Here is a 1,076,506-nt window from a genome sequence, read left to right as displayed (position 1 = left end):
ACCCAAACAACGGAGACCTACAGCGGAATTTATATGCGCAAATAAATTACTTGATTCATTTTTAATTATATTAACAAAATTAGCTTTTTGAATGCACCAGAAAAAGTTGCGCATTCAGATGAAAAAACAAAGAAGGGTAAGCATACATTTGTTGCACCAGCCTGCTAAGAACAGTATAGCGAACTTTACATGCTTCTCTTCACTGATTAACACTTTTTACGGAAAAGTGCAGCCTTGTTAGGACATAAAAACGCATAACTGCTGGTGTGAAATCATCAGCATGTAATTTGCAGCATATATGGCATAGCCAAATTTAAAGCTTTCACTAGAATCATGACATCAACTATGCTGTCGCTGCAAAGCTCCTCTTTGCGGAAGAAGGTTGTAAATATATTCCCTCAAGTTTCTTTATAGTGCTTCGAAAAGCAACTTGGATGGATACAGCAATCCTCCCCTGTCACAAATTTCGTGAATTTTGAGACTGCTACTGACACTAGAGTTCTGCAAAAGAAGAGAGCGGCAGTCCTCACATTTCTTGCGAGCGAAAAATTTCTGCGCGACATACCCTGCCATATAAACGGATGAGGCGGTCACCGCTCTTTTCCTCCACATAAGCCCGGTGCTCTGCCGGAGTATTAACGCGATAGCGTTAAGGATCTCGTGTCGCAGAAAAGCCGGTGTCGTCGGCGTCGGTGTCGGCGTTTGCGCCCGGCGTTGACCATGAGCGATAAATCATGGCAGGCACTCCATAAATAAAAAGCAACTTCCAAGATGGGCTGGGTGGGAATCGAACCAGGGTCTCCGGAGTGTGAGACGGAGGCGCTACCACTGAGCCACGGGTTCTTTTTTTTTTTCTTTATTTCCTTGTCACAGAAATGCCATGCGAATACATTGTTAAAAGAGAATCAGCTTAGCTTATGCTGACTCTCTGAAATTAATATTGCTTGAATTTCGCCAACTCATCGAACAGCGGCAACCAATCGGGCGGTTCTTTCTGGGCTTTGTACACTTCACGCATGTAGACGACACTTTCAATAAAGTTTTCTCGTACAGAATGGGCATTCACATCAGCATGACATACCGACATTCTTGTGGACCATATACTATGGAGGCTCAGCAGCATAATAAGGTCATATGGAATATCGTTATTGCCTGTGTCTAAGTATCTGATACCACGTGGGGTTATTGGTAATGCTTTCTTTAATGTTCGTTGTAAGATGTCCCAATGAAAAAAGGGATCCCAACAATCAATGAAGACGTGATCGACAGTCTCTGGTTTTTTACACTTTATACAATCGGTGGTCCACGGCACATATATTCCCTTGTCGGCCAGCCAAGTCTTTACAGGCAAGGTATTTGTGTGGAGTTTGAAGAAGAATGATTTTACCGATGGTTTCACAGGCATTCTTTTGACCCTTTTGAGGACATCATCGCCTGAACCTCCATAGTATGCTAGCCTATACATTGGAACTGGCATTAATGAGTCTATCATATCATGGTACAATTTCTTTCTTTTGACGGAACTTAAATATTCTAGCGAGAATCGAACACTAAGCATACGGAAAGATAGCACTACTTCCTGAAGGAAACCTTTCACTGGAGGGGAGTGAACAGTCGAACACGAAACAAGGAAGTCAGGTAACAGATTACCTAATCGCACTTGTGTCATGGTGCGCAAAAATGGATCACTGTGGTTCCGCAAGAACATAAACCGCGATACAATCTGGCGTACAAATAGGTGTGATAGTCCAAGACCACCGCTGCGAACTGATCTGAACAGATTAGAGCGGCTGCAGCGTTCCCAGGTTGAGTTCCAAATGAACACAGCAAACACTCGATGCAGTTTTTGTACATTCACTCGCGACATGAATAGCACTTGTAGTATGTACCATATTTTTGCAACCAGAAAAATGTTGCACACAGTGGAGCGCGCGAACATTGAGAGATTGCGGCCTTGCCATGCCAGCGCTTGTTCCTTCGCCGTCTGTGTTTCCTGTTCCCAGAACTGCTTACTGTCTTTGTAATGCTCAAGCGGCACGCCAAGATATCTCACAGGCGTGGTCACCCACTGTATCTTTGCGAAACTGCGTGGTTTGCTTTGCCACGCGCCATGCCAAAACCCGATGCACTTATCCCAGTTTATGGCACTACCTGTTTTTTCACAATAAGTTTTCGCCAGAGTTACCACTTCGCTGACACTGTCATAGTCATCGCAAAACACTGCTAGATCGTCTGCATAGGAAAGCACTTTCACCTCACTTTGCTGTAATTTGAAACCTCTTATTTTCTCGTTCTCTTTAATGGCTAAGCAAAAAGGCTCCAGGTATATTGCGAAAAGCAATGACGAAATTGGGCACCCCTGTTTCAGAGATGAGCAGACATTGACGCTTCTCGTGAGACTCTTGTTAATAATTAGCCGTGTGCTGCAATCTGTGTACACCATTTTTAAGCCATCAATAATCACTGATCCTATGTTCGTGTATTCTAAAATCTCGAAGAGAATATCATGAGCCACACGGTCAAATGCCTTCTCCAGGTCTAGCTGCAAAGAGCCACGGGTTCCATGCTTCAAAGCGGTACAAACGCGCCTCTAGTGAATGCGGTGTTGCCTTGGAGGCGTGCGTCGCTTGCTCAGGCGCACATTTCGTTGCCGCGCCGAACGCTGCGTTGCTCGACGCTCACCGCGTCCGATGCGGGGCGCGTAGTCGCTGCGCCGAAGCCCACTGTCTTACATCCCTTGGCGGGTCGACGGGAACGCTGTCGCGTTCCACTCTTGAAGGCGAAACTTAAGCGTCCTCCAGTTTTTGTTTAGCCTTTGCTCTACCAGCGTAAGATTTGCAGCTTCAACTAACTCGTCAATTGTGACGCAACGTCCCCTTCCTTGTCAGAATTATCAGGTGAGTGAAGTAGCGATACCAAATGTCTACTGACCTCTGTGTTCCCTGTTTACATTGCCTTCGCCAAGATATAAAAAGGCAATTCCGAACAATAAAAAATTGAGGCGGCGTTGGGTGATCGTTGGATCCGCACGACTACCTCACAAGAAGTTCTCCAACTTTTATTGGCTTAGTCTAGATATCAATAGGTATTTAAAACACTCTCCTTCCAAGTATTCTAGCAGAGCCAAAGTGCTGCACAATGTCACACGGAGCCTATCTGCCGTCGACTGGCTCAAGCCGCAAAGTCCTTTTGCAATGGAAAGCATATTTAGCGCCAGCGAACAGGGACAGAAGGGAGACGACACCACAATGCGCTAACTTCAACAACTTGATTTTCAGGAAACAGCCACCAATTTAACCCATGCACAGTTAAATAGGCGGCTGTTTCCTGACAATCAAGTTAAAGTTAGCGCATTGTGGTGTCGTCTTCCTTCTGTCCTTCTTCGCTGGCGCTAAATATGTTTTCCAAGTCAGTCTACCAACACGCCCACCAAATGGCAATCTTTTTGCATGTGACTCCCAACGAGACAGAAACTCGAGAAATTCCTTCAGAGCCCTTCAGAGCAAGCACATATATGGCAAGCACGCTGCAACTGGCCGCAACACCACAGAACGCAACACACGGAGAACGCGTCCGTACAGCCCGTGCGACTGCAGCGCCGCCGCATACATCCGGGACTTGTCTACGCTCCCGGCTTCAAAGCCGTGCATGGCGTGCTGCGCCGTCTGAACACACTGCCCCTATCTAGTACACTGTAGTATTACAGTGTACTAGAATATTGGGTAGTGTGCTCTCTGCCCTATGCGGCGCACGCTTCCTGCTGAAGCCGCGCATGTCGCCGGAGCCGGAGGCCGCCAGTGTTACAAGAAGGCTCAAGAGATGGCGCCACCATCCCGCACGTGCTAGCCGCATGCCCCTTCTGAAACCTCCGCTCCCACCGTCGCGGCAGCCCTCCTCCTCTATGAACTCTGAGCAGACGACATATCAAGTTGCGTCTGGCTCTCCCGCTCCTTTCCTGCTGGGCGGCCGCCGCCCCGTCTCAAGACACTCTACTCTCTGTACCTCCATGTAACCACACCCATTCCTGTGTACTCCTGCTCAATAAACCCAGTTAACCTCCGTTAACAAAAGTCCAGTGTTCTATCGTCCTCTATACGAGACATAACGAAACATGGTGTCAGAAGTGAACTAGTTCCAACGTCAGCCCATCAGCAATGGAGAAGATTCCTGCACCTGCGAAATTCGACTCCAGAGGAAACGCTGCGGAACAATGGCGAGCCTTCAAGCAGAGCTTCACGCTGTACCTCAAAGCAACTAACACAGCGAGAGCACCATCTGACCGGCAAGTAGCACTTCTTTTGACCGTCGGTGGTTCTTCACTGCTTGATATCTACAACACTTTGGACTTCGGGGGATCGACTGAGGAAAGACCAAACCCAGAATTTAACTACGCACATGTCATCAGCCTCCTCGACGCGCATTTCTTACCGAAGCACAACGAGCTGTACTCGCGATACGTCTTCCGAACTCGCATGCAACGGGAGGAAGAGCAGTTCGACAGCTTCGTAACAGATTTGAAGCTCAAGGCGCGCGATTGTGGATTCGGAAACGAAAGAGAAAAAATGATCCGCGACCAGATCGTCTGTGGTATCTATGACGAAAAGGCCCGTGCAGACATTCTCAAGTTAGAAGATCCGACCCTAGAGAAGGTTGAAAAGGTGTGTCGAGCACACGAAGCCACGAAAATTCAAATGAAGGCATATAAAGAGGGTACTCCATCAAACAGCGAGACAGTACACGCAGTTAAGAAATTCGTCCATCGCAACAACGCCAACTCGAAAAGCGTAAAAGGAAAACCACAAAAAGCTAACGTACCAAAATGCAGGTATTGCGGTGGTAGCCACGAGCGCAAAAGAGAAATATGCCCGGCTTGGAAACAAACATGCAGCAAGTGCAAAAAACGAAATCACTTCGCGGCAGTTTGCAAAAGCAGCAAGGTAATTGCTGGCCTGGCAGTAGATGGCGAGGATGAAGACATACTGGCAGTTCAAAGCCACAAACCAAGCTCAGTTCACACGTCTCTGCGAGTGAACGGAACTCAAGTAAAGTTTCAAGTGGACAGCGGTGCAGCTGTTGACGTCATCCCGGCTAGACACGTCACGCAACAGCAAATACAACCGTTCACAACAACACTGCGAATGTGGAATGGCAGCAAAGTTCACTGTTCAGGCAAGGCGCAGCTAGATGTTACAACCGCAAACGGACAGAGACATTCTGTGGAATTTATAGTGGTTAAAGATGACTTCACTCCTCTCATCGGAAGATCTACAGCTGAGAAAATGGGTCTGATAACCATTGACTATAACCTTGTGGCTGGAATCAACGAAATTCCAGAACAAAATTTCACGCATCACATAGTGGAAAAATACCCAGATGTTTTTGGTGACACTCTAGGAACACTCCCGGGGAAAGTACACTTGGTGACCAAGCCAGATATGCTTCCGAAAGCGATAACCAGTTGCAGAGTGCCTGTCAGCATTAAACCGCAATTAGAACAAACATTGGCAAGTCTGGAAAAAAGAGGTGTCATTAAAAGTGTAACAGAGCCAACGCAGTGGGTGAGCAGATTGGTTGTCGCAACCAAAAAAAATGGCGAAATGCGAATATGCATTGACCCACAAGCACTGAACGAGGCTCTCGAACGAGAACGTCATACATTGCCCATCCTCGATGATGTGCTACCCGATCTTGCCAAAGCAAAAATCTTCTCAAAACTAGACTTGCGGGAAGGCTACTGGCAATGTTCTCTCGATAATGAGTCAAGCTTTATGACCACATTTCAAACACCAAAAGGTCGTTATCGATGGCTCCGCCTGCCATTTGGACTTGCGGTAAGCAGCGAAATTTTTCAGAAAAGACTTCAAGTGGCACTTGAAGGACTTAGCGGGGTTCTCTGCGTTGCAGACGACATTCTTGTCTATGGAGTGGGCGAAACTGAAAAGGATGCTGTCAAAGATCATGACAAGAACTTAGAGAGTCTACTCCAGAGATGCCGACAAATCGGAATTCGTCTCAACAAAGAAAAAACTCAGCTCAGAGCCTCATCAACTGTCTTCCTGGGACACCTGCTGACAAAAGAAGGACTAAAAGTTGATCCAAATAAAGTCAAGGCAATTGACCAAATGCCAAAGCCAGTCGACGTCCAAGGAATACAACGCTTCTGCGGAATGATCAACTATCTCTCCAGATTCTTGCCGAAAATTTCGCGTGTATTAGAGCCATTGAGAAAGCTCACTGTCAAGGATACACCATGGCACTGGGGAAAACCGCAAGAAGAAGCATTTCAAAAGGCAAAAGACGCTGTGACAAGAACTCCAATTCTGGCCTACTTCGACTCACGAAAGCAGTTAGAAATTCAGTGTGATGCAAGCGATCTTGGACTCGGAGCAGCTCTTCTTCAAGACGGGCAGCCAATCTCGTTCGCCAGCAGAGCACTTACACCGACAGAAAGCCGCTATGCACAAATTGAAAAGGAAATGTTGGCTATCGTTTTCGCACTAAACAAGTTCCACCAGTACACATTCGGAAGAGAAACAACGATCATCAGCGATCACAAGCCACTACAAGCGATCCTGAAGAAACGATTGGATCAAGTTCCAAGACGACTACAAGGCATGATTCTTCAGACGCAAAGATACAACATTGTCATCGAGCACAGACCAGGCAAAGAATTACTTTTGGCTGATACGATGTCACGTGCGTTCCTTCCCAACGAAAGCAATGAACAAGAACTGGAAAACATCAACGTCTTGCACTACCTTCCTGTGAGAAAAGAAACCCTGGAAAAGATTCGGTCTGCGACTGAGAGAGATGAATCACTGCAAAGGTTGAAAGCAATCATCTTGTCAGGTTGGCCACAAGATAAGCGTCAACTACCCCAAGACACGCGCACGTACTTCACATACAGAGATGAGCTTACAGTTGAAGACAACCTCATTTTCAAGGGATTACGTCTAATCGTACCAGTTTCTCTGAGAGGTGAGATCAAAGCAACGCTTCACTCATCACATCTTGGGATTGAGGGCTGTCTAAGACGCGCTCGTGAATGTGTCTTTTGGCCTGGAATGAATGCAGAATTAAAAGACCTCATCGCAGGGTGCGAAGTGTGTCAAAAGCACGCACACTCCCAGCAACGTGAAACTCTCTGTCCTCACCCTGAACCAAGCTATCCATGGGAGCGAGTTGGATGCGACATTTTCGAATTGAACGGAAATAACTTCTTGATCACAGTGGATTACTACAGCAACTTTTGGGAAGTGGACCAACTGAAATCAATGAGCTCCACTCAAGTAATACTCAAACTGAAGTCTCACTTTGCAAGACACGGAATACCAAGAATCCTGATAAGCGACAACGGACCTCAATTCACCAGCGAGGAATTCGACAACTTTTCGAAAAGCTGGAACTTTGAACATAAAACGTCAAGCCCAGGATACCCGCGTTCCAATGGAATGGCTGAATCAGCCGTAAAGACGGCAAAAATGCTGCTGAAGAAAGCAGAAGACAGCCACTCAGACCCACAAATGGCGTTTCTTGATTACAGAAACACTCCGCTGCAAGGACTCAACGCTAGTCCAGTGCAATTACTCATGAGTCGCCGCACTAGAACGACTTTGCCAACACCATCGGAGCTACTGCAACCTAAAGCAGTCGACGTGAGCGAAAAAAGAAAGGCGAAAAGGCGAAAAGCAACGCTGTACTACAACAGACAAGCCAAGGATTTGCCGAGCCTAAGCGAAGGTGAAAGTGTCACAGTTCGACCACTGAAAGGCGGGACATGGGTCAAAGGAACAATAACTAGAAGAATTGACGAAAGGTCGTATGAAGTTCAAGTTGGTGAAAGCGTACTGCGAAGGAACCGAGTATTTATCAGACCAAGACCTTCCGCGACTGCCGACAAAAGCCAACAAGAACAGCCCGACACTACGCCACCACCAGAAGAGGATACCAGCGCGACAAATCAGGCAAACCGCACCACCACCAGACCTCAAAGAAACACAAGACTTCCCAAGCGGTTCGAAGATTTTGTCGTCGGTTGAAAGGTTATCACCAAAAAAGGAAGGATGTTACAAGAAGGCTCAAGAGATGGCGCCACCATCCCGCACGTGCTAGCCGCATGCCCCTTCTGAAACCTCCGCTCCCACCGTCGCGGCAGCCCTCCTCCTCTATGAACTCTGAGCAGACGACATATCAAGTTGCGTCTGGCTCTCCCGCTCCTTTCCTGCTGGGCGGCCGCCGCCCCGTCTCAAGACACTCTACTCTCTGTACCTCCATGTAACCACACCCATTCCTGTGTACTCCTGCTCAATAAACCCAGTTAACCTCCGTTAACAAAAGTCCAGTGTTCTATCGTCCTCTATACGAGACATAACGAAACAGCCAGGGGCGCTGGAGCTAGTTCCACCTGAAGACCCGTGCCAGCGCGTGCGCTCGTCATTGCCATTCACTTGCTGCAGCCTGCACACGAGGATGCAAATCGATTTGATTTTCATTGTTTTTGTAAAGTGCAACGTTCGTAGACTTGTCTCAGCAACATCCTCGGACATCCTTTGTGCTCGTTCTGCGGTGCGCTGAGCAACTATGCCTAGTCGCCGGCGCAAACTGTTCTGCACCAGAGTGCCAGACATGCTATAGTCGAGTGAAAGACTCGCTGAAGGCGTCTCTTTTCAGCGACCCACAAGACGAAGAAAGGAGGCATCAGTGGGAAAGAAACTTACACCGTGAAGACAAGAAGCTTGACTAAACATGTGCAGTGTGCGAATTGCGAAATGCTTGAAAACCTGTTTACAGAATGTTTTAGTAAGCAAGAACTGCATGCCTAAAGTACTATGGATATACACACCCTCGTGATGGCAAGGTGCATGAGCAACATTCGTTGCAATGAGCACGCAGCTGAAGTTACAAGAAAAGTTATCAGCTTCTATTTAACTACACGGCTCCATTTTTTTCGTGAAAGGCATCAACACAGAGCAACGAAGCAGAAGGGAAGCAGCTGAGCATAGGAAAATAAGTAAAACTGTATGAGAAAGCTGTGCAGTACATGTTCAAAACGTTTGCTCCATTAAAAAAAATCAATTAATGTTGTGTTTGTTTTGAATGAAGAGGGGGCAGGCAGATCTAAAAACTAAATTATATGTCAACGTGAATGAAGCCCATATGTCGCGGTGTTGCACCATATGAAAAAGGGCATGAAAGGACCAACACCGTTCTTGAACTCTTGAGGAGTCTGGTTCACTATGACCTTAATGGGAATTTTGTATACACACACACACACACACACACACACACACACACACACACACACACACACACACACAAACACACACACACACATATATATATATATATATATATATATATATATATATATATATATATATATATATATATATATATCATTTCTTCTTACTCCATATTCTTAGACATGCTCTTAGAAAAAAAATCGTTTGTTTTATTTTGTAAACATTGTTATTGCGAAAAGAAATATTTCCTGCACGCACTAACAGTGAGATTTGTAATATTTTTGGTATCTGTGCCGTTCTTTGAGTATTTTTCGGTAGGGCTGATTTTGCTTATTTTTCACTCCTGCAACAATATTGTACACCGTTTTTGTTTCAATGCTGTTCCTAATAAAATGTACGCAATTGAAAGTGCATTCAGATGCGCTCAGAGAACAATTAATTGTCGCCTGCTCGTTGAAATCTTTGCTGGAATTATTGTGTACAATTAGAAATAAGCTTCTTTGATATTTTGCAGAAAATAATTTTTTGTAAGTATATACACCGTATATTTCTTTCCGGCGATGTGTAGCCACACGTCGCATTTATGGCGCAAGAAAACTGTCCGCAACTTGACCAAGTGCGGTCAGCTTGTGCAACGGTCCACTGCTAAAAAGAGCGGCGCACGCTCGACGCTGGCCTTAGCGGACCGCAGTGGACGATTACACGGTGTTTAGTGGTACTAGATATAGATAAAACGAATCATCGCGCTAACATTATCGTTACAGTAACTGCTACAAACAACCGCAAGCTGCCCACTATGGTGGCGAACCAGCACCCAAATTTATGTACTCGCGAGGTCATCGACTCCCGAGCCGTCGCAGTAACAATGGTAAAGCATATATATATATATATATATATATATATATATATATATATATATATATATATATATATATATATATATATATATATAGCACGAAATGCGAATTGACGCCTGTCCGGTAATACAGCTAGCAACAACTTACGCTATGCGGTGAAATAACCCGCATAGCGTCGGCGCAGGATTGCAAAACGTTTCAGGTGAAAATGTTTGTAGCGCCATCTCTCGGAGGCGACATCAAGAGCCTCAAGCGGAGCCGTCATCTGAGCCCACTACCCCTATTCTAGCACACTGTAGTAGTATATATCTGCGAGGCTCGTGTTGGCTGGTGTTGTAAGAAGCTTCGTCTAAAACGTGGATATGGCTACACAAATAACGCGTTCTCAAAGTAAAATCTTCATAACATGTTTCCATTCACGCATATTACATCTTTACTCACCTACAATGGATGACCAAGCGAAGAAAAGCAAGAACAGACGACCAACTGTTTCAAAGCGAGCGCGAACCTTTCGTCTGTCCTCCAACTTTAGCGACCCGCTGATCCTTTTTACGTAACATGTAGTCGTACGCACAATAACAAGTTCTCATAGTTAAACAAAGCATGTTTTTGCGTGATAGTAAAGCTAAAACAGCTTTTCACGTGCTGTTCTAGTAGAAAATGAATCATTGTGACAGACGGAACGGTACTTGCCAAGCGCGTCTTCAAGGTGGGTTGTGTCTACGTTCACCCGGTCGACGGAACGCAGGCGTTAGGTTCACCCAAACGTCACATCCGGGATGTCGCATTCATTCTTTGTTTTTCGCGTCCCTGATGTCACATCCGTCCTTGGTTTTGGCGGCAGAATGGCAAGCTCAAAGGTGAGCTACGCTCAAACAACTGGACAAAGATGTGGATCGTTTATTTTTTGGGGCTTGTGCTAGCGTAAGCTATCGTAAGTACTTCACTTTTCCATTCGATGTGCCTCTACTATGCAAACCTACGCTTTCGGCTGCCTGATACTTCATTTCCAGGTTCCTTACCAGCTTATTTTCCTTGTGACGCATCCCGCGGACCGCCGCACCGATCAGCCAGTGCTGCAGTGTGCTGGTAAGAGCCTTTTTCACAACCACTTGAACGTAACAGTACCTGGTTACGGTGCTGCTACACGGCAGAATGTGTAAATGGCAGATGACCCAAGTGCGGCATGTGCGCGCACTTGTTTAGAGAAAATAAAAAAGTATTCATCATTTATCTCGCAATGTAAACGCACATTCCTGACTGCACACATGGTTCAGGTCTGCCGTCCGCCGACTAAGGGCGGTAGTGAATGAAGTCGCTAAATGAGTGCTTTGCGGCGTCATTGCACGCGCGGGAAACAGCGTTCGTTTACATAGTAATATGAGCCTTTACATAGCAATACCGCTGCGCTGTCAACAGCCATTCTCTGGTAACCTTTCTCCGCAGCGTAGCGCTCGAGTGCTCTGTGCAGATGTGACAAAGGTTGTGTGTGCCGACATTCTGATTGCCAGTTCGGCTCATAGAAGTGGTATATTTAATTTCGTCGATGCATTGGTTTTGCCTTTTCTCTACAAGTTGGTCGCTTTCCAGTGTGTTTATTTCGCTTTTATTTGTTAACACGAACCTGCTTTAGCAGCACGTATACACTTTCATCAAAAATAAAACGCGCATTGGCTTTGGTCCGAAGCAAGTTTCTGGTGTGAAATATAACTTCGGCCGCACTCTTTCGATGCGGTGCGAGCAAAGTCTGGATTTTGAAACATTCTGTGCCTATTACATTGCTCTTCACATTTCGTGTGTGGTCAGAGCTGCACTTATCAAGGGGCTTTTGTTATCATTTATCAGTCGGCCTTGAGAGAGGGATAATAACCCAGATGAAAATGTTTTTACTTCCAGCTGGATTATGGAACCGGAAATTTCACCCAGCTGGATACTTTTCTAGCTGGGAAGGCAGCTGGAAAAAATCCAGCTGGGTGAAATTTCCGGTTCCATAATCCAGCTGGAATATGTTCCAACTGGAAGGTCTTCCAGCTGGATCCAGCTGCAAGAAATGCCAGCTGTAATTCAGCTGGAAGAGGTTCCAGCTAGAATCTCCAGCCCGGACTGTGGGTATACAGACCCACTGACCGGGCTGGCACACAGCACCGGTCGTCATGGTGTTGAGCCTTGGCGACAACACCATGGTGTTGAGCCATGCTTAGGTGAAATCCCAGGATGTAAGCTCGCATCAAGCAGGATACAAACTGGCCAGAACTCGCATGGATCTTAGCTTGCTGTCGCAAGTCACAGTTAGTTCCTAATGTAATTGGCCGGAAGACCAACTGGTCCGGTGAAAATACATGCAGCAAAAACGGCACGGTGCTGAAACTTGCAACCATTTATTTGAACACTTGCAGCAAGGATTGCGGAAGCATATCTTGCATCTCCCTCAAGATGTGGAATACACTTGCACTTCTCCTTGTACCCCACCTGAAAAAAATATTTAGACATAGTGAGTGAACTTTAAAACAATCATCACTTTAATCCACTCAGTTCTAGTAAACAGTGACCTTTACCAAAATCACGTGGATTGTATCAACAGCCTTTGGACAGTACCACAGTTTACCTTCATCACAGACCCTTCTACAGTTTATTTGGCGCAAGGCCTCAACCTGAGCTCTCAAGAGGCTCTCAACTTGAGCTGCAGACGCTATGCAATGATTGTTAAATTGTTTAGCGCCATTGACTGTGGCTATAGTGCAAATAGAATTCAAATGAGCTCATTTGTATTTTGAACTAGGCGTGTGATGTAACTCAACAGCCTCCCAAGAAGCATTTCTCTGCTGAATAACACAGAAGCTTGAGGGCCAATCTTTTTATGTTATTGTTGTTTTGCACCAATTCAAATGCCTGCCATTCGACGCAACGTGTTTGCGAGCACGCACTTGCAGTGAAAGCACGCCATAAATGTGCTTCTATTGCGTTGGGCAGATTGACATATACCCACTGGTATTTAATAGACGTACGTATGTGCAACATTGGGCACAAACACTGCACGGCAATATATTCAAGTGGGCTATTGGAGACAAAAGGGGCTTACGCAAACTGGCAAGCACTTCACATATGCTGCGTGATAATTTTAAGTTTTATGCAATTTTTAACAAATCGCCTGTTGAAGATACCGTAATTCTAGTCCTTGAACTGGATCCTTCAGAGGAGGAGATTATTGCACGAAAAATCGGAACACATATTGAACTAATTTTAAAAAATTCAATAATGAACTTCCTAATTTATTACATTACGGCACATATCGCAATCTACGAATTGTAGCCATTGAGATTGCCAGGCGTATCCACTTGGACTTACTTTCCAGAATGACACCAGTTAGAAATATGTCATCAAACTCGTCGTAAAAGTGCACTGTTGGTCTACTTAATTACTTTTTTAACAAAACGCTCTTTTATGTATTGGAGCACAAAAGTAACTGGAACGCCCACTTATTCGTCTCACACTTTAGAATATAATATATCGAAACTGATGTAATTCTGGAAATTCATTTAAGGTGGATCCATCTTGCAAACTCACAGGCTACAATTCGTACATTGCAATATGTGCAGCAAGGTAATAAGTTAATTTGTCAATTTTTGCTAATTACTTGAAGATGTCTTTCGATTTCGCATGCTAATAATGACCACCTTTTCGAATAATTCCGCTCAGCGACAAGAATTATATCTGCCACAGGCCATTTCTACCAAATTCCGCAAAACATAAAAATGATCAACCTGTATACGAACATCACGTACAGCAGGGGCCTATGATATCATGCTCAAGCGTGCCAACATACCGGATAAAAATAAACATTAACTTACGCTCAAAACATAAGCAAGTGAAATAATTACCTCCAAATTGTAGAATCAGGGCTGGAGAAAACGGTGCTCTTCGATCCGCACTGGTGAATCACAACACCACTAAGTACAGCAATAACAACCGTTGATAGCCGCTTGCCTGTACTTGTAACACCGTCCAGAGAAGGAACTGTCCAAAAATAATTACTTCATGCGCAAGATCATGCAGGTTCCTCACAAAAACTTGATCACACGCACACCCGAGAGACTCTCGTTGTCTCGCAAAATTGCCTCGCCGTGACAGTTTCCGCCATGTGCTGTACGAAACTAGGGCCCCGTGGCGTCGTGACATTTTTTATATTCGGCCTGCCTTTGTAATGCTGCTGTTTGCTGTGAATAAAAACCCGAGCTTTTCTGAGAAATACTGATATTGCAATAACACGCTATTATCTTATTATTAGTGCCAAAAGAGCAGATCAAGACAAGATACGAGACTAAAGCTCCCAAGTATTCAACAAATATGGCGGCGATTGTAGCGGCGTCGTGCAGACAGGAAAAAATAGGAGCAGCGGTCATTGCAGCCTGAACTGCTGAAGGTGCCACGTGTTAAGGCTCTTTTTTGTTAGAGAAGGAATTGCTATGCTGTAAACACTAGCCGTTTGCGCAACGGCTCATCATGACCAATCGGGCGAGCTCCTCGCTAGACGACGTCGACAATGTAGCAAGATAACACAGTGTCGACCAAGAGCGCGTCGCTTTTGTTTACTACAAGCAAGGTTCAATAAAAGTGGCAGTTTTTCCTGGAGATATATTTTTTTGGCAACTCGATCACACAGGAGACTTTAGATTGCTATCGGTCCCGATCGCGATCAAAGGTACCCGGAGTGACGAGCATTTCCATGCAGTTCATGCAATTACGATTGTTGTCACAACACAAACGAAAAAAAATATATTTTTTTTTTTGCTGCTGCAAGAGTAAAAGCTCTTCGTTCTTATACAAACACCACCTTGGGCTAAATATGGGCATGTTGCAGATACAAAAAATGTCTTAATGCAAGTGGGAAGCTCCACTTTCCAGTCGATAGATTCTACTTCCGGCTGGAAAATGCTCCATGCAGTTGTTTCCAGTTGGAAGCGCTGTTTCCAGCTAAAAAATGCTGTATCCAGTTGTTTCCAGCTGAAGCTGGAAAACTTCCAGCTGGCAGTGCTGCTTCCAGCTGAAAAACCAGCTGAGGTGGATCCCACTTCAAGCTGGAAAGTGCCATTTCCAGCTGGCTCTGGAAAATTTCTAGCTGGAAGGGCTGATTCCAGTTGGAAACCTGGCTGGAAAGACCATTTCTAGCTAGAAATTCAGAGCCCATTTTCATGTGGGTAAGTGTGACGCAGAGAGAAAGGAGTAGCTGCGAAGCTGTGAAACCTGCTGTTGGGGCTCCTTCTGTACCATTATCAAGGTGGTGCGCTGTCTATTCGGGTTTGCGATAGGCAATGCAGTTACTTTCAATCAGCTTATTTGAGGGCACTGCTTTATGATGCGGGTGAGAGTTCACTCGCATGGTATTTTTCATAGTTCGTGAGGTTATTTTCCAGTCGGTAAAATTGTACGCAATTAGTATGTCGCTGAAAACACTGCAGTTAGATGTCATTTTGGGATGCCAACAAATGCCTCATTGACACATTAAAAATTATTAGAGTACTTCTCGAGTTAGATCATTGTAATTACCAAATTAAATCTCAGTAACGAAAGAATTCCTGGCTACTACTCCACTTTACTGGAAACAATATGCACTAGGTTTTCTTCGAGTAACGGAACTGTTTGTTTTTTAAATCTTTGTGCATGATAGCTGTGGAACACTCTCTCTCTTCATCATTATACCCCTTTCCCCAGTGCAGGGTAGAAAAACGGACATGCGTCTGGTTAACCTCTCTGCCTTTCCTCTCTTCTATTTCTCTCTCTCTATAATTCACTCAGTAACCGTAATGAGGCCAAGCCAGATTCACTCGAAATCAGAATCAACAGCAGTCATGTGCGGCAGCACTTATGCTCGGACTAGCAGAAAAAAAAGAGAGAGGCTGCAGTTTTGCAGAAAGGCGAAGCAGTGTTAGTGATAGCCAAGTATGCGACAATTACACGAAGGAAGATTACACCAGCAAGGGGACTCAGGCTGTGAAATCGAACTGTCTCCTACTATGAGGTCTTGTATATACTTAGCGCCGTCACTTCAGTGCTCAAGTCTTCGAGGTCAAGCGAAGTTTCTTGAAGTGCAAGAAATATATATATATGTATCGTAAGGAACCGCTTTATTCCAGCCAAGCTCGGACTACTACCTCGAGGATTAAACTGTGCTGCTGGTGATGATATATCCCAAGTAACCACGGATATCCGGGCGACGTCCGACGGACGTCCTTTCTGGATATTCGGGATGTCCGTGGGATATCCATGAATGTCCGACGTACGTCCGAGGGACGTCCCTGGGAAATCCAAAGGTAATCGCTTTGGCATCCGTAGTACGTCCGACGCGGACATCCAGCATGGACATTCAGCGGACGTTCAGGACATATATATATATATATATATATATATATATATATATATATATATATATATATATATATATATATATATATATATATATATATATATGTGTGTGTGTGTGTGTGTGTGTGTGTGTGTGTGTGTGTGTGTGTGCGTGTGTGTGTGTGTCTTCCCGGGGATATTCCAGATATACACATGCCTTGAAGCGACAATAGTGGCCGGGACACATTCAAGCACCGGACCATTATATATATTACATTGGTCTAATGCTTGAATGCATTTTTGTTTTAAATAAACGAGAAATGAACGTACACCAACTTCCACATACAATTAAACGTTTATTGTCACCTTATACATATACATAAAAAGACCAATAAGCAGATATGTGCGTACTGTTCAAAGAACAAATAAATACACGGATAAAGAAGAAAACTTGCAATTTCAATAGCACAACACAAGGTAGAGAACAGCAGAACAAAAATACTTATTGCCCACCCTGCTTTGACATTTGAGTTTGCAGCATGGAATAAAAAGAAAGAGCAAAAATACATCAATTAGCATTATTAAGCAGCGAAAGCAACAGAAATGACAAGAAGGAATTAATCTTGACTACATCACTTCACTAGCACTCTGCGACACGGGCACAACAAACGACATTAACTCGCTAATGCCTTAAACTTTAATGTCATTCGCGGGGTGCCACACGGACATGCTTAATGGTATTGCAGCTTAAATGTTATTCGCGACGTAGTGCGTTCTCGTAAGTCAACTTGCCGTCAAATGCGTACTCTCGTTCCCAATGTCTCCACATTCTGACGTGGCTAAACGAACTATTAGTGAAGAACAATCAATATATTCTTCACTTTCTTTAAACAATAGCTCTTTCTCGTGGCGTAGTGCATTCTTACAATTATTAAAACTCACTTGGCCATCGAATGCGTACTCTCGTTTACAATGTCCCCGCCGTGGCCGTAGTGACCATATTCTCACGATATTAAACAAACTTGTAGATAAAAACAACTAATATATTCTTCAATTTTTTAAAAGGAGCTTTTTATTTTCGCAGAGATCAGCAGGCGATCTTGCCCCTACTGACGGCTACAGCTCTGATCATGAGCGCATTAGCCAGGAGAAGCTTTTTGCCAGGAGAATCAAAGGGCGCCGATGAAGAGTCCGCGGTAGCTAAAGCAAATGTAGACTCCGGGGTCCTGCTTACCAGAAAACCCGCATTGACTTGTGCGTACACCTCTCCTAAGGGATCCTGTTCCGTTCTCACAGCGAAGTGAACCATCCGAAGCGTCATGTAGAGTATATCCATCAGGGAAGCAAGGCACATTGTCCTTAGTGCGCGTAGTCTCACAACCACCGTCCTGAACTTCCGATGTCGCCTCGGTGCAGCGACCAGCATCACAAGGCGTACAAATGTTTGCAGGGACAGCCCGACCGCACATGTTAATGCATGCGTGCGGGGTATACGCGCCACTGCACAGCTCTAGACTTGCGAATTCTCGAGCTGTTGACTGCTGGCTGCCGGTGCGAGATCCGAAGTCCTCGAATATCGTCTTTGTTTCCAGCGACGCTCGTTTTCGCGCGTGCGGCTTCTCCCGCAGTCTAGGCATCCTGGCACCTGTGAAGAAAACACATTTCAATACCCAAACGAATTAAAAAAGAAATCGATGTAGCTGTCATACATTGGTAGCTGAGTAGGAGACTTCAGCAGGCACGGAAGGTGACAAACGCTGCTCCGCTGCCCTTACAACGATCGCAGAATGAAAAATGGCGTGGCGACGATGGCTAGAGCTTGGATTGGATTGGATGACTGCAGCGTTCTGCTTTGCCAAGGTTCTAACACTTCCACGTGCATCTACGCAAACATAAATAGGTTTTTAAAATATTCTATTATTACACAGTGAAATATTTACTTATTCTGGGAATATTCGGTATCTGATTTTCGAGTTTTTAGTTTCTGCTAAGCTGTCGGCGCCAGAAAAACATAGCCTTTGAGATTACTGTCAATGCATGGCGGCTCTGACGCATTATAGCTTTTGTAATCGCTTTCAACGCACGCAGCCACCAAAAGCGTAGCCTTTGAGATTTGTTTTTGTTACCTATAATGATATTATTGTATGCACAATTGAACACTGCAGACAACTTCCTGTTTTAAGAAACCAGTCAAAAACAGGCGCACACAGGAAACATACGAGAAGACAGAAAAGAGGCTGGAAGAGGCCTGTCTTGTGTATGTTTCCTGTGTCCGTCTTTTTTTTTTGCTGGTTTTTTCCTAATACAATGCACCAACTAGCCCAACAACGTGTTTTACTTCCTGTTTCAATGATAAACCTGAACCTACATAGCCTAAGTCCAAGTTACATGTTCGGAGGTCAGGACCAAAACTCTATGATCAGGAACTTTTCATAATGAGGGGTAACTTGAGTGCTTGGCTCTAGGTCGAATAAGTGGCTTCAAATGGGCGCTTATATATTCTGCTAGTCATCCACAAGCATTTTTTTAGAGCAAACTACAAATTGTTTGTATGACCCATCGATAGAAAAAAAAAATCGTATTTTAATACTGCGATGTTAAAGTGGGCAGAATTTATATCAAGTTGGAAATATATTTATTTTGCTTTGAAAAAAGAATGAACTGTGTCCGATAGAGAACAAAAATAAACAAATATAATATGAAAAAACTAAAATTTCCGGCAATATATTTATGCTAGTTTATATATAACTCACTAGTGTATATCCTGGGCATGCCTATTTATGGACAGCCAGCGGACGTTCAAAACGGGATGTCCCATGGACATCCCGGTGGGATGTCCTTCGGACATCCAAACAGGATATGGACTTCTCCTGTACGTCCCACGGACGTCCATGTTGGATATCCGGATGGATGGACGTTGGGACTTATGGTGGACGTCCCACGGATATCCGTGGTTACTTGGGATGCAGATGGAAAAGATGTGCAGATGACGAAGTTGAAAGTCAGGCATGTGTTGTGCCCATGCTAATTCTCTCTCGCTGTGGAAGCGGCTGCCTGGCAGCGCGTAAGTACTATAAAATGCGTCAAGTATTTGGTTTTAAGCGGGAGACATGCACTATCTCTGTGCCACAGCAACGGGAATCGGGTGGCGTTCTAACAAGCGAGACATGGTAATTGACAGGTGTCTGCTCAATGACCGTGGAAAGTCGAATAGAACACGAGAAATTTTTTGCATAAGCCAGGAATCCAGGACACAGGAGTCCAAAGAACTTCGTCGCCAGGAGAAAAAGTCACAGCACGGTGGGTCGAGTCGTAACGAAACTTGCGAGCGTCCTGGGAGACGTCGGTGTTAAGCGGGGCGAGGCGTCTGCACTCTGCGAGGCGAGACACAAATTGTTCCAAGAAAGGAACTGATGGGGGTACAGGAGTCGAAAGGAATGATACGTCAAGAATGAAACTTGGTGAACAGCCATAGATGAAGAAAAAATGTTAAAATCCAGTAGTACGTTGCGTAGCCATGTTATAGGCGAATGTCATGAACGACAGGATTGCATCCCTGTTCGTGTGGCCAGGGTAGATGTACAGTCGCATGCAATATGACTTGCAACACTCTTTTTCGTGGTTGAAGGGGCTCCACGGCTGCGCAGCAGCTCTGACGTTCGAAATAGCAGTTTAATAGACAGCACTAATTGAAGCTGTGTTTCGGTCTGGAACTTACCATGTGTCTGCACAGCCGTACAGCCTTGGAGCCCCTTCGACCACGGGCACCGGTGTTGCAATTCATATTGCACGTGACTGTACATCGCAATCATCAAGCTGTTGGTCTGCGGATGGTAACTGGAAGTCGTCTTGCGAATTGTGTTAGAGGCGCACAGAACTTCGGTAAGGATAGAAGAGAGGAAGACTGCTGCGGTCACTGAGGAGAACGCGCGGAGCGCTGCGGTGTAAGATAATGTTGTGTAGAAAGAAATCGGCAACTTCAGCAGCAGTCCCTGGATGGTACAGATGCTGTCTCCGCATAGCGTGTTGGATGGTCTATGGCCGTCGCAATCCAACGATTTCCATGTAAGGTCATGGGAAGAGGACCGTACAAGTCTATTCCAACTACTTCAAAAGGCGAAGCGGGACAAGGCAGAGGTTGTAAAGAGCCAGAAGGAGCTGTTGGGTTTGCTTTGACAATGAACGCAGGGTGCAACATACTTCGCAACGGCTGAATATTGGCCAGTCCAGGAGCAGCAACTTCATATTCTGTTGTAAGTCTTGTGGTAGCCTAGATGACCAGTCGTTGCGTGATCGTGAAAGGCTTCAAGCACCTCACATTGCAGAGAACATGGTATGACCGGGACCCATTTCTTGCCATCGATGTGATAAATGTTGCGAGATAAAACCCCATTGTGCAGCTTGAATTGATTAAGTTGTCGACGACGTCAGGCGTTTGGAGGTGACGAAGAATCTTCCATGCGTTGGAGAATAGTTCAGCAGTATGGGTCGATGCGTTAGTGGGACACAAGGACAGATTGGCTGTTGTGTCTTAGCCATTCGAGGGTTACATTGGGTAAAGCCAATGAAGAGGACTCAGGACGTACACAATCACGGAGAGGTTATGGTGAATCGTCATGATTCGGCAGAGGGTAGCAAGAGAGAGCATTGGTGTCTTGATGCTTCTTTGCAGCCCTGTAGGTGACATTGAAATCGTACTCGTGTAGGTGAAGCACACAGCAACCCAGGTGACCTGATAAATTCTTTAGCGATGAAAGCCAGTACAGTGTGTTATGGTCGGTAACGACTGTGAAATGGCGACCATGAAGACATGGGTGAAATTTTTGCACTGCCCAACAGCAAATCACTCCTGCTTGGTTATGGTGTAGTAATTTTCTGCACTGGTTAGTGCACGACTATAAGCAATTACTCGTTCGCGGAATGTGTTGTCGCATTGTAGTAGAATGGCACCGAGACTGACTGCTAGCGTCGGTGTGAAAGATGGTGGGCGCGGTTGGATCAAAGTGGCACAGTACTGGGTCTGACGTCAGAGCATGTTGCAAAAGCAGGAAAGCATGTTCACATTCGTCGGACGAAACAAAGGGCGCATTACTGGGGAGGAGTTGATAGAGCGGGGACGTAAGTGTAGCGAAGTTGCATATGAAGTGCCGGAAGAAGAAAGTCCAAGAAAACTGTGCATGTCTTTTTGACGCAGTGGACACAACATTCGAGGATGGCAGTAAGCTTCTCGGGGTCCGGTCGAATACCTTCCTTGCAGACTATGTGCCCCAGAACTTTGATGGCCTTGCTGGCCAAACTGCATTTGTGTGTGTGTGTGTGTGTGTGTGTGTGCACGCGCATGTGCATGTGTTGAGCTGCAAACCAGCATTTGCAAGACAGACAAGGACTTCATCAAGATGTTGCAAATGTTGTGAGAACATGGTTGAAAACGCAATGTCGTCGAGATAGCACAGACAGGTTTTCCATTTCAAGCCACACAAGACTTATCGATCATGTGTTCGAATGTGGCAGGCACATTGCAGAGTCCAAAAGGCATCGCACTGAACTCGTAGAGCCCATCAGGGGTAGCAAATGTCGTTTTTGCTTTGTCGGATTTGGACATCGGTATTTGCTAGTAGCCTGGTCTAAAGTCAAGGCTAGAAAAATATTCGGCACCGTGGAGTGAATCTAGTGCATCATCCATCCGTGACACGGGGTGAACATCTTTGCGCACGATTTTGTTCAGCGCACGGTAATAGACGCAAGAACACACTGAGCTGTCTTCGTAACAATTGCAACGACAGGAGTGTCAACAGCTCAAGTGACAGTTGATCCACGAGGTAACAGTTGGGGTTCGATTTGGTTTATTGCAGTAAGCAATGCAGACCCCTCAGAGAAGCAAATAAGGCCAGGGTTAATCAGAATTGCTCAAGATAGGGTATGGTCATAGGGCAGAATGAATACGCCGCCATCCACAATGTTACGGGAGTTGACACCTATAATCTCTTCTCTAGGTGGCCAAAGAACGTAATTGAAAGAGGTGACGAGACGAATGCATTCTTCGTGGTTAGGAAGAGAATTGCCAGTGGCATCCAGTTGTGTGAGGCGCTGACGACAAGAGATAGAAGCGAACGCCAAAGATAAGAAGTCCCACCCCAAGATGAGTTTATGGGTCACTCAGGAAATACCGCAAGAACAATGTGGTAAAGAATTTAGTCTATGGACACACGAACAGTACACGGTGCGATTGGACTAATAATAACGTTGGCCGCTGCACAAAGAGAAAGGCCAGAGTAAGGCAATTCTTGTGTTTTATAGAGTCCCGAACAGTCACACGGCAATAATCGCCAAGCGTCTTGTAACATGGAGCCACCTCAGAATTGCACCAAACAAAGATGATGGATGCAGCCGGTCTTGCCAGATAACTACATTTTGACTATTCTGTGCTGTTTGCATTTTTTGTGCAAAGGGAATTGTCGCAGAGAGTTTTATCTTCAGTGGCCTTCAGTTGACGTCATCTGCTACAACTAGCACATAAGTTTACTCCATAGCACCACTAGGACGGAGACATTGTGTCGTGGGATGCTTCCTTAAAAGTGGACAAGAAGATTCTAAAGGAAAAGTGTGAGATGGTCACAGTAATAACCAAGGCATTTGGCATGGGAATGACCCAGCTATGAAAGTATTATCAGATGTAGACAAGCATATAATACTAAATGGCACCTTGCACGAGTCCCAAGTGTCAAATGTAATGAGTATTGTGCATTGAAAGGGCCAAAAATGTTTTGTACATGCAAGGGAACACTATGGGCATTTGATAACACTTGCTTAGATGTACTACATTAACAGGAACCAAACGAACTCCCTTAGACATAAGCATGCAGCAAATTCAAGGACTAGATGAAGCTTCAAAGAAGTAACTGCATTTCATGTAGGATAGGTGTGAATGACCTTTGTGCATGGGATCAGTGACAAAAACACTAAATGAATGCAGTACAGTGTCTGTATCATATCTTGTGCAGACCAAACTAGCCTGGAGTTTCAGCGTTCCTTGTCAGTTCATTTAAATAGGCACTACATTGTTCAAAGTGCAATATTGTTCTACAAAACATAATATGCAAGATGTAGCATGCTAACCCTCGTGGCTCAACAACTACTGAACCGAAACCTCAATGAGCAGTGAAGCTTCCTTGTAATTTTCATCGTAACCATACTTTTGCTCTTGAAAGTGAACCTCTTTAGTGAATTTGCTTGTGTAATAATTTTTCTTTAGGCAAGCATTTTTTATACATGTTAATGTCTCAATCCTGCTTTTTCTTTCCGGGGCTAAAACAAAATGCCTCTTATTTCACTTTGATCTTTTGACCTAGGAAGCCATCATCTGGTGCTGTGTACAGCAAGCACATGCTTCGGGCAAGGAGGGAGCCAGCACCATATCTACATCAGCAAGAACCTCGGTGCTCAAAATAAACATTTTCTGTGCAAATACCTGTCTTTTTATACTTCCAGCATGAATTAATAAGTTTCTTTTGCCTTCACATGCAGGAAGGTTTATAGGAATAAATAGTGACTGTTGAATGCCCAGGAAAAGCCTTGAAGCCATTCTACTTGTACAGTGATAAAGTACATGTGTACTTGAACTTGATAGTACAGAAACGAAAGGCAAAGTAACAGGCAAAATGCTCGGGGCAGCAGTCGTGTAAATGGTAGATGAACACAGCTAATTGTGCTGTCCAGTTTCATTCAGTTTGACGAAATGTTGCAAGAATTGCCTTCAATATGAATCATTCAGTTTAGCCAGCTAAAGTCGAACTCGTACAAACTTTGGAATGTCTGCTGAGGATTTTAGCATAAATGGTATGTGTGCATCCTTCAGCAGCACTACAAGCCTAATAAGGTTTTTGCGTTACTGTCCCCCCTCCCTTGGGGTTATTGCAGTGTCTACTTCAAGTGCTTGAGGGTGTAATGGAGAATGACTCCATTCTCCAATGAGAAGGCTATATAAATATGCAGGACAAGAGCTGGTAGGCATGGTTATAAGCATGAATTAGATATGTATAGACCAAAGGCAATATGAATACAATATTAAATTGCATCCATATGTGTGAACTGTCCACATGAAAGGAAAGAAAGTGCAATACTTGCAACCTACCAACACAAACATCAGTCTAGGGAAGGATTCTGTAAGGATCCACTAAGTGGACTGTTTCAGCACACACTGATTAGGTAGAGCTAGGGGTGTGCGAATATTGAAATTTTTGAATACGAATCGAATGCGAATAAGGCAAAAAACTATCTTCGAATATCGAATCGAATATCGAATATGTGTGTAGTATTAAAATGTTGAAAAACGAGGTAACAATAGCTTTATTACCCTTTTAAAAATTATATTGCATTTTACAAGGCTGCTTCAGATTAAAGATGCGCTCATTATAGGTAATGCACTCAGGTAATGTCAGGTAATGCTCTCAGTCAGGTAATGCGCTTGTTACAGATTATCGTGAAGGAAAATTAATTGCTGTCAACATGTTCAGGAAGTAAGCACTCTCTATGCACTGTGACAACATTTCCACCGGTAGAAGAGGCTCACTAGGAACTGAGGTGGCAGGGATGGCCAAGTAATTCTGGGCGAGTGCACTTAAAAGCAAGTACTTGAAGCGGCCAATGGTCTGCCACCACTCACAAGGATCCTTGCCCCTTTCAAGAAGACGCTTTTCGGCATAGTCTGTAACTTCCCTCTCAGGGGCAGATGCCAAATGTGTCTTCTCCTTGTTCATCACTAGATCGTCAAAAGCATTCCATACACTGGATAACACCAGTGGACACAAAGTCGACGCGGGCACGGCGGTGTCCCCGTTGGGTTCCACGTCAGCTGCCTGCAGCTCCCTTGTCACAAGGTCTTTCAGCCAGATCATCTCACCAGATGCCTGAGGAACTGTGGCCTTATAGCGGGGATCAAGAAACATAGTCAGGCTGGCCACTTCGTCCAATTCGCACTCCGCAAGGCGAGTCTTGATACATTTTGCAAGATTGTTAGCAAACCCTGAGTTGCCTTTGCAACCTTCTAGGCAATGCAGCATTCCAAAAATAATTGGAATTTGACACGACAAGGAGGGGTACTTTTCAGCACTTAAAATTACACTTGCGACAAACAAGGGCTTCAGTGCCTCCACAAACTCCACTGCATATATTCACTCTGCAGAGTTAAAGGTACATATATGCTCGTGTCCGAAGTGGTGAGCTCAAGTGTGAGGTACTCTTTGAGTTCAAGGAGCCTTGAGAGCACGAGGTACTGACTGTTCCATCTTGTATCAACATCCTGCGCGAGATGGAGCACGTCTTCGTTCAACTGCCTCAGCAAATCGTTCAGTCATTTTTGCGCACTAGGGCTGTGCTTGTAGTGCCCTGCAATCGTTTTCGCCTTCTTGCAGAGTCTGTTGTGTTGATTTCCAGAGTACACGACATTGCATCGCTGATCGCCAGCTGCCGAGTGTGCGCAAAGCAGGACCGCTATAGCCACGGCAGTCTCCTGGCAGCCGCTCGGATATTGCGGCCGTTGTCCGTCACGATGTACTTCCCACAGCCGATCGGTATCTCCCAGTCGGTGCGTAGCAGCTCCAATGAGGCAGTTATGTTCACAGTCATGTGATTTTCCGGCATATGTAGCGTGCTTAAAGTGAACTTTTTCATCTCAAACTTCACCTAAAGAAAATGACGCGTGAGGCTTATAAAGTCCTCGTTGGCACATGACGTCCAGATATCGCTCGTAAAAGCGAGAGTGCTTGTTCCGTGTTCAAGTGCTTTTCGCAGCTCGTGTGGCACCTTTGCTCTTGTTTCGTCGTGCAGGCGTAGGACGAGCACACGCGACAGTTTTTTTCGAGATGGCAGGCTGTAGTACGATGCAGCTGCTTTCCTCAGTGTTTTGAACCCCCTGTTTTCTACAAAGCTATAAGGGGGAAGATCTAAGGCGACCATTTCTGCCCCTTTCTGGTTAAGTGCATTTTCTTTCTTCTCAGACAATGGCTGCTGTCTCTGCTGTAGTATATGATCCAGTGTTGGTTGATTCTTCAACGGCGCGTTTGCAGCGGCGTCTTTTTTGTGCTCTTCCGTCAACAAAGGGTGCTGTTTCGTGTGTTTTTGAAGAGTAGCAGTCGTTCCTGTCGGCGTTTGAAGAACACTTTTGCACTACTTGCACCGAGCTGTCGACGGCGAGAGGCTTGTGTAGTACCCCCGAAGAAGACTTCTCCCGGCTTCCTTTTCTTGCTTGCGCGGTGGTTCATCATCCGCAGTTGATGCCATTCTTGGAGAACACGCTTGAGCGAGGGCTGTATCAGCACTGAGATAGTTGCAAATAGCGCAGCGGTGAAGTAAGCGTGGTTTGCGTTTGCCTCAAAGAGCAGCAGCGCTTAACGTAGCAAAGAGCCGGCGACCACTTCAGAAAAGCGGGAACACAAGGCGGTAGTTGTCGGTTTCAATACCACGTTTTCCTCGGACCTATATTTTTTTCTTTTTAATTTTCAAACATCTATAAATTGTCCAGGTAGCATTTTAGAGATGCATATTTTATCGCGGATGCTTACAAAACACGAAAGTACATCATATATCGTTATGGAAGAGCCCTCTAATAAAGCTTGCTAAAAAAGAAACCGAAACTGATCATGTCTCACGGGCGTGATGCAGATAGACTGAAACAGAGCATACAGATAATGAGCGGATCATGCGAAGTTGTAAGTGAATAAACATGTTCTTAGTAGAGTGGGGAGCAAGCATGTAATTCATTAATTGCTTAGTTAGTCGCAGTCTGTCTGAATATTCGCCATTTCTACCGTTATTCGGCCGTCCTCGAATATTCGGGAATTTTCGAATATGCATTTGTCGAATCGAATACGCTTCGCATATGGAAAATATTCGATTCGTATTCGAAATTTCGAATATTCGCACACCCCTAGGTAGAGCTCTAAGCTTGTAGAGCAAGCGGCAATCATCACCGAGGGCTCTCGTGCTCTATTCATTCAGCGTGTACTGGAATGGTCAGTCCACTTAGTCAACACTTACAGACTAGCCCCCTAGGGCTGTGGAAGCACGCAGTATATTAAGCTTAAGTCTGGAGTGCTACCTCCTGCTTATGTGGCAAGTCCTCCTGTTTACCTGTTCCTTTCAACTGAGAGTTGAGCACTGCCTAGGTTAAGTCAGAAAAAGCAACCAGCGTCCATAGAATTCAAACTATTACTATTTACCCTATATAAGGGGACAGTGAAGCCTGAAATGACACTTGACTTGGGCCATATTTTTCGCGATATGCCCGAGAATATTGGGATTTCCCATCAATCTTACCCTTCCTACATCACATAGTGAACAACCTGAAAACTTAACACTGTTGCGCAGAGCGATGAAGGGTCGGGATTTGAGCGAGAAAACAACACATGACACCTGAGCGCAAACTATGAACTGGTTTATTTTTCTGCAAGTGAAGCGTACATAAAGCCTACACACATGCACAGGAGTCCTCTTCCCGGTCTACCTACACCCTCTATTGTCAGCGATTATGCTAATCTCTTTATTGCTGAGTGCAATAGACGGCGGGCTGACACATGAGCCCCGTGGGTCCACCCTGAGGTTGTATGCTTCCACGACTTGTCTTTTCCTTTGGTTCCTACTTTTCAGCAGAATCATTGTCTTGTGATAATCACTAGTTGATAGTTTGTGCTCAGGTGTCTGTTGTTTTGTCGCTCAAGTCCTGTCCCTTCGTCACTCCGCACAACAGTGTTAAGTATGTTGAACCAACTAGCACACTGCACAATTTTCCTGACCTTGAAAACAATTGTGAACTAAAGTCCGTGAGAAACGAAGTGTTCTGTCATGACATACAGATTTATGCATGATCACTTTGCTATATAAAAATACAATTTTAGCCAATGTTAACGAAGAGCTTCACTTTTGGCGTTCACTTAAATAATGTCTGTGATGCATTGTGACAGTACGAGGTCCTGGAGATGCTACGGTGGAGATATGTCAACATTGAGCCTATTCCTGTTTAATCTATGGATAGATGCCTTCACGAAGAGTTGGAGAAACTGCACAATACAATGTTTTATATCACATGTAATAATTATGCTGTGATAAAGTGTACACGCTGAGCTTAATGTTTTAGAAAAGCTCAAGAAAAGGCTCCAGAATAGGTATGATGGATAGGCAACCTTTTATTTGGCTCTCTTCATAGTGAAGTCTAGACGCATCACCTCAGCCACACTTAGTAAAATCTGTGGGCTCGTACTGCCCATGCCTTTACTGCACAAGTTGCCTTGGTGCTCCCTGTCTTGACAGGTAACACTTAAGCACTCTCTCATGCACATGTTTGTTCCAAAGCTACAGTTGCTAACTAGAGTAACTCCCACATGCGATTCTGTAACTCTAGACCTAACTGCAAAAACACATGCAGTACTACGAGTTTGGCATGGAGTCCACATGACATGTGCACAACTTCAAATTTCGTATAGGCAACGGATAACTGGTAACCTGTTAGAGTAACAAAATGGATGCCAAGGAAAATTCACCCAAAGCTTTAGGCAGGAAAATGAGGTGTTGTGATGAGATAAATAGCAATCACATTTGATCGACTGACTAAAAGCTGGCAGGGGTATTGCATTTGACATGATTTAAATGAGCTGCAGCATGGCATGGTAACTGTGGCAGCCTTTACAATGCCGCGCTCTCTGAATTACACTTATGTGCATCCATATGCTGCAGCGACCAACTATTTTTATTCAAGAAAGCCAGGTTTGTGGTTCAGCACACATCATACGCTGGCAAACTCACTGATTAGTCCACTCTCTCAGATCATCCCATGAGTCTGAGTGATCCCAGCTGAGCAGTATTTTGGCGAGTTTGAGCCCGAGTGAGCTCGGCTGAGCAGTATATTCTTATGAGTTCAAGTGAGCAGCTAAGTATAATTTTGGCGAGTCTAAATAGCGAGTTCCGATTATTTCGCCAACATATATATGGTCCGTGTGCTTTCGAAATTCAAGTACGACACTTGCGCATAGGTTGGAAATTAAGCTTCTCGCCAAGTGACTACTGCAGAAATGATCATAGAGCTAGAGAAGAACGATACGCCTTAATGATGCAGCGTGCCGCGCGGTATCTATGTGTGCAGCGTGCCAGTGGATGGGTGCGTGTTTGGGAAATTAGGGGGTTTCGACCCATCCACATATAATTTACATAATACCTTTCTCCATAGTGTATTATTGCGATAGCAATTTTTGGACACCTTAAGCGAATTTTCGCCATCGCCCTGATGTTTGGTTTAAAGTCCAAGTGTGACGAAAATTATATAGTGCCCCGTTGCATCCCACATGCTGGGGTTAATTGCGAATGAAAGGGTGCGAAGGTGAGCCGAGAAGGATGGCAGCTTTATGCGCGCTGTCCACGTCCCGTGATCAAGCGCGCGCTAGGGTAGGAGAGCGCGCGACGCCTCTTGCCCGGCCGTGCCCGTGCATATGGCTGTCCGCGCGCAGCAGAGTGCATATACACGGCCCGCGCGTGCCACATTTTTAAAAAGTAATTTGCGGCCGGTGTAAAGGCGGCAAGCCGACGTGGCTGCTGGTTTCACGAGTGTTGGAAGTAGCGATATCTAAGTTTCGGACGAAACTTAGAGAACAGTGACTTAAAACAGTGACTTCCTTAGAGGGGCCAAAATTTTGGGGCGCATGAGCGGCACGTATAGTAGAATGCAGTGTTCCATTGTAAAAAAAAATTGATGTAACAAAATAGAGTGCTGAGTGTTACGTCTTTGTTACATCAAGGTTCAACAAAAATTAAGCGCTGGAAATCAGCGCTGGACGCATATGCAACTCCTTACTCCACACTGAAAACATTTGAGAAAACATTTTTTTAAAATACTCTGTACATTTGTATAAATCCCTATAGCTGCAGATATTCCTCTGGTTTAGCCTAATTATGTGCTGCCTACATAACTTACTCACGCAGCACACATATCTTTGCGAAATTTATATTTTTTTGCTTTTAGCAAAAGCATTGAGTTACTGAATTTTGCGAACAGAAAAAAAATTGCAACTTCCAATATAGCGCGCTTCCTAGGCTACTAAATAGCTACAATGTTCAAGGAACGTACTGTTTCCATGAGTGGTTTACTCATGCTGTAAGATGTACTCCTCCTACACCTAGTAATAAAAAGCATATGCATCGACACATAGCAGCTGATATTCTTGCTTATTTTCTCATCACAGAGGTAGATGGGGCACATGAACCTATATGTTCACACAAATCAACGTGACCAACTACTGCGGAGACATGGCAACGAATTCTTTGTTTACCTTGTACACCACAAGTGCGAGGTTTACGCATTCATTTGACTTCATGAAACCCTATTTATACTACAGGCTTTACGGCAATGCTTGCATGCAGTGCGGTGAAGCGCTCAACAAACTGCACATATTATATGGTTTGTTTGATATTAACTCGAGATGCAAACGTTTGTGCAGGCAGGTAAGCAATGTTTCCATTCACGCAGCGCACCAAAAGAGCGTGGTATATGCATTGATCTGGTTTCATGACATCGTACTTTTGCCACTAGCTTTACGGCAGTGCTTGTGTATAGTGCTGCGAAGCACGACGGAACTGCACGTTATTATACGGTGTGCTTGAAATCCACTCGAGATGCAAACGTTTGTGCAGGCAGGAAACGAATGATTTAATTCACGTAGCACAACACGAGAGCGCGCTCTATGCAGTCCTTTGTTATTATTATTCAAAAGACTAGCGCAAAAAGCAGGGACAAAGACAGACAGGACGAGCGCTAACGACAGGACGAGCGATTAGCGCTCGTCCTGCCGTCCTCTCTGTCTTTGTCCCGGCTTTTTGCGCTAGTCTTTTGAATAATGATGACACACCAACTAGCCCAGCCTTCTGCCTTGATCGCAGTCCTTTGATTTAATAAAACTGTATTTCTGCCACAGGCTTCACAGCAATGCTTGTGCAGAGGGCTGTGAAGCTCGACGCAGCTGTAACAACATCCCGTGGTACACCCGATTTTTACCGAGTTTGTTTTCAAGGACCCCTCACAGGCTACATAATAAATTTTGGTTATACGCTGAAAGTTGTTACGTGCCTTCTAAGAAGTGTTCTACCGCAAGCATTTTTCAAATTGGTTCATTAACAGCAGATAGAGAATGATTGAAGTGCCGCGGACACATGATTTCAGGAGGCGAGCGTCGCCGCCTATATAAACACTCTCTCGACATTCCCCGTTCCGCCTGTGTAAGCAAATTTCCTTTACTGCGTTCTCCCATACCGGAGCCGAGGGGTCGCGCGGCGGGTTTACCCTGCCGTCTTCTTCTTTTTTTCACTGTCACCGGCACACTTCCGGTGACGGTGTTGCGCGAGCTGTTGCGCTTGTCTCGTTTCCTGTAGTGGACGATAATGCGCGCTCTACACGAGAATACGTGATTAGCGGTATAAGTCAGTGCCCCAGCACTGAGGCAAACGCGAGCTGATAAAAGAGCATGCATGATCGCAATGCTGGAACACAGTAGACAATGACGTATAGTTTCGTTCTCTGCGCGCGTGCAAACGTCGGAAAAAGGAGACGAAACGGAAATTCATCCCTCTTGCTACAGTGCGAAGTAAAACAAAAGCACCCAGACATTCGGGTTGTATTTTTCATTATTTCTGTAAACTTTAATTAGTCCACTGAAGCAACAGATTCAACAAATAACTGATGCTGCCTTGAATCTAAGTCACGTGTCACTCTGAGTGCTATCACAGCACAGCCTGTGCTTCTATGCAGCAGCAAAGTTACGGGCATTCATCTGCTTGCTGCTGCGATAACATTATGACACTTGAACTCAGAGGTACGATTTTTGTTGTGTGAGGTTATAGATAGCCAGTAGACTACTTGTCTGATGTTAAATGCTATGACGCACTGGCAATCCACGATGCACTCAATGAAAACGTTTTTATGCTGTGTGTGGCGTGACTCACCAGTGACCCACACGCAAGAATTCTCGCTCTTGTGTTGCCATCTGAGGTTTGAAATTGCAACTAATATATCTTTTTATTGCATTGGACATGGGATGGCATGTTTGTTCCGGAGAGTGGAGTGGCGGCGCATTTCTCAGTTGGGTTTCTTGCAAACTTTTCGCCGCAGTTCTTGAAATACGTGCCGTTGGAATAAGTACCTGCATTTTTCTTGCTACTCCCAAACTTTTCAGCGTGTCTAACAGACAGATCCTCATGCCCCTTACGGATGCAAAAAAAAGCACAATGCAGAGGAAACAAATAAACTTAGTCTTGGGCCAGAAGAATGCACCAGCAACTTCGCGATCACCAGCGGATGAGTCAAGTGCTTCAGTGTCAGATGTTCAGCAGTGGACAGTGAAATCAGGGACAACGATAGTGTTTACGAACCATCACAGACCTCAGCCAGCATGTCGAATGGAGAGTCAGACCTGACTGATGATTCTGAGGTGAATGATTCAGGATACAATGCTCTCATTTCTCTCAGCCCATCTCTAGAGAAATGGACACCGCCAACAACCACTTCGCCTAGTGTGACGCCACACTCTAGGCCGCCCACTATCATTCAGTTGCCATCTAGCCGTTATGCCCCATCTTTATGTTCAGTTCAGTTCAGTTCAGTTTTATTCCTTAAAGGCCCCCATTTCAGGGGGTGTTACATAAGGGGTGGGATTACATTTGTAGTGAGAAAAAACAAACAGCGATGGTGATTTAACATTGAAGGTGATCTGTTACGCGCTCTTGAAAAGCAGGTGTTGAAGCGATGGCGACGATGTCATGGGGTAGGCCGTTCCAGTCCGTGGCTGCTCGAAGAAATAATGAAGCTGAAAACGTAGTAGTACGTGATAGTGGGCGGGCAACTTGAAGGGGATGACTGGTGCGGTGAGATATGCGTGATGCGGCGGCGATATACGGTTCTTGATTGAGAGGAGAATAAAAGGATTTGTGATAAAGGGTGAGGCTAGCAATGCGACGACGAAAAGAGAGGGGTGGCAGTCCGGATGTAGCTTTCAAGGATGAAACACTGACGTCATATGAGTATGAGGAATGAATGAATCGGGCAGCACGATTCTGCACAGCTTCCAATGCGGTGATTAGATATGCTTGATGTGGGCTCCAGATGGGGGATGCATATTCTAATTTGGGTCTTATAAGTGATTTATACGCGAGCAATTTAACATGTGATGGGGCAAGACGAAGGTGGCGTTTTAGAAAACCGAGTGTTTTGTTTGATGCTGAAATGATGTTACCGACGTGAACCTGCCATGATAGATTAGAAGAGAGGGTGACTCCTAGATATTTATATGATTGTACTTGCTCAATCTGTGTGTTAGAAATTAAATATTGAAAGAGATATGGATTGGGACGACGAGTGAAGGACATGAGTTTACATTTACTAGGATTGGGACATTAGCCAGTTATTACACCAATTTAGTACGCTGTTAAGCTCTGTCTGAAGAGTGTATTGATCGTGACAGTTATTAATGGTGCGGTAAATAACACAATCATCTGCGAAAATTCGAATACTACAGGAAACATGCAGGGGCAAGTCGTTAATATATATTAGGAATAGGAGGGGACCGAGAACAGAACCTTGTGGGACGCCTGAAGTAACCGGGAGAGATGTAGAGAGATGGCCGTTAAGATAGACAGACTGAGAACGGTTAGTTAGGAATTCTTCAATCCATTTGAGAATATTAGGGGGTAGGTTCAGCTTTGAGAGTTTTAGTAATAGCCGGCGGTGGGGAACCTTGTCAAAAGCTTTAGCGAAATCAAGAAAGATGGTGTCGGTCTGCATATTACGGTCTAGATTAGTGTGCAAGTCGTGAAGGAAAAGCGCTAGTTGGGTTTCGCAAGAGAGGCCCTTACGAAACCCATGTTGTGAAGGGTGAAAAAAATGGTTTCGGTCCACGAAGTTTATGATTTGTGAGTAAATGACATGTTCCATGATTTTACAGGGCACACTAGTCAATGAAATGGGGCGGTAATTCAACGGCGAGTCTCTGTTACCTGATTTGTAGACTGGAACGACCTTCCCCGTTTTCCAATCAAGAGGCAAAATTCCTGAGGAGAGTGACTGTGAGAAAATGAGACATAAATATGATGCGCAAATTGATTCCACATTTTTCAATAGTTTTGAATTAATCAGGTCCATACCAGCTGATGATGAAAGTTTCATATTATGAATTATGGATGAGATGCCTTCTTCGACGAACGTGACTGCCGGCATGGGGGTATCTAAGTTAAAGGGTGGTAATTGTGAAGGTGCGTCGAGTTCGGTAGTGAACACAGATGTGAATGCATGGTTAAATATTTCTGCGCAGTCGTGGTCAGTCACCGCTTCATGTGAATAATTCGTTTGTTTAATATCAGGAGGATGTGTTGGGTTTAAAACTTGCCAGAATTGCTTGGGGTTTCTTATAAGTAAGTTAGGTAAGTCATTATGATAAAATGAGTACTTGGCGTTACGAACAGAAAGTAGGTATGATTTTTCGGCCTCGAAGTATTTTCCCCATGCGGCAGGCGTGTCGTTTCGTTTGGCGGTACGAAACAATCGTTTCTTTTTGTTTTCGAGTCGTTTTAAGTGCTGGGTAAACCATGGTTTATTGCGATTAGTATGAAAGGTAATCCTTGGTACGAACATATTAGTGAGATGATTTAATTTGTTCTTGAATATCAGCCAGTTTTCATGAATTGAGCGAGTGTGAAATGCGGATACGTATTCAGGAAAAAAGGTGTTAAGTTCTTCAGTTATTGCATTATAGTTACCCTTATCGTAGAGTTGTATCGTTTTATCGGATGTCTGTTTTTGAGTCGAGGTAAATGAGAATAAAGCATGCATGACTTTGTGATCGCTGATTTCAGGAAGGTAACTGATGGATGATACATTCTCGGGGCTGCTTGTTAGTATCAGGTCAAGCGTGTTTGCTGATTCTCGTGAGACACGGGTTGGTTGGGAAATTAATTGAGTGAGGTTAAAATTTAAACAGACATCGATGAAGTTCTTCTCCTCTGCATGACACGTTATTGTGGAACTAGCTATGTTCTGCCAATCAATATCCGGGTAATTAAAATCACCAAAAAGAAGAATACGGGCATTTGGATATGTGCGGACAAGTTTATGAAGGATGTTGTTCAGATGACGTGGGAAGTCTGGATTAGTCTGGGGGGGCCTGTAGCAAACGCCAAGCAGAACTGTTACGGGGGGAGCGCAGCAGATGAGCCATATGGCTTCACTGTCGGATGTGACGTCAACAACAGAGCATGATATGCCTCGATGAATGGCAATGAGAACACCGCCCCCCCGTTTGCCTTTTCGATCGTTTCGATACACGTCGAAATTGGGTAAATCGGCCAAAATTTCCGTATCCGTTACATCACTATTTAGCCAAGTTTCTGTTAGTATTAGTATGTTGCTCCCGGATGACGACATGATGTTTGATATGAGTTCGCGCTTTGGAAGAAGACTACGGATGTTAGTGAATATTATCGAAAACGAGAGAACATTGCGCGGTGGAGCGGGTCGACGATTTGTTAAAGTTTTGTGACGGGGCAATTGCTATGCTATTTCCTTAACGGTTTGGGATGATGCGTCAAATACATAGCGTTTTGGGCCGATGTGCAGGGTTTTGAAGCGCAAGGAGTACTTGTTAGAATTGGCTTTGGCAAACACTAACAACTGTTTACGCGCATGGCGAACGGTGCGGGAGAAGTCCTCTCCAATACTGTAGCTTGTGCCTTTCAATTTACGGCCATTTGATAGCAGTGCGTCTTTGGTTTTATGAGATAGGAATTTTACGATTACGGGACGAATTCGATTGGCTGAATGATTTCCGAGGCGATGCGCTCTTTCAATGTCGTTAGGTTCCAAGGTTATATCAAGATTTTTCCGGCAAACATCGATGACTAGTTTTTCTGACTCGGCCCACGTTTCAGCGCTAGCAGGGTCGGGGATACCATAGAAAATAAGGTTATTCCGACGCGATTGGTTTTCCGCGTCATCCAGGCGTGTTTCTAGTTCGTTAATCTTTTTAGCTTGGTCGATTGTGGTTGACTGTATTATTTCAATATCGTTTCTGAGGTGAAGAAGTGTGTGGTAATGCGTTTCGAGATCGGCCATTCGTTTGTCAAGGCTTGCTATGGTTTGGTCTGTTGTGTTCAGCTGTGTTTTGAGGCCCTGTATTTCCGTAATCAACAGGGTCTGTCCCGCGCTTAGCTTCTGTAGTTCGGCGAGTACAGCAGCGTTGCCCTGAGGGCCAGGGTTAGTCTCAACATCACCTGATAGCATGAGCAAGGAATGAATTACGTGAGCACACTCAACGGCAATGGCAACACAGCAGTGCGGGCTCGGAAACTGCACCAATATATAATTACTGGATTTTTTAGCGAAGAGGGCATACGATGAACTGACCTGCATCGCAAAGGTAAGCGGATTAGGTGGCTGCGCTGTGGTGCAGTCACCGAGCCCACGAAGCGGCGTCAGCGGATGAAGCTCTTTTATGCATGTTGGCACTGTCGCTGATGTCGATGCGGCCATCCATGGTACTGTGATTTCCGGTGTGTGCAGCTCCTCTGGCGGCATATCCAGTAGGGACGAGCATCCGTCGGGAGGTGGATGGCAGGAGCCAGGGTCATCCCCAGTGTACGGCAGTGCGCACACCGATGACGCCCCCGTAGACAGGCCTGCCAGGGACGGCAGCAGTAGGCTGGCAAATGCGAGGACGGTCGTCTGCGTCGCAAAGGTAAGCGGATTAGGTGGCTGCGCTGTGGTGCAGTCACCGAGCCCACGTTCACTGTTTATTACGGATGACATTTGGCAAATGATGGTCAATGATACAAACAGGTTCACACAACAAGTGTTGAAGTCAACTACTCCTAAATCTAAATCACGCTTGAAAAATTGGACGGAAACCAATGCCAAAGAAATTAAAGCATTTATTCGAATACTGATTTGTATTGGTCTCCTCTGTCTTCCTACTCCGAAATCTAAATCAAAGTTGAAAAATTGGATGGAAACCAATCTCCAACAAACGAAAGCATTTGTTGGAATACCAATTTGTACTAAACTCGTCCATCTTCCTATCTGAGTCACTACTGGGCAAAAAGTAGCCTGTATGGTGTTGAACTCATTCGTCAAAATATGAGCCGTGACCGCCTTTTCCCTACTTTTGAGGTTCCGGCATTTTGCGGACAATTAACTGGTTGCAGAGTTGCAGGATCATGTCTTTAAGATCCATCCTCTGGTAGAGAAATTGAACCAAAATTTTGGCACTGTGCTTGAGCCAGGAAAGGAGGTTGTGATAGATGAAACAATAGTGCCATGGCGTGGCAGACTTTCGTTCTTACAGAGTCAGGCTGTTCAAGGCATGTACCAAAGACGGTTACAGGCTGGGTTATATGCCGGAAAGTGTGACTGAACAGTTGGCATCGGACGTGCCGAAGATGTATGCTTGAAACTCCTGCAAAATTACAAGGAAGTTGTGTGCCCGCTGTACGTAGACAACTTCTACATGAGCTTGCCGCTCACTTTTCGCCTTCTAAAGGAAGACACTTTCATTCGTGGCACAGTTCGCTCAGTGAGGAAACGGCTGCCAAAAGACCTCGCTGAAGTAAAGGTTGCAAATGGCAGTGTTACCGAACTTCAGTCCAAAAATGGAGTGAAGGCACTGAAGTGGATGGACAAGAGGCCTGTTCTGATACTCACATCTGTCGCCAAACATGAAGCAACTTTGGTGGACAGTGGAAAGAAAACAAGGGACGGCGCACCAATCATGAAACATCAGGCCGGTCTCGATTACAATGCAGGAAAAAAGGGCGTCGACTAGACCAAATGACGTTATACCACAACTGCCTTAGAAAAGGACTCAAGTGGTACAGAAAGGTAGCTGTTGAGTTGCTTGTTGGATGTGTCATCATAAATGCGTGGAACATTCGTGGCATGCTTGAAGGAAACTCTACGCCAATTATAAAATTTCAAGATGAACTGGCTCATTCACTGTTCGGCCCTCGTCAAGACAACATCGAAGAAACTCGTGGGAGAAGTGTCCACATGCTAAGAAAAACTGGCACATCGGCACACGACACTCAGTGGCACTGCACTGGCTGCTATGCGGCCAACAGTACCAGCAGTAGCCCAAACACTACGGTGAGAGTGAGAAAATTGACCACTTTCTGTGAATAACGCCCCGGTAAGCCATTCATCTGTTTGTTGTGCTTTAATTCTAAGCACAAGTAACCTGAGAAGCAAGCTAGCTTCAACTGTAAAATGAGTAGGATGAAAACTTCAAGACATGGCTAATGTTCATACTAAATTTTAGCCTTTCTCTAACTAAAAAATATTTCTAACATAGGAACTGACTTCTTGTCTTTTTTAATGGCAAGCACTTTGTAGTTCAACATAGGTTTCTGGCATCTTGAATCCATTGAGGGGCTACAGAATGTATTAAAGAAAGCTAAAAATGCATAATGTTATGCTGAATGTGATCAAGACACATGTACAAGAAACTATAGTCATTAGTTCGATGAGGACAGTAATGTGCTTTAGCAAGTTAGAACTTTGTTGCCAACTTGCCCACATTCACATCTTAACAGATTTAACAATGTTTCCACTACGTGGAGAACCTTGATCTACAGTGCTTTTATCATCCTGAAGAAGGTTGGTGTTCCTATTATAACACGTGTACTTAAGAAGCTCAATCTCTCAGGATTTCATGTTGTTTTACTTGACATAAGCTTACGAGGCTTACAGATTACGTGCTCGTATCTCAACGTAAACACTTACTTCCTTTTCAATGATTTTCATTTCTGTAAAAGCACAGTAAATTTCGTCAGACGAGGAGTGCAATTGCGTTTTTATTCTTTCATACTTGGTGCTTGCTATTATACAACTTACTTATATTACAACTTGCTTGTTTAGAAAACTCATAAAAAACATTCCCCCACCTTTTTTTTTCTTCTTTTACTTTCCATTGACTCTGACTTTCATTATGCTAATAAACTTCAGAAGAGCTTGCTCTCAGGCTAGTTTGTACAGACTGCTAAGAATGAAAAAATGGAGAGAAAACGGGACAAGAAAGAAAGGCCTACAGAATGCTGATTTGCGCGCAGCAGTCTATATCAAGGACGGGGTGCTGGACCAGTGGAGCTAAGAAGCCGCCACAACAAACTATGGGAGCTAGGTGAATGGCTTCGATGTCCACACAGAAACATAAATATAGGAATGTTATAGAATGCTGTGTCATTCAACAACCCCGTGAATGTTGAAAAGTGGGACAGTGATTAGCTGAAAAGAGTTTCAGAGAGCTCCAGGGAGTGGGGAGGATGATACGGTAAGGGGGCTAGGGTGGTGACACGCATTAAGGGCATCAAGAATGAAGTGAAAAATTATGGAACATAGGGGGATTGTCTCATCACTGCTAGATCGCTCAACACCAGATAGCCGTGGCCAGTTGCCTTAGCCGAGATTCACCTACCCTGTCATAGCATGTGCTGTGCTTGCTGCCCTGCAGTCTTTAGAATAGGCAGGTGTCAGGGAAGCATGCCCATAATGCCTGCAATTAAGTAATAGGGGACTTGCAAAATAGTGCCCGCTCTCTTCCATACACAGCCATGGCTGAACCACTCACTAGCAAATCTGGTAAGAAAATAACGCTGACCTTCACTGTTACTTGGGCTGCAACAAGTCTGGGCTGCAAACAAGAAGACACAAGACAGAGCGCTGTCATGTTTTTAGCACAGTTCGCTTTCCTAAGTAATGTAACAAGGTCATAATATACATTATATAAATACATCAATTTGTAAACAAAATGTTATTTTTAATATAGTCATTTTTAAAAACAGCACAAGGATGATAGCATAATTTTAGGCGTAGTCTTAGCAATGAAAAACTTTTGTCAGAAGTTAAGCAAAGTTTTGGCAACGTAAAAATGTGCATCCTCATTGCTAAAGCATTCCTGTCCGGGGAGTGCTAGGAGTTTGTCTTGGTGTGATGTAAAACCCTCCACACATTTATATAGTGCTAGAGAGAGAGGCGATGGGGTAGTAGTAGTGGCCAGTGGAGAATGCTTCCCTGAAATGAATTTCTGGCTACGTCACTGAATGTCTGCAATGCCTTGTAATAGCAATAGGTCTCGGATGGAAACACTATAGATGATACCAGTGAACCTATTGAGCCTATTCCTGTTTAGTGAGGTGATGGATGTTTTCCCAAAGAATTATAGAAACTGTACAATGGAATGTTTTGTACCACCTGTAATAACCATGCTGTAAAAAAACAGAAAGGCTGAGCTTAAATGTTGTAGGAAATCTCTTAAGAGGCTCGAGGATAGGTAAAGATGACTAACTCCTGTATTCTCCACTCAACCCTCCACCTGGATTCAAATGCACAGCAGCCCCACTCCTCGACACAGACGGTTGCTTAGCTTTGATTAAACTTCATGTCAATTACTGTGAAACACAGCGTCGTCTTCAGTCAAGGGGTGGCACTGCGCTCATCTCAGTGGAATGAAGCTTCCAGTCATAGATGGTTTCAGAATACAGGGTAAGTGACCTCACATTTTACTCCCTTCGTCGTGAAATCTAGACACCAAAGCCTCGGTTTGAACAAGTAATGCTTTAAGCGCTCTCTCATGCATATGTTTGCTTTAAGGCAGAGTCAGCTTACTATTTTCTGCTTCTCCCACATGCAAATGACACAAAAATATCTCAATAAAATGATTGTGATTTAAGTGGTACACACTCTCTGCAATGTGATTAAATGTTTGTAATAAAAGAAGCACTACTCATGTGCTGGTCAGCATCTGCAGCAATATGTTCACCGAGATAGCTTTTTTGTCTCATTATATTCGATATTGTTGCAAATTTAAGAGGTTTTGCAGCTAACATGTAGCTGTTAACTTGTGTCTCGAGAACATACAGCTTTAGGTGAGAGGAGCGCTATATTGCATGATACAAAGGAACATTTTTAGACTGCTTGTTGCAAGTAAGCTAATTGTTGCTAATTGCAAAGTAATACAGTAGGTGTTGGCAACGCGAACAAGCCATGCAAAGTGTATGCATTAGAAATTAACTATCCAGATGAGGACCCCCCACCCCACTGATATATGTCAATGCTATAATATCAAATGCTGTGACACTTAACACATATGGTGACTAAAAAGAAAGGATAACTAAAGCAAGAGCAGCATTAATAAAACAACAATATCAACTGCAAAATTTGTACAATTTTTCTCAAAACTTTTATCTTCGCATAAACTGTGGCCTCACACACTGTGGGCACTTTTGCTAACAACCTTCACATTTCACCAGTGCTAATTCTAGCTTCCCTTTAGCTTCTAGCTTGATTCTAGCTTCCAGCTCAACTGCAATGTTTTGAACGTCAGGGCATGTGCAAGTGAAAATTAGTTTGTGATGCATGGCCATGTGGATCTGTTTCTCTGCCTGAATAATAGGGAGAGGAGGGCAATATAATTGCCTTGAGAACTATTAAGCAGAAGCAGCATGGTGGATGAGGAGCAGTGGCCGGGATAAAACATTTCAGGAGTTCAATGTAGTAAGGATACAGGAGTAATATGATTAACTTCGCAAAAATATGATGCCATTATAACACTAAGGGAAACAGACTGGCCCATCACAATGAATTTTCAAATGTTGTAACTGATGTAGAACACCTTGCACGGCTGCTGTAATTAGGAAAGAAAAAATGTAGCATTGTCTTAAAAAGACAGCTTTTTTGTTTGTTTACTCTGCTATGCCACTGTACACATTATTACTATTACTTTTTTTTTCTTTTGGAACAGAAAGTCACCATATGCCTGGAGGTTTTAGATCACCTTCTTGGTGTGCTCCCGATATATGAACAGTTCGAAAACATTAACATTGTTGCTTGGTTTATTGCCCAAGTAGACCGGCACGTAACGACTGACTAAGGAACCAGGCGTGTGAATATGCACACCCTGTATCCAATCAACCCCTATATCAATCAATTTTGTACAATTAGACCTCCATATATTGAACTTTAATGTAACAAACCGTTTTACTTTGCAGAACTTATTTGGTGTGCATATAGAAATCTTCAATTTATTGAATTCTGTTTATCTGCAATTTCAGTTTACTGAAATCATAAATTCTTCTAAAATTTAAATGAGGATATGTGTTGCATTTGAACTGTAAATTCTATGGACGTACAAGCGCTTTTCGGGAATAAAGCTTCACGATTTCCCTCCCAAGTTTATTCGACTTAAGGACAAAATTCTGCAGCAAAGTTATATAAAACGACCACAGGTGACAAGCAGCTGAATGCGAGGTATCTGGTACAGACCGACGGGGGAAAACTTACAAATCACAATAGCACACATTCAGGCGAGTATGTAAACAGGCGAACTAAGCAGGGAACAAAAACAACACAGCACTGCTTTCATAGGTCCCGAATGATCAGAGTTTCGTCAGAGTTGGTGCAAGCACGCATCCGCAGATAAAACGGGCTCCCACCGTGCATTGACCAATACTTCGAGAGCTGACGCCTACACAATAACCGGGGTAGGGTACAGCACTTGTTTCTGCTCTGATCGTATGGTGTTAATGATGTCGCGACAACGCAAGTACTTGCAATAGGGGCGACGACCTTCCACAACTCCAGAACATCACAAAAGACCGTTTGCACATGTACTAACCAGCCAAACAAACTAACCACGGCAGCGAAGACCACTTAAATCGAACATACAACGCAGAAACAACTCGTAAAGGTTTCACCATAGAGAAAGGTTACACCTTTTTTCACAGACGCTCACAAGAAATTCAAGAAATGTCCAAAGCGCACTACCGCCGCCTTTTAAAAATCCAACGGGAGCCAAGCCAAATCAGTAACAAGTTGGCTATTTGGGTGAACGCAACTATAGTGTACTAGAATTCTAGTACACTATAAACGCAGCGCACCCGTTCGAACCACCGGGTACGCGCAACGCCGGCCCTTCAAGGTGTCCTGTCTCTACGAGTACGATGCCAATCCGAACCCACAATATACCGGCATTCCCATGCATACAACAGCGCAGCAGCGCCAGATTTCCCTCTAGGTAATGTAGTGAGAAAGTCTATGATAGAGTTAGTAGAATGCATATAGTTTCTCACTACATTACCTAGATGGCAATCTGGCGCTGCTGCGCTGTGGCAGCAGCGCCAGATTGGATGGGAATGCTCACGGAGGAAGGAAACTAAGGAGAGGCCCTACCCCCCTCCGCGCGCCAGGAGAAAAGTGTGGCGGAAATGACGTATAAGTTCTCATTTTTTTGCTGCTTTTTATTTTATTTTTTGCTGCGTGGCCACGTTTTTTGGGCCACAATGGCGGCGTTGTTCTGATTTTTTTGAGCGCTCACACGTGTTGCTCTGGTAGGTTTCGTGCCGTGGCAAAGGCGCTGTGTGGGCGGGTTTGCGTTAGTCACCGTGTCTTGTTGCGCTGTGTTACCTGCACCGTGCTCTGCCGGATGGTGCGCGAGCGCGCGCGCTCCGCGCGCTAAACCACGCGCAGCGCGGCTTGGTTTCGCGAAAGATGTAAACAAGAGAGGAGGGTGGCCCAAAAAGCGGAGCATTGCCATGAGCAACGCCAACTTCCGGCGTCACTTTTGCTTCACAAAGAGTGACGTCAGGGCCTCTCCGTTGCTCATGGCGATGCTCCGCCTTTTGGGCCACTTTCCTCTCTTGCTTACATCTTTCGCGAAACCACGCCGCGCTGCGCGTGGTTTCGCGCGCGCTCGCCCAACATCCGGCAGAGCACGGTGCAGGTAACACAGCGCAAGAAGACACGGTGACTAACGCAAACCCGCCCGCACAGCGCCTTTGCCACGGCACGAAAGCTACCAGAGCAACACGTGTGAGCGCTCAAAACCATAACAACGCCGCCATTGTGGCCCAAAAGGCGTGGCCATACAGCAAAAAAAATAATAAAAAAGCAGGAAAAGAAATGAGAACCTACTACGTCATTTTCGCCACACTTTTCTCCTAGCGCGCGGAGGGGGTAGGGCCTCTCCTTAGTTTCCTTTCTCCGTGCATATACCATCATTCCCATGACGGCACGGTGCCCCCTAAAGAAACTCCCATAGACGGTGGCGCCAGATTACCCTCTAGGTGTTATAGTGAGAAACTCTATGGTAGAATGCTTCACAAGGAGTGACGTCAGGGCCTCTCCTGAGTTTCCTTCCTCCGTACTTGTCGTGGTTTTTACCACGACCTACTGGAACTCCAGACCTGCACACATATCCGGCTTAAGGAGCAGCTTACGCCCACTTTCGTTCAACCGACGGCCGTAGGTGGCGCTTTTATAACCTGTTCGTCTTTTATATCAACAAGGGACTGAGGCAGGGGTGCCCTTTATCCCCGCTGCTGTTTATGATGTACATGGTGAGGATGGAGAGGGCGCAAGAAACCTCATACAAACAGGCGGGTACAGTAATAGAGCAGCAACTCGCAGGTTTATTTTATGCGGACGACATTGTGTTGCTAGCTAACAAACAAAGTGATTTGCAACATCTGGCTAATATCTGTGGACAGGAAGGCGACAATTCAGGTTTGAAATTTAGTGTTAGAAAATCGGGGTTATGGTATTCAATGAAAACAGTGAACAGACAGTGCAGATACAGGGCCAAAAAATGCCTCGGGTAACGGAATATAAATACCTTGGTATATGGATAAACGAAGGCAATGGATATATGGAAGCACAGGAAAAAACCATAACAGTAAAGGGGAAGAGAAATGCACCCATAATGAAGCACCTAGCGCTGTGGGGATACAATAGGTACGAGGTCCTCCGAGGTATGTGGAAAGGTGTAACGGTTCCAGGACTTACTTTTGAAATGCGGTTGTTTGCTATAAATCAGTGGTACAATCAGGACTCGACGGCAACCAAAGGTCAGTGGGTTGCCTCGCATTGGGCGCTCACGGGAATACTACAAATGAAGCTGTGCAGGGTTCCCTGAAGCTGTGTTCCCTCACTCGAAAACTGGACTAGTTTTGAAGTTAAGGGAGCTCACAGTAAAACTGAGTATGAAGAATGTCTGAAGAATATAAAAGAAAGTAAATGGGCTGGGAGAGTGTTCAGGTATCTGTACAGGAAAGACATTGATTCACAGTGAAGGAAAAGAACTAGGCAACTTACCAGCAAGTATGCGGCCTGTGGGGTGGACAACACAGCAACAAAGAAGGTCAAGCGGAAAGTGAGAGATGCTGAATTAATCTCATGGGTGGTGGCAATGGAAAAGAAACCTGCCATGAGTATCTACTTAAGAGGAAAAAACGAAATCAGGAAAGAAACCATTTATGATAACTCGAAGGGAAGCTCATTACTTTTCGAAGCGAGATCGGGATGCCTTAGAACACGCACCTATAAAGCGAGATATAAGGAGGAAGAAGAAGCATGTGCTTCCTGCGGTAAACCTAGGGAAATTACGGAGCATGTTTTATTAGAATGTGAAGACGTCTACCCAGCGGTCGATTTAGGCACCACTGGCCTCCTTGAAGCCCTTGGGTTCAGAGGGAGCAGTGGTAAAGCAAACATGTCCGCAATAGACATAAGTAAGAGGCGACTGGAGGATTGGTGGAAGAAAAGTAGGGAAACGACAAAAAAAGACGGAGACGTACAAAAGCACAGTTCGCAATAGGGGATCAGAAAATTTGGGCGTGGTTGTTCATAGTGTTTTTTTTCTTTTTTCATTGTTTAACCTAGGTAGGATATTAGGCAGTATAGTAGTAAGGGCTTGGTGGCGCAATCCACCGCCCCGTTCCAAAGGGGACGCTCATAATATCCATCCATCCGTCTGCTACGCGGTGGGCGGCTGTGCGGCGCATAGAGTTTCCTACAAACTCTATGGTGTGGCGTTGTAATACAGTGTGCTAGAATAGGGGTAGTGGGCTCAGATGACGGCTCCGCTTGAGGCTCTTGATGTCGCCACAAACATTTTCACCTGAAACGTTTTGCAATCCTGCGCCGACGCTATGCGGGTTATTTCAGCGCATAGCGTAAGTTGTTGCTATCTGTATTACCGGAAAGGCGTCAATTCGCATTTTGTGCTATATATATATATATATATATATATATATATATATATATATATATATATATATATAAGCTTTACCATTGTTACTGCGACGGCTCGGGAGTCGATGACCTCGCGAGTACATAAATTTTGGTGCTGGTTCGCCACCATAGTGGGCAGCTTGCGGTTGTTTGTAGCAGTGTTACTGTAACGATAATGTTGGCGCGATGATTCGTTTTATCTATATCTAGTACCACTAAACACCGTGTAATCGTCCACTGCGGTCCGCTAAGGCCAGCGTCGAGCGTGCGCCGCTCTTTTTAGCAGTGGACCGTTGCCCAAGCTGACCGCACTTGGTCAAGTTGCGGACAGTTTTCTTGCGCCATAAATGCGACGTGTGGCTACACATCGCCGGAAAGAAATATACGGTTTTTACAAAAAATTATTTTCTGCAAAATATCAAAGAAGCTTATTTCTAATTGTACACAATAATTCCAGCAAAGATTTCAACGAGCAGGCGACATTAATTGTTCTCTGAGCGCATCTGAATGCACTTTCAATTGCGTACATTTCATTAGGAACCGAATTGAAACAAAAACGGTGTACAATATTGTTGCAGGAGTGAAAAATAAGCAAAATCAGCCCTACCGAAGAATACTCAAAGAACGGCACAGATACCAAAAATATTACAAATCTCACTGTTAGTGCATGCAGGAAATATTTCTTTTCACAATAACAATGTTTACAAAATAAAACAAACGATTTTTTTTCTAAGAGCATGTCTAAGAATATGGAGTAAGAAGAAATAAAATATATATGTATATGTATATATATATATATATATATATATATATATATATATATATATATATATATATGTGTGTGTGTGTGTGTGTGTGTGTGTGTGTGTGTGTGTGTGTGTGTGTGTGTGTGTGTGTGTGTGTGTGTGTACAAAATTCCCATTAAGGTCATAGTGAACCAGACTCCTCAAGAGTTCAAGAACGGTGTTGGTCCTTTCATGCCCTTTTTCATATGGTGCTACACCGCGACATATGGGCTTCATTCACGTTGACATATAATTTAGTTTTTTAGATCTGCCTGCCCCCTCTTCATTCAAAACAAACACAACATTAATTGATTTTTTTTAATGGAGCAAACGTTCTGAACATGTACTGCACAGCTTTCTCATACAGTTTTACTTATTTTCCTATGCTCAGCTGCTTCCCTTCTGCTTCGTTGCTCTGTGTTGATGCCTTTCACGAAAAAAATGGAGCCGTGTAGTTAAATAGAAGCTGATAACTTTTCTTGTAACTTCAGCTGCGTGCTCATTGCAACGAATGTTGCTCATGCACCTTGCCATCACGAGGGTGTGTATATCCATAGTACTGTAGGCATGCAGTTCTTGCTTACTAAAACATTCTGTAAACAGGTTTTCAAGCATTTCGCAATTCGCACACTGCACATGTTTGGTCAAGCTTCTTGTCTTCACGGTGTAAGTTTCTTTCCCACTGATGCCTCCTTTCTTCGTCTTGTGGGTCGCTGAAAAGAGACGCCTTCAGCGAGTCTTTCACTCGACTATAGCATGTCCGGCACTCTGGTGCAGAACAGTAATTGCGCCGGCGACTAGGCATAGTTGCTTAGCGCACCGCAGAACGAGCACAAAGGATGTCCGAGGATGTTGCTGAGACAAGTCTACGAACGTTGCACTTTACAAAAACAATGAAAATCAAATCTATTTGCATCCTCGTGTGCAGGCTGCAGCAAGCGAATGGCAATGACGAGCGCACGCGCTGGCACGGGTCTTCAGGTGGAACTAGCTCCAGCGCCCCTGGCGGCCTCCGGCGACATGCGCGGCTTCAGCAGGAAGCGTGCGCCGCATAGGGCAGAGAGCACACTACCCAATATTCTAGTACACTGTAGTTGTAATTAGTACGGCAGCTGTTGTGTTGTGACTTGTTTGGACGAACTGCTTGTCTACTGGATGATTTTTGCTAACACAGTGACAGTGATATGTCACAAGGCTTTGATCGGTCACTAGGCTCCAAAAGTTGACTGCCCGAACCTCCTAAAAAAATGTCGGAGCGTGTAGTCCGCTGCTTTCTAAAAAAGCATTAAATAGCCTTTTTCAAGCAGGTTATTACAAATCACATTGTGTATAGAGTTCGCAACGTACACAACAGTTTCCTTGTACACGTTGTAAAATTCACTTCTGCGCTCTTTAAGAACTTCAAACCAGCGTAACTTACGTTCGCCGACAGAACGATTACCACTCATTTTAACTCTTAAAAGTTGTCCGTGAATGCGTCGTGAGTTCAAAAAAAGTGAATTACGCACACAGCTTCACTGCCTGCGTATCTTAAGATATGCTACCGCCGTACCACGCAGAAAAGCTAGCTTTACAGTTTGAAAAGAGTTCCGTGACACGATTTAAGGCCTGCAGTGCAGCACGTTTTAAAGCACTGGGATCGCTTAATTTTTTGCAAGCGCTCTACTGAGCTAGACATCCAACGACATTAAAAACAAGATATGCTCACCTACCCTCGAAACAGAATCGATCAGCCTATTGCACATATCGGGCGGAGGACTTACTCGTGAATACTTTTACTATACTTTTACCAGATCATGTGCCTTTCACTACGGCACACAGCAGTAATTCCTAATGTTTTCTACAACATTAGGCTATCTGTAATGAACTATAAAAAATTGGAGGACGCTTAAGCTTCGCCTTCAAGAGTGGAACGCGATAGCGTTCCCGTCGACCCGCCAATGAGTGTAAGACAATGGGCTACAGGGCAGCCATCACTTACGAGGCGCCCCGCATCAGACGCGGTGAGCGTCGAGCCATATGGTCGAGCAACGCGGCGTTCGGCGCAGCAATGAAACGTGCGCCTGAGCAAGCGGAGCGAACCAAAGAACTCGGTATCCCGGAGGGGGAAATGATGCACGCCAGCCAAACGCCGTGATCGGCACGGGCAGAGAGATAGAGAGATAGTGATCTAAAGAAAGGAAGCACGCTTGATTCTGCGGAGGGAGCGAGGCGAAGCGTTGTCAGGGGAGAGAGTCCGAACCGCGACAGCTCCAATGCGCGCGTGGCGCGCCATCTGTCGGGGCAGCGCCGTACATGGAGAGGAGGGGCTCTTCTGTGTTTGCCGCAAGATGGCGCTCCGTGTGCGGAAAGCGCAGAAGAAATGCAGCGAAACGCACTTCGCTACTCGTGTAATTGCGACTTCTGTAAGTTACATGTTCATAATTACCTATATACACCACAGTATAACTTTCCACGGCTCGTTTCGAAGGCAACACCGCATTCACTAGAGGCGCGTTTGTACCTTTTGGAAGCATCGAAATCGTGGCTGAGTGGTAGCGTCTCCGTCTCACACTCCGGAGACCCTGGTTCGATTCCCACCCAGACCATCTTGGAAGTTGCTTTTTATTTATGAAGTGCCTGCCGTGATTTATCGCTCACGGTCAACGCCGCGAAACGCTGACGCCGACGCCGACACCGACGCCGACGACACCGGCTTTTCTGCGACACGAGCTCCTTAACGCTATCGCGTTAAAAGCTAGATTATCCTATGAACGTTTTTAAACCATTTCTCCAGTCTGTTATGGAGGCTAGGAAAGGGAAATTTATGCCGTCGATCTAGCATTGCAGCTGCCACCTATGCTCGCTGTTTGAATTTCTGTCACCGCTCCTCCTCTTCTAGTTTCACTATTGAAACGCAAAACATTTGCAAATATGTTTTCTTTTGTATATTTCTGAATTTATTCATTTACCGACAATACAAGCACTTTGTGCCTGCCGAAATGGCAAGACAAGCGCTGAACAGGTCGCAGAAGCAGACGACAGCGAACAGGATATAACTAGCGCCACTCTGCTCGTACGTTCTTTCCCTAGCGGCAAAAGGGGCGAACTAGACCAGGCGTGCTGGAGGAGGGAGATCTGTGCAGGTCTGGAGTTCAGTAGGTCGTGGTTTTTACTTTTTTTGAAAGAGCTACTCTCGAACGTAGATTAGCCATTATTGGGCCTCTTCGATTTTCGGAGTTCTGGCCGCCCGCTGGCAGCCAGATGACAGCCAGCTAGTTCCCGTTCTGACATGAAGTAACGTGGGCTGGGATCCCAAGACAACCCGAAGCTACCCGAAGTTTGCAAAATCGAACGGCGGTACAGCTGGCCAAATGTAAACATGCTACCAGCATGGCAGCGGCCGGCGAGGCCGGCGCGCACTCGGCGTAGTCGGCCCATTTATGCGTTACCAGCCTGAAAATATACAATTGCATTCAGAGATACGATCACTTTCGCGCGACTCGGCGCAGGGCACGTGCACGGCCAACCTCGCCTTGCGCAGCGCAACAGATGGCCTCAGACGCGGCGGATGACAAGACGCGAAATCGTGATTGTATACTCGAAAGCGATGCCTGGAGGATCCCTGCTCGCAGCGATCACGTCGACCACCGGCGGCATTGATGAGTTAGCGTTGTGTCATCACAAGACATGAAAAAGCAGGTTATCGGGTACGTCTCATACACATAAAATTTCGCGCCGACATGCTTGGGCTTTGATTTCAGAAAGTTTGTTGCGGCTGATGGTGCTTCTCATTTAGGGAGCTGGGGACGCGGCTGGCGCGTGAAAATGCACGTCGCCTGTGACCAGCGAAACGTTCCACACGAAAAACAACATTGGTCGCAATCACGAGAGCAATAAGCCATGCAATGTACGTGTGTCTAAATGTACCGAGTGCAATCAGTGTATTCTTAGATCAACGGCCTGTAGTTCAAACACATATCGGTTTCGAGCTGCCACCTAAGCATACGACGGAGAGATGGAGCGAACACGGGTTCGCTAACTGCAAAGACAGGAGAGATATACATACGCGAGACATGTCAAAAGGAACGCCACCAGAGAAATACGAACCCAAAATGTACCGCAATGTGTGAATGAGCGTCTGCTGCATGCGTGGAACACGATGCAGATAACATGCACGCATGAGAGCGCGGCGCGCTGTTCACCGCCGCGAAGACATGCGTCTCCCCGCAGGCCGGCTGAGGCCGGTGAACAATAGAAGGCAGCATCCACGCGACCCTGCGTTCCCGGATGTTGGTTCCCTAAGTTGGTTTCCAACTGTCTCTCTGGGGCCACTGAATACCTAGTGTGTCACGTGATTGGGGAGGTTTCTTCCCTGTATTACTGCCGGAATAATCAACAATCCTAGCGCGTGCAATGACGCAGAAACCACGTGCTTCTAAACGCCGCCTCTCCGCTTCGGAATGGCGCACGTCTGTGATCGAGCTGCCATCGGCGATGACGATCGTCGCTGCGAATTTTGCAGCAAACTATTCATACAGAGGAAGAACATGCTGCAACACATCAGGAAAGTTCACAGAATTGCCGTGGATGTCAAGAAATTGATGAAATGCGACGTATGTGGCACTTCTCTGCCTACAATGGAGAAGTATTCGGTGCACCAGATCGCTGCGCACAACTTCGAGGCTGACTACGTGCACCTGTGTTCCGGGACAATAAGGGTGAGGAACAGTTTTATTAAGTTTATTCTCAGTCATCGTGAGGAAATGAAGTTTAAACGCAATATTATATGTCGGACTTTTTAAATTTCTTGTTGCGTAGTGTGCCTCTAAAAGCAGTTGTTTATACCTTGCGGGCCTTTGTTTTTTATTTCTCCATCTGTTTCGCGAAGAGCAGCTTTTGCACGGGTGCCTAATTTATTTCCTTGGGGTATGTTGAAGTTTGTATCCTCGTTAAATATAATTTGTTTGTTTATCCATCTATATATAGTATATTCATGTGTGCGCGCTCCCAGCGATGCGCTACATGACATACGTTTGGCATGGTCTGCTTTCTTGCACAGCAAGTGGAGTGAAATTTGACGTTTGTACATCTTTTTTCTTTTTTTTAAGCGACAGGAGTAAGCTGTTCTGCGTTCTGACGTTGCTCTGTGCCACATGCGTGCGTGGCCTAGTCTTCGCCTCAATGCCCGTTGCAATGCGGCAGAGACGCAGAACTGGGACCATACTTGAATTTGCGGATGTCGCCGGGATGGTTTCCCAGCGTATTGTTGGCAAACTCTTTAGTAGTACATTTCATAGAATAGAGCGATATGTGACGCTCGCGCACCCCCCCCCCCCTCTTCTTTTTTTTTTCTTAAACGAGAGGAGGGATTTGCGTTGCGTTCTGACGTTGCTCTACGCTACTTGCGTGCGTGGTGCAGTCTTCGCCTCAGTGCAGGCCGCAATACGTCCGAATGCAGACGAAGTATGTCCAGGACCACACTTGCAATTGCGGCTGTCAGCGGCTTGGTCTTCCGGCGTACTTTGGGAAAATTCTTTAGTAGTACCACAGTCCTTCAATTGAAGGACTCTGGTTGTAGATTTCATGAAATAGAGCCAAATTTGACGCACGCGCAATCCTTTTTCCTTTAAGAAGAGTGTGTTAGGAGGCTACTTGGTAAGACATCTTTTTGTGAACTTAAACTGCGCTTGGGAAAAGACACTAACGTAGAAGAAGACAGGACGAATGCAGACTAGCAACTGGTTTATTGAAATCACACATAATGCTGCCTCTTCGAACCAGGCGCATGCCCAAGCCAGATCATAACCGCGTGACGATGGAACACTCCCTCGCCAAGCCCCTATCTACAGTAAAAAATCAAGCTCTTCTTGAAAGGAAGGAGCTTTTCAAGAAGAAACTGAGGGAAGGGATTCACACTGTTCTGGGGCGTAGCTTGCACCACATGCTCTCAGTTCGTCTTTGTCTTATCGTAACAGCATTGCTGTGAATGTACAGTCTGATTCAATATTGAGGAAGGAGTGAGCATAGATCATGCTTAAGTTTCATATTTGTTTCTTATTAAAACAAAACTAATATGATAAATTTTTTGAATTTATGGCGCATTGCATATTTGAAATTCAATTTTAACAGAAGTTTGAGCAATATCAAGGGTGACCTCATGACACAGTCGAGTTGAAGGTGAGGGAGTAAAATAAATGCTACATTAGCCCGTGTCCAAAGCCTTCAAAGTGATTATTTTTGTTTGCATCTCTCTCCCCAAAGTACTTGTCACTATATAATGCTGTTTTGTGCTTTTATTACAGAATTTCATGAATGGAAAGCCGAAGAGGGTAGCCAAAACTGCTGGTTCATTTTGCCCAGGGACCCCAAAAAGCTGGCCAGTGGAGAGACAAGGATCCACTGTTACTGTAATAGATCAGGTGAGGGAAGGAAAAAGGAAGGTCATAGTGACCGTCGGGAGAAAAGTCAGGGGAGCTGTAGGTCTGGTAAGATATGTCTTTCATTTATTACCGTCACAATGGACAACACTCAGAGTACGACACCTGAAAGCACCACCATAAAAGTCAGGTATTAAAGAAACCATTATGGTCATAAACCAGAAATTCAGCGCTTGGGAATGAGTGACAAGGAAAATGCCAGTGTAGCAGAGAACCTAGAAAGGGGTGTGCCCATAAAAACCATTCTAAAGCGAATACTAACATCTGTGGCATCCAAGCTGAGGGCAGTGCACTTGGCAGGGTTCTCACCCCTGCATAACATCAAACGGCAGTTTAACATTGCTGCTCCTGAATGTTGTCACGCTAATGACGCTGTCAGTGTAGACACGTGGGTGCTTGTGATGAAAGAAAAAGGTGAAACACTTGTCCGCCTGTACAAGGTGCAGTGGACCCAAGTGGTACATTTTCTTCAGCAGACTTTGCTCTTGTTCTGATGACAGAGCCTCAGAAGGAGCTACTAGAAAAATTGGGCCCTGCAGGGACTGTATGTCTTGACTCCACACATGGAACTACAGAGTACCAATCTGAGCTGACCACTCTTCTGGTGCTAGATAAAGTAGGATCAGGTGTAGCTATAGCTTATTCCATCTGCAAACATATGAACGAGCAAACTTTGACAGCACTCTTAAAATATCTGGAGTCGGCCATCGCCAAAAAAGTGGCCGCTAAGACATTGATAACTGATGATGCCTCGCAATTCTACAAAGCATGGTCCAGGGTCATGGGTGCCGCAAAACACAAACTTCTCTGTGCCTGGCATGTGGATAACAATTGGCGTAAGAAGACACTCGAGTGTGTGGAGAGACAGCTAAGGCCACATGTTTACCATAGTGTGTGGCTACTCTTAGAGTTCCTCGCGGAAAAGGCATTTGAAGATTCTTTTAAGCAATTCCTTTCTAGTGAGGAAGAAAAACTGAGGGACTTCCTGAAGTACTTCAAAGACCACTATGCAGTTAGGCCGCAAGAGTGGGCCTATCGCTTTAGTACTAGAGCAGCTGTCAACACTAACATGCACCTTGAGAGCAAGCACAGGACGTTAAAGCATACTATGCTGGAGAGAAAACATAATAAGCATGGTTACAAACTAATTTCTGCCCTCATGGACTTGACAAATCATTTTTTAATGAAAAGGGCTGTCCATATGATGAAAGGGGCAAAGGGTAAGAAGCTGAGAACAATTCAAAAGAACCACAGGTGTGGCAGTGAAATGGCAGCTTGTGCCAAATTAAATGAAGATGGCATATGGACTGTGCCATCTCAGTCTAATAAAGGGCTCTCATATAAAGTGTCAAAAGTGAGAGATGGTGCTTGCTGTCCTTTGAGGTGCAAGGAATGCGCAGTGTGTGTGCAAGCACATTCACTGTGTGGTCATTGCTAATCCAACTAGCAGCAACAAGGCCCATGAGAGCTCACCCAAAGAAGCATGTGAGGCAAGTCGGACATTGCACATTGTACAGAGTATAACAAAGCTGGAAGCAGCCAAAGCAGTGTCAAGCTCAACACTCTTAAGAGCAAAAATGGATTCAGTCAGACAGGCAATATCAGATAGTGAAGTCTCTGAGGGTGTGGCTGAGAAGGCAAACAATTTGTTTGAGCCAGTTTTCATGCTTGTGGAAAGTGAAAGTGACCCAAAAAGAAAGATGCCAGACCATTCAAATGAGCCAGCCAACAAAAAAGTTGTGCACCTGTTAAGATTTCACTCTACAAAAAACCCTAGATTGTCGCAGCCATCATCTAGCCTTTCAAGACCCACTGAAGCTCAAAAGGAAGTCCTTAAATAACAGCTTAGGTACAGTAACATAGAAACTGAAGAGATAACCACGTCAGCAGGGCACGATTACTGGTAACAAGCCTCCAGTGCAGTTAAGAAGAGAGAAGTGGTGCAGTAGTGCTGTGTTGTCATGCCTTATTGAAGCAGGTTGAGGGCGCGCATGTTAACAAATCATGACATGTGGTCTCTGATGATTAGCCCGTCTGTTTTTGTCGGTGGTGTGCAGCCATATGTCACAGCTGGATGGTATGTGTGTTAGAGCACGAGAGATGCCTCCATGCTTGTTGTATGAGCTGCTGGTAAGTGTTCTGTGAAAATAGTTACAGACCCAGTGGTCATCTCTGGTATGTGGCAGCTGTTGGATGGTAGTGTGTTAGAGCACGCCTCCATGCTTGTCATATGAGCCGCTGGTAAGTATGTCTGTACATAGGAAGCGCATTGGATGGTGTGTAGTGTTTCAGTGTGCAAAAGCCTCCAATGTGTTTTGCTACTTATAAATTTGTGTAAACACTCAGTAGCGCAGTAGTTATGATGTTGCACTGCTGAGCTCAAGCCTGCGGGTTCAATCCCAGCAAAGGTGGCTGCATTTCTGTGGTGGTGAAATGAAAAAAAAAGCATGTAGTTGAATTCAAGTGCACATCACAGAACCCAAGGTGGTCAAAATAATACTGAGTCCCGCACTGTGGCATGCCTCATAATTCGATCTAGATGTTGTGTTCCATGTGATGTTCTTTATTGCCCATTTGAATAAACTTTTATTTTTCAGATTACCAAAATAGAGGGTATATGCAGTGGTGTTGTGTGCAGTCTGGATAGTTGCTCTGGTCATGAGCACTCAATGAAAACTTCTGCATATTTGGCTGTAGCAGACAGTGTCATAATGATAGTAAACACTATGCAGAAAGCTTTAGGCCACTCTACATATCAGATCAGTTTTATATTGCATCCCTTATGGTGCATCTCTTACTTGAGTAGGCATAATAACAATTGGCAATGCTTCCTTACATATTTAATATTTTTCTTTTTTTCTTTTGGAAGAGCAACATTGGAAGAATAATCTACAACAGTGCTCCTACCTTCTCTTTCACTGTCTCCCCATTTATTTTCTACACTTCAACTTCATTCTACGCACTATCTTATTCTCCTCTTGACGGTGTGGGAAAGTGAGCTAAGCGTGCATAAAGATTGCTGTGCAGAACTTAATTTTTGTCTTTGTCATCTTTGTCAAAAGGTTGATTACAGCTACATTCCCCCTCCAAACACTGTTTATCACTTCAAGCCTTCATATTCCTGTGAGCTTTTGTCTTGTTTAACAGTTGTAACAGTCATACTATTTATTACTATCTATAGCCAGCATACATTTAGCACTGCAAAGTGCTGTTTAGAAGACGTGCGAGTTTCTACTTCCCTTATGATAAATATTCCAGACATTCTGTCTCTATTTTATGAAAATCTCTCAAACATTGCCAGTGATGACCACCATATCGGTTAATGTCGGCATGGGACTGAGGCTTTCCCGCAAAAAGAACAGTTATGTTTTGCTCATATCATGTGACTGACAGTTTCTGCTGTAATTTTTGCACTTGTCAACTGCACTGTGAAGAGTTCGTTTCTGTGAATATGTGCTGGCCTGATTCTTCTTGTTCACACATTTCAGATCTTGTGCTATGAGATGAGGAGGTGTAAAATAAAGACACCGTGTAGATTTCACAATGCCTTTAAGAAACCACGCAAAGCTTGGAGATGAAGCATTACATGCAACTTGAACCAAGTGTCTGGACACAGCAAGTGAAAGTTGTTTTGTCATGAGTGAGGGTGTCGGTGTTACTTGTAACTACCTTTAAATAAAAGTTTGTTTCAAAACAGTGGCTCAACTCTGTGTTACCCTGGTAAAAAACAAAACCATTGGGATTAGCAATTCGCTTTTTAAACATAATTGACCAATATGAATTTTAAGAACTTGATGAATCAAGATATAAGCTTGCCATACCATGGAAACACTTGAAACTCCTTTTGAGAAGCTTACTCATACACGAACACACTATAGGAATTATTATCAATCGTATACCCACAATTTGCCGCGTCACCATGTCAAGTTTCAAGGCAGATTTTTTTTAGACTCCAGGAAGCTGTATGCTTAATTCTATCCATTGTTTACTGCATTGCATGTGATTTTCTATAACAAATAAAATCGAATTCTCCATTGATTGCGCCGACGCTCACGTTATAATTATGTGCTATTATTATTGACTAGTCTTTTATATATATGCTTGGGGGGGTGGGGGCTGCACTGGAGGCGTTCTACGAATTTACGCCGCGAGTTTGTGCGGGTAAGCTTAAACGCAGAATTTTTTTTTTGCGCGTTATGAAAACAATGCACTGCAGGTATTTTAATTAATGCAACGAGGTGTATGAAATATCAGTCAAGGGGTTGGAAACGTCGCTATAGAGAATCCCGACTATTTTCTTTTGCGTGTGTGTATTTGGAGTTCATGCACAGTTTTCTTTATTTACTTATTTTGGCTACATTGCGCCAATTGCGCTTCCGTAGAATAAAGAAACGCGCTTCCGCGCGCTTGCCGACTCGATCGCAAGGGGACAGCCTGATCAACATCAATATCAGCAGCAATGGCGGATTAGCGCTTGCCGTGGCGCTTGCAAAGTTTTCAATAGTTTTCGCCTTTTAAGTGATGCTTTTGCTATTTTAACGTGTGGAGTTTCATTGTACGTCTGTTTTTTCAAGTTTGGCACGTGTTTTAACACATGTGAAGGTGTAGTCTTTTCTTCTTCAGCGGATATTTGTACAAGACTCCGTTCACCGTCTGTCAGGTAAGATGTGTGCGTATGCTCAACGCCTCCTCTAGAAAGATGCCTGCGGCGTCGCTCGCTTACCCATTGTAGCCGTCGCGCCTTGAGTTGCGGTCAGTTGTCAAGAGATGGCGCCACTTACGTCCCTATCTCCGCCAAGGGGACTGGGGCGGTGTGGTGTCGCGGCGGTAGCGGCGGCCGCGCCGGCCACGCTGCCATGCGGTGATGTGCGCATGCGCGCATGTGTTGCAAGCGACCACCGCAACGATCGCTAGCTACCGCCTCGAGTAAAAAGGAGGAAAAGGGTAAAGGTAAGGGCAGCAGGTTTTCGGCGCACGCGGCAGGCATCTTTTTAAAGGAGGCGTTGGTATGCTACACGCAAGCGTAGTGCTTCACTAAGCCACAGTGCACTACAAAGTTAAGCATGAACGGTACACAAAATTCACAAGTTCTAAGTATTGCCAAGAACAACCATTGATTGGCGAAGTCCTCGCAGGCGTTGTAGAAGTTGTTGGGCGCGGCAGTGCTGAACGTAGCGTTAGCGGCTTAAATCGTGTTTTTTTACTAGTAACAACATGTCACTATTTCATATTATTGGCGGCGTCTCCAGGACACCAAATCGGTAACGGGGACACCAGAGCTAGAATCCGGACTGGTCCATGGGTTGGGGCTCGCCGAGGCCTGCGCGTGCTAGTAGTATATCTATGATGCCCGTAGGCTGTGTGTAAGTCGTACTTTCCGAATTTTCTGACGCATTTTAAGATCAGCTGTCCGATTTCGCGGACAAAGCTGGAATCAGGGTGGTCCGTGGGTTGGGGCAACATAACGTGCTTCCAGTTTGGGACCACCCTGCTTCCAGTTTTGATCCCTCCGCTGCCCCTTGGGTACCCTACCGCCTCCTTGATTATAATCTAATGCTCTCCTGAGGCCTCTGTTTGCCGGTTACATGTGCCCTCCTGGAGCAGTACTTGTAAATGAATCCGATCTATCGTCGCAACGAAAAAAGCGCCCCGCGACTTCTACAACACCAGTCAGAACCTTGCCCATTGGCTTACCTATGGGTGGCCGCAAATATCTGAAACATAATGCCAGTTCAACAGGTTTGTTGGCAAGGGTGTCAGGTCGTTGCTTTTTGTTGAATCGGCCTTTTCTCAATTCTTAAGAACTTAATTGGAATGCACCTGACCAGTGTTGCTCTTTGGTGCTTGCCACCAGTCCCTTGGACAGGGAAGACATATCAGAATCTCTGTGCATACACTTTATACGCAGTGGTGCGACCGCTTCCTTTGAGAAACTACCACGTTAGCGATATTGTGAGCGCAATGTGACTTTCCTTCAGCTTCCTCATCCGTACGAAGTGTGTGTCGCTTCTTCCTCGCCGTAGCTCTAGCTCGGCAAGAATAAAGCGGTTCCTTAGAAGCGGTGGAGGTGCTAGGGTTTTGCATACCAAGGACGTATAAGGTAACAGTGTTTGCGCCTTTAATATTGTCACGTGGTAGTGACGGTGAAGAAAGAAACAGTACGGTGGAATACAAAACTAGTTTTTATTGGGCGAACCTGTGCCCACAAAACAGGCTACACTTATAGCACAAAGAAAGCTGCGAACACAGTCGGCGATCGTCGAAAATCTGATCAGCGGGTCAAGCGCGTCGGCTTTTATACAGCAATCATCGAATGTTCCAGATTAAACGTTGGGACCCGCATGCCTTCTAAAATGTTCTACACCATTCGTGTCAAGCGATGAAATCAGATAACACAATGTTCGGCGACAACAGACAGCGGATAGAAGCATCGATAACTTTCCAGAAACTTCGGATACATACAGGCGCGTCCCGCGCTGTGCGATAACATTTGTTAGGCGACAATACTTGTCGCCCGATAAAGACAAGTACACGTGTCAATACCCCCCTCTTAAAAAGCATCGACCCGATGCTGCAAACAAACGAAAGTAATAAGTAAGCACTCATAGCAAAGAAAAAAAAATAAGGAAAGTTCGTTAGCGTCCGTAAAATGGTTTAAGACGCACCACGTGCACCACTTCAGGTCGTGCGCGACGTCGCTGTGAATGCGAAATGCCGTCTGGCACGACCTCATAGTCCGGAGCACCAATACGTCGGATGACCTTGTAGGGTCCGAAATAGCGTCGGAGTAGTTTCTCACTGAGTCCTCGTCGGCGTATCGGTGTCCAAACCCAAACACGGTCGCCGGGCTGGTACTCAACAAAGCGTCGTCGGAGGTTGTAGTGTCGGCTGTCGGTCCTCTGTTGGTTTTTGATCCGTAGGCGGGCGAGCTGTCGGGCTTCTTCGGCGCGCTGGAGATAGCTAGCGACGTCAACATTCTCTTCGTCAGTGACGTGGGGCAGCATGGCGTCGAGCGTCGTCGTCGGGTTCCTGCCGTAAACCAGCTTAAACGGCGTGATCTGTGTTGTTTCTTGCACCGCCGTGTTGTAAGCGAATGTTACGTACGGCAGGACGGCATCCCAGGTCTTGTGTTCGACGTCGACGTACATCGCTAGCATGTCGGCGAGGGTCTTATTCAGCCGCTCCGTAAGACCATTCGTCTGCGGGTGGTAGGCCGTGGTCCTCCTGTGCCTTGTCTGGCTGTATTTCAGAATGGCTTGGGTGAGCTCTGCTGTAAAGGCCGTTCCTCTGTCGGTGACGAGGACTTCTGGGGCGCCGTGTCGAAGCAGGATGTTTTCGACAAAGAATTTCGCCACTTCGGCTGCGCTACCTTTCGGCAGTGCTTTAGTTTCAGCGAAGCGGGTAAGGTAGTCTGTCGCCACGACGATCCACTTATTTCCGGTTGTTGACGTCGGAAAGGGTCCCAGCAAGTCCATCCCGATCTGCTGGAATGGTCGGCAAGGAGGCTCGATTGGCTGTAGTAATCCGGCTGGCCTTGTCGGCGGTGTCTTGCGTCGCTGACAGTCTCGGCATGTTTTGACATAACGGGCGACGTCGGCGGTCAGGCGCGGCCAATAATACTTTTCTTGTATCCTCGATAGTGTCCGAGAAAAACCGAGGTGTCCAGCGGTCGGATCGTCATGTAGGGCGTGCAATACTTCTGGACGAAGTCCTGACGGGACAACAAGAAGGTAGTTGGCGCGGACTGGTGAAAAGTTCTTCTTCACGAGGAGATTGTTTTGAAGCGTGAAGGAAGATAATCCGCGCTTAAATGCCCTGGGGACAACGTCGGTGTGTCCTTCCAAATATTCCACCAGGCCTTTTAGCTCAGGGTCTGCCCGTTGCTGTTCAGCGAAGTCTTCCGCGCTTATCATGCCAAGGAAGGCGTCATCATCTTCGTCATCTTGCGGCGGCGGGTCAATGGGGGCGCGTGATAGGCAATCGGCATCGGAGTGTTTTCGTCCGGACTTGTAGGTTACAGTGATGTCGTATTCTTGTAGTCTGAGGCTCCACCGCGCCAGTCGTCCTGAAGGATCCTTTATACTCGCTAGCCAACACAACGCGTGATGGTCACTGACGACTTTGAATGGCCTGCCATAAAGATAAGGGCGAAATTTAGCTGTAGCCCAAACGATGGCGAGGCATTCCTTTTCGGTCGTAGAATAGTTGCCTTCCGCTTTTGACAGCGACCGGCTAGCGTAAGATATCACCTGTTCAACTCCGTTTTTCCTCTGGACTAGAACGGCACCGAGGCCTAGGCTACTGGCGTCAGTATGGATTTCTGTATCGGCGTACTCGTAGAAGTGCGCAAGTACAGGCGGCGACTGCATGCGTCGTTTGAGTTCTTCAAATGCGTCGGCCTGCGGCGTTTCCCACTTGAACTCAACATCACATTTAGTTAGACGTGTCAACGGCTCGGCGATGCGTGAAAAGTCCTTGACAAAGCGCCTGTAGTAGGCACACATGCCAAGGAATCTACGCACTGCCTTCTTGTCGGTGGGCTGCGGGAACTTTGCGATGGCAGCTGTTTTCTGGGGGTCGGGGCGTACTCCGGATTTACTGATGACGTGGCCTAGGAACAGAAGCTCGTCGTAAGCGAAGCGGCATTTTTCTGGCTTCAGAGTGAGCCCTGATGACTTGATGGCCTCTAGTACTGTAGTAAGCCGCCTAAGGTGATCGTCGAAATTTTCGGCGAAGACGACGACGTCATCCAAGTAAACAAGGCAGGTCTGCCACTTCAATCCTGCTAACACCGTGTCCATGACGCGCTGGAAAGTTGCAGGCGCCGAGCAGAGTCCGAATGGCATGACCTTGAACTCGTAGAGGCCGTCTGGCGTGATGAAGGCGGTCTTTTCGCGATCTCTCTCGTCGACTTCTATTTGCCAGTAGCCAGACTTGAGATCCATCGACGAGAAGTACTTAGTGTTGCAGAGCCGATCCAATGCGTCGTCTATCCGTGGAAGGGGGTATACGTCCTTCTTCGTGATCTTGTTCAGACGACGATAATCGACGCAAAAACGTAGGGTTCCGTCCTTTTTCTTCACCAGGACAACAGGGGATGCCCACGGGCTTTTCGACGGCTGGATGATGTCGTCGCGCAGCATTTCGTCGACTTGTTCTCTTATAGCTTCGCGTTCTCGCAGCGAAACTCGGTAAGGGCTTTGGCGGAGTGGTCGAGCGTACTCCTCGGTGATTATGCGATGCTTGGCGACTGGTGTTTGTCGAATCCTCGATGTCGTCGAAAAGCAGCCTTTGTATCGTCGGAGCAGACTTCTGAGCTGCTGTTGCTTAATCACTGGGAGACTTGGATTAATGTCGTAGTCTGGTTCGGGAACCATGGTCGTCGGGGTAGATGCGGCGGAATCCGAGAGGGCAAACGCATTACCGGTTTCCACAATTTCCTCGATGTACGCGATCGTCGTGCCCTTGTTGATGTGCTTGAACTCCTGGCTGAAGTTTGTCAGCAACACTTCAGTTTTCCCTCCATGCAGTCGAGCGATCCCTCTTGCGACGCAAATTTTACGGTCTAGCAGGAGACGTTGGTCGCCTTCGATGACACCTTCTACGTCAGCGGGTATTTCGGTGCCGACCGAAATAACAATGCTGGAGCGGGGCGGGATGCTCACTTGGTCTTCGAGCACACTCAAGGCGTGGTGACTACGAGGGCTCTCCGGCGGTATCGCTTTATCTTCCGACAGCGTTATTGACTTCGACTTCAGGTCGATGACTGCGCCGTGTTGGTTCAGGAAGTCCATACCGAGAATGACGTCTCGTGAACACTGCTGGAGGATAACGAAGGTGGCAGGGTAAGTCCGGTCATGAACGGTTATTCTTGCCGTGCAGATTCCAGTCGGCGTAATGAGGTGTCCTCCAGCGGTCCGAATTTTGGGGCCCTCCCATGCAGTCTTAACCTTCTTCAACTGGGCGGCGATGTGTCCACTCATTACGGAGTAATCGGCCCCTGTGTCGACTAAGGCAGTGACTGCGTGGCCGTCGAGAAGTACGTCGAGGTCGGTGGTTCTTTGTCTGGCGTTGCAGTTGGGTCTTGGCGTCGGATCACGGCTGCGTCGTGTGGAACTGAAGTTGGAACGTCGCGTCGTCAAGTCGTCGTTCGTCGGTGTAGTCTTGCCTTCCTGACTTCGTCGGGACGGCGGCGTGTCGTTGTTATGTCGTCGAGATCGTTTCGTCGTCGTCTTCGTCGGCGGCGGAGGATCTTCGTCAGTTCGACGAACAGCAACCGCACCTCCATCGGTTGCTGCTTTTAGTTTTCCGGATATGGGCTCGCTGACCGGCCCCGGGCTGGGCCAGTGTATGGTCGGCGCTGCGGCGACAGGTAGCGGCCTGGTGATGGCGAACGGGACGGCCGTCGAGGGCTCCACTGAGTAGCGGCGAGGTAATCGGCGATGTCACGTGGTCGCTCGCCAAGCTGTGGACGCGGCGCGTTGACGGCGAAACCTCGCAGTCCCATCTCCCGGTACGGACATCGTCGGTAGACGTGACCCGCTTCTCCGCAGTGGTAGCAGAGCGGGCGGTGGTCAGGAGCACGCCAAATGTCCGTCTTCCTCGCGTAGGTGCGCTGGGCGACGGGTGGTCGTGCTGGCGGCGGTGGCGGCGGACGACGAAACTGCGGCGTGACAGGGCCCTGGCGTGGTCGCGGAGGGGGTCCTTGACGGCGTTCGACGGCAGCGTAGGTCATCGCTTGCGGCTCAGGCTGCGGCGATTCAGGGGCTACTCCAAGTTGTTGTTGGAGCTCCTCACGCACGGCGTCGGCAATCGAAGTCACTTGAGGCTGTGATGATGGGAAGAGTTTTTGTAGCTCCTCCCGCACGACAGCTCGGATAGTCTCGCGTAGGTCGTCGGCGGCCAGTGACTGAACTCTGGCGTAGTTTGTCGAGGTCGTGCGGCGGTCGAATTGCCGGTTTCGCATCTCGAGTGTCTTCTCGATGCTGGTGGCCTCGCGAAGAAACTCGTCGACGGTCTTCGGTGGGCTCCGTACCATTCCGGCAAAAAGTTCCTCTTTCACACCACGCATCAGCAGGCGGACTTTCTTGTCCTCGGGCATTTCAGGGTCGGCGTGGCGGAAGAGACGGCTCATTTCTTCCATGTAGATCGTGGTCGTCTCATTAGGTAGCTGCACCCGGGTTTCTAATAGCGCTTGGGCTCGTTCTCGGCGTACGCGCTTGCGAATGTCGGCAGGAAGCCGCTTCGGAAAAGTTCCCAGGTCGTTAAGGTGGCTTCTCGGTTCTCGAACCACGTCCTGGCCGCGTCTTCCAATGCGAAGAAGACATATCGCAGTTTGTCGTCGCTGTTCCAGTTGTTGAACGTAGCGACTCTCTCGTACGTCTCAAGCCAGCTTTCCGGGTCCTCGAAAGTTGAACCACGGAACGTCGGAGGCTCCCTGGGCTGCTGCAGCACGATGGGCGATGCCGGGGCTGCCATTGGGATGGACTTGGTGGCGATCTTCCTGGTCGTCTCAGGCAAAAGTCCGTGCTCCGGGGGCAGTTGTTGAAGACGGCGGCTTGCTCGATGGTCCGGGACTGCGTTGGTGTTGTCTTTGCGTTCCGGGCTTGGATCACGGCTTGTCGGGGGCGTCCGGTACATGGACCAAATGCACCTCCACCAGATGTCACGTGGTAGTGACGGTGAAGAAAGAAACAGTACGGTGGAATACAAAACTAGCTTTTACTGGGCGAACCTGTGCCCACAAAACAGGCTACACTTATAGCACAAAGAAAGCTGCGAACACAGTCGGCGATCGTCGAAAATCTGATCAGCGGGTCAAGCGCGTCGGCTTTTATACAGCAATCATCGAATGTTCCAGATTAAACGTTGGGACCCGCATGCCTTCTAAAATGTTCTACACCATTCGTGTCAAGCGATGAAATCAGATAACACAATGTTCGGCGACAACAGACAGCGGATAGAAGCATCGATAACTTTCCAGAAACTTCGGATACATACAGGCGCGTCCCGCGCTGTGCGATAACATTTGTTAGGCGACAATACTTGTCGCCCGATAAAGACAAGTACACGTGTCAATATGTCGCATTCGATCATTTTGAGACGTGGTGGTGTTCGTGCGTTGGCACAGTGCAAGGACACCCACAATGTAAGAGGTACATGATTCTCTAATTGTATACTCACTCCGGGCCTTTCTCACAACCTCAGCACAAGTAGTGGGAGCATCAAAAAACTGACAAAGCTGGTGTATGAATGTTGCCCAGTCAGAAAGATCTGGCTCTTGGATCAAAGCCAATTTATTTTTTACATTGTAGAGGCAGACGGGAATGCTGTGAAGTTTCTAAGAACTGTCCCACCATTGCTGACTCTGTTGTACATTCATCAAACCACTTGATTCTCACCAAGCTCAAGCTATGGTGACAAAGACGTGCCACATGCTTTACAGTCACATGCTGCACTGGCTGCTGCACATGCTGCATCTGTTATGCCAGTTTGCCGAAATGAGCATGCACAGTAGTGACGAATTCACTATGCGTGCACAGGGATTTGCCTTTCCTGTCCTATGGGCTGTTGGCAAGCATAACAATGCTACACTCGTCAGGTACACCTCAGCTTTCAGTATGTTTACATTCGGTTGCATGAACATGGAGGGAGTGTGTTCGCTGTTATCAGTACCACACATTTTGCTAATGTAGGCTTTAGTGGCTTTCCCATGCCTCCACTAAATAGTCGGAATACTTCCATGTATGATAGAATGATCAGCATTTAACCTCCAGACATGCAGCAGTCTATACACCACTGCAAGGCAGAAGGAGCCTTCTCACCATGTTCACGCTCAAATAAATCCCATTATTAAGGCATTTTATGGGCCTCCCAAACCGCCTGCACCACCTGAATGATGTCACTTGTTGTTGCACCTGGCTGTTCATTTCATTTGGCATCCTCTGTTTGCACATATTTGTTTCCAATAATTCAAGAAAATTGCAGGGCTGGTTCGCAATCTTTCCTGTTTTCTGTTTTCTTTATGTTTTTTATGGCCTTGTAAAACTGAGAAACGATAATGAAAAAAAGAAACAAAGGCTACTTTCCTGTTCACCAGTGAAAGCATTGTTGCTTAGGAAGAGGCGCAGAAAAAGATGTATATGCATGTCGGACAGCCTGCACAAGGTTTTATATTTGTCTCTTCAAACATCGCGTACCTGCGTCAGTGGACTCGCTGTTCTGTAGCATTACCCCTGGCAGCGGAAGCAATGTCCCAGAGCTCTAAAGAGTCATCGGAAGCACAGTGCTAAACCTTCGTCCTTGAAATGTGAAGAACGTCACTGGACGGGACGAGAGATGACAAGGTGAGACTGATTGGGGCAATGTTGTGGTGATGGGTGCCACCTGGTTGAGCGCACAGTATGGTCCCCTGTCCTGAGAAAAGCTTTTCTGGGAGCCCTACACAGTGGAAAAGGGACCAGAGGAGTACAAGCGCACCAGGGGAGAAATGAAAGTCGCATTGTGAAGCATAGTACTGTCATTTCTGGTTGCTTCATGACGCATTAATGATAGTCGCAGCACAATATTTTCAATTTATTCTGGCAACTCACGATATGCAAGTGAATGCTGCTCACTCTGATCATGTGGCTGCGTTTCAGTGCTTGGATATCTAAGGCCACGTTGCAATATGCACAAGAGATTTATAATCGACTTCGTATACACAGAAAATACAAGAACAGTTCTAATAGGACTGAAAAGACAGAGCTTTCATGGTGTCGTTCAAGCTCAGTGTCTTTGAGTGTGCACAAGAACTAGTCTAACTGATGTTATGACTGGCCTGTGTGGTCAACGATTTGTGTCGCGCCACCAAAGCAACAGCGAAAGGCTGGACCCTTTAAATACGCCGAGCCGCCTGCAACCGTTGGAAAACGCCTAGGAGGCCCCAATAGCAATGAGACCTTATCATTTGTGCAGGAATTTTCGCCTTCTTACCCACGGCTTGCACAACACCCTGATGTCTGCTTAGTCTCCACAGTGATGTCTCCCTTCAGCAAGTGGGACTATTAAGCTTCGTGTGTGCATTCGTTCTTTCTCTTCGTCCACGGCAGGGAAGATGCCAGCGTTGTGTGCGTGTGTGTGTGTGTGTGTATGCGCATGTCAGTGCCTTTCCTTCTGTTGAGCCAGTGGGGGTTAGAAAATTCGTTGAACACTTCCATGTATCGAGCGGCAGCCGCCAGCGTGGAGAGTGTTTTCTCTCTCCTTCTCTTGAGCGAGGATATTCCAAACACTATAAAGGATGTCTTCGCTAATGGACTTCAGCCTTCAGTTTTTGAGCCTAAACTAGCATGTCTGTCGCTCACCATCGGGAAACGTGCAGAGTTGACCACTCCGTACAATGTGAAGTAAACATTAATTGCTACTCGTTGCATTGTTGTCGTATCTCCTGCCTGGCCCCCTCAGGACTCATCAGCCGCTGCAAAATGCAGTCAGCGGCACGATCCGACAACCAATGGTAAGCTCCAGACCACCAAGCCTACGCTACTTCCACAGTCTTGGGTTCCCATCTTTAATACGGAGCATCAGCAAAAAAAAAGAATTGACATCTGTGAATAAGGTATGCGGATGTGGGCTGCTTCTCTTGAACATAGGAGGCAAATGCCTTCAGGAAGTTCAGTTGCACTTTGTTATATGAAAAGGCGTCTCCCCAAGATTGGAAGTTGCAAACCGACAAGTGCAATGCATAGATCACACACTAACAATCCTGTCTCCAAATTATCAAAATGATGCACAGTGGGAAAACAGCTGAAATTTTCGACAAAAGCCATCATGGTCTCAACGAAGCCCTGCTTCAGCCAGAGACAAGGTTACATGCACAAATGTCTATGCAAAACGTGCTGCCTGCAATATCGCCATCCGTGGCACGTGACTTTCGTAAGCCAACCAAAGTTAAATGCCATCCCTGGATGTGTGCCCCACAGCAAAAAAGGAAGAGAAGAAAAAAAGGAAAGAAAAGACAGGGCTCGTCATGCGAGTGTGACGTGAATCCTTGGCTCCGTCATGGGGGAAGATGAAGAAAGAAGGTCACTTGGAGGCAAAGGGGTTGAGTGCCGTCGCTTTTAGCACTCGCCTCTTGGCAGCGTGAAAATGCAACATTTCAATTTCGTCCATTTCCTTTAATAATGAACTAATTAGAAATATTCGTTTGAGAAAATGCTCCCTTGACGGCATCTTACAACTTCCAATGTACGTATAACTAAAATTTGCCATGGTGCTTAATGAGAGGGGCTTTTTCAGCCCAAATTAGATCCTGCAGACTGTAGTGCTGTATGGAAAATATGGTACATGGAACTGTAAAATTTAATTTTCCACAGCAATTTCTACCTGTGCAGTTGCAGTTGGCTTTGTCGTAGCATAGATATGAGGACCGTGAAACAACCTTTATTCCCTAAAGATCCTGTCCTGTAGTATATTTGAGCATTTACATAAAGGCATGGATACTCTCAGTGTGTTGCAATCTAAGTGGCAGCATATAGGTGGTGTCAGCTGCCTGTAGGGATGCCACTGTAAGCCATTTATGTGTTGGCGGACTTCTGAGTTGTGGATGGGAGAAGTCTCATGGCTGTTCTGCCTTTGCACCAAGCACTGCAGAGCACAGTGCTGCAATTTTCTGTTTGCGCAGTTTGAAGAAAATTATGCCTGCAGTGGCAGTGACTACACAGAAAATGCACCCTACGAGAGTGGACAGAGTTTCAATGTGACTGTGGTTTGAAATGGTCCAGCCCCTGTGTATACAAGCACCAATTTTCCCAGACAAGTGTGACAGTGCCTGGCTTTGAATGCAGTGTGCTGCTTCATAAATATCGCAGTTGCCCAGCGCTAAGCTGCCTGGATTATGTGGTTGCCATAATGACTTCTCTGTACCCGTGGGACAAATATTTGCACTCGAAATAGCGACAGCAGCCATGCATTTCCTGCTGACATAGAATTAGGTTCCACAATGTCATCTGATGTATGCACATGCTGTGATGTGGTTGGTGTGGCCATGCTCTTTTTTCCTCCCTTCAAGTATGCTGGTGAACTGCCACTAGTTACAGATGTCTGCAAGGAGTGCACACTGTGAGTGCTGCACATGAATTGAAATTACGATCTACACAGTGGTGATAAAGAACACATTGAAAGGTAATCTGACAACACTTATCAAGACTGTCTACAAGTTTTCTGTGAGAGATTTCCTCAGGGTTGACAAAAACCGTCTTAGGGACCATTTATTGGGGTGTTACCGCCCACATTATGATATGAAAGAAAAGGAAGCCATTAGGATTTCTTTGGTGGTGCAAGGTGCTCAAATAGATGGCTTTGAATTGCAGTAGACATAAATATTATCATTCTTTCTGTCTGGGCACATCACTTCTTTGCCAACGTCTCTGTCATCTCTGTAGCACATTAATCTGGGATAGTAACTCCACTCTGACGCAGGAGATGAAAGTGCGTGCCAGACATGCTGACCACACTGACCTCGAGAGTGCCACTTTCTTAAATGTGGCAAAAGTCTGTGTTTTGGGCGAAATAAGAGCTCATAGGCAATTTTCATCTGTGATAAACCTAAATAAGTGCTGCCAGTGGTCAGACGTCATTTAGGTCGAGCTTCTCAAGCAAGTGGATGCCATCGAGAACACCAAAGAAGCCAGTGATAGCCATTGTGCGCAGCAGCTTCAGATGGTAAATTCCAGCCGGGGTTTCTCTGCACAAGGTCACCAAGTGGCATTCCTAAGTAATGGATATTTTTTACCCTAAACTGCTACCCTAGAGTGGCCGGAACATGCACCGTTCGTTCCAAGCATGCAGCTGTTATCAAAGCTTAGTTTAGTCAATTATTGAGGCTTAAGATGGTTTTAATGAATGTACATTAGAAAACAATTGTAAAAGAATGTAAAAAAATTGGAACTGTGTTGACTCTTCGGTGGCATACTGTTGCTATTCCTGAAGTTACGTCCTCAAATGACTTATGCTCCAGGTATTTGAGTAAAAACTATGGGTGTGGAAATATCAATTTTTCAATTTCAAAGCTAATTCGAATAATGAAACCTAAGTGTGAAGCGAATATTTTTTGAATATGAATACTATTAGTATTGCAAAAATCCATTTTTTTCACCAACCAGAGGTGCAAAATAGTTATACTACATAGACTGCATCGCAAATAATGTACAGGGATATTATGCTTCGTGGTTAACAAAATTCTCTAATACAACACTTTTGTTTGACAATGTCATAATTGTAGTTACTTAATGTTTCATGAAGCAAGGACAACAGCTCGGAATGTTCGAAGAGCAGTGACACCTAGTGCATGTCACCATCGATTCAGACATCGAAAAGAGCTGCTTAAGTGTCTGTTATCAGCAGGTTGCTCTTCGCAAGCCGAGCCAACAGTAGGCACCACGCTTACACCATCGCTCAAACGGATCTTCTTTTTGGACCAAAATGTCATCATGCAAATATCTTTGAACCTGCGATTGTGGCAGTGAAAATTTCTGCCACGAGTGAAAATATCTGCTGGTTGATAAGCTCATCACAGTCTTTCCGCAGTGCTGATGTGGAAGTGGCCCCTTCAGAAGCTTTTGTTGTTTAACGCATACTTCGGTTCCTTGGTGTTGAAATTACCCTTCCTTTCTCTAAATCCAAGGGCGAGATCTCGCATTCTGAATGTTTGCTTGCGCTCTCATTATTCGCCTTCACCGTGCTTTCGTCAGCGGTCGTCTGCTTGGTGAAGCGGTAGCGCCAATTGAACACTGCCTACTCACTGATGTAGGAGGTTAAGCAAACATTCAGAAAGTTAGAAGCTGGCGCAATCTCATCCCAGGTTTTTAATCCAGTTTGACATTGAAGCATCCTGGTAGTATTAAAGTACTTTAGAATGAGGTTCCAGATGCATTGCCAAGTTTGCCACTTGGTGAAATTTGTAGTTTGGAACAATTTAGGCGCTTGGCGAGATTAGCAGTGAACACAGAGGTTTTCACATGGTGATTCGTGTTGTCGAAATGCATGAAGAGGTCACAGTATAGGTACTTAAGCTAGTGTCGGGTAACCATAAGCACCAGCAGGGGCCCAGGGACAGTGTTTCCTTTACCTGCAGATATGCTTCACTGCATGGTGCTAAATATGCTTAGCCGCATGACACGACTCTGTTGCAGCAAAGGGGACTTAAACCGACAACAGCCGAGAAAGTGCAAATAGCACTGCGCTGCCTGGTTCTTGCTGTTGGCCTTATTTTTCTTCTTTTCACAGTGTCCTTACTGTAAGTGCACTCCAGAGTTACAATGCAGGAATATGCATGTGTGCACAAGCTTTCATTCAAGAGTAACTCACGATCATAAGTTACGTCATCATGGTTTCGTACTATGTCACGGCATCATAAGCGAGACATAATAAAAAGGGCCTCAAAGGCTGCGGCAGAGACTAATCTTTTGTGCGAGATTGTGCTATCCTTGCTGCACGCTGTGCGATATTATATGACTCTCATGTCTATGGTGGCATTGTCGATTATGAATGTTTCCTTACTGTGTTAAAAAAATGTGTAGTGCATCTTTCAGATAATAATGCCATTATAGCTTCAGAGTTGTTCCAAGTTTTGGGGACTTGTTCACTAATAGTACATTATTAGAAAAGCGTTAGAATGTCTAGGTCATAATTGCAGTTGAAGAACTGTGAGTCTTCCTACACATAGCAATTGGTAGCTTACTGTGCGATATTGAAGGTGGTTTTTATTCATAGGCCCTACGCAGAGAGCAGCAACACAATGCCTGGCATGTGACCAGGGTTCGTAACAGTGTTTGCATTTCCAGTGCTCCTAACTGATTCCAGTCTTAATGCATAAATTTGCTTTATGAATTCTTTGTAGACAGAAGGTGCTTGAATATTGGTTGCATGAAATGCTCCAATGCACACTGTATACGTTTTTATTATTTTTTATATTTTTTTACCAGTCTTTTATTACCATACAGATTTTCTTGTTTTCAAGTTACGAGCGCGGAAAATGTGGCATTCTTGCAGAGGAATTCCTCTCTTTTGGAACTCCACAAATTTGGAGGCAGTCACATTTTAATGCGCTCTCATTTCTTACAAATCTTGAAAGTTGCACCCAATTCAAGATATGTATCATTGAATTTTACTGGTAAATCGAGGCAATATTGGAACCGAGTGTGCTGGGAGTGCAGAAAAGAAGGTCCCACTATCTCATCAGATGGAAACATCTTGGCCAGTCATTGTAGCTGCTGATACGACACACTTCGCCTGGCAAGCATGTGCGTCAGTGTGCCATGTCGGGCTATCATTTAAGCTTTGTCCCACACTTCTTGACAGGGCAGTGCCGCCTGATGTGGAGGATGATGCACCAAGTTTTGATTGTACTCAATTGAGCGCGATAATGAATATTTCAAAATAAGTGCAATTTTCGAGATTTAGAAAAAGAAAGGGTGTGCGTTCACATGCGACTGCCTCCAAATATGCCATTTAGAAGGCTGCCGCAAAGTTGCTAATAAAACAGTGACTGAATTTTTCAAAATTAATTTTCTGAAACTCGCATTATTGGCAGCCAAGTGTGTCCACCTCACCTAGAAACTCCTTTGCAAAAACGCCGGGCTCTCCGTGCTCAAAACTTTTTGCTAAATATCTGCATGGTTAAAAAAAAGATATGCATAATTGTTAATGTATGAAAGTCGTACACTATCACTTTTAAAAATTTTTGCCCTTCTATGCGACACCAGAAAAATTGGAAATATAAGCTTCAGGTGACCTATCTGATCTGCAAGTTGCATGGCCATATTATTGTTTTAATTTTTTGCTATTACCTTTTACTGTGATGTCGCCACTGCAGCAGCTCGATGGCTTTGGCTTTTCATTCCAGGTCACAAAGCTGCACCCAGGTAGAGGCAGAATCCAAAAATGCTTGTGTACTCAAGTATAGCTGCACATTACAGAATCCGAGGCCCTCAAGATTCATCCGTAGCCCTCTTTTAGACCACGAGTTCCTTATTTTTTATTGGGATTGAAGAGCAACGTTTGTGCTATATCCCTCTATGTCAGACTAAATAATGTGCATGCAAAATTATATCTTCATTACTTTACACCATAGTACCAATATCTGTCGTGCGTTGAATTTTTGATGTCTTTGCATTTGCTATAGCAAGGATTTTTAAACATCAGCCACAAAAGAAAAAATAAGTGGTCAAAGAACCAAGAAATGGTGTGTAGCAGCTCCCTTTTTTTATTCGGTGGCAAGTTTTGCACTCGTTGTGTACTTAAAAAGAAGTGTTACCTTCCTGCTTTGGAACGTTGTGGTTTTGTTCTGTCAGCTGCTTGACCAAAACAAGCAAATCGTACTTCGGATATTCCACAAATTCATTCTGTATGCATTTGGTACAATAAGATTTGTTTCAAGAATGGACAAAGGCAGTGATGGTTGCATTGAAAACTGCAACATGCCCATTTTAGTTTCATGCTTCATTAATTTTCTCAGAGCCCCAAAGAAAGCATGCGAGGTTTGAAAATATATCATGCGACGAAGTGTTGGCCTGGCGTGACATTAGTGCAGTCAGTCTAGAGAACTGATTAATGCTGCACTTACATTGAACATGGTGGCCATGACCATCCCTCATGAATTGGAATCCCCTGCCTAAACCACCTCACCAACACAGCCTGTTAACAGCAAAAAAGCTGACGGTGCTTCCAAGAATTTCTATGCACTATTTATTAGTATCACCCTGCTGAAATTGCTCCATTTCTTTGCTGACAATTGTCTTGACAAAAGTGGAAGCCGAATCGGTTGTGTTCGATCAGTTTTATTTACATACAACCTATTATAATGTGGACCTTTCTTCGCCTCTTCAACTGTTCCACAGCTGCTGCTGCCATCTTGCATGCCAGATCGAGGAGGAGGGGCAATGTACATGGCAGGTGCATGGGAGGATTTTCCAAGGAACTCTGGAAAGCTGTAATGAAATTGTGGGCAAAGTTTAAAAAGTCCTAAATACAAAAGGGTGAAGAGTATTGTAACCTTGTACATGTTGATCACACCACATGTTTCAGCTGCAGCTGTAAGTGCCTTGTCTCAACCGAGCTACAGTTCTTGCAATGTTCCACTTTGTGATACTCAGTATGAATTGATAAGACTAGCTGCTATTCTAGTGGTTGTGCAGGCCACAAGAGAACAATGCCTGGCCTTCGTGCTCGTATGTGTCAATTTCTCTCTCTCGGTCTCGCCCAAGCCACACCAAAATGTTATCCACAAGTGTCGTGCCAAAAAGGCCTGGCAACATCTCGTATTAAGCCGTTTGACCCATTTATTGCACTGATGCACATGGTGCAATCAAATGAAGAAAATGACATCGCCTAGGTGATTAGTAAATTACCCTTCTAAAATACCACAAAAGCAATTTTGCTGTGGCAAGAGCCTTAGCAAAAACATAAGAGACAGAAAAGTGAAGGAAAAGTGACACCGTCAAGTTCCCGCACCAACTCACCGTGACGAGCACAGATTTTGACAGTTTCTGCTTTAGCTTAGTTATTTGGAGATGCATGAAGTTGAATGCTTTTACGAGCATTGAGATGGCCCACTATGCTAGCTTGCCTTTTATTGCTACAGAAAGTTGTATACTGCCACAAGTCTGCCTATTCCGATTAGAATCTATATTGAAGCTGCTTTGAGCAACAGGTGGTATTCTATTTCAGCTCTAATGATACATTGAGAGTAGTGTGCCTGGAAGGAATAGACCAAAGCATTGCAGAAGCTGCAGCATTTTGTGCTCGCTGAATGATCACACGAGAAGGTAAAGATGCCGTCAGAAAGCATCCTTCGTATGGAATCTCGTTAAAAGAAAAACACTACAACTAGACATGGTGACAGTTGTGGGCAAAATAAAGATATAATGATAGTTAAAGGTGTGGTATGGCATGTTTATGCTATTTCTGAAAAAATAAACACGGCAAGTGTGTCCATGCCAACAATTGACACAGGATGTGCAGATGCAAAGCTGGAATACAGCACCACGGCATCAAAACGACAGTATGCAAGTGGTGGTCCAGCATCAAAACTTCTATGTCCCTACACTGCAACACTGGGAGCCATGCTGCGTGACAGAAGCCTGTGTGGCCAGCAGGCGCTGCTCTGTCGGGCACAGAACGTGGCAGCAACTATTTCTCCTAATGATTCAATAAACAGATTTCTCTACCTCACCCGCCATGCGATGCGCCGTGTGAGGGAATGACAGTGCCACTACTCTCACAGGATATGGATGGTGCACAAAAGCACCTTGTGCATCGGAGCGCACGTCTGCCTGTGAGCTCTGTGTACTACAAACACAAGTGGTGCACGCAAGTTAACATTTAACATATCACTGCCAAATGCCATCAATGAACAGAAGCAGCAAAGAAAGCTGCTTACATAATTTTCACAGTGTGTCGGATCTGCATATTTTTTACATCCTGTCTGCATGTCGCATTGTTCATTTGTTCGTCACTGCTGAGAAGTGCATAGTAGCATGGTACTTTTTTCGATTTTGTGCACTTTCTTCTGTCCTGAAAAACTAACCACAGCAGCTATCTTCATAAAAATGAAGCAGATGTTTCTCAATGAGCCGTAACTATTAAAGTTGCTCAAAAGGCTAGTTTACTGAATTGATTGCATTTGAGTACTACATGCCTAGTTTCTTTCGGTCTTTCTCTTTTAAAGCCTCGGCACAAGTTAGCTGAAACACCCTGTATACTGGACGGCTTGCCTGGCTGCCCACACCGCCGAGGCGGAGCATCTAACATTGTTGTGGCGCACTTATCGCCGTCTCGTGGCACCGGTCGACCATTATCGCGCACACGCCAGCGTCGTCTGGTGTTCTGATTGGCTGCAGCAAAGCGGACAGCTCTGGCAGGCGGGAAAAAAAGTGGTCTGCGAGCGATCGGGCTCGCCGCCTCGTTTAACGCCTGCTTTTATCCGCCTGGCCAAGAGCTTTGCCCGGTTTAACCGCTCCGTCTTCGGTGTGAACGTGCCGCAAAAAATCAACAGCTTACACTTCTACATTTTTGCTTGGTAGCTACATTCAATTTGCTTGCTCCTTGTCTTTTAGATGTCTAGGCTCCCCACATTTTAACGTGGCTGAATAGTGCACAAATCAGAAACGCGACTCTCTGTGGTCTAGCCCTCTCACACTTGCAAGGATACCATCCAAAATTGACCCATTTTTCTTATGGGGTGCCCACTGATTATGAGGATGCTGACATCGAAGGATCTCAAGTGGTTTTCAAGAATTTTGGTGGCAAACGGAATACAGTAAATGCGGAGCTACAACTGACTTGATATCTGTCAGCACCAATGAACGCAGTAGTTAGTATTCTCAATAAATTGAGAGTCCAGCCCAACAGCAGATGGACACCAGTGGTTTGAATCCCCCGTGTTGGCAAATTTAACTGGCTGAAATCAAGCACTTAAAAGACACGCACTTAGTTCCATCCCTTCAATCTGTGAGCATAATGAAGATCAAAGGTCAGGTTATGTGGTTGCAGCACTTTTTGTTCATGCAGCATACCTTCACTTTCCTTTACCAAGACACTTAGCATGCACATGCCTTGTGTGAAAGCCACATCTATTTACAACAGAAACAGCGCTTTCCACCCGTGAGCAAATGTTTGGAGGTAAAATATGGTAGAATTTTTTATCCAGCCAACGCATGCACGCTGAAATCCAAGTGGTACAGCCAATATGTGCCTGTTTAATCACTGCAATGCATTGAGACACTTCCGACAACGCACGGCTGTACCAGGAAAGGTTTTCATTTTTTTATGAACTTTTATGAATGTGCCTTCAGCTTTCGCAGGCCTTGGAGTAGCTCGAACGTAAAGTGGCCTGTGTGTTATTGCTATTCAGCTGGAGTGCAATAGGAGCCAGTCAAATGAGCAAAACATGAAGTCAATGTGCACACAAAGACTACATGTACCCTTGCATGACTTCGTGCCACAGCTAGCTAACAGCTTCCAATTCACAGTTCTTGTGATATGCTTGTGGCAGCCATTTACAGTGATGTGTATGTTGGCTGAAAACAAGAAAATATGCTAGAAAATATATTAACACCGATGGATGCAATATATCCTTTCCGGTAGAGTTTTGCACAGAAAAGTTAGCAGATTCCATGCATATGTGAAAATCGGTTATAAGTGAAGCCTTTGTAATGTTCAGTAATATGTAACCACTCGTTCACTTCTATAGCTCTACATACAATGCATGTCCTGGTCTCGTTTAGTTCATTTTTGTCCATATATATATATATATATATATATATATATATATATATATATATATATATATATATATATATATATATATATATATTGAAATATTACGGTTGAGACGACGCTTTATTCCAAGAAGGAAAAATGGCGCCGACGCAAAAACGAACACGAACACGAGCCGATGATAGATGATGACTTTGTACAGATGAAGATGAAGTCCGCATAAATGCTTACACTAATTTCCCCCGTGGACGGAAGCGGCCAGCCTGGCCGCACATTAGACAGTGGAACGGATATGAAAGGGCTTCAGGCGAGAAACGTGCACGATCTCTGTTCCGCGGCAGCGTCGGTCGGTTGGGGACTCAACAGGTGTAACGCGATAGTTCACCGGCGAGGTCTGCTCGATGACTTTGTAGGGGCCAAGATATCGAGACTCGAGCTTCTCACATAAACCGGGTGTTCGCGCAGGGGTCCATAGGAGCACATCGTCACCAGGGCGGTAGGAAACGGCGCGATGAGAGGCATCGTACCGATGTTTGCGATCGTCTTGGCTGGCTGCAGTGTTCATACGGGCGCGACGACGACATTGGGCAAGACGAGACACAAACTGGTCGCAAATGAATGGTGAAGCATTGACGGGGGCAGAGAAGAAAGAAACGTCGAGTGATGAGGTTGGGTGGCGGCCGTATACTAAGAAAAACGGAGAGTATCCGGTGGTCCGTTGAACAGACGTGTTGTACGCAAATGTTACAAATGGGAGAATCGCATCCCAGTTACGATGATCAGGTTGAATATACATGGATAGCATGTCACACAGCGTGCGATGAAATCGCTCTGTTAGGCCGTTGGTTTGAGGGTGGTAGCTAGACGTTGTCTTGTGCACGGTGTTGGACGCTTGCAGAACTTGATTAAGAGTGCTTGAAAGGAATGCCTTGCCTCGGTCGCTCAAAAGAACGTGAGGCGCCCCGTGACGTAAGTAGACAGCCTGCAAGAAGAAGGCCGCTACTTCTGAGGCAGCTCCTGAGCGTATTGAGGCTGTTTCAGCGTACCGGGTCAAATGGTCAACAGCAGTGACGATCCATCGGTTGCCGTCTGGAGTAGGTGGGAGTGGCCCGAAAAGGTCAATGCCGACGACAGAGAAGGGTTGTGCTGGACAAGGAAGTGGTTGTAGGGTCCCGACCGGAGCAGTAGTAGGTCGCTTACGGTGTTGGCAAAGCGTGCACGAGGCAACATATTTAGCTATGCTCGTGGAAAGGCCTGGCCAATAGAATCGGCTGCGTATGCGCTCGTGTGTTTTGTTGTAACCCAAGTGGCCTGACGTCGGGTCATCGTGCGAGGCCTGCAGAACTGCAGCGCGAAGAGAGCGCGGTAGAACGGGAACCCATCGATGGCCTTCTGGGTGAAAAATGTACCGGTAGAGCACGTCGTCTTCAAACTTGAACAGTTTGAGTTGTTTCCGTAGCCTGGCATTGGGAGGAGACGAAACACCGCTAAGGCGATTGATGATACTATGGCAATAGGAATCGGCGCGCTGGTGAGTGGAAAGCACTGAAAGGCGGTTTGGTGAAGTCAAGGAAGAAATCGGTGTAAGAGACGAAGCGTCCTCCGTGCGGCCAATTTGACAAGGTGATGTGATGTGCCCCGATGATGGTGGTAATGGGCATCGTGAAAGAGCATCGGCATCTTGGTGCTTCCGTCCGGACTTATATATGACATTGAAATCATATGCTTGCAATCGGAGTATCCAGCGGCCAAGGCGCCCGGACAAGTTTTTGATCGTCGACAACCAACATAGGGCATGGTGGTCGGTCACAACCGTGAAATGTCGACCGTGGAGGTATGGACGAAATTTCTGAATGGACCAGACAACAGCCAAACACTCTTGTTCGGTTATCGAGTACTTCTTTTCAGCGGAAGTGAGAGTACGGCTTGCATATGCAACAACCTTTTCGCAAAATTCGTGGTCGCGCTGCAGCAGTACGGCACCAATTCCGTGACCGCTGGCGTCAGTATGCACTAATGTGGGCGCCTTGTCATCAAAATGACAAAGAACAGGTGGTGATGTTAGTGCGCGCTTGAGTTCTTGGAACGCGTCTTCACACTGATCGTTCCAATCGAAGGAACTGGAACTAGAAAGGAGCTTGTGGAGGGGCGAGGCAATGCTGGCAAAGTTCCGGATAAAACGTCGAAAGTATGAGGCGAGTCCAATGAAGCTGCGCAGTTCTTTTGCACGAAGTGGACGTGGAAAGTTGAGCACCGCGGAAATTTTATCCGGATCGGGCTGGATGCCGGCTTTGCTAACGAGATGACCCAGGACTTTAATCGTTGTGCTAGCGAAACGGCACTTCCTCGTGTTTAGTTGAAGTCCGGCATTAGAAAGGCATGTGAGCACTTCATCTAAGCGTTGCAGATGGTCAGTGAAAGTCGAGGAAAACACGACGATGTCGTCGAGGTAACATAGACAAGTTTTCCACTTGAGGCCGCGAAGAACCGTGTCGATCATTCTTTCAAATGTGGCGGGAGCATTGCATAGACCGAAAGGCATTACATTAAACTCATAAAGACCATCCGGAGTAGAAAAGGCGGTCTTTTCTTTGTCCGCTTCGTGCATTGGGATTTGCCAATATCCGGAGCGAAGATCAAGGCTGGAGAAATATTGCGCGCCTTGCAACGAATCAAGGGCGTCATCGATACGGGGCATCGGATATACATCCTTACGGGTGATCTTGTTTAGCGCACGGTAGTCAACACAAAATCGTACCGATCCATCCTTCTTCTGCACCAAAACGACGGGTGATGACCAAGCACTGGCGGAGGGACGTATGACGTTTCTTTTCAGCATATCGGCGACGTTCTCCTCGATGATTTTGCGTTCGGCCAAAGAGACTCGGTAGGGACGACGGCGTACAATAGTCTGGCCATCGGTGTCGATACGATGGAAGGCAACGGAAGTCTGTCCGAGGGACGAAGTATCCATATCGAAGGAGGCCTGGTGCTTCGTAAGCAATTTTAGCAACGCTTCATGTTGAGCAGCAGTAAGGTCAGGGCTTATCACGGAAGTAAGGGCAGATGAAGCAGATTTGTCCTGTTGAGGAAGAGCTGGCGAGGCGGCAAGAGGAAGCAGGGAGACTGGTTGGGTATCCACATAACAGGTCACTGCGGAGCCTTGAGGTAGGAGGATTGTCTCAGAGGTCGCATTTAAAGCGATGATTAAGGCAGAGCTTTCTTTGAACCGCACCATGCAGGAAGCGAAGACAATCCCACGGGCAAGACAGCGACCGTAAGGAGTGATGAACACGTCGCCATTGGTGATGTCCGTAGAAGAGAGACTTATGACTTGCTCGTGGCCGGGAGGCAGCACAGAATCGGCAGCAGTGAGAAAGCGCAGTCGTGGCTCATCGGTACTCCCGCCGCAATGAACTGTCTCGCTCATATGGACGACACGTTGACGGCAAGAGATTAAAGCGGACGCTGACGAGAGAAAGTCCCAACCCAAAATTAGTTCATGAGCGCACGGGAATAAAATCGCGAACTTAATGTGATGACAGATACCATCAATGAAGACGCGTGCTGTACATTGGGCTGATGGTCGAATTATTGCTCCATTAGCCCCAATCAGGGATGATCCAGTATAAGGCGTCTTCACTTTCCGCAGACGAGAGCACAGGTCGGCACGCATAACAGATATAGTAGCTCCCGTGTCAATCAGAGCTAACAAAGGCACACCCTCCACAGACACCAATAACATGTTCGAAGGACGTTCAGGAGGACTTGGAGCACTTCGCGGTGATGCAGTTTTCCCTCCAAAAACTGCACTGGTTAGTTTTCCGGTCGCTGGACATGGAATTGGGAGACAGGGCGAAGTGGCGAAACAGAACGTCGGAGCGGCGATGCGTCCCGAACGTAGCTCCAGGAGAGATCTTGAAGTGGAATGAGGTCGAAGGGATCTTAAAGCACCTCCACCACTTGAAATATTACGGTTGAGACGACGCTTTATTCCAAGAAGGAAAAATGGCGCCGACGCAAAAACGAACACGAACACGAGCCGATGATTGATGATGACTTTGTACAGATGAAGATGAAGTCCGCATAAATGCTTACAATATATATATTGTCACGTGGTGGTGACGTTGAATAACACAGTAGCAATACTGTGAACGAAAAAAACTAACTTTTATTGAGCGAACCTGTGCCCACAAAACAGGCTGCACTTATAGCACAACGATAGCGGCGAACACGGTCGGCGATCGTCGAAAATCTGATCAGCGGGTCAAGCGCGTCGGCTTTTATAGATCAGTCGTCGAATGTTCCAGATTACCTGATGGGACCCGCGTGTCTTCCACAAAGTTCTACACCATTCGTGTCACGCGATGAAATCTGATAACACAACGTTCGGCGACAACAGACACGCGGGTAGAAGCATCGGTAACTTTCCAGAAACTTCGGATACATGCAAGCGCGTCCCGCGCTGCGCGATAAGATTTGTTAGGCGGTGAAACCTGGTCGCCCGATAAATATAAATACACGTGTCAATACCCCCCTCTTAAAAAGCATCGTCCCGATGCTACAAAGAGAGCGAAACACAAAGGGACACTTATTAAACATAAGTAACAAAACAACGAAAAGAAATAAAGTCCAAAGGTCAGTTACGCGAAGTACGAAAGTCCGTCAACGCTGGTGGTACGGCTTGAGCCGCACAACGTGGACAATTTCAGGTCGTGAGCGGCGCCGCTGTGACAGCGAAATGCCGTCTGGCACGACCTCGTAGTCCAGTGCACCAATACGTCGGATGATCTTGTACGGTCCAAAATAGCGACGCAAAAGCTTCTCGCTCAGTCCTCGTCGGCGTATAGGGGTCCATACCCAAACACGGTCGCCGGGCTGGTACTCGACGAAGCGTCGTCGGAGATTGTAGTGTCGGCTGTCGGTCCTCTGCTGGTTTTTGATTCGCAGGCGGGCGAGCTGTCGGGCTTCTTCGGCGCGCTGGAGATAGGTAGCGACGTCAAGATTCTCTTCGTCCGTTACGTGCGGCAGCATGGCGTCGAGCGTCGTCGTCGGGTTCCTGCCGTAAACCAACTTGAACGGCGTGATCTGTGTTGTTTCTTGCACCGCCGTGTTATAAGCGAATGTTACGTACGGCAGGACGGCATCCCAGGTCTTGTGTTCGACGTCGACGTACATCGCTAGCATGTCGGCGAGGGTCTTATTCAGCCGCTCCGTAAGACCATTCGTCTGCGGGTGGTAAGCCGTTGTCCTCCTGTGCCTTGTCTGACTGTATTTCAGAATGGCTTGGGTGAGCTCCGCTGTAAAGGCCGTTCCTCGGTCGGTGATGAGGACTTCTGGGGCGCCATGTCGCAGCAGGATGTTTTCGATAAAGAATTTCGCCACTTCGGCTGCGCTACCTTTCGGCAGTGCTTTTGTTTCAGCGAAGCGGGTGAGGTAGTCCGTCGCCACGACGATCCACTTATTTCCGGTTATTGACGTCGGAAAGGGTCCCAGCAAGTCCATCCCGATCTGCTGGAATGGTCGGCAAGGGGGCTCGATTGGCTGTAGTAATCCGGCTGGCCTTGTCGGCGGTGTCTTGCGTCGCTGACAGTCTCGGCATGTTCTGACATAACGGGCGACGTCGGTGGTCAGGCGCGGCCAATAATACTTTTCTTGTATCCTTGATAGTGTCCGGGAAAATCCGAGGTGTCCAGCGGTCGGATCGTCATGTAGGGCATGCAATACTTCTGGACGAAGTCCTGACGGGACAACAAGAAGGTAATTGGCGCGGACTGGCGAGAAGTTCTTCTTCACGAGTAGACTGTCTTGAAGCGTGAAGGAAGATAATCCGCGCTTAAATGCCCTGGGGACAACGTCGGTGTGCCCTTCCAAATAATCGACGAGGCCTTTAAGTTCCGGGTCCGCTCGTTGTTGTTCGGCGAAGTCTTCCGCGCTTATTATTCCAAGGAAGGCGTCGTCATCCTCGTCATCTTGCGGCGGCGGGTCAATGGGGGCGCGGGATAGGCAATCGGCGTCTGAGTGTTTTCGTCCGGACTTGTATGTTACGGTGATGTCGTATTCTTGTAGTCTGAGGCTCCACCGTGCCAGCCGTCCTGAGGGATCCTTTAAATTCGCTAGCCAACACAAGGCGTGATGGTCGCTGACGACTTTGAATGGCCTGCCATATAGGTAAGGGCGAAATTTCGCTGTAGCCCAAACGATGGCGAGGCATTCCTTTTCGGTTGTAGAATAATTGCCTTCCGCTTTTGACAACGACCGGCTAGCGTAAGCTATCACGTGTTCATGTCCATCTTTTCTCTGGACCAGGACGGCGCCGAGGCCTAGGCTACTGGCGTCAGTGTGGATTTCGGTATCGGCGTGATCGTCGAAGTGCGCAAGTACGGGCGGCGACTGCATGCGTCGTTCAATAACTAACTTTTATTGAGCGAACCTGTGCCCACAAAACAGGCTACACTTATAGCACAACGATAGCGGCGAACACGGTCGGCGATCGTCGAAAATCTGATCAGCGGGTCAAGCGCGTCGGCTTTTATAGATCAGTCGTCGAATGTTCCAGATTACCTGATGGGACCCGCGTGTCTTCCACAAAGTTCTACACCATTCGTGTCACGCGATGAAATCTGATAACACAACGTTCGGCGACAACAGACACGCGGGTAGAAGCATCGGTAACTTTCCAGAAACTTCGGATACATGCAAGCGCGTCCCGCGCTGCGCGATAAGATTTGTTAGGCGGTGAAACCTGGTCGCCCGATAAATATAAATACACGTGTCAATATATATATATATATATATATACTCAGTTGCTTTTGATGCTGGCTTTCCGACTTCTCTGTGGCTGACGTCTTAAATTTCCTGTTGTATACTTAATTTCTTGCCTCTTGTTCTACTTGTCTACCCAGTAGTACATGTTGAGCCGCACTTGACCGGTAATCCAAGTTACTATTTGGACACATGCCAAGCAGCACATATCCAGTGCCATACACAGTGACCAATATTGGCAGGACTGCAGCAGCCACCACCCACTGAGCAAGGAAGCGGCAAAGAGGATTTCGTTCTAAAAACTATGTACATGGTTTTACCTTTGAATAGTGTGTGCATCTTAACCCTTTCATAGACGCAAGCAAGGAACAGACCGATTTGTGTCCGAGACATTACAAGTGCTTTTTTTATGAAGTATTTTTCACATAACGTAAAATCTCAAACCTTACTACGATTCTGTAATAGCAAAAAGTGGTAATATTACATCCCACTATACAGCCTCAAGGCCCGTTTCTACCTACTCGTGGTCACCTGTAATGTGATTAGAGACAGCCAGAGTACCCAGTACATCATACATTGTTTGTGCACATTTTCATTATACATACTGAGCATGCTTTGTATGAGAATCCTCAATCAGGGCTTTCCAATATCATAAGGGTTCTTAGAAAAAAGATGCTTCTTCAAAATCCATGAGGGCTCATATGTAGCAGCTTGCATATGTAGAATGCGATTTGTTCGCGATGCTAATAATTTGATCACCTGTTTTGGTAGCTGTGGGCACGAGAAATTTAGACACCTAACCGCACCACAATTCAGATATTATGAAAACGCGGAATTTCGATGAAAAGAGTCCATTTGCCGCTGTGGTGGATTGAAGGAAGGTGACAGAATAAACTAAACATTGTAGAAAGGGAAGTAAACAATCTGCGCAATCGCTCTATCGCGTTGTTTGACAAAGAAATGGACGAAAAAATGTGCTTAATGTGATTCACAAACGTATCTACAAAGGAATGTTCAATAGTAGAAATTACACTTCACCGCTACAGAGTAGCGAAGTTGCCCTGAAAAGTGGGACCAATATTTTCCAATCACCCAACAAAGGGTGAAGTGCGCACTGTATGTACGGCAACACTTGCTTTGTTCACCGCAGTAATGCCACCCTGTGTCTGTGTATCTGTTTCTTTCTTCGTCCTCGTCCAAGTCGCGCTTGTACACTCTACCATGGATTCTAACCAACTAGCCCGCCAGCGTGTGTTAACCTGTAATAGAGACACAACTACGACAAACGGTCCGCATTACTTCCGCTGCGAAAAAAAAGTGAAACATTTTTTACCGAGTCAGAAATAAGCCAAGCGTGTTCCTTACGGTACGTAACGGCATGCCGCTGGAAAAAGAGGGTCCATACCAGGCACGTACCCAGGGGGGGGCCCGGGGGGGCCCGGGCCCCCCCCCCGAAATCAAGTGGCATACCCCCCCCCCCTCCCCACCCACGCCACCACTCCTCACACATTTCTAAAGCGCCGCCAGATCAATGTTGAGACTACGCAGCTGTTCATCGGTCAGCATTAGGCTGCCTTTTTCACTCCTTTTAGATGGCGGTAGTTATCGGCATCTCTTGTAACGTGAAGGACAGTTTTCTCATAGATTCCACTCCCGCGCGATTAACTCGAGATGCGTTCAGTTGTCACCATCTATTCAACCGTTACGCGCATAGCTGTTGCTTTTGTTAGTTCAACCTTCTTTGTTTAGGCTGATCCTGGGACCAGGAGAGGGATGCAGCTGTTACTCAGCTGGTCTGTACTCTCATGGAACGAGTTGCGGCCGGAGAAAACGCCAATTGCGTTTAACTTATCTCTTTGCTTCATTGTTTCCTTGAGTTACGGCTCGCCGCGACGCTGGCAGATGCCCGGAACCATATACACGTGATATGGGTTAGATAAGGTGGGAAATAAAATGATGTAAAAGAGCTTCCATCATGAAGCTCTGCAATAACCCTTAAACCCATAAGCAAAATGACTGTCGGCCGTTACCTCGTCTGTTTTTCCCTAACTGTATAGCACTTTTCGAGCAAAATTGGCAACTGGAAACCAAAATAGCAAGGAGTTGAGAAATTAAGCGATCTACTAAGGGAGAGAGCCAAGGCAACAACCAAACTGCAAGCAAAAGCGAATAATAAAAAAGTTAACCGTTGTTTATGAGAATATTTATGGATCAACATCTTTTTATTTAAAAAGGAAGTAGAGAAAACGCCACCGGAAGTGGAGAACAATTACTTGTTTTGGATGACGCTTGTACAGTTATCGGTCGAACCGCCTCACGTAGCTACTTCTCTGCTGTGCTTATGTGGGTGTTTTTCTAACCTTTCGCAGCGAGCGCAGTACGTCTAGAATCTCAGAGTCCTGCGCTCTACGCGGTTGTATGGGATTGGCGGCCGCATAGCGTTCCGCACTTCGCGGAACTGTCAAAACTGATCAACAGGCGAAAATAACTCATATTCGAAACTATAACATGAGAAAGACTGAAGAAGCCGTAAAAAATGAACGCAGCCTGAAATCAGTAAAAAAGAAACCTGGCATAGGACAAACCATGATGTATGCACTAAAAGATAAGAAGGATATCATCAGCAATCTCGAAGATATAGTAAAAGCAGCGGAAAAAGTCTAAGCTGACCTGTATACAGTACCCAGAGGAGCCACGATAGTTCACTTAGAAACAGTAATGAACAGAATACAGAAACTCTCCTATAACCAGCGATGAGGTCAGAAGGGCCCTGCAAGACATGAAACGATGAAGAGCGGGAGGATAAGGTGGAATAACAGTCGATTTAATCAAAGATGGAGGAGACATAATGCTTGGAAAACTGGCGGCTCTTTATACGAAGTGTCTATCCACTGCAAGGGTCCCAGAAAACTGGAAGAATGCAGACATTATACTAATCCACAAAAAAAGGAGAAGTTAAAGAATTGAACAATTATGGGACCATTAGCTTGCTCCCAGTATTATATAAATATTTACCAAAATAATCTCCAACAGAATAAGGTTAACACTGGATTTTGTCAACCAATGGTACAGGCTGGTTTGAGGAAGATGTACTTTACAGTGGATCACATCCATGCCATCAATCAGGTTATCGCAAAATCTGCAGAGTACAATAAGCCTCTCTATGTGGCTTATATAGATTACGAAAAGGCATTTGATTCAGTAGAGATACCAGCAATCGTAGAGGCACTACGTAATCAAGGAGTACAGAACGCTTACGTAAAAAGCTTGGAAAAAATTGCTACATGCGTGAGGTATTTGTTTGTTTGAACGAGGCGCGTAGGCGCCATCACTCCAGAAAATAGGAGGAAGAACGAACTGGGCTCACGCTGTGAATATAACCGGTCAGCGCTGCAACCGTTGTTGTAAATGTAATCTGTAAATAGTTTCTCGTCTTACTGACTCATCCTTCGCGTAAGAATATCTACAAAGGTTCTACAGCTACCTTAATTCTACACAAGAAAAGCAGGGAGATACCTATAGAGAAAGGGGTCAGACAGGGAGACACAATTTCTTCAAAGCTATTTTCTGCATGCTTAGAAGAATTCAAGCTATTAAACTGGGAAGGCTTAGGAGTAAAGATCGACGGCAAATATCTCAGCAACCTTCGGTTTGCCGATGACATTGTTCTATTCAACAACAATGCAGACGAGTTACAACAAATGATTGGGGACCTTAACAGAGAGAGTGTAAGAGTGGGCTTGAATATTATTATGCAGAAGATGAAGATAATGATAACTAGCCGGGCAAAGGAACAAGAGATCAGGATCGCCAGTCGGCCACTAGAGACTGGGAAGGAGTACGTTTACCTAGGTCAATTAATCACAGGGAACCCTGATCATGAGAAGGAAATTCACAGAAGAATAAAGATAGGTTGGATCGCATACGGCAGACATTGCCAGCTCCTGACTGGAAGCTTACCATTATTATTGAAAAGTAAGGTGTGCAATCAGTGCATTTTAACGCGATAGCGTTAAGGAGCTCGTGTCGCAGAAAAGCCGGTGTCGTCGGCGTCGGGTGTCGGCGTCGGCGGCGTTGACCGTGAGCGATAAATCACGGCAGGCGCTTCATAAATAAAAAGCAACTTCCAAGATTGGCCCGGTGGGAATCGAACCCAGGTCTCCGGAGTGTGAGACGGAGACGCTACCACTCAGCCACGAGTTCGATGCTTCCAAGCGGTGCAAACGCGCCTCTAGTGAATGCGGTGTTGCCTTCGAAACGAGCCGTGGAAAGTTATACTGCGGTGTATATCGGTAATTATGAACATGTAACGTACAGAAGTCACAATTACACGAGTTGCGAAGTGCGTTTCCGCTGCATTTCTTCTGCGCTTTCCGCACACGCAGAGCCATCTTGCGGCAAACACAGAAGACCCCCTCCTCTCAATGTACGGCGCTGCCCCGACAGGAGGCGCGCCGCGCGCGCATTGGGACCGCTGCCAGGCGCGTCGCGGGACTCCCTCTCCCCTGACGACGCTTCGCCGTGCTTCCGGTTTAGATTACTATCTATCTCTCTGCCCGTGCCGATCACGACGTTTGGCTGGCGTAGATCGTTTCCCCTCCGAGACACCGAGTTCTTTGGTTCGTTTCGTTCGCTCAGGCGCACGTTTCGTTGCCGCGCCCAACGCTGCGTTGCTCGACGCTCACCGCGTGATAGGTGGGCGCTAAGTCCAATGCGGGGCGCATCGTAAGTGATTGCTGTGCCGTAGCGCATTGTCTTATACCCCTTGGCGGGTCGACGGGAACGCTGTCGCGTCCCACTCTTGAAGGCGAAGCTTAAGCGTCCTCCAATTTTTGTCACTGCAATATGTCCAATGCCAATGCATTTGCCAGTGCATTTCCCAGTGCATTTTGCCAGTGCATATGGGGCAGAGACTTGAGAGCAAGTTAAGGACCACGCAGAGAGCGATTGAACGAAGATTGCTAGGCATAACGTAAGAGGGAAAGAGAGTGGTTTGGATCAGAGAGCGAACGGGTATAGACGACATTCTAATTGACATGAAGAGGAAAAAATGTAGCTGGGCAGGTCATGTAATGCGCCGGTTAGATAACCGTTGGACTATTAGGGTTACAGAATGGGTACCAAGAGAAGGGAAGCGCAATCGAGGACGACAAAACACTAGGTGGAGCGATGAAATTAGGAAATTCCCGGGTGCTAGTTGGAATCGGTTGGCGCAGGACAGGGGTAATTGGAGATCGCAGGGAGAGGCCTTCGTCCTGCAGTGGACATAAAACAGGCTGATGATGATGATGATGATGGTGGTGGTGGTGGTGGGGTGATGATGATGATGATGGAGGCGGTGGGCCCCCCCCCCGAAAAAAAATCCTGGGTACGTGCCTGGTCCATACCTCGGGGTTCAAATTCCGCAGACACGGCATGCGCTTCAGCGTAGCCGTCAATTTGCGGTTGAGCAAGCGACGTTTTTGCATTTTCTGTTCCGCATCAGCATCTTCTAGGCAGCGAGAGAGCACCTTGAAAACCAGCACGACGGGGGCCGTCTCGCTGAACAATCAAGGCCCAAAATTTAAAAGAAAACGCAACTATTAGCGCATTTTGTTTCAAATTTTGTGATTTCAGTAGGCTTACCTTGATGTTGTTGCATATTTCTTGTAGATCAATGTTGCTTTCAAGGTCATTTCCGCTAACATAAAGAACGGCGAAATCGACACGCTCGAAGCGCATCGTGGAGACAGCCCACGCCAGCCGCACTGCATTGTAGCCAGCAAAACTGAAAGTGCAGTCTTTAATAGACTCAATTAGGCGCAGGCGCGACCTATTAAAGAATTTAACCTGACTCGCCGACAATGACTCCGCGCAAGGACGGCATGACTGAACACGATCCAGCGAGGCGTAACAAGACCACGCGATCGAACCTACGTGAGCCGGCAGAAACTAGGGATTTAGCAGCAGCACCTAGCAGCGTCTCTCCCTAGGCGCACAAGTACCTATCTGGGGGCAGGAAGTACGGCACTGGCTCACGTCACATCCGGTTTGCCTCCAAACCGGGTACACCCGGCCTGCGGGGAGACGCTTCTGTCTAGATAGGGGAGGTGTGATGACCGGCCAGGAAAACCTGACCCCCGTTGACGTGAATGCCGCGGGGCGGCGCTGTTGTCAGGGGCGCCGTCAGCACGCGCGGTCGTCCGCTGCGTGTTTAGAGGGAATGCTGTAGTGGAAACGCATTTGAGTGAGTTTTAGAAATTTTAGGTAATACTGCAGTCCCTTAGACATCGCAAAGACGGTATTGCGCTACGGTTATCATGCGGTTTTCGAATACGGGGTAACACAACCGAGTTTTCTGCTGGCAGAAAGCGAGCACGCATTTTAGAAATTCCATATTAAAGCCACTAAATCAGCGGGGAGCTTATCTATCGTAGAATGCTCTTTGCACGATTTATATGCAATCGTATTCTTTCTTCTCCGAGGTCAACGTGATAACTGCTAGGATCCCCCGGAATGTTCATTCTCGCCACCCGTTTTTTTTTAGTTGTGGGCGTTATTACGTATGAAAGCGTTTAAGTTGGTTTACGCCTGCCAAATCAGCATTAAACCATGACATACCTTGTAGTGCAACGTCCTGGGGTCATTTCATTCTCACTGCAATTCAAAAACCAGATAAACAAAAGCAACATGTTTCTGGACGTGCAAACTTTATTGCATACAGAAGAATGTACTTCCAATTCTGCTGCTTGTTTCACATCACGCAAGGCTTCGTTCTGTTGCCTTTTTTCTCATCCATTTCCTGGTTGAGGCTCTTCAAATGAAAGTGGATTCCGGTAAGGCAGAAAAACCTGACCACCGATTCTGTAAGTGCCAGGCAATGCTCCACACAACCAATTTGTAGCACATTTGTACTCGCTTTCTTGAGTATGCTGAAGGCAGCTTTAGAATGCAGACGCGTTCTGCTAAATTCATGTGTTAGCCTGCTTTCAAGAGCTTGAATCAGACGATACAATGAAGCCGACGGGTAGAGAAGCCCACCCAAGTCCCACTCTTTGGAGGCATCAGCTGGGAGTTCTTTTGGGACACAGTCCCTCGGCACAAGGCAGGCATCCCTGCATGCTGCACAGCTAGTTGAGAGCACACGCTTCCTGGCCACGTAGCCTGCAATGTAGTATACCAAGCGAGCATCGCTTCGTTTTTCAACATAGTCCACATGGTCCACGGCCACTTCAACAACCTCCATGGGTAATACTTCATCTTGTTTCTCATTTTCCAGGAGTGCCTCTTCCGCAGAAAGAAGGGTGTCCAGAAGTCCTGGCGACACGCTTCCACCTCTAGGGCTCTTTGCAAGACTGTAAAAGCTCAAGCACCTGCAAATGTTGAAATTACAGGAAGCAGTTCAGCAAAATTATTTTTACAGCCAAAGATATACAAGTACCTGATGATAAGGATGAACTGAGCCGGGGTGGGGTGATCATTTGCACCGCTTGCCTGCCGTACTATCCCAAACGGGCGCTCAAGGCAGTCTTGGCTCAGGTGCGACGTCATCAGGTATCTGAAGCCGACCTTTTCGGTTAAGTACTTCAGGAGGGCCTTTGTGGAATATATTGAAACACGTAGACCCACCGATGTACTTCTGCTGAGGAAGCCAAGGCCCTTTGCATAGGCCTCCCATTTGTCCAGGAACTCAAGCATTGCATCTAGCGCAGCTTCTTTTGGACTGCTCGGCCTGTAACAGTACAAAATGTACACTTGAATTCATTTTCCGTGATAAAGTACATAGGGAACAACTGCGCTGTACATACCTTAATGCCTTTGCTGGAAATCTTGACGTCATTGCCTCAGTGAGGTCTGCCCTCATATTAATAAAATTCCTCGTAGGCTCCAGATTGGGGTACTAATCTTCAATCTTCTTCTTGTAGAAGTCCATGGCATGCAGTACAGGAGTGCTGAAGACATGAAATGCTAAATGCACCCACATTTTCTCAAAACCATTCGGGTATATATGTGACCGCGTTAGTTTTGGTGCGACTCTCAGGGCAACGGTGATACTGTCAATTTTCCAGGTGGTTGCAACATGATCCCAGTGGACCTACAACATGAAAAATATTTTAGGTGAACTTGACACCACCAGCGTCCAAGAAAAAAATATGTTCATTCATACCCGGCCTACGTTCGTGTTGAAGCCACTTTTCATCATGGCATTCCGCACACACTTGGCGAGATGCGGGAAGTCTGCAAGAAAGTGCAAAAATCTGCCCTTGTCACACGGGTGCACCACCTTACACCGCACACCTTACAGCTTCCGTGAATGCCCATGTTGTGCCACATTACACGATTCCAAGCCGCGCCATCACAGCAGATGTAGTCTACGTAAAGTCCAGCCTGCTCGCAAAGAATTGTAGCCTCCAAGATGATCTTGGTCAGCACTGCAGCCTTCACATTCTCTCTCGGTGCAAAGACACCTGTAGTAAGCGCGACAAAAGCCACAAATTTAATAAAACAAATTACAAATATGATGAGTGATACTTACCTATAATCTGTGTCCATTATCCCACAAATGGTTGAAACATTACAACCAGGCCGTGATGGGCCTTTGTGTGCTTGTCCTGCTTCTCAGTAAATAGCCCCAAATCGACAAAGCCTTCTATGTCCATCGATGACTTCAGGTGAAGATGACTAGAAAGTTTTATCTCGTTCACCACTAAGCCGCCATGCCATTGCGTGTTGTTTAGATCTTTCACCTTTTCTTTTACACAGTCAAGGAGCTTGCGGTTGAAACCATATGAGGCTTTGAATGCCTGTAAACGTAAAAAAGAACTTTAGTAGCTTCTGCATTAAATTGAAACGCAATGACACAAACCTTTATACATTTCTGTAGGCAAGCACGACTGGGGAGTGCTAGGATTTGGTGGCACCTCAAATGCTCATATAAACGAGGGCTCTTCATTCTGAGAATAATGCACTCTAAAAGCCACTCTTTACAGTATTTGTACCCATGGAGGGACCGTCGTTTGGAGGCTTCAAAGCAGGTTCGCACAGCATTCTGCTGTTTTTTGGGGAGCTGATAGATCTAGAAAAGCAACAAATTTTATTTAGAAAGAGTGTTGGGTATAGATAACCAAAACAGAATGAACAGGCGCTACCTTTTTTTCAAGGACAGTCGCCTCTGTTGGAGAACTTTCTTCTTGGAGCCTTTCAAGGTTACTACGCAGAACCCGTACCTTCTTGTTTCGGCGTCTCAAGGTACGCACAGCATATCTGAGTCTTTTTCTTGCAGTGTGCAGAAGTGGCCGACGTGCTTAATTCTTTAGTCGTAGCATGCGCATCAATGCAACTTTTCTTACTCTCTTGCAAGCAGAGCACTGTTGGGCAGAATGAATGGATACACCTGAAAAAATATTAGCCCACATAAGAACGTCATTGCAATTACTCATTGCATTAGAGTGCCTGTAACATGAACATTTAATTGAATACAGAGAACAGCATACCCTGTGAAACAGATCCATCGCAGGAACTGGCATGCAGACTTAGACCTATTGATTTCGTGACATCGGACAGGTTCACTTGCTGGAACTCTTGCATCTTCCCGACACCACAACTTACTCGGAGATTCGCTGTACAGAAGAGTACTTCCTGCGCTTCTTCTTTCGACTGAATGTCACGTCGACAATGCAAGAAGCCTGAGAGGAAAATGCTGCACTTAACAGGCGCTTTTTCTTCCTGCAGTTCGAACAAAACAATTTTCTGAAAAATAACAGGTGCAATCTCGCTGCTCACATATTCTGCTGTTTGGTAGGACACTGCATTTTTGCTCCTGAATGTTTGGATACACCAGTGTTCTGATGGGTGTCGCAAGTTATAAATAAAGTGCTCAGTAGGTGCATCTCCGGCCGCTTCCTCCACATCTGCTGTCCCATTATCCTGCGAGCATGCTGATGCTTCTAGTTCTGTGCGCGTCTTCTTCGGAGGTACAGAATTTCGTGAACCACTTCCCCGCCTCTTTCTTTCCTTTGGCAACGTTTTTGAAATGTACTTCGGCAGATTCGGAAACAGGGTCGGCACTGCATCGTCTCCTAAAACCGGAACGTCGCGCGGTATTACGACCTCAATGCCGTTCACAGTGTGTCGGAACGCTCTTTGGATGTACCTGCCAAGAGAGATGAAAGATGGTATGAATCAGCGCTTGGAAGGACTCCAGTCATCAGAATGCGAATAAAAACGAAATATGTGCAACACGCCATAAGCTCGTACTTCAGCTGTAGGGTATTGTTTGTGCTTGTACCACGTGTTTTAAAAGCGGTAAGGTATAGCCGCCCAAATCTTTAACTAGCTGCGCGAGCGGTGACTTGCTGTGCGCCAGCACCTAACAAATGACTGTACTATCTTCGCGAGCTTTGTGAGCACGAGTTACCATAGACCGTTCCGCAAGTTCGTTCCATCGGAATGCGCTGGAAAGCGTAAAAAAACAACAGCATTTAGGTGAGCTAGCTAAAGATTTGGCCGGCTATACATACGCTAAAATCCTAGAACTACATACCTTGTGTCAAAGTGCTTTGCACAAACAGCTGAATTCGCCTGCAGCGGTTTGTCGGCCCTTGGAATGGCACGCGCCCATTTCAAAAACAGTTCTTGGCAAGTCGGCGCACGGAAAAGGGACACTTTTGCCGAACAAGATTTATAACCGGAATCACACCCTGGCACGAAGCACCACCTCTGAGTTTTTTTCTTTGAAGTTGAAGGCATCTTCGTCAGCCCACAGCAGTTATAAATAAGCAGCACACGCAACAATCTGCAGCAAAACACACCGTGAACATCCGGCGCCCTGGCTAGGGTGTCCATAGCGTTGGTGTATTCTGCGGTTTGTTGTTGACGGCGAATTTCACCAATGTCACCCGCGAAAGTAGCCTTCGCCGAGTTTGTTAAGAATATCAGCAGACGATGCTTACGTGCTGCGTATCTGGCTGCATAGGCGGCTATAGGAACTATGTCGACGGTTCGGCGCGCCACTTTTTCTGTGCTCCCAGCAAAGCGACGCTTCGCTCGGCGTCAGTGGCGTAGCCAGAAATTTCGTTCGGGGGGAGGGGGGCTCACATTGCACCTCGGCCTCCTCCTTAAGAAGCTTTAGCTCGGGTACTCATCTAAATACACGTAAATCCATTTTTCTCGGCAACCACTACACCAAATTTGACGAGGTTTGTTGCATTTAAAATAAAAACATAAATTCTACTGACTTTTAGTTTCGATTTTTTCATTTAGGTTGTCAGTTCTTTATGAAAACTTACAAAATATCACAAATTTTCAGAAAACGAAACTATCAAGTTCGACATTCTGTAACTCAACAATGAAAAATAACATCGCCATTCTGTGAATTGCATCTAATAGTACATCTACAGCGGACAAAATTGATATGTTATGCATGAATATCAAAAATGTAATATTATGGAAATACGGCTTTTGCAGAACCCTTGGACACAACGCAACCAATTGATCTAAGATGCGAATTGACATCCCAAATTTGTCCGCTTTGACTGTTCTAATAGATGCCGTTTACAGAACCACGATATCTGTTCTTGATGCAGAGCTATTAGCTTGTAAACGTCGTTCTTCTATTTTTTCGCACTTTCAAATTTTTCAAGATATTTAATCAAAATTCAGACCCTAAATCATAATTCCACTTCCAACAGACACTAGAATTTAACTTCGGCTCTCAAGCGCAACAAATTTCAAGAAAAGCACGAATAATAAGAAAATACATAAATAATAACTGCATTGACATTGCCTAAGATGCTGCAAACGAATTCTTGAACGCTACACACTGTCAAAGTAAGTAAAATATGTATTTTTTTCATAAAGGATATACTCGAATATACTCACAAAAATTGTGCCTAGAATACCTGATGTCAACGCTTTCATGTGTTTTGCCTATCTAATAAGTAAAGAAAATCAGGGAAAACACGGGGTATACGGGAGATGGAAATTCGAGACGATGAGCAAAACGTGAACAAGGTGTAAGGAGGAGCCAACGTTTCGACAAGTGGCCTTGGCTTCTTCAACACCTCGAAGACAAGTCCACTTGTAGAACGTTGGCTCCTGCTTTCACCTTGTTCACGTTTTGCTCAAGTAAAGAAAATATCACACGAGCTTTAGAACTATATCAGTTCGAAACTCGCAAAGCAGTGCATGCCGTTGATTTGAAAAAATGTAAAGGCCATGAAATGTACAAGTCGATGACAAATGTGTTAATGATACTTTGTCATTCAATAACCTTGTCTACATTTCTGTATAAATGCAAAGGCCAGGGAAAAATCTTAATGACGCTGTCCATCGTTCCAATGTATTACGCAAGAGCAGCTGTCACCGGTCGTGTATTATGAGTAATTGCGCCGAAATCATAGTCGCAACAGAGTGCACGGAGAAAAAGCGGGAGTTGTGAAAAATATACGAGGGCGAGTCAACTAAAAATGAGCCAGTGGGAATACATGACAAACAGGGTACTTTATTTAAAAGTAGTCTTCATGAGCATTTAAACATTTCTTCCATTGACTACGCAGTCGCGTGATTCCCGTCTCATAAAGCTCCTTGGGTTGCTGCTTCAAAAAGCCTGCAACTGACTCTTTCACGTCGTCATCATCATCATCATCGTCATCATCATCATCCTAGTTACGCCCACTGCAGGGCAAAGGCCTCTCCAATACTTCTCCAACAACCCCGGTCTTGTACTAATTGTGGCCATGCCGTCCCTGCAAACTTCTTAACCTCATCCGCCCACCTAACTTTCTGCCACCCCCTGCTACGCTTCCCTTCCCTTGGAATCCAGTCCGTAACGCTTAATGACCATCGGTTATCTTCCCTCCTCATTACATGTCCTGCCCATGCCCATTTCTTTTTCTTGATTTCAACTAAGATGTCATTAACTCGCGTTTGTTCCCTCACCCAATCTGCTCTTTTCTTAATGTTACACCTATCATTCTTCTTTCCATAGCTCGTTGCGTCGTCCTCAATTTAAGTAGAACCCTTTCCGTAAGCCTCCAGGTTTCTGCCCCGTAGGTGAGTACTGGTAAGACACAGCTATTATATACTTTTCTCTTGAGGGATAATGGCAACCTGCTGTTCATGATCTGAGAATGCCTGCCAAACGCAACCCAGCCCATTCTTATTCTTCTGATTATTTCCGTCTCATGATCCGGATCCGACGTCACTACCTGCCCTAAGTAGATGTATTCCCTTACCACTTCCAGTGCCTCGCTACCTATTGTAAATTGCTGTTCTCTTCCGAGACTGTTAAAATTACTTTAGTTTTCTGCAGATTAATTTTTAGACCCACTCTTCTACTTTGCCTCTCCAGGTCAGTGAGCATGCATTGCAATTGGTCCCCTGAGCTACTAAGCAAGGCAATATCATCAGCGAATCGCAAGTTACTAAGGTATTCTCCATTAACTTTTATCCCCAATTCTTCCCAATCCAGGTCTCTCAATACCTCCTGTAAACAGGCTGTGAATAGCATTGGAGAGATCGTATCTCCCTGTCTGACGCCTTTCTTCATTGGGATTTTGTTGCTTTCTTTATTGAGGACTACGGTGGCTGTGGAGCCGCTATCTCCACGTGATCATAGTACCTTGCTGGTGAAGCAGCGCACAAACACGGACACAGTGAAGACAAGCAGGAATAGACGACACTCGCTGCACTCGCAACTATTTTATTTCAGAACACATACTTCATGTTTATATACCTGCGCACCCTCAAGCGTCAAAGCAAATCAAGGCAAGATTAGAGGCTTTTTTTTATATATATATCGTTTGCCCGCGCATACTCGGGCGTCAAAGACATGGCACTTATCTAACATGGTGTGCAATCCTATCGTAATTTGTTGCAACCCTAACAACCATTTTATTACACATTTTCTTTTCTCTTCTTTTTTGTGTACTTCCAAAAACGCAACTTCACCATGGCTTAGATGTACAGATGGCTGACTAATACAACCCTCTCCCCTCTTGTGAATATGAAAGGCTTCGATTATTTCCCTGGTTAGTTGATCCTTATGGTGTGATAAAACTGTGGTATCATTGTAAAGCGGCCAGCACCCATGTTGTGAGCAGTGCCCCTTAATATGGGAATGAATGATTCCCCCCAGTGACCTTTTGTGCTCCAAAAGTCTCGTGTTTACACAACGACCCGTTTGGCCGATGTATACTTTCCCACACGATATGGGCAAACAGTAGACTACAGAAGACCTGCACTCGACAAGTTTTTCTTTGTGCTTGACTGTGCACTTACGTCCATTTTCTTTTACTTTTGTTGAAACTCTACGATCCAGTCCGGCACATATTTTTCCGAGTTTGTTAGGCGCTGAAAAAACTACTCGTAGACCGTATCTGCCACCTACGTTCCCGAGAACTACAAAAGGATTCTTGGACTCGGTCCGAAGTTCTCCTTCGAGCCGGCCTTCACTCCACCAGAAAAAGTAGCACTGACCAAGACCATGGCGCGTCGTGTGGCCGAAGAAGAACGTCCACGTTTCATTACAGAGTGTATGGATGTGCTTTCCAGGACAATGACCGCCGACAGAAAAGAGCAACACGTAAGGAATCTAGTGAACTTTGGCGTGAAGAACGATTTTCGGTTTCTGACTTCTGATAAGGAAGGTTGTTTTGTAGTTGTGCCTGAAGGTCTCTTCCAAGAGAAGGCGATGACAGCGGTCAGAAAGAATTTCGTACGTGTCGACGTGAAAGCTAAAAAGGTGAGGGATAAAGCAGTCACATTACTCGCAAGCAACAATTTTGAGCGACTTGCTTCTGCAGTTAAGCGCTCGTGCAACCTACATCTCGAATTGTTTTTCGTGGCAAAAACACATAAGGTTGACGTTCCGTTCAGAGCCATAGTATCAGAAAGGGACTCGTGGCAGTTGGTTGTATCTTCATTCCTTCAAAACCACCTTAACGGCTTGATAGTTACCGATCCGTTCGGTTTACCAAACTCTGAAACGTTAGTAACGTACTTAAGCACGTCTAACCCTGGACGATGTGAATTCTTCAGCATAGATGTACAGGATTTGTATTACAATATTCCGCATGGTCCCTTATTATCGAGTGTTAGGCACTGTATAACGGAAGACAACGACGAGATGGAATTTGTCAGCAAATGTGGCGTATCAGTTAATACATTTCTTGAACTATTAACATTTTACCTTGAGTCCACCTTTGTAATGTGGAATAATGTTATGTACAGACAAAAGTCCGGAATATGTATAGGCTCAAAAGTAGCTCCGGTACTTAGCACAATTTTTCTAGGTAGTATAGACAAAGCGATAGTTGCAAACCTAAAAGACCTAGCGGTAAAAGTGTTCCGCTTTGTGGACGATTTTTCGGTTATAGTCGAACGTGGTGTTTTGGACGTAAGAATGAATGAAGTCTTAAAAGTGTTCAAGGACAACAGCCAAGGACTGGCTTTCACTGTTGAGTTGCCGAAGAATGGCAAGCTACAATTTTTAGATTTGGCGTTAACTTCCACACCGGACCACGTTTGCTGGTCATACAATCCACGATCAAAAAAACCTTTGCTTAGTTATAACTCGGGACACTCTAAAATTGTAAAAAGTGGCATAGCTTTCTCGTGCCTGAGGGCTGCCTTAACTAAGTCTTGTCCGGAAAAAATAAAAGAAACATTCAGCCAACAGGTTATCAGACTAAAGAATGCAGGGTATGAAAAACATGTACTCTGTACATCAGCGTATAAGCTGATCCGTTATGTGCGCAATGGCTATCAGAAAGAGCGCAACAGACGAGAGATTGACAGCAAAAAAATTGTGTCACTACCATATGCACACAAAATTGCGCATAACTTAAAAAACGTAGGTGGCAGATACGGTCTACGAGTAGTTTTTTCAGCGCCTAACAAACTCGGAAAAATATGTGCCGGACTGGATCGTAGAGTTTCAACAAAAGTAAAAGAAAATGGACGTAAGTGCACAGTCAAGCACAAAGAAAAACTTGTCGAGTGCAGGTCTTCTGTAGTCTACTGTTTGCCCATATCGTGTGGGAAAGTATACATCGGCCAAACGGGTCGTTGTGTAAACACGAGACTTTTGGAGCACAAAAGGTCACTGGGGGGAATCATTCATTCCCATATTAAGGGGCACTGCTCACAACATGGGTGCTGGCCGCTTTACAATGATACCACAGTTTTATCACACCATAAGGATCAACTAACCAGGGAAATAATCGAAGCCTTTCATATTCACAAGAGGGGAGAGGGTTGTATTAGTCAGCCATCTGTACATCTAAGCCATGGTGAAGTTGCGTTTTTGGAAGTACACAAAAAAGAAGAGAAAAGAAAATGTGTAATAAAATGGTTGTTAGGGTTGCAACAAATTACGATAGGATTGCACACCATGTTAGATAAGTGCCATGTCTTTGACGCCCGAGTATGCGCGGGCAAACGATATATATATAAAAAAAGCCTCTAATCTTGCCTTGATTTGCTTTGACGCTTGAGGGTGCGCAGGTATATAAACATGAAGTATGTGTTCTGAAATAAAATAGTTGCGAGTGCAGCGAGTGTTGTCTATTCCTGCTTGTCTTCACTGTGTCCGTGTTTGTGCGCTGCTTCACCAGCAAGGTACTATGATCACTCACAAACTAGCCCAACTTTCCACGTTACTGAACTCCACGTGATAGTTCGACACATATCTGGTTCTCTTGAGCTGTTTTTTCAGCTGCCCCAACATGTGGAATTCGCAAGGCGACAGGTCTGAGCTGTGTGGCGGATGTTGCAGCGTTTTCCAGTTGAACTTTGCCAGTTTTGTAATAAACACAACAGCGACGTGGGGACGGGCATTGTCGTAGAACAAGGTGACCCCATTCGTCAATTTTCCACGTCATTTGTTCTTGATTGAGACTCGCAGCCGATCCGTCATTTCACAATATCTGAAATAATAGTCCCTCAAGATTTAGCAAATTCTGTCAGTAATGGCTCTTGATGACCAAGAAAAAAAAAACTCAACAACACCTTTCCGGCGGTAATGACGGCCTTTGCGTTCTCTGGGGGGGGGGGGAGGTAAATTAGGATGTTTCCACTGCAAGCTTTGCACTCGTGTTTCAGGATCGTAGTAGTGGCATCATGGTTTGTCCCCGATCACAGTTGCAGACAAGAAGTCGTCACCCTCATTATGATACCGGATCAGATGAGTCACGGCAGCGCCGAACTTCTCCGTCTTGTGGCGGTGGTTCAAAATCTTGGGCATCCATTGCGGACACAAGAGCCGATAACAAAGAGAGAGAGAGAAACTTTTATTGACAAACGATTTACGTGCAGTGGTCGGAGACCCTTTAGTCCAAGGCAACCGAGAAGTGCAGGAATTATGGCATGAACCGAACCGTGACTGATTTCCACACGCTCTACCAATTCATTGATGCTTATCCTCCGTTCCTGTCTCGTAAGATCATCAACCTTTGGAATTTTTTGTTGGGGGTTATTGCACGATGGCTTTGGCCCGGTCGTGGATCGTCGTTGCAACTTTCACGTGCTTCTTTGAACCGTTTGCTCCAACGCTTCACAGTGGCCAATGAAATGAAATGTTCAACGAACACGGTAGCCATACGGCGACTAATTTCTTTTATGCGAAGCATATTACGAGAGCTCAACCCAGCTCCTCAGGCGCGGCGGTGTCGCCATGAAATCACGTGACACCGTGACGTCACGACAGAGGAGAAGTGGCTTTGGCTCAACTCTTGCAAGACGGGCTGGGTGGGAATCGAACCAGGGTCTCCGGAGTGTGGGACGGAGACGCTACCACTGAGCCACGAGTACGATGCTTCACAGCGGTACAAAAGCGCCTCTAGTGAATGCGGTGTTGCCTTAGAAACGAGCTGTTTCTAAGGCGTGCGTCTCTTGCTCAGGCGCACATTTCGTTGCCGCGCCGAACGCTGCTTTGCTCGACGCTCACCGCGTCCAATGCGGGGCGCGTAGTCGCTGCCCTGTAGCCCATGGTCTTACACCCCTTGGCGGGTCGACGGGAACGCTGTCGCGTTCCACTCTTGAAGGCGAAGAAGTAATGCATGCGTTGTTTCTTCGTCTAACCGAACCAAATATAGCCAAGCAACAGCAGTTCACCAGGCTAAACAGTGGTTCAACAACTAAAATAAAGGCTAGTATGCTTCGCATCCTGGGCTTAACCTTACCTAAGCCACAGCCATTTTTTTTAGGAAACACCTTCAGCTGTCAAAAACCTCACGGCACCACACTGCTCAACTTCTGGAGCATCCATTACGTCACGCAAACATGTTCAATCCAGTGTATGGGAGCATTAAAGAACATTTATCCTCACACCTGCGTGTCACTTTTGTAAATGAGATATGTCTGTGTGCTACGCGCATGCGTTGCAGATAATGAACCGAACCATTATAGAGTGGGTAGGCTAATTTTCACTCGCCCTCGTACATTATGAATGCGAAGATACAATTGAATATATATGCAAATGCGAAGATACAGCTTGATGAAGGGCAATGTAGTGTCACTGGAAACAACGTTCACTGCACGTATACCCAAAACCTGGCAACAAGATATTTAAGTATACGCATAAGTATCCAATAAATCTCCCTATCTAAGAAAAAGTCACTGTATGTAATGCATCAAACAAGGCGAATAAACATGTTGCGCAATCACAGATTCACAGAATCTTAGATCCCGCCCCCATCCCATCTACTCTCCCCGATGTATCGGGCGCGACGGAAGGCGGCGTGCTTGCTCCCCGCTTTTCTCTTTTGCGCACACAAGACTTAGCCACCATCGTCGGCTCACAAATTCCACCCCCCCCCCCTCAAAGTCAAAGTGGAAAAAATAAATAGGGACGTAGTTACCTTGGCTGTCTTTAGTGTCTTGACATGGATGCTTGGCGTAGGTGAAAAAAAATGTTGATATTTTTTATGTGACATGACGGCACGAATGAACCACCACAACGCTTTGTCTCATCAGACCTCGCTGCGTGCTTTGTCAACTTGATTGATTGGTTTACTGATTGATTCTTCATTGCTTTATCTTGCCTGATAGTGTGTTGATTAGGCTTGTCTCGTTGTATGTTCCGATGTAAGACTTTAGCAAAGTCAATGCATCTTTGACGTCAAATGTTTATAACTACATTAAACCCACAAAGTTCCGCAATAGAAAATCTGAAGCACAACTTTGGAAATGTCAATGCACCTTTCGCATCAAAAGTTTAGGAGAACTTTATGCCCATAAAGTTTCGGAATTGACATCCATGCGCTCCGTTGATTCCGTGGCCTCCACGACATGCCACGGTGTGCACGTTCGCCATCAAAACGCCCTTGAAATTTGGTGCTCGGATGGGGCTCCTTGCGTTATGTGACTCCCGGTGCATAGGCGTTGCCGCGAAATCCAGCCAGAGTTTGGAATGTTCGCGGTGAAATGGCTTTTCGAGCGTGAAAAGGACCTTCTAGACAAAATCCAGAATGATTTTCGGCGCCGAAGGTTGCTTTGGTCGGCCGTGCATGGACAGCTCGAAAAAATTTAGGGGGGGGGGCTGAAGCCCCATAAGCCCCTCCTCTGGATACGCCCCTGCTCGGCATGGAACAGAGCGATTCGTCGTGCCAACCGGGAACTCTGCCAAATCCACGGCACGCGCTCGTGCCACTGCTGCCGCTTTCGTCGACGTCGTCTTCCACAGGTGTCTGCGTTGCCGTTCATCATTCCATCGTGGAATTTCAATTCTGTCGTCGTAATGGGGTGGCCACGGTTGCGGGGGTATGAGCCATTGCTTAAGGGACTGTGAAGGAAGGAAATAAACTTCATTCAAGGTCCTGCAGGCTACGAGAGCTTTAGGCTCTCCTGGAGTAGGCGTCTCCCACGAGGGAACCGGGAGGTTGAGTTTCCTAGCGGCGTCGTAGATCTGCTGGACGGCCCAGAGTTGGGGAGCGAGTTCTTCGATCGCTCGGCATTTTCTTCAAACTTGCGCTTGTCCGGTTCGGAGTTAATGTGAGCTTGCGAGCACGGCCAGAGTAAATGGTAGACGTTAAGGGATGTATTGCAATTGGTGCACTAAGATTTGTCGTAGAGCTCAGGCATGTAGTGGTGTAGTTTGCTTTGCATGGGGTATGTGTCTGTCTGTGGCATTCTGAGGGTAACCATAGAATAAAGAACCAAATAAGAGAAGGGAAACTGTACCTTTAGCAGTGGTTCTAAAATAAGCAGTGGCAGCGCATGGAACATAGTTAGGTGGACGCCAAATAGTGTTGCTCAATCAGGAAGCGGATTGAGCAACGTCATCTGGCGTTGTAACGTCAGCGGAAACATTGATTCACAGTGGAGGAAAAGAACTGGGAAGCTTACCAGCAAGTATGCGGCCTGTGGGGTGGGCAACACAGCAACAAAGAAGGTCAAGCGGAAAGTCAGAGAGGCTGAATTAATTTCATGGGTGGAGGCAATGGAAAAGAAACCTGCCATGAGTAACTACTTAAGAGGAAAAAACGAAATCAGGAAAGAAACCATTTATGATAACTCAAAGGGAAGCTCATTACTTTTCGAAGCGAGATCGGGATGCCTTAGAACACGCACCTATAAAGCGAGATATAAGAAGGAAGAAGAAGCATGTGCTTGCTGCGCTAAAGCTAGGGAAACGACGGAGCATATTTTATTAGAATCTGAAGACGTCTACCCAGCGGTCGATTTAGGCACCACTGGCCTCCCTGAAGCCCTTGGATTCAGCAGGAGCAGTGGTAAAGCAAACAGGTCCGCAATTGAGGCGATTGGAGGATTGGTGGAAGAAAAGTAGGGAAACGACAAAAGACGGAGACGTACAAAAGCACAGTTCGCAATAGGGGATCAGAAAATTTGGGCGTGGTAGTTCATAGTGTTTTTTTTCTTTCTTTTTTCATTGGTTAACCAAGGTAGGATATTAGGCAGCATAGTAGCAAGAGCTTGGTGGCGCAACCCACCGCCCCGTTCCAAAGAGGACGCTCACAACATCCATTCATCCATCCATCCATCCGGAAGTACACTTTTTTTCGAACAAAATTCAATATGGCCGCTTTTCGCCGATCGCGTACGCTGGTACGCGCCGTGCTTGTCCTGCCGGCTATGCGCCATGCATCAATGCTTTCGCTGTCGCGTAGCTGGTGCGTTCTAATTGACAAGAGCCTCTACTATCGCCCATACAAACAAGCCACAAGTGAGTGAACAGAACCTGCGACTTCATTGGCAGAAGACAAGCAGTGTACATTCTCGTGCAATAGCAGAAATAAAATTTGCATGTCGAGATACGCTTGAATCACTGACGCGAGCTCGTAAACGGCTCACCGTCGTCGTCGTACGTGGCGGTCAGGTTAACGAGCGACAACCAGCAGCGGAAACAGGTTGGACAGTGTGCCACCTGTTTGCAGTGACAGCCGCCGTTAAAAATGCCCAAATTCCATTGCGAAGCAATCCGGTGACGCAGGCATCTGCAGCCGCAGCCTACACAGCGACATGGACTACTCCGCATTTTAGCCGTTCACTCCTTTCCAACCTGCACGTTTCTTTCGGGGGCCGCTAATGTGTGGCTCACACTTGGTGCCTCACATTGTCTCGATATGGACAAGTCGCTTTCGTGGGCATCGCCTTCATCAGATACTTTCGCGGGCCTTTCCAACCTTGTGGCTGTCAACTTCATACGCATCGGACTATGTAAGCACGTATTCTGGTCTCCGTTCATGCCTAATCGCGGCCGAGAAAGGCCAGAGGCACAATTTTCCCATGGCTGCAGCAGGAAAGGGCGAACGGGGAGCACGAATCACTGTGCATTAAAATTGGGAGTCTTATGTCGCTGTGGCAGGCTGCAGGAGCGAATGCTTACTTCGAGAGACTGCTTCCCAATGCAACTGACAGGCCGCCACATTCGAGAAGCATAACACGGCAACCATAACCAAGTGAGATAACATCGAAATTAAACAGCAATCAATCACCCCATGAGGTTCAGACAATACATTATACAATGGCTACGAACCATATGGCAACAGTGAGCATTCACATACACGGGTCTCTTAGGGTACATTCAGCCGCCTACCTATAGGCGTAGTGCCTGCCTTCGTCGCACGTGGTGGTCTAGTAACGAGCGACAACCAGCAGCAGAAACAGGTTGGACAGAGTGTCCCACCTGTTTTCCGCGACAGTCGCTGTTAAATATGAGCAACTTGCAGTGCGAAGCAATCGGGTGACGCAGGCATCTGCTGCCGCAGCCTACACAGCGACATGGACTACCCATAATTTTAGCATTGACTCCTTTCCAACCTGCACGTTTCTTTCAGGGGCCGCTAATGTGTGGTTCACACTTTGTGTCTCACATTGTCTCAATATGGACAAGTTGCTTTCGTAGGCATCACCTTCGTCAGCCACTTTTGTGGACCTTTCCCCCAACTTCATACATGTCCGACCATGTAAGCACGTATGCTGGTCTTCGTTCATGCCTAATCGCGGCCGAGAAAGGCCAGTGGCACAATTTGCCCATGGCTACAGCAGGAAAGCGCGAACGGGGAGCACAAATTACGGTGTGTGTAAATTGGGAGTCTATGTCGCTGTGCAGACTGCAGGAGCAAATGGTTACTTCAAGAGATTGCTTCCCAGTGCAACCGACCAGGCCGCAATATTCGAAAAACATAACACTGCAACCGTAACCAAGTGACATGACACCAAAATTAAACAGCAATCAGTCACCGCATGAGGTTCAGACAATACATTATACATTGGCTACGAACCGTCTTACAGGTATAATGCTTGCCTTTGTCGCTTGTGGTGGTCTGGTAACGTGCGACAAAGCGGTACAAACAGATAGGACAGAGCCTCGCACCTATTTGAACCAACAGTTGCCGTTGAAGATGAGCAACTTCCATTGCGAAGCAATCAGGTGACGCAGGCATCTGCTGCCGCAACCAACACAGCGACATGGACTACCCGGCATTTTAGCGTTAACTCGATATCCTTTCCAACCTGTACATTTATTTTCTTTCGATGGCCACTAATGTGTGGCTCACACATTGTGTCCCACATTGTCTCAATGTGGACAAGCCGCTTTTGTGAGCATCACCTTCGGCAGCCATTTTTGTGGGCCTTTCCACCCATACGGCTATCAACTCCATACACTTCGAACCATGTGAGCAGATATGATGGTCTCCGTTTTGAGCAAATCATGGCTGAGGTAGGCCACAAGCACAATTTGCCCATGGCTGCAGCAGGCAAGACCGAACGGTGAGCACCAGTTACGGTGTGTTGTAGGGGTTGAGGGACGGACTTCGGGATGAAAACCACACTTGGGAGGGTTTATTTTACATTATTTACAAGGAGGTGAGAGTCAATGACAGTCGTACACTCATTACGGGCCGGCAGCAAACTCGGACGCTGCGGCCCGCGGCAAGAAGTTCGAGAGAGGTGAATCAGGGAATCAGGGAATGCTCCAGAATGCTCAGGTCTCTCTGGAAGGCTTCTTATAAACCCTTCGAACACTGGAAGTCGCGTCATGTTCGACCAATGGGAGAGTCCGCTCAGATGACGCCACTTTCAGCCAATGGTTGGCGCCCGTATCGCATTGTCACACCCGGCGGCTCTCTGCGGTCTTGCCTCGCAGTGGTGCAATGCGCTTCTTCAAAAGAGGAGAAGGGAAGGGGCGCTCATGCTCCATTGTACGAGGGCCCACCTGCTCCCGGTGGTACGGCTCCGCAGTGGTGGCAAATGCCTTCTTCAAAGGCGAAGAGGGGTGACGATTGGGCTCTATTGTCCGAAGGCCCCTTCTAATCCCGGCGGCGTACGAACTTGTTTGCAAGTGTCCTGCCTCAGGAATGTGGCACCCCTGCCTCTGCATTCCTCAATGAGCTGTGCTGCGATTCGAAGTGGTTTGGGGAACTCGAAGTAATCGCAGGAAACAGCTCCATATCTAACAGCTCGTCCTCGCCCCGGTTGTTCTGAATGGCCGGTGAACTCAATTCGCTGGCCATGAGGAACGCTGAAAGAAGCTGCAGGGTACTGGGCTCGAGCCTCGTTTGACGACCTTCGGGATCCTGGGCCCTGGAGAACATACGTCAAACAAACCAAACAACACAGCGCTGCACCACGTGTAAGCGCAGGCTCTTCACCCCTGACTCGCCAGGCTATTACTGAGTCAAAATGAACCCTGATCTTTTATTTCCCCAATTTCGACAAAGCAGTTCCAACCACCCTTCCAAACAGCTATCCATTTCTCCTCGAATGCCGACAAGACCAGAGTACTATTGTTGTTGCAAAACAAAAGGGTCGTTGACGATGCAAACAACAAATGAAAACAGCCGAACATACCTTAAGTGGCCTAACTACACGAACAGCATGTTTCCAATCTATCGCCGTGGCGTACTTATCGCACGTATTGGTGCCACTGAACAATCTGGTCAACCTCACAAGCACGTAATCACAAGCGCACTAGCATTGTGGTCACTAAACAAAACGCGTACTTGCGTTGTAGGCAAACTTTTCATTTACGCTTACTCACGTTTCTTCCATGAAAGTCCTACAGAACACGTGACATAAACGAACAATTAAACTTGCGGGACTTACACACTCCGCAGAACCCTTAAAATAATGCGTCTTCTAATAACTAGTTCCAGGCACGCTCACTAAAGAAGTCAGAATACGGCTGCCCTCAACACACACGAGCAACCCAGTACTTTATCAGTCTCTTTTCGTGGGCTACATTCGATACAGCCTTCCGATACTCTCAAACTTGAGCATTTCCTGCTTACGGGCATTAGAGAGCGTCCAAGCGCAGGCACTCAAAATATGCCTCGGGTTGCCACGGCGTGCCTCCAACAAAGGCACAATTGAGGAAGCCCACGTATGCCCATTACCGATATACCTGTCCCACGAACCACTTCGTGTGTATTTACGCTTACTGACACGACACCATTGCCATCCATTGACGTCGCTTCTACATGAGCGACCGGACAGCAGTTTCACAAGTGCACTCCGCTGCCATCTACCCCACATAACAACAGGCTATGCCCTTCCATATCACCCCGTCAAACCACCATGGGTGATGGTTCAACCTTCCGTATGCGTACATGTCCCCGGCATACTAAAGAAATCCTTGGTTCCCGTCAGTGGACTACAACAACTTGCTCTCGCGTACATCTGGTCAGAATACCAGACATATGTTCATGTGTACACAGACGGCTCCGTGTCACCTAAGGCATCGACAGCAGCTGTGGTGATACCAGCACAACAGGTGACTCGAGGTTTCATACTAGACCATAGTTCAACATCAACCTCTGCAGAGCTTGTGGCTATTCGGGAAGCGATTCGCCACAACTGCGGGGAAAGACCTCAAGAGTGGTGCATTTTCACGGACTCAAAACCCGCGCTGCAAATTTTGGGATGCTTCCTGCGCCACACCGCATATCAGGTTCTGGCCCTGCAGATCACCGAGCTGCTTTCATACGCTCAAGAAAAACACCACCGCATAGTGTTCCAATGGATCCCGGGACACTGTGGGCTCAACGGTAGAGATGGCCGATGCTGCAGCAAGGCGCGCCCTCAGCAATGGCCTGCGAACTGTAGTGCCATTCTCCAGACCGGACATCACATGCCTCCTGTCGGAATTAATGAGGAGTGCGACGAGAAGATACTGGGCCCAGCCAGACGCTCGTCACGTCCGCCTTAAAAGCCTGGATCCCGATATGAAATTTCCTATTCTGCGTGGAATTCCACGCCCTCATACATGCCTGATACACAGACTGCGATTAGGCGTCGCCTTCACGCGCAAATATTTGCACATTATTGGACGGACAGACTCCCCGGACTGTTCAGTGTGTGGCGCTGTAGAAACTATAGAACATGTGCTCGTGGTGTGCCCTGAGTATGCGCGAGAAAGACTGACATTGGCAGATACATTGAGACTAGGGGTGTGCGAATATTGAAATTTTCGAATACGAATCGAATACGAATAAGGCGAAAAACTGTCTTCGAATATCGAATCGAATATCGAATATATGTGTATTATTAAAAAATTGCAAAACGAGGCAACAATAGCTTTATTACCCTTATAAAAATAATATTGCATTTTACGAGGCTGCTTCAGGTTACAGAGGCACTCGTTATAGGTAATGCACTCAGGTAATGTCAGGTAATGCTCTGTCAGGTAAACGCTTGTTACAGATTATCGCGAAGGAAAATTGACTGCTCAAAAAGTAAGGGCTCTCTATGCGCTGTGGCAACATTTGTGCAGGTAACATTTTTTAGGTGCATATTTTATTGCGCATACTTACAAAGCCCGAAAGTACATCATATATTGATATGAAAGAGCCCTGGAATAAAGCTTGGTAAAAAAAAATTGAAACTGATCATGTCTCACGGGCCTGATGCAGATAGACTGGAACAGAGCGTATACATTCATAGTAAGGTTCGTTACAGATCACAGTGCTGTAACGCTGTGTCGTCGTTTTGTACCTTCTTTCGTCCCTGTTTTGTGTTGCGCTGTAACGAACCTTACTATGAATCCCAACAAACTGGCCAACTTGCCATCTTGATGCAGAACATACAGATAATGAGCGGATCATGTGAAGCTCTCAGTGAATAAACATGTTTTAGGAGAATGTGGAGCAGGCATATAATTCGTTAATTGCTAAATTATTCACAGTCGGTCCGAATATTCGCCGTTTCGACCATTATTCGGTCGTCCTCAAATATTCGGGAATATACGAATATGCATCTCTCGAATCGAATACGCTTCGAATAAGGAAAATATTCGATTCGTATTCGAAATTTCGAATATTCGCACACCCCTAATTGAGACATTTACACAATGGACCAACGTCGGAGGACCTCTTGCTAGGCGCGTGGCCACAGAGTCGGCAGACGACAGAGACAATGCGTGCACTTTCACGTTTCCTAGGTGACACGGGCCTGGACTCACGCCTGTGATACCAGTTGTGTAATGTGTCATTCACCTCGTTCCTCCCATTATCATCCCCCATTGTGACCCTTTTTCTTCCCCTCTTCCCCTTCCCTTACGTAGAGTAGCAGGCCAGATGCTCCATTATCCGGCCGACCTCTCTACATCTTCCATTCATTAAAATACTTCTTCCTGGGAAGCGATCACGACATAATCCGAGTAGCGCTCTCCACGCCCAACATACGGAGAACAATAGGAAAGACTAAATTAACTGACTGGCCTCGTTATAGAAAACTCCAGAGAGCTCTGGAGGAGTCGGATACAGCCGCGACCAACATGTGAGAATGGACCGAATTCCTTCGACGAGCACACGGGGACACCACTAAAGCCATTGAGCGTACAGCGGAGGTGCCGGTGATAGACTCTCACCTGGTCAGCCTATGGGAAGAGAGGCGGAAACTGGCCAAGAGGTGGAAAAGGCAACGTCTAAACAAACACCTGAGACAACGCATCGGTCTCTTGGCAGAGCAAGCCCAAGGCCGTGCCAACGAGCTCGCTAAAAACGAGTGGGCGACGTTCTGTGGAACCCTGTCAGGAACTCTGGGAACGAGCAGTACGTGGCGAATACTACGAAGCATGCTAGACCCGATGAGCACGCGTACTGAGAACAACAAGAAGCTCCAAATTATTGCAGACAACTTCGAGGGTACAGACCAAGATCTCGTTCACGCGCTTCAGAAAAAGTACATAGGACCCTCACCTGCCACGGGATCGTCGTACGCGAGGAGACAATACGCGGGGGAGGCGAACCCTAAATTAGACGAAGATATAACGTACGCGGAAGTGTATGAGGCGGCACAATCCGCAGTTAAAAACTCGGCACCGGGCCCAGACTCGATCACAAATGCAATGATTCGAAACATGGATTCGGTAGCCCTAGCGAAAATCACAAAGATATTTAATAGCGAGTGCTGGGCCAAGGGAGACTTGCCCCAAGAGTGGAAATTGGCTAAAATAATCATGATCCCCAAACCAAAAAAGAATCCTTCGATTGATACACTACGGCCGGTGTCGCTCACGTCCTGCCTAGGTAAGCTCTATGAAAGGGTTATCCATAGCAGATTGCAGCGATACCTGGAAGAGCGGAGCTGGTTCCCGGACTCCATGATAGGATTTCGCACGGGTTTATCTTGTCAGGACGCGTTCCTCCTACTTAGAGACGAAATTCTAACTAATATACCGTACGGCGACGAGAGACTAGTCCTAGCACTAGACCTTAAAGGAGCCTTCGACAACGTCTCTCACGCCGCAATATTGGAAGAACTCGAACTCGCGGGTTGTGGTGAGCGCACATACAATTACTTAAGAGCGTTTCTTTCCAACCACGAGGCGAGCATCAGTATTGGCCAAATCACTTCGGATTTATTTAAAATGCCTGACAAAGGAACACCTCAAGGAGCTATATTATCTCCTCTTCTCTTCAACATTGCGATGTGTCGACTCGCGCGCGATCTGGATCGGATACCCGACCTAGGTTACACGCTCTACGCAGACGACATCACGCTGTGGACGAGCAGAGGTCTACTAGGGGATAAGGAATATACGCTCCAAAGTGCAGTATTAGCGGTGGAGAAATTTTCTAGATGGAGTGGCCTGAAGTGCGCACCCGAAAAATCTGAGGTTATCCGGATACACGCGAAAGGCTACAAATCCAGAGGATCGATTAACATCGTGGTTGAGGGCCAATCAGTCCGAGAGGTACCCACGATGCGAGTCCTGGGTTTGTGGCTTCAGAGCGACGGGAGAGCACTACAGACACTCAAGACCCTCAAATCCACAGCCAACAACATAGCCCAAATGATACGTCGCGTGACGTATCGAAAAGCGGGAATGCGAGAAGACGATACCCTAAGGCTCGTACAGGCCTTAGTGGTCAGTCGAATAACCTATGGCTTACCGTACCAAATCCTGAACAGGGAGGAGGAAAAGCAGGCTCACACAATAATCCGAACCCGTTTCAAAGCTGCTCTGGGCCTGCCTAAATGTACTTCAACGGAGCGCATGTTAGCTTTGGGAGTGCACAATACTTTCGACGAACTGAGGCAAGCCACCCTGATGCGACAGAGGGAGCGCCTCAGCTTCACAAAAACTGGTAGGGCAATATTGGCTAGACTCAATATCCCAGCATACCCCATTTATCTCACAGAGCAGGCCGTACCTCTCCCTCCTTCGATGAGATCCAAAATTACAGTACCCCCAATTCCAAAGAATATGCATCCAGAGTACAACAAAGAAAGGCGCAAAGGCGTGCACAACACATTCAATCAGCCTACTCTAACAACCATAGGTACAACACGTACTACACGGACGCAGCTCTGTATGCAGAGACGACCGGGCAGCGCTACCAAAGGAGGTACGCCCTGGCAGTCGTGAACGCTGTCAGCCAACAGCAAATTACCGCGTCGGCCACGGCGGGATCCCCAACCTCGGCTGAAATATTAGCAGTGGCGATCGCACTCGCTCACGCGGAGCGTTCGCAAAGGGACTCGGTCGTGGTCACGGACTCCCAGGAGACATGTCGCATGTTTCTCAAGGGGCACGTGACTGCGGCTAGCCTCGCGATAATCCCGAAATCCTTCAACCACCATCATCGCCTACTCTGGTGCCCGGGCCACGCGGGGTTACAGGGGAACGAAAAGGCTAACGCGTTAGCTCGAGGGTTCACTAACCGAGCGACGGCGTCCTCTTCTAACCCCAACCACCCGCACTACCCATCACAAAATTTCACCAATTTAAATGCCACAGACATCCTTGCTTATCAGCGTGGAGTCCGAAGAAAATACCCGCCGCCTCACCCACAACTTAACGGGGAAGAGGCCGCCGATTGGCGTAAAATACAGACCGGGGTGTTCCCCCATTTAAAATTGCTAAACGCCATGTATCCCACTCGTTATAGGGCCAACTGTCCTTGGTGCGGTGGCATACCTACCCTAATGCACATAACCTGGGAGTGCACTAAGCACCCTCATAGGCGAAACACCAGTAGGACAATGGAGCAGTGGGAGGCACAGCTCGCCCGCTCCGATCTGGCAGGACAAAAGTCCTTATTTAGCCAGGTCAGGCAGGCGGCAGAGGCCAGTGGGGCCCTGGACTGAGAGGCTCCGACCACCCCTCCTTCAAATCTTTACAATCACAATAAAGTTTCTCTCTCTCTCTCTCATCTACCGAGGCAGGTCCGTTTATCACGCTTGGCAACGTTTGACATTCTCTGCATTAATTTCGCTTGTTCTTTTTAATTTTCTTGTCATAGTGACCCTGTATCACGCAGTAGCAGAGCTGGTGCCACGTCTTAACTGCGTTAGGAAAGTTATTAGCGTGTATGCAGCAGGCACGGCGGCACTGGCTCTTGTTGGGAAACTTCAAGAGACGCTCTTCCGCGCAGCGATGCCATTTGTCTTATAAAAAGAATGCATGTGATGATTTAAATGAGCTGCAGCAAAGCTGTAAAAAAGCTGTAGTAATGCTGTCCTAACACCATCTCGCTCGAGCGAGATGGTCTTAGAAAAAAAGTGCGATGTAACACGATCTGATGGAGCAGCTCGTCATGTCAGTGTTTTCTTACGTCTCGTTCTTTCGCGCATCCTTCCCTGAACTAGACTACTGAATAGTTCTGTGCACGCACTGACGATCCTGACGGAGGCAATTCACATGAGCAGCTCTATTAGCCCCGAGAACGAACAAGAGCGGCGCTGCGAGCGCCGCTCGCGTGACGTCAGGGCACGGACTCGCGCCTGTCTATGGTGTCTAGACACCCTAGCCCCTAGCCTGTCGTCTGCTACAGTTCGGGCGTTGTCCGGGCGCTTTCTGCGGTGTTTTCGTTTGTTCGCCCTCGTTCTCTCTGCTTGTATACTTAAGGTGGTTGTCTCAAATATAGTTTTACGACGTCTTCCTTTGCGAACATTTATTCAAAGAGCTAATTTCTCAGACAACAATGCAGCTCTTGAAGGCAATGCTACAGTGCCAGCCGAAGCGACGCAGACCAGCCCATTGCAGGTTTTTCATGCGCGGATAGACAATCGCAAAAGCATAGCCTATAGGAATCCAGTTATGATACCATACCTGCCGCGGTGCAACAAGTATGTCACAAAGCTGGCTATATATGACTTCTACAGCAGTTACGTTTTTATTCCGCTAAAATAGGTTTGCTCACGACGAGTAGTTCATGGTATAATATCGAATTTTTGCATTTGCTCACAGAAACACTCGGCAGTAGCACGGGGACTTAACTAATACTGGAGCTTAGATTCTACACGCCTCACTTGCTTCTTTAACTGCCTGTCAACATTAGGCGGTTCTTCACGTGTTTATTTTTTTTAAGCGGCGGAAATTTGAAGTAAAGTTAATGAAGGCTTACAGCTATTTACAGAGTACAAATAGGAATGTACCAATATATATTTCCTTTTCCGTGTTACACGTTCAACTCACCTCTTTAGGGCGCGTTTGTTAATGATTAATAATGTAAGTTATGTTCCTCTTTTTTTGTCTATATTACCAAGTGTATATCATTTATTTATTTCAATGCCGCAGTGTGTTTTGCATTGTTATTGTGGAAATGTTTCACTGTCCTTTCATATATTGTATAACTGCAATGTTTTATGGCCACTATATAAATGTAATTTATATGGCGCTTGATGTGTTACCCCATGCAGCCATATTGTACCTAAGGGGGTGAGGTTACCTCAAGCCGCGTCTGTGCGACTTTTTTCCCTCATCCACCTCCACTTACCACTCCTCTGTACATGTGTGTGTGTAAATGGAAATTAATAAATCAAATCAAACTCACTTGAGAAATTTACTGGTGCTTGCTGCTTGAGGAATATACATGACGAATCTGTTTGGCGAACTGACACAGGCTAATCGGCCCAATTTTTTAGTGAAGTATGCCTGCTGGACCGCATAGCTGCAGCCAGAAAGAAGTCGAAGCGTCAATGATTAGTAGTATGGGACATATTGAATATATCGAAATTCCCCCGGTGGAAGGTCAGAAATCAAGTGAAAGTATATGCAAGGCTTGTGGTGCTTTCTTTATGAATGTTTGCGGTTGGATTGGAGCAAACTTAATTTGCCTGCAAGGTTCTCTTTTATGTACCGACGAAGCGAATAGTTATCCGTTTGTATAATTGAATAACGCTGGATCGAGACATGGTGAGACAGAAGGTGCTTGAATTTTAACGCGATAGCGTTAAGGAGCTCGTGTCGCAGAAAAGCCGGTGTCGTCGGCGTCGGTGTCGGCGGCGTTGGCCGTGAGCGATAAATCCCCGCAGGCACTTCATGAATAAAAAACAACTTGCAAGATGGGCTGGGTGGGAATCGAACCAGGGTCTCCGGAGTGTGAGGCGGAGACGTTACCACTGAGCCACGAGTTCGATGCTTCAAAGCGGTACAAAAGCGCCTCTAGTGAACGCGGTGTTGCCTTAGAAACGAGCTGTTTCTAAGGCTCAGGCGTGCTTCGCTTGCTCAGGCGCACATTTCGTTGTCGCGCCGAACGCTGCGTTGCTCGACGCTCACCGCGTCCGATGCGGGGCGCGTAGTCGCTGCGCCCCACCCCTTGGCGGGTCGACGGGAACGCTGTCGCGTTCCACTCTTGAAGGCGAAGCTTAAGCGTCCTCCAATTTTTCCTTTTGTATACAGGAAATCTAAGCTGCGGTGTAGTAGCTCGAGAATATTTTAGCCATTCCAGTTGGCGCTGTAAAAAACATGCCTTATGGTTTTAATTCGAAGTTGTAGTGAACTGATGGGCCTCGCCATACGAACAGTCGATTGCTACCGTTACGTGATCAGGGGTGTGCCATATTGTCGATAAAGGCTACTGAGGGCCACTATGAAACATTTCATCACTTTCAATTGAGTGGCTCTCGATCTTAACAACGAAACTTTTTCTCTCAGGTGATTGCTACTATGGTGTTTGTGAATTAACTATGTAAATACTCTACATGACGCGCCATTGTGTTAGCAGCCATGAGCAATTCGTTTTTTGGAGGCCTGTTTCAGAAGGGGATGAAAGTAGCAGCAAACTTTTTCATAAGAAATGCGCGCCTAACTATTTTTTTACGCATCAATGAATGGCCATATTTGAATAGAACAACACACCAGAGTAATAGGAATCATGATGAGAGCTTCGCTGGGCAGTGTCTTTCTAAAATCAGATAACATGTTGACGCCAATGACCAAATTTTTCTTCCACGTAAAATGAAATGCCTCTCATAGCTAAATACTAAAGGAATGTTAAATGTTTAGCGAAGCATCATACACAACTTCGCGCGTTGAATTTGCAGATATTCTTTTTTTAGTCAAAATTTACCGATAGACACGGCGCATATATGCATTGCAAAACCTAGTAGACCCCTTTAACGCTACTTAGCTTGCGATATCCAAGCCGCAAAGTTTCTCGACTCACACGCTTTTGAAGAAGAAGCTGTGGTTAAGGTGTGGCAGCTGAAAGAAGCCGACGTATTCTTCAATACGTACAGCTCGAGCCACCCATACCCCACGCATACACGAAGGGAACGAGCGCGCGCGGCAGCCGAGTGAGCCGGAGCGAGCGGCGTCCTGGCCGTGACGTCACTCGCGAGAGGGCGCCACTCCTAATTCTCGGGGCTAATATGGGATGCCACGGCCCATTCTACAGGCCGGCTGCAATTTGACGCGGCCAGGAGGCAAAGTATGCGCGCGAGCTATCTAGCGGTAACGCATCGAACAGCTCACAGCCTCAAGCTGTTAGTACACGCTTATAACGGGGAAATATCAATTACTCACGCTCTAAGTGGGCACAGAATACGGACCGCTTCGCAGCGCAACCGGCCCCGTAAGACAAACGCCATGGAAATGAATGGATGTGACATCATGGGTTATAGCGGACGTGACGTCATAGGTGAACGTAGACATTTTGGGCAGCTTTCGTTTGCTGCGCCCCGCTCACACCAGACACGGCCCAAGCGCAATTCAAATTCATTTCTCAGTAACTCCTATTCTTACCACTAGGTGGGGCAGCAGAGCACTCCGCTCTAAAGTCTATAGAGGGACCTTAAGGGTGCCTAAAGCCCCTCAATCTCCCAAAGTAGCGCCATTCACTTCCCTCCTCCTCCGCTCGGCGCGGCCTCGACGGTGGCGCCGCCGGCGGTGGGCCTGCCGTAGCAGACGACGGCTAACACGCTACGGGAGGAAATCCGCGGAAAAGTTCGTTCGAGTCCTGCGGAGCAGTTTTTTCAATCTAGATCTTGCTTTGTCCGTCGGTAACTGGCCTTAAGAATGTCGTGTCGGATTTGCGGAAGAAATAGAGAAAAGCACCATTATTCAAGGCGTATTTGAGGCGTAAAGCGCGCGCACGTTGAAAGTTCGTGTTGCTGAAGAACGACACAAGCACGCGGTGTGCTCAGACACGCGAGTAATTACCAGAGTTTCAGGTTTTGACAGCGCAAAAGTATGTGCACGTGGTTTCGTAGGTTAATTTACGTACCTGCAGGATGCTTTTGTTCGGCCGGCGCGTGAGAGATTCCGACTATCTGCGGTCAGCAATGCCTGGCAGCAGGGCCGTTTCTGTTCCGCGCCTTTTACAAATGTACTTAGCTCATGCACAGGTTGTGGTGGCCATGAGCAACGTTTTCACACATAGGCGGTATAGATAATTTGAACAACGTACCAGCATATGAAATCGTTATTTATTTATTACAGTGCAAATGGTTAGAATTTGATAGAAAAAAAAAAGAAGGAACTTTATGGGACAACTGGAAAGAGGTTCAAAAAATAATTATCCCCCTCCCCTCATTGGCACCAGCAACACTACTGTTGAAGTGCTAATTTTATCTCTGTATATACTACGTGCGTCTGTATTCTTTTGCGTTGTAAGTTTTCACAAGGAAGCAGTGTTGCGTTAACTGGAACAGTCAAGGCACACAAGACAGAAAAAAAGTTGATTCTTGGGTTTTACATCCCAACACCACGATCTCATAAGGCACGCCATAATGGGGGCTCCGGATTAATTTTTTTCCAGCTGGGGTTCTTTAACGCGCCCCCAGTGCACTGGACACGGGCCCGTTTTGACACGGGCGTCAAAAGAAGAGGTTGGAGGAGCCGTGGCACTTACTTCACAAAGCCGCGCGTTCTTTGCCACTTGCTCGAAGTCAGCCCGCCCGATCGTGTGAATCCACACTTTTCTTCGTTTTGCGTTGCGCCCGGCGGATGGTAAAGCAAAAAGCTTTTTGCCGTCACTGGGTCTGTTGTGGCAACCGTAGACGCAGCAGCACGGCATCGCAATTAAGCACTCGGCCCTAACACATTGTATAAAACTACCGCGCTCCTTCAAACCGCCTGCCGTACTTTCGTTGTGTAGGCCCAAGAATGGGGGTCGCAGCGCGCTGGAAAGAAAAGATATACAAAAGCGCGGCGCCTGCTCTGCGCCGGAAAGAAAAAAATATACAAATGCGCGGGGCATCCTTTCACGTGACACAGATTGGCCAATGGGGGAGCGGAGGAGGCTGGGGCGATAGGAGGGGTGGAGGAGGAAGCGAGTGGGTGAGCGGGGTGGCGGAAAGATCTAAGAATGGCGCTACTTTTGGAAAATTGAGGGGCTTTAAGGGTGCCTCGATGCGCGCGCCCTCTCGGCACGGAGGGGAGCGCGCACATCGAGGCACCCTACTCCGCTCGAGCGGCCGAGTGAGCCACCGGGCTAAAACTCGTCACGGCACGCCGCCAACTCTGTCGAGAGAAGCAAAACACACGCTCCTTCCGACCAGGCAACAAATATGTGCGCACGCACTTTTTCGCCGCGTCCTCATCGGGCCGCCCGCGCGCGCTGCCGCGGCCTAGCAGATGCCTCAAATACTTTTCTCCGTGGTTCAAGTACAGAAACTGAAGCACCAACAGAAAAAAAGAAATTGTGTCATCGGCATACATAATTTAAAATCCGGAATGCGGCACAGGCTATTTGCGTAAATGATGAATAACAGTAGACCAAGTATCGTAGAGATCCACAAGTATGCAGATAAATTTAAAAAAATACTTGACAGAGCGTTACCAATGTGTAATTAGGGTGCATCCTCGCGTGCTAACGTTAAAAAAGGTGTGATACTTGTGGGACACCTTTGTTAACCTTAGCACGGGAGCATGGATCTTAATAACACATTGGTAACGCTCTGTCAAGTAATTATGTGGTAACCTATTGGCAACACCAATTTCCTAGAACATTATCATACACGGTATTGAATGCTTTAAGGAAATCTACAAACAGTCTGAGCGTGTGCAGTTTTCCCTCGAAATGATTGTATCTCAATTTTATATCGAGTAAAGCAAGCTCGATTTGTCTTAATGAAAGCCGAATTGGGCCTCACATAATATTCGGACGAGAACCGGCGTATTCAGCATGGTATGGCCGATGGCATGATATTGTACTTACTAAAAAAATGCTATACTCTAATATTATTTGCACTTTCAAACACTTTCGACAGAACCGGATGTACCGATATTGTTATTTTACAACTTTTTGTGCGCAAACAGACAGGGAAAAAGAATATGTTCCAACTAGGCCGAGTCGCAGTTATACCGGTATTGGTCGGTAATTAGCAATTTCTTGGTTATTAGCGCCTTTGAAGACCGAGAAGACATGGGTTATCTTCAATTGATCCGAGAAACGCCAGCAGAGGTTACAATAATAATTTGCGAAAGCGCGGGCGATATCCCATCAGCAATGCATTTTTATTGGCAAAGATTTGGTGTCATGATGTCCTGCCACACAACTGTTTTTAATCTTGGTTCTTATTTTATCAGTTTCACATGAAAAAGAGTGCAGAGCTATGGAGTTAGGTAACACACCGTCATTTAACGAAAATTTTTATTATCATCACATATTTCATAGTGATTACAACTTGTAATGAAGTAATCATTCATTGCAGTTGCAACCTCAATTACGCAACGGCAGCTGCATCAATGTCGGTGGCGATTATGTGGAAAAATAGTGCAAGGTGCCAAGTTCACAATGCCATGGCGTATATTTTTTTTTGCAATGAAGTTTCCATGTGAAAATAAATCACGATACTCACTTTCGGAACGTCCCTCGTAGTATCCGGATATCTGTTTTTCTCTATTTGCACCGAAATTACCTCTTTTTCTCTCTTGTATTCTTATAGTTGTAGTTATTCTTGCAATTGCTCGTGCAAATCCGATACCTGCTCTACTTAACCTTCCTACCTTTGCTTTGACTTTCGGAATTGCTCTGTCCGGATATCGTAACATCCGCCTAACGGATTATTTAAACCAAATATCCTGAACATCCATTTCTTTAAATCCGAATAACCGGTTTCAAGCCGCACACTTGCCCAGCCAGGCGGAACAAGGGTCGCATGCACGACCGAGGCTTGCGAGGGCACGGCGGTGCCCCGGCGCAGCTGGTACGACTGCGCTGAAGGGGCCGACGAGAATCCTCGGCATTCTTTGCCACTGGAAAGGCCATGGGCAGACGTGCACAAGCTAGGAAAAACAAGTAAGCAAAAATCAAGCCACGGCAGGGCCAAACAATGCTTACGCATTAGTAGACAATTCTCGGAATTTCTGTAGGTTTTTTACACGAATGTTATACGCAAGATTTTCAATTCTTCTTTCTGCAATCGGTGTAATTCAGCTTTCTTTAAAAATAAAACAAACATCATTAGAATCGGTCCAGCGGTGGTCTAATAAGAGCATTACTTCTCACATTTAGCCGAGTCGGAAAATATTGGGCTGGCCTCGAACACGCACAAAGCGGTACGAACACAAAAACACGGGAAAAAAGAAGACGCACGATAGAGGTGCTCGTCCGGGGTCGGTGAGAGGAACGCGCACGCTTCGTGAACAAAGCTCCATTGAATTTCCCAAGAGATCAGAGGCATTACCGTCAATGCAGACAATCGCAAAATTGACGAAATAATACTCAAATAATAGGTCGTCTGAATAATATAATGCATTCAGCGACTTTAATAATCAACGTAAACCCATGGTTTATTTGTCTGGCGGCTTCCCGTGACTTCAGCCATCAACAGCAAGGTCCAGTTCTCGTGCTTGCAGGCTCATCACAGCCTAAACTGCGTCACAGCCTGCGAAAAAAAAAAAAAGAACGCGCATCTTGAGTAGAAACGTCAACAGTGAACCCACTTTGCGGGCTAAACTGCTCAAACTGTCCGTGACGCGTCATGCTAGGCCGCTAACCGAGACTCTTGAACACGTACTGCCATCGCGCCTTGTTCACACCGCATAGCCCATCGACAGTGTACATAATCCGAGTTTTCCAAGAATGTGTAACGAAAAAAAAAAACGGTAATATCAACCAGCAGTGAAATTACATGGGCGCTGGTGAGATAAATTTTAATTATAGCTAGGGAGGTTAGCCGAGCAAAAGGTTTGGCTTGCTACTACAGCTCTATAGTGTACAACAAGCGCGATGCATTGAGTGCTTATATGGAAGATGGCGATCCCGATATCGTAGCATTAACTGAGACTTGGTTGCACACAGACATCACTAACGAAGAACTTCTTTCCAACAGTAACAAATACAACATTTACAGGCATGACCGTAGTGGGAAGAGGGGTGGTGGTGTCCTGATTGCTATAAAAACCTGCATTTCGTCCTTTCTCGTAGACACCAATTCCCCAGCTGAAATAGTTTGGGTCGCGTGCGCAACAGCCTCTGCCCACGTCCTAGTGGGCACATGTTATCGGCCGCCCGACGCTGACCACTCGTTTCTCGATGTACTGCGTGAAAGCATTACACGTGCTACTCAACAATGTTCCACGGCTCTTGTTTATCTCCTGGGAGACTTTAATTTTTCACTTATTGATTGGCCAAATCTGTCATCATCATGCCGCGCCTCTGCTGAATTTATTAACTTAACACTAGATTACAACCTAACCCAGACAGTCGATCAACACACCCGTGGTCCCAACATCCTAGATTTAGTATTAACTTCCGCACCTGATACCACCGGGCCTATTGCTTACATTGATGGCTTGAGCGATCACAAAATTCTTCAATTTGACATTAATATTCCACAAACTTTCTATCAGGTCCAGACTAAAAGTATTAGAGATTACAATAGGGCCGACTATAAAAATATTAATGCTGAATTGGCTATCTTTCTTAGTGAAGTGTTTCTGCCATTCTTTAATTCAAGATCGGTAAACGACAGCTGGGAACTTTTTAAGAAAAAATTAACAGATCTTGTAGAAACTTACGTGCCAAAAATCGTTATAGCGAATGACAGATCTAATCCTTGGTTTACAAAGCACCTTCGAACACTAAGAAACAAGAAGAAGCGTCTGTATCGGGCGGCCAGAAGAGACAATCAAGCCTCATCTTGGGCAACATACAGTGATTTTCCAACATTTTACTGCAAAGAGCTATGTGCAGCCAAAGACAAATATTTCTCACGTGACCTGCCATCTCTTTTAATCAACAATCCCAGAAAATTCTGGCAAGTCATATCACCAGCTAACACTGTCCGCAATATTGTGCTACATGATGATGCTGAAAGCCCTCTGTCTGACGTTGATTGTCCGGTAGCGTTTAACAATTTTTTCACATCTGTTTTTACACAGGAAGACTGTTCCACTGTTCCCATAGTTCCCGACTTTGAATATCGTTTTATGGAACCAATAGATATTACAGCAGATGGCATTTCGTCTTTAATAAATAATCTGAAATTATCCACATCTTCCGGTATAGACAATATCAACTCCAAAATACTAAAAAATACCGTTACAATTTCAAGCCAAATTTTGTGTCATATTTTTAGGAAATCCTTAGCAAATGGCGAACTACCCCTGGACTGGAAAATCGCAAAGGTTATCCCTGTATTCAAGGGGGATAACAAGTACTCTCCGCGAAATTACCGTCCCATCTCATTAACATGCATCTGCTGTAAACTACTGGAACATATCATAGCATCGCATATCTACCGCCATTTAGACTCAAATAACTTTTTTTATTTTAACCAGCATGAATTCAGAAAAGGCTTATCTTGTGAAACTCAGTTGCTTGAATTTACAACAGAATTACATTCCAGCATGAATAACAAACAGCAGACTGACTGTGTATTCTTAGATATTTCCAAAGCATTTGATCGTGTCGCTCATTGTCGCCTCATCTCAAAAATATCCGCACTCCGGCTGGATTCATTAACTTTATCTTGGCTCCGAAACTTTCTCTCCTTGCGGCAACAGTTCACTGTTGTTAATAACCATTCATCGCTTACTTCTGACGTTACATCTGGCGTACCGCAAGGCAGTGTCCTTGGTCCTCTTCTTTTCTTAATTTTCATTAATGACCTTCCACAAAACATATCATCGCAGATAAGGCTTTTCGCCGACGATTGCATTTTATACCGTACAATAAAAACATCTGATGACCATTTAGCATTGCAGAACGACCTTAACCTTGTCAGTTTCTGGTGCAGTACGTGGCAGATGACCCTGAACTCAGACAAATGTAAAGTTATGTCCTTCTCGCGTAAACATTCAAACTCTCACTTTTCCTACGTCCTAAATAACACCGCCGTACCTCCGACATTGTCCTACAAGTACCTTGGCATTGAACTCACAACTCATCTTTTCTGGAGTACACATATAACGGCTATCTGCGCAAAAGCTTCGAAAACTCTGGGTTATCTTCGACGGAACTTGCGTAAATCCCCTGCTACAGTTCGTAAATTAGCATATCAGACTTTTGTTCGCCCACAGTTAGAATTTGCGTCATCAGTATGGTCACCACATCAAAATTATTTAGTTGGTATGCTAGAAAAAATTCAGAACAGGGCATCGCGCTTCATCACAAGTAACTACGACAGAACTTTCAGCGTGACCAAGATTAAAGCAGATATTTCGCTCCAGCCACTTGAAACTCGTCGCACGATAAGTCTTCTTTGCCTTTTCCATAGATACGTCCATGGTAATCGAGTTCATGTGTTGCCGCTTGAAGTACCAGCGCGCACGTCACGTCGCCTTAACAATAGCCATAGTTTCATGCGCATATTCGGCAATACACTGTCATTTAACGCATCAGCACTGCCACGTGTCATAACCGTATGGAACAGCCTTCCTGATAACATTGTGAGCATAAGAGATCGTGACGCTTTTCGCGAAGAATTGCTGAATTTCGTGTAGAAACATTGTATAAGGATGTTATTGACCTGCTTTCTTCACTGTTTTTCACACTTGTATTTTTATATTTTTGTGAGCATGAGTATATTACTGTGTTTACGCTCTCTAAAGCTTAGCCTAGACAAACATCTATTGAACTTCGCTTTACTTATCTTGTGAATGCATGTATAGATATTTATATTCTCTACTCCTGTACTGGTTTACTTATCTTGTGAAAGCCTGTATTGATGTTTATATTATTTACTCCTGCTGAAACACTTACTTTGTGTCCCCCCTTACCCAATGCCCTTAAATGGGCCTACCCGCCGCGGTTGCTCAGTGGCTATGGTGTTGGGCTGCTGAGCACGAGGTCGCGGGATCGAATCCCGGCCACGGCGGCCGCATTTCGATGGGGGCGAAATGCGAAAACACCCGTGTGCTTAGATTTAGGTGCACGTTAAAGAACCCCAGGTGGTCAAAATTTCCGGAGTCCTCCACTACGGCGTGCCTCATAATCAGAAAGTGGTTTTGGCACGTAAAACGCCAAAATATTATTATTATTATTAAATGGGCCTGTAAGGTATTTTAAATAAATAAATAAATAAATAAACTATAGATCAAATAACGAGGAAAGAAAGAACGCAGACCCATGTAATCGCACAAAAACTCGTAAGTAAGCATCATCAATGAACACAACCTCATTCACCTCTGCGGCGGAGCCAATAGGGCAAAGATGGATAAGATCCACATGCATTTTACTTCGCCAGAAAATTGGCCATAGTGTCCCCTCTCATCCGGCCGCCATGTAAAATTTGACCTCTGTTGCGTTCATATGTAGTACTCCCACGGTTACGAACGAAATTCTGCGTTGTTCGTAAAACATAATAAAGCTATGGACCACTTGCATTTGTAATTTAATGCAATGGCCGTAATCAGTTCCAACACTCCGAAGTTACACATTGCACTTAAGTTATGGGGTTTTACTTGCCAAAACCACTTTCTGATTATGCGGCACGCCGTAGTGGAGGACTCCGAAAATTTCGACCACCTGAGGTTCTTTAACGTGCACCTAAATCTAAGTACACGGGTGTTTTCGCATTCCCCATCGAAATGCGGCCGCCGTCGCAGGGATTCGAACCCGCGACGTCGTGCTCAGCAGCCCAACACCATAGCCACTGAGCAACCACGGCGGGTGTTACGCATTTCACTTACTATGATCTATATTTCCCCTCAATACAACCATGTTGTAACTCACTCTTTTCTCAGTACAATGGGAAACGTAGCTCATAATGGCTGCGTGACCATTTCAAACACTTGCTTAAAAACTTTTTATGCATTTACTAGCCGTAGTGGCATTGCGCTGCTAAGCTCGAGAACGCAGGACATCTGGGTCGCACTTAGATGGAGGCGAAATTCAAGTTGAACGCACACGTGTGTTGTGCATAGGGCGCACGTAAAAAAAAAAAAAAAACCCTAGGTAGTTAAACTTACTCCGGAGTCCCCCACTACGGCATGCCTCATCATCATATCGTGGCTTGCGCAGATAAAACGCCTGAATTTTCGTTAATCAATACGCATTTACCTCCTTCAAGAACTTGCCATGGCGTTCCTACATGTTCACAAAATTTGACCATGGTGGCCGCTGCAGTGGTCTAAATTCTGCGCCGCTCGTAAGGAACACTAATAACGCGCCAGAGCGCTTGCATACGTAATTTATTGCGAAGCGCACATTAAGCCAGCGACTTTGAGCCTTATATAAACATCCCCATTACCTCCCTTACTCTCACCAAACAAAGAGAAGCTTCCTCCTTTACTTCACGAAGGACAGCTGGGGGAATTAGCCTCATATCAGGCACGAGAAATGGAGCAAAAAAAAAAGCGCAGGTTAAGTAATTATTAGCAAAGCTTCCAATGAGGCCAGGAATCTGAACGTTTTGTGATACATTTCACTTATTATGAGTCCCCTTTCCATGAAATAAAACTTGGTGCAGCCAATATTTATCCAGGGACATTGGGAAGCATAGCCCATAGCGGCCTATCACACTTTGTAACAATTCATTTTTTACGAGACTGTATTTGATCCGCAAGCATTTTATTTCACACAGAGATTTGTCATATCGTTCTACGCAGATTCGCAAAATTTGACTCGGGTGTTATTTGTAGTTATGCCAAGGTAGCTGGCTTATTTTTGCACCGCTCGTAACACACACTCATAACGCTTCGGGACATTTGTATTGGCAACTTCAGAATCCATAACTCACGCCGGCAACACTGTCCGTATCAAGAAAGATAAGACAGCTACGACATCTAAGTTCACGGCGGCTCTTTCGCTTGGCGCTGTGCTCAAATTTCTCGTTTGTGGCGTAGAATTAAGGTGTTTCGCCGAAACCGAAAGTGTCCTTGATGGCAAATTTCTTATTCTGATCGGTCTCGGGTATTTCAGCGACGAGACCACCGAAATTGCTGCGCCGTGCGTGCAAACGTGCCTGGCGGGCAATTTCTTTTTTTAGGACCAATTCAAGCGAGCCGCACTCCGAAAGGTGCAATCACTTGTCCGTAGCGTTGCTCCATGATAGTTGACTGTTTTCGATCTTCATAAGCAACTACTCACTGTGACTCGTGTTGCAGTATATATATATATATATATATATATATATATATATATATATTGCCGCAGAGAGCTCTCCACATGCCAGGTACGAGCACTCTCGTGAGGCACCTTTGCAAGCGTCTCATCGCTAAAGCCCATTACTCGTCGCATCGCCATTAGAAGAGCGCCAGCAACGCCTCGCGCGTGGCGATACAGCACGTGTCTCCCGTGCACGCGCTCACGGCAGCGCCCGAGTCTGCCGTCCAATGAGAAGCCACGGCGTGGCTCTTGGCCTTCGGGGCGCGTGAGAAGTGCGTTCGGCGCAGAGACGCGGTTGACTGTGGAATAGGCTGCTGTTAACTCCTCTTTTAAAAAAGTGTGTGAATGCTTAATATTGAGTTTCTGGGCACAAGTTCGCCCACAATAAACCAGTGTGTTTAGTGTGCTTCATTGAAGAGTGCTACAATATATATATATATATATATATATATATATATATATATATATATATATATATATATATTGTCACGTGGTAGTGACGTTAAAGAACGCAGTAGCAGTACTGTGAAAGACATAACTAGCTTTTATTGGGCGAACCTGTGCCCACAAAACAGGCTACACTTAATGCGCAACGATAGCGGCGAACACAGTCGGCGATCGTGGAAAATCTGATCAGCGGGTCAAGCGCGCCAGCTTTTATACAGCAGTCGTCCAATGTTCCAGTCTAATCGTTCGGACCCGCGTGCCTTCCACAAAGTTCTACACCATTGGCGTTACGCGATGAAATCAGATAACACAAAGTTCGGCGACAACAGACAGCCGGGTAGAAGCATCGATAACTTTCCAGAAACGTCGGATACATGCAGGCGCGTCCCTCGCTGTGCGATTACAGTTGTTAAGCGGCGAAACGTGGTCGCCCGATAAAGATAAGTATACATGTCAATATATATATATATATTGTACTGTAAAATAGGGAGCAGTGGGGCTGTGGCTAGGAGAGAGACAACGACGACGAGAAAGAACAACCTTGTTTCGTGTGCTCGGTCGGCTACACTACCTCTCGCTGCTCAAACGTTCTAGTCGCGAACGCTTACTGATCAAAGTGCTTCGCGACATTTGGTGGAAGGTGCTGGACTTTTTGCAAACCTGGAACTCCGAAGCCGGACGATCCCTGTCACATCTCCCATGCCTGAGGAGACTAGTACTACCGCGCCACCCATGGCACCGCCTCCAGTCGTCTGTCCTGGTGGGCCACGCCAACGGGATCCTCCCATATTCAATGGCACTGACGATCATGACGTAGAGGACTGGCTGTCATCATACAACCGAGTGAGTGCCCAAAACAAATGCTCTGAAGCTGACAAGCTTGGTTACGCACCATTCTACCTTTCCGGTGTCGCCCATTTTTGGTTCCGCAACCATGAGGCTGTCTTTTCCACCTGAACAGCATTCCGAACGGCACTTCAAGAAGTATTCGGTCGCCGAGCTGTGCGCAAACTTCGGGCTGAACAACAGCTTCGCTGTCGTGCCCAACAAAAGGGCGAAACTTTCACGAGCTACATTGAAGATGTAGTTGACATCTGCCGGCGTATCGACCCAGATATGACCGAAGATGACAAGGTCAAGAACATCTTGAAAGGCATAGAAGATGACGCCTTCCAAATGCTCTTGGCAAGGAATCCTCAGACGGTCAACGACCTCATAACGCTTTGCCATAGCTACGAGGAGCTGCGCAAACAACGGCTTTCTACGTGCCAAGCACTCGCTCCGCACATCACGCTTTCAGCTCTGAGTGATGGTGTCACTTCTACTCCTTGCAGTTCAGAAATTTTCGACAGAATCAAGCAATTTGTACGAGAAGTGGCGCGCCAACTCTCTCTTCTGCCAGTCGCTCCACCCTCAGAGCCGCGCTTGTCTCCAGATCTCCGTCACATGATACAAGAACAAATCGCTAACGCAGCACCGCTTGCTCATCAACCGCCTCCGACGCCTGTGCCACTTACGTACGCTGCCGTTGTCGCTAATCCAAGGCCTCCTTCTGCAGGTAATCGATCCAGACTTACCAGCGCCTTTCCCTCACTTCCGCAAGCAGCTGCAACATATTCTCTGCCCCCCCTCCCCCCAAGCAGCTACTGGCCGCCACAGCAGCCCGTGCGCCCACCTCGCCAATATTTCCAACAGTCTCCGCCCGCTGTTCTCAATCCATGGCGCACCCATGACAATCGGCCTATCTGTTGTTCGTGCGGCCTACCTGGGCATGTAGCACGGCTTTGCCGCCGGCGTGGATGGTATCCTTCGGATTCTCCGAGGGCACAAAGTAACGGCAAGTTTCGACTCTCCGTCCCGTTCTGCTACTGCCGCTCAGCCCTTCGAAGCCTGGTCTCCTCTTTCCCGACCCTTCAATACCCGTCGGTCTCCGTCTCCCCGTCGGCGTTTTCTGTCGCCGCTTATCCCTCGTCCTGAAACTATCCGAGAGGAAAACTAAGGACCGCAGTTCCGGAGGCACGAACTCCTATCTCAACGAACTCCTCAAGAAGACCTCATCTATTTCCTGCGAACGTCCTTGAACTTTATGCAGAAGACATTGCCGTTCATGCGCTTGTAGACACGGGAGCAGCAATATCAGCCATTTCATTATGTACAGCAAGCGCTGCGCCGATTGAACCCTTAGGAAAGTGTACCGTACGTGTTGTTATAAGCGGCGCTTTACACCATATGGAGTTCGTTGTTCTGCCTCGCTGCTACCATGCCATGATTTTAAGATGGGACTTTCTGTCCTCTCATCATGTCGTTATAGATTGTGCCCGTGCTGAACTCACGCTGTCGCCATTCGGCACCAACGTTTTTGAAGATACTGATGACACTTCCGGTCGTGTGTTCGTCACCGCCGACACCGAGATTCCTCCATACTCTGCCGCACTTGTACCCGTCTCCTGCGTTGGGTTTTCCGACTCCACAGTTTTTTTCACGCCGCCTAAGCTTGTTGCTCGCCCCCATCCTTTCTTGCTTCCTTTTGCCCTTCTTGATATTCGACAAGGTTCGAGCGCACTTTATGTATCGAACCTGTTTCCTTGCCCTGCTAGGCTGCTCCACAATGAGTGTCTTGGTTATGCCGACAAAATCGAACCAAGCTTCCTTTACGACGTGCCTGGTGACCCGGCTTCTCCTCCGGTTGACGCTCTGGCCTTTCGTTTCTCCTCCCCCGCCACCGTGTGACTCAACATTTTACCAGAGTATTGATCCCAACCTCACTCCAGCGCAGCGCGCCCAGATCGTCCATCTTCTAGACCTCTTTCGCACGTCATTCGACCTACAACAATCTCGCTTAGGCCGTACTTCCACTGTTGTCCATCCCATCGACACCGGCAACCATGCGCCTTTACGCCACAGGCCGTATCGTGTATCCGCCACGGAGCGTAGCGTGATCGCTGAGCAAGTAGCAGACATGCTCCAACGCGGTGTCATACAACCTTCGCACAGTCCCTGAGCTTCTCCTGTAGTGCTGGTAAAAAAGAAAGATGGCACAATTCGCTTTTGCGTGGACTACCGGCGACTTAATAAGATCACACGCAAGGACGTTTATCCGCTACCCCGTATTGACGACGCGCTAGACTGCCTCCAAGGCACCGAATTCTACTCATCCTTAGACTTACGATGCGGGTACTGGCAAGTGCCAGTGGCTGAGTCAGACCGTCCGAAAACAGCCTTCATCACACCTGATGGTTTATTTGAATTCACCGTGATGCCATTTGGCCTGTGTAATGCGCCTGCCACATTTGAAAGAATGATGGACATCTTGCGCGGCCTCAAATGGCAGATATGCCTGTGTTATCCGGACGACGTCGTTATCTTTTCACCGGACTTTCCTTCCCACTTACTTCGACTTGAACGCGTCCTAAAGTGCATCGCCGATGCTAGCCTCCAGCTTAACTTAAAGAAGTGTCACTTCGCTGCCCGGCAGCTGGTCATCCTCGGCCATGTCGTGTCGAAAGAAGGTGTACTCCCTGATCTGGCGAAACTACAAGCTGTTGCCCAGTTTCCCCGACCAACGACTTTGAAAGAATTGCGCAGCTTCATTGGATTAGCGTCATACTTTCACCGTTTCATCCGCAATTTTGCCACTATAATAACACCTTTAAGCAGCTTCTTCATGGTGGCCACAACCTTTCAATTTGGTCACCGAATTGCGATGCCGCCTTCACAAAGCTGCGTCGTCTCTTGACGTCACCACCAATCCTGCGCCATTGCGACCCAAGTGCCCCAACTGAAATACACACGGATGCCAGTGGCGTTGGCCTTGGGGCCGGTCTCGCTCAGAGAAAGGCGGGCTTCGATGAGTACGTCGTTGCCTTCGCCAGTCGTGCACTCACTAAACCTGAATCGAACTATTCTGTCACAGAAAAGGAATGCCTGGCTATAATTTGGGCCATAACCAAATACCGTCCGTATCTTTATGGCCGCCCGTTTGACGTCATAACTGATCACCATTCGCAGTGCTGGCTGTCGTCCTTAAAAAAACCGTCCGGTCGTCTTGCTCGATTGGCCCGTCGACTGCAGGAGTACGACATTCGCGTGCTGTATCGTTCTGGCCGAAAACACTCGGATGCGGATGCCTTGTCTCATTCGCCACTAACAGACGAGGCTAGCTTCCCGAAGGCCTCATTGTCCGAGTCTTCCCTTGCTGCCACGGACATTCTTCTGGAGCAGAAGAAAGACCCATGGATTGTGTCCATGCTGCATTTTTTGTCCAGCCCATCGACACCCACTACCAATCGCGCATTACGTCGCCAAGCACATCACTTTTCCATTCGCGACGGGCTCTTGTACCGTCGCAACTACCTCCCGAACGGCCGCAAATAGCTGCTTGTCGTCCCGCGACACCTGCGTTCGGATATTTGCGCAGCGTTCCACGACGACCCCCGTGCGCGCATGCAGGGATACTGAAGACATACGCGCGTCTACGCCTAACTACTGGCGGGGGATGTATCGATTCATCCATCATTATATCCGCTCCTGTCTGGTTTGCCAACGCCGTAAAGATCCCCCTCGTTGTTCAACCGCCCCATCGCAGCCTTTGCCTTGCCCACTACGTGGTTTTGGTCGAGTAGGCATCGACATTTATGGACATCTGCCAACCACATCAGATGGCAATCACTGGGTAATCGTGGCCATCGACCATCTTACGCGCTATGCGGAAACTTCCCCTTTGTCCAGCGCTTCTGCACGTGACGTCGCCTGGTTTCTCCTTCGCCACATCATCCTTCGCCACGGAGCTCCCAGGGAATTACTCAGTGACAGAGGCCGCGTCTTCCTCTCCGACGTCATCGAGGCTCTCCTCAAAGAATGCCGCATCATTCATCGCACCACTACTGCGTACCATCTGCAGGCTAATGGCATGACTGAGCGCTTTAATCGCACTCTTGGTGACATGCTTTTTTGGGGGGGTTTTACGTGCCAAAACCACTTTCTGATTATGAGGCACGCCGTAGTGGGGGAGTCCGGAAATTTCGACCACCTGGGGTTCTTTAACGTGCACCTAAATCCAAGTACACGGGTGTTTTCGCATTTCGCCCTCATCGGAATGCGGCCGCCGTAGCCGGGATTCGATCCCGCGACCTCGTGCTCAGCAGCCCAACACCATAGCCACTGAGCAACCACGGCGGGTTGGTGACACGCTGGCCATGTACGTTGCATCCGACGAAACCAAATAGGACCATGTTCTACCTTTTCTGACCTACGCTTACAACACCGCCACGCTGACTACCACGGGATTTTCGCCCTTCTTTCTCCTGTACGGTCGCGAACCTTTTTCCACAATGGATATTATCCTTCCGTACCGCCCTGACTCCACGGAAACAACTACCATATCCGAAGCTGCTGCACACGCAGAAGAGTGTCGCAAGCTTTCCCGTATATTTACGTCAGAAGACCAGCAACGCCAGAAGCACCATCGAGAAAGTTCCAATGCTCCTGTATCCTATGCTCCTGAAGAACTTCAGTTTGGCCTAGTTGGTATTTACTGCAAATCATATTGACCGCAAAAAAGACGGGGACATAGGAAGAAAACAGATAAACAGCACAGGCGGTAACTTTCAACTGGTTTATTCATAGCAGCCAGTGGGCTGCTATGAATAATATGCCCACTGGCTGCTATGAATAAACCAGTTGAAAGTTACCGCCTGTGCTGTTTATGTGTTTTCTTCCTATGTCCCCGTCTTTTTTGCGGTCAATATGATTTGCTATGCTCCTGGCTCGCTAGTGTGGCTTTGGGTTCCAGCCTCTACGACTGGACTGTCACCGAAACTCGCGTCGAAGTAAGAAGGCCCATACCGCGTGACCAACCAAACGTCTCCAGTCAACTATATTGTGGAACCCCTCGAGCTACCTTAGGATCATCGCCGTCGTGGACGCGAAATTCTGCATGCCCAGCGTCTCAAACCCTACTATGATCCGCCTGTGTTGTCCTACCCGCAGGTCGCCGGGATGGCTTCGTTTTCCGCGGGGCAGATAACTGTACTGTAAAATAGGGAGCAGTGGGACTGTGGCTAGGAGAGAGACAACGACGTCGAGAAAGAACAACCTTGTTTCTGTGCTCGGTCGGCTACACTACCTCTCGCTGCTCCAACGTTCTAGTCGCGAACGCTCACTGCTCAAAGTGCTTCGCAAGAATATATATATATATATATATATATATATATATATATATATATATATATATGTATTAGGAACTAACTCTGCCGTGCGTTCAGAAGGTAAATACGGATAATGTGCACTGATAGAACCAGGCTAAAAACTCATGTTACCAGGCCAGTGTGTCTTGGGATAGCAACAAATGAGAGTTCTGTTTATGAGTTGGCGTGCGTCTTCCTCTTTCCATTAGCTCATCATTTTAACAAGATCGTCTGCGTCTGATGATTGGCGCTTGTTCTTGCTCCTAGTACGCCGTGTTCGAGGTGGGGTCTAGGCTTGGTAACACAGGAGACGCCCGCCACCTGTAGGAATTCCCAAACTCGGGTGAAACCTGACGAGTAAATAACAACCAATCGGAGGAAGCTCCGTTTCTTCCAATATGCTTCCAAATGTAGCGAGTTTGTTTTTTTCAGCAACGTAACATGCATTAGTGTAAATGCATGGACTTGGAAACTGAACAAGCGTTGTTTGGGGCGTGGAGCTCCCCAGCAAGAAGCGACTGCCCCGCGTTGTTGCTGTGATTCGAAGAGTCCCGACTTTCGCTGTGCCCCAGGCGATACGTCAGCTCGGGCCTACATGCGAAATGTATTCGCAGTTCCTGGCTTAATGGCTGCCTAAGGTCAACAGCATGGTTCCAATATTGCCATTCTTATTGCTGGCCCACGGATGGCCTAATGTTAACAGCGTGGTGAGAATATCGGCTACGCCATTCTTAAGGAGATCCAACACTGGCCCGGATTATACACGCAGTGAACAATATGTATTAGCACTGTCATGCAACAAGGCAAGAATTATTTGTTCGACATTCCTACGGACTCGCCCACGTGGGTTACTAAGTTGGCTTTCTTGGCACAGCATTGCTTGGTAATATAACATTTCGATCGTTTTTACTGCTGCCCTGGTACAGCGTGTTAGATACTTTTTAAAGAAACAACCAATCCACCCTAAATTCTGGAGTTTCTACGTGCCAAAACCCGCTACTTTGACCACCTGGGTTCTTTAAAGCGCACCCAGTGCATTAAAGCGCACCAAGCTCTGGCTAGCCCACCGTTATCAGCAGCACCTAGCCCAATTCCTGTCCTCGTGAACCTCCCTAACCCACCGCCATCCACCTAGCTTCACAGGAGCTTGTTTTTGGCATTTGCTTATAAATAAATTGTTTTAAAATAACCCAGCGTAAACCACTTAGCTACACGAAAGATTCTTGCTTGTATTTTATTTGTAACTGTTATAAAACTTAATATACTTCTGTTATTATTTGCATGGATAGGATTTTTAGTAGTTGAACTAATATACTTTTATCACATTTTCTTAGCTACTAATCGATGTAGACAGCATGGGGACAATTGCGATTAAAAGTGCCACTGGGAAAAGATTCGCGGTAATAATGGCTGCGTGCTGTAGAGACAGCGTATTTACAGTATTCATCAAGCTGAACGCGTTGGCCAAAAGCTGACAGTGGCTGTCCAGCCGGTTTAGGATCTGGAGCAATTTTCGGAGCAGGAAAAATGTCGTTCTGGAGCAGTTTCGGTGCAAAAAAAGGGGGGGGGGGCCTTTCTGGAACACATTGAGTAGTACGGCAGTAATCTAGCCATTTGGTGATGCCTGTTGCTACTGTGCAATCAATAAGTGCTGCTCAACAGTGAAGCAAGAGACAAAGCCAACAGCGACCAATTGAGCTTGCCTTCCCACGGACGGTTACCATGCACGGTATATTGCAAATATTTTTATTTGGGTAGGCAAGAAATTTAATTTTGTGAACAATTAAATATAATTTTGTAGGCCAAAAAGAATAAAGATATGCACCTGGCTGCAAGACAGACATAAAATTACAAATGAGCTATAACAATTTGCGCCGTCAATTTGACACAAGACAATTAATTTGGTGCAAGACAAAAAGTGATGGAAAATGTCTTATGTGCATTTTAAATGACAAAAATGCTTTGATATGATTTACCGCACTAGACGAAAAATGCGCAGTTTCGCCCGAAAGGCGAAGCACCGATTGCGATAGCAAATTAATGGATAGCTGGGAAAGTGAGCATAGTAGATTTAGCGTCCCTATAAAATTGTAAACATTCGCTTACTCGCTAATAACAACGATAGAATGCGTAAGCGTGACTGAACGAGGACGTAGGAAGAAACAGACACACAGAGACAGCGCTGTTTTTGTGTCTGCTACTTCCTACGTCCTCGTTCAGTCGCGCTTACACATTCCATCATGGATCCAAAAGAAACCAGTCCACCGACGTGCTTTAACTAAACTGACAAGCACCGTGTCAGGCGCGCACATGTAAACATGAACACATCTCGCTCGATGAGGGCGGAAACTCGCTGTCAAAATGCTCGTGTGAGGAATTGCGGCAGCAGCGAGCCAATTGTCCTCCGTGCACCTCTCGCTTCAACGCAAACGAAACGTCGAAGGCACAGCGCATACGAAGCTACAGGCACTACGCGCACTCTGCAAACATCCCAGATCGCTTCGAAGATGATGTCCGCGCGGATGCGCACTTTGGCCACGTCGCAGATCGCTTTCAAGACACACGACCGCCGGCAACGCGTCCCTACGACGTGCGCGAAAGGCGTCTACTACGGCGTCCGCCAATCACGTGCCCAACGCCGTAGTAGGCGCCGCGGTTGTCTCCACTCTGTACGGAGCGGTGGGCGGGGAGGACGTCGAGGCACCGCCTCGTGTGCGACAAGTGAGGAGCCTCGCGAGATTGAACCGCTTCGCCGGCTCGTCTTCGCGCGCTTTCACTCGCACATACAGCATGCGGCAATCGACAACGATTTTATCGCCCTCGGACTTGATGCGGAACCTCGGGGCGACGCCGACGACAAAAATGTGTCCTTCCACTCCATCGTCGTCTTGTTCGCGCTGTCCCCATTATGAATGCATACCAATTCTCCCAACTTTCCATTTTTAAGACAGGAATGCGCCTGCAGTGTCCATATATTTGTCATCGCAATGAAAAGTGGATTACACCCACTAATAATGCTAGAAGCTCAAGAGACTATGCGTCTACGAACGGCACCAAGATGTAGCGCCGCCGTACAATGTGTCGCAGAGATGGTGAAGGCGGTGGAGGAACCGTTCGTACCAACCCGTACACTCGCTTTCTTTGCGAGGCGGTTTGTCGACTTTCCGTGCCTCGTATGGCCTCTGCGAATAAATACGAGTCGATTTGGCGTATCTTGTCGCCAAATAACAGTTACAAATAAAATACAAGCAGGAATTTTTCGTGTAGCTAAGTGGTTTATGCTGGGTTATTTGAAAACAATTTATTTATAAGCAAGCGCCAAAAGCAATTTCCTGTGAAGCTAGGTAGATGGCGGTGGGTTAAGCAGGTTCCTGAGGACAGGAGTTGGGCTAGGTGCTGCTCCCAAGGGCTCCAATCACGACAGGCACATCCGAAATAGCTCTGAAGGCCTATCGCTGCTCGCAATGTGACAGGAGACGGCGGGTGCATACGTGTTAAATTAAAAAGTACAATCTGTGTCCCGTGACAATTGCCTCTTCCCACTCTCGGCATGCTTCACCGCCTAACACTTCTTTGTCGAGGCACAGTTAACTTTCAGGAACTAGCGTTACGCAGCGCGCCGTGCTTTCCGAGCTTCGAAACTATCGGGTAGGATTATACATAGGAGGAGTCGGCACCACTGCTAATAGCGGCGAATAGCAAGAAGGCTGGTAGCGAAGGTGGATGCAGCTAGGCCTAGCCGTGATGGTGGCTGCAGCTGCCAAAGGATCTGCGTACAAGTGCGCCTGCTCGAGGCGGCGACATAATCGAAATGGCGGTGGCGGTGCCTTCGATGAACTCTGTTTCGCGCCTGCGGCCATGGCAAAAAGTTCGTAAAATCGAACAGCGAAGGGTTTTTGCGTCCGAAATTTCAGACGTTCTCATACGATGACTCTCTGGGCTACCGTGGAGGTGCCGCGAAGGCGCCCGAATTATCGGGCCTGTCTAAATAATCGGGCGTCCGGAAAGTCGGTCATTGACTGTAGCTGGAAAACCCTACTAAAACCATTGCCTTGCCGTGAAAACGCGAAAATACCGCACTTTCGCGCAGTTCGCGCAAATGGCACTTGAGTGTGCGCAAGCCAGCAGCAGGCAAAATCGCACAAATGCGCAGTTGGACCACCACTGCTGGCAACGGTATTTACACGTGGACTTCTTTATCTTTTACGGGTGAGTGCTTTTCACCGTCTAACAAATATCGCTCAGCGCGGAACGCACCCGCATGTATCGGAAGTTTCGGGTATATTATCGATGGAACTATCGATGGTGCTGTTGTCCCCGACGCTTGTGTAATCTGATTGCATGTGCGACGCCAATTGTGTAGAACTTTCTGGAAGACACGCGGGCACCAACGATTACTCTGGAAACTTAGATGACTCATGTATTCGACAGTTCAGACATTCGACGATCGCCGGCTGTTCGCCGCTGTCATGGTTCTTTGAGTGTAGCCTGTTTATGGGGACACAGATTCACCCGTAAAACGCTGATTTCGTCATTCCCAGTTTTGCTGCTTTCTTCAACGTCACAGCCACGTGACATCTGGTGGAGGTGCTCGTGCGTTCACGTACGGAAAGCCCCCGCAAAGCCGCTATCCAAGCCCGAAACTCCAGGACAACACAAACATCGCCAATGGCGAGAGAGCTAGCCGTAGACACCAAGGACTGCTGTCTGAATACGGCCCTCTTCCAGAGAAGACCAGAGGGAACAAGCCCAAGTTAGAAACCACAATGGCTGCCCCAGCGTCCCCCATTCTGCTGCAACAACCTCGGAACCCACCAACCTTCCATTGATCATCGCCTGGAGACCCAGAAACGTGGCTGGAGAACAACTGGTACACCGACAAGCTGCGGCATGCATACTTCGCCTTAGAAGACGCCGCCAGAACGTGGTTTGAGAACCGGGATTTGATCCTGACGACATGGTACCTGTCCCGTAGCGGCTTCCTGCAGACATTTGCGAGCTTCGCGCGCAAGGGGCGAAGGTATGCTAGAAATCTGAGTACAACTACTCAACGAGATCATCACGATCTTCACCGAGGAGACGACGCGTCTGTTCCGCCACGCCAACCCAGATTTTTATTTATTTATTATATATTAGTTACCTGCATCGGCCCGTGGGGCATTACAGCAGGGAGGTTACAAACTTGAATGAATACATCAACAAATTATTTCAACGCATGGAGAAAAGCATAATTTTCTGTGATGTATACAATGCTCGATGGAAAACTGTTCCAATCTCGAACAGTTCTAACAAAAAAGGAATAATGGAAGGCGTCACCCCTACAAGAAAATTACCTGACCTTCAAACAGTGGTCAAGTCGCTTAGATATATAGTGTGGTGCCTGGATATATTGTTCGCGGTTTATACCTGTTTTAGAATAAACGTCATGGAAAAATTTTAATCTGATATGCCTTCTACGATCCTTCTGCTCTAGCCATTTAAGTTTAAGTTTGCTTTCTGTCATGCTAAGCTGCCGGCTATAGTTACCAAGAAAAATCTAACAGCCCTATTCTGCCTGAGCAGAAGAAAATTAGGTTCCTCATGCGTGGGGTAAAGCAAGACCTCTTCGCCGGATTGATACGCAACCCTCCCAGGACTGTTGCTGAATTTGCTTCCGAAGCCGCAACCATTGAGAATACGCTTGACATGCGGTCAAGGCACTATAACCGCCAAAACCCCACCGATGTTCCAAGCACTCGGCAGTCACTACATGCGAGAGACCATCAGAGCCGTCGTTCTCGAGGAACTGCAGAAGCTCGCAGCCTCAAGTAGGCTAAATCACCGACATAGTCAAAGAAGAGGTTCAGCGATCACTTGGGGTTACCTAGTGTAACCGCCACCACCACAGCCCCATCCGGAAGCGATTACCTACGCCGCCGTCGCCAACCGCCAGATTCCCCCACCACGCCAAGGCCCCATGACGCCGCGATTCCGTTGTCAGACGCCACCGCCGCCACCTCGCCCACCAGTCGGCTAGCGAAACACCCTGAGGAAAACAGACATTGGGCAAGTTCCTGACCATCGCGCGCTCCGCTACCACTGCGTCGGCCATGTGTACCGCCGATGCACATACCGCGACTTGGTACTGTGAGAGTTCGCCGTCAACGCGCCGCGTCCACAGCTTGGAAAGCGCCCTCGTGGCATCGCAGACTACCTCGCCGCCACTCAGTGGAGTTCTCGACGACCGTCCCGTTCGCCGTCACCAGGCCGCTACCTGTCGCCGCAACGCCGACCATACGCTGGCCAAGGCCGGGGCCATTCTGCGAGCCCATACCCGGAAAACTAAACATCAACGAGACGCCGCCATCCCCATGAAGCCTAGAAGCAAAGAATATGCCGACAAAAGAAGACCTGAGGACAAAACGTTCCAGCCACGTGTCAACACGATACAGCAGCGATCCAACGCCGAGACAAAACTGCAACGCAAGGCAAAAAACCACCGACCTCGACGTGCTTCTCAATGGCCATGCAGTGCCTCAGCGGACACAGGAACTGACTAATCCGTGATGAGTCGGTTGAAATCCAGTTGAAATTAAGACTGCATGCGAGGGCCCTCAAATCTGGACAGTTGGAGGACACCTAATAACGCCGACTGGAATCTGCACAGCAAGAATTACGGCTCATGACCGGACCTACCCTGCCACCTTCGTTATCCTCCAACATTGTTCATGAGACGTCATTCTCGACATGGACTTCCTGAACCAACACGGAGCAATCGTCGTTCTGAAGTCGAAGTCGATGACACTGCCGAAAAATCAAGCGATACCGCCGGAGAGCTATCGTAGTCGCCACGCCTTTAGTGTCATCATCATCATCATAATCAGCCTGGTTACGCCCACTGCAGGGCAAAGGCCTCTCCCACGCTTCTCCAACTACCCCGGTCATGTACAAATTGGGTCCATGTTGTCCCTGCAAACTTCTTAATCTCATCCGCCCACCTAACTTTCTGCGGGCCCCTGCTATGCTTCCCTTCCCTTGGAATCCAGTCCGTAACCCTTAATGACCATCGGTTATCATCCTTCCTCATTACATCTCCTGCCCATGCCCATTTCTTGTTCTTGATTTCAACTAAGATGTTATTAACTCGCGTTTGTTCCCTCACCCAATCTGCTCTTTTCTTATCCCCCCCCTCCACCTTAACGTTACACCCATCATTCTTTTTCCATAGCTCGTTGCGTCGTCCTCAATTTAAGTAGAGCCCTTTTCGTAAGCCTCCAGGTTTCTGCCCCGCAAGTGAGTACTGGTAAGCCACAGCTGTTATACACTTTTCTCTTGAGAGATAATGGCAAGCTGCTGTTCATGATCTGAGAATGCCTGCCAAATGCACACCAGCCCATTCTTATTTTTCCAATTATTTCAGTCTCATGATCCGGATCCGGGGTCACTACCTGCCCTAAGTAGATGTAGATTCCCTTACCACTTCCAGTGCCTCGCTACCTATCGTAAACTGCGGTTCTCTACTTGGACTGTTAAACATTACTTTAGTTTTGTGCAGATTAAGTTTTAGACCCACCCTTCTGCTTTGCCTCTCCAGGTCAGTGAGCATGCATTGCAATTGGTCCCCTGAATTACTAAGCAAGGCAATACCATCAGCGAATCACAAGTTACTAAAGTATTCTCCATGAACTCTTATCCCCAATTCTTCCCAATCCGGGTCTACGAATATCTCCTGTAAAAATGCTGTGAATAGCATTGGAGAGATCGTATGTCCCTGCCTGATGCCTTTCTTTATTGGGATTTTGTTGCTTTCTTTATGGAGGACTACGGTGGCTGTGGAGCCGCTATAGATATCTTTCAGTATTTTTACATACGGCTCGTCTACACCTCGATTCCGCAATGCCTCCATGACTGCTGAGGTTTCGACTGAATCAAACGCTTTCTCGTAATCAATAAAAGCTATATATAAGGGTTGGTTATATCCCGCACATTTTTGTATTTATTTATTTGTTTATTTTTTATTTTTTTTTATTTGGTACATACAGCTAGCCTCTACGAAGGCTTTGGCAGGAAAGAGTACATTCATAAAAGGGAAACTACATCATTCACACAGGGTTCAACGATAACCGTTTACAAGAGGCCTTGGCTTTGGTTTAAAAACAAGCTTATTTATACACACGTACAGCGATATAGACAATGCACATTCTTGGCGACAATAGAACATAATGTAAAAACCACATTTTATTACGTAGCAACAAAGATATGGTTAGACAGCTTAGACAAAAAAAGAATCGAGGGTTGTACAATTGACAACCTCCTGTGGTAACATATTCCATTCTCTGATAGCTTGTGGGAAGTATGAATACCTGAAGGTGTCATTCTGAAACCTATACTCAGATAATTGTTCATTGCGTATCGTTCTTGAAATTCTAGCGTTGAAGTGTACTAAAAACTTCTTTTTGTCTATTCTTAGGGCATTGCTCTGGAGAATAAACAGGAATTGTAGTCTGAGGTATCTAGCACGATCGCTAATTGTTGGGAGTCCGGCTAAGCGTAGAAGTTCAGTTGGGGAATCATGACGACGGTATTTATTATAAATGAATCTGGCTGCTTTTACGTTCTCTAACTTCGCTATGGCACATTTAGTGTATGGAAACCAGCATATGGTGCCGTATTCTATAACGGAGCGAATGACGTGTACGCGAGTAGTTTGGTGTTGGGTGAAGCGTATCTGAGGGACCGTTTGAAGGAAAAAAGCGCTGAGAGTGATTTTGTTGCCACGTATAACACCTGTTTGTTCCGTTTTAGATCGGAAGAAATAATGATACCTAAATGCTTGTATTCTTCTACCCTTTGTAGTTCTCTTTGCTGAATTTGGTATGGAACGGTTAGTGGTGCTTTCTTTCTCGTGACTGTCACGCAGACAGTTTTTTCTGCATTTTGACATCATTTTGCTATCTTTTTAAGTGCGGCATTCAAAACAACCTGATCATTCTTGGTCTGTATTGCTTTATAAATAATGCAGTCATCTGCGAACATGCGTAACCCTTGCGTCAATGCCATTTGCTATGTCGTTTATAAAAAGAAGGAAGAGAATGGGAGCTAAAACTGTGCCCTGAGGCACACCGGATAAAACCTCAACGTAGTCTGAGGATTACACTTCGAAATGAACGAATTGTTGACGTCGTGACAAATATGCTTTTCACCATTTTGTAAGAATACCATGTCCCAGAATTCCTTGCAGCTTATGAATTAGTTTTGTATGCGATTACCGATCAAAAGCTTTTGATAGGTCTAGGAAAATTATGTCTACCTGTCCTCGCTTATCGATTGTTAATGCTAGGTCATGAATAGTCTCTATTAATTGAGTTGCTGCAGACAAACCACTCCTAAATCCGTGTTGGTTAGGGTTAATTAGAGAATGACTTTCAACAAAAGTTAGGATGTGTTTTAATGTGTGAATGTGTGTGTGATGTGTGAATTGTCTACCCAATTCTTCTTTCTTTCACCATCATTGTAAGTTTTCTTTCCAGCCAGGACAATGCTGTTGATTTTATGCTGACTACTGTAACCGGATAACAACTCTGCTATATGTATTTTTTTTTTTCCTTTGTTATCTGTATTTCCTGTATTTTCTTTTCTTTTTCGTGTGTGTGAAAAAAGGGAAAAAAAAAGGGAAAGAAAAACAACCACTGTATTGCTGTCAAAGTGGGGGCCCGTGGCCTTGTCAAGCTGTCCAACGGCAGCTTTTACTACGGGTCCCCGCCATCATCTGTACCATGGTGGCAAATAAAATTTGAATTTGAATTTGAATTTGAATTTGAATATTAAATGTTCAAAAATTTTCCCCGCTGTACAAGCGAGTGAAATAGGACGGAAGTTTGAAGGATTTGTAGCATCACCCGATTTATGTATCGGAATAATTTTTGCAATTTTCCATTCTTGAAGAACCTCAGAAGTTTGCAACGATTTTGTAAAAATTAGCAACATGTATTTGAAAACCCATTCAGCGTACCTTCTCAGAAAAGTATTTGGAACGTAGTCTGGGCCGCTGGATGTTTTTATATCAAGATTAAGTAATAAAGAAAGAATTCCCGCTTCCGTTATATTTAGCTCACATGGTACTTCACCTATGTCACTTGTCTGTGCGACCTTGTCTGGGATAGCGTTATTGTCCATTGTGAAAACTGATCGGAAAAATTGATTAAATTGGGTAGCCTTGGTTAAGGCTTCTGTTGGCAATAAGTTGCTCTTCTTCGGAACCCTAGATTTGAGATAGTGCCAAAATTTATGAGGGCATTTTTCAATGAAGTTACATCAGTTGATTGATAATGTGAATATGGTCTATTGTTGAGTAGCCTTTAGGAAATCCTGCCTGGCCCTTTGGTTGACAGAATTCTAAGGTGTTCCTGATTCTATTTGCGATTACCTTAGTAAATACTTTGTAGGCAATGGACAGCAAGCTGATCGGTCTATAACTTTTCAAGTCTTTGGCGTCTCCTTTCTTATAGATCAGGGTGTCTACCAAGTTGACATTTCCGAATTCCCCGATTTTTCCAGGTTTTCCCTGAGCACCTTTGCAAAATTCCTTGAATGAGCCAGAACTTTGTTTTAATATGTCAAGACAGGCTGACACCATGTTGCGCGAATGCTGTCACTCTCTAGTAAGCATGCTGAAACAAAAAAATGACAATCCAATTCGAATAGTAAGAAGTAATATCTATTTTATTTAAAAACAAAACAGAAGGACGGTGTTAGTAAAATGCACAGCGAAAGAAGTGGTAAAACCCATTCCAAATTGAGACGAACATTTTCGAATACGAATGAAAAGGAGATGCATACATGAGTAAATATTTTTGAATATGAGATATATCTATCAACTGATAGCAAGCTCATCGGTATGAGGCCTGAACTTTGTCACAATGAAGATTCTCTCTCTGCAGCTGGGAAGTCAACCTCAACAGTCCTTACATACTCTCAGCCCGTACACAACATCTCCGTGTTGGGTTTCACTGCTTTAAAGAGTTTATTCTGGTTTGGATGAGGGACACTTGCATCTCGGGATCAGCTAACACTGTTTTTTGAGCTCAAGCTCCTTCAAGGAGGCGGCGGCACGCTTCCTTTCCCGTTAATATTCCTTAGTGCGTCGGTCCTTTCGGTTCTCATCCTCCTTCTGCCACCACCCTTTCACCCCATGGATCATTTGAAGCATCCTCTTGGTCAGTTGTACAGTCAACATCCCATTTTCGGACTCGCTAGGGGCCGCAAAAACACCCGAAAAATATGGCTATCCGAAAAAAATGAATGCATGTCTTTAACTGCCCTTAAGGGCTAAAATTGCCACCAGCACGTCCGAAAAAACTAAGGCATTGCATAACAGAGTGGCCAGTTTTTCTAGAACAATCTGCCCACCATCCTTCAGCAAATCTGCTGTTACCTGATCCTCCCCAGCTGCCTTCCTCCTTTGCATAGCTCCCAAGGCTTTCTTTACTTCTTCCGGCGTTACTTGTGGGATTTCAAATCCCTCTTGACTAGTCTCTTTTCCATTATGGTCGTGGGTGCCACTGGTACTGTATAAATCTCTACAGAGCTCTTCAGCCATTTGAACAATCTCATCCATATTAGTAATGATATTGCCGGCTTTGTCTCTTAACGCAGAGATCTGATTCTTGCCTATTCCTACTTTCTTCTTCACTGCTTTTAGGCTTCCTTCGTTCCTGAGAGAATGTTCAATTCTATCCATGTTATACTTCCTTATGTCAGCTGTCTTACGCTTCTTGATTAACTTGTAAAGTTCTGCCAGTTCTATTCTAGTTGTAGGGTTAGAGGCTTTCATCCATTGGCGTTTATTGATCAGATCTTTCGTCTCCTGCGACAGCTTACTGGCATACTGTCTAACGGAGTGACCACCGTCTTCTATTGGACACGCCTTAATGATGCCCGTAAGATTTTCGGTCATATATATCTTCCACACTAGAGTCCTCTTCCGAATACCTGTTCTGTAGCTCCATCAGGAATTCCTCTTTTTTCCCTCTTACTGCTAACTCATCGATCGGCTTCTATATGTACCAGTTTCTTCCGTTTTCTCCTCAAGTCTAGGCTAATTCGTGTTCTTGCCATCCTATGGTCACTGCAGCACACCTTGCCGAGCACGTCCACATCTTGTATGATGCCAGGGTTAGCGCAGAGTATAAAGTCTATTTCATTTCTAGTGTCGCCATTCAGACTCCTCCACGTCCACTCTCGGCTATCCCGCTTCCGGAAGAAGGTATTCATTATCCGTATATTATTCTGTTCTGCAAACTCTACTAATAACTCTTCCCTGCTATTCCTAGAGCCTATGCCATATTGCCCCACTGCCTCGTCTCCAGCCTGCTTCCTGCCTACCCTGGAATTGAAGTCTCCCATCAGTATAGTGTATTTTTTTACTCTACCCATCGCCGACTCCACGTCTTCATAGAAGCTTTCGACTTTCTGGTCCTCATGACTGGATGTAGGGGCGTAGACCTCTACAACCTTCAATTTGTACCTCTTAAGTTTCGCAACAAGACCTGCCACCCTCTCGTTAATGCTATAGAATTCCTGTATGTTACCAGCTATATATCTTTATTAACCAGTTATCCGACTCCTAGTTCTCGTCTCTCCGCTAAGCCCTGGTAGCACAGGACGTGCCCGCTTTTTAGCACTGTATATTTATTTATTTATTTGTACACCCGTGAGCAAAAGTATACAGACCACAGGGTGGCCGAAAAAATGAAACTTATTCCTAAATAACATGCGTAAGCGGAAACTGACGAGCGTAATAGAAAAGTTGTAATGCCAACTTTGGACTGCAGTCTCTAACTTCAAGTTGCATTCACAGACAGAGCAAAAAATGAGTTTTATCGCGCAATCCCTGGTCCGTATACTTTTGCTCACGGGTGTACATACTGCAGTCTATACAGACCAAGCAGGTGGGCGTATTTCCGCACTCATGTAGAACAAGAATAATACATGCTCTTGTGCTAGACATATGGAACAGGAAAATGAAGAGAGCGAAAAGAAAAAATAAGTAACAAGTTGGCATTTTTGTATTGCAAAGGACGATATTCACACTATCAGAAAAATGCACTGGAATAGTCAATATCACATCAAAATAACAAGTTCTTATCAGAACAAAATGCACTTGCATAGGCAATAACATGAATAAAAGAGGGGGAAAATAACATTCCATATCATTGTGCAAAATACATTAGTGTCTGCTCAAAATTATCAGCAGAGAAAATTTCTGAAGGTAGATCATTCCGCTGAACAACAGTACGAGAAAAGAATGAATTTTTAAAGAAGTTGGTGCGTACACGGAAAGGGAGCAAGTTGTGAGCGTGACGGTGTCGAGACGCGCGTGACAGGTAAGGTTGAATTAAATTCATTACCTGTCACGCGCGTCCATTAAATTCAAGCGACATCGTGAAAAGAAATTTAGTCGTGCCACAGTTATTCGTGGTTCTAAGGTAGGGATATCGTTTTCGGTCATTAGTTGTGACGGCGAATCAGTGGACCTAAACTTCTTGAAAATGAACCGTACTGCTCGCCTCTGAACCATTTCAAGCTTATGCTTATCCTTCATGTAATACGGGTCCCATACTATTAAGGCGTATTCTAGTTTTGGCAATATATAAGTTCTGTATGCTAGAAGCTTTAAATTTGAAGGTGCCGTTTTCAGTGTATGACGCAGAAAGCCAAGCTTTCGAGAGGCAGATGTAGAAACGTTCGCAATGTGTTTCGACCACGATAGAGTGTTGGTAATCGTTATGCCTAGATATTTATATTCCGAGACTTCCTTTATTTGTGTACTATTGATGCAATACAGAAATGACATAGGTTGCTTTTTGTTCGCGACACGAAGTAAGACAGTTTTGTCAGCATTTAGGGTCATAGACCAGGTGGTGCACCATTAATTAATTCTGGCTAAGCTAGTGCTTAAGTGAACTTGATCATCACGGCAAGTAATCTCTTTAAAGACAAGACAATCATCTGCAAACAATCTGATGTTAACGTGTGGATGCATTGTGCTAGTTATATCATTAACATAGATTAGGAAAAGGATCGGGCCGAGTACGCTTCCTTGAGGTACTCCGGATGGAACAGGTAATGCAGTGGAAGCATGGCCGTTAACGTCTACGAACTGGCTACGGTAGGCTCTTATCCAATTGATGATAAATGTAGGAAGGCCGAGCTTAGTAAGCTTTTTCAAGAAGTTTACCATGAGGGACGCGATCAAACGCTTTACTTAAATCAAGGAAGATAGATCAACTTATCCGGAAGAATCAAGCGTTAGAAAGCGATTTCGTGAACAATTGTTAAAAGTTGTGTAGATGTCGACAGTTTCTTTCGAAAGCCATGCTGAAATGGAGAGAGCAAGTTGTTACTTTCAAGAAAATTAGTTATATAATAAGCGATGATGTGTTCTAGTGTTTTACAGCACGTGGATGTCAGCGAAATGGGACGATAGTTTTCAATGCTTAGGCGATCACCCTTCTTGTGGACTGCAATGACATGAGCCACACATAAAAATTACATAAAATTGGAATTAAAATAGAATACATGCTTCTTTTGTTCTCCTAACTTCACTGAGCCCTATTATACCCCATTTACTGCCCTCTAATTCCTCCAATAGCACTGCTACACTTGCTTCACCAGATAACGTTCTAGCATTAAACGTTGCCAGGTTCTGATTTCAATGGCGGCCTGTTCGGACGCAGGTATTCTTAGCACCCTCTGCTGCGGCACAGGTCTGATCACCACCATGGTCAGTTGCTTCGCAGCAACTTGAGTGTGCTCGATGATTAAGTAAGCATCCCGCCAAGCTCCAGCATTGTTATTCCCGTTGGCACCGAAACACGCGCAGATGTAGGCGTCATCGAGGGTGATCAACGTCTACTGCTCGATCGTGAAATTTGCGTCGCAAAAGGGATCGCTCGGCAGCATGGAGGAGAAGCGAAAGTGATCCTGACTAACTTCAGCCAGGAGTTCAAGTACGTCAACAAGGGCACGACGATCGCAAACATAGAGGAAATTGAAGAAACCAGCAATGCTTTCGTCCTGTTGGATTCTGCAACACTTATCCCGATGATCGTAGTTCCCGAACCAGACTTCGACATTGATCCAAGCCTCCCCATGAGTAAGCAGCAACAGCTCAAAAATTTTTATCGACTGCTTTTCTATGTTATCGAGGGTTCGATGAACACCAGTTGCAAAGCACCAAATAACCAAAGAGTGCGCTCGACCACTCCGCCAGAGCCCTTACTGAGTTTCGATGCAGGAACGTGAAGCTATAAGGCAACAAGTCGACGAAATGCTGCGCGACGACATCATCCAGCTGTAGAAAAGCCCGTGGGCGTCTCCAGTAGTCTTGATGAAGAAAAAGAATGGAACCCTGCATTTCTGCGTCGGTTATCGTCGACTAAACAAGTTTACAAAGAAAAATGTATACCCCCTCCTACGGATAAACGACGCATTGGACCGGCTCTGCAATGCTAAATACTTCTTATTGATGGATCTCAAGACTGCCTACTGGCAAATAGAAGTTGGCAAAAGGGATCGCGAGAAGACCGCCTTCATCACGCCAGACGACTTCTACGAATTCAAGGTCATGCCATTCGGATTGTGCTCGTTCCAGCGCGTCATGAACACGGTGTTAGCAGGACTGAAGAGGCAGACCTATCTTGGTTTACTTCGATGACGTCGCCGTCTTCGCTGAAAATTACCACAATCACCTTAGGAGGTCTCCAAAGGTCACCAATCACCTTAGGCGGTCTCCAATCACTAGAGGCCATCAAGTCATCAGGGCACACTCTGAAGCCGGAAAAGTGCCGCTTCACTTACGATGAGCTTCTGTTTCTGGGCCACGTCATCGGCAAATCTGGAGTGCACCCTGACCTGCAAAAGGCAGCTGCCAAAGTTCAAGCAGGCCATCGAGAAGAAAGCAGTGCGTAGATTCCTTGGCATGTCTGCCTACTACAAGCGCTCTCTCAAGAACTTTTCATGCATCGCTGAGCCACTGACACATCTAATCAAATGTGATGAGTTCCGAAACGTCACAGGCCAACGCATTTCAAGAAGTTACAGGACGCATGCAGTCGCCACCGGTACTTGCGCACTTCAGCGAGGACGCCGATACAAAAATACACACTGGCGCCAGTAGCGTTGACTTCGGTGCCGTCCTAGTCCAGAGGAAAGACTGACTTGAACGGGTGATAGTTTACGCTAGCCGGTCGCTTTCAAAAGTGGAAGGCAATTCTATGACCGAAAAGGAATGCCTTGCCATCATTTAGGCAACAGAGAAATTCCGCCCTATATGGCAGGCCGTTCAAAGTCGTCAGCGACCATCACGCGGTCTGTTGGCTGGCGAATTTAAATGACCCTTCAGCATGCTTGGAGCTGTGGAGCCTCAGACTGCAAGAATATGACATCACTGCAATCTCCAAGTCCGGAAGAAAACGCTCAGATGCTGATTGCATACCACGCGCCCCCATTGACCCATCCGACGCAAGAAGACGAGGTTGACGACGCCTTTCCTGAAATAATAGGCGTGGAAAACTTCACTGAACAGCAACAAGCAGACCTGGAGCTAAAAAACATCATCGTGTATTTGTAAGGGAGCACTCACGTTGTCCCTGGGGCACTTAAGCGAGAGCTGTCTTCGTTCTCACTTCAAAAGAACTTACTCGTAAAGAAGAACTTCTCAACAGTCCACGCCAACTACATACCTTCTTCTTGTTCCCTCAGCAGTGCATCCAGAAGTATTGCACGCCCTACATAACGATCCGACCGCTGGGCATCTCGGATTCTCCCGGGCGCTATCGAAGATACAGGAAAGGTATATTGACGCGAAACAAGTTTGCATGTGATGACACAGGACCATTAAGGCGAGAACGACGAAGTTCGTGGTTGCGCGCGCGCTCTCCGAGGACCAGCCATCGCTAAAGGCACACGTTTTTTTGCCAATCTGTCGGTGGTAAACTGTTTTAGTCGCAATAGCTGGGTGACATTTCTGGTGGAGGTGCGGGGTACGGTCGATTTTAGGATCTCCAGAGCATACCCCAGACCTAAGCCCGGCGAGTAGTACAGCCGAGCTTACCCCTGTGCACGTACGTGCCAGCCGACGTCTCCAGGGACTCCAGCCGCAGCATGGTCTGCTACCCGAACGAACTAGAAGGACGAACCAACCACCTCCTGCCGCTCCTGCAGCATCGCACGTTGTCGTCAATCACATCCGGACACCGAATCTGTTCCACGGAAGTGCTTCAGAGGATGCCGACGACTGGCTTGACCATTTTGACTGGGTTGCCAACATCAACGACTGGAACCACGAGCGTAAGCTACGCTACGTGTACTTTGCTCTTGAGGATTCCGCGAAAACATGGTTTGAGAACCACGAGGCGACATTGACGTCATGGGAAGAATTTCGTAGGCAGTTCCTCAATGCCTTCGCCAGTGCGGACAGGAAGGAGAGGGCGGAGTTAGCGTTGGAGGCAAGAATTCGAGGCCCGAATGAGCGAGTGACGGCGTACGTAGAACACATGAATCGGCTTTTCAGACATGCGGACCTTTCTATGACTGAAACAAAGAAGGTGCGCCATCTCATGCGCGACGTCAAAGAGGAAGTCTTTGCTGGCCTCATTCGAAATCCGATGACGACACTTGCAGAGTTCCATGACGAAGCCACTACAATGGAAAAGGCCCTTCAACAGCAGGCCAGGCAAAAGAACCGCGACGCCATGATTTCAAGGAAGCTATCTGCCGTTACCCTCGGTAACGACGTTGGCGCCTTGCGAGAACTCATCAGGGCTGTCGTCAAGGAGGAACTGCAGAAGATGCAGACGACCACTGCCCCTGTGGGACAACTTTCTATTGCGGAAATGGTGCGCGCGGAGGTCCGACAGGCCGTCCATATTCCTGGACAGTACGAGGCACCACAGCAGGGACCACACGCCGAAATGGGTTACGCTGAAGCAGTACGCCGTCCGCCACCCTCAAGTGCGTGCAGCATGGTACACCCCACTCAACAAATGGACGTAAACTTCAGGCCACCTCGCAGCCCACCACACATCGCCGAAGCAAGGACTAGGAAGAGCGACGTCTGGCGCACCACAGACTACAACCACCTTTGTTTTCATTGTGGCGAAGCCGGACACATCTACAGAATGTGTCATTATCGTCATGTGGGGCTCCGTGGATTCTCGCCGAATGCACCTGGTCCACGACCTGGTGAGCGGCCGCTGGAAATAGAGTTTCGTCGCGAATCGTCGCAATGTTGATCAGCGATGGCAGAAGCCCCATTCGTCGTCTCCTGCTCGTTACAGGTCACCATCACCAAGCCAAGCCTGTACTCGCGGCGCTCTGAGACACCGCTCGCCTAGCGCGGCGGGTCGGGAAAACTGAGTTCAGCGACCTCCGGAGGTGAGGCCGCTGACGACGACCATACACAAGATCCTCCACTACGACGACAACGACGAAAACAGAACGACGCATACGTACAGACGGAGTCAAACACCTTACGAGAGGTAGTAACGTCAAACATACCCGTCACCATAGACGACGAAGAAATAACGGCGTTAATCGACACTGGAGCGGACACCTCAGTTATGAGCATGGACCTTGCCTGCAAGCTGAAGAAAGTTTCTACCGAGTCGACTGGGCCACAGATTTGCACTGCAGGAGGCCATCTGCTAACCCCAGTGAAAGATGCACAGCGCGAGTGAGCATTCGTGGGTTTACGTACCTCGGAGATTTCGTTATCCTCCCAAGCTGTTCGAGGGACCCAATTCTGGGAATGGACTTTCTGCAGGCTAATGGAGCTGTGATTAACTTACAAAAGTCGCGGGTAACGTTTTCGACGGCGCAGGCCTTAGCAGGGAGCAGCACTGACGACACGTATGTCAACGCCTTGAAGATTGTTGACGAGAACATCACGGTGCCGCCAAGGGGCAGCATAGTGACCCTCGTCACCTGCGACGCATTCGACGGCTATGAGGGTATTGCCGAGGCAAATATCCCGCTGCTGCTCGAAAGACACATCTACATCGCCCGGGGCCTTGTTCGAATACAGCATAAGTGCTCGCAAGTTTTGTTGACAAACTTCAGCCACGAGTATCAGCACCTCCCTCAAGGTACAGCTGTGGCATTCCTGAGCAACATTGCTGACTTCTCCGACATCGGCACGTTACAAGTGACTTCATCGGATGCAACAACTCACGCCAGCCTGAATACCCGCGTCCACATTAATGCTGACTTAGCAGATGTACAGAAGGATCAGTTGCTGGGCCCACTGACAGAATTCTCTGGCTGTTTTCCCACGGAATCCAAAGTCCAGCGCACTTCCGTTATGCAACACCGGATTGTTACAGAGGAGTCGGCGCGGCCTGTTAAGCGTCAAGTTCAAGAAATGCTAAATGATGACGTCATCCAGCCGTCGACAAGTCCGTGGGCATCGCCTGTCGTACTAGTAAAAAAGTAAGACAACACACTCCGCTTCTGCGTTGACTACAGACGGCTTAATCGAGTCACCAAACGCGACGTTTATCCCCTGCCACGGATCGATGACGCTTTGGACTGTCTGCGTCACGCTCAGTTCACCTCATTAGACCTAAAGTAAGGCTACTGGCAAATCGAAGTGGACGAGCGTGACCGTGAAAAAACCGCCCTCGTGACTCCCAATGGGCTGTACGAATTTAAAGTGCTGCCTTTCGGTCTCTGTTCTGCTCCTGCTACGTTCCAACGAATGATGGGCACTGTACTCATTGGACTAAAGTGGCCGACGTGTCTAGTGTACCTAGATGACGTTGTGTTTTCCAGCACGTTCGATGAACATCTCGCCCGGCTTCTAAGTGTCCTTACTGCAATACGCAAGGCCAACCTCACCATCAAGCCTGAAAAATGTTACTTTGGCTTCCAGGAACTCAAGTTTCTAGGCCACGTGGTCAGCTCCCAAGGAGTACGACCAGACCCTGAAAAACTCACTGCCGTTGCCGAGTTTCCCCATCATAAAGCCAAAAAGGCTGTTCAGCGGTTCCTGGGCCTCTGCGCTTACTACCGTCGTTTCGTTGAAGGCTTCTCAAGGATTGCTGAATTGCTCACGATACTGACACGACAAGATGTGCCCTTGCGTGGACGGAAGACCAAGAGCAGGCCTTCACCGAATTGCGTAAACGCCTTCAATCCGCTCCAGTGCTGGTGCATTTTGATAACACCGCGGCAACTGAAATACACACCGACGCCAGCAACGTAGGACTTGGGGCATTCTGGTTCAATGGCAAGATGACGCAGAACGTGTAATTGCGTACGCGAGTCGTAGCCTGACAGAAGCAGAAGCTAATTATTCAACGACCAAAAAAGAATACATAGCAGTCATGTGGGCCATCAGCAAGTTCCGACCCTACTTATACGGCCGGCCATTTCGAGCGATCAGCGATCGCCACTCGCTCTGCTGGCTTGCCAATCTACGAGACCCGTCAGGTCGCCTCGCTCGTTGGAGCCTCCGCCTCCAGCAAATACGACGTAACTGTTGTCTACAGATCCGGCCATAAGCATAGCGACGCTGACTGCTTGCCACGTTCTCCTACTCCCGACATCCTCCGACTTGGAGCTACATTTGCCGTTTCTTGGTGTCGTCGACGTGGTGCGCATGGCTGACTGTCAACGTGCAGACTCTGAGCTGCTTCCAGTTATCCGATATTTTGAGGGAGCTGACACTGTCCCATGCCCACTTTCACGAGGATTGACGTCGTACTGCTTGCGAAACGATGTCCTGTACAAGAAAAATTTCGAGGACAGCCAGGAAACGTTCCTTCTTGTCGTTCCGACAGCAGTGCGCGAGGAAGTTTTACAGGCGTGTCATGACGATCCCTGTGCCGGCCACTTATGCTTCGCGAGGACATTAGCGCGCATACGGCAAAAATGCTATTGGCCACACTTATTTTCGTCGGTTTACCGCTATGTGCGAACGTGCCGTGACTGTCAGAGGAGTAAAGTTCCTCCCGTCAAGCCTGCCGGCCTCCGGCGCCGTTCCAGCAAGTGAGAATGGACCTTCTTGGGCCGTTCCCCACGTCATCCTTGCAAAATAAGTGGATAATTGTGGCGACTGACTATTTACTCGCTATGCGGAGACGAAAGCTGTGCCACGGGGAATTGCTGCTGAAGCCGCCAGCCTCTTCGTCCACAACATCGTGCTTCGCCACGGTGCACCCGCTGTCCTCATTACTGACCGCGGTGCAACGTTTACAGCGGAGTTATTGCAACAAGTCGTCACACTGACGCACACCGACCACCCAAAGACCATAGCCTACCATCCTCAAACTACCGGCTTATCAGAGTGCCTAAACAGAACATTAGCAGACATGCTCGATCTCCATGTACATTGATGTGGAACATAAAACATGGGATGAAATTTTGCCATACGTCACGTTTGCTTACAATACCGCTGTGCAGGAGACCACCGAGTTTACACCATTCGAGCTTGTTTACGGACGTCGCGTTACAACCCCCTTAGACGCCATGCTCCCGGTAGACCACGGAACCACAAGGAATGACACCGCTAAAGATTTCGAAGAGAAAGCCGAGGAAGCTCACCAGCTTGCTCGGAATCGCATCCGCACCCAGCAGAATACCGACGCCTACCGTTACAACCGGACCCGACGGAATGTCCAGTACTTACCAGGCGACCGCGTGTGGGTGTGGACACCTATCCGACACCGCGGGCTCTCAGAGAAAGTTGTTCGCCGCTATTTCGGCGCCTATGAAGTTGTACGCAACCTCAGTGATGTGAACTACGAGGTGGTGCCTCAAAGCTCTGATCCTGGTTCGAACCGACGCCGTCCCCGTGCTGAAGTCGTCCACGTAGTACGGATGAAGCCATACTACGCACGCGAGGGATAAGCAACCCTCACAAACCGCTTCAGCATTGTGTACATTCCAGTATGTTTTTTTGTCTTTTCATGTTGGCACTCTTGCCCATAGTGCGTGCCCGCTGCCCTTGAAGCGACTGGGCCGGTCGCTTTTGAGAAGGGAGCAATGACGCGAAATCAGTTTGCGCGTGATGACACGGGACCCTTAAGGCGAGAACGACGAAGGTCGTGGTTGCGCGCGCGCTCTCCGAGGACCAGCCATCGCTAAAGGCAGACGTTTTTTTTTTTTTTGCCGACCTGTCGGTGGTAAACTCTTTTAGTTGTAATAGCTGGGTGACAATATTATTGGCCGCACCTGACCACCGACCTTGCCCATTACGTCAAGACATGCTGAGACTGTCAGCGACGCAAGACATCCCCAACAAGGACAGCAGGATTACTACCGCTGGGGCCCTACAATGCAAAACTATTCCAATATATTTTTATTCCATTCTCCTGACGTCAAATTTGTATAACCGCCTACGCAAGCATCGGGCGGTAACCTGCAGTGTTGTCTGAACAGACCAATCAAACGCTCTCCTCGTTCATAGGTCACCTTTGTTTGCTTGAAAAACGAATAACATTGCCTACACTGAGCGGCTTCTCGTATCTAATTCGCTGACGAGATCACGGTGAGGAGCACGCTCAAGCGGAGAGGGAATCGATGGTGCCGGCGTCTGCGATTGGTCTGCTTTCTCTTGCACAGCTTCCGGTGGCTGGCCGAAAATCGCGGCGGCATGCAACGGAAGCTTACGAATGACGCTAAAACGGATCCTCAGCAAAGGAGAGTTGACAGAACGAGGGCGTAAACATGCTGAAAGTGCTCGAAAACGTTACACAGCCACGCATGAAGTTTTATAATACGCAAATAAACCCATGGCTCTCCGGCAGGTGCAAGTAGCCAGTGCCTGAGCAATCGGCGGCAGCCATCTTTTATTACTTTCGGAACCGGGCAGCCTGCGGCTATTAAGAAAAAAAATTCTGTTTTGTTCGGCATATTAAAGCATCTTTAACGCGTACAAGTCACTTTGACGTGGTGAGTTTTCGCGGTCTTGTTACGTCGTGTCACAGGCAGGTGAAGTAGCTGCAGCCCTAAAACTTTAAACCAATAGCCGAGGTCTAACGGCGAAAAGGCGACGAATCTGAAATAACTATATTTATTTTGTTCAGTTTAATCACGCATCATCAGTGTGTATGCGTCATATCAGATAGCGGTTTTTGTGACGTCGCATGACAGACAAGCGAAGTGGGGGTGTTCCAAAAAAGTTTTTGACCAATCGTGGAGGCCTGATTGAAGAATTGGAATACAAAAGTTTGGAATAGTTTCACGTTATAGCACCCCTGATCAAGCCTCCTTGTCACGATCACTGTTTCAGCAGGTCGGGATGAATTTGTTGGGACCCTTTCCGACATCCACATCCAGAAATAAGTGGATCGTCATGGCGATGGACTACCTCACCTGCTTCGCTGAAACGAAAGCTCTACAAAAGGTAGTGCTGCCGAAGTAGCGAAATTCTTTGTTGAGAACATCCGGCTGCGACATGGCGCCCCAGAAGTCCTCATCACCGACAAAAAAAAAAAAAACAACCTTTACAGTGGAGCTAACCCAAGCCATTCTGCAAAGCAGAAAAAAAAAGCCACAGGAGGACAACTGCCTACCACCCGCAGATGAATGTTCTTAGGGAACGCCTGAATAAGACACTCGCCTACATGCTAGCAATCTACGTCGACGTCAAACACAAGACCAGGGATGCTGCCCTGACGTACTATCGGCCAAAAAAGTAAACGGACCACGGCACCGGTAGCCGGAGCGGCTGCGGGGCCACACCGGGGCGCTGCTATCTCGCTCCGCGCGCTGACGGCGAGAGTGCCCCGAGTGACGCCAGACTTCACCCTCTCTCTCGCCCGGGGCCTTGTCGCGCTTGATAAATTTCTAGTGCGCCGTTCGGTTGCTCTGCTGCTGACGGTCGCGACGAAGGGGACTGTGCATCGCCGGTAGTTTAGCACATTGGCGCTTTCGAACAGTAGTGGACGGCCGCGGGGCATCAAACCGCGCCACTGAGAAGGAACGAAGACTCGTTCTTAACGTTGTTTTGCTTATATTCACCATACCTCTCATATTAGTGCATTTCGCTATCGTCCACCACTGCTCGATTTTAGGCAACACAACGAAAGCAGCCGCAACGGCGGCTACGGTGACGCGCGCTTGCAGGTGCCAAGCTTTACTGCCGGCGCGGGTTCTCTGTCGATATTACTTTTCCGGCATTGTCTCCAGCAGTGGGTTTATTGACTATAGCAGTGCGCCTCTCCACACTGCTTTAATTCGCTACTGCAATACACAGTCCGTTATGACACTTTCTTTACAAAAGTTCCGTCAGAAAGAGATGATTGGAAAGACTAATCGGAAAAACAAGTCGCTCGTGAAAGTTTATTCACGGAAGAAAATAAAAAATGGGGTTCCATGCGTTGAAAAGGTCCTCAATGGGATGAAAATTCGCCATCGACCGCGATTACTTGGCCTACTCGCCTTGGCATCGAGTCATAGAGAGCGGCCACTAGCTCCGGACGTCCGCGCAGCGCTTCCCACCCTTCCTTCACGGTATGATGCAGCGGATCCGCTGTGCCACAGCAAAGGCGCTAATAGGAGGACACCGGCGTTCAATATTCCTTTTTGTTCTCTGGAACGGTGTCGGCGACGCGCTTTGTAGTGCGCGCTGCTATCCAGATATGGTTGTGTCCAGCCATTGGACACTGGAAGACTAGGAAATGTTTAAAAACGAGAACAGTCGCATTCGTTCCGTCACAAAAATGCCATCTCGGGTGCCGATCGAGGAGAGAAGGCGCATCGTGCGGCTTAGCATAGAATGTGTCCCTCAGCGTGAAATCTGCAGCCGCACCAGGAGGAGCAGAACATCGGTGAGCCGCATTATTCAAGCCTATAGGGATGAATACGGCAGAATTGCTGATGCTCAGCGCAGTGGGCGGCCAAGGCTTACAACGTTGGAAGAGGACCAACAGATAGTTGCTGCCGCTGTTGTTGACCCCTTTCTGAACGCCAGGGAAATTCGCGACGCACTGGACCTCAGTTGCTGCAGCGAGACTATCAGGAGCAGACTGCGAGAGGCAGGTCTCATGAACTGCGTTGCCGCTCAGAAGCCGCACCTGACGGCGAAGCAGAGGGAAGAGCGACTGAATTTTGCCCGAGCGTTCGAGCAATGGACTGCAGAGGAGTGGCGGGAGGTCATCTTCACGGATGAGTCAACGTTCAGCACACGCTGGGACCAACAGCAGTGTCTGTGGCGTCCGTTGAACAGCAGGTACGACCTGTCATCCTTGCAGCTGAGGGAAATTGCGGGTAACGTTTGCGTAGCTAGTCAGTGCTAAAAAATAGGGATTGTTTGCAACGCATACTAGCCTTAAGAATGCTGTACAGCCTCATTTCTCGTCTTACTGCATGACTGCACGTAGGTGCAGAATTGACTAGGAAGTGTTTCTTTTGCGTCATTGCATATCAGCGAGCTGAATGTTAGAAAGGGTATGATTTAAGCCTTCATTATTTTATTTTCTACAGCAGAGTGAGGTGGCTGCGCGTAAAGTTTTGTACCCGACATATGTTAATGACTGCTCTCTCATATGCCCAGATATGACCCCGGCCACATCCACAGCGTGCTCAGCAGCGGCCGCTGCTCGGTTAGTGTTTGGGGCGCCATCAGTAAGGACGGCCTTGGTCCACTCGTGCGGATTGAGGGCTCGTTCACTGGGTCGAAGTACTGCGAACTCCTCGTCAAGCACTTGATTCCATACGTTCTGGACGGGCCATTCCGGGACGGGTGCTACATGTTCCAGCACGACCGCAGCCCTGTGCACAAAGCTCGCGCTGTGAGCGCACTTCTGGAGAGCTACGCTGTGCGTCAGCTTCCGTGGCCGCCTAACGGGGCTGATCTTAACCCCATCGAGAACATTTGGGGAATGTTGAAGAAGACTCTTGCCTCACGGCGCCTGTGTGGTGGCACAGCGGATCAGCTTTGGCGTGCCGTGAAGAGTGGAAAGCACTACGCGGACGTCCGGAGCTAGTGGCCGCGCTCTATGACTCGATGCCAAGGCGAGTAGGCCAAGTCATCGCGGTCGACGGCGAATTTTCATCCCATTGAGGACCTTTTCAACGCATGGAACCCCATTTTTTATTTTCTTCCGTGAATAAACTTTCACGAGCGACTTGTTTTTCCGATTAGACTTTCCAATCATCTCTTTCTGACGGAACTTTTGTAAAGAAAATGTCATAACGGACTGTGTATTGCAGTAGCGAATTAAAGCAGTGTGGAGAGGCGCACTGCTATAGTCAATAAACCCACTGCTGGAGACAATGCCGGAAAAGTAATATCGACAGAGAACCCGCGCCGGCAGTAAAGCTTGGCACCTGCAAGCGCGCGTCACCGTAGCCGCCGTTGCGGCTGCTTTCGTTGTGTTGCCTAAAATCGAGCAGCGGTGGACGATAGCGAAATGCACTAATATGAGAGGTATGGTGAATATAAGCAAAACAACGTTAAGAACGAGTCTTCGTTCCTTCTCAGTGGCGCGGTTTGATGCCCCGCGGCCGTCCACTACTGTTCGAAAGCGCCAATGTGCTAAACTACCGGCGATGCACAGTCCCCTTCGTCGCGACCGTCAGCAGCAGAGCAACCGAACGGCGCACTAGAAATTTATCAAGCGCGACAAGGCCCCGGGCGAGAGAGAGGGTGAAGTCTGACGTCACTCGGGGCACTCTCGCCGTCAGCGCGCGGAGCGAGATAGCAGCGCCCCAGTGTGGCCCTGCAGCCGCTCCGGCCACCGGTGCCGTGGTCCGTTTACTTTTTTGGCCGATAGTACGTAACCTTTGCTTACAACACGACGGCGCAAGAAACAACACAGAAGGTGCCATGCTGCCGCATGTCACCGATGAAAAGTATCTTGACGTCACGACCTATCTCCAGCGCGGTGAAGCCCGACAGCTCATCCGCCTGCGGATCAAGAACCAGCAGAGGACCGACAACCGACACTACAACCTTTGACAACGTTATGTTGTTGTTGCGATGGTTGACGGGTGGAGGCAACACCCCTCCCGTAGTGAACGAGACAGTCGTTCCAGCCGAAGAACGCCGGGTTTATTCACGCTCGGAAATATAAAGAAAAGACAAGGGGAGAGGGAAGGTGTGACAGAAAGAGTGCGCACATGCGCACTGAAGGAAATAGCTTGCTTGTCATGTTCATGGGTTACCGCATTTCTTCACCCTTAGTAACCAAAACGCACGACAGGTTTCTTTTATCGTGTGGAGCGACGTAGCTCCTGAGCTCGGTTGCACTTCTGGTATTTTCTCAGGTGTTTCAGAGGTCCCTGGTTCCTTTATTACCGGGGAAACCGTTGTAGGAAGCCTCGACAGGTCGACGGCTGCTGGGATCTCATCTGTGGTCCGCTTACGAACTTGATCCAAGTGGCGGCGGACAAACCCGTCTGCAGTCTTAACATCCAGGAGGCGAGCGCTGGAAGTAGCTTCCACAGTGCCTGGGGCCCACTTATCGCCGACGCCGTAATTTCGCACGTACACATAGTCTCCCGGTGCAAAGTTTCAGCTCGAGTCATTCACAGCTTTAGCAGGGCAGGCTCTGGGAGGAAAAGACATGTCCAGTCTTGTGCGCAACCGGTAACCTAATAGCATCTCTGAAGGAGAAGGGCCTCCTTGGTGTGGTGCGTTTCGATAACTGCACAACAGCCGGGCCAACGACGTTATGACGAAACTGCCTCCTATCTTCGTCAAGCCTTCTTTGACGGTGCGCACGGCTCGCTCGGCTAGGCTATTACTCTGGGGGTGATAGGGGGGTGCCTGAATATGTACTATTTTATTTCGCTTCATAAACTGCCGAACTCCCATGATGTGAATGGCGTCCCGTTGTCTGACACGACCGTGCGCGATATACCGAAACGGCTAAATATTGTCCTGAGGGCATTAATGGTGCTGTGAGCGTTAGCCTGCGACATGGGAACCGCCTCAACCCACTTTGTGTGTGAGTCGACGACTATCAGAATCATTTTCCCTTTGATTGGTCCCGCATAGTCGATATGCAAGCGTGACCACCTTTCGCGCGTATCGGGCCAACTTACTGGTTCTTTAGCCTGAGGCATCGGTAACGTTTGCACGCAGTTGTGGCTGGTCGCTGCAATGCGCTCGATGTCGTGGTCTAAGCCGGGCCACCAAAATAAAGACCTGGCTTTTGCCTTCATAGCGGACACGCCTTGGTGGGCTGCATGTATAAGCTTTAGCAGTTTCCCTCGCGCATTTGTCGGCACTACAAGACGATGACCCCAGTAGAGCACTTCTTCAGTAACAGACAGCTCATGCCGCTTTTTGTAGAACTCTGCCATCTCTCTCGTTTCCATGTCAAAACTGCGCGGCCAACCTTCCTGTGTGTACTTGCGTACCTGTGAGAGTACCTTATCAGCGACGGCGAGTGCTTTGAGTTCCTTTAACGGCATGGCAGGCTGATCCCACTGGTCCAGGGTCAGTACAATTTGGGCCTCATCCTCCTGGTCCACTTCGTCCTGTAACGGTTGAGGCAGGCGACTCAGAGCATCGGCATTGCACATTAATTTTCCAGGCTTATGTTGCAATCGATATCGGTAGGCCCCGAGTATGATTGCCCATTGCTGAATGCGGGCAGCGGCCATAACCGGGGTTTGCCTGTCCGCTCTTAGGAGACCCAACAATGGCTGGTGGTCAGTTATTAGTGTGAATTGCCTGCCCAGCAGATAATCTCGGAACCTCGTGACACCGTAGACGAGTGCTAATGCCTCACGCTCGATCTGCGAGTAATTCTTCTCTGCGGCAGTGAGCGTCCGAGATCGGAATCCTAGGGGCTGATACTGTCCTGCAATGCGATGGAATAAAGTTGCTCCCACGCCGTAGGGTGACGCATCAGCCTCCAAAAATAGCTCTTTTGCGGAGTCGAAGTGAGTCAGCACCGGAGCGGAACACAAAACAGCTTTAGCCTTCCGGAATGCCTCATCCTCAGGCCCTTCCCAAGGCCATTTCGATTTCTTTTCTAGAAGTCGGTATAAGGGGCTGAGGAGCGTGGACAGATTAGGCAAGAATTTTTTATAAAAAGTGAGCATGCCCAAAAAGGACCGAAGCTCCGTAACGTTTCGAGGAGTCGGAGCCAGCTTAATTGCCTCGATGTTCTTCTCTGACGGGTGCAACCCTGCGGCATCAATTCTCTGTCCTAGATACGTAACGGACGGTTCGCCTAGTCGGCACTTCTCCGCCCGGAGCTTGATGCCGTATTCCCTGAAACGCTGCAGGACTGCTTGCAGATTCGTATTTGGCTTATCCTTCGCATCTGCTATTAAGACATCATCTAAGTACGCTTGCACCCCTGGAAGACCTTGCAGAATGTACTCAGTCGTTCTTTGAAAAATCGCAGGTGCAGACGCGATTCCAAATGGCAGTCGATTATAGCAGAAGTGGCCCTTGTGTGTATTTAAAATAGCTAATTTACGCGAATCTTCGTCTAGAAGAATTTGGTTGAAGGCATCGCGTAAATCCAAGATGCTGAACTGCTGTCCCCCGCGAAGCATAGCGAAAAGGTCGTCTACTACGGGTAGAGGATACCTTTGCATTTCACAAACTGTGCTCAGTGTTACTTTAATATCTCCACAGATGCGAACTGTCCCATCGCTTTTCAATACGGGAACCACCGGTGTGGCCCATTCTGCATAGGAAACAGGCGAGATAATGCCTACGGCCACGAGTCGGTCTAACTCGGCGGAGACCTTGTCTAACAGAGCGAACGGAACGTTTCTTGCCTTGCAGAACCTTGGTGTTGCTCCGTCCTTTATATGCAACCGTGCGGGTGGCCCCTTGATGAGTCCCAAGCCCTCCGTGAAAAGGTCAGCGTACTGCTCCATCACGGGTGCTGCTCCTTGGCTCTCCAGCTTCACTTCGGTTGACTGCGACATGATCTGAAGAAGCGGCGCCCCTTCTATTTCCAGTTTCTGCAGTAAGTCACGGCCACAAAGGCTAGGGCCTTCGCAGTTCAACACTACGAGATTGCAGTCAACTGTCGCAGACTTATAGGAAGCTTGCATTTGCAAGAACGCCCAGCACTGGCAGCTTTCCAAGGTAACATGAAAGGGTTAGCGCAGCCTCACAAAACGGTGGCCACTTATGACGATGAGCTTCGTATATTGCTTTAGGCACCACGCAGACAGGCGAACCGGTGGCGATTATCATTTTCAGCGGAATTCCATTCCACGTGAAGAGTTTCTGTATGGGCGGAACCAGACATTCATTACTTTTTACTGACCATATTTGCAATGCATTGCTACCGCTGTCTTCAATTTCAGCTGAACATTCGGTTATCGCCGAGGTTCGTGGAGCGGGAACTGTTCGCGAGCATACTCTCGCCAAGAGACCTTGTCGCCCGCATTTGTAACACCGGCGCCTTCGCAGCGAGCACGCAATGGCTTGATGCCCTTGTCTGCCACAGCAGCTACATTGTTGCACTGACATACTCGGTTCATTCCTTGATATTGCGGGTTCCCCTTTCCGTTGAAAGTTGAGCCCATCGATGGCGTCACCTTGACTGTTTATCTGTTGCGAACCTAGCTCTGCGCTTTCTGCTGCTAGAGCAAGTGCTTCGGCTTCCGCAAGAGTCAAATCCTTCTTCGTTAGTAGCTGTTTCTGCAAGTTTTTCGACCGCAGTCCGCAAACGATGCGATCCCTCAGCATTCGCTGCAACATCGAAGAGAAATTGCAGTTATGGGCTATTCGACGAATCACTACGATAAACGCCTGCATAGACTCTCCTTCTTGTTGCCTTCGATGAAAGAACTTGAAACTTTCCGATATCTCGTTAGGAGATGGATCATAGTGCTCATTCAAGGTTGAAACGACTTCTTCATAGCTTAGCGAGCTCGGTTTTCTAGGTGCTACTCTACCGCAAAGAATTTCCACGGTCCTAGATCCTAACGCCGCAACCAACAAGGCTCTCTTCTTGGCGTCGTCTGTAACCTTGTTTGCTTCAAAGTAAGCGTCGACTTTTACGAGATTTGCGTTCCACTTATCTGTGTCCTCTATGAAATCCGGAAGATTGAGGGCCATGGTCGTGGCTGGGCTGATGGGCGTCTCCGTGTCGTGCCTGGTGCCCGGTCACTGTTGCGTATCCGTGGGGGTTCTCGTCGCCACTGTTGCGATGGTTGACGGGTGGAGGCAACGCCCCTCCCGTAGTGAACGAGACAGTCGTTCCAGCCGAAGAACGCCGGGTTTATTCACGCTCGGAAATATAAAGAAAAGACAAGGGGAGAGGGAAGGTGTGACAGAAAGAGTGCGCACATGCGCACTGAAGGAAATAGCTTGCTTGTCATGTTCATGGGTTACCGCGGTTGTGTACAACCTCGGCAACCGCGTTTGGGTTTGAACCCGAATACGCCGACGAGGACGTAGTGAGAACCTTTTATGCCGCTATTTCGGGCCCTACAAGTTCATCCTACTCATTGGCGCACTCGACTATGAGGTCGTGCCAAACGACATTTCGCTATCTCAACATCACCACTCACTACCTGAAGTAGCGCGCGGCGCCATGCCCAGAGTGGGCTTGGCGGCATGTCAAAGTTGGTTCATGCTTACCAACCGCTCCGTTTTGCCGTACAGTTCATTGGCCTAGCCTCTATGAGTCCCCTAGATTGTGCCCTTGGAAGCCGTGCTGATTCCATTGCTTTGCTGCCGAACAGCGGTGACTTCACATACTCTCCTGGACACATCCTGTGCTTCGTGCGACGGCCTTCTCTGGTTCACACCACTGTGCCTGCTGTGTGCGCAAATGTATCAAGCCCTGTCATCTGCCATCGGTGACCTTCCTTCCACCATGGTATCTCAATCCGGGTTCCTGTTCCGCTTCTGCTACTACGTCATTTCTGTCAAGACAACATATATTGCCTCCCCAGCACCACCCCGCTTTCAGTGGACTTGACGGCACGTCAACGATGGCTCATGCTTACCAATCGCCCCTTTTTGCCATGCAGTTCCTAGGCCTGGCGTCGATCAGTCCCCTGGATTTTGCTCTCGGAAGCCGTGCTGATTCCATTACTTTGCTGCAGAACAGCGGTCACTTCACGTACGCTCCTCGACCCATCCCGTACTTCGTGTGACGGCCTTCTTTTGTTCCCGCCACTGCGCCTGCCATGTGCACAAACAAGATATGTTGCCTCCCCAGCGCCACCCCGCTTTCAGTGGGCTTGGCGCCATATCAATGATGGTTCACACTTACCTACCGCCCCTTTTTTCCATGCAGTTCCTAGGCCTGGCGTCGATCAGACCCCTGGATTTTGCCCTCGGAAGCCGTGCTGATTCCATTACTTTGCTGCAGAACAGCTGTGACTTTATGTACGCTCCTGGACCCATCCTGTACTTCGTGTGACGGCCTTCTCTTGTTCACACCACTGCACCTGCCGTGTACGCAAATGTATCAATCAAGCCCTGTCATCTGCCGTCGGTGACCTTCCAACATGGTACCTCAACCCATGTTACTGTTCTGCTTCTGCTACTATGTCATCATTTATGTCGAGACAGCGCTTGTCCTGTCTAGTCTTTGTCGATCGTCCTTCCCGCGCTATGCTTCCAGTGTAACTATGTATTACCAACCAGCCCAAGCCTATACTCTTCTGAAGACAACATATGTTGCCTCCCCAGTGCCACTCCGCTTTCAGTGGGCTTGGCGGCACGTCAACGATGGTTCATGCTTACCAACCGTTCCTTTTTACCATGCAGGTAACTAATAGTTACTCCTTTTTTTTCTAAGCGAACTAGTTTTAGAACGTCGCTCATGCTGCCGTGCCCACATTCAATTTGCACCACTGTTTATGAGTGTTCTTGCATTCTGTTTGACTTGTTACTAATGTCTGGTGATGTTGAATCGAACCCGGGTCCCTTTCATGCTGCTGATGCGGCAAACTCTGAACTACTTCCTACTTTATGACAGCTTCAGTCCGGGCAGTCAGCTATTCTAGACCACCTTAAATCAATTTAAGTAACCTTGTCAGACTACGGAAAACGATTTCTTGAATTTAACTCTAGATTGGCCAAAATCGAAACTGAATCCACAGCAGTCGCAGCTACCAAGGCTGAAATTGACACACTACGTTAGACAACTACTGCTCGCTTGGCCCATGTGTCTGTTCTGACTGCCCGCGCTGACAACAGATCTCGTCGTTGTAACCTTGTTCACTGCATCTAGCACATTCATTCTCCTATTCAACCACGTGAAATTGAGCGCGCTCATATGCTCAGAACTCATCACCGTGACAGGTCCAGACCAGTAATTGTTAAATTCGATCACTTCAAAGATAAAGACTACATCCTTTCACTAGCTAAGAAATTCAGAGGAACAACTTTCAGCATTTTCGAAGATTTTTCCCCCGCGGATCACCTAGCTCGTAAGCACCTCATTGAATCTGGAAAGACGAACAATATCTCGTTTAACTTATGTTACGACAAACTTGTTCCCAGTAACAAAACCTACATTTTCGACTAGCAAGCCGATAAGCTAGTTGAACGCAAGGCTTAGCAATTACCGAAGTCGAAGTCTCATTCTACCCCTCCTAGTCCTATTGCTTTTTTGTTCACTAATATCTGCAGTGTCATTCCAAAGCGTGATTCTTTATGTGGCCTCATCAGCTCATCTTCAAGTAATGCTGTTTGTCTAATAGAAACATGGCTTAATTCATCTGTTCTAGATTCCGGGATCCTGCCCCTCCTTCCCGACTTCGACATATTTCGTAAATATCGAGCCGATGATACTCGTGGTGGTGGCATCCTTATCGCCACAAGTCATCATCTACGTTGCATCCCAATGACCATATCCGCATCTCTTGAACTACTTTGGCTTTATTGTATCGCATCCTTCCCGCAAATCCTTCTGGGCATTTGTTATCGCCCTCCTTCTGCTGACTTCATGTTTGCCACCTTTCCATGACGCCTCATGCAAGATAACTACTTCATATCCTAACACGCCTGGGCTACTATTAAGCGATTTTACCTTCCCATTAATCAATTGGTGTAATCTATCTTCCTCAGTATCAAAAAATAACATGGCTGACGAGTTCGCGAACATGTGTCTCACATTTGGATTAACCCAAGTTGTCAGTCATCCCACTCGCACTACAGACCATTCATCTGATATCTTGGATTTGGTACTAACTTCACACGCTGATAACCTTTCCCCTATCTTGTACCAGAACGGCCACAGCGGCCATAAGATACTGCATGCTTCTTTTTCATGCTATATATCCAATCAAACAAAAACTTAAAAAAACACTCATGCTTTACGACAAAGGCAATTATGACAGCATGATCCGATATTTAACAACCTTTTATGATATATTCACAAGTGACTTCTATCTTCGTTCACTTGAGTCTAACTGGTTACTGGTTGAATCTGAATTCTTGCGTCTGGTTAAAGTGTACATTCCTACCATAACAATTAATGAACGGAAACCAACCCCATGGTTTAACAACACACTAAAATGACTGAACAACAAGAAAAAATGTCTCTTCCATTCTGCAAACTCTTCTCAATCTGAACTTAAGTGAGAGAAATATTACCTTGCGGTCAAACAATGTGACACGCAGGTCGCAGAGGCCAAACATGTTTTTTTTTTCAACCCATTGCCCTCTATGTTGCCCAATAACCCAGAACGTTTCTGGCAATGTATTAATCCCCAGTGGTCCAGTGCTGTTTTTCTAAGTGACAATTCTGGCTCCCCAGTCCCTGAAACCGAGGTCGCTGAAGCATTAAACACTGCATTCTGTTTTGCTTTTACTAGTGACTACCCTGAAATTCTTCCCATGTTACCACCTTCGACTTATCCCTCTATGGTAAACATTACTTTTAATGTGAACGGAATTATTAAAATCATAGATTCCTTAAAAAATTCGTCCTCATGTGGTATTGATGGCACTAACTGCAAGGTTTTCAAAACCACTAAGCACATTAGCAGCCTTTTTTTAATGCTAATATTTCAACAGTCTCTCACAACGGGATCAGTCCCCATTGACTGGAAAATTGGTAAAATAATTAGCACCATTTTTAAAAAAGGCGACCGTACAAAGCCAAGCAACTACCGTCCAATTTCCCTCCCCAGTGTTTGCTCGAAACTGATGGAGCACGTTGTACATTCCCACATTGCCACTTTCCTGTCATCTGTCAATTTCTTTAATCTTAATCAGCATGGATTTTGCAAAGCTCATTCTTGCAACACACAACTTGCTCTGTTCTTACATGATTTGAATTCTCATCTCGATCGCAACATCCCCATTGACGCTATCTTTATTAACTTCGAAAAAGCCTTCAATAAAGTGTCACATATTCTTCTTCTGCATCCGCATTTCGATGGGGGCGAAATGCGAAAACACCCGTGTACTTAGATTTAGGTGCACGTTAAAGAACCCCAGGTGGTCAAAATTTCCGGAGTCCTCCACTACGGCGTGCCTCATAATCAGAAAGTGGTTTTAGCACGTAAAACCCCAAATATTATTATTATTCTTCTGCATAAACTATCGCACCATAATCTTCACCCAGACATCTTTAATTGGATCCATGAATTTTTAACCGAGCGCCTTCAGTTTGTTTCCGCTAACTCAATCTCCTCAATCCCATCTCCTGTACTATCTGGTGTGCCCCAAGGCTCTGTTCCTTGGGCCTCTCCTCTTTCTCACATATATTAATGACCTGCCACTTAACTTATCCTCCAACATACACCTTTTCGCGGACGATTTCGTTTTATACCGACATATAAGAAATGCTTTAGACTGCTTGGTTCTTTACGAAGATCTCCTCCAAACACAGGCATGGTGCAGCAAATGGTGCATGTCCCTCAGTATCAGTAAGTGTTCTCACATGTGCTTTCATCGACATCATAATTATGTAGTACCGTCCTACTCCCTAACAACTGCACTTTAACACAGTGTGAAACATTTAAATACCTAGGTGTGCATATATCTAGTGATTTACCTTGGACCCATCATATTGTCACAGTCGGTAATGTGGGAAGAGGACGCTGATGGTGGCCTTGGAGACGACGAAGAAGAGTTTAGTGTTATCGCTGCTCTACGCTTGCTGGCTCATCCATTAAAAGTAATCTGTGAATAGACGCACGCTTCTTCCTTCGCATAACATCATTGGTGGAGGTGCTGGGTAATCACTTGCGCAGGACAGAGCTCGGCAGCGGACGTAACCTGGCCGCCATGTCATCCGAAGGAAAGAGTTCAACCACGGCCCCGCCATCGCCACCGACGGTCATCCTGGCCCAGCCTCGCAGCCCTGGAATGTTTTCCGGGATTCACAACGTTGACGTCGATGACTGGTTGCAGAATTACGAACGGGTCAGCCCACACAACAGGTGGGATAACACGCTTATGTGGGCTAATTTAGTATACTACTTCAAGAAAACCGCACGGGTCTGGTTCGAAACACACGAAGAAGAGATTACAATTTGGGACTAGTGAAAACAGAAGCTTAGAGATTTGTTCGGCAAGCCCGTCGGTCACCAACGCGCTGCAAAAAAGGACCTTGGGACCCGTGCACAGACGTCCACTGAATCTTACGACATATATCCAGGACATCCTCGCTCTTTGCCGCAAAATGGATAACAATATGGCAGAGGCAGACAAGGTCAGCCACGTTTTGAAAGGCGTTGCGGACAAAGCGTTTAACCTGCTTGTTTACAAGAACATAACAACGGTCAATGAGATCATTAACGAATGTCGCCACTTTGAAGAAGCGAAGAGTGGCCGCATAGTTCAACAGTTTACGCGTCTACCTGATACCGCAGCTTCATCGACGTGCGAAGACATTTGTCCACCGTGTGAGCCCAGCTACTCCGAGAACGTTGTACGTATTGTTCGGCGAGAAATTAAAGCAGCATCTCCTGCCACGCCAGTGACGCAGTGCTTTGACGAATCCCGGCCGCTTGTGTCCCTCATTCAGTCGGTCCTTTGCCAAGAACTTGCCAATGTAGGTCTTCCATCCATCTGCTCCGCCAGCCGTCCTGACTTTGCTTCGTCTGCTGCCTCTGCCCCTGCTCCACGTAGCCAATACGGTCCATATCCGAGCTATCGCAACCCGGCCGAGTGGCGCACACATGACGATAGACCCATCTGCTTTTAGTGTGGACGTGTGGGCCACATCTCTCGCCACTGTCGAAGTTCCTGGCCAGCCCACTCTCGACCAAGCTTTCCCGCCTACCGCCACGCCCCACTTAATCCTCGCCCGCCATCACTCTCCATCGAGGTTGAAGACGCACCTGACAACGCTCGAGCCACCACGACTAGCCGCTCGCCATCACCACATACTCGCCGCTCCCGTTCGCCCCAGCTGCGTCGCTCTCCATCCCCAGCTTACCGTCGCCGCTCTCCGACGGGAGACTAGCTGGGGCAGCTCCTGGAGGTGATGCTGCTCTAGAACCCCGACCTGAAATTCCTCTGCTGACCCTGCCTATTGATCGGAACCTTCTGGACATGGACGTGGATGGTTTGCCCGCTACAGCACTCATCTACACTGGAGCCCAAATTTCCATCATGAGTGCGGAGCTTCGAACGCGCTTGAAGAAAGTACATACTCCTGCTCCGACTCGAGTGCTCCAGTTCGCTGATGGTGGAACTTCGGCTGTGCTTGGAATGTGTACTGCTTGTGTCAGTGTCGCCGGTTGCCACACGTCCATTTTGTTTAGTGTGCTCCCACGGTACCGTGACAATGTGATCCTCAGACTCGACTTTTTGGCCGCCCATTCTGCTCTGATTGACTGTTCAGCCGGTGTTGTACAACTTGACCTACCCCTACCTGTTCCCGTTGACCTTCCTGCTCAAGCTCCAACTCAGCTTCGTTCCGTGGATTTTATTCGCCTGCCATCTCTAGCAGCAACCTGCATCCCTGTTTTAGCCTGCCCACCTGCCCTTACTCCTGCGATTTCAGTCCTGCTTTCTCACAATGTTTCCTTCCCACACACACCATCGTTTCTGTTGCGGACAATCAGACATGTTTTTCCATCCTATATTTCGCACAGTGCCCACAAGTACTTCCTCGAGGCATGTCTCTTGCCACGTTGTCACCGTCGCAAGAGTGCAAAATTTCCATTCTATCTGTTTCGCCGTCTTCGACCAATGCCCATTCTGCGCCTTCTGCATTTGCCCCAACCGACCACTTTACAAGGATGAATGCACCGGACCTCTCAACCCAACAAGCCGCTGAGCTCCGTGGCCTCCTCGAGTCCTACTCCGACATTTTTTACCTGAACGATCGCCCTTTGTGCCAAACCTGAGTGGTGAAGCATCGTATAAATACCTGCGATGCAGCACCTGTTCGCCGACGCTCATACCAGGTGTCACCCTCTGAGCGACATGTTATCCAGGGCGAGGTTGGCAAGATGCTTGCCAAAGGGATTATTGAACACTCTTCCAGCCCGTGGGCTTCCCCTGTTGTTCTCGTCAAAAAGGATAACAGTTGGCGATTCTGCGTTGACTATCGTCATCTAAATACGATCACTAAGAAAGATGTATATCCACTTCCCTGCATTGACGATGCTCTGGACTGTCTCCACGGTGCCATTTATTTTTTCATCTATGGACCTTTGCTCTGGATAATGGCAAATTGCCGTGGATGAAATGGACTGTGAACAGACCGCATTCGTCACACCACACGGCCTATATCAGTTCCGGGTAATGCCCTTTGGCTTGTGCAATGCCCCGGCGACCTTCGAATGGATGATGGACATGCTCTTGCGTGGTTTGAAATGGTCCGTTTGTGCTCCTTGGATGACGTCATCGTATTCTCTTTCACTTTTGCAACTCATCTTGAAAGATTTTCATCTGTTCTTTTTGTTTTTCTCACTGTTGGCTTGCAGCTCAACTCGTTCAAGTGCCACTTTGGTCACCGCCAAATAACCATGCTCGGACATTTCGTCGATTCGTCAGGCATTCACCCCGACCCCGCTTAAGTTTATGCTGTGCAGAATTTCCCCCTACCAACTTGTGTGAAAGATGTTCCCAGCTTTATTGGCCTTTGCCCTTACTTCCGCAGGTTTGTGGGAAATTTCGCCCATGTTGCCCATCCCCTGACTGACCTCCTGAAGAAAGACGTTCCTTTCTGTTGGGGCTCTGAACAAGCATCTGCTTTTTCGCAGCTCATCACGCTGATCACCACACCTCCTGTTCTCGCACCTTTTGACGCCTCCACTCTGACAGAAATCCGCACTGACGCCCGTGGCTACGGCATCGGCGCAGTTTTAGCTCAATGCCAATGTGGGCACAACTGCATTATAGCCTACGCCAGCCGCTTCCTCTCTTCCACCGAGCGAAATTACTCGATTACTGAGCGCGAGGGTCTCACCCTCATTTGGGCAATGGGCAAGTTCCGACCCTACACATATAGTCGACTATCTACAGTTACAACCGATCACCACACCCTTTCTTGACTTTCCTCCCTCAAGGATCCCACCGGACGCCTCAGTCGCTGGGTCCTACGGCTGCAGGATGTGGTGTTCTCACATCCACTCTTGGGACAAAGGAGTGACAACACAGTAGTACAAACAATCACAAGGGCATTTATTGCACCTTTCATAGATTAATTCCTGCTAGCCGAGTTGCGATCCACAAAACATGCCAGTGGGCGCGCGACAAATCTAGAAGTCCGACTCACCGCGACTGAATAACGAGCGAATATGTTCGCCCCATGCTGGATCCCAACGCCTGGTCGTTCGCGCGAGACGGTCTCGCAGAAGCATGGATCGGTGTGCGCGCGGGACGTCCGCGCTGTTCGCCGATCCGCTGGGAAAGAGAGATAGCTTTCTCCTTTTCGCTCCCAAGTAACCCCACCGGAGGCGGCGTTAGCAGCGCAACACTCGCGCCATCTCTCGTACTGCGCCTCAACCAGACCGACTGCCGTGAGCATCACGCAGGCCACGCGGCGAAGCTGGATTGCAGGAAAAGGGAGCTATGCGGGAAAAACATATCAGGGGATGCGCGACTGTCGCGCATCCCCACAAGGAATACACATACACTGTGGTCTACAAGTCGGGTCATCTACATCAGGACGCCGACTGCCTGCCTCGTCATCCCGTCAATGTATCGGACGGTTTAGTGGATGACGCACTGATCTGCATTCTTTCGCTCTCTGCCTTGCAAGACATTGGCGCTAAACAACGATGCGATGAATCGTTACGGCCCATTATCGAACGCCTGCTTTCTAATCCGTCTGACCCATCGCTTCACATGTTCGTGCTACAAAATGGCATTCTGTATAGCCGCAAGATGCATCCTGACGAGCCCGAGCTCCTAACCGCCATACCGTCTCATCTTCGACAGATTGTACTGCAGCAACTGCACGACGTTCCCACCGCTGGACAACTTGGCGTCACGTGGACCTATGACCGAATTTGGCAACAGTTTTTCTGGCCCCCTCTCAACTGCTCCGTCCGGCGCTATGCTGCCGCGTGTGAGTCGTGTCAATGCCAGGAAAGACCAGCTGTGCCTCCTGCCGGTCTGCTGCAGCCTTTGGATATACCGACCGACCCCTTTTTTTCGCGTTGGCGTTGATCTTCTCGGACCATTCCCTATATCAAATGACGGAAATTGGTGGATTGCCGTCGCTACGGACTAAACAACTTGCTATGCCATTATTAGAGCCTTACCGACCAGCTGCGCTAGAGACGTCGCTGAGTTCTTGCTGCACGACGTTATCTTAGACCACGGTGCACCTTATCAACTTCTCACCGATCGTGGAAGATACTTTGTTGCCAAAGTCATAGATAACTACTTCGATCCTGTGCTACTAAGCACAAACTTACTACCGCTTACCATCCTCAAACTAACGGTCGTACCGAACGCCTGAACCGCACATTAACTGAAATGCTAGCAATGTATGTTTCCTCCGATCATCGCGACTGGGACATTGCTCTACCATTTGTCACGTTCGCCTAACATTCCTCGTGCCACACCACAGCTGGCTATTCACCCTTCTATCTCCTCTTCGGCCATGAGCCGACTTTGGTTTTCGAGACTCTCCTTTCGACCACACCCAACTCGCCCACAGAGCACACTCGGGATGTTATAGCCACAGCAACCGAAGCACGCCAGATTGCCCGCATTCGTCTTTATGCTTCACAGACACGCCAGAAGTGCTGTTACGACCAGCGCCATCACGACGTGGACTACGAACCAGCTGCTCTTGTGCTAGTTCGGTATCCAACTCAGCGTGTTGGTCTTTCGGAGAAACTCCTCTCGCGATACTATGGCCCTTACCGCACCCTTCGCCAGGTGACCCCTATCACATATGAAGAGCCTCCGCTGGATGCCACGACGCCTTCACCTCTCTCTCTAAAATCATCCATGTCAGCTGTCTTAAAACCTTACCTTTCGCAGACCAATGAGCCGCACCAATAAGGTGCTTTTTCCGATGGGGGTGATGTCACAGTTGGTAATGTGGGAAGAAGAGGACGCTGATGGTGGCCTTTGAGACGACGAAGAAGAGTTTAATGTTATCGCTGCTCTATGCTTGCTGGCTCAGCCATTAAAAGTCATCTGTGTATAGACGCACGCTTCTTGCTTCCTGTAACAATATCAATCAGTTAACTAATTCCTGATACTGATTATTAGGTTATCCACACCGTAAGTTGTCCTCAGAATCTCCTTCAGTCAAACTACTTGCATATAAAATCTTAATCCGCACTAAGCTAGAATATTATTGTACTATTTATGACAGTGATCAGGTTAATATGATTAACACCATTGAATCGGTTGAGAACCGAGCTGCCAGATTCATTCTTTCTGACTACTCCTATAATACAAGTGTTTCAGCCTTAAAATCCAGGTTGTGCCTTCCCTCACCTTCCGCCACAAAAGTGCTCGCCTTCTTTTATTTCTTCAGGTTCTTATATTTACAGTCCACAGGTAACCAAATCATCATTCCAGCCCATCGCTTTTCCCGCCACATGCATCCTAATGCCGTGGATCTACCACGCGCCCATTCCACTACGTATCAACATTCTTTTTTTCTATACACAGCCCGTGAATGGAATACCCTTCCTTCTGACATCGCCCTCATCACTGACCTTTCTCGTTTCAAAGCTGCCATCGAAGGCCATCTTTCAAGTCCCATTACTTAACCTGACAGGCCGTTTTTTTTCAATATGTGCTCACCCTTCATGTATTGTCCCATTTGAGGACCTTTGAGGTATAATAAATAAATCAAATACATAAATAAACAGTCCATGTTGTGCGACTTAAGCCGTTCTACCACCGCTAATGAACTTTGGGACATTGCGTACCTGAACTTCGGACTTTCTTTTTTTTTATTATTACTTTGGACTGTTTCTTTGTTTTGTTACTTTTTGTTTAATAAGCGTCTATTTGTGTTTCGCTCTCCTGTTACGTTTGTAGTATCGGGACGATGCTTCTTGAGAGGGGGGGGGGGCAGTGAAACATGGACTTATATTTTACGGGTGATCGCTTTTCACTGTCTAACAAACATTATCGCTCAGCGCGGGATGCAGCCGCCTGTATCGGAAGTTTTTCTAATGTTATCAATGATTCTGTTCTCACCGAAGCTTGTGTAATCTGACTGCATGTACGACGTGAATTGTGTAGAGCTTTCTGGAAGACAAGCCGGCACCAGCGATATTACTCTGGAAATTTATATGACTCATGTATAAAAACTGACACGCTTGAACGGCAGTTCAGATTTTCGACGACCGCCGACTGCATTCGCCGCTATCTCCGTTCTTTGAGTATAGCCTGTTTTTGAGGGCATATGTTCGCTCAATAAAATGCTAGTTTCGTCATTCGCAGTTCTGCTGCTTTCTTTGTCATCACTACTACGTGACAATATGGCCCAGGGATGGCCCCACGCTAGCAAGGCAATGGTTGCTGCAGTGGCCTAATATTAGCCCAATCTTGGTTCTAACTCTATACCATCGTTGGATTGGGTTTCACTCTGCCCATAGACCACGTTGGTCCAGGGCTGGTACCAATTTCTGCCAGAATCAGGCCATGCTTGTTCCAATGCTGGCATGCTGCCTAAGATACATTTGGGGTGCGCCGCCATCAAGTGATCTGGAGCATGTCTTTTGCACCATCTATATCCCCGCTTTTCAGGAGGATGTAGCAAAGCAAAGCCCACCATAGTGGTTTGCGTAAGAAAACAAACTAAACAAGCACACACCAACAGCCTCGCAATAGAAAGAAAACAGAAACCGCACATATATACTGAACATCTCACAAGTCCAGTCTGCGGGGTGCTTTGACTAATTGTCTGAAGCGGGTGCACTGTCCCTGCGGAGACCCTGAAAACACATGTGTAGCTGGTGGGCCGCCACTGTCGTCACAGTCATGCGACGACTGCAGTCTGTGGTGCTAGACTGTGATTGGTGATTGTTCACCAGAACTCCCAAGGGCACCTCCATGACGTGCGAGTGCAGCGTCCGGGCTGGACTAAGCACAGTAGCCTTTGTCCTCGTAACTTGAACAGATACTTCTTCACATTCTTTGAGGGTGCAATGATCATGAGCAGCATGGCATCTATAGAAATTTTGTGCCTGACGATGCCTTTGCGCAGTGTCCATGTTCTTGTAGTTTGCAACCTGCAGCAGTCCGGAGCAAAATTTGCTGTGGAAACCGGAATGTGGGTTCGAATTGAGCGACCCATGAGAAGTTGAGCTACTCTGAGCTCGCCAGCAAGCAGCGACTGCACCGCGTTGTTACTTTAACTAGAAGAACGCCAACTTTATTTTCGCTGTGCCATATATATATTTGGAGGGCGCCACCATCAAGCGGGGCATGTCTTTTGCGCCCTCTACAGAAATGAATCGAAGCAGTTGTAATGCAATTTGTGTGTGTGTGCACAGTGTCGGAAAGCAAACTAGCTGCGCTGCAGCCAGGCCGGATGCTCCAAATTTAGAACGAGCGCTGTTTGCAGTTGCTTGTAAATTTCTTGCGAGCAGCACATGAACAACTCACCGTACTGAATGAGAGAAAAGCTCCTTCTGTTTACACTGCAAATTAATGCATGCTATCAAAAGATATGTCGCCACACGTGTCTCGATTTATGTCACTTTCCCAGCTATAGTTATTCCTGCTACCGGTACCTGCAGACAAAAGTACATTCTGGAGAATATTCCTACTGCTTAAGGCATTAGTAACACTAATGCTATGGATGATAACTAAACAAAACCAAATGAAGCTTACACATTAATTACTAGTTCATTAAAACGCCTGCCAAAAGAATTAAAGTGCACTACACAATTTGAAATGCCAGCAACATATTTGTAATATATAAAAAGAAAGTCTACTTGCCGGGAAGTGGTCTCGAGTGAAGTGTTTCGAACAAACCACCACAGTGTCAATCACCTTTTCAGTGAGCTTTTTCAAAATGTGCAAGTTCCTTATCCATGTTGCTCTCCATCGCGCGTCTGCTACTTTAGGCCCAGACAACACCAAATGTCGAAAGGACATTCCAAGCAAGTACTAAAGTCCCAAGTGCAAGAAGAAACTCATATGGATGTCCCATGCACTTCAGCGAAGGGATCTCCAATGAACTTCCAAGAATAGTATACGAAAGCACACATGCATGCAATATATATAGCCACATGAATATGTATGCTTATTTAAGCTTTCATTGTGAAATGATGCACGTTTCAAGCGACCATTGTTTAAAACGAACATTTCATATGCCATCCCAGTATACGCACGTGCCCTCATTCATGCTCAAATTAAACTTGCGCAACCCTGCACAAATTACATGCATTATGGAGGCGAGAACACTAAGTGCCACTTATTTGCTGTAATTTTGCATTTAAATTTTCCTACTCTTTGGCAGTTAATTAATTAGCAAGCGCAATACGTTCAACAATCTCATGAGATAGGGTACAATGGTCCTTTATTCCCACATTTATTTATACCTCAATCTTGCGCGCTAAACTGGTTCAACATACTTATACGCTCCGATGGCGAATGAAAAAGTTTACCGTAGATAAACATTATTGGGGATTGAAACCGTTTGTGTGACAGACTTGCATGAATGCTTTCAACATGCCAAGTCCTCGGAGAAGCGGCGAGCAGTTTAGGTTTCAGTTTATCGAACGTATCTTCTAAACAGGCAGAAAAAACAATAAAAGAAAAGCTTTATTGTTATTATTTAAAATACCTAATAGCTTCGTTTTAATTTTGATTTTATTATATGCTCATTGTGTACGGCAAGGCGGCTATAGGCTCCATCCCGTGAACAGATGGCACCACCATAGAGTTTCTCACTATAACACCTAGAGGGTAATCTGGCGCCACCGTCTATGGGAGTTTCTTAAGGGGGCACTGTGCCGTCATGGGAATGACAGTATATGTGTCTGCGAGGCTCGTGTTGGCTGGTGTTGTAAGAGGCTTCGTCTAAAACGTGGATATGGCTACGCAAATAACGTGTTCTCAAAGTAAAATCTTCATAAAATGTTTCTATTCGCGCATATTACATCTTTACTCACCCACGATGCATGACCAAGCGAAGAAAAGCAAGAACAGACGACCAACTGTTTCAAAGCGAGCGCAAACCTTGTCGTCTGTCCTCCAACTTTAGCGGCCCGCTGATCCTTTTTACGTAACATGTAGTAGTACACACAATAACAAGCTCTCGTAGTTAAACAAAACATGTTTTCGCATAATAATAAAGCTAAAACAGCTTTTCACGTGCTGTTCTAGCAGAAAATGAATCATTGTGACAGACGGAACGGTACTTGCCAAGCGCGTCTTCAAGGTGTCCTGTTTCTACGAGAACGATGCCAATCCGAATCCACAATATACCGGCATTCCCATGCATACCACAGTGCAGCAGCGCCACATTTCCCTCTAGGTAATGTAGTGAGAAACTCTATGGGCGCCACTGAGCAGCAGCGGATGGATACTGTGAGCTTTGGAATGGGGTTGCGCCGCTAAGCTCTTGTTATTTTATTGCCTAATGTCCTATCTACTTATATTTATTTATTTATTTATTTATTTATTGATACTGCAATCCCGGTATCGGGATTATAGCAGGGTGGGAAAAAGAATTAAGCCCTTTCACAAAAATGGCAAAACACAAGAAATAAGGGAAATAAGGGTGCAGGTCGAAGCTCTGCAGCCAGCATCATGAATACATTTCAACAAGATATCAAACAGTAAAAAAGAAAATACACAATAGAACAGTAAAGTGATGAAATGCAGTAACACAGACTAGGCAATATGTTGAGCGAATAATGTCAGTGACGGTTGCAACACTTCATTGTTAGTGAGGTTATTCCAATCGGTAATAGTTCGTGGAAGAAATGAGTATTTAAAACAGTTATTACGGATGCGAAAAGGAGTTAAAGTTAGTTGATGTCGTTGTCGGGTCGCATACCCAGACGAAAAATGAACTAAATGGGTGAGTTCGGTTCTGTAGTGTCCTTTAATTAATTGGTACATGAATTTAAGTCTTGCAGAACGATATCGCTCATTCATTGTCGGCAGACCAGCTTTGATTAAAAGTTGTGTTATTGATGTACGTCGGTAATTATTATATATGTACCGAGCAGCCCTCCTTTGAACCCTCTCTACTTTGTTTATGTTAGTCTTAGTGAATGAGTCCCAAATGATAGCAGCATAATCTAAGGTAGGCAAGACAATACATCTGTAAGCAAGTAGGCGGACAGATGGAGTGGATAACAGCAATGCCCGTCTTAAGAAAAACAATTTACGAAAAGCGCTACACGTTATGAAATCAATATGTTTGTTCCAGCTGAGATTGTTAGCGACCCATAGCCCTATATATTTGTATTCTGTTACTTCTGCAAGTGTCACATCATGAATACTGTAATCAAACAGTAAGGCATTCTTTTTGTGAGTAATCCTCATCAATACAGTTTTTTCAAAATTAATGGACATTTGCCATGATTCACACCATGCAGAAACTTTTTGCAACGCGCTATTTAGTAGTATTTGGTCTGAGACACTTCTTACTTTTGTATAGATGACACAATCATCAGCGTAAAGCCTAATTTTCACAGGAATGTTAGACACAATATTGTTACGTAAGAAGACGCAAATGAAAAGCTATATACAAGTATATTTACAACGTAATACGCCGCACTTGGCCAAGAGGCAACAGCCCGCGCTAGCCTCCAATCGTTGTCGTCGTCTTCGTACTGCTCGCCTCTTCGTCAGCGGTAATACTATTCCGTAGCACTACCCCCGGCGGCAAAAGCGCCGTCCCGGAGCGACTAAACGCCGTACTTGGAAACAGTGTAGTAGGCCTTGAGCCTACTGACGTGCATGACATCACTAGGTGCCACAGTAGATGACGAGGTTGAGCTCACAGGGGCAATTTCGTACGTCACAGGCGTCACCTGGCGCAGCACGCGGTAGGGCCCTGTGTATCGTGAAAGGAGCTTCTCTGAAAGTCCGACGTGATGGGAGGGCGACCAGAGGAGCACGAGCGCACCAGGCGAAAACTGTATGTCACGGTGGCGGGCGTTGTACTGACGCTGCTGAGTGGTTTGCGAGTCCGTCAGTCGAGCAAGGGCAAGCTGGCGTGCATGGTCGGCGAGAGCGATGGCGTCGCGCGCATACTCGCTTGTTGAGATCGAAGCAGGAGGAAGTGCCGTGTCAAGGGGCAAGGTCGGTTCGCGACCGTAGAGCAGATAAAAGGGAGAAAATGCGGCGGTGTCGTGCCGGGAAGAATTATAAGCGAATGTGACGTAAGGAAGGGCAATGTCCCAGTCGCGGTGGTCCTTGGAAACGTACTTTGACAGCATATCGGTAAGAGTACGGTTTAACCGCTCTGTCAGGCCATTGGTTTGAGGATGGTATGAGGTAGTCAGCTTGTGTTGAGTGGAGCAGGAACGTACAATGTCGGCGATAACTTTCGAGAGGAAGTTACGACCACGGTCAGTGAGCAGCTGTCGCAGGGCGCCATGAAGTAAGATAATGTCACGCAAGAGAAAGTCCGCGACGTCAGTGGCGCAACTGGTAGGGAGAGCCCGCGTGATAGCGTATCGGGTGGCGTAATAAGTTGCGACGGCTACCCATTTGTTCCCAGAGGATGACGTGGGAAAGGGACCGAGGAGGTCGAATCCAACACGAAAGAACGGTTCCACAGGGACAGTGATCGGCTGGAGATGACCGGCAGGTAGCACCTGAGGTGTTTTCCGACGCTGGCAGGTATCGCAGGCAGCAACATACTGTCGGACGGAGCGAGCGAGACCAGGCCAATAGAAGTGGCGGCGGACGCGGTCGTACGTGCGGGTTACGCCAAGATGTCCTGCAGTAGGTGCGTCATGCATCTCAAAGAGCACAGTCTGTCGTAGATGTTTTGGCACGACAAGAAGAAGATCAGATCCGTCAGGAAGGAAGTTCCTTCGGTACAGAATGCCGCCCTGGAGGACATATCGGCGAACGGATGCGTCGGTAGGTGTAGAGCGCAGACGCTCGATGAGTACTCGCAGCGATAGGTCTCGGTACTGCTCATCGGCGATGTTAGCGAAGGCAGACACAGAGAAAATGCCGTCGGCGGTACTACTGTCGGCGGCGTCAGGCTCGTCTACCGGGTAGCGAGACAGGCAGTCAGCGTCCTTGTGTAGTCGGCCAGATTTGTAGGTGACAGAGAACGAATATTCTTGGAGGCGTAAGGCCCAGCGACCAAGTCTTCCTGAAGGGTCTTTCAATGAGCATAACCAACAAAGCGCGTGATGGTCTGTGATAACGGAAAAGGGTCGGCCATATAAGTATGGGCGGAACTTCGCAACCGCCCAAACTAGGGCCAGACACTCACGCTCAGTGATGGAATAGTTGCGCTCCGCGGGTGAGAGGAATCCTGCTGGCGTAAGCGATAACACGGTCGTTGCCGCGCTGGCGTTGTGCCAGTACTGCGCCAATACCGTGACCGCTGGCATCAGTACGAACTTCGGTAGGCGCAGAAGGATCGAAATGGGCCAGAACAGGAGGCGTTGTGAGAACGTCGATGAGATGCGAGAATGCAGCGGCCTCGTTATCGCCCCACTGGAAAGGGGCGTCTTTTTTCAAAAGCTCGGTTAGTGGTCGTGCGATGGCCGCGAAATTTTTCACGAAACGGCGGAAGTAGGAACAAAGGCCGATGAAGCTGCGCACATCCTTGACACACTTCGGAACAGGAAAGTGCGTAACAGCATGGATCTTGCCTGGGTCCGGTTGCACTCCGTTCGCGTCAACGAGATGCCCAAGGACGGTAATCTGGCGACGGCCGAATTGGCACTTCGATGCGTTCAGTTGCAGACCGGCGTGACGAAAAACGTCCAGGACTGCCGAGAGGTGCTCGAGGTGCGTAGCGAACGTTGGGGAGAATACTATGACGTCGTCCAAGTAGCACAGGCATATGGACCATTTGAAACCGTGAAGAAGGGAGTCTATCATGCGTTCAAAAGTGGCAGGAGCGTTACATAGACCAAACGGCATCACTTGGAATTGATAAAGACCGTCCGGAGTTACAAAAGCAGTCTTCTCGCGGTCGAGATCGTCCACAGCAATCTGCCAGTAGCCGGAGCGGAGGTCAATAGAAGAGAAGTAGCGAGCACCATGGAGGCAGTCAAGGGCGTCATCGATCCGAGGTAGGGGATACACGTCCTTTTTGGTAACCCTGTTAAGGTGCCGATAATCCACGCAAAAGCGCCATGAGCCATCCTTCTTTTTTACCAGTACAACCGGTGACGCCCATGGACTACATGATGGTTCTATGATGTTATTGGCAAGCATTTTGCGAACTTCAGCGTGAATAACTTGACGCTCAACCGGTGACACTCGATACGGGCGGCGATGAATAGGAGGGGCATCGCCGGTATTAATGCGATGTTTAACAGTTGTAGTTTGGGCCAAAGGACGATCGTGAAAGTCAAAAATATCGTTGTAGGAAAACAGAACGCGGTAGAGCTCACGAGCGTGCTCGGACGGCATGTCGGGCGCAATCATTTTCTGTAAGTCGGCGATGGTGCAAGTTGTCGACTGAGATGGTAGAGGAGGATCGGCTGAATGGCTGTCTACCTCAATAGATGCTATTGAGTGATCTTCGAATGAGCAAAGCTGGGCCAGAGACATCCCACGCGGCAGCACTTGTGTCGTCAAGCCAAAATTGACCACGGGCAGGCAGACGCAATTAGCCGTAATAGATAAAACGGTATGAGGTACCGTGATCCCCTGTGTAAGGAGGACGTCTTGTATAGGAGCCGCGATATAGTGACCGTCGGGCACTGGTGGGGATGACACTAGGTCAACGTAAGTCAGTGCCGTAGGTGGCAAGCGAACAAAGTCGACGGAACTGAGGCGACTGGGGTGTGGTTCAGCGGGATCCAGAACAGGCAGGTCAAGGCGGAGAGTACTGGCGGAACAATCAATTAGAGCAGAATGTGCGGAGAGGAAGTCTAAGCCGAGGATGATGTCATGGGGACAGTGGGCGATGACCGTGAATAGCACGACTGTTGAGCGATCGGCGAAGGAGACGCGGGCGGTACACATACCAATTACGGGGGCTGTTCCGCCATCGGTGACACGGACAACAAGCGTCGTGGCGGGCGTGATTATTTTTTTTCAGGCGGGTACGAAAGTCCGCGCTCATTACCGACAAATGCGCCCCAGTGTCTATAAGAGCAGATACAGGAACACCGTCGACTTGCACGTCAAGAAGGTTCAGATGAGTGGGCAACGTCAGTGGAGGATTTGGCGGCGTAGGGAGCAATGCAGCGTCATCTCGAGGCGCTGCATCATTCAGTTTTCCGGCTGGGAGCGGCGTCCGAAAGGAGTCGGTGAAAAGGAGCGACGGGGCTGGGGAGAGCGAGATTGGCGTCCTTGGGGCGAAGGTGAACGAGAATAGGGGCGGTTCGGCGCAGGAGAGTCAGTGGCGGCATTATCGGAGCGTGCGGCATAAGGACGAGAAGGGCCACCCGAGAGGCGAGAATAGGCAGTATAAGAAGACCGGGTAGGGGAAGTCCAGCGACTTCGACAGTGCCGAGAAATGTGCCCGATGCGACGGCAGTGAAAACAAATGGGCTTGTCGTCAGCAGTGCGCCATTCAGCTGGGTTGCGGAAACGCGGTGGGTAAGACGATGCGGGACGGGGCGGAATCGAAGAAGCCGGATGGGTAACAGGGTGATGGGCCGAGCAGATGGTGTGAAGGCCCATGTTTTCGAACTCCTGGCGGACAACTGCCTGGATCAAGGAAACCGTGACTTCCGGTGCGTTGGTGGGGCTGGAGTCGAAGGCAGCCGGATAGGCGGCCTCAATCTCACGCCGAACGATCTTGGTAATATCGCCGGTGTAGTTGGGACGAGGAGCGTCGGCACAGGAAGAAGTCGCTGGGGTGTTGGGCAAACGGGCAAACTGCTGATCGATACGTCTGCTTTTAGCGAGTTCCAGGCGGCGGCACTCTTTGATAACAGCATCCACCGTCGCGACGTTGTTGAACACGAGCAAGTTGAAGGCGTCATCGGCAATGCCTTTGAGGATGTGGGATACCTTGTCTGACTCAGGCATGTGTGCATCAACTTTGCGGCACAGAGCCAGGACGTCCTGAATGTACGTGACATAGGGCTCTGTTGACGTCTGCACACGGCCGGAAAGCGCCTTCTGCGCGGCAAGTTTGTGACCGTAGGGGTTGCCGAACAAGTCTCGGAGCTTTTGCTTGAACGAATCCCAACTGGTGAGCTCCTCTTCGTGCGTCCGAAACCAAACTCGAGGTGTGCCACCGAGGTAAAAGACTACGTTGGCGAGCATGATAGTAGGGTCCCACCGGTTATTGCGGCTGACGTGTTCGTACAGGCTGATCCAGTTGTCGACGTCGTCCCCATCTTTGCCCGAGAATACGCCAGGATCACGAGGAGCAGGGAGAGAGATGTAGGTCGTCGAAGTGGCAGGAGGGGTCGGAGGCGGCTGAGTCGAATTGTCATCGCCGGGAGCCATGAAGCTAGGCTCGACGTACCGTCCACTGCGAAGCTCCGTGACGAGGTACAGGGAACGTCCACCTCCACCAGATATGTTACGTAAGAAGACGCAAATGAAAAGCTATATACAAGTATATTTACAACGTAATACGCCGCACCTGGCCAAGAGGCAACAGCCCGCGCTAGCCTCCAATCGTTGTCGTCGTCTTCGTACTGCTCGCCTCTTCGTCAGCGGTAATACTATTCCGTAGCAATATCATTAATTATATCAAAAAAGAACCCACGATGAATTCCCATAACCAAGGTTTTTGAGCCCCTATTGTGAACTTTGTTTTTGTACGCCTCCGTTGTTTGCTGTTTTCCTACTTTTCTTCCACCAATCGCCTCTTACTAATCTCTATTGCGGACATGTTCACTTTCCTTTCCCTGCTCTCACTGAACCCAAGTGCTTCAAGGAGGCCAGTGATTCCTAGATTGACCACTGGGCAGGTATCTTCGCATTCTAACAAAACATGCTCAATCGTTTCGCTATGTATCTTTACCGCAGCAAGCACATGCTTCTTCTTCCGTCTTATATCTCGCTTTATAGGTGCGTGTTCTAAGGCATCCCGATCTCGCTTCGAAAAGTAATGAGCTTCCCTTTGAGTTATCATAAATGGTTTCTTTCCTGATTTCGTTTTTTCCTCTTAAATAGTTACTCATAGCAGGTTTCTTTTCCATTGCTGCCACCCATGCGATTATCTCAGCCTCCAACTTTCTGCTTGACAATCTTTGTTGCCATGTTGCTCACCATACTAGTTGCATACTCACTGGTAAGCTTCCCAGTTCTCCTCCACTGTGAATCAATGTTTTTCCTGTACCTGAGCACTCTCCCAGCCCATTTACTTTCTTACATATTCCTCAGTCGTTCTTCGTAATCAATTTTACCTCAGTTCAAAATTTGTCCAGCCCTGCATAGCTCAGCAGCAGCAGCAGAAAAAGAAGAAGCCCAAGGGTGGCACGAAGGTGAGCTAGGAGGCAGGTTCTCCCAAAACTTTGTTTCCGCACTTGGGTAATAACCAGAACAAAAGAGAGAAACAGCTAGAGGAAGAAAACAGGGCACTCAGGCGAGAGCTAGAAGTTAGCCGTAGAGCGCGCGAAGAGCAGGACGCAAAAATCAATAGACTAATGCAGGAAGTACAGGACCTCTGGTCAGGTAGCGCTCCCAGGCCGCCATCAACACCCCCGCAAAGTCAACCTACCGAAATGACTCAGGCCAACCTCACCAAGTTTATAGCAGAAATACAGCAAGCTATGCAAAGAATGGAACAGCAGATAACCATGCAGGGAACAGAAATCCGCACCCTACGAAAACAGAAAATTACCGAAGGCATCAAAGACAAGTTCAACCAGAGATGTCCGGCGTTAGAATACTACAGTACTAGAGACGACGACCCCGAAACTTAAGCATGGACAGTACAACCAAAAGAACTAAAAAAGAAGAAAAACTAGAAATATGGCAGTGGAACTGCAGAGGATATAAAAGAAAACAAGCACTACTACAACAGTACATCAACACACAACTAACTCCACCCGACGTAATAGCTCTACAAGAAACAGGGATTACCCCAACACTACAGGGCTACACGTGCTACGAGAATCCGGAGGAAGGGAGAAGAACGGCAATCCTAGTCAACAAAACCCTCATCGCTATAAGCCATGACAGGATAGCCGACACAGACGTAGAGCACATAATAGTCGAGATCATACCAAAAAAGAAAAGGAAGGGAGGAAGCATATTCATCGTAAATATATACAGCCCCCCGAGACAAAGCAGGGCAAAATTCGACGCGCCGTTCAAAGGAGCAGACAAGATGGGTAAAGGAAATACACTAGTCATACTGGGAGATTTCGACGCCAGAGAGGAGAGCTGGGGATACACGAGAACGGATCAAAAGGGAAGAGCGGTAACCGAGGCAGCTGACAATATCGAGTGTGAACTCATCACGGAAGTCAATACCCCTACGAGGATCGGGAACAGCGTGAACAAGGACACCTGCCCTGATCTCACGTTCGTCAAAAGAACAAGGCAAGCGGAGTGGGACAACCTAATGGAAAAACCAGGTAGCGACCACTATATCCTCAAGACGCAAATCACAATAGCAGACAAAATTAGACGACAAATAGGGAAAGCAAACATAACGGACTGGAAAGCGTTCAGAGAAGCATGTGGCTATACAATAAAAAGCATCGAATCTATAACAGACTGGGGGAACATGCTCAAAGAAACACAACGCAAATTCACCAAAGAAATCGAGCGTACACAGCAGACGCCGGACGTGGACTCTAGACTTCTCAGACTATGGGAAGCCAGAAGGGGGCTCACAAAAAGGTAGAAAAGACAGAAATATAACAGAAAGCCTAAGCTAAAGATCACGGAAATCACGAAAAAGGCGGAAGAATACGCGGCGCAGCTAGCGAAGCAAAATTGGCAACAATTTCGTGACTCTCTAAACGGAACCTTGAGCACTGCAAAAACATGGCGCGTACTCAAGGCACTCCTAGATCCGGCAAAATCAAAGACCGAAAACAACAAAGTCATATACCGACTGGTGCACCAGTACGAGGGAACAGACTCGGAACTATTGGACAAAGTACGCAAAAAGTGCTACGGCGACGGCGACCCAGCAGCCTACACAGAGCACTACAACGGAGAAGAAAATGGAAGGCCGGATAGACCCATCACCCGGGAAGAGGTGTACGGGGCGATAAGAAGCGCAACAAAGAACACAGCCGCAGGTGCAGACAAGATCAAAAAGGCGCTCATCCGCAACCTCGGAGACGAGCTAGTCGAAAAGCTAACCGAATACCTCAATGGACACTGGCAAGCGGGAACAGTACCAGAAGAATGGAAACACGCGGAAGTCATCATGATCCCAAAACCAGGCAAGAAACTTTAAGTGGAAAACCTCAGACCAATCTCTCTTACATCATGCCTAAGCAAGATCTATGAGAGAGTGGTTACGAGGAGGCTACAAAATCATATGGAAGAAAACGAGCTGTACCCCCACAGCATGTTTGGTTTCAGAGCCAGGCTCTCGACCCAAGATGTACTGCTGCAAATCAGAGAAGAGGTACTGAGCAATATCCCGCTCAATGGAGAGCACATAATCATGGCACTGAACGTCAACGGCGCCTTTGACAATGTAAGCCACGAAGCCATCCTGACAGGACTAGACAACCTAAATTGCGGCATGAAAATACACAACTACGTCAAGGCATTTTTGTCCAACAGAACAGCAACAATGAGCCTGGGCGAGCTGAGATCCGAAAAGTTCAACACCCCAAACAAAGGCACACCGCAGGGATCGGTCATCTCACCCATCCTATTCAATGTTGCCATGATTGGACTGGCCCAACAATTAGACCAAATCGACGGCGTACGCCACGCCATGTACGCCGACGATATCACTGTATGGGTCACCAAAGGCTCACTCAGGGAAAAGGAAGAAAGATTACAAGAAGCTGCGACATGCGTAGAGGAATATGTCAAGGCAAGAGGTCTGGCCTGCTCAACGGAGAAGTCCGAGCTCCTAAGAGTATGGCGAGGCAAGAAGAATCGCACCGTCCCAGAGGAAGTAAACATGAAGTTGAACATCCACCTCGAGGGACAGCCAATCCTGGAGAAGACGCTCATCAGGATATTAGGAATGTGGATACAATCGAACCAATGATGTACCCACACCCTAACACTACTTAAAACTGCAGTCAACCAAGTGGCCCGCATGATAACGCGGGTCTCGCGTAAAAGACACGGCATGAAGGAAGCAGACACACTCAAACTGGTCAGAAGCCTGGTGGTCAGTAGAGTGACGTACAGCCTCCCGTACTACCACTGTACGAAGCACGAAATGCAACAAGCGGACGCAATCCTGAGGAAAGCCCTCAAGGCGGCACTCCACCTACCACAGTCAACATCGACCGACAAACTCCTGGCCCTGGGGCTACACAACAGTCTCGAGGAGCTCCAAGAAGCGCAGATAATCGCGCAAATGCAAAGACAAAAGCTATCGGCAACGGGCAGAAGACTCCTGAGCAGATACGGCGGTGAAGCTACCATAAAGGAGACACAAAGTACGGAGAAGATACTGGACGAATACAGAAACACCATCAAAGTAGCACCGATACCCAGCAATATGGACCCGAACCTACACATGGCACGAAGACAAGCAAGAGCACAGTATGTACAAAGAACACTGGCAACTAGACACGACACAGTGTACGTAGACGCCGCTACCTACACTCAGGTCAGAAACCACAAGAAAAGCAAAGTCGCAACGGTGATAAACTCGGACCTAAAAGAAATCACCAGCGCATCAATTCGGAACTGTACGGTAGTTGAGGCCGAAGAGGCAGCCGTGGCTCTAGCGGCAGCGGAGGGCTACCGATCCAACAGGTCCTTAACCATACTCACAGATTCACAAGCAGCATGCCGCAACTACCTAAACAGCAGAATCAGCCACAGCGCGCTCCACATCCTCCGCTCAAGTGGCAAAACCGTCAACAACCAGGCCAAACACACGATAGTTTGGGTGCCGGGACATACCGACATTACAGGAAATCAGGAGGCCGATAGGATAGCTCAAGGGCACGCAACAAACCGAGCATCCAAGAACCCGACCCCGCTGAAGAACCCAAGCCGGTAGCCCAAAGCTATTCAGAGATACTAAACTACTACAGAGGCATCAGACGAAAATACCCGTCCCCCCTCAAACAACTAAACAGAGAAGACGCCGTAGCATGGCGACAGCTACAAACAGGAACATTCCCGTGCCTAAACATGCTAAGCAAGATCTACCCCACGCAGTACGAGAGCAAGGGCCCATGGTGTGGAGACAAACCAACCCTATACCATACCACATGGGCTTGCCAGAAAACAGAAGGGCTAGCCATAATAAAAAACCCGAGTGCGGAACAGTGGGAGAGGATGCTATCCAGCGACATCCTGAAAGTCCAACAAGGACTAGTAAGGCGTGCACGCAGGGCAGCTACCCTAAGCGGAGCCCTGGACTAGGGGAACCGACCCTGGAGAGAAGATGGAAGACTCCATCTGATGCCGCAAAAATCACTGCAAAATAGAGCAAATAAAAGTTTTTCATCATCATTATCACTTGTTCAGTTTCATTGAGTGGTGCCGCGTTGCTCAGCACCACCTGTGGTGAGCGGCGCGACACTGGGAAGGTGAGAAGACCGCAAAATTTAAACTTCGCGCACATGCCGCCGCAAGCCGCACGTATATTCATTATTCGCCTTTTTTGTGTACATGAAGGTACAAGCGTGGTCATCGGTGACGTCGCAAATACTTTTTGTGGGTTTAGGCATAATAAAGGAATAGGAGAGTACTTTCGTGCTGCTGTGTTAACCAGCGGAGACAAGCTGTACGCTACTTCACATGCTCTCTCCGCGAATGAAGTGGCCGGGCTGAACGCTCACGCGAAGTGCCATTCCCAGCAGGGAAAAGAACTGTACGAGGTCATTCTGCACGTGAGCAAAGCCTACTGTGACCCTAACATTGAAGTCACTAAACTGGCACCCTGAAAACGTTGTGCCTCTGATAGGTTGACCGATTTTTTAATCAGTGCCTGCCTCGCTGTTGGCGTTGCATGCCTCATTTCACTCCAAAGCGCTGTAAGCCACGGCCTATCATTTGATGCCCATGTCACATAGTTATTTACAACGCCATACAGCTCAATCCGGGCCGGGTACGGCTGCACGGTCACTTTGGATCACGATTTTGCTCAACATGCATTCCGTCAATTGCGATCCGTGCATCGAGTTCGAGCTTCATGATTGTGATCGTAGGCTGTTGTTGTCACCATCATGCCAAGTGAGCTAAACTAACTCGATTCGAACTGTTGAACTGCGTAGCAGTGCTGGATCGAATTGTGAAATTTGATCCGGTCGGGCGCGAGCTTGACTGAAAGTGACTGTGTGACGTTCTCTGTGCTTCATCGTCTGACACAATGCCAAACGAAAGCTTTTGTGGTTTTGAAGCAGTTGTAAGCGGTCCGTCATGGCTCCCTGCTGAACAGAGAAGCGGCACCTACTTGCCGACGTAATCGGCGCAACAAGTTGCTTCGCGCCGCTAGTGAGACAAATGAGCCCTTAGTTACCAGGCGTTTTTATTCGTCAAATTATTCTCGTCAGCTTGCTGCACTTTGTAAACGTCCGGAAAAAGCGTCGGGTTGCTGTCAGGATGACTTTCGATTGTGCTTTTTTCTCCATTGACGAAATTATTACAGCATATATCCTGGCACTTGAGACCCATTCGGAGCTATCCCCAGCTGAAAAATCATATTTATTAACCAGGATATCGGAAGGTCTGATTTCACTTGCGAATTTGTTTGCTTGCTATGCACTTTGCTTTCTGCAAGGCGATTTTGCAAATGCAAAGTCGCAAGAAAAATCGCATTATGTGAAACTGCGGCTCTGGCACCAGCAGCTGAAACGAGTATCGTCTCTTAATCAGCGCTTGTCAGCATAAAATAAGCTTCCTCGGCATAAAATATTGCTCACCACACACGCCAGTGGTGTCTTGATTAAGCCAAATGGTAACGCTACACTAAGCAGTTGTAAAATCAGCACAGTCGTGACAAAAGTCTCTTAAGTGTTGAGGAGCTGACCTGGCCATGACCGCTGGCGTCGCACAAGCTGCAAAATGCGCACGTGTAGCACGATTAACAAAACAAACCCTTCTCCGAAATATGACAGAAGCTGACTTACTTTGCTCTCCTCACATCTGCAATCCATTTCTTTCGCCGTTCTAGTTGCTAAGGCCTGCCAGGAAACATCTACCAATTTATCCCAGGCTGGCCTTCGTGGCTGTGAGTCTAACGCAACAGTATCTCCGGTTTCACTTGTTTGTTTTTGTATCTCCGTAATTTTGATGCTTGTCCATGAAGCGCATGCCACTGCACTGTTGCAAGATGTATCAAAAAAAAATGAGGGGGGAGGGCTAATCATCAAAGCAAAACGGCCACAACCGGGGCCGACACGAAGTGCAGTGTGCGTGAATATGCATCGAGCCGGCTGAGAAGCAGAGCCACCTTTCCAGAACTGTCGCATCCCTGCGGCAGGTGGCACCAGAGTAGCCGCTAACTCGGCTGTACGGAGCCTATGGCTTCTTTGTTCCATGGTTTCGCATCTTCTTCCGTGGACTCCGTTAGCTCCACGGTTTTGCGGTTTCTTACGCTCTCTCAATTAGTGTTTTCAAAGTTGGGCTCGTGGAGCCGGTCTGCGTTTCAATCGAAGGTAAGTGTTGTCGTTTTCTGTTTTTGATCATTCTGGCTTGTGGACGTACGTGTAATGGCCTTGTTTTTCACCTTCTTGAGAGCTTACGCTTGGCAGAAAGCGCGCCATGGAAAGTGAATATGAAAGTAAGTTATCGTCGTATTTTACATGTTTCCATGTTTATAGCATTAGTCTGTGGCTTTTGAAATGCAGTCCAGCGCCATACTCGCAATGTCACTCATGTAAACATCACGCACACATCAATTTTCTTGATATTGAGAATTTGAACAACAAGGAAAACAAGCAGTGCGCTAGTGTCGCGTCAACACAGCTTCCATGTCGAAAGCGACTGCCTACCACACCGTGCACGCCACACCATGCAGGCCGACGTGCGCGCAATATTGGAAGCTGCTGGCGAACATAGTAAAGCAGGGAATCTTCCTGGTATTGGTTCCACCTCCTTTCAGCCAGTGGAAGTTCCCAAACCACCTACGAACCTTTCGCTCGGTCACGTTGCGAGCGGCAGCATTGGTGGCGGTACGTAGGAATTTTGCGATGTGAACCAGACTGGTGACAGCATTCATAGCAATCACGGCAATACCGTGGAACCCGGCAATGTGCTTCACAGGTGCCACAGAAGTCTAATACAGCAGGGCACTGTAAAGGATTTTAGCACAAGCATATTGTTGAAAGAACTGGGCACTCCATCACTGAAAGACCCAAGACGATGGAGCTTAGAATCAAGTGCACCTCACAACGTCGTCACACATCTTTTAAAGGTTTTTCGCTCGTATTCTCCCTTGTGTGAGCTACCAAACAGTGTGCTGTGTGCTGTAGTTACAAGACCGAAATTGATATTGAGGTCTGATTCATGACATGCCGTAGAATTTTTCGTTACCTGTTTAGGACAATTTTAAAGAATATGAGTCAAACTAGAAGCCAGTTAGCATTTCTCTATTAGCAAGACATAATTTATGTTGCAAAACTTCTAATGCTAACTGGATCCCAATTTATCCTTATAGCCGTTTTTTTTTCTTTTCTTTTTACCCGAAAAAGCACATGGCTTTTCAAGGAGGGGACTCAACCAAACAAAAAATGACACTCGTACTACAGTCGCTCCTGAGCTGGAATGTGGCAGTCAGCTTTAGCTGGTTTGGTATGAAGGGAAAAAAAATTATCCAAGCTGCATCTGTGCAAGCTAATCTATGGCGAGTTAGCTATAGCAAGCTTGATATCACTCAATTCTTTTTAACTCTAGTGTCAAGCAGTATACTTACTGTACTTTGGCTGCTTTGGTAGAATGGAGTTCTTATTGCCTGGCTAGATGGATTTTACAACAAATGATGGAGTTACAGCAAATGATTGAGGACCTTAACAGAGAGAGTGTAAGAGTGGGGTTGAAGATTAATATGCAGAAGACAAAGAATGATAAATAACGGGGCAAAGGAACAAGAGTTCAGGATTGCCAGTCGGCCTCTAGAGTCTGTGAAGGAGTGTGTTTGCCTAGGTCAATTAATCACAGGGAACCCCGATCATGAGAGGGAAATTCACAGAATAAAAATAGGTTGGATCACATATGGCAGACATTGCCAGCTCCTGACTGGAATCTTACCATTATCATTGAAAAGGAAGGTGTACAATCAGTGCATTTTATCAGTGCTGACATATGGGGCAGAGACTTGGAGACTGACAAAGAGGCTTGAGAACAAGTTAAGGACAGTGCAAAGAATGATGGAATGAAGAATCCTAAGCATAACGTTAAGGGACAGAAAAGAGCGGTGTGGATCAGAGAGCAAACGAGGATAGCCGATATTGACATTAAGAGAAAGAAATGGAGCTGGACAGGTCATGTAATGTGCAGGTTAGATAACCGTTGGACCATTAGGGTTACAGAATAGGTGCCAAAAGAAGGGAAGCGCAGAGGATGGCAGAAGACTAGGTGGAGCGATGAAATTAGGAAATTCGCAGACACTAGTTGGAATCAGTTGGCACAAGACAAGGGTAATTGGGTCGCAGAGAGAGGCCTTCATCCTGCAGTGGACACAAAACAGGCTGACAATGATGATGATGAGATGGATTTTCTGTAGCAAAATATATATAATGCAGGACGGTGTAACAGCTCATGGTTTATACCCCTATTATTCACACTTTTCTGAGTTTAGTGCTTGCATTTACTTTTTGCCTTTTTAGTAGAGTATGATATGTCCAGGGGGCTGCCGTGAAGTGGTTCTGCCATGCTGCTGAGCAGCTTGCTGCGCAACGCAACTAACATAATTTTGTTTATTTTCACTGTCGAATATGATCATGCTGAAAGTCAGTTTTCTTGTTGCAGATTTTCTGCATTGCCTGCATGAACATTTTGTTTCACCAGTGTTTCATTTTCTTTTTTCTTTTTTTAATTTTACCGTTTGCCAGATTCAGTGCCATCATTTTTTTTATGTGTTGTTTCCTGTGCCTAACTGAAATTTTTAGTTCCCGATACTTAAATTTCTTTACTGGTGCACACAGCCTGCACTGCCTGCTTGATTCTCTTCTAGTAGTGAGGAATTAAGAGTTAAGAGAGCAGAATTAAGAGTAATAACTGCATCATTGGTGCAATCGGGAACACTTTTGTACAATGTTCAAAAAGTGCACAGCTATATACCTTAGCAAGTAAATACAACTTTGAATTCTGCACTACTAGATGAGCTAAGCAGACTGTGCGCACCAGTAAAGAAATTATATTCCAGGAAATCAAAATTTCTGTTAGGCACACGAAACGACAGAGCAAAAAAAAAAAAAGAATTAGACTTTGTATTGTTAGTTCTTGTGAGGAGAATGTGTCCTAATTATGTTTATGTATTCACCTTATATATGGGAAGTGTGCAATAAAAATTACATTTCCTTCCAAAGTTTAACTGTCATGAACTATTGTCTAACCTATAGTGCATTGTTCAATGTAAAATTAGTGTCATACATTTACAACTAAAATCCAAAAATACTAAGAATGGTTTAAAAATACATTTCCCTGTCTAAGGGAAAACACGGGGAAGGCGGGAGATGACAATTCAAGACGGTGAGCAAAACGAGAACAAGGTGAAAGCAGGAGCCAACGTTTCAACAAGTGGACTTTTCTCCTCCAAGGGACTTGCCTTAAAGGAGACAGTCTACTTGTCTAATCGTTGGCTCCTGCTTTCCCCTTGTTCTCGTTTTGCTCATCAATTTCCTGCCTAAACATTTGTAAGCGTTAGCCATTTTCAGAAAACTCCGAGATGCACTGCACTTGTCCCACCACTTTTTTTATTATTCAATTCCTTTTTAGAACTGTTACAGGATGATGGCTTTAGGCAATCTTGTCATTTGCTCCTTTACCTGTTCCTCATCCTGATAGCATCTTCAAGCTCCTTTCAGGGTTGGACACGGAGGGCAAGATCCATTGTTGTCCCATTTTACGATGGGAACTTCCACAAAGTCAGTGTAATGCAGCTGGATGTGTGTGCTTCTGCCCCCACAGCACTGTTTCCGGTGCTTTAAAGATTTTGTAAATATACAAACAAAGAAGGAAACAACCATAAAAGGCCATAAGCCTGCCGTCTTGTGGAAAAAGCAGAAAAACAAGTGAATTACATGTCGGGGTGAGTATCTTGAAGGCAATAAAGGTAAATGTTCGAGAAATGTACAAATTTTAAAAAGACAGTTCTTTGTATTTATCGGTATGTGCCTTTTAAAGGCTGCACGCACTGGTAATTTCTAGTAGCAGTGGAATATGTAACATCCAAATATGGTCCCAGAATGTCCCGGAGAAGACATTTAATAGACATCCTGCGGACATCCAAACATGATCCCAGAATGTCCCGGAGAGACTTAATGCACATCCCATGGATGTCACTTTTTGTCTCATTTGGGAGGATTTGGGAATTGGTATGGGTGGATCCCTGGGACATCCTGCACCTCCTAAGCAGGACATCCCAAGGACATCAGTGTGTTGTCTAGGGGAAACAAAGAAATTATGAATAGCTGTCTTTGCACCATGGTAACACACATAATCACAATGGCACACAGCAAAATTCTTTTCTCATCCTTCTTTCTTTCTTTTTTGGGATTCTAAGCGGCGGCATCACAACAAATTGAGAACTATGAGGCAACACTGCAGCGCATGCTGTGGTTGAACCTACACTGGCTGCTTCTCGGCGTGGCCGCTATGGGGCAAGCATCGAGCTGGACTCGCGTATAGGCAATTAATTGAAATGGCAGTAATTAATCTACACTTACGCATTACCCATTCCCTACGACTTATGTTCACCAAATAGAAGCGCACTGTCTAGTTACGTAACTAACGACACTGCGGCAGGCATTTAAGAGCCTCATATGAAATAAGGCATTATGAAAAATGAACGAGGGTTGGGTAATTAATTTTTAACACTTCTATTAAAGTCAAGTACATGAAAGTATCGCCACACGGAATCATAGGCAAACGCCTATTTCTCCTTGCGCGCAAAGGCCGCAGTTTTTGTGAACATGAATTAGGTGCAAGATATGTGGTGCGACATTGCGCGCAATGCGTCGAAGTCCGGCTTCATGCGTACGACGATTCGAGACACATGGTACAAACGAGCAGCACTGCATAGCTCCACCGAGAACAAGTGCCTATGTGGACGCTCGGAATACTTGGTAAATTCACAAACTGAAAAGAAATTCCAATATTGCAGCCTATGGTCAGTTGAAAACATTATTGGATTCTCTTGCTTTTTATCAGTATGTTTTTCAACAAAGAAGGGGCGTTAATCTTCTTGACTAGTTGTTCTGCAATATGTTCGATTTTGTGTTAAATGCAAATGTTTTTGCTGGTGTAAGTCACCATGATGCTGTTGCTAAATTTATTTATTTGAAAATACTGCCAGCTGCTTTTTAGCAGCCAAAGCAGGAGTGGTACATAGAAAATACAAAGGGATACTGTACAAGCACAGAAAATGTCAAAATAAAATTCGAACACAGCAAGCTCACACACAGTGCTTAACAGATCATACTTGTACGCTACTGCGCAGAACAATATCTCTGAAACTAATGACATGAGTTGAATAAAAATTCGGTATGAAAGGAATTGCGTGCTTCGCTCACAACTGAGAAATAGCCGATAAGAAAGAGTCAACAGTACGTTTGTTCGTTACCTCTTGTGGAAGCCTGTTCCATTCTCTTATCGTTCTAGGAAAAAATGAAAATTGATAAGCGATAGTTCTAGCCTGGGGTACAATAAGGGTAAGTTCGTGCTTTCCGCGGGTACTTCTACACGTGTTAAACTGTAAGTATTCGTCAAAATTCATTTTAGTTTGGCCATTCACTATCGTGTAAAGCATCTTCAGACGGTGTAGCTTACGGCGTTCCTCCAGTGTTGGAAGGCCAGACCTTGAACGGAGATCAGATAGTGATACCTGTCTTCCGTAGGCATTAAAAATAAACCTGAGTGCTTTTTTTTGTACTTTTTCCAGCTTATCTGTATCAGTTTTAGTGTGCGGGTCCCAAACGACATCACCATATTCAAGTAGAGGACGCACCAGTGAAGTATAACCAACTAGTTTCGTCTTGCTTGTGCAATGCTTCAGACTTTGCCGCAGTAACCATAGTCTTTTTGAGGCTGTCGAAACTATCTTTTTAATGTGCGCACTCCACCTTAAATCGCGAGATATTTCAATGCCCAGATATTTAAACGTACCAACAAGAGTAACGCCAACGTCGTTAATTTTGTATGCATGCGATAGTGGACTCTTCTTTTTTGTTACGGTCATTTGGGAGCACTTAGGGATATTTAGGCTCATTTTCCAGGTCTGGCACCAGTTAGCAATTGAGGTTACAGAATTACTTAAGAGTAATTGATCATCTTCAGTTTGAATGGCATGATAAACAACACAGTCATCCGCGAAAAATCGGCATTGTACAGCAGTGTCAAGTGAGAGGGAATCGAATGGGAATCGTAGTTTGGAGCATGCGTTCGGTTGTGACATCAGAGATTGGCCTAGGCCACGCCTACTTATGCAGCTGACGACTCGGCACGGCCTAGGCAAATTGCCTACAGCACAATCGACCACATGTTCACGGCTGACGAAGTCGACACGACCTAGGCCAATTGCGCGGCGCAACCGAACGTGGGCTCCAAACAACAATCCCCAATTACGCCCTTTGTTCATTGATTGATTTGCAGAAGTTTCTGACACATTTTTTACCTAATTTTATATATCGAATTCTGACTATATAGCGGCAGGAGATCTCGTACACTGAACCACAGCAGGCTGCACTGACGCATCGTTGAAACATCGAAAGCCTGTGCTTAACCATCGCGTGTTTCTTTGCAACATTTCCACCGACCGATCCAAGGCTTGCCGTTGCGCTCGAATTGGCCGACCTTGACAAAAACCGTGTGCCTTGCGCGCCTAGTCTTTTGCGCGTGTTGCATGTCTTTTGCGTGCGGGTAGGTATTGATGATTACTGGACAGGTATGGTGATGACCTTGAGGCCGCCCTCAGCGCAGTGTGAACGGGCACAAATTCGGGCAACGAGTGCGTGGACATCCAATGATGTGGCTCCGACAAGTCAGGAACCATCTCCCTGCTACAATCTATGGAAAGCTCAGGTTCTTCCAGGGGTAGTGTCGGCGCCTCCATGCACCCCCGCGATGATGTGTATGGTAGTAGTTTCACTGACTGCTGTGGACCGAAAGTGGCCTCGATCTCTGGAAGCATTGGTACAGTGTCGGAATCCACAGCAGAGTCCAAGACCCGTGGTGGTAAAAATGGCTAGCATTCTGGGTCTACAGTGGGGAAGCTGGCGAGACAATCTGCCAACACCTTCCCGGCTGCACCTGCAGCGGCGAGATGGTGCAGATTCCGAGCTCTGCGGCATTTTCATCGCAGCAGCTCAGCTGGCATAGACTGCTGTGTAGAATGAGCAGTGGTAACTTGCTGCGTGTTTAAAGGTTGTGGCGGGGCCGATGATGTTGGTTTGTGATGCACCGCCCGGTGGTGGGTTGACGCAGGAGCAGTGGTAACCATGCGCTTTCCACCCTCTTTGGTGGAGCCGACGGCGACACCCGGTGAACTGGCGTTTGCGGCCGGGCAGCCCGCAGCTTCCTCTGTTGAGGTGCTGCTGGGCACAACTGCCGCATCACAGTGGTGTACCACGGAGAATCCGGCTGCAGAGCAGTGCTGGTCTAGCTCGTCACAATCATACGTGAGCAGGTGGAAAACAGCCATCAAAGCTGCGCTTCATTCTGCCCAGGACCTGTACTTGTGGCCTTCGTAGTTGTCCCAAGCCTTGGCACCACCTCGAAGTCGCCCCGCTGCAACCAGCCACAGTGTTGTCGGGCCAGGCATGGTGAGCACCGAGCATGTTGGCTGCTTCCACCCACAGAATCGAGCCACTGTGAAATCCGTGGAACTCCGGCAGTTCTGAGCCAGCCAAGCATGGCAAGGAAACTGGAGGTGGCTGAAATGATACAGTTCAACTGCTGCGACAGCGCGAGATGGCTCGCATGACATCCGTCAAGCTGCCAGCTGAGTCGCCTAGTAAGCTAGGGGTGGAACCCGTGCACCATGAGGTGGCGGCAGCGGCCGTAGTGCTCGGCGCAGCCAGACCAGTGGCCAAGGGAGCATGGCCGGCACCCATTGAGCCAGGGCTGGTGGCAGCCGCAGTACTCACGGTAGCCGGAAGCACGGCCAGGGGAGTGCGTACGGCATTTCTTGACGACCCAGAGGTGGATGGGACGTTTAGCTGTTGTGTCAGGACAGACAAGGCCCAGGCAAATTCGGTGGTGCAGTCCTGCTGTGAAGTCACCGCAAAGGCTTGGACGCCGTCCCTGGGCGCTAGTGACTGGGAGCCTGAAAGGACTCGGTCGCTTCGAAGGGTCATGGACCGGGGCATATTAAAACCCAATGGCTCCATGTTTCGCAGAGACGAGATAGACACAATACCAGTTCCTTGGGCAAGCTGTCTATTCCTGCCTCTTCGTCTTCCTGCTGCCCACGCCTGCAGTTCGAGCGTGCGAGCCCAAGTGCGTCTTTCTCTTCATTACAATATATATTGACACGTGTATTTATATTTATCGGGCGACCAGGTTTCACCGCCTAACAAATCTTATCGCGCAGCGCGGGACGCGCTTGCATGTATCCGAAGTTTCTGGAAAGTTACCGATGCTTCTATCCGCGTGTCTGTTGTCGCCGAACCTTGTGTTATCAGATTTCATCGCGTGACACGAATGGTGTAGAACTTTGTGGAAGACACGCGGGTCCCATCAGGTAATCTGGAACATTTGACGACTGATCTATAAAAGCCGACGCGCTTGACCCGCTGATCAGTTTTTCCGACGATCGCCGACCGTGTTCGCCGCTATCGTTGTGCTATAAGTGTAGCCTGTTTTTGTGGGCACAGGTTCGCCCAATAAAAGTTAGTTTTCTCGTTCACAGTATTGCTACTGTGTTATTGCTTCTTTCTTCACCGTCACTACCACGTGACATCTGGTGGAGGTGCTTTTCGTCCATGTACAGGACGCCCCCGACAAGCCGTGATCCCAGCCCAGACCGCGAACAGAACACCAACGTAATCCCGGACCACCGAGCAAGCGGCCGTCTTCAACAGCTGCCCCCGGAGCACGGACTTCTACCTGAGAAGACCAAGAAGATTGTGGCCAAGGCAACCGCAATGGCAGCCCCAGCGTCCCCCATCGTCCTGCAGCAGCCCAGGGAACCACCGACGTTCCGCGGTTCCACATTTGAGGACCCGGAAACCTGGCTGGAAACGTATGAGAGGGTCGCTACGTTTAACAACTGGGCAAGCGAGGACAAGCTACGACATGTCTATTTCGCATTGGAGGACGCCGCCAAGACGTGGTTCGAGAATCGAGAAGCCACCTTGACGACGTGGGACCTCTTCCGAACCGGCTTCCTGAAAACATTTCAAAGCGTCGTGCGAAAAGAGCGAGCCCAAGCTCTACTGGAGACAAGAGCGCAGCTGCCGAATGAGACGATCGCGATTTTCACTGAGGAAATGAGCCGTCTGTTCCGCCACGCCGACCCAGAAATGTCTGAGGAGAAGAAAGTACGTCTACTGATGCGTGGCGTAAAGGAGGAACTTTTCGCCGGTATGGTAAGAAGTCCACCGAAGACCGTCGACGAGTTTCTTCGTGAGGCGACGAGCATCGAGAAGACACTGGAATTGCGGAACCGGCAATTTGACCGACGCACCAAGCCAACAAGCTACTCCGGAATTCAATCACTGGCCACGGACGATTTATGCGAGACCATCAGGGCCATCGTGCGCGAAGAACTGCGCAAGGTCTTGCCATCGTCGCAGCCTCAAGTGGCCTCGATCGCAGATGTCGTGAAAGAAGAGGTGCACCGATCGCTAGGAGTTCCTGAGGTGCAACCACAATTACCGCAGCCCCAGCCAGAAGCGATGACTTACGCCGCCATCGCACGCCGTCAAGCTCCCCCTCCGCGACAACGCCAGGTCCCTGTAACGCCGCAATTCCGTCGTCCACCGCCGCCGCCGCCAGCACGCCCACCCGTCGCCCAGCGCACCTACGCGAGGAAGACGGACATTTGGCGCGCCCCCGACCACCGCCCGCTCTGCTACCACTGCGGCGAAGCCGGGCACGTGTAGCGCCGATGCCCATACCGCGACCTGGGATTGCGAGGCTTCGCCGTGAACGCACAGCGCCCGAGGGAAGGTGAACGCCCTCGTGACATCGCCGATTACCTCGCCGCTACTCAGTGGAGCCCTCGACGACCGTCCCGTTCGCCGTCACCAGGTCGCTACCTGTCGCCGCAGCACCGACCATACACCGGCCCAGCCCGGGGCCGCTCTGCGAGCCCATATCCGGAAAACTAAAAGCAGCAACCGATGGAGGTGCGGTTGCTGTTCGTCGAATTGACGAAGATCCTCCGCCGCCGACGAAGACGACGAAGAAACCGTCTCGACGACCTAATGACGACACGCCGCCGTCCCGACGAAGTCAGGAAGCCAAGATTACACCGACGAAAGACGACCTGACGAAGCGACGTTCCAGCTTCAGTTCAACACGACGCAGCCGTGATCCGACGCCACGACCTAACTGCAACGCCAGACAAAGAACCACCGACCTTGACGTGCTTCTCGACGGCCACGCAGTCACTGCCTTAGTCGACACAGGGGCCGATTACTCCGTAATGAGTGGACGCATCGCCGCCCAGTTGAAGAAGGTTAAGACTGCATGGGAGGGCCCCCAAATTCGGACCGCTGGAGGGCACCTCATTACGCCGACTGGAATCTGCACGGCAAGAATTACCATTCATGACCGGACTTACCCTGCCACCTTCGTTATCCTGCAACAGTGTTCACGAGACGTCATTCTCGGCATGGACTTCCTGAACCAACACGGCGCCATCATCGACCTGAAGTCGCAGTCAATAACGCTGTCGGAAGATCAAGCGATACCATCGGAGCGCCCTTGTAGCCACCACGCCTTGAGTGTGCTCGAAGATCAAGTGAGCATCCCGCCTCGCTCCAGCATCGTTATTTCGGTCGGCACCGAAACACCCGCTGACGTAGAAGGCGTCATCGAAGGCGACCAACGTCTACTACTCGACCGTGAAATTTGCGTCGCAAGAGGGATTGCTCGACTGCACGGAGGAAACACGAGAGTGTTGCTGACAAACTTCAGCCAGGAGTTCAAGCACATCAACAAGGGCACGACGATCGCATTCATCGAGGAAATACAGGAAACCAGCGATGCCTTCGTCCTCTCGGATTCTGTTGCATCTACCCCGACGACCGTAGTTCCCGAGCCAGACTTCAACATAAATCCAAGTCTCCCCGTGATAAAGCAGCAACAGCTCAGAAGTCTGCTTCGACGATACAAAGACTGCTTTTCGACGTCATCAAGGATTCCACAAACACCAGTCGCAAAGCATCGCATAATCACCGAAGAGAGCGCTCGACCACTACGCCAGAGCCCTTACCGAGTTACGACGCGAGAACGCGAAGCTATAAGACAACAAGTCGACGAAATGCTGCGCGACGACATCATCCAGCCGTCGAAAAGCCCGTGGGCGTCTCCAGTTGTTTTAGTGAAGAAAAAGGACGGAACCCTACGTTTCTGCGTCGATTATCGTCGACTGAACAAGATCACAAAGAAGGACGTATACCCCCTCCCACGGATAGACGACGCATTGGATCGGCTCTGCAATGCTAAATACTTCTCATCGATGGACCTCAAGTCTGGCTACTGGCAAATAGAAGTCGACGAAAGGCATCGCGAAAAGACCGCCTTCATCACGCCAGACGGCCTCTATGAATTCAAGGTTATGCCGTTTGGACTGTGCTCGGCGCCTGCAACGTTCCAGCGCGTGATGGACACGGTTTTAGCAGGATTGAAGTGGCAGACCTGTCTTGTTTACTTGGATGACGTCGTCGTCTTCGCCGGAAATTTCGACGATCACCTTAAGCGGCTTGCGACAGTATTAGAGGCCATCAAGTCATCAGGGCTCACCCTGAAGCCGGAAAAGTGTCACTTCGCTTACGATGAGCTTCTATTCCTAGGCCATGTCATCAGCAAATCTGGAGTACGCCCCGACCCGCAGAAGACAGCTGCCATCGCAAAGTTCCCGCAGCCAATCGACAAGAAGGCAGTGCGCAGATTCCTTGGCATGTGTGCCTACTATAGGCGCTTTGTCAAGGACTTTTCACGCATCGCTGAGCCGCTGACGCAGCTAACTAAATGCGACGTCGAGTTCAAGTGGGAAACGCCGCAGGCCGAGGCATTTCAAGAACTCAAACGACGCATGCAGTCGCCGCCCGTACTTGCGCACTTCGACGATCACGCCGATACCGAAATCCACACTGACGCCAGTAGCCTAGGCCTCGGCGCTGTCCTGGTCCAGAGAAAAGATGGACATGAACACGTGATAGCTTACGCTAGCCGGTCGTTGTCAAAAGCGGAAGGCAATTATTCTACAACCGAAAAGGAATGCCTCGCCATCGTTTGGGCTACAGCGAAATTTCGCCCTTACCTATATGGCAGGCCATTCAAAGTCGTCAGCGACCATCAAGCCTTGTGTTGGCTAGCGAATTTAAAGGATCCCTCAGGACGGCTGGCACGGTGGAGCCTCAGACTACAAGAATACGACATCACCGTAACATACAAGTCCGGACGAAAACACTCAGACGCCGATTGCCTATCCCGCGCCCCCATTGACCCGCCGCCGCAAGATGACGAGGATGACGACGCCTTCCTTGGAATAATAAGCGCGGAAGACTTCGCCGAACAACAACGAGCGGACCCGGAACTTAAAGGCCTCGTCGATTATTTGGAAGGGCACACCGACGTTGTCCCCAGGGCATTTAAGCGCGGATTATCTTCCTTCACGCTTCAAGACAGTCTACTCGTGAAGAAGAACTTCTCGCCAGTCCGCGCCAATTACCTTCTTGTTGTCCCGTCAGGACTTCGTCCAGAAGTATTGCATGCCCTACATGACGATCCGACCGCTGGACACCTCGGATTTTCCCGGACACTATCAAGGATACAAGAAAAGTATTATTGGCCGCGCCTGACCACCGACGTCGCCCGTTATGTCAGAACATGCCGAGACTGTCAGCGACGCAAGACACCGCCGACAAGGCCAGCCGGATTACTACAGCCAATCGAGCCCCCTTGCCGACCATTCCAGCAGATCGGGATGGACTTGCTGGGACCCTTTCCGACGTCAATAACCGGAAATAAGTGGATCGTCGTGGCGACGGACTACCTCACCCGCTTCGCTGAAACAAAAGCACTGCCGAAAGGTAGCGCAGCCGAAGTGGCGAAATTCTTTATCGAAAACATCCTGCTGCGACATGGCGCCCCAGAAGTCCTCATCACCGACCGAGGAACGGCCTTTACAGCGGAGCTCACCCAAGCCATTCTGAAATACAGTCAGACAAGGCACAGGAGGACAACGGCTTACCACCCGCAGACGAATGGTCTTACGGAGCGGCTGAATAAGACCCTCGCCGACATGCTAGCGATGTACGTCGACGTCGAACACAAGACCTGGGATGCCGTCCTGCCGTACGTAACATTCGCTTATAACACGGCGGTGCAAGAAACAACACAGATCACGCCGTTCAAGTTGGTTTACGGCAGGAACCCGACGACGACGCTCGACGCCATGCTGCCGCACGTAACGGACGAAGAGAATCTTGACGTCGCTACCTATCTCCAGCGCGCCGAAGAAGCCCGACAGCTCGCCCGCCTGCGAATCAAAAACCAGCAGAGGACCGACAGCCGACACTACAATCTCCGACGACGCTTCGTCGAGTACCAGCCCGGCGACCGTGTTTGGGTATGGACCCCTATACGCCGACGAGGACTGAGCGAGAAGCTTTTGCGTCGCTATTTTGGACCGTACAAGATCATCCGACGTATTGGTGCACTGGACTACGAGGTCGTGCCAGACGGCATTTCGCTGTCACAGCGGCGCCGCTCACGACCTGAAATTGTCCACGTTGTGCGGCTCAAGCCGTACCACCAGCGTTGACGGACTTTCGTACTTCGCGTAACTAACCTTTGGACTTTATTTCTTTTCGTTGTTTTGTTACTTATGTTTAATAAGTGTCCCTTTGTGTTTCGCTCTCTTTGTAGCATCGGGACGATGCTTTTTAAGAGGGGGGTATTGACACGTGTATTTATATTTATCGGGCGACCAGGTTTCACCGCCTAACAAATCTTATCGCGCAGCGCGGGACGCGCTTGCATGTATCCGAAGTTTCTGGAAAGTTACCGATGCTTCTATCCGCGTGTCTGTTGTCGCCGAACCTTGTGTTATCAGATTTCATCGCGTGACACGAATGGTGTAGAACTTTGTGGAAGACACGCGGGTCCCATCAGGTAATCTGGAACATTCGACGACTGATCTATAAAAGCCGACGCGCTTGACCCGCTGATCAGTTTTTCCGACGATCGCCGACCGTGTTCGCCGCTATCGTTGTGCTATAAGTGTAGCCTGTTTTTGTGGGCACAGGTTCGCCCAATAAAAGTTAGTTTTCTCGTTCACAGTATTGCTACTGTGTTATTGCTTCTTTCTTCACCGTCACTACCACGTGACAATATATATGTATACATATAGTGATGTAAAGGAGGGGGAGGAGTGGGAGAACCCCCCCCCCAAACTAAATTTCTGGCTATCCCACTGTAGTCCGAGAATACTGACAGTATTGTGTGTAAGGCCGGAATTTCAACGGAATCTCAAGCACGTGGGAAGTCGCGGTAAAGAGGCTGCATACAAAGTTTACATATGGCCATTAATTGAATACACTTGCCCTGTGTGGAATCCGGCCCATTCTGTGCAAATTAATGCGTGGGAACACATACAGTCCAGCACTGCAAGGTATGTCCTGGGGAGAGACAACCTGTTCAAATGTGCAATGGATATAAAGATAGCTCTATGATGAGCTCCTCTAAGGAAATGCCACAAAAACCTTAGTTTGAAGCTCTTTTACACAATATACAAAATCAAACTGGAATCACGGCCCCATCATCTTGGTGCTCTCCGTATTACTTATCTACCCGAAGAGACCATGTTTAATGTTCAGGAGTATCTCCCAAGGACAAATTTTAAAAAATATTCTTCCTTTCCACGGACCAGATCGGAGTGGAATTTGTCACCAGCTGAGGTTGTGAGCCAAGTTCATCAGTTTTGCAATACGTTATGCCCCTCACAATAATGTCGCTGGTGCTGCGAGATTTGTTTGAATACACAATAAAATTTATTTCCCAGCTGTTGCATTTTACACAAACGATGCCAATAAGAGCACGTCTATGTGAGCAGCAAATTTTTCACAAGGCCACCTGCAGTGTGGGCTCCGCTGACAGGCGCCGATGGCTAGCAGCCAGCAAGCCTAGGTCACTTCGCCTGGAGAACCGAGGCTGGTGACACTTGCAACACGACCGCATGGAGCTCTTAACCCATTTGCTTTCGCGGCATCGACACCTGTTCCCACAAGCTGCATCGTACAACTTTCACCACGATGGACTGCAATATATGGCATCGTAAAGAAACCTAAATAACTCCAGCTATTACCTCCCACGTGAACCACTTTTGTTTTATTTTGTTTGGGAATGTCTTCCAGAAGCACTGCACTCAGAGTGCCTTGCGAGCGTGGAAGGCCTTAAAGCAGACGGGCATGCGAAGTACCACTGCACATTTCTCGCACTCCCACTGGCTCTCGCTCTTCTTCCTCTGGGCTTTACAGATATGACATTGTCTGGATGGATTTTGCTTGATTGTGTTTGGCGGAATCTGGCAAGGGAAGGGATCTCACTCACAGGCCTCAAGCCACATCGGTGATGCACCAACAGGCAATTTGTCTTGTCCCTGGTATCCCAGCAACACAGTCTCTTTGATCAGTTGTTCTGCCAAGTGGACTTTCCAGTCCGTACAGCTCACTCACTTTCCTGTTATCTTGGCTGATAGGATGTAGCTGTTATGAACAGCAATGTCCATGATGTAAAAAATATCTTCTTGCATCCTTTTGCATACCTTCGCATTATAGGAAAAGAAGCAAGCTGTTGATCTTCCCAATCCACACCTCCCATTCCACGGTTGTAGTCCTGCACAACCTGGGGCTTGAAACAGGCAGGTCATTCTGGCGGTTTTTCTTGCCGGTGTCAGTCACATTGGCTGTGCTGAGAGCATGTTGAGAGGCTTCTTGTCCTGCCATGTCAAGGCCATGAATGAAGGTCTTGTACTCAGGGGCGTAGCCAAAGGGGGGGAGGGGGGGGCAAATTTTTTCGTGCTGTCCATGCACAGCTGACCGAAGCAACCATCGGCACCGGAAATCATTCTGGATTTTGTCTAAAATGTCTTTTTCACGCTCGATAAAACATTTCACCGCGAACATTGCGAACTTGGGCTGCATTCCGGGCCATTTCACGGCAACGCCCATGCACCGGGAGTCACACACCGCAAGCAGCTCCATCCGAGCACAAACTTTCAAGGGCGTTTTGGCGAACGGGGTCGGCGCGGCATCTCGCGGAGTCTGCGGAACCTATGGAGCACATGCATGTCAATTCCGAAACATTATGGGTGTAAAGTTCTCATAAACTTTTTATGTGAAAGGTGCATTGGCATTTCCAAAGTTTTAGATTTTCAATTGCGGAACTTTGGGGATTTATTATTGTTATAAACATTTGATGCCAAAGGTGCACTGACTTTTCTAAAGTTGTACATCTGATCATACAATGAGACAAGCCAAATCAACACACTATCAGACAAGTTGCCAAAGCACGCAGCGAGGTCCGATGAGACAAAGCGTTGCGGTGGTTCATTTGTGGCGTCATGTCACACACAAAAATACAGTCGAACCTCAATATATCGAACAGCGCGGTGATAGCAAAATAGTTCGATATAGCCAGAATTCGATATGTAAAATCACGTAGAAAATGCGTCAAAAACTAGCACAAATCAATCAATGAACCAATCGTGACGCAGTAGATACTCACACGAAGCTTCAAACAAAGTATTTATTTAGTTCGCTGAAAGTGCTGAAGCAGCGTAGCCTGCTTCATATTGGCAACCGCGTGCTTGACCACGGCGTCCTCAACATAGTCCAAACGGTCCACAAGAGACAGTCCAGTGCTTTCTATTGCGCCGCAGTAGCGGCGTACAACCACCAAAGCAGCTACAGCCTCAGTTGCAGTCGGGAGCGGGGCAACATCAGCGCTTGCTGGATCAGCCTCGGCAGCGTCTTCGTTTGGCCGCTCAGCAGTCGCTTCTGCCGCGATCTCCACGTCTGTCAACTCCGCCACTGTTCCGGTGCTGTCGTCACCGCCAACGAAGTCCTCAATGCACATGCTGTGTGGCTCAGCACCGACAAAGCGCTCCAACTGGCTCCACGGCCGCCTCCATCACGCACGCACCTATGCGCGCACGGCGGGGCAAGACGCCTCGATCACGCGCGCACGGGTTGCCCCGCCGTGCGCGCATAGGTGCACGCGTGATCGAGGCGGCCGTGCTGGCTCCAAGCCGCCGCGTGTGTACGCCGCTACGTTGAAATGGCGCCTTCGGCGCAACCGATGTGGGCAGCTGTCGTACGCAGCAGTCTGAAACGCCCATCGCGCCGCCGCTATCTTCGAGAGCGTTGCGGGAAAGCTCGCCTCCTGTCAACAGAGCACACTTGGTCTGGGGCGGCGGAGTTCGATATATCCATTTTACATCCGGCCCCGTTCGAAATAAAGAATTAAAAATGCATGCAATTTTCCATGTGATATAGAAAGTGTTTGATATACGCAATAATTCGATATATCCGTGTTCGATATATCGAGGTTTGACTGTACCAACTTTTTTTTTTACCTACGCCAAAGCATCCATGTCAAGACACTAAAGCCAGCAAAGGTAACTACGTTCTTATTTATTTTTCTACTTTGACTTTCATTCGCAAGGGCACATTGAATCGCTTCAATGTTTTTGTTCTCACTACCGTACCCGCGGGCTGCCAGAGCCAACCAGAGCGCATGTGTTTTTCTTGTGTTGCTTCGACCACTGCGCGGCGCACTTTGGTGCGCGTTCGGTTTTCTTTGGCCTAGTGTATTTTCGCCTAGCAGAGTTCTGGACGATTTCTGGCTAGCAGACGAGAAAAAGAAACAATGGTCGCTCGCTGGCATCAGTGTGGGGACTCAGCAGATTGCACCGCATTCGCTGGAGCGCAACCTCTCCGGAAAGTCTTGTATCGCCGGTGCAACATACCGAGCAGTATGCGTAACGTTTTCGGTGGACCAAGCGTCTCATGTTTTTTTTGATGTGTTCATGGAATTATCATGCATCGGATGTACCCGACCAAATTCTCATACCTATGCAGATATTGTGATGTACCAGACACCCTCCAACACATGGTGTTGGTGTGCCCACACCGCGAGAAAACCAGTCAAGATGGTGCCTCAGAACCGCTACAAGCGATCGAAGAAACGCGGGAGGTAATGTTAAAGGCACAGAGCTTGGAAGATCAGCGAAGTCTGGTGGACCTGGCACGGGCTGCGGCATTAGGCGACGTCTTTCTGGACTAAGAGAGCCGCCCACCTAGGGTGAGGAAAGAACACTTTCTCGTTGTTTCTCACAATAAACGTTCATTCCTCCTCATTCCTCCTTCGGTAGCCACATTAGATGCCCAAAGTAGGCATTCAATTTTGGCCAAGATACTTTCGTTCGCGTTTCTTTTATTTCGGTGCCCCCGCCCCTAAAAAGGAAAAAAGAAAGACATTGTTGTGGCGCAGTGAATTGTCGCATGAGGAAAGCTCGATTTTGTTACTTCTTTTGCGGAGTGTAATGGGCCACAGGACACTTCATTTGCCGGATACTCTTATTATATTATTGTGTTCAATTATATGGACACTCCAGGTGCATTCCTGCCGTCGCCCTCTTGCTCTGTATAAAGTCCAAGGGCGATGACATCGTGACCGCGCACCGCATGCTGTATGTGCGAGTGAAAGCGTGGGGGGGCGTGGTTGAGCCGACAATGGTGGCTCAGTCTTGTGTGCGCAAAGGAGAAAAGCAGGGAGGAAGTGCGCTGCCTTCCGTCGCACGTGTACATCGTGGAGAGTGGATCGTATGGGGGCAGGATCTATGACTGTGTGAATCTGTGATTGCGCAACATGTTTATTTGCCTTGTTTGACGCATTATGTACAGTGACTGTTTCTGAGATATGTAGATTTATTGGAGACTTATACGTATATTTAAATATTTTGTTGCGAGGTTTTGTGTATACTTGCAGTGAACTTTGTTTGACACATTTTTGCCTTTTATCAAGCTGTACCTTCACATATGTATATTCCATTGTATCTTCGCATTTCTAATATACGAGGCCGAGTCAAATGAAAGTGAGCCTACCCACCCCGCGCAATAATGGTTCGGTTCATTATCTGCGAGGAATGCACGTAGTGCACAGGCATCTCTAATTTACAAAAGTGACGCACAGGTGTGAGGATAAATGTTCTTTAATGCTCTCATACACTGGGTTGAACATGATTGCGTGACGTACCGTATTTACTCGCATAATGAACGCACTTTCTTTGTCAGAAAAAATGACGCATATTCAGGGGTGCGATCATTACGCGGGTTAAATTTCCCGTGAAAAAAAAAATTTTTTTTCGCCCCGCGTTTGCTTCGGGATGCGAGATGGCGGGTGCGGGACACCAAAACAAAAATGGCGGCCGGCGGAACAAGCCGAGCGCGCCGAACGCGATTTTTTTCTTCTTCTCGTGAGTACATTACGTGTATTGAGACAGTTTCTTCCGTATCAGTGATGAATAATATCGTTAATATCGGCAAGTTTGCAGCAGTAACGTAGCCATGTCCACTTTGAGGGGACAGAAACAGGTGGGCGCGCTTAGCTGCCAGTGACATAGAAATGCATATCCGACGCGCTGCGGAAACTGCGGCATCTGTCTTTACTACTATCCTAAACGGCACGTTGCCGCTAAGGGTGGGCGAATATCTTAGCTGTGTTACAAGCGTCGGCGTATGAATAGGGTACACTTTTAACGTATCAGAGTAAACGTGGCTATTATCATTGCCGCGCGCGGTTTGTTGCGTGCTCACGAGTGCAAAAGCAGATGAAAAGAATCGAAATGCGCCTTTATTGTTTTTGTCGACATCAACCATTATAAAGCCAACCCATAATAAAGGCAAGTTTGGTTGTACCTCATTTTGTCATAGAAGTGCGGAAAGTGATGAAAGTAATGAAATGAGGCATCTACTTAAGAATGTTTGGTGCGTGCAGGCCACTTGGCTTGTCTTGACGTAGCATTCGACAGATGGTAAGCGCGATCATTATTAGCTAGACTTAGCACACAACATATCGCTGCGGCAAGTTCGGGGTGCGATCATTACGCGGGAAAATAAAAAAAAATCGAATTTTGACGACAAAATTCAGGGGTGCGATCATTACGCGAGTGCGATCATTATGCGAGTAAATACGGTAATGCACGCTCCAGAAGTTGAGCAACGTGGTGCAATGACGTTTTTGACAGCTGAAGGTGTTTCCTAAAAAGAAATTAGTCGCCGTGTTGTTGCCGTGTACATTGAACATTGAATTTCATTGGCCACTGTGAAGCGTTGGAGCAAACGGTTCAAAGAAGGACGTGAAAGTCGCAAAGACGATCCAAGACCGGGCCAAAAACCACCGTGCAATCACCCTCCTTTAGCTCCTTGGACATGTTCTTACAGTGCACCCTAACGGTACCCACAGTGTTTGATCCTGCTAGGTTAATGTGAAGGAAAAGGACCATTGGCGAGACGATCACCAACAAGGTTCATGGTGGTGACCTTTCTACACAAAATTCCAATGGTAGCAGTAGTTTGCTCACTTTTTTCTGTATAGACAGAGAAGTTCAGGCAGTAGCCACTAGCAGATTCACACAGCTTATAAAACTTCATGCCAAAACGGGCTTGTTTTTAGGGGTAGAACTGCATGTATGCGAGACGACCACGAAATTTCATCAAGCTCTCGTCCACAGTGAGACTTTCTTCTGGAGAGTAGGCACTACCTATGGACTTGATATAGTTCCGTACAGCTCGTAGCTTCCCCAGCTTGACATCAGTTGCTGTAAGGTTTTGTCACGGAGATGTAGATATCGGGAGAGCGCCCAGAAACGTTGCCTGTGCATCACCATCACAAAAAATGGTGTGCTGATTACACTTGTTTGTGACCAACATGCTGGATGCTTCTCTTTCTTACCTGGCTCATAAATGTACACATAGCACGAAATAAACTTTCATCCCCCCCCCCCCTCGGTATCATTTGGAACCCTGTGTCTCCCTTGCATAAGCGTTAGTGTGCCTTGTAATCATGTCCCAAAAATCGTCTCCGAGGGGAGCGTTGAACAAACCCAAAGCACTGGGACTCTCACCTACTTTCAGCTTGATTGCTTACTTGACTGCAGGACTTCTGCTAAAAGACAGTTTAGTGACATTATCTGAACTGTCTTTTTCCTCCCACTGCCAATAATTTCTTGGCTTCTTTGAAGGTGGCAGGGAGGAGACAGGAGTGCCTTAAGATACACACACATCACTTTCACAATCACTGGCATTAGCACTGTCACTCTCATCGCCACTACTTTCTTGGTCTGAGATAGCTTCTGGGTCCTCACCGGTCACTTTCATCACCACTTTGAAACACCATCTTGAGAATTTCCTCACAAGTCAGAGCTTTCTTTTTTCACGATGCCATGCTTCAGGCACAGCGAATGACTCGGCAAAGAAAGCGGAACTGCGAACTTCCTTATTTTTTCAAACAACAAAGCTCAAAAATAGTAGACAACTATGTCCATTTGGCGTGAAAAAGATGAAACAGCCCAGCAACAATGTAAAGGGAAGCGCCTTCTACCGGGGCCTTTAAAAAAAAAAAGTTTTCCAGAGGCCAGCATACCGCCGGCTTATCGCACTTTGGCTTTGGCGGAAGCAGCGAGCGGATCGCCGTCTTTGGAAGCGAATGGGTTAATAAAGAGTCTATACTGGTCAGCACAATGTGTACACAATTATCGCAATAGATATGATCTTGTTGACGCCGACGATAGCCAAGAGCAAATAAGCGAGCCAGGATGATCGCTTGGAGACAGTCGGTCTAGCTAGCTGGTCGTCAGATCCGAGGCTCGTGATGCTTACGACATGACCGCATGGAGCTTTTAATAAAGCACCTATTATGGTCAGCAGAAACGTGTACATAGTTATCGCAATACATTTGGCTTTTTTAATGCCAACAGTAGCAAAGAGCGAATGAACGAGCCAGGATGATCATAAGGCAGCTCAGGAAATGTTGTGAATGAATTTCGCCACCTTTTTTCTGGCATAGGCTGTATCCAGCAGCCTATTTTTTGCATGGCACTGCGCTGCCACGCTGCATGGTACTGCATGGCAGAGCACTTTCAGTTGCCCAACTGGAGCAACAAGTACCACTGGCCTTGAAGGAACAGCGTCGAAAGTAGCTGGAGTGGGAAAGCATAATCACCAAAGGAACTACAGAATGGGTGGGCCTTCTTGTCAGGGTGCATAAAAAAAGACATTAAACTATGCATGTGCATAGACCCGCATAATATCATCAAACCCATTAAACGGGAACACTTCGCAATGCCAAGGCGATAGGACGTTGAGTCTGAGCTCACTGGTGCTAAAGTGTTCACATGCCTAGGTGCTAATTCAGGGTTCTACCAGATTACGCTGCACAATGAAACTTGGAGACTCTGCCCTTTCGCGACGCCGTTCAGTCGGTGCCATTTTCTGCGACTGCCTTTCGACAGCATCAGAAGTACAGTTGCCAACCGATTTTCTAGACCTCGTGGGGACCGAAATATAGTTCAAGAAATTGAACAGTCCGAAAAATTTGTTCAGCCAAAAAAAAATAATTAATTATGCTTAGAGCGGCTTAAAAGAATATCTGGTAACGTCCTGCCTCATACTACGCTTGGAGGCGATCAGATTTCCTTGGATTTGCGCAAGACTTACGCCGTCTCCATGTACAGTCAACAAGAGCATCACTGCATTGGCGATCTCCGCCAACATGGATTGAAGAAACGAGCAACGTTTCTTCACACCACTTAGCTTTCCTGAAGGCACAGGTGGCACCGTGCACACAAATGCGAAGCCGCATGAACATATGCAAGAAGATGCGGCAACTTTTGCGAAAGACACCCGCTCTGCAGACACACCACTCCCACGTGAAGTGATTATGATGATAGTGCTGACCAAAATAAAAGAGAAAAAAATAAAGTGGCATCCCCTGGAATGTTTTGTCAGCCAAAGAAGAGCGGGCATGGCCTTCAAGATGGAAGCATGGCGAACTTAAAGGCTATCTATCTTAAATCTTAAAGGTTATAGAGCGGGCCACATGGAGTGAAGCCTGGCTAAGGAAGCAGAAAATCCAACATGGCAGCCTTCTAGATCGGGTAGCATGGCTCGGAACGAGCGATATAGTCTGGAAAATCAAACTTCAGGGCCTAAATTCGTCAAAAAAATTCGGTCGCGAAAATGCATTATGAAGTGCATTACGGTGCGTTTGTGAAGTCTGGAATGTCCATAGAGTCCAAATTTTTGGATTCCGAAAAGCCGTCCGCAACTGTATTCCAAAAGGCCCTAAATTACATTTTCGAGACTCTACAAGGAAGGAAAGTATATGTCAATATCATACTAGAGAGGTGCTCATTAAGGCAAGAGCATGACAACAGACTGAGGTTGGTGCCAAAGACTGCAGAAAATGTGGGGCTAACGTTCAACCCAGACAAATGCGCTGTTGGAGTCACCAAACAAACTTTCTAGGGGACATAATTTCTGCAGAAGGCATCAGGCCGAGTCCTTCCTTCGTTCAGTCTATGCTGCATATTCCAGAGCCACGTGACAAACAAGCCACACAGAGAATGCTTGGTGTTGTAAATTATTTCGGCAAGTTTATTCCAACAATGACAGAAAGAATGAAGCTTCTATGCAGCATAATCAGGTATGCAGTGTTTGGATGGACACCAAACCACGCAGAAGAGTGGCATCAAATATGCCACAGTTTGGGTAGTGAACCATTGCTGTCGGTGTTCAATTCAGCAAAAGAAAGTTCTCGTGTGATGCGTCACGCAGTGGCATGGAATAGGTGCCGCACTCTTGCGGAGCTACAAGGGCACATGGAAACCTGTCGCGTACAGATCAAGAACACTTTCAGAAACTGAACAATGTTACACACAAGTATAAAAAGAAACAGTAGCCATTACATTTGGATGCGAAAAATTCGACCATATTGAGTACAACCACAAGGTTGTCATTGAAACCGAACATCGCCCTTTGATTGCTATATGTAAGAAAGTGATCAGTGACATGCCACCAAGGCTACAGCGCTCTTTTATGCGATTGCTTAGATATGACTTCGACCTGCATTTCGTTCCAGGGAAGCAGCTCATGTTCGCGGACATGCTGTCTCGAGTACCCACTAATGGGTGCACTGTTGCTGTTAGCACTGATGATGTAGAAGTGCACACCATAAGTGCAGTATCTTCACTTCTCAGTGACGAAACATGGAAGCATCTGGGTGAATGGGTGATTCAATAAATGGTCCATTGAAACCCTTTTCATCCAAGCTTTCTCATGTTAAAGATGTCCTGTTCAAGGGGTGCAAGATAATAATGCAAAGCAGTATCAGGCAAGATGCTCTGAAGAGGATTCGCGAAGGTCATTTAGGCTCGTCGTCTCGTCTTCTGGCCTCACATGAGCTCGGAAATTGAGGTGTTCGCTTGGAAGTGTCTTGCATGCAAAAAGTATGAATATAACCAGCTGAAGAAGCCACTTGTGATGCATCCCGCTCCAGACCAGCCTTGGTATTGTGTAGGAATCAACATCTTTCACTACAGCGGCAAGTCTTACGTGTGCGTCTATGACGCCTTATCCGACTTCCCAGAAGTAGAATGCCTCCAAGACACTACAGCCAGAACTGCCACTGACGCGACTAGTGCTATCTTCGCTCATTATGGCATACCAATGGAGGTTCTCTTAGACAATGGTCCTTAGTTTTCTAGTAGAGAAGTTGCCTCATTTTCGCGCACTAATGAGTTCGAATACATTACCTGAAGTCCGGGATTTCTACACTCAAATAGGTTATCTGAAAAGGGAGTACAGGTGGTGCTGAGACTGCTAAAGAAAATTACCAAAGCTAAACAAAGATTTCTGGTTGGCATTTTTGGCTTACAGGGCCCCTCCTGTGGAGTGTGGAGGGGCGCCAGCAGAGATCCTCCAGGGTCACCAACTACGGTCACTGCTGCCTGACTACCAATGTAGACCCGCCCACCGAGTCATCCATCATCGTAAGCTTCAAATCACTGCGCGGTCACTAGGAGCACTCCACGAAAGCAATGTCGTGCAAATCCAGACCGGCACGTGGGCCAGGAAAGCACAGGTTATGACACTGTCAACATACCCAAGGCCATGCCATTTCATTGCGCAAGAAGGGGTCCCTTTGGCACAATCACAAACACTTGCTACGGACTGGGGAACCCTTCCAACGTGACTTCATTCCCAATGGCAACAGCGCGGAACCCGAGTGCTCAACATTTGCTCAGCGCATAGATGATGCAGCACCAAATATTAGTGATATAGCAGCCGCGGATGTATGTGACAGTTTGCCACAAACGCCAGCACCGAGGAGGCCACTGAGGCAACCAAGACTACCAAAATGACTCAAGTATGGTCGAAACTTTAAACAGACTTCCTAAGCCCACTGTGTCAGTATTTATATGCTTTACTTTTGTTACAATGTGTAACCTTGGGAGTCATCACTATAACACATCTGTAAATAACTGCACAGTTTATTTTATTTTATTTATCGTAACAAAAAAGGATCTATCGTACGTCTGACATCTGTGCTACGCATGATAAGCTGAGGGGGGTTGCGCGATTTCACTGCACAAAAATGACGGCTCAATAAATCCTGGGTGCTCGTCTCCCTGGATACCCAGAACATGGTGTCATGCCTACCTTGTGTGCCGCCTCGAGGGAGGCAATGAGCCGCCCAACTTCAGCGACGCTCACTTCGATGCACACGGTGTCGTTGCCCATAAACAGGCTCAGGTAGGCCAGCGGCAGCCTGCCCAGGCTCGGCACCGTGTCACTGCCCAACACCAACTGGAAAGACCACAAGTGTATGTGTCATCTACTGAAATGCAAAAGCAGCGGACATGTGGGAACCATGAATTCGGGAACCACGATGCGAAGACCATTGAGAAATGACACTATATCATGCAAAATATGGCAATCAGCAAAACCCGCCAATCGCGGATAAATCAACGGATCTCTTAGGCATGTAGGGCTCTCTGCGCTGTACTTTTTGGCGATAAGGTAGCCTCACCGCCCGCAGGTTTGTCTGACTGAGCTATGTTGAATGCTTGGTTGAGATAGCCGGAACTTCAAATCTTTCTACAATTTTTTATTTTTTTTTTAAATCTGACCATGGCGAGCTTGAATTTGACCTCCTCCAGTACACTACACCTGCAGGCTTGGAGTGATGCCCGACACTGGCAAAAGATGCCGAGAGCGAGTGGGGCTATACTAATCCTGGTACAACCAAATTGTGAAGGCCCACTAAACTTTAACAAAGACATTCCCTCACCAGAAGAGGAATTCGCCTCCCAGGTGCAGTATTCGGCCACTTCCGCCCTCATTGTTCCTACAATTAACCCATGGCCCTCAGTCCCCAGCAGCTGTGGAGCACCTAACCAAGGTGGCGATCGGACCTGTAACGCAGCAGAGGGTGCTAAGAATCTGGACCCGGGCAGGCCACCAATGGAAACTGACCCTGGCAACCTTTAACAGCTGAACTCTGGCCCGTAAGGCTAGCTTAGCAGGACTTTTTGAGGAATTATCAGACATTGTTTGGGATATCATTGGCCTTAGCAAGATTAGAAGAACTGGTGAGGCTTATACAGTGATTACTAATGGCCATGTCCTCTGCTAAAGAGGTCTCCCAGATAAGAAGCAGTACAGGGTAGGATTCCTAATCCATAAGCACATAGCGGGCAACATTGATGAATTCTACAGCATTAATGAGAGGGTAGCAGTAGTCGTTATCAAAATTAATAAGAGGTATAGATTAAAGGTAGTACAAGCCTACGCTCCAACATCCGGTCACAATGATGATGAAGTAGTTCAGTTTTAAGAAGATGTTGAATTAGCGATAAGAAAAGTGCAAAGCAAAAGTGGCAAAAAATCAGGCTGGTGAACATGCAATTGGCAACTACGGCATCGATTCAAAGAATGCTGGAGGAGAGATGCTGGTAGAATTCGCGGAAAGGAATAAGCTGGGAATAATGAACACCTTTTTCAGGAAGCGTAGGAACAGAAAGTGGACCTGCAAAACTGGTGAAACAAGAAATGAAATTGATCTCATACTTTCTACTGATCCCAGCATAGTGCAGGATGTAGAAGTGATAAGTAGGGCAAAGTCCAGTGATCACAGGTTAGTGAGAGCTAGGATTCACCTCAATTTGAAGAGAGAAAGAGCTAACATGGTCAAGAAGAAACAGGCCAACCTAGAGGCAGTAAGGGTAAAAGCAGACAAATTCTGGCTGGTACTTGCAAACAAATATGTAGCTTTAGAACAGAGAGATGAAGATGACATAAAGGTAATGAATGAAACCGTAACTAGGCTGGCTTCTGAGGCAGCAATTGGTGTGGGAGGCAAGGCACCAAGGCAACCAGTAGGCAAGCTCTCCCAAATAACAAAGGACCTAATAAAGAAACGACAAAGAATGAAAGTGTCCAACTCAAGAGATAAGATAGAATTCGCAGAACTGTCAAAACTGATCAACAAGGCGAAAATAAGTGATGTTCGAAATTATAACATGAGAAAGACTGAAGAACCTGTAAAAAACGGACGCAGCCTGAAAGACGCGATAACGAAACTTGGTATAGGGCAAACCAAAATTTATGCACTGAAAGATAAGCAGGGTAATATCATCACCAGTCTCGAAGGTATAGTAAAGGCAGCGGAAGAATTCTATACTGACCTGTACAGTATCAGGAGGAATCCATTAGAAACAGTAATGAACATGATACACAAACTTCTCCTAGAACTAGCGATGAGATGAGAAGGGTTTGACAAGACATGAAACGTGGAAGAGCGAGACGAGAGGACAGAATAACACTTGATTTTATGAAAAATGGAGGAGACATATTGCTTGGAAAACTGGCAAGGGTCCCAGAAAACTGGAGCAATGCAAACAGTATACTAATCCAAAAAATGGGAGATGTTAAAGAATTGAAAGATTAGAGGCCCATAAGCTTATTCCCCGCATTATATAAAATATTCACCAAGATAATTTGCAATAGAATGAGGGCAACACTGAACTTTAGCCAGCTAAGGGAACAGGCTGGCTTCAAAACGGGACACTCTACGATGGATCATGTCCATGTAATTAATCAGGTAATCGAGAAATCCGCAGAGTGCAATAATCCTTTCTATATCGCTTTCATAGATTACGAAAAGGCATTTGATTCAGTAGAGATACCAGCAGTCATAGAGGCATTATTTATTCAAAGAGTACAGACCGCTTACATATTTTGGGTAATATCTACAGAGATTCCACAGCTAGCTTAATTCTACACAAGAAAAGTAAGAAGATACCTATAAAGACAGGGGTCACACAAGGAGACACAACCTCTCCAATGCTATTCACTGCGTGCTTGGAAGAAGTATTCGAGCTATTAAACTGGGAAGGCTTAGGAGTAAGGATCGACGGCGAATATTTCAGCAATCTTCGGTTTGCCGATGACATTGTTCTATTGAGCAACACTGCAGACGAGTTACAACGAATGATTGAGGACCTTAACAGAGAGAGTGTAAGAGCGGGGTTGAAGATTAATATGCAGAAGACAAAGATAATGATGAATAGCTAGGCAAGGGAACAAGAGTTCAGGATGGCCAGTTAGCCTCTAGAGTCTGTGAAGGAGTATGTTTACCTAGGTCTATTAATCACAGGGAACCCGGACCATGAGAAGGAAATTCACAGAAGAATAAAAATGAGATAGATTGCAAACGGCAGACATTGTCATCTCCTGACTGGAAACTCACCATTATCATTGAAAAGGAACGTGTGCAATCAGTGCATTTTACCGGTTCTGACATACGGGGCAGAGACTTGAAGACTGACAAAGAAGCTTGAGAACAAGTAAATGACCGCGCAAAGAGCAATGGAACGAAGAATGCTGGCATAACGTTAAGAGACAGAAAAAGACTGGTTTGGATCAGAGGGCAAACAGGTATAGCCGATATTCTAATTGACATTAGGAAAAAAAATTGGAGCTGGGCAGGTCACGTAATGCGCAGGTTAGATAACTGTTGGACCTAGGGTTACAGAATGGGCACCAAGAGAATGGAAGCGCAGCCGAGGACAGCAGAAGACTAGGTGGGGCAATGAAATTAGGAAATTTGCAGGTGCTAGTTGGAAACGGTTGGTGCAGGACAGGGGTAATTGGAGATCGCAGGGAGAAGCCTTCGTTCTGCAGTGGACATGAGTAGGCTGATGATGATGATGGCAACAAAAACAGGCTACACTTAAATAGTGGCGACAGCGGCGAACACAGTTTGTGGTCATCGAAATCTGATCAGCGGGTCAAGCGCATCGGCTTTTATACATCAGTCATCAAAGGTTCCAGAGAAATCTATGGCGCCTGCCTGTCATCCAGAAAGTTATACACCATGAGCGTCGCACATAAATGAAATCATCTGGTACCTACCAAGATGATATTTCCAAATTCCCTGGGTTTTCCAGGTTTTCCCCGAGTGCCTTTGTGAAATTCCCTGAGTGATGCAAAACTATGTTTTATATCAAGACGGGCTGAAACCACGTCGCCCGATACTGTTACTCTCATGAGCATATATAAAAAAAATACTTAATTCAGTTTCAGTACTAAGAAGTAGTGTTTATGTTATTCAAGAAGAGAATACAAAAGAGGGGTTAGTAAAATTCACAGCAAATAAAATGTCTTCAAAAAAATTTGCACATCGAGTCAAATATCCTCAAATACAAATAAAACAGATGCATACAGAAGGAAATATTTTTGAATATGAGCTATATCTATAAACTGATAGCAAGCTCAATGGAATGAGGCCGCAACTTTGTCACAATTGAGATTCTCTCTCAACAGCTCGTAAGTCAACCACAACTGTCCTGACATACTCTCAGCCTATGGACGACGCCTGAGTGTTGTGTTTCAGTGCTTTAAAGAGTTTATTTTGGTTTGAATGAGGGACACCTACATCTCGGCATCAGCCAACACTTTGTTTTTTGAGCTCAAGCTCCTTGAAAACGGTGGCAGCATGCTTCCTTTCCCGTTCATTCCCCAATGCATATTTCCTTTGTGTTCTTGTACTCCTTCTGCCACTTGTTCACCCCATGAACCATTTGAAGCATCTTCTTGGTCAGTTGCAGAGACCACGTCCGATTTTTCGAACTCCCTAGGGGCTGCAAAAACACCCGAAAAGTCGGCCAGTTGGAAAAAATAAATGCATGTCATTTACTGCCCTTAAGGGCTCAAACCGCCACAAGCACATCAGAAACGCTCTGAAGGGCTGTCGGTACACATAATAAGCATATCGGTGCTCGTACAGTAATAGGAGATACCGGATGCTAGCGTGTATAATTAAGAAATACATACTGTGTCCCGTGGCAATAGCCCCTTCCCACTCTTGTTATGCTTCACTGCAATACTTTTGCGTATGCTACACCAAGTAACATTTTTGTAAAGAGGCGATGCTGACTTTCGGGAACCGGCATTATGTAACGCACTATGCTTTTCTAGCTTCTAAGCCAATCGCGAGGACCACAAAGGTCCAGGTGGTGCCATTGCTGACAGAAGTGAATTCTTCCAATGAAAAACGCGACACCCAACGGCAAGAAGCTTAATAGCGAACGTCGAAGCAGCTAGGTCTAGCATTGCTGCAGTGATGACTATGGCTGCCAGTGAATCTGCGTGCGAGAGCACCAGTTCGAGGCAGCAAGGTAATCAAATCAGCAGTGGTGGTGGCTTTGATTATTGCCGTTTCGGACGTGCGGTCACGGCAAAAAGTCGGGAAAATCGGACGGCGAAGGGTTCTTGCGTCCGAAATTTCAGCCATTCTGATACACTGACTCTATGGGGTACATGGTGGTGCCGTGAAGCCGTTCAAATTATCGGGCATCCGGAAAGTCGGTCGTTGACTACACTGGAAACTCCTCCAGCCGATGACAGGGCGTCAAAGATGATTTATTACGATTCTTGTTTGTTACTCAAGCCAGCATTACCGCGACTTTCGACCCTTTCAACAAAATTACCGCTAATTTTTCCTGATAGAGGCACAAATTCCCCGAGTTTTCCCCGAGTTTTTCCAGACTATTCAAAATCCCTGAGAATTCTTGGTTTTCCCGGTTGGTAGACACCCTGCAGATTACACAAGGTTTGGCGACAACAGACAGAAAAAAGAACCATTGATAACATTAGAGAAACTTTCCATACTTGCGGGCACATCCCACATTGAGTGATAACATTTGTTAGACGGTGAAAAGCGGTCACCCAAAAAAGACAAATCTGTCAATGCTCCCCTCTCAAAAAGCATCGTTCCGATGCTGCAAACCAAACAGGGGAGCTAAAAACTAACAGGGCATTTATTAAACTAAAGTAACGAAGCAACAAAGAAGCAAAGTCCAAAGTAACACAGTCTAAAAAAAAGTTCAAAGTTCAGCTATGTAAAGCCCCAAAGTTCGTTAGTGCTCATAAATGGCTTAATCCGCACAACATGGACTATTTCAGGTCATGAGCGGCGCCGCTGTGATAGCGAAATGCCGTCAGGTACAACTTCATATTCGAGTGGGCCAATGCGCCGGATGATCTTGTAGGGTCCAAAATAGCTGCGTAATAGTTTCTCAGTGAGTCCACATGGGCGAATCGGGTTGCAAACCTAAACATGGTGGACAGGCTGGTACTTGACGTAGTGTCGTCGAAGGTTGTAGTGTAAGCTGTCAGTCCTCTGCTGGTTCTTGATCCGCAGGTGGGCGAACTGTCGGGCTTATTCGGCGTGCTGGAGATCGGTAGCGACGTCAAGGTTCTCTTCGTCAGTGACCTGCGGCAGCCTGGCGTCGAGAGTTGTCGTCGGGTTCCTGCCGTAAACCAGCTTGAACGGCAGAATCTGTGTGGTGTGTTGCACCACCGTGTTATAAACGAAGGTTACGTATGGCAGGATGGCATCCCAGGTCTTGGGTTCGACGTCGACATACATGGCTAGCATGTCAGCGAGGGTCTTATTCAGGCACTTCATAAGACCATTTGTCTGTGTGTGGTAGGCAGTTGTCCTCCTGTGGCTTGTCTGGCTGTGTTGCAGAATGGCTTGGGTGAGCTTCGCTGTGTTCTTACCATCGCTACCCAGCACCTCCACCAGATGTCACGTGGTAGTGACGGTAAAGAACACAGTAGCAATACTGTGAAAGGTGAAAGTAACTTTTATTGGGTGAACCTGTGCCCACAAAAACAAGCTACACTTAAAGAATGCTGACAGCGGCGAACACAGTCAGCGGTTGGCGAAATCTGATCAGCAGGTCAAGCGTGTTGGCTTTTATACATTGGTCATCGAAGGTTCCAGAGGAATCGCTGGTGCCCGCGTGTCGTTCAGAAAGTTCTACACCATTCGCGTCGCACGTACATCAAATAAGATTACACAAGGTTCAGTGACAACAGACAGCCAAAAGAACGATAGATAACATTCGAGAAACTTTCGATATGTCCAGGCACGTCCCACGCTGAGTGCTAACATTTGTTAGATGGTGAAAAGTGGCCACCCGAAAAAGACAAACAAGTACACGCATCAACGTGGTAGCTCGCAAGTAGTTCGAGGAGCATCATAAAGATTACGCTCCAAATAGCCGAGTGTACGTGTGTGTGTGTGAGTGGGCTGGACGGAGCGGCAGCCATGCAGCCGCTTCAAAATCCGTTTTCGTTTCTTGTACAGATTCTGGCGTTCCTCGGAACGTGGCAGCCCTTGCATTCCTTTTACGAAGCTATCGTCTTAACTTTGTCACCCTGTTACGTGAGAGTTCAACACTACAGTGGAAAAACCACGTCATCAACCCTTGACGTGGCGTACATCGTGCCTCGCTTTGGCTGGACATTGCCATTGCCTACGACACCAGTCAGCTGGACGTACTTAAGAGCAACGCCTTCATCAGGCCATTGAAGTGGCCTGGACGGAGCGGCAGCCATGCAGCCGCTTCAAAATCCGTTTTCGTTTCTTGTACAGATTCTGGCGTTCCTCAGCATGTGGCAGCCCTTGGATTCCTTTTACGAAGCTATCGTCGTGACTTTGTCACCGTGTTACCTGAGAGTTCAACACTACAGAGGAAACACCATGTCATCAATCCTTGACGCAGTGTACATTGTGCCTCACTTCGGCTGGGCATTCCCATCGCCTACAACACCAGTCAGCCGGACGTACTTAAGAGCGATGCCTTCATTGGGCCACTTCAGTGGGCTGGATGTTTTCATTTCTTGTACAGGTTGGTAAACGCCCGTCGTTGCACGCTGAGCAATCCAGTAATATCTGTCTGCTGCTCTTCTCAGGCCCACTGGTGATTCTTGGCGATTTCTTTGAGTGAATATATGTTGTTAAATTGCTTATGTTAGCTGGGGATGTGGACCCGAACTCTGGTTCTGAAAAGGTGATTCTAGATGCCATTGCCGCCTTGTCAGCTAAAACTGACGAATGCCATACCAAGGTAACAGGGATCAGAGGTCAGATGTGGTCAGATGTGGTCAGATGGATCAGAGGTGCTATCAGACGTCCGAGCTAATCAGCAAGAACTAGAAGAAAGAGTTTCCAACTTAGCCAGTAGGCTCACAACAGTTGAATCCTTGGTGGAATCATATGAAGCAAATCAGAATGGTGATGATCTTCCGAGAGTACAGTAAAACCTCGTTAAACCGTACCCGCTTAAAGAGTAGTTTCGTTTTAAAAGTAATACAGTCAAATCCCCGACTCAGCGGTCATTGAACATAATGCGTTTTGTATACGCATAAACCGTACCAGCTTATTGAGTATGTATTGGTTAACAAGTAGTGTTTCAACTTTTCGTTGCGCAAACATGGCGGTGCGTCGCCTCCATCGGGCGGCCCAGCAGAACAACAAGCCTCATAGATTGGAACAACAGCCTCTAAGCACCCTGTGCGTTCGCGCGTGAAGCCACATCAATGTCAACATCATTTCGGCAACATGCCAGAGAGCGTTGTGGCGACGTGCATGCGAGAACTCGTGTTGTGCCGAAGCTCAGATAAAAAAAGACGCCGGATGCTCAGCATAGAAGAAAAATTAGACATCGTTCGTGCTATCAAACGTGACATGAAGAAGTTGCCATTGGCATGCAAGAGGAATCTGCTGTTGACTACGGTGTCTGACATTCGGAATGCGAAGAAGTTGCTCGGCAGCGCTGTTGCGACTGCGAAGGGATGTCGGCTACGAGGTTTGACTTTTCGCCATCGTTGTCTCTGTTGTTGCCGAAGTGTCAGCTAGCGACAATGATGAGGACGACATGGAAAGCAACAGTACGGGCGATACAGGCCCGACAGTGGAAGAAGCTGCGCACTACGTCGGCCTCATGAATGCTATCGTCGCGATGAGAACAGCACCCCGCAATTAAAAAGGCGCACCGCGACTTCTGCAGCGCTATCGCGCACGTGCACGGAGAATACGTAACGCCAACAAGTAATCTGCCATGTGAGTGTTTGCCGAGAAGAGGGGGCTGGCTGAAAAGCTGGCTCACAGCTTCAGTAAGTTTGAGGCCACTGTCATCGCTGCTGGGCCGCCGCGGCATCAAATAAAAATAACACTTCTGTCGCACGAAGTGAATAAATACTCCATGTTTTCTTCCCCTTTCATCGCACTCTCTCTGAGTTCCGTTTTTGACAGGTAAGTGGTCGATCTCATACTATTTCGGTTAAACAGTAATACCGTTTAGTACGTACTTTTTCCAAGCTCTGGCTAACTACGGTTTAACGAGGTTTCACTGTGCTTGAGGAAGCTGTGCGAGACCAAACTGCAGCAATAACTTCTCGGTTGGATGAGCTGGAAGACCGCTCTCGCCGGAACAACCTGACATTTTATGCGATTCCTGACGTCCCAGCTGGGAATTGGTCCGAATCTGAAACTAAAATTCGAGACTGCCTTACCAGTTTACTACAGATAACTTCAATAGATAAAGCCATTTCCCGCGCCCACAGGCTGGGTCCCTACACAGTAAATAAACACCGGCCTATAATCATAAAATTCTCGTCCTCAAAGCACAAGCAAAATGTTTTCACTGAGCAAAAAAAATTCAAAGGCTCTGGCATTTCTGTTAGCCAAGACTTCTGCCATGCCACACGCTTGTGACCTAAAAAGCTGATTGAATTTGGAAAGGCTAGCGGACAGAAATATAAGATGCGCCTTAACCGTCTACAAATTGACAAAAACACTTATGTTTACTGTCTGGTAACTGATCGAGTTTGCGAAATCTACATCGACAAACTTCGTTCAACAAATTCTGTCCTAAATACACCTTCTGATGGCCCCAGCAATCCACAAACATAGCAGAGTCATGGTCCGGTGGCCAAAAATATTCATCTTTTGTATTGAAATAAATAAAGCATCTCGCAACAAGCGGGATGCTTTATCTTCTGTCATCAACACATGCAATGCCGATATTGCTATATTTAGATAAACATGGCAGTCTAGCAAAATTGAAGACCGTGAAATTTTGGAATGTGAGGGTGCTTACCGTTTCTATCGACATGACCGTGACGTGCGGTGTCGTGTCTGTGCACTTATCGGTGTTCGTGATTCGATTACCACTGCTGCAATTGAGCTTGCGTCACCATTAGAGCTAGTGTGCACGCACGTAGGCTTCGACCGCAACAATTTCATCATATTCGTCGTTTACAGGCCCCCTTCTTCACATAACACATTTTGTCCAGACCTTCCCGATGCCTTAAATAGTCAGATTTTATGGCTCCCTTCTACGCCATTAATGCTCCTCGGGGACTTTAACTTTACTGGTATTAACTGGCATACTGATCCCCCTTCAACCTACGAATGCTGTTCTGAATATTCCGAATTCATCAGCCTTTGCCTCGATTTTAACCTGCACCAGTTTATTCTGATGGCTACTCGATGTTCTGCACACTCGGCTAATATCCTAGATTTAATCCTCACTAAATCCCCGGAATATGTTTCGCCTCTAACTTACCTACCGGGTATTAGCGACCATTGTATAATCCTGTGTTATTTGCAGTTAACCATCCCGTCTGTTACCTCGTCCAAATTTGTTCATGGTTACAAAATTGCTGATTTTGCCGCCATTAATAACGAACATCATCGACTACATTCCAAGTTCCTACTCCCGATCGGTTGAAGAAAACTGGTCAATATTCAAAGAAAAAGCCAACTCCTTAATTGACCGGTACATCCCACAAAAACATATTTATTCCAATTCTCGCGTACCTTGGTTCAACTGGCGTCTTAAACATTTACTGAACAAAAAGAAAACAGTTTCCAACGAGCAAAAATAACTGGCAGTGATGAACATTGGCATGCTACACAATAGCAGTGAGCGACTACAAGAATGCTGTAGCTGAGTCGGAAGAAAAACATTTTACTCTATTTACTCGCACAATGATCACACTTTTTTGTTAAAAGATTTGACACAAATTGAGGGGTGCGATCATTAGATGGGTTAAATTTCCCACAAAAAGAAACATTTTCTTTTTTCATCCCGCATTTGCTGCGGGATGACAAGCAGGCGGCTGCCGCTGTCAGTGAGGGACACCAAAACAAAAATGGCAGCTGGCAGAGCAAGCCGAACGCGATTATTTTTCTTCTCGTGAGTGCATTATGTGCATTGAAACAGTTTCTTCCGTATCAGTAATGAATAATATCGTTAATATCGGCAAGTTTGCGACAACAACGTAGCCATGTTCACTTTGAGGGGACGGGAACAGATGGGCGCGCTTAGCTGCCAGTTACATAGAAACACATGGCGGGCATGCTGCAGAAACTGCAGCATTTGTGATCACTGCTATCCTAATACGGCATGTTTCCGTTAAGGGTGGGTGAATACCTTAGCTGCGTTACAAGCGTCGACATATGAATGGGTACATTTCGAACATATCAGTGTGAATGTGGCCACTATGGTTACCGTTCGCTATTTGTTGCGTGCCCATGAATGCAGATGAGAAGAATCGAAAGGCGCCTTTATTTTGTAGTTGTTCACCAAAACCATTATGAAGCCTACAAATAATAAACCAGAGGCAAGTTTGGTTGTAGCTTTCTTTTTTTGATAGAAGTGCGGAAAGTGATAAAAGGAATGAAACGAGGCATCTGCTTAAGAATGTTGGGTGTGTGCAGACTGCTTCGTATGTCTTTAAGAGTCATTCGCATAGCATTTGACAGGTGGTAAGCATGATCATCATTAGTTAGACTTGGCACACGACATATCGCTGAGACAAGTTCAGGGTGCGATCATTACACAGGAAAGAAAAAAATTGAATTTTGACAACAAAGTTCAGAGGTGCGATCATTATGCGAGTGCGATCATTATGTGAGTAAATATGGTATGAGCACACGTTGCCTTCTTTCTTGAAAGACAGCCCACAGAAATTTTGAAGTGTGGTCAACGGTAAAAATCTAGTGCCATTGAACTGTACGATCTCAACAACGAACCTGTTGATCGCAGCATCTGTTGTGAAGTGTTGAATGTTCATCTCTGTATTTTCGAATTCTGTGCTGTGCGCAAGTGCTGTTTTTCCTGATGTACATTATTTTCCAATGTTTCCTATTACCACTGACCTTGATGGCATTGTAAAGTTGATACAGACCTCAAAAGTTTCTATATGCACTGGAGTAGATGGTATCAACTCGAAATTTCTTAAGGGAACTATTACTTATTCATCTATAATTCTGCGCGAAATCTTTGCTCAATCACTTCAAACCGCCATCCTTCCGAATGATTGGAAGGCAAGGATGGTGATTCCCATACATAAGTCTGGTAATCATTACTCCCCACTTAATTACAGACCTGTATCCCTAACCAGCGTTCCCTGCAAATTAATGGAGCACTTAATTTACTTACACCTGGTTTTGTTTCTCGAGTCACACTTATTTTTTACACCCTACCAACACGGATTTAGAAAACACTTTTCCTGTGAAACACAACTTTTGCATTCACTACTGATTTATTCCAGGCGATGGATGCTAACGATATTATTGACTGCCTTTTTCTAGACTTCGCCAAAGCTTTCGATACTGTTTCACATGCATTACTCCTAACTAAATTAAGTAACCTCAACATTGATCCTAACGTGCTTGCTTGGATTAAGTGTTTTTGTCTAACCATTCAAATTTGTTTATGCTAACGAATGTTTCTCTTCCACTGGTTGAGTAACCTCCGGTGTACCGCAAGGGTCAGTTCTAGGACCGTTATTATCTTTAATTTATATTAACGACCTCCCAGACCACACTAAATCATCAATCAAGTTATTTGCCGATGGCTGTGTTCTGTATGGTGTCATTTCCAACCCTGGTGACTGCGATACTCTTCAACCAGACATTTGCATAGTAACATCATGGTGTTCTAAATCACAAATGAAGCTCAATTCTAATAAATGTAAGGCGATGCGTTTGTCCTGTGCTGTCAGAAATACCACCCTTCCTACATATAATATTAACAACATACCTGTAGAAAATGTTTCATCATACAAATACCTTGGTATCCACATTACACACATCCACATTACACCTGGAACATTCATATAAATTACTTTTACGGTAACGCTAATCGCATGGTTGAGTTCTTACGGCGTAATTTTTTGTCGGCAACTGCAGCTGTCAAGTTACTTCTGTACAAATCATTAGTGAGGCCTAAACTCGAATATGCATGCTCCATTTTCAACCCTTCTACTCTAAAGCTAAAAAATACCATCGAATCCATTCAAAACCGAGCTGCTCATTCTATTCTTCCTAGTTATTCTCACCATGCAAGTGTCTCGTCAATGAAACTAACCCTTGGTTTGCCTAACCTAGATTTACGTCGTAAATACTTTCGCCTATGCCTTTTTCATAAGGTTTATTACACTAACGAAACACTTAAGGATGAACTAATCTCCCCGCCATCATACATATCGTCACGCACAGATCATTGTTCCCACTTGTCGCACCAACGTTTATTCTGATTCCTTTTTACCACCAACTACGAATGACTGGAACCACCTCCCTGCACCCATCACTGCCATTTCTGATGCCAAAAACTTCAAGAATATTGTCAACGAATTCATTTGTAATAATCACCACTCTTCTCTGTAATGCCCCCAGGCATTGAGAGTATGATAATAAATAAATAAATATGACATGACAATGAAAGAGTTGGTGTAAGATAGACGCCTAGATACTTATATAAGGGTGTGCTGGAAGGAGAACAATTGTTAAGCATATAGTTAAAGGAAGAACTCATACATTTACGACTAAAGGTAATCACCTTACATTTATCTGTATTTAACGTCATTTGCCATGAGGAACACCAATGGGAGATTCGATCAAGGTCTTGTTGAAGAGCAATATGGTTATGATGCGCTTGAATTTCTCAGTATACGACGCAGTCATCCGCATATAACCGAATTGTCAATGAATTACCTGAGGGAAAGGCATTTATGAAAATGAGAAACAAAAGCAAACCCATTGTGCTACCCTGAGGTATACTGCACATAACATTAGACGTATCAGAAGAGTAGTTGTCAATGGCCGCGAACTCTTTACGGAATTACAAGAAGTTTTGAAGTTATGAAGAGGGTAAGGGAGTCGAGTTTAAGGCAAGATAGTTTGGCAAACAGACGTCCGTGAGGAAAACTGTCAAAGGCCTTCGAAAAGTCTATGAATACACAGTCAGTCTGGGAATTACCAACCATGCTTGTGTGAAGGCCATTAATAAATTCAAGTAACTGTGTAACATAGGAAAGACCATTTCTAAATCTATGCTGGTTATTAAAGAAGGAACTAGTTTTTTCTATGTGTTGTGCAATGTTAGTATTTCTCCAGAGACACCTGTCAGAGACGTACAGGCACAGGAAGCAGCAAATCTGAATTATGATCACTGTTGGATGCCCAACACAGCTTCCAACCGGAAGCACCTTCCCAGCCTGTAGGACTAACACTTCCTAGATGTTTCGGCTGATAATGTCATGGCCATATTTCAGCAGTGGATTCAAACAGCTGCTTTGCAAAGAAGCTATCAAACATTGCCTTCAAAGACACAGGGCTCTCATAGAACAACCTCATTTACCTAGTGCAACAACGCTACCCCAATGAGATCCAGTGATTTAAGTCGATACAGAATTTCATAAACAAAAATCAAATTCTGCCTGCAGAGAAAGGACATTCCATCTTGTTGTGTCGGCAGCGGCAGGCAAGTGGGGGCCCGCGCCCAGCAAACGCGCGGCGAGCGCCGACGCAAAGAAGGATGACACGGAGCTAACTGCTCCTGATGAACACCAGACAAGGACTGGGCCGGCTCGCAGCCGTTTATTACTAAAAAGGGCTTCACATGTTAGATGACACCTCCTGATTGGTCCCAGCTCGTCACATGACAGAAGGGGGGTGCGCCATCTAGCTAAACTACTATGAAACATAAATGTATGATAACACAGAGATCTGGCAGGGGGTGACACTATACTACACATCTCAAGTTAAAAAAAGGAGGGGGAAAAGAAATCTGTTGAAATCACCACACCTTGACACTCCAGTCCAGGTCGGTCAAGGCACGAGCTCCAATGTCATCTGTCTTGTGCAGCAGCTGGTGACGAATGTCCTCGCGTCGACTTTGAGTCACCTTGCGCACCACGGCTTGGTGAGTGGCTGGCAGGACATTCAGCAACCCCTGGCAGAGAAATGAGCGCCGTGCATCACCCACTTAACATTTATTTCATCACAGCTCTATTTTGCTCAAATGCCTCATCAGCTTTTAAAGGATGCTGGCCACAAGCCCACTTTTTTTCCCCTCAGATAAACTGAACTGTGGCTGGCTACCAACTAGTCATTCCTCTGCCAGGCTGCTGTGCTTTTTGCATCATCAAGCTGGTTCCCGTCCATAACCATTTCATCTTCAGCATCGCTAGGGAGGGTATCTGCAACGTGCATGTGGTTGAAAAATTCTCCACTGATCCTTAGCACCTCGAATGCAGTACAGCCACACTTCTCTGCTTTCCTTGCGATGGTCTTCAAGATATTCAGTTAAACTACAGAACAGAGGGCTCTAGCACTGTTGCATTACTACATGGCTGTGGCTACATTATTACAATACTACAAAAAGCTTAGCGGGGACAGTTAACTGCTAATACAGAACCAAGGCAGGGCCACAACTCTAATGCTTGCGTGACACCTGTCATCTCTACCGAGTACACCTTTCACTAATTTAATGAAGGCGGCATATTCAAGTTTATTATATATTCTGCAGACATCTCAGTTGCTTGAACAATGGCATAGATGCAATCCATTGTTGAATATCCCTCTTTAACGCCACCATGCTTTCTGGGTTGAATGAAATGAAGTGCTGCCTTCAATAGGCGCAAGAGTTGAAGCTAGGCAAGTTGGTAATGGGGGCATATTGATGATGTTCATGGCACAGGAAGAAAAGAAAAGACAATATAAAAGAGCTCTCAACTAATTTTATTTTCATGAAGACAGGGTGCATAGAAAATAAGGAACTGTCGCATTACAAGCCCACAATAGCCTTGGATTGTTTTCAGTTCTTTGTGAGAATAAAACTATTTGAGTGCTCTCTGAACATCATACAGCTGCCTGGCTAGCAGCCTGACGTCCTGTGGTATGTGCTGTTATATTTGTACTGGGCACAGAGTAGCCATGGAGCAAGGACGGCCGTCTCACACCACACCTCCCTTTTCTGGCCTGTTCACGCCCTGTTTGGTGTATTCGGCAACATTTTTTTGACAAACGCATTTTCGCGGTGTGCCAACGGGATGCAGTCACACTTAGTGACCGTTGAGCATCTTGGCTTTGCCACTTGAAGCACACTTAACACTTTTTCGGAAAACTGCCAGCACTACTTTCTAGGCACAGTGTAGCTAACACCTGCCATAAAAGCCAACTTCACCCGTGTCCTCACCAGTGGACATGTGTTATATTCAGTTCAGTTATATTCATTTCAGTTCTTTATTCCCCAGGGGGTGCTTCTGTTCTTCAATTTATATATTGGTTGTATATGTTAAATAAATGGCTTTTTACTTCGGGACGGCTGGAGTCTGACTTCCACCTACGGTCAACACCACATTAGCAACGAGGATGTTGTGAACATACCCCCAGCCCCACTGCGCCGTCCGTATCCGCCCACCAGGAGCTTCACCGGGCTTGCTCCGCCACCGTTTTTCCTTGTGACACCCGGCCGTCCCTCATTGCCATGGGAGCAGTGGGAGCAGATGTTCAATGTGTACTTGCTGGCATCCGGAGCCGCCGCTATCAAGCTGGAGCAACACAAGGCTATTTTTTTGCATTGTTTGGGGGCCGAGGGCCAGCGTATTTATCAGACGCTACATGCAGGGACCAGCGCCGCAGCACTCACCGATGACAAGTCTGTCGTGGTCCCTCCTGACGAATATGACTCTGCACTCGCCGCATTACGGCACCCGTTTTCGACGTCGCGCAACGTTATCATCGAGCGTCATCGCTTTCGCCGCAGCAGCCAACACACAGGCGAGTCCGTTCATGACTTTTTGCTGCTCTGCGGGAGCTAGCGTCAAATTGTTCGTTTGCCTCGCAAGATGATGCTCTGCGTGAGCAATTCGTTGCCGGCGTAGTTTCCACTCATGTACAGTAAAAGCTCGTTAATTCGAACCACAAGGGGAAGCCGCTTCAGTTCGAATTAACGAAAGTTCGAACTAACAAAAGTGAAGGAGAGCAACAGTACACTGCGATTTGGAAGCAGTAGGGCATGTCAGAAATTTGGCGTTTCAGAAAGTGATGGCGTGTGCCGCGGGCACACGCCACCTTCAAGTCGAAGCTCTGGGTCCGACTGTGCCACACCACCGATGTCCACCGAAACGAACGTTAGCCGAGGCTTAACACCATCACAATGAATCACGATGGCCGATACCTCCTAAGCTGAAAACAGAGGTGCACAACCGATGAAGACTGCCGAGACAAAGACGCTGAACATGTGAAGGTGGCGAAGGCCCTGATTCGTTGGTTCTTGATTGCAAGCGCAGCTGCGACGTACTTGATTAGCTGTGTTTTGGCGCTTCCCGTGCCATCTCCACGCAACATTAGCAGCTGTACAAGATTTTCAAAGCCTCCGAGATTCGCAATGGGAAAGAAGTCTCGGAGGTTACGTAGAACGAGAGGCAGCAGCCGCCGCTGCCTTCTGGCTGACCCCGCGTCGGTTAGATTTTTTTCCGATTTTGCCTTCTGTCGCCATTTTCTCCGTTTCGGAGGCAATACAGCCTTGTGTGTAGGCAGTAAGCGCGTTTCTCTGGCCGTGTGCCAGGCGAGCGTAGTTCTAATTATCCGTGAGGGAACCTTCTCGCGTTCGAATTAACAGACTTTTTTTGTACATAGACTTCTGTGGAGCTTGGCCGGACCAAATCGTACAGTTCGAATTATCCATAAATTCGAATTATTGAAGTTCGAATTAACGAGCTTTCACTGTACGTGAGCGGTTACTGCTCGAGGGTTCCACACTTTCATTCGAGAATTCTGTTCGAATTGCACTTTAGTTTGAGCAGGCGGCTGAAGAGCTAAAGGAGCTTTCTGCTTCGGTCGAAGCAATTTCATTGCATTCCTTGTTGATTCAGGGTCGTCTGTTTCAATCATGTCGGATTAAGAATTCAGTCGATATTTTCAGAGCGTTCCGCTCCTGCCTGCTCCGCATGTTAGTCTGTTTGACTACTCTCAACGGCCGATTCCAGTGCTAGGTTGTTTCCAGGCAGACGTTCGGTTTAAAGGCCGCACAGTGTCGCTACTTTTTTATGTTGTTCACCGGACTTGTCTGATCGGTCTTGACGGCATTAAAGCCTTGGATCTTCGCATTGAGGGTTCTGCTCTCAAGTGCTTATACATGTCCGTTGCTCCGCAGCCGACTGTTGTTGACCCGCTATCCTGTTCTATTTCCACACCGTCAAGCATGCAGCCCCGTAACAAAGCTCTTCCGCCAGCCTTAGCACATGAGTTCAGTTCACTTTTCAGTCCCGAGTTGGGTCTTGCTAAGCGGTTCACGCATCGCATCAAGACACGGCAAGGCGTGCAGCCTGTAACTTCGAAGCTTCGCCGTCTGCCGTATTCTCTCCGGTCACCAGTATCAAACGAGCTTCATAGGTTGCTGAGCCTTGACATCATCGAGCGGATCGATGCTTCTCAATGGTGTGTCCCCTATTGTTGCTGTTAACAAGAAAGATGGTAGCATCAGGATCTGTGTAGACCTTCGCGAGACAAACAAAGCTATTGTTCCAGACAGTTTCCCATTGCCCCTTACAGAGGAGCTGCTTCACACTTTGGTAGGCGCTACACACTTCTCCAAACTTGACTTGGCTTCCGCTTACCATCAGGTTCTCTTGCACCCTGACAGTCGGGATCTTACAGCTTTCATCACTCATGATGGGCTTTTCCGTTTTAAAAGAGTTTGCTTTAGGTTGGTTTCTGCCCCAGCGGCATTTCAGAAGATGATGGTGAAAATCCTTGACCGCTGCCCTGGCGTGTTGTTCTACATTGATGATGTCATCACTTTTGGCAAGACCGCAGAAGAACACCTTTCAAACTTGAAGACCATGCTGCAAAGGACAAAGAACGCAGGTCTGAAACTGAACAACAAATGCCTTTTCGACGTTACAGAACTTGTCTTTCCAGGGCACAAGGTCACTGCACGTGGTATCTCGCCACCTCCAGAGAAAGTAGACTCCATAGTTAACACACCAGTGCCAACTGATGTGGCCACCTTTCGTTCGTTCCTGGGTCTCGTAGAATACTATTCCAAGTTTCTTCTACACTTGGCACAAGTGGTTGTGCCTATGAGAGTCTTACTTCACAAAAATGAGCCATTCATCTGTTCTGCCGAAGCAGACAGCGGTTTCCGGAGGGCCAAGGAAATGCTTTTGTTGAGTACAGTCCTCCAGATGTTCGATCCGTCATTGCCAGTCATTGTGTGGACCGACGCGTCCGACTGTGGGCTGGGAGCAGTCCTGCAGCAACAAAGTGGCCACGAGCTCCGCACAGTCGCTTTCGCATCTCGTACACTGTTGCCTGCACAGAGAAAACATTCAGTCGGTGAACGAGAAGCTCTTGCGTGCATTCGGGCGTGTGAGCGATGGCACACGTACCTGTGGGGTCGCCATTTCACAATTCGAACAGACCACCAGGCACTGGTGTCCTTGCTGTCGTCACAAGGACATGGAAGACGCCCACTCCGAATCGCATGCTGGAGTGCACGACTGCTTTGCTACAATTTCACTGTTAAAAACCGCAAGGGGTCCACAAACACTGTAGCAGATGCACTTTCTCGGCTACCAGCACCTACCTCAGAGGCAGAGATCGCTGAGGAAGAAATTGTCTCGTTCATTGAGCCAGCCTGCGTGACTAAGGAGAAGTTCAGGCAGGCTGCCCTTGACAACAGTTGCCTGGAAACTGTCAAGTCATTTGTGCTGAGTTCCTGGCCGCCAAAGAAGTCCATACCAAAAGAGGCGAAACCATTCTACGCCGTTCGGGAAGAACTTTCTGTTGTCGATAACCTGCTTCTGCATGGAGAGCGCCTCGTTGTTCAGTCTTCCCTCACGGCTCAGATCATCGGCACCGCACACGAGACACATCTGGATATCACGCGCACGAAGGCGCGACTGCATGAGCGGTTCTGGTGGCCACGAATGGATAAGCAAGTGGAAATGGCAGTAAAAAACTGCCATATCTGGAGGCTGATAAGTCCGCCAAAACATCACCAGCACCGTTGCAACCTGTTGAATGGCCTGAGCGACCGTGGCAAAAGCTTGGCCTAGACATTGTTGGTCCTTTGGAGCATGCAGCTTACAACAGCAGATTTGCTGTAACGCTTGTTGACTACCATTCTAAATGGCCAGAGGTGTATTTTTGCAGCGAAGTGTCCACGCGCACCGTGAAAGACTTTTTAACAAACGTTTTTGCCCGTGAAGGCTACCCAGAAGAGATTGTTTGTGACAATGGACCTCAGTTCACTTCGCGTGAGTTTATAACTTTCCTGCAAAACAGAGGCATCAGTCTTTCACATTCTTCGGTATACTACCCCCAAGCCAATGGGCAAATAGAACGTTTTAATCGCACATTGAAGAATTTCATTCAAGTTTCACTCCTCGAAAGACACCCACTCCAGCAAGCTGTCACAGAATACCTTGCCATTTACCGCTGTACTCCGCACGCCACCACCGGGGTCGCCCCAGCAGTCCTGCTGCATGGTAGAATGCCCTGAACCAGGCTGGATGTTGTGGGTTTCTCAGCACCAGCATTTTCTGAAGACCCAACCAAGGAGTTGGTGCGACTTCGTCAAAAGGTTAGGCGTCAGCAGCAAAGCAGCAAGCACTACACGGACAAAAGGAGAGCCGCCAAGAAGACGAAGATAGCCGTAGGCGATTTTGTCCGTGTCAAAACACCGTACGTTCGATTCAAGAAAGACGGCGCCTTTTCTTCACCAACTGAGGTGATCAAGAGGAGGAGACCATCCTCTTTCCGACTTGGAGACGGCTGTACATGGAATGCCTCCAAGCTTTCCAGGGTTCCGGAGAGGGGCACCTGGGAACCAGGCCCACCTGCCATGCCGCAGCTGCGGTCTCCTGATGCGCTGCAGCCCACCACGTCACAGCTTCCTGATGCGCTGCAGCCTGCCACGCCGCAGCCGCGGTCTCCTGAGGTGCTACAGCCTGCCACGCTGCAGCCGCTGTCTCCCAATGTGCTGCAGCCTACCGTGCTACAGCCTCCTTCTCCCAGGACGCAGGCACTGTCTCCTAGCATACCACAGCAGCAGTCAACGAGCCCGTCGCCAGTGCGACGTCTAACGCGGCCGAGCCGAGAGCGCCGGCCACCGGCCTGGCTCCAGGACTATCAGACCAATTAGTTGGCGGTCTGACATTATGTACATAGGTTGTAAATATGTGTAAATAAGTACAGTGTGCATGCTTTGGGGTTTTCCTTACTAATACTTACTAACAACTAACCACTAAAAATAAGGGAGGGAGTATATAATATTCAGTTTCGTAATTCATTTCAGTTCTTTATTCCCCAGGGGCGCTTCTGTTCTTCATTATATATATTGGTTGTATATGTTAAATAAACGGCTTCGGGACGGCTGGAGCCTGACTTCCACCTTCGGTCAACACCACAACATGGAAGCACATGAAAGACGGCGGTCTTACACCTCATCTTCCTATTTGTGCAGGTTGGTTGTAATTCAATGGTGCCTACTCTTACACCTTCTTTTGGCTTACAAACGAGTTCACGACTAGCGCCTCACGGTGCCCAACATTGTATGCTGCTCCATGTTCCCTATATAGGTTGGCGCCTGTTTGCTACATAGGTTACATAGGTTGGCGCCTGTTTGCACATGCGGCGCTTGGGATAACGAATCCCTCCGAGACTAAATCCTATAAGGTGTCGCATCCACAAGGATTTGAGAGAGCCTGCTCTATAAAGGACCTTCAATAACGCTAAAGAAGGCGAAAGAAATTGGAAGAAGCATCCAGCAAGTTCACAAAGAACTTCAAGTCTTCAACAGTTTGCCCATGCATCGCGTCTCGACACAGCGTCAACATGGCATCGCTAACCTTCATTTTCGTCGCCCAAGTGCTCAAGGTGGCAGTCCTCACGAACCTTTTTTTTCTCGACCCAATGGGTTCAAGATGATGCCCAACAACATAGCAGGAAGGCGTGATCTGGAGAAACCGGCCAAGATGGTGCCCAACAAGAATTTCACCAGTCAAGCTGCTACAGTCTATTGCTACCAGTGTGGATCAACTGGGCACATAGCATCCGATCCAGGCTGTCTGGCTAAGCATGTTACCTGCCATGCGTGCAAGAACGTCGGTCATTATGCTACAGTTTTCCATTTGAGGAACCGAATGCATCGACCGTCTACGGCATGAGCTCGGCTCATTCCCTCTTTTGCTGCTGAAGCAAAATAAGCAAGTACAGTCTCATCTGTGCTAACAATTCAAGCCCCAGATACCCATCCGGCAACAATTTGTGCTGAAGTCCTTATTGCAAATACTTCACTCAAGTATCTTGTAGATACTGGAGCTACAGTGTCTCTGATGAAGAGCACTACATATGAAGAACACTTCAAGGATAAAAACAGTGTCCTGTGCTCTTTACACACTCGCCCTGTGTTGCGCTGTTCCTGTTTTCATTCTAAAGATGAACCAACCAGCCCCATTGAACACACTGTTAACACTTCAAGGGTTTCCCATTGTCTGCTTCGAGTCTCCGACTCAAGAACTACTCTCAGTAACAGATAATAAATTCAGGTCAATTCAGGACAATTCTCCTCAGTCGGCATGTACCACAATAAGTCTGCAGCAGTGACATTTCACGTCACAAACTAGGGCACTTCTCTTCTAGGCCTTGACGCCATTCAAGCTCTGGGCATCGAAATTCAAGGATCTTCGCTCACATGTCAGCAAGTGTGAGGAATTCCAGCTGACTCAAGTGTCCAGTCATCACCTTTACCGCACCATGCTCCAGCAGAATTCTCTACATTCTCAGGACAACTGGGACTTGGGAAGGGCTTCATCCATGACGTTCGTCTACAAGCTTCAGTGCAACCAGTCTCAGTGAAACTACATCGTCTACCTCTGGTTCTCTGTGTGCAAGTCTCTGCCGAACTGTATCGCCTGGAGTCAGCTGATATCCTCAAACGTGAATCAGTGTCTAAGTGGATTTCCCCGCACGTCGCGGTTCGGAAGAAAGACAATTCCATTTGACTTTGCGTCGATCTCTGGGAAACCAAGAAATCCATTGCAGTCAATGCTTTTCTGCTACCAAGAATTGATAATTTTTGTATAGACTTGCTGAGGCCAATGTTTTCATTCCTACTGATGCAGGTTTTCCTGCTGCACCCACTACATTACAACCTCATGTTTCACCCCCGTGACCGGGTTCTTGCTCCGCAGAAGAATCTGCAGAGCTTCCAGCTGACATTCTGTCCCAGCCTACAATGTCTGAAGGAACTCGAGACACCACCACACTTTTCCAGCTCATCTACAAGTAACAATTCTTTTAGACCTTCTCCCCAACAACCAGTCTTCCGCAGGTCTACATGAAGTAAATAACCCCCGGCATGGTTTAAGAACTATGTCACTAAATAGCTCCTCTTTTGGTTTGCTTGGAAATGTTCATTTTACTCTTCTCTAAGCCTCCTAAAAAAAAATTGCATCATCCTTACTGCCTTGCTAAAACAGTTCCTTCACTCCTACTTACAAATTTATGCATTACTGGTGACATCGTTCACATTGCTATGATTATCATGTTATCTTAACGTTACTGCTTTCAGCATTTCAGGAACTTGAATCAGACAGGTTTCTATTCCTCCAATGTGAATTCAGCTCTTATGCCAAAAATGTTCCTTGCATACCTGTTAGGTAAAAGACAAGCTTCAAAATGGGAGATTTCTCACAGCGTAAATGTGCAATGCGTACATCCACATTTCACTACGGTAAATGACTGTTATATGAATTTGTTTCTCTGAACCAAAAATGTCTCTCCTATGTCACTATGGTTGTGTAGTATCTCTGAAAAGAAGGGGTATTTCTTTCTTGCCTCTTGCAGCTTAAACTTGCAGTAAGCACACTTACGAAGTCTACTTCGCTCAGTTGGCCATCACACCACTCATGCTCAGAGTAAATGAGCCACCCATCCTTGTATCCGAGGCAGATACATGGGTGTCTTTTTTTTAAGTGCAATATGTATCGTGTGTCAATGTTTATAATTTCTCAAACTAGTAAACCAACTAGCCCTCATCAAGATCTTACTAGTAAAGCAAGCTTCGTTTCTTGGTTGTCCCAAGATGGGTTACAAGTGTCTTATTTAACTTTGCTTTTTTACAGTTTAACAGTGTGATGTGCAATGTTCTTTTTATTATGTTCACTTTTGCATATTGTGCATTAAAAAGGGGGGGGGGGAACCAAAGATATTTTGCGCATTTCATTTGTTGCCTTGAACATGGCGTTCACATGTAGAAGTGCCTGCTGTTAGAAAAGTCTGTGATAGATAATCGTACCTATATTTTTCATTGTATAAAGATGACCAGAGTAGTCTATAAATGTAAGGGTCCTCTCACAACATTATACATTTTGTAACTGTGAAGTCGAGGTTTTGACGGAAGCCCGTCTGGTCAGGAGGCATCATGAAGAAGGGTAAAAAGAAGGACACCGACCACTGAATGAATGCATGAAAAGACATTTCGGCTGCCCTGACGGGAGCCTTGTTCACAATGAAATCAAGGACGTGCGATACAATCTTTATATGGCTTTAAAATATGACGTAAGCAGCACGTGTAAATGGGGGGGAGGGTTCCGTCATTCCGGTTGAGGGTGCTATCTGTCATTTGGATTAGGAGGGATTCCAAGTGGTGTCTTGACGTCAAATTTCTTCCTTGATGACGGAAAGAAATAATGAAGAAAGAAATGAAGAATGCTAGGCATAACGTTAGGATACAGAAAGAGCGCGGTATGGATCAGAGAGCAAACGAATATAGCCGATACTCTAATTGACAGTAACAGGAAAAAAAGATGGAGCTGGACAGGTGATGTAATTCGCCGGTTAGATAACCGTTAGACCATCAGGGTTACAGAATGGTTACCAAGAGAAGGAAACGCAGTCGAGGACGGCAGAAGAGTAGGTGGAGAGATGAAATTAGGCCATTCGCGGGCACTAGTTGGGATTAGTTGGCGCAGGACAGGGGTAATTAGAGATCGCAGGGAGGGGCCTTCGCCCTGCAGTTGAAATAAAATAGGCTGATCATGATGATGATGATCAAGAAGCCTGCTGTTCTAATTGCTCCTTCAGTGAAATATTGGCCTTGGCGCTTGACCTGCTCGTGATAGTGTCATATAAGGAGCAAGGTGACATGGTGTCGTCCAGGCATGATCATGGGCTTGGACTCATCTTGGTTTAGCAGGGCCTTTTCAAGTGATCTGCCGATTCTTAAGACTGTTTGTATGTTTGTTTGCGTCAATCCATGGGTCAAGTTTCCATAACGAACTAAATCTGGGAACATTCTCCCCTTGTTCTTTGCATTTAAGCTCCTCAGAATAGACCGCCCGTTGCACTGAACAGACGATAACTCTTCCAGCTGGAGTGAGCTGATCCACAGAGGCCTGCTTGGGGCAAAATGAACCAGGTTCTGTACTGGTTGATGCCATATGAGAGGCATAGTGGAAGTTTCCAGCTGCCCATGAGAACTGCCATCGCATGCTCCATCATGGCCCAGCTTGAAAAATGCTCAAACTTGCCAGGTGTAAGTCTCCCTGAGCTCACGCTGGTCATGAGGGCGCTCGCTTGGGGCTGTATGTTGCACACCTGCCAACCTGACAATTTGGAAATTTGTAAAACTATCGCGGCTGGGGGGATGGGGGGGGGTGGGGGGGGCACGGCAGCATTCTTTTTTAAGGGATTTACCTTTTGCGACAAGCTTACTCACATTTTCACAACCCAAGTGAAATCCGTGTCTTGGAGAGCAAAGAGTTAAAACTCCACTGGGGCAAAATTTATTTTTGCAATGATTTTGCTGTTGCCGACTTTGCCTGCTTCAGAAACTTCTCCATGTAAGTTTGACCAAAGCAAGTACCACTCTGGTGCCCCTTGACCATCAGCATTTTGAGTGCTTTCTCACACACAGATGAGCTAAACTCTGTTTGATTTTTGTTCACAGTGCTCAATATTCTCTGACATTCAGCATTGCTGTGGGGAATGGAGAGAATACCCAGCATAACCATTGAAATTCTGTGGAACCTGAGCTATCTGTAGACACTTCAAACGCTTTCCAATTGCAACCACTGCACGTTGCACCTTGGCTCATTCAATATGTTGGCTGGAACCTGAAATGCTTGCAAGTTGGCAAACTCGACTTCAAGAGCGTCGATTGCTGCTTCTTTTGATTCGCCACTCTACTGGGGTACGATAGCAGGGAACGCCACAATAAAATGACATACGCTGTTGAATGAAGCAGTTTCCAGAGCTTGTACTTGAGCAACTCCAGCAATCTTGAGATTGACATCTTCTAGCGGGAATTTGTGGCGAATGTAATCGCATGCTGTCGTTAAGTAAAGATGTACAACAGAGAAGAACTGCTCCCTCTCAATGCAGCTCAATGTCTCAACCACAGAGTAGGTTGTGCAGCCAATGACTACGTCTTCATCACTTTTCTGGTTCTCTACAGCTCCACAGTCAACTTCCAGCAATTAATGACATGCCTTGACAACATCTGGGTGCACAAATCTAGTCGGGAGATCCTTGAAAAGGTGGTTCAAGAGGCCTCTCAGTACATGAATCTGAGGAGACTGTGCCTGAAGGAGGCAGTTTGCATTCTCAAAAAGTGGTATAACATTTTGGGGAAAAAGACAGCATGTGCTGTTTAGCTCTGATGACAAAAAATAAAACAGGCGCTCCTCATGGGTCATGTGGCTGGCTTCCCCAGAATCTTTGGTATGAAGTTTCTTTTTTTTTTTTTTTGCTTGTGGTCCAGAATGAGCTCCTTTCCTCTTCAGCGAGAGTTCATCGCCATCTATGCGTTTTTTCCCGAGGCCTGCAGCAGTCTTGTGAAGGTGTGTAGCAGACTTTGGGGTCAGTGCAGGGCTCTTGGGTGCTTGTGAGGAAGTCTTCAGAATTTGGTATGACTCAAAAAGCAAGCTCTGCTTGTTGCACTGCTTTGTGTCAGACAAAAAAAAGCTGAGTAGCGGTTTCCACTGGTCAAGCAGCCTCTTCAAACACTTTTCCAACGACAGCCAACGTGTCGGTGAATGCTTCAAATCGATCTTTCCATTTTGAGCTTTACCTTTACTTTTACAGGAAGACATGAAGCTCCTTTTTCGGAGGCCAAGTTGATGAGATGGCACTATCAAACCTGGTTGGGCATCTCTCAATACAGTAGAAACACTGTTTTTCTTGCCGATCATGACATTGGCATTGTCCAACACATAGCCAACAGGTTTCCAACAGACGAGACTTCACCTCGTCCAAAACCAGATTTGCAATCTTGTGACCCGTCACTTGCCCTTGGATTGTCCCGAGCCAAAGAAGGCGGCTTTCGACTCTACTCGTTTCTTTAACGAAATATGTCGCCAGAATAGGGTAAAGCTGCATATCCCTATTGTTACTGCAATCCACAGCGATCGATAATACTTGCTGTTTTAGGGCATCCAGCAAAGGAGTCTCCACGTTGGCGGCCATTTGCCAAACAATTGACGTCGTATTTGTTTGTCCACAGGATTTAACTTCTTCGCACTTGGGGAACATCTGCTGGAAAAGCGGTCCGGCATGATCGCTGACACTCAACGGGATGTTGTGTTCAACTAAAAACGCCATGAAGAGGCATTCTGCACGAATCACATCGAGATCGTGTCGCTGCATACAAAACTTGTTAGGCTTGGCTCACTGTCCACAGCTCTCACGTATCCCTGATGCTTTTTCGAAGTGATGTGGACCTTGATGTCAGACTTGCCGTCATGCGAGATGTTCACATCACAGGCAAACGTGGTGCACAATCCGAACTTCCTCCCTTTCTTCGACGGCATGAAGCGCAAAATATGGATTTGTGACCCCCCTAGCAGACAACAGAAGTCACTACAACCTTGCAGCTGCTGATGATGATATCACGCATTCGTATTGCCCTTTGGTGGCAGCGCAAGGTACCCAGGGTGTAGTTTTACTACATTCTTAATGTTTTTCTGCAAATAAGATGTTTTCTGTAAAATTTCAAGCAAGACTTGTAAAATCGTAAGACTGCTCGAAATTCGTACATTTTACGGAAATTCGGAAGAGTTGGCAGGTATGATGTCATTGTCAAAACTTGGATAAATAAATTCAAACCTACCCCAAAGGACTTGTGGACACTCTTCTTGACGCTCAAGGGACGCTGGACTGGTGAGCCATGTTCACTGTTGAAGGTGCACTGCAGATATAAATATTGTGCTGTGATCAGCTGGGTTAACATCGGTTGGAACATAGTGCCACTGATCTGGCTATGTTTATCTTCTGATGCATTCCACCCGATTACTGGCGTACACGTCAAAGCTTCTTGCCTCACCTGCCCGTGTGGACGCTCACAGCATCAACTGTTGCGTCCATTTCTCGTTCAGTGAGCTCTGCCAGCTCCATCACTAACACTGCAGCACACAGCACGAGCTTCAGAAAAGTGTGTTTGGGAAGCGGCGCCAGCTTAGATTTTGCCATAATGAACCCTACGTAGTGGGCACTTCTTAGATTGGCAACCTTTAGATATGCTACAGCAGCGACAGCAGTAGTAGATGAGTCTGAGAAAAAGTGAACTTCTTTCCGGTGAGCTGTGGGAACTTGCATGTTCTCAAAGGCCCGTACAAATTCTTTCCATTTGTCCCACTCCTTTCTCCTGTCATCAGAAAGTGGGGTGTCCCAATGGCAGGTGTCCGTAACAAGCTCTCGAAGAAGAGACATTGTGAACAAGGCTCTCGTGTGGGGGCCGAGACATCAGTTAAGTAAAAATTGAATATTCACCTCCAAAGGACGAGGGACAAGTTGAGACAGGTCAAGCGTTTGTCCTGCCTTGACTTGTCCCTCATCCTTACTACGCTATAGCCGTGTTTACATGAATGCGACAGTGTCGCATCGCATCGCATTTCTAGCGCATCGCATACATGTAAACAGCGGTAATGCGCTAGGAAGGCGCATTGCATTAATGTGCCAGGTGAGGGTAGACTTACGGGCGCGAGTCGACTCTCGTGGAGCATGCAAACGCAGCATCGTCGCATTAGGAACTATGGGAAGGAATTAGCTGTGGGACTGCCGTGCCGCGTTGGTGAAGCTGCGAGACAGCAACGCCCGAAGCAGAAGCAAAATGGCATCCCCCATGGCAACTTCGCTCACCACAGCGTGCTCAACGCGAAACTGTTTCTCAGCAATCAGCCACCATTGTGCACTCAGCCCACTGTCCGAAACCAGTTACACCGGAAGTTGGCTGCATTTCCCTTATACGACACCATGTGGCGCTACATTCTCGCGAGAGTTAATACGCTACATGTAAATGGCGACGCATTGCCTTTCCCAAATGCGCTTCGAAATGCGATGCGCCACTGTCGCGTTCATGTAAACAGGGCTTATGTTACTTGTATCATGGTCAATGTTGAAGCCTCCCCTTATATAAGATAAAGAATTCACTGACGATTACAATACTCCCTAATGCAAAATTTGAGCACAGCTCTTTATGTGTTTTCATTTCATGATATATTGAGACAACGAATTTGAGAGAGACAATCGTCGAAAATCTGATCCGTGGGTCAAGCGTGTTGGCTTTTATGCATGACTCATTCAAGGTTCCAGTGTAATCGCTGGTGCCACTTGGCTTTCAAAAAGTACTAAACAATTTGTGTCACGCATGCTATCAGATTACAAAACAATCACAAACCATGACAATCGAAACAAGCGTGAACGAGACCAAACCAAGCAAATGAAACAAGAGCAGCGAGAGCTAACACGAGCAGACAATAGTATGAGACGTGCACTTCGGCTGAGACCATATATGAGTATGCATTGAGTGGTCGAGTGGGTCCGCATGAAACCAGTTTCCTGGGCGCTCATCACTGGGTCTCTTCGATTTTCCACTTCTGGCTACCTGTGGGCTACCAGAGCTAGCCAGAACACCTTCATCTTTCTCGGGTTACCCCGCCCACTATGCCATGCACTACGCCGGCTGTTCCATATACTTGGGCTGGGCAGTTCTGGCTACCCGCAGGCTGCCAGAACCAGCCAGCACGATTTAGATCTGGCTGCTCTCTGGAAGTTCTCTGGCTAGCAGGTGACTAAAGGAGGCGATGAGTGCTCGCCGCCATCCTTGTGGGGAGAGATTGCAATGCAGGCACTTCCGGACTTTGCCTCGCTCAACCAACTAGCTATGGTCATCTTCAGATTTCCTTACTTCTAGCGTTATGCTTTTCGGTTCTAATGCACCATTCTGCACTGCGAGGCGGTGCGACATGAGCGGCAGTGAACCATTTGAAGCTTGTGTCTGTGTGTCCCATGAACGCTTCTTCCCAGTGGTGAACAGCACCCCGCGCTCTCATGCATGCACGTTATCTACATCGTGTTCCGCGCAAGTTGTAGACGCCCAGTCACACACATTGCAGTACATTTCCAGTTCATCTTTCTTTGGTGGTGTTCCTTTTCACATACCTCGCATATGTATGCGGCGATATCTCCTTTTTACTGCAGTTAGCAATGGTGTCGCAGCTAGCCAATGTTCGCTTAGAATGACAGAAAGCTGGGCTAGTTGGTAAGGATTCATTATGCAAAAAAGAATTGAGGCGTGCAGACAGGACACAAGAGTAGAGAAGTGGACAACACAAACGCCGACTAGTCGGCGTTCGTGTTGTCCACTTCTCTACTCTTGTGTCCTGTCTGCACGCCTCAATTCTTTTTTGCATAATTAGCCCATGTTCGCTCTGTCTCTCCATCATATGCTTGGGTGGCAGCTCAACATCGATATGTGTTCGAAGTGCAGGCCATTGACGTTAAGAATGCACTGGTTGAGTAATAGGTACATGTAAATTAGCTTATTGCTATCATGATGGTGACCAATAATGTTTTTCATGAGAAACTTTTCGCTGGTCACAGGCGCCGTGCATTTTCATGTGTCAGTCGCATCCCCAGCTCCTTAGGGTCAGAAGAGAAGCACCGTCAGCCAGAACAAACTTTCTGAAATTGAAGTCCAAGCAGGACAGCACAAAATTTTATGCCTATAAGACATACCCGGTTTAGAACGACAGGAAGCTGAGCTAGTTGGTAAGGATTCATAATGCAAAAAAGAAGTGAAGCGTGTAAACAGTTGATAGTTGCAGACAGTGCAACTATCAACTGTCAACACAGCAGGTTCTAGTTGCAGCTGATAGTCGGCGTTCGTGTTGTCCACTTCTCTACTCTTGTGTCCTGTCTGCACGCCTCACTTCTTTTTTGCATTGTGAAGACATACCCGATATCCTGATCTTTCATGTCTTGTCAAGTTATGACACAAGATCAACTCATCAATGTTGCTACGGTGGGCGATGTGATCCCTGTGAGCACGCATTCTCAAGCAATTGTTTTCGGGGATACAATCACTTAGTGCAATTTTGCGTCACCGCATCGGACGCATTGTAGGCCGTCTGTTGCGCTGTGCAAAGTGAGGTTGGCCCAGTGCACGTCTTGTGTCGACTCGCACGAAATCTCGCAAAAGTGATCATATATCTAAATGCAACTACAGTTCAACTTCGATATAACAAAGTAGGTCAAATCGGCTATTTGCTTCATCAATCGAAATTTTTTTGTACTGAAATTCGACCTTTTGTACCAATAAGTACAGTCACTGATAGATTTTTCTTGCATGGCAAGGGGCCACAGAATTTTCCGAATTATCAGGCAATCGAAAAAAAGCAAATTTAGATGAGAAAACAATTCATTTTGATGAATTTGGGAATCGGCGAGGAATGATACGATTTCATGTCACGTTGACGATATCTTCACATCGACCTGTCATGGTTACTTAGTAGCTATGGTGTTGGGTTGCTAAGCACGAGGTCGCCGAATTAAATCCCAGCCATGGCGGCCACATTTTGATAGGGGCGAAATGCGAAAACACCCATGTATTTAGATTTAGGTGCCTGTTAAAGAACCCCAGGTGGTCCAAACTTCTAGAGTTCAGTACTACATCATGGCTCATAATCAGATTGTGGTTTGGCATGTAAAACCCCATAATTTTAATCTTCACATCGGCGGTACAAATTAGGCAAAGCCAGCCACGCTTTTGCGTGCACTCCGCCCCCCTGGCTGATATTGCACTGAGACGACGCTATCATGAAAAGTAGTGGCAGCAGGAAGCGAATGCTTCATCTGCCTCTTGCTCCAACAAGTCACTGAAACTCTAGATTACGCAACCTCCAATACAGAACATGCGAGAAGACAGCTTACATGACGACATGCCATCTCAGCATGCCCACTCTTCGCACACACAGCAGACTACCTCTAAAAAAGCAGGGCACACAGCTGCATGTGTGCTTTCTGTGCTTACCGCCATGCGCAGCCACGGCCGAGATATGCACTAACCTAACCCCGTCTTCGCGCACGCCTGATAGCGTTACCGCGAGCTCACTCCTCTCCCCCTCTTTCTCTTTGCTTGCGCGGGAAGGTGGAACTCGTGAAGCCATCATCTTTCTTGTCTCACCCTCGCACACTTTCACTCGCACCTAAAGCACCAAGTGTGCCGGGCACAATAAGATTTTATTGCGCTTGGACCTCACACGGAATATGATGCGGCTCCAATGCTGCGGTCGCTCTTGTCGCTCTGCGCGCGATTTGAGAGGTGCGTTTGTGGAAGTTTGCAATTATTGTCTCGGCATTCCTTTGAGGTGGAAGCAAAATTTTGTTAGATTGAAATCGCACACAAACACACTTTGTTACCTAGGTATACTTTGTGGCGCAAAATACATTTCTTGAAAAGGGACAGAAGAAAGGGAGACAGTGAAGCGCCAAATTTTGCGCCACAAAGTATACCTAGGAAATCTAAGCACCAACTTGCCCAAGAAGAAGTCCTTTTGGAACACTTTGTTACATTGAGGTTCTAAATGCATGGTGTTCTATGGACAAGAGGTTATGAAAAGTTAAATACTTCGTTATACTGATAATTCCAGTATATTGAAGCTCGTTATATTCAGGTTTAACTATATACATTTTCAAGCTGGCAACGCCTAAATAGGTGGACTATGCCAGACGGCTGCCGTGCTGGCAGCATGATGACATATATTCCATGGCTCCTGGCGATCGATTTTGCAAACTTCGGGCAGCTTCATGTTGTCTTGGGATCCCCGCCCACGTGACTTTCTATCAGAACCGGAACTGGCTGCCATTTGGCTGGCAACGGGCTGCCAGAACTCTGAACATCGAAGAGGCCGACTGAAGGCGCCGCTCTCATTGGTCTCCGCCGTTCACAGCTCGTGTCTTTCACCAGAAGCTCCGCACTTGCTCTTTACTCTTTCATTGTTGTGCTCATTCGCTCGATTACGTCGCCACTGCCGCTGCTCACCATAGGAACGGGCAAAAGCTGCACTCTAAAAATTCTTAAAAAAGAAGGTGGTTTCTTGTTCAAACTGCTCAAAGAAAGTTGAAAGGCAAGCTGTTCACAACAGAAAAAGAAAAACAACCAGAGTGTACAGTGAGTATTTCGATGACCTCAGGCAATGATCTAATTAAATGAAGAAAGGTAAACTTTCCTTCACCAGCAATGTGATGCGCTTACAACACCTTCTGGCACGATTTAGAACGAAAGTGCCATAACCTGGAAGGTAAATAGCATCAATTTCTGAGCAGTACCCTGTTTTCGATAGCAACGCGGTGTCGAATGAGCAAGCTATGTTTACCAAAAACGTGGTGAGTTGGTCAACCGTATTCATGGCTCACTGCATATTCAGATGCAGTATCTGAAAGTATCATGGTTTTCAGAAAAAGTGGTGTTAAACTGGAAGACTGTGCAAATATCTGTAGCATTCATGACAAAAAATAAGAGAAAAGGCACGAGCACTATCTATGCTACAATTAAGTCATCTTCAAGAGATGGGTTTCAGAGCCAATGCATGAAAGTACATGGATGTCAGTCTTGCACACCAGAATAACACCGTTTTTTGTCCAAACATACTGCCACGAGACGTCCTTCTTTATCGCAATTGCAGGACCAAGTAGCTTCTCTGGTTTTAGTTGCTCATTTACATATATCGATGCTGAGCTGTCAACGTACTTGCTTGTGAGTCACGCCTTTTTAGCCCTCTGCAAGATCTTCTTTTGTGTGAGATTTGAACCTAACTACAATGTTAGCTTTGCTGGAGTTCCGAGTAGGAATGTGGTGGAAGTTCTCAATGTCCATTCCCTCAATAGGCTCACCAACAGTAGCACACAATTTCAAAAGCATGCTCTTTATATTCTCTTCTTCCTGCTTGACTAAGCCTTGAATTTTAATTTTAATGTTTGTGTGGCACGAATACTGTTCCATTTGAACCAGCCGCTTCTCCAAGTCCTGGGCCTTTTCTTCAACCATCAGACATTTCTCTTCCAGCTTTTGGTTCTCTATTTCCAACCCTTTGTTCTTAGCAATTTAATTTGCTAGTTTTTTCTTTGATTCATCAATGTCCTGATGTGAATAGTCAATGCTCGACGTGATTTCTTTTTGCGCATTTCAAATTTCCTTGATCTCTGCTAGCACTCCTCGTTTGAGACCTTATGTGTTGAGTTCTAGGTGCCGTTCCTATTTAAATGAGAAGCTCAGCACAAATATCATTCTTAAATTTTGTGGTATCCTTTGCCATTCATACAAAAATGTTGCAGTTTTGCCCAAGAGGTGAAGCATCGATTGCAATAGCAAATTAGTAGACAGCTACGCAAAGCAAGGGTAGCAGGTTTATCAGCCGTATGAACTTGGAAACATTCGCTTATTAACTGAATAACAAGCATGGTGTCAGCGCGCACAAGCAAGCACGAACACATCACATTCGATGATTTTGACGGCACTTGCCGTCAAAATGCTGGTGTAAGCAAGCACGACAGCGGCAGCAAGCAAAGTGACCTTCGGGCTCTCCATTTGAATGCAACAGTGCCGAGAACACAGCATGCACAAAGGTATGAACCGTCTGCAGATCCTTTTTAAAACATGGCATGTGTGACCGTGCAAAGTACGCACTTGTTGGCGGTGTTGAAGCTGCCCCGCCTTCCTCTCATGCTGCCCCCCTCCGCCCACTTTCCTCCCTATCGCACGAGATTGAGCTGCGATCGTTGGCTTCCCTTGTGTGCTTTCACTCACACGTACAGCATACATGTGGCAATAGTGTTATCACCTTTGAACTTTATGAAAAACATCCCGGTGATGATAAAAATGTGCCTGGAGTGTCCGTATAAGTGATATTACAAAAGAAAAACACAGAATATGTCAACTTGGCAGCAGCGACAGTATGAAAAAATAAGAAAGGAAGTACAGTCGAACCCGGATATATCAAACTCAAAAAATGCTTGTCAGTTCGATATAGGGCATAATTCGATTTAGCCTGCTAAAGAATTGGACATCATAAAAACACATACCATTTATAAAATCCCTTTATTGATGAAACTAGCTTAGTTTCGCATGGAATATTCCTGTATTTCCTTGGGCGATTTCGCTGCCTGTGACACACACACTTCTCCAAATTGTTTAAAGAGTTGGAGCAGCTGAGGCCGCAACCTTCCATATTTGCGCAGAAGCACCGGACTAGTGTGAGTGCACCAAATCACCACGGAGGATGTCAGCAAAGGACCGTCGTTGCTTTCCTCATTGTGCCACTTTCCCTCATGCACAGTACCATGTTGGCAATGCAGTTTTCGTTTACGGGCCCTTCCGTGGTTGTGACACCATCAACTGCGCTCACAAACTCGTTGACCGTTGATTCGTCAACGGCTTCCAGAAATTCTGACAGCTCGCTCCAAACTTCGGCAACACCTACAACAGCTTCGTCGCACTCACCAAAACTTAGTCATCACCAGGGCATGCAGAAGCCAGCACGTCTGAAGCGATTTCGGATGAACCACTTGTACACGGCCGTGCGGACATGTCGGGTGCCATGGGCACCGGGTCGCGAGTTTGTCCGCTTTAGCTCTAATCTCCCCCTTATCCTTTAAGATCACGCTGAGAGTGCTTCTCGGAATTGTGCACACTGCAGGGTCATTCGACTTCTCACCACATTCAAACCAATTTATGATTTCTAGCTTCACGGTGAAAGGCAAATTCTGCTGCTTTGTCATGGCAACACTGCGGGAGAAGGCCCACAAGGCGCAACCACAATGAACCAGATAAGCAGTGAGACAACTGCCATCTTGCACGATGAGGGCACAAGAGCCTCTCTCCCCACAGTGTGCAAGATTCTGAGGAGCACTCTCAGCATGATCTTGAAGAATAAGGGAGAGATTAGGGTTAAAGCGGACAAACTTGCGACCCAGTGCCCATGGTGCCCGATGCATTCGCACGGCCCTGTACAAGTGGTTCATCCATCTGAGCAAGCGCTGCAGGCAGGCGAGGATAATTTTTTTGAAGGGGGGTGTCGACGGCTTGCCTGTGTAGTGCGATCATGGTAGGGAGAGCGGTTGGAGGGTGCCACGCCATTAGGTTTCCCCACCACTACGAGGAAAAGACAACTTCTGGGAGCACTTTTGCGCCACTTGACACTTGATATATCGGGGGCCGCTGCTATTTTTGTTCGGTATAAGCATAAAATTTGCTATATGTACTCATTGTAACTATACCGTGTTTGGAAAATGTTCGATATACAGAATAATTTGATGTAAACAAGTTCGATATAGTTAGGTTGGACTGTATTTACACCTTCCACTAACCTGCAGAAAGGTAGAGGGTGCGTCAGGCATTTTTCGTAGCACATAGTCGCTACTGCCAAGTGACGGGATGAGCACTTCTATAGCCTGGTGGTATCTCCTCGCAGCCGCCACTGCGGACCATGTGCATCGCTGAGTGCCACACCCGCTTTTCGGGGGTACAAAGGATGGAAGGAAATGCTGGCGTGCGCTTTGCTCCGCGATTTCTTAGAGGTGCCCCCTGCAGCAGCGCAGAATGTAATCTGTAGAAAGGCAGAAGAGTGCATCAGGTGTTTTTTGTAGCAAGTCGTCGCTACTGCCAAGCTTGATAATGAAATGACTGCGGCAAGGTTCTAAGAGAAAAGCATGGCCATTCTCAAGCACATTCATTTTGAAGTTGCTGACATAATAAGGTGTGCGCTGGCACCCAATGCAGACATTGCCCACTATCACCCAGCCTAGGTCGAGTCGATGCATTAGCTGGTCCATTTCGCTGCTGGAAAACTTTCAGAATGTCCCTCGCAAGAAGAATATCTGCTTTCGCATCCAAGGAAGGAATGTGTTGCCTTGCCACCTCTGGCATAGGAATTTCATCCCTGTTGTTCAGCAGCGTGTTCCGCTGCATCAAGGTTGGGAGTGTTGCTTCACACACCCGTCAATGCTCTCAGTAGAAAATCCAGAGGCCTTTCTGCATGACGTCTCCACGACTCCAGAGCATGCTTTTAAAGTGTAGGGCAAACAGGCACAATTGAACCCCAAAATATCCAAGAACTGCATTCATATGAGCAACCTATTACATTGGTCATGAAGGATGACATGCATCCTCTTTTTGTTGACGCTGGCTGAAGCGGCTTACATCTACCAAGCAGACCTTCGAGGAGAACTTCCCGATGTAGCTATTTCCATGCAACTCCGTGCATGTCGAGCGCACCTCAGGTGACATTCATTGATGGTTCAGTATGTCACTTCCACCATCATGCGCAGGCTCAGACGATACATGCCCGTGCCACAGGGGTGAGGTTAATGCCATTAAAAGTGGCGTAAAAACAAAGTTTCCTAACGCCATTATATTTCAGCCGCTGCTACACGTGCATACTTAATGACATTAAACGTCACAATGGCAATAGCTGCAGTGGAACGGTTAAGTCTGCTTGCCAATCGTAATATAATAAAAACAGTTACTTAGGAATCAAATATTTAAGAAGTGGCATGAGAAACATTAGTAGGCGTATTTTATGTAGTTTACATCAGGAATGTCATTGTTGCACCCAGCCATAAATTGTTTGATGCCAAAGCTAGCTGAACGGCCAATCCATAGCATAGCCAAAGCATTAAAATCGGAAAAATGGTGCTCACAGCTTTAAAGCTTTCAAGGAGCGATCCTGAAGGAGGCATATTCGCTTCCTCAAGCCAAGCATCGTCGAGAAATTCAAAGGGTTCAGTATGGGGCCAACAAGGCAAGGAGTTGCCGCCGTACAATTGAACAGCTTCTCCTGGCTAACGTGCTCACGATTAGCACTGTGGCTGTGGCAAGATCACCTGCTCATCTCTACGAGAATAGAGAGCTCCTTTTAAAAAAAAGTGAAGAATATATGCATAGAAAAAATTGGGAGCGAAGCCTGCTATCCAGTTGTTTTCACCTGCCATGACAGCAGCTTTGTCCTTCATGAAGGATCATGAAAGGCACACATGTGATGCAAAGTTTGCCAGCGTCAGAAACACTGTGGAGTTCATGCAGTTCATGAGTTGATGCAAATGGTTCGTCCTTATGGATTTCAGCAATTGTCAGCAACATATTCACCAAACCTGGACTCAAACCAGCTTTCTGATCCAGAGGACTCGAGACTTCACTGGCTGAAACTTGTTCTTTAGAATATGTTGAAGACTTGAAATTGGCAAGCGAACCGCAGAACTTCCTTACCAAAGAAACGTACCGTGCCCTGGTATTCACAACAGTGTCTAACATTCAATGTGTCAGGTTTTTATTGGAGAGAGGATACAAGTTTGCACTGACGCATAGACTTTCGAGCAGCCCCATAGAATTAGGACCCTTTGGCGCAGAGCTGGGTGCAATGACCTGCTCGATGTCACTGCACAGAAGCACAGTTCCTGGACTTCGGAAGATGCTGAAATCGGGAGTTTTCACTGCTTCGCACGCCAGCAACGTACAAACTTCAAGTTCATTCTTTTCCTCACATAACATTATTAGGAGCAGCGAGACAGACAGCATGTCAACAAAAAATGCACCCACACCAGTGAAACTAGCACAGCATACACTGCGTGAACTGTGCCTCTCAGCAAAACCTTTTCTTCCAAAGCCAGACATTGCAGTGATTTCCTTTGTTGCAGCATACATACCCCGCATTATGAGCGAGAAGACTGAGCGTGAGCGCTGTGTGTGGCTAATCGCAAGAGCACAAGGGAGCAGTTCCAGTGCAACGGACGGTTTCATCTCACACAGAGGAGGTCTGTGCTACTCCACTCCAGAGCTGGTGCGTGTTCTGCATGGCCCGAAGTTGTTTAAGGACACAATGCTTTCAGACCATGCATTCCTGCAACAGCTCTTGGAGATGTGTTTAATGTACAGTGCTGACGCTATTGTTGCCTTGCCAGCACAGCTTTATGACTGGCTTTGAACTTGTATGTAAGAAATTCATGAAGCCGGTTTTCACAAACTATGCCTTTGACTTCACTAACAAGAAAGCAGTAGCCAGGTTTTATGAAAACAAGCCACTGTCTCGCAAGTATTTAAAGCTTTCATGACTAAACGATAACACACTTGTCACTGTACACCACCTTCGACACGGAACTGATCCCCGTTCATATTTTAGTTTAGCTTTTATTATTTATTATTATTATTAAATTATTATTATTTATTATTATTTTATTATTTTATTTAGTTTACCTTATCTTGCACAAGTCCTTTGTTCCTATATTATTAAATTGCTGTTTTGCTTTCTCACTTACTCCTGTGAATTCAATTTATTCTGAACTCAGGCTCCCGTCATCAGCTGAGCACTTCAGATGCTCTGAGATAAGAAAACAGAAAGATTTTTTAACACTTCTTTGCGCACTATGCTCTCATACGGTAATATGGAGGACTCATAAAAACGGAAGACTATAAAAAAAATAAGATATGATAAATAGAAATGGGCACGATGCAACAGGCACAGAAAAAATAGAGGAGGCGCTGATACAAGAAATTATGTGTACACATTGTTGCCCTGGAGAGAGAGAGAGAAACAACTTTATTTAGTCGCCTGCAGAACGACACCATGACTAAATGGCGCCGCGATGCGGGCCCCGACGTCTTCACGGCGGGTTCTTGTTTTTTTCCAATTCACATGTTGCCGAAAAACGCACAAACGTTTCTTTGCTTCAGCGATGCTAACTCCAGCGCATGCCACTCCCAGGGTCGGTCGCCCTGTCTTTCAAGAGCCGCCGAGACCTGCTGGGCAGCCCAGGTTTGGTTTTCGTAGTTGTAGCATTCCGCCGCAGCCATGAGTCGCGCTAAAATCGTTGTACTTGTCGAGGCTTCGTCAGGGAACTTGGTGCAATCCCATAAAATGTGCGTCAGGATGGCCCTCTCCCGCTGGCAGACGGGGCACACATCACTCACATATACTTTCGGGTACAGATGATTCATTAACACTGGGGTGGGTAAGGAACCAGTTTGTAGTTGTCTGAACGGCACTACCTCCGCTCGGCTCAGCCCCGGGTGCAGGGGTGGGAAAGTCCTTCGAGCCAGGCGGTGGAACCGTGTAAGTTCATTGAACGTCGTCATGCGGTCCTTGGCACTATACCACGTTGGACGGTCGGTTGCAGCAGCGCGGTTGGTTAGAGCTTGCGCCACTGTGTGTGCCATCTCGTTGTAGTTATCGTGCTTCTCCAACGCATCGTTGCCCGCGTGCGCCGGGAACCACTTGATCCTAACATACCTATTCTCTCGTTGCAGGTCAGCCAAGCACTGAACGTGCACAGCCTCACCACAAACTCTGCCCTGGGCATAATTCCTCACTGCACTTCGCAAATCACACAACACCGTTTGGCACCTGGGGTCGGCAATGGCCAGGGCAATGGCCACCTTCTCCACCTAACACGCCTCTCCGACCCGTAAGCTCGCCGCTGCCCTCGTCGCGCCGGACGAAGCCCAACAATTCTCGGAGTACAAGGCTGCCCGATAAGAAACTAAAATGAAACTTGGTATGTGCCCAACAAAGACTAACCACTGTGCTTCAGAATATGTGCGATAAATGCCTTGCAGGCCAGTGAAAGTTGTGCCTTGTTCCTGCTTTTGACAGCAGACGATGCATTTGCGGCACGCCATGCAAAGCAGCCATGTGGAAGGGTGGGAAAGAAGCAGCTGCTGTGAGTGATTGAGAGGGCCTCCCTATCGCAAGCATCGTATCTGTGCACCTGAAGGGCACAGGTGAACAAAGGTTGGCGGTTAGCGGAACAAGGGTGAACAAGGCTTTCTTTTCTAATTATTATTCGTGGATCTTGACGAGAGCAGGAGCGGTACATCGTAAAAATTGTTTACATAAAAGGGCACTAGTAAGCAAAAATAAAGACAGTATATTATAGTGAATGAATTTGTTAAATGTCAAAAGCAGAAAGTTGATGAATAACACAAATGATTTAGAAGCTGAACAGCAAACCCTAAATAGGACCAAAAAGGCAAAACAAGAACAGATAATACTGCACATGTAACGAACCCTGAATAGTACACACAAAAAAGGTGCACACACACCTAAAAATCATTCTAAGTATTTCTTAAATGAAGACAATGAATCTTGGGTAACAACATGATCGGCAAGGCTATTCCATTCAACAATGCTTCTGGGAAGAAAAGAGTACTTAAACAGTTATTTCATGGAACTAAAGGTGTTATTGTAAATGAATGTCATTGTTTGGTAGCATCACCTTCAGAGTAAGTGTTAATATGTGATGTATCTATGTTATAATATGCTTTTACTAGCTCATAGAAGAGCTTTAGTCAACAAATTCGATTTCTATTCATAACTGAAGGTAATCCACTTCGTTTGATGAGTGCAGTAACTAACGTACGCCCGTAAGAATTATACATAAATATACCGCATTACCTTTTTTGTATTCTTTCCAGTTTTTTGTTTTTCTTTGTGTACGGGTCCCAAATGGGTACTGCATACTCAAGCATAGGGCATACAATACACTGATATGCAAGGAGACATTAAGCAGGCGTGGATAATTTTAAATACTGTATCAAGAAAACATTTTGTATAGCGCGTTACTTGTAACCTCGTCTATGTGCTTTGTCCAAGACAGATTATTTGTGATCGATAAGCCCAGATATTTATATTCTAAAAGACATGTTTTTTGCTGCAATTGAACACTCACAAAAGGAAGACACATAAAGACAACACGGCCGGCATGTCTAAAAACATGTCTTTTAGCAAGCGCCAATTAGGCCAACAAGCAGTTCTGTTGCAACATGTTTATATTCTGTTACCTCCGAAAGAGTAATGCCGTTTGTTCCGTAACAAAAAAGGAGTGGCTTCTTCTTATGAGTTATTCACATAAAGACTACTACGGTCGGGTGCTACAGTCGGGTGGATGTCTGATTTTCCCTTTATTAATTACCTCTCTCCACCTTGCGAGTTTCTGCAGAACTATTACGTCAAACTCTTGCCGTTGCTTCGTGTTGTCCACAAATTTGACTTTGCCCTACCATCTGCTAGCCACCTGATTAGCTCAGGTGGTAGAGCGGCTGCCCCGAAAAGGCGGTAGTACCGAGTTCGAGTCCTGGACCAGGACGAATTTTTCTTCAACTGTGAGGCTTTTCTTACGAGGAACCCGTATGGGTTTCCTTTGTAGCAATTGCTACGAACGGGTGGATGTCTGATTTCCCCTTTATTAATTACTTCTCTCCACCTTGCGATTTCTGCAGAATTATTACGTCAAATTGAACTAACTGTTTTATAAATCATGCATTTGTCTGCACATACTTTAATACTAACATTAATATCAGTAATGACGCCATTTATAAAAATAAAAAAAGAAATACATAGACCCAAGCACGGACCTCTGGGGAATGCCAGAATCAATGCCAACGTGATCTAAAGAAGAGCCATTTAGGGAAGCATATTCACAGTGGTTGGAAAGGTAAGCTCGAACCCATGCTAGCAGTTTGTGATTTGTAATTATGAAACCTAATTTATGTAGTTTATTGCAAGAGACTATGTCAAATGCCGTATCAAAATCCACATAGTTCCTTTATTTATTGCGGCTGTGAAATTGTGTGTAATTCCAATTAGTTATGAGTTAGTTGAGCAACCGCGTTTAAAGCTGTGTTGAGCATTTGTTAGCACTTTGTGTTGTTCAATCAACTGTAGGTTTATAAATTATGTGCTCAAAAATTTCACAAGTAGAAGTTCATGAAATGGGTCAATAATTTTTTATATTAGATTTGCCACCCGATTTGTGCAATGGAAACATATCCTGGATATCCTCCACTCGCCAGGCAATACACCATCTTTCAGAGACTTATTCAACAATACAAACAGGTACTTCGCACACCATTCTGCATACCTTTTTAAAGAAGTGTTCAGGTTATCATCTGGGCCAGGAGATTTTTTAACGGTTAGTTCCAGCAAAAGGTTGAAAATGCTGGGGTAAGAAATTTTCACATCCGGCCTAGGTGGTAAAGAGATATTGAACATTGGAAGACAATTATTATCTGTTGTAAAACAAATCTGAAATAGTCACTGAAGGCTGTACAAACAGCAGAGTTATCACCCAGAAAGTGGCGATTAAATGAAGACAAAGTATTAGGGCACGAACTCGGCTTAATTGACCTCCAAAATTTCTCGGAGGACGTCTTAACGAAAGAAGGAAGTGATATATCGTTGTATTTTGCCTTATCATTCTCAGTTTGTTGTTTTAATTGTGTTGATACTTTACAAATGGCTTCTTGTAGCAAAGGGCAACCCGCATGCCTAGCTTTTTTTCTTTCTCAGTCTTCTAAGTTTGCGTTGTAGATGTAGCATTTGTCGAGTAATCCAAGCATTTGTACATGCAGATTTTTTAGTTATAAGAGGCACAAACAGTATTATACATTTCTGAGCAATGCTCTTGAAAGTTAGCCATAGATCATTTATACTACATGTGTTTTCTATAAAATGATTATAGTAAAGGTCCAGCAATTCAATGATTGATTCATCATCCACACGATTAAAGCTTGAGAACTGGCAATTTTCAATGCACTGATCATAACAAACATCAGTTAAGGTTAACAACACAGGTTCGTGGGCAGATATACCAGGTGTGACGTTACACAGGGCATGATTTGTCACAGTGCCACTCGCAAGGAGCAGATTGAAATGGCGTTCTGCATTCTCATGGCTTCGGACACAACCTGTAACAAATCGAAATTAAAAGCAATGTCTAACATTTCAATGTCATTCAAGTATGAAGACTGCATGGAGAAAGTGTTCTAATTTATATTCAGAAAATTAAAATCACCGGGTAAAATTATTCTACCTTCTGGCTTTATATAACAGCACATGTAATTCTCAAGATTTTCCAGAACCAAGACAGACGAGCCTGGGGGCCTATAAATGGCTCCGAGCATTTTGTCGCATTTTGAACGTGCATGGCACAAAAAAAGCTTTCAACGTCTGAAGTGTCGGGCATCCTGATGAACTGTAATGCCGCCTTAAAATAGAATAGAAACCCAGCCACCCCTTGTCTCAATCTTTATGGAAGCACATGTAACTTTTCGAAACAAATTTCCTCCCTGTCTAATATACCCTTGCATAGCCAAGCGCCTGAGCACAGGAATTTCTGGTTCATGAGTAAGAAACAAAGCTTCATGCTGGACTGCTTTATTTACAATGCTACAGCAATTAACGTGTAAAATAGTTTCTGGATACTTGTTTTCGGGGGTCATTTGTTATCTTTAGAGATTCTATACCACTTGCCTCAATTCTCCATGAGACAAGTACGAAGTTACCTGTAAAGAAAGGGGTCAGACAAGGAGACATAATCTCTCCAATGTTATTCACCGCATGCTTGGAAGAAGTATTCAAGCTATTAAACTGGGAAGGCTTAGGAGTAAGGATCAATGGCAAATATCTCAGCAACCTTCGATTTGCAGATGACATTCTCCTGTTCAGCAACACTGGGGATGAACTGCAACAAATGATTGAGGACCTTAACAGAGAGAGTATAAGAGTGTGGTTGAAGATTAATATACAAAAGACAAAGATAATGATCAATAGCCGAGCAAGAGAACAAGAGTTCAGGATCACCAGTCAGCTTCTAGAGTCTGTGAAGGAGTATGTTTACCTAGGTAAATTACTCACAGGGGACCCTGATGATGAGAAGGAAATTTACAGAATAAAAATGGGTTGAAGCGCATTTGGCAGACATTGTCAGCTCTTGACTGGAAGTTTAATATTATCATTAAAAAAGAAACATGTACAATCAGTGCATTCTACAGGTACTAACACATGGGACAGAAACTTGGAGACTGATAAAGAAGTTTGAAAACAAGTGAAGGACCGCGCAAAGAGTGATGGGATGAAAAATCCTAGGCGTAACGTTAAGGGACAGAAAAGAGCGGCGTGGATCAGAGAGCAAACGAGGATAGCCGATATTGACATTAAGAGAAAGAAATGGAGCTGGACAGGTCATGTAATGTGCAGGCTAGATAACCATTGGACCATTAGGGTTACAGAAAAGGTGCCAAAAGAAGGGAAGCGCAGAGGATAGCAGAAGACTAGGTGGCGAGACGAAATTAGGAAATTTCCAGGTCCTAGTTGGAATCGGTTGGCGCAGGATAGGGGTAATTAGGGATTGCAGTGAGAGGCCTTCGTCCTGCAGTGGACATAGAATAGGATGATGACAATGATGATGATGACAATACCTCTTGCTCTTGGTCTCATTTCAATCATGCAAAATGCCATCCACACTGAGCCTATCAAATACAGGCTTTACTTTAGAATCAGTTGTGTTCTCATGTGTTGCAGTTTTCTACAGTCTTTTCTAGTTTCTCTAACACTGGCAGAATAATCCTCCAAAACTGAAGATTTCTTCAGCTTGAAATACACTTTCCATAACTTTTTTCATGAAGGTATAACAACTTTATTATCACAAGACAATTTTTCGTTACTGGTTTACATGGTATTTGACATCTATGCCATTATTAGTTACTCCAAGTTTTTTTAGGAACAAGTCATCTGTGATGGCATTGGGCTCGGCAGCAGCACATCGGACACAATGGTCAACCCATTCTGCTTTGTCGTGCAGGTTCTAGCTTCCTTGCTACAAATACAAGCACTGTGTACCTGCGCAGAAGAAGGAATTGCCATGCAGCGCCTGGTCATCGACGTATCTGCACAAGACATTGATTGCCCCGTAGACAACATCTTCCAGCCACTCACTGTGGCTACTACGCCTGCGCCGGCATCGGTAACGTGGCATCATAGGCTTCCTCCAGCGAGTATAAGAAGCAGCAGCCTGGCGTTCGGAATCAGTGGGCTCGGCAGCAGCACATCGGACACAATGGTCAACCCATTCTGCTTTGTCGTGCAGGTTAGTGCATACTTACATGCGAAATGTTATCGCAGTGATGACCGTTTCCTACTGCTGCTGCCTTGCCCACTTAGTATAAGAAATTTACTTTCGGATGTGTGTTCATTTAGGAAGAGCCTTTTGAACTGCGGCGACATTGAGTCGAATCCAGGTCCTACTGATAAGGAAATGTTGGAGATGATTCTTTCGGGCCAGAGTAATATGACAGCTTCCATCAACAACATTTTGACAAATCAAGGAAAGATTGAAGCAGATATCGCAGGACTGAACGAAAAGATGAAGCTGTTAGAGGTTCAGATGGCGTCCTTGAATGAACTAAAAGAGCGAATTTGCGAGTTAAAATCAACAACGACTGAGTTGGAAGATAAAGTGGCATGCCTGCAAGACAAGGTTGATGAACTAGAAAACAGAAGCCGGAGGAATAACTTGATTATTTTCGGAATAAAAGAAGAGAGCGATGAAACTGCTGAATCTCTTATCACGAACGTGAACCAGACGGTGTTCCAAGAAAAACTAGATGTTACTGTTAAAGGCATAGAGAGATGCCACAGGCTTGGAAGAAAGAACAAAAATGGTCGCCCAGTAATCATTAAATTTTTAGACTACCGCGAAAAGGGTTCCGTCCTAAAAGCTTGCTATAAGCTCAAGGGAACAGAATTTTCGATCACGGAAGACTTTTCTTTCACCGTTCGAAATATTAGAAAGAAGTTATGGCAAAGCTCAGCGGAAGAGAGATCGAACGGAGCTAAGGTGAAGCTTTTTTTTAACAAGCTGTGTGTAGATGGTATGATGTTTGCTTGGGACTCGGCGAACAATGCTCGCTACAAAATTTCTGAAAGAAAGAAATGACCACAAAAGAAAAATAGGAGGACATTAACAATAATTAGTATTAATTGTCGTAGCGTTGTGAACAAGGTCTCCCATCTGGAAGGTATGCTGTTAACGCATGATCCGGACATAGCTGTGCTAACAGAGACATGGTTAGATGAAGAAATATTTGATTCTGAGTTTGTGCCAAGAAACTATAAAGTCTTTCGGAAAGACCGCGACAGAAGAGGTGGCGGAGTGGCTATACTGTTCAAAAGCACATTTCAGATTTTAAAACTGCCTGATGTTGCCACAATTGAAGCTGTCTTTTGTAAAGTATATGCTAACAATTTCCGATATATCCTTGGTGCTATTTATAGGCCTCCCGGTTCCTCTGTCGCTGTCTTAGATGAAGTTAAGAAATACCTTTATTGCTACACGAAACCAGACGATAAGTTAATTTTAGCTGGAGATTTTCACTTACCAAACATAAACTGGGCTACTTTTTCTGTTCAATCTCCGCACGCTGTAGGAGATGCTCTGCTTGATATCATGTTTCATTTCGATCTCTTACAAATTGTGAAGAACCCTACCAGAATCCAACAAGATTCTTCATCAATATTGGATTTATTCTTGGTACGAGGCAATATCAAAGAAAACCTTTCATGTAATGTAGTGGCCGGTATTTCTGATCATCAAGCCGTAATCTTGGTAATAGAAGACATATTATTGGACCGAAGGGGTGATATTCGACACTTTCCGAATTTTGCCCGTGCTGACAATGAATCGATTATTGATATGTTAGATCTTCATTATTATAGTTTTCTGCACAGCACTTGTAGCGTGGATGACCTGTGGCTTGTTTTCAAAAACATTGTTCGTGACTGCATTCATCGTTTTGTACCAGTGATATGCAAGAAGTCCGACAATCACAATCCTTGGATTACGTGAGAAACTTTGCAATTGCAGCGCAAGCTAAAGCGATTAAAGAAAAGAATAAAAAAATCAAGCTCAGCCCTTTTAGAGGCAAAAATTCATGAAGTTTCAGAGAAATTAAAACAATGCATTCTGAAAGATAAAGAAAAATACTACAATAAAGAACTTCCGGATTTTATAAAAACTGCACCTGAAAAGTTTTGGCGGTCAATTGCACCAGTTTCTCGTTCTACCGATGCATTTATTATAAATGGACAACATGTAAGTGACAATGTCTAGGTATCAGCAGCATTTAATAACACCTTTAAGAAAGTTTTCACGAAAGATGACGGGCGTCTCCCACCCTTTAGCATGTCCCTTCCTTCCATGCCTGATATTATAATTTCTGAAGAGGGTGTTTTTAATCTATTATTAAAACTGGATATTAAGAAATCACCTGGACCAGATGATATTCTGGATGCCTTCCTTAAACAGTATGCAGAGTGGTGTTCAAAGTATTTGTGCGTCCTATTCACTCGATCATTGAAAGAAGGTGTTCTACTGTGTGATTGGAAAACTGCTAGAATTAAGCCTTTGCATAAAAGTGGAGAGAAGACGTGTATTGAAAATTATCGCCCTATTTCATTAACTTCGACAACGTGCAAAATATTGGAACACATCATTCATAAGCATCTAACTAATTTCCTCGACGAGCATAATGTACTGGCAGCTGTTCAACACGGGTTCAGACGAGGGTATTCCACATGCACTCAACTGGTCGAAACAATCCATGATTTTGCGACAGCAATCAACGAAGGAAAACAAACTGATGTTATCTTTATGGACTTTCGAAAAGCTTTCGATAAGGTTTCACACAAGAAACTACTTCATAAACTCAGTTTTATTATAAATAATAAACAGATATTAACATGAATACAATCGTACCTATCTGATCGCCGTCAGTGTGTTGAACTGCATAAAACTTGCTCCAATTATGTTCCTGTCGATTCTGGTGTTCCCCAGGGATCCGTCCTCGGCCCCCTACTGTTTTTAATATTTATTAATGATATTGTTAAAAACCTGTCAGTACGTGTTAAGTTATATGCGGACGACTGCGTGCTGTATGATAAAATAATTTCGACTGATGATCAAATTAGGCTAAATAATGATTTTGGAAAAATAGTTTCTTGGTGTGAGAAGTGGCAAATGTCAATTAACTTTGAAAAAACCCTATTTATGAGAATAACACTAAAAAGCTCCCTCTTCTATATTACTGCACTGCTAATAATAATTTTCTTCACGAAGTCACAGAATATAAGTATCTAGGTCTATGGGTCTCTGATAACCTTTCTTGGGCCAGGCATGTCGACTATGTTTCAGCAAACGCTCTCCGAAAGCTTTTTTTCTTACGACGCTCGCTCAAGCTAGCAACCCCTGATACACGCCTCCTTGCCTACAACACTATTATCAGACCAATCTTAGAATATGCAGTAATTATCTGGGACCCTTTTACAAAGGTAAACATAAATAAACTTGAAAGAATCCAAAAGAAAGCAGTAAGGTTTATATATAACACTTACGGGCGAGCATCAGTCAGTGACCTCCTCAAGAAAAGCAGTTTACCCTCTATTCCTAACAGAAATCGCATATGTCGCTTAAAGTTTTTCTATCAATTAATAATAATCTCAAAGTTGACACCTCCAATATCCTTACCTATTCCTCGGGGTACCAAACTACAAATCGCCATTCTCTTTCTGTAACACCATTAAATCCGCGAGTTAATTGTTTTAAATATTCCTTTTTTCCAAGGACCATCACTGATTGGAATAACCTCACGGATGATGTTGTCAGACAGGCATCATTACATTCATTTCAAGAGCATTTGAATTGATTGCTGTTAATTGACCTTGTCGCTGTATTCTCTTGTTGAATCTCTATGTGCAATTTTGTTTTCTTTGTGTCTGTAATTCTGTATCTTCACACAATGTTTCCCACCAGCTATGATCTTGTGTACAAGATCGCAGTATTCATAAATAAAAATAAAAATAAAAAATTGGTAAGGCTTTGAGTAGTTTCAGAGGCCCTTTCTTCAATACCATATACTATTAGATTATTTCTCCTGCTTTGGTTTTCTACTTCATCATTTTATTGCAAGGAAAAAAACTTTTTTTTTTTTCAAGCTGAGCCACTGTTAATTTTAGTTGATTGACTTTCTTTTTTAGGGACAGTAAGGGTAATAGGCCCCGCCCCGACTATGGGTGTCTCCAGGGCCCGAGCCCCCTCCAAAGATTTTTTTTTTTGGGGGGGGGGGGAGGCAGAGCGCCCCCTGGTGATTGCGAGCCTACCCCCCTCCTCCCCCAAAGTGTCATTACCAGAGTTCTATTACCAACATTATTTGAGGTTTATTTTGATTTGCTTCTACCTTTTCACTTAGAAATTTACTGTGGCCAGAAGCTTACTGCATCATTGTCGGTGCTGACATGCACAGCTTTTAATTCATAGCATTATGAAACAGCGCAGTTCCAGTACACAATCGAACACGGATGAGAAGAGATAGACAACACGAACGCCAGACTTCAACTGAATTTTATTCATCGAAAACAGGGCTTTATGTACACAGGGGGAGGGGGGGGGGTGCTGCTAGTGCGCAGGACCACCCAAAAATATTTTCTTGATCTAGGCAACAGTCATCAGAAGTGTCAAACCTAAACAAGAAAGGAATAAAAGCAAAAAGTAATAAAAAAAAGCGAAAAAACCTTTCCCTCTCTTTTCTTCCCCTCTTTTTTAAAAAACATCACTCAGTACAATCTTGCTCATCTCCCGCTCTACCTAGCTGATTCGACACACCCGTTTGCCCTGAGATAATCAAGTTATTTTTTCTCGAGTACAACAGAAGGAGCACTGACACAGCAATCGTTTTCATTGGAGATACAAAATGCTTCAAAAATTTCCCGGTTTTTCTGATTGCTATATTTGTGCAACACACGTGTTCGTTCGAAAAACGCCTTGCATGCTGGCTTGTGCAAGCAATGGTGAATGTGGTCGGCTAAATGACCAGTGCCACTTAGTGAAGTAGCATTCCTGCGATGCTCTAGCAAGCGTTCATTCAGACAGCGCCCAGTTTGGCCAATATAGCATTTCCCACAGGCGAGGGGAATACTATACACAACACCGACGTCGCATTCAACGTGGGCTTTGGTGTGCTTCATTTTGTAGGCTGGCTTCTGGGATTCGTTTACTAGGCGACACATTCGTCCCAGCTTTTCCGGTGCTGAAAACGTAACACGCACCCCGCACCTGCCGCCAACCTTCTTGAGGCAGTGAGAAACCTGGTGCCAATAGGGCACTACGGCAGGGCACTTTAGCAGGCGTGCGTCTTTTTTCAGCCTGCGCCTCCCACCAACCTTTACCTCGCGAATCTGCCTCTCTACCATCGAGGCCACGATTTCTCCGTGGAACCCAGCCTTTTCCAGACGCCTTAGCTGGGCGTGGACGCTGTCACGAACTTGATGTTCGCATGACTTCTCTAGAGCAGAGCGGATGCAGTTTTTTGCTATAGCTCTTTTTACGAGCTTGGAGTGGGCCGATTGATAATTAGGAATTTGTTTTTTTGACCGTGGCTTGTACTGCCAGCAAACACGCGCTCCATGAAAAATAAGACACACGTAGAGGTACTGGATGCGACCATCTTGCGGCAGTTCGTGCGTGAACTTCGTTCCAAAGGCGTTACTAGCAAAAATATTGAGAATGTTGCTGATACTATTGCCTCTATCCTGAGCATCAGTCGTATTCAATACCACGAGGTAATCGTCGACATATCTAAAAGCTTTCTGCACGCCTGCGTTGTAAAGGGACGCTTGAATGCGCTTGTCAATACTTGCTAAGAAAATATCGCTTAAAGGGATACAGAATAAAAATCGAAGAATATAGAGAAAGCCCCACTATTACATTCCTAAGACACAATTGCTATAGTATATAGGCATTATTCGGGTTACATTTGAGCGGATGGCTTTATTTTTTACTCTCTATGAGCGGCCACCGCGTCACTCGCAAAGCGCTCCCGACAACAAGCCGGCGGATCTGACGTCACACCTACCCTCAGCAGCCGCGGAGCGAGCTGGCCGGCTGCGCAGTTTTGTTTTCCTCGCGCTGCGCAGTGCAAAATGCGAAGTTCTAGTGAGAGCGAAAGCATGAGCGGAACTTATGACTCCGACTTGGATGAGCGGCCTACTGAACGACCACGAACGATAAGGGCGTATGCCTACGATCCATCCGCGTCGTCAAGCGAAATCGACGACGACCCTCTGCAGCAGTCCACCTCCGTGGTGCCGAGAGAGTCTGGACCAGCAAAGTGGTGTTTACACTGTGCATTCCATGTACACGCGTTCGCCTCGAGAGATCAGGGGCGGCATCATAGGTGGAAACCGAATATAAACGCGGTTCCTGTGGCTCAGATCGCAAGCTCACACCTGTCACGAATGAGTTAGCGAGACAAGAGGCGTACGCCTCATTGACAGTGTTGCATCCGTGGCGCTGCGCCCAGCGTCATTCGCTCATGCAAACGCTTTGCCATGTTTGGCTTCAACAGAGCGAGGACGCTTATGCCTCAGGATATGCAATGTCAGGCGACGTAAGAAATTTACTCTGCGTTCTGTGCAAAGCGGCTTGCTCCGCCCGCTTGGATGGGTAGCTGCTAGCGCGTAAAACATGAAAGCCACCAATGCACAATACAGGTGCCGCGAGTACACACTGTAAAAAAAAAAAACGTAGAAAACGTTAAAGATATTGACGCGTGTAGACCTCCCTGTACCTACGCCATCGGAGCACGTGTGGCCGGCGGCGTGAGCAGTCGGCTGCCGACTCCCGCGCGGCAGGTCCTTGATGCGCGCAAGTAGCTGTTTTGAGAATAGATGCGATTAAGCAACGGGTAAAGATTGAAGTCAGGCATGTGCAGTGACTGAAATGCGCCTCTGTAAGCAGGGAGCGTCTTGTTATTCAGAGTGAACGAGTACATGCGCAGTGGTTTCAGCGTCCCGTTGTTTCATCGTAGCCGAACACTCCTTCGCTTGGTGCACACGAGATGGTGCCACCAGTCCAATGTCGGCGATTTTTTTTTTTGTGTGTGTCAGCCGTCGTTTCAGACGATGCGGATTTCTATTCATTCTAGCAGAATTGGCCAAACATCTGGCTCAGAACGTCGTGCAAATGACAAATTACGGTCAAACGGCACCTGTGCGCAAAACTACAGCGTGAACAAGTACACGAGAAAAAGACCACCGCTGCCTGCCGTTTTCACATATGCACAGCAGACCCTCGGCATTTTGCGGCGTTGACACGGCTGCTCCACACATCAAACCACAAATCCACGAGATGAAAGACGAGGTTTTTGAACAGCTCACACGAGGAAGCGGTACGAATAGGACGGTCGAACAAAAAAAGCGCGTTGCTGCAAACGTCAACTCACCCCTTCGCACGCTCAGTGTGGACGATCGCTCGCAATGGGCCTCGAGGTGGGTAAGCGTGACAAGATATCCGGTTTTGCCAGAGCTTTCGGAGGAGGCCGGTAGGTGCTGTGATTTGAGAAATATTCACTAAAATAATTACTTTTCGCTCATTTCTCCTCAGAAAGAGTGTTGTTTTGGTCGCTCTCGGTGCGACAGCTATCACTGGAGACAGAAACCTCGGCAACAAATTTTTTATTCACTATCCCTTTAAAAGTGGTGCTAGGCAAGAGCCTAGCACCACTTTTAAGCCTAGAACCGCCTTAAGCCTAGAACCTTTAGCAGGGAAGAAGTTTGGGCGTGTTGGTGGTATGCATTCAGACTGGGATACATAGCGCAAAAAAATTACACAGGGACAAGCAGAACACAGGACGTGCGCTCGTCCTGTGTTCTGCTTGTCCCTGTGTAATTTTTTTTGCGCTATGTATCCCAGCCTAGAACCTTTAAGCCTAGCCTAGAACCGCCTCAAGAAGGTTGGCGACAGGTGCGGGGTGCGTATTGTGTTTTCAGCACCGGAAAAGCTGGGACGAATGTGTCGCCTAGTAAACGAATCCCAGAAGAAGCCAGCCTGCAAAATAAAGCACACCAAAGCCCTCGTTGAATGTGACGTTGGTGTTGTGTATAGTATTCCCCTCACCTGTGGGAAATGCTATATTGGCCAAACTGGGCGCTGTCTGAATGAACACTTGCTAGAGCATCGCAGGAATGCTACTTCACTAAGTGGCACTGGTCATTTAGCCGACCACATTCACCATTGCTTGCACAAGCCAGCATGCAAGGCGCTTTTCGAATGAACACGTGTGTTGCGCAAATATAGCAATCAGAAAAACCGGGAAATTTTTGAAGCATTTTGTATCTCCAATGAAAACGATTACTGTGTCAGTGCTCCTTCTGTCGTACTCGGGAAAAAAGAACTTGATTATCTCGGGGCAAACGGGTGTGTCGAATCAGCTAGGTAGAGCGGGAGATGAGCAAGATTGTACTGAGTGATGTTTTTTAAAAAAGAGGGGAAGAAAAGAGAGGGAAAGGTTTTTTTTTTCACCTTTTTTTCACTTTTTGCTTTTGTTCCTTTCTTCTTTTGGTTTGACACTTCTGATGACTGTTGCCTAGATCAAGGAAATATTTTTGGGTGGTCCTGCGCACTAGCAGCCTCCCCCCCTACCCCTGTGTACATAAAGCCCTGTTTTCCATGAATGAAATACAGTTGAAGTCCGGCCTTCGTGTTGTCTTTCTCTTCTCGTCCATGTTCAATTGTGTGCTGGAACGATGTGTCATAATGCTAATCACAACCAACTAGCCCAGCTGTCCATACTTTAATTCATACTTTTGCCTTATTCCTGCAAATCCTGACCACAAGAGAACCAGCCCATTGAAGCACCAGCAGCTGCCACCTCATTCGTATTTTTTAAGTTTTTTTTTATTTTTGAGGTGAGCACCATGCATAAACACAATATATTTAAATATATACACAGGATAAAGTTTATCATATTTTTTCAGAAGAGGTAGCCAACAATTTTTTATAATGTTATGAATAGCCTAGTGAATGAATATGTTGCTGTATGTTCACCTTGCTTCAAATTGCTTAGCATGCTTTCTCAATCCTGAAAACTGCAGAGTTCAGTGATCCCTTCTGCAGAGTATTTTATTAACAGCGTGTGAAATGTAAGTGAATGATATGTCTCAGTATTGCTTCTCTTTCCAGTTGGCAATGCTAACGACTCACAAAAAAAAAAACATTATCGCGTCTCACATTTACACATTATCAGCACATTATCGCTTCTCACATTTAGTCACCTCGAACATAATTCCTTCCTTTTTCCTGAACAGCACGGCTTCCGAAAAGGATTTTCTTGTGATACTCAACTGCTAGAATTTACAACTGATTTGCATTTTAACATGGGCGCTAACCTACAAACTGACTGCATCTTTTTAGATTTTGCTAAAGCTTTCGACCGCGTTGCACATTCCCGTTTGTTTTCAAAATTATCTGCTATTTGCCTAGATTCTTTTACACTGTCATGGATTCGTAACTTTCTTTTTTTCTGCCAACAGTTTACAAACAGTTAGCAATTTTACTTCATCACTCTGTGACGTAACTTCAGGTGTACCTCAAGGCAGCGTTCTTGGACCTTTATTGTTTTTCATATAGATTAACGACCTGCCCACTAACATATCTTCTCGTCTACGACTCTTTGCTGATGACTGCATCATTTACCGCTCCATTAATTTCATGGATGATCTCGCCCTCCAATGTGACCTTAACCTAATTTACAGTTGGTGTGATCAATGGCAAATGACACTTCACTCGAATAAATGCAAGGTTATCTTTTTCAGCCGAAAGCGTACCAATTCTAACTTCTTGTACCTCATAGATAGCACGGTATTGTCTCAGGCATCATCATATAAGTATTTAGGTATTCACCTCACGCATAATCTTTGATGGGCCATGCATGTCAACACGATTTGTGCGAAAGCTTTAAGGACACTGGGATATCTGCGCACGAACCTGTGGAATTCTCCTAACAATGTTCGAAAACGGGCCTATCTAACATTGTGTGGCCACAGCTAGAATATGCAGCATCCATTTGGTCCCCACATCAAAACTACTTAATAAACTTACTAGAATCCATAAAAATAGAACCACTAGCTTGATTGCACGTAACTACAGTCCCCTTTCGAGCGTAACACAGATAAAACTTGATATCTCTCATGAGCCATTACATATTTGTCGTTCAATCGCTCTTTTATGCTTATTTCATAAATATCGCCACTGCACCAGGCAATCTCCGTTACCTCTAGAAGCGCCGTCACGCATTTCGAGCCGTTTACACAATCAGTACAGCATCAAGTGCATATATGGAAGAACACAAGCCTTCAATTCATCAGCCCTTCCAAGTGCCATCGTTCTCTGGAATGATCTTCCCGATAATATTGCATCCATATGCAACCATCAATCATTCCATAATCAGCTGTGCAAATATTTTCAAGTGACATCGTGACATTAAACCATCTCTTGTATAAAATATAGCACTTTTCGGCTATTGTGTTTTTGTAAACCCCTGCTTTATTATATTTTTTTCTTGAGTCATGTGTCAGAAATTTGTGCTGTATTTGTATACTTCAATTGTTTTGTGTACTTTGCTCTTATGTTTGTTGCTGCTTTTCAGTACTAGCCCTGTGCAATGATTTCCCTTTCCCTTTTTTTTTTGACCTGTATATTTTGCATTTCTTATAGTATCCTTGTTCGTCCCCCTTACTCAATGGCCTCTGGGCCCTGTAAGGTATTGTGAATAAATAAATAAATAAAAAGAACTTTAATAATTTACATTTATTAGGGATGGAAACATCCCAACTTGCATATAGAGGTCATAAATATATATATCTATAATTCACTCAGTAACCGAAATGAGACCAAGCCAGATTGAATCAAAATCACATCCAATAGCAGTCATGCACAGCAGCGCTTATACTCGGACTCACACAAAAAAAGAGAAAGAAAAAACAGGCTGCAGTTGCAACTGAACGGCGAAGCAACATTAGTGGCCATAAAGTAAAGAACAATTACACGAAGGAAAATCTTTCATGTATAAACCCATGCAAGGGCCACAGGCCATACCCCCAACTTGACAGCCAATATTTTAAAAAAAAGATTCCTACCGAGAAGCAATCGCGATTGGTGTGCTGATTCCGATCACGCTCAACATCGAATTTTCGCGTGCAGCGTACTTTCATGCATCACTACTAGATTGCAAGAGGAGGCCATTGTAGTGGTTTACGGCGGATTGCATACATGTAGTTGGAAAAATTAGGTCAAATGGTCCAGTCCAGTGTAAGAGTCATCAAAATCGCGACAAAAAAGCATGGCTCTTACATGAATCTATATGTTACTTTTATCAGTCATATAAACTGTAGTAACCAATCACTTATTAATTAAAAAAAGCATAGTGTAATGCACACACCATGTAAACCTGTAGATATTTCACTAGATGACAACAAGCACTTGCTGTCGCAAAGCTGGCATTATGAAGAACGCCGGCTGTGGGGGCGAACAGTTTGTACAGCCAAGTGATTCACCGCGACTCGACAAATCAGCTTCAACATCATCACCTACCTACCTTTATGTCCACTACAAGACGGTGTCTGTCAGCGATATCTCCAATTACCACTCTCTCTTAGACTGCGCCATCCACAACCGTAGGGGCGTGGAAAAGCAGTCCAGGAAGGAAGACAGCGTGCATGAAGTTTGCAGCCATCCCTGCTCGCCCTTTATTATTGCACCCACAATTGATTACCAACAATTAGATGTAAATGTCAGCTCCACTGTCATTCACAGCTAGGGCAAGGATAGAGAAGAAGACACATGCTCTCCTTCCCAAGTTCGATCACGTGATCTCCAACTAACCCGTATATTGAGCATGCAGGAATACATCCATAAAGTCGCCCTCCTTTTAGGCTCACTGTTACACATGTTTTGTCTCACATACAGGATGTATGGGTGGCTCATACATACGGTTTTTTGGACTTGATACTTAACATCCCGGCAACAACAAGAAATCAAATGAGAAAGAGAAAACATGCGTCGAGTTCGCTTCTAACGTGTCTGCAGACGCCGCAATGGATACCAGTACAAACACAGCCTCGGCACCAAGACAAAGCCAACAGTGGGCTCGTCGATTATCGGTACTTCGTCCGAACCCATCTGACGCTGAGAAGAAAGCGTATTTTCCACCATATAAGCACCAGCAGAAACATAACACAACAAGTGCGGGGAGATGGCACACGCGAAGGGACCAGCGATCGCGAATTGCAAGCTTGCACCAGGCGCAGATTATTACCTGCAAAATACAGGGCACCACCCACCTGCGTACTACTCGGGTGCACAGATAGCCAAGTACAGTCACTAAGAGAAAATGCGCGCCTAACTGATTCGGCTTGACTAGGCCAAGTCTGATGCGGCGTTACTCATCGATTCGGAAAATTGTTCGCTCTCGTTTTAATGGAGGGGTGTGCCTTCATAAGTCTTGATAAAAGAAACGAGTTGGGAGCTACTGCATAGCTCTGAAGCGTTCTGTACCAGTTTTACAGAGTGCTCCTTCTACAGTAACTGGGGTACAAAGGTTATCTAAAAGTGCCTCAGAAAGGCTGGCCAACCTTTCGATAGGAGAGCCTTTATACCACACTGTGCTACTCCATCTGTCAGCCTCATCCTTGATTTTGGATTTCCCGCTACAGTAAGCCATAGATGAGGTATTCTGCTGGCAAAAGTTATCAGGCGCTAATAGGAGGCAGTCAGGGAAGCTTCGAGGACGTGAGCCTCAAGGAAACCACGTGGCTTAGAAGACAATGCAAACACAAAGGAACGACAGTGGGGCACACAACAGTGCAGGCAGGGCGAGGCCTTATCAAAAGACGCTTGGTTGCACTATTTGTAAAACTCTATGCTGCGCATTTTATTTATCCATTTTCATTCATCATATGCTTTATCAGCAATAACGTAACCCATGCTGTTCCTACTTGCTCTCGTGTCCCACTGCGCTTTTGAGATATCAATGCATCTTATTAGTGATTGATTTATTTGTTAATATTGTTGTTTGTGCACCTGATAATTCATTACCCTATAATCCTTTATTCCGCCGCCGGGAAATAAATGAAACCAATGGCATAAGCCATGCTTTGACAATTAATTAGACTATTGTGTTATGGAGTCACGTTGCTTTAGATTGTGCTCAACATCTTGATGATAGAACCCGCCGTGGTTGCACAGTGGCTATGGTGTTGGGCTGCTGAGCACAAGGTCGCGGAATCGAATCCCGGCCACGGCGGCCGCATTTCGATGGGGGCGAAATGCGAAAACACCTGTGTACTTAGATTTAGGTGCACGTTAAAGAACCCCAGGTGGTCGAAATTTCCGGAGTCCTCCACTACGGCGTGCCTCATAATCAGAAAGTGGTTTTGGCATGCAAAACCCCATAATTAAATTTTTTTTTATCTTAATGATACATTTGCAACAATTTTCACTCATGAAAACATTAACGCATTGTCTACATTAAGGGCATTAGTGGTAACCACTATGCATTGAGGTAGTCATCAATGAGCCTCGTGTTTCATCTCTACTAACGAATATTAAAACTTCATCTAGTGCCAATCACCCAGGCTTCAATAATAAAATGTTAAAGAATACATTGCATAGTATTTGTTCCATTCTAACCACTCTATTTTCCAAGTCACTATCAACTGGTTGCATTCCTAATGACTGGCACATAGCTAAAATAATACCCATTTCAAATTATGTCCCATCTTCTTAACAAGCACTATTTGCAAATTACTCGAACATATCAAACACAGTCAAGTCATCAATTTCCACGAAGACCATAACATTATATTCAAGCATCAGCTCGGTTTTCACAAGGGCTGCTCATGCGACACCCAACATGCCGGATTAATTAACAACATACACGGTATTGAGAGAAGCTGGGTTTCACACTGACACATTTTTTTTTTAGATTTTTCTAAGGCATTTGATCATGTTCAACATCATAGGTTGTTACCTAACTTTCACAACTTGACATTCACCCTAATCACATGGGTCACCGATTTTCTCTCATTTAGAGTTCAGTTTACATCAGTTAGCAATTCTAACTCATGTTATGCTCATGCTAATGGTTTAACCAGTTGCGTAACGTCAAAAATCAGACTATTTACAGATGATTGTGTGCTCTATCGATGCATAACAAGTAACACTGATAGTCACATACTACAAACTGACCTAGATGCAATATGTGCATGGTGTTCTTATTGGTTAATGCCATTAAATATTTCCAAAACTAATGAATGTGTGATATTTAGTGGCGCAAAGGCCAGGCATGGCCAAAGACTGTCATGCCAAACTAACGCCAAAACTAAACTCGTGTCTTTCAACAATAGGCCTTGGGTTCCAACAACCTACTCCCTTGATAACGCTGTAGAACTCCCCACAACTTACAAGTACCTTGGTATCAATCCTCAGTCAGACTTATCATGGAATAATCAGATTAGCCTTACCCTTGCCTCCACTAACCGTACTCTCGGACTTCTTAAACGTAACTTAAAAGAAGCCCCAATGCATATTAAAAAACTAGAGAACACCCTTCCACTCCATCTCTTTTTATCCCCCTTAACCCTACTCCTCGTGCAGGGTAGCCAATCGGAACTACTTCTGGTTAACCTCCCTGTCTTTCTATGCGTCCTTTTCTCTCTCTAGTGAACACCACATTATTCCGTCCGAAACTAGAATGTGCATCTGCTATTTGGGATCGAGAAAAAACTTATATGTATCATTAGTAACACCGACGCGTTGCAAAACCGTGCTGCAATATTTATTTTTTCAGATTATTCATGTTACATTGCGTCATCTCTCATTAAACAATGAAGCTGAGTTCGAGAACTTATCACTTTGCCACGTAATTTCCTACCTATCACTTTTCCATAAGCTTTATCACCATTCTTCACTTCATGATGATTTCCTTCAGCCACCACAATCTTGCACGTCGTGAGCATCCATATAAAGTCAAATGCATTAACTGCCACTCATGCCATTATGCATGTTCATTTTTACCACGCACAATATTTGAATGAAACAGGTTATCATCAGACAATGCCACGGAACATAACTTACCTAAGCTTCAAGATCTGATTTGCCCATCACTTGGTACTTATTATTATTATTATTATTATTATTATTATTATTATTATTATTATTATTATTATTATACGAAATGCGGTACAGCTTCTGTCGTCATGGCGACGTTGTTCCAGTACTGATGCGGTGGTGTACGCGGGAGTGCGGTGGTGAATGTAGATGCTCTTATGCAAAGTCAAACATAGGAGCAAAGGAGCTCTTGGAGTGCTTGTTGGTGGGAAGAGGAAAGTGATTTATTAATCATACTCTTAAATTTTGAAGAGTGGGTGCTGAGAGACGAGCTTGCATTCGTGGAAGTAGCAACTGCACGAATGCTCACAACACCATCTTCCTCGAAGCGTGCTACTTTCAGTCCTGCACGCAAAATAACTGATTCGGAGGACCCATTCACCGTCCACCCTGTGAGCACAACCTTCTACAACTTCGATAATTGAACGAAGGACAAGTACATTCTTCTTTAGAGTGTTGATGTATTCGGGTTCAATTAATCCACAGCAAACATCAACACGGGCGCACGACGAGGTCACTGGGATGAACAATGCCGTCTGTGCAGGCACATGTACATCAGTGGACAATGTACAATCGGATGGAACGTTGTCGAGCGTTGGTGGTCTGATATTGCTGCTGAGTGAAATTTCACCGGCCATGCAGTCTAATGTTGCTCCATACTCCCATAAAAAGTCAATACCAAGAATCATGTCAAGCGCGGCCCGTGCGAGTACAGTAAACTCCTTTCCAAATGCCTTTCCACCTACGGTTATGACAACTGAACACAACTCCGCGGAACGTGGTATTTCCATCCCAAGCAAACATCACTTTCCGTCCTAGGTAATTCTTGAAAGAAAGACACATCACAGACATGGAAGCACCAGTATCTACCAAAGCCACAGTACCTACACCATCGACACAAACACACACATTGTTCTTTAAGTATTGTCTTCCGGTCACATCTGGTGTACCTCAGGGCAGCGTGTTAGGCCCGTTGCTCTTTATATTGTATATTAATGATACTGTTGATGTTGTTTGCACTGGTGTAGAAATAACATTGTTTGCTGATGATTGTGTTTTGTTTAAAGAAATTAGTTCCACTAACAATTACAACGATCTCAACACTAGTCTGGACAATATAAATGAATGGTGTATAAAATGGGGAATGACCCTTAACACGAGCAAACGTGTCTCCCTTCCAGTAACTCGCCAAAAAAATCTGCTGTCATATACGTACATATTAGGGTCTTCACCATTACAAGAAGTGAATTGCTATAAATATCTCGGTGTAACGCTTACTTCAAACCTGTCTTCGAATCTTAATATTGATAATGTTTGTTCATCCTTGTTATTGTCTTGTAAATGAAAAATTGTGATCTTTTTTATTTATGTATTTCTTTACCTTTTCCCAAAGAAATAGTGGGAAATATTATTTTTTCAAATTAGTTTTTTTTCTCACGCTAGTAACACAGTAAAATATTCCTGTTCAGTGTTCTCTTCAAGCTGTTCGATATGTAGCATATACGTCGTACTTCTTTTGCTAGCAGCGAGCTAGCACCTCATGTCTGCCGTGACCCGCCCACAAGCGACCTGCGCTATGCGGCCACGATATGTGTAATAAGTTGTGAGCTGCTGAAATAAAGATGTATGTATGTATGTATGTATGTATTGTGGGGTCTGATGTGGGAATTCTCCTCCCGTACTCTTGGGACAAAGGAACGACAACACAGTAGTGCAAACGATCACAAGGGCATTTATTGCACCATTCATACATCAATGCCTGCTAGCCGAGTTGCTATCCACAAGACATGCCGATGGGCGCGCGACAAATCTAGAAGTCCGACTTACCGCGACCGGAAGCGAGCGAATATGTTCGCCCCATGCTGGATCCCAACGCCTGGTCGTTCGCGTGTATAGTCACGCGAATCGTGGCGCGTTCGAAGGCGGCCACGCGAGGCGGTCTCGCAGAAGCATCGGTCGCCGAGCGCGCGCGCGGAATGTCCGCGCTGCTTCGGCGACCCGCCGGGGAAGAGCGTTGCTGCACGTGCAGCCCGTTTGCTGTCTCGAAGCCAAGAGAGCGCGCCTCGTCTCTCCCGCCGAGGGTAACCCCGCAGCCGCGCAACACTAGCGCCATCTCTCGGAGTGCGCTTTAACCACATCGACCGCGCTGACGTCACGCAGGCCACGTTGCGAAGCGGGACCACAGGAGACGCGCTATGCGGGAAAAACATCAGGGGAGGCGCGAGGGTCGCGCATTCCCACAGTATGTATGTGTGTGTGTGTGTGTGTGTGTGTGTGTGTGTGTGTGTGTATGTATGTATGTATGTATCCGCCTTCCGCAAGCTTTGTGTTCTTAAACATAAACTTAAAACTGCTCCCACTAATGTTAAGCTGGTGTGCTATACTGCTCTTGTGCGACCAAGACTGGAATATGCATGCATTATATGGGATCCTCATACTAAGCGTAACATTGATTGTCTTGAACATATTCAGAGAAAGGCCGTAAGGTTTATTTTAAAAAAAAATTTCAGCATTGGATTCACCTTCTGATTTATTACGAGCAAATGGCATTCCCGTATTACCGGCACGAAGGCAAAAATTTAGATTAGAATTTCTTTCCCAACTTTTGGAACACAAACTAGCGCTAGATGCATTAACATATTTGCAACCCTTAACTAGCTGGCCCATCCGACACCACAATGAAAACGCCCTAACCCCATATTTGCCCAAAAACAAGTGGTCAAACTGTGAAATAGCCTTTCCGAGCCTGTGTTATTACTGCTTTTTTCACTGCTGTTTATTTTGCATTTCTTGTATTTGTATCGACCACCCTGCTTGGAGCATGAGTCTGCAGTATTGTATAAATAAAATTAAAATATCATGATAGGTGAAGGCATTTAAAAAAGTGACCGTCCCGCGACCTCACCTCCATCGGTTGCACCAGCTAGTTTCCCAGCTAGGGCAGCGTAGACGAGCGGCGACATGGAGATGGCAATCGACGTGTCCAGGTGGAGTCAAGCTGCGGTCAGATACTGGGGAGTCATTCCTTGGCGTGTGCTCTTGAGGCAGCTGACGAAAAGGGAGAAATGGTTTCCAGGATGCAGCTTCTTGCATGCGCGGTGAATATGCGCGATTTTGCGGAGCACGCTGTGAGCGACGGCTGCAATACCTTGCAATGTGTCCCTGAGCACCACAGCTGTAGCAAACAGGCGGCCTGCAATTTTCATTGAAGTTGGGCACAGACTTCCTAGGCGTGTTGTGGACGGGAAGCACACGTCGCGGCTGTCTGTCATGTCGACATTTAAAACTAGTAGGCAGTGGCTGGACTAGGGTGCTCTCGGCACGGGTGTTCCCATAAACGGGAAGGTCGCTATAGGCAGGTTGTGGCCAGGCTGCTGGTGCTTCGCAGTAGCGCTCTTCAACGGAGCATCATCATCATCATCAAGAGCCTGGTTACGGCCACTGCAGGGCAAAGGCCTTTCCCATACTTCTCCAACAACCCCGGTCATGTACTAATTGTGGCCATGTCGTCCCTGCAAACTTATTAATCTCATCCACCCACCTAACTTTCTGCCGCCCCCTACTACGCTTCCCTTCCCTTGGAATCCAGTCCATAACCCTTAATGACCATCGGTTATCTTCCCTCCTCACTACATGTCCTCAATGCCTCCTCATTAGGTCCTCAATCCGCGTCGTCCTCAATTTAAGTAGAACCTTTTCGTTAGCCTCCAGGTTTCTACCCCGTAGGTGAGTACTGGTAAGACACAGTTATTATACACTTTTCTCTTGAGGGATAATGGCAACCTACTGTTCATGATCTGAGAATGCCGGCCGAACACACCCTAGCCCATTCTTCTTCTGATTATTTCCGTCTCATGATCGGATCCGCCGTCACTAACTGCCCTAAGTACATTTATTCTCTTACCACTTCTAGTGCCTCACTTCCTATTATAAATTTCTGTTCTCTTCCGAGCCTGTTAAATGTTACTTTAGTTTTCTGCAGATTAATTTTTAGACCCACTCTTCTGCTTTGCCTCTCCAGGTCAGTGAGCATGCATTGCAATTGGTCCCCTGAGTTACTAAGCAAGGCAATATCATCAGCGAATCGCAAGTTACTAAGGTATTCTCCATTAACTTTTATCCCCAATACTTCCCAGTCCAGGTCTCTGAATACCTCCTGTAAACACGCTGTGAATAGCATTGGAGAGATTGTATCTCCCTGCCTGACGCATTTCTTTATTGGGATTCTGTTGCTTTCTTTATGGAGGCCTATGGTGGCTGTGGAGCCGCTACAGATAACTTTCAGTATTTTTACATACTGCTCGCCTACACTGCGATTTCGTAATGCCTCCATGACTGCTGAGGTTTCGACAGAATCAAACGCTTTCTCGTAATCAATGAAAGCTATATATAAGGGTTGGTTATATTTCTGCACATTTCTCTATCACCTGATTGATAGTGTGAATATGGTCTATTGTTGAGCAGCCTTTACGGAATCCTGCATGATCCTTTCCTTACAGAAGTCTAAGGTGTTCCCGATTCTATTTGCGATTACCTTAGTAAATAGTTTGTAGGCAACTGACAGTAAGCTGATCAGTCTATAATTTTTCAAGTTTTTGGTGTCCCCCTTCTTATGGATTAGGATTATGTTAGCGTTCTTCCAAGATTCCGGTACACTCGAGGTCATGAGGCATTGCGTATACAGGGTGGCCAAACTATAGAACAACTGCCTACGATCCTTCAACAAATCTGCTGTTACCTGATCCTCCCCAGCTGCCTCTCCCCTTTGCATAGCTCCCAAGGCTTTCTTTACTTCTTCTGGCGTTACCTGTGGGATTTCGAATTCCTCTAAACTATTCTCTCTTCCATTATCGTCGTGGGTGCCACTGGTACTGTATAAATCTCTATAGAACCCCTCAGCCACTTGAACTATCTCATCCATATTAGTAATAATATTGCCAGCTTTGTTTCTTAATGCATACATCTGATTCTTGCCAATTCCTAGTTTCTTCTTCACTGCTTTTAGGCTTCCTCCGTTCCTGAGAGCATGTTCAGTTCTATCCATATTATACTTCCTTATGTCAGCTCTCTTACGCTTGTTGATTAACTTCGAAAGTTCTGCCAGTTCTATTCTAGCTGTAGGGTTAGAGGCCTTCATACCTTGGCGTTTCTTGATCAGATCTTTCGTCTCCTGCGATAGTTTACTGCTATCCTGTCTGATGGAGTTACCACCGACTTCTATTGCACACTCCCTAATTATGCCCACAAGATTGTCATTCATTCCTTTAACACTAAGGTCCTCTTCCTGAGTTAAAGCCGAATGCCTGTTCTGTAGCTTGATCTGGAATTCCTCTATTTTCTCTCTTACCAATAACTCATTGATCGGCTTCTTATGTACCAGTTTCTTCGTTTCCCTCCTCAGGTCTAGGCTAATTCAAGCTCTTACCATCCTATGGTCACTGTAGCGCACCTTGCCGAGCACGTCCACATCTTGTATGATGCCAGGGTTAGCGCAGAGTATGAGGTCTATTTCATTTCTAGTCTCGCCGTTCGGGCTCCTCCACGTTCACGTTCGGCTATCTCGCTTGCGGAAGAAGGTATTCATTATCCTCATATTATTCTGTTCCGCAAACTCTACTAATAACTCTCCCCTGATATTCCTAGTGCCTATGCCATATTCCCCCACGGCCTTGTCTCCAGCCTGCTTCTTGCCTACCTTGGCATTGAAGTCGCCCATCAGTATAGTGTATTTTGTTTTCACTCTACCCATCGCCGATTCCACGTCTTCATGGAAGCTTTCGACTTCCTGGTCGTCATGACTGGATGTAGGTTGTACAGGTCTACACCTGTACAACCTTCATTTTGTTGCTCTTATTAGGTTTCACAACAAGACCTGCCACCCTCTCGTTAATGCTATAGCATTCCTGTATGTTACCAGCTATATTCTTATTAATCAGGAATCCGACTCCTAGTTCTCGTCTCTCCGCTAAGCCCCGGTAGCGCAGGACGTGCCCGCTTTTTAGCACTGTATATGCTTCTTTTGGCCTCCTAACTTCACTGAGCCCTATTAAACCCCATTTACTGCCCTCTAATTCTTCCAATAGCACTGCTAGACTCGCCTCACTAGATAACATTCTAGCGTTAAACATTGCCAGGTTCATATTCCAATGGCGGCCTGTCCGAAGCCAGGGATTCATTCTTAGCACCCTCTGCTGCGTCACAGGTCTGACCGCCGCCGTGGTCAGTTGCTTCACAGCTGCTGGGGACTGAGGACCGGCATTTGATTGTTGTGTTCATATAGGAAGTTGTGGCCAAGTACTACCTCAGGGTGGCCAATTCTGCTCTGGTGAGAGAGTGCGTTACTGGTTCTGATCACCGGGATCAGGCCACACTCCAGGCCTGTTTATGCAATTTTATCAACACACGGATTTTTTTTTTATTCTGGTGGAAAATTGTGCGGCACCGGGATTTGAACCACGGACCTCTTGCACGTGAGGCAGGTGTTCTACCTCTATGCCACCGCTGCACGCTGGCACTGGTGGCATATGCATATGCACTGGTGGCATATGCGGTTAGCATCTGGGCCTTGAAGATGAGCCAGCTGATCTCTGATAACTCGTACTAAAGCCGCAAGGTCATCAGAGGCAGATACGTCCACACTTGCAACATTGGTCATGTCGTCCTGCTGACCAAACTTGGGAAGAATGCGGCATGTTTTAAGAGCCTCAATCGTAGGACAGTGATGCCTTAAGTCGGAAGGGGTAGTGAGGTCATTCTTAGAGATAAAAGAATTATATACATCTTTGGCAATTCCCTTGAATAGGTGTCCAACCTTGCCCTCGTCCGACATACTCTCAGCCACAATTCTGCAAAGCTTCAGGACTTCCTCAGTGTAGGTAGCGCACGTCTCTCCTAGTAACTGCGCTCACCGTGAAAGTGTCGGCTCAGCCCTTTTCTTTTTCAAAAGTGAATCACCAAAGCATTTCATTATCTCTTTGACAAAGCTGTCCCAATTTGTGAGCAAGCCCTCGTTATTGTCGAACCAAATCAGGGCAGTTCCAGCAAGGAAAAAAACAATGTTAAAAAGCTACATAGACGCGCTCCATTCATTGTGGTGGCTCACCCTCTGGTAGTGTCTTAACCAGTCTTCGACATTCTCATTCGCTTTGCCTGAGAATGCGCTTGCTTCTCGATGAGGTGTCCAGTAGCCAGCTTGCCTTGGGCAAATGCTTTCTTCCGTGGTTTCCTCGCAAACATCGTCTTTGCCTGAATCACTCATGTCAGCGTCTCCCGGTGGTAGCACGGCCAACCGTTTGCTGCGTCGAAGGGGTAAAATAGCTCGGTCCTCCAGTGTGATCTACCCAGCACCTCCACCAACATTGCTATGGATGAGATGGGTTTATTTACAAGATGATAGATGGTTAGCTCAGAGCATGAGACAGGACAGTGATGTAAGGCTAACGGGCAGCAGCCAGCTCCTCGTACACACCTATACTTTCTCTTCCTTCGGCTGTGTCGTGCAGCGTGAAAATATCTTATCTTCTCAAATGACCTTTCGTCAGGAAATCATTTCTTGACTGCATCTATGTGTATTAAAGCTTTCAGAAGGTGCTACATGGCGTTTTTCTTTGATGTGTTTTTGTGTGACCTAATACACACAAAACACTTATATCTTCCTAACGTGTTTAACTGAATCCGCTTGTCGTCTGCTACCATGAGGTCTTGTAACTACTCATATAAGGCCGCCGCTTCAGTGAACAATTCTTTGAGGTCACACAAAGTTTCTTCAAGTGCAACTGTTAATAAAGGTCAGGGAATATATATATATTGTCGCAGTTCACTGAGAATCGGAACTTTAATAGCGAGAGGTCGTCCTCTCAGACTCCTTTCGTCTCATTCTTTCGTCTACCTGACGGGCCACATCGGTGTCAATGTCAATTTGGCTTCCTGCTTTAAGTCAGACTGTCATGTGCAGAGAGTGCGGCATAGCCAAAACGTGCATACAAGCACATATAAAGGGAACAAAACAAACAAAAAATCTAGACATCTAACATTATCATTATGCCCCATAACACCAGCTTTTGCAAATATCAACTTAAGAATGTGGTGACTATAACATGATTACCGGCTCCCTTAACCTTTTCTGCTACATGCAGTCTGCAAAAGCACAGCATTTGAGATTCGAGAGAGCTGTTGGTGGGGCATGAATTGATGACGATGGTGATAAGAACATCATGCCACCTGTCACTTATATGGGAAAGTGACCAGCAGCACGAGCCAGGAGCCGGTCAGCACGGTACACAGTTCAAGTTATCCATAGTGGACCTGATTTGCGTGCTGATGAAATGGCTTTTTTTATAAATTGAGTTCTATGGAGCTTGGCTGTACTGTGGCAGTTGGGTTGTATAAACCAAAATTTTGAATTAAGGACACGAGTGTCTACACCATCGTGGAAGGCAAGCGGCTTAAGAGGAAATACCGCAGGACAACTAAAGATGTGAGTGAGCAAGGCCTTACCAGACTGCCTACTCCAACTTACACTATTGCCAATGTGCTTCTCAACGTCTCAAGGAATTTAAATTCTGTATGCCTGCCTTGGTAATCAACGAGAAGAAAAGGGGTTACCCAACCCAAGGGGCCCGATTTTTTATTAGTCATTTCATGAGAACCCAGCAAACACTGACACCAAGGACAATATAGGGGAAATTACTTGTGCTTAATAAATGAAAATAAAGAAACAATAAATTCTTGGAAATTAAAGTGGATGAAAAAACAACTTGCCGCAGGTGGGAACCGAACCCACAACCTTCGCATCACTGTGTTTTTCATCCACTTTAATTTCCAATAATTTATCCTTTCTTTTTTTTAATTTATTAAGCACAAGTAATTTCCCCTATGTTGTCCTTGGTGTCAGTGTTTGCTGGCTTCTCATGATAAGCCTTGCTAATGTGGCTCCTAAAGGAATTAATCAAGTGCTCCCCAACACCAATAAAAACATAGTTACAGTGGAAGCACAAGCTGAATAACTGAAAGCTGTGTGCGTATTAGGACATATAGAGCACAGTGGTTGCACTAGGGAAGGCACCATTTCTGATGTCATTGACATCAGCAATGAAGAATTTCACAGGATTCTGCATTCAACAGCGAGGGTAATCAATTTCGATCCTTTCAGTTGCTTGACAGGCCCCAGGCTTTTGTTCAAGGAGACACACTACCTGATCACGTCGAGGTGGGCTACGCAAGACACCCATTGTGTCCTTATGTGCCCCGACCACTGCAATGTTGCAAGTGTTTAAAGCTGGGCCATAACTCTGGCTTGTGCAGGCAGCCATGACATATCTTTATGCAGAGAAATAAATAAAATGTTCCCACATGAGACGAATTCCAAGGATTATCCTAAACAGAAGGAAATAAACATAGTGAACCAAATGAGCAAGAAGAGGGAAAGACAAGTGTGTCCCACAAAGATGCAGTGGCAGTGCAGCACTAGAGTATGTGATCGCGTCATCGACATGGACAAGTTGTAGGTCCAAACGAGAGCTCCTTCGCCCTGTTTGCACAAGACCAGCAGTAGGCGCTTGAATCAGCATTGATTGATCTTTGTGAGCCATTGCTTCAAGCGAAGCCATACAAGCCCCAAGTCGAAGACATGGCCACAATTGCCACAGCAGACATGGACTTTGGAATGCCCCTGAAGATGCATATGCTGTGAAGTGTGTACGTACGCCTTGGCCAGAAACAACACACTGTGCACCTTGTGTGCACCAGGTAATTTGAGGAAAGCAAGCACCCCCTCTTCCCGTGTGGGGAGCCAGAGGGTTTGTCTTGCAGTGGCACAAGCCTCTCTCACACTGGTTGCAAACGTAACGGTCACGTGGCTGCAGAACCCCATGTGCCCATTGGACGGAGCAAAGAACACAAAGTGGGACGGTCACAATTGGCGCAGCCAGCAAACGCTGGTAAGGGGAGAAGACTGTGAACCACGATGAAGGAAGGACCCCAGGTAAACACCTCATTCCAATCTTTTGCCGTGCCCTCCCATTGTTTGCCTCACGATCGACCTCGGCAAACATCGTCGTCCTAACTAGCCTGCTACCAAGTGAATCCTCTGGAACAATAAACGCTGTTGTACTTGTCATTCTACAGTGTGCTGTCATGTTTTCTGCTTGTCCTAGTACCACTAAAGCCTAGCCGCACAAGGTGAGGAAAGGTGAGTTGGCCGTCAAGCCTATGCCTTACACACAAAGGTGGCTTGAGAGAACTTGAGATTATAGGGATGCGCACGGTGGGGAGCACATACCTTTGCTCAGTCGGACCTGTTCCGTCATTGTTTAAAATGCAGGATTATGGCCATGCAGGTTTTTGACGATAATGGAGGCCGAGGACCCCTGCTGTTGCATTCAAGAACTGATCCCACCTATACCCCCGGAAAGCCGGGGATCAAAGTTAGGCCATTGTGAGGAGAAAGTCATTGTTTCATTTTCATTTTTGCAGTCATTGCGAAGCTTGATTTCTTCAGGACTAAACTAATGCTTCCTGCAAAGGCCAACGTTCAAGAGTGTATCTTCTGAACAGGGAAAACATCAAAATCCATATATTTTACCATCAGAGCCATCAAAAAAGAGGTAGCAAATATAATTTAATTAGTGATCTGCAGTTAGTTAGTGAGATACATAGTTAGATGACGCCACCAATTATTTAGACGTGGAGGCTGACAGTTCGCGGGCTAAGCTCCACTTGTTGAAATTGCAGGTCAGCACGCAGCATATAAAGCTTGGCGACTGTAATGCTTCCCTTGTCAATGTTACACATGAAAGTAAAAACCACTGCTACATAATATTTTATGTGTGTTGCAATTCCAAATAAATGTTTTATAACCATTCCTCATCTTTCCAGTTCATTCTGATCGTAAGGGCCTCAGTGGGGGGGGGTGTCTGTAGGACTCCGGTGAAACTTGGCTCGCCCAAGTGGAGAACCGAGCGTGAGCCTATGCCCAAGGCTACAAGCTCTAATCATCCTCTATACCATCCTCCTATTTCTGTTGTTCCACAGCCGGCACTTCACTCCGGCCAACTTACTAGAGAGTTTTAGAATAGGGACCCCAAACATTTTCGTTTAGAATACGGACCCCAAACGTGTCGTCTTTTCACCGTGTGTTCGTCCTTTATAGCGCTACCATCAGTTTTAAAGAATCTTTATGCGTGGAATGACGAGAAAAGCCAACATTATCTAATAAATAAACAGTCTCATATATGACCAATAACACAACCTTGCCCATCATTACGAATTCTAAACATAAAATGCAGAAGTGTATTAAACAAAACCACTGAACTGGAAGGTAACATACTTTCTCACAATCCCAATATTGCATTACTAAACGAAAAATGATTGAATGATTCTGTCTTCGACAGTGAATTCGTACCGGTGGGCTTCAATGTATTCAGGAAAGAGTGCGGAGCTGGAGGAGGTGGAGTTTGCATTCTTTTTAAACATTCCTTGAACATTATTAAAATGCCTGGTATACCTAACATCGAGTCCCCTTTATGTAGAGCTTATCACGGAAATATTAAGTTTATTAATGGTGTTGTTTACAGGCCACCCCCCTCTGAACTTGCTGATCTTGTTGAATTGAAAAAAATATGTGAGCATTCATGTAAAACAAGGTGACTGGATTATTTTATTCAGCGATTTCAACATACCAAGCACTGACTGGAACACGTTGACAGTTCAGAAGCAATGCAACAGAGCAGGCGAAGCAATTATTGACCTGGTATTTGCCTTCGACCTACTACAGATTGTTGATGACTGGTATTCCTGCTGTTGATTGGTATTGCTGCTTCTAATGCTAAATGCAAAATTTATCCCGGCATCTCTGATCACCAGATGGTACTACTAACAATCTCTGGTGTATCTGTGAACGCAAATTAAACACTCATTTTCCAAACTTTCCACGAGCAGGTGATGTTTCAATAATAGACATGGTGTCCTATCATTTTTATACGTTTTTCAACCAGTGACGCTAATATAAACGATCTCTAGGACCATTTAAAGGATATTACCAAAGTATCATTACATGCGAAGCTAAAGAAACCCTGGTTCGCAAACAAACTGAAGAGATTAGCGAATAGAAAGAACTTCTTGTTCGTTGCAATGAAAGCTCGGGTGAAATACAACAAAGCAGAAAAAGAATATACAAGTGCAATTTGTAACACAAAGTACACTTTTTGAACCGAGATATACCAAGTATGCTAGCAGATCAGCGAAAATTCTGGCAAGTTGTAAACCCTCACTCCGCTTGCACCATCAGCCTTACTAATAAATTAGGGCACGTACTCACAGATAAGCAATGCGCCATTGCCTTTAACACTGCGTTTTCGTGCGTATTCCCCAAAGAATTCAGCGTATCTTCTTTTCCCGCCACCTCACTATTGACATCTAGTATGTGTTCCATTTCTTTTGTACAGGTGGTATTTCGTTTATAATTCAAAATATGAAACTGTCTTTGTCACGTGGCATCGATGAAATTAATTTTAAAGTGTTATAAAACATTCATGATACCATCACCCCATTCTTGTTTGATTTATGCACAGTCACTCTCCACCGGCAACCTACCAGATGACTGGAAAATAAGCAAGATTGTTCCGATCTACAAACAGGTTATAAAAACTATCCACTGAACTAGTGCCCCATTTTCCTAACAAGCGTCCTGTGCAAAATCATGAAACATGTAATTTACTCTCAGATTGTAAGCTTTCAAGATAACTTCTTTCACCCCAGCCAGCATGGCTTTCCGACAGGATTCTCTTGCGAAACACAACTAGTAATCTTCCTACACGACCTTCATGCTAACCTGGACAACAACTTACAAACTGACACCATCTTTCTAGATTATGCAAAGGAATTCGACACAGTCCCCTACCAAAGACTTATGATAAAATTACCCCAGTTAAACTTGGACCCTAACATACTAAAATGGATCGAAGCATTCCTAACTAACGGTTCTCAACTCGTGCATGTCAATAACAAATCTTTCAGCTGTCTCAAAGTAACATCAGGTGTACCTCAAGGTTCAATCCTCAGCCCCCTTCTATATCCCTAATATATATTAACGACTTACCCCTTAGTGTATCTTGCAAAATCCGAATGTGCTGATGGCTGCGTAATCTACGGAACAGTAAATAACACCCACGACCAAGTAACCCGACAGCAAGACCTTAACCACATTCAAAAATGGTGTAAGAAGTGGCTTCTATCACTTAACCTGAAAAAATGTAAGCTCGCTTCCTTTTCCCGCTGTAAAAACCTCTTACTTTTTTCATATAATATCGCTAATGCCCCTGTAGAGTCAGCATCATCATTCAAATATTTAGGTGTCACACTGTCTAGCGATCTCACTTGGAATACGCACATAACTAACGTCATTTCATCCACTAACAAAATACTGGGCTTCCTAAAACATCACCCACGTCATGCACACCACTGCGTAAAATTTCTCGCGCGCCAGTCACTCATCAGATCGAAACTCAAATGTGCCTCTGCCGTATGGAACCCGCCCCAAACATATCTCATAAACGATCTTGAGTCTGTGCAAAATCGCACCACCTGATTCAGTCATTCCTTATACTCATACGATATCACTGTTTGAATAAAGGGAAAATCAGACATCCACCCGTTCGTAGCAATTGCTACAAAGGAAACCCATACGGGTTCCTCGAAAGAAAAGCCTCATACTTGTAGAAAAATTCGTCCTCGTCCGGGACTCGAACCCGGGACCACCGCCTTTCCGGGGCAGCCGCTCTACCATCTGAGCTATCCAGGCGGCTAGCAGATGGCAGGGCGAAGCCGAATTTGTCGACATCAGTGTTTCATCCATAAACGCACAATTCAGGTTATCACCACTCTGTCCACTGTCGTATCGCCACCCTTTGCCTTTTCCATAAAATTTTTCATTTTTCACTCAACTTAGCACCTTACATCGTCCCCCCCGACATACATTTCACACCGCCCCGGCCATCCACATCAAGTGTCCTGTTTTTGCACCGGAACTGTCACTTTTTCCGCCTCTTTTTTCCCCTGTGCAGCCAAAGACTGGAACAATCTTCCCAGCTCTATTGTTTACATCACCTGCTCATCAACTTTCATTGCAAACTTAACAAATCACCTCTGTCGTTAAAACGAATGCATCCAAATGTATTTTTATGTACAAACCACCCCTTACGTATACCCCCTAGTGGGTCTTTAAGGAAATAAAAATGAAATAAAGAGATGAAATGAAATTATTAAAGAATGTATTGATCATATTGTGCCCAGTATTGTAAAGAAAACCAAATATAACTCGATCTACACTACAGCTCAGAAGAAAATTGAAAAGACTAAAAAAAAGAAAAAAAGGCTGTCTAACGAATTTCCAAATACAAGAAATATCCACCTTAACCATTCAACTCCAAGACCAAGTTGCAAAAGATAAACAGAATTACCATGGGGTACTATTGCTGCATTTTATTTCGGCATTCCCAGAAACATTTTGGCATTTGCTTTCTCCTTCATCACACAACTGCAGGGCTTTCGATATCGAGGGCTGCATTACCCAAGACCGCTCAAATATAACAAACGCATCTAATGATCGTTTTCAATCTGTTTGCACTAGAGACAATGATTTCATGCCCAACTTCAGCTCCTTCCTTCCGCCCATACCTGATATGGTCATTAGTGAACAGGGCACATTTAATATGCTAATAAATATTGATATCAAAAATTGCGGGGTCCCGATGACATCCCGAATCAATTTTTAAAGCGGTATGCTCAGTGGGTGGCAAAGTACCTTCAGATATTGTTTTCTAAATTGTTACAGGAGGGAGAGGTTCCAAGAGACTGGAAAATAGCTAACGTGATACCCCTATACAAAAACGGCAGCAAATGCTGTGTAAAAAATTGTTGCCCCATATCATTAATCTCAACCGCTTGCAAATTGATGGAGCACATTATACATAAGCACATTTCAATATTTCTCGAGGGACACAACTTCTTCACCAAAGAGCAACATGGGCTTGACAGGAGCTTTTCTACACTAACTCAATTAATAGAAACTATACATGATATTGCAGTTTCTATAAATATTGGAAATCAAACTGACAATTTTTTTAGACTTTCATAAAGCCTTTGATATGGTTTCTCACAAGGAATTGCTTTACAAGTTAAACTTAGCACTACAAGACTCTAAGCTAACATCCTGGATTTCATCGTACATTACTGACCGCCAACAATTTGTATCTTTTCACCAGCATTGCTCAGGTAAAGCTTCAGTGTCATCCTATGTCCCACAGGGCATAGGACGACACTAGGATCCCTTTTTTCCTCACTTTTACAAACGACATTGCTGACGACATCCCAATTTAAATTAAACTATACGTGCATGACTGTGCTTTATACTCTGAGGTTAAAAGCACATCTGACCAGTTGCTCTAAAATCAAGCATTTCAAGGGGTTGCGTCATGGTGTGAAAATTGGCAACTGTCCCTCAATATTGAAAAAACAGTAGCAAGGAAAATTACAAAAAAAAACTTTTCTTTATTATTATGGCATCAAAAACAATTTTCTTACTGAAGTAACAGAGTATAAATACGTAGGTCTCCCCATAACAAGTGATTTTAGATGGAATAAACACATCGACCAAGTCACAGCAAACACACAATTCAAACTATTTTTCCTTTGCAGGGCTCTGGAAGTATCCACCCCTACAGTCTGTCTTCTTGCATATAAATCTGTTACAAAAACCAATATTAAAAAGACGGAAATGATTCAGAAAAGAGCAGTTCCCTTAATATACAATGGTTGTGACCGCACATCTGTAACATACTTGTTAGCCAGAGCTAACCTAAAATCTTTAGCCACGAGAAACCATCATTCAAGTTTAATACAGTGAAAGCTCGTTAATTCGAACTTCAATAATTCGAATTTATGGATAATTCGAACTGTACGATTTGGTCCGGCCAAGCTCCACAGAAGTCTATGTATAAAAAAGTCCGTTAATTCGAACGCGAGAAGGTTCCCTCATGGATAATTCGAACTATGCTCGCCTCGCACACGGCCAGAGAAACGCGCCTACTGCCTACACACAAGGCTGTATTGCCTCCAAAACGGAGAGAACGGCGAGAGAAGGCAAAGTCGGAAAAGAATCTAACCGACGCGGGGTCAGCCAGAAGGCAGCGGCGGCTGCCGCCTCACCGTTCTACGTAACCCGCGAGACTTCTTGGCCGTTGCGAATCTCGGAGGCTTTGCAAATCTTGTACAGCTGCTAATGTTGTGCGGCGATGGCACGGCAAGCGCTAAAACACAGCGAATCAAGTACGTCGCAGCTGCGCTTGCAATCAAGAACCAGCGAATCAGGGCCTTCGCCACCTTCACATGTTCAGCGTTTTTGTCTCGGCAGTCTTCATTGGTTGTGCACCTCTGTATTCAGCTTAGGAGGTATCGGCCGTCGCGATTCATTGTGATGGTGTTAAGCCTCGGCTAACGTTCGTTTCGGTGGACATCGGTGGTGTGGCACAGTTGGACCCAGAGCTTCGACTTGATCACTTTTTGACACGCCAAATTTCTGACATGCCCTACTGCTTCCAAATCGCACTGTATTGTTGCTCTCCTTCACTTTCGTTAGTTCGAACTTTCGTTAATTCCAACTGAAGCGGCTTCCCCTTGCGGTTCGAATTAACGAGCTTTTACTGTATTCCTATATCAAATACTAAGGAAAACCGGGGGAAGGCGGGAGATGGAAATTCAGGACAATGAGCAAAACGAGAGCAACGTGAAAGCGGGAGCCAACGTTTTGATAAGTGGAAAAAGATAAGTCCACTTGTCAAAACGTTGGCTCCCGCTTTCACCTTGTTCTAATTTATATCAAATACTAGCGGGACAGGCTAAGGTCGATGCATCTACAGTTATTCGAGTCTCCTCAGGTTATAACACAAGACAACGACATGATCAAACATTAACACCGTACCAAATATGTAATAATTGGTTTAAATATTCATTTTTCCCATGAACGATCTGTGATCGGAATTTATTTTTAATTTTAATTTATTAGACGAAGTGTTGGAGCCCTCTCTGGCTAAGTTTCTCTCAAGTTTGTGCACATAAATCAAGTTCTTTATGTATATCTTGTTTTTGTGCTTCGCTAGCCTGCTCTGCATGTTTATTGCTTTATGTAGAGGTCGCCACAGGTCAGACCTATGCAGCGGTTTCAGGACTGATGCAAGCGTCGGAAGACATGCAGGTACGCTCGCTACTGTACTGCATGGGTCCGGAGGCCCGCCCGCTTCTCTAGACCTTTTCGCATGATGCCCAGTCGCTTGCTTCATACCAAGCCGTTGCCAGCCGCTTCACTGAGCATTTCGTGCACCCAGCAAACAAGCTATACCAGTCGTCACGGTTCCACAGATGTGTTCAACTACCCGACGAAAGCGTCGACACGTACTACGCTGAACTGCGCAGGATGGCGACCGTTACAGCGCAGGACACCGCTGTAACTATTCGTCAGCTGCTGTCGAGAAAAGGCTCGTACGCAACCGGTTCGTCGTTGGCCTTCGCGACTCCTGTCCCTCAGACCAGCTGTGCTGGAACGCGAAGTTGACACTCCAGGACGCTTGGACACAAGCCCGTCAATCCAAAGACACCAACAGGGAAAAGGCATTGCCCAGAGTACTTCCGCAGCAGAGTACTTCTAAAAGCAGATGGCAAGAATCCTGGAGGGCCAAGAAGGAGTCGCCAATATGATAGATGGTATTTTGGTTTTTGGACGCAGCCGCCAGGAACATGACGCCAGACTGAGCCAGGTGCTATCTCGCCTTGCAAAAGCAGGTATCACACTGAACCAGGACAAGTGTCGTTTTGGGGTACTCGAGGTCTCCTTCCTCAGAGTCATCGCTTCAGCACAGGGCATCAGGCCAGATCCGGGCAAGGTCGAAGCAGTCAAAGCCATGGAAGTTCCAACGGACATCGCCGGCGTTAGAAGACTGCTCGGAATGGTGAATCATCTTGCCAGCTTGTTGCCACACATCTCGAACGTCACGGCGCCCATCAGAGCCTTACTGAACAAGTCTGCGAGTTGGGTGTGGCAGCACGAGCGAAAGGCAACATTTGAGAAAATCAAGGAACTCTTGACGTCAGACAGGTGCATGGCCAAGTACCACCCGTCGTACGCCACTACGGTGTCTGCAGACGCAAGCTCATTCGGACTCGACGCAGTTTTGCTACAGACGCAACCCTCAGGAGAACGCCGCCCAGTCGCATTCACTTTGAGGTCAATGACCAAGACCAAGCAGCGTTACAGCCAGACTGAAAAAGAAGCTTTGGCAACGACGTGGGCTATCCAAAGGTTCACAAGTTCGTCCGTGGCATTCCCTTCGTCGTCGAGAGTGACCACCTGCCACTCGTTTCACTTCTCGGCAAGATGGAACTGGACATGTTGCCATCTCGTATGCAGAGACTATGGCTGAAGACCATGCGATACCAGTTCCGTATGCTGCACGTGCCAAGAAAGCTGCTAGCCACAGTTGATATGTTGTCGCGCATCACCTACAAGCCACACACTCCTCTAGACACTATTGAACTTTTTGCAGCACAGGTAGTTGGCTGCATGTCGGAAGTGTTGCCACTCAGCCCTAAAGACGTGCGACAGGCACAAGAGTCCAATGGGGAGTGCAAGGCCTTCGCCTCCTACTGTCAGCATGGTTGGCCACAAAAGACCAAGATACCACTGCACCTCCTCTCAAAGTACGCCTCTGTGGCAGACGAGCTCTCTGTCTGCGACGGTGTTCTGCTGAAAGGCGCCCTGATAGTCATCCTATCATCCCTTCGGCCGGCGGTCTCGACGCTGTTGCACGAAGGTCATCAGGGCATCAACAGGACCAAAGCCCTAGCTCGGGAGTCAGTTTGGTGGCCCGGTATCTCAACAGACATCGCCTCTCTCGTCGCCAACTGTGAACAGTGCGCTTCCTCCTGCGTGAACTTCGCCGAGCGCCTGCTCTCCCCGGCCCTACCTGGACATCCCTGGGAATTCCTTGGAATGGACTTGTTCCACCTCAATGGCCAAACGTTCATCTTGGTGGTGGACTATTACGCAAGGTTCCCTGAGGTGGTGACCCTGAGGAGCATGACAGCTCAGGCAGTCATTGACTATCTCAAATCCATCTTTGCCAGCCATGGAATCCTTCAAGAAGTCAGGTCAGACGACGGCCCACCGTTCTCGTCACAAGAGTTTGCGGCATTTGCAGCGTCATACGGCTTTAACCATGGGACCAGCAGTCCACACTAAGCTCAATCGAACAGAGAGGCGGAGAGGATGGTGCGTACAATCAAGGACCTGTTTCGAAAGTCAAAGGATCCTCATCTGGCTCTGCTCAGCTATCAGGATACTCCAGGACTCGATGGCTTTAGTCCAGCCCAGCTGTTGATGGGACATCAACTCAGAACCAGAGTCCCAAAGCAAGACTCCCAGCTATGTCCCAACTGGCTGCCAACAGAAGACCTAGTCGCCAAGGATGTGGCTTACAAGCAGAAGCAGGCCGACAACTACAACAGGCATCGTGGAGCTCGAGACTTACTGCCACTCCAAACAGGTCAGCGTGTCTGGGTGCGACCTGATCAAGTGCAGGCTATGGTCCTCAGTCCGGAGAAAAGACCAAGAAGCTACGTGGTTGAAACGGAGTGAGGTGGCACCCTACAGCGCAACCGGCATACCTAGTGCCTTTAGGGCTTACAACCTCAGGAGAGGAACCACCACCACTGCAGCAAGTTTGCTGTCAGGAACCTCAGCCTGCCAACATCGTGGAATCAACGGTCCCCCTCGGACAGTCTGTGCAACAGTCCCCTGCAGCCAGAGACCGCAGTGACGGTGTGACATGAACACGTTACGGCCGGCCTGTTGTTCCACTGCGCCGTTTCAAATTGTGAAACTTTTGACACGTTCAGCTTCCTGAGTCCCTCCGGTCTAACCTTCGATGCTTCAAGGGGGGAGATGTAGAGGTCGCCACAGTTCAGCCCTGTTTGTTAGGCTACCACCACAGTGTGGCGGCCCCTGTGACCTGTGTGTGTGTCTATATATGTTCGGGCCCAATAAAGGAGGCTCATTCCCTTTTCATATTCCTATCAGGTTCATATTCCAATGGCGGCCTGTCCGGGTGCTAAGAATCACTGGCTCCGGACAGGCCGCCATTGGAATATGAACCTGGCAACGTTTAACGCTAGAACGTTATCTAGTGAGGTGAGTCTAGCAGTGCTATTGGAGGAATTAGAGGGCAGTAAATGGGATGTCATAGGGCTCAGTGAAGTTAGGAGGCCAAAAGAAGCATATACAGTGCTAAAAAGCAGGCACGTCCTGTGCTACCGGGGCTTAGCGGAGAGAAGAGAACTAGGCGTCGGATTCCTGATTAATAAGAATATAGCTGGTAACATACAGGAATTCTATAGCATTAACGAGAGGGTGGCAGGTCTTGTTGTGAAACTTGATAAGAGGTACAAAATGAAGATTGTACAGGCCTACGCCCCTACATCCAGTCATGATGACCAGGAAGTCGAAAGCTTCTATGAAAACGTGGAATCGGCGATGGGTAGAGTGAAAACTAAATACACTATACTAATGGGCGACTTTAATGCCAAGGTAGGCAAGAAGCAGGCTGGAGACAAGGCCGTGGGGGAATATGGCATAGGCACTAGGAATATCAGGGGAGAGTTATTAGTAGAGTTTGCGGAACAGAATAATATGAGGATAATGAATACCTTCTTCCGCAAGCGAGATAGCCGAACGTGAACGTGGAGGAGCCCGAACGGCGAGACTAGAAATGAAATAGACCTCATACTCTGCGCTAACCCTGGCATCATACAAGATGTGGACGTGCTCGGCAAGGTGCACTGCAGTGACCACAGGATGGTAAGAACTCGAATTAGCCTAGACCTGAGAAGGGAACGGAAGAAACTGTTACATAAGAAGCCGATCAATGAGTTAGCGGTAAGAGGGAAAATAGAGGAATTCCAGATCAAGCTACAGAACAGGTATTCGGCTTTAACTCAAGAAGAGGACCGTAGTGTTGAAGCAATGAACGACAATCTTGTGGGCATCATTAAGGAGTGTGCAATGGAAGTCGGTGGTAACTCCGTTAGGCAGGATACCAGTAAACTATCGCAGGAGACGACAGATCTGATCAAGAAACGCCAATGTATGAAAGCCTTTAACCCTACAGCTAGAATAGAACTGGCAGAACTTTCGAAGTTAATCAACAAGCGTAAGACAGCTGACATAAGGAAGTATCATATGGATAGAATTGAACATGCTCTCAGGAACGGAAGAAGCCTAAAAACAGTGAAGAAGAAACTGGGAATTGTCAAGAATCAGATGTATGCGTTAAGAGACAAAGCCAGCAATATCATTACTAATATGGATGAGATAGTTCAAGTGGCTGAGGAGTTCTACAGAGATTTATACAGTACCAGTGGCACCCACGACGATAATGCAAGAGAAAATAGTCTAGACGAATTCGAAATCCCACAGGTAACGCCGGAAGAAGTAAAGAAAGCATTGGGAGATATGCAAAGGGGGAAGGCAGCTGGGGAGGATCAGGTAACAGCAGATTTGTTGAAGGATGGTGGGCAGATTGTTCTACAGAAACTGGCCACCCTGTATACGCAATGCCTCATAACGTCGAGCGTACCGGAATCTTGGAAAAACGCTAACATAATCCTAATCCATAAGAAAGGGGACGCCACAGACTTGAAAAATTATAGACCGATAAGCTTGCTGTCTGTTGCCTACAAAGTATTTACTAAGGTAATCGCAAATAGAATCAGGAACACCTTAGACTTCTGTCAACCAAAGGACCAGGCAGGATTCCGTAAAGGCTACTCAACAATAGACCATATTCACACTATCAATCAGGTTATAGAGAAATGTGCGGAATATAACCAACCCTTATATATAGCTTTCATTGATTACGAGAAAGCATTTGATTCTGTCGAAACCTCAGCAGTCATGCAGGCATTACGGAATCAGGGTGTAGACGAGCCGTATGTAAAAATACTGAAAGATATCTATAGCGGCTCCACAGCCACCGTAGTCCTCCATAAAGAAAGCAACAAAATCCCAATAAAGAAAGGCGTCAGGCAGGGAGATACGATCTCTCCAATGCTATTCACAGCGTGTTTACAGCAGATATTCAGAGACCTGGATTGGGAAGAAATGGGGATAAAAGTCAATGGAGAATACCTTAGTAACTTGCGATTCGCTGATGATATTGCCTTGCTTAGTAACTCAGGGGACCAACTGCAATGCATGCTCACTGACCTCGAGAGGCAAAGCAGAAGAGTGGGTCTAAAAATTAATCTGCAGAAAACTAAAGTTATGTTTAACAGTCTTGGAAGAGAACAGCAATTTACAAAAGGCAGTGAGGCACTGGAAATCGTAAGGGAATACATCTACTTAGGGCAGGTAGTGACTGCGGATCCGGATCATGAGACGGAAATAATCAGAAGAATAAGAATGGGTTGGGTGCGTTTGGCAGGCATTCTCAGATCATGAACAGCAGGTTGCCTTTATCCCTCAAGAGAAAAGTGTATAATAGCTGTGTCTTACCAGTACTCACCTACGGGGCAGAAACCTGGAGGCTTACGAAAAGGGTTCTACTCAAATTGAGGACGACGCAACGAGCTATGGAAAGAAGAATGATAGGTGTAACGTTCAGGGATAAGAAAAGAGCAGATTGGGTGAGGGAACAAATGCGAGTTAATGACATCTTAGTTGAAATCAAGAAAAAGAAATGGGCATGGGCAGGACATGTAATGAGGAGGGAAGATAACCGATGGTCATTAAGGGTTACGGACTGGATTCCAAGGGAAGGGAAGCGTAGCAGGGGGCGGCAGAAAGTTAGGTGGGCGGATGAGATTAAGAAGTTTGCAGGGACGGCATGGCCACAATTAGTACATGACCGGGGTTGTTGGAGAAATATGGGAGAGGCCTTTGCCCTGCAGTGGGCGTGACCAGGCTGATGATGATGATGATGATGATTCCCTTTTCGTCTAAGCAAGTGGCGGTATGTGTCGGTCCGTCCCTGCGTGCCCGTGCCCCGCGGTACTAACCACGTGACACTTTATATGAAACAAGTGCGTGTATACTGTATATGTATGCATGTGCGCTTATAGAACAGAGGCCAAAGAGGTGTGTTGCCACCGCCGGTGAAACCCTAATACGGGCGCAGTTTTTTTTTCGATGCGTAATAATGTTGCATATGTGTAAAATCATCACTGCGACACATCCTCTGTATAGATAACAAGTTTTTTTTTTGTCCTGGAATGAGCTATTGTCTACTTTTTTAACACACAATGCCGTTGTAGGGAGTCTTAAGAGGCCGCATCAATCCCTCAAATTCTTCCGGTGTTTCTGTTAGCGAAATAAATCTGATTTGATGACAGGTCCTATCTTTGCCCATGACTTATCAATGCCGAGTTGTGTGCTCTGCGACTTGCAGCCTCTGATATTGTACGCTCGCAAGAGCTGTTTTGCTGGATGCATCTTACCGGCCAAGTTTAGATTTTTGCATCATGTCTTAAGCGCTTTCTAAGGAGTGAGTTATTGACAACAGCTGCCAATTGCTTTGTGTATTAACAGAAGTACATGAAAGTAAATCATGGTATTTATTTATTTTATTTATTTAAACATACTGCCAATCCAAAGAAGGGATTATTGCAGGGAGGGCAAGTAAGATACTGCTACATCGGGGTTTCAGTTTCGAGACCGAAACTTGCCCTCAGAGGGCGCTGTGACAGCGATGCTGAGCCTATTTAAGGTGCTGCACTTTCAATGAAGTCCCTTTTTCAGCCTCGGTCGCCATCTGTGTGTGCGTCTCTCTTCAGGCTGCCACCCCTGTGTGCCCGGTGTGGCGATCATGGCGGCCACACCAACATAACATTGGCAACAAGGATTAACCTTCCATGCGGGCTGCTATTCAACTGCTGCTATACTGCCCACAAGAATTGCCATTTCTGCCATTCTGCTGCTGCGGACCCTGGATCCGACACCACTAGTGTTGCACCTGAGCAACGCATCCATCACCATTCGTGACATAACATTGGCGAAGATAATCCAGATACATCACGCCTACATGTGAGTTATGGCTTTCAACTTGCTTCTTTACCACATCGTCCACTTCTGCTGCCCTCCTTTTAAGGAACATTTCGACACTTTCTGCTTTTTTTTTTACTCAACTGCTACGTCATCTGCTTAACCTTCAACGCTACTGTGGCGTCTTTCTTACAGCTGTCCACACCTCTCGGTCCTGCCTGCTACTACTTCAACATGAACGCGGCGATTCTCCCCCACCCTTCTTGTCATGTCTCAGCATACCGGCTATTCCTTCGCTCAAATGGTGACGTATTCCGCAGGCATACATTGATGCCGCCGCCAAGACCACTACGCTCAACCACAAGAAAGCGCTCCTTCTTGACACCCTGGTGGTGACCTCATCGAGGGCAAGACGCAGACCGGAGCTGACGAAGGGACAGAGGACTCCAAGGCAATTGACGTATTCGAAGCAGCGCTTCAAGTGCTCGACAAGCACTTTCGTGAAGAAGACAAATTTTGCAGTTGCCGTCCACTTCAAACGCAGAGTACAAAGTCCTGCAGAGCCGACCACGAAATTCATTCAATATGTTCAACGGCTCACCAATCATGCAAGTTTGGCACCACTACCAACCTCATGCTTCAAGACCAGACCCTTTGCGACTTGCAGTCGCATCAGCTTCGCCGCCGCTTCATCCAACTCGGCCAGTGCTTTACCGTCAAGAAAGCAATGGAAATTACTCAGGAAGAGGAGTGCACCGATAAAATAATCTAGCAGCTCAGCGTCCTACAAGTAGATGCCGTTTCACAGCGTCACCAGCCACAAGATGGCGGACGCGACTAGCCACGCCCCTGTGCGTTCCTCCCCCGACCAAGCTGAGATGGCGGACACCGAGAGTGAGGAGGTCGACCTCCCCCTCAGGGAAGGAGGCAACTGGGCCTTCTTCCTTCACTCTGCCTCCGTGCTGTCAGCTCGGCCCAGTGGCTGCTTCCACTGCAGCTCGCCACAGCACTGGACGAATTTTCCGGATTGTCCTGCACGCCACAAATTCTGCCAGATATGTGGAAGAAAGGGGCATTTCTTCCAACTGTGCCGTTTATCGCAAAGTACATATGGACCAGTCACCGAGCTGGAAACACAAGACCATACCACTATAAAGACAGTGACCATTCTACACATTGAAGACGTTGTTAGTGCCCTACTGCTTATGAGCGTTCCCGTATAGGTAAACAATGTGACTCTGCAGTTGATGGTTGACACCGAAGCGGTTGTGCCGCTGATGAATCTTCAGGACTACAAGAGGCACTTGTCACATATCCACCTGCTTCAATCACGTTTATTCATCTAGTGCTACTCGGAGCCAGTGGTAAAGAATTTGGTTTTTTTTTCCACAACCGTCAAGTTTCAAGACAAGTCAGCTTCAGTGAACTTTCACATGACGGAACTCAGTTCGTCACTTCTTGGACTCGATGCTATTAAGGCACTCAAGCTAGTGATCAATGGGGTGACTGCCTTGTGTCCAAGCCACATCTTCACCCCTGGTTTCTGCTGGACAGAATATCATCCCACTTCATCATCATCATCATCAGCAGCAGCAGCAGCAGCCTGGTTACGCCCACTGCAGGGCAAAGGCCTCTCCCATACTTCTCCACCTACCCCGGTCATGTACTAGTTAGTTAATTCAGGTTTAATGGCGCAAAGGCGACTAAGGCCATGCTGCGCCAGTCACAGGACAGTATAAGATCTAATGTTAAGGTAGTTATAGCTGTATTACCTTAAAGTCAATGTAGATAATCGGTTTCACCTAAAAACTGGAACAGGTTAGTGAATGGCACTAGTGGGTCATCGCCCAATATTAAGGCAGGGTGCAGAGGTATATGTAAGTGATACAGATTTTTGAAATGTTTCTGTCTCTGTGTTTCAGTGTGTGGGCATGATATAATGATGTGGGATACTGTGAGCGTTTCGTGACATTTCTCGCATGTTGGTGGACTTTCGTTTCGAAGTAAAACGTTGTGTGTTAGATGCGTGTGTCCAATTCAAAGTCGACATAACATTACCTCATAGAACCGTTCTTGGTGAGTGCATGATTTCCACTCGCGAAGCAGGGGTTTAGTTATATGTAACTTGTTATTTACGAATGAGTTCCAGTCTTGCTGCCATTTTGATGCAAGGGCCTTACGAACCGCTCTGATGCTGTCTTTGTATAAATGTGTTATGTGTGTGATGCTTTTGTGCGCTGCCATGGATGCGCTTCTATCTGCAGCTTCATTCCCTGCTATCCCAACATGGCTTGGGACCCAGCAGAATCGTATGGTTCCTTCGTATTTCTTGTTAAATACTATGTTTAAGATATCGCCAAGCAGGGGTTCAGACGCGGAGTTTAAGTTGAGGGCTCTTAGGGCACTTAACGAGTCAGTATAAATGATAGCATTCTTCTGCTTGTCGGAAGTAATTTTCTTAACTGCCATCCATATCGCATAAACTTCGGCGGTAAAGACTGAAGAAAAATTATTTATGCGAATGTTATTTTCCCAATTTTTTGTTACGATTCCGACACCTACGTATTCTTGTGTTTTAGAGCCGTCAGTGTAAAATTCTGTGTAATTTTTTTATTTTTCTTGGATAGCTCGGAACTCTTGTATTATATGCTCTTGTGGAATGTCTTTCTTCTTTATATGTGTTAACGTCCAGTCACACAGCTGTGTAAAATTGCACCACGGGGGCAATCTTGCTGGCCTTTCGGCAACCTGCAGGGCTTCGGGAGGAGCATCATAGGTCTGAAAATATTGTTTGTGTCTTAAGATGAGTGGCCGAATCATGTTCGGTTTATTTGTGTAGTGTATTCGTGATTGGCACTGTGTTACGATGTTGTAGCATATATGTTGCGGTGATGACTGAATTCTTAGTACATAGCAAAGTGTAAGTTGTGCTCTGCGGTGCTGAAATGAAGGCTCATTAGCGTCAACGCATAAACTTTGTACAGGCGATGTCCTGTAGGCACCGCTCGCCAGTCGTAGGCCAAGATTGTGAACCGGATCAAGTCACTTAATGTAGGACTGCCTAGCTGCTCCATAAACTACACTACCGTAGTCGAGGATGCTACGTACAAGGGACCGGTATATACGTAATAGACATGTTCGGTCAGATCCCCAGTGCTTACGTGATAAAACCTTAAGGATATTTAGCGCTTTATTTGCTTTAATTTTAGTTGCGTTAATGTGGGACAGGAACTTCAGTTTAGTGTCAAACGTTACGCCTAGAAATTTATAGTGTTCTTTGACGGGCAGCGTTGTACCATGTAAAGTGAGACCTGGAGTGCAGTGTAACCCTCGCTTCTGCGAAAAGAGAACTGTAACAGTTTTGTGTGTTGAGAACCGGAAACCATTTTTATCAGCCCATTGTGTAAGATTATTTATTGTTATTTGTAGTTGTCGTTCGCAGGTGGGTAGGTTTGAGGCGCGGCAAGCTATTTGCAAATCGTCGACATGTATTGAGTGCATAACTGATGGTGGGATGACTTTATTTACAGAGTTCATTTTGACTATGAAGAGCGTCGTGCTAAGAATGCAACCTTGTGGAACGCCATTTTCTTGTGTGAATGTACGCGAGAGTATTGTGCCAAGACGTACTTGAAATGTTCGATTTGACATGAAATCGCATAGAGAATTTAGCATCCTTCCGCGAATTCCCATGTCAGCCAGGTCTCTCAGAATTCCATATCGCCATGTGGTATCATACGCCTTTTCAAAATCAAAGAAAACAGCAAGGCAATATTGCTTGTGAAGAAACGCATCACGTATTTCATGCTCTAGTCGCACGAGATGGTCAGTGGTGGAGCAGCCCTTTTTGTATCCGCACTGGTGTTTGTCTATTAGGTTTCTTGTTTCTAGGATGAATGTGAGTCTTATGTTTATAATGCTCTCATAAGATTTGGCTAGACAACTTGTTAGTGCAATGGGTCTATAGCTGCTAGGGGATGTAGCGGGTTTACCAGGTTTTAGAAAAGGAACTACTACCGCTTTTTTCCAATCTGTGGGCATTACCCCAGACTCCCATATTTCATTGAAAAATTTAAGAAGTGCCCCTACCGATGCTTGGGATAGGTGTGCCAGCATCGTGTAGTGCACACGGTCAAGACCTGTTGCCGTTTTTTTACCAGCAGAGAGAACTCTGTTCAATTCATGTATTGTGAAGGGTTTATTGTACATTTCAGCTGAAGCCCCAGTGGTAGGCAGCCTCTCTTTCTCAGCCGATTCTTTATATCTTAAAAATGTACTTGAATAGTTTGCTGAGCTGGATATGTCATGAAAGTGTTCACCTAATAAGTTGGCCTGGTCCTGTACTGTTGTTTGTGTGCCTGGACATGTAAGTAGTGGTATAGTGTATGATGAGTACTCTCCTCTAAATTTCCTCACCAGGTCCCACATTCGTTTTGATGTGACTGTACTATTGATTGAAGATATGTATTTTTGCCATGATAATTTTTCTGCATTTCTTCGAATATATCGCGCTTTGGCTTTGGCCTGTTTGAAATTTAGAAGATTTTTATAAGTGGGGTACCTTCGTAGGATTCCCCAGGCCTTATTTTGTTCTTTTTTGGCTTTAGTACATTCGCTTGTCCACCAAGGATTTAGCTTTTTGCGCACAATACCGGAAGACTGCGGTATCGCCTTTTCTGCCTCTGTGATTATGACTTCAGTGATTTTTTTTTAAGTTCATCAATACTGAGCTCTGGCGAAAAGACATTTTTCAGTTTCACGTTCTGCATAAAAACCTGCCAGTCAGCGAGCTGTAATTTCCATCGGCGTGGTCTAGTTAGTAGGGTTTGTGGTGATGATAGGTGTTTGATGAGTGCGGGTAAGTGGTCGCTACCATATAATGTGTCGAGAGCTTCCCATTTAAAATCAGTGAAAAGAGAGGGTGAACAAAAAGCTAAATCTAAACAACTAAAAGTGCGGGAAGTCGGTGAGAAATAAGTCGGCGCACCTGAGTTTAAAAGACAGATATCGTTTGACAGAATGAAATCTTCAACGAGTTGCCCTCTTTGGTCAGTTTTGACACTGCCCCAAAGAGTACAATGAGCGTTAAAATCTCCTACCAAGACAAATGGCTCCGGTAACTGATCTGTTAGATTTTCTAAGTCTTTGATAGTAAAATGTGTGTGGGGTGGAATATATAGTGAGCAAATGGTGATTGTTTTGTAGGATAGAATGGTGACAGCTACAGCCTCTAAAGATGTATTTAATGAGACATTTCGGGTAGGAGTGCCGCCCTGCATGACTATAGCCACTCCACCTGACAACCGGTGGGAACAATCGCGGTCCTTTCGGACAACGGTGAAGCCTTTAAGGAATTGAGTGTGTTTAGGGCCCAAGTTTGTTTCCTGTAGGCAAAATGCGACTGGCGAAAAGTTATTTATGTCTTTTATGTCACCTAAATTGCGAATCAGTCCTATACAATTCCAATGCACGATAAAAGCCATAGTGGCAGAATTGAGAATGGTAATTTACATATATGTGCTAAGTAACTGTAGGTGACATTTGTTAGTGGGAATGTACTATTGGAAGAACGGTAACCATTCAGGTTACCGGTCCCTTTGTTCGAGTAGTTATTGTGAGCTTGTCTTTCTTAGTGCGCTCCAGAGAGCGCTGATGTTTTGGCGTCGATGACGCCGGAGTTTTGGTGTCGACATCCATAACCTTCTCCGAGGCGCTGGATGATCGAGAACCGGGCACTGAGACGCGCGTCTCAGGCCTGGGAGTTCGATTTAGCCTGGGGACCTGTGGGACCGGGGTATGCAGGCTCGTCTATGATGATGATGATGATGGAGCAGCACTGGCTGCTGCCACCAAGGGGACGGATGGAGTTACTACTGGGCCACTGACTGCGGTCCCTGTAGACTCCTGAGACCACTGCGGTGCTGTCCCCTGCCGCACCGCACTGGCGTAGGTTGTTAGAGGTAGGTGTGCTCATTTCTTTCTTGCTTCATAAAAGGAAATCTTCTCTTTCACTGTGATTGCAATTATTTCTTTCTCTTTCTTCCAGCAGGGGCAAGATCTTGAATATGCTGGATGCTCTCCTTTGCAGTTTGTACAGTGTGGAGCAGCGTTGCAGTTCTCCGATTGATGGTCATTGGCACTACACTTTGCACATGTCGATTTACCTCTGCATGATTGCGATGCATGTCCAAATCTCTGGCACTTGAAACACCGCCTCGGGGTCGGGATGTAGGGTCTTACGTTGATCTTAAGATAGCCTGCATCAAATGTAGTAGGTACAATACTGGTACCAAAGGTAAGTATAACGTGTTTCGTCGGGATTTGTTCGTCGATTCTTCGGAGAGTTATTCTTTGAACCTTGATTACATTTTGTTCTTGGAAACCTCCCAGGAGTTCTTCATCGCTCAGGTTTAGGAAATCTTCTTCTGATATTACGCCTCTGCTTGTGTTAAGCGAACGGTGTTCTGAGATTGTGACTTTGATGTCTCCGACACAGGTGAGATCAGCGAGCTTTTCAACTTGATCTTTGGTTTTGAGTTCAAGGAGGAGTTCCCCACTTGACATCTTTGAAGCTTTGCATTGTTTTTCGATTTTTTCTGTTAGGCATTTTGCTATTAGGAATGGGGATAGTTTTCTCATTGGCAGAGATCCTTCACTGTAGATCACATGGTAGCGTGGGAACGTTTCTGCGTTGGTTTTCAAAGTGAAATCGAAGATTGCTTCGGTGCGCCCTCTTTTGTAAGGACGATCTGCAAGGGGGGGAATGCATTTGCCATGTATTCTTAGAATATTCAGCGGCGATGGTAGCCACCCACCACCGAGCCCAACAAGGGGACGCTACGAGGTTACGAACATACCTGTAGACGTCAGCTATACAACGCCGCTATAACCTAATACAGTCGAACCTCGATATATCGAACAGCGCGGTGATCGCAAAATAGTTCGATATAGCCAGAATTCGATATATAAAATCACGTAGAAAACACGTCAAAAACTAGCACAAATCAATCAATGAACCAATCGTGGCGCGATACTCGCATGAAGCTTCAAACAAAGTATTTATTTCGTTCGCTGAAAGTACTGAAGCAGCGTAGCCTGCTTCATATTGGCAACCGCGTGCTTGACCACGGCGTCCTCAACATAGTCCAAACGGTCCACAAGAGACGATCCAGTGCCTTCTATTGCGCCGCAGTTGCGGCGTACAAGGGCCAAAGCAGCTACAGCCTCAGTTGCAGTCGGGAACAGGGCAACATCAGCGCTTGCTGGATCAGCCTCGGCAGCGTCTTCGTTTGGCCGCTCAGCAGTCACTTCTGCCGCGATCTCCACGTCTGTTGACTCCGCCACTGTTCCGGTGCTGTCGTCACCGCCAACGAAGTCCTCAATGCACATGCTGTGTGGCTCAGCACCGACAAGCTCCAACTGGCTCCACGGCCGCCTCGAACACGCGCGCACGGCGGGGGCGCGGGCACGTGTGATTGAGGCGGCCGGGCTGGCTTACGGCAGGGGAGCGCGCGCTTTAGAGAAGCGCGCGAAGCGCGCGCGAGACCGGCCGTGGCTGGCTCCAAGCCGCCGCGTGTGTACGCTGCTACGTTCAAATGGCGCCCTCGGCGCAACCGATGTGGGAGCTGTCGTACGCAGCAGTCTGGAACGCCCATCGCGCCGCCGCTATCTTCGAGAGTGTTGCGGGAAAGCTCGCCTCCTGTCAACAGAGCGCACTTGGTCTGGGGCGGCGGAGTTCGATATATCCATTTTACATCCGGCCCCATTCGAAATAAAACATTAAAAATGCATGCGATTTTCCACGTGATATAGAAAGTGTTCGATATACGCAATAATTCGATATATCCGTGTTCGATATATCGAGGTTTGACTGTATATGTACCCAAGGCTGGGCAGATACACACAGTTAACCCTTGCTGCCTGGAAAATGAGAAGAAAATTGAAGTGAGTAGAAGACAGGAAAGATTCAAAGTGAGAGAGAAAGACGAAGAGTGGAGAGGGGGACAGGAAAAGGCAACTACCGATTTCCCCCGGGTGAGTCAGTCCGGGGGTGCTGTCTACGTGAAGCCGAGACCAAAGAGGTGTGTTGCCGCCGCCGGGGGGCCGTAAAGGTCCAAACACCCGGCATTGGCTCTACCTCCAGGATCCCCTTTTCCCCGGACACGGCTAAGCCGCGCACGGCTACACACGGGAGGGTCCAACCCTCGTGTACTCGGGTACGTGGTGTCGCAACACACCAAACGCCTGCTGACGCAGACGCCCCTGCGGGGCCGGTCATGTACTAATTGTGGCCATGTTGTCCCTGCAAACTTCTTAATCTCATCCGCCCACCTAATTTTCTGCCGCCCTCTGCTACGCTTCCCTTCTCTTGGAATCCATTCGGTAACTCTTAATGACCATCGGTTATCTTCCCTCCACATTACGTGTCCTGCCCACGCCCATTTTTTTTTCTTGATTTCAACTAAGATATCATTAACTCGCGTTTGTTCTCTCACCCAATCTGCCCTTTTCTTATCCCTTAACGTTACACCTATCATTCTTCGTTCCATAGCTCGTTGCGTTGTCCTCCCACTTCACTGAACTTATATGGTGCAGCAGATTTTGACAGTGCTCCACAGGCCAACACCCGTTCGACTTCACCACCAGCGAGAGTGAACCAGTGTAGAGTGTTGGAACAGCTAAAGACCCAGTTAAAGTGTCGCGACGGTAAGCTCCACAGAAAACCCAGGTTCAACTGTACATCACGGGTCAATTTGCGTGTTAAGTGCATTCCAACCAGATGTTTCTATAGTTGCACGCATGCTAAGGCATATACCGTATTTACTCGCATATAACCCGCACCAAAAATTGAAAAAATGTGTTTAAAAAGTGGGGGTGCGGGTAATACGCGAATATTCCGGAGAAGGGGGGCTCGGCGGGTCGGCTTCACGGCAACGCGCGGCCTGCCGTGCAGAGTCCGCATCCCCATCGACATCAACGTGTGTTGCAGTGCATATTAATATTGCACCAACCTTTTGACCACCGAAGGCCAGTATGGACTGAAAGAAGACCACGTGGAAGCGGAGACCATGGAGCATATCGTTTTGCGGTGCAGAACACTTCGTCCGGACATTGCCGAAGACGCGGCGATAGATATAGAGGGTGCCCTGGGATTTGCAGGGGAGGACGGACGTGTGGATGAGAGAAGGGTAGTGGTGACAAAGAGTAGGTTGGAAGATTGGTGCAAAAGGGGCTAGGGACGAGTGAGTCTATAAAAGAGGGACAAATTACAGTTCACAATACGAACAAAATTACGGGGGAAAAAAAAGGGGGGAATCCTAGGCTAGGGGGCGCAAGCCACCACCGTTACAAAGGGCTAAGCCACTATGATCCATCCATCCAGCCAACAAGAGGCCAACGCAGGTCACAGCCAGATCCACATCCATAGTCTGTTTAGTCCCACGCCAGCCACGCGTTTCGCATGCTTTGCATACGCTTTGTTCAGACGTTGATGGGCCTTGAGTAAGGTGCCGTTTCTTGTACGCCCAGTTTGCACAGTTCACCAGCCTTGTCTAGGCATCATGAGTGTGTCTCGGCGGCAATCATTCACGGCGAAGGAGAAACTCAGGATCGTCGCCACTGCTGAACAAATCGGCAACAGAGCTGCTGCGAGAAAGAACGATGTCGACGAATCTTGCATTCGCGACTGGCGGAAGAAAAAAGACTCTCTCGAAGCTGCGAACAAGGACAGGCGAGCGTTTCGCGGCCCGAAGACTGGCGCGTACCCTCACCTCGAGACGCAGCTTGCAAAATTCATCGAGGAGCAGAGGAGTCGTGGCCACGCTGTGTCTACAGAGATGGCGCAGATGCAAGCCCTGAAGCTGGCCCGGGAAATGCACATTCCACGCGAGTTTCATGCGAGCCGCGGATGGCTGCAGCGCTTTATGGCCAGGCATGGATTTTCGATGCGGCGGCGAACTACCATGTGCCAGCGGCTTCCCGACGCTTACGAGGAGAAGCTGCTCAACTTTCAACGTTACGTCATCGGACTGAGGAAAGAGCGCAACTACTTGCTATCTCAGCTGGGAAATGCTGACCAAACGCCAGTATATTTCGAGATGCCTATGGACACGACCCTGGAAAAAAAGGGCGCAAAATCTGTTAGTGTGCTGACTGGCGGCAACACCAAGCTGCGCTGCACAGTGATGTTGTGTGCTTTGGCCGACGGCACCAAACTGCGCCCGTATGTAATATTCAAGCGCAAGACTCTACCGAGTACACCACTTCCCCCAGGAATTGTTGTGCGAGTGGAAGATAACTCGTGGATGAACAGTGACCTCGTCATTGACTGGATTCAAGCAATCTGGGAAAAAAGACCAGGTGCCTTGTTGGCACGCCGTTCGATGCTGGTGCTGGATTCGTTCCGAGGCCACTGCACTGACGCGGTGAAAGCTCGCCTCGCTGACAACGGCACAGACCTTGTCGTAATACCTGGCGGCATGACTTCCATGCTCCAACCACTCGACGTGTGCATCAATAAGCCTTTCAAGGCTCACGTGAAGCGGCTATATGCCCAGTGGATGGCCGATGGCCTTTACGCCCTTACGCCGACGGGACGCGTGCGAAGGCCAGATATTGCACTGCTGTGCCAGTGGATCGTAGATGCATGGGGGATGATCCCGGCCGACATGGTACGCAAGAGTTTCAAGAAGTGTGCCATAAGCAACAGCCTAGATGGTACCGAAGATGATTACGTCTTTGAGAGCGGCGATGAAGCCTCAGACGGCAGCAGTGAGAGTGGCGACGATTGACAATTGAACGACAGCACTGACAACGTTGCGGCAGTCGTTTTCAAATATATTTGTTTTGAAAACTAAAATGGTGACTGTTTGCTCAGTTGTAACTTCCTAGTCCTCATTTTTTCAGGTAAGTGTGCGGGTTATACGCGAGGATATTTTTTTTTATTTCATGGGGTTCAAAGCTAGGGGTGCGGGTTATATGCAAGGGCGGGTTATACGCGAGTAAATACGGTACCCCTCTTGCAAAATTTTTGTACAACAGCCAGATACAGCAGTTACTTCAGATATCCTTTCAGTGAATTCTGCATTTCAGTGCAGTTCTTCTCATTCACGAGTGCGTTCTTACTCTGTGACAAGTGGGTCAGCCTCTGCATTTTTCGCTTATGCAGTATGACACCAGGTGTCACTACCTGGGCCTGCCTGTTTTAGTATGTTTAGGCCTATATGCGTTGGCGTGGCGTGGTGGCAGTTGTGTAAATGCGAGAGTGGACATGATTTATTGCAGGTTTTTTACACAGCTCGTAAAGTACCTCGAATGAATGTTCAATGTTTGGCCGTAAGGCAAGAAAATCCAGGACGATCACTTTTGCTCACTGACGTGCCCAGTCAAAATGCTCTGCTAGCAGTGTTGACTGCTTAGCATTTCCCAGGATCTGAGGATTCTGTTCAGGTACCAGTTCAACGTCTGGCTATGGTACCCAGCAAAAATGAACTCCTTGCTTTGCCTGATAGGTGCATAACTGAACCCAATGGTTCCATGCAGGCAGCTTCACAACAAATGACTCATGGGCCCAGTCGCCATGCTTCCTCTGAAACACCTAATGCTCATGTCTCTGAGCCTTGGTGCTCACATGCAGTTCTTCATACCGTATTTACACGATTGTAAGTCGACTCGAATGTAAGTCGACCCCCCCATATCGCGTGACCGAAAAAAAAAAAAATAAGAGTGCATACCCGAGGGCGCATTCGATAACGAAAATTTATTAGTAGCTGACATGGTCACTGGACTACTCGTCTTCACTAGTGCTGCCATCGTCATCGTTGCTGCGGTCCCACAGCGCGTCGTGGTCCAGCGAAATTTCAAATTTGGCAAACATCTTGCAGAACAGCAGCCCACGCCAAATGCACCTAACCACACGCAGCCGTCAGGGAGGCTCTTTTGACAGGTCCGGTTAGCGTAATTTCGCAGTCTTCTGCCGCCAGCCACTCGTTGTACTCACAGCGGAGCAGAACCTTAAAATTAAGGCGAAGGTCCGGGCTTGTTTCATGACCACGTCGCACTTCACTGGCAGGGACCGATCACGCATTTCAGCGACGTACGCCGCGAGCTTAGCATACAGCTCCGGAAAGCGTCCAGACTTCGGCACGTGGGAAATTTCTCACTTGCCGTCACAGGTGAAAATTTCGCTTCGCTGCAGTCGCCACTCTCGCACCACCCGTTTAGAAACATCGAAATTGCGGCCCGCTGCGCAGCGATTTGTTTCCGGCGTAAAGGATGGCAGCCCTCTTGAACGCTGCTGTGAACGAGTCCCGAACGATTAGTGGGCCTGGAGCACTCATGACTACTGGGGAAGCATAGAAGTAGCACGTAGCCGGCAGTCAAGTGGAACGCGTCTAGCCTTTTAACAGAAAAGAGAAACCCGCAAGCGCTGTCTGCTCTTCCATGAACTACCGATGCTCCCCGCAAGCGCCGCCGTTCTGAGGGTGCCGCCGCAAATGGGAACAGCGGCGCTTCCATCAACTATCGACACCCCCTCACCCATCATTGTTGCATGCACTGTAAAACTCTCAAAAATGTTGAAAAACCCTTCCGAAAAGCGAACAAACACGCGGGATAGCGAAAAGATACGGGTAGGGCCATAGAGGAACCATAAAATTGTAACTACATTGTAGCTCCCGTTGGTATCGTTTTTTTTGGCGGCGCCATGTTTTGGTTTCGATTGTAAGTCGACCCCTTAACTTCAGACTTTCAAATTTAAAGAAAGGGGTCGACTTACAATCGTGTAAATACGGTAAGTCTTCGCACCCAGTTGTGCCTGAAGAGCACGTCAGTGAATCTTCGGATTCTTTTGGATCCTGTTCTTCACCTTCAGAGTCGCCTGACCAGCATCAGTGTTCTAGGAAGCTCAAACATCAAGTCTTCATCTCTACCCCCAGTCTCGCCTCGTGAGTGCTTACCTGAGCAGCAAAACTCAAAAGCAATTTCGGAAACGCAACCTCATGCACCACGATTGCCTCTGTGATCAAAAAAGCAGCGCCAGAAACTGCACCACCTAAAAGATTTTATTTTATGATTATTGCAAGTGTTCATATTTTCTGTTATTGCATTTGTGTGACATACCGAGGCAGATATCCAGAGAAAAGACGGGGAATGCGGGAGATGGCAATTCAAGACGACGAGCAAAACGCGAACAAGGTGAATGCAGGAGCCAACGTTTCGACAAGTGGACTTGTCTTCTTCAAGGCGACATATGCTTTCCTCGCCACAGTATATATAGGTGGGTTCTTCTAAAGGGGAGGGGGTGTGAGGCGGGTGGCGCGGAAACGAGGGAAAGTGTGTTAGCGTGTCGAATTAGTAAAGGAACGCTGTGGACAAGGTCAAAGCCAGGACCCCCCTCCCCTCACCCGTCTGTCAACACACGCGCGTTAGCCGGCATGTCAAGGGCGTCTGACACGCCGGCTGAAAAAAAAAAAGGGAAGAAAAAGGAAAAGGGGGGGGGATACGCCAAGAAATCAAACTAAGTGTTGTTGCCTATAGCTTGAGGTTTAGCATAGCGAATAGATTTAAAAGCTCCCTTTGAAACGTTTATGCCTATTGGTTGCAATGTCTTGAACTTATGGATAAGGTATGATTCTCTGTATGAAGGCTCCGATAACCCATAACTCCATGTGAAGGCTCCGATAACCCGGATGACGCTTTAGTATCAGTGGGCTTTGTGTACTGCTGTACATGGTCGTGTGCTCAGTGTCGTTGGTGCTAGAGTGCGTCAATTGTGTGTCTCTGTGCCAATCGGACCATTTGCTTTGACAGCCTGCTAAGATGCCGCCTGCAGCCAAAAAGAGGAAATTTATGACACTGCAGGATAAGGCTGCAATTATTGCCCAAGCTGAAAAGGGCAGGAAGAAAATGGATATCGCCGAAGAATTTGGAATTGAGTGCAGTTAGATGTCGACGATTCTGAAAAACAAGGCCTCCATTCTCGGCGCGCTTGGAAATGGTGTGAGTGCGAAAAACAAAACGGTGAGCGCTGCGGCTTTTCCAGACGTTGACAAGGCGGTGTTTGCATGGTTTTGTGAACAGCGTGCCAACAAAGTGGCGCTGTCTGGCAGAGTTCTTCAGCAGAAAGCGCTGGACTTCGCATGCATTCTCGGGCACACTGATTTTAAGGCTAGCCCTGGCTGGTTGAGCCGTTTCAAAGCCCGCCACGGCATAGTGGCCAAAGTCATTTCCGGGGAGGCAGCAGCCGTCAACCCTTTGACAACGTCGTCGTGGCTGCTGACCAACAAAGAAGTATTGGACCAGTACAAGCCCTCGGACATTTACAACGCAGATGAGACGGCCTTATTCTACGAGATGCTGCCATCGAAGACCCTGGACTTAAAAGGCCAGAAATGCTGCGGGGGGAAACACAGCAAGCGGCGTGTAACAATTTTGTTGTGTACCAAATGGACGGCACAGATAAACGGCCACTGCTTGTAATCGGCAGAAGTAAGAAGCCCCGCTGCTTCAAGGGAAATCATCGGCTGCCCGTACAGTACACCACGAACCTGAAGGCATGGATGACCCGGGCCATATTTGGCAGCTGGCTCGAGGCCTTCGATACGGACATGCGGAAGGCAGGCAGATCAGTCTGCCTTTTTTTGGACAATTGCAGTGCCCATCATGTCGATGACGTGGAACTAGGAAATGTGCGCTTGGTTTTTTTTTCCACCGAACTGCACTTCCGTGCTGCAGCCGCTTGATCAAGGCGTCATTCGTAGCGTCAAGTGCACCTACAAGAAGAGGCTGATTCAGCGTCTGCTGCTGAACCTCCAGTTGAAGCGTTCCACCGTAGTGGACATGTTCATGGTGCTTGAGGTGATGGCCGCCGCATGGGTTGCGACGTCGCCAGCCGTGATAGCTAATTGTTTTAATCATGCCGGCTTTATTGCCACTTGGAAAGCATCATGCGCTGATCCAGTGGCAACGCAAGAAGATTCGCCTGAAGGTGCACTAGTTGACAGTGCTGACAGCGCAGTGCCGCCATCGCTGGCCCACGCATGGGATGAACTTTCTGCCGTGACAGATGGTGTTCCGGATGGCCTCAGCATCGATGAGTTCGTTCGTGTGGATGAAGGTGTTGTCGTCCATGAAGAGATGACTGATGAGGTCATCACATAAGTAGCGTTTGCCAAGGTGCAGACGACGCCGTCGACCACCAGGCATCAAATCAAGAGAGGACTGCGAACCCACGGGATGTGTTGAATGCCTTCGATGTAATTCGATCATTTTTCGGTGAGTATGATGACGACGTGGCAATGGACCACTTCTTGCAGTGCGAGTCGAGAGCAGTAAAATTGTTGCAAGGCAAGGCTCGATAAAGTAGGCTGACTAACTTTGGCAATAAATTTTTTTTTTTTTGCAAGCCAATTTCCTTCCCTGTCTTTTCTGCCTCAATTTCGCACTAACGAAATTCCCGCAAAAGCTAAATGTTTTGCTTTCCCCGGCGATATCGTTATTGCTGGTTTCGACTGTATACAGCAGTCATTGAATGTTCTAGACTAATCATTGGGACCCGCGGGCCTTCCACAAAGTTCTACACCATTCGCATCACGCGATGAAATCTGATAACACAAGATTCGGCGACAACAGACAGCAGATAGAAGCATCGATAACTTTCCAGAAACTTCGGATACATGCAGGCACATCCCGCGCTGTGTGATAACATTTGTTAGGCGGCGAAACGTGGTCGCCCGATAAAGATAAGTATATGTGCCAATACCCCCTTCTTAAAAACATAGACCCAATGCTGCAAACAAACGAAAGTAATAAAGAAAAGCACTCGGGCTTAAGGTGCACCATGTGGACCGCTTCAGATCGTGCGCGGCGCCGCTGTGAATGCGAATGCCGCCTGGCACGACCTCATAGTCCCTCGCGCCAATACGTCGGATGACCTTGTAGGGGCCGAAATAGCGTCGCAATAGTTTCTCACTCAGTCCTCGTCGGCGTATCGGGGTCCATACCCAAACACAGTCGCCGGGCTGGTACTCGATGAAGCGTCGTCAGAGGTTGTAGTGTCACCTGTCGGTACACTGTCACCTGTCGGTACACTGCTGGTTCTTTATCCGTAGGCGGGCGAGCTGTCGAGCTTCTTCGGCACGCTGGAGATAGGTAGCAACTTCTAGATTTTCCTCGTCAGTGACGTGCGGCAGCATGGCGTCGAGCGTCGTCGTCGAATTCCGGCCGTAAACCAGCTTAAATGGCATGATCTGTGTTGTTTCTTGCACCATCGTGTTGTAAGCAAATGTTACGTACAGCAGGACCGCATCCCACGTCTTGTGCTCGATGCCGACGTACATTGCTAGAATGTTGGCGAGGGTCTTGTTCAGGCGCTCCGTGAGACCATTTGTCTGAGGATGGTAGGCAGTTCTCCTCCTGTGGCTTGTCTGGCTGTATTGCAGAATGGCTTGGGTCAGCTCTGCTGTAAAAGCCGTTCCTCTATCGGTGATGAGGACTTCTGGAGCACCATGTCGCAGCAGGATGTTCTCGCCGAAAAATTTCGCCACTTTGACTGCACTACTTTCGATAGAGCTTTAATTTCAGCGAAGCGGGTGATATAGTCCGTCGCCACGACGATCCATTTATTTCCGGACGTTGATGTCGGATACGGTCCCAATAAGTCCATCCCGATCTGCTGAAAAGGTCGGTAAGGAGGCTTGATCCCGCTGGCCTTGTAGGTCGTGTCTTGCGTCGCTGACAGTCTCGACATGTCTTGACGTAACAGGCGCCATCGGCAGTTAGGCGCAGCCAGTAATACCATTCTTGTATCCTCGAGAGCGTCTGGGAGAAACAGAGGTGCCCAGCGGTCGGATCGTCTTATAGGGCGTGCGGTACTTCTGGACGCAGCGCTGACGAAACAAGAAGGTAGTTGGCGCGGACTGGTGAGAAGTTTTTCTTCAAGGGTACATTGTTTTGAAGTGCGAAGGAAGATAACCCGCGCTTAAATGCCCTAAGGACAACGTCGGTGTGCCCTTCCAAATATTTGACGAGGCCTTTTAGCTCCAGGCCTGCCCGTTGCTGTTCAGCGAAGTCTCCCGCGCTTATCATTCCAAGGAAGGTGTCGTCATTCTCGTCGTCTTGCAGCGGCGGGTCAATGGGGGCGCGTGATAGGCAATCGGCATCTGAGTGTTTTTGTCTGGACTTGTAGGTTACAGTTATGTCGTATTCTTGTAGTCTGAGGCTCCACCGTGCCAGTCGTCCTGAAGGGCCCTTCAAGTTAACTAGCCAACACAACGCGTGATGGTCGCTAACCACTTTGAATGGCCTCCCATATAGGTAAGGGCGGAATTTTGCTGTAGCCCAAATGATGGCGAGGCATTCCTTTTCAGTCGTAGAATAATTGCCTTCCACTTTTGACAGCGACCAGCTGGCATAAGATATCACCTGTTCATGTCTGTCTTTCCTCTGGACTAGGACGGCACCGAGGCCTAGGCTACTGGCGTCAGTGTGGATTTTGGTATCGGCATTCTTGTCGAAGTGTGCAAGTACCGGCGGCGACTGCATGCATCGTTTGAGTTCTTGAAATGCGTCGGCCTGCGGCGTTTCCCACTTGAACTCGACATCACATTTGGTTAGATGGGTTAGCAGCTCCGCGATGCGTGAAAAGTCCTTGACAAAGCGCCTGTAGTAGGCACACATGCCAAGGAATCTACGCACTGCCTTCTTGTCGGTTGGCTGCGGGAACTTTGCGATGGCAGCTGTCTTCTGCGAGTCGGGGCGGACTCCATATTTGCTGATGACGTGGCCTAGAAACAGAAGCTCGCCGTAAGCGAAGCGGCAACCGTGTCCATCACGCGCTGGAACGTTGCAGGCGCCAAGCACAGTACAAATGGTATAACCTTTAACTGGTAGAGGCCGTCCAGGGTGATCAAGGCGGTCTTTTCGTCGATCTCTTTCGTCGACCACAATAACAGGCTACATTTAAAGAACGGCGACAACGGCGAACACAGTCGGCGATCGTCAAAATCTGATCAGTGGGTCAAGCCCGTTAGCTTTTATACAGCAGTCGCCGAATCATCCAGGCTAATCGTTGGGACCCGTGTGCCTTCCACAAAGGTCTACACCATTCACGTCACACGATGAAATCTGATAACACAAGGTTCGGCAACAACAGGCAGCGGATAGAAGCATCGATAACTTTTCAGAAACTTCGGATACATGCAGGCGCATGCCGCGCTGTGCGATAACATTTGTTAGGCGGCGAAACGTGGTCGCCCGATAAAGATAAGTACATGTGTCAATACCCCCTTCTTAAAAACATAGACCCGATGCTGCAAACAAACAAAAGTAATAAAGAAAAGCACTCGTAGCAAAGAAAACAACAAAATAAGGAGTCGCTTCTCTTTAAACCTGTAGTTGTTTTAGCCAGGAGAACTGCTGTTTCTAACACTGTTTTCTAAAAGTTACACTTGATAAGGTGCCCATCTGCAACATGAAGCTACGTAAGAAAATTTTATTTCTATGGCGTCATTTTTCGCTTGCTTCTTGTTCATGGAATATTGATCAGGGACAATGTTCGATGAAAACAATATTAGAGTGAAATAAATCAGGTTTGTCACTGCAATGCGTGAACAATGACCAATGCACTTCTATTCACAACATATATGCAAGAGAAAATATGCCAAATATTCTAAATGCACTAATTGAAAAAGTGAAAATTGTCGACCGGAATAACTAATAGGAATAACATAAATAGGAGGCTGCTTTTGTAAACCACAAGACACGAGGCTGGCTGCTGCACTCAGCTGCTCACATTTGTGCCGCTTCCCTTTCAGTTTCTGAAGCAATACCTCCGAGACTGACGTCACCACCACACTTTGGTAACTAGCAGCACTGGTAGTGACGTCAGTCTCGGAGGTATTGCGTCAGAAACTGAAAGGGAAGCGGCACAAAAGTAACTGTATTACACAAAAGAAGAGGCCTGAAGTTGTGCTATATTGCCATAGAGTGGCTCACAATCTAAAGAATGTCACCACTAGATACCAAATTCCGGTAGAGTTTTCTACTCCTCAGAAACTGTCAATGTTGTGCAGCCGTATTTCTAAAGCAAGTAAAAAACCAGGTTGTGAAAAGAGCCACGCGAAGTTTGTAGATTGCAGCGTCGGTGTGGTTTATAAGATTGCCTTGTCATGTGGCAAAGTGTATGTAGGGCAGTCAGGCTGCTGTGTTAACGAGCGCCTTAGAGAACATGAGCGATCGATACCTATAGGCACAGGTTCACATTTGGCTCAGCATTGTAAAATATGCCAGTGCAAACCCATGTTTCGTGATACCACGATATTGAAAAAGAGCCGTGACACCACCGCCCGAGAGTTATTGGAAGCATTCTTCATTCCCTCACTGGGGTCACAGTGCATTAGTGTGCCTTCCTTAACCTTGTACAGTGCTATACAGCGAAAGCTCGTTAATTCGAACTTCAATAATTCGAATTTATGGATAATTCGAACTGTACGATTTGGTCCAGCCAAGCTCCACAGAAGTCTATGTATAAAAATTCCGTTTATTCGAACGCGAGAAGGTTCCCTCACGGATAATTCGAACTACGCTCGCCTGGCACACGGCCAGAGAAACGCGCCTACTGCCTACACACAAGGCTGTATTGCCTCCTAAACGGAGAGAACGGCGAGAAAAGGCAAAATCGGAAAAAAATCTAACCGACGCGGGGTCAGCCAGAAGGCAGTGGCGGCTGCCGCCTCTCCGTTCTACGTAACCTCCGAGACTTCTTGCCTGTTGCGATTCTCGGAGGCTTTGCAAATCTTGTACAGCTGCTAATGTTGTGCGGAGATGGCACGGCAAGCGCCAAAACACAGCGAATCAAGTACGTCGCAACTGCGCTTGCAATCAAGAACCAACGAATCAGGGCCTTCGCCACCTTCACATGTTCGGCGTCTTTGTCTCGGCAGTCTTCATCGGTTGTGTACCACTGTTTTCAGCTTAGGAGGTATCGGCCGTCGCGATTCATTGTGATGGTGTTAAGCCTCGGCTAACGTTCGTTTCGGTGGACATCGGTGGTGTGGCACAGTCGGACCCAGAGCTTCGACTTGAAGGTGGCGTGTGCCCGCGGCACACGCCATCACTTTCTGAAACGCCAAATTTCTGACATTCCCTACTGCTTCCAAATCGCAGTGTACTGTTGCTCTCCTTCACTTTCGTTAGTTCGAACTTTCGTTAATTCGAACTGAAGCGGCTTCCCCTTGCGGTTCGAATTAACGAGCTTTTACTGTATAAGGTTTTTTGGATTCTGTCGCATGAGCGCGCTCTTGCAATCGGATGTTGGTGGTTCCACCACATGGTGCTGACTGCGCATGTTCCTCTAGTTTCAGCTGTCTATAAAGGAGTGACGCAATAAAATGATGTCAGTTGAGAGTAGCGCCTTGTCCTGGTTGTCTTTCTTGTATCTGTTGTTTTGCGCTAAACAAAGTATTCATGGATAAAGCTCGGAATGTTGGTAGAAATATAAAGGGATGTTCCTCCAACCATATAGAGTCATTTCAAGCAGGCGAACAGCATATATGCTTTGAAATAAAGCGTTAAGGGCCCCCATAGAAGTGCCAGAAAAGTGAGTGAAAAAGTAGGCCCCCAGAACAGGTGCTGCCCCTTGCCACAGCGAGGGGCAGCACCTGTTCTGGGGGCCTACTTTAAAAAGTCACGCCAGGTGGCTGTGCAGCCATCGGATCACCTCTCCCTTGCAGAAGGATAGAAAGTTGGGTGAGTTGCTATGGTAACATATTCTTGGATTGTAGTGCGAAGTGACTCACAGACCAGAAGAAGACGGGACGAGCGCCAAGAATAGTGCTCGTCCCGTCTTCTAGTCTTCGCGCTACAATCCAAGAATATGTCACCTCTCACTCCTTCCACCGTGGTGTCTACGCAACTAGGTGCACCGCACTTTGCTCTCGTTGCTTAGTTCGTGTTGAAGTGAGAGGCCACACAAAGGTCAATTCGCTCCATGATTAGCTCGCACCTGCTAGCGCTGATAAAGAGTTTCCGCAGTGACTGCACAAGACGTGTTCATGTTTGCTTGCACGCACGTGATACAGTGCTTGTTAATTTAGTTAATAAGCAAATGTTTAAAAGCTTATATGGCCTATAAAACAACCATCCTTACTTTTCATTTGGCTTTCTACGAATTTGCTATTGCAATCGATACTTCGGGCAAAACTGCGACTTTTCTGGTTTATTGCAACTTAAGTGTATTGTGAGTTAATCTTTCTTTTTCCAAATGAGAGAAAGTTGTACTTCTGTATGGAAGAATGAGGTGCACGGTACTGTAAAGAACTTTCTTTTTTAGGTCATGGCAAACGGGTGCACGTTACAATTGAGGATGCTTAGAATAAAGCAAATCAGCATGTGCATGAGGGCCACAAGAAATTGTGTCAGGCAAAATAGCGTGCCCAGGTAGTTTTTGCATCTATCCAAATATTTCTGTGCTTTAGAAGTGCTCGGGAGTGGGATGCAAAACACGCTCAGGATGTCACCAATGGCTGCAGATTGGAAAGGCACGCTCCAACTGTGCAATGAAAATAATCCACAGCACAAAGCTTTGCGTCTTGTCCCTAATTTGCAGCGCTGTGCACAGGTGACTACAGTAACTGAGTTCGAAAGGCAAATGCGAGTTTATCATGCACACATGCAAGCAAGCCAGAAACGGATGCCAGGATGAGTTGAAAGTATTAGATGACGCGTGCAATTGACATATTTCTCTTGGTACAGTAAGTTCGTGGAAACAGAAACTTTTCAACAAGAACATTTATCAAATACAGTAAAGCACGAGAACTCAAGACACAACATTTAGGAATGGACAAAAGCCAAGCAGCGCTATGTCATTACTTTGCAGAGTAAATTCAGAGCCAAAAAGCATCAGTGCTTGTGGGGCCACCAGGAAGAAAACAGAAAAAATTAATGCCGGCAGTTAGTCAGGAGGCATTTAATAACTGCAAGGAGCTCTTGAGGGATTGCAACTGCCACAGTCCCCACGTCAAACCCAATGCCTACCATCACCGGCCTTACCTCATCAGGGTCAAGCCGGCCGAAAAAGTCCCTCCAGGCACTGGTGGACTGCCAGAATTCGGTAAGTGACCACACCTGGGAACAGTGGTGGAACGATGGCCCCCGCTGCTGGCCACACAGGCTGCTCACTATACAGTCCAGGTACTGGCAGAGATACAACAGAGCACTACAGAGGGGTGCAGCCAACCAGGGATGAACTTGAAATGCTGTGCTCATATTCCCATTTTGTCTTCTGCAGCAATGTTTTCTCATTAATTTTGAACTGATAAGTCTGTAAAAGTAGTAAATATATTTGCTTGCAGCATTGTGAACAAGGCTGATGAGTTTTAAGCAATTACATTATCACAGAGTTCTCACATCACCGTAATCTGCATGGAGACATATCTAGCCCTATATCATTACCAGACACTAAAACAGATGTCTCCACTGAGACACAAGAGCCACCGAGAGAATGCTTGCAGAGTGGTATACGCATAGGTGTGCGAAGGGTGCAACAACAGCGGGCACCCCTGTTGAGTAGTGCACCCTTTGAAGTCAATGCCAAAAGTCAACAATTGTGCTAAAGCGCAACTGCTTCTTGAGCCCCCACACAACCTTAAAGCTTAACACACATTTCTGTCGCATAGCTCTGCCATTACAATGGCACCACAGCCAAAATCATGTACGTTGCTGCATGTTGGGCTCTCCGAGTGCCAATGCCTCCGAAGTATGACAGTCAGAAATCTCATCTGTGCTCCGACACAAAGTTCGGCACCAAAATTGTGCAGCATCTTACTCAGTTTCATCACCGACTTATATAAGGTGAAGCATATTTTACGCTTCATATTTTGCAATCCTCTGTCCATACACTGCACTAGCTGGGTATGAAAGTATAGCCTGTGGTGAATTAAATGCACAGGTGACGAAAACTGATGTGTTAATGAAAGAAGGCATAAGCTTTGCTACAAGAAAAATAATTTATTACAAAAACTGTGTTCAAGTGATGACCATGGCAAAGGAGCCACATTTCAAGCCTTTTCCCACTGACACATGATATCAAATACAGTAAAACTAAACCTTACACATTCACATCATAATGCACATCCACCCGATGCAGCCAAGGGTGCTCAGACAAGTGTGAACCTGAGCCTCATACAGCTAGCCTCAGCATATAGTCTTTCTTACTAGCGAATATCAAAGAAATAAAACAATGTCACTCTCTGCCACATCCTGGTTTAAATGAATGAAATGCCCTGCATTTGAAATCAGAGCCATTTTAATCATACATTTCATTTTCATTGTGATTATAGTGCATTGTGCAGAGAATGTATTTTTACACGTGTGTTGTTTATTATTTGGTAGTTTGTTGTCTGCTGGCAAGGCAGCCTGGAACATGGGATTTTGTTTCAGGTGGTTTTGTGGCATGTTTGTAGACACACAATCATCAACATGATATCTGGACAAGAAGGTAGAAGTGGGCTAGTAGGTTAAACATTGACAGATTAAGAAACAGTGCAGTCAAGGAAGACTAAAGGAGCATGACAGCACAGGCTATCAGCTGTGCACAAGAAAAATGTGCACAAGAAAAATGGTGGGCAGCAATGCAGACCGCCAATGCAAAAAAAAATAAAAGAAAGAAAAGCAGTGAATTATCAGGCACCACATGAGGCAAGAGCTGTGACAGACTGGCCAGTATCCCAAACTGCGTCCCCCAAGCTATCTGAAGGCACTTGTCAACAATGCAAAAGAATTAAAATAAAACATAAAGGTGTTTAAAATATATAAAAAGAACTTTGCTGTTTCTATAAATCATTCAGTATTACTTTGTCGTGCTTACATGTCAGCCTAACTTTGCCCTGGAAAGAGCACATTATGGAAGATTGTGCTAAAGCACCCAGAACATTTGGCTATTTGTGTTGAGCCTTGCATCATTCCAAAATGAGCAAGTTATTCTGTATGGCCTTTGTTCGCCCAGACTTTGCTTAACACTCTGGTCCCCTCACCAAGGGTACCTCCGGTTTGGGCATAGAATAAATTCAAAACGAGGTTGCTAGTTTTTTATAATGCAACCATTCCAGTATTAGTAAACTTAAATAGAACTCCAGCCATTGCATATTCCGTCGCTCTTTTGGGCCTATTTATAAAGAGTGCCACGTAGATTCACGCTCCTGCACTCACACAATCGATTGAGCATTAAATGCATTTTTTTAAAGAAGCTTTGTTTTCGTCTGCAATGCCGTATGCCATTGCACTTTGTAGCAGTACCATCCAAATGCCATGATCTCCATCCCTGACCGTGTCATTTCTGTGAGCACGTGCGCAAACATTTTGTTATTGTGCAAGTTATGCATTCTCTTCAATTTGCCGCCCGACAGCATAGGGTGTGTGCACTGAAGCTCGGCTGCAGTGCCTCAGCGCAGGTTGCCCCATTCATAGTCGTTTCTCAGCAGACGTGTTCTGCCGGAGTCGCTGTGCAAAGGTATCTTGCTTGTCATATGTGGTTCTGCCTGGACACGAAAACTACGATTAAATGTTTCAATGCATGTGCTGTGTGAACTTGCCATATAACGAACTGGGTGGCATAGGTGTGAGCTTCGCCTGAATACGTAAATAGATCTCCAAGTATGGGCTTGTGTGACAGGATACATTAGCGGTGCATGGTGTGGTTCCCAAGCTTGTTCTAGCAGGTCAAGAAACCAGCACAACTATGTCAGCATTGGATGTCAGCATTGGATGTCAGAATTCGAGGGCGGTTTTCTATGACATGCTTACATAGCCAAATGTGTGAACAAGCATCTGAATTTATGGGCGAACAGTATATTGAACGCTGTTGGACTTCAACAACAGCCCGTATTCCTGCTGCAACTCTTTCCTAAATGCACAAAGGTACCCTTTACAATGGTAAGATGAACAGCATATCACCACGGTATTCCACAGGCTGATGTAAAAGCACAATCGCATGTCAATGGTTTTCCCAGCATTCATGGCAATGTGCAGGCCTGACTGCGACGATCAAGCTGGGCATGTGGCTTATTGCTATTCGTTCCCTCGTCGATCAGACGATTCTGGACTAGAAAATGGCACTGAAAAATGGCATGCTAGCTAATAAGACTAACTTTTTTACGTTTTCGAACGACGACATTGTCACCATAAAGAAGTTTCACCTTCTGTGATTAGGAATGTGATTGAACTCTCAAAGTTACGTGCTTGAATGGTTGCGATTGCAATATTTTGAATAGACTGCAGCTCAGCATCGCACTCCGTTGACATTTCACGCCCAGCGGACTACATTGATTTCACATTCTTAAAGGGCCATGCACCAGACACAGCTGCTCGCAGACAACTTGATTACAAAAAGGCCACAACAATGCGTCAACACACCGCTCATTTATTCGACTCAGTGGTGAAGCGAGGGCTACTTCCCGCTGACAGCATAAGCTTTGCAAACTCATGGCTGCTTACACAGTAGGGTGCATGAGTTTTGAGTTGGGCTGACTAAAAGCAGAGCTAAAACTCATCTTTCCTCCACTGTAAAAGCTACCCTTCTCCATTTTGGAAGAAGATAATGCAGGCATTCATTCATGCTGAAGCCTGACGGAGTTCAATGTAGGCACACAATACCTGTACGGCTGGAATTGCAGATGCCTGTTCACACATTCAGCTCCGTAAACACATCGTAGGAACCCACCCTTCAATGCTGACATTGTTGTGCTTGTTTCTTGACCTGTTCTATCAAGCGCATGAACCACACCATGCACTGCTAATGCTTCCTGACAAGCAAGCGTATACTCAGAGATCGATTGACATATTTAGGGGAAGCTCACACCTACACCACAAAGCTCACTATATTGTACGTTCACACAGCACAATCAGTGAAGCATTTAATAAGAGTTTTCTTGTAGAGGCAGAACCACATGCAATAAAACAAGATACCTTTGCACACTAACACAGGGCAGAACACGTCTGCTGAGGGGCAACCACAAATGTGGCAACCCTCTGATAGTGAAATGTGGCTGGGCCCTTGGCATCAGGGGGAGGGGGCAAATCGAATATGCCCTAGCCAAGAATTAAACAGGAAAAAACAATTCCACAAACGCACACACAGGCACTGCGGTGCTTTTCCGCCGTTAGCGTATGCGTCGCCACAGTTCCACCACATAAGGTCCGTTCGATTTACCTTGCACTGCGTGAACTAGTTCCTGGCAGTTCAGAAAAAGTGTCACACTCATGCAGCGCCAGTTCAGCAGTGCAGGCATTGCGCGACACTAGCGCCAAACTGAAACGAATGCTGAGGTGCAGGTAGTGCAGGCCTTCTGCTGGTTTTGGCGCTTCGCCAGCTGCACGTCGACTTTTGTTCATGGATTGATCCAGCCTGCCCGCGGTTAGGCTAAAGTGTATTGAAGGGTGTACAGGCTGGTTGATATATGGTGGAAACCGCTATGAATTGCGGCGCATCATCTGCAGCCATCGTTCAAACAGTTATTGAGCTGATGGACTCGGACAGTGAAGACGAGGATTTCGACGATGTTGTCACAATTCTAGCGCTGAAGCTAACTAGGTTGCAACGCAATAGAATCCCTAAGTACTGTGAAGAAGTCGTGAGTCGCTACTTTGATTTTGAATTTAAAAGACTTTTCCACCTATCGCATGGTTCCCAAACACGCCTATCGCCAAACACGGTTCCCATCTTCATTGACGATCGGCGTCAGCTTCGTTGCCACGCCGTCTATTGCAACGCAAATGCTGCCGTCGTCTGCTGCCATGGCTGTAGCGCTTGTGCACGACCGGCACCACCTCTCAACACGGTGCAGGGTCTGCCTGAACTAGCCCTGCACAACGCCTGCACTTGTTTAAAACGAACGCCGTAGTTCAGAGGGCGCCACGTTGCACTCCCAAAACGAATGGCCGAGTGTGGCACTACATGAACTAGTTCAGGTAGTGCAGATAAATCGAACGGACCTATAGTCCTATCACTGTGCCACGCGCCACCACTGTCCAAGCCCCGCTCTGGTGATGCGGACTGTCGTGTGCTTCGCTGCACCAGCCGCCTCACCTCTTTCGTGCTGTCGCGCTGAGCCAATGGGATCCGCAAACTCCAGTGCCTGTATGGTGCCCGCTTGTTGGTGTGGACAGGCACAGTGCACTCGGCACAAGCACTGCCACATTCAAGCTTATGTGCATACACAGTTTCTCACTACATTGCCTGGAGGGAAACCTGGCGCTGCTGCACTGTGGTATGCATGGAAATGATGGCATACCGTGACATCAGATTGGCACCATTTTCAGAGGGCCAAGACGCCTTGAAGATGCATCTGGCTAGCACCATTCTGTCCGTCAGAATGATTCACTTCCTACTGAAATAGCATGCAAAAAGCTCTTTTAGCTTTATTATAACACAAAAACATGCTTTGTTTAATTGAGAGGAGTTGTTATTGGATGTACAATTACAGCAAGTGCCAGCAGGCCGCTGAAGTTGCAGGACAGACAGCAAAATTCACATTCGCTCTGGAACAGTTTTTCGTCTGTTCTTGCTTTTCTTCGCTTGGTTATGCATCGTAGGTGAATAAACTTCATTGGAAGATGTAATATGGGTGAATGAAAACCTTTTATAAGGATTTCACTTTAAGAACCCATTATTTGTGCAGCCATATCCACGTTTTTAGACAAAGCCTCTCACAACATCAGCCAACACAAGCCTCGCAGTCACATATACTGTCATTCCCATTACGGCATAGCGCCACTTAGGAACTCCTATAGACGGTAGCGACAGATTCACCTCAAGCTGTCATAGTGTGAAACTCTATGCATACAACATAGAGTTTCATACAATAATTACTAGACGGAACTCTGGCACTGGGATCGTTCAGCCACAATGGGTTTGTCTGATCTTGGTAGTTGTGGACTGAGACATTCTTGTGGCGTTGTATATTACGCTTTGTCCCTTTTCATTGTCGTAAATTTCCAAGCCATCTACTTGTTTTCTAAGTGCAGAATACTCTGCGAACACTCACAATCGCCACTAATTGCAGCGGCTCAACCTGTTGAGGTGGCCATACAGAAACGCGCCAAGCGTCTGAAGACGCTGGCTTGACCGCGAGAAATTCATACGGGCGTTCTACGCCGCTTGTCGAAGCTTGCGTCCGTGGCGCAATGGTATTGAAAACCGGTGGCTACACAACCCCTCTCATTTCTACGTCTCGTGGCTATTTATTCGGCACTGAATTACATACTCGCGCAAATTAAAGATCACTGCGTCTGCTCGTCATAACGATATGCAAGAGCTCTGATATCAGACAATTTCCCGTCACTGCACAACAATGACAGCCATGATGCGAAGCCCAAGCAGAGCAATACAACACAAGTTGAGTGCCGGGCGACTATGCGCGCGCAAGCTGGGCGACACTGCTTATTTCCAATCGCTTTCAAGTGCAACGGTCACCTTGGATATTTTCTCAATCACACAGAAGCCAACAACCGCCCAGCATCAAAATACTGCCGAGGAGCACGCATTGTGGGGCTCGCGCCCAGTCCACTTCTACTGTTGCACCCTTGTCACAAGATGAACTAACTCTACTGCACAACACACGGCGACTCGCCATCAGCTGGCCTACGACAGCTCCAGCGAAAACGCCTACGGCGCTAGGCTCGTAGACACTCAGTAGTTTATAGTATTCAGTGTAATTTGAGTTCATTCAAGAAGAAACAAGTCAAACTCACTTTTTCAGCTCTTTCAGCAGGGAATTTTGACAGCAAGCTTAACCAAGGAGTATTTGTGGCCGCCGCCATCTTTGCTAATACTAGAGTGTACTATCACTACAGCTAGTACACTGTACTGTCACTATGTATACTAGTGACTTCTACTAACTACTACTATTATAGTACTAGAAATTTAGAATACGGTTGAGTGGGGCTAGCGGTTGAGGCAAAGAACGTTGGCTGGGGCGGCCACAGAGTTTCTCACAATATAACCATAGATAAACATATAACTTGGAGGGAAATCTGGCGCTGTTGCGCTGTGCTATGCATGGGAATGCCGGTATATTGTGACTTCGTGATAATTTTACTGTTTTATTTTCCACAACAAGCATAGAGTTTCACATTAGAATTCATTTTGAAACCCTATGAAAACAAGAAACCAAAAATATTAACTACTAATTTCAAGAAACTGTAGCATGAAAATTATTATTAACTATTAGAATTCATTTAATATCTCAATTTCAGTACAAAAAAATCCTATTTACGTATTTATTCTTTTTTGACCCACTGCCGCCCGATTCATGGCCAATCCCACGTAGTGGGCATGGTGGGCACCATAGAGTTTCTCACTATAACACCTAGAGGGTAATCTGGCGTAAAACTCTACGTCTGGCGCCACCGTTTATGCGAGTTTCTTAAGGGGGATAATGTCCTAGTGGCGCGAGCAAGAGGGAGAGGCAAGTTGAAGCAAACGTCAGTAGCCGGCGCCGGTGGCGCTGCTGCGCCTTTTTCTAGCTGCCGGTGCGCGTTCGGGCTGGCTCAGAGACGCTCTGCGGCTGTTTGCTCCGTGTGTTTTCCGAGCCATGTTACGTTCAACGTAGTCATTCTGGCAAAAAACAGTGGATGTTTTGAAAAAGAAGGCGTCTCTCTGCATGTACTGCACCACAGGAGGCACGACGCCAAAAATAAAGACGGACTCCCATTGCTACGCTCTGGGCTGCCACAGTGGTTATCCGGGAATATTGATGCAGCAGAAGCAGTGATTCTGAAAGCACTGCCAGACCATTCTCCTTGCACTATAGCATCCAGTGACAGCCGCCCAATTTTTTTATATCGCTGGTTATGTGGCGAGAAAGTGTATTTTAAAGACGGGCTGCGAAGCCTGCCTGAACTCGATACTGATCACCAAAGAGGCAGCAGGAATTGAGGCTTGCAGAGTTTACCCATATGAAAGACAACGGTGTTTTGTTATATCCTGCCTCCCCTCTGAACCAGTTTGTGGTCAACTTGAAGAAAGACTTCAGAGCTTGTTTTAGTCTTCTTGAGTTGCACGCAGAGAGTGTTTTAGATCGATATTAAAGCAAGGCGGCAGCATGAACTTGGCTGCCGTGATCACTGCGAATCTATGAAAGCAGAACTCACTACTTTCTACACAACAACCAGGCTACATTTCTTCACAAAGATCGTGAATAAGTAATGAAAGAAGGCGCCAGGCATCAAAATATATTAAGCTCAGTCGATGTACCTAGAACTCCATGCTACAATTAATTGAGGTGCTTCTGTTGTGTTTTAACAGTAATAGTTACTTATACTGGTGATTAGATACTCGGTGTCTAGGGAAGGTGCACTTTAGAGTTCCTTTATAGCTGTGCCATTTTCTTTGTGAATAAACAAAAAAAACTGGCTGTGGCTTAGCTAAGGTTAAGCCCAGGATGCGAAGCATACTAGCCTTTATTTTAACGCGACAGCGTTAAGGAGCTCGTGTCGCAGAAAAGCCGGTGTCGTCGACTCAGGCGTGCGGCGCTTGCTCAGGCGCACATTTCGTTGTCGCGCCGAACGCTGCGTTGCTCAACGCTCACCGCGTCCGATGCGGGGCGCGTGGTCGCTGCGCCGTAGCAAAGCCACCTAGAAACAGTCTCTGTAGCACGCCGCAACCTTCGCTTCTCATTCCAACGAGCAGCTCTGTCTCCAGGAGGCATCTCACCTCGTGAGTGTCTAGCAGAGGCATCTGTAGCATGGCATGACAGCATGGGTGGTGCCAGTGCTCAAGTCCGGAAAGGACCCTGCAAACCTCACCTCATATCGGTCAGTATCGCTCACATCATGCGTATCAAAGTTGATGGAAAGACTAATATCTACGAGGTTAACATGGTATCTTGAGCAAGGAAATAGACTGCCATCATGTATGACCGGATTTCGTCCACGGTTGAGTGCCCAGGACAGTGTCTTGGATCTACTAAGCCATATCGAGCACCATCGTGTAGACGGCCTTTCCACACTCGCCATATTATTTATGGACGTTGCCAAGGCATACGACTGTGTGCTTCACACAGGCATCATCAACGGACTCCGAGCCGTGGGCGTCTCTGGAAATGCTCTTCGATTCGTCCATGAATTTCTCAGTGACCGATGTGTCCAAGTTAAGCTCGGAAGTGTAATGAGTGACAAACGACGAATTTCCCTCGGCGTCCCACAAGGAAGTGTCCTGTCTCCCTTGCTTTTTAACGTTGCCATGGCCAGCCTCCCAGATGCCCTGAAAGTAGGTCGGACGGCAGTTAAAATGTCCATCTACGCAGATGACATCTGCATTTGGATCTCGGGGTACCAACATAAACGTTTGGCCCGGATAGCCCAGGCCGCAATCTCCACTATCGATCGCCACTTATCGACGCTTGGACTGTCTTTATCAGCAGAAAAATCTGCCTTCATGCTTTTCCCGGGAGTGAGACGCAAGTCAACACGTCTGACACTGAATATCAGAGGGCATTCAATTCTTTGTGCAACTCATGTTCGATTTCTGGGCGTCACCATCGACAACAAGCTACTTTGGCATGGTGCGGTCGAAAATGTTGTGGCTGCATCAGTGCAAAGAATCAACGCACTTCGTCGATTGGCAGGTGTACGTTGGGGAAACAATCCTATATCCATGCTTAAACTGAACGCTGCACTGATAACAAGCCGCATTCTCTATCAGCTCCCTCTGATATCACCGTCAGCGAGTCAATTCGAGCACTTGGAGGCAGTGCACAGAAAGGGACTTCGCTTGGCGATGGGAGTTCCAACGGCGGCTTCAAACAAGAAAGTCACTAATGAGGCAGAGTCTCTCCCACTCCGCCTCTTGGCATCTCAGGCCTTGCTGACGCAGCTATTAAGGCTGGGCGAGTCACGCGCAGGCACGGCGCTTCTCCGACGGCTAAGAGCAAGAACTCGCTCACATTTTCATGCGGCGCTGAACACCTTCCGATTTTTAGGATTGCAATGGCCTAAACAAAGCCGCCTTGACCCGCCATGGTCTTTTCCGGACGTTACCTGCAGCCTTAATGTACCCCACCTACCGACGAAACGCACCATTTCAACTGCCGAAACCAAGTTTCTTGTGCTGAACCACTTGAGCACTGTGTTTCAAAGCCACCTACAAGTATACACAGACGGTTCGGTGTGCGCACAAACAGATAGCTGTGCAGCGGCATTCTGCATACCATCCCTTGATGTGTCATGGTCTGGCCGACTGGATCGCGTGGTTTCCTCTACAACAGTAGAAAGCGCCGCAATCACCGCGGCTTTGCGGAAACTACGGGCCTTCTCTGCACGTGATGTCGTGGTGCTGACGGATTCCAAGTCAGCATTACAGAGATTACATCGGGGCCTACCTCCAGAGAAATTTACAAGGCAGTCTCTGGCACTGATTGACGACCTAACGAGCAAAGGATTTAGCATAAGGTTTCAGTGGATTCCATCACACGTAGGAATTGATGGAAACGACGAAGCTGACGCCCTTGCACGCCTAGCGCTTACATGTGTCCCAAAAGTGAAAGCTCCAAAACCTTTTCAAAACTCTAAGGGTGCAATCCGCCTTCACTTTAGAGAGATGCACAAGAATCCACACGAACCCTGTGTGACTCATGGATTTACACGCGAACAAGCGACGCTTTTATACCGCATCAGGACCGACTCCGCGTACACACCAGCTTGGTTATTCAAGACTGGGCTTCGCGCTTCCCCACTCTGTGCTTTCTGTGGTGACATTGGCGATATCGAACATTTCATTTGGCTATGCCCGCAGTTTGACACAGAAAGAAAAGCGATGGTCGACAAGCTACAAAAAAGCGGTCTCACGCACAGGACCGACGTTGTTTTCCCCGGAGGGCCCGCGGCGTTCAGGAAGAGAGCGCAACGACTGCTGATAGCCTTCCTGCGAGACACGGGGCTCATCGACAGCTGGTGACACATCCCTGATCTCAACTCGAAGGAGGATCAGGCGGAACAATTGCCGGCTATGTATGCCAGGCTAACCCCGCCTGCTTCAACATCACCACCACCACCACCACCACCATGGCATGCGTGTCTAGCAGAGGCATGCGTAGCTGCTTATATACCGCCGCGACGCCGCGAACGACGGCGGGAGTTGGAGCCCCGTTTCTCCTCTGTCGTGACGTACGTCACGGTGTCACGTGGTATTGAAGGCGACACCGCCGCGCCTGAGGAGCTGGGTTGAGCTCTACCAGGAGGCGCTGGCTCTACTAATAATATGCTTCGCATAAAAGCACTAACCTGGCTTTCTTCAAGATGGAGTCGCTCTGACAGTATGTACCGAAGATGCGGCGGACGGCGCATTTCTTAGGAGCTCAAATTTCAGGGAACATTTTAAGTTTGCATCTGCGCAATTGTACTGTCAAAAATAAATTACTACCATCTAATTATTAAGCATACAGTAAAGGAGGAGGGGGGGGGCACTTGAGCAATTCTGACCACGTGGGGTTTTATAACCGGCAACACGGATATTTTTCCATTCTGCCACCATGAAAATGCAGCCAACGAGACCGTTAGCAGCACAACGCCGAAGTCGCTACGCACTTTCGTGTCATTCGTGATAAGCACGCGAGTTAAATGGAGTAAATATAGCTGCATAGAAGCAAAGAAGGCTCAGATATACTGGCTTTCAAGCAGTAGATGAGCAAAAATAAGCTCGGTGAATTGCCAGCTGGCACAGCTGCGATGAAACGAGCGTAATCAAAGCGCCGGACTTCGCTAGCAGACGAAGTTGTCAATGCTACAGTATCGATGTGGCCTTGAAAAACTTCCTTTACACAATACTTTGTTAAATACAATCCTTGTCTGTCATAATGAAAGAATCATGTCCGCAAGAAACGCTTAGAAACACGGACCGCCTCAAAAGTAGCGATTATGAGAGCAGCCGATCTGCTAGAAAAGGTCGCAGTGGCGACACCTGGTGGCGTCAACGAAAAGGGGCACGCGCGCTGCTGCCCGGTAGCGTCACTAGGACATTATTCTAGTACACTATAGGCACCGTGCTATGGTGGTTAGAAGGGGGAGGTGACCCCAGCGCCGGCATATCCGCCGAGAAAGCGCGATCCTCTCGTCCATGCGCTGCCGCAAAGGCCGCGGTGGCGCTGCGGCCAGCTTGGCGATGCTGTCACGCAGTTGCGCGCGTTTGCAGCTTCCCGCGGTGTCTGGCCGGCGCGACCAACGTAACTAGATTATTTATCTAGTAGCGATGGGCGCGACAGCGTGCCTGTTTCTTCGCGACTGCCAGAGTGTTCTCTCGTTTATGGCGATATGTGTTTCGCTGCTAACATGCTAATGTGAGTGCCGGACTTCGCAGCACATATGAATTCCAACGCAAAAAACGCGAGGCAGCGTCACTGCTTCGCCCCTGGCTGCACGTCCGACTATATATATGTGTCGTCGAGGCAGCAGGGAGGGTGCTCTAAACTTAGGAGGGTGCTCTAAATTGCATATTTCTTCAAGGTCGAACGTCTTAATGTTTTATTTAGTGGAAAGTGATATCCTTGCCTCCCCATTTCTTAGTGGGTGTTCAATGTTTAATGTTTTTCTTTCAAATTACACAGAAGCCTATGTAAATGTGATATCTTGTATTTTGAATTACCCTGAATGTATGATGTGCAGTGCTTTACTACGATGTGCAGTAAATTTTTGCTATGCTTTGTATTACCTGTTCTGAACCCCATTCACATTTTTTAAGAGTTTTAGTTTCAGTTCATATGACTGAAACTTAAGGATCGAGTGGAAGACACCGGCCAAAGAACAGCCAACCTTTCTTTCTCACATTTGATACCCCTTTTAATTTCCTTTTTACATATTCCTTTATGCCTTGAGGCAATAAACAACGTTATTAAAAAAATGCAGTCGCACGGACCCGAAACATATTTCAATCCTAATTCTTTTGGTATGTGTCTCCTAGTGTCGCCATGCACTATCTTGACCACACGGGTCTCATTCGGGCCCTTAAATTCCTGAAACTGAAAGGATTCGCGAATAACGCTTTAGATACGCTGATGCGTTACGCAGCAGATGTATTGCAGATCGGCAAGCACTCGATTTTATGGTTTTTTTGGGGGGTTTCACGTGCCAAAGTGGCTCAGGCTATGAGAGATGCCGTAGTGGAGGCATGAAGGACTCTGTAAATTTCGACCACCTGGGGTTCTTTGACGTGTACCAACATCGCACAGCAAACGGGCGCCCTGGTTTTCGCCTCCATCGAAAAGCAGCCGCCGCGACCGGGATGCCATCCCTCATCCTTGGGCGCAACAATCGGGCGCCCTACCACCACGGCTTCAAATTGCATTCTGTCAGCCGTAGTCACGTTCGACTAGCGTTTAATGAGCTAACTCATTGCTTGCAACATAACTGAAAGGCCGACGCGTTGTGTGCACGGCAGGCCCGTGTCCTTGCGTATGCTCAAGGCCAGCGGCGCGTACCATGCATCGCATTACGGCCAACAGCGCCACCTACGCCCGGCTTGAAATGGAGGAGCGGCTTCCATCCGCCGTTGGCGTCACCTCTCCCTTCCGTCATGGAAATCATAGAGTTTCCTACAAACTCTATGATGGGAATGACTATAGTGTACTAGAATAATCCTAGTGACACGACCGGGAAGGAGCGCGCGTGCCCCTTTTCGTTGACGCCACCAGGTGTCGCCACTGCGACCTTTTCTAGCAGATCGGCTGCTCTCATAATCGCTATTTTTGAGGCGGTCCGTGTTTCTAAGCGTTTCTTACGGACATGATTCTTTCATTATGACAGACAAGGATTGTATTTAACAAAGTATTGTGTAAAGGAAGTTTTTGAAGGCCACATCGATACTGTAGCATTGACAACTTCGTCTGCTAGCGAAGTCCGGCGCTTTGATTATGCTCGTGGCATCGCCTGTGCCAGCTTATTTTTGCTCATCTACTGCTTGAAAGCCAGTATATCTGAGCCTGCTTTGCTTCTATGCAGCTACATTTACTCCATTTAAGTCGCGTGCTTATCCCGAATGACACGAAAGTGCGTAGCGACTTCGACCTTGCGCTGCTAAGCACGACGGCGTTGAATGAAATACCGGTCTCGTTGGCTGCATTTTCATGGTGGCAAAATGCAAAAATATCTGTGTTGTTCCTGGTTATAAAACCCCACGTGGTCAGAATTATTCAAGTCCCCCCTCCCCCTTTACTGCATGCTTAATAATTAGATGGTAGTGCGCCTTGCGCATTAAACCCCGGAATTTATTGTTGACTACAATTGCGGCAGATACAAACTTAATATGTTCCCCGAAATTTGAGCTCCTAAGAAATGCGCCATCCGCCGCATCTTCGGCACATAGTGTCAGAGCGACTCTTGAAGAAAGCCAGGTAAGTGCTTTCTTGCACAATGAAAATGGCACAGCTATAAAGGAACTCTAAAGTGCACCTTCCCTAGACACCGAGTATCTAATCACAGTATAAGTAACTATTGCTGTTTAAACACAACAAAAACACCTTGTAGCATGGAGTTCTATAGGTACATCGACTGAGCTTAATATATATTTTGATGCTTGGCGCCTTCTTTCATTACACTTATTCACGATCTTTGTGAAGAAATGTAGCCTGGTTGTTATTTAGAAAGCAGTGAGTTCTGCTGTCGTAGATTCGCAGTATTCGCAGTGATCAGGGCAGCCAAGTTGATGCTGCCGCCTTGCTTTCATTAACAACATGTAAAAGTGTGCAACTCAAGAAGACTAAAACAAGTTGTGAAGTCTTTCTCCAAGTTGACCGCAAACTGGTAGAGAGGGGAGGCAGGATATAACAAACCACCGTTGTCTTTCATATGGGTAAACTCTGCAAGCCTCAAATTTCCTGCTGCCATCAGTAGCAAGTTCAGTCAGGCTTCGCAGCCTGTCTTTAAAATACATTTTCTCGCCACATAACCAGCGCTATAGGAAATTGGGCGGCCCTCACTGGGTGCTATAGTGCAAGGAGAGTGGTTTGGCAGTGTTTTCAGAATCACTGCTTCTGCTGCATCAATGTTCCCGCATAACCACTGTGGCAGCAGGGAGCGTAGCAATGGGAGTCCGTCTTCCTGCATCGTGCGCCCTGTGGTGCAGACATGCAGAGAGACGCCTTCTTTTAACGCGATAGCGTTAAGGAGCTCGTGTCGCAGAAAAGCCGGTGTCGTCGGCGTCGGTGTCGGCGTCGGGTGTCGGCGTCGGCGGCGTTGACCGTGAGCGATAAATCACGGCAGGCGCTTCATAAATAAAAAGCAACTTCCAAGATTGGCCCGGTGGGAATCGAACCCGGGTCTCCGGAGTGTGAGACGGAGACGCTACCACTCAGCCACGAGTTCGATGCTTTCAAGCGGTGCAAACGCGCCTCTAGTGAATGCGGTGTTGCCTTCGAAACGAGCCGTGGAAAGTTATACTGCGGTGTATATCGGTAATTATGAACATGTAACGTACAGAAGTCACAATTACACGAGTTGCGAAGTGCGTTTCCGCTGCATTTCTTCTGCGCTTTCCGCACACGCAGAGCCATCTTGCGGCAAACACAGAAGACCCCCTCCTCTCAATGTACGGCGCTGCCCCGACAGGAGGCGCGCCGCGCGCGCATTGGGACCGCTGCCAGGCGCGTCGCGGGACTCCCTCTCCCCTGACGACGCTTCGCCGTGCTCCCGGTTTAGATTACTATCTATCTCTCTGCCCGTGCCGATCACGACGTTTGGCTGGCGTAGATCGTTTCCCCTCCGAGACACCGAGTTCTTTGGTTCGTTTCGTTCGTTCAGGCGCACGTTTCGTTGCCGCGCCGAACGCTGCGTTGCTCGACGCTCACCGCGTGATAGGTGGGCGCTAAGTCCGATGCGGGGCGCATCGTAAGTGATTACTGTGCCGTAGCGCATTGTCTTATACCCCATGGCGGGTCGACGGGAACGCTGTCGCGTCCCACTCTTGAAGGCGAAGCTTAAGCGTCCTCCAATTTTTTTCAAAACATTCACTGTTTTTCGCCAGAATGACCACGTTGAACATAACACGGCTCGGAAAACACACGGAGCAAACAGCCGCAGAGCGTGTCTGAGCCAGCCCAAACGCGCACCGGCAGTAAGGTGTCTAGATAGGCACCATACCAAGGGGGCACCGTGCCGTCATGTGTTGGCTAGTGTTGTAAGGGGCTTCGTCTAAAACGTTGATATGGTTACGCAAATAACGCGTTCTCAAAGTAAAATCTTCATAAAATGTTTCCATTCACGCATGTTACATCTTTACTCACCCGCGATGCATGATCAAGCGAAGAAAAGCCAGAACAGACGACCAACTATTTCAAAGCGAGCGCGAACCTTGTCGCCTGTCCTCCAACTTTAGCGGCCCGCTGATACATTTTACGTAACGTGTAGTCGTACACACAATAACAAGTTTTCATAGTTAAACAAAACAAGTTTTCACGTAATAATAAAGCTAAAGCAGCTTTTTACGTGCTGTTGCAGTAGAAAATGAATCATTGTGACAGACGGAACGGTACTTGCCATAGAGTTACTATACTGACTCTAGAGGACAAGCTACCCATAGGGCCCATGCATAGAGTTACTATACTGACTCTAGAGGACAAGCTACCCATAGGCCCCATGCATTAAAATCGGGAACTGCAAGAGCGCCGCCATGTTGCTACGCGCCGAGGTTGCCAGCTTCTGAGACGCTTGCTAGACTTGGTGACAGTAGTCAGTTTTAATCCGGCAACCGTAGCAGCGTAGCAGCATGGCGTCTCGCTTGTAGTGTCGTGATGTGTGCGTGCAGCCGTGTGTTTGGGCTTTACAAGTCGGTTCCTTATTCTATGTTGCGAAATGGTGTGGGTGTGGTCCATGTTGGCCGTACAGCTGGCAGTTATGCAACCGAGGGATGATCCTGTTCAAGTTTCCGGCGGTATGCGGTTTTCAGCGGTCACGCCTGTTGCAGGAGTGTCGCTCGACGACGTTACGAGCTCGAAGCTGTGGTCAGATTCCTCGTTGGCGTTCCGTAATTCTCTTCGCACGGGCGCGCTATGTTGCAAAAGCCGCTTTCGCGATCTATCGTCGTGACGATAGATCAGGTTTTTTATTATTATAAGTAATGATCCAGCTGTAGGGCACATGTAAGCGACAAACGGAAGTCTCAGGAGAGCACCTGAGATGATAGTAGAGCAGGCGGCGCAGGAACTCCAGGGCACCCGAGGGACAGTGGGGGGATCAAAGCTCGAAGCAGAACGGTACGTAGGTTGAGGCCGCCGAGGCAGGTGTGTGCCAGGGACTGTTCGCACGGACAGCTCCCCTGGCACGCGCAGCCGTGCCTCGCAAGGTCGAGATACTTTAAAGGCACCTGCGCCCATGATCTTTCTTTTGCCTCGGCGCAGTGAGCACGATTAACAAGAATAATGTGGAGGGCATCCGGTGCAGTCGCGAATGCATCATGACAAATGTAGCTCGCGTCGCCTGGCGTCTGTAGTAATATCACAGTTGGTTGTATGAACTTTATGCATAATACGCTTTGTTACGGTACCTTAACGGAATGGGTCTAGAGGACGGTGTTGGTACATTTTTTCGTACCGCCTTAATCCTATACCCCCACTACAAACACACACATACCCCCTTTTTTATGTATACATACATTTCCTTGCCATGACGGATCATAGCCTCCTTTGTTTTTGAAAAATAGAGGAGGCTATGGACCGATTGACCAGTTCAAGTTGTCAACTTGTCAGTAACTGTCGCAGGAATCACTGTAATAAACACAATTTCACGATCGGATTGTTTGCTTTCATTTTTCATTGTAACACTGAGGACTACATAGAACTTTATTTTGTATATGTGAGACAAGTATGTGGATATCATGAGCTTAAGCCAATGTGCGATACACAGACAAAGCAGCTGCTACAACATGAACTGCATTGAGGGCCACACAACACATACGTAATTAAAGGTGCAAAATATAGGGGGAAGCTTCAAAATACGCTCTATAGCAGTGCAAAGTATAACATATATTGTATGTGTACAATAAATGTTCAAAAATACAATGCATCAATGTCCCATTTGCCTTCAAGTTTCTTATGAAGTTCAAGTTTACTGAAGTTTATTATGAGCATATGTACAACAGGTATCTACTAACACACCCGCAGTCAAGGTGGCTGTTCGAGGTGTGCTGGCTGCCTCAGTGTAAGATAAAGAAATTGGGTAAATGTCGACACCAGTGCCACTGCTTCTTGCCTCTGACCTGCACGTGCCTCTGCGGCATCTTTGTGCACAAGTGCGCTGGCGTGGCGAGGCGTAGGAGTCATCCGAGAGAAAGAGTATTGTTTACATGGAGAAGTGGCTGTTCACATTGCCTGTCACTTTCCCTCAAATGTTTCCTTGGCGACTAGGGTGACACACCCGCAGTCAAGGTGGCTGTTCGAGGTGTGCTGGCTGCCTAAACGAAAATAAAAAGAAATTAGATGAATGTCGATACCAGTGCTATTGCTCATTGCCTCTTACCTGCATTTGCCTCCACGGCCTCTTGGCTTGCGGAGTCTGTATGAGGGAGCTGCTGTGGCTAGGCGTAGGCATTGTCTAAGCAAAAAGAAAAGGCCATTTAAATGGGGAATTATGGAAATAAATGCAGTTGTTATGTCTGCTTCTTGCACTCTTCTTGCCTAAAAGTTTTCAAACATAGTGTCCAGAACACACCAGCACTTTGACTGCTTCTTCTTTTCACCTGCAGGTGTTGCTGCGTGATCCTTGGTATGGCTGCGTGCAGCATTGTAACACTTGGTGGAGGCATTTGAAGTGCATATCATATTGACCGCAAATAAGACTGGGACAGAGGGAGAAAACACATAAACAGCACGGGCGGTGAAGTTAAAGTGAAGTTCTTCTGAACCATCTTATTTGCGGTCAGTATGATATGCAGTAAATACCAACTAGGCCAAAGTGAAGTTCTTCTGAAGCATTTGAAGTGGTAGCCAAAAATATGAAGAATCATCCTTGTCTGCACGAATGCTTTCAATTTCTAAATGCAGTGGTAACTATCACTATTGGTGCAAGGCCCCCCCCACATCTATGCGGCAAGTGCCATAGCTCGAAACTGAATTGTTCCTTTACTGTTTCACAAGGCATCTGATATGTCCACATTAGATGTGATGTGTTAGTTTTTATTTATCCCAGTGTGGAGAGAGCATCATTAAATGGCTGAACTACTATAGCGCCAAACAGACGACACAAGAAGAGACACGGACAATCGCTTATGTGCGTGTCTCTTCTTCTTGTGTCGTCTGTTTGGCGCTATAGTACTTCAGTAATATGCACAACTAGCCCAACAAAAAGTTCTGCTGGAATATCATTAAATGGTTTTTTTATTTTTGCGTGTCTTGTTTTTTGGTTTATTTCTGAATTTATCATGATGCTGAAGTGACTTATGTAATGGCAATCAGCTTTTGTTTTGCAGAGAAACAATGCATTTCCTGACCCATTGTTTGACATCCCCTCACTCGCATAATTTTGCAGAGTATTCTACCTATATTGACTTGCTTGACCTCCACTAAAGAGTCTTGCATTTTCAAATACGACTCTTTCCTTAAAATCATTCGACACTTCTCATAATTTCTGTACCTTGGGCTTCGGATACTCTGCAGTCACCATTTTTGCTTGTTTCTGACTAGAAATATCTTCTTTAATTTAGAGCTTAAATTTTACTTTTGGAACACATGGAAGGGCTTGCCATTGCATATCTGCATAAAAGGGAAACATGTTTCATTAAACATTTGCAAAATCCAATTGAAGATTGATGAATGCAGCTTGCAGTGTGATATGACTGAATGAGCCATAAAAGTAACTCATCTCACTTGGTAAATTAAAGCACATATTAGTGTGATGCACAAGATACGTTACACTAACGTGGTGGGTTCTCTTGCTTATACAGCAAAATAATCGGTGCGCCAGAAAAAAATTATTTTTGCATACCTCTTGTACACACTGATTTAAGGAAAATGAGTTGGAGCTGTCCACATGATCTACTTATTCTACCTGCGAGTATGGTCAACAAAAATGTGTCCCAGCTGCTTAGTGGTATTTGAGATTATGTCAGTATTGCATATGTGCCTGTTGTCTAAAATAATTGAATTTTGAAAATGCTCGCAAGGATCTGATGTGCATACCTGTAGTTTATGGATACATGTAAAAGACTCAGCATCAAGTGCAAGTGAACGGTCCCACAGGCCCGGAGTCGATCATGCAAATAGATTCGCTGCACAAATTTGGGACCAGAAAAGATATTCCACATGAAATGGCATGCAAGGAAGTGTTGAAAATATTGTACAGTTAATAAAACGCCTAAGCTATTAATATGTGGGTTGATGCACTCGTTATGCAAAACGCAGGTGAGGCGTGCAGACAGGACCCAAGAGTAGAGTATTTACAAGCAAACAACACGAGCGCCGCCCACTTCTCTACTCTTGTGTCCTGTCTGCAAGCCTCACCTGTCTTGCGTAATGAATTCTTACCAACTAGCTCAGCTTTCTGTCGTTCTAAGTCTCGATGCACTCGATTTCGTCCGCATTAGGCACTCGCCTCTTGATTACTTCGTGGCACGGAAATACTCGGCATCAGGCTGTTTTTCGGCTGTGGCCTTTGTAGAAGCATGATTGTTCAAAGTGCAACAATTAAACATATTCTTTGAGTTGCTTGTGGCTTCGCCAGTACAATTCCGGTGCGCTGGTCCGCCTGTCCAGCAATTTCCTACTGAAGGGAAACCTGCAAATAAAAACACCGCTGCGCATGCAGAAAAATGCTCTAGTGTGACGCTTCTCAAACGATTGTGATGTACCACAAGAGCTGCCTACTCGCGTGATATTCTCAACAAGGAGATACATTCGTTTACTTACATGTGAAGGTATATGCCAGACTACTTCGGGGCTTCGGTGGCATGTCAAACCTAAACGAAACTACTACGCATCCAAAAAACAGATTTGAAACCGAAATTCGCGTCATCCTTTATTGCACGAATGCATACATCGTGATTTCCATAAGTCACGGACTTAGCGATCGCTTTCTGTAAACTTAATATTAACGTACCACCTTCATAAAGCCATCAGGTATGCGTTTTTAGATGACAAAGCATAAGGTGACCTGTACTTGTTCTCAGCTCTTTCAATAGTAATTGCGCTGGTCACATTGACCAGTAGCAACAGGGCGGCGCCCTAGAGGTTCCCACTTTTCCGGCCCAGCTTTTCCTCTAGAGTTGTTCTACTAACTCTATGGGCCCATGCATTGAAATCGGTAACTGCTAGAGCGCGGCCATGTTGCTACGCGCCGAGGTTGCCAGCTCCTGAGACGCTTGCTAAACTTGGTGACAGTAGTCAGTTTTAATCCGGCAACCGTAGCAGCATGGCGTCTCGCTTGTGGTGTTGTGATGTGTGCGTGCCGCCGTGTGTTTGGGCTTTATAAGTTGGTTCTTTATTCTGTGTTGCGGGAAGGTGTGGGTGTGGTCCATGTTGGCCGTACAGGTGGCAGTTATGCAACCGAGGGATGATCCTGTTGAAGTTCCCGGCGGTATGCGGTTTTCAGCGGTCACGCCTGTTGCAGGAGTGTCACTCGACGAGGTTACGAGCTCGAAGCTTTGGTCAGGTTCCTCGTTGGCGTTCCGTAATCCTCTTCGCACGGGCGCGGTATGTTGCAAAACCCGCTTTCGCGATCTATCGTCGCGATGATAGATCGGGTTTTTTTGTTATTATAAGTACTGATCCAGCTGTAGGGCACATGTAACCGACAAACGGAAGTCTCAGGAGAGCACCTGAGATTATAATGAAGCAGGCGGCGCAGGAACTCCAGGGCACTCAAAGGACAGTGGGGGGGGGGGGGATCAAAGCTCGAAGCAGAACGGTATGTAGGTTGGGGCCGCCGAGGCAGGTGTGTGCCAGGGAGTGTTCGCACGGACAGCTCCCCTGGCACGCGCAGCAGTGCCTCGCAATGTTTAAAGGCACTTCAATACTTCAAAGGCAGCTGCGGCCATGATCTTTCTTTTGCCTCGGTGCAGTGAGCACGATTAACGAGAATAATATGGAGGGCATCCGGTGCAGTCGCGAATGCGTCATGGCAAATGTAGCTCGCGTCGCCTGGCGTGTGTAGTAATATCAGGGTTGGTTGTATGAACTTAATGCATAATACGCTTTGTTACGGTACCTTAACGGAATAGGTCTGGAGGACGGTGTTGGTACATTTTTTTGTACCGCCCTAATCCTATACCCCCCACTACAAACACACACATATACCCCCCCCCCCCCCTTTTTTTATTTATACATACAATTCCTTGCCATGACGGATCATAGCCTCCTTTATTTTTGAAAAATAGAGAAGGCTATGGACGACTTGACCAGTTCAAGTCGTCAACGTGTCAGTGGCTGTCATAGGAATCACTGTAATTAACACAATTCCACGATCGGATTGTTTACTTTCATTTTTTGTTGTAACACCGAGGACTACATAGAACTTTATTTTGTATATGTGAGAGAAGTATTTGGATATCACGAGCTTAAGCCACTGTGCGATACACAGACAAAGCAGCTGCTACAACATGAACTGCATTGAGGGCCATACAACACATACGTAATTAAAGGTGCAAAAATATAGGGGGAAGCTTCAAAATACGCTCTGTAGCACTGCAAAGTATAAAATATATTGTATGTGTGCAATAAATGTTCAAAAAAAGCAATGCATCAATGCCCCATTTGCCTTCAAGTTTATTACCAAGTTCAAGTTTACTGAAGTTTATTATGAGCATATGTACAACAGGAATCTACTGACACACCCGCAGTCAAGGTGGCTGTTCGAGGTGTGCTGGCTGCTTCAGTGTAAGAAAAAGAAATTGGGTGAATGTCGACACCAGTGCCACTGCTTCTTGCCTCTGACCTGCACGTGCCTCCGCGGCATCTTTGTGCACAAGTGTGCTGGCGTGGCGAGGCGTAGGAGTCATCCGAGAGAAATAGTATCGTTTACATGGAGAAGTGGCTGTTCACATTGCCTGTCGCTTTCCCTCAAATGTTTCCTTGGTGACTAGGGTGACACACCCGCAGTCAAGGTGGCTGTTCGAGGTGTGCTGGCTGCCTAAACGAAAGATAAAAAAAAGAAATTAGATGAATGTCGATACCAGTGCTATTGCTTCTTGCCTCTTGTCTGCATTTGCCTCCACGGCCTCTTGGCTTGCGGGGTCTGTATGAGGGAGCTGCTGTGGCTAGGCGTAGGCATTGTCTAAGCAAAAAGAAAAGGCCATTCAAATGGGGAATTATGGAAATAAATGCAGTTGTTATGTCTGCTTCTTGCAGTCTTCTTGCCTAAACGTTTTCAAACATAGTGTCCAGTACACACCAGCACTTTGACTGCTTCTGCTTTTTACCTGCAGGTGTTGCTGCGAGATCCTTAGTATGGCTGCGTGCAGCATTGTAACACTTGGTGGAGGCATTTGAAGTGGTAGCCAAAAATGTAAAGAATCATCCTTGTCTGCATGAATGCTTTCGATTTCTAAATGCAGTGGTAACTGTCACTATTAGTGCAAGGCCCCCACATCTATGCGGCAAGTGCCATAGCTCGAAACTGAATTTTTCCTTTAGTGTTTCACAAGGCGTCTGATATGTCCACATTAGATGTGATGTTTTTTTATTTAACCCAGTGTGGAGAGAGCATCATTAAATTGTTTTTATTTTTGCGTGTCTTGTTTTTTGGTTTATTTCTGAATTTATCAAGCAGCAGTCTCACGATGCTAAAGTGACTTATGTAATGACAATCAGCTTTTGTTTTGCAGAAAAACACCGCATTTCCTGACCCATTGTTTGATATCCCCTCACTCGCATAATTTTGCAGAGTATTCTACCTATATTGACTTGTTTGACCTCCACTAAAGAGTCTTGCATTTTCAAATACGACTCTTTCCTTAAAATCATTCGACACTTCTCATAATTTTTGTACCTTGGGCTTCCGATACTCTGCATTCACCATTTTTGCTTGTTTCTGACGAGAAATGTCTTCTTTTATTTAGAGCTTAAATTTTACCTTTGGAACACACGGAAGGGCTTGCCATTGCATATCTGCATAAAAGGGAAACATGTTTCATTAAACATTTGCAAAATTCAATTGAAGATTGATGAATGCAGCTTGCAGTGTGATTTGACTGAATGAGTCATAAAAGTAACTCATCTCACATGGTAAACTAAAGCCCATATTAGTGTGATGTACAAGATATGTTACACTAACGTGGTGGGTTTTCTTGCTTATACAGCAAAATAATCGGTGCGCCAGAAAAAAATTATTTTTGCATACCTCTTGTACGCACTGATTTAAGGAAAATGAGTTGGAGCTGTCCACATGATCTACTTATTCTACCTGCGAGTATGGTCAACAAAAATGTGTCCCAGCTGCTTAGTGGTATTTGAGATTATGTCAGTATTGCATATGTGCCTGTTGTCTAAAATAATTGAATTTTGAAAATGCTCGCAAGGATCTGATGTGCATACCTGTAGTTTATGGATACATGTAAAAGACTCAGCATCAAGTGCAAGTGAACGGTCCCACAGGCCCGGAGTCGATCATGCAAATAGATTCGCTGCACAAATTTGGGACCAGAAAAGATATTCCACATGAAATGGCATGCAAGGAAGGGTTGAAAATATTGCACAGTTAATAAAACGCCTACGCTATTAATATGTGGGTTGATGCACTAGTTATGCACAACGGAGGCGTGCGGACAGGACACAAGAGTAGAGTATTTACAAGCAAAGAACACGAGCTCCGCCCACTTCTCTACTCTTGTGTCCTGTCTGCACGCCTAACCTCTGTTTTGCATAATGAATCCTTACCAACTAGCTCAGCTTTCTGTCGTTCCAAGTCTCGATGCACTCGATTTCGTCCGCATTAGGCACTCGCCTCTTGATTACTTCGTGGCACAGAAATACTCGGCATCAGCCCGTTTTTCTGCTGTGGCCTTTGTAGAAGCATGATTGTTCAAAGTGCAACACTTAAACAGATTCTTTGAGTTGCTTGTGGCTTCGCCTGTACAATTCCGGTGCGCTGGTCCGCCTGTCCAGCAATTTCCTACTGAAGGGAAACGTGCACATAAAAACACCGCTCCGCATGCAGAAAAATGCACTACTGTGACGCTTCTCAAACGATTGTGATGCACCACAAGAGCTGCCTACTCGCGTGATATTCTCAACAAGGAGATACATTCGTTTACTTACATGTGAAGGTATATGCCAGAGCACTTCGGGGCTTCGGTGGCACATAAGGCACGAGTGTGCCATAGCGTCCGATGTCGACGCGCGATCGCATTTCGAACCTAAACTGTACGAAACTACTACGCTTCCAAAAAACAGATTCGAAACCGAAATTCGCGTCATCCTTTATTGCATGAATGCGTACTACATCGTGATTTACATAAGTCAAGGACTTAGCGATCGGTTTTTGTAAACTTAATATTAACGTACCACCTTCATAAAGCTATCGGGTATGCGTTTTTAGATGACAAAGCATAAGGTGACTTGTACTTGTTTTCAGCGCTTTCAATAGTAATTGCGCTGGCCACATTGACCAGTAGCAACAGGGCGGCGCCCTAGAGGTTCCCACTTTTCCGGCCCAGCTTTTCCTCTAGAGTTGTTCTCTAACTCTATGGTTCTCATAGTTAAACAAAACATGTTTTCGCCTAATAATAAAGCTATAACAGCTTTTGACGCGCTGTTTTAGTAGAAAATGAATCATTGTGACAGACAGAACGGTACTTGCCAAGCGCGTCTTCAAGGTGTCCTGTCTCTGAAAGTGTCTGCGTTCACCCGGTCGACGGAACGCAGGCGTTAGGTTCACTCAAACGTCACGTCCGGGATGTCGCATTCATTCTTTGTTTCTCGCGTCCGTGATGTCACATCCGTCTTTGGTTTTGGCGGCAGAATGGCAAGCTCAAAGAGGAGCTACGCTCAAGCAACTGGACAAAGATGTGGAGCATTTATTTTTTGGGGCTTGTGCTAGCGTAAGCTATCGTAAGTACTTCACTTTTCCATTCGATGTGCCTCTACTATGCAAACTTACGCTTTCGGCTGCCTGATACTTCATTTCCAGGTTCCTTACGAGCTTATTTTCCTTGTGACGCATCCCGCGCGCCGCCGCACCGATCAGCCAGTGCCACAGTGTACTAGCGCCGAGAACGCATATTAGACGACACTGTTTATCTTAGGTTGCTTCAAACTTGTAAGAGCCTTTTTCACAATCACTTAAACGTAACATTACCTGGTTACGGTGCTGCTACACGGCAGAATGTGTAAATGGCAGATGACCCAAGTGCGGCATGTGCGCGCACCTGTTTAGAGAGAATAAAGAGTATCCATAATTTATCTCGCAATGTAAACGCACATTCCTGACACATGGTACAGGTCTGCCGTCCGCCGACTAAGGGCGGTAGTGAATGAAATCGCTAAATGAGTGCTTTGCGGCGTCATTGCACGCGCGGGAAACAGCGTTCGTTTATATGGTATTATGTGCCTTTGCATAGCAATATCGCTGCGCTGTCAACAGCCATTTTCTGGTAACCTTTCTCCGCAGCGTAACGCTCGAGTGCTCTGTGCAGATGTGACAGAGGTTGTGTGTGCGGTCGGTATTTGTGATTTTATAGAAAGAAGCTTCATTACAAAGTGCATGATCAGGCTGGGTGGTCGTCCATTCTACTAGAGCGGGACAATCAATAAACGATACAAGCATGGACATACACATGCTGTTGCCAAATAACCCTTAGGGTGGGTCCATTTAATGCTGGTGATTTAATCGTGGATGAAGACTGGGATGTTCTCTTTATGTGCTTGCTTCAAAGTAGGATAAATCGAAACTTGGCTAACAAATTTTACTAGTGTTATAAGGTTTTGTAAGAAAGCGTGTTGTGTATTGCTTTGTAACGAGTGACTTTTAAGAGGGTGACATTGTCTCCCATCGCACGTGTATATCCCGGCTGGAAGGCTGGAAGTTATGTTCATGTGCTCAACAGTGCTTCAGGAACCCTCCGAGTGCTTACCCGTTGATATTACAGCCACTTTTGAATTCTGGTCCTAATGTAAGCATTAAGGGGTTTTAGCACTCATTTTAGTGATAACCATAGACGTTAATTTTATAGTGTATATTTTTAACTGACAAGATGGGTCTGGTAAGTTTTACATCTTGACACTAAGAACCTGTGGCATGATGAGTTTGCGCAAAAGAACAGTGCAGGTGCCATCATATATACATTCATTGTCATTCACGCACACTATTGGAGGGACTCTAATCTACATTAAGTACAGCACAATCGGCGCCAGTACCAGTGGTCGCTCAATATGTGGTTTGGAATTTACGCCAGTGCAATAATGAGTACCATTTTCAATCACGCACTGACTGGATAGCGTTATGTGAACGAAATCCTTGAAGGAGTGGTGGATGAGTTTCTCAGCAAAGTCCCGCTGTCACATCTTCCACTTCTGCTGTATCAGCAAGATGGGCCACCTTCATGCAGCAGCAGCCGAGCACGAAACTGGGTGGGTGCTACTTTTCATGCGCAATAGAGTGGAAGGCACGAGCCTGTAAATTGGCTGGCTAGGTCACCTGACCTCTCTCCGTTCAGTTTCTTTCTTTGGGGTTATGTGAAAGATTGTGCCGGACGTCAGATTAGACGGACATCAGATTAATTCAAGGTAAGGATAACGGATGCCTGCCGTAGAATTCCGGCATCGGTCATCAAAAAGCCACTAAAGGTGTGATAAAATAGACAGTACTGCGTAGCTGCAAAAGTGTTTCGTTCTCGTGTGCAACGAACAGACTGGACAGCTGGGTTGTCAAGAAGCAAAATCACCATTTATTTATTCCGCCTTTATTCTGCATCGTTATTTATAGACGAAGCGGGAAAGGGTTAGTAATAGTGAGGGGCGGGTATATGCACGTGGCAATCGTGCATGTAGATAGCACATGCGCTTTCATCAGATATGATACATCCTCTTTCCAAACAGTAATAATTAATACCGCTGGCTCGTCTGCTGGAACTGCTGGTCATAACCCAGACGCTCTGGCTGCCGCGTCTGTCGTTGACTGCGTCGCAATGGCTGAGGCGACGGCTGTTGAGCTACCACGGGCGAGGCTGCAGTAGTAGTTGACGCCACACCTTGAAATGGGGTCTGGTTGTCGGTCATATCTTCGTCGTTTGTTGAGCCAACCTCATACGATTCCTTCGTCGCCAGAAGATGCCGACGGTTGCGTCTCAGCACAGTATTGTTCTCTGTGCGCACATAGAAGGATCGTGGGCCGGCCGACCCGACCACCTTGGCTTTCCTGGCCCACGATGTTCCATTCAAGCGTACCGCGTCATTGTTACTGAGGTCTGGTAAGGTGCGCCTATGATGACTTCTCTGCCGGTGTTTCTTGACGACAGTCGCCGACATCGGATTGAATTCCGGCAATGGTGTGCGTAGCCGCCTTCCTTGCAGCAGTTCCACAGGAGACCGGCCATCTTCAACAGGACTCGCCCTGTAATTTAACAAGCCCAACCAAAAACACTCTCCTGCAGCTTTTGTTTTCTTTAGAATACGTTTCACCACCTGTACACCCTTCTCAGCGAGCCCGTTTGATTGAGGATACTGCGGGCTTGATGTCACATGTTTGAAGTCTTAACGCTTTGCAAAAAATAATAAACTCTTGGCTGCTAAACTGTGGGCCGTTGTCTGTACAAACCTGGACTGGGATGCCGTACCTTGAAAATATTTCACTCAGCCTATCGATAACGGCACTGGCTGTTGTCTCGGGCAGTAGCGCTACCTCAGGGAAATTGGACATCGAGTCGTATGCACACAAATAATCCCTTCCCGACTACTGAAAAAGATCGACGCCGATACGGTACCATGGCTGCGTAGGCGTAGGTTGCATGATTAAAGGCTCCGATGGCTGCTTATAAGCAAATGTCTTGCAGGTTGGACATCTTTCAATCAGGGACTGAATGTCAGAGTTTATGTTCGGCCAATAGACCATTTGCCTTGCTCTAGCTTTGCACTTAACCTGGCCCAGGTGGCCTGCGTGGATCCGTTTCAATATGTCGCCGCGCATGCTTGTCGGTATGACTACTTTCGTTCCTCTCAATAATATGCCATTTACTACGGATAGCTCTGCGGCCACAGGTTTCAGGGGGCCGTCGACAGGTTGTCCCTTCGCAAGCTTTCTTAACACAGTGCCAAGATGTGGATCGAGAGCCGTTTCCTGTGCAAGTTTCCTAGCTGTCGTTTCACTTACGAGTGCTGATACGACCGTGACGGCATGGATCTCGACGTCACTCGTGTCTGGAGCTGCCTTGAGTCCTGGAACAAGTGATCGGGACAGCATATCAGCAAGGGCCATTTGTTTGCCAGGAATATATGTTAGCGTGTAGTCATATTTCATCAATCTCAAGAAAAATCGTTGCACTCTGGGTGGCATATCACTTATGCCTTTCTTTGATATGTTTATCAGTGGACTGTGGTCGCTCTCGAGGATGAGGGGCCGGCCATAAAGGAAAGGATTGAACTTTTCGCAACCGAAAGCTAAAGCCAACGCCTCTTTTTCAATCTGCGAATATCTTTGCTCCGATTCTGTCAAAGCTCTTGACGCGTAGGCGACCGGCTGCCAGCAGTCCCCATGACGTTGCAGAAGCGCCGCACCAACACCACTCTGAGAGGCATCTGCAGTAACTTTTGTCTCCAGACTCGGATCAAATATAGCAAGCAATGGTGCATTGCTTAAGTCCCGACATATAGTCTGCCATTCCTTTTCGTGGGTTGGTGTCCAATCAAAGATGACACCTTGTTTGACGAGGGATCGTAAAGTAGACGTGCGCTGCGAGAGTGACGGTAGGTACTTGCTGAAGTAGTTAACGACTCCCAGCAGTCTTTGTACCGCCAATTTGTCCTGAGGTTTTGGCATTTTTAAAAGACCGTCAACGAGATCTGGATTTGGCCTAATGCCCTTGTCGCTAATGATGTCACCCAGGAAGAGTACTTCTTGCAGGCCAAAGCGACACTTGGATGCATTGAAGGTAAGACCTGCCTTTTCAGCTGCTTCTAATACTCTGCGCAGCCTCTCATCGTGTTCAGCCCTGGTCCCTCCCCAGATTAGCACATCGTCTACGTACACGCGTACACCTGGCAGGCCATCAAAAACCTCGTTAAGGGCTTTTTGAAACACTTCGCTAGCCGAAGCTATACCGAACGGTAGCCGAAGAAAGCGATAGCGGCCGAAGGGAGTCGCGAATGTGCATATCTTCGATGACTGTTCGTCTAATGCGATTTGATGAAATCCCGCATTTGCGTCGAGACGCGAAAAAAACTTCGCGCCTGCTAAGTCTGCCTCAATATCCTCTCTGCGCGGAGGAGAGTGAACGCCGGCTCGAGGCGATAAGACGCGCGACGGAACGGCTCCGTTGAAATCACCTGAAACACCAGAAATATCAACAGCATTGGTGCCATTTTCGGCACAAAGCAACGCGTAGTGGACCGGCACCTCAGGACGCAATTTGGGGTGAGTTGAATGGTTTTTCGAAGCTCTACGGCTGCTCCTCCGAAGGCGACGTGTAAAGGAGTCGCTAACCCTAACCGCCGGAGCCTCGCCGGCGGCTAGGCACGTCGACGCCTGAAGCGTCATGGACGACGAGGCAGCCATGGAACCACACGATCAAAACGGTGAGGAAGAATTCATTACTATTCCAACCGTGATACGCCACGCCAAGCCCAAGATCGTCATTCTGCGGCTGGGGACTAAAATCAACTTAAGAGAAGCCATGCCCTACCATGTGAGCGCTGCCATCACGGCAGCAGCTGGACTTACCACAACCGAATCTCGGGACGTCACTACCCAAGTTAGACAGCTGCAGAACCTTGTAGTTGCGGAAAGCCGGCGGGAATCTGCGACGCAGAAGCTCGCCGCACTCAAGACGTTGAAGTTCGGAGGGGAACAACACGAAATAACAGCATACGTGGCGCATGAGCCGGACAACGCAAGGGGTGTAGTTAAAGGGCTCCCACTTGACGTCCCGGACGACGAACTGACAAAAGTCATAACTCTTGAAGATCGGGAACTTCTAGCAGCGAGAAGACTGGGCCGATCAACAGCTATACTCATCACTGTCAAGGGACCAGAGCTACCCAAGAGAGCCCTTCTTGGAAGATCAGTCACCAAAATACAACCATTCCGTCCCAAGGCGGTCCAGTGTACAACATGCTTCACCATTGGGCATCGAGCCGACGTCTGCCCCAACGCGCGGAATTTTGTGCGGTGTGAACAATGCGGGCTTCAATTCCCACCGGACCAAAGACCGGACAGAACACTGCACGAGTGCGAAATGAAGTGCGTGAACTGTGGCGGGCCTCATGGGGCAAGAGATCCCGATTGTCCAAAGAAACAACAAGCAGACCGCATGGCCCGATTGGCGGCCGAAAAACGCAAGCAACACACATCAAGGAAAGAAAACACGAGCAATCGACACCCGCAAGCATACCGCAATAAGCCACCACCTAAAAACGACACCAACTACCCACCGCTGAAGACACAGAATCGCTCCGACTGCCTAAGAGAACCATCACCTGAGAACGTCCTGAGGCGTTCCGAAAACTACGGCAGCCTACCTGACCTCAGTAGGCGACAACCACACAAGGGCACTACACCAGCAACGAACAACGCCAAGAACAAGGCAAACAAGAAACCTCAACAAGGCAGTGCAGAAGTCAAAGGAGCATGGAGGTCACGGGCAGAGGTAAGTCCGCCAGCTCCCACTCCTCAGAGCCGTACTGACGACAAAAACAAAACTAATCCTCCCCACAACCCCACTCAGTCACATGCAAGACAAGAATCATGGTCAGGAAAGCTGCCTACAGGAACACAGCGAAACGCAACCCACGAAACAACCAATGACAGCACGCTTGCCTACATTCTCAATGAGATAGCAGAAATTCGAAAAGAACAAGTAGATTTCAAAAAAGAAGATGCAGAACGCGACAGAATAGTAGCGGAAATGCAAAAACAACTCGTTGCTATTACACAACAACTTGCCGCGCTAACGCAAAGCGTGGAAACTTTACAACGAACCTTTAGAAAACGACTTCCCGCCAGGGAGGAAGCGCACCCCTATAAACAAGGTCATTCTAGCAATTATGGCGATTAATGACAGCAAACGTAACTCACTACACGAAATGGCTGTTACTGTATGGCAATGGAATTGTAGAGGAATACGCCGTAAAAAAAACTCTCTAATACAATACCTCACACACACTGCGCATAAGCCGGACGTAATAACTCTTCAGGAGACCAATGCACCGATCTCCCTACCGGGTTACACGGCCTACCACAATCCAAGTATTACACACCGGTCCCGAAGGCGAACCAATGATGATCCGATTAGTTATCCTACAATGACGGTTACACTGGTGGCGAATCAACATACGGCCTTACACGAGGACCTCAGTCATATGAACAACGGGGCAGAGGAAAGCGTATTGGTTAAATGCCGCTTCTTCAAACGATACGACTTAACCATTATTAACACCTACCGTACTCCTAAAGGAGGGGCTTATCGCAAAGCATGGACGAGCTTGCTCAAAGAGCATGGCAAGAAGGACTTGCTATGGGTAGGCGACTTTAACAGCCACCATGAGGCGTGGGGCTACAATCATAGTACGCCAAATGGAAGGCAGCTCCTACGAAATGTAAGTGATGCCCACCTATCGCTTCTGAATGACATAGAAACTCCCACTCGTATGGGAAATTCAGTGGAAAGAGACACAAACCCAGACCTGACCTGGGGCCGGACAGCTAAGGAAGTGGAGTGGAAAAACACCGGGGAAACGTTGGGTAGTGATCACAGCATCATAGAAATAATCATTCCCGTACCACAGAAGCAATGCACGACTAAAGGAAATCGCACTACAGCCACAAATATCACAGACTGGGATGCTTTCAGGAGTCTTCTCCAAGGAGCGCGTTCTGATAACCCGGAAGAATGGGCGAAAACACTACGCACCGTGCACAAGGGCACAACCAAGACAGTACAAAGAACTGAAGACCACCCGCAAATAGACAGACACTTACTCAATCTATGGGACAATAGGCACAAGCTACTTAGAAAATGGCGAAAGAACAAGCTGAACAAGCGCTTAAAATGCCGTATAGATATCATCACCAAGGAGGCGCAAGAATACGCTGACAAACTAGTAACTGACAACTGGATGCAGATATGCGAGCAAGCCGGAAACAACATGCACACAAGCCGAGCCTGGTCGCTCTTTCGGGTGCTTCTTGGGCAACCCAGGAGAAAGAACCACCTGGAGGCAATCCAACTAAGGGAGGAAATCGGAGCGCGCGATCTCGCAGAACAAATAGCCAACCATTTCTTCCCTTCGGCCACCTTACAGAAAGATCAGCGACAACTACCATCCACACAAGATTGCGGCGAGGTACCTGCAGACCAGCCATTTACAATTGGGGAGCTTAAAGCAGCCATCAATGCAAGTAAAAGACACACGACACCTGGAGCGGATGGCATCACAAACAAGATGCTACGCAATATGCCAGACACACAACTGGAACAGCTTCTGGCTATCATAAACCAAGCTTGGGAAAGCGGTGACATACCGGAGACCTGGAAAATGGCTACTGTGATCCCAATACCAAAGCACAATAAGACCCCAAGCGCCATCAGCCACCTGCGCCCCATTTCTTTAACATCATGCCCGGGAAAGATTATGGAACGAATGGCCCTAACACGACTCCTATGGCAGCAGGAAAATTGCACTGCTATCGATCCTCGAGTCATTGGTTTTCGAAAGTACATGTGCACACAGGATGCGATGCTTGCCATACAAGAAATATACAGAGCACAGAGCAGCAGCCAACTCAGAGCCGTAGTGGGGTTGGATATCAAAGGAGCATTTGATAACGTTACCCATGAAGCGGTACTCGAAGGACTGCAAACCATACAACCAGGTCAAAAGCTTTACAACTACGTAAAAGGGTTTCTTACAAACCGCACAGTTACCGTGAAGGTAAACGAAGAAGAGTCCGAAAAAAGGTACCTGACAAGAGGTGTACCCCAAGGGTCGATTCTTTCACCCACACTATTCTCGCTAGCATTAAGCAAGCTGCCAACTCTCTTGAGGCGTGTAGAAGACCTTCACTTTACAATTTATGCGGACGACATTACGCTCTGGGCCAGCAGAGGATCTCCAGCTGAAATTCAAGAGACACTGCAAACAGGTATTAATGTCACGGCGCTATACCTTCAAGAAAGGGGCCTCGCCCTTTCCAGTGCAAAGTGCGAGCACATAGTGGTAACCAACCAAAGAGAACCGCAGGCAGAAGAGGAACGAAAACTAATAACACTACAAGTGAACCAAGATATTGTCCCGAGAAAAACGTATATCAAGGTCCTGGGCTTTTGGCTGCAGGACAATGGTAAGGCCGACGTTTGGGTGCGGCAAACAATTCGGCAGCTCCATGAAGTCAAGAGGCTACTTACAAGAACAACACAAAGGGTGAGAGGTATCAAAGAGCACCAGCTTAGAAGACTCACCATGGTCCTGGCTATACCTCGGATAATGTACCAATACTCATACTTACAAGTCACCAAAACACAACAAAACAAACTTGAAACCATGCTCCGGCAGATAACGAGAGTTATTCTAGGCACCCCTGCATATTCGCCATCCAACCGAGTTGATGAGACGGCAGTGCTGCCTAAACTGGATGAGCTGAAACAACTCCACCAAGAGGCACAATTTAGTCGCCTGAAGCTATCTAGACAGGGACGGGCATTTATGCGTGATCTAGGCTACGATGTCCCACAATGCCCAGACAGGGAACAACAATATCCCCCGTGGGACACGCTAGACCATATTACCGTCGACCCAATACCTCGAAATATGGGGGCAGACACACAACCAGAAAGACGACAAAGTCGAGCACTACACCTCAAGGACGACACCGACGACTGGATCCTATACACGGACGCCTCTCCAAATAATCGAGGCTTCTGCACAGGGGTGGCAACCGACTCTACACCTTTATCATGGGGCCTACACTGCAATATTACGTCACAACATCAAGCGGAACTTACAGCTATCGTGGAAGCCGCGACCATGCCAAATCCACACGAACGAAATCTGCTCATTCGAACAGATAGCCAGGCTGCATGCAGGGCACTCGCCGCCAGAAACGTTTCCGCGGCACTACACTCAGCATTAACAACGCACCTCAACGCACACCCTAACATTAGAGTGCGGATTCAGTGGATTCCGAGTCACACAGGGATCAGAGGGAACGAAGTGGCTCATGCCACATCCCGCGCAAATCTCCCGGGCCCTCCTCTGTGGTGGCCGGACCCACTGAGTCTGAATGAGCAATATGCCTTCGCGCGGGCGGAAAGGCGCGAAAAACTTGATGATTTACTAAACAACTCCATGAAGTATCCACAAGCGGATACACACATGAATCGAAGAGAGGCGGTACTATGGAGGCGTGCACAGACGCACTCTCTCTTGTCCCCACACTTCCAACACTATATATTGTCACGTGGTAGTGACGGTGAAGAAAGAACACAGTAGCAGTACTGTGTAAGACAAAACTAGCTTTTATTGGGCGAACCTGTGCCCACAAAACAGGCTACACTTAAAGCACAACGATAGCGGCGAACACAGTCGGCGATCGTCGAAAATCTGATCAGCGGGTCAAGTGCTTCGGCTTTTATAGAGCAGTCGTCGAATGTTCCAGACTAATCGTTCGGACCCGTGTGCCTTCCACAAAGTTCTACACCATTCGCGTTACGGGATGAAATCAGATAACACAAGGTTCGGCGACAACAGACAGCCAGGTAGAAGCATCGATAACTTTCCAGAAACATCGGATACCTTCAGGCGCGTCCCTCGCTGTGCGATTACAGTTGTTAAGCGGCGAAACGTGGTCGCCCGATAAAGATAAGTACACGTGTCAATACCCCCCTCTTAAAAAGCATCGACCCGATGCTACATACAAGCGAAATAAAAACACCCGTAGCAAAGAAAACAACAAAAAAATAAGGAATTTCGTCAGCGTCCGTAAAAGGGTTTAAGGCGCACCACGTGGACCACTTCAGATCGTGCGCGGCGCCGCTGTGAATGCGAAATGCCGTCTGGCACGACCTCATAGTCCAGAGCGCCAATACGTCGGATGACCTTGTAGGGTCCGAAATAGCGTCGGAGTAGTTTCTCACTGAGTCCTCGTCGGCGTATCGGTGTCCAAACCCAAACACGGTCGCCGGGCTGGTACTCAACAAAGCGTCGTCGGAGGTTGTAGCGTCGGCTGTCGGTCCTCTGTTGGTTCTTGATCCGTAGGCGGGCGAGCTGTCGGGCTTCTTCGGCGCGCTGGAGATAGCTAGCGACGTCAACATTCTCTTCGTCAGTGACGTGGGGCAGCATGGCGTCGAGCGTCGTCGTCGGGTTCCTGCCGTAAACCAGCTTAAACGGCGTGATCTGTGTTGTTTCTTGCACCGCCGTGTTGTAAGCAAATGTTACGTACGGCAGGACGGCATCCCAGGTCTTGTGTTCGACGTCGACGTACATCGCTAGCATGTCGGCGAGGGTCTTATTCAGCCGCTCCGTAAGGCCATTCGTCTGCGGGTGGTAGGCCGTGGTCCTCCTGTGCCTTGTCTGACTGTATTTCAGAATGGCTTGGGTGAGCTCCGCTGTAAAGGCCGTTCCTCTGTCGGTGATGAGGACTTCTGGGGCGCCATGTCGAAGCAGGATGTTTTCGACAAAAAATTTCGCCACTTCGGCTGCGCTACCTTTCGGCAGTGCTTTAGTTTCAGCGAAGCGGGTGAGGTAGTCTGTCGCCACGACGATCCACTTATTTCCGGTTGTTGACGTCGGAAAGGGCCCCAGCAAGTCCATCCCGATCTGCTGGAATGGTCGGCAAGGAGGCTCGATTGGCTGTAGTAATCCGGCTGGCCTTGTCGGCGGTGTCTTACGTCGCTGACAGTCTCGGCATGTTCTGACATAATGGGCGACGTCGGCGGTCAGGCGCGGCCAATAATACTTTTGTTGTATCCTCGAGAGTGTCCGGGAAAAACCGAGGTGTCCAGCGGTCGGATCGTCATGTAGGGCGTGCAATACTTCTGGACGAAGTCCTGACGGGACAACAAGAAGGTAGTTGGCGCGGACTGGTGAAAAGTTCTTCTTCACGAGGAGATTGTTTTGAAGCGTGAAGGAAGATAGTCCGCGCTTAAATGCCCTGGGGACAACGTCGGTGTGCCCTTGCAAATATTCCACCAGGCCTTTTAGCTCCGGGTCTGCCCGTTGCTGCTCAGCGAAGTCTTCTGCGCTTATCATGCCAAGGAAGGCGTCGTCATCTTCGTCATCTTGCGGCGGCGGGTCAATGGGGGCACGTGATAGGCAATCGGCATCGGAGTGTTTTCGTCCGGACTTGTAGGTTACAGTGATGTCGTATTCTTGTAGTCTGAGGCTCCACCGCGCCAGTCGTCCTGAAGGATCCTTTATACTCGCTAGCCAACACAAAGCGTGATGGTCACTGACGACTTTGAATGGCCTGCCATAAAGATAAGGGCGAAATTTAGCTGTAGCCCAAACGATGGCGAGGCATTCCTTTTCGGTCGTAGAATAGTTGCTTTCCGCTTTTGACAGCGACCGGCTAGCGTAAGATATCACCTGTTCGACTCCGTTTTTCCTCTGGACTAGAACGGCACCGAGGCCTAGGCTACTGGCGTCAGTATGGATTTCTGTATCGGCGTACTCGTCGAAGTGCGCAAGTACCGGCGGCGACTGCATGCGTCGTTTGAGTTCTTCAAATGCGTCGGCCTGCGGCGTTTCCCACTTGAACTCAACATCACATTTAGTTAGACGTGTCAACGGCTCGGCGATGCGTGAAAAGTCCTTGACAAAGCGCCTGTAGTAGGCACACATGCCAAGGAATCTACGCACTGCCTTCTTGTCGGTGGGCTGCGGGAACTTTGCGATGGCAGCTGTTTTCTGCGGGTCGGGGCGTACTCCGGATTTACTGATGACGTGGCCCAGGAACAGAAGCTCGTCGTAAGCGAAGCGGCATTTTTCTGGCTTCAGAGTGAGCCCTGATGACTTGATGGCCTCTAGTACTGTGGCAAGCCGCCTAAGGTGATCGTCGAAATTTCCGGCGAATACAACGACGTCATCCAAGTAAACGAGACAGGTCTGCCATTTCAATCCCGCTAAAACCGTGTCCATCACGCGCTGGAACATTGCAGGCGCCGAGCACAGTCCAAATGGCATAACCTTGAACTCGTAGAGGCCGTCTGGGGTGATGAAGGCGGTCTTTTCGCGATCTCTTTCGTCGACTTCTATTTGCCAATAGCCAGACTTGAGGTCCATCGAGGAGAAGTACTTAGCGTTGCTGAGCCGATCCAATGCGTCGTCTATCCGTGGAAGGGGGGATACGTCCTTCTTCGTGATCTTGTTCAGACGACGATATTCGACGCAGAAACGTAGGGTTCCGTCCTTTTTCTTCACCAAGACAACAGGGGATGCCCACGGGCTCTTCGACGGCTGGATGATGTCGTCGCGCAGCATTTCGTCGACTTGTTCTCTTATAGCTTCGCGTTCTCGCGGCGAAACTCGGTAAGGGCTTTGGCGGAGTGGTCGAGCGTACTCCTCGGTGATTATGCGATGCTTGGCGACTGGTGTTTGTCGAATCCTCGATGTCGTCGAAAAGCAGCCTTTGTATCGTCGGAGCAGACTTCTGAGCTGCTGTTGCTTAATCACTGGGAGACTGGGATTAATGTCGTAGTCTGGTTCGGGAACCATGGTCGTCGGGGTAGATGCGGCGGAATCCGAGAGGACAAACGCATTACCGGTTTCCACAATTTCCTCGATGTACGCGATCGTCGTGCCCTTGTTGATGTGCTTGAACTCCTGGCTGAAGTTTGTCAGCAACACTTCAGTTTTCCCTCCATGCAGTCGAGCGATCCCTCTTGCGACGCAAATTTCACGGTCTAGCAGGAGACGTTGGTTGCCTTCGATGACACCTTCTACGTCAGCGGGTATTTCGGTGCCGACCGAAATAACAATGCTGGAGCGGGGCGGGATGCTCACTTGGTCTTCGAGCACACTCAAGGCGTGGTGACTATGAGGGCTCTCCGGCGGTATCGCTTTATCTTCCGACAGTGTTATTGACTTCGACTTCAGGTCGATGACTGCGCCGTGTTGGTTCAGGAAGTCCATACCGAGAATGACGTCTCGCGAACACTGTTGGAGGATAACGAAGGTGGCAGGGTAAGTCCGGGCATGAACGGTTATTCTTGCCGTGCAGATTCCAGTCGGCGTAATGAGGTGTCCTCCAGCGGTCCGAATTTGGGGGCCCTCCCATGCAGTCTTAACCTTCTTCAACTGGGCGGCAATGTGTCCACTCATTACGGAGTAATCGGTCCCTGTGTCGACTAAGGCAGTGACTGCGTGGCCGTCTAGAAGTACATCGAGGTCGGTGGTTCTTTGTCTGGCGTTGCAGTTGGGTCTTGGCGTCGGACCACGGCTGCGTCGTGTTGAACTGAAGCTGGAACGTCGCGTCGTCAAGCCGTCTTTCGTCGGTGTAGTCTTGGCTTCCTGACTTCGTCGGGTCGGCGGCGTGTCATCATTAGGTCGTCGAGATCGTTTCTTTGTCGTCTTCGTCGGCGGCGGAGGATCTTCGTCAGTTCGACGAACAGCAACCGCACCTCCACCGGTTGCTGCTTTTAGTTTTCCGGATATGGGCTCGTAGAGCGGCCCCGGGCTGGGCCGGTGTATGGTCGTCGCTGCGGCGACAGGTAGCGTCCTGGTGACGGCGAACGGGATGGCCGTCGAGGGCTCCACTGAGTAGCGGCGAGGTAATCGGCGATGTCACGTGGGCGCTCTCCAAGCTGTGGACGCGGCGCGTTGACGGCGAAACCTCGCAGTCCCATCTCCCGGTACGGACATCGTCGGTAGACGTGACCCGCTTCTCCGCAGTGGTAGCAGAGCGGGCGGTGGTCAGGAGCACGCCAAATGTCCGTCTTCCTCGCGTAGGTGCGCTGGGCCACGTATTGGCGTGCTGGCTGCGGCGGCGGCGGCGGACGACGGAATTGCGGCGTTGCAGGACCCTGGCGCGGTCGCGCAGGGGGGCCTTGACGGCGGGCGACGGCGGCGGCGTAGGTCATTGCCTCCGGCTGCGGTGATTCTGGTTCCACCTCAGGAACTCCAAGGGATCGGTGCACCTCTTCTTTCACGATGTCGGCGATCGAGGCCACTTGAGGCTGCGACGAAGGCAAGACCTTGCGCAGTTCTTCGCGCACAATGGCCCTGATGGTCTCGCGCAGATCGTCTGTGGCCAGTGATTGAATTCCTGCGTAGTGGGTAGTGCTCGTACGGCGGTTGAATTGCCGGTTCCGCATTTCGAGTGTCTTCTCAATGCTGGTTGCCTCGCGAAGGAACTCTTCTACGGTCTTCGGTGGGCTTCGCACCATTGCGCCGAAAAGTTCTTCCTTCACACCACGCATGAGAAGGCGGACTTTCTTCTCTTCGGGCATATCCGGGTCGGCGTGGCGGAAGAGACGTTTCATTTCTTCCGTGAAGATAGCAACGTTCTCGTTCGGTAGCTGCACTCGGGCGTCCAGCATGGCTTCGGCCCTTTCCTTGCGCACGACGCTCGTAAAGGTGCGCAGGAAGCCGCTACGGAAGAGGTCCCATGTCGTTAAGGTCGACTCCCGGTTCTCAAACCACGTTCTGGCGGCGTCTTCTAAGGCGAAGTAGACATGCCGCAGCTTGTCGTCGGAGTCCCAGTTGTTGAATGTCGCGATTCGCTCGTAGGTCTCCAGCCAGGATTCCGGGTCTTCAGTCGCTGCTCCATGGAAGGTCGGTGGGTCCAGGGGTTGTTGTAAGATAACGGGAGACGCTGGGGCAGCCATTGAGGTTGTCTTGACCACGATCTTCTTTGTCTCCTCAGGCAGAAGTCCGTGCTCTGGGGGCAGTCCTTGCAGTCTGCGGCTAGCACGCTGGTCTTGGGCGGTGTCGGTTTGTCCTCGGGCTTCGGGCTTGGATCGCGGCTTTGCGGGGGCGTTCGGTACATGAACGCACTAGCACCTCCACCAGATGTCACGTGGTAGTGACGGTGAAGAAAGAACACAGTAGCAGTACTGTGTAAGACAAAACTAGCTTTTATTGGGCGAACCTGTGCCCACAAAACAGGCTACACTTAAAGCACAACGATAGCGGCGAACACAGTCGGCGATCGTCGAAAATCTGATCAGCGGGTCAAGTGCTTCGGCTTTTATAGAGCAGTCGTCGAATGTTCCAGACTAATCGTTCGGACCCGTGTGCCTTCCACAAAGTTCTACACCATTCGCGTTACGGGATGAAATCAGATAACACAAGGTTCGGCGACAACAGACAGCCAGGTAGAAGCATCGATAACTTTCCAGAAACATCGGATACCTTCAGGCGCGTCCCTCGCTGTGCGATTACAGTTGTTAAGCGGCGAAACGTGGTCGCCCGATAAAGATAAGTACACGTGTCAATATACATACAAGGTTCGCCTGGTAAACCTGCTTGCATGGCATGTGGCGGCTTCCCGGATAATGCTCACATTCTGTGGGATTGTCCGGGGAGCCGTCTCGCTATTCAGGCTAGCCTTGCCAAACTCTCACCCATCCGTAGACCTACGACGCTTGAGGAGTGGCTGGCGGACTCCTCCCCCGACTACGTACGTGCCATGATCGAGCTCATCACGACGCTCGGCTTGGCAGACAATTAGAACAAAGCGGGCGAACCCGGACCGGGGTTCTTGAATAAAGTTTATTCTCTCTCTCTCTCTCTGCGCGGCATTTGGTAGTGCTCCCTCTTGATGTTTTCGTTGATGCGTCTTGGGTCCATGGATAGGATAGGATAGGAATAAACTTTATTTGTCCAGCAGTTGTTGATGTTGGTGCCGGGGGCTAGGCTGCCAGTGGACCATCGCCCGAGGAAGATCTTTCGAGATCCTCGGCAACGGCCCTGGCCCGCTGGACGGCCCACTCCTGGTCTTCGGGTGCCTCGCTGAGGAGGGCGGCTTGCCATCTCTCAGCGAGGCGCTCCGCTTCAGAGGGTTCCGCTGTTGTATTCCCCCTGCCTCTTTGTCCTTGTTCCACGTGGCGTTGGCATTCCCAAAGCACATGGGCCATATCAGCCCGTTCGTGCTCGCACCACGGGCAGCCGGGCGACGGGTGCAGCGCGGGCCATAGGCGGTGCAGGTGGTAGGGGTTGGTGAAAGTGCCCGTCTGCAACCGTCTCAGGTCGACCGCCTGGGACCTGTCTAGACGCCCGTGGGGTTGTGGATATTTTCTTCTTTCTTTCCGATAGTGACCAATCACCTCTCTGTACGTTGCCGGAAACTCCCTGACATCGCAGTCGGCGTCCGCGTGATCCCCAGCTCCGTCCGCCGCGATTTGTGTTGTATTGGTAACGACAGCGGCCGCGCCAGACGGGGTGGCAGCCGCCGTCGCCGTCACTCCTCCGCTGGGGTCCCGCACAACAACGGCAGCGGCTGCCCTCTGGGTGACCACGTCGCGGCGGGTAAGCTGCCTCGCGACGAGGTGGGCGCGCTCGTTGTGGTTGGGTGGAGTGTCGTGGCGTCTTCGGCCGTTAGCAATGTTGGTGTCATAGTTGCTGTTACTGCCAAGCTCCCCGACGTGCGCGGGGAACCACATGAGGGACTTGTTTGTAATGGTGCCGGATCCGAAGTCCCCGGCCCGGGCGTTGAGCATACGCGCCACATCCGCGGACACCCAACCTTTGATGTAATTCCGAATCGCTGATTTGGAGTCGCTGATAATCAGGCTATCCTCCGCACCTCCGTGGAGTACCGCGAGGGCTATGGCCATCTCTTCAGCTGCTTCGGCCGACGGCAGCCTCGCTGATGCCGTGACTCGGATCGTTCCCTTTGTATCTATGACGGCCATGGAAAAGGCGGGCGCCGCCGCCGTCGGTCGGCCGTGTTGATGTTGCCCTTGTTGCTGCTGCCGTTGTTGTCGTAGTAAGAGTAGGGGTGGTGGTGCTGGTAACTGCGGCTCGCCTCGCACATTCCCTTGAAGCGGCGGTGGTGGTCGACGTTCCTCGTCGCCATCAGAGTCACCGACTGGCCGCGGGTACCTCGCTGCATCGACGAAGAGGACGCCTTCTTGTCTTCCGTGCTTCTCGAGGATTACTACCGCCCTGCGTATACGTATTTGCACGTCATGCACCGGGTGCATATTCTTCGGCATGTTTTCCGTCTGTATGGCGTCCCTGACTTCCGGTAGCAGTGCTTCTTTCACTCCACGCGCCTCGTGATATCGAATCCCGAGCAAGTCCAGGATTCGTCTTCCCGTTACGGTGCTCGACAGCCTCTCCAGCTGCGCGATTCTCTGCGCCTCGGCGATCTCCTCGAGCGTGTTGTGTACGCCCAACTCGAGGAGCCTGTGGGTTGGCGTGTACTGGGGTACTCCCAGGGCGGTCTTGAACGCCCTGCGGATCGCCACGTTCAGCTTGTCGGTTTCGGTCCTGTTCCAGTCGGCGTATGCGGCGACGTACGCTATGTGGCTCAGCGCGTACGCCTGTATCAGCCTCGTAACGTTGTGTTCCCTCATCCCTTTTTTCTTGTTCGCGACCCGCCGCACGAGGTGTGTGGCGGCGGCCATTTTCTTCTGCAGTCGGGCAACCAGCTCGCGGTTGGCACCGTTCTCTTCCAGCCACAGGCCGAGCACTCGCAACTTGGACACCGTCGGTATTCGGGTCCCCTCCCTCGTCGTGACGTGGACGCCCAAACGACGAGCGTCTAGCACGGCCTGCGGAAGGGGTCCTTTCTTGCGCGGCCTGTGGAGCAGGATCTCCGACTTGTCGGGTGAGCAGACGAGTCCCGTGTCTTCGAGGTGCCGCTCCACCTCCCGGACGGCCCGCTGCAGTCGGTCTTGCATTTCGCCGACGCTCGTGTTCTCCGTGGTCCACACCGTCACGTCATCTGCGTATATGGTATGATTGATGCCCTCTATCGCCTCAAGACGCTCCGGCAGGCCGATCATGACGAGGTTGAAAAGCATGGGGGAGAGTACGGAGCCCTGCGGCGTTCCCGCACCACGCATTCGGACCGTTCGTGGTGGGGCCCCGTCGATCTTGACTGTAGCCTCGCGCCCATTCAGGAAGCTGCTAACATATCGGTGGAACCTCGCCCCGAGATCGAGTCGGCTGATCTTGTCCAGTATGGCCATGTGCTTCACAGTGTCGAAGGCGCTCTTGAGGTCTAGCCCGAGTAGGGCGCGCACGTGCGTGCTCGGAGCGTTCACGACCTGTTCCTTGATCTGCAGCATGGCGTCCTGTGTTGAAAGGCCCTTCCGGAAACCGATGATGTGGGTGCCGAAGGCATCCTGTTTCTCGAGCAGCGTCGTCACCCTATTAAGGCAGGCATGCTCCATCACTTTCCCGACACAGGACGTGAGGGAGATCGGCCTCATGTTTCGGACCTCCAGCGGTTTGCCCGGCTTTGGTATTAGTATAACGTCCGCGGTCTTCCACTCTTGCGGAATTCGGCCCTCCTTCCAGCACGCGTTGATGTACTCGCAGAGCTTCTCGATGGCGTCGTCATTCAGGTTCATCAGGATCTTGTTGGTGATCCTGTCAGGACCGGGCGCCGAGTTGGTCTTCAGAAGCTGGAGGACCGTTCTAATTTCCTGCACGGAAAAGTCCGCGTCCAGCTCCTCGTTGGGAGCCCCGCAGTACTCTGGGTGACTCTGCCCTTTAGGGCGTGCGAGGTGCGTCTGCACGATCTCTTCCGCGAAGGCCTCTGGGTCGTCCTTGTACTTGTGTCGCAGCTTGGCCATCTCTGTACGGGTCGCCGTTCTGGTGCTTGCCGGGTCGAGCAGGTGCCTGAGAATCTTCCAGGTGCGTCCAACGCTCATGTTCCCGTTCATCGTGTCGCACAGCTCTTGCCATTCTTGCTCGCACAGGCGGGTGCAATACGTCTGGATCTCCCGGTTTATTTCGGCGATCTTCTTGCGTATCTTCCTGTTGAGTTTTTGCCTACTCGCTCTCCGTTGCATGTATTTCTTGGCCGCAACAAGATGTGCCAGCCGGCTGTCCACTCTGGACGGTTGGGGAGCGCCGTCGCCCACGGCTCCGCGGGATCTGTCTGCCTCTTCTTTGGGTGGTTCTTGTCGCCAGTCCGTCCATTCGATCTCATCGGTGGCTTTCTCTACGCCCGCGAGTAGCACTCTGCACCATTCGCTGATGTCTTCGATCGGGCCCTCCTTCTTGTCTTGCTCTCTATTTTTCCGGAATCTGTCCCAGTCTACGATTCTGGCCTTTCGGCAGACGACCTCCTCGTTTTTATCCTCTCCCATGGTCACGCACAGGATCCTGTGGTCACTCCCCAGGTCCTCGAAGGAGTTCGACCAAGTGACCACGCCCGCGCCTGACCAGACGGAGAGGTCTGGGGACGTGTCGCGGCACACTCCCTGTCCGATCCTGGTGTGCGAAGCAGGTTCGTTGAGTACAGTCAGGCCGAGTTCGTCCATCAGTCCGGCTAGCCTCTTCCCTTTCGGCGAGTCGGCTCCGTATCCCCATTGCGTGTGCGGCGCATTGAAGTCTCCGCATATCAGCAAGGGACTGGAGGCGGCCTTGGCCATCGCTTCGCGAAAGAGGGCGTCGAAAGTGTGAGTGCGGTATCTTTGCGAGGGGGAGCTATATACGTTGAGCACGAAAAGGCCGGTTTTCCTACATCCAATACTCGGCACGACTTCGATCAGTACATGGTCTATGTCCGACTCTTCGTGGAGCACGAGTTCGTGTTCGATGAAGGCCGTCCCGCGCTTAACCAGGGTGCACACCCTGACGTCCCTTCCCATGGATTCGTAGGGGGGACCGCATGTAACATAACCCGGAAGCTGGGCCCGGTCGAAAGGTTCTTGCAAGGCAATCACGACAGGAAGTTTGTTATTGGCAAGCGTTTTCATGTATTGTACCATCGTTGCTTTTTTGTTTTTGAAGCCCCTGCAATTCCACTGCCAGACTATGCGTCTGTTGTCGGACTTGCGGGACGCCGCCATGATTGTTATGCAGAGGTGTTGGGGGGACACAATCGTCCGTGCGTCCCTCCTGCCCCGGTGTGGGTGATGTTGGCGTTGTTGTCGCTGGCGAGGATGGCCGGTGCGTTTACCACTTGTGACGATGGTACCCCGGCCCTTCCAGGCAGATGTTGGTGATGTTGCTGTTGCTTCAGCTGCTTCGTCCCGTGTTCCAGATCTTCAATTCGCTTATTCATGGCCGCGAGTTGGGTGCTGACCACTGCGTACTGCGCGTTCCGTCCCGCGTCGGATTCGTTCAGCCTTGTCAGGAGTATGTCAAACATTCGCTCCGTCTTGTCCGTCAGTTTGTTTACCAGCTCTTCGATCGCGTCTATCTTTCTGGCTCCTGACCTGGGTCTCTTCAGTGCTTGTGCGTGGTCCAAAGCGTCTTCCGTAGGTGGCGTATCGCTTGTGCCCTTGCGCTTGGAGCCCGCCGCCGCTGGCAGTTCTTCTTCGCCACAACACATGTCCATCTGGCCTACTTCGCCTCCTGTCGCGGTCGCATCGCCTCGCTCGGCGGCCTCGCGGGAGGTGAAGGAGGAGATCCTCTCATGAGGGGATTCTCTCATGCCCTTCAAGATTTCGTTGAGCGTCTGTTGTAGCTTGTCGATTTTCCTCGCTGATTGTTCGTTCTGCTTTCTGGCCCTGCCCAGCTCTTCTCGAAGTTCCCTATTCTCTCGCTCCATTTTCTCCATCCTCGAAACCAGGAGGGAGTCGGGGGCTTCCCTCGGGCTGCCAGAAAGTGGGGTGCTCTTTACAGAGTATGTATTTCTTTCCGCGACTATGTCGCACCAGGAGACCTTGCGCGGCCCTGTCTGTATCTCGCCATGTGTGGCCCGCACGCCGTCTGGCATGGGGCGGTTTCGGTTTCGGCATCCGCTCCGACTCCGGCTTCGACTTCTGTTCTTAGATCTGTTACGACTTCGGGTACGTCTTCTTATCGGCGAGAGGGATCCGGATCTCGAGCAACTTCGGCCTTTTCCCTGTGCCATACTGTACCCCGATGTGATATGGTCCGCTGAGGGGCCTTTCCTTCTTCCAATGTGTGTTCCCTTTCTTCTCTGCTTCTCGCCCGCCACCTTCTCTCCTTCACTATGTGTGGCAACTTATATTTTGCCTTGCACATTCGGTCGGCCGTGGGGTGCGCCTCGCCGCAGATCCGGCACTTGGGCGTGCACTCGTGTTCGATGCTCGGGTTCTTCGACCCGCAGGCCGGGCATAGTTTGATCTCCGGTCTAGGGCATACGTCAGGTCGGTGGCCGAGCCTGCCGCACTCTTTACAAAAGTCAATCTGTTTCCGATACAATGATACTCTTATCATGATGTTATTGAAGTAAGCCCATGTGGGGACTCTGTTTCCCTCATACAGCAGTATCACGGTGGTCGTACTGCCGAGCCGCTTGGCGTATGTTAAAGAGGGGTTTCTCGAGTTCACCAGAGCATGCATGAGCTGGTCTTGCGTATACTTCAGGGGAATGTTGCGGATAATCCCTTTTGCCATTTGCTCGGGCGCCGAAACATACGCGTTGGTCTCGTGCCTCTTTCCGTTGATCGTCAAAACGTTGATCTTAGCGATTTTCGTCGCAGTTGTCTCGTCCGGTGTGCTTATCACCACGATGTTTTGCATGGGATTGGGACAGACCGTTATCATCTCGTCGTCGCCCACTACCGCTTCTTTGCGTATCGCCTCGTCGAGACTCGTTCCGCACGTGTTCCTTATATTCAGCCCGTCTTTCGGTCGAACAATTATCTTGATATCATCCCTGGGTAGTCGGGGTATCCTACTTGCTCGGAGAACTTTGTTCACTATGCTTCGGCCCCCTCGGGGCATCGGGCTTCGCGAGCGGGTGTCGTCCTTTCCCGCCATCTGGGTAGCGTTCGTGCGGTGCCGCCTTCTGTGTACAACTTCGATCCAACCGTCCGCGACGCCTTCAGCGTCTTCTCCCGCGGAAACGCGTTTTGTGTCGTTGGGCCAGGCACGTACCCAGGGGGGGGCCCGGGGGGGCCCGGGCCCCCCCCGAAATCAAGTGGCATACCCCCCCCCCCTCCCCACCCATGCCACCACTCCTCACACATTCCTAAAGCGCCGCCAGATCAATGTTGAGGCTTCGCAGCTGTTCATCGGTCAGCATTATGCTGCCTTTTTCACTCCTTTTAGATGATGGTAGTTATCGGCATCTCTTGTAATGTGCAGGACAGTTTTCTCGTAGATTCCTCACCCGCGCGATAAACTCGAGATGCGTTCAGTTTTCACCATCTATTCAACCGTCACGCGCATAGCTGTTGCTTTTGTTAGTTCAACCTTCTTTGTTTAGGCTGATCTTGGGACCATGAGAGGGATGCGGCTGTTACTCAGCTGGTCTGTACTCTCATGGAACGAGTTGCGGCCGGAGAAAACGTCAATTGCATTGAACTTATCCCTTTGCTTCATTGTTCCCTTGAGTTACGGCTCGCCCCGACGCTGGCAGATGCCCGGAACCATATACACGTGATATGGGTTAGATAAGGTGGGAAATAAAATAATGTGAAAGAGCGTGTATAATGAAACCCTGCAATAACCCTTAAACCCATAAGCAAGATGACTGTCGCCAGTTACCTCGTCTGTTTTTCCCTGACTGTATAGTACTTTTCGTGCAAAATTGGCAACTAGAAACAAAAATCGCAAGGAGTTGAGAAATTAAGCTATCTACTAAGGGAGAGCCAAGGCAACAACCAAACTGCAAGCAAAAGCGAATAATAAAAAAGTTAACCGTTGTTTATGAGAATATTTATGGATCAACATCTTTTTATTTAAAAAGGAAGTAGAGAAAAGGCCGCCGGAAGTGGAGAACGATTACTTGTTTTGAATACGCTTCTACAGTTATCGGCCGAACGACCTCACTTAGCCACTTCTCTGCTGTGCTTATGTGGGTGTTTTTCTAACCGTTCGCAGTGAGCGCAGTACGTCTAGAATCGCAGAGTCCTGCGCTCTACGCGGTAGTATGGGACTGGCGGCCGCACAGCGTTACGCAATTCGCGGAACTGTCAAAACTGATCAACAAGGCGAAAATAACTGATATTCGAAACTATAACATGAGAAAGACTGAAGAAGCCGTAAAAAATGAACGCAGCCTGAAATCAGTAAAAAAGAAACCTGGAATAGGACAAACCATGACGTTGGCACTAAAAGATAAGAAGGATAATATCATCAGCAATCTCGAAGATATAGTAAAAGCGGCGGAAAAATTCTAAGCTGACCTGTATACAGTACCCAGAGGAGTCACGATAGTTCACTTAGAAACTGTAATGAACAGGATACAGAAACTCTCCTATAACTAGCGATGAGGTCAGAAGGGCCCTGCAACACATGAAACGATGAAGAGCGGCAGGATAAGGTGGAAGGAAGGAAGGAAGGAAGGAAGGAAAACTTTATTTGGTCCTGCAAGTAGTGATAATTAATCACTAAGCGGGCCGCTCCCACGTCGGGACCGGAAGGCCAAGCCTCACGGCCACATCGTGAGCCTGCTGGACAGCCCAGAATTGTTCATCCATGTCCGGTCTGCGAGGTGTAGCCTCAATAACAGTCGATTTAATCAAAGATGGAGGAGACATAATGCTTGGAAAACTGGCGGCTCTTTATACGAAGTGTCTATCGACTGCAAGGGTCCCAGAAAACTGGAAGAATGCAGACATTATACTAATCCACGAAAAAAGGAGACGTTAAAGAATTGAACAATTATGGGACCATTCCCTTGCTCCCAGTATTATATAAAATATTTACCAAAATAATCTCCAATAGAATAAGGTTAACACTGGATTTTGTCAACCAAGGGAACAGGCTGGCTACAGGAAGAGATACTTTACAATGGATCACATCCATGTCATCAACCAGGTTATCGCGAAATCTGCAGAGTACAATAAGCCTCTCTATGTGGTTATATAGATTACGAAAAGGCATTTGATTCAGTAGAGATACCAGCAATCGTAGAGGCACTACGTAATCAATTAGTACAACGCTTAAGTAAAAAGCTAGGAAAATATTGCTACATGCGTGAGGTATCTGTTTGTTTGAACGAGGCGCGTAGGCGCCATCACTCCAGAAAAGAGAAGGAAGAACGAACTGGGCTTGCGCTGTGAATCTAACCGGTCAGCGCTGCAACCGTTATTGTAAATATAATCTGTAAATAGTTTCTCGTCTTACTGACTCGTCTTTCACGTTAGAATATCTGCGAGGTTCTACAGCTACCTTAATTCTACACAAGAAAAGCAGGGAGATACCTATAGAGAAAGGGGTCAATTTTTCCAAAGCTATTTTCTGCGTGCTTAGAAGAATTCAAGCTATTAAACTGGGAAGGCTTAGGAGTAAGGATCGACGGCAAATATCTGAGCAACCTTCGGTTTGCCGATGACATTGTTCTATTCAACAACAATGCAGACGAGTTACAACAAATGATTGGAGACCTTAACAAAGAGAGTGTAAAAGTGGGGTTGAATATTATTATGCAGAAGATGAAGTAAATGATAAATAGCCGGGCAAAGGAACAAGAGATCAGGATGGCCAGTCGGCCACTAGAGAATGTGAAGGAGTACGTTTACCTAGGTCAATTAATCAGAGGGAACCCTGATCATGAGAAGGAAATTCACAGAAGAATAAAAATAGGTTGGAAAGCATACGGCAGACACTTCCAGCTCCTGACTGGAAGCTTACCATTATTATTGAAAAGTAAGGTGTGCAATCAGTGCATTTTGCCAGTTCAATATGTCCAGTGCCAATGCATTTGCCAGTGCATTTCCCAGTGCATTTTGCCAGTGCATATGGGGCAGAGACTTGAGAGCAACTTAAGGACCACGCAAAGAGCGATCGAACGAAGATTGCTAGGCATAACGTTAAGAGAGAAAGAGAGTGGTTTGGATCAGAGATCGAACGGCTATAGACGATATTCTAATTGACATCAAGAGGAAAAAATGTAGCTGGGCAGGTCATGTAATGCGCTGGTTAGATAAATGTTGGACCATTAGGGTTACGGAATGGGTACCAAGAGAAGGGAAACGCAATCGAGGACGACGAACACAAGGTGGAGGAATGAAATTAGGAAATTCGCGGGCGCTAGTTGGAATCGGTTGACGCAGGACAGGGGTAATTGGAGATAGCAGGGAGAGGTCTTCGTCCTGCAGTGGACATAAAACAGGCTGATGATGATGATGATGATGATGATGACGCTGATGATGATGCTTATGATGATGATGATGATGGAGGTGGTGGGCCCCCCCCGAAAAAAAATCCTGGGTACGTGCCTGCGTTGGGCCCGTTATCCGGTGTGTCTCCAGTTCCTGCCTCGTCTATCTCCATCTCGGTGGTAGTTCGTTCAATCCCCAAGTCCAACGAAGGATGCGCCAGGCGCAACCGTCGTTAGGCCTGGCCGCGCTCACACGGGACTCGTGCGATTATCGTGCCGTAAAAACTCGCAAAGTTCACGCTCACCCAAAAAGTTGGTATCCCTGGGTTCGCGATGACTTGAACTTTCAGATGATATGCCGCTTTCGGGTGTAGGACTCAAAAAAAACGGCGGAAACACTCATAAATCGATGGAGCCGAGAAGCTTCCGCTCCCACTGGCGACTTCTTCTTCTTCCTTCTTCCCTTGGGTCCATGCAGACTCGCAATTTGCCGTCTTTCTTTAGTACAATGACAAGGGGGCTTACCCAATCTGTGGGGCTGCTGACCTTCTGGATGATGCCTTCCTTTTCCATTCTGCCTAGTTCAGTACGGAGAGGCTCTCGCAGGGACAGGGGCACTCTTCTAGCTGGCTGGACGACTGGCACGGCATCCTTGTGCAGCGCAATCTTGTATTCACGTGGAGCGCACCCTGTTCCATGGAAAAGACGTGAGAACTCCTTCACAATTGCTTCGGTGTTGCTCGTCGTCACGCAGTCAACAGCGCGCTGTACGATTCCTAGCTTCTCGCTGGTTTCTAAGCCTAAGATAGCGCTGTGGTCCTTCTTTACCACAAAAAAACTTGCGCACGCCTCGCGGTCGCCAATCTTGATTGGCGCTGAAAACTTCCCAACATGCTTGATCATGTTGCCCCCATAGGATCTCAGAACGGCGCAACTGGGCATCAGACTGGTCATCTTGAACTTGCGAAATATTGAAAGTGGCAATACGTTTGCCTGCGATCCTGTGTCCACCTTAAAGGAGACGTACTTGCCGTCAATGCATGCGTTCACATGCCAGTCTCGTTCTCTGCTTGCGCTGCTGCTGGCGACATTCAGTACTTCGAAGTCGTCGTTTTGATGCTGTACTTCGCATACGCGCTCTTTCTCACTGCAACAACATGCGAAGTGATTTCGCCCATTACACGAGTAACAGACTTTGCCGTAAGCTGGACAGCGTCTAACGGCATGCCTTCGGTTGCAGCGGCTGCATTTTGGGTCGTGCCTGGACCCTCTAGGAGTGCTCTTGCTGGCAGTGACAGCGTTCATATCGAGTTCTTCCTTTGTTTTCTGCCAGAATTCGTTTTGGCATGTTGATGTTTCAGCCGCCTTGCATAGGATGACAACCTTTTCCAAGGTCAGGTTTTTGTCCCTGAGCATCTTTTCTCGAAGCCTTGGCGAGTTTGTTCCAAAGACAATTTGGTCTCGTACCATATCGTCTGCCATAGTCCCAAAGTTGCAGTACTGGGCTTGTTTTTTCAACTCGCGTAGAAACTGCTCAAAAGGCTCCGCCTCACCTTGACTACGAGAGCGGAAAACGTATCGCTCGTGGATTTCATTCTGTTGCTCCGTGCAGTATTCTTCGAACTTGGCAATCACGGTATTGTAGTCTTCCTTGTTCTCTTCTCCGCTGAACACAAAATTGTTGAAAACGTCCAAGGCTTCCTCCCCCGCCACGCTGAGGAGCAGGGCCGTCTTCGCCGCTTCCGACCTTGGATTGGCTTTGCATACCGTCGCTTGTAGAAAAAACTCGAACTGCTGACGAAACCACTTCCAGTTCCTTCCACCATCCGCAGACAAGCGTAGCGGTTCAGGTTGCCTCAGGTGCTCCATGTGGATGCTCCTCACGTTCGCCTATCCCAGGTACCATTCGCTTGAGCTGGTAGCCTTGCATCCCACTTCTGACACCATGTTTCGTTCTCGTGGGCAACGAACAGACTGGACAGCTGGGTTGTCAAGAAGCAAAATCACCTACGCCTTTATTCTGCATCGTTATTTATAGACGAAGGTGGAAAGGGTTAGTAATAGTGAGGGGCGGGTATATGCACGTGGCAATCGTGCATGTAGATAGCACATGCGCTTTCATCAGATATGATACAAAAAGGAGACCTGTTTGAACACGTCCTCTAGGCTGATGTTCAACGGAGCTTACGAGTTAATACGTAATAAGAGCACACAGTTTTTTTTTGTATGTGTGTGTGTGTGTGTGCCAACATTCTGATTGCCAGTTCGGCTCATAGAAGTGGTATATTTAATTTCGTGAACGCATTGGTTTTGCCTTTTCTCTACAAGTTGGTCGCTTTCCAGTGTGTTTATTTTGCTTTTATTTGTTGACTTGAACCTGTTTTTGCAGCACGTATACACTTTCATGAAAAATAAAACGCTTACTTTATATTGGCTTTGGTCCGAAGCAAGTTTCTGGTGCGAAATATAATTTCGCCTGCACTCTTTTGATGCAATGCGGGCAAAGTCTGAATTTTGAAACATTCTGTGCCTATTACATTGCACTTCACATTTCGTGTGTGGTCAGAGCTGCAGTTTGGCTGCGTTCATCATTTATCAGTCGGCCTTGAGAGAGGGATAATAAGTGTGACGTAGAGAGAAAGGAGTAGCTGCGAAGCTGCGAAACCTGCTGTTGGGGCTCCTTCCGTACCATTATCAAGGTGGTGCGCTGTCTCTTCGGGTTTGCGATAGGCAGTGCAGTTACTTTCAATCAGCTTATTTGAGGGCACTGCTTTATGATGCGGGTGAGAGTTCACTCACATAGTATTTTTCATACTTCGTGAGGTTATTTTCCAGTCGGTAAAATTTTACGCAATTAGTATGTCGCTGAAAACACTGCAGTTAGATGTCATTTTGGGATGCCAACAAATGCCTCATTGACACTTTGAAAATTATTAGAGTACTTCTCGAGTTAAATAATTGCAATTACCAAATTAAATCTCCGTAACGAAAGAATTACTGGCTACTACTCCACTTTACTGGAAACAATATGCACTAGGTTTTCTTCGAGTAACGGAACTGTTCTTTTTTTAAATCTTAGTGCATGATAGCTGTGGGACACACTCTCTGTTCATCCCTATACCCCTTTCCCCAGTGCAGGGTAGCAAATCGGACATGCGTCTGGTTAACCTCTCTGCCTTTCCTCTCTTCTATTTCTCTCTCTCTATAATTCACTCAGTAACCGTAATGAGGCCAAGCCAGATTCACTCGAAATCAGAATCAACAGCAGTCATGTGCGGCAGCACTTATGCTCGGACTAGCAGAAAAAAAAGAGAGAGGCTGCAGTTTTGCAGAAAGGCGAAGCAGTGTTAGTGATACCCAAGTATGCGACAATTACACGAAGGAAGATTACACCAGCAAGGGGACTCAGGCTGTGAAATTGAACTGTCTCCTACTATGAGGTCTTGGCTCAAGTCTTCGAGGTCAAACGAAGTTTCTTGAAGTGCAAGAAATATATATATATATATATATATATATATATATATATATATATATATATATGTCGTAAGGAACTGTTTTATTCCAGCCAAGCTCGGGCTACTACCATGAGGATTAAACTGTGCTGCTGGTGATGATATATGCAGATAGAAAAGATGTGCAGATGATGAAGTTGAAAGTCAGGCATGTGTTGTGCCCGCGCTAATTCTCTCTCGCTGTGGAAGCGGCTGCCTGGCTGCGCATAAGTACTATAAAATGCGTCAAGTATTTGGTTTTAAGCGGGAGACATGCACTATCTCTGTGCCACAACAACGGGAATCGGTTTGCGTTCTAACGAGCGAGACATGGTAATTGACAGGCGATGTCTCCTCATTGACCGTGGCAAGTCGAATAAAACACGAGAAATTCTTTGCATAAGCCAGGAACGCACACAGGAGTCCAAAGAAGAACTTCGTCACCAGGAGAAAAAGTCGCAGCACAGTGGGTCGAGTCGTAACGAAACTTGTGAGCGTCCTGGGAGATGCCGGTGTTAAACGGGGCGAGGCGACTGCACTCTGCGAGGCGAGACACAAACTGTTCCAAGAAAGGAACTGATGGGAGTGCAGGAGTCGAAAGGAATGATACATCAAGAATGAAACTTGGTGAACAGCCCTAGATTAAGAAAAAACGTTAAAAGCGAGTAGTACGTTGCGTAGCCATGTTATAGGCGAATGTCACGAACGGCAGGATTGCATCCCAGTTCGTGTGGCCAGGGCGGATGTACATCACAATCATGTCAGACAGGGTACGGTGAAAACACTCCGTCCAGCTGTTGGTCTGCGGATGGTAACTGGAAGTCATCTTGCGAATTGTGTTAGAGGTGCACAGAACTTCGATAAGGATAGAAGAGAGGAAGACTGCTGCGGTCACTGAGGAGAAAGCGCAGAGCGCTGCGGTGTAAGATAATGTTGTGTAGAAAGAAATGGGCGACTTCAGCAGCAGTCCCGGATGGTGGAGATGCTGTCTCCGCATAGCGTGTTGGATGGTCTATGGCCGTTACAGTCCAACGATTGCCATGTAAGGTCGTGGGAAGAGGACCGTACAAGTCTATTCCAACTACTTCAAAAGGCGAATCGGGACAAGGCAGAGGTTGTAAAGAGCCAGAAGAAGCTGTTGGTAGTTTGCGGCTTTGACAACGAACGCAGGGTGCAACATACTTCGCAACGGCTGAAGACGGGCCAGGCCAGTAGCAGCGACTTCATATTCTGTTGTAAGTCTTGTGGTAGCCTAGATGATCAGTCGTCGCATGACCGTGAAAGGCTTCAAGCACCTTACATTGCAGATAACATGGTATGACCGGGACACATTTGTTACCATCGATGTGATAAATGTTGCGATGTAAAACCCCATTGTGCAGCTTGAATTGATTAAGTTGTCGACGAAGTAAGGCGTTTAGAGGTGACGAAGAATCTTCCATGCGTTGGAGAATAGTTCAGCAGTATGGGTCGATGCGTTGGTGAGACACAAGGACAGATGGGCTGTCGTGTCTTAGCCATTCGAGGGTTACAATGGATAAAGCCGATGAAGAGGACTCAGGACGTGCACAGTCGCGGAGAGGTTATGGTGAATTGTCATGATTCGGCAGAGGGTAGCAAGAGAGGGCATTGGTGTCTTGATGCTTCTTTGCAGCCCTGTAGGTGACATTGAAATCGTACTCCTGTAGGTGAAGCACACAGCAACTCAGGTGACCTGATAAATTCTTTAGCGATGAAAGCCAGCACAGTGTCGGTAACAACTTTGCAATGGTGGCCATGAAGATATGGGTGAAATTTTTGCACCGCCCAACAGCAAGGCACTCCTGCTTGGTTAAAGTGTAGTAATTCTTCTCTGCACTGGTTAGTGCACAACTAGCATAAGCAATTACTCGTTCGCGGAATGTGTTGTCACATTGCAGTAGAATGGCACCGAGACTGACTGCTAGCATCGGTGTGAAAAATGGTGGGCGCGGTCGGATCAAAGTGGCACAGTACTGGGTCTGACGTCAGGGCATGTTGCAAAAGCAGGAAAGCATGTTCACATTCGTCAGACGAAACAAAGGGCGCATTACTGGCGAGGAGTTGATGGAGCGGGGACGTAAGCGTAGCGAAATTGCATATGAAGCGGCGGAAGAAGCAAGTCCAAGAAAAGTGTGCATGTCTTTTTGACGCAGTGGACACAAAATTCGAGGATGGCAGCAAGCTTCTCGGGGTCCGGTAGAATACCTTCTTTGCTGACTATGTGCCCCAGAACTTTGATGGCCTTGCTGGCGAAACTGCATTTGTGTGTGTGTTGTGTGTGTGTGTGTGTGTGTGTGTGTGTGTGTGCGTGTTGAGCTGCAAACCAGCATTTGCAAGACAGGCAAGGACTTCATCAAGACGTTGAAAATGTGAGAACATGGTTGAAAACACAATGTCGTCGAGATAGCACAAACAGGTTTTCCATTTCAAGCCACACAAGACTTATCGATCATGCGTTCGAATGTGGCAGGCACATTGCAGAGTCCAAAGGCATCGCACTGAACTCGTAAAGCCCATCAGGGGTAGCAAATGACGTTTTTTCTTTGTCGGATTCGGACATCGGTATTTGCCAGTAGCCTGGTCTAAGGTCAAGGCTAGAAAAATATTCAGCACCGTGGAGTGAATGTAGTGCATCATCCATCCGTGACACGGGGTAAACATCTTTGCGCACGATTTGGTTCAGCGCACGGTAATAGATGCAAGAACACACTGAGTTGTCTTCGTGACAATTGCAACGACATGAGTGTCAACAGCTCAAGTGACAGTTGATCTACGAGGCAACAGTTGGGGTTCGAGAGTTTGCTTTATTGCAGTAAGCAATGCAGACCCCTCAGAGAAGCGAATAAGGCCAGGGGTAATCAGAATTGCTCGAGATAGGGTACGGTCATAGGGTAGAATGAGTACGCCGCCATCCACAATGTTACAGGAGTTGACACCTATAATCTCTTCTCTAGGTGGCCAAAGAACGTAGTCGGAAGAGGTGACGAGACGAATGCGTTCTTCGTGGTTAGGAAGAGAATTGCCAGTGGCATCCAGTTGTGTGAGGCGCTGACGACAAGAGATAGAAGCGGATACCAAAGATAAGAAGTGCCACCCCAAGATGAGTTCATGGATCACTCACGAAATACCGCAAAAACAATGTGGTGACAAATTTAGTCTATGGACACACGAACAGTACATGGTACGATTGGACGAATAATAACGTTGGCCGCTGCACAAAGAGAAAGGCCGGAGTAAGGCAATTCTTCTGTTTTATAGAGTCCGCGAACAGTCACATGGCAATAATCGCCAAGCGTCTTGAATAGAATTCAGAATTGCACCAAACAAAGATGGATGCAGCCAGTCTTGCCAGATAACTACATTTTGACTATTCTGTATTGTTTGCATTTTTTTGTGTGCAAAAGGAATTCTCGCAGAGAGTTTTATCTTCAGTGGCCTTCAGTTGACGTCATCTGCTACAACTAGCACATAAGTTAACTCCATAGCACCACTAGGATGGAGACATTGTGTCGTGGGATGCTTCCTTAAAAGTGGACAAGAAGATTCTAAAGGAAAAGTGTGAGATGGTCACAGTAATAACCAAGGCATTTGGCATGGGAATGACCCAGCTATGAAGGTATTATCAGATGTGGACAAGCATATAATACTAAAAGGCGCCTTGCACGAGTCCCAAGTGTCAAATATAATGAGCATTGTGCATTGAAAGGGCCAAGGATGTTTTGGACATGCAATGGAACACTATGAGCGTTTGATAAGCAGTTGCTTAGATGTCATCATCATCATCAGCCTGGTTACGCCCACTGCAGGGCAAACGCCTCTCCCATATTTCTCCAACAACCCCGGTCATGTGCTAATTGTGGCCATGCCATCCCTGCAAACTTTTTAATCTCATCCGCCCACCTAACTTTCTTCCGTCCCCTGCTACGCTTCCCTTCCCTTGGAATCCAGTCCGTAACCCTTAATGACCATCGCTTATCTTCCTTCCTCATTACATGTCCTGCCCATGCCCATTTCTTTTTCTTGATTTCAACTAAGATGTCATTAACTCGCGTCTGTTCCCTCACCCAATCTGCTCTTTTCTTATCCCTTAACGTTACACCTATCATTCTTCGTTCCATAGCTCGTTGCGTCGTCCTCAATTTAAGTAGAACCCTTTTCGTAAGCCTCCAGGTTTCTGCCCCGTACGTGAGTACTGGTAAGACACAGCTGTTATACACTTTTCTCTTGAGGGATAATGGCAATCTGCTGCAATCTGATGTAGGATAGGTGTGAATGACCTTTGTGCATGAGATCAGTGACAAAAATACTAAATGAATGCAGTACAGTGTCTGTATCATATCTTGTGCAGACCAAACTAGCCTGGAGTTTCAGCGTTCCTTGTCAATTCATTTAAATAGGCACTACATTGTTCAAAGTGCAATATTGTTCTACAAAACATAATATGTAAGATGTAGCATGCTAACCCTCGTGGCTCAACTGCTGAACCGAAACCTCAATGAGCAGTGAAGCTTCCTTGTAATTTGCATCGTAACCATACTTTTCTCTTGAAAGTGAACCTCTTTAGTGAATTTGCTTGCGTATTAATTTTTCTTTAGGCAAGTATCTTTTATACATGTTAATGTCTCAATCCTGCTTTCTCTTTCCGGAGCTAAAACAAAATGCCTCGTATGTCAATTTGATCTTTTGACCTAGGAAGCCATCATCTGGTGCTGTGTACAGCAAGCACATGCTTCAGGCAAGGAGGGAGCCAGCACCATATCTACATCAGCAAGAACCTCGGTACTCAAAATAAACATTTTCTGTGCAAATACCTGTCTTTTTATACTTCCAGCATGAATTAATAAGTTTCTTTTGCCTTCACATGCAGGAGAATTATAGGAATAAATAGTGACTGTTGAATGCCCAGGAAAAGCCTTGAAGCCATTCTACTTGTACAGTGATAAAGTACATGTGTACTTGAACTTGATAGTACAGAAACGAAAGGCAAAGCAACAGGCACAATGCTCGGGGCAACAGTAGTATAAATGGTAGATGAACACAACTAATTGCGCTGTCCAGTTTCATTCAGTTTGACCAAGTGTTGCAAGAATTGCCTTCAAAATGAATCATTCAGTTTAGCCAGCTAAAGTCGAACTCGTACAAACTTTGGAATGTCTGCTGAAAATTTTAGCATAAATGGTATGTGTGCATCCTTCAGCAGCACTACAAGCCCAATAAGGTTTTTGTGTTACTGTACCCCCTCCCTTGGGGTTATTGCAGTGTCTACTTCAAGTGCTTGAGGGTATAATAGAGAATGACTCCAATTTGCTATAAATATGTGCAGTGTTGATGCAGAAATGAGGAGGCTATATAAATATACAGGACAAGAGCTGGTAGGCCTGGTTATAAGCATGAATTAGAAATTTATAGACCAAAGGCAATGTGAATACACTTTGTTAAATGACATCCATGTGTGGGAACTGCCTACATGAAAGGAAAGAAAGTGCAATACTTGCAACCTACCAACACAAACATCAGTCTAGGGAAGGATTTTGTAAGGATCCACTAAGTTGACTATTTCAGCACACACTGATTAGGTAGAGCTCTAAGCTGGTAAAGCAAGCAGCAATCGTCACCGTGGGCTCTCGTGCTCTATTCATTCAGCGTGTACTAGAATGGACAGTCCACTTAGTCAGCACTTACAGACTAGCCCCCTAGGGCTGTGGAAGCACGCAGTATATTAAGCTTAAGTCTGTGTGGAGTGCTACTTCGTGCTTATGTGGCAAGTCGTCCTGTTAACCTGTTCCTTTCAACTGAGAGCTGAGCACCGCCTAGGTTGTCAGAAAAAGCAACCAGCGTCCACAGAATTCAAACTATTACTATTTGCCCTATAAAAGGGGACAGTGAAGCCTAAAATGACACTTGACTTGGGCCATATTTTTTGCAATATGCCCGAGAATATTGGGATTTCCCATCAATTTTACCCTTCCTACATCACATAGTGAACAACCTGAAAACTTAACACTATTGCGCAGAGCGATGAAGGGTCAGGATTTGAGCGAGGAAACAACACACGACACCTGAGCGCAAACTATGAACTGGTTTATTTTTCTGCAAGTGAAGCGTACACAAAGCCTACATGCATACACAGGAGTCCTCTTCCCAGTCTACCTACACCCTCTATTGTCAGCGATTATGCTAATCTCTTTATTGCTGAGTGAAATAGACGGCGGGCTGACACTTGAGCCCTGTGGGTCCATCTTGAGGTTGTATGCTTCGACGACTTCTCTTTTCCTTTGGTTCCTACTTTTCAGCAGAATCATTGTCTTGTGACAATCACCAGTTGATAGTTTGTGCTCAGGTGTCGTGTGTTGTTTTCTCGCTCAAGTCCTGTCTCTTCGTCACTCCGCACAACAGTGTTAAGTATGTGGAACCAACTAGCCCACCGCACAATTTTCCTGAACTTGAAAACAATTGTAAACTAAAGTCCGTGAGAAACGAAGTGTTCTGTCATGGCATACAGATTTATGCATGATCACTTTGCTATATAAAGATACAATTTTAGCCAATGTTAACGGAGAGCTTCACTTTTGGAGTTCACTTAAATAATGTCTGCGATGCATTGTGACAGTAGGAGGTCCTGGAGATGCTACTGTGGAGATATGTCAACATTGAGCCTATCCCTGTTTAATCTATGGATAGATGCCTTCACGAATAGTTGGAGAAACTGCACAATAGAATGTTTTATATCACATGTAATAATTATGCTGTGATAAAGTGTACACGCTGAGCTTAACGTTTTAGAAAAGCTCAAGAAAAGGCTCCAGAATAGGTATGATGGATAGGCAACCTTTTATTTGGCTGTCTTCATAGTGAAGTCTAGACGCATCAGCCACACTTAGTAAAATCTGTGGGCTCGTACTGCCCATGCCTTCACTGCACAAGTTGCCTTGGTGCTCCCAGTCTTGACAGGTAACACTTAAGCACCCTCTCATGCACATGTTTGTTCCAAAGCTACAGTTGCTAACTAAGGTAACTTTCACATGCGATTCTGTAACTCTAGACCTAACTGCAAAAATGCATGCAGTACTACGAGTTTGGCATGGAGTTCACATGATATGTGCACAACTTCAAATTTCGTATAGGCAACAGATAACTGGTAACCTGTTAGGGTAACAAAATGGATGCCAAGGAAAATTCACCCAAAGCCTTAGGCAGGAAAATGGGCTGTTGTGGTGAGATAAATATGAATCACATTTGATCGACTGACTAAAAGCTGGCAGGGCTTTTGCACCTGACATGACGGAAACGAGCGGCAGCATGGCATGGTAACTGTGGCAGCCTTTACAATGCCGCGCTCTCTGAATTACACTTATGTGCATCCATATGCTGCAGCGACCAACTGTTTTATGCGAAGCATATTACTAGAGCTCAAACCAGCTCCTCAGGCGCGGCGGTGTCGCCTTCAATACCACGTGACACCGTGACGTCATGACAGAGGAGAAACGGGGCGCCAACTCGTGCCGTCGCTCGCGGCGTCGCCTTCAAGGCTGACCACGTGACACCGTGACGTCACGACAGAGGAGAAACGGGGCTCCAACTCGCGCCGTCGCTCGCGGCGTCGCGGCGGTATAAAAGCAGCTGCGCTTGCCTCTGCTAGACACTGACGAGGTGAGATGCCTCCTGGAGACAGAGCTGCTCGTTGGAATGAGAAGCGAAGGTTGCGGCGTGCTACAGAGACTGTTTCGGGGTGGCTTTGCTACGGCGCAGCGACTACGCGCCCCGCATCGGACGCGGTGAGCGTCGAGCAACGCAGCGTTCGGCGCGACAACGAAATGTGCGCCTGAGCAAGCGCCGCACGCCCGAGCCGACGCCGACGACACCGGCTTTTCTGCGACACGAGCTCCTTAACGCTGTCGCGTTAAAATAAAGGCTAGTATGCCTCGCAACCTTAGCTAAGCCACAGCCATTTTTTTATTCAAGAAAGCCAGGTTTGTGGTTCAGCACACATCACACGCTGGCAAACTCACTGATGAGTCAACTCCCTCAGATCATCCCATGAGTCTGAGTGAGCCCAGCTGAGCAGTATTTTGGCGAGTTTGAGCCCGAGTGAGCTCGGCTGAGTAGTATATTCTTATGAGTTCAAGTGAGCAGCTAAGTATAATGTTGGCGAGTCTAAATAGTGAGTTCCGATTATTTCGCCAACATATATATGGTCCGTGTGCTTTCGAAATTCAAGTACGACACTTGCGCATAGGTTGGAAATTAAGCTTCTCGCCAAGTGACTACTGCAGAAATGATCATGGAGCTAGAGAAGAACGATACGCCTTAATGATGCAGCGTGCCGCGCGGTATCTATGTGTGCAGCGTGCCAGTGGATGGGTGCGTGTTTGGGAAATTAGGGGGTTTCGACCCATCCACAGATAATTTCCATAATACCTTTCTCCATAGTGTATTATAGCGATAGCAATTTTTGGACACCTTAAGCGAATTTTCGCCATCGCCCTGATGTTTGGTTTAAAGTCCAAGTGTGACGAAAATTATATAGTGCCCCGTTGCATCCCACATGCTGGGGTTAATTGCGAATGAAAGGGTGCGAGGGTGAGCCGAGAAGGATGGCAGCTTTATGCGCGCTGTCCACGTCCCGTGATCAAGCGCGCGCTAGGGTAGGAGAGCGCGCGACGCCTCTTGCCCGGCCGTGCCCGTGCATATGGCTGTCCGCGCGCTGCAGAGTGCATATATTATACACGGCCCGCGCGTGCCACATTTTTTGAAAGTAATTTGCGGCCGGTGTAAAGGCGGCAAGCCGACGTGACTGCTGGTTTCACGAGTGTTGGAAGTGGCGTTATCTAAGTTTCGGACGAAACTTAGAGAACAGTGACTTAAAACAGTGACTTGCTTAGAGGGGCCAAATTTTTGGGGCGCATGAGCGGCACGTATACTAGAATGCAGTGTTCCATTGTAAAAAAATTTTTGATGTAACAAAGTAAAGTGCTGAGTGTTACGTCTTTCTTACATCAAGGTTCAACAAAAATTAAGCGCTGGAAATCAGCGCTGGACGCATATGGAACTCCTTACTCCACACTGAAAACATTTGAGAAAACATTTTTTTAAATACTCTGTACATTTGTATAAATCCCTACCTGTAGATATTCCTCTGCTTTAGCCTAATTATGTGCTGCCTACTTAACGTATTGACGCAGCACACACGTATCATTGCAAAATTTGCTTTTAGAAAAAGCATTGAGTTATTGAATTTTGCGAACAGAAAAAAATTGCAACTTCCAATATAGCGCGCTTCCTAGGCTATTAAATAGCTACAATGTTCAAGGAACGCACTGTTTCCATGAGTGGTTTACTCATGCTGTAAGATGTACTCCTCCTACACCTAGTAATAAAAAGCATATGCATCGACACATAGCAGCTGATATTCTTGCTTATTTTCTCATCACAGAGGTAGATGGGGCACATGAACCTATATGTTCAAACAAATCAACGTGACCAACTACTGCGGAGACATGGCAACGAATTCTTTGTTTACCTTGTACACCACAAGTGCGAGGTTTACGCATTCATTTGAATTCATGAAACCCTATTTATACTACAGGCTTTACGACAATGCTTGCATGCAGTGCGGTGAAGCGCTCGACAAACTGCACATATTATATGGTTTGTTTATATTAACTCGAGATGCAAACGTTTGCGCAGGCAGGCAAGCAATGTTTCCATTCACGCAGCGCACCAAAAGAGCGTGGTATATGCATTGAGCTGGTTTCATGACATCGTACTTTTGCCACTAGCTTTACGGCAGTGCTTGTGTATAGTGCTGCGAAGCACGATGGAACTGCACATTAATTTACGGTGTGCTCGAAATCCACTCGAGATGCAAACTTTTGTGCAGGTAGGAAACGAATGATTTAATTCACGTAGCACAACACGAGAGCGCGCTCTATGCAGTCCTTTGATTTAATAAAACTCTATTTCTGCCACAGGCTTCACAGCAATGCTTGTGTAGAGGGCTGTGAAGCTCAACGCAGCTGTAACAACATCCCACGGTACACCCGATTTTTACCGAGTTTGTTTTAGAGGGCCCCTCACAGGCTACATAACAAATTTCTGTTATACGCTGAAAGTTGTTACGTGCCCTCTAAGAAGTGTTCTATCGCAAGAATTTTTCAAATTGGTTCATTAACAGCAGAGAGAGAATGATTGAAGTACCGCGAACACATGATTTCAGGAGGCGAGCGTCGCCGCCTATATAAAACACTCTCTCGACTGTCGCCGTTTCGCCTGTGTAAGCGAATTTCCTTCACATCCGAGGGGTCGCCCGGCGGGTATACCCTGCCGTCTTCTTTTCTTCACCGTCACCGGCACACTTCCGGTGACGGTGTTGCGCGAGCTGCTGCGCTTGTCTCGTTTCTTGTAGCGGACGATAATGCGCGCTCTACACGAGAACACGTGATTAGCGGTATAAGTCAGTGCCCCAGCACTGAGGCAAACGCAAGAGGATAAAAGAGCATGCATGATCGCAATGCTGGAACACAGTAGACAATGACGTATAGTTTCGTTCTCTGCGCGCGTGCAAACGTCGGAAAAAGGAGACGAAACGTAAATTCATCTCTCTTGCTACAGTGCGAAGTAAAACAAAAGCATCCAGACATTCGCGTTGTATTCTTCATTATTTCTCTAAACTTTAATTAGTCCACTGAAGCAAAAGATTCAACAAATAACTGATGCTGCCTTGAATCTAAGTCACGTACGTGTCACTCTGAATGACATCACAGCACATCCTGTGCTCCTCCTATGCAGCAGCAAAGTTACGGGCATTCATCTGCTGGCTGCTGCGATAACATTATGACACTTGAACTCAGAGGTACGATTTTTGTTGTGTGAGGTTATAGATAGCCAATAGACTACTTGTCTGATGTTAAATGCTATGACCCACTGGCAATCCACGATGCACTCAATGAAAACATTTTTATGCTGTGTGCGGCGTGACTCATCAGTGACCCACACGCAAGAATTCTTGCTCTTGTGTTGCCATCTGAGGTTTGAAATTGCAACTAATATATCTTTTTATTGCATTGGACATGGGATGGCATGTTTGTTCCGGAGAGTGGAGTGGCGGCGCATTTCTCAGTTGGGTTTCTTGCAAACTTTTCGCCGCAGTTCTTGAAATACGTGCCGTTGGAATAAGTACCTGCATTTTTCTTGCTACTCCCAAACTTTTCAGCGTGTCTAACAGACAGATCCTCATGCCCCTTACGGATGCAAAAAAAAGACACAATGCAGAGGAAACAAATAAACTTAGTTTTGGGCCAGAGGAATGCACCAGCAACTTTGCGATCACCAGCTGATGAGTCAAGTGCTTCAGTGTGAGATGTTCAGCAGTGGATAGATAGTGAAATAAGTGACAAAGATAGTGTTTACGAACCATCGCAGACCTCAGCCAGCACGTTGAATGGAGAGTCGGACCTGACTGATGATTCTGAGGCGAATGTTTCAGGATACGATGCTCTCATTCTTCTCAGCCCATCTCTAGAGAAATGGACACCGGCAACAACCACTTCGCCTAGTGTGACACCGCACTCTAGGCCGCCCACTCTCATTCAGTTGCCATCTTGCCATTATGCCCCATCTTTATGTTCACTGTTTATTATGGATGACATTTGGCAAATGATGGTGAATGAAACAAACAGGTTCACACAACAAGTGTTGAAGTCAACTACTCCTAAATCTAAATCACGGTTGAAAAATTGGACGGAAACCAATGCCAAAGAAATTAAAGCATTTATTCGAATACTGAGTTGTATTGGTCTCCTCTGTCTTCCTACTCCGAAATCTAAATCAAAGTTGAAAAATTGGATGGAAACCAATCTCCAACAAACGAAAGCATTTGTTGGAATACCAATTTGTAATTATCTCGTCCATCTTCCTATCTGAGTCGCTACTGGGCAAAAAGTAACCTGTATGGTGTTGAACTCATTCGTCAAAATATGAGCCGTGACCGCCTTTTCCCTACTTTTGAGGTTCCGGCATTTTGCGGACAATTAACTGGTTGCAGAGTTGCAGGATCATGTCTTTAAGATCCATCCTCTGGTACAGAAATTGAACCAAAATTTTTGCGACTGTGCTTGAGCCGGGAAAGGAGGTTGTGATAGATGAAATAATAGTGCCATGGCTTGGCAGACTTTCGTTCTTACAGAGTCAGGCTGTTCAAGGCATGTACCAAAGACGGTTACAGGCTAAAGGTTGATGTATATGCCGGAAAGTGTGACTGAACAGTTGGCATTAGGACACGCCGAAGATGTATACTTGAAACTCCTGCAAAATTGCAAGGAAGTCGTGTGCCCGCTGTACGTAGACAACTTCTACATGACCTTGCCGCTCACTCTTCGCCTTCTAAAGGAAGACACTTTCATTTGTGGCACAGTTCGCTCAGTGAGGAAAGGGCTGCCAAAAGATCTCACTGAAGTAAAGGTTGCAAATGGCAGTGTTACCGGACTTTAGTCCAAAAATGGAGTGAAGGCACTGAAGTGGATGGACAAGAGGCCTGTTCTGATACTCACATCTGTCGCCAAATATGAAGCAACTTTGATGGACAGTGGCAAGAAAACAAGGGACGGCACACCAATCATGAAACATCAAGCCGGTATCGATTACAAAGCAGCAAAAAAGGGCGTGGACTATAGTGACCAAATGATGTTATACCACAACTGCCTTAGAAAAGGACTCAAGTGGTACAGAAAGGTAGCTGTTGAGTTGCTTGTTGGAAGTGCCATCATAAATGCGTGGAACATTCGTGGCATGCTTGAAGGAGACTCTACGCCAATCATAAAATTTCAAAATGAACTGACTCATTCACTGTTCGGCCCTCGTCAAGACAACATCGAAGAAACTCGTGCGAGGAGTGTCCACATGCCAAGAAAAACTGGCACATGGGCACACGACACTCAGTGGCACTGCACTGGCTGCTATGCGGCCAACACACTACGGTGAGAGGGAGAAAAGTGACCACTTTCTGTGGATAACGCCCCGGCAAGCCATTCATCTGTTTGTTGTGCTTTAATCCTGCCAACGTCCACTCCTTGGCAGTGCACGCACCATTCTGCTACGTCGACATACCCAGAGTACTGTCAACCAGTACGCCAGGTGTCGACAGAGTGCAATAGGACTATGAATAGGCTGCACACTCGCTTCGCAATCTCTGGGCACAGCAACGTCGGCAACCTTGTGGAACACTAATCCCTTCATCTACCTTGTGCTGTTCTATGGCCTACTCGGATGGACGACCACGCTCTTCGCGGATGTCATCCCAGGCAACGCATCTGCGCATGACAGGCCTGCATATCACCAACACGCGGATCAAGATATTTACCCGCCAGCGTCCACACGTTGGCAGTACGCGCACCAATCTGCTATGTGGACATGCGCCGAGTACGGTGAACCAGTACGCCAGGTGGCGACACAGTTTAACTGCACTATAATTAGGGCTTATACTCGCTTCGCAGTCACTGGGCACAGCAGCGTCGGAAATCATGCGGAACACTAATCCGTTCATCTACCTTGAGCAGTTCTATGGCCATCTCGGATGAACTACCACGGGCTTTCCGGGTGTCATTGCAGTCAACGCATCTGCGCATGACAGCCATGCATCTCACCGACCCACGGATCAAAACATTTGCATGCAAGTGTCCACGCCTTGGCAGAGCCCGCACCATTCTGCTTGGTCGACATACGCAGAGTACTGTGAACAAGTACGCCAGGCGGCGACAGAGTGATATTGCACTATAAATAGGCTTCACACTTGCTTCCCAGTCACTGGGCAGGGCAGCATCAGAAGCATGCGGAACACTAATCCGTTCATCCACCTCATGCGCTTCTATAACCTTCTCGGATGGACGGCCACGGGCTTTGCGGATGTTGTCGCAGTCAACGTTTCTGCGAATGACAGCCATGCATCTCGCCTACACGTGGATCAAAAGATTTACCTGCCAGCATACACGCCTTGGCAGTGCCCACACCATTCTGCTTAGTCGACAAACGCTGAGTACATCGCCAGTACATCAGGTGGCGACACAGTGCGATTGGACTATAAATAGGCTTCACACTGGGTTCGCAGTCACTGGGCAAGGCAGCATCGGAAGCATGCGGAATACTAATCCGTTCATCTACCTTATGCACTTCTATGTCCTTCTCGGATGGACGGCCACGGGCTTTATGGATGTCGTCGCAGTCAACGTTTCTGCGAATGACAGCAATGCATCTCACCCACACCTGGATCAAAAGGTTTACCTGCCAGCGTCCACACCTTGGCAGTGCCCGCACCATTCTTCTACGCCGACATAGAGTACTGTGCCCCAGTACGCGAGGTGGCGACAGAGTGCGATGGGATTATAAATAGGCTCCACACTCGGTTCGCAGTCACTGCAATGGCAGCATCGGAAGCATGCGGAAGACGAATCCGTTCACCTACCTAGGGCAGTTAGATGTCCTTATCCCATGAACTACCACAGGCTTTCCGGATGTCATCGCAGTCAACGCATTTTCGCATGACAGCCATGCATCTCACCTACACGCGGATCAAGATATTTACCTGCCGGCGTCCACATCTTGGCAGTGCCCGCACCATACTGCTACTTCGTCATACGCAGAGTACTGTGAACCAGTACGTCAGGTGGCGACAGAATGCAACTACACTATAAATAGACTTCACAATCGCTTCGCATTCACTGGACACAGCAGCGTCGGAAACCATGCGGAACACTAATCCGTTCATCGACCTTGTGCAGCTCAATGGCCTTCTCAGATGGACTACCACGGGCTTTCCGGATGACATCGCAGTCAGCGCATCTGCCCATGACAGCCATGCATCTCGACTACACGCGGATCAAGAGATTCACCTGCCAGTGTCCACGCCTTAGTATTGCCCGCACCATTCTGCTTATTCGACATACGCAGAGTACATCGCCAGTACGCGAGGTGCCGACAGAGTGCGCTTAGACTATACATAGGCTTCACACTCGCTTCGCAATGAATGGACACGGCAGCATCGTTGTATGGCCTTCTGGGATGGACTACCAAGCGCTTTCCAGATGTCATCTCAGTCAACGCATCTGCGCATGACAGCCATGCATCCCACCAACCCACGGGTCAAAGCATTTGCATGCAAGCGTCCACGCCTTGGCAGAGCCCGCACCATTCTGCTTAGTCGACATACGCAGAGTACTGTGTGCCAGTACGCCAGGTGGCGACAGAGTGCGATGGGACTATCCATAGGTTTCACACTCGCTTCGCAGTCACTGGGCATGGCAGGATCGCAAACTTGCGGAACACTAATCCGTTCATCTACCTTTTGCAGTTCTATGGCCTTCTCCGATGAACTACCGCGGGCTTTCTGGATGTCATCGTAGTCTGCGCAACTGCGCATGACAGCCATGCATCTCATCGACACGTGGATCAACAGAGTTACTTGGCAGCGTCCACACCTTGTCAGTGCCCGCACCAATCTCCTACGTCGACATACGCAGGGTACTGTGCGTCCGTATGCCAGGTGGCGACAGAGTGCGATTGGAGTAGAAATTGGCTTCACACTCGCTTCGCAGTCACTAGGTACGGCATCATCGAAAGCATGGGGAACACTCATCCGTTTATCTTCCGCGTGCAGTTCTATGGCCTTCTCGGATGGACGACCAAGGGCTTTCCGGATGTCGTTGCAGTCAACGCATCTGCGCATGACAGCCATTCATCTCGCCTACTCGCGGATCAAGAGGTTTCCCTGCCAGCGTCCACACGTTGGCAGGGCCCGCACCGTTCTGCTACGTTGCCATACGTAGAGTACTGTGAACCAATACGTCAGGTGGTGACAGAGTGCAATTGGACTATAAATATCCTTCACACTCTGTTCGCAGTCACTCGGAACGGCAGCATCGGAAGCATTCGGAAAACTTATGCGTTCATCTAACTTGCGCTGTTCTATGGCCTTCTCCGATGGACGACCACGGTCTTTACAGATGTCGTCGCAGTCAACACATGCGCCCATGGCAGGCTTGCGTCTCTTCTCCACGCGGATCAAGATATTTACTTGCCAGAACCCACCCCTTGTCAGTGCCCGCACTATTCTGCTACGTCGACATACCCAGAGTACTGTCAACCAGTACGCCAGGTGGCGACAGACTGCAATTGGACTATAAATAGGCTTCACACTCGCTTCACAGTCGCTGGGAACGGCAGCATCGGAAGCTTGTGCAACACTTATCCGTTCATCAACTCTTGCTGTTCTATGGCCTTCTCGGATGGACTACCATGGGCTTTCGGTATGTCGTCGCCCATGCCCATTTCTTTTTCTTGATTACATCTTAGTTGAAATCAAGAAAAAGAAATGGGCATGGGCAGGACATGTAATGAGGAGGGAAGATAACCGATGGTCATTAAGGGTTACGGACTGGATTCCAAGGGAAGGGAAGCGCAGCAGGGGGCGGCAGAAAGTTAGGTGAGCGGATGAGATTAAGAAGTTTGCAGGGACGGCGTGGCCACAATTAGCACATGACCGGGGTTGTTGGAGAAATGTGGGAGAGGCCTTTGCCCTGCAGGGGGCGTAACCAGGCTGCTGCTGCTGCTGATGATGATGTCCACACCTTGGCATTGCCCGCACCATTCTGCTACGTCGGCGTACGCAGGGTACTGTGCGCCCGCACACCAGGTGGCGAGAGAGTGCGATTGGACTATAAATAGGCTTCACATTCGCTTTGCAGTCATTGGACACGGCAGCATGGGAAACCGTGCGGAACACTAATCCGTTCATCTTCCTCGTGCAGTGCTACGGCCTTCTCCAAAGGACTACCGTGGGCTTTCTTGATGTCATCGCAGTCAACGCATCTGCGCATGTCAGCCATGCATCTCACCTACACGCGTATCAAGATATTCACCTGCCAACGCCCACTCCTTGGCAGTGCCCAACCCATTCTGCTACGTCGATATACGCAGAGTACTAAACCAGGACGTCAGGTGGCGAGAGATTGCAATTGGACTATAAATAGTCTTCACACTCGTTTCGCAGTCACTTGGCACTTCAGCATCAAGAGCACTCAGAACACATCAGTTCATCTACTTTGTGCAGTTCTATGACCTTCTCAGATGGACGATCACGGCCTTTCCGGAAGTCGTCGCAGTCAACACATCTGCGCATGACAGCCATGTGTCTCTCCTACACGTGGATCAAGATATTTACCTTCCATGTGTCCACAGCTTGGCATGCCCGCAACATTCTTCTTCGTTGACATACGCAAAGTACTGCGCGCCGGTACGCCAGGTGGCGACAGAGTTCAATTCGCCTATATATAGGCTTCACGCTCGCTCTGCAGTCACTGGGCACAGCAGTTTCAAGAGCATGTGAAGCACTTGTCCGTTCATCTACCTTGTGCAGTTCCGTGGCCTTCTCCGATGGACGACCACGGGCTTTCCGGCTGTCATCGCGATCAACGCATCTGCGCAGGACCGCCATGTATCTCACCATCACCCGGATCAACAAATTTACCTGCCAGCGTGCACACCTTGGCAGGGCCCAACCAATTCTGCTACGTCGATATACGCAGAGTATTGAACCAGGACGTCAGTTGGCGAGAGAGTGCTATTGGACTATAAATAGGATTTACACTCGCTTCGCAGTTACAGCGCAAGGCAGCAACGGAAACATGCGGAACGCTAATCCGTTCATCTTCCTTGCGCAGTTCTATAGCTCCTTCGACGAACGACCACGCGCTTTCCGGACGCCATTGAGGTGAACGCATCTGCGCACGACAGCCATGCACCTCACTGACACGCTGACCAAGATATTTACCTGCCAGCGTCAACACCTTGGCAGTGCCATCCACATTCTGCTACGTCATCATGCGCACAGTACTGTGCGCAAGTACGCCAGGTGGCGACAGAGTACAGTTGGACTAGGATTAGGCTTGACACTCGCTTCGCAGACACTAAGCATGGAAGCATCAATAGCATGCGCAACACTAGTTAGTTCATCTACCTTGTCCAGTTCCATGGCCTTCTCGGATGGACCACCACGGGCTTTCTGGATGTCGTCGCAGTTAACGCATCTGCATGACAGCCATGGGTCTCACCTACATGTGGATCAAGATATTTTCCTGCCTACGTCCACACCTTGGCAGTGCCTGTAACATTCTGCTACTTTGACATACGCAGAGTACTGTGAACCAGTACGCCAGGTGGTGAGAGAGTGCAACTGGACTAGGAATAGGCTTCACACTCGCTTTGCAGTCACAGTGCACGGCAGCGTCGGTGGCATGCGGTAAACTAATCCGTTTATCTACCTTGTGCAATTCTATGGCCTTCTCTGATGCACTACCACGGGCTTTGCATTTGTCATCGAAGTCAACACATCTGCGCATGACAGCCATGCATCTCACCGACACGCGGATCAAGATACTTACCTGCCAGCGTCCACTCCTTGGCCTTCCCGCACCATTCTTCTACGTCGACATACGCATGGTACTGTTAACTATTACGCCAGGTCGCGACTAAGTGCAATTGGACTGTAAATATGCTTCGCACTTTTTTCGCAGTCACTGGGCACGGCAGCATCGGAAGCATCCGCAACACTAATCAGTTCATTTACCTTGTGGAGTTCTATGGCCTTCTCAGATGGACGACTACGGGCTTTCCGGATGTCGTCGCAGTCAACGCATCTGCGCATGACGGCCATGCATCTCACCTCCAGGCGGATCAAGATTTTGAGTATAAGTTCCATGAATGAGTATGAGGTATATTTGATTTATTGTCTCACCATTCGGGCTCCTCCACTTCCACTTTGGGTTTCCCGCTTCTGGAAAAAGGTATTCATTATCCGAGAATATTCCGTTCTGGAAGCTCTACTAATCACTCCCCTGATATTCCTAGCACCTTTGCGATATAATGCTTTATTTATTTCCAGCCTGCTTCTTGCCTACCGTGGCATTGAGGTCGCCCATCCGTATGTCTATTTTTGTATGACTTTACCCATTGCTGATTCCACGTCTTATAGAAGCTTTAGGCTTCCGGGTCATCATGACTGGATGTAGGCACGTCGACCTATACAACCTTCAATTCGTTCCTCTGGTTAGGCTTCACAGGAGACCTGACACCCTTTCGGTAATACTATAGAATTCCTCTATGTTACCAGCTATATCCTTATAAATAAGGAATTCTACTCCTGGTTCTAGTCTCTTCGCTAAGCCCCGATAGCACATGTCGTGCCCGATTTTTAGCAGTGTATATACTTCGTTTGTCCTCCTAACCTCACTGAGCCCTATTATATCCCATTTAATGCCTGCTAGTTCCTTCAATAGCACTCCTAGACCCGCCTCACTAGATAACGTTAAAGCTTGCCAGGTTCAGATTACAATGGCGGCTTGTCCGGATCCAGAGATCCTTAGCACCCTCTACTGCGTCACAGCTCTCACCTTGCTTCGCAGCCGCTGGAGACTGAGGGCTGGGGTTTGATGATTGTGTTTATATAGCAGGTTGTTACCAAGTACTGCATCATGGGAACCAATCCTGCTCTGGTGAGGGAGTGCGTTACCGATCATGGTCACCGGGATCAGGCCGCACTCCAGGCTTGTTTAATTTTATTAACGAGCGGGTTTTATTTATTCTGGTGGAAAATTGCGCGGCACCGGGATTCGAACCACGGTCCTCTTGCACATGAGGCGGATGTTCTACCTCTACGCCATCGCTGTAGTTCGCGGCCCGGACAGAATGGATAAACTTTATTAAAAGAGTGATCAGAATATTTGCTAATAGCCGGGGCCCCTAGTCCTAGGCTAGGCTGGCTCTTCCCATCTTCTCAGCTCTTTGCATGAGCTTGAGGTGTTTTTCGAGGGCCGAGTTGGCCAGCAGTGCCTGCCATTCGTCCCTCGTGGTGTTCGCGTCGTGGTGTTTTATGTAGTGTAACGCGCACTCCCGTGTAATGTGGTAGAGGTTTGGTGTGGACCCGCGCCAAGGGCATTCGTCTCTGTAGGCTGTGGGGCGTATGCGATGTAATATGCGCAGGCTCGTGTAAGTGCCTGTCTGGAGCATATGCCAGACAGCGGCATCCTTTGATTTCGATGGAGCGTTGGATATCGCAAGCGACTGCCTTTGTGGTAGTTCACGATGGGTGAATACTCGAGGTCGACAACGTCCGGGTCTTCTGCAGCCGGCGTTGTGAGTGCTTAGTTAGTTACAAATCCTCGAGCTGCTCTGTCGGCCTGCAAGTTAGCCGTGTTCCAGAGTGGCCCAGTATCCAGATGATGGCTTGGGTGGTGATGTCCTCAATGTCCTCCTGTAGTATTTGCGCTACGACGTTTGCAGGAGGTCTTCCGTTTTATCCTGTCGGAAGTTGTGGCAGGTCTGCGGGGAATCCTTTACGATCGTCAGTGGTTTGCTCGCGTACGGGCCTTCGCGGATGCTTAATGCGATGGCCAGCTCTTCAGGTTCCGTGATCGTGCAGGGGCGACTCGATGCAGTGGAGGTAACGTGGCCTTGGCGGTCGCATGTCACTGTTACTGCGCCCTTGTTTTTCGTCCCATACATAGCGGCATCCGTAAAACGGGCCGTCGTACGAAACAACAATATTTTACCCATGTACTGGACCCTTGCTGTTCACCTGCCGGAGTGTAGGTGAGCGTTAATGTTGCATGGTATAGGGGCAACGCGATACCTGTCCTGGACGTGGCGGTGTATCGAGCAGGTTTTTTGGGTTCGTGTTCTAGCTTCCAAGCCCAAAGTTTGTAGGACCTGCCGGCCCGTGCGAGTCCGCGCAAGTCTCTGTTTCGAGGCGTAAAGGGCTTCTGTTAGTTTTCTGAAGGTGTTGTGATCCCTTGCGCCAATAATTTTTCAGTCGATGTACTCAACAGGTGGAGAGCGGTCTTGAAAGCCATCCTCAAGAACATGACGGCCTGCTTCGTCTCGGACTGTGTGAAATGCTAGTAGGTCAGCCTATATGTGATTCTGATCACCACAAGGCTTCTGACCAGTCCGAGGGTGTCCCCTTCCTTCATGCCTCTGTTCTTGGATGTTACGTGGGAGATCATGGGGGATATCGCCTTGGCACTGGTTTTTAGACGTTTTAGGGTGTGTGTGGCCCACTGGTTTGGACTGCAGTCACATGCTCATCACCCTGAGCCGTGGATTCTCTGGTATTAGGCCCCCATTGAGGTGTACCTCGAGTGTTCTTGTTGGGTGTGTGGGGACCGTGTGGTTACTCCGGCCTCCCCAGACTCGTAGGAGCTCAGATTTCTCGGGGAAGCATTGTAGTCCCCACAGACGAGGAGTAGTATTTGCGGTCAGTCAGTGCAGCTAGACGATCGAGATTCGTCTAGTCGAAATCCGCCAGCCCCGTGCGCGCGGAGTGTGGAAGGCGCCACAAGAAGTTGCGAAATTGGAACCAAGCTCCCATTTGCGGAGTGGCTACCCAGCAACTAACGCAACGGGCGCAGGACTTGTGACGGTCATTGGTCGCCGGGTCCCACGGAAATTAACTCTTGGAGCCTACTCTGTTGCGATGGCTCCAGGCGCTGCAGGACCATGCGTTTCAGGTCGTCGTATGCTGTGGCCAAATGCGTACCCGCTAGCAAGTCGCCTATGAGATCAGTGATGTCGGAGGGCAGTGCGGCGACGACGTGCAGGTACCTTGCTGTCTTTGAAGCGACCCGCCGGAGTTTAAAACGGGCCTCAACTTGCATAAGCCAAACTCGATGATACTTGGTCCAAAAGCTGGGAGGCTGAAGCTCTGCGGCGATGACAGGAAACGTAACTGTGGCGTCGTTTCTGTCAGCACGAAGAGGAGCAGCACCGCCCACAGCTGGTGTTCGAGAAAAAGATCTAAACTTGAATGTCCTGGGTCATTAGTTGTTGGCAGCTCCGTTCAGCGGAGGCATGTAATGCATATTTTGACGCGCAGACAATGGAGAGTCGACTGGCTTTATTTAGGAGTTAGAATAGGTTGGCCGAGTGGCAGCGACAGTGCCCCTGTCTGACCGCCATTCGGTTCCAGGAGGGGGGAATGACCCCTACGGCTGTGACAACGAAGTGACGGATGGGAGCTTCAAATGTATTTACTGAGTGTTACGTTGCTAATAAATCTCTAGCGGTGTTTTCGTGCCGAATGTTTCAGGTAGATTTCGGCGATATCAAAACAGATAATTTATCAGAATTCATGAATGTATGTTAAGCAATTACGTGTTGATGTATTGAAATGTTATTTTGGGCTCATTGAGATTAAGTACAACAGCTCGATGTTCTGCAGTCTGAGGTGAAACACTAAAACTGAATGTACACAGTAAATAAAATTGCTCTATTGCCGTTGCCAAGCGCGAGCTTAAGAATAAAACAAAGAGGTCTTGGTTGCACTGTAGACGAGCTCTAGGTATATTACCGTCGTGTTCATTTCTTCATGTTGATGTTTTGCTTAGTTCATAGGTCAACAGACGCTATCGTTGCCCGAAAATCGTCGAACTCAAAATTTCGTTTATATAGTTAGAGCAGGGAAAAGTCAGTGACAGGGTTTCTACTTCGCCCAACAAAGTACGCTGATCGGTGGTGATCAGTGAAAAACAATAATCTAGGAGTGACGCCAGAAAGTGGACGTCACTGCTGCGGCTTTCGTTCCTGCTTTCAGTGGCTACAACTTTCCGTAGGCTTTGCTAGAGCTAACATCAACAGTCAATTCGCACTTTAGTCGAAAGTGGGCTAGAGTGAGTGGGATCTGAGCGACATTTTTGTAGTTCAACAATATGAATTGCCTTTTTTCGATTTAACCTCACATCTTTACCACACTCTCCCTCGCGCTTACCTCACAACATCGCTCACAAATCTTCCCGAAGGCGATCCTCAGCTGACCCTCACCTCACCCCGTGATGGTGAGGTCAGATGAGGGTGACGGCCCTCGTAAAGGTGTGTGCCTGTGATACCTTCCTAGCGGCAGGAGTTATCCGCTAGGCCAGACATCCGCTAGACCAGAGTTTGCGGTCAGCATACTCCTTATCGGTGGGGATGCGCGCACTGGGCTGCTGCCGGAGGTGATCAGCGGAAGGCATATCAACAACACTGCTTTCCACGTGCCAGATTGCTCCTATCATCCGTGCTGGAACAACTGCCGACGTGGTTCGACGACCGACGCGCCCTGCTGGACACATGACCGGCATCGAGCGCCATCTATACAACCATCTATATATGGTCCTTCTTCGCTGCCGGGAGCCATTGGGCACGGCAGTACCACAAGAATGCAGACGTCTAACCCGCTGTCCTTCTTCATGCAGTTTGCGGTCAGCATACTCCTTATCGGTGGGGATGCGCGCACTGGGCTGCTGCCGGAGGTGATCAGCGGAAGGCATATCAACAACACTGCTTTCCACGTGCCAGATTGCTCCTATCATCCGTGCTGGAACAACTGCCGACGTGGTTCGACGACCGACGCGCCCTGCTGGACACATGACCGGCATCGAGCGCCATCTATACAACCATCTATATATGGTCCTTCTTCGCTGCCGGGAGCCATTGGGCACGGCAGTACCACAAGAATGCAGACGTCTAACCCGCTGTCCTTCTTCATGCAGTTTGCGGTCAGCATACTCCTTATCGGTGGGGATGCGCGCACTGGGCTGCTGCCGGAGGTGATCAGCGGAAGGCATATCAACAACACTGCTTTCCACGTGCCAGATTGCTCCTATCATCCGTGCTGGAACAACTGCCGACGTGGTTCGACGACCGACGCGCCCTGCTGGACACATGACCGGCATCGAGCGCCATCTATACAACCATCTATATATGGTCCTTCTTCGCTGCCGGGAGCCATTGGGCACGGCAGTACCACAAGAATGCAGACGTCTAACCCGCTGTCCTTCTTCATGCAGGTGAGGAGGCGTCACGAAAAGTGTTTTAGATCTAGTAACCCCTTCTTGTTGGTGCTGCCGTGCCCGCGGCTTGTTGTTGCAGTTGCCGATGTTGTATTGTTTCTGTGGAAACTTCTTTTAGTAGCTGGGGATGTAGAAGAGAATCCAGGCCCCGACTTAAGCCAGATTGCTAAACAACTAAAGGATATCGCAACCGATATAAAAGATATCAAAGAACATCGGCTAACCGAAATTGAAAAGAAAATAGACGCCCTCTCCAAACTTGAAGAAAAAGTCATCTTATACGAAAAGAACATATTGCAGTTGGAAAAAGCATTTAAAAGATTAGAAAGCAGGGTTGATGATTTAGAAAACCATAGCAGAAGATCAAATCTTATTGTTTACGGACTTCCCGAGGATGAGGGCGAAAACAGCTCTACATTGGAACACAGTGTTAATCATACAATCATCAAGGAAATCCTTGGCCTAGAGCCAGTTGCCATCGAACGAATACACCGCTTAGGCAGGCCGAAAAATGGCAAAAACAGACCAGTAATCTTAAAGCTACTTGACTCAAGTAACAAACCAGCGATACTGAAGAAGGGCTATAAATTCAAGAATACTAAGTACTCTATAGGTGAAGACTTCAGTCGTAGAGTGCGAGACAAGAGAAGAAACCTCTGGGAAAGCGCTAAATCAAACCGTGAGAAAGGTGAAAAGATATCCTTATTCTTTGATAAACTGTACATAAACGATAGCATGTTTGTCTGGGATGATGAAAGAAATGTGAGAGTCGCAGTTCAAAAAAACGCCGAAAGAAGTCGACCAGTAACCCGAAGCCACAAACATTCACAGAAATAACACTGCTAAATGTGAACGCGAGAAGTATAGTAAATAAAACTGAAGAATTAGAAAACCTGTTACTCGAGCACAGCCCTGACATTGTTGCTATTACTGAAACATGGCTTTCATCAGAAATATTCAGCCACGAAATAGCACCCCCAAATTACTCAGTTATCCGTAAAGATCGACCAACTAGAGGCGGTGGTGTAGCTCTGCTTATTAAGAAGCACTTACCCTTTGTATTGATGCCCGACGTTCCAGATGTCGAGGCTGTGTTCTGCAAGATTATGTGCGATGATTTTGCTATACTTACTGGTTGCTTCTACAGAAGTCCTCTTTCTGGTCACGAAAGTGTTATTGCTGTACAGGAGTTTATGCAGAGGCATGCTAGCAACCGAGTTATTCTTATGGGAGACCTCAATTTACCTGACATTGACTGGAATACCATGCACCACACTTCACTCTCATCAAATTCGCTCATTGATTTGATGCTAAATTTCGGGCTTCACCAAGTAGTAACCTCTCCTACGCGAACACAAGGAACAAGCGCTAACATCCTAGACTTAATACTGATTAGTGACAACTTCCCCCTTGATCTACTGAACTCGGAGATCATAAATGGTATCTCAGACCACAACATACCAAAATGCCTGCTGCCCCTCGGATGCACTGCAACAGCCAAAACTAGTGAAATCATTGTCCCTAATTTTGAAAAAGCAGATGATTCCGCTATACTAACCTATTTAGCGCATGAATACCAAGAATTTTACGAAACTGCCAACGAAAGTTCTGTCCACGTTAATGATCTCTGGCTTCATTTCAAGCGTATAGTATCGCACTGCATGCATCACTACATCCCGAAAAAAAGTAAAAAATCGAACAAAAAGAATCCTTGGATAACACGCGATATAATTCATGTCAAGCGCAGAATAAAACGTTTGCGGCGTAAGATGAAAATGACCGGTGCAAGTACACAAACGAAATCGCAACTCTCCCGCGCTGCCGACGAGCTCAAGTTAAAGACGAAGCTTGCGAAGCATATATATTTCAATGAAACTTTGCCTAACCTTATCAATCACAACCCTAATCGCTTCTGGAACTTCTTTCGCACACGCCCCGCAACGACACCACATCGTCCACGCGAGGAAAAACTGGCACTCGCTGATAAATTTAACCAACACTTTCAATCAGTCTTTACTAAAGATAACAACGCAATTCCATATTTGCCACCGTCATCATTTCCTACTATTGACACATTAACAATAAATGACTCCGGAATATTTAAGCAGTTACTTGAGTTAGACGTGAAGAAATCAAACGGCCCAGATAACATCCCCAACGAGTTCTTGAAAAGATATGCTGAATATAATAGTAAATATCTTGGCCTTATTTACCGTAAGTCACTTTCGACGTCAGAGCTACCTGAAGACTGGAAAATTGCCAAAATTGTACCCATTCATAAGTCAGGCGATACTAACCTGCCATCTAACTACAGACCAATTTCGCTTACCAGCACATCATGTAAAATTTTGGAACACATTATTCTCAAACACTTAACCGCATATTTCGAAGAACATATTCTAGTAGATGTTCAACACGGTTTTAGAAGAGGCTTATCGACAGTCACTCAGCTAACAGAGGTGGTACACGATCTTGCTTTAAGTATTAATAATCATAATCAAACTGACCTACTTTTACTAGATTTCAGTAAAGCGTTTGATTGTGTGTGCCATACTAAACTAACTGCCAAAATTACAGCTGCGATTGGCAATGGACCTATTACTGCATGGATAAAAAACTTTTTATCTCACCGATCCCAATTTGTCGTCATCGAAAACACCCCATCTGCTCCGGTGCCTGTCACATCAGGGGTACCACAGGGCTCAGTAATAGGTCCGCTCTTATTTTTACTTTTTATCAATGACATTACAAATAACATTGATTGTAAAATCAAACTGTTTGCAGACGACTGCATAATATACAGAGAAATACACAATCACCAAGATCAAGTTCAGCTCAATAACGCACTAGCAAAAATAACCGAATGGTGTGATAACTGGCAAATGACTATTAATACAAACAAAACGGTTTGCATGACAGTAACGAAAAAAAAGCACCCATCGTTTTTCCACTACACACTTAACGGCAGCCTCGTAACTAGAGTTCAACAGCATAAATATCTCGGTTTAACAATAACATCCGACCTTAACTGGACAACACATATTAACAACGTTACTTCTTGTGCATTACGGAAACTCTTCTTTCTCAAAAGGTGCCTGCGGTTGGCACCAACTAACGTCAAACTTCTAACGTACATTACATTTGTGAGACCCGTCCTTGAGTATGCTAATGTCGTATGGTTCCCGCACACTAAAACAAACATATCTAAACTGGAAAGAATCCAGAGAAAGGCAATTAGGTTTATCCACCGAAAATACCGGCGCAGTGATTCCCCTACTCTTCTTCTAAGACAGTCAGGGCTTGCAACTTTGGCTGTACGAGCAAAACGAGCTCGCCTCAAATTTCTGCATCAAATATTACACAGCCGACTCAAAATAAATGCCTCTGCATACGTTACCTTTTCTAAATCCCGCGTACTTCGTCATAATCATGCATATACACTAAACGAGTTCCTTTGTAATAACGATACTTTTCAGTCTTCCTTTTTCCCCCGTGTTGTCCGCGAGTGGAATAACCTAGATCCATCTGTAACTAACACAGTATCGCAGTCTGATTTTGTTAAGTTATTAGAAACCGAAATAATTAATTAGGAAATTATAGAACTTATGCATATATAATTGTCAGAACCCCCATTTTTTTTTAAACTGTAGCTAAACATTTACCCCCTTTGTTTCTTTCTTTGTTTTTATAACACTGTATTAATCCTTACGTGTATGTAACCTGAAGTGCACTATTTCTGTGAGTTTCTCTTGTTATTCATATTATTAGTGTTGTAAAATTTGTGCATTGAACCTGTTTATGTATTTCCATTTACATGTTTTCATGTTCTTACCATTCGGTATATAAACCATGAAATGTATGTAAATCATATGCCCACCTGCTATGGTCTCGATATGAGACTGGCAGTATTGTAAATAAATAAATAAATAAATAAATAAAACCTCACTACCAAGTGGTATGTACATGTGTACTACACGGCAAGCCAATACGTAAGTCACGAAAGCGGCAATAGTGGCCTAAGAGACAACTTGGACCCCTGGGTAAGAGTGGTTTGACACATCATCATCGTCATCATTAGCCTATTCTATGTCCACTACAGTATGAAGGCATCTCCCTGCGATCTCCAGTTACCCCGGTCCAGCGCCAGCCGATTCCAGCAAGCGCCCACGAATTTACCAATTTCATCACGCCACCTAGTTTTCTACCATCCTCGACTGCGCTTCCCTTCTCTTTACACCCATTCTGTAACTCTAATTGTCCACCGGTTATCTAATCTGTCCATTACATGACCTGCCCAGCTTCATGTTTTTTTCTTAGTATCAATCAGGAGAAAATCGGCTATACCCGTTTGTTCTCTGATACAAACCGCTCTTTCTCTTGTAACGTTATGCTTTCTTCGTTCCATCGCCCTTTCCGTGGTACTTGTTCTCGTGCTTAAGTTATACACAAACGTACCGCTAAGTGTAATGTTCCCAAAGAATGGCAATAGCAATTAACTTGCTGTTTCCTTTGTATATTTTTCGATTGAATAACAGCTGTCATCATAAAGTGAATGGAAGAATTGTCATGCATAAACTGTTGCCTTTCGCAAGAAGCCTGCAAATAGTTGACGGGTTGAGCTGCCTATTCAGTGCATGGCTTCCTTTCCTCCAATTTCAGTCGATAGTCCTATTGTTTTTTTTGTCGTTTCCACGTCCCTTATACTTGCTCCATATTTTCACCATATCGTTATGTACCATAAAAATACCTACTTCAAGATTTATGTTTGGAATGTTTGGATTTGCACGAAAAATGCTAGTTTTTACTCACATAGCTTGCCTTCATAAAATGTAAATGCGTTTCTATTATTTCTCGATCGACTTTGATAGCATACCTGAGGCAAGTCAGACCAATCAATAGTACGTCTTTTCCTCTGGTAACTTGTCAAACGCGTGTCTTGCAGACAGTTCTTTTCATGGCCGATGGACAATAGTGTGTTGGGAAAATGTGCAACGCGAAGAACTTGTGCATTTTGCCAAGACAGGACTGATACTCAGTGTGGCCATTCTGTGAGGATGAGAACATGTACCTTGTTTTCTTATATTCTATCGGCAGCTTTCGCATGCAGATAAATACATTTTACAAGTGACACTTAGAGAAATTAGAGTCAATCTGTAAATTCCTAAAATTCTTTCTCTGGGACGATACTTACTTGCACAATGTTACAAGGCTGCTTGGTCAGTCCTTGAAAAATTGATTACTGTTTAAAAATAATTTGCTACGTAATATTCAGGTACTCTGTGTTGTTAATAATTTCTTGAATTTTTCGACAACTATTTCAGTTGTTTTGGAGGTTGTACTAAACGACTTACATTATTTCCATCCAAATCCACCAATCCTCCATAGTGGGTATGAGCCATCAACAGAGCGCAGAAGAAACGGTCGTCGCCTGCTTTGCTACAGCAATCGGTGCACGTCGCTTGCTCCCCCCCCCCCCCCCCCCCTCCTCCCCTTATACAAGTTCAGCGCTTCAAACACGAACCAGGCAAGTGCCCTTTTCAGTTGCATGAAACTGATGCTATCTGCACCACCTGAAACGCAGGCGAGCAGTCGTCGCCACTAGTGAACGAATGTCAGTGTCTTTAAAAACCATAAACATCGCGAATATTATTCTCTGTAGCAATTACAAGCAACAGCTTCGCTTACCACGATAGTATTCTTCCAAATAGACTTGGCCTTTAGAGAGCCCATTCTTTTACTACGTTATTACTTTTTCACCCGCAAACTCCCCACGATTCGTATTGAAACAGGTACCCCTTAAAGCGGCTTCTGTTAAGTACAATAACAATACATTATCTCTGTTAAATTTTTTCGGAAGGCCCATAAGGCTTCTTGTTAGGAGAGTAGGTCCGTAATACTTGAAGAAAGTTGCTGCGGTAATGACAGGCAGGCGACGAGAAGGAAGAACAGTGGTGTCGCCTTCAGTGACAAAATTTTTTTCCTCGGTGCGTAAAGTTTAAACTTTGGTAGCCGGAGCAGACTACTGCAATGAGACCTCGTTTTTCAGGACAAGAACCTTCTGTGTGGAAAAACTAGACGAAAATCACCACATTGCGTGTATATACACGTTGTATGGCAATGTAGCTTCCATTTTATTCGATCAGCATGTCTTCGCGCGAATAAAAAATTCACCGACGAGTACAATACTCCCTAATGCGAAATTCGAGCGCCGCTCTGTACATGTCTTCATTTCGCCATGTATTGGCTAGCGCGGTCAATCTGTCTTGTGTGACACGCTGCAAATGGAGCGAAGTGTGGCGCGACTGCCTCGCTAATAGGAAAACCATGCGAGGCAGCGCGTGGGTGATGCGTGGGCACGATTTACGGCAGCCACCGCAGACAGACCTCCGCTCACGCAGTGCATTGTTTCCATTCAGACGACGCACTCTACTACAGTGCCATCTCGTAGTGATAGTCACCGCAAAGTCCGTCTTGCGCACCACTGCGCTTTTCTTTCCACGCTTTCGCCATGCCAACCTCCGCCTTCCTCCTACTCCGCTTTCATTCTTGCGCTCTCTCTCGCTATCGCCGTATTTCATCTCCCGCGACGCTGCGCGTTGACCATGGGTTGCCTTTCATCCTTCGCTCGGCTACTAGGAGCAACGCCGGCGCTCGCCGCAAGAACGGCCGCCTAAGAGCTGCGCCCTAAAACAGGTTGCAAAACTATGTTTTCTGTGGTACGGTTGCGCCTCAGGCTGTTGTAGTATTGTCCTCGGGCGCATACAACGCCCACATCTGCCGAAACGTCCCCCTGACGAAGAAAGCGCCGTTACGCGATGACGGCTGTGAAGTACACCTTCGGCATCAGCAGCCGTTCATGTGCACTGCTGTTCGCGTTTCATTTCATACCGATAGCACATATGGTTTAGCCGCACTGCACAATAATACTCCGTGTATGCTGCAATATTTGAGCTGCTCTATTCGTTTCCTCGCTCTCAAATAAAATGGAACCAGGACAGACACGAAAATCGTGTGGTATAAGTGGAGCGTTATCGCCCACTGCTGTCAAACCTGATGTGCGCCCGTGTCAACGGTGATGACCTGGCAGGGTGCACCACACCTACTGTTATGCTTCGGCCACGCTCTCCGTAGTTAACGTTTTATTTGCCGCCGATAGTATCGCAATCTGGTGCGTATGGCAAGAAATATTTTTAGCATTTGAACAACCTCATGCTCTCTTATTGGATATTCAGTTCGCATGATATTTCATTAAGGTAGCAATGCGCACTTCTGCCACAGTAGCAACGCTCTTCAAGCATTCGTTGTGAGGAGTGCGGCTTGCCGCTTTCGCCACAGAATAGCAGAACCATGATTTATCGCTGGTACACCGTAATACGTGAAACTTCAATTACTTATATTTTTGCCTACTAAATCCGTGCTTTCGCCGTCGGCACGCATGCAAGCCGTATGCATCTCTGCGCAGAATATTTTGACTGCCATATGAAGTGAATACGCTAGAAGTCTTGTGTGCAGATCTTGCGCGTTTATTCTATTCACCTTGTTATTTCCTTTTCAGTGACTTTATCGGCCATGTATCTCGCTTGCACTTCGTTGAGGTGCGTTGACAGGGAAGTGTGGCGCTGCGATCGCCCAGCTGCCATAAGAATGACGGGTAGTACATAGATTTGTCTGATCTTTGTGCTTCAGAAATGAGACTTTCTTGTGGCCTCATTTATTACACCTAATCTGAGCTGAAATCTGACTAAACTCCAAATCAATTGATCCTTTTTTAAAGCAGAAGGTAATTAGATTCTGCAAGCATGTGTAATCACTGCAAATAACTGCGGCTCCGTTTGTCCATGCGTCACTGGTGCACTGGTTTCAATATCAGGCTGGTTTGCTAGAGGTCCTGTGTTCGAACGCTGCCATCGGACAATTTTAGTAATGTTCCCCAATTACTTATAACACATTATATATCTTAAATATGATAACTTTTAAAACTCACGAAACCATTTAAAGTCAGAAGGATGAAGTTTAGGTTACCCATCATTACCCATGCTGGCTGTAGTGCCCTGATATCATCTCCCGTAGACACCAGCGCCACAGTTTTCTGTAGTAATTATATGGAAGTCTATGTTTAGGAGCACGCGTCAAAGTTCCCACCAGGCTCTGTCGAATGGGACCGGCATTGCGGCACTGAGCAGTAAACCAAGCAGTTAGATTGGGCAACTTAATAGCCGCTTTGGGAATTAAATACCTTATTTTAACCTTAAAATGAAGACTTCAATCGCGATGACAACGCACTGGCTGCGATAAAGACGCAAAGAGTGGTAACGTGACGTCGCTTTCCATATCATAGTAACAGCAGGTGGGATGGCAGTAGTGTAAAACTTGGCAGCAGCGGCCGTGGCAACAAGGACACACCACTAAGCAGTACTTTTTGGTTACGCAGATCGGAGCGCAGTAATCGGCAAGCGTTCATTTCCACCGCCGTTGTGCTGACAAGCATACGGCTATCTTGGCACGTGGACTTCACGCCCACCATCCCCGCCAGTCGATATCACCGTGGCCACCTGGTGACATCTCGCAACGCTACCACTGAACTGGACCGCTCCGTGGCGCCGCCACGCTACAAAAAAGGGATCCGTTTGGTCCTGCGCTTCACGTGGCAGCAGCGGCCGTGGCAACAAGGACACACCACTAAGCAGTACTTTTTGGTTAAGCAGATCGGAGCACAGTAATCGGCAAGCGTTGATTTCCACCGCCGTTGTGCTGACAAGCATACGGCTATCTTGGCACGTGAACTTCACGCCCACCATCCCCGCCAGTCGATATCACCGTGGCCACCTGGTGACATCTCGCAACGCTACCACTGAACTGGACCGCTCCGTGGTGCCGCCACGCTACAAAAAAGGGATCCGTTTGGTCCTGCGCTTCACGTGGCAGCAGCGGCCGTGGCAACAAGGACACACCACTAAGCAGTACTTTTTGGTTAAGCAGATCGGAGCACAGTAATCGGCAAGCGTTGATTTCCACCGCCGTTGTGCTGACAAGCATACGGCTATCTTGGCACGTGGACTTCACGCCCACCATCCCCGCCAGTCGATATCACCATGGCCACCTGGTGACATCTCGCAACGCTACCACTGAACTGGACCGCTCCGTGGTGCCGCCACGCTACAAAAAAGGGATCCGTTTGGTCCTGCGCTTCACGTGGCAGCAGTGGCCGTGGCAACAAGGACACACCACTAAGCAGTACTTTTTGGTTAAGCAGGTTAGTCTTCGCTTTTATACGCCATTTACCATTCTGTTCTTAACTTTTGTCATGCCTGCTGCTGCCAAGGTTACTCCCGTGGTTTTTTAGGAATGCCCAGTAATGCAGAACTTGCTCGCGATGTTGACGCCCTTCGGAAAGAAATCGCAGAAATGCGTGAAAGTTTGCGCATGATGAACCAGCTGTACAAAGAATCGAGGGGAAAATGTGACGCTGTGAATGCAGAGAACAAAACACTCGCAAAGGAAAACGAAAAGCTGGCTAGAAGGGTAGCGGACCTCGAACAGCATTCTCGTACAAGCTATGTCGAGATCCGGGGTGTGCCATCCACACAGGGCGAGAATTGTGTCGCTGTTCTCCAAAAAATCGGCGACAAGATTGGCTGCCCTGTGGCACCATCTGACATGGACATTGTTCAGCACGTCCCTGCGAAGAAGGATGGACATATAATTGCACGCTTCTGTTCCCGCACTAAGAAGGCTGATTTCGTAAATAAGGCCCGAAAAGCACGACTAAACACTACTACTCTCGGCTTCCCTCCGTATGCAGAGGCGAAGGTCTTTATTAACGACCACTTAACACAACACAACAAACGTTTGTTTGCCCAAGCCCTCGAACTCAAAAAGCAGCACAACTGGAAATTTCTATGGACGGACAACTGCCGCATCAAAGCACGAAAGACAGAAGGAGGCCGCGTGTACGTTATTTCTAGCACACGCGACCTTTCGCTAATCGCCTCGTAGCTGTCCAAGCCTTCCGTTTTTATATCTAATCAAATAAATATTCCAAACAATGTATTTTCCTTCAGAAAAACTAAAACGTTCACTAAATAACAGCAGGCTCACCCATAAATCCCTGATACACTTCAACATACGTAGCCTCTCAAAGAACTATGATAACATGATAGATTTCTTTTCTAATCCAAATAACACTTTCACTATCATTTGCCTCTCAGAAGTATGGCTGACAAACGCTGATAGCAAGCTATTTGGTATACCTGGAGACAGAATGGAAGTTTGTGTCCGTAAGGATGTTCGGTATGGTGGTTCAGCAATTCTTGTCCAAGATAACCATCCATATCACCGTCGCCATGATCTATCTTTCTCTTGCCCTAACGTTTAATCTGTATTTTTGGAATTCGATAAATCTTTTCTTTCAGCTAACAGTGGAAACACAATAATTGGATCAGTATGCCGTTCCCAATCATCTTGCTCTGCAAACTTTTGTTCTCAACTAGATGCTGTCTTGAACATCACTGCAAACGAAAATAAAAATGTTGTCATCCTCGGTGACATAAACATAGATATTACTAACCTTAATGATAGTCATTGTTCTAATTATACCAACTGCTATGCGGGATATGGCCTAGATTCATTAATAACCGTACCCAAAAGATGTCCTCCGTCCGGATCTCACTCTTTAATAGATCATGTATTATCAAACACACACCTAGAGCAATGTGCTGGCGTAGTCACTGTTCCCCTAACAGACCACTATCCCATATTCGTTCTAATTAAGTCTATTAACACACCGTACCAAAGAAACATAAAAACGGCGAACTTTCACACCACTAAGTTCATTAGTCAAATTGCTGAAATCGACTGGAACCCGATTCTTTCTATAACAGACCCAATCCTGGCATTGGAACAATTTAACAACAAAGTTAAAAGCGTGTACTCGGAGTGTACTAGCCTAACACAAAATACTCACTGGTTTTCCGCCCCTAGAAACTCATGGATAACGGGATCCCTCTTAAAAATTATTGAAAATGTGATAACCTCCATAAAAAATTAAAACGCCTACCTTTTAATGTAACTTTAAAGCCGCGGTACATAACTTATTCTAACACACTTACCACACTCTTGAAAGAAGCCAAGCGCTCCTACTTTGAGAAAACTATTGTTAAACACGCAAATAACACCCGCAAAACCTGGGATACCATTAGGTCCTTTCTTCATCTGTCTTCACCAAACCACGCACTGAGCCATCTTAATACAGGAATAAGGGTAGTAACGGAAGCCACTGACATCGCAAATGAATTCAATGCTTTTTTCTATCCTACACATGATCATTCGCTAGATAGTATACCACAGCCAGTACTCAGGCAAACCCCTTATTCATTTTACTTGTTCCCTACATCACCCAAAGAAGTATCCGATTCAATCGCTAGTTTACGAACTACAGGTCCTGGCCTTGATAATTTACACCCTTCTAAAATCAAATTAGTATCATCCCATATCGCCGATGTACTCGCGCACATTATTAACTGCATGTTCATAACAGGCGTTTTCCCCGATGAATTAAAACACGGTAAAATAACTCCTATATTAAAAAAGGTAACAAAGAAATAATTTCAAACTACCGTCCTATCTGTATGCTATCTTTTTTTAGCAAAGTCATTGAGAAACTACTTGTAACCCGCTTAACAAACTACTTTCACAAATTTAATCTTCTCTCACCCGAGCAACACGGGTTTTGTAAAGGTTATTCGACTGAAACAGCTATAACATCATTCACTGACAAAATAAAACATGCCCTTGACAACTCCCATATTGTTGGTTCAGTTTTCGTTGACTTCAGTAAAGCATTTGACACCATCTGTCATAACATCCTTTCTTACAAGTTAGAAGCTCTGGGCATTCGTGGCCCGGCTCTTACGCTCATCCGCAGTTATTTGACTAACAGAACCCAAGTTGTAAAATCTCGGAGGTTCACTTTCATGTACTAAATCAGTCACTAAGGGTGTCCCACAAGGCTCGCTTTTAGGCCCTTTACTTTTCCTGGTGTACATTAATGATCTTCCTCGCTGTTTAAGCAGTGCTTCATCTATTCTATATGCTGGCGACACGACTACATTTACTAATAGCAAATGCATAAATACTGCAATAAAACGACTAAATTCTGACCTAAGCAACTTATCTGCGTGGTGCACAAGTAACAAACTTCACATCAACCCTTCGAAAAATCAGTTTATGCTTTTTCATACACATAAACGCGTCATTGCGCCCGTGCCACCACTCGTCTTACAAACTCATGTTCTCTAACCTGTACATGAAGTTGTCTTCCTTGGCGACAAACTTGATCCCCAACTTAAATTTAACTTGCATGCTGACATATTCTAAAAAAAATTGCCTTTGGAATAAGAGTACTAATCCTAACCGCTCGTATTTTCCACATAACGTTAGAACTTCACTTTATTACGCATTTATTCATTGTCACTTGCAATACTGCATCTCAGTTTGGGGAAACACATATTCCTCGCACATAATACATCTACAACATTTACAAAATCAAGCCTTGAGGATCATTAATTTCTCTAGTTACATGTCACATGCAGTACCAATTTTCTGTTCCTTAAAAATACTACCATTATGTTACATGCTCCAGCTCAAATTAGGTTTACTAATATACCGCACATTAAATCATGAAATAATTTTAGATGCATTTAATAACTCTGCTCTTACCAACACTAAAAATACGAGATTTTCCTCTAACAACAATTTTTTACTCCCTCGAATAAACACTAATTATGCAATGTTTACTTCCCTTTTTACGGCCATTAAATGCTGGAACAAACTACCATCGCATATTAAAGCCTGCAGCACAACATTAACATTCAGGAGAGATACGAAAAAATATTTACTAACGACACTACTGGCTACTGATTCATTACTAAAAGTATGTATTGTGTACAAATCTATTTCCCAGTTTTCAAAGATTCTGTACTTACCTATTGTATCGACAGCTTTTATTTATTTGTTATTCTATACCTTCCTCTGTCTTCTTTTTCCTTTCTTAGGCATTTAAAATCTTTTGTCGCATAGTCTATATAACATTTGTACTTTGCGTATTGTAAGCATATATTTGTTTCTAATTATCTGTTACATTAAGCCCGTGTTCTTTGACATGTGTCATTCCTATGCTTCCATAACGTGTCAATTACTACATATTTATTTACTCATACGCTGTATCGGTTTCATTTCCTTGTGTTTTAAACTTCAGTTATTGTAAGCAACTTTTTGTATTTGTTTATTTTTTCGTTAACTTCGTGTTTTCTTATGTCTGTCGCTGCTATGTTGCCATATTGTATTAATTCCTGCAAAGTTAAATTACTAATAGGAGGTCCCCCTGACAGTTCTTGTAACTCCGGGGCCTCCTTCTATACTAATGATGAATGATGAAATAAATAAATAAAAAAACCTCGTGTGATGTCCCAAACCGCGCTGCGTGGCCGGCGCTGGAGTGGCTTAGTCGCTCGCTCACGGGAAATCACGGCGCCAACAATAAGCGTCCCAGAAACATGCTGTGCCTATTTTTTGTGTCCATCGTTCACAAGCCACTTTCATTTTTTTTTCCGCTAGAAGGCTAGCCTAGCAGCTTCTGTATAGTATCGTTTTCGCTCTTGAAAATTTAGCCAGGGAACTTATCATGTCTCGTTATTTGTTATCACGAAACACATGTAGTCTATTATTTATTGTAGAAACCTGGGGCAGAATCTTACAACGGTTCGGAAAGCGAACCACTCACTTCGCCGCTTACGTCACTAAATAGGCCACTCTCAAGCCGAAGGTGGAGAAAGCGAAGGACGCGACCAATAGACAAGATGGTGCCGCCTCTGCCGTGTGCGTCATCATATGACGGACTAATCGAGGAACTGTAGAATGTTTCTCCTTGCTAATAAAATATAAAGTGCATAATAACAATTATCTGGCAAGTTCCAAAGTTCCAAGGACATTAGGTGACCTACGTCGTAATCTGGCTAATTCACCTTCTAACATCCGCAAATGGGCCTGTCAGACATTTGTTCGTCCATAGCTGGAGTATGCATCATCCATTTGGTCCACACATCCTACCTGCTTAATCGACGTGCTTGAATCAGTCCAGAACCGAGCTGCCCGTTTCGTTTCACGTAATTATAGCCACCACTTCAGCGTAACGCAAACGAAACTCGATTATTCCATCCAGCATTTAGTTCTTCGCCGTAATATCGCTCTGTTATCCTTGTTTAACAAATATGTTTATAATGCCACACAATCCACACTGCATATCCAGATCACCTCGAACACGTCTCGCCTATTAATAACCACTTAGGTTTTGCGCGCATATACGGTACGACATATGCTTTTAACTTTTCAGCACTCCCTACGGCCATTCGCTTGTGGAACAATCTGCCTGATCACATTGCTTCCGAGTCAGATTAAGAAAAATTTCGTCATCTGCTACTCGAGCATTTTTCATAAGAGCACTTGCAAATCACTTTATCTTGTTTCTTACACTTGGCAATGTGCTTCGAACTTCGGATATTTTTGTTGTTATTGATGCATTGCTATCTCGCTATTATGAATTGCTATTTTATGCTGTGTCACGTGTTCACTTGTATGCCCTGTATATATTATTGCTTTTTTTGCGTCTTTTCCCCGAAATATCCCTCTAAAAGTTGTACCCCCTGATCTGTTCATTTCGAGTTCCCATGTACCTGCTCATATTTATTGCGGGCCCAAAGTTCTATATGTTTCATTATTGCTGCATTAAACTCGCCCATTATATTCACATTATCTTCGTGGTTGCTTGATTAAGTTTTTACTTCGTTTAGCTATACAATGAGGTATTTTTTTGCATGACTATGGGCATGATTAGCTGTTGAATGGACACCACGTAATTGCTCCCCTCTTCATTAAAGATCATAATTCGCGATTTCTCTGTGCTGAAGTTAAGGCCTCGATTTGTAGCTGCGGTGCCCCACATTCACAATTCTCTGTATATCTCTTGCATTGTCCGCTAGTAGCGCTGTGTCGTCCGCATACATCAGCCCGGGGACCTTCTGCTGTGCGATTTGTCCACTACGCGTGCATGATAAGTCAAGCCTTAGTTAACTGTGTTGTTGTCATTTTCCTGTGCCCTTAACATTAGGTGTGACAAGAAAAATGGACAGAGGACATCCTTGCTTTTGTCGTTGGTGAATTCGTACCACTTCATTACATTTGCGAGATTATCAAACAAGTTTAACTTAATAGTTCTGCGGAAGCCCGCAAAGAGAAGAGAGAAATAACTAATAAAGAGAAAATGAGACATCCACCAGTGCGTAGCAATTACTACAAAGGAAACCTATAAGGGTTTCTCGAAAGAAAAGCCTCATAGTTGAAGGAAAATTTGTCCTAGCTGGGGACTCGAACCCGGGACCACCGCTTTTCCGGGGCAGCCGCTCCACCATCTCAGCTAACCAGGCAGCTTGAAGATGGCAGGGCGAAGTCGAAGTTCTCGACAACACGAAGCAAAGGCAAAAGTTTGACGTAGTAGCTCTGCGGAAATCCGCAAGGTGGAGAGATAAGTAAAAAATAACGAAAACCTTCGCCCTGTTATCTGCTAGCCACCTGGTTAGCTCAGATGGTAGAGCGGCTGCCCCGGTAAGGCGGTGGTCCTGGCTTCGAGCCCCAGACTAGTACGAATTTTTCATCATTTGTGAGGCTTTGCTTTCGAGGAACTCGTATGGGCTTACTTTGTTGCATTGCTACGAACGGGTAGGTGTCTCATTTTACTTATATTAATTATCATACAAGTTGCACTGGGTTGCCTCTATATGTGTCCCTCAGCAGCTCCATGAAATCGCCATCTATGCCTTCCTGTTTGAGAACACCCTATAAGAATTCCCTGTCTACGTTCTAGTAGGCTCCCTTTATATCTATAAATGCTATCCATAAACGTCTGTTCTGAGCTACTGAAATCTCTTGCACTTTGCTGGTACAAGCATAGCATCGTCAAGCATATGCCTGGTTTGAAGCGATTATGTAGTTCCTGCAGTGCATCATTTCTTTCTCCCACTTCGACAGTTCTAATCGTATGGCTTGCATTGCCATGCTATATATCACAGACGTTGCTGTAACTGGACTTTACAAGCTTGTCCGATCTTTATCCTCTTTGCCTTTGTAGATGAGGTTCTTTCTTTCACGCCATCTAAGCGGAATTTTCATGGTTTTAAGGACCTCCTCTGTGGTATTAGCCAGCAGTACCTAGCTGTATGGCCCTAGGTTTTACAGTGAAGCTGTATACCTCTACCGTCGAAGCAAATTTTCATGTGGCCTTGTGGTAAGCAAAAAAGTGTCCATACGTGGGCCGATCCCGGAGATAATGCAATTCGGGGCAGACCTGCGACGGAGGTGAAGCGGGCGTTAAGCAGTGCCCATGCCTAGGCCGATGATGAAGAAAGTGCAATGCCTGGCCTACCCGCGGTGGAGGTGAAGCAGGAGTTAAGCTCTACCCATACGTGGGCCGATCTCGAAGATACTGCAATGCCGGACCGACCCGCAGCGGAGGTGCAGTTCACCATTACGGGGCCCTCATACACAGCTTCACTGCTCATCTTTCTTCACAGAGTGGAAGGACACTGAGAATTTTCGGTTAGCTGTAGCGCGTTCCAACGGATCCTGAAGCAGTGTTCTAAGGGAAATTTCTGCTTGTCAATCTAGCACTTTTGCATACAGCTCCCTTATCTTTTCTGTCTTTCCTAGAACCTCCACACGAACGTGAAAAAGTGCGAACTGCACACTAAAAACTAGGGAGGGTATCGCAGGAGTGAAGTGCCCGGTTCACTCTTCAAAGCGTTGTTTTAACTCTCGCAAAATGTCGTGTGGAGTGAAATGCATTGTTCACTCTGTCACCAAGGAGATAGTGAAATGTGCTTTTCACTATCCCCCTTAAGAGAGGGAGTAGAATGCCCGTTCTACTCCTGCGGCAATAGAGAACAAAACGTAGCGTAATCTTCTGCTTCAACTGTAGGTGGCTCGCCCCGAACATGGCAATGTATCACTCATGCACGCTGAGCAAAAAACACATCTTTTTGCTTCTAAGAGAATATGCCGCCGCAGTTCAAGGGAACGCGTAGCGAGCGCTCTACTTTTTCACTCGGAGTTGCTCCACCGCGCGCGCACGCTCAAGATCGCGGACAAGCACAGCACCGGAAAAAGATATGTCCAGCGAGAAGCAACGAAGGCCACCCAAGGGGGATCGTGGGTCAGCCATCTCGCGTTGCCACGAAAACACGACAGTTGTTCGTCATTCCTTGGATATAACAACAAATCCTCCACGGTAAGCTAATTCTAACTTGGGTGCACATTCTCCGTATGTGACATGCTACCGCCAGGACGTCGTCGCGGCGGTTAGCCGACGCGATTGACAACGGACTAGGCAAGCGCGCTGTCTCTCGATGTCAATCGGAAACGCCAGTCGTCGCGATAGCTGCATGTGATTTGATCACTTTGCCGTTATCCGTAAGGGCTTTGAAAATCACAAACGCTGCCAGAACTATGGTATATTCAATAACACGCTCGGCGAGAGGACGGTTAAAATGGTTTGCTCACCAGCCGATGATTCCGAGCCTATGCGGAGCGTGATTAGCGTGCGTTTTGTGTGTTTGAATTTATTCAGTTTGGCATTCTATTGTGTACGGAACGCTGTTGAAATAAGGAATCACATAATATAAGGCGTCATTTTGCTGGCAGCATGCTTTTGTTATGAATAAGCCGAGCGGTTGACGGTGTCACGCCCAGGGGGAATCTGCGACCACTGAAGTTACGTGCAGCACCAGTGCTAGTTAGAAACTTTGCCGCAGACATTCAGCTGCATGCTGCAAGAGGTCAGTTGGACGCGTTATCTTGAACTTACTGAAAACGCATGAGGAAGCTATGTTTTATGCTGAATAAAGTATAAACCCCATATAAGGGATCGTGCGCGCGACGGCTACAAGCGACGCGATGGAGATGGCTATCGCGTTCGCTCGTCGCCGGCCAGTTGTAGTGCGTGCGAGCGACGATTTTGAGCAACGCCTGCCCGTTGTTGCCGGTATGAGGCCTGCAATCACGCCTTGCGCGTGCTTTCTTAATTTACGTTGATGTATTCTACTATAAAAGTAGCTAAAATATTTCCTGAGGTCTTGCAGTAGGTTCTTGCCCTCGCGCGTATAAAAATTGAATCATTTGCTCGTTCCACGCGACAATCGGTAGTATTTGAGTGATGTATGTACATCCAGTTCCAGCTTCGCGGTATTGGCTAGTCGCTCATAGCACTTCCGGGAGACGAGCGACGATTTCTAGATTTCCAGGACCGAGCCATCTGTTCAAGCAAAGGCCCGTTTTGTCGCTTGTCGCCGTCGCGCACTAAATCGCTCTCACGGTGTTTATCCCTAAGACTGAACTGTTTTTGCTCATGTATTGAAATGGTGTGATTATAGGTCTGGTTTTATGTCTCCTGTTGCGATTTTCGAGCACGGTGTGAAACTGAAAGGACGCTTATGTATACGAACTCGGTGAATTGTCGAGCAGCGAGTTACGCATCGGCATCGAATATAACGGCCGCGGTGTGGAATTACAATTGCAGGGCCCCTTTGCATACGCTTATTGTTTTGGACATGCCTTTGCATTTGCTAATATGAGTTGGCGTGTCAGAGTTATGTCAAATGTACATCTAAATCAGCCTTCCTCTGGGGGTTACAAGCGTAATGGGTGCATTTTGCTACTGCATGGCAGGTCAAAATGTGTTTATTGCTTTAATATTTTTAGAGGAATACAATATCAAAAAAAACGTTGTTTTAATTCCGTGTTACCAGTCGTCGGTCGTACAGAAAACAATAAGTTGGTCTAATAAACTAATAACTGTGGTCTAACTGCAATTTTTACATGCCTTCAAGAATCTAAAATGCTAGATTTCAAACTGCAGCGGAAGTCGAGTCTGTCAAAAATAAACTCCATTGCGCACCTCATATATGAAAATAAGTTCATGCCTTTTAGTAAGCTTAGATGCAGGCTGCAGTGAACTTTCTCGTTAGTATTGAAATGTGGGTAAGCTTGCAATAACAAGCCTTGTTGCCCTTTCTTGTAGGCCCATCCAGTCATATCCATTCAACTGGAGAACAATATTTTCATCCCTACTGAGCATCATGTTTGCAGCTATGATCCTCAAATTATGGCTTCAGCAGTGGCACAACCAGGGATGGTGCGGGGGACACACTGGGCACATGCATAGGATGGGCCATAAGTGGTGTCTGCGATACACAAGACTTATGACAGACCTATGACGTCTGACAATGACCAATATTCTATTTATTAGGAGGAGTATTCTAACATTGGTGACAAACAAGGATGAACTGTTGGTAATTTGTTTTTCGTATAAATCTAAAAATTGAAGTTAGGTTAGCAGTTGACTGTTGCAGTCATTTGGATGTTTTTCATGCATTTCACTAGGAAGACTAAGAGATAAGACTTTCTTTTATTGCCATGACCTTGACTGTTTTGATGTTGTTTTAAACCATGCCCTTGTGTTGGCTTTTGCACTCTATATTCTTCAGGAAGCCGCTTTATATAACGCAAGAAGGCAGCTGCAAGGACACAAGGATGTGAAAGAGCCAGTGCAGCGCAACTTCACGTAGTGCAGAGGAGCGAATGCCGAAAAATCAAAATACATTGGCATGCAATTTGGACAAGAAAACTAGTATGTGGGTATATTGGGTGTGCCATTTGACCAAATGTCAACAAAATCCAGATACAGTATGTGTTGCATAGCCATGGCGCGCTCGCAATAACGCCAGACCAGTGAAGCATCAGCGTAGTCAGTAGAACAAAATGAACGTTTATTCAAAGGTGTAGAGCGTATTTATAAGTAGCTGAGTGGCAGGAAGATAGAAAGGAGCACGTGTTAGTAGTGATAGTCCGAACTCGAAGGATCGCCAGATGAGGCGATAAAAGGTGCGCGCATTTCGACAATGCGTTAAGTTGCAACATTCCTTCCTCCTCAGAAATGAAAGCGTTGCACTGGCTTGCGTTCTCTCGTTGAGCGTCTCAGAGTTTGTTGGGCGACACCTGTATGCAACGGGGCCACTGGAATATCTGGTGCCGCAAAGTCTGGAGAACGGGTGCCATTTGGAATGCGCCGAGCAGTTATGCCTTCATCTGGATTCACCGTTTCTGGATGCTGTAGTTGTGTTGCTTGGTCCGGCTCACTGCGATGCGTGGTGGTTGTAGTTACTGTCGGTTTGTCCCCTGGTACTTCCTGTCGCGGGCGGACCTGGTCCACGTGCCGCTGGACGACTCCGTCTGATGTTTCCACGGTCACCATTCTCGCTCCCGACGTCGCCTTCACATGACCGGGCGTCCACTTGCTCCCCACACCGTAATTGCGGATATACACTTCACTTGCAGGTAGCGGCAGCCAGTCATCTTGGTCCTCTTTTGGTCCTGCAAGTGCTGGAGGAAAGCATGCGTCCAAGCGTGAGCGTATTTGATAGCCCAAAAGTAGCTCTGCTGGGGATTTACCCGATTTTCGCGGAATCCTCCGGTAGTTAAAAAGCAACCGTACTAGGTTCTCTTCCAGTTTTCCTTTCGTCATTTTTCGAAGACCATCTTTTATCGTTCGCACTGCCCTTTCCGCCGCACCATTAGACTGGGGATGGTATGGAGCGCATCGAAGGTGCACAATGTTGTTGCTTGCCACGAACAACGCGAAGTCTTGACTGGCAAATGGGGTCCCGTTGTCAGAAACGATCGTGCGCGGTATTCCAAACCTGCTGAAAATACCACGCAGACAGTCAATGGTGGTCTGCGTTGAGGCGTGTGACAAAGGTATTGCTTCGAGCCATTTGGTGTGTGCGTCGACTACTACGAGTATCATTTTTCCGCAGATCGGACCCGCGTAGTCAATGTGAATACGTGACCACCTTTCGCCTGTTTCAGGCCAGTTAACGACGGGAGCTGCAGTTGGCATCGGCAGATTTTGCACACAGTACTGGCATTGTGCAGACACGTCTTCAATATTTTTGTCGGGGCCTGGCCACCAGAACAAAGAACGAGCGACAGATTTCATTGCTGGTGAACCCTGGTGCGTTTCATGTAGAAGATGCAGCACTCGCTCCCTAGCTTCGGTCGGTATTATGACCCTATTACCCCAGTACATCAGTTTATGTGCTACGGATAATTCGAGCTTGCGGTCAAAAAACGGCAGTACGGCCCGGGCCATTCCGTTTGCGTTTCTGGGCCACCCATGTAATATGTACCGTTTGATCTCGACCAGGACAGGGTCACAAGCCGTTAATGCTTTCAACTCACGCGTTGTTATGGTGCCATTGTTCAGCTTGTTTAGCGACAGCACATATTCGGGCGGCTCACCGTCATCGTCAGATTCCGGAGACCTTTGCGGAAGTCGGCTGAGGGCGTCAGCGTTCAGCATCTGTCGTCCTGGTGCATACTGTAGCCGGTAGCGGTAGGCCCCCAGGTGGAGTGCCCAACGTTGTAGCCGTGCGGTGGCCATTGTGGGCGTCTGCTTGTCCGATTTCAGCAGGCCCAACAATGGCTGGTGGTCAGTCACTAAGGTAAATTCCCGACCTAGAAGGTAGTCACGGAATTTCGTGACGCCGAATATCAGTGCCAGTGCCTCTCGCTCGAGCTGCGAATAGTTGCGCTCCGCCTGCATGCGTTAATGTTCGCGAGCGGAATCCAATGGGCCTGTGAACGTTACCGGTCAACCCGCCGTGGTTGCTCAGTGGCTATGCTGTTGGGCTGCTGAGCACGAGGTCGCGGGATCGAATCCCGGCCATGGCGGCCGCATTTCGATGGGGGCGAGATGCGAAAACACCCATGTGCTTAGATTTAGGTGCACGTTAAAGAACCCCAGGTGGTCAAAATTTCCGGAGTCCTCCACTACGGCGTGCCTCATAATCAGAAAGTGGTTTTGGCACGTAAAACCCCAAATATTATTATTATCATCCATTTTTCCGATCCTCGTGCTACACGGGTGCTGGGTCGTTCTACGAGGGCTGACACATTTTTTAGGAATGGTATGTTTTCTTTATCTGCAAAATGTAATTGGCGTTCAAGACGGTATGCGTAAATCTCTTTGACGTTAATTATTCAGCTTTCTTGAAATAACGGTTTTGTAGGATGTAAATTGTGAACATTGTGAATCCAACGAATAGCTTTCTTTTCGAGCACCAACAGCCTGTTAATGTTACGTGTAGTCCTAGCCCATAATAAGGTGAAATAGTTTACATGCGACCGAAAAAGCGAATGATAAAGCTAGAACATTACACGAGGTGGGAACATATGACGGCATCTAAATAACACAGATAAAGCAGCAGACAATTTTTTTGCAACAAGGTTTATGTGTGAGTTCCACATCATGTGTCTAGAAAATACAACACCCAAAATTTTGTGTTCCTGAACTACATCAAGCGAGTGGGAACCTATGGTTAAATCGACGCATGACACATATCTGTTCTTTGCAGCAAAAATAACGGCCTTTGATTTTTTTTATATTGATTTGTAGGCTGTTACATAAGGACCACTCGAACACTTTGAACAGAACTTTACTGTCGTGTAAAAACAAGTCTGGCTAGTTGTCAGCAGAAACGAAGAGGCTAGTGTCGTCTGCGTATAAGGCAAATTCTGTACGCTTATCAATAGAAGGTAAGTCATTCACATGTGCATTAAATAAAAAGGGACCCAAAATGCTTCCCTGGGTACGCCACTCAGTAATGGGCGAAATGATGACGTAGAACCATCTATAACTGCGCACTGCTGTCGATCGGAGAGATACGACTGCAAAAGTGAGTGAACGACCCCTCGTATGCCATATTCTTCTAGTTTACTTAAAAGTGTGTCATGATAGAGTCAATAAAATTCTTTGCTGTAATCAATGAAGAATCCAAGGGTTAACTTTCCCGCTTCAATGTTTTTGAGAATTATTTCTTTTTGTTCCAGGAGTACAGAATCAGTTGACTTGCCCTTTGTGAAACCGTGCTCGCATTCAGACATAATTTCGTGCTTAAAAAAAAACTATGCATTCGACATAAAATTATCTTATCAAGGCCCTTGGAAAATATAGGCAAAACAGATATTGGTCGGTAGTTTCCGACGTTGTTTCTTCCCCCCCCCCCTTTGAATATAACAGACACTTTGGCTCGTTTCATTTTAGCAGGAAACGTCCCTGAACCAATCGGTAGGTTGAAGATATGGACCAAGAGCGGGCAGATAATGTCGATCACATATTTTACGTGTGTTGTCTGGATATTATCGATATCAGTGGCTTTACAATTTTAAATGCAGTGAAGGTGTTATATACTTCGGAAGAATCTGTGGGTGAAAAAAATGCCGTTTCTCGAACATTTCGTTCCTGTCTGTGGGAGGAGCATGGCTGATTGTTGCTGATGCATAATATTCGCTAAAATGTTCTGACAGAGCCGTCCCTGACAGTGATTTGCTATTAATGACAATTTCTTGTACTTCATTGGTCACTGAACTTGTACCCAGTACGGAATTCATTATTTTCCACAAACGATCAGGTGGGCAATTCGATCCTGTCTGGAAAAGGTTCCCATAATATTTCTTTTTAGCTTTTTTTAGTAAAGCATTTAAACAGTTGCGTAGCTTCTTAAAGGTCGTTAAAGTATTGACGTCACGCATTCTTAAAAAGGAATCATGGAGTTTATGCTTTTCTGTGATCATGCGCTTCAGTTCCGGAATAATCTAAGGCTTTCGTGTGCGTTTTCCCGTCTTAAATGATTTCATCGGAAAACAGCTGCTGTAGTGGCCATTGAAGAGCTTTATGAACGTGTCGTACGCGACATCTACGGTCGTTTCGTTTAAAACAGGCTCCCAGTCCGTACCTTCAATTTTGGATCGAAATATATCCAGTGATGGCTGCGTTATAGCCTGGCAGACAAGCTTTGGGCTGGAAGCAGTTTTCTTTCCTGTTGCAGAAGTAACGAAGGCCATGAATATCGGGCAGTAATCACTTATATCGCTGCTGATTGTACCTGCAGCGATGACGTGTGTATCTATTTTAGTGATTAAAAGGTCCAAAATAGTTGAACTTGTTGGCGATACTCGAGTGGGCGTAGTAATGATAGTAATGAAATGGCACGAAGCTGTGTTATTTAATAGATCTTCAGAGGATTTCTTTTCCGGGGAATTGTTAATATTGAAATCACATCCTATAACGACGCGGCACCTGTTAAACGACGCATATTCCAAAGGTGCATCAAGAAAAGCTAAAAATTTGCGATATTTGCCGATGAAGGGCGATAAATTACACAAAAAAATAACACCATCGCCTTGCAAGCTCATAATCTGATGCTAGTTCGGTGAATTCATTTAACGTCGTACAGCTCTCTGTGTTGCGAACATATATGGCCACTCCACCGCGTCGATCTGTTCTGTAAAGTGAATGTTGTCTGTAGTCATTTAATGTGGGCGCGCTGTTAAGTGCATTGCACCATGTCTCAGGCACCATAATTACGCTACATCTAGTGTGAAAACTATCAAGCAATGACGTGAATTCGTCGTGTTTCCTGTTTAGTGAACGCGCATCTAAGTCCGTATTATATCCGTATGCACGATATAAATACTTAAACGGAGTTACTACACGCGGCACAACCTATATTACTCCCGAATTTAAGTCGACACAATGCAACAACTAGTGTGGATTAATATCTCAAAGTGTCTTCTTAACTCGAAAAGCCAACAGCGCATAGAATAAACTTTGTACTTCGAGCAAATGATATCAAGAAATGACCTAAACTACTTCAGATAAGTAGACAATTACGTTTGTCTTTAACATGGCGCAAGGTCGTCGCCACTCGAGAACATGCTGAGATTTGTACAAATGATCGCGAGATTAACGTGCTGTAACATGTCTAGATAATTTTGCTTTAAAGTACGATGTATATAGCTGAATTGCTATGGTATTTCAACCCCATGCACTACAGGCATTTCACTGTCAAGCAGGAACATCTTTAAAAGGACACTCATTGTAGAAGGCGAACAAGACAAAATTATACAGTCACAATGTGATGTCATGTGCCTTGAGGATTGAGCAGCCTTGTCTACTCACTGGAATGCAAGCTGGCACTTGGCTGCAAACACATTGTGCGCCACCGCAAATTTCTGGCACACACCACATAGGACACATTCACGCTACGGAGACATGCGGTTTTTTCGAGGAAACTTCGTGGGCTGCGCGATAAATACAGAAAGCATGGACGACAGAAGCGCAATCCGCGCACATTCAACGTAGCAACACAAAAGCAATACGGATGACATAGGTGTAACCTGTGCCACCCGAGCGATCAATCCTCGTAGATCCGATGTTTTCTGACAGAATAAGCTACAATGCGCACGCAAACATCGCGCACTACACATGTGTAGCTCCGAGGTCAAGTCAACAATTTATAATGCTACAGTAGCGGCTGGCGACAGCACCAAGTCATTTAAAACGAAGTGACGGCGCAGGTAGCACGGGCAGTAGCACAAGGCATCGTGGATGGGCTTCAAAAGAGCAGAGTGAACCAAAAAAGTAGCCGGCCAACTTTCCGGAAGGGTGCAGTGGGAGACTTCGTTCGCCAGCCTCGACCAGGCATGGCGGACGGCTCAAGGCAGTGGAGTCCTGGACTTGGGGCTCCACCTACTCGCTTTCCACTCCTATTTCTGTTTCTTTTGGAATAAGCGTTCTGATATATATATATATATATATATATATATATATATATATATATATATATATATATATATATATATATATGTGTGTGTGTGTGTGTGTGTGTGTGTGTGTGTGTGTGTGTGTGTGTGTGTGTGTGTGTGTCTCGCCTATGGACGGCTTCCTAAGAATAGTATACAAGGATCTCGAAGGCAATTTTCTTGCAGCCTGCATGCGGCGGAAGCTACTTAAAGTCAAAAATACGTCATAGAGTTTCTTTCTGCGCTAAACTAAAGCGTTTAATATAGAATGTGCGATGGTTGTTCTTGTGTTGCAACATCTGTATGTAGTTGGGCGCAATAAGGCGCCGAGCGAGTGTGCGCGAGGTATTTTAGACATCCCGGAGGCCACAACAACCTCCCGATTCGACAGGTAGCGCCACCCACCACCCCGTTACAGAGGGGTTGTTAATAGCCATCATAGCATCCATTCATCAATCTCGTTTCTTCGTTTACTTGTGCTGTCGGTCGTACGAACTGCTACGATGTGTTTGTTTGATCGTGTTTTTTCGTTTTCTTTAAACAACTGTGACTTAGTTCGCTTGCACAGAAGTGCCAGAAGATAACTTGTGTCTCGCTGCAAACTCACCGTACGCATGGTGCGCCAGGCAAAAGTGGACCAATGATATTCATGCCGTGGAGTGCATTCCCTTTGTCCCTGGTTGTTGTGGAAAGGTCGGTGGACGTTGCAAAGAAATAATGCGTATTATTAGCGTTGCGCAGTTCGTCCTTCTACGCAACGGCATGTATGCGGTATTAACATTGCAGTGCCGGCAACTTGGAGGACGCTTGTCGACCGCATCGTACCATTTAAAAGGTCAGTAATCGTGCTTGCTAACTACACATATATTGTTCGTGCTTTTCGTGTGGGCATAGAGTGCCTTGCGAACGTAGGAAACAGAACTCCCACGACGACAGTGAAATCTGTGCTGATGCTTGCTGGGCACTGGTTGACTTAATTTGGTGGCGCTAATTTATTTGCTTAATGCTAAATTAGAAATATTCAGCGTTTCCTTCCGATGAGAGAGATTAGATTCGGCAACAATTGTGTTCATCATTTGTGTGAGCTGCCGCTTTTCTGCTGAAGTTGCATAATAACGACTCATCTGCCTGTTCGTCGATTCTTACTGCTATGACGCTTTTTCTCTTACGTATGCTTCGAGGTTGTTAATAATCTGTTTACGCGGTTGTCAGTTTGCGAGCAGTTATAAGGGAAAGTATAAACCCCATTCAAGTGATCCTGCTCGTGACAGCGACCCGGTGTAGATGGATGTCGCGTACGCTGCTTCCCTACCACTCGTACCCCATGTGAGCAACGACATTGAGCGGTGTCTCCCCGGTGTTGCCGGTGTTAGGGCGGCAAATACGCGCCGAAAGTGACGTGATGAGTGGTTTGGTAATTTAAGTCGCTATGCTTTACTCTAAGGAGCAGCGTAAAATGTTTCTTGAATGTCTTGCAGTAGGTTCTTAACCTTGCACGTATCGTCTGCTAGTTCCATGCGACAGTCGCTAGTACTTGACTGATGTACATCCATTACCAGCTTCGCGCTATTACATGAATGCGACAGTGTCCCATCGCATCGCATTTCTAGCGCATCGCATTAATGTAAACAGCAGTAATGTGCTAGGACGGCGCATCGCATTAATGTGCCAGACGAGGGTAGATTTACGGGCGCGAGTCGACTCTCGCGGAGCATGTAAACGCGGGATCGTAGCATTAGGAATGATGGGAAGGAATTAGCCATCAACATGGCGGCTGTCCTAGCTGCCCGCTTCGAATTGAATTTGGCGTTGCTTTTGTAAAATGCACTTTGTTCGCAGCAAATGATTCTGTAAACGGCTTTCGCTTAGTCTCAGGCCGCTTCGACGACAGACTATTATGGATACCCTTGTGGTGCTTTCGAGATCGCTTCTCGTTTCGAACGAATCGAAGCCTAACGAAAGAAACATACGAGATGTCAGCGCTACCTATCGCTAGAGTCGGAAAATAGCCGGAACGACGACATATGGCCTCTGAGATTCGAAGATCTCGCTGGCCAACTAAAGCTACAAAATACGTGCGCGGCTTTGCGTCCGCTACATTATAGCGCATAGCGTACGCTATAAGTTGCGTACGCTAAACTAAAGCTGTCTATTTCTGGGCACTCAACCACCAACGGCACTCGGCCTACTACCGGAAACCAGTTACACCGGAAGTCTGTTGCACTTCCCTTATACGACACCATGTAGCGCTACGTTCTCGCGAGAGTTAAGGCGCTACAAGTAAACGGCGTCGCATCGCCTTTCCCAAATGCGCTTGGAAATGCGATGCGCCACTGTCGCATTCATGTAAACGGGGCTGTAGCCCTTCCGGGTAACGAGCGACGAATTCTAGATTTCCAGAACCGAGTGATCGAGCGACAAGTGCGAGGGATATCTTCGCAAGACGGCTCGTTTCATCCCTAAAAGCCGTCGCTCGTCACCGTCGTGCATAAAATCACTCTTAATAGTAAGCAATCACTGCTTGCTACTACTACAGCTTACGTTTAATGACAAGGTGTGTTGACATAACATAGACGTAACATGACAGGTAAAAGTCGCTTTCACCAAGCGATGGAAAAAAAAAGAATTGTTACGTAAACAAACGTTTATTTGTAATATATTGTTGCTGCGTGTCTGTTAAAAATTTTATGGTCACGTAGGGATCCCTATTATCCCATTATTCAGAAGTGACTTCGACCTTCTGCTCCATTCCCACGCGGCCGTGGTGAAAACATTGTTATCGTGACTATTTTTATGGTGCTCCTTGCTTGTGTTCACAATGTGACTTCTTTTAAGTGCCACTGCGGTATGTTAATGGAGAACTTATTTAGTAGTGGCGAGGCCGTGAGCCAGAACAGTGTTCACGTCAGGGAGGAGCTATGGCTGCATCAGCACAGCGTGTGATCGGATGGTCTGATCAGGTATGACTGAAGTGTATGTGATTGCAAAAAATGGATCTCAGTATCATCCGTCGGTAAGTGTATGGACTTATTACTCAGCGCTGCTTACTAGATAGGCTAACTATTTGTTGAACTTATTCATCTTTCTGCTTATTTGTGTTTGCAGATGCGACGTACACAGTACCTTGTTCACTATAAACTAGACTGCACATGTCTTCATGTTTATTTTTTCTTTCATCAATCGCTTGGGTGCAAGTTACATTTTATTTTTGCTTAGTACACAGTATATTTTCAACTTTTTATTTTGTTTTACTTATTCGAAAATTTCCTGTGCTGTACCTTTCATATCCATATATTTTGCTCTTTGTACAATACGCTCGTGCAGTTTCGGCACATTTAAGGATTCAAAGTGTAATTTGCCAAATATGTCCCAGAGCTAAGCATGAAATGGGCTTACCATTGTTTAACATTGATATTTACAATTATTGTGACAGTTGCTTGCACGAACAAGACAAATGGAAAAAAGGTGGGACAAGACAGAGCGCCAGGCTTCAACTTACAAGCCTTATTTGCAAAAATATGCAAAGAGGCCACCATATGCTCAGACAAATGCGCAGGCAGATGCATAAGTGAATGTGCCACGTAGGAGGCAACCAAATGCAGAAAGAAGCCAATATTGCCCACAACAAGCCATTACGAAGCATTCAGGTTCTTTTCGAGGTACAACAAACACTTTATCAGTGAGTTCCAGTGACAAGAGCGTTTACACATTCATCAGCAGCTTTTGAAATGCAAAACTCCTCAAATATTTCCCTACCAAACTGCCTGGCAAACCGCCCGAGCACTTGTGTGTTTTGGAAACAGGTAACATTTACAAGCACTTCTTCGGCAGTTGTCTGCCAGGTGGGCAGTGCCTGCTACAGCGTTTACAGTGTTCTGGTGCTCCCTAAGCCGGTCATTAAGGCACCTCCCTGTTTATCCAATGTAGCAATTTATAGGGGGAAGTGAAATGTGGTATACCACTCCCACATTGCCGTTAAAAAAGTGGGTGACACACTCCTTATTGCACGTACCTTGAATCACAGCGTTGCTTACCAACCTGCACATTCTTGTGAGCTTTAGTGTCACTGAAGAAAACACCTGCACCTCACTTGTTCGCCACATTTTCTTTAGGTGGTGGGACACCCTGTGTACATAAAGTAGGCACAGGGTGCCCATTGGGATGTGCATTATTGCACCTAGTGACTGCCAGATCAGCTTTTACCTGTTTAATGAGTATCTCAGTAACTGACACCAAGGTGTTATCGGGATACGCGGCCCTACATAAACAGCTCAATCATTGCGGAACGCTGCAAGAAACCTTGTGCACAAGATTTAACCAGAAAATCTCTCGTGCAGTCAAGAGTTATGCATATTTTAACTTGAATTGTGCCAAACGGTAGTCAAGCAAACGTTTCTTGCTACTAAGTGAGTACATTCAGGAAAGGAAACTATCACTTAGAATGAAACATCGAAGAATTGCAGCGGACGATCTACTGACAATTCATGTATGAATTTGTGTCCTACTGCACACATTATAAAAACACCCACAACGTTTTTACCAGCAAAGCCACTCCCCTCAGCAAAACAAGAAAGTCATTGACACTACCTGTGCACGCCCACTGGACATGTAATAACGCACGTCGCAGTAGGTGCCTTGTGGTTGTACCATACGTACACGGGGCGTCCCACTGCCAAAAAAAAAGGTGGCGAACAAGCGCGGTGTAAGTGTTCTTTCAGGATCATTAAAGCTAGCAAGAATATGGGGTTTGGTAAACAATGCCGGGAGTCAGGTACATGCACTGAGAAGTTTGTCACCCACTTTGTTAACTGCAATGTAGCGGTGGTATACAAGGTCTTACTTCTCTTTGGAAAGTGCTATGCGAATGCCTGAATGACCGCCTTAGGGAGTGTCAGAACGCTGTAAATGCTCTCACAGGCACTGACCACTTGGCTGACTACTACCAAAGATGTACTCCTAAATTCTCCCCATGTTTTCGTAACATGCAAGTGCTCAGTCAGTTCACAAAGCAGTTAGATAGGGAAATGTTTTAGGTGTTTTGCATTTGAAAAGCTGTTCATGAATGCATAAGCACTCCATCACTGTTACTTGCCGATATAAAAGTGTTGTACCTTGAGACGAACCTGGTGAATGCTTTGTAATAGCTTTTTGTGGGCGCTTATCAGCTTCATTGCGTATGTCGTTGTCCCCTACATGGCACATTCGTTTATGCATCTGTGTGCACATAATCGCTCTGCACATTACCTGAGCATGCGAGGGCCTTTTTGCATGTTTCTTATGAATAAAGCCTGTCCTTCGAAGTGTACCGCTTTGGCTTGTCCCACCTTTTTTTCCGTTAACCTTGTTCGCGCTAGTAATTATGTCACAGGAGCTGCGTCAACACGAACAAGGCCAACTTTCTGCATTCATTTTACACTTATTTCTCTCATGTTCCAAGAACAATGGCCAGGATCTTCAATTTCATTAAATTATTCATGAAGGCCAGTATTCACTGTGCTGTAGTTACTGCAGTAGCGATGAGTTTTCCAGTAAGCTTCCTTTTTTTTTCTCTCAACTTTTTTTATATTCTTCTTAAGCTATCCCCATTCATGCAAGTAGGCATTGTAGGAGAGTGTGTGTCCAGTTGCATCATTTGTCACTTTCTGTCTATACAGCATAGACCACATAGCTGGTACATAGTTCAGTCTATTGATGCTCCATCATTAAAGAAGCATGAAATTTCGTACATCATGTAAGATAGCCTGCTTACTCTTGCTCCCCGCAGGGGCGTCTGCGTGAGCAGGCGTTTCGTGTGTTGCGACACCACGGACTCGAGCACATGAGGGTTGGACCCTCCGGCGTGTAGCCGTGCGCGGCTTAGCTGTGTCTGGGGAAAAATTGGAGGACGCTTAAGCTTCGTCTTCAAGAGTGGAACGCGACAGCGTTCCCGTTGACCCGCCAAGGGGTATAAGACAATGCGCTACGGCACAGCGATCACTTACGAGGCGCCCCGCATCGGACTTAGCGCCCACCTATCACGCGGTGAGCGTCGAACAACGCAGCGTTCGGCGCGGCAACGAAACGTGCGCCTGAGGAAACGGAACGAACCAAAGAACTCGGTGTCTTGGAGGGGAAACAATCTACGCCAGCCAAACGTCGTGATCGGCATGGGCAGACAGATAGATAGATAGTAATCTAAAGAAAGGAACGGCGCTTGATTCTGCAACCGGGAGCACGGCGAAGCGTCGTCAGGGGAGAGGGAGTCGGGACCGCGACGCGCCTGGCACCGGTCCCAATGCGCGCGCGGCGCGCCTCCTGTCGGGGCAGCGCCGTACATTGAGAGGAGGGGGTCTTCTGTGTTAGCCGCAAGATGGCTCTGCGTGTGCGGTAAGCGCAGAAGAAATGTAGCGGAAATGTACTTTGCTACTCGTGTAACTGCGACTTCTGTAAGTTACATGCTCATAATTACCGATATACATCGCAGTATAACTTTCTACGGCACGTTTCTGAGGGAACACCGCATTCACTAGAAGCGCTTTTGTACCGCTTTCAAGCATCGAACTCGTGGGTGAGTGGTAGCGTCTCCGATTCACACTCCGGAGACCCTGGTTCGATTCCCACCGAGCCAATCTTGGAAGTTGCTTGGAAGTCGGCGACGCCGCGGACGCCGACACCCGACACCGGCTTTTCTGCGACACGAGCTCCTTAACGCTATCGCGTTAAAAGGGGATGCTGGCTGTTTGTACCTTTAGGGCCCCCCGGCGGAGGCAACACACCCCTTTGGGCTCTGCTTCACATAGACGGCACCCCCGGACTGGCCCACCCGGGGGAAATCGGCAGTCACCTTTTCCTGTCTCTCCCTCCTTCAATCTTCGTCTTTACCTCTCACTTTTTGACCTTTCCTGTCTCCTTCTCTCTTCTTTTTACTTCTTTTTTCCTGGCGGCAAGGGTTAACCCTGTTAGGCTATCCAACCTTGGGTACACCATATTCGGTTATAGTGACGGCGTAGGACTGGCGTCGTGCAGACTTGCATGCAAGCTCTGCCGCGTCCCCTCGTTGGGCTCCGTGGTGGGCGGTCGGCGCTGTTGCCGGCAATATACATTTTTCATGAAAACGTCTTTCCCCTCAGTTAAGTTTTGATGTTCTTTTCTCCTTGAAGTCGACCAAAGTCTCTTCAAGGTGATTATCGGCGTTGATGAAGCAGGAGGCAGGTTGGAGGTAACAAAACTTGAAGATATATTGCAACGGAAATATTTACACAGTCAAATACAGAGTTAGCAAAAGAACACTGATACAAAACACACAAGTAAACAGCGCCTTACTCTTCTACTTTCTCTTAAGTTAGAGCCTAGGACAACTGCCACTACATACGACCAACCGAGTCTCACTGTTCTACCACTAAGTGGTTACGGCCCAGACTAGCGTTGCATCGTACGGAGTCTTACTGTTCTATCAGGTTTAGTGATTACAGCCTAGACGGAGGAACAAGCACCTCGTCTCGATTGTTATAGGGGAAAGAGACAAAGAAAAAGGGCGGTAGGGTCGTTAGCCCATCCCACGGAAGCAATTGCCAGTGAGAGTTGACAGTTTCTTAAGCCACCACCCAAAGGGCTGGGCTTACTCTCAAAAGTAAATCTATTGGAAAACCACCCTGTTTTCCCTCTTCCCACATCTTCTTCTCCCCCTCCTATTTCCACGTGGTCAGTGACGGCCTCGGCAAACACGCCAGGCATGCACGATTTATTGAGGCCATCTCGCACCTCAGCGGCGTTTCTAGCCAGCAAGGGGGCTCGGGCGCTGGTGTCCCAACACCGCGTGCCGTAGTCCCCCTCAAGGTTTTTCCTGGTAGAAAAATAATGACCGCTGGCGGCATCCGGACTCGGGTGCTCTTAAAACGACGTTCTCCGAACGCGGCCTTCGCATGCGCACCGCGCCCCTCTCTACGGCGCGCACTGCATGTTGCAACACGACACCAAGCGGGCTCTCCCCAGCGCTCAAAACAAGATGCACGTGGCTGCCGCCCGAATGCGTAGGGGCGTGAACCCCCCGCTCCGTACGCGCCAGACGTGGTCAACATTGCTAGCAGCTGCATCTCTAATTAGCAGGGGACTCAAGAGCCGGCGCCACAATGTCGCGTATACAACCGTCCCACTCGAGGTTTGTCCGCGTGGCCCTATTATGACCATCGGCGGAATGTCAACACAGCGCGCGTAAAAGCGTGTTCTCCGAATCCGTTTTCCGCCTCTGCACCGTGCCCCCCGCGGCGGCGCGCGCCTCGGCTCGTCACCCGACACCACGCGGGCCGTCCGACCCCTAAAAAACAGAAACGGTTGCCGCCCGACGCGCTGGGGGTGGACGCTTCCTCATTCACAAAACGCATGGGCAACTCGCGGCACTGCAAAAGTATATACAAAACGATCATGCAGCCCTACGCCGTCCATTCTGCCTGTTCGAGAGATGAGCGGCCTAACACGTTCCCCCTGAAGAGTATACTGGGCAGATTTTCGCTCAGTGATACGATAAATCACTGCCGCGATTACGTAATGAACATTCTAATCACACCCTAGCCTAATTACATCACAACAACAAACACTTTCAAATAACAAAGCAAGAAGAGAGTAAAAAGAAATACACAATAGATGTCATCAAACTATTAAGCACACGATTGCAGTTCCAAACTGTAAGAGCACTCTAGTGTCTCTGTGTCTTGAATCGGCACTCACAGAGTCCGCAATATACAGCGCCAAGTGAGCAGGAACATTCACGCCCATCCAGTTGGCATGACACTATAGTATTACGCTGGCTTCCATGAGCTGTTGTGAAGCCTGGACAAAGCATCCGCGTTACCATTACTGACACCCTTCCGATGTCGCACTGACACGTGATATCGCTGTAAAGCCAGCGCCCATCTTGTCAATTTTGCCCCGTGTGGAGTCGAAGTTGTAAGGTACGACAATGGATTGTGGTCGGAAACCACGTTTATCTCGGCACCAAAAAGCCAGTAGTCAAACTTCTTTAAGGCCCATATAATAGCAAACGTTTCCCTCTCAATTGTCGACCATCGCGTCTGAGTCGGCGTGAAGCGGTGGCTGGCAAAGGCAATAGGCCTCTCCTTTCCCTCAGCTGTCATTTGCGCCAAACAAGCGCCCGCCGCCGTAGCTGATGCGTCTGTGAAAAGCCAGTAGGGCTCAGATGGGTCCGGAGTGCTGAGCGCCACGGCCTCGCACAGGGACTGTTTCAGTGTCTCAAATGCCGTCTGAGCTTCCTCCGGCCAGGGTATGCTATTGGGTACCGCTTTCTTTGTTAAGCGCGTGAGCGGGCTCGCCACCTCTGCATATTCTCTGACGTACTCGCGATAGTAGCCGCACAGTCCTAGCAGGCTGCGTAGCTCCTTTTTAGTGCGTGGTGGCACCAGATTCTTAATCGCAGCTATTTTCTCTGGATCTGGTGCGTGCGTCCCTGAACCGACAATATGCCCGAGGTAATGAATGTGGGATTGTGCAACCTGACACTTTTCCGGACTGGCTTTCAGCCCAGCCTTTTCTAGGACCTGAAGGATAATGTCGAGATGCTTTAAGTGCTCCTTCCACGTGTTAGAGAAAATGGCAATATCATCTAGGTATGCCGTGGCGTATGTCTGATGTTGCGATAAGAGCTTGTTCACCATTCTCTGAAAGGTCGCGGCTGAATTTTTTAGCCCGAACGGCATCACTTTCCAAGCATATTGACCTTCATGCGTTACAAACGCGGTGAAATTCTGACTCTTCTTTTCCATCGGCACCTGTCAGTACCCGCGCCTAAGGTCTATCACCGTAATGAACTGTGCTCTTCCCACTCTGAAAATCAATTCTTGAGGATTCATCATAGGGAACGCATCCACTTTGGTGACGGCATTTAGCGCGCGGTAATCTACACACATGCGGATTGTCCCATCCTTTTTCCCTACGCATACTACCGGATGCGCAAATTCGCTTTCAGTAGGATAGATCAGTTTCCAAGCCAAAAGTTCACCAACTTGCCGGTTGACTTCTTTCTTTAACAGCTCAGGTATCCGATAAGGGAACGTCTTCCTTGGCTGGTGCCCTGGTTCTAATTCTATCCTATGTTGACCCACACTTGCCATACCCGGAATGCCGTCAAAGAGTGCACGATGCCTTTGAAATACAACCTGTATTTCCGTCTGGGAATCAGCATCTAGGTGAGCAACCTTTTCGCTTGTCACCACCAACTCTTCGCGCCTTATAGTTCTAGGTTTCGGAGCATATTCTACGTCCCCAAAGTCATGGTCCTGATCGAAAATGACCCCAATATGGCTGACTCTTGCATAGTATGGTCGAATGTAGTTGGCGTGAATACTTTTCACTTTGCCCTCTACTGTTTCAACCCGATAAGAATGCCGTCGCTCACGTCCAACCACTGTGAACGGGCCCAGCCACTTAGGTGCCATCTTACCATTCCGATCGTTGTCGAATACCAGCACTTTGTCGTCAACCTTAAAAGCTTTGTCTCTGGTGCTGCGATTATACGCACCAACATAGCTGTCCTGACGTGTTGCACTAGTTAGCTCAGCGATATTAGCAGCGGCCTCGAGTTGCTCCCGAAGTAGCTGTAAATACTTAGCGGGGTTCTCTCTTAAAGTTGCAGGTACCGTCAGTTCTCCCGTCCACGTCCGCTGTAGTATTAGAAGCGGTCCCGTGGGGTTTCTTCCATACAACAGACGGAATGGAGCCACTCCGGTAACCTCATGGGGAACTTCCCGGTAAGCCCATAATACAAGCGGGATCAATTTGTCCCAATTCTTCGAGTCTCTTTGAATGACATGGAACAACATGTTTTTCAATACCCTGTTCCATATTTCTACGACTCCATTACTCTCTGGGTGTTCTGGGGTCGAGAACCTTGGTGCGCAACCTAATTTCTCGAGCATCGACTGTGTGAGCCGTGATTTGAAATTAGTGCCCTGGTCGGAACAGATCATTTCCGGAACGCCAGTGCGACTGAAAATTTCAATCAACGCGTCGCAAGTCGCCTTAGCTGTCAAAGAGCGCAGTGGGACAACCTCTGGCCACCTTGTGCAAATGTCCACCAAGCATAGCGCGTACCTATGGCCTCTCGCTGACGGTGTGTCTAAGGGTCCAATGATATCTACGTTGAGAATTTGAAAAGGGTGCTCTGGCCTAGTGAGAGGAGTTATAGGTACTCTGTGCGTGCGACGCCTGTCAGAGCGAATTTGACAATCATGGCATGAGCGACAATGCTCTAATACCTCCTTCTCCATGCCAGGCCAAAAAAAATTATACCTAATGCGCGCTTTAGTTTTCTTCGGGCCTAGGTGCCCTCCGCATAGTGACTCGCGAGCCAAATGCATCACCTCACTGCGCTTGTCTTTCGGAACAACTAGTTGTCTCACTCGGGTGCCTACTATTGAGTCCCAGTGGTATAAGAGTCCATCAGAGACGAACATGCCGGATTTCCCACTCCGAGCATCTTCCCACCCTTTCTTTAGGGTAGCGTCAGCTAGCTGCAATCTGCGGAACTCTTCTCTCTGGCTTATTGACGCATCCCTCTCTTCATCAATTAGCTCAACTTCTCCAGAAACACCTTCCTCCTCCAAAGTAACGTTACAGGCCACTGCCTCGGCTTTCTCATTTGATCGCTCTATCCTCTGTGCAGGCTCGGCCGGTGCTACAATGGATTCCAGAGAGCTGTTGGCCCTCAACAAATGTTCCCAATCTTCCTTGGTCAACAAACAATCTGTGCCCTCGACGAGCTCATTAGTCAACGCGCAGAGTAGGTCAACGTTCTGAGGTTCGACTGCCATTTGCGGGCTATTTAACTTTACCGGCAACGTTGCTAGCTTTGCCTCAATAGTTTTACCGAATGCAGACACCAATCGTATCGTGCCTGAAGGCTCCACAATACATTGCGGAAGCAGACTCTCGCGTATGATAGTTATTTCACTCCCCGTATCTAGAATCGCATCTGTGGATACGTTTCCGCATGAGATCGGGATCAACTGTAGGTTAGTCATGCCTTCACCTTTGTGTTTCAAGGCCTCTACCTTTGCAGTAAGGACTCCATCAGGTATCCCACTTCCCGTCTCGTCGGCTATCACCACCCTTTGTGTCCTCGGCCTTGGCTCGGTAGCCTTCTTTGGCTGGTTTCCCTTGTCACTAGACTTCGGGCAATCCTTAGCGAAATGGCCTGAGCTGTGACATACGTGGCACTTGAGGGCGCTTTTCGCCACTCGCGTCGGCTTTTGCCCCATCTCTGCCGCTGATGGCTTTGAGGCATATCCTTTGCCTTTCGCTTGTTCCAAAGTTTGCAGTACTTTGGCAATCTCAGGTGGCTTAAGCCATTCCTCGCCTTCTCGTAGCCTCACGTACTCAAGACCCTCTATACTAAGGCCCGCTTTTATACGATCCGCAACCATGAGTTCTGCTATCACTTCTACAGTGTCGGCTCCTCTTACTTGAAGATAGTAGGAAAAATACGTTTTCACTCGCGACGCGAACTGTGACCACGTTTCCTCCTTCCGCTTCACTGCTCTCTCGAACCTTTGCAGATACTCTGCCGGAGAAAGCTTCAGTTCCATCAACACTGCCTGTTTAACTGACTCGTAATCTGTACTCTCTTCCTGGTTGAGGTTACGCAGTAGGTAGCGAACGCGCTCAGTTAGAGCTGGCATGACTAAATGCACGCGACTATCATACGGTAGTCCGTAAGTAGCAAAAAGTATTTCTACCTCCTCAGACCATAAGGGTACATCCGCGTCACACGGCAGGCGGAACCCTTTCAGCACTTTTGCGCATTGCTCGACGGAGTCGCAGCCCATTCGCCTCCGATCGCCCCGGTCCGACTCAGCGCTGGACGCCGTGCCATTGAGACGTTCAGCATTCGTCCTTGCCTGCAACAGCCTTTCGTACTCAATCTGAAGTTGTATACAGGTAGTCTGAGCATTGAGCCTTTGAATTTCAAGTTCAAGCGTTCTTGTATCATTCGGAATTTGCAAAGGCTGAGATGCCTGCTGCGACAATTCCTGGCTCTGACTGGGTTCTCTCACTTCATTTGACTTATCGGAGTTTAGCATATCGTCATTTGATAACTCCCGATTCCGATCCATTCCCGCCACAGTCGCACCCTCAACTCCATTAGACTCCATTGTCTCTGCGCCCCTGCGTGTCCTCACCATTTGCTCTACACATCAACTGCCATGCCAACTTGAGAAAGACGCAAGAAATCCTGCTCACCCTTTGCTGAATGCACTGTCGTTTCCGGATCTCCTCCGCGGTGCCGGGCTTGGCTGCTGTGGGATCTTCTCGAAGGTGCAGGAGGTGGTCGTTGGATGACTTGATCTTCTCACCACTGGTCCAGGATTCGATGTTGTAGAGCTCGCTGATCCTGTCGACTGCGCCAGTTAAGTTTTGATGTTCTTTTCTCCTTGAAGTCGACCAAAGACTCTTCAAGGTGATTATCGGCGTTGATGAAGCAGGAGGCAGGTTGGAGGTAACAAAACTTGAAGATATATTGCAACGGAAATATTTACACAGTCAAATACAGTGTTAGCAAAAGAACACTGATACAAAACACACAAGTAAACAGCGCCTTACTCTTCTACTTTCTTTTAAGTTAGAGCCTAGGACAACTGCCACTACATACGACCAACCGAGTCTCACTGTTCTACCACTAAGTGGTTACGGCCCAGACTAGCGTTGCATCGTACGGAGTCTTACTGTTCTATCAGGTTTAGTGATTACAGCCGAGAGTGAGGAACAAGCACCTCATCTCGATTGTTATAGGGGAAAGAGACAAAGAAAAAGGGCGGTAGGGTCGTTAGCCCATCCCACGGAAGCAATTGCCAATGAGAGTTGACAGTTTCTTAAGCCACCACCCAAAGGAATGGGCTTACTCTCAAAAGTGAATCTATTGGAAAACCACCCTGTTTTCCCTCTTCCCACATCTTCTTCTCCCCCTCCTATTTCCACGTGGTCAGTGACGGCCTCGGCAAACACGCCAGGCATGCACGATTTATTGAGGCCATCTCGCACCTCAGTGGCGTTTCTAGCCAGCAAGGGGGCTCGGGCGCTGGTGTCCCAACACCGCGTACCGTAGTCCCCCTCAAGGTTTTTCCTGGTAGAAAAATAATGACCGCTGGCGGCATCCGGACTCGGGTGCTCTTAAAACGACGTTCTCCGAACGCGGCCTTCGCATGCGCACCGCGCCCCTCTCTACGGCGCGCACTGCATGTTGCAACACGACACCAAGCGGGCTCTCCCCAGCGCTCAAAACAAGATGCACGTGGCTGCCGCCCGAATGCGTAGGGGCGTGAACCCCCCGCTCCGTACGCGCCAGACGTGGTCAACATTGCTAGCAGCTGCGTCTCTAATTAGCAGGGGACTCAAGAGCCGGCGCCACAATGTCGCGTATACAACCGTCCCACTCGAGGTTTGTCCGCGTGGCCCTATTATGACCATCGGCGGAATGTCAACACAGCGCGCGTAAAAGCGTGTTCTCCGAATCCGTTTTCCGCCTCTGCACCGTGCCCCCCGCGGCGGCGCGCGCCTCGGCTCGTCACCCGACACCACGCGGGCCGTCCGACCCCTCAAAAACAGAAACGGTTGCCGCCCGACGCGCTGGGGGGTGGACGCTTCCCCATTCACAAAACGCATGGGCAACTCGCGGCACTGCAAAAGTATATACAAAACAATCATGCAGCCCTACGCCGTCCATTCTGCCTGTTCGAGAGATGAGCGGCCTAACACCCTCCCTTGCTGATCGTCCTCAGAAACGAGAGCGCACCGAACATGTCTTCAAGTTTTTTGGCCGCCAAACCTAGAATTTTCCCCGCTTTCACGTTATTCATTCTGAAAAGCCAAACAAAGTAGTCCGAAACATCTCACCATATTTTGTTTCAAAATCCCCTGACTGATGTTTTTGGTCCAGGTTACAAGGTGTCGAGGATGGCAAGCGGCGACCTCCTCTTGGAGCTCCGCGACGTAAAACAATATGAGAAACTACCGCAACTAGTGTCATTCGGGGAGACCCCTATAACAGTAACCCCACACCGTATAATGAACACCACCCGTGGTGTTGTGTCAGGTGATGATTTGCTTGAGCTGACTGAAGCAGAACTCCTGGAGGGTTTCAGCGAACAAAATGTGATCAATGTCTAAAGAATTAAGATGAGGCGGGATGGTAAAGAGATTCAGACGAAGCACCTAATAATTACTTTTGGATCAAGTATCTTGCCCGAGTCAATCGAGGCCGGGTACATCAAGCTCCGTGTTAGGCCGTACGTGCCAAATCCACTCAGATGTTTCAAATGCCAGCGTTTTGGCCACAGTTCGAAGAGCTGCCGAGGCCGCCAAACTTGTGCGAAATGCAGCGCGCATGAACACTCCTCTGAAGCTTGTGAGAATTCTTTCCACTGTGTAAATTGTAATGGCGAGCATGCCGCGTAGTCGCGGTCATGCCCGTCTTGGAAGAAAGAAAAAGAAATAGTAACAATGAAAGTAAAAGAAAACATATCATTCAAAGAGGCACGCAGGCGGGTTGCATACCTTCCTAAGACCAGCTTTGCCGAAGTGGCGCGTCAGGGGCAGCGTCACAACGGCCTCCGGCGGCTGTCCGACCCACAAGCCGTGAGTCGGCAGTTACGCCATCTGCCCCCGCGGTGGTCGCAGCTAGCGCTGCTCCGTCTACCCAGCAGACGGGGCCACCGACCCCGACGGTGAGCGCAGCCGAGGCTGCCCCACCCTCCCCGGCCCCTTCCAGCGCTGGCAACAGCCGGCGCAGCCAAATTCCTCAGAAAGCCCCATCGACCTCCGGGCTGGTGGGCACAGGGGTCTTGCCCTCCAAGGCGTTACTCTCTCTGAAAACTTCTCGCTCGCAAGAGCACGTGTCCGGCGCCTCACAAGAGCCAATGGACACAACACCTATCCTCAAGGCGCACCAAGCGCCTAAGGAGCGGCGTGGCTCTCTCGAACGCTCCGGAAAGGGCAAAACTCCCGTTACAGGGCCTCGAAAGGGCTCTGTAATTTAATCACTGTAATTTCCATAATCACTACTTCTGTTTCTGTACACACAGCACCTATTAACTCCCAATATGGATACACAAATTATTCAATGGAACGTCAGAGGTCTTCTCAGAAACCTTGATGATGTGCAGGAACTTATAGAAAAACACAATCCAAAAGTGCTGTGTTTACAGGAAACCCATTTAAAAAACAAACACACAAACTTTCTTCGACAGTATCTAACTTTTCGCAAAGATCGCGATGATGCCGTCGCATCATCGGGCGGTGTTACCATAGTCACTCATAGAAGTATAGCGTGCCAACCTTTACAGCTACAAACGCCTCTTGAAGCAGTGGCGGTTCGAGCTGTCCTACTAAACAAACTCATCACCATTTGCTCGCTTTACATACCCCCGCATTACCAACTAAACAAACATGAATTTCAGTCCTTGATAGATCAATTGCCAGAACCCTATGTTGTTCTTGGCGATCTCAATGCGCACAGCAGCCTGTGGGGAGACTCTCGTATCGATGCGCGAGGTCGTCTCGTTGAACAGTTCCTTTCTTCGTCCGGTGCATGTCTGCTGAATAAGAAGACATCCACATATTATTCTCTCGCAAACAGAACATTTTCTTCAATTGACCTCAGCCTAGTTTCCCCTTGTATACTGTCTGAACTCGAATGGGAAGTTACCAAAAATCCTTACGGAACCGACCACTTCCCCATACTGCTAAAAACACATAAAGAAAAAGAATGTCTACCACAGGCTCCTAGGTGGAAGATCAATACAGCCGACTGGGAGAAGTTCCGAAACTTAACTAGTATCTCATGGAATGACATGTCTTGTTTAGGAATTGATGCTGCTGTGCAGTATCTCACAGCCTTCATTATAAATATTGTATCTAAATGCATATCAGAAGTAAATGGCTTGACATGTAAATGGCGGGTCCCGTGGTGGAACGAAGATTGCAGGATCGCTCGTAAGAAACAAAACAAAGCGTGGGGGTTGCTACGCGCTTCTCCCACTGCAGAGAATCTAGTCAACTTTAAGCAAGTAAAATCCCAAGGCAGGAGAACCCGCCGACTGGCCAGAAGAGAAAGCTGGCAGAAGTATTTATAGAGCATTAACTCGTTTACAGATGAGGCCAAAGTCTGGAACAGGGTAAGTAGAATTAGAGGGCGACAAACATATTCACTTCCTCTGGTAAATACACAGGGCGATACACTGCAAGATCAGGCAGACTCACTTGCGGAGCACTTTCAGAGCGTGTCAAGTTCAAACAATTATTCGCAATCTTTTCTCATATATAAACAAATAGAAGAACGTAAGTCATTAACAAGAAAAAGTCGAGAGAATGAGCCTTACAACCGTCCTTTCAGTATAGTCGAATTGAGAGCTGCCTTGAGCGCATGCAAGAGCTCCGCACCAGGATCTGATGGAATCATGTACGAAATGCTGAAAAACTTACACAATGACACGCAAGTGGCACTACTTACACTTTTCAACACTATCTGGGACGCAGGGTGCCTTCCGACCGCATGGAAAGAAGCCATTGTGGTCCCCGTTTTAAAACAAGGCAAAGATCCTTCCTCAGTGGCAAGCTACCGCGCGATAGCCCTCACATGTTGCATGTGTAAGGTATTTGAAAAAATGATAAATTGGTGACTGATCCATTTCCTTGAACAGAACAAAATGATTGATCCCTATAAGTGTGGCTTCCGAGAAGGGCGCTCCACAACCGACCATCTTGTACGTATTGAAGGAAATATCCGGAACGCATTTATACATAAACAGTTCTTCCTCTTGATATTTCTCGATATGGAAAAGGCGTATGACACAACGTGGCGATACGGGATCTTGCGAAACTTATCGGAAATGGGCATTCATGGTAATATATGCTCAACGTAATAAAAAGCTACTTGTCCAATCGTACTTTCCGGGTGACAGTCGGCAATGTGCTGTCACGTCCTTTTACACAAGAAACTGGTGTACCCCAGGGAGGCGAGCTCAGTCGTACAGTTTTTATTGTTAAGATGACAACGCTTCGTGCTTCCTTACTACCGGCCATTTTGTATTCCGTCTATGTGGACGACATTCAAATAGGCTTCAAATCCTGTAACCTCGCAGTATGCGAGAGACAGGTACAGCATGGTTTCAAAAAGGTGTCAGGGTGGGCAGAGAAAAATGGTTTTAAAATCAATCCTCAAGAGAGTTCTTGTGTGCTGTTTACAAGGAAGAGAGGCCTTGTTCCGGATCCTTGCTTGGAAATGTGTGGACATCAGATACCTGTAAACAAAGAGCACAAATTTCTAGGTGTTATACTCGACAATAAACCTACTTTCGTCCCACACATTAAACATCTTAAAGAAAAGTGTCTGAAAACAATGAACCTAATGAAACTTCTTTCCCAGACTACGTGGGGTAGTGACAGTAAGTGCCTAATGAATCTCTATAAGAGCCTCATCCGGTCACGATTAGATTATGGCGCCGTGGTATATAACTCTGCCGCCCCGAGCGCGCTAAAGATGCTAGACCGTGTTCACCATCTACGTATCCGCTTAGCCACGGGCGCTTTCAGAACAAGCTCGATTGAAAACTTATATGCCGAATGGAATGAATGATCTCTCCACCTACAGAGATCATACATTAGCTTTAGATATTTCCTTAAAGTACGCTCCAATCCTGAACATCCATGTTTTCATACCGCTACCGATATGACGTGCGCTACACTTTTTGGCAATCGCCCCTCCATAAGACAGCCTTTCTCGCTGCGTGTGAGGGAGCTTAGCGATAAAATGCATGTCCCACTCCTCAAGCATCGCTTAATGCACCTAACCAAGCTCTTACCTCCTTGGGAGTGGCAGGTGATACAATGTGACATATCCTTTATAAAAGTTACAAAGCACGCTCCTGAGGCCAAAATCAATGTATTTCCTAGAACTGCAGTACAAACACTCCTGCGCAGAGTTCTACACAGACGCTTCGAAGTCAAATGCCGGGGTGTCCTATGCAGCCGTCGGCCCATCCTTCTCGGAATCCGATGTACTGCATCCGGAAACAAGCATCTTTACGGCTGAGGCCTACGCATTACTCTTTGCTGTGAAGCATATAAGAAGATAAAAACTTCCAAAAGCAGCGATCTATACAGACTCCCTAGGCGTCGTGAAGGACCTAATTTCACTCTACAAACATAAAAATCCCGTATTCAATGAACTGTATTCGGTATTGTGTAAAGCGTACTCATCTAACCAGAACATCATAATATGCTGGTTCCCTGGCCATAGGGGAATCGAAGGTAACGTTCTCGCGGACGAGATGGCCACGTCAATCACATCGCAAGATGTTAACCTTACCGCTGATGTGCCTGTCACAGATTTGAGGCCTTTCTTACGAAATAAACTGCGACATCACTGGCAGTGCACGTGGGACGCGCAAACAAATAACAAACTGCACGTTATAAAGCCCCAGATAGGTTTTTGGCCCTCCCCAACAAAATCTCGGCGAACAGATGTCCTATTCTGTCGCCTCAAAATAGGACACACGTTTGACACCCATAGTTATCTGCTTACTGAAAGTGAACCTCGAACCTGTGGTAGATGCGGTGAGAGGCTTACCGTCCTCCACGTGCTCCTGGAGTACCGGGAAGCCGAAACGGAGAGAAAGAAACATTTTCCGCTTGCTTACCATTATAACATCCCTCTACACACGGCTATGTTTCTCGGTAAGGAACCGCTTTTTGACACCAAGGCAGCCCTCAACTTTTTAAGTGAGGTTGTGCTATATGTATTAAGACCATTAAACTCGTAGCGCATCCTCTTTCCAGAGGATGCCGCTGTGATAGTTGTTTTATGTAGCACATGCCTCCAGGCCCTTGTGTCGCAAGGGCTCTAACGAGGCCATGGTGCTGTAGTTAATTTTAGAAACTCATGCAATTTTTAATACCGTATCATTATTTTGAAATGCACCTCAATGCTCATAGTACGCGTCATTTGTCATCGCCATAATTTTATTACACATACATTTTACGCATTTACAGCGACTATATTTTAGGCCCCTTTACAGCCACGTCACATCAACTCCACAGAACCGATCACTCCACTGCGAAATCATTAACACTTGCATGGCGCTCTTTGGCCATACCTGGCCCTTGCGCCAAGAAAAACCACACATTCATTCATGCTTACTCTTGCTAGGGCACCTGCTGGTTATTGCTATGTTGCTCATCAAATTAATTTGATTTTATCAGCACCACATAGAACATCCGCTTGGCAGTAATGTAGTTTTAATAGTGATAATCAGTCAACAAGCTCTAATTCTACAGTTGTAAAGAATTAATTCTATTACTTTGGGTCTCTTTCCATGTATTTGGTCAGCACAGTATGCTGTCTTCTATTTATTCTGCTTGGTGCTATTCAGGCGAGAATGTGTTCAACCAGCAAGTCATAATTTTAATGCTGTCAATAGGCCTTCGATTACTGGGCAAATGAATTGAAAGCATTATACGTAATCTTAAAACTATTTTTCACGGAATACTAGTGCAAAGAAGAATCATATGCACTGCAACTCCTATGGTTTCATGTTGGGTATGCAGGTATCGCTAGCTAAGGGTGCTTGTGCATATACTTTCCACATATTAGCTAGTGCTAAAACTACATGAAACAACCTATGTTGTGACTGCTGAACTCAAATTTATGGTTGATAAACCTGCTTGTTTTTGCTGTGCACTTACACATCTGTGGGGCCTTAAGCATTGTAGCCGTGTGACAACTCAAGTATTGCAGCAATGTTGAAGCTAGCTTGCACCCCTATTGCTACATTATGCCGACAGATACCTGTCACCGTATTTGTGCATATTCTGAAAAGCAGCCGTATCCTCTTGGTGAAATTTGTTGTGTCCTTTTGAGTTTGCCATTCAGTTCGTATAACTCTGGAGGACAAAATTTACACAGGGAGGGAAGGGAGACCACACAACATGACCAGCGGTAATGACTGACTATTTTGATGGAACAATTAAAATAATAACAGTGGTTATGTGCTTATATTGTGCACAGGTTCTTTCAGAAGGAAAATGCGACTTGTAATACAAAGGCGTGAAATCACAATAAGCAGCGTTTATGTCAGAAACGGTAGATAGGTTCGGACTAATTTCTATCCCATGTCGTCTAGAAAGGACGCCTTTTTTCATGCATTCATAATGGGCCCTTGCTCACACATGTCTTATTTATGTGGTATGCCTCACTGATTTTTCAGCGTGGGTAGAAACAGATGAGCAGTTTTAATGAGTCCTGAAGCCCTATAGCGGTGAGCCATGGCCATGTCGGATGAGCGTGCTGGTCTTCTCAGTGAAAGATGGGGATTTCTTTGGCACATATTTAGTTCCTGGCCAGTCTGCTCTGCGTACATTTGACCACATGGGATTGGAATGCAGTACACAGCCCCTGACACGCGCTGGGCAAGTTTGGTGGTATCTTTAGCCAAGCAAACGTCGCTTGCTTGCTCGCTTATCTCAGTTCACTTCTGGGCTGTCCTGCAAAATCTGCCTAATTTTTTTTGTGTGGAAATCTATGTGTGTAGCATTCCACAAGGGAATTGAGAAAGATATCCGGGCAAGAGAGGTTTGTATAAAATTACTACTAAATTTGTCATGTGTCCATCATTGGTAGTGTAGTCTATTCTATCCCTCTCATCGTTTGTATATTTGGTCCAATATACAAGGTCGTCCACTCTTAGTACGAACATGGCTCAATGTTTCCATGCCCCGTAATGTGCCAGTGTACACGACGCAGCCATGCATTGAAACTAAGTGGTGCAGGGGACAGGAGGAGCTTCGTGTGATCTGCTGAAGCACCGGAGCGTGCCATGCTTGAGTGGATGACACAGGACACGAAGTCCCACCTCCAAGCCCCTGTGCGCTGCACCGCTTAGCTTCGTTGCACGACCGACCATGTGCGCTGGCACTCTGCGGAGTGCGGCCACTCTGCAACGTGTTCGTATTAAGAATGGACGACCCTGTACATGGGCCAGACTGGCCGGTGCATGAACATGTACCCAGGAAAGCACCATGATTCACTCACAGGGCAAGTGTGCTCGTCCCACTTGATGATGCACTGACATGACAAGGGATACAGGCCATATTTAGATTGTTCGTCTATTTTGTTCATCTAAGGCAAGCGATTGATCAACAAAATCTATGAGGCATAACACTTAAAAAATGGGACATGTGTAAGCCAGCGCTCATTATGATTGCATTACAAACCGGAACACTCTGTAAATGACACGGAATAGCAATCGCTCCATGCTTATTTATTCTATTTTTATGCAAGTACTGTTTACCTTGATTTTGTACATTTGTATTGCAACTTATGCCTTTCGTCTTAAAGAACGCTTGTGCAGTACAAATGCACACACAGTATAAATGTTGAATTGATAGTTTTTGTGCCCTGTTGTATTCCTTCTGTCCCTTGTGTTACACTCAAAAGGTAAACATGAGCGTACACCAACTTGAAATGTTGTTTTGAGACAGAACGTCGATACCATTTGTCTGTTCTGATCAGTATAGTACTACTCCTCTGGCTTTTTATTAAGCGTGCTGTGTACTTCTGATCAATGCAGAAGATAGAGCTAGTTGGTGGTAGCTGAACATGGACATCATGACAAGCGCAAAGGCACACACAGAGAGACACATACTGGACGGGCTCTAGCCATCAACTGAACGGCTTAATGACAAAAACAGCAAAGCATATATGGCGCAGAAATCTACAAAATGATGCAGAAGGTGCAGTTGTCACTCGAGAGAATTCCAGTGCCGCTTGAGATATGCTTTCTTCTTATCATGCAAGGCAAGGGAAAGAGTGATCACACATTTATCAGCTTCATTGTTAAAGCAAAGTAGTTTTAAATGTTTTCTAGCTTGCTTTGCAAAGCTGCACATAACACGAGTGCCCTGAAAGTCAGGCTTGCACGAGCGCCGCCTCCCGTGATGTGCCAAATGTCCACCCCCTGCGTACAACTTAACAGCGGTGCAGTGCTCTCTCAACCTTTCATTGACGCATTGACTGGTCTCGCTCACGTAATATTTTCCACATGAAAGTGGCATTCTGTACACCACACCCGCGCTGAACTTCTCGAAACATGTAGCGTCCTTTGCTGTGCTGTCTGCCGTGGCAGCACTATTCACGATATTGCACATGCGTACAAGCTGACCAGGTGGCAAGAAAACTACCAGGATGCCACATTTCCCAGCCACTTTCTAGAGGTGTTGGCTCACATCATGAATGTATGGCACAACTGCAGGCCATGCCTTTTCGGTTTCAAGCTCATTCTGGCATGTCTGGCTCATTCAATGCATTTCTTTAATCAAACTTCCTGCTATAGAAGCCAACAGTTCTGCAGAAAAGCCAACATTGTGCAGGCGTAGCACTTTGAGCTGAAGGCTGCATGCAACCTGATCGTCACAAAGGCTTTTGAGAGTAGTGTGCATGCAGTTTTGGCAATGCCCCTTTTCACAAGCTTGAAATGAGCTAACTGGTGGCTATGGACTGGCTTTCGGACCAAGATTAGTATCCATACCACACCTGACCATCATGAAAAATGATATTGATATAAACTGAAGGTACCCCTCTTCAGGTAACTCAGACGTGAATTTGAACCTTTTGCCACAAGAATCAAAAGCACCAAGACCTTGGTTCACCAGCTCTTCAGAATGGTGAGGCCACACATCCTTTAGTGTTACTCAGTAGCCATTACCATATCTGAAAATATGTGAAGTCTTAGCTGTGCACGCTGTGTCAAGGCATGTGGAAATATGTTTGTCACAAACTAATAACAGACCACTTAAACAGGAGTAAATCATGATGCAATACAAATCCACTCCTTTCGATGGATGGGGCTGTGATTACAAGGGACAGCTGTAGAACACAGCTAACATGTTAAAAATTGCTGAAAGTTCTGAATGTTCAAACGAGTAGTTTTGAAAGGCAACAGGTCCACAGCCATTGATGGTTTCAAGGGCAGTGCAAAAATGTTGGCTTTGCAGAATAGAATAAAAAAGATCTACCACATGCGTAAAAAAGGTGTAACATCCCACGGAAACCGAATAGCGATTGTTATTCTGACAGGTTTGGTATTCTGAAGTTCATTGTTCTGAAATATTTTTACCTGGAAACTATAAGAAGTCAGCAGGGTATTTCTGAAAAGTTCGTTATTCTGAAAAGTTTGTTAATGTGGTGTTCGCCGTAACGAGGTTTAATTGTGCACTGTTCCCTCTGAGTAGACACACTTCGGCCTCAAGAAGAGTCAGCCTCATGCTTGTTACTTAAAGGATAGTTAAAGCTCAATAATGGTTTAATTTGAACTGTGATAGTGGTTTAGCTTGAAATGTGAAACTAGTCATCAGCACAAAACGGGGCATGTGAAAAGGCACAGACATTGCTGAGAACAAGCACTGAACTTCAAACGTTTTATTTAAGCAGTGGGCAGTTTAACATTAAGAGATAAGATCAGCATGCCGATCTTATATCCTCTTTCTGCATCGGATCTTGCACCCTTGAAGAAGCTTTCACAGGCCCTGGAAAGTCCTTGAATATTCTTTAATTTTTCTTTGAAACCTGCAGAAACCTTGGTATATGTTTTTCAAAATTTTTTTTTGTTCCGACAATGGTGGACGGTTCAGCCGTTATGCAGCACTGAAGCTTCCATTCAGCCCCTTTCTTGGGGAGGAGGATTAGGGGCTGAGAAAGGATGCTTTCTTCTGCCGTGCAGTGCAACCCTTAGATTTAGCTGCACGTTGTAGTGTAGGAAAAGGGTGTAGCGAAGAAGTCAAAAACACTGGAGCACCATATGTAAAAACATTCTAGCAGCTTACATGCGTGTTCACTACAGTTCTCGCTTATAACAATCCCACATATAACAAATTTTTTGCTCAAGTCACATTTCAGTGCAATAATTTACGATATTTAGACTATGCTTGTTGAAAATGCGTTGACATATAATGCACATATTCAATAGCACTGTACTGTTGCAACAAATATTTCGGAATTGGACACGGTAAAAGGAGGGCGCACACAAAGTTCTGAGGCTTGAAGTTGCGACAGGACTTCGCGCATTCTCCGCTGCAGATTAGCCATGATGAAAATATAACTGAAGTAGTAGCTTAGCGCAAATAAAACTACAGACACAAGGAAGACAGACAAGGACAAGCGCTACTCACAAATGTTTAATGGAAGGAAGGATAGTGCATATATATATAGATATATATGCAGAAAAAACGCCGGTACATGCACATCAAAGGCAGTTGCGCAGGAAGTCAAATTCGGCATCCAGTAATGTGATGGAGGGCTCACTCACACATCTATATCTATTCTTCTTGATAAAGAAGGCCGCAAGAGCAAGCCTGGAAGACGCATTTCCGCTCCTGCCACAAATAGTTGTCGCAGAAAATCGAGCGTCGCAACCACACGCGTTAACATGAGCCACGAAATATGCGCCCTTGTCCTCTTTTTTCTTTAGTTTTTGCGCATGTTCCCTTAAACGGTCATTCACACAACGCTCAGTTTGACCAATGTAGAGCTGCTCACAAGGGTGCAAGGGAATCGCATAAACAACCCCTCTGGAGCACTCAATAAAGGGCTTCTCATGCCTCGTGCGGCAGCCCCGCCTGCTCTTACAGCAAACTCGAGAACACAGCTTCGAAAGCTTGTTGGGTGCAGAGAAAACCAGAGGAATACCATGACGGTTAGCAACCTTTTTAAGGTTGTGTGACACCTTGTGTACATAGTGAATAACCTCTGGTCTTACCTACGGTCGTTCGACCTCTGCGCTCGCCCTTCGTGCTCCAAGCTTTACTTTTTGCAGAAGAGATTCTACTATAGCATTGACGACCGTCAAAGGAAAACCAGCTGCCAAAAGGCGTCCAACTTGGTTCGTAAAACTAGACCGCATATGCTGTACGCACGATTTCCGCAAAGCCGATTCCAAGCAAAGACTACCAACTGCTCGCTTCACCACTTTAGAGTGTGTAGAATCGTACGGCAGCAATTGCTTCATGGCTCGCGGTTGATAGGACCAGACGCAATTGTTGACCGTGGTCACATGATTTGCAGCTTTAAAATCTGCAGCTCTCACAACCATGCAACTTCAAAACACTGTTCTCATTATTGAAATTTGTAAGATATGACCTATCAGCACTTTCGACTTACTTTCAGTGATCTCATTTTATGTAAGTATAAGAATGAGGAAAAAACTGTTACACAAAGAAAGCACCTTGTACATTAGTCTTACGTACGCTGTGACCTGGATAGCTGATCTTGTCCTACGCAAATGATCCTAAAATTCTCGTGCCTGTCGTGGTTGCCGAAAAAACCCAAGGTACTGGGCATTATGCGGAGATCCAGCACTTGCCGCCAGCCTAAATTAGAACGGACTATATAGTCTGGCTGTAACTGGCTTTTTCTTCTGCAAAGATTCAATTGTTTTACGAATTAAAGTACTGGTGACTCTTGTACTTGCATCAACAGTCTGCCGCAAATTCAATTTACTACGAACATGTTTTTTTAGAAAGGAACAAGCGTAAAAGTTTGCTCTATATTTTAAGATGCTTGTTTAAGCTATTTTACCTTGAAGACGTAAGTTAGCTTAGCAAAGTAGCAATATGGAGATTGAAAAGTAGAACACAAAAATTGGCGGATCCCTCGTACTGTGGAAATCGATGTAAGTGAAGCTTTCTACGCTGTTTGTTTTGACTGACAACAATTAACGGTGATGCTGGTGGCAAATGTATAATTTCATCAACCGTTAGTCCAATACGAGTGGTGAGTTGATGTACAGCATTACCTTGGGTGCACCACTGCTGTTTGTCTGCATAGTCAACAGAACACTCTCGTTGTTGCGAGTCATTGATCATAATATCGGAGAGGGAATCGAGCATTGTGATTGCCTCACATAGCGCACCGAATCATGGCAGAAGTATTAAACTTTAATTGAATTATGGGGATGTGTATACTTCAAATAATTATAATAATTGTATGTATATTGTAAACATATTCAAGGGGGAGGTGGAATTTGTGCCAGTTGGTCTGGCATGTTTAAAGAGGAAAGGAACTGCCACTTCAGACAGGGTGTAAGATGAAGAAGTGGGAAGGACGAGTGGTAGGCTAGCAACTGAAGTTTATTACCATGAAACACATAGCAGCAAGAAGGTACATCTGTGCGCAGTGTGCTTTAGCATATTGAAGAACAAGTTGAAACACACGTGGCAGAAAACAACTGTTGTTGCTTAACCAAAAATGTGGTTTCGTTTTCTAGCAGAGCCACCGAAGGCTCACTTTATTTATTTATTTATTTATTTATTTATATATTTATACATACTGCAGCGCAATTTGCGCTATAGCAGGAGTGAGTTAAGGAACGGTACAGAAAATGCATTGGAGTATACAGCGGTAAACACAAGTGAACACTTTTAAAGAGCACTGATGAAAGAATACACAAGAAGTTATACAAATGCTGCCGGGCATACCCATGCCTGATTATGCCCATACCCATACCCATGATTATGCATCTAGGATGGCAGTTGCAAAAATTTGGGATGAGCATGAACGAATGGACACAGGTAATGAATTCTAGTCTTCGACTGAGCGGGGAAAAAAGCTGAATTTGAACATGTTAGTACGTGCGTAGTAGGGTATCAAGTTTAGGTCATGATGTCTTCTCGTTGATTATCCCGGCGCGAAGTTAATGTAATTATCATTTGAGAGCCTAATTAAAGAATTGACAATGCAATGCAAGAATTTTAATGATTCGACACGGCGACGAGAAGAGAGCGTGTTTAGGTTCAAGGAAGAAAGTGTTGAAGAGGGCGAAATGTCGCGATCGTAACGGTGACATATAAATCGCACAGCTTTTTTCTGTATAGCCTCTAGTTTATTAATATCTAACTGCTTATGGGGGATCCAAACTACAGATGCATAATCAAGAACAGGGCGGATTAGAGATTTATACATAAGAAACTTTGTGTATTTAGGAGAACGGGTTAGCGTTCGCCTCAAGTAACCTAATTTTTTCAGTGCTTTACTGCATGTGTAACCAATGTGTTTGGACCATGACATGTTATGCGTAAAAATAACACCAAGATACTTATACTCAGAAACCTTATCTACTGTACGGCCATTGAACGAGTAACTGAAAAGGGAGGGGGAAGATGTGTTGCAGAAAGACATCAGAACGGTTTTATTGAAATTGATGTTCATTTGCCAAGTGTTACACTAATCGCAAAACCTAGAAAACTACTCTTGAAGGCGATAATGATCATTAGAAGATTTAATCACTTCATATAGAACGAAGTCATCAGCATAGAGACGGATGTTAGAAGAGCAGGGAAGTGGCAAATTATTTATGTATAATAATAAAAGAAGCGGCCCAATGATGGAGCCTTGGGGCACACCTGATGTCACATCAACAGTAGCGGAGTCAGTCAAACTGTAAGAGACGAACTGGGAGCGAAATGAGAGAAAGCTTAAAATCCAGTTAAGCAAATGAGGATAATTCAGTACAGCATTAAGTGTAGCAATAAGTTTAGAATGTAAAACGGCGTCAAATGCCTTCGAGAAATCTGTAAAAATGGCATCAACCTGGTTGCCTACGTCAAAGTTAAATGAAATGTCATGCGTGAACTCAACTAGCTGCGTTAACGTGCAAAAACCACGCCTAAACCCATGTTGCATCTTAGACAGTGAAATATTTGATTCCAGAACGAGCGTGATGTGCTTATGAATGATGTGTTCCAACATTTTGCATGACTGTGACGTCAGTGAAATTAGTCTGTAGTTCGACAAACACTGCTTATCTCCAGATTTATAAAGAGGGAGCACTTTGGCTAACTTCCATGAAGAAGGTACAGTAGACGATGATAATGACTTTCTGAATATAACTGACAGATATTTTGATGACCACAACGAATAACGAACAAGGAACGCGTTGTGTATTCCATCCGGAGCAGTGCATTTCTTAACATCCAGGTTAAGGTTGAGGATGCCTTCGCAGTTTATCTCAACGTCACTGATTGCTTCAGAAGAAACTATATTGGTAAGTGTCGGGATAAAGTTGTTATCCGAAACAAATACGGATTGGAAATACTTGTTTAATGCATCGGATATCACCGCCGGGTCGTTGGTGACGTCATTATCTATTCTGAAAGAAGTGGATGAAGCATCGCGAGGTAAAATAGAAGATCAAAATTTTCGTGGGTTAGTTCTTAACAAATTGTGCACGCGAACGCGAAAAAAGAAATCCTCGGCATTTTGAACATAAGGCTGAGTTCTTTCTTCGCCTTAACAAATCTATCCAACGCCATGGGATCAGTGGCTCTTCTGGAACGCCTTAACCTTCGAACGCGACGGGACAAATGCAAGATATCGCGAGTCATCCACGGAATGTTGGAATTTTTTCTTAGTTTTAATGGGCACAATACGTTCGATACATGATTTGACAAGACGCTCAAAGTAATTAGCAAGGCAGTTGACGTCCTGGTTATCTGCAAGTGCACTAAACGTATCGAAATGATGAGATAATGCATCAGTAATGAAGTTGTCGTCCGCACGAATGAAATCAGGGAAACTAGTAAACGTGTAGGGAGATTTAGAAATTGGACAGGAGAATGACACTAAAACGCCTTTATGGTCTGAAATACCATCAATTACCTCGCAAGAAAAGTCACGTTCGGCTAGGTTAGCGCTTACAAAACCTAAGTCAAGGACGGAATTTAATCTGGTTGCACTAGGAACAACCTGGGTGAGACTAAAGGACAAGGAAATGTTGATTAGTTCTTTACAAATAGCTGTGCCGCGACCGACTGCAGACAATGATGGCCAGTGGATGCCAGGGGCGTTGAAGTCACCCATACAGGTAAAACTCGATGAAGCAATGTTGATCTCGCTCATGAAATTTGCAACAGCATGAAGAACATCAAGAGTAGAGCCGGGGGTACGATATATAACACTAATCACAATAAACCGATTATGAAGGTAAATTTTACACCACACGGATTCTGTTTCTGGAGGAGGAGGCAAGACTGAGAATCGTAGATCCAGCCGGATAAGCAGTGCCATGCCACCACCAGTGCCGCTAATCCTGTCTAAGCGCACGGCAACAAAACCGGGTGGAGTGAACTCAGATTCGTAAATACCATTGTGCAGCCAAGTCTCTGTGATGCCGATAACATGGGGGGGAATGAATGGATATAAGGGACAATAAATCAGGAAATTTTTTAACAATACTACGAGCGTTTATATTCAAGACAAGAAGGTTCTGAAAACGACCAGGATGAATTCAGGAAGTGGATGGAATGGAAGTCAAATGGCCAGACTCAGAAGGAACACGTTCAGCGGGTGCCATTACTAATGATTTTGAAGTGTCACCCCAGCTATAACGAACCTTCTTAATGAAAGCATGATCATATCTCAACTTTACAACAGAACCGCTGTCCCGAAAAGAGGCTGATGCATCCCAGATTTTTTTCCGAATTAACCGAAGCCTAGAAGAGAAATGTTCTTTAATGACGAAATTTGAGCCCTTGAGTTTTGAACCGTTCCTAAGAACCTCGGTTCTGTCGCTGAAGTTAGAAAGCTTAAGAATGACGGGACGAATGTAACCATTGCGTGCGCTACCGAGCTTGTGGCAATGCTCAATATGAGGGCAGCTAGTCTTCAGGTGCTCATTAAACACAGATGAAACTGCAGTCATCAGGGTGGTAGCATTTTCATCCATTACTTCAGAAATACCCTGTATTATCAGATTGTTTCTACGAGAATGATTTTCAAGACTGTCATTCTTTAAGACCAAGTCCGTTACCTTAGTAGTCAAGGCATTTATTTCAGCACGTAAATCACGCAGTAAACTAGAGTCTTTGGACATAGGAGTGGATTCTAGTGCAAGAACACGCGACTCCAAAATATCAATGCGACGCGCAACTGACTGTTGAAATGACTTAATTTCCGCAACGTCTCGTGCCAACAGAGTCTGCCCCTCCAATAATTTAGAGAACATTTCGGATACCGAAGGGTCGTTTTTGCCATGGCTATGAAAGGAAGGGCGAGCATCATCATTCTCATCGAGAGCGGAACCGGATCCACGCCTAGACTTAGACTGAGAGCCCGGGCCAGGGTTGATTTCCACATCTCCGCCTAAGAGGAGACAACTTGCGCAATACAATGCATGCGAGCAGCAGGATAGAAGACGTTGTGGGCAAGGGAGCAGCAGCAGAAAGCAGTCATCAGATCGGATACACTCGGCATCAGAATAGTAACATACCTGCATGAAGAACAAGCAGCGATTAAACATGGTGCCGGTGCCGCTGCAGCCTAGCCCACTGAAGAGTCGATCCACGCGCTGGACATTTATACCGTCGGCTGCTGATGTCAGAGACCAAGAGTTCATCATCATCATCATCATCATGATTTTTTATTTTCACCACTCGATACAATTCTGCAAGCAGTTTGACCCAGATATTATAGCCTTGCAAGAAACCGAAGCAGAAGATTTCAAGGTCAGTGATTACCTCACTCACGTCGCTGACGGTAAAACGAGGACAGCAATCCTGACCAAGAACGCCATCAACGCTCAACGACACGACATCCAACACCGCATCGAGCACACCCTCGTAGAAATCGTACCCGAGAAAAAACAGCAGCAAAGCCTCTGTTAAACGTGTACAACGTGTTAAACGTGTACAGCCCACCAAAGGACCACCTAAAGGATCTAGACAAGCTTATGAGAGAGGTGAAGAAGCTGAGCAAGCGTAACGGGCTGATAGTCGTTGGAGATTTAATGCTCCCCATGTGACCTGGGGTTATGCGGCCTCAAAGAAAAAAGGAGAAGACGTGCACAACGTAGCCCAACAACACCTTCTCACGCTACTCGACGACCCGCAGACACCCACGCGCATCGGCAACAGTGTATCTACAAACACCAGCCCCGACCTCACATTCGTACACGGACTCAAACAGTATGAGTGGAGCTGCATGGACGAGAATCTTGGTAGCGACCATTATATAGTGCAAACGATCATTCCGCACCACAAAGCAACGATGAAGATAGGAAAAGCCAAGATCATGGACTGGCAGGCCTTTCGCAAAGATGAGAGCGCCATTAATGCGACGATAGACGACATAAACCTATGGATCAGAGGAGTTGTGGAAAGAGCCGAGAAGCATACGATGACAATCCAGCTGTCGCAAATCACCCCCGTGGTCGACCCGCAGTTACGCCACCTGTGGGAGGTGCGGAGGGGTCTCGCCAAACGCTGGAAGCGTAACAAGTGCAACCGGAAACTCAAAATTCGAATCTCTAAGCTGATCAAGGAAACGCAAGAGTACTCTGAACAACTTGAAAGAAAGAACTGGCGCGAAACATGTAACAAGCTTCAAGGAACCTTAAGCAGCAAGCGCACTTGGGCGGCGCTCAAGACTCTCCTATCAACGAAGGAGAACAAGAACGCCGCAAAACAGAAAGTGCAGCGACTCATACACAACCACTCGGGGAAAGAGGAAGACATTATCAAAGAAGTGAAGGAGAAGTTCCTCGGTACGGAGCGAAACATAACTGTAGATTCGCACTTCGACGAGTATCGAGGCAACCCAAATATAGATTTGGATCAGCCCTTCACAGAAGGAGAAATCGAGAGGGCCTTGATCAAGCTCACCCGCAACACGGCGCCGGGGTACGACAGAATAAACAACAAGACACCCGGAACCTTGACGGACCCTCTCTAGACGCGCTCCTAAAATACATGAACGAGTGCTGGCACACGGTTAAGTACCACCGGAATGGAAACATGCCGAGGTAACCATGATACCTAAACCTAACAAGCCCATCAGCGTGCAGAACCTTCGACCTATATCCCTAACCTCGTGTGCTGGAAAACTCTACGAGCACATGGTGCACAACCACATGATCGACTATCTCGAAGACAACAAACACGTCCCAAGCACTATGTTCGGGTTTAGAGCTCACCTGTCCGCGCAAGACGTGTTGCTGCAAGTCAAGGAAAAAGTCATCGACAAGCTGGACACGCACAGCAAAACAGCCATCCTCGCGCTTGACGTGAAAGGGGCTTTCGACAACGTGTCACACGAGGCCATACTGCAGCACCTCAACGTATATAACTGCGGCGAAAAAGTATATAATTACATCAAAGCTTTTCTGAAAGAACGGACAGCCACAGTGGGGATAGGCTACTTACGCTCTGAGAAATTCGACATACCACGAAAGGGAACGCCCCAAGGCTCCGTCATTTCGCCGATGCTATTCAATCTGGCGATGAGCTCACTACCCAAGCAACTGAAGCAAATAGAAGGGATTGGTCACGTAATGTATGCTGACGACCTCACCATCTGGACTACGGGAGGGTCGACAGGTAAACAGCAAGACGCTCTGCAAGAAGCGGTTGACACTACGGAAAAGTACCTGGAAGCATGTGGACTGACGTGCGCACCTGAAAAATCGGAGCTCTTGGTGCTAAGAAAGCGCACAAGAGGCCGACAACCGCAGCAGATGCCAGACCCGGTAGTAAAGGTGGGAGGCATCATGATTCCGCAGGTTACGACGCTACGCATCCTCGGACTCCTGATTCAAAAGGACGGGGCCGGGGGAGCGGAGTTGGAAAAAATTCAGAGAACAGTGCAACATATAACCCACCTTATCAAAAGAGTGACGAGCAAAAGCCAGGGACTCAAGGAAGAAGACTTCACGAAAATGATACAAGCGCTGCTCACGAGCGTCGTCACGTACGAGACTCCATACGTTGACATGAACAGTCAACGAGACAAAGTAAACGCCCTCATCAGAAAATCATACAAAATTGCCTTGGGTCTGCCCCTCCACGTCCACAGCGAAAGTATTCAAAATGGGAGTCCACAACACGTGGGAAGAGCTCATGGAGGCGCACAACGTCAACCAACTGGAGAGACTAAAGCTGACAAAGACGGGAAGAGTCCTGCTGCGAGATCTGGGCTACCAAGTCGAGGTTGAAAGGCACCTACCTCAGCGTATCCCACACGAGGTCAGAGACAAGCTACACATAAGTACCATTCCCAGAAACATGCATCCCGAGTACGACAAGGAAAGGAGACAGGCGAGAATACAGGCGTTCAAGCGCCTACTCGAACGCACCAACAGCAAAGAAGAAAACGTTAGATATACGGATGCCGCTGCGTACAGTACCAACGACCGATTCGCAATCAGCGTGGTCGACGAGAAGGGCGAACAACTTACAGCCACATCTATACGTGCCAAGGACGCGAGCACAGCGGAAGAGGTGGGCACAGCCCTGGCCATCGCAACGTACAAGAAGGCCATGGTTACCGTGGTGACGGACTCGCAAGAAGGATGCAGAAGGTATATGAACGGAAGGATAGGAAAGGCAGCACTTCAGGTCTTGAACAACACCAAAATAGAAGCAGCACAAATCCTCTGGATGCCGGGACACGAATCTTTCACGGGGAACCAGGCGGCGCACGCCGCGGCTCGAGATCATGCACGCCGAGCCATCTCCGACACGCAGAGAACACGTACCAACGACTGTGACGAGGATGATGATATTTAACAGGGATAAGCGGGCTAGTTGGTGGTCGTTATTGGTATGCATCGTGTAACCGCACAAAAACAAGGGACAAAGAAGGAACACACAGGACAGGCGCGGAAGTTCCGCGCCTGTCCTGTGTGTTCCTTCTTTGTCCCTTGTTTTTGTGCGGTTACACGATGCATACCAATAATGAGGATGATGAACGCATATCCAAGAAGTACTCGGATATCTTGGGGCACTACAGGAAGCAGAGGCGTCGCTACCCGCCCGCGCATAAGACGATGAGTAGGGACCAAGCGGTAACCTGGAGAAGACTACAGGCTGGAACCTAGCCACACGGAACACTGCTGCACGCCATGTACCCGGGCATCTACGGGCGAGAGTGCAAGTTCTGCCCGCCGGACACACGCAACACCTTGCGCCATATGGTGCTGGGATGCAGGAATAATCGAGAAGCACCACCATCATCATCACCACCAGGCGATAACATGCAGAAAGAGGCGGATTCAGAAGAAGAATTGGAAGAGCAGTGGGAGGCTATGCTGGTGGCGCAAGACCCTGACAGCCAGCTGTGGTTGGTGAACGGGGCTCGGGCGGCGGCAGCGAGCCATTGCTACCTGGACTGAGGAGGCCACCCACCTTTGGGCTCAAGAACCCTGGTCTCACAATAAAGTTTATTTCTCTCTCTCTCGATACAAGGTGAAAATGGGAGAGCCGAAAAAAAGCCCAAAAGTTGTCATAAAATTGTCGATGATCGGCTGATCAAAGGACAGGACATCGGGGTGATTGGCATGCTGCAGCTTGAAGTGGGATACGCCGAGGTAATCGCATATGGTAGCGATAGAGCAGTTTCTGCACAAGCACTCGATGACGTTCACGTGCTCGACCGCTAAGGAAGCCAAGTCAGACGAAGCAGTTCCGAGCCATGTGACGCCGGAAAGGGGGGTACAGCAAGGAAGCCGAAGAACTGCATGAAGAACACGCAGTGATTAAACATGGTGCTGGTGCCGCTGCAGCCTAGCCCACTTACACACTCGTCTAGGCGAAGTCTGTGCAGCTGTGCCTCTTCCATAATTTCCCGCTCAAGTCTAGAGCCTCTCCATCCTACAGTGATGTCTTGATTGAATTTTGGGCAGCAACATTTGCATTACCTGGTGTGTCTGAGGCGATTTGCCCTGCTATTACCCCTCAAGGAGCGGAAATGCTGCCGCCGTCTTTATCATTATTACATTGGCCAGTTTGGCCAACGCAAACACTGCCTCATTGCAGCGGAAATTGGTTCACTACATTTGTGGCGTTCTTTTCCGCTAAGACACATAAGGACTTGTGCCGTCTAAAAACAATAGTCACAGAAAAAGGCACCTGGCAGGTCATCCTCAGCAGATAACTCATGAAGCACCTCAACAACCTTACGCCCGGAGACCCGTACGAGGTAAGTGCTTGGCAGATGGGAGAGCGGTGCTCCAACAAAGTGACTTAGGTGCGAATTTCATCATTTCGAAAGATATTGCAGGGATATTCTACTCTGTTCTACGTGAACATTTATGCGCGGACAGCGAACTAATCGACTTGTCTGGTGTAGGGTCTCTGAAAAACCATTGTGGCATCAACGGAGTATGTTTGTTGGAAATTTTAAAGTTCTAGCTATGCACAACACTTGTAAAATTTGAAGGGAGCCTGTACACCCGGAAATGGGGCACCTGCGTAGGTATGTGTGTTGTGCCTATCCTGTGCGAAATCTACCTGGCTAGGTTTCACCGCCAGCTTCATGCTCAGCTTGACGCTACCAGCCTTGGTGTTCAAATAGTGTTGAGATATTGTCACGTTGTAGGGTCGTTTGAGTACACAGCAAGAAAACTGTGAATCGCGAAACTAACTTTATTGGGCGAACCTCTGCCCAGAAAAACAGGCAACACTCAACGTCCAAAGAAAACGGCGAACACAGTCGGTGATCGCCGAAAATCTGATCAGCGAGTCAAGCGCGACGACTTTTATAGATCAGTCGTCCAATGTTCCCGCGTAGTTGCTGAGACCCGCGTACCTTCCACAAAGTTCTACGCCATTCGCGTCGCTCGTGCATGCAATCGGAGTACACAAGGTTCGGCGACAACAGACAGCGGGTCGAAGCATCGATAACATTGTAGAAACTTCCGATACATGTAGACGCGTCCTGCGCTGAGCGATAACATTTATTATACGGTAAAAGCACTCACCCGTAAAAGATAAACGAGTTCACGTGTCAATTCCCCCCTCTCAAAAGCTATCGTCCGGATGCTACAAGCATAACGGGAGGTGAAAATAAGGACACCTGTGAAACAAAGTAACACAACAACAAAGAAAAAAGTATAAAATAACACTCCAAAATGAAGTCCAAATTTCAGCTATGCGACTTCTCCAGAGCTCATTAGCCCTGGTGAATGGGCTTAAGTAGCACAATATGAACTACTTCAGGACGTGAGCGGCGCCACTGTGAGAGCGAAATGCCGTCTGGCACGACCTAATAGTCGACTGCGCCAATGCGTCGGATGATCTTGTATGGTAAGGAATAGTGGCGTAAACCCTTCTCGCTCAGTCCTCGTCGGCGTATAGGGGTCCAAACACAAACACGGTCACCGGGCTGGTACCCGACGTAGCGTCGTCGAGCGTTGTAGTGTCGGCTGTGCGTCCTCTGTTGGTTCTTGATCCGCTGGCGGGCAAGCTGTCGGGCTTCTTCGGCGCGCTGGAGATAGGTGGAAACGTCTAGAATCTCTTCGCCGCAGACGCGCGGCAGCTTGGCGTCGACGGTAGTCATAGGATTCCTGCCGTAAACCAGCTTGAACGGCGTGATCTCTGTCGTTTCTTGCACCGCCATGTTGTAAGCGAAGGTTCCGTACGGCAGGACGGCATCCCAGGTTTTGTGTTGGACGTCGACGTAGATTGCTAGCATGTCGGTGAGGGTCTTCTTCAGGCGCTCCGTGAGACGATTCGTCTGAGGGTGGTAGGCAGTTGTCCTCCTGTGGCTAGTCTGGCTATATTGCAGAATGGCTTGGGTGACCTCTGCTGTAAAGGCCATTCCTCTGTCGGCGATGAGGACTTCTGGGGTACCATGTCGCAGCAGGATGTTCTCGACGAAAAATCGCGCCACTTCGGCTGCGCTGAATTTCGGTAGAGCTTTAGTTTCAGCGAAGTGGGCGAGAGAGTCCGTCGCCACGACGATCCACTTATTTCCGGAGGTTGACGTCGGAAACGGTCCCAAGAAATCCATCCCGATCTGCTGAAATGGTCGGCAATGAGGTTTGATCGGCTGTTGTAATCCTGCTTGCCTTGTCGATGGTGACATGCGTGGCTGACAGTCTCGGCATGTTTTGACGTAACGGGTGCTGTCGGCGGTCAGACGCGGCCAGCAATACCTGTCCTGTATCCTCGACAGCGTCCGGGAAAATCCGAGGTGCCCAGCGGTTGGATCGTCATGTAGGGCGTGGAGTACTTCTGGACGCACCGCTGACGGCAGCTGGCGCAGACTAGTGACAAGTTCTTAACGAGCAGGTTGTTTTGTAGCGTGAACGAAGACAACCCGCGCTTAAATGCCCTAGGGACAACGTCAGTGTTCCATTCCAAATACTCGACGAGGCCTTGTAGCACCGGGTTTGCTCGTTGCTGTTTAGAGAAGGCTTCCGTGCTTATTATTCCTAGGAAGGCGTCGTCGTTCTCGTCGTCTTGCGGCGGGGGATCGGTGGGGGCGCGTGATAGGCAGTCGGCGTCAGAGTGTTTTCGTGCGGACTTGTAGATTACCGTGACGTCATATTCTTGCAGTCTGAGGCTCCACCGTCCTTTAAGTTCTGGTTTAAGGTTTAGTGGTTTAAGGTCCTTTAAGTTAGCTAGCCAACACAAGGCGGTAGGTCGCTGGTGACTTTGAATGGCCTGCCATATAAGGGTGGAATTTTGCTGTAGCCCAAATGATGGCGAGGCATTCCTTTTCAGTCGTACAATATTTGCCCTCAGGTTTTGACAGCGACCGGCTAGCATAACATATCACACGTTCAAGTCCATCTTTCCACTGGACAAGGACAGCACCGAGGCCTAGGCTACTGGCGTCAGTGTGGATTTCGATATCGGCGTCTTCGTCGAAGTGTGCAAGTACCGGCGGTGACTACATGCGTCGGTCGAATTCTTGAAATACGTCGGTATGTGGCATTCCCTACTGGAACTAGACATTACATTTGGTTAGCTGTGCTAGCAGCTCAGTGATGTGGAAAAAAGTCCTTGACAAAGCACCTGTAGAAAACGCACATGCCAAAGAATCTACGCACTGCCTTCTTGTAGATGGATTGCGGAAACTTTACGATGGCAGCTGTGTTCTGCGGGTCGGGGCGTATTCCAGATTTGATGATGACGGGGCCTAGAAACTCAAGCTCTTCGTAAGCGAAGCGGCACTTTGTCTACTTCAGAGTGAGCCCTGATAACTTGATGGCCTCTAATACTGTCGCAAGCCGCCTAAGGTGATCGTCGAAATTTCCGGCGAAGAGAACAACGTCATACAGGTAAACAAAACACGTCTGCCACTCCAATCCCGCTAACACCGTGTCCATGGCGCGCTGAAACGATACTGGCGCCATTTATAGTCCGAATGGCATGACCTTGGGCTAGTAGAGGCCGCCTGGTGTGATGAAGGCGGTCTTTTTGCGATCTCTCTCGTCGACTTCTATTTGACAGTAACCAGACTTGAGGTCTATCGACGAAAGGTAGTTTGCGTTGCAGAGCCGATCCAATGCTTCGTCTATCCGTGGAAGGGGAATGCGTCCTTCGTGATCTTGTTCAGTGGACGACAATCGACCCAGAAACGAAAGGTTCCATCCTTTTTCTTCGCCAGGACTGCAGGCGATGCCCGCGGACTTTTCGACGGCTGGATGATGTCGTCGCGCAGCATTCCGCCGGCTTGATGCCTAATAGCTTCACGTTCTCGCGTCCAAACTCGGAAAGGGCTCTGGCAGAGTGGTCGAGCGCACTCTTCGGTAATTATGCGATGCTTTGGAACTCGTGTTTGTCGAATCCTTGGCGACGTCGAAAAGCAGTCTTTGTATTGTCGGAGAAGACTTCTGAGCTGTTGCTGCTTACTTATGGTGAGACCTGGATTTGCGTTGAATTCTGGTTCGGGAACTATGGTCATCGGTGTAGATACGGCCAAACGCATTGCTGGTTTCCAGAAGTTCCTTCATGTACGCAATCGTCGGGCCCTTGTTGATGTGCTTTAACTCCTGGCTGAAGTTTGTCAGCAACACTTTCGCGTTTCCGCCATGCAGTAAAGCGATCCCTTGCGACGCAAATTTCATGGTCTAGCAGTAGGCGTTGGTCACCCTCGATGACGCCCTTCTACGTCCGCAGGGGTTTTGCTGCCGACGAAAATGACAATGCTGGAGCTGGGCGGGATGCTGACTTGACTTTCGAGCACGCTCAAAAAAGGGTGGCTACGAGAACTCTCCAGCGCTATCGCTTGATCTTCCGACAGGGCTATCGACTTCGACTTCAGGTCGATGACTGCGCCGTGTTGGATTAGGAAGTCCATGCCGAGAATGACGTTGCGTGAACATTGTTGGAGGATAACGAAGATGCAGGGTAAGTCCAGTCATGAACGGTAATTCTTGCCTTGGAGATTCCGGTCAGCGTGATGAGGTGTCCTCCAGCTGTTCGAATTTGAGGGCCGTCCCATGCAGTCTTAACTTTCTTCAACTGCGTGGCGATGGGTCCACACATGACGGAGTAATCGGCTCGTTTGTCTACTAAGGCGTTGACTGCGTAGCCGTCGAGAAGCGCGTCAAGGCCGGTGGTTCTTTGTCTGGCGTTACAGTTAGGTCTTGGCGTCGGATCACGGCTGCGTCGCATTGACCTGTGGCTGGTACGTGGCGTCGTCAGGTTGGCTTTCGTTGGCGTATTCTTTGCTTCTGGACTTCGTCAGGACGGCGGCGTGTCGTTGTTATGTCGTCGATGTCGTCTCTTCGGCGTCTTCGTCAGCGGCAGAGGATCTTCGTCAGTTCGACGAACAGCAACCGTACCTTCATCGGTTGCTACTTTTAGTTTTCCGGATTTGGGCTCGCAGAGTGGCCCCGGGCTGGGCCAGTGTATGGTCGGCGCTGCGGCGACAGGTAGGGGCTTGGTGATGCTCATCGAGGGCTCCACAGATTGGCGGCGAGGTAATCGGCGATATCGTGAGGTCGTTCGCCAAGCTGTGGTCGCGGCGCGTTAACGGCAAACCCTCGGAGTCCCATCTACCGTTATGGGCATCGATGGTAGATGTGATCTGCTTCTCCGCAGTGGTAGCACAGCGGACAGTGGTCGGGGGCGCGCCAAACGTCAGTCTTCCGTGGAATGCTGCGTGGGGTGACGGGTTGGCGTGCTGGCGGCGGGGGAGGTGGCGGACAACGGAACTGTGTCGTCACTGGGCCCTGCCATGGGCGCGGAGGGGAAAGGTGACGGCGGGCTACAGTGGCGTATGTCATCGCTTGCGGCTGAGGCTGGGGTGATTCAAGGGCTACTGCGAGTTGTTTTTGGAGCTTCTCACAGACAGCGTCGGCAATTGAAGCCACTTGAGGCTGTGATGAAGAGAACAGGTTCTGTAGCTTCTCCCGCACGATCGCTCTGATAGTCTCGCGCAGATCATCAGTGGCAAGTTACCGAACTCCGGCGTAGTTTGTCGAGTTCCTGCGGCGGTTGATTTGCCGGTTCCGCATTTCCAGTGTATTCTCGATGCTGGTGGCCTCGCGAAGAAATTCGTCGATGGTCTTTGGTGGGCTCCAACCATTCCGGCGAAAAGTTCCTCGTCTACACCGCGCATCAGTAGGTGGGCTTTCTTCTCCTTGGATATTTCCGGGTCAGCGTGGAGGAATAGGCGGCTCATTTCTTCTGTAAAAATCGCGCTGGTCTCATTTTGCAGCTGCACTCAGGTTTCTAGTAGAGCTTGGGCTCGTTCTCGGCCTGCGACGCTTGTGAATGTCTGCAGGAAGCCGCTTCGGAACAGGTCCCACGTCGTTAAGGTGGCATCTCGGTTGTCGAACCACGTCCTGGTGGTGTCTTCCAATGCGAAAAATTATGTCGAAGTTTGTCGTCACTGTTCGTACTGTTAAATGTAGCAACCCTCTCATATGTCTCAAGCCAGGTTTCCGGTACCTCGAATTCTGAACCGCGGAACGTCGGAGGCTCCCTGGGCTGCTACAGCACGATGGGGGACGCAGGGGCTGCCATTGGGGTTGACTGGGCGACGATCCCCCAGGTCGTCTCAGGCAAGTGTCCGTGCTCCAGGGGCAGTCCTTGATGCCTGCGGCTACCTCACTGGTTCTTGACGACGTTGGTATTGTCATCCGCGTTAGGGCTTCGGCCATAGCTTTGTGGGGGCGTCCGGTTCATGAACGCAAAGCACCTCCACCAGATGTCACGTGGTAAAGACGGTTTAGGACACAGTAAGAAAACTGTGAATGTCGAAACTAACTTAACTGAGCGAACCTGTACCCAGAAAACAGGCTACACTCAATGCTCAACGAAAACGGCGAACACAGTCGGCTAACATCGAAAATCTGATCAGCGAGTCAAGCACGTCGGCTTTTATAGTTCAGTCGTCGAATGTTCCAGAGTAATTGCTGAGACCCGCGTGCCTTCCGCAAAGTTCTACGCCATTCACGTCGCGCATGTATGCAATCAGATTACACAAGATTCGGCGACAACCGACAGCGGATAGAAGCATCGATAACATTCTAGAAACTTCCGATACATGTAGACGCGTCCTGCGTTGAGCGATAACATTTCTTAGACGGTAAAAGCGCTCACGCGTAAAAGATAAACAAGTTCACGTGTCAATATCTCGACGATTGCTTAGTCCTGATAAACGTTGACCACAAACGGAGTCATAGCAGTGTTGCCGAGGAAGTATACTAGAAATTTTTAAACATTGTTCCAAATTCCTGAATGTCACACTTGAATAGCAGCAAGAGCAGGGTATTGAGCATTTAGACTTTCACATTTCTATTGAAATGCTTGATCAAGTGTGCTGGGCCTATATGCCGCGTTCTGAGAAGGCCATTTTACGATTCTCTTCTTCACACTCGAAATGGATTAAGAGAGGCGTAGCTATCACCTGTTTGAGGTCAGCGCTTTTGAATTTATGCCAGCAAATGACAGCTGAAAGTTTTCAGACCCAAGTAAATATGTTGAAACAGGCAGGATTTCCTTCAGCCCTTCTTTAGGAAGTGGGTAAATTGTTGTGGAAGCTGCAGCACAAGGCACGTGGGCGGGAGCAGGTGACAACCCCCCCCCCCCCCAACAGAGGCCTCCTAGAAGTCATGCTCTATGTGCACAAATTGCACACAACCCGAAGAATGTGGAGTCTAAACAGGCAAGGCATTTGACTGATGTTCTTAGCCCCCTGCAAGTTATCGCAACTATGTAGGCACGTGGCTGATGATCCGCTCAAGGTCGCCTGTACTACTGAGTACGAATACCAGTACGTGCACTGTGCCACCAATGTGGTGTGCTAGTTTGCGCTGCAGTGCGGCATTGTTTACATTGGCCAAACTGGCCAATGTAGTAATGATAGACTGCGGTAGCTTTTCCGCATCTTGAAGGGTAATAGCAGCGCCAATCCCCCAAGCACACCAGGGAATACAAATTCAATTTAGCCGTCATAGTGGGACGGGGAGAGACTAGACTTGATCGAGAAATTTTGGAAGCGGCACACATGCGTCGACTTGGCTTAGACGAATGTGTAAGTGAGCCGTCGGTGGCTCTCCTAGATAAATACACCCCATTTTAGATTGACCAATGACAGTTGTTTTCTGCCACGTCTGTTTAATCTTGTTTTTCCGTATGTTAAGGCACCCTGCGTGCAGATGCGACCTTTTGCTGCTACGTTTTCCATGTTAACAAACCTCGGTTGCTAGTTACCGCTCCTCCTGTTCACTCCTTCGTCTTACGTCCCATCCGATGTCGCGGTTCTTTTCCTCTTTTAATAAGTTGCATACATACATTCGCATTCTGCAGCACATTTCGCTGTGTAGCGAAGACGCTCCGGTTCTTTGTGACGCTTCTTTCGGGCCTGGGTGTCCTCGACGCCGAGTGCACGCATCGGAGCTATCTTGCTGGCGTGCTTGCGGGCTCCTTCTACATACGTGGCCAGCACACTGCTGAGACTCCAATTCAAAGTGGTTTCTTCAGGCAAAGGACAATTGCAATGTTTCCACTATCACAGCCCAACACCTGCATTCTTGTCGTATAAGAATTAAAACAAGCAAAACACGCGCAATACGCACAAACTGTGAAATGCTGGCCCAGCAGCAGCATCCGGGACCCGTGGAGGTTAGTGACATCTGGTGGTGTTGCAAGCAACCCAGCGCAAGCATGACAAGACCGAAGCAGCAGCAGCGCCCGTAAAGTTAGCAGAAGAGATCAAGAAGCTTCACTTTAAAACATTGGTTGTCATCATTTGCAGCTAAATAAAGCTTGCAAACCAACAGTGACTACAACTTTTACATACAATTGTTTATGCCTATATGGCAAATGATAATGTTAGAACCCATACCTTCACCAACTGCACGAGTAACAAGTGATCGTAGCAAATGATAGAGTGGACAAACCATGCAGTTTGCGCCTTTCAGCTCTCTTGCATGCGTTAAGACATTGTAGCCAAATCGTGACTCTCCTAATTTGACAGGAATTCGGGTGGTCGAAGAGCAGACAATTGATGCAAAAGCGGAAGCCATAGATCTGCCCCATGAGGCTTTGAGTGCAACTGCCATGTGACTAAAGCCAAGCTAACAATGAGAAGAGGCGTCACTTTGCGGTCTACAAAAGTCCCGTGTATATCTGAAAAACAATGCGATGCATGCAATGCGTTCTCACTGCAAATAAGGCTTCTCTGGCTTGTGCACTGGCTATCATAGGTCTGTGTGTAATATTTGCTGCATTTTATTATCTAAAACTTTTGTTGAATCGATCTTTTACTTGAAGTGATTGCAGCAGATCTCCTTCATTCGCTTATTGCTTCAAATCATTGCCAAAACAATTTACTCATTCTATAATTATTGCACTCTTTTTTTAGACTTTCTGAAGAAATACATAGGTGACCATCCGATGGGGCCACCAGCGCCGCCTCCGGAGAACGGCCTTGCTTCTGTGCGTAAGCGCCTTCGGAGCTTTTTTACAGAAGCAGGTCACCAGGGCAAGCGAGTGCGGGACTAAATACAGCAGAAGTCCAGTGAAGTTTTTTTCAATAAAGTGTGATGATGCGCAACTTAGTATGTGGTGCCTATATTGATTATTTATGGCATGAAAATAACCACATACATGGCCACATGTCGAACAGACTGTACAATCCACAAGAGTCAAGATCACTTGAAGATAGCCTGTCATGAGCTTACCAAGTGCAATGGCTACTCCTTCAATACATCGCACAACTTGCCTTTGACATGCTGTGTCCACGATCATATCCAACATACCGCCCAGCACCCACCGTGCCGCGCAGCCTCAACCGTGCCACCCGTCACCCATCGTGCCAATCGTCACCCACCGTGCCCTCCAGCAGCCACTGCGCCGCCCAGCACTCACCGTGCCACCCGTCACCCATCATGTCGCCCAGCACCCACCATTCCACCCAACACCACAATCCATTGATGGTGGGTGATGGATTCCGCAATACCCAGCAACCAACAAATTTTCGATAGGGACTATGTACGGCAGTGCCAACGTCAGTAGAACTGTAGAGTACAAAGTAGAGTGCTCCCAAGCTGCTGATCGGTGGAGCTCTGCCTGGACTGTGCGCCAAATATTTTTGGATGTAGAAGGTGGCAGGGGGGGGGGAATGAACTGGTAAAGCGTTTCTTTTTTTTCCTTTTTTTGAGGAGACTGGAGATGTGTGCGAAGTGTACTAATGTATTCATGGGTTCGCAAATGATTCCTTGCGACCTTATGTCTGTTTCTGCGAGAGCGGCACACATGCGCCTTCTGTACAATGCTAATTATATAAACGATTCTTATTTATTATGACCATTGCTCCCTTGGTTACTGAAGCGCAGCTTCCTATGTATTCAAGTTAATTTACAGGTTTATACAAGTTTCTAATAATGAGGCTAGCACATTAATTTCTCACGCACTAGATTAATAAGGTTCCTTTAGTTATGTAGCGTTACTCAGTTTCATCGTATTCTACATTACAGTGGAGTTCACTTGTTAAACAGACTTCCTTGTTCGAGCATTCTATAACATCTTTCATTTGATTGACTTATATTTTTGTGGTTCTTTCTATTATCTCACAATTATTATATTGATGTATCGTACAGGCATATTGGTTTTCAATTTTGACATGTTCCCGTTGTTTGGTTTTTATAGCAGGATTGATTTTTGATGGCATATGTCGTTATTACTTTTGTGTTCTTTCAACCCTTTGGATTATTGGTAACATTGCTTCTAGGCAGATACCATGCGACTCAATCTTCCATTTTCATTGTGCTTCTTGCAGTTTCTCCGGTGTAAATTTCTAAATAACTATAGTGTGTTTATCTGGTAGCACGTGCTCTTTACTGTGCAAAATAAGAATGTTTAGCAAACTTCGCGTTCTTGCTGTTCGTCATTGTATGTGTGCTTACAGATTTCGTTTATGGATGTTCTAGTCATAGGTGATCAATTTCTAGTTGATTTGGAATATTTTCTGGTAGTTTTAGTGATTCTTGGTTTAATTCGAGTTACATTCCATTTCTCATATCTTTTGCTCAGACCTTGCCTAGGTACTATTTTTGAAATAAAGTGTTGCTTTGTGACGTTCTCATTTCATGCGCTCATGGGACAAAACCCTCGCCTGGCCGATTGTCAAGACGCGCCCATTTCTTAGCGGGATCTGCATCGCCCTTTGGTTGTATCGTTGCCGCGTACCAAAGGCGGCATTACAGATTCATTTTCGTCATGTTCATTTTCAGGCATTTTGGTCGAGGATGCCTCGGCCTGTATAGGCAACAGTACTTGGCACTACGCCAGGAGCTCAATAGCAGTAGACACCGACGCTTCAACTCATTTGCGAACCGCGAAAACAAGCTTCAGATTGTCGTAAACCTTTCAGGACTACTTCTAGACCAGCTTTTCGATAACGCCCTAAAAACGTTGAGCAATCATACATGAAGAGCCCGGGCAAAGGGATTATTTGTGTCTTTCCAAATACTACTTCAAGACCATCTTTTCCAATACGTTTTGAAGAGCTTTTCTAGATTGTCTGGAAAAAGTAATTAAGCCGGACATTAGCAGACATATACGACGTTTCAGTAACGATGTTGTCTTCTTCGTGTTTTTAAACTGCCTTTATCGTCTCGGATGAATGCTATATGAGCGTTATGTATCTCTTTTGTGCTACCTGCTACGTATGGTGAGTGCTTAACGCCTGCTTCAGCTCCGCCTCTGATCGCCCCGGCATTGCACTATCTTCGGGATCGGCCCACGTATGTGGAGGGCCTTACTTCTGCTTCACCTCCGCCGCGGGTCGGCCAGGCATTGCATTATCTTCAAGATTGGCTCGCGTACGGGGAGTGCTTAATGCCTGCTTCACCTCCGCCGCGGGTCAGCGCAGTATTGCGCTATTTTCGGAATCGGCCCACCTAGGGGGTGTGCTTAACGCCTGCTTCACATGCGCCGCGGGTTGGCCCGGCATTGCATTATCACCAGGATTGGCCCACGTACGGGGAGCTTTTTGCTTACCATGCCAACGACACGGAAATTTCCTTGGACGGTAGTGGTATACAGCTTCGCTGTAAAACACCAATGACAAGTATAGCTAAAATGACTGTAAGCTTAAGCGAGTTGCTAATAAGCGCTGGTCTTTTTGGTCTGTCTTTCGCAGGTCTGCTATTCAAAAGCGAACAATGGTGGTTCGTCGCGACCGCAGCTTCTCGTGTAGAAACTTGCCTTAACGTTAGCCAAAGCACGTTGGCACGCTAATTGTTTCGCATGAATATATAACAGTATGTAGCACGAGTGGACGAGAACAGCGAAGAAATTGGCATATACATAGCGTGACATTTAACTGTAGATTTGTTATCCTAGCGCTCACACGATACACAAACATAACAGGGCGAATCAAGGAGAAAAACAAAAATATTAATTCGCGATCCAGGCCTGAGAAAGTGGATGTCCAGCGAAAACCCACTGCAACTGCTGCTGAAGGAGATAGTGCAATACTTTAGAGAAATTTGTTTTGGCAGCACGCCGCCGCTGGTCGCATTGTCGTTTTTTTCTCTTTTTGCCGCTCCACGTATTCAGGCTGTTCCTCGGCAAGTTCTAACTATGCGTCACATGCCCATAACCGTGCTGCAACTACAATGAAATCAGGCGCAAGGTTGGTTCATTTATATATGAGAAGCTAGTGACGTCTCTCCGCGCGTCGCAAGTTCCCGTCGACGTGGCAACTTGTGCAAAAGTAATCTTTAGCAGGAAGCGTATGCGTGGAGCGCTACGCGCTTGGCATTGATATCAGTAGAGCCTTATCAATAATCGTGCGGTTTGGATGCTGGTTTTGTGCTTGTTCTTTATTGAAACGAATGCTGTGCTGTATGTTATACTCGTGATACTAAAGAATATATCAACTTCTCGCTTCAATCGGTGAAGATTTTCGCTTTCTTTTTCGTGCCCCCGACGGACGTGCCCCGACGAATCCCACCAACTAGTACGTAACAGTGTGGCTGTAAAAATTGAAGCAGATTTTGGCCATTGGGCAGAATCGGAGCAACTGGTTGGAATATATAGATAGCGAAACATTGTGTGAGTGCATAAAAAGTCGAAACATGAGGGCACACACACGCAAACGCACACACGTCTTGAACACATCACGGTTTCTGATGCAGCCTGCGCATACGTACGAAGCGCAATTCCAATCCAAAGCGTCGTGGTTTCTGAGGCAGCATGTACATACGTGTGCAATGCTATTTGAAGCGTTTACTTCCATGCAACCACGGATGCGCGAAGGCGAGCGCCATCTGGTGGTGCTGCAAAGAACGCAGCAGCACACGTGCTCCATTGTGATTAGTTAGCCTACTTGGCAAGGTAACAGGCCGACCGCAAGCACGGTCACGAAACCCGGCGGTGCTCGCGGAAAAAAAAAGCTTCCCTTTTAAAATGTGAACAATGATAGGCTCATATCAAGGAACTGAAAACTGTCCAACAACGTAATCACAGCTTGCTAGGCAAATAACCTATAGCGGTAACGAGACTATGTGCATATTTATGTAGTATTTATGCACTTATGTGAACCCCTTTCTGTGCACAAACGTTTTCTCACAATGGTTTGTTATCATGTATTATATTTTGACTGGTATTTCTTAGTAAGTGATCTATGAAGTTACGATAATGCACTTGTTCGCTCTTTGATTTATTCTGTTAAAGTTACCGTGCCCCTCGTTTACCCACAGGCACAGAACCTGTCAAGTCTGATGGCTTTTTGTCGGTGGCCCCCAAGTGTATTCGATACTGAAATAAAACGACTTGACGATTGATTCAATAATTCATTGTAGAAACAACGTCTCTTTTTCTGATAGAGCCGTCGAAGTTCTGGAATTTGTAGTTTAAAGTGGCGCTGTTTGTGCATTCATTTTTCTCGTCCAGTCGCTCTACCAGTGTTATTATAATTTCAGCCTAACCGTAGCTGCGTGAGACAATTATGGTGGTTGCCTCCCTCCAGCACATCGGAATGGACACGACGAGCATGTTGCAGAGGACGCTGATCGTCGAGGCTGCACCGGCCCCACCTGACGGCGGCTGGGGCTGGGTGGCAGTGCTGGCGGGCTTCGTCTGCCACCTGGTCATCGACGGCATAGTCTACTCATCGGGCATCTTTTTCGACGAGTTCCTTGCCTACTTCGGCGAGGGCCATGCTGCCACCTCGTGGATATCCTCTATCACCTTCGGCTGCTATCTCATCTCAAGTAAGCACGCACCTTAAAATGCCTATAAGCAGGAACAAAATGAGAACTGCAGCACGACACCATTCTGCTCTGACAAAATTATTTTGACGTAAATTCCACCTTTCTTACTGCTAGCCAGTTTAAGCGCCGTGGCTTTCTGGACGCTTTGGAGCAGTGCATGAGCTTGATGGAACAAGCGATAAACCAAGATGTTCAGGTATTTATTGCTTGGTACATCGAAGGAATCCAGCTAGCATAGTTACCGAAGCACAGATAGTATGTTTCGTGTCTGTATACTAAACAAGGGGCAGCCTACAGCGCTTCAGCTTAGCGAGTAGATAATAACAGTTTTGTAAAACAACATATTTTGCTATATTTATTCAAAAATGTTAGCTGAGGATGACGCTCTTTATTGTTCTTTAGGTAGCTCGTTGTACTCATGAAATTTACTATACGATTCATTGCAGCAGGCTGGGAAACGCGTAACCTTATACTACCTGTAGTAGTATACGACACAAACATCCGCCGTGACCATTCTTCGACGCATGAATTCGATACGGCAATACGGGGCCTGATTTCGTCAGTGTTTATTTTTCTCTTGTTGTGCAGGGTGGCGTATTTTCAAGCTGAAAGTGACAGTTCAGTCATCGCCTATTCACTCCTTACAATCGCATACTTTCGCCAGTGGTACCTCCCTGAATGTCTCATGTGTAAGATATGAAACTGCCTTCGCAACGGCATTTGCATCCTCGTAAGAGGGAAGATGAGAATTGGCGGCGATAAGGGTGAAGACCTCATGAGGCAAGGGGGGCAAGAACTGAGAAAATCGCGATTCTAGCCGCAAAGATTACATGCGAGCGCCTTGCATTTTGCATCTCAGATTGACAACTGATGGCAGGTCATTAGAACAGCGGAAATTGAAGGTAGTTTGTACGCATTCATCTTAGAAAAACAATAGACGTCTAGACAAAATGACAGAATGGAAACGGGAAACAAAACCTGACCACCAACTAAAAAGGTGGCACGGCGGCGGAAATGGAGCCAGACACAAAACTTCCGTGTGTGTGCTAAAGGATACCATGATCACCTGTCAAGCTTACCTGCGCAAGCAGAAAAGTGGTAGCTCCAACTGCGCATCAGGGACACGCGTGGGACTACGAGAAGAAAAACTCAGCGCCCTTCCACTCTGTGAAGAAGGATGACCAGCGGATCTGTGTATCAGGGCCCCTAAATGGTGAACTGCACCTCCGCCGCGGGTCGACCCGGCATTGCACTATCTTCGAGATCGGCCCACGTACACGGACTGTTCAACGTCTGCTTCACCTCCACCGCGAGTCCGCCTGCCATTGCACTATCTTCGGGATCGGCCCACGTATGGGGAGTGCCTAATGCCTGCTTCCCCTACGCTGTGGGTCGGCCCGGCATTGCACTGTCTTAAGCATCGGCCCACGTATGAGGCATGCTTAACGCGTGCTTAACCTCTGCCGTGGGTCGGCCTGGCATTAAACTGTCTTCGGGATCGGCCCACGTACGGAGAGAGCTTAACACCTGCTTCACCTCCGCTGCTGGTCGGTCCGACATTGCATAACCTACGCGATCGGCTAATCTATGGGGGGTACTAAACGCCTGCTTCATCTCCGCCGCGGTTCAGCCCGGAATGGCATTATCTTCGGGAACGGCCCACGTATGGGGAGTGCTTAACGCCTGCTTCACATCTGCCGTGGGTCCGCCCGGTATTGCACTATATTCGGGATCGGTCCACATATGGGGAGTGCTTAACGTCTGCTTCACCTCCGCCGCGGGTCGGGCCGGGACGTGTGGGGAGTGCTTGAGGGCCTGTTTACGCTCGAGCCGCCCATCGCCGCAAGCCCCACCGCACGCATGCGGTCGCGCGAAAAAATGCACATATCGAGCACTTGCGCACAAATTTCCGTTGACACTGTGTACACAGTGTAAACCGTACACATTGTAAACAGGAATTGGTCCATAAGGGTTCGACATGTGCAATTTTCCGGGCGACCGCACTGCAACTTGCGGCGATAGGCGGCTCGAGCATAAACAGGCCCTGATACCTGCTTTACCTCCGCCGAGGGTCGGGCAAGTATGGCACTACTTTCGGGATCGGCCCACGTATGGGGAGTGCTAAGTCCTGCTTCACCTCCACTGCGGCTCGGCCCGGCATTACACTACCTCGGGATCGGCCCACGTCTGAGGAGTGCTTAACGACTGCTTCACCTCCGCTGCGGGTTGGGCCGGTATTTCACTAACGTTGGTATCGGCCCACGTATGCGGAGTGCTTAACGCCTGCTTCACCTCCGCCGCGGTTTCGCCCGGCATTGCATTATCTTTGGGATCGGCCCGCGTATGGGGAGGGCTTAACGCCTGCTTCGCTTCCACCGCTTGTCGGCCCGGCATTGCATTATCTTCGGGATCGGCCCACGGAGGGGGAGTGCTTAACGTTTGCTTCCCCTGTGCTGCGGGTCGGGCCGGTACTGCACTACATCCGGGATCGGCCCGCGTATGGGGAGTTTTTCACTCCCCACGCCAACGACAAAAAAAAAAAATTCCTTGGACGATAGAGTTGTTCAGCTACAAACTAATAACTGGTAATTCACGTCATCTCTTCATCGTGCGAGATACTCGAAGGCTCACCAACGCGCCCACTTCCACTATTGGGTGTGTTCAGATTAGGACACACTAAGGGGTACCATCAGTATTTTTTTATATTGGGTGGAATTATTTTATGAGGTAGAAAAATCTATGTGTAGAAACAATCGACGTTTGTTTGCGCTTTACTTAGCACTCATTTCTTGAAAAAAAAAAGATGGCTGCGGCTTAGCTCAGCTAACCATACATATGCAAAGTTAAAGCTTGGTTTAGCCTGGTTATACATTTGTTTCACTTCGTTAAGTTCTGATTTACCTTGAATTACTGTACTTGGGTATTGGTGCCAAAAAATATGCACTCGCCAAGAATGAAAGAAAAATAAAGAACATCAAGTTTCGGACCCCGTACCCTTGACCACCATGAAGATATATGCGAAGGCGCGTGGCTGTTCGTGGGTGAGGTGCCGCAGCGTGCGGGTGTATATCTCGGGATGATTACCTCGCGTCCTGTTTATCGCGCGTCTAGTTGAATAAATGTTGTATGATTCTAAACGCAAACGGGCAGATAAGTGTTTCTCTTTTGTAATGATGGCTGCCTAGTCCCAGTCTATGATGTGTCTGGTTAGTTCGCGATGTTCCGCCAGGGCGTTCGTGGATGTGTTGTTGTGACGGAGACGTCTCAACGCTGCCGCCACTGTTGCGAAGGAGGATCCAAGGCGACGGTGATTAAACGAAACATTTATATGCAGTATGTACAAGGGCGTTACATGAACGGCCCAGAGGCCGGGGCATATTGGACTCGCACTAAAGCGTGCGGTGAGAAACGGGAGCACGCCTCTGCTTGCTGTCGTCCTCATTGTCCCGTGGTTCAGGCTTTTATAACCACAGAAGTCGATGCAGTTGCCATCGGCTCGATCCTCCAATGAGGACCCACCATGGGTTGCTGTGCGAATTTCGACGAATGGACGAGAGGCACCTGCATCAGGCGATCTCGGTGAAGTGGTTCAACGGCGCCGCTCCGGCGGCGCCACCGGATGTAACCCGAGCACGACTCGCCGTCGGGCCCGGCGAATTCGTTCGGCACCCAGCTTCAGCCGCATGCCGGCAAAGCAAACCTTTGTTGGGAGCTCTAGCACAACAGCACCCCCGCCGCCAGACCATGCGCCAGGAAGACGAGCTGCTCCCTCGTGGCTCGGATGCCGGGCGCGCTTGTTGGCCAGGCCCATCCAGGTTCCCCTCCGTGTTCCGGGGAATAGGTGGCTCCACGCTCCTTCCCGTGAACAGGCCCCACTCGCCAGACCAGGGTCACTCGTTCACCGGCTTGTCGCCCAAGTGTCTCGACCAGCTTTATTTGGCAGCCCTGACAGGCTTTCTTCTCGGCACCGGTCAGGGTTAGTTCTGCAGCATTCGAGAACCAACCGACAACAGGCAACCCCCAACACGAGCAAGTGCCGTTTTGTCACCCGTCAGAATAGCAGACTCAAACGTATCGAAATGGTTCTAGCTTTGTCTCTGTCCCAATTTATTTCCCTCTTCGACAAGAGATACATGTGGTATACAGAACTCTCAAGCGCAGCACAAACAATGTGTCACTACATGACACATAATGATTACGATACAAAACAAAATTTTGGGTTTCTTGAGATCACTTGGTCAGAAAACACTAAGCTGAGGCTGCAAATGAGGTGTCTAAATTTTGCCCTCAGCTAATAACAACACCATTAGCGTTTCGTGAAGTAACGCAATGCAAGTCACGAGGAGTTCGAAGGCAGCACTGTTTAGAACGCACGGCTCAAGGCGTCTGCATTCACGTTCAACTTTCCTTTCTTATAGCGAACGACAAGATTGTGCTGCTGGGGCGTCATACTCCATCTTAACAACCGGCCGCTTTTAGACGACATATTATTTAACCAAGTCAGTGGGCAGTGGTCGGTCTCCACCACAAACTCGGAACCGGCAACGTAGCAGGCCAATTTCTGCACTGCCCACACGACGCAGGCGCATTCCTTTTCAGAGGTGCTATAAGCCTCTTCTCTGCAAGTTAGTTTACGGCTCAAGTACAAAACTGGCCGTTCATGGCCGTTATCATACTCTTGGCATAGCATCGCTCCCATACCACGGTCGCTCGCATCGCACTGGATCGAAAAACCTTTTTAAAAGTCTGGCGCCAGTAGAACTGGTTTTTCGCTCAAGGCTTGTTTCAGCATTTGAAATGCGTTCTCTTTTGCCGTGTCCCATTGCACCTTCACTGGCTCAGACTTTCTAAGTGCGTCAGTTAAGGACAAGCAAGAGCAGAGTAACCTTTCACGTAATGCTGGTAATATCCAGCCAAGCCTAAGAAGGCCCTTATCTCGGACTTGGTGGTTGGTCGGGGGCAGTTCACGACCGCGGCTACTTTTCTTTCAGACGGTCGTCTTCGGCCGCGCCCCACCACATGCCCCAGATAAGTCACTTCGCCGCAACCAAGGTGACACTTCACAGGTTTTACCGTGAGACCTGCTTCTTTCAGCCTGCTCAGCACGACTCGTAAGTGCGCCAGATGTTCGACCCAAGTGTTTGAAAAGATGGCGACATCGTCGAGGCAAGGGAGTGCGTACTCAGACAGGCCACGAAGCACTTGATCCATTAGACTGGTGAAACAATACGGCGCGTTTTTGAGTCCAAAACTCAACATGACGGGGCGGAACGTTCCTCTCGGGGAAACGAACGCAGCGTAGCAACTGGCCCGCTCTGTGAGGGGGACTTGCCAATAGCCTCGCACAAGGTCTCGTGTGGATATGTAATTCGACTTCGATACCGTCTTCACCCTTTCCTCGAGGTTCGGTATCGGATAGGTCTGATCTCGGGTTATCGCATTGAGGCGTCGATAATCGATGCACGGCCTCGGATCCTTTCCCGGTACTTGGACTAGTATTAGAGGCAAGGTGTAGTCGCTCTCACTCGGCACAATGACTCCTAGGTCACACATGCGCTGAATCTCATCCGCTATAATTCGTTTCTGTACGGGAGAACAACGATACGGCTTACTACGTATCGGCTCTTCGCACATTAGTTCAATGTCGTGCTCAATTAGCGTCGTCTTTCCGGGCCGATCGGAAAAGACCTCTCCAAACTCAGAAACAAATATTTTCAAGTCCTCCTTTTGGGCTTCGCTTAGACGAGGTTCTTACTTTACTTCTTCCAGCAGGACATTCGGACCACTTTCCTTAATGTCCGCAGTGGTCAGGATTTCCGTACCTTCCTCGTCCTGAACACTCAAAACTACGTTCACCACTGCGTGACGCTGAATGTATGGTTTCATCAAATTGCTGTGGTAGATTTTGTTCGGTCGTTTGCCTAATTTCACTTCGTAGTTTGTATCAGAAAGCTTCGATACAACCTTCGCTGGCCTTTCCCAATGAACCTCGAGTTTATTTTTCTTAGAAGGCCGCAGTAACATCACTTGGCTACCCGCTTCAAAAGTGCGCTTTCTTGCTGACCGGTCGTAGTACACCTTTGACAATGCCTGTGCAGCCTTAAGGTAGCTCTCGACAAGGTCTTCAGTTCTTCCGAGCCTCTGAAGCAAGTTAAGAACGTACGCAACTACATTTGGGTCCTCATCGTAGCCTTCCCACGCCTCTCGTAGCATGCGCAGCGGGGTTCTTAAACTCCGACCGTATACAAGCTCCGCTGGGCTGAAGCCCGTACTCTCGTTCTCAAAGCGAACATTGCGGCTGGAACTCATGCTTCCCAATCACGTTTCCGCTCAAAGCAAAGAGCTCTCAATATTCGTTTCGACACTGAATGCATTCGCTCTACTGGATTGGATTGCGGGTGATTGATCGAACTGTGGAACACTTTGATTCCGCACCTTTCCAGGAAAGTAGAGGTTAGGCAGCTAGTGAAGACGCTGCCATTATCACATTGAGTTCCCGAAGGAAATCCGACTCGAGCGAATATAGAAAGGAGCGCGTCAACGACCTGAGGAGAATTGAGCTCTCTGAGTGGCACCGTTTCCGGAAACTTCGTTGCGACACACAGGGCAGTTAAAATGTATCGACATCCGTTCTCGGACTCGGGCAGTGGCCCTACTATGTCGATTACCAGCCGACGGAAAGGCTCAGTTATGACTGGTACCAACTTCATTGGTGCCTTCCATTTGTCAGTACTCTTGCCGACCCTTTGACATGTATCGCAAGAGCGCACAAACTCTTCAAAGTCCTTCCAACAACGAGGCCAGTAGTACTCTTGGGCAAGTCGAGCGTTCGTTTTCTTCAAGCCGAGATGCCCTGACCACGCGTTCTCGTGCGCGAGGTCCAGTAGTTGACGGCGATACTTTAAAGGGATTCAAAGCTGCTCATACTTACGACCCTGCACAGCCGTATAACTGCGGTATCACAAGCCAGATTTCTCATGGAATGAAACATTCTTTCTCGCTGCTCCCAGTTTCACATTATCACGCAAGTCCTTTATGAAGATATCCCCTTACTGTTCTCGAATGCACGTCGCTCGGTCAACGTTCAGTAGCTCATTCCAGCTGTCAGAGACTGGGGTCAACGTCGAGCTCACCTCATCCAACGGCGCCGGTTCGGTTTCTCCGCCGGTGGGGACGATGCAACCCTCTTCCGCAGCAGACGGCCCGACTGCACTATTGCGGGAGTTCTCCAGCCCGGTCGACTGAGTGCTCGGGTTACGCTGCTGGGCCGCTGTTTTTGTCTCGCTCTCTGGGGCAGTATCAAGTTTCTGCGTAAGCTTCTGCGCTTGCGATCGTGTGAGGGCCATGCACGCCAAGCTGGCAAAGAACGATTTTCTTTGTTCTTTTAGGAGCTGCTCCGAGCTGTTAGAGAAAAGATAAGGAAAATGCTCTGGGAGGGCTACAGACACGGCCGCTTCGGTATTAAGCTTACCAAAAGTGCCTTCAATGATCACCGTAGCGATCGGTAAACAAGCACACTGCTCCTCAGCAACCTGCCTTATCCACGCGCATTCCCTTGTGATGTCGTTTGGAGAAACTAGTGAAGAGTGGACCACGTCCATAGTGGCTGCTGAGTCCCGGAGTGCTCGGCATTTTTTTCCGTTAACGCTTATTTCCTGCATATAGGGTTCCAACAACCGCATGTTCTTTTCTGTTTCTCGAATCGTTGCACAAGCAACCTTCTGTTTACAGTTTGCCGCGATGTGCCCTTCCCTTTTGCAGTTGTAGCAGATTAGCGGCTTCCGCGTCTCAAATGTACGTGCGGCATCTGCTCGCTGCTTGGCATCATCGTTTGATTTTTGCGATTCATATAACTCTTTCCTCACAGTCTCTTTAGGAGGAGATGAGTACTTCCGAAAACTGCGGTAGGCGACCGGTTTCCTTTCATCGGGCTTTGTAAAAGCGTCCTTCCTCCACGCTTTTTCCACTCGCACGGCACTATTATGCAAGCTTCGGCGGATATAGTACTCCTCAGCTAGCTCTGCTGCCTTGTTCAGCTTTACTTCGTGAAGCTTATCCTGCAGCCAGAGCCTGACGTCATCTTCGATGCAGTGGTATAATTGCTCCAATGCTACGCACTCTACCACTTTATCTCGGTCGTCATAAAGTTCTTCGCCCTTAAGCCATTGAATCAAATCAGCCTTAAGGCCGAATGCGAAGTCGATGTGCGACTCACTGCCTTTTTTTGCGAACCTGAACCTTTGCCGGAAAGCCTCGGGTGACAATCTATACTTCCTCAATAAAGCCTATTTGACATCATCGTACCTCTCAAATGCATCCTTTGACAGGCACGTTATCACGTTAGATGCCTCCCCAGGAAGCATAGCTAACAGGTTCTGTGCCCAAAGAGACCTCTCCATGTTGTTTCGTTCACAAACGTGCTCGAATTTGACGAGATACTTTGCCATGTCTTCGCCAATTACGAACGGCGGCAGTTGGTCTCGCATTCTTGGACCGCTCGCCTGAACTGTCGTAGAAGCTACCGCCGGTGAGGACTGCCCAAGCTCTAACTCCAACCTCTTTGTCGCGAGCCGCTCTTTTCTATCGGCTTCCTCTTTACGTATACGCTCCTGCTTCTCAGCCTCCTCTTTACGTATACGCCCCAGCCTCTCGGCCTCCTCGAGCTCGCGCTTACGGCGCTCTTTGATGGCAGCCCAGGCCTCATTGGCCTCCTCAGCAGTTACGTTCTCGTTCTTGATGATATCAAGAATGGCTTGCTTTCGTTTCGCACGGCCTACGGTAAGGCCTAGCTCCTCAGAAATTTAGATGAGTTCCTTTACCCGAAAGTTCTCCATTGTTCACAGTGGCCTCTTGCCGTTTGCCCTTGTTAGAATTCCCTTGTCTTTCACTACTATCGAGCTAGTAGCGTGACACGCGCAAGCAATTCTTCACACTGTCTTGTTTATTCCTTCGGCACTAGCTTTGGTTTCAAACTCTCACTAGGTCTGAAACATTCAAAGCTCTCCACAGTGCCTTGCACAGCCCTACTCTAAACTACGATAACCTGTTCTAGAGAAGTCTGGTGAACTGAGGGGAAAACATCAGGCACTCACCGCGCCGGTGTAGCTGACGCTGGTCGATCCCGCAGCTGCCAACCAACTGTTGTGACGGAGACGTCTCAAGGATGCCGCCACTGTTGCGAAGGAGGATCCAAGGCGACGGTGAATAAACGAAACATTTATATGCAGTATGTACAAGGGCGTTACATGAACGGCTCAGAGGCCGGGGCATAATGGACTCGCACTAAAGCGTGCGGTGAGAAACGGGAGCACGCCTCTGCTTGCTGTCGTCCTCATTGTCCCGTGGTTCAGGCTTTTATAACCACAGAAGTCGATGCAGTTGCCATCGGCTCGATCCTCCAATCAGGACCCACCACGGGTTGCTGTGCGAATTTCGACGAATGGACGAGAGGCACCTGCATCAGGCGATCTCGGTGAAGTGGTTCAACGGCGCCGCTCCGGCGGCACCACCGGATGTAACCCGAACACGACCCGCCGTCGGGCCCGGCGAAGTTTCAGCCGCATGCCGGCAAAGCGAACCTTTGTTGGGAGCTCTAGCACAACAGTGTGGCACTTGGCGAAATCATTCAGGTGTTGTTTGAAGCGCTGTTTGAAATTTCTGCTCTCGCTGATATACGACACGTCTCACTCCTTGTTTATTACCTCATGTCCTTTATTGTATTTTATTCTTGATGAGTACACGTTTTTTGGCACCAGTATGTTTCCTCTCCAGACGAGTTTTCGTCGAACACTTGGCTAGGTTAGTCTTTGAGAGCAGCATGTTACTGCTGCCATAACGCAAATCCGTCATTTCGTCAGTTTGAAAACGAGACATGCCTCTTTCCAGCATCAACTACAGTTTAACACGTGCTGTAAGATGCATGTACTCATTCCGATGTCCCTGCGCCTACCGGTCTTTGTCAAGACTGCCGTGGGTAACCGGACTATTGCCAAAGCCGAGGAACCCCTTCTACAGGCCCCGCGTCCTCGAAACAAAGGCAACAATCAAACGTCGGGAGGACGAGATCTTTTTCGCCCAACGTCGACTAGAAAACCAAGTACCAATAGAATTTCACAATGTTCTGCTTACCCGCCGTGGTTGCTCAGTGGCTATGGTGTTGGGCTGCTGAGCACGAGGTCGCGGGATCGAATCCCGGCCACGGCGGCCGCATTTCGATGGGGGCGAAATGCGAAAACACCCGTGTGCTTAGATTTAGGTGCACGTTAAAGAACCCCAGGTGGTCAAAATTTCCGGAGTCCTCCACTACGGCGTGCCTCATAATCAGAAAGTGGTTTTGGCACGTAAAACCCCAAATAATAAAATGTTCTGCTTCACTCCAACACAACTGCCACCGCCACGAGGAAAAAAAAAGGATCAGCGTGCCAGGCTTGCGAATTCTCCCTTCTTTTATGAAGAAATGCCGGTACTTCAGGCACACTACGCTTTCAGAACTTCGTACACTCTCGACCCGGCAGATCATGTACTACTCAGCTGCGGCCTTAGCTACAACATCGGTACACGACCAAATGTCAGCCAGCTGACTTGCGCCGAGGAACAAGCGGTACGACTTGCTGAGTCCAGTCTACGGGAAGAAGCTCACTCGCGTGCAATTGGGGTCATCTCGAAGGTTGCGAGGGAAATCCTACGACGCTGCTGGCAGTAGAAAGAAACGCGTTGAAACTACTAATAGAAAATGAGGACATAGTCATCCTCACCACGGACAGCGTAAATGCTACTTTGGCTTTGGACCATGTGGACTGCGTCAAGAAGATAAATGGGGTGCTCCAGGACACGTTGACCTATGCGAAGCTGGCTAGGGATCTCACGAAGAAGGGGCAAGCGGAGCACCAGAAGCCGCTTACTTCAATTTTCAAGTTCACCCCCCCCCCCGCCCCCACGAAAGAACGAATCTCTACTGCAGGTTACTCTGCCACAACGGTCTGGCTCCCGATCTCTACGGAATGTCGAAAATTCACAAATCCGACGTTCGATACGAAAAATTCTTGACTACACATACTTCCCGCTGTACGAACTGTCCGGCCACCTGCACCGTATTCTCAGGCCGCTTGCAGGACTCACGCCGAATTTCGTCGCTCCGCTCATTTCATTGAGCAAATAAGAGTTGCCTGCATTGCCGACGATGAAGTCATGATCTCCATTGACGTAAAGTTATATTTATATGCGTTCCAATTGACTATGCGCTTTAGTGCTGCCGGAAACTTGTCGAGGCTGACTCTTCTTTGTGCGAACGCACGCCACTCAAAACCCAAAGCGATTGCCGCCTTCCCAAATTTTGCCTTGAGAATACATGCTTCGTATTTAACAAGGAGTATTACAAGCACGTATTCGGCACAGCGATGGGAGCTTCTGTGTCCGTCGTTTGCGCCAACGTTGCTCAGGAGGATCTGGAAAGTACCGCCTTGTCTTCATTTGGGAAGCACACAAAGCTCTTTCTAAGGTACATGGACGACTGCTTCTGTATTATCGGTCGCCGGCACGCAACACATTTCCTCCAGCACCTAAATTCCTCCAAGCCGAGCATATAGTTCACGGCTGAAAAGAAAACGAATGCGTGCATATCCTTCCTGCATGTTCTCGTAGAGAGGAATTCAAGCGTCTTAACAACTAGTGCGCAGATAAAGCCAACTCACACGGGAAAGTACGTGAGCTTTGAGTGGTCGCACCCAACTGGACAAAAGCGATCCGTCGCAGCAGCCCTTTTTTCCCAGGAATTCAGTGTCTGTTCGTAGACAAAAACGTATCGTGAAACGTAGACAAGAGCCGCAGGTTGTGAAAAGGGACCTGTTAAAATATGGTTACCCTGTACAGTTACTAAAAACGCAGAAACGCAAATCAGTGAAGCCTGGCCTTGAAACGGCGAAATAAACAGTGAAGCGCGGCGGTACCATACGCAGTGGGAACAAGCGAAGCCCTTTCAACAATTTGTAAGGGCTACTGTGGGCAACTCGTCCACATGTCTTCCCGAAAACATGGCCAACAGCTGGTTCGTGCAAAAGACATTTTCTAGCACACGAACAATCCGGGAGTGATCTAGCAGATAGCATGCAAGGAGTATGACGTCTGGTACATTGGCGAGAGCGGAAATTTCAAACGCCGCTTGAAACAACACAGGAATGACGTCGCCAAATTCCACACAGGCGCGAACGCTCTGGCGGAGCATTGTGAACTAACTGGACACACTCTTGACTGGCTGGGACTCAGCGGCCGTTATCGCAAAAGAGAAACACTTATCTGCCCATTTGCTTTTACAATCATACTACATTCAATCAACTGGACGCACGATAAACAAGACGCAGGGTATCCGTACCGAGATATACACCCGTACGCTGCGCCACCTCATCCATAAATGGCCGCGCGCCCATGCTTTATATCTTCATTGTGATCAAGGGACCCGTACGGGGCCCGAAAAGTCATGTTCTGTAATTTTCTTTTATTCTTGGCGAGTGCACATTTTTTTTGGCACCAGTATGTTTCCTCACTAGATGAGTTTTCGTCGAACACTTGACTATATACTTAGGAATAAAATTATCGTTAGGCCAGGTATGACGGCTGTGCCTAGGTCAGTGGCTAAACATGACTGTGATTAGGCTTGGGTAGAGATGGATTGTTTGACAGTGCGGCGCCTGTTGTGTCACAGGAAAAGCACAAGTGCTAGACGTGCAAATAGACGCTACGAACATGTGCAGTGTCGAAGCACAAACGGAGAGGGCGCTGATGCCGTCGCCACATTGATCTGGACGGTGCGAATTCTGTGCATTCTGGACCCTCTCTACTGAAGCAGCCCGCCGGGCGATATCCGCAGGATGGTCAGACACCACAGGGCGATGACGGCTCAAAGCCTTCCGCTCCCGCGAAGAGCTCTGACTCGTCGCTCTAATCCATGGCCAAGCTCGCACTGACTAGGTGAGCGCACCGCCCCTCTTAAAGAGGTGCGCGGCGAGTCAGGCGGTCAGGTGGTGAGCCAGCGGCGGAAAGCATACGCCAAGCCGCGGCAGCGCCGGAGCTCGGCGGCGTGCGTCTAAATGTCGTACGAAAATCCCTCACGTGACCTTATCCTAAGTGCTAGGGACAGGGTCATTTAGGGATTTTGGAGAAGGCACGATGGTGGCGCCGAGCAACGCCGTGGCGTGTTCATCTTCGGCGTGATTGTTCTCAGGCCCGCGCGGACCGCGCATTGTTCAACCATGTTCAGCGTTGCTTATGTGATTATGTTTGCGTTGCTTGTGTGTAGGTTGTAGGTTTTGTGTTACTTGGCTTAATGCCGCGAGTAGTGGCGGTGCGGCCATGCATCTTTGGCCTCGGTGAGCTCTGGTAGTACAGAATCTGCGTCGTGTAACCCATACTTCCTTCAGAACTCGGCGGTGGTGACAATGAAAATGTCGAAGAGTCCTAGCGCCTCGGCAGTGAAGTTCTGCGAATCGCGATATGGTATCGCCGTGTCCGACTTTGCTTAACGGACATAGAGGGATGGGCAGCTCCCTACAAATCATATAAATTCGACTGCGTCGACCGCCCACTGCTCAGCGCTGAATCTGTGTTTGTTGTGCTGTGCTTAAAACGAGTGGTGCAGCCGTGTAGCGGGGGTGGTGGAGGAGCAGAATGGCTTAAGGGCTCCATTTGCGCGTTCACAGACATGTGCTCCCAGTTTGGCCTCATTAGCGTCTGCCACGGGATTGTGGTGTGCTCCTTGCCTAGTATGAATTTATGATGCTAACACACAGCATGTTCACCTTTTTCCGTGCTATATGTCATTAGCAGGACGACAGAATGAAAACGAGGCATATGGCTGTGTTCTTTACGTTTGTGCGTAGTACTTTACTTTCTATTGTGGAAGTTCTGGCAGGCTTATTACGCAAGGAGTACGAACTTAAACATATAAACATATTTCTGTGTGTCTGAAATATTGAATTATCCATAATAATTACCCTTCACGAATGGTAACGGCTACACGGCCTCTGTGAATCAGGTACCTTTGGTTGCGACGCTCTTCCGTGTGGTAGACTGATGCATGGTGCGCATTTATTTCTGTAGTGTTGTAAAAACCATTTGTTGATTCACTCAATACAAATGTACTGCTTCGCCGCAGATTTTTTTGTTATGCGGTGAAGCATAATAAAAATGGAAGGGGGCCGCTAATACCCAGCATCATATGTCCAATTAGGCGACCTGAGAGGTGGCAAGTGCGTGAGTGTATAATTGAAGAACTAATATTATGTCAAGTGACAGTTGCCTCTTTCCACGTTTAGTATGCTTCACCGCCGTACATTGGTTAGGCTTCACCGCGATTCATTGCTGTATTGCGAAGAAGGTAATCTAAAAAAAAGCCAAATTTTGCTACGTTTTTTCTTTTGTAGCTTGCTACACCGCAATATGGGGTGGAAATAAACATCGTGCAGTAAATCATACTAAGAGTGGAAAGGGTACATAGCGTTACACTGCGCTCATTATTTCCAATTGTGATATAATTTGCAAGTGCATCTATGCTCGTAGTAAGCTTCATTGACAATTCCTTTTGCATTGCAAATCCATATTGCAGGGAAGCTTACTAAAGCACATTCACCATTATGAAACGCGTTATTCACCTTCAAGCCAGGAGCACAATGTAGATTCATGCCCATGCTGCTGGCTGGACTGCACATGCTCTTTGAGAATCGGTGCTTTACTCTAAACTGGAGGGCTGAAGTTGATACGGAAGCACAATTTTTATTAAGGGAAAAGATTTTACCAAGATAGTTGCAGCACAGCTCTTTCTTTTCCTTCCAGGCACCTTTTCTTCTAGAAGCTTCCACTGCAGTGTTTCGAGCCTATTTGAGCCAGCGCATAGTGTATATAAAAGTCGGACACTGATTAAGAACATCACCTATACTCTCTGCAGTAAGCTGTGCACAGGAGAAGTTCATGCCTATCTATACTAAAAGAATACAGCACGACCAGACAAAATAAAAGGAGGGGCTTGGCTGCATCAATACTAAGTGTTAAAGGGTGCTTTATCCTTTCCTTTGAGTTTTCTGTTTATGTGCTTTCTATAATGGATCCACCACAGTAACCACGCAAGTGCCAAACTTGAGCTTGTTGGTTTCTTGTCTCATGGTTATTACTAACTAACAGAAAAGTATGCTAAACGAACAAAAGCTTGGAGGCACCAGTCACCTTGCTTGTCTCATGGTGTCGCTTCATGAGCACCGCGAGTCTCCAGACCAACTAGCAAGGGAGGTTTCAATGTACACTCAATGAGAACTTCTGAACAGTAGAATGCTTGGACGCAGCAAAGTCTAAGAAGGAAGCATTCAGGGTGTGCAAAGTGGGCCTTTGAAGCTGACAGCATTGCTGAAGGGGTTTCGCCTATCTGCCTTCTTTCATCATCCTCATCATCATTATCATAATCATAATCGTGGTCATCGTCATCATCATCAGCAGCGGCAGCAGCAGCCTGGATACGCCCACTGCACAGCAGGCCACTCCCATACTTCTCCAACAACCCCTGTCGTATACTAACTGTGGTCATGTTGTTCCTGCACACTTCTTAATCTCATCGGCCCACCTAACCTTCTGCCGGCCCCTGCTACGCTTCCCTTCTTTTGGAATCCAGTCCCTAACCTTTAATGACCATCGGTTATCTTCCCTCCTCATTAAATGTCCTACCTGCCCAATTATTTTTCTTGATTTCAACTAAGATGTCATTAACTCGCGTTTGTTCCCTCACCCAATCTGTTCTTATCCCTTAAGGTTACACCCATCATTCATCTTTATATAGTTAGTTGCGTCGTCCTCAATTTAAGTAGGACTTTTTCATAAGCCTCCAGGTTTCTGCCCCGTACGTGAGTATTGGTGAGACACAGCTGTAATACACTTTTCTCTTGAGGGATAATGGGAACCGGCTGTTCATGATCTGAGAATGCCTGCCAAACGCACCCCAGCTCATTCTTGTTCTTCTGATTATTTCATTCTCATGATCCAGATGCCCGGTCACTACCTGTCTTAAGTAGATGTATTCCCTTACTATTTCCACTGCCTCACTACCTATCGTAAACTGCTGTTCTCTTGCGAGACTCTTAAACAGTACTTGAGTTTTCTGTAGAATAATTTTTAGACCCACCCTTCTGCTTTCCCTCTCCAGGTCAGTGAGCATGCATTGGAAATGGTCCTCTGAGTTACAAAGCAAGGCAATATCAGCAGCGAATCGCAAGTTACTAAGGTATTCTCTAATAACTCTTATCCCCAATTCTTCATAATCCATGTTTCTGAATACTTCTTGTAAACATGCTGTCAATAGCATTGGAGAGATCGTGTCTCCCTGTCTGACGCCTTTCTTTATTGGGATTTTGTTGCTTTCTTTATGAAGGACTATGGTAGCTGTGGAGCCGCTGTAGATATCTTTCAGTATTTTCACATACGGCTCGTCTACACCCTGATTCCATAATGCTTCCTTGAATGCTGAGGTATCGACTGAATCAAGCGCTTTCTCGTAATCAATGAAAGCTATATGTAAGGGCCGGTTATCTTCCGCAGATTTCTCTATCACCTGATGGATTATGTGAATATGGTCTATTGTTGAGTATGCTTTACGGAATCATGCCTAATCCTTTGTTTGACAGAAGCGTAATATGTTCCTGATTCTTTTTGCGATTACCTTAGTAAATACTTTGTAGGCAACGAATAGTAAGCTGATCGGACTATAATTTTTTCAAGTCTTTGGCATCGCCTTTCTTATGGATTAGGATTATGTTAGCGTTCTTCTGAGATTCCGGTGCGCTCGAAGTCATGAGGCATTGCGTATACAGCATGGCGAGTTTTTATACAACAATCTGCCCACCACCCTTCAACAAATCTGCCGTTACGTGATCCTCCCCAGCTGTCTTCCCCCTTTGCATAGCTCCCAAGGCTTTCCTTTACTTTTGCCGGCGTTAGTGGTGGGATTTCAAATTCCTCTAGACTATTCTGTCCGATTGTCGTCGAGCGTGCCACTGGTATTGTAAAAATCTCTATAGAACTCTTCAGCCACTTGAATTATCTCATCCATACCAGTGACGATTTATTTATTTATTTATTACAGATACCCTCATGGCCCACAGGGCATTATTGAGGGGAGTGGTACCCACATTTGAAAAAATCCGTTCCGAAAAGACACAACGCAATTATATATATATATATATATATATATATATATATATATATATATATATATATATATATATATATATATATAGATAGATAGATACTTTTACGTAGGAAGACACCGACGAAAAGCTATTTACAAGTGTATTTACAAGGCCATACGCCGCAGTTGGCCAGGAGGCAACAGCCCGCGCTTGCTTTCAATCATCGTCATCGTCTTCCTACTGCTCGGCTCTTCGTCATTGGAAATACTATCCTGTAGCGCTACCCCCGGCGGCAAAAGCGCCGTCACGGAGCGACTAAAGGCCGGACTCGGAAGCAGTGTAGTAGGCCTTGAGCCTACTGACGTGCACGACAACGCTAGGTGCCAGAGTAGATGACGAGGTTGAGCTCACGGGAGCAATTTCGTACGTCACAGGCGTCACCTGGCGCAGCACGCGGTAGGGCCCTGTGTATAGCGAAAGGAGCTTTTCTGAAAGTCCGACGTGACGAAAGGGCGACAACAGGAGCACAAGTGCACCATGCGAAAACTGTACGTCACGGTGGCGGGCGTTGTACTGAAGCTGCTGCGTGGTTTGCGAGTCCGTCAGTCGAGCACGGGCAAGCTGGCGTGCATGGTCGGCGAGGGCGATGGCGTCGCACGCATACTCGGTTATTGAGGCCGCAGCAGGAGGAAGTACCGTGTCAAGGGGCAAGGTCGGTTCGCGACCGTAGAGTAGATAAAATGGAGAAAATCCGGCGGTGTCGTGCCGGGAAGAATTAAAAGCAAATGTGACGTAAGGAAGGGCAACGTCCCAGTCGTGGTGGTCCTTCGAAACGTACTTGGAGAGAATGTCGGTAAGAGTACGGTTTAACCGTTCTGTAAGGCCATTGGTTTGAGGATGGTATGAGGTAGTCAGCTTGTGTTGAATAGAGCTGGAACGCACAATGTCGGCGACAAATTTCGAGAGGAAGTTACGACCACGGTCAGTAAGCAGCTGTCGTGGGGCGCCATGCACTAAGATAATGTCACGCAAGAGAAAGTCCGCGACGTCAGTGGCGCAACTGGAAGGGAGAGCCCGCGTGATAGCGTATCGGGTGGCGTAATCAGTTGCGACGGCTACCCACTTGTTCCCAGAGGATGACGTGGGAAAGGGACCAAGAAGGTCTAATCCAACATGAAAGAACGGTTCCACAGGGACGGTGATCGGCTGCAGATGACCGGAAGGTAGCACCTGAGGTGTTTTTCGACGCTGGCAGGGATCACAGGCAGCAACATAGCGTCGGACGGAGCGAGCGAGACCAGGCCAATGGAAGCGGTGGCGGACGCGGTCGTACGTGCGAGTTACCTCAAGATGTCCTGCAGTGGGTGCGTCATCCATCTCAAAGAGCACCGTCTGCCGTAGATGTTTTGGCACGAGAAGAAGAAGATCAGGGCCATCAGGGAGGAAGTTCCTTCGATACAGAATGCCGCCCTGGAGGTCATATCGGCGAACGGATGAGTCGGCAGGTGTAGAGCGCAGACGCTCGATGAGTATTCGCAGCGATAGGTCTCGGTACTGCGCATCGGCGATGTTAGCGAAGGCAGACACACGAGAAAATGCCGTTGGCGGTACTACTGTCGGCGTCGTCAGGCTCGTCTACCGGGTAGCGAGACAGGCAGTCAGCGTCCTTGTGTAGTCGGCCACATTTGTAAGTGACAGAGAACGAATATTCTTGGAGGCGTAAGTCCCAGCGACCAAGTCGTCATGTAGGGTCTTTCAATGAGCATAAGCAGCAAAGCGTGTGATGGTCTGTGAAAACGGAAAAGGGTCGGCCATATAAGTATGGGCGGAACTTCGCAACCACCCAAACTAGGACCGGACACTCACGCTCCGTGATGGAATAGTTGCGCTCCTCGGGCGAGAGGAGCCTGCTGGCGTAAGGGACAACACGGTCGTGGCCAGGCTGGCGTTGTGCCAGTACTGTGCCAATTCCGTGACCGCTGGCATCAGTACGGACTTCGGTAGGCGCAAAAGAATCGAAATGGGCCAGAACGGGAGGCGTTGTGAGAAGGTCGATTAGAAGCGAGAATGCAGAGGCCTCGTTATCGCCCCACTGGAAAGGGGCGTCTTTTTTCAAAAGCTCGGTTAGTGGTTGTGCTATGGCCGCGAAATTTTTCACGAAACGGCGGAAGTACGAGTAAAGGCTGATGAAGCTGCGCACCTCCTTGACAAACTTTGGAACAGGGAAGTGCGTAACAGCATGGATCTTGCCTGGGTCCGGTTGCACCCCGTTCGCGTCAACGAGATGTCGAAGGACGGTCATCTGGCGACGGCCGAATTGGCACTTCGATGCGTTGAGTTGCAGACCGGCTCGCCGAAAAATGTCCAGGACTCCTGAGAGGTGATCGAGGTGCGTAGCGAATGTTGCGGAGAATACTATAACGTCGTCGAAGTGGCACATGCATGTGGACCATTTGAAACCGTGAAGAAGGGAGTCCATCATGCGTTCAAAAGTGGCAGGAGCGTTACATAGGCCGAACGGCATCACCTTGAATTGATAAAGACCGTCGGGTGTTACAAACGCAGTCTTCGCGCGGTCGAGATCGTCCACGGCAATCTGCCAATAGCCGGAGCGAAGGTCAATAGAGGAGAAATAGCGAGCACCGTGGAGGCAGTCAAGGGCGTCATCAATCCGAGGTAGGGGATACACGTCCTTTTTGGTAACCCTGTTAAGGTGCCGATAATCCATGCAAAAGCGCAATGAGCCATCCTTCTTTTTTAACAGCATGACAGGTGACGCCCATGGACTACATGGCGGTTCAATAATGTTCTCGGCAAGCATTTTGCGAACTTCGGTGTGAATAACTTGACGCTCAGCCGGTGATACTCGATACGGGCAGCGATGAATAGGAGGGGCATCGCCGGTATTAATGCGATGTTCAACAGCTGTTGTTTGGGCCAAAACACGATCGTTAAAGTCAAAAATATCTTGGTAGGAAATCAGAACGTGGTAGAGCGCACGAGCGTGCTCGGACGGCCAGTCGGGTGCAATCATTCTCTGTAAGTTGGCGATGGTATAAGTTGCCGACTGCGATGGTAGAGGAGGATCGGCTGAATTGTCGTCTACTGAAATCGAAGCTACAGAGTGATCCTCAAATGAGCAAAGTTGGGCCAGAGACATCCCGCGTGGCAGTACTTGTGTTGCCAAGCAAAAATTGACCACTGGCAGGCAGACGCAATTCGCCGTAATAGATAAAACTGTATGAGGTACTGTGATCCCGTGTGTAAGGAGGACGTATTGCATAGGAGCCGCGATGTAGTGACCGTCGGGGACTGGTGGGGATGACACGAAGTCAACGTAAATCAGTGCCCAAGGTGGCAAGCGAACGAAGTCGACGGAACTAAGGCGAGTAGGGTGTTGTTCAGCGGGATCCAGAACAGGCAGGTCGAGGCGGATAGTACTGGCAGAGCAATCGATGAGAGCAGAATGTGCGTAGAAGAAGTCTAAGCCGAGGATGATGTCGTGGAGACAGTGAGCGATGACTGTGAATAGCACGGTAGTGGAGCGATCGGCGAAGGAGACGCGGGCGGCACACATACCAAATACAGGGACTGTTCCGCCATCGGCGACACGGACAACAGGCGTCATGGCGGGCTTGATTATTTTCCTCAGCCGGTGACGAAGGTCAGCGCTCATTACCGACAAATGCGCCCCAGTGTCTATGAGAGCAGATACAGAAACACCGTCGACTTGCACGTCAAGAAGGTTCAGATGAGTGCAGTGGCGTAGCCAGAAATTTCGTTCGTGGGGGGCTCACTTTGCAGCTCGGCCTCCTCCTCATAGTCGAGGGATCAATATATATATATATATATATATATATATATATATATATATATATATATATATATATATATATATATATATATATATATATATATATATATATATATATATATATATATATATGTCATTCAACAACCTTGTTTACATTTTCGTACATATGCAACGACCAGGGGAAAATCTCAATGACGCTGTCCTTTGTTAGAATGTATTGCGCAGGAGCAGCTGTGCAACAGAGAGCACATATAAAAAGCAGGAATTCTGCAAGATATACGACGGCGAGTCAAATGAAAGTGAGCCAATGCGAATATATAACAAACAGGGTACTTTGTTTAAAAGTAGTCACCATGAGTATTTAGAGACTTGTCCTACTAACGAGTCGCGTAATTCCCGTCTCATAAAACTTCTTGAGTTGATGCCTAAAAAATTTGTAAATTACTACACGTCATCTTCGGACACGAATCTAGTTCCCTTGAGCAATTTTTTCAAATTTTACAAAATGTGGAAGACGCAAGGTAACAGGTCTGGGCTGCATGACGGATGTTGCAGCGTTTCCCACTTGAACTTTGCCAGTTTTGTATTAACCACATCAGCGACGTGGGGACGGGCAATGTCGTGAAGCAAGATGTTCCCAATGCTCAATTTTCCACGTCATTTGTACTTGAGTGCGACACGCAGCCGATCCGACCTTTCACAATATTTGAAACGATTTAGAGTCTCTCAAGGTTTAGAAAATTCGATCAATAATGGCCCCTGACGACATAAAAAGAAGTCAACACTACCGCAGAAATGGCGGCTTTTGTTTTCCTTGGGAGTGATGAATTCAAATGTTTCCACTCTAAGCTTTGCCGTACTGCTTCAGGCTAGTAGTAGAAGGCACCATGAGTCAGCCCCGATCACAATTGAAGGCAAAAAGTCGTCACCCTCATCGTGATAACAGATTAGATGAGTCAAGGCAGCGCCAAGCACCTGGCGATGGTTCAAAATCTTGGGCATTCATTGCGCACCCAAGAGCCGATAAGCGAAATGTTCATGAATTAGGGTGTTACCCGAGCCGTGAGTTATGTTCACACGCCCTGCCACTTCATCGATGCTTATCCTCCGTTCCTGTCTATTCAGCCTTTGCATTTGTTTAAAAAAATATACATTATGGGGTTTTACGAGCCAAAACCACTTTCTGATTATGAGGCATGCTGTAGTGGAGACTCCGGAAATTTCTACCACCTGGGGTTTTTTGACGTGCACTTAAATCTCAGTACACGGGTGTTTTCGCATTTCGCCTCCATCGAAACGCAGCCGCCGTGATCGGGATTCGATCCCACGGCCTTTTCAATTGTGTTGGGGGTGATTGCATGGTGGCTTTGGCCCGGCCATGGATCGTCTTTGTAACTTTCATGTCCTTCTTTGAACAGTTTGCTATAACGCTTCGCAGTGGCCAATGAAATGAAATGTTCAACGCATACGGCAGCCATACGGCGAATAATTTCTTTTTGAGAAACATCTTCATTTGTCAAAAACCTCACGACACCAAGCTGTTCAACTTTTGGAGTGTCCGTTATGTCACGCAACCATGTTCAACCCAGTGTATCAGAGCATTAAAGAACATTTAACCTCACCTCTGCATGTCCCTTGTAAAGGAGATGCGTATGTGCTACGCGCATGCCTCGAAAATAATGAACCGAACCATATTTTGCGGGGCGGGTTGTTTCACTTTCATTTGAATCGCCTTCGTACATTAGAAATGCGAAGATACAATGGAATATACAAATGTGAAGATAAGCTTGATAAAGGGCAACACATTGTCACTGGAAACAAAGTTCACTGCGCATACACACAAGACCTCGCAACAAGATATTTAAATATACGTATAACTATCCAATAAATCTACGCACCTAAGAAAAAGTCACTATATATAATGCGTCCAACAAGGCAAATAAACATGTTGCGCAACCACAGATTCATAGATCACAGCACCCCCCCCCCCTCCCTCCGCTCCCAAAATGTATCGCGCGCGGCGGAAGGCGGCACGCTTCGTCCCCGCTTTTCTCCCTTGCGCACACAAAACTGAGCCACCATCGTCGGCTCACTCCCTCCCCTCCACGCTTTCATTCGCACATACAGCATGCGGAGCGCGGTCAGGATGTTATCGCCCTTGGCCTTTATTTACACGGAACATGAGGGCAACGGCAGGAATACGCCGGGAGTCTTCATATAGCTGCTATCGCAATATTATAACAGTATCCGGCAACTGAAGCGTCCCATGGCCCATTACTTTCCGCAAACGAAGTAACAAAATCGAACTTTCACCATGAGACAATTCGCTGCGCCGCAACAATGTTTTCTTTTTTTCTTTTGTGGGGCCGGGGACGGCGAAATATAATAACGCAAAGGAAAGCATGTTGGCTACAATCGAATGCCTACTTTGGGCACCTAGTGTGGCTACCGAAGGAATATCGAAGAAAACGTGTGACGCTTGGTCCACAGAAAACCATACGCATACTGCTCGATATCCTACACCGGCGAGACGAAATTTTCCGGAGAGGTTGCGCTCAAGCGAACGCGTTGCAATCCGTCGAGTCCCCGCAGTGCTGGCGGCGAGCGACTATGCATTGTTTATTTTTCTCGCCTGCTAGCCTGAAAGCGTCCAAAACTTTGCCAGGCGAAAATGCAGTCGGCCAGAGAAAAACGAACGCTCATCCAAGTGGACCGCACGGTTGTCGATGCAGCACGAGGAAAACGCATGCGCTTTGGCTGGATCGGCAGCCCGCGGGTTGCGAGAACAAAAAAAAGAAAAAAAAGAGAAAGAGGCTTAATGTATCCTTGCGAATAAAAGTCTAGGTAGAAAAATAAATAAGAACTTAGTTACAATTGTGGCTTTAGTGCGTTGACATGGATGCTTTGGCGCAGGTGAACAAAAAATTTTCATATTCTTTTCTGTGACTTGACGGCACAAATGAACCACCACAACGCTTTGTCTCATCAGACCTCGCTGCGTGCTTTGTCAACTTGTCTGATAGTATGTTGATTTGGTTTGTCTCATTGTATGGCCCGATGTACGACTGTAGAAAAGTCGATGCACCTTTGGCGTTAAATGTTTACAACAGCATCATTAAACCCACAAAGTTCCGGAATTGAAAATCTAAAGCACGAATTGGGAAATGTCAATGCACCTTTCGCATCAAAATGTCATGAGAACTTTATACCCACAAATTTTCAGATTTGAAATCCAAGCGCGCCGTAGATTCCGCGGCCTCCGCGAGATGCCGAGACGAGCCCGCTCGCCATCAAAACGCCCTTGAAATTTTGTGCTCGGTGGGGCTCCTTGCGTTACGATATGTGACCCCCTATGCATGGGCGTTGCCGCGAAATCCAGCCCGATTTCGCAATGTTCGCGCTAAAATGTCTTCGAGCGTGAATTAAGGACATTCTAGACAAAATCGAGCATGATTTCCGGTGCCGGGAGTTGTTTTGGTCGGCGGCGCATGACAGCACGAAAAAATTTCGGGGGGGGGGCTGAAGCCCCATAAGCCCCCCCCCCCCTGGCTACGCCCCTGGATGAGTGGGCAACGTCACGAGAGGATTTGGCGGCGTAGGGAGCAATGCAGCGTCACCCCGAGGCGCTGCATCGTCTAGTTTTCCGGCTGCCAGCGGCGTCCGAAGTGAGTCGGCGAATAGGAGCGACGGGGCTGGGGGGAGCGAGATTGTCGTCTTTGGGGCGAAGGCGAACGAGAATAGCGGCGGTTCGGCGCAGGAGAATCGGTGGCGGCATTATCTGAGCGGCCAGCATAGGGACAAGAAAGGCCACTTTGGGGGCGAAAGTAAGCAGTATGTGTAGACTGATTCGGGTAACACCCGCGACTGCGACAGTGCCGAGAAATGTGCCCAATTAGATGGCAGTGAAAACAAATTGGCTTGTCGTCTGCAGTGCGCCATTCAGAGGGGTTGCGGAAACGTGGTGGGTAAGAAGGTGCGGGACGGGGCGGAATCAAAGAAGCCGGGTGGGTATCAGGGCGATGGGCCGAGCAGATGGTGTTAATACCCATGTTGGCGAGCTCCTGGCGGACAATTGCCTGTATCAGGGAAGCAGTGACTGCAGGTGCATTAAAGGGGCTGGAGTCGAAGGCAGCCGAATAGGCGGCCTCGATCTCACGCCGGACAATCCTGGTAACATCGCCAGTGTTGTTGGGACCAGGAGCGTCAGCACAGGAAGATGTCGCTGAGGTGTTGGGCAGACGGGCAAACTGTTGGTCGATACGTCGGCTTTTAGCGAGTTTCAGGCGGCGGCACACTTTTATAACTGCATCGACCGTCGCCACGTTGTTAAATACGAGCAAGTTGAAGGCGTAATCGGCAATGCCTTTAAGGATGTGGGAGACCTTGTCGGACTCAGTCATGTGTGTGTCAGCTTTGCGGCACAGAGCCAAGACGTCCTGAATGTACGTCACGTAGGGCTCCGTTGACCTCTGCACACGACCGGAAAGCGCCTTCTGCGCGGCAAGTTGGTGACCTTAGGGGTTGTCGAACAAGTCTCGAGCTTTTGCGTAAGCGAATCCCAACTGGTGAGCTCATCTTCGTGGGTCCGATACCAAACTCGAGGTGTGCAACCGAGGTAAAAGACTACGTGGGCGAGCATGATAGCAGGGTCCCACCGGTTATTGCGGCTGACGTGTTCGCACAGGCTGATCCAGTACTCGACGTCTTCCCCATCTTCTCGCGACACTACGCCAGGATCACGAGGAGCGGGGAGATAAGATGCAGGTCGTCGAGGTGGCCAGCAGGTGTCGGAGCCGGCGGAGTCGAGTTGTCGTCGCCGGGAGCCATGAAGGAAGGCTCGACGTACCGTCCACTGCGAAGCTCCGTGACGAGGTACAGGGAACATCCACCTCCACTAGATATGTTACGCAGGAAGACACCGACGAAAAGCTATGACTAGTATATTTACAAGGCAATACGCCGCAGTTGGCCAAGAGGCAACATACCGCGCTAGCTTTCAATCGTTGTCGTCGTCTTCTTACTGCGTGGCTCTTCGTCATTGGAAATACTAGCCCGTAGCAATATATATATATATATATATATTGTAATGAAGCAGACGCGCCCCTGTGTATGTGCCGTCTGAAGAGGAAGACGAAGGGCCGTGCCGTGATCTCGAGCGACCCCGTGCTTCAGACAGCCCTTGCAGTGCCTTGTTTTGCCTAGCGTTCCACAACGTCGTGAACGAGAATAAACCTCATCGCATTTGGTGGAGGTTGCTGAGATCCTTCGCCTCGTCCTGGAGCTCCGCACTCGAACCCTGCCAACAAGATCGCCTTGCACTATGCCTGATCCCGCCACCTCGTTGCCCGCCCCACCGGCTGCCACTGTCATCTGCGCCGGCGTCCCTCGTCAGCGCGACCCACCCATTTTCAGTGGGACCGCCGAACACGACGTGGAAGACTGGCTCTCATCGTACGAACGTGTAAGTGCCCATAACCGATGGGATGACCAGTCTAAGCTGACCAACGTGCCGTTCTACCTCGCCGACGTAGCCAAACTTTGGTTCTTCAACCACGAATCAGACTTTACAAGCTGGTCCGCCTTTAAGACTCTGTTTGCAGAAGTGTTTGATCGCCCAGCTGTGCGTACGCTACGCGCTGAACAGCGTCTACGCCAGCGCGCACAGCAGCCTGGAGAAACATTCCCCAGCTACATCGAGGATGTTCTCGATTTGTGCAAGCGGGTCAATCCCAGCATGTCAGAGGATGACAAGATCAAACACATCCTCAAGGGCATCGAGGACAGCGCATTCCAGATGTTGCTGGCCAAAGGCCCAACTAGCGTATCCGTCCTCATTAACCTCTGCCAGAGCTTTGACGAGCTGCGCCGCCAACGTTCCATCGCCCGCCAGAACATCCAGCACGCCGATTCCGTCTCCAGCATCGCGGTTTCTACCGAATTCACCAACTCGACCCTCTCGCAGCATATCAAAGATTTTATCCGCGAAGAGGTGGCCAGGCAGCTCTCGCTGCTGCCTCACAGTGACGCACCTACGGCAGCTTTGCCTCCAACGCTGCAGGAAGCCATCCGAAATCACATATCTGAAGCGCTTCCTGCAGCTCCTACAACCCCCCCACCCAACCCTATGAGTGTGCCGCTGGCCCATACCAACTTTGCCAACCACCCTACGTCGCTGCCGCTCAGTTATGCAGCCGTGGTTGCACGGCCACCTGCGCAGACCGCTTCCTTTCCATCGCCCATGAATCCGGCTTCATTTCAAGTTGCCCGACCGTCACCACACTTTTTTCGTCCCACCGAGACGTGGCGCACTCAAGACAACCGGCCTATCTGCTTCGCCTGCGGCATTGCTGGCCATGTGGCACGCTTCTGTCGCCGCCGCGCCTCAACTGCGTGTACCAGCTTTGACAGGCCCCGCTACGCACCACAATACGCCGCCACGCCTCCATTATCACCGCGACGTCTCGACACTGATCGCCGGTTGGAAACTCGGCGTTCCCCTTCCCCTCGTCGGCGTTCGATTTCGCCCCTGCGTCGTCGAGTTCCCACTGAAGAGGGAAACTGACTGCTGCAGTTCCTGAGGCAAGAACTGCAAATACGTCGATTTTCTCAAGACCTCAATCTTCGCCGCAAAATGTAATTACCGTTTTTGTAGAGGGAGTACCAGCAGTGGCACTAGTCGATACCGGAGCAGCCGTTTCCGTCATTCACGAGGGCCTTTGCCGCAAGCTACGAAAAGTGACTACAGCTCGCTCTGGCCTGGTGCTCGCCACTGCCAGCGCGCAGCGAATCCACCCTTCAGCTGTATGCACGGCCCGTGTCGTCATCAACGACGTTCTGTACATAATCGAGTGTTTCGTGCTACCATCGTGCTCTCACGACCTCATCATTGGTTGGGATTTCCTGTCACGTCATCATGCTGTCATTGACTGTTCACGTGCAGAAGTGTCGCTTTTACCACTATGTGAATCACTGCCGACCAGCTCTCCTCACTTTGCCGACAAACTCACTGTTGATGCCGACACAACCGTACCTCCTGAGTCGTCGATGGCTGTTGTCTTGTCGTCTGATTCCGCATCTGACGCCACCGTAGTGTTCACGCCGTCCGATGTGTTTGCTCAACGCAAGGGCATTGTTCTTCCGTTTGCCGTGCTTACTGTAACCTCTGGCTCAACTGTGATGCTGGTCACCAACTACTACCAGTACCCGATCAGCCTACTGCGTGGAGAGACGGTAGGATACTTTCAAGCGGTCGACCACGTCGACGACTTCGATGTTCCTGCCGCCTCCCTCCGTCACCTTGACGCCATCGCTTCGGTCTCCGGCTCATCACCTTCAGTGGGTTTTGACAAGGCCATCGACCCTGCACTTTCCCCATCTCATCGCCGCCAACTTCTCGCTCTCCTTCACAAGTTTGTCTCTTCTTTCGACTGTCATCAGACGTCACTGGGCCGTGCCACCGGTGTTTCTCACATCATCGACACTGGTTCCCATTCCCCCTTGCGACAGCGCCCGTATCGTGTCTCTGCCGAAGAGCGCCGAATCATCACGGAGCACGTGGACGACATGCTCCAACGTAAAGTCATCCGTCCCTCTCAAAGTCCTTGGTCTTCACCTGTCGTATTGGTGAGGAAAAAAGATGGCTCCATTCGCTTTTGTGTCGACTACAGACGCCTAAACAAGATAACGAGGAAAGACGTTTATCCTCTGCCTCGAATCGATGACGCTCTCGACTGTTTACAAGGCGCAGAATACTTCAGTTCCTTGGATCTGCGCTCCGGGTACTGGCAAGTTCCCATGGCCAAGCCTGACCGTCCGAAAACCGCATTCGTTACACCCGATGGCCTCTACGAATTTAACGTCATGCCCTTCGGGTTGTGCAACGCGCCTGCTACTTTTGAGCGTATGATCGACACCATCCTTCGTGGCCACAAATGGAAGACCTGTTTATGTTACCTCGACGACATCGTCGTCTTCTCAACCGATTTTCCGACGCACCTCGCTCGCCTGCATGACATTCTGACCTGTCTCGCCTCTGCCGGTCTACAGCTTAACCTCAAAAAGTGCCGCTTTGCTGCAAGCAAGCTAACCATATTGGGTCACGTTATCTCAAAAGACGGCGTCCTCCCGGATCCAGACAAGCTCCGCGCTGTTGCAGAGTTCCCAAGGCCCACGTCTATCAAAACCCTCCGAAGTTTTATTGGCTTATGTTCTTATTTTCGTCGCTTCGTACGCAATTTCGCATCCATCATGGCGCCTTTGACAAGTTTACTTTCCGCCAGTAACGGCATAGCAGCATGGTCACCTGAATGTGATGCAGCATTTCAGCAATTGCGCCACTTGTTGACCTCACCACCGATTCTTCGCCATTACGACCCTGATGCTCCCACGGAAGTCCATACTGACGCCAGCGGAGTTGGCCTTGGCGCGGTCTTAGCGCAACGGAAAGCTGGCTATGATGAATACGTCGTCGCTTATGCGAGCCGTACTCTAAAGAAAGCAGAATTAAATTACTCCGTCACAGAAAAGGAGTGTCTAGCGATCATCTGGGCATTAAGCAAGTTTCGCCCATACCTTTACGGCCGTTCTTTCGCCGTTGTTACTGACCACCATGCCCTTTGTTGGCTTTCTTCCTTGAAAGACCCGTCTGGACGCTTGGGACGTTGGGCGCTTCGCTTGCAAGAGTACGACATCCGCGTCATGTACCGCTCTGGTCGCAAGCACTCCGACGCTGATGCGCTCTCTCGCTCCCCACTGACGCCTGATTTGGCGTCGTTGTCAGCTTCCTCGTCCACCCTGTCACCGTTCACCATCCCTGACATGCTCACAGAGCAGCGCAAGGACCCATCCCTTGCAATGTTACTCGACTACCTTGCTGCTCCGTCTGATGTCCCTTCGACACGAGCACTGCGTCGCCAAGCAACCCACTTCTCAGTGCGGGACAACATTCTATATCGCCGAAACTACATGCCCGACGGACGCAAATGGCTCCTCGCTATACCTCGTCATATGCGCTCTGACGTCTGCGCGTCTTTTCACGCTGACCCCCTAAGCGCTCATGCCGGCGTCCTCAAAACTTACACAAGGTTGCGTCAGCGCTATTATTGGAGAGGCATGTACAACTTTGTGCAAAAGTACATTCAGTCTTGCACTACATGCCAACAAAGCAAAACACCTACACAGCGTTTCACAGGACCGTTGCAGCCGCTGCCATGCCCGTCTCGTCCGTTCGACCGCGTCGGCATCGACCTCTACGGCCCGTTTCCATGCAGCGGGCGTGGAAATCGGTGGATTATTGTCGGCGTAGATCACCTTACTCGCTACGCTGAGACTGCAGCACTGCCAGCAGCGACCGCCCGTGACGTTGGTTTTTTCATCCTTCGCAATTTTGTCCTGTGTCACGGTGCTCCCCGAGAATTACTGAGTGATAGGGGCCGTGTCTTCCTGTCGGAGGGCATCCAAGCCCTCCTCGCTGAGTGCAGGATAATTCATCGCAAATCGAGCGCGTACCATCCCCAAACCAACGGTCTTACCGAGCGCTTCAATCGCACACTTGGCGACATGTTGCGGATGTATATTTCATCCGACCACTCCAACTGGGACACCGTACTCCCCTTTGTTACGTTCGCGTACAACACCGCGACGCAAGCGACCACCGGCTTTTCCCCCTTTTTCCTTGTGTATGGCCGTGAGCCATCATGCCCTTTGGACACCATACTGCCGTACCAACGTGACGCTACAGAGTATACTCCGCTTTCCGAAGTCGCCAAGTATGCTGAAGATTGCCGTCAGCTGGCACGTGCCCTGACTAGTGAGACTCAAGAACGTCAAAAGACAAGACATGACCGTGCTCATCAACCACCGCCCAACTTCGTTCCTGGTTCACTTGTGTGGCTTTGGATACCAGCCAACATTCCTGGCCTTTCTTCCAAACTCCTGGCGCGTTATCACGGTCCATACCGTATAATCGAGGCCACTTCACCGGTCAACTACATCGTCGAGCCGCTCACCGTGTCACCAGACCTGCGTCGTCGTGGGCGAGAGACAGTACATGTCAACCGCCTGAAACCGTACTACGACCCGCTCATCTTCTCCGCGCCCTGAGTCGCCAGGATGGCTACGCTTAGCTCCCGGGGCATTGTAATGAAGCAGACGCGCCCCTGTGTATGTGCCGTCTGAAGAGGAAGACGAAGGGCCGTGCCGTGATCTCGAGCGACCCCGTGCTTCGGACAGCCCTTGCAGTGCCTTGTTTTGCCTAGCGTTCCACAACGTCGTGAACGAGAATAAACCTCATCGCAATATATATATATATATATATATATATATATATATATATATATATATATATATATATATATATATATATATATATATATATATATATATATATATATCGGCTCTTGTCCATAGCCTTTTCAGCAAACAAGTTACTTGAAAGTGTGTGTGCGTACATATATATATATATATATATATATATATGCATGGAAGTACATAATTTACAACCCGGAACCTGAAGTCAGTTGAAAATGGTACAAATACTAAGAAACGCTAAATCACACCAAGAAAAGTGATGCAAAGTGCAAAACGCCACCATTAGTACCAATGTGAACACTGCAAATCTGTAAAAAAATATATGTAAGAATGCGCATGATTTCGAGGAAAAAGGAAATGGATCCAAAGCTATGGCAAGCAATATTGTGTTGGTAATTTCTTCTTAAATTCTTCAAAATCTTGTGAAAGTTCAATATCCCGAGGTAGCTGGTTCCATTGCAATGATGTTTTTGGAATGAATTAGTTCCTGCAGGATATTATAGGGCACTGTGGAACACGAAATGGATGATCTAAGCGGGGTGACACATATTGTCACAAAGATGCGGGCCTCCCGCGCCGCAGAACGGCACACGAAAAGGTCGGTGCCATGAAAGACGAGGAAGTCCGTAAGCTGTACGCTCTTTTTCTGGCCCGCCATTAAAGAAAAACGTCTCTTTTGTAACACTCCGTCTCCAACCTACGTTACATTTTTTCGAGTGGAGGTACTGGGTACATGCTACCCCTCCCAGATCGAACACCGTCTACAAGCCCAGTACGAAGTCCGGTCGGGCTGATTCCTGTGCACGTACGGACAAGCCGCCGTCTTCAAGGACCGCCACCTGAGCCCGAGCTGCTACCCAACCAAGTCAGAAGGATGAGTACGTTGGTTCCATCATCTTCCTCGACCGCGCCCACCGAGGTCGTCCTCAACCAGCCGCGAATCCCTACGTCCTTCCGTGGGAACACCTTCGAGGATGTAGAGGACTGACTCGATCACTTTGAGCGTGTCGCAGAATACAATGGCTGGACTCCAGAGCGCAAGCTATGCAACGCCTACTTTGCCCTCGAGGCCCTATCGATATGCGACGAATTCCGAGGGCAGCTAATCGGCACATGCGCCAGCGAGCTGAATCTGCAATTGATGCGAGAGTACAGCGGCACAACGAAAGCGTCGCTATGTTTGTTGAAGATATGTGCCGACTTTTCCGACGCGCGGATCCATCCATGCCGGAAGAAAAGAAGCTCAGGAGCTTGATGCGCGGTGTCAAGCAAGAGTTATTCGGTGGCCTAATACGCAACCCACCAAAGACCGTTGCAGAGTTTCTCTGGAAGCCTTATCAATGAAAAAGGCACTGCAGCAGCGAACACGGCAGTCGAACCACGACGTGTCGACTCTATCGCGTGACCCTCTCGCTATGCCCTCGCACAATACCGACGCCTTGTGGGAGCTCATTAGACTTGTTCGAGAAGAGCTCCAAAAGCTTCAGGTGGCTCCAGCATCGGCACAGCGCCTCACTCCGGCTGAGGCCGTCCGGGAGGAAATCAGGCAGGCAGTCCAAGCCCCAGAGCGAAACGAGACACCCCAGCACGAGGTACGGCAGCCACAACCTTGCATGTCGTCTGCAGGATCAGCGCGAAGTTCATTGCCCCTGATTTTTCGTGGTGTGAGCGACGCCCCGGACTTTCATGGTGTGCGCGCCGTTGAACAAGCAACTGGCGACTTCAGGCCCCGCCGCACGCCATTCAAGGCTGAAACACGACCACCGCGCAATAGCGACGCATGGCGCATCGCAGACCCGAAGCCCCTGTGTTATCATTGCGGTGAAGCCGATCACCTCTCTGTGTGTGAAGTGATTTTAGAGAGAATGGAAGATTTAAGTGCAGTGCTGTAACTGTCTCTCACAGGAGGACACCATCCACAGCACTGCACGGGGAAAGGGGTGTGGGGAGAAAAAGATGAGAGAGGAAAGGAGGAGGCGGCAAAAAAAAAAACATAAGCGAATGCGGGGCTCAGAGCCGCGCTCTTAGTTGTGTCCAACTGCAAAAGTCAAGTAGTGCCGCAAGCGCACTCTTGACGATAGACCAGTGGGCAACAGGAAAAAGCAGCGCGATGGTCGTGTCGCAGGGCAGTCCCAAACGCCGATACGAAGAACACAAGTCCGTGCGCTCCACACTGAAAGCAGGACAGTGAAGTAAGAGGTGCCCGAACGTCTCGACATCGGCACAGTTGCTGCGCACGGGGCTGCCCTTTCCCTGCAGCCTATGTAGTCTGGCGGCCATCATGTAGCAGCCGACACGCAGGCGAAGGAGGAACGAACGGTCCTCGCGGGAGAGTCCGGCGCGGGGGAAGAGGCGAGGGGGCGTACCTGCCGCAACGCGCGGGTCCGGATGCTGCGCGCGGAGCGTGCGCAGGATCGTCGTCTTGGCCACGTCGAAAGGGGTGACGGAGGGGGCGATGGGGAAGCGATCGGAGTGAGCGTACCGAAGGCGGCATTGTCGCGTAGCGGAAATGTCCGGCGCCGTGCACGCAGCACCGGAGCCATCACTCGACACAGAGCCGTTGGTGTAAAAGAGCAGCTAGTGCCCTAGGCGCTCGTAGAGAAGTGCAGCCGCCTCCTGCTGCATGGCACATACGGCTGTTCGGCGTTTTGACTTGACAGCTGGCGCAGTGGTGGTGACGTCGAGTAGCGCGGAGCCGTGTGGCGAGAGCGGTAGACGGAGAAGTTGCGGCAGATGAGTACGCTGAACTCGGTGGCACGCTGGACCATGCCCGAGCCTTCGAGGGTGTGGAGGCGGTACACGATGTGCTGGCCCTGTGGCGAACGCTGGAGGCGCTCGATGTGGTGCAGCGCTTGCTTCCGCGCGAGTAGTGAGGGCGGCCAGCCTCCCGCTTGGTGAGAGTGGCTCCCACTTGCGAACTGCGAGGAAGCCCGTAGAGTTGGCGGATTACGGTGCGGTGCTCCATGTCGATGGCGTTCCAGGTGGTGGCTCTTGCATTAGTGAGGGGAAGCGCATAGAGTGCTCGCGTTGTTGCGACCGAGTTGTAAATTGTAAGCGCAAGTTGCGGTGTACAACCACGACCACGGGCGAGCAGGGAGCGTGCGGCGCCAGCCACCTTCTTAGAATTGTTGCAGAGCTGGGAGACAGCGGCGCTAAAGTTGAGCCGGCAGTCGATGTCAAGCCCGAGATAGCGCATTTTTCTCTGCCACGGGAGGGGGATTCCGCGCAGCGTGAGACAAGGCATTTCGAAGCGCGCATGAGCATTGGGGTGTACTAACAACGCCTCAGTTTTTGACGCCTAGAGCTGGAGCCTTTTGCTGGCGAGATATTCATCGACGGCGTTGATCGCCGACTGCAGGGATTCTTGCACTTGGAAGCCGAGGTCCGTAGGCCCGCACGCGAACAGTGCAATGTCATCGGCGTAGATCGCCACGCGGACTTCGTGGGCTGTAATCTTGGGGATGTAGTGAGGTAGTATTGCCAGAGCCAAGTTAAAATGAAATGGGCTGATCACGCTGCCCTGGGGAAACCCGGAGGTCACGCTGCGAGGGGCACTGAGCGTGTCGCCAACTCGCACTCTGAGGGTACGGTCACTGAGGAAGGCCGCGATGTAGTCAAAGAGGCGGCCGGTGACACGCAGCTCACGAAGGGCTTGAATGGTGGTAGTGTGAGGAAGACCATCAAATGCGCGTTGCACATCGAGCAGTACGAGATAGCCGGCTTCTTGGCGACTTGCTGCGTGCTCGAGCTTAGCTACGACGTCCGCGAGAGAGTCAGCTGCTGAACGTAGTCGCCGGAGACCACTGTGTTCACAAAAGCGTCGAGGGCAGAGGCAATCCACTCAAGGCGGAGCAAGGCCATGGCCTCCATAGTTTTGCCAGTTGCCGAAGTAAGCGACACTGGACGATAGGAGCTGACGCTCGTGGCAGCTTTGCCGCGCTTGAGAATAGGGACGCGACGATCGCCTCTTTCGAATCAGCAGGAATAATGCCACTGCGCCAGACGCCGTTGAAGGCCTCGAGTAGGGAAGGGAGCTGCGCTGCATTGACGTTCCTGAGGACCTGATGTGTTAGTCCGTCGGCACCAGCTAGCGCTGAGCGTCGTTTACGCGTGTTCAAAACAATGTGCAACTCACTGAGGGTAAACTCTGTCGAGCAAAGCACCTCAACGTGCTCCAAGATTGCACTCGTAGGAAAGTAGTGCAGGGGAGCGAGGAGTTCAGCCTTGTTGTGCGGCGGTATTTCGCAGGGTACACCGACGGGGCGCACAGACTGTGGCGGTGGAGTGAAGGCATCGGCGAAGAGCTCGGCCAGTTGCTCTGTGCTCAAGCCTGTAGCCACCGCGATAGAGAGTGCAGGATGGCGAGTGATCCTGGGACAGAGGACGGAAGTGAGAACGCGCCATGGGCGCGACTTGTCGCGAGTGTCCTCCAACGGCACGCAGAGACTTTGCCAGCTCTGGTTGCAGCGCTGCGTGGCGTGACGGCGGCACGCAGCATCAAGGCGGTTGTATAAAGTCCAATGCTCCACCTTGTCGCTCTTGATGGCACGGCGTTCGGCGCGACGTCGGACAGCGCGCAGATTGAGTAGCTTGATATCGGGGACCGGCGTTCCAGCAGGCACCGAGCACGATTTCGTAGTGGCATCCAAACGCCTCGTAAGATGTGTAAGAAAGTTTGTACTTGCCGGAGGGGGTATGGCACAGAGGGACCGAAACTGGGACCAGTCCGTGACGGGATACGTACACGACGTCGTGCGGTTCCGGCCGAGCGGGTCGAGGGAGATCGGATAGTGATCCGACAACTGCGCCACAGGGCTGCGAACCCACTCGTAGTGGCATCGCTCACTCACGAGCGACAAATCTATCGCACTCCCGTGTACCCTCCGACGCACAAAAGTGGGAGTTCCGGTGTTGATGATTAGCAGGCCCGAAGCATGGATGGAATTGCCATTCGGCTCACTGTGGGTGCTGCCCCACGCCGTGTGGTGAGAGTTAAAATCACCGTACATGACACAGTCACCACCGATGCGCGCGGTGAGGCTCTCGATGAAGGTCGTTTCCCAATGACGTACGGTTTGCACGTACACGCTGGCGACACAAGTGCCGGCCCCCCAACGCACACATTAACAGCCAGGCACTCTAAAGAGGTAGGAACGATGTCGGCCACACAAACGACGGCTTGGGCAAGGTGCGCACGGACGTAAATAGACGGGTGGGAGCGACCGGCTGGATGGAGCGGATCACAGCACGGCACGTTGGCGCAAGTCCGTAACTCGCAGGTGGTCGCACTGTGGTATCCAACGAAATCCGGAAGGTTGCACTCCCCGTCGCGCGTGTATGTCTCTTGCAACGCCAGCACGTCGTACTCGTGCAGGAGTAGGTGTTCAGACAGTTCGGCGTGTTGACGGCGCAGCGAGCGCACGTTCCATTGCCGGATGTGCGGCCGACGTTTTACTGTGCGACTAGCCATGGTGATTGTGTCACTGTTGAAATGCCACTGCCTGCAGGCAGATGGCCCGGGGCGGATGGTCAGTTGGCAGCATGGTGCTGACTGCATGCATGGTGAGCAGCAGGTTTTCTACCAGCTGATCCATAGTAGTTTGGGTGGGTGGAGCAGCAATATCCCGTGTCTGCTGGCGTTGAGAGGCATGAGGGGCTGGTCCTGGATGCCTGGGTGCATGGCTGGGGCTCTTCAGCATGCTCGCATAGGACCGTGCCGGAGATGACGAGGGCTGCTGCGGCTGATTTTCCTCCCGGACTGCTGCCCTGACAGCACGCCTTGACAATGCCGAGATGGAGGAAGCCATGATGGCGGCCTCCTACCGGTTATCCTGCCATTTGGGGCAGGCGGGAGTGTCGGCCCTATGGGGGCCCCCGCAGTTCCTGTAACGGACTTTCTGGCAGGAGGCGCCCTCCGCGTAGCTCTTGCCGTAGGAGAGGCAGTCGGTCGGCCATCTGCAAGACTCCAGCACGTGCCCGAAGCGGCAGCACTGCCGACATTGCACTGGACGGGGCCTGGCAGGCCTCACCCTGAACCCGAGCTTGAAACGGCGCACGTGTTCAGGGGGACCGGTCCCGCGTATCGGATGGTGATGGTGCTCTCCTCCCTCGTTGCCGACAGCGCGGCAACGCTCGACTCGAAGGCTCCCAGCAGGTCTGTGTTCGCGGGTAACCTAACCACCCCGTGCAGGAAACCGCTGCTCTTTCCGCGCTCGGCTGGCAGTCGGGCAGTCACTGGGATTCCGTGCAGCTCAGTGACTGCCAGCAGCTCCTCCAGGCACTCCCGGGTGGTAGTATCGGCGGCCACGATGTGAGAGGCGCGGTGCTCCTCGGAAGGCTCCACCGGGTGCCGAGGGACGGAAGAGCACCCTACCGACGACCGCAGGGTCAACTGGGAGTGCAGCAGTCTCCAGGGCTCATGCACGCCGCCGCCCCTCTTTGACTGCACCAGCGTGAAGTCGTACGTGGTGGACTCGCTGGCGGATGGTGTCGCTCTCTGTACTGCGGCTGTAGGCACGCTGGGGGTGACCTGGGTAGCGGGTGGGTGCCGCGAGTCGTCCGTTGCCGCAGGAGACGGACGGGAAGCATGGGCAGGCTCCTTCCTCTTCTTCTGCTTCTTCTTCCCATTTGGTTTCCCTGCGAAGCAGGCTGGCATGATGCGTCCTTCAGAAAGCGTGCCGCGGTGTGATCAGGGCCCTGATGTGCCGAAACAGCGACTGTTGCGTCCGTCAGTTCCATCGCGTCGGCAGCGCTTTCGTTTGTAGCTGGTTCGCTAGCAGATGCTGCAGGGGTCGCGTCGCCATCAGTAGCAGACGGCGCGCCGAGGATGATGCCGGGCGCGCCCTGGCTCGGAGGGGGCGCGGAGGAGGCGGCTGTGAACTCGGCGGGATGTCGAGAGGTGGCGCTCGCCCTTTTTGGAGGGCCTCCGTCTAGGGCGGCAGGCGTAGAGGAGGTGGCGGCTATTTCGCCCGAGTGTGGGGAAATGGCGCTGCCGTGGTCCGGTTGCTGCACGTGGCAGCTGGCTGCCGTGTGCTGCTCCGGGCTGGGGGGAGAGCTCGACGACTGCTTGTGTCGCCCGTTTGGCTTCTTGTCCTCGCTCTCCGTCTCGCGGACGCGTTTCCGGGAGCTGGACATATCCATGTTCTCGTCGTCAGAGGGGGGGAGAGGTACCGAAGCATGGGGCTCCTGTACTGTGGGGCCGTCCTGGAGTCCTGGAGAGGCTTTGAAGCGGTAGTAGGCAGGGCGAGATCCACAGGGAGATGGTGGTGGCCCGTTGACTGAGCCACTGGCCCAGCATACGAGTGGCACGAAGTTTCAGGTCCTCCCTTGCCAGGATTTCGTCGAGGGATGCAGGGCCGAGTGTCACCAGGCTCAAACTGGCATGCCGATGGTGGAGAACGCGTGGCGGGCACTCTCCGGGCCCTGGAGATTGAAGCATACCTCGCGGATGCCAGGAACTCGTTTGCCCCACGATTCTGTGAACCCCGGTCACCGTCCTCCACCCGAAACAGGTCTTTCAGCCCCATCTTCACGCCGAGAGCAACGAGGCGTCCCTCAATTAGCCCTGCCTCCCAGGAAAACTGAGTGCAGCGACCTGCGGAGGTGAGGTCGCTGACGTGGCGAACGCAGAAGATCCTCCACTGCGACGACCGCGATATGACGTAATTGAGACGCAGAGAAAGCAGCGTAATTCCGTGTCAGTATCCTGCGACATACCAGTTACCATAGATGACCACGAAGCCACGGCGTTAATCGACACGGGTGCGGACACATCTGTTATGAGCCAGAATCTCGCGCGTATACTGAATAAAGTTTCGACGCATTGGACTGGAACTCAGATTCGTATTGCAGGAGGGCATCTCATAACTACAATGGGCCGGTGCACGGCGCGAGTCAAATTCTGGGCTTCACGTACATCGGCGACCTCGTCATTCTTCCTGAGTGTTCAAAGGAACTTATACTCGGCATGAATTCCCTTTAGGCGAACGGTGCCATCATCAATCTGCAAGAGTCTAGAGTGAGCTTCGCTACTACGCAAGCCGTAGCGAACAGTAATGACAACGACCATGACGTCATGCTTCGCGTAGCTGACAATCACGTCACGTTGCCACCCAAGAGCAGCGTGCTTACGCTTGTCCGATTCGACATGGCGGACGACGCCGAAGGAATTGCTGAGGCGAACATTCCCCTGCTTCTTGAGCGTCACATTTGTATAGCCAGAGGGCTTCTTCGGCTGCGAAACAAATGTTCAGTTGTTTTGCTAACAAACTTTAGCAATGAATATCGGCGTGTACCGCGAGGAATGACAATCGCCTTCCTTCGCGAAATCACCGATGTAACTGATATTGCCACATTTGAAACCGCATCGTCTCTGCAATCTGGGTTATCCAGCCTAAAAGAACGTCATTCACGTTAACGCCGCTCTGCCAGACTACAAGAAAGATCGTCTACTGAGTCTCGGGAATGAATTTGCGCACTGTTTTTCAACGTAATCCAAAGGGCGGTGCACGTGCATCAAAAAACACCGCATCATTACGGACGAGTCCGCATGTCCTGTCCGTCAGCATTGCTACAGATTGTCTCCAGTGGGAAGGGAAGCGATCAAGCATCAGGTGAAAGAGATGCTCCAAGATGACGTGACCCAGCCGTCCACCAGCCGGCGCGCCTCCCCTGTAGTGTTAATCAGAAAGAAAGACAACACACTACGCTTCTGTGTAGATTACAGAAAGCTCTACCGTTTCACTAAGCGCGATGTTTATCTATTGCCACGCATCAACGATGCACTGGATCGTGAAAAAACAGCATTTGTGACACCTGACGGGCTTTATGAGTTCAAAGTTCTCCCCTTTGGTCTCTGTTCCGCACCTGCCGCATTTCAGCGGATGATGGATACCGTACTTGCTGAACTCAAATGGCAAACCTGCCTCGTATACTTGGACGACGTCATCGTGTTCTGGAGCACGTTTGACGAACATCTCGCACGGCTCGAGAGTGTCCTCGCTTCGACCCATACTCCCGGCCTCACCATCAAGTCTGAAAATGCTACTTCGGGTTCCAAGAGCTCAAATTTTTTGCCCATGTCGTTGGTTCTGAAGGCATCCGACCAGACCCCGACAAGTTAGCTGCCGTCGCCGAGTTTTCACCACCCACAGACAAGAAGGCTGTCCAACGCTTCCTTGGTTTATGCGCCTATTATTGGCGCTTCGTCGAGGAATTCTCGAGGATTGCTGGGCCTCTGACATGCCTTACATGCGAAGATGTGCCTTTCATTTGGGCGGACGAGCAGCAGCAGTCGTTCAATGAATTGCGGAAGCGTTTGCAAGAGGCCCCAATACTTGATTATTTCGGCGAAGACGCTGATACTGAAATTCATACTGACGCCAGCAATTCTGGTCTCGGCACAGTTCTAGTGCAGTGGCAAGCTGGTGCGGATAGCACCATTGCTTATGGAAGCCGCAGTCTCAACAAGGCTGAGAAAAACTACTCAGACACTGAAAAAGAATGCTAAGCGGTTGTGTGGGCAATTACTCAATTCCGACGTTACCTGTACAAAAGACCCTTTAAGGCAGTCAGTGACCAAACCACGAGCTGTGCTGGCTTGCCAACCTCAACGATCCTTCAGGCAGACTAGCACGTTGGAGTCTGCAACTACAAAAGTGCGACATTACAGTTGTCTACCGAACTGGAAGGAAGCACAGTGACGCTGACTGTCACGCGCAGCACTCCCTACGACGTCATCGGACTCTGACCATGACTTGCCATTTGTCGGCGTTATCCACGCCATAAAAATGGCTGAGCACCAGTGCGTTGACCTTGAGCCGCTGCCGCTGATCGAGCACTTTCAAGTAGTTGAAGGTGTTTTACCCCGCTCGCTCGTGCGTGGTTATCATCATACTACTTGCACAACAACGTCCTTTACCGGAAAAACTGCGGAAGCGGTCCAAATACGCACCTCGTCGTGCCATCGGCACTGCGCCAAGACATTTTGCAAGCGTGCCATAATGAGCCCGGTGGGACTCCTGGGATTCGCAAAACATTAGCAAGGATGCGACAGAAGTATTACTGGCCCCGACTTTATTCTTCTGTACAACGGTACGTCAAGACGGGCCGTGATTATCGGCGCCGCAAGAAACCACCAGTTAAAGCAGCTGGCTTTCTTCACCCTGTGGACCCTCCTCAAGCACCGTTACAACAAATAAGAATGGAGCCACTTGGGCCATTCCCAATGACCTCTTCACGCAACAAATGGATAATCGTCGCTACCGACTACTTAACCCGGTATGCCGAAACCGAAGCTATTCCGCAAGCAAACTCGTATGAAGTGGCAAAGTTCTTTGTACGTCACATCGTCGTACGACATGGTTCACCATTTGTTCTCATCACCCACTGCGCTGCAGTATTTACAGCCTAACTTATGGAGGACGTTCTCGAGCTGACGCATTGCTCTCACCGCAAGAGCACTGCGTATCACCCTCAAACCAATGGATTAACTGAACGTCTGAACAGAACTCCGGGCTGATATGCTCTCCATGTATATCGACGTAGAGCACAAGACGTGGGATGAGATTTTACCCTATGTAACCTTCGCGTGCAACGCTGCTGTACGGGCGACTACACAGTTTACGCCGTTCCAACTTGTATGCGGGCGCCACGTCACGTCAACACTTGACGCCATGCTACCTCTGGCTGCTAATAGCCGGACGAGCGAACACGCGGAAGAGTTTTTACAAAGAGCCGAAGAGGCACGCCAGCTTGTTCGGCATCGTATCCGGAGCCAACAGCGTACCGACAGCCTTCGATACAACCAGGGTCGACGCGACGACCATTACAATACCGGCGTCTGCGTGTGGGTCTGGACGCCGGTCCGTCACCGTGGACTCTCGGAAAAGTTGATTCCCCGGAATTTTGGTCCCTACAAGGTTACGCACCGCCTCATTGACATGGCCTACGAAGTCGTCCGCCGCAGTTCTGACCCCGGTTCGCTCCGTCGTCGTCCTCGCGCTGAACTTGTTCATGTAGTGCGCATGAAACCATACTATGCGCGTACGTGAACGTCGAGATGCACCTGACGAGCTCCATTTCCTATGTCGCTGAAAGAACTTTGTGACGCGACCGAGACGGTCGCTTTTCGCATGGGGGCCATTGACACAAAGATTTGAGGCTGCCGCACAGCAGAACGGTGCGGGCAAAGGTCGGCGCCGTGAAAGACGATGAAGTGCGTAAGCTGCGCGCTCTTCTTCTGTCTCGCAACTAAAGAGAAACGCCTCTTTTGCAACACTCCGTCTCAAACCTACGTTACAATATGTTGGCGGCATGAGTAATGTATTTTTAAGGGAATCATGTGGAAAATCTAAAAAACATACACAGGTATGATATATTCCTGGGCTGATATTGCCGGCATTGTCTCTTAACGCATACATCAGATTCTTGCCTATTACTAGTTTCTGCTTCACTGCTTTTAGGCATCCGCCGTTCCTGAGAGCGTCTTCCATTCTATCCATATTATACGTGCTTATGTCAGCTGTCTTACGCTTGTTAATTAACATGAAAAGTTCTGCGAGTTCTATTCTAGCTGTAGGGTTAGAAGTCTTTAAACATTGACGTTTCTTGATCAGATCTTTCGTCTCCTGCGTTAGCTTACTGACAAAGGAGTTGACAGGAGTCAGGAGTTGACAAGGAGTCTAAAGGAGTTACCACCGACTTCTACTGCACACTCCAAAATGATGTGCATAAGATTGTCGTTCCTATCGTCAACATTAAGGTAATCTTCCTGAGTTATAGCCGAATACCTGTTCTGTAGCTTGATCCGGAATTCCTCTAATTTCCCTCTTACCGCTAATTTATTGACGGCTTCCTATGCAGAACTTTCTTCCGTTCCCTCCTGAAGTCGAGGCTAATTCGAGTTCTTACCATTTTATGGTCACTGCAGCACACCTTGCCGAGCATGTCCACATCTTGTAAGATGCCAGGGTTAGTACAGAGTATAAGGTCTATTTCATTTATAGTCTCGCCATTCGAGCTCATCCACGTCCACGTTCGGCTATCCCGTTTGTGGAAGAAGGTATTTATTATTTGAATATTATTCTGTTTTGAGAGCTCTAGTAATAACTCTGCCCTGCTATTCCAAGAGCCTATGTCATATTCCCCCACTGATTTTTCTCCGTCCTGCTTCGTGCCTACCGTGGCATTGAAATAGCCCATCAGTACAGTGTATGTTGTTTTGACTTTACACATCGCCGATCCCGAGTGTTCATTGAAGCTTTCGACTTCCTGGTCATCATGACTGGATGTAGGAGTCTAGACCTGTACGACCTTCCATTCGTACCTCTTATTAAGTTTCACAACAAGACCTGCCACCCTCTCGTTAATGCTGTAAAATCCCTCTATGTTACCAGCTATATCCTTATTAATCAGGAATCCGAGTCCTACTTCTCTTCTCTCCGCTAAGCCTGGTAGCACAGGACGTGCCCGCGTTTTAGCACTGTGTAAGCTTCTCTTGTCCTCCTACCTTCACTGAGGACTATTATATCCCATATAGTTCCCTCTAATTCCTCCAATAGCACTGCTAGACTCGCCTCAATAGATAACGTTCTAGCGTTAAACGTTGCCAGGTTCAGATTCCAATGGCTGCCTGTACGGAACCAGGGATTTTTAGCACCCTCTGCTGCGTCACTGGTCTGACCGCTGCCGTGGTCAGTTGCTTCGCAGCTGCTGGGGATGGATGGCCAGGGTATGATTGTTGTATTCACATAGGAGGTTGTGGCCAAGTAGTGCACCAGGGTGGCCAATCCTGCTGTGATAAGTGAGTGCATTACCGGTTCTGGTCACTGGGATCAGGCCGTACTCCAGGCCTGTTTATGCAATTTTATCAACACGCGGATTTTTTTTAATCCAGTAGAAAATTGTGCGGCACCGGTATTCGAACCACGGTCCTCTTGCACGCGAAGCGGATGCTCTAGTTCTACTCCACTGCTGCAATTCTGTGCCGCCGCTGCCTTCATTACGGATACACAAAAATTATTTTCCTTGAGAGGGATTGTTTCAGAGGTCGACACATGGCAACAGTGCTGGGTGTTTAGTAGATACACTAGTGGTGCAGGTCGAGGCATCTCTCCTTTGTGCCTCTCTCACTTTCAGTAGCAGAGAAGCTTGCCTTTGCCCAGTGTCAATACTCTGTTACTTCTTCAGTGCCCCTGTGAAGTGCCTACATTTTGGGCGCAATGTGCTCTCCATGCATGCATGCATGCATGTTTAGCTTGTAAAGACGTCTATTACCCCTTTGCCTCAAGCTGGTCCTTGCTGATGTCACCCAAGAAGGCGATGGGGAGTATGGCGATGCATACTTACAAATCACTGTTTATATCAATTCAACCAGATTAATGGAGCTGTTTTTTTCCCACTCCATCCTCGCCAGTTACAATGAGCTGTTCTTTGCACGAACAGAAGGCATATGTAGTTGGTCGTGCATAGTCTGCGCGCTAAGACTTGTTGGCATGTTATGACAGAGGCCTGCCTGAAAACTTTAGCACAGCGTCTATATGTAAGAACCTTCTGATTTGTAGATGACTTCCTTCTCTTTTTCACATTCTGCGTGATGAATCCAGCAACTGGGTCAACCAGATGTTCTACAGGCTTCCCACTAGTTTTCCCAGCGTCTCCTTTACCAAGGTGCTGCTCATAGATATCTGTTATCTTGACCTTGCGCTGCACTTGAACCATGGTTACACCTGCTGAACCTATAGCATGCGATCAAAAAAGTACTATACATCATGTTGCTCCAAACTCATGGCATGTGCTACACAAGGCCTTGAGGTACACGCTCATTCGTTTACGCCCTGATCATATGGTATGAAGGTTCGCATGATAAGTGCGACAATTGACAGCTTCGGGTTCTCAGTAATATTTCTGTCCAGCTTGCTGAAAGCTATCCTGAGTGTTTCAAAAGCAAAAGACTGCTGCCGGACAAGAAGTGTATAAAGCAAGGGTCGCTAAAACCACATATTTCACACAAAATGAAGAAGGGCGCTGGGTGTACTGGTGGTTCACTTCATATCCAACAAACTTGGCTCTCCCTCTCCTAGTGAGTAAACTCAATTTGCCCAGAAGACATGGCCTGTGACAAACTATGTGCCAGATGCTGTGTCCCCAGCAAAGCTGAAGATGTGTACGATATTTTTACACCCCGCAGCGGCTTCTACACTGAGCAAACAGGCTACTATAGAAACAACTACCTTTACTAATAGGCTAATGACGTCAAACAGGCAGAAATTTGGCTATTCGTTGAGCCCAACTGCAGGTGCACGCCACTGTTTCACCCGATGTGTGTTGTTCACAGGAACTGGAGATATACAAATGCAGATAAAAACAATGACATTTGAAAGTAGTACAGATGAACTATATTCTGCACAAGCAGTGCTACAAGCTTATAGCCACAATTCATAGTTGCACCACCATGCAAACGCACTTTTCTTGAATAATTATCTTATATTTATTATATTTATTGTTGCCATTTATTGCAAGTACACATAACCCACATTTTATGCAATACGGTTAAATGATGTCAATTATGACAGCCATTCCTTTTCTGAAATGCAACAATGGAGCAAATATAGGCAACCAGCCCTAATCAAAAAAGAGAAAGACAACCAGTGCACAGGATAAGTGACAGACTTCCTTTCACTGAAAAAATATGTCACATGTGTCATGCCACCAGCAGTGGGTAGCGATATTTCAAGCTTGGGTGACAGAGTCAAAGCTTAGGAAAATGCTACAATCACTCCCAAATGTGAAACAGCCTTGGACACAAAAAAACATCATATTGCACAGAATGAAAGGGCAAGGCTCCATCCAAGAACACTATGGCACAACATGCTTGACGTGGTGTAGAAAATGTTACCATGCCCTACCCATAAAAAAAGGAAAAAAAAAACACCGGAAACATGCCTTAAAATGCAAGCAGAGTCTGAAACCAAGAAACAACAACACAAAAAAGGTTTCGCTAAGTCGTTCAATGTTTAAAACTCACAAACCCTCTCGCCACTTAACGAACCAGCACAGCTGAAAAGGAAGGAAAGAAAGCCCAATAAGAAGGCCACAGGAAATGTCACCAAATAAATATACTTTGCTTATCAAGGATAACTCTGGTTTAGTTGTGGTCTGACTTTGCATAATAATTTTGTATAAGCTTTCCTTGTTTTGAATGGTTTAGCAGATAGGCCAAAAATGACCATAAGAGCACCAGGTGTATTCATAGACTACGCACGAAAAGCCACTGCGTTATTACTTTAAATTTTCTCTCTAGTACTATTTACGAGTATTCAAGTGCCTTAATAGCACTGCTAACATCCTACTGCAAAACACAATATTGGACAAGTTCTTGTATAAAGAATATTGCAGTTTCACTAATAATGGAAAACAATGATGCAGTAGCTGGTGAAATATGCGCAGAAATCTTGCTTCATGCGGTGCCTGCCTTCTCTTTCATATATGGACTTGCCGACTGGTCTCCACCAAAACAACCCTTTAGTTTATTAATGCTGAATTCGTTTCGGTTTTCGCAAATCTATATTTGGGCTACCCATTGCTAAGTCTTGTGCTCTGCTTGAGGAAAACAAGACACAAACAGCCCTATCCAGTAAATATGAGAAACCAAGCTCTAGAAGAAGAATAATGAAGCAGATGCGCCCAATCACTGTCATCACATGTGAGAAGAAAATTTAACACAGGACTGCCTTCACAAGTGGAAAGATGATGTGCCAGAACTTGAAGGCGTGGACGCCAGCTCTCAACACAGTCATCATCATCATCATCATCATCATCATCATCATCATCATCGGCCTGGTTACGCCCACTGCAGGGCAAAGGCCTCTCCCATATTTCTCCAACAACCCCGGTCATGTACTAATAGTGGCCACGCCGTCCCTGCAAACTTCTTAATCTCATCCGCCGACCTAACTTTCTGCCGCACCCTGCTACGCTTCCCTTCCCTTGGAATCCAGTCCGTAACCCTTAATGACCATCGGTTACCTTCCCTCCTCATTACATGTCCTGCCCATGCCCATTTCTTTTTCTTGATTTCAACTAAGATGTCATTAACTCGCGTTTGTTCCCTGACCCAATCTGCTCTTTTCTTATCCCTTAACGTTACACCTATCATTCTTCTTTCCATAGCTCGTTGCGTCGTCCTCAATTTGAGTAGAACTCTTTTCGTAAGCCTCCAGGTTTCTGCCCCATAGGTGAGTACTGGTAAGACACAGCTGTTATATACTTTTCTCTTGAGGGATAATGACAACCTGCTGTTCATGATCTGAGAATGCCTGCCAAACGCAACCCAGCCCATTCTTATTCTCCTAATTATTTCCGTCTCATGATCCGGATCCGCCGTCACTACCTGCCCCAAGTAGGTGTATTCCCTTACGACTTCCAGTGCCTCGCTGCCTATTGTAAATTGCTGTTGTCTTCCGAGACTGTTAAACATTACTTTAGTTTTCTGCAGATTAATTTTTAGACCCACTCTTCTGCTTTGCCTCTCCAGGTCAGTGAGCATGCATTGCAATTGGTCCCTTGAGTTACTAAGCAAGGCAATATCATCAGCGAATCGCAAGTTACTAAGGTACTCTCCATTAACTTTTATCCCCAATTCTTCCCAATCCAGGTCTCTGAATACCTCCTGCAAACACGCTGTGAATAGCATTGGGGAGATCGTATCTCCCTGCCTGACGCCTTTCTTTATTGGGATTTTGTTGCTTGCTTTATGGAGTACTATGGTGGCTGTGGAGCCGCTATAGATATCTCTCAGTATTTTTACATACGGCTCGTCTACACCCTGATTCCGTAATGCCTCCATGACTGCTGAAGTTTCGACAGAATCAAACGCTTTCTCGTAATTAATGAAAGCTATATATAAGGGTTGGTTATATTCGGCACATTTCTCTATTACCTGATTGATAGTGTGAATATGATCTATTGTTGAGTAACCTTTACGGAATCCTGCCTGGTCCTTTGCTTGACAGAAGTGTAAGGTGTTCCGTTCCTGATTCTATTTGCGATTACCTTAGTAAATAGTTTGTAGGCAACGGACAGTAAGCTGATCGGTCTATAATTTTTCAAGTCTTTGGCGTCTTCTTTCTTATGAATGAAGATTACGTTAGCGTTTTTCCAAGATTCCGGTACGCTCGAGGTCATGAGGCATTGCGTATACAGGGTGGCCAGTTTCTCTAGAACAATCTGTCCACCATCCTTCAACAAATCTGCTGTTACCTGATCCTCCCCAGCTGCCTTCCCCCTTTGCATATCTCCCAAGGCTTTCTTTACTTCTTCCGGCGTTACCTTTGGGACTTCGAATTCCTCTATACTATTTTCCCTTCCATTATCGTCGTGGGTGCCACTGGTACTGTATAAATCTCTATAGAACTCCTCAGCCTCTTGAACTATCTCATCCATATTAGTAATGATATTGCCGGCTTTGTCTCTTAACGCATACATCTGATTCTTGCCGATTCCCAGTTTCTTCTTCACTGTTTTTAGGCCTCCTCCGTTCCAAAGAGCATGTTCAATTCTATCCATATTATACTTCCTTATGTCAGCTGTCTTACGCTAGTTCATTAACTTAGAAACTTCTGCCAGTTCTATTCTAGCTGTAGCGTTAAAGGCTTTCATACATTGGCGTTTCTTTATGAGATCTTTCGTCTCCTGCGATAGCATACTGGCATCCTGTCTAACGGAGTTACCACCGACTTCCATTGTACACTCCTTAATGATGCCCACAAGATTGTCGCTCATTGTTTCAACGCTGAGGTCCTCTTCCTGAGTTAAAGCTGAATACCTGTTCTGTAGCTTGATCTGGAATTCTTCTATTTTCCCTCTTACCGCCAACTCATTAATCGGCTTCTTATGTACTAGTTTCTTCCGTTCCCTCCTCAGGTCTAGGCTAATTCGAGTTCTTACCATCCTGTGGTCACTGCAGCGCACTTTGCCGAGCACGTCCACATCTTGTATGATGCCAGGGTTAGCGCAGAGTATGAAGCCTATTTCATTTCTAGTATCGCCGTTCGGGCTCCTCCACGTCCACTTTCGGCTATCCCGCTTGCGGAAGAAGGTATTCATTATCCTCATAGTATTCTGTTCTGCAAACTCTACTAATAACTCTCCCCTGCTATTTCTAGAGCCTATGCCATATTCTCCCACTGACTTTTCTCCAGCCTGCTTCTTGCCTACCTTGGCATTGAATTCGCCCATCAGTATACCGTATTTTGTTTTGACTTTACCCATCGCCGATTCCACGTCTTCATAGAAGCTTTCAACTTGCTGGTCATCATGACTGGATGTAGGATGCCTACTTATTGGATGTGGATGACAGGTTATTAAACCTGTACGACCTTCAATTTGTACCTGTTATTAAGTTTCACAACAACACCTGCCACCCTCTCGTTAATGCTATAGAATTCCTGTACGTTACCAGCTATATCCTGATTAATCGTGAATCCGACTCCTAGTGCTCGTCTTTCTGCTAAGCACCGGTAGCACAGGACGTGCCCGCTTTTTAGCACTGTATATGCTTCATTTTTCCTCGTAACTTCACGGAGCCCTATTATATCCCATTTACTGCCCTCTAATTCCTCCAATAGCACTGCTAGACTCGCTTCACTAGATAACGCTTTAGCGTTAAACGTTGCCAGGTTCAGACTTCAATGACGGCCTGTCCGGAACCAGGGATTCTTAGCACCCTCTGCTGCGTCGCAGCTCTCACCGCCGCCGTGGTCAGTTGCTTTGAGCTGCTGGGGGCTGAGGGCCGGGGTTTGATTGTTGTGTTGATATTGACACGTGTATTTATATTTATCGGGCGACCAGGTTTTGCCGCCTGACAAATCTTATAGCACAGCGCGGGACGCGCTTGCATGTATCCGAAGTTTCTGGAAAGTTATCGATGCTTCTATCCGCAGTCTGTTGGCGCCGAACCTTGTGTTATCTGATTTATTCGCCTGACGCGAATGATGTAGAACTTTATGGAAAGCACGCGGGTCCCAACGATTAGTCTGGAACATTCGACGACTGTTGTATAAAAGCCGACGCGCATGACCCGCTGATCAGATTTTCGACGATCGCCGACCGTGTTCGCCGCTATCGTTGTGCTATAAGTGTAACCTGTTTTGTGGGCACAGGTTCGCCCAATAAATATTAGTTTTGTCTATTACAGTATTGCTACTGTGTTCCTAACGTCACCACCACGTGACAATATAGGAGGTTGTGGCCAAATACTGCACCAGGGTGGCCAATCGTGCTCTGGTGAGGGAGTGCTTTACAGGTTATGGTCATCGGGATGAGGCCACACTCCACGCCTGTTTTTGCAATTATATGAACACGCGGATTTTTTTAATCCGGGGGAAAATTACGTGGCACCGGGATTGGAACCACAGTCCTCTTGCACACGAGGTGGATGTTTTACCTCTACGCCCCGCTGTACGGCTATCCAATACTATTATTTTCGTTCTAAACCAGCCAATATCGCAGTAAGTCTGATCAACCTGCATCAATATGCTAGAAGTGTTTGAGCACTTAGGATGTGTCGGTTGAGTGTTAAATCACTTCTCCACACCCTTGGCCAGTAGACCTGTGCTTTCCAGTATTACTTGCTAATGAACTCATCAGGTGGTTAGATTGTTTTTCTGTGCTGTAAGATTAGTTTGGCAATCCTAATAAATGGTTGAAGTGATGTCTTGGCTGTTGTATTGGCCATGTCATTATAAAACTTTTAGGTCCGACATTGTCAAATCAGTTGTGACTTTATTAAGCTACATTACATTACTTACATTACATTACATTAGGTACAGTCCCACTACATTACATATGTATTGCAGTGGGACCATTCAACATGTGAAAATAAATACACTAGCAGATAGAGATTTCAAGAGTACGTGAGTATCAAGTATCAAGTTTATTGTTGTTGTTATGACATGTACGAAAAACGGGCTTACATATTATATACAGCATCAGGAGGTCCCAGAGTGAGAAACTGCCAGGGGGACCTCCTATCATTAGTGGGTGCATAAGAGTGTTAGAGCAGCAAGTAGAGGGCGAACAAACAAACAGAAGAAAAGAAAAAAACGCGTTAAAATACAATTCGTAGGGAACAAGTGCAAATTAATAGAAGACAATTAGATATACAGTAAAAACAGCGTTATACAGTAATATCACAATAAATAATCATAAGCAGGATTATATAGTAATATAAAAAAATTTGGCTCTTCTGCATGTTACGAAACAAATTGTTTTACAGAAATATGAAGCCCAACGATACAATAATAGAAGTAATGTAAAGAAAATGTAATAAATATGAAAATGTTTTTATGACAACTGAAAAGATGCTTCTGCTAACAGTATTCTTTTCATATTGTGTTTAAAAAACTGCAATGAAAGAGATGACTTAACATTAACAGGAATGCGATTCCAAAGTGAAATACCATGGAAACGAAGTGTAAATTTACCATAGTTAGATCTGATTTTAGGTAATAGAAGGTTATTGCGTTCTGCAAACCTAGTATTATTTTTGCTCATGAGGTTATCAAAAGGAAGACTGTCTAAGGTTATTTCACGATGAAAGAGACGAAATGTAATGAGTGACAACTTATGATAGAACAGCTGTTGAATGGGTAAAACGTTAAGATGTTGATAGATAGGTAAAGAATGGCACCGGAATGAGCTAAAGGTCATTAATTTTATTGCCTGATTTTGAAGACGTTGAAGTGGTTTGAGATGAATGGCATATGTATTACCCCATGAGGATAAACAGTATGATAAATGACTGTGAATATAAGCATGATACAACGATCTAATAATATGAGCGTTGAAGAATGCGCGTGTTTTAATGATTATGCGGATGCCAAATGAAACCTTCTTTATAAGCGAGTTGACATGGCTATTGAATTTAAGGTGTTTGTCGAGAGTATTACCCAGAAATTTAATAGTATCAGATGTCGGTATAACATAAGTATTTAACGAGACAGTTATTGGAGAAGAAATCGGTGTTTGTGGATTATGGAATAGTACAAAGGTTGTTTTTAAAGGATTGATTTGAAGTTTATTATCAGTGCACCAGGAATACACATTGTTAAGATCGGTGTTAAGTGTGTCTTGAAGTGCGGTAAGCGATTTCTGTGACGAGTAGATGGTGGTGTCATCAGCACATAACAAACAGTTACAATTGGTAAGTACATTTGGTAGATCATTTATAAATAATAAGAACAACAATGGGCCTAGTATAGAGCCTTGGGGAACGCCGCAGTTAATTACTTTAGTAGAAGAGAATTGGCATTAAGATACACTGCTTGAGGCCTGTTAGACAAGTAGCTACGAATAAGATTTAAAGGTGGGCCAGTAATACCAAAAGATTCGAGCTTATACAGAAGAATAGAATGATCTAGAGTGTCAAAGGCTTTTGTTAGATCGATGAATATGGCTCCTGCAACAAACCCTTCGTCAATAAAGCGTTTAATGTTATCCGTGAAGTTAATGCCGATTCCGTCGAATAATTCTGCCTAAAACCAAATTGGAATGGAGAAATAAGATTAAATTTATTGAGATAGTGCATTAGACGAGTGTAAATAAGTTTTACAATGGCCTTACTAAAAAACGGCAAAATGCAAATTGGGCGGTAGTTATTAATGTTTTCACGACAACCCTTTTTGAACACAGGGATTACTTTACCCTGTTTCATCAAATCAGGAAAAATGCCTGTGCTAAAAATTTTGTTAACGATATCAGCAAAAACAAATGATATGTCTGCCGCAACCAGTTTTATTCTAGAAGGCTGAATAGAATCTAGGCCAGGTCCAGTAACATTAAGAGAAGAAATTACCTTTAAAACTTCTTCGGAAGAAACCGGTCGAAGAAATAATGACTGAGGGCAACGTGGGAGATGGCGTAAAACACTAGGCGATAGCGTGTTCTGGCAAGTGGCAAAATGATCACTAAAAGCATTTAATATGTCAGCCTCGGTTGTTCATTCCTCGTTGTCGTAAATTATCTTTTTAATGCCCGTGTTAGACTCTGTAATATTAAGAAATTCTTTAATAAGCTCCCAATTACGCCTGGTATTCATACCGTTCTGAATTATCCGTCTTTCATAATAGTCCCGTTTTGCGCGTTTAAGGATACCAGAAAGGATATTGCTATATTTCTTAAATTTAGTTCGCAAAGCTGTGTAAACGGCTGCAGTCTCACCTTTTTGTGAAGATTATTCTTTTTTGTTATAGAGCGCAGCAACGCATTTGTAATCCATGGATTTCTGGGAGACGAGAATCTTTGCTGAAAGGACACATGAGTTGTGCACTCATCGATATAGTTTGTTATTGTTGATAAAAATATCGAGTACGCCCTGTCAGGACAATCCAACGTTCTCCCAACAAGTGCCTTGTACCTTCTGTATAAATAACGTTTCATTGAAAGAATTTTTAGAGCGCAGATCTTTGGCGTCCGTTCCTGGGTTTCGCGTCGTCGTCGGCGTTGTCGTCGGCCTCGTAACCAGCTCCGCCCCCCTTTCATCCCCCCAGCGCTAGCAGCGACCGACTGATACCGCTGGATGCCGCTGACGCCGCTAGAGAGTCAAGATAACGTGACTGCATAGAACACCGTCGCCGCCATGCAGAAAGAGGAGGAAAGGGTCCCCCCCCTGTTCTTGTGTGGCGGATAGGGTGCTCTTCAGTTGCCGACGCGCCGGTTATTTCACGTAGGCCCCGGCACGTCGACGAATACGTGACCACCTTCCCACGGCTAGACCTGGTTCTTAGCGCTGCGGAAGCGAGGGTATCATATTGTTTGTGTCGGCATCGGCGGCGTTGTCCCTGAAACCAACTCCGCAGCTGGGGTTGACTCACTATCGGCGTCAGCGGCATCAGTCAGTCGCTGCTATCTCTTCCCTCCTCCCTTTATCGTGTTGTCCGCTTGCTGCGCGCGCTTCTGCCCCCCGGATCGTTTGCCGCTGGGTGTACACGCCGCCCCCCTACCTGGCATCCTTCCTGCGAGTCTCCGGTTGTCAAAGCGCCGGCTCGAACTTAATTCCTTTCTTCGCTCCTCCTCCAATGCAACCCCTGTGCGGTGGCAATCAGAGAGCCAGATCGGTGGCGGCGGATCTGTATATGTGCACCGCCCGAGCCGAAATTGCCGCTGCCGTTCGCCCTGTGCGGTGGCAGTGCACTTCCTGCAACTCGCATTAACCGTCCATCGATCCACACCGATGTTAGTAGTGGGGGACTTTAATGTTGACATAAAGACAAACAGCAATTTCCTAACACTTATGCGGGAGAACATCCCGTTCCTCTCGCTCGTAATGCGTCCCACGGCTGTGACAACCTCGCGAGGCACTTGTATAGATCTCGTCTTTGAGAATCAAGCATTGGTGTACCAAGTCGAACATATATCAGCCTATTTCTCCGACCACAAAGCTTCCTTCATGACTGTCAAGAACTGTTAGTGGAGTCTTTGTTAAAGGAATACGTGTGAAAAATATCAAAAAAATTCTGTGATAGCGCATACATGTGTTGCTCGATTTCTTTGCCTCAATCTATCGAAAAGGTGAAACAGCTTATTTGCTGCGCTCAAATTTCGCATTAGGAAGTAACGTATTCGTCGGTAATTTTTTTTGAATATTGGTCACACTGCGTACGTTTTGCGACACCTAGAAGGAAGAACAGAGGATAGTGGTCAGTAATGGAATAATCTATTACTCCAGTGGTATAGTCAGAAGATGATGAGGAAAATATATGATCTATCAATGTGCAAGAACCAGAAGTGTCGCACCTGGTTGGAACATCGATTAAGGAAGAGAAACCGTAGCTAAATAAGCAGTTGGTATAATCAGAGCATGACTGACAGTTGGGATTAAGTATGTTGATGTTAATGTCACCACAAATGATGATGTTCTTGTTTTCATTGATTAAGATGCTTAGTATTTCTTCTAGCTGCAAACAAAAGTCCGAATACGACGATGAAGGGGAACGATAAACGGACGCCAGGATTGTACTCCGGTTATTGAGGGACAGGACATTCCGGTCGAACTCCAGCCAGACAGACTCGCACAACAAATTGCGGAACGAAAGATCATGACGACGAGTGTACGAAATCGACGAATTCACAAATATGGCAGATCCACCACTTCGCTGAACCCCACGGTAACTATATTCACTGGTATATCCTGACAGACCGAATAGATTGCCATCTACTGGTGTTAGCCATGTTTCAGACAGGCATATTAACGAAACATTGTGGTTAAGTAAACTAAGGAAGTTCAAAAGGTCATCATGATGTTTGCGCAGACTTCGAATATTGCAGTGAATGAACGAAAATTTGTGCGATTTGTCGTGTAACAATGTTTTCACCTGATCACATGAAAACATGCCTTTATTCATGGTGAGGATTTACTTCGGAAAAACGGGAGTGCTCGCGCATTGATTATGTAAAGATAGCCAGATCGCTTACGCCTGAGATGCGATAAACGCGGCTATTCTCAGTCTTTCTAGCTTTGATTGCGCAGTTTTCAGTCCAGAGGAATCGCCATCCTTTAGTCTTCAATTCGAGAGCTTGCGCGAAAAGCCGCTTGTTCTCTGGCGTGAGGTGATCATTCACAAAAACGGGGAATCATTGTTTCGCGAAAACCCAATGGCTGATGTGGTGAGCTTAGCCTTTTCAGCTTTACTAATGAATTCAGTTCGCTTCGACCTGGAACAGAATCGTGCGATAATGTTCTTGTCTTTTTTTGCGGGGACACGATAAGCAATGTCAATGTCGGAGGGGACGATAGGACAGCCAATCGTTTCACCAATAGTTTGGATTACAGCCAGACAGTTTTCACCTTCCGTGACGAGAACGCCTTTTACTTCCACGTTGTTCAGTCGGGAATACTGCTCTAGAGACATGAGACGTTGAGACAGCTTTGCGTTTTCATCCTTTAACAGCTTATTTTCCTTCAAAATGGTCTCCTTCTGTACTTTCACGGATTCATACAGTCCATTAAGCATGCTAAGACTATAGTAAGATTATAGTAAAGCGGGTGGGGCAGTATCTTCAGGGTAACGGGGACATCAAAACTGGATCTAGGACTGCCATACATCCCATCACTGCAATACACTTTGCTTTGTCGCATTACACAAATGTACTGCGGTGAAGGTATTACAGAGGAATATACACACTCATTCCTTCCAACTTTGCACAGAACCCTGCGTCCCATTGCTAAAACTAAGAGCGCGAAAAACGGACAGATATGCAGTTTAACATCACAGGGCACAGCAACAAACTCCATGTAACTGTGTTCATCTCCCCCTTAGTACCAATAATATTAAACATCTACTCTGCACTTCCATTCGTGGAATTCTGTCATACCATGTGATGTCACCAAAGCTCCATTATGTTCACCGAAGTATGCGATAATTGTAGTAAAGCCCAAGATAAAAGTGATCCTCATGAATTCACGGATAACGCCCTAGCGCTGAACATGATTGAAAACATGTGCTGCTCGATTTCAAGGACGCGTCAACAGTTGTGAGCAAATACCACCTCAAGCATTATATTATTACGTAACGCAAGTCATGGCGAGGAACACGTACAATACCTCCGCCTACGACGCCCGTCAAGTAAAGGTGCATGTGCCATGTGATGACGCTGCCGAAAAGGGCGAACATGGTGACGCTGCTGCACAACGCCGGTTCGCAAATTGCATTGCCGAGGCGCTACACCACTTGAAAATTTCGATCGTCAGCACCACTGAATTCTTCAGAAATACGGGTCTCACACCGCCAGAGTTCCCCAAGACCAAAAGCAGACATACCACACCACTACTCCTGCACGGCTTTTCGCCAACAAATACCGAACCCACTGCGGTGTCATGTTACAGAGGAGGCACTGGTCGGAGATTCAACGCGCCATGGCATCACTTGGCGCCACCGTCCCGACGCCTTCTGAAAAGTCTCTAAACAATCCTGTCCCTAGGCATCTAGGATCACGTGACGTGAGAGATTTTCGTACGACATTTAAACGCACGCAGCTCGGCGTGGGGAGTCAGGTGATGCGTTGTCAAGGCCGCGGCACAGTTGCGGTCAAATGAAGGCCAAATAGCTGGCGACGGGGAACCTCGGCTCAACACGGTTCGTAAAACTTTCACTTTAAAACTTTTTTCACTAAAGGTGGCATAGAGCATTTTAATGCCTTGCAGATTTTACGAAATGCAAGGCCTATCAATCTAAAGTTAACCCATCGTACATTGCTCAAATGTTTTCGATAAATTCACACCGCTAGTAACATTGGACCACGGGAAGGTAAAATTGTCAGCTGCAGTATGTTTTATGAAAAATTCACAAACTTTGTTTTTTTATCACCTGCCTCTGAAAGACCCAGAAATCAGGGTTCTTTCTTTTTTGCCACTAAAGCTATAGCGATGAAGCTGAGAGTTTCTGACAAATCTTCAGAAGGTTTCTCGCATTATCAAAAGAAGTAATAAGCTAAACACATAATTATTTTACTATAAAATGCCTAAATTGAAAATATAGCGAAATTTAAACATTTTAGAGACTTAAAAACCTCATCCCCAATTTTTACGAGAATTTTATGGAAGCTCACCCAAGACTTTTCAATCAAGTACTTCAGAAATTTGTTGCAATGTTTTATTTTAGGTGAGAGCATTGCACTTACTTGAAGACCCATGTATGTTCGCCCCAACGATGTGTCTCCAAATAATAAAACAAAATCACATTCATATTGAATTCTGAACCAGTTATTTTTGTTGTTCTCAAGCAGAGTGAATCAGACTGTGTCTTTTTTGTCTCAGCCACTACATGAGTTCAACATGAATCTTCGGAGCGTGCGTATTCCATCTACGGTGCGTTGAGGGAGCAAGCACGCGAAAGCGCGTACGGCGTGTTTTTTTATAGACGAGTCGCGAGAAGCTATTTCGGGCATCCACATCCGATCACATCTGCTATGCTCCCCGGGTGCATGAACGATGCACCAGACTAGCTGGAAAAGATAACGATGCCACTGCAAGGGATGAGCGAGCAGCTTATGTTAAGATGAGGACTCTCGCAAAACGAGTGTCTAATATTTCCACTTTCACTTCGTTGGTTGTTAACAGCTTTTTATTCTAACAACAGTATTTTTCTTTCATGTTCACTTACGTTTTGATATTTGGCATAAAAATATTTCCACACCGCAGAACTGCGACTACTTTTACAACACAATTTTCTTGTACGCGCAAGAAACCTCAACTAAGAAAACACGCGAAAATCTCGTTGTTAAATAGGAAAACATTACAAACATTGAATCACTTGGTGTAGAAAACACTTTTCTACACGTTAACACTTTCAGTTCATGTCTATTACACCTCTCACACGGAGTTGAGGCAAAATGCATTTATTTAGCGGAAAAAAACAGAGAATGCTCTTTTTTAAAATGACATAGTGGAGATTGAGGGAAAATAAGGAGAAGGCGGACGACGGAAGTTCAAGACGATGAAGAGAACGAGAACAAGGCAAAAGCAGGAGCCAACATCTCAATAAGTGTACTTCTCTTCTTCAAGGCGACATATGCTTTGCTCGGCACAATATGTATAGGCAGGGTTCTCCTAAAGGGGAAAAGGGGTAGGCGGGTGGATGCGGCAACGATAAAAGGTGCGTTAACGGCGAGGTTGTAGAATTGAGAATGAAGTAGTGCTGTGCACAAGGCTGGTGATATGGCCGTCGGTCAGCCGGAGCGTCAGCGGCCGTGTGCAGCGCGCCCTTTTTTTACCTGCTTCGTTGGTGGTCGTGGGCTATCGCGTCTCCGAAAGACATAAGAAATGAAGCGACAGCAAACGGGGCTGCTGAATATTTTTAAATTGCTCAAATGGAAACTATATATAAATTGTAAAAAAGCGAAAAAATGTGGGAAAGAGAAAAAAAAATACAGAGAAAGAAATCACTAAGCAAGCAAACTTAGTGTCGTTGCCTATAGATTGAAACTTAGCATAGTGAATAGATTCTAAGAATCCCTTTTAAACGTTTATGCCAATTGGCTTCAATGTCTTGAAATTATGGATAAGGTATGATTCTGTGTATTTTCGTTCTGGCGCAGAACGGAAAGTAAGCTGTACGATGTAGAGCTTAAATTCATCAAGGTTATGACCCTGTTTGTTGAAATGGTCGGCGACGGCCTTGGAAAGCTTTTTAGATGTGTCCGCACGATTTCCGTGTAATCTGTCGTTCGTTGGTTGTCCCGCTTTACCGTTGTATTGTTTCTTACAGAAGGAACATTCAAGAATGCTGACGCGTGCATTCTATGCAGATGACAACGACAGTGGGGGCATTAACGAACTCCGTCCAATTAGTCATTGAGATTGGGCGAGGACAAAGAATACATGTCTCTGTTCTGTTTGTTTTTGAACAGGTCGCTCTGCGGTTCTTGAAGAACGTCTCCCTGTCAGCTGTGCGCGTTGCGACGCGGCGCTGGGAAAGGTGCTGTGTAGGGACAGCGCCTGATGCTCTGGAGTCCTTCTGGGAGTCGTTCCCCAAGCTCGGACGCATTGTCACCAGTTACGACACCCGTCCATCGCTTTAGTCGTTGACTGCTAGGCTCTGCCCCGGACTTCGCCCCTCTTCAATCATCTATCACCAGGAGCTCCACACATCTCGCAATGGCCGCACCAGCTCACCGCGAGAACCCCAAAGGAGACGGTTTTCCAGTCAACAACAGGTAATCGGCACAATGCGTTGGCGGGAAAGTTGGTGCGAATCCATAATTGCTTTGTTGAATGCAAAACCACGGACTCAAAAAAGGCGACAGGTAATCGTTCCGTATCCACTGGTTCCCGGTCGGTATCGCGGTGCAGTCTTCGAAGACATTCAAAACTGGCTTGACAAGCATGAGCGTGTCGCACAGATTAACCAGTGCACTGAGCAGCCAAAGCAATCAAACGTCTATTTAGCTCATGCTGACAGTGGCCGTATTTGGTACGAGAACCGCGAAGCTAGCCTAACGACATGGAATGACTTGCGGCAGAACATCACGGATACTATGGCGAGTGCCGACAAAGGCGACCGCACCCAGCAGATGATGAAGCTACGGGTGCCGCCATCCAATGAGTTGGTCACAATGTTCGCCGAGGACATGGTCCGCCTCGTTTGTAGTGCCGACCCGAACATGGCCGAAAATAGGAAGTTGCGCTACCTCATGCGAGTTGTCAAAGAGCAGTTGTTCGCGGCGATTGTGTGGAATCCTCCAGTCACCGTCGCTGACTCCGTCAAAGAGGCTACGGCTTTTGAGCAGGCCCTCTATCAAAAATGCAGGCAATACGATCGACTGTACACCATCACAACAATCAATGCCGTCTCAGTGACTATCGATTATCATAACCCCTTGCGTGAATTTATCAGATAGCTCGTCAGAGGAAATTCAAGATACTGACACTGACACTGGATAGACCCCGAGCGTGAATCACTGAAGTGGTGCGTTCCCGGCAGCTGATCTTCAAGACCACCAGCTTCCCGTAAGTTACGCCGCCACTGTCCGAAGGCCATCATCCGTTACAACCCCACCGACGTACCACCAGCCTCCGACAGCCGCTCCTTGGTCTGCGTCGGGATCGGACGCTTCCAGGCGCGCGCCCCTTATGCCGTTGCAATCACACCGCCAGCCGTTGTTCGCCGTGCCTTGGTCAACACCGCAAAACGACACTATGGGACAGCTGCAGCTTCGGAGAAATGTCCTGTGGCCCACCGTCGATAGCCGCCCACTGTGTTGTAACTGCGGAGGCGCCGACCACATTTCGCGGCATTGCTGACATCGCGGCACATCATTTCGACCTCTTCGTCCATGGTCCTATGTTTGACGTGCAAATGACGAGTCCATGCTACGCCGCGACGGCGCTGCTTTTTAGGGACTTCCAGTAGCGGACGCGAGTGACGAATCCGCACCCAATGATCAGTCTGATTTCGGCCGTCGGTCACGCTCTCCAACTCCTCCACGTCAGATGGCTTCACCTATTGGACGTACTTTTGCTGAACTCGGAGGACGAAGCTCGCCCACCCCACCTAGGGGGAAGGTGAAGGTGGTGACCTCTGGTTGTAAGGTTGCAGGCCCACCGCAAAACAATAAAAAGCCCTCAACACTCCCGCTGCATAACGTCGTGAAGCCGATATTACTGGCGGTTCATAGCAGACTTTGCTCGCAATGCGTCGCCGTTAACTCGCCTCACGAGAGACGACGTTGCTTTTGTACGTTGCGAGGAATGCCAAGGTTCATTCATCGACTTACGGCAACGTCTCCAGACACTTCCAGTGCTTGCTCACATTGACGAGACAGCTCTCACTTTGCTCCGCACTGATTCGAGCAATATTGGCTTGGGAGCTTTTCTTGTGGAGCTGCAGGACACAGAAAGAGTGCCTGCCTACGCAAGTAGAGCAGACTCATGTGCAGAGGCTAATTACTTCACAACTGAGAAAGAATGCCTCGCCATAGTTTGGGCGTTTATGAAATTTCGCCCATAATTGTATAGGCACAACATCAAAATTATCAGCGACCATCATTCACTGTGTTGGTTGAGAAAACTTTAAGGTCCTTGTGGACAATGCGTTGGCGGGGTAGTTGGTGCGGATCCATAAATGCCTTGTTTAGCGCAAAAAAACCCGTTTTGCACTAAACAAAGTATATTTATGGACCCTTCTGGACGATTGGCATGTTGGAATCTTAGGCTGCAAAAGTTTGCCATGACTGTCATGTACAAGTCGGGGTAACGACATAGGGATACCGACTGCCCGTGTATATCGCCCATAGAGTCGCCACCCGAAGAAGACTCTGCATGTTCAACACATCCGCCACTCAGAACACTCAGTTCTGAACACATCCGCCATCGCACAACAACAACGGGTTGGCCATGAGTTGCTTGAACTAATCAAGTACTTAGAGGGAAGACCTGCGAAACAGCCTAGAGTTTTCGCAAAAGCAGTGTTATCGTTTTCTATACTGGCCAAAGTCTTTTATAAAAGAAACTTGTCTTCAACCGGGCCCCCTTATCTTCTCGGCATTCCTGCGGCTCTTCGCACGGAAGTGCTTCAAGCCTGTCACAACGAAGTGACTTCTGGTAACTTAGGCTACATGCGAACATTGGGGCGAGTGCATCAACCGTACCAGTGCACGAGGCTTACCACCGCTGTGAATCATCGAATTTGCAGTTGTCTCGATAACCAGAAGCGCAAGTTTCCCCCGTCGAAACCAGCGGGCTTCCTACAGCACGTCCAGCCTCCTGCGAAGTCCATTTGATCAAATAGGAATGTATATTCTGGGCCCACTTCTTACTTCTACTGCAGGTAGACGCTCTGTTATCATCGCAACCGATTATGTCACACGTTACGCTGAGACGAAGACAATCCAAAGAAGCAGAGCAGCCGAGGAGGCGCACGTTTTTATTGAGCATGCTGTGTTGCGACATGGCGCAGCAACCGTGCAATAACAGACCGAGGAACCGTATTCAGGGCAGCACGTTTGTTGATCACGTCTCGCTGCTATGTTGAACGGCTCATCGGAAATTAACGGCTTACCGTCCACATACCAATGTACTAACAGAGCGCCTGAACAAAACAATTGAAGACATACTCTTAATCTACGTAGATGTTCAACATAAAAATTGGGATGACATACTACCTTATATCGCCTTTGCGTATAACACGGCGAAACAAGCCATGAGGCGCACACCTCCGTTAAGCCTTTTTCGCGGACAGGATGTAGGAACGATGTTGGATGCGATGCTTCCACACGACTTTGACAACACTGGCACGGACGCCGATGTGTTTGTGGAACGCGCAGAAAAGGCTCGGCAGCTGGCGCGCTTGCGAATCTGCCAGCAGCAAGGCTACGACGCAGGACGCTGTGATTTTCCCCCTAGAACCCTATCAAGTTGGTGATAGCGTGTGGGTTTGGACACCCATACAGAAACGAGGCTTCTCCAAGAAGATGTTCAGGCTATACTTGGAACCATATCGAGTATTGCGGCGAATCAGTGCCTACGAGGTCATTCCCAATAGTCCCAATTGTACGCGGCGCCGAACGTACCGTCCTGAACTTGTGCACGTTGTCCGCATGAAATCGTATGTGAGCGAATGACTATGCGAGAGGCCCTTACTTCTGCACGTGACATTTCTTGTCTAGCATCTGGGCGATGCTCTCTGAGAGGGGAACAAATGACGCGTGTGTTTTATGCAGATCAGAACGACGATGCGGGCATTAGCGGGATCTGTCTAGTGGATCAGTGAGATTGGGGAAGAACAAAGAAGTCGTGCCTCTGTCCTGTTTGTTTTTGAGCAAACGTTCCTGCTGTTCCTGAAAAACGTTTCCCTGTCTTCTGTTCACGTTGTACCGCGACAATAGAAATCATATCCGAACTTGTACTAGTAAAGCTAGTTTTCACTTCGTGTGTATAACTATTTGCGGTACCTTTAATAGCAGTGTCACTTTGAAGGAGCCTGTAGGTTTTACAGCAGGTGCGATAACGTGCTTTTATTACAGGGGAATGATGTCTGACTTTTTCTTTCACTAACACCTCTTTAATATTTCTGTTTCGGCGATAGGTAACCCTGGGTACATACTGGAACGCTTTTCTTAGACGCTCGTTACTTGATAATATTGGGTGGTGTTTTCGCAAGATCTTGTTTATGTTTGGGAGGGCATTTGGATATGTTGTTATAAAGGCTGCAGGACTTTCAGATTGTGATGTAGGCTGTTTCCAACGTAATTACGACTGTCTCTCCAATCTTTACGCGACATGAGAAGGTCTGTCGAGAGCAACTTGTGGATCATTTCTTTCTGCTGGCGTTTTCTTAAGGTCATTTAGGTGGTGGATATAATCGTGGTCTTCGCTGCATATTCTACTTATTCGTTTCGATTGTCCGACAAAAATTCTTTGCCTGCTGTACCACGGGTGATGCCTGTTGTAGTTTGAATATTGCTGGCTATCCGTAGGCGTCCGGTAAAGTGTGGCTCTCAGTTTTCCATTTTCTGTCTAGACCGTTGTGTAAATTTGTCTAAATTGTCTAGACCGTTGAGCAGTAAATTGAATACTCAGATGAAAGCGATTGAAATGGCTAATTAAGCCGTTTAACGCACTTGTGCCGTGTTCCCATATTATATTTATGTCATCAGTGTAACGCAGATACGTGTCATGTTTTAAAATGTAAGGCTTTACAACAAGCCTGCTTCAAGCGGTCCTATGAAAATTTTCGCATACGTGCGAGCGAACATCATTCTCATGTTAGTGCCGAAAGTTTGCAGTTAGTTATTAGAATAGAATTCAAAATAGCTGAGCAAGAGAACTAGCCTAAGGTGTTACAGGTAAATTGGCGGTTTTCAAACTAAGTTAGAGAGCAGTTTAAGAAAAAAAAGATGCAACTCAATATCTTACGTGCTTGTGCGGAACGTGTCTCATAATACGGCTTCTTTGGACAGGACTGCCGTACACAGGAGCATAGCCGTTGGTGCTCCCGAATAGCACGTGGTGCGGCCACCGAAGTCACCCTATGCGCATGTTTTCGTGAACATTGTAGCTGCTAAGCTTTAAAACGTTTACTTGCTGCAGATAAAGAAGGATCAAGCACAAGTCTTCAGAGAATAAAAAAGAATTATGCAGAGCTGACAGGCCAGTGCCAGAAACTCAGACAACCACATTTTGCAGAATGCAAAGTCTCACTGAGGAAATTCATTGTACGTAGCAGGGTACGCAAACACAGAATGGAAGAGACTGTGAATCTGCACTTTGGAAAATCTGCTTGCCCAAATGATTATTAGTGGTTGTGGATACGGCAACTATATTATTTTACAAATCATAGACCTGACGTTGTGATTCTTAGACTGTTAGAAGACTTTCTCAAACCTTCCCTGTCAAAGCACCTCGCAATGATAAATTGGTCAACATTTATTAGCCTCGTCATAGCTCCTAAATAACGCCATATTGCAATATTTGCTCGGGCTCATGTGAATTATTTCAACCAAGTGCAATCGCCGTGAAGTTCGTTGCTTTATAAACAAAATGAGGATATGTACGCCGTTGATTATGATAATTTAACCTAGGCCGTTGAAGAATTCCTAGTCAAAATTTCTAGTCTACATCAAATACTTTTATTTATTTATTTCTTCAGTGGGACGTTACGAATGCAGTGGAAAAAGAAAGCGTTGCAGTCATAATATAGCAAAAAGAAAACATGAAAAACAGGAAGAAAGCGCAAGTTTACGCGAAACTCAAGAACAAAACAGGTAACCAGGCAGATTATTGAAATACATAGCTTTGCATGGTGGTTGTAAACAAGCAAGTGTCAGAAATATCACCAAAAGAAGTGTGCAGGTGGTTGCAATCAGGCCATCTACGGTATAAATGAGTATAAATACGCATTCGTCAGGCAGTATGGAATGCGTACCTTATGGCGATGGATTGTGCGAAGTGATATGAATCATGGCTCAGAAAGAATATGACTTTTATCTTGGTGATTATGGTAATATATTTTGTGAGAAAGTAGCAATCGGCAAAGTTTTCACCGAAGAAAAATAATAGGAAGGTTCAAGGTACTTTTCACTGTAGTTACGCTAGCAGTGCGAGTGAAGTTAGACAACATAAAGCGGGCGCTGCGATTCTGTACCGATTATAATTTATTTGTAAGGGTTTCGACGCCCGGGACCCACATCGAGCTTGCGTATCCTAATACGGTTTTGTAAAGTGGTAGCTTTAACGAAAATGAGCTATAGAAAATTACGATGCAAGTAACCTAGCGTGCGGTTAGCATTGTCAACAATATGATCGACGTGAAGTTGCTACGAAAGATAATCTGCTATATGAACCTTAGATATTTATACGTCATTACTTGTTCATGTATAGAGCCTGAAATATGATGCACACTAGGATAAACGTTAGCAGACCTATGTGAAACACGCATAAATTTACATTTGGTAGTAATCAGTTTTATCAGGCAAGTGTTACACCAGCTAGATACTTTATCTAAGTCACATTGTAGTATGGACGGCTCTGAAGCGAAATATATTACTCGGTAAATAACGCAGTCATCTGAAAAAACGTTTGATAGCGCAGGTACTATGGTTTGGTAGATCATTATTATATATTAGGAACAATAACGGTCCCAGCACCGAACCTTGAGGTACGCCTGAGGTAACAAAACGTGGTGAAGAATGAACGTTATTAGCAGTAGCGAATTGAGTTCTCTTACGAAAAAACTCTTGATGCATGACAAAATATTAGGGTAAGTGTTTAGTTTGCTGACATTTAAACAAAATAGTTGGTGGTAAACATGATCAAATGCTTTCTGGAAATCTAAGAATGTGCAATCAGTATTCCGCGAGGCTGGGCTCCAACTAAATTCCTCGAAGTGTCACTTTGGTCGTCGGCAGATTAAAGTGCTGGGCCACCTTGTCGACGCGTCCAGTACTCCACCAGGCCCGGAGAAAATTCGTGCTGTCACGTGTTTTCCGGTTCCTCAGTCTGTCAAAGACGTTCGAAGTTTTGTAGGACTCTGCACATACTTCCGACGCTTTATTAAAGACTTCACTGCGATTGCCCGAACTCTTACTGGTCTTCTGAAAAGGGACGGGCCGTTTATGTGCGGCCCCGCTAAAACTGCCACGTTTACCCACCTCACCAACATTCTCACCACGCCACCTATACGCGCCTACTGTGACCCGTCCTCTCCTACAGAGGTGCGTACCGATGCCTGTGGTCACGGTATCGGTGCCGTCTTAGTCTAGCGCCAACAGTGTCAAGATCGCGTTATCGCATACGCTAGCCGCCTCCTCACAGCAGCGGAGCGCAACTATTTGCTTACAGATCGTGAATGCCTGGCTCTCGTCTGGGTGGTTTGCAAATTCCACCTTTACTTGTAGGCACGCACTTCTCTGTCACCACTTTCCTCACTCAAGGATCCTACCGGCCGGCTTGGTCGCTGTGCTCTGCGGGTGCAAAAGTATTCATATGTAGTAGCGTACAATTTGGGCCCATTGCATCAACACGCAGGCTGTTTACCACGCCATCCAGTGAACGAAGCACCCGCCGACTGTGACCCCGATACCGACGCTTGCGTTTTCTTCGCTTCTCAGCTGCTACACGTTGACGACGAGAAACGCCGTGATGCCACTTTGTAGCCATCATTGATGGCTTGGAAGCTTCGCCTTCTGATTACTACCTTCACCTGTTTGTTCTTCAGGATGCTATATTATACCACCACAATGTACGCCCCGATGGTCCTGCCCTACTGCTCGTCATTCCTAAGCACCTCCGGTCAGCTGTTCTCCAAGAACTTCACGATTTAAGAACGGCAGGTCACCTTGGTGTCTCGCGCACCTACAACCGGATCCGCCGACGCTTCTTTTTGCGTGGCCTTGCCCACTACGTCCGGAAATACATTGCGGCGTGCGAAAAATGACAGCGCCGAAAAAACATCATCGACGATCTCTGCCGGGTGCCCTCAACCGCTCGACATTCCTTCGGAGCCTTTCTTTAGCGCTGCCATGGACTTACTTGGCCCTTTCCCGCTATCCACGTCTGGGAACAATTTAGTCGATGTGGCGACAGATTATGCCACGCGCTACGCCATCAACAGAGCGCTTCCAATAAGCTGCGCCACAGATGTCATCAATTTTCTTTTATGCGACGGGATTCTGCAGCATGATGCTCCACACCTACTGCTCACAGACCGTGGAAGTTCTTTTTAAAGTCATCGCCGGCATCCTGCAGTCCTGCTCCACCAAGCGCAAGCTGATTACGTCTTACTATCCACAGGCTAATGGTCTCAGGGAGCGTCTGAATCGCACCCTAACAGACATGCTTGGAAAGTACGTCTCATACAGCCATACTGATTGGGACCTTGCCCTACCTTATGTCACGTTTGCATTTTAATTCTTCGCGTCCGGACACTGCGGGTATTCCCCATTATGCTTTTCGGCTGAGAACCCACATGCCCGCTGGACGCATTCCTTCCATCCGCCGCAGCACAGACCAGCGAGCAGGCACTTGACGCCATCACCAGGTCAGGCCAAGCATGCGAAATTGCTCGCGCTCGCCTCCTGACCTCTCAAGACAAGCAACGCCGCTTATACGATCGCCAACACAGAGATGTGCACCTTTCGCCTGGATCTCTGACACTTGTGTGATCCCCGACTCATTACGTTGGCCTGTCAGAAAAACTACTGTCTCTGTACACAGGTGCATATCGTGTGCTGCAGGTTGTGACTCCGCTTACCTACGAAATGCAGTAAAACTTAATTTGGGCTGAGTTGGTACATAATTATGTACTCAAACTTACAGTGCAAACACCTAAGATGGACCACAAAAGATACGACACACACTGGCACTGACTAACAACTTCTTTATTTCTTGTCGTCAATGCATATATAAACCCTAGGCCACACAACCGCGCAGTCTCGCACAGATTACATTACTGAGATCTGCCAAATCATCCCATACAGAAACGCAGGAATTCAAATTCAAATCGGTGCAGACACAAGGATGTGTCGCTGATGCAATTATCCCTTGTCTTTTTATGTGGTAGGCCTCCAAGGCAAGCCGCGCATGCTCATTATTGCTTTTGCCAAGAACCAACGTCCGATCAAGTCGCGCCTGCCTATTGCTGCAAGAGTTTGTATGCGCAACAAGGTGTGCACCTCCATTTACATCTTTGTTTACTCTTTGCGCATGCTCCTTGAGTCGCTCATTGACGCAACGCCCCGTCAGGACAACGTACGTCTTACCACATGAGAGTGGAAGGGCATAAACAATGCCAACAGCGCACTACACGTATGAAGCACCATGCCGAATGTGGCATCCTCCTCTGCTCTTTCCGCGGGTGCGGGTGCATAGCTTTGAAAGCATGTTAGGCGCAGAAAACATCAAAGGAACACCTTGCCGGCCAGCAACTTTCTTGAGTTGATGGGTAACTGTATGTATATAAGGGACCATCACAGGACTTCGATACGATCAATATGGTTTTAGATGATTTTAAGGAACATGAACAAGGCCTTGTGTTGACCCACTAGAGTCCTCAAATCATGTATTGCAGTTCTTGGATCTGAAGCTTGAGTTTTGTGAACACCATGTGTGTTGGGCGTATCAAGCCCGTGTGCAGAAGGAACTTTTGTCCTTTAAGTCTGCGCACTCGAAGATTGTGAAAAGAGGCACTGCGACGTCATGTATGGAATTGGCTCTTAAGAATTGGCGCTGTTAGTATTAGAGAGTTTTAGCGCAGCGGGTTTACGGCCAGCGGAGCGGAGCGGTCACCACCGTTGCGCCAGCGGAGCGGCTCGCGAAAGAAGAATTTTAGCCCAGCGGATCAACCGCTCGAGCGGGGTAAAGAGCGCGGCGCTCTGCTGCCCCACCTAGTGGTTCGAATAGGAGTTACTGAGAAATGAAATTGAATTACGCTTGCTTTTATTATGCAAGAAATGTTGAATAAAGATATATTACATGTTCTCAGAGCATTATTTGTTAATAATGTACTGAGTACTAATGTACGGGTCAGCGCGGCAGTCGCCGTCTTCGATGCAGAACTGCCGGCGTTCATGTTCTAGGCTGCCGTCTTGCATTTCCCATACACGCCCGCGCGCCCTTACGCACGCTCGCGCGCTGCGTATACCCTCCGCTGGGGAGTGCTTTCCAGCGGGCGTAAACGCTGCTCCGTAAAACCGCTGGCCGCCTCAGCGTGGTGCGCATGCGCAGTCGCGTCTCCGCTCGCCCGCTCCGCTCCGCTGGCCGTAAACCCGCTGGGCTAAAACTCTCTATTGTTTAGGCCATTCCACTCTCATCTGGTAAGACATACGTTGGCCAGACAGGGCGTTGCGTCAACGAGCGACTCAGGGAGCATGCGCAAAAAATGAGCAAAAATGTAGAGAGGAGCGCATCTTGGTGCGCATATAAACTCCTGCAGCAATTGTGATGCGCGACTTGATCGGATGTTGCTTCTTCGCAAAAGCAAGAATGAGCATGCGCGGCTTGACTTAGAGGCTTACCACTTAAAAAGACAAGGCGATAATTGCATCAGTGACACATCTTTGTCCCTGCACTCATCTGAATTTGAATTCCTACGTTTGCGTCTGTCATAATTTGGCAGATCTCAGTAATGTAATCTGTGCGCCTGCGTGGTTGTGTGGCCTAGGGTTTATATATGTATCGACGACGAAGAAATAAAGAAGTTGTTAGACAGCGCCAGTGGGTGCGGTATCTTCCTTTTGCGGTCCGTCTGAGGTGTTTGCGCTGTAAGTTTATGTTCAGTACCTACAAAATCGCCCCAGTCAGTACCAGTGCCTCATCCGCCCCAAATTCCACCTACGTTGTGCTTGTAAAACGCCTCAAGCCGTATTGCTCGCCGGTTATCAGCGATATTTAGACGCCCCGAGACGGTGCTTCTACCGCGGGGGGTAATCATACATGCACATTGCGTGTTTCTTGTGGCCGATTACCGCGGGCGCCCCAACGAAGACAATGAACGCTCTCTGGCTCTCGAGCTGTCGGCTGAACTGGCCAGCGCTTCAGTCACCCTTTGCAAATACATTTTGTAAATAGTCTCCAGTCTTAATCATTTGTTTGCGTAACAATATGTCCAAACATTTTATATGCGATACTTGTTGACAATATTGGTCTGTAGTTGGTGGCGCAATGAGTATCACCAGGCTTCAACATTGCTGCAACCTTGCCCCCCTTTCAGTCCCTGGGAAACTGTCCCGAGTCCAACGACTGCGTAAATTCTCTCAAGTAAATGGAAGAATAAACACTTGTATTTTTTAAATTGCAATTGATGTCGTCAATTCCTGAAGATGAGGAAACCTTTATAATAATAATTAAACTTTGTACACGAAGTCTGTCAAACGCAATTTGGTGCATTAAAGCATTCTGCCCAGGGCGAAAACAGGAGATGGGAACAGATGACTGCTGAAGAAAAGCTTTAGAAAAAGCACCATTAAGCACTTGAGGCACTAATGAAGGAATGGCTGCGCCGCTGCTCTCGTTAAGGGCTAGCAGGCAGTTTTAGTACAACGTACGCAGAGTACGCAACTGCGTTACGTACGTAAGATTGCTACGTTCTGCAAAGTGCGCATGTGCGCAGCGCAACACGAACGGTACGTGATCCGTACGCGGCCGCTACGTAAGCACGCATCGTATTCTTGCGTGCGCACGTAGGGAGCCTTGCGCGCAGCTCTAGTTGTTCTCGTTAGTTCGGAAGAGCGCGAGGCAAAGGAGTTTTCCCAAAATGGCAGCGTCAAAGGCGGCCAGCGGAAGGCTGTACTTCTCAATGGCCTGCGATTTGGCTTAGCTGCACGAAGTGAAGACACAGAAACCGTTCCCGGATCCTGCACAGTGGGAATGCATAGCAAAAATACGAACTTTGATTTTGAGAAAGTGTTCAGTGTTTGGTGTGTGCACGAAAGGGTCGACCTGCTTTTGGCGCAGCTCGTCGCAAATGACCATGCTAGTCTCAGAAAGCAAGTACTCGGTTTTTATTTTTCTCGATATAATTCGTGTATTTCGTCCGTATTAAAAGTAGAGTCTCCTAGAGGCATCAGTATAGGTCGAGGAATCGGGAACTCGCCCACACGTTACATCACGTCAGAAGGATCAACAGTTCGGCGTGCTGGCGGCCGCGGCCAATGCGCTTCGCCCGGCGCCTCGCGCTCGGTCGCCTACGCGCTTAGGCATTTCGCTGTACTAAAAGCTCCAACGCGACGCGCGCTCCTACGTCCCGCAAAGCACTTGCGTGCTGCGTACGTATTGTCATGGTGCAGTACAAGAACTGTCTGATGTTTCATGCTTGGGACCAGCAACGATCCAACATTTTTTGTGGTCTTTAATCAACAATGACGGTAGCGTGCTACGCTAAAATACACGCTTGCGCGTCATACATGCTTTCTTATATTCTGAAGGGATGGCTCGATATGCATCCCAGTGACAAGCATGGCCGCTTGTCCTGGCTCTGCGAGAAATTTCTTTCCTTTTATTGAAAATACGTTTTAATTCTTCAGTGAACCATGGACAACATTTCTTGCCTGATATGACACGTAAAAATATGTATTTATGCACGAAATGTTGAACATTTTCTTTAAAAATCAGTGCATTCGTTTCCGCTTTACGGTGAGCGAATTTTTGCATGTGGTCAGCTAAAAAATTCCTAGTTCTGAATTTATGGAAGAACAATGTGCTCTCGAGTCGTCTCTGATATATTTGGGCTCATATCGCATACGTCTATTAGTATTTTTAAGCTCGAACTGGATGATGGAGTGGTCGCTGAGGCCCGGCAGCAATGTCAGTGAATTAACTAGATCCGGAGACGTCGTTAGAACAAGATCGAGGATATTAGCGCAAGAAGATGTGGTACGAGTCGGCTTCTTAAATCTGTCTGCGCACAGATTTAAGAAGCCAATCGTGTCAGATGACGAATCAAGAGTGGAGGGCAATGCACCGGACCAATTAATTTTTGTCCCCGGCCACGGCGACCGCATTTCAATGGGGGCGAACTGCGAAAATGCCCATGTACTTAGATTTAGGTGCACGTTAAAGAACCCCAGGTGGTCGAAATTTCCGGAGTCCTCAACTACGGCGTGCCTCATAATCAGAAAGTGGTTTTGCCACCTTAAATCCCATAATTTAATCTTTAAAGTGCATTTTGGGCAGGTTGAAGTAAACAGCGAAAAACAATGGCGAAGAAGGAAATCTAACCAAAATTTGGTTTAGTAAGCCAAGACGATAGCCACAATATGACGATTGGGCGCTCGGAGGGCGACAGCATGCCTAAAAGGTAGTGTCTCAATGATTGATGCCTATACATGCGCATACAATTTCAAGAGAGGAAACAAGTGGCAGGTGTGAAGAGTGCAGATGATTTGCCACCACTGTCAGAACACCGCCTCCTGTTCTATCACCGTGGTCACAGTAACATTTTGTGAAATTCTTTTCGCATTGAAGATTTATTCATTCTATACCTTGGAATTCAGCCAGCTTTTGATGCGGACCACAATGTTTGTACTGCGCGTGTCGAAAGACACCGAAAACATCACGCTTGTTAACAACAATACGAATGTTAGAAAAAAATACATATGTCATTCTCAGGCTTATGACTGCAAACAGGTAGCTACGCTGAGAGCTGATGGGCTGACAGGGTGCTACTTTCAGGGCTTTGGGATGATGCTTCATTGTTTATTTGGCATTCACAGACGCTATCTGATGCAAAAATGTAGACATAACACCCATTTTTTATGAACAAGCTGTTCAGATAAACAGCAAACTTCTCTTCACTTGCCTCTCCAAATTAGAGTAGTCTTTTTACGTGAATTCTGAGTTGACATGCAAACATCTTCGGTAACATTTGTTGCGGATTTTTTTTTTATTTTGATTCTTTCACTAAAAGAACTTCCCGGATCTTGAAATTTAAAAACTTGACATGGATGTCATCTATGGATAGAAAATTTACCTAGCCGATGTGCTCGAGCCTCGTTTGGTTGCTGAAAGCTCAATGAATAATGACGTGTTTCACGCACAAGCTGTTGCGATTCAGCCCATGTCTCGTTTTGCGAATCATGTAAGCCGTGGAAAATTTTGTATTTATTTTATTTATTTAATTTAATTTATTTATTTAGCAAATACAGCCCGCCTGTAATACAAGCCTTAGGCAGGAGTGGGGTACAGAAATAATAGGAACGGAGAAAATGTTCATTGCGACAAAAGAAGCAAACAACGAGACTCGACCAGAGTCCAAAACACAGCAGAATCAAACAAAAAAACACTCGACTCAAAACAAATTACGTGTGCGCCTTATTGTTGACTCAGAGCTTGTAAAAACAAGGTCACCGTTTCGGAACTGACCACGTTTCCAGGTATATTTTTCCATTGAACTATGGTGCGGGGAAAAAATGAGCATTTAAATTATTTCTTTTACACAAAAACGCGCCTTCTTCTTTATAATGATAGAAACGCGTAGGGCGGTGGGTGAGGGGCTCAACTAGAACGGCTTCCTCTAGTTTTATTTTATTATGATAATATAAGTAAAATAATTTTAGTCGTTCGCGGTGACGCCGGATGTCCAACTGTTCGAGTCCTGCAGTGTGCAACAGGGCTGTTGGGCTGATATTCCAGCTGTAACAATTAAATAAAAACCTGACTGCCTTGCGTTGGACATTTGTTAGTTTCACTTTGTTACTTTCGGTCCAGGGATCCCATACTACCACAGCATATTCTAATAGCGGTCGTACATAGGTTTTATAGAATAAAAGCTTTATTTTTTTAGTACATTGTGCTAGTGTTCTCCTCAAGTAATGCAGTTGTCCTAGGGTTCTTTTTTTCGATATACGAGATATGCGCATTCCATCGATGGCCAGAGGTTATGTGAATTGCTAAGTATTTAAAGGTATTTACAACTAAGAGAGGTTTGTTGGCTATGCGATATGTAAAACTTAAGGGGTTATTTTGGGTGTGACAATCATTGCTACGGTCTTTTCCGAATTCACAGTCATTTGCCACGTCGAGCACCAATTTTCTATTGTAGATAAGGAATCACTTAAAAGAAGTTGATCGTCAGGACTAGAAATTTCTTGATAAATTGTACAATCATGTGCGAACAGTCGCAGTTTAACAGGTATGTCTCCAGCAATGTCGTTAATGAACACTAGAAGGAAAAGGGGACCTTGGACAGAGCCTTGCGGAATACCGGAATCCACTGGGACCGCATCAGAAAGGACACCATCGACAATTACACTTTGACGTCTGTGCGAAAGATAGGCTTCAATCCACGAGAGAAGGCAATCGTGTTTTAATATGGGTGTTAATTTTACCGAAAATTTGTGATGTGACACGCGGTCGAACGCCTTCTCAAAATCAAGAAAAATGATATCGACTTGACTTTGCCTATCTAATGCTGCTGCCAGGTCGTGGACAGTTGCAATCAGTTCCGTAATAGTGGAAAGACCACGACGGAACCATTTAATTTGTGTGCTATACTTCGGGCATTGACATTGATGCACCGAAACGTCATTTTAGGGCAATCATTTATTGATTGTGTTCCTTTTACACTGCGGCTTTCTTGAACAATTGGAACCCTTTTCATCAAAGTGCTGCCCCATTGAGACATGCCATTATCTATCTTAATCTTATCGTATGCAAGTTTCACTTTCCTGCCTTCTTTTGTGCCCTCAGCAACACTCGCCCAGAGGTTCTTTCTAATTGTCCTTGTAGCAGCGGAAAAATCCTCAGACACAGAGATTTCGCTTCCCTTAAATTTATGACAATGTTTAAGTATATTCACTTTTTCGAAGTGCTTGAACAGTAAGAATTATTGACCGAGATTTGTTTGCTTGTTTGCGCCCTAGCCTATGGATTCTCTCTATCGAGGAGACCTATACGCCTAACTTGTCCTGAAATAGGTTCACCATGGTGCACTGTCTCAGAAAGTGATGCCGAAGTTTCATACACCTTTTCGCTAATACCAAATAAGATAAGGTTATTGCGGTGGCTTCTATCCTCAAGGTGGACCAGTGTTCTTTCAAGACTTTGGACAGTGCTTTCCAAACCGGCAATCTTAGAGCCTAATTCTTTTACAGTTGACTTAGATTCTGCCACCTCTTTTAAGTGAACTTCTATTGCACCCAACTGCTTTTGCATGGTTTTCTGTCCTTCGAGTAGCTGGCGAAGCAGTTCCTCTGTAGTACCGGGCCCAGGGTTACACTCAACGTCCCCGCAGAGCATGAGAAGAGCAGCAAAAACATTCCGTGAGTGCGAAAATAATGTACACACATTTTGAGGGCACACCGGCTGGACGAAACAACGATCACTCGTTCGAATAGAACCATATTTGTTACTAACCTGCGTGAAAAGCAGGAATGGATTCATCGTCATGTTGTTGGATTGCCAGCCAGTGTGCCCACTAAAGGAATCCCAGACGGGCTATTCCTTATGTAGAGTGAAGACGACAACGATGAAGGGGGTGGTGTCCAGCTGTTGGTGTCGACTTGATGCGGCAGTTCTTTTGCGCAGACTCCGTTCGAGTGAGCCGAGCGAACTCGACACACAGCTTCATCCGTTGCACTGGCCGTCTCTGTCGTTCCAAGTAGCAATACCTGCGTGAAAAGCAGGAATGAATTCATCGTGATGTTGTTGGACTGCCAGCCGGTGTGCCCACAAAATCAAATAATCTTGACCTGACCTGACTTAGAGGGCGTACAGTCGTTGATGAAGCACCTCTGCTTCATTCTGCACATCCTCGAACACGTCCCGGGCAATGACGACGGCATTGGCTGCCTGCGAAGTGGCAACTTTTTTTTTTTACTCCAACAGGCCTATCGTTCATGCTGGTCATCTGATGCTAGAACTTTCTGTTTCTGTTTGCCGTACTTCATTGAGTTGGGATATTATTTCCTTATGCTTCTTGTCCAGTTCTCGTTTAACGCTTCCAACTAGGAGACGACAACGTTTTTGGACTGACTACGATTCAGCTTATGTGGCGCGGTGTTCTGTTCAATATGGCTGCCTAGGATCAATAACTTCAACACGTATGTGCATTCACAGATATCATATTGCAACACGCTTGGGCATGGAAATAGCAGCAGGTTGACATTGCTTGTGCGTGTGAGAACATGGACTAACCTGCACCAAGATACAGAACAAATTTTGTTGCGCCTGCATCCCTGCTGCCATTCATTTACAATTCAAGGCGCTCTTTGACAACAAGTGCTCAAGTGGTGCGCGATAAATCTGATGACTCTGACGATGGAGCTTGCGCCGCCAAAAGGGGCGCAAGCTTGAAAGCGAAGACTTCGTCCTGTTGCGCCGACAACATTGACTCAATTCTGACGAGTCACACACGGATTGCAGGGGCAGCCACACCCAGGTAGCACAGTCTTCAAAACGTCGTATTAATGGATTCAACGTCTCAAACAGATTTTTGACCAAACTTGACGCATTAAAAACGTCGTAAGCAGGATAGTTTAAAAACTAGAGGTGAATACTTTTCGAAAACGTTTTCATAAGTCTGGCCGTATCTGTTCAGTTAGCGTGCTGGCTTTTCGACGGTGCCGTCCTTGGCGGGGAATTCTCCATTATCAAACGGCACTCTTGTCAATCGCTGCCGTATTCGCCCTGCATTAGCATGAGTTTAGCTACCAAATATAAACCTTTTGCGGTGTTGACCTCACGTCAGAAGATACTTACCATTGCAAATGAACTTGACACCGCAATAGGACACGAAGGAATGGTGCACGAGTGCAGTAACGTCAAAGCCGCTCTTTGTGACGCGAACAACGGCTCCCGTCTACGAAAGAACGCTGCCAGTCAGTAAACAATGCCGGTGTTAGTGCTGATTCTGACAGCGCATCCTCTACTTCAATAGCCTTGGCTTTTTTATTAACCTTATCATCTTTCAATTTTTCTGACAATTTCTTTCAGTGCTCTGCAGTAATCTTGTTGTCATGACCACAAGTGCAAATGTGAAACGATTCATATGTCTCATCATTTTGCAAATGCATTCATACCGCGCAAACAACTTGCCATCGCACGTAGGCACTGAAGGATACGCAGGAAAATTCAGAGCTGCTACACACTGAGCGCAGTGCCCGACCTACTTGATCTGTTTGCTTTCTACGCGTTTTTTTTTCGCAGTTTCTTACACACTGAGATGTACTTTACCGATGGCATGTTAATCTTTCCCGTGTTCCATATTATAAACATTCTCATGTGGCGTATTTATAAGAAAGCATATTTAGCGCCAGCAAACAAGGACGGGAGGGAGACGACCCCACAATGCGCTAACTTCAACAACTTGATTTTTAGGAAATACACTTATATAACCCATGCACAGTGGCGCCACCTCATCCAAATCTTAACCGTCCAAAAAAAGTCGTCCCCTTATCTAACAAATCGACCGAAGGGGCACTAACACGCGTATCATTATTCCACCAGGCTGAGCCTCAATAATCTCTCGCACGTCTTTATCTTTGTGCTTCGCAAGAACCCGGTAGAATCTATACACTGGTGCAAAGCCGCATTCCTGACATTGAGTTGACAGATGACCGTAATGCTTATTTTTCACGTTTAGGCTATGTCCCCGTAATCGGTCATAGCCTAAACGTGAAAAATAAGCAATATGGTCATCTGTGAACTAACCTAAACGTGAAAAATAAGCAATACGGTCATCTGTCAACTCACTGTCAGGTTCTTGCCCGATTCCTTGCCTTGCCGGACCCTGCCGGGTTCTTGCGAAGCACAAAGATAAAGACGTGTGAGAGATTATTGAGGCTTAGGCTACCCGGCGGAATAGTGATACGCGTGTTAGTGCCCCTTCGGTCGACTTCTTACATAAGGAGACTGTTTTTTGGACGGTTAAGATTTGGATGAGGTGGCGCCACTATGCATGGGATATATAGGTGTATTTCCTGAAAATCAAGTTGTTGAAGTTCGCCCATTGTGGTGTCGTCTCCCTCCCGTCCTTGTTTGCTGGCGCTAAATATGCTTTCAGTTTACCAACACGCCCAACAAATGGCAATGCTGGTATTTATAAGGCTTTTTTCTATATTAACCATGAATAAAGGGATCGAGTTAAAGAGCGAACATCACATTCTATGACACCGAAGGAATGCATTGGTACATCCGTTACTACAGGAACGGTGCTCTGCAGATAGTGTTGGGGTGAATTCTACTGTGAGTACATTGTATACAAAAGCAATATGCAAAAACCACCGTCGAAGAATGTCAGTACAAGCGAATAGCCCGAACGAGCGAGTGAATGAAAGAACGAGAGAGAGTGGGTGAGAGTTGCCGAGTGAGCAAAAGAACCAACTAGCGGGTTCCTTGCACATCAACAGTACTTACGACCGAACACTGACCGGATGTACCGATGCATTCCTTCGGTGCCATAGAAAGTGATGTTCGCTCGTTAACTCCATTCCTTTATTCTTGTGCAATATAGAAAAAAAAGCCTTATAAAAGCAGCCGGAGACAGTAAGCTATTCGCTTTGATATTCATGGGACTCAACAGCATGGTCTCGGCACGCTTGGGCGCATAGCTTGGTGCGATCACGCGTGGTCAGACGCGCCGATCGTCTAACCACAATTTTGCGGCACTGACGGCGTCCGAAATAAAAGGCCTGTGAAATGCGCAACGGGAACGGCCAGCTCGCTGCTCTGGTTTGAGAGGGAGCGGCATATCGAGCAAGCGAGGCAGCGCGTAAAAGACCAACGGAAGAGAGGGCGGCTCTGCACGACACGATACACAGAAACGCGCACGACACGCCGACGCGCAAACCAAGCGTTCACACCGCGGCGCTTCACCAGCCAGTGAACATGATCCAATCTTACGCAAGGTGGCGATACGAAACCGTCGTCAAATCGGTCACATGACCAAGCGTGTGGCGAAGGCGGCCGCTGTGGCTGCCATGTGAAATCGGTCTGTGCATAGTTCCGAAATTGTGTTCGTTTGGGCAGCCGTGTGATTGTTGCTGTTTTTGGTTGCTCTGTCCGTTGTGAAGCAAGTATTCTACTATGCTGTCTTACATCGCACTGCGTGTGCAGCGATTTGTTTGTATGATTTTAATTTGAAGAGCAGCTGAGCTGTGGCCAAGGCTGCCGTGTGAAACCGGGCTTTGCGTAGTTCCGCAAATCTGGTCGTGTGGGCAGTCATGTGTTTCTCACTGTTTTCGGTCGCACTGTCCTTTGTCAATTAAGTATTGTGCTTTGTTGTATTACTTGGCACTGCATGTGCAGCGATTTGTTCGTGTGATTTTCATTTGGAGAGCAGTTGAATTATTCATTCAAGAGCGCCGAGTGGAGGGCACTAATGTTCTCTTCAAGCTCATTGTCATGTCGCTATTGCTATGTGAGGTGCCTTTTCAGTGACGTTGTAATTAGGGCGTTAAGGGCAGTACTAAGATGAACGTTAGAGATGAAATGTTGCTTTTGGGTGCCTGGCATTGGGATCGGCCATTATGCGTGTACCTATAGCAAGTTTTGCACGATGCCAAGACAGGCGGCGATGCCGTGTATGCGCACATTGCCAATATCCTCTAGACAGCAGTCACTGTGGTACAGTCTTCTGTTTAGCAAGAATGTGGCAGACAAGGTAAATTGAAAACGGGCTCTTTGTTAATGTTCACCACGAGTACCGTAGTGCAAGACATGAGGTGAAGTGCCCGTCGTATTTCCGTGCCCTGGCCTACAGCGCAATCGTAGAATTTTGTGTGAACCACACCGCGCTGTTATCGTTTGCGATTCAGCTTCGATTGTATTTTGCCCCTTTTATCCCACGTGACTGGTATTTCATGGTCTTAAGATGAATTTTGTGTCCAATATGAGAGGGCCGAATTCGATTTTCTTCGGCGCCTCGGAATGCTAGCAAAATCTTTCGCTGCTGCTAGCTTTGTCCTTGTTACAGTTTCTGTAGTTCGCGAATGGGTACCGCATATACTATTTGTATAACACATTAGTGGATACTGCGCTTGTGAGTCATGAATCCCTTTGGCGTAAAATATCCTGTTATTCCAGGTCGTCATTATTTTTTTTTTCTGTGTGGCTGGTGCCGCTCACTATGGTGCGCGGCCTTCGCGGCACTTAGTCGCCCGTCTACCGAGTTCGCGCGTGTGTCATGTGCACGGAAGGAGTTTCGGAGGCGTTCGAACGTTTTTTTTTTTCAATTTGTGCGCTGTTTGTGCACTACGCACAACAGGGCATCCGCTGTTCTTCGTTCTTCTGCAACAAATTTTCAAAGCGTACGTCAAACGGAGGAACATCCTAGGCATTTAAGGATGTCGGTTCACTAGGTAAGTTAATGGGTAAAAATACATAGCAATTGGTGCTTAGAGTTTATGTAATATTACCCTGGAATGCCGCAGAGATCTCTCCACATGCCACTTACGAGCAATCTCGTTAGTGCACTGGTTTCTGGCTTGGAGAGCGTGCTGTGCCTTCTCTCGCCGATCGGTGCTGGCATACGTGGCAAGCAACTGTCTCCGAAATGTTTCCCACGAAGAGAGCACCGCTTCATGATTCACGTACCATGTCCTCGCTGACTCTTGTGACGCGAAGTACACGCTGCAAAGCATCTTTGCCTTGTCCTAGCCGTTGAAATCTGCGACTCGCTCGAAGTGTTTTCACTAGTCTTCCACACGTTCGAACGTATCGCCGTGGAAGGACTCGGGCGTGCGCGGTTGGTACATGATGAGCTGAGGCGATGCCACCGGGCTGGTCATGGTTGCACCGTCGTTGGTAAATATTACCTGCACTGCTGCAGCAAGAGGCAGTCCGAACTCGGGCGTGTCTCCTCGGAGGCAGCGGCTTGTGCGCTGGTGCACTGGAGTCAGTTGTCTGGATTCCAATCGCTGAAGGTCGGTGCTCCGCTCGCTTACGACCTCGGCACTCAAAATTATACCCCGCACCTCCACCAGAAACCTAGCACTCTTCAGTGAAGCGCACTAAACCAACTGATATATTGTGGGCGAACTTGTGCACGGAAACTAAAGCCTAAATCACTTTTACGCAATTTGCAACCCGAGGTAACAGCAGCCTATCAACAGTGAACCGCGTCTCCACACCGAACACACTTTCACGTGCCCCGAAGACCAGGACCGGCGCCGTGATTTCTCATTGGACGGGGTACCCGGGCGCTGCCGTGTGCGCGTGCATGACGGACAGGCGCTGTCTTTAAAGGGCGACGCGATGAACAATGCCTAGGGGCTTTAGCGATGAGGCGCTTGGAAGGGTACTTCACGAGAGTGCGCGCAACTGGCGTGTGGAGAGCTGTCTGCGGCAATATGGGTTATTTGCTCAGCAATTTTAGCCTTGTATTGCGGAATGGATTTGTGCATGATTAATTGTACTTGTCCCTACCTGCAGGTCTTAGTTAAAGGTGTGATTAGAAGGCAACAGTGTGCCAATAAATGCAGCAATATCAGATTAAATGGAGAATATAGTAACTTAGCGTGGTGCCTTTAATGGTAGTAAGCAGATGACAGGTGACATAAAGCGTGATAATATATCAAGTACATAGTGGCTTTAATTCTTGCTTCATTGCAATGTGCCAACTGATCGTTCTCCTTCAGACCACTGTCAGCAACACAGTGGCCCCTGGTAAAAGGGCGGAAGAATACGCGGATATACATAGAGGCACCTTCCCTCATCTGCTTTTAAGGACGTCCTACAAATCGTTTAAGAAAGGCAAGCAATCAGATTGCTAGCACAGAAAGAGCGAGTGAACGCAATATACATTGTCAGTACATAGTTAAAATGCTTAGTATACCTAAGGCGGAATCTACATAATATGTTCCCATTTCATTGAACAGCGTGCTCAAAACAACTTCAGCAACACATTTTTATAGTTGGCATTGGTTATGTTCATTTTTATGATCTGAATACAGTGTAATAGTTGCGTATTTTGTGCTGATGCCACTTTCATAGGTCATAATATTTAGCATATCTTTGACATTGTAGCTGAAGTGTGCTGCTATATGTTTCATTCGAAGCTGCAGAAATTTGTATGAGGCCTGTCCATTTATCTGGCAAACACACCGAGTGGGAACACTGAACACAAGTTCAGTTCTACCAAGTGAAGAGTGAGTGCATACATTTGTCAGAGATGGTATGTGCGCAAGACGTCCTGGTAAATCCACTGCATCTGCATTCGAAACATGTCAGTTGCCAGCGTAGTGCAAAATGTCGTGTCCACTTCGATGAAATGGAGCACCAGTGCGAATATCTGGGCATACCTGTCCAGGGCAGCAAGTGTGTCTACATTGAACACATTTAATGTACCAGCATGTACGGCCGTGCCATTGCCAACGGAACTATAGAGTACAAAGTGGTGTGCTCCCAAGCTGCTAATCAATGGAACTCTGCCTGGAATGTGTGCCAAATATTTTTGGATGCGAAAGTGTGGACGAACTTGTAAAGCACTGGCTTAGGCTATTTCTGTGAAATGCTTTTTGTCATTCAGAGTGATTTTTACAGCGAAGCTAGTGGCCCCAAGTTGGTCGGCATTTTTTTGTGTTCGTGTCCGTTGCCGAAAATATGGGCCGATCGCGGCGGCACTGCAGGGCCAGAAGCGATGGCTCGTACCCCTGTAAGGCAGAGGCTTCTGCAAAGAGAAGCGCACAGTGCATACATTCTTTGGAAGCACGGATGCAACATGTAGAACAGGATATCTTTCAATTTAGAACAATCGCAAAACAAGTATCCCAGCGACATAATTGGTAAGGTGCGCCTGGTTATAATGCGAAGCATGTACCGCTCCCCGCATACATTTCCCGGATTACTGCTGCGCAAGCAGCCACGGGAATGGTAGTTAGCGACCGGCGAAGTGATGTTCCTGGCCTTGCGTTTGTGGAATAACCAGCCAAGCATCTGATTTTAGTGTTCTTGCAGCCCCGCTACGGGTGGTGGCGTGCTGTCAAAATTACCATCAATCTAAAGCAGTAAAGCATTGCACACCCTCGTATAAAGAGCTTCGCTGGACATCCACTTTCGCAGGGCCGGGATGTCAAGCCAATTCCTTTTATCTACTTTAGGAGGCTGGAGATGTGTGCAAGGTGTACTAATGTATTCATGGGTTTGCAAGTGATTCATTGCAACCATATGCCTGTTTTTGTGAAATTGGTAAATATGGAGCTTTTGTACAATGCTGTTTATATAAACGGATTCGAACTTATTATGACCATTGCTCCATTGGTTAATAAAGCGCAGCTTCCTGTGCATTCTAGTCAATTTCCAGGTTCAAAGCATTCAATTATATGGTTTTACGTGCCAAAACCACTATCTGATTACGAGGCATGCCGTAGTGGGGGACGTCAGAAATTTGGACCACTGGGATTCTTCAACGTGCACCTAGATCTAAGTACCTGGGTGTTTTCGCGTTGAGCCCCCATCGAAATGTGGCCGCCATGGCCGGGAAATTTCCAGGTCTGTACAATTCCCTAATAATGAAGCTTGCACATTCATTTCTCGTGTACTAGGGTACTATGATTATATCACTATGTATAGCGCTACTGATCCTACTCTGCATTACAGTGGTGCTCACTTGTTACACAGATTTTCTTGTTTGAGTATTCTTTAGATCAATCACTAGAGTGTCTTTTTAGTTTAATGGTTATTTTTTCCTTTCACCATTACAATATTTGATGTACCATAAAGACAATACTTTCAAGCTTGACATGTTCTCGCCGTTTGGTTTTTATGACAGGATTCATTTTTGATGGTATGTGTCGTTATTCCTTTTTTATTCTTTTGAGGCTTCTAGGTGGCTGGTAACATGGTAATGGTAGCATAACTTGTAGGCAGATACCATGCTAATAAATCTCTCATTTTCATTCTGCTTCTTGCAGTCGCAGTGATATCACTTTCTAAGTAACTCTAGTCTGTTCATCTGATAGCACGTGCTCTTTACTGTGCAAAATAAAAAAAAAACTTTAGCACACTTCGCGTTGTTGCTGTTAATCATATTAGGCATACTTACGAATTTCATTTATGCATGTTCTACCCAGTATTGATCAATGTCTTGTTCATTAAGAATTGTTTCTAGTAGTTTTATTCATTCTTGATGTGCTTTTAATTCGATTTACTTTGCGATATTTTGCTCAAACCTTGCATAAGTATTATTTTCGCAATAAAGTGTTGCTTTGTGATATGCTCATTTCATGCACTCTTGAAACAGAAGCCCTGCCCTGGCCGATAGTCAAGATGCACCCATTCCTTAGCGGGATGTCATTCCCATTATGGTTATAAACATTCTTGCTGCATACCAAAGATGGCATTGCGAATTCCTTTTCGTGGACATGCGCCTTTTCAGGAGACTTGGTCGCTAATGCGTCGGCCTCTATAGGCAAACATGAATTGGGAAGGAACAGCGCCAACTAAAACGATCGCGATAGGGAGAACGAAAAAGGACAAGCGCCATTCTCCCTCTCATGATCGTCTTAATTGGCGCTGTTCCTTCCTAATTCAAGTATGCACCGTCTAGCCCAAATGAATGTTGTCCGGATCTATAGGCAACAGTGCTTGGCTCTCCGTCAGGAGCTCAGTAGCACTAGACACAGACTATCCAACCCATTTGAAAACCGTGAAAACGAGCTCCAGATTATCGTAAACCTTACTAGACTACTGCTAGACCAGCTTTCAGATAATGCCTTAAAAGCATTTAGAAATCATATATGAAGCGCCCTGGCAAAGGGATTATTTGTGCCTTTCCCAGTCCCATTTAAAGACCATCTTTTCGAATACGTTTAGAAGAGCTCTTACAGATAGTCTGAAAAAAGTAATTAAGCCGGACATTAGCAGGCATATACGACGTTTTATCAACGAAGTCGTCTTACTCGTGACATTAAACCGTTTTATTCGTCTCAACTAAATGACGTGAAAACGTTAGGCATCTCTTATGTGCTACCTGGGCTAGCGCGTGATACTGGCCGCTCAGTCAATGGCAGGCAAAAGACGTGCAGCAAGTCGCTCAGTTCATGACAGAGGCCACTCGATGATCGCATCTGAACGAAGAATCTGAAGAAATTTGGATGCGTCTGCATCGCTGCTGCCTTTCCATGCCCACTGAAGGCACTCGGTGATGACCAGTGCTCAAATGCGCACGATAAACCTGATGGCTCTGACGATGGAGCTGGCAGAGCCAAAGGTGGGGACCACTTCAAGGAGAAGGCTTCGTCCTGTAGCGCCAGGCAACATTGGCCCAATTCTGACGAGTCGCACACGGATTCTAGAGGCAGCCGACCAGGTGATCTTGGCAGCTCTGTTAATGGCAGGCGAAAAACGTGCTGCAGGTGGCTCGGTTCATGGCAGAGCCCGCTCGGCGATAGCATCCGCACCAAGAACAGAAGAAAACTTGATGCGTTTGCACTGCCCCTGCCGTTCATGTCCTCCTGAAAGCTCTCTGCGATAACCAGTGCTTAATGGGGCGCGGAATCATCGATGGATCTAGTCAAAACAAAATACAGTATACTGATGGGTGACTTCCACGACAGGGAAGGCAAGAAGCAGGCTGGAGACGAGTCAGTGGGGGTATATAGCACAGGTACTAGGAATAGCAGGGGAAAGTTATTAGTAGAGTTTGCAAAACAGAATATTATGCGGATAATGAATACCATCTGCCACAAGCGGAATAGCCGAAAGTGGACGTGGAGGAGATCGAATGGCGAGACTAGAAATAAAACAGGCTTTATACTCTGCGCTAACGCTGGCATCACATAAGATGTGGACGTGCTCGGAAAGGTGCGCTGCAGTGACCATGCGATTGTAAGAACTTGAATTAGCCTAGACTTGAGGAGAGAATGGAAGAAACTAGTACATAAGAAGCCCATCAATGAGTTAGCGTTAACCCATTAGGGACCGGTTTCTTTATTTTCTTGCTATCTTGAAATAAATGTCATATCTTAACTTACATTTATACTAATAATTCACATGCAAGAAATTATTACTCTTGCCTAATTAGTTTTTGAAATATAGCCCATGACCATATGGTCACACTGGGCCCTTACGCTACAGCAAAATATGCGAATTTAAAAACATTTATTTCAAGCCATGAAACATCACAAAAAACATATATAGCGAATAGTCGAGCACTTATTTAGTGTGATATGGTTTAAATCTTGGAATATACATGCTGACGTCATACTTTGTGCACTGTGTATGCACCGCGCTGTTGCAATTATCTCATGCACACCTCCACCTTTTGCCATTAGGTATTGGTGCAACAAAGTGGGCCACTTGGTCACACCGCGTACCATTCAGGACATCACCAGTCTTTGGTATTCTGCGTTGACCAGGTCCTCCAGGCGTATTGTCCCATCGCATCAGGTAGCTTTGTGCAATTTGCTTGCGGAATTCCACCTGCGTGACGTTGAACCCTGTGCTACGAATTAGCGCCCAAGCGTTGCTGATAGATACAGCCCAAAGTGAAGTGAAAATCGGCCACCACCACTTTTGCCACGGATTGCAATCCTATAGGCGCCTGCATTTGCATCCACCTGGTCCGTACCTCCTATAAATCTCGTACTTAGCAACAGTGTTTGGATGGGCCACCTTTATTCGCTTCTTCTCAACATACGAGTACTTGCCCTATCGAGTACGGCGTTGTCAAAAAGATCGTACAACTCAACAGGTGAAAAGTCCCTGTAAGCAGCAAAGTTTGGGTCGGGAAATATGCCACGACTTGTCTGGAGATCACCCTTCGTTCACTTAGAAGCAGCGGATAATTTTGCCGGAATGAGCGCATCAACTACAGAAGAAGAAACCTCTGATATTCTGTCACCTCGCTCGCCGGGGTCGTCATCGTCCGAGTCGCATCCACCAATGCGGCGTCCGTCAGGGAAAATAGTTTCAGCGCCGGCTAATAGCTACCACCCGCTTAGAATGTCAATGAGCCCACCTGAGTCTTCATCGGCCGAGTTTTCACCCTAATAGGTGCTAGCCTCTGGCGGCTCGATATAAATCACTGACACGTCGTCATGTTCCTCTACGATTGCTTCGCCATTTCTTCCAACATCAACCTATTCAGACAATAAAATAAGAAACAACCACTGCGAGAACGCGCCAGCAGCCGTGCAAGAGATGATAATGCAGTTAAAAATAAATAAAAAGTTAGGTAGCCTAAAGGCCCAGCGTGACCATATGGCAACGCGCAAGATAACACGCTCGTTCATGGATAAATCAAACATTAATCCTTCACAAATGCTCATTGAAGGTCACATATTCTAAGAACAATACGGAGGTAAGGATATCTGACTATTGCTTAAAGAAGTAGTGAAAAAAAAACACGCTTACTCCTTCGAGCAATGCATGGCAACGCTACTCCCAGAGCAACACTTATTCCCTCCTTTGCGAGGGGCTCCCACAAAACGACTGACAGCTGCTGCCACTTGGTATCCATAGAGGGAACTCTAATCTGTCAAAGGGCACGTCAAAGGCGATTTTGGTGCCGTTTCGTTAATCGTAATTTATTGAAATCCACTGTGCAGAATGCCGTGACCATATGGTCACGCTGGTCTTTAATGGGTTAAGAGGGAAAATAAAAGAATTTCGGATCAAGCTACGAAACAGATATTCTGCCTTAACTTAGGAAGAGGACCTTAGTGTTTAAGCAATGAACCACAATCCTATGGTCATCATTAAGGAGTGTGCAATAGAATGCAGTGGTAAGTTCGTTAGACAAAATACCAGTAAGCTATCGCTGGACACGAAAGATCTGATTAAGAAACGCCAATGCACAAATGCCTCTAACCCTACAGCTAGAATAGAACTGCAAGAACTTTCCAAGTTCATCACCAAGCGTCAGACAGCTGACATAAGGAAGTATACTATGGATAGAATTGAACACGCCCTCAGGAACGGAGGAAGCCTAAAAGCAGTGAAGAAGAAACTAGGAATAGGCAAAAATCAAATGTGATGCGTTAAGAGACAAAGCCAGCAATATTACCAATATGGATGATATAGTTCAAGTGGCTGAGGAGTTCTATAAAAATATATGCAATACCAGTGGCACCCACGACGATAATGGAAGGCAGAATAGTCTAGAAAAATTTTTCATACCACAAATAATGCCGGAATAATTAAAGAAAGCCTTGGGAGCTATGCAAAGGGGGAAAGCAGCTGGGAAGGATCAGATAACAGCAGATTTGCCGAAGAATCGCCACCAAATTATTTTAAAAAATCTGGCGACTTTTATATGCAATGCCTCATGGAAGAACTCCAACATAATCCTAATCCATAGGAATGGGACGCCAAGTACTTGAAAAATAATAGACCAGTCAGCTTACTGTCCGTTGCCGACAAAGTATTTACTAAGATAATCTCAAATAGAATCAGGCACACCTTAGCGTTCTGTCAACCAAAGGACCATGCAGGATTTCGTAAAGGCTACGCAACAATAGACCATAATAACACTATCAGTCAGGTGATAGAGAAATGTGCGGAATATAACCAACCGTTATATATAGCTTTCATTGATTAAGAGAAAGCGTTTGATTCAGTCGAAACTTGAGCAGTCATGGAGTCGTTACGGAATCAGGGTGTGGACGAGCCATAGGTAAAAATGCTGAAAGATATCTATAGCGGCTGCAAAGGCAGCGCAGTCCTCCATAAAGAAAGCAACAAAATCCCAGTAAGAAAAGGCCTCAGGCAGGGAGATATGGTCTTTCCAATGCTATTAAAGCGTGTTTAGAGGAGGTATTCAGAAACCTGGTTTGGGAAGAAATGGGGATAATAGTTTATGGAGAATACCTTAGTAACTTGCGATTCGCTGATGTTATTGCCGTACTTAGTAATTCATGGGACTAATTGCAAACATGCACACTGACCTGGAGAAGCAAAGCAGAAGGGTGGTTCTAAAAATTAATCTGCAGAAAAGTGAAGTAGTGTTTATCAGTCTCGGAAGAGAACAGCAGTTTACGATAGGTAGCAAGGCACTGGAAGTGGGAGTGGAATACATCTACTTAGGGCAGGTAGTGACCGCTGATCCGGATCATCGGACTGAAATAATCAGATGAATAGGAATTGCCTGCGGTGCGTTTGACAGGCTTTCTCAGGTCATGAATAGCAGCTTGTGCCTCAAGAGAAACGTGTATAACAGCTGCGTCTTACCAGTAATCACGTAAGGGGAGAAAGCTGCAGGCTTACGAAAAGTACTCTACTTAATTGAGGACGACGCAACGAATGATGTGTGTAACGTTAAGGGATAAGAAACAAGCATATTGGGTGAGGGAACAGCTCATAATGGGTGAGGGAGTTGGACATCTTAGTTAAAATCAAGAAAAAGAAATGGGCATGGGCAGGACAGGTAATGAGGAGGGAAGATAACCGATCGTCATTAAGGGTTAGAGATTGGTTTCCAAGGGAAGCGAAGCGTAGCAGGAGGCGGCAGAAAGTTAAGTGAGCGGATGATATTGGGAACTTTGCAGTGACAACATGGCCACAATTGGCACATGACTGGGGTAATTGAACAAGTATGGCAGAGGCCTTTGCCCTGCAGTGGGCGAAACCAAGCTGATGATGATGATGATGATGATGATGATGATGATGATGATGATGATGAATTGGGCGCGATACGCCTGATGAGCTTGATGATGAAGCTTGCGCGGCCAAACGTGGGGACCACTTGAAGGCAAAGGCTTCGCCCTGCAACGCTGGACAATTCACTCAATTCTGATGAGTCGCACTCGCATTGCAAGGGAAGACGAGCAGGTGATACTGGCCGTTCAGTCGATGCTAAGCAAAACACGTGCTACAGGTGGCTCGGTTCATGATAAAGGCCGCTCGAGGATAGCATCTGCACAAAGAAAAAGAACAAAATATGATGGCTCTGCATGGCTACAGGCGTTCCATGCACACTGAAAGTGCTCGGCGATAACCAGTGGTTAAGTGGGTCTGATAAACATAATGAATCTGACAATGGAGCTTGTGCGGTCAAAGGTAGGGACGAAATGAAGGCGAAGGCTTTGTCCTGTAGCGCCAGCAACGTTCACTCAATACTGTTGAGTCCCACAGAGATTGTAGGGGCTGCCGAGCAGGTGCTACGGGCCGCTGAGTCGATGGCAGGCGAAAAACGTGCTGCAGCTCGCTCGGTTCACGAGACAGGCCGCTCGAAGATAGGATCAGCACCAACAAACAAGAAAATTTGATGCGTCTGCATCGCTGCTGCCTTACCATGCCCACTGAGATCACTTAGTGATAACCAGTGCAAAAGTGGGTGCAATAAACCTGACGACCCTGACAAAGGAGCTTGCGCGGCCAAATGTGAGGACCAAATGAAAGCGAAGTCTTCATCCTGTAGCGCGGGCAACATTGGCTATATTCTGATGAGTCCCCACAGATTGCAAGGGCAGCCGAGCTGGTGCTACGGGCCACTCAGTCGATGGCAGGCGCAAAACATAGTTTCAGACCGCTCGGTTCCTGAGACAGGTCGCTCGAGGATAGCATCTGCACCAAGAAGCAAGAAAATTTGATACGTCTGCATCGCTGCTGCCTTTCCATGCCCACTGAAAGCGCTTGGTGATAACCAGTGCTTATGTGGGCGTGATAATCCTGATGACTGTGACGATGGAGCTTTCGTGGCCAAAAGTTGGGAAGACTTGAAGGAAAACACTTCATCCTGTAGGCGTCGGCAACATTCACTAAATTCTGATCAGTCGCACACAGATTGCAGGGGCTGCAGAGCAGGTGATGCTGGCCGCTCGTTTGATGGCAGGCGAAAAACGTGATGCAGATCGCTCGTTTCATGAGACAGGCTGCTCAAGAATAGCATGTGCACCAAAAAAACAACAAACGAAATTGATCCGTCTGCATCGCTGCTGCCTTTCCATGCCCACTGAAAGCACTTGGTGATAACCAGTGCATGATTTGGCGCGATAAACCTGATGACTCGGATGATGGAGCTTGCGCTGCCAAAACGGGCGATGACTAGAAGGCGAAGGCTTCATTATTTAGCGCCGCCAACATTGACTCAATGATGATGAGACGCACATAGATTGCAGGGGCAGCCGAGCAGGTGCTACGGCCCTGAGTCGATGGCAGGCAAAAAACATGCTGCAGATCGCTCTGTTCAGGACAGAGGCCGCTTGAGTATAGCATCTGCACCAAAAATACAGACGAACATTTGATGCGTCCGCATCCCTGCTGCCTTTTCATACCCATTGGAAGCGCTTGGTGATAACCAGTGCTTAAGTGGGCGCGATAAACCTGATGACTCTGACAATGGAGCTTGCGCGGCCAACGGTGAGGACGACTTGAACGCGAAGTCTTCGTCCTTTAGCGCCGGCAACACTGACTCAATTCTGATGAGTCGCACAAAGATTGCATGGGCTGCCGAGCGGGCGCTACTGGGAGCACAGTCAATTGCAGCCAAAAAACGTGCTGCAGGTGGCTCAGTTCATGACAGAGGCCACTCAACGATAGCATCTTCACCAAGAAGGACGAAAATTTTACGCGTTTGCATCGCTGCTGCATTGCCATGCCCAGTAAAAGCGCCTCGTGATAAGCAGTGCTGATGTGGGCCCGATAAACCTGATGATTCTGACGATGGAGCTTGCGCTGTCAAAGGTGGGGACCACTTGAAGGGAACGTTTTCGACCTGTAGCGTGGGCAACAATGAATATATTCTGATGAGTCGCACATGGATTCCAGGGGCCGCAGAACACGTGCTACGGGCCGCTCAGTCGATGGCAGGAGAAAAACGTGCTGCAGGTCACTCGTTTCATGAGACAGGCAGCTCAAGGATAACATCTGCGCCAAGAAACAAGAAAATTTGATGCGTCTGCATCGCTGCTGCCTTTCCATGCCCACTGAAAGCAATTGGTGATAACCACTGCACTAATGGGCGTTATAAATCTGATGACTCTGACGATGGAGCTTGCGTGACCAAAGATGGGGACGACATAAAGGCCAGGGCTTCGTCCTTTAGCGCCGGTCAACATTGACCCAATTCTGATGAGACGCACACAGATTGCAGGGGCAGCCGAGTAGGTGCTACGGGCCCTGCGTCGATGGCGGGCGAAAAACGTGCTGCTGGTCACTCGGTTCATGAGACAGGTCGCTCGAGCATATCATCTGCACCAATATAAAAAACAGAAAAAAATTTGATGCGCCTGCATCGCTGCTGCCTTTTCATGCCCACTGAAAGCGCTTGGTGATAACCAGTGCTTAAGTGGGCGCGATAAACCTGATGACTTTGACGATGGAGCTTGCGCGGCCAAAGGTGGGGACCACTTGAAGCAGAAGGCTTCGTCCTGTAACGCCGGCAACATTGACTCAATTCTGATGAGTCGTAGACAGACTGCAGGGACAGCCGACCAGGTATACTGGCCGCTCAGTAGATGGCAGGTGAAGTACGTGCTGCAGGTTGTTCTGGTAATGACAGCGGCTGCTCGACGATAGCATCTGCAGAAAAAAGATAAGGAAATTTGATGCGTCTATAGCGCTACTGCCATTCCATGCCCACTGAAAGCTCTAGGCTATAACCAGTGCTTAAGTGGACGCGACAAACATGATGACTCTGGTGATGGAGCTTGCGCGACCAAAGGTAGGGACCACTTGAAGGCGAAGGCTTCGTCCTGTAGCGCCGGGCAACATTGACTCCATTCTGATGAGTCGCACACAGATTGCAGGGGGAGCCGAGCAAGTAATGCTTGAAGTAGTAAATGCAAGGTCCAGAAGACCAGGACTCGAGATTAAGAACACTAACGACAGGACCGGCGCCACTCGCAACTAAGTTTATTTTCGCAACAAGCCTGCCTTATTTAGGTTATTCACGCCGAGTCGCGCACAAAACTTTAGAAGTAAAAAACAGCAATCTATCGACCATTCAGGAATGTTATTTGGCACATATTATTGAATGAGCAAACAAGAACCACACGTGGATCAGCAGAGGAGGCAATTGATTTGGTACAGTCTTTTTCCAAGCCAACGGGGACAAAAACCAGACATAAACAGTACCGTCTACGCTTCACTACCAAACTATCCACAACATAACACACTTCAAACGCCTAAGGCCCAGTCAATGATAAAACCCGCACGACTATGGGAATAATGACCAACGAATAACACGGAAAAAACATGAAAAATGCGTCTAAGTACAGTGTCTGCGTCAAAACTAAAATCTCTAATAGTCACTCACCTAAACGATTGATAAATCACGTGACCACGCGAGAAAAAAGAGCCACGTGACAAACAATGAAATGGACAGAAGTGTTGAACGATAATGGTCTGAAGAACAGCGTCTGCGTCAAAAAAAATGTCCAAGAGCATAAAAGCCACTAAAAAATCGTCAGCAAAATAAAAACTAGGTAAATAAAAGGAAGACAGATGGTAAAATCAAATGAAATCACTCTAACATGAGGCCTAAATGAAACCTTCTAAAAAAGTCGTCTCCTTGTCATTAAGCATAATGGACGACCTGCTGCCACATGCGTTTCCCTCTTTTTCGATAAAATAGGCTTCCACAATTTCCCGCTCAAACCTGTCTTTTCTCCAAACTTCAAAAATTTAGTTTTGTCAAACTGAGGGTGGCAATTAGAGCAGTCTAGTTATGCAATGCTCTGCAAGGAACCTCCCTTCCTTGTTGCGCAGATTACGACAATGTTCCATTGCACACTCATTGGAACATCGGCCTGTTTGTCCGATATAGCTGCCACCACAGCTTAGAGGGATTTGTCCTGCTTAGAGGATTTGTCCAGCTTAGAAGACACGTGTCCTGCATTCAGTGAACTTCTTGTGATGCTGAATTGAACAAGCCGGGCGTTTCTCTCCGTTCATGGCACAAATCTTAGACAGCTTGCAAGGCGCCGAGAAGACAACCTGAACGTTATGCCTACTCGCCACTTTCTTAATGTTGTGCGATACCTTATGAAGGTACGGAATTGCCGCAAAAGAACTGCGTGAAACTAGCTCCCTGGTAAGAGGCGGGTGCTTTAGTTTTTGGAGCATCGTTTCGCAGACAGCTGAAATCAGACATGGTGGGAAGCCTGCGTGTTGTAGTCGTTGCACTTGAGCGCTAAAGCTACTTTACACCAAATGGATACAAGACCGTTAAAGCCGTTGCCGGGAACTGGTAGCAATTGCACGCTTTACAATCTTAGAATGGGCGCTCTTAAACGGTAGCAGGCCTTTCAAAGAACGCGTATTGTACATCCAACATATGCCTTCCTTTGGAAACACTGGCCTGATATCCAAGAACTGGAGTTGACCACAGCTCGGAACTTCCTTGGTAAACCTGAGACCCTGACGGTGGTTCGAGAAGATAGTCATGGTTCTCTCAACAGTAGAAATTAATTCGCGCTCAGGGACGTCCTTCAAAATGACCAAGAAATCATCAACATATCTGTAAATGGGCACTACATGAGGATTACAAAGAATATTACTGATCTCAGCTCCTAGAACAGATAGGAAAATATCGCAAAGGACAGTAGCTACTGAAGAACCGGTGCATATCCCTTTCTTCTGCACATACTACTTGCCTTCAAACAAAGTGGCGGTTCAGTTCAGGTAGAACTCTAATAAGGAAATGAAATTGTCCGTGCTTACACCTGCAGCATTATGGAAGCGGACTTCACCAGTTGATTGGATCTTGTCCCTGACCGCCGCTATGAGACCTTGGTGAGGGACCGAATAGAAGAGATCTTCAATGTCTATGGAGAGCGCGTTGTATTCACGAGGCGGCAAGTTGTCAAGATCGTTCAGCACTTCCAGAAAACTATGCACAAGAAAAGGGTCGTAGCTGACCACGTTTCCCAGATGTGTCTGAAGGTACCGGCTAACAAGACGTTGCCATGTTTCCCTTTCTGAAACAGTGGTGCGCAGCAGACATTCAGGCTTGTATGTCTTCACAGTGAAGCATATCTCAAGAAACCTCCCTTTTTCATCCTTTGCGATCTTGTGCAGGTTTACTAAAATCATTTCTCCCAAAAGTTGAAGAGCCTGACGTTTTTGCTTCCAGACTTTGAACGCCCCTCGTTTGAAGTTCGTTATAGCAAGCAAGGCCTTCTCATGAAAAACACCAGTCGGCATAACAGCAAAGCCGCCCTTCTTATCGGCCTGTAGCACCACAAGGTCGTTGTCCTTTAGATCCTGTGAAATCCTCTGGAGGTGATGCTTTCTCGGTGGAATTGATGCACCACTCGCCATCAGGCAGGAAACACCGTCACTTACAATTCTTTCTTTTTCTTCTTGGTTCTTGCCACAGCTACGACAGACGACACTACGACAGACGCGAACGAAATTCAGGGTCCTACAGCACTGACAGGTAGCTCCAAAAGTCAGCGTGAATGCACTTACCTCCGGACTGGATGACATAACTACACACCGGGAATGCCTTGCGCAAATACCAGCCAGGTCATTGGCATGGAAGAAAGCATGATGCTAATTAATTGATACATTGAATCTCTCCTCAGCAAATGTTACGAAATAGTGAAGGAAAATGCAACCTTGCTCAAGAGTAACGAGAATCTGAAGCGGCAAAATGAAACGCTGTTAAGCCGTGTGATGTCCCTGAAGCATTACTCAAGGGGTATACCAACATTAAAATCAAGAATATACCTATGTTACGAAATGAGGACTGTGTATTATTAGTGCAGAAGATAGGAGAGCAAATTATTTACCCCATTTATTTCAATGACATCGATGTTTGCCATCGCGTTTCTCTTGTTCACAAAAAAAAAACGTAATCGTTCGTTTTGCTTCAAGGAAAGTCAGAAACGAATTTTATCAGCGAACAAAAAAAGCGTGGCTTTCCACGGGTGCGCTGGCCTTTTCTTCCGTCAGAAAACATGCAATCTACGTAGATGAGCATCTCACACGGGAAAGAAAGAAATTGCTGGCTGCGGCACTGAAACGAAAAGGGAAAATAAGTGGATGTTTGTTTGGACTGATCAAGGTCAAATCAAAGCACGGAAAGCAACATACAGCTATGTTGTACGTGTTACTTGTGAGGCCAAGCTTAGTCGTATCAGCTAGGTAGCAAATCACAGACATCATAGCGTACGTGTCTGTACACGATTTCAGTTAAAAGACAGTTGGTGAAAACGTGCTGCTAGGTGCACACTTCAATGCGCGCAGTTTACGGACAAAACAGAACTAAATGCGTAATTTTATTAGCCTATTTAGCAAGAAGTTCTCCTTTATTCGCATATCAGAGACATGGTTGACGGAAAATGTAGTCGGACATCACAATAAATCTGGCTAAGCTAGAAGCGAAATTCCGTGCAACCTACAATCAGTCTGCCATCGCCCATGATGGTGCTGCGCTGTACATAGACGATAGCGTTACGTACAGGCGACGATATGATACTGAATTTAAAACACCTCATTGTGAATCAGTATGGATTGAGGTGGATAAAAATCATTTGCAGCCGTCCCATAACCTTATTGTGAGCGTTATATACAGGTCGCCGTCTACATCTTATCGCGGGTTTTGCGATAACCTTGACTGTATATTTAATGCGTTCTTGAGATATGCTGCTCGTGTGGTAGTAATTGGTAATGTTAATATTGATGTGACATTGATTCTTGTTGTTGTTATGACTATGTGTCTTGTTTTACTACCTATGGTTACTCATTGCTTGTAGACAAAACAACACGTGTAACAGAACTCAGTAATACACTTAAAGACCACGTGTTGTCTAACACTCCTGTTTGCAAATATGCGCAAGTTTTAGATGTTAATATTGCCGATCAGTGTCGTGTGCTTTCTGTAATGTCAAATTACCGGAACTCAAGCAAGAAGTGTTTCACCCGGACATTATTTACCGCTCACGTATTTGGAAATAATGTACGCGTAATTGATTGCTTACGTGTATGCTCTTCGAAATGCTCTAACAATAGTTACGACATGTTTGGAGACATGTTTACTGAGGCGATGGCCACCACCTCGACCACTTACTGTGTGCGCAATGGACATGCAACCTCGCGAGATGCTTCGCTAACGGGCGCGCTCTTGCGTTCTATTAGAACGAAATATTACATGTATGGCAAATTAAAAAGGCAACCTTGTAACATTTCCTTGAAGGAAAAATATTCTACGTATACGCATACTCTTAATATAGCAATGTATGCTGCAATGAAAGCGTATTTTAGCAACCGCATTGAACAGAACGGGAAGGCTTCGAAAAAAAAAAACTGGTGCCTTCTCAACAATTTTCTTGGGCGAGACGCAAAACAACATCCCCCAGAAAAAATAATATACAATGAAGGTGTGTGCACTACACCCGAAAGTATCCGTATTGCTTTCAGTTCCTATTTTTTGTACCAGAGTTACTCAACTGGTCAGGATTTTGATGCAAAGTACATTCCACAAACAAATGCTTCTTTTTACCTTTACCCTACAGATGAGCTTGAGGTGGCTTCAGTTATTTTCCATTTGCGAAACACAGCCTCTGGAATTGACAATGTTTCGGCGCATGTCGGTAAACTTGTAACTGACATTGTGTCACCAGTTCTCGCGCATATCGTCAATATCGCATTCGTCATGGGTGCGTCTCCAGAACGGATGAAAATTGCCTAGGTGCTGCCACTGTACAAGTCAAAGGACAAGCATAGAATAGAAAACTACCGTTCAATTACAGTGCTACCGTTCTTCAGTAAAATACCCGAAAAAATATTCGCGAGGCGCCTAATGATACCTGCACAAGCACAACATTCTTTCTGGACACCAATTTGGTTTTAGAAACGGCCTTTCCACACAGACTGCAGCATCAACATTAAGACTTAATTAGAAAATCAAAAGACAGTGGTTATCTAGTCGCAGGATTGCTCATAGATCTTGCGAAAGCTTTCGATCATCTCAATCATTTTATATTCAGCGATAAATTGCTTCGTTACGGAAATAATAGAATACCTTTGACGCTAATTCGCAATTACTTAGAAAATCGGCAACCAATTGTTCAACTAAGTGATTTTCACTCCAACAGCACCCTTATTAAACTTGGCGTTGCCGACGGATCCATACTTGGAGCTTTATTTTTTTTAATCTATATAAATGACTTGCCTTCACAGCTCTTGGGTGCTACCCATGTACTCGAACCAGTCAATACTAACCTTATAATAGCTGATCATGAGGAATGCAACCTAATTATTGAGCTTAACCCTGAATTACAAATTGCCCACCGTTGGTGTAAACAGAATGCCCTTCACCTTAGCCCAACGAAGACAGTTTTTATCTTAATTCATTCTTAAAAAAAGGAAAACGACTATTCATTCATATGTCGTTTACAATAACCATCCGATAAAACAATCTAGTGAGACGAAATTTCTTGGTGTTATTATCGATAACCATTTCAATTTCGCCTTCATGTGCGTTCTGTTGTTCAAAAGGCTTCATGTGGCTTGCATGTGCTGTCGAAATGTCAAAACTATTTCCCTCTCCGCAAGCTTTTCAATCTTTGCTACGCATTTGTTCCCTCTAACATTAATTACTGCTTAGCGATCTGAGGTTGCACATACAAAACTAATCTCTCGCCGGTGTTTACACATCCCGAAAGAGATCTTCGCTTTAGAGCACCCAACAATATGTATATTAAGAGTGAAGATTGATTTCAAAACCCTGAACATACTCAACATTTATGATTTTACAGCATACAACATCGCATCCGTCATGCATCAAATAGTTAATAAAAAACTAGCCTTGACAAGAGTCTGGCTCCATCCTTTACTTTGCAATGTTGGGAAGGCATCTACCTGTCGTTTTTTTATTGCTTAAGGTGAACACTAATTAGGATCGCTTTATACTACAGTTATGAGGCACGTAAGTTTGGAATAAGCTTGACAGTGACCTAACCACTCTAAGAACATTGCATATATTTCTTAAACAATTAAAGCACTCACTCATTAACAATATGTAACATTGCGCATGCTTGCACATGTCATTACTTTTTTTCTTTTCTTTTCCTTTTCCCATGTTTTCGATGACGTAAAAAAGAAAATTGCTAGAAAAATGTATCTCATCTGGGAAATTTTCCCTACTACTATATTTTCTTGTTTTACTTATTTCAGCTATTCCTGTTTTATGTGATTTTACAGTACAAAAAGACAGCTGCCATATTATAGCTTTTTTCCTAATGACAATCGGTAGGGACTCTTTAAAACATTTTTTAGGTCCCAAAAGCGTGTACTTTGCAATTGTATACGGGAATTATGTTAAATGAACTTTCGAAATCCATAAGAATAAGAACGGAGGTGGCGTTGGATCCACGCAGTAAGCGAGCAGAGCAAGTTCCCGTCTTGTCGCCCGGTCAAGCGGTGTCGGGCTGGTTTCTAAATAGAATTTCGTGTGTTTGCTTGGTTTATTCGATTGTTAAGACGGTAAGCGTGGCCGACAGTACTAAACGGCAGAATCTGCAGTAGGCATTTCGTCGGAAACAAAATGAGCAATAGCATGCACTATCCGGCATATGTGCCAACCATTTTCGTAATACCACCGCCAAGCCCCTTCCAACGCCACCGCACCAAGCGAAAGATACGAAAGGTAAATATTATCCATTCATTGCCAAGAATTATGTGGGAGGGAAGCTGCCTTGTAATAGGAGTTGTGTGCGCGTACTGCCGGCGCACGCGCGACTAAGCTGCCTATGTCTTTTTAAAAATGCGCATGCGGATGAGGACCCGGAGCTGAGATGCATCTGGTAAATTTATGTAATTAATGCTAAATGTAGCCAGCGTTGATACGGATCCAGCAGCGGAGCACTCAAACCTTCGCTTGCGCGAGTCAGCTGATGCGATAAAGCTTTCTTCTCCATTGCCACGTAATATATGCACCCCGAGCATGACAAAGGGCGGCGCAAAGCCTGTGTACGATACATTGGCCGCATGCTTGCAAACATCCCAGAAACACACACTTTATACACGGACACATCACGTACTCAAGAGGGCTATACCTCGGTAGTTTTGGATGGCACCGAATCCCTGAGAGACTCTGCTGCAATGCGTGGAACAAATGCCGCTTGCGGAGAAATTCTCGGTGTTGCTCTTGCAATTCGATACGCCATCCGTGTTCCTGAGGAAGTGTATATATTGACCGACTCGCAACAGGCATGCCGGGCTTTCCTATCAGGACATGGCATCCCGAGAGCGGCGCACCAAATTCTCAAACAGATCCCGCAAAATACACCAACCACAGCTCCCCGCATCCACTTGCTCTGGACCCCTGGTCATACCTCGCTGCCGGGTAATGAATGCGCACATGCGGTTGCCCGAGAAATTTCCCTCCGGGTGACTCGGCGTGGTGAGGCGACTAGTTCAGAGTGGGCGGATCCCTTGCTCCGTTATAAAGACATACTCTGTCATTATACACGCATTCGTCGCACCCACGCCGCACCACCTCCGTCCTTCTCGCGGGAGGAAGCAGTGGCATTACGCCAGTTACAAGCCGCAACTTTTCCTAATCTTGTCTCTCTCTACAAATTCTACCCACACTGTTATGCAGATCGTTGCCCTGGCTGTGGCAGCTCGCCCACAATCTTCCACGTCACGATTCAGTGCACTGCAAACCTCTTTCCTCCCTTGCCAACTCTCCTTTACCCCCTACGCAACAAAGAGCTGTGGGACGATGCCCTCCGCGACGGACCTCCTGAGGTCCTCCGAGCAGTGATACAACGGGCTGGGAACATCGCCGGAATTATCTTAGGGACCCTGGACTGAGGGTTCCTCCCACACTGCTCTCGCCATTAAAATATTATTAATAAAGATGTTTTACTTTCTCTCTTCTCCATTGACTGCTGTGGCAAAGTAACATTAGAATTTTTTATGTCTAGCCAGAGAAATATGCAATGTCTTCAGGCCAACTAATACTTCCGAAAGCATAGCGCAGCACGACCGGAGCCGTAACTGCTAGATTTGCGAGGCAGCTAGGCGCAACCGTTATAGAAACGCACGTGCTCGCTGCGACACACTGCGAAAAATAATAAAGCTTAAAAAGCTTCTTTCGTCATTTCTTCACTTGATGGCGCTAGCTTCTTTACGAAAAATGTCCACTTGAAGCGGCGCGAAAACGGAAATATACGAACTATAATACGGCCGCGCACGTGTGTGTCGTCTGGTCGAGCGGCTGGAATATGCCGCGTCTCGTCGCCACGGCGGCGTGCAACGCACTCTTTTCGATGCGCCGCCTATCCAGCGCTGGTTCCCCATTGGCGCTACGCGGCACGCATATCACGTGTCGCCTGTCAAATGACACGATACGATGAGTCATGAGGATCATTTACCGAAGCTCCGTTTCAAACGGGACAGTGACCTGGCCTGCTTGAATTGAAGAGGTATGCGGCATTTGTTTTACTGCGATCGTAATTCGCACTCCCGGCGCATTTCTGCAGTTGGCGTTGTCGCGAGGCTCCGTATACAGTCCAGAGGCGATAAAATCGTTGCCGCGCGCCATATGCTGTATGTGCGAGTGAAAGCCGACGGCTCCATCTCGCTCACGCACCAGACCCAGGCAGGCCCGGGTGGCCGCGCGCACCCTGCCGGGCTGCTGCATCTCAAAAGCCTTCGGCGATGGTTGCAGCGCTGCGCTGTGTTTTCACGACTTCGTTTGCGTTGATGCGAGTAGCAGCGTGAAGGCGAATTCACTCGATGCTTCTGCCGAGTTTCCTCACTGCAGCGTTTTGACAGCGAGTTTCGGCTGTCATCGAGTGAGGTGTGTTCATTTGCGCATGAACGCGCGTGACACCATGCTTGTTTATCTACTTAGTACGCCTAAATTTACAAGTTTACGCGGCTGATAAGACTGCTGTTATTACTTCATATGCCGGTCCATTAATTTGCTATCGCCATGGATGCTTCGCCATTGAGGCGAAACTGCTTCTTTTTTCATAACATCAATGTCCCTCCTTAATCTTCTTTTTCTTCTACAAGGCTAACCTATGCAGCAGCTACACGGTGTGCCACCTGGCGTAATATTAATAATAATAGTATGCAGAAACAAAGCGCGCATGTGTAGACGCTCCGCGGCGCGCATCTCACGTCGCGAAGCACTGTACGATGCTAATAATGATGATGATGATTTATTAGCGCCTCCATTGAAGTGCGGCAGTGACTTAGTATCCTAGCCAGCTTGATTTAACAAGAATAGACTAACGTTATGTCCAACTACTTGATGGAGGATGCTCCAAACAAAAGTGGCTCCAGTAGCGGCAGCATGACGAGGCCCACAGCCCCCCCGCCCTACAGAATATGCGGCCACAGCATACATGCAAATACATATGCATCATACATATATATATATATATATATATATATATATATATATATATATATATATATATATATATATCCCTGATATATCCCTGATATCCCTATATATATATATATATATATATATATTGTGACGCAGCAGTAATCACGGCTTTTATTCCGCGTCAAAAGGTTAGGCGAACCGACCACGCCCACAGCAAGGAGCACACTCGAGAGCCAGCCCCACAAGCGATGATGAAGAAGAACCCCATATGAGCCCCACATGATGATGATCATGTACAGATGACAAAGAATAGCTTATATCTCGCTACACTAATGTCCCCTCGCGCGAGAGCGGCCATCCTGGCCGCAACTCAAAGGGGCGGTGAACGTCTCGTGAAAGGTTTCATACGGGAAACGTGGACAATCTCAGCGGCGCGGCAGCGGCGGTCATTTGGAACAATAACTGGTTCCACGCGATAGTTCACTGGAGAAGTCTGCTCCATGACTTTGTAGGGGCCGATGAACCGAAGCTGAAACTTGTCACACAAGCCAGGAGTACGAACTGGTGTCCGGAGTAGCACTTCCTCGCCAGGGCGGAAGCACACGACGCGATGAGAGGCGTCGTAATGCTGCTTGCGGTCCTGTTGCCGTGCTTCGGTGTTGATGCGGGCGAGCTGGCGACAACGCAGAATGCGGGACACATATTCTTCGCAGGAGGAAGGACATTGATGGACAGTTGGCGCGAAGAAAGAGACGTCAAGACAGGAAGAGGGCGAACGACCATAGACAAGGTAGAATGGCGAGTAACCGGTCGTGCGTTGAACGGCGGTATTATATGCAAAGGTCACGAATGGTAAAATTGCGTCCCAGTTTCTGTGATCCGGGTCAATGTACATGGCTAACATGTCTGACAGCGTGCGATGAAATCGCTCTGTGAGGCCGTTGCTTTGCGGATGGTAACTGGAGGTAGTCTTGTGGGTGGTTCCGGAGGCTCTGAGTACTTCGTCTAGTAGTTGCGAAAGGAATGCTTTTCCACGGTCGCTCAGGAGGACGCGAGGAGCACCGTGACGCAGTATTAAGGATTGAAGTACGAATGCAGCAACTTCAGTGGCTGAGGCAGAACTCACACAAGTTGTTTCGGCGTAGCGTGTCAAGTGATCAACGGCTGTCACAATCCATCGTTTACCGGTGAGAGTCACAGGAAGAGGGCCATATAGGTCAACTCCAACGACCTCAAATGGTTGCGACGGACATGGAACCGGTTGCAGTTGTCCGCTTGGAGCTGATGTAGGGAGCTTTCGACGCTGACATAGAGCGCAGGAAGCGACATACCTCGCTACACTGGCGGACAATCCAGGCCAGTAGAAGCGCCCTTTGATGCGGTCATAGGTTTTCTGGAAACCAAGGTGACCAGCAGACATGTCGTCGTGAGAAGCCCGCAGGACATGAGCACGTAGAGAGCGTGGCAGAACAGGAACCCAGCGTTGACCGTCAGGGTGATAGACGTGACGGTATAGGACGCGGTTGTCAATCTTAAATTGCGTCAGCTGCCGACGAAGGCGGGCGTTAGGCGGGCGCGAAGCTCCTTGAAGGTGGTCAATGATGCGCCGACAGTAAGAGTCGGCAAGTTGATGAAATTGGAAGGATTTGTTGTCGTGTGGAGGCATCTCGTCGACAGTGGCCAACAAGAAAGCATCTGAGGAGGGATTGAGCGAAAGCTTGTCACGGATGGTAGTTGGAGCTCCGTTGCATGGTGTCGTAGGAAGCGGACAGCGAGAAAGCGCGTCTGCATCTTGGTGTTTTTTCCCGCACTTGTAGGTAATGGTAAAGTCGTATTCTTGCAAACGAAGAATCCACCGACCAAGTCGTCCAGACAAGGTCTTCAGCGTCGAAAGCCAGCATAATGCATGATGGTCTGTAACGACCGTAAAGTGGCGGCCGTGAAGATAAGGTCGAAACTTCTGCACAGACCAAATGATAGCTAGACATTCCTGCTCCGTGATGGTGTAATTCTTTTCGGCGTTTGTCAGAACGCGACTTGCGTATGCGACGACCCTCTCACCTAAAGTGTCGTCTCGCTGTAGGAGAATGCCACCAATTCCGTGACCACTAGCATCCGTATGCAGGAGGGTAGGAGCAGCTTCATCAAAATGGCGTAGTACTGGTTCAGATGTAAGAGCTTGCTTCAGATGGGTGAACGCAGATTCACATTCGGGAGACCACACAAAGGGAACATTAGAACCCAGTAATTTGTGCAGAGGTGACGCTATTGAGGCGAAGCACCGTATGAATCGCCGAAAATAGGAAGCGAGGCCTAAGAAACTACGCAAATCTTTGGTCTTTTCGGGACGAGGGAAGTGCTGAACTGCGGAAACCTTGTCAGGATCAGGACGAATGCCATCTTTGCTCACAATGTGACCTAGAACTTTGATCGTCTTGCTCGCAAAATTGCATTTCTTGGTGTTTAGCTGAAGTCCAGCGTTGGCAAGGCACGTGAGAACTTCATCCAGACGTTGCAGGTGCTGAGAGAAGGTTGACGAGAAAACAACAATATCGTCGAGATAGCACAGGCAAGTCTTCCACTTTAGGCCACGAAGAACGGTGTCAATCATGCGCTCGAACGTTGCGGGCGCATTGCAAAGGCCGAATGGCATGACATTAAACTCGTAGAGCCCATCTGGTGTTGAAAACGCTGTTTTCTCCTTATCATCCTCATGCATAGGTATCTGCCAGTAGCCTGAACGCAGATCGATGCTGGAGAAGTACTCGGCACCCTGCAGGGAATCCAAGGCATCGTCTATTCGCGGCATAGGGTATACGTCCTTGCGTGTGATTTTGTTAAGTGCTCGGTAGTCGACACAAAATCGAACAGAGCCGTCTTTTTTGCGAACCAAAACAACGGGGGAAGACCAAGGGCTAGCAGAGGGGCGTATTATGTTGCGTTGGAGCATGTCGGTGACGTTCTCGTCAATGACTTTCCTCTCGGCTAGCGATACGCGATATGGTCTACGGCGCACGATGGATGTACCATCTGTCTCTATCCGATGCGTCGTAATCGAAGTCTTTCCCAACGAAGATGAATGCGCGTCAAAGGAAGCTTCATGTTTTTGGAGCAAAGCAAGCAATTGTTGTGACTGCGAAGGTGTCAGGTCGGAACTGATGGCAGCTGCAAGAGCTGAAGGAGATGCGGCCCGTCCGGTACAAGGACCTTCAGAGGAAGCTGGTTTAAAGGAAATAACAGATATAGACTCTGATGCAGTGGCGCAAGCCAATGTAGTGCCTTTAGGGATGAGAATCTTTTCGGATGTCGGGTTTGTAGCGTAGAGAAGTGCAGAGCCATCATCAAACCTAACGAGCCCTGATGCAAAGGCTATCCCTCTTGCAAGACAGCGTGCAGATGGTAAGACGAGCACGTCGCCGCAGTCAATCACATCAGACGTGATAGTAACGATGCTTTGATGGCGAGGAGGTAACGCGGTATCTTCTGCAGCACGGAAGTGAAGGGGTGTGTCATCTGCATGAAGTGAATAGGTCGTGTCGTTCATATGGAGAACGCGTTGTCCACAGCAGATGGAGGCGGAGGCCATAGAAAGAAAATCCCATCCCAATATGAGCTGCTGGGCACACGAACTTAGCACTGCAAATTGTACGTGATGTAGAAGTCCATCGATGGAAATACGAGCTGTGCACATGGCGATAGGTCGAATGGAGGCCCCTTGAGCAGCGAGTAGCGTAGGTCCTTCATAGGGGGTCGTAACTTTCCGAAGTCGCGAACACAAATCACGGTGAATGACTGAAACACTAGCACCAGTGTCTATTAAAGCTTCTACTTGTACACCTTCTACTCCAACCAATATCACATTGTACGGACGCGATGGAGGAATTTCTGTCCTGTCGTTCGATGCAGCTTTTCCTCCAAAAGCTGCATAATTTAGTTTTCCGGACGACGCTCGGCGAATTGAGAAGCAGGTCTCAGTGGGGACGTCGAGCGGCGAAGGGGTGACGGCGAGCGGCGTCTCGCAGGACGGTAAGCCGTCTCGGATGCTACAGTAGGCGATGGAGAGCGTCCGCGCGGTGGACCATAAGGACGGCGTTGGTCATGGAAGCTCCCTAGACGTTGGAAAGTAGCTCCGGGCGAAAAGTCATCCCGTTCGTATACGTCATAGCCGCGACGCTCGTCTTGCTGGCGCTTGCGGCAAAAACGCGCTATGTGGCCGCGATAGCCGCAGTAGTAGCAGATGGGACGAGGAGGACGCCACTGCGGATAGCTGGTTTGGGTAGGTGCGCTGGTAGTCATGGAAGCGATGTGAGCAGGTGTTGGTTTTGGAGGCATCGGTGGGACGATGACTGGAGTAGCTGCGGCTACTTGTGCGTACGTCGATGGGGCCCTAGGTGTTAGAGGGTCCGTGTACGCTGCACCAGCCATGGATGCCAATTCCTCCTTGATGACATCTCGCAGATTGGTATCGGAGGCATGAGAAGGCATAGGTCCTGCTGCTAAGCCAAGATACTGGAGCTCTTCTCGAATTATTGCGCGTATCATTGCTCGTAACGTAGGGTCGTTGGCGCTAGTGTTTGCAGTGGTGTCCGGCTGCAACCGTACTGATTCCAGTTCGTCAAGGCGCTGGCAAGTAGCGACGATATCAGCGACGGTAGTGGGGTTCTGGATGGCTAAAGCATTGAAAGCAATGGCGCCGATGCCTTTGAGGATGTGGCGAACCCTGTCTGATTCGGTCATGGCCGTGTGCACGCGTCGACAAAGAGCAAGCACATCCTCGATGTACGACGTATAAGATTCACCGGGTTGTTGCTTGCGAGTGTCGAGCGTCTTTTTTGCGAGGGCAGAACGAACAGCCGGTGTGCCGAAGATTTGGCGGAGCTGCTGTGTGAAAGCACCCCAGTTCGTGAAATCAACCTCATGGTTGAAAAACCAAGTCTTCGCTACGCCTGTCAGATAAAAGGCGACGTGACGCAGCTTGGACGCATCGTCCCAACGGTTAGCCGAACTCACTCGGTCATAGTCGTCCAGCCAATCCTCGACGTCTTCACCGCGAAGTCCAGCAAACAGATGGGGATCACGCTGGTGCCCACTGACAACCCAATATGGAGCGGCTGGGGTAGTCGAGGCCGAGATGGTAGAAGTAGAAGTGCCTGTGGGCTCGTCCTGCGACATGTTGGCGGACAGCTGGCACAATCGGCGACCCGATCGAAGCTCCAGGAGGTTGAGCGGGGAGTCAGAGGACGGGGGACCGAAGAGCACACTCCACCACTTGTGACGCAGCAGTAATCACGGCTTTTATTCCGCGTCAAAAGGTTAGGCGAACCGACCACGCCCACAGCAAGGAGCACACTCGAGAGCCAGCCCCACAAGCGATGATGAAGAAGAACCCCATATGAGCCCCACATGATGATGATCATGTACAGATGACAAAGAATAGCTTATATCTCGCTACAATATATATATATATATATATATATATATATATATATATATATATATATATATATATATATATATATATATATATATATATATATATAGCCTCGTGAACCTACATACTCACACATGCACACCCATACCCATATACATGCAGAGCCACTGGTGACTATATCAAGAAGACTTGGTGTAGCTCGTGTGGTTCTCGTGGTGCATACAAATGAAAAGATAAGAAGAAAATTAGACGCCGCTGAGCATTATATATGTATATATATGTAATATAATTCAATGAGAAGTTCTGTAGGTCCGGTGCATAGGTAGTGTTAGAAACGAAGGTGCACACTTACGAAAATTGCATCTTTAATGTATTTAACGTTGCGGCCGTGGCACGGCCTTCGTCGTGGCCATGCCACGGCCGAAACGTCAAAAACATTAAAGATGCAATTTTCGTATGTGTGCACCTTCGTTTCTAAAAGTATATATATATATATATATATGTAAATGTATATATATATATATATATATATATATATATATATATATATATATATATGCACGCAAATATACACACATATACCCGTATATGCATTCACACTCGTATGCATACCTGCATATATACACGCACGAGGTACACAGTTTATATTTTTTTCTAGCATTCATGTATACATCTGTTTCAACCTCTTTTTCTTCCGCAAGCATTATTGAGTGCCTTGTCCGTGTGGACCTGCTATATGGTGTTCTACCTGGTGTCATATTATGCAGGTGCAATTTAAAATGTGCACGTATCTACGCTACGTGGCGCGCATGTCACATCGCATGCCTGCTCACGCACTAGGACACGTTAATTTCCCCACTCCATGCTAAGAAGCGCGGGCGTGGCAGAGTGACTCCCTGGCAGCAGGACTGAGGGTTCGAGTCCGGCGAGCTTTGTTGTTTCTCATTCCTCATGATAGCTACTGCGGACACAATGCACCGGCGGGGACCAACGCCAACCGGAACGGCTATTGGAATGAGCCGGTAACCGCTTGCGCTGCAAAAACTTGCTCTCGCCCTCTCACGTGCTTGCTACTGCAACGTGCGTTGTATGATTAAAGTTGCAGGATTTCGGAAAATTCAAAATTAACTTCTTCACTACGCCATAAACGATTAGTTCAGAAATAAATATGAAAATGAGTTTTATTATTAGCACGATGCACATCGTTGGGTGACCATACATGTGTCTTTAATAGACTCAATTTTCTCACATAAAATGATGCAACACGTTTTTGCAGTACTACAACAAGCTGCCATAGATATATACTTTATAAAGATATCGCAAAAAATTGTGCTGGTTATTTTTGAGAACATGTCTTAAATGTTTCAATTTTTACTATTTTGGCAATTTTAGCACTATTGAGATTTGATAACGACATAAACACGTGGCGTAGTAGCATACTTCGTCTCTATATTGCGAGACACCTATTGCCCTATTGTCAGAAATATTTTGAAGCTTCATCGCCTTAGCCATAATGGCCACCGTAAAGCCCTGATTTTGGGGTCAATGAGAGGCAGTTGCTCAAAAAGCCAAGTTTGTAAATTTTTCACTAACATACTGTGGGTGACATAAATTGACCTTGTCTAGCGCCACATTTACCTATGGTGAAGGTTTGACGAAAATATTTTAGCGGGTACGGTGCGTAGATGTTATAGTGATGGACCTTCGAATTGGTATAATATGTTAAACGCCCTTTTGCTACTTTAGCGAAAAAAAAGAATTTTTTCCCAAGAAATCCATGCTATGTTTTGCAAAAATAAGGTTGCTTTAATTCTACAGATTCATTTTGTTACCTCATATAAAAATTTCGCAGAGAACTAAGCATAGTCGATCGGGACCACCTTAGTCGGTCCTTATTTTAACACACACCTATTTACTGATATTGCAGCAATTGACAATTAGACGCGTTACTTTGTTCTTATGCCTTAACAAACCTATACTCTCTACAAATGTTGGACTATTGCTGAACATTTAAATGCTGTGGGAAAAAGCTGCTAGCTTTCCCCAACATAAGCACTGCATCTGTCTCATCTTGCTTGTGTTCTAGAACCATTCGGTAACCTGCCTCTTTGAATATTCCCCGTGTGCATTTTGTTATTCTGGAAGAACCCGCTTGTTCCAGTGAAAACGCGCTAGCTTCGTGCCAGGTCCGCTGGTTCTACTTGGTAGGTGCCCAATAAGGCGGGATATAGGCTTAGAATATGTACTGACTACAAGTATTCCAAAGTATGCACAGGGAATTCGCAAAAACAATTTGAAAGGCATTTAAGCTTCGGCTTTAGGAGTAGAACGCGATAGTATTCTAAGATGGCTGGCTGCTTCTCAGATTTCCTGGCAACCCCAGCCTATGCAACTATAATGTTAAGCAGGATAGGCTGCTGGCGAATGCTATGCACCAAGGTGAGCTTTCTGGTATAAATACTGAACTGCAGAAGGGCAGCGGATTGGGCGAGTTGCTGTTCCAGTGTAACAATAAAATTCAAACAGCGCTAGACGACAGGACCAGAAAGAGGAGCAGCGCCGTGTTTGTCTCCTCCTCTTCCTGGTCCTGTCTTCTAGCGCTGTTTAAATTTTATGGTATGAATACTGCCTTTTCCATGGACCGATCCCGGAGGTAGTGAAAAGCCGCACGCAAAAATGCATCTTTTCAAGGTTTCTGTTACTGTTTCGAACTTTAGTATTTCAGTCTGAGAAAGTTTAACACAAAGGACATGCACTGTTTTGTTGTTTCATGACATTTCTTTGTGGGCTGTCATTCTTTAATTTACGAGGAATAACTTTGCCGAGCATGTGAGACAAGGTATCAGCAACTTTATCGACAGAATGTCATGCCAATATATCTCGCATATACCGAATGTCATATAGTAGGGCCTGGCATATACATACACCTACATATATATAAAAATCGCGCTCATGGACAGCTCCGCGGACGCCGACAACACCGGATTTCCTGCTACATGGAGCCCTTAACGATCTCGCGTTAACAAGCTCTTCGAGAACAGTCCTCTTCATCTAACCAATATTGTTACGGAAGCACAAAAGAAGAGAGAGGAAGGAGAGGACTGCGAGACGCTGGCGGCTGCGTGTTGTTACTAGTCAGCCATGTTAACCCCATCAACTGTGCTTGCATATACATTGTAAATAGTCTTATACATCCAACATACCCGTAACATGTAGGTGGGAGGTGCGGGGTACCACAGTTGGAAACGCGGCTCCGCAGTGGACATTGCATCACCATCCTCACCATGAATGACGGTGAGCACATGGGATCAAAATCGTTGCCGCCTCCAACGTCACCATCGCCCGCTAGGTCACTTTCCCGTTCGGTTGTTGTTGTGCAACCCAAGGATCCCGCAACTTTCTGCGGGACTGGTGGCGCCGACGTTGAAGAATCAGTGGTTATCTACGAACGTGTGAGTGGAATAAACAGATGGGACCCTACGCTTATGCTAGCTAACCTGTTGTTCTACCTAAGATGCACGGCAAAGGTGTGGTTTGAAAACCATCAAGAGGAGCTGACCAGCTGGGACCAATACAAAGACATGTTAACAGAGTTGTTTGGTAAACCAGCCGGGCGTAATATTGCCGAAAAACAGGAAGTGGCTTGCCGTGCCCGATCCCCCATGGAGTCCTATGTTTCGTATATGTAGGAAGTGCTGGCGCTTTGTCGTAAAGCCAATCACGCCATGACAGAAGCTGAGAAGGTAGGGCATGTGCTCAAGGGAATTGCTGACGACGCATTTAATCTGCTCAAGTGCAAAAGTTGCTCTACGGTTGATGTTATCATCAAAGAGGGCCGACAATCCCAGCAGGCCAAAAGCCGACGCGTCCTGCAACCAGTCACCAGACTTTCCAATACTCCCGCAACATTGATGTGTGAAGATCAGCCCGCACAGCGACATGCCTCGCCATCAGACGACGTGTTGCGAATTGTTCGACAAGACCTGGACGCCATGGCACCCGCAGCTTTCTGTTGACGTAGCCCTGATGCTACCCGATTTTCATTTCCCCTCGTACAAGCCATCATTCGACATGAACTTGAAAAGATTGCCTACATTCTGTCTGTGCTGTCGCCAACCCTAGAGCCAACGACCACTCTTGTACTATTTTCGCGTCACTACGACGCTTCCGCCCGCGTTATCGCAACTCGACTGAGTGGAGAACAGCGTCCGACCAGCCTATATGTTTCACCTTACACCGCATTGGTCATGTCGTCAGATACTGGCGCAACTGGCGGCCCTCAAGACCGCGCACACTGACCAACCTGAGCCACCCGCCGTGGTTGCTCAGTGGCTATGGTGGTGGGCTGCTGAGCACGAGGTTGCGGGATTGTATCCCGGCCACGGCGGCCGCATTTCAATGAGGGCAAAATGTGAAAACAACCGTGTACTTAGATTCAGGTGCACGTTAAAGAACCCCAGGTTGTCCAAATTTCCGGAGTCCTCCAGTACCGCGTGCCTGATAATCAGATACTGGTTTTGGCACGTAAAACCCAACAATTTTTTTTTAACCAGAGCCGTTTTAATAGAAATGCCCGCAATGTTTCACACACCGCCGTGTATAACAGCGCCCACAACTGGGCGAGGAACACGTGGCACAGACATTAACCAAAGCCGCGCGGACACCAGTCTAGTTCACCATTAACGAGGTGCCCATCTTCTCTTTCACCGCAGCCAAGTCGTCTTTCGTCTTCTGTGCCTTTTGGTGGCACCCTTTCGGGAAACTAAGGAATGGAGCTCTTGGAGAAGGTGTTGCATTGTCTACTACTGCAGAAAGTCTCCTGTTCGTGCCCGCAAACAGAATTGTCATCATCATCAGCTTGGTTACGCCCACTGCAGGGCAAAGGCCTCTCCCATACTTCTCCAACTACCCCCCGTCATGTACTAATTCTGCCCATGTTGTCCCTGCAAACTTATTCTCATCCGCCCACCTATCTTTCTGCCGCCCCCGGCTACGCATCCATTCTCTTTCAATTGAATCAATAACCATTAATGACCAGGGCTTATCTTCCCTCCTCATTACATGCCCTGCCCATTTCCTAAGATGTCATTAACTCGCGTTTGTTCCCTCACCCAGTCTGCTGTCTTCTTATCCCCTTAACGTTACGCCCATCGTTCTTCTTTCCATAGCTCCTTGTGTCATCCTCAATTTAAGTAGAACGCTTTTCGTAAGCCTCGAGGTTTCTGCCCCATAGGTGAGTACTGGTAAGAGACAGCTCTTATACACTTTACTCTTGAGGGATAATGGCAACCTGCTGTTCATGAACTAAGAATGCCTGCCAAACGCACCTCAGCCCATTTTGATTCTTCTGATTATTTCAGTCTCATGATCAGGATCCGCAGCCACTACTTGTCCTAAGTAGATCTATTCCCTTACCACTTCCAGTGCCTCGCTACCTATCGTAAACTGCTTTTCTCTTCCGAGACTGTTAAACATTACTTTAGTTTTCTGCAGGTGAATTTTTCAGACCCATGCTTCTGATTTGCCTCTCTAGGTCAATGAGCATGTTTGCAATTGGTCGCATGAATTATTAAGCAAGGCAATATCATGAGCGAATGGCAAGTTACTAAGGTATTCTCCAATAACTTCTATCCTCAATTCTTTCCTATCCAGGCATAGACTACCTTCTGTAAACAAAATGTGAATAGCATTGGAGAGATCATGTCTCCCTGCCTGACGCCTTTCTTTATTGGGATTTTCATGCTTTCTTTATGGAGCACTATGTTGCCTGTGGAGTCGCTATAGATATCTTTCAGTATTTTTGGATACGGCTAGTCTACACCCTGATTCCGTAAGGCCTCCATTACCTCTGAGGTTTCGAATGAATCAAACGCTTTCTCGTAATCAATGAAACCTATTTATAAGGCTTGGTTATATTATACACATTTCTCTATCCCCTGATTGATAGTGTGAATATGGTCTATTGTTGAGTAGCCTTTACGGAATCCTGCCTGGTCCTTTGGTTGACGGAAGTCTAAGGTGTTCCTTATTGTATTTGCAATTACCTTAGTAAATAGTTTCGAGGCAACGGACGGTAAGCTGATTGGTCTATAATTTTTCAAGTCTTTGGCATCCCCTTTCTTATGGATTAGGATTATGTTAGCGTTCTTCCAAGATTCCGGTAACTAATAGAATAAACAGAAGTGTAATTGACGTTAACATAGAATGCTTACCTGTCCAAGCACTCGTCGACACTGGAGCTCCCGTATCTCTTATGAGTGCTAGCCTACGTAGATGTTTAACAAAGGCCCTCACTCCAGCAGCAGCCCGAGTGCTTCGTGTGGCCGACGGCAGCGTGCTGGTTGTTTATGGAATGGGTATTGCGCGTTTAAGTATAGCCCGTCACCCTACATCTCTTCTCCTTGCTGTGATCGACAACTGCCCACATAACGTTATCCTTGGAGTGTGCTTTTTATCCCATCATTCCGCTCTTATCGATTGCGCAACCGGTGTTGTTCAGCTGGAACTGCCTCAAGTCGCCGATGCTCTGAGCAGCGCTCCACCGCTCTTGTGTTCGCTTCAAGATGTGCGTCTGTTACCTGACGCACTCACGTCGCTTTGCCCGCACAACCACAGATTCCTGACGGTGAGGTGAATATATCCATCGCCACATCATTGACGTGGTTTTGAACCGGAACGTTGCTCTTCCACATACGCTAGTGACGATTACTATTAACGGCTTCGTTGTTCCTCTTCTGAGTTTGAGCCTGTGCCCTCAAGTTCTTCCGGCCGGCAAGGCCTTGGCCAGCGTTGCCAAAACTTCCGTATTTGACATTGGAAATCTGAATACCGAAAGCGGTTTCTTATTACGAATTGCAGCTCACAGCTCTCGTTCGCCAACGGATGACTTTACGAAGATGATTGAACCTCACCTCACCTCTGCACAGGCCGCGGACAAACGTCCCCTCTCGAATCGTACCTTGACATCTTTGATTTCGGCGACAAGCCTTTAGGAAAACCATCTGTTGTTCACCACCGTATAAACACTGGAGAAACGAACCCTATTCGTCGGCGTCCCTATCGTGTATCGGATGCTGAACGTCTTGTCATTCAATCAGAAGGGGACAAAATGCTCCGCAAAGGGGTCATCGAACCATCAGTCAGCTCTTTGGCTTCGCCTGTCGTCCTTGTAAAAAAGATGGTACCTGGCGTGTTTGTGTCGATTTACACTCTTTATACAAGATCACCGAAAAAGATGTCTAGCCGCTACCACGCATCGATAATGCCTTAGACTGCTTGCACGGAACTGAATGCCTCTCGTCCATTGATCTTCGATCCGGCTACTGGCAGATATCAGTTGATGAAATGACCGCGAGAAGACGGCCTTCGTGACACCTGATGGTTTATACCAGTTCAAAGTAATGCCGTATGGCCTCTAAAATGCTCCTGCGACATTTTAACGTATGACGGACTCTTTTCTGCGAGGCTACAAATGAATCACCCGTCTTTGCTATCTTGACAACGTTATTGTTTTTTCTCCCACGTTCGGCAGCCACCTTACCAGACTCGCTGCAATTCTTGCCGTCTTGCGAAAAGCCGGCCTCCAACTGAACTTCACGAAATGTCAATTTGGGTGCCATCAGATTACCGTGTTGGGACACCTCGTTGACGCATCCGGTGTACAACGTGACCCGGAAAAATTTCGCGCCATTCCCAGTTTCCTTGTGCCACGTTCTACTTCTGACGTGTGCTGCTTTGTCTGCCCATGTTCTTATTTTCGCCGTTTCGTCAAAAACTTCTCCGACATTTCTAGGCCTTCGACAGATCTTAAGAACAACGAACCGCTCTCATGGGGCCCTGAGCAAGCTCACGGGTTCGCCGCTCTCATCGGGATTCTATCCCGCCACCTTACTTGCCCCCTTTGATCCATCTGCACCGACCAAAGTCCTTACTGATGCAAGCAGCCACGGCATTGGCGCTGTTCTCGCCCAACAGCAGAATGGTACTGAATGCGTGATAGCTTACGGTAGCCGCCTGCTTTCCCTGCTGCTGCTGCTTGGTGCTGCTGCTACTCTGTGCTGCTGCTGCTGCTGCTTTGTGGTGCTGCTGATACTTGGTGCTGCTGCTTGGTGCTGCTGCTGTTGCTTGGTGCTGCTGCTGCTGCTACATGGTGCTGCAGCTTGGCGCTGCTGCTGCTGCTTGTGTCGGCTAGCAGACACAAGTGGCGATATAGTCACGTGTCTTTTCCGTTTCTCATTGCATGTTTGCAGGATTCCTTCGGATTATCCTTTAATTTCGACTCCATTGAAATTCCAAATGTATGCTTTGCAGCTACCACTGCAACTTTCATTTTTTTCGGTAGTTTCATGCAGTTTCAAGCAATGATCACGTGCTGGCTTTCCTTTAATTTACTGTAAGCTAGTTGCATTTTGCATGTTAGACTGTGTAACTCCCGAGTAAACCAAGGTTTACTTTTACTTCTTTTTTTTCGTTAATTTCCACGCAGGAACGAAGGGCTGCCTCAGCTCAAACATGTTCTCCTTAAATATAAGCCAAAACTCAGATACTCAAGTGTAGTCGGCATATGTTTCAAGTACCGTCCGGTACTCATTCAACGCTTTCTTTATCTCGCTTACATTTGCTTTTTTGTAGTTACATTCTCGTCTGTTTCTGTCGCAATGCTTCTTAAATGTGCAAAATTTATTTCACAAACACAGCGTTATGATCGCCTATTCCAGGTAGCACTTGAGTAGACTTGACGAATTCAGGTTTATTTTTGAATAACAAATCTAAGATATCGTTCCCACGTGTCGTTTCCAAAACAGTTTGACCTAACGCAAAAAATTCAACCAAGGTAATCTGTTCCTGACTGGACCGACTCGAAAATGAGGGAACGTTAGGCTGATGATTCCAATCAATATGAGGCAGATGGAAATAACCTCCAACTGCCGTGAAGTCTGTTTGAACTGTGTCAACTGTCACTGCCAACTGCGTAGACACATCAACGAATGAATGAGGCGGGTGGTAGAATGAACACACAGTTATAACTTCGTTATTATTAAGTGACAGATGGCGACAAAGAAGAATGAATTTAATTTATAAAGCAAGAAGGAGAAAGATAGGATTCACTCGTACAGACAGTTGACCATTAAATCGGTAATATACAGGCTAGCAATGCAGGCAATCAAATTATAGCTGCAAGCTTGGGCAGAGAATAATGGCATTTTGGGAGAACTTCAGAATGGCTTCAGAATAGGTAGGCGTTTAGATAATAACTTATTTGTTCTTGCTCATTGTATGGAAACATCAAAAGTAGAAAGCATACCGTCATATGTGGTCTTTTTAGAAATTACAGGAGCCTATGACAACAAAGACCGCAACATTTTGTGGGATATTCCGAAAGGGGAAGGCTTAGGTGACGATTGTCTACAGCGTTTGAGAAAAAATTATCTAGAAAACACTGTTTGCGCTGAATGAGAATGGATGAGAAGCAAGGAGAAAGTTCATATCAACAAGGGACTGAGGCAGGGTGCCCTTTATCCCAGCTGCTTTTTAGGATGTTCATGGTGAGGTTGGAGAGGGCGCTAGAAGGAAGTAATATCGGCTTTAACCTCTCATACAAGCAGGTGGGTACAGTAGAGCAGCAGCTCCCAGGTTTATTTTATGCGGATGACATTGTGTTGCTAGCTTACAAGCAAAGTGATTTGCAACGTCTGGCTAATATCTATGGACAGGAAGATAACCATTTAGGATTTAAATTTAGTGTTTGAAAAACAGGTGTTATGGCATTCAATGAAAACGTTCAACAGACACTAGAGATACAGGGCCAGGAAATACCTGGGCTAACAGAATATAAATACATTGGTATATGGATAACCGAGGGCAATAGATATATGGAAACACAGGAAAAAACAATAACATTGAAGGGGTAGAGAAATGCAGCCACAATGAAGCACAGAGCGCTATGGAGATACAATAGGTACGAGGTCTTCCGAGGTATGTGAAAAACTGTAATGGTTCCAGGACTTACTTTTGTAAATGCGTTTTTTCGCTTTAAATCGGGGGTAGAATCAGGACTCGATGGGAACCAAAGGTCTGTGGGTCGCCTCGTATTGGGCGCTCACGGGAAGACTACAAATGAAGCTGTGCAGGGTGATATAGGCTGGAATAGTTTTGAAGTGAGGGAAGCTCGCAGTAAAATTGAGTATGAAAAACGCCTGAGGAATATGGAAGAAAGCGAATGGGCCGGGAGAGTGTTCAGGTATCTGTACAGAAAAAACATTGATTCACAGTTGAGGAAAAGAACTAGGAAGCTTACCAGCAAGTATGTGGCGTGTAGGTTGAGCAAGACAGCAACAAAGACGGTCAAGCGGAAAGTCAGAGAGGCTGAAATAATCTCATGGGTGGCGGCAATGGAAAGAAAACCTGCCATGAGTACCTACTTAAGAGGAAAAAACGAAATCAGGAAAGAAACGATTTACGTTAACTCAAAGGGAAGCTGATTACTTTTCGAAGCAAGATCGGTATGCCTTAGAACACGCACCTATAAAGGGAGATATCAGAAGAACAAGAAGCATGTGCTTGCTGCGGTAAAGCTAGGGAAACTATGGAGCATGTTTTATTAGAATGTGAAGACGTCTACCCAGTGGTCGATTTAGGCACCACTGGCCTCCTTGAAGCCCTTCGGTTCAGCGGGAGCAGTGGAAAAGTAAACATGTCCGCAATAGGCATTAGTAAGAGGCGATTGGAGGATTGGTGCACGGAAAGTAGGGAAACGACAAAAACGGAGACGTACAAAAGCACAGTTAGCAATAGGGGATCAGAAATTTTGGGTGTTGGAGTTCATATTGCTTATTTATATTTTATTTTTTATTGTTTAACTTAGGTAGGACATTAGGCAGTATAATACCAAGAGCTTGGTGGCGCAACCCACCATCCCGTTCCAAAGGGGACGCTTATAGCATCCATCCATCCGCAAGCAGAACTTCAGCTCAACTCTGCCAACTGCCATTCTGGCCGAAGCGATATCACCGTGCTTACCACCATGTTGTAAGCAAAAAAGCATGCCACGTGACCCACATAAAATTCGCATTGTCAAAGACTTCCCTATGTCACGTTCCACTAAACCCGTACTGAGCTTTGTCGGCTTGTGCTTCTATATTTTCGACGCTTTGTCAAAAACATTGCCGACGTTCCCCGCCCATTGACGCAACCCTTGAAGCAGCGAGCGTCATTTTTTTTGGTCCTAAACAGGCGACTGCGTTTCACACGTCCCGACTTTACTTACATCACCACCCATTTTGGCCCATTTTTACCCGTCAGCCCCCAGTGAACTTCGTACCGACGCTAGTGGACATGGCATAGGCGCTGTTCTCACCCAGCAGCAACAAGGACGATACCACGTCATTGCCTATGCCAGTCGCCTTCTTTCCTCTTCAGAGTGGAAATTTTCTATCACTGAGCGCGAGTGCCTCGCACTGGTTTGGGCTGTCGGCAAGTTTTGACCATACTTGTTGGCCGCACCTCTCGGTCATCACAGACCACCAGGTTCTTTGCTGGTTGCCTTCCCTCAAAGATCCGACCAGACGACTTGGTCACTGCAAGCAGTCGAACGCGTCATCAATACGCGGAGGAAGTAGACATCCGCGTGTGATCTTGTTGGGGTGTCTGTAACCCACACAAAAGCGCCAACTGCCGTCCGTCTTCTTCACAAAGACAATTATATATACAATATATATAATACAATATATATAATAAAATTACTGACCTCAATGATTCTCCTAAACTCCAAGACGATATTAATAACGTTCTGGTATGGTGTAACAAGTGGTCTATGAATCTTAACCAAAGCAAATGTAAATGCATGCGGGCATCACAGCGTACTAATACTACTAATCTGCACACATATTTCCTAAATAATAGCCCTCTGTCAGTTGTCTCGTCGTACAAATACCTTGGACTAAACATCACCAGCAACCTTTCCTGGCACATACATGTCGACATTATATGTAGCAATGCCAATCGCATGTTGGGCTATTTGCACCGAAACTTCTCATCCGCACCATCGTCACTGAAACTGTACAAAACATTAGTTCGCTCCAAACTAGAATACGCATGCGCCATTTGGGACCCAGCTAACATTACACTCATAAACAGCATATAAGCCATTCAAAATCGTGCAGCGCGTTTCATCTTATCAAACTACTCCCGACATGCTAGCGTTACCTCAATGAAGACAACACTTAACTTGCCAGAACTTTCTTTCCGTCGTAGATGCTTCCGCCTTTCGCTATTCCATAAAATATACCACCACAACCCTTTGTTGAAAGAACAGCTCATCGCCCCACCGTCATACATATCATCTCGCTGTGACGATAGTTTCAATGTTGGTGCGCCGTCTTCACGTACTAAACTTTGCAGTAATGCATTCATCCCTAGCACAAGCAAAGATTGGAACCACGTTCCCGCCACCGTTGCAGCCATCCTGGATGCCGACACCTTCAAAACCAGCATTCATGAAACGCCACGTTGAATCTGTCTTTGTATATTGCACAAATGTTTTGTTATGTTCACCCACTCCTTTCTGTAATGCCTTCGGGCCCTGAAAGTATCTTAAATAAATAAATAAATAAATAAATAAACTGGGCATGCCCAGGGACTGCAAGATGGCTCAATAGCGCCTTTACTCAACATTTTATTGACTTCTCGTTGCGTCACTTGCGGTTCTACATGTGAAACACGGTACGCGCGGTGGTATATTGAATTGGCGTCTCCGGTGTAAATGCGATGGATCACCACCGATGACTGGGCTCAAGGGCGACCGCCAGGTTCACTAATCTCGCGATAACTTTCCATGAGATGGCAGAGGTAAGCAGCTGCTGCCGGAAGAAGATCAGGCGCAGTCACCTTGCTAAGTTTGTCTGTGTGACTCGGTGTGTCGGAAGTTCATGTACATCGCGAGAGAATTTCGGCGTCAGGAGCCGATATCTGGCAATCGTTCACAGGCGAGATGTCGCCGAAACGCATGCCTCTAGGAAGAAGTTGCGTCGAGTATTTAAAATAAAGGAGATGGGGTGAAGCCTGATGATCTGTAACAGTGAAAACGGTATGGGGAAAGGCCAAATTTCTTTCAAGCAGTATGTCAGTGGTGGAACAAAGTGCATAGACGGCGTCAGCAACATGTGGGACCAGCAGTAAAATGACGTACGTCGTGGCTTGAGGCGACAGGCGGATATATTCGGGAGAGCTTAACTGTGGTTGTGTGACTGGTGAAGTATAGCAGCCATGGGGCAGTTCTAGCTGAATGACACTAGATTTGTTATTAAGGAAGGCTGAACATGGCGATAAAAGTCTAAGTCGAGTATAAGGTTGCAAGATAATTGTTCCAAAACGGCAAACAAAGCAGTCGTTAGGCGCCTCGCGATGACAATGCAAGCAGTGCGCCCTAGGCTTTCCTCCGTCGGCAACGAGGAGGGTGCGTTATTCAGCGGGTGCAAGAACTTCGTTCAGGCGTCTGCGTAATTGGGCACTCAGCACGAATATATGCACACCAGTGTCAATGAGTGCTGGGACACTGACGCCATTGCCTAAAACGCCCATGAAGTTTGGTTTGGCCGGCAAAGTAATTAGAGGGTTTCGTGGTCAGGTTGTCAAAGCAGCATGATACCCCGCTGTTATTTTTAATCTATATCAATGACGTGCCATTACCACATAAACTGGACTTCGTCTTTTTGCTGATGACTGCGTCAACTACAATGCCATCTATAACCCTGGTGATTCCGTTGACCTACAAGAAGACATAGACACTATCCCTTCATGGTGTGAAAAATGGTTCATGCCTCTTAACCTTAATAAGTGCCAATGTATGTCCTTTTCGCGTAAACGCAGCGTTACAAATTACGCGTAACATATAAGGTCTACTACAATACCACGAACCCGCCGTGGTTGCTCAGTGGCTATGGTGTTGGGCTGGTGAGCACGAGGTCGCGGGATCAAATCCCGGCCGCGGCGGCCGCATTTCGATGGGGGCGAAACACGAAAAAACACCCGTGTGCTTAAATTTAGGTGCACGTTAAAGAACCCCAGGTGGTCGAAATTTCCGGAGTCCCCCGCTACGGCGTGCCTCATAATCAGAAAGTGGTTTTGGCGCGTTAAACCCCATAATTTCATTTTTTAACAATACCATGAACAGACTGCTATAAGTACCTAGGTGTTCACTGGACATCATCATTATCATGGGTTACTCACATTGAAACAATATGCGCAAACGCCTCGAGCACACTTGGTTTCTTGCGTCGCAATCTGAAATCTGCATCACCCGCTATAAAAAACTTGCATATCAGACACACGTTCGGCCGAAACTGGAGTACGCATCATCTATCTGGCACTCCTCGCAAGCATATGTCACCTACAAATTAGAAGCCATTCAGAATCGTGCTGCACGCTTTATCATGTCAAACTACTAAAGTAAAACCAGCATAACTGAACTAAAACGCACACTCGATCTTCCCAGTCTCCAATCGCGTCGCATCATCTCGCGTGTCTACATGCTTCACTCTTTGTACCATCACCAAATAACCAGACACCGTCGACTACAACCCCCGCCTAGAATCTCTCCCTGCCTCAACCACAGCTGTCCAATCGCGCTCATTCAGTGCCGTACGTCTTCGATGAAGGATTCTTTTTTTTTTTCAAAGGCAATAGCGCTGCGGAACACTCTGCCCGACTGTATTGTCTCTTCCGCCGACCACACGACTTTCCGTGAGAAACTAACAATCCACTACACCTAGAATGGTTTGTCACAAATGCGTTTGCTACTTGACCCCTTTTAAGTAATCAATTGATAGTGATTCTTTCTCACGCATAGTATTTTTAATAAGATTTATGTAGTATGTATTTTGTTGTGTTTTATGGTTTCTTTAGAGTGATTTTGATGATAGTACCGCTTGCTCGGTTCCCTCCTTAGCGTTGTTTCCTTTTCTATTCTTCGTCTATCTTTTCTTCCTCTTTCCCTCCTTAGCGTGATGAAGAGTTCCTCCCAGTTTGCCCCCGCCTTATGTAATGCCTCCGGGCCTTTAAGGCTTCAATAAATGAAATGAAATCAAATCTCCCGGAGCTGCATCACTGTTTTCCGGAGACAGGCGTCGGGGCTGCATCGAGGACGCTGGGTGACAAGCCTATAGCGATAGAAACCACGGTCGACGAACTAGCGGCGAATGGGACTGCTCAAGTCGGAAGGACGACGAGGCACTGTTCCAAGGAGCCCGAACGTCATTATTTGGCTGTTTTAATGTCAATGGAGGCTGGTAACGACGCTCGCTCTGTTCGGGGCGTCAATAACTAGAGAATGGTGGTCGCAGAGGACAGGAGGCATGGCGGTTGTTAGTTAAAATGGCGAGCAACGTGACCGACACGCCGGCAGGCAAAACAGATTGGCGGTTCTCCACTCGGCTGGATTTCTGTAGCATGCAGGATACCGCGAAACAGCCAATGGACTTGGAGCATGAGGTAGCTGTGAAGCGGGAAACAGCACATGCAGAGTGAACTCCGAGATTAGCGAGTTTTTCGCGGGCTATTGCCTCCACATATGGTGCTCTAGGAATGTCGTTCGGCTCACTGGGGCGAGACAAAAGGGCTGCATTAGCCATGGCCTCAAGTTCTCGCCCCACTATCATTATCAGGTGAGCTGATGGTCGCTGCACTCCGAGCGTGTCGTCACGAAAGGGTGTGAAAGGATGTTCGGCAGACAACGTTGCAAAGTGGCGGCTCTTGGCCGTGCTGATAGTGTTGACACTCTTTTATGAAGTCCTGTTGCACAATCTTCTTATATCAGCAGGTGTAAAGCATCGTCAGTGATCCCCTTCTGTAAATGCCTTGTCTGACACTCGCACATTGCCGTCGGCCTTATGGCACAGTCAGCACGTGCTTGATGTAAGAAACGTATGATCGTGTTGATGTCTGGGCGCTGGTCACTAGTTCTCTCCTAGCAGTTGTCTTCCGCCCCGTGGGACGGCCGAACAAGTATCTCAGCTTCTATTTGCACGTGTCCCCGACGGTAAGCTTTACCTCGTAGTTGTCATACCACAGCTTCGCCATGCCTTGTAGAAACAATACCAAGTTAGCTAACACAATCGTCGAGTCCCATTAGTAGTGGTAACTTACACCCTCATACGTGGCGATCCAGTCCCATATTGACACGTGTACTTATTTCTATCGGGCGACCACGTTTCGCCGCCGAACAAATGTTATCGCACAGCGCGGGACGCGCCTGCATGTATCCGACGTTTCTGGAAAGTTATCGATGCTTCTATCCGCTGTCTGTTGTCGCCGAACCTTGTGCTATCAGATTTCATCGCGTGACGCGAATGGTGTAGAACTTTGTGGAAGGCACGCGGGTCCCAACGATTAGTCTGGAACATTCGACGACTGTTGTATAAAAGCCGACGCGCTTGACCCGCTGATCAGATTTTCGACGATCGCCGACTGTGTTCGCCGCTATCGTTGTGCTTTAAGTGTAGCCTGTTTTGTGGGCACAGCTTCGCCCAATAAAAGCTAGTTTTGTCTTTCACAGTACTGCTACTGTGTTCTTTCTTCACCGTCACTACCACGTGACATCTGGTGGAGGTGCTTTGCGTTCATGCACCAGACGCCCCTACAAAGCCGTGACCCAAGCCCTCACTCGGAAGACACCAACGTCGACAAGAACCCGCGAGGTAGCCGCAGGCTGCAAGGACTGCCCCCGGAGCACGGACGTTTGCCCGAGACGACTAGGAGGATGGCCACTAAGTCCTTCCCAATGGCAGCCCCAGCGTCACCCGTCGTGCTGCAGCAGCCCAGGGAGCCTCCGACGTTCCGCGGTTCAACTTTCGAGGACCCGGAAAGCTGGCTTGAGACGTACGAGAGAGTCGCTACCTTTAACAACTGGAACAGCGACGACAAACTGCGATATGTGTTCGTCGCTTTGGAAGACGCGGCCAGGACGTGGTTCGAGAACCGAGAAGCCACCTTAACGACCTGGGGGCTTTTCCGAAGCGGCTTCCTGCAGACATTCGCAAGCGTCGTACGCCGAGAACGAGCCCAAGCGCTATTAGAAACCCAGGTGCAGCTACCTAATGAGACGACCGCGATCTACACGGAAGAAATGAGCCGTCTCTTCCGCCACGCCGACCCTGAAATGCCCGAGGAGCAGAAAGTCCGCCTGCTGATGCGTGGTGTGAAGGAGGAACTCTTTGCCGGAATGGTACGAAGCCCACCGCAGACTGTCGACGAGTTTCTTCGCGAGGCCACCAGCATGAAGAAGACACTCGAGATGCGAAACCGGCAATTCGACCGCCGCACGAACTCGACAAATTACGCCGGTGTTCAATCACTGGCCACCGACGACCTGCGCGAGACTATCCGTGCGGTCGTGCGGGAGGAGCTACAAAAGCTGTTCCCACCATCACAGCCACAAGTGGCTTCGATTGCCGACGCCGTGCGTGAGGAGCTCCAACAGCAACTTGGAGTAGCCCCTGTACCGCCCCAGCGTGAGCCGCAAGCGATGACCTACGCCATCGCCGCACGCCGTCAAGGTCCCCCTCCACGACCGCGCCAGGGCCCTGTCAAGTCGCAGTTCCGTCGTCCGCCGCCGCCACCGCCAGCACGACTACCCGTCGCCCAGCGCACCTGCGTGAGGAAGACGGACATTTGGCGCGCTCCTGAGCACCGCCCGCTCTGCTACCACTGCGGAGAAGCGGGTCACGTTTACCGACGATGTCCATACCGGGAGATGGGACTGCGAGGTTTCGCCGTGAAAGCTCCGCGCCCGCAGCAAGGTGAACGCCCCCGCGATATCGCCGATTACCTCGCCGCTACTCAAGGGAGCTCTCGAAGACCGTCGCGTTCGCCATCACCAGGCAGCTACCTGTCGCCGCAGCGCCGACCGTACACTGGCCCGTTTGGACCATACTATCTCACCCGTTTTGCTGAAACTAAAGCTCTACCAAAAGGCAGCGCAGCCGATGTGGCGAAATTTTTCGTGGAGAACATCCTGCTGCGACATGGTGCCCCAGAAGTCCTCATCACCGACAGAGGAACAGCTTTCACAGCAGAGCTCACCCAAGCTATTCTGCAGTACAGCCAGACAAGCCACAGGAGGACAACTGCCTACCATCCGCAGACGAATGGTCTCACGGAGCGCCTGAACAAGACCCTCGCCGACATGCTAGCAATGTACGTCGACGTCGAACACAAGACGTGGGACGCCGTCCTGCCGTACGTAACCTTTGCTTACAACACGGCGGTGCAAGAAACAACACAGATCACGCCATTCAAGCTAGTGTACGGCAGGAACCCGACGACGACGCTCGACGCCATGCTGCCGCACATCTCTGACGAGGAGAATCTTGACGTCGCTGCCTATCTCCAGCGCGCCGAAGAAGCCCGACAGCTCGCCCGCCTGCGGATCAAAAACCAGCAGAGGACCGATAGCCGACACTACAACCTCCGACGACGCTTCGTCAAGTACCAACCTGGCGACCGTGTTTGGGTCTGGACCCCGATACGCCGACGTGGACTCAGTGAGAAACTACTCCGACGCTATTTCGGACCCTACAAGGTCATCCGACGTATTGGCGCTCTGGACTATGAGGTCGTGCCAGACGGCATTTCGCATTCACAGCGGCGCCGCGCACGATCTGAAGTGGTCCACGTGGTGCGCCTTGAACCCTTTTACGGACGCTGACGAACTTCGCCATTCTTGTTCTTTTCTTTGCTACGAGTGCTTTTGTTTATTACCTTCGTTTGTTTGCAGCATCGGGTCGATGCTATTTAAGAGAAGGGTATTGACACGTGTACTTATCTCTATCGGGCGACCACGTTTCGCCGCCGAACAAATGTTATCGCACAGCGCGGGACGCGCCTGCATGTATCCGAAGTTTCTGGAAAGTTATCGATGCTTCTATCCGCTGTCTGTTGTCGCCGAACCTTGTGCTATCAGATTTCATCGCGTGACGCGAATGGTGTAGAACTTTGTGGAAGGCACGCGGGTCCCAACGATTAGTCTGGAACATTCCACGACTGTTGTATAAAAGCCGACGCGCTTGACCCGCTGATCAGATTTTCGACGATCGCCGACTGTGTTCGCCGCTATCGTTGTGCTTTAAGTGTAGCCTGTTTTGTGGGCACAGCTTCGCCCAATAAAAGCTAGTTTTGTCTTTCACAGTACTGCTACTGTGTTCTTTCTTCACCGTCGCTACCATGTGACAATACTGAAGTTTTCGGTGCCGCAGAAGGTTCCTGGATTGCGCGGCTGAGCCAGCACAACCACCTTTGTTGTAGGCGTTGATGTGGGCCGCTCTATTTTTGGTTCTGCTTCATACGTCATAATGTCGAGTCGGAGGGGACGACGACTGCGGAGCTACGTTGTTTCTCGTGCGTAGCCAGCACCTCCACCAATTTGTTACGTTGCAGAATTCACACATAACGATGTATCTACAATCTTTACAAGAGAAACAACGATGCATAAAGCAAGATGACATGACTGTCGAGACCGATTCCACCCAAACGCGTCAAATTGACTTCTGACTGGCGCCACTCTTCGTTGCACTGTAACATGAACGCATGTTACATGTTACATGTTACGCATGAAGAAAACGAAGACCGGTGAACGCCAAACCCCTGTGCTTGGGCACCTCTTCGGCGAATTTAGGAATAAATCAGCGGAAATAGGAATAAAGCCCCAGAAAACTACGGAGCTCCTTGACAGAGTGGGGTGCACTGAACGCTTCAACGGCTGCTGTTTTCTGGGAACCAGGGCGGATGCCATCCTTGTCGACGAGGTGCCCAAGCACAAGGGCATTTCTTACAAGGCATTTCTTAGAGTTTAAAACTAGACCAGCGTTTCTGATGCAGTTCAGGACAATATCCAGACGCGAGTTGTGTTCGCTCAAGGTGCGGCCAAAGATGACGACGTCGTCGAGGTAGCACATGCAGATGTTCCACTTCAAGCCACGCAAAACAGTGTCCATAAATCTCTCGAAAGTTGCGGGAGCGTTGCACAATCCAAATGGCATCACATTAAATTCGAAGAGCCCGCCAGGGGTTACAAAGGCAGTCTTCTCGTTGTCGTCAGGATGCATCGGAATATGCCAATAGCCAGATCGTAAATCCACTGAGGAAAAGTAAGAGGCAGAATGAAGGCAGTCTATTGGGTCATCAAGACGTAGGTGCGGATACACGCCCTTTTTTGTTATAGCGTTCAAACGGCGATAGTCGACGCAACATCTCCAAGATCCATCTTTTTTTTTGTAACACGAATCACTGGAGCTACCCGCGGACTCGCTGACTCTTGTACGACTCCATTTTTCATCATTTCGTGCACTTGTTCGTTGATAATCTGGCGCTCTGATGGTGAAACACATATGGCTTTTGTCTAATCGGATTAGCCGAACCCGTGTTGATGGTATGGCGCGTTCGAGACGCAGGGATTGCAGGTATTTTGTCCTTCTGCGCAAAGTCAAATACTGAAACGTGCTTCGAAAGCACAGGCACTATCGTTCGGCGTTCACTCGTGCTGAGCGATTTATTTACCATTGACAAAAAGGCTGTTTCCGAACTGTGGCCATCAGGTTCTTCCGGCACATCTGTAAGTTCAGCCACTGATAAGGACGCGTGTTCTCTGGCGAAGGCTAATTTCATGCCGTCTGGTAGTATAACGGGCTCCTTAGAACAGTTTATTGTCGATAAGCCAGTGCGCCCGCCTTTGATCGACACCACACAATGTGGCACGAACACATTCTTCACACAGTTAAAGTGCACCGGTTCTGCGGTGGCTTCGAAGCTGTCGGAATCGCCGCCGCCACAGACAACGGGAACGCAAACGGTAGATGATGCAGGTATGACCGTATCACCACAAACACAAAGTAAATTCGTGATCTACAGGGTTCTCCAGGAGTCCTGATGGAATCCTACCACTTACGAATACCTTCCCTATGCGGCAGTCGACCGTAGCACCACACTCCCAAGAAGTCCATGCCGAGAATAACATCATGGGCTGACCGACGAATAACTACAAACTCTCTAGTAATAACATGGCCTCCCAAAAACACGTCAGCACTACACACCCCAATAGGTCGCAACGGCTCGCCACTCACTCCACAGAACTTTGAATCTTCGTCCCATTTAAACAAAACCTTTCGCCCTAACACGTGTTTAAATTAGACACTCATAACCGAAGTTGTTGCGCCTGTGTCCACCAGAGCCATCACAGGGACATTACCTACAAAACGCGCACTTTGTTTTTCAGCATCAACACGGGAGGTATTTCTGACAGTAGCATGTCTCAAGCGACCTCACCTCCATCGGCCGCGCTAGCTAGTTTTTCGGTGACGAAGGGGACGTGGTGCGATGCCGCGATGAGGGAGAACGGGGAGCACGACGTTGCGGTGGGGGTGTCAAACTCCTGTCAGACGCCGGGGAGCGATTCCGGGAGCTGTGCAGCCAACACTCGTCGCCAGATGATACGTGTGCTGTCCACGGGGCACCGTGTGACCATTCTGAGGGCCGAGAAAACTCTGAGGGCTGGCCATACCACGTGGTTATACGGTGGCTGCAAAACCGCGATATGTGGCCCGGGACACCGCAGGAATAACACACTCGGAGAGGTCGAAACCTTGGTTGTTCGTCGGTGAAGCGGATATTACCATTTTCCCGCGTGTAGTGGGTTGGTTCGTGGCGTGTGTCACGACGATACATAGGGCGTCGAGTAGGCGTGCGTTGAGTGCGTTGGTCATAGGGCGGAGTCGGAGGGCGTGTTGTCATCCTCGACTGTGGGCTTGCGCTGTACTCTACGGCCGTTGCAGTAACCATCGGTTGCCAAGGGGCCGAATGCCGCGTCGTCATAGCCACACGTGGCGTGTACACGCCATGGTGGTCAGCAGTTGAATGCAACAACTCCTCGCGGCGGGAAAGTTCCTCGCGGACAATCTGTCGGATGGTGGAAGGAAGGTCGAGGCAAGGACTCGTGTCCACACTGGCAACCGTCTTAACGTTTGCCGATCGACCAAACTTTGGCGCAATCCGACGCGTCTTGAGCGTTTCAAAAGTTCTGCAGTGCCGAATGACGCCAGACACAGAACTGAGGCTCTCCTTTCCAATTAGAAAATTGTACACATCCTCAGCCACTCCTTTCAGCAAATGTCCAACTTTGTCTTCTTCCGACATGCGAGCACTGACCACCTTGCACAGCTTTAATACTTCTTCGATATATGTTGTGCATGTCTCACCTGGTAGCTGCGCCCGTTGAGACTGTGTCTGCTCCGCACGCTTATTTTTGGTGACTGAGTCCCCGAAACACGCCTTTAGCTCGTCAACAAAATGTTCCCACGTCGTAAGCGCGTCCTCGTGGTTCTCGTACCACACGAGGGCGGTATCGGTCACGAAGAACACCACATTAGTGAGCTGAGCGGTTGCATCCCACCCGTTGGACTTGCTCACTGGTTTGTAGTGGACGAGCCACTCGTCGGCATCTTCCCCCGCTTTGCCTCCGAAGGTGGGTGGAACTCGGTAGTATGGCAGTGGACTCCTAGGCGCTGCCCTCGGAGCGGCTCCTTCTTCTGGCATCTCGAAGACGGTCACGGCTGATGGCGGGAGGCCGGCAAGTCGACGGCTTCGACGAAGCTGTGGCAGTGATGGTTCCGTTGTTGTCAGTGGTACCCAGCACCTCCACCACTTTGTTACTCGCGAAGGAGACCGTTTTTAACCCTTACGGATGAAGGGGACAGTTTACTTTAGGTTGCGAAGGTGAGCGCAAGAGTGGCCAGCTGGTTAATCAACTCAGCGTCGTCCTCTTCTTCCTTCCTCTACTCGGGACCGCAAGCACGTTCATCGGTCTTCGTTTTCTTCATGCGTAACAATATGATAGAAAGCGTTTTATCTACGATATATGATATGTCGCTTTATTCAACACATATTGGCCCATGTGCTTCATTACTATTGTTTATCGCTTCGGCAACTTCCTTGTTATCTTCTTTCTGAATTGACGCAGCAAGCTGGGTGAGTTGGTGACTGAACATATTGCTATCGGTGGGCAGCGCAATCTGGACAATGGACAAAAAGAAGTTCGCGATACGAGCGCAGACTAACAACTGATTTATTTTATTAAACATGGTAATATATATATTGAGAATGTGATCATTTGATGAAGGGACGCGTACAAGTGGTGAAAAGGTGTCAGACTATCTTGCCATTCAAAAACACCTGAGAAAAGGTTTATTGACGGCTCCTAATATAAAGGCACAGCAACCGGGAATGGCGAAGCAGCCCGATGCACTGTCCAAACGGACGCCAGCAATCAACAGCACGAGCCGAGACGAGCCGCGCGTTAGCGATGCGGCTGTGCCGCGAGGCGCGTCTTCTTCACAATCTCCCCCCGGACAAAAAGAGCCATCCTGGCGACTTAAGAATCGGGAGGCAGAGGGTCGTGGTAGGGCTTGAGACGCGAGACGGGGACAATGTCACGTCCACGCCGGCCCAAGTCTTCTTCTTCACACTCCATTTATTTATCATTCAGAGAGATAGCAATCTGGCTGACGCATGTGCCTGAGTTGACATGCATGAAGCAGGCTTCCATAACCTGATGTTTGACTTGATTACCATTTTTATAGAATGTTCCGTATTCTTCGAACACAGGTTACATGGGCAATTTCGACAATGCGCGGCCAGATTGCAGCCTGTTGCATTCCTGATTGCACTTTGGTGCTCCATAAGGCGGATGTTAAGTTTGCGTCCCGTCTACACAAAGTAATTTTTGCCGCACGAAAGTGGAATAACATAGACCACCCCCACCGAGCAGGCCAAAGCTCTCCCGTGTGTTTGACGCGGCACATGGCCTTGGGCGCTTCCTTCGGTCTATTGACGCGATGGCAAATCTTGTTTAATGAGTTTTTAGCTGAAAAGACGACCTGAACACCATATTTCATTTTTATCCCATGCCCCATCTGATCATAGTCACTTTATCACATGATCACATGCCCTGTATATTTAACCACTTGTTTAAAAATAAGCCAGTTGTTAGTCTCCGCTCGAATCGTGCACTTCCTTTTGTCCTTCGTCCGGGTTGCACTGCCCACCCATGGGAATATATCTTTCTCTGGCGCTGGCCATGTTAGATTGCGCATGCGGCTCGAACCCTCTCTGTGTTCCTAAACAAACGGGCCATTTATCGCCAACTTACGAGAATGCTCCGAGATCTTTGTGGCATCTTCTAGAGCAAACTTGATCGCCAGCGCTCTCTGGAAAACCATGTGGCCCCGGCATCATTAACGGACTGTGGTGTGGACATGCAACGATCACGCTTGCTACCATCGCCGCCTAGAGCCGCAAGTTTGCCCACTGAAGTTTATTTTCACCATCTCACCTTCTTGCCTGGCTGCCTGCTAGCTTGCGCCGTCACAATTAGGTGATAATAATAGGGCGCTTAACAGCACATCTGCATGTCTGCCTTTCGTGAAATTTTCATCGCCTGTAGGAAAAAAAGTGCTTGAGGGGATATATACAAATAAGGACAGCGAGGACTTTGTTTCGCTCCTCGGCGTGACTGACACCTCCCAGCTTGCTATCCGCACTCCTGGGAACGCGCTCTATACCGCACGACACCCTCTGGCCACTGCTTGTAATACGGCACGCATAAGAGATGCCACTATATAGCTCCCCGTCGCTGGGTCGTTGCCCATTACTCGCAGTCTTTAAAATCCCTCTCCCAAGTGTTTCTTCTTCCTGCCGACGCTGGCTATTTCACGAATGTCAAGCTTCCGACTAGCGCCTTTCTTTGTTTCTGCGATTCACAAAGAACGCCCACCTGACGCAGGTCCCGTGGCGAGCGGGCTGACGATCCGGTATGGCTGCCGGCGCATCGCCATCCTCGGTTCGGTCATGTCCTCGTTCGGGCTGTTCATCAGTGTCTACGCGACAGGCATCAAGTTCCTCTACTTCTCCCTCGGACTCATCACTGGTATTATAAGTGTTTGTCACTGTAACGCGGCATGCGTAAGGCACTGGCTATTTTCACTAAATTCAACGCTTGTCTTTACGGCAATACTTCAGTTGCCGAGCAAGCACGTGAGAAACAGGACATTTCATTGTCTGACTTGCTTTCATTCGGCCGTACCTTTTTGAGTTCTGTTACAGTTAAGATGTTTCAATGTTGGCACCACATCGCATGCGATGTTATATTATTGGCACGCCGCAAATGTTGTAGCCGCGTCCGCAATAAGATAGCTGCCTAGATTGTGGTGAACACATGTTGCAATTATCAGCATTGATGCAATCCGCAATAAATTATTATTAGAAAACAAATTACAAATTTGATATAAGAAAGCATCGCTAACTACAGGAATGCCAAAGAAGACAGGCTAGAAAGTATTCCAATATTATCATCGTCACATCAGCGCGTCAACAAGGAATGAACGGCCGGCCGGCCGTCAACGGTGATCAAGCGGATGGCAGGCAGGTGAGTTAATTAGAGACTGTTTGATCAACGAAAAAGAAAAGTAACAAGGATAACAGATAACGTTCGTAAAGAGCGAATAGCCAAAACGAGATAAAAAATAAGAATGTCAGGAAATCGTGAACCTGGCGAATTTCCGCCTGGTCGGTGAAGATTGTTGTAAATCTTATAGCAGCGTTACTTTATGCTTTATGTATTCTATGCTTAACTAAATGTGTCAGTCGCAACTAAAAGTGCGCAGATATCAAATATCTAGACATTGAGATATATATTCTTGCCACATAATACCGATGACGGGCTAATGCACGCAGAATATTTATTATTGAGGCATGGCAACAAAACATCCAGTACTCGGACACTCAAGTTACTCAGTACATCGCAGGCTTCATCAAAAATAAGTGTGCGCCCGCAAGTGCTGCAAAAGTGGTGCTTGTCGATCTTTCTCACAAGTTTGAATACCCATGCAACATTTCATTAAGACACCTACTGGTTTTTCCTGCATATGCTTTTTGCCCACTCAATAATTTTATAAACAATATTCTTTGCCTAATTCAAAAACGTGTTCGCATGGTTTTAATCGCAAATTACTTATGTAGTAACCACAGCCTGAAACAGGCGTTACAGTCAATGCAAATTGATGTGTATGCATTATTCCGTTTAGCCGTTTGCAGAAGGCTTCCTGTTTCTTAGATGATGAAAACAGCACCTAGACGTCGGCACGCCTTGCCGATTTGGTTAGGTAGCGAGATATGGCGTGCAGTTTGGGCGTTCAGCTGTGTGTGAGCGCATTTTTTTAAACTGCTGTGTAAATGTGGCGAAGAAGGTTGGTGATATTGTGTTCTACTAATTAAAAAAAAACGCCGCAGATCAAGTGGCGTACTTGCGGTAAAAAACTACTTTGAGCTTAAGATCTGCAAAGGTCACCGTCATCGCCGATCCGATGAACAAACCCTGTACCTCGTCGTGCGCTTATTCATTACCACTGAAGCTAGAGTGAGCCGGTCCCCATATAATCTGTACATCCCTAACTGTTTGGTCTTTATAGCCGGTCGACAGAATTCGTAGTGCTTCAGGCGATATGTGCGCGCTCGTGAAATTTCGAACAGTGAATTTGGAGTGGCTGACTATGATTTTATCTTTGGAAGCAGTCGTCCTTGTCATGACAATAGCCACTTATTCGCCTGCCTGCGGTACGGCCGTCCTAACCGTGCCAAATGCGATGGAATTAGCCTTGCGATCAACTACTGCTACGATTATGGAGTCGCAACCATTATAATCACCCACGTCGTCTGAGTTTTCAATACGCTTATGTATTTCCTTGGTCCTGGCCTGCGTGTGCCTCACGCCATGCACTGGGTGCATGTTTCTCGGCACGGGAGAGGTGTGAATGTGGTCGCGTACTTCGTAGGGGAGGTCGAGCTTCGTTCCAGTATCAGATTCCTATGTAATGCCTAGGGCGTTTAGGGTGTCCCGTCCTGTGCCGTCTCTAGCTATGCCATTCTTTGAGATTCGATGAGCTAATCGAAGGTGTCGTGTACACCGAGTGCCTTGAACCTGTCAATGGAGACCGCAACCGGCGTGCCCACTGCTTGTTTGAAGGCATTTCTGACGAGGGCGTTGATTTTATTCCTCTGGTACGTTTGGAAGTCTAAAGAAGGAGCGGCATAGGCTATTCGGCTTAAAACGAATGCCTGGATGAGTCTGGCAAGTATGCCTTCTTTAATCATGAAATGCCGATTGGCGATCCGCGCAATGAGGCGGGACGTATGATTGATGCTATTTTCCAGCGTCATTATTGTGTGTATGTTGCCTCCGTTTGTCTGTATGGAAGTCGAAGACCTTCATGATACTGATTGTCGGAATAAGGACTGTTGCCGTGGCGTAAGGATGGATGTTAGGCGCCTTTGTTTACTTGGCATCCTCGCCAGATTGGGCGGTAAAGCAGCATTTCCGATTGTTGCTGAGAACAGCTTAATCCTCGCGGCGCGATGTACTTCGTTTATGGCTCTTTGCAGGGTTCCCTGTACGTGACCATCATTCACTCCGGCGGCGCACAGGTTGCCTGCACAGAAGCTGAGGCTGAGCTCCTCTATGATTTCTACCATTGCTAGGAGACCTATTATGGCCACGTTGAAAAGGAAAGGCAAGAGGACCGAGCCTTGCAGCGTGCCTCTGCCTTCCTGTTTCAGGGTGTCTGATTCAAGGAGCCCTACGGTCAGCGACTATATTAAGGGCAGGAAGTCCTTAATATGGTTGTAGGCCTTTTTACCTACACAACATTTTTTTAGAATTCCGAGTATGGCCAAATGTTTGATATTATCAAAGGCCTTGACGAGGTCTATGGGCAGTATCACCCTGGTGTCGAGTGGGGAGCATCGCTCGCCACATATAATTTGGTATTTTATCATTAACATTACGTCCTGGGTGGACAGCTTGGGTCTGAATCCGAGCACGGAATAAGGAAAGAGGCCCGTTACATTTATGCATTTCCTAAGTCGTAAATTGCAAATAAAGCGCAGATAATTTACACACACATACAGAAGACACGAGAGACGTGAAAGAACGCTACCACCAACTGCTCATTCCCATCGACTCACCATCCGATATTTTAAAGTGAGCCACGCATGAGTGTCGCACCCCTTTTCCCATGCAAAGGTGAATTGAAAACACAACTATGAAGGTGGACAGTACTGCTGCCTCCTTTAAATAGAAGAATTCGACAAGTCCTGTTCGACACTGCACAAAAGAAAACATGCTTCGCTTACACATTTAGTGGAATTTTTGTACATATGCAATGCTTCTAGATCCACTCGAGCCATTTGGTTTGCAGACTTACCTAAGATAGTAGTCTCAGAAGAAAGTGCCTCGAAAACATATGCCTTGGTATGGACAACGAAATGTGCATATTTGTCCTCTTTTTTCTTAACTTTTAGCGCATGCTCCTCGAGTCGGTCGTTGATGCGCCGTTCGGTTTGGGCGATGTACACACTTCAAGAGAACTTAACACAGCACTGCTGTCGCAAACCCTACGTGGAGGTGTTCGAGTCCGGTTTCGGAACCTCGATTGCTCTTAACGCAAATCGGAGGGCAGAGCCCGGAAAGCTTATTAGGAGCCATAAAGAGCACAAGAATATGATGCCTGTTCGCGACCGTTGTGTGATACCGTATGCAGATAAGGCATTTTTCGTGCTCTATTTGGAATTTATAATGTTAGACCAACTAGCCCAATAGATGGTTGCTGAGTCGGGTCAGGACGACGTGCTCTAATAGTCTCTCTACGCAGGAAGTGAGGTTATCGATGCGTAATTTTTCCCCTCTTTGGGATTATGACAACTTGAGCAGCTTTCTACTGCTTCGGGATGCTGCCTTTTTCTCAGCACGCGTTCCTGTAACGTGTGAGGGCCTCGACGGAAGAGTCACCGAGGTTAAAGAGGGCCCTGTTTCTCACGCCGTTCGGAGCTCATTTTGGCCTCCCGTGTATGGTTTTAGGTCTTCTGTGGGGTTCGATCCTATGTACTTGTAACGAATCTCCTTCAGAAGGTCTGTATCCGAGCCATCTTATTCGTGCGGTATAGACGACCGCACGCCAAGTTTCATCCTAGACGCCAGCGCTCGTTTCTCCCCTGGCGGCACGATTTCATCTCCAACGGTGGTTTCCGTCGCCGCTTCCCTTCGCGGTCGCGCCCGCGTTCAGTTCGCGCTGCGCGCGAAACGTCTCATGTTTGCGACGGCGCCTCTTCGGATGACCGGAAATTATTATTGTGTTGTTAACTGTCACGACAGCAATGTAAACATGAAAAGGTTGATGCCACCAGTGAAATTCTGCCGATTCACAAGAAAATGGTACGAAAGAAGCAGACGACAGACATGATTATGCGCCGAGCGAAGTAAACATCTGGCAAACGAAGCGAGCTCGTTTATTGATCACTCCTGAGTGTATGACGGTTCCTATATGTAACCCACGTGAAATTAATAATTACTCGGTACATAATCCTTTTATTCATATAAAAACTTTAAGTTAAACGAGCGCTTGTCCTGTCTTCTTTCTCGTGTTTCGTTTGTGTGTGCGCTGTCTAAGAATGGAAACCACGTCTGTTGTATGCACTAGCAGTGGCCGAAGTTCACGCGTGCCGAGAAATTGAATATGTGCATGATGCATTGAACATGGCCGGAGTTCATTCCCGCTTCACCACCGCACCGATCGATCGGGTTACTGGACGATACACACCCGCGTCTTGGTCGCGCCGGCATTGCTGAAGCAGGAATGATTAATAATACTTTCAACTTCCGTCTCTTGAGTACTGTTGAAAAATGACCAAGCTGTCTACATTGCTGCCTCTATTCCATATTGTAGGGGACGTACTAGTTAAAGTTGTGTGCGCATGTCGTACTTGTGCTATGCAGCGATATATCTTGTTTATTTCCGCACAGTGTCGATAGAAGTCCGTTGTCGCCATCAGAGACAACACGGATTTGTAGCAAACATAATGTGAGAAACTGCAAAAATGACTTTAGCTCGTAGGTGCCGTATGTATGTGCCGCATCGTATGTGCTGACGATTTTTCCGGCGGCACATACGATGTCGTTTCCAATTACCTGCTCAGCGTCCCTTACATGGTTAAGCAGACGCTGCCCGTTCGCCGCATTGCAGCCATAAAAATAATCGTCAAGCGTACCGACCTTAATTCTTAAAGGCAAATATAGCGTGTGCAGTTTGTTTCACACTAAGGGGAAAACTCAGAACGTATTGCATCGCGATGCGGCAAGCAATGGAGTCGTGCGGCGGCAGCAGCTCGAGCAGGCGCACACGCTTGAGGGGCGGTGTCGTGATCTGCGTCGTCTGCTACGGCGGCGCGCGCTGGCCGCATTTTCGGGAAGCGTGGTACTGTCAGGGGCAGTGCACCGATTTCATCGGTACTGCGAGAACTGAGCTGATATTCTTTACTAAACGTTGTGCGTCGCCAAACTCTGATCCTTCATTGGCGATAATGGAGTTCCACAAACTTCTTTTGACAGCATGGTTCATTTGTTCTTTCGAAAGGCCGGAGTACTGAGCGTGTGCACGTATATTTCTTCACTGTGTGTGCGACCGTAATGAGCAGCGACAAGACGCACCAAGATGAGCGCGCAACGTGCTCAGTCCTTGTTTGGCTCGAAAGGAAAACGGCACTCAACAATGGGAGTCGAACACGATGAAACAAACGGATTCGATTAAATGAAAGTTTTAGGTTCAGACAATGAGCTGGAAGTGATTTTTCTCGACAATCATTCGCTACACCAGACAGACCCTGCCCGCCGGTGGGGAATTGGACACGTCACGCTCGGAACTTCAGTTAGTATATCTCGTCATGTCCCCAGCGGCAGCGATGACAGCGCTCATCCTGGAAGGCAGTGAAGTGTAGAATGACTTGATCAGGGATGTGTTCATTCGCAGCACATCTCAGTCGCTGACGATGGTGGATCGAAGCCTATCCTCGGGTGACTGATAGAGGGGATGTTGCGCCAGCGATACTTTCAACGAGCCCCAGACATTTTAAATGATGTTGGCGCCCGGAGATTGAGGCGGCCGCTCCAAGAGAGTGACTGCGCGCTCTTCTAGCAGTTCTTGCACAGCACGAGCAGTGTGGATCGGCGTCCTATTGCGTTAGAATATATAGTCGCCTTCCAGAAACGGGCCGTCAAGAATGTATGGAATCGGTACGTCGTCTATGACTGCCATGCAGCGATGAACTTACATTCGAGGCGTATCAGTGGGCGTCGCGCAACGCTTAGCAAAGAATACCGGCTCCTTTCACGCAGTAACGATGTGATCAGCGCCCTGCACCTGACAGTAGAACGTTTCTCGACAATGCGGCCAGCGTGCGTCGCCGTAGCAGACGACGCCGTTCAAGATCCCGCCCCTCAAGCATCTGCGCGAGCTGCTGCCGCCGCTTGACTCAAGCGCTCGCCGCATCGCGATGCAATGCGCTTCGAGTTTTCCCCTAAATGTGAGAGAGACTGTACACCGCCCTTCGAAAGAAATGTCCACGCGCACACACCGCGCGCGGCGCGAAACGTGCCCAAACACGCGCAGTGCAGGAGGCAATCAAGGCGGCGCGAACGAGAGATGGGAGAGGGGTACCACCGGCTAATAGAATTTTGCTCCGCATGCGGCGCTCTCAACGCCGGCGCAGCAGCGCCGCTCTCGGTGCCGTTCTTGTCTATAGTGCACAGGTTAGGTCGGCGTCGCTTTACTTTTTTGAGGGTCGATCAGGTATCGCAGGGTGCGCGTTGTTCTCGACAAGCATATTTGAAGCTCTACATCTGCATCATTTTACATTTCCTCTTCTTCATTCACACTATTGCATTTCTGCCGCGCTACAGTCATGATATCATGATATCAATGCTCGTTACGTGGGGGAGTGGCTTATGCCCACTTTTCCTACCGGCTACAAGCACCAGCGTTTGAAACATAACCTTCCATTTATCCTAAATAAACATAATGACTTAGACAAACCCACAGTAAATATATAACGAGAAATATTTCTGAACTAATAATTCATTTATTGACTCAATTTCTCTATTAAAATCGGGTCTTCTATGTAATGTACTTTTTTCTACAAAAAAGGTTACCTTGGTTTCTGATGCCTAATGTATTATTTATTGTGTTATTCTTGTTAATGGGCATCCGTATACCTGTTGTTATATTATACTATTGCGGTTAGTTATTGTATTAGTGGTGTTACCATATTTATTTTAATAAAATTAGTGTTACGTATTATGGTAGAATTGTGCTTTGTTAGTTTCTTCACTTTATCTTTGTTAGGGATCGCAACAAAAATGTATTGTTTTTTTTTCCTTTTTGAGTAAGAGCGCACGTTTCTAATTATTGCGTAATGATGTTCTACTAGCTGTGTGAAGAAGCTTTGTTTGGGATGCTTCTAAATATTTGGGCTTAGTAGCTGTGCCTCGACGAAGTTCACTTACCTGTCGATCAAATCAATGCAAGTGTTCCTCATAGCTGTCTTTCGCCTGATGCTCCCTGGCCTGGCAGTCCCTCCGCTGGACCCCTCTTTGAACTGCACATTCCTGCCTCGCAATGGCGAAGCAGGCCCTGGCAACTCCCCCGCCGCCACCGCTCTTACACTGTTGTGCGCACCGTGGCTGGATCACCTCTCTATCACTTCACCTTGAACAGGCTAATCGAAGTTGGCATCACCACTCCAAGCAGCTACATATCACCGGCGACCGTCGACTGCACCTTGTGTGCTTGGTAGCTATGCCACAACGCAGTTCACTTAGCCGTTGATCCAATCAATGCAGGTGTTCCTCATAGCTGTCGTTCTTCTGCTGCTCGCTGACCTGGCAGTCCCTCCTTTGGACCTCTCTTCTAACCGCAGCTTCCTGACTGTCAATGGCAAAGCAGGTCCTGGAAACTCTCCGGCCGCCACCGCTCCGACACTGCTGTGCGCACCGTGAATAGACAACCCTTCCCACTTCACCTTGGACAGCCCTATCGAAGTTTGCAACACCACTGCAAACATCTATATATCCCCGACGACCGTCGTCTGCACATTGTGGGCTTGGTAGCTGTGCCACAACGCAGTTCACTTACCCGTTGATCCAGACAATTCAGTTTTGTAAGCACACTTAATGCAAAAATGTAAATTAATTACTTTCTAGTGCAGCCGCCAAGCCCGCAGTGCCTTTTCGCTATCATTACTGAGTGTTTTCATGCTGATTGCTTTGTACTATTGTTGTTATTGGGGGACATCGAGACTAACCCTGGTCCGGAAATGGAAAAAAAAAAAATCCTCGCAGAATTCAAAAAATTGGCACTGGCCTAAGCAAACGCATCTCTGAAGTTAAAGAACGAAAAAACCAGCTCCTAACAACTGACAAATATTATCGGATCCCAACAAGCGCAAGACAGAAATTCAACGACACTACTAGAGCGTTTTGCCACTGCGAGCAGACGTCCTGGCAATTCAAGCGGGCACTAATTCAACCGCCTGCTTAGTCTCTGAACATGAAAACAGGTTGTATGACGCGAAAAACCGCTCACGCCGCGAAAACCTAATAGTATATTACCTTCCAGATCTTAACGCGAAATATACAAATATTGAAACAGGAAAACGTGCTATAAACCACTGTGTCGAGCACCTAAAGATAAAAGTCAACCCCAAAGAAATAGATCGCGGGCATCGTCTCGGACGCCATTCAAATGATCGCTGCAGCCCAATAATTAACTTCAGGTTCTACAAAATCAAGGAATACGCCCTTGCAAACGCCCGAAAATTGAAAAAAAAAATCGGTATTGCTGACAATCTTTCCCGCTCGGTTCGTACTGGCTGCCGTAGCCTAGTTGCTGTTGCCAAGAAGAAATCAGGAAATTTTCAAATACGTTTCAAAGCTTTACCCATGGACTCGAAGTGCTATAATTTTCACCACGCATCGCAACCGTCAAAGAAATCGCATAGCGATCACCTTGCCCGAACAGTAAACTGGACCACCCCCGAATCCAATCACGAAATGATCCTTTTTTTTCTGTAATCTTCACGAATATTCGCAGTCTCCTACGGAAGCGTCAAGTCGTGTCTAACCTTGTGGCATCTTCCAACAGCAATATAAAGTTGCTATCAGAAACATGGCTTACCGATGAAGTAACAGACGCCAAAGTGTGCTTTCGGATGTACCACATTTTCTACTATTCCGCACGGACCGCAAACGCGGCCGAGGAGGCACTGATCGCTGTTGGCCCAGATATATCTTGTTCTGTTGTCAGCATTCAATCTGACATTGAAATTTCGTGGTTAATTTGCCACGCTTCCCCTCAAACAATACTACTCGGGGTTTGTGTTACAGGCCGCCGAACACTAATCTAAATTTTTCACGTGATCTAAACAATATAATGAACACACTCACGCCATTCAGCATAAGGCTCATAGTTTATTTTTGGTGACTTCAACTTCCCTAAAATTGATTGCCATAACACGACACACTTGTCAGCAAATGCTGTTGAAGCAAGAGAGTTTATTGGCATTTGTTTGAATTTCATCATAACTAAACTAGCATCAGAGCCCACGCGCATTGCTGGTAATTGTGCTAACACCCTAGATTCAATACTAACCAATCATTCTGATTGTTTGTCCTTAATTTTATACTTACTCGAAATTAGTGATCACAAATTAATACCTCCAAATTTTTCCTTCTCCCTTCAACAACGTGATGAAATCAAGAAAACAATTACATTATATGATGAAGGCAATTATGACGCCATAAAAAACGAGCTCAGAAACTTCTTTCCGGTTGGCGAAAGTACCTTTTCTACTCGATCCATGCATGGTAACTGGGTGATCCTTAAACATAAAATTATTGAACTAACTAGCAAATTTATTGCCCAAAGTATCATTCCATGCTACGCCACAGAAACCCTGGTTCACAAACTGAACAGATTAGCGAATAGAAAAAAAAAAACATACGTTTCACGCAGCGAAAGCGAAGGAACCACCCTGAGCTTGAGTGAAATATGACAAGGGAGAAAAAGAATATACAAGCGCAATTTGTAACGCAACATGCGCGTTTTTGAACCGGGATCTACCAGGTATGCTAGCAGATAACACGCGAAAATTTTGGCAAGTTGTAAATCCTCACTCCACTTGCACCATCAGCCTTACTAACGAATGAGGACCCGTATTCACAGATAAGGAATGCACCAATGCCTTTAACACCGCATTTTCGTCCGTATTCCCGAAGGAATCCAGCGTATGTTCCCTGACCCCAATCATACTATTGACATCCAGTATGTGTTCCATCACTTCTTGCACTGATGGTATTTCGTCTATAATTTAAAATATGAAACTGTCTTTTTCAGGTGGCATTGACGAAATTAATTCCAAAGTGTTAAAACATTCGTGATATCATCGCCCCATTCTTGTAGGATTTATGCACAGTCACTCTCCACCGGGAACCTTCCAGATGATTGGAAAATGGGCAAGGTCGTTCCGATCTACAAATCAGGTGATAAAAGCTTTCCACAGAACTACCGGCCAATTTCTCTAACAAGCGTCCCGTGCAAACTCATGGAACATGTCATCTACTCTCAGGTTGAAAACTTTCTAGATTTTAACTTCTTTCACCCCAGCCAGCATGGCATTCGGGAAGGACTCCGTTGCGAAACACATCTAGTAATCTTTCTTCACGACCTGCACGCTAACCTTGAACAACAACTTGCAAGCTGACACCACCTTTCTAGATTAGTCACAGGCATTCGACACAGTCCCCACCAACGACTTATGCTAAAATTATCCCAATTAAACTTGGGCCCTACATTACTAAAATGGATTGAAGCATTCCTATCTAGCAGTTCTCAATGCGTGGATGTCAATAACGAATATTGCGACATTCTCAAAGTAACATCAAGTGTACTTCAAAATTCATTCAATCCTCGGCCCTCTTCTATTCATAATATATTTTAACGACTTACCCCTTTATATATCTTGCAAAATCCGAGTGTTTGCGAACGGCTAAGTTATCTACCGAACAGTAACTAACACCCACGATCAAGTAACCCTACAGGAAGGCCTTAACCACATTGAATAATGGCGTGAGTAGTGGCTTCTGTCTCTTAATCCGAATAAATGCAAGCTTTTTTCTATCTCCCGCCGAAAAAACCCCTTACATTTTCATATATTATCGCTAACATCCCTGTAGAGTCAGTATCATCGTTCCGATATCTAAGTGTCACATTCTCTAGTGATCTAACCTGAAATGCGCATATAACTAACATCATTTCATCCGCTAACAAAATACTGGGCTTCCTAAAACATCTCGTATGCCATCCATCCAGTACGTAAAGTTGCTCGCGTACCAGTTACTCATCAGACCAAAACTCGAACTTGCCTCCGACGTATAGAACCCGCCCCAAGAATATGTCATAAACGATCTTGAGTCAGTGCAAAATCGCGCCACATGATTCATTCACTTCCTATACTCATACGATATTGACAAGTGTACTTGTCTTCATCGGGCGAAAGTTCCACCGCCTAACAAATGTTATCGCACAGCGCAGGATGGGCTTGCATGTGAGGGAAGTTTCATTTCATTTCATTTCATTTATTTTCACCTTAAAGGCCCGGAGGCATTACATAAGGGAGGGCTTTAAGCATTGTAACATTGTTAGAAGAAAGGTACAGAACAGTAAGGAAACAACAATAAACAAATACAAGCCAGGAACAATTGTGAAAAAAAAGCAACATCGTGTTAGAGTAAGGGTCGGTGGGATCAGTAATTAAGCAGTGTGGTTATTTAACATTTCGCGGAACGTTTTACGGTCAGTGCATGACACGATATCTTCTGGGAGATGGTTCCAATGGGTTATAGCGTCGGGAAAGAATGAAGTGTTCATGGCAGACGATCGGGTATTAATGTTTGCTATGGGACGACTGTGGCTTAAGCGAGAGGATGTACGTAAGGGTGGATTTAACAGGGAATGCCTGGAGTGTGGATGGTAATAAAAGGTGTGAAGCAAGCAGAGACGAGAGATGATCCGGCGGGAAGCAAGTGATGGTAGTTTAAGTGTACGTTTTAGTGCGGTTATGCTGGTATCACGAGAGTAATTGGAAGTTATAAACCGAGTAGCGCGATTTTGTATTGCTTCTATGTCATAGGTTAGATATGATTGGGAAGGGTGCCAGATAGATGACGCATATTCTAACTGAGGACGTACGAATGTTAGATATGCTAGCTTTTTTATTTCTGGTGATGCGGCTTTCAGGTTGCGTTTTAGATATCCAAGGGTGGGTGAAGCATTAGAACAGATGATGTCAATATGAGTTGCCCATGATAGTGTCGATGTCATGTGAACGCCGAGATATTTGTAAGACGGGGCATGATTGATAGGAGCTGAATTTATTGTGTAGGTGTGACTGGTTAAGCTGTGGTTGCGGGTGAATGACAGAGCTTTGCATTTAGTAAGGTTAAGTGGCATGTACCATTTCTCGCACCATACTGCGATAGAATCGAGATCCTGTTGTAGTGCGGTGATTTCATTCGAGCTTTTGATTGGGGAATATAGGACACAGTCGTCCGCGAAAACACGCAATTTATTCTTAACGTTAGCAGGTAAGTCATTGATGTAGATGAGGAATAGTAGAGGCGATAAACCAGCACCCTGTGGCACACCCGATGTTACGCTGCTAAGAGATGAATTATGGTCAATTCATAATTCAATTCCGGAACGTTATCGATGGTTCCATCCAGTGTCTGTGACTGAACATTGTGTTATCTGATTGCATGTGTGCGCAACGCGAATAATGTAGAACTTTGTGGAGGGCGCGCGGGTCCCAGCGATTGGTCTGGAACATTCAACGATTGATGTATAAAAGCCGACGCGCTTGATCAGATTTTCGGCGATCGCGGACTGTGTTCGCCGCTGTCGCCGTTCTTTGAGTGTAGCCTGTTTTTGAGGGCACAGGTTGGCACAATAAAACGATAGTTTCGTCTTTCTCAGTTTGGCTGATTTCTTCACAGTCACTACCACGTGACATCTGGTGGAGGTGCTTGTGCTTTCATCTAGTGAACGCCCCCGCAAAGCCGCGATCCAAGCCCGAAGCCCGAGGACAAAACGGACATCGCTCAAGACTAGTCTGCTAGCCGGAGACTGCAAGGACTGCGCCCACAGCGCGGCCATCTACCTGAGACGACAAAGAAGATCGTGGCCAAGACAACCCCAATGGCTGCCCCAGCGTACCCCGTTATCCTACAACAACCTCGGGACCCACTGACCTTCCACGAAGCAGCTACGGAAGACCCGGAATCCTGGCTTGAGACCTACGAACGAATCGCGACTTTCCACAACTGTGACGCTGACGAGAAGCTGCGGCATGTATACTTCGCCTTAGAAGACGCCGCCAGAACGTGGTTTGAGAACCGGGAGTCGGCCATGACAACATGGGACCTGTTCCGTAGCGGCTTCGTGCGCACGAGCGTCGTGCGCAAGGAAAAAGCCGAAGCCATGCTAGACGCCCGAGTGCAGCTACCTAACGAGAATGTTGCCATATTCACGGAAGAAATGAATTGCATGTTCCGCCACCCCGACCCGGATATGCCCGAGAAGAAGAAAGTCCGCCTTCTCATGCGTGGTGTGAAGGAATAACTTTTCGGCGCAATGATACGAAGCCCCCCGAAGACCGTAGAAGAGTTTCTTCGCGAGGCCACCAGCATTGAGAAAACACTCGAAATGCGGAACCGGCAATTCAACTGCCGCACGAAGTCTACCAACTACACAGAAATCCAATCTCTCGCCACCGACGACCTGCGCGAGACTATCAAAGCAGTCGTGCGGGAAGAGCTGCAGAAGTTGTGCCCTAGGTTGCAGCCTCAAGTATCCTCAATCACCGAAATCATCAAAGATGAGCTTGAGCAATCCCTTGCAGTTCCTGAGGTGCAACAAGAATCACCGCAGCCCCAGCCGGAAGCGATGACATACTCCGCCGTCGCTTGCCGCCAAGGCCCCACTGCACGACCGCGCCAGGGACCTTAAACGCCACAATTCCGTCGTCCACCGCCGCCGCCGCCAGCACGCCCGCCAAAACAGGCTACACTTAAAGCACAACGATAGCGGCGAACACAGTCGGCGACCGTCGAGAATCTGATCAGCGGGTCAAGCGCTTCGGCTTTTATACAGAGCCGTCGAATGTTCCAGACTAATCTTTGGGACCCACGTGCCTTCCATAAAATTCTACATCATTCGCGTCAGGCGAATCAATTAGCTAACACAAGGTTCGGCGATAACAAACTGCGGATAGAAGCATCGATAACTTTCCAGAAACTTCGGATACATGCAAGCGCGTCCCGCGCTGTGCGATAAGATTTGTTAGGCGGCGAAACCTGGTCACCCGATAAATATAAGTACACGTGTCAATATATATTGTTACGATGAGTTGCGAATGAGTGAGTGAGTGAATAAACTTTTATTTGGTCCAGCAAATCGCGATAAAACGCGCACCTGGCTAATCCCACGACGGGACTGACAGTCCCGTCGTGGAGTAGTCTGCCGGCCCGATCGCGGGCGCGCTGGACGGCCGGGATTTGATACTCAAAGACGGGACTTCGCAGGAGGGCGTCCCGCTCTTCCTTGGTGAACTTCGGGCCCAGCGACCCGCACTCCCAGAGCATATGAGGCAACGTAGCCACCTCACCACAGGCCACGCAAGAACAATTCGGATAAATCTCGGGATATATGCTATTACGGGACGCCGGATTTGGGTACGAGTTCGTTTGCGGAAGTCTTAGTGTGACCGCCTGCGGCCTGCTTAACTTGGAGTGAGGCGGGGGGAGAGCCCTTCTGTCTAAGTAGAATAATTTAGTGATTTCGTTGTGTGTGAGAGGAGCGTCTCGGTGTCCGGGGAGAGAGTCGCCCGACCCGAGGGCAGCGCGGTCGGTAAAGCCACGCGCAGCCTCGTGGGCAGACTCGTTGAGGTTCAGAGGAACCCCCTCAATCGCCCCGACGTGTGCAGGGAATCAAATGATCGAGTGCATGGAGGTGTTGCCGGGTTTGGCGCCTTTCAGAATTTGAACCATCTGCCGGGCTACCCGGCCTTTCTGGAATGCTCTGATGGCGGTTTTCGAATCGCTATACACCCTGTCCTTCCGACCGTCTTGCATGGCGAGTGCAATGGCCAGTTGCTCGGCCACCTCTCGGTTTGTCGTCCGGACGGAAGCACAGTTGATCACTTTGCCCAGCGTGTCAACGACGGAAACCGCAATAGCCTTGCCGCCTCGGTATGCAGCTGCGTCCAGGAAGCTTGCTGCGATTTTGTCCCTGTTTGCTTGCTTTAGCATATGCAATGCTCTTGCCTTGCGACGACCTGCGTTGTGAACGGGATGAACGCTGCGGGGCAAAGGGGCGACCACGATCTTCTCCCCTATTTCTCTGGGGATTTGGGTGTCTTCAGCCAAGTTCCTGGTTGGTGTGAGTCCGATCTCGTCGAGGATACGCCTGCCGGCCGGCGTGGTGGACAGCCGATTTAGCTGGGCCCGTTCCTGAGCCTGGGCTATCTCCTCCATGGTGTTGTGCATGCCGAGCCGAAGGAGGTCCTCTGTATGCGTTCTGACGGGCAGCCCGAGGGCTCTCTTGAAGAATTTTCTAATGAGGGCATTAAGCTTCTCCTGCTCGGCTCTGAGCCAGTTGTGCATGGCCACCGTGTAGGTGAAGTGACACAGCACAAAGGCAGGTTGTCCTCCTTGAGGCCACGATGTCTGTTCGTGATCCAACGGACAAGGCGAAAAGCATTGTCGGTTTTCGCAATTATCTTGCGTAACGCAGTGCCGTTGCAGCCGCGTGATTCTATAAACATACCCAGGACTCTGATGGTGTCGACCCTGGATATCGGGTCACCGCTCCGAGTGAACAGGTGAATGTCACTTTCCGAGACCGGTTTCCAGCCCTTGGGTCTGCGCCCTTTTTCTTTCTATAAAGGAGAAGCTCAGATTTGGTCGGGGAGCATCTGAGTCCGGTGGGTAGCAGGTACTGCTCCGTGACGTCTACCGCCTCTTGCATGGCGCTTTCCACTTGCCCTTCGCTACCGCTGGTGCACCAGATGGTGATGTCGTCTGCGTAGATTGTGTGTTTGATACCTTCAACTTGGGCCAGATTCCTCGAGAGGCCGATCATGCAGATGTTGAAGAGTGCAGGAGAAATGACCGAGCCTTGCGGCGTACCCCGTGGGCCCAGGAGCACCTCGTCGGAGACAAAGTCGCCGATCCGCAGCTTCGCTTTCCTCCCCGTCAGGAACGAACGGACGTAATTATATAGTCTGGGGCCCAGCTCGAGGTCTGCCATGGAGGCCAGAATGTATTCGTGGAGAACGTTCTCAAAGGCTTTCTCGAGGTCGAGTCCGAGCAGGGCCCTGGTGTCTCTGGTACTGCCGTCGATGATTTGATGTTTGATCATCTTCATGGCGTCCTGCGACGAGAGGCCAGCACGAAAGCCAATCCTGATGTGAGTATAGATGTTGTTCTCTTCGAGATATCTGTTTAGTCTGTTAGGGACGACATGCTCCGCCACTTTCCCAACGCAGGAGGTGAGAGAGATCGGTCGGAGGTTGTCCATGTTCGGAGCCTTGCCGGGTTTGGGGTTCAGGACGACGTTGGCGGTCTTCCATTGCTCTGGGACGCTGCCGTTTTTACAGGTCTCGTTGATCTTCTCAATGAGGTATGCGATCGAACCGTCGTCAAGGTTCCGCAGCATCTTGTTGGTGATTCTGTCGGCACCTGGCGCACACTTCCCCTTGAGCGCGAAAATGGCTTGCCTAATTTCCCCCACGGTAAAGTCTTCGTCCAATTCCGGACGGCTTGGGCCGAGATTTTCAGGAAACCGGTGTCATAATATATGGTACACGGGAGTGCGAAGCCTAAACATACGAAGACAGTGCGCCGTGCGGTGGCGAAGAGGACCATCATCATCATCGACACCGATTTGGGAGCGCCGGCAGTGGCGCCTCAAAAAGCGTGGCGCGAGAGTGTGGCCCGTGGCCCGTGGCGTGAGCAGTGCGCGAGGTTCGGCGGTCGACGGAAAACAGCTTCCTCGCTGGGCGTCTGGCCCATAGGAGCTATCGCCGACCGCGCCAAACGCCACACCTGGAGCAACACTGTCGCCCGCTGGGAGGTTCCCTCGCCCCGCTCTTCCGCTGGGCACTGGTCCAGGAGGGCTGGCGGTCCGGAACCGGGGCGCTCGAGCATTCGGGTGAGCGGCCACAGGGCTACCCCGCCAGCTGTGGACGCGACCCGGTGACTGCGGCCGGCTACCTGAACGCCGCGAGGCGGTCCGAGCCGACCGTCCGACCCAGCTGTCCGACCCGGCCGTCCAACCCGGCTGTCCGACCCAGCCGACCGTCCCGGCCGTCCGACCCAGCTGTCCGACCCGGCCGTCCTACACGGCTGTCCGACCCGGCCGTCCTACACGGCTGTCCGACCCGCCGGCCGACACTGTTGTCCGACCCCGCTGGCCGGTACCAGTTCAACGAGGTCTCAGACACGGCGATATACGCTTACGCCAGAACTGTAGGCCAAACATAATCCACCGTTCCATAGATATAGTGCATGTCGCCTATGAGGCATTTTGGGACATTGTGACGCGTGTGTGCCGTTATCTGTGATTGTGTACGTCAATACATGTCTGATGTATGTTTTTGCTTTGGCGTGCTGCTTCTCCCTTTTTCTGGAGTGACCCGGCCCCAATAACATCACAAACTGGCGAGCCTGCCAGGATTCACTCGTAAATACAGTGAAAGGGGGCAGCTTCCCTTGAGCGCAGACACATTAGTAGACGGCACCATGGATTTAGAGAAAATCACGGCTATAGGACTCCAAATAGGATTGTCAGGCGCAGAACTTTGCAGATGGATTGAGGCCGAACAGGCAAAACAAAGGGACGAGAGAGCTGCGGAGCGAGAGGCAGCGAAGGAAGCTGCTGAATTAGCGCGCTTAGCTGACGAGAGGCAGCGTGAGATCCTCCAGCTAAAGCTGCAGCTTCAGGAAGGAGCTCGGAATGTGCCAGCAGCGGCTTCTGAAATTTTGACTGCGCCCAGCACCTCCTCTTCATCCCTCAATCCACAGAAGTTACTTCCTTTGTTCGACGAGAAACGCGATGACTTACATGCGTATATACAGCGATTTGAGCGCGTAGCAACAGGGCAGGACTGGCCACAAGAAAAATGGGCTCTTGCTTTGAGCATGTGTCTGACTGGGGAAGCGTTAACTGTGATCGGTCGGATGACTGTCACCGATTCATTAGATTACCCAAAGGTAAAGAAAGCTTTGCTACAAAGGTTTCAATTCACGGCTCAAGGCTACCAAGAGAAGTTTCGTAAAGCACGAGCAGTAGAGGGCGAAACTGGAAGACAGTTAGCAGCAAGAATTTCAGCCTATTTTGACCATTGGATTGAGATGGCTAATGTGCCTAAAACATATGAAGATCTACGAAATCACATGATCTCTGAACAGTTTCTGCGTTGTTGTGAGCCAAAGCTAGTCATTTTCTTGAAGGAGCGAGAGTGCAAATCCCTTGACGAACTTGCTAGCTTGACGGATCGCTTTCTTGAAGCGCAGAACTGGACAAACCTAGGAAAGGGTCCCAATAACACAAAGGATTCTGGTGGAAAAAACATTGAAGCTCCCAGGAAACCGCAACTTATGTGCACCCTTTGTCATCGGTTTGGACATTTGGCTCCTGACTGCCGTGCCCCACCTAATCGTATGCTGAAGTGTGAGTTGTGCTACAGAAAGGGACATACAGCTGAAAATTGCCGAACTGGGTACGGAGACAACAAACCAAGTTCAGCGTGTGCACTCGCCAAATCTCAACCAGTCCGAACTCGTCCAGTGAATGAATCAAAGCGTCCAGGAAAGAAGACTCGCCGATCAAGCGACAGCGATGAAAAGAACCCTGGGACTGCTGTACCTTTCCTCATCGACGGGATGCCAGTGGTTGAAGGCCGGCTGCTGGGAAGAAGTGTTCGTGTATTACGAGACACCGGTTGTAATACTGCAATTGTCAGACGGGAACTCGTTCCAGAGGTGTATATGACGGGAAGAAAGAGGAACGTTGTTCTTCTGGACGGCTCAACAAACTACCTGCCTGAAGCTGTCGTGCAAGTGACCACGCCGTATTTTACAGGCAAGTTAACAGTGGCATGTATGGACGAGCCGCTCTACGACCTTGTTCTGGGAAATCTTCCAGGCGTCAGAGGACCATACGATCCGGACTATGACTGGAAGCACCCCGCTGCTCCCAACGCTGAGTCGTCGCCGATAGAAATGAAGCCGAATAAAGCGCCTAGGAAGCCTCAGCATGTATCGAGCGTGACGGTAGCCAGAACTGAAGAACAAGGCAAGAATCATCCCTTGTGCGTTCCGTCAATCGTCTTACGTGACATGACAAAAGGACAACTCATTGAAGAACAGCGGAAAGACCCGACGCTGAAACATATTTTTGCGAAAGTAAGCAAGTCGTTTAACTTGGGAAAGGGCCACAGCTACGAGTTCGTGGAAGAAAAAGGATTGTTGTATCGCCTTTACCACCGGGCCACTGGCAGAACCTTTAAGCAGGTGGTCATACCAAAAGCATTTAGATCTGGTATATTAGAAGGGGCACATGAAAACATCATAGAAGGGCATAAAGGTATCAGGAGAACAACCAATCGTATCCTACAAGAATATTATTGGCCAGATGTACACAGAGACGTAAAACGCTTTGTGAAGTCGTGCGACAAGTGCCAAAGGACAACAGCTGAAGGGAAAGTACAGGCCGCTCCACTTCCTCGTCAATGTGTGCTTGTGTGTGCGTGCAAGAATGCGACAAGTTCGTTTGGTCCTGAAGTCTTAGAAGCGCCGAAACAAGACCTTCCGAAGTCGAGAAAGCGCCGGGGACCAGGCCAGCGAAAACAAGCCCACAGAGGAGCGCGCCAGGCACGTCAACAGAGTGTTGCGTTGGAGTGTCCTTTTGCAGGAGTATTCTTTTACTGTTAACTACATAAAAGATTGTGACAATGTCAGAGTTGACTACTTGAGTCGAGTCGCGCGTAATCACCTGTTTATATAGCAAAATGTGATTAGACATTGCGACATCTCAAGTGCTTAGTATTTAGTTGAAAGCGAACAGACTTGTGCGTTCGTTCTTTGACTGGGTGCAATGCCCTGTGAGCAAGATGTGTCGTGTACTCATATGAACAATCGGACAGACGTACATGACAATTTTCCTTTTTTTCTGTTCTCATCCCGCGTCATTGTGTTAGAATAGTTGCGAACAACTTTCTCGAAATGGGGGGTATTGTCATAATATATGGTACACGGGAGTGCGAAGCCTAAACATACGAAGACAGTGCGCCGTGCGGTGGCGAAGAGGACCATCATCATCATCGACACCGATTTGGGAGCGCCGGCAGTGGCGCCTCAAAAAGCGTGGCGCGAGAGTGTGGCCCATGGCCCGTGGCGTGAGCAGTGCGCGAGGTTCGGCGGTCGACGGAAAACAGCTTCCTCGCTGGGCGTCTGGCCCATAGGAGCTATCGCCGACCGCGCCAAACGCCACACCTGGAGCAACACTGTCGCCCGCTGGGAGGTTCCCTCGCCCCGCTCTTCCGCTGGGCACTTGTCCAGGAGGGCTGGCGGTCCGGAACCGGGGCGCTCGAGCATTCGGGTGAGCGGCCACAGGGCTACCCCGCCAGCTGTGGACCCGACCCGGTGACTGCGGCCGGCTACCTGAACGCCGCGAGGCGGTCCGAGCCGACCGTCCGACCCAGCTGTCCGACCCGGCCGTCCAACCCGGCTGTCCGACCCAGCCGACCGTCCCGGCCGTCCGACCCAGCTGTCCGACCCGGCCGTCCTACACGGCTGTCCGACCCGGCCGTCCTACACGGCTGTCCGACCCGCCGGCCGACACTGTTGTCCGACCCCGCTGGCCGGTACCAGTTCAACGAGGTCTCAGACACGGCGACACACGCTTACGCCGGAACTGTAGGCCAAACATAATCCACCGTTCCATAGATATAGTGCATGTCGCCTATGAGGCATTTTGGGACATTGTGACGCGTGTGTGCCGTTATCTGTGATTGTGTACGTCAATACATGTCTGATGTGTGTTTTTGCTTTGGCGTGCTGCTTCTCCCTTTTTCTGGAGTGACCCGGCCCAAATAACATCACAACCGGTCTTCCTCGTTTGCACGCTTTATGGGAAGGTATTTCTCCCTGAGCTTGGCAACTAGCTCGTCCCCGGAACAGGATGTGGTAGCTTCGTGAAGGGCTCTGGCGAGCGTGTGTCTCTGACTGGATCTGGTGCTGCCCTCGTCGAGCAGATGTTTAAGCATGCCCCAGGACTTGCCGTTACACATCTGCCCGTCTATCGAGTCACAGACCTCGTCCCATTGCTGCTTGCCGAGGGTCCGACAGTGATCTTCGATGGCCTTGTTAAGCTCGGAGATCTTTTTCCTCAATCTTCGGTTAAACATTTGTCCCTTCCATCTTAGAAGCAGCGCCTGCTTGGCTTCGATCAGATGGGCCAGCCTACTGTCCATCTTTTCTACCTCCAGGTCGCTGACGATCTTCTTAGTGGATGACTCGGCGTCACTCTTGATTCGCTCGCACCAATCTTTCAGGTCTTTGGGGACGGGTGCGCTGTCGTTGCCGCGGAGCTTGCGAAAAAGGTCCCAGTCCGTGACAGTGAATTCCCTGGATTTACTTCGGGTGACTTCGAAGCGGGTCTCGAGCACATAATGGTCGCTACCAAAATTTATTGCGGTGTTGCTCCACTCGGCTCCCTCGACGTTCTTCACGAACGCCAGATCGGGGGTGGTGTCCCAGCTCACCGAGTTGCCGATTCGGCTGGGGAACGCCTTGTCCGTGATGAGCGTGAGGTCCATTTCGTTGGCGTTCTGCCACAGACCCCGGCCCTTGCTCGAGTCGTAGATGTACCCCCACACGCCGTACGGTGCGTTGAAATCTCCGACGACGACCAAGGGATGGGTGCCGGCCAGGTCGACGGACTTCTTGAGTATCGTTTTGAACTGCTGTTGCGAGTGCCTAGGATTGCTGTAGATGTTGAGAATAAACACGCTGTTTCTTCGCTGGTTGCGTTGTCTCGTGTTGAGCAGAACCTCCGCCATGACGTATTCGACTTTGCAACTCGCCAGCTTCAGGTCGTCAGACAAGTGTGTAAGCCTCCTGTCAATTAACGTGCACACTCCCCGACCTTCGCCCTGCACGGAGATGGCACGATAACCAGAGAGGGATGCGGCAGAGACGAGGGTTTCCTGTAATGCTATTAATTGTGGTTTGTTACGTAGCGATCTTAAATATTGCTGCAAAGGAGCCCTCTTATTGGAGTACCCCCTGCAGTGCCACTGCCAAATTTTGAACTCTTCTTTGGAACTATCTATGATTAGATAAAGTGTCCGGGGTACCCGCTGTAAGCACAGGTGCACGCAAGAAGTTCCCCCCACTCTGACGTGCCGATGTGCTCGTAGCCCTAATCTGAGTCCCCGACGCGTTCGGAACAACAACCTGCATCGGAGTTAGGGACGTATTATTCGGGATCACCAGACGCTCGAGGGCGTCCATACGATCGGCCAGCGCGCCTAGGCCTCTCCTCGGGTCTCCAAGGGCGACTTGCACCTGTGCTAAGCCTTCTTGTAACTGCTGCACACTCTTAGTGAGCGTGGCCAGCATGCCTTTGATCTCATAAGTTTGCGAGTCTGAATCGTCCTTACTGGAAACTGCCCTACGCTTGGCGGCGCCGGCCGAGTCGCAGGCCGGAACTGGTGCTTCTGTGGCGGTCGGCGCCGACGCGTTGGATGTAGCACTCTGACTGATTACCAATTTCTTAATCTCTATCATTTCACTAGCCATCTTTCTGATCATTTCTTTTAAGTCCGCGTTTTCCTTCATAAGGCGCGCTACCTCGGCGTCCCTGGATTGCTCTAAAAGCGGGTCGCGTGGGCCCCGGTAGGATCTCGCATGGGCGCCTCCAGCAACCATATCTACCCACGATAGCGTCGACTTTCTCTTCCTCTGCTGGCCGGCACTGGACTCATACCGGGCCCTCGAGACATAGCGGCTCCTGGAGCGGCTTCCGGATCTGCCCCTGGACATAGATCGGCCCCTGGACCGGGATCTTCCCCTGGACCTGGAACGGCGTCCGGAAGGCGGAGAGGGGCTCCTGGATCTAGAGCTGCCGCGAGCCGCGGAGCGACCGGCGGCGGCCGGGAGTTGTCGCTCGCCCATGGCGAGGGCCGGAGACTTGCTTCTATTGGCTCGGGATCGGTCCCCGCGACTGCGTCTGACGAGATACGGCGTCTGGTACCTCTGCTTGCATTCCTTGGCAGCGGTGAAGTGTCGGCCTCCGCACAGCCTGCATTTGGGGTCGCACTTGTGTTGTTCGTCCGGGTTGGCGATGCCACATCCCCTGCACATAGTTTCGTCCGGCGAGGGGCAGACGTCCGCTCGATGCCCCAGCGGACTCGACTTGCTTCGTATATAATGCACACCTGACAAGTGTGCCACCGTACGACACGTAGTTTGGCACCTTGTAGCCGTCGAAGACCACAACCACGGTGCCCGTGCTCTTGATTCGTTTGGCTCCCAAGGCCAGCGGGTTCTTCGAGTTGACAATCTTGCGATCGAGCTCCTCCACGCCTTCACTCGGTGTGATGCCGCGGATGACGCCTTTGCACGTAGAGTTGGGCGCTGCTCGTACGCATTCACCTCGTGCTGCTGGCCGCCAACAGCGATGCACTCGACCCTGACGTAGAGGGTCGCATTCTCTCTGCTGGGGGTGCTGATGACCATGATATTTTGTTGGAAATTCGGGCACATCGTGTCCGAGTCCCGCTTCGCCTGGTCGAAACCGACTGCGTTCCATATGACCTCGGCCACAACTGTCGGCCCCACCTTGCTGATGTTCAGACCTCCCTTCGGCCTGACGATGATCTTCGGAGGCATTCTTCCACCGCGAATAATTTTGGCTTTAGCGCTGCTGCGGTCTCGGTGACCCTTTGCGGTCGCGTTGTCATTAGGCTTAGCGCCGGTAGAAATGGCACCAACTCGCCCAACGGGCGGCGATTTGGCTCCGGAGCGCCTGGCAGCAACTATTTGCTATCCGAGATCCTTGGAAAATTCCTCGGGAGTCAGAAGCTCCCCTTCCACTTCGCATTCCATCACGGCAGACACTGACGAGAAGAGCTGGCGCCGCAGCAGCACTTCGACGCGCTAACACAAGCGCGGCAAGGGTTAGCGTCGCAGTGGCGTAGCCTGGACGCAAAAGCCATAGCCTGGACGCAACAAGGCCACCCACCTTCAAGAGTCGGGTGTCTGCGGGATCGCCACAACCTAAAGAGTCCGTTGGAACTAAAATAGTCGAACTGGGCTCAAATTAAATCACCGAAATCGTTTTCAGAAGCGGGAGCCAGTCTTCGCCGCCTACTGGCACGTTCGTCGTCGTCGTCTTCCCCCGATGAGTTGCGAAGAAACGGTTTTATTTACAGGAGATGGACGATGGTTGTAGCGTGAACACAGCGCAGCCCGGCCTCTCAAGCTCTTCGTTCTCTTCGTCGTCCCTTTCTTCTCTTCTTCTCCATGCCTTTCGTATCTGTTACATTTCCCCGCAAGCAGACGAAGCCCGTGGGGCGAGTCAGGATGGACAAGCATGGTAGAAAGGCTTCAGGCGAGCAATATGAGTCAGCTGAGTTCTGCTTGATCGCCGACCATTGCACAGTAGGCGAGCTATGATGTAAGTGAGTTCGCTCAGGTGGTCCACAACTACAAATGGGCCTGAATATTGTGACAAGAACATTTGGCACAATCCACGCTTGCGTTGCGGTGTCCGAAGAAGGACTAAGTCACCTTTTTGCAGCGATACTTGTACGTAACGGTCGTCGTATCGCTCGTTCGAACAACTTTGCGAGGCCAGAGTACGAAGACGAGCTATTCGACGCGCTTCTTCGGCGAGACACAAAGTCTTCGATACAGAATCATCACTGTGCAGTACGACGGGTAAGAAAGTGTCCAGAGGGCTTCGCGGTAACCTTGCATGCAGGAGATGAAATGGGCTATAATTCGTGGTTTCGTGCTTCGCCGTGTTGTATGCATAAGTGATGGAAGGCAGCACGTCGTCTCAGTTCTTATGATTGGAGGAGACGTACATGGCAAGCATGTTAGTCAGCGTTCGGTTTGTGCTTTCAATGAGGCCATTGGTCCGTGGACGATACGGCGTGGAATGACGGAACTGTGAAGTGCACAAGCGAACTAACTCTTCAATGGCATCAGCCGTGAACTAGCGACCACGATCGCTGATGATGACACGTGGTGGGCCATGACGAAGGACCACGGAACGGAGCAGGAAGACCGCCACGCAAGCAGCGGTGGAAGACGGTATGGCTGCAGTTTCTGCATACCGTGTAAGATTGTCTATGCAGATAATTATCCAGCAGTTCTTGTCGTTAGATAACGGGAATGGACCCAAATGGTCAATGCCTACTTAATCGAACGGCGTACTGGGCGGTGTGAATGGCCGAAGGGGACCCGGGGCTGCGGTGGTCGGTCGCTTGTGACGTTGGCACGCTTCACAACTAGCGACATAGCGCTTGGTTTCATACATCTTGGGCCAGTAAAAGCGTTCCTGCGTGCGTTGCAGCGTTCGTACGAAGCCGAAATGGCCGGATGTCACATCGTCATGCATGGCGCGTAGAACGTTGGAGCGGAGACTCTCGGGGACAACAAGCAGAAAAGGCGCTCCATTCCCGGAGTAATTAGTTTTCTACAGCAATTTATCACGGACAGTAAAGCGACCGCTGCATTTACAAGTACGGGCGGCGACAAAAAGCGGATCAAGGGTAACATCATCCCGTTGCTCACACTGAAAGTCTGCCACGTCAGGGAACGTAGGAGTAACAGCAGCGAGACAGTCGTCAAAATTCTCAGCACCGCAGTCGGTAGTCGCAAGAGGAATCCGAGAGAGGCAGTCTGCGTCAGCGTGACGACGGCCACTCTTGTACGATACCACAAAGTCGTATTCCTGGAGACACAGCGCCCAACGTGCGAGGCGACCAGAGGGATCACGCAAACTGACCAGCCAGCATAAAGCATTATGGTCGGTGATAACCTTGAATGGTCTACCGTAAAGATAACATCGAAACTTTTGTACGGCGAAAACAGCTACCAGGCATTCCTGTTCCGTAACCGTATAATTGCGTTCAGATTTGCTCAGACAACGGCTGGCATATGCGACATGTTCTGCGCCACTGGGACGCTGTACAAGCACCGCTCCTATCCCGATTCCACTAGCACCAGTGTGAACTTCAGTCGGGCAAGATGGATCGAAGTTACGCAAGAGGGGTGCTGACGTTAGCATAAACTTCAGCTGAGAGAATAATGCGTCACACTCTGGTGTCAAATTGAAGGATGCATTTTGTCGCAAAATACTTGTCAACGGGTAAACGACGTCGGCAAACCGGGGAACAAAACGACGAAAATACGAACATAGGCCAATGAATGAGCGGAGTTTTCGTGCTGACTGCGGTGGCTTGGAGGAGCTCACGGCTTCAATCTTACGAGGATCGGGTCTGACGCCATCCTTGCCGACTAAGTGTCCCAGGACCAGTGTTTGACGTTCTCCGAACCGACACTTTTTTGAGTTTAGGACCAGTACAGCTTTCTCAATGCAGTCGAGAACGAAGCTGAGGCGTTCGTTATGTTCTTCAAACGTGCGGCTATAGAATTCAAAATCATCGAGGTAACACAAACATATCTCCCACTTTAGACCACATAGTACTGTGTCCATGAATCTTTCAAAGATGGCAGGAGCATTGCAAAGGACAAAATGCATAACATTAAATTCGTATAGGCCATCTGGAGTCACGAAAGCGGTCTTTTCCTTGTCGGCAGGGTCCATAGGTATTTGCCAATACCCCGATCGCAAATCAAGTGTAAGAAGTTGGAGCAGGCCAATCTGGTTGTTGATGACCTAAATAACCGTATGCGCAGAAATAACCTAATATGTAAGGGAATCCCGGAAGAACCAAAAGAAACATGGGTTGACATTGACCGCATCATCAACCAGTTTGTGTTAACTAAGCTAGGCTTCAATGCAGGCGAAATAGAGCGAGCCCACAGAATAGGTCGACCTAACGCAGGTCACATCCGACCAATTGTCGTGAAATTTTTGAGTTTTAAAGACAAGAGCATCATTTTAAGAAATGCTTCCAAATCGAAGGACCTGCAGAAGCCACGCGTGTGGATCGAAGAAGATTTCTCGGCCCGAATGCAGCTCATCAGAAAAAAACTAAGAGATTTCGTTCGCGAAGTACGTAAGCCTAACGAAAAATATACTGTGGTCTACGATAAACTTCTTCTTGGAAGCAAATGTTACACCTTTGATTCATCACAAAACAAAGTAACCTGTCTTTCAACGCGCAATGAAGCCGAAGTATGTCGGCTGAGTGAGCAACCTACTGTTGGCGCACGAGGGGACGAAACTAACCAGAATGATTGACACAGTCATGCTAATCAAGGCGATTCATTGTCACTCCTGCTGTGTAACTTTAGAAGCATGTTTCACAAACAAGACCAGCTATGTGCATTTATTGAGGCTTGTTCTGTAGATACTATTCTTGGGACAGAAACTTGGCTTACACCCGATATTGGGGACAACGAGCTGTCGCTCTCTAGAAACTTTACTATATTTAGAAATGATAGGGTGGGCGCACGGGGAGGCGGTGTTGTAGCTGCCGTGAAATCTAATCTATGTGCTCGCGTTGTTGACACACAGTCAAATATTGAAATTTTGTGGATTTCACTTCAGGTCTGTCCCTCTGTGACTTGCGCAGTCGGGGTCTGTTACCGTCCGCCTGATGCTACTTCTGAATTCATCGAGAGTCTTAATCATTCCCTAACTTTAATCCAAGACAAGTATGCAACTTCACCTATAATCCTTGCTGGTGATTTCAACTACCCCACAATAAATTGGCAGACGTGTACGCCCTGAGGTTGCGCAAGGAAGAGCGAATGCAAGGAATTTCTCGATGTTCTTTGTTCATTTGATCTGCATCAAATAGTTTGCAAACCAACACGTGGAAACGCTATTCTAGATCTAGTCCTCACAACCGAACCGGAAAATATGCTTGCTCACGTCCTTGAATGTATTAGCGACCACAACGTAGTACACTGTGAATACCAAAACAAAGTAGTAAACCAGAAAGGGCAACGAAATCTATTTACGATTACTCCCGTGCAAATATCGACGCAATTCTTACAGAGCTTTCATTTTTTTCTGTGTGGTTCTTGGAAACCATGGCTTAGCGCAATACAAATGATAACTGGCTTATCAGAAAGCTTATTGAACTGAAACAAAAGCACGTTCCCAAAATTAAAATAACGTTATCAACACAGAGCACATGGTTCACGTCCCAAGTGAAGCGAGCAATAAATAAAAAGAAACGCCTTTACTCTAAAGCTAAGTTGTCCCACTCGGATGGTGATTGGCAGCGATACCGAGAATAATCAAATAAATGTAAAGCTGAAATTGAAGAATCTAAAGACAAGTTTTTTAACGGTGACATCGTCAGCATGATAATGAACAATCCGAAAAACTTTTGGAAAGTAATTAACCCTAAACACTCTTCTCAATCCACTATAACAATCGTTAATAACGGTGTGCTACTCTCACCATTTGAAGCTGCGACTGAATTAAACTCGTTTTTCAGCTCTGTATTCACAAACGAAAATCCAATTCCAGCTGACCTTACGTTTCCTTCAATTACCTCATCTATGAATGATCTCATAATTACACCAGAGGGAATAGAATCGGCCATCGATCGACTTTCGAATAACTCAGCGCCAGGTCCAGACGGCATATGCACAAACATGCTTAAAATGACTAAACCTATAATATCTCCCGTATTAGCCGCCCTTTTCCAGCAATCAATAGATACAGGAATTGTACCAGATGACTGGAAGGTTGGTCGTATCACTCCCATTTACAAATCAGGTGACCGATCAGTGCCCTCAAACTATAGACCTACATCCTTGACTAGTATACCATGTAAATTACTTGAGCATATCATATCTTCCGCAGTTATGAAATATTTATCTGAACATAACTTTTTTTCTAACAATCAACATGGTTTTCAGAAAGGACGCTCTTGTGAAACACAGCTTTTTGAACTTATAACTGACCTTCATCAAGCTGTTCACGATTCCATAAAAATCGATGCCATATTTATTGACTTCAAGAAAGCATTCGACAAAGTTCCCCATTCTCGCTTAGTAATGAAACTTAGCCGGTTAACATACTTGGTAAAATTGTTAATTGGATCTCAAGTTTTTTAACCAATCGCTACCAATTTGTTTCCGTAAATGATCACTTTTCCGCTTTAGCACAAGTTAAATCTGGCGCTCCTCAGGGATCCGTGCTTGGCCCAATCTTATTCTTAATTTACAACAATGACATCAGTAACAACCTGACTTCAACAGTTCGATTGTTTGCAGATGACTGCGTTCTTTACAGACAAATTATCACCTCTGAAGACACTAATATTTTACAGGCCGACCTAAACAAAATTTCACTTTGGTGCGAGCAATGGCAAATGGAAATTAATGTTTCTAAAACAAAAACAATTACATTTACCAGAGCCAGTAACGTTCACTTAAGTTCATATTTTATGAACAGCATATGCATAGAGAATGTGTCTACATTAAAATATTTAGGAGTCCATTTAACTTCTAACCTTACATGGAATGATCACATTGATGAAATAATTTCGAAAGCAAATAAAACACTTGGATTCATTAGGCGAAATTTGTATTTAGCAAATCAGTCAACTAAATTATTAGCTTACACAGCTCTAGTTCGCTCAAAGATTGAATACGCTTCCATAATATGGAATCCAAATCAGACTTACCTAATAAACAAGCTGGAATCTGTACAAAATAAAGCAGCACGCTACATCACTAAAACATACTCTAGAACATCCAGCATCACGGCTATCAAAGAGTCCCTCCAATTACCGTCTCTAGAGACACGACGACTGTTAGCACTACTTTCCCACTCCCACAGATTGTATCATACCCCGTCATCCTTTACAGCATCCCATATGAAACCCCCATAAAAAATTTTCGCCCGCCTCGACCATTTCTTCAAAGTGCGTCCCATGTTTCCGCGTACGAATCTCCTGCGACAATCACTAGCTATTCCAGTGATGAATAGCTCTTTCTAGCTATTCATCACTGGAATAAGCTGCCAAAAGAAATTGCTTCTATACGTGATCATGACTCATTTGTAAGTAATTTGAAGCACAGTTTTACGCATGTTGGGTAAAAGCAGAATTTTATGCCTTTGACGCATTGTAAATGTATCTACATGCTTTGTACGGAGTGTTGTTGTTGTTGTTGTTGTTTTTCATCAATGTATGCAATTCTCTCCTTTTTTTCTTTTTATATTTTCTTGTTGTATTCGGTGATCTTTACCACGTTGTTATATATTGCCTTCCCCCCCTAATTGTGTTTGAAATATCCTGTTGTTCTCCCCACCCACCCACACCCCTATGTAATGCCCATAAGGGCCTTTAGGGTATCTGAATAAAAAAAAGTGTTGAGAAGTAAGATACAGCGTGTAAGCAACCAATGACGTCGTCTATTCGCGGTAGTGAATAGACATCCTTCTTCGTCACTGCGTTTAGATGTCTGTAATTCACGCAGAATCTCCAGGAGCCATCTTTTTTTCGGACCAGGTTTACTGGGGCTGCCCATGGAATAGATGACTCTTGAACGACACCTTTGTTCATCATCTCCTTGACTTGCTCGGCAATAACTTTGCGTTCGGACAATGACACTCGGTAGGGCTTCTGGCGGATGGGTTGTGCTGAGCCGGTATCTGTTCTGTGACGACCACGGGACGACGGTAAATGAAGGGGTGCATCTCCATGCGCGAAGTCGAATGTAGCCTTATGCCTGGCAAGGACTTGTACCAGTGCTTGCCGTTCCGATGTACCGAGAGCCTTGCTGATCATGCCAAGCAGTAGCTCTGCAGAATGGCGATTATCGCAAAGAGAGCAAGCTGTAAAGACGTCCGTAGTTACTGCCGCTAATGAGCTACATGCGGCTTCATCGAAAAGAGCGACTTTCATACCGCGAGGAAGGACCACCGGCGTAGCGGAACAGTTCAGCGCCCACAATGTGGCGACTCCTTTCGTCATGCACATGACAGAGCAGGGCACAAGTATACCTTTTAGCACAGCTTATGCGGAGAGGTCTAACTACAAGGTCGACACAATCAGCATCAACAGTAGTTGCCGAAACATGAACGGGCGTCAGGCACCACGATGGTGCAATCACTTCATCAAGAACACTGAGTGTGTCTGCGTCCCTGTCTTCACCACCCGAGCATTGTTCAGAATGTGCTATGTGTTGTGGCGAAATATCAATGATATTTCGCCACAACCACAGTCCACGGAAGCGCCGTACTGTTCAACAAAATCTATATCAAGAATAACATCGTGCGAACAACGAGAAAGAACAAGGAATTCCGACAGAAACACTTTCCCAGCCAACAAAACACCCACAGCACAAACACCAAGCGGATGAAGCCACTCGCCGCCTACTCCACGAAAGGTAGTACCGTCGTTCCAAGAAAACATAACTGTGGCCTAAACGGTTTTTGAAAGCGAGGCTCATCACAGACACAGTCGCCCCAGTATCAACTAACGCCATGTTCGGTATTCCGTCAATCGAGACATTCACTTTGTTTTTGTACATCACAGCAGGCAGAGGTATTCCTTGCAAAGACCGTTCGGCGACCACACCTCCATTGGCCGCGGATGCTAGTTTCCCGGCGGCGGTGAGGAAGAACAGCGCCGATGGGACGGAGAGCGACGGGGACGGCTATTTGGTGACGTCAAAGTCCGGTCAGATGCTGGCGAATCGCTGCGTCTGGTCTCGTGTGAGAAGTAATCTCTTGGAAGCAAATCGGTCGTCCGCAGGTCATATGAAGTACGGGTTCTGGGTGGCGAGAACATTGATGGTGTCCTACGTGATTGACGGGCTTGGCGAGAATACCGAGCTATATGGCCTGTGGAAGCACAGTTGTAGCACACGGGAGGGTCGCGGTTCACAGCGTCTTCCTCGAAACGAATGGATGACGGCTGCGGGCGGCGAGCAAGTTCGTGGTCATGTGGATAACGTGCCTCTGCTGCTTGCTGAAATCCGTTATATCTTTCATAAGTCACGCCGTGGTAGTAGGGTCGGTGCTGTTCTTGTCGCGGCTTGACAGAAGTCGCAGGGCCTCGGGGGTAAAAGCGCGGCTGCTCTCGTTGTGGCCGAGCGTCATAAGTAGGGCCTCTGTCGTAGAGACGTGGCTGCTGTCGGGGCGCGTGTTCAAAATACTCAGTGCCCCTTGGCGCAGGATAAGGGGAGAAGGATGCCACGTTTGGCTCAAAGTCTGGTGGTAGATGAAAGCTATGAGTGTCTGGATGTGTCACTTGCGCGTGCAGACTGAGTTCTTCCCTAACAATTTTTCGGATCGTTGATGCAAGATCAAGGGGCTGGTTGCTGTCCACGCTTGCAACTGTCGTTACATTGGCTAGCCTGCCAAACTTCGGCGTTATGTGCCTCGTCTTTAGTTGCTCGAAAGCGCGACAGTGCCGAATGATGTCAGCGACGGAAGCCAGGCTGTCGTTTGCAATAAGGAAATTGTAAACATCCTTGGCAATTCCCTTTGGGATGTGCCCTACTTTGTCCTCCTCGGACATTCCAGAGTCCACCATCTTACACAGTTCTATTACGGCCTCAATGTAGGTCGTGCAGGTTTCACCTGGTACTTGCGCACGTTGCAGTAGCGTCTGTTCTGCCCTTTTCTTTTTCGTCGTGGAGTCGGCGAATCGTTCTTTATAATAATAATAATAATAATACTTTATTGACACAGGAATTCCGCCAACACTAATACATAATAGGCCTGCCAAAGCCGCATTGGGCTTGAAGGGCAGAGCCGACAGACAGCGTTTAACACGATGTAATATCGCGGATAACGCAAGATATGCAGAACCATTGTTAACAGGCACTGACACACAAGAGAAACACAAACAGCAATGAGGAGGCAAAAAATGAAAAGAAACCACGTATCATGCGATGAAAAGTAACATAACCCATCATTCTTAATACAGAGCAAGAAAACATACATCAGGCATTTGTATGACACTTAAAAAACCATCAATTATCCTATCGACAACAGCCAACAAAAACAATGAAAATAGGAACCAAAAAGAGACAGGAATATACATATGAGATCTGCAGGGAGCAGGGCACTGAAACAAAATGAAAGTACCCGTTGCGCGCTCTATTCACACACATCAGTAGACGTAAAATAAAACAAATAAATTAATGTCTGTGATCCAGTACCCTAAAGTTAAGTAGGGTTTTAATACACATGAAAGAACCGAACCGGGTAATGGATTAGAGGTTAATGCGACGAAGAATTTGTTTTAATTTATACTTTGATTTCGCGCGAAAGGCGCTTGCTGGTAGTTTATTGAGAGATGAAGGGATGAAGTAATTACGAGTGCGCTGACCGTACTTGGTAGAACAGCGAGGCACCCGAAAACGGTCTTTCGGCCGGAGACAACGAGCAGGAACATATTCAACCTTGTATGTGTGCGACCAGAAATGCCTCAGGATGGCCGTTTCCGCTAGAAGAGCGTTAAAATCTGGCAACCTTAAGGCTTTGAAAAGGTCGATGCCGGTTGTTAAACATAAAGCATAACCAATAATTTTCAGAATAGATCGAAGGATGGAGTTGACTCTATTTTTCCATCGAATCGCGCAGTGACCGTACACCGTTATCCCGTAGCGAAGCACACCGTAACCCAAAGCTTGCAAAACCATTTTACGAACGGAGAGTGGCATGTAATATCTGATATGGTATAGTATACCTGAAACTGCTCGTAATCTTGAGCATATATGGGCCAGATGCGTATTCCATGTGAAGCCACTGTCGAGAAAAACGCCGAGGTATTTCACTGTTGAAACATATGGAACGGGTGAGCAGGTGCAGGGGGAGCAAGATGAAGAGTGTGCCAGTATTGGAAGGTTTAAAGTGACATTCTTCAGAGGATTATGAAAACATATAAGCTGTGTTTTCGAGACGTTTACTTTAATGACATTGTTAATGAACTAGTTCATGACGCTGATCGTTGCATCTTGTAAAAGGGAGATTGCATCTGAAAAACGGGGAGCTTGAGACAATATAACTGTGTCATCTGCGTACTGAAATGTAGAAATAGGGGTAGCAGCGGCGAGGTCATTCACATATAGATTGAAAAGAAGTGGACCTAATATGGATCCCTGAGGTACTCCGGCTTTTATTGAAGTTGTATTACTCCGGTACTGACCAATGGAGACCAACTGCGTTCTATCCTCCAAAAAGTTAGAGAGTAGCTTTAGGAAAGGCCCTCGAAATCCCATCAATGAGAGTTTATATAACAGAAGACTATGGCAAACACTGTCGAAAGCTTTGCTAACATCAAGAAAAAGAGCACATACGACCTGGTTAGCATCAAAAGCTGAATTTATAATGTCTGAAATATCCTCAAGGAGAGCCTGTGTGCCTCTGCCTGGAACAAAACCATACTGCGTACTTGAAATAATACTACTGGCGTCGAGGTACGTCGACATGACTTGCAGAAGGTGTTTTTCTAATATTTGAGAGATACACGGCAAAATTGAAATTGGGCGATAATTTTCGTATCTATTTCGTGCACCACTCTTGAAGAGTGGTATGACTATGGCCTTTTTCATTTCTGTAGGTATAATACCATTCGTTAAAATGTGATTCAGCAGTGATAACAGCACATATTTAACAGCGTCAAAATTTCTGCGTAACTCGTCCACAGAAATGCCATCAATGCCCGGTGATTTACCAGTTTTTAGATTAAAAAGAATTAATCTGAGATCAAGTTCTGATATAGGAGGAAGTTGTGCAGATTTGTATACGCTGTTCCTTAAAGTACAGTGATCAGGGTGTGGTTTAGCAGTACCAGAAACCTGCGAGAAGTATATATTAAATTCATTTGAAACAGTTGCTACATCTGCAGAAAAATGGGACTCAAGTGGTAACAGGCGACCATCACGTTTGAATTTACCTCTTAATTCATTTGCAAGAGACCACGTCTTTTTCACGTCCGAACGAGCTTCTTTGAATTTTTGGCGCATGTGATTTCGCTTTGCTAGCCGAATCATGGAATTCACTCGATTTCTACATATCTTAAATTTCAGTAGTAGCTCCGGACAATTCGGAGCCCGTCTAGCTTGGGCCCACATAAGATCTTTTTCCTTAATTGCCGCTAATATTTGTGGCGATAGCCATTTGTTCTCTTCTCGTCGTAATCTCACTTTTACAAACCGGGTGCATTTGTTTCTGTAATTGTGGAGAATATGAACGAAACTGTCATATAAATCAGCTGGAGAGAGTGTATATAACATGGACTGCCAGTCATGCTTTGTGACGCATTCGTGAAAAAGCTTATGATCAACAATGCAAATTTCCTTTTTCATACTGTTGACTTTTAAAGGCGTGGCATTTTCTACAAGATGCCAACAGACGAAGTAATGATCAGCGACCTTTGTTTCATCAACAGCGGCCTGCATCGCATGATTGGAGCACCGAACATTAATATGGTCAATGCAGGATTTAACCAACTTTCCACACAGAAATTCTTCACGAGTTGCTTGATGTATAATGCCTTCTAATCCCCATTTAGATAATAAATCGAGATAGTCGGCGACCGGTGGCAGTGTGGGGCGGAGGGTGTCGATGTTTATATCGCCTAGCACACACACGTTTTCGTCAAGAGATAGGGATGATAGGGCTGTGTCAAGCTCTGATAAAAATAAGCGAACATTGCAACAAGGCGGCCTGTACATAGACAAAACAAGAAATGAAGTCCCAGATGAGCATAGTCGCAGAGCTACAACTTCAGCTTGCGAAAAGGAAAGCGGTATTTCTGATACAGACCACTTGTCTTTCGCAAATACCGCCACGCCCCCACCTCTACGCAACATGCGAGTGTATGAAAACAACTTATAACCTGGTATAGAATAAGAAGACATGACGTCCGCAGGAACATTAATTTCTGTCAAAACAAAGACGTCACAGATAGACAGGAAAGACGAAGTTAAAGCGCAAAAATGATTCCAGTGTTTACGGATGCTGCGGATATTAACATGAGTGGCAGTGAAGGCATTACCGGTGTTAGCAATAAAAAAGTTATGAACGTCTGAGAAGGTATGAAACGAGAGTGATCTAGCTATATCCATATTTATACGAGCTTTTCGAGGTCAATGGAAGTGTCAATGCGAATGACAGGAGCACCCTCAGCCTTTCTGGCCAGCACCCTTCCGTTGCGTGTCCAGACAAACTTGTAGTCCTTTTGCTTCCCTCTCAGGCGAGCCTGACGAAATAAATCTCGGTTAGCGCGTGTCAGATTGTCATTGAAATATAGCCGGGAATTTGGAGCCATTCCATTAAAGACAAGACTTGGGAGACAACTGCGAGAATCGAGCCACTTTTGCTTGATCGCTACAGTTTGTGCTTGGACAAGAATAGCCGGGATGGAATCCTTGCGAGCTGGTAGCCTGTGTGCAACAGAAACTTCTGAAGGCTGAAACTCTATATCAAGTTTTCCTGCCACTTGACCCAGTACAGATATCAGGTCCTCGTTATGCTGAACGGGGAAACCGTGTATCTCAAAATTACACCTTCTGGTGTATTGCTCAAGGGCATTGACTTCAGTGGTCATACTGTGGAGGGCTTCAGCCTGAGAAGAAACTGTCGATGACAATGTCTCGCACTGGGCACGAAGCTGGCCAAGTTCAGCTTGGCTATCCGACACCGCCGAAAGTACGGAATCGTATTTTGAGGACAGAAACTCAATAGACTTCTGTATTTCCCCAACAGACTCAGTCAGCTTTTCTCCCGAGGTTTTGAATTCCAGAAGTTCTTCCATCTTAACTACAAGTGTTTCTACAATGGTTGTAAGTTGATCCAGTTTGTTCTTGACGTCTGTTAACTGATGTGAGAACGAAACATCGCTATTGGTGGATCCAGATTGCCTACATGTCTGGCAGGACCAAGCTTCGCGTTTTTCGGACGTCATTTTAGTGTAGGTACCCTCGGCAACCCCCGAACAACTTTTGCCAAGATGATACCCCCGCTTGCACAAAGAGCACGTTAAACATTTACCATCCGCAGGTAACACTTGGGGGCAAACAGCACAAATATTCGGCATCTTGTTGCAGTCAGCGGCAAACGAGGACACGTGAGAAAATACAAAAGCAGGTTGATACAGGGACTCACCTGCCGACAGCAAGGTAAAAACAGTCACTTGCTGGTCACGGTTTGCCGCCGACTGCAGAGAAGCCCGGGCGAAAGCGAGGTTTAAATAACCGCAGATGGACGTGACGTCAGGGGCGTTGACTTCAGCGACATCGGTGGCGGCAAAGAGCCGACTAGAAGCGTCCCAGGCAGCAGGTCAGCATTCCGCATGCGCCGATGTGTATTCCAGGATGAAGCAGCCTTTGCAGACAGAAGATCCTCCCACAAGCTGGCTGGGATGCAGCCACGTAACCTGCCGACAGCAAGGTAAAAACAGTCACTTGCTGGTCACGGTTTGCCGCCGACTGCAGAGAAGCCCGGGCGAAAGCGAGGTTTAAATAACAGCAGATGGACGTGACGTCAGGGGCGTTGACTTCAGCGACATCGGTGGCGGCAAAGAGCCGACTAGAAGCGTCCCAGGCAGCAGGTCAGCATTCCGCATGCGCCGATGTGTATTCCAGGATGAAGCAGCCTTTGCAGACAGAAGATCCTCCCACAAGCTGGCTGGGATGCAGCCACGTAACCTGCCGACAGCAAGGTAAAAACAGTCACTTGCTGGTCACGGTTTGCCGCCGACTGCGAAACAAATCCGAAACAAATCTTCCCCATGTTGTGAATGTTTCCTCGTGGTTGTTGAACCACAACAACGCAGTATCCGTTAGAAGAACACGACGTTCGAAAGCTGAGAAGCGCTGTTCCACTTGTTAGCGGCACTCACCCGGTTATAATGGTTGAGCCATTCCTCGACGTCTTCGTCCGATCTTCCGGCGAAAGGATGCGCATCTCTCAGTTGTAGAACGGAACTGGTCGGCGCAGCAGCTGGAATGGGCCGTTGTTCGTCTGCGTCGTGAGACATATTCAACTGTGGTGGATTCGGTGGGAGTGCAGCAAGCCGACGGCTCCGTCAAAGAACTTGTGATTCAGCCTCCGTCTTCGGGTGTCGATTACCCAGCACCACAACGGTTGCGATGAGTTGCGAAGAAATGGTTTTATTTACAGGAGATGGATGATGCTCGCAGCGTGATCACAGCGCAGCCCGGCCTCTCAAGCTCTTCGTTCTCTTCGTGTCCGTGCCTTTCGTATCTGTTGCAATATATATATATATATATATATATATATATATATATATATATATTGTTTAATTTACACATATATATGTATATATATATTAGTTTCTGATGAAGGCCGGACCCCGGCCGCAACGTGAATAAACCGCTTCATACGCGCGTCTACTTCACTGTGAATATTTACCACCGCTTTTTTTTTCTGGTATATATACATATATATATATATATATATATATATATATATATATATATATATATATATATATTGTAATGGGTGCACTGAACGTCTCTTCGTAACCGAGGAGGCCGGTGACGCAGAGCAGGAACAGCTGGTTGCCCGAATGGCTCACACTCGTGCCAAGCACTGGCGATCCGGCTGGCCCACTGGTTGCACAGCAGGCATGGCAGAGACAATCCGGCTGGCCTTGTTCTTGTGCTGTTCTTCTTCATTACAATTACCTCCGGTGCAAAAGCGGAGCCATCCTGGTGACTTACGACGCGGAGACGTGCGGGTCATAGAATTGAAACACGAAACACATTTCTGCAGAGTTTCTCTTTTTATTATTTTCACAGTCGCTTTCCACATGCACCATGCCAGGCGAGTGGAAGATGGGGAAAGTTACTCCAGTCTACAAATCGGGCAACAGAGATTCTCCCCTAAATTACCGCTTCATCTCATTGACAAGTGTTCCCTGCAATATCATGGAGCATATTATCTACTCTCATATTTTGAACTTTCTAGACGGTAACTTCTTTCATCCTTCACAGCATGGGTTCCGCAGGGGCCGTTCTTGCGAAAACAAGATTGCACTATTTCTTCATGATGTTCATGCCGTCTTCACCGTAACATACAAACAGACGCCAAATGTTTGGATTACGCGAAACCATTTGACAGTATCACTCATCAACGCCTATTACTAAAACTTTCTCCTTTGCATTTGCATCCTCATATTCTAAAATGGCTTGAGCAATTTTTATCTAACCGCTCAGAGTATGTATCATTTAATAAGCCCGCTTCAAACATTACACTCGTCACATCAGGCGTACCACAGGGGTCCGTCCATAGCCCTCTTCTTTTCTTATTTTCATTCACGACTTATCCTTGCATGTGTCCTGCCACATCCGTTTGTTTGCCGCTGATGGCGGTATTTGCCGCGCAGTCAATTCCATCATTGACCAAATAACTGTTCAGTCCAACTTTAACCGGGTATAAGAATAGTGGGATGTTTGGCTGATGACTCTCAACTCTAACAAATGCAAACTTGTCTCGTTTACCCATCGTCATCACCCCCTTCGCATTTCTTATCGGATTGGTGACGTCACCGTGGAATCAGTGGAATCGTTCAAATATTAGGTATCACCTTGACTAAAGATCCAACCTGGAATGCGCATGTTACCAATGTTACATGTTACATCACCTTCGCCTCGTTCCAATGCATGTAAAACTGTTAGCCTATAGATCATTGGTAAGAACGAAACTAGAATACGCATCAGCCACCTGGGATCCGCATCAAGCATATCTCGCCAATGCCCTCAAGGCAGTTCAAAATCGCGCCACCAGGTATATTTATACCACACACTCTTACAACGTGAGCACATCATCTTTAAAGACAGAATCTTCCTCATCGCTTCTATCCCTTCGCCACCGCATTTCTACCCTTTCTCTGTTCCACAGGTTCTACTATTCGACGCTCAATCGACCACCATACATTGTTCCACCAACGCGACGATCACAACGCATTGGCCATCCCCAGGAGGTTGCACAACCACATTTACGCAGAAATGCATTTTCAGCGTTATTTTTCTACCGAGCATCTAAAGACTGGAATGGCCTTCTTCATCAAATCGCTGCCATCATCTGCGCTTCGTAATTTGTTCAAGGTGTAACAACTTTTTATTTACAGAATCGAATGCACTATAACACCGACATCATCATCATTATCATCATCATCATCATCATCATCCTGGTTACTCCCACTGCAGGGCAAAGGCCTCTCCCATACTTCTCCAACTACCCCGGTCATGTATTAATTGTGGCCATGTTGTCCCTGCAAGCTTCTTAATCTCATCCGCCCACCTAACTTTCTGCCGCGCCCTGCAACGCTTCCCTTCCCTTGAAATCCAGTCCGTAACCTGAATGATCATCGGTTATTTTCGCTCCTCATTACATGTCCTGCCCATGCTCATTTCTTTTTCTTGATTTCTACTAAAATGTCATTAATTCGCGTTTGTTCCCTCACCCAATCTGCTCTTTTCTTATCCCTTAACGTTACACCTATCATTCTTCTTTGAGTAGCTCGTTGCGTCGTCCTCAATTTAAGTAGAACCCTTTTCGTAAGCCTCTACGTTTCAGCCCCGTACGTTAGTACTCTCACGTACGGGGCAGAAACCTGGAGACACTTGTTTGTATATGTTGTATTTCCACCGGTTATGTAATACCCCTTACTACGGGGTCTTTAAGGAAATAAAATGAAATGTAATGAAATGAAATCTTGACTTGGACCTTAATTTCGAGTGGGACCGTGATGTCAACTTTGTTCTCTGGTTGCTCTCGCATCCGTTGTATGGATGCCTATCTCGAGCGGTGCTGCTGGGGACGAGGTCTCTTCTGTCCGCCTCGCGTGGTTTGGATGACACTTGCTCTATCACCTTCAGTGTTCCCGTAGGTGGGTAGTAGTCTTTGGAAGGAGCTGGAGCGCTCCTTGTTGAGCGTGCTTCAACCTCGCGTCTGAGAGGTGGTGTTGTTTGGCTTGTTTCGCTGTAGTTGGTCTCTTCTTTTCCTATTTCCTCTTCTTTAGAATGAAGGGGGTACGAAAGAGTTGTTCTCCTTCCTTGTCAGGGGTGAGGTGATCTTTCCCGCATATGGCGCATTTGAGGACGCACTTATAATTTTCCTGTGGGTGTTTTGTTCCAGAGCCATCACGTATTTTTTGCTCCAGCGCGGGGCAAACGGCGGTCCTGTGCCCGAGTCTTCCGAAGCATTGTACACTTCATATTTCTTCCTGTGTAGGAGATTTCTGTACTCGGTGCCGTGATAGCAGATGAAGTACGGCACCGTGTTTCCGTTAATTACTATGATCGCGGTTAGCCCCATCCTCCTTGCTCGTAGAATTGTTGGATTCTTAAACATCAAGCTGCACGTAATATTTGGGCACTATCATAGGCTCGCATATCACTCCCTTAACAGTGTCTTCCAGGGGTGCCACGTACACGCCAACTTCGTATGATTAGTTCCCGACTGTGAGCTCCCGGGTGACGTAGGACTTCGCTGCCATATCCATGCTCGAGGTACTTACGACGATGGTGTTCCTAGTGGCATTGATGCACATCAAATCTACCTAGAACTTCATGTTTGACGCCTGGAAATTTCCGTCGCAGAGTGGTGCCTGTCTACTCTCGCTGACAATCAGTGCTTCTTTTGGTCTGAGAATGATCTTAACATTCTCCCAGGGCAATTTCGGCAGCCGCGTATATGTTTACTCTCCTGCACGCGTGCGTCTACGTGGCGGTCTATCTCCGGCGCCATATTGTCCCATGGTCGGGGGCTCCATTAGGTTCAGCTTCTCGATGGCCTTCGCTCCTAGCTCGTGGTGGCTCGTAAGCCAGCCCGCATCGTTCTCATATTCTTCAGGTGAAATTCGCTCGCCCCACTTTGACGGCATCCATGGAGGGAATCTTCGGATCGGCGGGGCGAGGCAGGAGGCGAGGGCCGCTTGGGCCGCTGCTCGTCGACGTTGGGCTCAGCTTGCGGCAGCTCGCTCACGATGGAAAACTGAGTGTGGCCACACGGCCACTGGATAAAAAAGGAAAGGTTTTTTTCTTTATCCACTCGCCGTGGTGGTAACAGCATCAATAGCCTGATCTTGCAAAAAATGGTGTCCGTCGGTAGCGCTAGGCCTCCGACACATTATATGGTGGTACTCACGCATGTGCGTGTTAATTACGCCACCGGAAAGGATTAATTACAGGACCTATCTGTGGTGCGTCTGCACTGCACAGCCCTCTGATGGCGACCCTCACCCGATAGAATTTTAGTACTCTTCCGCAAAAGAGTACTAGTACTGCCTCCTTTAGGAATACTAGTACTTCCCCAAATAAGCCATCTTTACTTCATCTAAAAAAGAGCGCTCGTCGTCCTTCAGAAGAAAGCGCTAACTCCAGCTGCAGTCTGAAAGCACTCCTTAATCAACTGACTTGCTGCACAACATCAATGCATCGAATTATTTCTCAAGTAATATTTGTTTATCTGTAAATGTATTTTCCCAGTAATAAACCACTTGCTTTTAGCGCTTTGTCTGTGTTTTCTTTCTTCGTGTTTATTTTAGTCGCCGCGTTTGAAGACATTTTACTCGATAAACCTTGTTGCGGGGCTATACTTAATATCGTTTTAAGCTCATTGGGCACCAGGACAAGCGAGCGGACAACACCGCGCTAACGTCAAGAAATGTTTTATTACAAAAATGCTTCATTTCACTTGTTTTCGTCGTCAATGCCCTTAAAACAATCTGAAGTATGTCGTACCAAAACGGGTGGCCGTCAACGTTTGCCGGGCTAAACTTGGTCGATGGTGTTTGAGTTGCTGCGCAAAACAGACCGGAATGCGTTCTAGTTCGTGTTATTCTGCTTGGCGCACTTTTTTCTTGCCTTATCTTCCTCGCCCCGGCGTAGTACGAATGCGTAGTTATTAAGTGGGCGCGCAACTATAGTTTCCTATTAGGAATACTTTTACGCTGGCTTCATACTGCGATGCTGTCGTGATTGTGAAGCTCCAGACATTAGCAAAACAGAGGCACGCCAAAATAACCTTTTCTTTAGGGGGGGGGGGGTGAGGATGTGCCTGCTTGTGCGATATAAAGCAAGTGACGCATAAAGAACAACAACAAGGATTAGCACCGTCGGCGAACGTAAGAAATTTCAATTGTGGGTCAAGTGCGTCGGCAATTTATGGATGACTCATTGAGGATGTTATCGTAATCTCAGGCGCTTGCGTCAGCTTTAGATAGTACAACACTCTTCATTAAAGGGAAAATTAGACATTCACCCTTTCGTAGGGAATTGCTACAAAGGGAACACGTACGGCTTCCTCGAAAGAAAAGCCTAAGAGTTGAAGAAAAATTCGTCCTGGTCTGGCACTCGAACTCGGGACCACCGCATTTCCGGGGCAGCCGCTCTACCATCTGAGCTAACCAGGCGGCTAGCAGATGGCAGGGCGAAGTAGAATTTGTCGACAACACGAAGCAAAGGCAAGTGTTTGACGTAGTAGTTCTGCAGAAACCCGCAAGGTGGAGAGAAGTAATCATTATAGGAGAAAATCAGACATCCACCGTTTCGCAGCAATTGCTACAAAAGAAACCCATACGGGTTCCTCGAAAGAAAAGCCCGGCAGAACTACTACGTTAATCACTTGCCTTTGCTTCGTGTTGTCCACAAATTCTACTTCGCCCTGCCATCTGCTAGCCGCCTGGTTAGCTGAGATGGTAGAGCGGCTGCCCCGTAAAGGCGGTGGTCCCGGGCTGGAATGGCGGACCAGGACGAATTTTTCAACTCAGAGGCTTTTCATTCGAGGACCCCGTGTGGGTTACCTTTGTAGCAATTGCTACGAAAGGGTGGATGTCTGATTTTCCATTTACTAATTACTTATCTCCACCTTGCGGCGTTGCGCAGAACTACTACGTCTGCAGCACTATTCATGCCCCGCATGCAATATGATTAGACAAGGTTGGTTGACAACACAGAGAACAGTTTGAATCGGCAGAAACAATCGTCCGTGTTCCCACAGATGCACCTGGCGCCAAGCGATAACATTGCAGGAGGTGAAAGCGCAGTCACCGAAAAAAAGATTAACAATGTACTCGTGACGATGTGCGCACTGTGTTAACCAAGGTAAACCAAGCTGTTACAATCTCTCAAATGTTATTAGTGTTGTTCATAATATTCAGGAGGTATTGTTGCGCTAGTTATTTGGCGAATGTTTTTATAAAGCCAGCGCACTTGTGTGGGCTTGGACGAATATCAAATCACATAGACACTAGCGCTCGTGTTCGTGTGATTTCGTGTTTGTATATGCATCAACAAGTGCACTGCCTCCAGATGAACCTTTTACACTGCTGTCGTAACACATCGGTGGCGCACTTGCGCAGCGTAGTGTTGAGCAGCTTGTCGAATTAGGATAGCCACTTGTTTACAAAGTTTCTAGGAGGTTGTAATATATGGAATGTCATGGCCAGCAACGCTTTTCATTGTGTCTGTGCCATGTGCGGTAGTGGTTTCTAATTGAGGAGCTGTATAAGGCGTCAGCAGCACTTGTTCGCCCAACGCGACAGGCACCGGCTTCGGCTTCACGCTCCTCCCGGCCATCGTGTGCGTGACGTCGTACTTCGAGCGGCGCCGCTCCCTCGCGACGGGCATCACCGTATGCGGCTCCGGCGTCGGCACATTCGTCATGGCACCACTTGTGCAGGCACTGGTGCGCGCGTATGGCTGGAAGGGCACGCTGATTATCTGCTCGGGTCTTAGCCTACAGGTACGTTGCCTCGAAACTGCTGCAGGCGTTATGTCATAAGTTTCTTGTACTAGATCGATGTTCGTGTTGTAAAATAGGGTTTCGTGTTGTAAAATAGGGTTTACGCCGCCTTTTACGAGATTAACTTCCACCAACTAACCCAACTTGCTGCTCTATTATATGCATGTACTGGTGTGGTCGTTTTACGGCGGTGGCCGTGCGGGCAAACGTAGCAGCTACTTTTCTATATGGAATAATCTCGCTTCAACTTTGTTAGCTATATTACAGCGAAGCTGTTTATGCTAATCTTGTGCTGTCCCTAAAAAACCTCGCTAAAATGGGGCCTCGGAACCTAGTGGGAAAGGAAAAGAAGAGCTCAAGAGGGGAAATAGTTTGGACTGACCCCTGTGCCCTTGTGAGAATGCTAGATTATAGGCGAATGTAATATGCTTGTCACACGTACATTTTCGGCAACCGAGCCAGATCGGCATCGAGTTTATCGACAATTCATTCTACCCTGCCGCGAAAGAAACCAACCCTACGCAAGCAGTGTGAGGTCAACGATCAGCGCCCAGCGAGTGAAACGCGATAATAGGTGCATGACACTTCTTGCTGGCGCAAGAAGTGCCAGGATCAACATCAGTCGTCAAACCAATCAAACCAATCGTCAAAATGATTGCAGCGCCTGAATCTCCAGTGGTGGGCCTTGCACCCAATATACGGAGCTTTGGATTCGTGGTTCCACACATTCCATCCCAGCCACAACTATGGGAAGATACAAGTAGTGCGTACTCCCGAGGAAGAAACTGCCCTCCGCGGCTGTCAGCGAGAGTTGGCTCGTAAACGGGCTCGTCGTCGTAGTGCATGCTAACGGCGCGAAGCAGAAAAAAGTGAAAATGAGATGAAAGAATGTGGAAACGAAAAATTGACAATGTAGACTACTTGCGAAGTTTGCCTTGCATGGTGAAAAACTCGGTGTAACTAACCCAGCGTCGCTGTTCGACCAGCTTCGCGGACTTGGAGAGGCACTGATTTTTGGACATCAACAAAAAGCAAGTATTCCCTGCTGAAAACAAGCCTAGGAATTAGGATGAATGGATTCTATAAGCGTCCCTTTGAAACGGGGTCGTTTCCTGCATCAATATGGTCTAGTTTCCTCATTTTACTGAATGTAATACTAATTATTGCAATAGCAAATATATGGACGCACCAAAGGCATTTCTGTCGCCGCCATTCGCGTAGGCGTCGCCTTCAAGTCTCATGCAAAATGAAGAAGAAGATGATGATGGTGATGATGATAGCAACTTTAGTGTACCACCGGATAAGGAAGCCTCTACTCCCCGCCCCCGGCACACAGGCCTTGGGGACGGTGTCCGCAACCTCCGCGATTAGAAGCAAGAAAAAAAGTCTTGACACTTCGCGGCTTCTTCCGCCAGGCGGATGGCGTGTTGCTGTGGAGTATGGTCCTCGCTCCGCAGCAGGGCGTCCCAGGCCTCTCTACAATTTATGTTTGCTTTAGCCCCTAGTGAGCTAGCGCATTCCCAGATTATGTTATCGAGGGTCCCTCTCGCCCCACAGTGTTTGCACTCATCATTTTCTCTATCATGCATAACATGGTATGCCCAGACCGGGTTTACGAAGTTCCCAGCTTGCAGGCGCCGCCATGCGACTGCCTCTCTATTGCTTACACTTTTATCCGGTGGTGGCACCAATCTCCTGCGTAGCCGATAATTTTCGCAATCTCCGTATAATTTTGCAGAAGCTCGTCCATGTTCGGGCAGTTGGGCGGTTCCACAGCCACCCGGAAGTAGAGGGCTCGGGCTAACTCATGGGCCGCCTCGTTGCCTCGTTGCCGGGCTTGTCCACGTCCTGCTTGGACAAGCCCAGTCGGAAGCCGATCATCTCGTGCGGCCACAGGTCGTTCTGCTCCATAAAGTGCGTCAGTCTGGTCTGGACTACGCGCTCCATCAATTTCCCCATGTATGAGGTCAGGGAAATGGGTCTTGGATTTTCTAGTTTAGGGGGTTTGCCCGGCTTTGGAATTAGGATCACGTTTGCCATCTTCCAGTGGCGTGGCAGGTGGCCTTTAGTCCAAATTTCTTGCATGTACCCGTCAGAGCGCTGATGGAGGCATCGTCCAGATTTCTTAGAATTTTGTTGGTTATCCTGGGGCCCGGGGCTGATTTGGTTTTTAGTCCCAATATTACTGCCCTGACCTCCACCTCCGTGATGGGTGCGTCGAGCTCGGGAGCTCCGTCGTACTCCGGGAGGGGGTTGCTATGCCTATCGCCAATGTACATGGTGATTAGTTTTTCCATAAATTCGACGTCTGTATTCTCATACGCGTGCCTGGCTTTCGATAATCTAATTCCCGATAGGGTTTTCGAATTGGTCGGATCTCATAGGTGTCTCACCAGGCCCCGTGTTTTGGAAAGGCTCATGGCCCTCTCCATCTCGTCACATCTGTTGCACGAATTCTGTTCGCATAATTTGATCGCGTCATTTTCAATTTCTTTTTTTTTTGTCTAGCAATCCGCCTTCTAAGATTACGGTTCCGTTTTTGCTTCTTTAGTCTGCGCTCCATACCACGTTTTGCCTGCCACATGTGAAGCAGTTTGCTATCGATTATTTCCGGGGCATCGTCCCCTTCAATCGTCTTGGTTGCCTCTTCAACGTGACGCGCGATGACCTCCGTCCATTTCTCTGTGTTTGTGATTTTCCCTCTGGCAGCTTTCTCTCGCTTCTCCCTAAATAAACCCCATTCGGTGATCCTCGGTTGACGCGCACGACGATTCTTCACCCCTGTTTTAAGGATCGAGGCCAGAATGAAATGATCACTTCCGAAATTGAGCTCCAAGTTTCTCCAATTCAGATCTGTCATATATTTGGAGAAGGTCAGGTCAGGGGAGCTGTCTGCGCACATGCTGTTACCCACCCTGGTCGGACTGCTAGGGTCCGTGTGTAGGGTGAATCCTAGCTCGTGCGCGTCCTCCCATAGCTGCCTACCTTTTGGATCTTGTTTAGCGTAACCCCATTCCGGATGCGCTGCATTAAAGTCACCGACTATTAGCAAGGGATTAGTCCCGGCTGCCTGAATAGCTTTGCGAAAGAGGGCCCTGAATCGTACCTTTCCCTGTTGTGGAATACTCTCCAAGTTTAATAGGAACACGCTCGGTTCCTCTTTTTGTTCCGTAATAATTTCCAGAAGCACTTCCTCAATGTTTCTCGAGTTGATTTCTACCACGGTTGCCGCAATATTCCTCTTAATCAACGTAGTGACGCGAGATTTACCACCCCTGTCACTTGAAGAAGCTTGGTATCCTGAGAGTTGTGCTGCTTTGCCCGTCTCCTACGGGGCTATAGCTAGCGGTTTCTCTTCTAATAGCGTGAAGTACTGCTGCACTAACGTTCGCTTGCGTTGGAAGCCGCGACAGTTCCACTTCCAGATTAAAGACTCACTTTGCGCGCCTCTGGCCATGTTGGAGCTGGTCGAGTTGTTCCTCCGGTTTTAGTTGCCATTCTCCGATGGCTACTAATTCTGGCCTTTGCTTTTGTACTTCATCCGTAAGGGCTTGGATCTGGCTTTGAGTCTGCTGTATTGCTGCCATAATTTGGGCCATGAAAGAATCAAATTTAGCTCCGATTTTGGCTTCCAATCTTTTCTCTAGTGCCACCAACGGATCAACGTCTTCCCTTTTGCGTTTCATTGGGGGTGGTCTAGCCGATTCGATAATCGTATTTTCCTCCTGCGGTGCCGCAGGCTGCATGGGAGTCGCAGCCATAGGGACCGGGAGGGTTGGTTTGGATACCAATTTTGGTTGCGCTTTGTGGGTGGAGGGGGACCCCGTACACGCCTGTAATTTTGCTCTATGCAACTCTTGAGTGAGCTTATTAATGACCTCTTTAAGCTCCCCAACCTCTTTCCATAATTTATCGACCTCCTCATCTTTCTTATCTTTTGCCTGGGAAACCCCACTTCCAAAGCTTACATTGTTTCGGTCCGTGCTCTGCTTCCGCTTCTTAGTCCATGGGTGCGCCGGGCCCCGCTCGACCTCCCCCTTTGTCTGGATCCGGAGCGCCCCCTGGTGTGGGAGCGCGAACGGCCACACTGCTGGTGCCCTCTGGTGGTCTCCTCCAGCCTCGGAAAGGACTCGGTTCTGAGGCGAAAGTCCTCGTTTCCGCACCTGACCTTGGAACGACCCCTGGGATTCACCTAGGCAGTTGCTCCGGCTTGCGGCTGCTGCTTCTGAAGTTGCTGCTGTAGCATGTTCATCCTTCGTTCCCACTGCCTCTTCTTCACCTTGTAAGGAACACGGTAGAGTTCTGTACATTTTCTGTCACCGAGCGGGTGTCCTTTCCCACACCGTTGGCACTTGGGTTCACATAAATGGTCTTGTGGTGGTTGCTCCATGCCACAGCCACGACACTTCACATTCGCGGGGTCCGGGCAGACGTCCTCGCGGTGTCCTAGCCGCCCGCAGGCGTTACAAACTTAGTACTTCTGGCGGCAGATTACGCAGCGTTGCGCCACGGGGCGTAAGTCTCACCCACCGCGGCACCTCTTTGTCTTCGAACAGTATTAAAACTGTCCTCGACGTTCTTCCGAGTCGTCGTAATCCCAGGACCGGAGGATTCCCGTAGATTTGCAGCCTTTTCAAGATATCTGCGTCCGAGAAGGACAATGGGACTTCATGCACGACGCCTTTTCCGCAGTCCTCCGGCATAGCTACGTACGTAGACATTTCAATTTTTTCCCTTTCGACCACGAGGAGCTTCAAGTCGGCGTATTTTCGCTTCCTTTCCGCGCTGACGGTAGTGACGAGAATGGAATGTTGCTGCACACTCATCAAGATGGCGTCCTCTCCAGCGGGGTCTGGACTGACGGCAGCCGCCCTAAGTATTACGTCTGCCAAATACGCACTTCCATATTTCATTAGACGTACGAGACCGCCGTGGCGGCCTCATGACTACTTTCTCGGCGCCGTCCGGAAGTCGGGCAAATTGCCTTTCAACCGACTTAGCCGCCATCTTCCTCCCTGCGAGCTTCTCGGCGGCTCGCTGCCGTTCCATATGGCGTGCCTCGTTGTTCACTAGGGGGGCCACTTTTCCTTTGTCTTTCTAACGTACCATTGCCCCGGCACGTTCAATTCTTCCGGATCGATCTCCGTACCTTCTATGGTCTCCATCATAGTATTCGAGCTGAGCCTCCGCCGCCGCCGCCGGTGGCTTCTCGTCTTTGTACGTAGGCAGCTCCTAGCTTCGTGCAGGTTGTGTGTCCTTGGTGCTCGCTTTGCGCTGAAGTGATCGACAGCACGTATGTCACTTTGCTCGCTGCTGCTTCCGTTTTCTTGTGCCAGTGTTTTGACAGCGAGTATCCGCAGTCATCGAGTGTAATGTGTTTATGCTTCCTGCGTTCGCTGACCCATGCTTATTAATTTAGTTAGCAAGTGATCGTTTACAAGTTGATAAGGCCGATAAATATTGTATCTTTACTTCGTATGGATGTCTGCTAATTTCCTATCGCAATCGATACCTCGACTTCAGGGCGATAGTGCCTCTTTTTTTTTCCAGACAATAAATCCCTACCATCAAACTTATTGAGCCATAATTGGGAACATTGTTTTTGAACTCCTGCGTTGTTCGTGGTCTTCCTGCTTCCCTACAGCCTAACCTTAAGGCGGCTTTTACTAATCTCTACTATTAGGTGCAGGCTTACGTTTCTTCTGCTATCCCTGAACACCAGGACATCAAGAAGGCTAGCGGAGCCTAAACCGAAAACCAGGTAGATATTTTGCTATATTAAAAAAAATGTGTTACATTGCTTATTTGGCGTTACCGGCACATGCACAGGCTGCTCCTTGGGATATCTCGCTTTATAATGTTACGTTTCGCCTACGACGCGCGGCATAGCCGGCGTGGATGCAACGGACGCCGGGCTTTCATTCAAAGCGGCGGACATTTTGGCCCGTTCGGCGCTGCCGCGACACCTCCCCGCCAAGCGCGTCCAGGCATGTTTCGATGCGACGTGTATTCGTGTGTGTGTGTGTGTGCATGTTGGTGCCCACGCTTGTCAAAGCGCGGCAGCCGGGGAGAGGAGCTCCTCAATTGTGAAGCGAGGAGGTCGCACCGGCGCCGGCTCGGCGGTTGCGTCACTACACTCGACTCAACATGTCTCTCAGCTTGTCCGTGCCCCGCCGTCACGTGGCCTCATCCCGTGACCTTCCTTCTTGCCCTCGACTCCGAGAGTATAAAAGCAGCTGGCCCCGGACGCCACGAGAGAGGCTCCGATTTCTTCTGTTGAGTAACGTGCTCTCCTGTCTCTCCACTTTGGTCGACCTGACCACCCGCTCTTTCGCGATGCTAGAATAAACAAGTTGTTCTGTTAGCGGTCGACTCATGCTTGGCCGGGACCTTCGGATGCTTCCAGTTGTGCCCCAGGCCGCCAGGTCAACGCTGCCCTTGGGGCTTGCGACCCATTTGCAACAACTCGTGCCAGTGGTGCGATTGCAACAACGGGCGTCAGCGCTGAGATACCAACAACTGATTGTCAGCGGTGAGATTGCGACAACGGAGGCCAGCAGCGAAGATATGTGGTTGACTGTATGCTGAGCAGCACAAGGACCATCCGGGAGCATTGCAACGTGCCCTGTGTGATGACTGGTTGCCTGCAGCGGAACGACTGCGCTGAATTCTTGGCTGCGAGGTTTGGTGAGTGCGGGACTTTCTTCTTCTGAGTTTTGCCAGGCTTTTGTTAGTGTCAGAAACAGAGCTGGTAATTGTGGTTGCCGTTGCTGCCGGGTTAGTTTGCGGCAAGACAATAGTAGGCAGTAGAGAAAGCAGCATTCAGAGCAGCCATGGATTTGAAGTCGTTGTGCAAACCGAAATTGCTGGAGCTTGCAAGAGAGTTGGGTCTGGATGTCTCAGACAAACTCAGAAAACCAGAACTGCTGAGGGCTATTCTTGAGTTAGAAGCTGAAGATGACGAGCTGTCGGAATGCCTTGAGACCGTTGAGGAGAGGGCAAAAAGACAGGAGCGCGAACTTAAAGAGCAAAAAGAGAAACAGGAGCGCGAACTTAAAGAACAGAAAGAGAAACAGGAGCACGAACTTAAAGAACAGAAAGATGAGCGCGAACGAAAAGAACATAAAGAGAAAGAAAAAGAAGAGCGCGACCGTCAACACGCTTTGGAAATGAAGCGTCTCGAGGTAGAGATGGAACGCGCTCGTATTGGAAGTCAGGCACACGGTGCAGGAGAACGAGTATTGTTCAAAATGACTGACCTAATGCGGCCGTTTAAGCTTGGAGAGGACATTGGTTTGTTCCTGGTTAACTTTGAGCGAACGTGCGAGAAGCATGGGTTCTCTCGGGAAACGTGGCCACAGCACTTGCTTACTTTGTTACCCGGCGAGGCGGCCGACATAGTCGCTCGCTTGAATCGAGAGGAGGCAGAGGATTTCGAACAAGTGAAGTCGAGTCTGCAAAAAAGTACAGGCTGTCAGCGGAGGCGTTCCGTCGGAAGTTTCGGGAAAATGAGAAAGGCAGAAGTGAGTGATATACAGAGTTTGCCTACAGGCTTATGTCAAACATGCAGGAGTGGCTCAAAGAAGAGAAAGCGTTTGGTGACCACGAGAAACTTCTGCAGTGTTTGGGGCTGGAACAGTTTTATAGTCGGTTACCTGAGAACGTGCGGTACTGGGTCTTGGATAGGCCAGACGTTAGTACGGTGGCTAGAGCCGCTGAGCTAGCCGAAGAGTTTGTGACGCGTCGGGCTCGCGGAGCTAAGGACGGTGAAAAGGGTGAATTTGGCTCCAAGTTTGAGAGGCCGAAGTTCACGCCCATGAGAGCAAAGAGGGACACACGTAGTGCGGATGCGAGTGAAAGCAGTCCGACCGAACGTAAGGAGACGGCGGCAACCGAAGCCGAACGCAGAAAGCGGTTCGAGACGAGGCAAGCAGCGTGTGTTATACGTGCCAGAAGCCTGGTCACTTTCCGGCGCAGTGTCCGAAAACAAAAAACAAAAGTCGTGTTTTTGTCATTATGCAGCACTGACGAGAACACGAAGCTTCTCGAGCCTTACATGCGAGACCTCCTCGTGAACGGGAGAGAGTGCCGAGTGCTTCGCGATTCCGCAGCTACAATGGATGTAGTTCACCCCTCTTACTTAAAACCCGATATGTTCACGGGCGAGTGCGCATGGATCAAGCAAGCCGTGGAAGCTCATAGCGTGTGTCTTCCCGTAGCAAAAGTGCTTATTGAAGGACCTTTCGGAGCACTTGAGATGGAGGCGGCAGTGTCATCTATGCTGCTGCCCCACCAGTACCCGTACTTATTTTCGAACAGGTCCGATCACCTCCTGCGCGAGAAGAGGCTTTTGTTTGGTGAGGCTAGCATTCAGGCCTTAACCAGATCGAAGGTTCGGGAGCTCGCTGCAAAGGCGGTAGTTGCGGGGCCGACGTTGTCGAACAATGAGAAAGGGTCAGAGGCGCAGCAATTTGATATTCAGAGCACGTTCGAACTGAATAAAATTGAGCCTGTAGCATTGAAGGCACCAGATACTGGAGAGGAAATGCCCGATGCGGCAAAGTTAGAAGAGCTATCTGCAGATTTGCTCATCGCGCCTACGTCAGACGGACTTAATAGGTTGCTAAAAGTCAGCCGGGCGGCTTTGATAGCCGAGCAAAAGAAGGATGGCAGCCTAGAAAACATACGCTGCATTGTCAAGGAAGGTATCGCCAAGAAAAATGCTCGCTTTGTGGAAAGAGGTGGGGTCCTGTACCGGAAGTATCTAGACCGCAGGGGAGTGGAGTTTGATCAGCTGATCGTGCCTCAGTGCTACCGTCAGGATCTGTTGCGCTTGTCGCATGGGGGTTCGTGGTCCGGACACCTAGGAGTTAAGAAAACTAAGGACCGTCTCTTGCAGGAGTACTATTGGCCAGGGTGTTTTCGGGACCCAGACCACTTTGTGAAGACATGCGACAGCTGTCAGCGGGTGGGCAAACCAGGGGACAAATCGAGGGCGCCGTTGAAGTTGGTACCTATCTTTACGGAGCCTTTTAGACGGCTCGTTATTCATACAGTGGGACCTCTGCCGGTAACAACCACGGGGTACAGACACATTTTGACTGTGATCTGCCCAGCCACAAAGTTCCCTGAAGCAGTGCCACTTAAAGAACTCAGCTCAGTTGAGATAGTCAATGCACTACTGTCCATATTTGCGCGAGTTGGTTTTCCTGCGGAAATCCAATCAGATCAGGGCACAGAGTTCACTAGCGCTTTGACGACAACTTTTCTCGAAAGGTGTGGGGCAAAACTGTTACATAGCTCAGTGTACCACCCACAGTCGAATTCCGTTGAGAAGCTCCACTCCATCATGAAGCGCGTGTTCAGAGCATTGTGGTTTGAAAACAAACTGACTGGGAGCTGTGTCTGCCTGGGGTGATGTTTGCATTGAGGACCGCGCCGCATGCGGCTACGGGGTTTTCGCCAGCTGAGCTGGTGTACGGTCGCTCGCTGCGATCTCCGCTTCGCATGCTTCGAGACGGATCACTGCCCTCTCCAATGGCTGCAGACCATCTCTTTCACAAATGGCCGCCTCCTGCGCTGGAGCCTCACTTTGCAACAATATTCCTTTGAGGTGCGTTACAAAAAGGGGAGTCTCAACGGTAACGCCGATGGCTTAAGTCGAAGCCCCTAACGTAGGAATCAGCCTCAGAGTTGTTTGTTACTGATGTTTTTCTTCCTGAGGCAGGATTTTTAACATATTGCTTTTGTTTAGTGTTTCAATGTCGTGATGTGCTTTCTAGTTCAATTTTCCAATTTGTGGACGCGTTCTGAGTGCTGCTAGACTACTGTAAGGAACTAGTCAGTAGAGAAAAAAGGGGAAAGAGCCTGGCATGGCTTAGTGAGGGTTGTGCCGTGCTTGCTGACTGAGCGGCTGAGTTTCTGCGTATTTCTAACGCTTGTTGTGAACGAGAACAAAAATGGCAACTCTCCCGAAGTCACTTTGCAGTGTCCTGTGTGAACCTGAACGTGAGAACGAGGCTTTCTCTGTGCGCTACGCTCAAGAAACGCCGAGGGACGACCGACTTCGTTTATGAGCATCATCAAGCGACATCTCTCCGGACAGCGGATGCAGTCCCCTGACCATCGGGATCTCCTTCCCCCGGCGGGGCGGTCTGTTACGTTTCGCCTACGACGCGCGGTATAGCCGGCGCGGATGCAACGGACGCCGGCGCTTCATTCAAAGCGGCGGACATTTTGGCCCGTTCGGCGCTGCCGCGACGCCTCCCCGCCAAGCGCGTCCAGGCATGTTTCGATGCAACGTGTATTCGTGTGTGCGTGTGTGTGCTTGTCAAAGCGCGGCATCCGGGCAGAGGAGCCCCCCAAGTGTGAAGCGAGGAGGTCTGACCGGCGCCGGCTCGGCGGATGCGTCACTACACTCGTCTCAACATGTCCCTCAGCTTGTCCGTGCCCCGCCGTCACGTGGCCTCATCCCGTGACCTTCCTTCTTGCCCTCGACTCCGAGAGTATATAAGCAGCTGCCTCCGGACGCCAAGAGAGAGGCTCCGATTTCTTCTGTTGAGTAACGTGCTCTCCCGTCTCTCCACTTCGGTCGACCTGACCACCCGCTCTTTTGCGATGCTAGAATAAACAAGTTGTTCTGTTAGCGGTCGACTCATGCTTTGCCGGGACCTTCGGATGCTTCCAGTTGTGCGCCAGGCCGCCAGGCCAACGCTACCCTTGGGGCTTGCGACCCATTTGCAACAACTCGTGCCAGCGGTGCGATTGCAACAACGGGCGTGAGCGCTGAGATTACAACAATAAGTATGCGTTCTAAGGCATCTTCATCTCAATTGGAAAAGTAAAGAGCTGGATTGATACACAACCCGCGAAAGACTGTCGCTGAATTTGTTTCGGTGGCCGAAACGATCGAGAACATGCTTGAAATGCACACAAGACTGACAAAAAACTGCACCGAAACTCAAGCGCTAGGGGCCGATGACGCGCACGAGACGATAAGAGCAGCCGTACGGGAAGTGCACCATAAATTGTAACCCAGGTGGCAGCCCCACCGGACCTCAATGGTGAACATAGTTAAAGAAGAGCTTCAGCGGTCACTGGAAGTACCAATAATTTCGACATCAATGAATCCCCAGGCGGAAGCATTGAGGTACGCGGCTGTCGTAGGCCGTCAAGGTCCCCTTCAGCGACCCCGCCAGGGCCCAGTAACGCCACAATTGTCTTCAACCGCCGCCGCGGCAGCCGGCGCGCCCGCCCGTTGACCAGCGCAGCTACCCGAGGAAGGCGGACGTTTAGCGCGCCCCGGGCCACCCTCCCCTCTGCTATCACTTCGCGGAAGCCGGACATGTCTGCCCTCGATGGCGGTACGCGAAATAGTGCTACAAGGGTTTGCTACGAACGCTCCATGAGCGCAGCAATGTGAACGCCCTCGCGATACCGCAGACTACCTCGCCGCCACTCAGTGGAGCCCATGACGATCGTCCCATTCGCCGTCATCAGGCCGCTACCTGTCGCCGCAGCGCCGACCGTACACTGGCCCAGCCACGCGCCAGTCCCTCAGCCCGTATCCGGAAAATAAAAAACAGCAACCGATTGAGGTGCGGTTGCTGTTTGGCGAAATGACGAAGATGCTTGCCGCCGACGAAGACGCCGAAGAGGGGATCTCTATGACATAACGACACATCGCCATTCCGACGAAGCCTGCAAGCAAAGAGTGCATCAACCAGAGACCTGGCGACGCGACGTACCAGCCACACGCCAACATGACGCAGCCCTGATCCGACGCCGACATCTTACGGCCACCCAAGACAATGAACCACCGACCTCGACGTGCTTCTTGATAACCATACAGTCACCGCGATTATAGAAACAGGAGGCGACGAACTCCGCTATGAGCCGACTCTTCGCCGCCATGTTGAAGAAAGCTAAGACTGCGTGGGAAGGAGTCCCAATTCGGACAGCTGGAGGACAGCTAATAACGCCGACTGTAATCTTCACCACAAGAATTGCAGTTTATGACCGGGCCTACCCTGCCACTTTCGTTATCTTCCAATAGGGTTCACAAGACGTGATTCTTGGCATGGACTTCCTGAACCAACACGTTGTGATCTTCGTCCGGAAGTCAAAGTGAATAACGCTATCCGCAGATCAAGCGATGCCACCGGAGAACTCCCGTAATCACCAAGACTTGTGCGTGATCGAATATATTAAGTGAGCATCCCGCCTCGCTCCACAATTGTTATTTCCGTTGGCGCCAAAGCACCAGCAGACGTAGAAGGCGTCGTCGAGGGCGACTAACGTCTACTGCTCGACCGTGAGAGCTGTCGCTCGACTTCGTGAAGGGAAAGCGAAAGTGATGCTGACAGACTTTAACCAGGAGTTGAAACACATCAATAAGGGCACGAAGATCGCACGCATCAAGGACATTGCGGAAGCCAGCAATCTCTGTGTCCTCTCGTAATCTGTCACATCTACTCCGACGACTGTAGTTCCCTAACCAGACTTCACCATAAGTCGAATTCTCCCCATGAGTAAACAGAAACAGCTCAGAAGTCCTCTCTGACAATACTAAGACTGCGTTTTGATGTCATCGAGTATTCGACAAAAACCAGTTGCAAAGCACCGCATAATAACCGAGCAGTGTGGTCGACTACTCTGTCAGAGCCAGTGGCGTAGCAACAGGGGGGGCCGGGGGGCCGTGGGCCCCGGGTACAAGGCGCCAGTGGGGGGGGGGGTGTCATATATGTCTTGAGACACCCGGAACTTGATATCCTCACCTTCCTCGACTACAGCCGGGGGGGGGGGGGGGGTGAGAGAAGACCTTTGGGCCCCGGGTGCCAGACGACCTAGCTACGCCACTGGTCAGAGCCCTTACCGAGTGTCGACGCGAGAACGTGAGGCTATAAGCCAACGCGTCGACGAAATGCTGCGCGACATCATCCAGCCATCGAAAAGCCAACGGGCATCTCCTGTAGTCTTCCTGAAGAAAAATGAGGGAACCTTACATTTTTGTGTCGATAATCATCGGTTGAACAAAATCGCGAAGAACCTATACCCTCTCCCGCGGATAGACGAGGCATTGAATCGGCTTTGCAATGCTAAATATTTTCCGTATATGGATCTCAAGTCCGGCTACTCGCAAACAGAAGTCGATGAGAGGGATCGAGGAAAGACTGTCTTCATGATGCCAGCCGGCCTCTGTGAGCTCAAGTTGATGCCATTCGGACTGTGCTCGCAATATGCAACGTTCTACTGCGTGATAGACACGGTATCAGCATTACTTAAGGGGTAGACCTGTGTTATTTACTTGGATGACTAGTCATTTTTGCGGGTAATTTCCACGATCACTTTATGCGGCTTCCGACAGTACTAGAAGTAATCAAGTCGTCAGGGTTCACGCTGAAGCTAGAAAAGGGGCGCTTTGCTTACGATGAGCTTCTGTTTCTTGGCTACGTCATCAGCAAGTCTGGAGTCCGGCACAACCCATAGAAGACAGCTGCCATCGCGAAGCCCCAGCATCACAGTGACAAGAAGGCAGTGTGTAGATTTCGTGGCATGAGTCCCTACTACAGGAGCTTTGTGAAAGACGTTTTACGAAACGCTGACCCACTGACGCAGCTAACTAAATGTCATTTCGAGTTGAAGTGGAAAATACCACAGGCATCGCATTTCAAGAACTCACACGACGCATGCAGTCGACGCAGGTACTCACGCAGCTCGCCGAGGACGCCGATACCGAAATCCACACTTACGCCAATAGCGTGGGCCTCGGTGCCGTACTAGTGCACAAGGAAGACCGACTTGAACGGGTGATAGCTTAACTCGCCGGCCACTGTCAAAAGCGGAAGACAATTATTCTACAATCGTAAAAGGAATGCCTCGCCATCGTTTGGGCAACAGCGAAATTCCGCCCTTACCTATATGGCAGGCCGTTGAAAGTCGTCAGCGACCATCACGCATATCTTATTTTGTTATAGCGCAAGCTTGACACTGACAACAGAAGGCACATCTGACACACACAGCGCTACCGCAAGGATCCCGGAGTACGTGAACAAAGGAGCCCGTTGAACGAGAAATGAAGTCAATGAGGATAGCAATATAGGCTTGTCGGTGCGGCATATCTTATTTTGTTATAGCGCAAGCTTGACACGGACAACGCTATGTTGCGCTATAACAAAATAAGATATGCCGTACCAACAAGCCCCTATTGCTATCCTCATCGACTTCATTTCTCGTTGAATGGGCTCCTTTGTTCACGCACTCCGGGATCCTTGCGGTAGCGCTGTGTGTGTCAGATGTGCTTTCTGTTGTCCGTGTCAAGCTTGCGCTATAACAAAATAAGATATGCCGTACCAACAAGCCCTTATTGCTATCCTCATCGACCATCACGCGTTGTGTTGGCTAGCGAATTTAAAGAACGCTTCAATCTGTCTGGCATGCTGGAGCTTCAGAGTGCAAAAATACAACATCACTCTAATCTGCAAGTCCGGACAAAAACACTTTGATGCCGACTGCCTGTCTCGTGCTCCCGTGGACCCGGCGCCCCAAGATGACGAGGATGACGACTCCTTCCTTGGATTAATAGGAGAAGAACATTTCGCTCAATCGCAACGAACCTACCCGGAGCTAAAAAGCCTGGTCGGGTATTTAGAAAGGAACACCGAGTTGTCACTAGGGCATGTAGGCGAGGATTGTCTTCGTTCTCACTTCAAAGCAACCTACTCCTAACGAAGAGCTTCTCACCAGTCAATTCCAACTATCTTCTTGTTGTTCCCTCAGCGCCACGTTCAGCAGTGCTGCCCGCCCAACACGACGATCAGACCGCTGGGCACCTCAGATTCTTCCGGACGCTATCGAAGATACAGGAAAAGTGTTAGCGGCAGAGCTTGTCCGCTGATGTCACCCTTACGTCAAGACGTGCCGAGACTGTCAGCATCCCAACGCAGCGCCGACAAGGCGAACGGGATTACTACAGCCGCCCGAGCCTCCTTGCCGACCATTTCAGCAGATCGGGATGGACTTGTTGGGGCCCTTTCCGACGTGAACATGAGGAAACACGTGAATTGCCATGGGGACAGACTACCTCACCAGCTTCGCTGAAGCGGAAGCTCTGCCGAAAGGTAGCGCAGCCGCAGTGGCGAAATTCTTCGTCAAGAACATCCTGCTGCGACATTGTGTTCCAGAAGACGTCATTACTGACAGAGGAACGGTTTTACTGCTGAGCTTACTCAAACCATCCTGCAGTATAGCCAGACAAGCCACCGGGGGACCACTGCCTACCACCCGCAGAAGAATGGCCTAACGAAACGACTGAACAAGGTGCTCGCCGACATAATAGCGATGTACCTCGAGTACGAACCCAATACCTGGGGTTCCAGGCTCTCGTCACATTTGCCTACAGCACGGTAATGCAACAAACAACACAGAGCACGCCGTTCAAGCTGGTTTATGGCAGGAAGCCCCGACGACTCCCGACGCCATGCTACCGCACGTCACAGACGAAAAGAATCGTCGTTACCTATCTCCAGCACGCAGAAGCCCGACAGCTCGTCCGTACGCGCATCAAGAACTAGAAGAGGACGGACAGCAGACACTACAACCTTTTACAACGGTATGTGGAATGCCGGCGTGGCGACCATGTTTCGCTTTGGAACCCGATATGCCGACAAGGACTAAGCGGGAAGCCTTTACGCCGCAATTTCGGACTCGACAAGATCATCCGACGCACCGGCCCACTCAACTATCAGGTCACGCCAGACAGCATTTCGCTATCACAGTGACGCCTCTCGCAACCAGAAATAGTCGACGTTGTGTCACATAAGCCATTCTGCCAGCGCTAACAACCTTTGGGTCTTTGCAGATTACCTTGGACGGTGTTTCTTTGTTCTTTTTTTACTTTTGTTTAATGATTGTCCTTTTGTTTTTCTCTCTCCTGGCGCGCGATCACAGATCTTTGTTCCATACGCATTCTGTTCGGTTGCTGCAATGTCACAAAATGGCAGTATGCGAAATTTCTGACAACGAGGCGGAGAGAGCAACCAATCGGCAAGCGGTGAACTCCCCAGAAGTTTATTTTCTCGTTTGTCGTCTGCTTGCAGACAGTATACTACAACACGAAATGTTTCTCCTCTTCCAACGAATGATATCTTTATCTAAATATGTATTTTTGTTTCATCTCAAGGTCAAACACGTTTTCCAATAGTAGTACGTGTGACTACTGCAATTTATAACTATTGCTTGCTCTGCGTCGTTCCTAGCTGGTGGCGTGCACAGCGGGAAGTAGAAAAAAAAAAGAAACGATGGGAACAGTGGCGCCCTTTTCAAGAGCCAGCAACAACATTCGAGTGGCTCGCTGGCACCGATGATGGGGACGATTTTGCGGTACAACCAACGCACTATTTATTTCGAGAAACGAAAGCAACGCCGCAATTCGCTTTCGGCCATTTTTTCAAAAGCGGTTCGCACCACCCCCCGCTCTACTTCCTCCTCGAGCGACGCCAGTAAAACAACCCAAGTTCCCAACGCAAGCGCCATTTTTCTCGAAATAAACTATGGATTGGATCCGAACGTGCTAATCAGCTGCCGAAGCCAGCGTTTGGATCCAAACCAATCCACCGGACGCGCCATGCGAAGCCGGGGTGCTATTCTCGACACGCATGGCGGCTGCACGGCCGCCATTATCCGCCATGTTGACTCGCTGATTGGCTGTGGCGAGCTCACGTGCCTTGAAATTTTTGCCGGGAAACGGAAGTTTCGCGAAATGTCATTTTGCGTTTTCATCAAGATGACGAAACGTGACGTGGAGCTGCAAATTTTATGGACTAATACATTTTTTTGGTCCTTGGCAGATATATTGTGATGTTAGTGCTTCAAAAATAATGGGAGCGGTAGCGTGCAGAAGCCAGTGCAATGCATCTGCAATTGCGCGAATATGTGGTGGCGATTCAAGATATGCGCCATGCCAGCTTGCTGATTGGCTGAAGGAATATATCGCGAGGAGCGTCACAGGAAGGGCTGTTTCGTGAACGTCATTTTGACGATGCGTGACGTTGCGCTGGGCCGCCATTGCTGAGATTTTCCGCCATAATTTTTGCTGCGACGAGCCGCGCGAATTATGCTAATGACCAGCCATATGCAATGGCAGCCGAGAGGAATGCGTATCGCCACATTTTCCCCGTCATTTGGCGTCACGAAAATCTTTTGCTCATAACGCGTGCTCATTGTATTTTCATGGCTCTCGGGTAGTGTTGGCATTTGTGTTTGGGGCCATCATTCTTTAAAAGAACGCGTTTATACAAAATAACATTGGTTGAACATAGCAAACTTTCGGCAAGGTTGTCCACTCTTCACTGCTGCATTCGTATTGTAATCAAGATTAATGCCTTTTCGCACAATGAAACGTTATGACAACGGCCTCTTTCTAATTTATAAAAAGAAATGTACGCAAGGCGGCGCCTTGAAGTTTCCTCTCTCGGTGCGAGTAACCAGCGAAATGAACAAGAGATGGCAGCGCCGGCGCTTGCGTCGCGCTAGTGGGTATCTCTTGCGCCCGCAACGCTATCGGTGATATTCGGCCGTTTCTCAGCCAGCCGAGTCGGGCTGAGTCACTTGCGTTTCACGAGATAGCGATAACGTGGCCTAGAACGTGCGCGCATCACCACTGGTATGTCGCGTATGTTGTCTCAAGCAAGAAAACAAGCGCGTTGGCACCAATATGCGATGACTCATTCCATTGTCCGGGGACACGCATCCTAGCTGTTGAAGCAGACGACGACTTGTACGCAGCAGACGACGAAAGCGAGAAGAGTTTCCGACAGAATAATCATACGTTTTGAGATAGCTGCTTTATTTTTACTGCGGAGGAAAACTGTTTCGTTTCACCGTTAACGCTACATTCAGTGCCTTCATTTCAGTTTCTTAGGCGAAACGTCAAGTTGGCGTCACGTTACGTAAGCAAACTGGGGCCACCAGCGCCATTTTATTTGCGTCGCGCCTACGTCACGCATCGAAGAAAATGGCGGAATGTCCAGAATAGCGCCCCTGGTCTCGTAACGAGCGATGATCGCTCCAAACTTCTCAACTCCCGCCGAGTTCGGCGCCTAGCAGATGACGTGCTCGGTTGCACATGATTGACACGAGCGTGTCTTCATTTTGACGTCACCAAAACGTGGCCGTGCCCCGCGGCTGGCGACGTTAGCACGGAGTAGGCCAATCGCACGCGCCGGTAACCGAACAAACGCGCCGAATAACGATCTCCGATAGCAACTCTGGTATGTCTGTAGCTTCGGGAGGATGTTTTTTGAAAGCGGCGCATTGATCCGCGTTCCTTATCTTGCTCCGGGGAACGCTCGTTGTGACCCGGAGATAGCTAGTTGTGACCCAAGGTATGCGCCATGCCAGCTTGCTGATTGGCTGAAGGTATATCCCGTTGGGAGCGTCACAGGAAAGGCTGTTTCGTAAACGTCATTTTGACGATGCGTGACGTTGCGCTGGGCCGCCATTGCTGAGAGTTTCCGCCATAGTTTTTGGTGCGACGAGCCGCGCGAATATGCTAATGAGCAGCCATATGCAATGACAGCCGAGAGGAACGCGGACCACCACATTTTGTCCGTCGTTTGGCGCCAAGGAAATATTTTGCACATAACATACGCTCATAGTATTTGCATCACTTTCGGGTGGTGTTTGCATTTGTGTTTGGGGGCAGCGTTTTTTTAAAAGAACGCGTTTATACGAAATGATATTGGTTGAACATAGCAAACTTTCGGCAATGTTTTCCACTTTTTCCAATTTTCACTGCTGCATTTGTATGGTAATCAAGATTAATGCCTTTTCGCACAATCAAATGTTATGAGAACGGCGTCTGTCTAATGTATACAAAGAAATTTACGCAAGGTGGCGCCTTTACGCTTCCTCCCGCGGCGCGAGTAACCAGCGAAGTGAACAAGAGATGGCAGTGTCGGCGCTTGCGTCTTAAAGCCCCTCAATCTCCCAAAGTAGCGCCATTCGCATCCCTCCTTGTCCGCTCGGCGCGGCCTCGACGGTGGCGCCGCCGGTGGTGGGCCTGCCGTAGCAGACGACGGCTAACACGCTACGGGAGGAAATCCGCAGAAAAGTTCGTTCGAGCCCTGCGGAGCAGTTTTTTCAATCGAGATCTTTTTTTCATCAGTCCGTAACTGCCCTTTAGAATTTCGTGTTGGAATTGCGGAAGAAATAGAGAAAAGGACCATTATTCAAGGCGTATTTAGGGCGTAAAGCGCGCGACGTTGAGAGTTCGTGTTGCTGAAACACGACGCAAGCACGCGGTGTAATCAAACACGCGCGTAATTACCAAAGTTTCAGGTGCTGACAGCGTGAAAGTATGTGTACGTGGCTTCGTAGGTTCATTTACGTACCTGCAGGATACGTTTTCTCGGCCACCGCGTGAGAGATTCCGGCTGTGTTCGGTCAGCAATGCCTGGCAACAGGGCCGCTTTTTTCATTGCGGGGTACTTTGGTAATCGTGACGATATATATATATATATATATATATATATATATATATATATATATATATATATATATATATATATATATATATATATATATATATATATACAAGTACTGCTCCAGGAGGGCACATGTAATGGCTAACGGAGGCCTCTGAAGAGCACGTCACTTTACAGTAATGCAGGCGTCGCAGGGAGAGTTCGCATACAAAACTGGCTGTCCGTGGTCTTATACCCATGCACACCATGCGGTCATGCCATGCCTGTGCATGCCAAGACCATGCGGTCTTGGCATGCACAGGCTTCGGCGAACCCCATGCAGCCCTGGTTCTACCTTTGGTGTTCCCGTTGCCGCTTTGGTGCCCTGGAGGCGCCGTCAATAATACGAAATAATGACAAGTTGTTACAACTAGTAAATAAAATTTATTGAAGAAATACAATCGCGCCGAGGCGCCAACTTCTAAAGCAGCGCTAGCACGCCCGCGCGAGTATTATAAAACGCCAACGAGGAATTTACCGGCCCACGTACGACTCTACGATCAAAGTGCACGTTAAACATCCCCAGGCAAGCTAGATTATGTTATCCGGAGCCATCCACTACGACCTCCATCCTAGCCTTAGTCGCTTCGGAACGTTAAAAACGTTAATCACCACAAACCAAATCAATACATGCGGGCATACATTTGAAGCTAAAAGATTGCATCGTAAGTCATAGTGAGCCTTGCAGAATCATCGAGAATGTGCTAACTTCGGGTGGAGCTCAAAACACACCCTGAATAAAGTCGCTTTTATGTCACAGGCCAGCTGCAGATGCGTGCATTTCACCGCAAGACGAAACTACATGAAACAAAGAGAGCACATTAAAAAAAAGTCAAACAACGCGCTAAAAACCACGCAGAGCATGAACACGCACTTTTTCGAAGCGGAAGGCATGAACAAGGCTCAAAATGAGAGGTTGTGAGTAGCCGTGGCCCTTACTTCACTAAGCCGTGCGTTCTTTGCCACTTCGTTGAAGTCTGCCCGCCCGATCCTGCGAATCCACACTTCTTTTTGCGTTGCGCCCGCCGGACGGCAAAGCAAATAGCTTTTTGCCCTCGCTGTGTCTGTTGCGGCAACCGAAGGCGCAGCAGCATGGCATCGCAATTAAGTTCTCGGCCCTACACATTCCATTACGCTAACGAACTCTGTCAGTCTGCCTGCCGTACTTTCGTCGCGCAGGCCCAATAATGGAGGTCCGCGCGCGCTGGAAAGAAAAAAATATACAAAAGCGCGGTGCCTGCTCCGCGCTGGAAGGAAAAATATATACAAAAGCGCGGCGCCTCTTTCCACGTGGCACAGATTGGCCAATGGGGGAGCGGAGGAGCCTGGGGCGACAGGAGGCGTGGAGGAGGACGCGCCAGGGTGAGCGGGGTGGCGGAATGATCTAAGAATGGTGCTACTTTGGAAAAAATGAGGGGCTTTATTGCGTCGCGCTAATGGATATCTCTTGCGCGCGCAACGTTATCGTTGATATTCGGCCGTTTCTCAGGCAGCTGAGTCGGGCTGAGTCGCTTATGTTTCACTAGATACCGATAACGTGACCTATAGTCGGATACAACTTTAGAAAAAAGGGGAGGCCCCGCCGAGATGACCGAAGCGCGACAGCCGATTGCCAGTCCCGCTCGAAAAATCGTGCTCCTGAAATGCGTAATTCTTGGCATAAATAAATACTTTTGTATTTTGATGACCGGTTTAGTAGAGCTCTTATGTGCTACAGCACATGCCGGATAGCGACAGAAAAATAACGCCATGCCTTCTACAACGCTGCCCGTCGTCTGCTCTTTAGCTTCATTGCAAGTGACAAAAGTAGAAAGAGCAGCTCTGCATGGCTTTTGCGCTTGTTTACATGTACACGGCGTATCTACTACTCGTTTTCCAAGCTTAAGATAAATCAGTTCATACTGAAAAAGTACTTATACAAAACAATACATTTATCGCAACCATTACAAACCTGGGGCAAGAATACGGTTGAGGCAGGAAGGTACAAAAATGCTTCATTCATCGCTTAAGATAAATACTCTTGGTTTTACATAGCATAAAATTTATATTTTTTGGTTTGTGTTTTCACAATTTCACTGCACGCATCCTACAGCTTGCGCGTGCAGTGAGCACTGGCGGACAGCAATAAATCTACGGTGCTACACAACGCTCGAACACCGTCGCTAGACGCTCGGCTATCTCACTGCTGACAATGATCGTTCACGCTAAGATGACAGCGACAAATCTTTGCATTGTAGGCTTCTTCTGCAAATATTTTCTGTTGAGACACTCGTAAGTTTGTTTCATGTGCGCACACTTTTCTGATTTCTCCTGAGAATGGTTTTGCTCCATCACTTCACCCCGTCCGACGAAAAACGCAGGGACACAGTACACGAACACACCCGCCGCTAACAGTAGGCACCAGTCTTTGGAAAACTTTTCTCGTCGTAAGTTCACTCGGGAGCGAAATAAAACAGCATCGAACAAACACGCAGGAAATGTGTTCGTAGCGGTCGCCACGGGATCATGTTTTCAGGCAAAGCGTAGCGCAGCGCCAGCAATGCTGCGTAGCAGCGTAGCAGCGCCAGCAAGGGGGCACGCCACCGCATCGCAACTCGTCATGCAGACGCCCTTTTTTCATCCGCTGCAGGCAATCTGGATATGGGGCCCCGCCACTTCATGCTACAACACCGAAAGCTCAGGATTTTTTTGGCCACACGACGTCAACGAAATTGCTTGGCTGCCAGCTGGCGACGACTACATCGACAACGACCACATCGACCTGCATCCGCTGCTTCCAGCGGTGGACCAGTCTGCCATCTGGCAACCCGGCAAAAGCGCGGGAATCCGGCACCTACATAAGCCGCTGTACCACTGGAGTCATTTGGGGCACGCCACCGCATCGCATCTCGTCATGCAGACGCCCTTTTTTCATCTGCTGCAGGCAATCTGGATATGGGGCCCCGCCACTTCATGCTCCAACACCGAAAGCTCAGGCTTTTTTGGGCCACACGACGTCAACGAAATTGCTTGGCTGCCAGCTGGCGACGACTACATCGACAACGACCACATCGACCTGCATCCGCTGCTTCCAGCGGTGGACCAGTCTGCCATCTGGCAACCCGGCACAAGCGCGGGAATCCGGCACCTACATAAGCCGCTGTACCACTGGAGTCATTTAGGGCACGCCACCGCATCGCAACTCGTCATGCAGACGCCCTTTTTTCATCTGCTGCAGGTTAGTTATCTTCCCTGGGCGACGTACTGTCGCTCTAGCAACCCATTTCTGCTAGCGGTGTCGTGACCCAAAGACGCCATCGAGTGTTGTCAAAGGATGCTGTGTATCGCTTGCTTCCACTTGCTCAACGCCCACCTTATTTCTCTTCTCCTTGTTTTATCTGGTGATGTCGAACTAAACCCCGGCCCTAACGGAAACGATGCTCCGCCGTCTTTGGAAACAATTTCCCAAGCCATATCTCGTATTGAATCCGCTAAGAGCACCGTACTTGCCGAGCTTGCCTTGATCCGGTCCGCACAAACGAACATTGAAGACTCGGTGCATCGTCTTTCAGCGCGCGTCGAAATACTCGAAAAAACTATCGAAACACACCCAGAAAAAGCAGCTGCGTCCGTAACAAACACCGACTTGGCCCAGCTTGCTTCAGACGTTAAAGCACTGACAAACAAGTGCGACGACGCTGAAAACCGCTTGCGACGCACAAACATATTGTTCCTCGGACTTCAGGACGAACTCGGCGAAAGCTGGGACCAGTCTGAGGCCCACATTACTTCCTTCTGTTCCGAACACCTGGGTATTTCAATTGGTAGCCAAGATATTGAACGTGCACACCGCCTAGGTCGTTTCCAGTTAGGTAAAAACCGCCCAATAATAGTTAAGCTTGCACACTTCAAAGATAAATCAAGAATTCTAATTGCAGGACAGAAACTTACAGAAACCCATTTTCAGTTCGTGAGGATTACTCGGCTAAAGTTCGGCTAGCCCGGAAAAAGCTTTTTTCTTATGCCCAACAAACTAACGCTTCATTTAAGATCCGCTTTGATAAGTTGGTTATCGGCAGAAAACTTTTCACTTACAACGCCGAAACAGATGCCGTTGTAGAACTTCATTCATAGCGGTTAACGCGGGTGCCGTGCGACACTTCCCTGCCACAGGTCCAGCTGTCAGAATGCCTGCGCACAGCTAAAACTAACAAAATTTCTGTCCTACTGACGTACTGTCGCTCTAGCAACCCATTTCTGCTAGCGGTGTCGTGCCCCAAAGACGCCATCGAGTGTTGTCAAAGGATGCTGTGTATCGCTTGCTTCCACTTGCTCAACGCCCACCTTATTTCTCTTCTCCTTGTTTTATCTGGTGATGTCGAACTAAACCCCGGCCCTAACGGAAACGATGCTCCGCCGTCTTTGGAAACAATTCACAGCAATATAAGAAGCTACCTGCCAAAAAAAGAAACAGTTGAGGCCGTCCTCGAAGACCATAGAACTGACATCGCTTTATTTACTGAATCTTGGCTAACACCTGATATTAACGATTCAGAATTGCTCCACAGCAAACAGTCCTTTCATATCTACAGGCGAGATCGAGTAGATCGCCGGGGAGGCGGCATTCTTGCTCTCGTGAATTCAACTTATTCATCCACTTTACTCGAGATAAGCAGCCATAGCGAAATAATGTGTCTGAAAATTTGCCTTCCCTCTTGTACCAATATACGAATTGTATGTTATCGAGCACCTGACACGGATCATTCCTTTATTACGGACCTTCACTCTGTAGTTCAAGACTTGCAATCCCGTTTTCCTCATGCCAATCTAATACTTTGCGGTGATTTTAACTACCCGCGGACATCGACTGGGAGGCTCTTACTGCGTCATCTCGCCAATCTAAAGATTTCCTTGAAATGGTCCTGACTTCAAACCTTTCCCAAGCAGTAAACAAGCCAACACGAGGCTCAAATATTCTTGACCTCATTCTTGTATCCAGTCCTGAGCTAATCCAATCCTTTTCATGTTGCAGTGGGCTGAGTGACCACAATCTCTTGTTCTTTAACCTGACGATTGAAGTCTCCCCCCGTCAACCGTCCATCAAATACATCCGTGATTACAGTAAGGCTGACTTCGCGAGCATAAACTCCGACCTGGAACACTTTTTCACCACCTTTCAAGCGTCCATGGCTACCAGATCCGTGAACGAAAATTGGTGTCTTTTTAAGCACAAAATCTTATCGCTTGTAGTCGCCTACGTCCCACTCATCTGCATTCGCGGGGATTCCACAAAGCCATGGTATTCTAACTCTCTGCGTAAGCTATCACGAAAAAAGAAGCGCCTCTTCCGTAATGCCAATAACTCCGGATCCCCTGCAACATGGGAAAAATACTTCGGTATCCTTCGCGAATACACTATATTATTGCGGTCATCCAAAAGAAAATTCTACAGTCACGATCTTCTAGAAATATTGCGTGTTAACCCCAAGAAATTTTGGAATTTATACAGCCCAACAAAAACAGCTCCTATAACATATCTTTAAAAAGACAAGACGGCACAGACGTTCCGCTTTGCGAGCGATCAGACGCGATGAATTCCTACTTCACCTCAGTTTTCACCCACGAGCCAGCGGATAAGAGCATTATTTTACCGAGCCTAAATTTTATTCCAATGCCACCCGTAACCATCACATCTGAGGGAATTTCAAAGCTCATTGATAACCTCAAGCCGTCCACTTCACCCGGACCTGATAACATTCCTGCTAAAATACTTAGAGGCACGAAACATTTCACAAGCCAAATCCTGCAGCTCATCTTCACCCAGTCCCTCAATACCAGTCAAATTCCGGATGACTGGAAATCAAGCAAGGTTGTGCCAATTTTTAAGAGCGGCGACCGCGCTGACCCTTCTAATTATCGCCCCATTTCCCTAACATGCATCTCATGTAAGCTCTTCGAACATATACTCTACTCCCATATTGCTAATCACCTCGATCATAATTCTTTCTTCTTCCCCAAGCAGCATGGTTTCAGAGCAGGTTTCTCGTGCGAAACCCAACTTTTCGAATTTACAACCGATCTTCACCTTAATTTAGATTCTTCATTCCAAACAGACGTCATCTACTTAGATTTTTCAAAAGCATTTGACCGCGTTCATCACCAACGTCTATTGTGTAAACTTGCATGCTCATCACTCGACCCTCTTATCTTATCCTGGATTCGCTGCTTTTTAACTAACCGCTCACAGTTCACAGTCATCGCCAGCCATGCGTCTAAAACTACTGACGTTATCTCTGGAGTTCCCCAGGGTTCCGTCCTTGCTCCGCTTCTCTTCCTAATTTTCATCAACGACCTGCCATCTGGGATTTCGTCATCCGTCCGTCTTTTTGCGGACGATTGCGTCATTTATCGCCGCATCTCCGATAATACCGACCAGGAATCATTACAAGACGACCTAAACAAAATCCAGAAATGGTGTTCTGACTGGCTAATGCAGCTTAATATTTCAAAATGTAAATGCATGCACATTTCTCGTAAACTTTCCACTACCCTTTTCCCGTACTCGCTTAACTCCACGGCGCTATCAGTAACTAACTCATACAGGTACCTAGGAGTCGAAATAACTAACAAGCTAACTTGGGTGGACCATATCACGAAACTCTGCGCAAACACTTCCAGAACACTTGGTTTCATCCGAAGATCTCTAGCTATGTCCCCTCCATCCATCAGGCAATTAGCATATGAAACATACGTCCGCTCTAAAATGGAGTATGCCTCAGCCATATGGAACCCTCACCAGGTTTACTTGAGTCAGTCGCTCGAAGCCATTCAGAACCGGGCAGCCCGCTTCATAACTTCCCAGTACTCACCCTGGCACAGCGTTACCGACATAAAATTGACTCTCGGACTCGAAGCTCTAGCACTCCGCCGAAAACTGGCAATGCTCTGTCTTTTTCATAAACTATACTTTAACTTTCCTGCACTGCGCGAGAACTTATTACATGCTCCGATACGCTCATCTCGCCGTTTGTTTAACTCCCTTAGCATACAGCGTTTGCATGGTTCTTCCAACGCCTTCAACAAATCCTTCCTCCCCATCGCCATAAAAGAATGGAACAATCTTCCCGAAACCGTGGTTTTAGAGTCAAATCCCTCCAAATTTAGACAGTTACTATCAGACCATTTCAACCCAAAATAGCCACTTTTCCTCGCGTTTCCTCTCCCAGCAATCCGTCTTGCTTGTCATCGCCTATTTTTCCTTTTCTTATTTCTTGCCACTTATGTTTAGCATGTTCCACATTTACGTGTACTTTTTTTATTTATTTATTGCTACTCAGTTTTGAGATATTTTCATTGTTCTGTTTATACCTGATGTATTCTACAGTTTATTATTTACTTTTCTATTGCCTTTGTTTGCATTTTTTTTTCTTTTGAGCTGATGTATGGCACTTTCACATCGATGTCCCCCCCCCCCCCCCTTATGTAATGTCCCCGAAGGGACCCTTAAGGGAATAATAAATGATGATGATGATGATGATGATGAATGTTCCTTCGTCGCATCACGGCTCAGAATACACGCACGCGGCACTAAAGCCGCATCGTAAGCTCGTAGTAATATTTCCAGCATGATAGACCATGTCAAACATTTCTGGAATTCACTCTGACGACGGGCTGAAACACACAGCTGACGCGACCTCGCCCAGTTCGAAGCGCTGGCGGCAATCTTCTCCGTCGTCGGGGTTCCCGGCCGTCCGGCTGATGACGTTAGTCCAGACTGCGCGCCCATTGGTGGGTGCTCGTGTGCCTCCGCCTCGGAGGAGGAAACGCCCCCTTTTTTTTCTAAAGTTGTATCCGACCATAGAACGTGCGTGCATCACCACTGGTAGGTGGCGTATGTTGTCTCAAAGAAGAAACAGGGCTCCGTGGCGACGACGAAATCATAAGTTTTTGTGCATGCTTTGAGCTTGCTTCTGTTTTTATTTGCTGGTTTTTGCATTTAAATAGTAATTGGGGGTTATTCCGTTTCTTTCATTTTTTTTATTTGTCTCTCGTATTTAGGGTGCGCGGGTGTGCTTCGTGTACTAGGGTGCCTCGATGCGCGCGCGCGCTCCGCTGAGGGTGAAGACAACTGCGTCGTCTGCTACGGCGGCTGCCATTGCCATGCCTACTTCAGAGGCGCGGGGCGTGCGCCAACAGGCTTTTTGCACTTGCCGCTGCAAAAGCGCGCTTGTCTTCGCGACCAAAAGACAATACAACTGCGTTTCACGCCTTTTCTAATGAAGTGTCAACAGAACAGGCTTGTAAGGGGCAACTGTCCAAATATTTTAAGATATGGACGGTCGTTTCTCCTAGCACACGGCGACTCGGGTGCTAGATTGGAAAGTGTTCATAGAGCGCACTAGGAACCTAACTGCAGGATTAAAATAAATTAGTAACAGCAATATCATAAGCAGGTAGATTGCATTCAATTACTCAATTGTGTAACTAATTAAGAACGCTCCAGTTGCCTTATTCACATTTATTGTCAACCTAGAATGACGGTTTTTTTGTAGAAGAAAAAAAAGATTAATGTGCTTTACGTACCTTGTCCTAAGAAATAAAAGTCAGCGTATTCGCCACACGTACACGAACCGAATATCGCAGTACCTGAGCCGCGCATGCATGCATTGTGCACTGAAAACCCCAAATATCTCCAGGCATTTTTATACGCGTGTAGTCGGCCATTCGAACTTGGCGGGACCACTGTATATTGGTCAAATAATGAGGAAAGTTATTAGTCGCAGTGAAAATACATCCGTTTATACTCGAATGGAATCGAAATTTTGAGGTCATTAATACAAACTAATGAGAGTCGACTGCATTAGTATATTCAACGCGCACTTAAGACAGTGTTTTAAAGACAAAATAGCAATCTATTGCCGCGATCAGAGGTTAGTTGAAAACAAACAATCATTAATATTGTTTAAAACCATGAAAGTTGTTTATTTGCCCCGAAAAAAAATATTTCAGGGTACTTTGAAGGCATGTTTGCACAGATTATCCTTGTCTTCAGAACCTGGAGTCAGTGCAATTTAGGACACTTATTAGGTGTAAAAATAGGAACTCTGCTAATGCTAGCAGCATGAGTGTACTTCAGCGTGGATAGAAGCTTAGGTTAAATTAACTCCCGCACACTTCTTGCTTGCGTGACCATTGAGACGAGCTTTCTGAAGGTGTCGGAGGAAGATGCGCAGTCTCAATCTTGCGTACCTGTCGGTCCGCGTTTTCCGTATTTCTTCATCATGGCTTGTGCACAGCTTCAAGCGCGGTCGGTATGCTTGCTTGCAGCAGACCTTTCCTAGATATGCTGTAAGTGAGCGGACAGGTGACTTCATTGTCACTAGTTTGCCTGTGCACCATGAGTTTATCCCTACAAAGTGCTCCTCGTAAATTTTGAGCATGTGCATCACATCATCACTGGGATAAATTAGGTTGTCACCTTCTGACACATATTCCTTCAGAGCAGTCAGAGAGGCATGTTCGTCACTAGCACATCCCAGTAGGGCATCCTTGCATTGCTGGCAGCTGACAGACGGCAAGATTCCTTTCAAAATGAAGCCTCCTATGTAGTGTAGAATGTTGCACTCTGTTGTGGACAGTTCTTCAATGAACAGAATTTCTGAGTCGTTTATCTCATCAGCTTCCACTTCTGTCCTTTCTTTCTTTGCCTGGGAGAGAAGGTCTACCAGATATTCGCGGTCATCGAGATCGTAGCTCGTCGTCCGTGGGGTAAATTCCGTGGGGTAAATTCCGTGGTAAGTCCGTGGAGCATCCTTTGGCTCGTTCTGCGAAAAGCCCGCCGTTGCCGCGGCAGCAGCACCCCCCCCCCCCCGTATTTAACCCGGGGGGCGGGGGGTTATGACGAGTGTATTGTCACCGCGGGGGTGACAATGCACAAGTTTAAACCTGTCGGCGTGGTATAGCTTTCTTGAAATCGAGCATAGCTTTCTTGGGAAGGAAGGAGCGAGCAGACAGCGGAATATTTCTGCAGCTGCCGAGTGCATTAAAAGGAAAATCCCGCGGTCAACATCAGCTGGCCTTCAGTTTTCGGAGAGCGAGGTTGCGGTGCTATGCCGTCTTCACCGTCTGAGGTTCAATCACTCGCGTCCACATCACCACTCGAGACAGCAAAGCGTGGCCGTAGGCGGCAGGGCACGGTGAGAACTCCGCAAATAAAACCCAGCTGAGAGATCGCAATATCACCGATTTGTCGTCTCGCTTTGTCGCGACCTCATAATAAGCAACTTTCGGAGCCTCGCAAAAATTACATAGCCGCACTACACATTGCAGTAGCATTTCGCCGCAGCCCTACACTCAGCAACAAGTAACGCTCTCGCTTTTACACAACATAATGATTGCTTAGGAGCCCACATAATCGAAATAGACTGCACTTTTCCTTTATTTTACTATGAAGGGGAATTGTGTGCGCCATTGTGAAGAGATTTCATGTTCATTGTTTGAAGTTAAAATGCAGTCAGTGAGTCAGAAGAGCAGGCGCACCAAAAAAGGCCTCAAGCTTTTTTTCAGCGAGAAAGTCTCATTCGAAGGAAAATACTCGAACAACGCCTCCTTTTTTTTTCTTTTTTCAGCCTCTCTCGTCAAGAGAACGCGGGCATTTTTGTTTTCTTAAAAGGTGCTTTCCGGGCAGCGATACTCGTTCTGTGAGCAATCTAATTTGCTCCCAACATTTGCCACACAATCCCTGTGCACGAAGTTGCTAATCCTCAGCGGCACTTAATTTCAGAGCGATCATATTTACATGTCCCTGTTCAGACCTTCCACGCGTTCTCTCAATAAAAATGAATCGCGTACCTCAACGGCACGCACATGCGAATCCTTTGGCATACGAAGGAAAGTTTTACTCACGCTGCACATGCACGATGTGTTTGTCGGTTGCCACTTGTCGCGCTTGGTCTTTACTGTCCAAAGCAGCCTTCTCTTGGGGTCCCTCGGGAACTGAAACATTCTCCATCCCTTTCTGGAGTGGTTGGTGCACTGCGGCACACAACAACCCGGCATTTTTCGATGTGCGCCACCGGTCAGCACCAAGAGAAAAGGCGACAGAGCGAACGCACGTGTTACGGCCGCCGCGCCGCCGCGAGAAAGGGCATGAAAATGGCCGCAGGTGGACTGTCCCGGCCGAGGAGGCGGCACTCGCCCTCCCAAAGGGTGACCTCACCCTAGAGAGGGCGCGCGCGCATCGAGGCACCCTATCGTGTACGTTTGTTTTGCAGGATGATTAGAGCGTTATTTCGTGCCACGTGTTCCAACATGTGCAGCCAAGTGGGACGTTGAGTGTTTGTAGTCTTTAAGTAGTAGTAGTGGTTTTACTGTGCGTGTTTGGTAGAAAAGTGAGAGCGTGACCGCGTGGTTGAGCGCATCATACCTTTGGTCTCCGCGGCATTGATTGTTTTTGAAACAGTGGTGAGAGTTGCTTTGCGGCATTTTGAAGATTTTGGATCCTGTGCGTATCGGGTTTTTCTAGAAGGCGCGTGCTCTGCATTGGTATAGTATTATAGTATTTGCAAAAAGCCGTGTAATACATGGCGAGAAAGCCGGTAAAGCAGGCAGTGCGGGGGGCGAACCTCAAGGCAGATGAGGAGACGGGTGAGAATGGAGAGGGCGTCGAATAAACCGGCACACAATGTGACGTCGATACTAGGCTGCAGAAAATGGAGAGTTTCCAGGCAGAGCTTCTCAAACGGGTGAGCTAAACACGGGGCGTGAGGCACGGAAGGTTGTTGAAAAGAGACTGGAAGCAGCCCAGGAAAAGCTCAACAGGCCAGCCATTGTGACCGAGAATGTGCGTGACAATGGAACGCAGACCCCCGACACGACAGGCGCGGGTGGGTCAGAGAAATACGTGGAACGCAGGCAGGGTGATGATGGGTTAGCTGGAAAGAGCAGCACCTACCTTGAGGCCGCTACGCGGAAAAAGCAGGAGCCGGGGGGACAATGCCCCTTGTCGAGTCCGAATCACGCGGAAAATGACAAAGGGAAGCAGGGAGAGGTACGAGAGAGTGAAAGGGTGATTATCGCAGGCGATTCAAACCTGGCTGGGTGCTCAAAAACAATTGTGGAGAGGGTGAAAGGCGACAAAAGAGTGCCGGTAGGGAAATTTCCTGGGCGCACACTGGGTTCTGCCATGGAGCGAGCAAAAGAAAAGCTCGCGGAAAATGCCCACGTGCGCAGCCTCGTCATAGTAGCAGGTGGGCTAAATGACTTCCTAAACAGGAAAGGGCCAGGACTAGCCCAGCGCTTGGTGAAGGGGGTGGACGACTTGCGTGCGCTATCCCCTCAGGTGCAGATCGTGGTGTGCACGGTGCCGGAGGTGTCTGTGCGTGACAGTCACGTACAAAATGAGCCGAGAGAAAGGCTTCGAGGTTGTCGAAGTAAACAGGGAAGTGAGAAGTTGCGGTGCTTTTAAACGAAACGGGATCCACTTCAATTACAGGTTAGCACGAGAAGTGGGCTGGCGACTTGGTGGTCGCACTGTTGCTTTTTTAGGGGGGCCGCGGGCGCTCAATAGGTCAGAGTAGATAGTAATGAAGAAGGTCCCCTAGGGTAACATCAGAAGAGCATCGCCGTCGATAATAGAAAAAGGAGGAAAACAAGAAAAAGTGCTCGCCATGCAATAGGCTACATAAACATGCAGGGCGGCAGAAGAAAGGAAAATGGGCAGAGATTGAGGAGCAGTTACACAGAGAACAAATAGGGGTGTATGCGGCTACAAAAACGCACCTTAGAGACTCAGAAGAGCCACCAGTTATTGACAAATATGTTTGGGAAGGGTGCAACAGAACTAAGTCGGAAAGAAAGGGAGGGGGAGTCGGAACGCTCATCCATCAGGGAGCCAAATGGAAAAGAGTAAATTCACAATGTCAAGAGCATCTCTGGTTATCAGGTACAATGAGTAGGAAAGAAACTTGGCTGGGCGTTACGTATTTGTGGACCGGAAAAAATTGCACACAGAAGAATAAAGAGTTAGTGGAATGCATAAGCGCTGATATTAAGGGTTTCGAGAGTGGTGCTGAAATTGTTCTATTAGGTGACATGAATGCCCACATGCAGGATTTAGATGGCTATACCGACAATAACGGGAAGTCAATGCTGGACCTTTGTGAGCAAAATAACCTCGTGATCGTGAATACAGGGCCTAAGTGTGAGGGACAGGTCACGGGGGAAGTGGGAAACCAGCAATCGACCATTCATTACTGTCTGATGACAGAAGGAATTCATGATAAGTTGAGAGAAATGGTCATCGATGAGGAAGGGTTTAACAGCATAGGGATTGACCATAAACGCATCATATTGAAAATGGGATATGTAGTTGGGAAAGAAAGCAAGGAGAGCAAAATGGCCAGTCCAAATTTGAACGCTGAACAAATAGCAAATACAGTCACTAGAGTTGAGGAAGAACTTGGCAAATGGCCAAGTAAAGAGTGGGAATATGGTGAGCTTATAGGTGTAATATAGACAGAAATACGGAAAGAAAACCAACGTGTTCGTTGGAAAGGAAAAAAGAAACCGAAAAGCTGGTGGAACAAGGAGATACGAGAAGCGATCGCCGAACGACAGAAAGCATCTCGAGAGCACAGGCAGGCAAAGAAGGCGCAGTTGCCACAGGATGAAGTAACTAGTAAATGGGAAATATACCGGGAGAAAAAGTCTATGGTTCAAATACTGGTGAAAGCAAAATTAAAAGGTGAAAGTGAACGTTGGTCGTCAGAAATACGTGAGAAACAAAAGGCCACACCTAGAATATTTTGGAACCACGTAAAAGTATTAGGCAGGAAGTCAACAACAATACAACAACATATCCTAGACGAAGATGAAAACAGACTCGAAGGAGTAGCGGCAATAAATTACATCCGAAAAGCAACAGCCGAATCTTTCCAAGGCAATGACGAGGTTATACTTGTTGAAAAAAAGAGCACGAAAGAGACCCAAGGGGAAAAGCAGCTGGTGCTAACAAATTTAAAGTGGAAGAAAGCGGAAGAGAAAATTCCTAAGCGTACAGCCACAGGGCTAGACGAGGTTCCTATTAGGTTGATAAATGAACTAGGACCAAAAAGTAAGGAAGCTCTGGAGAAAGCAGTGGAAAGAACTTTAAAAGATAGACGAATACCAGACAGTTGGCGACAAAGTAGAATGAATTTCATTTATAAAGGAAAGGGGAAGAAAGACAGAATTCACTCGTTTAGACCGGTAACCATTACATCGGTAATATACAGGCTAGCAATGCAGGCAATCAAATTAAAGCTTCAAGCATGGACAGATAATAATGGCATTTTGGGAGAGCTTCAGAATGGCTTCAGAATAGGTAGGCGTTTGGATGACAACTTGTTTGTTCTTACTCAGTGTATTGAAATATCAAAAGCAGAAAGCAGACCCTTGTATGTGGCCTTTTTAGACATTACAGGAGCCTACGACAACGTGCACCGCAACATTTTGTGGGATATCCTGGAAGGGGAAGGCTTAGGTAACGATTGTATACAGCTTTTGAGAGAGATTTACCTGGAAAATACTGTTTGCGTTGAATGGGAAGGGATGAGGAGTCAGGAGAAAGTTCATATGAACAAGGGACTGAGGTAGGGGGGCCCTTTATCGCCGCTGTTGTTTGTGATGTACATGGCGAGGATGGAGAGGGCACTAGATGGAAGTAATATCGGGTTTAATATCTCATACAAACAGGCGGGTACTGTAATAGAGCAGCAACTCCCAGGTTTATTTTATGCAGACGACATTGTGTTGCTAGCTAACAAGCAAAGCGATTTGCAACGTCTGGCTAATATCTGTGGACAGGAAGGCAACGATTTAGGTTTGAAGTTTAGTGTTAGAAAATGAGGTGTTATTGTATTCAATGAAAACAGGGAACAGACAGTGGAGATACAGGGCCAAGAAATACCTCGGGTAACAGAATATAAATACCTTGGTATATGGATAAACGAAGGCAATGGATATATGGAAACACAGGAAAAAAACTAACAGTAAAGGGGAAGAGAAATTGAGCCATAATGAAGCACAGAGTGCTATGGGGATACAATAGGTACGAGGTAGGTCCTCCGAGGTATGTGGAAATGTGTAATGGTTCCAGGAGTTACTTTTGGAAATGCGGTTGTTTGCTGTAAATCAGGGGTACAATCAGAACTCGACGGGAACCAAAGGTCAGTGGGTCGCCTCGCATTGGGCGCTCACGGGAAGACTATAAATGAAGCTGTGCAGGGTGATATGGGCTGGACTAGTTTTGAAGCTCGCAGTAAAATTGAGTATGAAGAACGGCTGAGGAATATGGAAGAAAGTAAATGGGCTGGGAGAGTGTTCAGGTATCTGTACAGGAAAAACATTGATTCACAGTGGAGGAAAAGAACTAGGAAGCTTACCAGCAAGTATGCGGCTTGTAGGGTGGACAACACAACAACAAAGGTCAAGCGGAAAGTTGGAGAAGCTGAATTTATCTCATGGGTGACGGCAATGGAAAACAAACGTGCCATGAGTAACTACTTAAGAGGAAAAAACGAAATCAGGAATGAAACCATTTATGATAACTTAAAGGGAAGCTCATTACTTTTCGAAGCGAGATCAGGATGCCTTAGAACACGCACCTATGAAGCGAGATATAAGAAGGAAGAAGAAGCATGTGCTTGCTGTGGTAAAGCTAGGGAAACTACGGAACACGTTTTATTAGAATGTGAAGACGTCTACCCAGCGGTCGATTTAGGCACCACTGGCCTCCTTGAAGCCCTTGGGTTCAGAGGGAGCAGTGGTAAAGCAAACATGTCCGCAATAGACATTAGTAAGGGGCGACTGGAGGATTGGTGGAAGAAAAGAAGGGAAACGACAAAAGACGGAGACGTACAAAAGCACAGTTCGCAATAGGGGATCAGAAAATTTGGGCGTGGTAGTTCATAGTGTTTTTTGTGTCTTTTTTCATTGTTTAACCTAGGTAGAATATTAGGCAGTATAGTAGCAAGAGCATGGTGGCGCAACCCACCGCCCCGTTCCAAAGGGGACGCTCATAACATCCATCCATCCATCCAAGAAAATAAGTGCGTTTGCTCCAACTTACGATGACTCATTCCATTTTCCGGGGACACGCATCCTAGCTAAGGCAGGAGACGACGGCTTGTACGCAGCAGACGACGGAAGCGAGAAGCGTTTTCAACGGAATAATCATGCGCTTTGAGGTAGCTGCTTTATTTTTACTGTGGAGGAAAACTGTTTTGCTTTACCGAGAACCCTAGGTTCAGTGCCTTCATTTCAGTTTCTTAGGAAAAACGTCAAGTTGGCGTCACGTTACGAAAACAAAATGGGGCCATCAGCGCCATTTTATTCGCGTCGCGTCTACGTCACGCGACGAAGAAAATAGCGGAATGTCCAGAATAACGCCCCTTGCATAATCTGATCACATGTATGACATGCATTGTATTTAACTTTCTGCGAGACACGCGGCCACCACCGATTACTCTAGAACTTTCGATGACTGGAACCTTCGTTTGTGTGTTATCCCTGTCACTTTAATTATTCACTTTTTTCTTGTCTGATTCTCTTTTAGCTTGTATATTTACCCTGTCAATTCTCCTACATGGTGGACGGTGCTTAGTCAAGCTGCAATACCCGCAGCTTTTTTGCCGTCTCGCCTTTTTCACAAATGTTGTTGTTTGGTGAAAATAAAACACTGACTGACTGACTGACATGTGTGTAAAAGCCGACGCGTTTGACCGGCAGAAGAGGTTTCCGACGATCGCCGCTGGGTTCGCCGCTGTCCTTGTGGTTTGAGTGTATGTAGCCTGTTTTTGAGTGCATAAGTTCGGCCTATAAAATGCTAGTTTCGCCATTCACTGTTTTGCTGCTTTCTTGACCGTAACTACCACGTGACAATATATACAAGGAGAGGGAGAAGAGAGAGCTAATTGGAGGGGAAAAAGGAAGTGAAACGATAAAGACCGTGCACAGAGCGATGACACGAAAAATTCATCAACCATAGCGGTAGTGCCTAATGCAAAATTTTAGCGCAGTTCTACATGTGTTTCTATTTCGCGATATAATGATTTATCGCACCGCTCTCCGCACCGCTACATATACGGGCCGGCCACACAGTTGCCGCTTCCCGGCAACGGGTGCGTATGCAACCGCAATTTTCGCTGGGAAACGCTTCCGACGATCACTATGCGCGAAGGCGAGATTTTTTACTTTTTTTTTTGAAGCGATTCTTTGCCTACCTTCCGGAAAAATCGTGGTGGTGAACAGAAAATGTTTTGAGGCAAAGCTAATTTTATTGCGAATTCTCTGTGGTTCTTAATCGAATGTAGGCAAAGTACAGGGAAAGCGAGAGATGGCAAATTTAAGATGATGAGCAAGACGAGCCAACGTTTTGACAAGCAGACTTGTCTCCTTCAAGGCGACATATGTTTTCCTCGGCACAGTCTATATGGGTGTGGTTTTTTATGAAGTGTAGAGGGGGTAAGGCAACGACGCAAGGTGTGCTAGCAGAGAGCGTGTAGAATTGAAAAGAGAATGGCGGTATTCACACGGCCATGTGTTTGTTCATTTTTGTAAAAGGGGCCTGAACGATTTGGGGGCGGCGGGGGTGATTATTAGCTTCGCTGGAAGTCAGTTGGCTATCGTTTTTCTCAGATAAAAAAGGCGCTGCAGTATACGGGGCCTTCGAAAAATGTTACTAAAATGGAATAAATGTAAAAATAAAAGAAAAAAAGAAAGGGGGAAAGAAAAGACTAAAGAACTGGGGAAAAACCAATATGTATTCAAATGAAAAATAACTAAGTGGTCTTGCCTATTGCTTGAAATTGAGCATATCAAGCTCCGTTTAAAAGGTTTATGCCTGTTGGCTGGAATGTGTTGAACTTATGGACGAGGTAAGATTTTGTGTATTTTCTTACCTGGAGAGAACGGAAATTTTGACGGTAGAATGTAGATTTTAAGTTCATTACAATTATGACCTGGATGGGTGAAATGCCCGGTGACGGCTTTGGTAAGCTTCTTAGCTGTGTCCGCGTGATTTGAGGCGGACACAGCTAACTTGACCTCAGCTAACTTGAACTTGACGTTCACTGGCGGTCCCTTTTTACGGATGTATTGTTTCTCACAGAGGGAACATATAAACCAGATCGCAAGTTGTTCAAGTAAAGCTAACTTTTGGAACTATAGTGCTAGTAAAACTGGTTTACTTGCAAGTTCAGGTGTGACTTATATGTGTGAACGTTCCCTCTGTAGAAACAATATATCGGTGAAACGGGACAGTCAATGATCTTCAGGTTAACCCACATCGTTTGCCCACAGCTAAAAGGCATCCCAAAGCCATCACTGAGCACTTCAACCAACCAGCTCATTGTCGTGACACGGCATACGGGCGTGACGCGTATGCGTGTCGGAAGGAACAGTCGACGAGCCGCGCTCGGGGTGACGAAAGGGAAAGTCCCCGTTTATTGTGCTGGCCGATGATATACATTCTGGGGAAGTCACGTGTCACAAGTAGCTTAGCAATTGCAGTGGTCGTCCAGCTATCTGTCGTGACGTTGCACGCCGCACACAGGCGGGCGATAACAGCACATCCCTCTTTCTCAAGCACAGGAACATTCGCACATACATGGTAGAGAATATGTTATACCAGAAAAAAACAAAACAGCAAACCACTCAAAGTCAAGTCGTATGGATTTCTTCACCACACAAGAACATTCGAAAATACAAGACAGAGAACATATTTTGTACTAGAAAAACACTGAACACTAAACACCAAAGCACTACTCATCAAAGCCCAGTCGGATGGGTTTCTTCACCAGTCTACCAAACCGTGTCACAGTGGGAGTGGGGTCACCACTGGCCACAGTGCGAGTTGGAAGCCCCGCTGAGTCTGTTGCAGTAGCGCCATCTGGGCTATGAGCCAATTGTGCCGCGCTCGGCTGCTCCGCGGTTTCTGGAAATTCGTAAGTTTCCATGTGCGCCCTTTCTTTTGGTAGATAGTTAAGCATTCTCCTGTTTCTGCGGAGGCAAACGCCGTCGTCTGTTCGCACTACATATGACCGCGGTTTCGGTGCTCGTGCGAGGACTGCGGCCTTGGAATGCATGTCTGTCACCCAGACCAAGTCACCTGCTTCTAGCTCGGGAAGCCGTCTGGCCCGATGGCGTCGGTTGTAGTAGCGGCATTTCCGCGGTCTCACCGTCTGGTCTCTGGCCACGACTTTCGGGCTGCTTTTTCCCGCATTTCGATGACGTGGTAGCATTGGGACTCTTGTCCTCAGTCGCCTACCCATAAGTATTTCTGCAGGACTGACCCCGCCGGGCGTCGCCCTGTAAGCCAACAATGCCAGATACGGGTCTTTAGACTTTAGAAGGAGGTGCTTAACCGTCTGAACCATTCGCTCTACTTCCCCGTTGCCCTGCGGGTGCCTCGGACTCACGGTGACATGGCGAAACCCGTAGGACATAGCAAACTGTTCAAACTCAGTTGCCACGAACTGAGGACCGTTGTCGGTCACCACGAACTCAGGGATTCCATGCCTAGAAAAATACTTTTCAGTCTATCAATGACCGTTCCCGACTTTGTGGAAGGAAGAATGGCTACCTCAGGGTAACGTGAAAGATAATCTACGGCGACAAGATATGCCTGGCCGTTGATTACGCACAGATCTACTCCCACTCTCTCCCAAGGAAACGATGGTGTTGCGGTTGCTATCATGGGCTCGGCTAGTTGCTGGGCATGTCGTGCGCAAACAGTGCACTGATTCACGAACTGTGCCAGATCGGTGCTCAATCCTGGCCACCAGACAGAACCTTTAGCAATATTACGACAACGCACGATACCCTGGTGCCCATCATGTAGTCTACACATCACTTCCGTTCTTAGAGACTGTGGGATTACAAGCCTTGTTCCTTTCAACAAGAGACCATCAATTATGCTAAGGCATGCTCTATCTTGCCAGTAAGGCATGAGGAAACAAGGAACATTCGGTTTCCTTGGCCAATTGGTTTTACACAGTCTGCGCTGGTGTTTGCAAACGGGATCATTAATTTGACATTCTCTCACTCTGGATAAAAAACTGTCCCCCGTTTCCAAGCCAAGCAAACACGCCTTAGAGTACGCTATAATATCTGACACACTCAAGCCTTTTTCAGAATCGCTGCCTGTTACAGGGGATCGCGAGAGGGTGTCGGCTGTGACTAGCGATTTGCCGGGAACGTACTGGACCGTGAAAAGATAGCGCATAAGGCGTAGCCGGAAGCGTTGAATTCGAGGGGGCATATCATCAATGGCCATCTGGCCCAGTAAAGACACTAAAGGCTTGTGATCAGTTTCGAAGGTAACGTTTAGGCCACGGATGTACTCGTCAAATCTTTCGGCTGCCCACGTCAGCGCTAGCGCTTCTTTTTCCATCTGGGAGTATCGCCGTTCTGTGTACGTGAGAGAACGAGACGCGAAAGCTATTGGTCGACGGTGACCGTTTTTCTGTGTTTGAAAAAGAACAGCTCCCAGTCCGAAAGAGGATGCGTCCGCTGAAAGGATGGTAGGAAGTGTTGCATCGTACATGGCCATACACTGCGCAGAACAAATGAGCTTTTTAGCTCGTTGAGCGCTTTTGCTTGGTCACACCCCCAGACCCATTCGCTGTCTTTGTGCAAAAGAGCACGCATCGGAGCGGTAGTTTGCGCCAGGTGAGGCAAAAAGCGACCTAGGTGATTGGCCATACCGAGCAAGCTTCTCAGTTCGGTGAAATTTTTCGGTGCGTTTAGATTCTTAATAGCGCTGACCTTCGCTGGATCAGGCTCAATTCCGTTCTCATTCAGAATATGGCCCAAAAATCTCAGTTTATTAACGCCAAACAGGCACTTATCTTTGTTCAGAGTCACGTTTGCGCTAGCTAGGCGTAACAGAACATCAGCTAAACGCTCGTCATGCTGGGCTTTCGTATTACCAAACACTAAAATGTCATCCATGACGCTGACAACACCTGGCAAGCCACACAGTATTTCTGACATCCTTTTCTGGAAATACTCCGGAGCGGACGTAATTCCGAACGGTAGTCTGGTAAAACAGTACCTCCCGAATGGAGTCAAGAACGTAGTTAGTTCTTCAGAGTCCCTACTTAGTCGGACTTGATGGAACCCCGAGAAGGCGTCAAGCTTCGAAAACCATTTCGCACCCGCCAGAGAGCCTAATGCTTGATCGACCGTAGGTAGCGTGAAGCGTTCACGAACGACGCACTTATTTAACTTTGTGAGGTCGACACATACTCAGTTCCCCCGACTGTTTCGTTACCAGGACTATTCCTGCGCACCAATCCGGCCCGTCTACCTTTCTAATTATGCCCATGCGCACGAGTCTCTATTTCGTGCTTTAGCCTTTCCATGAGCGGAATCGGCACTCGCCGTGGACCGGTTATGGCATGTGGAATTGCGCCTGGTTGTAGCCTGATTGTGTATTCTCCTGGGATAGTGCCTAGACTACGACTCATACGCGGAAAAAGTGTCTCATACCGTTGCTTGTCTGCAGTAAGCGAGTCGGCAAATTTAACGATACCTAAAGCCTCTAAGGCTGGCAGCCCGAGAAGTACGTCGCGAAGAGGGCTAACGACACAGCATGTTTGTCGGACAGTCCTCTGTTTCCACGCAATCTCTGCGACGAATTTGCCTAGAACATTGAGCTTGTTCCCGCCAGCCCCCTGTAGTACCTCGTCTGCGTTATTCAGGTGGGTGGACAATCCTGGAAATGTAGAAGGTAGAACCGACACTTCTGCACCCGAATGAACTTTAGCAAGGATAGGCACAGAGGTTATCAGAACCTGCACATAGCGCGCTTTCCCGGCCGCGTCAATCGCGCCAATGAAGGTTTCTCCGGCACCATGTTCGACAGCCCAGACGCGTACCTTTCTTTGCGCTGACCCAACTTTCTTAAGGCAGGCTTTCGCAAAATGTCCTTTGTTACCACAGTAGTGGCACTTGGAAGCCTTGGCTGGGCACGTCGACCTCGGGTGCGCGTCGCCGACGCAGTAGGGGCACCGTCCCTCTTTGTGCTGCGGGCGTTTCTGGTGGCCTACGGCGTCCACGATGGCGCCTTGGTCCTGAAGTTCTGGTGGGCTCCCGATGTGGACACCCTCCGGTCGAAGGCTCTGCTGCTGCTGACGCACGGTTTCCTTGAGGCGAGCCTTGGCTAGCGCCGTAGCCAATGTCAGCTGCGGATCCATCTGCAAGGCCTCGTATAGTTGCACGTCCAGGAGCCCGACGACAAATCTGTCCCGGATGAGTCTCTTCTTCATATCCCCAAAGTCGCAGCGGTCTGCCAGCACGTGAAGTGCGGTTGCGAACTGATCCACCGACTCTTCTGGCCGTTGCTGGCGTCTGTGAAAGCAGGCAGTTTCATAAACAATGTTCCGCTCTTTGACGAAATGACTGTCGAACTTCTGCTTCACGACATCATAACTTTTTGCTTCATCGTCGGTCAGCTCAAATGTAGCAAAGACTTCGCGGGCTTGGCGTCCCATTGTGTAAAGTAACGTGCGTACCTGGGCCTCTCCCGAAAGTTCGTTGAGAGCTGTGGCGAAGCGGTAGTCATCGAAGTGGTCGATCCACGCCGGCCACTCTGACGTTTTGACAAAGTCCAGCGGTGGTGGCTGTTGGAGCCCGGGGATTACCGTTGCGGGCTTGTTTGCCATTTTCTGGAAATGCTGCCGTCCACGGCCTCAGCGAGATAGTTGACCACCGCCCACTTCTGACACCATGTCGTGACACGGCATACGAGCGTGACGCGTATGCGTGTCGGAAAGAACAGTCGACGAGCCGCGCTCCGGGTGACGAAAGGGAAAGTCCCCCGTTTATTGTGCTGGCCGATGATATACATCCTGGGGACGTCACGTGTCACAAGTAGCTTGGCAATTGCAGTGGTCGTCCAGCTATCTGTCGTGACGTTGCACGCCGCACACAGGCGGGCGATAACAGCACACTCATAACACTGATGAACTTGAAATCTACATTCTAGAGCCAACTTTCCGTTCTGTGTAGGAAAGAAAATACACAGAATCATACCTCATCCATAAGTTCGAGATATTGCAACCGATATGCATAAACGTTTCAAAGGGAGCTTTAGGTTCTGTTCGTCATGGTATATTTCAAGCTATAGGCAACAGAACTTAGTTATTTTTGCTTAGGTTGCTTAGTGTTTTGATTTTCTGCTTTTTCTTTCCTCCCTTTCCTTTTTATTTTATTGTGATATTTATTCTATTTTAGTAATTTTTTCCATGAGCATCGTTTTCTGCCGTTTCTTTTATGCTCTTTGAGCGAGGCGATAGCTCACTGACCCTAAGCGAAGCTGCTAACACACACCCCTTCCACCGGCATCGCTGGCTACGCCCCTACCACGAAAATGTCAGCGGCCGTGTGAATAGTACCCCTTTCATTTCAATTCTACACCCTCCCCACTAATACACCTTCCGTTGTTGCCTCACCCAAAATCCCTACCCCCCTCTCCACTTAGGAGAACCCAACTGATGAATACTACGCCGAGGTAAGCACATGTCGCCTTGACAGGGAGTAGTCCACTTGTCGAAACGGTGGTCCCTCCTTGACAATATTCTCATTTTGTTCATCGTCAATCTAGTTCACTTATCGTGCAAAAAACTTGCACTGAACTTGGCCGACAAGACGACTGTATCATCAAGCCGAGTTTAATTTACTTGTAAGTTGTAAACGGTACGGAATTACCGTCTGCTGTCAATACATGGGCATCCACGTAGGGAGTGTGGTTAGAGAAAATGGCTGTAACTTATGTTATATCAAAAATTTCCCAAAACAAACTAAATGTGAATTAGCCACTAAAACGACTCTAACATTGCGCCGTGTTTGATTCGCTTCTCATAGTTACCTACTCCACAGTGAAGTTGCAAATATTTTGGGATCCCATTGGGCTGTCTATACATGGGCTTCTACGGGAGGGAAACGGACAGGACCATGTTTGTCCGCTAGAATAAAACTCAATTCCCTCCAGGTTTCCTTCAACTAATTACCTAGGAATTAGGCTCAATCCCAAATTACAAACAAACGCGTTTTCTTTCATGCGCCCCTTTGGACTGGGCTGCGGTCAACGCATATCGTCACTCGCGTCGAGGCTCGGTTTATCGGCCACCTGCGCATAAACGGCACTACGTTGCAGCTGCGTCGACAACACCAGCGTCTTTAGACTGCGGTCCTTCGTGCTGGAAGAGTTCTGTGCACAGTGTTACAGCGGCCCCAAAGTGCCCACGATGACGCGTCAACGGTTGTGTATACATTTGACGCTAGCCGTAAACCTAGCCAGCGTTTTCACTGAGCCATTGGCGGTGTATCACAGCGACCACAAGGCCGTCATGAGTCAGGTGACAAGATAAATATAAAATAAAGGAAAAGATACACAATAACGATTGTGTACTTTGTATTTCGCATAAATGACATAAACAGTACACAAATATATGTATGTATAGATGCATACGAACAAAACTCTGTAACAACATAATTTATACCACCTTAGCTGCTGCGGTGGTCAACCACCCTCACAGAGATGAATGGTCCCTCAGTTTTTTCTTTCCGCTAGACAGCTAGACGCCACCACTGCCGCGGTTGCGTTCCTTGTGCAACGAGGCGGTGGGTTGCGTCACCAAGCTTTCGTTATATTACCTAATGCCATAACTACATGAAAAATAGCTGGAGGAATTTCCATCACAAAACTTTCAGAACACCTATTGGGAACTTTGTTGTTGCATGTCTCCATTGTTTAGAGCTTCCTTCCTTTCCTATTAAACTATCTTCCTATCGCCTCTTACTAATCTCTTTGCGGATATGCTTACTTTCCCCCTACTCTCGCTTTACAAAAGGTCTTCAAGGAAGCCTTAGGTACGTAAATAGACCACCGGGCAAGTATCTTCAAATATTAATAAAAGATGTGCCATCGTTTACCTAGCTTTCCGCAGCAAGCACAGGATTCTCTTTCCTTGTAATGCGCTTTCTTTCTAAGGCGTCCTGCTGTCACATCGAAAAGAATAAAGCTTCCCTTTTACTTATCATCATTTGTTTCTTTCCTGATCTTGTTTTTTCCTCCTTAGTAGTACGCATGGCAGGTTTCTTTTCCATTACTGCCACCCATGAGATTTTCTCAGCCGATCTGTCTTTCCGTTCCACGCTCTTTGGTGCCTTGTTGCTCACCCTACCGGTTGTTCACTGTACTGGTACTTGCTGGTACAGCATCCTAGTTCTTTTCCTCCATTCTGAATCCATGTTTTTCTTCTACAAATACCTAAAATCTCTAAGCCCACGTACTTTCTACCTTATTCCTCAGTCGTTATTTGTAATCAGTTTTACTCTGTGCTTCCCTTACTAGAAAACTTGTCAGCCCATATCATGCTGCACAGCTTCATTTGTAGTCTTCCTGTGAGCGCCCAGTGCCAGGCTTCCCAGTGACCTTTAGTCCTGATTGTACCCCTGGCTTACGTGTGCGCGGATGCGTAAACCCGTGAATAAAACCCAAGCTAGCGCCGTACTCTTGCCTTGCTGCCACAGCTGCTGCGAGGAGCATGAGAGGAGGCAGGAGGGAAGGTCTGCTTCCCCAATTTGTTGAGCGCCGTCATGGGGTATTTTTAGCGCCATATTCTCAATTTTTTTCCGCATCTCAAGCGGACTGGCCATCATGACAGTGGGACATCGAGATTCTGCGGCGAGGCATTCGCAAGATATTTCGCATATTTTCGCTAAGTTTCGTGGCTACCCCGTCATCGAAGAACTGTGTTTTTCTTTTGTTTAATGTTAGAGATTGATTTCAATGGCTCTTAAGGTGCAAAAGATCAGCGCCCCTTTCAATCCCCGAAGATGGTCGAACAGCGAAGCTTTGTTACACCGAGTGTTACACCCTGCAAGTCAAACTTCGCAAGCAGTCTATATTGTAATCTTTTGTTTCGCCATTCTTTCGCCTCATTTTCGCTTTTCCGCGCTTCGCGTGGTGAGCATGCTTTGGGAGTGCTTTTTTGCAATTTTTAATAATTTTCTATGTAATACAGTATTTGCTTGGTCTTGTGTTATCTCTTCTAGCGTTTGATCTTGAGTTGTCTCTTGCATATACAGTGCTCGGCGTGCGTGCTCCGCTTGCAGTGCTTTGTCTGGAGGCGTTGAATCTTGAATTTCTTGCTCTTATGAATTGATTGATTGATTGAAAACACTATTATTCCACCAAGCTGGGGTGCGCGCCTCTTAACCTGCATGCAGGTAGGGGTGTAGGCGAAGCAGCCCCCGCGCGTTGAGGACGGTGAGTCTTCACGGCCTCAACGGCCAGGCAGACTGCTGGTCCTTTTCGGCCTCGCTCTGGAGCCTCTCAGGCTTGTCTTTGGCCCCTGGGAGCCAGCACACTCCTATATTACGTGGTCTAGCATATCTTTCTCCTCACAAATTTGTGCAGAGAGCGTCGTTATAGTGCTTCGTCTCAGCTGAATAGATCCTATATGGTGATGTATAATTGTTTCCCTGGAGGCGCTGTCTAATGCGAGCTTCCTCTAGAGAAAGAGAGGCCGATACGGAGGCGGAAAGATTCCTCTTTCGGCTTTGCAATGATCTACAAGTTCCCTGTACGTGATGATGTTATCTGTGATCCCTGGAACTAGCTGCTGTAGAGTTGCCCGGTGGTAGAGTGCTCACGCGAGCTCGTGAGCGGCTTGGTGACCTGGGACTTCTTCATGCGCGGGAACCCAAACAAAAGTTATCTCCCTCGTAGGAGGGTTTTGAGTAGCATTTGGAGAGCCTCTTCCGCCATCCTCTCTTTGCTGAAATTTCGGATAGCTAATTTGCTATCGCCTAATGTGACTCCCGCTTTTGTGCCCGCACAAGCGAGTGCTACTGCAACCTCTTTGGCTGTACAGGCGTCCGTAGTGCACGTGGAGCACGCTATCTTAACGCACCCGTTACTGTCGACCACCGTCAATACCGCAGCCTCGTCTCTGCCACAAGCAGCATCCACATACGCTACTTATGCGCCGGTGTGTTTTTAATTTTATTTACTACAGCCTGAGTCCTGGGAGCTCTCCTCTCTTTGTTGTACATAGGATACATAATTTAGGTATGGGGGCAATTTGGAAGCGTTTACGCAGTTAGGATGGATAGTTGGGCGTGTTGGTTAAGCATGATTTCTGAAGTGAAGGCGCTAAAATGACGGAGGACAAAGTGTGTGTGTGTGTTTCTTCTTTGTCCTCCGTCATTTTGGCGCCTTCACTTCAGAAATCGTTTATGCACGTCCAACGGAATGGCCTCCTTGCCATTCGGAGCCCCACTGCCGCAATGGATTCCTACCTATTGCATGATTTTTCTCCCTATTTTGGACTGGGCTAATCTTCTCAACTGAGACCTCGTACTGCCTCAGTGAGCTCAACTAGCGCGTTGTGAATTCCCATTTTGTGAAGGAGGTCTGTCGAGGGCGAGTCTGGAAGCCCTAGGGCTCTGTTAACGCTCTTTCTAATGATCGCATCTATTTTCTCTTTTTCTTTTTGTTTAAACAAAAGATGCGGCGTAGCATACGCTTTTTGGCTGGTAATAAAGGCGTGCGTGAGTCTGAGGAGGCTGTTCCCTTTCAGGCCCCTGCCTTCGAGTGCAGCTCTCCTAAAGATCCCCGTGACCTGCGCCGCGTATCGTTCTAACTTCTTGATTGTTGTAATGTTGCATCCATTTCTCTGGATATACATGCCCAGAATTTTGATTTCCTTCACATGGGGAACCTAATTTCCGTTCACGAAAATATTGATGGGTCTGCTGCTACCAGCGTGTCCCCTTTGATGTTCTGGCTCACTGATTAGCAGCTCCGAATTCTGTGGCGACCAGGCCAAGCCTCTGCTGGCCACATACGTTTCCACTATATTCGCCGCTATATGTAGTTCGATGGCTGCGTCACTCCCAGTGTTAACCCAGATGTTGATATCATCCGCGTAATTGCTAAATTTCATCAATTTATTCTTATTGAGTTCCACCTAGAGACCCCTCATCGATATGTTGAATAGGAAGGGTGATAGCGCCGACCTTTTGGGGGTCCCCTTGCTCCCAAGTGTGATGGGAGGGGGCTTCACATCCAGAAATTTTATATTCGCCTCCCTCTGTGACAGAAAGTCTTTGACGTATGCATATACCTATGACCGACACCTACCACTTCGAGGCCTGCCATGATAGCCTTGTGGCTAACGTTGTCAAAAGTCTTGGTGAGGTCGAGGCCTAGGATCGCCCTGGTGTCAGTTGAGTCATATCAGTCTAGGATATCATGCTTAAGTCTGGGCATGACATCTTGTGTACTAAGCCCTGGCCTTAGTACAACCATTTCATGCGGCCAGCGATCGTTCATCTCGGTGTACCTGGTCAGTCTCGTCTGAGCAACATGCTCCATGAATTTCCCTACACACGATGTGAGGGCGATTGGTCACCGGTTGTTCAAGCCGGGTACTTTGCCTGTCTTTGGAAAAACGTCTACGTCCACTTGTTTCCATGTCTTTGGGAGTTCTCCTTTCTCCCACACCTGGTTCATGTATTTGTTTAGTGCGATGATGGACTCGTCGCCTAGATTCCTAAAAGCTGTGTTCGTTATCCCGTCCGGACCGAGGGCCGATCTCTTTTTGAGGGTATTAGGCTCTGCTCTAACCTCTGTCGTGGTGATGGGGGCATCGAGATCTGGGTTGGAACATCCCTCATAGTCCTTAAACACCTCGCTTTCTCCTTTTCCCAGATACGTCTGTTGGAGCTCACCATTGAGCTCGTCATCTGTGCCTCCAGGGACACTGCACCCGACCTCACGATAAGCCATGTGGCGGGAGCAGTAACGTGGAGAAGCGCAAGAAAAAACGTAGGCAGTGACCATTTTATTACTTCGCTCACGCTAGGAAAAGGCGTCAGGACTCGCCTCATCAAACAGCCGAAATTAACGGAGTGGGATAAATTCAGACAGATAAGAAAGGAGGCCTCACTTCCGCACGATATCTACAATATCGACGAGTAGGCACACGTCCTTAAAACACACATAGAGCAAGCGACTACAATGGTAGAGGATGAGGACACACACGCAGCGCTAGACAGCAAACTCCTGAACATGTAGAGCAGCAAGAGCAACCTCGAAAAACGGCTCAAGGCACAAAGATGAAACAGGAACATTAGTCGCGAAGTAGCCAGACTCAACAAAGAAATCGACACATATGCGATTAAGCTCAACGATCAGAATTGGTACAGCAAGCGCGACGAGATGAAAGCCGATATGAGCCTCTCCAAAACCTGGAGCCTTCTCAGACATCTCATCGAACCTAGTAAATCAAAAATGCAAGGTACTACAAACCAGGTGAGTGCGCTTTTGAAATATGTCTGCCACGTAAGATAATAAATGGCTCATACACCCTTCAGCAATTCACCAAGCACGGCCTCCCCATCAGCACTACAGAAGAAAAGTGAAATTCTACGCTGGAATGACCAGCGGCAACGGAGCCAGCAGGTGTAAGAAGACAACGACGCTCGAGCCAAATGTGTATGTGCAGAGGTTTTGCTTTGTTCACGGGGTACGGAGCTCAGGCATGGGAGAGCTTATGGACGGGTGCCATCCTCGGCGCTCGGTCAGATCTTTTTCCCTGATTGCGTTGTCGTTCAGAAGTGTATGAAGCAATGGAGTACGTAGGCAGCGTGCTTTCATATATTGTGCTTAAAACGTAACATGCGTTATTAATGTACTAGTGAGAGTGCCTACTTTTGTAAGCCATACTTTTGTTAGGCATTTCAAACATATTTCACAAGAGGGAGAACCAATAAACCGTTTTACCTTCGCGTTAGAGAGCAAAATGTCAGCATCTGCAGAGTACTCAATGATGGAAACCATTGCTATGTTATACTTCGTCCTTGCAAACCCTTAGTTTACAAATGAAGTACAGATAGGTTCGACTGTGATGTTTGCGCCTGAGCCAGCGGAAGCAGTTTGTCATAAACGCGTAGGGACACTTTCATCCCATGCAGAGATGACAGCGTCATGATGAAACTAGGAAAATAGTTAAGATGCTCCGCACTGATCGTGCGCATTTTTACATTATACTTGCATTATTCAGGCGAATATGTCACGCAGCTTACGTACCGTCATCGCCGTGCTAACATGAATAAATTATGAGGCTGCCCAATCTCGACACATGGCAGCCGATTGGGTACATGCAGGCACATACGTACTTTTAAGTACTGCTGCAAACACATCGAGTTGTTGAATCAGTAGGTACTATATGATGCCACGCACACGCAAACGCATCGCCTTTTACGTGCACGAGCGAAACCTTGACTTCGCCGCAGCGTTTGCAGGGCGGGCAAGTGTCTTAAAAAGCCAAATCAAGGATAAGATCAATGCATAGGAATAGGTGGCGAAGCGGCTTGATCTGAGCAACCCGCGACATTAATTCTCCCTGCAGGTACACTGGTGGCAGGCGACTTAACACTCAAATAAAGCTCGGGTAATTATATGAACGTCGTGTACATTACGAACACTTCATTGGCGAGACAAATAACTCCGACTTTTGCACTACAATTCGACACTAAAAAAACTTGTCCCCAAAACTAGCCTCACAGGCTTGTAACTGGAACTAGGCAGCAGAAGCGGCAAAACAACTGGGAATTTACTGAGCGAAAAAAGAACAAAGGTCATCTGCATCTGCCATTTTCATAGCGTTCCATCGTCGCTCCTAGCACAGCACACAATAAACAAGTCTCAGATACGGTAAAACTCCAGACGCAATCCCAACAACAATTTTAATCTTTAGCCTCACGTAACTCTATCTGAAAAAAAATTGTGCAGATCCCACGCACTGTGGGAATTGATATAAGCGAAGCTCTCCGTGCGGGATGCTTTTATTGACGATAATTAGTGGTGTTGCTTACGGTTAAGCATAATTTCTTCAATGTTTAACACAATAATGGTGAGTTTATGTTAAACGTTACCCTGCGGGCACCAGTGTTGTTTGTCTGCGTAGTACACAGAACTCGCAGGGAGAAGTGTTTCCTTGAAGCGTTGTTGTGCGCCATGTCATATCCTCTGAGATGGTTGAGCACAGCCATTGCCTCACATGGCGCATTGCAATTTGGTAGAAAAATGAAACTTGAATTTGATTATGTGGCTGTGCGTGCCAAAGCCACAATCGGATCAGGAGGCATGCCCTAGTGGCGGACTCCGGTTTAATTTTGACACCGTGATATTTTTGAGCGGTTCCCAAAACCGAAGTGCGAAGGCGTTTTCTATTTTTCCCCGTCGAAATGCGGCTCGAGTGGTTGGGATCAAATCCGTTACCTCTAGCAATGTCATAGCTGCAAAGTTACCGCGGACGGTCGACCGCTTCTGTAGTGTCGCCTGGACCCTGCGGTGCGCTTTAATTAGGGCGACTGCATAGTTTGTCCGCTTGACAAATTAGCATGTTTTTTTTTTTGAGAAATAGCAGTAATGTACTGTACCCTATCTTGAACTTAACCTTATCCTGTTTCTCCAAAACCACTGTCGTATAGTAGTAGGGTTTCCTTGCCTTCTCACGTCACCTTCATTCGCCCCCCCCCTCCCCCTGTAGGGTAACTGCCTCTTCGTCTCGCTCCTCTGTGCAGTTCTATCTACATCTATCGCGGATAAATCAAAGGTGTTTTCAGGCATCTAATATTTACGAAATGGGCTGCAGAATCTCCCGAAGCACGCTGCCAATATGTGCCTACTGATATGTCCCCCTTGAGGAGACCGAAGCGAGCGCATCGTCCAAGTTATTATTAAGTGCAAGTAGGTAAGGGGCCTTGCGGCACAGAAAACCCGGTGATGGAGCCTTCCCATCCGTTCGAGAGCAAAAGGTTTCCGCGTATATATACGCATGTGTATATTACAGTGCAGCATGTCCACACACGACGACATGGCATTTCGACAGAGCGCATGATGGAAATACGCCCTGCCTCGTCGCCTTTCGGGTGAGCGAAGCGACCACTTCCACATGGATTGTTTTATTTATTTATTTTTATTTACAAAACACCTTACAGGTCCTGTCGGGCATTGAGTAAGGGGGGGGGGGGCAATGTAACTAAGAACTGTTAAGTAGAATGGAACCAACACAAGAACAAATCTAAGACAACTGTACAGCGGCTGAACTAAAAAACAAAACAAAGCACAACATGCTCAAGCATAGCACATATATAAGAGGAAGGAGATAATGTAAAAAGCACGCAAAGGCACTTACGAAATGTTTTACGATCAGTTATAGAGACGATATCATAGGGAAGACCATTCCAGTGGGATATGGCATGAGGTACAGCAGATAAATTGAAAGCAGTGGTTTTACCGAAAATGCGCTTGAAGCTAAAATGATTATGTAATCTTGAATACGTACGGGCGAGTGGTTTCGAGGGGTAATATGCATGGCTTACCGGAATGAACATACTTAAGAAATAGACAGCGGTTAAATAAAAGAAGAAGCTAAAGTGATTACGTAATCTTGAGGACATACGGGTGGGGGTTTCGAGGGGTAATATGCATGGCTTATCGCAATGAACGTATTTGTGAAATAGACAGCGGATAAATCAAACAAGAAGCTGAAGTGATTATGTAATCTTGAGGACGTACGGGCGGGGGTTTCGAGGAGTAGTATTCATGGCTTGTAGGAAAGAACATATTTATGAAATAGACAGCCGATAATCAAAGAAGTTTTTGGGCATGAAGGGTGCTCTTAGATGTATTTGTCGGCCTTATGGCAACCTCCCCGCTGCGTGGTTATCTGACTGAGTTATGTCGAATGCTCCGTTGCCATAGTCGGAAATTCGAGTTTTCTTTAACAGACAGACAGACAGACAACGAACTTTATTTAGTCCTGAGGAGCTACTTTCAGGACCTCCTAACGGGAGGCCATTGTAGCCGCTGGCCGCGCCCACGTAAAGGACAGAACGCCGTGACGCTCCGCTCTTTCCTGGGCCCTCTGGATAGCCTGGGCTTGCTTTCGGAGTACCGTGCTTCTGATGGCCTCCTCCCACTCGGCTTCGCTGGAGAGGAAGTCGTTAGGCAACGCGGGACATCGCCAGAGCATGTGAGCCATTGAGCAAAAGGTTTCAGTGCAGTCAGGACAACTAGGGTCCACATCCGAGTACATCCTACTGAGGAATCCCCGCGACGGGAAAGATCCCGTCTGCAGCATTCTAAGTGTAGCTGACTGACCTCTACTGAGCTTCGGTTGAGGCAGAGGATAAATTCTCCGACCAAGTTGGTAATGTTTAGTGATTTCATTAAATGTGAGGAGTGGATCGTTCTGCTGAGACCCTTCCTGCCCCTCCGGAGCCTCCAGACCGTCGCGGCGCGTTAGTTCTCGCGCACGGTCGTGGGCAAGCTCGTTGAGGTTTGGGAATCCCTCGAGAACGTTCGTCCCCATGTGTGCGGGGAACCACGTGATATAATGAAAACCGGAGCAAGCCCTTTTCTCTAAAATGGAGGCCGCTTCTCGTGCAAGGTTACCCGACTCGAAAGCTCTGATTGCGTCTCTCGAGTCGGTGTAAATGTAGGTACGCTCTGGATCACACAAGGCCAGCGCAACCGCAATTTGTTCTGCTATACTCGCGGTGGCCGCTCTGACCGAGGCCGAGGACCGAAGCACCCCCCGCCCGTCTACAACCGACAGCGCGAACACTCTCCTGTTCCCGTACTGCGCCGCATCGACAAAGACCGCGGAGTCTCTGTCTTCCCTAACTTTCTTCAATATGGCTCGTGCACGGACTTTACGTCTACCCTCGTTATGCTGCGGATGTACGTTCCGCGGGAAGGGCCTCACCAGGTATGTCGCCCGCGTTTCTCGTGTCAATGTTATACGCCGGTCCTCCATTATCCTAGGAGCCATGCCAACCTCGTCGAGAATTCGCCTGCCAGCTTGGGTCGACGATAGCCTAACCACCTGGGCAGTGACCTGCGCCTCTATGATCTCGTCTATGCTATTGTGCATACCGAGTTGATCTAGCCTGTCGGAGCTCGTGGCAATAGGCAAGCCTAGCACTTTCTTGATGCTCTTGCGCATGAGCGTATTTAATTTGGTCTTTTCCGTTTTTGTCCACACTAGAGCTGACGCCACATAGTTAATATGGCTCATGAGGAACGCGTTGTACATCCGAAGGAGGTTGTCTTCACCTAACCCCTTCTTTCGGTTGGACACCCTAGAAATTAGCCGCAACATATTCTCTGTTTTAGCTGTAACGTGGGTAATAGTTCTGGCATTACAGCCCCTCGCCTCTATGAGCAGGCCTAGGATCTTAACTGAGTCGACTCTGGGAATTTTCTGCCCATTATTCGCGTATAATGCCACGGGTAGCTGGTTGAGGGGTGTCAGACCCCGAACCCCTTGCCTTGCGGGTCTGTAAAGCAACAGCTCCGATTTACTCGTAGACAGCTTGAGACCCGTGTCCGCGAGGTAAGCCTCCATCTCGTCCAAGGCCGCTTGTAGAGCTTGCTCCATTTCAGCGAGGGAGCCCCCTGGGCACCAGATCGTGATGTCATCTGCGTAAAGTGCGTGACTTATGCCCTGGAGGCCGCCCAGCCTATCTGATAGACCCTTCATGACGATATTGAAGAGCAGTGGCGAGATGACGGATCCCTGAGGGGTACCCCGAGCTCCCAATTCGTACACGCTTGACCGAATCTGCCCCACCTGAATAGTAGCAGTTCTATTCATGAGAAAGGACCTGACGAAGGCCTGGAATCTGACTCCCAGGCCTATCCCGGCCGTGGCTTGCAGAATGTATCTATGAAACACTGTGTCGAACGCCTTAGTGAGATCCAGGGCGAGAATCCCTCTCACGTCCCGGGTGCCGCTATCAAAGATTTGCTTCCTTAGCATTAGCATAACCTCCTGCGTCGATAGGCCGGGCCGAAAACCAACCATATTATGTGGGAAGAGGTTTTGACGCTCTATGTACCCGGAAACCCGGTTCAAGATCGCGTGCTCCGCTACCTTGCCTATGCACGAGGTTAGTGATATTGGCCTCATGTTGTCCAAATGAAGAGGTTTTCCTGGTTTAGGGATGAGTGTCACTATAGCCGACCTCCATCCGTCAGGCACCTGTCCTGTCTCCCATACCCGGTTGACCTCCTTAGTAAGTAGTTCCACTGCTTTATCGTCCAGGTTTCGTAATAGCCTGTTAGAAACTTTATCCGGACCCGGAGCCGATCTGCTGTTTAAATTGTAGATCACCGCCCTGACCTCTGATTCTGTGAAAGGCGCGTCCAGTTCCTCTACCGTCGCGCACTCGATCTGCGGATAATCCTCTTCCTGCGTCGGCCCTATAGGAAGGTATCTACCCGCGATCGCATTCAAAAGTGACTCTTCACTACCGCCCTCCTGTTTGTGCCGGTGTATGACTTTACTAAGTGTTTGCCTTTGATTATGCTTTGTCTGCGCGTCACCCAGGAGGTGCTTGAGGAGGTTCCACTTCCCTCCTGAGCGCATGGACCCGTCTACTGCCGCGCAGACCTCGTCCCATTGTAGCCTATTGAGCTCCGCACAATATCTCTCAATCTCTCTATTAAGCTCCGCAACCTTTTTCCTCAGCCTACGATTTAACCTTTGTGTTTTCCACCTCATCAGAATTGACGATTTCGCCTCCAACAGATGCGCTAGGTGCGGATCCATTCTTGGGACCTCCGCTTCTGTTTGTACTACCTTAGTAGCCCTCTCGACGTCCTCTGTTAGCGATTCGATAGCCTCGTCAAACGAGGAAAATGTGCTCGCTCGCTCCTTCCTAAGTTTCCTGAATTCGTCCCAATCCGTGACCCGAAATACCCTGGCCGGTCGGGCTTCCATCGTCAATGTTACCGCTACTATGAAGTGGTCACTGCCCAGGTTCTCCTGCTTATTGGCCCACGTTACGTTACCTACGTTCCTTACACAGGCCAAATCAGGCGTTGTGTCTCGCGCAACTGACGTGCCCAGCCTAGTGGGGAACCCTGGGTCCGTGATTACCGAAAACGCAAGATCATCCAGGATCCTCGCCAGGTTCTCTCCTTTTACAGTCCGTCTGACGTAGCCCCATGCATTATGAGGGGCGTTAAAGTCCCCAGCAACTATCAGAGGAGAGTGTTTGGGTATCGAAGTTGTCTTCCTAAGCAGGGAGTTAAACGTCTGTCTCTGGTCCGACGGCGGGCTATAGACATTAAGCACAAAGACGCTCTGCTTGAGACGCCCGTGCGGTATAACCTCCACGAAAAGGGCCTCCATCTTACCCCGTCCAGAGTGGATTGGATGTTCAATAAAGGCTAGATTTTTTTTAATCATCGTAGCTAGTCCTCTGCCTCCCTCGTTCCTGACCGACACAGTGTTGAAGCCAGAAAGGGTAGGGTCGTCACATAGTGGTTCCTGTAATAACAAAATCTGCGGTTTTTCCACCTCATTCGCCAATAGTTGCCGTAGCGGAGCCTTGCGCCTTTGAAAACTAGCGCAGTTCCACTGCCATATTACCAGCTCTTTGTGATCGCCCGCCATGATGCTACAACAACATACCTTGCTCCACAGCCGGAGCAACCTCGGAGTGATTTACTGCCTTGCTTTGCGTTCGGGCCTTGGCTTTGGCCTTAATCGCCGCCTTTTTTTCTAGTACGGTCACTCTTTGGACCAAAAGCTTTACGCTTTCCTGATTTTCTCTACTTATCCTAAGTAGTTCCTCCAACATCTTTCTTTGCTGGACCTCTCCCTCAGACGTTTCCGAGTCGCTCTCGTCGTTAGGAAGGGGGGCCTTACGCTTTGCTTTAGTGAGCCCTACGCGGGGTATATGTTCAACTACCTGCGGCGTCTGGTCGCACGCCTCTATTTCAAAGGACTTTGGGTTTGCCTTGGCGGCTTTGAGTCGGCGTACCTCCTCTCTAAGCTCCTTAACTTCCTTAAGTAATGCGTCCACGTGCGACCTACTACCATGCTCTGGCGAAGCCGACCGCGTTACCTCCGTGGGTCTCTGTAGCTCCTTCTTCTTCTTCCCTTTGACACGATCCGCCCAGGTAGGCTCCTCCTGGATCCGCACGCTGGACACCGAGCGCCCTCTTGATCTGGAGCGCTGCCTGATTGCACCGCGCTTCCGCGCAGCTGGCGTGCGAGAGCGGCTTCTTTCGGTGCTGCGCTCCTGCACAGCTGGCGTGCGCGAGCGGCTCCTGCCGCCCGCCGTGATGACGTCGGTTCCCAGCTTCAGCTGCTCGGCGCGTCGACGCCGCTGCCGCCGTCTTCTTCTGACGATATATGGTACTTGAAATTTGTCCCTACACTCTTTGGCCGCTGTGGGGTGCGGGCCACCGCACAACGTGCATTGCGGATCACACTGGTGATCTTCCGCCGGCGATCGTTTGCCGCAGGTGCGACACCACTTGCTTCCAGGGTTGGGACACACGTCAGCCCGGTGTCCCAGTCCTCCGCAACCGTAGCAGACTTCCGTGTGGCGTCGGTACAGTGTGCAGCGAAACATGCTCGCGCCGCATGCCACGTAGTTGGGCACCCTCATTCCCTCGAAAAGTACCACCACCGCTGTAGTGTTCTTGATCCGCCTGGCCTCCAAAGCGCCCGGATTCCGATTATTTACAATTCTCGCTCTGAGTTGAGCCTCGCTGACTTCCACGTCGACTCCTCTTATGACTCCTCTACACGTATTCTCGGGTGGAGCCAGGTACGCCGCCACCCTAAACGTGCCTTCACCGAGCCTGATTTGCTGCACTCGAGCGTACGCGTCCGCGTTTTTCTCGTGAGGAGTACACACGACAAAAATGTTCTGAACTCCATTGGGGCACATCGTGTCCTCTTCGATTGCGGCCGGAGCCAAGGATGCTGCCATGGCCAAGGCTTGCTCAAAGCGTATTTTACTGACCTTGTTGACATTCAGGCCGTCGCGTGGTCTGACAATAATGCGAAAAGTGTCCCTCGGCAGCCGAGGCAGCCTCGAAGCAGCGGTGATGCGTCGTATCGCGTCGCGTGGTGCGGCGGTGCGGCCGCCGTCCCTCCGTCTGCTACTTGTATTTGCACCGTCTTGACCCGAAGAATATTCTTCCCTGCGCCTGCCGGGCCGGCGGCCGTACGCCACCTTCCATCCCGCGTTTTTTTTTTCAGATAGTGGTGAGCTTAAATGTCACCTCCTCCAGTGCAATACATCGGCAGGGTTGGAGTGACGCCTAGCCCCGGAAAAAGATGCCGAGAGCGAATGGGGCTATACTAATCGAGGTACAACTAAACTAGGAAGGCCCATTAAGCTTGAACAAACACACTCCCTCATCAGAACAGGAATTGGCCTCCCTACAGCAGTATTTGGCCACTACCTTCCTGATGATTCCTAGAATTCCTACCATGCATGAATATTATAAATAAGCTTATAACTATTCAGTGAACATGGCTGGTGCAGAGCCTTGTTTCATGCACAGGTGTAAATTTGCTACATTTTCAATCACCTTTCTAGTAACACTAGTTTTAGGGAAGTTTTTGAAAATGATTTACTGAATAATGAACCGGTAACATAATCTTAATTGTGAATGAATATGCAAATACTGGCTGCTTTTAAACATTTTTTTGCACAGAAACTGTTTTTTTATTTTTTTATCACCTTCCTAGTAACATATTATAGTAGAATGCTCATAGAAAAAATTGCTTTTTATACCAGACCCTAAGAAGAAATATGGTCTCACCAATTCAAGATGAGGGCACATATATTCTCGAAAACACGAATAATAGCGCCATAGGAAACCTGTATATGAGCGGTGATCATGATGTGCTCGGTAGGTGACAAAGAAGCCTGTAAGTCATCTACCATTGCAAGCAGACGGAGCTGCACGGAGGTCGCGCCTATTCACTTGTGTTGGCCAACTAATGCTGGCTGATGGTTCGGCTTAAGTTCCTGTATATGCTTTATAAATAACGAAGCCAACCTACATACTGTAAACCCAACAATTGGGGCTTAAATACCTGCCCTCCTCCCAGCTACGGCTTCCTCTGAGTGACAAAGTCTGATCTAGAAGGCCGTGCTTTTACAAACTGCATGCGCCTGAAGCGATCGCGAATCTTGAAGGCAACATCCGCTTCGTTTTTTTTATATGCATTTCCGTAAACATCATATCACGATGTACAAAGTACATACTTTTACAAAGTACACACTTTTTTGACCCAATGAATTTGTTAGAGGGTCCTTACCGATTGTAATAAGACCCGCAAATTTCTCATTTAACATACATTTTTCTAACGGCAGAGTGGCGCTACTGCACTACTTGTTTGGTCGGCAAACCACGTTGGTTGTAATGAATGCTCCTTGCAGTAAGGGGGTAGTTGAATTAAATTCTAAAAGTGCCTAGACCTTTGCATTGCGGGTTTATGACTTGTCCTTGATCCTTACGACATCGCCTTTCTTGAGTGCTGGTAGGCAGCCGCCCCGGGCATCGGGCTGCTTGTGTTTAGTGACGTTGATACTTGAGTGTTGGCTGAAGTCCGGAACTCTCCTGCATAGGCGTCTTCCCTGTAGGAGTTTACTCGGTGAGCGACCGTCTTCGCTCTAGAGGGCAGGAACGGTAGCTTAGTAGCCCAAGCCAAAAGTCCTGTTTCGCTTCCCTAGCCTTTTTCATAATTCGTTTTACAATGTGAACACCCTTTAGAATTTGAACGCGAGACCGTTGGACCGGGGACAACATGGGCTTGAACTTATTGATGGAAGTCGTATATAGAAGCAAAAAATGCGAATTCATGAGACGAAAACGGAGGACCATTATCGCTACAAACATCTATTGGCATACCATATCTGGAAAAAATGGCACTCAGCTTTTCGACGACAGATTTGGTGGAAGAGTCGATCAGTTTTTCGACTTCTGGAAAATTGAACAAAGCGTTTAAGACGCATAGGTATGAACATCCACCTTGTTGGAAGAAGTCGACTCCCCTGTCTACCATGCATACAATGGTGGAGGCGCTAATACTACAGGTTCACTTCTTTGCTGTGCGTAAGCATACTTGCGGCAAGCTGCACAGCTTTGTAGTATCCTTTCGATGTCAGGGTTAAGCCCTGGCCTGAAAACCAAACGTCAAGCTTTTGCCTTTGACTTGTTTAGGCCCAAATGACCTTCATGAATGCGTTCGAGCATTTCTGTCCTCAATGACATTGGAATTACTACCTTGCGTCCTTTAAATAAAATACCTTCGAGAAGAGCTAACTCGGATGCGAACGGTTTCAAATTGCCTTCGAGTCTTCCCTTGCCGTTTAGGTAGTTGATAACAGCTTTCAAACTCGGGATCGGCTGCGGTTTACCTCGCTAGGCGATTCATTGTCTTTTAGCTTACCAAATCCGAAACAATGCTTGTTGCATGGACTTCTGCATCCTCACTGGATCAAGTGGTATACCAAGGTGCAGTTGGCGCCGATTTTGAGAGCATGCCAGCCAGGAGCACCTTTTTGTCTTGCACAAAATGAAGGTCATAGTCATACGTAAGCAAGCGCAGAAAACAACGTTGAATTCGTGGCGGCATGTCACCAATCGCTTTTGAAGCGATAGCCATTAACAGTCAGTGGTCGGTCTCAATAAAAATCTTGGGATCATATACCAACTGGTGAAATTTCTGGGAATATATTTGTTCTGCGGCAGTCATAGCACGAGATGCGTAGGCAACTTGCCGCTAATTGTCGCCGTAACGCTGCAAAAGCGCAGCTCCTAGCCCGCATTTTGTGGCATCTGCAGAGGTTTTTGTTTCTCTAGACGGCTCAAAGATAGCAAGCAAGGGTGGTATGCTTAAATGCTCGCAAAGAACTGCCCATTCGTGAGCATGCTGCTGAGTCGATTCAAAAATAATACCTTTCTTCAAAAAGACTGCATAGGTGGTTCCTTTTATCGAGCAGGTGAGGTATGAACTTGTCGAAGTAATTTGCTATTCCTAGCATCCGGTGTACTGCAGGCTTGTCTGCGGGGTGAGGCATTTCGCCCAGTAATGTGCTCAGCGAAGGGTTTGGCTTTATGCCGTCTTGCGATCTGACGTCAGCCAAGAAATAGATTTCAGTCAGCCTCAATTTGCATTCACCAGTGTTGAATGTCAGTTCAGCCTGTCTGTTCGACTGCAAAGCATGGGGAAGGCGCGCATCCTGCTCAGTTTCAGTAGCTCTCCAGATTGTTTTTGTCATCTATGTACGCGTGCACTTTAGTGGCTCGGTCGAAGATTTCACTCATTCCTTCTGGAATACTTCTCGCGTTGAAGCTTGTTCCCTTAAGAAACGGTAACGCCCAAATGGCATGCCGACCGTGCAGATATTTGACGCTGCTTTGCGTAGAGGTATTTGGCGGAAGCCGGAGTTTGCGTCAATGCGCGAGATGTTTTTGGCCCCTGCCAACTGTGCTTCTATACCTTCTCGTTTCAGCATTTGATAATGCTCTCGCTTTAGACAGTCCTTGATGTTTCGGGGATCGAGGCACACGCGCAGCTTTCCGTTTTTTTTGCTGACGATGACTAGACGACTCAACAAGTCTGTCGGGTCGTTGACCTCAATGATGCCGCTGCTTTCCAACCGGTCTAGCTCATCCAGGGGTGGTTCTCTCAATGTCAGTGGTACCCGTGCACTGGCATTACTACTAGGGTTGAATCCTTGCGCAAGACCATGTGGTACTCACGTTGCAAGCAGCCGATTGCCTCAAATAATTAAGGAAATTCCTTCAGGATATCAGCGGTGCCATCCTTGCTGACAGGGTCCACTGTGCGCGACACCAGTCCCAGCGTTTCGTTTGCGATTAGTCCAAGGATTGCCGGATTACTCTTCTTTAAAATGAAAAAGGAAACGCTGCAAGAGTGATTATTCACAGCAACTTGCAGAGTCGCTACGCCGTTGTGCTTGATGACACCAACACTATACGACCAAAGGACTGCACTACCTCGCTTTTGCTTCAGATCTCCCTTGCATCTTTTGTGGATAGAGTAGAGGAACAAATTGACTCGGGAACCTTTGTCAACTTTGAGTACTACCGTTTCACCCGCAACTTCTGCCTTAACCGTCCAGTTTTCTCTGCTTCTGACGTTGCAGATTTTCACATATAGAACACTGAAGTCGTCACAGCGTTCGTGTACCTCATTTACTCGTTTACGGCAGCACAGAATGAAATGATTCTTTCGCTTACGCACAAAACACGTCTTTCCGAAGGCAGGGCATCTTGCTGGCTCATGAGAATGATTTCATTTCATTAGAATGATTTCATTACCCACATCAATTTGGCTGTCTGCCTGCAACAACGCTTCATTCTGCAGGGCAGATACTTGCGCTGCACGGCATGTCTGTACAGCTTTGAGGAGGGTGAGGTCCTTTTCTTTGAACATCTTGACGCGCAGCTTGGCGTTTGTACCGAAGGCGATCTGGTCGCGGATTAACGCTTCACTCAAGGGCTCGAAGTTACAGCTGCGCGCCTGTCTTTTGAGGTCACGCAGGAAATGCTCGAAAGCTTATTCGCCATCTGCTTGTGTTCTAGAGCGGAACACGTATCTCTCAAAAACTTCATTCTGCTGCTTTTGGCAGTATTCTGTGCACTTGTTTGCCATGCTCTCATAATCTTGCTTGCTTTCTTCCGCGGAAAAAAGAAAAAAAAATATTCAATAGCTCGAGCGCGTCATCTCCCGCAAAGCTCAGCAGAAGAGCGGTCTTTTCGGCTGGAGTTCTCGGTTCCTTCGCTTCTGCCGTTGCCTCAAAGAATAGCTCAAACTTCTGTTTGAATTGTTCCCAATTCTTTGCGATGTTTCTAGATAGCAGCAGGAGGTCAGGTGCCTTCAGTAGCTCCATCCTTGGCGAGCGATTGATCCGTCCTGCCCGAACTTTGCGTCGTATTCCTCAGTTGCTGCTTGCCGTCGTGATATGTGTGTGAATCGCGAAGCGACGCGACCACTTCTGATACCATGTATCAGATGTGACACGATGGAAAATCAGCAACAAAGAAACTTTATTAACAGGATGAGGCAGGTATATATAGTGGCTTGCATGATAAGCATGTGTAGTCTTTATCGGTAGCACACTTGCCATGGTGGTAGCGGGGCATGCATTTGCATGGCAGGTGAGCCTTGCACGATGCAATCGGAAGTTCTATAGTGCTTGCGCCAGAAGAACTTCGGTACCAGGGTACCTGTGAGACGAAGGAGCGTTTGCTAAATCTTGAAAGGTAAGCAAGTTTGATGTTTGCGTGCATCAATGCTTTTAATGACATTCTTTATGTCTATGGTGTAGGTAAAAGCGTTGTGTAACTAGCTAGAGCAGAGCGCTTTCAGATCGTAGGTTGGCCATGTTGCTGTGCACAATTAGCAAGCAATTCACGAAAGCTCCCTGTTATGTTACAGCGTACTTGTATTCTACTGTGAAATATATGCTACCCGCCTTTATTGCTATGTCTGAATGGGCACACAATTACGAAAACACGGAAAGTTGCCGATCGTTCGGTAGTTTCCTGGCAAAGAAGTTATTCGTTATATATGCATTCGAGGAAGTACAGTACATGCCTAATGTATACGTTAATGTATCAGGGGCCTCGCGCGTTGGCACACGATTGCTATGTTGAACGCTTAAGCAGACACAACCTTCTATGAAGATTTTTGTATGTATAGAGTTTGGAAGTCCACGTCGCGAGAACGCTGTGTGTATTGTTTATGTTCTGGAGTGTCTTCGCGTATTTGTCCTCTGTGTTGTAGAGCACACATAGTCCGATATCACAATAGCGTGGTTTATTTTTAATCGAGACATTTCAATGAGACATCGCCTTTATGAAAGAGATAGACCAACCAAATCTTAAGAACAGGATGTCACCTCTTGGAATCGCAGGTTGGGGCAGTGCGTAATAAAGTAAGGACTGCGATTTTGTAGCGATACTTACCCCTGGATTCTATACCACTGTTGTCTCCCACCGCCCACGGCCGGCTGTTCCATTACGTAGCATGGGCCGGGGCGTCGGTCACACCGTTAAGGAATAGCGAAAAGGAATAGCATCACCACAAAATCGCGGTCTAGCTTTCAGAATGCTTTTCATGTACTCAACATTGTTTTTAAAATCCAATGATGTATATTTTACTTCATATCTGACTTTTGTTGTCCATAGTCCTGGTAGTCTGTTGTTGCTGCTGGTTTGGCTCTTTCGTGAGTGATTTTGGCTGTCGATTTTGAAAAGTCGAGGTAACACAGCACCGACTGCACGTGGCGCCGCCACGGATAATGCATATTGCAGGGTGTGTCATATGTAGCACTCTTTAGTTGTGTTTACGCCTTCTAGTAAACCCGGATGCCAGTTTGGCCTTGGAAACCACGTCGAGACACTTCGGAAGAGCTCGAAAACGCAAATTGACGATTGATATAGGGTGCATAGACGTTCTGAAATCGCTGAACGTCTATGCATATAGGGTGCATAGACGTTCTGAAATCGACAATGAACAAACTGCCTTCACACATTTGGCGTCTCTTTGCGCACACAGAAGCCTAGTAATTCTGGTAAGGTAATGTAACGCGACAGCCTGGACGTGTAACCTCTATCTAACAGAAAGGCCTGTTCTCACCTGAAGGCACAGCCAGCAAGTGTCCGTGACAAGTTTTAAGAGACTCACACGAGGCCGGGCGTTGAACAGTGTGTGGAATTCCGCTGCTTCAGTCTGGCTGATGCCTGACCTGCTTTAATTAACCAGTTCAAATGCCCAGTCCATTGGTTGCTACAGATTGTGGTGCAGTGAGACAGTCATTCCATAGCAGCAGTGAAAAACTTGTGGAAGTAAAAGTAATGCGATGGGTTTTTGTGGTGATTGTCAATATGTAGCACGTGCACGGGGAGGCAGTGTTTCTGCCCTGTGCGTGTGTGTACATAAGTGGTTTATCTTTTGAAAATATCCTACAGCACCTGGACCTTCATCTTTACCATTGTGTGCTTCATTTTTGCCAACTGACTTTGCTATACAAAGAAGACTAAGTTTCTCTCACTGAATTTCATTCACTAAGGGAACATGCTTGTGCAACTCAGCTCAACTGGAAGCAATCAACAGTGGTCAAACACATGTGGTAGAGTTTTACTGGTATAATATTCAATTGGGGGCCATTTCGCATGCACCCCTAGGGGCTCATTTCCTATTGCAAACACTAACAGCGGCTTTTTTTATGTTGTATGCCTTATATTATTGTTAAAATATGGAAGTACGTCTGCAAATTTGAGAAATTTCGAGTCCCTGATGTAATTCGTAAGGCATTTTGGTACACTATATTATTCCCAAGAGACTCATCATTATCGCTGGTATTTTTCAGCATTATCTCACAACACTCTAAAAACTAGGAAGGGTATCGCAGGAGTGAAGCGGCCGGTTCACTCTTCAAAGCGTCGTTTTACTCTCGCAAAATGTCGAGGAGAGTGAAATGCATTGTTCACTCTGTCACCAAGGAGAGAGTGAAATGTGCTTTTCACTCTCCCCTTCAGAGAGAGAGAGAGTAGAACTACTCTTGCGGCAATAGAGAACAAAACGTAGCGCAGTCTTCTGCTTCAACTGTAGGTGGCTGGCCCCGAACATGGCGATGTATCATTCATGAACGCTGAGCAAAGAACACATCGTTTTGCTTCTAAGATGATGATGCTGTGTGGTGTTTTGTGGCGCAAGGGCCAGGTTTGGCCAAAGAGCGCCATGACAAGTGGTAATGTTAACGATGTATTATGGAAGATGTGACTTGGCTGTAAAGCGGCCTAAAAATAGTCGCTGTAAAGTGCGTAAAATCTACGTGCTATAATAAAATTATGGCGATGACTAATGACGAATACTATGAACATTAAAATCCATCGTAAAGGAATGATGCATTGTTTAAAATATGCGAGATGTTAAATTGCTTACAGCACTACTGCCTCGCCAGAGCCCTTGAACCACAAGGGCCTAGAGGCATGTGCTATTCAAAATAATTATCGCAGCGGCATCCTCTGAAGAGAGGAAGCGCTACGAACGTGTGGGTCTAATAACATGCAACACAACATCTTTCAAAGAACCTAGGACGGCGTTGGTGTCAAAGAGTGGTTCTGGGCCAAGAAACATAACAGGATGAAGGGGGATGAGGTGCCGGTATGCTAAGAGAAAATATTTTTTTCTTTCGGATTCGGCTTCCCGACACTCCAATAGGACGTGGAGGACGGTCAGCCTCTCCCCGCATCTACCACAGGTTGGAGGCTCGTTTCCCGTGTGTAAGAAGTTATGTGTGCCAAAAGTGTGTCCTATTCTTAGACGGCAGAATAGGACATCTGTCCGGCGGGATTTTGTTACAGGAGGCCAGAAACATAATTGTGGCTTTATTACATGCAGTTGCTTCTAAGAGAACAGGCCGCCGCAGTTCAAAGGAACGCGTAGCGAGCGCTCTACTTTTTCACTCGGATATGCTCCACCGCGCGCGCGCGCGCTTAAGATCGCGGAACAACACAGCACCGGAGAAAGGTGATCCGTACAGCGAGCTGCACCGCCGCCGCGAAGGCCAGCCAAAGCAGATCGTATGTCAGCCATCTCGCGTCGCTACGAAAACACGACAGTCGTTCGTCATGCCTTGGATATAACAGCAAATCCTCCACGGTAAGTGCATTCTAACTTAGGTGCACATTCTCCGTATATGTCATGCTATCGCCAGGAAGTCGTCGCTGCGCTTAGCCAACGCGATTGACAAAGGACTAGGCATACGCGCTGTGTCTCTCCATGTCAATCGAAAAAGCCAGTCGTCGCGATAACTGCATGTGATTTTATCATGTTGCCGTTGTCCGTAAGAGCTTTAAAGATCGCAAACGCTGCCAGAACTATGCTATGTTGAATAAGACGCCAGGCGAGAGGAGGCTTAAAATGGTTCGTTCACCAGCCCGTGATTCCGAGCCTATGCGGAGCGTGATTAGCGTGCGTTTTGTTTGTTTGAATTTATTCAGTTTAGCAGTCTACTGTGTACGGAACGCTGTTGAACTAACGAATCACATAACAGAAGGCGTCACTTTGCTGGCAGCATGCTTTTTTTATAAATAAACCGCGCGCTTGACGGTATCTCGCGCAGGGGGAATCTGCGACCACTGAAGTTACGTGCAGCACCAGTGCTAGTTAGAAACTTTGCCGCAGGCATTCAGCTGCATGCTGCAAGAGGTCAGTTGGGCGTGTTATCTTGAACTTACTGAAAACGCATGGGGAATCCATCTTTTATGTTGAAAAAAGTATGAACCCCATATAAGCGATCTTGCGCGCGGCAGCTACAAGCGACGCGATGGAGATGGCTGTCGCGTTCGCTCGTCGCCTACAAGTCGTACTCCGTGCGAGCGACGATATTGAGCGACGCCTCCCCGGTGTTGCCGGCATGAGGGCTGCAATCACGCGTGGCCCGTGCTTTAGTAATTTGCGTTGATGTATTTTGCTAAAAAAGTAGCATAAAATATTTCCGGAGGTCTTGCCGTAGGTTCTTATCCTTGCACGTATAAAAATTGAATCATTTGCTCGTTCCGCGCTACAATCGGTAGTATTTGAGCGATGTACATCTAGTTCCGGCTTCGTGCTATTGGCTAGTCGCTCATAGCACTTTCGGGCGACGAGCGATGATTTCTAGATTTCCAGAACCGAGCCATCTGTTCAAGCGACGGCCCGTTTTGTCGCTCGTCGCCGTCACGCACTAAATCGCTCTCACAGTGTTTATCCCTAAGGCTGAACTGTTTTTCTCATGTATTGAAATGGTGTGATTATAGGTAGGTCTGGTTTTGTGTGCTGCTGCAGTTTTCGTGCATGGTGCGAAACTGAAACGATGCTTGTGTCTACGAACTCAGTGAATTGTCGAGCAGCTAGTTATGCATCGGCATCGAATATAACGGCTGCTGTGTGGAATTACAGTTGCAAGGGCGCTTTGCATACGCTTATTGTTTTGGACATGCCTGTGCATTTGCTAATATGAGTTGGCGTGTCAGAGTTATGTCATATGAATAGCTAAATCAGCCTTCCTTTGGGGGTTACAAGCGTAATGTGTGCATTTTGCTATTGCATGGCAGATCAAAATGTGTTTATCGCTTGAATATTTTTAGTAGAGAAAAAAAAATCTAAATAAATTGTTGCTTTAATTCTGTGTTACCAGTCTGTCGTACACAGAACAATAGGTTGGTGTAATAAACCAAGAACTGCGGTTTAACTGCAACTTTTACATGCCTTCAAGAATCTAAAATGCTAGATTTCAAAATGCAGCAGTAGTCGGGTCTGTCAAAAATGAACTCCATTGTGCACATCATACTTGGTGGGCCCGGTAGCTACGCGACAGTGCAGTCTACTAATCCCCTGCTTTTCATGATGCAGGTGTTTGCTCTCGCCGTCCGCCTACTTCTAATCGTTCCACCGTCTGCCTCATGTGGATCTGTGCCTTCCGCGAACCTGCCCTACCACAATCAACACATCTCGGATCAACCCGCAACGTCATCAGAGCTGCATGCGCCATTACTGCCATCAGTCTACCGCATCTCGGATCATCAGTGGACAACCCCATCGCCAGGAACATCATCCGCTGCTGCTACAAAACGCGTGCGCTCATCGCCACCACTCTGTGGGCCCGGTAGCTGCGCGACAGTGCAGTCTACTAATCCGCTGCTTTTCATGATGCAGGTGTTTGCTCTCGCCGTCCGCCTACTTCTAACCGTTCCACCGTCTGCCTCATGTGGATCTGTGCCTTCCGCGAACCTGCCCTACCACAATCAACACATCTCGGATCAACCCGCAACGTCATCAGAGCTGCATGCGCCATTACTGCCATCAGTCTACCGCATCTCGGATCATCAGTGGACAACCCCATCGCCAGGAACATCATCCGCTGCTGCTACAAAACGCGTGCGCTCATCGCCACCACTCTGTGGGCCCGGTAGCTGCGCGACAGTGCAGTCTACTAATCCGCTGCTTTTCATGATGCAGGTTGGTGATAAATTTTCTCTGTTCGCTAAAAAAAGTAGTAACCTTTTCCTGATGCAGCTACCGAGCCCTCAGTGCTGTGCCTGTATTGTTGCCGAATGTTCGCATGTTATTCGTATTCTATTGCTATTGTCGGGTGACGTAGAAACTAACCCAGGCCCCGACCGTTTCGCCACAGTACTTGCCGAGCTCCAGAAACTAACTGCCGGGCAAACCGCGTTATTGTCTGATTTACAAGACATTAAACAACAGCTGAAAACTACTGACACAACATTGGCCGACCTAACCAAACGCATGGACGCTCTGGAATCCCACTACACTACCCTTTCTGCTCTCCACTCTGAAATAGGCACCCTGAAAACTTTAACAACCGAACTTACCTGCAAGGTCGACAAACTGGAAGCACGAGTGGACGACGCAGAAAATCGCTCCCGTCGTAACAATCTCATTTTTTACAATGTTCCGGACACTAACCCCGCTGAAACCTTTGCAGACTCTGAACAAACCGTCATTCGCCATTGCTCTCAACAACTAGGCTTTGACATCGACCCTCATTTAATAGAGCGTGCTCACCGTCTCGGGCGTCACTCATCTAATCGTACTAGGCCTATCATAGTAAAATTCACATCGTCCAAAACTAAAGAAAGCATTCTATCATGTGGTTATAAACTTAAAGGCACGAACTACAGCATTGGTGAAGACTTTTCCGCTTCTGTCCGTAACACTCGCAAAAATCTTGTAGCCTATGCCAGATCGGTATCCGATAAGTTCTCCCTGCGCTTCAAAACTTTGCACATTGGTCCGAAACGCTACACATTCGATGAAGCTTCACAAACAGTAAAAGAAGTGAAATAGCAATCATCTCACCGTCAATCGACAGGCCATTCTAAGCATGTTCAACAACAAGCACTTTCATTGTCAGCTATTTTTTCTAACGTGCGCAGCTTCATTTCAAAACGCGACATTATTTCAAATATCGTCTCATCTTCCGCCAGCAACCTACTAATCTTGACGGAAACGTGGCTAAACAGCGACATCTGTGATAGTGAAGTCCTTGCCGACCTGCCTAATTTCCGTGTCTTCCGCAAGGATCGCCCAGATAGGAGGGGAGGGGGAGTACTGATTGCAACCAGACATGAACTATCATGTACAACCATTAATATTTCATCAGACATAGAAATGTTATGGGTCTTATGTCACGCTTCACCTCAGTCCGTTTTGATTGGCGTTTGCTACAGGCCTCCTAACAGTCCGGATTTCCCCACAAAACTGAATAATGCAATAAATGAAATTAAAACGAAGCATCCAAACACCTGTACTCTTTTATTTGGAGACTTCAATTTCCCGAGTATTGATTGGCATAATCTAACTACCACAGGTAACAGAGATGCTAACGAATTTCTTGATGTTTGCCTTAATTTTAATCTTGTTCAAATTATATCGGAGCCAACCCGTGTAACTGAGGACTGCGCTAACACTCTCGACCTAATATTAACGGATAATCCGGAATACGTTCATTCCATCACGCATCTACCAGGCGTCAGCGATCACCAAGTCATACAAGCCGACTTCACCATTAAACCATTTTCACGGACAACTAGCAAACGTACCATCCGGCTTTATGATAAAGGAAACTATACTGCCATAAATAATGAACTTCGCACATTCTTACCCCGTTTTAAGTCTGACTTTAATCAAAGAACTATCCACGATAACTGGCACTTGTTTAAGACAAAAATTGAAGGTTTGGTTGACAGGTTTATTCCGAGCATAATTATAAGAACTAACCCCCTAAACCCTTGGTTCACAAACTCACTAAAACGCCTTGAAAACAAAAAGAAGCGTCTTTTTCGTTCAGCCAAGTTGCGGCCTAGTCAGAACGCTTGGGACAAGTATTATGCAGCGGAAAAAACTTACCTACAAAATGTGCGAGAAGCCAAGCACTCTTTCTTTCATTATGACCTGCCAAACATGTTGTCTACTAACCCCCGTAGGTTCTGGCAAGTCATTAATCCCCAGAATACACGCACAATTTCCCTCACCGATGCATCAGGTGAAACTATCCGTGAATCCGAATGCGCCAACATTTTTAACGCAGCGTTTTCATCCGCGTTTACTAATGAAATCGATCCGGTTGTTTCTTCAAACCTCGCAATTATTCAGGATACAATGCCTTCGCTTGTATTTTCTTCAGAAGGGATTTTGTCCCTAATAGAAAACTTAAAGCTTTCATCCTCTGCTGGCATTGACAACATCAACGCTAAGATTCTGCAGAACACCAAAGATACATGTTCATCCCTGTTGTGCATGTTATTCACTCAGTCACTCCTCACAGGCCAACTGCCCAAAGAATGGAAACAAGGGAAGGTCGTTCCAGTCCACAAATCAGGTAACAAGTACTCGCCTCTAAATTACCGTCCCATTTCTCTAACTAGTATTCCCTGCAAAATCATGGAACACGTCATCTATACTCACATCATGACATTTCTCGACTCGAATAACTTTTTCAATCCTGCCCAGCACGGGTTTCGCCGTGGTTACTCCTGCGAGACTCAGCTTGCCGCTTTCTTACACGATCTGCACTCTAACCTTGATTGTAATCTTCAGTCTGACGTAATATTTTTAGATTTTGCTAAAGCCTTTGACAAAGTGCCCCATAAACGCCTTCTTATAAAGCTTTCCCGCTTAAATTTTGACCCTAATATACTAAAGTGGATTGAAGAATTCTTGACTAATCGTTCACAATTCGTCACCATTAATAATAGGAATTCTAATTCAGTCTCTGTAACTTCAGGCGTCCCACAAGGATCCGTGCTGGGCCCGCTACTTTTCCTAATATACATAAATGATTTACCATTAAACGTAACATCTAGCATACGTATGTTCGCGGATGACTGTGTGATATATCGTGTTATTAATTCCACCGCTGACCAATCTTCTCTTCAAAGTGATCTTGATGCAGTCCAGAACTGGTGTAACGAGTGGCTAATGGAACTTAACCCGCGTAAGTGTAAATATTTGTCCATTCACCGTCGCCGTAATTCCCTCCTATTTCCTTATGTAATATCTGAAGTTCCGGTAGAACTAGTTCATTCATACAAGTATTTAGGAGTAACAATTTCGAGCGATCTTTCCTGGAATCCTCATGTTACTAACCTAATATCATCCGCGAACAGGACTTTAGGATTTTTAAAACGCCATCTGCATCACGCTCCTCAACATGTAAAATTGTTAGCCTACAAATCATTTGTCAGGTCAAAACTAGAATTTGCATCGCCTATTTGGAAACCTCATCAGGCATACCTAATTAATGATCTTGAATCTGTACAAAATCGCGCCGCTCGTTTCATCCACTCATCATATTCCTTTGACATCAGCGTTTCCTCCTTAAAAACTGCATCCGCATTATCCCCCTTATCGCTCCGTCGTCGCATTGCCAGCCTAGCTTTATTTCACAAATTCTTTCATAGCCATATGCGCATCCCACCTTATATCCTTCCTCCTACACGCATATCTCACCGCACCAGCCATCAGCTACAGGTTGCCCGTCCACGCGCACGCACTGTCACGTTTTCAAATTCTTTTTTTCTTCGCACAGCTGCAGACTGGAACGGCCTTCCTAACGACGTTGCTGTCATTATGTGCCCATCCAAGTTCACCGAAAATGTAAAAAACTTCCTGTTATTGTGACTATGTATTTTTATTCTTGCCACCCCTTATGTAACGCTCCATTTATTGGAGCCTTTAAGGTAATAAAATGAAATGAAAAATGAAATGAAAAAATAAGTTCATGCCTTTTAGTAAGCTTAGATGCAGGCGGCAGTGAAATTTCTTGTTAGTATTGATATGTGGGTAAGCTTGCCATAACAAGCCTCGTTGCCCTTTTTTATAGGCACATCCATATATCCATTGAACGGAAGGACAATATTTTCATCCCTACTGAGCATCATGTTTGCAGCTATAATCCTCAAATTATGGCTTCAGCAGTGGCACAACCAGGGATGGTGCGGGGGGGCACACTGGGCACGTGCTTAGGATGTGTCACAAATGGTGTTTGCGATACACCAGGCTCATGACAGACCTATGATGTCTGAAAATGACCAATATTCTATTCATTAGCAGGAGTATTCTAACATCCGCGCCGAACGAGGATGAACTGTCCGTTATTTCTTTTTTGTGTAAATCTAAAATTGAAGTTAATTTAGCAGTTGACTGTTGCAGTCATTTGGATGTTTTGCATGCATTTCACTAAGAAGATTAAGAGCTAAGACTTTCTTTTATTGCTATGGCCTTGACTGTCTTGATGTTGTTTTGCACCATGCCCTTGTGTTGACTTTTGCATATGATATTTTTCAGGCACCCGCTTTATATAACTCAAGAAGGCAGCTGCAAGGACACGAGGATGTGAAAGAGCCAGTGCAGTGCGACTTCACGTAGTGCAGAGGAGCCAATGCCAAAAAATCAAAATACATTGCCATGCAATTTGGACAAGAAAACTAGTATGTGGGTATATTGGGTGTACCATTTGACCAAATGAAACCAAAATCAAGATACAGTATGTTACACCAAGATGAAAATTCTCACGTGCTCCAGGCAGTCATCTTAACATGGTATATTTATGTAATGTCTCCCATTGGAAAGTCAAATCAAGTATGTTCTCTGGAGACAAACACATAGCAGCAAGTGTAATTGAAAAGTTAGAAATGTGTTTTAAAAAAGCTGAATAGTTCTGAGAAGTGATTGCTTTTTGTCTTGCCTCTCAACAGATACATCCATGTGATAAAAAAATAGTGGTACAATTAAATTGCTTATTTGCTTAGTGCCATGATACATACTTGCAATGAGCACGGTGCCTGTGTTTACTATAAAAAGCAACAGCCCATGCTTGGTTAGGTTAGGCCCACTACAACATGCAGGCATGGGTGATTGGCGCTTTTTTTATTTCTGTGTCGTAAGGTTTATTGACAAGCGTATAAGTGCAATGGCACGCAGTATGGCTAGTACAAAAAAAAGGGGGGGGGGATATATGTAGCTCCCTGTACACGACACAGGGCAAAGGAAATCCGTGTTCAGCAACCATGCTAAATTCCATGTACGTAAATTTTACAACGCTACTCATTCGAAGCGCGTACAGGTGCATACTGAAGAAAAGTTTTCCAGGGTACATAATTTAGTGCGTAATTTACACTAATTTTGCTCTAACCGCAAGACATAATAATTTGAATATGCTGCACGGAAAAACCTAGAGCGAATTAAATTGTGTGTCAGCTTCGTGTGTATACATATAGTCTTTCCTATGCATTAGGTTTTTCGCGTAATGCATTACCAGTTGACAGCCTATCTTATGTGTACTCTGTTTACATTACAGTTGTTTATTAGTTTACTCATTTGTTTTGCAACTTATGAAATGCCGGTGTATATATATTTTCAACATTTGACATAACCCTGTATGATTTGTAGGGACAACCCAGGACGTGCATTTCTCAGCACCCAGTCAATTGCGAGAAGTGACTCGAACACAGGCCACCAGTAAGTGGGCATCAGTTGCAATTTCACATTATGCAGTTGGCTGCTGCCTTGTACTGAGACTTTTTTTTAAATCAGATGGTGGTGTCGTTCTAATGTATATTTTGACCACAATGGTGCGATCATGTCTCACAGAAGCATATATGGTTGCTATTCTCTGCGAGGGACGTGTTCTTGTGTTCGTGAAGCATTTGTGTTTGGCAGTATTGTCGCCCAATGAGTCAGATATAAACATTGTAACTCGCCACTGCTGGGAAGTAGTTGCGAAAAACACAATATATTATGACGCTGTAAAATTATGTCATTAATTCGAAGGAAAATTTTGCAGCAGGAAAAAAAGGTTGCTCTTCCAGGTAAACATGTCTCTTTCTCACAAGTTATTTAACCAAACCGTGGATGCGTGAAATTCATGACTTATGAATCGATTTTAATTCATCCTTTAGTAATGCTTCTAAAAGAGACTAGAAATAGGATGTGACTACCTCTCCAATCAGCAGATCATACACTTACAGTCATAAGTGGTAGTTCCATGCAGTCTCGCACTCTATATAACCTTTCCTTTCAGCAGCATTGTAACTGGCGGCTGCGTTTTCAGAAGGAGGAGTGCACTTGGCACTGTATATGTATGTGTGAATTCGGTTTTCTTTGTATGTGTCGGCTCACTGACACAAACAGTGCAAAAATCAGTTGTACCATGAGGCTGATGACGCCTTCTGCTGCTAGAAATGCGGCACTTCATATTTTATAGTATTGCATGACATTTAAATCAAAGCTAGCACATAAGATGATCAAGAAAACAAACCGCTGTTAGAGCTGTTTCCCTCAAAGAAAGCTTGTCCTTTATGGGCTGTGTTAATCTGAGCTCTCCACCGATGTTTCAGTAGTATTACCCTTAGTGAGTGAGAGATTGGGGGCAATTAATCGTGTTAGTCTTTAAGTGGTGTCCTAATTATGTGTATTTGTTCCAACAAAGTTGTCTAGATTACTTTATTGTGTAGTGTAAAGCTTATGAAACCATCAGCAACTAGTGAGTTGCTAACATGCATATGCATTTGTCACTATACAGGTGGCACTCGGCTGTACCACTGCAGTGCTGCGGAAATTGCCAGCACCAGCGGCTTTGCAACAGCTGTTTCACAGCATGTCGGTATGTGCTAACCTATAGTTTTGTTGGGATGAGTTAGTATTATAGACCACTGCTACTCTGTATTGTGAAAGATCCATATGTTAAGTGATGTAATGGGCACAGCGAAAACATGTGAATGTTTTACTATGCTACATAAAAAGGCTCTCCTTTTCGTCACTGGAGCAGGGGAGAAGGGCATGCAGGCACTCCTGAATTTACATATATTTCAAAACATGAGAGAGACGTATATATATATATATATATATATATATATATATATATATATATATATATATACCCATACAATTAAACTAAATGCAGGAACATTCCGTCTTTCATTTTGAATTGACTTGTACAGCGCAAAAATACAACTCAGATCACATGCAGCCATTACTGCAATCAAGTTGTTTCCTTATGTCATGAGGAAATGATGCGGGCCCAAAAAACTGTTTAGAGCTGAAGGATTATGCTCCATGCTTGCCTCATTACCTGCTTTTTATCATATTATTATCAGCTGCTTATGTTAGGGACAAAAAGTAAGAGTACCAGCTTTTTCCTAATTCGCCATTCCACACAGCATGTCTTTGTGACTATATGTACATGCAGATGATTCATAGATGAAAAATATTCAGTACAGTAGAATCTCATTACAAGATACACTTGGTTGTAAGAGACATCTGAAAATGGTTTGGTTGGTTTGCCACATTAACAACACTGTACACAAGAGTCACCTTTGTTACTAACGACTTTTTAAGTATTCACTACTTCGAAGGGACACAACCCAGACACATTCACTTCATGCACCTTGTGTGCTCCGACGGGCGTAAAGATCACGCAAGCCTCACACAGGTCAAGTGTGCATGTCTCTTTAGCATGAACTAGAAAATGAGGGCAACGAGGACAGTGCAGGACAGAAAGTGTCCACAGTTGAAGCTGACGAGCGTCTAAGAGCACCTCAAAGGCACTGCGAGCAGCAAGGCTTGCAAAGTGAAATGTTTAACTTCCAGAAGTTAGGGAGAAAGCTAACACAATCTACAGTCACTAAAAAGCTGTGAATGTCTTCTTTAAAGGGCCCCTAAACCACCGAGGTTGAAATTTAGTTGCGGTGTTGCAGTTGTACATGTTAAGGCAACGAACACGTAGCCTCGAGAATTTTTCAAAACGGTGCAGTAATAGTGGAGCTACGTGTTTGATTATCGAAAAGTAGTCCTCGCTCATTTTACTCTTTCATCTGGTACACGCCATCTGGACAGTATCGTCTTTTACTCGCCTAGCACACCTCCAAATCTTACGGGACAGGCCATCACCAACGAGCTCTGTTGCTGCCGCGCAGGCCCGTCATCCTGTGAGGGGTGGCGCTAATGACCTTGCCAATACAATGGAACTGTATGGTGACTCTAGTTAAAGCGCCTCATAGGGAGACCCTTCCGTTGGCGTCTGTGTTCTTTGCCCCCATTGGCTGCCCACAATGGCATCGCGAGCAACGCGACGAGGAAGAAGGAGTGTGTATTTGCTTGCAGGCCTTGCCGGCAGTCGTACACTTTCGTTCGACCAATCGACAGCACCGGAAACTGGTGACATCATCAGAGACAGGCTGGTGATGTCAGGACAAACTGGGGGGTGCAGGATAGGTCCAGAGAGGCGCACGGGGTCGTTTTCGTCATATTGTGGTGCTCCCACAGTGCTACACACTGTGGCGTTTGGCGTCGTCAATTGTGACGACATTCTGATTTTGATGCGCATGTTTACTTGAAATGTTCAAAAAATGTCAAGAAGTGGGTTAGGGGCCCTTTACGCCACCCTGAGCAATTATTCCTTCAGATATATCTAAACATACTTTAGTGATGATGCATAATAAAGTGATCTAGTCTGGCTGCTCTAGTGTTTTAAAATTTTTGGTTTCGAGAGACATGTTTCCCGTGCCTCTTGAGTATCTCTTCAAATGAGGCTTAACTGTAATGTACGCACACAATTGTGTAACTCCTCCTGCAAGTATTATTCCTTAAGCCTGGTCACTGATGTGCAAAGCTTGTGGTTAAGTTTTGATCTCCGTACTTTTTTGAGCTATGTTTATTAATTCAGGCTGTTCTTATTGGTTCTTCGATGCAGGAGACAATGCCTACGAAATTATTGGCCCTGATGACGAGAGCCCTCAAGGGCCAAACGAAATCTCTGTTGCAGAAGTGAGCCCGATACCACCTGAAGTTACCACGACAGGTGGCACGGCAGCAATAGATACAGAGACGGCCATGTCTACTGCAGCTGCAACAGTGTACGAGGCAAGCAGCAGTGTGTCAGCATCAGCAGCACTGTCAGAAGGAACCGCACCAGGCCTGGTAGAGCAACATGTGTGCTATCACTGCGACTTTTTTGTAGTGCATTTGCTCAACATACAAAAGCTTTTCACCGCGACTGTGAGCCAGTGTTCTTGCGCAGCAAGTGCAAGATTAAGTTAGGTAGTATAACACAGTACAAGCATCACTTTAAAATATGCAAACATATTACAGTTGTTGCCTCCCCACCCAGCCCACATAGCGACAACAACGTGGAACACATGGTGGGACACACCTCTTCCCCATTAGAAGATAGTAAAGAGTGTCAGTGTTGTTGCTAGATTAACTGGTCTTTGTAAGCAACTAGAAGGACAACACAGGTGTCATAAGATTGTTGATTATGTTGTTGTTGAAGAGGTAAAAAAGAAGTTTGATGCAGCTGAAGTGCCAACTGATATTGAGCAAATCAAAAACAAGCACCTGAGAAAGCAACACAACCGAAATTTGGGTATCTATGTGCTGCCAACTCTGGTAAAGATGGCATAGGACGGAAGTGTGATGAAAATCAGTCAGACACTGCTGTTCCATCACTGGTTACAGTGAGCACTGACTGGTAGGGCAAGAGAGTCAACTGAAACGAACATTATGGCATAGTGTCATGCTCCCATGTGACCACTTTCCATGTTATTTTGCATGATACAGCTCAACCTCCAGAAACGAGACTGCAACTTGTCTGTAAAAAGCTTTCACAAAAAATTATTCACAACACTATTAACACAGCAGTATCTTCTTTTTTTGTGGGTTCGAGGTTCCCGGGGGTCCATTAATGCAAAAATTGCGGAAAAAAAGAACATGTGTCGTACTTACACCTTTTTAACAAGTACGAGGGGGACAGAACTTTTCTAGTCATGCATCTTCATCAAACTATAAAGTTTCTAAATGCCTTTTATAATCATTATTACCAGTTATATCTGAGTGCATTGTATGCATTTAGCAGGTGTAAAATCAGGTCAGTTGGATCAGATGCCTTATCTGCAAGAGAGTCCTATATTCAAGAAATTTGAATTAAAATAGGTACGTTATAGATGCAGTCTTTCAGCACTTTATTGCGTGTGGTTTAAGCATTGCTCAATACTTTTGTGGATGGTAGTTTCAACCGGCACAGCACTGCGCTTGTCAAGGTCACGTGTCTTCAAAGCGGTGTTTACCATTTGTGTTGATCTGTTTGTGTATTCATAGAGCAAGTTTTTATTTTATTTTTTCCGCATCCTTGTGCTTGCACTAAGCTTGTATAAGGCAGTTACAAAATGGGCGTCACTATAACGAACTGTTCTGTTGAGCTTACACTTTCAAATAATAGTGTTCAGATGGCCGCACTTCCATGTAGGTGCACGATAGCTTTGGGTATGTTCTCATGTTTGTACAAATCTTATATAAGCTAGTTACAAATTGTATGTCACTAAGCATTGTGATATTCTTTAAAGAACTGCTTGGTTGTTTGTACACTTGTGAATTAGTATTCAGGCGGTGGTATTTCCATGTAGGCGCACTGCTAGCTTTCTGTGTGCTCACGTGTTTGTATTAAGCTTTTACAAGGGAGTTACAGCATGTACGTCACAAAGCGCTGTGATATTTTTAAAGAACTGCTTCGTTGGTTTTACACCTGTGAGTAATAGTACTCGGGTGGCACTAGTTGTGTGTAGGTACACAGGGACCATTTGTATACATTATGCTCATGTAAAGCAGTTACAAAGTGTATGTCACTAATCACTGTGATATTTTTTGAAGAATTGCTGTGATGGTTTTACACATGTGAATAATAGTGGTCAGGACACAGTACTTGCGATGTATAGTTTAATGTAGAGTGCCAAGACATGGGCTGTATACGTACCAAAAGAAATGTATGTCGTTATATTGTTGTGATTATTGCTGTTTGGCTTTTATTAAACTCTAATAACATTTTTTCTTGTATCTATTGATGTATGGCAATTTGTCATGCAACCAAACTGAGGACCTGAACTTGTGCATACAAATAAACAGCTAATTTAGGAGTATACTGCGCATATTCTGCGAAACCAGTTTAACAAATCTTGTACTACAATGCTGGGAAAATGACAGAGCTGACAGGGATGTACAGAAAGAGTTCTGCACTGGCTGAAGGACTGCCCCACACTGGAGTTGGTAATGTTGCGTTTATTGGAGTAGAACAGTAAGTGCACTTCTATTAAAAATGGGACAGTCAATGCAGAAACATGAGGCAGACGAGCAGATGTGGCACATTTTTTTCAGGGCCCTCCATGCCTACTACTGCATTTCTAGTCTTCCTGTGCTCTTCGTATAAGCCCCTGTTCAGCCAAGGTTTTTACTCCATGACAGTTGTTCTACTGGGTTCGTAGCAATATTGAAGAAGAAAATGCAATAGTATTCAAGAACTTTCGAGGCCCCGACACAGTAACTTCAAGGACCTCGTGCGATTTTTTAGTAGTTTGGACAGGCAATAACTTGTTCAACCACATCGTTAACTTTAATGCAAACAAAAGAAAACAATACAAATCGCATTTCACTGATTTCAAACAATTGAAAGACTGCTAATTTGCCTTTCACCGCCAATCACTAAACGCGCACAAGGAAGCATTTCAAGAAAGTGCTCAAAGTTTTTCTGCAATAGCACAATTAACTACTTGGACCTGCAACAATTGCAGTTTTTGAATACTGTCTGGTTTGACAGTGTATGTCAAACCAGACAGTATCTGTTGTCAGTATCTGTATGTCATCTGTTGCCTCAGCTTTTCACCACCAAATAAGCAAGTCGTTTGTAATTTCCTTTTATTGTGTCTGTAGCTCTCGATTTACTCATCACGGCTTTTCTTTGAATGCCTCAACTGTTGAGCTTCCTGCTTCTGCTCCTCCAAGTACATTTGTCGCCGCTTCTGTGTGCCTAAAACTGGTATCTGCAGCTCCTTTGTAATTTCAACTTTAAGGATGTCGCTTTCCTTCTATTACCTCCACAGACAATTCTCTGTGACATGCGAAGAGTGTCACAGAAGGGGAAAAAAACGCTTGGCAATGTCAGCTAAGTCTAGCCAAGTGTACAAATTTAAGGACTTTCCAGTACTTCTAAAAATTCCAGGGTTTTCAATGCGTTGAAAATGGCATTTTAGAAATAAAGGGTTTTCAAGGATCGCTACAAACCCTGGATTCTAGCACCTAAATAATTTTACAAGCTTGTTTTGGCGCGGAGTTTGGAGATTCATGCTTTTTACCTAACGCTGCACTATCTCTGTACATTGAAGCCACGAGAGCGCAACCATTTTGGAGTTAAGCAAAATACTGAAAGCTTTTAATACCACTCTTTTTCTATGGAGCTTCGTATTGCCTAGTTAAGTTTACGAATGTGCCTGGTCTTGGTGGGCGTTTCTTCGACATTGTCTGTGAGCAGTAGATGACTAACCCCCATATTCAGAAATGTATCTTAATACAAAGCTCATGCTTTACTTTATATAAACGACGCCTGGTGCGAACGTCCCCCAGACGCTCACTGCCTTTCTTTTGGTGCGTTCACGGCTTGCGTCATTTAGATCAAGTCAAGCATGGGCTTCAAGTTATGATGCATTTCTGAATATGAGGGTAAGCGTGCGCAATTCCGGGCAACGCATTGTGCCATTGACACTGAGAGCAAACTGGGAAAACAAAGTTAACGCCCTATGCTCCTAAACTTTTGCCTACCTGTGGTGTGCGTGTATCGTGCAAGAAGGAACAGCGCAAACACCAGGACGAAAAAAAGCATCAACCACACCAGTGCTTCGTGGTGTGGTCCATGTTTTTGCGTCGTCCTTGCGTTGCGCTGTTTCTTCTAAAATGCTCAACCAACTAGCCGACAAGTCCATCCTCTGCATATATATTGAACACACGTATGAATGTAGATGGTCATCGAAGCTTTTAGAACGAGCACTGCCACAGGATACGAGCAGTGCACGCGTAACAAGTGGACACATTAGTCATTTAAACATGCGTGCCAATGCATGTGACGCGGCTATCGACATAAGCAGTCTCCAAATGCTGGAATGCATGCTCTTCAAAACGCTAACGATCCGCTGCTAATGCAGGACAACAGCTCACAGCGGACTGAACCGAACTCTAAACTAATGCACTTGAAAAGAACGCCTACACGGCAGCGTGAGGCACGTCGAAATGCCTGGTACTGGCGTCGCAGTTAACCACATACGAATGGAACTGGCGGAAAAAATAAACAGAAATGCTCACTAGTATACGCGCGACTTAAATTCACATACGTGGATGGTTGGCACGATACTTTGTATCCGCGTATTTTCGGAGAGCATATAATGCATGGACTGGAAAAGCACTCGATCGTGAGCTGAACGGCACATTTGTTATTTTCCTGGGGTGACGACAAGCCGTGAATAGTTCTCACGTCGTCGTCTACGTTGTATTCCTTCGTTAGTCGTAGCAAGGAATGGAAATGATGCAAACGCAAACGTATTCCAGTACACAACAGCACAGCACACTGCAGAGAATCTCCACCCACCGCAGCCGATTCCTCAAATACATTTGTTATATATATAACCTCTAAAACAACACGACTCAGTGTGGTGGCTCTGCGGTGTAATGGTTAGGATGTGTGCTTTGAATTGTATAGATGCGAGTGTACGCGGGTTCGAATCCGCGTGATGTATAGAGCAATGTGGTTCTCCATAACTATGTGATTCCCTTGACTATTGTGTTCTAATTAGACTATGTGTCTTCTGATTGTGAAATGTGCGAAGATAATTGCGGCCTAAATGTTAATTAGCTTTTTTTTCTCCGCAGTGGCGTTCGCGACGCATACGCATAGGCCGATTTCGAGCAGTCACGCCTCATGGTAGGCAGCAAATAGCCAGAAAAAATGACTTTAAAATCCTGCATAACTTTGCTCACGCCTATTGAGTAGGCCGCTTGGAATTGGGCTACTGACTCTGAGGAGCCGCCTAGGGAACGGTATATCAGCGACCCTAATTTGATCTGATTTCCTGCCTGCATGCGTGGCCAGGTCTTCGCTAAGAGGGTATTGGGAAGAGTACTAGCACTCTGTTTGGGGGAGTAGAAGTACTCGGTCTGGTGCAGTGCCATTACCCCTGCGGTGAGAGTATTTGCACTCTGCGGAAGAGTACTAGCACTCCCTGCGGGAAGAGTATTATCACTCTGCGGAAGAGTATTAGCAATCCCTGGCGGTGGAGTAACAAAACTCTGTCAACAGGAGTTGACCTGCTCTCTCTCAAAGAGGGTCGACCTACTCTCGAAAAGAGAGTGAAATGTGGGACAAGCCGCTACTCCCTCAAAGAGAGTGCCCGGCACTCTCTTTGTTTTTAGAGTGAACAGGTATGATCTTTCATTTTTCAAACAAATGAAAGCACTTCTTTTTTAAATCTGGTGACTAAGGCATTTCTAGCCGTACATAGATTTATATTCCTAACAACTTATTCAAGTAAAATGTTATAATACATACATTTTGCTGAATTCACTGAATCACATAATGCATACCCAAGTTTTACCATGGTTTTCTGCGTGGATTTGGCGCCATTTCGCATTTTATGGAATTCACTCGCGGTGTAACTGTTGTTTTTGTTTTCTAGCATTTCTTGCAATGTCAATCATGACTAATTGTCAACATTTCATTTGCTTAGGTTTGTTCACATCACCTGGTGTTTGCGCATTGTTCTTGTATATATACTTGAATAAAGAATGAGTTGCAAGCCAGTGCTCCTGTTGCGTTTTCACTGTCCTTAATATATTGTGCACTGTTTCTAGTCTTTAAAAACTGCCATAAATCGTCCAGCTCTCAGTGTAGAAGTTTGAAGCCGGCTGTTAGACTGGGAATCCAGTAAACATGAAAACTATCTCTAGAACATTAACAATGATTTCACTCCATGCAACATGCAGTTTACACATATTGGTACAAGAATATTTGAGAGAGGTACACAGAGTGTTACAGTGTGCAAGGTTAAATGGCCCTGTGTGGGCCACGAATAGCGCAATATCAGCACAGGTGTGCACGGTTCTTGCATTGCCTATGAGACGTGCTCCAGGGCTGGTTGAGCATTTTAGAAGAAACAGCGCAACGCAAGGACGACGCAAAAACATGGACCACACCACGAAGCACTGGTGTGGTTGATGCTTTTTTTCGTCCTGGTGTTTGCGCTGTTCCTTCTTGCACGATACACGCACACCACAGGTAGGCAAAAGTTTAGGAGCATAGGGCGTTAACTTTGTTTTCCCAGTTTGCTCTCAGTGTCAATGGCACAATGCGTTGCCCGGAATTGCGCACGCTTACCCTCATATTCAGAAATGCATCATAACTTGAAGCCCATGCTTGACTTGATCTAAATGACGCAAGCCGTGAACGCACCAAAAGAAAGGCAGTGAGCGTCTGGGGGACGTTCGCACCAGGCGTCGTTTATATAAAGTAAAGCATGAGCTTTGTATTAAGATACATTTCTGAATATGGGGGTTAGTCATCTACTGCTCACAGACAATGTCGAAGAAACGCCCACCAAGACCAGGCACATTCGTAAACTTAACTAGGCAATACGAAGCTCCATAGAAAAAGAGTGGTATTAAAAGCTTTCAGTATTTTGCTTAACTCCAAAATGGTTGCGCTCTCGTGGCTTCAATGTACAGAGATAGTGCAGCGTTAGGTAAAAAGCATGAATCTCCAAACTCCGCGCCAAAACAAGCTTGTAAAATTATTTAGGTGCTAGAATCCAGGGTTTGTAGCGATCCTTGAAAACCCTTTATTTCTAAAATGCCATTTTCAACGCATTGAAAACCCTGGAATTTTTAGAAGTACTGGAAAGTCCTTAAATTTGTACACTTGGCTAGACTTAGCTGACATTGCCAAGCGTTTTTTTCCCCTTCTGTGACACTCTTCGCATGTCACAGAGAATTGTCTGTGGAGGTAATAGAAGGAAAGCGACATCCTTAAAGTTGAAATTACAAAGGAGCTGCAGATACCAGTTTTAGGCACACAGAAGCGGCGACAAATGTACTTGGAGGAGCAGAAGCAGGAAGCTCAACAGTTGAGGCATTCAAAGAAAAGCCGTGATGAGTAAATCGAGAGCTACAGACACAATAAAAGGAAATTACAAACGACTTGCTTATTTGGTGGTGAAAAGCTGAGGCAACAGATGACATACAGATACTGACAACAGATACTGTCTGGTTTGACATACACTGTCAAACCAAACAGTATTCAAAAACTGCAATTGTTGCAGGTCCAAGTAGTTAATTGTGCTATTGCAGAAAAACTTTGAGCACTTTCTTGAAATGCTTCCTTGTGCGCGTTTAGTGATTGGCGGTGAAAGGCAAATTAGCAGTCTTTCAATTGTTTGAAATCAGTGAAATGCGATTTGTATTGTTTTCTTTTGTTTGCATTAAAGTTAACGATGTGGTTGAACAAGTTATTGCCTGTCCAAACTACTAAAAAATCGCACGAGGTCCTTGAAGTTACTGTGTCGGGGCCTCGAAAGTTCTTGAATACTATTGCATTTTCTTCTTCAATATTGCTACGAACCCAGTAGAACAACTGTCATGGAGTAAAAACCTTGGCTGAACAGGGGCTTATACGAAGAGCACAGGAAGACTAGAAATGCAGTAGTAGGCATGGAGGGCCCTGAAAAAAATGTGCCACATCTGCTCGTCTGCCTCATGTTTCTGCATTGACTGTCCCATTTTTAATAGAAGTGCACTTACTGTTCTACTCCAATAAACGCAACATTACCAACTCCAGTGTGGGGCAGTCCTTCAGCCAGTGCAGAACTCTTTCTGTACATCCCTGTCAGCTCTGTCATTTTCCCAGCATTGTAGTACAAGATTTGTTAAACTGGTTTCGCAGAATATGCGCAGTATACTCCTAAATTAGCTGTTTATTTGTATGCACAAGTTCAGGTCCTCAGTTTGGTTGCATGACAAATTGCCATACATCAATAGATACAAGAAAAAATGTTATTAGAGTTTAATAAAAGCCAAACAGCAATAATCACAACAATATAACGACATACATTTCTTTTGGTACGTATACAGCCCATGTCTTGGCACTCTACATTAAACTATACATCGCAAGTACTGTGTCCTGACCACTATTATTCACATGTGTAAAACCATCACAGCAATTCTTCAAAAAATATCACAGTGATTAGTGACATACACTTTGTAACTGCTTTACATGAGCATAATGTATACAAATGGTCCCTGTGTACCTACACACAACTAGTGCCACCCGAGTACTATTACTCACAGGTGTAAAACCAACGAAGCAGTTCTTTAAAAATATCACAGCGCTTTGTGACGTACATGCTGTAACTCCCTTGTAAAAACTTAATACAAACACGTGAGCACACAGAAAGCTAGCAGTGCGCCTACATGGAAATACCACCGCCTGAATACTAATTCACAAGTGTACAAACAACCAAGCAGTTCTTTAAAGAATATCACAATGCTTAGTGACATACAATTTGTAACTAGCTTATATAAGATTTGTACAAACATGAGAACATACCCAAAGCTATCGTGCACCTACATGGAAGTGCGGCCATCTGAACACTATTATTTGAAAGTGTAAGCTCAACAGAACAGTTCGTTATAGTGACGCCCATTTTGTAACTGCCTTATACAAGCTTAGTGCAAGCACAAGGATGCGGAAAAAATAAAATAAAAACTTGCTCTATGAATACACAAACAGATCAACACAAATGGTAAACACCGCTTTGAAGACACGTGACCTTGACAAGCGCAGTGCTGTGCCGGTTGAAACTACCATCCACAAAAGTATTGAGCAATGCTTAAACCACACGCAATAAAGTGCTGAAAGACTGCATCTATAACGTACCTATTTTAATTCAAATTTCTTGAATATAGGACTCTCTTGCAGATAAGGCATCTGATCCAACTGACCTGATTTTACACCTGCTAAATGCATACAATGCACTCAGATATAACTGGTAATAATGATTATAAAAGGCATTTAGAAACTTTATAGTTTGATGAAGATGCATGACTAGAAAAGTTCTGTCCCCCTCGTACTTGTTAAAAAGGTGTAAGTACGACACATGTTCTTTTTTTCCGCAATTTTTGCATTAATGGACCCCCGGGAACCTCGAACCCACAAAAAAAGAAGATACTGCTGTGTTAATAGTGTTGTGAATAATTTTTTGTGAAAGCTTTTTACAGACAAGTTGCAGTCTCGTTTCTGGAGGTTGAGCTGTATCATGCAAAATAACATGGAAAGTGGTCACATGGGAGCATGACACTATGCCATGATGTTCGTTTCAGTTGACTCTCTTGCCCTACAAGTCAGTGCTCACTGTAACCAGTGATGGAACAGCAGTGTCTGACTGATTTTCATCACACTTCCGTCCTATGCCATCTTTACCAGAGTTGGCAGCACATAGATACCCAAATTTCGGTTGTGTTGCTTTCTCAGGTGCTTGTTTTTGATTTGCTCAATATCAGTTGGCACTTCAGCTGCATCAAACTTCTTTTTTACCTCTTCAACAACAACATAATCAACAATCTTATGACACCTGTGTTGTCCTTCTAGTTGCTTACAAAGACCAGTTAATCTAGCAACAACACTGACACTCTTTACTATCTTCTAATGGGGAAGAGGTGTGTCCCACCATGTGTTCCACGTTGTTGTCGCTATGTGGGCTGGGTGGGGAGGCAACAACTGTAATATGTTTGCATATTTTAAAGTGATGCTTGTACTGTGTTATACTACCTAACTTAATCTTGCACTTGCTGCGCAAGAACACTGGCTCACAGTCGCGGTGAAAAGCTTTTGTATGTTGAGCAAATGCGCAACAAAAAAGTCACAGTGATAGCACACATGTTGCTCTACCAGGCCTGGTGCGCTTCCTTCTGACACTGCTGCTGATGCTGACACACTGCTGCTTGCCTCGTACACTGTTGCAGCTGCAGTAGACATGGCCGTCTCTGTATCTATTGCTGCCGTGCCACCTGTCATGGTAACTTCAGGTAGTATCGGGCTCACTTCTGCAACAGAGATGTCGTTTGCCCCTTGAGGGCTCTCGTGATCAGGGCCAATAATTTCGTAGGCATTGTCTCCTGCATCGAAGAACCAATAAGAACAGCCTGAATTAATAAACATAGCTCAAAAAAGTACGGACATCAAAACTTAACCACAAGCTTTGCACATCAGTGACCAGGCTTAAGGAATAATACTTGCAGGAGGAGTTACACAATTGTGTGCGTACATTACAGTTAAGCCTCATTTGAAGAGATACTCAAGAGGCACGGGAAACATGTCTCTCGAAACCAAAAATTTTAAAACACTGAGGAGCCAGACTAGATCACCTCATTATGCATCATCACTAAAGTATGTTTAGATATATCTGAAGGAATAATTGCTCAGGGTGGCGTAAAGGGCCCCTAACCCACTTCTTGACATTTTTTGAACATTTCAAGTAAACATGCGCATCAAAATCAGAATGTCGTCACAATTGACGACGCCAAACGCCACAGTGTGTAGCACTGTGGGAGCACCACAAAATGACGAAAACGACCCCGTGCGCCTCTCTGGACCTATCCTGCACCCCCCAGTTTGTCCTGACATCACCAGCCTGTCTCTGATGATGTCACCAGTTTCCGGTGCTGTCGATTGGTCGAACGAAAGTGTACGACTGCCGGCAAGGCCTGCAAGCAAATACACACTCCTTCTTCCTCGTCGCGTTGCTCGCGATGCCATTGTGGGCAGCCAATGGGGGCAAAGAACACAGACGCCAACGGAAGGGTCTCCCTATGAGGCGCTTTAACTAGAGTCACCATACAGTTCCATTGTATTGGCAAGGTCATTAGCGCCACCCCTCACAGGATGACGGGCCTGCGCGGCAGCAACAGAGCTCGTTGGTGATGGCCTGTCCCGTAAGATTTGGAGGTGTGCTAGGCGAGTAAAAGACGATACTGTCCAGATGGCGTGTACCAGATGAAAGAGTAAAATGAGCGAGGACTACTTTTCGATAATCAAACACGTAGCTCCACTATTACTGCACCGTTTTGAAAAATTATCGAGTCTACGTGTTCGTTGCCTTAACATGTACAACTGCAACACCGCAACTAAATTTCAACCTCGGTGATTTAGGGGCCCTTTAAAGAAGACATTCACAGCTTTTTAGTGACTGTAGATTGTGTTAGCTTTCTCCCTAACTTCTGGAAGTTAAACACTTCACTTTGCAAGCCTTGTTGCTCGCAGTGCCTTTGAGATGCTCTTAGACGCTCGTCAGCTTCAACTGTGGACACTTTCTGTCCTGCACTGTCCTCGTTGCCCTCCTTTTCTAGTTCATGCTAAAGAGACATGCACACTTGACCTGTGTGAGGCTTGCGTGATCTTTACGCCCGTCGGAGCACACAAGGTGCATGAAGTGAATGTGTCTGGGTTGTGTCCCTTCGAAGTAGTGAATACTTAAAAAGTCGTTAGTAACAAAGGTGACTCTTGTGTACAGTGTTGTTAATGTGGCAAACCAACCAAACCATTTTCAGATGTCTCTTACAACCAAGTGTATCTTGTAATGAGATTCTACTGTACTGAATATTTTTCATCTATGAATCATCTGCATGTACATATAGTCACAAAGACATGCTGTGTGGAATGGCGAACTAGGAAAAAGCTCGTACTCTTACTTTTTGTCCCTAACATAAGCAGCTGATAATAATATGATAAAAAGCAGGTAATGAGGCAAGCATGGAACATAATCCTTCAGCTCTAAACAGTTTTTTGGGCCCGCATCATTTCCTCATGACATAAGGAAACAACTTGATTGCAGTAATAGCTGCATGTGATCTGAGTTGATTGAAACAAACAATACGTAAGGTTGCCCTGTATGTAATTTTATCAGTGCTTTTTAGAAGTCCTGCTGGCGATCCTGGCTGCACAATGTTTCTCATGCTTTTTGGCACGATTCCTTTATTTTCCACTCCACTCTTTTTTCTGGTTTTATCCCCTTTCCTTTCCCCCTTGCATAAAATAGCACACCTGAAGTATCAAATCTCTTGAATTATTGTGTGTATCATACCTGTTAACATGCGGGCTTCTCTGTGGTCTGTGTTGTATTTCTGCGCTGTACAAGTCAATTCAAAATGAAAGATGGAATGTCCCTGATTTTAGTTTAATTGTATATATTGTACTGTAAAATAGGGAGCAGTGGGGCTGTGGCTAAGAGAGAGACAACGACGACGAGAAAGAACAACCTTGTTTCGGTGCTCGGTCGGCTACACTACCTCTCGCTGCTCCAACGTTCTAGTCGCGAACGCTTACTGCTCAAAGTGCTTCGCGACATTTGGTGGAGGTGCTGGGTAAGGCAGAGGCTGCAATGGGGCGGTTGAACGACGAGGGGGATCTTTACGGCGTTGGCAAACCAAACAGGAGCGGACATAATGATGGATGAATCGATACATCCCCCGCCAGTAGTAACGAAGGCGTAGACGCGCGTATGTCTTCAGTACCCCTGCATGCGCGCACTGGGGATCGTCGTGAAACGCTGCGCAAATATCCGAACGCAGGTGTCGCGGGATGACAAGCAACCATTTGCGGCCGTCCGGGAGGTAGTTGCGACGGTACAGGAGCCCGTCGCGAATGGAGAAGTGATGTGCTTGGCGACGTAATGCGCGATTGTTAGTGGGTGTCGATGGGCTGGACAAAAACCGCAGCATGGACACAATCCATGGGTCTTTCTTCTGCTCCAGAAGAATGTCCGTGGCAGCAAGGGAAGACTCCGACAATGAGGCTTTCGGGAAGCTAGCCTCGTCTGTTAGTGGCGAACGAGACAAGGCATCCGCATCCGAATGTTTTCGGCCAGAACGATACAGTACGCGAATGTCATACTCCTGCAGTCGAAGGGCCCATCGAGCAAGACGACCGGACGGTTCTTTTAAGGATGACAGCCAGCACAGCGAATGGTGATCAGTTATGACGTCAAACGGGCGGCCATAAAGATAAGGACGGAATTTGGTTATGGCCCAAATTATAGCGAGGCATTCCTTTTCTGTGACAGAATAGTTCGATTCAGGTTTAGTGAGTGCACGACTGGCGAAGGCAACGACGTACTCATCGAAGCCAGCCTTTCTCTGAGCGAGAACGGCCCCAAGGCCAACGCCACTGGCATCCGTGTGTATTTCAGTTGGAGCGCTGGGGTCGAAATGGCGCAGGATTGGTGGTGACGTCAAGAGACGACGCAGCTTTGTGAAGGCGTTATCGCAATCCCGTGACCAGGTTGAAAGGTTGTGGTCACCATGAAGAAGCTGCGTTAAAGGTGCAATTATAGTGGCAAAATTGCGGATGAAACGGCGAAAGTATGACGCCAATCCAATGAAGCTGCGCAGTTCTTTCAAAGTCGTTGGTCGGGGAAACTGGGCAACAGCTTGTAGTTTCGCCGGATCAGGAAGTACACCTTCTTTCGACACGACATGGCCGAGGATGACCAGCTGCCGGGCAGCGAAGTGACACTTCTTCAAGTTAAGCTGGAGGCCAGCATCGGCGATGCACTTTAGGACGCGTTCAAGTCGAAGTAAGTGGGAAGGAAAGTCCGGTGAAAAGATAACGATGTCGTCCAGATAACACAGGCATATCTGCCATTTGAGGCCGCGCAAGATGTTGTCCATCATTCTTTCAAATGTGGCAGGCGCATTACACAGGCCAAATGGCATCACGGTGAATTCAAATAAACCGTCAGGTGTGATGAAGGCCGTTTTCGGACGGTCGGACTCAGCCACTGGCACTTGCCAGTACCCGGATCGTAAGTCTAAGGATGAGTAGAATTCAGCGCCTTGGAGGCAGTCTAGCGCGTCGTCAATACGGGGTAGCGGATAAACGTCCTTGCGTGTGATCTTATTAAGTCGCCGGTAGTCCACGCAAAAGCGAATTGTGCCATCTTTCTTTTTTACCAGCACTACAGGAGAAGCCCAGGGCCATCGACCATCTTACGCGCTATGCGGAAACTTCCCCTTTGTCCAGCGCTTCTGCACGTGACGTCGCCTGGTTTCTCCTGCGCCACATCATCCTTCGCCACGGAGCTCCCAGGGAATTACTCAGTGACAGAGGCCGCGTCTTCCTCTCCGACGTCATCGAGGCTCTCCTCAAAGAATGCCGCATCATTCATCGCACCACTACTGCGTATCATCCGCAGACTAATGGCATGACCGAGCGCTTTAATCGCACTCTTGGTGACATGCTGGCCATGTACGTTGCATCCGACCAAACCAAATGGGACCATGTCCTACCTTTTCTGACCTACGCTTACAACACCGCCACGCAGACTACCACGGGATTTTCGCCCTTCTTTCTCCTGTACGGACGCGAACCTTTTTCCACAATGGATACTATCCTTCCGTACCGCCCTGACTCCACGGAAACAACTACCCTATCCGAAGCTGCTGCACACGCAGAAGAGTGTCGCAAGCTTTCCCGTATATTTACGTCAGAAGACCAGCAACGCCAGAAGCACCATCGAGAAAGTTCCAATGCTTCTGTATCCTATGCTCCTGGCTCGCTAGTGTGGCTTTGGGTTCCAGCCTCTACCACTGGACTGTCACCGAAACTCGCGTCGAAGTACCAGGGCCCATACCGCGTGATCGAACAAACGTCTCCAGTCAACTATATTGTGGAACCCCTCGAGCTACCTTTGGATCATCGCCGCCGTGGACGCGAAATTGTGCATGCCCAGCGTCTCAAGCCCTACTATGATCCGCCTGTGCTGTCCTACCCGTAGGTCACCGGGACGGCTTCCTTTTCCGCGGGGGAGATAACTGTACTGTAAAATAGGGAGCAGTGGGGCTGTGGCTAAGAGAGAGACAACGACGACGAGAAAGAACAACCTTGTTTCGGTGCTCGGTCGGCTACACTACCTCTCGCTGCTCCAACGTTCTAGTCGCGAACGCTTACTGCTCAAAGTGCTTCGCGACAATATATATGTCTCTCTCATGTTTTGAAATATATGTAAATTCAGGAGTGCCTGCATGCTCTTTTCCCCTGCTCCAGTGACGAAAAGGAGAGCCTTTTTAAGCAGCATAGTAAACCATTCACATGTTTTCGCTGTGCCCATTACATCACTTACCATATGGATGTGTCACAATACAGAGTAGCAGTGGTCTATAATACTAACTCATCCCAACAAAACTACGTGGTGTCATGGGAAAGCCTTGGTACACAAACCAACTGAAAAAACTAGCACAGAAGAAAAAGCGGCTTTTCAGAGTGGCAAAAAAATGTGGTTTCGCCTCTAAATGGAAGAAGTATTTCACCTGCCTGCGCGAGTACAACAGCCTTCTGAAGCTTTCTAAGAAAAAATTTTATCACCAGGATCTTCTCAATATCATCCGTGTAAACCCGAAAAAATTTTGGAAAATACTCGCACCAAATAGAAATCAGTCACATAACATTACCATAACTAATCCTAATGGGTCCCATGTTCCAGTTGAAAAGCGTTCTGACGTCTTCAATTCATACTTCTCTTCCGTCTTCACTTGTGAATCTTCCACCAACATTCCTGTTTTACCAAGATTTTGCGGCAATGAAATGCCTCCCATTGATGTAACTGCTGAAGGAATCGCAAGCCTAATCAATAAACTTAACATATCTAGCTCCCCCGGACCTGACAACATACCGGTAAAGATACTAAAAGGCACTAACGTCATTTCTAGCCAGATATTACAAATCATTTTTTCCCAGTCTATAAGCGAGGGTACTATTCCCAAAGACTGGAAACTAAGCAAAGTAACCCCCGTTTTTAAATCTGGTAAGCGCTCCGACCCATCCAACTATCGCCCGATCTCACTTACATGTATTGCCTGTAAACTTTTAGAACACGTCATTTATTCCCAAATAGCTTCCCACCTCGACAGAAATTCTTTTTTCTTTAGCAAACAACATGGCTTTCGTCCAGGCTTATCATGCGAAACACAACTTTTCGAATTCACCACAGATCTCCACCTAAACTTAGATTCTTCATTTCAGACTGACGTAATTTACTTAGATTTTTCAAAGGCTTTCGACCGCGTCCCTCATCACCGACTAGTGTCCAAACTTTCTTGCCTTCATCTCGACCCTCTAATCCTATCATGGATCATTTGCTTCCTGACAGATCGCCTCCAGTTCACCTGTGTTGGCGGTCGCTGTTCAGATACTACCAAAGTAATATCCGGTGTACCACAGGGATCCGTCCTCGGCCCACTCCTTTTTCTAATATACATTAACGACCTCCCAACAGACATATCATCCACAATACGTCTATTCGCCGATGACTGTGTTATTTACCGTCGTGTCACTACTAACACTGACCAATCCATTCTGCAAAATGACCTAAATTCTATAGACAAGTGGTGCTCACGCTGGATGATGGATCTAAATGTCTCCAAATGCAAGTTAATGCATGTATCACGTAAACGCTCTACATCCAAATTTCTATACTCCTTGGGCTCTGTGAATTTATCCGAGGTCGACAGTTACCGCTACCTTGGCGTTATCATCACTGACAAACTAAATTGGTCGAACCACATCCAACAAATAACCGCCGATGCTTCAAGATCCCTTAACTATATTAAAAGATCCCTATCCTTGTCTCCTCCGTCGATTCGTAAACTAGCATATGAAATTTTCATCCGTACCAAGTTAGAATACGCGTCTGCAATTTGGAATCCACATCAAAAGTACTTGACTGACACTTTAGAAGCTACTCAAAATCGTGCCTCCCGCTTTATCTTATCGAATTATGACAACACTATCAGCGTTACTAACTTAAAGTTATCCATTGGTCTACCCCTTTTAGCATTAAGACGCATAATTTCGCAACTCTGCCTATTCCATAAATTGTACTATAACTTTCCTGACCTTCGTTCCTCACTTTTATTTCCACCCATTCGCTCATCACATCGTCTATTCAATTCTTTATGTATCCAACGCCTTCATGGTTCTACAAACGCTTTTAACAAATCCTTCCTTCCCTCTGCAATAGAACAATGGAACTCGCTCCCGGAATCCATTGTTGTAGAGCGAAACCCTTCGAAATTTCGAGAGTTACTAACCACCCATATTTGCAGCTAATCATGCAAAAACCTGTACTTCTAGTGTCTTTTCAGTTGTTGCCTTTGTCTTTTTGCTTTGTACATGACTATTCATTCGATGTTTGTATTATTGTTTTGCCTCCCCCTTATGTAATACCCCAAATGGGGCCCTTAAGGGAATAATAAATGATGATGATGATGAATGATGATGATTAGCACATACCGACATGCTGTGAAACAGCTGTTGCAAAGCCACTGGTGCTGGCAATTTCCGCAGCACTGCAGTGGTACAGCCGAGTGCCACCTGTATAGTGGCAAATGCATATGCATGTTAGCAACTCACTAGTTGCTGATGGTTTCATAAGCTCTACACTACACAATAACGTAATCTAGACAACTTTGTTGGAACAAATATACATAATTAGGACACCACTTAAAGACTAACACGATTAATTGCCCCCAATCTCTCACTCACTAAGGGTAATACTACTGAAACATCGGTGGAGAGCTCAGATTAACACAGTCCATAAAGGACAAGCTCTCTTTGAGGGAAACAGCTCTAACAGCGGTTTGTTTTCTTGATCATCTTATGTGCTAGCTTTGGTTTAAATGTCATGCAGTACTATAAAATATGAAGTGCCGCATTTCTAGCAGCAGAAGGCGTCATCAGCCTCATGGTACAACTGATTTTTGCACTGTTTGTGTCAGTGAGCCGACACATACAAAGAAAACCGAATTCACACATACATATACAGTGCCAAGTGCACTCCTCCTTCTGAAAACGCAGCCGCCAGTTACAATGCTGCTGAAAGGAAAGGTTATATAGAGTGCGAGACTGCATGGAACTACCACTTATGACTGTAAGTGTATGATCTGCTGATTGGAGAGGTAGTCACATCCTATTTCTAGTCACTTTTAGAAGCATTACTAAAGGATGAATTAAAATCGATTCATAAGTCATGAATTTCACGCATCCACGGTTTGGTTAAATAACTTGTGAGAAAGAGACATGTTTACCTGGAAGAGCAACCTTTATTTCCTGCTGCAAAATTTTCCTTCGAATTAATGACATAACTTTACAGCGTCATAATATATTGTGTTTCTCGCAACTACTTCCCAGCAGTGGCGAGTTACAATGTTTATATCTGACTCATTGGGCGACAATACTGCCAAACACAAATGCTTCACGAACACGAGAACACGTCCCTCTCAGAGAATAGCAACCTTATATGCTTCTGTGAGACATGATCGCACCATTGTGGTCAAAATTTACATTAGAACGACACCACCATCTGATTAAAAAAAAGCCTCAGTACAAGGCAGCAGCCAACTGCATAATGTGAAATTGCAATTGATTTCCACTTACTGGTGGCCTGTGTTCGAGTCACTTCTCGCAATTGACTGGGTGCTGAGAAATGCACGTCCTGGGTTGTCCCTACAAAACATACAGGGTTATGTCAAATGTTGAAAATATATATACACCGGCATTTCATAAGTTGCAAAACAAATCAGTAAACTAATAAACAACTGTAATGTAAACAGAGTACACATAAGATAGGCTGTCAACAGGTAATGCATTACGCGAAAAACCTAATGCATAGGAAACACTATATGTATACACACGAAGCTGACACACAATTTAATTCGCTCTAGGTTTTTCCGTGCAGCATATTCAAATTATTATGTCATTTTCATGTCAAAAGAACTCGCGGCAGGAAATGGGCGGGAACGAAGTCATCAGAGGAGCAGGAACCAACCTGAAAAAATAAGTTTCGTATTCTTAAAAGATGTGTCGGGTGCCTTTCACTGCTGCTGCCACACTGTCGTGCTGGAGAGTGATGCTCCTTTGCAACTTTCACGCGATGTGCACGGTTCATAGGACAGCAAGGTTCCGTGCGGGAAATCATGGAAAGGTGAAAAAGTTTTTCACACAATAAACCCCTGAAGTTCTCCCGTGGCCACATTTTCACGTCAAAAAACTCGCGACAGGGAAGAGGCGGGAACGATGTCGTCAGAGGAGCAGGAACGGACCTGTGAAAATAAGTTCGCGTGCTTAAAAGATGCCTCCGATGCCTGTCACTTCTGCTGCCAAACTGTCGTGCTGCAGAGTGCCGCGTCTTTGCAATTTTCACGTGATGCACATGGTTGAAGGGACATCAGTGTTCCGTAGATAAATCACGGACAGGGGAAAAAGTTTTTCAGTCCTTTAGCCTCAGAAATTCTGCCTCATGCATTTTCACCTCAAAAGAATCCATGGCAGTGAAGTAGCGGGAACGAAGTTAGCAGAGGACCAGGAACAAACTTGGAAAAATAGGTTTCGGATGCTTAAAAGATGCGTCCGGTGCCTGTCACTGCTGCTGCCAAACTGTCGAGCTGAAGAGTGACGCGTCCTTGCAAATTTTGCGCGATGTACACGGTTGATAGGACAGGACAGGTTGATAGGACTCGAGCTCGTTGACTAGATAGTCTTGATATGCATTCCAGACGAGTGATGCGTATTCAACTTTCGGTCTGATAAGGGAATTGAAAGCTAGGAGCTTTAGGTTCTGTGAGGCGTCACGCAAGTGTCGTCTCATCATGCCAAAAGTTCGGTTAGCTGATGAAAATATGTTGTAAATATGCGTAACCCAACTGAGAGCACGAGAAAGCGTGACGCCCAAGTACATAAATGATTCTACACATTCTAAGGGAACGCTTACTATTGTATAAGAAGACAGGAAAGGATTACGGCGGCAGTTAAAATATATGTTTACATTTGCTGAAATTAGGAGTCATCAGCCAATCTTCACTGCAAGACTGCACGTTGTTAAGACTTTGTTGTAAGGTGTTTTCATCAGTAGCATTAGAAACTTGGTGGTAAATCATGCAGTCATCGGCGGAAATTCATATCTTACAATATACGTGTTGGGGTAAATCATTAATATAAGCTAACAAGAGAAGAGGTCCGAGAACTGATCCTTGAGGGACTCCAGAAGTTACAGGGAGAAGAGTGGATGATTTGTCATTTACAGGAACGAATCGTGAGCGATCAGTAAGGAATGCTTCGAGCCATTTGAGTACGTCACTGTGAAAGTTCAAAGAAAAAAGCTTTAGTGGTAAGTGGCGGTGTAGTCTGTAGTGTAGTCAAGTAGTCCAGAAAAATAGCGTCAGTTTGTTGGTTAGAGTCAAGGTTTACGTTTAAGTCGTGCAGGAACAGAGCTAGTTGCGTTTCGGATGAGAAGCCCTTACGAAACCTTTGATGTGCCGAAAAAAAATTTATTTGCGTCCAAATGATTCATGATCAGGCAGTAGATGACGTGTTCCATGATTTTGCACAGAAGGCTAGTTAGAGGGATGGGTCGATAATTTAGCGGCGTTTTCTTATTACCAGACTTGTAGATGGGAATGACCTTACCCACCTTCAAGTCGTGAGGCATGGAATCTGTAGAAAGTGACTGCGAGAAGATAAGACACGAAAATGATGAAGAAATATATTTTGTATTTTTTAGCAGTTTAGAGCTTATACCATCCATAACTGCTGAGGATTAAAGTTAAGAAGCTATGTCGCAGGGGACAATAGACAATGGAACGTTGTTATCATTAGAAAATATTGACAAAAATGAGTTGTTAAATATGAGTGCGCACTCAGTTTCAGGCATGATTTCACCCATACCATCAACAAGAGTTACAGTACGTGTGTTACTTGGGTTGATAACATTCCAAAATTTCTTTGGGGTGTCTCTTAACATTTTAGGTAAGCCATTATTGGAAAACGACCGTTTTGCATTGCGGACAGCAGGTAAGTATTCTCTCTCAGGGGCGTAATATTTATCCCATGAAGTTGGGCTTGGTTTCTGCTTGGCACTACAAAAAAGTCTTTTTTTCTTATTTTCCAACCTCTTTAAATTGTTATTGAACCATGGGATCTAATGATTCGCACGGAGTATTAGTTTCAGAATATACCTGTTTGCTAGTTCATTCATTTTATTTCTAAACAGTTCCCAGTTGTTTTGAACAGATCGTTCATTGAATGAGTTTTCAAAGACTGCAAAAAAGTGCACAATTCATAATTTATAGCCTCAAAATTTGTTTTTCCCTACAGGTTGATAGTTTTGCTGGAAAGAACACGCGGTGCTGGGGCAAAGTCAAATGGGGCATGAATTACACTGTGGTCGCTGATAGGACGAAGGTAGGTAACCAATAATGATGTTTTTTGATGGTCAGTAAGTACAACGCTCAAAATGGTTGCGCAGTCGCGCGTTACGCGTGTCGGCTCTGAGATAAGCTGTGTTAAGTTAAAATTCAAACAGATGTTGGTGAAGTCCTACGCCTCTGTGTTCTTTATTGAGGAAGTTAGGTTATTCCAATCAATAATGGGAGAGTTGAAATCACCGAACAGAAGTATATGAGCGTTAGGATGGCTTGCTTTAATCTGGCATAAAGTACTCTTCAGTTCTGGTGAGAAGTTCGATTACTGGTAGGCGGCCTGTAGTACACACCTAGAAGGACATATCTAAGAGAAGAACGAATAAGAAGCTATAGTATTGCTAAGTTGGAAGAAATAATAATTGGTGTACAGGATAATTCATGACTACAAGCAATAAGAACGCCACCCCCACGTGCCCCTTGACGGTTGCACCGATAAACATCGAAGTTTGGCTAGTCTTGGACTACTTCATCGTCCCTAATTTCATTTGTGAGCCACGTTTCCGTTATAACTAGCAAGTTGTTCTTAGATGACGTCACGAGATTTGATATTGAGTCACGTTTGGGAATAAAACTGCGGGCATTAGTGTAAACTACAGATAAGGAAAAGTTTTTCTTAGGAACGGAAGGGCGGGTATGAACTGCACGAATTTTGTGCAATGATTGCTGCTGAATATTTTTTACCGATTTCGTCAAATCGTCGTATTCATAGGGCTGGGAACCCATAACGAGCGTCTTGAAACGCATGGAAAAAGGCATAGATCGACTTTTAGCGTAGGCGATAAGATGCTTGCGGGCGTTCCGAACTGCGCGTGAAAAATCTTCGCTCACGCTATAATTTGTGCCTTTCAGTTTACGCCCATTAGACAGGACTGATTTTTTCGTTTTATGTGACGCGAATTTGATAATGATGGGACGGTGCCGGTTATGTGAATAGCGGCCAAGGCGATGAGCACGTACGAAATCTCTGGACTCAAGGTTTACCTCCATGATATCTGTGATTTCATCAATATCAGCTTTTCTGATTGTGCAAAGGTTTTTGGGTTAGTATCAGGAAGACCATGGAAAACTACATTATTCCTTCGGGACCGGTTGTCTGCATCGTCTAGGCGATTTTCAAAGCCGGATACCACGCTGGCAGTTTGAGCAGCGGCATATTTGACAGCTTCTTATTCATTTTGAAGTGGTATCATGGCCTGGTATTGATGTTCTAGTTCGGTAATTCGTTTGTTCAAGTCCATTAGAATCTTATCAGTGTTTAAAATATTACTTTTTAAGCCTTGAACTTCACTGATTAGTGTATTCTGACTGGCTGAAATCTTCTGCAATTCTTTCTACACAAAGTTCATGTCGGGTCTCGGGTAAGTTTCAACGTCACCAGAGAGTATTAGTAAGCGGCGAATACCTCCCACACATTCACCAATAAGAGCAAGGGAGCAATGGGGGCTCGGGAGCTGCACCACATAATAGTCGCTACGCCTCTTAGCAAAAAAGGCTGTGACTTGTACAAACCTGCATGGGGAAACCATTGGCATAGGCGACAGTGTCGTGGCGCAGCCACCGAGCCCAAAGACCAGCCGGAGCGGTAGGCTGTCTTTTATAGTCGACGAGCTGCAGAGAGTCGATGTCGATGCGGGAGCCCACGATGACTCGAGCATCCATTGCTGTGCTGGCAGCACATAGGTAACGGGAAGGCGCAGTCACGTGGGACGCCTCGCTGATTCGAAAACCGGTGGCAAAAGGGCGCATGCTCCGAGGGAGTCCAAGCACAAGCAGCTGCAAGTGCGGGAAGCAGCACGCCGAAAGGCCAGCGGCGATCATCTGCATGGCGAAAACCAGTGGGTTTGACGACAGCATCGTGGCGCAGCCACCGAGGCCACCAGTCCTTCCCCACCAGTCCTTCAGTGACAGTCCTTCAGAGCCCACCAGTCCTTCAAGGACAGATGTTCTGCCGTCATGCATTTACACGTCAAAAGAACTCGCGGCAGGAAATGGGCGGGAACGAAGTAGTCAGAGGAGCAGGAACCAACTTGGAAAAATAAGTTCGGATGTTTAAAGATGTCACCGGTGGCTGTCACTGCTGCTGCCAAACCGTCATGCTGGAGTGTGATGCATCTTTGCAACTTTCACGTGATGCACATGGTTCGTGGGACAGCAAGGTCCGGGCAGATAAATTCTGGACAGGTGAAAAAGCTTTTCACTCCTTCCGCAACTGAAATTATCCCGTCCCTGCAATTTCACGTTGAAAGTAGTTGCGGCAGGAAACAGACAGGAACGAAGGCGTCTGCGGAGCAGGAACCAACTTGGTAAAATGAGTTGGGGTGCTTAAAATATGCGTCTGGTGCCCGTCATTGCTGCTCCATACCATCGTGCTGGAGACTGAAGCGTTTTTGCAGCTTTCACGTGATGCACATGGTTGATGGGATATCAGTGTTTCGCCGAAAAAACCCTGTACAGGCAAAAATGTTTTTCAGTCCTTGAGCCACAGAAGTTCTGCCGTCATGCATTTTGACGTCAAAAGAACTCGCGCTAGGGAAGGGGCCGGAACGAAAGCTTCTAAGGAGCACGAACCGCCCTGGCGAAATAAAATTCGGATGCTTGAAAGATGTGCCCAGTGCCTGTCACTGCTATTGCCAAAGTGAAGTGCTAGGGAGAATCTCGTCTTTAGAACTTTCACGCTATGTCCCAGCTTGATGGGACAGCAAGGTTCCGGCATATATATCCTAGACAGATGAAAGTTTTTCAGTTCTTCAGTGAGAGAAGTTCTGCCGTCATGCATGTTCACTTCAAAAGAACTCGCGGCAGGAAATGGGCGGGAGCGAAGTCGTCAAAGGAGCAGGAACCAATGCGAAAAAATAAGCTTCGGATGCTTAAAAGATGCGTCCGGTGCCTCTCACTGCAGCTTCCAAACTGTCCTTTCGGCGAGTAATGCGTATTTGCAGCTCTCAGGTGATGCACATGGTTGATGGCACAGCAAGCTTGGAAATCCTGGAAAAATTTATTCAGATGCTTAAATGATGCTTCCGATGCCTGTTTCTGTTGCTGCTAAAATGAGATCGCTAACCAAATTTCCCACCCTATTCAATATATACTATTTGCTGACGGTTCTCTGTTGTTTAACAAGCTCACTTGCCGCGAATATCAAATGATGCTTAACCCTGAATTTAAAGCGTTCTTTCCTGGTTTACAGTCGCGGGATATGGCCTTGAACCAAGCCAAAACTGTTTTTGCACCCCGTTATTGTAATTCTAATAATGTATAAGATCAGTAAAATTGAAAGATACATGTCCATTACAGAAACAATCAATAAAATGTCATTTTTCTGTTACATGAGCTCTGAACCACTGACCAAAGTTGGTCAGTATAAATATCTTGGGATCGCAATAACCATCGATCTCATTCTTAAACTGAAACACGCTCTTTCTCGTAATAGGTTACACTTCAATAATTCGACGGAAACCAGAATATACATGCATTGTGTGTCATCTCTATAAGAAAACTAACATTAACGCTTTAGAGAAGATTCATTGTAGAGTGACAGGTTCATTTTTGTTCTAAATATCGTCTGACTCTCCTAATAGCCTAGGGAATAAACATAATATTTAGACCCTACAGCTACGCATGAAAATAGCGATTAAAATTTTATTTTTTTTCTTAACAATTAGCGATTCTCCTTCCGCCCAAAGGCATATGTTAAACCACTTACAGGGCGTCGATCACGGCATCGCCACGTTGATTCTTTAACGACATATAGCATCTGAACCGACGCCTTTCAAGTTTTCTTTCTTCCGACACACTATAACTGATTGGGGAATTAATGCATTTTTGCAATTCATAAACACTGAATCTTTTGAACGCACGTCTTTAATGGTAATATTATTGGTATTTTGACAAACTTTGTTGCTACCTTGCCTTCCCTTAGTTGTTTTGTGTTTTTACATGTGAATTTTGTTTGATGTATGCTACATCTTCCTTATTTACTATTTTCAGTATTCTACAATGTTCACTCATTTGTCAACGTACCTGGCTTGTTTGTTTCTTGCGAGAATTGTCGCAAATGCTAGTATATAATCGCCTTTATACCTGCCGCCTTGAGCTCCGTTGACACTGTTCTAATAAATGTCAAGTTTTGATATTTCAATTTATTTTCAGAAATCTTACTTAGTCGTTTCTTAAATTTGCGCTGATCATTTCAGGTGTTGCATTGCTTTTCTTTTCATTTTTTTCAAATCAAATCAAAATTTTATTTCGTGGGCTGGCGGGCAAGAGCTGCATTACTGCAGCTTGACTAAGCTCGCCCCCTATGGTACAATTCGACAGTGTGTAGCAGTAACATAGGTACACAACAACATTAGCATAGGCACTTTACAGAAAAGTTGAAGAAAAGAAGAAATGGTATCGTAAATGTACTGGCAGTAAATTGATTTTTGTTTTGTGTAGCACAGGAAAATGAAGACTCGATAAATAGACGACATACGCGTATGTGCATATATTCACACAGACATACATCCACACACACAGTACACACACACACACAAACAAACAAACACACACACACACACATATATATATATATACATATATATATATATATATATATATATATATATATATATATATATATATATATATATATATATATATATATATATATATAAACAAGAAGGAAGGGAATTAACCGAGGGGCGCGATTTTTTATTAGTCATATCACGAGAAGCCGACAAACGCCGACACCAAGGACAACATAGGGGAAATTACTTGTGCTTAACAGATGAAATAAAGAAACGATGACTGAATGGAAGCAAAAGTGGATGAAAACACAACTCGCCGCAGGTGGGGGCCGAACCCACAACCTTCGCATTTCACGTGCGATGCTCTACCAATTGGGCTACCGCGGCGCCGTTTCCCCATCCACTTGCTTGGGTATTTACGTTTTCTAGTAGAGCCCTGTGAGTGTTAGCCTCCGCCACCACTCACGGAGTTTGGCGGCGGACATGGAACGTCCTTTCTGCCGCTGGCGCCACGAGAACGTAATCTTTTTGGGTGAAGGTGACTGATCAATAAACCAACACATGCTACCTGATGACATCAATGTTGCCGGATTCGAGACGCTCGTTAAGTAATAAACGAGAAGGCAGGAACCCACATACACACACCCACAATATAGGCCTCGCTTGGGCTCACTCGTCTGGTGGCACAACATAGCGTGCGTAGAGCATCGCAGCTTAAAAACGAGGAGCAGCTTCTGTTGTGTCAGTCAAAGCTCACTGAATTGGAAGCGCTGGAACTGGTAAAGTACGAGGGAAGGAAAAATTTCAATATCCAAGAACAACAAAGAAAGAAACGGGAGCGTGACAATATCCCAACGGTCATCAGAGCTGATTCTCAAAGCCAAAACCCTGAATCCGAGGCAACCGATTGTTCTGAAGTAATCAGTGGAAAAAAGCACGAGACAGTGGGCAACACCTCAAATGTCATAAACTTGTCGAGTAGCCCATTGTCGAGTGCGCAACTAAATCTCCTTTCGAAAGGTCTAACTTTTTGTCCGGCGTCAGGAAGGATGAACGAGTTTCAATTGCTTCAAGATTTGGATGACTTCGCGAGAAATTTGCGACTACGGGAGTACTTTTATGATCGAAAAACTACAGAAGGGTGTCTTGACCGGCTACCTGAACTCTCCGAAAAATCATGGACACCTGGCGAGGCACGCGACAAATACTTGGACATGTATATTTGTGCGGTTCAAAAAGACATTATAAAAGAGTACGAGAGGCATCGTCCCATCCGCAGTAACCTCTCAAAAGAGGAAGAGCAGGCACTGCGAACTCTACGTGATGATCAGACAATTGTCATTAAGCCAGCGGACAAGGGTGGTGCAGTGGTGGTACTTGACCGGAGTGTTTACATAGCCGAAGGATTCCGTCAACTGGGAAACTCTAAATTTTACAGAGAACTCCCAAGCGACCCTACCGAGAAATTTGAAAGCGAAATAAAGGACGCCCTAACCACTCTGCGCAAGGCAGGGCAGATAACCGATAAGACGCTCAAAGCATTGATACCAAGAAACTCTGGCCCCGGCCGTTTCTACCTACTACCCAAAATCCACAAAATAAACAATCCCGGTCGGCCTATCGTTTCCAGTAATGGAACAGTGACTGAGAAAATATCCAGCTTTATTGACAGTCTCATTAAGGACATCCCATCTTCATTCCCCTCGTACATTAAAGACACAAATCATTTCCTTCGGGAGGTATCAAACCTGACGGTACCGGCGGGGGGTTACTTGGTCACTATGGATGTCGCATCTTTGTACACCAACATACCTCACGCCGAGGGCATAGCATCCGCAGTTTCAGCTTACGCTGACTCCAGCCAATCTAGGCAATTAGATAAAGACACAGTTGAGACTCTTTTAAATCTAGTACTGAAATATAATCACTTTGAGTTCGAGGACAAGCATTATTTGCAAATCAGTGGAACCGCCATGGGTACGAAGATGGCGCCAAATTATGCAAATATCTTTATGGCATCTTTAGAAATACCGTTCCTCGCAAACTCGGCCATAAAACCAATATTTTATAAGCGATTCCTGGATGACATTTTCTTTGTGTGGGCCGACAATGAACAAAGTCTCTTAAACTTCATTTCCAATTTCAATTCTCTGCACCCGTCAATCTGCTTTACGCACAACTTCTCCCAAAATAGTATTCACTTCCTCGACGTCACTCTGTCACTGAGTGGCGGTCGCATTTCCACGTCCCTATACAAAAAGCCGACAGATCGTCAGCAATATCTGCATTTTTATAGTAGCCACCCCCATCACTGCAAAACAGGCATTCCCTACTCCCAGGCCCACAGATACAGAAGAGTCTGTTCCGAATCTGCGCAATTTGAGCGACACGCGGAGGAACTGAAATCTGCTCTCATACGCCAAAAATATCCTCCGAAAATAGTAGACGATGCCATTGAACGCGCCCGCAGCTTAGATCGAGCACAGATAATGGGAGAAAAGGTTAGCAATACTAATACACAATCAGATCCAAACTTGGTCCTCACATACACCGCCGGTGCTCCGCGGGTCAATGCCATTCTCACCCGCCATTTTAATATCATGAAACAGAGCATCCGACTCGCTACTATCTTCAAGCAGCCGCCTCGGGTTGTGTATAGAAGAAACAAAAATTTAAGGGATTTGTTAGTCAGGGCGAGGACACAGAAGTCAAACACGCCCAAGGGCTGTCGACCGTGTGGGAAACCTCGTTGCAAGGTATGCCGTCACATGACAACAGCAGACACGGCTGAAGCATCGAACTCGCCCTTCGTATATAAAATTACCGAAAATCTTGACTGTGATTCCAGTAACGTCGTGTACAAAATTCGATGCCAGGTGTGGAAGCAGGAATATATTGGCCAAACAGAGACCCCTTTTCGCCTGCGGTTTAACAATCACCGCGCGCATGTGAAAAGCCTCCCCAATTTACCCTTCTCCAGGCACGTTCGGCTGCCAGATCACTCCTTTGAACGCGTGAGCGTTGTGCTCTTGCAATCTGGTTTCCAACAGACCCGTGCACGCGAGCAGAGAGAATCTTTTTTCATCCATAAATTTGGAACGTACACTAAAGGAATTAATGAGAGTCCGGGGCGGATGACGTGCCTCCGGGATATGCCGTGAAAGCGCGTGGGAAACGCGAATACATTCTATGTACTCTAAAATTGAGACGCTGGCTATTCACTGCTTGCTCACCCCTCCGCATGCGCCTCAAGGGGGCGAGTGGAAAACCAATAAATTCAGTTCCCTGGACCCTGCCACTGAAGTGGTCATTCGGAGTGACCTATTGCCCTTCCTGAAATACGCACGTGCTGACTTGATGTCAGTTGTCTGTTAAACGTTCAAAAATTGGACCACAAGGAGGCTATTTAACTCGACTCCCTAAATCTAAGCCCATGGGCGCACTTGCTTTGCGAATCCCATGCATATATTCTTTTTTGGAACTATTTTTTTCTTTTTTTCGCACCGTAGCTGGACCACAAAGCTGCCGGAACGGGCCGTGCCTTGTATATTTGTACTGTGACACTGTGTTTCTTTCTACAAGTTGCCGCTCTTCTGTCTTCCTTCTGGGCCCCTTCTCTATTGTGCCCCCCGCCACCCGCTCCCGCTACAACGGCAGCCCACGCACTGGAGCTGCGGAGCGACCGCTTTCTCCCTCCTTGCCTCGGGTGCACGGGAACCTAGCTGCCGCTACTTCCCGCCCCCCTCCCTCTCCGTCTTACGTCTCCCTCCTCCTGAGTGCTTTTTTCTTTTCCTTTCCGTTTTCTTTCTCTCTTCCTTTTTCCTTTTTTTTCTTTTTTTTTCTTTTTTTCCTCCTCACACACCTCCTTGCTCTAGATACATGTGACTCCGCCTTCCTCTTGCCCTGCATAGCTGCCAAAGGCCGCTGTAAATCTGCCAAGGCGCCGAAAATCAATCACTGTCACAACTGTTACTCTCGGATTGATGTATGTAAGAACGACCGGGTACCCGGTCTGGTGTCTTCCCTACCACGGCCGAACTGCCATTTTTTTTTGTAAACCCTGACGAAGATCGGTCCACCGATTGAAACTGTCGAAATTAAATACTTGTTCTGTTTACCTTGTAGCACCACTCAAGTTCTTTACGTTTGAAAGGTAGCCTGAAGAAACCCTCTTTGCCTACTATATATATATATATATATATATATATATATATATATATATATATATATATATATATATATATATATATATATATAACGAGATGGACGGGAATTAACCGAGGGGCGCGATTTTTTATTAGTCATATCACGAGAAGCCAACAAACACCGACACCAGGGACAACATACGGGAAATTACTTGTGCTTAACAGATGAAATGGCGATGCCCATGGACTAGACGACACTTGAACGACACCTTTGTTCATCACCTCCTTGACTTGCTCTGCAATAACTTTGCGCTCGGACGATGACACTCGGTAGGGCTTCTGGCGGTTGGGGTGTGCTGAGCCGGTATCTATTCTGTGACGAGCGCGGGACGACGGTAAATGAAGGGGTGCATCTCCATGCGTGAACTAAATGCAGCCTCATGCCTGGCAAGGACCTGTACTAGTGCTTCCCGTTCCGATGTACCGAGAGCCATGCTGATCATGCCAAGAATTAGCTCTTCAGAATGGCGATTATCGCAAGGAGAGCAAGCTTTAGAGACGTTCGTAGTTAGTGCCGCTATTGAGCTACATGCGGCTTTATCGAAGAGAGCGATTTTCATACCGCGAGGAAGGATAACTGGCGTGGCGGAACAGTTCAGCGCCCACAATGTGGCGACTCCTTTCGGCATGCACATGATAGAGCAGGGCACAAGTATATCTTTTTTAGCACAGATCATGCGGAGAGGTCCAACTACAAGGTCAACACAATGAGCATCAACAGTAGTTGCCGAAACACGAACGGGTGTCGGGTACCACGATGGTGCAATCACTTCATCAAGAACACTGAGTGTGTCTGCATTCCTGTCTTCACCACCCGAGCTTTGTTCAGAATGTGCTAATATTAATAACTTGTTCAATGATACTTCGCCACAACCACAGTCCACGGAAGCGCCACAATGTTTAAGAAAATCGATACCAAGAATAACATCGTGCGAACAACGAGAAAGAACAAGGAATTCCGACAAAAACACTATCCCAGCCAACAAAACACTCACAGCACAAACACCAAGGGGATGAAGCCACTCGCCGCCTACTCCACGAAAGGTAATACCGTCGTTCCAAGAAAACATAACTTTGTGGCCTAGACGGTTTTTGAAAGCGACGCTCATCACAGACACAGTCGCCCCAGTATCAACTATCGCCATGGTCGGTATTCCGTCAATCGAGACATTCACTTTGTTCTTGTACATCACAACAGGCAGAGGTATTTCTTGCAAAGACCGTCCGGCGACCACACCTCCATTGGCCGCGGATGCTAGTTTCCCGGCGGCGGTGAGGAAGAACGGCGCCGAGGGGACGGAGAGTGACGGGGACGGCAATTGGGTGGTGTCAAACTCCGCTCAGATGCTGGCGAATCGCTGCGTCTGGTCTCGTGTGAGAAGTGATCCCTTGGAAGCAAATCGGTCGTCCGCAGGTCATATGAAGCACGGGTTCTGGGTGGCGAGAATATCGATGGTGTCCTACGTGATTGACGGGCTTGGCTACAATACCGAGCTATATGGCCTGTGGAAGCACAGTTGTAGCACACGGGAGGGTCGCGGTTTACAGCGTCTTCTTCGAAACGAATGGTAGACGGCTGCGGGCGGCGAAGAAGTTCGTGGTCATGTGGATAACGCGTCTCTGCTGCTTGCTGAAATCCGTTATATTTCCATACGTCGCGTCGTGGTAGTAGGGTCGGTGCTGTTCTTCTCGCGGCCTGACAGAAGTCGCAGGGCCTCGGGGGTAAAAACGCGGCTGCTGTCGTTGTGGCCGAGCGTCATAAGTAGGGCCTCTGTCGTAGAGACGTGGCTGCTGTTGAGGTGCGAGTTGATAATCCTCAGTGCCCCTTGCCGCAGGATACGGGGAGAAGGATGTCACGTTTGGCTCAAAATCTGGTGGTAGGCGGAAGCTATGAGTGCCTGGATGTTTCACTTGCGCGTGCAGGCTGAGTTCTTCCCGAAATATTTGTGGGATCGTTGATGCAAGATCAAGGGGCTGGTTGCTGTCCACGCTTGCAACTGTCGTTACATTGGCTAGCCTGCCAAACTTCGGCGGTATGCACCCCGTCTTTAGTTGCTCGAAAGTGCGACAGTGCCGAGTGGTGTCAGCGACGGAAGCCAGGCTCTCTTTTGCAATGAGGAAATTGTAAACATCCTCGGCAATTCCTTTAGGGTGCGCCCGACTTTGTCTTCCTCGGACATTCCGGAGCACACCATCCTACACAGTTTTATTACTGCCGCAATGTAGGTCGCACAGGGTTCGCCTGGTACTTGCGCACGTTGCAGTAGCGTCTGTTCTGCCCTTTCTTTTTCGTCGTGGAGTCGCCGAATCGCTCTTTGATTTCCGAAACAAATCTTCCCCATGTTGTGAATGTTTCCTCGTGGTTGTCGAACCACAACAACGCAGTATCCGTTAGAAAGAACACGACGTTAGAAAGCTGCGAAGCGCTGTTCCACCTGTTGGCGGCACTCACCCGGTGATAATGGATGAGCCATTCCTCGACGTCTTCGTCCGATCTTCCGGCGAAAGGACGCGCATCTCTCAGTTGCAGAACAGAACTCGTCGGGGCAGCAGTTGGAATGGCCCGTTGTTCGTCTGCGTCGTGGGACATGTTCAGCTCCGGTGAATTCGGTGGGAGTCCAGCAAGGCGACGGCTCCGTCGAAGAACTTGTGGTTCTGCCTACGTCTTCGGGTGTCGATTACCCCGCACCTTCCACCACAACTGTTACGAAGAGTTGCGAAGAAATGGTTTTATGTACAGGAGAAGTGCACGATGATGGTAGCGTGATCGTAGCGCAGTGCGGCCTCTCTAACTCCTCTTTTTCTTCGTCTTCTCCTCTCTCTTGTTGTCCGTGCCTTTCGTATCCGTTACAATATATATATATATATATATATATATATATATATATATATAACGAGAAGAAAGGGTGTTAGCAGAGGGGCCAGATTTTTATTAGGCATCTTCCAAGAAGCCAACAAGCACTGACACCAGGGACAACATAGGGGAAATTAGCTGTGCTCAATAAATGAAATAAAGAAACGATTAAGTAATGGAAATTAAAGTGGATGAAAAAACAACTTGCCGCAGGTGGGAACTGAACCCACAACCTTCGCATTTCGCGTGCGATGCTCTACCAATTGAGCTACCACGGCGCTGTTTCCCCGTACACTTTCAAGGGTATTTATGTGTCGTAGCAGCGCCACCACTCACAGACTTTGGCGGCGGACGTGGAACGTCCTTTCTGCCGCAGGCGTCACGAGAACGGGATCTTTTTGGGTGAAGGCAACTGGTCAATAAACCCACATATGCTACCTGAAGGCATCAATGTAGCCGGATTCGAGACCCTCGTTATGTAATAAACGAGAGGAAAGGGGGTTAGCAGAGGGGCCCGACTTTTATTAGTCATATCATAAGAAGCCAACAGACACTGACACCAAGGACAACATAGGGGAAAATAGTTGTGCGTCCTAAATAAAATAAAGGAAGGATAAATTAAGGAAAATAAAGTGGATGAACAAACAACTTGCCGCAGGCGGGAACCGAACCCACAACCTTCGCATTTCACGGGCGACGCTCTACCAATTGAGCTACCGCGGCGCCCTGGTAGCTCAGCACGAAGGATATATATATATATATATATATATATATATATATATATATATATATATATATATATATATATGTATGTATGTATGAATGTGGTACCGTTGAGACCAATCCTGTTCCCTATAAGTTCCAAGAAACGCTATTGCCATTGCTCGCAGGGCAGGAAATAATTCGTTCCGAAATATCTTCTTCTTGGAGAGCCAAGTTTGCTTCCATTGAAGGAAGGCGAAATAGGCTTGAGACATCAGTACTACCAGTCACGGAAGTGATTCCGCGCGTTCAGGAATTTGAAAAAACGGTCGCTCATCTTACAAACTTGGTATTGAAGCTGAAAAGTCGGTCTTACGACCTTGAAAACAGGTCCCGCAGAAATAACCTTGTTGTCTGTGGATTACCTGAACCCCATTCTGAGCCCACCGGGCAACTACTTGATGCGTTCACAAACTTAATATCTGATAAACTTGGTGTTCACTGTGCAGACATTGAACGTTGGCACAGACTTGGGGTGCCTAGACGGGATAAACCACGTCCTGCTATCTTCAAAATTTTGACTACAAGTCAAAGCTTGCAACATAAAGAATGCCCGAAAGCTTAAAGGTACCGAAATATACATAAATGACGACTTCTCTCAACAGGTTCGAATGATACGCAAAGCTCTTTGGAGACTGTGTATGTCAAAGGAAAAATGCATCTACGGTTCGTCTGCAATATGATTCCTTGATGAAAGACAATGTTCGCTATGTGCTGAATGAATCAGGCGATTCAATGATTAAAACCAAAAAGCAAACCTCTGGAGCACATGAAACTTGACTGCATTCCGTTACTATTTTCTCGCTAGTAAACGTTAATTCTCGCAGTCTTCTTAACAAAATTCAAGACTTTCATCACTTCACTGCATTTTATCATCCCTCTGTGATTTGCGTGACTGAAATGTGACTTGGTGAACACATCTTAGATGCTCAAATTTTACCACCAGGTTACAGCGTCCTCAGGAAATATAGAAGTGGACGACGTGGTGGCGGTGTGGCACTCTTTGTAAACCAAGACATTGAGTTCACAGTACTGACGTTCCTAACTGCGAATCTGTATGGTGTTAAATAAGGCTTTGTGGATTCACTTTGGCTGTAGCGGCTGTTTATCGACCCCCTAACACGGATCTTGATGTCTTTTCCGATCTTACCGATTATATACCTAAACATAAACTTAACTGTTGTAAATTGTTACTTGCTGGAGATTTCAACACCCCTGGCAGTAGAATGGCCGATGCTATCTGCTAGTGGCTGTCACAAAGTCATTTGTGATTACTTGATTAACATGACTAGTTCTTTCGATCTGACCCAAATTGTGAATTTCGCAACCCGCGAAAGCTCAATTTTAGATCTTGTTTCCATAAATGAGCAACTTAGACAAAATGGTTACGATTGTAATATTGTTGAAGGCCTGTCGGACCATAAGGGGGTCATTATTAATTTGAATTTAGCAACTATGCCTAAGCTTCCTTCTCATCAGACAGTATTGAACTTTGAACGTGCTGATGACAACTCCATAACTGAGTTACCCGCATGCTCTTTTCATGAGTTTTCGAGTTGCGTGAACTATTCCTCTGCTAATGTGTTAGTGAACCGTTTTTTCTCAATTGTCCATCAATGTATAACTGATTACATACCGACCAAGTGTATAAAGCACAATTCCAAGCACCCTTAGTACACACGCGAAATTATACACCTAATTCGTCGCATCAGGCGTCTGCGAACCCTATGCAAACAATCCAATTTAAGCTTCAGTATTGTCCGCACTTAAAAACAACTTAAAATCTGCTATGTCAAACACGAATAGTTTCTATTTTAATAGCACCTTGTCCTACTTCATTAAAAACAAACCATCAAAGTTCTGGCGAACCATCAGTCACCAAGTCAGAGCTCTTCTTCATTCATTATTGCCAATAAACCATCCTCAGATAATCTTAGCATTACTGAAGCCTTTGATAATTACTTTAAATCAGTGTTCACCTGTGATGATGGTCGCACCCCAACGTTTTGCACTGCTCTTTCGTCGTCACCTTTTCCTAGTATGGTAATCACTTCAGCTGGTGTACATAATCTTATACCCAAGATCGATACTATGAAAAGTACTGGGCCAGATAATCTACCAGCTATGTTTTTACGGCGATATACTGAAGGGAGCTCTCGGTACTTATCCCAAATTTTCACGAAATCTGTAGAATCATCCATTGTTCGAATACTCTGGAAATGTGCTAAGATTGCTCCCATTCACAAAGACGGGAATAAGCAGGAAATGTCTAACTACAGACGTATTTATTTATTATCAACATCTTGCAAACTATTGGAACACATTAATCATAAATATATCATTGAGTACTTACTGAACATAATGTTCTTTCGCATGCTCAACTTGGCTTCCGTTTCGGATTCTCGACGGTAACAGAAATTCTAGAATTCTCCCATGATATTGCATCCACACTTAACCTTAGAGCACAGCTTGATGCCATTTTTATTGGTTACAGTAAAGCTTTTAACACAGTGTGTCAAAAAAAGCTTCTCATTAAACTCAAGACAATATTTCATGATTATTAACTACTAGGTTGGATACAGGACTACCTAAGTACAAGAACCCAGTTTGTTGCAGTTGACCATGTTCACTCATCTTGTGTCAATGTTACATCCGGTGTACCACAGGGGTCCGTCTTGGGTCCTTAGTGTTTGTTGTCTATGTAAATGATGTCGTTGAAGTAACTGCGGGCACTTCTGTCAAAATAAGACTATACGCTGATGACTGCGTCCTTTATTCTACTATAAGTAATAATCATGATCAGTTGGAGCTGAATGAAGTTTTCGCCCGTTTTTGCGAATGGAGCAGAAGATGGCAAATGTCACTTAATTTTAAGAAAGCCGTATCAATGACTTTTTGAATGAAAAAACAACCATTACAATTTACATATTTTAATGAAGCGCAGAAGCTTGCAAGCATCCACACGTTCACATACCTTGGTGTTACTTTCTCTCCTGATGTGAAATGGCATGCTCACATTAACAGTATAAACAACCAGGCGTTGAGAAAATTGGGTTTTCTTAAAAGAAACTTTCGAGATGCAACTAAATAATGTAGATTAACGGCATACAGATCACTAATAACGCCTCTACTTGAATACGCGTCGGTAGTGTGGTCGTCACATCATTCCAAAGACATAGGCATGCTTGAGTCTATTCAGAAAAAGACATAAGGCTTATATATAATCGTTATGACCGCGGTTTCTCACCGACATCACATGCTAGTAAGCTGATACTAAAGCCTCTGGCCCATAGACGTACTTGTGACCGTCTTGTTCTGCGACATAAGATTGCTCATGGGAAAACGTATGTCAATGCAACTTTTGTTTTCACTAACCCTTCTTCTCTGCGCACCAGAAGACATCGTCTTAACATTGTTCCTTGGAATGCAACGATTGATTGTTTTAGGTTTTCCTTTTTTCCGCATACAATTGCGATTCGGAATGGCCTTGAGCGGTCCTTGCGCGAGTTATCAAGTGATGTATTTGCCAACCTATTACCTAATTATGTTCAGTATTCAACTACCTCTTTCTGATGTTTTTTGTATTGTGTGTTTTTTGCCACTCTAATGTATTCCTCAATTGATTGACGTTTGTATGTACTCACTCCTGCAATATCGTGCTATGCAACATGGCAGTATATATATATATATATATATATATATATAGGTTATATATATAACCTATATATATAGGTTATATATATATATATATATATATATATATATATATATATATATATATATATATATATATATATATATAATATATATATATATATATATATATATATATATATATATATATATATATATATATATATATATATATATATATATATATATATATATATATATATATATATTTAATTCATTGCTTCATATTGGTATTCATATTCAGATATTGATTCAGTGATTCATTGCACACTATTTATATATGTATATTATTGCCGCGATCATCATGGTGCACTTGTCTATGGCCAGAAGAAGACCTTGCGTTTTTCGGACCCCTTCTCGTTTCTCATTTAGCTCGGCGAAATCCAGGCGTATAGCTTCAAAACACACGTTCTAGTGCAAAGGTATTATCATGGCGTCCGTAGGCTGCTTATATTTCACTTTGTCGACTTGACAAATGTAGCATGGACGAACGTATTGCTTGACGTCTTCTTTCATGTGAGGCATGAGGCATATACAAATATATATATATATATATATATATATATATATATATATATATATATATATATATATATCGTTCGTAGTGAAGGGACACAGTAGACGTAAAGCATTGTTGTGGAACTGGCATCCCCCTCGTCTAGATTATATTCTCAGTTCCTTCTTCTCTTCTCCTGATCCCAGACTCCTGCGCTTCTTCATCTCCTATTCCAAGGCTCATACTGCTTCACCCTTCAAGGTTTGTTTTGCTAACCCCTCCTGGGGTAATACTTGAAAACATTTCGAACCCAAGCACATTCAACTGAGCCACGTTTGCCAATGTACCACACAGTCTTCAATATTCCTTTCCGAGTGGCTGTCTTTGTCACAGAGTAAGGACCATAAAATTTGGCACTGGATTTTCTTACTTCTTTCCTAACTAGAATGAGGTCGGTGACTTGAATGTGTGGCATATCTGAGCAATGTTTCTTGTCGAAAATTTTTTTTCCATTCGTTTACGGTACCTCTCCTCCTGCGATTTCTGCTTCCTGTCCTCGACGATCTTGAGATTTTCTAATAGGCCCAGTTCACGGTCCACCTGAAGAATAGGGGTCTCTCCTGAAGAAGCGATCTGTGGGCTGCATTCCAAGCCACTGGTGTAGGAGCGATTGTGATGTCTTACAGCTGCTTCTAAAGAGCATTTCCATCCACCAGGGAAACTATCGTACATCCTGATGTATTGTTTCACATCTCGTTTAGCACGCTCTGCAAGCCCATTCGCCGCGGGATGGTATGGCACACAAAATTTGATTTATATATTGTGGTCTCGCGCCCATCTTGCTAGTTTTTCACTCCTGTACGCTGGACCGTTGTCACATACGATCTTCCTGGTTGTCCTAAACATATCCCGTTGGAGGAGGGCGATGACACTATTCGCATCTTCTTTTCCTGCCCGTGCCGCGATCATCCTGGTGCACTCATCTATGGCCAGAAGAAAACCTTGCGTTTTTCGGACTCCTTCTCGTTTTTCATTTAGCTCGGCAAAATCCAGGTGTATAACTTTAAAAGACAAGTTCGAGTGGAAAGGTATTATCATGGCGTCCGTAGGCTGCTTATATTTCACTTTGTTGACTTGACAAATGTAGCATGGACGAACGTATTGATTGACGTCTTCTTTTATGTGAGGCCACGTAAATCTCTTGACTAGTTTGTTGTAGGTGTGCCGAAATCCGTCGTGTCCTCCAGATTCTGGGCTATTGTGGTACAAATAAAGCACCCTGGGAACCAGCGTTGGCGGGACTTGATAGCGACCTGCCATAAAAATTAATTGTTCAGTGCCTTCCCACAATTTTGCTTCATTGATTTCTTTCGATTGTTCTTTGTTGGAATGTATCATCAGTCTAGACAATGCATCTGCATCAGTCAAAAGGGGTCCAAGTCTGTGGGACACGGTGAAATCAAACTGCCGCAAGTAGTTCACCCATCTGGCGATACGTCCCTTAGGTTGGGTCATATTCAAGAGATGAGTGAGTGCCTGGTGATCCGTGGACAAAGTAAACTTCGCACCTCCTAGGTACGTACGGAAGTACTGAATTGCTTTAAGGACAGCAAGAGCTTCCTTTTCACTAGTGGTGTAGTTGACTTCAGGTGGCTTGAGGGTGCAGCTGTAGTAGCCTACTACATGTTGCTTTTCTCGGCCGGATGCTTCTGGACATTTCTGGTACAAGACTGCACCTGTTCCATAATGTGAGGCGCCGGTATTCAGTTCAAAGGGTAAAGTTAAATCTGGCATGCGTAGAATAGGGTCAGCAGAGATTCTGTGCACCAGATCATGGTAGACTCTCTCACATTCCTCATCCCACTCAAATGGAACTTCTTTCTGCGTTAGGCGTATGAGGCATCTTGTTTTTACAGGAGAGTCTTTTATGAAAGGTCTGAAATGTCCTGCTGATCCCCAAAACACATGCAATGAGTGGACGTCATATGGTTCAACCATTTGGGATATTCTCTCGACGGACTCTTGTTTCGTGCTTTTGGTAATCCCATCAAATACCCTTCCAAGAAACACAACTTTTCTTTGAAAGAATGCACTTTTCTTGAAATTAACCTTGAGTTGTGCCAAGCTCAAGGCATTTCATACCTGAGAAAGGTGTTCCTGATGTTCAGCCTCTGTTTTGGAGAAGATGATAATGTCGTCTATGTACACGTTACAAAAGACACCTAGGAAAGGCTTCAGGACTTCGTTCGTAATCTTCTGGAACCATGCTGGCGAGTTTTTCAAGCCGAAAGGAAGCCGGTTATACTCACACAGATCGAAGGGCGTGATAAAAGCAGTGTACATTTTTGTTTCTTCGGTTAGCGGGATCTGCCACAAACCTTTGCACAAATCAATGCGTGAAAAACTCCGGCAACCACCTGTCTCATCTATATTCGCGTCTATCTTCGGCATGGGAAATGGTATAAGTTCTGTCTGGCAATTGAGAACCCTGTAATCTATGCAGAGTCTGAAATTTCCATCTTCCTTCGGCGCAATAGTTATGGGAGAAGCGAAGGGTGACACCGAAGGCCGGATTATATCGGCATCTAGCATCTCCTGCGATTCTTTCTTCAACCATATCTTGCGTTCTCTTGACAAGTTATAAGGTGATTTTCGGATGACGGTCTTCTCAGTTAGTTCGAAACGCACCTTGTGCGACTTCATCGCTTGTGGATAGCTTCCTATGCATACCAGTTCAGGGTGGGTTCAGGGGGGGGGGGGTTCAGGGGGGGTTATTCTGCAATATCCTCCGCGCACTTGACAATTCGCAGCTTATCTTTTCTATCTTGCTGTGTCTCTTCCCGTGATAGTCCTTCCACTAAAACTACATCGTCCCAGTATATGTTGATGTTTAGTTTCTTTATATCTGGTCTGGATAGCAGAAAGTCGTACGTCACCCCCGTTATCACCAGTACTTCACTCTCTATTTCATGACCTTGGAACTCGATCATTACTGACGCCCACTGATTATGCATCGTCACTTTTCCATCGTACCCTTGCACCCATAGTACGCTTCAACTATTCAGGTGACTTAATCAACCAGCTTGGCATTTATTATAGACACAGAAGCACCGCTGTCAACGAAAGCCATCACATGTCTGTTTCCCACTTTGACAGGAATGTGAAGTAGGCTAGAACAAGTTGAATTGAATTGAATTGAATTTTATTCTCCTTGAACAAATACACAAGGAAGGAGCAGCCACAAAAGTCTACTGAGATTAGTAGCTTGACGAGGTGGCTGCCCCTTTACACAGCAGCAGCAGCAGTAGTTATGAAACAATTTTCTTACAAATGACTGCTTTCATACATATGCATGGACAATGATTGCACAATGGAACATAATTTTGCAAAATACAAAAGAAAACTTCACATTAATGAGCAAAATATACGAAAACATAAATAAATGCATCATCGTTCACAGGAACTGATCTCGCATTGTTTTTTTGGACAACTGTGACACATCTACAGATTTGTTGGCAAAATTATTGAACAGAGTTGGGAGAGTAAAAGCGATCGATTGTTTCGCATAGTTGTTTTGAGGTGTAGGTATGTGCCAAATAATATGGTGACGCGTAGGGTATACGGCAATATTTTCTCTTAATTCTGAAATCACGCTGTGAAAAGAGTTGTTCTTTTTTGTGGCCGAACAGTATGTCTGGAGTAAACGATAATGATAAAAATCATGGATATTTATAACCTTAAACTGTTTAAAGAGTTGCTGCGTGTGAGAATAATATGGGACGTTTGCAATTATTCGCATAAACTTCTTTTGAATTAGGAACAGTCTGTTTAGATTCGTTGTTGTTGTTGTGCCCCATACTAGGTGGGCGTAGGATAACTGAGAAAGGGCTAACGAGTTATATAGTAGTAGTTTTATACGTTGAGGAATGATATGTCCACATTTGTTTAGCATACCCGCAATTTGCACAATTTTTATGAGTTTCGCGGATATGGTCATCCCAAGTTAAAGTACTTGAAAAATATACGCCCAGCACTTTCATGCATTCTACTATTTCAATCACATTGTGCCCAAGTGTAATCAGCGGCAAATTTACAACCTTATTTTTTTGGTCTGAAGAGTATTGCTTTTGTTTTTGCGGTATTAATAAGTAAGGAGTTGCACTTTGTCCATTCCAGTAACAGCAGCATTGTTTCATCAGATATCTTTTGTATTTCGTCAGTTGTTTTACCGGTGATTAATAATGTAGTGTCATCAGCATAGCAAATTGATGTTACATGTGGATTTGAGGTAAAGGAGTGTTAAGTTAAGTTAAGTTAAGGTAAATAAACAGTCTCAGTTGTAGTCATCGGGTCGGACTAATCACCCTTGTTTATTAGTTTTTTGTCGTCAGAGATTCTTGAGCGTCTGAAAGTAGGGGGACAGGGTCGTTGTCGACGTGATTCACTCGACCTCTGGGAGCACGCCAACCCAAGTTCTCTGTACTGCCTGCAAGGCGGCTCGGTTCTCGCGGATTACGGCTTGACCAATCCGCGCTGGTCCGTCTGAAGCGACTGCTTGAGCCAGCAGTTATATATTCTTCTGAAGTAGATGGTATGTCATGAAGGCACTCCAGGAGTCCGTCTACCGTTTTAGGTGATCAAGCTTGCACTAGCTTCAGGACTTCCGCGGGCAATCCATGCATAATTAGTGCTAATATAGCAGAAGGAGGAAGCATAGGCTCGGCCAGCTTTAAAAGGCGGCGTTTTCTAAGAAATAGTCGACGGGGGAGCCCTGCTTCAATTTGAAATTAAGCGTGACGTCCCATCTTTGGACTGGGTTGCTTCGGAATGTCGTCAAGAATTTTTCCTTCCACTGGTTCCAAGAGTTGCCAACATCTTCAATAATGTGCAGATCGTACCACTTCCGTGCAACACCTCTTAAATAACTACGCATGTTGGTAATCTTGTCCTCATTAGAGTGCCATTTGTTCTTCCCAGCGGCATATTCATAGAATTCAAGCCAACTTTCTGGGCTTGAAGACATGCCGTCGAACGCATCGGGTTTTACAAAATTAGTCGCCGGCTTCTCAGCGTTTAGAGAGCTTATAAGTGACATCACCAGTTGGTTTTGTTGCGCCATCTGTTCTTGTTGTGGCTGAAGAGCTTTCAAAACGAGGCTCACCTCTTCTGTCGAAGACCGTGATCCCGAGTCCTTTCGACGCACTCGTCGAAGATCGCCAGACGCAAGTTCACTTTCACCGCACCCTTCCGACGTAGTTCAGCAATGTCTATGGAAGCCTTCTCTAAAACCAGGTTCACGAGTTCTGCCGAGATGAGTTCCCGAGGTAGTTGCACCGCAGGTTCGTCTTGAGCTTGGTATCTCGAAAAGATGATGTTCTCTGCGGAGGTCTCCTCGAGGAAAAACGTCACCCACAAGTTGGAGTCAGTTGTCGGCTGCTCCAAAATGTTGTAGCGTTCCTAGTTAAAGGACACAGTAGACGTAAAGCATTGCTGGGGAACTGGCGTCCATCTGGTCTGCATTTTATTCTCACTTCCTTCTTCTCTTCTCCTGAACCCAGACTCCTGCGCTTCTTCATCTTCTATTCCAAGCGTCATACCGCTTCAATATATATATATGTATATTACATAGGTAGGAATACATGGGCTCACGCATACTGATATGCATATCATCATGATCAGCAGCCTGGTTAAGCCCACTGCAGGGCAAAAGCCTCTGCCATACTTCTCCCACTACCCCGGTCATGTACAAATTGTGGCCATGTTGTCCCTACAAACTTCTTAATCTCATCCGCCCACCTAACTTTCTGCTGCCCTCTGCTACGCTTCCCTTTCCTTGGAATCCATTCCGTAACTATCAATGACCATCGGTTATCTTCCCTCCTCATTACGTGTCCTGCCCATGTCCATTTATTTTTCTTGATTTCAACTGAGATATCATTAACTCGCGTTTGTTCCCTCACCCAATCTGCTCTTTTCTTATCCTTAAGCGTTACACCTATCATTCTTCTTTCCATAGCTCGTTGCGTCGTCCTCAATTTAAGCAGAACCCTTTTCGTAAGCCTCCAGGTTTCCGCCCAATATATGATTACTGGTAAGATACAGCTGTTATAAACTTTTCTTTTGAGGGATAATGGCAACCTGCTGTTCATGATCTGAGAATGCCTGCCGAACGCACCCCAGCCCATTCTTATTCTTCTGATTAATTCAGTCTCATGATCCGGATCCACAGTCACTACCTGGCCTAAGTAGATGTATTCCCTTACCACTTCCAATGCTTCACTACCTATCGTAAACTGCTGTTCTCTTCCGAGACTGTTAAACATTACTTTAGTTTTCTGTTGATTAATTTTTAGACCAACCCTTCGGCTTTGCCTCTCCAGGTCAGTGAGCATGCATTGCAGTTGGTACCCTGAGTTACTAAGCAAGGCAATGTCATCATATGCATACAATATGCATATGCATACATATGCATATGCACATGATATGCATACAATAATCAAATACAAGTGCAGGAATCACAGAGCGCGATTTTGCGAAAGCAAATAGGTGAAAAAGGAACGAGGAGACGTAGTGTCTGGGTTTAATCCACTTGTAGTTAGGATGTTTAGTAGATCAGCAATGCGGTAGGGTACAGATTGCTGTCCATAATTAGTACGACAAAAGCGTGTTCAAAAGCGTATGTATGTATGTATGTATGTATGTATGTATGTATGTATGTATGTATGTATGTATGTATGTATGTATGTATGTATGTATGTATGTATGTATGTATGTATGTATGTATGTATGTATGTATGTATGTATGTATGTATGTATGTATGTATGTATGTATGTAAGCACAATATTTTAATGAGTACTTTTAAAGTTTATTTGCAGTGTCAGATGATTTCATTACTATGCTTACAGTAAAGCAGGCATTTTATGTGGATTCTATTATGCTGCAATTGTCAACATTTTGGTAAACCTCCAAAGCAAAGCTTCTTGTGGCCCTGACTAAATCCCAAATATCTTTATAAAGCGTTATCCTGAAATTATTGCCAGCTTTCTTGTACGAATTTTTTCTGCGTCTGGGCTGTCGGCACAACTGCCCGCTGAACGGAGAGTGGCCCGAGCTATCCCATTATTTAAAGAAGGAGATCGATTAACATTACAAAACTACCGTCCCATTTCTCTGACATCACAAGGCTACAAGCTCCTGCAGCGCACCGTGGGAAACTATATAAAAGAAGTCTTGGCTGAAAACAATGTTAGTTTCAGCGTGGCTTCAGAAAGGGTTATTCGACTGTAACGAAATGTGTATCAGTGATTCATTCGTTTGCTTTATCTCTAGACAATAATGGCCAAATAGTTGTGATATTTTTAGATTTCGGAAAAGCCTCCGATAATGTTCCGCACGGCAAATTATTCTTCAAACTTAGAATTATTGGCATACCTGACATTTTTATAAACTGCAATATTGCTTACCTGAGGAAACACACTCAGTACGTTAAAATTGGTGAACATAACTCCACCACTCTCCAAGTCACATCAGGGGTGCCCCAAAGTACTGTCTTGGGGCTTTTCCTCTTTTTAATGTATATAAATGACGTTGTTAAAACATAGCTCCTGGTGTGCAAATTACACTGTTTTCCGATGATTGTATTTTGTACAGTGATATAACATGCCAGAATGATGAGACTGTCCAGAAAAAGCCAGGAGCGCCTTCTCCTGCCTTTTGTACCTCCTTTTTGTGCCGTTACTGTTGGCGCTTCATTTTTTGAAAGAATTTAAGCAACATATTGATGTGGTGTAACAAATGGGGTATGTTTATTACCGCTGGTAAATAAGTATTTCTTTGTATTACTCGTAAAAAAAATCCCTAACTTTTTCTTATACGCTTGTTTATTCAGCTCTGCGTGAGACTAACAATAACAAATACTTAGGTGTTACTTTGACTTCTGCATTGTCGTGGAACATGCCCATTAATTATATTTGTTCTTGTGCTTCCCGCAAACTCTGTTTCCTAAGGCACAAACTGAAAAAATGACCCTCCTAAGGCGAAATTACTGTATTATTTTAGAATTATTTGACCAAAGTTAGAGTATGCATGCATATCATGGGATCCTTACACTAAGCCAAATATTGTGCGGCTTGAAAAAGTTCAAAGAAAGGCAGATAGCTTTACCTTTCATAAATTCGCAAGACTGGACTCTCCCTCTAAAGTTATGACAGAAAATTTCATACCCACTCTTGAATCATGCCGAAAGCTGCTAAAGCTTGAATTCCTTTCCCTTCTTCTCAACAACAGGCTTGAAATTAAACCATCGACTTACATAACGCCTGCAATACTACGGCGCACAAGACGGCATCATCCGAACTCACTAACATGCCATTGTGCTCGAACTGACGCATTTCAATTTTCTTTTTTTCCCAGAACAATATCAGACTGGAACGACAGTTTACAGACACACTGTAGCTAAAAATCGCATAAATTTGTATTTGCTTGTTGATAATTTGTTCTCTTTTGTTTGTATGCATTCTATTGCCCCTCTGCTTGGACAGAAAGTTCTGCAGTATGTACTAAATAAATAAATGAAATGTATGTTTGTACGTGTGTGTGTGTAACCTTCCCCTCCTGTTTGAGCCCCCATTCTAGTCTGTAGCATTGTATAAATAAAAAAAAATAAAATTCATAAGCCATTCCACTTTGTGAAGGTGGATGACTAGCGACGCTCTTGACCGCACGAAAGTGTAGTCCCAGAATATCGCACAAAGGTTCGAACATATTGTTCTAATCTGTGGTCAGCATGGTGATATAGGTACGCACACACATTCGCGTATCACCTTTGTTAGTGAATGCGTCTGTCACTAAGACAACGAATGGCTCATACTCCTTTAAGCAATCGTCCATACTCCCGTAAGCGCTTTTTTTTACATTACAACGACAGAAGTGAAATTCTGCGCTGGAATGAGGAGCGACAACGGAGCCAGCTGTAGAAGACGACGACGGCGGACGCACGAATAGTGGCACTAGCGCGTTTGCGTTGTTTTACAGCGAAACTGCATATGGCAAGCCGATTCATCCTCGATGTGTCACCTGTACGCCGAAAACTCCTCCAGCGTAATCCCGTGCGCATGTGCGAAAAAAAAGAGGTAGACAGGCGCGCGATTGACCACGCCCGTAGTGACGCCGTTGCTCTCCGTCGCTACCGAGCGTGTGTGCAGCAGTTTCTCTCCGGCTGCGAAATGGGTAGGCCACGTGTCATACGCACCTCTCCATTGTCACTGCCTCAACTCTTTCACCTAGATGATGCCACCCTCCTTTTAACAAGAAAGGAGCACCTCCGGCGCCTCAGACGTGCTCTCATACCTCCGGTTGCGGTAAACCTCCCCCGCGGTTTTACCCGTGCAGAGGAGGTTGCGCTTCGGAGGATCCGGGTCGGGGTAGCCCTCACTCCTACCGTGACTAGGAAGTGGCCGCACTTTCGCCCACTATATCCTCGTCTTGAGCGTCCACTCTGCAAGTCGCGAAATGTTGAAGCCGACATCCACCACCTGCTGCGGGTTTGCCCTGCACTGAAACCGACGAGGCTCCGGCACCTCGCAGCAGCGGGACTCTCGCCGCATAATCTGAGCCATTACACTGCTTGGACGCAGGGACCGCATTATCGATCCCTCTTGGACTTCATTACGTCAGCAAATCTTTTTTCATTCATTTAATCATCTTTATTCACCCCCATCCCATACTCTTGTATGCCCTGAGGAATTTATCCTCGCATTAAAAGAAATATACGTACTCCCGAGGAGCCGGCAGTTATCGATCAGCAACGTCGCGGGCAGAACCGGGAGCGAGCTCATTTACACCATGCCGATGCTGCATTCCGGGTACAACAGGCTCGTGCAGCCGAGCGCTAGCAGCAACTGCGTACCGAGAATTTGGCAGCCTACTAAGCCGTCGTTTAATGAACCGACAGGATAAACCCAGTAATAAACACCGGGACCGCACATTTCGGCTTCGCTGGTTAACTATCTGTACCGAGTCCTTGGGCGGCGATATTTTGTAACAGTTCTTGTCGAAGAAGGTCTACAAAACAATTTTTCAAAAAGATCACTTCTTACGCTTGCGACTGGGACCACTTTGGGACCCACAAAGGCAGTTCAAGGGCGTTACAGGTCGCCGAGCCCACAGGAGTATGTGCCATTAGGCTTTGACCGTTTCTGCACTATCACCAGGAACGCCCCATATGATGATTGGTTTTTGTCAACTTCATGGAGGGGGGCACGTTTTTTTCCAGATCCTAGCGATAGATAGCTTGTCTAAAAATGATTTTTATTGGGGGAACCTGTGCCCAAAAAGCAAGTTACACTTACGGTAGAACGAAACGGTGAGCACAGTCGGCGATCACCGAAATTCGATCAGAGGAACAAGCCCGTCAGCTTTTGTACATCACTCGTCGAAGGCAACCACTGGTGCCCGCGTGGTTTCCAGAACCGATTTCCCAATGAGGGTCCCCAATGCAGTCTGATTATACATGGGTCGGCGAGGAGATACATAGCAGATAGAATCAAGGATAACATTCGCGTAAATTTCAAATCATGCATGCGCGTCTTGCGCTCAGCAATACCGTCTAGCATTTATTAGCCGGCGAATAGCGGCCACGGGCGAACACGCTTCATACTAAGAACAACATGCTTAACATAAATGATGCCACATCAGTTTCATGTGCTAACTTACAAAAAATTTCCGGATGTTTGTATATAGCATAGTGCCAACAAATTCATGCAGACCAGCATTTTCTTCTAACTTCTATAGCCAAACGCCACGCTCAATCGAGAAAAGTTTTTTACCTGACGTCATTTGACGTCATTCAGCAAAAACCATCAGCGTGTCGCAATCTCTGACTACGAAAACAACGCCTCGCATATATGATGTTTTCAACACCGGTGCATGGTCTCAGTAGCTCGCACTGCTTCATACGTTTACGTGCATTATGTATAAATGTCGCGATTTCTGCAATACCAACAGTTTTACAAAAATCCATAAGATGTGGGACGGTTCACCTGCCAAGGCGTGAGACCGGGTTACTTGGTGTAGGTTAGTTGAGCTAACAGAATATCAGTTTGTTCAGTGGGCATAGAGGTGAACACAAATAGGCATTGTTTGCACTTGATGCCGTTTCCGCTTCCTTTGACGAGTGCACAATTCTCACCGGATTAGTAAATGGTGTGATGCTTATTTTTGGATCTTGCCATCCCGCGTACAAGTACTTGCGAAAGCATGCAATGGCCGATTGAGCGACAGAGTCGGCCTCTGAAGCTGCGAAATGGCGCCTAAATTCCCACTGGCAGCCACGTCACGAGCCCACCTCCCCGAAGCGGACGAAATGGTGTTGTGTGAGGGGAGAGGGTATCGCCGCAACGGCGCGTCATCAGGGCACTTCGACGAAGCAGATATGATGACAAGACGGGTTGTCGTCGGCGATGTATTGTCGCGTTGCGCGAACGTGCCGCGGTCCGTGTCTCTGTCTCCCCGCACTGGATTAAGCGGCTGCTGCCTCGGTCTATGGTACTATGCGGCGTTGGCACCGAAAGCTACTGCTACTTGCTCGCTCTGGCAGCACCTACTCCTATGGTATATTACTGACGGCGCAACACTACAAGGACCACTCAGCAGTATTCAATGGGACATTAATACTTTCGCATTGAGAACTCATAACAAGTGCTTAGGTGTCCTGGTTTTTTTTTTCTAGCTTCAGCACATTTTTGTAGATTACATATGGCTAATAAGACACTTCTAGCTCTTGATCTAAATTACTCAGTGAAGTGGGCATTACTTCTATGAGAAATGAAAATGCGTTTTTAAATATTTGACCTATATACGCTAATTATACGCTGATTGATTAGCTTGCAGCGCCTACTTCAATCCACGAATTACCGCTAGTGGGCATGTGACGCGAATTCTCAAGATAAGTATTACTACGAATTCAGGAGATAACATCGGTTTCGACATATGCACATTCAAACTGGCGGTCCAAAGGCATTGTTATTCCATTTACCTTTCTACGAAAACGCTGTTTGATACACTGAAGCACTAAAGTAACTGGAAGGCCAATTCATTTCGTCGGACACTTTAACATTATCAACTTGAAACGGTCGTAGTCTTGAGATCTCGATCTAAATCAATATACCCTGCGTAATCAGGAGATGCAATTCATAGATGCAAATATGTGCCGTAAAGCAATAGTTAAGATGTAAACTACAGTAACCATAGTACACTGGACCATCGTACTATTCAGCTATACTGGTCTAGTAAAATCCGCCCCAAGAATGGCAACTGGTTTCTACATATTCACTCGGTCAGCAGGTAGCGCCGCTGTCGAAGCGGTCGCTGGCTTCGCGATCAAGCAAGCCCACGAAGTACAACGCCTTATTACTCTTTTCACGCAATGCTTCACCTTCCTGAAAGCCCTTCGCAGTTATGCGAAGGCCGTAGTAGCTCCGCCGTGGAAAGGCCTCCGGTGCAAGCATGTTGCGATGAGTTCAGTGGCATGGTAATTACCGTGAAACAGGATTGGGTGCTTGGTGCCACCATGGTGTGGGACGATCCCAAATCCTATTTTAATCTGTAGCGAATTATCTTCCTCCGCAACAAAGGGGTACATATGCAGAATTTTAGATACCTTGTGGGGGTTTGCTCCTGCCTGGAGGACTGATAATTCAAGACCGAATCACTGCTTTTGTATAATGGAAAGCCAATACATTTCAAAAGAGGCAAGCTCCTCCTATGTTAGGTGTTCTTTAGAGCGTGGCGGTTTTACAAGTGTGCTTTTGTTCAATAATTTGCATGCTTCGGAACCACTCCTCCAAGATACAAATGACGTTCTTGTAATCATGCAGTATCTTGGTAAGTATAACGCCAATAGCCTTTGCCGTTAGGTCGTATGGAATATGCCGAAGGTAATGGAACCGAAAGACGTTATTGAGTCGCGGGTCCTGCTGTACTAAGGATGGAAAGAGGTCGGAAAATGGGAACCATATCATAAGGAAACCCTCGAATATCGTTAGGCCTAGCTTATAACGACTCGCTCCAAAGAGGATGGAAGCTTTTCTCAGGCTTGTTGAACGCAAAAAAAGATAAATCAGTTGGTGCATCACCATTGGGTCTGGACGTCGACGAAGTCCGGAGCGTTAGTTCCTGGATGTGGTCTCGTAGAAGACCAACGCTTCTCGCACAGAGTCAATGTCAGTACCCATGTCCTCATCAGTCATCTCTGCCTGCCGTGCTTAGCTGGCCTTTGCGAGCTCATGGTTGCTTTTCTCGGGGCGCCGAAGAATGCTGCAAAGCCCTGCGACACCGAACTCGTTACTGGCTGGAAGATGCTCAAGTTCTTTGATGATTTTAGTGACATGGAGTCGCCGAGCTTTTGTCGTGTTTAGCAGGCGTTCCGACGCACTCAAAAGAAGCCGGTCCCGGGTTTCAGCACCAGTGTAAAGTCCGACGACCTCGTTGCTTGGTAGGCTACGCTTCAAGCACTGTGAAGGACAATTCACCCGAAGGTCCGAGTGCAGCCCATGTTATATGTCACCATGTATTCGAGCAGCGACATGAACTCCCGTGCCATGCGCCCTCTATAGCCGCACTTCCTACTGACATTTTGCGCAACCTATTTATTTTCTCTTATTAACAAATTGTCCTATTAGGCATTTTTATTTCTGATAAATGTACGGGCCATCTCGTCGAGTAGTTTAAATCAAGGATGAGAATTGTGCTATTTGCCACAAGCAATTTGTTTACTTCATGCAGCTAAAACAAACATCGTCTACTCGTATCTCCGCTGGCAGTATACACTGTTACGTGACTAAATAATGCACCCTAGTTTCCCTGGCATTTGTCTCGAGTTTTTACAAAACCAGACGTAATGCACATAACGCCTTCCTGCTATACATATTTTCGACAGCAGAAGTAATTTTGAACGAGAAACTTAATCGAACTGCACTTTTGCGCAGGGCGTGGTAGCAGGTTCGCTCATGCGGCCCGTTGGAGGTCCCAGTTCGACGGACAGCGACAGCTTTACCAACACTTACGAGCCGTCTGAACTGTATGTGGGGCCCAGCCGCCTGGTGCGCCCGCTGGCCGTCTACGACGTGTCATCCAGCGTGGCAACTGGAGAAGGCTCACCACCCGATGCCCTGCAGCTGACCATGGTGCCCGACCATGGATGTTCTGAAACCTTCCAGGTCCTTTAGTGCATCAAATATTGCATTGCTTTTGGAAACTTTTTCCTAAACAACATGGATCATGGAAGGGGATATCTTCTCCAACGCAGATAACAGAATGTACAAATGAAGTGCAACTCAACTTGGACTTAAATCATCTTGCCCTGTTTCAATTTTAAAGTATATTCATTGTTTTCGCCAACGGAATCAACCACGTAGCGAATGGTCGACCAACAGGCTACGTACAGTGTCTCCCTACAAACTCCATGACAAACCCTTAGATCAGAAGCTTTCAGTCATTTCGCAAACAATTTACAACTCTCAGCAACAATTCTTGCCTCCATAGTGAAGTATCATCAGGTGATCCCAAGTAGCGTCCATAGGACCACTGTTATTGCTAATATTCATACTCCTACATAATTATTTCAGCTCCTCACCCATGAATTCTTCTTTTACCGTTAAATTCACTCATCGACCGATCCCCTCTCTTTGGCAGTACCACGACGGCATTACAGCTGGTGCTCCTCATTGTTAACGTTGCTATAGACAAAAAAATGCAAACTTGTAGCCTTCACCCGTAAACGACTGAATTTCATGCTTCAATCCACCTTTAGCAGACCACCTTATTAGCCATGGCAAAGAAGTTCTGGGACTTTCCTTTCACTTGGTTGTCGCACGGCGCTATGAGGAAGGGACGCAAGGAAAGTAGTTGAACGCCGGATAAAAGCACAAACCACACTTATTTAAATATTGAAACTACGAAAGCGGAACTAGAAGCGCGCAGACCATAAAGACACTTGACGCGACGCACATGCTAAGCCAGAAGAACTAAGGTTGTCATGAGTCCGAGAAACAAACAGTTCAAAACAGCTGACGGTAGGGTGGACAGAAAACGAGAAGTTGCGAAGTGAGGTGTGATAACACCATGGCGTAGAACGCGCCTAGATGTTGGAAGGTAAGGAAGGCTCTTGACAACTGGGGATGAATGCTCAGCCTGCACCCGTAGTGCACGTTGCAAAAATATTCAGCCAGCCTCCCCCCCACCCCGCACCCCACCCAGCAGTCGACGAGCTCTCGGCGCACGTGCTGCCATTAGCCACGAACGGTGCTCCGGTGAACCAAGTCTTGCCCGCGATACGCAATCGTCGCTGCAAAAGGTTGGACAGCAGGCCCAGCCGTGCTCCTAGCTGCAATGCTCCTGCTGGCAAATGCCTTGGAAAATGGTCAGGGGGCAGCTCCACGGACGGCCATGTTCTCTGGAGCTTTGACCGCCGACGTTCGACACTTTCGGCATGCTTCTGTTTTCCGTCTCTCGCGGATTAGGCGCGTATCTCGCCACGGAGATTTTCACCGCGTGCTCGCTATAGGCGTCCCAATCATGCAACGACGGAACAACACTTCGCTGATTTGGTCAGATGAGGCATATGAGTTGTCCAATGGCGATAGAGCCCGTGAACACTTAGTCGGCGTCATTTTCATTCAGTTATGATATCCCCAGATTTCCTCTGAAAAGTATTTAAACCTTCTCTTCCCACGAAGCCTTGTATGTTCTCAGCATAGTGCTACGGGATAGTATTTCCAATGACGAAGAGCCGAGCAGTAAGAAGACGACGACGACGATTGGAAGCTAGCGCGGGCTGTTGCCTCTTGGCCAACTGCGGCGTATCGTCTTGTAAACACACTTGTAAATGGCTTTTCGTCGTAGTTTTCCTACGTAACATATCTGGTGGAGGTGGACGTTCCCTGTACCTCGTCACCGAGCTTCGCAGTGGACGGTACGTCTAGCCTTCCTTCATGGCTCCCGGCGACGACAACTCGACTCCGCCGGCTCCGACACCTGCTGCCACTTCGATGACCTACATCACTCTCCCCGCTCCCCGTGATCCTGGCGTATTCTCGGCAAAAGATGGGGAAGTAGTCGCGGACAGGATCAGCCTGCATGGACACGTCAGCCGCAATCACCGGTGGGACCTTACTGTCATACTCGCAAACGTAGTCTTTTACCTCGGTGGCACACCATGAGTTTGGTATCGGACGCACGAAGATGAGCTCACCAGTTACGATTCGCTTAAGCAAAAGCTCCGAGACTTGTTCGGCAACCCCTACGGTCACCAACTTGCCGCGCAGAAGGCGCTTTCCGGTCGTGTGCAGATGTCAACAGAGCCCTACGTCACGTAAATTCAGGACGTCTTGGCTCTGTGCCGCAAAGTTGACGCACACATGACTGAGTCCGACAAGGTCTCCCACATTCTCAAAGGCATTGCCGATGACGCCTTCAACTTGCTCGTATTTAACAACGTGGCGACGGTCGATGCAGTTATAAAAGAGTGCCGCCGCCTGAAACTCGCTAAAAGCCGACGTATCGACCAACAGTTTGCCCGTTTGCCCAACACCCCAGCGACATCTTCCTGTGCCGACGCTCCTCGTCCCAATAACACTGGCGATATTAACAGGATTGTCCGGCGTGAGATCGAGTCCGCCTATCCGGCTGCCTTCGACTCCAGCCCCTCCAATGCACCTGCAGTAACGGTTTCCCTGGTGCAGGCAGTTCGCCAACATGGGTGTGCACACCATCTACTCGGCCCATCGCCCTGATACCCACCCGGCTTCTTCGATTCCGCCCCGTCCCGTACCTTCTTACCCACCACGTTTCCGCAGCCCCTCTGAATGGCGCACTGCAGACGACAAGCCAATTTGTTTTCACTGCCATCGAATTGGGCACATTTCTCGGCACTGTCGCAGTCGCTGGAGTTACCCGAAGCAGTCTACACATACTGCTTAGTCTCGCCCCCCAGGTGGCCTTTCTCGTCCCTATGCTGCCCGCTCAGATAATGCCGCCACCGATTCTCCTGCGCCGAACCGCCCCTATTCTCGTTCGCCTTCGCCCCAATGACGACAATCTCGCTCCCCCCAGCCACGTCGCTCCTATTCGCCGACTCCCTTCGGACGCCGCACCCAGCCGGAAAACTAGACGATGCGTACAAAGACGGCGCCGAACAAAACAACACACGAAGAAGGGGAACACGAGACAGCACGTAGGCGCACTAACAACTGAGTGTTTTATTTCTTGACATAGTAATATATAGCTGCTGTCAAGGATCAAAACAACAAGAAATAAACAGGGCAGTCATCTGCATCGCACAAGGAAGCGAAGATACAGAATAAAATTTTCTTTTTTTCGTCTTTGTAGTCATGCTTAACCAACTAGCCCACCAACACATGCTCAGTTAGACGATGCAGCGCCTCGAGGTGACTCTGCATTGCTCCCTACACCGCCAAATCCTGTCCTGACGTTGCCCACTCATCTGAATCTTTTTGACGTGCATGTCGTCGGTGTTCTTGTATCTTCTCTCATAGACACTGGGGCGCATTTGTCGGTAATGAGCGCTGACCTTCGTAACCGGCTGAGGAAAATAATCAGGCCCGCCACAACGCCTGCTGTCCGTGTTGCCCATGGCGGAAGAGCCCCTGTAATTGGTATGTGTGCCGCCCATGTCACCTTCGCCAATCGCTCCACTACCCTGCTATTCACAGTCATCGCTCACTGTCCCCACGACATCATCCTCGGCTTAGACTTCCTCTCAAGACATTCTGCTCTCATCGATTGCTCCGCCAGTACTCTCCGCCTCAACCTGCCTGTTCTGGATCCCGGTGAACAGCACCCTACTCGCTTTCGTTCCGTCGACTTCGTTCGCTTGCCACCTTCGGCACTGATTTACGTTGACTTCGTGCTATCCCCACCAGTCTCCGACGGTCACTACATCGCGGCTCCTATGCAACACGTCCTCCTTACACACGGGATCACAGTACCTCATACAGTTTTACCTATTACGGCGAATTGCGTCTCTTTGCCAGTGGTCAATTTTCGCTTGACGACACAAGTACTGCCACGCGGGATGTCTCTGGCCCAACTTTGCTCATTTGAGGACCACTCTGTAGCTTCGATTTCAGTAGACGAAAATTCAGCCGATCCTCCTCTACCATCGCAGTCGGCAACTTATACCATCGCCAACTTACAGAGAATGATTGCACCCGACTGGCCGTCCGAGCACGCTCGTGCGCTCTACCACGTTCTGATTTCCTACCAAGATATTTTTGACTTTAACGATCGTGTTTTGGCCCAAACAACAGCTGTTGAACATCGCATTAACACCGGCGATGCCCCTCCTATTCATCGCCGCCCGTATCGAGTATCACCGGCTGAGCATCAAGTTATTCACACCGAAGTTCGCAAAATGCTTGCCAAGAACAATATTGAACCGCCATGTAGTCCATGGGCGTCACCTGTCGTGCTGGTAAATAAGAAGGATGGCTCATGGCGCTTTTGCGTGGATTATCGGCACCTTAACAGGGTTACCAAAAAGGAAGTGTATCCCCTACCTCGGATTGATGACGCCCTTGACTGCCTCCACGGTGCCCGCAATTTGTCCCCTATTGACCTTCGCTCCGGCTATTGGCAGATTGCCGTGGACGATCTGGACCTCGAGAAGACTGCCTTTGTAACACCCGACGGTCTTTATCAATTCAAAGTGATGCCGTTCGGCCTATGTAACGCTCCTGCCCCTTTTGAACGCATGATGAACTCCCTTCTTCACGGTTTCAAATGGTACACGTGCCTGTGCTACTTGGACGACGTTATAGTATTCTCCCCAACATTCGCTACGCACCTCGAACGCCTCTCAGCAGTCCTGAACGTTTTTCGGCGAGCCGGTCCGCAACTGAACGCATCGAAGTGCCAATTCGGCCGTCGCCAGATTACCGTCCTTGGAGATCTCGTTCACGCGAACGGAGTGCAACCGGACCCAGGCAAGATCCATGCTGTTACGCACTTCCCTGTTCCAAAGTTTGTCAAGGAGGTGCGCAGCTTCATCGGCCTTTGCTCGTACTTCCGCTCTTCCGTGGAAAATTTCGCGGCCATAGCACGACCACTAACCGAGCTTTTAAAAAAAGAGGCCCCTTTCCAGTGGGGCGATAACGAGGCCTCTGCATTCTCGCTTCTAATCGACCTTCTCACAACGCCTCCCGTTCTGGCCCATTTCGATTCTTCTGCGCCTACCGACGTCCGTACTGATGCCAGCGGTCACGGAATTGGCACAGTACTGGCACAACGCCAGCGTGGCCACGACCGTGTTATCGCTTACAGCAGCAGGCTCCTCTCGCCCGCGGAGCGCAACTATTCCATCACTGAGCGTGAGTGTCTGGCCCTAGTTTGGGCGGTTGCGAAGTTCCGCCCATACTTATATGGCCGACCGTTTTCCGTTGTCACAGACCATCACGCGCTTTGCTGGTTATGCTCATTGAAAGACCCTACAGGAAGACTTGGTCGCTGGGCCTTACGCCTCCAAGAATATTCGTTCTCTGTCACCTACCAATCTGGCCGACTACAGAAGGACGCTGACTGCATGTCTCGCTACCCGGTAGACGAGCCTGACGACGCCGACAGTAGCACCGCCAACGGCATTTTCTCTGCGTCTGCCTTCGCTAACATCGCCGATGAGCAGTACCGACACCTATCACTGCGAGTACTCATCGAGCGTCTGCGCTCCACACCTACCGACGCATCCGTTCACCGATATATCCTCCAGGGCGGCATTCTGTATCGAAGGAACTTCCTCCCTGATGGCCCTGATGTTCTTCTTGTCGTGCCAAAACATCTACGACAGTCTGTGCTCTTTGAGATGGATGACGCACCCACTGCAGGACATCTTGGCGTAACCCGCACGTACGACCGCGTCCGCCGCCGCTTTTATTGGCCTGGTCTCGCTCGCTCCGTCCGACGCTGTGTTGCTGCCTGTGATCCCTGCCAGCGTCGGAAAGCACCTCAGGTGCTACCTTCCGGTCATCTGCAGCCGATCACCGTCCCTGTGGAACCACTTTTTCGAGTTGGATTAGACCTTCTCGGTCCCTTTCCCACGTCATCCTCTGGGAACAAATGGGTAGCCGTCGCAACTGATTACGCCACCCGATACGCTATCACGCGGGCTCTCCCTACCAGTTGCGCCACTGACGTCGCGGACTTTCTCTTGCGTGACATTATCTTAGTGCATGGCGCCCCACAACAGCTGCTTACTGACCATGGTCGTAATTTCCTCTCGAAAGTTATCGGGAACATTGTGCGTTCCTGCTCTATTCAACACAAGCTGGCTACCTCATACCATCCTCAAACCAATGGCCTGACGGAGCGGTTAAACCGTACTCTTACCGACATTCTGTCCAAGTACGTTTCGAAGGACCACCACGACTGGGACGTTGCCCTTCCTTACGTCACATTTGCTTGTAATTCTTCCCGGCACGACACCGCCGGATTTTTTCCATTTTATCTACTCTACGGTCGCGAACCGACCTTGCCCCTTGAAACGGTACTTCCTCCTGCTGCGACCTGAACAATCGAGTATGCGCGCGACGCCATCGCCCTCGCCGACCATGCACGCCAGCTTGCTAGTGCTCGACTGACGGACTCGCAAACCACGCAGCAGCTTCAGTACAACGCCCGCCACCGTGATGTACAGTTTTCGCCTGGTGCATTCGTGCTCCTGTGGTCGCCCTCTCGTCACGTCGGACTTTCAGAAAAGCTCCTTTCGCGATACACAGGGCCCTACCGCGTGCTGCGCCAGGTGACGCCTGTGACGTACGAAATTGCTCCTGTGAGCTGAACCTCGTCATCTACTCTGCCATCTAGTGATGTCGTGCACGTCAGTAGGCTCAAGATCTAATACACTGCTTCAGAGTACGGCCTTTTGTCGCTCCGGGACGGCCCTTTTGCCGCCGGGGGTAGTGCTACGGGATGGTATTTCCAATGACGAAGAGCCGAGCAGTAAGAAGACGACGACGACGATTGGAATAGCGCAGGCTGTTGCCTCTTGGCCAACTGCGGCGTATTGCCTTGTAAATATACTTGTAAATAGCTTTTCGTCGTAGTCTTCCTACGTAGCAATATTAACGGAAAGTAGCGCAAAACATTAGGAATAAGAAAAAGCGAAAGGACCAAGCATTACATTCTCAATAAAAGCTTTATTAAAAGAACTCGTACACCATGACCTCGACAGAAACCCCTTATGCGAAATTTAAGCGCAACACTATACGAGTTTTCCTCTAGCTATATATACTGACTGGCTGACGATCTGCCTCGTGCGGCAACTACCAAATGCAGTCAAGTGTGACGCGCCTGTCTCGCTAATCAGAAGGTCGCAAGAGGTACAGCGTGGGTGACGTGTCGGTACGGTTTACAGCACCCGCCGAAGACCGACCTCCGCTCGTGCACCGCTTCGTTTCTATGGATGCGACGCGCGCGCTACTCTGGAGCCATTTCGTACACCACGTACAGCCCGTCTTGCGCGACAGTACACGCTTTCCGCCTGAGGCTCTCGCCCCACCAACGAAGAGAGCAGCCCTTCGTCGCGGGGAAGTCGCGCCACCAGTGTCAGCGGCGACAGCACCCAAGGGAGCCTCACATCGAGCCTTAATCATAGCCACTCTTCATGACCCCTTGCAGAAGTAGTGATCACCGTCACACACGCTTGCTCCGCGAACTGACGCCGCGGAGAAGCGTAGCCCTTCCATCGACACGGAACTTCTCGGCGGCGCTCGTTCGCTCGGTTACGCCAACGCTCGCCGAATGAACGGTTGCCTCAGAGATTCACTCTAAAAAAGCATCGAAGAATAGACATGCCATCGCATCGGGGCTCTTTTTCACAACTCGAGTGTTGCATCGTGTCATGGTTTGCCTCGTGTATTTTCCGCGCCTTGCAAGCGTCCGTACTTGCGCAAAAAAAGTGTCTCGACCAAGGTGTATTGTGAAACAAAGCATGTACGCTTTGTTGATTGGGCTACTGGTGTTGTTTCTTTGATTTCCTGGACACCCGGAAAACATAAGTAAAAGCGGCAGGTGCATCAATAAAAGATCAAGCGAGCATGAACGTCGCGATACGACGTTCAGCGAAATATTGGAGTCTTTGTTTTATCGTATAACACGTGACTGGGTGCTTCAGTACCTCATTCATATTGTTAAATCAAAGTGAAATTGGTTTGGCAAGTAACTCTGATTTTGATCACCTTGCGTATGACGCGATGTGCATGTAGGGATTGGCTTTCCTAATAAAGGTTCAGTTGAGAGCAAAGCCATTCTTTTTCACTCATTGTGCGTTACATTTCGTGCTGCATATACCCCACCCAGCCGGACCTGGAATGCATCTTGCTCTCAGTGCACGGCTCGCATGAAAAAAATCACTGCTAACGCGTTGCGTACGCCAGGCTATTAAGCACAAAGAGCTGACACCCATCCGAAACCTGTCTTCAGGTTATTGCTGAGACAAGGAAAACGCCTTGTTGAGATTATTAGAAAAATTTTTTGAAATTATTGTGTCATTTGAAAGAAGGTTAGTATCAGTTATTTCATTTCCTTTACACACAATTGCAAGCCCGAAACAGGGCCTAATACGAAGGGGCATGATTTCTTGAATATACAAAAGAAAAACAGAAGCAATACAAAGTTCACAAACATCAGCAAATGGCACGATCAAATAAATAGTGAATAAAGCGTAAGTATAGATAGAAGAACTCCAAGAAAAAGAACATGAACTTTATAAATAAAACTGCTGACGATAAATAACAAACTCGGTCATGAAACCGTCTGGACCACGTCGTGGGAAAAACTAAGTTGGGAAGAAAACGAAAGCATTTCACGAAGTCTGTAAGATGGCTTGCAGAAAAAGGACACACATTTACAGTGACAAAGATTTACAACTAGGAAAGGCAGCATTCAGAGCACGGAAACATAAGTATTGCGCATCCCATATCATAAGCACTATATCACGTAATAGTTCTGCGGAAACCCGCAAGGTGGAGAGAAGTAATTAATAAAGGGAAAATCAGACATCCACCCGTTCGGAGCAATTGCTACAAAGAAAACCCATAGGGGTTCCTCGAAAGAAAACTTCGCAGTTGAAGAAAAATTTGTCCTGGTCCGGGACTCGAACCCGGGACCACCGCCTTTCCGGGGCAGCTGCTCCACCATCTGAGCTAACCAAGTGGCTAGCAGATGGCACAGCGCAATCGAATTTGTCAACAACTCGAAGTAAAGACCAGTGTTTCACATAATACCATATCTCGCGAGAAAAATAGTTCTTCATGTAGTGCATAACCATGTGTCGGGAAGAAATAAAGATGTGACATATATCTATAAATTAGAAAAGTGGCAGAATTCAGGGCATGACAAAAATAACCAGTGCGCATCACATCATGAGCAACATGTATTGGCTTAAAATAGTGAATTTCACGATGCCCATTGTAAGAGACGCGTTGAAGGCGAAAAGGACAATGTTTAAATTGTACAGGAAAAACTAAAAGCAGCACTCAATAAGAAGCTGCAGATCGGGTGATCTCATCTAAATACGTTGAAAAGATGAAAGCACTTTTCTCGGCATCCACTGAACCTGAATTAATGAAGTTTGTTGCATTTTAAAGGAAAAATTACAATCTAGTGACTATTCGCAGTGAATCTTTCGTTCAGTCAGTGTATTTTTAGTAAATATTGTTGAAATTCACAGGTTCTCAGAAAAAAAACTTTCTAATTTATAACTCTGTCACTCAGCAATAAAAAATTGTCACATTTCTGTGAACTGCCTCTAGTTCATCTAAGCCGGAAGAAATTCGATTTATATAGGTGTCTCTGAAATGTACAACTAATATCTCAATAAGGTTTTTGCAAAACCCTTGTAACCAATGTAACAAATTCACATCACATATCAATTGATATATGAAATTTGTCCGATTTGGACACTCTAATGGATGCCCTTCCAGAACATAAAATGATGTCATGATGTCTGTTCTTGTTGAAGAGCTCCGTATTGCTTTTTTATGCTCTCAAAAACAGCATACAATCAGCGTTTTTATTTTGGCACATAGGAAAACAAAACTGCACACAAAGACATCGTCAACAAACAGCACAATGCTGAGCAGTCTATTTGACTGGTATATTTACTGATGGTGGTTAATAAAGAATGCAAATAAAAATTAGGACCCAAATCACTGAATACGTATGCTCTAAACATGATTTAACCGAAAATAGTTTTGGTACGGTTTTGCAAAAAGGCTTCATTTACTGGTGTACGCTGTGTATGTTTTAGCTATATAGCACACGTTTAGGAAAGGGGTTTGGTTTATAGCACGCAATGGATGCTGTAATGAATGATTAATATCCTGACGCAGTGATGATGAGCAAGAGAACGCGTCTTTTATTTGCGTGCTATAAAAATAGCCTTGTGAATTTGCGAATATTCGTGGGCTGAAAGAAGTGGCCAATTCGTTGAAATTAGAATTATATAAATTGTGGCCTGTGAGGGGTGATCTCTTTGTAAGTTATAAAGCGTGGCAGTTACATGAAAATAGCTAAGCCATTGCTCTCTGCTTGACTGGAGGCGTTATTTGATAAGGTTACAAGCTGACCCGGCTACGTTGCTAGGAGAAAAAATTGAAGGAAAGTTACTTTGCATCTAGTTAATTACGCGCTTTGAAAATAATTGCTAAACACTTTCATAGTTTCATGCGGAATGCTAGGCACGGAGGTGTCTGTCCCAGTGTACTCGGCGCACCGTAGACGAAATGCGCTGAGTTTATTGCACGAAACGCTCAGCAAGTGTGATAGATCAAACGCAAAGAATCACGTCATAGCATTTAAATGGATGCCTAGGCACCGAAATATCGCAATGTTTTCGGAGTCCTATTATAACTAGGTGACACGGCGTTCCCATTTGCTGGAAAGGGTGGCCACATTGGATGTGCTTCGTGGAGAAAGTTTAACGATCCTGGCTTAATCACGATCGTCAGAATTAAAAGAACAATAAAGCTAAGTCCTCTTAGCAAGCAGTTTATGTTCGCGAATAGCCTAATTGAAAAACGTCGCAATTTCTTGAGGCCCCGGGAAAGTTCAAAGGAAGAAATACAGAAAGCATGTTAAAAACTCAGATTTTCTCCGTTGGTTGTGCTGGCTAACCCCCTAAAAAGCAAAGCATTCGAATAATTTGTTGCGTAAGCTTGCACTATGCCAGTCCTCTCGAAAGAGGTACAGGGAAACTGCTGCCTCGCAGAATGACTGCCATACTTCGATAAACGAAGAAATTACTAGGACAGAAGTTGAAGTGCCACGCAGTGGGATAAATATACTGCGTTGTTCCAAAGAAACACACAGGATAAAAAAACGCCAACGAGTTTTTTAGGGCTTGGACGTGCCCGCACAACCAATCGCAATGTTTATTAGCCGCAAGTAGGCCCCGTATTCCCAACTTGCAAACTACTGGAGCCGCCAAAATGAATAGCTTCGCAGCACTCACTTCTTCCTAATTTCATCGGTTATATGAGAATCATAATCCGTTCTCCTGTTGTCCTCGGTGAAGTAAACAAGGAGCCTTGTAATTATTTGATGAAGCTTAGGGGTAGCTTATGGGTACTGTGTAAGTGAAACTCAAACTTGGTTGGCAAATTACGGTCCCTTCGGTAAATTATATTGTTACGGGCTACGGTCAGTGAAGAGAGAGTTTATTGAGATAGGACGTAATCGATGCACTTAAGCGCCAGCCGAGGTTAAGCAATCGCTGGGCAAAGGTCTTCTTTTCTCTACCCTCTACTACCCCATGGCCCACTAAAGCTACTGGCACATACCCAAATCATGCAAGTTTGTCAAACTTGCAACACATCCCCCAGTTAAGTTTTTGATTGTTTGTTCTTTTCTCCTTGAAGTCGACCAAAGTCTCTTCAAGGTGTTTATCGGCGTTGATGAAGCAGGAGGCAGGTTGGAGGTAACAAAACTTGAAGATATATTGTAACGGAAATATTTACACAGTCAAATACAGAGTTAGCAAAAGAACACTGATGCAAAACACATAGGTAAACAGCGCCTTACTCTTCTACTTCTCTTAAGTTAGAGCCTAGGACAACTGTCACTACATACGACCAACCGAGTCTCACTGTTCTACCACTAAGTGGTTACGGCCCAGACTAGCGTTGCATCGTACGGAGTCTTACTGTTCTATCAGGTTTAGTGATTACAGCCTAGACTGAGGAACAAGCACCTCGTCTCGGTTGTTATAGGGGAAAGAGACAAAGAAAAAGGGCGGTAGGGTCGTTAGCCCATCCCACGGAAGCAATTGCCAATGAGAGTTGACAGTTTCTTAAGCCACAACCCAAAGGGACGGGCTTACCCTCATAAGCGAATCTATTGGAAAACCACCCTGTTTTCCCTCTTCCCACATCTTCTTCTCCCCCTCCTATTTCCACGTGGTCAGTGACGGCCTCGTCAAACGCGCCAGGCCTGCATGATTTATTGAGGCCATCTCGCACCTCAGCGGCGTTTCTAGCCAGCAAGGGTGGCTCGGGCGCTGGTGTCCCAACACCGCGTAGCGTAGTCCCCCCTCAAGGTTTTTCCTGGTAGGAAACTAATTACCGCTGGCGGCATCCGGACTCGGGTGCTCTTCAAACGACGCCGCGCCCCTCTCTACGGCGCGCACTGCATGCTGCAACACGACACAAAGCGGGCTCTCCCCAGCGCTCAAAACAAGATGCACGTGGCTGCCGTCCGAATGCGTAGGGGGGTGAACCCCCCGCTCCGTACGCGCCAGACGTGGTCAACCTTGCTGGCAGCTGCGTCTCTAATTAGCAGGGGACTCAAGAGCCGGCGCCACAACGTCGCGTATACAACCTTTGTCCGCTCGAGCTTTGTCCGCGTGGCCCTATTATGACCATCGGCGGAATGTCAACAAAGCCCGCGTAAAAGCATTTTCTCCGAGTCCGTTTTTCGCCTCTGCACCTCGCCCCCCGCGGCGGCGCGCGCCTCGGCTCGTCACCCAACACCACGCGGGCCGTCCGACCCCTCAACCACAGAAACGATTGCCGCCTGAGGCGCTGGGGGGTTAGACGCTTCCCTATTCACAAAACGCACGTGCAACTCGCGGCACTTCAAAAGTATATACAAAACAATCATGCAGCCCTCCGCCGTCCATTCTGCGTGTTCGAGAGATGAGCGGCCTAACACGTTCCCCCTAAAGAGTATACTGGGCTGATTTTCGCTCAGTGATACGATAAATCACTGCCGCGATTACGTAATGAACATTCTAACCACACCCTAGCCTAATTACATCACAGCAACAAACACTTTCATATAACAAAGCAAGGAGAGAGTAAAAAGAAATACACAATACATGTCATCAAACGATCAAGCACACGATTGCAGTTCCAAACTGTAAGAGCACTCTAGTGTCTCTGGGTCTTGAATCGGCACTCACAAAGTCCGCAATATACAGCGCCAAGTGAGCAGGAACATTCACGCCCATCCAGTTGGCATGGCACTATAGTATTACGCTGGCTTCCATGAGCTGTTGTGAAGCCTGGACAAAGCATCCGCGTTACCATTACTGACACCCTTCCGATGTCGCACTGACACGTGATATCGCTGTAAAGCCAGCGCCCATCTTGTCAATTTTGCCCCGTGTGGAGTCGAAGTTGTAAGGTACGACAATGGATTGTGGTCGGAAACAACGTTTATCTCGGCACCAAAAAGCCAGTAGTCAAACTTCTTTAAGGCCCATATAATAGCAAACGCTTCCCTCTCAATTGTCGACCATCGCGTCTGAGTCGGCGTGAAGCGGTGGCTGGCAAAGGCAATAGGCCTCTCCTTTCCCTCGGCTGTCATTTGCGCCAAACAAGCGCCCGCCGCCGTAGCTGACGCGTCTGTGAAAAGCCAGTAGGGCTCAGATGGGTCCGGAGTGCTGAGCGCCACGGCCTCGCACAGGGACTGTTTCAGTGTCTCAAATGCCGTCTGAGCTTCCTCCGGCCAGGGTATGCTATTGGGTACCGCTTTCTTTGTTAACCGCGTGAGCGGGCTCGCCACCTCTGCATATTCTCTGACGTACTCGCGATAGTAGCCGCACAGTCCTAGCAGGCTGCGTAGCTCCTTTTTAGTACGTGGTGGCACCAGCTTCTTAATTGCAGCTATTTTCTCTGGATCTGGTGCGTGCGTCCCTGAACCGACAATATGCCCGAGGTAATGAATGTGGGATTGTGCAACCTGACACTTTTCCGGACTGGCTTTCAGCCCAGCCTTTTCTAAGACCTGAAGGATAATGTCGAGATGCTTTAAGTGCTCCTTCCACGTGTTAGAGAAAATGGCAATATCATCTAGGTATGCCGTGGCGTATGTGTGATGTTGCGATAAGAGCTTGTTCACCATTCTCTGAAAGGTCGCGGCTGAATTTTTTAGCCCGAACGGCATCACTTTCCAAGCATATTGACCTTCATGCGTTACAAACGCGGTGAAATTCTGACTCTCCTTTTCCATCGGCACCTGCCAGTACCCGCGCCTAAGGTCTATCACCGTAATGAACTGTGCTCTTCCCACTCTGAAAATCAATTCTTGAGGATTCATCATAGGGAACGCATCCACTTTGGTGACGGCATTTAGCGCGCGGTAATCTACACACATGCGGATTGTCCCATCCTTTTTCCCTACGCATACTACCGGATGCGCAAATTCGCTTTCAGTAGGATAGATCAGTTTCCAAGCCAAAAGTTCACCAACTTGCCGGCTGACTTCTTTCTTTAACAGCTCAGGTATCCGATAAGGGAACGTCTTCCTTGGCTGGTGCCCTGGTTCTAATTCTATCCTATGTTGACCCACATTTGCCATACCCGGAATGCCGTCAAAGAGTGCACGATGCCTTTGAAATACAGCCTGTATTTCCGTCTGGGAATCAGCATCTAGATGAGCAACCTTTTCGCTTGTCACCGCCAACTCTTCGCGCCTTATAGTGGTAGGTTGCGGAGCATATTCTACCTCCCCAAAGTCATGGTCCTGATCGAAAATGACCCCAATATGGCTGACTCTTGCATAGTATGGTCGAATGTAGTTGGCGTGAATACTTTTCACTTTACCCTCTACTGTTTCAACCCGATAAGAGTGCCGTCGCTCACGTCCAACCACTGTGAACGGGCCCAGCCACTTAGGTGCCATCTTACCATTACGATCGTTGTCGAATACCAGCACTTTGTCGCCAACCTTAAAAGCTTTGTCTCTGGTGCTGCGATTATACGCACCAACGTAGCTGTCCTGACGTGTTGCACTAGTTAGCTCAGCGATATTAGCAGCGGTCTCGAGTTGCTCCCGAAGTTGCTGTAAATACTTAGCGGGGTTCTCTCTTAAAGTTGCAGGTACCGTCAGTTCTCCCGTCCACGTCCGCTGTAGTATTAGAAGCGGTCCCGTGGGGTTTCTTCCATACAACAGACGGAATGGAGCCACTCCGGTAACCTCATGGGGAACTTCCCGATAAGCCCATAATACAAGCGGGATCAATTTGTCCCAATTTCTCGAGTCTCTTTGAATGACATGGAACAACATGTTTTTCAATACCCTGTTCCATCTTTCTACGACTCCATTACTCTCTGGGTGTTCTGGGGTTGAGAACCTTGGTGCGCAACCTAATTTCTCGAGCATCGACTGTGTGAGCTGTGATTTGAAATTAGTGCCCTGGTCGGAACAGATCATTTCCGGAACGCCAGTACGACTAAAAATTTCAATCAACGCGTCGCAAGTCGCCTTAGCTGTCAAAGAGCGCAGTGGGACAACCTCTGGCCACCTTGTGCAAATGTCCACCAAGCATAGCGCGTACCTATGGCCTCTCGCTGACGGTGTGTCTAAGGGTCCAATGATATCCACGTTGACAATTTGAAAAGGGTGCTCTGGCCTAGTGAGAGGAGTTATAGGCACTCGGTCCGTGCGACGCCTGTCAGAGCGAATTTGACAATCATGGCATGAACGACAATGCTCTAATACCTCCTTCTCCATGCCAGGCCAAAAAAAATTACACCTAATACGCACTTTAGTTTTCCTTGGCCCTAGGTGCCCTCCGCATAGTGACTCATGAGCTAAACGCATCACCTCACTGCGTTTGTATTTCGGAACAACTAGTTGTCTCACTCGGGTGCCTACTATTGAGTCCCAGTGGTATAAGAGTCCATCAGAGACGAACATGCCGGATTTCCCACTCCGAGCATCTTCCCACCCCTTCTTTAAGGTAGCGTCAGCTAGCTGCAATCTGCGGAACTCTTCTCTCTGGCTTATTGACGCATCCCTCTCTTCATCAATTAGCTCAACTTCCCCAGAAACACCTTCCTCCTCCAAAGTAAAGTTGCAGGCTACTGCCTCGGCTTTCTCATTTGATCGCTCTATCCTCTGAGCAGGCTCGGCCGGTGCTACAATGGATTCCAGAGAGCTGCTGGCCCTCAACAAATGTTCCCAATCTTCCTTGGTCAACAAACAATCTGTGCCCTCGACGAGCTCATTAGTCAACGCGCAGAGTAGGTCAACGTTCTGAGGTTCCGCTGCCATTTGCGGGCTACTTAACTTTACCGGCAACGTTGCTAGCTTTGCCTCAATAGTTTTGCCAAATGCAGACACCAATCGTATCGTACCTGAAGGCTCCACAATGCATTGCGGAAGCAGACTCTCGCGTATGACAGTTATTTCACTCCCCGTATCTAAAATCGCATCTGTGGATACGTTTCCGCATGAGATCGGGATCAACTGTAGGTTAGTCATGCCTTCACCTTTGTGTTTCAAGGCCTCTACCTTTGCAGTAAGGACTCCATCAGGTATCCCACTTCCCGTCTCGTCGGCTATCGACACCCTTTGTGCCCTCTGCCTTGGCTCGATAGCCTTCTTTGGCTGATTTTCTTTGTCACTAGACATCGGGCAATCCTTAGCGAAATGGCCTGAGCTGTGACATACGTGGCACCTGAGGGCGCTTTTCGCTACGCGCGTCTGCTTTTGCCCCATCTCTGCCGCTGATGGCTTTGAGGCATATCCTTTGCCTTTCGCTTGTTCCAAAGTTTGCAGTACTTTGGCAATCTCAGGTGGCTTAAGCCATTCCTCGCCTTCTCGTAGCATCACGTACTCAAGACCCTCTATACTAAGGCCCGCTTTTATACGATCCGCAACCATGAGTTCTGCCATCACTTCTACAGTGTCGGCTCCTCTTACTTGAAGGTAGTAGGAAAAATACGTTTTCATTCGCGACGCGAACTGTGACCACGTTTCCTCCTTCCGCTTCACTGCTCTCTCAAACCTTTGCAGATACTCTGCCGGAGAAAGCTTCAGTTCCATCAGCACTGCCTGTTTAACTGACTCGTAATCTGTACTCTCTTCCTGGTTGAGGTTACGCAGTAGGTAGCGAACGCGCTCAGTTAGAGCTGGCATGACTAAATGCACGCGACTCTCATACGGTACCCCGTAAGTAGCAAAAAGTCTTTCTACCTCCTCAAACCATAAGGGTACATCCGCGTCACACGGCAGGCGGAACCCTTTCAGCACTTTTGCGCATTGCTCGACGGAGTCGAAGCCCATTCGCCTCCGATCGCCCCGGTCCGACTCAGCGCTGGACGACGTGCCATTGAGACGTTCAGCATTCGTCCTTGCCTGCAACAGCCTTTCGTACTCAATCTGAAGCTGTATACAGGTAGTCTGAGCATTGAGCCTTTGAATTTCAAGCTCAAGCGTTCTTGTATCATTCGGAATTTGCAAAGGCTGAGATGCCTGCTGCGAAAATTCCTGGCTCTGACTGGGTTCTCTCATTTCATTTGACTTATCGGAATTTAGCCTATCGTCATTTGATAACTCCCGATTCCGATCCATTTCCGCCACCGTCGCACCCTCAACTCCATTAGACTCCATTGTCTCTGCGCCCCCGCGTGTCCTCACCATTTGCTCTACACATCAACTGCCATGCCAACTTGAGAAAGACGCAAGAAATCCTGCTCACCTTTTGCTGAATGCACTGTCGTTTTCGGATCTCCTCCACGGTGCCGGGCTTGACTGCTGTGGGATCTTCTCAAAGGTGCAGGAGGTGCTCGTTGGATGACTTGATCCTTTCACCACTGGTCCAGGATTCGATGTTGTAGAGCTCGCCGATCCTGTCGACTGCGCCAGTTAGGTTTCTTTCTTGATTGTTTGTTCTTTTCTCCTTGAAGTCGACCAAAGTCTCTTCAAGGTGTTTATCGGCGTTGATGAAGCAGGAGGCAGGTTGGAGGTAACAAAACTTGAAGATATATTGTAACGGAAATATTTACACAGTCAAATACAGAGTTAGCAAAAGAACACTGATGCAAAACACATAGGTAAACAGCGCCTTACTCTTCTACTTCTCTTAAGTTAGAGCCTAGGACAACTGTCACTACATACGACCAACCGAGTCTCACTGTTCTACCACTAAGTGGTTACGGCCCAGACTAGCGTTGCATCGTACGGAGTCTTACTGTTCTATCAGGTTTAGTGATTACAGCCTAGACTGAGGAACAAGCACCTCGTCTCGGTTGTTATAGGGGAAAGAGACAAAGAAAAAGGGCGGTAGGGTCGTTAGCCCATCCCACGGAAGCAATTGCCAATGAGAGTTGACAGTTTCTTAAGCCACAACCCAAAGGGACGGGCTTACCCTCATAAGCGAATCTATTGGAAAACCACCCTGTTTTCCCTCTTCCCACATCTTCTTCTCCCCCTCCTATTTCCACGTGGTCAGTGACGGCCTCGTCAAACGCGCCAGGCCTGCATGATTTATTGAGGCCATCTCGCACCTCAGCGGCGTTTCTAGCCAGCAAGGGTGGCTCGGGCGCTGGTGTCCCAACACCGCGTAGCGTAGTCCCCCCTCAAGGTTTTTCCTGGTAGGAAACTAATTACCGCTGGCGGCATCCGGACTCGGGTGCTCTTCAAACGACGCCGCGCCCCTCTCTACGGCGCGCACTGCATGCTGCAACACGACACAAAGCGGGCTCTCCCCAGCGCTCAAAACAAGATGCACGTGGCTGCCGTCCGAATGCGTAGGGGGGTGAACCCCCCGCTCCGTACGCGCCAGACGTGGTCAACCTTGCTGGCAGCTGCGTCTCTAATTAGCAGGGGACTCAAGAGCCGGCGCCACAACGTCGCGTATACAACCTTTGTCCGCTCGAGCTTTGTCCGCGTGGCCCTATTATGACCATCGGCGGAATGTCAACAAAGCCCGCGTAAAAGCATTTTCTCCGAGTCCGTTTTTCGCCTCTGCACCTCGCCCCCCGCGGCGGCGCGCGCCTCGGCTCGTCACCCAACACCACGCGGGCCGTCCGACCCCTCAACCACAGAAACGATTGCCGCCTGAGGCGCTGGGGGGTTAGACGCTTCCCTATTCACAAAACGCACGTGCAACTCGCGGCACTTCAAAAGTATATACAAAACAATCATGCAGCCCTCCGCCGTCCATTCTGCGTGTTCGAGAGATGAGCGGCCTAACATCCCCCCACCCATGCAAAACCCACTGGGCAAGTCAAATAGTCTCTCGAGAATTAAAGGGCTTCAAGCGGGCAGCATCGTCACTTCATTCTTCGAAGAGCGTCAACCATTTGAATGGAGGCGCAATGCGCGGTAAATCAGTTCACTTATGCTGTTCAGGACAACATAAGTTCTAACATAGTGCGCCAGTAGCTTTTCGCACAACCCTCATTCTCTTGTTGGAGTCCACAGCCACATTAAGTCAGCTGAATCATATGTTACATGTCGGCGTCGGCGGTCGTAACTTTCCCTTCGAGTGATCTTGTGAAGCAAGAGTGCGCAAATAAGCCAGGCGTGTCGCTTGTTGCGCAGCTCAGAATTAGCAAAAAGGAATGTGGAAGGGGTAATGAAAAGGAACGGAGAACAGGGTCATTACCCCTTCCACCTTCCTTTTTGCTTGTCCTGAGCTGAGCTACAAGCCTAAAAAGTTACGAGGTACCACCTTGCCCAGACAGCTACGCTGTTAAGCCATGCGTCGGGCTTCTGCGTGACAGGCGTCAGTTGGTCTCAGTTATGCATATCACCATGGTTCTTAAATGAGAAGATCGTATCAAGGGTACGTTGCGGCCGAGCGTAAAGAAGAAAGAATGGGCTGTAGCCGGTAGTTGAGTGCTGGTTGGTGTTATATACGTGAGTAGCGAAAGGTATAACGCTCTCCCAGTTCTTGTGATCTCTAGAGAAGTACATGGACAACATGTTCGTGTGTATTCTGTGTGTGTAGAATTTCGTGCAGGTTGAGATATTTTCTCCCTAAAAGCATCAAGCTTATCCGATACAAGTCCTTGCTCCTCAGCAAATTAACTATTTGCCATCTTGTTTGGGGTACTACGTCACTTTCTAATGTCACCACATTACACAGAATGCAAAAAGGGTGTCCGTAGTATTCTGGGTAATGCCCAGGACACAGATATGCGCCCATTTTTCAAAAATATAAATATACTTCCTATATCTGATATTCATGAGCAAACACTCATTCACCGGCATAGGACATGTATTATCATAAATAATAACACGTTAAATAGTATCTCGTGCTTAAAACGCAGAGATACGAAGCTCCTCCCCCTCCTCCTCCTCATCATCATCATCAGCCTAGTTACGCCTACTCCAGGGCAAAGGCCTCTCCCATACTTCTCCAACTACCCCGGTCATGTACTAATTGTGGCCATGTTGCCCATGCAAACGTCTTAATGTCATCCGCCCACCTAACTTGCTGCCGCCCCCTGCTACGCTTCCCTTCCCTTGGAATTCAGTCCGTAACCCTTAATGACCATCGGTTATCTTCCCTCCTCATTACGTGTCCGGCCCATGCCCATTTCTTTTTCTCGATTTCAACTAAGATGACATTTACCCGCGTTTGTTGCCTCACCCAATCTGCTCTTTTCTTATCCCTTAACGTTACACCCATCATTCTTCTTTCCATAGCTCGTTGCGTCGTCCTCAATTTCAACAGGACCCTTTTCGTAAGCCTCCAGGTTTCTGCCCCATATGGGAGTACTGGTAAGACGCAGCTGTTATACGCTTTCCTCTTGAGGGATAATGGCAACCTGCTGTACATGATCTGAGAATGCCTGCCAAACGCACCCCAGCCCATTCCTATTCTTCTGGTTATTTCAGTGTCATGATCGGGATCCGTGGTCACTACCTGCCCTAAGTAGACGTATTGCCTTACCACTTACAGTGTCTCGCTACCTATCGTAAACTGCTGTTCTCTTCCGAGAATGTTAAACATTAGTTTAGTTTTCTGCAGATTAATTTTCAGACCCACCCTTTTTTTTGCCTGTCCAGGTCAGTGAGCATGCATTGCAATTGGTCTCCTGAGTTACTAAGCAAGGCAATACCATCAGCGAATCGCAAGTTGCTAAGATATTCTCCATCAACTTTTATCCCCAATTCTTCCCACTCCAGGTCTCCGAATACCTGCTGTAAACATGCTGTGAATAGCATGGGAGAGATCGTATCTCCCTATCTGACGCCTTTCTTTATTGGAATTTTGTTGCTTTCTTTGTGGAGGACTACGGTGGCTGTGGAGCGCCTATAGATATCTTCCAGTATATTTACATATGGCTCATCTACACCCCGATTCCGTAATGCCTCCATGACTGCTGTGGATTCGACTGAATCCAACGCTTTCTCGTAATCAATGAAGGCTATATATAAGTGTTGGTTATATTCTGCCCAGCTGCCTTCCCCCTTTGCATAGCTCCTAAGACTTTCTTTACTTCGTCTGGCGTTACCTGCGGGATTTCAAATTCCTCTAGGCTATTCTCTCTTCCACTATCGTCGTGGGTGCCACTAGTACTGTATAAATATCTATAGCAATCCTCAGCCACTTGAACTATCTCATTCATATTAGTAACGATATTGCTGGCTTTGTCTCTTAACGTACACATCTGATTCTTGCCTATTCCTAGTTTTTTCTTCACTGTTTTTAGGCTTCCTCCGTTCCTGATAGCCTGTTCAATTCTATCCATATTATTGTTCCTGATGTCCGCTGTCTTACGCTTGTTGATTAACTCAGAAAGTTCTGTCAGTTCTATTCCAGCTGTAGGGTTAGAGGCTTTCATACATTGGCGTTTCTTGATCATATTTTTCGTCTCCTGCGATAGCTTAGTGGTTTCCTGTCTAACCGCGTTACCACCGACATCTATTGCGCACTCCTTAATGATGCCCATGAGATTGTCGCTCATTGCTTCAATGTTAAGGTCATCTTCCTGAGTTAAAGCCGAATACCTGTTCTGTAGCTTGATCCGGAATTCCTCTAGTTTCCCTCTTAGCGCTAAGTCATTTAACGGTTTCTTGTGTACCAGTTTATTCCGTTCCCTCCTCAAGTCTAGGCTAATTCAAGTTCTTACCATCCTATGGTCACTGTAGCGTACCAGGCCGAGCGCGTCTACATCTTGTATGATGCCAGGGTTCGCGCAGAGTATGAAGTCGATTTCATTTCTAGTCTCACCATTCGAGCTCATCCACGTCCACGTTCGGCTATCCCGTTTGCGGAAGAAGGTATTCATTATCCGCCTAATATTCTGTTTTGAGAACTCTAGTAATAACTGTGCCCTGCTATTCCAAGAGCCTGTGTCATATTCCCCCACTGATTTTTCTCCGTCCTGCTTCGTGCCTACCGTGGCATTGAAATAGCCCATCAGTACAGTGTATTTTGTTTTGACTTTATCCATCGCCGATCCCGCGTCTTCATTGAAGCTTTCGACTTCCTGGTCATCATGACTGGATGTAGGAGCGTATACAGACCTGTACGACCTTCAATTTGTACCTCTTATTAAGTTTTACAACAAGACCTGCCACCCTCTCGTTAATGCTATAGAATTCCTGCAGGATAGGATAGGAATAAACTTTATTTGTCCAGCAGTTGTTGATGTTGGTGCCCGGGGCTAGGCTGCCAGTGGTCCATCGCCCGAGGAAGATCTTTCGAGATCCTCGGAAACGGCCCTGGCCCGCTGGACGGCCCACTCCTGGTCTTCGGGTGCCTCGCTGAGGAGGGCGGCTTGCCATCTCTCAGCGAGGCGCCCCGCTTCAGAGGGTTCCGCTGTTGTATTCCCCCTTCCTCTTTGTCCTTGTTCCATGTGGCGTTGGCATTCCCAAAGCACATGGGCCATATCAGCCCGTTCATGCTCGCACCACGGGCAGCCGGGCAACGGGTGCAGCGCGGGCCACAGGCGGTGCAGGTGGTAGGGGTTGGTGAAAGTGCCCGTCTGCAACCATCTCAGGTCGACCGCCTTGGACCTGTCTAGACGCCCGTGCGGTTGTGGATATTTTCTTCTTTCTTTCCGATAGTGACCAATCGCCTCTCTGTACGTTGCCGGAAACTCCCTGACATCGCAGTCGGTGTCCGCGTGATCCCCAGCTCCGTCCGCCGCGATTTGTGTTGTATTGGTAACGACAGCGGCCGCGCCAGACGGGGTGGCAGCCGCCGTCGCCGTCACTCCTCCGCTGGGGTCCCGCACAACGGCAGCGGCTGCCCTCTGGGTGACCACGTCGCGGCGGGTAAGCTGCCTCGCGACGAGGTGGGCGCGCTCGTTGTGGTTGGGTGGAGTGTCGTTGCGTCTTCGGCCGTTAGCAATGTTGGTGTCATTGTTGCTGTTACTGCCAAGATCCCCGACTTGCGCGGGGAACCACTTGAGGGACTTGTTTGTAATGGTGCCGGATCCGAAGTCCCTGGCCCGGGCGTTGAGCATGCGCGCCACATCCGCGGACACCCAACCTTTGATGTAATTCCGAATCGCTGATTTGGAGTCGCTGATAATCAGGTTATCCTCCGCACCTCCGTGGAGTACCGCGAGGGCTATGGCCATCTCTTCCGCTGCTTCGGCCGACGGCAGCCTCGCTGATGCCGTGACTCGGATCGTTCCCTTTGTATCTATGACTGCCATGGAAAAGGCGGGCGCCGCCGCCGTTGGTCGGCCGTGCCGTTGTTGTCGTAGTAACAGTAGGGGTGGTGGTGCTGGTAACTGCGGCTCGCCTCGCACATTCCCTTGAAGCGGCGGTGGTGGTCGACGTTCCTCGTCGCCATCAGAGTCACCGACTGGGCGCGGGTACCTGGCTGCATCGACGAAGAGGACGCCTTCTTGTCTTCCATGCTTCTCGAGGATTGCTACCGCCCTGCGTATACGTCTTTGCACGTCATGCACCGGGTGCATATTCTTCGGCATGTTTTCCGTCTGTATGGCGTCCCTGACTTCCGGTAGCAGTGATTCTTTCAGTCCACGCTCCTCGTGATATGGAATCCCGAGCAAGTCCAGGATTCGTCTTCCCGTTACGGTGCTCGACAGCCTCTCCAGCTGCGCGATTCTCTGCGCCTCGGCGATCTCCTCGAGCGTGTTGTGTACGCCCAACTCGAGCAGCCTGTGGGTTGGCGTGTACTGGGGTACTCCCAGGGCGGTCTTGAACGCCCTGCGGATCGCCACGTTCAGCTTGTCGGTTTCGCTCCTGTTCCAGTCGGCGTATGCGGCGACGTACGCTATGTGGCTCAGCGCGTACGCCTGTATCAGCCTCGTAACGTTGTGTTCCTTCATTCCTTTTTTCTTGTTCGTGACCCGCCGCACGAATTGTGTGGCGGCGGCCATTTTCTTCTGCAGTCGGGCAACCAGCTCGCGGTTGGCACTGTTCTCTTCCAGTCACAGGCCGAGCACTCGCAACTTGGACACCGTCGGTATTCGGGTCCCCTCCCTCGTCGTGACGCGGACGCCCAAACGACGAGCGTCTAGCACGGCCTGCGGAAGGGGTCCTTTCTTGCGTGGCCTGTGGAGCAGGATGTCCAACTTGTCGGGTGAGCAGACGAGTCCCGTGTCTTCGAGGTGCCGCTCCACCTCCCGGACGGCCCGCTGCAGTCGGTCTTGCATTTCGCCGACGATCGTGTTCTCCGTGGTCCACACCGTCACGTCATCTGCGTATATGGTATGATTGATGCCCTCTATCGCCTCAAGACGCTCCGGCAGGCCGATCATGACGAGGTTGAAAAGCATGGGGGAGAGTACGGAGCCCTGCGGCGTTCCCGCACCACGCATTCGGACCGTTCGTGGTGGGGCCCCGTCGATCTTGACTGTAGCCTCGCGCCCATTCAGGAAGCTGCTGACATATCGGTGGAACCTCGCCCCGAGATCGAGTCGGCTGATCTTGTCCAGTATGGCCATGTGCTTCACAGTGTCGAAGGCGCTCTTGAGGTCTAGCCCGAGTAGGGCGCGCCCGTGCGTGCTCGGAGCGTTCACGACCTGTTCCTTGATCTGCAGCATGGCGTCCTGCGTTGGAAGGCCCTTCCGGAAACCGATGATGTGGGTGCCGAAGGCGTCCTGTTTCTCGAGCAGCGTTGTCACCCTGTTAAGGCAGGCATGTTCCATCACTTTCCCGACGCAGGACGTGAGGGAGATCGGCCTCATGTTTCGGACCTCCAGCGGTTTGCCCGGCTTTGGTATCAGTATAACGTCCGCAGTCTTCCACTCTTCCGGAATTCGGCTTTCCTTCCAGCGCGCGTTGATGTACTCGCAGAGCTTCTCGATGGCGTCGTCGTTCAGGTTCCTCAGGATTTTGTTGCTGATCCTGTCAGGACCGGGCGCCGAGTTGGTCTTCAGTAGCTGGAGGACCGTTCTAATTTCCTGCACGGAAAAGTTCGCGTCCAGCTTCTCGTTGGGAGCCCCGCAGTACACTGGGTGACTCTGCCCTTCCGGGCGTGCGAGGTGCGTCTGCACGATCTCTTCCACGAAGGCCTCTGGGTCGTCCTTGTATTTGTGTCGCAGCTTGGCCATCTTCCTACGGGTCGCCGTTCTGGTGCTTGCCGGGTCGAGCAGGTGCCTGAGAATCTTCCAGGTGCGTCCAACGCTCATGTTCCCGTTCATCCTGTCGCACAGCTCTTGCCATTCTTGCTCGCACAGGCGGGTGCAATACGTCTGGATCTCCCGGTTTATTTCGGCGATCTTCTTGCGTATCTTCCTGTTGAGTTTTTGCCTACTCGCTCTCCGTTGGATGGATTTCTTGGCCGCAACAAGATGTGCCAGCCGGCTGTCCACTCTGGACGGTTGGGGAGCGCCGTCGCCCACGGCTCCGCGGGATCTGTCTGCCTCTTCTTTGGGTGGTTCTTGTCGCCAGTCCGTCCATTCGATCTCATCGGTGGCTTTCTCTACGTCCGCGAGTAGTACTCTGCACCCTTCGCTGATGTCTTCGATCGGGCCCTCTTTCTGGTCTTGCTCTCTATTTTTCCGGAATCTGTCCCAGTCTACGATTCTCCCCTTTCGGCAGACGCCCTCCTCGTTTTCATCCTCTCCCACGGTCACGCACAGGATCCTGTGGTCACTCCGCAGGTCCTCGAAAGAGTTCGAGCAAGTGACCACGCCCGCGCCTGACGAGACGGAGAGGCCGGGGGACGTGTCGCGGCACACTCCCTGTCCGATCCTGGTGTGCGAAGCAGGTTCGTTGAGTACAGTCAGGCCGAGCTCGTCCATCACTCCGGGTAGCCTCTTCCCTTTCGGCGAGTCGGCTCCGTATCCCCATTGCGTGTGCGGCGCATTGAAGTCTCCGCATATCAGCAAGGGACTGGAGGCGGCCTTGGCCATCGCTTCGCGAAAGAGGGCGTCGAAAGTGTGAGTGCGGTATCTTTTCGACGGGGAGCTATATACGTTGAGCACGAAAAGGCCGGTTTTCCTACATCCAATACTCGGCACGACTTCGATCAGTACATGGTCTATGTCCGACTCTTCGTGGAGCGCGAGTTCATGTTCGATGAAGGCCGTCCGGCGCTTAACCAGGGTGCACACCCTGACGTCCCTTCCCATGGATTCGTAGGGGGGACCACACGTCACATAACCCGGAAGCTGGGCCCGATCGAAAGGTTCTTGCAAGGCAATCACGACAGGAAGTTTGTTATTGGCAAGCGTTTTCATGTATTGTACCATCATTGCTTTTTTGTTTTTGAAGCCCCTGCAATTCCACTGCCAGACTATGCATCTGTTGTCGGACTTGCGGGACACAGCCATGATCGTTATGCAGAGGTGTTGGGGGGACACAATTGTCCGTGCGTACCTCCTGCCCCGGTGAGGGTGATGTTGGCGTTGTTGTCGCTGGCCAGGATGGCCGGTGCGTTTACCGCTTGTGACGATGGTACCCCAGCCCTACCAGGCAGGTGGTGGTGATGTTGCTGTTGCTTCAGCTGCTTCGTCCCGTGTTCCAGATCTCCGATTCGCTTATTCATGGCCGCGAGTTGGGTGTTGACCGCTGCGTACTGGGCGTTCCGTCCCGCGTCGGATTCATCCAGCCTTGTCAGGAGTATGTCAAACATTCGCTCCGTCTTGTCCGTCAGTTTGTTTACCAGCTCTTCGATCGCGTCTATCTTTCTGGCTCCTGACCTGGGTCTCTTCAGTGCTTGTGCGTGGTCCAAAGCGTCTTCCGTAGGTGGCGTATCGCTTGTGCCCTTGCGCTTGGAGCCCGCCGCCGCTGGCAGTTCTTCTTCGCCACAACACATGTCCATCTGGCCTACTTCGCCTCCTGTCGCGGTCGCATCGCCTCGCTCGGCGGCCTCGCGGGAGGTGAAGGAGGAGATCCTCTCATGAGGGGATTCTCTCATGCCCTTCAAGATTTCGTTGAGCGTCTGTTGTAGCTTGTCGATTTTCCTCGCTGATTGTTCGTTCTGCTTTCTGGCCCTGCCCAGCTCTTCTCGAAGTTCCCTATTCTCTCGCTCCATTTTCTCCATCCTCGAAACCAGGAGGGAGTCGGGGGCTTCCCTCGGGCTGCCAGAAAGTGGGGTGCTCTTTACAGAGTATGTATTTCTTTCCGCGACTATGTCGCACCAGGAGACCTTGCGCGGCCCTGTCTGTATCTCGCCATGTGTGGCCCGCACGCCGTCTGGCATGGGGCGGTTTGGGTTTCGGCTTCCACTCCGACTCCGGCTTCGACTTCTGTTCTTAGGTCTGTTACGACTTCGGCTACGTCTTCTTATCGGCGAGAGGGATCCGGATCTCGAGCAACTTCGGCCTTTTCCCTGTGCCATACTGTACCCCGATGGTGATAGGGTCCGCTGAGGGGTCTTTCCTTCTTCCAATGTGTGTTCCCTTTCTTCTCTGCTTCTCGCCCGCCACCTTCTCTGCTTCACTATGTGTGGCAACTTATATTTTGCATTGCACATTCGGTCGGCCGTGGGGTGCACCTCGCCGCAGATCCGGCACTTGGGCGTGCACTCGTGTTCGATGCTCGGGTTCTTCGAGCCGCAGGCCGGGCATAGTTTGATCTCCGGTTTAGGGCATACGTCGGGCCGGTGGCCGAGCCTGCCGCACTCTTTGCAAAAGTCAAGCTGTTTCCGATACAATGATACTCTTATCATGATGCTATTGAAGTAAGCCCATGTGGGGATTCTGTTTCCCTCATACAGCAATATCACGGTGGTCGTACTGCCGAGCCGCTTCGCGTATGTTAAAGAGGGGTTTCTCGAGTTCACCAGAGCATGCATGAGCTGGTCTTGCGTATACTTCAGGGGAATGTTGCGGGTAATCCCTTTTGCCATTTGCTCGGGTGCCGAAACGTACGCGTTGGTCTGGTGCCTCTTTCCGTTGATCGTCAAAATCTTGATCTTAGCGATTTTCGTCGCAGTTGTCTCGTCCGGTGTGCTTATCACCAGGATGTTTTGCATGGGATTGGGACAGATCGTGATCATCTCGTCGTCGCTCACTACCGCTTCTTTGCGTATCGCCTCGTCGAGACTCGTTCCGCACGTGTTCCTTATATTCAGCCCGTCTGTCGGTCGAACAATTATCTTGATATCATCCCTGGGTAGTCGGGGCATCCTGCTTGCTCGGAGAGCTTTGTTCACTATGCTTCGGCCACCTCGGGGCATCGGGCTTCGCGAGCGGGTGTCGTGCTTTCCCGCCATCTGGGTAGCGTTCGTGCGGTGCCTTCTTCTGTGTGCAACTTCGATCCAACCGTCCGCAACGCCTTCAGCGTCTTCTCCCACGGAAACGCGTTTTGCGTCGTTGGGTCCGTTATCCGGTGTTCCCCCGGTTCCTGCCTCATCTATCTACATCTCGGTGGTACTTCGTTCAATCCCCTAGTCCAACGAAGGATGCGCCAGGCGCAACCGTCGTTAGGCCTGGCCGCGCTCACACGGGACTCGTGCGATTTTCGTGCCGTAAAAACTCGCAAAGTTCACGCTCACCCAAAAAGTTGGTATCCCTGGGTTCGCGATGACTTGATCTTTCAGATGATATGCCGCTTTTGGGTGTAGGACTCAAAAAACACGGCAGAAACACTCATAAATCGATGGAGCCGAGAAGCTTCCGTTCCCACTGGCGACTTCTTCTTCTTCCGAATTCCTGTATGTTACCAGCTATTCCCTTATTAATCAGGAATCGGACTCCTAGTTCTCGTTTCTCCGCTAAGCCCCGGTAGCACAGTACATGCCCGCTTTGTAGCATTGTATATGCTTCTTTTGTCTCCATAACCTCACTGAGCCCTATTATATCCAATTTACTACTCTCTAATTACTCCTCTAACACTGCTAGACTCGCCTCACTAGATAACGTTCTAAAGTTAAACGTTGCCAGGTTCAGATTCCAATGGCGGGCTGTCCGGAGCCAGGTATTCTTAGCACCCTCTGCTGCGTCACACATCTGACCGCTGCAGTGGTCAGTTGCTTCGCGGCTGCTGGGGGCTGAGGGCCGGGGTTTGATCGTTGTAGAAGGTTGTGGCCAAGTACTGCACCAGGGTGGCCAATCATCCTCTGGTGAGAGAGTGCGCTACCGGTTCTGGTCACAGGGATCAGGCCGCACTCCAAGCCTGTTTATGCAATTTTCTCTACACACGGTTTTTTTGTATTTTCCGGTGGAGAATTGCGCGGCACCGGGATTTGAACCACGGTCCTCTTGCAAGGGAGGCAGATACTCTATCGTCCCCGCAGGAGTTAAATAAAAAAAATCAATTATGGGGTTTTACGTGAAAAAAGCAATTTCTGATTATGAGGCACGCCGTAGTGGAGGACTCCGGAAATTTCGACCACCTGGGGTTCTTTAACGTGCACCTAATTCTAAGTTCACGGGTGTTTTCGCATTTTGCCCCCATCTAAATGCGGCCACCGTGGCCGGGATCCGATCCCGCGACCTCGTGCTCAGCAGTCCAACACCATAGCCACTGAGCAACCACGGCGGGTCCCGCAGGAGTTGTACGCCTCATTTAACCTACAGTGGTGCCCTATTTGATCAGTCAAGGTGGACCAATCTGAGCTCGGTTGTACCGCACGGATGGCACTCGGCTAGAGAACCTGGTATTTATGACCTGCACATGTGTGGCCCTACATAATTGAGGATGTATATATATATATATATATATATATATATATATATATATATATATATATATATATATATATATATATATATATATATATATATATATATATATTGGGAGGGTTCCCGTACAGTGATAAAATGAAGGCAAATACATTAAAAAGAAGGAAAAAAAGAAAAAAAGGGAGAGAAAAGGAACATCGCAGATGATTTGAACTCATGACCCTCGGATTTTGCCCGGAAAGATAGCTCAGTTGGTTGGTTCGTCAGGCCCCAGGTTACTTTCAAGCGCCACAGCTCCTGCTCCGAGCCTCATACTTACGTGGAAAGGGACTGATGTTGTCCGCGATAGTTGCTTTTTGGCGAGTGGTTGGAAGGCATACTTTCTTGAAAAAATGGCTGCCCGAGGAGAAGAGCGAACTCGAGCAGCTTTAGAGACAAAGAAAACTGCCTTAAAATATTTAGACTTGAGGGAAAGCTTCGTTAACAAACTGTAACACGGCAATCAGCACACGAATACGACGAGAGAAATTATTGAGACGTGGAAAATTCCCTTGAAATAAGTACGGTTTGCGAGACAAATGCTTGTAAGTATTGAACCTCTTAAAAGATGAGGGGGAATTTGTGCTCACCGAGAGGGCATCGTCCGCACGAGACCACCACCAGGCACCTTACTGAGACGTGGAGGGCTCTGCGGCCGGAACAAAGCCTCCCTTCTCCGCCGGCCAAAAGGGGAAAACGCGCTTTCCGATCGCTCAAGGTTGCGCAGACATAGTATAACTCTAGCGTCTCGGAAAAGCTTAAACAGGTTCGAGGGCGGCATGCATAGCGTGGGAAGCTAGCCGCCAGAATAACTATTTCAAGGACTGCTGCTGACGAGGGCGAACTACCTTTGTGTAATTATAATAACCCTAATAGGACTATTTTCGAACGAAAAAAAGGAAACGGCCCAGAGGGAAATACTACGAGAGCTATGACTGATAATTTTCTCTCTCTCTCTCTCTCTCTCTCTCTATATATATATATATATATATATATATATATATATATATATATATATATATATATATATATATATATATATCATCTATGGGATCGCATGCGCGCGCTGTTGCTTTGTCTCTGCGTGTAGAAGTTAAGAGAGCCAGTTTAAGGGCGGAGAAGAAGGAAGGAAAGGAAAGTCTCTGAAGCAAAACTGCAGCGCCGTGGTTTTAAAGCGCACCCATGGTAGAGAACCGGAAGGCGATATAAGCTTGCGTGGCCATGATACGCACACGACAAACTGTCTTAAAATATTTAGACTTGAGGGAAAGCTTCGTTAGCAAACAATAGCACAGCAATCAGCACTCGAATATAATTATAACCCTATTAATAATTGTTAATATTCATCTCATCTATGGGATCTAATGCGCGCGCTGTTGCTTTGTCTCTGCGTGTAGTAGTTAAGAGAGCCAGTTTAAGGGCGGAGAAGGAGGAAGGAAAGGAAAGTCTCTGAAGCAAAATTGCAGCCCCGTGGTTTTAAAGCGCAACCGTGGTAGAGAAACGGAAGGCGATATAAGCGTGCGTGGCCATGATACGCACACGACAAACTGCCTTAAAATATTTAGACTTGAGGGAAAGCTTCGTTAACAAACGACAGCACAGCAATGAGAAGCTAAATACGCGCAATTGCGAACTCTGGGAGATGCGATGGGCAAGAGCTAATTATACCTACCGAATGTTGCGCTTTACATTACCGTCTTGTCTAAACAATATCTACACTGTATAACGTTCATTATTGCGCCTTTTTTCTTGTCTTTTCTTTGTTTCTGCAGAAAGGAAGAAATTATGTCTCGGTAACAGTTTAATTGGCGAATTCTGCATTGCAGTATGTATTGTGTGACACATTTGCCGATTTCAAATATGTATAATGTGCATTACTAATTACATTTAATTCTTTTTCTTTTTCTCTCGGTTTCAATAGTGCGTGAGTACTATATTTACTATATATGCATTATGTTTCACTTGAATTCGTTTGACATATATATATATATATATATATATATATATATATATATATATATATATATATATATATATATATATATATATATATATATATATATATATATATATATATATGCATGTATTATGTCTTTCACTCATGTTATTGGTACCGAAAACACGCACTCGCCAAGAATAAGATAAAAATAAAGAACAGACGTTTCGTACGGGTCCCTTGATCCCCATGAATATGTAAGCATGGGCGCGCGGCTATTTATTTGTGAGGTGGCGAAGTTTTCGGGACGGCACATGGGCTATTTGAACACCGTAGCACTTGAAAATTCGTGCGAGGGCTTCGCTTGTTCCCACTGTGTAGGGTACCACCGCGCGCGTCATTGTTTTTTTTTTCGCCGTTTCACGGCGGGGCTTCGCTGCTTTGCGCTCCTGCCTTCTGAGCAGTTGTTGAGGGTAGCCATTCTGCAACAGGTCCCTTTTTACAACCTGTCGCTCTTGTCTACGTTTCGTGTTGCTGGAGCAGATGCGAAATACCCGGGAAAAGAGTACTGCTGCGACGGATCGCTTTTGCCTAATTGGGTGCGCCGAGTCGAAGCTCAGGTACTTTCCCGTGTGCGCTGGCTTTCTGTATACACTAGTCCTCAAGCCGCATGAAGTCCTCTCTACGAGGACATCAAGGAAGGGAATTCGTCCATTGTTTTCCTCTTCAGCTGTGAACTGTATACTCGGCTTAAAGGAACTTAGGTTTTCGACGAAATTTGTGGCGTGGCGGTGAGGGATAATGCAGAAGGAGTCGTCTATGTATCTTAGAAATAGTTTTAGTTGCGTCGCGAATCTCCTTATTCGGGACGTGACCAAAGCTATTTCTTTGTTTGTTTCAAACTGCCACGCTAAACTAGGTATTTGGATAATTTGCCTGGTTGCCGGTTGTGTTCTGGCGTTTATCGTTAACTTGTGCTTTTTTTCCTGTTTTTATTTTCTTTTTGCTTTGTTATGACTTAAACGATTTTTTGCCACCCCCTTCTGTAACGTCCCGCTGGGGCTTTGAAGGTATTGAAATAAATAAATAAATTGTCATTTTTATGAACTAATACCTGCACATAGGTGAGATCATACAAGTTTTAATCTAGTATAATGAAAGAATCCAAAAATATTTTATCTGTTGCAGAGAAACCATCCTCATCCAAAACTTCTGAGAAGCATGATAAATTAGCCATTGCTAACTTACCTAGATTGCGCTTGTAGGCACTTGCGTTAGTATATAGGTAGTTAAAAGTTAGAAACTATCTTTGAGACGTAGTAAATTGTGCAGGTACATCTTGCTTGCAGTTACAAACATTTTAACGCGACAGCGTTAAGGAGCTCGTGTCGCAGAAAAGCCGGTGTCGTCAGCGTTGGCTGCGTTGGCCGTGAGCTAAAAATGGTGGATGGCAATTCATAAATAATAACTAGCAAGATGGGCTGGGTGGGAATCGAACCAAGGTGTCAGGAGTGTGAGACAGAGACGCTACCACCCAGCCATTACTTCGATGGCTCAGAGTCAGCAAAAAGCGCCTCTAGTGAATGATGTCACGTGAACGTTCGAGACGGTATAAAAGGCTTCAACGCAGCGACTGCAACCAGTGGGCATGGCAGCGGCACATCAGACATGTTGACGAACCCGTTTCGCTACGCTGTGCAGGTTGGTGTTTACTTACCTACACAAGGCTACCGTAATGATGACCGCTTTTTGATGTTGCTGCCATGCCTGCCCAATATTGGTGATTTCTTTTCATGTATTTTGTCATTTAAACAGAATCTTTTGCTATGTGGTGACGTTGAGGCCAACCCAGGCCCAACTGAGCGTGAAATGTTGATGGAACTTCTTCAGGGGCAGAGTAACATGACTGCATCTATCAACGATGTTTTGGCAAAACAGGGGAAAATGGAAGATGACATTGTAAGCGTGTCCGAGAGAATCAATGGTTTAGAAGCACAGATGAACGTAATAGCTGAGTTAAAGGCAGAAATGAAGGAATTGATATCTACAGTAGTAAAACTTGAAAGTAACGTGTCATTCTTGACATTCAAGGTCGACGAACTAGAGAACAGAAGTCGAAGGAATAATTTAGTTATATTTGGCATACTAGAAGAAACCACTGAAAGCCCTGATGAACTTACAAACACAATAAGAAACGACATTTTTTTGGCGAAGCTCGGCCTCACTGTTAACAATATTGAAAGGTGTCATAGAATTGGGAAAAAGAAGGGAAAGGCTCGTCCAGTTATAATCAAACTGCTCGACCACCGAGATAAAGTGTCGATACTGAAGGCGTGTCCAAAGCTAAAAGGAAGTAAGTATTCAATATCGGAGGATTTTTCGAAAAACGTGCGCGAAACAAGAAAGAAACTTTGGCTGAGCTCAGCACAAGAACGAGCAGAAGGCGCGAAAGCTAAGCTGGTCTTTGACAAGCTAATCGTAAACGGCACACTGTACGGGTGGAATGAGGAGAAGGGAGGGCGTTTCAATATAGCAAAAAATAAGAAGTGACCTATAATATTAGATAGGCAGAGCATCACCATCCTTAATGTTAACTGCCGCAGCATCATGAATAAGATCGAGTCCTTTGAAGCGCTGTTGGTCTGCCACGATCCTGATTTAGTTGTGCTCACAGAAACGTGGCTGAACGAAGACGTTTTTGACAGTGAGTTCGTTCCAAGAAACTACAACGTTTTTCGAAAAGATCGTGATCGAAGAGGAGGAGGCGTAGCGGTTCTTTTCAAATCTTCATTACATGTTATAGCAATGCCTGACGTAACAGGCGTAGAAAGCCTATTTTGCAAACTTTACATAAATAAAGTCTGCTACCTTTTAGGAGCAGTTTACAGGCCTCCGAATTCACCTGCCACAATATTTGAACAGCTTAACCAGTATATGCATCGCCACGTAAAGCCTGAAGACAAACTGATTATGGCAGGTGATTTTAACCTTCCCAATCTGCTCTGGAACACCTTTTCGATAACCAGTGCCAAAAGTGTCGAGAATGAAATGTTAAACATTGTGTTCAACTTCGACCTCTTGCAAGTTGTAAATGACGCAACCAGAATTCAGAACGGCTTTGAGTCAGTCCTTGATCTGTTCCTTATAAGTGGGAATATTAAAGACAAAGTGATCTGCAGCGTTACCTCCGGCATTTCAGATCACAAAGCAGTAGTCTTGACGTTAGAGGGCGTCGCATTGGAGCAGCGAGGCAATGTCAAGTTGTTTCCTAATTTTTCTAAAGCAGAAGACGAGTCGATTCTTGATACTCTCAGTTTTAATTATGACTCTTTCAGAAACAGCACTTGTTCGGTAAATGATTTGTGGCTTTTCTTCAAGGGGGTAATTCACGAATGCATTCAGCGTTTCGTGCCAAGGATAGCTAAAAAACATAACTTTCGAAATCCATGGATAAGTCGAGTAACGCTGCAGCTGCAGCGAAAATTCAAACGCCTAAAGAAGAGGGCGAGAACGACAAACAGGTCTGACTTGAAACTAATGGTCGAACAGATATCGGAGAAGGTGAAGAACAAGATTGCGCATGATAAGAAAAACTATTTCGATATAACACTGCCATCCATTATCAAAAGGTCACCTGAAAAATTTTGGAGATTGGTGAGCCCGAAGTCTCGCTCTAACGACGGACGTGTAGTTTATGGTGGCTTCGTGCAGGATGACGCAGGAGCTTCGATGGCATTCAATAAAAATTTCAGAGACATATTTACGCAAGATGACGGCCGTCTTCCGCCTTTTGAAGTGTCCGTACCTCCTATTCCTGATGTTATAATAAGTGAACATGGCATTTTAAACCTGCTGTTGAACCATGAGGTAAAAAAATCTCCTGGACCAGACAATATTCCAAATGCTCTCTTGAAACGTTATGCTGAGTGGTGTGCAAAATACTTACATGTTCTGTACACTAGGTCTTTAAACGAAGCTGCAGTACCTGATGATTGGCGGGATGCCAGAATCGTGCCTTTGCACAAATCTGGTGACAAAACACTCATTCAGAATTACCGTCCAATTTCGCTAACCTCGACAGCTTGTAAAATATTAGAGCATATTATTCACAAACATATAACTGCTTTTATTGAAGAACATAAGCTACTTACCTGCATGCAGCACGGCTTTAGGCGAGGATTTTCAACTAATACTCAACTTGCAGAAATCATTCATGACTTTGCAGCAGCCATAAACGAGGGTAAACAAACAGATGTAATCTTCATGGATTTCCGTAAGGCGTTTGATAAAGTCTCGCATAACAAATTGTTGCATAAGCTAAGCTACATTCTGCAAAATAACAAACTACTCGCCTGGATAAAGAGTTATTTGACTAACCGACGTCAGTTTGTAACACTAAATTCAGCCAGTTCAGATAAGGTGCCCGTTGATTCCGGCGTCCCCCAAGGATCAGTTCTTGGTCCGCTTCTGTTTTTACTTTACATAAATGACATTGTGGATCACATTTCTGTGGGTATTAGGTTGTACGCTGATGACTGTGTCCTGTACGAAAAAATTTCCTCTGTTGACGATGAAATTAGACTGAATGATGCCTTTAAAAGCATAGTAACATGGTGCAATGATTGGCAAATGGAAATTAACTTCGATAAAACTGTCTTTATGAGAATATCGTTAAAAAACAAGCCTTTATTGTACAACTACAATACCGAAAACATCATGCTTTCTGAAGTAACCGCATATAAATACCTTGGCCTCTGGATTACTAACACTCTCTCGTGGAACAAACATGTTGACATTGTCACGGCAAACTGCCTTCGAAAACTATTTTTCCTAAGACGCTCTCTAAAATTCGCTACGCCTCCTGTGCGGTTTCTTTCTTACAATGCCATCATTCGACCAATGTTGGAATACGCAATTGTCATATGGGATCCCTTTACTAAAAGAAACATTACTAAACTAGAAAAAGTTCAAAAAAGGGCAGTACGATTCATATACAATTCGTATGGTCGCACTTCAGTTACGGAGCTTCTCAGGAGAAGTGGATTGCCACCTGTAACACAAAGGAATCAAACATGCCGTTTAAAGTTTTTATTTCAGCTCATAAAGGGGCACTACAACATTGATACATCACGGTTTATCACTTTCTCTACTGGTTATGCTACACGTCATCGACACTCACAGACAATAACACCGTTAATTACTAAAAAGAATTGCTTCATGTTTTCCTTTTTCCCCAGAACTATTGTTGAATGGAATAATCTTACTAATGACGTTGTAACTCAATGCTCATTGCCATTATTTGAGTCGCACCTATGTTTATGTAGCGAGTGATTTACTGTGTTATTCAGTAACTGCTTGCATTTGTACATCGCGAGTGACCTATGTTATGTGTCGCTGTATATTTACTTGGATGTTTTTCACTTTGTATCCACCCTGCTAAGGTCCTGGTAACAGGACCGCAGTATCAATAAATAAATAAATAAATAAATAAATAAATAAATAAATAAATAAATAAATAAATAAATAAATAAATAAATAAAAATGTGTTGCCTTAAAAACGTACCGTAGGAAGTTATACTGCGGTGTATATCGGTAATTATGAGCATGTAAATTACAGAAGTCCCAGTTAAACGCGTAGCAAAGTACGTTTCCGCTAGATTTCTTCTGCGCTTGGCGCACACGCAGAGCCATCTTGCGGCAAACACAGAAGACCCCCTTCTCGCAATGTATGGCGCTGCCCCGACAGGTGGCGTGCCACTTGCGCGCTTCTCCCACTCGCCTCGTTTGAGCGCATTGGGGCCGTGCGGGGACCGGTGCGAGGATGCCCCAATACCCTTGTGTTTAATAAGTTTTCTCACTCTCTCCCCTTCAACTTCCCGCGTGCGTCTCTCGAACCCTCACGCTTAGGCGACGCGGCTTCTTTTTCCGCTCACAGCGCGATTCCTAGGTGCAGCGTCCAATGCGGGATGCCTCTGACGTGATCGCTGCACCATAGCGGGTCTGGTGGAAAAGCGTCTCCTGCGATGTGTGCCGTGCTGCTGGCGAGGAGTCATGCGTCTGCATGGTGCCCTCAAGTGAGATAGAGGATGATCCCATCGAGGTGTCAGCCCCATGATCGCGTCCGCCTTCATGGCGCGTCGCGTGCCGGCTGTCCGTGCCGATCACGACGTTTGGCTCGGGTAGATCGTTTCTTCCTTCGACACACCGAGGCGTTTGGTTCGTTCCGCTTGCTGAGGCGCATGTTTCGTCTTTGTGTGACTCAAGAGCATGCCGAGCGAATGAGTGGGCGGCGCGAACGGGGTGCGATATCGCTATCGCGTTCCATTTTTGAAGGCGAAGCTTGAGCGCTCTCCAAGATTTTACTAACATTTTAACAGTTTTTCAAACGCACCGCAGCGTTGCAAATACTTCATAATTATTACCAGTACTATCTTTGAAATCTCGCCGATTTGTTTCGTTTCCTTGCTTTTCAAAACAATAAACAATAGGCACTCGTCTACTATGCCTCCTGGTATGTAGACCTTGGGAAACCTGAGGCACGGTGCATCATCTTCTCCGCTTCCCACGTAATTTTGACAACACGCATGGGCCCTATAACGTAAAACTATTCCAATATGTTTCTATTCCCATCTCCTGACGCCAAATTTGTGTAACTGCCGACGCAAGCGTCGGGCGGTGACCCACAGGTTTGTCTGAACAGACCAATCAAACGGTCTCTTCGTTTAAAGGAAGTCACGTTTGTTTGCTTTAAAAACGTATAACACTGCCTGCAGTGAGCGGCTGGTCCTATCTATTAGGCTGACAAGAGGCCAGGAGCACGCTCAAATGGGGAGGGTTTCGATGGGCCCGAGCCAGTGCACTGATAGTCGATAACCAGATGAAGAGGGTGCTGACAGTGTTTGCAACTGGTCCGCTTTCCCTTACTTGGCTTGAGGTGCCTGGTAAAAAATCACGGCGGCATGCAATGGAAGGTTAAAAATTGCGCTAAAACGGATTCTCAGCAAAGAAGAATTGGCGGGCCGGGGTCGTACAGGTGCTGAAAGTGCTTGAAAACGTTACACGGCCACGCAAAAATTTTATTTTACGCAAACAAACCCAGGCTTTGGGTTTATAAACACTAGCTATTCTCCGGCAGTTGGGAGTAGCCAGTGCCTGAAAGATTGGTGGCAGCCATCTTTTATTCCTTTCGGAACGCGGCACCCTGCGGTTATATAGAACAATAAGTCACTTTTTTTGGCGTAATAATGCACCTTTACCACGTGCTGTCACTTTGCCACTTAACCGCGTACTTTCACTTTGACGCGGTGAATTTGCGTGGTTTTGTGCCGTCGCGTGACACACATGTGAAGCGGGTGCAGCCCGAAAGCTTTGACCAATAGCCGAGGGCTAATGGCGAAAATGCGTCGAGTCAGTAATAAATATCTTTCATTTCTTTGGGCCAATGATGCATATTCGGGGTGTACTCGTCATATTAGATGGGGAACTATCGTGGCTTTCGTGACGTCCTGTGACACAAGCTTTGGGTACGGGCTAGTTGGTTTTCCATGAAATCGATCGTCATTTACAGCGCATACATAGACGAGGGACAAAAAGGACGACGAAGACAAGCGCTGTTCAAACATTGTTAGCGATGCCCGGCGAACTAAAAATACACTGAAGCAAGGTTTGAGTACGGGCTGGTTGGTATTCCATTGTATCAGTCGTCACTTACAGCGCATACATAGACGAGGGACAAAAAGGACGACGAAGACAAGGGCAGATGCTAGAGCGCTTGTCTTCGTCAGCCTTTTTGTGCCTCGTCTATGTATGCGCTGTAAGTGACGATTGATACCTTGTAATACCAACTAGTCCGTACCCAAACCTTGCTTCAGTATATTTCTAGTTCGTCGGGCATCGCTAGCACTGTTTGAACAGCGCTTGTCTTCGTCGTTTTTTTGTCCCTCGTTTATGTATGCGCTGTAAGTGACGATTGAGTAATGTGACAGACAGGCGAAGAAGCGGTGTTACAAAAAAGGTTTTGACCAATCGCGGAAGGCTGATTGTTGAATTGTAATGGAAAAGTGTGGAATAGCTTTACGTCATAGCGCCCCTGCTTTCAACTCATCAGCTTGGCTTTGGAAGAATCTTCTAAGCGTTGTTATCATTTGCAACAACAGCCTGATTTCTTAACATCGCAGTCTCGTATCCGGCTGCGCCGCGACCTGTTCTACGAAGGTTCGGTGCCAGACGACCAGCGGCAGCCGACGGCCGCCTTCTTCTCAGCCGACAGTTCGCTGCTGGATGGCACAGAGCGCCGTTCGCAGATTGTGACCCTCGTCGACAACCGCAACATTATTGCCAGGTGAACCATCATATCAGCAGTAATATGCTGGCAAGATAGTATTTTACGGCCGCAGATACCGTGTTGTAGATTGACATCTTGAACTAATGGGAAGTTGCAATGCGTCGCCTACGTCTCCTAGTGTTTAAACGTACAGAACAAAGAATGACACATTTCCAACTAACCCTCTAACTTCTCTACCTCATCTTTACAGCCACAGTGAGTGATCGACACAGCAGTTAGCTCAGCATCAATCAATATTATTGCATCAACCCTACAACAAGGAACGCATGCACTCTTTGAGCAGTGATGATTCTGTAGTCCAAGCAGATAACTACAAACGATAACTAACGCGAAGATAGAACGTCCTTTGCATTGCATGAAGAACATGGGTCATTTGTTGTTGGCAGCCCAGTCATTGACACCACAGCCTCGGTGCATAACTGTTGACTGGGACATTCACAAAAATATCCAGGGCAACTGTAAAAAAAGCCGACAATTTTTCATAGCGAGGCCCGTTAGTTGCACGGGTATACATTCAATGCATAAAATTAATATTTTCCCCATTACGACAGTGGGCCTGCCATCGGCGATAGGTTTACAAGGTTCGAGTATTGATGGACAGTGTAAATGTGCAAGTTATAAATCTTTACAATAATGCAAGACTGCAGTAGTATTACGTGGAGGATGGTAAATATATTTTGATGGATTGTTGTAAATTTACCATCAATCGGTAGATGGTAACGGGAGCATGGGTAAAAGCTACTCCGAGGCACCATGACAGAACTTCAAGAGATTTAGAGCGTCAGAGCTTCACTTTGGCGATGGCAAACCAGTGGTCACAACACCACTGTTTACAGTGTTTCCATCAGTCAATGGATGAAATCATACATTATAGCTATAAGCAATTACCGGGCACAAATGTATGTATACAATCGGATGTATACACTACATAATTTTGCACATACCCAAAAAAGTGTATAAGAGGAGACAAACAAATTCATCAGACCTTCTACTACGTCAAGGTGGACGAATTTTTCTTCCATTGTGAGCCTTTTCATTCGAGGAATCCGCGTGGGTTTCCTTTGTAGCGACTTGCTACCTTTGTGTGGATGTCTCATTTTCTTTTTCTTGATTACTGCTATCCACCTTGCAGGCTTCCGCAGAACTATTACGTCAAACACTTGCCTTTGCTTCGAGTTTACAAATTTTACTTCGCGCTGACACCTGCTAGCCGCCTGGATAGCGGAGAAGATAGAGCGGCTGCACCATTAAAGCGGTGGTACCGGCTTCGAGTGCCTGAGCAGGAGGTATTTTTTTTCAACGGCGAGCCTTTTCTTGAAGGAACCAGTACGAGGTTTCTTTGAGCAATTTGTTACGTTTGTGGTGATGTCTCATTTTCCTTTCTCAATCACTGCTCTCCACCTTCTGGGCTTCCGCCGAACTATTACGTCAAAGTCTTGCCTTTGCTTCGAGTTGTTAAAAAATTTTACTTCGCGCTGCCATCTGCAAGCCGCCTGGTTAGCTCAGATGGAAGAGCGGCTGCAACAGAAAAGCGGTGGTACCGGCTTCGCGTCCGTGAGCAGGACAAATTGATCTTCAGTGGCGAGACTTTTTTTGAAGGAACTCGTATCGGTTTTCTTTCAGCAATTTGTTACGTTTGATGGTGATGTCTTATTTTCCCTTCTTAATCACTGCTCTCCACATGCTGGGCTTCAGCTGAAATATTACGTGAAAGTGTTGCTTTGCTTCGAGTTGTTTACAAATTTTACTTCGCCCTGCGATCTGCTAGCTGCCGGGTAAGCTCAGATGTTAGAGAGGCTGCACCGGAAAAGCCTTGGTCCCGGCTTCGAGTCCCTGACGAGGACAAATTGTTCTTCAACGGGAAGGCTTTTCTTTGAAGGAACCCATAAAGGATTTCTTTTGAGCAATTGGTTACGTTTGTGTGGCTGTGTCATTTTCCTTTCTTAATTACTACTCTCCACCTTGCAGGTTTCCTCAGAACTATTACATATATCTATCGCCTTTGCTTGGAGTTATTCACAAATTTCACTTCGCGCCTTCATCTGCTAGCGGAGTGGTTAGCTCAGATGGTAGAGCGGATGTAACGAAAAAGCGGTGGTTCAACGGCGAGCCTTGTTTTCAAGGAAGCCGTATGGGGTTTAGTTGAGCAATTTCTTACGTTTGTGTGGAGGTCTTATATTCCTTTCTTAATTACTTCTCTGCACCTAAGCCATCCGCAGAACAATTCGGTCAATATCTTGCTTTTGCTTAGTGTTGTTCACAAATGTTACTTCGTGATACCATCTGCTAGCCGCCTGGTTAGCTCAGATGGTAGAGCGGCTCCACCGAAAAACCGGTAGTCCTGGCTTCCAGGCCCTGACCAGGATGAATTTTTCTTCAACGTCAAGGCTTTTCTTTGAAAGAACCCGTATGGGGTTTCTTTGAGGAAATTGTTACGTTTGTGTGGAGGTCTTATCTTCCTTTTGTAATTACTTCTCTGCACCTAAGTCATCAGCAGAACAATTAGGGCAATATCTTGCTTTTGCTGCGAGTTGTTCACAAATGTTACTTCGTGATACTATTGGCTAGCCGCCTGGTCAGCTAAGATGGTAGAGCAGCTCCACCGGAAAAGCGGTACTTCCGGCTTCGAGTCCCTGACCAGGACGAATTTTTCTTCAACTTCAAGGCTTTTCTTTGAAGGAACCCGTAAAGATTTCCTTTTGAGCAATTTGTTACGTTTGTGTGGATGTCTCATTTTTCTTTCTTAATTACTGCGCTCCGCCTAGCGGGTTTCCTTAGGACTATTAGGTGAAACTAAAGGCTTCGCTTTGAGATGTTCACAAATTTTACTTCGCGCTGCAGTCAGCTAGCCGCCTTCTTAGATCAGATGGTAGAGCGGCTGCACCGGAAAAGCAGCGGTCCCGAGTTCGAGTCCTGGGCCAGGACAACTTTATTGTTCACGGCGAGACTTTTCTTTGAAGTGACCCATGTGGGATTCTTTTAGAGCAATTTGTTACGTTTGTGGCGATGTCTCATTTTCTTCCCTAATTATGCTCTCCACATTTTGGGCTTCCGTCGAACTATTACGTCAAAGTCTTACCTTTCCTTCGAGTTGTTCCCAAATTTTACTTCACGCTACCATCTGCTAGCCGCCGGGTTAGGTCAGATGGTAGAGCGGCTGCATCAGAAAAGCGTCGGTTCCGGCTTCGAGTCCGTGATCAGGATGAATTTTTCTTCAACTTTAGGCTATCCTTTGAAGGAGCGCGTACAGGTTTCCTTTTGAGCAATTTGTTACGTTTGTGGGGATGTATCATTTTCCATTCCTGACTACTGCTCTCCTCCTTCAGGGCTTCCGCTGAACTATTACGTCAGTCTTGCCTTTGCTTCGAGTTGTTCAAAAATTTAACTTCGCGCTACCATCTGCTAGGCGCCTGGTTAGCTCAGATGGTAGAGCAGCACCACCGGAAAAGCGGTGGTCCCGGCTTCGAGCCCCTGACCAGGACGAATTTTTTTTCAACGGTGAGGCTCTTCTTTGAAAGAACCCTTATGGGTTTTGTTTGAGCAAATTGTTACGTTTATGGTGATGCCATATTTTCCTTTCTTAATCACTTCTCTCCACCTTCTGGGCTTCCGCCGAACTATTACGCGAAAGTATTGTCTTTTCTTCGAGTGATTAACAAATCTTACTTGGCACTCCCATTTGCTAGCCGCCTCGTTAGCTCAGGTGGTAGAGCAGCTCCACCGGAAAAGTGTTGGAGCCGGCGTCGAGTCCCTGAGCAGTGAGTAAGTCACGAAACTTTGTTGTGAACGCCTGCAGAACGGTTAGCCTTCCCCTGTTAGGGAGGCGTTACCGTGACGCGGCCATGACGTCTTCGCGGCGTATGGCGCCTCTACTTCGGCCGCGGCCGCACTATTCCCTTTGGTCGACCGCGCCTGCCACTCTTTTGGGGTGGCAGCCTCCCTCCGGTTTCGCTCGGTCGTTGCCTTTCGAGGGCCGCCGAGATCTGCTGGATGGCCTGGGTTTGGACATCTTGGTCATAGCATCTCGTTGCGGTCTCGAGCCGCGGTGGGATTGTTGTTATTGTTGCAGTTTCATGCGGATTCTTAGCACAGTCCCAAAGGATGTGAGCTGCAGTGACTCTTTCTTTTCGGCACACACAACACAGATCACTTTCACAAACACTTGGACACACGTGAATAACGACCCCGTTTGAAGTTGTCGGTATAAAACCGCCTCCTTACGGGTCAAGCCCGGATGAGTGGCGGCATAGTCGTTCGCTCTAGTCGGTACCATTTCACAATTTCATTGTAGGAAGTCATTTTGTCCTTGGCTTCCCACCACCACGACGGATCGGCTGTAGGAGCAGCGGCACGGTTGGTTAGTCCTCGCGCCGCCGCGTTCGCCGTCTCGTTGTGGCTAGCGTTGCCGCGACCCGACACATCACTGCCCATGTGGGCCGCAAAACACTTTATCACCACACACCGACTTTCACTCGCGAGATCGACCACACGCAACACACGCGCGGCTTCACCACGCACCCTTGCTCTGGCGTAATTTTTCACTGCCGTCCTAGAATCACAGAGCACAGTCGTGCACTCGGGGTCGGCGATGGCCAAAGCAATGGCCACCTCCTCGGCTTGATGCGCCCCTCGAGTCCGCACACTCGCCGCTGTTCTCGTTGCATCGGTCGATGCCCCGACGACTGCAGCGGCGAATGCCTTTCTGTCATGTGGATACTCTGCCGCGTCCACAAACACGGCACCCCTGTCTTTGGCATGGAGATCGATGAGCGCCTTGGCCCTCGCCGCCCGCCGGTCTTTGTTGAACTCAGGGTTCATATTTTTTTGGCACCGGACACACCCGTAGCCGTCTACTAATTGTGTCCGGTACAGGCACCTCTGTATTTTCGGGTACCATTTCCTTTGGTCCCAGGCTTAGGTCACGCAGCACTTGTCTGCCCGTTCTTGTTTCTGATAGCCGTGCGAGCTGAGCGGTCCTCGGCGCCTCGGCGATTTCTTCCAGGGTGTTATGCACTCCCAAGGCCAGGAACTTGTCGGTGCTTGTGCAGTCGAGAAGTCCGAGTGCAGCCTTGTACGCTTTGCGTATGAGCGCATTGATCTTATTTCGTTCGCACTGCCTCCAGTTGTGGAAAGCAGCAACGTATGTAATGTGCCTTAAAGCGGAGGATTCCACTAGCTGGGTGAGGCTTTCTTCCTTCATGCCTGCTGTTCTGTGCGACACCCTCTTAATGAGGCGGATGACCGTGGTGACTTTGGCCGCCAGACGGTTGACCGTCTCGCCGTTGACTCGTTTGCGCTCAATCAGCATCCCCAGCACTCGTATCTTCTCGACAACCGGGATCATGTGACCACCGCTCGTCTTGATCTTTATTGTGTCTTGCTCTCTCGCAGGTTGGTTGCCTTTCGTCTTCCTAGCTGTCCTTTTCGGAAGAATCACCAACAGCTCAGACTTGCTTGGGGAGCAGACGAGCCCAGACCCGTCCAGCTGGTCCTCGATAGCGTCAACCGCCTCTTGAAATGTATTCTCGATGTGTCCGTTGCTTTCTCCTGGGACCCAGAGCATTATGTCGTCGGCATAGACGGTGTGTCGGACCCGCGCGACTCGTGAGAGGCGCTCGGCCACCCCTATCATTACAAGGTTGAAAAGCAATGGCGAGATGACTGAGCCCTGGGGGGTCCCAACACTGCCGAGCTTCTTCTTTTGGAGCCGCAGGTCACCGGCGATGATTTCAGTAGTCCGCTCCTTGATGTACGCATAAGTTCTCTTGCCCATGTTTAGCCGTGACACCTGGACCAGAATAGCAGAGTGTCTCACTTTGTCAAAAGCGCTCTGCAGGTCCAAACCCAAGATGGCTCGCTTGTCTTTTGTGTTGATAGTGTCATCGAGGATTTCATTTTTCAGTTGTATCATGGCGTCCTGAGTTCCGAGCTTGTTTCGGAACCCGATGACGGTGTTTGCGTAGAGCGCCGAATCTTCCAGGTACCCCTGCCACCTGTTCATGAGTACATGCTCCAACGCTTTGCTCACACAGGACGTAAGCGAGATCGGCCGGAGGTTCTCAATGTTGGGTGGCTTGCCCGTCTTGGGAATCAAGATGGTCTTGGCTGCTTTCCACTGCCGGGGTAATGATCCGGCTCGCCAGCAAGTGTTGAAGTATGCCGTGAGGTTCTCGATCGCCGCTTCGTTAAGATTTTTTAGCGCTCTGTTCGTAACGCGGTCGGGCCCAGCGGCGGAGTTGCTGTTGAGATCGTGCAGGGCAACCCTTAATTCCCATACTTCAATGTCTCGATCTAGCCGCTCGTTTGCTTCGCCTAGGTAGTCCGGGTGCGTATCAGTGGGAGTGACCGGGAGGTACTTGACGTCGAGGCATTTCTTCACTTCGTCTTCCCCGTGCTCGGTCAGCGCCCTGTGGATGATCTTGGCCAAGTTGTGGTGCTGGTGAGACTTGGTCGTGGTCGCATCCAAAAGGTGCCTCAGCATACTCCACGTCTTGCCGCAGTGCATCTGGCCGTCCGCTGCGTTACAAACTTCATTCCATTGCTGTGTGCATAGCACTCGGCTGTGGGACTCGATCTCGCGGTTGAGTTCGGCGACCTTCTTTCGTAGCTTTCTGTTTGTCCTCTGCGTTTTCCACCTTGACAGGATAGACTGCTTGGCTTCGATGAGGTGGGCGAGGTGGCTGTCGACCCTGTGGACACGCTCGTCCGTCCCGACTTCCTTGGTGGCCTTTTCTACCATGTTTACAATCTCGGTGGACCACTCCTCAATGTCCGTAATTTCGGTTTGCTCCTCGGGTAACAATCCTCCAAACGCGTCCCAGTCAGTAAATCTATATTTCCGAAGGCTTCTGCCAACTTCGTCGGTACCACCGAGCGGGACAGCGGCCACCACAATGTAATGGTCACTTCCCAATTCGTGGGCCGCGTTGCGCCATTGGAAGTCCGCCATACCACCGCCATTACTCCTGACGAAAGTGAGATCGGGCGTTGTGTCTCGGGTGATCGAGTTGCCGATTCTTGTAGGGTATGCTGGGTCGGTAATTAGATTTAGTTCCAAGTCGGTAGCATCTTGTATTAGGTCCCTGCCCTTTGCCAATGTTTTGGGGTAACCCCAGGCTTGATTCGGCGCGTTGATGTCCCCGCAGATTACCATCCTGTTGTCGGGCCCCACGACGTTGCGCGCTTTGTGTAACAGTGCTTTGAATTTTTGCTTTCCGTTTGATGGGCTACTGTACACGTTTACCAGAAAAGTGCTTTCCTTATGCTTTTTCCCGGTAACCGCCTCTACCATGGTGTGCTCGATTGGTCTTCTGCTCAATAACTCGTGCTCGACGTACGTGATGCCTTTTCTCACCAAGGTGCAAACTCCCCTGCCATTACTGCCGGCCGCGGTCCGGAAGCTTGGTGGGCTGGCATGGGACCGGTAACCTGAGAGCTTTACTTCCTCAATGAGGGTTTCTTGCAACATGATAATATATCTGGATTTCTTGATGCTGCTTCTAAGTGTTGCTGAAGTACAGGCTTTTTCCCAGCAAAACCGTTGCAATTCCATTGCGAGACCAGGAGGCCTTTCACTGCTGTTGTGGTTGCGGTGGTTGATGTCCTACCCATGTTTGCTGAAAGTTAGCCATTTGCGTTGCCAAATTCTGTACTGTCATCGTTAATTGCTGGCACGTCTGTTCAATTGCTATGAAACAGCCGGTAATTTTCTTGGTGAATGTCGTGCGAATATACTCTTCAAAGTGGATGAGCCTATCTTCAAGGTTGTATACCCTATCGCTGAGTTTCCGCTCTTTAAGATTTTCAATTGCTCTTCTCTTGGGTGCCGGACCCGCCGAGGCCGCGTTCTCTGTCCTCGGATTTACCGCTACTTCTGGTTCATCCTCGGTCATTGCCATCTGCTGTGGTTGTGGCGATAAAGGCTGTGCGTGCTGCTGCTGTAGCTGGACCGTCATCATTCTCTTGATCTCTGCCATTTCCTTGCAGAGCTTATTGACTGTCGCCTCTAGTTCAATGTTCTTCTTCCGCAACGCCTCGTTTGCTTCTCTTAGCGCCTTCATTTCCTCACTTTCGTCTTTAAATTTCCCTCCACCACCTCGAAATGGCTGTGACTGCTGCTGCTGTCGCTGCTGCTACTGCTGTTGCTGCTGCTCTTTCTTGGCTACCCCCGACTTTACTACGTCTGCCCAGGCTACTCTGTCTTTGGATTGCGATCGGCGGTGGCGGCTCATGCTTCTGTTTCGACTTTTGCTGTTGTTCCCGCGCGAGCGTGACTCATGGCGACCAGCTGTGCCGCTCGCTCCTGCTGACGTCATCAACGGTGGAAACTCTCCGGATGCTCCTGAGCAGTAAGAATGGTTCTTCAACGGCAAGGCTTTTCTTTCAAAGAACCCATAAAAGATTTTTTAAGAGCAATTTGTTAAGTTTGTGTGGGTGTGTCATTTTCCTTTCCTGATTACTGCTATACGTCTTACGGGCTTCCTCAGAACTATTACCTCAAACCCTTGCCTTTGCTTCACGCTCACAAATTTTACTTCGTGCTGTCATCGGCTAGCTGTCTGGTTAGCTCAGATGGTATAGCGGCTGCACCGGAAAAGCGTTGGTCCCGGCTTCGAGTCTCTGAGCAGATCGAATTTTTCTTCAACGGCGAGTCGGTTTTTGAAGGAAGCCGCATGGCGTTTCTTTGAGGAGTTTGCGACGTTTATAGTGATGTCCCATTTTCCTTTCTTAATCAATGCTCTCCACCTTCTGGGCTTCCGCCGAACTATTACGTGAAAGTCTTGCCTTTGCGTCGAGTTGATCACTAAATTGACTTCGCGCTACCATCTGCTAGCCGCCTCGTTAGCTCAGACGGTAGAGCAGCTGTACCGGAAAGGCGTCGGACCCGGCGTCGAGTGCCTGAGCAGGACGAATTTTTCTTCAACGGCAAGGCCTTATTTTGAAGGCACCCGTAAAGGATTCCTTTTGAGCAATTGGTTACGTTTGTGTGGGTGTGTCATTTTTCTTTCCTAATTACTACTCTCCGCCTTGGAGACTTCCGCAGAACTATTACGTTTATCTATTGCCTTCGCGCTGTCATCTGCTAGTGGACTGGTGAGCTCAGATGGTAGAGCGGCTGCAACGGAAAAGCGGTGGTTCCGGTTTCGATACCCTGAGCAGGTCGAATGTTTCTTCAATGGCGAGTCTTGTTTTCCAGGAACCCGTATGGGGTTTCGTTGAGCAGTTTGTTACGTTTGTGTGGAGGTCTTATTTTCCTTTCTTAATTACTTCTCTGCACCTAAGTCTTTCGCAGAACAATTAGGTCAATATCTTGCTTTTGCTGTGAGTGCACACAAATGTTACTTCCTGATACTATCTGCTAGCCGCCTGGTTAGCTCAGAAGTAGGTCCACCGGAAAAGCGGTAGTCTCGGCTTCGAGTCCCTGACCAGGATGAACTTTTCTTCAAGGTCAAGGCTTTTCTTTGAAGGAATTCGTAAAGGCTTCCTTTTGAGTAATTTGTTACGTTTGTTTGGATGTCTCTTTTTTTGTTTCTCAATTACTGCTCTCCACCGAGGGGGCTTCCTTAGCACTATTACGTGAAACTGAAGCCTTCGCATTGAGTTGTTCACAAATTTTACTTTGTGCTGCCGTTTGCTAGCCGCCTTCTTAGCTCAGATGGTAGAATGGCTGCACCGGAATGGTGGCGGTCCCGGGTTCGAGTCCTTGACAAGGACGACTTTTTGTTAACGGCGAGACTTTTCTTTGACTTCACCCGTATGGGTTTCCTTTAGAGCAATTTGTTACACTTGTGGTGATGTCTCACTTTCCTTTCCTTATTACTGCTCTCCATCTTCTGTGCATCCGCCGAACAATTACGTCAATGTCTTGCCTTTGCTTCGAGTGATTCACAAATTTTACTTCGCGCTGTCATCTTCTAGCTGCCTGGTTTGCTCAGAATGTAGAGAGGCTGCATCAGAAAAGCGTCGGTCCCGGCTTCGAGTCCCTGTCCAGGTCACATTTTTCTTCGACTTCAAGGCTTCTCACTGAAGGAACCTGTATAGATTTTCATTGAGCAATTTGTTACATTTGTGTGGAGGTCCTATTTTCCTTTCTAAATTACTTCTCTGCACCTAAGCCTTCCACAGAACAATTAGGTCAATATCTTGCTTTTGCTGTGAGTTGTTCACAAATTTTACTTCGTGATACTATCTGCTAGCCGCCTGGTTAGCTCAGATAGTACAGCGGCTCCACCGGAAAAGCGGTAGTTTCGGCTTCGAGTCCCTGAGCAGGAAAAATTTTTCTTCAACGGCGATCCTTTTCGTCGAAGGAACCCATAAAGCTTTCCCTTTGAGTATTTTGTTACGCTTGTGGGGATACCTCATTTTCCTTTCTGAATTACTGCTCTCCACCGTCTGGGCTTCCCCCGAACTATTACGTCAAACGCTTGGTTTTGCTTCGAATTCACAAATTTTACTTCGTCCTACCATCTGCTAGCCGCATGGCTAGCTCAGATGGTAGAACAGCCCCACCGGAAAAACGATGATCCGGGCTTCGAGTCCCTGACCAGGACGAATTTTGCTTGAACGGCGAGGCTTTTCTTTGAAGGAGCCCAGATGTGTTTCCGTTGGAGCAATTTGTTGCGTTTGTGGGGTTGTCTCAAGGTTCTTTCTTAATTACTGCTCTCCAGATCGTGGGGTTCCGCACACTAATACGTCAATCTCTTGCCTTTGCTTCGAGTTGTTCACAAATGTTACTTCGTGCTACTATCAGCAAGCCACCTGGTTAGCTCAGATGGTAGAGCGGCTGCATCGGAAAAGCGTCAGTCCCGGCTTCGAGTCCCTGACCAGGAAGAATTTTTCTTCAACTGCAAGGCTTTCCTTTGAAGGAACCCGTAAAGGTTTCCTTTTGAGGAATTTGTTAGGTTTGTGTGGATGTCTCATTCTTCTTCCTAATTACTCCTCTCGGCCTTGCGGGCTTCCTCAGAACTATTTTCTCAAACTCTTGCCTTTGCTTCCATTTGTCCAAATCTTATTTCGCGCTGCCATCTGCTAGCCGCCTGGTTAACTCAGATGGTAGAGCGGCTGCACCGGAAAAGCGGTAGTCCCGCGTTCAAGTCATTGTCCAGGACCCTTTTTTTTCAACGTCGAGGCTTTCATTTGATGGAAGCCGTATGGGTTTCCTTTCGAGAAATGTGTTACGTCATTTCGATGTCTCATTTTTCTTTCCTGATTACTGTTATGCACCTTCTGTGCTTTCTCAGAACTATTATGTCAAAGTCTTGCCTTTGCTTCGAGTTCTCAAATTTTTCTTCGCGCTACCATCTGCTAGCCACCTAGTTAGCTCAGGTGGTTGAGCGGCTGCAACGGGGAAGCGGCGGTCCCGGTTTCGAGTCCTTGACCATGATCGCTTGTTCTTTAACGGCGAGATATTTCCTTGAAGTGAGCCTTAAGAGTTTCCTTTGGAGCAATTTGTTAGGCTGTTAGGCAATTTGTTAGGAAGGATTTTTTTTTCAACTGCAAGGCTTTTCTTTGAAGTAACCCCTAGCGGTTTTCCTTTGAGAAATTTGTTAGGCTTGTGTGGATGTCTCATGTTACGTTCTTAATTACTGCTCTCCGCCTTGCGGGCATACTCAGAACTATTACGTCAAACTCGTGCCTTTGCTTGGAGGTGTTCACAAATTTTACTTCGCGCGGCCATCTGCTAGCTGCCGGGTTAGCTTAGATGGTAGAGCAGCTGCACCGGAAAAGCGGTAGTACCGCGTTCGAGTCCCTGACCACGACAAATGTTTCTTCGACGTCGAGTCTTCACTTTGAAGGAACCCGCATGGCCTTCTCTTGGAGGAATTTATTACGTATGTGTGGATGTCTTATTTTCCTTTCCTAATTGCTGCTCTCCACCTTGCGAAGTTCCGCAGAACTATTACGCCAAACTCTTGCCTTTGCTTGCATTTGTTCAAAGATTTTATTTCGCGCTGCCATCTGCTAACCGCCTGGTTAACTCAGATGGTAGAGCGGTATCACCGGAAAAGTGGAAGTCCAACGTTCGAGTCTCTGACCGGTACGAATTTCTTCTATGTCGAGACTTTCATTTAATGGAAGCCGTATGGGTTTCCTTTCGAGCAATTTGTTACGTCATGTGGATGTCTCATTTTTCTTTCCCATTTACTGTTATGCACCTTCTGGGCTTTCTCAGAACTATTACGTAAAACTCTTGCCTTTGCTTCGAGCTGTTCACAAATTTTTCTTCGCGTTACCATCAGCTAGCCGCCTGGTTAGCTCAGATGGTAGAACGGCAGCACCTGTAAAGCGTTGGTCCCGTCTTCCAGTCCCTGACCAGGACGAATTTTTCTTCAACGGCGAGGCTCTTCTTTGAAGGAACTCGTATGGGTTTCCTTTGGAGCAATTTGTTACGTTTGTGGGGATGTCTCATTTTTCTTTCTTAATAACTGCTCTCGAAATTGCGAGCTTCCCCAGAACTATTACATCAATGTCTTGTCTTTGCTTCAAGTTGTTCACAAATTTTACTTCGCGCTGCCATCTGCTAGCCGCCTGGTCAGCTCAGATGAAGCGGACAAATTTGGTATGTCAGTTTGTATCCTACGCGAATCGGTTACGTTGTGTGCAAGGGTTCCGCTAAAGCCGTATTTCCATAATACTAAATTTTTGACATTCATGTGTAACACATCAATTTTGTCCGCCGTAGATACACTATAAGGAACAATTCACAGAATTTTGATAGCATTCTTTATTGTTGAGTTGGAGTTTTAAACTTGATAAGTTCGTTTCCTGAAAATTTGCAATTTGTGCACAATTTTTAATAAAGAATTGACAACCCAAATCAAAAATTCAAAACATACAGCGCCCAGAATTATAGCACTTCTTTTAAATGCAACAAGCCACGTCAAATTTGGTGCAGTGGTTGCAGAGAAACACGAATGCTCCGTCTGCGTGTATTTAGATGGGAGCACCTGAGCTAAAGCTTCCTCTTAAGCAAGAGGCCGAACTGCAACGTGAGCACCCCCCCCCCCCCCCCCTCCTGAACGATATAGCTGGCTACGCCACTGCGCCCCGGGGATCAGTGCTGTCTCCCCTACTCTTAAATGTGGTGATGAGGGAACTTTCTGAGCAATTGGCTAAGCTCGAGAGATTCAAAATTTGCATATGTGCGGTTGATATCACCCTCTGTGTCAACCGGGGAAGTGATTCGGCCATTGAAAGCCTGTTGCAGGCTGCCACTGACATCATAGTCGATTACGCGGCCGATAGAGGCCTAGCATGCTAGCCGCTGAAATTATAATTGTTTATATTGATACAAGGCCGAAACATATTTAAACAACGCGCGCAGGTTCATGCGCCCCCCCAAGAGGACAACGGCGTATTGGAGGAAAAGACGACGAAATGATGGCACGTGTTTTCGCCGCACGCACGTGCATCGTAGATGGCCGTTATCAGCGTCTACAAGAAGAAGTGAAGCGACGCTCGAGAGAGAAGGCATTTTTGATCTCCTGTTCAGAACGCGGCAGTCCTTTTTATTTACCCCCAGGGCACAAATTAGCCCACACTAAACAGTTATGTCTGGACTCCCTTAATTGTTCGTTACAATTCTGGTGGAAGAGCTGGGTAATGATTTCCAGCCCAATTCGAGTTGGAGAAAGCAGCCCGGAGCCACGCCATCTCAAACCCAATGAGTTCACGCCTGTCCACCAGCGCACGAGCCGTCGCCTACGTGGTGAGCCGCCTGAGTTTCCTCTTTTGCCGGAGCAGACTATAATAGCAGCAGCAGGCAATCCTGAAATGACATCCCAGACAGCCTCAACCCGCATCGTCGTTGATCGGCTGCGGACACTCGAGCCTTTTCACGGTGATACCTTCGAAGACGCCGCAGACTGGTTGGAAAGCTTCGAGCGCGTCGCTGACTACAACGTATGGGACGAATACCGGAAGCTCCGCATTGTTTACTGCGCGTTGCAAGACTGTGCGCGAACGTGGTTTGAAAACGGTGAACCTGTCCTCCGGTCGTGGGATGACTTCCGACGGGAGCTGTTAGCCACGTATCCGAGCACAGACCACCGGGAAAAAGCTGAAACCGCTTTGCAAGGAAGAAGTCAACGAAACAACGAAAGCTTGGCAATGTATATCGACGATATGTCCCGCTTATTCCGCTGGGCCAGTCCGAGCATGAGCGAGGACAAGAAGCTTCGGCACCTGATGCGCGGTGTGAAGCAGGAGCTTTTTGCCGGTTTGGTTGACAGCCCTCCACGCACCGTTGCCGAATTCCGCTCCGAGGCGACAACTATGCAAAGGACTCTTCAACAGCGTGCGAGACTCTACAACCGCGATATGAACGTCGCCTCTATGAATACGATGTCGGCAATGTTCGGGAACAGCGTCGAGGTCTTACGAGAACTCATAAGATCTGTCGTTCGAGAAGAGCACCAGAGGCAACAGCTGAACAAAGGCCCCACAGCGGTCTCTTCGTTAGCAGAAGTGGTTCGCGAAGAAGTGAGACAAGCAGTCCGCGAACAGCACCCGCCAGCACAGCCGCAAACATCGTCAGCGGTACGGCCGATGGTATCGTACGCCGAGGTACTCGGAGGATCTCCAGGACGTACTTTCGTCGTGGCAACTGCGCATGTACCCGAACCTCGGTTCTTGCCGTCTCCCCCGGAGACGAGATTCCGGTAGGCTGACATACGGCGCACTCCTGATAGAATCCCACTGTGGTACCACTGCGGCGAAGCTGGTCATCTCTACAGGATGTGCGAATACCACAGAGAGGGACTTCGGGGGTTTTCCGTAAACGCTTCTTGCCCAAGAAACAGTGAAGGCCTTTTCGAGATCCAGGAGTATTTGTCAACGCGCCTAAGCCCGCAGACTTCACAGCAACATCAACCTCGGTCAACAGTGCCGCTGAGGTATCGATCACCGAGCCCGCGTCCATCCTCAAGCTCCCCAAGGCGACGCCCCTAAAGCCCACATCGGGAAAACTAATACCGGCGACCTGTGGAGGTGAGGCCGCTGTTTACGCAAGGACAGAGCCTCCAGCGCTGAACGACGGACGTGAGAGCAGTTGCGAAAAAAATGAGGTTGCTTGAGATTTATGTGTGTATAGATGGCTGCGAAATTACTGCTTTTGTAGACACAGGCGCAGACTATTCCGTTATGAGTAAAGTACTTGCCAGAAGACTGAAAAAAGTGCTGACTCCTTGGAAAGGACCACAAACTCGAAGCACCGGAGGACACCTTATCAACCCGGTGGGCAGGTGCACTTCTAGAATTGGAATATGCGGCTTTACATAAGTCGCCAGTTTCATTGTCCTGTCAGATTGTTCAAGGGATTTAATTGTTGAATGGACATATTGCAGGCGAACGGTGCAGTTATCAACTTGCAGGAATCCTGTGTGTCGTTCTCAACGAAGCACGTTATCGCGATGTTCGAGTGTGAAGAACAATTTGATGCTGTTCAGATTATAGACGACGACATCATGATACCCCCAAGATCCAGCATAGCTGTCGCCGTAAGGAGCACCGTATTCAGTGACTACGAAGGTATAGCAGACAGTAACACTGGGCTCTTACTCGAAAAAGAAATCTGTATGGCCAGGGGTCTGGTTCGGCTGCATGACGGGTGTTCGAATGTCTTCCTGACTAATTTTGGAAATGAAGTCCAGCATGTTGCGAATGGAACCATCATTGCCCGCCTTAACGAGTATGAACAGATTACTGATTTGAGCCCTTCCGATGCTGCACCACTGGATTCTGACAACGTAGACTCCATACACGCATCTGTCAACATCGAAGCAGCACTATCACCGAGCCAGAAGCAGCTATTAGAGAACCTTGTACGAGAATTCGCCTCGTGTTTCTCAACGACATCGAAAGCACAGAGAACATCCATCGCCAAACACCGTATCATTGTGGACGAAGCTGTGAGGCGTATTTGCCAGCATCCCTAGCGAGTGTCACCGAAGGAGAGAGAGATCATCAGCAAACACGTCGAAGAAATGCTTAGAGACGACGTAATTAAACCATCGACCAGCCTGTGGGCTTCACCTATGGTGTTGGTGAAGAAAATGATCAGACCTTGCGCTTCTGCGTTGATTATCGGAAGCTAAACGTCGTCACAAAGCGGGATGTCTATCCGCTTCCGAGGATTGATGACACCATCGATAGACTACGGGATGCGAAATTCTTTTCCTCTCTCGACCTCAAAAGTGGATACTGGCAAATAGAAGTGGACGAACGAGTTCATGAGAAGACAGCATTCGTCACACCTTACGGACTGTACGAATTCAAGATACTTCCGTTCGGCCTCTGTTCCACACCTGCCACCTTTCAGCGGATGATGAACACTGTTCTCCGGGTTAAAGTGGCAGTCCTGTCTGGTTTATCTTGATGACGTCTTCATTTTTTCTACCACCTTTGCTCAGAATGTGGAGCGACTAAGGACTGTGCTCAAAGCTATTAGTTCAGCAGGGTTGACGATAAAGCCACAAAAATGTCACCTCGGCTTTCATGAGCTCTTTTTCCTCGGCCATGTGATTAGCTCCGAAGGCATCCGTCTGGACTCTGAGAAGACCGCAGCAGTAGGAAAGTTTGCTAGACCAACTGATACAAAGACCATTAGGCGATTCCTAGGACTTTGTGCCTACTACAGGCGTTTCGTCAAAATTTTTCAAAGATTGCCTATTGCGATTAAGGAAAGAAGATATGCCTTTCGTCTGGCAAAGTGAACAAGGTGCAATCAATGAGCTACGACGGTGACTTCAAAACCACCCGGTCTTTGCACACTTTGATGAGGACGCGGAAACAGACATCCACACAGACGCCAGCAATTTAAGACTCGGTGCCGTCCTCGTTCAATGGCAAAACGGAGAGGAAAGGGTTATTGCAAACACCAGCCGCACACTTTCGAGGGCTGAACCCAACTATTCAGCCACCGAAAAAAGAATGCCTCGCAGTAATATGGGTCATAAGAAAATCCCGAGCATACTTATACGGTAGACCATTCCGAGCAGTCAGCGACCATCACTCATTGTGCTGGCTTGCAAACCTGAAAGATCCTTCTGGACGACTTGCTAGATGGAGTCTGAGGCTGCAGGAATACGACATAACGGTCGTGTACAAGTCAGGTCGCAAGCACAGTGACGCTGATTGTTTATCACGTGCGCTGGTCGAATCTGCTCCTGTGAAAGATGGACGTGACTTTCCGTTTCTTGGAGCCTTGACCACATCTGAGATGGCCGAACACCAACAGTCTGGTGCTGAGTTGCTCCTACTCATCTGGCACCTCGAGGGACACCCCGTCCATGTTTCGCAAGTTTTCTGCCGGAGATTGTCATCGTATGTGATGAGATATGGCATCGTGTACAAAATAAATTTTGAGCACAGCACAGAGAAATTTCTACTCGTCGTTCCTTGATCTTTGCAATCCGAAATCTTGGAAGCCTGTCACGATGACCGATCAGCAGGACACCACGAAGTGAGCAGAACGTTCGCCCGAAGTTGTGCTAAGTACTACTGGCCAAAGCTATTGACATCAGTACAGCATTATGTACGAACATGTCGGGATTGTCAAAGACGCGAAAGGCGTCCATTAAAGCCCGCAGGCCTTCTTCAACCAATAGACGTTCAGGAGCCCCGTTCGAACAAGTAGGAATGGACTTGCTCGGTCCCCTTCCGACATCGTCATCAGGGAAACGATAGATTGTAGCAGGCACGGATTACTTAACCCGATATGCCGAGGTATCCTCACTCATCAGTGCAATGGCTATTGAAGTGGCTGAATTCTTTGTCAACAAGATAGTATTACGACACGGTGCCCCTGCAATTATTATCACGAATAGAGGAACTTCGCTCCCAGCCGATTTGACGTAATCCATTATGAAAGTGACTCATACCAGCCACAGGAAAACAACTGCCTATCGCCCTCAAACAAATGGGCTAACCGAGCGATTGAAGAGGACGCTGACCAATATGTTGTCAATTTACGTAGACTTAGAGCACCGTACATGGGACAAGATACTACGCTATGCAACATTCGCCTACAATGCCGCATTGCAAGAGACCACTCAAGTAACACCATTCCAGCTTGTTTTTGGTCGAACAGTTACTACACCCTTGGATGCAATGCTGCCTGTCAGCGACAGTACAGAACAGACCCCTTACATCAGCGACTTTACACAGAGGGCCGAAGAAGCACGTCAGCTGCCGCGACATCGCATTCAACAAAGGCAGCGCATCGACGTGGACCGATACAACCTGCGGCGAAGGGGAGTATGCCTCAGGCGACAGAGTATGGGTGTGGACTCCCGTGCGGACGCGTGGCCTGTCCGAAAAGCTTTTGCGCCGTTATTTCAGCCCTTACCGAGTACTTCGCCGCATCAGTCCCCTGAACTACGAAGTTACGCCAGAAAGACAAGTGCGCTCATCAGAATGCCGGTGTCGCACAGAAACTGTACATGTGGTCACACTGAATCCATATTATGACAGGCAGTGAATATTCGACGAAATATCTATTCTGTGCCATATACCACTTTAGTGTGGACAACAGCTTGTGAACAATTTAGCCGCTGTACGCATCGGGACGATGCGCTTTGGAGGGGGGATAATGATACAAGGCAGAAACATATTGAAACAACAAGCGCAGGTTCATGCGCCCCCTCTAGAGGACAACGGTGTATTGGAGGAAAAGACGATGAAATGATGGCACGTGTCTTCGCCGAACGCACTTGCATCGTAGATGTCCGTTGTCAGCGTCTACAAGATGAGTTGAAGTGACGATCGAGAGAGAAGAAGAAGGCATTCGTGATTTCCTGTTCAGAACGCGGCAGTCCTTTTTATTTACCCCCAGGGCACAAGTTAGCCCACAAAAATTGTTGTGTCTGGACTCCCCAAATTGTTCGTTACAATATATAATCCGAAGCACTTAAGGTGCAAGGCACCGTCGGGGATCAAAATTTATATTGCGGATAAGGAGGTGCCAATAGTCGACCAAATCAGAATTTTGGGTCTGATTCTCCAGTCACACAGCCTTAATGGCGAGACCGTCAAGCAGCAGCAAAATCTCGCAGGACAAACCCTGAGCCTAATTATGTGGGTGGCCAGCAGAGGCCGAGGGATCAAGGAGAAACATTTGATTAAATTAATACAGGCGTACATCTTCAGCGGGGTGAGCTACGCAACGCCATATCCCAATTTTAAAGCGGTGGAAAGAGAAAAGATTGCTTCTCTAATGAGAAAATGCGTAAAGAAAAGTGTTGGGACTTCCCATGCGCACATCCACAAAGAGACTGATGGCTCAAGGGGTGCACAACACTTGGACAGAACTGGCGGAAGCGGTGCGAACCTCTCAAATTGAGAGACAGCACCACGGGTACAGGGAGAACCATATTGACCAAAGTAGAAATAAATGCGGATAAACGCCCCATCCAAAAGTTGGAGGTAGATAGGGAAGTCAGAAAAATATGATTATGCACCCCGAACACAACAAAGACAGGAGGCGAGAAAGAGCCGAAGCATTACAAATTAGATCCGGTAAAATTTCGTAACGCGAGGTGGGTTATGTTGACACGGTGGGAGCCAGCGGCGGTTTTACTGCAGCGACAGCCGTCAGCTGCCGAGTCATTCCCGTAACAGCTGCCACTCTGCGCGGGCGGAGCTTAGAAGTTGTCGAGAAAAAAGCATTCGCGTTACCTTTCGCTGGAACGGACGCGAAATTTGTTTTCACTGACAGCAAAACTGCCATAGAAAATTTTGGCAAGGGGAGAATCTCGTCCTTAGCGGCCAGAATCCTAGGCCAGAGAAAGTTAAATAGAAAATTTAAAAAAAAAATTTGGACTCCGGCGCACGAAGCCATTCCCGGCAACCAGGCGGTCCAAGAGCTGGCCCGAGATCTCTACTGCCAAGCCGCTACGGCCCTACAGGACCCCTCGATGACTTAAGGAGCGTAGAGCGCATGCTAAAATATGGGGAGATACGCAGAATTTTTCATTGGAATGTAGACTGGTATCCCCGCCAGACCCGAAAATAAACAAGAGAGAAGCAGTCGCGTGGAGACGACTGAAAACTTACACGTATCCGCACCCGGTTATGGCGAACCAAATGTTCCCCGAGGCCGGGAGCGATAGGTGTAGTCTTTGTGGGGTGAGAGGGACCTTCGACCACACAATATGGGAATGCTCATACTTTCCCTGGGGGAATGCACAAAATTGGTAGTAGAGAGACGTGGGAGACCCTGCTGTGCTACTCGGACTCTAAGCTTCGGCTCCGGCTCCTCCAACCGGCCGAAGAGGCTGCTGGGACCCAAGACCCCCCAGCCTGCATCTGAGGCGGCGGCAGCCACCCCCTGACCTGCATGTCGGGGAGTGGGTGGATCACCTCATCCGTTGGAGAATATCTATCTTGATCTTTGGATAGGGCTATCGACTTAGACTTCAGGTCACTGATTGCGCAATGTTCGTTCAGGATGTCCAAGCCGAGAATGAGATTTCGTGAACGTAGTGCGAGAATAACGAAGGTGCAGAGCAGGTCCTATCCTGAAGGGTAAATCTTGCCGTGCAAATTCCAGGCGCCGTTATTATGTGTCCCCCAGCTGTCCGGATTTGAGGGATGTCCCATGCAGTCTTGCATTTTTACAACTTGATGGCGAGTAATCCACTGATGACGGAGTAGCCAATTCCTGTGCGCACTAAGTCGGTGACTGTGTGGCAGTCGAGAAGCACGTCGAGGTCGGTGATTCTTTGTCTTGCGTTGTAGTTAGCTCTTGGCGTCTGACCACGGCTGCGTCGTATTCACTTGTGGCTAGAACGTCACGTTGGGTATGCTTTCGTTATTGTATTCTTCTCTTACAAATGTCGCTGTCATGGCAGCGTGTCGGTGCTGTGTCGTCGTGACAGGTTTTTTGGCGTCTTCGTCATCAGCAGAGGATCTTCGGCATTTCGACGCAAAGCAACCGCACCTATACAGGTTGTGGGATTTTGTTTTCCGGATAACGGATGACGAACCAGCCCCGGGCTGAGCCAGTGTATGGTCGGCGCAGCGGTGGCGGGTAGCGTCATGGTGCTCGAGGGCTCCACTGAGTGGCGGCGAGCAAATCAGCCATGTCTCGTGGCCGCTCACATTGCTATGGGCGTGGCGCGTTCACGGCGAACCCTCGCAGTCCCAAGTCACGTTATAAGCACCGGTGGTAGACATGTTCGGCTTCCCCGCAGTAATAGCAGAGTGGGAGGTGGTTGGGGGCAGTCGAAATGTCTGTCTTCGTTGGTTAGTTGCCACGGCCGGGCCTGCTAGCGGCATCAGTGGTGGACGATGGGAGTGCGGTGTTACGCTGTCTTGGCGCGGTCCCTTAATGGGACCTTGACGGCGGACGACGGTGGCGTAGGTCATCACTTCTGGTTGGGGTAGTGGTGATGCCGGAACTGCTCAGTCTTCCAGTCACCGCTGAAGCTCTATAACTGTGTCAGCCATCGAAGCCATCTAGGGCTGTGACCTTTGGCACAACTTCTGCAGCTCTTCTTGTACTGCCGCTGTCATCCTCTCGCACAGGTCACCGGCGCGTTGTCATTGAACTTTGGCAGACTAGGTCGTCAGCTCAGGCCGAGTGCATTGCCTGGTGCGCATTTCAAGCATCTTCTAGATCGCTTGGGCCTCCGAAACAACATCAGCGACAGCCCTGAACGAGTTGCGTACCAATCCGGTGAAGAGTTCAAACATGTCTGCGTGGTGAGCGAGTCATTTCTTTCGCAAAGATTGCGTTGTTCTCATTCGGCAGCTACATGCGGGTTCAAGTAAAGCTTGGACTCGGTCTTTGCGCACGACTCTCGTAAAGGTTCACAGGAAGCCACTGCGGAACAGGTCCCATATTGTCAGGGTCAACTCCTGGTTCTCAATCCACGTTCTGGCGGCGTTTTTAATTCGGATTATACGTGCCGCAGCTTGTCGGAGTCCGTATTGTTGAAGGTCACGAATATTTTATAGGTGTCCAGTCAGGTTTTTGTGTCTCTAGACGATGATAAATAGCAGGTTTGTGGGTCCCGAGGTTGTTGCATCAGAATGGCGTACCCTGGGCCAGCCATTGGAATTGCTCACTTGGGGTTGATCCCTCTGGTCTTTTCGGGAAGGGGTCCTTATTCCGGTAGCACTCCGTGGTGTCTGCGGTTAGCTCACTTGTCCTTGGCGACGTGGGCATTGTCCTGAGCTTTGGCGCTTGGATTACGACTGCGCAGAGGCGTTCGGTACATGAACGCACTAGCACCTCCACCGCATGTCATGAAGTAGTGAGGGTTAAGAAGGCAGCAATACTGTTCATGATGGAATTACCTTTTTTCTGGATGAACGTGTGCCCTCAAAAAGAGGCTTCACTAAAGAAAGAACGATAGTCGGGAATGCAGTCGCCGATCGTGGAAAATCTGATCTGCGGGTCAAGCATGTCAGCTTTCATACATGAATCATCAAAGGTTTCTCCGTAATTGCTGGCACCCGCGTATCTTCCAGACAGTTCTGACGCAATTCGCGTCACACATGCAATCAGATTACACAAGCTTCGGTGACAGCAGCACATAGAACCATCGATAACATTCGAGAAACTTCCGGTAAATGCGGGTGCGTCCAACGTTGAGCGATAACATTTGTTAGACGGTGAAAATGGTCACCCAGTTAAGGTAAACAAGTACGCATGAATTTTTTTACTCTACTGCACCCGCCGTGGTTGCTCAGTGGCTATGGTGTTGGGCTGCTGAGCACGAGGTCGCGGGATCGAATCCCGGCCACGGCAGCCGCATTGCGATGGGGGCGAAATGCGAAAACACCCGTGTGCTTATATTTAGGTGCACGTTAAAGAACCCCAGGTGGTCAAAATTTCCGGAGTCCTCCACTACGGCGTGCCTCATAATCCGAAAGTGGTTTTGGCACGTAAAGCCCCAAAATATTATTATTATTGACTCTACTGACTTCAGCCGCAGCTATATCAATGTAGCATATGCTGATATAAATAGTCCTGATTTCTCTTAGTCCTGAACTTCCTTATTGTGGTTTGGTGAAATTTCTTGGCTCATGTTTAACTTTCATCTGCGAAAAGTCCCTGTGTTGTTGAAAAGCCAAACCTGTAGTATCAAATGCCTCAGCATTGTACAACGATAGGCGCATTCACATGAAACTACCTGTGTTATGAGTAGGTGTAGCTATTGTCCTGCATGTACCTTTTATTCACGGACAGCCTTCCATCCAGTTGATATCACCCCACACCCATCTTTTAGAGCAACTGCTCAGACCCATTGTTTATACGTTGTGTTTCTTGCAGGACGCTATTTTCCTACCAGATGGCTGCCGTGCTGGGAGAGATGCTTAATTTCCGGCTTCTGTCCGACGCAGCCTTCCGGATCTTCTCCCTGTCACGTGTTTTCTGCGGCATTGGCTACAGTGTGCCCTACCTGTTTCTGACCTCACGAGCGGTGGCGGAGCTGGGCGTCAGTGAGACAGACGTGCGTGCAATCATTATCTTTTTGAAAACGTCAGCAAGTCGGCATAAGATGCTGCGCTGTGATCATACGCTGAATTCTGCATCTCTCTTTGAAGACATGGTGGCAGAGTAGTGTATCAGTAAAGAACTCAGACAAAGTCGGCCTAGTGGTTTTTTGAATAAGGACACGCTTATGTGCTTAAGAAAACAAAACAGAAAAGAGGACACCGACAAAAAAGACGACATGGTGTCGTTGTTATGTTTGCATTGTGTGTCTTTGCGCTTTTTTATTTTTCTACGCTTTGTGACTTGTGTTTTTTTTTAGCACATGAGATTATACAATCACTTACGTAGAATTATTGTCAAAAAAGGGTATTCGGAGACATTCGTTCTGCGAACCATAGACCACCACGCAGAGTTTTTGTCGACGAGCAGCATGTGAAAACTGCTGCCGAATCGTAGCTGTGTGAAACTTTGGGCCATAACTACGTTTGCATGCGCACTGTATTTTGGACTGTATAACCAACATGGGCCCCTTGAAGCCCTCGTCGCATTGTATGAAGTAGTCGTGAACTAGTCGCACTTACAGAAACTTGGTGACGGCGTACTTGACAGATGAGCTATTGCAAGGATCTGCAAAAGATTTCGTTCGGATTGCGATTGAAGAGGCCGGTGAGTAGTGATTGTCTAAAATTTTCCTTCACTTCAATAAAATGGCTAAAGCACCTGCACTGGAAATCTCATTTTGTAAAACCTATGGTAACAAGATAAATGCGTACAATGAGATATTTATACACCCCGTAACTCTTCTGTCTGAGCCCTGGATCAACTTTAAAATTATATGCAATGTCACATAAAAACGAATGACAGACCAACATTCGCTGGGAACTTTAACTTCCCCAATGTCACCTGGTATTCTTTCTGGTCACGGTTTCTCCAAACTCCTGAATTTAAGGTATTCCACGTTGACTATCATTTAGATTTCCTACAGGTTGGCGATAAGCCTACTAAAATACAGACCAGCTTAGAGTCAATACTAGAAATAGTCTCTAAAAGCGATGAAACAACGAAATATATTTCTCGCATGAGCACGACTGGCACCTCAGATCACTCAGCGAAAGCCCTAACTATAACAGTCGGCTCGTTACGTACACCCAACGCATGTTGGGATCGAATTTCGCTCGTTAACATATCTAATCTCATATTCACCAGTTAAGATTCCCTAAAAAAAATTTGAAAAATAATACGTGTAGATTGATGAGGCCTCGATACCTAACATTATTGCGCAGTATAATTTGCAGTAACATGTTACGATTACTAGGAAATCTACCCGTACACATGCTTATATCACGTTGAATTTGAAAAGAAAAGTTAGATGGTTAGAGATGAAAAGAAACTGCTAAAGCGAAATAACTTCAGGTCAAAAGAAAGATTATCAAGTCAGCGCACCTGAAGTTGCAATTTGAATTTGATGGGGGAAAATGCTTTAGCATGTCACCCCTCCTATCATAAGATCCTCTCTTGATTTTTTTCGAAAGCCTATTAGTCGCTCTGGTCCTTGTGATGTATTTGTCATACGTGTATAATGTGAGCTTTCAGAATAAAATTACGTTCATCTTCAATATTGATTTAAAAAGATTAGCGCCGCTTACAAAGGATGTTTGGAGTAAATCAACATGTGAGTCTGCTATCTGACCTTAAAGGGTTTGCAAACCGCTCCCTATGTTTATTGTTAAACATATATATTGAAAAGTGCCCGAAATTTGACAAGGTACAAAATTGTTTCTGAGGCAGTAAGTGGCATGGCGCCTCACAGTACTTTCATGTGCTACTCATGAGGTCCTTGGGAAAAACGAGTGGACCACTACGAAAATCAAACCCGCCCACAAAGGAAGAGATAATAATGCCAAAAAATTGCCATAAGATTAACCTCGTCAGCCCTTGAAACCGTGCAAGCTTTTGTAACGGGCACTTCACACAGGTCAAAAATGCATTACTTCATTTCGACAACTATTGCTTCTCCCGGCGGTTCCCTCTAGCAGCCATCTTCCTCGGCCGGCTTTGATATATGACGTGCTCCGGCGCGTGTGTTTCGAGCTCGTGACACGAGCGGCGAGAATAAAAAGGAAGGGAAAAAGAATACAAAAAAAATATCTTTCTACTTCCGTCAGGAATAACTGCTCTCAGGTCTCTCGCTCACTGATTCGCACATTGTTCTTGCTGACCTAAGCTCCGTCCCTATAACGTAGTTACGCGAACGTGATCGTATGGTGAGCACGAGGTCATGGACGAGGCCACGAACGAGAGAAACGACCAGCGCAGATGGCGTCACAACGAGGCATACTCACCTGCCCCCCTCGTGGCCACAAAATCTTGCAGCCTAGTTTACTCAGGTGGAGTCATCTTCGACCTACGGTGCATTACCTCGCAGCACGCGAGGTCCTTCTGCGCTGTCTTGGCACTTCCTACAGAGGTAGCCGATGAGTTACAAGACATTGTGGACGCACCCAACAAGACCACACCCTACAACCACTTCAAAACAACGGTGCTGCAACGCAAGTCCGTGTCTGCACGCAGGCGCATCCAGCAGCTTCCCAACGAAGAGGAGCTCGGCGACCGTCGAGCGTCGCCACTTCTACATCGTATGCAGCAGCTTCACAGTCACTGTAGGCTGGAGGCGAACACATGCTGCTGCGTGAACTGTTTCTTGAGCTCATGCCACTGAATCTGGTGGTTGTCTTCGCTACCACACCAGAAGACATGTCCCTCGACAATCTTGCCAGGCTCGCCGACCGCATAGCTGACTATTCGGCAATAGGCACTGAGACAACATCGACTGTTCCGCTGCTGCGCCTCGTCGATCGGCAGTCTCACCTTGAGCAAGTTATTCACAAACCTAATGAGACCATTACTGCAATATGGTCATTGCACCATCGTCATCAACGTGACCACCATTGCCTTTCCAAATTCCCTACTTTGTCCACCTCCCATTCCGGCCTTCATCGCGACGCATATGGCTGGTGCCGCAACGAATTCAATCCCCGCGCACTTCAGTGCCGTTCCCCTTGCAGCCAGCAGGGAAGCATGCCACAGATTCAGTGATGGCGGCCGTTGACTCTGGTCATACGACCAGCCACGTGTTCTACGTCAGTGACAGGGTTGCCGGACAACTATTTCTCGTGGACACAGGTGAAGAGGTCAGCGTTGTTCCTGCCTCGCGACAAGACCAGCAGCGCACCAAAAAAATAGCCCCACCAAGCAGCCAACAGTTCTTCTGTCAACACATATGGCCGGCGCTCTCTTACCATCGCGTTGGTTCTCCGACGCACCTTCCGAAGGGCGTTCTTTGTTGCAGACGTACGTATGTCAGCAATGGGCACAGATTTTGGGACCTATTTCGTCCTTAGTGTGGACCGCCGTGCTATCGCCTCGTGGACACGACGACTATCAAGGCTATACGAGGTATCCTCGCGCCTATGACACCAGCAACTAGAATGGTACCACAGATACCATCATCTGCCTTCGCATCAATTCAGTCAGACTTCCCAGCCATCACGCAACCTTGCAATCTTGAGCTGCCAGTACTCACAATGTCACGCATCATGTTGTCACCACAGGCCCCATAGAGTTCTTCAGACCAGACGCCTCGCCTGTGACCCCCTTGTCATCCACATGCTGCGACAGTGTATCATTCGTCCATCTTCAACTAATTGATCTTCAGCTCTCCTCATGGTACCAAAGTATGACTCATGGAATTGGCGACAGTGCGGCAACTTCCGTGCGCTCAACTGGCGCACCATGCGTGATCGCTCCCTACTTCCTCACAGACATGACATTGTAGTCAACCTAGCTGGAAAGGTAATATTCAGCAAGATAGATGTAGTGAAGGCTTACAATGAAATCCTGTAGAGTCAGTGGACATCCAAAAGACCGCAATTTCGACACCATTCGGGCTTTCGAGTAGGCCACCATACCATTCGGGCTGAGAAACACTGCTCAGATGTTCCATGGGTTTATCAGAGGCCACCCCGTGACAACTTTCGTTTCTGCATACCTCGACGACCTCCTGGTAGGAAGTATTTCCGCCGAGCAACATAATCATTTGCATCTGCTATTTTCTTGGCTCCAGCAACCCGGTCTTCTCATCAACCTTGCAATGTGCCTGTTTGTACGCGACACTGAGTTCCCTCACACAGTCCGAGATGAAGCAGGCCGACACACTTTTAAGGATGGCTTTGAAGACCGCTCTCCGCCTGCCGATGAGTACATCGACTGAAAAATTATTGGCGCTAGGGTTGCACAACACCCTCAGCGAACTAGCAGAAGCCCATTACGTCTCGCAACAACAGAGACTTGCGCGGACTCGCACGGGCCGGCAGGTCCTACAAACCTTGGGGTTCCCAGAAATAACAACACGAACCCAAGAAACCTGTTACATACCTCGTCATGTTCAGGACAGGTTTCACGTTGCCCCGATACCGCGCAACATGGACGCTAACCTACATTCCGGCAGGAGGAGAGCAAGGGCCCAGTACATGGAGAAAGTGTTCAGATTCAACACCACGGCCCGTTTTACGGACGCTGCCATGTATGGCACGAACAACAAGGGCGCAGTTGCGGTGGCATGCGACTACCGAGGCCACGTTACCTCCGCTGCATCGACCCGCCCCTGCACGATTACGGAAGCCGAGGAGCTGGCCATCGCGTTAGCCATCCGCGAGGGCCTACACGCAAACCAACCACTGACGATCCTCACGGATTCCCAGCAGGCCTGCCGCAACTTCCTACAGGGAAGAATTGGAAGACCTGCTGCACAAGTCCTAGCCGGAATACTCAAGGAGGACCCTGAGGACTTCACCATCCAAACCATCATCTGGATACCGGGCCACACAGGCATCACGGGCAACCTGCAGGCCGACAGAGCAGCTCGAGGATTTGTACATAACCGAGCACTCAACACGCCGGCTGCAGAAGACCTGGACCCTGTCGACCTCGAGTATTCAGCAATCGTCAACTACCACAGAGGGCGTCGTCTGCTATATCCACCACCCCATCGAAATCTAAACACAGAGGATGCCGCTGCCTGGCGTAGGCTCCAGACAGGCACTTACACGAACTTACACATATTACATAGGATACACCCCACAGCCTACAGGGACGAATGCCCATGGTGTGGGGCCACACCAACCCTATATCACATTACGTGGGAGTGCGCACTACACAACATAGAACACCCAGACACGAACACCACGAGGGAGCAATGGGAGGCACTGCTGTCCAGCTCGGCCCTCGACGACCAGCTCAAGCTGATCAAGAGAGCTAAGAAGATGGCAAAAGCCAGCGGAGCCCTGGACTAAGGGCCCCGACCATTAGCTGTTTTTTTTTATTATTATTTTAATAAAGTTTATCTATCTATCTATCTATCTATCTATCTCGGGTACCGCGGGACTCCTGAAGCAATCAGACCGTTGGAAAAGATAGTTCAAGTCTAGTGCGGGTTCGCTTGCCAAAAGTCACTGCAAAAGCTCTATGAGTTCCTTGGGCTGCTCACCGACGTTTTCTACCCAACATCACCCGAACTATTATACCACTGACCGAGCTTCTCAAGACCACTAAGGCTCTGTCCGCTCCACTCCGCTGGACGTCCGATGCCGAAGAACCCTTCCAAGCTGCCAGAAATGATTTAGCAGGTGCCAACTTGCTGGTGCATCTGCCCGTATCCAGCTTTTCTGGAAAAGAGGGCTTAGTTGGCGTGACTGCCACCACGTGGCGTACTGACCTTAAACTTTTCAAGCTTGCCGCGGTGATGTGCTGATAACGTCTAGAAAACAAAAATAAAATAATTAAAATCTATCTCTGTGTATTCAACTTTGCTGCAATGCTTGTCCCACCAGCGTTATCAGTTGTCTTGATAAATAGTAGCCACTCGTCGCCTGGAAATTACTTATGGTCCTAAGAGCGTTTAGTCGCGACGAGTGATGAATAATTGTGAGCTTTTGATACGGTTCTTTTTTTTTTCTTTTTTTCTTTTTTTTGATGCTACTGAGCAAACAAGCTAGTGTAACCGTCACCAGCAATCCGTGGCAGCTTTTCTTCAGTCGGCGCACATTCGTAGCATCCGAACATGGCACAGCGTCTACCGTGGAGGCCGTCGTGGACGGCATTTGTGCTTGACCTATCGATATCGTTAAGGTGCCCCCAATTATTTCCTAGCGACATTGCTGTCCGCATTTGTGGGCTCCCGCAGCAGCTGGAAATCGAGATATGCTCAAGTATTATGATCTGTTCATGGATATGTTGGTTTTGCACCTGCAGGAATAGCATTACACAAGAATTGAGCAAACTGTCTATGTGTCGTCCTCCGTTAGCATGATATGGCCGAAGCTGCTCGCAATATTACGTGACATTTACTGGCAACCAGGCGAGGTACACCTTTGGGTGTAACATAGATAGTCTCCTGTCACGGTGTCACGGTCTCCTCACGTGCGTGAAGGAAGACCGCTATTTAAGGTAATTGTGCAGTAATATATTCGGGATTAGTCTCTTCTCCATATTGTCTACCATGTTGCCGTTCCGCCTTTATTATGTAGCCGATATGTAAACTAGCAGGTATCGAACGCAAATAAGGCTACCCACATACTCAAAGACCTTGCGCACAACTCCTCACACGTACTTGTAATTCAGAGTTGTGCGACTGCCAAGGACATCCTTAACGAACGTTACGTAGTAAATACGGGATTTTACGTGCCAAAACCACAATCTCAATATGAGGCACGCTGTGGGGGATTCCAGAATAATTTGGACTACTTGATGTTCATTACCGTGCCCCTAAACCTAAGTCACGGTTGTTTTCGCATTTCACACCCATCTAAATCTGGCTAGAATAGCAGCTTCACCTTGTTGGTTTTCTCTCCTACACTCTAAGAAAAAAGAGAGTAAAAAGTGAGTCACGGCAACTTGACTCTCTTTTTTCTTCCGAAGACCCACTTTAACGCGAGTAGAGTCAGAAAACAAGAGTCAACATTTGCGCATGGGTCGTTTGACTCTCAATAGCACGTGATGATGTCATCGACTCTCATGACTCTCAATACACAAGTGATTTCATCGAGGGAATTTCTGATCACCAGGCCGTTCTTGTCTCTCTAAATTTCTCGGTCACTAAGCAAAACTTTGTTTTCTCTACATTTCCTGATTTTAATCGCGCTGATGATGTTTCAATAATAGACGCTTTGTCTGATAGTTTTGAAGAATTTGCTGCACTGAGTACTACTTGTGATGTTAACGCATTGGTAACTTATTTCGAATGCTTGGTTAAAAAAAGTATTGAGCGTTTTATTCCTTTAAAAACTAAGAAGAAAAACGTGAAAATTCCCTGGATGACGCGAGATATACTACATCTGACACGTCGTGTAAATAGACTAAGGTGTAAGAGGCGCTTTACCAACCAGACAGCCATGACGACTTTCATTAAAGCAAAAGAGGAGCTTAGGCTGAAAATTAATTGCGCTAAAGATTTCTTCTTCGGTGTGCAGCTGCAGGGCCTACTAAAAACCAACCCGCGTAAATTTTGGTCACCTGTTTTGCCACGCGACTCGACGGCTACTTCTATGGTGATTAACAATGATTCTACCAATGATCCATTTCATATTTCAAACGCATTTAATGAATACTTCAAGTCCGTTTTCACTCGCGACAACAACGTCATCCAACCAGATATCATTGCTCGTAGTGACGTACCCATCAATGACATTAATATTACCGAAGAAGGTGTATTGAACTTAATATTGAAACTCGATACTAAGAAGTCTGCTGGGCCTGATGGCATTCCGAACTTGTTTTTAGTGCGGTACTCATTATGGACCTGTCGCTACCTCACCGTCATATTTCGCAAGTCGCTGGCTTCCTCTACAGTACCCTCATCCTGGAAAATGGCTCAAGTTCTTCCTTTATTCAAGGCCGGTGACAAACACGTCTTATCTAATTATCGACCAATTTCTATAACCTCTCATTCTTGTAAAATGTTAGAGCATATTATTTACAAACACATTATGGAATACCTTGAGTCACATAAATTACTAACTAATTTCCAGCACGGCTTCAGACGTGGGTTCAGCACATTAACACAGCTAAGTGAATTTACACATGACATTTGTATTAACCTCGACATGGGCAACCAAATTGACGCAATCTTCATTGACTTTTCAAAGGCATTTGATACAGTGATTCGTAGGAAATTAATGTATAAACTTGACACCATCCTTAATAATCCCCACATTCTCAGCTGGATTTCTAGTTTTCTGTCCGATCGATCTCAATTTGTGTCCTTTAACAGAGCTAATTCCAGGGTGACAGAGGTGCCTTCAGGAGTACCACAAGGTTCCGTGCTGGGTCCGTTGCTTTTCTTGATCTTCATAAACGATTTGCCTCATCACATAACCTCAAATATACGTTTGTATGCTGACGACTGTGTATTGTATCATAAAATTTCCTCCTTTGATGACCATTTACAGCTTCAAAAATCATTTTCTAATTTTAGCTCTTGGTGCGATACCTGGCAAATGACAATTAACGTCCGTAAAACCGTTGTTATGACTTTCACTAATAAAACGACCCCTTCCGCGTTTACTTACAAAGTTAATAATACTCCAATTCAGAGCGTTAGTGAATATAAATACCTTGGTCTCGTTTTCACACCCAGTATGTCTTGGTCGAAGCACATAGATTTAATAACCTCAAAAGCCCTGAAAAAGTTAGGCTATCTGCGCCGCACATTGACCACAGCCCCAAGAGATACTAAACTACTCATGTATAAATCGCTAATCCGGCCTATACTCGATTATGCTTCTCCCGTCTGGAATCCACACAAACAGTGCCACATTAATCAAATTGAGGCCATCCAAAAGAAAGCGATCCGCTTCATATGTCGTAGGTACGATAGGGATTTTTCGCCGTATACCGCGCTTTCATCCCTAGGCTTAGAACCACTCTCAGATCGCCGACGCACGGATTCACTAAAGTTTTTGTATTGCGTTATTAACTCTTCTTGCCGTATATGTTCGGATAACTACCTAACTCCTGCGAAACCATCTAATACTAGAAGTCACCATCACCTAAACATCTCACCTTATTTCGCCCGTACGGACACATTTAAATACAGTTTATTTCCCCGTGCAATCGAGTACTGGAATTCTTTGCCTGGTGCTACTCGTTCTCTTCCTTTAAACTTATTCTTGGCGGCCATTGAATAGTTTTGGTTTGTGTTTGTTTGTACTGTTCGTATTGGGCCTGTATTGTTTACTATTTTTCATTTCTCTGCCTTTCACACCCACTCCTGCAACAGCCCGATCGGGCTGCAGTATGTACAAATAAAATAAATAAATAAATAAGAGTCGTCGTGGAAAATCGCCATTCCTCTGATATTTGAGATGAGTCTGGCGAGAGAAAGATTTTAATGCAGGAGAAGAAATACCAGATAAGCTCTTCTGTTTTAGGCAGGCCCTCGGGTTCCTCTGCTGGTTGTAATGCGTGTATCATTCTTTCATCCTTGTCATGTTCTGCAATTACTTCGAACTCTATATATTGATTTTCCTTGACCATGTTTGTTGATACCTCGCACGCTTCAGCGATAGCTGGTTTCCTATGCTAAGGAAGACCTGGATTTGCCACACTGGATTCTGACCAAAAGTAAATCTAAAAAAAAGTATTGGCTACTGAAGAGAGCACAGCAATGAGATAACAAGTTCAGTGGGCTCCCTCAACAGTGTCGATTGTAAGTGTAATTCCGCGACTTAAGAAGAAGCTTTAGCTCGAGTACTCCTATCTAAGCACAAAGCGTTGGCGGGCTAGTTGGTGCGAATCCATGAATACTTAGTTTAGCGCAAAACGACAGACACAAGAAAGACGACAGGACAAGGCGCTACTCTCAACTGACATCATTTTATTGCGTCACTCCTTTATAGATCGCTCAAACAAGAGGAACATGCGCAGTGAGCATGAGCACCATGCGGTGGAGCCACCAACAACCGATCCCAAGAGCGCACTCATGCGACAGAATCCAAAAAACCAAATTCAGCGCTGTACAAGGTTAAGGAAGGCACACTAATGCACTGTGACCCCAATGACTGAATGAAAAATGCTTCCGATAACTCTCGGGCGGTGGTGTCACGGCTCATCTTCAAAATCGTGGTATCATGAAACAGGGGTTTGCACTTGCATGTTTTACAAAGCAGAGCCAGATTGGAACCTGTGCCTGTTGGTATGGATCGCTCATGTTCTCTAAGGCGCTCGTTAACACAGCGGCCTGACTGCCCTACATACACTTTGCCACATGATAAGGGAATCTTATAAACCACACCGACGCTGCAATTTACAAACTTCACGTGGTTCTTTTCACAATCAGGTTTTTTACTAGTTTTAGAAATACGGTTGCATAACATTGACAGTTTCTGAGGAGCGGAAAACACTACCGGAATTTGGTATCTATTGGCGACATTCTTTAGATTGTGAGCCACTCTGTGGCAATACGGCACAACTTCAGGCCTCTTCTTTTGTGTGATGCAGTTACTTTTGTGCCGCTTCCCTTTCAGTTTTTGAAGCAAAACCTCCGAGACTGACGTCACCACCACACTTGGGTAACCAGCAGCCTGCAGCCTATTTAACTGTGCACTGAAACTCATGTTCGCAGAGTGATGACAAGATTTCTTTAAGGAAGATTCTAAACACATCAAAGCAATAGCGCGTTTCACAGTCTTTGAGTGCGCAGACGCGTAAGGTAAAAGTTCCTTACGTGCACGTGGCGTGTACATCCAACAGGCGTGGCCTGTTTGTAAGGATAGCTGCAAATCTAAAAACTGGAGTTTACCGTCCCTAGACAGCTCATGTGTGAAAGTTAAACCTTTGCCATTGTCATTGAACAGAGTTAAAATATCAGCTACCGTCACGGAGCATTCGTTGTTAGTCTGTTTTATCACAACAAGAAAATCGTCAACATATCTAAAAATTCGAACCGAGTCATTGTTTAAGGCACTCTTAAGAGCGCGGTCTACAAACGATAAAAAAATATTACAAAGAGCAGGCGCCACACATGAACCAATACACACACCATTTTTCTGGATAAAAAGGTTATTTTCGAACTGGATAAAAGTTGCACTTAAGTAAAATTCGAGAAGGGACATGAAACTTTCCGAAGACAACCCGGTCGCATTGCGAAAATCTACCTCGCCGCTTTCTTCGATGCACGTCATCACACTGCGAAATAGCTCATCATGTGGTATCGAATAGTAAAGATCTTCTACGTCAACAGAAAAAATGTCGGCTACTGAAAGGTTGTCTTCCAGAAAGGAAACAACATCGAAAGAACCCTTTATGCCATAAGGATCGTCAATAGTTAAATGCTTCAACTGTTTTTGCAAAAAGCGGCTAACCAAAACCTGCCAACAGTTGTTTTCACTGACTATTGTACGGAAAGGCACATCCGGTTTGTGCGTTTTTGCAGTGAAAAAAACCTCTAGAGCAAGCACCTTACATTGTTTTACATCTTTCACAATCTTGGTGAGGCCTATATTTTCCAACAAAGAAATGGCTTTGCGTTTTACCTTCTGAGCTTTCTCATTTGCCAGAATGAAGTTCTTGTTGACAGCCTCAATGGCTTTTTTGTTGAAGACCGCAGACGGAGCTATCACAAAACCGCCCTCTTTGTCACTCAGTAACAGCCGAAGTTCATTGTCTCTAAAGAAAGATACTGTCCTTTTGATAACAGCTGTCGAAGGTGGCGCGCTCCCGGTGACGGTCCTAGGAAGGCAGTCCACCCCATCGAGGAGGCACCGCTCCTGGTCCTCTAGGGTTGTCTTCGGAAAGTTTCATGTCCCTTCTCGAATTTTACTTAAGTGCGACTTTTATCCAGTTCGAAAATAAACTTTTTATCCAGAAAAATGGTGTGTGTATTGGTTCATGTGTGGCGCCTGCTCTTTGTAATATTTTTTTATCGTTTGTAGACCGCGCTCTTAAGAGTGCCTTAAACAATGACTCGGTTCGAATTTTTAGATATGTTGACGATTTTCTTGTTGTGATAAAACAGACTAACAACGAATGCTCCGTGACGGTAGCTGATATTTTAACTCTGTTCAATGACAATGGCAAAGGTTTAACTTTCACACATGAGCTGTCTAGGGACGGTAAACTCCAGTTTTTAGATTTGCAGCTATCCTTACAAACAGGCCACGCCTGTTGGATGTACACGCCACGTGCACGTAAGGAACTTTTACCTTACGCGTCTGCGCACTCAAAGACTGTGAAACGCGCTATTGCTTTGATGTGTTTAGAATCTTCCTTAAAGAAATCTTGTCATCACTCTGCGAACATGAGTTTCAGTGCACAGTTAAATAGGCTGCAGGCTGCTGGTTACCCAAGTGTGGTGGTGACGTCAGTCTCGGAGGTTTTGCTTCAAAAACTGAAAGGGAAGCGGCACAAAAGTAACTGCATCACACAAAAGAAGAGGCCTGAAGTTGTGCCGTATTGCCACAGAGTGGCTCACAATCTAAAGAATGTCGCCAATAGATACCAAATTCCGGTAGTGTTTTCCGCTCCTCAGAAACTGTCAATGTTATGCAACCGTATTTCTAAAACTAGTAAAAAACCTGATTGTGAAAAGAACCACGTGAAGTTTGTAAATTGCAGCGTCGGTGTGGTTTATAAGATTCCCTTATCATGTGGCAAAGTGTATGTAGGGCAGTCAGGCCGCTGTGTTAACGAGCGCCTTAGAGAACATGAGCGATCCATACCAACAGGCACAGGTTCCAATCTGGCTCTGCATTGTAAAACATGCAAGTGCAAACCCCTGTTTCATGATACCACGATTTTGAAGATGAGCCGTGACACCACCGCCCGAGAGTTATCGGAAGCATTTTTCATTCAGTCATTGGGGTCACAGTGCATTAGTGTGCCTTCCTTAACCTTGTACAGCGCTGAATTTGGTTTTTTGGATTCTGTCGCATGAGTGCGCTCTTGGGATCGGTTGTTGGTGGCTCCACCGCATGGTGCTCATGCTCACTGCGCATGTTCCTCTTGTTTGAGCGATCTATAAAGGAGTGACGCAATAAAATGATGTCAGTTGAGAGTAGCGCCTTGTCCTGTCGTCTTTCTTGTGTCTGTCGTTTTGCGCTAAACGAAGTATTCACTCCTATCTAAATACATGTAAAAGGAGAATTCGTTTTTCTCGGCAACCACTGCACCAAATTTGACGAGGTTTGTTGCATTTAAAATACAAATTCAAAATCTAGTGACTGTTGGTTACGAATTTTCGAGTTAGGTAGTGAATTGTTTATTAAAAATTGGCAAAAATCGGACATTTTCAAAAAATGAAACTATCAAGTTTACAGCTCTGTAACTCAACCACTAAAAATGATAATACTATTCTGTGAATTGCATGTAATAGTACATCTAAAGCGGACAAAATTGGTGTGTTACGCATGAATATAAAAAAAAATTATTTATAGGAAAATACAACTTTTGCAAAACCATTGTAACCAACGTAACAAATTCACGTAAGATGTAAAATGACACGTTGAATTTGTCCGCTTTGAATGATCTAATGGATGCCGTTTACAGAACCGCGATATCTGTTCTTTATGCAGAGCTATGAATTTGTAAACTTTGTGCTTCTATATTTTTCAAACGGTCAGATATTTGAAGATCGCTTTAAGAAAATTCAAGCCCTAAATCGAAATTCCGCTTGCAACAGTCACTAGAATTTAGCTTTCTCTTTCAAATGCAACAAATTTTATCAAAATCGGTCTAGGGGTTATCTCATAAAAACGTTTTTGCGTTTTACATGTATTTGAATAGGCCGCGTCGGAGTTGGGCCGGAGCTAAAGCTTCATCTTAAAATTAAATTTTGAAGATTTAAGTTGAAAAATTAAGATCTTGTTATGAGGCGCACGGTAATGGTAAGCTGCAGATTTATTTTCAGCAGCTCGGGTTATTTAACGTGTACGGAATCCACGGTATACGCGCATTTTCGCATTCTGACCCCGTTGGAATGTGACTGCCGCGGTTGTGGTTGGACCCGTCACCTCGACCTCAGCAGCGCAACACCAAAGCCACTGGGCTACCGCAGTGCGTTGCGTTCCGCGACCAGAAACAAATATTAGTGTACGCAACACTGCTTTGGAACCCCCTAGAAATATAAAAACAATAACACAGCAGTTTCACCCCAATGCTGCATGAACCACTGCACGAACTATTGCACGAACCAAGGTTCGTAGTTTCATCGGCTGAATAAACTGCAGTAAACATTCGCTTACTCCTGAAATTAGCAAGCACTGGGTCACGCGCGCACGCGCAAATATCAACAGATCTCACTCAATGACGGCGAACACTCGCTGTCACAGCGTTGGCGTGATGAAGGCCGCGAGCAGAGCGGACCGAACGCTTCTGCTGCCTCTTCGTTCAAAGCGTCTCCGAAAATTTGCGCTATCTAAGCACACCCTTACTCCCCCACCCCACTCCCAGCTTTGCATCCATCGGAAATTATCTCCAAAACAGAGCGAGGGTGGCGCAAGACCGGGCTATAGCAACGGCTAGAGGAGGAGAAGCGCGCTAAACTAGCGCCTCCCTCTCCCGGCTTGCGCGCGTTTTATCACGTGACCTCCTTAGATACTTGACTTGGGGCGCCCATCCAGCCCGGCTCAGCCTCGAACACTTCCTTTAACGCGCACAGTCAACGGCGCGGGATGGGATCTTATCGCACTTGACTTTATACGTAAGCTCGCGGTAAAACCGACAGATATATTTCAACGGTTGTGCCCATATAACTGCTATCGCAAAATTCGCAATAAACAGAAAATTTTACTGAGGACCAACAACGCTGCTTCTCCACGTCGTGATACAGCGGTGAAAGATATTTCGGGAAAATGTGTTGCTAAATCTCCGTCAAACACTACGCTCGCATTTGGTGACAGCGGAACGCAGTCGCAAGAAATTGTGGAGAAAATACCGGAGTTCTGGCAGCTTCAGGTGCACTAGATTATTCAGTAACGTCGGCGGCTTTGTAGTTATACCTTACATCAGAGCAAACTGCACACGACCGAGATCAAGGGCAGCCGCACCCTTATAGCTAAGCAAATTAAGAACAATTACGCCGCGTCTTCCCACTTCGAGCACGCTCCGACAGCCCAACGATAGATATTTCAAACGTAACCGCACTCGAACGAGCAAATTTTGCTTCTGCGAAGTGAACGTAGCGGGTATTTCAAGACGCGTGTTAAATTCACGGCTGTTTCACTTGTGAGCATTACTTACGTGACGTAAAATTATCAGTGAGCAAAACAGTTTTTGTTTCAACGCAAGGAAAGAAAACCGAAACTAGTTGTGCGGATTCAAATGATCCAAAGCCGAAGCCGTCAATAGTAGGACGCTATTTTTCAGTTCTGTTGCATCTCGCGCGAGTACGTTGTCGTCGAGTGGTGGTTCTTTATTCTATGGAGTGGTTCTGAAAGCGCTGCGTTAGGGGCGACTGCAGCCAGGCATTGCGGCAAGTTACGGTGGTAACTTCTGTCCGTGCTGTGTGATTCTGACGAGGACGACTGCCGCCAGCAGCGGCGTGTCGCCGATTTCGTCTTTGCCGACATCGAGCAAGTGCAGCTCGCCGGAAGTGTTGCACTTTGCACTGCATTTTCCTTGTGATATGGGAGATCGCAACGCAGAGACGACCAAATGCATACGAAAGACTACCAGCGGAGAGTGACCTGTGCCATATTTCTCTTAACCTCTCAGGTAAGCATATCAGCTTTTGTTCAGAGTTTACAAACGGCGCGTAATCGGCCCTTCCGGCACGGCTACATTTTGCGCCACGTTTCTCTTGGCAGTTCGCAGACGTTTCTTAGGCATGCGTGGGCGTATGTATGCGAAAATACTACTGGCAGACGGAAGCCTCAGGAGAGCATCTGAAATTATAGCAAAGCTGTACTGCCATAGATAAACACCGTTCTTAGCGACTCCAATGACGAGTGGCCTGTCGCATCGAAAAATCCGTAGAATACCAAGTACTGCGTAACTTGAAGTGCAGTGTGACCAGTGTGACTTTCGCTGGCGAAGACAGGTTGTCGAAAAAACAGTAGTCTATTCTGAAGATTTACTAGCGCTTTAGGTATATTACCGCGAATAATAAAAACGCTACCACGCTGTATGGCAGTGTCCGGCGATGTGGCAGCACAGATATTTTCGTTGCAGTAAGGCGGCTGCATGCACGAGCGAACAGACACAACCCTTTAAAAGCGCTGAAACAGAACAAATTAAATGTGCATTTGGCGTCAAGTCGGAAACACATGGGCTTACAGTATAAGCCGATGTATAATGCTATTATTTTTTATGTCATCTTTATTTTCACGGTTGTAAATATTTAAAAGCATGAATTTGCTGCAACCTTTATATGGTAAATCCTACTAGGCGCACAAAACCTGGCTGTGTTGTGTAGAGAATTTGTGCTATTCCTACTGGATTTTCTATTTTGAGTCCGGTGTTTTATGAAAAGGAGGGTCTTTTTATTTGTAGTCTTATGTTAGTGCAGATATTTGGCAAGCAGAAATGAGTTGATTGCAAAGTTGTATCTCCCGGTGAGCTGCACATGAACCCAAGTTTATCCTGTCTTGGCTATTGTAAGGTGCATATAACAATTTTAGGTATATACAGCCGTAGTTGGCTTTGTCACTGTAGCGTATTTTGTAAAAGTAGAATGCTATGATTATTTTACTGTTTTCATGCAGAAATACCTTTTTTCTTGTACCAAGAAACGCTCACATCATTGAATGAAAAGAGGTGTGGTGTATTTTTCTACTAATTTAATAAATGAAATTTCGTCTGCGGTGTATCAGAGATTAGTTTACTTTCTTTTACTAAACAATGCCTTATCTCCTCTGCTACTGCTGTTGTTCTGTGTATCTTTGTAATTTTGAAATGTACTTTATTTTAGGTATTCAAGAAATGGCAACATCCAGAAGAAGACGCCATCTTATCCAGCACGTTATGGGTGAGACAGATCGTAGCAGGCACTTTTGCATATCTCATTAGCATATGATGCTATTTGTTTTAATTTTTGTGTCCACTTTCCTGGCCTTTTTCATTTCAGCATTATTGTGCAAAGGGTAATACTTTTACATCTAGATAGAGGAATCGTCCAAAAGAGAGAAACATGGCTGTAGGAGACGACACATAAGCCTCCTTTATACGTATCTCTATGTTGCGCAGTTATTCTGTCATTATCTACCAACAAGCAATGTAACCCAACGTGGGCTCTGGTGCAGGAAAAATTTAAGAGCAATATAGAGTACTTATTTCAAACACCCATTATTTTTGGAAAAGTAAAGAATATAGGAGCACAAAAAAGAAAATATTAAACTAGAGAAACATGAGTTCCCCTCATAAGTCTGATAAATGTGACTTCCCTTCACTGCAAAGATACCAGTAATATACTCGCATACAAGGTTTGAAACAAGAAAGCTATGATGCCCTTGGCATTTCTCAGTGCCTATTAGTCACACTGACGAATGTCAAAGGCATCGTAGGTTTCATGTACACATTGGTTGTGTTACACTTTTGAGTATTGCATTTCTCAAACACAAAGGTTTACAGCAGTGCTTTAAATAGCAAATGCGTTTCCTAATTTATTAGTGCAAGAGGAACAGTACAGATCATGTAAAAATTATTTTACAGACTACATGTCCATGGATGCACGCTTCTGATGACATAGCAGTGAGGTGGTCGTGGGATAAATGACTTTATTTCAGATTTAAATATTGGCTTCCAGGTCTGGGTTAGTCTCCTACACTGAATAGTCTAGGTCAGAGCCCATTTACTAGAGAAAGTGAATTAAACTAGGAATGATAAACATCAAAAGATCTTGTTTAGGAAATTGATGTGACAATCAGCAAGGTTCTTTGGGCATTCATTTCCAAATTTGTAAGATATATTTTATGACTGGTTTCATTATTGTGAGAACAAATATTTGTTTATTGTCACACTAGAGTTGGCTGTCCCCATATGTATACAACCCCTTTACAGGCTAAAAAATCAGTGTGTTACCCTATTTACTTGCATAATGATCGTACTTTATTGTAAAAAAATGACTCAAATTCAGAGGTGTGATAATTACGCTGGGTAAATTTCCCACAAAAAGAAAAAAATATATCCTCTGGCATTTGCTACGGGATGACAACAGGTCAACAAAGAGGTGGCTGCCTCTGTATGTACTGCGGGACAAAAACAAAAACAAAAAAAAACATGGTGGCCGGCAGAGGAAGCCGAACGTGCCGAACACGATTTTTTTTCTTTTCGTGAGTACATTACGTGCATTCAAACAGTTTCTTCCGTATCAGTGATGAATAATATCGGCATGTTTGCGGCAATAACATAGCCATGTGCACTTTGAGGGGACAGAAACAGATGGGCGCGCTTAGCTGCCTGTGACATAGGAACACATGGCGGGCATGCTGCGGAAACTGCGGCATTTGTCTTCACCACTATCCTAATATGGCACGTTTCCGCTAAGGGTGGGCGAATATCTTAGCTGCGTTACAAACGTCGGCGAATGAATAGGGTACACTTCTAACGTATCACTGTAAACGTGGCTGCTATCATTGCCACTCGCGATTTGTTGCGTGCCCACAAGTGCAGACGAAAAGAAACGAAAGACGCCTTTTTTGTTGTTTTTGTTGACCACAACCATTACAAAGCCTACACATAATAAAGGCAAGTTTGGTTGTAGCTTTTTTTTTGTCATATAAGTGCGGAAAGTGATGGAAGGAATGAAATGGGGCATCTGCTTAAGAATGTTTGGTGCGTGCAGACTGCTTGGTTTGTCTTGAAGAGTTGTTCGCATAGCAGTTGACAGATGTTAAGCGCGATCATTATTAGCTAGACTTGGCACATGACATATCGCTGTGGCAAGTTTGGGGTGCAATCTTACAAGAGAAATAAAAAAAATAGAATTTTGACATCAAAATTTAGGGGTGCGATCATTATGCGAGTAAATACGGTATTAGGTTGTTTTTGGTTTTGCGCACTCAATGTTAAGGGATGCAAATGGTGACATACAACAGAATGCAAAAATGACTAATGAATGCAAGCAGGGCGTGGGGCTTTTTAAGCGGATGCGTGCGTGTGCTATTTATAAAGCTCCCCATGGTATGCCTGAAGGCATTTTCTAAGACTTTGGTAGAAAACACTGACACCCACTTATTAAGGGGAAATACTCCTCAAAACAACTTTTTTATATATTTGTACTAGAGATTTGAATATACTGTCATTCATAAAGTGTTTTATTAGATTTGAATTGTCATTGATTTTTGTGTAGCTGCTGTTCTTTAGTTATGGTCGTACACAGTGGCAAAATGTTCTTGTGGGCACTTTCCTGTGTATAAAATTTTCAGAAATAGCTTCATGCTGTATCTTATTTAGCTAGTTATATACTGCAAAGTGATGACACCTATCGAAACGGCTTGTACAATTACTGGAACTATGCAAAAAATATTAGGCCACATTAAATAATTTTACAGATTGCAATTTCAATTAGATATCAGCATTCTGCATATCTTGAATAGCATGTATGCCAAATTTCGTTAGTATAGGACAATTATAAGTCCATAAGGTTATTGTCATGCTATTGGGAGAAAAAGTTTTTGAAGTATATTCTAATTTTCACAATAGCATGAGAAGTATGCAAGATTAGTAGGCAGGCCTGTCTGCCTGCCAACTAATCTTGCATACTTCTAGTAACTTTACATGCTGTTTGAATAGATATTGGCACTTTGCAGTCTACAAAGAGCTGAGTTAGCTGCAGCACACTGCTTTTTGTGTAAATTTAATACACAAGAAAGTGCCTGCAAATATGACTATGTATTTTGCTGTTCTGTAGGACATAACTCGAGAAGCAGCTAAACAAAAACTAATGGAATATATAAGATCTGCATGAAGAACTCTACAACTGGCTCTCTTTTCAAACCTCTAGTACAAATAATAAAAATATTTCGAGTAATATTCAATCAGCAAAATGTTCCCCTTGCTACAGTGACCTACATCATAGCGACAAAAGTTTAAGGGAAGTCCTCATGTCAAAGCGACTCTGGGCTGTCTTCCCAAGGGCTTCTGTTAAAGACTGCATTTTCCTGCATTTGTCAGGAGAGCAATACAAAAATGTTTGTGAATGTGGAAATGGTATTGGAACACTAACAGAAAAAAAGACAGTTCTGTGAAATGTAGACTTGATTATAACTTTGTTCGACATTTACATTCCGACTGCATATATTTATTTTGTGTTTTGTACTGGGTGTTTCAGCGGTGACTGCCGCTAATGATTGAACATAACTGCTTCATGACAGTGCGACTAACAGAAAGTTATAGCAGTGGCAGGCATTAGAGTTACAGTACTCAATGACGTCTACTTTGTAAGAACTCAGACTAGCACCAGTTCTGAGACATAACTGCGAGTCGGCCTAGTTGGAACATATTCATATTGATACTTGTTGTGCGCAAACAAACAGGGACGAAGAATAGGGGCAACAAAAGGACGAGTTCTAGTTGTTAGAAAGCGCTCGTCCTTGTGTTGCCCCTATTCTGTGTCCCTGTTTGCGCACAACAAGTATCAGTTCTGAGATACACATACCCAAAACGTAATGATCAAATAGATTTCTCTTTCACACAGAATTGTCCCACAAGGCTTACAGAACTCATTGCTTGCCATCTTGTACAAGCAGATTATGCGCCAGATTTAATTTATGCTCAGTAAATATATAAATCAGTCATGCGAGGTGTCTCACTTTAGGTTGCAAATGCGAACTTCTTTTAATCTTGCTTGTTTTTATTTTGTTTCCTTTGTGAGCATGAGTGAGTTGGTGACCTTGGCACATATTGTCAAAACTGTTTCTTCATCACTGGGAATCGCAAAATTTCATTTACACATGAAATTCCCAGTTACTGATATGGTAGGCTTCAAGCTTAATTCCCTTATCTTTCATATGTTTATCTACCAAGTAGTTTTATCATTCATTGAAACATATCCATGCAATGCAGAGTGGGCACCCAAATTATAAATATCTGTTCTTGCTTTCTACCCTGCTCTGGTGTTTTCAAAACCTAGCATTGGTGCAATGGCCTGTCTGCACCTGCAGAAAAGTAGTGAAGTGGCTAAAGTTAAAGGTCAACAACATAATTAAGATACAAAGCAAAAATATAAGTTCGCAATTGTCCCCCATAACCAGAGTTTTGCTTAAAAAAAATGGACATCCTGCTCGGGTGTGAGAGCTGCTTTGGGCACCAAGGGGACTACGTAGCACCTGTGCTAGTGTACAGAAAGCAAAAAAAAATCACTCCAGATTGGAGCGGCATAGGAAAGTTAAGCACAGATGTTTTATTTCACGCACCATTAATGGGGCTTATCATCTGCTCCTGTTGTATGGGAACGCATACATTGGGAAGACAATCCTTTGCGCCATTGTTACCTTAGCGGGACACCAGAGAAAGGTAGAAATAAATAAAATCGAGAACAGGTATTCACACTTGGTTGCACACAGTGTATTATCTGGAAGTGTTTCACTCTACAAAAGACTACTGTGATAGATAATCATAATGACAAAGACAAAAGAATTAAATGAGGTATGTGTCAGTCATCCGTCCATGACCTCCAGTGTTTATAGAAACACTTCTGGCTTTATGTAACTCAGTCATGCTTGCTTAGTTAAAGATTGGAATAAGGGAAATCGCAAGAACATTGTATGAGTGATTTGTAAATGTGGCACCTAATGTAACTTATTCATGTACGGGCTGAGGACAGATTACAGCCAGTGCATAATGTGCTCTTACAGGATGACTTGTGATGAGTAAAAGAAGCCTTCCTCTCATCTTCCTCTTCGTTTCTTCTGGATCTTTGTGCACTATGTGTATTGTTACAGCTGCGTGCATGTAGCTGGGTATAGTTTATGTGTTCTGCTTCCTTCCTTGTCCTCATAATTCATGCGCCATCTTTGCCGTAACAAAATACAGCTACCTGTGCTACTTATTTTGTCAATGTGTTTGCATTATGGAAAGTTTTGTATTAGCGTTTATTTCTACCTGTGAAATTGTCTGTGTCAGCTATGATACTTAGTCTTGCAAAAGTATGTTTCTCAACATAAATAAATGATCAGTATAAGTGTAGCTGCATTTATTTTTGTAATTTTGGCAGTTATGAATATTTTATACACTGTTGCATGTTGTATGACAGAATAAAATTGATGCACAACTTTTTAATGTGGTGTTTTTGAGATCAATTTTCATCTCACGCTAACATGCACAAATTGTGTGGGAAAAAGTGCCAACAAGAGTACCATAAGGTAAGACAGCTGTCTTTACTGTTAGATTGGATTATCAATGGCCAACCAGTTGTTTTTAACAAGCATAGTATAATGCATAGATAATGTAATCTAAGTTGGAATGTTGTTTTTATTGCACTTCATTATATGGCTCTCATTTGCACCTAAGTGCAGCCTTTCTTATTTGTTATGTGTAGCTTACTTGCTTAGAATGTTAAGTCGTAAGTTTAGAACAGGGAAATAGGTTGAACTTATAAATCTTTTGACATATTATAAGAGACCTGTGCGGTGGTGAATTAAACTTCTACATTAGTTACATATTGGATTTTGCTTTTGCTACATTTTGCTTGGTTGGCTATTGATTCCAGTTTAATAGTAATGAGAACTGTCTTGCTTTCATAGTGATTCTGTGCTGACTGATACATTTGAATTTTCCACAAGACAATAACAAAGATTGATGAAATATTAACTTTTTCTTGCTAGCCTGCCATGTGCTTTGTGGCACGTTTACTGTGGATTCTTTGTTATCCTATGTTGTCTTTTCACAGCAGTCTTCTTGAGAACTAGCCGTAGTCGTGTGTACTTACAGCAAGAGTTGTTGACACATTTTGAAAAGCGGCTCGACACTGCCATCCAAGAGTGAAACGACTTACATGGATCAGTTGCTTTACTTTATTTGCAAGAGACCGGCACCACGCACTAAGGGTAACTTGACACACACTGCTGGAGTCATCAGACTCATCTAGAATAATTACCGGAATCATTCTTGCAGTGTTCATGTGACACTTCATCTTGAGTCGTCTGACTCATCTAGAATTGTTAACCGACTCCCTCAGCACTAGTCTTGTAACCCTTTTGAGAGAGTATAGGCGACTACTACAACAGAGTATGCATAACTATTGTGTGCGGAGTCATGCAAACACCTTGTATGGAGCACAGGTAGTCTCGGGACTCTCTGCCAAAAGAGAGTTCGGGTGTCTCCCACAAAGTGTGTCATATACGTGACGAGTCCAGACTCTTCGAAAAGAGTAAGGGATACTCTTTTTTTTTCTTAGTGTGTAGTGTTATCAGCGCGAAACGCAGACGAGACACGAGGCGCGAAGTGCCATCTCGTGTCCCGCCTACGTTTTGCGCTTTTAACACCAAGAAATAGGGCTCCTCTGGCTGGGATTCGATCCCACGGCCTCATGCTTAGAAGCCGAACCCCATATTGACTAAGCAACTACAGCGGGTGAGGAATGTTGGCCGTACGAGGACGGTGACAGTCGGCACGTGAGATAATTTGACCTCGTCCTCAGTATAATTTACAGTTAACCATCCCGGCTGTTACCTCATTCAAAGTTATTCGTTATTAAGAAATGCTGATTTTGCCGCAATTAATAACGAACTAGAATCTTTCATCACTGACTACATTCCAAGTTTCCACTCCCGAAGGGTTAAAGACAACTGGTCAATATTCAAAGAAAAAGCCAGCTCCTTATTAACCGGTACATCCCACAAAATGTATTTATTCTAATTCTCGCGCACCTTGCTTCAACTTGCGCCTTAAACGTTTACTGAACAAAAAGAAAAGGCTTTTCTAACGAGCGAAAATAAATGGCAGTGATGAGCGAAAAAAAAAACACTTTATGAGCACAGGTTGCCTTCTGTTATGAAAGACAGCCCACATAAATTTTGGAGTCTGGTCAACGGCAAAAAATATAGTGCCATTGAACTGTGCGTTCTTAACAACGAACCTGTTGATTGCAGCGTCTTTTGTGAAGTGTTGAATGACGCGTTCGTATTTTCGTATTCTATGCTGTGCGCCAGCGCTGTTTTTCCTGACGTAGATTATTTTTCAAGGTTTCCTATTACCATTGATTTTGATGGCGTTGTAAGGTTGATACAGACCTCAAAACATTCTGAATGCAGTGGAGTAGATAGTATCAACTCGAAATTTCTTAAGGGAACTATTGCTGCGCGAAATCTTCGTTCAGTCACTTCAAACCACCATCCCCCCGAACGATTGGAAAACAGGGATCGTGATTCCCGTACATAGGTCTGGTAATCGTTGCTCCTCACCTAATTAAAAGCCTCTATCCCTAACCAGCGTTCCTGCACATTAATGGAGCACATAATTTACTCACATCTGATTTCATTTCTCGAGTCAAACGCATTTTTTACCCCCTACCAACACAGATTTAGAAAACACTTTTCCTGCGAAAAATAGCTTTTGTCATTCACTAATGATTTATTCCAGGCGATGGATACTAACGTTATTATTGACTGCATGTTTTTAGGCTTCACCAAAGCCTTCAATTCTGTTTCACATGCAATATTTCTAACTAAACTAAATAACTTCTAAATTGATCCCATCGTGGTTGCTTGGATTAAGTGCTTTTTGTCTAACCGTTCATAATTTGTTTATGCTAACGAACGTTCCTCTTCCACTGCTCGAGTGACATCCAGTGTAACGCAACGGTCAGTGCCGGGATCAGTATAATTTTTAATTTATAATAATGACCTCCCAGACCAAATTAAATCATCACAAGTTATTCGCCGATGACTGTGTTCTCTATCGTGTCCTTTTTAACCCTGGCTACTGCGATACTCTTCAATCAGACATCGACACGGTAACATCATTGTGTTCTAGATCACAAATGAAGCTCAATTGTAATAAATGTAAGGCTATGCGTATGTCCCATGCTGTCATAAATGCAACCTTTACTACGCACAATATTAGCAATATACCTGTAGAAAATGTGTTATCATACAAATATCTTGGTATCTACATCACATTCAATCTTCTCTGGAACATTCATATAAATTGCATGCACAGTAACGCTAATCGCATGCTTGGGTTTTTGCGGAGTAATTTTTTCTGGGCAAGTGCAGCTGCCAAGTTTCATCTGTACAAATCCTTAGGAAACGTAAACTTGGTTTTGCATGCTCAATTTTCTACCCTTCTAATGCAAAGCTAAAAAATACCGTCAAATCCATTGAAAACCAAGCTGCTCGTTTTATTTTTTCGAATTATTCTCGTCGTGCAAGTGTCTCGTGAATACAACTAACCCTTGGTTTTCCTAACCTAGTTACGTCGCAAATACTTTTGCCTATGTCTTTTTCATAAGGTTTGTTGCACTAACGAAACATTTGAGGATGAGCTAATCTCCCCGCCATTATACATATCGTTACGCATGGATCATCGTTTTAAGGCTGAAGTTCCCGCTTGTCCCACCAACGTTTCTTTCGATTCCTTTTTACCACGAACGACGAATGACAGGAACTGCCTCATTGCCTCCATCACTGCCATTTCTGATGCCACTAACTTCGGGAATATTGTCAACTAAGATATTTTTAATAATTACCGCTCCTCTCTATAATGCCCCCGGGCCTTGAGAGTATGATAATAAATAAATTAATTAAATAAATTGCCCGAGAATCGGTACCAGCCGTCAAAGAGTGACACCGTAGAGTGCACTGTATTTTACGTGATGGAGTCGGCGACCAAAATTTAAAACCTGAATCGCCCTGTAACCACTGAGGACCAAGTATACGTGCAGTCACCTGACAGCTGTCAGGCGCTGGCTCAGGCACAGGACGTACTTGAAGTCGCTTCAACACTTGCCGACACTCTTGCCTAATTTCGCTCCGTGAGGTTTCAGCTGGACTGTTTCAACAGCCAACTTATTTGTGCCGAAATTGGGCCATGCTGTCAACATTATGTTTGTTTAGTTAATTTGCATTTAAGCTAATGCTGTCCTGAGATTTCCAGCGGTTTCACCTTTCCCAAGATGCCGGCATTTTCGTCGGCCTGTGTTCATATTTTGGAGGATTTCTAATACACGTTGAAACCATAGCATGGCCCCCTGACCACGCTGCTCAAAAAGACATTTTGTTTTCCCGAGGTCTTGTGCAAGCTTCTGCCGTCTTGCCGTTATCAACTTCAACCTGTCAATTGTGTCCCATTTTGACGACTACGATCCCATGGAAGTTGCCAATGATGTAATGGACATGGGATTGAAGCCGTTTAAATCAATTCTACCCTGGGCACGACGACAGTCTCTTTTCCTCACTGCGAAAGAAAATATTACTATAATGAGCGCCATTCTTAAGCATATAAGTAGTCTAAAAAATTATGTGTATTCCACGCAATGTGCGAATCGATGTGAGCGTAGCTTTCTGTTTGCTTTGACTGACGCAAATTAGCGGCAATGCTGACTGCGAACGTATGATTTTTTCAGCGTATAGTGCCATACGAGAGTAGTGAGTTGATGGCAAATGTTACCGCGCGTGCACTACTGATTTTTGTCTGCGTAGAGCACAACATACAGCGAGCCGCATTTGCTTGAGGTGCAGTTGTGCCTGTTGTGCCTGTGGTTCTGTGTGATCTGTGAGACGGTCGCGTACTGTCTTTGCTTCACACGGCACATCACATCGCGGCAGACATATTGGCGGGATTATGGTGCTCTACGGGCAAAACAACTTTGGAATATGAGATACACCGTGAACTCTAAGAAAAAAAGGAGTGACCCTCGCTCCAATAATGGAGGAACGACAATGTCTCCGGCATTCGACTTTAAATAGAGCGAATTCCCCCCTCATGCATGGGAGTAACGGTTCTTCCCTGTCCAAAATGAACAAGGCCGACATCAGGCAGGGGAAGCGATGGATGCCGCTAGGCCTAGCCTCTGGACTGTGCTAGTTAGTTAGTAGTTGGAAAAGAACGAAGGCGTCATGATCATAGTGTATGTTACTGATATTTGCAACAAAAAATACTTTCGCTAAGCTTTACGTTGGCGCATACAAGGAACCAGGTGCAAGTACTAGACGATCTTGCAGCGATGCCTTCCCGCCGACTGCCAGGCTTATCGCTCACGATTGGCAGTCGTCTGATGAAGTTAATAACGCGGGTGGAACGTCGCTCTAACCACTGTCGAAGCGGGAGAAGGAATGACATCGCTAGGACATCGCGGCGCACAAGTTACGAAAACCTAGGGATATCCGCATATCAATCCGTCGCACACACACACACACACACACTTATGTGGATGGATGGATGGATGGATGGATGGATGGATGGATGGATGGATGGATGGATGGATGGATGGATGGATGTTATAGCGTCCCTTTTGAAACGGGGCAGTGGTTTGTGCCACCAAGCTTTTGCTATTCTACTGCCTAATGTCCTACCTAGGTTAAAGAACAAGAAACGAAAAGAAAATGCACGATGAATTCCCATCAGCAAATAGTGTGAGCCTGTATTGTGAATATTGTTTTTTTTTGTAACTTTCCTACTATCATTTCACCAATCTTCCAATCGCCTCTTACCAATCGCTATTGAGGACAAGTTTACTTCCCCCTGCTCTCTCTCAACCCAAGGGCTTAAGAGTCCAGTGGTGCCCTAATCGACCTCTGGGCAGAGACCTTCACTTTCTAATAAAACATGCTCCATCGTTTCCTTAGCTTCACCTCAGCAAGCATATGCTGCTTCGTCCTTCTTACATCTCGCTTTATAGGTGCATGTGCTTAGGCATCCTGACTCGCTTCGAAAAGTAATGAGCTTGCTTTTGAGTTATCACAAGTTCTTTCTTTCCTGATATCGTTTTTTTTACTCTTAAGTAATTACTCATGGCAGGTTTCTTTTCCATTGCCGTCACCCACGAGATAATTTAGGCCTCTCTGACTTTCCACTTCACGTTCTTTGTTGCTGTGTTGCCCACCCTACCGACCGCATACTTGCTGGTAAGATTCCTAGACCTATTCATCCACCTTGAATCAATGTTCTTCCTGTACAAATAGTTCTGCACTCACGCTGTCCATTTCATTGTTTCATATTCCTCGATCGTTCTTCATAATCAATTTTACTGCGAGCTTCCCTCACTTCAACACTAGTCCAGCCCATATCATCTTGCACAGCTTCATTTGTAGTGTTCCTGTGAGCGCCAAATGCGAGGCGTCCTATTGACATTTGGTTCCCATCGAGTACTCATTGTACTCCTGATTTCGAGCAAACAACCGCAATTAGCAACAGTAAGTCCTGGAACCATTGCACCTTTTCACATACCCCGGAGTACCTCGTACCTATAGTATCCCCATAGCGCTCTTTGCTTAATTATGTCTGAATTTTTCTTCCCATTGGCTGTTATTGTTTTTTTCCTGTGTTTCCAGATATCTATTGCCTTCGTTGATGCCTATGCCAAGATATTTATATTTCACCTAAGGTATTCGGTGGCCGTTAATTAAGACTGTCTGTTCACTGTTTTGATTGGATACCGTAATACCTGATTTCCTGACGCCAAATTTCAGATCTACGCTCTCGCGTTCCTGTCCACAGACATTAGCCTGACATTGCAAATCCTTTGCTTATTACCTAGCAACACAATATTGTCTGCATAAAATAAAACTGGAAGACACCACTTGTCCGGTACTTCAAACTTTGACGTTTTTTTTTGTTGTCGACAAACAAACTGGGGGTAACGGGGCATCACGTATTGTTAACCCCCTTACACCCCAGTTTGTTAAATAAAAGAAACAAACGTCCAGGTTCAGAGTATAAGACTCTGCCGCCGTCCCAGACAAGTTGACGGTGCCTGCTATCCAGGCGAGTAAGAATCCGGCGGCCTGCGCGGTCGAGTACTCCGCCGGGGCACAGGTATTGATGGGCCAGGTGCAGCGTGGGACAGCCTCGCTCTGTCCGGAGGGTTAGCAGTGGCCGGCCGTATGAGTGGTATAGGACTTGACACCGGCCCAACGGGTGGCGCGCCACTGGCAATGCTTGCCGCCTCCGAGGTGGGCGGTGCTCCGCTGGAAGCCACTTGTGCTGACACTAGTCCTCCTGCGTTCTGGAACTCGGAAGTGGCAGTCGAAGGCGCTGGCCAAGTCCCGAGGCGATGCCTAACATGGTCGGCGTGTCTGTGCCACGTGGCCCCGTCTGGCATGCGGACGAGCAGCGATGCGGCGCTGGCAGGAAACACCACCTGTTCGAAGGACCAGGGTGGGCAGGACCGAACTTCCTGGTGAAAACTGGAGCTCCCAACTCCGGCGAAGGCCCGGGACGGCACCCTCGGTCAGCAGCCAGCTTCTGCTTCAGTTGCTTCAGGATCACTATAGATCGGAGGTCCAGATGCGAGACGTCCAAGGGTGTCTTGACCATCCGACCCAGCAGGAGCTCACAGGGGGCACGGCCAGTGACATTCTGGGGCGTGGTCTGGTTCTGAAACAGTATCCGGGCAATCTGCGTCCGGAAAACCTCAGTCTGGCTCTTCTTGGGCTTGTCTTTGATGGTTTGCACCGCCCGCTCGGCTGCACCATTTCAAGCAGGCTGGTACGGCTAACCATCATCTGGCGGATTCCATTCTTAGTCAGCAAGTCCAGGTACCCTGTGTTAGCCAAACCAGCACCATATTATAACGCGATAACGTCCGGCAACCCTTGCCCGGAGAAGACCTGTCGTAGTGCTGAAATGGTCGCGCCTGCTGATGGAGTGGTGACATGTAGAACCTCCACCCACTTCGAAAAGCTGTCCATCACCACCAGGAAGAAGTGGCCATTGAAGGGCCACAAAATCCACTAAAGGTGGGACCAGGGTCTCTGTGGGTACGGACAGGGGGAGATTTCCACATGATGGGAGGCCCGCTGATGCTCCTGGCAGATTTGACAGCTCTGCAATATGTGAGCGATGTCCTGGTCCAAGCCATGCCTCCAAACATGGGACCGGACCGCCATCTTGGTCTTTTCCATGCCAGGAAAACCCGTGTGCAGCAAATTCAGTACCCTGGACCGGAAACTTTGTGGGATCACCACCATGGAACCCCACAGTAGGAAGCCCTGCTGCAAGCTCAACTTGATGGCCTTGTGGCCATAGGCCTGCTGAACCAACGTATCCCCTCGGAACACCGCCTTGACTACGTGAGACAGGGGTGAGTCCCGGCTGGCTGCTTGCGATACCGCAGATCTGGAGAGTACCTCAGGGTACGCGTGCTCCAGCATGAACACTTCAGAAAGTTCTGGAAAGGCATCAAGCACCTCAGGCAGGGGAAGCCGGCTCGGGGCATCAGCACGTCTCAGGCCCATTCCCGGATGGCAAACCAGCTGCTAACTGTAAGCTGCCAGCCTCAAGGCCCAGTATACCACTCAAGGCGATGCCTGCACCGGAACTGCCTTGTCAAGCCCCAGCAGCCCCAACAGCGGCTTGTGGTCCGTGAACACATCGAACTTCCGGCCCCAAAGATACTGGTAGAGGCGTTCGACACCGAACATAAGGGCCAGGCCGTCCTCGTCCAGCTGGCTGTAGTGTTGCCCTGCAGTGGGAAGACGACGCGCAGGAAACGACACAGGGCATTTCTGGCCACCCTTTTCCCGGTGTGCCAGGACGGTTGCCACGCCTTAGGGCGACGCATCTGCGGTAAGGACGCCAGGTTTGGCAAAGTGTACCAGCACTGGAGCGTTCGTGATTAGCTCTTTGCTGCGATGGAAAACCCGGTCCTGCTCCTTCTTCCAGACCCATTGCTGACCATATTGAAGCAGAAGATGAAGTGGTTTTAGATGCTCCGGCAGGTTCGGCAGAAAGCTCCTGTAGAAATTGAGGCCAATGTGGTTCTGAAGCTCCTTCTTGTTCTGCGGCTTAGGCACCTTGAGCACAGCATCAACTTTGCGGGAAGCCATGGCTATGCCAGCCTGGGAAATAACAAGTCCTAAATACTCAACATTGGGGGCCAGAAAAATGCCTTTTTCAGCTTCCGCTTGAGAGCGGTTTGCTGCGTTCGTGCCAAGACATTGTGCAGGTTCTGCAGATGGTCCCTGTCGTCGCTGCCACTAACCAGGATGTCGACCAGATACATCACCATGTGTCTCATGCCTCCGAAGAGTTCGCCCGTCTCCCTCTGAATTATGGCTTGGGCTGAGGCCACGCCAAATGGTAAGCACGTGTACTGGAAGAGCCCCAAAGTTGTCGATATTGTTACATACTTCCGGCAGGCATCCCGGAGCAACAGCTCCTGGTAAGCATCTCTGAAGTCGAGCTCGGTAAGCTTTTGTACACCGGACAACGCTCACCAGAGATCTTCTATGCATGGCAGCGGGTAATTCTCGACTGTAGCGATGGGGTTGATGGTAACCTTAAAATACCCACAGATCCTGACATTTCCACTTCGCTTGGGGACTGGTACGACGGGAGCGGCCCATTCAGACGTCTTAATGGGCACAAGGCTGCCCTCTCGCTGTATGCGTTGCAGCTACTGGGTGACCCCATTCTTCAGGGGAACGGCAGTGGGCGAAACATGAAACAAGAACGTGGCCGGGCTCCCTCAGGCACATAGATGCCAGCCGTCGTGCCGACGAATGTGCACACGCCTGGCTGGAGCAGCGACTTCAACTAGGTTAGGAGGCTGGAGACGTCTTTCACCGCATGCAAGCTGGCTTCCTGGTACTCTGGCAGACGAACGCCCAGTGCAAGAATCCAGTTTCGTCCCAGCAGCGTCTGCGACGACCCTATGGTTAAGCAAAGGGGAAGGGTTGTCTCCTTGTCACCAAAGCGAATGCGTACCTGGGCCTGAACCTGGACCTGGGAGAGCTGCTGCCTGCAGTAGCTGCGCAGCATCACGCCCAAAGCCTCGACGGACACGCCGAGGAAGGTACACTTTAACCGTTTCTCAGCTATGACAGACACGCTGGCCCCTGTGTCCAGCTCCATGGAAATTGGGTGCCTGCAGATTTCGACGGTCAGCATGTACGGCGGCTCAGATGACGGTACAAGGCCTGTGCACCACATGTCGAAAATCGGCGGGTCCTCGGCCACGACGTGGAGCCTAGCCGCGGAAGACATTAATTGAGGCGGTTCCCGCACAGCTCCGCCGGGTACCTTTGCGAAGGCTACCCTGACCGCGGGCTTGTGTGGTACCTCGGCTTGTTCTTCGTCTTCCCCTTTCGGCATACCCGCGCCAGGTGCCCCAGTTTTCCCGCACGTGAAGCATTGTGCTAGACAGAACTGGCACAGTGAGGGGGCGTGGGCACCGCCAAAGCGACTTCAGGTACTGCCTTTTGTAGCCAACCTGTTGACCGCCACTTCCGCCGATGGTGAGCCAGTCCCACGGGCGATCTCGTGGGCGTCCTTGGCGGCAGTTTCCATTGCCAACGCTTCCTTAACGGCGTCGTCCAGCGAGAGGTCGGGAAGCTCCAGGAGTCGTGCCTGCATGGCGGGGTTGTTGATGCTGCAGACAAAACGGTCCCGGAGCCGTTCATCCTGCTGGTCCCGGAAAACGCAGGCACTCCCTAACCATCGTAGCGCAGCAACGAACTGCCCGAGAACGGTGTGGATGGTGCTTGGTTAAAATGCGAGCTCAGTATGGCGTGCAGCTCACCTAGCGTCTGAACATACGGCGTGGCTGGCTTGAGAAGGTCGAGCAGGAAACTGAAGACGCGTATGCCGCAGCTGGCCAGGAAAATGTCCCGCTGTCTGGCCTCGGCTGTGTCGTTTGCCCCGAAGAACACGTGGGCTTGTTCTTCCTCAGCTGGCCAGGCGGACCCATCTCCCTCGAGCGGCTCGAGCCTTCCGTACAATGGCATGACGGCAGCAACGGGTTCGGTGGACAAAATTTCCTTTATCGCGCGGGGTGTATGCGCCCATGCGAAAAAACCCGTAGATGATAACCCCATGCGAAAAAGCAACTTTTGTCCTTCAAGCCTGCGCAGCCGAATATTCTGAAAATAGGCATTGCATCGTCATGTATAAAATTGGCTCTTAAGAGTTCGTGTGTGCAGAAGATGCAAGAATGTTTTGATAATCAGATCAGCCGACTTCTGGAAGCTAGGTTTCCTATGTCGCTTTTGACTGTCGTGGTTGAAGCTCTTATTCAGAGAAGAAAAAGCACAAAAAGGCCTGGCCGCCGAACGTGAAATGCGAAGGCCTGCGATGGTCCCTTATATACACAAGGTCACCCACTAACTCAAGAAAGTTGCTTGCAGGCTTCGTGTTCCTTTGGCCTTTTCTGCGCCTAACAAGCTTTCAAAGCTATGCTGCCGCACCTGCGGAGAGAGCAGGGGAAGAAGCGAAATTCGGCATGGTGCCTCATACGTGCCGTGCGCTGTCGGCATGGTTCATGTCATTCCACTCTCATGCTGTAAGACGTACGTTGGCCAGACAGGGCGTTGCGTCAATGAGCGACTCAGAGAACATGCGCAAAAAGTAAACAAAAATGTAGATAGAGGATCGCACCTTGTTGCGCATATAGACTCTTCAGCAATTGCGAGGCGTTACATGATCGGACGTTGATTCTTGGCAAAAGCAAGAATGAGCATGCGCGGCTTGCCTTAGAGGCCTACCACATAAAAAGACAAGACAATAATTGCATCATTGACACATGTGTGTCCCTGCACGCATCTGAATTTGAATTCCTACGTTTGCGTATGCGTTAGTTTGGTAGATCTCAGTAATGTATATAGATCTCAGCATGATCTCAGACTTGCGCGTTTGTCTAGCCTAGGGTTTATATGTGCATCGACCACGAAAAAATACAGAAGTTAGTCAGCGCCAGTGTGTGTCGTCTCTTCCTTTGTGGCTCGCCTTACGTGCTTGCGCTGTAAGTTTAAATTCAGAATGAGGCGAAATTTTACCAGTATCTGTAACACCAGCCGTCACGTCCTGCGTAGATAATATCTGCAATGTAATTGATAACCTGAAACTCTATTCCTTAACCGGTATCGAAGGTATTAACTCGAAACTGTTAAAAATACTCAATATATCTTAGCAGCATTCTTGTGTCTGTTATTTGCTCAGTGACTTTCAGCAGGCTCTTTCCCTTATGACTTGAAAGTAGGAAAGGTCATTCCTATCTACAAGGGAGGCAATAAGGAATAAACCACTAAATTATCGCCCCATCTCCTTAATGAATCTTTTATTTCAGATAATGGAGCACGTTATTTACCCACTCATCATGGACTGTTTAGACGCCAGCCATTTTTTTTCATCCTGCAGACCATGGACTTCGCAAGGGTTTTCGTTGCGAGATACAACTAGCTCTTTTCCTTCATCACCTTCCTGCGAATCTTGACTGTAATCAACAAACTGACGCTATCTTCCTCAAGCATGAAAATGCTTTTGACAAAATCTCTCACCGTCACAAATTATGTAAACTTTCTTTCTTCAATTTAAACATGGATGTATTAAAACGGCTAGAAACGTTTTTCACTAACCGCTAGGATTTCGTTACTAAATGACTAGTCCTCCGTCCAGCTTTCGGTATATTCAGGTGTCTCTGAGGGCTCTGTTCTTGGTCCACTTCTCTTTTTAAAATACACTAATGACTTACCCTTTCATGTAACTTGCGAAATTCGGATGTTCGCTGATGACTGCGTGATATATTATGCCGTTAACACTAATACAGATACTTTGCAACAAAATCTCAGCCATCTGAGATAGGAATCATCTGCTCGTTGACTCCTAATGCAAAAAAAAAATCTACATATGGTATTTACCCATAGTCGTAAACTCTTGTTGCCTTCTTAACAATAGCCAACAATTCCAATGAAACCATAAAATCATTCAAGTACTTAGGCGCCTTAATTTCCGGTGATCTTAACTGGGGCACGCATATCAACAGCTTTGTATCATCGGTGAAAAAAACACTCGGCTTTAGGAGGCGCCACTTGCGTCATGCGCCTCAGGATGTCAGACCTGTGGCGTACAAATCTTGAACCTATATAAAAATATCTCGTTAACACACCTGTGCCCTTCCAAGATCCTGCAGCAAGATACATTAATTCATCCTACTCATACGACGTAATTATATCATCCTTAAACGAAAAATCTGAGTTACAGTCACTCTCGTACCGCCGTAACATAGCCAGCATTGGTCTATTTCATAAGTTTTCTTACAGTTCCCGTAACCGTGTGCCATACATCCTTCCACCCGCTATAATATCAAACGCACTCGTCATCCGCTCGACGTTTTAACACCAGGCTCATGTATAACTACCTTTTCTGAGTCATTCTTTTCTCGAACAGCAACTGATAAGGATGCCCTTCCCCATCATGTTGTATCTACAAATAGTCATTATGTTTTCATTGCCGATGTTGCCCGGATTCTGTCAAATTAATTACTCTTTCTTCTACAAATTCATCATCTACCGTGAGTTTTTGATTCTATGCAATGTATCTACCGTTTTTTCCAGTGTTCCACTAGTTACTGAAGTGAATCGTCCTTTGCCCGTGTTTCTCCTCTTCAGCCAAAATAATCAGTTTTTTTTTCCAATTTATGATTTATGGCGACTATGTATTTGTTTATACAGGGCATCTACCACTTTTCAAACGTCGCATTTGTTATAACGTTGAATTGTCGTTGCATGGTGTACCCCACCCATTATGTATCACCCCTGCTAAAAGGGCCTGACCGGACTTCGAAATCACGAATGGCATGCGCGTTATCAGCATGGCAGAGCATTCTCGGCAGGAAACTAGCGAGCGCAGAGATTTCAAGAAAGGAAACGCAAGCAAGGCAGATGACGATTATTTTTGGGTGGCAAATATACATCCAAATAGTGCACATTTGTCTAAGATTGATCCACTGACATTTACCAAATTCAATTTATGGAGAACGCTTCGATGTTTTTTGACTGAATGTCATACAGAAATGGCAAATAATTTGCTCTCCGCGGCGTCCGTAGGCCGCTGCAAAGCGGGTACGTGTGAACCGGCGCGCTTTGTGCCGGCGACGGCCGCACCGGGCGTGCAGGGGTGGAGTGGAACGCGCAAATTACTGCTTCCGCGCAAGCCTTCGAAATCATGTTTTCCCTTCCTGTCCACCTTCCTGTTTTCTAGTTTGGTGATCTGTATTCATTTGATTTGTTAATTAGAGTATATGTATTTGCATTGGTACATTATATAACTCCATGTATAAGTATCTTTTTACAGAAATGTTTTTCTTTTTGCCACTCCCCTCTGTAATGCTTCGGCCCTGAGGGTACAATAAATGAAATGAAATGAAATGACCGAAATCAACTATCGAGGACGTCGTTCACACGCTGAGCAGCTGCGTGCGATTTGTAAGGAGATTGGAGGAGAGCGGACATAAATACTAGCACAGCATCCAATGAGGCTATGATACCAGTTACTCGCCGTTATGTCAGGATCCTACTACATACAAAAACCAAAGATTAATCACCATGGTTGGCATGACTGGCCCCGCTCACCATTGCAAATATCAGAAAGCTAACTGCTGGTGTCTGTTTTGTTGTATTCATCTACAGGAGAGTCATGGTAACGAAGATTGTTGCGATACAGTCTACTAGGCTACAACACTACTATAACCATAGCGTAAATACAGTGGCTGAAGCGTAACCTTCGCTGTATGTCACCGGGAAGGATAGCTCGGACATTGGAGTATGCCGTCTCTCTCCGAGCTCCTCTACAGCAAAGCTGTGTCTGCGCCGTGCTAGTCATGCTTTCTGCTAGAAAGAGGGTGGTTTCGTTTTGTGCTGACATTCGAGCTCGACAGTGCCCTGCAGCTTTCTGGAATTTGGGCACTCGACATTGTGCACAACGCTGCCTTGCGCATGTGTGCCCCATTAGCTTGGTCTGCCATTCACGTCTTTGTATATCCGTTTGCACCATACAGTTGTGCATTTCATTGGTCATTTTGTAATTTGTGGTTTCAATTGGCCCTCTACATTTTATCTTCGAGAGTGTCTCCTTTTCGTCACTGACGCCGACAGCCGTAAGTGCAAAACGGCAACACGGAAGTCAGCAATTTGCAAAAGCTTTTTTCAAGTTTATTTTCTGAATACATTTTGTTTGTACGTTTGCTTGTACCCCTCCGTTTTAGGAAATGCATCTTCTATTGTTGGTCGTTGCTTGCTGTCTCCTTATTGTAGTGCGCGCTACGCGGCGCATCAGGGAGAAGCCGCCGCTGGCGGGCGGAGATGAACCGGCACGCAAGTGACGCTGGATATACAGCTGTACATCTGGTTGCATGGTGCGGCCTCCTTGCTCTGGCGGAGGGTTTGTTTTCCAGCTGTGATGCGATGATGCGCTCATGCCGCCCAGCTACGTGCCGACGGCGCCAGCAAACGTATTTTGCTTTCACTTCGAAGCCGTCGCGGATGGGGCTTCAATATGGCCAAAAATGCACACATTTGAAATAACCTTCCCCTCATCCTAATTTCACGCATCAAAACGAGAAAGCCTGGCTCAAATCTGCGGTGTCTAGGCTGAGATGCCTGAGTGTGGGCTCGTCTCGTTGTGTGTAAGATGCCGGGCGCTGCTTTTAGTTGAACTATTCTCGTATCGTGGCTCCTCTTCGAGCTAGAGGTTTGACACTGGTGGTCGCCTGTCATGAAACGTTGAGACCTTAGGTTTATCTTCTTAGGATTACTTTCCGTAAAAAAAAAATTATTGTAGCCGATGTTCGAGTCACCGGTGGCGGCGACGCAAGGTACGCGCACAAGGAAGAAACGTTCCTTCCCTTTTGATTGCCACAAGAGGGCGCGACATGTGAAGTCCAGACCTCTTCAACCTGTTCATTATTTGCGCCCTCCACAGTTTCACTGTGGAGGTACTTCCTTTTTACTACACTGCATTATGAAGTGAACTTGTTTTCGGATTATAAACCCTAATAATTCTGTATTCTTGTTATCATTGCCGTACGTTGTCTGTGTACGCTCTGCACGGAGTACTCAGGCACCCTCTCATGAGATGCTTTCAATTTTTGCGTGATTGCGCCCGCCATTTTTAAGCAAATAAACGTAACTTTAACTCATTTTCTCAGAAATAAAGGCTGAAAGAAAGGCTGACGTCATCCTGAACGATATCAACAAGCACCGTACATCTCAATGCCCCTATTAGCAAGTTCTTTGTATTCAGTGAGGGGGGGGATGTGACCTTGCGCCGTAGAAACGTCCCTCGGATGTCTCTGATGGACATGTTTTTATTCTCAAGTACCAAATGTAAACTGCCATCGCTACAACTCCATGATGTCATGTGGCAGGCTACCAGCGTATCGCGCAAATATGACCACGCTGATTCATGTAGGTTGGCACATACTATTTCATGCGGAGTACTTCGCCACATTCATTTTTCCAACTATGACAAAGTTCGAAAAGGCCGTCCAACTCACTGGGCCACTTTCCTCTGTTTATTCCCGCAAAGGGTGTGTGTCTATCGCTGTGGTAACCAAATATTCCCAACGGTATATGCCACCCCTCAAGCCTTTCTGGCGACCTGAGCAACTGAATTGGCAGGCTTTCTTCAACACGGCCTTTTAATGCATACTCAATACTGAATAAAGCTTAATGCACAGGTCGGGCACCTATTAGAAGAAGGTTATCCTAGCGTTGCAGTGGCTACTGTGGCTTAACACCTACAGAAGTCGATTTCGAGGGGAACAGACGTGATTACAGAAAGCAGTAATAGCAAGAAAAGAGTGGTCGCTTTTCTCTACATTCATTCAGTATCGCACAGGTTCAAAAAAGTTGCAAGTAGATATGGTGTTAATGTTGTTTTCACTGATCCCAATAAGCTAGGTAATATATGCGCTGCCGTGAAGTAGAAAACGGAGCAGGCGAAAGGCAATAAAGGAAAGAGCGGATATTTGTCCAGTGAAGCACAAGAAAAAGAAAATTTTTCCTGACTGTCGTATGGCTGTGGGTACATGAAGTTCCCTTTAGCTGTGGCCATTTCTACGTAGGGCGAACGGGGCGGCCTATCAATCAGAGGCTAATGGAACATAAAAAGGTCATAAACCGGTGGGTCGCCTTTTAGTCTTTGCTTACATTGCCAAGCCTGCTAAGTTTGTAACTGCACACCTGAGTTTGATAAATGCGCGTTATTGTAGAGGCATAGGAATGAAGATAAGCGTCTTATGGTCGAGGCTTGGCATGTCAATAATGATGGAAGTTCGTGCGTGAGTCAGCCTTCGATTATCTTACATAAGCAAGAGATCAATTGCCTTAACAGTTATCTCTCACGTAGGCCGGCACGTACACCCGACTGACACGTGGAGCTACCATTGCAGAACATGCGCAGATCAGTTTTGTGTCTTTTTTTCTCTTTTTCGCCTCAGTGCTTCCTTCAGTTGATAGTCGCCGTTCGTGTTTTCCACTTCTCTTGCGTCCGTGTCTGCATGCCTTACCCCTTTTGGCATTATGGGTTCTTACCAACTAGCTCAGCTTTCTGTCATTCTAAGGGATAGGAGCGTGGTCTTGTCTTTGGTGACAGTATCGATCTACAGGCTTCCTCAACAACACAGGTCGTTAGTCATAACCTTTTTTTGTCCGCAGGAGCATAATTTATTTCCTCGTAATATACTTACGGCTTAGGTGTGACATCGCAAGCCCGCCTATTCTGTTACGCTGACGGTGATCGTTGTAGCCAGGCTGCTGCCTCATTCTGAATTTGCCGTCACCAGAGAGCACAGAAAGCTATAGCTATCTTCACAAACAAACCACTGGTATTCGAGGTGATGTATTCGCAGTATTCTGGATTTGGGAGCTGGGCAGGCTAGTCATTACGCTACGCCCCCCCCCCCCTCCCTTTTCGGTTTATCTGTCTTCCCACTTCTCGTTTTCGTCGCCAACGCCGGCAGCACGGATGCAGATACAAAGAAAAAAATACAGATTGCTTGAGCTGCTAGCTGACAAATAACTTTGGCAGGCTACATCATTGAAGCGCATGTAGGCTTGCGACTGCATGCAGCTTTATTGGAAATTTACTTACAGTGACTCTTTTCGGTTAAAGCGGGAACGCTGCACAAAAATGAGACCTGCCGTGGTTTTTCTTGTTTTCTAGGTTTAAACCAAAAACACCCATTCCTAACTTTAAACGAGCCACAGCTTTTTCATCAGCGACTTCAACTCTCATTTACAGAAATAGTCATATTTTAAGAATTCGCATAAGGATACTACATTTCGAGGTCATGTCGCTGCCAATACACCACGTACCGACTGCTGATGCGCGCGGCAGGTTACTGAATTCTGAAAAGAGGAAATCCGACTGTTTTTCAGTTCTCGCAACTGATTATACACAGAACACAAGGCACCCGCAACCATGACACATAATTTTTTTTTCGACAACAGCGGACTGCATACTTCTTAAAGGGGCTTAATTTTACTTTTCATCGCAGAACTGCTAGCGCAGGTAGCGACGCACGTATACCACGGCCCCGTACTCTAGCCGCGCTCCTTTTCCTCTAGCAATATGGCCGCCGCCGGCTTCATGCGCTCCCGTAGGCGGTGGCTGGGACTGGCACTGGAGAAGTTTAATTATATAACATCCTTGCATAGAAATGATGGCATAGTTGCTAATAGATTCTTGGCTTGCGTATGTTTGACACGAGGCCGAAAACGGAACCCTGTCTTCTAACGCATTCTTGTGTTTGCGTTCGCATTTCTGTCTTCAAGGGACGCGCACCGTAACATGCTGCAATGGGGATTGTTTTGAGCAAATGTAAGGGGAGAATCGGTGTTCTAAACGGTCTGTTGTCTAACTTGTGCAGTAAACGCATGCTTATAGTATTCCCTTAATGGCAAAGATCACGAGTATGGTAGCCGTAACGCCTGCGTCGCGGTATGGCCGTAACTTCTCGCAACAGCGCTCCACAAAGCCTGCCTGGTATGGCCGATGAATAAGTAATTGGCATGATTGGTTTTCAGCAAGCGTTTATTACCAAGAACGGCGGGTGCTTATACTACCGCAAAGGGCGGATGCTGGGCGGTGATGCCGATCACTTACTCGCCACGCAATGCATCTAAATTAGAATTCAAACGGTTTCACCAACTCTCGCTTATATTATCTCTACCATAGACTGCGACTTCAACTGTCATACGAACTCCAGCTTTTTCTCTTCTTGTCCCTTGCTCCTTTGCCAATGTGCTGAGACGTGCTTCCACCGATGTTTGCTCTTCTTTTTTCTCAATAAATCAAATCGTTAATAATTATTAATTATATAATTATTTATCTAATAGAAATATAGCACAGAGAGCAGCAGCCAGCGCGTCTCAAGCAGAGCAGCTCAGACAACGTCGAGCTTGCGCCTCGCGGGCGACTGGCGATGAGGCTGCGGCGCCGGGCATTCCTCTTCACTACAATTGCCCCCCACTGGAAAAGGAGCCATCCTGGCGACTCATGGTGAACATACAATCATGGGGTCGTAATATAGCTTCAGGAGTTGTACGTGGACGGTTTCACGACCAGGACAGCGTTTGTCCCTAGGTGGCGTGATAGGCTCGACAATATAGTTCACAGGCGATGTCTGCGCTACAACATGGCAGGGTCCTTGATACTTGGATACAAGCTTGGATGAGAGTCCAGCAGGAATGGCGGTAACCCAAAACCACACAAGGGAGTCCGGCAGAAAGTGACAATGCGGGTGATCATCGTTAAGTCTAGATTTCTGTTTCCATTGGTCGACGGCTATAAAGGAACGGGAGAGCTGACGGCATTCCTCTGCGCAGACGGCAGTTTCAAAGAGGGGCTTACATTCGGATGAGCAGGGTCGGTACGGAGGGGTACGGAAGTCTGGTCTGTCGAGGGTAGACGAAGGTTCCCGGCAATACAAGAGGCAGAATGGGGAGAAGTTTGTGGTCGCCTGTGGTGCAGGCGACCACAAACTTGTAGGCGAACGTGATGAATCGCAAAATGAGGTCCCAATCAGTGTGATCAGATGCGACTTATTTGGAGAGCATGTCGCCAAGAGTGCGGTTAAATCTTTCTATCAGACCATTAGTTTGAGGATGGTAGGCGGTGGTGTTGCGACCAACGATGCGACATTCAGCAAGGAACGCATTTACGACTTCGGAGAGGAAGACACATCCTCAATCACTGAAAAGTTCGCGAAGTTCTCCGTGACGGAGAATAAAGTTTTTCAGGAGGAAAGATGCTATATCGGGAGCGGTGGCAGCAGGCAGAGCGGCTGTTTCTGCGTATCGCGTCAAATGGTCGATGGCGACGACTATCCAGCGGTTCCCGGAAACCGTGCTTGGAAGGGGTCCATACATGTCAATGCCAATGCGATCGAAGGGCCTGGCAGGACACGGATCCGTTGGAGTGGACCAGAGACATGGTGAGCAGGACGCTTGCGATGTGGGCACTGAGGAGACGACCGAATGTACTTGTACACAAAGATGTACATTCCACGCTAATAAAACCTGGAGCGAAGTCGGGTGTACGTCTTGAAGACAGCCGCATGTGCACACTGCGGGTGAGTGTGGAAGGCAGAACATATTTCACTACGAAGATGTCGAGGTATGTCCAGCAACCACTTGCGGACGTAAGAGATGTAATTCCGGCGAGAGAGAAGTCCATTCCGAATTTCCAAATGAGATGCTTGGTGGCGCAAAGCTCGAGAAGGTGAAAGAACAGTCGACGGATTTGAAAGGAAGCGAATAGAAGTACTAATCCAGGCATCCTTGCGTTGCTCCGAAGCCATGTCGCAGCCTGCTGGGAGCGAAAGTACTTGGTTAACGGCAGAGAGGCAGGCATGGCTTTCGGTTGACACGGGTGAATGGGAAAGCGCGTTGGCATCGTTGTGGCGGAGTCCAAACCCGTAGACGACGCGCACGTTGAAATCTTGCAACCGCAAAGCCCAGCGAGCTAATCGACATGAGGGGTCCTTCAACGTGGACAGCCAACAAAGTGCATGGTGGTCTGTGATCACGTCGAAGGTTCGAAATTTACCAAGTGCCCAGGTTATGGCGAAACATTCCTTTTACGTAACGGAATAATTCTTCTCGGCTTTGGTGAGGGTGCGGCTTGCGTATGCAACGACATGCTCGTCGAATCCAGATTTTCACTGCACGAGCACAGTGCCGAGTCCAACACCGCTGGCGTCGGTGTGTACTTCGGTCGGAGCTGTCGGGTCAAAGTGACACAGTATAGGCGGCGAGGTCAGTAGACCGCGCAACTCTTGGAAGGCATCGTCACAAGCAGACGACCAGGCGTAGTCATTGAAGTCGCTCCGTAGAAGCTGATTCAAGGGAGCGGTGATCGATACGAAATTCCGAATGAAAAAGCGGCGGAAGTAAGAACACAAGCCAAGGAAGCTGCGAAGGTCCCATACAGGGAAGGTTTGGCAAAATCCGCAACTGCACGGAACTTGGCGGCGTTAGGAAGAATACCGTGTTTAGATACTACATGGCCAAAGGTGAGGAGCTGACTTGCGCCAAAGTGGCATTTCTTCAGGTTGAGCTGAAGGCCGGCGGTAGTTAGGCTCTGCAACATTTCCTCCAGCCTACAGAGATTGGTGGGAAAATTGGGTGAAAAAATAACCACATCAACTAAGTAGCACAGGCACGTTTTCCACTTGAGACCACGCAAAAGATTGCCCATCATACGCTCAAATGTTGCGGGGTGTTGCAAAGCCCGAAAGGCATGACACGAAATTCATATAAGCCATCTGGTGTTACAAAGACCGTTTTAGGTTGGTCTTCGGGTGCCATGGCGACTTGCCAATAGCCGCTGCGCAAATCGTTAGAAGAGAAGAACTCCGCGCCTTGGAGACAGTCAAGGGCATCGTCAATTTTCGGATGAGGGTAAACATCATTACGAGTTATTTTGTTAACACGACTGTAATCGACACAGAATCGTATTGATTCATCCTTCGTCTTAAGACGAACAACGGGAGATGCCCAGGGGCTGTCCGAAGGCTGAAAGACACCGCGCTCGGGCATGTCAGCTACTTGGTCGTCGATAACACGGCGCTCTGTCGCGGATACGCGATATGGTCTTTGTCACGGTGGCGCACTAGCATCCGTGTCAATGCGATGACAAACAGTTGACGTGCGGCCCAAGGGAACATGCTGGCAGTCGAAAGGCGAACGGAACTTGTCGAGAAGGCGTAGAAGCTGGGTGCGTTGAAAAACACTCAACGTGTCGGCGAGGCAGCTATGTAAAACATCGGGCGAAGTCGACTCCTGCGTGGGCTTACAGGTCGCTCCGGCAACCTCATGTGTGGCGATGGGACCAGTTGGCATGTCAATGACGGCAGCAGGGTCTACACACTGGGCACGGCCGACGCACTCCCCACGAAGCAAACTGAGAGGACAGGATACTCGGTTGGCGACGAGAAATCTGCTGACGCCGGCATAAACGTCCAAAAGAGTGAAAGGCAGCGGGGAACATTTGTGAATAGCGAAAATTGCAGATGGCGTAAAAAGTGCGCTGGTATGAGCAACAATGTTGCATGACACTGTGGCAAAGGCAGATGAGTGCGGTAGAATTGTAACGTCTTCGGCAACAAATACTTCATCTTGAGGTTCACGAGCGTTAAGGAGTGGGGCATTACACAGCGTTTGAAATTCCGCTTCAGCATGAGAACAGACGATGACGGCCTTATTAGCGGAAAGGAAGTTCCAGCCCAAAATATGTTCGTGGCAACAAGAACACAGCACAAAAAATTCGACGATGTAGAGGAAGCCGTTGATCACAACGCGAGCAGTACGCGCACCTGCAGGCGTGTTGTGGTCAGCCCTGACGGTACGAAATGACACGTTGGACAGTGGCATCGTGACTTTGCTGAGCGAACGCCAAAGTTTCGCACTAATAACTGAAACAGCGGCACCAGTGTCAACGAGGGCGAGTGAAGCGACGCCGTCCACAGATACGTCAATAACATTAGTCGGAGAAGGGAAAGGCCTTGGTCTGTTTGTGATTGGCGCAGTTCTTGCGTCTGGAACTGCGACGATTAGTTTTCCCGTTCGGCGAAAGCGAGTGGTGTCGAGGCGATGGTGAACGGCGGTCGACAAGAGGGCGGTGGTCCGAGCAGGAAGACATCTGACCGGGGTTTTGAGACGCGGAGGATGACGGGTATGGGGAAACGTATGGCGCAGCGTCGAAGCTACGGCGGTAGGACGTTGCGCGGCGACGACAAAGTCGTGCAACGGGGCCAGGTACACCACACGCAAAACATATTGGCCGGTTCTCAGGAGTGCGCCATTGTCCACTGCTGTACAGCAGCTGAACGAAGCGAGGAGTTACCTCTTTTATCTGGCCAAGCAGGGAGTCCATCTCAGGAGCCCCGGTCATGCTCGCGTGGGTTTCGTCGGACGCAGGGGGGCGCCGCGTGAGAAGGCGCTTTCTGCAGAGATCGTCGAAACTCTGGCAAAGCTCAATAACCTGAGAGACAGTGCCTGGGTTTTTGGAGAGGGGTATATCATAGAGTGTCCCACAAAAATTACTAGAGAGAACTCTGGCGCTAGTGTCTATGGGAGCTGCAATGGCAGCGGTTGTCCCAACATTGGAATTATGGGAAGTAAATGGATTTGCCTAAACTTCGTCCTTTTGGCTTCAAGCGGCTTTGTTACTTTGTAAACGCATCATTTTAAACAGTATATTGCACAATAAATAATTAAATAAACATCATTAAAATTGCCCGACGGTAGGATTCGAACACAGGGACTCTAGCAAGAAAGCCTCATATTGAAACCATTAAGCCACGGACGCATGTACCGACAAGGGAATGAAACGCCCTGATGAATTTATCGCGGGCATGCCAGTGCCTTGAGACGCTTGGCGCGTTTCGATTTGGCCACCTGGACACCCTCAATCGTTGCAATGAATAGCAATTGTACGCGTTCCCGGCGTCTTCTGTACTTCGAAGAATATAGATTGCGCTGAAATATACAATAAGATTTATATGGCGTAATATACAAAGCCACAAGAACGTTTGGATCCACAAACACCAAGATCAGACAAATCCACGTACTTTCCATCATTCCCATCGTAGCACAACGACTGCAGCGCCAGAGTTCCCTCTAGTAATTTTTGTAGGAAACTCTATGGAGTATATGAAAGGCATCATCGGAAATGCCCTTCATGATGTGACGTACCTTGTTCGCCTCCGCCATTGTCGGGTTGACACACCGGCAGAGGTCGACGATGTCCTCTATGTAGCTGGTGATCGTTGCACCAGTTTGCTGGGATTGGCTTCGCAGGTGTTGTTCAGCGCACAGTCTGCGCACGCCAGGGCGGCCGAAAGCTTCTGCGATGCCGGTTTTGAAGCTAGCCCACATGCGTGGTTTTTAAATCACAGCTTCGCGACGCCCGATAAAGGGAAGATAGCGTTGCCGAGCTTCAGGGGATCGTCCCATTGGTGGGTGTTGCTGGTGCGTTCATATGATTCTAGCCAATCTTCAACGTCTTTCTCTTCGGTGCCGCTGAAGATATCAGGATTCCGCTGAGGCTGAGCACGGGCACATACGATGGCTGGACTAACCTGTAGGGATGTCGGGTCGTCAGGCATGACGGATGGCAGAGTTCGGGTCCGTAATTTCAGGTTCACGAAAACCGCAGCACCTCTACCAGAATCTAATATGAATACAGCACAAGAGAGCGACAGGCGGCGTGTCTCAACCAGAGCAGCTCAGGCAATGTCGAGCTCAAGCCTCCCGGGCGACTGGTGACGTGGCTGTGGCGCCGGGCATTCCTCTTCACTACAATTCATTCACCATTTATTCATTCAGCTTGTCTTCATCTCCATAAGCACCCTGTCTCTCATCTGCACTCTCCCATCGCAAAACAATGTTGCTGTAATGCAAATGGCCAGGCGTCGCATATACAATTTTCAAGGATAGGCCAGCAGCGCTGAGTGCAATTTTCGGTGCGTAACGAGACAGTATAGAGCACCTTCTCTGCCAGTTCCGCACTCAGCGCTCTGCTCCATGACCTCATGGTAGCCGCTAGGACGTAGCATGAAGTCAAGGAAACCTAGCTGGGCTGGCAGCTTTTTTCGGATTCGTGATGCGTCGATTTAAAATATACATGGCTCATCTAAGCCGGAATGACAGCGATATAGGCGAGATGAGTTACGGTAGCTCGTGCGTTTGTTTTAACGACGCTCTTCACGCAGTACTTTCGTCATATGCATGTTTGCGAACCGGAGTGAAGGGGAGGAGGGCAACACGCCTTCCTGAAATGAGACATTCGGAATGAGCATTTGTTTGACCGTGGGACACATGTCGAGGGCCCACGATACCAACCACCTTCAGGTCGGTATCAGCTTGCAAAGGGGGAACTCAGATGGAACGTTGTCAAAAGGATAATTTTAATTACCATCATCATCATCAGAATATTTTATGTCCACTGCAGGATGAGGCCTCTCCCTGCGGTCTCCAATTACCCCTGGCCTGCGCCAGCCGATTCCAAGTAGCATCCGCGAATTTCCTCATTTCATCGCAGCACCTAGACTTCTGCCGTCCTATACTACCCTTCCCTTCTCTTGGTACCCATTCTGTAACCCTAATGGTCCAATTGTTATCTAACGTGCGCATTACATGACCTGACCAGTGCCATTTTTCCCTCTTAATGCCAATCAGAATATCGTACATACCCCTCTCCTCTCTGATCCAAACTGCTCTCTTTCTGTTTCTCGATGTTATGCCTAGCATTCCTTATTCCATTGCTCGTTGTGTGGTCCTTATCTTGTTCTCAAGCTTCTTTGTCGTTCTCCTAGTCTCTGGCCTATATGTCAGCACCGGTAAAATGTACTGAATATTTACCTTCCGTTCTTCAATGATAATGGTAGGCTTCCAGTCAGCAGCTGACAATGTCTGCCGTATGCAATCCAACCCATTTTTCTTCTTATGTGAATTTTCTTCTCATGATCAGGTCTGCCTATGATTACTTGATCTAGGAAAACGCACTCCTTCAGAGACTCTAGAGGCTGACTGGGGATCCTTAATTCTTTTTACCTTCCCCGGTTATTCATCGTTATCTTTTTCTTCTGCATATTATTCTTCAACCTCACTCTTATACTCTCTCTGTTAAGGTCCTCAATCATTTGTTGTAACTCGTCTGCAGTGTTGCTGAATAGATCAATGTCATCGGCAAGCCGAAGGTTGCTGAGGTATTCACCGTCGATTCTTACTTCTATGTCTTCCCAGTTTAATAGCTTTAATATTTCTTTCAAGCACGCAGTTATTAGCATTGGAGATATTTTGTCTCCTTATCTGAGCCCTTCATTTATAGGCATCTTCCTACTTTTCTTGGGGAGAATTAGGGTAGCTGTGGAATCTCTGTAGATATTCCCACGATACTTGTAAGCGGTATGTACTCCTGGATTACGTAATGCCTCTTTGACGGCTTGTATCTCTACAGAATCAAATGGCTTTTCGTAATCTATGAAAGCCATATATAGAGGCTGATTGTACTGTGTGGATTTCTCGATTACCTGATTGGTGACACGGATATGGTCCATTGTAGATAGAGTGCGTAATAGCTCACCATATATCTCTGCACCTTGAACCAAAAAAAATCTTCCATGAGTATCAGCATGATTTCCGGAAGACTGTCTCAACAACTACACAATTAATTTCGGTTATACATGATTTTTCTGCAGCTCTAGACAATTGTAGGCAGATAGATGCGGTTTGTCATGACATGTCAAAAGCTTTTGATCGTGTGCCACACACTTTACCCATTGACAGATTAAGGGATGCCGGGCTTCATGAGAGATTGATATTGTGGTTGCAGGCTTATCTGAATAATCACTCGCAGTTTGTGCAGTGTGCGGGTATTAGGTCTGCTGATCTGCCGGTATTGTCTGGGGTTGCACAAGGTACCGTGCTTGGTCCTCTGTTGTTTTTAATTTATATAAACGGAATTGCTTCTAGCATCGATAATTCTGTTACACTAAAATTGTTCGCTGATGACTGCGTGGTGTATAGTGTTGTCAATAGCTCCTCTTGCCAAACACTACTGAACAATAGCCTCTGTAAACTCGTGGTGTTGCGAACGAAACGGTATGCAAATCAATTTTGATAAAACAGGTGATATGACCATAACCACAAAGAATAAGTCACTGTCTAATGCGTACCAGACTGCTAATAAAACTATTCAATCAGTAACGTCTGTTAAATATCTAGGACTAACTATCACAAGCAGCTTAAAGTGAGAGAAACATTTGAAGAACGTTTGTACAACAGCACTTATTGAACTTTGCTTTTTGCGCCGGAAATTAAGACTCACCGTCAAGTGTTAAACTCGAGGCATACCGCACTTTGGTTCGAGCAGTCCTTCAGTACGCTTCCGCAGTATGGGACCCATACTACGTTAAATATATTGCACAAGTAGAACGAATTCAGCTCCTCGCTGCTCGATTTATTGTGTCGGACTATCGGTCTTCATCTGTTACTGACATATTGCAGTGACTGAATCTGGAAGCCCTCCGTGTCCGTCGAAAGATTTCGACACCAAATATGCTTTATTTCATCTATCAAAGCAAAATTGATCTGCCGCGCGAAACTTATCTTTCCCGCTCACAGCACAGGTACTCTAGAAGTAATCACTCGAATGTTATCCGCGCGTACTTTGCGAGGACGAAGATGTTTCAGAAGTCTTTTTTTTCCGCTCACAATAGAAGAGTGGAATTGTCTGCCAGCGTCTGTTGTTGATTGTGCAATTGCAGACACCTTTGTGAAATCATTGTCATTGCACTTGAGGTAAACCTCTCCTGCTAGGGCAGCATTGCTGCCTGCATTATTTTGAAATAAATGACTAATGTCCAATGTTGCCCTTATTCTCTTGGAAATTATTTTGGTGAATATTTTATATAATAATGGAAGTTAGCTAATGGGCCTATAATTTTCCGATTGTTTAACGTGTTCCTTTTTGTTTTTGGCTATTAGCATTGTTCCAGTTTTCTGGGGCCCTTGCTGTCGATAGACACTTCGTATAGAGAGCCGCCAGTTTTCCAAGCATTATGTCTCCTCCATCTTTGATTAAATGAAATGTTGTTCCATCTTGTCCTACGGCTCTTCCCCATTTCATGACTTGTAAGGCCCTTCTGATGTCATCGCTAGTTATAGGAGGAGTTTCTGTGTCCTGTCCATTACTGTTTCGAATGGAGTTATCCTGAGTCATTTGGGTACTGTACAGGTGAGTATAGAATTCTTCCACAGCGTTTACGATACCTTCGAAGTAGCTGATGATATCACACTGCTTTTCTCTCAGTGCATACATCTTTGTTTGTGCTATGCCAAGTTATTTTCTCACTGATTTCTGGCTGCGTTCATTGCTTACGGCTTCTTCAGTCTTTCTCACGTTATAATTTTAAACATCACTTTTTTTCGTCTTCTTGATCAGTTTTGACAGCTTCGCCAATTCTATCTTATCTCTTTAGTTGAACGCTTTCATACTTTCTCGTTTCCTTATCAGCTACTTGGTAATTGGGAATTCTTGCCTACTTGTTGCCTTGGTGCCTTACCTCCCACTTCACTTGCTGTCTCTGAAGCCAGCTTAGTTACGGTTTCATCATTTCCTCTATGTCATCTTCATCTCTCTGTTTTAAGGCTGCATATTTGTTTGGAAGCACCAGCCTGAGTTTCTCTGCTTTTACCCTTACTACGTCTAGGTTCACCTGTTTCTTTTTGACTAATTTTGCTTTTTCTTTTCAAATTGAGGCGAATCCTAGCCCTCACTGACCTATGATCACTGCACTTTACCCTACCTATCACTTCTTCATCCTGCACTGCGCTGAGATAGGCAGAAAATATGACATCAATTTCATTTCTTGTGTACCCATTAGGGATTTTCCATCTCCACTATCTGTTGCTATGCTTCTTGAAAAATGTGTTCATTATTCGAAGCTTTTTCTTTTCTGTGAATTTTACCGGCATCTCTCCTGTAACATTCCTAGAATCGATGTCATAGGTGCCTTGTTCACTAGCTTGCTTCTTCCGCACTTCTGTATTGATGTCGCCCATTACTAGAGTATGCTGAGTATACTGAGCCTGCACTTTTTCCCATCACTAATTTAACATCTTCATAAAACTGATCCACTTCATCATCATCGCGGCTGGATATAGGAGCGTAGCCTTGTACTACATTTAACCTATAACTCTTATTAAGCTTGAACACCAATACTGCTAGCCTCTCATTAATGCTGTAGAATTTGTCAATGTTGCCCGCTATGTCTTTATGCATTAGGAAACTTACCCGTATTGCTTCCTAGCTGGGAGACCTTTATAGCAGAGGACATTGCACATAGTCAGCAGTGTATTAGCCTATCCAGTTCTTATATTCTCGCTGAAGCCAATGATATTCCAAACAATATCTTATAGTTCCTAAATGATTGCTGCGAAGGCAGCCTCACTCGACAGAGTTCGGCTGTTAAAGGTTGCCAGGGTTAGGTTCCAATGGCGGCCTGTCCAGACCCAGAGATCCTTAGCACCTCCTGCGGCGTTACACGTCTGACGGCCACCTTGGCCAGGTGCCCGCAGCTGCTGGGGACTGAGGGCCGTGAGTTTATTGTAGAAATAATTTCGGAGGTAGTGTCCTAACACTGCACCAGGGAGGCCGAATCCTGTTCTGGTGAGGGAGTGTCTTTGTTGATGCTTAGTGGGCCTGCCTAATTTGGTTGTACCTGAATTAGTATAGCCCCACTCGCTCTCGGCATCTTTTGCCGGTGCCAGGCATCACTCCAAGCCTGCAGATGGAGTGCACAGGAACAAGTCTAAGACAGGCACACCATCGTTAGGTATTGAAAAAGAAAGAGGAACCGAACTTGCGACTGTCGCAACTGAGCATCCGACATGATCTCGCCGTCAGTGAGGCTACCTTATCACCGAAAAGTACAGCCCAGATATCCGTAATTATGTCCGCCCTCTGCGGATATTACTGATCGTCATAGGTTGCGCAAAGAAACGTCAATTCCCAGTGGTCCTAAACGGCACTTAAACTTGTGTGAAAACAGTAAGATAAGGGAAAAATTTTCAGCGCTTACTCAGATGCACCGAGCCGCGTATTGTCCGCTTGTTGTCGTGCCATTATCATAATTACCATAAGGATGTCTTGATGGAAAATCCTTAGCTTGATGTGAAAGTCTACTAATAAGTATTTACCTTTTCTGTATAATTAAGAGCTGCTGTTAACATAAGGTAACTTCCTTTTACAGCCTCCTAAGTTAAAAAGTTATAAAAATAAACTGTCGCGTTAAATGTGTAAACGCAGACGCAACAAAAGTCTTAGTCGATTAGCCAGTATTCACTCTTGGAATGCATCATGTAACCGCGCAAACAACAAGGGGCAAAGAAGGAAACACAAAAGACAGGCGCGGTACATCAACTGAGATTTACTCCGAGAAATCCCACATTTATACATGTATCATAATCACACTTGCTAATCATCAGGCAACCGTGACATGCCATTGGCATGTGAGCGTGAGTGGCACAAATTTCCATGTAAATATTTGAACTCTTTATCGCTCAATGACACTAAAGAGCTGCTACGCAGCTGCCAGATTGCATTTTTATACAGTAAGCTTCAAAGATTTCTCGGCTCAGTTGTGACGCAAACATCTTCAAGACTTTAGTGTCGCGGAACCTAGGCGTGCAATTACGACAGTGACGACAATGGTCAGCCAGTTTGCCACCCCCCGCCAATGCTTATACTCCTGCGCGGTGCTCCTGCAGTCTGACGTTTTGACACCGTCCCGTCTGCCCTATGTAGGTGTTGCCAGAAGAGAGTGGTATCTGGTACACTACCCCTATTCTGCATGGGACGAACCTGTCAACGTGCTTGATGCCACATTCATTTGAATATGGTATCAAGCACGTTGACAGGTTCGTCCCACTTAGAGCGCTAAAAACACGAACGACGTAGAGAAGGATAAAAGCACCAGACGCGCTACGTCTTCTCCACGTCTTTCGTGTTTTCAGCGCTCTAAGTTTTTAATAGTACGTGTTACCAACTTGCCCACCTATCCATTCTTTTGCAGCATTTCGTGCTTCACTGTAGCCCTGTAGTCCAGGGGCTAGTTCCCCCACGGGTACTGTATCGGAGCTCATATTTCACAGGACTGTACGTATGTCAACAATAATTGTCAGAAATTCAGCTTTTTCTTTACATCTTAACATTAGACAAACAAAACGTATAAAGCAGAACCCTGAGTTTAATATTACAGTACTTTTCGTTCTAACATACATGTCTGCGGTAAACCTTATGTTAGAAAGTACTGAAAATATATGCAATGCTTTCCCCCAAGCAGCTATTTTTAATGCGTAGGATGCCAAGAAAACGAGCCTGATGCCACCAAGGCTCCGAAATATGAACGGGAGCGCGAACAATGTTCTCGCACACCTTGTGTGACGTACGGTTGAGATGCTTCTTGTATAATGTAGAATAGTTCATTGTGAAGGCAGAAGTGCACGGTTGGGCTCGTGTGCTTGAGCTCATATGAACTTGATTTGCGCCAAGCAAGCCCGTCTAAGCTTTCAGACAAGCCTACAGCACTATCAATATTACGGCTGCTTTTAACTGCACCGAACAAAACTAACAAACCTGTACAAATATTGGTGACATCATTTTATCATTCAAGTGTTCATATTGGTGATCTCTGGATGCGGAGTAAGTTGAGAAGTTGTGTGAGTAATTAACAAAGGAACGTTAATTACATTTTAAGTAATTGATATTAGGTGGCTAAAGAAAATGAGCAGTTTGGAGGCCATCCTCGAGATTATATAGCCAAGAAAGAAATTCTAATTAAACATGCTTCTCTAAGTGCTATTCGAAAAAAATTTTTCTCTTCAAGCGCTCTTGAAAAGCGCAACTGACGCAAAAAAAGAACATCTGTAAAGTCAACGAAAGAACAGTGCTTCGAGAGCGGACACAAAGGAGGAACCACAGACGCACTTCGCTGATTAGCAACTTAAAAGCTGCTCGTTCTGTGAAATTGAACCTACTAGCCCATCACTCAACCCTTGCGAACCTGTAAAGTCACACTTACAGCACCTAGCCTTTTGTGATGCTGTCTTGAATAGTATGGCCCCGTGAGCATGTTCCTTGTAGCCAGGCAGCTTTGAATATTTATTCACGCTCTATTTGGAAGGCAAGCAGTTTAAAGTTTTAGTGTCAATATAGCAGTGAACGTGTGCCGCCGAAAGCTTGAGTTCAGCTCCATTCTCATCTCGCTCCTGGTTCTAACAAACCACGTCAAACCACGTCGAGTCATTTGATTTGATTTGATTTAGGTGAGTGGCTCCATTTTAGTAAAACACCTTTTTACAAAGAATCTTTTTAAAGAATCTTTTGAGTTGTTTTGGATACGTTACATCTGGGATTCTTTGCGCTTCGGCATCTGAAAGATTAGGGTGCGCACCCATACAACTGACTATGTGACTGAGGTAGACGACTTCATCCTGGCCAAAAAGTACATTCATTTCATTTCATTTTATTACGTTAAAGATCCCTTGCGGGGTATTACATAAGGGGTGGGTGGTACAAAAAAATACAGGAGGTTGTCCACTATGTTATTTTACAGACAGAACACTCCTTACTTCTTCCACGAAGGCGATGTGGTGGGGAAGGCCGTTCCAGTCTTTAGCTGTACGATGAAAAAATGATGACGAGCAGGTCACCGTGCATGTACTTGGGCGAGCAACATTTAGCTCGTGGCCTGTGCGCAGCGATATACGTGAAGGTGGTAAAATGTGAGGTGCGTGGCGAAGCGAGCTGCTGTAGAATTTATGGAATAAGGAAGGCTCGCGATACGGCGACGGTGCGCTAGTGTGTCCAAACCAGACTACCTTTAATGGTGATACGCTGATATCATATGAGTATGTCGAGTGAATGTATCTTATGGCGCGGTTCTGTATGGATTCTAATGCGTTCCTGAGGTAAATCTGGTGAGGATTACATATGGGTGAGGCGTATTCGAGTTTTGGCCTAACCAGTGTTTTATATGCTAGTAGTTTTACCTGTTGAGCATTGCGGAGGTTGCATTTCAGAAATCCCAAGGTTTTGTTAGCAAAAGACATGACGTTAGTTTTATGCGAGTACCAGTTAAAATCATGCGTGGTCATAATGCCTAGGTACTTGGTAGAGTTTACAGTGTCGAGTGGGATGTCCTTAATTGTGTAGAGAAAGTCATGCCGATTACGGCTCCCGAAAATTGACATAGATATACATTTCTTATTTTTTAGGACCATTAACCAGTGATCGCACCAGGCGTTAATATTGTCCAGGTCATTTTGAAGATAAATGAAGTCATTGCTATTAGTGATAGTTCGATAGACAATGCAATCATCAGCAAACATACGAATTTGAGAGGAAACATGCTATGGAAGATCGTTAATGTATATTAGGAATAGGAGGGGACCTAAGACTGAACCTTGGGGTACACCTGATGTTAGGGAAGAAATTCCGAGGTAATATTGTTAACAATGACGGACTGTGATCGGTGACTAAGAAATTTTTTTATCCATGTTAGGACGTTGGGGTGGAAGTTCAAGCGAGAAAGTTTTATTTGTAAGCGTTGATGAGCTACATTATCAAACGCCTTTGCAAAGTAAAGAAATACGATATCGGCCACAGTGTTAGTATCGAGATTTGAGTGTAGGTGATGAAGTAAAGTTGCTAATTGAGTGTCAAATGAGAGGCCTTTACGGAAGCCATGTTGCGACGGATGGAAAAAGTTATTACTGTCTAGGAAATTAATTACGTGTCAGTATATGACGTGGTCCATTATTTTGCAAGGGGTACTAGTTATGGATATTGCACGATAATTAAAGGGTGAATTACGGTTACCTGATTTGTAGACTGGAACGACCTTGCTCGTTTTCCACTCGTTAGGGAGCGTGCCTGATGATAGTGATTGAGAATACAGCAGGGTTAAATACATGACAGAAATGCGCTTCGCGTTTTTTAAAAGCTTTGACGTGATATCGTCAACACCAGCTGATGAAGATAATTTATGATTATCAATGTGTGCGGATATCCCATCTAGTCAAAAAATATTACACGGCATTGGAGACATGACAGCATCAGGGAAAACAGGAAGAGGCACGTTTGGTTTGGTATTGAAAACAGATGAAAATGCAATATTAAACAGTTTGTCATAGTCAATATCAGGCAAAATTTCACCATCTTTCAAAATTCTGACACCAGGGGATGACTGGGGATTGATAACCTGCCAAATGTTTGGGGGTTACTGCTGAGCATGTGGGGTAGGTCTGAATGAAAAAATGCGTGCAAGATGCCGCTTGAGTCCAAGGATTTCGAGCCGTCACCTGAGGCCACCACAGCAAGAACTGCCGGACTATGCTTTAATAGTTTCTTCTTCTTCTTCTATTGCAGGATAGCTATTAGGTAGGCGCCTTCACATACGTAGTATTTTCCCAGGAGCTGGGGCTTGACCTTAGCTTAGCGGAGCGAAATAGACGTTTCTTCTTGCTTTCAAGTTTTTGTTAGTGCGTTCGTGAACCATGGTTTATTGCGATTAGAGCGAAGATAGATAGTTGGTAAAAACTGCGCCACGCGGTTAGTCATGTTGTTTTGGAAAAGTACCAGTTTTCTTGTATTGAGGGATTTAAAAAACATAATTCAAATGATTGATAGAATGCGACGAGTTCGTTCTCTATGGTGGTATAATTCCTTTTTTCGTACAGGCGAATTGTTTTCAGATCCGAATGACGTACTATAGGGTAAACAAAAAAAATCAGCGTGGATTACTTTGTGATCACTTATTTCGCGTAAGTAGCTAATGGAGGACATGCTTTCAGGATGAGTGGTTAGTATGCAGCCTAGGATGTTAGCCGAGCCATGAGGAGCACGTGTTGGCTCTGTTATCATAGGGAGAGGTTAAAATTAAAGCAAATGTCTAAGAATCCTCTAGCTCCTGTCATGCTAGTAACTGTGCTAGAATAACTTGACCAGTTGATATGTGGGTTATTGAAATCCCGAAACAGCAAGAGGCAAGCGTTCGGGAATTTTTTTGTCAAACGGTTCAAGGTGTTATTGAGATGGCAGAGGAAGTCATGATTAGTGCTGGGGGAGCAATAACAGACGCCAAGAAGTAGTAGCTGCGGATTAGCGCGAATGATAAGCCTTACAACTTCTAGGACAGTGGCCACATTCACTGTGGAGCACATTAGATGTTTTTTTACTGCGATAAGAACGCCACTGCCCCGAGTACACTGCCTATATTTACAAAAGACATCGAAATTTTGTAGTTCACTCAGAACTTCACCGTCAGTGACATCATTGGTAAGCCATGTTTCAGTTAGTATAAGTAGGTCACTGCTAGACGAGGATACTAGATTTGATACTTGTTCTCTTTTCGGAAGAAATCTTCTTATGTTAGTAAAAATAACAGAGATTGCAAAAAATTCTTGCGGGGCAGGCAGAGCACGTTGGGACGAATGCTGGTGACAACGTGGTAGCTATAGTTGTTTCAGGGATTGAGGTTCTAGATCAAAAATGTTGCATTTTGAACCTATGAATAATGTCTTAAAGCGAAGAGAAAAGGAACTGATTGGCTTCGTGCTAAAGAGACCAGTTGTTTTCGCGCGTTCTGTACCGGCTTAGAAAAATTCTCACCCATGCTGTAGGAAGTGTTTCTAAGCTTGCGGCCATTTGACAAGATGGCTTCTTTTTTTTTAAAGAAGGAAAGCTTCACAATGATGGGCCGGTTAGGACCAGAGATGTATCGACCAAGCTCGCTTGATTTCCCTTGGCTCTAGGGAAACATCTAACTATTCAGAACACAGCCGAATGACCAGTTCTTCAGACTGAGCAAATGATTGAGATTTGTTAGTATCAGTAATGCAATAAAAGATCGAAATATTGCGCCGAGGGCGATTATCGGCATCATCAATGTGAGCTTCATGGTTACAAACCCGTCTTAGCGGTGTCGGTTTGCGTGGTTCCTAGCTGCTGCCTAAAGGGCTCAATTTGCTGGCACTGTACTTCAACGCTTGTTAAACGTCTACTGAGTTCGATCAGGGCGTCATTATTTGCCAGGAGTGATGCTTGAGATCCTGGACTTCCGAGAGAAGTTTAGACAGTCCAGAAGATAATTCATTTAGCGCCTCTAAGACTGCCGCTGTATGGGGTCCACGATTCAGCTCAATATCACCTTATTGCAGCAACAGGAAACGCGCAACAGCAAAGCACTCACACGCCATAGAAAACAAACACTGGGGGCTTGGCAGCTGCACCAAGAGGTAATTGCTTGTCCTTTTAGCAAATAAACTGCGTGGTGAACCAACCTCCATGGCGGAGAGCAGCGGGTGAGTGTACATGCTAGAGGCACAGCCACTGAGCCCACGAAACGAGTCGCACAGATGCGGAGGATCTACAGCTGCCGCGAAGGCGGCTGTCGATGACGATGGTGCTTGATTAGCTTGGCCGAGGCCCAGGAACGGCGAGGGCGATACCGATTGTATAGTGGCGTTGATAGTGGATACACGAAGATGCATCGTAATCACCACCGGGTCATCATTGTGCGTGGGGCCATGATGCGCACGCAACTTGCATGCACGAGGGAACGGTGACCGCCGGCGCACAAGGAAGCGTCAGGACGATTGCCCCGGTAAACACCTGCACGGGTAAAAGCAGCAGGTTAGTGGACATACTAGAGGCACAGCCGCTGAGCCCAATGTCTTCAGGCGCCATCAGTCAGTCATGGCGTAGAGAACAAGGTCGAGTCATCGTTTACTGGCGTCAAAAGGAGCAAAGTGCACTAATATATATTCAGTAAAGCTATATCCAATTTTCGTTATACCAATGACCCTATGACGCCAAATTATTTCAATCTGTTTTGTTTTTATTTCAGTGTCCTGACGTAAACTTTACCTAACCAGCGAGGCAAGCATCAGGGGTAGTCCTCTGCGTTGTTTCAAAAGTTCAATCAAACGCGCTCCTCGTTTAAAGGAGGCCACCTATTTTGCTTTCAAAGCGAATAGTATTGCCTACACTGAACAGTTTTTTTTTATTTACCTCATTGGTTGACACGAGGCGAGGAGCACGCTGAAGTGGAGAGGGTTTCGATGGGACCGAGCCAGCGTGCTGAAAATATATTACCCCATGAAGAGGGTGGTGCAGGCGTCGGCGATTCGCCCGCTTTCCCTTACTTAGCTTGCGGTGTCTGTCCTAAAATTGTGGCGGCGTGCAAGGGAAGCTGAAGAGTGCCGCTAAAACAGATCTTCAGCAAGGAACAGTGGGCACTGCGACGTCTTAAACGCGGTGAAAGTGCTCGAAAACATTAAACGGCAACGGAAAAAGCTTTATTATACGCAAACAAACCCAGGTGTGGGATGCCAGTTCCTGAGCTGTCATCGGCAGGCATCTTTTATTCCTTTCGCTATGGGGCAGCCTGCCGATATTCAGAAAAATATGAAATTTTCTTCGGCGTATATATAAATAATAAATAGGGTTCATTCTGACACGTGTACATACGAAACATTGTATCATGCGAACGAGATGGGGCAAAAGGAAACAGACAAAGCTTGTTTCCTGGCTAGGCGTACATGCCGGTTCATAAAAATACGGGTCAAGAGTGAGGTCCGCAAGGAAATATTCAATAACAGTACATTTAAAATACATCGCAAATATTAATTCCGGAAAAACATTTATCAAATATATGGAAACCTTCGCAATAGATGTATTCAAATATAAACACTTCCATCTTGTGTTAACAATATAATATTGAACATAAGCAAATTAAACGGTGAATACTAACAGCAACATTTGAAGAAAGCCTAAGCGATGTGCATTACGTTACATGTGGAGTACAATGAACCACACTTAAGCAAACAGAGGTAGACATCCCACGGCATAGGATACGAGCAGACGGAGAAAGAACACCGCGGAAAAAAAAAAACACCAAGACGCTTCAACCTGGTTCAAAAAGTAATCTTACTTTTTTTAGTGGTATACAGATCTGCTTGCAAGAGGTGCGTGGTTCGAATCCCGGTGCCACGCAATTTTCCACTGGATTAAAAGATAAAATCCGCGTGTTGATTGCATAAACAGGCATTTAGTGTGGCCTGATTCCGGTGACCAGAACTGGTAACGCACTTCCTCACCAGAGCAGCATTGACCACCCTTGTGCAGTACATGGCCACAACCTCATATTTGAACACAACCATCAAACCCCGGCCCTCAGTCCCCAGCAGCTGTGAAGCAATTGACCACGACGGCGGTCAGACCTGCGAGGCAGCAGAGGGTGCTTAGAATCCCTGGCTCCGGACAGGCCGCCATTGGGATATGAACCTGGCAACGCTAGAACGTTATCTAGTGAGGCGAGTCTAGCAGTGCTATTGGAGGAATTAGAGCGCAGTAAATGGGATATCATAGGGCTCAGTGAAGCTAGGAGGCCAGGAGAAGCATATACAGTGCTAAAAAGCGGGCACGTCCTCTGCTACCGGGGCTTAGCGGAGAGACGAGGACAAGAAGTGGGATTCTTGGTTAATAAGATTATATCTGGTAACATACAGTAATTCTATGGCATTAATGAGAGGGTGGCAGGTCTTGTTGCGAAACTTAATAAGAGGTTCAAAATGAAGGTTATACAGGTCTACGCCCCTACATCCAGTCATGATGACCAGGAAGTTGAAAGCTTCTATGAAGACGTGGAATCGGCGATGGGCAGAGTGAAAACAAAATACACTATACTGATGGGCGACTTCAATGCCAAGGTAGACAAGAAGCAGGCTGGAGTCAAGGCAGTGGGGGAATATGCCATAGGCACTAGGAATAGCAGGGGAGAGTTAGTAGTAGAGTTTGCGGAACAGAATAATATGCGCCTAATGAATACCTTCTCCCTCAAGCGGGATAGCCGAAAGTGGGCATGGAGCAGCCCGAACGGCGAGACTAGAAATGAAATAGACTTCATACTCTGTGCTAACCTTAGCATCATTCAAGATGTGGACGTGCTCAGCTAGGTGCGGTGCAGTGACCATAGGATGCTAAGAACTCGAATTAGCCTAGACCTGAGGAGGGAACGGAAGAAACTGGTACATAAGAAGCGGATGAATGAGTTAGCGGTAAAAGGGAAAATAGAGGAATTCCAGATCAAGCTACAGAACAGGTATTCGGCTTTAACTCAGGAAGAGGACCTTAGTGTTGAAGCAATGAACGACAATCTTGTGGGCATCATTAAGGAGTGTGCAATAGAAATCGGTGGTAACTCCGCTAGACAGGATGCCAGTAAGCTATCGCAGGAGACGAAAGATCTGATCAAGAAACGCCAATGTATAAAGCCTCTAGCCCTACAGCTAGAATAGAATTGGCAGAAATTTCGAAGTTAATCAACAAGCGTAAGACAGCTGATATAAGGCAGTGTAACATGGATACAATTGAACATGCTCTCCGGATCGCAGGCAGCCTAAAACCAGTGAAGAAGAAACTAGGAATTGGCAAGAATGCGGCAATATCACTACTAACATGGATGAGATAGTTGAAATGGCTGAGGAGTTCTATACATATTTATAAAGTACCAGTGGAACCCACGGTGATAATGGAAGAGAGAATAGTCTAGAGGAATTCAAAATTCCACAGGTAACGCCGGAAGAAGTAAAGAAAGCCTTGGGAGCTATGCAAAAGGGGAAGGCAGCTGGGGAGGATCAGGTAAACGCAGATTTATTGAAGGATGGTGGGCAGATTGTTTTAGAGAAACTGGCCACCCTGTATACGCAATGCCTCATGACCACGAGCGTACCGGAATCTTAAAAAACGCTAACATAATCTTAATCCATGAGAAAGGGAACACCAAAGACTTGAAAAATTATAGACCGATCAGCTTACTGTCAGTTGCCTACAAACTATTTACTAAGGTAGTCGTAAATAGAATCAGGAACACCTTAGACTTCTCTCAAGCAAAAGACCAGGTAGGATTCTGTAAAGGCTACTCTGCAATAGACCACATTCACACTATCAATCAGGTGATAGCGAAATCTGCAGAATATAACCAACCCTTATATATAGCTTTCATTGATTACGAGAAAGCGTTTGATTCTGTCGAAACCTCAGCAGTCATGGAGGCATTACGGAAGGTGGGTGTAGACGAGCCGTATGTAACAATATTGAAGGATATATGTAGCTGCTCCACAGTCACCGTAGTCCTCCATAAAGAACGCAACAAAATCTCAACAAAGAAGGGCGTCAGACAGGGAGATACGATCTCTCCAGTGCTATTCACAGCGTGTTTACAGGAGGTATTCCGAGACCTGGATTGGGAAAAATTGAGGATAAAACTTAATGGAGAATACCTTAGCAACTAGCGATTCGCTGATGATATTGCCTTGCTTAGTAACTCAGGGGACCAACTGCAATGCGAGCTCACTGACCTGGAGAGGCAAAGCAGAACAGTGGGTCTAAAAATTATTCTGCAGAAAACTAAAGTAATGTTTAACAGTCTCGGAAGACAACAGCAATTAACGATAGGTAGCCAGGCACTGGATGTGGTAAGGCAATACATATACTTAGGGAAGGTAGTGACGGCGGGTCCGGATCATGGGACGGAAATAATCAGAAGAATAAGAATGGGCTGAGGTGCGTTTGGCAGGCATTCTCAGATCATGAACAGCAGGTTGCCATTATCCCTCAAGAGAAAAGTGTATAATAGCGGTGTCTTACCTGTACTCACCTACGGGGCAGAAACCTGGAGGCTTACGAAAAGGGTTCCACTTAAATTGAGGACGACGCAATGAGCTATGGAAAGAAGAATAATCGGTGTAACGTTTAGGGATAAGAAAAGTGCAGATTGGGTGAGGGAACAAATGCGAGTTAATGACATCTTAGTTGAAATCAAGCAAAAGAAATGGGCATGGGCAGGACATGTAATGAGGAGGGAACATAACCGATGATCATTAAGGGTTACGGACTGGATTCCAAGGGAAGGGAAGCGTAGCAGGGGATGGCAGAAAGTTAGGTGGGTGGAAGAGATTAAGAAGTTTGCAGGGACGACATGACCACAATTAGTACATGACCGGGGTTGTTGAAGTATGGGAGAGGCCTTTGCCCTGCAGTGGGCGTAACCGGGCTGATGATGATGATGACGGATGTGCTCAATTGTGCAATTCCTACTATCGAAGGAAAACCATGACATTTTTCAATTATTTGATGATGTAGTGCTTGTGTGCCATAATTTGTCCTCGGCCTAATCGAAACAAGGTATATTGTTCGTAACTTATGGTGAATATTACGGCAGAGGTACATATTGCTCAAAGAAAGAAAGTCTTGTTTATTACAATGATAGATAAGGACCATTAGTTTAAACTTATAGCACTCAGTAAAAGGCATTACGTGAAAAAGAAAGAATAAGTTATTATGGCTACCTTGCCTTCTCGTTAATAGTTTCTATGTTTTTTGTTGCATCATTATTAGTTCGTTTTTTTTCATCGCTGAACAAGTGAAAAGTATCGCTGCTTTGCTACAGAATATCGAAGATGAATAATGCGGCTGTTAACAATTATGGGTCTGGCCCTTTTCATTTTGACATGAGTGAGGTGATCAGACGAGCTCATATTGTTGCGGAAGTGTACATCGAGAAACTTGCGACTAGTATTACAAGTGATTTCTAAGTCATCGAAATAGAACTTTGAGTTGTGGTTTATTGCTTTGTTTCTTGCGTGGAGTAGTATGAACATTTTTTGACATTTAATGCCAATCGATTTACAATCAGCCAAGCATGTAATTCCTCGAGCCACATATTCGCTTGCAACTCAAGTTCTTTTGGGTCTGAGCCAGAAAACAAGGTAGTATTGTCTGCGTATAGGATAATGTTAGAAGTTGAAGAAATCTTCGCGGTGTCAGTTATTTACGTAGTTAATAGAAAATGTTTTAATATTCATTCCTGAGGTATACCATATTTTGATGTTCCATAGGCAGAGCCAGTGTTGAAATGTAGCCTTCTGCACTGTTGTCTTCCAGTGGGATGGCTTTCCATTAGACCAATATTGGCCCAACGATTTACGAAAATTTCAAATTTTGTTAGTTGAATATTATGTTGGACCAAATCAAACGCATTGCTGAAGTCAAGAAAGAGAGCAATATTGAAAAGTGTCATTTTAATGTTATGAATTAAGACATTTTTCATATAAAGTTTTCCGGTCGCAGTAGATTTGCCGGGTTGAAAGTCATATTGATGATAACTTATCACATTCTTGGAGGTGAAGAAACAAAAACGAGGCGTGTATATTATTTTTTCAGCAACCTTAGAAGAACTGGCAGAACTGAAATTCGCCGTTAATATCCGAATTCTGTTGTCTTTCCGCCTTCGAAAACACAGTAAGAAAGGCTACTTTTAGTCTATCCGGGGATAATCCAGTAACCAGCATCTGATTAAATATGTAAATCAACGGTCGTGTGAAGCATCTAATGCAGTGTTTAATTGGCAATGATAAAAGGTCCCAAAGAAGCACACGTACTGCTTAGGGAACCAATGATGTTTGTAATTTGCGCTTTTGTTGTTCTCAGAAATATCGAGTCAGAATTTATGCGCATGTGTGACCTAAGGGAGGTGTTATTTGGGAGGGGATTTGAGGCTGTATATTTGCCCACTTCCAGAAAATGTGCATTAAGTTTGTTTGCTAGCGCAACTCCAGTATAAAGAAAATCATTTATCACCCGCCGCGGTTGCTCAGTGGCTATGGTGTTAGGCTGCTGAGCACGAGGTCGCGGGATCGAATCCCGGCCACGGCGACCGCATTTCGATAGGGGCGAAATGCGAAAACACCCGTGTACTTAGATTTAGGTGCACGTTAAAGAACCCCAGGTGGTCGAAATTTCCGGTGTCCTCCACTACGGCGTGCCTCATAATCAGAAAGTGGTTTTGGCACGCAAAACCCCATAATCTATAATCATTTATCAGCACTTCAAGTGGTGTTGTGTTAGTTTTGTTACTTATGAGAGTTTCACTTTCTTCCCAGATATGCTTAGGGCTGTTCCCTATGTGCGAGAACCTCCGAGGGTTGATCCAGAAATAAGGTTCCCAAAAAACTCCAGCCACACAGGAAGGTGCGAGGGGAAATCCGGTAACACTGCTGCGCGCTTCTGTTCCCCCACTCTCGATTCCAGCTGGCCGCTCATTGTTGGCTCAGCAGCCGTCCGATATGGAGGTTCCCATTTTTGATCCCGCTAAGTACGAGATTAGTTCTACAATTCGCTTTTTGCACGCCAAAGGGACTCCACCCATAGATATTTATCGTCAGTTGATAGAAGTATGGGGCCACAAGTGTATGTTCGACACGTCCGAAAGTGGCGCAGGGAGTTTAGTACCGGTTGGAAGTCCATGATGAAAAACGAAGTGGAAGGCTGTCAGTTTCGGAGATGGTTACCGAGATAGTCCTGCGTAAAGTGCTTCAAAAGAGACTATGACTGAAAGCACTTTGACTGAAAATTTGGGGTATCACAAGTGTTGTGGTTGGTGGGTACCTCGGCTATAGACATCAGACGACAAGGAGAAACGCCTTGTCTGTGCTCGCCAGTTTCTTCAAAAGTGTCGAGAAGATAAGAAAGGATTGTTGGACTCCATTGTTAAGGGAGACGAGTCGTGGGTGTTTCATTTCGCTCCCGAAATGAAAAAAAATCCAAACAGTAGCGTCACACAGAGTCACCAGTCGCAAAGTTCAAACAAACTCCTTCTGCTGGCAAAGCTAAGTCCAGCTTGGGATCGTAAGGGGGTACGGCTGATCAATTTTATGGAACAAGGGAAAACAATCAACTCAGACAGTCATTGTGAAAGACTAAGAAAACTCAGGCGAGCTATCCAGAGCCGCCGGCAAGGACGACCGACAGACGGTGCAACGCTGCTTCATAACAACGCCCAACCTCATGTTTCCCGTCAAACCCAGGAAATTTTTACAAATTTTGGGAGGACTGTCACGCCCCACCCACCGTACAGTTCAGACCGTTTGCCTAGTGATTATCACTTGTTCCACAAGTTAAAGAAACATTTGAGTGGCCAACGCTTCCGGAGCGGTGATGAGGACAAAGGAGAGGTGAAACATTTCCTCAATGGGTTGGCGGCGGAATTCTACGACATAAGGATGCAGAAATTGGAGCAAGGTCTTCAAGCCTGCGTAGACAAAAATGGCGATTATGCAGAAAAATAGGGCAAAGTTTCATCTTTCCAAAGATCTAAATTTCTATGAGAATGAGCAATGTCTCTCTATTTTTAAAATCGATGTGAACCATATTTCTGAATGAGACCTTGTATTCCTGTAAAAAGATAACTTTGTTTTCTTTATATTGCTACGAAGCAGCCAGCACAGTGTGGATGCACTGAAGAGGAGGAAGACGACGTGAACCCGCTTGATTTAGCATCGCCATCGCCATAGCATCGCCATCGCCAAGCATGATTACAAAAACGGCGCCAATTCGGCGCCGTTTTTGTAATCATGCTTAACCAACTAGCCCACCAACACATGCTCAGTTACTTCATCTCTAGTGCGCCTACGTGCTGTCTCGTGTTTCCCTTCTTCGTGTGTTGTTTTATTCGGCGCCGTTTTTGTAATCATGCTTAACCAACTAGCCCACCAACACATGCTCAGTTACTTCATCTCTAGTGCGCCTACGTGCTGTCTCGTGTTTCCCTTCTTCGTGTGTTGTTTTATTCGGCGCCGTTTTTGTAATCATGCTTAACCAACTAGCCCACCAACACATGCTCAGTTACTTCATCTCTAGTGCGCCTACGTGCTGTCTCGTGTTTCCCTTCTTCGTGTGTTGTTTTATTCGGCGCCGTTTTTGTACTCACCTAATGGGTGGGACGTAGGGCTTGAGCCTGGCGACGTGAACAACATCGCTGGTTACGTTGGGAGGCACTGAAGGCTGACCGACTGTGGCGATGTCGTATGTCACGTCGGACAGTTGGCGTAAGATCTGGTACGGACCAGAATAACGGGAAATAAGTTTTTCCGACAAACCAACGCGACGTGAAGGCGTCCAGAGAAGGACAAGGGAATCAGGAGAAAAGTTGTGGTCTCGGTGCCGAAGGGCGTAGCGTTGCTTTTGAGAAGCTTGCGAGACTGCGAGGCGATGACGGGTGACATCTCGGGCCTGTCGGCTAAGTCAATAGCATCGCGAGCGTAACCAGTGCTAGGTGATTGTACTGCAGAAGATAGCATCGTGCCAAATGGCAAGGTGGGGTCGCGGCTATGCAAAAGGTAAAATGGTGAAAATCAGCCAGTGTCGTGACGGGACGAGTTGTATGCGAAAGTGACGTATGGTAAAGCGAGGTCCCAGTCACGGTGATCGTCGGAAACATACATGGCGGGCATTTCAGTTAGTGCGCGGTTCAGTCGCTCGGTGAGGCCGTTTGTTTGAGGGTGGTAGGCGGTAGCAATCTGGTGTTCTGTACAACAGGAGCGTAGCAGATCATCGACGACTTTCGACAGAAAGTAGCGGCCGCGATCCGTCCGTCAGCAACTGGCGAGGGGCGCCGTGGTGCAGGATGAAGTCGTATAGTAAGAAGTCGGCGACATCTGCAGCGCAGCTGGATGGCAGCGCTCGTGCCATGGCATATCTCGTTGCATAATCGGTTGGGACAACAATGCATTTGTTTCCTTTGATGGAAATTGGAAAGGGGCAAAGGAGGTCGAGGCCCACACGGAAGAAGGGCTCTGTAGGTATATCAATTGGTTGAAGCAAACCAGCGGGAGGCATAGCAGGTCTCTTCCGGCGCTGACACAGGTGGCAAGAAGCGACATAATGGCGCAGAGAGCGATAAATGTCGGGCCAGAAGAAGCGGCGCCGCAGGCGGTCGTATGTACGAGTGATGTCCAGAAGTCCAGCAGTAGGAGAGTCGTGAAGTTGCTGGAGCACGACGAGTCGAATGTGCTTGGGAACGACTAGGAGGATTTCCGGGCCGTCAGGACGAACGCTGCGATGGTATAAAGTTCCATCGCGCAAGGTGAATATCCGAAGGGACGGGTCATTGGGCGAAGAGCTTAGGCGTTCCATAAGTGTTCGAAGAACAGAATCTTTGCGCTCCTCGTCGCCATTATGGAGGGAAGCCGGAGAGGGATAGAACACTGATGTACGAGTCTGCATCGGTATCGTCCGGTTGATCCACGGGATTACGGGACAGGCAGTCAGCATCTTTATGCCAGCACTTATACATAATGGAAAATGTATATTCTTGCAGACGCAATGCCCAACGTGCAAGGCGTCCAGTTGGGTCCTTCAAAGAGGAGAGCCAGCAGAGGGCGTGATGATCGGTTACGACGCAGAAGCTCCGACCGAAAAGGTACGGTCGAAATTTCGCGACCGCCCATACGAGCGCGGCACATTCTCTCTCAGTAATGGAGTAATTTCGCTCGGGCGTGGCAAGAAGGCGGCTAGCGTAAGCGATGACACGGTCTTGACGCTGAGCGAGGACAGCGCCGATGCCATGACCACTCGCATCAGTTCGTACTTCAGTGGGCGCAGAAGGGGCAACGTGTGACAGAATCGGGGAAGTTGTAAGTCGCTCAATCAGGGTAGAGAAGGCTTTCTCCTGCAGTGTCTCCAAGAGAAAGAGACGTCTTTCTTAAGAAGGTCAGTGAGAGGGTGAGTGATGTCGGCAAAATTTTGCACAAATCGCCTGAAATCAGAGCAAAAGCCCAGAAAACTACGGACATCGTTTGTTGAACAGGGTACAAGAAAATTTCGCACGGTGTGAACTTTCTGCGTATCAGGTTGGATTCTGGCGGCGTTTACGAGATGGCCGAGCATGTTAATTTCGCGGCGACCGAAATGACACTTGAAAGAGTTTAGCTGAAGGCCAGCCCTGCGAATCACGGAGAGTATGGTTGTGAGACGCCGCAGGTGGCTCTCAAAGTTCGTCGAAAACACAATCACATCATCGAGGTCACAGAGGCATGTAGACCACTTCAAGCCGCGCAAGAGAGAGGCCATCATGCGCATGAATGTAGCTGGCGCATTGCATAATCCAAAGGGCATGACTTTAAATTGGTACAGGCCGTCACGTGTGACGAAGGCGGTTTTCTCGCGGTCCATCTCATCCACGCTAATCTGCCGATAGCCCGAGTGGAGCTCAATTGATGAAAAGTATTGGGATCCGTGAAGGCAGTCAAGAGCGTCATCAATGCGAGGCAGGAGGTAAGCATCCTTCTTTGTTATGCTGATGAGGTGACGGTAGTCAATGCCGAGGCGCCACGACTGTCTTTTTTTTTACTAAGACAACCGGTGACGCCCACGGGCTACTGAAAAGTTGAATGATGGCCTTGTCCATCATCCTGTCTGCCTCTTTCTGTATGATGGCCCTTTCTGTTGCGGAGACACAATATGGCCGCCTATGAATGGGGCTGGGGTCACCGGTGTTGATGCGATGCGTGACAACAGATGTCTGGCCAAGTGGACGGTTGTCCAAGTCAAAGATGTCCCGATAAGATCACAGGAGGTGACGAAGAGCTGTTGTTCGCTCGGAAGGAAGGTCAGGGGCGATCCTCTGAGAAACATCGTCCGCAGGCGTCGAGTACGAAGGAGTGGGTGACAAAGGTGCGTTGGTACTGAGGAAGGATTCAGAAGTCAAAGAAGAAATCTGAAATTCTTCCAAAGGAGTGATATGCGCTATGGCAAGTCAAGTCAAGTCAATTTATTGACTTGACTTGACTTGATTGACACGGCAATACCGTGTTGCAGCGCATGCGGCGAAGATCCAAAATAGAGGATGGGCACGCGAGCGCCATTTCACGGATCTGGATTAAGGTGCTTGGTAGGGCAATATTGCGCGACAAAACCACATCAGTAAGCGGCGACATCGACGTACTCGTCATCAGGTAGGGGATGACAGGGCGTCAGGAGGACATTTGCAGCCGTCTGTGGAGAAAGCCTTGCAAACTCAGCGGAACATAAGCGGTGTGAAGCACAAGTGGTTGCGTCGGCAGGAAGGAGCAGATCCAACTGTACAACACCTGCGGAGCAGTCCATTTGGGCAGAGTGTTTCGAAAGGAAGTCGAGGCCGAGAATTAGGTCGTGTGGACAGTGTTCAAGGACGATAAATAAAACTATGGCATAATGGCCCTCAATGGTCACACGTACTGCGCACATTCCAAGGACACGTGAAGTACTCCGATCGGCGACTCGCACAGTGCACGGTACGGCGGGTGTCGTAACCTTTTTGAGCCTTCGGCCTAGAGCAGCGCTCATAACTGAAAGCTGCGCTCTTGTATCAACCAGAGATCTAACAGGAACGCCATCAACTTCAGTGTCCAATAGGTTTCCACATGTAGGCAGGGTCAACAGAGGATTTGTGGGCCGGGTCAGAGTTGCAGCTTCACCTCCGGGAATTGCACCGCCTAGTTTCCCGAAGCGAAGGGACCGGTTGCAGAGGAGGACGAAGAGTGGTGAACGAGAGGCGAACTTGCGGAGACGTGCAGCGGCTGGAACTTGGTGGAGAATTGTTGGCGTTGATGTTCCTAGTGGGCGTATAGGACGAGAAAGTACGATTGTCTGGTAATTGGCGGTAGTGACTCGGAGACGACCACCGAGGAGGCGACGACCGGTTAAATTTAAATTACGGGGTTTTACGTGCCAAAACCACTTTCTGATTATGAGGCACGCCGTAGTGGAGGACTCCGGAAATTTTGACCACCTGGGGTTCTTTAACGTACACCTAAATCTAAGTACACGGGTGTTTTCGCATTTTGCCCCCATCGAAATGCGGCCGCCATTGCCGGGATTCGATCCCGCGCCATCGTGCTCAGCAGCCCAACACAATAGCCACTGAGCAACCACGGCGGGTACGTGACGACCAGTGGTTGCGGCAATGACGGGCGATGTGTCCAATACCGGAACAATGAAAACAGATGGGTTTATCATCCGCTATGTGCCAGTCAGCTGGGTTGCGGCGGAGTGGCGGGAAGCTTTGCGCCTGGGAGCGAGCGGCCAGAGAAATGTGGTAGGTGTTTGTATTGCGGACCGAGCAGAGAGAGGGAATGCCCGAACTTGCTGTTTCCTCTCGAACGACCGCTTGTATAAGCGAGATAGCGGGTACGCTTTCCCGACAGCCTGAATGAACTGGAGCCAGGGCCATGGCCTCAAGCTCACGGCGAACGATGCGCGTTATTTCTTCCGGCTCGGTGGGCTGAACAAACCGCGGCGGGTCTTCGCAAGAAGATGTCGTGGCGGTATTCGGCAATCGGTTGAAAGTTTGACCGACGTGATCGCCCTTCACTTGTTCGAAGCGCCGGCACTCCTTTATAATTGCATCCACAGTGGCACAATTCTTACACATCAGGAGATTGAACGTATCGTCTGCAATACCTTTCAGTATATGACCAATCTTGTCTGCCTCGGTCATGTTGTCAACAGCCCTGCGACAGAGGGCCAGCACATCCTGTATGTACGCGACATAAGATTCTGCGGACGTCTGAGCGTGGCACGCAAGTTTTTTTTTTTTTTTTTTGCTGCCAGCTGACGACCGTCAGGTCTGCCAAACAGGTCTCGCATTTTTTTCTTTGCAGACATCCCATCTCGTTAGGTCAGCTTCGTATGTGTCGTACCACTGCTTCGCAGTTCCCCTGAGATAAAATATCACGTTTGCTAGTATCATTGTTGGGTCCCACCTGTTGTCGCACACTCGCTCGTACATCATAAGCCAGTACTCGACGTCGGCGTTATCTGTACCACAAAATGTCCCCGGGTCCCGCGGCAGAGTGAGGATGAGCATTGGCACGGGCTGCTGAGGCGTTGTCGCTTGTGTCGGTTGATTTGCCATTGTGGTGGCAGGTAGATGACGTCTGCTGCGAAGTTCCGTGATTGTACCCCACACCTTCCACCAAAATGTTGCAGGAAGAAAGCAGGCCCACGAATGTAAAATAATGTATATTCACAAACTGTGTATATGGCGTTCAGGCAACTGCCCGACTTCGTCTTCTTCTAGTCCCATTCAACTTCCTCTCATTTACCGTAACAATATGATCGACGTCAAGTTATCATGAAACATTTTCAGGTATATCAACCCCTAGATATTTATATGTCGTTACTTGTTCAAGTATAGAGCCTGAACCATTGTGCGTACTAAGATTCACATTAGCAGACCTGTGGGAAACACGCATAATTTACTTCTTTTTAGAATTTGCTTTCATCAGCCAAGTGTTACACCAACTAGACACGTTAAGCCACATTGTAGTATAGACGGATCCGAAATGAAAAATATTACACGGTAAATAACGCAGTAATCAGTACAAAGTTTGATTGGGGAGTGAATGGAGTTTGGGATATCGTTAATACTGACAAAACATGATTTCAAATTACACGCGCCAGCCGCCTCCTGCGTCCGTCCAGTTGTTTGCTGCTACCTGCGAAAGATAGCGGCAGGGAAGCGGGCAACATGGGTTCGCAAGGCACGCGTAATTTCTTGGGCCACGTGGTGCCTCGGCGCTTAAAAACAGAGGAGAGAAACTCCTAGCAGTGATGTGGTGTTAGGTCTACCAAGAACCGTGCGTATGTAGATTCCTCGGTAGCAACTGAGCAATGCCTGCAGTTCAACGGTGGGACCTAATTTCGTCCTCTGAAAAAGTGAGCAAAGCATAGCTTCCGTTCCATGTCTCTGACGCCGCCACCGCTGCCCAAATGCGACGCTCGATACGCAGTAGGCGTGTTTAGCTGATTACAGTGGGGCAGCTATGGGCCACATGGTGCCTAGGCGCTTCAAAAAAGTGAAGAGAAACTCCAAGCATTCATGCAGTGTTTAGTCGACCAAGAACCTTCCGTCTGTAGATTCCTTGGTAGCAATCGAGGAATGCTGGCAATTCTAAGGTGCGTCATTATTTCGTGTTCTGCATAAGTGAGCAAAGCTTACCGGCCGTTCCACGTCTCCGTAGTCATACCGGCGCCAGCATGCGAAGCTCGATATGCAGTAGGCGTTCAGAGCTGATTAGATTGGGGCAGAATAGGCCTCGTGGGGCCTGGATGCTTTAAAAAAGAGAAGAGAAACTCTTAGCACTGATTCGGTGTTTCGCCGACCGCGAACCTTGCGTCTGTAGATTTCTCAGTAGCAACCGAAGAATGCTGGCAATTCGACGCTGCGTCGTAATTTCGTGCTCTGCATGAGTGAGCAAAGCTTTGCTTCGCTTCCATGTCGCCGTAGCCACCACCGCTACACAAATGCGAAGCTCGAAATACAGTAGGTGTTTATAGTTGATTAGATTCCAGCAGCAATAGTCCACCTGGTGTCTCGGCACTTCAAAAAAGAGAAGAGAAACTCCCAGCAGTGATGCGGTGTTTAGCCGACCAAGAACCTCGCTTCTGTAGATTCCTCAGTAGCAAAAGAATGCTGGCAATTCGACGGTGCGTCGTAATTTCGTGGTCTGCATGAGTGAGCAAAGCTTAACTGCCGTTCCATGTCTTCGTAGCCACCACCGCTACCCGAATGCGAAACTCGAAATGCAGTAGGTGTTTATAGCTGATTAGACTGGGGCAGCAATAGTCCGCCTGGTGACTCGGCACTTCAAAAAAGAGAAGAGAAACTCCCAGCATTGATGCGTTGTTTAGTCGACCAATAACCTTGCGTCTGTAGATTCCTCGGTAGAAACCGAGGAATGCCTGCAGTTTGACAGTGGGACGTAACTTCGTGCTCTGCAAAAGTGAGCAAAGGTTATGTTCCGTTCCACGTCTCCGACGCCGCCACCGCTGCACGAATGCGACGCTCGATATGGAGTAGGCGTTTATAGCTGATTAGTTTGGGGCAGCTACGGGCCACGTGGTGTCACGGCACTTCAAAACAAGAGAAGAGAAACTCCCAGCATTGATGCAGGGTTCAGTCGGCCAAGAAAATTTTGTCTTTAGAATCCTCGGTAGCAACCGAGGAATGGTGGCAGTTCGACGGCGGAACGCAACTTCGTCCTCTGCGAAAGTGAGCAAAGCATAGCTTCCGTTCTACGTCTCCGATGCCGCCATCGCTGCCCGAACGCGATGCTCGATATGATGTAGGCGTCTATAGGTGATTTGAATGTGGCAGCTTTGGCCCTCGTCGTGCCTCAGTGCTTCAAGAATGAGAAGAGAAACTCCCAGCAGTGATGCGGTGGTTAGCCGACCAAGAACCATCGTCTGTATATTCGTTGGTATCAAACTAGGAATGCTGGCAGTTCGACAGTGAGACGTAATTTGGCGCTCTGCAAAAGTGAGCAATGCTTAACTGCCGTTCCACGTACCCGCCGCCGCCACCGCTGCCCGAATGTGACGCTCGATGTGGAGTAGGTGTTTAGAGCTGATTAGATTTTGGCAGCAGTAGTGCACCTGGTGTCTCGTCACTTCAAAAAAGAGAAGAAAACCTCCCAGCATTGATGCAGTGTTCAGTCGACCAAGAACCTTTCGGCTGTAGAATCTTTGGTAGCAACCGAGGAATGTTTGCAGTTTGACGGTGGGCGGTAATTTCGTGCTCTGCCAAAGTTAGCAAAGCATAGCTTCCGTTCAACGTCTCTGACGCCGTCACCGCTGCCCCAATGCAACGCTCGATATGCAGTAGGCGTTTATAGCTGATTAGATTGGGGCAGCTATGGGCCACGCGGTGCCACGGCGCTTCAACATTGAGAAGAGGAACTCCCAGCAGTGATGCGGTGGTTAGTCGACCAAGAACCTTGCGTCTGTAGATTCTTCGGTAGTAAACAAGGAATGCTGGCAGTTCGACTGTGGGACGTAATTTTGTGCTCTGCAAAAGAAATCATATCTTAGCTTCCGTTCCACGTCTCCGACGCCGCCACCGCTGCTTGAATTCGACGCTCAATATGAAGTAGGCGTTTACAGGTGATTTGATTGGGGCAGCATGGGGCCACGTGGTGTCTCGGCGCTTCAGCAATGAGAAGAGAAACTGCCAGCAGTGATACGGTGTTTAGTCGACCAAGAACCTTCCATCTGTAGATTCCTCGGTAGTAATCGAGGAACGCTGGCAATTCGATGGTGCGTCGTTATATCGTGTTCTGCATAAGTGAGCAAAGCTTACCGGCCGTTCCACGTCTCCGTAGCCATGCCGCTGCCAGGATGCGAAGCTCGATATGCAGTAGGCGTTTAGAGCTGATTAGATTGGTGCAGAATAAGCCTCATGGGGCGTCGACGCTTTAAAAAAGGGAAGAGAAACTCTTAGCAGTGATTCGGTGTTTCGTCGACCACGAACCTTGCGTCTGTAGATTTCTCAGTAGCAACCGAACAATGCTGGCAATTCGACGCTGTGTCGTAATTTCGTGCTCTGCATGAGTAAGCAAAGCTTTGCTTCGCTTCCATGTCTCCGTAGCCACCACCGCTACACAAATGCGAAACTCGAAATACAGTAGGTGTTTATAGTTGATTAGACTGGAGCAGCAATAGTCCACCTGGTGTCTCGGCACTTCAAAAACGAGAAGAGAAACTCCCAGCAGTGATGCGGTGTTTAACCGACCAAGAACCTTGCTTCTGTAGATTCGTCGGTAGCAATCGAGGAATGCTTACAGTTCGATGGTGGGACGTGATTTCATGCTCTGCAAAAGAGAGCGAAGCTTAGCTTCCGTTGCAGGTATCCGACGCCAACACCGCTGCCCGAATGCGATGCTCGATATGCAGTAGGCGTTTATAGGTTAATAGATTGGGGCAGCTATGGGCCACGTGGTGCCTCAGCGCTTGAAAAAAGAAGAGAAACTCCCAGTATTGATGCAGTATTTAGTCGACCAAGAACCTTTCGCCTGTAGAATCCTCGGTAGCAACCGAGGAATGTTGGCAGCTCGATGGTGGGATGTAATTTTGTCCTCTGCAAAAGTGAGCAAAGCTTATCTTCCGTTCCACGTCTCCGACGCCACCACCGCTGCCCGTATGCGACGCTCGATACGCAGTAGGCGTTTATAGGTGATTAGATTGGCGCAGCAATAGGCCACTTCAAAATAAAGAAGAGAAACTCGCAGCAGTGATTCGGTGTTTCGTCGACCACGAACCTTGCGTCTATAGATTCCTCAGTAGCAACCGAAGAATGCTGGCAATTCGACGCTGCGTCGTAATTTCGTGCTCTGCATGAGTGAGGAAAGCTTAGCTGCCGTTCCATGTCTCCGTAGCCACCACCGCTACCCGAATGCGAAACTCGAAATACAGTAGGTGTTCATAGCTGATTAGATTGAAGCAGCAACAACCCACCTGGTGCCTCGGCGCTTCTCAAAAGAGGAGAGAAACTCCCAGCAGTGATGCGGTGTTTAGTCGACCAAGAAAATTGCGTATGTAGATTCCTTGGTAGCAACCGAGGAAAACTGGCAGTTCGGCGGTGAGACGTACTTTCGAGCTCAACAAAAGTGAGCAAAGCTTAGCTTCCGTTCCAGGCAGCGGCGGCCGCATTTCGATGGGGGCGAAATGCGAAAACACCCGTGTACATAGATTTAGGTGGGCGTTAAAAAACCCCACGTGGTCGAAATTTCCGGAGTCCTGCTCTACGGCGTGCCTCATAATCAGAAAGTGGTTCTGATAGCTAAACCCCTTAAGTTATTTTTAGCTTCCGTTCCACGTCTCCGACGCTACCACCGCTGCCCGAATGCGACGCTCGATATGCAGTGGGCGTTCATATGTCATTAGATTGGGGCAGCTATGGGCCACGTGGTGCCTCGGCGTTTCCACATTGAGGAGAGAAACTCCGAGCAGCTATGCGGTGTTTATTCCACCAAGAACCTTGCGTCTGTAGATTCGTCGGTAGCGACCGAGCAATGGTGGCAGTTTGACTGTGGGACGTAACTTCGTGCTCCGCAAAAGTGAGCTAAGCTTAGCTTCTGTTCTGCGTCTCCAACGCCGTAACCGCTACTCGTATGCGACGCCCGATATGCACTAGGCGTTTATAGGTGATTAGACTGTGGCAGCTATGGGTAACGTTGTTCCTCGGTGCTTCAAAAAAAAGTAGAGAAACTCCGAGCAGCTATGCGGTGTTTAGGCTACCAAGAACCGTGCGTATGTAGAAGCCTCGGTAGCAACTGAGGAATGCTGGCAGTTTGACCGCGGGACGCAACTTCGTCCTCTGCAAAAGTGAGGATAGCTGATACGTTTGGGGCAGCAATAGGCCACGTGGTGTCGCGCCACTTCAAAAAAGAGAAGGAAAACGCCCAGTATTGATGCAGTCTTTAGTCTACCAAGAACCTTTCGTCTGTAGATTCCTCGGTAGGAACCGAGGAATGCTTGCAGGTCGACGGTGGGACGTAACATCGTGCTCTGCAAAAGCGAGCAAAGCTTAGCTTCCGTTATATGTCTCCGAGGCCTCCACCGCTGCTCAAATGCGATGCTCGGCATGCAGTAGGCGTTTATGGGTGACTAGATTGGGACAGCTACGGGCCACGTGGTAACTCGGCGCTTCAAACCAGAGAAGAGAAACTCGCAGCATTGATGAGGTGTTTAGAACACCAAGGAACTTGCGTCTGTGGATTCTTCGGCAGCAACCGAAGAATGCTAACATTTCGACGGTGGGACGTAGTTTCGTCCTCTGCAAAAGTGAGCAAAGCTTAGCTTCTGTTCCAAGCCTCCTACGCTGCTACCGCTGCCCGAATGTGTACCACGATATGCAGTAGGTGTTTAGAGCTCATTGAATGGGGCAGCAATAGGCCACATGGTGCCTCGGTGCTTCAACAATAGGTAGAGAAACTCCCAGCAGTGATGCGTTGTTAGGTCAACCAATATTCTTGCGTCTGTAGATGCCTCGGTTGCTACCGAGGAATGCTGGCTGTTCAACGGCCGTACCTAATTTCGCGCTCTGCAAAAGTGAGCGAAGCTTAGCTTCCGTTATACGTCTCCGAGGCCCCCACCGCTGCTCGAATGCGATGCTCCATATGCAGTAGCTGTTTATAGGTGATTAGATTGGTGCAGCTGTGTGCCACGTGGTGCCTCGGCACTTCAAATAGGAGAAGAGAAACTCCCAGCAGTGATGCAGTGTTAGGTCGACCAAGTGCCTTGCGTCTGTAGAAACCTCAGTAGCAACCGAGGAATGCTGGCAATTCGACGGCGGGACGTAATTCGGCATTCTGCAAAAGTGAGCAAAGCTTAGCTGCCCTTCCACGTATCCGCCGCCGCCACTGCTAACAGAATGCGTAGCTCGATATGCAGCAGTCGTTTATAGCTGATTAGATTTGGGCAGCTATGGGCCACCTGTTGCGTCGGTTCTTCGAGATAGAGAAGAGAAACTCCCACCAGAGATGCAGTGTTTAGACGACCAAGAACTTTGCGTCTGCACATTACTCGGTAGCAAACGAGGAATGCTTGGAGCTTGATGGCAGGACGTAAATACGTGCTCTGCAAATGTGAGCAAAGCTTAGCTTCCGTTATAGGTCTCCGACACCGCCACCGCTGCCCCAATGCGTAGGTTGATATGCAGTAGGCGTTTCTAGGTGATTAGATTGGGGCAGCTACGGGCCACGTGGTAACTCGGCGCTTCAAAAAAGGGAAGAGAACCTCGCAGCATTGATGCGGTGTTTAGTCGACCAAACACCTTGCGTCTGTATATTCCTCGGTTGCTATGCTGCCAGGTCGTCGGTGGGGCCTAATTTCGTGATCTTCAAAAGTGAGCAAAGCTTTGATTTGTTGCCAAGTCTCCCAAGCCGCTGCCGCTGCCCGAATGTGTAGCTCGATATGCAGTAGGCGCTTATTGGGGCAGGAATAGTCCACGTGGTGCCTCGGTGCTTCAACAATAAGAGAAACTGCTGCAGTGATGCGGTGCTAGGTCGACCAAAACCCTGCGTCTGTAGATTCCTCGGTAGCAACCGAGGAATGCTGGTAGTTCGACGGTGAGACGTAATTTGGCGTTCTGCAAAAGTGAGCAAAGCTTAGCTGCCCTGCCATGTATCCGCCGCAGCCACCACTGCCCGAATGCGACGCTCGATATGCAATAGGCTTTTCTCGTGTAGGGGATTAGATTAGGGCAGCAATGGGCCACGTCGTGCCTCGGCGCTTCAAAAAAGAGAAGAGAAATTCGCAGCATTGATGCTGCGTTTAGTCGACCAAGAACCTTGCGTCGGTAGACTCCTCGATAGCAACCGAGGAATGCTGGCATTTCAATGGTGGGACGTAGTTTTGTCTTCTGCAAAAGTGAGCAAAGCTTAGCTTCCGTTAAAAGCCTCCGGTGCCGCTACCGCTGCCCGAATGTGTACCTCGATGTGCAGTAGGCGTTTATCGCTTATTATAAGGGGCATCATCTCGGTAGAGTGGACGAAGGGTGACCTCCAGATAAGCCTTGGCATATTTCCCGACCCAAACTTTGCTGCCTACACGGACTTTTCACCTATTGAGTTGTTTGATCTTTTTGACAACGCCGTCGTGGAGCTGCTAGTCGAACAAACAAGAAAATATGTGTTATTTCGGAATATGCCCGAACCGGAGGTTACCAAAGAAAAATTTGGTTTTCTTGGAGTGCTCGTTCTGTCCGGCTATAACCGCTTGCTAGGGAAAACATGCTATTGGGACAGCGGCACGGATATGCGCAACACGATGGCCTACAATGCTATGCGAAGAAATCGCTTCGTTCAGATAATGCGATTCCTGCACTGTGCCAAATGCAAGCCTAGCACTTAGTGACAAGTTGGCAAAGTTGCGTCCATTGGTGGCACTACTGAATGCAAGGTTTCTGGAGCATTTTCAACCTGTGCGTCACCTGAGCCATGACGAAAATATGATTGAGTATTATGGTCGTCATGGGAGTAAACAGTTTACACGTGGAAAGCCTATCCGCTTCGGGTATAAGGTGTGGTGCCTAAATGCCAAGAACAGATACCTTGTAAACATCAAAGTGTATCAAGGCAAGCAGGGGACCCCGGAACATCTGAAAAATATGAAAATGACTTCGGAAAAGCAGCGGTGCCACTTTTTAAATGGTGGAAGAACTCGCAGCAGAGACGCACGACCTTCCTTTCTTTTTCTATTTTGATAATTTATTCACAAGCATGCAGCTACTCAGGCATCTCAAGGCACATGGCTGCGAAGGCACGGGCACAGTGAAGCAGAACCGTGTTCCTAAAGAATGCCCTATCGCTTGACCAGAATTCGTCAAGCGCCAACCTCGCGGGCACGAAGATCCCGTGCTGAGCGACAATGGGATAATTGTTGTCCGCTGGATGAACAATTCTGTAGTAACGATCGTAAGCACTATTCATGGCGTAGAGCCAATGTCATCTGCAGACAGGTACGCGTATTTTGAGAAGAAGCGAATCAAGGTGGCCCATCCAAACACTGTTCCTAAGTACAAGTTTTATAGGAGGTACGGACCAGATGGATGCAAATGCAGGCGCCTATAGGATTGCAATCCGTCAGTCAATCTACCAGCAACGCTTGGACGCTAATTCGTAGCACAGGGTTCAACATCACGCAGGTGGAATTACGCAGGCAAATTGCACAAAGCTACCTGATGCGATAGGACAATGAGCCTAGTGGACCTGGTCAATGCAGAATCCCAAAGACTGGTGGTGTCCTGACTGGTACACAGTATGACCAAGTGGCCGACTTTGTTGCAACAATACCTAATGGCAAGAGGTGCAGGTGTGCATGAGAAAATTGTAACAGCGCGGTGCACACACAATGCACAAAGTATGACGTCGGCATGTGTATTCCATGATTTAAGCCATATCGCACTAAATAAGCGCTAGACTATTCGCTATGTGTGTTTTTTGTGATGTTACATGGTTTGAAATAAATGTTTTTAACTTCGCGTATTTTGCTGTAGCGTAAGGGCCCAGTGTGACCATATGTTCACGGGCAATATTTCAAAAACTAATTAGGCAAGATTAATAATTCTTTGCATGTGAATTATTAGTATAAATGTAAGTAAATATATAAGATTTATTTCAAGATAGCAAGAAAAATAAGAAACCGGTCCCAAATGGGTTAAGGACCACGCAAAGAGCGACGGAACGAAGATTGCTAGGCATAGCGTTAGGAGACAGTAAAAGAACGGATGGATCAGAGAGCAAACGGGTATAGAAGATAATCTGATTGACACTAAGAGAAAGAAATGGAGCTGGGTAGGTCACGTAATGTGCCGTTTAGATAGCCGTTGGACCATTAGGGTTACAGAATGGGTACCAAGAGAAGGGAAACGCATTGAAGGACGTCAGAAGACTAGGCGGAGCGATGACATCAGGAAATTCGTGGGCGCTAGTTGGAATCGGTTTGTGCAGGACAGGTGTAATTGTAGATTGCAGGGGGAGGCTTTCGTCCTGCAGTGGACATAAAACATGCTAATGATGATAATGTGTAAAGAGCAACGGTTCAAGATGTTCGTCAGATCTGTGTTAGATAATGCGTGCGACGCATGGGACCGACCGATAGTTGGTGTCAAGGAACACACTGAAAGAGTACAAAATGTAGCTGCAAGACTTGTTGCTGGAAATGATAGTTTTACCTTTTGTGCTACACAAGCACAAAATAACTACCAATGGGAATCGCTTGAATATCGCAGAAAAAAACATCGCTTCAAATTTTTCATAGTAACATTCACACAAGAAATGGTATTCAAACGCAACAGTACATACTTGAACCTTATTATACACTAGCTCGAGGCGACCATCCCCACAAAGTAGGAGAAATGTCCTGCACACATAACTATTCAGGGTGTCGTTTCTTTTTTCCTTGAACAACACCAGAGTTGAATAGAGTACCATCGTCAGTGGTTGATGTAATATCGAATTCTGCCTTTGATGCCTTGTTCGACTGATGCAACTTATGTTTACTTTTTATCTGCGTGCGAGTAGTGTCTATAATCCTTTGACCATTATGCTTACCATTTATACTGCATTATTCATTTCTAAGTCGTATTGCATAAATGCGCTTGATGTTCGGGGTTTCCCCCACCGCAATGCCTGTGAAGGTGCTGTGGGTATTGCATAAATGAATGAATGAATGAATGAATGAATGAATGAATGAATGAATGAATGAATGAATGAATGAATGAGTGAGTAAGCTTATAGATTAGACCCCGTCTAGCAGCACTGTACGCACTAGAAGTACCAGGGTAGCCCAGCATAAATGCTCTCTGAACATTCGTTGGCCCTGCTTTAGCTGCACGCCGAACACGGTTATAAAACTTCGCTCGATTTACCCCTGGCCCATGTACCTCTGGCCATTTACCACAAAGCGAGCAATGTGACATGCATGGCGCCACCCTCATGAGGTGATTTTGTAGATAAGGGCGTGCATCGTCGCACACAGCTTAGTAATAAATATGCATGTGTGTGCTTGCGAGTGAAACCTATCACGGGTAAATAAAACATGCAAATGAACACAGTGTGTGATAGTCTGTACTGCATGCGAAATGATGCCGACGAGGCTACCTCTATGTATAGCTTCGCAGGTCATCCACTTCACAGGGTGAAATAGAGCTTACATATTTTTCGTTGTTGCCTTTTCCACTACAGGTCAGTGGTTTTCTGTATTGTGCAAAAATGTCTTGTCAATTTGTAGATCGTATCGTGTGATATTGAATTAACCCTGGACTTGATCGTGAAGTGGCCGCCAATCTGGACAGTCTGCAGGGGCGGGAGGAGTCACCCACAATTCTAAGAAGATGGGGGATGTGGAATTTCAAATAAAGTTGCGATATTCGATAGAAGATTTCAGAATAAGAATTTAACATCTCTAGTACGATGTATCTGCTCTAAAAACCACGGGTGAAGTTGGTGGAAAAATAGCCCAACATATACAAATGCCCTTGGAGAACGCGGAAGTCATAGCTAACAAAGTAAACAACTTGCAACATCGAAGCGGGCTCTGAAATTGAAGACAATGACCCTTGTTAAGGTAGCGAACCTACCTAAAGCATTATCCGTGCGTTTTGTGGAGATAAGCTGGATATGCTACAGGAGCAATGCAAGGAGCCTATTGAATAGGTACTATTTGATCTCGCCGTAGGGTGCGGGAGTGGGTCGACGTTGAGGTAGACTTTGAGAACGGAAAGTTTTGTACAGTATTATGTATGGTATTAGAAACAGGTAATATAAAAGTTAAAAGCTCGTCGACGGCCAGCAGCAAATCGTGCGCTGCCGCTTGTGGCAAGAAGAACGTCTCACCCTTTCCAATGGTTCTATGGCTTATAACCCCTTCATTCCGTCGGGGTCCCATCATTTTCATCCAATCATCGAGCCCGTGCAAGTGTCGTCATGTTATACTAATGGGGACAACCCCTGGGCGACGGCTGCAACCGCCCGGCATTGCCTCCTCACGTGTTCGTCCTTGAACAACCTCACAGCGCTGCCAACCTGCTTTTTTTTAGAGTGCGGCCCCTCCAGGTCCACTTTTGCGAAGTGTCCACGCGCGATACAAGCCAGCCTGCCTGGCGGGTGTCGTCGACGCGAAGCACCGCACCACAACTGGAGGGCGGGTTGTTCCGCTTGAAGATCAATGCTCATTACTGGCCCGTACCCAACGCACGACACAAGCCAGCTCCACCTCGCCCCGCAATGGCCTGGCAAACGAAGGCACAGCGAAGAAGTCTTGGTCTTTTTGGCGGTGAAGTTCATAATTTTCCAAGATTTCACCTAATACGAGTACATTCTGAAAAAACAGAAAATTCAGCAAGATTAATCTCGCTTTTCCTGGTTGCGAAATCACGGATGGAAGCTTTTTGGCCCAGGTTATAAATTTTCTAATTTGGCGAGCAGTGAACTGCTTCTTGAACAAGATAATAAAGCAACATGAAAAGTAACCTAATCTTGCCACTTTCGGGGAGGTTCCTGTGAGTGTCACCCCCCACCGTACTATGAACACCATGCGTGGTGTCATCTCCGATGATGATCTGATGCAGCTAGGCGATACTGAACTTTTGGAGGGATGTGGTGACCAACATGTCATCAATGTGAAAGGAATTAAGATGAGACGTGCTGGAAAAGAGATCAAAACTAGCCATCTAATTCTAGCATTTGGCTCAAGTGCGCAACCTTAGATTATTATGACAGGCTATGTTAAGATCCGGGTCAGGCCTTATATCCCGGATCCCCTTCCATGCTTCAAAGCCAAAAGACGTGAACTCAGTTCTCAGAACTGCCCAGGCCGATTAACCTGTGCCAATGGGACCGTGAATATCCGCACGAATCTTTTGAAAATGCTCCACACTGTGTAAATTATGATGGGCAGCACTTTGAGTACTCGCGGTCATGTTGATCATGGAAGAAGGAGATAGAAAGTAACAAAGTTCAGGAAAACGGACCATTCACGGAGGCACGAAGGCGGGTCTCCTACCTGCTGAAGAATAGCTTTGCCGAAGTGGCGCGTCAGGGGCAGCGGCACAAAGGCCCCCAGTGGCCCTTCGGCCCCCAAAGAGCGACCCGGCGCAGCTACAGCTACGCCGCGGTACACCTCCGGGCTGGTGGCCTCAAGGGTTTTGTCTCCCGAGATGAGGCCTTAAACAGGGCGCTTGCAAGAGGCGATGCACGTAACAATCAGCCAAACCAGCGCTCACATGTCCAGGAATTTTAGACATTCTCCTTCCGAACTTCACGGCAATGCAAAACTGCAACTCAATTTGGGAATCAAATTGAATTGAGCTTATTTTTCAAAATTGTATTTCAGAATAACGGCTGAGGGTCAAGAAGTATAAACTGACTTCAACAAGGTGGCAGTCCCTTCTGACATGTGCATTATGGCACTTAGCCGGAACATTGGTGGTGCGCTAAAGCAGTTAAAGCAGGTCATAGAGAGGCTGTGAAATCAGACGAGGAAGTCGTTTTGCACCCTCCTGGCTGAGAGCACATTGAATTGATGAAGCGCCAAATTTTACCCAAAATGCTATTTATTACAGTTGGGGTTGAAACGGCAATGGTAGAGGTAGTGCTTCGCAGTCTCTTTGCAAGCGCAGGTTTCTGAGAGGAAGCCGAGACTATCGAGAGTAATTATGCATGTGCACATCTCGAGCGTGCCTGTGTATGGTTGTATGCGCGTGCGCGCTCTTTGTATGTGTGTGCGTGCGTGTACCTCCGTATTTGCGTTTGCATGCACGCGAGTGTCTGTATGCGTGTGTGTTCGTTCGAGGCGTGCGTACATGCCTGCGCTTGCGAGCGCGAGTATGCGCGTGTTAATGAATGTGTGCGCGCGCTTGCGGTGCATGCGTGAGCGCGTGTGAGCGCGTACGTGTGCCAACGTGTGTGTTCGTGTGCGAACACACACGTTCTTGTTCTTGCGGGTGCTTGTTCGTGTGCGCACGGATTCTGCGCAAGCGTATTGTGCATGTGTGCGAGCGTACGAGGGAGAAAGAGAGTGCGTGCGTGTGTGCGTGCGAGGGAGAGTGTGCGTTTGTGTGGAAAGAGACGTAGAGTGTGTGTATACGTGCCAGAGAGCGAGAGCGTTTTTTTTTTTGAGGAAGAGTGTGCGTGCGTGCGAGGGATAGAGCGTGTGAATGCGCGAGGGAGAATGTATGTGTGCGTGCGAGGCGAGAGAGAGTGTGCGCAAGAGAGGTAGAGAGATTGGGCAAGAGAGAGAGAGTGTGTTTGTGCGCGTGCAAGTGCCTCCGTGTACGCACGCGCGCGTGCGTGTATTCGTGTGGCAGCATAGGCGACCCAGGGGCGGGGGGGAGAGGGCACGCCAAGTGTCATTCTAGTGGCCAGCGCTCCTTTCTCCCCTGGCGGAATGATTTCACAACCCATGTGTGCACGCTTCCGCCGCATTGATTTCATGTTATTTGGGCCCATTTACATGCAAATGGAGGGGGCCAAGGTAAGAGCTGCTTATTGGCAGTTTCAGTGGTCCCTGGCCCCCTTTAAACTTTGGCAGCTGGTGGCAAACAGCACTTTCGGAAATGAAAAAGCAAATAACAGTGGGTTACATCGATTAAAGGGAGTAATTACATGTATTTCACTGTGAATACACGTGGTTTCCCTGTACAATGGTGATTTAAATCGTGTTTTTCGCCAGCCAGATGAGCTTCGATGGTGTCAAGGCATGGATGGTAATGCCGGCTTCTAAATAAAAATTTAGTAGCCGTGGCAAGGTCTTTGCTACTATTTGATGACCATAATTTGTTCTCGAAAAAGGAATGAGCCATTTTTCATGGCCGCGCGTGTCATATTATGGTGTCTTCTCTTTTAAGTTTGCTACATTTGTTAGTAAGTTGCTTCTATGTTTTACCTGAAAGTAGTATGTGTGCACGAGAGTTCGCTTGCAGAGATGATGACATTTGTTATGTTGTACTTGGTGAAAAGACCTTTAGTGTCTGAGTTGTACAGCACATTTGCGATAGCGTGCATTATTTTTTTGATTCAGTAGTATTTTGGAGAGGTTGGAAGCTGTTGTTGTGCCCCATACAAGATGGCAATAATTTACATACGAGGCAAACCGTGCATTATAAATGATCATTTTACCGGACGTTGCATAAAGGTACCGATTTTGATGTAGTGTACCTCTTATGCGGCTCAGTTTCTGGAGTATGAAATCCACGTGAGCGTCCCATTGTAATGTGTCCGTAAAGTATACGCCAAGTATTTTTACCGCGTCAAAAACATCTGTATTCTCAAAGTTGTAAAATATGTTGTGGGTCAATGGAATACACATACCTCTTGTTTTAAAGAAGACTGGTTGTCTTTTTTTGGAGTTTACAGCTAAAAGTTGTCCTGGCTCTATTTTGAGAGATGGGTAAAGAGATTGTTCACTGCGCCAATGAGGCCTGTATGAGAGTTGTTTGATAAAAAAGCGCTTGCATCATCTGCGTAGTTAATGAATTTAGCTTCTCGGTGGATAAGAACTATGTCGTTTATGTAGATGTTGAATAGAAATGGACTGAGGATACTGCCCTGAGGGACACCTGTTTGTATTTGTCGTGTAGATGATATGCTAGTGTTTATAGACACATATAGCTGCCAATGTTTAAGGTAGGATGTAAGTAACTGAATAGCAAGGCCCATAATGCCATATCTTTCAAGCTTAAGTATTAGGGGGTCATGATTTATGCAGTCGAACGCTGTTGTGAAGTCTGTGAATAGACCAATAACAAGAAACTTATTTTCGAGGTTGTGCAGTATATATTCTTTCTGTGCTACAAGAGCTAGTTCTTTTGATTTACGTTGTTGAAAACCGTATTGAGCGTCTGTTATTAGCTTGTTTCTTGCTGAATGATGTTAATTTGTTAAGAATGATTTTTTCAGGACCTTTAGAAAACTGCGGGAGAATAGATATCATAATTTTTTATATCAAGCTTGTCACCTTTGTTATATAACACAATTACTTTTGAGCAAAACGTGAACAAGGTGAATGCAGGAGCCAACGTTTCGACAAGTGGACTTGTCTTCTTCAAGACGACGTACGCTTTCCTCGCCACAGTATATATAGGTGGGGTATATGGTGAGATGGTATGTAGGTAAGGTATATATATATATATATATATATATATATATATTGCGGCGAGGAATGCGTACGTCGCCTTGAAGAAGACAGGTCCACTTGTCGAAACGTTGGCTCCTCCATTCACCTTGTTCACGTTTTGCTCATCGTCTTGAATTTCCATGTCCCGCATTCCCGTCTTTTCCCACAATTACTTTTGTAATTTTAATTTTTTCAGGAAAGGTACCTGATGTTATGCATAAGTTATAGATATAAGCTAACACAGGTGCAATGACACAAATTACGTGTTTGATAGGTCTTATTTGGAGGCCATCAGCATAGCAGCTACATGAAATTTTCATTTTGAGAAAACCTATACAAACCTCGGTAGGGGTTATCGCTTAAGAAGAAAATGGTGTCCATAGTTGCAGGGAACTAAAATGTATTTGGTGGGCTTTGTGATGAATGGGAATCAGTGTCTGTAAAGTAATCATAAAATGCGTTAACTAAATGATCTCCGGTCAAAAGGCATCCGTTCCATTAGCTCATTTAACTTGTTCCACCTCTTCACGTCCCTCGCATGAAGAAAAAGTACGTAAATAATAACGATTTCTTTTATTTCTTAGCTGTCTATTTAATTTGCTTCTAGAAATTTTCAAACATTTTAGATTCTCGTCGTTCCGAGATTTTATAAACCTGGCACAAAGTTTATCTCTTTTCTTTAGTTTTTTAGAAGCTTTTTGGTGGTCAAAGGTGTCCGATAACCTTTGTGGTTTCTTTTCTGGTGTATGAAATGTTGCGCATTAACAGCTGAGAATTTCTTTAAGAAAATGTTGTATTCTGGCTCAGCCTCGTTTTGTTGAAAAACCTCTTTCTAAGATACTTGTCGCAAGGCTTCCAGAAAGGCAGGTAATGTGTACTCGTTTACTGTCTGAAATGTTTTTTAGTGTTATCTTTCTCGATTTCGTTTGCTCTTCTGTGAATAAACAATACTATTGGCATGTGGTCACTAAGAGGACAACTTAAGAATCCACTAGTTCCTAAGAATGGATTATAGTTCCTCATAAAAAGATCAAAAGTAGTTTTTGTAGTTTCTGTTATTCTCTTGAAGGTGTTACGTTTCGCCTATGACGCGCGCTGTAGCCAGCGCGGATTCAACGGACGCCGGGGCTTCGTTCAAAGCGGCGGACATTTTGGCCCGTTCGGAGCGGCCGCGACGCATCCCCGCCGAGCGCGTCCCGGCATGTTCAGTGCCACGTGTCTTCGTGTGTGTGTGTGTGTGTGTGTGCCCACGCTTGTCAAAGCGCGGCAACTGGGGAGAGGAGCTCCCCCAGTGTGAAGCGAGGAGGTCTGACCGGCGCCGGCCCGGCTGATGCGTCACCTCCTTGTCTCTACATGTCTCTCAGTCCGTCCGTCGCCGCTGTCACGTGGTGTCGTCCCGTGACCTTCCTTCTTGCCCGCGACGCCAAGAGTATAAGAGCAGCTGCCCCCGGACGCCAGGAGAGAGGCTCCGATTTCTTCTGTTGAGTAACGTGCTCTCCCGTCTCTCTACTTCGGTCGACCTGACCGCCCGCTCTTTGCGATGCTAGAATAAACAAGTTGTTCTGTTAGCAGTCGCCTCATGCTTTGCTGGGACCTTCGGATGCTTCCAGTGTGCCCCAGGCCGCCAGGCCAACGCTACCCTTGGGGCTTGCGACCCAGTTGCAATAACGGGCGTCAGCACTGAGGTTCCAACAGCTGGTGGCCGCGCTGAGATTCCAACAGCCGGTGCCATCGGTGCGGATCAAACATCTGGTGGCAGCGGTGGGATCGCGACAACGGAGGCCAGCAGCGAAGATATGCGGTTGACTGTATGCTGAGCAGCACAACGACCATCCGGGAGCAGTGCAACGAGCCCTGTGTGATGACTGGTTGCCTGCAGCGGAACGACTGCGCTGAATTCTTGGCTGCGAGGTTTGGTGAGTGCGGGACTTTCTTCTTCCGAGTTTTGCCAGGCTTTTGTTAGTGTCAGAAACAGAGCTGGTAATTGTGGTTGTCGTTGCTGCCGGGTTAGTTTGCGGCAAGACAATAGTAGGCAGTAGAGAAAGCAGCATTCAGAGCAGCCATGGATTTGAAGTCGTTGCGCAAACTGAAATTGTTGGAGCTTGCAAGAGAGTTGGGTCTGGATGTCTCAGACAAACTCAGAAAACCAGAACTGCTAAGGGCTATTCTTGAGTTAGGAGCTGAGGATGACGAGCTGTCGGAATGCCTTGAGACCATTGAGGAGAGGGAGACGGCAAAAAGACAGGAGCTTGAACGAAAAGAACGAAAAGAGAAAGAAAAAGAAGAGCGCGATCACGCTTTGGAAATGAAGCGTCTCGAGGTAGAGATGGAACGCGCTCGTAATGGAAGTCAGGCACACGGTGCAGGAGAACGAGTATTGTTTAAAATGACTGACCTGATGCGGCCGTTTAAGCTTGGAGAGGACATTGGTTTGTTCCTGGTTAACTTTGAGCGAACGTGCGAGAAGCAGGGGTTCTCTCGGGAAACGTGGCCACAGCGCTTGCTCACTTTGTTACCCGGCGAGGCGGCCGACGTAGTCGCTCGCTTGAATAGAGAGGAGGCAGAGGACTTCGACAAAGTGAAGTCGAGTCTGCTAAAAAGTACAGGCTGTCAGCGGAGGCGTTCCGTCGGAAGTTTCGAGAAAATGAGAAGGGCAAAAGTGAGTCATATACAGAGTTTGCCTACAGGCTAATGTCAAACATGCAGGAGTGGCTCAAAGAAGAGAAAGCGTTTGGTGACCACGAGAAAGTTCTGCAGTGTTTCGGGCTAGAACAGTTTTATAGTCGGTTACCTGAGAACGTGCGGTACTGGGTCTTGGATAGGCCAGACGTTAGTACGGTGGCTAGAGCCGCTGAGCTAGCCGAAGAGTTTGTGACGCGTCGGGCTCGCGGAGCTAAGGACGGTCAAAAGGGTGAATTTGGCTCCAAGTTTGAGAGGCCGAAGTTCACGCCCATGAGAGCAAAGGGGGACACACGTAGTGCGGACGCGAGTGAAAGCAGTCCGACCGAACGTAAGGAGACGGCGGCAGCCGAAGCCGAACGCAGAAAGCGGCTCGAGGCGAGGCAAGCGCGCGTGTGTTATACGTGCCAGAAGCCGGGTCACTTTTCGGCGCAGTGTCCGGAAACAAAAACAAAAGTCGTGTTTTTGTCATTATGCAGCACTGACGAGAACATGAAGCTTCTCGAGCCTTACATGCGAGACCTCCTCATGAACGGGAAAGAGTGCCGAGTGCTTCGCGATTCCGCAGCTACGATGGATGTAGTTCACCCCTCTTACGTAGAAACCGATATGTTCACGGGCGAGTGCGCATGGATCAAGAAAGCCGTGGAAGCTCATAGCGTGTGTCTGCCCGTAGCAAAAGTGCTTATTGAAGGACCTTTCGGAGCACTTGAGACGGAGGCGGCGGTGTCATCTATGCTGCCCCCCCAGTACCCGTACCTATTTTCGAACAGGTCCGATCACCTCCTGCGCGAAAAGGGGCTTTTGTTTGGTGAGGCTAGCGTTCAGGCCTTAACCAGATCGAAGGTTCGGGAGTTCGCTGCAAAGGCGGTAGTTGCGGGGCCGACGTTGTCGAACGATGAGAAAGGGTCAGAGGCGCAGCAAGCTGATATTCAGAGCACGCCCGAGCTGAATAAAACTGAGTCTGTAGCGTTAAAGGCACCAGATACTGGAGAAGAAATGCCCGATGCGGGAAAGTTAGAAGAGAACTGCAGATTTGCTCATCGCGCCTACGTCAGACGGACTTAATAGGTTGCTAAAAGTCAGCGGGTTGGCTTTGATAGCCGAGCAAAAGAAGGATGGCAGCCTAGAAAACATACGCTGCATTGTCAAGGAAGGTATCGCCAAGAAAAATGCTCGCTTTGTGGAAAGAGGTGGGGTCCTGTACCGGAAGTACCTAGACCGCAGGGGAGTGGAGTTCGATCAGATGATCGTGCCTCAGTGCTATCGTCAGGATCTGTTGCGCTTGTCGCATGGAGGTTCGTGGTCCGGACACCTAGGAGTTAAGAAAACTAAGGACCGTCTCTTGCAAGAGTACTATTGGCCAGGGTGTTTTCGGGACGCAGACCACTTTGTGAAGACATGCGACACCTGTCAGCGGGTGGGCAAACCAGGGGACAAATCGAGGGCGCCGTTGAAGTTGGTACCTATCATTACGGAGCCTTTTAGACGTCTCGTTATTGATACAGTGGGACCTCTGCCGGTAACAGCCACGGGGTACAGACTCAATTTGACTGTGATCTGCCCAGCGACAAAGTTCCCTGAAGCAGTGCCGCTTAGAGAACTCAGCTCAGCTGAGATAGTCAATGCACTACTGTCCATATTTGCGCGAGTTGGTTTTCCTGCGGAAATCCAATCAGATCAGGGCACAGTGTTTACTAGCGCTTTGACGACAGCCTTTCTCGAAAGGTGCGGGGTAAAGCTGTTACACAGCTCAGTGTACCACCCACAGTCGAATTCCCTTGAGAAGCTCCTCTCCGTCATGAAGCGCGTGTTGAGAGCCTTGTGGTTTGAACAACAAACTGACTGGGAGCTGTTTCTGCCTGGGGTAATGTTTGCATGGAGGACCGCGCCGCCTGCGGCTACGGGGTTTTCGCCAGCTGAGCTAGTGTACGGTCGCTCGTTGCGATCTCCGCTTCGCTTGCATCGAGACGGATCACTGCCCTCTCCAAAGGCTGCAGACTATCTCTTTCACAAATGGCCGCCTCCTGCGCTGGAGCCTCGCTTTGCAACAACATTCCTTTGAGGTGCGTTACAAAAAGGGGAGTCTCAACGGTAACGCCGATGGCTTAAGTCGAAGCCCCTAACGTGGGAATCAGCCTCAAAATTGTTTGTTATTGATGTTTTTCTTCCTGAGGCAGGATTTTTAACATATTGCTTTTGTGTAGTGTTTCAAAGTGATGATGTGCTTTCTAGTGCAATTTTCCGATTTGTGGACGCGTTCTGAGTGCTGCTAGACTACTGTAAGGAACTAGGCAGTAGTATAAAGGGGGAAAGAGCCTGGCATGGCTTAGTGAGGGTTGTGCCGTGCTTGCTGACTGAGCGGCTGAGTTTCGGCGTAGTTCTAACGCTTGCTGGGAACGAGAGAAAAATGAGAACTCTCCCGAAGTCACTTTGCAGTGTCCTGTGTGAACCTGAACGTGAGAACGAGGCCTTCTCGGTGCGCTGCGCTCAAGAAACGCCGAGGGACGACCGACTTCGGTTATGAGCATCATCGAGCGACATCCCTCCGGACAGCGGATGCAGTCCCCTGACCATCGGGATCTCCTTCCCCCGGCGGGGCGGTCTGTTACGTTTCGCCTATGACGCGCGCTGTAGCCAGCGCGGATTCAACGGACGCCGGGGCTTCGTTCAAAGCGGCGGACATTTTGGCCCGTTCGGAGCGGCCGCGACGCATCCCCGCCGAGCGCGTCCCGGCATGTTCAGTGCCACGTGTCTTTGTGTGTGCGTGTGTGTGTGTGTGCCCACGCTTGTCAAAGCGCGGCAGCCGGGGAGAGGAGCTCCCCCAGTGTGAAGCGAGGAGGTCTGACCGGCGCCGGCCCGGCTGATGCGTCACCTCCTTGTCTCTACATGTCTCTCAGTCCGTCCGTAGCTCGCTGTCACGTGGTGTCATCTCGTGACCTTCCTTCTTGCCCGCGACGCCAAGAGTATAAGAGCAGCTGCCCCCGGACGCCAGGAGAGAGGCTCCGATTTCTTCTGTTGAGTAACGTGCTCTCCCGTCTCTCTACTTCGGTCGACCTGACCGCCCGCTCTTTGCGATGCTAGAATAAACAAGTTGTTCTGTTAGCAGTCGCCTCATGCTTTGCTGGGACCTTCGGATGCTTCCAGTGTGCCCCAGGCCGCCAGGCCAACGCTACCCTTGGGGCTTGCGACCCATTTGCATCAACGGGTGTCAGCACTGCGGTTCAAACAGCCGGTGCCATCGGTGGGATTCCAACAGCTGGTGCCATCGGTGCGGATCAAACAAAGGTTTCAACTGAATATATACATCCGCTTGACAGAAACATTATTTGGAATATCGTTTTCCTTGCACCATGGGAAATCATGACAATGTTGAAGTCTCCTCTTAAGACCACTTTATATTTTTTTCAGACGCATATTGTAGCATGCGCTCTAAAGAAATGAAAAGAAGGTTCCAATAAACCATTCGGCCGGTGGTAACGTATGCAAAGAGTACACCCGGTGTTTGGACACACAACGTTTCACAGTTTTCTGTCATACAAGAAAACTCGGCTAACAGTTCACATGTTCAAGAATTATCTATAAAAACAGATACTCCTCCACCGCGACGTGAGATTCGGTTTTTATGAAATACGTTTTTGCGAAGCAGGCGAAAGACATCATCAGAGCAATACCATGTTTCGCTTAGCATGACTAATTGCACTGATTATTTATATCAGAAAAAAGTTTCCAACTCAAGTATCTTGCTCGAGACTCATTGAAATTTCCTATGTATGAAACACAATCCCTTTTTTGAGTGGCCAAGGACGTGGACCCATCCTTCTTGCCAATATATCCCATATGATTCATTTCGCCAAAGAATCAAATGATAGCAACTAGAAGTTGGCGTTCATTCCCGCAGAGCACAAAGATCATTTTCACCCTTAACGACAATCGTCGATTCACCGTTTGCCCTACGCGCGAGACCTTTTCCATTTGAGCGCCACACGAACTTTCATGGCGCCTCTTTTTCGCACTTTTTGGCAGTGGCAGTAAGCTTCCTCGATCGAGTGGTTTGGTTTTCGGTAATGAAGATGTTACCCTGGCTGTTCCTTAAGGCTTGCCTTCTGGCAATCCATGCATCCCTCAGTAGCAGCCGTGGAAAGCGTAGAATAATTCCTCGCGTTTTTCCTTGCCTTGCTGCGAGCCTATGAACTGCCACATCTTCCTGAGATAGAGGTTGAAGCTTCTTTGCAAGATCATTTACTTTTTCACGTTGGTTTTCACTGTCAGCCTCAGGTACACCGTGTATTTCAATGTTAAGACGTCTGCTATGCCACTCAAGTGCATATATGTCAGCCGGAATCTGATCGAGCTCCGTAGGAGAAGCGTACTTCTATATTTTTTCTACTTTGGGTTTGACAGTGTTTAATGCCTTTTCATGCCTCTCAAGCTTTCTTTGAATTTCATCAAAGTGATGGGAAAGTGCTTGGATGGACTGTTGAATTCCGTCTACCTTGTTTGGCAGACTAACAAGCAAGTTTAGTTTTTGTTCCATTTCCGCAAGTTTCTTTATTATCTCATTTTTATTCTTACACGTTTTAGCAGAGCAGGAGCTTTTACTTCCTGTAGGTTTGCAAATCACGCGCTTTCAAGACTTTTTGATTTCATCTCTCTTGCCCTTAATGGCACTTTCGGCAACGCCCGAGCAGGTACCGCTATGATATGAAAATTCACATTGCGAACAAGTCAGAAACAATTCGCGTTCATCTATCAGAGAGCGACGTTCGCAGCAACACGACATAGTCTGTAAGTCTACAGGTCTATGACTCTCCGAAATAGGGCAATGAAAAAAAAACAAATGAACACAAATTTGTAGATTGGTTGTAGCGGAAAGAGCGCGTTGCAAGATGAGTAACGTAGAGAAAGAAACCAACCTGGGAAACACAGAAATAGCGATAAGTGCCTTGTCCTTTGCGCTCCAGCGCCACAGCCAATACGATAAGAAATGGCCCCGGCTAAGTTACGAGCTGCGCTTATCGTCAACGATGATGGCAGCACTAGTGATCCGGTTTGAGAACAGAAGGCGCGAAGTTCAAGTGTCCAGGTTAGCAGAGGCGATGAAAATGCTTTTGGCAAGTAGCATAGTACTGAAGATGGAAGCAGCTGGGCAGGACCAAAAAACATTGTATTACAGGCGTGTAGTAGTAGCGTTGGGTCCCCAACCAACCTGGGAAATACAGAAAGAGCGATAAGTGCCGTGTCCTTTGCGCTCCACCTCCATAGCTTCCTCCGCTTCGCTTCAACGTCGCGCCCGCGCTTAGTTCGCGTTGCACGCGAAACAGCTCGTGTTTGCGACGGCGCCCCTTTGGATAACAGGAAATTATTGTTGTATTGTTAACTGCGACAACAGCAATGTAAACGTAAAAGGGTTGATGCCACTAGTGAAATTCTGCCCATTCACAAGAAAATGGTACGAGAGAAGCAGCCTACAGACATATATTACTGCTAGGTGCTGAACGAAGTAACGAAATGACAAACGAGGCGATCTCGTTCATTGATAACTCGTGAATGTAGGACGGTTTTTACATGTAATCCACATGATGTTTATGAAAACTGGCTATATAATCATTTTATTCAAACAAAAATCTTTCAGATGTTCGGTCAGCGCTTGTCATGCCTTCTTCTTGGTGTTTCGTTGTTGTGTGCGCGGCCCAAAAATGTAAACCACTTCTATTGCATGCGCTAGCAGTGGCCGGAGTTGACGCATCCCGAGAAATGGAATATGTGCAAGATGCATTGAGCATGACCGGAGTTAATTCCTGCATCACCGCTGCACCGATCGATCGAGTGACTGGATGATACATTCCCGCGTCTTGGTCACGTCGGCATTGCTGAACCAGAAATGATTACTCATGCTTTCAACTTCCGTCTCTTGAGCACTGTTAAAAAGTGGTCAAGCTTTTTAAATTGCTGCCTCTATTCTATATTGCAGGGGACGCACTAGTTAAAGTTGTGCGCGCATGTCGTATTTGTGCTATGCGGCGACATATCTTCTTTATGTCCGCCCAGTGTCAACGCAAGTTGGTTGTCGCCAGCAGAGACAACACGAATTTCTAGCAAATACTTTGGTGAAAACTACAAAAGCGACTTTACCTAACACGCATCGTATGTGCTGATGATTTTTCCGATGGCACATACGATGTCGTTTCCAATTACCTGCTCAGTGTCATTTACATGGCTAAGCAGACTCTGCCCCTTCGCTGCATTGCCGCCACAAAAATAATTGTCAAGCATACCGGTCTTCTGAAAGTCAAATAGAAGCATGTACATCATCTTTCGAACAAAACTGCCACGCATACACACGTAGGCACACAGCGCGGGCTGTATGAAACGTGCCCAAACACGCGCAGTGCAAAATGCAATATATATATATATATATAATATATATATATATATATATAATATATATATATATATATATATATATATATATATATATATATATATATATATATATATATATATATATATATATATATATATATATATATATATATATATATATATATATATTGTCACAGTCGGTAATGTGGAAAGAAGACGACGCTGACGGTGGTCTTCGCGACGACGAAGAAGTGTTTCAGCAGAATCGCTGCTCTACGCTCAGCCATTAAAAGCCACTTGTAAATAGACGAACGCCTCTTCCTTCCCGTAACATCATTGGTGGACGTGCGGGGTAATCACTCGAGCAAGACGGAGCTCCGCAGCGGACGTAACCTGGCCGCCATGTCATCCGAAGGAGACAGTTCAAACGCGGCCCCGTCGTCGCCACCGACGGTCATCCTGGCCCAGCCTCGCGACCCTGGCATGTTTTCCGGAATTAACAACGTGGACGTCGATGACTGGTTACAGAATTATGAACGGGTCAGCGCACACAACAGGTGGGATAACACGCTTATGCTGGCTAATATAATATTCTACCTCAAGAAAACAGCACGGGTCTGGTTCGAAACACATGAAGAAGAGATTACTAGTTGGGACCAGTGTAAACAGAAGCTTAGAGATTTGTTCGGCAAACGCGTCGGCCGGCGACGTGCTGCGATGAAGGACCTTGGGACCCGTGTACAGACGTCCACTGAATCTTACGTGGCGTATATCCAGGACGTCCTCGCTCTTTGCCGCAAAGTAGATAACAATATGGCAGAGGCAGACAAGGTCAGCCACGTCTTAAAGGGCATCGCGGACGACGCGTTTAACCTGCTTGTTTATAAGAACACAACGGTCAACGAGATCATTAACGAATGTCGCCGCTTTGAAGACGCCAAGAGTCGCCGCATAGTTGGACAGTTTACGCGTCTACCTAATACCGCAGCTTCATCGACGTGCGAAGACATTTGTCCACCGCGTGAGCCCACCTCCTCCGAGAACGTCGTACGTATCGTTCGGCGAGAAATCGAAGCAGCGTCTGCTGCCACGCCAGTGACGCAGTGCTTTGACGATTCCCGGCCGCTTGTGTCCCTCATTCAGTCGGTCCTTCGCCAAGAACTTGCCAATGTAGGTCTTCCATCCATCTGCTTCGCCAGCCGTCCTGACTTTGCTTCGTCTGCTGCCTCTGCCCCTGCTCCACGTAGCCAATACGGTCCATTACCGAGCTATCGCGACCCGGCCGAATGGGGCACCCATGACGATAGACCCATCTGCTTTTACTGTGGACGTGTGGGCCACATCTCTCGCCACTGTCGAAGTTCCTGGCCAGCCCACTCTCGACCAAACTTTCCCGCCTACCGCCGCTCCCCACTGAATCCTCGCCCGCCATCACTCTCCACCGAGGTTGAAGACGCACATGACAACGCTCGAGCGACCGCGACCAGCCAATCGCCATCGCCCTACAGTCACCGCTCCCGTTCGCCCCAGCTGCGTCGCTCTCCATCCCCAGCTTACCGTCGCCGCTCTCCGACGGGAAACTAACTGGAGCAGCTCCTGGAGGCGACGCTGCTCTAGAACACCGGCCTGAAATTCCTCTGCTGACCCTGCCTACTAATGGGAACCTTCTGGACGTGGACGTGGATGGTTTTCCCGTTACTGCGCTCATCGACACTGGAGCCCAAATTTCCATCATGAGTGCGGAGCTTCGAACACGCTTGAAAAAAGTGCTTACTCCTGCTCCGACTCGACTGCTCCAGGTCGCTGATGGTGGAACTCCGGCTGTGCTTGGAATGTGTACTGCTCGTGTCAGTGTCGCCGGTCGGCACACGTCCGTTTTGTTTAGTGTGCTTGAACGTTGCCCTCAGAATGTGATCCTCGGACTCGACTTGTTTTCCACCCATTCTGCTCTGATTGACTGTTCCGCCAGTGTTGTACAACTTGACCTACCCCTACCTGTTCCCATTGACCTTCCTGCTCAAGCTCCAGCTCAGCTTTGTTCCGCGGATCTTATACGCCTGCCATCTCTTGCAGCAACCTTCATCCCTGTTTTAGCCAGCCCACCTGTACCTGACGGAGACTATGTCCTTACTCCCACGACGTCAGTCCTGCTTTCTCACAATGTCTCCTTCCCACACACCATCGTTTCTGTTGTGGACAATCAGACATGTCTTCCCATCCTAAATTTCGGACAGTGCCCGCAAGTAGTTCCTCGAGGCATGTCTCTTGCCATGTTGTCACCAACGCACGAGTGCCACATTTCTGCTCTATCTGTTGCGCCGTCTTCGACCACTGCTCATTCTGCGCCTTCTGCATCAGCCCCGACCGACGACTTTACAAAGATGATTGCACCGGACCTCTCAACCCAACAAACGGCACAGCTCCGTTGCCTCCTCGAGTCCTACTCCGTCATTTTCGATCTGAACGATCGCCCTTTGCGTCAAACCACGGTCGTGACGCATCGGATAAATACCGGCGATGCAGCACCTGTTCGCAGACGCCCATACCGGGTGTCACCCTCTGAGCGACAAGTTATCCAGAGCGACGTTGACAAGATGCTTGCCAAAGGGATTATTGAACACTCTTCCAGCCCGTGGGCGTCCCCTGTTGTTCTCGGCAAAAAGAAGGATAACAGCTGGCGATTCTGCGTTGACTATCGTCATCTAAACACGATCACCAAAAAAGATGTATATCCACTTCACCGCATTGACGATGCTCTGGATTGTCTCCACGGTGCCACTTATTTTTCATCTATAGACCTTCGCTCTGGATATTGGCTAATTGCCGTGGATGAAATGGACCGTGAAAAGACAGCATTCGTCACACCAGACGGCCTATTTCAGTTCCGAGTAATGCCATTTGGCTTGTGCAATGCCCCGGCGACCTTTGAACGGATGATGGACATGCTCTTGCGTGGTTTGAAATGGTCCATCTGTTTGTGCTTTTTGGATGACGTTATCGTATTCTCTTCAACTTTTGCGACTCATCTTGAAAGACTTTCATCTGTTCTTTCTGTTTTTCGCACCGCTGGCTTGCAGCTCAACTCATCCAAGTGCCACTTCGGTCACCGCCAAATAACCATGCTCGGGCACCTCGTCGATTCGTCAGGAATTCGCCCCGACCCCGCTAAAGTTCATGCTGTGCAGAATTTCCCCGTACCAACTTGTGCCAAAGATGTTCGCAGCTTTATGGGCCTTTGCTCTTACTTCCGCAGGTTTGTGGAAAATTTCGCCCATGTTGCCCTTTCCCTGACTGACCTCCTGAAGAAGGACGTTCCTTTCTGTTGGGGCTCTGAACAAGCGTCTGCTTTCTCGCAGCTCATCACGCTGCTTACCACACCTCCTGTTCTCGCCCATTTTGACCCCTCCGCTCCGACAGAAATCCGCACTGACGCCAGTGGCTACGGCATCGGCGCAGTTAAGGGCAAGATATAGTCCGGCGTAACGCGCGCGCGCGGCCACGCGCGTCGCGGTTAAGCGACGTCGGTGAAAAACGCGCACTCTACAGTTCGGCGTCACGGCGTAGCCGGCGTGCCCAGGCGCGCTTGGCGAACTCAACGCCGCCGGCGCGGAGATAGAGCGTGTTCTATTTCACGCGGCTTCCGCTAGACCAGAATGCACTGCGCGCTGCAGCGGCAGCGAGCAGAAAGCAGAATGGCGGCCTGCGGTGCGCGTACTGACAGTGCGGCTGTGGTTTTTTGAACATCCGTGTGTGATGACAGCGCGAGTGAGGACGCCTGCTTGAAGCGATTAGCAACCATCCATGTGTATACGATGTGAAACGCATGGACCACCGCGACACAGAGCGGAAGAACCACGCATAGGAAGCTATACGAAAGCAGTGTGGTCTCGCCACAGGTAAGCTGCATTTCGCAGCTCCTGTACTAGCTGGTGGTAGTCGCCGAGTTGAGGGCGCTTGTCGAATAGCTTTCGCATGTACATGCATGGTCCGCTTCCGTTTTTGACGTAGCCGAAATACTAGCAATATGAGTGCGATGTTCTGGCTGTCAGGCACGGCGGCCGCATTTCGATCGGGGCGAAATGCGAAAAACGCCCGTGTGCATAGATTTAGGTACACGTTAAAGAACCCCAGGTCAGAAAGAAAGTGGTTTTCGCACGTAAAACCTTATGTTGTGTTTTTCTGGCTGTCAGGACTAGTTAACGCCATCCCGCAAAAGTTTTCGTTTTAGGCGCACAAACAGCGCGCGGAACGAGAAGCGCGCGCGCTACCCGAACGGCGAGGGTATACGCTAGACGCGCATGCGCCATGTAAACAGCTGTTCGCCGCGGCGGTGAAGTTGCGCTCCCGGACGCACAGATGGCGCCAGCCTCGAGCTGCGCGCGCACGCCGAACTCTAGAGGAAGCAAATTTCTTGCACCCCTGGCGTCGCTAGCGCAGCGTATCCGACTTCGCCTGCCGCGGCCTGGCGCGCCGAGAACGCCGGACTATATCTTGGCCTTTATAGCTAAACGCCAATGTGGGCACGACCGCGTTAACGCCTACGCCAGTCGCCTCCTCTCTCCCACCGAGCGCAATTACTCGATTACTGAGCGCGAGTGCCTCGCCCTCACTTGGGCGGTGGGCAAGTTCCGACCCTACATATATGGTCGACCATTTACAGTTACAACCGACCACCACACCCTTTGTTGGCTTTCCTCCCTCAAGGATCCCACCGGACGCGTCGGTCGCTGGGCCCTACGGCTGCAAGAATACACATACACTGTGGTCTACAAGTCGGGTCGCCTACATCAGGACGCCGACTGCCTGTCTCGTCATCCCGTCGATGTACCGGACGGTTTAGTGGATGTCGCACCCATCTGCGTTCTTTCGCTCTCAGCGTTGCAAGACCTTGGCGCTGAACAACGACGCGATGAGTCGTTACGCCCCATTATCGAACGCCTGCTCTCTGCTCCGTCTGGCCCATCCCTTCCCATGTTCGTACTACAAAATGGCATCCTGTATCGCCGCAACATGCACCCCGACGGGCCTGAGCTCCTAACCGTCATTCCGTCGCATCTGCAACAGATTGTACTGCAGCAACTGCACGACGTTCCCACCGCTGGACACCTTGGCGTCACGCGGACCTATGACCGAATTCGGCGACGGTTCTTCTGGCCCCGTCTCAACCGCTCCGTCCGGCGCTAAGTTGCCGCGTGTGAGTCGTGCCAACACCGAAAAAGACCAGCTCTACCTCCTGCCGGACTGCTGCAGCCTTTGGATATACCAACCGACCCTTTTTTTCGCGTTGGCCTTGATCTCATCGGACCATTTCCTATATCCAAGGACGGAAATAGGTGGATTGCCGTGGCTACGGACTATACAAATCGCTATGCCATTACTAGAACCCTACCGACCAGCTGCGCTACAGACGTCGCTGATTTCTTGCTTCACGACGTTATCTTGCACCACGGTGGACCTCGTCAACTTCTCACCGATCGCGGCAGATACTTTCTTGCCAAAGTCATAGACGACCTACTTCGATCATGTGCTACTAAACACAAACTTACTACCGCTTACCATCCTCAAACTAACGGTCTTACCGAACGCCTGAACCGCACAATAACTGACATGCTCGCAATGTATGTTTCCTCCGATCATCGCGACTGGGACGTTGCTCTACCATTTGTCACGTTCGTCTACAATTCCTCGCGCCACGACACTGCTGGCTATTCACCCTTCTACCTCCTCTTCGGCCGTGAGCCGACTTTGCCTTTTGAGACTCTCCTTTCGACCACACTAGACTCGCCGACAGAGTACACTCGGGATGTAATAGCCACGGCGACCCAAGCACGCCAGATTGCCCGCATTCGTCTTTCTGCTCCACAGACATGCCAGAAGTGCCGTTACGACCAGCGCCATCACGACGTGAACTACGAGCCAGGTGCTCTTGTGCTAGTATGGTATCCAACTCGGCATGTTGGTCTTTCCGAGAAATTCCTCTCGCGATACTATGGCCCTTACCGCATCCTTCGCCAGGTGACCCCTGTCACATATGAAGTGTCTCCGCTGAATGCTACGGTGCCTTCACCTCTCTCTGACATCATCCACGTCAGCCGTCTCAAACCTTACCTTTCTCAGACCGATGAGCCGCACCAATCAGGTGCTTTTTCCGACGGGGGTAATGTCACAGTCGGTAATGTGGAAAGAAGACGACGCTGACGGTGGTCTTAGCGACGACGAAGAAGTGTTTTAGCAGTATCGCTGCTCTACGCTTCTTGGCTCAGCCATTAAAAGCCACTTGTAAATAGACGAATGCCTCTTCCTTCCCGTAACATCATATATATATTGTGAGACGAGGTTTAGGCAGCCAGTCCTCTCTTTATTCTCTCGCGTGAGAGCCCCACCACCAGGCCCCAAAACAGTGATGATGAGTATGTACAGGTGAGAATATGAAGCGTATGAATAATGCTCACACTAATTTCCCCGCACGCGCAAGCGGCCAGCCAGGCCGCGACTTAGCGAGGAGGGGAACGCCGAACGAATCGTTTTAGGCGCGAAACGTGAACGATCTCCGAACCACGACAACGATGGTCGGAAGAAACGTCAACTGGAGTAACGCGATAGTTCACGGGGGATGTTTGTTCGTTAATAATATAGGGTCCAAGAAAGCGGGATTCAAACTTCTCGCACAAACCGGGTGTACAAATGGGCGTCCAAAGGAGCACTTCCTCTCCAGGACGAAAGGAGACGTCGCGACGAGAGATGTCGTAACGTTGCTTGCGATCTAGCTGACAGACATCTGTGTTGAAGCGAGCACGTTGACGGCATTCCTCAAGTTTCGAGACGAACTGTTCGGGTATACTGGCCGAGATGTTAGTTGGGGCATTGAAGAAAGCGGTGTCGACGGTGAATGTCGGTGAACGGCCGTAAATTAGGTATAAAGGTGAGTATCCCGTAGTTCGTTGGATAGTGGTGTTGTGAGCAAAAGTCACGAAAAGTAAAAGTTTGTCCCAATTGTCGTGGTTTGGCCCGATATACATTGATATCATATCTATTAGTGTGCGATGAAATCGCTCCGTTAATCCATTTCTTTGTGGGTGATATGCGGATGTTGTCTTAAGAACTGTGCCACAGCTCCGAGTACTTCTGGGAGCATTTTTGACATGAAAGCCTTGCCGCGGTCGCTTAACAGTACACAAGGTGCCCCATGGCGCAGCACAATGGCATCTAGAAAGAAGGTGGCAACGTCGGAGGCCGAACTAGAGCGTAGAGGAGCGGTCTCTGCGTAACGTGTGAGCTGTTCAACCGCTGTCACGACCCATCGGTGACCCGGTGGCGTTATGGGCAGAGGGCCGACTACGTCTATCCCAACGATGACAAATGGTGTCTCGGGACATGGGATGGGCTGTAAAAGCCCAGCAGGAGGCGAAGTCGGTCGTTTCCGCCGTTGACACTGAACGCAAGAAGCGACGTACTTGGCCACAAAGGTAGATATGCCTGGCCAAAAGAAACGGTTCCTAACGCGGTGGTATTTCTTGTGGAATCCCAAATCGCCAGCAGATGGGTCGTCGTACAAGGCTTCAAGGACTTGTGTGCGCATCGAACGTGGAAGAATAGGTACCCAACGGTGTCCGTCGGAGTTGTATATGTAGCGGTACAGCACATCGTTGTCAAGCTTAAATAGTCGCAGTTGTCGACGTAATCTGGCATTTGGTGCAGATGTAGTTCCGTACAGGCGTTGGAAGATGCTGTCGCAGTAAGGGTCAGAACGTTGACACGAGGCGAGGTGAGTGAGGCGATTGGAGGATAACGTGTCAGTAACCGATAGAGGTAATAACGGTAGTAACGGGAGTGACGACTTAGTCTCATCATCAAGTGGCGAGCAATGGAGAGATGTACTCGAAGCTAATAGCGGCAGCGGGCAGCGAGAGAGAGCGTCGGCATCTTGATGCTTTTTCCCAGACTTGTAGACAACGTCAAAATCATACTCTTGTAAGCGTACCACCCAGCGACCAAGTCGTCCGGACAAATTTTTGATTGACGACAACCAGCATAAGGCGTGGTGGTCGGCTATGACCGTGAAATGGCGTCCGTAAAGATATGGTCAAATTTTCGGATCGCCCAAACTACTGCGAGACATTCCTGTTCTGTGATCGAATAATTCTTTTCGGCAGGTGTTAGTGCACGACTGGCATAGGCAACAACTCTCTCTCGTGAGGTGGTATCCCGCTGTAAAAGTACAGCACCGATCCCATGGCCACTAGCGTCGGTGTGCAAGCAAGTTGGTGCGTTCTCATCGAAGTGACAGAGCACAGGGTCGGTGGTTAATGCCTGCTTGAGGGCTTGAAAAGAAAGTTCGCATTCGTCTGTCCAAGGGAAAGCAGTGCCCGACGTGAGCAACTTGTGTAACGGCGATGCCACGGCCGCAAAACGACTGATGAAGCCGCGGAAGTAGGATGCCAGGCCCAAGAGACTTCTTAATTGCTTTTGATTTTCAGGGCGAGGGAAGCGAAGCATGGCAGCAACCTTTTCGGGATCTGGTCGAACGCCATCCTTGCTGATAAGATGGCCCAACACTTTGATGTTCTTTCTGGCAAAATGGCATTTCTTTGTGTTGAGTTGCAGTCCAGCGTTGGAAATGCATGTGAAAACTTCATCCAAGCGCTCAAGGTGCTGACGAAAAGTTGTAGAAAAAATAACGATGTCATCTAATTAGCACAGACAGGTCTTCCACTTAAGGCCACGTAAAACTGTGTCGATCATGCGTTCAAATGTTGCAGGGGCATTGCATAAACCGAATGGCATGACGTTGAATTCGTGAAGTCCGTCTGGTGTTGCAAAGGCTGCCTTGTCCTTGTCCGCTTCGTGCATGGGGATTTGCCAGTTTCCGGATCGGAGGTCTAGACGAGAAATATTCTGCACCCTGGAGGGAGTCAACGGCATCGTCAATTCTTGCCATCGGATATACGTCTTTGCGCGTGATCTTGTTAAGGGCTCGATAATCGACGCAGAATTGTACAGAGCCGTCTTTCTTGTGAACCAGCACGACAGGAGACGACCAAGAACTGGAGGATGGCCGAATGATGTCTCTTTTGAGCATGTCGTCAACGTTATCCGCAATGATTTTTCGTTCTGCGGAAGACAAGCGATACGGGCGGCGGCGTACAACCGAGCTGCCTTCGGTTTCGATGCGATGTACTGCGACGGAAGTGCGCCCCAGAAGCTTGGAGTGGACGTCAAATAAGGCTCTGTGTTTGCGCAGGAGTGCCAGAAGGTCTTCTTTCTGCACAGTGGTCAAATCGGGATTTATCGCGGCCGTTAGAGCAGCGGCAGCAGTGTGATAATCAGTTGTGGTAGACAAAGGTGGTGAATCGGTGTGAAGCGGTACCAGCGAAAGAGGTTCGGTGTCAGTAAAGCATGTCACAGTAGAGCCCTGGGAGAGCACGACTGGCGAAGAAGTAGGGTTATGAACAGCGACTAATGCTCTACCGTCCTGAAACCGTACTAGGCAGGGAGTAAGGCTAAGCCCACCAGAAATGCAGTAACCGCTCGGTGCGAGGAACACATCACCATTAATAATAGTGTCGGAAGTCAGTGTCAGAATATGCTCATTGCCTGCGGGAATGAAACAGTCGGTAGACGTGACAAAACGCAGGCTATGAGCATTGACAGCGGACGAAGATTCAGTGTCTGTCATATAAATAGTTAGCTGACGGCAGGAGATGAAAGTTGAGGCAGAGGACAGGATGTCCCATCCCAAAATTATCGCGCAACTGCACGAAGACAGCACGACGAACTGAATGTGGTGGAGGATGCCATCAATGAAAACGCGCGCAGTGCAAACACTGGAGGGCTGAACAAGAACTGCATTAGCACAACGAAGGGGAGGGCCATTATACGGTGTCTTCACTTTTCGCAATCGAGAACACAAATCAGCACTAATAACGGAAAGCGATGCACCTGTGTCAACCAAGGTTTCGATTCGGACACCTTCAACACACACCAAAAGTGCATTTGACGGGCGCTCCGGAGGAGTTTCACGTTGTCCAAAAGATGCAGCTTTCCCTCCTGAAGCTGCACCATTTAGTTTTCCGGGCGGTGATCGGAGGACGAAGTAGCCGGTCGTAGAGGGGAAGAAGAGCGCCGCATCGGTGATGGAGAGCGACGACGCGGGAAACGCAATGAACCGGCAGTGTTGAAGTCCTGTGGAGATGGGGAACGTCGTGGATAATAATCGTAGTCAGAGCGCCGACGTCGTGGTACAGGGCCAGAAAACTGATCCCTTTCAAAGCCGTCATAGATACGTCTTTCATCTTGCTGACGGCGTCGGCAAAACCTGGAAATGTGGCCACGGATGCCGCAGTAGTAACAAACCGGTCGAGGTGGGCTCCATGCGTTATAAGACGGAACAGGCGATGGTCTTAACGTGGTAGAATTCAGGGACATGTGTGGTGCAGGTGCCTGTTGTGGTGGCTGCTGGGAGGGTGGCGCTATAGAGGCAACCTGAGCGTACGTTGGCGTATGGATAGGGTACGGGCTCGTGATTTGCGGGCAGGTCACGGCAGCTATCTCTTCCCTCACGATATGGCGTAGGCCGCCACCAGGAGGCGTCAGATGGACCTCAGGAGGGTTTGACGAAGCTTGGGCGTGCAGTTCCTTACGGATGATGGAGCGAATCAAAGCACGTAGCTCGCTGTCGTTGGACGCCCTGAAATCAGATGGATCAGGGTGTAAGCGGAGCATATGAAGGTCATCGAGACGCTGACACGTACTGATGATGTCGGCGACGGTAGTGGGATTCAGCACTACAAGAGAGTTGAATGCCGCAGTACCAATACCCTTGAGCAGGTGGCGTACACGGTCACTCTCTGCCATTGAGGTGTTCGCGCGGCGGCAGAGGGCGAGCACGTCCTCTATGTACGAAGTGTAGGACTCGCCTGAGTGCTGTACACGCTCAGCAAGCTTCTTCTTAGCGATATCGGAGCGGACAGACGAGTTCGCGAAAATCTGGCGTAGATGGAGTTTAAAGATGCTCCAGTTGATGAAATCGAGCTCATGATTGTAAAACCAAGTTTTCGCACCTCCGGTTAAATAGAAGGCGTCGTGAGCAAGTTTTGCTGATTCGTTCCAGTGGTTAAACTCACTCACGCGCTCGTATAGCTCCAACCAGTCTTCAACGTCGTCACCTGGAAGCCCGGCAAATACCGGTGGATCCTTCTGAGGGGTGGTGACTCCGCACCTCCACCACTTGTGAGACGAGGTTTAGGCAGCCATTCCTCTCTTTATTCTCTCGAGTGAGAGCCCCACCACCAGGCCCCAAAACGGTGATGATGAGTATGTACAGGTGAGAATATGAAGCGTATGAATAATGCTCACAACATATATATATATATATATATATATATATATATATATATATATATATATATATATATATATATATATATATATATATATATTTGTTTGTGCGTGTGTGTGTGTGCAGTGATTCGGAGGAAGGGGGAGAGAGGGACAAAAGAGAAGTAAAGAGGGGAAGAAAGTGGGTTGCGGGAAGGGTGAGGCTGTCGCAAGATGCCATGGCAGGACACCGCAAGCAGCAGGTGGCCGGGGGACCGGCTACAAGGCGGCAAGTCCGGCCGCAGCAGCAAACTCGAGGGAGGCCCGCAGTGCTGCGACCGGGGATAGGCGGGGGAAGAGAAGGTCTTTTACGGTATTGGCTGGAAGGTCATGGTGGTGGCATGTGGCTCTAGTCTCCTGTCGTTGAGAGGCTAGCCCTGGACAGTGGCACAGGATGTGCTCCAGGGGAGCTCCAGGGGAGCCGCATCTCCTACAGGCAGGTGATGCGATTCTGCGTACGCTGAATTTCCGAAAAGCAGACCAAACGCTGCCTGTCCTCAGGAGCAGGAGGAGTACCTGTTCTCGTCTCGTGAGTCCCTTCTCGAGGAGGGGCGGAGGTGGTTGCCGCTTGCTTAGCAGTTTGAGCAGCCGGTGCCGTGTATAGTCGGATGAAGCTACCGCAGTGGTTACAGCAACGCGAGCATAGTGGGCTGCTTTGGCTGCAGCATCCGCCTCTTCAATTCCGGCTATCCCTATGTGTGAGGGCAGCCAGTGGAGCGAGAGGGGCATGCCGCTCCTCTGGATAGCAGAGAGCTTAGCAAGGAGCAGGGTGACGGTGACTCGAGCTCGATCGGGTTCCAGTAGTCCTTGAAGAGCCGAGCGAGAGTCTGAGATGATGGCTACGGGCATTTGCCGTCGGTGCTCCAGAAGGAAGTACGTGGCCAGTTGGAGGCCAGCCAGCTCTGCCGCAGTGAAGTTCATAGCAAAAGGGGGGTGGCAGTGCAGGGCCGTTCCAGCTGCCGGTACTATGTAGGACAGAACCATCCGTGAAGGTGTGGAGATGGTCACCTAGTACTTGCAGCTTGGACAGCACTGCCTGAGCCAGCTCTCGTGGTGGAGACCTCTTCTTCTGCTTCCTCTCACACTGGAGATAGACATCCAATGGCTGTTGGTGAGCTGGGGGTAGTATCACTGATGTGGGGGACTGGCCTACTAGCTCGCCCTACAGTGCGCAGATGCTGCCCATTCGGGAAGAGGGACGGCTCCGCAGTCTGCGCACCAGGGCCTCGCCGCCAGGAGTGTGGTGTAGGCGGTCTATGTGGAGCAGCCCCTGCCACAGCATTAGGAGCCAGAGGGGCCAGGCTTGGGCCTCCGCCAGTGTAGAAGCCACTGGTGAAGGGCGTGGAAGTCCTAGCAATGTTTGTATGGCTTTCCTACTTTCCAGAGCAAGTTGCTTCTTGTGGGTCGATGTTAGGTTCGCCATAGCCAATGCATACAGGAACATGGAGGTGGCCGCTGCATGGTAGAGACGTAAGGCCCTTCGGGATGCGCATCCTTTTCCTCGCTGGAGTAGGCGGCTGACAGCTGTTCTCACCCTGCGAGCCTTGATGGTGGCAGCCTTAGCAGCGGGTGTCCATCTGAGCTGGTGATCTAACCAGATAGGTGACCTTCTTCGCCCATGGGGTGTGTGTGCCGCCCAGCACCAGCCTTCCAACGCTGACGCGAGTGGCAGCTTGCCGACGGATGAGCAGAGCCTTTGTCGTTGTGGTGGAGACCGGAAGTCCGATGCTCGGGAAGTTTGCAGCTACTGCATCCAGAGATCGTTGCAATGATGACCGGATGGCTTGCAGGTTCCGTCTGGGTCCGTGTCTCCATAGGGCTAGGTCATCTGCATACACCGAGCAATGCGTCAGTAACCTTGAGTCTGCAGGGCTGGCTGCCGGAACTCCAGCCAGTGCCGCAATAAGCAGGAATGGGCTCCGTCTTGAGCCCATTCCTGAGCCCAAAGTCCGCCCGACTCTGTTCCAAAGTGTATGCCCCGTTATGAAAGAGCTGATGAACTGCCGGAGGCAGCCCACGATGCCAAGTTCATCCAGTGCGTTCTCGTTTACCTCATGCGGCAGTCCATCGAACGCACTCTGGACAGCCAGCAGGATGAGGAGGGCCACCTCTCCCTTGCTTCTTGCCTCCTCCAGGGTTGAGATCAAGTCTGCAATCGAGTCAGCATTGCATAGGTGGCAACTGAAACCTGTTTGTTGCTCCGGCAGGAACCCTACCACTCCTGCAATCTAGTTTAGCTGTCCGAGTGCTATGGACTCCATCAGCTTGCTGGCTGCTGAGGTCAATGACACTGGCATGTAGGAGGTGATAACCGTGGCGGGTCACCCAGGCTTCCGGAGGGTACCACCACTGCGGTCAGCCAAGTCTCTGGTAGCGAGCCGGTCTGCCAGATGCCGTTCAAGGCCTGCAGGAGCTGACATCTGGCATCCTTGTCCATGTTTCGTAGCATCTGGAATGTCATGCAGTCAGCTCCTGGGGTGCTGCGGCGCTTGGAGTTTGCAAGAGCTGATGTCAACTCGTGCTCCTCGAGTGGATCATGGGAGATGGCATCAATCAGAATGGATGTCCATACTGGAAGCCATCAGGCTGTCATGGGGACGGGAGATCCAATGCAACCACTGGTTGAGTGACTGGGTGGGCTGTGAATCGGTCCGCCAGGAGCTCTGCCAGGGATGCCTCACTGATGCCTAGGCAGATGGCCACTGACAATACTGGTTGACGTAGCCCTGGGCCAGAGAGGAGGGACCGCAGCAGCCCCGATGGTCGAGGACCACTATTGGCCTGGTTAACAGATTTGCAGATTCCCTGCCGGCTGTGTCGTCGGCGGCGGTTGGCATGCCGCCGGCAGGCAGCATCGATGCGGTTGTACTCAGAGTAATGTTGTGGCAGCTTTGTTCTCATTGCTCGTCTTTCTGCTCGGCGTCTGAGCACGGCGTCGGCGAACGGAGGTTCAGATGTCGAAGGTCTGGTGCAGGACGGTCTTAGGGCATGAGCAAGCGGATGGTTGCAGCTTGCTCCCCCTCTGCTACGCATAGGAAGGAGTCCCTCTCTTCTGTTATGCAGGTGAGTTGGTTCCTGAAGGCCCCCCAGTCAACTGTGCTACATTGCCTGGTTCGGGGTCGCTTCCTCTCTGCCGGGGTGATGGAGATCGGCAGGTGGTCCGAGCCCCAGGAGTCTGGCTGAGTAGCCCAGCTATAGTTTGTTCCTTCAGTCGACAGGGTCACGTCGATGGTCATACAGGCCGTGCGCACTCCCCTTCGAACATGGGTGAAAGATCCGGTGTTCAGCACCTGTAGTCCCAAACTGCGAAACACCTCCACTAGGTCATTTCCACGTTTGTAGCATCTGAGGCTTCCCCAGGACGCGTGGTGTGCGTTCACGTCCCCGCAAAGGAGGAAGTCGCCTCCGTGTTTTGTGGCTAGCTGCAGAAGGGTTGATGGGTCCCACTGTTGACAGGGCGCACATAGCTGGAAGCTACTGTTGTGTCCACCCCTCGGAGCCTGATGGTCATAGCACAGCACTCCATGGGCCCTTCCGTCAGGTCAGCCAAGTTCACCTCAGCTTGTAGCGGCTCGCTACGCACGTAGATGGCACAGCGTGTAGAGCCCTGGGGATGGTCGTTCTCCAAGCAGGGGCCAGTGATGCAAATACACAGTGTACAGGATGTGGTGCTGGAGTACCCTATGTCACCAGGGAGGTGCAGGTCTCCGGCAGCTACATATACCTCCTGCAGAGCAAGTACATCGTGATCGCTCTGCAGGAGATGCCTTGATAGGTCTGCTTGTCACCACCGCAGCGAACAAGCATTTCACTGGAGGACAGTGGTGTGGCGACGGCTGTTGCTGCTGGTGTTAGCGATGGCGGCTAGTTGTGTTTGGCAGTCCACCTGCCTGGAGGCAGATAGCCCGCAGTGGATTCTTCTCCGGGAGTAACGCTACAACCGAGTGCAGCAGAACTTTCATCTGGTCCAACTGTTGTGCCAGCACAGCTGTAGTAGGAGCAGAGGATGGTTGCGAGGAGGGGACCACTATACTTCGGCCAGCAGCAGTAGTTTCCTGATCGGGGGGGGGGGTGCTGGGACGCTGGGGGAGAGTGGCTTCTCGTTACCACATCTCCATAGCTCAATTTGGGAGCCGTCTTGCGGCGTGGTGCAGGGATCGGCCTGCTGGGAATGATCTCCTTGGCATCGGCAAAAACCTGTTGACGTGATATAGGTCCTGCGTTGTTAGCCCTTATGGTGGCAACCTTTCGCTCCTCCTGCCAACGATGTCATCGTGGATCGTCCGCAGCAGGGTTTGCACCACAGCTGGCGCAGTACAGGTATCTTCATATTGTCCGCAATCGAGGGTTCTCGAGGTCGAGAGTGCAGGAGTATTAACTTCAAGGGTTTCCTGTTTAGTGGTCTCCATGCCTTCAACACATGAATAACCAGAGTCCTCGAGGATGGGAATAGAGCATGCCTCATCTGCTCTGGGACCAGTTGCTCTCTCAGAAGTATGTGTACAGTCTGTTCCGTCAGCACGAGCAGCGCTGACTTGAGCGAGGGACGGCGAGGTCGAAAGTGCAGCCACAGCGTGTGCGAAAGGCTTAGGTAGGCTGGGTAGCATGGCAGGAGACTGCAAAGGGTCGTCGTGGGGGTTGGGACTGGCCAAAGCGGCTGCCTGCTTCGCCAGCCACTTGTCAACAATTTTAGCTGCCTTCGCCTGCGTGTTCAAGGCAGAAAGCTGGGCTAGTTGGGGTGTCATCGTTATTCAAAAGACTAGCGCAAACTAGCAGGGACAAAGACAGAAAAGACGACAGGACGAGCGCTAATTAGCGCTCGTCCTGTCGTTTTCAATGTTTTTGTCCGTGCTATGTTGCGCTAGTCTTTTGAATAATGACGCCTGCGTGTCCTCGCTCTACCTCAATGTCAAAAATTTGAGGGGCAGCGGGAGGACAAGTGAGGCACTGGTGGACCTCCGGTGAGGCTTCTTGGCGCTCGGACATGCTGGTGCTGCACATTCATCCATGGGAAAGGCAACATGTGCACCTGGTGTCCGGCAAAAAGTTCAAGAAAGTCAGGAGGTAAAAAAACACGTGCGCTGACGGAGGGATTCGGTGTCGTGGCGGCCTCAGTCACGGGAACACACGCTCGGCGCTCACAAAAGCGTTCGGCTTTTGTAGTAAACACCGCTCGCGGCACACAAAACACTCGCTCAGCAAGTTCACGTACATATCAACAAGAGCGGGTTAACACATGCACATCAGGCACGGCGCGCACACGCCGAGCACGAAAACCAGGCACGCGCGCATGATTCACACGTGGCACGCGTGCTACACACTACCCACACGTGGCGTGCTCATACTAAATCGACCGCACGAGCGCGAAAATAAACACCAGAAACTACCACCGAACATATACCTGCCTTGCAAGAAGGAGCGATCGGCCAAGCCAGCACGTCGATTGGCTTTCATGTACTCCATCCTGCAAGAGGCAATCAAAGCGGTCTGAACAAAAGATGGGAGAGGTGTACACGCGCTAGTTGAAGTTTGTCCCGCACGCGGCGCTCTCATGACGGCGCCGGTTTGGCTTGAGATTTTGTGGTGAATGAACGTGCTTTTCTGAGCTCCGTGGCGGCGACGAAATCATAGGTACTTGTGCCTGCGCTGAGCTTGCTTCTGTTTTTGATTTGTCGATTTTCTTCTTTTAAATAGAAATTCGATAGGGTTTTCTTCTTTTTTTTTCTTTCTTTCTTCTCTCTCGTATTGCGCGGGTGTGTTTCGTGTACATTTGGTCTTGCAGAATGGTTAGAGCGTCCTTTCGTGCGACGTGCTTCAACACGTGCAGCCGGGTGGGACGTTGAGTGTTTGTAACCTTTAAATGGTAGCTGGGAGGTGGCAAGACTAATAGCTATTAGTGGTTTTACTGTGCGTGTTTTGGCAGGAAAATGAGAGCGTGGCCGCGTGGTTGAGCGCGTGCGAGAGCGTATCATACCTTGGGTCTCCTCGGCATTGATTGCTTTTGAAACAGTGGTGAGAGCTGCTTTGCGACATTTTGAGGATTTGGATCCTGTGCGTATTGGTTTTTGGTAAAAGGCATGTGTCCTCAATTATTACGGTATTATAGTATTTGCATCAGAAAAAGGTGCGCGATACATGGCAAGAAAGCCGGGAAAGCAGGCAGTGCGCGGTGCGTCCCTCAAGGCCGATGAGGGGACGGATGAGAATGGAGAGAGAATCGAGTCAACTGGCACACACTGTGATGTGAATACTAGGCCTCAGAAAATGGAGACATTCCAGAAAGAGCGGGTCAAACATGTTGAAGAGCTCAAAAATGAGGTAAAAAGGGAGAGTGATGCACAGAAGGTAGTCGAAAACGGAGTTGAAGCAGGCGAGGAAAAACTGAACATGGCTGCCATTGTGAACGAGAATGTGTGCGGCAATGGAACGCAGCCCCCCGACGTGACAGGAGAGGAAGTGCTAGCAAAGTACCTGGAATGCGTGCGACGTGGTGAGGGGTTAGCTGGAATGAGCGGCACCTACCTGGAGGCCGCCACGCGGAAAAAGCTGGAGCACAGGGGACAATGCTCCTCGTCGAGTACGAATCACGCGAAAAAGGACAAATGGAAGCAGGGAGAGGTACGAGAAAGTGAAAGGGTAATTATCGCACTGAAATGTTTTTTCGAGTCTGAAAATTACCATTTTGTTGGTTGGCGGTGCATGACAGCACGAAAAAATTTCGGGAAAGGGAGGGGCTTAAGCCCCATAAGCCCCCCCCCCTTGTCTACGTCCCTGCTGCGGGTCCTGCTGAAACGTGGTGTAATTTGTAAGTGTGGCGCCGCTCCTTGGCTCCTGGATGGCTACTACTGCAAGAGGGTGCTCGAATGTTGTGAGGAAAATCGTAGGTTGGCCCACTTAGCGCGAGTCTTTACACCTCGAAAGTTCCACTGGGTAATTAGGATGGGGATGGCCACCCTGGATCGGGGGAATTTCCTGATTGCCTGAGTTTAGGGGTGCCCGCCACGATCGGTAAGATTGGTAAGGGCCTGCGAAAACGATGCTCCAGAGCCAGCACTCACAGGCAGGGGGGCATCCTCCATTCCGGAGAGGGAGCAACTTTCTTCGTCATCGAAGTCTAATTGTCGATACATTTTGGGGTACCAGACGGGCACGCCTTTAATTGGGTAGGCACGCCGGGTGGTGCGAGAGGTAGTTGGGATTTGTTGAGTTATGAGAGAGGGCTTTGTGAATTTGGCGAACGCAGCATTTATGACTGCGGAGATTTGGGTTTCAAGATCGTTTATCCGGCTGTCCTTGCGGGTTTCGAGGGCATTGATCCGGGCATTCATACGTGCCTCAAGAACGGTTACCGCACTATAGGTGCCTCCGCCAGCGCTTCTGTCTCACTTTCCCTGACTTCTACTGCGGGGGGACAGTGCGGGTGGGTCAATTTTGCTTCGAGTGCTGCAATTTCCTTTAGCAGCATCTCGTTTTGTGCCTGGAGAGCCATGATCGTGTTTTGTTAGGCGCTGCGCGCCGTAGGAGGGGGGAAGCAGCCCTGCCAGCACTACTCATCTGTTTTCCGTTTTTCATGGCATTGGCCCACGTCCCAGCCTCGCCGTGTGGTGACGACGTCGGCTGCTTCGCGGTAAAGCCCCTTAAACTTCGTAAAGTAGCGACACTCGCTTCCTCCACCTTTACTCCTCGCTTCTCCTGTCTTTCACGCTCTCTCCTGGACTGTGGCGCCGCCTACACTACTCGAGCATAGCAATGGCGCCAACATGCGCTCCTTGCCACTCCGTAGACGCTTCTCGAGCGAAAATGGCACTGATGCAGGGCGCGATGGCCCACGTGATGCTATTAGGCCAATAGGTCCTGGCAGGTCTATTAGGTCCTGGCAAGGAGCGCATGATGGCACCGTTCATACGCTCTGTTGGCGGCGCCACGGTCGAGGAGGGAGCGTGAAAGATAGGAGAAACAAGAAAGAGTCAAGGTGGAGGAGGAGAGTGTCGCTACTTTACGAAGTTCAAGGGGCTTTAGGTCCTGGTGGCCTACCGGTGCAGTGACTACCCGGGAAGCTCAAGATGGCGGCGTTTTTTTGTCACCATTTTGGTCTTTCTGCCCTTTTGTGCAGCCATCTTTGAGTTGCGGAATTTTACAGTGCACTCGCGGGTGTTCGTGGCGTGTCCACTACTGCACACTGAACACTTGGGCACGCATTCGTGAGGGGCGCGCACACCCTGCACGAGTGGAATCTGTTGCCCGCACAGGCCGCAAATGTTCTGTCTCAGATTTGGGCATGCGTCCATACTATGGCCGATTGCACTGCACTTGCGGCAGGCCGGGTTCGTACGGTAGTAGGGTTCGATGGGCAGCACGACGTTGTCATAATGAATAAAATGCGGTTTGTCCTTCCCGGCGATGGCAACGCGCACTTTCTTCGATGTGCCAAATTTTCTCACCTCAACGATGGTGCCTGCTCTTCAAAGAACCTTTTGCTGGAGTGTCTCCGTTGTGCCCGACTTGCACACCACGATGAAGGCATGGCAAACGTTTCCGGCATGTTACCGCAGGTATCCGTAGGTATTCTTGACAGCAAAACCACCGATCACTCGGTCTGCCGTCGCGAGGTCTGGGGTGTGGATCACGATCAGATTTTGTTCTCTCGGAGGGCGAATCGATGCGGTCTCTGCCGACTAGAACCTGAGGTAAGCTGTGAAAGCGGTCCCGTAATGATTATCCGAGAAGGCTTCGTGCAAGGAAGTATGCCCACCTGGCTTTACAGCGATCGCGTAGTCATCCGGGTTGGGTGTTAGTAGCGGGCGAGGCTTCCAATTCGTGAAGACATTGCCCTTCTTTCCCGCAGTGTGCGAGGCGGGCGGCTGCGTCTTGCCGGCCTATGGCGGCGGGCGCCACCATCTTGGGTTCCTCTTGCAAGCGGCGAGCGGCCGCGTTGAAGAGAGCTCGGCTTCGAATATTCCAAGGAATCGCAGAATTTCGCTCCTCGGTCATCGGAACCGTCGTCCAGGACATCGCGTCCGGGTCGTAGCCACGCTGGGTTCGCGTAGAGACGGTCCTGTTGCCTCGGGGAGCAGTCTCCACGCCGCTGGGCGTCGGCGTCAGGCTGCCCTAACAAAGCCAAAAATCGGCCCAGCTGGGTGAAATTGATCTCCACGTGCGCCGGGTGACATGCTTGATCAGGCGGTAACAAATTTGGTGGGGTACCGTGAGGGATCCGTGGTTCCGGCTGAGAATCGGCGGAGCCGGTGCCCAGCCCGTCGGAAGCGAACGCTTCCCGAGAGCACGCACACGGTCCGCTGGCCGCGCGACGACATCAGCGCAGTCACAGAGCGGAACCCACTGAAGTGTGCAGTATTTACGAAGCGCTTTTTATTTTCCGCGTTTACGTTAGGAGCTTCATTTTTAAAGCACTGGCGTAGCCCTCGTACAGACCAGTGCCAAGCAATTTTAAATTACAATATTTATATAGAAAATCGCTGTAAACTTCCTATATTCGTACGTAATATATTACATTTCTTCATTTCGTAAAAGTAGTCGCTTTGAAATTCATAACTTGTGGTTAAGTTTAAGGCTACAGTACAGCTAGTCAACAGATAACTTATGGGGAATATAAGGATAACTTCCTGGCACCATCAATCGCTGATAATCTTTGTGTGTCGTGAAATGGTTCAACTGAAGCTGGCCGATTTCTCAGTCAGCCAAAACCCAACACGAGTAAAAATTTAACGTTCTTGTTTTTAATCACGCATTCCGTTCTGGAAGAAGACTGACCTCCACGCAGTGCTAAAGTCAGTCTGGAGAATAAATTTTCATTCAGAATTGAATGTTGTACATAATCGGCGAAGACAGATTCGAGAAAATTCAAGCCAAAGCGAAAATTCACCATCTCGGGCTGGTCACACAGAACTTGGCTATCACCTATGTTATGAGGGGGAAACAATTTGTAGCTTTGATAAAGAAGCTAAAGTACATGTATTTCATTGACAGTATGAGAAGTAAGGACCCACAGAATTTTAAACCAGCAACATGCATCTGTATTACCAGGAAGTAGCCTATAATTGCTATCATTATTTGAACTACATGCCGAATGAGCGAGCATATTTCTATGGCGCTTACCAGTGCTATAGGAATATCGGCCTGTTGTCATACTTCGCGTCATATTTATATATACAGAAAAGCTTGGCGAATATTAGCACACTATTTTGACGCAAGGGTAACCCAAGGAACGAACCATCCATAAAAAACTAAATAGTACTCTTCATTGCAAGGGGAATTACTAGTTCGTACTTAAGTAGCATTAAATAGTGTATACTTGTATTACTAGTATTAATAAAGACATTTTGCTGGTAAAACAAATAACGTTGCTCCTAGTCTATATTACAGGTGCTCAAAAACTTGCACACACAGAAGCTGAGCCTAAAGCAAGGTAACCGAGCAATAAAAACAAACACACACAGAAGCCCTTCAGTACAAGCATTTCACCGGCAGCAGATGGGCTGCCTTCAAGACGAATGGGTCGAGCGACGCTGCTCCTACGTTATTACACTCGGACTCGCACAGAACTGGTTCACTCATGCAAAGTGAATGCCTGCTCAAAAAACAAAGTGAAATACTTGTGCTTACTTGCTGTCATCAGGAAATTTGAAAAACTTTGCTGACCTGGAATTCCCGGGGCCAGAACACCACACAGCCGCGCAATGCCTGTGATGCCGCGATTTAGCCATCTTCGTCAAAAGCTTGGTTGACCTGGTTTCCAGCGTCTTCCTTTCGTCGTATGCTGCATCAAACTTCCCTCTCTTATCTTTCCTATCTTCGTAGTTGGGACAATAACTGAGGCAGATAGCCAAGTACTATCCAACTTGTGATATCCCAGAGCGACTAATAAGGGTGAGCGGACGCAAGCTCGATTGACGCACGAAGACAATCAATTCCCGCGCTTCGCCCGATTTAAATTTCACAAGAAGAAGAATAAAAGTATAAATAGGGTGTCCGGCAACCGGTTGGAAGGCGCATGTTGCTTGAAACCGAAACTCGCCTTCTATGCACTCGATACTTGCTTAAGCATAGTATCGAATACATTAATTCCTTCTGTGTAGTGGTCCATCTTCAGGAACCCCTTTGGACTCGACCACTTCCCAATTGTGTTAAACCTAACAAAAGAAGATGCATGCTCGCCACATTTTCCTCGATGGACCGTCGAATCGGCGAACTACGAACAATTTCGAGAGCTCACATATTTAGGCGGAGATGACATTTCCGCTTATAATGTAGCCGATGCAGTGAGATACCTAACAGGTTTTATTAGTGACGCTACAACGAAATTTATTAAACATAAAAATTGACTGGCTAATAAGCGCCGCACCACATGGTAGCAAGGCGAATGTCGCAAAGCGCGCAAAAATCAAAAGGAAGCTTGGGGAGTTGCCGAAAGCCTTATCATTTTAAACCGGTGAAATGAGCAGGCCGGGGAACACGTCGAGTGCAAAGAAAGTTGGGAGAGGTACGGTATCTGAGGGAAATTCTTACATGGAATCTACCGGAACATCAGCCAGGTTTTCTATGTCAACACTTGTAATCTGTCTCTAGTGCATCGCTTATACGCACATTTTCCTGCAATTTAAGAAAGTCGCAGAGTGGCAGCGTCTTGAACGTACATGTGCGAAAAATGAGGAATACAATCGTTCATTTATACTAGCGGTACTCCATGCATCTCTCAACTCTTGTAGCAAGTGCGCACCAAGTGGCGACCGCATAATGTATGGTTATACCGGTTGTTTATTTATTTGGGCAACATAAATACAAGGTTTGCCCGCAAGGTAAGGCAAAAGGAGGGCGTAATCCTCCTGACTAAGGCCTTTACCTCGCTGGAGCAGCAGAAGTAGCAGTCAACTGATAACAAAGTACAACTAATATGACACAAAACTTCAAAACTATTTACAGCAAAATTTTAAACACAATGAAAAGTATAAACTGTTTGCCAAATAGCAAGTAACTGAATAAATACAGCACAGGAAAAATAAGAACAGTCTGTTATTAACAAAAATTATACATTCAGAATAGAACGTTAATAACATTAATATTGATATTAAACAAAGAAACTTTATTAACATTCGTTAAACACACAGGGATCAGCAAATATTATGTTTTGTATTGCATGTTTAAATTTGTGAATTGTTCTAGAATTTATAGCTTCGCCAACAAGGTTAGGGTACATATTACATAAAGAAATGGTTTCATATTTGATCGTTTGCGTGCCATATTTTGTCCTTTGTTTCTTTATTACTATTGATGTGTGACGTAGGTTGTATCCCGTGTCTCTACTCAGGTAAAGAGTTGAAAATAGTTCCATGTTGCTGGAGATCTGCTTAAATAGCCGTATGCAGATCTTTGTTTTGTAAGAGTTTCTAATATTAGGAATGTTGTAGCGCATCATTAGTAAAGAAGATCCTATGTACTGTTTCGAGAAGTTCAGCAACCGGACAGCTCGCCGTTGCAAAACTGCCAATTTTTCTATATCTGTTTTATTACCGTTTCCCCATACTAAGAGGCAGTAGTTAAGATGTGAGTGCACAAACGAAAAGTACAATTGTATGAGAAGCCCGATAGGCACAATGCATCGGATCCGTTGTAGCAAGCCAACAGATCGTGCAACCTTAGTGCGTACCTTATTTATGTGTTTTGTCCAGCTTAGGTTTTTGTGAAATGTAACACCCAGAAACGAATGGCTTGAGACATGTTCAAGTTGCGATCCAGAATAAAAAAGCTTTACGTCGTAATCTGTTTGCTTATTCTAGGAATAAAAAACTGTGAATTTCGTTTTTTTTGCATTTAAGTCAAGTTTATTTAGATAGAGCTACTCGCTAAGTTCTTGTAACCAATGGGTTGCGGTAACTTCTAGTTCGTGAAGGTCTGCTCCGGAAAAAAAGACATTAGTGTCATCAGCATACAGTATGATTTCCTCTGTCAATGGAATGTTAATTAGGTCATTTATGTAAATAATAAATAAAAATGGCCCTAAAATGGAGCCTTGTGGTACCCCATATTTATACATTCTCTTTTCAGAACTGTAACCTTTCATGGAAGTGTACTGAAATCTAGATTCAAAGTAGCTATGCAAAAGTTCTAATGCTATGCCTCTAATGCCATAAACTTGGAGTTTCTCTAGTAATATATTATGTTTTATGCTATCAAAAGCCTTGCGAAAGTCTAGGAATATACCAATGGTAAAGTTTCTTTCTTCGATGTTATTTATTATTGTATTTCGGACTTATAATAATGCCATTTCGGTCGATTTATTCTTCTGAAAACTATACTGCTTATCCGAGATAACGCCTTTATCCAGAAAAAAACTATTTAGACGCTTATATATAATACGTTCAGCCACTTTGGGAAATACCGGCAATACCAAAATTGGTCTATAATTATTCAAGTCATTGTGTTTTCCACCCTTAAAGATTACAGCGACACGAGCTATTTTTATTGTATTAGAAAAAATTCCACTTGATAATATACTGTTACAAATGTGTACCATGGGGCCACAGATTATGTGAGCAACTGCTTTAATAGGCTGGGCATTAATGCCATCCTCGCCAGCGGCTGATTTGTTACTCAAGGAATTAAGAACAGAAAATATCTCAGTTTCAGACGTAGGCATAAGAAATATGGTCTCTTTGACGAGATGTTTTATATAAGTTCGAATATTACGTTCAGTGCAAAAAGGAGACGTAGCAGTTGAAGCACCGGCATTAACAAAAATGATTATTAAATAAATTAGCTGCATCGTTACCATGGTACGTGTCTCCATTTACAACAATTTCGTGTGGCACATTCGGTGAAGATGACCCTATTAGTTCGCGGTATATGTTCCACGTTTTATGACCATGATTCATACAGGCTTCAAATCTATGAGCGTAATACTGCAATTTAGCTTTCTTGAGATCACTGCTCAGCTTGTTTCTAACTTGTTTAAACTCTTTAAGCATGTCAGGGTCGCGAGTCTTTAAGAAGTTATTGAATAATTTGTCGTTGTGTTGTATGCGCTTGTATAGTTGTAGATTTACCCATTCCTTTCTAGCTTTCTTATGCTTGACGACAGGCACGGAGGGAAATGCTACATTGTATACTTGTTTCACTTTGGATACAAATGCATCATAAGATGCTGTAGGATTTTCTTCAGCATAAACATCAGACCAATTTACACTGGAAAGTAACATTTAAAATATCCCTATAGTGCTATTATTGATGACCCGTTTGAAGTGATGTTTGTTATCTGTGCGCACACGAAATAGCAATGCGACAAAAAGCGGTAGATGATCACTTATGCCCGAACTGAGCACTCCAGAAGATGCCTCACGTTTTGCGATAGAAGTTAAACATAAATCAATCAATGTTCTTGAGTTCAAAGTTATCCGCGTAGGAAGTTCAATAAGGTTTTCACAGCCATTTGCTAGCATAGTTTCAATAAGTTGGATCCTGTCATTATTTTTTGAAAATAAGTCAACGTTGAAGTCACCAACAATTACCGATTGTAATTTCTTCACGCTAGCAAGTTCAAGTACCGAATCCATATAATGAAGCAGTTTCATTAGAGCACCTTGAAGTGGGCGGTAGACAGCAACAATCATAATATTTCGAGACACTACTGCAACACATTCAAAATCGTCAGTCACACATGTAAATTCAGCCAAGATTTCGCAACAATGACATTCACGAATGTATAGAGATACGCCACCACCTTGTTTTCTTGAACGATAAATTGAAACGTGCCTGTAGCCTGGGAAATGTATGACGTCATACTCGCTCGCATACCAAGTTTCCGAAAAAGCTAAGAAATCAAAACAGCAGTTCAGCTGAGATAGGTATGTCTCAATATCAACCTGTTTGTTTCTTAAACGTTGTGCATTCATATGAAACAGTTTAAGCCCGTTTTCATGGAAGCAAGTATTTTTCGTTACTAAACTGTTGAAGGACGTAACACTGTGATATGGTTCCATGTTTGTGGTAGTTTGCGGTCTTTGATCCTTATACGATTTTGCTTAGATCGCTTTCTATGGCGAGCCTTATCGCTTGAGCATTCGGCTGCTTGCGTACAAAGATAGTTCCTTGTGAACTCCAAACGAATTGATAGTTCAATTCTCTTGCCTTGTTTTTTGCAAGCCAAAGCAACCGCTTGTTTGTTGCAGTCAAGTTGTCAAAAAATTTTATGCCCTGCGTTTTGTTCCTGAGGATTTTTTTCTTTTCGAACCATGTAGTCTTCAGTGTTCTGCTAGCAAAACGAACGAGAACAACAGGGTCCCTGTTTTCTTTTGCACGCAGACGGTGCATTCCGTCAATATCTTTTTCAGATAATGGCGGGAGGTCAAGCTGTGTAGCAATCTTATATATTTCAGTTAACATATTCTCGCCTTCTTGTTGAGGCAAAGCCATGAGTTTCCATGTTCTGTTTTCGGCTGTATTGTTCTAGAGCATTTATTTCTTCCGTTAACTTTGAGAGCATTGTTGTGTCTTGCGACTGCTCAACGGTCTCCATTCGGTGGCACAATTCACTGATACCATGTTCCTGCCGCTTTAGAGCTTCTTTTAAGTTATCGTAAGTATCAGACAAATGTTGTACTGACCTTTCTATGCTCTGCACAGTGTCTTGTAAGCCTATCAACTTATCTAATGTTGCTTCTAGGGATTGCACGTGCGAGAGTGTTTTGTTTATTTCAGCAAGATCAGCTTGAAGGCTCGTAGATTGGCCCGCTGTGTCGGTGTTCGCTACAGCAAGTTTATATGTAGGGCACCTAAGTGACTTCTTCGTGGCGTCTTTCATCATCCTAAAGGACCTAACAGTGATGCCGCTACATTTACCGACGTGAAAGTGACCAGTGCAATCGACACATTGTATGACAACATCATCATGACTAAACACGGAGTGGCAGAACGAACATGCCTCTGCAGTCATTATTACTCGAGGGCAAAACTATACATGTGACAATAGTCAAAACAGCACTCAAAGCAGCACTCAAAGCAGCAAAGCAGCAGCAGCAGCGGAAGAGGCAGAAAAAAATGAATACAATACAATATTTCAAACGAGTTCCACTAACCTGCAAAAATTTCAGTTGTGATTTTAGACGCCATTCCCTCAACCACGCCAACCGCCACTGCTGGTGCCCAAAGAACGAATGCGTTGGCCGAGCGTCGCTCCTTGTGTAGTATCTCGCAGTGGCAAGGGTCAAGGTTCACGTGTCCCAGCGATCCGTAGTAAAGGCAGCTTGTTCTTCAGATGAACCTTATCGGACAGCGGCCAACTTGAAGGGATGATCACACTGCAAAAATTCCAGTTGTGATTTTAGACGCGATTCCGTCAACCACGCCAACCACCACTGCTGCTGCCCAAAGAAGGAATGCGTTGGCCGAGCGTCGCTCCTTGTGTAGTATCCAAGGTAAATGTACCTGGTAGCGAAGCTTCCATAGGAGCCCATACGTTCAAAACATGGCGGTCCATCGCCGGTTCATGGGGCTTAGCGCCATCTGTATGTGGTGGGAACACTTCCGGCGGAAGAAAAAATGTTGTGACGCCATGTCCGTTAAAAGCAGAAGTGACGTCATTTTGTTTTTGAAGGCGCGAAATTTGTTTTGTTGTTCTTCCTTGGGAGCTATATATTCAAATGCCCCGCCATTCGGCTTGATGGGCGTTTCGAGCTTTCAGCGTGGAAAGCGATGCAGGAGAAGGCCAGCCGCACGGTTATCGAAATCGCATCCCTGCACAGAACAAATGGAACATACATTCTTTGGAGGCCGACGAAAGCTTTAGGTGTAGACTGCTGATCCTTTTGTCGGATGCCAAGCCCGTCGGCCAGCGCAGTCGCACGAAAACAACTACACAATTATCTGGCGGTCGTAACTCACTACTTTTGACTGAATAGATTAAGAAGGAGTGAAGCTACCCGCATCACCAAATTCAGACAAACTTCGACAAGCAAGAAAGCACAAATTGTGAGGGGGGCGTATTTCAACAGGTGACACGAGTGCGCCTTTCTGTCCATTTCAAGACGTGCATTGTACTGTGAGTGATAATGGCGTCAACGCCCCCTGTAGCGATGGGCGCCGAAAAGAAATGCCTTTATTAATAATATAAAAATTAAAGGTATTTTCTTAACTCATCACGAATATATAAAATTGACTAGGAATTTTATTTTCGTTGAATGAATCTAAGTGTGTCTCGTTTGAATTAAAAAACGCGTTTTTCTTTCCCAATGTTTGTTCCCTCCAAATATAGTCGCGCTTCAATCGCTGCTCCCATAACCCTCCATGCTGATGTTGGTGACAATCTGTACTGAACCGCTTTTCGCCCGAAGCTTCGCGACCTATTTGGATCGACCTTGTAGTATCTGGCAGTGGCAAGGGTCAAGGGTCACGTGTCCCAGCGATCCGTAGTAAAGGCAGCTTGTTCTTCAGATGAACCTTATCCGACAGCGGCCAACTTGAAGGGATGATCACACTGCAAAAATTTCAGTTGTGATTTTAGACGCGATTCCGTCAACCACGCCAACCGCCACTGCTGCTGCCCAAAGAAGGAATGCGTTGGCCGAGCGTCGCTCCTTGTGTAGTATCTGGCAGTGGAAAGGGTCAAGGGTCACGTGTCCCAGCGATCCGTAGTAAAGGCAGCTTGTTCTTCAGATGAACCTTATCGGACAGCGGCCAACTTGAAGGGATGATCACACTGCAAAAATTTCAGTTGTGATTTTAGACGCGATTCCGTCAACCACGCCAAGCGCCACTGCTGCTGCCCAAAGAAGGCTCCAGGTTCCAGGACAAACATTGGGAAACGTGGGTATTTGCATGAAATTAGTGATACAACCAGGACTCGATGGCAACCAAAGGTCAGTGGGACGCTTCGCATGGGCGTTCAAGGGAAGACTACAAATGAAGCTGTGCAGGGTGATACGGGCTTTACAAGCTTTGAGAGGACGTAATAGTTTTGCAGAAGTCTGCAAGGTGGATACAAGTAATTAGGGGAAAATAAGAATTCCACCCAATTGTAGCAATTGCCACAACGCAAACCCAAGCGGGTTCAAAATTTTCAGTTAAAAAGTCGCAGTTGAAGAAAGGCGGTGGCCCTGGGAGTGACTACCTGACCAGGGCAAATTTTATTCAACTCTGAGCCTTTCACTCGAGGAATCCGTATAGGCTTCCTTTGTAGCAATTACTACGATGGGGTGGTTGCCTGATTTTCCCATCTTTAATTGCTTCTGTCCACCTTGCGGCTTTCCGCAGAACTATTACTTCAAACTCTTGCCTTTGCTTCGAGTTGTTGACGAATTCGACTTCGTCCTGCCGTCTGCTAGCCGCCTGGCTAGCAGACGGCAGGCGTTTGCAGGCGTTTGCCCCGGAAAGGCGGAGGTCCCGGGTTCGAGTCCCGGACTAGGACAAATTTTTCTCCAACTGCGAGGCATTTCTTTGGAGCAACCCGTAAGGGTTTCCTTTGTAGCAATTGTTACAAAAGGGTGGATGTCTCATTTTTCCTTAATTAAGCTTTGAAGTGAGAGAAGGTCACTGTAAAATTGATTATGAGAAGTGAGTGGGGAATATGGAAACGAGTAAATGGGCTGGGGGAGTTTTCAGGTATTTTTACAGGAAAAACACTGATTCACAGTGGAGTAAAACAACTAGGAACCTTACCAGCAAGTATGCCAGCTGTATTGTGAATAACATGGCAACAAAAAACATCAAGCGGGGAGTCAGAGTGGATGAGATTATCTCATGGGTAGTGGCAATGGAGAAGAAACCTGCTCTAATTAAATTGAAAAAGAAAAGCAATTCATGAGCACTGAAAGGGAAGCTCATTACTCATCGAAGAGAGATCAGGATGGTTTAGAACACGCACTTATAAAGTGAGATATAGAAAGGAAGAAGCATGTGCTTGCTGCGGTGAAGCTAGGGAAACGTAGGAGCTTGTTTTATTAGAATGTGAAGATGAATGAAGAAGAATGTGAGCCCAGTGCTCGATTTTGGCCTCTCTGGCCTCCAAGAAGCTCTTGGGCTTCTTGGAGGCCATTAAAGTAAATTTGACCGCAGTAGAGATAATTTAACGGTGATTGGAAGATTGGTAGATGGAAAGCAGGGAAATTACAAACAACGGCGCGTGCAAAAACAAAGTTAACAATAGGGGTTCAGGAAGTTTGGTTATGAGAACTCATCCGCGCTTTTTCTTTTCATTTCCTTGTTTTTTCTTCTTTGCCATAGCTAGGACATTAGGCGATATTATAAAGAGAGCTTGGCGGCGCAATCCACCAACCCATTCCAAAAGGGACACTGATACCCACCCACCCACCATCCCACCATACTTGCCCACTATGGATGGATACCCACCATCCGTCCGTCCGTCCGTCCGTCCGTCCGTCCGTCCGTCCGTCCGTCCGTCCATCCATCCATCCATCCATCCATCCATCCATCCATCCATCCATCCATCCATCCATCCATCCATCCATCCATCCATCCATCCATCCAAATGTTTTTGCGAATGATGTGCGCATGCCTATGCTGATGAAGGTATAAATGTCCGGTGATTTTCAAATAAACTTCCAGTTGGCAGTCAGCGCTTGTCTGTGGTATTTGTTTCCTTGTGTCTTCGTCTTTTTCGCGCTTTTTCACCTCAGTTCTAAGTACGAACCAATTCGCCCTCATCAAGATCTTACTAATGCTCCATGTTCTTAGCCCAGGAGTGTCGTAGAGCATCCTCTCACTGGAGGGTGCTTCTGCGATAGAAGTTTTTGTAGAGCACTTGCGTCCGTATGCTTGCGCCTCGTGAGGCGGTAGCGCTAGTTGATTGCTACAAAATTGTTCTTTTTGTCACTTCGCAACGCATATTTTACAGTCATAGCACACCTCGCTCTCATGTTCATAATTTTAATACCTATCTATTTGACGCATTTCACAGCGAATGATTTTAGGCCCTTTAATGGCCAGTAGCACCTACTTATTGCATAACATCTGTATATCGCGTAGATAATTCACACAACATACCCTTTGCATGAGGCTCTTTGGCCATCCCGGGCCCTTGCGCCACTAAACAAAACACATCATCATGGCCCTTACGTCTTCAAGTGATCCGGTATTGACAAATGATGAAGCTGGAATGAGGTCTGTAGGCTGACATGACATTCGAGGACGCCAAAGGTGGCGAGCCTACCCGGAAAGTATCCCAAAATATAACAAAATAAATTACAATGGCGCTCGAGGTGAGATAAAGGGTCACAAACGTGTCCCAGTCAGATTCATCACACGCGAAGCTAAATGCGTTACCGGCCGAACTGCTTTTCGCTAGATGAGTCACAACGCCAGGGGCGATAGACTTCCGTAAAATGCATCCAAATATGAAACAATATTTATGACAATCACGTTGGGGGCCACATAAAGCGTGACACACTTGTCCCAGTAAGATTCAGCACATGCAAAACTGACCTCCTTACACGGCCGAACTGCTTTTCGCTACCGGAGTCACAACGCCAGGTGCGGCGAACGTGCATCTGCAGTATCCAAAAATACAAAGAAATTAATTACAAAGGCCCTGGGGGTCAGAGCAAGCCTCCTGAACTGTGCCAGGAAGATTCTGTACACGCGAAACGAGCCGCATCGGACGGCCGAGCTGCTTTTCGCTAAAGGAGTGCACAGCAGTAGAAGGAGTGAAGCAGGCCTGCACGTGCTGGTCGTAGGCATCTGCTAAGAGGGCAAGGGTGCCACATCTCGGAGAGCTCCGATGAGCGACTGCTCCAGTGGCTCTTTAGAAACGGTTTTAGGCGCAATACAATAGGACACGGACATCAGAATAAAAGACAACCGACCGGCGCACATTCTCAACCGATTTTGATTTTCCTCAATGGTTCACTTATGCACCTTCAGGCATCCGAACAAGAACATACACGGGTGAGGTCACATGAGATAGAAACCAAACCTAATCATATCCTCAGCCAGGAAACTAAACTCATTTTCGTGAAGAAACAATGACGGAATGCTGATACACTGGTCAGTAAACATTCTTATATACAACGCCTCTTCATGTATTATCCAGCAAAGTTTGACACTTGCACACTTTGCAGTGATACGGCAAATGTGAGCCAGTTTCATTCTTCATTGATAGCGCACGCTCTCGGAGGCGATCATTTTTACGTCCAGTTTAGCAGATGTATACCTTGCCACAGTATAAAGGAATCTTATACACGGTGGCAGCCGAACATTTTTTTTTTCAAGAAACACCTCACGTGGTTTTTTGAACCCTCGGGTATTTCTACGGAATACTGGCGCGCACAAATGCAAGAAAATTTTCGAGGAGCTGAAAACACTACCGGTACTTCGTACCTAAGGCAACATCATTTAACGAATGAGCAACTTTGTATATATACGGGATGACAACAGAACGCGTTTTCCGTTTCTTTTTGCACTCTTCTGAAGCATTGTTAGGCGCATGCCGAAATTTGTTCAACAATGCTTCGCTCACCCAGACTTACAACAAAGCCCGCCGGGTCAAGCCTTGTCTCCCGCAAATTAAAGCTTCCCTGAATGACGTGGGGGCAACGCCTAGTTAGAGCCAACTGTAAGCTAGTAATGGCAATACCTCGTTTCACTATTTCCGGATGGGCGGAACGAAACGGCAAGAATTCTTTCTCGGCGTGGGGTTTGTAAATCCAGCAAACATAGTTTTCATAAAGGGGCAGATGAAGGTCTAAAAATTGAAGCTTGTCAAATGTAGGAAGCTCATGGGTAAACTTGAGCCCTTGTCCGAGCCCTTTAAAAGTGTCGAATTCGTCCTTGACAGACTCTGTGTAGGCACAGTCTTGTTGCTGGTTCAAGACAATCAGAAAGTCATCTACATACCTAAAGATCTGCATATTGCAAGTCTGTAAATGTTGCATAACATGGGCTCCACACATGACCCTATACATATGCCATGCTTCTGCACAAACAGCTCACCTTCAAAAGAAATTAACATTGCCCCAAGATAATATTCGAAAAGAGCTGTAAAGCTTTCTACCGGAACTTCAGCCTTGTTCTGAAAAGACATACATATTTTTTTCAATACACGAGCGCACAGCAATAAAGAGCTCCCTGTGAGGTATGGAGTAAAGCAGCTCTTCAATATCAATCGAAAAGAAATAGCCGACATAACGACTGTCGTAAAAGAATGCAATTATGTCACCAGAATATTTTACTAAGAACGGGTGGTCTAATGCAACACTCTTAAACTTCAACAAATTCTGACTGACCAGTACCTGCCGAGAATTGTTTTCGCTGAGTATGCATCTGAGCGGCGTCTCAGCTTTGTGAGTTTTGGCGTTAAAAACACAGAAATATTACTGCCTTTGCACTCACTTATGCTGTTTTCAAATCTAGGCAAGCCGTGATCATTGCGTAGAACAGCCTGAGCTTTTACCTTGGGGGCTGAGAGCTGCACACTTCTGCAATTCTTCCGTACAGCTTCCGTAGCCCTGAGGTCGAAGTGTCCTTTTTTTCATGAGCACAAGCCGCTGGAGATAAAGGAGGGGACCGGCAGCATTTGCCACCGGAGTGACCTGATACTGACCCTCATGTTACGCACGCTTGGGCCGCCTGGAAACCACGTGGACGGTTGCACCTGAGGCTCGAAAGGGAGGTCGGGTACTCCGAACATGTAGCCCGGAAAGCAAGCTTGCCTGTTTAAACTTCCATAACACTGGTTATGCTCAAAGGTGCGTCGCATTGTAGAGCCCCCAGTTTAGGGGCAGTCTTGAGATTGAGGCGAGAACACTGCCTCGTAAACTTCGCGGTATATCGGTGCCAACAGGCCACGTTGGACCTGCTGCATCTTTAGTGTTTTCTTCGATTCTGTATGCTTATATCTCTCACTATCTGTAATACACTTCAGTTGGAATTCAGCGCGAGTTTTATGTGTTTGTTTTTCGTCAGACTTGCGCTGTTAGTTTTATTATGTCGTCTTTGAAGCGTAGTCCACGAAGTTTTAGCACACTTGTTATGGACCTCGCGAGCTGTGGCTGGTCCCCGATGGCTTAAGGCTCTTGAGGATAGACTGATATTTAAGCGCGCATGATACCATGATACAGTTACTTATTAGCTGCATAAAAAAGTCATATCTTAGATATGCAGTATTAGTGATCTTAATATCTAGTGATCTTAGTCATCTGTAGTGATCTCGTTTTATTAGTAGTCTGGTATTATCAAGCTGGAACTCGACACCGAAATATGAATTCAGCATCGCATTTCTTCATTATGCTTATTTTGCTGATTTCTTTTTTACTTTCAGGCCTTCTACTGCTACGTTTATTGAATTATTGTTGCTCAAACATACATTTAATGGACAACACAAACCAATGTAACGGTTCCTAAAGAATCATCGAGCTCTGGCCCACACTCATAACATAAATACCCGTGCTAGACCATGAGTTATTCCACTGTTCTACGTTCCTGAAGCAATATTTTGCAAAGCACTCGCCCAGACAGCAGCTTGAATCGTTGCTTAGTCATGTAGATTCACCACATCCTCCCTCACAGGTCCTCACCTCCTTCACTCACGCAGATAAGGGCACGTTGATACTTTTGAGCTTCTCTTTATGAACATTTCTAGCAACATTTTTAGACTGTTTCTAGACTGTCGGTACTAGAACGTACCAAAAGTCAATTGAAGTCCTACCGACTGTCTTTATACATACTAACAACGCTCTAGTAATACCTTAGCAACAATTGGCCACCAACTTCCTATAGAAATGTGTTCACAGGATGTCTTTGAATTTTCTAGCAACCTCATATCAACATTTGTATTTATACAGCCTAGCAACACTATCTCAAGTGAAGAATATTCAGAAATCTTCCGCCAACATTCTGCCAACCACCTATTAACATTATTCCAATTGAAGAATGTTTGTAAACTTTCTGCCAACTTCCTACCATTCCCCTATTAACAGTCCTCCTTTATACACCATATTAACATTCTTCCATTTGAAGAATGTTTGCAAACGTTCTGCCAACTTCCTACCAATCACCTTTTAACATTAGTCTTTATAGACCCTAACAACAACCTGTGAACAATTCACCAACGTGCTTCAATTGAAGCATGCTCATAGATGTTCTAAAACATTCTAGTCACAGTCAACCAACACAACTCTTCAGGCTCTGAAGTAACATTGTGGCAATATTTTACTTACACGTCCTTATGAACTTGCTAGTGCCATTTTTCTAGCCCCTAGTAGCATTTGTCCTAAATAGGACCTAGTAGCATAGTGTAAACATTTGTCAGTATGTATCAGCACGTTAGTAAAAGGCAATGTGCCACGTAAAAGGTGGATTTACATGGAAAACAGATGCAAGTTTGCACTAAAAGAACATTATTCACAGCATAATATATACAGAAACTTATTAGAAAGGCAATGAAGAAATTAATAAAAATAACATATAAAAATGACTTACTTGATTACAGCATGGCAGCGGTCGCATAATCTATAGAAAGCATCGATGATAACTTATTTTTTTCATTCAGAGCTGATGTCTTCAAGAATGCTTGAAGAGTGAGCCCTGCACAGAAACAAGATGGTCAGCGTTAAGATCACGTTCAGGTTAGCCCGTGATATATATAGAACAGCTTTGTAGCAAGGTTAACATGCCAGTTCATTTCAATGCTAGAATTATAGGCGTCATCCCTATTACTTGCAAACGAAATGGCAAAGATGGGGCACATTTTGCGATGCATATCCTTTACTGCATTGTGTTTACTACGTGTTAATAAAATTATGAAAGTGTGCAAGGTCGTTTCCGCAAAAGAGGAAACAGCCTAAAACTTAGAACGGCAGAAAGCTGAGCTAGTTGGTAAGGATTCATTATGCAAAAAAGGTGAGGTGTGCTGACAGTTCATGTTGTCAACTTCTCTTGGGTCCGGTCAGCAGACCTCACCTTTTTTCCTAAAGCAGCCTAAAACTATTGTTATAGCCCGAAACTTGTGGCCGGAATAATTTTAGTTTCCCAAAATGTTTTCTTAGCTAGTTTTCTGCATCAATAATTTACTCACCCAAAAAGTCAAATACATGGTTTATTCATGGGGAAATTTGTAGCGCGCACGATAGATAAGGACGCATAGAAGGTGGACACACGAGTGCTTACTCACAACTGTTCATGTTTAGACAGACAAAGAACATAAAAACGCTAGCTAGCGGCACCGAGCATGTGCAAAACGAGTCATCAATTTTTATATAAACAGATTACAAAGCTTGAAGCAGTATTCAAGAATAAATTCTTTGTCAGTGATAGCAACCAATGGCTGACAGATGCATGCTTAAGCACGCTTTATTATATGGAACGCTTCTAAAATTTAACGTGTTTGTTTATTTTTATTCAAAAACAATATATCAGAGTAAAAAAATATAAGTTAACAATGACATATATGTTGCAGTGGTTATACAAGCGCGAATGACTTTCTTTCCCATTCTCACTTGTCTAACCAGTACAACCTATGTTATTGTTAACCGTGAAACTATACGCTCAATATTTCACTTCCCCTCATTCTGTACAGCCAGCGTAGGAAAGAGCAAAGAATGAGTTCATGCTCAAACAATATTTACCACATAATAAGTCATCGCGACAAGCTGTGGAAACGTATTGTTTGTACGCTTCTTGTTTATAGCAAGTTCATGCAAACGGCATGAAGCGGGAGAGCTCAAAAATGTAACAAAATCATCCCTAAATCATTTACTAGCATTACAGTTCGCGCTATAATAACCTGCCAAAATGCGGCATAGAAAAATTCTATCAATATAAGATCAAAATAAAATGTTTATGAAGAATGATTGAAAAGAACACACCTTTCATTGCGATTTGGAGACACAAAACTTCGGCGCAGTGCTGTCTTGAGGAACAGGTGTTCGCTAATTTGGAGTGTGCAGTTTCAAACACGGACAGTGCCAATATTAAATCCCTTCACACAGCACTGCATCGCACCTGGCAGAGAAGTTGCATCACGTAATCACGTAAGTTGCACATCAAGTAGCGAGGAAAGCGCCGTGGTCTTCGCAAGTGCATACGTTGCTGGCTGGCTTGCATCGATGAGTCGATCAAGCCACAATACAGCATAACTATAAACAGCAGCAAAAGTAGCTACATTGCAGCTACAATACACGACCAAACATGTACATCGCTGCGACTGTACCACGCCCGCGTCGCAAGGGAACTGATGGCGATGACGATGGTCTCTTTCCTTGCCTCGACTCGGACCACTGTCAAATTTGTGCGCATGCGTGAGAGAGGCATGCGAGATTCTTTCCACCCACCCGCTTCACCTCGACCACAGCCGAACTAAGGCCGTTCTTTACGCCGAACCATGCAACCCCCCCCCCCCCGCCCTCGCTAGCTAGCGAGGGTTGACTGACACACATTCATTGCCTCTAGGTGACAGGCGTGGCATGCTTTTTTGTGCGCATCCCCTTCTGCAAAAAAGAAGTGAGGCATGCAGAGAGGACACAAGAGTAGAGAAGTGGAGAACACGAACGCCGCATTCGTGTTGTCCACTTCTCTGCTCTTGTGTCCTATCTGCGCGCCTCACTTCTTTTTTGCATAATGAATCCTTACCAATTAACTCAGCTTTCTGTCGTTCTCCCTTCTGAAAACTGCGCTCAGAGGGAAGAGTGCACTTCCCGTCAGAAGGGAATGACCGAGGTCAAAAACGAACCTGACAAGAGAGCTGGCTTAATTTTCTTGTGGATTTAGGGCTGTATAATTTTATCCTTCGAAAAAATTATTGTTCTGAAAACCGACTTGTTTCTCCAAATGTAATAAATGTAGAAAAATAAGATCATATAGGGCAAGTTGTGTGGTTATTCTGTTTTGCGCAAAAAGATTGTTTAGCACTTGCCGCTTTCAAAGACAACAATTTGATTCATGGCGCCCAGCGCAAAATAATGCTGAAATCTATTGTAGTAGTGCTTTTATAGTTAGATAGATCTCGAAACCGTGGCGGCGATGGCGCTTGCAGTTTTCAGACGCCCGAAGCACGGCAAAAGCATGGCCTTTGATATCCTGGCTCTTGGTACCCGGAATGCCATTATTGCGGATATCGTGTAAGGGCACCTCACAATGCTGTCGGAGCAAAAATTTTATCGCTATGTCATAAAGCGAATGCACTGAACATTAAGAGTGCAGAATTACCCATTTTCGGTCTGTTTTCTCACACATTAAGCAACCATCGCCTAAAAGCAGATCAGTTGACATAGTTAATTTGCCTTCGGTTTGATGTAACGTCCTATTAGTTTTATGGGCAGAAGGCGTCGGTAGGAGGCAGGGAAGAAAGCGTGCGAATAGGAACGCGAACAAAGCAACATTTTTTGTACAGTAACGATAACTTCGTTCTTTCTTTCGCAAGAAGGTGTTACTTGCAAAGAGTTCAGCTTTTCCTTGTATTCCACCTGTGCGCTTTCTCAGATCAACACTCGCTCTCACTCAGTAGCAGCTGTACTTTGCCGCCTTTTGGATATTTGAGCAGCAACGTACCAGCGCCGCGTTACTCTGAGTTTTGGCTCTGTTTCTTTTTATAACAAATGTCGTGACGCTACTGTGCATATATGTTCCAGCTTAGGTCGTTGTGTTTATATCGCGGAGTGCATTGACCTGATCTGTGTCTTTGCAAAGCTAATTGGTTGCCTCGCAGTAGCAGTGCAAGGCAACCAAGGCGAGGTCCATTTGCGCTCGAGCCGCATGCATCACCACCCGCCTGCGCACACCCATGTGGTCGGGTGAAAATTTGCAGACTGTTGCACATATTTCGCTTTACACTGCATGTGCGAGCCCAGTGTGTGTCATAATCTGTGAACTATAGTGTGCGAAATGGCCAGTTTTCACCACGGCCACACGCGTGCTGAAAAAGGGCGCTGTTATTGCTCAAGCGTGAATCAACCTTTATTTAACAAGCCCTAAGGCCGCTACAAGCTGTGTAAATGGTGCACGGCCTGCACAGTACTCCGCTATTGCGCCGGTCAGGTGGTGTAACGCAAGAACCTTTCTTTGAAGTGTGCTGACGTCACCGCATGCTCACGTAGTCGAGTAGAACCTTTAAGAAGATCACTTCTAAAAGTTAACGAACATATTTCTTTAATAATTTTAGTGGTACTCCATCAACAATTCGCCACCGACTTAGATTCGAAAGGTGATTTAAAACAAAGAGCTTGATTCCTGAGTATGTAATATGTCGGCATTGATGTCAGAAAAATTTATCAAAAACTCTCAAGTTACTTCTCATCGTAAAAATGTTTTGGCAAGCAGTACGAGCTGTTGATGTACTGAGGACAGATGTCCTTCAGAAAAAATATTTGGTGATCTATAATAAAGATTTCTTCACACAAATGTAACGAGCCTTACGACGGAGTACTAAAGTTGCTATTTAGACAAACGCTAGAAGAAATGTTAACGGCGTACTTATAATATTCTTTACACAAAAGTAAGAAGGAAGTCTTTTAACGACGTACCTAAAGTATTCTTTATTAAAAAGTAAGAACGAACTATTTTAACGGTGTATTTAAAACATTATTTGTACGAAAGTAAGACAGAAGTCTTTTAACGGTGTACTTAAACAATTCTTTGTACAAAAGTAAGAAGTAAGTCTTTTAACGGTGTATTTGAAAGAGTCTTTATACAAAAGAAGGAAGTCTTTTAACAATGTAGTTCTCTGTAGTTCTTTAACAAATATTCGCTATGCAAAAATAAGGACGAAGCCTTTTAATGGTGTATTTAATATATTCTTTATACAAAAGTAAGCAAGATGTATTTTTCATAATGGGAACAGCGCGAACAAGACCACGACAGAGTGAAAGGATACAGGACGAGCTTCGTTTTGTTTGCGCTGTTCCCATTATGTTCCATTATGAATGTATACCAACTCGCCCAACTTTCCACATTAATAAAGAAAGAAGTATTTTGACAGTGTATGAAGAAATGTTACTAGAATGTCAATAGACAGTCAGTAAAGTACATAGAAAGTAGGTAGAAGTTCTCAATAATGTTAATAGGCATTTTTGTTAGGACGAAGAATTAAAGTTTTTTATGTCATTGTTGTCTTTTATTACTGGCCACAATTGCCTCTATCATACAAAGTTGCTTTCCTCTAATTACCAACCTGTGCGGCAATTTGTGGCTTAAAAATACTGCTCATTCCAAGTAGGAAAATTTACTGCTAAGCCAGGACCAACGTTCGAAAAGTAAGATGATAGGCCCCGCTGCTTCTCAAATTCCACTAAAATATTGAGTGCGAGCTAGAACAACCAACAGTCCTACTTGCGATTTTCCGCATCCTGTCTTCGCCTTTTGTATAAGATGGGAAGATATCTTAAAATAATCATGGGAGAGCGATTGATTTGCGTAGAAGTTTAGTCCCCTAACTGGTAAATTCTTCCTTGCTGCTTACCATAATAACGAGTCAATCGCGATCCATGGTCTGGTTCTTTTATTTTTGGTGCAGAAACATACGAAGTCCGGCAATGTATGGCTCGTGCATTATTTGAACAAATTCTCGAAATTGAAAGGGAATGTGGTCATCTATACAAGCAGAGCACGTAGGTACAAACGAAAGCCTTCCTTCATCTCCTGAGCTTCCGCAGAGGTGATTTGGCCTATTTTCTGGAAATAGACGCTGCGGCGATGCAGTAAGGCATAACATTCGATTTCGGCATGTGACTGTCTCATGCAGGCAAGTTTCTTGCTGTCAGTTGTGGGCTTCACTAACGTGGTAGGCCGCGTGGTCATCGGCGCTGCATCTGATCGGCTGGGTGCGTACCGCATGTGGCTCTTCATCTGCTGCATCATGGTGTGCGGCCTCTCCACGGTGCTCAGCGTGCTCTCCCGCACCTATGCCGAGCTGCAAGTGTATGCTGCCACATACGGCGTCGCTGGAGGTGGCTTCATCACGCTTAGCTCGGTGGTCGTGGTCGACATGGTGGGTCTGGACCGGCTCACCAATGCCTACGGGCTGTGCCTTCTCTGTCTGGGCGTCGCAGCATTAGTTGGGCCACCACTAAACGGTAAGCGCATCTTCAACGAAACACACTCTAGCACGCTCTCACACAGCAGGCAAGCACAGTGAACCGCCTAACTAAATGAAAAAGCTTCCGCTTTGCTTCGAAGGTAAACAAAATGAACGCTATGAGAGTCGGACGCATGCGGTCGCATATTTGTCCCGCTCACTGCACAGGAACACATAAGGCAACTGATCCTGGCACTCTTACTGAGGTATAATGCCATGTGGTCATCACATCTGTTTATCACTTGATATACTGCAAATGAAATATGTAAGAAACCATATATCCTGTTTGGCTCCTGCCTGCTAAAGTACTGACTGTATACATGACGCTTGGTACTTTCTCAGACGGTCAGCAATATTTTTCCTTTGTATTCCTTGCTACTCCAAAAGCTCAACACAATTTATTATGCATTCAAAATCTGGAATGTAAGTGGAAACAAGTATAAGTGCTAGATGGAGTGGATGGAGTTATTTTTGTTGCCGGGGAACCCACTGCTGCTGCTAGAGTGGTTTATTCATTCAAGTGCATGTAATTAGATGCAGTGATTCCGTTGCTTGTCGGCACGGTTTACCAGACGTAATACACTTATGGCGACAAGTTAGAAGAGATGTGATCGGGATTACCAAAGCACGGGCTATGGCAACGCCTGCCCTTAGTCAATTCTATAATGTTCAAAAGGCCCTCCCTATCGATGGAGCGGGTCATCATTCTCAGCAGCTCTAGGACATGATGGAGTAGTTAATATTATTAAAATCATATTATGTTATTAAATATGAACATATAATATATTTTATATAAATAAAGCTAATACAATATATAATTATGAATAATAATGTTTTGTAATATTTACAGCAATAAAAATTATTGTAAGTACAATCCCCTAAACCCCCGCATCCCCTTAACATATTGGTGAGGAGTGCGGGGTACGACGGCTGGAAACGGAGCTCCGCAGTGAACGTCGCATCACCGTCCGCACCATGGATGATGGTGAGCACCCGGGATCACTATCGTTGCCGCCTCCTGCGGCACCGTCGCATGCTACGTCGCTGTCACCTTCGGTTGTCGTTGCGCAAGCCAAGGCTCCTGGAACATACTGCGGGACATTTGGCTCCGACGTTAAAGAGTGGGTGACCATGTACGAACGCGTGAGTGAAATCAACAGATAGGACTCTACCATTATGCTAGCTAACCTGTTGTCCTACCTAAGAAGTACGGCAAAGGTGTTGTACGAATACCACGAAGAGGAGCTAACAAGCTGGGACCCATGCAAAGAGAAATTGACAGAGTTGTTTGGCAAACCAGCCGGCCGTAAAATGCCGCAAAGCAGTAACTGACCTCCCGTATCCAATCCCCCACGGAGTCCTATGTCTCGTACATCCAGGACGTGCTGGCACTTTGAAGCAAAGCCGATCACGACATGACAGAAACTGAGAAGCTCGGGTGCGTACTTAAGGGCACTGTTGACGACGCGTTTAATCTGCTCATGTGCAGGAGCTGCTCTTCAGTTGATGTGATCATGAAAATTGCCGACAATTCGAGAAGCCCAAAAGCCGACGCGTCTTGCAACCATTCGCCACACTTCCCAATACTGTCGCAACTTTGACGTGTCAAGATCAACCCGCACAGCAGCATACGTCACCATCAGAGGACGTAGTGTGAATCGTTAGACCTGAAGTGGATGCGATCGCGCCCGCAGGTTTCTCTTTGCGTACACGTGATGCTACCACATATTCAGTTCCCCTCGTGCAAGTCATCGTTCGCCAGGAACTTGAAAACATTGGCTTACAGTCTGGGTGCGCTGTCGCCAATCCGAGAGCTAACGAACGTTTTTCTACTATTTGCTCTCCACCTCGACGCTTCTCTCCACGTTATCGCAGCGCGACTGAGTGGAGAGCTGCGGACGACCAGCCGATATGTTTCACGTATCACCGCATTGGTCATGTCACGCGATACTGTCGCAACTCGTGGCCCTCCACACCTCCCACGCCGACCGACCTGGGCAGTTTTGATGGAAATTGCCGCAATGTAGCGCCCACCGACAAGTCTAATAGCGCCGACAAATCTGCTAGGAACACATGGTATAGCCGCTCACCATCACGGCGCGGACAGCAGTCTCATTCACCGCAAACACGTCGCCCATCTTCCAGTTCGTAGCAGCCACGTCACCTTTCGTCCCCTTTGCCTTTTGGTCGCACCCTTTCGGAAAACTAGGAAGCGCAGCCCATTGAGGTGGTGCTGCATTGCCGACTACTGCAGCAAATTCTCTGTCTGTGCCCACAAGAAGTGTAATTGATGTTAAAATAGACGGCGTACATGTCCATGCACTCGTGGACACTGGAGCCCATGTATCTGTGATGAGTGCTAGCCTACGTAGATGTTTAAAAAAGGTCCTCACCCCAGCAGTTGCCCGAGTGCTTCATGTGGCTGACGCCGGCATGCTGGTTGTCCTTGGAATGTGTACTGCGCCTTCAAGTACAGCCGGCAGCCCTAATTCTGTTCTCTTTGCTGTGATCGACAACTGCCCTCACGACGTTATCCTTGTATTGTACTTTTTATCCATTCATTCGGCTCTTATCGACTGCGTGACCGGCGTTCTTTAGAACTTCCTCAATTCGCCGATGCTCCGAGCACCACCCCACCGCACTTGTGCTCACCTTATGATGTGAGTCTATCACTCGAGGCAGTTACTTACGTCACTTTGACCACCCAGCCACAGGTTCCTGACGGTGATATGTGCTTCGCCCAATCATCGATGTGTTTTGAATCGGGACGTTGATGTTTCACATGCGCTGGTCATGGTTACTAATAAGGACCTCGTTCTACCACTTCTGAATTTCAGCCTGTGCCTTCAAGTGATTCCGGCCTGCATGTTCTTGGCCAGCGTTTCTAGTGCTTCCGAATTTGATATTGAGAGTCTGAATGCCGAGAGTGGTTTATTATCACCAGTTACAACTCACAGCTCTGGTTCCTTAACAGATGACTTCGGGAAAATTATTGCACCTCACCTCACCTCTGCACAGGCCATGGACATACGTTTCTTGCTTGAAACGCACTTTGACATCTTTGGTTTTGGCGACAGGCCTTTAGGTCAAATATTTGTTGATCAGCACCATATAACAACTGGAGACGCGAATCCTATTTGTTGGCGTCCCTATCGTGTATCGCATACTGAACGTCAAGGCATTTAATTAGAAGTGGACAAAATGCTCCTCAAAGAGGTCAGCGAGCCATCAGCCAAGGCTTCGCCTGTCATCCTTGTGAAAAAGGAAACATGGTACCTGGCATTTTTGACTTCATTATCATCACGTATACAAGATCACGCGAAAAGACGTCTACCTTCTACCACGCATCGATGACGCCTTAGACTGCTTGCACGGAGCTAAATACTTCTCGTACATCGATCTTCAATCCGGCTACCGGCAGATTTCAGTTGATGAAATCGACCACGAGAAGACGGCCTTCATCACGCATGATAGTTTATATCAGTTCAAAGTCATGCCCTTTGAGTTATGCAATGCTCTTGAGACATTTGAATGTATGAAGGACTCTCTTCTGAGAGGCTACAAATGGACCACCTGTCTCTGTTACCTTGAAGACGTTATTGTTTTTTTCCCACGTTCGACAGCCACATTAACCGACTCGCTGCCATTCTTGCCATCTTCTGAAAAGCTGGTATTTAGCTTAACTCCACGAAGTGTCAATGCGGGCGCCATCAGATTACCCTGTTGCGACACCTGGTTGACTCATCCGGTGTTCTACCAGACCCGGAAAAAGTTCGCGCTGTACGCAGTTTCCCTGTGCCACGTTCTGCTTCTGACGTGTACTGCTTCGTCGGCCTGTGTTCTTACTTTCACCGTTTCATCAAAAACTTCGCCCACGGTGCATGACAGATCTTCTCAAGAAAAACACGCCATTCTCATGGGGCCAGGAGCAGGCTCACGCGTTCGCCACTCTCATCGTGTTTCTGACCATCCCTCCCGTACTTGCCAACTTTGATCCATCTGCGCCGATCGAAGTCCAGACTAACGCAAGTGACCATGACATCGGCATTGTTCTCGCCCAACAACAGAAAGGTACCGAGTCCGTGATAACTTACGCCAGCCGCCTGCTGCCGCCTGCCGAGAGAAATTACTCCATCACCGAGCAGGAGTGCTTGGCTTTAGTTTGGGCTGTCACCAAGTTCCAGCCATATTTATACAACCGTACGTTTACTATCATTACAGACTTCCGGCTGTCTTCCTTCTGGAACCCGACAGGACGGCTTGGTCGCTGCACTTCTGGGCTCTAGGAATTTTTTTTGTCGTAAGCTATAAGTCTGGACGTCTGCACAAGAACGCTCACTACCTCTTTCATCACCCCGTGGAGCCCCCTGAGCCTGCTGTGCATGATCCGGTGACCTGCGTGATGGCTTTTACTGACATGACCGACATGCGCGCTGAACAACGCAACGAATCTTTACAGTCCATCATCGCCGGAGTGCAATCTGGCAGCACTGACGCCACATGCTGGATGTTAGTTCTTCACGACGGTATTCTCTACCGCCGCAATATCAACCCTGACAGCCCTGAGTTGCTCCTTGTCCTTCATCGTCATCTGCGATCCGTCGTCCTCGAACAACTTCACGATGCACCGATGGCGGGACACCTTGGCGTTTTGCGTGCCTACGACCACGTACGTCGCCGGTTCTTCTGGCCGGGTCTCTACCGTTCCGTGCGTCGTTATGTCGCAACTTTCAAATTGTGTCAATGCCGGAAGAAACCTCCCTTGCCGCTTGTCGGACGACTTCATCCAATTGGAGTTCCCTCTGAGCTGTTCTTTCGCGTAGGCCTTGAACTGCTTGGCCCTTTAGCGACGACGACGAGAGGGAATGAGTGGATCACCGTCGCTACTGATTACGCTACATGCTACGAGATAACAAAAGCGTTTCCGACTAGTTGCGCAGCAGACGTCACCTATTTTCTCCACCGCAACGTCATTCTCCACCACGGTGCACCTGACAGTTACATACAGAGCCCGGCCGCTCGTTGTTGTCTCGAGTTGCCGATGACCTCCTCCGCTCTTGTTTCACTGGGCACATGTTGTCCACCGCCTGCCACCCACGAATGGTCTTGCGGAACTTCTCAACCGACCAATCGCAGAGATGTCATCGATGCACGTTTCCAATGATCACTGCAGCGGGGACGCCACGCTGGCCAGCGTGACGTTCGCGTATAACTGGTCCCGACATGACACCAGAGGACATTCACCCTTCTAGCTTTTGTATGGTCGTGACGCCACAGTGCCGTTTGACACCATCCTCCCTTCTGTGCCACGTGTTGCAACTGAGTACGCTCGTGAAGTCATCGATCGCGCTCACATGGCACGTCAACTCGCCCGATCTCGTTTATTAACATCGGAGCATATACAAAAAGAGCGTTATAACCAGTTTCATTCGGATGTTAAGTTCGCGCCAGGTGCTTGGGTGTTGGGCTGGCCTCTCCCAGAAGATTCTCTCTCGGTACACAAGGCCTTATGAAGTAATACGTCAAGTTAAAGACTTAAATTAGGAGATCATGCTGCTAGAGTTTGATGCATCGTCAAGTCCGAGGCTTGTTGACGTCCTCCACGTTTCGTGGCTGAAGCCATACTTCGTTCGCAATTATTCGCCTACCATGCGCCGAGACGGCGCTTCACCACCCGGAGGTCCTGTCACGGAAGGATGAAAGAAAAAGAGGAAGAAGACGATCGCGAGACGTTGGCTGCTGCGTGTTCTTGGTGGTCAGAATTCTTAACTATTCTGACTCATTTTATATATATATGTTCTAAATACAATCTTCCATACTCCCAACATCCCCGTAACAATATTGTGCAACTTTTCAATAACTACTCATGACTGGAGTGAGAGCATCATCTCTACCTGGGTCCAGCTGGAAAGTGTGCCAACCACAGGAAAACAAACTATATTTTACAGCATATAAAAAAATGGTGATGAATAGTGCTCCATGGTATTTCCAAGGACAGCTTCAGTGGGAAGCTTTTTAACATTGCTCGAGTTCTATTTAAGTGTGACTTTTATTCTTTACAACGAGCAGCCATATCTGCAACGCCTGGGAGTGTGTATAGGGTGTTGTGTCGCTCTTATTTTGTGCGACATTTTCTTGTCTGTTGTTGATAGGTCTTTAAAGCAGGTTTTTCATTGCGGACAGGTTTTAAAAGTTTTTAGGTATCTTGATGATTTTTTAGTGCTTCTAAACAATAAGGGTGACTTTACATCCCCTGCTTTTATTTTAGAAGCTTTTAACAACCAAGGCCAAGGGCCTCTTTTTACCCATGAACTTCCTGGCGATACAGGCCTGCAGTTCCTAGATGTAAAACTGCCTTTTGAAGCTCGCCACGTCTGCTGGTCTTATGAACCGCGAGCCATGACGAAATTGCTACCGTAAGATTCCGCACACTCTAAAGTGATTACGCGAGCAGTTGGTAGTCTTTGCTTTGAATTGGCTTTGCGGAAATCGTGCGTACACCAAATGCGGTCTAGTTTTACGAACCAAGTTGGACGCCTTTTCGCAGCTGGTTTCCCTTTCATGGTCGTCAACGCTATAGTAGAGCCTCTTTTGCAAAAAGTAAAGCTTGGAGCACGAAGGGCGAGAGCAAAGGTCAGACGACCGAAGGTAAGACCAGAGGTTATTCCCTACGTACAAAATGTGTCACACAATCTTCAAAAGGTGGCTAACAGTCGTGGTACTCCTCTGCTTTTTTTTCTGGGCCCAACATGCTTTCGAAGCTCTGTTCTCGAGTTTGCTGTAAGAGAAGGCGGGGCTGCCACACGAGGCATGAGAAGCCTTTTGTTGAGTGCTCCAGAGGGGTTGTTTATGCAATCCACTTGCAGCCTTGTCGGCAGTCAAACCGAGCGTTGTGTGAATGACCGTTTAAGGGAAGATGCGCAAAAACTAAAGAAGAAAGAGGATAAGGGCGCACATTTGGTGGCTCGTGTTAGCGGGTGTGGTTGCGATACTTGATTTTCTGCGAGTACTAATCTTGGCAGGAACTACAACACCTCTTCCTGGTTAGCACTTGAGGCCCTCTTTATCAAGAATAATAGAGATAGATTTGTGAGTGAGCCTTCTATGACATTACTGGATGCCGAATTTAACTTGTTGCGCAACCGCCTTTGATGTGCATGTACCGGCTTGCTACCTCTTGGTAGGCGCATGCGTGACAAGAGGATATATACATGCACCATCCTTTCTTCCATTAAACAGTTGTGAGTAGCGCTTGTCTTTGTCCGTCTTTCTTGTGTCCGTGGTTTTACACGCGCTAAGCTGCTACGTCAAATATGGACGACCAACTAGCCCAACAGTCAACTCTTCTAGAATTCACCCAACGTAAATGGCACGTCTTTCTTGAGAAGATCAGTAAGTGGTTGCGCAGTCGCGGCGAAGTATTTAACGAAGCGTCGGAAGTAGGAGCAGGGCCCTACAAAACTTCAGACGTCTTTGACAGACTGAGGTACAGGAAAAGATGTGACAGCACGAATTTTCTCCGGGTGTGGTTGAATACCGGAAGCGTTGACGAAGTGGCCCAACACGGTAATCAGCGGACGACCGAAGCGACACTTCGGTGAATTTAGTTGCAGCCGAGCCTCGCGCAAGACTTGAAGAACAGCTGACAAGGGCTCAAGGTGTGTGTCGAATGTAGGTGAAATTACGAGAACGTCGTCTAGGTAGCAGAGGCATGTTGACCATTCGAACCCTTGAAGTAAAGAGTCCATGAAACGTTCGAACGTTGCTGGGACGTTGCATAGACAGAATGACATAACTTTGAGTTGACATAGGCCGTCAGGGGTGACGAACGCGGTCTTCTATTGGTCCTTTTCTTCCACAGAAATTTGCCAATAACCAGACCGAAGGTCTATTGATGAAAAGTATTTGGTGCCGTGGAGACAATCGAGGGCGTTGGTAATGCGATGCAAGGGGTAGACGTCTTTCTTGGTAACGCGGTTTAGATGGAGATAATCTACTCAGAAACGCCATGTGCCATCTTTCTTTTTAACAAGTACCACGGGCGACGTCCAAGGGCTCGACGAAAGTTAAACCATACCTTTGGCAAGCATCTTGTTCACTTCATCTTGAATAACCTTACGCTATGAAGTAGAAATTCAATATGACAGGCGATGTATAGGACTGGCATCACCAGCATTTATGTGATGCTTAACAATTGAAGTGTGGCCCAATTGGCCATTGTTGAGGTCGTAGTTGTCATGGTAGGAACCCAAAAGGCGGCACAGAGCTGCTGCGTGTTAAGGCAATAAATCCGCAGCAATCGTGGGACGAAATGTAGCGTCAGGGCAAATAGAATCCTGTGAACATGGTGAAGAACCTGAGCACTCGCCAACTGAAAACGTCGTGACGTGGCCATCGCCTATAGCACACAGCGCTGCAACCGATATGCCTTGGGGTAGAACTTCCTTTGCCAGGCAAAAATTGACGACGGGCAGGTATGTCCGGTTATCGGTGATGGTGACGACGGAGAGGGGCAGAGTGATATTGCGCATTAATAGGACATCAGGAACAGGCGTGGCGATGTAATCACCATGGGGCACAGGAAAATATGATAGAAAATCGACGAAAGTCAAGGCGGCAGGCGGACGAAGGCGGTCGTACTAAAGTTGTTCGGCAGTTCGGCACGAATATGCGTGAGTAGAGGAAGTTGGAGGAAAAGGGTACGGGCAGAACAGTCGATCAAAGCTAAATGCGCCGTAAGCAAGTCGAGTCCGAGGATTAGGTCGTGGGGACAATTGGTCAGCACCGTAAAAAAACAGGAGCGCGGCGCTCGGCGATAGTGATACGGGAAGTACACATTCCAGTGACGTCGACAGTGCTACCATCGGCCACGCGTACGGCTCGAGTAGTAGGAGGCGGGGAAACTTTCCTCAGTCAACCACGGAGGCTACAATTCATTATGGAAACCTGTGCTCCAGTATCCATTAACGCCGTCTAAGGGATGCCATTGACGTGAACATCAAGTTAGCTCTGGTTCGGTGGGAGCATCAATGGATGATTTCTACATGACGCAGATAATGCAGCACTGCCCCCAGGAGCTGCATTGTCTAGTTTTCTGTCAGGTAGGGTCCATATTTGGTCGGTGAAGCATAGCGGCGTGGCTGGGGCGACGGGGACCGACGGCGCGGAGGTGAAGGTGAGTGGGCACGAGGACTGTCATCCACGGATACGCCTGAGGTAGGAGTCATACGGCGAGGCGAGTAACGGCACGGGTCGGTATATTGGCGATGAGACCGGTGAAAGAAGCTCGAATACGGCGGCGTTCAGGAGGTGTGGCAGTGGCGAGCGACGTGGCCAATGCGGAGGCAACGGAAGCAAATGGGCTTGTCATCCGGAGTTCTCCACTCGGTAGGGTTGCGGTATCTGGGAGGGGAATACCAATCGCTGTGAGGGGTAGGTGTCGGCACCAGTCGGGCGTCAGGTCGGGAGTCGGAGCAGGTAGCAAAAGAACTGAGGTTTGCAAATTCTTGCCACACAACTGCCTGAATGAGAGAGATCGCTGAGGCTGGTTGGTCGATGGTGGAGTTAAGTGGGCGTGGATGGAACGGCGCCAGTCTTGTAGCCCCAAGCTCGCGGCAAACAATAGGGGTGACGCGCTCATTTAAGGGTGGTGAAGCGGTAAGCTCCATGCAAGACGATGTCACAGCCATGATAGGGAACTGGGAGAACTGTGGAATGACGCGGCGGCTTTTGTCGACCTCACAGAAGCGGCATTCTTTGACAATGACAATGACATTGTTGAAGACCAACAAATTGAACGCGTCGCCCACGATTCGCTTAAGTACGGGGCCGACTTTGTCAAACTCGGCCACTTTGTCGTCGACTTTCCAGCAAAGAGCGAGCACGTCTTTTATGTACGAGACATACGATTCAGTAGAAGACTGAACTCGGGTAGCAAGCTCTTTTCTAGCAGCCAGCTACCGACCAGTGCGATTTCCAAAGAGGTCGGTGATCTTCTTCTTGAAAGCGTCCCAGCTAAAGATCTCGTCCTCGTGTGTCCGGAACCAGACACGAGAAGTTCCATACAAGTAGAATAGGACATTCGCTAGCATATTGGTAGGGTCCCAGCGGTTGTTTTGGGTAACACACTCATGTACGGTGAGTCATTCCTCAACGTGGACATTATTTTGGCCGAGAAATATGCCAGGATCGCGGGTGCTGGTAACCCTAACGTACATGGTTGGTGGGATCGCAGTAGTAGAAGCAGTGGAGGTGTCGTCACCGGGAATCATTGCGAAAAGCAGGAAGGTGCGCCCACGGCAGAGCTCCGTGGCGAGGACGGGGAACGGCACCCTTCACCAAAATGTTACGCGAACGAAGGAATAAGAAGGGGAGACTATATACAAAGTGTATTTACAAAGTATAATGCTGCGCTAGCCAATTCAGTCGACAGCTCGAGAGCCAGAGAGCGTTCGTCGTCTTTGTCGGGGCGCCCGCGTACATGGGCCACGAGAAACGCGAAATATTCAGGTATCAACATCTTTTCAGCAAATGCGATGAAGTAATGAAGGAAAGCGCTAGCTTTCGCAAAAATAACGAGAATATGAGAGGACAACAGAAAGAGCTCTTAAACCGTGTGACGTCCTTGGAGCAGTATTCAAGGGCAAGGGTAAACCTGGGACACGAAATGAGAACTTTCGATTACGAGTACAGAAACTAGGAAAGCTAGGTAGTTAGCCCAGTTGATTCTATTGTCATCGACCCTTTCCGTCGTGTGTCCTTCCCGCACAATAACAATGAACAAACATAATCGTTCGCTTTGTTTCCAGGAAAGCCCGAAATGAATTTTATAAACGAGCGGTAGTAAGTCAGGCTTTCCATAGATGCTTTGCGATTTTCTTCCGTCAGTAAGCATGCAATCTCCGTAAACAAGCACTTCGCTAGGAAAAAGAAGAATTTGTTGGCTGAGGCACTGAAAAGAAAAAAAAAAGTGAAGGAACTGGATGTGAGCGAAAACCCAAGAGTTATGGGTTTTGGCGCTACGCCACCGCGCAGTTTTTTTGTTTGGGCAGATCCAGGTCAAATCAAGGCACGGAAAGCAACTGATAGCCTTGTTGCGGTTGGTACTTGTGAGGCTGATCTCAGTAGTATCAGCTACATAGTTAATCACGGATCACACCACGGTGTATGTGTCAGTAGATGATTTTAAACACAAGACAATTTCAAAAATCGTGCTCCTGGGCGCATAGTTCAACGTGCGCAGTTTACGGAAAAACCCGGACCATATCCATAATTTTATTATCCTGCTTAGCAAGAAGTTCTGCTTTATTAGCAAGTGAGATGCATTATTTTCAGTAAATTACGTGGAATTTTACGATAAATCTGGTTACAAGATTGAAGTGATATGTCGTGCAACCTACAGCCAGTCTGGCATCAACCACGGTGCTGCTGCTCTGTACACAGACGATGGCGTTGCGTACAGGCGACGATATGATGTTTTAGTTAAAACAACACATTGCGAATCAGTATGGATTGAGGTCGATAAGAGGCAGTTGCCGCTGTCAAAGAACCTTATTTATTGGGGTGTTATACGTCCATCTCCATCTTATCACAGCTTTTATGATGACCTTGCCTCTGTCATTAATGTGTTCTTATAAATATGACGCGAAGGCACAATGTTTCCCTCTCTTAAAACAAACTCTTGTTGTCTATCGCTCCAGGAATAAGATAACGTGGGAAATTGTCGAAGCAGCTGAGATAGCTAGAGCAGGTGACGATTGTGCTAGCACGCCGTATATTCTTTTATCAAAGAAAGAGCTTGAACTTTTGGGCATAGTAGTCACATGAGTGCTCTTCCTCCTTTCCTTCAGGGTGTCTGTTGCAGTGGCGTCCCAATGAGCATATACATGCTCACCAGCTGCAGTAAATCAATTGCTGAAAGTTAGCGCTCATCCCGTGTTCCTGCTTTGTTCTTGTGTCATTCTTGGGTTATGTATCCCAGTTTGTGTGTTATCTGAGTTTTAATGCGCGTGTGATAGTAATGGGTGATGCTAATAGTGATGCAAGTAATGTTGATTCTCCTTCTTCTTATGAGTAGCCCCCCCCCCCTCCCTTGTTTTCCTAGTTATCACTATTCACTGATTGTGCAGAAACGGAAGCGTGTAACAGAATACACTAGTACAATTACAGACCGCAGAATGTATAACACTCCTGTTTGCAAATATGCGCAAATTAAGATGTTTGTACTACTGATAGTTACTCTGTGTTTTTCTAATGTCAAAGTGCCTGAAATGAAACAAGAAATGTTTTACCCCTATATTATTTAATGCTTACGAATTTGCAAATAACGTACGCGCAATGTATTAGTCATATGTGTGCTGTTTGAACTGTTCTAACAGTTACAACATGTTTGTTGACGTGTTTGCTGAGGGGATGGCCACCGCCTGCACCACTCATTGTGGGCGCAGTCGACACAAAATCCCGCGAGATCTTTGGGTAAATGCCGTATTCTTGCGTTCTGTTAAAACAAAATATAAAATCTATATAACATTGAAAATGCCAAGCTTGTAACACTTTCTTGAAGGAAAAAAACGAGAAGAAAGGTGGTTTAACCAAGGGGCCCGATTTTTATTAGTCATATCATAAGAAGCCAACAAACACTGACACTAAGGACAACGTAGGGGAAATTACTCGTGCTTAATAAATGAAATAAAGGAACAATAAATTAATGGAAATTAAAGCGGATGAAAAAACAACTTGCCGCAGCTGTGAACCGAACCCAGAACCTTCGCATTTAGTGCGCGATGCTCTACCAATTGAGCTACTGCGGCGCCGTTTTCCCATCCACTTTCTTGGGTATTTATGTGTCCTAGTAGAACCCTGGAAGTGTTAGCCAGCGTCGCCACTCACAGACCTTGGTGGCCGACATGGTACGTCCTTTTTGCCGCAGGCGTCACGAGAACGTGATCTTTGTGGGTGAAAGCAACTGCTCAATAAACCCACATATGCTACCTGAAGGGATCAATGTTGCCGGATTCGATACCCTCGTTATGTAATAAACGAGAAGAAAGAGAATTAACCAAGGGCCCGATTTTTATTAGTCATATCATTAGAAGCCAAGAAACACTGACACCAAGGACGACATGGGGGAAATTACTTGTGCTTAATTATTGAAATAAAGAAACGATAAATTAATCAAAGTTAAAGTGGATGAAAAAAGAACTTCCCGCAGGTGAGAACCGAACCCACAACCTTCGCATTTCGCGTGCGATGCTCTACCAATTGAGCTACCGCGGCTGCATTTCCCCATCCACTTTCTTGGGTATTTATGTGTCCTAGTAGAACCCTGGAAGTTTTCGAGGCCAAACAAGCGCAGCTGCTGCACTTGTTTTCACATGTAACCGTTATATGAGTGTACTAATAGATGATTGGCGGCATTAAAAATTCTCGTTATATCTCCGTCGCCGCTACAAGACTGTAACAAAACAAAAAAAAATAAAGAAGTTAACACATCTAACCGTAATATTATTATAATAATAGATGATTGGTTGGAGTTAAAAAACCTGGTTACGTCACGGTTGCCGCTGCAAGGTCGTAACAAAACAAGAAAATAAAGAAGTTAACACATCTAGTCGTTATATTAGTGTAATTAGAGCTGATTTGTAGCGTTTGAAAACCTGGTTATGTAGCCTTCATCGCTACAGTGTCGTAGCAAAACAAGAAAATAAAGAAGTTAGCATATGTAATTTTTATATTGGTGTAACAATAGAGGACTGGTACCGTTAAAAGCCGCCTGGTTATGTCGCCGTCACCGCTACAAGTACGTAACAAAACAAGAAAATAAAGAAGTTAACACATCTAATAATTACATTAGTGGAATAATAGATGATTGATACCAGTTTAAAAAGCTGGTTACGTCGCCTTGCCACTAGAAGTACGTAACGAAAGAAGAAAATAAAGAAGTTAACACATCTAATCGTTATATTAGCGTAATACCAGATTATTGGTCGCGTTAAAATCCTGTTTATTGCACCATTGCCGCTATAAGGTCGTACCAAAGCAAGAAAATAAAGAAGCAAACTCATCTAATCGATATATTAGTGTAATACTCTATGATTGGCTACCTATTCATTCGTCCATTCATTTAGTTCATGTTGATGGCCGTGATGTTGACGAAACCCAGCGTTGCACTGCGTTAATTGAAGTGTTTACCTAATTTCTTTCTGATGATAACTTTGCCGATTTACCGAATATACCTCATTCCTTGTTTCGTGCTATGGATCCCATATTATATGATTGAGTTGGTATTATCCGTTCGATTGATAATCAAAAAATGTCATCTTCTGCACGTCTCGATCTTATTAATTCAAAAATGTTAAATTTTGCGGCTATATTTTCATCTGTTATTCTATCTAAACTGTATACTCAGTCAGTAGAGTGCTCATCGCTTTCTACAGACTGGAAAACGGCAAGGGTGGTTCCAGTTCATAAATCATGAAACGCAGTATTTCCCAAGAACTGCCGACCCACCTCAATAGCTAGCATTCCATGCAAACTCTTAAACACGTAATATATTCTCACCTCATCAAATTCCTGGAAAGCAACTCGTTCTTCCATCCATCTCAACACGGTTTTAGAAAAACGTTTTCACGCGATACTCAGCTTTTTTGTTTCACTAACGCTTTGTTTGCTGGATTATATCAAGGATTCAATGATGAGTGTATTTTTTTAGATTTTGTGAAATCTTTTGACACCGTATGTCCTAACCTACTTATCCATAAACTTAATCAGCTTAATATTGACCCAAATGTTTTGTCTTGAGTTAAGGAGCTTCTTTCTAATCGAACTTAATATGTCACTACCAATAACTATTCATCTGCTTCATCAACAGGTACATCGAAAGTGCCGCAAGGCTCGGTCTTGGGGCCCTTCCTCTTCTTGAGTTATAATAATGATCTCCCTCACTGTGTAACGTCATCATCAATTAATCTGTTCGCAGATGATTGCGTAATATACCGAAAGATTACTAACCCTGATGATTTAGACAAACTGCAAGGAGATCATCACAATGTATCACTCTGGCTAAGAAATGGCTCATGAAACTGAACGCTAGCAAGTGTAAATTCATGCGCCTATCACGTACGACCAGGAATAACAATCAGGGCCGATATGTACTGAATGACACTTTATCAGCGTCCGTTAACGTTCACAAATATTTTGGCCTTCACATAACCAATGATCTGTCATGGAATATGCTTTACTTATTACATTACTGCTAATGCTAATCGTATGTTACGACATCTTCGTCGTAACTTTTCTATTGTTCCTAATTCGCTAAAATTAACGGTCAACAAAACCATAGTCTGCTCAAAACTAGAATCCGCGTCTGCCACTTGGGATAACAATCAAGTATCACTAACCGTAAACCTTGAAGCAATTCAAAATCGAGCAGCTCGCTTTTTTCAATCTAACTATTCCCGCCATTCCAGTGTTACATTTATGACAAAAACCCTCAATCTGCCAGATCTGTCATTACGCCACAAATGTGCTCGCCTTTGCCTATTCCACAAGGTTTATCAATCTAACCACGTGCTCAAGAATCAGTTTATCACCCCACCTTTCTACGTTTCATCCCGTTCTGACCGCAGATATAAAGTTGCCGTCCCATCCTGCCGAACGAACAATTATCATGATTCTTTTTTACCCCGCACAAGTGTCGACTGGAACCACCTTCCTGCTTTCATCATTCAGATCACAGATATATCTTCATTAAAACAACAGTTTACCACGCTTTCGCTTAACGTTGTCTGCCTATTACATTGCTTTGTTATGTACCACTCCTTTCTTTAGCGCCTTAGGGCCTTGAAAATATGTTTAATAAATAAATAAATGAATACATAACACAACGAAACTGAAGCACCCTCAAGACTGCATTCTTCGACCACAAAATGGGACACACCTTCTGAAGAACGTCCTGGCTAAATCTTCTTAACAAGATGCAGAGAAATTGCTGTGCCTTCAGGCAAAGTTCTTCTAGCTATGGCGCTACTGTCGTAGTTATTACAATGCCTGTTCGCACTGGTTTCCAGCCATGCGTTTAAACATTTCCAGCCTTATGGATATCGAAAATGTCTATGACCCTTCGTCAGAACGACAGTGCCTCAATAAGCTACCCGATAAACTTTGCTTGTGACAACCTTGGTTATTCGCAATACCATGTACTTATATCTTGCCCTGGCTGACGAAGACAGCAAGGAAGTGAGGATATCATAGGGAATCATCATCACCATCATCATCATTATCATCATCAGCCTGGTTACGCCCACTGCAGGGCAAAGGCCTCTCCCATAGTTCGCCAACTACACCGGTCATGTACTCATTACATAATTACCAACTTCATAATTTCATCCACCCACCTAACTTTCTGCCTTCCCCTGCTACGCTTCCCTTCCCTTGGAATCCAATCCGTAGCCCTTAATGACCGCCGCTTATCTTCCCTCATCATTACATGTCCTGCCCATGCCCATTTCTGTTTCTTGATTTCAACTAAGATGTCGTTAACTCACGTTTGTTCCCTCACCCAATCTGCTCTTTTTTTATCCCTTAACGTTGCATCCAACATTCTTCTTTCCATAGCTCGTTGCGTCGTCCTGAATTTAAGTAAAACCCTTTTCGCAAGCCTCCAGGTTTCCACCCCGTAGGTGAGTACTCTGGTAAGACACAGCTATTATACACTTTTCTCTTGAGGGATAATGGCAAGCTGCTGTTGATCTGAGAATTCCTGCCAAACGCACCCCAGCCCATTCATATTCTTCTGATTATTTCCGTCTCATGATCCCGATTCACCGTCACTACCTGCCCTAAGTAGATTTCTTCCCTTGCCACTTCCAGTGCCTCGCTACCTATAGTAAATTGCTGTTCTTATCCGAGACTGTTAAACGTTACTTTAGTTTTCTGCAGAATAATTTTTAGACCCACTCTGCTGCTTTGCCTCTCCAGGCCAGTGAGCATGCATTCAAATTGGTCGCCTGAGTTACTAAGCAAGGCAATATAATCAGCGAATCGCAAGTTACTAAGGTATTCTCCATTATCTTTTATCCCCAATTCTTCCCAATCCAGGTCTCTGAATACCTCCTGTAAACACGCTGTGAATAGCATTGGAGAGATCGTATCGCCCTCCCGGACGCCTTTCTACTGGAATTTTGTAGCCTTCTTTATAGAGGACTACGGTGGCTGTTGAGCCGCTGTAGATATCTTTCCGTAATTTTACATACGGTTCGTCTACACCCTGATTCCGTAATGCCTCCGTGACTGCTGAGGTTTCGGCAGAATCAAACACGTTCCCGTAATCAATGAAAGCTATATATAGGGGTTGGTTACATTCCGCACATTTCTCTATCACCTGATTGATAGTGTGGATACGGTTTATAGTTGAGTAGCCTTTACGGAAGCCTTGCTGGTCCTTTGCTTGACAGAAGTCTAAGGTGTTCCCGATTCTATCTGCGATTACCTTAGCAAATAGCTTCTAGGCTACTGACAGTAAGCTGATCGGTTTATAATTTTTGAAGTCTTTGGCGTCCCTTTTCTTGTGGATTAGGATTATGTTAGCGTTCTTCCAAGATTCTGGTACGCTCGTGATGATGAGGCATTGCGTATACAGGGTGGAGTTTCTCTAGAACAATCCGCCCAGCATCCCTCAACAAATCTGCTGTTACCTGATCCGCCCCAGCTGCCTTCCCCCTTTGCATAGCTCTCAAGGCTTTCTTTACTCCTTCCGGCGTTACCTTTGGGATTTCGAATTGCTCTAGACTATTCTCTCGTCCATTACCGTCGTGGGTGCCACTGGTACTGTATAAATCTCTATAGAACGCCTCAGCCACTTGAACTATTACATCCATATTAGTAATGATATTGCCGGCTTTGTCTCTTGACGCATACATCTGATTCTTGCCAATTCTTACTTTCTTCTTCCCTGCTATTAGGCTTCCTCCGTTCCTGAGAGCATGTTCAATTCTATCCATATTATACTTCCTTTTGTCAGCTGTGTTCCGCTTGTTGATTAGCTTCGAAAGTTGTGCCAGTTCTATTCTAGCTGTAGGGTTAGAGGCTTTCATACAGTGTCCTTTCTTGATCACATCTTTCTTCTCCTGCGATAACTTACTGGTATCCTGTCTAACGGAGTTACCACCGACTTCTATTTCGCACTCCCTAATGATGCCCATAAGATTGTCGTTCATTGCTTCAACACTAAGGTCCTCTTGCTGAGTTGAAGCCGAATACCTGTTCTGTAGTTTGATCTTTAATTCCTCTATTTTCTTTCTTATCGCTAACTCATTGATCGGCTTCTTATGTACCAGTTTCTTCTATTCCCTCCTCAGGTCTAGGCGAATTCGAGTTCTTACCATCCTATGGTAACTGCAGCGCACTTTGCTGAGCACGTCCACATCCTGTATGATGCCAGGGTTAGCCCAGAGTATGAAGTCTATTTCATTTTTAGTCTCGCCGTTCGGGCTCCTGCACGTCCACTTTCGTCTATCCCGCTTTCGGAAGAAGGTATTCATCATCCACATATTATTCTGTTCCGCAAACACTACTAATAACTCTCCCCTGCTATTCCCAGTGCTTATGCCATATTCCCCCAGTGCCTTGTCTCCAGCTTGCTGCTTGCCTACCTTGGCATTGAAGTCGCCCATCAGTATAGTGTATTTTGTTTTCACTCTACCCACCGCGGATTCCACGTCTGCATAGAAGTTTTTCACTTCTTGATCATCATGACTGGATGTAGGGGCGTAGACCTGTACAACCTTCCTTTTGTACCTCTTATTAAGTTTCACAACAAGACCTGCCACCCTCTCCACTACTGCAGGTGGCAATATATATATATATATATATATATATATATATATATATATATATATATATATATATATATATATATATATATATATATATACGCACCCTTCTAAAACTGGCACAGCACAACATACAAAGGAAGAAACAAGGCGAGCCGGCCAGATAAACGAACATAGCGCTGACTTCCAACTCGTTTACTGGCTAGTTGCACGGTATAGATAGCTACAATAAAGCATCAGGACATCTCACTACATTACACAAAAAGTCACACCCATAGAAGGCTACATCATCATGAGTCCCAGAACGCGCAATACTGTCATGCAAGGTTAAACTGATCAACAAAGTATTTTAACCACGCACTAGCGCCGGTTTCGCTACGCATGCTCTGTGCTGTCGTAAGTGCGTTCAATCCGCGCACTACCGTTTGTTGGACCATGCACGAGAAGCGTTTTCGGTCTTGTGTTGTTGGAGTTGTTTATTCAATTCTACTATCATACGGCAAGAGATATATAGGCCAAACTGGTCGCTGCCTTAATGAAAGGCTAAAGGAACCTGATTACAATGTGCACTGGACTATACAGGGACACTTAGCAATTCACTGTCCCGACTGTGGATGTAAGCCGATTTTGGATCAGTGCGAAATACTAAAAGATAACCGACCACAGCTTACGCGGATGATCATTGAATCTGATCTCATAGCAAGGGCTGGCAGCACGTGCGTTAGCGCGCCATCTTTGTGTCTATCTCCACAGAAAGTAAGATTTCTTGAACAGTTTAACCTTGCATGACAGAAGCGCGCGTTCTGTGACTCATCATAGTGCAGCCTTCTATCGGTGTGACTTTTTGTTAAGTGTTGTGACATGTCCTGATGCTTTGTTGTAGCTATATGTTTCCTGTTACTTGCCAATAAACCAGTTGGACGTCAGCGCTCTGTTCCCTTATCTGGCCGGCTCGGCTTGTTTCTTCCTTTCTGTGCTGCGCTGTACCAGTTTTACAATGCAATACGAGCTCGTCCAATCCTCAACCACGTAACATATATACCCACCATTGTTATGATGTCGTTGGCGAAGCAGCCCCAATTGTGACAATCAGAGACGCCTCAGGGGGCAGTATCGAAGTAATGGCTACAATCACAGACGACGAAGGCGATTTTGTGTGCACGTATGCGAAACGGGGTCCGCTATCTTGTGTTGTTTCGCCAGGTTCCCTTGGTCCAACGAAGGAACCGATTGCATCCTCACGTTCAACAAGTCAAGCGGCATCGACGGACACCGCTCCCACCTCGGTACGTCGAATTTTGAGCGCTTTCTCGCCTGAAAACCGCCGTTAGGCATAGCTCCTGTCTGAAGTGGTCGGGGCCGGACCGGCCCACGACGCCACGCCAACATGGAAGGCGTCGTGGAGGGGACGCCCATCACCCCCGAAGACCTCGCAGATAAAGGATGGCGCACGCTGCAGCGCGACAAACGTACCCAATGCACGTCGGCGATAAGTTCGCCCCGCGAGAAGGCGAGCACGGCCGGAGTCGTTGTTAGGCCTAACACGGCGCGACGTCCCAAGCACTCGAGGGAGCCCCCTATCCCTCCGCACTACTTCAAAGTGGTGTTGCGAATCAGCGGTGGTTTTAATATGTCCGGACAACGCCCATCAGCCGTCATGGAGGCATTGTGTGTTTCCACGGGACTGTCAAAGCAAGCTACAGCAAGGACATGGTATGTTTGGACGCTGTCGGCAACTTCGTTGTCGTGGGTACCGAGGATGGGGACCGAGCCGACAGTTACGCGAAGCTATCGACGCTAAAGGTGGGAAGTCAAACCTATCCGATTAATGCTTACTTCCCAACTGAAGATCAAGGGAAGGGCATTATTCGCCAAATTCCTCCGCACCACACCCAACAGCAAATTCAGGAGAATCTGTCCGAGAGCGGCATGAATCCCGACATAGTGGGGTTCCGCCGTCTAGGCGAGTCCGAAACCGTCCTGCTGGTCTTCAGGAGACAGGAAGTTCCTCATTACGTCATGTACGGCGGGGCATGGCACCGATGGAATTTATTTCGGCGCAGAGTACAAGCCTGCTTGATTTGCTACCAGACCGGGCATCGAGAAGACGTCTGTCCGAATCGAGGCACGGCCAAGAAGTGTAGAGAATGCGGAGCACCCGACACGACCGACGGGCACGAGTGCACGCCACATTGTCTATTGTGCGGCAAGAGCCACGTCACGGGAAGCCGGGAGTGCCGGAAGAAGTTTGAGACCCCTTTCATCATCCGCCAGCGCCGCGATCGGCAGGCTCGAGAGCGGGAAGAGCAGCTTCAACCACCGCAGCCGGTCTAGGGAGAGGCGCTCGTCGTCAGTCTCCTTCGCGGACGGGCAGTCGACCGGTGACGGCGGCACCACGGCCGGAAGACCTCGGTCAAGCAGCCGGGGTCGGAGCCGGAGCCGAGGCCGGAGCCGGAGCCGAGGTCGGAGCCGGAGCCGCTGCGGCCGGTCGAGATTGCGGAGCGCCCCGAGGCAGCAGCCGGGGAGCCAAGCCAACCGTGGTGGCCGGGGCCAACAGCAGCATCAGCAACAAAACCAACAAGGAGCCCAATCACAGGTGACGTCCCAAAGAAACTGGGCCAGCATAGTGGCAGGGAGGGGGAGCGAGGTGCATCCCGAAATAGTTACACTTGACACAGTTAAGAGTCTACAGCAAACCATCCAAAACATGCAGACAAAGATCGCACAACAGGATACAAAGATCCGCGCCTACGAGAGGGGTTGCTTCCCACAATCAATGGACAGGGACCGACACCCTAGCACGGCAACTAGCGCCCTATCAGTTCCCTCACCGACTTCGGTGCCTATTAGCATACCAACAACTACCGAAAGTGAAGCGTCCGATATGGACTCCCAGGGTCCACCGAACAAGCGAAAAGCCAGCCTCATTCACAGGACTCCTACTACAGCCCCAATTGAGGACGCAGACCTAATGAAACGCGTAGAGGAACACGTTGAACGCGCGGTCAAGGCGGCCATGGACGCCATCCTTGCTGCGATTTTTGAACGCTTCCAGCAGTTAGAGAACCGCATGACGGCACTCGAACAGAACCACAACACGCTAGCCGCACAGGTCGCACAAATCGCACAATACATCCCAAAATTAGCGTCCGTCCAGCCGGAGCAGACTCTCCCTCACCCCGCGGTCGTTCCTCAGGTGGCACCCGTCAGCGCAGCGGCGGTCCTCCGCCCATCCCGCCTGGACCTGGCCGTCCACACACTCCCCAATAATCAACATGGCTGTAACAACCAATAGCACCTATCACGTTTGGCAGTGGAACTGCCGTGGATTCAAAAAGAAGAAGGCCAACCTTCACCAGCATGTTAATAACACGGCACAGCAAGAATCATACAAACCTGATATCATAGCGCTACAAGAAGTCAACATGGAAGCCGGCCTCTCCTCTTACCGGGCTTTCCATTGCCGTAACAACTCCAAGAAAGTCACTACGCTCGTTCGCCGAGAACAGGTGACGGCGATCCACGACATGGAAACTTCTCCCCCCTCGGGCATCCCCCACGTTTTCGTGGAGATCATCCCAACGCGCATGTCAGATCCCAGCCTATTCATCCTCAACGTATACGTCGCCCCGCATGCAGACCCGAAGCTCGATCCGATTTTTCGCTCGGCCCTCAAAGTCAGCCGCGACTGCCCCCTGCTCATCGTTGGGGACTTCAACGCCGGTCATACTCTGTGGGGATACCTGGGCGACACCCGCAAGGGTAGACATGTAGCAGAAGCCGCGCAAGAGCTGGGCCTCACGCTAATCAACGATACTACCACCCGCACCAGAATCGGCAGCCGAGGTCAGTTAGACACTAACCCTGACCTGACGTTCGTCGTCCACTCGCAAGACTACGCATGGAGGAACACCGGCGAAACTCTGGGAAGCGACCACTGCATCCTTCACACGGAAATCTATGCACGCGGCAAGCGTCGGCGGAAGCATCGCTTCTCGGTTACTAACTGGGGCGAATTCCGCGAGTCCAGAAGAATGCGAGCCAATGAGGGGTCCATCGCCAATATCTCATCCTGGACGAGCCAACTCCTGGCCGACGTGGAAGATCATACGGAACATCTTGACCCGGAGGACGCCCCGGAAACCACCAACGTCGACAGCAGGCTGCTCCACATGTGGCAGGCAAGATCGAGCATGCTCCGGCGTTGGCAACAGCAGGGGAAAGATAACCAAGCCCTAAAAGAAAGAATCACTCGACTCGACGCAGAGATCTCCGATCACGCGACGGAGGTCACTCGGCAGCAATGGTACCAGATATGTGATCGCATGAGGGGACGCCTCAGCTCAGCCCGGACGTGGCACCTCCTACGCCACCTCCTGGATCCGGACACCACCAGGGTCGAAGGCAGAAGAAACATGGCCAAGTTAATCCACAGGCATGCTCAGGACCCGGGGACGTTCCTGGCAAAAAAGAGATGCGAGACAAGTACATCGGCCCGCAACTCAAGACACCATAACCTGCGGCCTACCAGGGCTGGCCGAACGCGCACATAGACGAAGACATTACGTTCTCTGAGGTGTCGGCAGCCGCCTACAAGCTGCGGACGAACTCAGCGCCGGGTTCGGACCGCGTTACCAACAAGATGCTACGCAACCTGGACGAGGCCGCAATGGAGCAGCTCACAGAGTTCATGAACGAATGCTGGAAGACGGGTGCCATCCCGGAAGAGTGGAAGACGTCAACGATCGTCTTTATACCAAAACCAGGCAAACCACTCAATGCGGACAACCTCAGGCCGATTTCACTGACATCATGCGTCGGCAAACTGATGGAGCACGTGGTCTTAGACCGTCTCAATGAACACGTAGAAGATGGGGACGAGTTACCGCACTCTATGTTTGGTTTCAGGCCACACCTGTCCTCCCAAGATGTGCTCCTTCCGGTAAAAAGGCAGGTGATGCAACCCGAAAGTCGGGCGGACGCTCGCCGATTCCGGTGCCTCCTGGGCCTCGACCTGAAGAAGGCCTTCGACAATGTCACCCACGCAGCGGTGCTCGAGGGCCTGACCCAATTGGGTGTCGGAAACCGAGCGTACCAATACGTCCGGGACTTTCTCACCGACCGGAAGTGCCAGATCAAAGTCGGCGAACATGAAACTGAATTTATAGAGCTGGGGAGCCGAGGCACGCCGCAGGGATCAGTCATCTCCCCTTTTCTCTTTAACGCGGCGATGCGCGGGCTCCCGGAACTGCTGTGCTCTATCCCTGGGCTTCACCACAGCCTTTACGCTGACGACGTGACGTTATGGGCAGCGGCGGATGATCCACAAGCTCTTCAAGAGATCATGCAACGCGGCATCGACGTCGTACAAGCTTATGCGGAGTCAAGGGGCCTGACGTGATCACCGGAAAAATCCTAATACCTCCTGATCAAGCCCAGCAGAAGTAGCTGTCCCAGGGGATTACCACGGAGAAGGCGCTTCCTTGAGCTTAAAGTCGGAGAACTTACCATCCCGGAGCGCCCCAGTATCAAAATATTGGGGCTAGACTTTCAGAACACGCTGCGCTGCGGGCTCATGTTAAAGAAACTCCAGAGGGCGACCAACTACACACTACAGTTCATTCGCCGGGTGGCTAATCGGCACCACGGCATGGGCGAGGGCGATCTGCTTCGACTTGTGCAGGCATACATAACCAGCAGAACCATGTACTCGACACCATATGTCAAACTCGCAGTCACAGATTTAGCCAAATTAAACACCATGATCCGACGAAGCACAAAGGCAGCCTTGGGCCTTCCGGACCACGCGGCCACCGCAAGGCTAGAGGCCTTAGGCATGCATAACACGATCGAGGAGCTCTTAGACGGTCACCACACAGCCCAAGTCCGTCGTCTCTCGCTAACCCCGGCTGGCCGCACAGTCCTCCGGAAGCTCAGTCTCGAGGCTATCCCCGAAATTACAGAGTACGTTATGATTCCGCGAAAGGTCAGGGGGCATATTTATGCCCCACCTCTACCCCGCAACATGGACCCCGAGTTCCATCAGGGCCGTCGGCAGGCCCGTAGTGAAGCCATTTGGCGACGCTATGGCTCGCAAGATGGAGTGGTATACACAGACGCAGCCAGACACCCTCGCGGCGACCTCATGACTGCGGTGGTAGCTGATCACAACGGAGGACTGCTAGAACATACAACAATCACGGCTGGCCGAGTGGTGGAAGCGGAGAAAACCGCGATTGTCATGGCCATGCATGCGGACGCGAATACCGTCATCAGCGACAGCAAGCAGGCCATCGGCAATTTCGTCCGTGGTAGAATTTGCAAACAGGCGTACCATGTCCTCACACGACGCCCCCTAAGCGGCTTGAAAACCCTCGTGTGGACCCCCTCTCACGCGGCTGTGCCCGGCAACGCGTCGGCTCACAGTTTTGCTCGAGATCTCGCGCGCCGATCCTCGTCCGCGGATGCGGACGGCGTGAATGAGGAGGAGACACACGAGGAACCCTGCGAGACTTATTATGAAATAGCCCATCGGTATCGCTTGAGGCGTCGCGCGCTCCCACCACCGGCCAAGGAACTCGACAAAACGCAAGCGGTCGCGTTTCGGCGACTTCAGACAAATACATATCCACACCCAAAATACATTAACAAAATCACAGGGGGCAGGGAAACCGACAAATGTAGGCTCTGTTCAGAAACAGGAACACTCACGCACATAATGTGGGAATGCACCTCGCTCCCGTTCTCTCATCCCCCCGTCAGCAGCGAGACGGACTGGACAGCCTGGCTCAGTTCCAGGGACGTCGACCGACAATTTGAACTGGTGGACTGGGCGCAAAAGGCCAAGCAGGCCCAGGGCCTTACTTGAGCCCTAACGCTCAGCCACGTCCCTCTTTACCCTTCCCCCTTTCAATAAAGTTTATCACCACCACCACCATCACAGCACACAATGAAACATATTGGGACAGTGCACATATTGAAACATAAAAAAGTGCAAATACATGGACGCCGGGTTCTCATTGTTTGGCAGCTGTCCCAACATGCTGGCGTGCCGCGTCGCTCACTAAACTGCAGGCGCGGAGACGGCAGGCGAACTGTCGCACTTCGTCAGCTGGTTGACGGAAGACGTGTCGTTATGAGCGTGCGTTCGCGCTCAACTAGGTCGCTACGACAGCGGTTGGCCTCCCGAACGTTGACGTGCGACCTAATCCGAGGCGCCTTCTCAGCTCCCTCTGACCTGCCGGCGTGCTCTCTTCTGTAGGCTGCATGGGCTACGCGTTATTTGCGGATCCTTACATCAAACGTTTGTCCTCTCTCTCTTCTACGGTGTTCCTCGGTTCATTGTTTTTTTTTATTATTCTGCTTTGCTACGACCGCACATGATGCGAGGCGTCGTCATGTAGTGATTAGTGCACGTGCCCCGATGCACGTGCTTGCATAATTAGGCGAAGCTTTTGTACCCCTCTTCCGGGCACTGCTTCTTTGGTCGCGCGCGGCGCTGTGTTTCTTGCAGCACCACGAGATGGCGCTCGCCTCCGCGCATCCTGGCCGACGCAGACGCGGCAGCGTCTCACACTTCGCGCGTAAAACATGGGCGGCGCTCGCTTTTCTATGGGACGAAAATGCCTGTGATGCGCTATGGAGGCCGAGTACTTAGCTGTGATAGTGTGAACATTAGAATCGTACATAACCTGAAGAGAGCGCTAGGAGGTGACGTCTCATCAGCGTGCTAGCCACGTATGCAGAAGGAGCACGTAAATACGCGTCAGCAGAATCGCTCCAAAGGCCCGAAAGAAGCGTCGCGCGAAAGAGGAGCGTCTTCGCTACACAGTGAGACGAGGGGCGGACTGCTGCTGCCATGATACGATTTGCCAGGTGAATGATAGAGAGAGCAAGGACATGAATGGCAGGGAGGCCAACCAGACGAGTACCCGGTTTGCTACCCTAGACTGAGGGTGGAGAAAAGAAAAACAGAAAGAGAAAAAAAAGAGAGAGTAAGCATTGAGTGCTTGTGGGAGGATGCACACGGACACTATAAACGGTCTTTTAAGTGGGTCCACTTCAAGTCATTTATTAGTGCATAAGTCGCTTTTCGTGCCAGTGATGGGTGTGGCCACGGTCCAAGTATCTTTGAATCTGAGAACGCTTTTGAGTCCAGTCGGTGTATAGCTGCCTGCAGAGAAAGGCGCTGTACACCGTAGCGAGGGCCGGTACACGGTAGGTGGTCAATGGTTTCCTCGCACCCACAAGAGTTGCACACCATGCTCTCGGCCATTCCCATACGATAGGAATAAGCATTCGTGAACGCTACTCCCGACCACGAGCGGCATAGCAAGGTTGTTTCGCCGCTGGAAAGGCTAGATGGCATTTGTAGCCGTAGCGTGGGGTCAAGTTTACGGAAACGAAAATTGAAGGCACTTGAACTCCACAGAACATGTGAGCTTTGCGTGCAAGTAGGCGAAGTTCCCTAGCAGCATTCGACCTTGCCAAAGGTGTTGGATGCGTCTAGGTGTCTTCGTGGGCAGACCGGGCAGCCTTGTCAGCAAGGTTACTGCCGACGATGCGACAGTGACCTGGAATCCATTGAAAGATGATGTTATGCCCTCTTTGCAGAGCATGGTCTTGCAATTCCCTGATGTCACATATCGTCTGCTCGTAAGTTCTGGGATCTAATGTAGACTTGATACTGTGATGAGCTGCCTTAGAGTCACAAAATACGACCCATTTCTCTGTGGGCTCTTCGGTGACATACATCATAGCAGTTTGCCATGTGAGGCAATGATAATGCTCAACCCTCTGGCAGATTATGAACAATGACGCACGATAACGCCTCAAAGAAACATGTCTTCTGGTGTGTTCTGTGGACTACGCAGACAAACAGCGCTGGCACACGCAAGGTAACGTATGACATAAGCTTACCATCCCATATTGGACTAAACGGCGAAGAAATTACGCATTCGCCGGCAACGTCAGCACTAATTATCGTCAGTCAATGCTAACCGCACACAAACCTTCGCTTACGTTTATCACCACAGTGCGCGCGATACGCAGATTTTTTTAACGTGGTTCACCATAATTTTCAATGCGTCGCAAGGAACTTCACCATAACCGTATACTTGCACTAATTTGACCCTTGCGGCACGGCAAGCTTTAGCCGAATCATCCAAATAGTCACATTAACAAACGGCATTAAAATAAAGGTATTGAAATTTTTTTTATGGCTCGAAGTTGATTAGAACTTAAAGTCGGGGGTGTTACAGAATAAAATCATGATCTGATTACGCGCGCCGTCGTGGGGCGCTCAGGATAAATTTTAAGTGCCTGGATTTATTTATTGGGCAGCCAGCGCACGGTGCAAGAGCAATGTCGCGTTCCGACAAGAGCAGAATGCGGCCGCCACGGGCGAGACTGAACCCGCGACCTCTAGCTCACCAACTCAACATGGCTACTGGGATACCGCGGTGGAACTTGTTTTCCACGACTTAATGCACTATTGCAATTACCATCATGTAATGGTAAGTAAGTAGCCCAAAACCACGAAACTGTCGTCGGCGCTGACAAAGTCGTCGGATCAGATATCTCAAAGGGCCCAGCGCAAGTCATCATCAGTGCAAGACCAGTGGCTGCCGTCACTGTTGTGGCCAAGAAAACCAGTAGTGCCATCCGCTGAACTTCTTCGGTTTCAAAGCTTTTATTAACCGCTGCGCACATGGTGGGGCACCGTTAGGGATCGGAAGTGACATGCTTTCACGCTCAGACTATGCCAGGTTTCCTTCCATAGCGATTAATAGTTTCTCGCCGTGACTCTCTTGTGCGTTCACATAAAATAAAATGTCGCATCAAACGAGTTCAAAGTGCCAAACGTCTACTAGATATGGGAAAAGACAGACCCAGAGAGCCTGTGGCTATTGTTGTTACAAAAAGGACGTGACTCGGTTGCACCGTACACGGTGCAGAACTTTAGTGGCACTATGCAAGTTAGGAAAAGTAATTGCTCATTGGGCGAACCTGTGCCTAGCATAACGCCTAGCACCATGATAGTCTATAGTGGGCTCTGTCGTCAAACGTCAAAATCTGATCTAGGGATCAGCACATGTTACTCGTCAAAACTTCCCGCGCAATCGCTGGGGCTCCCGTGCCTCATGAAAGTAGATCGATTTTCGGTACGCGCAAACAATATTATTGCACAAGGTTTAGCGGCAGCATAGGAAACAGACGGAATCAACGATAAATTTCCAGAAAATTCTGATGCACGCAGGCATGTCTAGCGCTGAGCGATACCATTGGGTCCGTAGCGGGTGAAGGGTGGTCCCCAGAAAACAGTTCAGCAAACGATAAACAATATACGCGCGACAGTATGAACGAGTGCAATTGATTCATTCTCCATTATCCACTCATTGTGATATACAAATTTATTTTCAAATACTGCAGCCTCATGCATGACTTTGCAGGAGCGGAGTGCTGCAAATATAGGAAACTGACCTAAAATGTAGTTGAACAAAACGGAAAAAAGTACAGCACTGTAATCACACTAGTGCTTCAACAAAATCTGACTACCAATTCATCAACAGAATTGGGTAACTCGTTTCAGCATTCGACAACTCTTGGGAAATAACTGTGTTTGAACATTTCAGTGCGCACAAAGAAAGGCCTTAAGTCGAGGTTCTGACAGCGTTTAGAACGACATAAAGCTGGGCTAGTTGGTAAACATTCATTATGCAAAAAAGAGGTGGGCTGTGCATACAGGACACAAGAGTAGAGAAGTGGTGTTCATGTTGTCCACTTCCCTGCTCTTGTGTCCTGTCTGCACGCCTCACCTCTTTTCTGACAACGTCTAGTTGGAAAAGCACTTGGAAAGCATATTTAGCACCACCGAACAAGTACAGAAAAGAGACGACACCACAATGCGCATTGTGGTGTCGTCTCCCTTCTGTCCTTGTTTGCTGTCGCTAAATTTGCTTTCCAAGTCAGTTCACCAACACGCCCAACAAATGGCAATGGGGCAAAGCACTGACAGGTGCGATATAATCATCAGCGGATAGTCGACGAAACGAGTGAATAATTAAATGTAATGGCTTCATGGAATGCCTTCAAGAGATAAATTCAACGAATTCATTGCGGACGAGTGCGAAAAATCACGATTGTCGTGATGACAAATAAAACCAACAGCTCTCTGTTGTGCCGATTCAATTACTGTTAAGGTCGTGCACTTTATGTACGTTCCAGACGCATGAAACGTACATTGCCACATGGCGAATGAGTGTTTTATACATGAGTGATTTACTTTATTCTAACAATAAGGACAACGTTCAACTTAAGTAGTCTAATGTTCTTAGTGCTTTAGATGTAATGTGATAAATATGCCGTGACCACTGCATGTTGTGTGTGAAGCTAATTCCAAGGTATGTGTACACCTGTGGCCAGGAAACTATTGGGCTGTTGAAAGCGTAGATTTGCTGTGAAGGAAAAAAGACGTTCGTAAATGTGCCCTACAGAGGCTTTTAAAAGTTAATGCACATCTTGCAATCCGTACACCAGCTGCAAAATCTGGTGATGTAATGTAAGGTGTGATCACCAGGAGAATAAATTGCTTGGTATTGGACACTGTCATCGCCATAAAGACGTACTTTTGTCTTAATATTGGCGGGAAGGCCATTTATTAATATTAAAAATAACAAGGGTCCCAGAACAGAGCCCTGCGGAACACCTACTATTACATTTACAATTGAGGACGAAGTAGAATTACATAAAACGGATTGAGAGCTAGAGTTAAGAAACCTATAGCTATCCAGTCGATAAGTCGAGGATTAGTTAAAATTACGTTTAGTTTACTTAATAGCTTGTATATAACCGTGTCGAAATCTCTGCAAAAGCCTACGTATGCCGCATCAATATCACTACCAATATCAAGATTGCTAGCAATGTCATATGAAAATTCCACCAGCTGTGTTGTATTGAAACCACGACGAGACGCACGTTGTATGTTGGAGAGAAGGCTATTTGATTCAAAGTATTCTTGTCCATGATGTGCTCCAATAAGTTACCGGGATTGGACGCAAGCGATATTCATGTTGGTCTACAGGTTGAAAAATAGCGCTTTTCTCTAGATATTTGCCGAGACAGGACCGTGGCTGGCTGCCAGGGCCGGGGGACGATGCCCGCAGCCCGGAAATTGGGAGATATGACCGCCAACTAAGGGACATCGGAGAGAGTGTCGTATTGTGACGTAATCGTAAGACTTCTGTTAGAGTGGCGACTGCGCGCAAGGCGTCATACGCGCTAACAGAATGCGGCCTGTCGGTACATGTTGAATCGAGAAAGCGTTTTATTTTTAATGTCATAAGCGCAGCGAGTGCTCCTTTCCTCGCAGGCTGGGTACACGACGTGAGTGGCTCGTACGCGCCGGGCTTCATCTTGGCCGGTGTCTCCATGTACGCTGCCGGCGTCGTGCTCATCGGCGTGCCCTACCTGCAGAGCCGGAAGGCGGAGCGGCGCCACCCTTTGCACGCCGACGACCGGGCCGCCACGGTTTGACGGACGTGCAGCCCTGGTCACCCTCTGTGTGTGTGTGTCTCCTAAAGTGTCCATATCAGACCACCTCGTGAGCTTAGAGAAGCAAGCGCAGACTCCTTCAGGAAGTCGTGCCCGTAGTTATTACCGCCCATAGATTCCGCAACAAACCGCGGACGCACTTCAACGTCCGCCTCTTACGAATACTTGGCAAATTTCAAAATCCTGTTATCCCATTGACGATTACGTTACGAGCAATTGTAACAAGGTGGCTGCAACAACGTGAACGCTTTTCCCATACCATTTGGTGTTGTGGTGACAGCAAACATAAAGATGTACAATGAAAACATGCTGGTCTTCTTTTCTAACGATCATATTAGGCTCACACTGGTCAAGGTCACAGGGTGTGTGCTATAATAGAGGTGACAATATCTCAGCGTCATCATAATCATCGTCATTATCAACCTATTTTTATGTTCACTGCAGGACGAGGGCCCCTTTCAGCGGTCCCGAAGTTCTAAACTGATTCCAACTTGCACCTAGAAATTTCCTCATTCCATCACCTCACCTTCAGTGTAAATCTCTGGATATATCGCATGTAACGTGAACAGGTTGGGATAGGTTTCTGTCTGCAACAGTCTGAATGTCAGTGCCTGAGGCCTAGTGAGCTTGGGGTGAGGAGGAGGGTATTGTCGCCGCGAGAGATAGAAGTGTTTAAGAAGTTCATTATAAGTGGCAGGCGCGTCCCTACGATGCGTAACTCTCTCTTCGGCCGTTACAGCGCCAGCGCGGTCAGTCAGTGCGCGCGCGGCAGCGTGGGCCGGCTCATTGAGAATCGTGGGGACACCCGCCATGTACCCAACGTGGGATGGGAACCAAGTAAGCAAGTGATACTTGATTCTGTATCACTGTCTGGATCTGTTTGAGTATGGTTGAAGCTCTTGCTTTCCTTCTACCCTTGTGATATTCAGGGTGTACATTTCTTGGTATCGGCGATACGGAGATCAAATCTCGTATTTCCCGTGGTAACTTGCATTTTTTGGTGCTTCTGCAGATGGGGGGTAGCCGAGCTCTTGTAATATCCTCCTACCGGCGGCGGTCGTGGAGAGTCTGGCAAGTTGCGCTCTTTTCTGGGCCTCTGCAATCTCCTCCAGATTGTTATGCACACCTAGCTAGAGGAGGCGATTGGTGTTGGTGAAGATCGGTATACCCAGGGCTCGCTTAGTTATTTCCCTGAGCAACGTATTGAGTTTGTTCCTCTCTGCTCGTTGCCATCTGTGCTTAGCCGCCACGTAGGCAAAGTGGCAAATCACAAAGGCGTTAATCAACCGTAACAGATTGTCTTCTTTAAGGCCATGATGGCGGTTAGCCACCCTTCGGATGAGACGTACTGCGTTTTCCGTCTTGGTCGTGAGCTTGATTATCGTTTGCGCGTTGGAGCCAGTACATTCGACTACCATGCCGAGTATTCTTATTTCGTCGACCCTAGGAATCTTGTCTCTCTTGCCCGTGCGAAGACAAATGTTGCTGTCAGACAGTGGTCTCCAGCCCATGGGCTTACGACGTTTTCTTAAGGGGCGGTAGAGTAAAAGCTCTGACTTCTTAGCCGAACAGTTTAATCCCGTGGGTCGAAGATAGCCCTCCGTGACCTCGATGGCCTCCTGTAACGCACTCTCAACCTGTCCGTCACTTCCTCTAGCACACCAAATGGTAATCTCATCCGCATAGATGGTATGCCTGATGCCCTCGACTCGTGAGAGTTCTTGAAAGGCCGATCATGGTCAGGTTAAACAAAGTGGGCGAGATCACCCAGCCCTGTGGAGTGCACCTTGTTCCAAGCTCCACCTCTTCTGCGATCATGTCTCCTGCGCGGAGAGTCGCTCTTCTTCGGTGCAAGTATGACCTGACGTAATCATGGAATCTTACGCCCAGACCAAACTCGGATATCGATTGCAGTGTAAACTGACGGGCTATCTTATCGAAAGCCTTCTCCAAATATAATCCAAGGATGGCCCGAGTGTCCCGTGTGTCAGTGTCGATTATATGACTCTTGATGAGCTTCATAGCGTCCTCTGTGGACCGACCAGCTTCGAAGCCAATCATCGTGTGGGGGTAGAGTTCCTTGTGTTCGATTAACCTCGTGAGCTTGTTGAGTATGACATGTTCCGCGACCTTGCCTACGCAGGATGTGAGCGATATTGGTCGTAAGTCGCCCCGGCTTGATGATTTGCCAGGTTTGGGGATCAGTACTGTAAGTGCCCGCTTTCATGGTTCCGGGACCTTGGCTTCCTGCCATGTCTCGTTGATGACTTCTGTCGGATATTCTATCGAGTGATCGTCCAGGTTACGGAGAGTCCTATTTGTGATGCCGTCGGGACCAGGAGCAGACTTGCTATTAAGCTCATGCAGCGCCCTCCTAACCTCTTCCGTGCTGATGTCTGCATCCAGCTCGGAGTTGGGCGGCCCAACGTAGTCTGCGTAGGCGACCGATGCCCCTTGCCGGGGACCAACAGGGAGGTACGTCTCCACCAGGATCTGCAAGACTTCCTCCGTGGTCTTGGCTCGTGTGGCTGTATGCAGAAGCTTTGCCATCACATGCTGCTGGTTGGACCTTGTGTTGGTGTCGTCCAGAAGATGCTTTAAAAGATTCCAGTTTCGACCATTCCGCATTTGACCATCAACTGAGTTGCACACCTCGTCCCATTGTTGCTTTGAGAGGGTGTGGCAGTACTCCTCTGTGGTTCTATTGAGTTCAGCAATCTTTTTGCGTAGTCTGCGATTTAGCCGTTGGCCCTTCCATCGATTGAGAAGTGTCTGCTCAGCCTGTAGTAGATGGGCTAGGCGACTATCCATCTTTTTCATGGGAAGGTCCGTGCATATTTTGTGAGTGTTACTCTTGATATCTTCCCTGATCTGGTCCATCCACTGTTCAAGGATCAGTATGGTGGTTGGAGGTTGGCGCTCATTCCTTATCTTGCGGAACTTGTCCCAATTCGTGAAGAAGAACTCCTTCGGCCTCTTATGTGTTTGTGTTATTGGAAAGTGTGTAGCGAGGATATAATGATCGCTGCCAAGATCAACAGCAGGCCCACGATGCGGCTGGCAGGCTAGGGCTGTCGGTCCCGACGTGGGAGCGACCCGCGACGTGCTAATACGCGTTCTGCAGGACTGTAAAATAAAAGTTACTTAATCAATCAATCAATCACCTCACCTTTTCAGACGTCCTAGACTGTGCTTTTCTTCGCTTGGCGCCCATTCTGTAACTCCAATACTTGACTGGTTATCTACACTACACATTTCATAAGCTGCTCAGCTCCATTTTTATTGCAATAAAAATTATATGAACACTATGGGGCGCATTTTCGCCGTCAGTGTCACCGTGATGTTCCATACAAAGGGCGATGACATCGTGCACCGCAAACCGGGAGTGCAAAGCCTGCGAGTCGAGGCCCGACATCGAAAGCGCCAAGGAGGACCGCTGGCAGTCGCCGTCTCCCGTCGTGCGCGCGAGGCGACAGGGCGGGATGGCAGCAGCTACGCTTGGCATGGCGGGCCTATCTTCAAAGCGATCTGCGATGGGTGCAGTCAGCCGCAGAGCATGGTGTGTGCTGTGTTTTCATCACTAAGTTGGCGTTGAAGCGAGACGCACTCCGAAGGTCAATTCGCTTGCTGCTGCCGCTATTCCTGACGCCACCATTTTCACAGTGATGGTGCGCGGTGACCAAGTTATACCTGTTTATGTCTTTCTGTTCATGCGTGACACTACCCTTCTTATTTAGTGTGCGTCCTAAAATGTCCTTCAGCGTACAACTTTACATGGCTGGTAAAACTGCTATACTCACTTTATATAGCTGTGTTATTTGCTGTCGCAATCGATGCTTCACCTTTCGCGCTAAACTGCGATGTTCTTTATTCCATAGTCAAGTAGAATATTGGAAATCGGAGTTTGCTCTCTAATTCACACCACTCTATTTCCGTCTCTTAATGTAACGTTTTTGTTACGTCGCTCACTGCGCGCTGGTTCTCGAGCTTATGAACCTGAAAGTTTCTGCCCCATGTGAAGGGGCAGAAACTCCGCCAGACTACCCCTTGGCAGTCCGGCGGAGTGCATGAGCGCGGCATACCGCTCTTTCTTCGCTTACGTAGGAACCGCCAGACCCAAGGGACCTGACTGTCGCTTCCCCGGCTTCGGATGCTTCCATCTTCGGCGCTGTTATCGACGTGATACCGGAGAAGATTCTGCGCAAGCGCCCATGGCTACACAGTCCATACCGCGAGTGCGTCATCGTGGGGGCAGCCAATCCAGGAGGGCGACACCGGGCGACAACGCTTAAAAAGCCAACGCCGATTGTGAACCAGCGCAGTCCGGCGGAGTGCATGAGCGCGGCATAACGCTCTTTCTTCGCTTACGTAGGAACCGCCAGACCCCCACCCGCCGCGGTTGCTCAGTGGCTATGGTGTTAGGCTGCTGAACACGAGGTCGCGGGATCGAATCCCAGCCACGGCGGCCGCATTTCGATGGGGGCGAAATGCGAAAACACCCGTGTACTTAGGTTTAGGTGCACGTTAAAGAACCCCAGGTGGTCGAAATTTCCGGAGTCCTCCACTACGGCGTGCCTCATAATCAGAAAGTGGTTTTGGCACGTAAAACCCCATAATCTAACCGCCAGACCCAAGGGACCTGACTGTCGCTTCCCCGGCTTCGGATGCTTCCATCTTCGGCGCTGTTATCGACGTGATACCGGAGAAGATTCTGCGCAAGCGCCCATGGCTACACAGTCCATACCGCGAGTGTGTCATCGTGGGGGCAGCCAATCCAGGAGGGCGACACCGGGCGACAACGCTTAAAAAGCCAACGCCGATTGTGAACCAGCGCAGTCCGGCGGAGTGCATGAGCGCGGCATAACGCTCTTTCTTCGCTTACGTAGGTGAGAGCAGCGTTTCTTAACTACTTCAGTGTTTGAATATAAATTCTGCTCCGCCGGACTGCACAAAGTTGTGTTCACAATGTCTAGCAATGATTGCCTCGCGTGCCTGAAAGCTATTGCACCTGATAGCCAGTGCCTTCGTTGTAGCGATTGTGATAACTGTTATCATGCCGGCAAATGCTCTGGCGTCACAAAGACTAACCTAAAAAGCATGTCAATAGAAATGATCCGTATTTGGTTATGTCCCACGTGTGCAAACCACAAAACACGACTGACGAACGCTGAAGAAGGGGCTGGCTCCCAGCGTAAGAAGTTAATGGCAGACAGTGAGCAACCTTCTTTGGTTGACGTCATGTCGAAGCTTGACACTATGCTACGCCGTTTTGATGAGCTCGAAAGAAAGCAGGAGGAGCAGCTGGCTAAACATGATACCACCAATGGAAAACTTGAGGACCGAGCACTAACAATACAGAGCATAGAAGAATCACTCGATTTGATCTCTTCCAAATATGATGAAGTGCTTAAAACTCTTGAAACCCAGAATCAAGAAGTAAAAGAGCTGAAGAAAAAAACTACGGACATGGAAGCTCAGCTGATAGCAAAAGACACTAGACTTTCTCAACTGGAAATGGAGGTGAATAGGATGGAATCCTATTCAAGACGTAATAATTTGGAAATTCATGGGATCAAGTGCCATGAGAGGGAAGACTTGAGAGCAGTTATAAATTCCCTTGCAGGGAGACTCGAACTACCCCTTCCCAGGAATGAGGAAGTCGAAGTTGTGCACAGGATTAAAGGCAAAGCAGATGCTGAGGCTCCCATACTAGTCCGTTTCACCAAGAGAGAAACAACAGAAAAGTGGCTTGCAATGCGAAACATGCTGAAACATGAGAACATTTACATAAATGAAAATTTGACACATCTAGCCAAGAAGCTTCGATGGATGGCAAAGCGCCAAGCAACTGAGAAACACTACAAATATGTTTGGGTGCGAAACGGTCGTATATTTGTTAAGAAAATTGAAGGTGCCCCTGTTATTCTTGTTGAGAACGAAGCAGATCTGCGCAAGATAACGTGATGACTGAGATTGTACATTCATTTTCTGATTGGATGAAGATACGCCGGCAACTCATGTCAGTTGAATGTTGTACAAGTTTTGATCTTATCCATGTGAATGTGAGAAGTCTTCACAAGAATTGGAACTTGTTACAAATGTACTTGGAGTATGTTTTAACTTTTCTGGAGGTCATAATATTTACTGAGATAAATGTAAGCGAGTTGGATTGCTCTCTTTATAATATACAGAACTATCAATCGTTTGCCTTGTGCAGAGAGAGCAAACGCGGTGGAGGAATGTTAGTATTTGTGAAAAATTGCTGGTTTTGTGAATGCCTAAAAGTTGAATTTGATGAAGCGGAAGTTATAGCGCTTTATCTTTCTACCAATGAAGATGAATTTTTAGTTTGTGCGGTTTACAGACCTCCTAGCAAGAATATTGCAGTTTTTTTAGAGGAGCTCGCTAGATTCCTGAAAAAATATGGAGTAAATAAACGTGTGATTCTCGCAGGAGACTTCAACATTGACATTTCGGTGACCAATAGGTTAGGTGTAAGTGAGTACTTAACGTTGTTGGCAAGTTTTGGCTTGGAGAATAAAATTCAGGGCTATACGCGAGAAGAATTTCTAGGAAGTAAATTCACACAGACATGTATTGACCATATCAGTACAACCGTAGCGCAACAGGAAACATTCGGCTGTATTATCAAAGAAAAAGTTGCTGATCATTATTTTGTTGCACTTACGTTGTTAAAAAATAGTATAATGGTGGCACAGGAGAGATCTACAGAAAGGCTTGTAATTAACAATGAAAAAGTAGATAAACTAATTAAGTTGTATGACTGGACTTCCCTGTTGCAGTACAATCACCTATATGCTTACGAACTGCTCGTAGAGCAACTAAAATCAATTTACAATAAATCGAAAACTAAGGTGAGGATGAAACGGCGAAATCAGGCAAGTCTTTGGATAAACAAGGAAATTATTGAGCTATCTTACATCAAAAGTAAACTTTTAAGAAGGCGCAATGAGAACCCTCATGACTTTGCACTAAGAGAAGAATTCAGGCAACTGCGAAATAAGATTACAGCAAAAATACGACTTGCAAAAAAACAGTACCAGCTTAATCAATTCTCGGCATGCAGTAGTGACGTAAAAAAAAACTTGGCAATTAGTTCAAGCCACCATAGGAAAACCATCCAAGAAAAGCATTGATGATACTTTAGAACAGGCCTTTCCGGATAAAACCAAGGTAGAATTGGCCACTGAGTTCAATAAACACTTTGTAGAATCTGTTACTTTCTTGTGTAGACAGGGAAGCAAAATGGCGAACGTTACTGCAGTTGCTTCGAGCATTCATTCAGCTTACATGCCTACTGTCACTGAGCCGGAATTATGGGATGTGTTGAAAACAATGCCAATAACGAAATCCCCAGGCTATGATAGTGTTAGCATAAGAGATCTCATAGTGCATTTTGACATACTTAAAACTGTTTTACTTTTCATTATCAACGAAACGTTAATAACTGGGCAAATTCACACGTTCATGAAAGTAAGCGTAATAAGACCATTGCATAAAAAAGGCTCCAAAAAGGATTATAATAATTATAGGCCAATCGCAATTTTGTCATCCCTCGCTTGTATCATAGAGAAAATTATACATATTAGCATGACATCATTTCTTGATAAGTACCATCTACTAAATGTAGCCCAGTATGGTTTCCGCAAAGGTAAAAGTACGGTAAACCTACTAGAGGATTTTCATGACCTAGTCTGCAAAGAAATAGATAACAATAACATTGTCCTTACACTTTTTATTGATTTGCAAAAAGCCTTTGATACTATCAATCACAATTTATTAATAGATAAACTTGAGAGTATTGGTTTTAGAGGTCCATACAAGTCGTTCTTTAAAAGCTATTTTGCTGATCGAGCCCAATGCGTCCAACTAGGCGGATTACACAGCCCAATTTTGAACGTTTCGCCAGGTGTTCCTCAGGGATCAATTTTAGGACCCTTGTTATTTAATATCTACGTCAATGATATGACCTGTCTTCCACTGAACTCACAACTCTTTTTATACGCGGATGACACTGCCCTGGCGATACCAAGTGAAACGTATGAAGAGGCCTCCGACAGGATGCAACAGGATGTGCATCTTTTGATAGAATGGTTCAACACTAATCAGATTTTCACTAATAATACAAAAACCTGCCTACTTTGTTTTCATAGCCCATATAAAGTGGTTAGAGTACTATCAAATATATACCTTCATGAGAGAAACTGTACGTGTTGTTCATGCCCACCTTTGGAACTTAAATCCAATTTTAAATACCTTGGTATCACATTTGACGAAACACTGTCGTGGAATATTCATATTTCAGAGTTAGCCAAACGCCTACGCCTAGTGTGTGTTTATATATATGCTCTACGATCTATATGTGATGTATCGGTTAGAAAAATGGTATATAAGGGATTGGGAGAGTCAATATTACGATACGGGATAACAATTTACGGAACCGCTTCTTTATATAAATTAAACACATTAAGCCGCATTGTGCACAGGATTGCAACCAATCTCTCCTATGGAACCAACTATCATGATAAGTCAGCCAGAGACAGTATGGAATATTTTGGCATGCTTCCTGTACACAAGCAATTTATCTTTGACATATTATACAAGCATTTCTTTCACAGCTCCTTTAAAACCTGCAACATTAAAGTACGGCCTCTCCGTCAATCAGAAAAGCATGTCATACCCCGCATCTTCACCACTTATGGCAAAAGAACCCGCACCTACTATGTTCCTTACTACTTCAATAAATTAGGAACCCTCCCGAATATTACCGGTTTAAAAGACCTTAAGAATTTTCTTCGACCTTGGCTGAACGATAATATAGAATAAGGTAATTTGCTGTTGGTCATGTTCTTAATGTTTTCATTTCGTGTACGAAAGTGTGCACGGTGGATTTGCTATCATATGTTCTGCTGGTTCTTGTTTGTTTGCTTGTTTGTTCTTATGTCGCACAAGCAGTTGCTGAGTATTTGGTTGATTTTATTTTCCCTACTTTTCAACTATGATTTACTCGCTGTTGTTTCATGTGCTTAACCTGGCTGCCCAGCTCAGCACACAAGCGGCAACGCTTATGCAGGCTGGAACACGTTGTACGAATTGAAGCGAATAAAAGATATTATTATTATTATTATTATTATGTGGTAGCACTAGTAGAGTACAATAATTCTAAACACTTTTTCTTCAATGAGAGCGGTATGCTCCCTATCGCTATTTCGTATTGCCAGCCATATAATCCACTTTTATCCTTCTGTAAGTTTCCTTCTTATGACCAGGGTCCCCTGTGAGACCTGGATAAACGCACTCCTGCACAGATACAAAAGGCAGGCTGGCAATAACGAATTCGTGCTCGTTTTGCCGGCTGTTGAATGTAGCCGTTGTCTTCAGCATAATAATATTCAACCCAACTTTACATTCCTCGGTTACGGTCTTCAATCACTTCTTGTAATTTCTCTGCACTCTCGCTCAACAGGACCACGTCATCTGTAAAACGAAGGTTGTTGAGAAATTTGCAGATGATCTTTAATCCTGGGCCTTCCAGCCTAGCCTAATAACTTGAATATCTCTTATAAGCAGGTAATGAATGGCGTGGTAGATATGGTGTCTCTCTCCCTGGCCCTTTATTTTTAGGCAAGTTTCTACTTTTCTTGTAAAGAAACGAGGTAGCTATAGAACCTTTGTATATATTTCACATACAGTCAAAAGTCCACCTAACGAAACCCCATTTTACGGAATTCACGATCTATGACGAACTTTTTATTCCTCGGCAGCTACCTAATAGTTTTCAGTTTTGTCATCCAGCCGAATTAACAAACCTAACTTGGTCACGAAATCAGATTTAATAAAGCTTTTCCTGCAATAATTAAGTAAAAATACTGGTGATATCTTTCTAATTTCGACACAGACGGGTTTTCCTTCGAGCGTGCTAACGTGTCTAAAGCTATTACGCTAAAACACCTAGTCGCCTTAGTCACCGCCCTGGCTTTATTTTGACGAAGCTCATGGACGGAACAGACTCGGAGGACGCTAAGGGCGGCGGTGGTTGCATTCATTATTTCATGCTTTATGCGACATGTGGCAATGATCATCTCGCAACTTGCTCGGCCTGCTCGCACAACCACCGAATTCGTTCTCCGCGTCTTTGCTATCGGCAGCCTTTCATGGCTTCACGTGACCGCCTACGAAGCCTGCATCGCCCTGACATGGAGGTCCCAAGAAGGAAATGAACGCGGTCTACCTCGAAGAAAAGGTGGACATAATTCACGCTGTCGCAAGTGGACACAAGGAATGCGACGTGGCCGCCGAACACGGCGTCCCGGCCAGCAATCTTTCAACCATATTGAGGAAAGGACGCCATCATTCGTGCCGCTTGCTCCGGGAACGTATCCAAGAAAAAAAAGCTTGAAGACCACGCCATACGAGAAGCTGGAGGACGCCGCCTTTACATGGTTTATGGATATGCGAACGCAGAACGTTCCACTGATCGGGAAGTGGTCCAATAGAAAGCACATAGTTTCGCCTGCTTTCTCGGGCACCAAGAATTTAAAAAAAAGGTGAGGCGTGCAGACAGGACACAAGAGAAGAGATGTGGACAACACCAACGCCGACTATCGACTGAAAGGAGCACTGAGGTTAAAAGAATAAAGAAAACACCCAACTCATAGGCGCAAACTCCTGAATGGTATCACCACTTGTCAGTACGGTACATGTGTCGCTCTACGTGAGAGATAGCTGTTAAGGACCTTAATTTCTTCCTTGTGTAAAGTAATCGAAGGCTAACTCACGCACGCACTTCCACTTTTATAGGTATGCCATGCTTCTACCTTAAGACGCGTAACTTTATTCTTGTGACTGTAAAATATCACGCATTCATCAAACTTTGGCGTGCAGTTACAGTCTTGGCAATGTAGGGAAATATTAGAAGGCGATCCACCGGTTGATGACCTTTTATGTTCCGTTAGCCTCTGATTGATACACCGCCCCGTTTGCCCTACGAAGAACGGGCCACAGCTAAAGGAAACTTTACATACCGCACCCATACGACAGTCAGTAAAACCGTTGTTCTTATTGTGCTTCACAGGACAAATATCTGTTCTTTCTTTGCCTTTTATCTGCTCCTTTTTCCTGTGCACGGCAGCGCATATCTTACCTAGCTTACTGGGAGCAATGAAAGCAACATTAACGTCATATCTATTTCCAACTTCTTTAAGCCTGTGCGATACTGAATGGACGTACGGAATGGCCACTGCTCCTTTTTTGCTATTACTGCTTTCAGTAATCACGTCTGTTCGCCTCGAAATCGACTTCTGTAGGTGTTCAACCACAGCGGTGACTGCAGCGCTAGGATAATCTGCTTCTAATAGGCGCCGGAGCTATGCATTAAAACTGGTGCTCATTTTGTGCCTTTCTAACTTCCGCCTTTCTAACTTCACCACTAGTTATACGGAGCCTCTGTCTCCTGTTAATTCCGACTTCCAATTAAGGTTTGGTGGCAGCTTTAGGTACTACACAGGTCAGTACCAAATTTTGCTGATTTTACTATGTGACCAAGGTTCCTGATTACTTTTCCTCCTTACATGTCACTACATACATCTTGTCCTGTTCTATGCCAAGTTTCCTTGTCATTTATTTGATGCTGCGGCCACTTTTTACTGCTCTGTCAGTGCTTCCCATGCTAAAATTTCTAATGCCGCTTAGTTTCTTCTTGTTTATCAGCTTCAGCTCTGCAGTTATGCACTGTCATGCTTTCTTGTTTGGATAGCTGTTTATATCTAACTAACATGTACGACTTGGCATGTCTTACCAGAAGGTAGGAAAGCTTTAAAGTAAAAAGAAATACGAAAATTGAAAAGGAGGACAGGAAAAGGCAACTACAAATTTCCCTCGGGTGGGTCAGTCCTGGGTGCTTTGTACGTGAGGCAGAGGCCAAAGAGGTGTGTTTGTTGCCTCCATCGTGGAGCCATAAAGTACCAAATACTCGCTTCGACTTAACTCTAGGATTCCCTTCTCCGCCGGAGATGGCTAAATCTCGTACGGTTAAACGCAGTAGGAGCCGACCCTCGTGTACTCGGCTCCACGGTCTCACGACACACCGAACGCCTGCTGGCGCAGATGTCCCTGCAGGGAAGAGACCTTTGGAGCATTCGTGGAAGATTGGAAGTTTCGATGAAGAGAAGAAAAATGAAGGGATGTATAGAAAAATGAAAGAATCAAAAGTATGTATAGCACCTTGAGTAACTCAGGCAGGCTAGGTTGACCACTTGTGACAACCATGTATCAAAGGGGTTGCCAATAAGTCATCATCATGGGGCTGGCTATGCATGCAAATGGCATTAACTTCTGGCTTCTTATCAATGGTTGCGTCTTCTTGTACATATTTATTTATTTATTTGTGATACCCTTAAAGTACTTAAATGTACATTGCACAGGGGAGGGGCGAGAATACATTCGAAGAGTAAAAAATACAGGAATAGTTCAAGGAATTTCCTATGAACAAAGCAATATGAAAAAACTAGTAATGCATTCATAACAAAAAAACAGAGACTTACATAACATAAAAATACAGAAAGAGTACACTTTAGCAAGCAGACAATGTTGACGAATGAGCACATAATTATGCCATTTGCCACCATAGATAATTTTATGTTGATTAGTGCATTCTTAAAATGAGTCGGCTCACTGATGCTTACTAATGGTGTAGGTATATTAGGTATGGTAGATGGTGGTAGAAGGCGGTGGTGGTTGTGGTGTGGTGTAGGTAGATGGTGTAGGTATCGCTTTGTTCCAGCGGTGGCGTAGAGGTAGAACACCCGCCTCGCGTGCAAGAGGTCCGTGGTTCGAATCCCGGTGCCGGCAATTTTCCACCGGAATAAAAAATAGAATCCGCGTGTTGATAAAATTGCACAAACAGGCCTGTAGTGTGGCTTGATCCCGGTGACCAGAACCGGTAACGCACTCTCTCACCAGAGCAGGATTGGCCACCCGTGTGCAGTATTTGGCCACAACCTCCTATTTGAACACGACAATCAAACCCCAGCCCCTCAGTCCCCAGCAGCTGCGAAGCAACTGACCATGGCGGTGGTCAGAACTGCGACGCAGCAGAGGGTGCTAAAAATCACTCGCTCCGGACAGGCCGCCATTGGAATATGAACCTGGCAACGTTTAACGCTGGAACGTTATCAAGTGAGGCGAGTCTAGCATAGAAATATAGGGCAGTAACTGGGATAGAATAGGGCTCAGTGAAGCTTGGAGGCCAAAAGAAGCATATACAGTGTTAAAAAGCGGGCACGTCCTGTGCTACCGGGGCTTAACGGAGAGAAGGGAACTAGGAGTCGGATTCATGATCCATAAGAATATAGCTGGTAACATACAGGAACTCTATAGCATTAACGAGAGGGTGGCAGGTCTTGTTGTGAAACTTAACAAGAGGTACAAAATGAAGATTGTACAGGTCTACGCCCCTACAGCCAGTCATGATGACCCGGAAGTCGAAAGCTTCTATGAAGACGTGGAATCGGCTATGCGTAGAGTAAAAACTAAATACGCTATAATAATGGGCGACTTTAATGCCAAGGTAGGCAAGAAGCAGGCTGGAGACAAGGCAGTGGGGGAATATGACATAGGCACTAGGAATAGCAGGGGAGAGTTATTAGTAGAGTTTGCGCAACAGAATAATATGAGGATAACGAATACATTCTTCCGCAAGCGGGATAGCCGAAAGTGGACCTGGAGGAGCCCGAATGGCGAGACTAGAAATGAAATAAACTTCATACTCTGCGCTCACCTTGGCATCATACAAGATGTGGACGTGCTCGGCAAGGTGCGCTGCAGTGACCACAGGATGGTAAGAACTCGAATTAGCCTACACCTTTATTTATTTATTTATTTATTTACAGATACTGCTGTCTCAATACATGAGACATAGCAGGAGTGGATACATCAGAGATTCGATCAACACAACATACAATGAACTTGAAACGTAATTACAAAATATGGTTAGACAATTCTTCGCAAACTCACAAACTCTTCACAAACTCTTCATTAGATTTTTCCCGCAAGGAACCAGCTAGGTTGTTCCAAATTTCAACAGTGCTTGGAAAAAACGAATACTTAAAACAATTTACAAAAGACTGGAAAGGAACAATATTAAGTGGGTGTGAACGGCGCGTGGCACGCCCAGTGGGATGACTGAAGGAAATCGGGGCATCAATGCAACTTTGGCCGTGTACAATCTTGTGTAGCAAAGTGATACGTTCAAGTGTGCGTCGATGAGCCAAGGGTTCTATTGATAATGCGCATGCGTGAGATGAGGGAGAAAAGTTGCGGTCATATCGGCTAAAAATGAACCGTATTGTTTTCTTTTGTATAGCTTCAAGCTTACTAATGTCAAGTGCAGTATATGGTGCCCAAACCACTGAGGCGTACTCTAGTAATGGTCTGACGAGGCATTTATAAGCTGTTAATTTGCAGTCCTTAGTTGAGAATTTGAGGGTTCGCTTTAAATATCCCAGTTTCCTAAGTGCCCTAGCGCAAATTGTTTCAATATGAAGCTGCCATTTTAAGTTTTGAGTGAAGGTAACTCCAAGATATTTGAAGGTATTCACAGAATTTAGGTAGTGCCCATTACAGCTATAACTGAAATTGAACGGCTGCTTTTTATTAGTGAAAGTAATTTGTACAGTTTTTTGGTAATTAATACTCATTTGCCACGCATTGCTCCAACCACAAAAGGACGAAAATACATTGTTGAGAACCTCTTGATCTCGTCTGTTAGTTACTGTGGTATAGAGCACGCAGTCGTCGGCGTACAATCGCAGTTTCACTGGTGTGTCCCTAATGACCTGTGTGACATCGTTAATATAAATAATGAACAGCAGGGGCCCAAGGACTGAGCCCTGTGGTACCCCGGAAGTGAATGTGGCCGACGATGACTGCGCGTGATTAAAAGTAACATACTGAGATCTTAAATGTAGCCAATCAGCTATCCAGCCAAGTATTTTATCATCGTTAATAATTTTATTGAGCCTAAGAAGAAGTTGTCTGTGGCACACCATATCAAACGCTTTGCTATAATCTATGAATATGGCATCAACCTGACCTCGATTATTTAGAGCCGAAGCGATGTCATGAGTGAATTCAATGAGTTGAGTAGTTGTAGAAAAACCAGAGCGGAAACCGTGTTGATTCTGCGACAATATATTATTAGTAGTTAAATACTGAAGGACATGTTTGTGAATTATGTGCTCTAAGAGTTTGCAACAAGTGCTTGTTAACGAGATAGGCCTGTAGTTGGAAATTAGTTGCTTATTACCCGATTTGAACACAGGAATTACGTTGGCGATTTTCCAAATGGCCGGTACAGTACATGTCTCTAATGACTTACAAAAAATTATGGTTAGGTAATGAGCACTCCATTCTGCATAGCGCTTCAAAAACATGTTTGGTATACCGTCCGGTCCGGCACCCTTAGTGACGTCGATGTTCAAGAGAAGGTTATAAATACCGGTATAGCTCATTTCAATTACTGGAAACGGAGGCATTTCCTGGATAATACCAATGTCGGGGGTGGTACCATTGTCATCTCCAAACACAGATTTGAAATAGCCATTAAACGCCTCCGAGATTGTCGAAGGGTCCGAACAGGACACATCATTTATTACGAAGGATGACGGGCAGGAGGTAGCAGGGTTGATGGTTTTCCAAAACTTAAGTGGATTATTTTTCATAAAAGAGGATAATGTGGTATTGAAATAGAACCTTCTAGCCTCACTCATTTTGGATTTTAGTTCAGATTTAAGTAATTTATTTAGGGACTCCCCGTCATTATTTTGTGCATTACGTCGTTTTCGCAGTCGCTTAATGCGACGTTTGAGTTGTATAATTGGTCTGGTATACCACGGGTGTGTAGCATGCCGTTTTATACTCTTTTGAGGAACAAATTGCGCTATACACTCATTAGCTATACCATAAAATTGGTTAGTCAACATATCAACACTGTAGTGTTCACTACAAGACACAAAATCATCAAAACATGATGCAAGTTTAGCAATAATAGAAGTGTCGTCAGCACGCTCAAAATTCAGGACAGTTTTAAACGTTGGTCGTACTGGTACACAAGCAACATTTAGGCGAACAATAACAGCCTTATGGTCGGAAATTCCGTCAACAACATTGCACTGATATCCATTCTTTACCAGGTCATCATTGACAAAAACAAGATCTAAGACAGCATCATCGCGCGTTGTATCGACAACCAGCTGCGATAGATCGAAAGCTACTGACATGTCAATTAACGAATCACAAATTATCCTATCACGGCCAGTTGATGATAACGAATGCCAATCTATAGCGGGTGCGTTAAAGTCACCGGTTAGTACCAGTTTAGAACAGTTAAGCTTATGTCGGACAATATAATCACTGATAGCCGAAAAAATGTCAGGGGCGGAATTTGGCGGACGGTAGATAGCACCGATAACAATAGCGAGACCATCAATTTTTAATTTACACCATATTGATTCAACATCTGGAAGTTGAGGTAGTAAAGAGAATTCAATACCACTCTTAATAAAAAGTGCTACTCCGCCACCACGGCCAGAAGGCCTGTCTTTTCTCAGAACCGTGTAACTAGGAGGCAAGAACTCATGGTCAAGAATGGATTCGTTTAGCCAAGTCTCAGTCACACATATAATTGATGGAGTATGACATTCTATTAGCCAGTTAAAGTTTTCAATTTTATTAATGAGGCTACGTGCATTTAAATTCAAAAGCGTGAAGCATTGCTCTCGGAACTGTCAATCGTTGTCTATAGCGGTCAAGCGACGGCTTTCTCTAACGATAACTTTTTTGCTATCATCCCAAGAGTACCGAACGTTGTCCACTAACAGATGATCATAGTGCAACCGGGCTTTTTGTGCATTTTTCCTTATGTCAGCGGAATTCTGCCAGAGCTCCCTCCGCACCTGCCTCACGCGAACAGAGAAGTCTTCATTTATAAATATGTTTGTGCCCTTCAACTTTTTCGCGTTTCTTAATATAGCATCCTTAGTTCTAAAATCCAGCAACTTAATAATTACAGGTCTTGGATTATTGCTCTTTCGCATTCCCACCCTATGACAGCGTTCGATGGGAACGGAAGAAACTGGTACATAAGAAGCCGATTCATGTGTTAGCGGTAAGAGGGAAAATAGAGGAATTCCAGATCAAGCTACAGAACAGGTATTCGGCTTTTACTCAGAAAGAGGACCTTAGTCCTCTTCCTGACCTTTTCTGTGTCCGTGTTTCACTTCGCGCTAGAAGCCAAAATCATGTTACCGTACCAACTCACCCAACTGTCTACCCTTTTGCAGGACCTTAATATTGAAGCAGTCAACGACAATCTTGTGGGCATCATTAAGGAGTGTGCAATGGAAGTCGGTGGTAACTCAGTTAGGCAGGATACCAGCAAACTATCGCAGGAGACGAAAAATCTGATCAAGAAACGCCAGTGTATGAAAGCTTCCAACCGTACAGCTACAATAGAACTGGCACAACTTTCGAAGTTAATCGACAAGCGTAAGACAGCTGACATAAGGAAGTATAGTATGGATAGAATTGAACATGCTCTCACGAACGGAGGAAGCCTAAAAAAACAGTGAAGAAGAAACTATGAATTGGCAAGAATCAGATGTATGCGTTAAGAGACAAAGCCGGCAATATCATTACTAATATGGATGAGATAGTTCAAGTGGCTGAGGGGTTCTACCGAGATTTATACAGTACCAGTGGCACCCATGACAATAATGGAAGAGAAAATAGTCTAGAAAAATTCGAAATCCCAAAGATAACGCTGGAAGAAGTAAAGAAAATCTTGGGAGATATGCAAAGAGGGAAGGCAGCTGGGGAGGATCAGGTAACAGCAGATTTGTAGAAGGGTGGTGGACAGATTGTTCTACAGAAACTGGCCACCCTGTATACGCAATGCCTCATGACCTCAAGCGTACCGGAATCTTGGACGAACGCTAACATAATCCTAATCGGTAAGAAAGGGAACGCCAAAGACTTGAAAAATTATAGACCGATCAGCTTACTATCCGTTGCCTACAAACTATTCACTAAGGTAATCGCAAATAGAGTCAGGGACACCTTATACTTCTGTCAAGCAAAGGACCAGGCAGGATTCCGTAAAGGGTACTCAACAATAGATCGTATTCACACTATCAATCAGGTGATAGAGAAATGTGCGGAATATAATGAACCCTTATATATAGCTTTCATTGATTACGAGAAAGCGTTTGATTCTGTCGAAACCTCAGCAGTCACGGAGGCATTACGGAATCAGGGTGTAGACGAACCGTATGTAAAATTACGAAAAGATATCTATAGTGGCTCAACAGCCACCGTAGTCCTTCATAAAGCAAGTGACAAAATCTCAATAAAGAAAGGCGTCAGGCAGGGAGATACGATCTCTCCAATGCTATTCAAAGCGTGTTAACAGGAGGTATTCAGAGACCTGGATTGGGAAGAATTGGGATAGAGTTAACGGAGAATACCTTAGTAACTTGCGATTCGCTGATGATATTGCCTTGCTTAGTAACTCAGGGAACCAATTGCAATGCATGCTCACTGACCTGCAGAGGCAAAGCAGAAGAGTGGGTCTAAAATTTAGTCTGCAGGAAACTAAAGTAATGTTTAACAGTCTCGGAAGAGAACAGCAATTTACAATAGGCAGTGAGGCAATGGAAGTCGCAAGGGAATACATCTACTTAGGGCAGGTAGTGACGGCGGATCCGGATCATGAGACGGAAATAATCAGAGGAGTCAGAACCGGCTGGGGTGCGTTTGGCAGGCTTTCTCAGATCATGAACAGCAGGTTGCCATCATCGCTCAAGAAAAAGCATATAATAGCTGTGTCTTACCAGTACTCACCTACGGGGCAGAAACCTGGAGGCTTACGAAAAGGGCTCTACTCAAATTGAGGACGGCGCAACGAGCTATGGAAAGAAGAATGATAGGTGTAACGTTAAGGGATAAGAAAAGAGCAGATTGGGTGAGGGAACAAATGCGAGTTAATGACACCTTAGTTGAAATCAAGAAAAAGAAATGGGCATGTGCAGGACATGTAATGAGGAGGGAAGAAAACCGATGGTCGTTAAGGGTTACGGACTGGACCCCAAGGGAAGGGAAGCGTAGCAGGGGGCGGCAGAAAGTTAGGTGGGCGGATGAGATTAAGAAGTTTGCAGGGACGGCATGGCCATAATTAGAACATGACCGGGGTTGGTGAAGTATGGGAGAGGCCTTTGCCCTGCAGTGGGCGTAACGAGGCTGATGATGATGATGATGATGAGGTAGTATATAGCAGTCGACTGAAGTCCTAGGAAGGAATGATTGTGAGCACGCGACGGTGTTATCACGGTGTACGTTAACTTTATGTAAGTGGTCACGGCGAGCCAAATAATAAGGCGAAGGTTGGATCCAAAGAGGGCGAAGAGATGTTGTGGCAGTAAATGTTATGATAAAGGGAAATGGGTGATTCTTTTCTGCGAAGATATATTAGTGGGATTTGAAGGGTACTGTTCATTATTGTAACACTAGCAGTACGATGGTAGTTAGCTAAGATGAAACGAACAGAGTGATATTGCACTTGTTCAATTTCGGTAGATTATATGATCTGATGAGGATCCCGAACGGATGAGGCATATCCTAATTCAAGGGGCGGGGGGGGGGGGGACGTATGTCGTGTATAACAGCCGTTTTAATAAAACTGCGCAAGCGAAAAATTTCTCTTCAAATATCCCAAGGAGCGCTTAGGTTTAGATAATACATATTGTACATGCTGCTTCCTAGAAAGATCGCTAGTTATATGAATGCCAAGATAACGGTAGGATGTAACGGATTGAAGGGGGCAGTCATTAATTGCGTAGGTAGGGCAAGTTGTGTTAGAACGAGAAATCCACATAGATTTGCATTTATTAATGTTGAGTTCCATGCACCAAGTGAGGCACCAATTAGATATGTTATTTAAATCGGATTGAAGGGTAGCTTATCAGAGTATCTATATCTTTGATATTTCGCTGCCTTGTGTTGTGTCTGTTAGCACGCCACTGATCAAGACGCTGTGCGGAGTGCACATGTGCCGCAAATAGTTAAAAGCTTAGCGCTGCTTGCCAGCGGCGATCCTTTACGTCCGAGTCAAGGGCCCATAAGCACGGGTCAGAACACGTCGTTCTACTGGAAACGTGTCTGCTTATTCGTGGCGAACGATGGAAACGTAACAAATGGCGACAAGAATTAGACTAGAGAGTATCGCACATCGTCAGGGTAGGCATGTGTTCTCTGCATTCAGCCTCTATACAAAGTCAGTCTGAAGAGTGCTGCTTTTAGCTGACTGATATCATGTACGAAGCTAGTGCAATTTAGATGCAGTTCACCGGTCAAATGGACCAAATGTAATCATTCGACGCTTCCGCTAGTAATTGAATGTTCTACAAGGAACAGCTAACATCATTCTAGATGGTCAACCGGGTTCCTGAAGGCGGCAGAGTACATGCATTGACCCTAGAACCTAGTCTTCTTAATTCACTGGTAGCCCCGGCGTTGCCTGCAGTCAAGAGCTTCCAGGTACTAAAGACTACGGTCAAGCACGCACAAAAGAGCAGAGAGTGAGGTGTAGACAACACAAGCGCTAACTTCCAATTGGTCATTCATTCACAAAATTACCTGCCTGGTTGCTCAGTGGCTATGGCGTTGGGCTGCTGAGCATGAGGTCGCGGGATCGAATCCCGGCCACGGTGGCTGCATTTCAGTGGAGGCGAAAACACCCATGTACTTATATTTAGGTGCACGCTAAAGAACCCCAGGTGGTCCAAATTTCCGGGGTCGTCCTCTACAGCATGCCTCATAACCAGAAAGTGGTTTTGGCACGTAAAACCCCATACTTTATTTTTTTTTCACAAAATTGCATCATATGAGCACATTCCTACATGTCACCATAAGTCCGAAATGCCGACGTCAGTAGGCCACGCTCAGAAGCATAGTTCATTCAGGCCACAGAAAAACATAAGGTGCGCTGACACACCCGCCTTTCTAATGCAATCTGCTTCAATTTCCCTAACATCCTGGTTCTTATTTTGGGCTACTATCCTACACATGCTGAACAAGAGTTTACACGGCTTCTTGTCCATTATTCCACACTGATGACAACGCACAGAAACATTGCCATAGTGATCACACCCCACCTTCCTACTGTGTTCTAGAAGTCTTTCATTGAGATATCTTCGAGTCGCACCGTCATATCTGGAACACACCATAGGGGAACTTCACGTACCGCGCCAGAAACACATGTTGGGAAAAGATCAAGTTATTTGACAGTGCAAGACCCTTTCTTTTTTTTTTGAAAGGATTAGTCATTTTGCGAAGTTTCCCTAACATCTCAGGGGCGGAAAGCAGCACTCTGGCATTGATACGACTGCCTATCTTTACGCGACGCCAAGTATAGTGCATGTACTGAATTACTACATTGGGGAATCCATTTTCATGTTCAAAGCATCTTTCATGACAGAAAAAAACAGTGAAAAAACACAAAGGACCAGAGGAGAGGTCACACCACAACGACTGGGTGCAAGTCGTTGTGGTGTGAACTTCTCCTCTTGTCCTTTGTGTTTTTTGACTGGCTTTTTCTATCAAGTATGACCAACTGGCCCGGATTTCAATAAGCACATTGAGGCAAGCTTCGTGAATGCCGCGGCATATGTCCAACAAGAAGCATTCGCTGTCTTTATCGTCGACTCTACTTCAAGGCTCACTTGCTGTGCTACAGTAGGCAGTTCGAGGCCTGTGGTAGCCGAACAGGTTGCAATTGCTCTGGCTGGGCACGATGGTCGCAGAGAGGCAATATATAGTGATTCCAAGGCAGCCATTAAGGCCTACCAAACGGGTATGGTCTCCCCCAGGCCCTCCACATTCTCCAAAGCGCCGAAAGTATCTCTCCGCATTCTCTCATTTGGTTTCCCGCACACTGGGGGTCGATTGAGAGTTCTCCCTGTAACCCTAACGAGGGCGCGCACGAGGCCGCGCGAGGACTCACTGGCCGCGCTGCCTCAGCAGTCCCCCTGCCCCGCGGGTAACCCTTGCTCACGTTTAATGAAATCACCACACACTACTATCTGTCAAGACGGGTATTCCCACTCGCGCACCCCGCCTTATGCAGGGCGCGGGCGCTTACCCTTCGACATTTACAAGCCCGTGCGTACCCTAACCTCGCGCTTCTTCATGCCATATACCCTGAAAGACATCCCAGTGCGGACTACTCTGCCTGTTGACTAAGGGCAACATTGGACCATGTGTTGTGGGAATGTGAAGCCATCGGTTCCTCCTTCAGCGAGGATAGGTGGGCGGCGCTCTTGTGCAGCCCCGAACTCAACGACCATACCCTGGCCGTCCAGAGGGCCCGCGATCGGGCTGTCAAGCTCGGCTTGGCGGTCCCTGCGTAAGACTAACCGTGTGGCGCGGGGTCTCCCGTGCGTCTTCTCTAGACCGAAATAAAGCTACTTCACTCACTAACTCAACCCTTCTGCAAAGTATCTTTCCTTTGGTATGTTTTTCAACTTCCCCTCAGCTATATATACTAGAACACTAGTTGTCACGATAACCTGCTGAAATAAGTAGTGTCACTAGCCTTTGGAAAGTTCTTGCATGTAATAAAAACACGATTTATTCAGGGCGTTATCTAAGCAATGCCCAGCTATTGCGCCTTTAACAAGTTTCTAATGGCATGAATGATAGGGTATCACCGGTTTATATGCCATTCGATGGAACCCCCACCATATGTAATAGTTTGCTAACAGCTTTAACTTCAAATCAAGAAACCATAAAACACGATTTTCTTGAATTTTATTTGTTGCTTCTATTGTTCGTTAATTTTATTATTCGTTAATTTTAATATCCGTTAAGCCGAAACATTCGTCAAGAAGGGCTAGGGGCTGATTCACAGTGGCTCGAAAACCATCTTCTCTTCCTTGCATTGAAATAAAACATCGTCCACATTTCTCAACACATTCGCATTACTAAACTCTTTGAGGCTGCGAAAAATTAGTCTTTAGAATGGGATAAAATATCAGTAAGAGCAGTAGCTATTCATCAGCGTATACAGACCCCCTCCTTTTGAATGACGGTCTCGTCATTCCATTTAAGGTAACTAGTAACTAGTATGTATAAATAAATAAATAAACTAGTCTTGAAATGAAAGCGTAGGTATTCAAGCGAACGCTCCATGGACAAATCTACTGTATTCCTAAATACTACAGAGCCAAATCAATCTATGCGCTAGAGCAATAGCTAGGAAGTGCTTAGATAACGCCCTGAAGAAATGTTATTTTCGGTCCATGGCAAGAAGTTTGCAAAGGCAAGTGACGCGACATATATCAGCTGGTTATCTAGACAATGTTCTAGCATCTCTAGCTGAGAGGAAGTACAAAAAATAAACAAGAAATGAATAATACTTTAAAGGAGGAAATGTATGCCGCACTATAGTAATTCCGTGCATGCAGTATAATTCGCACCGCCTTAGGAAGACAGGCAATCGTATCAATGCCAGAGTGGTGCTTTGCGGAAGCTAGGGAACTTTGCCAAATGACCAATCATATTCAGAAAAAGAAACAGCCTTGCACTGGGAAGTAACGTGATTCTTTCGCAACATGTGTGTCTGGCGGGCTACAATAAGTTCCCTTATCATGTAGTAGCAACTATTACAGTCCGACTAGATGGTGTCTGAATGATAGAATCCTAGAACACAGTGGGAAGATGGGGAATTTTCACGTTGGCAAGCTCTATGTGCGTTGTCATGAGTGTCGATTAATGGACAAGAAGCTGCGCAAACCCTTGTTCAGTAGGTGCAGGATAGTAGCCAAAAATAACAAACAGGATGTTACGGAGATTGCAGCGGATTACATTAGAAGAGCGGGTGTCCCATTTGTTAGCGCACTTTCTGGGGTCTAAAGGGACTAAGTTTCTGAGCATGGCCTCCTGAGGTCAGCATTTCGGTCTTGTGACGTGATGAAGGAAGTGTTCACATCATGCAGTTTTGGTAATGAATGATCAGTTGGAAGTAAGCGCTTGTGTTCTCTACACCTCACTCTGTCCATGTTTGTTCGCGTTTGACCATGATCTGCTATGCATAAGCAACTCGCCCAAAAGTCGGTGCTCTAAAACAAGACCCTCGCAGATTACCTGTCCGTTAAATCTTTGGTCATCGGCGAGCGGGCCGAGTTTCGCAGGATAAAGCAATGCGAAGGCGGTTCCATTACGGATTACGTCGCCGAGCTTCGGAAGCTGTCTGGAACGTGTGGTTTTGGAAGCGCTTTAGACGAACTTTCCGCTATCGATTCGCATGCGGTCTGCTAAGAGAGGACATGCAGCGCGTGCTATTCACGATAGAAAGCAAGCTCACATTTCAGAAAGTAGAGAGCACGCTGTGGCTAAGGAAGCAACGACGAAAAGCCCTGCTGAAGCGCACACTGGTGCGTCTCCGTTTACCTCCATTAAGCACGAACAGTCGGCATCGAAGACCCAGCCGCATGCCTGTTTTCGCTGTGGCTCGCCGAAATACCTAAGCAAAGCATGTCCCCACATGGACCACAAACGCTATAAGTGTAATCGAAGGGGGGACACCTTCAAATGGTCGGCCGTGGCTCCTCCGTTACGTCGCATACGAAGCGTCTAGCCAAGGACAAGGTAAAGACGCTAGAGGTTGTCTCGCACTCGGAAGTGACAGCCTTCAAGGGCGTGTCTTCTCGCAGTATCGGATTTACCATTCTACGGATTAACGTGAAGGACGTTTTAATTGGCATGCAGCTAGACACGCAATGTCGGTTACACCTTTCAAGCAATATCGTGAACTTTATACATCAGCTAACCTAAAGCCGACAGCAGTCAAGCTCGGCACCTATACAGGAACCCTAGTACAATGAAATGGCGTCCAGGAGGTCAATGCGCAAAACGGCGCTAATACGACAAGGCTTCCTCTCTACGTCGTCAACCAAGACGGACCTACACTGCTGGGCCGGGAATGGCTTCACTAAATTCGATTGGAGTGGAACAACATCTGGACCGTTCACCTGCTACCAAGGCCAAACGTTTCCATTTCTTGTCGTTTAGACGAAAAGCTAGACGTTGTGCTCGGAAAATACGACTCTCTTTTCAAATATGAGTTAGGCATAGTTAGAGAAGAAAGGACTTAGCTACACTTAAAGCCAAATCATGAACCTAAGTTACTAAAAGCAAGGAGCGTTCCGCTCACTTTGCAGAAAACTGTTGAGACTGCGTTGTCAAATGTGGAAAAAATAATAATTACGACACCAGTCATCACACCAGACTATGTGATTCTTATTTTACCAGTAATCAAGAGTGACGATGGCCCACACCGTTGTGGCAATTAAAATATTATATTATGAGACGATGAACCTTTGCCCTGATGTAAGATGGTATCCGTCACCTATGATCGATGATTTGTCTGCCCCGCTTTCTAGGGCATACATTTGTCAAAAATCGGCCTGAACCGCGTTTATCGGCAAGTGGTTATGTCAGAGACGTCGAAACGATATCTAACATTGAATACACACAGAGGCTTCTTAGCAAACTGACTACCTTCTCAAATTTTTTCTGCGACCGGGATTTTCGAAACGATCATGGACACGATGCGAAAAGACATCATTGGTGTTTGCGGCCACCTGGACATTCTCGTCGCCGGAAAAGCAAGAGAATGCAGCTTAGCCAATCTCGATGCGCTGTTCGAGCGACGTCTACACCGTGGCGTGTGAGTGAAAAAAGAAATTCTCATTTTTCTTAACAAACTTCTATACCTGGGCCACAAAATCAGCGCTGACGGCATCTCTCCAGAATCAGATAAAGTTGACGCACTGCTCCAGGCTCCGGAACAAGAGCCAAACAGCTGCAGTCTTTCTTGGACGTCGTGAAGTATTACAGCAAGTTCGTTTCTTAGTTGGCAACCAAGGCTCAACCATTTTACAGACTTGTTCAGAAAATATTACATACTCGTAGAACTGAGAAAAAATTCTCGGCAAGCTTTTAGCGAAGTTAAAGACCTGTTGGCATCACCACTACGCTTCAACACTACGACCCCAAAAGTCAGCTCAAGCTATGCGAAATATTTCTACGAAGCAGCCGCAACAGTGTTGCTGCACTGAGGAGGAAGAAGAAGACGACGGGGGCCGACTTGGTACAGCGTCACCATTTTGGCCTTCCGTTAGCTTCCCTGTGAATAAATTGTATATAGCATTGGGCCTCAGCTACACGTCATATTAATTTGGTGGAGGTGGACTTTCCCCGTACGCGTCATGGAGCTTTGAAGCGGTCGCAACGGCGACAGTGCAACTTCGGCTCCTGCTGGCGACACTGCATCTTCACAACCGTCTCCGCCTGCAGCCCCGACCTACGTCATCGTTCCCTACCCCCCCCCCCGCCCTCGGGATCCTGGTGTTTTCAACGGAGTCGGCAGTCCTGATATTGACGACTGGCTCGGCTTATACGAACGAGTCAGCACCAGTCACAGGCGGGACCCTACTATTATACTTGCGAATGTTCTTTTCTACCTCGATGGAGCTCCACTTGCATGGTCCCAGACTCACGAAGAGGAGATCTCGAGCTGGGATTTCTTCAAGGAGAATCTCCGCGACCTTTTTGGAGATCCGTTCGGTCACAAAGTCAATGCCAAGAAAGCCTTTCCCACACGTGTGCAGACGTCGACCGAGCCCTACGTGTCGTACATTCTCGACGTCTTGGCCCTTTGTGCCGAGGCTGACCCGACCATGTCTGAGGACGATAAGGTTAATCACGTCCTCAAAGGCATTGCTGACGACACCTTCAATTTACTGGTGTTTACGAACGTGACCTGCATCGATACGATCCTCAAGGAGTGCCGCCGTCTCGAGCATGCTAAAAGCCGCCGGCTATCCCAGCACATCACGCGATTTCCCAATGCAGCTGCTACGTCATCCTGTGAGGACCTCTTCCACCAGCCATCGCGATGTGACAACTTCACCCGCATTATTCGTCGTAAGGTCGAAGCGGCACAACCGGCGGCCCCTTCATTCCCGTCACCTGATCATTCTCTTGTGACAATCTCCTTGATCCAGGCCGTCGTCCGTCAAGAGTTGTCCAACGTCGGCCTGCAATCCATTCGTACCACACGCTCGGAACCGCTTTCTACACGAACGTCGCCACCGCACTCTTCTTACTCCTCTTATGGACAGCGCAACCCCTCTGAATGGCGAACCGTGGGGGACGAACCGATCTGTTTTAACTGCCGACGCATTGGACATGTTGCTCGCCATTGCCACAGCCGCTGGACTTCTCCGATGCCTTTTTCTCCTGATTATCACACTCGCCCATCTAGCACATCTTTTTGCTTCGCCCCTTCTATGCCCGCTCCACCATCTGATCCTGCGATACCTTTGACACAACCCCGCTACTCCCGCTCACCTTCTCCCTGCCGTCGTCAATCTCGTTCGCCCCCGTCACGCCGTACTCCCTCTCCGACCTACTTGCCGCACCCCGAGCGGAAAAGTAGACAGCACAGCTTCTGGAGGTGAAGCTGCAATGACGACGAGGACACGAATTCCTCGCTTCACCTTACCAACGAACAAGAATCTTTTGGATGTTCTGGTCGACAATGTTCCTGTGTGCGCGTTGATTGACACCGGGGCGCATGTGTCCATTATAAGTGCTGCTCTTCGCCGACGACTCAAGAAAGTTCTGACGCCCGCCCCGAACAGAGTTGTACAAGTCGCCGACGGAGGAATTGTTGGCATGTGCTCTGCCCGACTCACCATTGCTGAGAGACACACCATCGTTCTCTTCACCATCATCGAGCGTTGCCCTCACCAACTCATCCTCGATCTGGATTTCCTTGCCAATCATTCTGTCCTCATTGAATGTTCGGCCGGCTCACTTCGCCTTGACTTGCCCCCTTTTGCCGATCCTGTGGACCCGCCTACAAGCCGTTTGCAGGATGATGATAAGATCAAGCCATTCACAGTGGAAGATCGTCACAGCTCAGCCCATACAGTGAAAGCCATCGCACGGTACTGACGTCAACATTGAAAAGATGGTTTCCTCTGAACTTACACCTGCTCAAGCTGAAGCTATTTGCCGCGCTCTTGAAGGCTATCGCGAGATTTTTTACTTTGACACTCGGCCCTTCGGTCAAACGACCGTCGTGACCCATCGCATAAACACTGGGGATGCGAACCCTATTAGCCGATGTCCACATCGTGTTCCTGCGTCTGAGCAAGCCATTATCGAGGAGGATGTCAAAAAGATGCTTGCAATGGACATTATCGAGCCTTCCTGTAGTCCCTGGGCTTCGCCTGTCGCACTTGTCAAAAAGAAGGATAGAACATGGCGTTTTTTGTGTAGATTGTCGCCACCTGAGCAAAATCACAACAAAGAACGTGTACCCTTTGCCACGTATTGATGACGCTCTAGACAGCCTGTACGGTGCCACCTATTTTTCTTCGCTGGACTTAGGGTCCGGCTACTGGCAGATGTCCGTCGAAGACATGGACCGAGAGAAGATGGCATTTTTTACCCCTGACGGCCTTTATCAGTTCAAGGTGATGACTTTCGGTCTCTGTAACGTGCCCGCCACCATCGAACGAATGATGGACTCTTTGCTTCAGGGGTTCAAGCGGTCAACCTGTTTGTGCTATTTGGACGACGTCATCGTTTAGTCGCCCACATTTGACACGCATCTAGACCGTCTGTCAGCGATCCTTGACGCGTTCCGCCGCGCCGGTCTCCAGCTGAACTCGTCAAAATGTCACTTCGCTCGCCGCCAAATCACCGTCTTTGGACATCTCGTAGACGCCAGAGGCGGGAGACCTGATCCGGACAAAATTCGCGCCATTACGAACTTTTCTTTTCCGAAGCCTACTAAGGACATTGGAAGTTTCGTAGGGCTGTGCTCCTAGTTCCGACGCTTTGTGAAGGATTTTGCGACCATCGCACGTCCCCTTACCGACCTCTTGCAGAAAGACACCCCATTTTCTTGGGGACCTGACCATGCCGCATCTTTTTCGCAGCTCACTACTCACCTTACCACGCCTCCAATTCTGGCCCACTTTGACCCGTCCGCCTCAACGGAAATTCGAACTGATGCCACTGGTCACGGCATAGGAGCAGTGTTAGCACAATGCCAGCGAGGACATGATCGTGTTATAGCCTATGTCAGTCGACTTCTATCACCCGCCGAGCGCAATTATTTGATCACAGAGCGCTAGTGTCTCGCTCTTGTGTGGGCTGTTGCGAAGTTTCGTCCATACTTGTGCGGACGCCCCTCCTGTGTCATCACTGATCACCACGCCCTCTGCTGGCTGTCCTCGCTTAAGGACCACGGGACGACTCGCTCGCTGAGCGTTGCGCCTGCAAGAATATACCTTCTCCGTGGTATGTAAGAAGGGACGCTTGCACTAGGATGCCGATTGTTTGTCGCGCTACCCCGTCGAGGAACCGAATAATGCGGACGCCATCGCTTGCGTTTTTTCTGTGTCCCAGTTGCTTGAAACCTGCAAAGAGCAACGCTGCGATCCTTCATTACGAGCCCTCATCGACCATCTGGAGTCAATGCCTGGCAAAGCCTCTCTCCGCATGTTTCTCCTTAAGGAGGGGATATTAAACCGCCGCAATCTCGATCCACACGTCCTTGACCTTCTGCTCGCAATTCCATCGCACCTGCATTCGACTGTCCTCCAACAACTTCACGACACTCCCTTGGCTGGAGGCTTAGGCGTCTCGCGCACATACGACCGTGTACGACGTCGATTCTTTTGGCCGGGTCTCGCCCGCTCCGTGCGGCGCTACGTTGCCCGCTTGTGAGACCTGTCAGCGCTGGAAGACGCCCTCCACACCTCCAGCTGGATGTCTCCAGCCGATTGGCATCCCACCCAAACCCTTTTTCCGTGTTGGTCTAGACCTGCTTGGACGGTTTCCTCTCTCGGGCTCCGGGAATAAACGGGTCGCCGTGTTTACTGATTATGCTACGCGGTACGCAATCACCAGACCCCTCCCGACAAGTTGTGCTACTGACGTTGCTGACTTTTTGCTCTATGACATCATTTTGGGGCACGGTGCTCCGCGCCAATTACTCACTGACCGTGGCCGCAGCTTTCTGTCGACAGTCGTTGAGGACACATTCCGCTCCTGCTCGACAAAGCACAAGTTCAGCACGTCCTACCACCCACAGACCAACGGGCTCACGGAGCGCCTCAACCGGACCATCAGCGACAGGCTTTCAAAGTATGCTGCGACCGACCACCACGACTGGGATCTTCACTTACCATATTTGACGTTCGCGTATAATTCATCGCGTCACGACACTGCCGGTTATTCACCATTCTACCTCCTATATGACCGAGAACCCGCGTTGCCCTTAGACACTTTGTTGCCCTCGGCCACAGCTTCAGCCACTGAATACGCTCGCGACGCAATCGCACACGCCGACCACGAGCGCCAGCTCGCCCGCACCCGTCTCGAGGTCTCACAGGAGCATCAGAGATGCCTCTATGATTGCCACCATCGCGACGTACACTTTACTCCGGCTTCTCTGGTGCTTCTCTGGTCACTCATTCGACGTGTAGGCCTTTCCGAAAAGCTGCGGTCGCGCTACGCTGGCCCATATCGTCTGGTGCGACAAGTGACCGATGTCACGTATGAAGTCATCCCGGCCGACTTTTCAGCGTCATCGGCGGCTGCAAGTGACATCGTTCACGTGGCGAGACTAAAGCCATATCACACACCTTTCACCGCGGATGTGTAGATTCAGCACCGGGGCGGTGCTTCCACTGCCGGGGGTGATGCTACAGAACAGCCGCCACAGTGTGGCTGCAATAAGGAGGAAGAAAAAGACGACGTGGGCCGGCTTGATATAGCGTCGTCATTTTGGCCTTCCGTTAGCTTCCCTGTAAATAAATTTTATATATCATTGGGATTCAGCTGGACGTAACAATATTACAGTATGCCGTTGGAGGAGTTACTTGTCATGTTTTTGAGGGTAGGATTGTGTGGAATGCCTACGCTTCAATAACATTATCAAAGCGGAGAAGAAATACAGTCAACTGAGAAAGAAGCGTTAGCCATCTTCTTTGAGGCAAAGAAATTCCACTTCTACATGTACGGTCGTTCGTTCCCCGTAGTCATGGACCACAAACCACTTCCGACAATCCTGGGCCCAGTAACCGGAATTCAACGATCGTGTCTGTTCATTTGCAGGGTTGGCCCTTGACGTTGTCAGCGCATTCGCTTAAGCTTAACTTCAAGAAATTGAACGAGAACGCTAAAGCTGATTTCTGCTCGCGTCTTGCGCTGCCACATGTTGAAGATCAAGCACACGCAAGAGAGCAAACATTTTGTTTGCGATTAGAGTCACTACCGGTTTCTAGCCGTCTTATCGCAAGCACCACAAGCAAAGACCAAATTTTTTTAAAGTGAACGAATTCTCGAGTTTCGGGTGGCCTGTGTCTGTCACTGACGACACTGGCCAATTTTTTTGCAGACGCAACGAATTAACAGTACATCAAGCATCCGTCATCTTTAGCACAAAGATAGTTGTCCTTGGAAAGCTGCAAAGTTTCCTTCTGGGATGATGGCATCGGACGAAGGAAGGAACTAGCGTGTAGGTGCATGTGGTGGCTATCCCTAGAGGCAGACCTGGAACGCCGCATTAAGGCTGTTTCACATGCTGCGACTGCAACGACGAAAATCGGTGCTGTCGCACGCATCGCAATGCAATTTTTAGAGAGCTCATTTCACATGATTGCGATTTCAACAATGCGACTGGTGCGACGCCCAGTGTTGCTTACTGCGAGGTTTCGTGGCACACGTTGCATAATTCTTTATTGTAGTGAATAAAACGTTTACACTATAATATTATTGACTTCTCTTGATTAGAAGCAAATAATATGTACGTTTACTAATTTAAAAACGTTAGTTAAGATTTGTCTTCGAGTGCGCGACGGCGGTTTCTGTAGTTGAGTGCAACATCGCGCACGGAAACAGCTGTTCGCAGGTGGTTCAGCGGTTCTTTATTCTATGGTTCAGCGCTGTATGTTGTCTTATCTACCTTCTATGACCATTTCGTTCTGCCTGCGCTACAACAATCTACAAGATGACCTATCGACAAGTTCATATAGCTACCCTCACCGCATATGCAGTATTCGGAATTCGGCAACCACGAAGTTGTCGTGTCAGCCCAACAAGATCCTCGCGCTACCCGTCCTCGGCGTCAGGTTCTGGAGAAATGATGCGTGTATATCGCCCGTCATTGTGCGTATGTGGTGCCTGCTCCTAGCCATATTCTTACGCCCAAGGCAACAAGAAGCACCAACCCGAACTCCCGCGTGTGCCCCTGTGCGAAGCCTCAAACGATCTGTGTGAATACGACGTGGAATGAAAATTCTGTTGTGAAATTCAACCTTAGCGCTAGCCTGGTTCGTCCATCGCAGTGCTTGCGCTGCGGATATATATATGGGAGCCCTCTCTACATATTTCTAAAGGCGCTAAAGCCGACGCATCAAATGTTTCGAGCAGTTACCGTCACTTTTGTAGAAACCTGTACGTTGTAACATAGCATTCTAAAAGACACGCTTCTCGTCCACTTTGTTGTCCCGTGTCTCGCGCTGGTAGTATACTCGGAACTTCTAAGAAGAAGACCATGTCAGTATGCGCTATTCATAATGCAGGATCGTAGGCCCACGGCAGGCGCACTTGCCGTAGAATTTTTCAGCTTTCTGCTCAGCCTCGCACGCCTCTCACGGTTAGCCTGTTTTTTTGGAAATAAATATTATTATTATAATAATAATGTTATTAGATATAATAGTTTCTTCACTGTAATTTATAGCAATCACCCAGATTTCTTAAGCTAGTCATGCATTTACCCTGTATTAGATCAACATTATTATGACATGCTTATGGGAGTAATTTCAAACTAGATTGCTCAGCCAGAGAAAGTACAAATGCAAGTCTCAATGTTTATTCCAATTTGGTATTCCTAAACAGATTACATTGGCAGAATTTTATGCCTGCTTGCATTTCCTGCAATTCAATGTTTAGAGGTGGAAAAACTGATTTCTTTTCTTGCTGTCGAAAGGCTGCTTCAATGTCGATAGCAAGCTAGAATTATTCATTTCGAAAGTGTTGAGCAATGACTATATGTCTAAGCTTATCAATGCGTTTTTGTTCCACAGACACAATTAAGTTTTCTCTCTCCCTCTCATTGACAGCCATGGAATGAAACCGTTCACTTTCATAAGTATCAGGATGCAAACATTCTGAAATTTGTCCTGAGCATTTGTCTGCATCCTATAGTGTGCATGTTTGTATCAAGTTCAGGGGTTACAATCAAAGTGATCTACACATATTGTTATATTGCAACAAACAAATTTAACTTTGTTTTCAAATCTACAATGTGGCCATGCAGTAACGACTACATTAATAAGCAAAAAAAACTGCAGATTCAGTGTACGTGTTGGAATCTATGCGAAGTGAAGTTTTTGTCAAGTGGTCTATTAAATATAGTTAAAGTAACTGCGATATATACAATTTGTCTTAATTTCAGCAATCGAACATGTCATCCTTTGCAAGGTTTGCTTATGTACCGCGTAGGTCACAACCTTAATGTCATGTAATCTTTATGAATTACACTGTTCACAAACCATACCGAAACACAAATGGCAGTTAATGTAGATGCACGCTGCGAGACGTCAACACAGTGACTTTTGTTGAGCAAGGAATGGTGCGAGGTGTATGCAGATGAATGACGTGCTTATGTACTTATTTATTTATATACCTCGCAGGCTGCAAAGTTGGAGTATTTGTGAGGGGGAATGAAAAAGTTGTTACAAAAGGAAGAAGGGCACAACATTAAGAAAAAAAGCCAGCAAAAAAGCAGTACCAATACATTGCACCAACTAGCCCAAAATGTTTTACTGGCACAACATTATACAATAGTATTCAAACAATAACGGAAAAAGTTACTGCCCATGCACCCTGTACAGACGGTAAACCAGTGAAGCTGAAATGTGCAGCCCCGGTGTTTATCACTGGGTTAATTCCAATGGTTTATTCAAGTCTTTCTATCTTATTGGTTATGTCTGTGTTTCTTAATGAGGTGATGCACATGTTTGGCATGGGTTTATCACATTGTTTATTTGTAATGCCACACATCACACTTTGCAAGATCACCATCATGGAAAGTGCAATGAGTGGTTCATTGTGTTAATCCAGCGGGTCCATCAAAGTATTTCTGAATTATGTTACGCACTTGTGTTTTGTAATGCGTTAATCATAATGTTTATTACTCAGTTATGCACTGTAGTTATGAAGTGACACACCGGGGCTGCACATTTCATTCAATTAAATACAGGGAGACACTTTCGAACCTATTGGGAAGTCGGAGAGAGACTGCTGCACATGCGCTCTGCTGCTATAGAGAAACAACGTCACTATCGGTCTATCCAATGGCCCACCACACCTTTGCTGTGAGATGATACTGACATCATGAACTTCTCTTAACCCCATCCCCCTCTGTGTCCCTTCCCTACAATAATACGTAGATAAATGTATGTGTGAAATGCATAAGCATTTCTATGTCTACCCAACAAGAAATGTCTCCGTCCATCATGCAAGACGAATGCAATGGCTCACACCCCCCTAAACAATGGCTCACACCCCCACAGTAGGGTTTTTGGGATTGGACCATGAGTGTTTTGCCTAGGCATATACAGCTTCACTGTAAAAAGAATGAACACCTTTCTGCTAGAGACCAAGACAATCATGAGGTGTATTAACAAATGAAAGTTTATTGAACATGCCGAGTAAATGCTGTTCGACAAGCAATAAATCGAATTTACACAAAAAGCAGAAGCAAGATCTGATGTGTGCCCATACAGATCCCTACAGGAAATGCATCCATCTCTGAAAGTGTAACAGCAGCCATGCTGACACAAGATTCTCCCAGTGTATTTGCATCTACAGTATCCATAATTTCACTAGGCAGCCGATCTCCACAGAATGCTAGCTTCTTCCTCTACAATGCACTCTCCACGTCTGAGCGTGCATTGTAGAGGAAGAAGCTAGCATTCTGTGCAGATCGGCTGCCTAGAGAAATTGCGGAAGCTGCAGATCTAAAAATGCTGGGTTAATCTTGTCAGCATTACCTCCGTTAGAAATGGATGCATTTCCTGTCAGGAAAGGCACATGAATTTTTGCTTCTCCTTTTTGTGTATGTTCAGTCTATTGCTTGTCAGCGAGCATTTACTCGGTGTGTACATTAAACTTTTGATTGTTAGATCATCTCGGTTTTCTTGTTTGTCCTATGTGTTCTCAAGTGCCATTTGCAGCCAGGCTATTTGTTTTTTTGTTTTTTAGACTGCTACAAGTCACTTTAATGGCCCTCATGATACCTTATAAAATCTTTTATTTGGCCAATGTAGCAAGAATGTACAGTGTGAAGCAGTAAGAACAGTGTATGCTAACTTCTAATTAAAAGGTTTATTGTGGAAAATGCAGGCATCTATAAAGGTTACCACGAAGTAGTACAGCAATAAAACCTGATAAAGACTAGTGCTTGATGAAACCAAACACAAAAGCAGGAAAGGGAGAAAATACATATAGATATACAAGTCCAGGGAAAAAAAACATTGTGATCACCAAGTGTGCATGTGGCTACCTTCCAGGAAACTCATTTTTTTCCCAATGACATGGTACTGGAAGAATGTGCTTGCATAAGCAAGCTGTCAGTCTGTCGATTGGAATAGCAACAGTGTTTCTTGAAAGGTGCTGGCATGCAGGATTGGCAATTGTAATGATTTTTTCCTGCACTTGGAATTTTTCTCTATTCCCTTGCTGTAGCATTTCTATTTATGTTTGGCTGCATCAAGCACCAATTTTTATCTATCCTTCAAAGATGTCTTTCGTTTTCTGGGGAAAACTCGGGGAAGGCGGGAGATGGAAATTCAAGACGATGAGCAACATGAGAACAAGGTGAAAGTAGGAGCCAACGTTTCCACACGTGGACCTTGAAGAAGACAAGTGTACTTGTCAAAACGTTGGCTCCTGCTTTCACCTTGTTCTCGTTTTGCTCATCGTCCTTTTTGTTCTGGTAATATATATAACTCGCCACATTTTCACAAGTGAACCTGACTTGAAAGTTAGTCCTCATCCATATCTAGTGTCATCCTATTGATACTGCTTCATGCTATGCACTCTTGCAACATTTGTGTGTGTGTGTGTGTGCACACGCGTGTATTTAGATGTGTGATCGGGCCCTTGGGCAGACGTATCATTCTTCTCCTGTGCAGCCTTATGAATTCATTAACTATAGTGCAACAGGAATGCGATGGACAGGAACGAAGTGAACACACAGAGCGCTTCGTTCTTGTCTGTTTTCTATCTGTTGCACTTTAGTTAGTAATGAATACACACAAACGCATCTAGTTTTCATTTATGTCGGGCTTATAAGCCCGCTTGTGTCCTGGAATATCTGCATGGCTATGTATACTGTAATTCCATTTCTGGCCATGTGCTTGGGTCAATCTCCCGATTTTCCCGACAATGTCGTGTGATGTGCAAGCCCAGACAGTTTCTTGTGAATCCATGCAGGGTGTGATCTGCACTACAAGTGCTGCTTTGATTGCTTTCAGTTCAGCTTTTGTAGATGTAGGATGACCTGGAATGGTACTCACTTATATGGGGTTTAGTTTTATGGAGTGTCATGCTGCTGTTACACTGCTATTGCCAGATCAGTGTACTATATGTGCTTTATGTTTGCTTGCATCTTCATGATTAGCAACCTCCTCTGTGTTTGGCAGTTGCATATAGTCTCCTGGCCTAATTGTTTGCCCCCATATTCCACGGTATGGGCCTGTTGTGTTTCAAGTTCAGGTACTCCCGAGGTTGTGTTTCTGAAGGGAGGGGTAGTCGTCTTTGCATCTCATATGCTAGCGGGCATAGTATCTCGGGACAAGGTTCTGTGCTCTTGAGACAAAGAATTTGTGCTGCAGGCTGCAACTCTACTCTGTCTAAGTGCTTGTCTGTTAGCTCTTTCTCATAGAGGTCTTCAAGCATGGTACAGTTGGAAAGACCTGTTATTACTACCCGATGCCTGTATTCGATGAGTTGTCTTTCTTGTGCTGCTGGTGATTCATACCGTACCATACCTTGGACACAAGCACAGCATCTGCGATATTCTATAGTATCCACTCGTCCACCCCCCATTATTTCGAGATTATTCTTTTCACCAGGTGTGGAAGTTGTGTCCAGGCATTGCATAATTGTTTCACCCACGTGCTGGCTTTGCCGTCATGGGCTTACACTAGCTGAGGATTTGTGGATGTTGACTTGCGGGCATACTTGTCCAGCTATGTGGATCACAATGTGCAATCTGGGGTAGTTCTTGATTCTAGTCTTTCTTTTTTTCCGACGTCGATATGAGCCAACTTATCAGAAAGCGAGAGGCCAGACTGGCCAAGAAAGTCTGCAGTGTTGTCGAGGGTTTGTTGCATCATTCTTGATTTCTGCATAAGATAGCTTTCCCATAGACTGTAATACACCATAGGCTGTAGTGTTTCTTGTAGTATGCCCATGTTGTTGGTGTGTGTGGGCCAAATGTACCTCCAACTCTCACCTGGAATTTTCTGTCTTTCAGAAAGGTACTGTTTAAGTGCTCTACCAGAAATGTTTTTGCTCATCGTTCCTCTTATTAGAGCAGCATGAAGTACTGCTGTTAAAAGCCTCTTCACTCTCTTCATTCTTTCATAAGTGGTATTACACAATGTCCTGCAATGAAGTTTCTGCTGCTTATGGCCCACTCATATCTGCCAGTACGGACAACTCTTGAAAAAGGTCTTCTTTGTGCTATGTGTGCGACATAGTATGAGCATTCATGCCTTGACATTTATACATCTGCAGAACCAGCTTCCTGACAGAGTACTTGGTATACCTGATCATGCTTATTTGTGCAGTGCTGTTGAACAATATATATTCATGCAATGAATATTTACACACTCGAATTATCACGAAAGATGGTTGTTGTACAATTCCGCCCTTTGCTTTCTATTGGTCTTAGATTTTGCATAAACATGCCCCCCTATGTAATAGTATTTTGAAGTGTAAGGGTTCAATAAAATGTGATGAACTAAATATAAGTGCAACAGCTTTTTTTCTCACCTATGACTCCCATCGAAATGCGACTTCCATGGCTGGCAAATCAACCCCTCGCCTTGTGTTAGCAGCAGAATGCCATAGCCACAGTGGGGCAGGTGAACAAATTGAAGAACAATATTTCTGTCTATAATTTTTTTTGCCTGTATGTAGGTAATGTTTGGAATAAGTTTGTCATTGCAAAAAAGCCCAGTTTGTGGACTTTCATTGACTAAACCACATATTGTGTGTAGTAGAAATGCAGAAATTTGTTCTAAAATCCTCGGGTGATATATGTTCTTGCAAGTAGCATGGTATTTCATTACTTATAAAGATAGTAACCGTAGCGGATATCGTTATATGGGTTTACACACTAATATATGTGATCACAAACTTATTAGAAAGTTACTAGAAGCATGTAAGGCATGAATGTTTCTGCACACTTGATCAGCTGTGAACGTGCAAGAACTGCTTGTACTGGCTGACTTCACTGCACAGTTTTGATTTACTTTTCTTCAGCGTGTCGTTTCATACTGTTTTATCCCCACAAGAACAGGCCGTTTGCCTGCTTTTCGCATTGTTGCACGAGTTCTACATAATTGTGCAGAAGGGTACGTTGTCACTGTGCCACTATAGCAAGCAATTTACTGAATCTAATAGCTGTACAGTTAATTACCTTGCAGAGCAAGTGCTCATACAGATGCACTTAGGATACAAAGTCCGCAACATAGTCTATATTTATTGGCTTCTGTGCAAGAAAAAAAAATTCTCCAGAGAAGAGGTGCAACTTAACGTGCATGTAATATTTTATTCAAGCCACGGATTTAAAGCTATCGTAGCATACGATAGCCTACACTTTTGCTCTGTCAAGTTTAATAAGAGGCAAGATAAGCTTTCAAGATGCATTGGGAAATTCATGCTTGAAAACCAACAAGAAAATGCAACTGAACGGTACCGCGTTCAGCACAACGTTGAAACATCGGGTACTTTGCTGTCTTGTCATTTGCCCTTGCCGAGGTTGAAATAATTCAAGTTGCTCCATAAGCGCAATTTTCGCATGCTACTCAACAAAAGAAAATGGTGACGACCTCGTCGTCTGCTGGGGATCGAACACCTCCTAGCGCTGACAACTCGCAAAGGCGTACGAAACAAACGTGAAAATGCACTTCATTTGCTGTGTAGCGTGTCAACAAACGCATAGCGATCGGAGAATGCAATCTGCGGTACAAGTTTTTTATTCTCCCTTCGCGTACGTACCGAATTCGACGATCCACGTCTCCGCGCATTGCACACTTGTCGTGCGAGACGCCATTTTCCAAAACAAACCGACGGAATAGCTCCGTTGACAGCTCTCCGCGCAATTTCGATGGAAAATCGCAGCGATCGGTGCGACGGTGCAACTGTGCGACCAACCGGTTTGGTCGCAGCCGAAAATCGGGGGGTCGGCACTGCGACTGCGAATTTCATCGCAAACGACGGAAATCGCACTTCCGGTGCGACGAAAATCGCATCATGTGAACCAGGCTTTAGGAGTTGCGTCAGCTGTGAAGAGCAACGTAACGCTCCCGTGCACGTGGTCATGGCTCTTCACCGGTGGTCATAGCCAACGTCGCCTTGGCAGCGTGTTCACATCGACTTTTCCGGGCGTTTTCTCTAGTGCTGACAGATGAGCACCCGAAGTGGCCAGAGATTTTCGAAAGGCGATCTACAATTGCGGAAAGCACGATTCGTAATCTGACAGAGCTCTTTTCACGTTCAGCTTTTCAGAAGCAATCGCTTCTGATAACGGAGCGCAGTTTATTTCGCAGGACTTCAAGCACTTCGCGCTGGCAATGGGTCCGCGGCATGTCCTCACGGCCCCCTATCACCCGAGCTCCTATGATCTTGCAGAACGCTTCATTCAAACCCTGAAGTACACCCTCTGTAAAGGCAGCGCAGGAGGGACACTGCAGGCAAAACTGCATATATTATTTGCTTTCATACCGCAACTTGCCTCATTCCACTACCCATGAATCATCAGCGGCATGACTTTTGGGGCGACGTTTGAGCAGTCGGCTGTCGGTTTGAGAAGCGGTGAAGCCTACGGAGGAAGAAAGTGTTGCCCACAAACCGTTCACTCGGGCACTAACTCACCCGTGTCGCGAACGTCACTTCATCCTGGGCGACAGAGTATTGGCCCGTCAATGTTCAGGAAAGCCAAAATGGGTTCCTGCTGTGATTCTTGCTCAATTCAGACCTGCCTCTTACCAAGTTCGTGTAGCCACTCCCAGGAGCTTTTCCACCTGCTGTCTCCACCAGGACCAGTTTCTGCGAAGTCGTGCGGAAGAGGATCATGGAACCAGTGGCCAAGGTGATGCCACTGTATTTGTGACTTTTTCCACAGCTGGCTGCGCACATGCTCCTCCCAGGTCCCCACCGTCCATGGTTACTCCGGGTACACTTCTAGCAACTCAAGCACCCGGGCCAAGACGCTACCCCACACGAGATCGGCACCCACCATACAGACTCGAAGCCGGACTCTAACTGGGCTGTATGTAAATAAAAGAGGAGGAATTGTGTCTGATAGCGCGCCACTGATAAAGGCACTCTGCGAAGTGCGCATAAGCCGCAAATATTTAAAAACCAATCGCCACTTGGTAGCGGCGATCCTTTACGCCCGAGTCAAGAGCCCATGAGCATGGGTCAATAAATGTCGTTCTACCGGGAACTTGTCTGCTTCTTCGTCACGGCTGATGGAAAAGTAACACCTTGCATGGCAGAGACATTTTTTTTTCAAGAGCAAGGTCGCGCACCCAAAACACGTTCACGAAGAGCTCCGTCACGGATCCCTACGACTACGCGGTGGCCGATGAGTCTGTCACGCTTTTCACCAAGGTCGAGCTTATGCGCCTGGTGTCGAAGGTCAGTAACAAACTCGTCAATTGACTGACCTCGCTATTGGACCGCTAAATTGAACAGCGGCGCTGCTTGAATGAGGTTCTTGTACTGGTGATACAACTCGTGGAACTTGTCCAAGTATGTATTTGACTGGGTCTGCTTTCTCGTTTTCGGCGGCAGGGTCTGCAGGAAGCGTCCGGGCGATGCGGCGAGCTTGTGGGCCAAGTACAAGAAGCAATAATGCCTTCTGCGCAGATTTAGATTATGTATAGTACTCACAAGCCGGTTAATATATGGTGAATACTTCCCACCACTCTTCCCATGCGATCGGTGGATTGTCACCTGGTTGGAAGTGTGCCGGGGGCTGGATGTATACGCAGGCCATAGTTGCTGGTTTCAGACGTTACGGGTCAACATGTACTTACAGTTCAGACACTATGTTTTGTTGCTTGGTGTCGTAACAATTGATTCCGACTGCGTTTGACATGCGGCGGCAGAAAGCCGCGACTGACAAAGACAATGAGGGAACGAATCTGCAGGCCATGACAGGCATAGCCTTTTATTTTAAAGTATATGTATGGGGCGCTAGTAGCTATACATAACAATCTTTATCGCACTGACAATTTGAATAGAAAAATTTCTTTATCTACCAGTACAAGGGATGGTGTACTGACACATTCTGACCTTTCACTGATCATGGCTTTCGCCATAATCCTACAACTTCATGCATGCTTTTATCTTTGTGGTCGATGATTATGCGGCAAATCGCAAATAGTGGTGAGCCACCACATTCGCCACAATCATTCCATCCTTTATTAATTAATTAATTTATTTATTTATTCAGTTTACCCTACAGGCTCGGAGGAGCATTGAGTAGGGGGGGGGGTTACAGAAAAATGACAAATAATTAAGGCAAAAAAGGGAACTGCATAGTAAGACCAAGAAATAAGTTTGTACATTGGAAAAAAAGGAACACTGTTAAACATTGGAAAACTACATACAAATTCAAGGAAATACAATGGAAAACAAAGTCCAAAAACAATACAAAAGCGAATACAATACAAAGAGGAACAACAAAGTCAAAGGAACATGTGAAGTTCCAAATGTTCACGAAATTTCGCAGGATCTTTTATTGAGACAATATTATTTGGAAGGCTCTTCCATAGTGCGATGGCGCGCGGTAATGCAGAGTTATTTAATGACTGTGTGCGGCGAAAAATGCGCCTGAAACTGAGATGATTATGAAGTCGAGTAGATGTGCGAGAAGGAGTTTCAAGCGACAGGCGGCTGGACCATGAGTTATAGTAGTATTTATGAAAGAGGCATAGGAGAGCAACGCAGCGGCAGGAATCCAAGTCCGGCAGGAGAACAACGCGTTTAATTTGGGTAATGCTAGATTGACGACTGTAGTTAGAAGTTATAAAGCGGGCAGCACAATGTTGGATGGATTCCAATTTATCTATTAGATATTGTTGATGAGGAGACCAGATCAAAGAAGCGTATTCAAGTTGAGGGCGTACAAATGTTTGGTAGGCCTGTTGACGGATGGTAGATGGCGAGAGGTGCAGATGACGACGTAGAATGTGTGAAGCGCTGCCATAGAGTTGTTCACTACATTACTTATCCGGCACACGTGCCGCAATTGCTTTACGCTTAGGTTCAGGCACCAATTTTGTTTGTCTCCTCTTCATTGTTTTGTTTTCCTAAAATAGCTTTGCAATGCTAGCTCAACCACTATTCATTGACTTCACATTTGGTTTCATGGCCGTTATAGCTAAAGGTGGTGCGGACTAACTCTCACATTTTTTTTCTTTTCTTTTTTCTCACCTGGGGCGAATAAAAGAAAGCTAAGCATGAGATCGCGAGATGGAATCCCGGCACGGCAGCCGCATTTCGACAGGTGCGAAAACATCGGGGTACATAGAGTTAGATGCACGTTAGTTACGCCAACCGTGTGTGTCGTCTGTGTTCTTTTGTCCTGTTTCAGATGCGGTTCGCCTTTGGCCTCCATCACGTCAAAGAACCCCAGGCGGTCCAAATTATTCCGGTGTCCACCACTATGGCATTCTTCATAATCAGACGCTGAATTTGGCACGTGAAACTGCGTAATTTAGTTAAACTGCCACATCCGCCTGTAGGAATTTTCTAAAGAGCGCCGGGCCGTCATGGGAATGACAGTGCATGGGGTTGCGAGGCTTGTGTTGGCTGGTTTTGTATGAGACTTTTGTCTAAAACGCGGATATGGCTGCACAGGTAATGAGTTCTTAAAAATCTGCATGAAAGGTTTTCGTTACAACCGTTCCAAAGCGAGCACAAATCTTGCCTTCTGTCCTGCAACTTTAGCGGCAAGCCTATACTTTTTACATTTCATGTAATTGTACATCCAATTACAAGTCCTCATGTTCAAAGAAACCATCTTTTTTGTGTAATAATAAGCTAAAGCAGCACTTAACGTAGCCTTTTACTACAAAACGAATCACTGTGATAGATGGAACGGTGCTAGACTAGTTTGCTTGCAGAAAAAATTCCAAAGCTCCTGAGGACAAATAAGATTGCTCCAATCAAACACGCAGGAAAATTCATCGATTCATATAGTTGCACGACTCTCTTTCAGGAAAGACATTTAACCCATTAGGGACCGGTTTCTTTTTTTTCTTGCTATCTTGAAATAAATCTAATATATAAACTTACCTTTATACTAATGATTCACATGCAAAAAATTATTACTCTAGCCTAGTTAGTTTTCGAACAATAGCCTTGACTATATTGTCACACTGGGCCCTTATGTTACAGGAAAATACGCGAAGTTAAAAACATTTATTTGAAGCCATGAAACATCACAAAAAACGTACATAGTGAATAGTCGAGCATTTATTTAGTGTGATATGGCTTAAATTATGGAATACACATGCCGACGTCATACTTTGTGCATTGTGTGTGCACCGCGCTGTTGCAATTATCTCATGCACACCTCCACCTCTTGCCATCAGGTATTGGTGCAACAAAGTGAACCAGTTGGTCATACCGTGTACCAGTCAGGACATCACCAGTCTTTGGGATTCTGCGTTGACCAGCTCCTCTATGCTTATTGTACCATCGCATCAGGTAGCTTTGTGCAATTTGCCTGTGGAATTCCACCTGCGTGATGTGGACCCTGCACTGCGAATTAGCGCTCAAGCGTTGCTGATAAATACATCACAAAGTCAAGTGAAAATCGGCCACCACCACTTTTGGCCACGGATTGCAATCCTATAGGCGCCTACATTTGCATCCATCTGGTCCGTACCTCCTATAAAACTTGTACTGAGCAACAGTGTTTGGACGGGCCACCTTGATTCGCTTCTTCTCAATACGAGAGTACCTGTCTGCAGATGACATTGGCTCTACGCCGTGGTGGGTGCTTACGATCGTTACTGCAGAATTGTCCTTCCAGCGGACAACAATTATCCCATTTTCCCTCTGCACGGAATCTTCGTGCCCGCGAGGTTGGCGCTTGACGAATTCTGGTCAAGCGATAGGGCACTCTTTAGGAACACGGTTCTGCTTCACTTAGCCCTGTGCCTTGAAATGCCTGAGTAGTGGCATGCCTGTGAATAAATTATCAAAATAGAAAAAGAAAGGAAGGTCTTGCGTCTCTGCTGCGAGTTCATCCACCATTTGGAGAAGTAGCGCCGCTGCTTTTCCGAAGTCCTTTTCATATTTCTCAGATGTTCCGGGATCCCCTGCTTGCCTTGATACACTTTGAAGCTTGCAAGGTATATGTTCTTGGCATTCAGGCACCATACTTTTTACCCGAAGCAGATAGACTTTCCGCGTATAAACTGTTTGCAGCCATGATGACCATAATACTCAATCACACTTTCATCATAGCTCAGGTGACGCACAGGTTCAAAATGCTTCAGAAACCTTGCATTCAATAGTGCCATAAATGGGCGCAACTTTGCCAACTTCGGGCGTATTAAAAAATAACACATACTTTCTTGATTGTTAGACTAGCAGCTCCACGGCGTCTTTGTCAAAAAGTTCGAACAACTCAACAGGTGAAAAGTCCCTGTAAGGAGCAAAGTTTGGGTCGGGAAATACGCCAAGGCTCATCTGGAGAACACCCTTCGTCCACTTAAAAGCAGTGGATAATTTTGCAGGAATGGCCGCATCAACTACAGAAGAAGAAACCTCTGATGTTCCGTCACCTTGCTCGCCGGGGTCGTCATCGTCCGAGATGCATCCACCAATGTGGTGTCCATCAGAGAAAACAGTTGCAGCGCCGGCTCATAGTTGCCACCTGCTTAGATTGTCAATGAGCCCACCTGAGTCTTCATCGGCCAAGTCTTCATCCGAATAGGTGCTAGCCTCTGGCGGCTCGATATGATGATGATGATGATGATGATGATGATGTCCTTGATGAGTGTGGCGCTCTCCCACTCGCGGGGATTGGCCAAGAGTCGGGCAGACTTTGCTTATGTGTTCAGAAAATGGAGGTAAAAATCTAAAATTTTGTTACATGAATTTAGGCGAGGAAACGGTTCAGTAGATTGTCATGCTACGTACAGGAAAAAAATAATTGTCTATAATATATCAATGAGGCAATAGAGGAGGAATGAAAAGAATAATACGGTCATCAATGAAATCGGCTTGATTCAATAATAAATTTTTCTAAGCTGAAGCACACATTACTGTGTGAGTGCCCAAGCTCAGACGCTCCGAAAGACAGTAGTACCGGAGTGTTCAATGGCAGGCCAAGCTGTCGCACTCTAAGTTCTAAACTCATTTCCCTCATGGTGGAGAAACGCCGGCATTCCAGTAGGTAGCGCTCAATCGTCTCTAATGCATTGCGAAAATGGCACAATGGGGATATTGCCAGACCTGATCGGTGCATGTAAAAATTTAGAGATGGGACTCGACAACGTAGTCTCGTTAATGTAACTTCCGTTTGTCTTGTTTTGCAAAACTTCCTGCTCCAAGGGAATTGTAAGTGGCGTAGTTCCAAGGATGATTCGAGGTTCGATTGAGATGTTAAAAGGATGTATGTTCTAAACCTGGCCGACGTGATAAAGCCCTTCGTTTGAAGAAGGGGAAGCACTGGGCCGCTGATAGAAGCCTTGGCCAAGCTGTCTGCCACCTCATTCATAAATATGCCTCTGTGCCCAGCTACCTATATTAATCCTAAACTTCTCAAATGACTTGGAGCCAGTGAGTACAAAGTTTTCTATGTGTGTGTCTCGCCGGGAGTAGTAAGTGAGGTGCACAGCGACAAAGAATCTGTGATTATTACCGCCGTTGACCTGGAAGACTGTAGCTTTCGTAAAGCTAGCACAACAGCTAGGAATTCCGCTAGGTATATTGGAGTGAAGTCGGGAAACCGAATAGAAAAAGACCAGTCCAATGATGATGAGAAGATTCCAACTCCTGCTTTTTGTTCACTCTGCGAAGCATCCGTTGCTATAATTACGTTAGTGCGGAGTTGATTCAAGTGATCCTGGAGTAATCCGTTGAGAACATGTGAGGGAAGCTGCTTTGCATTATTTGGGTATAGGTCATCATAAGTAATAACTAGTGAATTTTAGAGGCTGTTTTCAGTGATTATATCATTAATATTTACGTCTAACGGATTCAATAACGATTGCGATACAATGACTTGTGGTATGTGAAACCGTGGCCATCTGACCCCAAAAAATTGGACTCGTTGTTTGATGAAGATGGACTGGGATCTTCTTAGTGGGGATTCATAGAGCCTTATAAATGTTTGAACGATAAGTATTTTCAATCTCATTTCAAGGGAAGGTACTCGTGCTTCCTTGTAGAGCACAGCGTTGGCTACAAACTTTGGTAGCCCAAGATATAAGCGAAGCGCTTCCCGTTCCAGCAAAACTAGTGGGCGTAGCTTGTAAGCCGCGGCGCCGGAGAATAACACACAACCGAACTCTCGTATAGGTCGAATATACATGCGGTAAATCATTATGAGTGTTTCTCTGCGCATGCCCCATCGATAATTACTTATTCTTCGTAATCTCCCCATTGCACGAGAAGCTTTTGAAGTTATATGTTGAATATGCTGACGCCAATCAAGATTACCATCATAAATAATTCCAAGGTACTTGACCTTTTCCACTTGTGGGATAGTGGAGTGACGGTATGAAAGGGATATAGTAACTGGGTCTTGTAGGGGAAAGACAAGAACGGCACTCTTACTTACATTAAGGGACAAGCGAATGTTGTCCAGCCATGCTTCTACCTCGCATAAGTATTCCTGTAAGCATTCGTACAGTGACTGAATATCACTTGCTGATGCAAAAAAACGCTATATCATCAGCGTAAACGTACGTGCTTACATTTTGATGATGAGGAATGGAGCTGAGTAGGATGTTAAACAGCAGCGGGGACAAAACTGCCCCTTGAGGAACCCCGCGTGTTTGCCTGAATTTTCCCGATGAAATTCCGCTTTGTACCCAGTAAAACTCCCTGCCCTGCAAGAACTCTGCAGTCCAAGTCACTAAGTAGTCTAATAATAATAATAATATTTGGGGTTTTACGTGCCAAAACCACTTTCTGATTATGAGGCACGCCGTAGTGGACGACTCCGGAAATTTTGACCACCTGGGGTTCTTTAACGTGCACCTAAATCTAAGCACACGGGTGTTTTCGCATTTCGCCTCCATCGAAATGCGGCCACCGTGGCCGGGATTCGATCCCGCGACCTCGTGCTCAGCAGCCCAACACCATAGCCACTGAGCAACCACGGCGGGTACGAAGTAGTCTGGCAATCCAATACCCTGCATCCTCTTTATTAATAAAGGGTACTCCACACTATCATATGCTTTAGAAATGTCTAATGTGACTAGGGCAGCATATTGTTTTTGGGAACGAGCCAACTGAATTCGGCTTTCTAGGTCGATATGTGCGCACCAAATGGACATCCCTGGTCTAAATCCAATTTGGCAGGGGCTGAATAATTCTCTTGTGGTCACAAACTGAACCATAGGTGCGTTTAATAATCTTTCTATTATTTTACAAAATTTGATGTTAGAGAAATAGGCCGAATATTGTCTAGGACATACCCTTTGGTTTGGTCTTTTAGCAGAGGAATCACCTTCGCAATTCTCCACACAGGAGGGCACCATGCATATTGTACTGAGTAATTTATGGTATCTAACAAGCCATTAGGAGCGACTTCAAAGAGAAGTTTATTCATTTTGGTAGTGACTCCATCGGGACCTGGGGCTGCAGCTGGTAAACAGGAAACGGCTTGGGACAATTCTGCCATGGAAAACTCTTCGAAATTTTCTGAAGTGCCCTGTGCGTAAGGAGAGAAGGGAAGAGAGGCAGCGAAGCGGGTCTCTAACCCTTGCGCGATTACATTTAGGGAGTCAGCTTTTTCACTTGTGGTTAAAACTACCGACTCCCAGTTCAAGGGGCGTGGAATCATTTTTGGGGATCTTAAAAACCGAAATAATGCACGCTTATTATTTGCTTTCGAAAGGAATTCGAAATTTCGGACCTTGTAATCGTCTTTTGCCTTACCTACCGTTCTTTTAAACGTTCCAGCAATAAATTTATAGTTTTTCCAGTTTTGGGGAGATTGGTTATGCATGAGTTGTTTCCATGCAGCCTTGCGTCGCTTATAGTCCCGCGAGCAATCGTCATTCCACCAATTTGTAGAAGCAGAGTTTTTACATGCCTTTAGCTGGAACTCTGATCTTTTGCGCGAAGTATCAATGATTGCGCAAATATCCTCGGCTTTCAATGGAGAATTTTCCATTGATTTGAAAGTAGTCCGCAAGCAATTTTTAAATGTACGGTAATCCACAACAGAGTGGATTTGAGCCTGTACGGATGAATGCGGACCTACCACTTCAAACACAACAGGCAAATGACCGCTTGTCGTCCCGACATTCACCGTTTCCCACGCGGATGTGGGAATACCTGGACCTGAAAATGTAAGATCCAGCACAGATATGAACTAACGTAACTTTTCGTAACTGTTCCCGAATTCTGACACAAAAAGTTACTAGTGATTGCCCAGTCCCGTAGACGCTTTCCGCATGGATCTGTCTTGGATCCCCATGATACATGATGAGAGTTGAAGTCACCTGCCAAAATTAAATCTTTACCGCACTTCGTCATAACCGAGTCTAGTGGGTATGCGTCCTGCACACCCGAGGGACAGTATATATTGACTAATGAGAAAGGCCTACTGCCAGGGAGAGTAATTTCTACTGCTAGAATTTCACATTCTGGAGACATCAGCTGGAATGATATATTTGCCCTGTGGCAAAACTTGCTTGAGACCATAATTAACAGTCCCCCACCTCCCGATGGGCGATCTAGGCAATAGGACCTAAAATTGCGCAGAGAAAATTGTTTTTCAGGGGATAATCAGGTTTCTTGCAGTAAAATTACATCTGGAGAAATTTGAGACGATAGAACGTTTAAATCTGTAGAAGCAGCGAATACTGATCTGCCGTTCCACTTCAATACCCTCATCTACCTTCCAATGATGAGAGCACCGCAGAGGCCACAGCCTCCTCCAATATATTACCTTTTGTGTTGACTTCAGGGAGGATTTTCTTGGATTTACTAACCGAGTGTGAAGTGGTAGCCTCAAGGGGAGAACACCTCCTTTTATGTGCCCTCACGTCAATTTCCATGTTTGAGGTATCTGGATAATCAGGGTTGTCTGGACTATGAGTTGCCTTGTTTGAGGTACCTGCGACAGACCTGACTTGCTCTATATGGGTTGCGGACGCAGTTCCTTCATTTTCCTGAGAGTGGGTTAAGCAAGCATTCATGTCAGAGCATGATGGCATGGCAGTAACACTCGGTAATAAATTTTCTAACTTTGAGGTAACCAGTCCATTGAAGCATTCCGTGACGCTTTCTACTATGCGCTCCATAATTTTAGCCATAGACTTTTCAATAGCTTGTGCGATTACCGCTGACAGGCTTCCATCAACGACAGCTTGGGTTCGTGCTGTCACACTGGCATAACCATGGGCTCTTTCCTTTACCGCCGCAATTGCCTCTTGACGTGAGCAGCGCCTTTTGTCCATAACCTCTATTATTTGGACTTCTTGAGTTCTCGCAGGGCAGTTTGAGCAATCAGCTTTGTGGGCTTCACCGCAGAGGCAGCAAGAGTCCGACTCGGCCGCGCAATTAGTAGCGGAATGGCTCCCGCCGCAGACGAAACAACGAAGGCTAGATTTGCAACCACCCATGCTGTGACCATAGCGCCAACAATTCCGACATTGTAATGGGCGCGAGGCAAGCGGGTCCACTCTGAATATTAGAGGCCAGACTTTTATCTCTGTAGGGCAAGACGTACCTGCAAACGTGGCAATTACTGATTCAGTAGGGACGCGTCTATTGTCCACCGTTCTGTTACACCGGTAAACAACAATTACTCCAGCCGCAGGGAGCTTTTCTTGGGTCTCTGTCGGACTTAAGGAGGAGTCTACACCACGATTACCTACACCACGATTACCTTAGTGCAGGCACGATGTGGGGGAATGAAGGCACTCACTTGCATCGATCCAAATGATGAGCACTTAAGTAAGTCCTACACTCACGCCTGGTCTGGCGAACGGCAAACAATCCCACCTCTGCCAAACTGTCGCACATCAGTGATGTGCATGTAGTGATGCGTTGCCGCCTGAAGTTCCGCCTGCACTGCCTTCGGGTTGTTGAGCCGGATGGCTCCTCCATGCAGAGGCACCACCGCCACAGGAATGCTGCTCAGCCCACTACGAAAGAAAGCTTCAAGAGGCATTTTATCAGGTGGTAGCGAGGCCGACCAGGGCGGAGATCGCCCCGTGCCGTCCCCTGGAGAACATTTAGACATTTGTGGCTCTATCTCCGTAGCAGACAATGTAAATTTATCTTAAAACCGTGTTTGGTATCTACTAAGTTGGAATAAATCCACGCGACACTTAGCCAATACACCGAAAGCTCACTGTTGTGATCCGCTCCGAGTGGAACACAAGGCTTGGCGATGCATCGTTGGGAACACGCGGGGCTAGCTTCTTCTCCTCGGCCTTCCTTGTTCATCTTCCTCTACATCAACCTGTTCAGACAATAAGATATGAAATAACCACAGCGAGAACGCGACAGCAGCCGTGCAAGAAATGAGAATGCAGTTTAAAAAAATAAAAAGCTAGGTTGCATAAAGGCCCAGCGTGACCATATGGCAAAGCGCAAGATAACACGCTCGTTCATGGATAAATCAAACATTAATCTTTCACAAATGCTCATCGAAGGCCACATATTCAAAGAGCAATACGGAGGTAAGAATATCTGACTATTGCTTAGACAAGTAGTCAAAAAAACGCACTAACCCCTTGGAGCGATGCATGGCAACGGTACTGGCTGAGCAACACTTATTGCCGCATTTGCGAGAAGCTCTCACAACACGACTGACAGCTGCTGCCACTTGGTATCCTTAAAGTGAACTCTACTCTGTCAAACGGCACGTCAAAGGCGATTTTGGTGCCATTTTGTAATCTTAATTAATTGAAATCCACTGTGCAGACTAACGTGACCATATGGTAACGCTGCTCTTTAATGGGTTAAAGAACTTGCAGATTGTGTGAAACAGTATACCAGCTGCAGAACAGGACATGTATATAAACATTCCTGACACAAATTTCCACACGAACTAATTTCTAAGAGCGCAGTTCTTTTCCCTTGAATCACGAAAGATAGGAATGAATTTGTATCCAGTGTATTTAAATCTAACGATTTTCCGCAAGAGCTAGAATTTTTTTCAGTTAGCGAAAAAAGTACCCTTGTGTCATTAGGTCAAAAAAGAGGTGAGGCGTGCAGACAGGACACAACAGTAGAGAAGTGCACAACCCGAACGCCGACTATAACTGAAGGGATCACTGAGGTGAAAAAATTAAAAAAAACACAAAACTCACCTGCGCAAGCTCGGGAAAAGTATCACCACGAGTCAGCCGGATACATGTGCCGATCTACGCGAGGGTTAACTGTTAAGGCACTTAATCTCTTTCGTATGTAAAGTAATCGAAGGCTGACTCACGTATGCACTTCCACCATTATTGATATGTCATGCCCCTACCATTAGACGCATATCTTCATTCGAGCAGGAAAAGCTGCCGTAGCAGCTTTTCCTGCTCCAACCGACAAGAAAAGTGTCCGACAATTTTCGGGCATATTATCGGTGCTTCATTAAATTTTTCGAAGTTGCAGAGCTGCTATTTCGCTTTACACGTGGCGACACGCCATTCCTCTGGACTGATGAAGAACAGACCGCCTTTGCGGAGCTACAACGTCGATAGTCTTGTCCTCTCGTGCTGGGCTATTTTGATGAGGATGCTCACACAGAAGTACTCACTGACGCCAGCGGTATCGGTCGCGGAGCTATCCTAGTTCAATGGCAAGACGGCATTGAACGGGTTATCGCCTACGCGAGCCGCACTCTTTGACGCGCCGAATCCAGTTATTCCACCACAGAGAAGGAGTGCCTCGCGGTTATTTGGGCTACTACAAAGTTTAGGCCATATCTCTACGGGCAGCCATTTAATGTTGTGGCCGACCATCACGCTTTGTGCTGGTTGACCAGCCTTCCAGAACCTTCTGGACGATTGTGGACGATTGGCAATTTGAAGCCTGCGACTCCAGGAATTTAACATCACCATCGTATACAAGTCAGACAGAAAACATGAAGATTCCGACGCGTTATCACGAGCACCTTTTTAATCTCAGAATCCTGACGAAGAAGGCGAGAGCGCCTCTCTGGGAGCCCTCAGCAGGCCGAATCTGCTCGCTAAACAGCAATCGGACGCTGAGTCAAGACCCATCATTGATCACTTAGAAGGCGGCATCGCGTCCATTCCTCGCCCTATTTCGCGAAGGTTGTCGACATTTTGCCTGCGAGGGGGCATCTTGTACAAAAGAAACACAGGTGCCGGCGACAAACCACATCTTCTAGTAGTGCCTCAAGCCGTTCGCGACGACATCCTATAAGCCTGCCACGACGAGCCGACATCTGGTCACTTGAGCTACTCAAGGACTTTGGAAAGGTTACGGCAACTGTACTATTGGCCTAGACTGACTGCTTGCGTCAAACGCTACGTGCAAGGATGTCGTGAATGCCAGCGCCACAAGTCACCATCCTTCAAGCCTGCAGGCCTTCTACAACCCATCAACCCTCCGCGTACGCCGTTTGATCAAGTTCGAATGGACCTTCTTGGATCATTTCTCTTGTCTTCCTCCGGCAATAAGTGGATCATTGCTTATTAGTAGGTGATTACTTGACGCGTTACGCTGAGACCAAGGCACTACCACACGGGACAGCATCTGAAGTTGCCCAGTTTTTTATGCATCACATTGTGCTTCGGCATGGCACGCCGTCGTTCATCATCGCTGACCGAGGGACGGCATTTACGGCGATGCTTCTGGACGACATCTTCAAGCTGAGTTACACGAGTCATCGAAAGGCCACTGCATACCACCCTCAGACTAACCGCTTGTCAAAAGGGTAAATAAAACACTGGCAGACATGATCTTTATGTACAGTCGACCAAAAAAGTTTCCGGACCACGGGATCTGAGAAAATGCTAAATATACGAGAAGCCCTTAAAATCAGCCAGTAAAACCGTGCATCACAATGCTGTTCGCACCTACCACGAAAGACTGGAAATGGGAATAACAGGCTGCGTTTTGAGGGTGAGGAGATATTCAGCATTTTGTCAGATCTCTTGGTCCGTAAACTTTTTTGGTCGACTGTACGTGGACGTGCAGCTCCCATTGTGGGACGAAATCCTGCCGTACGTAACGTTTGCACACAACACTGCCACGCAGGAAACTACACGCTTCACGCCATTCCGCCTCGTTTATGGTCGAGATGTCCAAACTATGCTAGGCGTCACGATTTCACATGAAGATACCGACCAGCTCGACCAGTTAGCTCCTGCCGTCGAGGAGCACATTCAGCGCACCGAGGAAGCACCTCAACGGGCCCATGCGCACATAAGACAGCAGCAGTGTACAGATGCAAATAAGGTACGATCTCCACCATCGACAAGTTACCTGTGAGCCTGGTGACGAACTTTGTGCTTGGACACCCATTAGACGGGGAGGCCTCAGCGAGAAAGTCCTGAGCAAGTACTTTGGACCATACACAGTACTAAGGTGTGGAAGCGACGTGAACTATGAAGTGATTGCAGACGGACACCTGCCATCGCCCAAGCACCGTTTACCACGCGCAGGGACTGCACATGTCGTCCGCCTCAAGCCGTATTTTACAAGGTGATGTGAAGTGCACTAGTGAAACCACCTTTTTTTTTTTTTTTTGCTGTCGTCACGCCGTCCTCCAAAGAATGGCGGAGCGTTTTTTTGTTCCCGACCACAGAACACATTTTTCCTGGAGCATTTCCGTATGTGTGCTAGCGCGTTTCCTTTTTTTCGTCTTACCTAATTGGTGTACATTCCGTGTACGTTTTCTATTTAAGTATCGAGGCTATGCTCCATTTGGGAGGAGGAATAATGCTACCTGATGCATTGCCGCGGGACTTGATCTCCCGGTTCCATCGTTGGCGGAGCCACCGACTTGATCTTCGGAAGCCTTCGGTTTGGCTCCCCGAGGTCTCAGTCCCTCAGGACTCAAATAAAGTTCTTGTCATGTCATGTCATGGTGATTTTGAGCCGCGTTGCGTGGCCAACAAAAACGGCGATTGAAGACGACGAAGACAAAAATAACGCACCAGCTGGGTAACGAGATCCTTGTCGGGTGTGCGTCGGTGTGTTTGGCCTCTGCTGTTCCATCGGTGCTAGCTCTTCGCATAGGAATTGCGTTCCTTGGTTCTGGCTTCTGCTGTGGGAGCTTAGGTCAAGTATCGGGTGGTATTTTCTTTGCTCAGCTTGTAATTTCACATTGCCTTTATATATATATTGCGGGGATGCGCGACTCTCGCGCGTCCCCTGATGTTTTTCCCGCATAGCACGTCTCCTGTACTCCCGCTTCGCCGCGTGGCCTGCGTGACGCCCGCGCGGTCGATGTGGTTGAAGCGCAGTGCGAGAGATGGCGCGAGTGTTGCGCTGCTAACGCCGCGAGGTTACTTGGGCGCCGAAAGGAAGGGGCTTGCTCTCT

General features: G+C 47.2%; 4 protein-coding genes, 3 long non-coding RNA genes and 2 other non-coding genes across 16 annotated transcripts; 2 read left to right on the top strand and 7 right to left on the bottom strand.

Annotated features, from left to right (window-relative positions):
- Positions 1 to 35,928: 35,928 nt before the first annotated feature.
- Positions 35,929 to 37,184, bottom strand: LOC135912434 (uncharacterized). Its single transcript, XM_065444884.2, has one exon. The coding sequence runs from the start codon at positions 37,032 to 37,034 to the stop codon at positions 36,012 to 36,014; it is 1,023 nt and encodes a 340-aa protein (XP_065300956.1). The 5' UTR covers positions 37,035 to 37,184; the 3' UTR covers positions 35,929 to 36,011.
- Positions 37,185 to 74,426: 37,242 nt separating this feature from the next.
- Positions 74,427 to 90,637, bottom strand: LOC139059966 (uncharacterized). Its single transcript, XR_011514533.1, has 2 exons — positions 90,126 to 90,637; positions 74,427 to 74,684 (listed from the first exon to the last, which is right to left on the bottom strand). It is a non-coding gene; the product is annotated as an uncharacterized lncRNA (long non-coding RNA).
- Positions 90,638 to 122,596: 31,959 nt separating this feature from the next.
- On the bottom strand, positions 122,597 to 333,895 carry LOC135912451 (COMM domain-containing protein 8-like). 4 transcript variants are annotated; one of them, XM_065444894.2, is made up of 6 exons: positions 333,595 to 333,884; positions 326,899 to 327,042; positions 247,777 to 247,854; positions 234,460 to 234,606; positions 219,665 to 219,811; positions 122,597 to 122,742 (listed from the first exon to the last, which is right to left on the bottom strand). In XM_065444894.2, exons 1-6 carry the CDS (start codon positions 333,661 to 333,663, stop codon positions 122,719 to 122,721), a joined length of 609 nt encoding a protein of 202 aa, XP_065300966.1. In that variant the 5' UTR covers positions 333,664 to 333,884; the 3' UTR covers positions 122,597 to 122,718. The 4 variants fall into 4 exon arrangements, with proteins under 4 accessions (XP_065300966.1, XP_065300964.1, XP_065300967.1 ...); XM_065444892.1 differs by lacking the exon at positions 122,597 to 122,742 and adding an exon at positions 167,263 to 167,413 and having other exon boundaries at positions 333,595 to 333,895; XM_065444893.2 differs by lacking the exon at positions 122,597 to 122,742 and adding an exon at positions 217,700 to 217,832 and having other exon boundaries at positions 333,595 to 333,895.
- A 20,806-nt stretch (positions 333,896 to 354,701) lies between these two features.
- Positions 354,702 to 378,544, bottom strand: LOC135912452 (uncharacterized). Its single transcript, XR_010567675.1, has 3 exons — positions 378,408 to 378,544; positions 356,119 to 356,183; positions 354,702 to 355,362 (listed from the first exon to the last, which is right to left on the bottom strand). It is a non-coding gene; the product is annotated as an uncharacterized lncRNA (long non-coding RNA).
- Positions 378,545 to 378,680: 136 nt separating this feature from the next.
- Positions 378,681 to 379,971, bottom strand: LOC139054611 (uncharacterized). Its single transcript, XM_070531877.1, has 2 exons — positions 379,297 to 379,971; positions 378,681 to 378,791 (listed from the first exon to the last, which is right to left on the bottom strand). The coding sequence occupies exons 1-2, from the start codon at positions 379,969 to 379,971 to the stop codon at positions 378,681 to 378,683; spliced, it is 786 nt and encodes a 261-aa protein (XP_070387978.1).
- Positions 379,972 to 410,964: 30,993 nt separating this feature from the next.
- LOC135912448 (monocarboxylate transporter 13-like) lies at positions 410,965 to 1,021,623 on the top strand. 5 transcript variants are annotated; one of them, XM_065444891.2, is made up of 10 exons: positions 440,288 to 441,408; positions 441,849 to 441,969; positions 480,474 to 480,717; positions 613,916 to 614,059; positions 658,831 to 659,030; positions 788,137 to 788,367; positions 828,613 to 828,776; positions 852,058 to 852,238; positions 989,612 to 989,942; positions 1,009,978 to 1,010,319. In XM_065444891.2, the coding sequence occupies exons 2-10, from the start codon at positions 441,955 to 441,957 to the stop codon at positions 1,010,103 to 1,010,105; spliced, it is 1,638 nt and encodes a 545-aa protein (XP_065300963.2). In that variant the 5' UTR covers positions 440,288 to 441,408; positions 441,849 to 441,954; the 3' UTR covers positions 1,010,106 to 1,010,319. The 5 variants fall into 5 exon arrangements, with proteins under 5 accessions (XP_065300962.1, XP_070388721.1, XP_070388720.1 ...); XM_070532618.1 differs by lacking the exon at positions 1,009,978 to 1,010,319 and adding an exon at positions 1,021,145 to 1,021,623 and having other exon boundaries at positions 440,291 to 441,408; XM_065444890.2 differs by lacking the exons at positions 440,288 to 441,408; positions 441,849 to 441,969; positions 1,009,978 to 1,010,319 and adding exons at positions 410,965 to 411,008; positions 1,021,145 to 1,021,623.
- On the top strand, positions 725,001 to 736,702 carry LOC135912449 (uncharacterized). The gene is made up of 5 exons (XR_010567673.2): positions 725,001 to 725,118; positions 731,812 to 731,954; positions 732,916 to 732,984; positions 734,048 to 734,128; positions 736,217 to 736,702. It is a non-coding gene; the product is annotated as an uncharacterized lncRNA (long non-coding RNA).
- On the bottom strand, positions 762,455 to 762,527 carry TRNAS-UGA (transfer RNA serine (anticodon UGA)). Its single transcript has one exon. It is a non-coding gene; the product is annotated as a tRNA-Ser (tRNA).
- Positions 769,850 to 769,922, bottom strand: TRNAS-UGA (transfer RNA serine (anticodon UGA)). The gene has a single exon. It is a non-coding gene; the product is annotated as a tRNA-Ser (tRNA).
- Positions 1,021,624 to 1,076,506: the final 54,883 nt, after the last annotated feature.

Source organism: Dermacentor albipictus, chromosome 1, assembly GCF_038994185.2.
Source record: "Dermacentor albipictus isolate Rhodes 1998 colony chromosome 1, USDA_Dalb.pri_finalv2, whole genome shotgun sequence".
Lineage (NCBI taxonomy): Eukaryota > Metazoa > Arthropoda > Arachnida > Ixodida > Ixodidae > Dermacentor > Dermacentor albipictus.
The sequence above is the reverse complement of the archived record's forward strand: the minus strand, read 5'-3'. Positions and strand labels throughout refer to the sequence as shown.

Coding starts and splice junctions, on each gene's coding strand:
- LOC135912434 (XM_065444884.2), bottom strand. CDS start 37,034: ATGCCGCCAGAGGAGCTGCACACACCGGAAATCACAGTACCATGGATG.
- LOC135912451 (XM_065444892.1), bottom strand. CDS start 333,663: ATGGCGGCGGCCACAAATACTCCTTGGTTAAGCTTGCTGTCAAAATTC. Junction 234,607..247,776: donor GTGTCCACAAGTCCTTTGGG/GTAGGTTTGAAT, acceptor TTTCTCTGCCAG/GGGTTGCTGAATGTCCTGCC. Junction 219,812..234,459: donor ACCTGGACTGGAGTGTCAAG/GTGTGGTGATTT, acceptor TGGTCTTTCCAG/TTGGTGTTGGGCAGTGACAC.
- LOC139054611 (XM_070531877.1), bottom strand. CDS start 379,971: ATGGAGCACCTGAGGCAACCTGAACCGCTACGCTTGTCTGCGGATGGT. Junction 378,792..379,296: donor GCTGTCCAGCTTACGGCAAA/GTCTGTTACTCG, acceptor TCCATGGAACAG/GGTGCGCTCCACGTGAATAC.
- LOC135912448 (XM_070532618.1), top strand. Junction 828,777..852,057: donor AACCGCAACATTATTGCCAG/GTGAACCATCAT, acceptor TGTTTCTTGCAG/GACGCTATTTTCCTACCAGA. Junction 989,943..1,021,144: donor AGTTGGGCCACCACTAAACG/GTAAGCGCATCT, acceptor CTTTCCTCGCAG/GCTGGGTACACGACGTGAGT.